Source organism: Bubalus kerabau, chromosome 1, assembly GCF_029407905.1.
Source record: "Bubalus kerabau isolate K-KA32 ecotype Philippines breed swamp buffalo chromosome 1, PCC_UOA_SB_1v2, whole genome shotgun sequence".
In the NCBI taxonomy this organism is placed as follows: domain Eukaryota; kingdom Metazoa; phylum Chordata; class Mammalia; order Artiodactyla; family Bovidae; genus Bubalus; species Bubalus kerabau.
Window position 1 is genome coordinate 263,669,662 of NC_073624.1, and position 1,153,433 is coordinate 264,823,094.

The following is a 1,153,433-nucleotide window of genomic DNA, read 5'->3' on the forward strand; positions in this document are numbered from 1 at the left end:
TAAGCAAGTTCCTTTCTGAATTTTGGTTGTTACACCTGTCATATGGAAATACCACCAGGTATCTTGGTCATGATAGAATTACTAGCCTATCACTTTATATGGCACTTAATGTTACTTTGTATTTTATTATTTTAACTCCTCTTTTTAGTTACAACAAATCATTTAGATAGTAATTTCTTAAGTTGTTAATAATTCTAAGTTAATGATATAATCACCATCATGAGTTAGGGTTTTGTGCTGCTAAGAAAAAGTCGTTTTCTAAATTAAATGTTCATAAGAAATATTCATTTAGTTGCAGTTAGTATTAATATTTCATGACTGTTCTGTCTGCCAATTTCTACAAGTCATGTTGACATGAAATATTTAACACTAAACTGCCAGGTCTCTACCTCAAGAAGGTATCATTGCACTTTGCACTTCTTTAGAAGTATAACTTGGCAAATAGATTACAGTGTTTTGTGGCCTAGTTAATACTGGTAAATATATATGAATTTAAGCCTGCAGTAATAAACTGTATTTTCCATATTACCTCTTAAATGTTTTAGTTTAGAAAACATAATTGCCTCAAATTTATTTTAGATACAAAGAAAGTGGAAATTTTAATAGAAAAAATTTATAGACTTTCTGACCCCTGACTTTTTACCTGTAGGTATTTCAAAGTTGCAGCAGCCGAATAGAAAGCTGAGTAACATTATTCTTCATTGTACTCTGCCAGATTTCATATCATAGTTGAATGGAGTTTTTTTTATTTTTTTTTAAAGCCTTTATTACAATATAAATAAAGCTTGGAAGGAGATTTCTGAGCTGTTAAGATTCAGCTTTCTTAATGCATAATCCTCACAGGTATTTGGAATATAAAAGATTTTAGAATATTTACCGTCAGCATTTTAGGAAGGGACTCGATGAAGTTTTCTAGCTTATTCTTAATTTTCCTATGCATAATAAAGTGATCCAAGTATATACCTTTTTTTGTCATTTCATTAACTCCAGAATAACCAGAAAGACATTTGTCCTCATTAAATCAAATGCTAAATTAATCAGTATTTTGATCATAGTTTCTTAAACACCTACTATGTACCAAGTGGTATGCTTGACAGGGGCCGACTACAATACGAGAGGGAAAGCTTGCATTCTAGGAAGGTAAGTCCAGTTTTACTGTCTTCTGTATAGCCTTTTGAAGAAAATTAACTTCTTAAATTTGCAGTAATTGGTATTCTTTTCATTTTTAAATGTGAACATTACAAGGGTCTGATCATTTAATCCTTTGATGAGTATTATGACTTTACCATTTTAGAGTGAATAGAATGTGGCATGTTTGCTTTTGCAGTATTAGTGAAACCCAGTATTCATTCCCCTAGCTAAATGCAAATGCATTAATGCTAGGATACTTTATTTAAACACTAAGAAATGTTTGCCACTTTTGTTTATTCTTTTATAGAAAGTTAAATTAATACCTTTGCATGAAAAAATTACTGGTGGAATGTGTAATCCATATGTATTTACACACCTTCCCAGTTAAGTGATGAACTTGATGAGAGCCTGTCACTGGTGCTCCTTAATCAGTAGGAAGGGGTCATCTTTGAGTGACGTGAGGCACTCTTTCCCTCAGGCGCTTATCACGGAGCTTCCACACCAGTCGCACCTCTTGCTGACGTGGAGCTTGCAAACTTCAGAATGATAATTGTTTTTATAGCAAATGTGGATTGAGTCAGTGGTGGCATTATTGGAATTACACTGTGCCTGGTGATATCAAAACTGAAGACATAGTTAACTATTCAATTTCTTGGAAATCAAATTACGCTGTCAAAAAATTCACTTTGTAGGTTAAAAGGAATTGTGGTAGGATGATACACTTTGGTATTTCCTCTGATTCAGAGATAGAGACTATTAGACTATAAATTAGAAAAGACTGTGGTATTGTTAGGTTTTAAGCATATATCTTTTAGGGTACTACAAATCCCACTAAATGAACACCTTTTTAAAGGAAACAATCAAGATAGTTTTAACACTGTTGATTGCTAGATGTTCAAAAAACTTCTCTTAAAGTAAATCCTAATCTTTGAGAATATCCAAAATATATTTATTTCATGTTTCCCAGTTTGTGAAAGTACCAAGCAGCTTTTTCTCCAAGACACATGAATTTATGTGAATTTCTGGGGTGGCGGGGGGGACATTCTATTAAATTATTTTTAAAAGAGGATATTTTCCAATCAGAAATCTAAATGATTAGCTTTTTATCACAGAAGAATTTGCTAATTAGTATTTTTGCATTAGAGGCAAAATTGTATTTTGTGTATTTGATGTATATTTTCCAACATTTTGTATATTTGAATTCTTTACCATAGGTATTATTTGTTTGCTTTTTGATGTAGGCCTATAGTTCAAATACACTTACACTATATATATATTGTTTTAATCTTGAAGTATAACTCTTAGCACTAGACAGATGTGATTGATTTTTTTTTTATAATACTGTATTTGTATTGTTGAATATATATGTATTTTCTTTTTTAAAACAGAAACATAGTGAACTATTCTCTGGATTTTTAAAGTACTTGCTGAATTAAGATCCAAGAGTATTAAATCAACAAAGTAATCAATGGTCAGTTATTATAAAAACAATATCCTAATAAGTATATACTATTTTTATATATTTAATTTGTAATGTGTAATATTGTTGTTAACATAGACCAGAAAAATTAAGTTCCTTATTCAAAGGTCTATAAAGAGCTGTCTTCAATTAGAAATCAAACATTTTCTCCAGATTTTGGCTTTCTGTTTACCATGGTCCCCAAATCTTTTCAGACTGTTAAACCCAGATTTAGTAAATCTAATCTCCTTCCTTTCAAAAGTATCTAAATTAGATCAAGTGAACATTAATGCATAATGGGCATTAAACATTAATAGAGAATGACTGTGTTGGAGCATATGATTTAGTTTTACCAAAGAATGGAAGTTTTTTTTTTTAAAGTGCTTAGCACTTCCAGCAGGTAAGCTGCACTGAACTGAAAGTCTGGAATCCAGCTTTGAATTTACACCTATTATACTATCATTTATCTTAATAGCAGATGAACTAAAATTTTCAGTGACTTTACATTCTTCTGTCCTCAAATGAAATAGTCATGTTGAAAAAAAATCATTAATCTTAAAGTGGTGACAGAGAAAAAGAATTTAGTTTGTTGTCAATACTTCTCAACTTAAAGGTTAGGTCAGCCATGGATTTTGCCATGACACTGATAAATTTTTCTAATGACCAGAATGGTTTGATCTGTAATAGCTTTTTGTTTTTGTTTTAAGGAATATATGCCTTGGTTATCTGACCTCATCCTAAAAATGGATTTTTTTTTTTCTGTTTTGAATTGTTTCTATTTTACAACACAAAGATAGAATTATACAGCAGTGGGTAAAATTTGATAATATTAAAATACGCATTTTAAAGATCTTTATTGAAAACTTAGAAGAATTGTAAAGATGAAAAGTTGGCAAAGGGATAAGGAGGGAAATGTTTAGGAATCATTGTGGTTTAAAGAGGGTAAAAATTTCTAGATGACGTTTAATATATTGAGAAGGTAGTGAAGGTATAAAGTCAGAAAAAAGGGCAGACAGATCTCCTAATCTCAGGAATAAACTGTCTTTGTAAATTTTGAATAATGTTCAGAAAACCAAGGATCAAGATAGTGTGTGATGAGTCTTTTAGTTAAAAATTCAGTCAAAAATAAATAATAAAAATACTAATTTAAGTTCATACTGAGGATATAAACTTGAGAGGTTAAAACCATTTATAAAAAGTGGTTGAACTTGTTCCTGTTAACTCCTTTTTCTGAACTAATTTTAGTCCTTTTTAAAAAAAAAAAAAATAGAAACTACTTAAATGTTGTTGTTAAATTATTTCCTCTAAGTAAAATTACAGAGGGGAAAAGATTGTAAGCAAGTCCATTGCTAATAGTGGTTGTATTTGTTTTTTCACTTCTCCAAGTTTCCCTGTAACATGATTTATATTTGTCTGTAATACTTGTAGCCAGTGTATTTTTTACAGTAACGCTCCTAATATAAATAAGAATCAGTCTTGAAATTTTTCTAAAGTGGTCTTATTTAAATTAGCATTTACTGGATTTTTTTAATATAAAGTGCATTTTTTAAATATGCCATTTTTCTTCAAGGTAAGGATATAATTAAGCTTTGTATCACCTAATGTAGATCTCAGTACTCTCGGACTATATGCCCTTCCTTTGAAAGTCAATCTGTCTTATTTTACTGATATGCTGCTTTTGTCTTCTATTGAGCCTCTTCAAAGCAGTAGCCTTACCATGTTGAGTGGAGTCTTTACTGTTAAGGGGGATTCCTGAATTGCTAAAGATTAAACATCATTTAATAATACCCTGTGGACTCATGTTACCATATCTTCATTAGTAGCCTTTTCTGATTTTAGTTACTTGTTCTGATTTCACCCCCCTCTCCCCCCCAGATTCTACACCAAAAAGCAGGGAGAAGCTGTAAGATTAAATGATGGCTAAATTTATCAAAGGTTGTACCTTTAATTGGGCTTCCCAAGTGGCTCAGATGGTAAAAGAATTCACCTACAATGCACAAGATGCAGGAGACGCAGTTTCCATTCCTGGGTCGGGAAGATACCCTGGAGGAGGAAATGGCAACCCACTCCTGTATTCTTGCCTGGGTAATCCCATGGACAGAGGAGCCTGGCGGGCTCCAGTCTATGGGGTCACAAAGAGTTGGACACAACTGAGCCTGTATGCACATATCTTTAATTTCTTTAAAGGGAGTTCAATACTGTGTGATTAAATTGATAATTGTTGTCTTTTACTATCATAGATCTGAAGAAGTTCCCTTCTAGATACATACTATTTACAACATAAATTCAGATGTAAGCAGTCGGTCGTCCAATGAGAGAATTCTGAAAATGTCTTGCCACAAAAGCATGTTATTTTTCACCTCTTCTGGTGAAGGTGAGGAAAATGACTTCTCGTAAGCTACTGTTTTAAGTAGTGCAATTCAAAATACAGTATTTTAGCTACATTGTATACCTACATCGTAATTATAGTACACTGGGGAGTATCACATCACTGTCTTTTTGGGTACATTTCTCACCTGCTTGTGTTGTTACAGTCATTGGGAGATCCAAGTACATGTGCGTTCTCTGTACTAGCATCATAGTGCCACAGGAATGGTATGTACATGGTAACCCACACTATAAAAGTTAGTATTAGTATGCTTGATTCCTGGTTAAATTGTCAAGTGCTGGATGTTCTGCGATATCGTCTCAAAATTTTTTCTCTATTATATCTGAAGATGCTTTTTTTTCATCCTATAGGGAAATTTAAAAAGTAATGTTCAGCTATTTCAAACAAAATGGAATACCACATTGGTCGATTTTAAAACTATTAATACTTCTTCACATATACATAGTATTTTATTTTTCTGGGTGGGTTACCATGTGCTTCAGATACCTTCCTGTGGTTTGCTTAGTCTCTTTATTAGTGAAATCTGAAGTTTGAAAGAGTTCCAGGACAAGACTAAGGGGTAGGTATACTATTGTGTAAGGTTGGAGAGTTTATTAGTTCTTGACATCAAGAAATTGTTTTCCATGGTTTAACTATGACATGTTACACACAGATTTTGACTTTTAAAGTGTCATAATCAGTACCCGAGGAAGAATGTTTTGAGGAAATGATATAGAGTTTAGTTAGAAGGTTTCCAGCTTTCTGAGTGACTTTACTAAAAGAAGATCTCTGAACTTGGAACAAATCTTGGCATCTCCTCTGCCTCACCTCTCTGCGAAGGTCCAGCTCTCTCTGTAGTTAGTCTTGACTGTTGTCTCAAATGTGTTTCTAGTAGTCAAGAGTGGTTGGGGCCACGGCTGCACCTTTCTCTATGCATTTAGCATTTCCCCTAAATTTACCATTTGAACTCTGGCAAAATAAAATGCCTCAAGTGAAGTTTGCTTTGTCCAAAATGAGCTTCCCTAGTGGCTCAGACAGTAAAGAATCTGCCTGCAAACTTGAGGCCTGGGTTCGATCCCTGCATTGGGAAGATCCCCTGGAGGAGGGCATGGCAACCCACTCCAGTATTCTTGCTTGGAGAAAAGAGGCAAGCTATCTAGAATACTAGCTGAGCCTAGTAGGACCATGTTGCCTCACTAGTAGCAGTAACAACCTCACTTAGCCAGGTCTCCTCAGATCCATTCATTTATTCCTGAGAAGATAAGAGGTGGTTGGGTTTTAGGTTTGCTCATGGATTCTCAGGTTGGTCATTCTTTTTCACTTTTGAAAGACCATTGAAGAATCTAGCAGGGGACAGTTATGTTGCAATTTTATTTTTGCTACAAATTGAAAACACTTTGGCACAGCTACTTACCTATTTCTGTTTTCCTTAGTACAAATAGAGCTTTTGGCTTAATCTAGTAACATCGAATAGAGGAAAGCAAAAGAGCAGTGCCGTTTTGTTAAGTTTTTTTTAAAGTGGAGTCAAATAATTTTTCAGTGATATTTGTAGACACAACTATCACATACATAAAAAAAAGAAAAAACCTGTCTACAAAAATACTGCTTGTACATGCGATAGAACACATTTTGTTGTTGCTAATTCAGCATATGAAGAAATAGCCCAATAAATGGAAACTTACTTGAAACCAATAACATATTTGATTCTTCTCCACCCACCTTTGTGGGAGAGTGATTCTTAACCCTTGATCCCTTTGGAAAAGCACAGATAGAATCATTAAATTCCATCAAACCTTTCACAGTATTGTTAGTTTCTAGAGCATATGACCACTTTGGACATTTAACAGTTTTTATCTGCATAGTATTCTTACATGATGAGAAATTTTCCTTGATACTTCTTAATTCTCAGAGATTCAGCTGGGATGAGTCTTATGATGTGACTGCTGCTGTACAAATGTAGAAAGAAACTTAGGCAAAAGAGGAACAGTTTCAACAAAAAAATACAGGATGTTTTATATTTTTTCTTTCAGTGAGTTACACCAATCATCCTGGAAGGAGAATTATAATCCAAAGGCGTGACAGTACTGTAAGTATTCATTTCATTATTTTTTATGTTGCTTTAATTCATACTTGACCAAGCAGTTAGAAAAGGCTGATTCTAGATACATTGATGAAACACATAAATAGGTATCTGTACACAAATACACAGTCATACTTGACTTTAAAGCCCCAAATTTAATCCTTAATTTGATAATACCTGAGGCTTTTGCAAGAAGTATGATGGTGGCTCTCTTGTATATTTCTGGAGCAGTAACTGCCTTTTGTATTTTGGTTTATTTTTAATGCTAAGTACAAAACTCAAAAATAAACATTTAGATATATTTAACAAGTATATAAACTGAAATTAAAGCCTTTGAATAAGACGTGTTAACATAGAAGTAGACTACTTTCAGCACTGGAGATATTTTGATATTGAGATCAAAATGGGAACCTGGTCCCTGGATAAGAGAACTTACTACTAAATTTTTCTTCACTTTTAAATAACACAATAAGGTTCCATAAAAGATACTTTAAGAAACTAACACAATGAGATTCTCTAAGAGATACTTTCAGAATCATCACATCAGTTAAAATTTGCTCTCACTGTACTTTAGCTCCGGATTTGATTTTAATATTTTCATTGGTTTGACCATTGCCTATGACAGAGCAAGTTGTATAGTTGGTACTCAATAAAAATATCACAAAGCAGAGTCACTTAAAGAATCTTTCAGTTCAGATTATCCTAGTGCATAGGTTCACAATTAATTTGGAATCCCCCAATAAAAATATCACAGAGCAGAGTCACTTAAAGAATCTTTCAGTTCAGATTATCCTAGTGCATAGGCTCACAATTAATTTGGAATCCCGACAGCATCTATCAGTTTGAATGTGTGGAACAGTACCAAAATGAACAAGTACCACATTCTTTGTATAAATGGAAAAATCCTAAATATGTATTTCTTATAAATTACCACAGTTAGTGGCGATAATAGTAGTTTGGATAATGAATGACTTTCAATAAATTCACTCACTAAAAGATACTGATGAATATATAGTTATATATATATATATATATATATAAAATAGTTCTTGTGACTACTGTATATCGCAGTCCAGATAGGTGTTAGAATGACATCCAGGCTCTTAAGATATCTTAAAATATTTACATGTTTACAAATCTCTCAAAACCAAATCAGGTTAAGCAGCTTTAAAAAGGCAGAATTGGTGAGAAGGGGACAGAAGTGGTTAAAATTCTATTAGTCACAGCCTCTTGTTTCCAGTCTGTGAATGCAGTAGTTTCTGAAAGCAGTGACGATTCCTCTGAATATCACTTTCATGCCTCAAGATAGTTCTTAATTCCTCTAGCAGCATCACTGGATACTTAACCCCTCCGGAAGTATTGGGTTTTATTTAACAACAGTCAAGGTTTCAGGAAAAGCCTTTTTTTTCCCCCTTCCCCAAACCAAACCTGAGTTTCTTTAAGTATCATTTATATGAGAACCAACACATAATCTTCCATCATTACTCTCTCAACACCAAAAAGAAGTACTGATTATTCTTAGAAAAGATTATTTTTTATTTATTTAATGCAGTGAATAGTCAACATTACCAGTGAGCCAAACATCTGAAATTTGATAGAATGAAACAAAGAGAAATCAGTCATCTGTTAATGGTTACTATCCACATCTGAGGTGGTAGAATATCAGGGTTGTAGACATTTGAGTAGACAGTGTCAGCACGGAACATAAATCTCACACAAAGTATAATCAAAAGTTACTTCAAACAGGTTATACTATCAGTAAACTTTCGTAATATCAACTTCATGGAGAATAATGTCTTAGCAACAAATAATGATGGTATGCGGACGTAAGCATGTCATTATAAACGTGATGCACTAAATAGAACATACTGAGGTCAAGGCCTTTCTGTAGAAAGGGAATTTAACATTCTTTTAAGCATAGTGTAATAAACAGATCAAAATAGTTCTATCATAAGAAATAGTATTTACCAACATAGCTTTAAAATAAAAATGCTTTAAAAATCAACTTGGAGATTAAATTTATTTTTAAAGTATCTTCTTTTAGAATGAAATATATATTTCTTGCTCTAGCTTTTCTACATTTTTCCAGCATAACCCTCACCTTCACCCTATCCCAGTCCATTATTAATAAAGTAGTACAAAACACTTGTCTGCAGCAATTTCAAGCAAGCTTACTCCCCTACCAAGTCAGGGAAGTAAGACATCCTCACCAAGTTTTCTCTCTAGAGGTATACTCCCTTGATAGATCAGGAAGTTAGGTATAAAAACTACATGACAGTCTTGGGAATGCAGTTTTTAAGTATAGATTCTATGGTAATAGTGAAACATTTTTAAAGGTAAACTTTCCCCTCCCCATAAGCATTTTATTTTACAAAATAGGTTTTCATGCATTCTAATTTTCAAGAATGATTATTTTTTTCTAAAAATGAATGTAATGAGACACTGGCATATCACTTAGTACACTGCATTCTCCTCTACATTAAAATTCACACTAATAACAAAAATCATAAATGCGTTAAAACATTTCAGTAACCTAATGAGAAAGTAGATACATTTTTTTTTCTGTGAAATACTTGAGTATTAAATATTTTTAAATGCACAGAGGCATAATCTGACATCAAAGCAGTGTGACTTTAATTTGCTAGATTTTTGACAACTGAACTGGGTTGCTAATTTGCTGACTTGCTACAAATTAATAGTGGTTGGTATAAAAATCCTTATAGGCAATCATTTATAAACATGGCAGTATTTTTTGTATCGTCCTGTAGATATTTTAAAGTTTTAGATGGAATGATAGAAGATTTGGAAATTTTCTTTGTAGGATTTCAGCGTATGGAAAATTCTCTTGTTGAGGTGACTATACTTTCATTCATTAGCTTAAAATCAGCCTAGTCATAGCTAAATAATGTGCACAGGAATGAATATCAGGATCTGAACCTATGTAAGTTGAAATGCATCTGTTCCATTATTCAAGTTCTGGGATTCCCCCCCTCCCTTTTGAAGTGTATAAAACATAGAAAACTGTAATGGATTATTTTTCAGATAAAAAATAGTCACATTAAAAAAAAAAACTTTAAATTCAAATTGACATTTACATTTTATGTAGATTTAATCAGAGCACAGCTGAGCATTTAATCTAATATTCTAGTTTTTCCACTTGTAATTAGAGAAGTGTGTATCTCCCAATGTTAACCATTCTTACATTTGTTGTTCCAGTGTTATATTATTATCCACAGCTAGCAAGGCTTTCAGGCAGCAATAGCTAAACCTTTATCAAATTGTTTCTGTACAATGGAAGTATATTTTCAAAGACATACGCCTTTGTACACTATTTACAAATTCTCTCAATCATGATAAAAAGGCAAAATAAATAAAAAACAGAAAGAAAGGAAGTGCTGCTGAGGCTGAAGGCTTTTTCTTTTATCCTCCCAAACAGATGCTGGTCTCCCCAGTGCTGGGAGCTGGCTAGCCAAGATTGTTTTTCTTCCTTTTACATGGGCTATGAGAAGGATCTGGTTTCAGTTCTTGGTATTGCACCTGTTTAAACAGAGTTCAGAGAAAGGCTGGTCAGGTGGCCACTTTCTGGCAAAGGAAGGAAAAGCAAAGGAATTGAGAGACTGAGCTTGGGGGGAAAGTGCTCCCTCTGGAAGCTGTATGAGACCTGCAGCTGGGATGCAGAAAACAATAGAAAGACAAAGCAAGTCAAGGGAAATCTTGCCAGAAACTAGATGAGAGCCCTGATAGCGACTTTGCTAACAGGCCAGGATCTCCACTACCCATAAACACATCACATTAAAAGCTGAGCCATCTCCATTTATTTTACAGGGCCGAATAATGGTTCTTTGCAATTTATTATGTGCTTGTTTAATATAGGCTTCATCTCCATCCAGCCCACCTTCGGGTCAGATACCAAACCAAAGACTCAACAGAAGCAAAGGAAAAAGGTACTGTTGCAACCCAGCTTCAATAGTTTGAATAAAAACATTTCTCATTTTACTCTGAAAATATTTAATGATTAATGGGCACTAATTAACCTCAAAGGATTAAGATATGCCCCCATTTTCAAAAATCAGTTACTTTTGTGTGGCTGAGTCAATCTGCTGTGCACCAGAAACTGTCACAACATTGTTAATCATCTGTATTCCAATATAAAATAAAAAGGTTTAGAAAAAAATCAGTTACTGTTCCCCCCTCCCTTTATTGATCTCTAAAATAGCCATCTTTAAAACTCACCTAATTCATGCAGTTTATTTAGGGAAGTGTTTTTCTCAGTGTCTGCTGAAAAACTTTGCTTTCATCATCTAATATTCCTAATTCCTCCTTCAGGTAATAGTGACTTCCCTTCACAAACTCCAGCTGAATCTTCCTTGGAGGAGGACTGCCCTCCCTCCCTGACAACCCCGGTAGGTTCTGTATGCAAAGCTCTCTCATTCCCCATCTTCTCTGTAAGTTTCTTGTTGGATAACACCTCAACTGGACTAATCCCTGAGTGGCAAAATCTTCTACAGGCTTTATTAAGTTTACCTGGCTCTTCTAAGACCTTCAAAATTAAATGGATATGAACGTGAAAACCCAGTGCCACACTACATTAAAAATGATACAGGCTTAAGAAATATTGCAGGTTTATCTCCAGACCATTGCAGTAAAGTCAGGTGAATATTTTGGTTTTCCAGTGCATATAAAAGTTCTGTTTATGATGTATGGAAGTCTATTAAGTATGCAATAGCATTACATCTAAAAAAGCAATACCTTAATTTAAAAGTGTTTCATTGCTAAAAAAAAAAAATGCTAACCATCGTCTGAACCTTCAGTAAGTAGTAATCTTTTTACAACAGTAACATCAATGATCACAGGCCACCATAACAAATACAATAATGAAAAAGTTTGAAACATTTCAAGAATTACCAAAATGTGACACACAGACCCACAGTGAGCAAATGCTGTGGGAAAGATGGTGGCAATGGACTTGCTCAGTACAGGGTGGCCACAGACCTTCAGTTAGTGAAAAAGCAAATATCTGTGAAGCCCAATAAAATGAGGTATGCCTGCAATAATAGTTAATAAAATCTACATACCACTTGCACATCTGAAGGGACTCTGGAAAGGAAATCGAGTAGTTCATTGTTATCAATTGCATACGGATTCCGAAGCTTTTTTGTAAATTTATTGATTCCTGAAAAAGTGACAGATCAAATATTATTGAAACCTAAACAGTTTGGAGTCTGAAGGTACATTTCTGGCAAAAAAGTATTGTTGGTGATTTGAATATCTAGGTTAAGCTGCCTTGATTTTCAGCCTTGACTGACTGAACCAGAAAACCCAGTTTTCTCCCTCCCTCTTCTCCCTTCCTTCCACCTTCCAACTCAATGGCTGCTCTGTTTTTGTGCTTCAGTGGCTTCTTCCCAGCAGGAAAGGCTTTCTGTTTGGGAAACAAAGGGCACAAGCAGTGACCACCTATCTTGTCTTTCCCCTCAAATACTTAGAAGCTTTGTTGTAGTTTTTCATCTATGATAAAACTTATCTACCCTACATTTTGGATTGGGATTAAGGCAAGAAATCTGACTTACTGGTTCCCCCTTTTCAAAAGACACACTTTTGTTTTTGTTTTTATTTTTGTTTATGATGGGGAAGTGTTGCTGTTATGCAAATTAATGTTTGAAAATGCATGACCTGGCATTTTGTTTTTTTAATTTTAAACTGACCTGGAATTAGAAAGTTTACCACCAGCTTTTAAAAAAAAAAAAAACATAAAAAGCTTTGAAGATGGTGATGCATAAGCATCATAAACCCATCTCTTCCCACCAACACATGGGATTTCCAGCTGCATATGGAACTGCCTCTGAGTATAACCTGAAAACTGGCTGAGTGCTGTCTACACACCAACAAGAGAAGGCCCGCATTGAAGCAGGTAGGAGAGGCAGAGGCACAGTCTCACCATAAACTCCACTCCTACCCTGACAACCCATGGTCAGGAGGGAGCTCTCTCTGAGGAGTGAGGGCTTGAACCTCCACATCAGGCTTCCTCGACTCTTAAGAATTGTACCTAGAGGTAGAAGCCCCCAAAACATCAAGCTTTTTTTCCTTCTAGTTTTGAGAAATAATTGACATACATCACTGTATAAGTTTTAAGGTGTACAGCATGATGGTCTCATGTACACATAGAGTGAAATGATTACCCCAATAGGTTTAGTTCATATCCATCATCTCATATGTTGATAGATCAAGAATTTTTATCTTTTTCTATGAGTTGGGGGTAGGTGGTATTTTTGCTTTTTTCCCTCCCAATTTCACATATAAGTGAAATCATATAGTATTTGTTTTTCTCTGACTTATTTCTTTTAGCATAATGCCTTCAAATCCATTCATGTTGTCATAGATGGTAGGATTTCCTCGTCTTTTTATGGCTGAATAACATTTCATCATATACCGCTTCTTCATTCATCTGCCAGTAGACCCTTGTTGTTTCCATGAATCAGTTATTGTAAATAATGCTTCTGTGAACATGGGGGTGCAGATATCTTTTGGGGTTGGTCTTTGTGTTCCCCTTGGATAAATTCCCAGAAGTGTAATTGCTGGATCATATGGTAGTTCTATATTTATATTTTTAAGGCATCTCCATAGTGTTTTCTGTAGTAGCTGTACCACTTTACATTCCCACCAACAGTGTATGCTGCTGCTACTGCTAAGTCACTTCAGTCGTGTCCGACTCTGTGTGACCCCATAGACGGCAGCCCACCAGGCTCTGCTATCCCTGGGACTCTCCAGGCAAGAACACTGGAGTGGGTTGCCATTTCCTTCTCCAATGCATGAAAGTGAAAAGTGAAAGTGAAGTTGCTCAGTCATGTCCGACTCTTAGTGACCCCATGGACTGCAGCCCACCAGGCTCCTCTGTCCATGGGATTTTCCAGGCAAGAGTACTGGAGTGGGTCGCCATTACCTTCTCCAACCAACAGTGTATAAGGGTTCCCTTTTCTCTGCATCCATGCCAGCATGTTATCTGTTGTCTTTTTAATGATGGCCATTCTAACAGCCATGAGATGCTATCTCATTGTGGTTTTAATTTGCATTTCCCTAGTGGCTAGGGTTATTGAGCATCTTTTCATGGATCTGCTGGCCATTCATACATATCTTTGGGAAGATGTTTGTTCAGGTCCTTGGCCCATTTTTATGATGATTATTTTGCTCTTGGGTTATATGGGGCCTTTATTGGATATTAGCCCCTTATTATACATATGGTTTGCTAGTATTTTTTTCCCATTCTGTAGATTGTCTTTTCACTTTGTTGATGGTTTCTTTTGCAATGCAGAGGCTTTTTGGCTTTATAGAGTCCCACTTGTTTGTTTTCAATTTTGTTGATTGTACTTTAGATGTGATTTTCAAAAACTGTTACCAAGATCCATGTCAGGGAACTTCTTAAAAAATGTTTTCTGCTAGAAGTTTCATTGTTTTAGGTCTCACAGTCCATTTCAAGTTATTATTTTTGATTAGTGCAACATAGGGGTCAAGTTTCATTTTTTACATGTGACTGTCCAGTTTTCCCAGCCCATCTATTGAAAGGACTGTCTTTTCTCATTGAGTATTCTTGGCTCCCTGGTTAGATATTAGTTTACAATATATGCTTGGGTTTTTTCTGGGCTCTCAATTTTTGTCTCAAAACACACAGCTTTGAAAACCAACTTGCGTGTTCAGACTTAGCCTCTCCAGGACCCAGCATGGAGACAGCTGATCCAGGGGCAACCACACCACACCTTTTGGGGGAAAGGATCATTTGCTTGCCTCCAGGCACTGAAGGGAAGTCATTCAGGGAAGACATCTGATTTGAAACGTTCAGGAGCCTGCCTACTTGGGAAACAGAGACTGGCAGCCATCCTTTTTCTTTCTTTCCTGACAGGAGCCATCTCTCCCCAGCTACCTCACTCCAGCCAGTTGGTACCATCTTCATGCCCACCCTCTGCCATGCTCCAGAGCACCAGCATCTCCCTGAGGGGAGCTGTCACACATCTGGTGCCCGAGGTTTTATGTCTATGAGGCAGTTCAAGATGGAAACCTAGGACAATCATGAATTCACCTCTTCGAGACAATCTCACCATAAACCCCAGGCCCAGTGCAGCTACCCACCATCAGGAGGAAGCTCACAAACCCAGAGCTTCTCTCTGAGTAGCCAGGAGAGAAGTTCTTTTGTACACTACGTAAGGCACCTCAGCTTTTAAGACCTGCACCTGAGAGATGAGCCCTCCAGGCACCTGGCTTTCAAAACCAACAGGCTGCAGCCATGGGACCCAGAAGCCTGCAGTGAAAGGAAAATGGCTCTTGAAGAGCTCGTGAGCACTCACTCATCATCACAGGACCCAGCACAGAAGCGCAACTGTCTGAAAGATGCCCAGGTTCTATGTGAAGAAAGTCCATCATCTACTGATCTTAAGGTGTTGGCCAGAGAGGCAGGGGATACTCTCTGGGGATGGAAGCTGGTAAGTCCCATCTTTGAGCTCTGCCTGTACTGCACTTCAGAGCACCAGTATCTCTTGGAGGGGAACTTTTATACCTGTCTAGTGTCCTGGGTTTTGTGGCTGCCACCCAGGGGGCTACCCCTTGAGTGTTTGGCTCTGGAGGCTAGGGGACTTGTATTCCTGGGTCTGTGGAACTATGACATTTGGAGAGACAGTTCTTGGCAGACCACCACTCTCAGGGAACCAGACAGCAAACTGAGACACACTCCCAGTCTTTCCAAGAAAGGGGCTATTTGCTTGTCCGGGAGCTTTGGCCTAAGGGGCAGGATTCCTGTCTGGCCCACTTAGAGAAGCCTCTGGAAGGGCTGTCAGGAAACAGTGGAGGCTGGAGGATGCAGTCGTTGCCTTCTCCAGCCGGCCAGCATCTCCCAGAGGCTTGTCTGGTGCCCCAGTGTTTGCAGCTGCTCTCAGGAGGCACCCCTACATTGCCTAGTTCTAGTGGCCAGGGGACTGATGTTTGCAGGTTCTAAAGGACTGTGACCAATGGAGAAAAGAGTTCTGACATCCTCAGGGCACAGCAAAAAGTATAGACCAAGGAGTTCAGTCTCTCTGTGAAACAGGCCTGTAAGCTTATGGCTGCAGCCTGAGGGGCAGGCTTCTAATTAAACACACATCTAAGAGCTGACTGTGGACTGTTCCAGACACCTCAGAGGGGCGCTCTTACACATGTCTGGTGCCCCAGGTTTTGCAGCTGCCACCCAGGGAATGCCCCTCGACCACCCGACTCTGGAGGTCAGGGGAGCTGGTGTGCCTGGGTCTGCTAGAACTGTAACACCCAAGAGACAGATCTCAGCAAGCTGCCCCCACCAGGGCACTGCACAAACGGGAGACTGAAACACACCCCCAGTGTTTCTGTGAAAGAAACCTCCGTGCTTGTTCTGGAGCTTTGGCCTGAGGCACCACTTTCAGGTTTGTCTCACATCTGAAGGCCTGTGGAGGGGCTCTCAGGGAACAGAGGCTGGGGGTGCTGTCATGGCCATTCTCCCTCACCACGGCTCATCAGGTATCTCCCAGAAGGGAGCTTACAGACTCACCTGATTTTTGTGACTGTCACCCAGGGGACACCTCCAGATCCTCTGGCTCCGGTGGCCAGCTGGGCCTACGCTTGCAGCCCCACTGTATGTATTTGCTTTAAAAGCTGTGGCCCAAAGGGCTGACGTTCAGTGAGCCTGAGTCTAGGTGCTGACTGAGAGCCACCTGTTCGAGACACTGACAGGTCTTGGCACATCCTCAACTACCGAGAGCTAAGGCAAAGTTGGATAATAAGGTTCATCTTCTACACAAGACCACTACTTCCAGGCTGGGAGAGGTGGCTCTTTCATCTAATGCATAGGAACCTACATAGAGATTCAAGCAAAATGAGAGACATTTCATATGGAAGAACAGGATAAACCTAAGGGGAAAAAGTCCTTAATGAAACAGATGTTATTTACCTGATAAGGAGTTCAAAGTCATGTTCCTAAATATGCTCACCAAATTCAGGAGAGTATGGATGAACACAGTGAGAACGTCAACAAAGAAATAACAGATGAAGTACCAAATAGAAGACACAGCTGAAGCATAAAATAATTGAACTGAAAAATACACTAGAGGGATTCAACAGCAGGCTAGATGAAAAAGAACACAAAAGAATCGGTGAAACATACTAACGTTTGCACTATAGGGAGTCATAGACAAGGAGAGAAAAGAGAGCAGGAAATATGTTTTAAGAAATAATGGCTGACAACTTCCCTAATCTGGGGAAGGAAACAAACATACAGATCCAGGAAGCCTGCTGCTGCTGCTAAATCACTTCAGTCGTGTCCGACTCTGTGCAACCCCAGAGATGGCAGCCCACCATGCTCCCCTGTCCCTGGGATTCTCCAGGCAAGAACACTGGAGTAGGTTGCCATTTCCTTCTCCAATGCATGAAAGTGAAAAGTGAAGTTGCCCAGTTGTGGCCGACTCTTAGTGACCCCATGGACTGCAGCCTACCAGGCTCCTCCATCCATGGGATTTTCCAGGCAAGAGTACTGGAGTAGGGTGCCATTGCCTTCTCCTCCAGGAAGCCTAAGGAGTTCCAAATAAGAGAAACCCAGAGAGACCCCCATCAAGACATATAGTTAAAATATGAAAAGTTAAGGACAGGTATAATGAAAGCATCAAGAGACTAACAACTTGTCATGTACAAGAGAATCTCCAGAAGACTGGGCAGATTTTTGAGGAGAAACTTCACAGACCTGAAAGAGATGGCATAATGTATTCAAAGCGCTGAAAGAAAAAGAAAAAAACTTCCAAACAGGAATACTCTACTCAGCTAAGCTATCCTTCAGAACTAAAAAATTGTTCTCCAGACAAGCAAAAGCCAACAGTTTATCATCACTAACCTGGCCTTATGACAAATGTCAAAGAGATTTCTTTAAGTCAAAAAACTGTGCTATAAGTAGCAAGAAAACACATGAAAGTATAAATGTTACTAATAAAGGTAAATAATAAATGTAGTGGATTAATCATTTCTAAAACTATTATGAAGATTAAACAACAAATATAGTAAAAATATAATAATTAAGGGATACACAGCATATTAATTTAAAAAAGGTAAAATGTAACATATGAAACATGGGGAAACAGTAAAAATTTAGAACTTTCAAATGCATTCAAACTTAAGGTTTTATAAGTAAGCCTTGCAGTAACCGTATAGCAAAAGCCAACAGTAGATATACAGAGCATTAATTACTTCAAATGAACTAAATTTTCCAATACAAATACATAGAGTGGCTAAGTGAATAAAAAAAAAAAAAGCCTCTTCTATATGCTGCCTTTGAGAGATGAAGTCAGATGTGAGGGCACACGAGACTAAATGTCAAGGGATGAAAAAACATATTCCATGCAAATGGAAACCCAAAGAAAGCAAGGGAAGCTATAACTTACATAAGACAGACTTTAAAACAATCCAAATTGGAAAGGAAGAAGTAAAACTGTCGCTGTTTGCAGATGACATAGCTTTATATATAGAAAATCCAAAACACTCCATCAAAATACTGTAAGAACTAATAAATGAATTCAGTAGTTTCAGAATACAAAAGCAATGTATAAAATGCTATTGCATTTCTATATACTACAATGTACTACCAGAGATAGAAACAATCCCACAATTTGTATGGAACCACAAAAGTCCCCCAAATTGCCAAAGCAGTACTAAAAAAGAATAAATCTGGAGCTATCGCACTCCCTGCTTTTAAACTATATTACAGGCCTCTCATAAGTAAACAGTATGGTATTGGCATAAAAACATGACATGGATCAGTGGGACAAGATAGCCCAGAAATAAACCCATGCATATATAGTCAATTATTTACAACAAAGCAGCCAAGGATATACAATGGGGACAGTCTCCTCAATAAATTGATGTTTGGAAAATTGGACTGGCACAGCAAAAGAATGAAGCTGGACTATTACATCATTTATAAAAATTATTCAAAATGGACTGAAACTGGAATGTGAGACCTGAAAGCATGAAACTCCTAGGAGAAAACATGGGTGGTAACAAAGTGAACAAGTGGGACTGCATCAAGTTAAAAAGCCCAGCAAAGGAAACCAACAAAATGAAAAGGAACCTACAGAATGGGAGAAAATATTTGCAGATCCTATACCTGATAAGAGGGTAGGCAAAATACATTAAAAACATATATAGCTGAATAGTCAAAAACTACAAACCAATTAAAAAACAGGCAAAGGATATGAATAGATGTTTTTCCAAAGAAGACAGATGGCCAACATGTACATGAGATGCTCAATATTACCAATCATTAGGAAAAGCAAAATACAAACCACAGTGAGATACCGCTTCACACCTATCAGAATGACTGTATCATCAAAAAGACAATAAATAACAATTGGTGAAAATCTGGAGAAAGGGGAACCCTTGTGCACTGCTGGAAGAAATGTCCACCAGTGCAACCACTGTGGAAAATCCTTTGGCACCTGATGAAAAGAGCTGACTAATTGGAAAAGACCCTGATGCTGGGAAACGTTGAAGGTAGGAGGAGAAGGGGACGATAAAGGATTAGGTGGTTGGATGGCATCATGGACTCAGTGGACATGAATTTGAGCAAACTCTGGGAGATGGTGAAGGACAGGGAGGCCTGGTGCACTGCTGTCCATGGGGTCCCTAGAGTTGGACAGGACTGAGCGACTGAACAACAGCTATGGAATAAAGTATGGAGGTTCCTCCAAAAATCAAAAATAGAACTACTATAATCCTAAAATTTTACTTCTGGGTATCTATCTGAAGAAAACAAAAACACTAATTTAAAAATACATGTGCACCCCCATGTTCATTCAGCATTATTTATAATAGCCAAGACATGAGAACAACCTAAGTGTCCGTTCATGGGTGAACGGATAAAGCTGTGGTGTACATACGCACAATGGAAGATTATTGAGCCATTAAAAAACAAATGGCAATTTGAAATCTTGCCATTTGTGATAACCAGGATTGACCTCAAAGGCATTCATTATGCTAAGTGAAATAAGTCAGACAAAGATGAATACTGTAAGATTTCACTTACATGTGGAATCCTTAAAATACAAACAGAAACAAAGCTCATAGATACAGAAAACAGACTAATGGTTACAGAGGTGGGCGAGTGGGCAGTAGGTGAGGGAGTCAAGAGGTACAAATTTCCAGTTATAAAATGTCACGGGAGGCTTCCCTGGTGGTAAAGAGTCCACCTGCCAGTGCAGGAGACATGGGTTCGATCCCTGATCCAGGAAGATCTCATGTGCTGCAGAGCAGCTGAGCCTGAGCTCCACAACTATTGAGCCTGTTCTCGAGAGCCCACGCTCCGCAACTAGAGATTGGCCCCCACCTACCACAACTGGAGAAAAGCCTGCACAGCACCAAAGTTCCAACAAAAAATAAGAATTTTTAAATGTCTTGGGGATGTAGCATCCAGCATGGCGACTATAGTTAATAATGCTGTAATACACATTTGAAGGTTGCTAGGAGAGTAGATCTTCTCACACGGAAAAAAATGTTTCCATTTCCCTATCTCTGGCATTGAAATTTTTAGAAGCCAATTTTCCTTTTAAATTACAAGAAATTTAAATTTAATGCTTGCAAAAGATGCTGCTGTGATTGACTTACTTGGATCACTTCTTGGATTAGAACAGCCAAGAACCATTAAAATGAGGCATATCCACCCAAGCTAAATTACCCAACAGTGAACCCTTTGCACTACCTGGAGAGCAAATATGGATGAGGAGCTGATACAGGTGGATTTGGAGCTAGTATACAAAAAAAAAAAAAAAAGAAAAACTTGATGAGGTAGAAATGTCAAAATAATGTATAAAACTAGAGTTATCTGTTCTTCATATTCTATGGTATAATGTAGAATTTCAATTGGATAAGTCTACTGTGTTAAATTTATATGGGACTTAATAAATTACCAAGCATATTCACATAAATGTAAACAAAGAGCTTTTTGTGAAATCAACAGACTGGGTCACAAACCAGAGCATCTGGGCTCTTCTTCAAGGATTTTGGCAGAATAATGCAATTATGATTTGGTCTCTGTCTCCCCATGTGAGACCCATGTCTTAAATTTCTGTTTAATATTTCAGCAATCACCTACCACTAAAGGAATACTGTTCTTTGTTTTATTTTATTTGATGAAACAAGAGACCCAAACACATTCTCTGAAAATTACGTTTAAGACAGCTTGCCAGTGAGGCCACCCCAGGTTATATGGCCAGATGTCTGCCGTGGGCTCCACTTTCTGACAGCCTGGGGAAAAGAAACCAGAAGTTCCCCACCTATCACAACTGAGATGGCAGGTCTGACCTGGGTAGGTTAGAGGTAATAAACTGCCACACCTAACGCCCTACCCTAATGCCTTCAATAAAACAGCATCTGTTTTAAATATCAGAGGAAGGAATGCAAGAATACAGTCAGGTCCCAAGAACATAGTGGGGGAAATACCTCTTCCCTTGGATAATGAAAGCGCTCTCCTGTTTCTTTAGATTATAGGAATTAAGACAAGAAAACATAATCACCCTTCCCTTCACCCTCCACTCCCTACCCAAGATGTACAGGTAATGATGGTGATAAAAAGAGCAAGAGGCTTGCTCAAGATATGACAAGACAGCCAAAAAGAAGAGCGAGATTCAAGGATTTTAAGACGGGGGTGCCTGGAGACATCAGACCCTTTTCCATTTTATTCCAACATATTTCTTTAAAAGCCTTGATAGGAAAAGAACAAAACTTTGCTTTTCATCTTTTTACTTTCAGTGTAAGTCCCATGTTTTCTGAAGTTAAAACCCATTTGGCTCTCTGCATTTTGTATAAGTTTAGTAATCTCGGGTGTATGCAGGCCAGGGGCAAGTAGAGCATTCTACTCCTACCCTGTCTTATTTTTATATATATACATATATATATGTGTGTGTGTGTGTGTGTGTGTGTGTGTGTGTGTATGTATCTCATTAATGTAGTTTTATACGTTCATCAATCTCAGAGACTGAAAATTGAGTTTTCCAACCAAAAGAATTTTGATGGGTGAGGAAAAACAAACTCCAAACTACCAAGAGTGCTGTAAGTACCACCTTAAATAGAGTCTAAAGTGAAGTCGCTCAGTCGTGTCCAACTCTTTGCAACCCCATGGACTGTACCCCACCAGGATCCTCCATCATGGGATTCTCCAGGCAAGAATACTGGAGTGGGTTGCCATTTCCTTCTCCAGGGGATCTTCCCGTCCCAGGGATCGAACCTGGGTCTCCCCCATTGCAAGCAGACACTTTACCATCTGAGCCACCAGGGAAGCCCTAAATAGAGTCTAGGTACATAGGAACTGTCAGCATGCAGCATAATTGCATTAAAGATTAGGACACCCACACCTTGAAAGTGGGTTTTTACAGAAGCATTCTTGTTCGGTACACAAAGAGCAGAGGTTTTTGTTCCCGAGCAGCCTTCCGATGCCAAAGACCCTCTTCCTGTTTCCTAGGGGTGACCCCTTAAACATGCAGCCGTATATAGCACCATGTTTACGGACACTTCCACAAGATAAAGTACCACAGCACAAAAGCATATTGTCCTAAATGCACCATACAGATCGCAATGCCTCTGTTTACGTGTAAGTGGTGAAAATAAATCAGAATGCTATCTAGACAAAGCTACACTTTGATGTATGGAGAATCTGCACCAATACATGTTTATAGTATGATGGAGCCTATGGTGCCAGATAAGAAAAATGCATTTTGCAGGTAGACCTAAATCTTCAGACTGTTGTGATTTTTAACTGACCTGTCTCTTTTCATCATAGAATAGCTTCATGACCATAAATACAGGGAACTACTGACAGTATAACTCATCCCTTAAAAATAGTTTGTTCTTAGTAGCTATGACAGTTTTGTTTTGTTTTGTTTTAAGAGGCTTTACTTACCCCAGACAAGGACAATGTATCGCAGCGGAATGAAGTACAGGATGACTGTGAACGCACAGAGGGCTACAATGGCCAGCCAGCTTAAGAATGGGACGGTCCAGTTGAAAGTACTGAATGAGAAATCAAACACATCAGCAATCTGAGCACTTCATACTTTTCTCAAAGATGAAAATGAATGTGACTACAGATCTAGTAAAGATTTATTTCTTTTGGGAAGAGATGCCAGTGGTCTTGGGCTTTCCTGAATATAGGATCTAGGTAAGGGGTGTTGACATCAACCCCTCCACGTTGGCTGAGGTGACTTTAGGGTGTAAAGTCATCATACTACTTGGGTGACTTCCTAGGGTTTAAAAATCTTTTTCTACTTCTAAAACTAGTACTCAATCTTGTTTTCTCCAACTTCTAATAGAGGAGAATGCCCCTGGGTCTACCATTCTTTCTTCTGTGAACTCTCACATAGGATTACCCACACTGGAAATAAAATATCGCCAGCAGTTGTCTGTAGACCTAAATCTTAACACTGTTGTGGAAATCCTCAGAACTTTAGAAATCCTTAGAAAAATACTTTCCACTTCCGCTATGTTTCAGATGGAACTAGAAGTCAGCAAGGGAAAATTTTGTAAAAACTTTGTTCCCATCATTGCCCTCCTCCCAGCAGTGCATAGATAATTAGGAAGTAAAGCCAGCATTATCTGCTGTTCTCCCTGCATTGTTTCAGCAAAGGAGAACATGGCACAGTTGAAGACTACAAAGGAAAGTTGAAGCTGGAAAAGGGTGGGCTTTTGATAATGTAGAGGGTTAGAGCCAGGGATGGATGCAAGACTGAGTATTGACAGGGATAAAACATCAGAACAAAGAACAAAAGTGGGATCAACGAACAGAAGGAGAAGTTATACAAAATAGTACCAAGAAGATGGGAAGGACTTCAATGGGACAAAAAGGAAAAACCATGACAGAAGGCAAACAGAACACAGAAAGAACAGATATTTTCAGGCTTTTTGTGCAGAACATCCATAGTAAGTCTCTGATAGTTTTTAAGAGAGTGACAAAATTATAAACAGACTCCCTGCATGGAGCCTTCGAGGTCAGGTATATGAGCCGTGTCTCCACTTACAGGCACACTTCTGCCTCAGTGCTCGGCCTCCAAGGAGGAACTAACATATGTTTGAGTGACTCTTTAGCATAATTTAATGAAAACAACCAAAATAAGTAGCAAATCTGTGTTCAAAGCCTAGATTCTGTTATGTGACTTTAGGTGGTTGACCTCTCTGAGCATCAGCTTTCCTGGTATAAAATAGGGACAGCTTTCACTGTATCCAGAAAGACTGGTAGCGATGGCAGCATGTTTACGTGAATCGAGGTGATGTTATTTAGAGCCATTAAGCTCCAGAAGTACTGTACAGCACTTCTTAGCAGTGAGAAGGGCCCCAAAGACACTTGGAGAAAATATTGAAATTGTACATGATACGGATAACTGTCAGTGTTTATTTCTTCTCATTTCCTGGTAATGGATGCTCTATTCACCCGGACTGGGTTTTTCCAGAGAAGTCTGTAATCCAATAAAGGATGTTTGTCAAGAGATTTTTCTCATGTACTACCCTTCAGCCTAATACTTAAAGAGTCATTCCTTAACTTTGTGGCATATGACTTGCTTTTTGTCTTTCTCTAGGTCACATCTCCTAAATTTTTTGATCCAACCGGGTTGTCTTATTTTCAGTAACTCTTGGGATCTGGCTTTTCTGTCCTGTTTTTTATGTCCTATGGCCAGAGTGAGCATCCTGTAATTGTCACCAGGTAAAGGAGCATGCCTTCCCTCCTCACTGACGCCTGTAGTTCCCTTGCTTCTGCCCACTGTGGAGAGAACAGAAGGCTGAGGGTCTGTGCGCTGTCCCGTGGTTGAGCTCAGAGCCATCCGTCACACCATCCTCACGAGGAAAACCCTCCTCCTGGGCAGCCTCACTGAAGTGCTCCCTGTGTTCTTATTCCTCTTGGAAGGATAAATGGCAATGAATACCAGTGTAGCTAATGTCAGAGGAAAAAAGACCGCCCTTTTTATTTCCACAGTGCATCATGGAATCTAAATCTAGAATGTGATCCTATACCATTCCCCACCAAGAGATGCTATTCAAGAAAGTTCTGGGAGGATTATTTCATAACAAGATGTAATTATGGAGACTTCCATTTTGTACTTAAAGATTGCATCTAAATCTGCTTTCTAGATAGATCCATTTTATCCAATGTGACTCCAGGGGAGTTTCTCTCATTTTAGTAGTCCAAAGATGATTACGCAGAAGAGAGTTCCTACAAGACTCACTAGATTCTAGGCTATGTTCTTGTACCTCAGCCTACACCTGTATCTCTGTCAACCCCTTAGAAAGTTCGACCAAATCCAGTTTTCCCCACAGCTGGTCCACAGCCACGACCTGGTTATTTCCTTCAACTGGCCATGGTCTTTTCCAGTACCTGTCTGAGGTCTCCTAACACCCAGAGTCACAAAGAAGCCTCGCCCCTTCAGGCACTCACAGTCCTGACCTCAGAGCTGACCCGGAGTCTTCTGCTATAAATGAGATATTCCTGTCAGATAGTCCACACACTGTACCTCAGGGAAAGGACAACACCCAGTAGGGAAATGCCCCATTTAGGACTTTACACTCTGCTTCTGCAGAAAGGTTGTGGAGAACAAGGAAACATTTCTTAGAGATGGAAAAACACGAAGAAGAAGAAAGATGTGGAAATCAGTCTTTAGAAGTCTGATACTGAATGTTGCTTAAAAGTCCCATTTGGGAGTCAGAGGGAGGCTGTTGTGTCTAATGTGAGAAAGTGGAAACTCAGCACCTATGCATATGTGGAAATGTATTAAAAATTATACAAAATAAAATGCATTATGCCTTGAAACATGAAAGGCACCAGATGAATGACCCACACCTTTAGTTTAAATAATTTACTCCTTTCAATTTCTGTGTATGCCCAAGCATCCAAATCTGCCTCACACTTTTGGTTATGAATAATAAACAATGAATAGAGATATGAAACTAGAAACATATAGGCTTATCCAGGTATAAAGCACCCCTTCTTGAACAGACCATTTAGAAATTATTATGCAGGCCAATTTTCATGTAGTTTAGTGGCATGAGCCCTTAGTATACTTTTTACTGATTATTAATTATAAATCTACCTTACCATTTTTATAATTAAAGTTGTTTTAAATATATATTAGTATATAAGATAAAGTAAAATGCAAATTATGTTTCTTAATTTTACTTTTGTTCTCTGTGAATCTCTAATTCCTAACTTTTAAATTATAAAAATTGTTTATTTTCTAAATGACAAAGTATTAGTTTACTTCATCTATAATTATGATCTCAGCTAGTTAGAATTGAAAGAATATTTTCCAGGGTGCTGTTTATAATATTTTTCTAATTTAACTTTATTGATGAAACTGTAACTTGACCAATAATAAAATACCGGTGTGCCTTGATTACCTGAAATCCTCATTTAACTCGGTTTATTTTTTTTTTTCTATTGCAATTTCATATTCTAAGAACAAAGTCTCGTTGTGAAAATGTGCTAAAATTTAGGACGGTGTTATTTTTTTCAAAGCTACAAGTATGACTTCTTTCCAACCAATATGTTCTAAATTTCAAGGAGGAAATTGACAGAACTTTCATAAAACCAAAGACTGGCAGAAACAAAGTAAATAATGATGAAACTGAGCAATAGATCACCCAGACGGAGTGTCCCCTGCCAGAAAGAATGTGGCATTTCACCCTCTGAGAAACAAATGGACACTGTCCCCCAGAAAGCCAGGGCTCGCATGTCAGCATCACTCACTTCTTTATCCTTTCGCCAAAGGAAGCCACTTCATCTAGGATGTTCTGGACACTGATACATACCTCCTGGATGGCATAAATTTTATTTATAAATCCCTTTTTTTCACTGTCCTAAAACACAATAAAAAAGAGATTCTATGTGAGTAAAGGTATCTATATCCTTCAGGGCTTGAATTCTTTTCATTGTCAACACTTACATTCTTAAACTTAAATGAACTTCATTTTTCCATGGATATAAGTGGATGCATGCAGCCCCTGAAAATTTTAGACATGAAGGGAGGTGGAGCAGGAAGAGCACTCAGCATTGGAGACCTGTGTCAGTGTACAGGTGGCTGCAAAGCACAAGACTCAGATTCTGTGGCTCTTGCCCTGATGAACAGAAACATTTCAGCAGGGGGACAGGAAGCGTGAAGTTGTAAGAGGGAAGTCAGGTCTCAGAATGACCAAATCTGGAATCTCTGCTGACCCTGGGCCCACCATGACATGATACTTAGCAGACCCAGTTTTCTGGCCTACCACCCACAGACCTAAGTTTGGTCTTGGCTCCAGATTATTTTAATAGCAGGGAATGCTGGGTGCAAATAAGACCTGTGAGCAATGAAAACTGCAAAAAAAAAAAAAAAATTTTTTTTTTTTTTTTAAATTAAAAATAATAAAATCAACTGAAATCCAGTAAGTGGACACTTCTAGACAGCACCTTAGGGACAGCAAAATACATAGCCTGGGCCCTGTCTTAAGAATAGAGCTACATACTTCATGCTCTATTAGTCAGGGTTCTAACTAAACATTTTCCCCTTATTTGTATTTATTTCTTCCTTTTAAAACTTGTGCTGGCCGTAAGCTGTGTGCTCCAGCAGTTGGGTGATTAGTCAGTGTTCTAACTAAACATTTTCCCTCTATTTGTATTTAATTCTTCATCTTAAAACTTGTGCTGGACCTAAGCAAAGCTGGTGTGTGCTCCAGCGAATGGGTGCAGATTGAGCATGAAGCACCCAAAGAGTGGTGTGAACCTGGGGGGTAACGTGCACGTTTTGTAATTTTAGACCCAGAGGAAGAAATAATGGTGGCCTTTCACGATAGAAAATTCTGCTTAGTAGCCTGGCACCAAAGGCACTTGCCTAGGCTGTTTGGTGGAGACCATCCAACCCATGACTCCATTTCTCCATGCCAGCTTGAATCTCTGTGGAAATGAAGATCCAATTTCATTACTTCTAACTTCTGAACACTTGCACACTGCCAGAACACTTGAGACCTCCTGTGGCAGGCAGTGCTTGCTGGAAGCAGCCAGGAAACCAGAATAATAATGTCGTCATGTTGCACATTTGCATACTGACTTTCATTTTAGCAGAGTCTAAAGCACTTTGCACTGTGAACACTTGCTGGGGCTGGCATCCTGCCACCTTGGAAAGTGAGGGCAAGTGAATGACAGGTGTGTGGGCAGCCTCCAAGGACAACAGGGTACAGTGGGATTGGGGATGTGGATGCCAGTTTTATAACATGATCTTTAGATACCAGTTACTTAGAGCCTTCACTTTAAATTTAATTCCCACAGGAGATACTGCCTACATGATTCATCTCACTTATGCCAAACGGACTGTCAGGCAATGAGGTAGATGAAATGCATGAGGCTCAAAGTTTAGAGAACAATGACACACTCTCGGAGTCCCCACTGTCTTCAAAAGTCGCCCTTCACTTGTCATTACAAACACGGGTGCATCGATTGCTGGTCTTTTTTCCCCTCCCCAGGAATAAAACAAAATGCATTCATTTCACCTATGCAATTGTACATTTTAGAATAAAATGGACAACCAGTGGCTCCTTCTTTTTCCTTTTATAATTGCAGAATTGGTCTGCTCTAATAATCTCCACGGCCTTCAGTGTTCTCCGTTAAGCACCAGCTAAGTTCATTTACATCTATGAAGTAATGTGTTCTTAAAAAATATTTTTCTACATGCAGAACAAGTTGAAGATGAAGCATGCTGGTTATACAATGAAAGTTTACTGAGAATAAACTCTAACCAGTCTGAAATTATGAGGTGAAGAATATTTCTTTCACAATAGCAATAAAATGTATAAGGTACCTAGCCATACCTTAACAAGAAATGCACAGAATCTTTGTTAAGAGATTAGAGATAATATATTTCTGCAGTGGAAGACTGAATATTAAAAGAATGTAATCTTTTAGTTGAACATAAAAGTTTAATTTTGCAATTTCAAGCAAATCCTGATGTGTTTGGTATAAAGTAAAATGGGGAGAATTTGATGAAGTATTTTTAAAATTTGTTTGGAAGAGTATCTATAGCTACTTTATGTTTGCAGAAGAGAAATAATGAGAAAGCATTTATTGTACCAGATATTTACGTAATTAAAATATGAAAGATGAGCATTAAAAGAGGAATCGTTGTATGATAAAGCACCATCATAAATCTATCATAAGGAAATATTATGTTACTGGGTAATTGCTTTAACTATTTGGGGAAAATTATATTAAATCATGCTTTAATAGATTCTCAAACCTATTTGAGATAGCGCAAATCTACCTCAGCATCTGTCTCAAACTAAAGTATCCCAAATATACATTAAAAACTAAAAAATTATAAAAGCAGAGGAAAAGATAAGTAAGTCATTTACTGAACTTGGAATAGGAAAGAACTTTCTAAACATACAAGCAGTAAAGAAAATCACAAAGAAAAATAATTAGTAGCAAAAGTTACATAAAAACATATCAAAAGTTATAATTTAAAAGGCTAAGTGGGAAAAAAATTTCAAAAATATGACAAATGAAGGGATGGGATTTCTAGTATAGTCAACAAACATCTGAAGCAGTTTTCATGGCAGTTTTTTTAATAGTAAAAAATCATTAACATGTTGGGTATAATTATGTTAATACAAATGATAGACTATTAGGAAAATCACAAAATACTGCTTAAAAGAGTGAAAATACTTATGATCTACTAGAAATTTAAAAGAATGGGAAGTAAATGTGATATACAGCATAATCCTAACATTTTTGAAATGGGTAGGATGGAAAAATGATGAAGGGAATATGTCAAAACATTAAAGGTAAAATGGATGTTTGCCTTCCTCATGCCTTCCTATAATATTCAGATTCTTTGCAATCAATATATTTTACTTTTATAAACAGATTAGTTCCCTGATTTTCTATAACCACTATAAAAGTAATAGGGATAGAAGACATAAATGAATCAGCACTCACTGGACATGATTTTATATGGTTTATCTGCTTTTTCCTTAATTTATTTTTTTGTATTCTAAATTATTTTTAGAAAGAAGTAGAATGTAAACACTCATTAAGCACCATAAAGCACTCTTCACATAGCTCATTCAGTCCTCACCACCATCCTCCAATGTATTTTTCCCTACTTTACAGAAGAGAAAACAGGCTTGTGGTAAATGACAACATTTGGAATTAGGACTACGACTAGCCAACTCCAGAGTCTATTCTCTGCATGATATACTGTGACCTCATTCTACCCAAGAAGATTTCAGTTCCTACCCAGGATCCCTGTGAGGATAAACAAGAAGAAAAGACTTGCAAAGATTTGGAAACTTATAAACACCATGATCAGCAAGAAAATGAAATCTAGAAACTTGATTCAAAAATGGAAATTGGAAGGTTGTTAGAAACCACCAGATTTAACATTAATAATGCAGTGTGCAAATACAAAATACGAGCCCTTCATTAATAAGATGTGTCATTTTAGGCATCTACAAAGACTATTTTTAGTAGATACTTTAAATCCAAGTACTAATGTTGAGTATTGGCTAAAGAGTTTTTAAAAATCTGCTCATTTAAAATTTTTCTTCCTTCTGCATACCCATCCTACCCCCCAAGCTTGTCACCCCCTGGCCACCAAAATTCAAAATAAAAAAGTCTGGAGTGTTGGCAAATTTTGAAAAGGAAATGCTTTGGGATAAAATTTTTTATTTTAAAATCTTTAATCAAATTCTGTATTCCTCCACTGAGGTCTCCAACCAATGAAGTAATTACTCTTTATATACAGTATATGACCCCAAACTGCAATGGGTAATGGAATTGCTCTGTGTTGCTTTCCAATATTTCACACTTTTTTCATTAATGTTCAATACTTTATTAGTAGAGAATAAATTGGTACATTTCTTTTATTGTCGTTTTTACTTTCCTTTATAAACCAGCCAGGATGGAAAAAAATATCATAGGGTAGTGAATCATTGAAAAGCTTGGAAATGACACTATTGTTTCCTTTTTTTTTTTTAATGCATTATTAAGGTTTCTTTTCAAGATGTAAAAAGAAACTTACCCATAAAATAGAAATATAACTGTAAATCTGAAAACATGTGAGATGTATATTGTACAAGTTTTTTTCGAATAATTCCTTATGATCTTTAAAATCTAGTTATTTTCAGTAGTCCACAAAAAATCCATAACTGCACACCTGAAATATAGTGACTGTTTCATAGTCACCTATTTTACTATCATGTATCCCATTAGAAAATGCACTGGATTTTCCCAAAGAACTCTCTGGTCCCTAGCTGTGAGATATTTAGGAAACTCTCAAGACCTAAGGAATCAATATGTGCTCCCATTCACAGATTCTGTTCCAAAAGAGAACAAGAAGCCAAGGTGATAGGTGTCAGGGGGTGTGTGTGCTGTGGGGCTGGGCTCCTTGTGCACCCAGCTGCATCCTGCCAGTCACTCACACCAACGAGGTCACTGTCGGTCCTGTTCACGTCAGAGAAAATGAATCTGTTGGACACCTGTGCTGTGTTCAACACAGCAGGCGTGTAGAACATGTTGCTCAAAATATTGATGTTATAAAATTCAACTTATTTCACTTTCTAGGGTGAGAGCGTGTCTTAAGAGTGTAAAGGGGGAGTGCTATGAAGTCTCATATCAGGACAAGCACAAAACAGAACTGTCCTAGGAAACCAGAGCATATGTTCACCTTACTTATTATGATCTTCTGGAGGAGGCATGCAGATGTGCACCCCAGAGAGCTCATCTGGACCATAATTTTGCTTTTCTTTTAAAGTCCCGCTAGGTAACCTCGCAAAAGGTGAGCAGTAAGACTTAGGATATTTGCTATGATACATAATCGTGATAGTTTACTGTGGACTGCAGCTCTTCTGTGAGCAAACAGCACCAAGTATGCAACTGTGTTTGGAATATGTTTATGTTCCGTGTGATTTATTTTTTATGCTAAAGATGGTTTTAGTGTACAGCTTTCTTAGTTCACTCAGTAAACTTGGTTCACTCAGCTGGTCTTTTCACTCATGCCCTGCAAAACTGACTTCCTCTCAGATCTATACTTCTAACCTATGGAAATGTTAGACATGAGGTATAGGTTGAATAAAAGCACATAAAGTGGCAAAATGTTTTCTTTGTGGCAATATTCCTTCTTTTTTTCAGGCATAGGAACCTACCTTGCAGCCTTAAATGTAGAATACTGAAATTCTCAGAGAAATCAACAACTCACAGGGACTCTTGACTACTGAATCTCATCTCAGTGTCTTTACTCAGTTTTTATGATATCAAATCTTACCCAGGTTACTGGGTGCCGTGGCTCTTTTTCCAACATTCACCTTGAAAATAGGAACCCTCCACTGAAATATTAAAGGTGTCTCAGGTATGGTTAAGGCTAAGAAGACAGATGCGGGGGCTTCCCTGGTAAAGAATCCTGCCAATGAAGGAAAAACAGGTTTGATCCCTGATCCGAGAAGATCCCACATGTTGTGGAGCAACTAAGCGTACACACCACAACCGCTGAGACTGTGCTCCAGCGCCCGGGAGCCACAACTACTGAAGCCCAGGCGCCTAGAGACTGTGCTCTGCAACGAGAGAAGCCGCCACAGTGAGAAGCCTGCACGCCACAGCCAGAGAGTAGCCCCCATCGCTGCAACCAGAGAAAAGTCCATGCAGCAATGGAGACCCAGCACAGCCGAAAATAAATACAGAATTAAAAGGAAAATAAAGTCTTTTGTCTGAAGTATTGCTACCCCAGTATTTAAAAAAAAAAAAAAGATGGACACCATTTAAGACAGTATATTTTCTTTTAAACAGTAAGAAGTATTGTTATCCCATTGTTTTTTAAAAAAAAAAAAAAAAGATGGACACCATTGAAGTCAGAATATGGGGAGGGAGGAGGGAGGAGGGTTCAGGATGGGGAACACATGTATACCTGTGCCGGATTCATTTCAATATATGGCAAAACCAATACAATACTGTAAAGTTAAAAAATAAAATCAAGATTAAAAAAAAAAAAAAACTGACACTAAAAAAAAAAAGTAAAACAGTTCTCAAAAATATTTATGTTTCACGGTTATAAAGAGGACTAAGTTAAATAAGATAAACCACATAGAGCTCTTAGTACAATATCTGCTGCAAATAATATAGCAGAAGTAGTATAGCAGTAAAACTTGGGATACAATTCCTTATCAAGACAATTCAAATTATTTTTATCTATTTTTGTTCCTTTGAAACAAAATTTTGAAATATTAGAACTCCTCAATATATCTAGAGGAAGGTAGGGCAACCCACTCCAATGTTCTTGCCTGGAAAATCCCATGGACCGAGGAGCCTGGTGGGTGACAGTCCACAGGGTTGCAAAGAGTTGGACACGACTGAAGCGACTTGAGTATGTCTAAACATATGAAACCTCTTATGCGTGTTTAGTCGTGCCCCAGATGACTTCGTGTCAACTTGTCAGATTCCATTTTAGAGAGTGATATTAGTTTCTTTATAATGTTACATTGAGTTTTTTCCCCCCCTCCCTCTGCTGACTTTACATGTTTTCTTTTTTTTTTTCCCCAGAATGAACATTTCCCTGGTCTTAATTTTTTTGCTTCCTCTATTTAGTATACTTCGCTTTCCAGTATTCATTTTCTACAGTACAAGTTTTAATCACATTTAGTTGTGCCTCACCCCGTTAATGTTATACATTCTGCATGTAACTTTAAGTGAAGTGAAAGTGAAGTCGCTCAGTTGTGTCCAACTCTTTGCAACCCCGTGGACTGTAGCCCACCAGGCTCCTCCGTCCATGGGATTCTCCAGGCAAGAGTACTGGAGTGGGTTGCTGTTTCCTTCTCCAGAAAGGTGATTGCAAAATAACAAAAATTTGGAAAGCGCTATCCCTTGGGCCAAGCAATGAAAACAGGCATTTAAAAATGGCAGCTGGCACTCTTAAAGGTTGTGATGAAAGCCAGGAAAGAAAGAAGGGAAGAAAACAAGGGCAAAGAAAGGGAGGGAGGAAAAGAGGGAAGGAAAGAAGGGGAGAGAGAAAAGGAAAAGGACGAAAGAGCAGAAAGAAGAGACTGAAGGAAAGAGAAAGGAAATGGGAGAGGAAAACTTGAAGAAGGGACACCCCACGGGACAGGAGGATGAGGAGCAGACGAAGACCCTGGGGGAAGTGAAGGTGAATATTCTTGAACATGACTTGAAGCCAGGCAAAAATGAAATGGTTGACTACCCACCTTAAGTTCTAATTTTTTATTATTTGTAAAAAGGCTATATATAAAATGTTACCTTTCCATTAAATATAAATGTAGATAAACCTTACAGAAAGTACCCAGGGGGCACAGATGAACCTGCTGTTGGGAGGGAGAGTTCCCTGGAGCCCAATTTCTTTCTACTCAAAACCCTCATCATGTAGACCTCAAGGGATGTACCAGTCTCCCTCTCTCCAGGCATTTAAGAAAATTCCTTGTAACTGTCCAGTTAGTTCCTGTAATCGCTTGAAAGATTAGGGCTATATATCAGTGTCAAAACCTTTGACTAATCTCCTTGCCAGCAGGCAGGAAGCACACTTTCCAGGGGGCGGTGTTAGAGATGATGCCATCTCTTGGCGCTCTGTCCCAGGAGACTGCTCTGCTTTCAGATGGACTCTCAAGGGAAAGGGCCACAAGGCCTGGCTCCAGGCTGACCTCGATAGAAGCCACAGCAGAAGCCCCAAGGCCGCTGTTCCCAAGCAACCAGACAGGAAAATCAGTGACAAAGGAAACCTTCACCCAGGACAGTCCAAGTGTTGAGATAAGAATTCTGCAAAGTCAAAATGCACGCATTGTAGAAAGGTCTAGAAAATGTGAAAGCACACTCAGGATTATGGTGGCCTAAGACAAGTCACTGTCTGTCCTTAGGACCCTTTGAAAAAAAAAAAAGGTTAAATTAGGTGTGTCCTAAAAAATCCCTTCTGGTGATGATTAGCCAGTTTACAGAGGAGATAGCAAGGGTGTGGAATAGCCTCTGCCCCCCGGGGCTTGGCTGATTTATTTGAGGACATGGCCAGGAATAGAGTTTCTCTTGCACTTTCTATGGGTCCAGTACTGTCAGCCTGACTGACAATAGGGAGCAGAAGCCTGGGCTTGCTTCTGAATCTAAACAGCAGTGCCAGGCGAGTTCTTCTTTATCCCAGTTTCTAATGAAAAAGTTGTGTGTACATGTGTGTTTAAAAGCCTCTTTCGAAATCATTTGTTTCATTTCCAGATGTGTTTTTAAATCTGACTGGAGTTCAAATGCACAGCTTGGGCAACTGAGTTTAGGGAAGGCTGTAAACCTTCTAGACAACCATAGTCTTCAGCTCAGTCACTCAGTCACGTCCGACTCTTTGCGACCCCATGGACTGCAGCACGCCAGGCCTCCCTGTCCATTTCCAACTCCTGGAGTTTACTCAAACTCATGTCCATCGAGTCAGTGATGCCATCCAGCCAACTCATCCTCTGTTGTCCCTACTCTAGATTTCTGACTAAGTGGCTCTTTGGTTAACCCTAGTTCAGGTTGTGCTTCCATTATGGCCTTAACTGTGTGGTTTTGAGCAATTTACTTATCTTCATCTGTAAAATGGGGGTAATTATGGAGCTTCCCTCCTTGATGGTTATAAAATTGAGTTTAAAGCATTTACCGCAAATGTCTAGAACACAGAAAGTGCTTAGTACATACTGGCCATTAATGTTACTTAACAGTTTGAAGAGACTGAAAAGGAAGCACTGAAAAACTTTTTAAATGATAAATTTTATTAAATATTCATAAAGATGAGAATTTTCTCCTCCTTATTTGTGATACCTAAGGAATACTATGTTTATATACTTTCTTTGTCATTAAATACAATCAGGTTATTTCTGGTTGTATCATTTTACATAAGCATGTATCGATTTACATGATCTTTGCAACAATCACACAAGGGTGAAGGGTATTATTACTCTCATTCCCTACATGAGCAAACCAAAGACCAGATGCCTTTCATCCCAACTCAAACTTCTACCCCCATCTATGCTCACTCTCATTTGGTGCCCCCAGCTGTATCTGTCCTCATCTGAGATACGGGATTTGAAAAATGAGGAGTCAATTCATCTCTTTACAGTATTCCCTGCCTGCTGAAAGCTGCACACTCTCTAAGGCCGAAGTCAGTCATACTCAGCAAAGCATACACCTTTTTCTCATGTGATTTTTATCTGTCAGCACTTATGCAGGTAACACTTCCCATTAAATCAGTGGTTTTTTTCTTCAACGAGCCTCATGGTGGAATCAGAGCCAGGATTTATTATTTTATTTTAAACAGCACAAGCTTTGCTGCCAATCTACTTACTAAAAAAGTAGTTTTAAAAAGATTCCTTTTACTAACTATACAAAAAAGAAAAAGCATATACATGAAGGTATGGAACCCTGGAAGATGTTTTCTTGAATAGGTTTCTTTGAAATTGTTCACCTCGTATAGGACTTTATTAAGCATTTTTAACTTATCTTCCCACTTGGATGGCAGGGGCAGGTGGTTTCCCCATTTTATGGGTAAGGAAAGGGAGGCTTGGAGAAGTTAGGGTCTCATTACTCTAGTTAGAAAGAGTTCCTGGGATTCCAGGCCTCATGACTGAAACTGGACTCCTTTCAGGTCACTGTCAAAAAGCCATCAAGTAACATATGGTATTTCTTCACTACATTGTTTTAGATATTTAAACTTGGCTCTTCCCAAAAACTAATCTTGAGTTTAATCAAATTGTGTGAGCAAAGAATCACATTAGTGTTATAAAAGCAACGCTCTCTGTGACATCTCCGAGACCAAGTAAGGATTACTTTGTGAAATCCGGAGGCTATTTCTCTTTACAAATATTTTACAAGACAAACTTGTACCTTTCTACAAAAAAAAAAAAAAGAAAGAAAGCACATCTGTTGTAAATTACTCCCTTAGAGAAAGAGAGAGAATCACCCTCCTTTCTTCCCATCAGAGCTTAAAAGAGATTTGTTGACATATTCTAAGGCCGGCATAGACAAAACAGCACAGGAAGGAGGAGGCGGTCAGCAGGACCAGGGCTTGGCTTTGCTTAAACTAATTCCACATGCCCCATGAACCATTAGCTGTTTTTTATTTCCTGCTCTAAAGATCTGTAGTGAAAATAATCTGGGGTAGGGAAAAGCTGCATTTATTTTTTTTTCCCCCAACAAGATGCTGTGTTAGCAAATAGAACATATGAGCCACCTTCAGCAAAGCAAGGTCTTTAATAATCCATTTTTCAAACACTACTGGTATTTCCTTTCCAAACAGAGATGGACTGCGACTGGAATCAATTTCATCATTTGTACGGTTACAATTGCCAAGTTTCTGGAAATAATTGCCATTTAAATACTGGATAATATTTTTTTATATGAAGCCAACAACAGTTTTATTGCTATTTAATTTCTGTGATTTGTTTGTTTGCTGTAAGTTTTCGGGGTTCTGAGAGCACGATGTTTGGGGATAGAGAAAGGTCTTAAGAACAAACCAGGGAAAATGCAATGTCAAAGCCATGTTGATGGCCTGACTTGAATCCACCAGACAAGGGAGATCAGCATTAGGAAAAAATAATTTGTTCCACCATTTGGGGCTTTTCTTCTTCAGTTTCCCTATAAACTGCATAATCTAATATGTGTGCTCAGTCACTCAGTTGTGTCCAACTCTTTGCGACCCCTTGGACTGTAGCCTGCCAGGCTCCTCTGTCCATGGGGATTCTCCAGGCAAGAATACTGGAGGGGGTTGTCATGCCCTTCTCCAGTGGATCTTCCCAACCCACAGATTGAACCCAGGTCTCTCCCACATTGCAGGCAGATTCTTTACTATTTGAGCCAGCATCGAAGCCCATAATCGAATATAATCCACCATTTCAGACCTGGCCATAATGTAGCAAGTTGAGGACAAAATTGAGAACTTAATTGTCCACTTTAAGAAGACAATAGGGCTCTTCAATGAAATTCAACAAAACAGAGGCAACGTGGATACAAATAAAGGGCGTGCTGAATTTGAAGGGAACTTGCCCATCTTTCTTTATCGATGCCATATGTAGCACGTCCCTGAAAAATAACTTTGTGCTCGACGGGATGCTGCTGATATATGAGGTGGGCCTACCCCCTATACCCCTTTCTTACTGCAGACTAAATCACAAAAACAGGCTCATCCTGAAATCAACCTGGAAGAAAACAACAAAGGCCCACTCTATCACACTGATAGCAGCTCCTGGGCCTGTCCTAATCAGCAGATGGCCACTGTGGGCTTGAATCCTGCTGTGTGCATTTTACAGCCACTCAAACTTGTACAATTTACTCAGCCTCTCAGGTACTCAGTTTCCCCACCAGTAAGACGGAGATAATGTCTACCTGAATGTTGATATGGGAACAGAAAGAAATCACGAACATAAAGCCACTGGCGTGTTAGTAGATATTATATACTGATTAGTTTCCTTCTCCCCACTAATCTTCCTTCTTCCCAAGGGGAAACATTCTCTTCTTTTTTGCCTAATTTCCCTTTCTCTTATTGTCTTTTTTCTTTTCTGAGTTTTAGAAGCCGGATGATCATTAACTTCATTCCCAGGGGCACTAGTGGTAAAGAACTCCCCATCAATGCAGGAGACAGGAGAGACTTAGGTTTAATCCCTGGGTCAGGAAGATCCCCTGGAGAAGGGCCTGGCAACGCACTCCAGTATTCTTGCCTGGAAAATCCCAAGGACAGAGGAGTCCCATGGGCAGGCTACAATCCATAGTGTCACAAAGAATCGGACATGACTGAAACAACTTACACACACGCATTTGAGCAGTATCAATGGCACCCCACTCCAGTACTCTTGCCTGGAAAATCCCATGGGCAGAGGAGCCTGGTAGGCTGCAGCCTATGGGGTCGCAAAGAGTTGGACACGACTGAGCGACTTCACTTTCTCTTTTCACTTTCATGCATTGGAGAAGGAATAGCAACCCACTCCATGTTCTTGGCTGGAGAATCCCAGGGACGGGGGAGCCTGGTGAGCTGCCGTCTATGGGGTCGCATAGAGTCAGACACAACTGAAGCGACTTAGCAGTAGCAGCAGCAGCAGTTTAGCCAAATCTCAGTCCATTTCCTTCATTCATTCATTCGATAAATACTTAATGAATACCAACTACATGTAAGACACTATTCAAAACTCTAGGCAAATGGTAATAAGCAAGACAGCACCAAACAAACATGTAGGTAAATGAAGAAGAAAAATCGCAGAAAGTGAAAAAGGTAATGAACAGAGTCAAAACAGGTGCTTGGGCTGGAGAGTGACTCAGAGCTCTAAGAGGGCTACTCTGGGGACAAACTTCATCCCTGAGACCCACTTAGGTTGGGAAGATAGAAACTCCTCCGGGGATTTCAGACACACAGCAATTCACTCAGAGAAGCGGCTACACTGAGAATAAGAATGTGACAGACATGGGCAAAGCAGGAAGCCACTCCCAGAGGGCGGGGGCGTCATGGGGCCAGATGCCAGACCACGTGGATGAACCAGGACAAGAGCTGGAGCTGTGGTCGCGACTGCTTAGCGGTACTCGGGGTTATGCAGGAGAGGGTGTCTCTGGAAAATGTCTCCAAAGGTGGCGGTGTCGGGGGCGGGGTGCAGGAAGAAAGAGGAAAACACAGAAAGAAGGAAATTCTCCCATTTTCTTCCTTCTTCCCTCCTTTCAGCACCTCCCATCGGCCAAGTCCCCCAAAGCCATTGTCAAGAGAGCTGGAAAAGCTGGTGTGTGGGAGAAGGGGTGGGGGGAGACTGATCTGGAAGCCAAAGGCTGACCACTAGAACAAGGCAGGAACTCGCCAGGACAGACAATGCACAAGTACTAAGGAGAAACAAAGTGAATTCCTCTGAGGAAACAAAGGATGCCCACTGCTGGGAGCCAAGTGGAGGGGGGAGCGGAGCAAGAAGATATCAGAGAAGCGGGCAAGGCCACAGACAGCAAGTCAAGCAAAGCGAGCAGCGGCAATTTTATTCCAGGCCTGATGGGAAGCCATGGGAGAGTTTCAGGCAAAAAAAAAACCAGAATCTAATTTACATTTTTAAAAGACCATTTAGGCATAATGGAGACCAAGAGAGGAGGTTATTATTGCGGTCCACCAGGGGATGAAAGCTTAGACCCAGGTAGGCATATTCAGGATGTTTTGCAAAAAAAGTCATCATAGACATGATACTAAGATTGGATCTGCAAGGTAAGAAAAAGAGAAATCAAAGAATTGCCTATATTCTTGGTTGAGGGACATGGTAAATGAGGCTGTTTTTGTTTCGTTTTATTGAACTAGAGAAGAGTAGAGGAATAGCAAACTTAGGGGAGAAAGGAGATGAAGGGATGCATTTGGGCCGCAAAAAATATGCCTGTTAGATATTCAGCAGGTGACATCAATAGCTGGATGGAGGAATGGGTCAGGGCTGGAGATACAGATTTGGAAGTCCGTGGCATGTAGAAGGCTCACAGAGTCCTGGGAATAAGAATACCCAGGGACAAGACAGAGTCCCAGGGCACAACAAAACGTGGCTGTTAGGCAGACCAGGAGGAGCTAGCAAAGGAGACTGAAAAAAACTGAAGTAGAAGAAAAATGAGGAAGAGGCATCTCAGACGTTAATGGCAAGTGTGTCGAGAAGAAGGGAGGGGTAATCTCTCTGAAACTCTGCTTCAGCAAGGTCAAGGAGCCCCTGTCCGTAGGTTTTTCAAGAAACAGTGTTTACTGACAAAAGCAATTTTGGTTCAGCGGTGGGGACAGAAGCTTGGGGTGGATGGACTGGGCAATGAGTGAAAAGCAGACACATTGCAAACAACTCTCTCAGAAAGTCTGGTTGTAAAGGGGTGCTAAAAAATGGGGATGGACTGGCGTGTATATGCATGGGGTCAAAGAGGGGATTTTGCTTTTTTTTAAGATGGGAAATGCAGCCTTACTCAAATGGTGATCTGCATTTTAGCAAGATTCCTGGGTGATGCATACGCAAGGTAAAGTTTGAGAAGTGCTCTGCTACCATGTGGGCTTCCCTTGTGGCTCAGCTGGTAAAGAATCTGCCTGCAATGCGGGAGACCTAGGTTCAATCCCTGGATTGGGAAGATCCCCTGGAAAAGGGAAAAGCCACACACTGCAGTATTCTGGCCTGGAGAATTCTATGGACTGTATAATCCATGGGGTTGCAAAGAGTCAGACATGACTGAGCAACTTACACTTCACTTCACTGCTACCGTACATTACTTGCTCTCGGAATGATACAGTGCAGAGGCGAAAGGGATGCTGCAGAAAAGGGGGCACCTACTGCAGGGGTGACGTGTGTGGGAAGGGATAGGACAAAGCCCCTATGGAAGGAAGGGCAGAGATACCTCCCCCCTGTGACGGGAGGGAAAGTAAGAATGTCGTACACAGGAGGCAGGTCTGAGACTTTGGTGGAAGAAAGATGTGACGATGTGGGGCTTCCTAATTGCTTCTGTTTTCTCTACCATGTGTGTGCATGGTGCTAAGTTGCTTCAGTCATGTCCAACTGTGCAACCCCGTGTAGCCCGCCAGACTCCTCTGTCCATGGGATTCTCCAGGCAAGAATACTGGAGTGGGTTGCCATGCCCTCCTCCAGGGGATCTTCCCGACCCAGGGATTGAACCCATGTCTCTTACATCTACCTGCACTGGCAGGCAGGTTCTTTACCACTGTGGCCACCTGGGAAGCCCTTTCTCAACAATACAGGTAGAAAAGTCATTCACTCAGAGTGAGCTGGAGCAGGGCCTTGGTACAGGAAGCTGGTGGCGAGGCAGTGGGCGTGAAACTGTCTTTTCACCAGGAAATACACTATCTTTCTCAGGTCTGTTCACAGGCCTTGTCAGGTGATTTATTTGAGCTCTGCACCGTCCTCCTTGCTATTGATTTTGCACTTCTGTCTCTTTCACTGCCTTCATAAAATAAGAATTTTATCCATCTAGCCTAGCCAGTCTTTCATTTAACCCCTTTTCATGACGCTTGAAATGACGTCACATACCTTACTGTTAAAACGTCTCAACTCAAATTTTAATAGCCACAATTTGCTCCTCTAAGGAAAATAACAGTCCTTTCTTTGGGATCGACTCCCCAACAGAACTGGCAATCAAGCCTGGGCTTGAGCTAAAACCTGGTGCAGAAGAACAGAAAGATGGGGCTCTGTTTTTCTCTTTCCCACCAATTCCTGCTCTTTATTCCTGGCTGTCTTGATTTCTTAGGAGACCAAAGACAGATCTTGACTAAATAACTGAACAAAACAATCTAGAACTTGGCCAGATCACAGGTAATTAAGGTGTGTTTCATTATTCTGGTGGCTCAGCTGGTAAAGAATCTGCCTGCAATGTGGGAGACTTGGGTTTGATCCCTAGATTGGGAAGATCCCCTGGAGTATTCTGGCCAGGAGAATTCCATGGGGTCGCAAAGAGTCAGACATGACTGAGCGACTTTCACTTTCACTTTCATTATTTTGGTGGGACGGCAGGAGATCAGTCTCTGAAGTATGTGAACAGCCCCATCAGATTTATATTTGCTGCTCCAAGAAGGAGAAATTGTTGATCTTCAGATGCATTTGCATCCAACTGATCACAGTAAAGGGGAAAAAAAAAAGATTACTATTGTCCCACCACAAGCTATTCTAGCTTTAGTAAAGTGCATTATACTTGGTCTGACTCTTGAAACAAACATCTCTCAAGTCTAAATTCTGACTGGACCTTCTACCCCCAATCCTTTTTGTGCCAGAGAGTGAGCGAAAGTTGCTCAGTCGTGCCCAACTCTTTGCCACCCATGGACTGTAGCCTGCCAGACTCCTCTGTCCACGGAATTCTCCAGGCTGGAATACTGGAGTGGTAGGAGCGTTCCCTTCTGCAGGGGATGTTCCTCACGCAGGGATCGAACCCAAGTCTCCCACTTTGCAGGCGGATTCTTTACCAGCTGAGCCACCAGGGAGGCCCTGGTGTAAGAGATGCCAGCATCAAGAAGAATGAGGAGGGGGGTGCTCCCTGGTGGGCCAGTGGCTAAGACTTCATGCTCCCAATGCAGAGGGCCCAGGTTCAATCCCTGATCGGGGAACTAAATCCCACACGCTGCAACTAAGAGTTAGCATGCCAGAACAAAAGATCCCACAAGCCCCAGTGCTGCAACTAAGAGCCAGGGCAGCCAAATACATAAATATTTTTTAAAAAGAAGAAGAGTGAGGAATCGTTTTCCATAGAAGCTGAAATAATTGGGGACAGCGAAGGCCCTGCAAGCAGGTGGTGACCCAGAGGCAAGTTTTAAAGCCATACCTGCTGGAAGGAAGGACTCACTGCATATCTCAGGAAGGTGCCCCTGCTTGCTGTCTGTAAGTTACACGCCTCTCATCCTCGAGCTCCATCCTTTCTTGCTAGCCCCCTGTTCCCAGGTGTTTCAGAAGGGAGTTAGAAATACATAGTTACCACCATTCAGGAACCTCTATAATAAAATCATAAACACTTTGAGTTCTGGATCACAGCTAACATTAGCAACTCGAGCCAAACACCACGCACACACAAATTGCGTGAGAACTTGACCAACATAAAACCAAATACCTATTTTAAAAACATACCACGAAGACCTCCAGTAGCAAGGAGGCAGGGTACAGTGCAGCTGCAAGAGGGTGTGATCTACTCCTAGAATTTTCTTTGCGTACTTTTTCCAGGAGGACAAAGAAAACTATTTCAGGTACACCTTCTCTCAGGTGAATAAATCACTACACGCTTAGAGGGATTTAAGATTGTTCTTAAATCTAATATAGCAAAGTCTTACAGTAAATATAGTACAGACTTACATATATATATAGTAAATATATAGTATATTTATATATATAGTAAATATAGTAAAGACATATATAGTAAATATATATAGTAATATATAGTGTGTATATATATAGTAAATATAGTATAGTAAAGATAGTATATAGTAAGTATAGTAAATGTAGTAAATATAGTAAATATATTTTTATATACAGTAAATATATATATTTTTAATATAGTAAATATGTATGTGGATGTAAAATTATATATAAATATATAGTAAATATAGTAAAGATTTATATATATGTCTAATAAATTAACTCTGAATTTGTAAAATATTTCACCTCCTCTCAGTATACAGTAAGTTCTCAAAAATATTATCACTATTATTTTTATTAGTATCATTGAATGTTAGAAGATAGATTACAATAAATACTGACTTCTCCTACCCAGCTTTTGGTGTTTCTACGATATCAGGTATACTGTTGATGTTGTTCAGTCGCTCAGTCATGTCCTATTCTTTGCGACCCCATGGACTGCAACATGCCAGGCTTCCGTGCCCTGCACTATGTCCCAGATATCAGATATGTATAAATGTTTAAATGCCTCTGTTTATGAATGCACTCTGATTGTAAGCATGAAAGTTACAACAATCTGCTCTTCCTCAAACACACTGTGCAGAGTTGATAGAAATTATTTTTAACCTTCTGGTTTGTGTGGCTTTTTGGCACATCTACCAGTATTAAGAATCAGATATTTCATCTGAGCCAAACTGCTGCTATGCCGAAATACAAATAGAAGTATCACTCTCCAGGCAGACTGTTAGCTGGGACAAACAAAGACATTATAAATTGACATTTTAAAAGAATTTCTATTATTCACTTTATTAGTCCAAATACCAAAGTTTTCCTTCTAATTTCTGCATTGTTTTTCTGTTTCTAAGGATCACTTAAATACTTTTCTTTAGGAAATGGGCATTTATTTATTTCCTCTAGCTTAGCAAAGATAATGGGAAATATGAATTAAAAATGTAAGACAGTGACGCCAGGAATCAAGGTAAGGTCATTTTGTGGAAGAGAACTAGTGGCTTGCATCCTCTGAGTTTCATCAGTACGAGGGTGAAGTTAGTCCTCAGTGACTGCGCTTAAGAAACATGGCTTAAGAAAAGTCTTTTTAATAGTGCTTTTTGCTATGGGGTTTTTTCCTGCCAGGATAAAATATTCATCCATCTAAATGGTTTGTGTATTTCTCCTTAGTAGCTTATTAGCTTAATTGAGAGATTTAATCAACATTTTAGTCACTTAAAGAACTTGGCAGGCGGGACACGTAAGAGACACAGGTTCAATCCCTGGTTCAGAAAAATCTCCTGGAGAAGGGCATGACAACCCACCCCAGTATTCTTGCCTGGAGAATCCCATGGACAGATGAGCCTGGTGGGCCACAGTCCATAGGGTTGCAATGAGTCAGACACATTTGAAGCGACTTAGCACACAAAAATTTAGTCATATCATTCAGATAGGTTTTATAAAATTGTCTTTATATATTGAAGTCTTTTACTATTTAAATTTAAGGTTTAAGTTTACATAATTAATTATAGACTAATTTTACCTATTCTAAATACAGGAATTTGGTTTCACAAATTCAATCATGCTCACCAGTTTTGTTATTTAAATATGCTCATTGTGTTTAGATGTATTAAACATTCAGTGGGGGCTTCCCTGGTGACTGAGTGGTAAAGAATCTGCCTGCTGATGCAGGAGATGGTGTTTGATCCCTGATCAGGGAAGATCCCACGTGCCGGGGAGCAACCAAGCTTGTGCGCCACAGCACTGTGCTCTAGAGCCTGGGAGCCGCAGCTGCTGAGCCCATGTGATACAACTGCTGAAGCCCACACACTCAGAGCCCGCATCCACAGCAAGAGAGGCCACTGCGGTGAGAGCCTGTGCCCTGCAACCGGAGAGTCGCCCCCACTCGCTGCAACCGGAGAAAAGTCCCCACAGCAACGACGATCCAGCACAGCCAAAACCAACGAAGTAAAAGCCAATTGGAAAACATATTGGAAAACCATTCTGTGAAATTAGTATTAAAAAAAAATTTTTTTTAAACAGTTGAAATCAGACAGCAAGGAGGAACAGATAATGTTTCATTAAAAGTCCTGTTTTATCTTATTTGCAGGGATTACAAGAATGATAAGGAATTTCTCAGGGCTAGAGGGTGGACATCAAAAGGTGGGTGGCTTTAGGCAAACATCCAGAACCCATACTAATGTAATAAGTTCTCCAGGGTCCTCAGGCACAGCAATGCAATCGATAGAGGATTTCCATCTTCTTCCCTTAGAACAAAATTCTGGAGGCCACAGAGAGGGTCTGTGTGTTTGGTATCAGCACGTGGTAGGCATTAGCCACTATGGTCTTAGGATGGTCACGGCTCCTCAGGCGGCCCTCCCTCCCCATATTAATAAAATGGGATGATCTGTATCTTAGAGGATCATTAGTATGATTAAGTAAAATGTTTGCTTAAAAAATTAGTCGCTAGGCTCAATCCCTGGGTTGGAAAGATCTCTTAGAGAAGGAAATGGCAACCCACTCCAGTATTCTTGCCTGGAAACCCCACAGACAAAGCCACCTACAGTCCATGGGGTCACAAAAAAGTCGGACACGACTTGGTGACTAAACAAGAATAAAAACCAACTTTTAGTCCTTCATTCACACCCAGTACACAGTGATGGATGTGGGAGAAGCAGAAAGGGAGGGAAGCGACCCTGAGGGTCTTCTACATGCCAGGTCCTGGGCTAAACTCTCCACTTGCATTAGAGATACACTCTGCAAACAACCCTGCAAAGGCCATACTATTAGCCTCATTTTGCAGATGGAGAAATATAATCTTAGAAAGATCACAGAATATGCAAGGTACTGCATGGGGACCAGAACCTAGAGCTGTCTGTAGTCAAAAACAAGGAAAACACAAAAATCAGGTTTAATGTTACAGAAAAGATCTCAGTGTAAACATAACTCTGTTTCATCAAATAACTCTAATCCTTGTTCTGCGGTCCCTCCTAAGTGCAGAGTGATATTGTAATTAGCATTCAAATTATCCCCACATGTACCTCCAATACTCACTAAATGTACCAGCTGCCACCTACATACCACCACCATCCTTTCCAGAATTTCTGTAAGCACTGCTGGTCAAATCCAAACACTCACTAGTACTCATTAAAATAGCTATTCATTCTATAGATAGGCATGGCATGAAAAACGTGAATTTTTTTTTAGGATGCAGTCTTACAACACTTAATGTCCCTCTTTCCAATCATAAAAACAGTTACATGTTCATTATGTAAAATTTGGAAAATAAAAATAAGTACAGAAGAAAGCAAACACCTATGGTAAACATTAACATTTTAGAAAATATTCTTGTAGTCTTTTTTCTGTTTATTAATTTTTCCATGATTATTAATCATGTGTTTATTATGTGTCAAACATTTGCGTCAGATGCTAAGGATTCAATGAACAAAACAGACTTGATCCAAAACCCTGATATTTAACAAACAAATTTGTTGCATTTTACAAAGATGTATCATGTGAACACTTATGCACATATTTCATGCTTTTAATGTCTAAATGCTGAACATTTCATTTATTAATCTATATATTTTATAAATAATGATATAAAAAACATCTTTGTACATAAGTGTTTGGTACATCTTTTATGATTTCCTTAAGCTAAAGTCCTAGAACTTGAAATGCAGGAATGAAGGATATACATGTATCTAAAAGTTTTTAAACTAAAAAATGAATTTAAAAAAAATAGATAATATATGTTTAAATGCATGGAAAAGCCTCTCTTTTGCTCCCTGGCTCCTAGTCAATTTGCTTCCTTTTCTATAAGAAACTAATGTTACCAGTTTCTTATATACTTTCCCAGATATTATTCTATGCAGAGTCAAGCAAATATATATAGTCAAGAGTGTATGTGTGTGTAAGTTCTTTCCTTTCTTTTTTAAGACACAAATAGTGCCATATTTTAAACTTTGCCATGCCCTTGTTTCTTACTTAACTACAGATTATACCTATGTCTAATTATATAGATATATGGTTGTTCTGTATCAGTGCTAAAAAAAAAAAATCCCCATTCTTACAGCTGCATAATAGTCCATTATATTGATGCACTACAATTTTAAAAAATCAGCTTTCCCTTAATGGATATTTAGGTTCTTTACCAATATTTTGGTATTACAAAAAAGTAGAAACAAAGAATGCTGCTGTTGACTCGCTGAGTCATGTCCAACCCTTTTGTGACCCCATAAACTGCGGCCTGCCGGGCTCCTCTGTCCACAGCATTTCCCAGGCAAGAATACTGGAGAGGGTTGCCATCTCCTTTTCCAGGGGATCATCCTGAACCAAGGCTTGCACCCGTGTCTCCTGCGTGGCAGGTGGATTCTTTACCGCTGAGTCCCTAGGGAAGCCCCAAAGAATACCTTGTGTATATGATAATTTCATACATATATACATATATCCGTAGGATAAACTTCTGTAAGCACAATTGTTTTGGCCACAGGATTTGTGTTTTTGTAATGTTGATACCTACTGCCAAATCGCCTTCCAAAAGAGACTGTACTGTTCCCACTCCCACCAGGAAGACACGCAGGTGCCCAGGTCCTTGCCAGGCTGCACCAGGCTCGTGCCTTTGCTCTCCCTTGTGTTTTTAAGAATATTTGGAAGCCCAGACTGCTTGCTGTGGCGGCTCCAGGGGGTCAGTTCATACACTTTTAATCAAGTATTTGTCTATGTTTTGTATTAAACATGATACTCGAACTTCAGTTTGTATTAAATGATGATCATTGCGATTTGTAAGAGGATTGCATACGCAATACATGCTAGACAAGAGGATGGTTTTCCTCTGGCTATAGAAATTGCCAAATCCATAGACTATTTTACAATATAGAAGGGTCATGAATAATTTCTAAACCCCTAGTAGATGAAGTAGAATTTTTCTTGTTAAATGGCAATTTTCACCAAAATGGCTATTCTGAAAGAGCTTTTAATATTATTTATACATTACGTCCAAGGTGTCTAACAGCAGGGCTTCCCTGTAGCACAGATGTTAAAGAATCTGCCTGTAATACAGGAGACCTGAGTTCGATCCCTGGGTTGGGAAGATCCCTTGGAGGAGGGCATGGCAACCCCTCCAGTATCCTTGCCTGGAGAATCCCATGGACAGAGGAGCCTGGGAGCCTGCAGTCGATGGGGTCTCAGAGAGTCGGACATGACTGAACGGCTGTCACTACTATTATGTCCAAGGTATCTAGTCTCAGAAGTATGTTCAGATAAATGTCTCTCTTTTACTACTTTGGATAGGTTTTCAAGCAGAAAAATTCAGCATGGTAGTACAGACAGGAAACACAGCATCAGGAGGAATGACAGACTACTCACCCAGACAGCCCTGGGTTTGGACCATCGTTAGGTAGCTATTTGTCCTTGAGCACCTGACTTATCCCATCTAGGCTTCAGCTTTTTTTAATCTACACAATATTATTGATAATACTTGATTACTGAAAATTTTAATGACAAATACAAATTACTTAACACAACGACTACCACTACACTTAACAATATTGCTAGGGAAGCACTGTCCCAAATCCAAATATTCTATCCCATTGTAATATGTGTTCCCATGTTTATATAGATTGCTGCTGCTGCTAAGTCACTTCAGTCGTGTCCGACTCTGTGCGACCCCATAGACGGCAGCCCACCAGGCTTCCCTGTCCCTGGGATTCTCCAGGCAAGAATACTGGAGTGGGTTGCCATTTCCTTCTCCAGTGCATGAAAGTGAAAAGTGAAAGTGAAGTCGCTCAGTCGTGTCCGACTCTTAGTGACCCCATGGACTGCAGCCCACCAGGCTCCTCCATCCATGGGATTTTCCAGGCAAGAGTACTGGAGTGGGGTGCCATCACCCTCTCCTTATATAGATTACATATAAGCAATATAAATATAGGCTAACTCTGAGAATTTAGCCTAACCCAAATCATAATCTTGCTGAGTTAATCTAGAAAGATTAATACCAAAGTGCCAGGCCTCTTATATATATACACACACTCACATACATATGAAAATTCTGCATGAACTTCTGAACCATTTTCGTACGGTAAGAGAGGTAAGCTCTGATTGCCAAAAATACACTACACGGTTGTACTTGATTTGCTGAGATCAGGTGGGAAAGACACTATATTATTTTTTTGACTAACAGAAAAAGTTCATTAACTCACTGAGGGTCTGCTATGTTCGGCACCATACCAGGCACTGGAATAGAATGCGAAGCCCAACAAACGTGGGTCTTACCTTCCTGGTGCTTACAGTCAGGGAAGGCACCGTGAGGAAGACAGTGGAGTTAAGACAGCACATTCAGGGAGCTTCCTGGTGCTCGCAGAAGCACTGGCAGATATGAGCATTACCTAACACATCACTGCAAACAGCCAAGTAGAAGAAACAGGCTCTCACCTGGATCAGTCAGCTCCAATATCAGAATGTAGCAAGATTTCCCATCTCTAAGCACCCAAACAATTTGATGTGATTTATTACCAAAGATACGTGTCACTACTTGAAGACTAAATAAGGAAGCTTCCAGAGTGGGTACTAAATAGGAAAAATTAAAATAAAATAGGGAATCCTATAGGAGTTTTACCCAGATAGCTCTAATTTTTGCAACACAGGTTCTGATGTGTTTGAAATAATTACCGCTGAGTAATATTTCAGTTTCCTGTACCTATTAATAACTAGCTCCATAAGTTTTTAAGTCATATTTCACAAAAAGAAAATCTAACTTAATAAGAGCTGGAATTTTCAAAACGAGCTAAACCCCTTTCACCAGAAGAGAAGCAAAGGGCTAATCTAAAGCCACAAATAAGGCACGTTCCCCACCTAGCGGCACTTCTAGGAAACAGCAGGTACATTAATCTTGGTGTGTTCTCCTAATTTAACTCATGGAACACATCAGAGGTGTTAGAGATAACTCCCACTTTCTGATAATTTCTCTTGTTTTAGCCCCTAGCAATTCAACAGAATAACCTCTCTTTTTATTCCTCCTCAAGTCTCTACTGCAATGCCCACACTCAATTGCCCTTACTCTCCTGGCATTGGGGTACTAGACAACCCTAACTGGACCGTCCAGTGCCTCTCAAACACTGCCATTTAGATCATTCCTCCACTTAGGAAACAGAAAATAATTTTTTTTTTTTTCCCCAACACATCCCGTCGAAGCACTTGGGGCTGTTAGGAAGTGCTTTTTTCCGAATTTGCTCGGCAAGCTGAATTCTAGCAGGAGGTTCAGCTGTGACCACTCTGGGCGTGTGTCACCCTTCCCAGTCTGTCCCCTGACTGAACTCCCCACCTGAACTCCCCCCGTCCCAACTCCACCTGGGGAACGGCTACCCACTCCCTAAGACGCAGTTCAAAGCCCCCTGCTTGTAAGAAGACGTCCCTGACAACTGCAGTTCATTTCTCTCTTTCTGTGATGAATCTTAGGAATAATGATGGTCTGCAGCCCGAGATTCACCCTTGACTTGTTTTTTTCTGCCCTTTCATCATTGTGTCTGTAGACTCATAGATGGGTTTCTCTGCTAATGAGGGCAACACCCTACTGGCAGCAATTCTTCGTGTGTATTTTTAAATATTCCCTCTCCACTGGACCCAGCCAAGTGAAAACTGAGACTCAATAAATACTGGAGGGCTCTTTGCTCCAATCCTTAATAGTATTTCATTAGTCTGATCTTTGAGCCTACAGGTGACTCCGAGGTGTGGCTTCTGACCACCCCATCATCTTTCTCTAGTTAAAAACATAGATGATCTTTTCAGCAGCATCAGGAGCCTTCCTGTCAATACATTTGCATATTCACTCAGGAAGACAACTGGCATAATGCTTCCTGGTAATTTAAGCCAAGAGAAGAGTTCTTGGATAACCTGGGCATTTAAGGTGAAAGTTAGGGTTAATATTGGCAAGGATCTGTCTCATCTATTCATTTCACTTTGTATTAGCAGGTCAGCTGTAAATGATTTATGAAAACCTTTCAAAGGTCACTATCCATCCTTAAAATACATCAATCTTTAGCAGCAACCTTCTGCTTTAAGGAAAGAAACTTACTGTTTCACAAACCTGTTAGACAAGAATGTGGTTGATCAACAGGAAAGAGGATTCATGAAATCAACATTTATTCCCCTGATATCACCTGAGGCAAGTGAGCAGGCTTCCGGTTCTGATTAAAACTACTGCAACAACAACTGATGGCTCTACAGGACACTTTGTCCCTAAATTAATTTAAATATATCCTGGAATAACAAAAGGTATTGAACTTTGCCACCTGTGCCTTCAAGGGCACCACATTCTAACAGGGAGATGGGTTGGTCTTAATAAAACGGATAATCCAGGGAGTAGATATCCAGCCCATGCAAACCTCCATTTTAACCCTGCGGTTATAAGCATATAACAAGATCTTAATGCTCTTTAATTTGGAATAAGACAGTTTTAAATACATTTTTATAAGGCTCAAATCTCTTCATTACATGAAGTGCTACAGCCATTACTTGCCAGACACAATATTTTCTTGAATCATACACATATTGAATATATATATATACATTGCAAAAATAAAATTCATGTTGACTTATCATTCCTAAAATAACTTTCTCTACTCATATCCATTTATCTCTAGACAAACAGTCATTGCAAATACGATTTGCCAAGGATTTGAATTTGTGTATCTACAGCCTGCATATTCTGACAATAAAAAACTAGAAAAATCGACTTACACGCCTTCAGTTATCTTTTTGAATTTGATTTTTTAGATATAAATAACCAAACTCTCTCAGTGAAAGCCTGACACTGATAATGAATATGTTTCAGATGGCAACAGGAAAACAGACTAGTGCTGCAATTAAATGCAAATGTTTGGAGTGCATGCTGTATTAAAGTCGAGTTTAAGACACTGAATGAGAAAATTCAAAAGTTAAGTGACTCCAAAGAAATAACTTAAACCGGCTGAGTCAGGTTTTCCCAGTAAACTAGCTGCCCCTTGGGATTAAATCTGCTGCAGTTTTAAGAGGCAGAAAATCTGTCTGTAGGATTTCATAATTTTAATACAAATGGAGACATTACTCCTGATGCCTTAGCCATTCTTATGTAAAATACACAGGGCTTCTGTGAGAGGCCCAGCCTTTGTTTATCTTGTCAGTCAGTCCTTATTTCCTGAGCACCCACTGTGTGCAGGGTGCCCTGAATCTGGCATTTGAAGGTACAGTGGACTTTTGTACCCTTGAGGAGCTAAAGAGCCCCTACAAGAAAATGCTTCCAAATACTAGAGAATCCTCAGTGTACCCATTCTGGGGGGAGTGATTATGAAGAAGGTTGGATGAATCTAAGAAGACTTCCTAGAGAAGGTGGGGATGCAGGATGCAGAAACACTGTTACTGTTACTGTTTGAGGATAAGACAATGTGAAGGATTAAAGCCAAGGATCTACATCAAGGAGAACTGAGGTTACTAGAAGCTGGTGGGAAGTTGCCCAGAGCTTCAGCGACCAGGGCCTCCTGTTCAGCCATCTTGGTACCATCTCTTTCCCCCTGAAGTATAACCTATTAATTACCCATCTTCAGCCTACGCATAGAGTGGCAGAACTCTGAGAAGCAAATTAATTAGTCTTATACAACTCTGTTGCCAAAACTTATGATTTCAGGTATTCACAGAAAATACTTGGCTTCCATTATGTACTCCCAGGAGTGATTCTTGTAAATCAAAATCTTAAAAGATCCTTCACCATAGAAATATAAGGTGAAACGCTAGTTTATGCATTTCTAATTGTACTTTGCTTCCTAAACAAAAGTATGAGAGAAAACATAAAGAGACACTCTGGTTTTAAACATTCAAATATTTGTATCTGCTTTTGGTAAAAAAAAAAAAAAAAAAGAAAGAAAGAAAATGACTATTTCTGTGAGAGTTGGACTATAAAGAAAGTTGAGTGCCAAAGAATTGATGCTTTTGAACTATGGTGTTGGAGAAGACTCTTGAGAGTCCCTTGGACTGCAAGGAGATCCAACCAGTCCATCCTAAAGGAGATCAGTCCTGGGTGTTCATTGATAGGACTGATGCTGAAGCTGAAACTCCAATACTTTGGCCACCTGATGAGAAGAGCTGACTCATTGGAAAAGACCCTGATGCTGGGAGGGATTGGGGGCAGGAGGAGAAGGGGATGACAGAGGATGAGATGGCTGGATGGCATCACTGACTCGATGGACGTGGGTTTGGGTGAACTCCGGGAGTTGGTGATTGGACAGGGAGGCCTGGTGTGCTGTGATTCATGGGGTCGCAAAGAGTTGGACACAACTGAGCGACTGAACTGAACTGAACCGGTTTTTAATTTCCTGGGTGTGGTGATACTAAGAAAGTGGAGCGCCCTGGTTTGTTTTGGTCAATGCAGTCAGAGTTGAGTCCTGAACTGTGGCTGCTTACAGATCAAATACGCAAACCCCACACAGGGTCTCCTGGTGGCCCCCAGAGGCAAAGACACACAGACTAATGATCTCAATTACTGCCTCTTAAAATCGCTTCTAAAGAAGAAAGAAGGAACTTCTGAAGCTTCTTGGTTCTGCCCCAAACGCAACAACAAGATATCCCCTTGAAGAATTTTAATGTTAAATTTTTAACTGCAAGGAAATATCAAGAAAAATGCTGTATTAACCTATCAATACCATTGATTAACCTTGAGGAAGTAGTGTCTATGTCCCTTCATGTCGGACTAAAGCTTCAATTTAGATCATCTTTGTAGCTACTGTGTATGTGCTTCAGGCAAATAATTCTGAAACTGTATTGAACACGTATTATCCACCAGACTTTCTGCTGAGTGTGAGCTATACAACGATGAATAATACCTAGTCCCCACTCACAAGAGAAGAGGCTAGTAATCAAATTCTTTGGATCCTATCTGGTCAATTCTACATTGGAGGAGTAGAGAGGTGGGGAGATGGCCAAGTAAAGGAAGCAGAGAAGACTTCATAGAGAAAGCAAAATGATTTATCATCTACTGATTGAGAACAATCGGCAACAAACACCTAATGAAAATCTAATGAAAACATCAGTGTAATCAATGCTTTTTTAAAAAATTTGCTTTGTCACTTCAATTTTTTTTTTTTTTTAACAAATAGAATTGACTATATTCATATTAACTCCAAATCTCTAGTTGGGGAAATATTAAGTATTGGGCTTATTAGGAAACTTGCAAACTTACTTATATTCAATTCAATAAAAAGATAATTGAGGGCCTATGATATGCCACATACTGATTTCATGCTAGGAAGAGAGAGAGAAATAAAGGACAGAGCTTGCAGCCTCAGGAAGATGAAATGAGATAAGGGAGAATTTGAAAAATGGTTTATGACAGGTGCCAACGAGTTGCTCTCAGGGACACAAACTCAAATGCCTCACAGAGCAGGTGGGGTGAGAATACAGGCTTTATACAGAGGAGTGCCCAGGTCCCCGAGATCATGGCCACATGGGACCCTAACTCAGTATTGCCAGAACTTTTTATTTTTCAAGAAGAGCTCAGATTCACATTGTTCCTATGAGATCTCCAGATTTCTGAAGATTGCTTTTAAAATGCTTTCCACAGCCAAATTCAACCCTTTGGCTGCCAATTTGTAGCCTCTGTGCCTCCCAGCCAGGCGGGGAACAATTATGGTATATGATGAGATCAGAGAGGGTAGGGGCTTCAGCATTTGTATTCAAGGAAGCAAGATGAGAGCTGTTTCCTAAGAGATACAAAGGCTTTAGAATTTGGACCGGCAGAGATGGCCTGGAGGGCCTTCCAGCCATTCTAGGAAGAGAGAGCAAAGGTTTGGATGCTGGAAGGAGGCAAAAAGGTAATGTTGTCTGGTTTAGGTGGAACAGAGTACATGCCGGAGGGAAGAGAGAATGAACTCCAGAATGGTAGATCGTGACCCAGGCTCTGGAGCTCTTTGAATGTCACCCTAGGGAGGGCTAGACTTTACATCAGGGGAAATGAGGAGACAATAAGGTTTTGAGCAAGGGATCCAAATCAAATGAGAGTGGTCCTATACGATGTGTCCATCCTATTAGAATGTACTTGAACTTGCTACCTGCCAGGCACTCTATTCGGTTCTGAGGATGCAGTAATGAATGAAGCCATTCATTCAGTCAAAGCAAACAAAGTCACTGTTCCATGACCCTAAATGCTAGAGGCAATCGTAAGCAGACATGAAGTGAACTGCGAGTTGCTCAGTTGTGCTGGACTCTTTGCGACCCCATGGACTATACAGTCCATGGAATTCTCCAGGCCAGAAAACTGGAGTGGGTAGCCGTTCCCTTCTCAGGGGATCTTCCTAACCCAGGGATAGAACCCAGGTCTCCCACATTGCAGATGGATTCTTTACCAGCTGAGCCCCCAGGGAAGCAGAGGTGGGTTACATTACAGAAGTCTGGGGTTCAGGGGACTAGTTGTTGGGCCACTGCTAGTTCCAATGATAGATAATGAGGGCCTGATTTAAGGCAGTGCTAGCGAGGGGATTGGAGAAGGCAATGGCACCCCACTCCAGTACTCTTGCCTGGAAAATCCCATGGACGGAGGAGCCTGGTAGGCTGTAGTCCGTGGGGTTGCTAAGAGTCGGACACGACTGAGTGACTTCACTTTCACTTTTCACTTTCATGCATTGGAGAAGGAAATGGCAACCCACTGTTGTCTGGAGAATCCCAGGGACAGGGGAGCCTGGTGGGCTGCCGTCTGTGGGGTTGCACAGAGTCAGACACGACTGAAGCAACTTAGCAGCAGCAGCAGCAGCAGTAGCAAGGTGATTGAGGAGCTAAATCAAGAGATGGTAAGGAGAGAGAAGCAATGGAAGCGGCTGGTGGGATGGCATCAGCAGAAACAAAGATGCTAAGAGGAGACACCAGTTTGTTGGCAAGAATGGTAAGTTGACTCCATCCTGGTAGTTTCGGTAAATGGTGCACTGGTCTGTTAACAGCTCCATCCATCACTGGAGCATCTTGGCCAAGCGATCATTTCTGAAGCAGTTAGGGTTTCTGACCAAAAGGTAATTTTTAATTGGATTACATCCAGAGATTTGATACCAAGACTAAACCTATGTTCAGCTCATTTCCCAAAACACAGTATCAAAGACAGAGACTGAACACAAAGCATTTCCTGTTAGATAACCAGCTGGCTATAAGATGATGGAAAACAAGAAAAGACTCCAGAGCAATTCCTGTGATACATTCCCAGCCACGTAGAATAAAAGTGCGCTCCACGGCGTCTCACCCTTGTGGGTTTCTTTCTGCTGCAGCCTGCATATAGCAAGGTCCAGGAGGGAGTGGAGTCGTGGAGCCCTCATCTAGTATGTTATAACAGACCTATTTGGGAAAAAGGTTAGCTCCCTTATTGGGTGAATTGCTCCTAAACAGGAAGGTGGTCAGTAAGTGAGGCCTTGTATTAATTTACGTCACTTACTTCCCTCCTTCCCAGATTGAAGGCAGAACCCATATTCTACTCATTTTCCTATATCCTTTTCATGGTAGGCCCTCAATAAGTGTTGTTAAATAAATGGAAAATATTATAAATGTTCTTTTGGAGTGCATACAAAACCATGCTTTTTAAGTAGCTATAAAAAGAAAAAAGCGAACTCATTTCACATTTGTGCATTAGCTACTATTCCATTTTAAACACACTAAGTAAAGCAGGCTTAAGTGAAGTTCCAGAAAGAGATATAAGAACAAATATAAACAACAAATATAAAACATTCGTATAATTGTAACAACAATGCAGACAAAACTGAAATTCATCTCTATAAAATGAACTTAATTTCCTGTTTCTTTATCCTCTAATGCATTCTGTACCATAAAGATAGACAAATTATTCTAGAAAAACTCATTCTCTCAGGTTCAGAAATCTTCAGTGGATCACAAGGCACAGAAAAACTTTCCACACTCCTCACTCCAGGGCTTAACATGCTATATAACCTGGCCCTAACCAATCCTCCTAGCTCTATCCCTCATAACTCTTGTATCAGAATATTTCGCTCCAGCCAAATTTTTCTACTCACTGCCTCTCCATAGCTCTTAGGCATTCTGTTCCCCTTGACTTTGAATACATTCAAATCCTCTCTTGGCTTGTCTGAATCAGACTTAGCCTATGAAGGTTGGCTCAAGTATCAAGTTGCTATTTAGATAACGTGAGTTTCCAGTATTCTTTAGGTTAGAAATACAGTTTGTCTACAGAATATCCTCTGCCTATGTTGGGTTCTGTTACTCCAGTTTTCCAAGAATCACTTGAATAACTGATCACCTTTCCTTCTATGCAATATCTTACTCAGCAGAGCACCTCAATACCAATGATTCTTTCTGTAACGAGAAACTGATTGCTAGAATTCTGACAGTGATTAGACTGACCATGCAATTAACAATTTCAGTAGCTAACATCTCCTAAATAGGAACTGTATTAAGAACTATCATTTGATCTTTAACAATCTTATGAGGTACTATTTTTTTATGCCCATTTTGCTGATGAGGAAACAGAGGAAATAAATAGTTCCTAATCCAGGAGTCAATAAATGGTTTTTTTTGTAAAAAGCTAAAGAGTAAAATATTTTTTATTTTAGAGGCCACCCAGTTTCTGCTGCAACTGCTCAACTCTCCCACTGTTATTTGAAAGCAGTTGTTGACACTAGATGCAGCTATGTTCCAATAAAACTTTATTTATATATATAAAAAAAAAAAAGACAATGGGTTGGGTTTGGCCCTTGAATTTTTGTTGGCTAACTTCTGCTATAGTCCAAATAACCCATGTATATATTAGTCCAGGAGAGGTAAAGCCATTGTTTCAGACCTCACCAGAGGTGGACCTAGAATCCAGATCTTCTGATCAGTTCTTCAGTGGTCTTTAATACTTAACTGAATTGGGATCGTTATTCCATGATAAACTGAGCTTTAGAAACTAAGGCGGATCTGATACTATTGACAAATTAGATAATTTTGACCTAGATTATTAGGCCCAAGGTGGATTTTATTCCATCTTCTGGATCTTCCAAAGGTAAATGGACTTTTAAATTTAGTTACTTGCTTATCATGCAGAGAAAAGCATTTCCGACACCATACACCACACCTGTATAGTTAAGACTTTTAGTGCTTATTAAAAAGCAGGATTTTGTGGTTTTGGAACTAGAGAAACATTGTCAGGACACCAGCCCCTTGACAAGATTTTCTGGCATGGTTCTGAATACACGTAGCTTCTTGCCAAGATTGAAACCTGGCCACCTATTTTACCAGGGGACATTCTGACATGGTTAGAAGGGGTCGGAATACCCTTTGTGGCTACAAGACAGAATCCATGATGGCTTGACCTCCTTAGCCCCATGCTGGCTCTAAAATATTTAGTTCTGCATTGTTGATTCAAATCTTTGACAGGAAATAAAATTTCTGTATGGAAAGCTGTTATTCTGTGACCTTTGTTCCTTCTAGTAATAGCCTGGGAATGTCATGGAAAATACATTTAACATTCCCTTGCACATCTACTTCATGAGCACTATTTGCAGTGAAGTTTATCATTGTCTTAGGACTCCTTGATGGTACAAATAGGAGAATCTTTCATGGAGAATTTCCTGGAGCCAGAAGGATGGTAACATGATATTTTAAGCTCACTGTTGGGCCCACAAACTAATCAGAAAATGAGAGAAGTAAACTGTATCTAATACACTTTACTCTTCTGAGTAAAGACAAGATGCTCTTACCTTGACTGTTCCCAGTAGACTACCCACTGGAATACTGGCCAGCCTCTTTAGGAGCACTCAACACAATCAGAGGCTGGAAGAGGAGCTGACTCTAGAAGGTCAAGAAACACAGCTCTTTCATGCCTCTCCTCTAATTGTGGCTCCAGAGCACTCTTGTCCTTGAGTTATGCCACGACTTGGGGTTGTATTTTGATTCTGAGCATCCATGCCTTTTAGGTTATGCACACCATATTTAAATATTTAGATCAACTGTGGAAGAAGTTCAGAATCCTCACCAGCCTATATAACTTTTGCCTGCCCAATCTATTGTTAATGAGACTAAAGGAAAAAATTTTCTTTGAAATACATAGAAGTATTTGCTGGGGACGACTGAGCAGAAGATACCTGCAGTAGTGTCTTACTAGTTGGCACCACCTAGAACTTAAGATATATGCAGCCTTGTGCCCTGAAGCCAGCTTTTGAAGAATGGAAAACATTTTAAACACATTATCAAAGCGGTGGAAAAAGAGTTCGTTTCCTCAAATTTCAGAATCTATAACTATTGCGTCAAAGTAAATAAGAAAATGGTAAGTGATCTTCTGCCATGGATCCTGGGACCAAGAACTATAAATATATCTTATCAATGCTGCACAGAAAACACCATTATTATATCCATTATACAGAAGAGGAAACTGAGGCTACAGAGAAGTTAAACAATTTAGTCAAGGTGGTGTAAATGAGGAAGATGGGATCTAAATTGAAGAGGTCTGACACTACTCAGAACCTGAATGAACTTTTACTCTAAATGTGTATAATCAGCTTGTAAAATCTATATCCTTCAGAAGAGAACTTGCTGAGTGAGAGACAGAGAGACTTGCTGAATGAGAGACAGCATGTTTCAGTCCCACTGTTCCCGGATCACTGCTTACATATCATAGAGCACAACCCACCTTGTGCTATTGTTCACAAATGTGCTCTGTGCAGTCACAAAGGGAGATACCAACAGGAACACGTGATCAGATGTTAACATTACTATTTCCCAACAGTTACCAAAGTCTGCACCTTGCTTTTGGAATGTTACTGAAGTGCAGGGGGAAGCAATACATTCTTAATGGTTCAAGGCTCATATTTTGGGAAGAGAAAAACACTTGATTTTTATGGTCATTCCCTCCCTTTATTATTTTAGACTCATGAACCTCCTAGACTTTTGTCGCAATCATTAAGGCTATGCATAAATATTCTGGCTCTTTTTCTTTTAGGACTGCCCTTCTCCAGCATCTGGAAGTGACTTGCTTTGTCCAGTGAAAGATATGCAGAAGTGATCTCTGTTGCCTCTATGAGGAAGCTTGAAGACTCAGGGCATGCTTTGCCGTCTTTATCCTTCAGACTTGGTAACTGGCAATATTCCAAACAGTGGCTACCCATGGTGAGAACAACAGCGGAAGTATGGAGCAAAGCTCTTCGGATGCATTTGATACGAAAGAAAGAAAGCATTATAAGCAAGAAATTATCCAGCAAGACTTAGAGTCATTATTGCAGCAAAACCTGTCCTATCCTGACTGACCTACTCTTACAGAAAATTCTGATGCCTAATCTGAAGCCATGACGCAGTGAATACAGCAGAAGAAGGAGACTTGACTTCTGACTATAGTAAAGGTCATCAAGGCTGCCAGCTAACAGGAAACATCCAGGCCCTTCCAAAAGGACTAAAGACAGCAGAACAGAAAGAAAAAGTCCTCATGCCCCAGCATTGAAACCTGGTCAAGATTTCTCTGGAAGCAGAAATGTGAAATTTCCAATTCCTACAATTGACCCAAGTGGTCAGTAGCACCACAGAAGCCTCATATATTCCCATATGCCCTTGGACCTCAGTGAGCACACCATAAAAGCACTGAGGAGTTTTTAAACTAAAAATCGGCCAGTTTCTGTGGTGGTTCCGAAGCAGCCACTTGGAAGCACACTACTATTTTAACTTTCCTGACAGACATGATCCGTCAGTAGACCAAACAGTGGCTTTTTTCTCTCCCTTTTCTCCTTTTCGGTAATCATCGAAAAGAGCTAGGGGTTAGGGGTTGTGAGTTAGGGGTTTAAACAGAAAGAAATTGAAATCCATGACAGTGATGACTTAATAATATTGCAAATTATAGTTTATAGTTCAGGTAATTTAGCATACCAAATCACAGCTTAATTTCCTTCTGCAGAGCCCAGGCGTGTGAGATAGTGTACCAGAGAAAGGGGCACAGTGGTGTGGAAGGAGGGGGTGAAGATGAGAGTGAGGGAAAAAAAAATGTTTAAGACCGTCCAATGCAGGTGCCTTTGAAAGACTAAGAAAAGCGCCCTGGGGAACGTAGCCGACACGTCGTTAACATGTGTGAGAGGCCCATGGCCCTCATCTCTGGGAGGCCAGGGGGCATCCTGGCTTCCTTTTGTTCAGGTGCCAGCTTCTCCTGCCTGGTGGAATGTGGAGTGCCCAGAATGAATGCACCAAGGGTGCAGAGCCCTGATGGCTGCGAAAGGAAAGAATGACTTTGAGCGTGTCAGCCGAGCCAGCCGCCATTGACTGGCGTGTGTCCTTCAGCACGCGCCACACACAGCCTCCTGAAGGAACCAGCGGTTGGGGGCTGAATCACTCAATGATTTGTCTTTTGCTCTAGGACTAACCTTCTAGAAATACACCGCTCTTCAGTCTGCACACACCACACAAAATATTCAAAATAGCTTCCTCAGGTATGTTGATTCATTCACCCGGCTGAAGCAGTGTCTGTGTGTTTGGCCAGAGAACTGGGGAAGAATTCTTCTGACTGAATTTCATCCCCAAATGACAACCTGAGTTCCGGTCTTGACAGGTAGTGAGGGTAAGCCCTGGGAGCTAGCCTGGGAAATTTTAGTTGTTCAAGCCCTTCAGTGTCACCCAGCCAGACCGCAGCCCATCAGCTTGACCGAATGTTCACCGGAGGATCTTGGAGTCGTTACGTCCCTTTGCATGGAGCTGAGTTCAGAGTTCAGGGGTCAGATAACTAGGCTGGGTTTGCGTGTGTTGAAACGAAAGTTCACAAACTCTAGGATGCCAAAGAATCACCTCAGTAAAAAAATTCCCGTGTCCCACCATATCCTTTCTGAATTAAAACCTCTTGAAGTGGGGCGAAGCAATTGGTTTTAACATGGTTCCTAGATTACTTCAAGAAAGACTAGAGTCTTTTTTTTTTTTTAATCTTCTCACATTTACCTGAGTAGAAAAAAGAAAGTGTAACCCTTCGTAAACATAAACATCACAAACACAAACATACCTGAGAAAACAAAGCTCAACCCAAAGAACTCATGTAAGTGAGAAATCATATCCTATCATTCAAACCAAGACACTTCTGAAAGTGAAACTGGGGACTATCAATAATTACAGCAGGATAACAGGTGTAAACTGGGACTCTGCTAGGCAAACCAGCACTCACGCTTACCTGAGCTGTAACACTAATCTAGGCAGAAAAAAATTGATTAAGATTTAGGCCACTAACCCAACAGAAGCTCTCATCCAAGCCTCAAAGCTTAGCAGTCTCTGCAAATATTTTAACTGGGCCCTAAAGCCAGAGAGTCCAGTTCAGAGGCTCACACTGGTTTAGGCAAAGCAGGATGAACTCTTAGATCCCGATACCCTGGCTGGAAAGAGACCAGCAGAAACCGTGACCTGCCAGTGGAAGGATGCACGCAGTAGTGACATGCATCCCCAGCAACTCCAGCAGTCTCATGACATGAAAAGGATTGGTTCTCAAAAGCAGAGAAGAGAAGAAACAAACCAGGCATTACTCTATACCAATATCCATCTGACACTTTTAGGAAACACCTTTCCCCGGGTTTTTAGTTCTATTGTCAGACAGTCTCTACAAATCACCTAACAATTACTGTCATGTGACTTTTCTACTGGTTTCTTCCTAGAGAACTACTGCAATATACTCGTAAGATAAAGGAAGAGTGGGCTGTGCATTTTCATTAAACAATGTAGACAAAGCAATCAGTGTATAAAGGATGCTTTAGAAGTGCAAAATAGTGAAATGAGAAAGTACGTTTTCCTAGGAAATTTCATTTATTTCTCTGGCTTTAATAATGATCATGGCCTACAGCTGCCTTTTGCAAATAGTTACAACTAATCTGCAAATAAATACAATGAAAGTAAAAATTGCATATTTACTTCCAGATCTTACTTTCATCTAAAAAATAAACTCAAAATACTGTATTCATTCAACTATGCATCTCTTCATGAACAAAACTCTACTCAAAGCTTAGCAATCACTGCAAATATTGTAATAGTGCCCTAAAAACTCTACTCTGGGCTCTGTGAGTAAACTCCCTAATATTGGAACTTCCTTCTTAAAATGTGAAGACCAAAGAAAACATATATGCAGAAGAATCTGAATCTTCGTAAAATAACTTTTCTTCTAGAAAGTACACGAAGGGTAACTCTGCCTCTTCTGTGTATAGTTGTCTGTACCGGGAATGGAAGGAAAACATAATTGGTGCGCTGACCCCAAGACAAGGGCAGTGTCTGAGGAAACACTGAAATAATCACTAAATATTTGTATTAAAGAGGTATGGTGATAGTTACAGGAGAAGGAAAAGGGGAGGGAAGCAAAAGAGAACTCTTTCTTAGATGATTATAAAATACATCTTATCTACCTGAGAGAGTTAAAGTGTATTGGCTATGATTTTCAAAAACTGGTCTTAATTACCCTTGAGACAAGAATTCCATATGAGGTAAATATGTTTTTAGATAGTTTTCTAAAATATGTATAATTTACTCAAGGAAAAAAGGACTGTGTCCTCTGGAGCCAATCTAGCCTCACAGGTAAATACAAATTTAAGTAGATTTCTAAGAAGTATATTATGTACAGTGGCTGACAGCGTGGAACGTCCATGAAGAAGCTGGGAAGGTCTGTCAGTTAAGTACATAATAAAAATGTATTGGAAAAATAGATCATTTTCTCAGTGGACTATAATTGGCTATGCATAGTAAAAAAGTCTTATTTTTAAAAATGAATTCTGCATCCACAGACTTTTAAATCTCAATACTGTGTTATTTTTAAAACTCAGAATGCTAAGCAATATTAGTCAGAGTGACAGAAGAACTGCCTGGTGGATGTCGTTCTATAATTTACAACTCTCTCTGACATCTTTTTCTTCTTCTTTTTCTTTTAAAACAGACTTCATCTGAAGCCACAGGTGAAGAGTTAAAGAAGATGGAGAACAAAATTCGCCTGTCCTTACTCAACTGATTGACGCTTTCAGGAGTGTCAAAGTACATTTAACTTTAAATATATATCCTCTTTTATTATCTAGGAAGAGTCTTCTATTATAAACAGAGACAGAAACAGAGAAAGGGAGAAAGGAGAGAAAGAAAGGGAGGCAGGGAGAGAGGAAGGGCGGGAAGGAGAGAGTGGGGAGAGAGAGAATTTTTCAGGATCTAGAGTAGAAACATTTATCTTGTTTTGTAATTTATACCTTTGTTTGTGAGGGACGCCTTCTCTAGCCTACTCATTAACAGACTTCACCCTTTTAGCTCATTCACTCAGTTTTAGCTTCACTTGTCTCCTCTCCCTGCAGCCTAGATGGACTTCAGTGCACTGGTCCTTGTGCCCTTTCTGTATTATCCTGTTTCTGTACAGATCATTCTGGGCTGTTGAGCTGCAAACTCTTTTGCTTTGGCTGCTGTAGACTCGCCTGTTTTGCATGTAGCCCTGGCTGAGCCTTCACAGTTCCTGGACGGTCTCTTCACCTTGTGTTGACCGGCCATCACATTCTTCCCAAGTGTTCTTTCAGTCTTCTTCCTTTTTCCAGAACCTTCCATCCCAACTCTCAACTTGTAATAGCTGACTATTTCTCCCACTTTCTTGAGAGAACTGAGATCACATGTGCTTCCCCAGTCCTCACCCTTTCACTCAGGAGCTCCCCCGTGGAACTTCATCCCTTCTTCCCTGCACCCATATCCATTACCTCTTGACCCTTTTCTCTTCTGTCTCTCGAATTCCAGCTTTTCCAGTGTTTCCTTCTAAAATATGGAGGACTTCTGGGGTGGCTCAGAGGTTAAAGCATCTGCCTGGAATGCAGGAGACCGGGGTTCGATCCCTGGGTCGGGAAGATCCCCTGGAGAAGGCAATGGCAACCATTGGAGTTGGCTCCAGTACTCTTGCCTGGAGAATCCCATGGATGGAGGAGCCTGGTGGGCTACAGTCCATGGGGTCACAAAGAGTCGGACACAACTGAGCGACTTCACTTTCTTTCTTTCTTTCTCCACTACTTAAGCAAACCCCAAGTTCTCACCAACTTTGTTAAGTTCCTGTCCTTCCTCCTGTTATCCTTTCAGAGTCAAACTATTCTGAAGGGTGGTTCTTACAAGCTGCTGCCAATATGCCCTCAGCTTTCTGCTCCCACCACTCTAGGGAGACTATGAGCACCAAGGTCATGACTAACATAATCACCAATGTGCATGACTTTTTTTTCTCAGTTCTCGCCTTCCATGAGCATTTGCCATATTTAATTCAAGTAGCATGTTTCTCACAACTCTTGGATTCCTGACAAGGATCCTCTGGCTCCCCTCCTAACACTCATTGTTAGGGGTCAGATGAGTGTCAGATGAGGAGGACAAGTGCATCAGTATATTTTCCAAAGTGGAGCTCAATATTGGCTCACGAGTCAACTGGCTAGGGTGGGAAGAGTAGATTCCAGCTGGGACTTAAATGACGGGCAGGTCCTGAACAAGCAGGAAGGGCGTTTCATGTAGATAGCAAGGCAGAGCATGTCAAAAGAATCTAAGCAGAAGGTACAAAATCAAGAGTAGTACAACCACAGAATCTACAGAACTCTCATTACAGATTAGATACAGAAAGCCACCAAAGATAACTCGAGTTTTTGGGTCTTCAAGGGCAAAATAATTATGCTACGGGTAGAAATCCACGGACTACAAAAGGAAGCTATTTTTAGAGGAAGAACACAAGTTCAGATTGAAATACACTGGTTTGGGGTTAAAATGGAACAACTTTCAATGTCTTAGAAAGAGGCAGCAGACTTGGGACAAAAGGCAAAACCAGAGATTTTTAGCTCCTTGATGGGGTTAGGTCTCATTTCTCTTTGCATCCCTCAGAGCACCTAGCATGGTGCTTTGAACATTCCAAGAACATAATACTTGTTACCTGGACAAATGAGTAAATGAATGGAAGTAAAAATTTTGTCATTATCTTCCCTGTTGTTTAGTCAGTAAGTCGTGTCTGACTCCTTGTGACCCCTGGCCTGCAGCCTGTGAGGCTCCTCTGTCCATGGGATTTTCCCTGCACAAATATGGGAGTGGGTTGCCATTTCCTTCTCCTATCTTCCCTGGGGTGATAGTTAACATTGTGGGCATAGATCAGTTCTCTAAGGAAGAACAAAATCAGGAGCATCCCAAACTGGAGATAAAAGACAAAAATTGAAGAGTTTGAGTGAACAAAAAATCACACATGCATGGGGAAATAGAAGGGGGATACTAAATGGTGGTTGAAAGGGCATTGGGATAAATGCACTCAAAAAGGGGAAGCCCAGATGAGGTTATCGATGTCTTCAGGGAACTAGTTTAGTCAAGTGTTACAGATGCAAGCCACAAAGGAAAGAAAGAAGACTGAACAAAAGAGGGGAGTAAATGGAGGCCTGAGATGAAAGGTGAACGAAGGGGTGGATTTTTTTCTTAAAATGTGCAAGTATGGGATGCACAGAGTGAACCTTTGTCAAAGATATGCAAATATCGAAGTGCACTCATACATGAATATGTGAATGAATGAACTGAATGAATCATTCATATTAACTGTGAAAAGTACGTCTGGATTGCTTTTTCTTTATCAGAAAGATTTCACCTTCATTTCTATGCTGTGAGTGTGCAAACAGATACGAATGGACTCACAGGTGCCAAAGCTGGTCAAACCTTGTAAGATAAAAGCTTATCTCTTTCTAACATCTTCCTCTTTTTCCTATTGTTATGGGGAGAAGACTGGCACAGAAAGTTGGATCACTGTGCATGAGGCTGTGGGAAGGGGATTATTTATGAGTAAATATAAGGAATTTTGATTTTTGTATCAGTTGTTTTAGTATAAACTATAACCTCTCCAAGTGGCTCCCATCTGGATAGTTTCTTTTATTAAAACTAATTGTTTTGTATGTTTGGAAAATGCACAATTTTATCTTCATGGAGAAAGGTCTGTATAATGTCTTTATACCATAAAAAGCAAACATGACTTACAGAAACAGAAAAAAACACCTGAAATCAATAAGCATCTATTTACTTTTCCCCATCTAAATGAGAAACAGATATCAAAAAAATATTTTAGCTCTGGGTTTGCCTTTTTTAATGCTATGAAATTCATGCTGAGTGGAGAAAACTCATGCCTGATACATTCAACTTATAGTACATTTCAAGGTGAATTACTAAATCCTCAAAACCTGACCTTCTAATGAAGGCACTGATGCAAGCAGAGTTGGTGAAGAAAACTACAAAGATATAAAAATGCATAGATATATGACCAGCTAGGGACAAATTTTGATGGAATTATCACCAGATCTCTCCAGACAAGGCATATCTATCAAACATGCCTACCCTAAGCTTTGATTCCATTAATTCCCCAAGAAAAGACATCAGGTAGAGTTCTGGATACCAGGTGTGTAAACACTAAGAGATTCTGATATTACGATATCTTTCACATAGAAACCCGAACACAACCCAACCAGATGCAGAAGCGAGTTTCCGCTGGGAATGCTACCTACCCTTTTACTACTGGTATCATTATTTAAACGTTTAATGTAGGAGAAACTGAAGGCCAAAAAAGAACACGCCTGCACTTAATTTCAAGTGACAGCTAATACAGTGCATTAAAGGTGTAATACTATACACATGGTAGTTATATATAAATAGTAACGTTAAAAGGGGTTACAACATCCCTAAGACATCCTAAGTCTAAAACACTTAAAAAGCACATTTGCAGTACAACTTATCTTAAATTATTTTAATTGGTTTCAAGAAGACTTCAGATTAGTAATGGGCTTTGACTTTTCCTGATTATAAAAGAGAAATACAGATGAATGCTTTTTAGGCAGCCTGATATCATTCCCAGGTAGACTACCACATAACCTGTGTTACTTAAATGCCATTAACCAGCAACGAATGTAATTTTCACATAAGTGTTTTATGTAAATTTTGTTTGCCTAAAGTTGTTAGTTCTCTTAATAAATATAGCTTATGCAAAATGTCTTTTTTTTTTTTTTGGTTCTTTCCTTGCATTCATTATACAGGAACTTTTTCAAAGAGAAAGAGGGGAGAAAAAGGCAGATTGACAGAGCTTGAATACTTAGGAGTCATTTTACCATAGAGGGTCTTTTTTTTTTTAATAGTATGAAAAATAATCCAGTTACAGTCTTTAGCTCGATTACTTACAAATAAATTATCTGAAAAAAAAATCAAGTAAATCTGTCAGTTGTGGAAGTTTATTTTTCCATGTGTTATCTAGAGATAAGCCAGCCTGTACTATTAGATTTCCACTGACATAATTGTGCATGAATTCTGATCTGATTTGGTATTACATGGTGCAAAAGGTGACACATTTTCTCTAATATACCCCATTAGAAAGGAAAGAAATTGCCAAAGTATGAAATCTGAGGACCTTGATTCAGAAACTATGTGACTTTGAGGTCAACTCAGTGGAAGAAAAGAACTTGTTCAACTACCCCAGGCACTGAAGGTTGCGACAAGCAAATCTAATACCCTGCGTAGTTACTCTTGTTGGATAATCAATAAAAGCTTACATTATCAGACTGCAACAGCTGTATATTCGTATATCTTATTGCCTTGTACGTCTCCAAAATATTCAAGTGTGGAATCACAGAGAATACAGATGCTGTTCCCATTTCTAAATCATTGCTGATCAGAAGACTCGGCTAAGATACCAGAACTGAGAAATAGCATGCATGTGTATAACGTGCTGAATATATATTTTATGTAAGGCTACCTCACTACAACACAGAAATATTAGCTGCAAGGATCTTGGAAAAGAGTTCTGACCGAGTTACTCAGAGTTCTTACAACACAAGTTTTAGAGATATAAGTGGTCTTTGAAATCCTGTGAGAAATGACCTTGAACAAATTAGTAAAATACCAGATGTGATCTGTTGGCAATTTCAAATTACATTTTCTAAAAAGTAGAAACCCTTATGTTTTAAGAAGGAAATGTTGTGCAACCTCTTTTCCTCACTTGACTTTTTCTTTTTGGCAGCCAGTCAGAGTAAGTAAAGCCTGACTTCCAGAACACAGGACTGGCATTCTGTCTTCCTTTGGTAGAGGACAATGAATGTCCATTACAACTTATATAGGAATTTTAAAAGGATTCTTTACAACTTCCTTCCTACTCAGCAACCCGCCCCCCCCACCCCAATTAGTTTCAAAGGAGAACTTAGGTAGAAGATGAAATTTTTGGATTGCATTCTTATCTCTGGACAAAGCAAAAGAAGAGATATTTAGGGAGCCCTTTGAGATTTCAGTGGAGAAGTCAAGAATGACAATTTAGTCAGTTCTTTGTTGCTTCTCATTTCATAAATTGAACACAAAAAGTGAAATAAAAAGAAATATTAATAGCATGATAAAATTTAGATATACCTGGCAAATTGAAAGTGCTAGTTTAATTTTTGAGATAACCTAATCCAGCACTAATTGTAGATAAGCCTTAGACAGTCTCCAGGTAACAGGCTTCATATTCCTGAAGGCAACAGGACACCTATTTGAAGCTTGTGCTCTTGAAAATTGTGGCTGATTTATTTTTGAAAGATGGCCACACAATACATCTTATCCCTTAGGTTCTTATGCAATATGACCTTGACACTCCTGTTGAAGAGGTAGAATCAAATTCACCTTCTCCTTGAATCTGGTCTAACTTTACAGACTAGCTTGATGCGTACGACAGAAGTGACATTCTTGTACTTCCAACACCTGGATCTCTTGAAACAATCAATTTTGAATTTTCTCTCTCAGAACCAAGCTGCCACGTTAGGAGAAACCTGCAACAACCTCTAGTCACCTGACCGAGCCACCTTGAAGATAACCACAGACGTGGCTGGAACCACATGAGAAATTCAGCAAGAACAGCCCAGCTGAGCCCAGTTAGTCCACTGCATGGTGTAGACATGGAAAATTATTGCTTTAGGGTGCTAAGTTTTTTTTTAAGGCAGAGGGTGTGAGGTAAGGCTGTTATGCAGAAAAGGGGAGGCTTTGAGGCAACAGACTAGAGTTTGAAGTTTGGTTGTTTCTCTTCTTTTGTGACCTTTAGTGAGTTACTTTATGTCTCAGAGGTTTTGGTTTTCATCGAAAAATACTGATGGTAATAGCTGCTTCTCAACTGACCCATATTCTTCCAGCATCTTACTCTCTTAGTGACTCTTAGAGCAAGGCAAGAATAAACATTTTTGCTCTGAACCAACTTTTGAGGCATTAAAAATCTTTGGTTTCCCTTCACATCCCTGTTCTTTGCTTCCACATTGGATCTGGGCTTCCCGATTGGAAGGACACCGAATGAGTAAAAGACACTGTTGCCATCATTTTTCCAAGGCTCGGTCTGCTTTCTCAAGACCTAGCATGCCGAAGAGGGCTGGACAGGCCCACAGGACACTTTCCCTGTGTATACTGGAGCAAACAGGCTCTGGCTGTGCAGAATCGCATTCCAAGTGGCCTGGTTGTCGTCTCTAGGTGGGTCAGCAGGCTGAGACACAACATGACCAGGAAGGAACACAAATGAGAGAATTTGTTTCCTCATCTCTGTTTCTTCATCATCCGGCAAGCTACCTAATTCCTAGTCTTAGCTTCCTCTCTATTAGACAAGTAAACTGGCTTTTAGGCTCAACTACTTTTCTAATTTAGGCACATTATCTGGTTTCTAATCTTAGCTGTTTCCTCATCACGATAATGGTACTTGCTCAGCCAATACACAGTCATAGAGAAATTAACTAACAGAAGGAAGGGGAAGTACTCTGAAATGCTGAAGTGCTCCACAGATGTCAGGATGCCGCAGGTAGGCAGCTCCCAGTTATCTAAAACCCCCAACATTCCCTTACTCTGTTGTTGTTCCGTAAGCTGTGTCCGACTCTTTGCAACCCACGGACTGCAGCACGCCAGGCTTCCCTGTCCTTCACTGTCTCCCGGAATTTGCTAAAACTCAGGTCCATTGAGTTGGTGATGCCATCCAACCACCTCATCCTTGGTCACCCCCTTCTCCTCTCCTCTCGGCCTCAATCTTTCCCAACCTCAGGGTCTTTTCCAAAGAGCTGGCTCTTTGCATCAGGTCTTACTCTAGCCACATAAATTTTTTCAATAATCATATTACAGAGATAGATAAATATATCTCTCAAATTTCTTTCTATTGTCACTATTACCATGTAGGTACAAGATTGCCATTATTTTACTGCTGGGGCTACTGTGGAACCTTCCAGCTCCCCTCCCTTCAAGGCTCATCTCCTTCTTATGCCATCCTCTGCCCTCTTGCCAAAGTTTCCTTCATAAAGCACAAATTTCAAGATGACAGTTTCTTATTTTAGAACTGCCTTTGATTCTTCATTGCTTGGAGAATAGACTTCAAATTCCTTAGATGATGGCAAAAAACAGAGAGTGAAAATGTTGGCATAAAACAACATTCATAAAACTAAGATCATGGCATCCAGTCTCATCACTTCATGGCAAGTAGAAAGGGAAAAAGTGGAACGAGTGACAAATTTTATTTTCTTGGGTTCCAAAATCACTGTGGATGGTGACTGCAGTCATGAAATTTAAAGACTTTTGCTCCTTGGAAGGAAATCCATGACAAATCTAGATAGCATATAAAAAAGCAGAGACATCACTTGGCCAACAAAAGTCCATATAGTCAAAGCTCTGGTTTTTCCAGTAGTCATGTACGGATGTGAGAGTTGGACCATAAAGAAGGCTGAGCACCAAAGAACTGATGCTTTTGAACTGTGCTGTTAGAGAAGACTCTTGAGAGTTCCTTGGACTGCAAAGAGATCAACCCAGTCAACCCTAAAGGAAATTAACCCTGAAAATTCATTGGAAGGACTGATGCTGAAGCTCTAATACTTTGGTCACCTGATGCAAAGAGCTGACACATTGGAAAATACCCTGATACTGGGAAAGATTGAGAGCAGGAGGAGAAGGGGGCGACAGGGAATGAGATGATCGGATGGCATCACCGACTCAATGGACATGAGTTTGAGCAAACTCTGGTAGGCAGAGAAGGACAGGGAAGTCTGGAGTGCTGCAGTTCAGGGGGTTGCAAAGAGTCGGACACAATTCAAAACTGAATAACACAAGCTTTTGCAACCCTAAATTTCCCTGACCAGCATTACTTTCCTCCACTTTGGCTCCTATGGCTTCATACACTACTTGACTTTACACACCACACATCCTCTTATATCCTTCAAGACCCACACCCAATGCCATTTCTTCTGTGCAACATTTGCTGACAGTCCTATGAATATGGTCATCCTCCTGTTTTGCCCACCCAGATTCTGTTCACAACTTTGCTATGACATTTTTCTCACTGTATTACAACTATTAGCTTACATCACCAAGGGTCCCATCAGACAATGACTCCTGAAAGGCATGAACTGTGTCATATTTATCTTTGTCTACCTAGTGACTTGTCCTTCAATATATGTTTATGGTAAATAAAAAAGTATCAGTTTTCTATATGAGAGACCAAGAACAAATTAGTTCATCCTATATCTGAGATTGGGCTTCAAAGGGCAGGGCTAGGTTTCTGGATTTGGGAAGTAAATAACATTTTAACACTTCCTTTCTGAGACTTTGCTTTTTAGATAAGATGAAGACACTGATTCACATAGGGAACATGGCATGGAATGCTGTACCTATCAGCCTGGACTAAATCATTTGTTTGCAGTGAAAAAAAAGACCTCAAAATCAGATACCTATAAAAACAAAGGTTTATTTTTTGTTCAAAATCATGATCATATGGGCTGGCTCCATGTCATCTTTACTCCAGAATTCAGGCTGAAGGGGCTTCCCTGATGGCTCAGATGGTAAAGAATCTGCCTGTAAGGCCAGAGACCCTGGTTTGATCCCTGGGTCAGGAAGATCCTCTGGAGGAGGGCATGGCAACCCAATCTAGTATTCTTGCCTGGAGAATCCCATGGACAGAGGAGCCCGGTGGGTTACAGTCCATGGGGTCTCAAAGAGTCAGACATGACTGAGCAACTAATACACACACCCCATGTCATCTTTACTCCAGAATTCAGGCTGAAGGAAGCCCTTCTGCATGGAAAGTTCCAGTTGTGAAGAGAGAGGGCAGAGGCAAAAGACAGCTCCAGAGCCTTCTTGTTGGGAAGTGGCATGGGTCAGCCAAAGAGAGGTCCATGGCCCAGCCTAAGATCAGTCGGCAGGAAAGTGCAGAATAGAAGGCATTTTGCCATCGATGCTATAGGAGGTAAAGAGACAGCTGGCATCGTCCCTACCATGAGTTTCCTATTGACAGGAATCGAAGAAGACTCACCCTGTTGGCGTGATTATAGCCACAGGCATATACCTTTGTCTACTTTGAGTTTGGCTACAGCTGGAAAATTGCAAAGAAAAAAAGTACCATGTAACTTTTATATATATTAATTTTATATTAATTATGGAGTGTGGGGTAACACAAAAGGGGCAGTATTTCTTATGTGACAAGATTCCAGCCCACGGAAGCACTGAACCAACAAAACTGAAGGAGTACCTAAAGCTGCCTGCTCTAAAAATCTATTCAACTTTGTGGATCTTTTTCTTTATACAAAAAATATCTTGATTTTTACAAACTGGAACTTTACCTGGCTTTGGATATTCCCCAAGATGAAAAGACTCGTGTTCAGACATTTTTTTGAGTTCATCATAAGACCAAGAAAAATAACCCACTCCCTGGACACTGAAATATTTTGGTTAAGCAACATGTTTCTTGAGGTTATGTTCTCATCAAATGCCATTGCCACAGAAGAATTTCTGACCTCTCTTTAATATTTTCCTTTTTGGCATATATTAATAACTTAATGAAAATATATACCTGTATTTCCATAGCCAACTTCTGTTGGCAAGTTATTACAATCAAGGAAGAATTCCTACATTGTGAACTCCTTATAGAACCTGCAGAGTCAATGTCTTTAATATGGTGAAGGATTTCTTTGCCAAACAAACTTTCAGGCGGAATAAAGATCTTGGCACCCTGCGCTCAGATGGAGCATCTGTGACGCTTGGCAACACATCTGGTTCTGCTGCTTTGGTGAAGAAACACGCTCCTCATCTCAACATGCAGTGGTGTCAGCCCATGTCAACGGCTCTGCCAGCGATCACGAAAAAACCGTGTCTATTTCTATGAACGTTATCAACCTCCTGAGAGCCAGGGCTGACACACTGCTATTTTAAGAAGTTTTGTCAAGAAATGAGAGTAGAAGAGTCAATTCAGTGCTGCAAAACAGAAGTTAACTAGCTTTCCAGAGGACCTGTCTTCAAATGTTTGGTTGACCTTCAAATGCAAGTTCCACATTTTTTTTTTTGAGGCCAAGGAAATCCAACTATTAGAATAACACAACAGGAAAGAGTCCAGTCATAGTTCACTTTCAGTTCAGTTCAGTTGCTCAGTCGTGTCTGACTCTTTGCGACCCCATGGACTGCAGCACGCCAGGCTTCCCTGTCCATCACCAACTCCCAGAGTTTACTCAAACTCCATTGAGTCCAATGGACAAACTCCAAATGTCCATCGAGTCAGTGATGCCATCTAACTATCTCATCCTCTGTCGTACTTGACGGATATTCTTGCCAAGTTACCTAGGTCAATCTTTTCATTTAAATTTTTTTCAGCTCAGCTGCCACTCTGGAAGGGCACATGGGAGGCAATATGTGTGTGTCTACTTGCTGGGTCGTTCAGGTGAGTCTGACTTGGCAACCTCATGGGCTGTAGCCCTCCAAGGCTCCTCTGTCCATGGGATTTCCTAGGCAAGGATACTTGAGTGGGTTCCCACTTCCTTCTTCAGAGGATCTTCCCAACCTAGGGATCAAACCTGTGTCTCTTACGTCTCCTGCATTGGCAGGTGGATTCTTTAACACTGCAACGTGGGAGACAGACAGCTACCTAAGGAGTTCAAGGCTGGAGAAGGGCTTCCACAAGCTGGAATGAGTAACAAAGCTTTCCAATTTGTTTACAGGTAGAAACCGATAGGCAGCTGGAGTCCTTAGATAACCCTTTCAAAGCTAATCCTGCCTCGGATGAACTTAACATGCAACCATGAATATTTGATCCTTTAAAAAAAATGACAAAGCATTAATGATGCAGACTCTTCAAAGCATGAACTCAACAAGAATTTTGGAGAACTCTAGGAATCTCACTGTGTCTAACCCTCCTCTAATAAAGCCACGGCAGCTCCCATTTTATTTGTTACTGTTTTCTTCTGCCAAGTGAGTATTTCAAGCACTTATTGCCATGAAACTGAAAAGTCATAGTCAAACAGATGTCAAAAATAACAAGCCTATTGCTGTGTCAAAAAAAACCACTCCATAATTTCAATATCAAAGCCCAACATCAGCATTCTCGTAGAATGTTACTTCTGGGCTGAATTAAACTTTATTTTTACTTGAAAATTTGCACATATCTCAGGTGTTTGAGGAAAATAGGCATTAATGTCAAGAGAAATGTGGTGAGAGCAACAGAGATAAGACTTTAGAAAGATACTTTATAGTCTCTGGAAAATAATTCAATCTCCGTTGCAAAAAAAAAAAATGGCACAGAAAGTTATTTATATATGTGTTTATGTGTTTTCTTCTGGGGAGAAAATCCACAGCTGTCTTCAGATTCTGAAAGGGTCTGTGACCTAAATAAGGCTAGTACCCTGTGCTCTGGTGCTTTGTGGAATGAAACATTTTAAGAAATAGAATGAATGTTGTGAGGAAGTGGATTTCCTCTGTTGAAAAACGAAGTTAACCATGCTTTGGTGCTCTACTCACCAATGAATAATAATAATAATAATACTTTCCTAAATAGGAAAGTAACCCACTGCACTAGAGATGGGTTCTAACTCACTCTCGATTTGGACAAGCTTTCTGAAACAAAAACTAAGGCAATTTGAATAAAAATATTTGTTTTGTTAGATTCTGCTTTTAGTTTCCACATTAAATGAAAAATCATATAGCCATATTTATATAGCACAGTAGGACTAAGATAATAAGGAAAAATTAGGAGCTCAGATTTAGGGCTTTGAAATGCAGTATTTTTCTTTCTTTCTTTCTTTCTTTTTTGGAGAAGTATAGAAAATGAAGTTTGAAGTGTTAGTTCCTATTGTTGCTGTAACAAATTATCTTAAACCTAGTGGCTTAAACAATGTAAGCTTATTATCTTACAATTTTGCAGTTCAGAAGTTGAAAATGGGTCTCACTGGGCTAAAATCAGGATGTGGGCAAGGCCACATTTCTTTCTGGAGTGTCTAGGGGCCTTTCTAGTTTCCAAACGCTGCCCACATTCCTTGGCTTATGGCCCCTTCCTCCACCTTCAAAACCAGTACAGCTGCTTACCTCCCTGCCCCGCCCCACCCCACCGCACTCCCACTCGGTGTATGCTTTATTCAAGCCAGTGCTCCAGCCTTGACTGTGTGTTTCCACGGTGGTGTGTCTTCTGTGGCTGCTGCTTCAGCTGCTTCTCCATGGTCTTCAGAACTCCCTGTGCTTGTTGAGCCTGGGGTTTAGGGCATGTACGTTCTTAGGCAGCAGATCCTGGGGCTTATGGAACTTCCTGAGGTTTTCTTCCTGAGTCTCGTTAATGATGGTGAGAATAAGGGCAATGTACTCATGGAGAGCGCAGATCTTGGAGAGCTCGGACCACGTGTCACCTGTCACTTTGGCGATGTACAGCTGGGAGAACTCCCGCTTCAGGTGGTCCGGATGATTCAGCAGCTCTTCCTTCTTGCTGGGAAGGTTCTGAGCATTGGTTTTGGCCATAGTTGCACAAGTGGCCGCCAGCTGCTACCCACTCTGAGGGTCTCTTCCACTTTTCAGGACACTTGTTGTGTTGGGCCCACTCAGATAATCCAGGATTAGCTCCCTATTGCAAAGTGAGCTGATTAGCAACCTTCATTCCATCTGCCACTTAATGCCTCTTTACAATGTATCGTAACATATTCTCAGGTTCTAGGGATTAGCAGGGACCTCTTGGGGGGCTATTATTCTGCCTACCACACAGCCCCTCAGCTGGCATGATGGGAAAGAGCTGAAAGAGAATAGTGAGAAGAAAAGGAAACAGAGGTGTAAATAGCCCCTTGCTAGCTTGGATGGTATGTTTCCTGATTGTGCTACTAAAGACCATCCCTGAGATCATTTGCGTCTATACTCTGATTTTTTTTCCCCCTGGAAAACATTAAGGAAGGGTAAAGATGCCATATTGGAAACCTGAGTGTTTAGCCCTGGCTCTACCACTGACTATCTACATCACCTTTGGCGATTCACTTAAGTTTGTATTAGAAGCATAGTTTCCTCTTTAAAACTAGGAGAGGCAGGGAGAGGATGCACTGGGATGTGCTGAGTGTCAGGGGCTCAAAGAAAGGGAGCTCTCATGAAATTGCAGGGGTTCCAGCGGCCCGCAAGGGAGTCCTGGGATGAGAAACACCTGGGTGCCCCTGGTGCTAGAGGGCCCTCATCCCAGACTCCTGCTAAGGACTCTGGTCCACGCCCTGTATCAAACAAAGCTCAGGCATCATGAACACCTCCCCTGATGCCCTGGCCAGGGTCACCTTGGCATGGAGCCTGGCTCCAGGGGCCAGCCGGATGTGCTGGACGGACTCTGACCCAAGGGCTGTGCAAAGAGGCAGCCCCTGAAAAGGCCCACGGTGTGGGGGTGTTGGTGAACCACACATGCACAGGCAGAAAGCCTCCCACCTTCCAGGAGACGGACGGCTCCAGGGCAGCAAGGCAGCCTTCTTTCACCTATCCTGGGTATCCTCCAGTTTCCATCTTGCTATGATTCTAGATGGAAGGAGAGCCTGTTCCTACCAACTCGAGGTCACGGGTCTATCTGCTCAGTGGGTCCAGGCACCAACAGGAAGAATGGGCTCTTTCTCACTTATTGCTGATTTTACTCTTATTTGCTCTTCTCCCAGGAGGAAGCAACAAGGGTAAAGAGCTCATTGGGCTCTCTGCATTCCTAACCATCCCTCATAGCAGAGGTGAATCAGATTATAAGGAACTGGAGCATGTTGTGTGTGTGTGTGTATGTGTATGTGTGTGTGTGTGTATGTGTGTGTGTGTGTGCATGTGCACACGTGCATGTGTGCACTCAGTCATTCTCGATTCTTTGCGACCCCATGGACTGCAGCCCGCCAGGCTCCTCTGTCCATGTGATTCTCCAGGCAAGAATACTGGAGTGGGTTGCCATTTCCTCCTTCAGGAGATCTTCCTGACCCAGGGATCGAACCTGAACATTTTGTATTATGACTGTAAAATATATCTCAGTTTATACCTCTGGTCTAAGCTGTTTCCTATCATCTTTGAAAGGCTATGTCCAGGCAGGCAGGATTTCCCAATTTGTTTACTGCAAGATAGTTTTATCAAGTTGTAGCAAAGCAAGGAATGCAGAAACGGCTCCATTTTTGTTCTGGAGCATGGGTGGGACTCGATGTTTGTTTGAGGCAGAATTCTAAGATGGCTTTCAAGATTCCTACCTCCTGATGTATGTGTCCTATATAATCCCCTGCCTTTGTTTGTGAGGGGGATTTGGGAATATGATGGGATAGTCATTGTCATGATTAGGTTATGTTACAGTTGACGTTTAAAAGGGAGAGTATCTTTGGTGGGCTTGGCCTTATCAGGTGACCTCTTAAAGCAACGGGGCTCTTGAAGAAACATACTTGAAGTATGAAAGAGACTCGACACAGGGAGACTCTCCACTGACGGATATCAGGATGGGTGGGGCCATGGCAAGTAGACACTAGCAGCAGAGAGCCAGCAAGAAAACAAGGCTTCAGTCCCCTCACTACAAAGAACTGAATTCTACTAGCAAATTAAATGAGCTTGAAAGTGGATTTTTCTGCAGAGCCTCTAAACAAGAATTCAGCTTGACTGAAACTTTGACTGTGAGACTGGGCAGAGAACCCAGTTGAGCCACACCTGGACTTCTGATCTACTGAACTGAGAGCTAATAAATGTTTCTGGTTGTAGCCAGAAATAAACTCACACACCTATGGTCAATTAACCTACAGGCAAGAACATATAATAGAGAAAAGATAATCTCTTCAATAAGTGCTGGGAGAACTGCACAGCTACTGCAAAAGAATGAAACGAGAATATTCTCTAACACCATGCTGCTACTGCTGCTAATCACTTCAGTTGTGTCTGACTCTGTGCCACCCCATAGACGGCAGCCCACCAGGTTCCCCGTCCCTGGGATTCTCCAGGCAAGAATACTGGAGTGGGTTGCCATTTCTTCTCTAACACCATACACAAAACTGAACTCGAAATAGATCAAAGACCTAAATGTAAGACACTATAAAACTATTAGAAGAAAACACAGGCAGAAAACTCTTTGACATAAATTGCAACAATATCATTTTTGAGCCACCTCTTAGAATAATGAAAATAAAAACAAAATAAACAAGTAAGACCTAATTAAACCTAAAAGCTTCTGCACAGCAAAGGAAACCATTAGCAAAATGAAAAGACAACACAAAATGGGAGAAAGTATTTGCAAATGAAGCAACTGACAATGGATTAATCTCCAGAATATAGAAACAGCTCATGTAGCTCTATGTCAAAAAACCAAACAGTTCAATAAGACAAATAGGCAGAAGATCTAAATAGACATTCCTCCAAAGAAGACATACAGATGGCCAAAAAGCACATGAAAAGATACTCAGCATCACTAAGTAGCAGAGAAATGCAAATCAAAACTACAGTGAAGTATTACCTCACCCTGGTTAGAATGGTCATCATCAAAAAGTCTAAAAACAGTAAATGCTGGAGAGCATGTGGAGCAAAGGAAACCCTCCTACACTGTTGGTGGGAATGTAAATTGGCACAACCGCTATGGACAACAGTATGGAAGTTTCTTAAAAAAACTTAGAATAGAACTATTATATGATCCAGCAGTCTTACTCCTGGGCATACATCCAGAGAAAACCATAGTCTGAAAGGATGTTCATTGCAGTACTATTTACAACAGCCAAGACATGGAAGCAACCTAAACGTCCATTGACAGAGGAGTGAATAAGGGAGGTGTGAACACGTATATAATGTAATATTACTCATCCATTAAAAAAATGAAAGAATGCCATTTGCAGCAACATGGATGGACCTAGAGATTATCATCCAAAGTGAAGTAAATCAAAGACAAGTATCATATGAAAGCACTCTTATGTGGAATCTAATTTAAAAAGATACAAATGAACATATTTATAAAACAGAAACAGACTTATAAGGGGAAACAAGGAGGACAGGGATAAATCAGGAGCTTGGGATGAACACACATACACACACTATCTATACTTAAAGTAGATAACTCACACGTTATCTACCTCATACATATGTGATGTGATGAGTTGGACCATAAAGAAAGCTGAGCACTGAATAATTGATGCTTCTGAACTGTGGTGTTGGAGAAGACTCTTGAGTCCCTTGGACTGCAAGGAGATCCAACCAGTCCATCCTAAAGGAAATCAGTCCTGAATATTCATTGGAAGGACTGATGCTGAATCTGAAGCTCCAATACTTTGGCCACCTGATGCAAACTGACTCATTGGAAAAGACTCTGATGCTGGGAGGGATTGGGAGCAAGAGGAGAAGGGGATGACAGAGGATGAGATGGTTGGATGGCATCACTGACTCGATGGACATGGGTTTGAACAAGTTCTGGGAGTTGGTGATGGACAGGGAGGCCTGGTGTGCTGCAGTCCATGGGGTCGCAAGAATTGGACACAACTGAGCAACTGAACTGAACTAATTCACAAGGACCTACTTATAGCACAGGGAACTCTACTCAATATTCTCTGATAACCTACATGAGAAAAGAATCTCAAAAGGAATGAATATATGTTTATGTATAACTGAACCATTCTGCTCTACACCTGAAACTAACACATAAATTAACTATACTCCAATACAAGGCTGTATATTGTCACCCTGCTTATTTAACTTATATGCAGAGTACGTCATGAGAAATTCTGGGCTGGAAGAAGCACTGGCTGGAATTAGGATTGCCAGGAGATATATCAGTAACCTCAGATATGCAGATGACACCATCCTTATGGCAGAAAGTGAAGAAGAACTAAAGAGCCTCTTGATGAAAGTGAAAGAGGAGAGTGAAAAAGTTGGCTTAAAGCTCAACATTCAGAAAGCTAAGATCATGGCATCTGGTCCCATCACTTCATGGCAGATAGATGGGGAAACAGTGGCTGACTTTAATATTCTGGGCTCCAAAATCACTGCAGATGGTGACTGCAGCCATGAAATTAAAAAATGCTTACTCCTTGGAAGGAAAGTTATGACCAACCTAGACAGCATATTAAAAAGCAGAGACATTACTTTGCCAACAAAGGTCCGTTTAGTCAAGGCTATGGTTTTTCCAGTGGTCATGTATGGTTGTGAGAGTTGGTCTATAAAGAAAGCTGAGTGCCAAAGAATTGATGCTTTTGAACTGTGGTGTTAGAGAAGACTCTTGAGAGTCCCTTGAACTGCAAGGAGATCCAACCAGTCCATCCTAAAGGAGATCAGTCCTGGGTATTCATTGGAAGGACTGATGCTGAGGCTGAAGCTCCAATGCTTTGGCCCCCTGATGTGAAGAGATGACTCATTTCAAAAGACCCTGATGCTGGGAAAGATTGAGGGCAGGAGGAGAAGGGGACAACAGAGGATGAGATAGTTGGATGGCATCATTGACTCAATGGACATGGGTTTGGGTGAACTCCAGGAGTTGGTGATGGACAGGGAGGCCTGGCGTGCTGTGGTTCATGGGGTCTCAAAGACATGACTGAGCGACTGAACTGAACTGATACTCCAATAAAATTAAAATATTAAAAAACCCAGAAATCTTATTTTAAATATTTTACAATGGACTATTGCTAGCCTTAGTAAATAAATATTTTAAAATGTTTAAAAAGCCTCTAAGTTTGTGATAATTTGTTATGAAGCAATATTACTAACAATACTAATAATACCACTAATAAATTTTAAAAATAATAAATAAAATTAACAATACATTCACATAAAATGCTAATAATACCAATAAGCTACTACAATGGTATTTCAGTTAAATATAAGATAGGATTTTTTTTTTTTGTCTCCTGTTTTCCTGCCTTTCTCCAAAGCTTTGATCTGTTTTCCCACCATGAAGTTATTTCACTGACTATAACTAGAAAACGCCGTTTTGCCCGATTACAATCTTGTCTCATACCACTTATCAGAGTTATCTCTTCCCTTCTGCCTCACGGTTGATTTGAGATGCAGAGATGTGCTCATCTTGGGTATGTTATATACATGTAGGGCTGGAGAATCAAGCCAGAAAACACAGATTTTGAGAATTAAAGCAAACAATCTGTGTTTTGAAGTAACTTGGATATGTTTCCTTCATGCATCTAGTTATCTTGAAACATAGTAACCTTGACATCATGGCTGAAGAAAAAAATAGAAGCAATGTAAGCACACACATCTGAACATTTAAATATCTTTTATTGATAAACATTACTAGAATGCCATGCATTTGGATCTGTGCTTTTCCTGAGGAAAACCTGCAGTCTATCTTCTGCTTCCTGATACTGCAGGTGGATCCCATTACAAGGGTAGGAGACACCATGGAAAGCATGCCTCAGCTTTTAAAGCTACAAAACAGAAAGCTGGTCTTCATTAATTAGATGCCAGGATTATGCAAACTGACCACTGTATTATTACACATAACACGGCGAAAAGCCCGATTATATAGTTTGTTGATAGTTCCATGTAGGTAATTTATCTAAGCCTTATGTGCTAAGATATTCTATTAACCACAAAGGCAGGATTTGGTATTAGGTAAGAAAATCACACTGTGACTTTGTGGTTGATGGCTGAAAGAATGCCTTACCACAAAGGGAACTCAGAATGCAATATGGTGCCTTTCTAACTTTTAATTCAGGAAAAATTCCACCCCCCAGTACCACTTAACCTGGTGCTACCACACAAGGCAGATATAAGCGGAAATATTAACAAGTCAGTGATTCATAAGTGAGACTCACCATTGCAAACCCATATTCTCTGCCTCTGTGAAAACCATGGAATTGGATTAAGAGAGAGGCCATGTAATTTTAGATTTAAGCACATGTGGACAATGGATTCTAGAATGAAGGATAAATCTGAGCATCACAAACCCTCATCTGAATAATGATTAGCTGCTTTAATAAAAAGGAAGAGCTCACACACAAAAAAACCTCAAAGTCCATAATGTGGAAAAATCTCAGGATCTGGGAATCTAGGTAAATCATGACTTTTTGCCTTTACCAATTTTACCCAAAGTCCTCCCAGTGCTAAAGGCAGCACTAAAGAAAAGCTATCAGGAAACTGTTACGTTAGGCCATTATCATCTGTGCCTCGATCTCTTAGACCTGTGTCTATGCCAGCTATCTAATTACGATGAGGGGAAACACTCCAAGCTCAAAAGAAGTGAACAACTTCGGTTTCTGCTCACACAGACCTTGTCAAGTAGCCAGCGACTTGTCCTTTCATTGTGAGTGACTAATATCAATGCTGGCTCTAAAGAAAGACACTTTTCATAATCGTCCAACAATCTGCTAAGTGAAAACATATGGATGGGCTTAGGCGAAGCCTGCCAGGGGTCTTTGTTGAATGGAAAACAGGTGCTTTCATTCTGTGCCACGTAATACCCCATTTACCCCCAAGTCCAAAGGTTACAGGACTAATAGCTGCCTTGTGGTAATCAACGAAAGCCAAGACACTAGCCCTGGTGAAACATCTGGGACATATTTTACATACTTGCAACATATGCTTCAGGTTCAATTAAAGTGAGGCTTTGGCACATTTATTAATCTTTTTTACTTTTATCCTATAAGAGGACCCACTGACCTGACCCCACTATTATACCATATGAAAAAACAGAGAAATAATGAGAGTTAGAGGTCAGTACCTGCTCGTATGGCAAAAAAACACATTAGTTTTCTCATGGAACTCCATTATGCATGACTCTATACACAAACTTTAAATAGAGGAACCAGTGAATTTTTCAAAGTAGGAAATTACCCTTCTCCCGCTCAGACACTCTGATAGCCAAGACTTACAACATTTACCACTGCGAGAGTCAGCTGAGATACAGAAGCTGGTAAATAGAAACTTGAAGTAGCCTTTCATATTTTTTTTTATCATAGTAAAAACTTTATATTTCCAGAATATAAGATTTCCACTCTAAGATTCTTCCCTCTATTATTCAAGTCCCTAAAAGTCTATTGTAAATTATTACATTTGAGATTTTCTTTTTGTTCAGATATGGTTTTTATATTATCAATTGTTATGAGTAAATAAAAGCAAAACCCTCTAATATATCACTCAAATAAAGGGGTGGATTTATGAAAATCAGCTCACAATCCTTTCATATGGAAAACACCACTGTTTTTTGGCATCCTATGCAGAATAGACGTGAATTCATAGAGTTATTTAAGCACTCACTTTAGTAAACTTTAGTAAACTTCAGTCAACTTTAGTAAACCAGATCTGAAAATGTGTTAGAACCAAGGTGTCAATTCCAGACAATCAAACACCGCATAACAATAGATGCCACCCCCGAGATTGGAGTTGTCTTCCACATGGCACCTTCTACTTGATATCTATGTTTTGGTAAGCTGGTTAACCAGGTACGCTCCTGGTTTTCCACAAACATCTTCACTATTAAAAAAATGACCACAAAGGGAGATTAGTGTGTAGGATACCAAACAAAGTGGCTAAAAAAATATAGGTTGACTTCAAGCAGGGGCATTGAAGCATCAGACTTCACTAAGGGTTTCCATTTATGAACATTTCTTGGGAGACACTTGCTGCTGGAATGGATCTTTATGGTGGCTTTAATAATAAAGCAGCAACAAGCAAGGGAAAAATGGCCATAAATGGGTGGCAGCTCAGTGTTTATCAGCAGAGGAATGATGATTCAGAGCTGGCGTGCTGAGTTAAAATACAAGCTCTCTACAGGTCCACAACTGACCTTAACAATAAATCATATCATTTATTGCCAGGAGCGTATGCTCATGTTGTTCAACATTAGAAACAAGCACATATGTGTTTTTGCAGAAAGGAGATTTTTGTTAATGCTTGAGGATGTTGCTAATGACTAAATGATATCCAGAAGAAACATTTTACATAAAAGCGCTATCGATTTTAAAATGTTTGAAATAGCAGTAGAAGGGAGAAAGAATGTACTTGGAGAAAGAAGGTACATGTGTGTGCTTGTGTATGTGTGTCTTTCTATTTTCCTTCTAGCATTGAATATTAGGAAAAAAATCATTCAGGAAGTTAACAAATCACTGTGAATTTTTTTTTTTTTTTGACATTTCCAATGCTTGCTTCTAGCACACAAATTCTTACACTGGGATATAAGTGTACATCTCTACTGGAATCAAAGGTCAAGGGCATAAATTAAGATACACTGTTTTTCTCCTTCCTTCAAAAAATTTCAGTGCTTTACTAGAAAAGAAGTCAGACAGATTCAGTGTAGGTCAAAACTCAGGCTTTATATGCAGAACGATGTGGTCAAAATGAATGCTCATTCTCACCCCTGCTCCCAATCTCACCCTAAGACTTTTTAGGTTTTAGATGCAGATATGCCCAAAGATAATGCTATAAACCATCATCAATAGTCTCCGTGACATAGAAAGCTGTCCTCCTGACTCCAGGTACTGCTGCAGCGGGGCAAGGTCATTCTGGTTTCTCTCTCTACTTGTCCCCTCTCCCTAGGGGACAACCAATTCAAGCTGTGCCAGAAACCAGCTGTTATTTACTGTGGTCACCATCCACAAGCCAACCAGCAATTGACACACGAGCCTCTCTGCACAGACTTTCCAGACCAAGGAATCATAGGGCTGTTTCCAAGTCTAGACCAGGGGCAGTGAGCATTGGGATTATTTAAATGCCCTCCAGAGCCCTCTGTACACGTGTTCATTTGCTGAGCAATTCTTGGAAAATTACAGATGACGCTATCCATGTTTAACACACACAGACTGCTGTTTTTTCACTTCTCTCTTCCCCCAAAGTGTAGCCTGATTTGTAATACTCGAGATAGGACAAATTTTTGCCCTTCAAAAACAGTTGTCACTGCAGTTATCTTCGTGAGAGCTATCAAGTTCCAGACAAGCTGAATTATTATTATTATTATTATTTTTTTGTTCCTGGCAGAAAAATATTTGACCCAGCTCTGGACAAAAGCGAAGACGATTTATAGCCCTCTCTGCCTCTTTGCAACATGCAGTGGCATTGTTAGGATGATAAACAGCACTGTCCAATTTTCTGGACTCAAAACACTTCAACTCCTTTTTTAACTGTCTGTGAAAACAGCGTCATGTCTACATTTCCCCGTCCCCAGGTACCCGAGTGCAGGGAAAGATAATTACCTTGTCATCTTTGTCATCTTCTTCTTCCTCGTCCTCCAACATGTCCTCCACTACCTGCAGACAGAAACAGAAGTCGTTTTCCTGCTTTTTAAGAGGGATAATTTTGTCCTGTCATTTTGAACATTTTGGAAATGAAAACTTTATTAACATTTGAAACAGAGGCACTGAGAAGGAATATTTGATGTAGAGGCAGGGATTAGGAAAATGCTATGCATTTAATTGATGAATGCCAGGGACCTGAGTCCCCAGTCAGGGGAACCCTATTTGTGTGAAATGTTCTGTGACGACTTAAAGAATCAGAACTATGCATAAGGTAAACCAACGCTAATTTGAAGGATGCTTTAAATCAGGAGATTTCTTTTTTTTTTTTTTCACCTACTCCACTGTCTATATTAATTAGGCACTTTAAATTTGGAGCTAGATAACTAAGCAGAATACAGCTCTGCTATTTCTAATTTACTTGTCACCAAACCCTAAGATAAAAAATTGTCAGTTCATTGATTCATGCTAGTGATCTATGGCATAAAGCTAACAATATCTTTCATGGCTCCAATTTGAATTCTGATGTATAAATGTCAACTCTTGACTATCTCTGAATTACCTGTTCCTTTTTTGGATTACTTGAAACTCTAATGTCTATTCTCTGCAATTTTACACATGGATTATGTTATGAGAATGGACATTACTACTGAAAGAAAATGAGAAATTCATTCAATAATCAAGTGTGTATAACATGTGTATATAGCCCATAAGGACAGATATGCATACATATATTTTTTAATGGCTCCTGGTTTATCTACTTCAGCAGAATGAAATAGTCATTTTGGATTTGCTAAATAATTTCCCCTTTCCTGGATCAATATATAACTGCAGGCATTACAAACGAGACTTCACCCTATTTCAGGTGTTTTATTATGTTTTTATACACACACACTTCATGGAAACCAAAAATTTTACAACTTTGAAGGGAGTTATTGTTCAGCTATGTGCCAACTTATGATTGCATTTATGTCATTTAACATAACTTTTAATTCTTGTGGTGCTTTTATATTTTTATCCAGTATCTTTATCTCTGAATAAATTCAATAAAATCATGGTCATCAAATATTTTTAAACCTTTTTCCAAAGCTCATAACTTTAGAAGACAGAGGTAGCTAACTCTTCTTCCATGCAGCTTTATGATAGACACAGGAATATGCTATGAATGAAAATTTCAATAATGAAGACTTACTAAACAGAGAGTTACATAGACTGAAGTAACACATCAGGACCCTTAGTTATTCTAATAATTTTTCTCAAATATTTTAAAAGCACGCACTGATTTAAAAGAAGAGCCCAAACACAAACTTCTAGTTCTCATGAACTAAAATATAATGAAAAGCACTTGACAAAGTGGGAAATTGTTCCTAATTTACTATCATACTTTAAATTTTCTATTAAATGGCGTTTCATTTGGACATTCAGCATTTCAAAAGAACCAGAGTAACACAGTGTGCTGTTTCCAGTATCGGGGGGAGAGTTTACACTTATTTTGGGAACATCTAAAGCAATTCAACCTCAGCAAGAATGAAGGACTCTTGACATTCTAACTACACTCAGTCACTCCATAAGCATTTGTTACAAATGCCCTTGTCCAAGGCATATGGTACTAGTGATTGTGGAAATACAAAGATGGATAACACAGATACTTCATTTCAGCCCTCAAGAGGCTTATAATCCAATAGAATTTAAATGGGGGATATGAGATAGCCTTTCCTGTTTCCTTTTAATTTCCTGAAAACTTGAAGCATGAATATCGTACACATATAGGCAACAACGGTGGCAATGTGTAACTGAGGTGCTGTATGCCAGGCTATTCCAAACTGGGCCCTTTGTGAGGGAAGCTGACACAGGAAAAGCAGTCACGGTATTTCAGTACATTATGTTGCATCAGAAGAACCCACCAAACACCAAGTAGCTAAACTAGAATTCAAACTCAGGTTGTGGGATAGCAGAGCCAGCTCTTAAACTCTGCCCAGTTCAAAAACCAAAAAAATTTAAAAAAAAAGGGTGGAGAGGAAAAGGAAAACAAGAGAAGGACTGATCTAACCCTTACATGATCTTTTTAATGATTATAATTTTGTAACTCTAATAAAATGATGTTTCAAATGTTAGGTTTATATTAAGTAATTTTTAAAAGTTGGTCATTACCTATTTTTTAAAAAAACTATAATATTGAGGTATCCAATATGATTATTTGATATATATCAGATTAAGCAATTTTCCCCTAAAATTATGCATATAGTCATATATGAAATATGAAATTAATATACTTTTATTCTTATACATAAAAAAATCAAACAATATTTTAGATAGTTATTGTTAAGACTGTATTATATGTCTCTCCTCTTCAGTAATTATCATATCACACTACAGATGCAAGGAAGGGAAAATGGTGTCAGATTGGGCCTGCTGCTGCTGCTAAGTCATGTCCAACTCTATGCAACCCCATAGACGGCAGCCCACCAGGCTCCACCATCCCTGGGATTCTCCAGGCAAGAACACTGGAGTGGGTTGCCATTTCCTTCTCCAATGCGTGAAAGTGAAAAGTGAAAGTGAAGTCGCTCAGTTGTGCCCGACTCCTCGCGACCCCATGGACTGCAGCCCACCAGGCCCCTCCATCCATCGGATTTTCTAGGTAAGAGTGCTGGAGTGGGGTGCCATTGCCTTCTCCGCAGATTGGGCCTAGCAGTTCGTAATAAGTGTTCAAGAAATATTTGTTGATAGACTGAACAGAGAAATACATAATCTATGCTTCATATCTTTGTACAACTGATAGAAGGCCTGTCATTAATTTCACAGAACTCAACTAGCTCACCTGCAAAGACATTGAATCAATGATGCAGATTAATAAAAGCAAATATTTAAAGTGTTTTCAAAGATTTGCCAGGCAAGAGAAAACATGGATATCTAACTATCATTACAAGATTTGGAGTTCTCCAATATCTTCAAGTTAATTTTCCAAAATTAAAAATATTATTGAACCAGGAAACAAACCAAGAACTTAATTTACACATTTCACAAGTCAGCTGCAGACCTTATGTTCAAGAACACCTCAAAAGAGGTCTACAGAATCAGACCCTTCAATTGCAAAACCCGAACAGTTCCCACCCTGCACAAGTGGGTAATTGGCTACGCACAATTGCTCCACAAATGTGCGGCAGAACCACCCAACACAACCATTTGCTTTACATTTGGCAGCAAAGTGCTGTGTTCAAGAGAGGCTGTTGTGTGGTATTGCAGCCCTCGAGTGATGGCTTTTCCCCTCCTCCAGTGATATTTTAATGTTACAACATAAACATCTACAAGTGAGGATGTATAATACAGATGGTTCCTAGGGATGCCTTTAAGCGGCTTCAGAATGTATACCACGGTTACATTTTGCTCAGATGATGCTTACTTAAGGTGCCTTGGAAAATGGAGACGATCATAGCACCTACCCCACAGATTAGGTATCCAATGAGATAATGTATTAATATTTAAAGTGCTCAGCACAATACCTGTACCAAAGTACTTTAAAAATGTGTATGACTAATAAAAATAGAAAAGACATCCAGTTAATAATATTTAAACATTAATTTTTGGAAATTAAGTGATGCATTTATTTTCCTGGACAAAAATATTCAGGGTTCTGAATGACACATACAATTCTGATTCATATTTCACTGAAACTAAGAATTGCATAAAGGGGCACAGGTAGAGCTGCGGATAAAGATTCCCAATTAAAATGATAATGGTTTCACAACTCACGTTCAGGCTTTAACAGTCCAACGAAACGGATGACTTTGACAGCAAGTACCTCAGAAGCTAGGCTGTGCTCTAAGACAAGAGCCTTGACCAAATGCAATGAATACAGAAACTGCAAACTGAGCTTTTAAAAACAAAACGTATATATCACTGAAGTGCATGTAATAATCGCACAAAATTGCAAACTTTCCCAGAGAACTCAAGTAACACCTACTATTTAGAAAGAGAGGGCTGGAGTTTAACACTTAACTAAGGAAAACAAATAAAGAAGTTCTGGTCCCAAATTCCAGTTCTTTCCTCTGCAAATAAAACCAAGTAAGGACTACATAGTTTTGTTTTCGTGTATACAAAGTCCAGTTGCCCAAAGAGTTGTCAGCAATAATTTAATAGCAACACATCTGTAGGATTTCCTTGAGAAAAAAATGAAAAGTACCAAAAAACGCATGTGTTAGAAAAGATATATTTTTGCAAAGTTGGGTTTTTTTCCTCTTTTCTTGAGGGAGGCTATCTGAGATTGGCTCTAGAATTCTTTTTTCCAAATTATACTTTCTGATACCTTGCTTGAAAGCAAGTAGTATTAATCAAACAAAGGAAGGGCACTAGGGAAATCAGAAAGATGTAATGCAAGCAGTTAAAAGTGACATGACCTTCTGTAATGTCGCTCGTCACAGACTTATATGCCACACAGTGGAGGAAGGTCTTGAAAGAAACTGATTCTTGGTACTATTCCTTGAACGTAATACTAATAAAGATGACATTTTAAAAAACACATGTAGACAGGCCCAAATGCAGCATTCTAGCTACCTGACAGCCAAAGGATAAGCAGATCACACTATTTTTAAAAGCATAATATTTCTTCTTTCATAGTCCATATTTGCTGAACATTTGTCATTAACATATAACACATAATATGTGGCTGTTTATTGCAAAAAAGCCATTTTCAAAATGGAGCAACACTGTATCTGTGGAACCTATATATTTTATACAGTTGTATAGACGCTCTATTAATATTATGACTTTTAATGATAATTTGACACAACTAAATGCTTTATGATTTGCAAGGAAATAAAATTTTATTTGGCTGAAGATGTTAAAAATGACGCTGGTAATCTGAATAAAGGTATGATAACTATGTTTAGAATTATTCCACTAGACAAAGATATATAAGGGGGGGGACCAGCAAGAAAAAAAAAAGATAACAAAACAGTAGAAGGATGAGGGAAAGTAGATTCAGGTAAATTTCATTATTAAAATCATCCTAAGACAGTGGATCCTAAGTACTGCTTTTTAATATTAATTCAGGGTGCATGGTATAAAGCTAAAATGATTTTAAAAAGAAGGGGATAAAATTTCCACCAATAATTCTTAAAACACGTTGTACTATAATTTTGTCTAGGCTAAAGTCTGCCACTGATTTATATCTCTTTAAACAACAACAACAAATCTTGGTTATATTACCTTCGTAAGAAAGTATTGAGTACCACAGAGCCAAAAACCCTGGAAAGCCAAAGCTGACACAAACCAGTTTCTTTTGTATGTTTACTTTTTCCCTCAGAAATAATCCTTGAATTAAATGGATGTTTTGCTATGTTCAGAATGAAGAGTTGCACAATTCAAATTGCCTTACTCTATAAACGGTCTATAAAAAAGCAACACATTTAAATTAAAGAAGAAATCACTGCTGTCCAGATGTGCAACTGCGATGTTAAAAAATTAAAGAAATTGTCACAAAAGAAAGACATTTCCTATTTGATTTCATAGTCATAGAACATTCAAATGTGTACAGATGCTTATATTTGGGTACATTACAAACTGAATGCTTATTTCCACCCTAGAGATATGGAGGAATTTGGGTAGAGCAGTTTGCTTCAACATGGTCTAGAGTTCATTTACATCATTTCACGGGTACATAAACCAAGCAGAACATGCATTTGTGTGCCAATGGATGTATTACATGTGCAAATATCACATGAATTTATTGAAAGTCTATGAATTGAGAAGATGCATATAACCGCTCAGATTATTTCAGATCACTTAAAAGCACCGGAGGTTGGGCTGAAGACGTTCTTGGTCAATACGATCATTACAGGTGGGCTTGCACTCCCATTTTTACCACAAGACACCTGTACCTCTCAAGATTTCTGAGAAGGAACTTTTGCAAAATGAATGGCGCAATTAAACTGTACGTATAATTTACTCCACATCTGAAGGAATAATACAACCCATAAACAGGTCTGGAATATACTGTTTCATCCAGCCTATCTCAAAAGCAACTGCATGTGTGATAGCTGCTTAGTTTGATTCATGCTATTAAGGATTTGACCTTGGAGTATTTCAGCTACAGTAGTCATCAAGATAACTGAACCACTAGATGTAATAATAATTAGTGTGATAGGCTTCCCAGTGAAGCTGAATATATTGCAATTCAAAAGAAGGCAGACTAAAAAGAAAAGCATTATTACTTACTGCTAAAAGACTTCCTGATTTTTACAGAGACACTCAAATACAATTATTTCTTCTTGCAGAATGCATTTCCTTGGCTCATTCTGGGAAGTGCCATGCTGTAATTTAGTCTGATTCTTAATAGGAAATGTGGCTTTAATGTGGCTATCAGATGACTTTTGATGCATGCCACTGATTACATACAGCCTGTATTCTGCATCATCAACAACAGCATTCTTATTTGCAGTATAATATGCTTTGCTGCAGGGTGTAAGGACAGTAAATTTACTTTACTGGCCAAGAGTATGCAACCTTTTAGTTTTTAAGTGTCAGCTTAATATGCAGAAAAACCCTTCCATTCAGAAATGCTAAATACAGTATAAATTCTATAATCAGTATAAGTATCTTAAATGAATTTCTTTTCATATTTCCTTTTTGGTATTCTTAAATGTTCATTCTTATGCTTACACAAAGCACTGTGAACAGATTTCTAGTGTTTATTTGAACTATGTCTCCATCTAAAGGCTTCACAATGTAATATATTTTTGCTTGCAGGGAAAATTCTAATCTTAGCATCTTTAGGATATTGCATATTAATTTGACTGAGTAGGGAAAAATAGGTCAACTATTAACCTGCAATGTGCTTTTTAAAAACTAATGCTTTCCTGAAGCAAAATTTTTCAGGTTAAAAATTATACAAAAAAACCCCACAAAATTGAATTGTTTAACCTGTTTTTTCCAAAAGAAATGAAAAGCTAGCTAGTCTTATTACTAATCTATTTTATGAAAATTTAATATTTTCAAAGCAAAACATTTTTGTTTATTAATAATAGATAGATTGCAAATCAAAAAGAAAATTATGTGCTTTAGCCTCTCTCTATAAAACCAAATTTCCATTCCAGAAACACAGATTTGTAACCAAAAAAGGCACAATTGTACATTTTTCAGATTTTAGAAACAACCTTAGGAATTTTTAAATACGCCTAATAAAGAGACCACATAATCTATTTAAAACATTTTCTGCAAAGCAGAAAGGTGGAGCTGCTATGACGTCCAATTTTTTCAGGTATGTGTGGGAGCATTAGAGATGCAATAGGCAAGAAGTTCTTTACAGGTAAGTGTATAGTTTAGCAGATATAAGGGGAATGCTACACTTTGGGAAGATTAGGTTCCTTTAAAGAATAGAATTTGAAAACAAAACAAAAAATTTATCTTGGAGATTAATACAAGCAAACTTTTGAACCATACTGCTCTGTTAGGTTTGATTATCTTTAAAAAATTCACTGCTACTGCCTATTTTAAGCACTATAATTGGGAGTAGTAGAGGAGGTGAGGAAAATAGGTGGACATTTGAAGAGAAAAATATTCTGATGGTAATTTGATTTTTCTTTTTCTGTTTTTTCCCCCCCCTTTGTGCCTAGAATATTTTGAGGCCTGAGGACATTATATCAGAAAGTCTAACTTTAAAAATGGAGCATATTTTGAATGTCAGAAAAATCAGTCAGAAAACTTCAGTGTTTTCCTTGTATCTCTTTTCTATAAATAATAATGATAAAATATTTTTTATCTTTTTGTAAAGAATAATCACTTCACAAAAGACAGCCCATGTGGGTTTAGACCTGCATTGGGACTGGAAAGAATGTCTGTGGTGAATGGTGAATTGTAGCACAAAAGCCTGAATGAAAAGAATGTTCGTGAAACCTCACACAAAACCTCCGTAACCGTTTTATCATGAGCTTCCCACAATATAACACAAGAGCTCTATATTCTAGGAAAACCTTGCCTGGTCCACTTACCATTTCGGCTTTATGTAGTGTACTGTGTGATTGCTAAATTAGTGCATAATGTATTTATAATATTTATAGTACTAACATTTAGTTAAATAACCTTTATGTAAGATTTATGTTGGTTTTTTTTATTTCTCATTTAATGGCAAATTGTGAAGAGCATGTTTCATAAAGATAATTCTCCATTTAAATTCATCAGTCCATTAAATATTAAAATTATGTTTCTGATGCAATCGAGAACAAATTTGTCCAGCTTCAGTGATTATTTGCACTCATAAAAATTAGGCTTGATTAATAAAATTTAAATGCTTGATTAAGTTGACATTTTCATGTTCTGTCCTGATTTATTAAAATTAGTCCCTGTGCCCAGGCCTGGTTTGCTAGTAGGTTTACCTTTCTCCTTCTCTTAGTCGACATCCAGAGCAAGGCTGTTAGGAAAGATTATTTTGCTTTTGGACCCAATGATGGTTTCAGGGAAATGCCCTGTTCTTTGCTCACAGTGCAGCTGGCCTTTGTCTTTATGCACTGTGTGTGGTGGAGATTTGGATTACAGTAATCAAGGAAAGTGTTCCTTTCAAAAATCTTTGGAATTGATCTGTAAAATGGCATGCATTTTTGGTATTTTTCTAAAATGGTTTTTAAGAAATTTTTGTCTATAGAAGATAATTTATTTTTCCTCATTAGCTTTTTTGGTTAATAAAAATATAGTTTTTATTTTTGTGGGACTTGCATATACATAGCAGGGGGATTATAAACAAATCTTTCTGCGGCAATGTCACTGTCTTTGTCCACAAGTTCAGAATCAGGAAGCACTAGTGGCCATGGAAAACCGTTCTCTTCAACAGGTCTTACTAGGGAACTCGTCAAGAAATGTGTTACCTCCACCATGTGTGTGTTCAGTCACTCAGTCGTGTCCAACTCTCTGCAACCCCACGGACTGTAGCCCGCCAGGCTCCTCTGTCCATGGGATTGTCCAGGCAAGAATACTGGAGTGGGGTGCCATTTCCTTCTCCAGGGGATCTTCCCGACGTAGAGACTGAATCTGCATCTCCTACATTGGCGAGTGGGTTCTTGAACATTGAGCTACCCAGGAAGCCCTCCTTTAGGTTACTCACTTCTATACCCGCACCAGCTTGTGCTATTTTAAATATAGTCAGGTGTCTCAGATCAGATCAGATCAGTCGCTCAGTTGTGTCCGACTCTTTGCGACCCCATGAATCGCAGCACACCAGGCCTCCCCGTCCATCACCAACTCCGGGAGTTCACTCAAACTCAGAGCACTCACCATATACTTAACACAATGGACTGTCTCTTTAATCCTCACTAGATCTCAATAAAGGTAAGTATTATTGCCATTTCACTGGTGAGGAAACTGAGATGTAGGGAAATGAAAAAATTCATACAGCTAACAGATGGAAGGTCTGAAATGTAATACCCTGTCCTCATAATTTCAAAGTTTGGACCCTTAACCTCTACCAGCTATAAAGGGGCAACATTCTGTTTTAAGATGTTTCTGCTGTTGCCCATGGAGTGTAACCTATCTGTAAACTATGTTTAGGTGAACTGTCTTTCATTTCAGCAGGTTGCCAGAATATCATTATTTTTAAAAAATAAGTGATATGGTATCATGGCTATTTTCTTTTTCTTGTATGATGAAATAAATTCAATAACAAAATGACAGAAAATGCCCTTGAAGGTGTATTTTAGTTTGGTTACCTACAGGTGTTATTCCTGTTCTATGAACATAAAGGTTTTAAAATTGCATACTCTTAATAAGCTTATCTCATGCAATACTAAAAAATAATGAAGACAAAACTCTCGGGGTTATTGGGCTCCTAATAATAGTTTTGACTTATAAACATTTTTCACAAGCAGATAAAAAGACATGTCATTGGTTTCTACTTTTAGTTTGATAATTTAATAAACTTGTCATTTCTTGTCACCTTTCTGAACTAGAGACAATTATTCTCTGCAAATATCACACGAAACCTTCTGCCAACACCACCCCACCCCACAGGGCATGATACAAACAGTCACAGGGTTATGAGTCAGCCAGAAGGTGCTTCTGTGAATCCTATATCCTATCTCCCTCACCATACTGTGTCAAGGAGTTTTGGCTACCTACAAAGACGAGTGCATAGAATCATTTAGAAAGAACCCACAGGATATCACTAGAAATAGGTGGGAAAAACACATCCATCCTGAGAAGTGACACCCAAACTGTGGATATTCTTTCTTGTCCTCTCCTAAGTCCCATTCTTCAATTGCAGAAATGACAAAATTGCAGGAGCAAACCTTTTGGAAAGGGAACAGAAATAATAAAACCATTTGGTTGACAAAGGGGTGGATGCTTGGGCTGGACACTTTGGAAAACCATTTAGATGGTAATTCTTTGGATCCATAGGAGACTTTGGGGTGACTTTACGAAGTTGATTTTCTAATGAGTTCCTGGGAATCCAGGAGTCAACTGAGCTTTAAACAACAGAAATCCAGCCATTTATAAGGGTGAGATCCTCAGGTTTTCTTTGGGGTCACCGAGACAATTCATTTGGTGGAAAAAAAGCTGGGTTTCAGGGCAGAAATCCTCAATAGGAATGAAGAGTAGTATCTTTTTATCTTGTTACATTCTTATATGCATCTTTGGGGAGTCCGAGCAAGGTGGGAGCGATTCAGGAAATAAGGGGGCTATAGCATAAGAGTTGACTGCAAGCATCCTCCAAGGCAGCTACCGCTAACTTTAAATTCTAAGCATCTCTCGTGAGTCCTAACAGAACTAAAACAAAAGAAGTCTGCCTTCTAGAGAGGAGACTTTGTAGTAAATTGATTTTTAAGAATAGAACTGTTTTCCTTTACATCTCTCGCTATGTGAACTGACACGTCACGGGCAGGTAGCCCTCATCTTCTACCATTCTAGAGTTTTACCTTTCCAATTTGAAGGTGAGCTGCAGTTTGAGAATAGAGTAAAAAAGACGGATGATACACTGAAGAATTAAAAGCAAACCTGGAGCTACTGAGTAAAAGGGACAGACTAAAGGTGGAATAAGAGCTGTGGCCACAAATGGGTAGACCTTTTCTTTATCTACACAGGACATACACACAGACCTGGGATAATGTAAATGTCTCTTGGCTGCACGCGTCTGCATGTCACACACAGACCTCCATTGCTGCACCTATCATAGCCACGTATTCCATTTAGTTGTTTGTTTCCCTCACTAGACCACAAACTGGGTAAGGACCAGGTCTTTTTTTTTCTTCTCTCTCTCTCCCTTCCTTTTATTTTTATTGAAGTATAATTGATTTACTGGGACTGGGTCTTAATCACCTTTGAGCAACCTGCTAGCACAGTGTCTGCAAAAATTCAGTGCATTTTTGTTGAATGAAAATTATGAAAATTAGACAATTTTTGATGTGGAAAAAACACTGGACTAAAATACAAAGTATTCATTCACTAAATCTTTTTTGAGTAGCCACTGTGCTGCTATGACTTGCTTTACTGTTAGAACAATCTGGAGCAGATGAAGAAGACCCCTAGGGAGGTTTTTATCATTATTATTATTATTATAATAGAATGAGGGGAAAACAGGAAATCAGAGTGTTTGGTGGTAGGGATGGGTTGATGGGGGCCAGGGGTGGGCAAGAATGGGTAGGAAGGCAGAGATGGCTCTCAGGGGGAAATGATGAAGATAATTGGTGGTTATCCAGGCACATACATATAAAAATATTAAAACCTTAGTGAGTGGCAAGTTAGTATTAACTCCCCAAAATATTCAAAATACATATACTCTGACCCAGAAATTCTCCTTTGAGGACTTTTCCAAAGGACATTACCAAGGACCTGCTCAGAGATCTGTTTAGGATTTTTGTTTACAGCATTCTTTGAGATGGTAGAAACACTGGAAATGAACATTTCCAAAATGAGTGCTTAATTGAGAAAAAAATAAAGTATTCATATGGCAAAAACTATTTAGTTATTAAAAATCCTGTTATTTTCCAGCAATTTGAGGGAATCTCAAACTAGGTGTGCTAACAGTGTCTTTAATGTGATCCAATTTTTTGTAAAAAACAAAATATATATAACAAGCAAGAAATACATCCTATATTCATAAACCTATTTTTTAAAGAAAAGAGTAGAAGCTATAGAGAGAATATATCAACTATTTGGAAAACTATTGATACAAATATACTTGGTTCTGGATACTGCTGTTGTGGGCCACAGCCACCCCAGCCACACTGGGTCGTTCTCTCTCAAGACCATGGACCCCACTCCCATCCTTCAGGGCTGCCCTCCCCACATGGCTGAAGAGCCCTCCTTGAACCTGCTCCTCCGCTGAGCTCTGGGGCCTTGACCTGAACACACTTAGGCTGCCATCCGCGCATCAGCACCAACAGGGTCCCCTCCAAGCTCATGGAGGAGCTGCAGGAGCCGCCCTGAAGTGAGTCGATCCCCAGAGAGCCAGGCCTTTGTGAGGGAGTGCTCCCACCTCTCTGCAGGCCTTCTGAGCTCAACTCCTTCAATGTCTGGCTCCTGAAGCAAGGACTTCAAAGGTCCCAGCCACCTGTTCTGGCACGGTGCCCCAGGTCACACCAGGCTGGCCCACTGAATATCTGCTCTGCTGCCTATGGGGCTCCTGGGCACAGCGGGAGCACCTCCACTAAGTCTGAGTGCACATGCCTCCCTGGGCCACGACGTCTGTCTCACCCATACACACTCACTGCCTGTGGAGAAGCCAGTGCCTTTTCTTAGGCCCCAGGATCCCCATCTATACAAAGAGACACATCCTTCCTTCCTTCTTCAACTTCTGTTGTGTTATCTGGACCAAGCCCTTGCCCTCCCCAGGCCTGAGGAAAGGGTGTGTTGCAGGAGAGACTGAGAACACAGGCCTGGGAGCCAGTTGGAATTGGGTTCCCGCCCTGCTGTGCTGTGTGAGCGTTTGCCCATGGCAGAAACTCTCTGAGCCTCATTCTCCTGCTCTCCCAAGTGGTGAATGGTTCCTTTTTAGATGAAAGAGATGAGAAAAGAGCATTCCCCACTTGTGCTCGCTACCTCTGTTTTTTTGCTCATGAAGCACTCCATTCTCAAAAACAAACAAACAAACACACGCACACACACACAAATGATCCTGATGGAATATAGGGGAGATAAAACTGAAGCTATGGTTTGGGTGCTACTCTGGTGTTGCCAGGGGACGACAGAAGATGAGATGGTTGGATGGCATCAATGACATGATGGACATGAGTTTGAGTAAACTCCGGGAGTTGGTGATGGACAGGGAGGCCTGGCGTGCTGCAGTCCATGGGGTCACAAAGAGTCGGACACAACTGAGAGACTGAACTGGTGGCTCAGCAGTAAAGAATCCGCCTGCAATTCAGGAGACACGGGTTTGATCGTTGGGTCAGGAAGATCCCCCTGCAGGAGGAAATGGCCATTCACTCCAGTATTCTTGCCTGGAAAATTCCACGGACAGAAGAGACTGGCAGACTGTAGTCCACGGTGTTGCTAAAGAGTCGGACACAACTTAGCAACTAAATCACCACAACAAATGGTTTGGGTGGGGTGTACACGTGAGGAATCTTTCTTTGACAGCCTTGAAGATATTATGGAAAGATAAAAGTAGCAGAGGGAGAAAAATCAGCATTTTGTTTTAGAATTATCACCTTCCTACAAGTCTTGAGGTAAGAAAACAAGCTGTGATTTTGGGGAAAGTTGCCAGAAAAATACAAGTCATCCAGTGAAATTGGAATTTCAGATAAATAATGAATATTATTTTTGTATAAATATCTCCTGTTGTTTATCTGCAATCCCGATTTAACTGGGCATCTGTATTTTTATTGGCTCAATCTGGCAACCCTAAATTGGGAACAATTTCAGAGGCCTTCAGAGGTTGGAGTTTTGAGGAAACTTTGCAAAGTAGAAGGGTGTGGTCATCTACTGAGAGGGAGGAGATCTAGAGAGGGGGGAGCGTTTAAGAAGAGTGGAAAAAATGTGCAGATCCTGCTAGGGGTGTGTCCAGAGCCTCTGAGGTGATGGTCATCAGGGTACAGGGCACCAGCCCGGGCAGTGAGTGATCATCTGGCACATCTAAGTGGTTGAACAGCTTGAGAGGGGTCATAAGCGATGACATTTTTTACTGACATGCAATCGGTGGTTGGTTTCTTTCTGCTTGTGGTTGTGCTGGAAAACTAGAGGTCTGGTACTTTGCACAATCCTCCTCACGTTTTTGCAAGCTGGTGACCTTCTTAAAAATTTGAGAAAATTGTTGAAATAAGTAGAAAAAGAAAAGAGTGATCATCTATTTTTAGATGTGTTTACAGGCTGTATGACTCAGTGCTGCTTCTGTTGAGAGCAAGTACATAGTCTTTTTGGTACTGAGATGCAAACTCAGGAGGCTCTGATCCACGCTACTTTCTGTAAATGATAAAGTCCTCATTTAAGTACCAAGGGTCTGACCACACACCCCAGTGCTTTTTCTATGGAGTGCTCAGCTCAGCTCTGGCCAGTCTGTTTAGATCCTGTTTGGAATAGTTCACATATTCAATGGTCTGCTTCTTCAAATATTCCACCCTGGACTTCTTTGGAGCTGAGAGTACTGGCTGAGAAAATAATAAATAAGTTTCATTTATAGGAAGTCAAGTCAAACAGTCATACGTCTCTTTGGTAGTTTGTATCTGGTGGGTGATTCCCAGTTGTCCAATCAACAGCATTTATGGTAGCGAAGAAAATGCTCTCCTTACAAGCTTTATTTCTAGACATCAATGTTCTGGGCCTAATTGGAACAGACCCAACAACAACAAATATATTCAGTGCTCTTCTAAAGGGGAAAAGACGCGTGGAGGGCTTTGCCATGTGGTGGAACTAACAAAACATTTCAGTATTTACTGAAGTATTTCAGTAGACAGGCTGGGGCTCAACTTGTATCACGCTGAGATCATCAGTTAGAGAACGATTTCATTGATCTAGCCTACTCTTCAGTCTTTTAAAGTCTCCATTGATTAGGCAACTGAGGTTGTTCTGTGGGAGGCATATCTTGACAGTGAAAGTGAATGCTCTCTTAAAATGCAATTAAAACATACTGCATGAAGAACGTTTGAATGTCACAGATATTCAGAGACTTTCTTCATGAATGTGAAGGATTATTATCACTGATTTACTCTCCCCATACTCATCTGGGCGGAGGAAAGTACTCCTCCAGGTCATGAAGTTTTTTTCTTTTAAATGAGTGGGGTCACCTGGAGTCAAATGTGACCAGTACCCATTGTTGAGAGGTCACCAGGTACCTCACAGGAAGGAATTTGGGGATGCCTAGGAGTCTCTGTAAGGCTCCAGACACTTTGAAAGTGATGGCTTGGTTAAAGGCATGCCCGAACGTGCACCACAGAGAAAACCTGAGTTTTCAGGACAGGGCAGAGCTGGGCTTGAGTCCCACTTACTCTATGGAGATCCTCTTTGAGTTTGAATTTCCCCGTTCATAAAATGAGGATACAATCATTTAGAATCATCTACTTGACATTGTTATTATAAAGAATTCAAAGAGACCAGGCTTCTAAAAGGTTTAACAGGATATTTGATAAATCCAAGTGGCTGAATAGGTACCTGCTCCTCTCCTGAATGAGAGGTGAGGAGAAGATGGGGGGTAGAGTGGGGAAAATGAGGGTTTTCAAACAATCTGTCTGCTCAAAGGTAGAGTTCCTCCTACTGACTGTTCTGAAATGTAATGGAGAAATGTGCTTAAAAGGTACCCAGGAAGACCTGGAATAGACCAAACAATAGCTCTAAGAGGAAATTTAATGGACTGGAGGTAAGGAGTGCAAACTTCAGAAAGACTGGCAGATCCTAATTCCCTCTCTGCCACTTTTGGACTGACCGTGTGCCTTTGGAGCTGTTTCATCTCTCTACCCTGTTTCCCTGTATGTAAGGTAGTAATAATGATATTTGTCTCTGAGCGAGTGTAACAGAGCTCTGGTTTGCTTGGCCAACCCATTTCTTATATCTTGAGACTTGAGTTCCTCTCTCAAGGAAGGGTTCTTGTAGCCATGCTTCAAGGAAACTGCTTAACACAGTGCCCAGGGTGTGATGAAGACTTGGTAATTTTTAAATCCAAAGTAAAGACCACTTCTTGGCATGTACTTCTACAAAATCTCAGTTTATAGTAACTGTATTGTGGACAGTTGGTGCCAGCCTAATGGGCAGTGCAGGGGCGATTTCCCCCTGGTTCTGCAGTGATAGCTCAAACCAAGAGAAGTATGATAGTCCTATCTTTATATCCCGTTCATGCCAGAGATATCTCTGAATGAAGTTTATATTAAACAGTTTCCTCTGGAAAAGTCTAACAATTCTTATGCTAGAAAGTTTAATGTCATGGTCTGAGTATAGATAGATTTAGATCAAGAATTGCTTATTTTTAACAAGTCTGACTGAGAGATAATGGTGGCAAAATACCATTGCTAACCATACCTCTTTCTCGAGTGCAACTCTAAGTCTATATCATTGGAATGGCTGTTTCTTTATCCTTTCCTCAATGAGTTCTGCTCATTAAGTGCCACAAAACTTACTTGGCAAGGATTAGATATCATTTTTTTCTTTAAAGTAAAACAGACACCACGGTGAGGAAAAAGTAGGGGATTTAAGTTCCTGTGATCCTAAGTCTCCAAAATGGAAGTGGTCTCCCTAATAAACAATAGACAAAGAAATCCTTTCCTATTTTAGTATTAATCTCAACTATCCATTAATATTTTGAAGACAGAATTTTTACCCATCTATATACTTTTTAATCTTTTACAGTATTCATTTCCTTTTCTCTCTCTTATGTCATGGAAATACTATCTCATTTTTGCTCTTTGCCATACAAACTTGAGGTTCATTTTGATTTGTTTTTCTTCTATAATTTTCATCCTAGTTGGATTTTCTCAGCTGAATAATGTACAGATGATTTTTTTTGTGCCTGACAGAATATTCCCCTCCACCCCTACATCCCCTTCTCCTAAAACGGAAAGTTTCCTGGTTTAGAATCAGCCAACAGTATGATTTATGTACTTTAGAGATTCCCTCAAGTTTTCACACATGCTGAAAAATTCTGCATTGTTTTGGGGAAAGCAATAGGGATTTAGGACAAAGTACCATTCTTTCAGTGCTTTCCACTATGCAGTAGATAAGTAGTCTTTAGGCACAGCATGGCCACCCCTACGAACACTTTCCCCTAATTTACATACATATGAATGTGAATATAGACATATGTGTACATATATGTGTATGAATATATATGTATATACCCGTGTGTATGTAATCTATAACCAGCAAAGTATAATCCAGGTTTCTTTTCAAAAGGAGCAACCAGTTCAAATGCACAGCTGGGTATGGAAGAAAACACATAATTAGACAAATTGGATTGAAGAGTTACGTAAGGTCTCAACTGAGCCAGTGAAAGAGAAGCTGAATGAAACGTTGTGATTGCTGCTCCGGTGCCTAGAAAGAACAGAATATGTGGATATGTGTGTTTTGGGCAAATAAAAGGCAATTACTGGGAGTTATGGAGTGCAGTTGGCTTCCATGCAAGTTAGACTAAAGAACATTTCACAGTGGGCTGTGCTGGGGAAGAAAATGTTGTCCATGGCTAAAAGGGAGATTCTGTCAGAGATGTGCCAACAAGGAAAGATGCATAATTACCATATTGGAGTTATATTTTGGGGTGAAAAGAGCAGCAGAAAAATTTGCATGATACATAACTTTTCAATAGGCTTATAAAAATTCTCAGAGAATTTGAAGTAAAAGGGGTTACCTTATATATCATGACTTTCCCTCTAAAAGTAGACCTTTCCAGCCAAGACTGGTATATTTTGAAGAAAATAGCAAGCAAAGTCTATAGTTTCAGAATTTTTTTTTTTTTTTTTTTTTTACTGAGAATAGTCAAACCAATGACTAAATATTGAAGATAAGCCCCCTCGTAGGATTAAGAAGCTGAAATGAAATTACCACTTTTTCTTATTTACAAACATTATTATTTGCAAATTTGTCTCAAGGCAACTGAATGAAAAGTAGATTTTCTTCTCTCTCAACAATTTCCCAGAAATAAATGGAACAAAAAAGCAATTGCCTAAAAGAGTACTATATTCTTAAAGAAAACATCCTGGATTAATTGACAAAAGTACCTATTAGTCCCCATGACACCATGTGGGACTTGTTTCTCAGTGTGCAAGTTAAATATATATCCACAAAATCCTTGCCAATAATAATAATAACTTCTCATCTGTTGACGCTGTCTAACCATTAAAATCTCTCAGAGAAATCTCATGTTTGGTTTGATAAACTTTACAAAAAAAGTTTGAACATTTCTAACTTATAAAACACGCTAGAGATGGTGGCAAGTACAAAGATGAAGAGTCCGCCACTTCAAATTTATAACCTCATGAGAGAGACAGAAATATATACAAATAGTATAGGGAAATAAACCTGGTTGTTGTTGGCAACTCTGCCATCTATTTGGTAATTGTGTATCTGGATTTTTCTTTTACTTTGATGTTAAAGAAAATTATTTCAAAAAGTATATATTTTTCTTTTGTAACCATTTAAAGTATATTGTACTTGAGTTATTAAAAAGGAAAATTCTTTTATGTCATAGGTATGTCTGTGCAAACATTATGATGCTAACTATACTATGTACTACTTTATAATAAAGTAGTATGCTATGCTATGCTATGCTATGCTATGCTATGCTATGCTAAGTCACTTCAGTCGTGTCCGACTCTGTGCGACCCCATAGACGGCAGCCCACCAGGCTCCCCCGTCCTTGGGATTCTCCAGGCAAGAACACTGGAGTGGGTTGCCATTTCCTTCTCCAATGCATGAAAGTGAAAAGTGAAAGTGAAGTCGCTCAGTCGTGTCTGACTCCTAGCGACCCCATGGACTGCAGCCTACAGGGCTCCTCCATCCATGGGACTCTCCAGGCGAGAGTACTGGAGTGGGGTGCCATTAAAGTAGTATATAATACTACTAAACTTATGATCAAATAGGTCTGTTTCTTGCATCATTATGGGCACAATAGTTGGCAAAAGTCTTGATTAGAAGTCAAATGGAGGCTTTTAATGGCAAATAAGAAAAGAATCAATGCAATCTGACGTGGACTAATAGCTAGCAAATAGATTCTCATGTTTGAAAAACCCTTACATTACTCTCAACAGCTGTATATTATTAAAACTTCGAATGTTCTAGATGGATAAGACATTTGTGTTTATTTAATTATGCGGAGGTTTTGGAAGCTGTTGAGTTTGGTTGGGGTGTAGTGACAGATAATCTAAGGAAATGAAGGCTGGTGGGAGAATTACAAACATGGTTATAACGTGGCTGGCTTCTACTTCTCAATCTAAAACTCTGGGAGAGATAAAAGGTCATCTCACACATTCTAAAAATTTTCAAAAATGTCAAAGAGCACAGGTAAGTTCAGTATAACTTTCCCTGGGTTAAACGAAAGGTCTTGATCCACAAGCCAGTATCCTAATATACCCCTGACACAGATAAGTATATTTGCTGTTGTTCAATGAATGAACATTGAATTAAGGTTACTTTTTGCACTTATCTAGGCCAACAACCATCAAGTCTTCCTTCCCTCCAGTGGCAGACCACAGAGAAATGTCTTAAATGAAATACATTCACTTGGTCTGACCAAACAGAAAATTTTGCAATATTATATCTTAACTCAGGATTCATTGAGACATAAACACAACTAAGTAGAATAAAAAGAAATAATCACTTGGACTAAACAATTTATACTTAAAAATCATAACTCATTCTTCAGTATATTCTCAACTTTAGTTCCTACCAAAATGAGTAATGTTAAAAATAGGCAAATACATTGTGTTAGAACCAAAGAGTTGTTAGTTTAGAACTGGGAAAACTTTCTGTCAAACTTGAGTATTTATAGACAGAATTTCTGGTGTGCAAAACCAAATGCAATGTTGATCTTGCCAGGGAGACTAAGAATGAGAACAAAAACACATACAAATAAGAAAGTAAGAGACTTACTGTATCACGTTGCCTGTTATCTTTCCCTGATATTATCAAGAAGTAGTTCCATGTCAGTAGTAACAACAAAACCAGTGGTATCATGTAGAGCTCAAAGTTCCAGACAACAAAGAGAAAGAGCTGGAGGAGAGAAAAGGGCAAAGAAAAAGATGAGTCAACTTTGAATTTCACTCAATGGACTCTCTTTTTCATACTGCATTTCAAAACCAAAAACACACAACCAAATTTGCAGAATGGAAAGATTTATTTATCTTGAAAACAAAGCCTTGAGAACTTGTTAGGCACTTTTTCTAAAAGGACAACTGACCCCTGGAAAATCATGAAGATTTTCACTTCGTTGAATTTCTCTGAAGGAAAACTGATATTATCACATTGTCAATGGGGCAATTTTAATTTTTCTCCTCCAGTGAAATTATTGTTAGATGGGACGAAATCAAGTTTGAAAAAAAAAGTCAGCAAAATGAGCTTCACTGCGTTGTCAGAAATAAACGGTATATCTGCCTTAATGATAAAGGATGAATCACCATTTACCATCAGGGGTTTTTAAAAAAAATCTCACTTGGATAATACAACGTAACAAGCATAATAGGCAGATGAAAATACCACATCGACACCAAGAGAGTCCTCAAGATTTCACATGATGAATAAAATCACTGCTTCCAACAAGTGTAAAAACATTCAGCCTTACCATAGAAATCGAACAGCTATTTTAAAAATGGAGTAATTTTGTCAAAGGGAAATTTTAAATGTCTACTTTAATTATCTTTTAAAACTACCTACTTGTCTAAGTATGTAAATGGTTTTTTGAACTGTAAGAAGGATGTAAGATTAGAGATTCACCTGGGCTGGCATAAGAAACCATTCTAAGAGCATCTGTGTGGTGAAATAACCAGCAATGTACATAAAGTGTGACTCACTCTCATTCCTCACCAGACTCTTATAACCCTGCACAGACCATCTAAATTCTCTGGGTCTGTGGCCCCTGCTGCCAAATTAAGGTAGTTTAAGTCAGAAGGTAGTTGAGAGCTGGATTCCACCCCTAAAGGTAACTAGTCCTCTAACCTCTGGCATGGTACCTCTCTTCCCTTTAGTTTCTTCTGTAAAATGGGAATCCTAAGAGTGTCCCCCCTGAGAGGTTGTGAGAATTAACAGTTGAAATGTGTTTAAGGTTTAACACACTGTTTGGGTACTCAGTAAGTGCTCAAAAAAAATGACCATGTAAACGATATCAATATTTTACAAAACTGATGAAATTAACTATTTATCATCTGAGGCCCTTAGGAAATACATATTCTAATAGTGAAAGCTAGAAAGTATCAGTCTGCTAAGATTTAGCTGAACCAGAGTACAACTGGGAATTTGAGCCGGCTGGTTGGGGTCATGCTGGCATCTTGCATTTGACAGATCAGAAGAGCTAGGAGCAGTGCCCTAAGAACCCTCACACCAAGTACAGGAGCACTGGCTGTTTGCAGCTTTCTTAACAAACCTCAGAGAAGCTCACAGCCTATTCAAACTTCAGAGAAAAGAAACCTGTCCAGAGTAGCGGAGGGACCCCTGGCCCATGGGCCAGAAGACAGGTTCTGGGCCTTAGAAAGTCATTCTGCCTCAGTGTGTTCAGTTCTCAACAGAGCTCTGTAGACCTGATCACCACTAACATCCCTTCTTTAATATTTTAAATGACATCACTGTACCATCAGGTTTTTTTTTTTTAATGTGACATTAAATTTTGAAGACTGTATATTTTACTGGATTCTTTTATATTCATAACCCACATGGACACCAAAAAGCATAAATAATGGTTTAGTAACCCAAGAAATGAATTTTGGACAGAATTACATGGTAACTATAGATTCAAGTTCCTGAATAAGAAAAATCTCAAATATGTTAATGCATGAAACATGAGCCATATCTTCTCTTTCACCAGGGAAGTATAAAGATTTCCAGAAAAGGAAAATATTTCCATTTAATTTTTGAAATATATGTAATATATTTAAAGATGACACAAATTATAACTGATGGCTATGATTATTCTATTAAAATGCATCTTAAAAATGTACTTTATTCAGGAAGTGATTTAAGGCAAATTTGACAGACATCAACACATATAAAAGAGAGAATTATTTTTGGCTAGGATTCGTATTAATTCTTTGCATATTTATTAGTAAAATTTAGACAATCACTAAAATATAAGCTCTTTAAAGATAGGGACTTTTCCCTTTAGCTCACATTCTATCCCCAGAGCCTAGAATGGTGCTTTCCATTTATTTGTATCTTCAATTTCTTTCCTCAGTGTCTTGTAGTTTTTAGTGATAGGTATTTCACCTTAATTAAATTTATTACTAAGTATTTTATTCTTCTGATGCAGCTGTAATGGGATTGTTTTCTTAATTTCTGTCTCTGATAGTACATTTTTAGTGCATTGAACTGCAATACATTTTTATATGTTGACTTTGGGTCATGCAACTTTACTGAATTCATTTAACAATTTTTTTTTTTGAGGACTCTGTAGGGTTTTCTATATATAAAACCATGTCATCCACAAATAGTGACAATTTTACTTATTTCTTCCAATATGGATGACTTTTCTTTTTCTTGCTTAATTACTCTTGGTAGGACTTGCAACACTTTGTAAAATAAACCCAGCAAAGTAGGCATCCTAGTCCTGTTCCTGATCTTAGAGGAAAAAGATTTCAGCTTTTCACTATTGAGTATGTTAGCTATGGGCTTATCATATATGGCCTTTATTATGTTGAGATATGTTGCATCTACACTCACTTTGTTGAGAGTTCTTTTTATCATATATGGATACTGAATTTTGTCAGATGCTTTTTTTTGCATCAATTGAGATGATCATATGCATTTTAGCCTTTATTTTATTAACGTTTTATATCCTATTGGTTGATGATTTATGGATACTGAAGCAGCCTTGCACCCCTGAAATAAATCCTACTCAATCATAGTACATGATCTTTTTAATGTATTGCTGGATTCAGTTTGCTAATGTTTTGTTGAGAATTTTTGCATCTGTGTTCATCAAGGAAACTGGCCTGTAATTTTCTCTTCTTTTGGGAAAGGAAAGTTCCTTCAGTAAATGTTGTTGGGAAAGCTGAACAGCCACAGGCAAAAGAATAAAACCAGACTATCTCACACCAGATGCAAAAATCAACTCAAAACAAATTAAAAACTTGGATGTTAAGCTCTATAACCGTAAAACGCCTAGAAGAAAACACAGGCAGTAAGCTCCTTGACACTGATCTTCAGTATGATCTTTTTGGGTCTGATTTCTAAAACAGAAGCAACAAAAGCAAAAATAAACATGTAGGACTACATCAAACTAAGAAGCCCAGCAAAGGAAACAACAAATCATCAACAAAATGAAAAGCCAATCGACTGACTGGGAGAAAATATTTGTAAATTATTAATATACATTTGATAAGGGGTTAATGTTCAAAAATTCATATAACTCAATAGCCAAAAACCAAGCAGACTGATTAAAAAATGGGCAGAGGATCTGAATGGACATTTTTCCAAAGGAGACATACAGAGGGTCAACAGGCACATGAAAAGATGCTAATCATCAGGGAAATGCACATCAAACCCATACTGAGATATCACCTCACATCTGTTAGAATGGCTATTATAAAAAATGCAAGAAATAGAAAGTGTTGGTAAGAATGCAAAGAAAAGGGATCCTTTATGCTCTATTAGTGGGAATGCAAACTGGTACAGCCACTGGGGAAAACAGTATGGAAGTTCCTCCAAAAATTAAAACACATCTACCATATGATCTAGTAATTCACTTCTGGGCATTTATGTGAAGAAAATGAAAATACTAACTCAAGAAAATATATGCACCCTCATGTTTATTGCAGCATTATTTACAACAGCCAAGATATAGAAATAGCCTAAGTGTGCATCAATGGATGAATGGATACAGATGTTATGTATACAATAGAATACTATTTGACCATCAAAAGAATGGAATCCTGCCATTTGCAACAACCAAGATGGACCCAGAGGGTGTTATGCTAAGTGAATCATGTTAGCGAAATGAGTCAGATAGAGAAAGACAAACACCCTATGATCTCACATTTATGTGGCATCTAAAGACAAAACAAATAGATAAAAAAACAGGGACTTTGCTGGCAGTTCAGTGGTTAAGATTCCATGCTTTTACTGCAGGAAGCACAGGTCCAATCTCTGGATGAAATACTAGGATTCTACATGCCCTGTGGTGCAGCCAAAAAAAAAATCAGGGGGAAAACAAAGAAACCAGATGAACAAAAAAATAACAAAAAAACCCAGATCAGTAGTTGCCAAAAGTGAGGGAGCTGGGTGAAATGGGTTAAGGATGTCAGAAGCTACAAAATTCCAGTTATAAAATGACAAGCCATGGGAATATTGTGGACGGCATGGTGGCTGTAGTCAATAATACTGTAGTGCATATTTGAAAGTCACTAAAAGAATAAATCTTAAAAGTCCCCATCAAAAAAAGTAAACAAACTTATAACTATGTATGGTGAGGGATGGTAACTAGATTTACTGTGGTGATCATTTCACAATATATACAAGCATTGAATCATTATGTAGAACCCTTGACAATAATATAACATTATAGGTCAATCAAACATCAATTGAAAAAAAGAGTATGAACACAGATTAACAATAAAACGTATTTATTGAACATCTATGTGCTATATAATACTAGGTGTTCAAAATTAGGATAAGACACAGTCTCTGGATTCACATTGCTAAGAATCAGTAAGAAAAAAGCAATTATTCTCTACAGTACTAGTGATGATACTAATTCTTGTTAATGGTGATGATCCTCTAAGAAAGAGAACCCTCAAAGCAAGAAGGGGCCTTTTAGCTTATTCTCTCCACACTGAAGCTATTTTATTTTTTCCTCCCTGGAGCCCACCTGCACTAAGATAGGATCCTTTCCTTTTTCCTATAAAAAACCCAAACACTCCTGGATGGGTCTTGAATGTCTCATGAGGGCAGCAGAAAAAGAAAGCAGCTCAGAGAAACTTGGAGGCTAAGATAATGCAGGATCTGTCCTTGGTCCTGACCACACTTTTTCATAGGTTTGGGTAAAAAAAGAGGGAGAGATAATGTACTAAAATGAGACCAAAACAATTAAAAAAAAAATCACTGACACATCCACAGAGCATAAATATAAACCATAAAATGCCCAGGATTTTCCCAACCCATATATCCAGAAACCTTTTATGCCTGCATGGGACATGGAAAGAGGATCTGGAGATTATAGAAATTCTCCAGGTTAAACTAGGGCTTCCCTGATAGCTCAGTTGGTAAAGAATCCATCTGCAATGCAGGGAAGCCTGGCTCAATCCTTGGGTTGGGAAGATCCCGAGAAGGGAACGGCTACCCGCTCCAGTATTCTGGCCTGGAGAATTCCGTGGGCTGTATAGTCCATGGGGTCACAAAGAGTTGGACACGACTGAGCAACTTTCACTTTCCAGGTTAAACTAGGCAGTAAGGACTTCTACACATTTGTACAGTGTTTAATTTCCCTTGACTTCATCACCATGTATGACATCTTTTCCTTATTTTTCCTCTCTTTGTCACAGTCTCCTTGACTTTTCCCCTCTCTCCTCCCAACACTTTTAATAAGGAAACTTGGGCTACCTATATATAACTTTCATAAAATCCATGACTCCATTCAAAATAAAACATTTCAGTCCTACATTTGTTTGCCTTGCTCATTAGAAACGCAAACTGTTCCAAGAACTTGGTGGTTTTCTTTCTCAAATCACTAGATGGCTGTGATTTACAATTAAAATTCTATATCACAAAATCTCCATGGGACATTAGTCAAATGGTACTAAGTACATACAACCTTTTTCATTAGAAAAAGGACATTGTGAGTTTTACACATTATTTTGGACAGTAGAAGCTCTTTGTTAATCTTCCTTGGACTGTTAGCCATGACCGTGGGAATCCCTCAAGAAACTTCTGCAGTGTGGTGCTCGAGAAAGAGCACGGGTGTGTGAATGAGGTCCACGTTTGTATCAACGTTCACTAGTCCTTAACTATGTGACTTTAGGTTAGTTACTAGAATATTCCTAGCTTTATCTTTTGAAAAATGGAAACTACACTATTTACAGATTTGAGATGGAATTAGCCTAGTGCTTAGACCTATAAGATGCCCAATAAGCACTAGTTATTATTACAAGCAGGAATATATTTGGCTCACACTACAGGTAACATTTTTGATGCTCTTGTGGCTCATCACTCTTCCTATACCACTTTAGCATCCATAGAATGGATTCAAGCAAAAGAGCTATCTTTAGAAAGCTAAGTCAACTACCATAGAAGAGATGATGAAGTGAGTGCCATTTTCAGTATTTTTATATTTAACTTATAGTGATTAGATGCAGTAGTAACCCCAATTTGTTGAAGTCTCCTTGTATTCAGGCCTTTTGAAATACTCTCCCACGATGACACTGAGCTTAGACATAGGACTTGTTTTGGCCAAGGGAAGAGTTGCAAAAATGCTGAACAGAGGCTTAAACAGTACTTGCTCACTGGGTTTTCCCCTCTGCTGTCTTCAAACCCTGCGCCACCATGTCAAGAAGCACAGGCTAGTCTGCTGAATGAGAGACACGTGACACAGTTGTCTCCATTGCCCCAGAATCCAGACGTATCCAGAGGCAGAGCTGCCTAACTGATCAGAAGCTGAGCACAGATACATAACTGAGCCTGGAGGAGAACAAAATAAATATTCAGCTGAACCTGATCCGGCTTGTTCACCTACAGAATCATCACTAAATGAATGGCCGTTTCTTCACACCACCAATGGAGTGGTTATACAGCAAATGTTAGCTGACGTATATTCTCTCCATGGAGACAGTGCCCTATAATAAAACATGGTCTGAACCAGGAGCCTGAAGAAGTGGTTTTAGATCTAGTTCTGCTATTTGATCATCATAAGACCTTGGGCAGGTCAGTTTTTCTCTTCTATTTTAGTCTATCATCTATAAAATGAAGATGGTAATACCTATTTCACAAGTTCCTGTGGGCAACAAGTGATACAATACATGTCAAAATGCTTATTACAAAATAGTGTATTAATGTATGTACTATCAATTTATGCTTTTCATATTTAAAATTATTTCTGAAAAATTACAGAGACTTTATAAAATAATACTCCAAGATAAGTCAACATGATAATTGTTCTCTGAGCAGTTACAGAAGATGGGTGGTGTTTCTAAGAGGGATTTCTGTGTGGTCTGGAAAGAAAGAGTTTGCTGGAAGGAAGTCATAAGTATTAAACTTAAAAGGGGTTGCAGTGAATTTTTTTTTTTTACTAGTAATCAGAGAAAGAAAGATCTAGATCTTTATGGAGACTCACTAGTGCTGGTAAATGACATTAGCACACATTATAGATTTTGTGAAGTCTTGAATTGAAAAAATTAAGTTTTTAAATATTAACAATTTTTTTAACAACCTCATGCCCTTGGATATAAAAGTATCTTGTTCTGAACAATCAATTTTATGAATGTCAATTTCTGTCCACAACTCTTTAGCTTTTAAATCCAGATGCCTTTTAACTAAATCAGTGTTATCTTGCCTACGATTTTTATCACTAACATCACAAAACACAATCCTTCAATATCTATTTGGGCCAGGCTTTAAGAGCAACCTATGTTTTAATCATAAGTATTCCGAACGGCTCTTTTGAAAATCTGAAAGGTAAATGACATAATTTGTCCTAACAAGTATCATATCACACTGCATAAAGTGAACTTTGGAGGGCAAGTCCCATATGACAGGCTTGGAAGGCTGAGACTATTTTCATTTTACAAAGGGGAAAACTGAGAACGAGAAGGTTGAGACTTGTCCAGGGACATCCTCCACTGAGTGGCAGGGTCAGCTAACTCCCAGTCCAGTGTGATTTCCCACAATGCTCCACTGCCTCTAAGGTAAAGGACCTCACAGTGAATGTCGATGCTCTGAAGGTATCAATTATTTAGGGACTGATTATTCAATTTGTAGACTTTATTTCTCCTGCTTCCTCTTGCTCTGGGATAACCACTTTTGCAATAGTGCAAAGAAATGGAATACCACTTTTAGGTGCTCTGGTAACAGTTTGGCATGGCAAAGAGGTCAAATACTAATGGGCAGAATGAGTTTTGTGGAGCCAATTTCATTATTCCTATCGTCACTGTCTGCATAATCAAAGTCAGCTATTCAGAAGGTTCTTATTAAATGGGGTTTTCTTCTGTCCAAAATGTTTAGAAGAGGTTAGCAAGGTGTCTGCAAAGGCAAAGACTGGAAAATGAATGAGCCAATTACATTTTACAGACCAAAAAAAAAAAAAAAAAAAAAGCCTTACTTTTTCACATGAAGATTAAACAAACAAAAAGACCCTTTCTACTCAGAAGCTAATGAAGGTGGACCAGGGCTTTTCACTTACATTTAAATAAGGCAAATTATATGAAGTAGAGTGTATAAATCAAAATATTCAGGTTTTACAGCAACACCATTTCTTAGGAGGCACAAGACGTCTGATTTTCTCTTTCTTTGAGCCTGGGTTTTAAGAGTCCCTGGCAGGACTGGGCCATCCACCTCATCCCATCCATTGATGCTCGCGTTGAAGTGCAGTGGAAGATGCCTGCATTCAAGGATCATTCACTGCGGCACAGGAGAGTATCTCTGGGGGAGCGTGCTTCAAAAAAAAATCATTTAAGTTGGAATATTGAATATCCTATTCTTCTGCAAACTACAGTATATTTTAAAAAAGAAATCTCATCCAAAATGATTAACACTTCCTACTGTTCAGGAAAAAAAGCCTGCCCTTTCAGACTAACAGCTGTGAGTCATTAGTTCTCCAGTGATGAGATGTGTTTGATGAGTATTTTTCTTTCTAATTAAGAGATGAGATTCTCTATTTGACTGTCTCTTCAGAAAGAAGTGAAGAGAAAATGCTCTGCCTACATGGAAAGGCCATCTCCTACAAAACAATTAATTATTTCACAGCCCTTTTAGAAAATCCTTTCCTCCCTAATTTCAATTCATTTTTTTTTCCTTAAACTTAACACATTTGCGACCCTCACAGTATTAACCCATTTCCATCCAACCTGCACCGTCTCATGTTTTCCTGTTTCATCATTCAAAAATGTCTGTTTCAGATGAAATAGAATAAGGAAATGTATCAAAAGTACGCACATGCTTATGCTAACAGCGTTTGGTGTGAGAATATTTGCTGATGAGAAAGGCCTCAGATTAGAAAGATAATAAATGTAGAAGGTTTGCCTTTTGAAGAATTAGGCAATGCTTAAAAAAAAATTGTAAGGGGCCTAGCCACATACAAAAACTGATCTTGATGATTAATCCTTACAAGGAAACTATTTTACCTCTACCATTAAGACTGTCTTTAAAGAGAAGAACCAGTGGATATAAAGTGGAACCAAAAACATGTCTTTTCTTTTTTGAAAAAGCCATCAGCAAGGTTATAAAATTCCTGAATTAAAAATATGATCTGTTTTTAAAAATTAAAAACTGTTTCTAAGAACAGTAGGGAGCAAGTGAAAGCACTATTTGCCAATCAGTCCCATGAGTTGCCTCCTTAAATCCTTTTTGGCACAAAGAAAGAAAGGAAGGGGAGGAAGGGGAGAGGTTGCCACCTCTCCCACCAAGGCACATCTAGAAAAATGTGGGGGTGTTTTTATTTATCATAATGACTTGGGTGATAATAAAGGTAATACCAACATTTGTTGGGTGGGGCATGGGTGTGGAACATTGTGAGATATGTGGGACAGTTCCCCTCAATAAAAATTCCTGTCCCCAGTGCTAACAATACTCCTCTTTGAGAAACATCGCCAGTTCTCACATAGACACCAGGCTATTCCACAGCTAACTTAGAAAAGAAGAACCAGGTATGTACATATGCACTCAAAGGCGCACGTAAGAAGGCTAGGTGTACTTCCTAGATGATGGCATGAGGGTAGCAGAGAAAACGAAATGTGCTCATTCAGACGGATTTGCACTAGACTGTTTCTCTCCATCATTAATATTCACTGCTGCTGCTGCTAAGTCACTTCAGTTGTGTCCGACTCTGTGCGACCCCATAGATGGCAGCCCACCAGGCTCCCCTGTCCCTGGGATTCTCCAAGCAAGAACCCTGGAGTGGGTTGCCATTTCCTTCTCCAATGCATGAAAGTGAAAAGTGAAAGTGAAGTTGTTCAGTCGTATCCGACTACTTCTTTAAAAAATCTGTCTAAAGAAGAACTGGGCAGGGGGAACCACTCTGCCCACTTACGCTCCCCTGGATTAAATTAGGCTCTACACAGCATCAGGGACTTTGGAACTTCATCTTCTGGGAAGGGGGTGGTCTTGATTTCAACAGCCAGATGGTATCACCACTTGTTCTCAGGTCTTTATTTCTGGTTGATTCCACTAAAACTTTTGGTACCACCTCCATCAACAGAGGAGAGAAGTTAGGCAATTGTGAACCTGATTAATTCCCAGCCTCACGATAGCCTTTTGAAGGTAGTTTCAAAGTAGGACACATTGCTCTCTTGAAGGGAAGCTTTGCTTTATTTGGACAATTTTTGAAAATAAGTTGGTGACAACCTTAAACCCAGTGGATTGCTCCACCTTGTTTCCTGTTTCCTAGGGTTCTTGCCACACTGACCCAGGGAACGTGATTGGCTCACATACATGCTTATATCCAGTGGTTTTTCTCCCCCTCCAATCAGAATGAGAACCAAGATGATTGCCTCTACTGCTTTCTTTTTGAATAGTTACAACCAGATAGCAAACTGATAAGACCTGTTGCGTATGTGCTGGGGGGTGGGGTGGGGAGTGGTTATGTGTTTAAAGGAAAAAAGTCAAAGTATACTCTCTACCAAATGATCACTTATATTGATTAGGGAAAAAATGTCAAGAGAACCATCTGTCTCTGTTGTTCTGGTGACAGAATGAGATACATGGTTAGGGGTAGAAACAAATTGTATATTGGTTGATTTATTGGCAAAGCTTTGAATTGAATCTACATACAATGTGCCTGCACGCATGCTCAGTTGTGTCCGACTCTTTGTGACCCCAAGGACTGTTGCCTGCCAGGCAAGAATACTAGAGTGGGTTGCCATTTCCTCCTCCAGGGGATCTTCCCTACCCAAGGATCAAACCTGCATCTCTTGCATCTCCTGCATTGGCAGCTGAATTCTTTACCACTGAGCCATTGGTGAAACCCACAACTTACTTCATTTGTTTACTGATGGTGTTAAAAAATCATTGTTTGTTCAGATTTACTTAGATCACTTATAAATACTTATCAGAAAGTTCCAGTTCTTCACTTTGTGAAACTGTACACAGGGTTTTGGAAGTTGTTGCATGAAACTTTAAAGTCTACCACCTTAGTATATCCAGGCCTTTTTGAAAATCTTAGCTTGGCTTCATCCATTAAAGAAACAAGCATGACAACAAGCCAGGACTCATCTGAAGCTGTTTTACTTATGACTCACAGAAATACCTACTGAAGAATCTCTGCAACAAAATGGACCCAAACAAGCTCAAAGACGGTGCTATCAACTAATCGCAGCAGAATGCACCCTACTCTCCTTGATGGAGGTATTATATCAATAGAATCTGCCAGCCAAAAGGCTTGGGAAGTATTTACTTATTTAGATTTTTTTTCTTTTTCAGTTTACAAGTTGTGCTACTACTTCATGTCATTTTTTTTTATCAAAGTCAGAGATGAAAGGCTCTGGCTTTGCTTTGAGAACACTGACAACTCCAAAATGTAAAGCCCAGAGTGTGTCCAACTAGAGCATCGCATCAACCACACATGAATAACTGATAAGCAATCCCAGCAATGTTGTGAGTTTCATGTTGGTAAAAGTTTGGATGTAGAATGAAAGTGACAAATGCTTACACATGCCTGGAGAATGTTGATTCTCCGCGATGCCTTTCATTGGAAGTTAGTACTTCACCTAGTAGTTATAACACTTACCACAGAACCAAGCACAGTTATGTTTTTGAGTTTAATAGCTTCACCATTCATAGAAGTTCTGCTAATTTAAAAACAGGTTGCATGTAAAGTTGTCCTTGCAGATTACTTGTCAACACATATTTATCATTACAAATGGCCAAATATGAACAATAAAGAGGAACTGATGAACTGGTATTATTTGGTCCATGAGAAGGTTGCTGGTCTCAAGTAACAGTTGCTCTTAAAAAATACTTAAGGTACGTCAAAAAACATAGAATAAATAAGGTTATTTAGCTCACTGAAGCTTGTCTTTTCCTAGAAACCCATTTCTCCAGAATCCAACAGGTTTTGAAGGGACTCATGGAATTTTCCAGGCAAGAACACTGGAATGGGTTGCCATTTCCTTCTCCAGGGGATATTCCTGACCCAGGGATTGAACCCAGATCTCCAGCACTGCAGGTGGTTTCTTTACCATCAGAGCCACCAGGGAAGCCCTATTAAGACTATCTTACTAGTGTAGGTAAAGAACATTTCATGCTTGAATTACTTTCTAATTTAAAAAAGGGGGTGATTTAAATGTTGTTTCTCAATTTGTTTGTTTTCCTTTTACTTGTTTCTGGTGCCAATGAAAAAGGCCTACTTTTCTATGATATGCAAGTCTTTATAGAATGTTCTAATAGCCCTTCCTGTCTTTTAACATCTTACACTATTATTTAATAAAACTATCGGGTTGAATGTGATAGTTAGGGATATTGTCATACAAATGCGCCATTTAAATGTATTTTCTGGGGCTTTGGAAGTGCTGTAAATGTTAAAGCGTATTCAAGATAGTTATCTTTTCAAGTTTTAAGGAAGTTACTCTATTATCATTACTATTTTTGAAGCAGGTTCTTGATCAACTTCCCTCTTTGTGTGTGTAAATGCTGTATGTAGAGAGACAAAGCTGATACAATGTTTGCTGATGTACCAAATGTAAATTTTTCCCTAAGCTTGAAATCTGGCGTTCAAGCTCTCTCCATCAGGAACAGGTACAATATTTAGGGCAACAGCTGGCACTTCAGTTGCTCATGGGGGGAAAACTCCCTCTGTTCCATAAGACATGCCAGAAAATAAGTATACCCAGCAGCTATCTAACAAGCCAAACACATGTTAGTGAAGTCTGCAATACCAGTTACTTTAAAAATTAGTCCTGTGGTCTTCATACTCCACCTATCTCACTGAAGAGAAACAGAAATGCCGTGAAAAAAAGCAGATGATCAATCATGGGTAACTGCTTTTTCATCTAGTAGCTGATATACAGAGGGTTGTTCTCTGCCAAGTTTGGGGATGTTTGGTACCATTCTGATTTTTTCCCACTCAAATCATCTCCCTCACACTTATCCAACTTGCCATGATTATCTGTCCTAGGCTACTGATTTCTAATCTTTCTTTTTAATCCCTCATGACATAACCTTGCTGTAGCTGCAGCTTATTTTTTAATCCAGATTTAATATCTTCATTTCCATCTTAAAATCACAGAGCCAAAGTCAGAAAGCATGTTTTTAAATGTTCACCCTCATAAATAGATTTAAGACCTAATAATATCATATATTTCAACAATCTTACCAGTTTCTGAAACTTCCATCTCCCATTCTGTCTTATAATTTTCTAATTTGCTCCTTCACTGGTCTCTCCCCCCGCTCCAATCCCTCTGTTCTGGAAAAACTTCAAGAGTTATGTTTAGCAGCTCTAGCTATGTCTGAACATTTCTGTTTGCAATTCAAATAATCATCTCAGGCTGATTTTAACAGCCTCCTTTACTCCACTCCATCTTTTACCCTTGCTGTGTAATGTTTACTAATGAATGTCTTTCTCCCATTGCTTAACAGATCTAAGTGGTCTAGTTACCACACGGGAAGCCTAGAGGTTTGAACACTAAGTATACATTTCTCTTGGCTATTTTCCACACCCCTAAACATTCTCTTCAATTGCAATAGGGCTTGTGTTTCAATGGTAACAGAAGTTATCAGAGAACACTAGTTTAGACAGCAAGCAAGCCGCACTCCAACTGTTCAAACAGCCTGACTTTTACAGTAAAAGGAAAGGCCCTGGGCCAAGACCACTGAGATGAGCAGGTATTTTTAGTTCACTTGTAGGCCAGCTCTAATGTAATTCTGAAATGTTTTCTTCAAACCAAACCCAACTTTTTCAGGGCTGTCCAAATCTGTTTTCTTTTATAGCAAGTACAAATTCTTGGAGCAAGGGAAGCATGAGTATCATTTGCAATGCTGCTGCATGTCTATGGTGTTGATGCTCGATGGCTCAAATTAGTCCGCAAAACAGATGAGCGCATTGTAATTAGCTCTTGTCAAACTGTTAGAAATACAAAAACCATTTCCACTGTAATAAAAATTATGAAAAAGAAAAATCTCTCTTATCATTTGTAGCCAAAATAGTTCCTGAAATGTCTGGTAGTTTAGGATTCCAGAGTTCTAAAAGAAGGCCATTTCATTTTCAGAAAAGCTTTCATTTCATTGACATGGGGAGACTCAGATGTATCATCTTTCAGGCATTTCTGCTGTTATATTTGATGGGGTTTTCAACCTCATTTCTAAAAATGACCTGTCACGCATGGCCACATTTCGTTGGGCCGCAAAGCACTAACGCATGATTCTCAACAAGCAGAAACTTTTGTAATTTTTTAATCAAGATTTTTTGAACTTTTTCTATCAGTGTGCTATCGTCAGTTTTATCAAATAACTAAACACTGCTTTTTGTTTAAACAAAGGAGGACATTCAGAGGTCATAACCACAGGTTCAGATGGGACAGCTTTGATGTTAAACTCTCACGTGATGATCATTAGTTTATTTTTTATATATTTCTTGCTGACAAATTACTGGAATATTCATTGACAGGACAGTAACATAAAAGACTATTTTACTTAACTTTTAAGTTATTCACAAGCTTCAGGAGGGTTCTGGAACTTAACGCCCTCTCAAAGAAAAATATGAGCTATTAACAGGTGGATGTTTCAGAAAGTAAACTTAAGAACTAAAGCAAAAGGTAGTATAGTTTGAGATTAGGTCAGACAAATCCAAAAACAAAAACAAAAAACTGTACCCTTCTACTCACCTTCAGAACTTTCCCAAAGATATCTTCAGGTATACTTGTGGGAATGAGCAGGGTGATAATTAATTAATTTCATCTATCTTTAAAAGTAATAAAATTACCACATCCAAAAGTCAGCAAAAAATTGATCATAATGCTAAAACCATAAAACATCTAGAAGAGGGGCTTCCCTGGTGGCTCAGTGGTAAAGAATCTACCTGTCAGTGCAGGAGACACAGGTTCAATCCCTGGTCCAGGAAGATCCCACATGCTGTAGAGCAACTAAACCTGGGCACCAAGACTTCTGAGCCTGGGCTCTAGAGCTTGGGAAATGCAGCTACTGAGCCCTTGTGCCACAACCACTGGAGCCAATGTGCTCAGAGGCCCAGCTTCCTAACAAGAGAAGCCACCACAGCGGGAAGCCTGGGCAACGCAACTGGAGAACAGCCCCTGCCTGCAGAGCGACAAAGACCCAGCACAGCCAAAAATACAGACTAGACATAATATTTTTTTTTAAAAAAGGAAAGAGGAACCTTAAAAAAAAATCTAGAAGAAAACATAGGAGAAAAGAGTTGGGCTGGGTGAGGAACTCATATGTATAACACTAAAAAACAAGACCTAAATATATATTTAAAAATTAGACTTCATGAAAGTTGAAAACTTTGGTGCTTCAAAAGACACAGTGAAGAAACTGAAAAGACTAACCACATATTTGGAGAAAAAACTGCAAATAATTTATCTGATAAAAGACTTGTATCCAGAGTATATAAAGAACATTTAAGGCTAAATTAAAAAAAAAAAAAGATTAAAAAATAGACAAAAGATTTGAATAGGTTTCACCAGGCAAACACACGCATGTCTAATAAGCCTATGAAGCTCAACACTGTCAGTCACTAGGGAAATGTAAATTAAACCACAATGAGATACTGCTTCACACCCACTAGAATGGCTGTAATCAAGGCAGAAAGTAGTAAATTGTGAAGATATAGAGGAACTGGAACACTCACACATTGCTGGTGAGGATGTAAAATGGTACAGTCACTTTGGAAAATAGTTTGGTAGTTTCTTAAAAGGGTAAATGCACATAAACTTAACATACAAACCAACAATTCCACTCCTAATTATTTACCTAACAGAAATAAAAGCATGTGCCCACATAAAGTCTTATATATGAATGCTCATGTACAGCAGCATTATTCATGCAACCCCCAACTGCAAACAACCCAACTGTTTGTCAATGGGTGAACGGGTAATCAAAATGTACTATATCCACACAACGGTATAAAAAGAAGGCACTCCTGACACATTCTGTCATGGACTCAGAATCACCGTGCTAAATGAAAGAAGTCAGACATAAAGGACTACATTTAGGTGATTTCACTCATGTGTACTGTCTAGGCAAATCACTAGAGACAGGAAACAGGCCAGTGGTTGCTAAGGGCTGATGGTGTGGATGATTGTAGTTGACGTGTGTATGTGTGTTAGTTGCTCAGTCATGTCCAACTCTGCGACCCCACGAATTCCAGCCCGCCAGGCTTCTCTGGCCATGGGATTCTCCAGGCAAGAATACTGGAGTGGGTTGCCATTCTCTTCTCCAGGGGATCTTTCTGACCCAGGGATCGAACCCTGGTCTCCTGCATTGTAGGCAGATTCTTTATTGTTTGAGCTACAGTAGGGAAGTCCTTGTAGTTGACACGAGGGGTTGCACAACTGTAAATTTACTGATAATCAGGGAATTGTACACTTAAAATGGGTAAATTTTATGGTTTATAAATTATACTTCAGTAAAGTTGTTTAAAATAAAAAGTGATAATTTTGGTGGCGGTAATTCCAATCCAAAGAACAGAGAGAAACTAGGCCAAGGCAATGAATGATCATAGATTTTGGATGTAGTTTGCCAATGCGCTCAAAATATTTAAAATGCTAGCTGATGACACCATCTACACGATGGTTCTTCTAACAGTTGCTGCTCCTTTGAGTTCAGAGAAGTTCCACAAAGGCTATTTAGAAACAGCTAAAGCGAGTATCAACGTCAATCATGGCTAATTATAATCGGAAAAGCAACATCCTAGAGGTAGGTGATGAAATGCTTGCAATACTAATGTGAGACTATTATTACTATGAGTTTTAAATTCCCAGGATAAAATATGATCCATTTTGAAAAGAACATGTTGAATTCCTTACCCTATGAATAAAGAGTGGCACAAAGTATGAACAAAAAATATTAAGGAAAACTCAGTCCGAGAAAATAGGGGAAAAAAGGAAGGAAGGAAGGACTGCTTAGAGCAACAGGCTGGAAGGAAAAAAAAAGAATCACAGCAAAACAGAATTAAACCTTCGTATAGGAAAATGAAGGAGAAGGCAATGGCACCCCACTCCAGTACTCTTGCCTGGAAAATCCCATGGACGGAGGAGCCTGGTAGGCTGCAGTCCATGAGGTCGCTAAGAGATGGACACGACTGAGCGACTTCACTTTGACTTTTCACTTTCATGCATTGGAGAAGGAAATGGCAACCCACTCCAGTATTCTTGCCTGGAGAATCCCAGGGACGGGGGAGCCTGGTGGGCTGCCGTCTATGGGGTCGCACAGAGTTGGACACGACTGAAGTGACTTAGCAGCAGCATAGGAAAATGAGGATAGAGCTAAAAGGTCATCTTCCCATTTTGCCCACAAGAAAGCTCTCTGGTACTACATAAATATGACAGTGTTTTCTTCCTTTGCAATCATGTTGAGGAGCTCTTTCAATTTGGGCCCAGAGACTTCGGTGTTCATTTGAATTCTTCAGTGATGTCTATTACCAAGTTATCTACAGTACCAGCTATCAGGAAATAAAACTTTTCCATCCACCAAGGTAGCAGGAAAATATTAGGAGGGATTTGTTTTATTTTTCTGGTCAGCAGCTCCCTTTGGTTGGTTGAGTTTGTTTTTCTCGGTATACTACATCAAGCAAATAGAAAGGAAAACTGCTGAACCCAGCAGGAAGAGTGAAATAAATCTGAAAACCGCTTCCAACTGTTTTCATTCCCGTACTTTGAAAACTCTAGGCTAATCCTGTATCTCCCTAGACTGCTGCATATATGTCTCGGATTATTATTTTTTTTTCCTGCAATAAAGCTTACTATGAGTGTTTGTAAGTTAACTAAATTAGAGCAGGCATGAAGAAGCAGGTGAGCCCTGGCAGATTTCCCATTGTTTTCACAGGCATTTTCTCTATCAATTGCTGCAATCTACACTGGCTCCCTGCTCTGCTGGCGGTGCCGCAGAGCTATTCTATCTCCGGGGGCAGCAGGTGTGGCTTTGTCCTCTAAGTGCACGACACGGGACCAAATACAGCTCACCTTTTACCATTCATGTTGTGGCAACATCGCGCTTCTTTCATTGACGCTGTTGCCTTTCAGACATGTTTGACCACACTCGGTGCTGAAGTGTTCATCACCTTTCTCGCTCTAATAAAGAGACCGACTTAGTGGCAACTCTGGGTTCAGTGTTTACTGGTGTAATAAGTGAGAGTGACATGTTTCCTCTTCTCTAGCTCCTTTATGATCTAGAGCAGGCAGGGAAAGGTGCATGGCTTCTAAACATTAACTAGAAAAGAGCTCCTCTACTGCAAATCACAGCAAAAGTAAATGGATTGGGGTTGGTGTCAAAGAGAGGGCAATATACCCCCTAGAAACAAAACCCAGGGCATGGAATTTTCTGGATTGTCTATATAGCTTTGTTTCTTTTTCTTTTATGACTAACCTGTGCAAAATAGAGTGTGACAGGCAGAACCTAAGAGGGAACACTGTGAAAGGTAAAATAAAAAGGGCTAAAAAAATCTTTTCTATGATTTCTGCCGCCAAACAATTAAGCCTTTTTCTATTGAGAAACCTACTGATAATGAGAGCCCCGAATCAGCTAAAAAATTTCAGTGTTAAGGATAAAATAGGTTATGCATAAATACATTTAATAAGTTATAATATATCATAAAATGTTTGTGTATATGGATATAACAGAAGATGTGTGTATATAAATGTATATCTATACTGTATCTGTATCTATCTATACTTTTATTCATCCATCCCATGGAAAGTATGTAACTACAAATATTAAGTGATTATTTATGGGACCTTCCCCCTAACTCTAGAATGTAAGTATCAATTCAATTATAATGTGAAAGTTCATTCAGTTCAGTTCAGTCGCTCAGTCGTGTCCGACTCTTTGTGGACACGACTGAGTTCATTAAATGCTGCTAATTATATACTTTATCTCACTTCTAAGGAAATAATTTTACATGAGATATATATTAACACAGTACTGTTAATATATTAAGGAACTTTATTATTTTGAAAGCTCAGTTGGAATTGAAAATGAAACCTGCTTTAAATAATTTTAATTAAGTAAAATTATTACTATGGAGGAATAATTATATCTAAGCATTTCTAGACCCCAAGGAACCATTTAACTTTTCACCTTTATAATTTTTAATGAGTTTTCTTCCCATATTGCAGATAGAAAAATTGAGTTTAGGGTGGAAGAAGTATTTTCTAGCATGTGTATTGGGCATCACTTTTAACATCTACTTTACTATCTTATTTCCAGAAACAAAGTGGTAAAATTGGAAGGCTTTTAAACAATTTTTGTAGCCTCTCTTCAAGATCACATGAAAAGATCATAAATATACATAAATATATTTTAAAGCTTGTTAAATGTAAAAGAATATTCTTATATAATTTAAAGTTATCATTTTATTAATCTGCTTTTAGAACTTCCTTCCCATTTTAAGATCCATTTAAAAGACTGTGTTAAAGATAAAGGTGTCAAAGATAAGAAAATGTTCTTGATAATCAGTATTGAAAAGCTGTAACAGAGAAATCCTATACCTTGCTGAAAACCTCTTATCTTCTCACATTGTCACGACTCACCCAGTGCTTCAGCACAACTAACATATGCCTGGCCTATCACACAGAAGCAGCTGAAATTTCCTGCATCATAACGTTTCACCTGCATCACCTTTTGGACAATTACACGAGTCCTAGTCCCCAGTGGCAACCCACTCCAGTACTCTTGCCTGGAAAATCTCATGGGCAGAGGAGCCTGATAGGCTGCCGTCTATGAGGTCGCACAGAGTCGGACACGACTGAAGCGACTTAGCAGCAGCAGCAGCAGTATTCCCCACCGCAATCGTGACCTAAAAAGTAGTGTTGGGTTTTTCGTTTGTTTGCTTTTGTTTTGTTTTGTTTGGTTGTTGCTTTTGCTGTTGTTTCTTTGGTTTTACTTCAACCTCAATTATTGGTAAATTTTATTGCATGAGTCTGACTTGATCTGCAATATAAGAAAGTCAGTGTGGGGAGGGAGCATGGGAGAGCACCATGCCACATCCCAAATCAGCTTATCAGTTTATTACTTACATGTAAGTAGTTCCTAGTCTCATAACTGTTAGTTCAACTCTATGCTGATGACTGTCTCTTTAAGGAATTACTGGGCCACCGTTCCTTGTGGACGCCTCTTGTTTCTTTATTCAGTGTCCTGAACTTGTGCAAACCCTCTAACACTCTCAGTTGATGGTTTCTGACTCTGCCTCTGGCTGCGGAAGGAGGGACATTTGACTCAAACCTGGTCAGTGATTGGTTCAAGGATGGGCCAATCAGAACAAGTGAGACTCAACTCTGGGTCTTTCAGCCTATTGGAAAAAAGAGAGTCTTTTTTCCCTAAACAAAAACTAGAAGCATGTAGACCTGGTGGAGGGTGGGAGGTGGGGTGTGTGTGTGAATTGCCCCTTAGGGGAAATGCTGCCCAAGATCAATGAAGACCAAGCCAAGAAATAGCAAGAAGTTGAGTTCTGATTGAATCATTTAAGCCCCCAAATCCAGATATGTCTAGAAGCATAATTTGGCCTCTCACACATACATATACAAAAGACAGGAAGGGCAATTCAAACATTTCGATGAAATCCTTACTGCTTTTGAACAATGTAGAATTCATCCACCACTCCTGGCTGCCACCAGACTGATCTAAGTAGAATCTCTGGCAGTAGGGCCCTAGAATCTAAAATTTTCATTATTCCCTCAATGTTTCTGGTGATCACCTAACTTAGGGAACTACTCTGGGCATTTATCAAAACAGCTCACTCCTTTTCCAACACCATCAACAGGCCAGATGAAGCTCGCCTAATGCCTCAGAGGCTTCCCAGAGAACAGACTGCAAAATAGAGCAGGCTGAGGACCACAGTAATTCTCTTTCTGATAGCTGTAATGCCATTGTCATCCCTTTGCTCCTCCAGTCAAGAGAAGAGACTGCAATTATGTAGAAGAGATTTTAATGAAGGGAGGTCTCCTTTCTTCCTTCTTCTCAACAGCTTCCTGATAAAGTACTCTCCTGTGTGTGTGTTCTGGAAATTGTGGGATTTACTTTTTTGTTAGCTGTTTGACCAGGACTGGTGAGAAAAGTAGGATGGCAAGATAGAATACACTTTGAAAGTGAACACCCAAATTCAATTTTTCTCGTTGTTTTAGAAAATTCAGGTAATCTGCTTGGAAGGAACTGTAACAAGTTTGTCTGTTAGATCTTAGAACTCAGGTAAGGACTGATTTGGGGGACCTAGCTTCCTGAGGTGTGAACGGAGTGAGATCTCAGTTGACTGTCTGGGTTTCTTTTCCCCCATTTTATAAAGCAAGAGAAATTACTCCAAGTGTACCCTCCTGGGTTCCTGATGCACTTCCAATAACAGTCTTCTCACAGTACAGTCGTTTAGGGAGGCTGAGACTAACAAACACTTCAGAGTGGATTTCCTGCCTTCAGAGCTGCTTAACGGTGGTTTCAATTCCTGCAGACCTGTCCATCCAGCCAGCTCTAAGGGTAGGCAATAGGCCCAGGATGGCCATTCTACTAAAAAGAGTGCGTGCGTGCATAGTTGCATCAGTCATGTCCGACTCTTTGAGACCCTATGAACTGTAGCCTGCCAGCCTCCTCTGTCCCTGGGATTCTCGAGGCAGGAATACAGGAGTGGGTTGCCATGCCCTCCTCTAGAGGATCTTCCTGATCCAGGGGTCAAACCTGCGTCTCCTGCACTGCATGTGGATTCTTTACCACTGAGACACCAGGGAAGCCCCGCTAAAGAGAAGGACTTCTTAATATAATTATTATAAAAATTATCAATCTTTTTATATCACTGGATATTCTGGGCTAGTTTTCCCCACGAAAACTTGCAAGTCCACCTTCTCAGGCCGAAATTTTGTCTAAAAAGCAGACAGATTCTAGGCACAGCATTCTATCAACTGACAACAGAACCTTTTCGGAAACTGACTTTGAACCGCATGCTTTCAGATTGCTCACGCTGAGAGTTTTCAAAATGGACAGGAATTCACTATGAGCGAGCTGCATGAGGTCGTCTGGGTCTCCAACAATTAGTGGTCCTATGGAACCTGTCCCTTTGTGTCATTTTGAGTTGGGTTTTACAGGCAAGTTGTCCTAATGGAAAGGAATTTCCAATGAGATGAAACAGGATGTGTTCTACTCTCTTTCACACCAGCTCTCACTTTCTTCTTTTTAACTCGTACCTTAGCACCTTGTTATCTCCTGATTGAGCTAGATGCAGAGCGGGAAGACAGAGAAAAAAAGTGTTTCCTAAAGTATTGATGTCACGGTGTTATTGTCACAAAATAGGTGAGAGTTTAAAAAACAAATAGCCCAGTATTTACTTAGTATTGAAAAAAATGGTGCTAAGATGAATCATCCTAAAACCCAAATGATTACTCCTGGCAGATGCTCTGTAACACTTACAGCTAACCCCTCTGAGCAGGAGTCCATCACCTAAGGGTAGAAAGTTTTGGATGAGGACTCATAGGGAGTGAAGAGGTAAGCTCTTCCATGGGTGCTCTAATGGAACTTCCTTATCTCTATGGCACCGGGAGTTTCATAACACTCTAACATTTTTGCAGGCTAAAATAATCACAGTCATGCTCTTTGGCATAGAATTTTGAGGTTTGTGAGAAAAATCTTGTCCCATTCTCAGCCCATGTCCATGTGGAGGCGAGGTGGCATTTTACAGACGTATGTTTTGGTTAGGCTTCTCAACTTTTAAAAGAGTTGTCAACTATATTCCCATCTCAGCTGAGGCTTAAAGCATGGTCTGTCCCTAATTGGCAACAGAATATTTGCACTCCAAGTACTTGTCAAAAGAGGATAACACTGAATGCCTGCTGCCCAGTGCCTATCAAAAATCAGTCATGAGAAATCGTATTTATGGAAGGTTGCCTGAAGGACATATATTCCCTTTTAGATATTCTAAGTTTTAGTTTTGGATCTAGCCAAACCACTTGAGAGTAACATACTTAAATGCCATGGCTATGCCACTTCAAAATGATACTTATCATTTGTGGTCATGTGCCTAGCACTGAATTAGGTGCTTTCCAGACAGTGGTAATAATCTTTAAAATAACTGTGCAAAGCAGGGGTTAATATCTGGAAAACAATCCTAGCACCATCAAATCGCTTGCTCAAGACCACCCAGCAAGTAAAACGGTAGAAACACAATTCAAACCAAAGTCTGTCTGGCTCCAAATTTCATGCCCTATATACAGAGCTGGTGTTGTTTTACTGAATTGCATTTTGGTGTTACAGCAGCCCCTACTGAAGGAAAGTATAAGAAAGAATTCTATGAAGTACAGCATTGTATTTAACTCTGGAGATTTTGTTCACATTATACATTGTCAGCGTGATAGAGGCTCTTGAATAAGAATTTCTGAGGTCTCAGTACTAGAAATAGTTGGGCTTATACTGAATAACTAGGCTTCATATGAAATATTAAGAAGATTGTGAATCATGTCACTGATAGTTTCCCCCTTAATCTACTTTCTGGGAAGCCCAGATTCCAAGTTTTGACCTTCCTCTATCTAGAACTTGAGCTATGAATTTTATGTGCCACCAGCTTTATTTTATTTACCCTCCCACCTTCTGATCATCAGTGTGATTCCTTTACTTACACATTAACTTGTTATGCTACGTGTAGCTTTATAATTCACTTCCATTATCTCCCCAGAATGAGACAGAATATAATCAAACCCAAATTAAAAAGTTGGTACCTATTGAACATTTATTCTCAGGACCTGTGCTAACTGTCATATTTTCTTTTTTAGTCCTTATAGTAATTGTGAAATAGATTATTGGCCTCATTTTGCAGATGAGGAAAATCAGGCTCAGAGAAGTTAAGTAAAATGCCCAAAGTCACACAGTAGAGCTAGATTTCTGCCTGACTCCAGAATCTGAACTACTAACTACTACGCTGTATCTCTTCAGCTCCAAATTATGGTCAGTTAAGAATAGATGGACACAGTAGAAGGGGAACAAAAGGATATGTGAGAGAAAGGAAAAAGAAACGATGGGGGGAAGGATCCCCTAAAGAGAAGAGAAGGAGCAAGCAAAAACAGATGAAAAGTCAGGGAGAACAAAGGAATGAAAAGCAACAGAGAAGAGGAAGACCATGGGACAGAGATGCAATCACGACTGGGCCTCTGAAGTGTATCATCATGGGAACTCTGAGAAAGACTTTTTCTTGATGTTTCAGCCACTATGTTATCAACACCCAAATGCCTACTCTTCACTATAAACTTCTGTATCTCTTCTGAAGCACTCCTTTGACCAAGTATATGCTCCCCTCTATTGTTATTTAGCTCATTTTGTGTTTCTGCTCTCAACCCAAGTGGACTCCATCACTTGGTGGAGAATTTGACCATACTCTTTAAACTTAGCAGAAGCAGCATTCATGATGCTTCACAATGCTGATTTCCAGTAAAGAGCCTGGTGTTTTGTTTTTTTTTTTTTCAGTCCAAGTAAACTCTTGAATGTTGCCACACACAGAAATAAACAAAAGATTTAAGCATACACACATACAAACAAAGCCCAAACCAAACTCCTTTGTTTTTCTGACCCCAGGCCAAGAAAACATCACTTTTTAGTGTCCTTCCACAGCCAAGGATATAAAAGGTGAATGTGGAAAGCAAATCACTCTTGAGAAGCACAGCTATTTACATGGGGTCGTATACATCAGAATAAGTTATCCCTGGAATACGAATTAATAATGAACTCTCCGAAACACTTTAAAAGTAGACCTTGCTGTATTAGGAAACAGCTTCCATGTTTTACTTTCAAATTTAAGATGTATTTTAAAAATGAAGGTTTCTTTTTCCCATGAAATTTTAATGGATCTGCTATAGATTAAGGAATGGTATGGGTTTTAAAAGTTCACACTGGAATCACTTAGGTGTCTGTGAATTTACCAGTCAGTAATACCTTCAAGATTTAATATATAGCATACTGATAGTCTCTGAGAGGATTAGGCTATGAAACTGCTGGTTTCTGTAGGTCCAACTTGGATCGACATTCTAAAAATGAGAATTTGGAATTAATTTTTTAGATCAAATCTAGGTTTTTGTTCAGCTGGTTCCTTGTGGAAGAAATACGCAAGGAGGGGCACACATTCCTCATGCTTCTATACAGCCTCAGCGTCACTGTCTTGGCATGTCTCCTTAGGATCTTCTCCATGCGAGAGATTTCTAAACACAGACAAGCTGGGTCATTTTAAAGTTGCCTTGACTCTTATTAACAAACTGCAGGGAACTACAGGACAGTGAAGCTGATGCTGGAATCGTCCCGGGCTTAGCCCCAAATCCACCAGCCATGAAGTGGGCCACTCTGGGCAAACCACGGCCCGATGGGTTGTAAAAGATTGTTGTGAAGATAAGGCATGTGAACATGCTTTGTAGATGGTAAAACATGAACCAATTAAAGATAATGAGGTCCAGATTCTGGTCCATATCTAGATACAAATAAAGACTCTGGATTTTCATTCTGCTGCTGCCAATTAGCTAACATTTATTGAGTGCTGTAAGATTAGGCCAGGACACATGGTGCCATAGACTTCTGATAAGAGTCAGCTACTGAAGGGCAGGGTCATATTAAGAACTCAACACCAGTGTTAGTAAGACAGTGAGCATGGCCAGCAGACTGCAGATGGAGAATTCAGTTGGTAAGTGGGAATGCTGAGAAAAATTCTAACTACTATAGTATTACAGGTTAATATAGTTTAGAGTTGATGAAGTCAAGGATAGTCCTGACAAGGCAAAATGGACCTTCACATTATATTCCAGTTCATTCCATTTTTTTCATTACTCGATATCCAGTAAGAGCCTCCGAACCACTGGAGTAAGCTCCCAACTTGCAACAAATTATAAAGCATTCATTTTGTTTTTTGTGAAAGTGAAATTTGTTCAGTGGTGTCCGAATCTTTGCGACCCCGTGAACTGTCGATGGAATTCTCCAGGCCAGAATACTGGAGTTGGCAGCCTTTCCCTTCTCCAGGGGATCTTCCCAACCCAGGGATCGAACTCAGGTCTCCCGCATTGTGGGCAGATTCTTTACCAGCTGAGCCACAGGGAAGCCCAAGAATACTGGAGTGGGTAGCCATTCCTGTCTCCAGGGGATCTTCCCAACCCAGGGATCGAACCCAGGTCTCCTGCATTGCAGGTGGATTCTTTAACAGCTGAGCCACAAGGGAAGTCCAGGAATACTGGAGTGGGTAACCTATTCCTTCTCCAGGGGATCTTCCCCACCCAGGAATCAAACCAAGGATTCCTGCATTGCAGGCAGATTCTTTACCAACTGAGCTATCAGGGAAGCTGATAGCTTCCTTGTTTTTTTTTTTTTTTTTTTTTTTGATCATATGCAAACAAAAATATGTTAAAAAAAGCTTTTATAACACTCTTGGTTAGTTTTTAAACACCCAAATTTAGTGCCAGAAATAACTTTTGAATGTCCTTTAAAGACACACTGAAAATTTTCTTCTCACAGCTGACAGACACCTGGCATTTTAGCCTCCAAGCATGGTACTCCATCTCAACTACAGGATCCATTTTTAGGAGTCAAAGGTGATTAAAGAAGGATCCTTTGTGTGATGTATTCACCTAAGCTTTACTGAGTTTTCTTTTAAATGCTCTTTATAAATTAAACTCAGATTAAGATTTTTAAGAATGTAAAAGCCTGCAATGGTTTCATGGGAAGGATATACACATTTTCTGGTGGCAAAACTCAGGCATTCATTTCTTTCAAATAATAAAAAAGATGAGAAGAAATGTGTTAGTGTCAATGATATTCAAACTAGAGAGAAGGGAAGAATGAACAAGTCCTGGAACCCTGCTACGGGGTCTTTTACTGATCAAGTAGTGGCCTAGGACAATTTCTTTAATGAACTTGCTGATGTTTGATTAGGGTATTAAAAGATTTCTTTAAAAACGGGGCATTCCCAATGGTCCTACTTTGAGTTCATTATTTAAGAACTGTTTCAGGGAAACAAAAGGCCTGCATCTCTTTACAAACATGTTTGGGAGTTATTTTATAAGGCTGTCCTCTTTTTGCATAAGCTATTTCTTTTAAACTAGATTCAAAGAGGAGACGGTGTAAAGCCACTCATGTTGCCAGAGGAAAGAGGAAAGTTATCCAGTTCTGCCACGGCTTCCTTAGTGCAGGGAAGAAAGCCTGCAAGGAATCACCACAGCCTTGCCAAGAGTAAGGGAGCTATTCCTTCCCCAGCTTTCAGAGCTTCAGTTCTACCCAAGACTATTTCTGCTTGGGAAAAGATGCCTCTGATTTCTTTGATGGACAACTTAAACGTTTAGATCTCCTTCTAGAGATGGCTTTGGAAAGAAAGTCCACTTGGCCTTTTTGACTCTCAGTCCACACTTTATCCTTCAGCTTCTTCCCTCAGTCATTTGGACATATGTTCTTTTCTCTTGATTTTGGTTATCTGAACACACACACACACACACACACACTCCCCTTCGAATGACTTCATGACAAGTGGTCTGAGTCTGAACACTACCTTAAATTTCAGCTGCCCTGTTGGCTCCTGTATTTACAGCGTCTGAATTTATCGTGGGCCCTTGTAGTGCAATTTTTGACACATCATTAAGCTCCCTTTTCATTGGGAGCCTAAGGGCATATTCAGGCTTACTGCGAAGAGCGAGCCTAAATAACGGTTAAAACACGTGTCATGAGCTGCAAGGGGCTTGTTTGCCAGCAGGGCAAACGGTTCACTGCAGCTCTAGCAATGCCCTACAACAGGGTGGGTAGACATAATGAGATAACCACACACCACAAGTGAGTTGTTCATCTTTGTCTTCAAGCATCTAAGAACACAGTTATCTCAGTAGGATGGTGCACCCTGGAGAGTTATAAATATCTTTCAGAAGGTAAAGAAAGCTAGTCAAAGAAAACACCCAAAAATATAAGCAAAAGGAGAGCTTCGAGCAATTTGTTTTAAAAGCAAAATTTCAGCTATACCAGAAGTTACTGAATCAGGCTGATAAGTTCTGTGTGCCTTTTTTGGGCAATATGCTTTATTTTAATTGCATGCAGATTTATTCTAATGTTATGATGTTAATCAACCTATGTAGCTATAATAAAATAAAGGCAATGTCAACACCTCATCAACTAATCACACTGCTTCTTTCATCCTAGATACTGTATCCTCCCTACCCAACAACAAAGTACTATAAAAATTATTTATACAAATAAACTATTATTTAAAGACTAAAAAGGTATAATAAATTATGCGTAATATGGCCCAATTATGTGGTAATTTCTTTGTTTTAATTATTCGTACAGTTTTAATGAAGGGGTTGCTAGAAGGTGGAACCATTTTTATATTTAATGGAAAAAACAAATATGTTTTTAAGAATGAAAACAAAGATAATTAGCTCTTAAATTAGAGGCATACTAATATATGCCTGTTCCTAAATTATTACCAGGATTATGACTTTGTTTGTGCTATCAAAACTTTTCTTTTCTGGAGCTCTGCGGTTGGCTATTCCAGTTATTTTTCCCATTTCTGTTAAATGTATTAGTATCTCGCTGTTCATCAAGTGCCAACATAAAGGTTAAAAAAGTTCCCAAGATTATCTACAGAAGAAAAATCGGGGTGGGTGATGACAACTATGATCTTTCAAGATGTACGAATGCATAATAACTTAAGAAAGTGAGAAAAAATAGATTTATCAAGAAAAGAGAGAACTATCCTAAATTCAACACGGCAAATCAGCAAATTTCTTCAGGGAAAGACATCACATTTGAAAGGCATCAATACTTTTCTGCTGTCACCAAACTGTTATTTATGCTCATGCGCCAGCTGGATTTGTATATGTGCGTGCATAATCTTTTTCTCACCACTGATGTCATCATTAAAGCTGTGCAAGATTTTTGATTTTCGCTTTGCACAATCTTCAGGGGAGACTTGGACATTATGGTGAAAAGTTTGTGACAAGTTTGTAAAAGTAAGAAATGCAGGCTTTTATGGCAGTGAAATTTCACCACTGCAAAACAGAGGAAGCTCTCCTGACTGTATATTATTTACTCTTTCCAATCGCCATTAAGGAAACCACTCAGAACAACTGCTGATAAAGAAGTAGGTAACTATCGGTTTTTTGGTTTGTTTTTTTTTTTAGTCAGGGGAAAGAAAGACATTTGGTATCCCCCATGTAACACGCCTCAGAACTAGCCATTTTGAATTTTAAGCATAATCTAGAATTTTTTCAAGACAGATTTTTTTACAACATGCAGAAAGATACTGACCACTAGACATCTGTTTCTCTAGGCATAAACTAGTACTGCTTTTTATGGCTGTAAGCCTTATTTATGAGGTTTATAAAGGCTTCAAGACATGAAGACATTTGGGAACTTTTCTTCACAAAATCTCAAGGCTGCAATACACTGATTATCAGACTAGGAGGCAATAAGGGGAACAACAGACAGGGTCACTATGAGGAAGAGACACCCATGGCAAGCCAGAGGCAGCTGGTTTTGGAGTTGGAGATTTCAGGTTGACCAGGTGGTCACCTGGATAGGCTGTGGAAGATGGAGCCAGTAGAAGGGGGTCCCTTCCCACAGCTTCAACATGGTTTCACTCAACCTTCACTTCTGACTGGCCTGACAGCTCCTTCAGTCAGGAAACATATTCTTCTAACTCTTTTTCAGCAATGTTTTGGTTTCTCTGGAAACAATCTAACCCAAAATAACATCCCCAAACAGCGCTTCACTGGGACACCCAGTGACCGGATTAGACAATAGTGTACCGTTAGCACACGCTGTCTGTCTTGGTTTAGTCGGCAGTTTAGAATGCACAGATTTGAGGGTTTGTCTGAGTACTGAGGAGGGGGTTTTTGACAGGGAAGTAAACTGATTTTTACTGAGTGTCTCTTAGAGGAGTAGCTCAGTCAACAGATCTTGTTCTTAGGTGTTCTTCCTTTATTTCCAGAGAACCCTGCAAGGTAGGTATGAGTTTCCCCATTCTGACCAAGGAGCTAACTGAAGACATGAAAGGTTAGCTAACCTGTCCAATGCAGAAAATATAACACAAAGGAGTTAAAATGGCCTTCGTGTGAAGCCTGGCCCTGTCCTACAGTTCTGTGGCAATGGGCAAGAGACATCACCTCTCTGGGTTTTGTCCTCACCTAAGGGGTTGTTGCGGAGAAGGCGATGGCACCCCACTCCAGTGCTCTTGCCTGGAAAACCCCATGGATGGAGGAGCCTAGTGGGCTGCTTTCACTTTTCACTTTCATGCATTGGAGAAGGAAATGGCAACCCACTCCAGTACTCTTGCCTGGAAAATCCCATGGACGGAGGAGCCTGGTAGGCTGCAGTCCATGGGGTCACGAAGAGTCGGACACGACTGAGCGACTTCACTTTCACTTTTCACTTTCATGCATTGGAGAAAGAAATGGCAACCCACTCCAGTGTTCTTGCCTGGAGAATCCCAGGGATGGGGGAGCCTGGTGGGCTGCCGTCTATGGGGTCGCGCAGAGTCAGACACGACTGAAGCGACTTAGCAGCAGCAGCAGCAGCAGCAAGGGGTTGTTGTCTGTCAAGAGCAGGGATTCTCTCTATGGATACCAATCTGATGGTTGCCTGACCAAGGTCACTTCTATTAAGGCTGCCAACTCCTCAGGATTTTCTGTGACCATGACATCATCATTAACATTCTTAGCAGAGTCTGATTTGCATCCAGGCTGTCTTACTTTAAACCTCTTGCTCTTTCCTTACTATAGTTCTTCCATCTGGATTATAGGAAGAAAGAATGAAAGCATAAACCCATCTGTACGTCTGCTTTATGTCACTGAGAGGTGCCCAAGGTACACAGAGTAGGACCTGGTCCTCAAAGGCTTACTATCCAGCTGGGGAGAGAAGATACACACAGAGAACTGATTTAATAAAGAAAACATGATATCATGCCGTGAAGCAGCAGAATGAACAGTAAAGATAGAAAGCACTTGAGGAGTTGAGGGGTTTTCATTGCTGTTCATTCCTCCAGTCTCCTGTGATTTTCTGGTTACCATGGCCGTTGGAGTCAACTCACATTCTTTATAAAGACACTCAGGGTTGAGACTTAATGCTGGAAGGTTTATACTATGAAATTCCTTTTCCCTGGTGATTTTATGATTTCGCCGTCTGAGCCTTTGTCTTTGGAGCAGATTTAAAAGACCCCCTGAATTGCTCATGGTTTGGTCCTAAGTGGCAAGCTTAGTTGCTTATGTAACATACACTGGAGCTGATAAAATCTAATTTCCCATTTATTATATCTTTGCGTCTCTCGAACAAAAGGACAAGATATTATTGGATCCTGCTGTATGCTTTAAAAATCATGGACTTATAAATGAGGGTCATTTGCATCCCAGGAAGCAAAGAGGTTTTGAATGGAAATACGCTCTGCTGTATATCGGTCTCTCAGTAATGCTGATCTTAGACTGCTTTTTACCCTAAAAGCAAAGCTTCTTGTGGAAAACCTGACTTTTCAACTCTTTCCAGGAAGATTCTATGGTTTTAACAGAAGTGAAAATGAGTCACTCTGTCCACAGAGGGGTGAGCATAGAACCGTGCTTAAGAACAGAGCTAGTCCGTTTTGGGTAGGAGACCTTCTTTTTAGCAATCATGGGCCTCTGGGTAAGTTATACTTCATTTCTCTGGCCCTCAGTCTCTTCATCTATATGCACAGAAAGGATATGGAGTAATTACCTGAGGAGACTGTTATGATTATTAAACAAGTTACTATTTATCAAGTCCTTGGAACAAAGCCTGGCACATGGTAAGCACAACTTAAGGATGGGTTAAGTAAGAGCTGAGCTGGCTTGCACATTTCAAGAGCTAGTTTTCTCTCAGCAGCTCTCTGGTCAGAGGGATTCAAAAGCAATATCTGCAGTCTGAAGTGCTTGGGTTTGAGTGTGCAGAAGTGGGCACTGGTTTATGGAGCAGCCATCGCTTAAAGTAGAATGAGTCTCGATAAGGCCCCCGAATCAGAGGGATCTTCATGCTCACATAAGGGAAAAGTATTCATCGGTATATTTAATATGAGTTTACGCTTGCAAGAAGTCAGAAAGGCAGACATCCTGAGGCAGAACTCTTGGACAGGACTTTTGGCAAATGATATTGAGACATTCCTTCACATATCTCTATTTGATTTAAGGCCGTGATTTGTTAACTGGGTCATCTGTAACACATATCCCTTTCTTTTTTTGGAAATACACCTGTTTCTGGGATTTGATTTGGCTCCTAATTCAAACAGACCTCCAAGTGCTCTGAAACAAAATCAACCTAAAATTATACACTTATCTAGAGTTACATTTAGGCCATATGGTTTAAGTTGTCCAAATGTCACAGAAGTAACAGCAGCAGCCATCATCATGCTTTACACTTACCCAGCATCTTTCCTGCCAGAATATTATGTAAGTTATAAAAGTTTAATTAAGATGGAGGCGTTAACCCTAATTCCAAAAGGACAGTCACCGCTGTGTTTCAGTTTAGCTCTGTCCCCTGGTGAATTGCTACGTGAGAATTTCTCAAAGTCCATAAGAGTTTCAGGACAATGTTCTTATAACTGATAATGTCTCAACTGTGATCTCTTACGATATGGAAAACAGGCAGCAAGCATGTACGACCCAGACCTTTTTCTTGGGTCTCTGCGAGGACTCAACTACATTTTAGACTCACTGCATTAGAGTCAGAGAACAATGGCCCTGAAGCTGTTTCCAGAAACTTCTGTGAAATGCACAGGAAACTTCTAGGCAGTGAGGACATCTCAGTGCATCATCTTAAGTCATCATCCGTCTGAACTCGAAATTCTCTAGAAGATGACCAGGTCTGTCTCTCAGCATCCAGTACCTTGGCAGCTACATAGGAGGTACTCAATAAACAAATGTTGAATGGACAAATCAATGTATTAAATGCACACTTGGCCTGTTGCAACAACCAGAGGGTTTAACAGTATATATTTGGAGTAAATGTGATGGATGTAGGCAGAGGAGGGCAGTAAGACGATGCTGGACAAGGGAAATGATATAGCATTAATGGGGGCAGGAAGGACTGGTGTGACCAAAGGGATCCTGAGAGTTGTTAGTGGTGAATTCTCTAAGTAGTCTGGTGTGACTCAAGACAAAATTCCATCCTGATTTTGCCTAGAATTAGTCCCATGGTGTTGAATGTCTTCGGAAACATCTAGGCTGGAATACTGTGAAGATCTACGCTCACCTACTCATCAACCAACTAACTAATCAACGAACTGACAAGCTGAGCCATGAGCCAGGTGCTAGGACACAGACATGAAGACTCCTCAGATGAGATCCTGCAGTCTGTAAGCTCACCAAGAAATGCAAGAACTCAAAATTCAACTTCTTAAAAAATATTTCGCCCCCATACAGATATAATACTTGGCTATCATCCCCAAGTTGAAGTAACCACATCTGAATATCCAGGAAGTTTTCTAATCAACTGTAACCACGCCTTTGGGTCAATATCTCATTAGCACCAGATCCTACTTTCCCCACTAACCTAGAATAGAAAGACATTAAGCTAATATGTATTATCTTCCCCCACAGTTGAGTTTTCACACTGGAATACTAAAAAGTACCAGAGTTTACATAGCAGTTTTCTGATGGGAGGCAGAGGTAAGGCTAAACAAGATAGGAAACTTTTGTGTGTGTGTGGAAGTAAGGTATAAAATAATATTGAGAATGTTTCATAATAGAATGGCTATTATCTTCATTCAAAAATAATGTGAAGATACAGAAGCATTTCTTGTCCCTTTCATGCTGGGTAGTCCAAGTCTCCTTGTGATGGACGTTCACTCGGCTCGACTAATGATGCAGTATCTGGAAAGCCATGAGACACAAACCCAACAAGGAGTTTGAAATCAGGGCTCTAGCACTTTCTTACTCTGTGATTATCAGACAAATCTCTTTCAGAGCTTTGATTTCCTTTTCCATGAAATGCTAAAATAACAGCACCTTCCTTAAAAGATAATTATAAAAATCACATGATGACATTTGCACACCACCAGGCAGATAATATATGCTCAATAAATATTCATTCTCCTTAATTGAAAGAAACTAATTCACACATCACATTCTAGTACTTTCTATACCCTCGATCCAGTATTTAATTATGTCCTCTGGTAATAATTAGAGATCTAGAGTAATGACCTCAGGCTAAGCACTAGAAATATGGCTGCATCTGACCCCCACAGGGGACACAGAATCAAGGCCTTTGAATCAACTTCGAATCACCATAAATGAATCGCATATGCTAAAACTGGGTTGGGTTCACAGTGATATCCATATTAAATGCAAATAATGTAGGTAGGGAAAAATCCCCCATTCCTTGACTTTCAAGGGGATTCTTTTTTTTTTAATTAATTTATTTATTTTAATTGGAGGCTAATTACTTTTACAATATTGTAGTGGTTTTGCCATACAGTCACATGAATCAGCCATGGGTGTACATGTGTTCCCCATCCTGAACCCCTCTCCCACCTCCCTCCCCATCCCATCCCTCTGGGTCATCCCAGTGTACCAGCCCTGAGCACCCTGTCTCATGCATTGAACCTGGACTGGCTATCTGTTTCACATATGATAATATACATGTTTCAATGCTATTCTCTCAGATCATCCCACCCTCACCTTCTCCCACAGGGTCCAAAAGACTGTTCTATACATCTGTGTCTCTTTTGCTGTCTCGCATACAGGGTTACCATTACCATCTTTCTAAATTCCATATATATGTGTTAGTATACTGTATTGGTGTTTTTCTTTCTGGCTTACTTCACTCTGTATAATAGGCTCCAGTTTCATCCACCTCATTAGTCAAGGGGAATTCTTGGAGCCATCTAAGTAAGTCTGATAGTGGAAGAAACAATGATGAGAGAACCCTTTTTAAGAATCCAAATGACATTCACAGGAAAATATAACAAAATTAGGAAGCCTGAGATATACAGAGGAAGACAGTGGTGAAAAATAGCATCATCATCTTCTCTTTCTCATTGTGCTGAGTCGCTTCAGTCGTGTCCGACTCTTTGCAATCCCATGGGCTGTAGCCTTCCAGGTCCCTCTGTCCATGGGATTCTCCAGGCAAGAATACTGAGGTGAGTTGCCATTTCCTCCTCCAAGGGATCTTCCCAACCCAGGGATCAAGCCTTAGTTGTAACAACAGGGGCCTGGGAAAGTGAGTGTGAGAGAAAAGCTGTGCTTAGAGTTTCCAAGGGAAGAGCCTATAATGCAGGAAGAGATTTTGACCCTCCTAGGACCATCTAATTGGAGCTTTTCATCTCTTGGGCTGCTCTTGATTTCTTAAGCCTCTCATCTTTTCCATGTAATTCCTGTGTTTTCCCTTTCTTTCTAATTTGGGTTGGGAGAGGGAAACACCTGAATAGATCAGGGCTTACCAGACATGAGCTATGAGCACATGATTTAAACTCACGGGACAAAGTTTCCATATCTGAACTAGGAGTACTATCAGAAGAATCAAGTACTCTTGTTAGAACAAAATAGTGTAATTGCAATATAATCTAGATAGCTGCTGCTGCTGCTAAGTCACTTCAGTCATGTCCGACTCTCACCAGGCTCCCCTGGTGAGCTCACCAGGCTCCCCCATCCCTGGGATTCTCCAGGCAAGACACTGGAGTGGGTTGCCATTTCCTTCTCCAATGCATGAAAGTGAAAAGTGAAAGTGAAATCGCTCAGTCGTGTCTGACTCTTAGCGACCCCATGGACTGTAGCCCACCAGGCTCCTCCGTCCATGGGATTTTCCAGGCAAGAGTACTGGAGTGGGGTGCCATTGCCTTCTCTGAATCTAGATAGCAATACCTCCTAATTTCTAGAAAGGCAGTATTGCTTATCAAAAAGTTGCATTTGAATATTAAATAAGATATGTTACAGAGCATCTGTGTTCCTTTGAGATGGATTTGTGGCGGGGCGGGGGGCGGTCAGTGCAAGGGTTGTTGATGAAGAGTTCTACCCTTAGGTTTGGCCATTTCAGATAAAACATCTAAGTACTTGGAACAGAGCAAATGTTTAGTATGGGAAGCATCTTTAAAATTAGAGTGCCACAGGAGACAGAAAGGGATAGAGCTGTCTACCTGGCATGCATCCTAGGCCTAAAGGAGAGATCTAGATGGTTCTTCCTTTGTCCCTCTGAGGTTGCCAGCCCAGTTCACCAGGAAATGGAAGACAGGGGTTCAAGGACACATCCCTGGGGGCGGGGGAAAGGAGCCACTGAAAATAAAATAATTGCAAAGAAAGTACTTATGAGGTCGGCAACCTCAGACACAGTGCAACAGTGGCAGAAGGTAACAAGTCGTAAATCCAAGGTCAATCATGAAGACTGGCACTTAGACTGGAAATGCTCTTAGGATGTTAACTTTTCCCCATTAAAACAGCTGAAAAACAAAGCTGATTTCCTATGCTGTTGCTAGTCCTCATTTCATAGTGGCACAACTCCCACCCCAAATGTTGTGGAATTACATTCAGTATAGATCTGTTTATCAGTTCTCCTACCCCATCTATTTTTCAGCAGCTGATTAGTCTCCCTGGGAGGTAGGCACCTCTCTGATCAAGAGCAGCTTCACTCTTTCCCATCCTCACACGTGCATCCCAATATCCACATCACTTATAATAAATGTGCTTATATGTACATACATAAGCACATTGGTATGCATATATGTTCCCAATATTGCATTCAAAGACACATTCCAAATGGAGGCCTATATGCATTCACATACATACAGGAATCCAACTGGATTCCCAGAGGGAAGCGTGGAACACATTGTTAAAATGTCTGTCATCCATGTAAGAGAAGCAGAAATGAGCTGGGCATTAAATTTGCATACAGCCCGGAGCACAGAGGCTCCTGTATGTGCACCGTTCTCCTGTTCTTGATGATGGGCATATCTGACAGAAAGATTCTGTCAGGATTAGCTCAGGAAAAACACCCCCAAGGAGATAATTTGAAGACATACTGAGAATTTGCCTCAATACATGAAAATAAACATGAAATCCTCAGCACTCTCTGCGTATTGAGAAGTTTCTACCAACACCCCGCCGCACACCGGGGGATAATCTGCTGGAGCTAATTAACACACAGTCATACGCAGCGCTGTGAGAAGTGGTTGCCACTTAGGATTGCTTTAGTTGCTGCAGTGCTTAAAAGAGACTTGAGAAGGTTTTTGTGTAAATGTGGGAGGAAAGAAGAGGAAATAAAAGTGTATAAACAGCTAAAAAATTAAAAGGTGCTAAGGTCTTTTTTTTTCTCCCCCTCCCTGAAGACATTAGGGAAACTTATCGAGAAACTATTAGTATTCCTGTAAAGAAGGACTTTTACTTGATTTTACGTTTGCTTCCACATCAAAATCACACACACATACACACACTCACTGCAGAGTCTATAGAATGTAGCTATGAGAAAGGGCACGTTTTACCTCATAAGCAAACAAGCTCTTTGTGAAATGCTAACATATGGATTGTGTCATTTAAAATACAGCAGTCTTTTATCTCCGTGTCTACTTCACACTTTATCCATATGAAATACATAGATTTCCAGCAAAATTATTAATTCGTAGTCTATCTTGGGAAAAGTCATCAAGGAATAAAAAGGAACAAACAATCCCTTCTTATCAAACTATCTTTGTGATAGAATAAGAATAGAACAAATCTAACTACTTTAAAATCTTCTTCCTCAAAGCGTGTGTCATGGATGGTGTCTATGACTAAACAATCTCTCTGATAAACACGACACTGAAAAATCACAACTTTGAGTTAACATAGGTTTCAGCAACCTGCTTTTTATTACTGAAATACCATAGAAGTAATATTAAAAAGACCATTAGTGTAAATCCCACCAAGTTAGGCTTTATGAAAATTTAGAGAGTTGCAATTGACTTTTTGCTTTGATCAAAAGGTTTACCAAAGAAAATTATAATGACATAAAAAGGATTTCAAGGGAGAGAAACAGTACTTTCAATTTGAAAACCCGCTTTTTATTTTAGCTATATCATTTGCATCCAAAATAGCTAGAAATCCTTCTTGACTCGGGGTAGTTACATTTGGCTATATTTTACTTTCTGTTAGTTGAGATATGGATTATTAAAAACAATCAAGCCTACATGAAAAACTGTAAAATATATTTTTTTCCATAGGTCTAGACTGACCTACAAAATAAAATTCAACAAAACACATTGACATAGAGTATCTGCTATGTACTAAGCCCTCTCAGTAGAATAAACATCACATCCTCAGTAGAATAAACAAACAAATAGAATCTCGTCTCCCTCCTTTAGAGGTTCAACCCAGGAGGGAAGACAGACACATTCAAAAACAACTGGAGAATGGCAAGTCAGTTCATCTTGAGAATCAATTTGAAATAGTTGGTGCTCTTTAGTAACTTGGAATGTTTTGTTGAGATACAACAGGAATGCTTGTGCTGTGATCAACTTATATTGTCTGCCCAGAGAGGGCATAAGAAATATAGAACATAAGCAATATCTCTGACAACTCTGGCCTAAAAGATGGAATGTAAGGGAGGGATTAGATTATATGGAAGAAATCAGGTTTGGATGGTTACTGGGGTTTTATTTTCAGTATCTTTAAGAAAGCTGAGCACCGAAGAATTGATGCTTTTGAACTGTGGTATTGGAGAAGACTCTTGAGAGTCCCTTGGACTGCAAGGAGATCAGACTGTTTCATCCTAAAGGAAATCAGTCCTGAATATTCACTGGAAGGACTGATGCTGAAGCTGAAACTCCAATACTTTGGCCACCTGATGTGAAGAACAGACTGATTGGAAAAGACCCTGATGCTGGCAAAGATTGGAGGAGGGAGGAGAAGGGGATGTCAGGGGATGAGATGGTTGGATGGCATCACTGACTCAATGGACATGAGTTTGAGCAAGCTCCAGGCGTTGGCGATGGACAGGGAGGCCTGGCATGCTGCAGTCCATGGGCTCGCAAAGAGTCGGACACGACTGAGCAACTGAACTGAACTGAAAAAAAAAAAAAGGGTTTTGGAGCCATTAATTGCATCTCCTTATATGAATTTCTGGAGAAGGCAATGGCACCCCACTCCAGTACTTTTGCCTGGAAAATCCCACGGATGGAGGAGCCTGGTGGGCTGCAGTCCATGGGGTCGTGAAGAGTCGGACACGACTGAACAACTTCACTTTCACCTTTCACTTTCATGCATTGGAGAATGAAATGGCAACGCACTCCAGTGTTCTTGCCTGGAGAATCCCAGGGACAGGGTAGCCTGGTGGGCTGCCGTCTATGGGGTCTCACAGAGTCGGATACAACTGAAGCAACTTAGCAGCAGCAGCAGCAGCATATAAATTTCAGAGTGGCTTATGCATAAAATAAAAACATAAATAGAATATTCAAATGTAAAACTCGAGTTACAAAAGTTTACTAGTGCCATAAATACAAACTGAGACATTGCTTTGAACTGGACACAATACTAGAGTGGAAGTCATGGGTGCTGAGAATTTGTAAGGTGGGACCAGCATATCTGAATGAGGGAAACAGGCCAAAATTATTAGGTAAAGAGGAAGGTTGTGTTCTTGGAAAAATAGGATTTTTTTTTTCCCCTGAGTCTCCAAATGTTAACAAAAATATTAGCTGGAAGCAGCTTCTCATTCTACTCTCTAGATATAATAGATGCCACGTACCAAAGAGGACTAGGAAAGGTCACCCTCCTCCTATGTTTCCCCTCATTTTGCTTCTTGGATGTTTCCCCAATAACACTGTCATCAGCTGACATCAAATACTGACAAGCCTTTCCTTCATCATTCTTTAAAGGAAGGAGTAGGAGAGAGAAGGAAACTTTAAAAATATTTCAATAAACAAGTGAACTTATTTGTACTCATTTCATTAATTTACTTCTAATGCAACACTCATCTACTCCAAGAGCACTGAAACTTTAAGGAAGCCACTTTAAGAGCTTGCCTTTCCTTCTGGGTCTAAGATGGCAGGAGGCATAGGAAGAGTAAAAGAGAGATTGAAGAATATCAGAATATCAGTCTCAATGATATCCTGCCAGCTCCCCAACTGGCAGTTGCAGAAACATTTTCTGAACCTCCTTCACTCACAGGTTTTACTTTATATTGATGATTTTCAAAAACAATATTTGCCATTATTTCCCCTCCTGCTGCAGTAGTTTCTGGTTTCTTTCCTTGGTCTTTTGAAATTATGTCTCTTTTCTTCTCTTGATTTAATTCTTCCTTTTCTAGTTTATTATATATCCTTCCATGGAAGGAACCCAGCTGGATTTTCTATTCTGACTTAATGTTAGAGTAACCTGAGAAGAGTTGGATTTTACTCATCATACCTGGCCCCTATCCAAGACCAGTTAAATCAGAATCATTTAAGGGCAGAAGGGGTGGGTGGCGAGGTGGGAGGGTGTGTGTGTGGGGGGGGGTGTGGGGGTGTGGGGGTGTGGGTGTGTATGTGTGTATTCCTCATCATGAATATCTAGTAGACTGGATTACAGCAGACCAGTGGTTCTCAAGGTGTGGCCCCTGGACCAGTATCATCATTTGCACACTTGTTAAAAATGCAAACTTTGAACCTCAGCTCCACCCTTCTACTTCAGAAACCTCAGGATCAGGTTCCAGATTGCTGTGTTTTTAAGATCTTCCCAGATGATTCAGAAACATGCTAAAATTGGGAAGCCTATGTGCTAGATCACTGATCATTCTGGTATCTAAGTTCACACCTCATGTAAAACTGTGCTTCCTGATCAGGATCACTCAAGAACCCTACCCTTGGCCTGCTGAGGTTTGCAACCTGATTTTTAATCAGATCCCGAGTGATGTGTGTATAGATCAGAGGCTGAGAAGCAACGTTCTAAGAACTAATTCAAGCTTGTATTCACAGAGTTGACTCTTATGATTATGTTAATAAATATAAGAATTATTCCTTTCTCAACAATGGAAGCCATTCATTCTTTAACTATTAAAAAGGAATCAAAGTTGTTTTTCTCTATGTGGTACCTTTTTCCTCTTTTTTTTAATTTTATTTTTTTTCCTTTTTCCTTTTTTCAAATTGAAATATAGTTGATTTACAATGTTGTATTAGTTTCAGGTGTATGGCAAAGTGATTCAGTTATAAATTAATATATACATATAATGGCATCCCGTTCCAATATTCTTGCCTGGAAATTTCCATGGACAGAGGAACCTAGTAGGCTATAGTCCATGGGGTTTCAAAGAGTTCAACACGACTGAGTGAGCACACGTGCATACATCCATATCTACAAATATCTGCTCACACACACACATAAACACTCATATACACATAAGATTCTTTCCCCATATGGGTTTTTAAAAAATATTGAGTATAGTTCCCTGTGGTCCTTATTGGTTATCTATTTTAAATATAGTATTTTGTACATGTTACTCTGACTCTTTTTCTATCTTCTATTTCTGTTCTAAGGGTATTTTCACATCTCCTGAGAAAATGAAGAACTAAAAGGTCAAAATTTCTTTGTATGTAATTTGTTGCTTTTTCCCTAAGGGGAAAAAAAAAAAAAGATCAAAATCCCTAATGTGTTCCCCTTAGTTCTGAGATGTGTATCCATTTAATTCCTCTGGAAACTGGATCTCAGGGGTTTGACAAAGAACAAAGATGGAATCTTTGCTTTGTGTCTTCTCCCACGCATGGGGAAGAAACTCTAGGTGTAAAAAAAAATCTTTATTGATGTATTAAGAGGAAGGAATGTGTGTATTTGTATGTATATTGAGGTGGGTAAATTAGAAAGAGGAAAATGTCCTTCCCACCAAGTCAAGTTCATCACCTCTCAGGGTCAAGCCCTGGTGTGAGGATGCCCCAGATTCCTCTGTAACAGAGGGAGCTCTGTTGCTTGCTGTGATTATTCTAAGACTATGAGAACCAGTGTAATGGCAAAAGATCACAAACCCACCTGTTCAAGCACCTGTTTTTTTTGACTCTTCTATTTTCATCTGAATCTTCAGCCTCATTTAGCTCAGATAAGAACTGATCCCTTGAAACTGCAGGTCCTTTATCTATTTGGTATCCTAGCCTAAGCCTTGATTTGGGAGGGGTCGTCAGCAGGTGGAGAAAAGGGCTGTCAGATGACCTGCTTTTGTAGCTAACAGAACATGTTCAGAGTTAAAAAGCACATACCAGAAAATAATGATTTCATACTGTATTTGAATCTGATTAAAACCAACGTGCAAATCAACTACACTTAATAAAGGAATCCATCATTGTATCTTTTTTCAAATGTATTTTTTAATTGAAGTATAGTTGATTTACAAAGTTAGTTTCTGGTGTACAGCAAAGTAACTCAGTTGCACACACATATATATATATATATATATTATCTTTAACACTCTTTTGCATTAGGCTGATTGCAGGATATTGAAGATAGCTACCTGAGCTGTGGACCTTGTGGTTTATCTACCCTCTGTATAATAGTTTACATCTGCCAGCCCCATCTTGTAATCAGAAAGTCTTCGAAAAATAAAGGATTCAAAATACAATGTGTCGTGTTAAGAAATGAAGAAGCCTCCCTATCACATTAAAGTCAGTTTTCTTGCCCCAGTTTCACCAGTCTGTTCAAAACTTCTTAGTTACTCAAGTGACTTCTTTCTGAGCATGTCTGCTGGCACCCAGCTGTGAGGTCACCCTGTGAGAAAAGCAACTTCTCTATTTAACCACTCAAGATGTGAATATCTGTTGTGAACCAGATGCAGCTCTAATAACCACAGATCCAGGAATCAAAGGCTACTCCTCACAAACAATACACTCTCCTTGTTCCTGAAACCATACTCAGTAACCTCTGCAAGTATTACAGAAAGGAGGTATGCCGGGTCCAAAAGGCAATTGCAGCCATAAGTTTCTTATAACTGGATTAATTTCAAACCTTAGTGGAAGTTTTATGAACCAAGGTGGTAACTGATGACATACAGTTTCTAGGACTATGGAGCAGTTTTTGCAAAATAAGACACACTGTATTGCCAATTTGGTCAGCAGCTGAAACTTAAAATGCTCGGATTTTGACATACACTGATATATGTGAAACATGTGACAACCAAAGGTTGGTTTCTCTCTTACCTAAGCATAATTTTCCATATTAAGAAATATAATCAGTCAGAAATAATTTGTTCAAAAAACGTTAAAGTGTTAGTTGTTCAGTCGTGTCTGACTCTATGTGACGCCAGGGACTGTAGCCCACCAGCCTCCTCTGTCCAAGGGATTCTCCAGGTAAGAATACTGGAGTGGGTGGCCATGCCCTCCTCCAGATGACCTTCCCAACCCAGGGACTGAAGCCCTGTCTCCTGCATTGCAGGCAGATTCTTTACTGACTGAGCCACCATCCCTGAAATAAGCCAAGTTCCATTCTCTAAAACCCAATGAGTTCCTTGATAGAAAAGGAATATACATAGAAATGAGGGTTTATAAATTTTTGTTAACTCCACAAAAAATCATGGAATTAAACACTCACAGGTGGGACATGTCAAAATTCCCTAAATTTAAACTATGTTAATAAGATCTTAGTGTAATTACAATCCGTTCTTCTCAAATATGACTTTAACAAAACATAAATGTTTTCACAGTCAGGTCCTAACCAATTTGGAGACCCAGTGTGGAATAGAACATGGACTCTTAGCGGGTGCTCAGTCAATGTGAGGAAGGAAGAAACGAAGGAATGAAAGCAGTTCAAAACTGGGCACATATATTTATTAGCAGGAGAAAATTATTTTTCCTGAAATAAATAAAAAGTTATGCTTCTAAAAGCATCATGTACTGTTTTCAACCCATGAATTAGAAGTAAAGGTACACTGTGGTATGGAACACATGCTCTGCAACTGTTTGAATTAATACACTGCTATCAATTATTCCAAAACACAGCTGAGAAAAAAGGAAGGAACTGATACTTCTTCACATTTAAAAAATACGCACATGGCGGCACTTGGTAGTATTTGTGTAAAAATAACAAACCACAAGAATAATGCCAGCCCTTCTGGCTTTTAACTATTCTTAATTGAAATAAGATTAAACAGGTCTAAACTGACAAATGTTTCCAGAGGCCAACACCAATTGCCTCATTGCACGTGAGACTTCAGAACTTTTTGTGTGTGTCATCTTTGCTACATAGGTGATAAAATATCATTCTTTATTTTAGATGATGGGTGGATTTCTTTTTTATCTGCAGGGCTGTATGAGAAACAAAGCATTACGTTTCAGACAAGAGGCCTCACACTTTCAGGTTATTCACCCAACCATCCGGCCGGCTCCCACCTACATGGGGTCACAATGCAAAATAAAGTCACCTCTGAGCATTTTCGTGAACTTCAAGGCCAAACAAATGCATAAATAATCTGCAGGCCACAGACCATCATCAGAGTCTGGAATTTATGCAAATAACTCTGCTTACATTGAACAGATCTGTAAGGCTGTAAGCTTCTCCAGCCTAAATTAATGGGAATGGAGAGCTTTAGTGGTACAAGATTGCTCTCTACAGGCCAAACTGCAGAACGACATATGAGACAATTGGAGTGGTGGGGGAACAGAGATAAACAATATTTTATAAGGCGTTTACTGACGAGCAGTTAACCCCAGAAGAATACACAGATTTCATAACACACATTGGGCTATGTATGGATAGTTTTTGATCTAAAACTACACTCCAGTTTTAGAGTTCCCTATTATTTCCTACTTTTTTCCTTCTGGAGTTTTCTTTATCTTCTGAAAAACGTAAATTACTTTTCTCCTGGGAGAAAGTTCTGTTTCAATAATGTATTCTAATACCTCTGAATGTATATTGAAGCTCTACATTCTACAGAATTCCATAGGGAATCTATACTGATAAATTTAATTGTTATGGGTAGAGTGATCAATCACAAAATTTGGAATTAGTTTCCATGATTTGAACAAATCTCATGAGAAGGGACAGTTTATATTATTGATGTAAGATGTTATGGAAAACCCAAACGTGAACAACCCAATACTTTCCCCCAGACTTTATATAGCTTTCAAAATCCACTGGTCAAAACTATCTACTTTAAATATTTAGAGTGATTTAAAGGTCATGTATATTTCAAACTGCATTTCTTCTTTAAGAAAATATCAAATACTTTGGTTTATAATAAAGCTCAGATGGAATAACAATAACAATAAAATAATCTGATTTTTCACTGCTGCTGCACTGGAAAAATATCCAATTAATACTGAATTTCAGTAATTTATATAGCAAGTCACATTTTCTGAAATATGGAGAGTGATGTTTAAAATGCAGATCCAGTGGGATGGGTGAAAGAGGCTCAAGAGGGAGAGAATATATATATATAGTTATGACTTCTTTGCATTGTTGTATGATAGAAACCAACACAACATTGCAAAGCAATTATCGTCCAATTAGAAAATATAAAAGGGATAGTCAGACAAAAAAAAAATAAAATGCAGATCTTCAAAACTGTAAGACAAGTTATTAGAAATGCATTTTCCCTGCAACCATAGAGAAATTCCAACTCTAAAGAGAGTAGGTTTCAAAACTGAATAATATATTATGGTTAAAACACATCAACAATCTGTCACACCATATGTACAAATAAACATACCCCACTATCACCGCACATGCCATAAACGAGGCCAACGAAACATCTGAAAAGGTAGAGCAAATTCTTCCTCATACTGTTACAGACGCTAAATAACACTGTCAACATTTTCTAAGAGATGCATAGAGGAAAAGCTATCATTTTTAACACTGCTATTTATATAGTTCAAACATTCTGCTTGGCCATCTGATAAAGATGTTCCACACATCCTCAATTTTAAAAAACACAATTTAGAGCATATTCAGGTTGAGGAAGGAAGACTATTCTTCATAATTGGATTTTGGTATTAAATAATAAAATTTTAATTATATCTTTGGCATATTTAGAAGTGATAATATTAGTTGAAATTCTATTAATGAGAGTTCAGATATAACAAAATCATCTAAGAAAAGGTATTATACTAGTAATGAGTATGCTAGTTTATCCTGATTTATAGCCAACTGTATATTGGTCAGCATCTCCCCCCAACTAAAATATGAATTTTAAGCAACTAGATGATGTAATAAATGTGTGTAATGAACCTATAACTTTAAAGGTGGAAGTGATGAGGACATAAACATACAGGTGTTTTTTTTCCCCCCACTATTAGTGTCTCCTGAAGAGTAAATGTTTTATATACGGTATTTAATTGTATATAATCATAATATAATTATGTAATGATGAAATGATCTCAATTTTATTTTAATTAAGTATATAATCTTTTTATTAGAAATAGTTTTCTATAATTAAATTGTTCAGGAGAAATTTTAGTAAAGATTGAAGATGAACCGTGTAATTTCTAAAAGCAGATTCATAACAAGTTTTCTGTGAAATTAAAATTTAATTCAGCTAACAATATTAGTCCTCAGTAAATTGGGTTGTTACTTTTCCAACTGATTTATACTTTGTCAGTCAGTATAATTGTGAACAGAATTAGTGAACATGTTCAGGTTGTGTGAGAGAATTATTAATTAAGGGTAAGAAAAAGTTTTTAATATTGCCCTGTTAGGCAAAATGGATTTCAAAGGCCGTATTATTATTTACCTGGGGCAAATAAATTCATATGTAGAACTCTAATTCTACCATAACATATTTATTAACCATAATACTGGATAAGAATTTTCCATTGCGCTTATGAAGGCTTTAGGAACAAAAATATAAGGCTGAATAATAAAAATTGTATTATGGTGGACACTTTTCCTAAGGCTATCTATCAAAATCAACTGAAATTATTGATCACAGGAAGAAGTATCATTATTCTGTTGCTATAATTGCAATGCACATAGCAAGGTGAGCTTTTTTTTACAGTGTTTGTGTATTGTTTTAATATGGATTTTGTATTGGAAAAATTGCTTAAATATGCAACAAAATATTTTCTCTCAGCTTGCAGAATTTTATTTGACACTTTTTCTTATTTACGTATATTCATTGTTCTCATGCTAAACATGAATAAATTCTAAAACTAAATTCACATTATCAATATGAATTCTAGACCTATCAGGCCTCCTTCTAGCAAGGAATGTTACTTTTATCTTTGTTACGTTCTCTGCAAAACTTATTGGTAACATACTTTCAGAAAATGCCAGCCAATAAACTACACTAAAATAATTTTCTTTATAAAAGCACAGTGATCTTTGGCATCGTTCACTATTTTCAAAGCCATAAAAGAACAGATAACAAATATATGACTCACAAATTATCAATTATGAAAAATAATCTGGTTCAGAAAGCTGCACTAATGCAAAAAGATGGATCACTTGTCACAAACCAATAAAGGCTATTGTTTGTGAATCCAATATTTGATTTTATCATTTATGTTGGGCAACTTAAAATGATTTTTAAACCACATTACTTTTTGAAAAAAAAATTGTTATAAAGGTGAACGTGGGGGTTGTGGGGAGAAGAAACCAGATGTGTAATCTGTCATCCTTGAAACAATTTACCATCTTACACTGAGTCCAGCATACAAGTCTAAATCGCAAAGACCTGGTCAGGAAGGATGGATGCATTAGAAAGAACCCTTCTGTATTCCAGAAAATGGACAGAAGCAGGAAGTCCAGTAGACTTTGAGTCTATCCTTTTCATGCGCCTTTCTACTGGCTGAGCATCTGCAGCTATGATGTTTCATTAGGCAGGGACATGTAAACTCTATGTTTCTTAAGTGAAGTGTTGTTTGTTACATTTCTGCTTTTGCTTATTTTGTATTACACAGAGGAAAGCACAATGAGGCTCCCAAGCTTAGAAAACCTTTATGATTGATTCTTTTCCAGACTGTTTCACATTCATAATTTTATAATGATGGAAAAGGTACAATTCTTTCCAACCAAGAAGAGCATCCATGTGAGTTGCTGGGGCCAGAAATGTCCTGTATGGTGTTATCCGAGGGCCACTCGAATTCCCTCCCTGCTCTCTGATAACCCAGGTGCAACATTTTACACCTGCTTGTAAGTAAGGGCTTGGATGTCTAAGCACATCAGAAATACTTCCCGTAAGGCCAGTGATAAAATGCAGATATGTTATCTGGGGGTGACCCATTCCCTCTCCTAGACAATAGACTTGATCATCAGATGATACATGACACGTTGAGTTTCAGGGACATGATAATGACAGACACAGGCAGAGGGTAGCAGGGACCATAATGCAGATAATGGGGAGTGATGTCAGGATAATGATGTGCCCGGATGGGTATCTGATGGGGAGAATGGAAAATGGTGAAAGAAGGGATGGATTTAAGGGTAAAAAGGTTGTCACATCCTAGAGACATTATCGTACAGTGGGCCTTTACAGTAGACTTCTCCTTTCCTTACTTAGTGAAAAACACTGGAAATTCTGAAATACACAGAAAAAGGGAGAACTCAAGGGCCTAGTTATATATGCCAGAACATAGAAACATAAAGTATTAAACCCTGGCATACCCTTCTAATAGTTTGTTTGAGGTGGAGGTCATGAATGTTGCCTAAGGTGGGGAATCATGAATGCTCTTGGATATATTCCTAGTTGGACACAAAAAAGAAGTGAAAATGAGGTTGGGGGATGGACATAATTGAGTAACAGTTCAATTATGGCAACTGCTAGCTAATGAAGACCTATTACAACTAAGTTTTTAATAGAAAATGTGCTAATTGACTAGGTTGGAGCTCAGAACGAGCATATGGCTAAGATGCTTGACTACCTAGTCTGGTTCCATGACAGTGATCAACTCTAACACTGTAAAAAGGAGAGTTTCTATGACAACTATTGAGCTTACTGACTAAGGTGTGGGTGACCAACCTGAGGGGTGAGATACTCTAAATCATGCATCTTCCATTAGTCCCCACACTTGTGTGACCTGGAGGTTCACCGGCCCGGGTGTGTTTTGTCTTGTCCCTTACTCAAAATATCCATCTTGTTCTCAGTGTTGACAAAGCTTAAATCAGCCTCTTATGTGAAGAATACTACATGCTATTTGTTTTTTAATTTCATTTAAAAATTTATTTATTTTTTATGCTATAAATCTAATCTGCTTATAAAAGCGAAAAGTCAACACACTCCACCTAGGTCTGAGTCTAGCGTTCAACCTCAGGAATGATTATAATGATTTCTGAAGTTTCTGGGGGGTGGGGGGCCAGTCTCAAAGTCAAAGTCAGCCTGTACAGCAACTTTCAGGAAAGGGCAACTTCATCATCCATAATTTTAGACAAAAACTGTCTTTTCCAGTGTCATTCTAAACTAAAATTCAAAACAGGTGCTTGATGCTAAGGCTGTAACCAAAATATTCCCCCTTTATAACCTGCAACTCCGATAAGACTTCCCTCGGAAATATAGTGGTTACATAGCCCTTGTATGGTTTTAACAAACCCCTATTTTCTTCCTTCTGCACCATACAATGTGCAGTCTATTTGCACCCATTCAGGACTAAATTACAGATAAAGTTACAGCAAATTTGTTTTCTCAAAAAGGCAGTCAGCCCTAATATCCCTTGAGTAATAAAAGCCTCGTCTTTCATTCAGAACTAGAACTGGCATAATTTTCTCCAAGAAACAAACTCTACTTCCTGTGACAATGGACCTGTTCTTAAAATCTGAATGGGATACAGCTCAATTTGCAGGTGTTCAGGTATAAAGGTAAAAGGGCATTTGACCCCCCAACTGGCAATTGTTGCTGTGGTAGGTAACTTCGGTTTCCTAGTTATATCATTCTACTAGATAAGCTGCCAGAGTTTTCAGCCCTGAATTACAGAGGTAGGCTCAAGTGAATCAATAATTTACACAGATATATCTCACTCATTCTGATGGTATAAAGATACATACTAACAGTCTGCTGCAACCATGGAACAAAGCCAGAGAGACATTATTTAAAAAGAAAGAGAGAAAAAGAAACCCATTTATCTATATGAGCAAAAACATTATGTAATAATGACCTCATGGCTTATTAATTTTATTTTTTCAACTGTTTTAACAAATATTGTGATGAGGTAAATAAACTCTTTATGAATCTCAATAAGGTTGCTCTGGTGAACGTTAAGCTAACATTTCAAACTTTCAGATTGACTTTAAAATAGCATGATGTTAAACATAGCAATATAATGCAAATCACTTGAAAAGATTTGTGCACCTAAGAAGTTTAGGGTAACTAGCTTAACTAAATCCCTCCAATATTCTATTACTGAATTTCAGTATAAAATTACTTTTTAAAAGATGAGAATCAAACACATTTAGGGACTGTTCTCTAAGACTATTGTTAATATAGCCTTATGCTGTTAATTATTACCTGGGGAAAATTACATAGTGTTTTACTCACTAATACTATGACATTTTTATTAACTCATAATCCCTCTGCTAACACTGGTACATTAAACAAGTTATAATTAAGAGGGCCGCAAATATTAAAAATGCCTACTTTAAAATTCTTCAATCATGTTAAAGGGAATCCGAGTTCCTCTCAAGGAAAGCAGTACCCAAACCAGTGTGGTTATAATATAAATTAATAATCAATAGCCTAGATGGCTTGAATAATATTTTTGTAAGTTCCTGTTTTCTTGTCCTTAAGGATGAAGGGAACCCATGGTCTAAAAACATGATAAAATCTCTCCTAGCAACTTTAATTATAAAAAGTGAATGTTTCTTGACAGATCTGAACATTTATTTGAGGACAAGATGCATTAGAAGTTGGTGCCTTGCCCATTCTTTTTTAGTTCAAGGCTGGACATACGTCCAGCTGGGACACACGAACCGATTATGTTCCGAGTTGCTTTAGGAAGACTGTGCAAAATTAATCAGGGCAATAGATTCAATGAGAAGGAGGGTCGCAAATAGAGATAACACTCAGGTACCCTATTTTCCTCCACATGGAGAAAGGATCTTTCCCCTTTTTTTCCAAGGGATCCCCCCGCTCACCGCCACCCCAGCTCTGGGAAATAGGGTAGACGCTAAAAGTCTGAAAGCAAGGAAAGTGCATGAAAAAAAGAGAAAAAAAAATAGAAACAAAAGCGAGAGAGATCAACTCTGTGGTCTCTACCTACAGTCCATCAGCCTTTCTGCGTGATACTCTGGGGCTGCCTGCTGTAACCAGTTAACATTTCTAGCCTTCCAAGAAAATATAACTAGTCCCTTAAAAGTGGAGAGAGGAAGGAGGAAAAATGGAGTGCCCCATTTCTGACAGTCAAAAGGGAGAGGAAAGAAATGTTCCCACACTGATCTCATTAAGATGACGAGAATAATGAGTGTGAATCTTATGTATGAATCTCACAGTAGATAGAGGAGGGCATAAATGTATCCCACATTCACCCTTTTATGAAGCCTGATATACTACATTTATTCTTAGCTTCATCTGATACTACTGTTGGGGGTTTCTGTTACAATATTACAGCTTTAACTTCCAGTTTTGCTGCTAAAGTCATCTGAGTCAGTCATTCAACACAGCTTTATTGAGTGTGCATGAAAACGGGGAAGATCTGTTAATGGAACTGAAATGCATCTCAAGCAGAACAGCCTGAATTTATCTCCTGTCACTGGTTCTAGTGACGGATTAAAAATACTGAAAAAATGTCATTTTTCATTTTATGATCTAGTTTTTTCCTAGTTCCTTAAACTTAGGTTAAACATTCTAGTCTATCAGAAATTGAACCCAGGTATTATTACGCTTCCCACATACTTTTGGAGGAAGAGCTGTGCATTTTTAGCAAACATCCATGAGAAATTTTTCCTTGTGATTTATCTTCCTTTTTTAGGTCCAGTATAGGATATATTCAAATAATGATTTTAAGTTAAATCATTTTTTAAAGACTGATACAAATTTTGAAGATTACATAGCCCTCAGGAACAAAACCCTGTATTGTTGGGGTCCTGTATGTTATTCAAGCCTAAATGATCCAAGGGCCCTCATACTTAAGAACTTCAAAGCATTTCATATAGATGATTTAATTTAGCTTTCTTCACTTGAGTAACTCCAATAGCAATAAATTGGTGTACCAAGTTTATAGCAAACTATACCTCACATAATTTATATAACAAGTGGGTAACACCCTACAAATTCTATTAATAATAGTATCTCAAAATATGCCCAGATTATTATTAATTCTATACTTCCAACACTTTGTAAAGGAATATAATATTTCATTTCATTGCTTAATTATATGCTAGAAGAATTTTGATCTATGTAATTTTAAAGGAAATTTAGGATTGAAGCAAACCGATGAAATTGAATCACCAGTTTTTCTAGGTAATTTACAATATGTACACTTTTTTCCTGGCATTTATTTAGTCTAATGGAAATTCAGGCATGGACAGGTTGATCTCAGCTACCATTAAATCGATATGGATCAATATAGATGGTTTAAACTGTTTAAGCAACTCACGATATAGTATATATTTAAAATCTGGGAAATATAGTCTTAAAGAGTCTACATTTACTTTTGGGAATGAGTAATTTATACTACTTAGAGGCCAAATGACATTTCTTTGCTTGTCTAAAATGTACCTCCCTCAAATACACATGAACTTTTTGTGTTCTCTATTACTATACACACATCTCTGCAGTGTTTGGGGGAGCTGTGATGTGATATGATCCCAACTAGCAGAGAAGTACATCAACAGACAAAATATGCACTTATTACATGAACTGCAGAAATACTACTAAGCAAAGCAAGCAAAGATTTACTATTTTGAGTAGGCAATTCCAGCCCTTTCAGGTCAACACATTTCTTAATAAGATATACCAAGAATTTGGAGCCTAATTTTACACTCTTAGAACTCTACAGAACAATGTCACACACTTGGTTTTCCTTAATTAAGGACAACAACTTATAAACTTCATGATAAAGATTCTCTCTTTCTCATTCTCTTCCTCTCTCTCTTCTCAATGCTTCTGTCTTTGAAACATTCATTACCAACAATTGGGGGAGAAGGAGAGTAAATGCCTCAGTAAGTTGCTTTCCCTTACAGCACTTTAATTTCCTCCACCATAAAATTATCTCTAAGCTCCCTTCTAACCATAACACTCCATGACTTCATTGGCACACTTAAAAGCCCATACAGTCTCCACTTCTGTGGGTCCCTTACCTTTGCCAAGAGGAAGATGGTCTATTTGAAGCTAGGATTGGGGTGGGTGTGGCATTTTCAGCACCAGGCCGTGACTGCACTCTAATCTACTTCCTACATACGACATATCCATTCTACAGCTAGTACTCTATGAAGGGATTGACAGGCTCTGTGAATGGTTCTATGTCATTACTTATGACATTAGACATCACAATGATTTGTGGCTCCCAAATTGCCACTACAGGGCAATGTGTCCCAGGGTCAAAGCAACTGTCTGACAAAACAGATACACCTTGCCTGGAGGTTTTTGAGTCTATATGAAAAAATAAAAAGTTTTAATTACACATCAACCAAGATTTAGGACTTGGAAATAAAACTGTTGTAGGAGGCTCATATTCTGAGAATTGAAAAAACAAAGGATATAGTGCACATCCAGACCAACAGCACCTAGGTCAAAGGTCTCTCCTGAAAATACCAGCCTCCTGGTTGGGGCATGTAATAGTCTCATGCAATGGAAGAACCAAGATCTATATAAAATAATTTAAACAAATCCAGATAAGTTTTCAACATTTCTGCCTAACTAGAGAAAGTGACCTCAGCTTTCTAAACTTCCACATTTATATTTTATTTTTCTCCTTCACTCATATCACTTCAAAATATATAATAACACCTCTTTTATACAACCTCAGCATAATAATTTGTAGGTAACTCATGGGCTACTTGCAACTTTAGCAATCTCTTATTTTAAATTAAATCCAAAGAATTTCTATGATTGACTAAGGAAAACAGTACTTAATTCACCAACATTTTATAACAAAATTGGATAATATATTCTTGTTTCAAACACGTAAGCATTGCCTGAAGTCTGCTTGGCAGAAAATCTAGAGATTGCTAACTATGGAAAATGCAGTAGAATTATTTTTATATAGCTAAGTGGGATATAAAACATCATATGTTTACTTATTATTGACAAATTACAACAGTAAAAGTTGTTTGATTCCTATGAGGAACTGAGTAACCAGCCATGCAGAATAGCCAGTAGAATATGTATCCTGTTTTAAATGACTTTTCTATTCCACAACCCCTTTGCCTTCCCTTCCCATGAAGATCTAATAGGTAATCAAGTCTAATGAAGTATTCTTTTATATCTCTGACATAATGATATCCATTTAGGAATATAAAGATTATCTATTAGTCATAAATATAGTACAATGTGTGGACAAAACCCATCGAACGCTCATAATGATGGAGATATTACTTAGCCCAGAATTAATGTTCACCCCACTTCTTTTCAGTGAAGCACTACAACGCACCCTTGGAACTGGTGTAGAGGAGAGAGCTCTCATATGGGTTTTCATAGGGAGAAAATTTAATTCTTCAGTCTCTATGAAGCCAGACAAAACCTCTCCTTTCACTGGACTCCAATATAGTCAATAATTTTGTATAAACATCACAAATTCTCTTTCCTCAGACTGATTATCTATGGGAATCATTTGCATGGTATGCAAACTATGGAAAATCTGAACTAGACTTTACCACCAAGAGCATGAAAGTAAACACAGTTAAAGTCACAGTAAACCTCCTCTAGAGCATGCATTCTCAGCGGGGTTGAGATGGTGCCAAGGGGGCAAAAACTGGTTCTTAGGGGACAGCACAGAGAATCCTGCATATCACAGTGATTTGTGGCCCCCAAAGCTCCACACTCCCTGAGAAAACCTTATTCCTTAGTATTTCTTTTCTCTCATTAAATTAAATGAAAAGCTTCTCCTTAGGCGAGTGACTATGAAAAAACTGTTGAGAAATGATGATTTAAAACAAAAGAAAAGCAAGTTTTGTCTGTAAAATCCTTTTTCCCATCCTTAAAATCAGGGCTGCCTTTCATTTTTATCCAAATATCTGTTTACACTTTGATGTGATTTCCATCTTTCCTTGTGAGCTCTTCTCTGAATTTCTCTTCATTACTTCCCTTTGAGCCAGTGGCTGATGACTGGTGCAAACACGAGAAATGGTCCTCTTTCATCTTCAGTGTTACTGATCTCTAATGTTACCACTCACTGAGTGTCAGATCTCCGTCATCAGAGCAAAATAGAGGATGCGGTCGTAACTCACAGACTTACTATGGCAAGAGTGGCTCCTACATCTTTATTTATTCTAACTGTAATGTTAAAACATGGTAAAATGATGGCAAGGAAAGGGGCAATAAAATCTTTCTTAACAGCATTTCAGGTTAGCTTCTCACTTGTTAAATTAACTCGAATACACCATAATTAATTCTAAGGTATATCTTCATAATTGGTCAAAATAGAAAAAATCAGACAATAGAAAGCATTCTACTCCTTTACCCCATACAAAAGGGCATGAAAACATTTGGAGAATTAAGTCACTGTCTAAAGTATGGTAATGACTGCATTTCTGTTGCAATGTACAGTCTTTCAGAAGAGCTATTATTCTTAGTTTACAAAATTTTACTAAAATAAATTTCATAATTATTCATTTACACTTTCTCTTTTGCAAAACATTTGACAGAATATTATTTTGGAAAGGACTATGCCTTGCTATGTTGCTTAGAATGTGTGTCCCCAACAATTTAAATTGAAGCTGGAGGGTGGAAAATTCTTCGGAGGACAAGAACATTGGTTTAGGAATCTGAGGAGAGACAGTGAAACATCTCTGATTTCATTATTTTGTCCTTTTTAATCCTTAGTAAACTTAATCATAAAATCTGGACCATGCGACATACTTTTTAAGGATCACATAAAGATTTTGAGGCTGCAACTACAAGATATGTAACGCAAGAAGGCTGCCTGAGGTGAAATGGGTCAGCAGCCCTATAGCCAGAGAGACCACAAACAGCCATTCATGTCATCCCAACTTTCATTGCACATATCACTAAGATTCACGAGGAGGCTAATTCCTAGATTCAATATGGTATTATTGTTATGCTGGTGATACTTGAGCTTTATGTTTGATTATAATACAGCGCAGCTGCACTGTACTTGAAAAAAAAGTGAAATAATTTCATTTTCTTCAAGTCGCCCACAGAATGTCCCCAGATTATAGCATTTGACAACTTCCTGCTTTAGAGAACAAAGGAAGGAAAGTAGAAATGATAGAAGTTAGCGATGTGTTTTAAGAATTAAATTCTTCTTGTAAATATAAAATAAAATCTAAGAGGAATTAGCTTTTTGGACAGCAGCAGATTCTACAGCTTATGTGATAACCTACCTCCAAAGAGCAGGAGGCCCTTTTACTGACATCTATTAAAATAAACAAAAAAGGGGCACTGGCACAGAAGACCAGATTTTTGAAGTGAGTTGAAGTTTAGAACTGATCACAATTAGCTAAAATCAAATATTAATAGGACAAAGCATTTTAACTAGATTTCTCTAATCCTTGAGGATGCTGCTCTAGTTCACTTTGGAGGTCTATTTAAATGTATAATTCTTTTGTTTTATTTTTGTGGCTGTTACATATACCAATGTAGCACTTCCTCAAATCAGCACTTGCTGCTGCCAAGTCACTTCAGTCGTGTCCGACTCTGTGTGACCCCACAGACGGCAGCCCACCAGGCATCCTCAAGGATTAGAGAAATCTAGTTAAAATGCTTTGTCCTATTAATATTTGATTTTAGCTAATTGTGATCAGTTCTAAACTTCAACTCACTTCAAAAATCTGGTCTTTGGTGGGGGGAGTTGTGAGAATTTATATGCAATGCTTTGTGAAAGGCATCACTTTAAAAAACCTATTTTTTTCATTGGCTAATGCTTGAAAACAATTTCCTTCCATGGAATCCAGATAAATTTTGGAAAAATGTATACTTTGAACACCAACTTAAAGTGCCAGCATGTTCATATGAATTGGGCACGCAATCTACTTACTGAAAAGTGTAGTACTAGAATTTTCTAAGTGTCAATGGTCTCTGATGTTGTAATAGGAATTTTAGGCAACTTTGGAGGTATACAGTCTTTGAAAGCAATGAAATTCTGTATGCTTTCTCTTTCTCACACATTTATGAGAGAAGTGCTTAATGTACCTTTAAAATTTGTATAAATTAAATCAGAAGTATTGTTTATAAACTTGGTAAGTACTTACATCAGAGGAAAGCATACATAAAGAAGGGTTGGCAAAAGTTCTTGGAAGTTTAGATTTACATAATTCCAGGAAAATTCAAGAATACATGGATAGGACCATCAGTTACAGATCATTTTAGTACTTATTTCTATGGTTTTCAGGGGTCCTTCTGTTTTGCTGTTTTGGGGAGAAAACAAAAATTATGTCTGGAACATTTCCAGTTTTTCTGCTGGCACTAAAAAAAAAAAATAGTAGCAACAACAAAAGCGTCTATAAAAATCATTTGAAAATTGCTACAGACCTGAAGCATAATTTTGCTGGTGTGGTATTATTGATGCCTCTTAAATTATTTAAACTAGAAATTTCTGTTGAAATTCAAAGTTACCTCCCATATGGCCAGTACAATCCCTCTCTATTGCTCAGTGAAGGCTAAGACTTGAATCCAAACTACGGGAGATCTAGACATGTCTTTGTTTTCACATTAATATTTCTTCTTAAGCGATGCTCCCTTTTCAGTCCCTGAACATGAAGGCCACTTCAAATGTCCTTATTGTTTGTAATAACTTTTAGAAAAATCCATATGTTGTTTAATAGCAGCAGGCTTTCTACACAGGAAGTGCTCGATATGGTTTCCTGGGGAGCCTATTGTCTTCCAATCCTTGTACGCCAGCCACATCGCCCCTGCAAGTTCAGTTCCTCCTTTGCTTGTGCTTCCTCCATTTTATTTTATTTTTTATCATTTGGCTACAGAGAGCTGCCTCATGTCATTCTTTGCATACATCATCTCTGGTTTTTCTCTTTCGCTGCATAATGGCCCCGCTTTGCTCAGAGTCACTGTTGTCCCAAGTGTGATCCTTGACTAAAACGGGGATTGAATGAAGGTGGAGCTCAAATTATCTGGGAGCAAAGGAAAACCAGGCATTTGAAAAGGACCCAGAAAGGAACGAGTAATGAACCAGAGTGGCCTCAATGAATTGCTCTAGAGGGAATTCTCAGCTTTGACACAAAAGGAATGCCTGGATACCAAGGAAAACCTAAGGGGGGAAAATCTCAGTAGGAAGCCTGCCTCTTCGGCTGGTCAGCCTGGAGGGGTAAAGCCAGTAGCTCTCCAGATAGGAAGAGAAACACATGTATTTTATGAGTAATGGTTAAGCATTCAAACATGCCGTTTTGGAACACAAGGTACTTTGAGGAGTCGACATCCCTTCATAATTCATGTTCATTGTCCCTCTAAGTAAAATATGTGTCTCCCTTTAGTTATTCTGTTAGGAATCGTGCTTTAAAGGCAGGAGGACATTTTTGATAATGCACATCTTAAACTTTTCATTAAACTACCAAATTTAAATTCTACCTTTTTGTGCACTCTGACATTTTTGTCTGGCATTTTCATTAATTTTGCGACATACATAAATGTAGCTGAAATGTTAACTGATCAATACTTTGTCTCTCTCATGTAGCACTAGTGCTCCGTTCCCTAAGGACCACACAGCAGAACAGAAATTAAATGTGTAAAATATCAAATGTTAATGTTAAACACAGCGGCACTTACTGTATAACGACAGAAAAGGCTAAAACAATTCCAAATGGACAGATGGTACCACAAATTATCTACAATCCCATTTAAAGATTAAAGTTTGTCCTGTAAAATAATTCTTTGACGCACACTGAAGTGTGTCCTTTTACTGATAGCTCAGTTGTCCAATTATTTTTGTGCTCATTACAGTGAGAAATGACAGTACTGAAAAAGAGAATGTGCACTCTTTTTTTTCCCCCCACGTTGCACCCACTGACATCCACAAGAACACACATGTCTGGTCAAGAGCCTGATGAAAATTAAACGCAATTGATGAGACATTTACACGTCTACAATGGATGATTCCCAAAGACAAGCGTCCCTGACTCCCACACCACATACGTATGTGTTTGCTCTTAAGCATACAATATTCATAGTAAAATTTAAAAACCTAATTCATGGCACACAACAACAAGGACATTCCCAGGCACATGCTTGCTTATATTTCATCCATCACCTTCCAGGCTGATTTCTGTTTCTCCTAGAGTCTGCCAGCTTTGAACCTTCCACAGAACACACAGGTAGCACAAAAAGAGAGCAGGGCAGCTCTTCACCTGCATTTCTCATGCTCTCCACTCTAACTGACATCAGGACAAAAATGACTGTTTTTCCGTTTAAATTTCACTACTCTACATTTACTTTTGGATGCTAAATTAGAAAAGAAAAAGAAAACAGGATAGAAAAAAAGGCACTTAAACATTATAAAGTTTACCGATCTGGGCCTAAAACCAAGCAGCATAATGGTACAAACGCATGTGCTCCATGAGGCAGCTGCATTTATGAAAAAGTGGGCCAAGTGGAACCAATATTATAATAATAGACCCGTGATCCATCAACAGGGAATGATGGGAACAATATGTTTGTATCAATGGGGTGCCGCTCGTAGCCTCTCCTAATGGAAAGCAGTTCTTTTCAATAAACTGGCCTAAAAAGGCTCTGGTTATGCAATAAGATCTTTGAAACATTTCGTTTTTAAGTACATCATTTAGTATCTACAAGATGAATAAAAATCCTACCACGGCGTTTTCTTTTTTCTTGAATCATTATGATGTAGAGGTACATATTTTAAAAGCTCTTTTGGAAAGGACATAATATCTGTGTGGCTTTGAGCAAGGTACTTAACTTTTTCATGCCTCAGCTTCTTCCTCTGCAAACCAGGAAAATAACAGTATCTACTTCAAATAAGGTTGCTGGGAATATTTAATTTACTAATGCACAAAAGGCACTTTCATGCTGTAGTGCTTGGAAAAGTGTTTTGGCACATAAATTTGTGGTAGATATTAGTTATCATTATATAAGGGTTTTTTATATTAGAATTTAATCTGAGGTTAAAAGAGATGATGGATGGAGGATTATGAAATAATTTAGAATTTCAATATAAGGTCTAGGAAAAATGACTAAAAGGTATTAAGCTAAGCCTATCATCATTTAATCACTAGCTTTATTAGAGCAAACTCTTATCTATATGGCATCACTGAACAAAGTTTCTCCACATAAGAAAAATATTTCAGACTGACTGGATCACTGGTTGGTCTACTGATTTAGACAGTTGTTTACACTGGGAGCCTACTAAGGGGCTAGATGCTCTGCAGGTGATGCTGGAGTCCCAGGAGAAAAAAGCAGAGCCCCCATTCTCCTGGAACTCCTAGTTCAGGTCCAGATAAATGAAGCTGGTTGTTGTTATCTGCTGTTTTAATGACATTCAACAGACTGAAATTCAATGCTTCTTTTTTTCAATGAAACCATTAATAATATTGGTTCTTCTCAAAATCACTGTTAACATGTATTCACGTTGTAGTTTTCGGCCTGTTTTTTCACCATGGGTGTCAGGAGTCCCTTTTCCTACCTTTATTATAGCCTCCCCTGCCCCTCCTTCCTGAAAGCGGCTTGCATTCAGCTTGTTTTACAGGGTCGAGTCTGTTAGAAACTGACCACCAGCTAAAAGAGAGATCACTACCTTTATTCCCCAGTGAATTTTGACTCCCGGACAGTGAAATTACTCAAGGACTGTGTAGCTAAGTTTCTCAGAATTTCACTGGCTGATATATGTATTTTTTCAATCAGTAGGAAATTGTGAGGAAAGTCCACCATCTTGGATTCACTGTACAGGAGAGACCTCTAGAAGCCAGGTGAAGTTTGTGAAGACTTATATACACGCCGCAATGCTGAAGTATCCAAAATGAAGGTTCCTGAACAAATGATATAATATACAGGTTTCTCTGTTTGCAAATGTCATAAATAGCTATGAAACAAAGGAGAGAAACAAAGATGGCAGCATGATGCTCTCGGCAGAATATTATTGTGTCTGCTATACGGCCCCCTAGAATCCGGACGTAATGGCATATGTGTATTACACATAAACTCAACATCATTCCCCCCCCTCATTAACATTAAAATGCCTCTATGATGCTGAAAAACAACAACAAAGTTTGCTTAACAGTACTCCAATGTATTTATCATGTGAAAGAGCAAAATAAAAGAATATTGAGAGAGGCAGATTTTCTTTTCTAAAACTTAATGATGATGCCAGGCACTTTCTTCAAGGAGACAACAACATGTCTATGGGAAGCAGGCTGCCTAACTTTCTGGTAACTCACAACACAAAGGGACGTGCACACTCTTTGTTCCATGTGCTCAGACATTAATGAAAGTCCCGCACAAGGCCAGAGAGGAGGACAGGGCTCAAAGTATTGAACTGATGTGCCTACTCTCATTTGAATGGTAATTCTAAAATGTTGACTTGTTACTATAATTAAAGCTCTTCTTGTAAGCCCCCCAAGATAAAGTCATAGTCCGCGAAACCCGCAAATATAAGGACACATAAGGGTACTCATATTCTAACAAGTATGACAAGAAAATGAAAGATTTCAAAAGAACGACTCCACTTAAACTTCAGACTGAAATCCTGAGTGCGCAAAAATAATGTGAGAGCAGAAAAATCTCAGCTGAAGCTCAGAGGAAAGAATTCTCTCCGAATTTCTAGCTTTGCAAGTTGGTCTCATCAGCAATTTTTAAATAACCAAAGTAAAAGACCACCAGATGAATGTTGTCAGAGGACTCTGGAACTATCAAATTTCTCACTTGTACCTTTTTAAAAACTGGAAATCTCAGAAATAATAAAGCCTTCATCCACTTCCAACCGTGATTCACATTTTAAAGTATTACAACTAGCATTCTACTGCCAAAGATTTTCATATTTTGAAAAGATATCTATAGGATAAATACAATTAAAATGAGGATGGTCAAGATTCTTAAATTTTTTTTTTTTTTTTTTAACACTAAGGACTTTTCTTGGCCGGGCTATTGGGCTTTGGGATTATGCAACATGTAAAATTTTACTTTTTAACTGTCACAGAGAAAATTGCACATTGGCTGAGATGTCTTGTATTCCGGAAATCTGAGGCGGGGAGTGGGGATGTATTCTTGGACTCAGACCTTGAACATCCATCAGGTTCCTGCCCACGGCAAATCTGCCCAGTCAAATCTCAAAATAGAAGTTAAAAATGGCCACATCGACATAACTATAACTACAGTCACAGAAACATGCAGCTATGATTACCGAATTTAATGAATAACAATGTAAGGAATACAGTGTGATCATACCACAAAAGCAGCGAGGCTCCTTGGGGGTGAATCCCAGTCAAAGCAACTATTAACATAGTATGCAGCATTTACCAGCACCATAACACAACGCTTCGTTCTGATAAAGTTCCTTAGCAGCAGCTGTAAAGGAAGATGAAAGCCATTATTAGAATTTGCAAGACTAAAACCCATCAGATATGCTACAAAATTCTTCAGGTTTAGTGTGACTTAATATGAATTCAGAAAGTTAATAAAGTTGTAAGAATATACCAAGCAATTTGGCTCACAACTTAGAGGGAGAGAGGTATATCTGGAGAAGGTGGAAAGAACTAAATTACAAGAGCAATTTCTAAGTTAAATATATTTACATAAAAAGTACTATCATGCACGCTGAGTTACCTCTGTTCAAAAGAAAAAAAAAAATTCCAACACATCAAAAACATTTTTTTTTTGACACTTAAAATGCTGAGAACTTTAAATATATTTAAAAATTCTGAAATCCTGGGCTTTTAAAATTCTTTAAATGCTTTCATTTCAAGATATTTCAAAGTGAAATTGCTAACTTGGGATGTTTTTATTGAGGAGCTTAGAAAAAACCCGTCAAGTATTGCTTTATTATAGAAAAAAGAATATTTTATCACCATTTCAGTAGGATCTCCCTTTCTTCCCATCATAGTCTCATTCCCCTTCTCTCTTTTCCCTCTTCCTCTCTCTTTCTCCCACAATAAATTTTACCCATATTTCTCATTACTTTTTCCTAATTTTGGATTTAGGGAAAAATGTATGGTAACCAAGTACTTTACAAAATATTTTCTTAGAAAAGGTATACGACAAGCTATTACATATAAAATATGCTACAAGAATATATTGTACAACACAAGAAATATAGCCCATATTTTATAGTAATGACAAATGGAACAAATCTTTAAAAATTGTGAATCACTATACTGTACACCTGTAACATAGAATATTGTGCATCAATTACACCTCAATAAAAAAAAAAGAGACAAAAAATAAACGGTAGATATGGAACAAGATTAAGAGGTATATGGGAATTTATATAATTAAAAAATTTAAAACTAAGGTATGGCTAGAGCTGTTAAGACAAACAGCCCATATACTAGATACAGATTCAAAAAATTACATACAGTTATGTTAATAATTAGAGTAATTATGTCTGCAGGTTAATATTTTGCTACTTACAAGTATATTTCAAGGCTAATCTGGTATTTTAAAGAAGTAGCTATGTAAAGTTAACTGGGCTCATATGGAAAACATCTGCATATGTATGTACATATAGAAGCATGTACATGCACAGCAGTTTAAACAAGTTAAAATTTCTTTCTGGCAAAGGAAAAAGTGTTCCTATTTGTTTCCTTCTTGGCCCCTACTCACCTTTAAGAGTTTTACTATTTTTAAATATAACTGTGGAAAAATATAATCTGTATTCAGATAGATATTACATTTGTACCTCCTGCACCATCTTTAAACAACTAAAGGTTCCACTGTTTCGGGTGAAGTGATTGGAATAAAAACAAAGTAGTTTTGGTCTTCTAATAGCACAGAAAATTATTAAAGATTTTAACACACACAGATGAGTTCTGTAAACTGTAGAGTCTCAAATATATTTTATTTTAGCTGTGTTAATTGGAAGTAAACAACTTTTAAAAGGGGAAACTACTGTTCTTTTCTTAACTTGATATCAAATCAACTTTAAAGCTACAAGTCTAATTAGAAGATATCAAGTCTAAAATTCCTTCCTGATAGGAAAATCAGGGTTCCTGATTTTCTATGTCCTGAGCTAAAAATGCCAATAAAAGTTCACTTCTAAAAGATCATAGACAAAATCTAATTAACAGGAAGGTCTCCCTTAAAAGATACAGCCCCCTCTCTCGTGGATTAGAGGGAAGAGCTAAACGCTGGGCTTGCTTTACACACACCTGCATCATACCTGTGGGTGGTCTAGATGTATATTTGAACCTCAGCTTTTGGTGTTCTCATTTACACATTCCATAGCAATCAAATTGTATTTTATGTTCAAAATGATCATTCTTTTGCTAACGCATGAATACATGTCCATTCTATGCAGAGCCTACAGTATCCCCTTTCCTTTCTGACCACCCCCATCCAACTTATTAGTTTGGTATTGTCCTTGTTTGATCTTTCAAGGAAAAGAAGGGAAGAGAGAAAAAGAAAGAAGAAAAGAAAGAGCCATTTCACATCAGTAGATGATCAAACATTCCATAGTCTTTCCCCACCCGCCCCACACTTCCAAGGTTTATTTGAATTTCCATAGATGTTTTACAGATAAAATCAGGTCTTCCCAGAGGGATTCATCTTTCCTCGCTGTTTACCTGTTTAGAGAGTCTGTTTTCCTCTTCAATGTACTTCTGTTCTTTGGGTATTAATGTTCGTAAGCTGGCTTTCACCTATACATCAACATATGTGTCTGTTATGGATGAATATATTACAAATGTTTACAAGTTTTTCACGCAGTTCAATTTGCAATCATTGCTAAAGTTTCAAAGTCCTGGCTGCGGTTCCCAGAAAATATAAATGTACACCAGTGGCACATGCATGCGCTTCCATTTCTGATGCCGGCAGGCAGTGGCCACAGCACAGCCGCAGCGGCAGCCGCCAACGATAACAGAAAGTGTGGGTGTGCCAGGCAGTGGCAGAAGCGTATTCTCCAGGATACATCAAGGTTTAGAGAAAATGAGGGATGACAGAAATTCTCTACAAATCAGGAACAAAAGCTTTCATGAAACTGAACTCTTTAGCAGTACAAAAAAGCCAAAGTTAAGACTTACAGCATTAAAAATCACATCTATTTCAAGATAGATGACCCCCTTTGTTGGCCCTGTCAGCTGCTTGTTTTTCAAGACGTAGGCTTTCTGTTCACCATTTTGAATCTGCGGGAAAAGGACATGACAGCCGTCTGTCTCGCGGTCTCCACTGAATACACTCCCTCAGTGGCCTTTGACCCCCAGCTGCTGAAACTGACAGAGAACCCAAAACAACTGTGGCAATTCTGACAAGTACCTGTTCATTACCAGGATCAAGTCTGTCAGGAAAAATTAACTATCATGGGATTCAACATGGCCGTGAATTGAGTATGTTAAAATTTTTAGTGTTCTTATTACAGACCTTGGTTGAGAAATGACAGATATAGAGCTGAGGCTTTTTTTTTTTTTTTTTTTCCTTGAGCAAAAGCAACACAGAGCTGTGTGTCAGGTGAATAAAACTTACGGACAGCAAGGGTATAGCAACTTTGCCCAGAAAGTCAGCACTTCGATCCCGATCTTCATCATAAACTGTCACTTCCAGAACTGAATGGATATCTTTAATGTTGCTGCAAAATAAATATATGTAAGGGGGGGAAAAAAAAAAAAGACTTCATCAGTGGGGAACAAGAACACAAATGCTTTTGAAAGTTTAGATAGCTCCAGCTGCTTTGGTGTATATGTTTTATGTATGCTATTTGCATAGACATGTACGTAGGGCAGCTTGGTATCGGACAGAATTTCCCACAATGCATCTTAGTAGACAACTGTGATGGTTCTGTTATCTGGAAGTTTGAATACAATTTTAATTTTAAGTTATAATTTTTCAATAAAATATAACTTCCATCTGGATGGCCACAGAATAAATCACTGTTTAAAAAAAAAACCATCAATAAGCGGCACTGATTTTTTTAGACTTTTCCTTCTTCTCATTATTACAATAATTCCTATCTTCTTATAACTCCCATATAAAACATCACCAGGTTTGATTTCAGCAAGAGTCACAGTATATTTTGTATCATTCGTCTTTTTTTTTTTTTAATAATTTTTATCCACCGCTCTCATCAAAATGCCAACTTATTTCTGTTAAGTTTATAGTAAAAATTAACTACACAGAATACAGAATGGAGAAAATGTAACATTGATAGCTATTGTACCACCCTAGGATTTAGAAATTAAGTAGTGCTCCATTATGTTCCAAAGACAACACATGCTAATAAACAACTGTGCAAGCTCTTCATATTTTTGTTTCTAGAAAAATAAGCCCCAATTGTTGACAGCATTTATTCTTTGATCAAACTGTTTACCAAGAAAACATGAATTAAGAGAAAACAAAAAATGAATATATTCATTACTGAAAGACTGCAGCCACATGTGAGAAGAGGCTTTATCAGAACACAATCAATTAATGGCTTTGATAATAATCAAACCTATTCATTCAATTATGCATTCTAGAGAAAAACACTCTCCACAACCTTCTTAGGAGTGCAAGTCTCCTGACCAGGCTTTCATGTCTTATAAAAATGTGAAATTCCTTAAAGATAAATTGGTCAGATAATTAAATCTGATTAGTTACTAGATCTTAAGCAAGGACATTATAAGAAATTAATGAGGAATTTAGCAGTTTCTCATATACAAAAAAATAAAACTATGTTAGAAAACTTTTAAGAAGTACTTCTATTTGGAGAGTTTTCCTTTGTTCAGAGTTCATTTCTAAAGCCCAGCTTAAAACCCCCCCCCACAAATTTAGGAGATACTACAGAGTAGCACTGGCAGCTTTTACAGTGAATGACTGGAAAGATTTACAAACTTTTTAAAACAAAAAGAAAATTAACTCAAAGGGTTTTTTTCTTTTTTTGGGGGGGTGGTAAGTAGGACAGTACTTAATATTCTTATTGTGGCTAAAATGCAACAAACCAAAACTAAAACATCTGCTGAATCTGAGACTGGATTGTTTGCTGATTTGAGCAATGGAACAAATAGAGCTTTGTCCTCCTTGGTGTCAATGCAATTGGGGAGAATTTCAATAGAAAGTATAAAAGGAAGAAGCAGTATGGCAACTCAGTTAATGGGAGCAAAATCCTTAGTCAAAAAAATGCACAGCTTAAAAAAAATATCTGTATAAACACACAAAAAAATGGTATACCCTTTCCCCAGGTTTTACCCTCAGGAAGGTAATGCAATTATGCAATTCACTGTTGCTGGCAAAGGCAGGCCAGATGCACTGAGCTGTTAATCAGTTAAGAAAAAACACACAAAAATCTCGAAAATAAATATCATTTAGCATCATTCTTGAAGCGAGCTCAAGGTAATGGCTACTTACAATGTGAAGACTTTGTTCCACTCAGGGTTCAGATTTTTGTAGACAGTATGTGTTAGCAGCCTATCGTTGTTCAGCTCAACCACACAAAATGGGTCACTTTTACCTACAAGAAATATGGGGGGAGTAGTTTTAGTGTAAATAGGACCCACAGCTATCAGTATCGTGACCACGACCACATCTCTTTTCTAAAAAGTTTTACAGAAAACAGAAAGTAAAGTACAATTTTAAAAATTGAAAAAAATGAACAAACATTAATATAGAGTTAGATGTAACAGGGTGAGGTTAACAGTTGTGATTCAGAGCAATTTAGAACTTGAAAAAAGTTTTAAAGGGCTAATTTATATGGCTATTTTAATTTGCATATTTTGTTTCTACAAAAATAATACTGTAACTGCCAATTATGAGGGCAAATGTGATATGTGCCCATCCCTAGCTTTTATTTAATTTAATGATCATTTGAAAGGTTCAGCCCCTTCACGTTACATGCATAAAGTTGCATGTATTTTCCAACTCATCTGAGTCACTAGGAACTTGTAATAGAAATTCCTAAACAAGTTTATTTTGGGAAAACTGCTATATTGCAGAACTACAATATTTTAATCTGACTTTAGATTCTCTTTTGAAATATCTATGGCATCACAAAAAGGTAAATTAGACCCTCTGAGGCAGAAAAAAATTCTGCCATTGGAAACTTAACCTCAACAAACCAATCTGCATGCTAAAGAGATGTATTTTTTCTGTCCACGAAGAGTAAAGGATTTGGAAGTTATCACATGTTTACAGCCACTCTGTGCAACCATAGTCAAACCTCATCTATTCAGTAATTATACCTTGTGATGTCCTCAATATTTTGGTAATGTCATGTCCTATATTATAAGAACCTGTAAAGTCAGAGGCTCTATGGGGGCAGTATTAATGATATTAGTGCAGCATGTAATTTGTTTGATACCTTATACAAATGACAATGAAATCAATATTTAGACAAAGCTGTCCAGAGGTCATCTCTTTTAAACGACAATATTGATTTAGACTACATAAGAGGTTAATGTGCATATTATTAACTTTAATGATAAAGAATAATTGTTTTAAATGCATTGTGAATTGTAGTCACAGTAGTTTACATTTCTGTGAAAGCTTAAATATCATTGAAGATTTTCCTATTAAAATTTAATAGGAAAGAATTCATTAGCTAGCAAGGACAGATAAGCTATGTATTCCCACACAGCAGTGTATTTACTTTCCATATTGTAATATTTAAAATGAGCTGTACAAACTTTGACTTACCTTTAATTTAACTTTGACTTACCTTTTAATCTACCTCTTTATTAATTCTACATTATAAAAGAGATTTAATATGTGTGTGTTAGTTGGTGGCCTCATATAGCCCAGGATAACTGCATAATTTAACATTATGGTAGTCTTTTCAATTTTTGGCCTTGGGATTAATTTTCAATAAAGAATAGAGAACTGAAAGTCTTTCAGGTCTGGTGAAAATTTCACCCTTGACTTAGGATTTGTGTTTTTTTTCCCCACATTCTTCACTCCTCTTCCCCTACCTGCTACCAACCTCATTCGTAACTCATACGTGCCATGAAAGATAGTATTCAACAATATTTTGTTCATTAATTCATCTTATAGTAGGTTTTATTTGCCACATCAACTTTATTTTGTCCCAGAGAATTTAGATAAAAGCATGAAAGGTAGATTAGTTTTCAAAACCTTAGTTGCTCTTAAGACTCATATTAAACACTGTCTTTCCACCTAGCTGTGCTGGAGCAAAAGAACACAGCACATAAGCTACAACCTCAACTAGTTTATAAAAGGTTTGGAGAGATAAAATATATCTATATATAACAAGCAGAGAGAATATTAAAGCCATATTTATGACAGAATCTACGACAAAACAAGAACTACTTCACTTTCACTTTAGATGAAATGATAAACTTCAAAAACACTTAAAAGACAAGTATAAGTCTCACATTTCCTTGGACTTCCTTGTAATTTTTCTTATGCACATGTACATCCATATTAATCTTAACCAGTAAAAATAAGTGCAAAAAAATAGCACTTCTTGGTATTTTTGTTCCCTTATTTTCACTTGCTATACTCCAATTGTTAACACTATTCTATTTCAATTAACTTGGTTTTACTTGCCCTTAAATGATCAACAATGTGTGATAGATTCAGTCAAAACTGAACCACTTCTCCAATAACAAGACACAAGAACAAACTCTAGAGACTGAAATCTATGCTGGAAAACTTCTACGAACAGAGGATGAAAATGTTGACTTTTTTCCCACAGGAAATTATATTCAGTTGTGTAAGCAAAGAGTTGGACTCTACTGGGCAACCAAGCAACAACAACAAGACTGAATATAATACTTTCAACCAACCCCATGGAAAGTCTCCCAAATCATCACCTTCTTTATTACTATATCCTTATTTGCTGACAATAGACGACCTAGGTCAGTGGTTGGCCAAAGGATTAGAAAGAAACAAAATCTGTGCTTAATGTTTAATATTATTCATATTCTGCTAAGAAACTAATGTATTTATCAAACCCTATGTCTATGAGGTAGTTGCAATCCATATTTTGTTGCTATTTAGTTGATTATTTCTCCAAACCATTTTAGGGAAAACCAGTAATAGCCATCTATCACCACATTACTTAACCCCTCAGTTACTCTTTTCTATTAGAATAAAGTTGTTAAAGAACTAGAGACAACACCAAAAACACTGCAAGAGGCTTCTAAAGCCACTTCTCAGTCATTTTGCTATTCAAACTTCCAGTGGCATACCATCAATGGCAAAGACATTCTCCTATCAGCACCTATCTTATAACTTGAAATGGGCAAGCAATGTAATTTTTAAGAAATCATGTTAGACAATATGCAGAATAGAATGGTGATTACATTAAAAAAGAAAGCCTTTTGCCTACGAAAGACCAAACATGTTTTGATTTATACTGATTTTTCCCAATCTGAAATCTATTATTCTTACACTTACGGTCATATTAAAGACTGTGATCAGTGAGTGACAGGAACTGATCCATGTAAAGGCTATTTTCATTTTTCCAAAAACTTCTTCCCAAATTTAACCCACTTCTGATGCCTTTTCAGTATCTATTAAAATCCATATTATATGGTATGTGTGTGTGTGCTCAGTTGTTTCAGTCGTGTCCGACTCTTTGCAGCTCTACGGACTGTAGCCCACCAGGCTCCTCCGTCCATGAGATTCTCCAGGCAAGAATATTGGAGTGGGTTACCATGCCTTCCTCCAGGGATCTTCCCAACCCAGGGATCAAACCTGTGACTCTTATATCTAACTGGCATTGCAGGCGGGTTCTTTACCACTGTGCCACCTGGGAAGCCCATCATATGGTAGGCCATATAGTTTTTCATCTCCAATCTCAAGGTCCTTAAAGTTCTTTACTTGAGCTATATCGCACCTTTTGTGTCCTCAAATATTCTAAGTACTTCCAGAGCTCGGGGCATGGCATTAAAGTCTAATGTGAAAGGCCAGTGGTCTGGGAGGAAGGGCCTAAACTTTGGAGGCAGAGCAAGCTGGGACTGACTACTCACTCTGGGACCCTGGGCCAGTTCCCATACCCCCTCAACAGTGACAGTAATGGTCCCTTGTAGATAATAGCTAGAATATAAGTAGTAAAATGTCTGGTATACTAGCAAGGGCCTCAATAAAATATAGCAATAATAAGGGCAATAATACCAATAAGGGGAATTACAATACTTACTGCAATCATTGCAGACATTTTCCGAGTTATTATATAAGCCCAACATAATGTTTTCATTCATTTGCTCAAAAAATTTTATGATTCCTCTATGAGAAAGATGCTTTTACTCTTTCTATTTTACAGAGAGGAAGCTGAGGCTGGGTGATTATATAACTCACCAGGTCACACAGGTTGTAGTAAAACCATCATTCAAACTCAAGTCCATCTGACATTTAAAGCCCTTGATCTATCCCCTTAGTTGCTCAGTCATATCTGACTCTGTGACTCCATGGATTGTAGCCTGCCAGGCTCTTCTGTGTATGGGATTCTCCAGGCAAGAATACTGGAGTGGGCTGCCATTTCCTTCTCCAGGGGAGCTTCCTGACACAGGGATCGAATCTAGGTCCCCTGAATTACAGGCAGATTCTTTACCATCTGAGCCACCAGGGAAGCCTCAACTGTGCCATGCCATATCTCAGTATTTAGTGAGTCACACCCATGGAAAGGCTGGGTGATGTCTTGTCTGCAGATTCATTTATTCAACAAATGCTTATCGCTTACCATATACCAGGCATCTTCTATGTGCTGAGGACACAGACATGCATAAAACAACTTTAAAAACCACTGAACATGCAGAGTTTGCATTGAAGAAGAAAGACAATGGATAAGAACATGTTAGAGTATTTTAAGAAAGTGAGAGTATTTTAGAAAGGGCTAAATACTATAGAGAAAAATTAAGTTGAGAAGATCAATGAGGAAGTAAGGAGTGCTGCTATATATGCACAGTTTTAAAAAGGACAGCCAGAGGGGGTCTCAGTGAGAAAGCAACAAGCGGGCAAAGAAATGAAAGAGGCAAGAGAGTGACCCTTGGCCAGAGAAATGACTGTGCCTGGTGTTTCCAGGAATCTCCAGAAAGCTAGTGTGACTGGAGGAATGGATGGGGAGTGGGAAGGAGTAGTAGATGACATAGTCGGAGAGGTACGGGGAGGGTGGCCAGTCTCTGGAGGAGTTTGCTTTCATTCTAAGTGCTAGGGAAAGGTTTTGGAGGGATCTGGGTTGAGACGCAACAGTATCTGATGGCTGCCATTTGTTGTTTTTTTTTTTTAATTTTATTTTATTTTTAAACTTTACAAAATTGTATTAGTTTTGCCAAATATCAAAATGAGTCCGCCACAGGTATACATGTATTCCCCATCCTGAACCCTCCTCCCTCCTCCCTCCCCATACCATCCCTCTGGGTCGTCCCAGTGCACTAGCCCCAAGAATCCAGTATCGTGCATTGTAAAATAAGGTAGAGGGAGGGCAATGAAGGAGATAAGGGAGAAGAGTTAGGAGGATATTACAATAAACTAGGTGGTATAAAGCGATCAGATTCTGGATATATGTTGATGGTAGAATCAACAGAATTTGCAGATATCAATATTGAACAATCTATTATGCCTGATATTATTATTTGGAAATGGAAAACAATCTACTGCGCTTACCCAAGTCAGTCTCTTTTTGGCAAGGACAAGAAGTATTCAACAAAGTGCTCTGACTAGCTATTTCTAGCCTTCAGAAGAGGAACATTTAGGCAAGGCCATTTTATCTTTAGCTTCCATTCATCTTTTCTTTCTAAAAAGTTATGTTTTTACAGTTATCAGTGTGGATGCCAACATTAGGTCTTTACACACTATGCTATTTTTGACTAATTTAGAAAGTATCCTTCTGCCATTGCATGATTCAAGGGCAATTAAAAATTAACAGCAATTGCAACCAAAATAAGAGTAAACATACGATATTAAATACCATGAGCTTACTACTAGAAAGCCCGGACGACAGTTTTGTTTTAAAGAAGCGGCTACATAGTTGATGTGCTTATCTGGTTTGCTAAATGATGCTTTAAATGACTGGCTTTTCAGTTCCTAAATTTTGCCGTCTTGATTAGACGCCACTTAAACAAACAAAAACAATCACAGAAATACCAGTGATGGGCCTAACCATTCATTATCTGCTTAATTATTCCTTCTTTTCATGCTTTTATCATTCTGGTTAGGCCCTAGGCTGCTTTGCTTGCTGAGGGTACTGGAGGAGAGGCGTTGACTACAGGATGCAGCGTTGATGTCTGCAGAGTGCACTGTACTTTGCAAAGCTCTAGAGAGCGAGGCACTCACTCCAGTGTTCTTGCCTGGAGAATCCCAGGGACGGGGGAGCCTGGTGGGCTGCCGTCTCTGGGGTCGCACAGAGTCGGACACGACTGAAGCGACTTTGGCAGCAGCAGCAGAGAGCGAGGCAGACCTGGCTACTGTTATCATTTTATTCGATACCATCAGGCTAGGAGAGCAAGGAATGAAGGCAGCATCCAAGGTTGCAGTGTATTTTGTTTCCAGCCGTTTGGGGCTATTTGAAGAGCATGCGTGTCTGGGAACAAAGATTATATAATCTCTTGTTCACCTCTTACTCATTCTTGTCGGAAGACTTAAAGCAGACCTGTAGGTACCAACCGGCTCTCCCTTAACTTTCACTATTTTAGATAAAAAGTGCCCATCCCTTTCCTTTCCAGTGCAGGAAACTGGAGATTTTGGTTTGGATGCAAGAGAGAAATCGCAGCAGTGCTGGATGAGGATGGGGCAGTGGGGTTGACTGTGTTACCCACCATGACAGCTAGAAGAGAATCTTCGCCTTCTTTGAGAACATGGCCATTTTCCATGTGGACGATTTCTAGAGAGTTGCAGGAATATATTTTGAAGCTATTTATTACTTATCGAGTGTCTGCTTGTCTTTCCCCAGAATTCTAAGTATAATTAAGGCATAGTCCAAAAACCTAAGACAGCTCTAAAAAATGAGTATTAATCTAAAATAAAACAAATGGGTTAAAGTAGCCCTTAGCCCATTTTTTTTTTTTAAAAGACACAGTCCAGCTCTCAAAACACACACAATTTAGTAGACACAACAGACACATAAATACACAATAATAATGCAGGGTTGTGAGTGCTGTAATAAAAGTGAGTGAAGAGTGCAAAGGAAGTGTATCATTCTCTAAGTTTAGAACAGGAAGGGGAAAAGAAAATGAAGACTTTTTCCCGATGGAGATGACTCTGGTGATCTATGGAGAATTACACCTCTGTCACCAGCAATTTTAGAAGTGAAGGACTTTCAGATTTGTGCTAAGGAATATTTAGTTTGAATCTATTTGTATATCCCTTTAATAGGGTCTCTGTAACACAAAACCCAGATGTATATTATATAACAATTATAATATGGGAGTCGGTTGCCATTTCCTACTTCAGGGGTTCTTCCCCACTTAGGGATCAAACCCATATCTCTTGGGTCTCCTGCATTGGCAGGTGGCTTCTTTACCACTGGGCCACCTGGGAAGCCCATGAGATAGATAGTTCCAAATATTATGTTAGGACTGATGCATTTCTCCATAATCTGGTTTAATACTAAGGGCTATCTTTTTTTTTTTTTTTCTATGAAATTTTATAGGGAAGAAAATCTCCCAAGAGAATTAAAATTAGGAGGAGACTATTTCACCTTGACTTATAAAAATAAACCTGTAACAGATTTTGAAGCATCTACTTTATTACTTCAGCTCTTCTTATGGTGGAAAGACATTCCTATAACCATAAAAACAAACGTCAGAAAAGTCTCCAGTGGGCATCTCTTCTGGCAATCTTCAAACCGGCAGTCAGGATTAAACAGGATGCACTGACTGGCTGCTGCTGCTGCTGCTGCTGCTAAGTCACTTCAGTCGTGTCCGACTCTGTGTGACCCCATAGACGGCAGCCCACCAGGGTCCCCCGTCCCTGGGATTCTCCAGGCAAGAACACCGGAGTGGGTTGTCATTTCCTTCTCCAATGCATGAAAGTGAAAAGTCAAAGTGAAGTAGCTTAGTCGTGTCCGACTCCTAGCGACCCCATGGACTGCAGCCTACCAGGCTCTGTCCATGGGATTTTCCAGGCAAGAGTACTGGAGTGGGGTGCCATTGCTAATTCTCTCTTACTCCTAGCCCTGGCTCTCTGAGGTCACCACACTGACATATTTACAAAGAACTGTGGGAAAGTCAGCACCACCCTTGTTTTGTGGGCAAGCAGATGACTCCAGTGCATACAGACAACTGGTTTGAACATTGAAGCCACTCAAGAAATACTGAATGATATTCCTGCTCCCAGAATAGAAAGTCAGTCCCAATCCATCAGTGGTGGGCTTTGTCCAAGGTCCTTTGGCTGCGAACAAGGAGTGCCGTTTGCTGGGTGTGATGTGTTATAAAAACATGTGCGTGTGGAGGCCCTGTGACCCCCTCTTTGTTGGCATGTCTCTTAAAACACAGAGGCTTTCAGTAGCACCGAAAGCAATTCATACCCACAAGGGCCTTTTATTTGGGGCTACCTGGCCCAAATCAAGCTCATTGGTTTAACTTCCTCAGTTGCCACAACTCGAAATGGTTATAATTAATCTTAAAAAATTATAATCAAGGTTGCCATCTTTCTATAAACTGGAATTAAATCCTAGCATATAACAAGGTTATAGTTGAGGGAATCCCAGAGGGTCCACCAAAATAAAAAGCAGCCTACATTGGAGACATCTTCCAATCCTCTCCTTATCACTGGAGGTGAGGCTTTGGCCTTAGCTTTTTTCATTGACTGCCCTCAATATACTTTAAACATCTGGTTGGTATAATTACATTAGCTGACACTCATCACTAGGTTCCCACTGGGTCTGGCTCTGGTAATAATAATAGGGCTTCTCTTTTCTTAGTTAAGGCATGAAGCAGGTGTCATAGTAGCAGAAAAAATGGGTCCTCTAACTTTGTGGTTCTTGGTCCAGTGGGTCTTTCCTCACAGTGAAGATTTTGTAATGCCCTCCTCTCACTATTCTGAAATATAAGACCAACCCATAAGTTATTTCAACATTTAATATGATGCTTGAATGCTATTATTCAGAGGACTAAACAGAAAGTTGTATACAATTAAGTCATACATTTATTTATTTAACAAATTTTTATTGTTAAAAGATTTATTCAACAAATATTTATTGAGTATCTACTCTTTGCCAGGTCATGAAAGAACTGGCTACCCACTCCAGTATTCTTGCCTGGAGAATCACATGGACAGAGAAGCCTGGCGGGCTAGAATCCATGGGGTCATAAAGGGTTGGATATGACTGACTGATTCACAGACAGATGAAAAACAAAATAAGGTCTCTGCTCTCCTGGAACTTGCTTGCAGTGGGGACGGAGGAGAAAGAGGATGAATATTGAACATAATTAATAAGTAGATTATATGGTATGCTAGAGTGATGTATGTTAACAGAAGATGGAAAAGTAGAGCAAGATAAGGGGTTTGAAGAGTGTGGGGAAGGTCACAGTTTATATATTTAATTATGGTGTCTGGAGTAGACCTCACTGATAAGGGAAGCCTAAGCCAAGGACTAAAGGAACTGAAGCAGCAGCTAAGGGGATATCAGGAGAAAAGTGCTCAGGCAGTGGGGGGAGCCACAGAGAAAGTCTGGTGTCCTCTGGGACTCTGATAGGGGGGCACAGTGAGCAACGGGAAGAATAACAGGCCAGAGATGTAACAGGGAACCAGGCCATGAAGTACCTTGGAGGTAATTCTAAGGTCTTTGGTGTTACGTGGCAGCCATCAACAAGACTTGAGCAAAGAATATGTATTTAAGGGTGCAATCTAGAGTCAGATGATCATGAAGCAGAGTTTAAAGCTATATTAGTGTCTATATTTAGTCATGTAGGACCTGGGACAATTTTCGCTATTTATGTCTAGTTGTCTAATAGTGTCATTATCTATTACTGTCTAATTTTTTAAAAGACAATTAGTATCCCCAACACCCAATACAAATAGTGCTCCCCAATCACTGTGGCAACTTAATTCCCCTACAGATGTCTAAAATACTGAGGGGGCAATACTGCCATCTCCCAACTGAGAATCATTTCCCCACAGCAACAGTTTTTAAACATTTTGGTTTTAGGAACTCAAAGGTTATTGAGGCTCTCAAAGAGCTTTTTTTTGTGAGAGGGTTATATCTATCAAAATTTACCATTTTAGAAATTAAAATTGAGAACATGTGAAGACATACTGTGTTCTTGGGCTGAAAAAATCAAAATGACATTACTACCCAAGGCAAGCTACATATTCAATATCATCTCTGCCAAAATACTAAAGACAATTTTCACAGAACTAAAACAAATAATTTTAAAATAAGAATGGAAACACAAAAGAGCCTGAATAGCCAAGACATTCTTGGGAAAGAAGAACAGACCTGAACGGAGTCATGCTCCCTGACTTGAGACTATATCACAAAGCCAGTGCTGGCCCCAAAACAGACACATAGATGAATGCAACAGAAAAACAGACACATAGATGAATGCAACAGAGCACAGAGCCCAGGAACAAGCTCAGTTACCTATGGTCGCTTAATCTATGAAAGGGAGGCAAAAATATACAATGGAGAAAAGACAGTCTTGAAGAGTGCTGGGAAAACTGGACAGCTATGTGTACAATGAGATTAGAACATTTCCTCACACCGTACACAAAAATAAATGCAAAAGGGACTACAGACCTAAATGTAAGACTGAAAACTCCTAGAGGAAAACATAGGCAGAAGAGCGTTTGACATAAATCATAGCAATATCGTTTTTTGGATCTGTCTTCTAAAGCCAGGAAGTAAGAGCAAAAATAAACAAATTGGACCTAATTAAACTTCATTTCTTTGGCATTGCAAAGGAAACCATTGACAAAATGAAAAGTCAACCTGCTGAATGGAAGAAAATATTTGCAAATGATATGACTATTAAGAAGTTAATAGCTAAGATATATTATCATCTCATACAACTCAATATAAAAAAAAAAACCTGATTACAAAATGAGCAGAATACCTGAATAGACATTTTTCCAAAGAGGAAAGGCAGATGGTCAATAGGCACATGAAAAGATGGCCAACACTGCCAATCATCAAGGAAATACCAATCAAAAGCATAATTGCATACCACCTCACACTTGTCATCATTTCTGTAATCAAATTTAGAGGAACGTAATCACGATGTAGAGGAAAAAGAACTCTCATATACTGTTGTTTGGAATTTAAACTGGTATAGTCAGGACTCTACTGGTGGCCCAGTGGCTAAATCTCTCTAAATCTCAACACAGGAGACCTGCGTTCAATCCCTAGTCAGGGAGCTAGATCCAGCTTGCCACAACTCAGACCTGCTGCAGCCAAATGCATAAACAAATAAACTGCTACAGCCATTCTGGAAAATGATATGGAGGTTTCTCAAAAAAACTAAAAATATAACTTTTCCCTATGACCCAGCTATTCCACTCCAGGTAATATATCTGAAAAAAATCAAACTACTAATTTGAAAAGATTCATGTATCCCCACGTTCATGGTAGCATTAATTGAAAATTGCCAAGATAGAGAAGCAAACTTAGTGTCCATCAACAGATGAACGGATAAAGAAGATGTTTTACACAATGGAATGTGGTACACTCAGTTCAGTTCAGTTCAGTCCAGTCGTTCAGTCGTGTCCGACACTTTGCGACTCCATGAATCTCAGTACGCCAGGCCTTCCTGTCCATTACCAACTCCCAGAGATCACTCAGACTCATGTCCATTGAGTCAGTGATGCCATCCAGCCATCTCATCCTCTGTCGTCCCCTTTTCTCCTGCCCCCAATCCCTCCCAGCATCAGAGTCTTTTCCAATAAGTAAACTCTTCGCATGAGGTGACCAAAGTACTGGAGTTTCAGCTTTAGTATCATTCCTTCCAAAGAAATCCCAGGGCTGATCTCCTTTAGAATGGACTGGTTGGATCTCCTTGCAGTCCAAGGGACTCTCAAGAGTCTTTTCCAACACCACAGTTCAAAAGCATCAATTCTTCTGCACTCAGCCTTCTTCACAGTCCAACTCTCACATCCATACATGACCACAGGAAAAACCATAGCCTTGACTAGACGAACCTTTGTTGGCAAAGTAATGTCTCTGCTTTTCAATATGCTATCTAGGTTGGTCATAACTTTCCTTCCAAGGAGTAGGCGTCTTTTAATTTCATGGCTGCAGTCACCATCTGCCGTGATTTTGGAGCCCAGAAAAATAAAGTCTGACACTGTTTCCACTGCTTCCCCATCTATTTCCCATGAAGTGGTGGGACCAGATGCCATGATCTTTGTTTTCTGAATGTTGAGCTTTAAGCCAACTTTTTCACTCTCCACTTTCACTTTCATCAAGAGGCTTTTGAGTTCCTCTTCACTTTCTGCCATAAGGGTGGTGTCATCTGCATATCTGAGGTGATTGATACTTCTCCCAGCAATCTTGATTCCAGTTTGTGTTTCTTCCAGTCCAGCGTTTCTCATGATGTGCTCTGCATATAAGTTAAATAAACAGGGTGACAATATACAGCCTTGACGTACTCCTTTTCCTATTGTGGAATCAGTCTGTTGTTCCATGTCCAGTTCTAACTGTTGCTTCCTGACCTGCATACAGATTTCTCAACAGGCAGGTCAGGCTGTCTGGTATTCCCATCTCTTTCAGAATTTTCCACAGTTTATTGTGATCCACACAGTCAAAGGCTTTGGCATAGTCAATAAAGCAGAAACAGATGTTTTTCTGGAACTCTCTTGCTTTTTCCATGATCCAGCAGATGTTGGCAATTTGATTTCTGGTTCCTCTGCCTTTTCTAAAACCAGCTTGAACATCTGGAAGTTCACGGTTCATGTATTGCTGAAGCCTGGCTTGGAGAATTTTGAACATTACTAGCGTGTGAGATGAGTGCAATTGTGTGGTAGTTTGAGCATTCTTTGGCATTGCTTTTCTTTGGGATTGGAATGAAAACTGACCTTTTCCAGTCCTGTGGCCACTGCTGAGTTTTCCAAATTTGCTGGCATATAGAGTGCAGCACTTTCACAGCATCATCTTTCAGGATTTGAAATAGCTCAACTGGAATTCCATCACCTCCACTAGCTTTGTTCGTAGTGCTGCTTTCTAAGGCCCACTTGACTTCACATTCCAGGATGTCTGGCTCTAGGTCAGTGATCACACCATCGTGATTATCTGGGTCGTGAAGATCTTTTTTGTACAGTTCTTCTGTGTATTCTTGCCACCTCTTCTTAATATCTTCTGCTTCTGTTAGGTCCATACCATTTCTGTCCTTTATTGAGCCCATCTTTGCATGAAATGTTCCTTTGGTATCTCTAATTTTCTTGAAGAGATCTCTAGTCTTTCCCATTGTGTTGTTTTCCTCTATTTCTTTGCATTGATGGCTGAGGAAGGCTTTCTTATCTCTTCTTGCTATTCTTTGGAACTCTGCATTCAGATGCTTATATCTTTCCTTTTCTCCTTTGCTTTTTGCTTCTCTTCTTTTCACAGCTATTTGTAAGACCTCCCCAGACAGCCATTTTGCTTTTTTGCATTTCTTTTCCATGGGGATGGTCTTGATCCCTGTCCTCTGTACAATGTCAAGAACCTCAGTCCATAGTTCATCAGGCACTCTATCTAGCAGATCTAGGCCCTTAAATCTATTTCTCACTTCCACTGTATAATCATAAGGGATTTGATTTAGGTCATACCTGAATGGTCTAGTGGTTTTCCCTACTTTCTTCAATTTCAGTCTGAATTTGGTAATAAGGAGTTCATGGTCTGAGCCACAGTAAGCTCCTGGTCTTGTTTTTGTTGACCTTATAGAGCTTCTCCATCTTTGGCTGCAAAGAATATAATCAATCTGATTTTGGTGTTGACCATCTGGTGATGTCCATGTGTAGTCTTTTCTTGTGTTGTTGGAAGAGGAACTCCCCAGGTCAATAGGTGCCCAATATGCTACTGGAAATCAGTGGAGAAATAACTCCAGAAAGAATGAAGGGATGGAGCCAAAGCAAAGACAATACCCAGCTGTGGATGTGACTGGTGATAGAAGCAAGGTCCGATTCTGTAAAGAGCAATATTGCATAGGAACCTGGAATGTCAGGTCCATGAATCAAGGCAAACTGGAAGTGGTCAAACGAGACGTCAAGATTGAATGTTGACATTCTAGGAATCAGCGAAATCAAATGGACTGGAATGGGTAAATTTAACTCAGATGACCATTATATCTACTACTGCAGGCAGGAATCCCTCAGAAGAAATGGAGTAGCCATCATGGTCAACAAAAGAGTCCGAAATGCAGTACTTGGATGCAATCTCAAAAATGACAGAATGATCTCTGTTCGTTTCCAAGGCAAACCATTCAATATCACAGTAATCCAAGTCAATGCCCCAACCAGTAACACTGAAGAAGCTGAAGTTGAACGGTTCTATGAAGACCTACAAGACCTTTTAGAACAAATACCCAAAAAAGATGTCCTTTTCATTATAGGGGACTGGAATGCAAAAGTAGGAAGTCAAGAAACACCTGGAGTAACAGGCAAATTTGGCCTTGGAATACGGAATGAAGCAGGGCAAAGACTAATAGAGCTTTGCCAAGAAAATGCACTGGTCATAGCAAACACCCTTTTCCAACAACACAAGAGAAGACTCTACACATGGACATCACCAGGTGGTACACTATTTGACCATAAAAAGAGGGAAATTTTGCTATTTGCAGCAATATGAATAAATGTGGAAGGTATTATGCTAAGTGAAATAAGTCAGAGAAAAACAAATACTGTATAATACCATGCATGAAATATAAAAAATGCAGCAAATTAATGATGATAACAAAAAACAAACAGATTCACGGATACAAAGAATAGATTAGTGTTTAGCAGCAATGAGAGGGAAGGGGGCAGGGGCAATATAGAGATAGAGGTATAAAGTATTATGTATAAAATAAGCTACAATGATGTATAACACAGGGGATACAGCCAATATTTTAGAATAATTATAAATGGATCATAACCTTTAAAAATTGTGAATCACTATATTGTAAACCCTTGGAATGCAATGAGATCCATCCAGTCAATCCTAAAGGAAATCAGTCCTGAATATTCACTGGAAGGACTGATGTTGAAACTGAAACTGCAATACTTTGGCTACCTGATGCGAAGAGCTGACTCATTGGAAAAGACCCTGATGCTGGGAAAGATTGAAGGCAGGAAGAGAAGGGGACAACAGAGGATGAGAGGATGAGATGGTTGGATGGCATCATCAACTCAATGGACATGAATTTGAGTAAACTCTGGGAGTTGGTGATGGACAGGGAGGCCTGGTGTGCTGCAGTCCATGGGGTTGCAAAGAGTTGGACATGACTGAGCGACTGAACTGATATTGTACACCTATAAATTATATAATATTACATCAACTATACTTGAATTAAACAATAAGAGATATTCATTTGGAAATAACAATAATAAATTCATGACGTTAACATTCAGTTCAGTACAGTTCTGTCGCTCAGTCGTGTCCGACTCTTTGCGACCCCATGAACCACAGCATGCCAGGCCTCCCTGTCCATCACCAACTCCTGGAGTCCACCCAAACACATGTCTATTGAGTTGGTGATGCCATCCAACCATCTTATCCTCTGTCGTCCCCTTCTCCTCCTGCCCTCAATCTTTCCCAGCATCAGGGTCTTTTCAAATGAGTCAGCTCTTCGCATCAGGTGGCCAAAGTATTGGAGTTTCAGCTTCAACATCAGTCCTACCAATGAACACCCAGGACTGATCTCCTTTAGGATGGACTGGTTGGATCTCCTTGTAGTCCAAGGGACTAATATTAACATTAGAGTGATCAAATATTATGCAGCCTTTGAAAAACTCCATTGTATACTCATGAGAGAATGACAGTAAGAAAAAGCAAATAATATCTCAGTATTATTTATAAAAGAGTTTTGACTTCGCAAATCCCTAAATGGGTCTTGGGACTTCCTAGAGGTTCCTGAGGTACACTTTGAGAACCATGACTAAGAGCAACAGAAATAAAGTTTAATGTATATATGAATTTATTTCCCTTGGGATCTAGTGTTGTGCCAAGTCACTTCAGTCATGTCTGACTCTTTTTGACTCCAAGGACTGTAGCCCATCAGGCTCCTCTGTCCATGGGATTCTCCAGGCAAGAATACTGGAGTGGGTTGCCATTTCCTCCTCCAGGGGTTCTTCCCAATGCAGTGATCAAACCCGAGTCTCCTCACTGGAGGCAGATTCTTTACTATCTGAGCCACCAGGGAAGCTCAAATGAAAGTCGTTCAGTTGTGCCTGACTCTTTGTGCCCCCATGGGCTACAGAGTTCATGGAATTCTCCAGGCCAAAATACTAGAGTGGGTAGCTGTTCCCTTCTACAGGGGATCTTCCCAACCCAGGGATCGGACCCAGGTTTCCCGCATTGCAGGCAGATTCTTTACCAGCTGAGCCATCAGGGAAGCCCAGGGATCTAGAATCAGATGCAAAAGAACATTTATAGTATCCTGTATAACTAGGTGCATTCTTGAGTGCTAGAAGTGAACCATCTGGTATATGCTGGGGAGCCCAAAATTTATGATAGAAGAATGGGAAACAAGACAGATAAGAAACTGGAAAATAAAGACAAAGGAGACTCCGAGCTTTATAAAATGAGGAGAGGCAGTAGAGAAGTTATGTCTAAACCTTTAAGAGTTTAAATAAATTATGGCAAAAACATTTAAAGACTTTATTTTCAATTAACATTTAACAAGAAACTGCACGTATCTGACTTGCTATTAGACTAGAAACACAAAAGTTGTTTGGCCTAAAATAAATGTAAAAATATATCATGAATTCCTCTGTTTTTACAAGTCCTTATAGACACTTTAGGGCCTTCAGTAAATATATATTTAATTAAATTCTGCACAGAAGAGTATGGGGTTTCAGATGATTATCTGAATAATTCACTTCAGTGAATTAACTAGCTGGAGAGGTCTTTTGCAATGGAATAAAATTCTTTAGATTTAAAAAATTAAAAGTCATATTAGGTGATTAAATCTTTTTATATTTTTAGGCGATAACACTGAAAATTGCCACCTGTCAGGCCTTTGTCTTTAGAATGATATCTTTCTTTTTATTTCTCATCTACATAATATCTACTCATTCAAGGGTCTGCTCCTCATCTTGGCACCTACTGCAGGATCTCAGATTCTGAAGGCCCAGGAGAGAAAACAGAGTCCAAGTTCAAAAGCTCATCTAGGACTTGAAGCCCCCCCTTCAACCAGGTGGTCATACCAACCTGGCATCAATGGCTCTAGTGACAGGGAATCACTACTTCGACAGGAATATTCTGATTCATTTTTTGGCAATTATAAATTAGGGGGGATTTTGTATTTTGTCTCTCTGGAGCTTTTGTCTAAGTTTAAATGATTAGGGGTGAAAAAGAGGGATAGCATCTGTCACCGAGATGATGTGATTCGTGTCTGTCACCTGCCCTCTTGCACTGGAGAGTGTGGATGGCTTGCTGAGCATCTATTCTATTCCTAGTGTGTCTCTTCCTGAAACCAGAGAAGCCACAAAGGCCCAAGTGGCATTTCCTGACTTCTTTGCAAGCTGGGGTTGCAGATGTGATTCGGGCCGCATCGATCAGAGGAATCTGCCTGAGATCTGACACTAGAGCTCAGTTCTCCGAGAGGGCGAACTGCTCACAGAGCGGGTGAGCGGGAGTGGCATACGGGGCCGTCACAGCGCCTTCCCCAAAGGCTCAGGTGGCAGGACCTGCAACATCTTGGCTCTTTCACGTAGCTCTTGTAGTAACCCTTAGAAGTTGGGCTTAGAGCTTGTTTTTGTAGGCCCTTCCAGCCTCCAAAGATTCTGTGATCCACTAAAAACTCTATAATAAATTCCTTTCTGATGAAACGTGCTAGAAGAAAGTTTGCTCTCTGGATTGAACCTTGGTCTTTACTATTCTTACCAACCCCTAACAACACCCTGCCTGTGACAGTCTTTTGGATAACTGACCAAAAAATCAATTCAACATCTTCCTTTCTCTAGTACAAGCTGGTGGCTTCAGTGACTAGATCTGGACTGGCATCCTTGCCCTGCCATTTATGAGCCGGAGTGTGTGTATGTGCGTGCGTGAGTATGTGTGTGTGCGTGTGCATGTGTTGATCTGGACAAGTTATTTAACCTTCCACACCTCTGTTTTCTATTTTGTAAAGGGAAGATAACAACAATACCTAATTAGGTTGTTGTGAGATTAATTGTGATAATCCTTATATCAGGCTTAGGGTAGTGTCCGACACGTGATAAGGGCTCAATAAATGTTAGTTGCTATGATTACTGTCATTATCATTTTCATTGAGCTAGTTTCAATGGCCTTGATTTTAAAACACCAGCTATACCAACCGAGGACTTATTCTGGTTAGCTTGTCAATGTCCTTCTTTAAAGAGTAGCTTCTAAAACTGAATTCCCACCCCAGGATGTCTGATGAACCCAGAAGGGAGTATCTTTTCAACATTCTCCTCTGATTGAATGTAACAAAACTGATGTATGTATAATTCACTCTCATGGAGATTAAGCTTGATTCAAACTAAAAGACTTTATTTTCTACGGTTAAATCAAGAAATCACTGCTTTTTACACAGGCAAGCCTTTTGATTTATAATTTTTAATGTTCATTTTGCAGAACTAAGTCTATTTGACTTAGTTTGTTGATTATATATATATGTATAAATTGTATATTATATATAGTATATATGTATACAAATAGCATACATATTGGTCTGGTATATAATGAATTAATTATGCCTCTAGCAAATTTGATAAAGAAGCAATTATCTCCTCAAAGTCAATAGTTAATATGTTGAACAGGTTAGACAAGGGATAGAGTGCTGCATTCCTCTGTGTGGCATTTCCCACTGCCATCAATCCTTTAATATAATCACCCTTTGGGGTGGATCATTTAGTCATTTCTAAGTCTAACCACACTATCATGTCATCCAAATATCCCTGCAATAAGATTTTATTTCAAAAGCCTAGTTAACTCCAGATCCTGTCTGCAGTATTTCCCTAATCCACTGTTCTAGAAAATTCATTTCTTATTTACACACCTATATCATAATGCAACAAAATATATAGAATAATTTAATTTTAAACAATGATTCTAACATCGAAAGCATTTCTTCAAGCACTGGGTAAAACCCTGGAGCTAGCCCTCCAAGTCAAATCAGCAATTCTCTATTTCTTTACTCAAAGGATCATTTTGTAATCTTACTTCCACAGAACTCAATTAATTATTTTATAGCATTTCTCTTCCCCTCATTTCCCATTGATAGTGGGACCACCACTTTTTCAGCCCATAGTCCTTCACCTCTAGAGCATATCAAACCCAATTATTAATCTCTTTTGTCATCCCACCTATTCTTCCAGAGCAGTATCTTCTAGCCATGTGACCAGCATATGAATCACACATGATTTCTGCAATTCCCTGTAAAACACTAGTTCAGACTCAGGTCTCACCTGCCCTTATGCTAAATTATCATTTTAATTACTCTTCTCACAAATATTATCAACTGGTTTTAGAAGAATACTTTTGCATTTCTATAATTAGAATATGACTTAGCTTTTTAAAAAATAAAATTACTAAAGGAAGCAACATTTATTTCTATGTGCAATATGGTGTCAGAAAGTATACTATCTGCTTAAAAGTCTTCTACAATCTTCATTATTAAAAGGCAAATAGAAACATTAAGTTATAGAAAAGAAATAGAGAATTCTTGGGAACTTTATAATATGTTTTGTGTAAAATTTTGATTTTATGTTTCAAGAAATATAGTTTTAAGATTTTAAAATTTAAAAATTAAGAATGATATCCACAAATAACTCCCAGCCCCCATGGGTAAATTATTTTACCCTTGATAATTCACAATTATAAAGGAACTCTGTTGCATTTTGTATATAATACTTTCAATGGAACTATGTACAGTTTAAAGGACATCTATTTTCTCTTCTCCAATGATAGGTTTTAAATAGAGATCATAAATTCTAAGACTGCATTTATCAGATATCATCAATGTTATTAAATGTGATGATGTCTATAAAAGGCTTATGCTATTAAAAATTCAAACTGCTACAATTCTGTAAAAGAAACAGCATAGCTACTCCTATTCTAGTAGAGTTATCATATTTGGAGGGCCACTCAAGCAACAATGGCTTCCATCTTATGCAATTTGCTTGAGTAACCCACAAAAGTTAATTTTTTAAAGGGATAATATCTTGGATGCATATGTGCTTGGCATTTAGTATATAAAACTTTCAAAGACCAGACTTGCCTTTTTCTGTACAGCTAGCTTTTCATTTTCTTTCTCTGAATAGATCCATAATGTTCAGGGAAAATACCGAGAATAATAAATCCAAATCTCTGTATAAAATATACCTTCATGACACACTCAAGCTGGAAATCACAGGAACCAATAAAAATGCAGGCAGCCTACTGATAATGAGGTCAGAAATACAAATAAATTTACTTTTAATGAAGACTGGAGGCACAGTAATCAAAGTGTTAAAATTCATTTCATGCATATCTCATTTGCTTCTTAGCTGATATTTACCACGCAATCTGTGAGAAAGTAGAGGCCTAAGAAGCTCCAGATAAATGGCTCAATTAATTGTACAGAGGTAGACTTCTTTGAGCTGAGCTGGAGCTGTGAGCTCTTTATTAAAAGCACTATTCTGTAGCCCATAACCTTGTTCCTTGACTCCTCTCTGGTTTCCAATTTAAACAAGTCCCCATGCGGCCTGCTCTAAAGGGCTTTGTCTCCCTGTCATTGTTAAGAGAGCTGAGGCATCCTGGAAGTGTGAAATCAGACCTCATGAGTTGAACGGTTCCCCAGGGAACGCCGGACTGCGCAGAAGGTCAAAGTCATGGGCCGGACCATCTAAAAGTGTCTGATCGCCGGTCTGTGACACAGCAAGTTGGGGGTGGTGGTGAGGAGGTGGGGGGGTAGGGCTAGACTGAAGAGGACTGAAATTGAACACATCTTAATTAAAGCCCACAGACAGCAAAACAAAATGTTTTCTAGGCAGCCTGTCAAACGGGGCTTAAATTTAGCTCTGCTAATGAATCTGAGCTGCTAACTGTTATTTCTTAAGATAATAAGACTCTCACGGAAGCTGATAAAAAAACTGTAGCATGTCTTTTTCTGCTGTTTTGTTACTTAAATATTTTCCAACAATGAAGACAGTTTTCCTAAAGAAAAACATGGGAAAAGTCTATGCAAATAAAGGGGTAGTAAACATCTCTCTTAATAACTAGTAGGTTTCCAGACTCCGGGGGCTGGTGAGTCACAAGTCTTGATGTACAGCCTTGTTCCGGAAAAAGATATGCTCATTTAGTGGGACTGTTTCAATGACAGCTCTGTTAATTGTAAAATTCTCTCCCTCTCTTCCTTTTTTTTTCTTGCTCTCCCTCTATTGTTTCCTGAAAGAGATGTGCATTAATTTGAGAGATCAATTCACCTGGAGTGAAGAAGTTTTATATGAGTGTACCTTTTAATACAGTGAAAAGGCAGAGCATCTTTTGAAAGGGTTTCACAGTTCTCCCATATCAGTGTTTCTGAAACTGAGTGCCTGGTATCCCTGGGGAGGCTGTGACCTCTTCCTCAGGAGCTCAAAAAAACAACCCAAGGGAAAATGAAGGGGAGGGGCTGAGGAGAAGAACCCTTTTCTTTTTCTTCTTTAAGAACTTGAAAGAACCAAGAGGCCAGGTCTAAATACTCTGCAAAGAAAGCCTCACTCAATATAGAAATGTTCAGCTGAAAGCAAAAATTAGGCCCTGTCCAAAGAAGAATAATTAGAAGCTAGGAAAGACAAATTCCAACATACAGTGAACTGTTTCCCACCACCATAAAAAAAAAAAAAAATTTTCCCCCCTCATTGGTCTTTCTCTCCACACAATCTGTCCAGTTTCAAGGAATACTTGATTTAGCGGGAGGCTCTTCCCCAGTGAACACAGGCCCAGACAGTTGGAAGATTTTGCTCTGATGGTCCAGAGAGACATTAACCTTTTCACTGGTTACTTGAAAGGTAAGTAAGTTGTACCACGCAGTATTTTTCAGTGAATTGAACTTTTTCCCTTCTGAAGAATTTCACTGACCAACTTTGAAAACCAGAGTGCCACTTTCTCAGGCTGTGAAAGGCTGCCCACAATTTGACTGAAATTTCAATCCACTCTTGTGCCTCGTTCAATGCATGTGTATGTGTGGGAGTTGTAAATGGAGGCCTTAACCACCAGAGTTAATCTCTTTTTTAAATCTGTATTAACCTTAATGATTTGAAGTGCACTGTCCAACACTGAGCCATTGAGACCAAAGAAAAAACTACCCTCAACTATCAACAGTTTATTAGGGGCTTAACTGAAGTGACCCACTGTAGTAGCCTTCAGCTGAACAAGGCTATAGGCTTTTTGTGGAAAGGAGAAGAATTGAGGGTTTCATTAAAAAGTAATTTGTGCTTTATACTCACTCATTCAAAGAGAGTCTCAATTGCTCTTTATTCACACAGAGTTAATACAGTATCACAATGTTTCTCAATGAATGTGTTGTAACAAAAGAAAAATTTTACATTTTGAAAGGGAAAAACTCTTTGTAACTGCAGTAAGATTGATGGCTACTTAAAAAGATTACAGAATCTCTTTTCTGGTGCTCATGCTAAATGATGAAATATTGTAATTTAAAATTTTTTGCTTAAACTGTGGCTGCTTAACTTGATATTCTGGTCATTAAACATATTTTAAGAATTGAGTGAAGTTGGTCAAATATAAGTTTGTGTTGTTGGACTTGTCTGGAAAAGTGTTTGGAAACCAACCAAGTATCTTATGGCAACAGCCCGGTTTATATCAGCTCAAAAGTATTTTTTGCTTCACACAGAAAGCTATCAGTGATTTAAAATCTCCCCTCTCCATCCACAACAGTCCTAAATGGATGCTAATTTGAGCATTTGTAGACAGCACCACTGATTCTCTTTCCTTTCCTCAAACTGTTGCTAAGTATCTTGTAGAGCCTGACTATGATTATCCACTGAGATGCACGACATATTTTTAAAGTTCTACTTTGAAAAAACAGGAGATAAAGTATACAAAGAGCTTATTTGTGCCCCAAATTTCATGCTAAAGACCAGGAAGGATCAGTACATATTTATACGTATGTATTTATAGGGTAAGTATGCATTTATCCTTTGCAGAAGTAAAGACTTTTAAAAAAAAAAATTGGCAGAATATTCAGACGTCTGACTTGAATATATGGTCCTCGGTTTTGGCCACCATCACAAATGTCACAAAGACCACAAAAGGCCCAAGAGTGAGCGAGGTCAAAGACTGAATTATCCTCTTGCCCCTGAATAGTTCAACATCTCTCTTGTTCAATTCAGAACACATTAGATTATAAGGTCAGTGTGGAATGAGGAATCATTAGATTTATATCCCTAAAACTGGAAGGAAAAAATGGAGAATCTGTTATTTAGTATTCTCCAAATTAAAGTCCATTTTATCAGATCAAAATTATGTCTCACTGAATCCCTAGGGAAAAGGCAATTGCTATTCACACTAATTTACATAGAACCATTATGAAAGAAATATACCTATTTTCTCCAGCTTCAAGAGAACATGTACTTTAACTTGCAGAGTGGCATATAGGCCATCTGGGTTAAAGTAATTGGCATATTCATGAAGTTTCAAAAGCAATGACAGCTTCTCTCCAAGAGACACAAACAGATAATTACATTTAACTTGTGTAATGGGCAGGTATCTAAACTTCTGAAGTACATGGGATTTGAATTTTTGTTTAAGAAATTACTGTACCCACTATAAATATCCAGGGATAGTTCTTAACACTTTGATGCTAGTGGTAGGAGCCTGCCTGCCAGTGCAGGAGACATAAACAGATGTGAGTTCGATCCCTGGGTCAGGAAGATCCTCTGGAGAAGGAAATGGCAACCCACTCCAGTATTCTTGCCTGGAGAATCCCATGGACAGAGGAGCCTGGTGGGCTACAGTCCATGGAGCCGCAAAGAGTTGGACACGATTGAAGTGACTTGGCATGCACGCATGCACACATGATACCCTCTGACATACTTTTAATTTTAGTCTTTATCTTCAGATGCTTTTAGCCCAACACTGGGTGCTCCCCTTCACTGCAGAAAATACTCAAGAAAAGTGAAGATGCCTCCTGTGATGGTAAATGTCATTGCCATGATTTTCTGAATCTACCTGCTGCTGGGAATCATAGGCTGGCCAGAACCTCTGTAGTGTAAAAGCAGGACTGAATTCCTCTTCTAGTGTTTAAGTTCATGTTCAAAGTGAACAAAAAAGAACAGACCGGTTAGTTAACCGTTCATGTTGACTATTGGTTCTAATAATGAAAGCTCATAATAAATAAAATCATTTTGTCCAGAATAATTTGGTTGCAATCACACATGAAATAAAATAGAATGTGAATAAACTTGATATTCACTAATTGTTTAGTACAAGAAGCAAGTCAGTATAGGTGCAAAAAAATTACAATCTTCTCTCCCACTATTTTCAGGTATGCCTATCTTGAAACAATATCTGATAGTTATTATCTGCTTGGTTAAGAATGAATTGATAATATCTTCCATAAAGAAACTGTAAAGTCCCAGCATTTTTACTTTTATCATACAATAAACAGTCACTCAATACTATGCAAATATTAAAAAATTTAAAATATTGTCATTTTGGAATAGACATCTGCTATTTTAGTTTTAAGGCATGTGATCTTTTAATTAGATTTTGATTCTGTTCCATTAATTAAGGGCAGCAGTGACCATATAATGAGCTCGCAAGGCCTCATTTGGTAGGAAAAGTATATTTCTCCCTTTCAAATAACTTAGCTACCCTTTAAGGGTCAACTTGCTGGCCATTCACAGTAAGCATATTTCTACAAATTATAAGTGGATACTTTCTTTCAGAAACAGGGAAGTTTGCACAAAAATTGGTCAAGTCAATCCTATTTATTGTCCATCTTGAGATGGACAGTTTAAGGAATTGTATAAATACCTCCCAAATCCTATGAAATTAAACAGTAAGGAAATGCTCACGTAGCTGTAAATTCAAAACAATAATTCTGGAAAGTAATGAAATAATTAACGTTATAGAAACAGCAGTATCCAAATCAGGAAGCTTTAAGATATCATATTGATTTTGGCATTTTCACAGGCCTGTTTCTTGAAAAAAAGTTTAGAACAATGTAGATGTTTAGTTTAGATCCAGAATTATCTCTGAGACGGACTAGGGAATTTGGACAACTAAAGAATTGGATCGGCAACACAAATACCAAAAGTTCGTTCCAAGTAATTGAGTGTTAGGCATCTAAATTTTTCGGCAAACTACGTAAGAGATTTCATGCATGTTTGAACTATCAGTGTTGATGCTACACTATCAGCTGAGGGAGGCTGATACTGTTTTAAGAGAAGATACATCATTACTACCCAGAGACGCCAAAATGACAAAACCTGAAAGAAATACAACCACTATGTTGGCTAAACCTGGGAGAAGGCAACAATTCAAAAGCTGTTTTCCTTTCTACTGTTCATTTTTTATTATGTTACCCTTCTTTTAAACAGCTGAGACAGTATAAAAATCTTCTGGATTTTTGGATAGCAAATCTTTGTGAGGTCAACACACTTTACAATTTCCTTTGATTATTCAGTCAGATGAAATGAAAAGTTCAGTTATCAAACTATAGACCCGGCATGCTGCTTGATACATAGGCAAAAGGAAAACTGCCTCGTTTCTTACCTGTGACGTCAGCAGCCATTAACCCTTCTGCTCTGATCACTTTCACCTGGAGGAAGCCCACATCTTTCAGGTTGTGAAATATCCGCAATGGGCTCTGAAACACCCCAAAGTCAGTATTAGAAAAGAAAGGTCCTAAAACACCTCTAGGAGTGCTCTGAGAAAATACCAAGTGCTATGGTTGATCTCAGGATGCTGCTGAAATGAGCCAAGGAATATTTGTGTTTCTTCAATAAGGATGCCCTTTTCTGCCATCATAAATACGTACACATACACACATACATTTGTGTAGATAATTATTGCTATGTAAGTAGATTTTTTTTAAAGAGTAAAAAGAATACCACAACATTGCTTCTCTATAAGTAATTAGCAGTAGATAGTGAACAATCAATTATAAAATATGACATGTCTGCTTTCTTCCATCCATCTCCTTTACCAAAGCACTCCAGGAAATCTTTTATCTATAGGCATGATGATCTGGAGACTAGTAATTCTTAATAGGAATCTTAGATTGTTGGTTAAGTAACACACACACTTAAGGCTTTGGGAGTAAGACAACATTAAATTAATTATTTTTCTACTATATTTTCTCCTTGGTGAGCTTTGGAAACTGTAGGTGCTAGATGAGGGTTAAAGACTATGTTCTAATATTTAATTCAAAAGGTTTAAATATTAGAAAACACCACACATCTTTCAGGTAATATATAATCTTTTAAAATAAATCAAGATGATTACTAAAAATAAATTCAAAAGTGATGGATAATCTTTTCTTAAATTTGTAAATTTATCTGTCATTGTCGTAGGTATAAAAGTATAGAAATTTTGATAGAAGAATCAGACTCAAATGCTAAAACCAATTTAATTTCATGAATTAATAATGGTAGAGTGTGAATAAGTGTAATACCTAAAGGAATTAAAAGAAGGGATACCAAGAAAATAATTCACAACTCTCATGAACTTAAACAGAGAGTAAAATCAACCAATAGTACATGATGCACATTTGTTCTGGAGAAGGAAATGGCAACCTGCTCCAGTATTCTTGCCTGGAAAAGTCCATGGATAAAGTAGCCTGGCGTGCTACAGTTCACAGGGTCGCAGACAGCTGGACGTGATTGAATGACAGGACACACACACATTTGTTTATTTGCACTTCAGTGCAATTTTCTCATGACTAAATCAGTATTCTTATTCAGTAAATCAAAGGCACTGCTTTATCATAATCTTTAATATGCTTTAAAACTGGAAAGCATAACACAGTTTCTCATAATAAAGTTATCTATTAAAATGTTACTAAAGATCATTCCCATCTTTGTGTTGAGAATGTGAGAACACTGAGAAGCACAAGCTTACCACGATATTAACTTTATCAGCCCTGTATGACTAGTCATTGTTTAGACTGAAGCTCTGACCTTGGTACATTGAGAGGAGGAAACACAGATAGATGTGTAATCTCATAGCCTAACTTTGTTAAAAAAAACAGAGTGTTTAGCACAAGGATTAACTCCTAATCTTTTATTGTTTTTAAACAGCTGTTTATCACCCAAACTCTGTTTAAGCTACCCTGATGACAGGGTTTAATAAAAATGCACTTCTCTCTCCATTTAAATTCCTGTAAATTGAGGGTTTAAGAGTGGAAATGTTAGACCGAGTGTTATAATTCAGAGATCTGTAGACTTGTTGTCTTCCTAAGGTGGTAATGGTCAGGTGTGGGAAGCTGCTTCTTAACTCAGAGCTTACTGACTGGTAAAGACCAGGTAAGTCTCCTAATCTAACCATGGAGAGGAGTTTTATCAAAAAGGTTTCTGTCCTTTAATTTTTAGGAACAATTTAGACCAAGTTTCACTGTGACTGAAGCAGGTATCTGCAGTCTAAGAATCATTTTTATACTGGTAAACTCACTGCAGAGTCACACTGCTACTGGTACTTGAGCTCCAAAGTTCTGCTTTCCATGCAGAGGAGTAATTATTTGAAGGTTTCATTTTCTCCTGTCAGCTGACAGTCATTTATGGCAACTTTTAACCGCTTAGGCCAGCAACACATGGATTATAATAAGAACTCCAAGGGGGAGGAAAAAAAAAAAAAAGAAGCAAAACACGTAAATGTATCAGTTAAAAAATATAACTTTAAGGAATACTTCATCAAGAGATATTCCGGCCTTGTTATTTACGGTTATTTTAGAAGGCCTCTAAACCGGGACGGATTCTGAAGCCAGAAATTTCCATAGCAGAGGAATCTATGATTTGCTGTGAATCCTTTCAGCCCTCAATAGATGGGAAAAGATTGAAATGCTCTGGAGAGGAGTCCTCTTTATTTTTTTAATGAAAGGCTGTATAATATATTTTCTCTATGGCTGCAGCAGCTGTCAGGAGAGCATCTCAGTTCAGCTCTATTACGGGAGAGGCAACACCCCATCCTATGGCATCGGGATGCTCTGAGGGGCCAGCGCTGATTGACAGCTTGTCACCGTGACGTCTTATTCCATCTCTGTTATGGAGAAAATTAATGTCACACCACCAGCCTTATGACTCGCTGTCATCTTAGAACCGCTCACCTTTTATCAATGCTCTAAATAACATTTCAAGCCCATCGTCTCACGGTGGACAATCCGGTCAAGGGACATTAAATCAGATGACTGTGAAATGTCATAATAAAAATGGAATGCTAACAACTTCTTCTCTAAACTAGCTTCTCTGGTTTTTAAACTGTGACAAGGGGGAGCAAGGGTTCAGCATCCCCGTTCTGAAAAGGTCATACAATCGCTCTTGGTCTACTACCCATTACTATCTGCCCCCTATTGACCTTCCCTGCTTTGCTCCCTCCAAAAAGGAGGGGAAAAAAAAATAAAAATGGAATTAGCCATCTTTTCAGAACATGGTGATCAAATAATGGCTCACACTGTAATGTCTTTAATTTGTGGGTCTTCAATGCTTCACAATGAACCACTGAATGACAGCAAGGGAGAGCCTTCTCAGGGTTGTTTCATGCAAGAGTAGGGGCAATCCACTTACTTTCCTACCACAACCAGTGCCAACTCAAATTCTTAGGTTTAACCTAACCTTAAAAAAAAAAAATACACAAAGTTCTCACCAGAAAACTTACAGATAATTCTCCAAATAAACTCTTTTATATGTTTCTCCAAAACAAGTGATATTTCAGACATCATACAGTATTCATTCACTTTATAATCTATCTAATAAAAAGGTAACACTCTGAAACACTAAAATATAGGTGTTTGTCCTTGTATTGCTATGAGTAATCATAATAACATGTGCTGTATTATGTGCACTAGCTTCTTAGCAAGTATGATTCTAAAGGGAGATTTAGGCTTATCTTGAAATTCAGGGCTAAAAAAACGTATATTTAAAGTTGGCTCACTTTTTAGTATATTGAACATAATATAATTTGAGAATTAGCTGGGACATCCACATAATATTTTACATTTTATTGACATAATAGCTAATATTTGAAAGAAGGTATGGAAACAAATATTCAAATTCTCAGTAGAAATGGCAGATTTGAGGAATTTAATGTAGCAAAATGAGGGAAAAAAATCAATAGTAATTGGATCATTTCTAATTACTAAGCCCATTGTATGATACTAACATATGGGACTGTATCAAATATTAATCCATCAAATACAATATTATAATACCTAGAATCATTTTTACATTAATATGTGAATTAATTTCTTTACAACTGTTTTAATTCATGAGGCTCACTTTGGGGAATAGGAGAATATCTTGGTGGTGTATTGGTGGGTACCAAAATGTGAAATAATTTTCACAACTGCAATTATATATTCGAAGATGTCATACAATACCTTAGGCGCTTAGGTGTTTTAAAAATATATACTATTTAGCCTTGCTAAGTCACCTCTATTAAACTGTTTATGATAACACCATTGGTGGGCGAGTTGTACAAGCATTAGCAGACAGCTGATTCGGTGCAGATAGCCAGAATAAATTTGCTGAAGTGCACATCCTGCTAATCTGTTTGAAGAATATTGTAGAGCATTAGTACCAGCACTTCATGTTATCTGCACAGCCTGATAAGGTACATCTTTATTAAATTCAGTTATTGGAAGGATGTCAGTCAGCAAACAGGAATATTTTAAAATCTAAAAAAAAATTAGGCAGTTCTTTGTTAGTCAGAGCTTGGTTTCATGACTGGGAGTCTAGAGCAGCCTCCTAAACACCTGGCAGCTTTGTACAATACAAGCTTTGTAATTTTAAGTGGAAAGGCATTTTTTTTTTCTTCCAGCTTCATGGGTACTGAGACATTGACTTCGTCAAAGCTTCACTGAGAGAGAACGATGGAGTAAGAGCTCCCCTCTCTGTTGATTCACGAAAACTACAGGGCGGGAAACGCTTACTGTGAGGAAGCTGGGAAAGAGACTCAGTTGTCACGTTTGGGCTTGGTAAAATTTGAGAAGGGTACTTAGTGACTCATTCTGCCACCCTGTCACTTTAAATCTAATCCAAAGGTAAAGAAGCTTCCTTTTAATTATAGTTCACATTCCATAATTTCAAAATTAAAAGGATGAAGTGAGGCTTTTCTAAGCAGCTGAAAAAGAAAATGATTTCTGTAAATATCCTCTAGTTATCAAAAGTCTATTAGGTGCTCAGTCATGTCTGATTCTTTGCAATCCCATGGACTGTAACCTGCCAGGCTCCTCTGTCCATGGGATTTTCCAGCAAGAATACTGGAGTGGGTTGCCATTTCCTTCTCTATGGGATCTTCTGGACCCAGGGATCAAACTTGGGTCTCCTGCATTGCAAGCAGATTCTTTAACATTTGAGCCACCAGTGAAGCTCCTAGTTATCAAGCTATGAGTTAAAAAGTTAAGTGCCATTAACTCCATTTCAAATGTATAAAGATGAGATTCTAATTCCAATGACAAATAATCAGTGAACTCCCTTTACAGTAGTCTTGTGTAAACTTGACTTTCCATCACGGAAGGTTGCCCTGTGTGATAAGAACACTGAGGAGACCCCGAGACTCTAGAACTGGCTTTGGAAGAGACTCGAGAAAACACCAGGTATCTAGATATCCTGGGGTAACCCAAGTGCTTCTGCAAAGATCTGCATGGTATTTGCACCTTCCCTGCCTTCTGCTGATTCGTCTGTCAGACAGCTTTTGCAGATGTATTCCTGCCACTCCACATAAATTATTTACAACCTCATCTAGTCACCCCTGACCCTAAGGGAGGAGGGTTACATACGTACATATCGCTTCAATATTTCCTCGCGTTCTTTCTGGTCCTCCAGGGAGTTGACGGAGAGGTCAGAGATGCTGACAGTGGCCGAAGCTGTCAGGGTGACCAGCAATACCAGGTGCCCCTCCCCTTCTTCCAGCTGCAACTCCAGCTTGTGTGTCTGCTCCCTACTGAGAGCCGACAGGTCAATCTGGCACCTAAAAACAAATGTTTTGGATTAGCAAGAGGCTTTAAAAAATTTTTTTTGGCTACATCAAACAGTGGAGGTGCAGGCTGCTCAGAGCTATGTGAAAAATAAATCAATGAAAATACCATTTGAACCACTGGAAGCATATGCCTTTCATGTCAGCTGACTTCACAAAATTCAGACTCTGATTATTTTAGTAACTAATTACTTATTTCTTGTAAGAGGCAAGAAGTGTGCTTATCTGATTTGATTACTACTCATTGTTACCACATTTATAAATCATGAGGGCTTTCAACCCCAAGATGGCCCAGATGAGTGAGGCCTTGCTTGTAGAAAGACTAACGGGAGCTGTCTAAACTACCAAGAGTCTGAACTTGTGTTACACTCTAAAAAATATAGGTGTTTTGTGGTTGTTCATAAATGTTATTAATCAGCGAATAGATCATTACTATGATGATGTCAGACGTTTTACATTTTTAAAACCATGTCAGTTTATTCACAGAACACTTCATGAATCTAAATTAACAGATCCTCTGAAGACATTATAGCTCAAGTGTTACATACAAGAGTTGTCCTAAGAGAGACTTTGTAATAATGTGGTAGCCCATGCTCAATATGCCACCCTCTCAGAGTTGAACAAATTCGTTTCATAAAAATGTCAGTTGATTTGGAAGAGAAAGATACTGTGGTGACCACAGGCCAATAAACTGAAAGAAAGGGGGCAGACGTGAGTAAAAGGCATTTAAAACAGGAAATAGCCAATGATAAGAATAAATGTGGTAACGTCATAAACAGAGCGGTCAGCTATCAGGGAAGATTAAATTTTTGTCCCTTCTTATTCTTCACTCTATTTATTGTTTATTATTTTGCCTTTAAGTTAAACTTTTATGAATAGGGCATCAAAACTGATGGTTGAGCTCAAACACTTCTTTAGTGTGAGTGATTTTAGAAATAGAATCAAAGTTTCATATTTACACGTTTTATTTTTGCCTATCAGAAACGACACGAAAGACATCCAGACTAGAAACATTTGGGAAGAAGAGGAATATAGATGCAAGAAATGAAGAAGAAAAGAAACGTCCTGGTCAGTGACAGAGAATCTGTATGCGCTAGACGCAAACTATCAAGACAACAGGATATTAGGGTCTGTATCAAGTCTGGAAAACATCTTCCTAAAGTTAGGATGTATATCAAGTAACCTCATTGTTTCCGCAAACACAACATCCATTTCAAAATACTCTCATGCTGTCTCCTTAAATTCTAAATGACAAAAAACCACATCAAATACCTTATTTAATATTCAAATCTTAATTGGAATTAGTTCCTAATAATACTTGGAACAAATTGAGGGTTAAAAATGCAACAGTAAAAGACAGCTAATCAAATGTATTTTCTAATAAAAAGGAAAAACATAAATTTGATTTTCTACAGATCTTTCTAGCATCTGGCACAGTGCCTAACCTACAATTTATTGAATGTGAATGAATCTTTGGACAAGACTGAGAGTATGACACTGGAGAATTGAACAGAGATTACAGTTCAGATGGTACTTTCTGTTGGATACAGTTGGGACAAAGAAGGGTCTTTCACTCACTTTTATCTATTTCCAGTCCTGATCATGCCCTATTCCTTTGTATGATGCTGCATCTCTCTTAACTTTGAAGCTTTCTGAAGGATTTCCTTCTATGCCTAGTACCATTTTTTGTTATTGTTATTGTTTAGTCACTAAGTCATGTCTGACTCTTTTGTGACTCCATGGACTGTAACCCGCCAGGCTCCTCTGTCCACGGGATTTGCCAGGCAAGAATGTTGGATTGGGTTGCCATTTCCTTCTCCAGGGGATCTTCCTGACACAGGAATTGAACCTGTGTCTCCAGCATTGGCAGGTGGATTTTTTTTTTAATCACTGAGGCACCTGGGAAGCTGGTCATTTAGATGTTGGCCTCCTCCTGATTTACATTAGAGTCACTGCATTTAATTCTTTAGAGTTAGGGAAGGTGTTCTAAAGATGATCTGGTCTAAGAATCGCAAATTGGCAACTTTCAGATCAAACCAGGTCGATGGATTTGCTGTTTTTATTGTGCTAAAAGAGTTTTGAATTTAAATAAAGCTTAAATACAAATGCCCTCTGAGTTACTTTCCCTAATATTTTCATTACAGCTGGACTATTTCACTTAATTCTGTATCTGGTTCCAATTATACCAATATACCATTTATACCAATAGGTATAACGATTTGTGATCCTCAAAGTTGCCTTAATTTACCAGGGAGGAAACTTAGGGCCAGAGAAGTGACCTCAATTAATGGAGATGCACAGTTACTAGCAGAGCCAGACCTGAACCTGGGACTCTGGAATCCAAGGTCTAGGACTTTTCCTTAACCGATCTGTCATTATTGTAATTTTTCATCCTGGAGGAAGTTTGTGCTGTGTAAGGTGGTTCTTACTGGGTAATACCTGGATTTGTTTCAAAATGGAAAAATTATCTGTTTTCAAGTGCATAAGTATGTTATTTTTAGGCTTTAAAAATACGTATGAACAAGGGAAGAAGGCTGCAATTGTTCTTATAAAATAATAAATGAAGAAAAGCTTACAAATTTAATTTTTAAAGTTATGGAACTAATAAAATTTAAATTATCATTATACATTTGTAGGGAGGATTATACCTTTCTGCTGCAACTAGATTTTCAATATTGGGTATATTTGTATAAATAGTCCCAGGCCCTGTCCTATATTTAATGTTTCAGAATTTTGACTTTAATCATTTTAATATAGAAAATACCTATTTATACAAATATTTTGATAAAAGAGTAAGTGAATTCAAGACATATTTTGCTAGTTGAGGTTACTCAGATCTCCTATTCATTTAAAAACTCTGCTCAGGAGCACTCTGCAGATGCCATTTAAAACAAAATGTCACTCAATAACTAAGAAAACTTGTCCTGCTAACTTGAGATAATGTCATCATTACAGCATCATTGATATCTACATTAAATGGGTATCAAATCAAATTATTGCTGGAATTCAGTGGAGAAAAACCTTTTGCTATCATTTTGTAGTTATTGAATACATGTGTACAAAGATGGAACTTCTGCAACATAATATATTGTAAAGTGAATTCAGTACTAATTAACATTTATGGGCCAGTACTATGACTTAAATGTTTGTGTGCTATCCAAAATTCATATGTTGAACCCTAGTGCCCAGTGTGATGATATTAAGAGGTGAGGAGCTTGGGAAGTGATTACCTCATGAGGGTGGAGCCCTCATGAATGGGATTAGTGCCCTTATAAAAGAGGCACCAGAGAGATCTCTCGTCCTTCATCATGTGAGGACACAGAGGAAAAGCAGTTTATAAACCAGGAAACCAGATGGAAAATTTGCTGCTGTCTTGATCTTGAATGTAGATCAACCCCTAGAACTGTGAGAAATAAACTTCCATTGAATATAAGATATCCAGTCTATGGCATTTGGTTATAGCAGTCCAAAAGACAGATTCACCTGTGTTTGGCTTGCCTCTACTATTATGTCCTCAACAAAGGAAGTATTTGCTGTATTTTGGTTACAGAAATACTAAATAGTCATTCAGATGTCTCAGAATAAGCAAAAGTTGTTGGTTTTATATTGTTAAGAACATGAAAATGCAAAATTTTAAAGTACTGAAGCAAATTCATGAAATCCCAAAATACATATACTGGGAAAAGAGCCCAAGATTGGGCATCAGATTTCCTTTGTTCTAGCCCTCCATCTATTGCTAATTAGTTGTATGACCTTTTCTTAGACAACTTTTCCTCTTGAATTCTAGTTTTCTTATCTGTGATATGAGGTAATAGAACTAGATGAACTTCAAGTTCTCAAAAACCTCAAATTCCACAATTTGTTACAACTCTATTCATATTTACAGTTGTTTAAATCTTCCTTTGGGCTGGATGATTCACAAGCTGGAATCAAGACTGCTGGGAGAAATATTAACAACCTCAGATATGCAGATACCACTCTAATTGCAGAAAAGTAAAGAGAAACTATGCCCCAACCAGTAAAGCTGAAGAAGCTGAAGTTGAACGGTTCTATGAAGACTCACAAGACCTTTTAGAACTAACACCCAAAAGAGATGTCCTTTTCATTATAAGGGACTAGAATGCAAAACTAGGAAGTCAAGAAACACCTAGAGCAACAGGCAAATTTGGCCTTGGAATACAGAATGAAGCAGGGCAAAGACTAATAGAGTTTTGCCAAGAAAATGCACTGGTCATAGCAAACACCCTTTTCCAACAACACAAGAGAAGACTCTACACATGGACATCACCAGATGGTCAACACCAAAATCAGATTGATTATGTTCTTTGCAGCCAAAGATGGAGAAGCTCTATACAGTCAACAAAAACAAGACCAGGAGATGACTGTGGCTCAGACCATGAACTCCTTATTGCCAAATTCAGACTTAAACTGAAGAAAGTAGGGAAAACCACTAGACCATTCAGGTATGACCTAAATCAAATCCCTTATGATTATACAGTGGAAGTGAGAAATAGATTTAAGGGCCTAGTTCTGCTAGATAGAGTGCCTGATGAACTATGGACTGAGGTTCTTGACATTGTACAGGAGACAGGGATCAAGACCATTCCCATGGAAAAGAAATGCAAAAAGCACAAAATGGCTGTCTGGGGAGGCCTTACAAATAGCTGTGAAAAGAAGAGAAGCAAAAAGCAAAGGAGAAAAGGAAAGATATAAGCATCTGAATGCAGAGTTCCAAAGAATAGCAAGAAGAGATAAGAAAGCCTTCCTCAGCCATCAATGCAAAGAAATAGAGGAAAACAACAGAATGGGAAAGACTAGAGATCTCTTCAAGAAAATTAGAGATACCAAGGGAACATTTCATGCAAAGATGGGCTCAATAAAGGACAGAAATGGTATGGACCTAACAGAAGCAGAAGATATTAAGAAGAGGTGGCAAGCATACACAGAAGAACTGTACAAAAAAGATCTTTATGACCCAGATAATCATGATGGTGTGATCTCTCATCTAGAGCCAGACATCCTGGAATGTGAAGTCAAGTGGGCTTTAGAAAGCATCACTACGAACAAAGCTAGTGGAGGTGATGGAATTCCAGTTGAGCTATTTCAAATCCTGAAAGATGATGCTGTGAAAGTGCTGCATTCTATATGCCAGCAAATTTGGAAAACTCAGCAGTGGCCACAGGACTGGAAAAGGTCAGTTTTCATTCCAATCCCAAAGAAAGGCAATGCCAAAGAATGCTTAAACTACCGCACAATTGCACTCATCTCACACGCTAGGAAAGTAATGCTCAAAATTCTCCAAGCCAGGCTTCAGCAATATGTGAACTGTGAACTTCCAGATGTTCAAGCTGGTTTCAGAAAAGGGAGAGGAACCAGAGATCAAATTGCCAACATCCGCTGGATCATGGAAAAAGCAAGAGAGTTCCAGAAAAACATTATTGACTATGCCAAAGCCTTTGACTGTGTGGATCACAATAAACTGTGGAAAATTCTGAAAGAGATGGGAATACCAGACCACCTGATCTGCCTCCTGAGAAATTTGTATGCAGGTCAGGAAGCAACAGTTAGAACTGGACATGGAACAACAGACTGGTTCCAAATAGGAAAAGGAGTACGTCAAAGCTGTACTGTGTCACCCTGCTTATTTAACTTATCTGCAGAGTACATCGTGAGAAACGCTGGACTGGAAGAAACACAAGCTGGAATCAAGATTGCTGGGAGAAACATCAATAACCTCAGATATGCAGATGATACCACCCTTATGGCAGAAAGTGAAGAAGAACTAAAAAGCCTCTTGATGAAAGTGAAAGTGGAGAGTGAAAAAGTTGGCTTAAAGCTCAACATTCAGAAAACGAAGATCATGGCATCTGGTCCCACCACTTCATGGGAAATAGATGGGGAAACAGTGGAAACAGTGTCAGACATTAGTTTTTTGGGCTCCAAAATCACTGCAGATGGTGACTGCAGCCATGAAATTAAAAGACGCTTAATCCTTGGAAGGAAAGTTATGACCAACTTAGATAGCATATTGAAAAGCAGAGACATTACTTTGCCAACAAAGGTTCATCTAGTCAAGGCTATGGTTTTTCCAGTGGTCATGTATGGATGTGAGAGTTGGAAAGCTGAGTGCCGAAGAATTGATGCTTTTGAACTGTGGTGTTGGAGAAGACTCCTGCGAGTCCCTTGGACTGCAAGGAGATCCAACCAGTCCATTCTGAAGGAGATCAGCCCTGGGATTTCTTTGGAAGGAACGATGCTAAAGCGGAAACTCCAGTACTTTGGCCACCTCATGCGAAGAGTTGACTCATTGGAAAAGACTCTGATGCTGGGAGGGATTGGGGGCAGGAGGAGAAGGGGATGACAGAGGATGAGATGGCTGGATGGCATCACTGACTCAATGGACGTGAGTCTGGGTGAATTCCGGGAGTTGGTGATGGACAGGGAGGCCTGGCGTGCTGCGATTCATGGGGTCGCAAAGAGTCGGACACGACTAGTGACTGAACTGAATTGAATTGAAAGAGAAACTAAAAACTTCTTGATGGGGGTGAAAGAGGAGAGTAAAAAAACTGGCTTAAAACTCAACACTCAAAAAACTAAGATCATGGTATCCAGTTCCATCACTTCATGGCAAATAGAAGGGGAAAATTTGGAAGCAGTGACAAATTTTATTTTCTTGGATTCCAGAATCACTGTAAATGGTAACTGCAGCCAAGAAATTAAAAGACACTTGCTCCTTGGAAGGAAAGCTACGACAAACTTAGCTATTAAAAAGCAGAGACATATCTTTGCTGACAAAGGTTGGTATAGTCAAAGCTATGTTTTTTCTAGTATGCATGTGAGAGTTGGACCATAAAGAAGGCTGATCACTGAAGAACTGATGCTTTTGAATTGTGGTGCTAGAGAAGACTCTTGAGAGTCCCTTGGACTGCAAGGAGATCAAACCAGTCAATCCTAAAGGAAATCAACCCTGATTTCCATTCCTTGGAAGGACTGATGCTGAAGCTGAAACTCCAATACTTTGGCCACCTGATACAGAGAGCCAACACATTGGAAAAGGCCCTGATACTGGGAAAGACTGAAGGCAGGAGGAGAAGGAGATGACAGAGCATGAGATGTTTGGATAACATCACTGACTCAATGGGCATGTGTTTGACCAAACTCTGGGGATACAGTAAAGGACAGGGAAGCCTAGAATGCTGAAGTTTATGGGGTCACAAAGAGTTGGACCTAAGTTAGCAACTAAAGAGCAGCAACAACAACACATCTTCCTTTTTTATAATTCCACATATCAAAAATGTACGAGAACAAATTCATCTTCCAGGTAATGAAATACTATTCCTCAGATGTATTATGCCTCCACCCCACCAAAGAAAAAAGTCTGAATGTAAGAATCTAATCTTCAAATTGTCTTCTAAGGAGCACGGGTCAGGGGTTGCATCCTAGTCGCCATGGATGGAGGAAGGGTGAAAAACGGGGTGTGGATTCTCCCCTTTGGTTCAAAGAACAGCTCCTCTCACTTCTTGTTTTATATCTGGGTTCTAGATGGAACTCCTGGGAGGGTCCTCAGCTGCCAGTTTTGTCTTAGCTTTGATTTGACTGGGTCTTTCCAAGGGGCTGTTCCTCATCCTCCGACTGTGACCAGTCAACTGGGTGTGAGTCCTCAGAGGTCTTTCACCCAGGACTGGCCTCGGACGGTCAAAACTCTCACTTGCCCAAAAGGGCTGAATGCTCCCCTCGGCTGCCACTGTGCATCTAGGCCCAAACGCCACATGCCCCAAATTTCTGGCCTCTAAGGCCACTTCTGCCCTTGGATGAAAAGCTGCACTAAGGAGTATGTATGGGATCTGGCTTCCTGGTCAACCACTAAAGAAACCAGATGAAACCACGTAGACGTTTTTTCCCGATGGGGTGAACTTAGATCAATGGCATAGGAGACGGGAAGGTAACTTTCTCTCTCTCACAAACCGTTCCAAAAGCAGGATTCTCCATCTTGCCTGCCTGTGCACACGTGGTCAAGTGCGCACAGCTGCTGAGTAGCTATGGGGTCTCTGAAACTCTGGGAACGTGGCCAGCCCAGTAACAAATCACCGTGCATGACTCTCTAGTCTTCTCTGCATCATGTTCTCTCTCTCTCACCCTCATTGCCTGGGATTGTACCTCCCATTTAAGCACCAGCACCTCATCACTGCTTCAAGCTCTGTGTCCTATGGAACCTGTGAGTGAAGTCACTCAGTCATGTCTGACTCTGCAACCCCATGGACTGTAGCCTACCAGGCTCCTCCGTCCATGGAATTTTCCAGGCAAGAGTACTGGACTGGGTTGCCATTTCCTTCTCCAGGGGATCTTCCCAATCCAGGAATCAAACTTGGGTCTCCTGTATTGCAGGCAAATGCTTTACCATCTGAGCCACCAGGGAAGCCGTAGGGAACCTGGCCTAATGCAAAAAACCATTAACATGATTCAATCCTGACAGTTACAGATATCCAAGAAGCAAATCTGGCCATGTCCCGCTCCTGGCTTCTCACCACTTATGAAAGTTCTTTAGTAAGGCAATGGGGTCCTCCACAACCTACCATCATCTTGGGTGTTTACTTGTTGATTTACACTTGCTATTTCAGTAATTCCTGATTGTCTGTAATTCTCCCACCATCCATGCTAAGGCTCACCTGCTTCTTTGTGTTCTGTTGTGAAGGAAGCAACCCCATCTACCTGAGATGATATATCTACCTATCTTTGCTTGGCTAATTTTTCACTAATCATCCTGGCAAAAACCAGCAGTTGTCTTTTTCTGTCCATCTCTTGGTACACGTCAAGGGCAGGCACCTAGCCCAACACCTGGAATACAGTCAGAATACCGCGGTCCAAATATTTTATACCTGCATTCACACTGGTGGCTTGTGCATCGGGTATGTCACATGCGACCGCAAAGTACCTCGAGTGACGAGCAGCAGCCGCATGACACAGAGGAGCTGACAGTGACTCCTGAACTTGTTGACTGGCTTCCACTGAACCGCAGTCCAAAATACTTACAGAGGAGGAGATAGAGGTTCAGAGAGGCCAAAATTCTACCCATTTTGATAGTGGCAGAGTCAGAATCAGCATGGAATTTTGCTCATGCTACCATTTCTATATTGTCTTCCTAGAAAGTCGATTGATTTCTTTCCAACACCCATTTATTAATTGTTTATTTCTATTAATTGCATTATGCATCAGGCTTCTGTTAAATTTGAGGGATTCAACACTTTGTAAGCCTTGTGATCTCTCACATCCTTATTTGCAGAACTACCACAGGCCCAGTGTGTTGTTTGAGTGAAGTTATTTGGCTTCAGAGTTTACGTCAGGGATTCAGAACATTAGAGTTTTAATAAAGCTGAATTATTCATTAGTATTGTGATATTAAGCAAGCCACTTAAACTTTTTATGCATCAGCTTTCCTCATTTATGCCTTCTTTTTGCATACAGAAACAATAGATGAAAAACTACTGTGAAAAGATGAAAATGCTATGTAAACACTATATAGTTTTATTATCTCATATGCCTTAGTTTGATATTGAACAACTTTAGAATTTACTGTCAGAACCAAACTCATCAATGAATTATCAATAGAAGAATCAAAAGAGACTCAAACTGAAAGAGATTTGAGTGCGACTTTCTTTCATTCCACAAATGGGAAATTGAGGCTCAGAGAAATTAAGTGATGGTTTTAAGACCTCAAACCCCATTTCCTGACTTCCATATCAAAGCTTTAAATTCTTTGCTCTTTTTAAAAACTATATGCACTTACTTGGCCATGTGAAAGGAACACATCACATTTATTTGGTGACATTTCCCCGTAAGTTCAAGGAGAAAATGTTCAGTATTCTTATCACTTTTTTCTCACCGCCTTTCCATCTGCCTAAGCCAGTAACCAACCCAGATAAAAGTTTTGTGATTAGCACCAGTGATGTACATGTGAGATGCAGGAAGCAAATGTTAGGCCTATGTGACTGCATTTATGTATTTTTTAATTTAAAAATAAGACAGAAAATTAAAAAAATAAAACTAGGATTCAAGCTTCATAAATATTTTATACCTGCATTCACACCGGTGGCTTGTGCATCGGGTATGTCACACGCGACCGGCAAGCATCTCGAGTGATGAGCAGCAGCCGCATGACATAGAGGAGCTGACAGTGACCCCTGAACTTGGTGACTGGCTTCCACTGAACCACAGTCCATATGATACGTGCCCAGGGAGGTGGGTTTACAGATTATAGCATCCAGCTTTAACCGAACCAATTCTCACAAAATGGACAATGGCTTTAAAAGATACCAGTCAATTAGGAGGTTGGGATTAACATATACACACTACTATATATAAAATAGGTAACCCACAAGGATGTACCGCATAGCACAGGGAACTTGCTCAGTACTCTGTAATAACCATTATGGGAAAAGAATATGGAAAAGAAAGACGCATGTATATGTATAACTGAATCATTTTGCTGTACACCTGAAACGAACACGACATTGTAAATCAACTATACTCCAATATAAAACAAAAATGAAAACAATAAAAGATCCCTGTAAAGAAACTGTGGATTGAAGATTATGCTAACTGGACAAGCATAAGTGAACAGAATGATGGACAAGAACACCCAGAGTTGACACATTTCCTCCTCACCCAGCTCTGTGTCAGCTACATTCTGATTCTGATTTACAAACCGGGGGTGTGGCATAATCAGGTCTAACAAGAACTCTGCCAAAATCAACTTTAAATTATCAGGAAGAATATCTGCAACAGAAATTTATATCTCCTCTAACAAGGAACTTATAAGTGTGTGTTGTGCCCTGAAGTACCTGCTCATGATATTACGAAGCCATCCAGATAAGAGAACATTTAAAAACAAAGCCTCTATCCTTCAATAAAAATCAATTAATTAAAAAACAAAATAAAGCAAAATCAAAGCCTCGGGACAGGAAGACAAGCCTCTATAGGATTTCTTTTGTGGGGGAGAATTTCTAAAAACACAGTTTACATAATTTGGACTAAATTTATCGATAAAATTAGAAAACTTTTTGAGGTTTATTGTTTGAGAACTACTTTACACTGGTAAAACAAAGAACACATAAGATCTCATATTACAAATCAATATGATAGATAACTCTTTAGAATCTTTGCATTTTAAAGAATTCAACAGGTAACCACGAAAGTTTTTCAAGTTTCACGATGATGCAGTGCACACGCCACCTGACATTACTAAATGCTAATGCAATTACTGGACAAGGCAATGGCACCCCACTCCAGTACTCTCACCTGGAAAATCCCACGGACGGAGGAGCCTGGTGGGCTGCAGTCCATGGGGTCGCTAAGAGTCGGACACGACTGAGCGACTTCACTTTCACTTTTCACTTTCATGCACTGGAGAAGGAAATGGCAGTCCACTCCAGTGTTCTTGCCTGGAGAATCCCAGGGACGGGGGAGCCTGGTGGGCTGCCGTCTATGGAGTCGCACAGTCGGATACGACTGAAGCGACTTAGCAGCAGCAGCAGCAGCAATGCAATTACTGCATTGTCAGCAGTTGTTACTGTCCAACTGTCTTTGGGGAGATGGATTTATCAGAGCATACTTCTATTAATACAAACTTGGGAGGTTCCCCTTCATTGCCTAGAAGGTAAGCTACTTAACATACACACAGTGGTGCATGAAAACTGTCTTTGGAAACTTTGTCTATCATATATAAAATACTGCAGTGAGTATAAACTTTCTGAGAAAGTCTTCAGAAGAAAAAATAGTAAGTCATGAAAGAAAATGGATTGAAATCTTAATATATTTGACTTGAGTTTACGACAAACCAAGACAAGAATCAATGACACTCCATTCTTTATTGAAACATTACCTATCTCCCAAATGAAATATTTCACTCAGTGCCTAGTAAGGAAAATGGTGAAACACAATGATTCCATTAAAACTTCTCTTCAGTTTAGAGTTTTCTGAATAGTTATCTTGTGCTTTCAAATTAATAATGAAGCAGAGATTGCTTCTACTCTGATATAGGTAGCAAGTAGAATAATCACTGTAGTATTTATATCACAAATAAGAATCACTGCAAATCAGAACCTATAGAGTGTCAAACGCTCACATACAATGTCCTTCAATTAAGAAACATTAATTTGGTTAATATACAAAGTCAAAGGCTGTTTCCTCATTTTCCACACTGTACCTGGAGAGATGTATGTGTATGCCTACTCATTCCGCATTCTCTTTCCTTTGGAATTAAATTACAGAGTCACAGATTTATTTTTATGATCATAGCATTTGAAAGCATTTTTCTTCACCCAGAATGTGCCCATTTGGAATAACTTTTTTTCTTTTATATTACTAAGAAAAATTGTGTTAAAATAGAACTTTCTACTGAAGTTTGCATCTGTAGCACTCTGTTGTTGTGGGCAGTATCAATGTCTTGGCCCTGATAACAATGCAACAAATAAAGTTAGGAGCAATCCACCAACTGAAAATATATGGGCACCAAATCAATGCCACTTTAAAGATAAACAAGCGTTTTGCACACTAATAAATAATGCTATAAATCTTGCTATATTGGATTGCAAATAACTCCGACTGAATGAAATTGCTTGACATGGGATTTACTTATTCTGCAAGTTCATAAAAACAACTTGTTCTCTGACAGCACTCATTCTTGGCAATTTACCACAGCTGCCAGCAGCCAATTTGTTCAGATTACTGCTCTGCATAAAAGTGTAACAATCATGAGGATTTATTAGCTGATTATTGTAAAGGTGGCAGTCCGTCTTGCCTGCCAAAATGCAGGTGATCAGAAAGTTAAATAATTACTCGCAGATTAACATTATTTCACCTTCACTTGAAATCTGTAGCTCAGTGACAGGTAAAATTTGCTGTTCAAACTTGCAGTATGGTACACACCATCCAAGTGGGTTTACTGCCCACCTGGCATTTTATCAAGTGCTTAATGGCTCCAGAACATACTGAATATGAGACCAAAGTGAAAGGGGCATGGATTCTAGAGTCAGGAATCCTGGATTTGAATCTCAGATAAGTTGCCTCAAATTCATACTAGCTGAGCAGTCGCTGAACCATTTGGCTATACCTCAAAAACACCTCACTTTTTGCACCTGCAAAATTGGTATAATATGAATCACCCTTGTTTTACCCTAATATTGAGCTAAAGTACATAGTAGTTCCCCTTACAGTGTAAAACATTATTATTGTTGTTGTTTCTTTCCATTCATAGTAAATTTAATTTTTTTGTAAAATTTAACAACCAGATAGCATTAACTCACTAGACATTATGATAAAAAATTATCAATATCTTTGTAAATGGATAGGCATTTTTTTTCAAATGCAACCACTCAGTATTTTTCAAGTACAAAGATCACTCAGACACTTTAACTCATTAATTCTCCCTTTTGAATTACATACAAATATCTTTCTCAATTGTACTGAAACTCTATACTTTCCACTAAGACATGTTGTTCTAACTACTGTTGCCTTAACATCTGCTGTCAAATTCTATATTTATTTAGAGAAGGAAGAGCCATAATTCCAGCAATCAATCAAGCTTCAGGTGTGTAAAGTTAAATCTAGCAGATACTTCTTAAGCACCTATTATTTGCCATTCGCCTTTCTAGGTATTGAGGATGCCACGATGAACAACACAACTCAAAAATTCCCACCCTTACGAAGCTCACATTCTACTGATGGGAAGTAAATGATAAAATGTGCGAAATCCATAGTCTGTCCAATGGTGATAGACCTCGATGCAGAGAACAAAGCAGGATAAAGGAAACGGGACATCAAGGGAAAGAAGTTTCATTTTTACATAGAGTTGGGATGGCTGCATCACTGCTGTGACGTTTGTGCACAGACCTAAAGTAGGTAAAGAAGCTAGACAGGTGGACACGTGGAGATGGAGGGAAAGGTCCTGAGGTGGGAAGATGTCTGGTGTACTTGAGAAGGAGCAAAAAGGATCCTTAAAAACAGTTAATAGACATTAATGGGACAGCATTACCCTCCACAGCCAACTTTAAATTTATTTGCCAGCTACCAGCCAACTCCCAGAAATCTCTAACTTTTAAGTGAATAGAGACACATCTTAATTATTTCCACCACACACACACACACACACACACACAAACACACAAAGATAATATGTGACACCATAGAGGCACCAACTATAGCTACAATGGCAACTGTATTACAATATATAAATGTATTAAATCAACACATTGTACAGCTTCAATTTACATGTTTCATGTAAAATATATTTCAATAAATTAATTAAAAATAATTTAATATAGACATAGAATGTTGCAAGAGTACTTGCAAAAGAGCACAGAAAACCATGAGGACACTTTTGCTCCTGTTACTTTAATCTTAGAACTCAAATTTAATTAGAAGATAAGTCAATTCTTTTCTAAACTATTCTAGGATCAAGGAATTCTGTTATAATCTGCATTATTTCGACTGTTACCACACAACCATCACATAAACACATGCAAGTCTACTTGCCTTCTACTTTGATCTAGTAATGTATTTTTTTTTCAGCAGCAGGATGTGTGTAAAGTACAATTTAGTAAGTATGAAGTGAGTGATCAAGAGCTTCGGCTGCTTTCTGGTCATCAACTAGATTGAAAATAATGGTATTTGCCATAGTCATTTCCTTTTTCTGCCACAGGCATCTTTGTTAAATTAGCAGAGTATACAATGATTTTCTACTGTCCACCTTTGATTACTTCAGATTCAACAATAATTCCCTTTACTATGCAAAAGGATTCAAACTGATACTCAAAAGTGGTCCTAAGAGTCTTCTTGTCTACCTGCGCTCTGTTCACACTAAAAATTCTTGGCTCAAATTGCTTTCATAGGGAATTAAATTTGATAGATGACCAAATGTGAATTTCTTTAGTGAAGCCAATGCCAGATAGTGTTAGTCGCTCAGTTGTGTCCAACTCTTTTGTGACCCCATGGACTGTAGCCCACCAGGTTCTTCTGTCCATGGAGTTCTCTAGGCAAGAATACTGGGGTGGGTTGCAATTCCCTTCTCCAGGGGATCTTCCCAACAAAAATGTAACTGGAAATAAGAGTAGGTCATTCAAAATAAATGAGAGTTTTAGAAATCCTTATAATTCTTTAAAGGTAGTATTTTGACTCTCCATCTAAGCCAGTTTTAATCTAACCAGGATACTGGGAAGCAGAGCACACAGTTGTGTCCATCAAAGCAATAAGGGTGCTGGAGTAGGTCTCCTTGATCCTGCTTGTAAAGTTCCCCTGTGTAATAGCCATGGGCATAAAGAAATCATCCAACAACCCATGCAGAGCCGCAGAAACTATATGCAAGAAGGTCCATCTAGTCAAGGCTATGGTTTTTCCAGTGGTCATGTATGGATGTGAGAGTTGGACTATAAAGAAAGCTGAGCACAGAAGAATTGATGCTTTTGAACTGTGGTGTTGGAGAAGACTCTTGAGAGTCCCTTGGACTGCAAGGAGATCCAACCAGTCCATCCTAAAGGAGATCAGTTCTGTGTGTTCATTGAAAGGACTGATGTTGAAGCTGAAACTCCAATACTTTGGCCACCTGATGAGAAGAGCTGACTCATTTGAAAAGACCCTGATGCTGGGAAAGATTGAAGGCAGGAGGAGAAGGGGACATCAGAGGATGAGATGGTTGGATAGCATCACGGACTCAATGGACATGAGTTTGGGTGGATTCCGGGAGTTGGTGATGGACAGGGAGGCCCGGCGTGCTGAGGTCCATGGGGTCGCAAAGAGTGGGACATGACTGTGTGACTGAACTGAACTGAAGCACTTTCAACAACTTAAAAAATAAGGGTGGGATACACGTCCAACTAGATAGCTAGTTTATTAGAAAAGGATATGGCCCCAGATGGAAGAGATGCACAGAGGTATGTGGTAAGGGGTATGGAGCTTCCAAGCCCTCCCAGGGCACACCAGTCCCCCAGCACCTGCGAGGACTTGCACAGGTTCCCCAACCTAGAAACTCCAAAAATGGATTTCTTCTCTTTTTCCACACTTCATGAGACCTTCTTAGCTCCCTAGTTGTCTAGAGCAATCACTATTATCTTCGGAGTGCCATTTATCACTGTTCTCTCAAAAATTGCCAAAACAGGGATAAACCCATAGAAACAAGATGAAGTGGGATACACAGGTCTACCTCTCTGCCAAACTTTCTTCAAATAATTAGGCCTGCCATTGAAGAATCCATAATATTATCTAATGAGGAAAAGGGAAAGGTCAGTGAAAAATGAGCTGAGAGGACTTCCCCGGTGGTACAGTGGATAAGAATCTACCTGCCGATACAGGGGACATGGTTTGGTCCCTGATCTTGGGAGATTCCACATTCCACAGGGCAACTAAGCCCGCATACCTCAACTACTCAAGCCCATGCGCCTACAGCCTGTGCTCTGTCACAAGAGAATCCACTGCAATCAGAAGCCCATATACTGCAATTAAAAGGAGCTTCCGCTCACTGAAACTAGAGAAAGCCTGCACACACCAATGAAGACCCAACACAACCAAAAATTTAAAAAATGGGCTTAGAAATTTTCATCATTTCCAAATTTGGAGATTCCTTTCAAAGAAAGAAGAGTTGTTAAAAGGGTGCATGTTATCATGGAAAAAAATGGAAAATAGGATAAGAAGGACTTCATGGAGTGTGGACCCAGGAGTACAAGAAGCCAATACATTTTATGATTTATGTCGTGATTTTACTGATATAAGAAAATTCGAATACAAAGCAATGAGATTGAGGTAGTGTGTTACACATGACAGTCATTCTGGTGGTCACCGAATAGAGCTAATGTTGCTAAAAATTATGAAAATGAATGAATTATTCAAGGAATAGCTAGAACAGTATCTACTCGAAATAGCTCATAGCATATTGAGGGGAAAAGAAACAGACGTATTTATAATAAAATGTATTCCGTGTATGAACAGATCTTTACTGTTACTTAAGCTTTCCCTTTCCCTTTTCACTTTCCTGCATTAGAGAAGGAAATGGCAACCCATTCCAGTGTTATTGCATGGAGAATCCCAGGGACGGGGGAGCCTGGTGGGCTGCCGTCTAGGGGTCATACAGAGTCGGACACGACTGAAGCGACTTAGCAGCAGCAGCAAGCTAGTGGTACAGCCCAAAGAGAACAAGACAGAACATTAAGAAAACCCTGAAAACAGTATTTTACTAGAGGGGAAAAAAACATGCAGTAAAGGCCTGTCATTTAAAAAGGACTGACATGTAACGTGGCATAAGATTAGTGGTGTTTTTCTCGTTCCATTTTGTAAGTAAAATATTAAAGGTTAACTGAAGCTCATCTTTGACCTCTCATTCTGTAATCCTGTGAAGAAAACTATTGTTTAAAACATCTTTCTTAGAATAGGAAAAAGACAAAAAGATACATATGTTGGGTTGGGTTCCTGTGTTTTGTTCTCCTAGTGTAAACTCCCCTTTATTATTATTAGCATGTGTGCATTTCTTCAGGTTGTATGTTTAGAGACCTGGAAATCACGTGAACTGCAATGAAGAAAGAAGTTTTTAAACTAACAAGTTCTTCTGTACACTGTGTTTTATCTCAGTATTGCTATTTCAATATGTTTTGCTATAAAGACACATATGTAACTACTGAAAATACAAAAATAGGTGTAAAAGTAAGAAAACAATCATATAATTCAAACAGTTTTTCAAAATAAGCTTGTCGTGATGCTGAAGCTGAAGCTGCAATACTTTGGCCACCTGATGTGAAGAGCTAACTCCTTGGAAAAGACCCTGATGCTGGGAAAGATTGAAGGCGGGAGGAGAAGGGGATGACAGAAGATGAGATGCTCGGATGGCATCACCGACTCAACAGACATGAGTTTGAGTAAGCTCCGGGAGTTGGTGATGGACAGGGTGGCCTGGCGTGCTGCAGTCCATGGGGTCACAAAGAGTTGGACGTGACTGAGTGACTAAACTGAACTGAACTGTGCAGAGATATCATGCAAGCCTCAGAATATTCTTTTCTTCACTGCATTATTAGATTAACATGGATCTGCCTCACCTACACACTTCCTTCACTAACACTTGAACTCCTGGGAGATTTGTGAACTCCTAGGAGATTATCAAGATTCTCTACCTTGAGAGAGCTGGATGAAACAACACATTTTATGGTCACAATATGCTTTATGAAAAGCAATATTATCTCCGATTACTCTGCACACTATGAATATGCCCTTTGTCCCTTTTAAGCATTGTATATCAAAGGAGATTCCTCTTTCTCAACTTCTATAATGTTCATGCACAATGTCCCCAGCATCGGGAGAAAATTTCTGGATATCAAATTCAAGTAGCCTGTCCATCAACTGGTCAAAACTGCCACCTACTGGTCAGTCTTCAAAATCTATTTTTCAGTTCACCCAAGCCTTGCTTTCCCATGGTAAGATCCCTTGCTTTGAAACAGTGAAGATCAGTTATAATACCAGACCTAGACTAAATTTTCTTTTTAAAATACTTACCCTCTCTAGGATGAATCAAAAATACCAAGTTGCACAAACCTGCCAATAAAGTCGTCCCTTTTCCCGGCGTCTTTGTCCCAGGCAGTGATATCAATGATCCCGCCTCTTTCTTCATAGAGATGAAAATCAAATTGTTCCCTCCACTGAGGATTCAGTGTTTTGGGCATAATCTGGAAAAACCAAAATGTCATTACTATCTCATCGGTATCAGTCTTAAAAAATGCAACTTGAGACATAAATCAAACTTTAGGTCCTAACCTAGAAAAGCATGTGAGATTTGAATGAGAGCTTCCAGAAATGATGGACATTAGATGTCAGCATTTTTACTGCATATGGTCTGAAAGAACCCAAAAAGACGTGTCCTAAAGACCAAGAAGCACCTTCTCCTCATCGTGAACAACAGATGAGAGACACGAATTATATAGAAAGGGCCAACAGTCTCTAAGTGAAGTAGCTCACTCAGATAACAGCGCTTGTTTTACATGCCCAGTTAATGCATGAAGATATAGGTCAAAGTCTGTGATCTTATAGAAAAGGGAGATGAGGATTTCTAGAGTTCCTTTCTTCCCCCCTTACTTCCATCTTATAGAATTCGAATAGAATAGTGAAGAAAATAGACAACGAAGTTCTGTAGGAGGGGGGAAAAGTAAGTTTTTGGTGGCCAGGCAAACTTTTATCTTAGAATGACAGCGCTGATGTATCATCCCCGTTTTATACATGGAGAAACCAAGACCTGAAGTTTAAGTGAGGCCACCATCATTAAGTTTTAATACCTAGATTATAACTCAAGTCTTTGAGTAGAGTTTCAGATCTCTTGCCCCACGGCGCTATGCCAAAAATGCTTGTGAATTAATATGAGTGTGTGTGTGTGTGTGTATAATCTCCATGTTGCATATACAAGAAGGATATCTGATGTGCAATTTTGTACCTTCAAGTATTTAGATTAGACACCTGGTGGAATCAATGAATAAAGTGACCCGATACTGATGTGTTTTAAAATTTCACTCCTCATTGAGCTGGACAACATTCGTTCATATTTGTTTCTCTATTCTTTCTTTTTAGCAGGAGGGCCTGTAGTGGCCTTTTCTCTTTTTAATGTATGAGAGACACATCTTCAGATGTAAAGACTTTGAAAGCAATGAAGTATGTTATGTGCAGAGGTAATGCAAATGAATCACAATTTTTAAAGTTCATAATCTGAAATTAATCTGCAATACATCATGGAAAGAAAGAGCAGAGAGAGACACGTGTCCATAGCTGGGTTTCATATTTCACACCTAAAGAGCAGAACTATAAAAATAAGTAATGTTTTAAGCCTATCAGAACATGGAAATAATGTTAATTGATAAAGGACAAGATGAAAGTGGTCATAGGTATCTATTTTGGGGAATCAGTACTTTCTTTAAAGTGTTATTATTAAGCCCAATGCAGGGGAAAAAAAAAAAGATGACACTGGATGGATACTATGATAATTCAAATATCTCATAACTGGGTTCAGATAAACTCCTGCAGTGTTTGGGGGAGTGGGCTGTTTTGCTTGTTTGGCCCAAAAAAGCCTAGGTTTTCAGTTTATTAGGATTATCTTCTCCATATGATTTCCTATAGGTCAGAAGTGATGTCTTCTCCTTCAGTGGGGACACTTAACAAGGTGACCAATCAACCTGCTAACAAATCACTTTGTGGTATTTCTAACCATCTACATTACTAATGAGAAGTCCCCAGGCCAAAATGAACCTGGGCAGGCTGTTGATAAAAAGTTCACAAAAATTGTGATGTAAAGGTGAAGATATTCCCAAAGGAGAAAGTGATTTTTAATACAAGATGGATGCAATCAATTATCCCAAGCTATCAATGCATACTAGCTGGAGAAGCTGATCATTCAAGAGGTCATGTTTAGATATAACTCAGAGAAATGTAACTGTCACAGATAGACAACTCTGACCTTTACTAATTATTACTACTTCTGCTAATGATATGATTATTTAATATGTTATTACTAATAATGTGTTATTACACAATGTGTTTACTCTTCCCCTTCCTTCAGCTACTACAATTGATTATTTTTGTGGGCAAAGCAATATTCTAAACCCTTTACATACGTGACATATAGTATTCCATCTTCTCAACAACTTTATTAGGTAGGCATTATCTTCATTCTCATTCTCACAGATGAGGAAATGGGAGTATGGAGAGGCAAAGTAACTTTGCTGTAGTGGCAGCAGAAACTTGGCCCTTTGATTTTTGAATAAAATTTTAAAACCTTGCAATCTTCATCAGTGTAAGTCACTTTGAATAACACGGTTCAGAGTACTGAGTACTGCGTGAAGATTTTTACTGCATGTCAAATGATGCTCTTTGTAGTCTGTGTACTAGTATCAGGCACAGCCAACACTCTCTGAGCATTTTATGCTCCAGGCATTGACTTGGGCTTGCTCCAGCCTTTTTTTTTTTTCCAAAAGATAGTTTCTAGTATTATTCTGTGTGATAGATGAAGAAATTGAGACACAGAGGAACAGTTTACCAAAGGTCTTATAGCACAAAAAGAAATGCAATACAATTGTTGATCCTGTTTCCTGACATAATGTTCAAAAGCAGTCTGTAAAGCATTAAAAAGTGTCCAGTGTTTTCATGTCTCAAAGAGTGTGGCTATTAACCAGCCACTGCCTTCCAAGCACTGACGGGAACACAAAAGAGACAGGTCACCTTGCTCTTGTACTTTTGATGCCCAAGTCGGAACTTCACATAGGGGTCACTCAACCCGTTTGAATCCATTGCCTTGAGGTCTCGCCCTTCAATCAATGTGATGCTGACGATTCCTCTCCAAAGGTGTGATTTTCTGTGTACGTCTGACAGACGTAAACTTTGAGTCTGAAACTTGTGGTGAAGGAAAACAGAATTAGCTTATTGTGCTTTAAACAAAACACCACATTTGGCATGACCCTTTCCTCTGTTGCTATAGTTTTTCAAAAATAAAAAATAGGCAGTTATGGGTTTTTGAAATTAAAAATAATTAATAGATTATAATCAATACTGATGAAATGATCATCTCATAAATTTAAGGCTGCTGTGTAAAAGAGGTGTGTACTCAAAATAAAGTCTAGTTTTTCAACTCAGAATTACATGCAGATGCTTGAAGACTATTGAAGAATATTTGCACATGTGTCAAATATGCTTGTGTTTAAATATGCATAAATATATAAATATAAAAGGCCTCACCCACACTGTGATATGTAATTTTTAATTGGTAGCAATTTTTTTCTATCTCAGCTGCTTCAAAGTTTTTATTATTACAAATCGTAATAAACACAGCTAGTAATTGTCAGTAATGATTTTTTTAAATCTCTTTTTTCATCTTACAAAAGGATTTTACAGGTGGTTTTTAGTTCCAAGATTAGTTTTAAGTTCTATTCAAGCAATTGAAAAGCTTTTTATTTCTACAAGAGAAGATAACTGAGTTTCAGCTCACTAAAAAACTAAGATATCATAGAACAAAATAAACTCGATATTCCTCCTAAGATGTCTTGCTTATGCCTGAAACTTTTATTACAAAATTTTAAAATTACTTATGTGATTTATATTGGTAGGTATATGTTTCTGGATTTATTTATCACTTTAGTATTTGAACATTTTCTTTAATAATTTTCAGTTGCTTGATTCTAAGACAATATTGCAATCAGTGGACAAATTCAAAAGTTTTAAAAATCAGCAAGTCTAAAAATGGCCACATAATCTCTTTGAACTAAACAGCATATAAAACAAACCAGAAAAAGTAGCTAAAATATTAAAGACCTTTTCAATCTGGATTCAAAACCAAGAAGTCTCATAAAAATTGCTATATTTTTCATGTTGTTAAGCACATTTTCTTCACTTATAGTTATTTCATGAAGAAATTCAATGTTTCTTCCAATCTGAAAGTACTATACTAAATTATGGATTATCTCTATTTCTGGCCTTATTCCTTCTACATTAAAGTTATAGTCTATTTTGTATAATTCCCCCTCCCACTCTGAATTCTTACTTTTTTCCTACACCATAGCAATGCCATAGCCATTTTTATCTATCATCAAAAGTCATGCATTTTAGGATGCTTATTAGGAAAATGAAAACTACATTCTTCAAAAGATAATACTTTTAATATTTGAACATTTCCATGGAAATCTTTCTAAATCACATTGTATATTTCCCTATCCTGGTGACCAGTAAAGTTTGAACAACTCTGCTTGGTGGTTCTGCCTTATTAACATCAATGCAAGGCTTTATCTACACATCCCTCACCTCCATGAGCCCAGGAGAAATGTCACCTGTGTTCTGAAGAGAAACCGAGGTTACATGGAGCACTTGTACCTTCCACAGGACCCCATACCCCACCTCAGTGAAGCCCCCCTGCTCCCATCTGATTTATCCACTGGGTTACCTCATCGATTTTGTTTGAACCAAGGATATCTCAGATTAAAATCATTGTTCAGAATTCATTGCACCAAATAATCTTCAAGTTTTCTTTTATTCTAAGATTTCATGCTACTTATTTTATATAGTGCAGCAATCAATTTCAGTATCTGTCTGCCTGTCTGTCTGTCTACCTATCTATCTATCCATTTCTGCTGCTACTAAGACCACAGCAGACTCTAGAGAATCAAGTTGTCAACTCGGGGACTGAAATTTTTGTTAAGGAGCATTAGTAGCAAAGATGGAGAAGGAAATGGCAACCCACTCCAGTGTTCTTGCCTGGAGAATCCCAGGGATGGGGGAGCCTGGTGGGCTGCCGTCTATGGGGTCGCACAGAGTCGGACACGACTGAAGCGACTTAGCAGTAGCAGCAGCAGCAGCAGTAGCAAAGAAAGGAACAAACTTTTGGCAAGTAAGAAGAAACAGTTATCTTAGCAAAGACCAAGCAGTTAAAAACTATTTATTTATATAGAGCTTCAGAATTTGTAAGTGCATATATATACATTATATAATTTGGTTTCCACTAAAAGTCTATGAAGTAGAAAGGCAAGTACTGCTATTTTCACTTTACTGATGAGGGATTTGAGGCTCAGAGTGGTTGGCCTAATAAACGATGGATATGTGATTAGAACCAGTATTTCTGACCTTTATTTCTGAGCTTCTTCCAATATTTGTTATTAGGGCAGAGACTCTCCCCAAGGTTTAAAAGTAATCATGATTTAAATATATTGTTACTAAATGGTGCTCTCCAGTAAAGGTGAGTTGATTACATTTGAAACAACATTCCGGTCTACACTTTCCTACATGGCTAATCCATGACATCACCTTCTACTTCTCTGCCATACGAGCACATGTATTCATACTTACAATGTTCCAGCTTGCAGATGGATATTCTTAGGACATTTTCTACACACTCTAGCAGCACAAGTCATAACGCTGCGGTCGTCAAATAACAGTTGGGTATGATCCAGGTTACAAAGCAACTCTGGTTAGCAATGCTAAGTTAGGTTCTTAAATGGACTATGTCTGAAACACGTGCTTGCATGCTCCTCTTGACATGAGAACACGAATCTTTTAAGATGAAAAGGCATGCTTTCCATAGAATTCGTCATGCTTTCACAGAAACAGAATGAACTTCATGGAGGCTTTACTTAGTGCCACTAGCTGTTAGCAAATGCGCTTCTATAACCTGGAGGAACATCCCCAGAATGACTTGAGAAGCTAAGGGGTAGAGGAGGGAGACAATTTCTTAACAAAAACAGGGCTAATGAATGTGCAAATTAGAGCGACCTGTATAAAAAGCTAAAAGAAAAACAAAGGGGGGAGGTCTAAAGACATACTAACCTAATATCATTTTTAAAGTGATGTTTTTCAATATTTATTTTGTTAAATGGTTATTTTCTAAATAGAGACTTTGTAATTTAGCTGTGATTTGACTAACTGCATAGTCATAAAGGGGCTTCCCTCATAGCTCAGCCAGTAAAGAGTCTGCCTGCAATGCAGGAGACCTGGGTTTGATTCCTGGGTCAGGAAGATTTCCTGGAGCAGGAAATGGCAACCCACTCCAGTACCCTTGCCTAGAGAATCCCACGGACAAAGGAGCCTGGCGGGCTAAAGTCCATGCGGTTGCAAGAGTTGGGCATGACTAAGCGACTATGCATGCATAGTCATAAAACAGGTAAATATTTAGCCTATATTTGAATAATAGGAACTTGAAATAAAATTACAAGGTAAAGAGGGAAGATATAAACTTAGGCTTTGTTGTTGTTCAGTCACTCAGTCATGTCTGACTCTGCGACCCCATAGACTGCAGCACACCAGGCTTCCCTGTCCATCACCAGGTCCCGGAGCTTGCTCAAACTCATGTTCATTGAGTTGGTGATGCCATCCAACCATCTTGTCCTCTGTCATCCCCTTCTCCTCCTGCTTTCAATCTTTCCCAGCAACAGGGTCTTTTTCAATGAGTCATCTCTTTTCATCAGGTGGTCAAAGTATTGGAGCTTTAGCATTAGTCCTTCCAAAAAATATTCAGTATTGATTTCTTTCAGGATTGACTGGTTTGATCTCCTTGCAGTCCAAGGGACTCTCACGAGTCTTCTCCAACACCACAGTTCAAAAGCATCAATTCTTTGGCACTCAGCCTTCTTTATGGTCCAACTTTTCACATGCATACACGACTACTGGAAAAACCATGGCTTTGACTATATAGAACTTTGTTGGCATGTATTAAAATGTCTCTGCTTTTTAATGCGCTGTCTAGGTTTGTCATTGCTTTTCTTCTAAGGAGCAAGTGTCTTTAAATTTCATGGCTGCATTCACCATCTATAGTGATTTTGGAGCCCAGGAAAATAAAGTTTGTCACTATTTCCATTATTTCCACATCTATTTGCCATAAAGTGATGGGACTGGATGTCATGATCTTATTTTTTGAATGCTGAGCTTTAAACCAGCTTTTTCACTCTCCTCTTTCACCTTCATCAAGAGGCTCTTTAGTTCTTGTTCACTTTCTGCCTTAAGGGTGGTGTCATCTGTGTATCTGAGGTTATTGATATTTCTCCCAGCAATCTTGATTCCAGCTTGCGCTTCATCCAGCATGGCATTTCTCATGATGTACTCTGTATATAAGTTAAATAAGCAGGGTGATATTATACAGCCTTGACGTACTCCTTTCCCAATACCAAACCAGTCCATTGTTCCATGTCCGGTTCTAACTGTTGCTTCTTGACCTGCATACAGGTTTCTCAGGAGGCAGGTGAGATGATCTGGTATTCCCACCTCTTTAAGAATTTAAACTTAGGCTACTAGTAGGAAAAGAGACAAGGGCTTAGCACAAATGTCTACTTGCATCTTCCTAGCAATTTCTGACTATGTGACTTGGGCACATTCCTCCCTCTCTGGACCTCAGTTTTCTTACCTATGGATTCTAGACGGTACACCAGGCCCTGATGGACTAAGAGCACCACTTTCTGTGTGTCTGATGGGGGTGGTCGGAGGGGGGGGGGGTGTTGGACGCCTGAATGTTAAAAAGTACATTCCACAAACAAAGATTTTATCCACTTAAGATTGTTTTGTTGACTTTTTACATCAAAGTTTCAGGGGAACTTTGTTCATTGGGGAACAAGTGGAAAGCTACAACTAAAACAAGCAAATTTTTAAAAGCAGTCGTTTTAATACTGCCCGTGGTAGCTTCTGAATCATTTGCTTCTCTGTTTTAAGCTTCCTTCTTCCTACAGCCAAGTTCTGCAGGTGTGGCCCACAGACCAAGCCGTCAGCGTCAGCCAGGAACTTGTTAGGGACTCAGATTCCTTAGTTCCGTCCCAGAACAACGGAACCATCATCTCTGGGGCGAGGCCCATTGCTCTGGTGTAACCAGTCCTCACTGGAGGGGGTTCTGATGCACACTGAAGTGTGAGAACAGCCCCCTCCCATTTTAAAAGTTCTGCGGTACATGTGCACTGGGATTCTCCTATGTTCTAACAACTACTATTAATTTTTATAATTGCAGACATCCATTCTCTGGCATGGATGCTATAAATGCTAATTAAAGTCCTTCTTTAGTCCTGCTTCTAAATTTACTGATTAGGAAAGCACGTTGGTCTAGATATTTGGAGCATTTAAAGAGAAAAGTAGGAGGTCCCTGAGAAATTATATGGTGCATTTATTATTTCCTTTGCTAATGGTTTTTGTAATAGGATATATCTAAATAATACATATTAACTGAATGATTGATAACCCATCAACCAAAAATCACTCACTGAGCACCTAAAGGAGAAGGAATGTTAAATACATCTAAGAAATCTCTCAGTAAAATCAACATATTACAGTGGGTTCCTATCATCTAAGATAATGTTTTCAACTACATCCTTAATGAAATAGGACTCTGTTAGAGGAGGGAAAGCAAAAAGGAAAGAAGAATAAAAAGGAAAACCAACCCAGCTTTGAAGTAAAGAACCAATTCCGTAAAAGGAAGTACTCTTTGAACCTTTAAAGCAGTAATTCCCAAGTTTTTGTGGGCCATTTGTTGAAATCACCAGGCCTGATCCTCCTGGATGTGATTCAGTTCTTTTGGGCAGCGCTTCATGTGTTTCTCCTACAAGTGCACATGTGATTCTCCTGTACCCTGAAGTTGGAGATCCATTCTTATAAGGAATATCCATCCAAGTTCATATTTAATAAACAATATCAAGATACCAGGTGACGATGTAAATTTCAAAGTCTGAAGTAATTAGTCAATGACATGTAAGTAAGATTTTAGAATTAGCGAGTTGGCATTTAAACAGAATATTAGTTTATGTACATTATGCCTTGAAAATGAATTCAAGATTTCAATCCCTTTTCATACACATAAAAGATGTTAGGATAGGGGATGGTTTTCAGAAGAGTAAGTCAGCCATGAGAGTTCACAGCTCATGCAAGCTCAGAAGGAAAAAAAAAATAAACAAACTGGTTGAACTTACTTGTGCATTTTGGTAATGAGTACTCTGAAGCTCTGCTCTGCAGAAGCCCAGGACAGGAAGAGCAGGCCTGCCGCATGTCTGGATGGAAATGAACGATCAGAGCCATAGGGGAAATCTTTGGGCAACTCTCAACACCTCATGTCAATCAGAGTTTAGCATCACTCCAGCAAAAAATCATTTGAAAGAAATATGTATTTGCATCTCAAGTCACTGTCAGAAAATGTCTCCTAGCACAGTGAAGACAAATGCCAGGGCAACAATAGTTTGCAGCCACCATTTTCTTTAGTAGCATTACGCTGCATTGGTCAAGGACATAAAGGACAGATTATATGGTGATAGATTCCGTTTGAGTGGTTTCAGGGTTTTGTTAACAGGTATAGCAGAGAAAAGAAGTAGAGCAGGAGAAGTCATAGAAAAAATAATTTCCCCAAGTCTGTTGCCCTCAAATTTTGGAGACTTTTTCCAATGTCAAAATGGTGATAAAGTTCCAGGAGAATAAATGTTGCATGGACACGCAATAACTACGATCATAGTAACTGCATCCCACGTGTGAGTCTCTTTTAATATTTAAAGAGATATTCCTAAAGTAACAGAAATTTTACCCCATGTAACACTTATCTTTGCTGTCTTTGCTGCTAAAAAAAACAAACCCAAAGTTCCCTTTACTACCAAGACCAATTCCAACAAGAGGTGGATAAAAAAGATAGAGCTGAAAAAGAAAAAATGGAAAGAAATTATCATAGTGGAGCTAAAAGTTTCTATTAATTGAATTCTAGAGCAGCTGGACAGTATTATGATGGGAGTCATCAGCTTTACTAATATCAACAAGGAGGACTGAATTAGGTTAGTTCACACAAAGAAATCAAGATGTATTGAGCAGCTATTAAGTGCTGGAGTTTTCACAATCTAGTGTTTTTCATGACAAGTGTTTTTAAGATACAGAAACTGAGAAACAGAGAAGATAAATATCCTGCTGCTGCTGCTAAGTCGCTTCAGTCATGTCCGACTCTGTGCGACCCCATAGACGGTAGCCTACCAGGCAAGAATACTGGAGTGGGTTGCCATTTCCTTCTCCAATGCATGAAAGTGAAAAGTGAAAGTGAAGTCGCTCAGCCGTGTCCAACTCCTAGCGACCCCGTGAACTGCAGCCCACCAGGCTCTGCCGTCCCTGGGATTCTCCAGGCAAGAATACTGGAGTGGGTTGCCATTTCCTTCTCCAATGCACGAAAGTGAAAAGTGAAAGTGAAGTCGCTCAGTCGTGTCCGACTCTTCGCGACCCCATGGACTGCAGCCCACCAGGCTCCTCCATCCATGGGACTTTCCAGGCAAGAGTACTGGAATGGGGTGCCATTGCCTTCTCCGGATAAATACCCTACCTAATGCCAAATGACTAAAATTGGCAAAGCAGCGATTTTAATTTGGAATTGCTGATAATTAATTTTTTATTTTTCCACTACATCTCAATTTTTGGACAGAGTCTAATAAGTTCAACTCAAAAAATGCATTTAATTTGTATAGGATTTGTTGAAACACTTTGACTTATATTTAGATAAAATACATCCTTGGGTATAGATTATTAAGAACGGCTAATCAAGGGCTTAAATAAAGAAAAAAATTTCAAGAGGTGATACCTCTAGCGTATGTTGTTAAGCAAAAGCAGTTGAGAGTTAGCTGCACTCCATCATAAATTATAGTCTCATTAAAAAGGTGGTGAAGTTGTGGAGTTTTGCATATAAATTAAGACTATCTCTAAATTCCAATTTTCATGAATAAAGTTTACTAAATCTGTTCCTTAAAAAATTGGATCACTAATAATAAATTCCTATTATTCTAGATCCTGATTAAAACAGAGAACCAAACCAAAAAAGTCTATTTAGACTTAACATGTGGCTAAAGGGACACTCAGTCATACCAATCTGCTCCCTGTTGTGTGCAAATAATCCTTGGCTTTTGTTATCCTGGATTTTTTTTTTAACCTGTGTGAAACCTAATCCTTCTAAATGAGACCCAGACACTATGAAACTGGAGAGAAAGACATAGCCTGTGTCTTTACAATGGTTGTGTGTGGAGACAGCCCTTGCCTCTATTTTCAGCACAGAGGTGCACATGCCTTTATTTAATCAAATGATCCACAAGACACTACAAAGAAGAGATAATGACAGCTTGGAATGACTGTTTTGTGCTGCAAAGCTTGGAGCGTGGAGCAATTATGAGCTCACCCCAGCACAGGCATTTTCTATCTTTCCCTTTTCCTGCTGAGTTTATTCCAGTGAATTGCACCTGGATGATGAAGTCCAACAAGTAGATTTGTTCTACGGTCCATCCACCCACTCAAAGCAAGATTGCCTTTACAGAAAACCCTCCCAGCGCTTTGTCCAGCCTGGTCTGAAGTGTCTCATCTAATAATAAAGCTTTGATCCCTTTTTTTCTTAGAAGATGATTCACTGGTGCTATAATCCTTAGAGAGATTCATAGGTTTTTATCTGTAAACTTTCTTTCCTATGTCTATTGCTTCTTGATTCAATTTATGTTGTCAGGAAGGTATTTCTGTGTACTTCAGATGTTTTAACTACCTTCTCTAAACTTAACTGTGCCCCCCCAAAAATGATCTTAAGCTTTTACTGTATTTGCTCAAAATATATACAAATAGAAGCATCATGTAGGTTGTAACCTTGTAGGTTTGCTAAAGTAATCTGTAAATTTTTTTCAGTGGTATGGGAAAGAAATAATAAGTCTTGTATTTGATTTAGAGAGACAGTTTTTTGAGGTTTTTAACTAAAAGTTCATTTTTTTCCTGAGGGCCTTATTAGTATCATACCTATTGACAGAAATAATACCTGAACTTTTCCTGGGTATGTCATATATTGAGTTGTTCAGGATGTAAGCACTTTTGCACAGGATCACATTCTTGCTTTACAAAGCAAATACCTCAATACCTCTTCTCCTTGGTCTGCAGGGTCTTCCTTCAACCAAACTTCTGTTTGACCCTACCATAAAGTAGCGCTCTGACTAACTCTGAATTGTTCTGTATTCTATGCACTTTTTTTACTCATTTCATATTATGATCCATTTCTCCATTTTTTATATGAGGCATCTTGGCTTAGCCCAGCCTTCTCCATTTAAACAATATTAAAATCTCTCTTTAATTCACTGTAATACTCTCATAAGATGGATTGTTCAATTAGCTCTCAGTCATCAGAATCTAAATGTCTAGTCAGTGGAAATAACTGGGAAGAAACTTAAATGTACTAAATATTTGAAAGAACTTCACTGAATTACCATCCTTTAATGGGAAGTTAAATGTCTTTAATGAAATCCTGACTTAGAGCAATCCAATTGGTTTCACATATTTTTATTCCTTTCATGGGAAACTTGGTAATTGCCATACCCATTGCTTAATGTTTTGTGTGCTCAGATACCATGTTTTGATAAATTATAAATGACATGCTTTTGGAAAAATAGAATATCCCCATATCACTTGACTCTTTTCTCTCCATTATTCTGCTCTCAAGGAAATTAAGATAATAGCAAGTAGCTATGACATTGTTGAGCCAGTTCTCACCAGGATTCAGCTTCACTCAGTGTAATTCAGGTACCATCTCCTGGACAAAGTGTTAATCCTTACATAATAAATAAGCTGACAATTTTTTTCATATCACTTTCTTTTTAACTCCCAAAGCACACATACACTCTTCATATAAGATTTTATCTGAGCTGTTTAGGATTCCTGCGTGTCTGAAAATATGGCAAACCTCTTTTTATACACACCTCTTCCAAAAGTTCATCAGAATACAAACATTGCTTGCACAAAGAGCAATGAGGTCAGTTATAAGAGTGACTTTGGATGAGAATATGAAAGATCACACTCCCTCAAAGCAGACTTGGTCACTGATTTTGTAAAATGGAACCTCAAACACACCAACATCATAGCCCTCAAACACATCCATCCCTTCGTGGATCAAGGATCTGCACAGAAGAAGGGTCACATAACGCAAGAAGAATTTGAAAGGCTGTCAATGGAGATTAACCAAGGGGCAGCTCTATTTATGTGCTGAATCTCTATTCATCAGCCCCAAAAGAACTCTGCTGCTTTACGTCTTCACCAAAACATTTATTTCTCTGACATTCAGAAGGAGAGAAATATTTGTCCTGATCATACCATTTAGGCACTTCAGGGCAATGGCACCATGTCTCTGGGCCTTAGTTTGCTCCCTGGTAACATAAATAACCCCTAAAGTTTCTGCTTTTATGACTCCATTTGTTTGTAGCTCAGTATATGCTCAGAAAAAAGACAGTAGATCACTGTACTGCAGATATAAAAAAGTTATCTCTTAAATTCTCATATTTGATATTCTAAAATAAGACAGATTAAGAGATGAGAAATGTTAATGAAGAATACTTAAAGATGGATACAACCAAATGGAAAGTACTGATAAGTAGAAGGCTAATTTGGAAGCAGAAAGTGAAAACAAGATGCTGAGAAAGTCATTTGAAAGGGAAACCCAGAGAAAGCGGTGCTTACAGAGTTGGTCCTGGTGCAAGTCTTCCTAGTGATCATTCTATACATCTGCTGCAGACAGAACAAACACTGAAACCCCTGAATTCTGTTTTCTTGGCAAAGGTGTATACTATGTGAATTCACCATAATTGTGGGTCTTAGGAAAATGGAGAAAAAAAAATCGCAGAAAGCTATTTTCCATTTAAGGTAATGGGGTAATTTTAAAAACAGTCACTCTGTGTCTTCATGGATAATGTATGAACATGTAAGAGGAAACATTATTATTTTGCCAGCAATACAGAATAACATCCGTGAAGGCAGTCATCAGTAGACTGAAAGGAAATGAAGAAGCTATAATAATTAAAATAAGCTCATGCAAATACAAGACTGAAAAAAGAAGTGTGTGGGGAGGAGGTAGAAGATAAACAGGTATTGGTTTTACTTGCTCATCGGTCAAGTCACTGTATGACTTAATCTAGGACCTGCCCGTCTGCTTCACAGAGACACCGCAACAAATCTTAAAACTCTAAAAGGAGAAACACAGCTTTCAGTCATGAGCAGGTTTAAGAACCAAGAAAAGAAAGTGGCAAAGTCCTGCAAGAGTAGCATTTTCACTGCAATATTTATTGCTAGGTAATCACGTACCAAGTATGAATTTTCCAAGAAAGAGGGAAACTCTTGAAGGCAAAGCCGTAAGTGCGTTAGTAATAAGCCGCGCCTTGCACAATGCAGAATTGTAACAGAGAAAAAGGATGACAGAGCTCATTATGTTTAAGTCATGAAAGCGTAAATAACGTTAAATGGCAACAGCATTTAAAAAAATTCTTTGTGGAAATTTTTTTGTTAATTTAAATCAAAAGCAGAGTTGCTGTTTTCTTATTCATAGGGTTTTCTTTCCAAAGAAAGAACACTCATTATCTAGTATGTATATAGTACAAGATCGCTGTAATAGAATTATTTCTCCCAAATAGATGGAAGATTTTTTAAGAAGGGGAAAAGCATCTTTATTGACTCTCTAGACAATGCTGCATATTCCTGAAAGATCTGTGGGCCTCTAATTGTTGAGAATTTGGGATAAATCTGGGCCCCCATTGACTTCAAAGCAAGATGTTAAATATATGAAGCTCTTAGTTTTTACAAGTGAAGAATAAGAGTCACTTAAATGACAGAATAAGAGTTAATAAAAAGGCAAATGAATACATCTCTCTTTAAAATAGTCTATTTTAAAAAGTGAATTTCTTAATTCACATTGAACTTCCAAATTACTATAATCAAAACCAAAAGTCAAGAATACTAATATAAAGGATTTAGACGTTACCCTCCAAAAGAAAGACTTCACAGAGAAATAAGGTCCAAGCACTTCGTTTTCTGAGAGTTCCTAAAAATAAACAAATATGTAGCTAAATTTTGAGGTGTTTTGAGCATACTTGATTAACTCATCAAAATTCAGACAAGTAAAAACCTTAAAATGATATATCCTAAAGACACTTCGGATATTTATGAACTGTAAGTTTTCCTCTTTTGAATAAATCACATTTTTGAAATTTTAACTGAACTGTCTTGCTCTTATCTAATCCAATGGTAGCAAAGCTTAGAAAGGACTATTTTTGTAATTTTAAAAGAATCTACTTACCTCTTTATTAGTAGTTTATTAATGTATCGGAGTCTAACATTTTATTTTAGTAAGTAGAACTGTTTAAACATATTTTAAAATTCAGAAATAAATCTGATACTATCTATTCCTTTTAACGAGATAATTTAATGTCACAAACCGTCAGAGCATTTTAAAAGAACAACAGCACAAATCTTATTTATAAACATGTACCTAGTCAAATTTGTCTTAATTCCTTACTAAAATTTTCATAGTTTTACGATATAACATTTAGTATATATAATATAAATTACTTAGTTAATTGGAACTTCCCTAAAATGATTTTAAAAATAAATGAATACTAAGAAAGATGGCTATTTAGCTGGAAACAAAGCAACGGATTTATATTGGACATTTTATTGCTGAATTATCAGACTTTTATCAAACCAAAAGTGAAACCAATTTTGACTTTAGGAAATCAAGAACACAATTCCTCACTTTTAAAGAGAACATCTAAATTGCACGCATCCTTCAAACTTTGATGTTTAGCATCCTGTCTCTGGGTGACAGTTATATAGTAAAATCATGGGAAACTGATGACAGTTATGGGGAACCATCAACCTTCAACATCGACGTCGAGAAAGCACTTCTGTAATTTATTTGATTATTCCACTATTTTACGTTATTACCTAAGATGGTAGGCTCCAGGACCTCACATGATACCTGATTATGCATAGAAGGTGCCCAATAAATATTTGATCAACTGTCCATCACTTGGAATTCCATTTGCTTAAGGATATATATTCCTTTCAAAGTGATCCTTCTAAGACATTATGTCAGAAAGCAATAATGAACTAACATACTTACAGGTGTGCAGCAATCTGAATAATTTAAGTTTAACTAGAATTATATCAGAGATCATCTATGCACTCTACCTGTGCTTTTTACATGAAATCTATTTCTTAATGAAACCAATTACATTTCCCTAAGTTACTTGTACCTGGTTTGGTCAGGTAGCATAGTAACTGAGAGGTCATCAGGAAGTAGTCATGAGTTTAAGACATGGTTTGACCATCACTACAGAGTTACACATTATTTACATTTATAGCATTGGTTCTCAACTGCCGCATTTACCACACTGTCATATCAGTTTCTAGAAAAGTCCTCACAAAATACACTTACAGTTGAACATTGGAGCACAAACCTTAGAAGAAATGACTGCAGTCTTCTTTGATGCTATGCTATTGTTTAACTCAAAAAAATCCTTATTGTAGCTTCTGGAGAAGAAGCATATTTTCCTTTTCTACTGCCAGTTCTTTTTTTCCCTTGATTCCCAAATCTCTTTTAATTAAGCAGCATGCTAAACAAAATGTGGATAAATTTTAAAATATCATATTAAAGAAATTATTTCTCGAAGCTCCTGACAAAAATAATTTCTCCAGAGTCAATAACAAGTTATCCAGCTGACACTGAGTTTTTTCTTAATGCAAAATGTGTTAAGGTGACTTAAATCAATGTGAAAGTCTTGGCTCTAGACTCAACAGTCACAGCAACTAAGACAACCATTTAGCACTTAAAAATCTTGTTACTTCATTTAAAGTTTAGGTGGTCTAGTGTTAGTCACTCAGTCGTGTCCGACTCTTTGCGACCCCATGGACTGCAGCCCACCAGGCTCCTCTGTCCATGGGATTCTCCAGGCAAGACTACTGGAGTGAGTAACCCTTCCCTTCTTCAGGGGATCTTCCCAACACAGAGATCAAACCTGAGTCTCCTGTATTGCAAGCAGATTCTTTACCATCTGAGCCACCAGGGAAGCACTTAGGCAGATTTTTACCAGCTGAATCACAAGGGAAGCCCAAGTATACTGGAGTGGGTAGCCTATGCCTTCGCCAGTGGATCTTCCCAACCCAGGAATCGAACCGGGGTCTCCTGCATTGCAGGCAGATTCTTTACCAACTGAGCTATGAGGGAAGCCTAAGTGGTCTAAGGTGACCTAATACTGAAACTGCACCAATTCCTACTCTCTGTTCTTCCCCAGATGAACATCAGGGACAATGACCTAATTATGTGATTAGTATGCAAAGAGCAAAATGAGATTGATGAGCTGGTGGGGGTAGGGAGGGATTTTTATGGTTGAGAACTTAGGTTTCTCTGTCAAAATTTGAGAAACAAAATACTCATCACATTTGGATCCACTGAAGTCCCTGGGCTGTGCTTTTTATGTCATATTTAATTACTTCTGTCATTATTAACCAACTAAAATTTATATTTGATTTTACAACCTACATTCTCATGTAAATTTAGGTCTTTATTTCAAATAAAACAAGTTAATTTTCCTGTGGACCCTTATGCCACTTATACCTCTGATGAATATAAAATTCACAGTAGATTAGCCAAGACCTTTTTTTCACTAGAATTTCTATTAATAACAATAACAAAAAACAATAATAATGATACACCTGTTTTACGATAATAAACAGAAAGTGGCGATTTTATTGTGGAGGGCAAGAAAAGCGGAATAAACTCGTTATGAATTCCACAGAAGACTTGTCTTAAGTCTTAATTATAGATATTTAGTTACACTTCAGTCTCTGCCAAGACAAGACTTTGGTAAGTGAAGGAAAGTGCCACTTTAAAAATGCTGAAATTATAAAATAACAACAAAAGGAAACAGAACAAAACCATAGGTGTCAAGCAGATAAAAGGAAAATTATTGAAGTTATTCTGAATGATGAACTGTTGAACTATTTCTGTTGAGTTTTTGAATTTATTAAGGAAGCAAGATCCATTGGTAATATCTTTTTTAAATCTACTTTTTTTTTGCCTCCAAAAAACTCAATGCATACTAAGAAAGTTTCTCCTCCAAGATAAAAAATTCTACTATTAATCTAAAAGTTAATGTGATTTTAAACAATCTAGAAAATGGATTCTTTTTCTCAGAGAAATAAAACTAAATGCTCAATTTTTCCCCAACAAATGAATATGATGATGTTTCATATTAAAGTATGAAACTATTTATATATATTAAATGTTTAATAGTAAAATATTCATATGTATACAAGTATATATAAATATAATATTTCTATTTATTTCTATATAAAATAAATCATAGAAAGATTTAATGACTTGCCATCGGACAAGCAAGAATAGCCACTGAAATCACTAAAAGTGATATCTTTTATTGGCCTTAAATTGTAGAGGCCTTTAAACACATTGCATGCTATTTTAGTTCAGTAATTCTATGATACTCAAAACATTCACAGTAGATTGGAAGTTTTGAAGTATGAGATTCTGATGTAAAAGTCAAGTCAGGTAGTATTATTATTACACAGCATGTTTTTATAGGTGCATATTTTCTCTTACCTCCTTGCCCACTTCCTTGGGCATTTAAGAGGTGAAAAATGAGTAAGTGCATAAGTAAATAATTTTCATAGACTTTCCTAGTCACACTGGAGTCTAGTTACCAAAGCTGCGATTCTCAGATGCCTCCATCAAGTTGACTAAGTCTATCGACATGTCACTGAACACAGGAATGTGAAGGAAGTAGAAGCGAACACTGAAACACTATTTTCTTGGTTCCTCAAAATAGATGTTCATATCATTTATACTCATTAAACATAAATATAATCCCTCTGCAATGCCCATTGTCCTTTTAAATATTGTTGAAGGGAAAGAGGCAATGTCAGCTCCCCAGAGGACCTACTCTTATAGCAGAAGCCCGGCCTTGCTTTGTCTTTTATTCTTTTTAGAATTTTTACGTGGAGTCTTCCTCGTACATGTGTTTGTGTGTGTGTGTGTGTGTGTGTATATATATATCTAACATATACATACATATATATATATATATATAAATACACGCATTGTCAACCAGGGCTTATCAACCAGTCCTTAAAAAATTATGATTTACTTTCACTGTAGACATTTTGGGGGCTTTAAAACCAATAAATCTCCTTCCAGGCACACTCTACAAACACACACACACATATACACACATGCACACATATATCTGTATCTAACATATATATGTTAGATACATTATATGTACATACATATGAATCTTTGAATTAAAAGGCCATGTAATCTGTGAATGAACCTTCATCATCCTGGAGTCAAGCTATGTCAGTTCCCACTCTTTGATCAGTCCAGAAAGTGTCCAGAAAGCTCACTCGGTAGCACACATTAGCAATGTGAAAGCCAATCTATGTTCCCACAATCAAACATCTTAGAGCTAGCACACAGGCGTCATGGAATCCACTTTCTCCTTAAGATTACATTTTGGCATTTCACTTTGTGCCAGCTCATCCAGATTCTCCCCAAAGGACTCCCAACATTTTAAAAATTTAACATGAGGGGTCAAATAAATGTAATGCTCTTGTTACAGCAAATCCCTGTAGTTATGAATTGCAATACATAAAAATGTATGATATTTTATACCTCTGTGAAAACAATGCCAGAAACAGCAAGAAAAAAAAGTTATCTCAATATAAAATTTAATTATGGCTCCATGTATTTTGAGGCAATAATCCACTGGCATTATGATATCTCTATTTTAAATAAACTCATTATGAATTTTAGGAGTATAATTAATTCAGATAAAAATACAGTCCTTTATAATACAAATGTTCATGCAATTCGCCCTATGTTTATTGTTGTACTGCAGACTCTTGGAAGTCTTAATTATGAGGTTGACTTTATAGAACTTCCAAATAAGAAAAATTTGGAAGTACAGATAGTAGAAGAGTAAGAATTTTTAAAAGAATTTTATATTTCCTTCAAAAACATGTCAGCATTTAATTTTTTCAAAGACATATACATAATCAATAGAAATGAGACACCAAAGAAAAGCCATTTTGGTCATTCACAGTTGAGAAAGTAAAAAATCATTAAAATTTTCATTTTTGCAACTTTTTAAAGATCATCCTCTATTTATTATCAGGATATGAGGTTTTTATGAAAAGGACATCGTACTTGTTAAATAATGACTTTTCCCCCCACCATGTCTGACTGACTGTGTGAGATACTTAAAAATGTGTTAATCTGTTTCTCTACCATTTCTTAAATTAAAGCACTTAGAGGTTTTCACTGATGCATTTTTAATGTGTCATCCAAGGTGTCAGGTTTAACTATGCCCTGCAGACTTACAGAGTTGAAAGTGTTCTCTAGTTTAAATTAACAATATCCTTGCCAAAAGTCTTATTATAAATTGCCTCATTCAACCAGTGAATAAAGTGTTTTATAGTTCATTAAAATTATGCTAAGTGATTAAAATAAAATCTTTATAAAAAAGATATTACTAAAAAATAAGCTATCAAGTAACAGAAGATATGCTAATGAGACATCATCACATAGTCATATTATTCAAAGGATGAACTCTTCTTAAAACAATTTTAAACTGGTATTGTTGAGAACAGAAATTGCAATGTGTATATCTTTATATCACAATGGTTATTTCTCATAGAATTAAAATGATTTATTGAAAGCATAAGTTCATTATTGCTCTCACTGATAAACTTATTCTTCCATGTTAAAACACACGCAGACACACTATGTAGTATAAAATCATTTTTGCTTGCCATCTGACAGAGGCAATTATTTCATTATTGATTTTCTATTTTTTGTTTGACCCCACAAAATGAATTCACAAAATTCATATACACCTTCTCTTCTGCGCTCATGAAGCTTTCTTGTTGAATAATTTAGCCTTAGAATAAATTATCAATGATAAGCTTCTTCTAAAGAATAAAACATTACAATAACTCAAAGCATCACTATTTCTCTGCCAAAATGCATCTTGTCACCTACACAGAAAACTTTGGCCAGGATAATTATCCAGTTGTCCAAGTTTAGGGAATTATCGATCCCTTTCTTCTTAAAATAATATTTTCCTACAAAAGCTTAGTGTGGGAAGAATTAGAAATGTGCACAGTGGAAAGTATGTCTTGTGGAAAAACCAGAAGGAGTGTATTACAGGATGCTACTATCCTCAGAAAAGGAAATACTATGGAATTCATAATTGTTTACTGGTTAACATACAGTTCAAATATAACACATATTTTAACACTCTTCCTTTCTGGAGGTGAGTTTAGGCATAGTTTTTCCCTATTCATTATTAGATGGTAACACATATATTTCAAATAATATCTAAATCTGTCCTGAACTATAATTACAAATTCTCTGTCCTCAAGTCGGCTCTTCACCTCTCTTGCTTTCAATAGTAAATACAGCCCCACATTATGTGAGTTTCACAAATAATGAGATTTCTATTGAAAGAATCTGCCATTGGCAAGACAATGAAAATGAGCAGATATTTAAGTAATGAGAAATTCCCTGAGCTGATGAACGTATACATTGAAGAGATGTGCATATTAAAAAAAATAATAATGCCATTTTAGCTTTTCCTCACCCCGTTTCCATGCTTATATCATTTCTGAAAATAAAAAGAAAATAAGCACAGGAGAACTCCATATTGGAGAAAATATCTAACAACATTATCTGACTATATGTAAGTCTTTGCCACAAAGTGTATAATTCTCAGATCTTATCTTCACCAGATCAGATCAGATCAGTCGCTCAGTCGTGTCCGACTCTTTGTGACCCCATGAATCGCAGCAAGCCAGGCACCAAGGGGGCTTAAAAACAGACTGAAGCCTGTCTATAAAAAAGCAGATCTCAGTCCCATAAACCAAGATTCCAAAGAAGAAAATGACCTGTTTCTATGAAAAATTCACCTTTGACTTTAAGTACAGTTATATCACATGTAAAAATAGCTGTATTCAAGAGTCATCCAAATAAATTACATCCTCTTTCCAACAATAAAAGAGGAAAAATCTTTACTTACACAGGAATCTTTACAGGGAAAACACTGAAATCATTAGAAAAGGGATGCATTTGCACAACATGGTAACTCATAACTACACAGTACAGTCATTCGTTCCTTCGTTTCTCAGGAAGGACTATTTACTTGAACATCATCCTTGCTCCTTCAATCCCCGGAGGAAAGAACTGCGGGAAGCAGTCTCCTTGTGTGTTAAAGGAGAGCGGACGAGGTGGTAACTGAAATTTCAAACTTTCCCTGGACTTTCATTTTAACACTCTGCTCTTGTAACACTAAGATGAATATGGCACATATTTTAAGGGACAGTGACAATTTGAATGAATTATCAGGTATTCAGTATGTTCTCATAGGAAAAAAAAAATGATTTTCTTCTACTCAGCATTCACTGTCCCCATTAAATTTTATAAAACTGAAAATCCCCCAGGCTAAAAACCCCAAAGCTATATTATTATATACACCAAAAATAATCTACCAAGTACCCCAATGAGTGCAGTTAGATACAGGGAGTTCTGTATCATCAGTGTCAAGCTAGAAAATATACCAGTTTGAATGTACAATTGGATTGTTAATGCTTAAAAACTCTAAGAAGTTTAGATATGAAAATAGTAAAGAATAGATGTTTATTATTTTTTGTCGATCAAAAAAATGGATTTATGTTGGCTTAATTTATCCTTAAAACTAAATTTAAATATTAATTAAATGAACTATTTAAAGAAGAATCTTTGTTCTTTTATATTACAATAAAATAGATTATTCCTTCTAGTTAATACTCAAAACTATATAATATCTTGCTCTAGCATTATATCTTAACTACAACTGGAAGAGAGATATTGCTATATATTAATGGATTACAATGTTTTTACACAGATATAGTATAATGTGGACACAGAATGAAGAAAGTCAAGTTACATGAATTTTTAAACATATATATCTTTAATATAATACTAATTTTGAAGCATAATTACAAAGAAAAAAGTGTAATACAAATATGAACAGTGCAAATATTTCCTTAAGATTTTTGAAATTTTATTTTGGCCGGGAGAAAACCTAGTGAACACTAGGTGAGAAATATTCGGCAAATTTCCTTAATAAATGTTTTTAATTTTATTAAAATGATGAAGGTGATTTTTAATGTGGACCTGACCTTTTTATGATCCAAATTGTCTTTTGGCTGCTAATTCTACAATAACCGGGAAGAAAGTTTTTACAGTAAGAAATTCTGGTTAAAGCAAATTAAGACATTACTATAAATAATCATGTTGCTATAAGTATTTTCTTAATTCACGATAATGAAAGTGACAAAATTAAAGAAAAATTTAAATAATAGCATGATTCAATCAGAATGGAAGAAAAAAGATTGTTATGTTCCAGGGTCTAAAAAAATAAGTCACTATTCAAAAGGAGTACCAATTTTGTAAAATAGAAATTTGAGCGAAAATGATCTTTACAAATAAAATCCTTTAGATTTATTCCAAGGAGTAGTCATACAAAAGTCGGTTTCATCTTGACATTTATTTGTGTACAAGAGTGGTACCACCACTGAACAGATTAGAAGCTTAGAATAGATCTTTTATATTTTACAAGTTATAGGAAGAGCCAGGGCTTGGTAACTTACAAGAACTATAAACTCCTCTCGCTCCCACCTGCCATTTATTTCTTGAAGTGAGAGGAGAAGCAATGACAGAAAACTGTTCTCATTACGCACTTCAAAGATGTAGCAATAAAGGGATTTTTGAGTTTAGAAAACCTCAGACTCGGTTTTCAGTGAAAGAAAACAGTAAATTACCTGGATATTCCTCCTCTCTGGAGTTGTCCCTACCCTAGCGCCATTATTTTAAACCTAATCTGGACCAAAGGCATTTTCTAGACCCTGTGGTGCCCAGAACAGAAACCAGATGCTGAGAATGATGCTCAAAAGTGACCCAAGATTAGCAAGAGGATGGTTTGGATGTGATTGATCAGAGTGATTTCTATTTACTGAAAAAGCATCACATGATTGGTTTAAAGTTCATGGGGAAAAAAAGAAAAAAGTGAAGGGTGATGAAATTCTGAGGCGTAGTTTGAAGGGGTATGAGAGAGCCTGGGAAAGCAGCTGATAGTTCTTCTCAACGAGAAAAGCTGAAAGATCACATGCTAAGCATTACCTTACTTGATCTTTTCCAACTCTTCCTCATTAGCATTGTCTGTAAATGAAATAAAGCATTTTCATTATCTTATCACTCAAGCACAGGTCAGGGCAGCCAATTGTTTTTTGGAGGGAGCTTAACATTTAAACAGCAAACGGTTTCCAGCAACAATTACACAAGACAAAAATTGTTTTTTCTGGTACACACAGCTAGAAGCAGCACCTTTAACATTCAAGCAGTCTTTCTGGTAAGAGTTCATTTGCTTTATCCTTTTGTACAAAGAAATGGGACAGTAGATTTTAAATAGAATGGAAAATTTGAAGCATCTTATTGACAGGAAAAAAATGCATTGCGTCTCCCAATTAGCAATTGTTCCTTTTGGTAGTGGAGGCTGAGGATGTATCATGACTTTACTGGGTATATAATAATTTTCCTCCTTAAACACATTCAAAGTCTGTTGCATTGATGGCATCTTAGATTTGTGTCTGCTTCCAGTTAGTCTGTAATTACATCAGGGTTTTCAAATGCTTTCAACTGAGAAAAAGTGCTGCATATTGTGATGGTTATTAGTGGATCTTCCTAATAGCCATTTCAGATCCTGTAAAGTTTTTTCATGTCATAGTAAGAGGTGTTATGACTTCAAGTTTTCATTAAGTTTCATGGAAATTCATGATGAGTGCCCAAGATCATTGTCTCTTGCATAAAGTAACTCATAAAAATACAATGACTTTTAATTTCCTCTCCATTTAAAAAGAAAAATTCTCAATGAACATTGAGGTATTAACTTCTGGATAACCTCCTTACCCTCAGCTTTATCATTACCTTTAAGGCAGATGCGGTAGGGACTAGGGAATATTTGGAGCAAAGAATACAGTTAATAGAAATGCTAGCTGTATTTGTATATCAAGGAAGAGCACTGGTGCCTTTTAGGAACTCTATCTCTTCAGCAAAATTCACTGTAAAGCAAGACCATTTCAGAAACCACTCACAAATTACAAAAATACAAAAAGGGAAAGATTTTAATATAAGATTAAGTCATTTAGAAGGCAACCTTTGGCTTGAACCAAGACAAAGGAATTATGTAGAAGTTCTAGCATAGGAAATAAGAAAAATCATAGAATTGTCAAAGATAAGGCTATATTCCGCTTTAATGTAGACAGTGGTTTTATGGATTATATTCTCTCTATATACACTGAGTTAAATATTAACTAAAATATGGAAGAGAAATAGATTTCCCAAGTTTACAATAGTTCCCTATTTTTTTCAAATGGAGTCATGAACTGCAAAGTATTATATTTTTTCTAATTACTAATGTCCAACTTATTCAGAAGCAGCAAAATCCACCATTGGGCTGTGGAGATGGATGTTTAATAGATGTCTGTTGTTGATGACAAATGAGTTATTGTCACCGTTACCACCACCACCACATTCTCCTCACCATTAAAGTCAATTGCGCATGAAATACTTTCATGGTATGCCAAGTTTATCAAAACTGTCCCAGTCAGGAGTCATACTACACATGTTCAACTTTCTCAGAAAGAGTTTCAATGAACAAAGAATGGTAATTCCTAGGGACAAGTTCTTGAGTCATATCAGGTGAGAATAATTAACACAAGTAAATCAAAAACTAAAATCTCTTATCTCGTAGCCATTTATCATCATCAACTAGTCTCTAAGAATCTTTCAAAGTTCCATTTTGTAAGAAATGCTGTCCTACGAAAAAATGGCTAAGAACAGGAGAAGAGTTGAACCTCAGGGCAACACACTCAATGTTACACAGATTCACTACTCCTGGCAAAGCCACATGCCCTGACTCATAACCGCTGTATGCAATTAACCTTTTATATGTAAAGCTAACTACAGGTTTGGTATTTTACTGTCTCTCAAAATCAGTTTTACCAATAAGCTGCATGGTATTATTTTTCAGATTGGGATACTGATACAAACAAAAGGCCAGTAAATTCCCCAAGTGTCAATAGAAAGATTGGGCAGTTACAGGGAATAATTCCTTATTTTCTGATTCAATCTCTAGAGTTCAATTATAAATCTAATGACTCTCAAAATGGCCCTGGATTTTATAACAAAATTTCTGCTTATTGAATGAATCCAACCTGCTAACCAGTGGGTTTAGGTATCTCAGTCCCAATTCTCTTTTGTTTTTTAGATGGTTGGGTGAAGGTAGATTCAATAAAATTGAAACAGTAAAAAAGTTTTTTAAAAAGTGAATTTAACAGACATACTATCAATATTAACATTGCTACCTTTGCTAACTATGAGACATGTTAGAGAAGAAAGATTGGGGAATGTTAAAGATAGGAGATGAAGCAAATTCTAGAAAAACAAGATTTAGTTTTTGCTCTTTGATCTTCAGCTGAGAAACATATGAATTTGTTTTTGAAAGTGTCATTATCTAATATTATAGTACAATTCAAACTCTTTATTAGCAACTCAACCTCTTTGAAGCCCAATAAAAGGCGTAAGTACATTAAATATGACTCTCTGAGAGTTGCAGAATCTTTGGGTTTTTAGAAGTTTCACATTCTCAATCCATGTTTTGTTTTTATCTTTTGTTCCAGTGATTTTTTTAAGGCAATTACATGGCTATTATAGATATAAAAAAATCACAGAATGGCTAGATATTATGGTACCTACATATTATAAAACACATGTATTGTATGTTTATAGATGGGTTTTCCCCAAATGTTAGGTTATGAAAGAATTCAGAAAATTTTTAAAAATAAACTACCAAGAAAAATAAATTCACTAAAGATCAACTAAGGTTAATTCATATGTTTCTTAAAATTTTCTACTTTTTAGCTTTAGCCAATCTGTAGGTCTAGGTTATCTAAGAGAGTGTGTAACACAAATTAACTCACTTTTATTCCACAAATTCGCCAATGAAGAAAGTTGTGGACTGAACTCTGCTAGAAAAAGAGCCAGAAAGAACTCAAACACACAATCAGACCAAAATACCACATACAGGACTCACATGTATGCACTGCACACTTCAGGGCCTACACAGAACATGCATTCAAAGCAGAAATGACAGTTGAGTCATGCAAGTCATCAGCATGCCCCCAGGAAGGTTTTGGTTTCTCACACACGCAACACTGAAAATTAAAACACACACACACATATATGTGTGTGTGTGTGTGTGTATACATACATATATATACACACGAACATACACACATACATACATATAGGTATCGGTTCACAACTGGGATTTTTTACAAAAGAATCATGACTCAATGGAGAAGATTTTAACATAAGTAACCATGAAATACTTTTGTTATGACTCATGTATATTTCTTAATTAGCTATAATTAGATATTGTATGTTTGACAGGCTTTAGTAAAAGGTTTTCAACTTGTTCTTCCTTTTTACTGAGTTCCGGAAGGAGAACTGTTCTCACAAGGAGAAATTTCTCCTGTTCACACAAGGAGAAATCTTCGCAACCATGTGATTCATGAAACGTAATGTCAGTATTAATAGCGTATTAAACACGGGCATGATAATTGATTTAGAACTCTGAGAACTTTGTGATGCTAAGTCCTCTGTTTCCAGTTACTCATTCCTTCCCACTTTTGATAGGATTTCTTAACATTAATGTTCTATTTCCTATATGATGGTTAGGATTTATTTGTCAATGGCTCTTGAAACTCATACTATCTATTCTCCATGTGAATCCATATAAAATATTTAGTTAAGTTTTATAAACACAGGCATAAGAATAAACATGTGCTTTTTGAACTAAGTCTTAAGTTCCAAAAGCTTAAAATAGATCATTTCTGAGCTAATAATCAAAGAGAACAGAACTCATAATTTTGCTGTGAGAAGGTCAAAGCAAAATCATCCTCTATTCCTTCGCTATGCATCATTCTGAATATTAAATGGAATTATGAAGCATTTAGTAAACTGATTCTGGTTTTCTGCATTATGCATTTGAATTTCTCTAAATAAGATTTATTCTTAGGTAATTTGTGAAAGTTCAGCATGTCATTTTCATTGCAGCAATACATTATATATTTCAGGCATATTAAAAGTTTAATTTGAAGGTACACTGGATAATTGAGTTGCTTTTAACCAAGAAATTTCTAATGTATTCCAGGTAAATATATTTAGCCAATAAATACTAGGCACGTTACCAAATGAAGAAAATACAGTGATGTGCTTCTAATTCATTGTCATGGTTAGAAATCTCGAGATGAGCAGTATAGACTGATTTTAATCAGATTATCATTAATATAAAATTTAAGAGTTCCACATGTGGGGAACACATGTATACCTGTGGCGGATTCATTTTGATATTTGGCAAAACTAATACAGTTATGTAAAGTTTAAAAATAAAATAAAATTTAAAAAAAATTAAAAAAAATTTTAAGAGTTCCAAAGGAACATTAAATCATTATTTCCAATATTGTTTGTGACAACCTCAGGGATTTGAATATTGAAGAAGGAAACTTAAAATACTTTCCCTTGAACCTTTGAGGCATTCCATCAAATCCTCCTTGAGATTCATCTACAGCCCACTGAAAATCAACCAGGTACAGAAAGCTGGACTAGGTTCTAAGAGGAGTCATCATAAGAGAGGTAAGCAGAAACAATAATTTTAAATATCTGTAAATACTTATAAATTATTATTTCTTAAACCAGGAGGGACAGGATATAGGATGGAGGGAAGGTGAAGTACAGTATGTAGAAGTATATTTTAGGTAGGAAAAGTTATGCTGGAGAAAGCTTGGACTTGAGAGGAGGTGAGCTGTGCAGGAGTCTATATTTTGCTGGGACAAAGGTTACAAGTGAGGGAATGAATGTTCCCTTGCTGCAGACAATTAAAGCCTTCATCAGGAGTTTCCATTTCCATGTTAGAGAAATAGCCAGAGGTCACTGAACACTTAGAAGAAGAATAAAGAAGGAGTTATACAACTTAGCATAATGCATATAGGTGGCCAATAAGTGGTTTTATTCAATAGATGCCTACAAATGACATTTATTCAGAGGTTCAAAATCTCCCAACTAGGGTCGCTTACCAATGTTAGAGACAGTAATTAATAAACAGCTCTAGAACTGCTATATAGACCAAAATAAACAAAAGGGGGGAAGTACTAATTCATGTGTCTTTGTTAGAAATTTTCATCATGTAAAGCATATGCACAGAAGCTGCAAGCCCAGTCTAGGAATCAGACTAGCCAGGATATTGGAGATCCTGATAGGATTTCCTATAGGGGACCTTTCATGCTTCCTCCCCTGCCCCTAACCCAGCTGCTTCTCAATAACCAACTCCAAGCTCCCAGCTATCGGTCCATCCACAATGAGGACCAGGTCCTCCAGGTCACCCTTCTCTCTGCTTCTCGGGTATTGATGAGGTCAAGAGGGGCTTTACCAGCTAGAGGCTGTCTCTGGTACAGGCTGCATCCACTGTGCTTTTCTGAGGCACTGGGTGCTGATAAGCCACTTGCTTCTCTGGTGCAGAGGACAGAGTATCCAAAATGGGAAGGGAAAAGACATTGGTTTTCAGTTGCTGCAGCAGAAACAATCTAGTGCTATTTGGAGGTATAAAGTAAGGCAACAAATGAAAAATACTTGGCAGTAAAAGATTTCTTCCAAAAAACTAAGTTAGCCAAAAAGATCTGAATCAAGAAAATGGCATGAAGATTTCAGGAAGAATCTTGAAATGTTAAGGGAGAATGTGGCTGGACAGATACAATAAGGAGAAAGGAAAACAAAGAAAAGATAATTAACAATACCAGGTTTCTGATATGTTAGCAGTTTCGTATACCCTACCTGTTTCCTTTCCTATTCATGTTTGATAAACCACTGATGATAAGTAACCAGGCACTGTCATATTCTAAAATGATTTTTCCTAGTTAGAAAGAAATGGTGCCTAAATATGTTTGAGCAGCAATGGAGATGGAAGGATTTTTGCAAGAATTGTTGAAGAAAAACTAATTTCTAGTATTACTCTACCTGTGCTATATTTCTGAGTAATTTAGAACAATTCAGCTACTTCATCATAAAGTCTCTTGATACCAATTTGATCCCTTAAACCCTCAGTCTGATGTTAGAATATTTAATAAATATTCTTTTAATGTAGAAAATCAGCAGACCTTTCATCATGAAGTCACCCGAATAACTAAAACAGTTGTATATATTTGGATCCTCAGTAATACTGCCAGTTCGGATATTCTGGGGACACCTAAGATCTCAGGCACTCGGTTATTTTCATTTATGAAGTGCTGTCTTTCATTAAAGTAACAAAACTTCACCAAACAAGAATATTCTGTCACCAAGTTTTGTTGATTTCACCTCCGATAGATAAACTTTTTCATTTCCTTCCATCTCTGTGTCGGACAACTCTAATCCAAATCTTCATCATTTCCCACCAGAATTTTTAAAACAGCTTCCTAGTTGGTCTCCAAACATCTATTCTTACTCTTTCATCTCTTTTCTACAGCAAAAGGCAAATACAATTATGCCGCTTCCCATTTACAGACTTTTCAATGGCTCCCCGTTGCTCTTTGGGGAAAGACCACGAACTTTAACGTGGCCAACAGTCCTGACGCAGTTGGGTGCCTCCCTTTGACTGTCATCATGCACTAGGATCTCCCACAGTCTGCTTCCATCCTTCTCTAAGCTCCAATACTCTTTCAGCTCTTGGAGTGCAGCTTGGTTTCCCTAGCTATAGAGCCTTTGCCTGTGCTATTTCTTCTGCTTCAAATACCTCCTCTGTTTTTGTTTGTTTCTTTGTTTTTTGCTTTTATCAACTCCTATTCGCACTTCAGATCTCGTGTCTCACTCGACTTCTTTAGAGAATGCTGTTCCCATGACTAGAACAAATTCCCCTCTATTTTCTGTACAGCAGCACGTCACTTCTCTTTCATGGCACTTAAAACAGCTGTCATTTTACATTTCCTTCTGGGATCATTTGATTTCTGAGCTCTCCACTGCATTTCAGCTCTACTGAATCCTAAAGGTCTAGCGTGTTGTTGCTGTTTTAGTCGCTAAGTTGTGCCTGATTTTTAGCATCCCCACGGGCTATAGTCTGCCGGGCTTCTCTGTCTGTGGGATTTCCCAGGCAAGAACACTGGAGTGGGTTGCCATTTCCTTTTCCAGGAGATCTTTCCCAACCCAGGGATGGAACCTGCATCTCCTGCGTTGGCAGGCAGATTCTTTAGCACTGAGCCAGCAGGGAAGCTCAAGGGTCTAGCATAGGATTTAGCTCATAGCAGGTTCCTGATGAATACCAGATTAATTTGAATAAAAGAATAAATGAATATTTATACTTTATTCCTGTGTATGGACTAGCCAGATAGGATACACTCCTTGGTTTATACTGGGTGAAATATTATATTCTGAATTGGTGACTTTCAAAATGATATTTATAAATGTTCTCTGTGAAAAAACATCACCTACCCTTTCATTTGCCCACACGAGACTATGCCTATGAACGTACATACATTCTTTCACCATGATAAGTTCTCAATGTAGCTATTATCAGATAGCACTTGTTCAAAAAGAACATTTTCTTCCTCACTGAATAAAGTATAGAGACTTAAATCATACTTAACAAATATTATATATGAATAGGTGTGCTCATTGTTTAATTTTAAAAAGGATAGAGAAAAGTCCATTGCAAAAGGTGAGTTTCTCAATGAGTTTAAAACGCTTCCCTATTTGAAACTGTAACTTGCTATATTTACTTACAATCTAGGGGAAAATGCCAATAATATTAATACCTTTCCAGTAGAAAACATATACCAACTTTAATCATGCAATATTTTAAGACAGCAATACACACATTGCTGAAAAAGAGTGTTTAAATTTGCCTAAAAGTTATTAAATATGTCTACTCTTAAAATGTGTTGCAATCAGAATTAATGAGAATAGCTCTTAGTACATGAAACTACCCTGAGTCTAATAAATAATCTTTGGTAAATTGAGGCAGAAAGTGTACTGGCAAGCATATCGATGCAGGTCAAAACTGCATATAAATATATTTTTTTTACCATCGCTTCAACAGTGCTGGAGTTTCTGTATCTCTTGTCAGTTTCTCATAGTAGCATGGTGTGCAAGGAAGTACAGACAGCCAAGGCTAGAAAATTGGTACTGCCAATATTGGAAGCCCACCAAGAAGATGAAAAGTACTCACTTATCATTCATCAAACAAATACCAGAAAGCAGAAATTCTATTGTAATTTCACCTCATTTTCTTTGTTATGGTACATTTGACAGTACAATCAAAACAGTAGGCTCTGGATATCTCTAGGTGGAATTCAAAATATTCAATTCACCAGTAAATATAATCCCTGAGTGAATATCACTGTTCGCTACAATATAACATGTCTGAAATTGGAAAATAAAATTATGATAAAAGATGCAAATGTGTCTCTTATATACAGGAAGAGGTCCTGACCTAGAGAACAGAATAAGAAATTTGAATTCAAAAGACACGATACACCTAGACTGCTGATACACAAGATACTCATAGAAACAAAGAAAAGGCCAGACTTTCTTACGCTGCTTCTCGTTAATGTTACCTCTGTGTTCAGAGAAGGCTAACAACATTCAAACAAGCGGGAGCAAGAAAGCTACAACCAGACTCTGCGGGAACTTACCACATGTTCTCCTTCTTTAGGGGTAAGGATGACTGAGAGCAAAATGATTCCAAGATCATGGTCAGGATAATGGGGATCTTTCAGTGTTAAGGTCACATCCGTGGGCCTATGATATAAAATGTTAAGATATTGAGCATGCAGGAAACCAGCAGCAAAAGGCAATCTACTGAACGTGAAAAGATAGTTGCAGATGGTAGCATCCAATAGGGTTTAATACCCAAAATGTATAAAGAACTCATATAATTTAATATCAAAAAACCCCAAGCAATTGGATTTAAAATGGGCAGAGGACCTAAACAGACATGTTTGCCAGAAGGGACACGCACATGGCCAACAGACACATAAAACAATGCTCAAAAACCACTAATTATTAGGGAAATACAAAGCAAATTATGAGATATCACCTCACACCTGTCAGAATGGCAATTACCAAAGAAGCAACAAATAAGTGTTGGTGAGATTGTAGAGAAAAAGAAACACTTGTACATTGTTAGTGGAAATTTAAATTGGCAAGGCCACTATGGAAAAATGGTATGGAGATACCACAAATAATTAAAAATAGAACTACTGATGATCAAGCAGTTCCACTCCTGCCTGGGTATCTATCCAAAGAAAACAAAAATACTAATTGGAAGAGATACAGGTGCTCCTATGTTTATTGCAGCATTGTTTACAATAGCCAAGGTATGGAAGCAACCAAAGTCTCCACCAACAGATGAATGGATAAATAAGATGTGGTATGCACACACAAAGGAATATTACTCAGCCATAAAAATAATGAAATCGTGCCATTTGCAACAATATGGATGGACTTGGAGGGTATTATGCTAAGTGAATTAAGTCACACAAAGACAAATACTGTATGATTTCAGTTATATGCTGAATCTAAAACGAAACAAAACAAATGAACAAACAAAACAAAATAGAAACAGACTCAGAGATACACAGAACAAACGGTTGCCGGAAAGGAGGCAGCTGGAGAACAGATCAAATAGATGAAGGGGATTAAGATACATAAACTTCCAGTCATTAAATAAATACAGGGGATGTAATGTACAGCACAGAAAACATACTCAACAATGTTGTAATAACTTTGTATGATGCAAGATGCTTACTACGTTTATTGGAATCATTTTGTAATGCCTATAAATGTCAAACCACAATGTTGTATACCTGAAACCTATATTGTATGTCAATTATGTTTCAATTAAAAATATATATATATAATATTAAAAAGGTTATAAACAGTCATTAAATGAATAAACCAAAGTATATCTTATATCAACAATTTATTATTTTTAAGAAGAAAAGTAATTTTGCCTTCCTTTAATTTCCTGGTATAGTTTTTGTTATTAAAATACCATCAACCTATTAAGTTATCCAATAAAATCATGGGCCAAATGGATAACTGGATTCACACATTCAGTCTTTCATGGGGTTCTAAAAGGTCATGGAGTTATTGGAAAGGCCAAGAAAGTACAAGAAAGAAGTACAGAGAAACCTGTAAGGCACGTCTCCATGAGCTCTTAACACACAGAAAGCAAGAGTAGCTATTTTCTACAAATTGGAGTCCAACAACTAAATGAGGGTCATTTACTGACCTCTACCTTCCTTTTAGGTCTTCAGAATTTTTTTTAAACCAGGAGTATGATTTTTTTTAATTTATTTTTAATTGAAGGATAACTGCTTTACAAGTTGTGTTGGTTTCTTCCATACAACAACGTGAATCAGCTCCAAGTATATGTATATTCCCTCCCTTTTGAGCCTTCGTCCAACCCCACCCACCCCACCCTTCTAGGTAGAGTATAATTAAAGTAAACAGATGAGCGGGAGAAGAGGAAAATATAACATATAATTTGCCCAATATACATTATAAACATACTTTAAAACAATGAATAGTGGTGGTTTAGTCACTAAGTTGTGTCTGACTCTTGCGACCCCATGGACTGTAGCCCATGGACTGTCCATGGGATTCTCCAGGCAAGAGTACTGAAGTGGGTTGCCATTTCCTTCTCCAGGGGATCTTCCCGACCCAGGGATCGAACCCAGGTCTCCTGCACTGCAGGCAGATTGTTTACTGACTGAGCTACTAATATTTAAAATAATGCTTCTATTTTTGGCTATTTAAACCTATGCCTAAATACTGTTTTAGGGTCAGAAATTCAAGGAAACCAACACTTAAAAGAGGTGATCAATACTCAGAAGGCTTCAGAATTAGAAAAGTATCTCCGAGGAACAGATTATGAATTACTGAATATTACCCACAATAACTTTTGGAAAATAATGCAAAATACACCTTCAATTGACAATAATATCTTGTTTCCATATTTTAATTAATACTGAAAAAAAGGGTTCATGTCTTCCATTAACCTAAGTGACTGTAGAACATTTAGCATCAGACTTGAATCTTGAAATGCTGGCAAATTAGGAATGTTCCTTTGGTTGTTCAATCATTTATTCATTTAACTCACAAAACAGGAAATGAACACTGTACTAGGTTCTGGGTAAAAATCAGAGGTCAAGCCCAAATATAAGACACTTGTCTTCATGGAGCTTAAGTTTTAGTGAATGATACAGCCAGATTCTAGTCTTGGGGAAAGGGCTTGATGGGAAAGGTGGTCCAAATAAAAACTTCCAATCCTGGCTGTACTTCAGAATCAACTAGGAAGCTTTTAAAAAGAGCATGATCCTGAACTCTACCCATGATGACTCTGGTGCTGTAGATCCAGCCTGGGGTCTGGAAATCTATATATTTACAAATGTGCCCAAGCAATTTGGGGGAACCACAGCTACTTTCCAATGCTAAGATTTTATACTCCTAGGCTACTCTTTCACATGATTCTTAATTCACCAATTCAAGGAATGATGCTGTGAGAAATCTGGATGGTTTTTTGATGTTAGAGGTTTTAACTGAAGCATAAGGAACCAAGCAAACTGATAATATACATAAATTATAAGGGCTGTGATGCAAATTGTTCCAATATTAATTTTAGTTATAACTAATCATGGTTTGAGAATAACAACTTGATCCTTTTAACAAATGCACATTAGTCACTATATATGTGTATAATACATATTTGTACATACACACATATTATATATACATATGTATACACACATGTCTTTACATGGGGTTACAATTTTATTTGGATCATTTTCCTATAATAATGATTACATTAAAAAATTAACAGCAAAACCTTAATTACATTTCTATAATGATTACATGATAAAGATTTAAGAATATTTGCAATTGCTTTACGATGATTATCGTTTTCTTCAAAAATAACACCTTAATGCATTATACAACAGCTTAAGTATTTACATGGCTGCTATTGATATCCATCTGTTTATACCCAAAAGCTGCTGATTTCTATACACAGAATGCAATGACATACATGAATATGTGATTTTTTTAAAGTGGTAATTTAATGTTTAATTTGTTGGGAGGGGAGGGAATAGTCCACTAAATTCATAAAATAATGAATGTGGCAAAGTAAACATCAAATGCTTATGTATAATCTTTGAACTTTTTTTAACCATCCCCATTTTTTTCTAGTTAAAATATTTTTCAGCAATAATTTATATTTAACAGCGAAAAAGAGAAATTTTTGCTTTATGTTAGTAATTTGAAGATCCTTATGCAGGGTCTAGGGAGAAAACAATTGTAGCCTTTGGAGAGGAGCAGCACAGCCCATTCTAGCTGGAGGTGTTTCATGATAATTGACCACATACAACACCTCCAAGGACAGGCATGGGGAGGCGGGGAGCTAGCCATCACCCTGAGTAAATTGAGTAATGGCCTGCACTAGATTCTGGGGTAGAATGCAGGACATGTAGGAAGTAAGGAAAAGGCTGCTCTTTTGTCCCGTGTGAGGCACAAATGACATTGGAAGACCAATTAGCTGCCATCATGCTCAGACTGAACACATAAGGGTTCTTCTATTTATTTCATTTACATGTAAAGTATAAAGTAGTGATCTGGCCCACTGCTCTGCTTTCCTGCTTTCCACTATTCCTGCTAGATGATATATAATACGATCATCTAAAAGATCTCTAAAACCACCAAAGATGAGTTCACAGCTTCCTTTGCAACCCATTTCAATACTGCTTTAGAGCTTTGAAAATCTACTTTTTCTTCTGTGGTGGTGTTTTAGTCTCTAAGTCATGTCTGATTCTTACGACCCCACGGACTGTAGCCCACCAGGGTCCTCTGTCCGTGGGATTCTCCAGGCAAGATACTGGAGTGGGTTGCCATTTCCTTCTCCAGGGGATCTTCCCAACCCAGGAATCGAATCCAGGTCTCCTGCACTGCAGGCAGATGTTTTACTGACGGAGCTAGGACCCGTGGTATATTAATCAATACCAATCAATATTAAATGGTAGCTTCATTCTTAAATTAATGGTTATGATTAACATGTATAATCTTCTTCATGCCTCATTACAACCACACCAGCAATGTGAGAGTGAAGACTGTGTCAATCTAGATTCCTGGTTCTTGGCACATTCTGGAAAAAAAGTAGGTGTCTTAAGAATTTTTTTGCTGAATAGTTGTTGTCAATGAGATAGTGCGGGAAGATGCTATTATTTCCACTGAGTAAGTGAGAAAGATATACTTGACAAAGGCTGGCTAGTATGAAGACTCACAACCATGACTGACAGAACAGCAACAAGAACCCAGATCTGTTGACATTTTCTGCTGCAAAGGTCTAGCTTCACAACAAGGTATAGTGGTTACAACACTGCAAAAGTTACCTGTTTAACTCCAATTGTGTGAGATCCAGAAAGGCTGAGCCCATAAAGTCATCCTGCAGTCCAAAGTCATAGTCAAACACCTACCGAGCCAAAGACACAGACATTATTATGAACAATTCTAATATAAACCTTAAATGAAAACATCTTCATTATAAAATAGTTTTCATATGTCACCAGAGTCAATACAATTTCCTCAGATTTATTTTTAAAATTTTGTTTTTATGTTTTGAAATGCTAAGGTCTCACAAAACATTAAAAGGGAATTACATTTAATTTTGTAACTAAATTACTGATTTAAAATAAAATAGAATTTTACAGAAGATGAATAACAAAATCAAATTAAAATATAGTAAATCATCAGAACTGTGGGAACCACAGGCTAAGAATATTTACCCCTCATTATAGAAGGTGTATTAGTATTACTGAAAGGTAAACTGAGTTGGTATGAAATTCAACAAATATGTCTTTCCTCATGGGCTGTAGGTGATGAAGACAGGACTCCAATTTCTGTATTTTTTTCAGGTCATTGAAGACATATTCTCTGACATTCTAGGACAATGTTGTTTTAAACATATACAGTAAGTAAACACTAAGATATTATGCCTATAGCACTTTATGCATTTATACTATGCTTAAGTTTTTATTGTCACAGGCAATTATTCAGGGATAATATTAATGCAACTAATAACAACAAATAGAAAAAGAAAAGGTTGTATTTATTCTGTCAAAATCATGTGTCTATTTTGTGCCTTTCATGGTTCACGTTCATACTATGAAGAACAAGACAGGCAATGTGCTGAACCTTCTGGATCCTACGTTTCACAGCTGGGAGAGCCAATAACAACCTGAATAGATATGTAGAGTTCTGCGAGGAGCACCATGGAGACAAAAGTGTAAGGGAGTGTGTTGGGAGCTGCTATTTTATATTGGAGTCCAGGAAGGCCTCTTGGAGGAAGTGTGTTTGTGTAGAGCCTGCAATGATGAGAAGGATTAAGCAACTAGAATGGGAAGAGCAGTTCAGGTGAAGGAAACAGCGAGTGATTAACATGCTCAAGAATCAGCCAGTAGCCAAAGTGGCTGAAGCAAATTGAGAAAGATGGAGACTGGAGGGAAGATGGGCAGAGAACGCAGAGCTAGATCAGACGGGGCCATTTTCAAAGAATTCTAAGTAAACGAGAGCTGGCTAATTTCCATCCATTTAAACATTTTCTTGGGCTTCCCTGGTAGCTCAGATGGTAAAGAATCTGCCTGCAATGCAGGAAACCTGGGTTTGATCCCTGGAGAAGGAAAGGCAACCCACTCCAGTATCCTTGCCTGGAGAATCCCATGGACAGAGGAGCCTGGCAGGCTACAGTCCATGGGATTGCAAAGAGTCAGGAATGACCGAGCAACTAACACACACAAACATTTTCTTATTCATGAAATTCCTCAGCCAACATTGATTAAATACTTATTATGTGCCAGACAATGTGCTAGGCACTCAGTAAACTGTGGTGAATTGTCAATGCTTATAGTTTAGTGAGAGAGACAGATGATATTCAAGGAAGTGCCCAGGTGTTACAATCACAAATTTTAATAACTGTTGTAAAGACAAGAACAAGGTGTGAAATAGAAAAAAAGTACATTGGAGATCAGGGAAAGCTTTGAAGACTGAAAAACTGCTGCTAGATGAAGTTTAGAGCGGTGTGCCTGACCTTTTCAAATGGAAAATCACTGTATTGCACTCTGTAAATGAGCATGAACAGGTAAGTCTGATCTTAAAAGGATGAGCCAGACCATTGCACTCTCCAGGCTATAAGAATCCACTGGTCAGCCCAATTCCTGACACACTAGCTAGAAAGCTCTAAGCAGAGGAAATAGTATATACAGAAATCCTGCATCAGTTACTTTTTCTTTCCCTCTAGTAATATATGTGTACCGCAATTCAAACAAACTTAATGTGTAGAAAATTGATATTTAAACAAAAAATACATACTTTGCATTACAAAGGGATTCTTAAATTGGAAGAGTCACAAGGGATTTATTTAAGTTATAAGCTCCTCTAATGCCTTTTAAATTATTCAATTTATAGTCATTTGATTTACATACAACCTTTCAGGAGTACATTTGTTGTAGAAAGCGCAGCACTCCTGCAATAAATATTCTCCTTGATCAATTACACTTCTGAGCTTCAGTCATCTGCTCAGCGGCATATCTTACGCACCTGACACCTTGGTATTTGCAAACGGCTGCAGTAGTGTATTTTACAACATAAAATCTACACCAAAATTAGAGAAATCTCTCTTGTGAAATCTCTTCTAGTTGTATCAGCCTAAGGATCAAAATCTTGGGGAGACTACAACAACCTATAACCCACGAGAACACCTGGGGTACATCTACACATATAATGTGGAAAGCTGAGAATCCAGTGACTTGATCAGTATAGACAGCTCAGATGGGTGATTCAACATTCAAACTCTGTTTAGTCTCATGGGGAGAATCTTTTCTACCATCCTAATGCTAGATGTTTACATTAGTTCTCAATTCCTACTAATCAGCAAAGGCATTAACAAGGGGAAGAATGCAAACACCAGAATCCATCCGTTAATGAAACTGTTAGCAATGAAATTTGCAGCCAAGCTCTATAAAGTATTTGTCAATTTATATGTCAGTTTATTGCACTAAGTGAAATGTCAGAACATACAGAGCATAGAAGAGAGATGAAATAGGAAAAGTACTCCCACTGCAATAAGTACAGTTAATGATGATTAATGTTTATCCAACATTTACCATATATAAGGCACTGCCTTAAACACATCATATAGATTTTTATTAATAAATTTCACCCTTTACAACTCAGTGAAAAAAGCATTGCTTCCATTTGTCAGATAAGGAATCCAAAGCTTAAAATATTTCTTTTACTTGCCCCCAAATGCCAGGACTAGGAAGAAGTCGGAGTCATCTCTTGTAACGGATTTCAGACACAGAACATCTTTAAATTGAACAAATATAATTTGGGCACCCACTCTGGGTAAAGCACTGGGAATTCAAATGTGAACAATTTATAAAGGATCCTTGCTCTCACAGACCCTCTGCTCCATGAGTTGGAAACGTTAGGTAATATTAGGTAGAAGCTGATTGGGACTGAGTAACACCTCTCTTCATTCTCAAGCAAGTTCAGAACAAGAAATACTTTATTCTGATCAACGAGTTTATCATTTTGATTCAATTGTTTTCTATGGAAACTGGATTAGGAAATGCATCAGTTAAAATGCTTTTGGGTACAAGTAACAGAAAACTCAACTCACACTGGCTTCAATAGGAATGGCAATTTATTAGCTTAAATGAATGAAATGTTCATAGGTAATTATGACTTCAGGGGAGTTTATATTTGGGGTAGTTCAAATGATTCATATATTGATTCATTCATTTACTTGGAAAACATTTGATGGGTACCTGCAATGTGCCAAATACTGCTTAAGGCACTAGAAATACAGCAGTGAACAAAATAAAGGGAGGGATCCTTAATATATGATGGGCTGCAGACAATCAAAAACGTGTTAGGTGGTGGTAAGCGCCATGGAGAAAACTATTGGAGGGAACAGGAGTGATGGGAACTGCTATTTTATGTCAGATGCTTAGGAAGACAGTGAGAGAGAGTGGCATGTGAGTGAAGTGAGAAGACATAATGGGAATAGGAAATGGAAAGGTACTCAGCTCACATAGGTACCCAGGTACCCTTGGCCCAGGATATAAGATGCTACCCATACAAGTATGTCTATGACACATTTCACACCTAGGCAGTTTCAAGACAACCATTTCACTATAAAAGAGTAATTAAACTTTAAGTCATAAAACTGACATTATAAAATAAAACAAAACCTAACTGTGGCCATTGCAACTAGTTATCTCTAATGGAAAACAGAAGCTATGTTGCTTAATTGCTGGGAGGACTTAAGCAAACCCTTCATCTCTGGGAGTCTCATTCACCTGTAAAATGGTGGTGAGAAGAGTTACTTACAGGGTTATTGAGAGGATTACATGAGACAATGCAGGTCTGGCAATTAGCACAGTGCCCTGTAAATGGTAGTTAGTATTATGATGAAGCTGTGACTGCAGATTCCATCTTTCTAAGACTCAATAACTTCACATGGTCTTTATCCATAAGTTAAAAACAAGTACAAAATTCTGAAAGAGATGGGCATACTAGAACACCTGACCTGCCTCTTGAGAAACCTGTATGCAGGTCAGGAAGCAACAGTTAGAACTGGACATGGAACAACAGACTGGTTCCAAATAGGAAAAGGAGTATGTCAAGGCTGTATATTGTCCCCCAGCTTATTTAACTTACATGCAGAGTACATCATGAGAAACGCTGGGCTGGAGGAAGCACAAGCTGGAATCAAGATTGCCGGGAGAAATATTAATAATCTCAGATATGCAGATGACACCATCCTGATGGCAGAAAGTGAAGAAGAACTAAAGAGCCTCTTGATGAAAGTGAAAGAGGAGAGTGAAAAAGTTGGCTTAAAGCTCAACATTCAGAAAACTAAGATCATGGCATCTGGTCCCATCACTTCATGGCAGATAGATGGGAAACAGTGGAAACAGTGGCTGACTCTATTTTTCTGGGCTCCAAAATCACTGCAGATGGTGATTGCAGCCATGAAATTAAAAGATACTTACTCCTTGGAAGGAAAGTTATGGCCAACCTAGACAGCATATTAAAAAGCAGAGACATTACTTTGGCAACAAAGGTCTGTCTAGCCAAGGCTATGGTTTTTCCTGTAGTCATGTATGGATGTGAGAGTTGGACTATAAAGAAAGCTGAACACTGAAGAATTGATGCTTTTGAACTGTGGTGTTGGGGAAGACTCTTCAGAGTTCTTTGGACTGCAAGGAGATCCAACCAGTCCATCCTAAGGGAGATCAGTCCTGGGTGTTCATTGGAAGGACTGATGTTGAAGCTGAAACTTCAGTCCTCTGGCCACCTGACATGAAAAGCTGACTCGTTAGAAAAGACCCTGATGCTGGGAAAGATTGAGGGCAGGAGGAGAAGGGGATGACAGAGGCTGAGATGGTTGGATGGCATCATTGACTCGATGGACATGGGTTTGGGTGGACTCCGGGAGTTGGTGATGGACAGGGAGGCCTGGCGTGCTGCGGTTCATGGGGTCGCAAAGAGTCAGACACGACTGAGCGACTGAACTGAATCGAACTGAACAGCCATGTTTGCTTTACTATTTATTTTTTGTCTAAAACAATTGAGATTCTTGATTCACGCACTTAGGAAATATTTTTGAACCATTCAAGACAAAGCATGTAAGATAATACAAACATCTAACTCTGAAATAATTTTGTTTGGGTGCTCTACTGTTTATGGTTGTGAAATATTTCCATTCCAACTATTCAGGTGTTTCCATTCAAATGTCTAGAAAAGCGTCTCCATCCTCAAACAATACATCACAGAAACAGAATACATTTTGTTTCTATACAAAGAAATACATTTTTAGACTCTCTGCTCCATGAGTTGGAAACATTAGGTAATATTAGGTAGAAGCTGATTGGGACTGAGTAATACCCCTCTTCATTCTCAAGTGAGTTCAGAACAAGAAATGCCTTATTCTGATCGAGTTTATTTATCTATACATTTAAAATTTTAAATTCTATCTATACAGTTTAAATTTATTTATCTATACATTTAAATATTCTATACAAAGCAATACATTTTCAGAAACAGAAGCCTGGACTCCAACTCAGAGGTCCTGAATCAGAACCTTTGGGAAAGAGACTTGGATCCCTAGATTCTTTAAAATTTTAGGGATAATTCTGATGTACAGTCAGGATTGATGGTCACTGGTTTATGACAGGACATTCTTTTAGGGCCCTTTAACCAACGTCCACTTGAGACAGTTTCTTATGCAAATACAGGTTTATTTCTTATGTAAATATAGGTCTGTTCGCCCCAAAATGACTTCTAGAAACTTATTAACTCTATACTTGGAGATTCTCTTGTCATCGACTTTATATACTGTCCTGCTATAATGCTAATAACATCTTGATTCTTTTTCCCTGTTTGTGGAAAGGGAAATGACTGGAATCAACACAAGCGAAGGTTTGAGGGGGAGAAGGAAGTGCAGAGATTGCTGAAGCAGGGCTCCTGTGAGATCTGGGGCTCGTGTGAGAAAAAGATGGGGCATGTGATGCGGTCAAAGCAGAGAAAGGTTTGGTCACTGGATGGATAGTCAGAACATAGGAGCCGAAAAGAAAATAAGTATCCAGAGACATGAATAAAGGGAAGTCAGTTATTTTTTCCTTATTTGAAAGTAAAATGAGGAATTACGGTTAACTCTTTCCATAAATTCTTCTTTCTCTTTTTCCAAAACTACATCAAAGGAGAGGAAATGCTCTTTTTTTCATCTTTGATAATGCAATAGAGACAGGCGTTTTTCTCCCTCTATTATCTTTAACCTCCTCACCTTCCAAGTAAAGCATTTTGTTTGCAGCCAGGAATGGTAGACCCCTGATGTTAAAATAATTCTTAAACACAAAGACTGTGTTCTGCGCAAGATCTTATTCTTGCTCTATTACATGGAGACATGTTCCCAAAGTGTGTTAAATTCATTAACTGCACCAAGCAGCAGGAGATGAACTTCATAGTCCTCCTAAAAATGCCTGGAAATAGAACTGTCTGGAAGAAAAATGCTCCTATGAGCTCCCCCTGGTGATTATAGCTCATTCTATCTTATCACCAACAGATTAGAATTGAGTATAGCAGAATATATCTCTGGTGGAAAAACTTATCAGACAGAGAGACATGATTGAAAAACCATTAAATGAGAGTTTCTACATCAGATTACATTAGTGAAAAACAAATAAATGGCTCACCTTTATGTATAATGGCTCCCTAAGATGATCGACAAGAAGGCAAGCTTTCTCCTCCCACACAGGATTGAGGTTCTTGTGTATTATTTTACTTCTGAAGACTTCTTTTCTTCCAATTTTAAACTTCACGTATGGATCACTTGTCCCTGTTAAAAAGACACAGATCAATCCATGTTAATTGTGCTTTTCTGCAGTAGTAAGGCAATAGCTCATCTAAATACCACAAAGTAGTTAAAGGAATAAAATTTAAATAAAGCTTATCAAATGGGAAGTAAAGATTAAGTGTCTTTTCCTAATATTTCCTTAAATATTGAAGTGACAGTAAAGATTAATAAATACTATTATTATTATCATATTTTCTGATCTTAATTCTGTAACCCTGTCCTGGTATGTAAAAACTCCACTGCATGCTTCTTATGTAAATTTAATTTAAATCATAGAGATTAATCTGACGTTTCATCTGGTCAACTATAAAAAAGATGGTCTATGATTTCAGCTGACTTAACTAGTTTTAGACTTATAAATGCTGCTAAAAATTTACACTAGACTAATGGGTTTCCCTGGTAGCTCAGATGGTAAAACGTCTGCATACAATGTGGGAGACCTGGGTTCAATCCCTGGGTCGGGAAGATCTCCTGGAGAAGGAAATGGCAACCCACTCCAGTACTCTTGCCTGGAAAATCCCATGGACTAAGGAGCCTGGTAGGCTACAGTCCATGTGGTCGCAAAGAGTTGGACACAACTGAGCGATTTCACTTCACTTCACTTCAATGGGTTTAGGAAAAAGTGAGTCTTAAATTGGGCTTCAATTTTATCCTTGGTCCCATATTCTCTTTTGTTCATAGGTTTCAATTTTAGAATATTAGGGAAAGATGGAAGTCTCAGAGGAAAGCATCAGGATGTAGGAGACAAATGATTATTAAATCATCTTGAAACTTCATATTATCCCTTAATACTTCCCAAGCTCCCTCTAAAGATAAAGGAAGAGGCGTCACATAAGCTGCCCATGGGTACACAACAAGCAAGAGATGGAGTCGGGATTACAACCAAGGCTGTCTGATTCTAACATCTGTGCTTTTTTTTTTTTCTTCATCTGCAAGAGGGAAGGGCCTATATATACTTTCATGTGTATTTATACCATTTCTCATTTTGACTGATGAATGAGACCGAGCTCATCTAATGAGTCTATGCTGTTATTAAGGATTCCTAGAAAAGGTAAATCAGGAACATCACCAAGGAAACCATTACAGTGACATTCTTCATCCTCAGGAAATAATTCTTTATACAAGATCTGTCTCCCTTAGAATAAAATCTTGTTTCATTCTTTCTGTTTTGTCCAACCTGAACCTACAGTTGATAACTATGGTCTACATGATTTAAAGAAAAATATGAGTGGGCCTCAGAAAATTATAAACTACTATGCAAGTGTTAGGTATGACAGTTATGATGTTGATATACTTAAATCACCTTGGATAAGGAAATGGCACCCATTCCAGTATTCTTGCCTGAAAATCCCACAGAGGAGCCTGGTGGGTTAGTCCATGGTGTCACAAAGAGTCAGACATGACTTAAGCAACTAAATAACAACATACTTAAAACTGCCAGCCTATATTCCTCCTCAACACTTCACTCACCTCCATGACACATAAATATCAATGCTAAATATAAAGATTGCCTTATGGAATTTGGTTTTTCTTACATAATCATTTGGGGGCTCCCTTAAAACTCTCCACATCCCCCATACAAATATAAGGCCTTGTTTTTGTATGCCTAGACCTGGGTTTAACAGAACAATGATTCCAATTTCCCATTGTGAAACTCCCATTTTGACAGCAAGACAGATTAAAAAAAAAAAAGTCTTTATTGTAAATACAGGCCTAATAGTAATGTGTCACAATGCATCCTTTAAGGGAGTCAATGTGACCCAATGTTTAATATGGCTGACCCATGTTGATGTATGGCAGAAATCCAACCCAATATTGTAATTATCCTTCAATTAAAAATAAATAAATTAAGGGAAAAAATGGTTATGTTTTAACACAGAGATTCCCAGCCTAGAAAAGGTAAATCAGGAACATCACCAAGGAAACCATTACAGTGACGATCTTCATCCTCAGGAAATAAATCTTTATACAAGAGCTGTCTCCCTTAGAACAAAATCTTGTTTCATTCTTTCTGTTTTGTCCAACCTGAAACTATAGTTGATAACTATAGTCTACATGATTTAAAGAAAAATATGAGTGGGGCTCCAGGCTGAGCACCCTGGGGATTGGAAGAGTTATAGCATATAATTTGAGGGATATTAACACCCCTGCATCCATCTGAATTTTCTCAGTCATGCTCTAGATCAATTTACTGCGTTTGACTTTGACAATCACCTATGCAACTATTACCAGTTACTAGAATATAATAAGCTCTGTAAGATCACAGCCATTTGCACCACTGTTTTTTAAACCTCCAGCACTTAAGTACAAACTCAGACATATTGTTGGTCCTCATCAATATGTGGTGAGCAGCTGGATGGCTTGGCGTGGGTGGCAGACCCCTCCCCCTGCTGACTTTGGTCACCTCCACTTGGATACCTCACAGACACCCCGTGTTAACACTTTAATGGGCCTTGACCCTCTCCTGCTCAGGGTGCCCCTCCCTCAGGCTTCATCATGGGGGATAAGGGCTCCACTATTTGACATTTCCTCCAGCAAGACACTGAGAAATCATTCTCTATACCTCGTTCTCCCTCCAGGATCACCACCAAGCCCAATTAATTCTCCTCCAAAATATACCACGAATCTGTCTTCTGTGTCTCCATCCTCGATAAGCTACCACAATTTCTTTGCTATGCAGCTGTAATAACTTCCCAACAGGGCTCTCCATGCTTCTGGGTCCTCCATTAATTCTCTGTACTTTGGCCAGACTGATCTTTTAAAAATGCAGATTTAATCTCCTCCCTTCTTTGCTTAACACATCTCAACACCTTTCAACCACACCTATAATAAAACCCCAAATCTCTAACCCGGCAGACAGAACGTACCATCCTTCCAATTTCATTTTTGGCCTCCACTCTGTTCCAGCTGTCCTGTTACTAGAAGTTCTTTTCTGCTTCCAGTCTTAGCATCTTCCAACCAGCTTCTCTGCTTAAAAAGCCCCTCCTTCTTTTTTCTTCCCCCCTCTTTTTTTTTGCCTGACAGATACTTACTATCTTTCAGGTCTTAGATTAAAAATAAAATTTGCTAAAGGATGTTTTGCTCAACATCTCAATCAGAAATAGGTATCTTTGCTATTTTCTCCTGGCATTTGTTCTCTTGTGTAGTAGTACTAATCATTATGCTACTTGCGGGTTAATAAATCTGTATGCAGGTCAGGAAGCAACAGTTAGAACTGGACATGGAACAACAGACTGGTTCGAAATAAGAAAAGGAGTACATCAAGGCTGTATATTGTCCCCCGGCTTATTTAACTTATATGCAGAGTACATCATGAGAAACGCTGGGCTGGAGGAAGCACAAGCTGGAATCAAGATTGCCAGGAGAAATATAAATAACCTCAGATATGCAGATGACACCACCCTTATGGCAGAAAGTGAAAAAGAACTAAAGAGCCTCTTGAAGAAAGTGAAAGAGGAGAGTGAAAAAGTTGGCTTAAAGTTCAACCTTCAGAAAACTAAGATCATGGCATTCGGTCCCATTACTTTATGGCAAATAGATGGGGAAACAGTGGAGACAGTGGCTGACTTTATTTTTCTGGGCTCCAAAATCACTGCAGATGGCGACTATAGCCATGAAATTTAAAAACGCTTACTCCTTGGAAGGAAAGTTATGACCAACCTAGACAACATATTAAAAAGCAGAGACATTACTTTGCCATAATAGGTCTGTCTAGTCAAGGCTATGGTTTTTTCAGTGGTCATGTATGGATGTGAGAGTTGGACTATAAAGAAAGCTGAGCACCGAAGAATTGATGCTTTTGAACTGTGGTGTTGGAGAAGACTCTTGAGAGTCCCTTGGACTGCAAGGAGATCCAACTAGTCCATTGGCCACCTGATGCGAAGAGCTGACTCATTGGAAAAGACCCTGATGCTGGGAAAGATTGAGGGCAGGAGGAGAAGGGGACAACAGAGGATGAAATGGTTGGACGGCATCACTGACTCAATGGACATGGGTTTGGGTGGACTCCGGGAGTTGGTGATGGACAGGGAGGCCTGGCGTGCTGCAGTTCATGGGGTTGCAAAGAGTTGGACACGACTGAGTGACTGAACTGAACTGATTGGATTATTGTAGGAATTTTTCCATTGGCTATAACCCCCATGAGGGGAGGACTCTGTCTCAGCACAGGACACAGTGTCTGGGACGGAGCAGGCACTCAGGAAGGATTTGTTCAATGAATGAGTAAATGAATAATAACTATAGGGTTTCCAGTGTACAGAGTACTGTTCAATACTTCCTCATGATGACCCTGTGAAGTTGGTAAAAGCATGTTATCCACTTAGATTGCAGGTGAGAAACAATTTGGGATTCAGTGTGACTTGCATCAAATCACATAAGAAGCTAGCAAGTAACAGGACGAAAGGCAAATTTAGACTTTAGATGCTAAGTCCAGTGTTCTTCCTACAAAACTTTTTAGTAAACCTGAACATCCATATTTCCCTTCTTTAAAACACCATTATAGAATTAATATGTAACAATGTTGAATAGTCATTTAGATTCTATGAATAATACTAACATTGACAAGTAGCTTATTGGTCTATAAAACTGGCATCTAAAACTCTCATACTTATTTGTTTTAATCCCCCTAAGGTCTTTGGGAGTCTGCTGTCTCCACCCTAGACATAAGAAAACTTTTGGAAAGGTTGTACCAGGTCGGATTTGAAATCAGGAGCTCAGTCCACTCAAAGCTTTTCCTGTAACTTGATCACAAACCATTCACTGCCTTCATGGTACAACAATCTTGTATTTCTTTGGTCCAAAAAAGTACGAATAAGCCTTTTACAAGAAAACTCATTTCAATGAAGTTGGCCTTGTGGCCAACAGTTAATGATATTAGTATCTCACACTATTTAATTTATCATTAACAGTTAATGATATTAGTATCTCACACTATTTAATTTATCATTAACAGTTAATAATATTAGTATCTCACACTATTTAATTTATCATTAACAGTTAATGATATTAGTATCTCACACTATTTATCTATTATGTAAACAACTGACATAGCTAATGATTCAGCACAGAAGCCTATACACTCACAACTAAATCTTTTTCGGAAGTAATCTGTTTCTTACTGCTCGCCAGAAACATTTTCCTCAACCACTGTCTATGCTGTCAAAATCCCCTTAGAGTTAGGGACAACCAGTTTCTAGAATCCTGCAGGTCTTCAGGGCAGAACTTAAATTACAAAAGAGAATCTAGATGACTACAGTTATTGAACACTTACTATGTCAAAGATAACATACTAACCTAACAAGTATAAGGTGAGTATGTTATCTATTTGATAGTTGTAGAAACCACAGCATGGAACAAGTAAGTAGATTCCCCAAAAGTCACACAGCTAGGATGCTGGGGCTTGACCTACACTGTTACATTAGGCCACTTCCTAACATTTTTCATGCTTGGTATAACATTTGTGATGCTGCTTGAGGCAGTAAATATCTAACGGCCTGAAGAAATAACAATTTAGATAGCAAGAGTCAGTCTAAGGGTAAAGGTTTACGGACAGATTTTTGAGTCTGTGATAGGCACAAAGATCTCAGGGATTGACACAAGACAGACAGAAAGGCTGTTTTAAGGGACTCTGAAAAGATATTATGATGGTGAAATATTTCATAAATGTGTGGCTTTGGCCACAGGATAATTTGGATATTAAAAAGTAGAGACATTACTTTGCCAACATAGGTCTGTCTAGTCAAGGCTTTGGTTTTTCCAGTGGTCATGTACGGATGTGAGAGTTGGACTATAAAGAAAGCTGAGTGCCGAAGAATTGATGCTTTTGAACTGTGGTGTTGGAGAAGACTCTTGAGAGTCCCTTGGACTGCAAGGAGATCCAACCAGTCCATTCTAAAGGAGATCAGTCCTGGGTGTTCATTGGAAGGACTGATGTTGCGGCTGAAACTCCAATCCTTTGGCCACCTGATGCAAAGAGCTGACTCATTGGAAAAGACCCTGATGCTGGGAAAGATTGAGGGCAGGAGAAGAAGGGGACGACAGAGGATGAGATGGTTGGATGGCATCACCGACTCAATGGACAAACTCTGGCAGTTGGTGATGGACAGGGAGGCCTGGCGTGCTGTGGTTCATGGGGTCGCAAAGAGTCGGACATGACTGAGCGACTGAACTGAACTGAACTTAGACTGGAGACGGTAAATATATCAGCAAAGCTTAGAGTCATAAGTATAGGAAAACAGCTCTGGGTGGAGAACAAATGGTGAGTGAGTTACCTGGCTTTCCCCGCTGTATTTTGACTCCACAGAATAAAATCTGCGACACTGCTCCTATTCCAGCCATCATTCAGAGGATTTTGGGTGCTACTATTAAAATTCAATAATTTTTAATAGTCAAATTCCTTAAGAAATTTCTCTTTGTTTAATTTGTCATTGTAACTGAGGGGACCTTTGGTAACATAAGAGTCCTTAATTTCAAGTGCAAGACCTTCAGCCTGTGATTCCAACACAGAACTGGGGACATCATTCTTTTAATTTAGCTTCAGTAAGGGATTTGCACCTAATGCTCTAATCTTTTATGCTGCAAGGTAATCAATTTATTACCTGGTAGAGAAGGCAATGGCACCCCACTCCAGTACTCTTGCCTGGAGAATCCCATGGACGGAGGAGCCTGGTAGGCTGCAGCCCATGGGGTCGCTAAGAGTCGGACACGACTGAGCGACTTCACTTTGACTTTTCACTTTCATGCATTGGAGAAGGAAATGGCAACCCACTCCAGTGTTCTTGCCTGGAGAATCCCAGGGATGGGGGAGCCTGGTGGGCTGCTGTCTCTGGGGTCGCACAGAGTCGGACACGACTGAAGCGACTTAGCAGCAGCAGTAGCAGCAGCAGAGTATTAACAGATTTTATTTGTTTTTTTAAGAAAGAATTCTGTGGTCAGGCATATTTGGAAAATGCTGGTTTGAAAAAAAATTAAAGAGTAATTTTCAATAGCTTTTTGTTTTAGAATGATTATTATCATTTTTGACTGGTACGGTCTATAAGATCTAAGTTCTCTGACCAGCGATTGAACCTGGGTCCTCAGCAGTTAAAAGCATAGGGGATATAACAGGGGGCATTTACCAGGCTTCTTTGACCATAGGGTCTAGTCTTCTTGAGTGTATCTTTCAGGACTAATAATCCCTGATCTCTCCTTGGGAAATGCTACCTTATTATATATTTCATATATGAGGAAGTTTCACATGTTTTGAGGGTTCTTTATTGTAATAAACTTCCCAGTGAACTGAAGTCATTTTATTATAATAAAGCTCCCAGTAACCCCAAGCCATTAACTTGTGTTTAATCCTTAATAAATATATTAACGCACATACACAAAAAGGGATTTAGTTTGTTGGTTCGAAAAACTCAAGACATTAAATTCAAGCGCGAGTACTGTTTTGTTGCAATATTGCACTCAACCACAAGGTGGCACCAACAGTTGTCAAATTACTGGGAAGCCTGTGGTTCTGCTCTTCAAAGGCATCTCTACTGCACGCTTGGTGGCTCTCAGGCATTTTCCAGCAACTTGTACTTTGTTGTTACAAGTTGGGCTGTGATCCTCATTACAATCTTTTTTATGGTGATAATACAATGGAAACAGGGTAAACAAATACAGGAGAAGAATCTAGGAAGTGTTAACCCTAAAATAAAATTCAAATTTTATGATTATTCATATGATATTCAAGAATAACCTTTCACGCACTCATTTCATCACATAGCATTAACTTCAGCAAATTTTATTTTAAAGTATTATTATTTTATCTTATAACCTTAAATTCTATGCTTTAAAAGGTCTAGAGTGTTTTAGACCTAGAGAATTTTAATTGTATATATCTGAACCATAGGATCAAATTGCTTGAAAAAGAGGAATTAGATGGTTTGTATAATGTTCCCTCATATAGTAAATAAAAACATGTCCCTCAGCTACGGTTTTTATTTTGTTTTTGAATCAGGATGTCTATGTGGCATTTCAATATTTTGTGTGATTATTTAGCCTTTCCTGTAGTTTAAGTCCAACATAGACCTGAACTTGATCTGAATGGGTCCCCTTTTGTGTAGCAAACCCAGCAGACGCAAGGTGGCAGGCTTCCTTTCCTTAAAACTGTGAAAGCTATTTAAAATGCAAACAGCCATCTAGGAATGAGTCTCTTGTTTTTCATTTTCAGAATAAATGAGCCTCCTGGTTCACAAGTTTAAATCAGTCTTACCCCAAACCTAGTACGTAATGAAACAGAAACAGCTGTTCCTGTTTGGGGGGCTATAGTTATTTAGTAATGCCTGCTGCTGCTGCTGCTGCTGCTGCTAAGTTGCTTCAGTCGTGTCCGACTCTGTGCGACCCCAGAGACAAACAGTCCACCAGGCTCCCCGTCCCTGGGATTCTCCAGGCAAGAACACTGGAGTGGGTTGCCATCTAAAAAACAATGTGAAATCAAAACTCAGTCTTTATAAGAAAGGAGAAAGGGAAGGAGAAGGAAGATGAAGAAAAAGAAGAAAAAAAGTCAAAAGAAAAAAGAGAAGTGAATATAAATACTGAGTGTGAACAGTTAAAAAGAATTCAAATTTATGGTGGATCTTCCTGAAGGTATCCAATCTTTCAACAAACATATAAAGCTAGCTACTTCTGTTGATCAAATACAACAGAAAAAAATATCTTTACTATAACAACATCCTTCACACTTGACCTACAAAAATAGAGACGTTCCAAGTATACTCAGAGCTATAGATTATATTTTTATATAAATTTATTTTTACTAATGATTTTAAAATCTTCAAGACAGGTACCATTTATACATTAAAATTATTCCTTAAGCTCATTCTTTCTTCATTTTTTTTTTTTTAATTTTTAGAGATTTGTAATACTCTACCATGGAAACATTCCATAGGGCTAAATAATTTATTAAAATTAAAATGCAAAAAGTTTATAATCACATGTGGTTTAATATTATTAAAATAACATTCTTCCATAATGAGGAATGACTATTCCAGTGATTTTTAAGTTGTTAGTTAATGAAATTACCATGATACAGAATATAGGTGAAGGGAAACTAATACAGTGAGAAAATGCAGTATAGAACTGAACTAAGTCAAGTTATTTCTTTGACGGGGAGAAGGCACTTCCAGACACAGCATAAAGAGAAGGTGTAAGTGACAGAACAGACTGTGATTTTTATGAGTAATTTTGGGGCTTATTTATCTTTTATAGAATAAATATAGAATTGTGAATATTTAAGAAAAAAATGATATATGTTGGATTGGGGGTAAATACAGCTCACTCCAGTTCCCCTTCACACATGGCATAAATTATAGGTGGAACCTCCAATTTCCTGGTAACTTCTAAAAGTTTAGGTAAACTAAAGCAGGGAAGGGAAGTGGTTATTCACATTTTTTTCACAGTGATTTAGACAAGTACTGCTTTAATTTTGAATACGAATTATTTGCAAATTAATCTATGGCCCAAGAGCAACTGCAATTAGAAGAGTGTTCTGGATCATAGTCATCCTTTGCAAAGGGCTCTACTCCTCCCACCCCGGGAGCGCCCTCTGTGATCAGTGATCAATGCACAGATTCTGGAGGCACAAATACATTTCTCATCATTTAAGCGTGTTGTTTATTCTAAGAGAAACAATTTACTCTGGAATTCTTCTAGAATATGTTATTATGTTTTTACAGCCATCCTAACCAAACAAGAACAAATACCATTTCAAGAAATTTAAGCATTTAACTTTCCTATAAAAACTTTCCTTAAAAAGTGTAAGCATTTCCTCTTCTAACTAAATAGCTGTACTCTCCTCAATCCTTTTCTTCTGGCTATCAATACTTTGCTGAGACCATTGCCTAGAGTGTCACTAGTAACTTTTCCTGCTTGCATACGTTTTGCATTGTGTCATTTTCTGTATCACAACAGGAATGTATTAGTCACTAGCAACTTAAATTTTTTTTTAAGTTGGGGGAGTATTGCTTTACAATGTTGTGTTGGTTTCTGCCATACAACAACGTGAATCAGCTGTGAGTATATTTATGTCCCCTTCCTAGTGAAACTTCCTCCCACCTCCCACCCCATCCCACTCCTCTTGGTTGTCAGAGAGAGCCAGGTTGAGCTCCATGCATTATACTAGCAACTTTTAATCACCGGTTTCAACACATTTGGGGGCTTCCCTGATAGCTCAGTTGGTAAAGAATCCACCTGCAATGCAGGAGACCCTGGTTTGATTCCTGGATCAGGAAGACCCCCTGGAAAGGGATAGGCTATCCATTCCAGTATTCTGGCCTGGAGAATTCCGTGTCTCCTCTTTTTCATTTTAGCAATAGTCTCTGTGAGTTTAGCAGGACATGTGATTATTTTATTAGAGAATTCCATATTTCCCAAGCAATTGGTACTGCCATGTGACCAAGTCCTAAAGATATGTGAAGTAACATATGCAACTTCATGATTTTTTTTTTTTTTTTGGTAAATTCGCTGAGTATGTGCGTCCTATAGTTTATCTTCTTTTTAACCACTTTAAAAAACCGAAGTATAGTTAAGTTACAGTTTGCATTAGTGTCAGGTATGCAGCAAAGTGATTCAGTTATAGATATACATACATACATACGCATATTTTTTCAGCTTCTTTTCCAGTCTAGGTTATTATAAGATATTGAATACAGTACCTTGTGCTATACAGTAGGTCTTTGTTTACCTATTTTATACATAGTAGTGTGTACATACTAATCCCAAACTCCTAATTGCTCTCTCCCCACAACCTAATATCCCTTTTAGTAACAATACATTTGTTTTCTAAGTCTGTGAGTCTATTTCTGTTTCATACATAAGTTCACTTGTACCATTTTTAAAGATTCTACATGTAAGTGATATCATTTGTATTTTTCTTTGTCTTACTTCACTTAGTATGATGATATCTAAGTCTTTCTATATTGCTGCAAATGGCATATTTCATTCTTCATGGCTGAGTAGTGGTCCATTGGCTATATGTATGACATCTGTATGTCTTCTTTGGAGAGCTCTATTTAGGTCTTATGCCTGTTTTTTGATTGGGTTGTTTATTTGATATTCAGCTGTATGCAGAAGCTTTCAGCTTTTTACCACTGAGTATGATGTTAGCTTGGAGAAGGCAATGGCACCCCACTCCAGTACTCTTGCCTGGAAAATCCCATGGGTGGAGGAGCCTGGTGGGCTGCAGTCCATGGGGTCGCTAAGAGTCAGACACGACTGAGCGACTTCACTTTCACTTTTCACACATTGGAGAAGGAAATGGCAACCCACTCCAGTGTTCTTGCCTGGAGAATCCCAGGGACGGGGGAGCCTGGTGGGCTGCCATCTATGGGGTCGCACAGAGTCGGACACGACTGAAGCGACTTAGCAGCAGCAGCAGCAGCATAATGTTAGCTGTGGGTTTGTCATATACAGCCTTCGTTGTGTTAAGGTATGTTCCCTCTAGGTTCATTCTCTGAAGAGTTTTTATCATAAATGGAAGCTGAATTTTATCAAAAGCTTTTTCTGCACCTACTGAGATAATTATATGGCTTTTATTCTTCAATCTGTTAAGGTGATGTATCACGCTGATTGATTTGCAGATATTGAAAAATCCTTGCATCCCTGGGATAAATCCCACCTGATCATGGAGTATGATCCTTTTAATGTGTTGTTGGAGTCGGTTTGCTAGTATTTTGTTTAGGAATTTTGAATTTATGTTTATCGGTGATTTTGGCCTGTAATTTTATTTATTTATTTTTTGGTCTGGTTTTGCTATCAGGGTAATGGTAGCCTCAAAGTATGAGTCCAAAAGTATTCCTTCCTCTGTAATTTTTTGGAATATTTTGAGAAGGATAGGGTGTTAGCACTTCTCTAAATGTTTGGTAGAGTTCACCTGTGAAGCCATCTGGTCCTGGACTTTCAAAATAGACTTTTCTTATAGAAAAGCATTTTTCTTATCAGAATGACTGGCTGACTTTGTACAGCCAATCTATCTTGGTTGAATTCCATTCAATTAAGTTTCATAAGACTAGGTGGTATGAGCCAGATTTTCCTACAACCTGGCCATTCCTGGGCACTGGGATTTCTCACTTACCAAATGGAAGATAGTATCTAGTAAAGAAAAAAATGGGCTGAGGTAGGAGGGAACTAAATTTTTTGAATACTTACTATGTGCCTGGGTTTCTTCATATAATATTTTATTGAGTTACAACTGTAGCCCTGTGAGGTAGGTTAAACCAGCACAGCAGATGCATCCAATAAATATTTGTTCAATCAATGAACACATTAATACTCTTAGTACTATACTTTATACTTAGTACTTTACAGATGAGTAAACTGGTTCAGAGAGATTAGGCTGCTTGCCCTAGTCATAAAGCTAGTAAGTGACACCCCCAGAATCCAGTCAAGATCTATTTGATTTTAGATTCCAAGTGTACTACTCCATGCGTGCTTGTGTGCTCAGCTGTGTCCAAGTCTTTGTGACCCCATGGGCTGTAGCCCGCCAGGCTCCTCTGTCCATGGGATTCTCCAGGCAAGAATACTAGAGTGGATTGCCATTTCCTACTCCAGGGGATCGAACCGACCCAGGGATCGAACCCACATCTCCTGCGTAATCCTAACCAATCAATTGACCTATCTCAAGTATCTCCAACTGTCACTTCTGAGCTCAGCCCCAGGCAGAAACTGAATTCCACAGTAGGAAGCTGTGGCTCTCAGTGAACTTGGCAATCATGAATTCTGACCATCAGAGTAGCAGTTAGACAAGCACGAGGGAGTCTGACTGGGGAGATAATTTCTTTATTGTCTTTTATCTCCATGAGGCAGAAATCTCATGAGGGGAGAGACTTCTTGTGCATCCCAGAACCTACCACAGATCAGGTACTCAACTAATCAATAAACATTCACTGACTGTATGAATACAAGCTTTAATATTACATATATGCATTGCTATTAACATATTTGCTAAGCTGGGCACTTATTCCAATGCCTGAACCTGGGGTTCTCTGTAAAAGAATTAAATTGTTGAATGGTGCTCCATGGAAAAATCTAATTAAATAGTATAAAATCGTTTACTATATTTTTGAAGGGGAGGGAGACACAGGATCACTCCATCCTTAACAGAGGGGGTTTGGTGAAGTATAGGGTAGTGGCTGAGAGCCCAGAGTGCAAGTTAGAAAGTCTGGGTTCTAATCTCAGCTCCAGCACTCAAGGAGTTTTATGAACGTAGACAAGTTATTTAACTTAGGCGGATTTTTTTTTTTTAACCACTAGAGAAACCTGGGAAGCCCCTAGAGGAATGGAGAACCTCATTAAGGTCATTGTGAGAGTTTAATTACATAATACATATAAAGTACTTAGCATAGGTCCTGGCACAAAATAAACATTCAATAACTATTAGCAATTACTCTTGCTCTTAATCTTATTCAACATGAAGACAAACTAATATAATTATACCACAATTGAAATTTGAATCAACATAATTAAATTGAAATAAAGAACTACAATTCATCAAAATAGGTACCAAGCCCTTGATTTTCCATGTTGAATAATTCATTTCAGTTGAGAAAACAGTTACTATTTAGCTACCTTCCTTAACCATTTAAGAATACATGGATATATAGCAGAAAAGTAATGTTTCAGGATACTTCTTCCTCCTAATTATGTAGAGATGGCAATTCTACCGGATTTGTAAAATCAAGAAAAAACATCCTATAAATAATAATAATCATCACATAAATAAGCCCATGTATAAGGAAGGACCATAAAATCTGACATTAAAACGACTGGAGTCCACAGAACACATCCACTAAAAAAAGTTATTACTATTGTAAAAAGAAAGTGAAATCCTCTTCATCAATCAAAACTAAGTAATAACAATGAAAAGAGTTATATGACTCCTGCTGATTGATTACTATCATTAACTGAACCGATTTCAAGACAATTACATTACAGTATGACTAAAATGTATCACAAATGCATGGCACTTGAATAACGCATCCCTGAGCATACCCACACATTCAATTCGAGAAAAAGAAAAGTTAATGGTCTCTTCTTTTTCTCCTTGCTCTCGTCTTCCCCACTCCAACTCTTTCTCCAAAATCTTATGCCTAGAGATTTTTTTCTGAAACAAAATCTTGATGTTACTCCCTTGCTTTAAGTTCTTCATTGCTCTCACTGATTTCAGAATAAAGTTCTACCAAGACAAACAAACAGATCTTTGCTAGTTGCTCCAGACTCATCTTTGACCCGATCTCTATTCTAAAGCACATCTTGGCAGCACCTCAAACTCACAGCTTCTCTCTGGAGTCTGTGCCCCTCTTCCTCTCTTTCCCCTGCCCTGAACGACTTTTTCTGTCACCCCAGTTCTCTTTCAGTGCCAAGTTCAAGCCTCACTGCTGCTTAGACATCTCCTTTGATCCATCCCATGGACATTATTAGGCCCTTCCTACATGCTCCCTAACATGCTTTGTAAATAGCACTTGTCACATGGAGGCCAGATTTAATTTCTGATCCCTGATGTCTGGTACAACCTCCAAGTTATTCTGTGTGATCAGGAAATGTTGGTTGACTGAAAATACTCTTGTATAACTTAATGAATGAATTTGTATTATCCTTCAAATTGAAATGAAGGTTCATATTATCTCAAAAAAAAAAAAAAAAACAAAACTAACAAGAAAACCAGTATTTATGTTATACATCTTTCCCCCTTTCCCCCCCCATTCTTATTCACTGTGGATGGTATCACTGATGCAATGGACACGAACTTGGGCAAACTCCAAGAGATGGTGAGGGACAGGGAGGCCTGGAGTGCTGCAGGCTGTGGGGTCACAAAGAGTCAGACATGACTGGGCGACTGAACAACAATTCACTGTGATTCTAATAATCTTATTTGAATTTCCTTCTCTGAATCTGAAATATATACAGTTTAATATCACAAAAGCACTGAGATATCATTTCTGCAATAGTACATATTTTGTCATTGCCGCTTTCCCAAATTATGGTATGTGACCTTCATTGTAATCCCTCAAAATGGCCATGTGTGTTTTATTTTACAAAATGTTTTCAGAAAATCTCAAAAAAAATGGGCAGAAGACCTAAATAGATGTTTCTCCAAAGAAAAAATACAGGTGGCCAACAAACACATGAAAAGATGTTCAACATCACTAATTATTAGAGAAATGCAAATTAAAACTATAGTGAGGTATCACCTTACACTGGTCAGAATGGCTGTCATCAAAAAAAAAAAAAACTATAAACAATAAATGCTGGAGAGGGTGTGGAGAAAAGGGAATGCTCTTACATTGTTGGTGGGAACATGGATTGGTGCAGCCACTATGGAAAACGGTGTGACGGTTCCTTAAAAAGCTAAAATTAGAGCTACCATATGACCCAGCAATCCCACTCCTGTGCATATACCTGAAGAAAACTATAATTCCAAAAGATGCACGCACTCCAATGTGTATTGCAGTAGTACTTACAATAGCTAGAACATGGAAGCAATCTAAATGTCCATTAACAGAGGAATAGATAAAGAAGATATGGCATATATAAATATATATACACACGCAATGGAATAGTACTCAGCCATTAAAAGGAATGGAATTGTACCATTTGCAGAGACATGGGTGGACCTAGAGATTGCCATACAGAGTGAAGTAAGTCACAAAGGAAAAAAAAAACTAAATATTATATATTTAATGCATATATGTGGAATCTGGACAAATAGTTCAGATGAACTTCTTTCCACAGCAGAAATACAGGCACAAAAGTAGAAAACAAACTTATGCACACCAAGGGGAGGAAGAGGATGTTGGATGAATTGGGAGACTGGGATTGGCGTGTACACACTGCTATGTGTAAAACAGGTAACAAATGAGAACCTACTGTGTACCACAGGGAACTCCACTCAATGCTCTGGGAGATCTATTTGGGAAGGAAATCCAAAAAGCAGGGGATATATGTATACAAATGGCTGATTCACATTATTGTACGGCAGACTCTAACACAGCATTGTTAAGCAACTACAGTCGAATAAAATTTTTTTTAAGATAAAAATCCAATTTTTAAACTATCTCAGCAAAGGATCAATGGTTTATTCAAATAATGATTTGAAGAGTTATACTAAAAATAAAATTCTAAGGACTTATATTAGTCATAGGGATTCTCAGGTGGCGCTAGTGGTAACGAGCCCACCTGCCAATGCCGGAGACATAAGAGACTTGGGTTCGATCCCTGAGTTGGAAAGATTCCCTCAAGGAGGACATGGTAACCCACTTCAGTGTTTTTGCCTAGAGAATCCCCACGAACAGAGGAGCCTGGTGGGGTACGGTCCAGAGGGTCACACAGAGTCGGATACGACTGAAGCCACTTAGCACGCAGCAGTGCCGTTTAAAACAGTCTTCACAGGTATGTTCTGGATAGATTATTTCTACTGTTTTAGTTGTTTTGCCTATTTTAGGTAATAATAGTGACAAAGTGAAAAGTCATATTATGGATGTTGTTCATCTTCCCATTCAGCAACGTTTTCCTTTCAAAACTAAGTGATGATTGAATACTGCTGCTGCTAAGTCGCTTCAGTCGTATCCGACTCTGTGTGACCCCACAGAAGGCAGCCCAGCAGGCTCCTCCATCCCTAGGATTCTCCAGGCAAAAATACTGGAGTGGGTTGCCATTTCCTTCTCCAATGCATGCATGCATGCAAAGTCTCTTCAGTCATGTCTGACTCTGTGTGACCCTATGGACAGCAGCCCACCAGGCTCCTCTGCCCACAGGATTCTCTAGGCAAGAATACTGGAGTGGGTTGCCATTTCCTTCTCCAGATGATTGAATACTCTTGCAGAAACATAGTCTTAGAACTGGACGAGACCTCATCCAACCCTTCGTTGAATAGAAGGATTCCAGCTACAAAAGTAACAGAGGACAGATGGCCATGTAGATGGACTATAGACAGTTTGAATACTTCCAACTCAGCATTTCAAAATTAAATTCAGTATTTGTTGGACATATGCCTTGTGTGATGTAATATTTTATTTTGGACTGGTCTGCTACAAAGTGTATGTTATAGAGCTAAAATGCCTCTTGGGGATCTTCAGAACTATAAGAAAATAGCTAGTCCCTGTTTCACAAACGTCCCTTTCAAGTACTTGGAGTCCTTAATACATTTAGTCATTGGCACAATGATATATCTGAGGTCATTAAAAGAAAGATGCAATACGCTGACTTCTTGTCAAATGTTTCTCAATGAAAGAAATTTTAAAGTAAAAGATTTATTTCTGTTCAAAATGCAAGTTTCAAATTCATATCCTCAGATTATTAATTAAAGGCGTTTCTTCAATTATCATATTATTTGATGTAGTCAATTGTTAGATACATTTTATCAGCAAGTATAAAAGATAAGCAAAGCCAAATGTTAACACCTACCATGTAACTAAAATACTTGAGGAACAATGAAAAAAAACCTTCACCCCTTATTCTAAAAACAGTTAATAAGTGTTTAATGTGACAAGTGACTTCAAAACTTGCAATTATCCTGCTAAAGCGTGTCGTCACCGATAGAAGGAGAGATGGCAGCTACAGGAGAGTAGTGGGTGTTGTGAGTCCTTGCTCCATCTTAAACACAGCATTGCCTTCAATGCTCTGGCAGGGACTGGAAAAAGTCCATGGTCTGCATTGGTAAGTTGAACAAAAACTGGAGAACCAACTCAGGCACTGATTCTCCCAATGACCCACTCTTTCTTGCTTTCTGTTTCCCTGCCAACATTGTTATTTTTTCCATTTCTATTTACATTCTGTTCCTTTGTCAAGGAAGACAGGGCTCTTTCTTAATGCAAGATTTGTGTTAGTTTGCAGAGTAAAGGAATCATCGAGCTTACATACATTGCCTTTTCTGAAATATATTCGTGCATAAATTCAACCATATTTGCTGTAGGTCTATGATGGGCTTCCCTGATAGCTCAGTTGGTAAAGAATGCAATGCAGGAGACCCCAGTTCGATTCTTGGGTTGGAAAGATCCACTGGAGAAGGGATAGGCTACCCACTCCAATATTCTTGGGCTTCCCTTGTGACTCAGTTGATAAAGAATCCACCTGCAGTGTGGGAGGCCTGGGTTCGATCCCTGGGTTGGGAAGATCCCCCAGAGAAGGGAAAGGCGGCTACCCACTCCAGGATCCTGGCCTGGATAATTCCCATAGTCCATGGGGTCGCAAAGAGTCCGACACGACTGAGCGACTTTCACTTTCACATGATGCCCTAGGCACTAAGGATTCAACCAGACCATAAAATGAAGTCCCTTACTCCCAAGCAGCTTTGGTTGCAATGGAGGGGGATAGGCAAGGAGCCAATGAAGAGATACCATAGCATGTAATGATAGACGCGGGAACCCACATGACAGTCGAAGGGAGATGCTACTTCATAGAGGAGATGGACGAGAAGCCTCACCAACACAATAGGGTAAAGCAATTATCTTCCAATTAAAAATAAAGTAATTAAAAAAAAAAGATGGAAAAAACAGACCTAAACCAATAAGGGAGCTTATCAGGGAGAAGCCCTGAATAAATCTAGTGTGGATAAAGTGAGTGACCTGGAAAGAGAGGAGTGGGAGAGGAAATGAGAACTTGGGGGACCATGGAGCATGTGGGACTACAGATCTTGGTAAGGACGGGGATTTTTTTTCAAGTGAGTTAAAGCTGAAGAACAAAGGAATCAACAGATAAAAATATTTTAAGACTGCCTTGTATCATGTCAAGTGGTCAGCCTTTTATTAGGGAATATACCAAAATAAAAACAGAATATACTCCAAGGGCCAATGATAAAAGGGCAAGTATAGTGTTTTCTTAAACTACTCGAAGCAATTTCTAAATTTAAGACTAACTGGTCTGAAAACTGTTGACCAAGTCAACCTAAAGGTTAATAGTGCATGCACAAAGAATATGAACTTTTAAATTCATCTTTATATCTACACTACATCCTCTGAAATTTAGATTTATGAACTATATATTACAATATAGTTGTTTTTAGAATCTTTTATGACTCCTGTTAATGTAAATATTGTCTTGAAAGTAGTATAGTAACATCAAATGAGATTTGGCAATGGGCAGTCATCACTAAAATATCATATTTAAGGCAATGAAAATTTATGAAATGTTTATGGCTTGCCCAACACATAATGAGATAGCTGTTGTTGGGAGCTGGTGGTAAATGTCTCCCCTACTGTGATAGGCAGAATTCTAAAGTGCACCCCCAAGATTTCGTGTCTCAATCCCTGGGCTGTGAATATGATAACATATGTCTGTGATAACTACTGTTTATATGAAAAAGGGACTTTCAGATGTAATTAAGATTACTAATCCATTGATTTCAAATTCATCAAAAGGGAGATTATGAGGGCGGACTTAACCTAATCTCCTTTCAAAGCAAGGAGTTTTGCTACCTAGTTTGCAAAAAGGAAAATTAGATTTTAAGTATGAGGGGGATTTTGCTCCCTGTTTAGGAACTTTCCTGTTGGCTCAGATGGTAAACAGTCTGCCTGAGATGAGGGAGACCTGGGTACGATTCCTAGGTCAGGAAGATCCCCTGGAGGAGGGCATGGCAACCCACTCCAGGATTCTTGCCTGGGAAATCCTATGGACAGAGAAGCCTGGCAGGCTATAGTCCATGGGGTCACAAAGAGTTGGACACGACTGAATGACTGACATTTAACTTTGCTTCCTGTTGGTAGCTCAAAGATGGAGGGAGTCACAAGGAAAGAGCCTAAGACTGGCCTCTAGGAGTTCAAAAAATCCCCTGGCTGGCAGACAGCAAGAAAACATGGACTTCAGACCTTTAGTTGCAAGGAACTGAACTTTGTCAATACCAAGAAAGAACTTGGAAGAGGACCCTGAGCTCCAGTTTTGAATGTTAATCCCAGCTGATACCTTAACTTTGACCTTGTGAGATTCTGAGCAGAGAACCCAGTTAGATCACATCCAGATTCCTGACCTACCCACAATCTATAATCCACCTGTTAAATAGATGCTGTTTTAAGTTGCTAAACTCATGGAAATTAGTTAGAAAGCAACAGAAAAAATAATAAGTCTACCTTGAAGAACATATTTATGACGTAGTTTGAGAAATTTTTAAAAGCTAGAAGGAAATAAGTTGAACATAATAAAAGACTTTCTTATAAAGGGTATCAATGTATTGCCTAGAGGGCTGTCTAAGCTTCCATGACAAAGAGATAAAAAAAATACAGTGGATTAAACTAAGGAAATTCATTTCATCCACAGAAAACCATGCAGGGAAAGGTAATCCTAAACTAATACAATTCCACCATTCTCAGTGTATGGCTTCTGACCCTTGGTCCGAGACAGCTACTTTTTTTTTTCCTCCAGCTTTACTGAGATATAATTGACATATAGTAGTATGTAAGTTTAAGGTATACAACATGATTTGACATATGCACATATTGTGAAAATGGTTGTCACAATAAGGTTAGTTAACACATCTGTCACCTCACATAGTTTGTGTGCGTGTGGTGAGAACAATTATATTCTCAAAGAAACTTTCAAGCATACAAAACAATATTATTAACCACAGTCACCATGCTGTACATTAGACCCCCAGTACTTAGTAATCTTATAGCTGGAAGTTTGTATCCCTTGATCCTCATCACCCATTTCTTCAATCTCCCAGCCTCTGGCAACTGCCAATATGTTCTCTAGTTTCTGAGTTATGATTTTCAGGTTCCACATACGAGTGAAATTATATAGTATTCAAGACAACTCCTGTTCTCCTCATCCCCCAATTGGAAGTAAGATAGAAGAGGGCTAGAGAAACATTTGTGTGTGAAATACCATGGACAGAGGAGCCTGGTGGGCTACAGTCCATGGGTCATAAAAGAGTCGGACAAGACTCATCAACTAACAAAAACAAGAAGTTGCATCCTCCAAGTAGCATATATTACTTCTGCTTACATCTTACTGGCCCACACTTAGAACTTAGCTGCCAGTGAGGTTTGTAAGTTGCCAAATCTAGCTGAGAAAACTTAGGCCTATCTAAAACCTGGAGCTCTAGGATGAAAGACGTAGGGGCAGGACACTGCTGGACAGCAAGCAGTCTCTGCCACAATCAAACGATGAGCTGTGGAAGTGAGTCAGATATCTACTTCATCCAGATGCTTCCCGGTTAGACCTAAATCTATTTTCTAGATTCCAGATTTAAAATAAAAGAAGAGTAATTCCTCTTTTAAGTAACAGTCTTCCAAATATTTAAGCCAGGTTGTCAGCATCCTCCATACATTTGAAGACTTACTACTCTCGGATCCCTCTCTTACTCTAGTTATCATTTCTTATGATCTTAAATTCTCTGGACTAATTTTTGCTTGTTAAGAAATCCTTTAAAATATAGCCTTCAGCAAAGAACACAGTCCTCAGTGAAAGAGTCTTCCCTAGCAACTTGAGTTTTCCAAGAGGACATGTATGTATACATAAAATGGAATATTATTCAGACTTAAAATAGTAAGATATAATGCCATCCTTGTCCCTTTAAGTGTTTCAACCCACCAGTGAACCAATGTATGAATCTGAAAGTCATTAAACTAAATGAAATAAGATAGACACAGAATGACAAATCTTTCATGATATCACTTCAACAGTGCATCTAAAAATGTCAGACTCATAGTAACAGAGCAGAATGTTGGTTACCAGGTCCTAGGGGTGGGGCAAATGCAGAGATGTTTGTCAAAGGATATAAACTGTCAGTTATAAGGTAAATAAGTTCTAGAGACCTAATGTATAGCATGATGATTATAACATACTAATAATATATTAGTACATTATACTATACATAATAAATAATATTGTAATATATTAAAAATTATGTATCATATACTTGAAATTTGCTAAAAGAGTAGATTTCAAAGGCTCTCACCACAAAATAAAAGGATAACTATATGAGGTGATGGATATGCTAATTAGCCTGTTTGGGGTAATCTTTTCACAATATATACATATATCAAAAGATCACATTGTTTCAACTCCACTTCAGTTAAAAACACATTACATTGTATACTTTAAATACATAAAATTTTCATCAGTTATACTTCAGTAAAGATGGAAAAATAATATTTTATGGAAAACAAGTAAATCTTAGTAATCTTAAAAGGCAGATCCAACAAACTAATTTGATCAAACAATCAAAAATTGGAGAAAAAATACATAATTTATAAATATAATGAAGTATCTTCTCTAGTGATTGAGCAATACCTCCTCTTTCCTTAATAACACAGGCCAGTGAAACAGACTATGTCAATATAGGATATTGGCATTAAATTGATAATTGAATATGTTGTTGCTGTTCAGTCACTAAGTCGTGTCTGACTTTTTGCAACATCATGGACTGTAGCATGGCAGGATTTCCCATCCTTCACTGTCTCCTGGAGTTTACTCAAACTCATAGTAATTGATAATTGAGTATGTTGATAATTAAATATGAATATCCACTTAAATGAGACAAATGATTTGAAGCCCCAGGCATTAATGTTTTCAATTTCTGTTTTATTAGAAATGAGATCTATTTGTTATTTTTTCTCCTCTTTAAATGTTCACATCTACCATCCCTATTTGGGAGTGTCATGTGGAGATCAAAGGCCTTTCCCTAAGGACTGGCCACAATGCTACCACCATCAACATATCATATATGTACAAATTCTCCTAGTTCTGGAGCTTCTTTTTATCTAAAAATTGAAATTCTAAACCCAGGTACTACTCTAATTTTTCATTAATTTGTAATTGAGATAGTTACTTAAATTCTTCCTACTGAAATCTCAAAACATGTGAGGAGTGTTCTGGCTTTTTCTGGCCAGAATGAAGTTCTAGAAGTATGAAAAATTAAATTGTTAGAAATGCAGGATGTGACTATCATCATTTTTATTTTTTTCCCTGGCACAGCTAGATAAATAGTCTGCTTTTATTTATTGTCTCAACCTTTAGTTCCCCACTTCTCTCTTGTTTTCCATGTTTTGTAGCAAAGCATCCACTTTGGCATGTGTCATCATGGGCCTCTGTGAAACTTTGGTTCTTTGATCATCATCTGTTTTACTAATGAAGGAGTAAAAGGTGGTGGTTACTTTTTCCCTGATGACCAGTAGTTCAAAGTTCAAAACACCACAGAACCTTCTCCAGGATAGCTCACATCCTGGGCCATAAATCTAGCCTTGGTAAATTCAAAAAAAATTGAAATAATTCCAAGCATCTTTTCTGACCACAATGCAGTAAGATTACATGTCAATTACAGGAGAAAAACTATGAAAAATTCCAACATATGGAGGCTGAACAACACGCTGCTGAATAACCAACAAATCGCAGAAGAAATAAAAAAAGAAATCAAAATATGCATAGAAACGGATGAAAATGAAAACACAACAACCCAAAACCTGTGGGACACTGTAAAAGCAGTGCTAAGGGGAAGGTTCATAGGAATACAAGCATACCCCAAGAAACAAGTCAAATAAATAACCTAACTCTACACCTAAAGCAACTAGAAAAGGAAGAAATGAAGAACCCCAGGGTTAGTAGAAGGAAAGAAATCTTAATAATTAGGGCAGAAATAAATGCAAAAGAAACAAAAGAGACCATAGCAAAAATCAACAAAGCCAAAAGCTGGTTCTTTGAAAGGATAAATAAAATTGACAAACCATTAGTCAGACTCATCCAGAAACAAAGGGAGAAAAATCAAATAACTAAAATTAGAAATGAAAATGGAGAGATCACAACAGACAACACAGAAATACAAAGGATCATAAGAGACTATTATCAGTAATTATATGCCAATAAAATGGACAATGTGGAAGAAATGGACAAATTCTTAGAAAAGTACAACTTTCCAAAACTAAACCAGGAAGAAATAGAAAATCTTAACAGACACATCACAAGCATGGAAATTGAACCTGTAATCAGAAATCTTCAGCAAACAAAAGCCCAGGTCCAGATGGCTTCACAGTTGAATTCTACCAAAAATTTAGAGAAGAGCTTACACCTATCCTACTCAAACTCTTCCAGAAAATTGCAGAGGAAGGTAAACTTCCAAACTCATTCTATGAGGCCACCATCACCCTAATACCAAAACTTGACAAAGATGCCACAAAAAAAGAAAACTACAGGCCAATATCACTGATGAACATAGATGCAAAAATCCTTAACAAAATTCTAGCAATCAGAATCCAACAACACATTAAAAAGATCATACACCATGACCAAGTGGGCTTTATCCCAGGGATGCAAGGATTCTTCAATATCCACAAATCAATTGATATAATATACCACATTAACAAACTGAAAAATAAAAGCCATATGATTATCTCAATAGATGCAGAGAAATCCTTGGACAAAATTCAACATCCATTTAGGATAAAAACTCTCCAGAAAGCAGGAATAGAAGGAACATACCTCAACATAGTAAAAGCTATATATGACAAACCCACAGAAAACATTATCCTCAATGCTGAAAAATTGAAAACATTTCCCCTAAAGTCAGGAATAAGACAAGGGTGCCCACTTTCACAACTACTATTCAACATAGTTTTGGAAGTTTTGGCCACAGCAATCAGAGCAGAAAAAGCAGTTAAAGGAATCCAAATTGGAAAAGAAGAAGTAAAACTCTCACTGTTTGCAGATGACATGATCCTCGAGATAGAAAACCCTAAAGACTCCACCAGAAAACTACTAGAACTAATCAATGAATATAGTAAAGTTGCAGGATATAAAATCAACACACAGAAATCCCTTGCATTTCTATACACTAATGAGAAGATAGAGAAATTAAGGAAACAATTCCATTCACGATTGCAACAGAAAGAATAAAATACTTAGGAATATATCTACCTAAAGAAACTAAAGACCTATATATAGAAAACTGTAAAACACTGGTGAAAGAAATCAAAGAGGACACTAATAGATGGAGAAATATACCATGTTCATGGATCGGAAGAATCAATATAGTGAAAATGAGTATACTACCCAAAGCAATCTATAGATTCAATGCAATCCCTATCAAGCTACCAACGGTATTTTTCACAGAGCTAGAACAAATAATTTCACAATTTGTATGAAAATACAAAAAACCCGAATAGCCAAAGCAACCTTGAGAAAGAAGGGTGGAACTGGAGGAATCAACCTGCCTGACTTCAGGCTCTACTACAAAGCCACAGTCATCAAGACAGTATGGTACTGGCACAAAGACAGAAATATAGATCAATGGAACAAAATAGAAAGCCCAGAGATAAATCCACAAACCTATGGACACCTTATCTTTGACAAAGGAGGCAAGACTATACAATGGAGAAAAGATAGTCTCTTTAACAAGTGGTGCTGGGAAAACTGGTCAACCACTTATAAAAAAATGAAACTAGAACACTTTCTAACACCATACACAAAAATAAACTCAAAATGGATTAAAGATCTAAACATAAGACCAGAAACTATAAAACTCCTAGAGGAGAACATAGGCAAAACACTCTCCAACATACATCACAGCCGGATCTTCTATGACCCACCTCCCAGAATATTGGAAATAAAAGCAAAAATAAACAAATGGGACCTAATTAAAATTAAAAGCTTCTGCACAACAAAGGAAACTATAAGCAAGGTGAAAAAACACCCTTCAGAATGGGAGAAAATAATAGCAAACAAAGCAACTGACAAAGAACTAATCTCAAAAATATACAAGCAACTCCTGCAGCTCAATTCCAGAAAAATAAACGACCCAATCAAAAAATGGGCCAAAGAACTAAACAGACATTTCTCCAAAGAAAACATACAGATAGCTAACAAACACATGAAAAGATGCTCAACATCACTCATTATCAGAGTAATGCAAATCAAAACCACAATGAGGTACCATTTCACACCAGTCAGAATGGCGCGATCCAAAAGTCTACAAGCAATAAATGCTGGAGAGGGTGTGGAGAAAAGGGAATCCTTTTACACTCTTGGTGGGAATGCAAACTAGTTTAGCTACTATGGAGAACAGTGTGGAGATTCCTTAAAAAACTGGAAATAGAACTGCCATATGACCCAGCAATCCCACTGCTGGGCATACACACCAAGGAAACCAGAATTGAAAGAAACACATGTACCCCAGTGTTCATCACAGTACTGTTTATAATAGCCAGGACATGGAAGCAACCTAGATGTCCATCAGCAGATGAATGGATAAGAAAGCTGTGGTACATATACACAATGGAGTATTACTCAGCCATTAAAAAGAATACATTTGAATCAGTTCTAATGAGGTGGATGAAACTGGAGCCTATTATACAGAGTGAAGTAAGCCAGAAAGAAAAACACCAATACAGTATACTAACACATAAATATGGAATTTAGAAAGATGGTAACGATAACCCTGTATGCGAGACAGCAAAAGAGACAAGATGTATACAACAGTCTTTTGGACTCTGTGGGAGAGGGCGAGGGTGGGATGATTTGGGAGAATGGCATTGAAACATGTATAATATCATATGTGAAACAAATCTCCAGTCCAGGTTCGAGGCAGGATACAGGATGCTCAGGGCTGGTGCACTGGGATGACTCAGAGGGATGGTATGGGGAGGGATGTGGGAGGGGGGTTCAAGATGGGGAACATGTGTATACCCGTGGCAGATTCATGTTGATGTATGGCAAAACCAATACAATATTTAAAGTAATTAGCCTCCAGTTAAAATAAATCAATTTATATTAAAAAAAACCCCCAAAGTTCAAAACACCTTAGCACAGTGTTTAGGTTCATTTGTGGTTGCAACCACAAATATAACAACATATATTTTAACATAGAATAATTAATATATATTAATTATTAATATATAATATAATTAATATAGAATATAAATTATATTATAATATATAATAAATTAAAATATATAATAATTAATAACATATTAATTATTAATATAATTATTAACTATATTAATAATTAACTTATTAATATAGTTAAGATATATTACCTGCTTACTATGTGCCAGGAATGATTCTTGTCCCTTTACATGTTTCAACCCACCAACATTTCAAAATGATTTCTCACTATAGTGTGTCATTATTTTATACTACCAGCTCAAATGGAAAAGAATCTGCCTTCAATGCAGGAGACCAGGGTTTGATCCCTGGGTTGGGAAGATCCTCTGGAGAAGGGAATGGCAATTCACTCCAGTATTTTTGCCTGGAGAATTCCATGGACAGAGAAACCTGGCTGGCTACAGTTTGCGGGGTTGCAAAGAGTTGGACAGGACTGAGTGACCAACACATACACGCATTCTCTAACTGATAGTTATGCTTATTATTGACACCGTTGTCACTTGTGTTACTCCCAACTCAGGAATTTGCAGGGCTGCTGTGTTGCAGGACTCCAGGTGTGAAGGGTGCTTCCTTGAACTGGCAACCTGCCCGGTACTGTACAGACCGGGTGTTCAGCCTAGCACTGTGGGATTTGATTTTCTAACATTTGTACACATCATGATTTTATGCATTCTTTTTCATATCCCTGGTTTTCTAGGCAGTTCCTCTGACCTGTGTTAAAGTCCAACTCTGGAAAAGGCAATATTTACAGTCTATTTTTTTTTTTTTTTAAGAAAATACAAATTGAAAGTAGAGTCTGCCTTAGGTTGGCACAGGGCACCATATTTCAGGGGCAAAACAACACAGTGGAGGTCTTTTAATGATGACGTAATGTGGGCTACACCCTGGGACTCCTCCAGATAACCACCAGCAGTGCCTGCATAACCTGAACACGTGACAAGTATAAATACAAAGCAGCAGTACCCTCGGTCACTTGTGTTTAGGAGGTAGTGCAGTATTTTGTGATAAGTCAAATGCACGATTCCAAGAAACGCCCAAAGCTTTCAGTGTTACACAGAAGATCACTTAAGGGAGTTTCCGAATTTTATGGGCTGACTCTGCTTTAGACTTTCACCTTTAACTATATTCTCATTATGGAAGTATGCAGAAACCAAAAAGTCCAAACAACTCACTTCCTCTTTGCTCCTGTCTGACACATTAATCCTATACAGTGTAACAAGGCTCAGGGTTATTTGACATCTGTAGACACTACAAAGTGATCACCGCAGGTCTAGCTACCATCCATCACCATATAGTTGACCCCCTTCTCCTGTTTCACACACCTCTTTCACCTGGTTCCCCTCTGGTAATCAGTACTCCTTCCTCTGCATCTTTTGTTTGTTTGTTTTGCTTTTTTAGATTTCACAGATGAGTGAAATCATTTTATGCTTCCATGCTGCATCTGACTTATGTAACTCAGCATAACACCAAACCTGTGTTGGAGCAGATGCTGTGCCCGGCCATCTCCTGCCTGCAGTCAGTTTTCCTAAACACCAAAGACATTCGACCTCCATCTTTTCCTCAAGCATTTATGGTTTTAGGAGCATGTTTGGCCTGTGTATGTGCCAGGCCACAGGCGCCGGAACCTTGGGAACAGGCCTTAGCAAATGGCAAATTAGGATTGTCAAATAAATAGCCTGTCTTCTCGGCTTCTCACTGAAACTTGCTGGGGGCATCCATACCCTGTTCCAGAGGTCCTTAAAGGTAACCTGCTGCTTCGTCCAGCCTCTACTGGCCTCCTTCCTTCCCTGTTTCATCCTCACCCTTCCTGCTGTGTTCTCAGATTATTTCACAGAGAAGCACAAATCCCTGTCTCAGGCTATGCTTCCGGAGCCCCCAACCTAAAGCACAAGGTCTTTCTTCTATTACAGCCTGCTGTTAAGATGTGCAAGTAAATTGACTGAAGCTTGAGAATTTTTAAATTTGAATGTACTTTTTTTGGAAAAGCAATTTCTTTCAGTTATTCTTATAATTTATACTCAGAGTCTTCTTTAGTACAAAACAAAGCTTCGTTCATTCTTTTCTAAATTTAATGAGGAACTGTTCCTCGATAACTTTGTCAAGAGATAATATATTCTCAAAACTCAAGAAAATTTAGAAAAGCACAGTTATACAACTTTGCAGTCATTGGCTCTCAGTGCCTTTTGTTGCAAAACTGTACTCTTTCAAAATTTGAAACAACCCATTTTCCCACATCTGAAAGATGTTTGTGAACGACAAATTGGTCATTCTTTAACAGGGAAGAAAATTTCACTTTTGACTATAATTGTAAAACATCACACATTCACAGTGGACAGCATCCATCCATGCTTAACAGAAAGGTAAACCAAATAACTAGGGCGTAATAAATGATGAACTATAGGCCATACAGATGAGTGTCTCTTTTTTCCCAGAACCATTCTCTTTCTTTTCTTTTCTGGTTGTGCCACATGGCTTGTGGGATCTTACTTCCCTGACCAGTGATTGAACCTATGCCCTAGCATTGGAATTGTCAAGCCTTAGCCATGGGACTGTCAAGCCCCCCTCTTTTCATTCTAAGGTTGACGGGTGTCAGGCTGCACCCCAAAGGTGCCCTACATCCTCCCAGCCTTGAGACTGAAAAGGAACCAGGAGTCCGTGAAAGAGACATTAGAGGGAAGGAGAGAGTGGGTTGAATTGAGAGAGTAGCACTGAAACACAGACATTACCACGTGTAAAACAGATAGGGCAGCGGGAGTTTGCTGTGTGATGCTCTGTGATAACCTAGAGGGGTGGGATGGGGTAGGAAGGAAATTCAAGAAGGAGGGGACATATGTATACCTATGGTTGATTCATGTTGACATATGACAGAAACTAACACAACATTATAAAGCAATTATCCTCAAACATTTTTAAAAAAAGACACATTAGTGGTTTAATGGATAGGGTGTGTTGCAAGCCTGAAAGCAAGATCCTGGAGCAACACACCACCATGTACAGGTTTTACAGTGAGATGGGAGGGAGAGGGAGGTTACCAGTTAAAGGGGGATTTGATGTTACATCAGCTCATCAATTCATCAGTCACCAGGGAAACCAGCAGAGGTGCACACCCCTTGTGACCCTTTGATAAACTATCATAGTGGAGCCCTTCAGATCTGAAGATTAGCACAATCACTAGCTGGGGCTGGGGGAGGGTGGGGATGTTGTGGGCAAGCAGGTAGGCGGTTATGACTGAGCTCTATGATTAAGGGAAGGACAGTCAAAGCCTTTGACTGTGTGGATCACAACAAACTGCAGAAAATTCTGCAAGAGATGGGAATACCAGACCACCTGTCTTGCCTCTTGAGAAATCTGTCAGGAAGCAAGAGTTAGAGCTGGACAGGGAACAACAGACTGGTTCCAAATAGGAAAAGGATCACGTTAAGGCTGTATATTGTTACTCTGCTTATTTAACTTATATGCAGAGTGAATCATGAGAAACGCTGGGCTGGAAGAAGCACAAGCTGGAATCAAGATTGCCAGGAGAAATATCAATAACCTCAGATATGCAGATGACACCACCCTTATGGCAGAAAGCAAACAAGAACTAAAGAGCCTCTTGATAAAAGTGAAAGAGGAGAGTGAAAAAGTTGGCTTAAAGCTCAACATTCAGAAAACTAAGATCATGGCATCCGGTCCCATCATTTTATGGCAAATAGATGGAGAAACAGTGGCAGACTTTATTTTTGGGGGCTCCAAAATCACTGAAGTTGGTGAATGCAGCCATGAAATTAAAAGATGCTTACTCCTTGGAAGGAAAGTTATGATCAACCTAGACAGCATATTAAAAAGCAGAGACATTACTTTGCCAACAAAAGTCCATCTAGTCGAGGCTATGGTTTTTTCCAGTAGTCATGCATGGATGTGAGAGTTGGACTATAAAGAAAGCTGAGCACCAAAGAATTGATGCTTTTGAACTGTGGTGTTGGAGAAGACTCGAGAGTCCCTTGGACTGCAAGGAGATCCAACCAGTCCATTCTGAAGGAGATCAGAATTGGAAGGACTGATGTTGAAGCTGAAACTCCAATACTTAGGCCACCTGATGCAAAGAGCTAACTCATTTGAAAAGACCCTGATGCTGGGAAAGATTGAAGGCAGGAGGAGAAGGGGACAACAGAGGATGAGATGGTTGGACGGCATCACCGACTCAACGGGCATGAGTTTGAGTAAACTCTGGGAGTTGGTGATGGACAGGGAGGCCTGGCGTGCTGCAGTCCATGGAGTCACGAAGAGTTGGACACGAATGAGTGACTGAACTGAACTGAAATTTACTCTAATCATACCTCAATAAAATTGGGGTGAAAAAATTACATAAAATCATTTTTTTAAAAGAGGTTTAGGTATAATAGAGAACTCGTAGCTTAGAAAGAAAAATGGTCATTAAGTACCAGGACTGTTCTCATACAAGGTAGTAAAAAATTAATGCTTTGTGCACAGAAGGAAGGTTTTGCTTCGTCCAAACTGAATGCATACTTTCAAAAGAGTCTGCTTTTACGGTGATGTTGTGTATTTTATGACCACGGTCATTTATTAAAAAAAACAAGCAAACAGAAAGAATAATCTAAGGGTCTGTCATGTCTGTCGTGTTGCTGTTGTTTAGTCGCTCAGTCGTGTCCAATTCTTTTTGATCCCATGGACTCCCGCCAGGCTCCTCTGTCTATGGGTTTTTCCAAGGCAAGAATACTGTCATGTCTAGACAATCTAAAATCACTAAACTATTTATTGTTTTTTCTCTGTTATGGCTGCTATAAAGTGTTGTTACTTTGACTGGAAACATAAAAGGTTGTAGCTACTTCTCATCCATGAGCATTTGTGTGCTCTGGTTTTGTTTTTCTTCCAAGGTTAGGCCCTAAATTTGGATGAACAAATCTGACAGGGTATTTTATACCCAAAGCAACGTTTATGCTGCTTTAACAGCTGCTAGGTAACACTAAAGGCTTGAAGTCATCTTACCTTGAAACCTTTCTCGTGGGACTAGAGCAAGAAGGGGCCAACTGATACAATTAGATACATGAATGCCCTCTATTTTGTTAATGTTCTCAATGCTGGCCCCAGGGTGGGGAAAGCTTTTCCCCCTTCTTCCTGAGAATATGCTGCGGCTGCTGCTGCTAAGTCCCGTCAGTCATGTCTGACTCTGTGCGACCCCATAGACGGCAGCCCACCAGGCTCCCCCGTCCCTGGGATTCTCCAGGCAAGAACACTGGAGTGGGTTGCCATTTCCTTCTCCAATGCATGAAAGTGAAAAGTCAAAGTGAAGTCGCTCAGTCGTGTCCGACTCCTAGCGACCCCATGGACTGCAGTGCACCAGGCTCCTCCATCCATGGGATTTTCCAGGCAAGAGTACTGGAGTGGGGTGCCATTGCCTTCTCCATAACAGCTGCTAGGTAACACCAAAGGCTTGAAGTCATCTCACCTTGAAACCTTTCTTGTCACACTAGAGCAAGGAGGGGCCAACTGATACAGTTAGATACAATTAGATACATGAATGCCCTCTATTTTATTAATGTTCTCAATGCTGGCCCCAGGGTGGGGAAAGCTTTTTCTTCTTCTTCCTGAGAATATGCTGCTGCTGCTGCTAAGTCACCTCAGTCGTGTCCAACTCTGTGCGACCCCGTAGATGGCAGCCCACCAGGCTCCCCCATCCCTGGGATTCTCCAGGCAAGAACACTGGAGTGGGTTGCCATTTCCTTCTCCAATGCATGAAAGTGAAAAGTGAAAGTGAAGTCGCTCAGTCCTGTCCGACTCTTAGCGACCCCATGGACTGCAACCTACCAGGCTCCTCCATCCATGGGATTTTCCAGGCAAGAATACTGGAGTGGGTTGCCATTGCTTTCTCCCTGCATTGTGTTACCTAGTAGCTAAGGTAAAGAACTCCTGGGTGACTGCAGGGCCTGCTGCAGGTACAGCAGGAAGGGACAGCTGAGACTGTCCTGCTGCTGAGCTGTGTTTCCTGCCCTGTATACTCCTGAAGCGCTGTCAAGTGTGGCCTGGATGGTCTTGTGGGTCTGATGTTCAGCTGAATGTAGGGGGTCAAAATGGGCATGCTGCTGCTGCTGCTGCTAAGTCGCATCAGTCGTGTCCGACTCTGTGCAACCCCATAGATGGCAGCCCACCAGGCTCCCCTGACCCTGGGATTCTCCAGGCAAGAACACTGGAGTGGGTTGCCATTTCCTTCTCCAATGCATGAAAGTGAAAAGTGAAAGTGAAGTTGCTCAGTCCTATACGACTCTTTGTGACCCCGTGGACTGCAGCCTACAGGCTCCTCTGTCTCTGGGATTTTCCAGGCAAGAGTACTGGAGTAGGTTGCCGTTGCCTTCTCCCAAAATGGGCATAGAATATTCTCTTTGGACAAAGGAGCCTGGTGGGCGACAGTCCATTGGGTTGCAAACAGTTGGACATGACTTAGAAACTACACACAACATAATTCTTTTGGGGGATAGGAAAAATTCTTCAAAACAAAAAAGAAAATCTTGGCCTACCCAAGGTCAGTTTTGTACCAATAAAGTATTAGTTTTGACATGATATTATAGACCCCGTTGGGGTGAGGGGAAGCAAGTTCACACTCATACACTCGGGATGACACAATGGCTGTCAATAAATTGACTTTGAGGAAGAATTTTATTCACAGTTTTAAAATGCTTTTATCAATTGGACATGATTTTGGTGTACACTCTACAGTACTGAATGCATGGCACTGGATATTTACCAAAGCCTTCACTGTCCATAACATATTTGCCCTTTGGGTAATCATCACCTGATTACCTGTTGCCCAAAGCTTATGTGATCATTTCCAATAGGAGATTTTACTCTCTTTCATTCTGGTATGATTGGTTTCTATAATAAATTAACCAGAAGCATTCTGTCTACCATCAACACATGGCCTCTGTTTTCCCCTCTTGCTTGCCTACGAATTCCTGCTTAAGCTAAAGATTAGGCATGTCTTTTGCAAAAATTAGAAAAAAAGGAAAAGGAAAAGGCAGAGGAAATAGAGATCAAATTGCCAATATCTGTTGGATCATCAAAAAAGCAAGAGAATATCAGTAAAACATTTACTTCTGATTTATTCATTATGCCAAAGTCTTTGACTGTGTAGATCACCACAAACTGTAGAAAATTCTTAAAGAGATGGGAATGCCAGACCAACTTACCTGCATCCTGAGAAATCTGTATACAGGTCAAGAAGCAAGTTAGAACTGGACAATTTAGAACAACAGACTGATTCCAAATTGGGAAAGAAGTATGTCAAGGCTGTATATTGTCACCCTGCTTATTTAACTTACATGCAGAGTACATCATGAGAAATGTTGGGCTGGATTAAGCACAAGCTGTAATCAAGATTTCCAGGAGAAATATCAATAACCTCAGATACGCAGATGACACCACCCTTATGGTAGAAAGCAAAGAAGAACTAAAGAGCCTCTTGATGAAAGTGAAAGAGGAGACTGAAAAAGCTGGCTTAAAGGTCAAGATTCAGAAAACTAAGATCATGGCATACGGTCCCATCACTTCATGGCAAATAGATGGGGAAACAATGGAAACAGTGAGAGACTTTATTTTTTTGGACTTCAAAATCACTGCAGATGGTGACCGCAGTGTCTGTGAAATTAAATTAAATTTCATTCTTTTTGTGAAATTAAAAGACACTTGCTCCTTGGAATAAAAGCTATGACCAACCTAGACAGCATATTAAAAAGCAGAGACATTACTTTGCCGACAAGGCCCGTCTAGTCTATGGTTTTTCCTGTAGTCATGTGTAGATGTGAGAGTTGGACTATACAGAAAGCTAAGTGCTGAAGAATTGATGCTTTTGAACTGTGGTGTTGGACAAGACTCTTGAGAGTCCCTTGAACTGCAAGGAGATCCAACCAGTCCATCCTAAAGGAAATCAGTCCTGAATATTCATTGGAAGGACTGATGCTGAAGGTGAAGCTCCAATACTTTGGCCACCTGATGTGAAGAACTGACTCCTTGGAAAAGACCCTGATGCTGGGAAAAATTGAAGGCAGGAGGAGAAAGGGATGACAGAGGATGAGATGGTTGGATGGCATCACTGACTTGATGGACACGAGTTTGAGCAAGCTCTGGGAGTTGGTGATGGACAGGGAGGCCTGGTGTGCTGCAGTCTATGGGGTTGCAAAGAATTGGACACGACTGAGCAACTGAACTGAACTGAGAAAGTAAATCTCAGAAGTTGGTGGAGAAGACTGTTGATGCTCCTAAGAATAAACCCATGGCTGAGGTTTACAAATGCAAGCTGAGACTTCCACGAAAAGAAATACTTGACCAACTGATCCAGGGCACTTTCAAAGTTAAGATTTCCAAGACTATTTTGGTCCAAAACCAGATGTCTTCGTGAAAGTAGACTGCTAACCCAAGATCAACAGAAAAAGAAATAGTAGCTTGTAACGGAGAAGGCGATGGCACCCCACTCCAGTACTCTTGCCTAGAAAATCCCATGGATGGAGGAGCCTGGTGGGCTGCAGTTCATGGGGTCATAAAGAGTTGGACACGACTGAGGGACTTCACTTTGACTTTTCACTTTCATGCATTGGAGAAGGAAATGGCAACCCACTCTAGTGTTCTTGCCTGGAGAATCTCAGGGACGGGGCAGCCTGGTGGGCTGCCATCTGTGGGGTTGCACAGAGTTGGACACGACTGAAGTGACTTAGCAGCAGCAGCTTATAAAAGCAAAAAGAAACATCCAATTGTAGTTATTTGCTTTAGAATATTGTTGCCATTATTTTTAATGATTTATTTTATGATAAGCACTAATAAAGCCCAGTAGAACTTTTCACTGTCTCTCTAATTCCAAATTTAGAAGACTAACTAGAATGAATGCTGGCTCTTAAAATAATCTTAATTAATGAGCCTATAACCTTATATACTGCTGCTGCTGCTGCTAAGTTGCTTCAGTCGTGTCCGACTCTGTGCGACCCCATAGATGGCAGCCCACCAGGCTCCCCCGACCCTGGGATTCTCCAGGCAAGAACACTGGAGTGGGTCGCCATTTCCTTCTCCAATGCATGAAAGTGAAAAGTGAAAGTGAAGTCACCTTATATAGGTTTGACTATATCAAATAGCTGTACCAAAAATGTATACCTATTCTTATTTGGTAAATGGTTCCAATGACCTTTCAAAATTTATGAAAAAGGTAATTTTGCAAACTTCATATGATCTAATTTCAGAGAACACATAATTAAGTTCCTGAACTTATATTCTCTCTATAGGCACAATACACTGAAATCCATGAACACATAAAATCGCCTTTATACTTACGTTGAGGAGAATATCCTTTAAGACATCTAAATATGGAAAACTATGTATACAAGTTAAGTAACCTTAAGTGAATTTAAGGACCCTATTTCTAATATTGGAACTCAGAGATGCACTTTTAAAATGAGTTAAGCTTAAAATCATCCTTTGTTACAGATGCTGAATTAAATTATACTTATTATAAATTGAATTCATCTATAAATAATAAAATCATATTTCAAATAAAAACCTACCAGTGACAAAGTCTATGCAGATTCTGAAGAAAATATGATATGTATCGATTGGCCTTGTCTATCAACTCCTGAGAACAGTGTCAGGCATTGTACACAGTTCCTTTCATGGGCCTTTTTACTTTTCATGGCAATGTGGTTTTTTGTAAAGGTTAAATAAAAATGGGTTCTTCTTCCAATCTAGAAATAATTATGCAAAGCAAATTTGTTATCATAATAGCAGGAGAGATAGCACCTTTAAAAGTGAACCTAACGTTGCCAGGTGTGATACGACAGCATTTCATATGTGGAAACATCTTTGGGGTTTCTTTAGGAAGTTGGTATAGGGTTTGCTCTATGGCTTAAGGAGTTCTGGATTTACATTCACTAAAAGATGGCATCTTTTGGCAAACCATGGGAATTTTGAAGAAAGGAATACCTCCACGTATGCAGTGCTGCAGAGAGCCTAGGGAACAGCCCAGGTTCTTTGCCTCTGGCTCAGAATAAAGGAAGTGCTAAGACTAATATAGGACTGCCCTGCTGATCCAGTAGTTAAGAATCCTTCTGCCAAGGCAGGGGACGTGGCTTCGGTCCCTAGTCCAGGAAGATTCCACATGGCTCAGGGCAACTAAGCTTGTGCGCTACGACTACTGAGCACAGGCCCCAGAGCCCATGTTCTGCAACGAGAGGAGCCATCACATGAGCAGCCTGCACAATCAGAGAAAGCCCACGAGCAGCAACGAAGACCCAGAACAGCCCAAAGTAAGATTTTTATTTCAAAAAAGACCAGTATAAAAAGCTTTCTAGCAAAAAGATATAGTCTAGGAGTCATTTACAAAATCTCAAGGTAGAAGTTCATTCTGAAGATTTAGTAATTATATAGCTCTAGTTATATTAATATGAAATAAGGGAATCTTTGTGTGTCAGTGAGTGGTTTTTTTGCACCTATGAAAACAAGACAAACACAATAGAACATATGTGTTCTGCAGAAGCATATGCTATAAATGTATATATGCACACAGTGGATATATATTATAATATGTGTGTGTGTGTATATATATATATATATTTGAGGCTTAAGATCATAGTGAAAAAGCTATCAATAAAACTGAGTCACTATCATTAAAAAATATCCTCAATGGTAGGAAACTGGTGGAAGCTATAACGTTAATATCTTTGCTTATGCTTGTGCCTATATTGAGTAAAATAAACCTATAGTTGATTTCACCACTTGTAAGAACTGCAAAAATCGATTGACTAGCAAGACATACAATTCACAACCTCAGCAGAGAAATGCAGCATGACAGACCTTTTCTTGATCAAAATAGCTTGTTTAAAGACTGCATAAACCTAAAGAAGGGGCTGCCAAGCAAAGTATCTCAGAGTCGCTCAGATACACACCTTTCTCTGATGATATAAATTGCAATTTCCTTCTGGGAAAAAACAGGAACACTCATGATGCTTAAATTTATGATCAACTTTAATGGGATTAAGATTTTTTTCTAAGACACATGAGTACATACTATGTCTCTAAAATCAGGACCCTTGTGACAGTGAAATGAGATAATATTAGCAATTATACAAGTCAAAGGGGAAAAAACAGAACTGCCCCCAGGCAAGCCCGGATATATGGCAATCTGACCATAAAAGAAATTTGCAAGGGTCAAAACCAAAGAGGACCCTAAACACCAAGCGGTGAACGAATGTGTGGGGTGGAAGCCGCTCTAATGGCCAGTCCTATTCAGATTATACATGTATGGACACATTAAACATTACTCCTGATACACAATACATATTAGAAACATTACTATGCCTATCCACTCAATGAATAAACCTCTGAAAGTTTTCATAAGTCACACTCTAATAACAAAATTGCTGGCAGATTCTCCAACCTGAAAAGGGCTATTTTTACACTTAGAATATGTTTAATTTTTATCAAGACAATTTTTGAAACAGAAAAAAAAAAAAAAAGCTTTCTAATTTACTGTCTCAGATCCGGCTTTCTTAAAACTGGTATTAAGTTCTCAATTAGTGAGGCTTTCCCAAATAGTGAGAAAACTGAAGCTTGTCAGGGGATGAGCTTCTCAATCCTTTCCCATCTATCAGGTTTCTAAAGTTCTTACTCCAATCTGAAAACTGTTCTCAGAACACATGGAAACTTTCCTTTCACATTGACACATCAGAGTCACAGTGCGGACTGCAGGGGTTTCAGTGTGGAGTGAATGAAATTCTCTAACTCAATGCAGGGATTTCGAACACTGTTAAAAATAGAATCACAATAAACAAGTTCATGTGGATCACTTTTTTATTTTTTAAATTTGTTCCTTGTATTTGAAGAGAACTGTCCTCTGTAGTGAGCTGACCTGTGTGTATGTATATGCATGCTCAGTCACTTCAGTTGTGTCTGAAGGTTTGTGACCCCACCGACTGTAGCCCACCAGGCTTCTCTGTCTGTGGGATTCTCCAGGCAAGAACACTGGAGTGGGTTGCCATGCCCTCCTCCAGGGAATTGGCCCGGGTCCTCCCGAAGAATGTGTCCAAGTCCTAACTCCCAGTACCTATGAACCTTATTCAGAAATGGGCTTTTTCATCAAATGTCTCTAGAGTTCAGCCAGATCTTTCTAATCTTTGAACAATCAAAACTTCTCAAAGCCTCAGGGAACTGAAATGATTTATGAACGTTCAAAGTTGCTAAACTTTTCACAGTTGTTCTCACAAAAACTGTCTACATTATCTTGTATTACCATACTGATTTTGACCCCCAAATAATTTATTTCCGAAAAAAGAAATGAGCTTTCTGCAGATAAAATACTTAAGGAATTTGAGATGAGATCATCCTGGATTTAGGGTGTGCCCTAAAAGTCAATGACTGCTATCCTTATGAGAGAAAGAAGAGGGAAGTTTGAGGCAGGAAAATGGAGGAGGATGCCACGTAGAGATGAAAGCAAAGATTGGAGTGATGCTGCCCCAAGTCAAGGAATGCCTGGGGCCACTGGAAGCTGGAAGAGGCGAGGAAGAATTCTTTGCAAGAGCCTTTGGAAGGACTATTTCCTACCACGACTTTGATTTCTTTGATTCTCAGACTCCAAAACTTAGAGAAGAAACTTCTGTTGTTTTAAGCCACCAAATTTTGGGTAATATGTTAAGGCAGCCCTGGGAAATGAATACAGCCTCCACAATACAAATTTCAAGGACTTAAATTGTAGAGAATTTGCTTTCACCAGGCATGTCTACACAGATTGCTCTTACTTTTCTAACAACATAAATAATCTTGTCAAGATATGACTCTCAAAATGTGATAGATGATAATACAGTCCTGGAAAGCCAAACCTAATTAAAATATAAATGGCATTTTGAAAAGTAACTAGGCATGACAATTGCCAAAGGGCTGCTAGAGAAAACAAGGAACTCTGTTAAACTGGAACTTCAAATAAAGAATAAATAATTTTTTAGTATAAGAATACTCCAAGTAGTGTATTATTTCTTTTTCATTGAATAAATTTCACATGCAAAATAGTATAAACTTAAGATGTACAGCATGTTACTTTGATATATTTACATATTGTATAATAATATGTTTATCATTATGGTATTTATCACATTACAAAATTATAGTACAATGTTATTGTCTATATTCATTATACCATGGATTAGATTCATGAGATTTATTTGCATTAAAATTATAAGATTAAAAGATAATGGATGATTTGAAATTCAAATTTAAGCATCATGTTGGGACTTCCCTGTGGTCCAGTGGCTAAGACTCCATGCTCTCAATGCAGGAGGCATGGGTTTGATCCCTGGTCTGAGGACTATCCTTGTGGCTTAGCTGGTAAAGAATCCACCTGCAATACAGCAGACCTGGGTTCGATCCCTGGGTTGGGAAGATCCCCTGGAGAAGGGAAAGGCTACCCACTCCAGTATTCTGGCCTGGAGAATTCCATGGACTATACAGTCTGTGGGGTCACAAAGAGTCAGACACGACTGAGTGACTTTCACGTTCACGTTCTGGAAACTAAGGTCTCACATACCGCACTGTACAGCCAACCAAAAAAAAAAACAAAAACAAAACCCAAGGCATCGTGTATTTTTGTTTGTGAAATCTGGAACCCTGCAGTTGCAAAGAGAGACTGCACATCTCACTCAGTCACAAAGCTAATAAAACGTGGAGATTGGCTTTGAAATTATGTATGACAGACTCTCCAAGGTCATGTGCTTTCTGGTCCATGAAGCTGTTAAAGCAGGTATAATAAAACGTAGGAAAAAGTAGTAGCGCTCCCCAGAGCTATCTGGTTGTTCTGTAAAACAGGTTATAAAAGTGGAAGAAGGACGGCCAGTTACGACTGCTCAGTGCCATGTATAAAAATTCTGATATAAAGTTCAAACAACCTTCTAGTGACCATGTGGATGGTTGAAATGAGTTTTCCCTTCCATTATTTAGTGCAAGGGTGACAGGGGACATGGAAGACACAGGCATTTGGGGTTTGCTGGGCAGTAGGTGAGGGCATCAATGTAATAAATAACAAGAGAGTGCAATCTCTGTTAATTCTAACAGTTACACAAATATTTTTGCCTATAGTCACATTTCCCCAAATCCACAAGGTGCCCAGCTATCATTTAGTCTGAAAATTGCAATAATTTTTTAACTCCCTCACCCAATTTATCTCGGACGCTATTTGACATTCCCTGAACCAGCAGCTCTCCCATTTTCCTTTCCTTCTCCAGTTCCACATTCATAATCCCCAAACTATATTCCCACAAAACCATAGTGTTTCCCCGCTTGTTTTCTCACTGTGAACTACCCATTCTCCATCTAATTATCATATATGCATGTCCCAATGCTATCTATCCAATCATATGTTTAACATCATCTGTTATTTACAGGTGGATCTATGATGTTTTAACCAATCCCAAACTTAACTCAGGTTGTTTCCTCATTTTATATATCTCCTCTCATATCTACCAAATAAAAACTTCATAAATGTCAGGCAAGTGAGTAAGACAGTGAAGCTGGGACAGAGTTTGCATTTTAAACACTTTGGGATAGTCTTCACTTCTGTAAAGTAGTATTTTCTCTCCGTTATTTCTTAGGAACATGGTCATCTCATTTTATCTTTAAAAAGTTCCTATTTTGGACAGAGATGTCTATAGAGAATAATTTGCTACTAAAAAAAAGTCAGTGGTACACACATGATGCCATTCAGACTCACAACTGTGAACACGTGAATGGTGGAACAAGAAGGTGCGTGCCTTGCCCAAAGGACGGCTGCTAAGGAGCTCAGATTACTGGCATCATATGTTGCCAGAGTTTGCCTGATGTTTTCTCAGGATGACACTGACTTTATGCATTGCTGACAAGAATGCCATAGACAGGATGTATCTTTTTCAACGCATCAGATCAGGAGGTCCATTATGTCTGTTGGTCTCCTTACTGCTGATGTTAACTTTGCACTTGGTTAAAAGGATGTCTTCCAAGTGTTTCTACTGTAAAGTAACATTTTCCCCTTTGTAATTCATACATATCTTGTGGGAGAAATACTCTGAAATGATGCAAATGGCCAGTTTCTCATCATAATCTTGCATATATAGTTGGTAGCTCAGCTGCAAAGCATCCACCTGCCAATGTAGAAGGCACGGATTCAATCCCTGGGTCGCAAAGATCCCCTGGAGAAGGAAATGGCAACTCACTCCAGTATTTTTGCCTGGGAAATCCCATGGACAGAGGAACCTGGCAGACTACAGTCCATAGGGCCATGAAGAGTCAGATACGACTAAGAGTCTAAATAACAATTTTAGCATCAGTGGATGATTATTGCCTATAATAATTGTTACAGTGACGCTTGTCAAAAGGTGATCTCCTATTCCTATTTTCACACCTACATTTGTTCATTAGAATTCCACCATAAGGAAAAGCTTTACCTTATCCCACACTTATTTATTCAATTATGTATTTATCATGATACACAGTTATCTATGAGCTCATAGACATCTATAGTATTCTATGTGTTATAATTTATTATTACCACTATTTATTTTGTTGCTGAAATGTACCAGCTTTGATCATCAGGAACGCCTTTAAGTTGGCTCCTATTTCGTTTTGACATTCTGCCATCCATTTTTGAGTACCTTATTTTTTGGCACTGCAAAATGTCCTAGGCTTGTCTTGTACTTTCCCTGCCCTAGATCCGCAATCAACCATTTTACCAGGAATCCTGCTTACTTTTATGGGGGAATTGTATTTAGAAACCAAGATCTGGGCCAAAAGTATACAGATTTCCACTTTGTCATTATACCTTTGTGATGGCTTCTAGGTCCCCTCAGCAGATAGATTATACACACCCCTATCCATCTTAATTCCTATCTGTATATATAAGAAGCCATAAGTTCCTACTGCTACCTTTCTAACACAGCAGGGTACATCCTAGCTTTCTCCCATTCCATGTATGTAACTTCTTTCTCCAACAGTAAGAAATCTGGCTCTTTCATCTACAATATATCTACTTAGTTGTCCATTACTAGTATATTCAGTAAGTAGTTTCAGAATTGATAATCATGCTTTGAAGTACATTAGTTATATCTAGTTCTTTTTGTCTTGAGTTTTACAGTGTATAATCCAAACATGGTTTTACTTAATCACTTAGATTAGTTGTTTTATTTCCCATCCCCCTGAGGTGTGGTTATGGTTAAATATCAACCAGGATGTGGGAATCTATCATCAATCTATCCATCCATCCATCCATCCATCTACTCATTCATTTCTTTCTGTAATACTGCTGTCGTTAAAGAGTTAGAATCATATAAGAAAGTTCATTGAAGAAAATGTCAGTAAACTTCTTCCTTATCCTTTTTACCCCATTCCTATCCTATATTCTAAACACCTATTCTTACAGATATTGTGTATTGTTATCAGTCTCATTCATTTCTGGATTTTACTTCTGATATTTCTTTTTGAAGAAATGAACAGCTAATGCATAATCCCTTATACTCCATCCTTACCTAAATTTCATACTGTTGCTATTCTTAGCACTTTGACTTTTCACTTAATAATAAATCCAGTAACTCCATATCAGTTCCTAGAGATTTTTCTTATTTATTTTACAGTTGCATATTATTTCATCCTGCAAATGTACTAAGGCTTATTTAACCATCTCTTCTCTTCATGGGGATTTTGTAATTACAAAAATTTGCAATAAATAATTATGTGCTATGTATTTAATATTATTGGGAGGACATATCAAGGTCTAGAATTTTGATCACCTGATGCCTATTTCAATTTCATTTTAGGTCAAATGATGTAATGTAATTAAGATTGTTCTGAAGACTAAAAAATGATTTATATATATATAGTGAAAGACTATGTTAATAGCATTTTTTTTTCCCCTCCAAGCTAACTGTAACTTCTTTTGAGACCATCATTTCAATTCCATAAATATTTGTCTTCAGCTACTAAAAGAGAAAAAACTAAAAGTGTTCATTGCTCAGTTGTGTCCAACTCTTTGCAACCCATGGACCATAGCCTGCCAACCAGATGGTTAATTATGAAAATTCCCCCATGTTTATATTCTAACTTTTCTAATCATACCTTCATTCATTAATAATATTTTGATATTTACTAGTTTTTACTTAAATCTATTATTTGTATCATTTCTTATCTTAAAGACCCTACTGCTACATTAATCATTTTCTCTATTTTATGTTTATAGAGATAGGAAGGTCTTCCTTGGTGACTCAGATGGTAAAGAGCCTTCCTGCAAATGCAGGAGACCCAGGGTCAATCCCTTGGTTGGGAAGATCCCCTGGGGAAGGGCATGGCAACCCACTCCAATATTCTTGCCTGGAGAATCCCCACGGACAGAGGAGCCTGGCGGGCTATAGTCCATGGGGTAGCAGGGAGTCAGACATGACTAACCGGCTGTGATCTTGTTTGCTTCCTTTCACTTCCTAAGTGCAGATGTCAGTTAGGGTAGGAGAAGAAAAAATGCGATCCTGTGATGCCAGGAGCACTCAGGGTTATCTGACAAGGAGTTAAGAGGCTAAGGGACTCTCCTCCTTCTCAGTGGGAGGAGTTAAATTCAAACTCAGTTTCCTTTAGGAATGTGGGCCCTCGGAGCCTTCAGATCTCCACATCTGGAAGCTTGAAACATGCAAAAGATGTTAGAAAGTCTGTTTAAGGTATACCTTTTGTCCTACCCCTAATCAGGGTTCAAGGAATAATTAATGTATCCCAAGCTAGTTCATCAGGACATGGCCTTGGGTTATGCAATCCAGGAACTAAACAGTGTTTGCTTTGTCTTCCTTTGCATCATGGCCTACAAAATCCTGTTAATCCACCATGGGATTATTGCCAGGTCCAGTCAAGTTTAAGGAAATCCCATGTTGAGAATCTCCAAAGTTTTGGTGAGATGCAGTTTTATGAGATTGTGCAGTTTTATGAGATTCAATGGAGCAAATCTATGCAGCAAAAAGAATTTCTGGTCTGTGAAAAGGTGAATTCCAATATGGCTTCAAATGTGTGCCTCATCTACTCAACTGACTCTGTCACTAATTATATATAAAATGCAGGGTCTAACTTGTCAGCAATGTGACAGGGACCTCACTGTCTGGGTTGGGATGAGTCCAGAGTTTTCAAACTTGTATCATAACCTCTTTCTCCATGGTCACAGGTGTCAGACATTTTGAGCAACATCACTGAACCCAGACTTCTAAAATTCATATTACAGTTGATCTTTTTTAACTTAAGAAACCACAAGGAAAACAAAGCTTGTCAAAAATACAGAGAATAAGCTTCCAGGTGACACTGTTCTTACCTCCTCGATCTCGGGCAGCTAAACTTTGACCCCGTCTTAATGTGATGTCCAATTGGTACATTCCGGGTTCAGCCAAAGGGACATCTGCATTACTGGTTCCAGCAGTATTTATTTTCTGAAAAGCAAGAAAGATATACAAAAATTAAATTTATTATGTCTATTTTCTCCTGTGAGGGACCATGTATAGCTAAATGCAAACTCTAAAAAACAGTCAATATAATAAATCATCTTGTGAATTCACCCAGTAGCATCATCACCCAGTTCTCTGAAGGTTTTGAAATTCATGAAATTCTTTAGACCCAAAATTAAGACACAGTAGTTACAGGAATTCTTTTTTTGACTCAGATTAGAACAACAAATATAATGTGAAAAACATTTCCCATGGAAAGCCCCACATAATTCAACCAAGGAAGACTAACGCAGAAATAGTGTCTGAAGTAAAGATACAGTCGGTGATGAATGGAGAATAAAGGTGTATGAGAACAGTTGACTTCCACAAAACTGAGTTGAAAATGAAAATGATTTATTTAGGTGACTTTGTTGATTCATTTATCCACACAAAGGAACTCATACTGATGGATTACACATGTCTATTTTAGCCCCAACATAAAATATGATATAATTATATAGAAATAAATTCACCCAGCATGTTGACAATACTTGCAAGAAATAAATTCTCAATAGGGCTAAGTTTCTAACGCTGCTTTCTATGGAATAAAAGTGTACAAACTATTTTTAGAACAAAAAAAATCTCTGCAAGGCTACCTCTATAGAATTTCTTTAGCAACAATATACTAGGCATTGAGTAATAAATGCACTTGCAAGAGGAATAACTGTATACTAAAACAACATAAGAGAAACATATAGTAAAAACTTTAGAGATCATATTTTATACTTCCTGACATGTTGAGCACAGTAGGAAAACTTCTTTACATGTTTGAGATGATTGAAAATTCTTATTTTTTTTCCAATTCAAAAATAAACATACTTTAAAAAAAAAACTTTTGAAGCTGAATTTTATTATCACATTTATAAAAGTTGTTAAAATATTAAAATACCACCACCTGATTCAAATGCACACTTCGCCCCACGCATGCGTGCTCAGTCGCAGACGTCTCTGATTAAATCTTTATTGGTTTCTAACTATCAAGAAATTAGGAAAGGGTTGATATCTGACTTGAGGAAATAATAGGCTCATGCAAATGAAATAAAATATTAATTAGCTTAAATTAAAAATGGGATAGAAATTTAAGTCTTAGAGTATTAATTCCCAATTCCACTGAGAACAACCAGTTAACTCACTTAAGGAAATCAAATGTCCCATAATGTAAGAATATTTAAAAGTATTTTTTATACCCAATAGGAGTATTCCTCAAGGTTCAACAGTATTTTCATTTTCTAAATATTGCTTTTATAACCCAAAATAAAAAACTTAATATATATAAATATACTTCTATAAATATAAATGCTGCTGCTGCTGCTGCTAAGTCGCTTCGGTCGTGTCTGACTCGGTGCGACCCCATAGACGGCAGCTCACCAGGCTCCCCCGTCCCTGGGATTCTCCAGGCAAGAACACTGGAGTGGGTTGCCATTTCCTTCTCCAATGCATGAAAGTGAAAAGTGAAAGTGAAGTCACTCAGTCGTGTTCGACTCTTCGCAACCCCATGGACTGCAGACCACCAGGGTCCTCTGCCCATGGGATTTTCCAGGCAAGAGTACTGGAGTGGGGTACCATTGCCTTCTCCGATAAATATAAATATACAGAAGTATATATATATGTATATATATGTGTGTATATATATACACACTAAGTAAAAGTGACTAACACTTTGACTTCTGGAATGATGAAAGTGAAAGTGTTAATCAGTCAGCTGTGTCAGACTCTTTGAGAACCCATGGACTATATAAACCACCAGGCTCCTCTGTCCTTGGAATTCTCCAAACAAGAATACTGGAGTGGGTTGCCATTCCCTTCTCCAGGGGATCTTCCCAACCCAGGGATCAAACCCGGGTCTTCTGCACTGCAGGAAGATTCTTTAACATCAGAACCATCAAATGATATGCATGGTAAGGTAAAATATTATATACCATTCTGGCTTTTAGATTTCAGTTTTTGTGTGAACAAAATAATATATTTTGTTCATTATTTCACAATTTATTGAACTTAGAAATATCATGGGCACTTTTTAAATCAGTACATAGAGATCTATCTAGTTTTTTTTTTTTTTTTGAGATACCTAATTTTCCACAGTGCACAAAAGCTATAATTTCAATTATTTTCCTAATGAACATATGAGTTGGCTTCAGTATTTGCCACTACAGAACTTGTGCTTTTATTTCTCTTATAGGATGCATTTTTCCAAAAAGGTTTAAATAGTTCACACTCCTACTTAGAGTGCACAAGTGCCTATTTTATATACCCTAGTCAGCACTGAATGTTACCAACTTTCAAGTTTTGTGGATAAAAATATCATCTTTCTTCAAAACACATTTCCAGCACTATGGTGAAGTGTCTTGAATCTAGCATAAATGGCAAGAGTGAGAGCTCTTCGCTGGACCACACAGAAGATGCCCACTTGGTAAGAGGAAGCCAACCAACGCCTTCTGACTGCCTTTTCAAAGAACAGTTTGTATGTGGGTTTAATTAATAAGCAAGATTTAAATTAAAATCCAGCAAACATGTAAAAGACTATGTTCTGAGCCTTTCTTGAGGCTCTATTATATATATACTGTTTCAAAATAAATGCACTAACAAATATTAAATGTAGTTATTTTCTAAAAAATGGAATAAAATCTATAGGAAAGTAGAAACTTTCTACCCACCCTGCATCCTCTTCTAGTATTACTTTAGAGGCAGAAAAGTTTGAATGCTCAGATATCTGTGTATTTTTGTAGATTTCATTGCTCTATTCAGTGTTTCTTGAAGTTTAGAGTGAATAATTTATAGAGTGTTTGGTTTAACATTTTAAAATGCTTATTACACTACATGGGCAAATTAAGGACCTTGTGCAGCCATGAAATAAAAAGACCCTTACTCCTTGGAAGAAAAGTTATAACCAACCTAGACAGCATATTAAAAAGCAGACTTTGCCAACAAAGATCTGTCTAGTCAAGGGTATGGTTTTTCTAGTCATCATGTATAGATGTGAGAGTTGGACTATAAAGAAAGCTGAGCGCTGAAGAATTGATGCTTTTGAACTGTGGTGTTGGAGAAGACTCTTGAGAGTCCCTTGGACTGCAAGGAGATCCAACCAGTCCATCCTAAAGGAAATCAGTCCTGAATATTCATTGTAAGGACTGATGCTGAAGCTGAAACTCCAAATACTTTGGCCACCTGATGCGAAGAGCTGATTCATTTGAAAAGACCCTGCTGCTGGGAAAGATTGAAGGTGAGAGGAGAAGGGGATGACAGAGCATGAGATGGTTGGATGGCATCACCAACTCAGTGGAAATGAGTTTGAGTAAGCTCCGAGAGTTGGTGATGGACAGGGAGGCTTGGCATGCTGCAGTCCATGGGGTCGCAAAGAGTCGGACACAACTGAGCAACTGAACTGAACTGAAAGGTAATTATAATTACACTAGGTTTTCCAGTTCTGCTGTTTAAAAATTTAACACCTAGTTAAGAGACAACTTTGTTGGATTTATATGTATTGGCTTTTAAAAGCCTGAATAATATTCAGTTCTGTGTGTGTGTATTTATAGCTCACATTTTTTCTCTATCCCTTTCTCTTATGACAGACATTTAGGTTATTTCCATATTTTGGCTACTGTGAATAATGCTGTAATAAAGGTGGTAGTGCAGATATCTCTCCAAGAAATTGATTTCATTTCCTTCAGATGTATACCAACTTCCCCATCTTGTTCTCCATGTACTCCTGCCCAGTCTTCAATTACCATTTCATTCAGTTCAGTTCAGTTGCTCAGTCATGTCCGACTCTTTGCGACCCCATGAACCACAGCACGCCAGGCCTCCCTGTCCATCACCAACTCCCGGAGTTCACCCAAACTCATGTCCATTGAGTCGGTGATGCCATCCAACCATCTCATCCTCTGTCATCCCCTTCTCCTCCTGCCCTCACTCTTTCCCAGCATCAGGGTCTTTTCAAATGAGTCAGCTCTCCGCATCAGGTGGCCAAAGTATTGGAGTTTCAGCTTCAACATCAGTCCCTCCAATGACCATTTCATTAACACTTTATATATCTCTTATCCATTATCATATTATATCTAAAAATTTGCCATTTTAGATTGTAAACACTCTGTTCTCTGTTGTTAAAAGTTTAAGGATCTGAGCACAAAGTGTGATGGAGACTATGAGGATAGAAGATGTCTTTAAGGTCGCGAGACCCAGCTGAGTGGACACATACATGGAGTTCTATGACAAATCTGGCTACTCCATGGGTACTTTGGCCTCTCTCCTCTCCTGTGTCCATGGATGGCATCTAATCTGTTTCGGCACCTTTAGTCAAGAGAGTCCTTCTCAATATACTGCTCTAAGCCAAAATTAACAATTGATTACAATTACACTTAAACCATGTCCACTCAAGAGGTAGGATTAAAGACAGACTGTAATATAACGGACTCATTAAGGCACTGGGAGAGCAGGCAAGAAAGACCAATTATTATGGGAAAAGAATCTGAGGCAGCTTCATAGCCATGACAATAAAGCAGTTTGAAAACAGGAGTAAGACTTGACAAAGAAAGATCTAGGAGAAGGGAGGATGGGAATAGCAACACGAGCCCAACACTGAGTAGTCATAAGAGAGTGCATCAATGGATTGTGTGAGAAATAAGGTAGAAAGGAAGACTGATGTTCAGTCACACCAGCCTTAGCAGAGTTTCCAACTGTGGGCAACAGGAAACTCTCACGGGCTCTTGAAGAGACATAGCCAGGACTCACTGAACAAACATTTACAGCCTGTCTTTCACGTTTCCTGCTCTGGATAATGTTACTAGATTTCAGAGAGGAACAAAACTCGGCCTTTCCTCTATGTAGGTTGGATGAGAGTAGAGAAACCCTGTGGATACCGGAATTATTTTAAAGGTTTTACGACAGTTTAAGTTACAAGGGCTTGATCTAGTCGGTGGTAATGGGAATAAAAGATGACTTTGAGAGATATTGAAGAGAGTCAGTCAACTGAATTGTTAACTGACAAGATGGAGGAGATACGGGAAAAGGACAGATGAGTCGCACGGAAGTTTGAGCTGAGCTGCCAGGAGACTGGTAGTATCAGGAAGAGAGCGCAGAAAAGAGAGGAGCAGCAGGTTCCAGGCCACCTCAGGTTCAACCTGTAAGGATACCCCCATTCCTGGAAAAAAGAAAGTCAAGAACTTAGACAGAGCTAGAGATACATCTCCCCTCAGGCTCATTGAAATAGTACCAAGAAGAAAACTGTGTTATGGAGGGATATTAGAAATACAGTTTTTATGGGTATAAGGCATCTTTTTCAAATTTATCAAATATAAGGACATATTAGGAAAGATGTATCTGAAGTACCAGGCACATACACAGCTCTAAAACAAACCTTTTTTTTTTTTTTTTTAAGATTTAACATTTATCTAGTGACTATTACAGGAAATTCAAATATTCCCTCCCTCTCACTAAACTGCCATGTCCCACATTTAGACAGATGTTGCTATTTTTTAACCACTCTATCGAGGTGTGATATGTCAAAGCTGTACGTATGTAATTTATACAACTCCATGAGTTTGGGAATAGGTAGACACCTGTGAAAACATCACCACTATCAAGACCAAAAAAACCACATCCATCCCCTTCCAAAGGTTCCTCCCACCTCTTTATTGTTCTGATTGTTATTTGTATGTATATGTGAGTGTGTACCTATGTATGTGGTAAGAACACCTAACATGAAGTCTACCATCTTAGAATACTTTAAGTATGCAATACAGTACTGTTGCTTATGGATAATATGCTAGAGAGTAGAGCTCCAGACCTTATTCATCCTGCAGTGAAATTCTGTTTACTTTGGCCATCACCTCCCCATTCTCTCTTCCTCCCATAGTCCCTGCCAACCACCATTCTACTCGCTGCTTCTGTGAGTTTTACTATTTTAGATTTTATATATAAGTGAAGTCATACAGTATTTGTCTTTCCGTGACTGACTTTTTTCACTGGGCATAATGCTTTCTGGGTTTCCCAGGTGGCCCTCGTGGTAAAGAATCCACCAGCCAATGCAGGTGATGCATGAGATGTGAGTTCACTATCTGGGTTGGGAAGATCCCTTGGAGGAGCAAATGGCAACTCACTTCAGTATCCTTGCCTAGGAAAACCCACTGAGGAGGCTGGTGGGCTGCAGTCCATGGGGTCGCAGAGTCGGACACGACTGAGTACACACACAATGCTCTCCAGGTCCATTCACATTGTCAGAAATGGCAGATTTTCCTCCTTTCATAAGGTTGTATAATATTCCATTGTACATATATACCAAATTTTCTTTATCCATTTATCCAACAATGGATATTTTGGCTGTTTTCATATCTTGGATATTGTGAATAATGCTGCAATAAACATAGGAGTACAGCTATCTGTTTAAAGTTCTGATTTAAATTCCTTTGTATAAGTACCCAGAAGTCGGGCTGTTGAATCATATGAAACCATAAAAGACCCCAAATAGCCAAAGCAAACGTAAGAAAGAACAGAGCTGGAGGCATCACACTTTCTGATTTCAAACCATACTCCATAGCTGTAGTGACTGAAGCAGGATGACACCATCAAAAATACCAGAAAAATAGGTCTATGGAACAGAATTAAAAACCCAGAAATAAACCCACACACATACAGTCAACTAACCCTCTATAAGGGCATCAAAAATATAAAGTAGGGAAAGGACAGCATCTTAAATAAAAGATGTTGGTAAGTCTGTCTATCCACATACAGAAGAATGTAATAAAGCCCTTCAGTTCAGTTCAGTTCAGTCGCTCAGTCGTGTCCGACTCTTTGCGACCCCATGAATTGCAGCACACCAGGCCTCGCTGTCCATCACCAACTCCCGGAGTTCACTCAAACTCACGTCCATCGAGTTGGTGATGCCATCCAGCCATCTTATCTTCTGTCGTCCCCTTCTCCTCCTGCCCCCAATCCCTGCCCTTATCTTATACCAAATGCAAAAATCAGCTCAAAATGGATTAATAACAGTGCAAGATCTGAAGTTATAAATTTTCAAGAAGAAAACATCGGGAAAAAGCTCCTTGACAATGGTCTTGGTAATAATTTTGGTTATGACATGAAAAACACAGGCAATAAAAGCAGGAATAGACAAGTGGGACAACATCAACTTAAAAAGCTTCTGCCTAGCAAAGGAAACAACAAAATGAAAAGACAACCTATGGAATGAGAAAAAAGATCTGTAAACCATGTATCTGGTAAGGGGTTAATACATAAAATATAAGGAACTCATACAATTGAGTAGCAAAAAAAAAAAAAAAAAAAAAAAACTGATTTAAAAATGAGCAAGGTCCATCTAGTCAAGGCTATGGTTTTTCCTGTGGTCATGTATGGATGTGAGAGTTGGACTGTAAAGAAAACTGAGCACCAAAGAATTGATGCTTTTGAACTGTGGTGTTGGAGAAGACTCTTGAGAGTCCCTTGGACTGCAAGGAGATCCAACCAGTCTATCCTAAAGGAGATGAGTCCTGGGTGTGCATTGGAAGGACCGATGTTGAAGCTGAAACTCCAATACTTTGGCCACCTGACACAAAGAGCTGACTCATTGGAAAAGACCTTGATGTTGGGAAAGATTGAAGGCAGGAGGAGATGGGGACGACAGAGGATGAGATGTTTGGATGGCATCACTGACTTAATGGGCAGTTTGGGTAAACTCCGGGAGTTGGTGATGGACAGGGAGGCCGGGTGTGCTGCAGTTCATGGGGTCGCAAAGAGTCAGACACGACGGAGTGACTGAACTGAACTGAAGGATCTGAATAGATATTTCTCCAAAGAAGACATATGAAGGCCCAATAGGAACATGAAAAGTTGTTCAACATCACTAATTATCAGGGACCTGAAAAACAAAACTATACCTGTTAGAAAGGCTACTATGAAAAAAAAAACAAAAAGATAAATGCTAGTGAAGACAGAAAGAAGAAATAACCCTTGTATACTTTTGGTGGGAATGTAAAAGAAGTAAGCTTAAATTTTTAAATCTGGAGTTCTAGGCACACTTGGAGGTTTAGGAGGTTTCTACAATAATCCTCAATTTAAGTTTTGGGACTGTTGAAGCCAAAAAACAGATTCAATATCTGAAACTGAAAACTATAACATAAGTATAAATGTATAGCCTTGTCAGGTCACTTGTAGGAAAGTCAAATCAAGATTGTGGAAGAGAGAGACCATAAGAATGTGAAAGGAAGCATCCACGTCTTCTACTCCATCAAGGCACCATTTTTAAAGAAACTCTCCCTCTAATGTTCCTGGCTTGCTTGAACTAGAACAGTTACCATGCATGTGATGTCAAATTTCCTCATACCAAACCATTCTTTCCCTTATTTTATATGAACTGGTGGTTCTCAACCTCAAGGGCTTTGAGTAAGCACCCAGAAACTTTGAGGGGGTGGGACTCTGCTATCAATATTTTTCTTACAAATTCTCTGATGATTTCAATTTGCACCCTAGCTTGACCCATTGTGCCGGTTCCAAAAGCATATCTTTGAGGAAGTTTATATACAAAGAATTTCCAGACTTTTAAAATTTGTATCATGAAACACTTGCGGAATATATGTTAGGAATCCACAAAGGGTCACTGTGACTTTGAGTTCTGCTGCTTAGAAGACCTTTACCCTAGCAGAAGAAAGCTTTCACCAGAAGATATAATGGTACTGATGAATTCAAAGTGGGGTTACTGTGTTAGCTGGGGGTGGTTGATCCTTATCAAGAGGAAATAGTTATTGCAGCTAGTGCACAGAAAAGGAGAAGTATGTCTGCATTTGGAGAGATTTTCTTGGGTGTTCCTAGTATCGCCATGCCCACTGGACTGTAGATTGGTTAAGCTGTTTCAGGCTTAATGTAGCTCTTTGTCTATCCACAAAATCCACTTCATGAAAGTAGAAAAGTTCATGAAAGCTTTGCCATTTTTGACTTCTAAAATTTAAGAACCTTATTAAGGATATCAAGAGGTATCCTCGAAGACGTCTACTTCGTATTACCAGGTTCTACTGTGGAAAAAGGGACTTCAAAATAGAGTTGGTATTGCCAAGAGAGCTATTTAAAATGGAGCCAAGAGACCATTGAGGAAGCAGGGTTTCAGCCTGCCCTCACTGGGTGGAAGGATAAACTTTTGAACTGCTCCAAACCACAAATATTCCAAGGACATTGCGAGAAAACCTGCAACGTGTCATAAAACCAGACTTCCACCTCCCTCGAGTGATAGCCTTTAGCAACCAAATATGTATGGATAAGAACAGCTTCAGCTTGCCAGCACCAAGCATAATTCTTTCAAAACAACTTTTGCAGCCTGTGCAAATTTCACACACCTAAAGTTGGCCTTTATAAAACTCTGCCTTTCCTCTCCTCCTTGGAACACATTTCTGACTCCTACTCGAACCTGTGTCTCCCAAATTACAATTCTAAGACCCCCAATAAAGCCTTTATTTCTTTGCAGCTCTGTTGTGATGAATCTTGTTCAACACTACTTAGTCATCTCTCCTAGTTTCTATGACATTAACTAAATTCGCACAGTGAAATCACCATTAAATGGAAATAAAAGGTTTTTAAAATTTAATTTGTCAAAAACAGAATTCATAAGTCACTGGAATATTCAAAGTTCAGTGAAGCGCAAGGATTCACTTGTCAAGGGGACATTATAATCAGTTAGAGTTCAACTCAGCAACTTCAGAAAGCGAAACCAAATGGAATGAGGAAAATTTGTGCCAACCAGTGGGCATCCTCCACTAAAGACACTGGTCAGAGGGCCTGTCTACCCACAGACCCACCTAATGGGACAGCTTATGCTTGAGTCTATGTACACTGAACTTCCCTGCCCCTTGTTCACAGCTGATTAGAGCTGGAGACCTAAACTAGAGGCAGATCATGAATAGGCTGGTCAGTGATAGGTGGTTAGTCAGCAAAATTGTTATTAGGCAAAGGTTGTTTGGACCAAGCTCAGAGAGAAGTTGAAAGTGCCTGCTAAAGTTACTTAGGAGGCGATCAAGAGACTGGAGAGGTCATGAAGGCCTACAGTTCAGTTCAGTCGCTCAGTCGTGTCCGACTCTTTGCGACCCCGTGAATCGCAGCACGCCAGGCCTCCCTGTCCATCACCAACTCCCAGAGTTCACTCAGACTCATGTTCATCGAGTCAGTGATGCCATCCAGCCATCTCATCCTCTGTCGTCCCCTTCTCCTCCTGCCCCCAATCCTTCCCAGCATCAGAGTCTTTTCCAATGAGTCAACTCTTCGCATGAGGTGGCCAAAGTAACTGGAGTTTCAGCTTTAGCATCATTCCTTCCAAAGAAATCCCAGGGCTGATCCCCTTCAGAATGGACTGGCTGGATCTCCTTGCAGTCCAAGGGACTCTCAAGAGTCTTCTCCAACACCACAGTTCAAAAGCATCAATTCTTCGGCACTCAGCCTTCTTCACAGTCCAACTCTCACATCCATACGTGACCACAGGAAAAACCAGAGCCTTGACTAGATGGACCTTAGTTGGCAAAGTAATGTTTCTGCTTTTGAATATGTTATCTAGGTTGGTCATAACTTTCCTTCCAAGGAATAAGCGTCTTTTAATTTCATGGCTGCAGTCACCATCTGCAGTGATTTTGGAGCCCAAAAATATAAGGTCTGACACTGTTTTCACTGTTTCCCCATCTATGTCCCACGAAGGCCTACAGATGACCCCAAATTAGAAAACAGGTGCTATAACTATGATGAAGTATGGGGTGGAAAAAATAGAGGGTAGAATATAACTTCATAGGAGGACATTCAGACAGATCAACTAACCAAAGCACAGTATGCCAACAGCTGGGCAGGAGAGTAAAAGATCCATGAACTCCCACTGCCACAGGCCCAGAGCAGCTGGGAGGCCAGGGCAGGCTGCTCTGGACTCTTCTCTCTCTCTCTGACCCTCAATCACCCTTCTCACCTCCCTTGGGAAGAGACAGCTGAAGTGAGCCCTTGGCTCTGACAATAGAATAGAGTGGGAAAAGAAAAGAGCAACAAGAACAAGCAAAAGAAGCAGAGAAACAAGAAAGCAGCCAGGTAACACGGGCAATCCACACACTGCCAGAGAACAATGCTATGGGAGAGAGTGGACGGCAGAGAAGCTGCAGAGAGATAGAAACGGCCCTGTGCCTTCCAAATCTCCCTCCCCAGTACCCTAAAGTGATCATGGATGTTCACATACAGATGCCCCTGTGATGCCAGCTCCCCACGCAGACAGAGCTCCAACAAGGGCATCGCCCTGCAGTTACCAAGCAAGGAAAACTTAGTGTTTCCATGAACATTTTCAACAAGAACTGGGGGAAAGGCTTACGGTAAAGGTAACCACATAATCTATCATTCCAACTGGGACACTTTAAAAGAGCAAAAGGGAGTGCCTCTACCAACCGTAAGGCATAAAGAGGCATAAACAACACTCTCCCAGCTAAACTGCGATATGTGCCAATAGTGCTTAACAAGTTGGCGTTCAGGCAACCAGAAAGATAAACTAAGCAGAAAAGGCTATTCCTCTGGTTTGTTTTTGTTTTGGCTTTTTAAAAAAAATTTAAATTTATTTATTTTAATTGGAGGCTAATTACTTTACAATATTGTATTGGTTCTGCCACACATCAACATGAATCCACCATGGGCGTACACGTGTTCCCCATCCTGAACCCCCCTCCCTCCTCCCTCCCCGTACCATCCCTCTGGGTCGTCCCAGTGCACCAGCCCAGAGCATCCTGTATCATGCATCAAACCTGGACTGGTGATTCGTTTCATATATGATATTATACATGTTTCAATGCCATTCTCCCAAATCATCCCACCCTCTCCCTCTCTCACAGAGTCCAAAAGACTGTTCTATACATCTGTGTCTCTTTTGCTGTCTCACATACAGGGTTGTCATTAACCATCATTCTAAATTCCATATATATGCATTAGTATACTGTATTGGTGTTTTTCTTTCTGGCTTACTTCACTCTGTACAACAGGCTCCAGTTTCATCCACCTCATTAGAACTGATTCAAATGTATTCTTTTTAATGGCTGAGTAATACTCCATTGTGTATATGTACCTCAGCTTTCTTATCCATTCATCTGCTGATGGACATCTAGGTTGCTTCCATGTCCTGGCTATTATAAACAGTGCTGCGATGAACATTGGGGTACACGTGTCTCTTTCCCTTCTGGTTTCCTCAGTGTGTATGCCCAGCAGTGGGATTGCTGGATCATAAGGCAGTTCTATTTCCAGTTTTTTAAAGAATCTCCACCCTGTTCTCCATAGTGGCTGTACTAGTTTGCATTCCCACCAACAGTGTAAGAGGGTTCCCTTTTCTCCACACCCTCTCCAGCATTTATTGCTTGTAGACTTTTGGATCACAGCCATTCTGACTGGCATGAAATGATACCTCTCTGGTTTGTTTTTGAACTGAACTACATCCCTGGGTTTAATTCTGAGATTTTGACTTCATAATAGCCCAAATCAAACCCAATGAACTTATAAATTTTCAGGGCCCTCTAAATAGCAGTATTTCACTCTCCTGAAAAAGTATGAAATTCAGTCCTCCCCAAGCATCTTTGCTGGGACTCCCACAACACTGATTACTCACCCTTGACTCGTCCACTAATTGTTTCTCTGCAGCATCGCTGCATTACCATGGATGGCCTTTCCACCTACACATACAGTACATAAAATAATCGGAACCAAAGGAAAGCAAATAAAATTCCTTTTTCCAACCCTCTTGTACAGACCACTCCTTTTGTAATTCGACCCTGTAACCAACCTTTGTGTTACAAGAGGCAAATTCCGATGATGAAAGGGCAGGCTTGATATCAACTTTTTAATTTCAGCCAAAGATACTTATTCTTTTGCATCTTTTTTTTTCCCTCTAATCTTTAAAATGGGATAAAATTCCATGCAAAGGACTGTTTTGATTATGAGATAAAATATGTAAAAACACTTTGCAAATTAAATATTTGAATATATGTAGCTATTGGGGGCAGGCGATGAAAAGAGCTATCATAAAATAGAGGAAAGATGACAGGAATCAGAACACAAAGTCCTGTATCCAAGACCTAGTTATATTATTAAGGTGCTCTGAGGCAGAGGGAAAATTTGTTGAGGTCTATGACCCTAATTTTCCTCTTCCTAAAAAAATAAAAACAGACTCTGTGAAATTTTTTTAAAAATCATGTAACTTAATACAAAGAGGATTTTTCTTGATTTTTTAAAATAATAATATATATTATGTATGTATTGGGCTTCCCAGGTGGCACTAGTGGTAAAGAACCTGCCTGCCAAAGTAGGATGTAAGAGAGGAGGGTTTTATCCCTGGGTTGGGAAGATCCCCTGGAGGAGGGCATGGCAACCCACTCCAGTATTCTTGCCTGGAGAATCCCATGGACAGAGGAGCCTGGTGGGCTACAGTCCCTGGGGTCACAAAGAGTCAGATGTGACTGAAGTGGCTGATCACACACAGCACAGAGATTAGAAAGTAGATTCTGCTTGGTTTGCTTCTTCCACTTTCAGTACTATGATACTAATTAATGACTGCTATTGTTACTATTTCAGCAAAATAATATTGTGAGACCCGAGAGCAAGACAGATTTTATTTGTATAAACTCTTCTGACCTTTTGTCTTTCAGTGAATTCCCAAGCATGCTCTTTCTTCCCCCCTAAAAAATCAAATTGCATTAAAAAGTGCAAGATTACCTGTTCAAAAAAAAAAACCTCAAAAAGAAAAGACTTGTCACAAAAAGGCATAATATACCAGCTTGCTAGGAGTTCTTGTGGCAATAAGTATTAAAAATGATTAGGCCAGTTCTATTATTTCCAAAATTGGGGCATATGCAAAGGAAAACATTTCCTTTTAGAGGATTTGAACTTTTGAGATTCTAACAATCTCAGAGAGAGAAGCTAGTGTAACAGATGTTACATTATTGCTAAATATTTGGGATTTTGCTCAAAAATACTTTGAGTGTTTACATGTATTCCCATCTATAAATCTTGCAACATACAGATCCATAGCCTCACTAGCTTTTACGATTAAACAAAAATGTCTTCTTATCAGACTTAAATGCATATACCTCCTTCCTTTGATATAATTCTACAATTTTTACTTTTTTCTGTGAATTACAAGTACTTTTGAGTTCCTTTATCAGAACTCTATTAAACCAATGAATCAAAGTAAGATTTTAGTGTTTCTATCAGATATCAACTTTGTCTGAATGTCCTATTGTTCCTTCTGGTAAAATTACATAGGTATCTTGAAAAAGCTCTAGATAGCATGACCTCTACTACTTCTTTTATCCTAACATTTGATTTTCTTGAAAGAAAACCATGGTAATAGTAACTTTTCAGAAAAAAAATTAGCGAAGTTTAGTAATTAATCTCCACCTCCCCACAATACCCCAAATACCCAAAGTTCACCTCATCTTCATTCAGGATTTAATTTATTCACTCACTCACTATTTTTTTTATCCCCTTCTGGGTCCCCAGCACCAAGTGAATGTTATAGAGAACAAAGAAAGATGTTTGAACATATTCTTTTCCTTCAAAGACTCTCATGGAGACAGTGTTGCACTTAAAGTTTAAATGCTGCTGCTAAGTCACTTCAGTTGTGTCCAACTCTGTGCGACCCCATAGATCGCAGCCCACCAGGCTCCCCCGTCCCTGGGATTCTCCAGGCAAGAACACTGGAGTGGGTTGCCATTGCCTTCTCCAATGCATGAAAGTGAAAAGTCAAAGTGAAGTCGCTCAGTCGTATCCGACTCTTAGAGACCCCATGGACTGCAGCCTACCAGGCTCCTCCGTCCATGGGATTTTCCAGGCAAGAGTACTGGAGTGGGGTGCCATTGCCTTAAAACTAACATAGGAAAACAAGATAAGAGATGTTTCATGGCAGAAGAATGAGAAGCCCTCTATTTCTTCGACCTGCTGCTTCTGCTTTCTGCTCTAGATGTGGGTTTGAGGTATAAATCTAGCACCAGTGATACTTGGACCCAAGCAGGCAATGGTGAAGTCCTAACAATTATATTTTGAACATGTTTCTTTGGTCAACTTTTTCTACCGCTCTAGTCTACACCATAATTATCTTCTGCCTACCAGACTGCAATCACCTCCTACCTGCTCTCAGACTCTGATCTCTTCTGCTCACTGATTCACTTAAGATGGTCCCTGTGGACCGTTTTTAACCATGTGAGCAAATGCTTAGGAAAAAACAGTGAGATGAAAAATATAATGCAAAACTACATACAGAATGAAATTAACTATGCTAAATATACCTAGATAGTGGGGAAAAAAGGAAGGAAATATAACAACACATGAGCGGGCTAGTCTGTGGATGAGATTAAAGGTAATTTTAGTTTCCTCCTATTTTTCAGAAATTTTCAAACTTTCTACAAATGGATGGTATGTACTGTTCTAATAATTAAGACTTAAAAAGAAAAATAATACTATTCTCTGCTGCTTTTACTCTTTGAAAACAGTGTTAAGGAGTCTATGGAATGGAGTTGTATAAATTTGCTTTGATAAACACCTTCACACTGGGCAAAGCACATCAATGTACCACTCTCATTTACATATGAGTTCAATATGAAACTCATGCGTAATTTTTCCACTTCAACAATCTCATGACCACAGGTGCACAGCTGTGGCTGAAACAGGATCTTGTGCACTCACTTGTGCAAATAGCACGTTATTCCTCACAGGTATAACCAAAGCACAAATATGGAACTGCCTCAGAACGTGGCACAACGCAGCCTTCCGTGAAAACTGTGATTTCCTTTAATTATTTACCATCTTTGAAAACCCTGCAGAAAAAGAGTTTTCAAGCTACAAAAAAATAACACCGTATTGGATTATAACTCAAGGTATACAATGAATATCCATGATTCCATACTAATATAAGTAAATGATTTGTATAAATAAATAGATAAATCAATGAGGAAGAATGGCTAAGTCTACAGTACAGAAGAATTCAAAATAATTCATGTAGGTACGGCTCCTTAAGGATGTCAATCACCACCTCTTAAGTGTGGGGCATTCACAGTGACCTCCTTCCAAATAGTACAGTTTGGAGAAACCTAGCCAGTACTATCTCAACCAGGGGATCGAGGTTAAAATCACTGCTGATAAACCACATGAACAGTATGCTCCTTTAATGGCTTGCAATGAGAGTGCTACTTTACCTCTGCGGTCTTCCTTCAAAGCACATAACCTCTGTCTAACCACGAAAAACTGAACTGAAAAACTCAAACTGAAGGATATTCTATAAAATATCTGACCCACAGAACTCAAAACTGTCAAGGTCATCAACAACCAGAAAAGCCTGAAAAACTGACACAGTCATGAGAAGCCTCAGGAGGCATGAAAGCTAAATAAAATGTGGCATTCTGAATGAGATCCAGGAACATAAAAGATTTTACATGAAAATAAAGGTCTGAATAAAGGATGGCCTTTAGCTCATATTGATGGATCAATATTGGTTCATTAGTTGTGACAAATGTACCATAACAATGTCAGACGTCAACAACAGGGCGAGTTAGGCATGAGGTATATGAAAATTCTTTCTAGCTTCATAATTTTTTTGTAAACCTAAAACAGCTTCATAATTTTTTTTGCAAACCTAAAGCTATTCTAAAACAATAAGCTTAATTTTAAAAAAGCTTCCATACAGCTAATTCTTTTGTGTAGATAACCTAGTGTGTGATGGGGGCAACCCTTCTAATTTGGTCTTTGCTTAGTAAGTATAATGATACACTTCAAAGAAGGCATGTCAGTGACTGATTCACCTAACCCACCTCAGCAGCAGCCCCTTGCTCTTCTCTCATTTCACAGGTAACTGGGGGTGATGTATTTAAGGGATACTGTTACACATTAATTATGTTTAATAAAAATAATTTCAGAGTAGAGCCACTGCAAATATTTTAACTACAGGTAACTGAGAAGGATGTTCCCAGTTACCACACATTAGGCTCTAAGTCACCAGACTTGAGTTTTTCTTCCTTCACCTCCATAAAACTAACTTTACTTCCAGCAAATAACCTATTCTCTTTGACCCACAAGCCCTCATCTGTCGAAAGAGGAGATTGATCTGTATTACTTCCAAATTTCCTTCTTGCTTTCAGAAGACAGCAGATTCCAGTCAATTAAAAAAAAAAAAAATGGCTCTGTCACTCAATAGCTAAGGTTCTCACCTTAAAAAGGGGATAAAAATGGTTTCTACCTGATAGAGTTGTTGTGGAGATTATTTAAATAAACAATAATATGTGCAAAACACTTAATTGAACATGTAATATTTCAATCCTGCCTTTGTGTGCTTAAAATGAGAGCCTGATTACAGATAATGACATAAACGAGATAATGTGAAAAATAGATTTGTACCTAAAGTAGTTGAGGCTTTAAGACGAACTCACAAAGGAAGTGCTTTACCGGAGAAAAGTCTGAGCAGTTGTAGGAAGTCATGTGTCAGGGATAAATACTGAAGTTGCTCTGTTTTCACAGACCTTCAGAATCCGTTGCCCATGAATTGGAATGCTCTCCCTGGAGTACAGTTTGGTGAGGAAAGCATGTCATTCTCAGTTATTCTTACCAACAGTGGGTGAGAGGGCTGTAGGCCGAGGCCTGAGTAATAAAGACGAGGAATCAAAAACACACTTCTGTTTCCTTTTGAAATGTGCTTTTACATTTGCTTGTGAGATTTACAATTCTAAAATGTCACACCACAGGAGGACTGTTAATTTTATTTACTCAGTACACAAGACTGTCATAGAGAAAGATAACTTTATAAGGGTTTGCCATAAATACATAAAATCTATTGGATTAATACATGTTAGAGCAGGATCTGCTATGGATAAATTGTAGATCCTAGAAATCATCCTGAGTTGAATATAATAGCTTAGAATATAATAGCTAAACATAATGAAAATTATAAGCTTAAATTATTCAATTAATTGATACTCTTCAAGCATTCCAATTGTTACAGCAACACATACAACAGTTTGCTTTTTCAGTACTATTTGCAAAAAAGTAGTAAACTGCTAAAAACATGATCTCTATCATATGAGTGGATAATAATGATGTTAGGTATTATTTCTAATTTAAAAAAAAAACTTCCTTACAGCTTAGCATTAAGCCAATAATCTAAAATTGCCAAAAGTTTCTCAGCAGTATTCAGCATAGGGAATCTTTGACTTATTACAGAATTATATACTATTCACGTTGGCAGGAGACTTATGTGTTTTTGCTTTGTTTTGTTTTCCTGAAATTACACTGCTTCTCACAGCAATTTTAACAAGCTTAAGTGTTAAGCTATAAGTGTTCGCTGAGCCCACCCAGGGACACAGATAACTTCCTGCTGGGCAATGATAGCCCTCTCTGTGGGACCTGGGCTTCCCTGGTGGCTCAGTAGTAAAGAATCCACCTGCCAATGCAGGAGACACAGGAGATTTGGGTTTGATCCTTGGGTTGGGAATATCACCCTGGAGAAGGAAATAGCAACCCACTCCAGTATTCTTGCCAGGAAAATCCCATGGACAGAGGAGCCTGGTGGGCTACAGTCCATGGGGTTGCAAAGAGCTGGACACGACTGAGCACAAGCTTGTACATGAAGTGTTCTCTGAACCCATCCAGGGACACAGATAACTTCCTGTCTAGTCAGTGACAGCCGTCTCCATGGTGCCTAGATAACAGTGATCACAATGGTGAAATATACTGATCACCTTTCAAGTAGGGGTTTCTAGCTTTCCCCTTCCTAATAGCCCTCAATTTCCTCTTGATAACCAGCGTGTTGTGGGAAGCTGACTTGCTTCTCGGTTCAGGGGTGAAGAAATATCTGGCCAGTCCAACCTCCAGACTACCGTGACTGGCTCAGCCACTTGTTGGGAATGTGACCTAAGCTCTTCCAATCAAGATAAATCTTTGGTTTAGTTTGAGAATACTGGGAAAGTTATTCCTCCTGAATGAGAATAAGGAAACATGTAGCCAGCTGTGGGAGCACTGGCAGCCATCTTGGGATCAGGAGGGGAATTAAACTGAGATAAAGGTAATAATGGGGAAGCCCAGATGGAGACACAGAAATACAGCAGATTCTTATGACTTGATTTGACCACTGAGATGGCCTCCAGATTTTCCAGATATGTGAGTTAATAAATTCCTTTTAGTATTTTAGTCAGTTTGAGTTGTGTTTTTTATTAATTGCAAGAAAAGCATCACAATTGATGAAATAGCTAACATTGATGGATGGAGCACAAGCATTGTTTCATTTATTTTGCACAAAAACCTAAGAAATAATTAGTCTTTTAATCCTAGTAATACAAATGTGGAGACTGAGGATCAGAGAGGTTGGATGAGCTGCTTCAGCTACGAAAAAGTAATAGATTCAAACTGTCTTTCTAGCATAAAAAGTTCATACTCTCAACCACTACGCTAATGCTTTGCTCCAAAATTAAAAAAAAAAAATCAGAAAGTGAACTAGACATCTGAAACTCCAAGTCAATTTTAACTTCTCAGGCTCTAATTACATAATTCCCTTAGCTAAAAGTTCACATCAAAAGGAAAGGATTGGATGTGGTTAAGGAAAAGGTAAATTTCTAACAGCAAGGATTTCTAAAGTGCGGATTCAGAATCTTTCTCATGGAAAAGATATTTTTCTCTCCCTCCTATTACTTAAGCATTTATAAGTCAATCTGAAGTGCTTCTGATTAAATCTCTTTGTGTCATTAATTAAATAGGTGGATACTATTTGAGGACAAAGGGCTTACTCGATGCACATAAAAATCAGGAGTTTATAACTAGCAAATGGAATGCAACCACACGTACTGCCTTGATATCACTTCATGTAGCATAGAAATAATATATAACTATCTTCATCCAGAAGTACAGAAAAAACTTTCCCAGGGAAGTCGAATATTTAAATTATAAAATTATTTATACTAATGATTAAAATGTACTCTTCATTTTACAGTGTACAGAAAACTGTTGTTTATAGTTTAAAGTTCTTTACATCTTCACACCTTTGGCTAAATGTGTCCCCTGCTTCTAGCTCTTTGTGGAAATAGAGCTCTCCACTTGTGAACTCACCGTCTCACTTTCCACATGAGTTCTAGTTCAAATTGCCGAAGTATGAAGACCAAAGCTCCTTTCCTGGGTTCTGAATCTCACTGCCTCATCAACTAAGATATCAGCCCAGCTAACTGTTGATTCGGTGCAATACTCTGAGCAGTCCCCAGTTATGAAAAATTGGTATATCCACATATATCTTCACAGCCTGCAGCCTGTTGTTCCAATGCCATTCAGGAAGATTGTTGACACAACCAAACCAAAGAGGCATTAAGCCTATTTACTGGGCTAATTAATGAATGCATTAACTCACTGTGTCAGGTATGCCCCATACAAAGGGGATGCCTTCTTCCCTCCTCCAAAAACACTGTGTACACCTCTGCATACCCTGGATCCACTCACAAGTCAGCTTTTAAGCTCACTGCTCTCCTGGCCCAGCCCAGCCAGCAGGGTCTCTGCTTTCTTGAGGCCGTATATTCCATTTCCCATCCCTACTTTGACTCGCAAGCCCATGATCTGTTGCAACCAGAGGCTGCTCCCAACAAGCCCTCTTCCTTTTTTTTTCCTCTGAAGTTGTGGAGAAGAGGGGCAAATTAAGCACGGAAACTGCAGATTTGGGGTGGGAATCACAAATACTTGTACCTTCCACCTTGTTTGACTGTCATACATATTTTAAACCATTTGCCACTCAGATTAGAATACGCACCTCCTTGTTTTGTTTTCATGCCTTTAATTACTAGAGAGACTGCCTTTCACGTCTACTAGCCATCTGTATTTTTTTGAGACCTGCCTGTGCATATCTGGATTCATTTTAATTTTATTTTTTAATTGGCTAGTATGTGCTCTTTGTAAATTAAGGAGATGAGTAAGGGTTGCCTGTTAAAGGACACAGCTTGAGTGGATGGAACCAGGAACCGGGGAGCATCCCCTCAGAGGAACTCTCACTGATTCTAGCTCTGCCTGCTCAACACCGTATACTCATGGGCTTTAGTATTCTTAGGGAGAAAAATGCGGTGGAGAGGCATGGATTTCCTGTTTTTCTCCGCACATAAGTGGAATGAGTCATGGAGAGCTATTTCCATCCAAATACCAATTCTTTATTGTATCAATGTGTGTGCTAAGTCACTTCAGTCATGTCTAACTCATTGCAACCCCACAGACTGTACCCCGCCAGGCTCCTCTGTCCATGGGATTCTCCAGGCAAGAAAACCAGAGTGGATCACTATGCCCTCTTCCAGGGGATCTTCCTGATGCAGGGATCAAACCCGCATCTCCCATGTCTCCCGCCAATGGGGATCTTCCTGATGCAGGGATCAGACCCGCATCTCCCACGTCTCCCGCATTGGCGTGCAGGTTCTTTATCATTAGTGCCACCTAGTGCCACCTGAGAAGGCCCTGTTATCAATGGTATAAGACCAAATTACTGAGTGAGGTTCAGGCTCAGAACTGAAGTCCAGGTGATAGAGAAAGGGACTCTTGGGTGAGAAGAGTAAAAGCAATGAATGAAATTCTTTCCACTCATACAATCCAGCAGGCACACTACTATGTGCCGCCCCAGGAGAAAAGTCAGGATTGATGGCCTGGCTACTTCTGCCTTTTCAGCAGGCAGCAGAGAAAAAGCAGTTCTCGTGAGAACAGAGAGCTCTGTCTTTTCTCTATATATGTTGACGTGCCCCATCCAGGCAACTTCAGCCTTTTACATGTTGACATCACTCTGTTCCCGGTTGAGTATGTCAATTCTGAAAGCTTTAGGGGTTCAGACTCTCCTGAGTTTCAGGCCCACATAGCTGACCACTTACTGGACATTTCTATTTGGATGCCTCATAGGCAACTCAAGCTTAACATCTCCAAAACTCATCTCTAGACTGTCCCATGTTGACCTGTCCCCATCACAACTCCACTATCTCTAATGTGAAACAGTCCAGCAGCCTTCTAGTGACATTCCTCTTTCCACTCACGCCTCTCTACAATTTCATTTCCCATTAAAGTGATCATCAAACATAGAAATGACCATGTCACTCTTCTGCCTTAGGCTTTTCAGTGGATTCCCATGCACTGAAGACTGACTCATCGTGGCTTACCAGGCCTTATAGTCCTCACCACCAACCTCTCCAATTTCATCTCTGGCCACCACGATCTACCCCCACCCCCCTTTATTACATGCTAGCCATACTAGCCCTGCACGCATGCCTTTCTTGAAAGTGCTAAGATCTTGTCCACAAGGGGTGTTACACAAGCTGCCACTTCTGCTTATAACATTCTTCCCCAGGTTGTTCATTTGCACGACATGCTCCTTCTCATCCTGGAGGTGTCAGCTCATGTCACCTCCTCAGAGAAGGCTTCCTTGACTACTCATTGAAAAAAATTTCCATCTGTTGTTCTTTACCACAGTAAACTGCTATTTTGTTTTTATTTTTTTAAAATATAACATTGACATTTCTACTTGGATGCCTCATAGGCAACTCAAACTTATCATCTCCAAAACTGATCTCTCAACTGTCCCACTTTGACCTGCCCCCATCCTTCAATTCAGGCTAAACATTTTCCATCCGTTTGGTTGCTTGGAATTCAAAGGTGACACATGCGGTGGTGGTGGAGAAGACTCTTGAGAGGCCCTTGGACTGCAAGGAGATCCAGCCAGTCCATCCTCAAGGGGATCAGTCCTGAATATTCACTGGAAGGACTGATGCTGAAGCCGAAACTCCAATACTTTGGCCACCTGATGTGAAGAACTGACTCATTGGAAAAGACCCTGATGCTGGGAAAGATTGAAGGCGGGAGGAGAAGGGGATGACAGAGGATGAGATGGTTGGATGGCATCACCAACTCAATGGACTTGAGTTTGAGCAAGCTGTGGGAGTTGATGATAGACAGGGAAGCCTGGCATGCAGCAGTCTATGGAGTTGCAAAGAGTTGGACATGACTGAGTGACTGAACTGAACTTGGAAATATTTTGTGAGTTGACCCAATTTTAGTGGATTTTATGTCTGTGTGATATACCCTTATAACTCCGGCTTTTAGCACAGTACTCGGCACAAAGGCACTCTATAAACAGCTGCTGTTTGAATGAAGAATAGTTCCTAGAGTCAGTTACGTTAGAGGTTAGCCCTCAGTAAGAGGAGAATACGTAGTTTTAGGAGGGAATAGGCCTCAGCATTTGGTGGAATGTCTCAGGAGTTAATGAAGTGAAGCTTGTGTCATATGTCAGTCGGCATCATCAGTGGAAGGGGTCTGTGGACAGTGGTTGGTTGTGATACAAATGAGACTCAAAGGCTGTGGTGGCCTCATCATTGAATATGGAGCTTGTATTTGATATGCAAACACATATCTGACAACCGATACATGGTTACATGGCAATTTTAGATACTTAATGTTCTCAAAATATCCCAGGATAAGAGTGCTCATTCTGTATTTTAGAAACAGTATAATATAGTGGGTAAGAATACAGCTCTGTGAGTGACCTGACTCCTTGAGTTTAAACACTGGCTCTGACATTCTCCAGCTGTGGGATCCTGGGCAAGTGGCTTGACCTTTTCACATCTGTTTCCCTCCTGTGAAACAGAGATCATGCCTCAAGTGTAAGATTTTGATGAGTTAATAATTGTTCAGTGCTTATAATAGTGTCAGGGACATAGGAAATGCTGTATAAATGTTAGACACTAGTGTTATAGTTCAATATTCCATGGATCCAACCACATGAGGCGAGGTGATTCATGAAGATGTGCACACACATAGAGGTGCTATAATTTCATGTGCTATTATTACTGTGAAAAGAATTTGTTTGAAAGGCTCATTAGCCATGCATGCAATTCTTTCAAAGATGCACAGACACCTTGAACAAAGCTGTGGTCAACTGAATCAATGTGAAATCTATATCAGCTCTGACAGCCAATTTCATGATTTGACGGCCCTTCAATTCCTCTAGAGGTAGAACTCTTAGATAGAAATGTTTCTATTACATTAACTTTTATCTTGGATATTACTTCATTATGCTAATAGGCTCCTTATTGATCATTCTTCATTCTTCCCAAGCCTCAGCAAGAAATGCTAAAATATGCAAGGACTAAAGAATACATGAATCCGAGCAGCAGCTAAATACTATTTCACCACTTTCAAATTAAAAGTCAGTTATGAGTGTTCTAAGGGATAATTAGGAGTTCACAGACAGGATCACATCCTAGGAGATGCGATCACCTGGGAGAAACCATCCCAACCATCCCGACTGTAACCATCTCTCTCCCACTGTCTCCTCTCCATGCAATCAGTTACCTCCACCTGTGGAGGTATGTCACACTTATGTCACACTTCTGTTATCATCTCACTGTATTTTAACTCGTGACCACCACACATTCCTATTTACCCTTCTGGACCGTGAATTTCTAAGTACCAGACCCAGGACTGACTCATCTTTGCAGGTATCCTAATGAAGGTTTATCAAATTGATTTGAAGTTCCTGAAAGACCACATTCGCGTTTAAGTATTTGACACTAAGACAGTATTTCAAATAGCATTCCTGCTAGAAGATGAGTTCTTTGAGAGCCGTGATTTGGAGCTACGTGATTCACTCCAGTATGCATGGAGAACAGTGTCTGACGTGGTGGGTACTCAATAAACATTAAAGGAGGGAATAGAGGAGATGCCTAGAGCTTAAGTGCTCTTTATGGTTCCTGTATCAGAACAGGACTGAGAATTAGCCAGACGCTGCAACAACAATACAGAAAAAGACGATGAACACATTTGTTTTTCCCACGTACTAGCCTCCACTCTACTTTGTAGATCACCCATAAAAAGTCTCACCCCGAGATGGGCAAAGGCTATGAGAATTCAAATTTACCAAGTGTTTCATTTAATACTCTTGTTGAGGGTTACTTAAAATAGTGTTTAGTTTATTTAAGCTCCAAAGACTGGATGGGGTTCCTAGGCCTTAAAAATCCCTAAGCACCAGCTTGGAACCAGGGCTCCATGGCATTGTCTTTGCAGCTACAGAGGTGACTGACACAGGGGACATGAAGTTCTCCTTGCTGAAAACTTAGATTTGCTTGTTTAAAGTAAACTAATTTGTGCACCATGTCCCATCCGTTGGAGATCTCATCGACATTTTTATTTTTTTATTAATTGAAGTGAAGAGAACATTAAAAAGCAGTATCGATTGGCACCCACAAGAGAGATTTTCATTCTTCAGAAAAGATATCTCTGTGGCTGCAAAGTGATCCCTGAGCCTGTCCCACCGTGGGCCTCTGTGACATCTCTCCCTTCAAGTGCCTCATGCAAGTGTGGTTAAATGACACATAGGGCACCACATGGGCACCATGGGACAAACACATGGCTCCCTGGGAGCAGTGAATACTTCTCCTTGGCATGGCCAATTTATCCTGGGAAAGTCAAGGCTTGGGAGGAGGTGTTGGTTCTCCAGGCTCCTAACTGCTAGCATATGGTGTGTCATGACTGCTGGGCCATGACTGAAATTTTATGTCAACTGCATTAATAAAATGAAAAACTTTAGTAATATTGTCCTTTTAATAAAAAAATAGTTGCTCTTTTTGACTCAGTAATAATTTACTGTAGGTTTTAAAGAATAAAGAAAATAAAAGGCCATCACCATTGTGTTCTCCTCTCCTCATATAAAAACACTGAACCTACGACATGAACAACAGTGGCGTTTTTGTAGTCTGACACCAAGTCAAGAAATTCATGGGTGATATTTCTGAGAAACTGAATTCTGATTACCAGAAATCCTGCTCACCCTCTCTCTACTCTTCTTTATCCCATCCCCTGCCTCTCTCTTCCATCCATCCATCCATCCATCCATGCATCCATCCACCCACTAGGGAATGGATTCACAAACATGGATTAAGGCATGGCTCCCAGTCATTAGGAAACTCACAAAGTTGGTGTCACGTGTAACATAACGAGATATTTAGCAGAAAAGTTATTAAATCAAAATATATTCAAAAGAAGCTTTTTGATAATGAATACATTTAAAATATGTTAAGTACAAAGAGCTTATCACATTTGTGCTTGAATAACACAAACCAGCTAACATAACTGCAGCATAATTGCTTTTCCTCTCTTCCCAGTACATCAGACAAAGGAACAGAATTTGTTGCTTTGAAAAAAATGGATTATTTAGAGGCCAGAATGTGAGCAATTTACTGATGTGCTTTAAATCTTTGTCCGCCATTAGTTTTAATTGCTGCCATAAACTAAAGATGGCAAAGAGAAAGCATAACATATGGCTTATATGAAATTTTTTAGAAGAAAAATATTATTTTGACTGGCTTAATATTTACTAGAATCTACATCCCATTGAAGAAAAGACACATCATTATAATAACAAATCCTTTGTCACTGGGATTACTTTCATAAAGAATTTATGTCCACTTTTGTTGTGCTGAGAATACCAAATAATCATGATAGATGTTGTTGCAGACTGTAGTCAAAATGTCACTTACCTCCCCTGAGGGAAGATAAGAAGCTACCAAAATAGATAAATCATTGTCAGAAATTAGAGTTCTCCATTGCCCAACAACATATTAATTTCCCATTTACTAAGCAACAAAGGTAACACCCAAGAAATAGTTGGGAAGAAGATGCTTAAGTACTAGACTTTCTGGTTTCAAGATGAAGCTCATGGGTGCTGCATGGCTGCTCACTGAATGCCTGAAGGGCCCGATTCAGTTTCCTCAGCTGAGGAGAGGATTTGTTGTAACAAATTAAAACAACTGATAGAGCTCTGCAATGTTCTTCACTGTCGGCAAAGGGCAGGAGATTTGAGAGAGGAAGAGCGATAAAGCATCAATGCTGTCATCTTCCTCCTTGCAGAAAAGAGGAAGTCAAATTTTAGAGCAGAGAACTCTTAATGGGTGGTTGCTTGGGTCTACTTTCAAAGAACTTTATTCTAGACACTGGTAAAGAGATATGTATAACCATGAAGTCGCACTAATGGAAATCTGTGTGTGTACAGGGACATACTGAGTTCTAAAAGGCACTGGTTAGCAACAAAAGTTTACTGTATAGCACAGTGAAATACAGCCAATATCTTGTAAAGTCTATAAAATAATCTGAAAAATAATATATGTGTATATGTATAACTGAATCATCTTGTTGTACACCTGAAACATTGTAAATCAACTATATGTCAATAAAATATAAATATTAAGAAAAAACAAATAAAAGGTCGTGGTGGCAAAGTTCAAGTTTGGGCATTAACCATTCTCTTCTCATACCTACAATTTCTTTAATGGTGTCATCTTTAATAAAAGAATGATATATCTGAATCCTCAGAATCTTACTTTCCATGCCAAACTCAAGTGTGACGAGCTCACAGTGTTGAGTCTAAACATTAGCTCATTTCTTGGAAAAATAAATAAATGCCAACAAGGCACTTCTGGGGTTAGCATTTCCCATTAAGTTTCATAACACTTGTTTCCTAAGGAACAACACTCTCACCCAAGGAAAACAACTTCATAGTTGGTGCCAAAACTCTTTTGAGGTTTGAATTACTGCCCACTAATAAGAGCAAAGTTTATTGAAGCAGATACCTCAGATGAACAAATAAAAATTTGGAATTATCATGAAAGCTAAAAACTTACTATAAAATCATTTAAATAAATGAAATAATGCCACATGAGGAAGAGAAAGAAGGATAAAACTGCAGCCAGAGGCACAAAAACTAAAAAGACTAAAATGCAGATGACCACTCATTGCCTAGCTCAGAATTTCTCTGCCAGCATTCCTTTAATCATCAGAAAGAGGCTACAGAGGGAATATATCCACAATAAAAGCCACATATGACAAACTCACAGAGGACATCATACTCAGTGGTGAAAAGCTGAAAGCATTCCCTCTAACAACATAACAAGATAATGAAATGATGCCAACGCTCACCACTTTGATTCAACACAGTTTGGGAAGTCCTAGCCACAGCAATCAGAGAAGAAAAATATTAATAAATAAAAGGTATTCAAACTGGAGAGGATGAAGTAGAACCGTCACTGTTTTCAGATGACAAATACAATACATATAAAACCCTAAAGATGCTACCAGAAAACTAGAGCTCATGAATGAATTCAGTAAAGTTTCAGGGTACAAACTTAATATACAGAAACTGGCTGCATTTCTGTACATTAACAAGAAAACATAAAAAAGAGAAATTAAGGAAACAATCCCATTTGCAATTATATCAAAAATAATAAAATATCTAGGACTAAACCTACCTGAGGAGGTAAAAGACCTATACTCTGAAGACTATGATCTCCCCTGGTGGCTTAGACGGTAAAGCGTCTGCCTACAATGCAGGAGACTGAGGTTCAATCCCTGGGTTGGGTAGATCTCCTGCAGAAGGAAATGGCAACCCACTCCAGTATTCTTGCCTGGAAAATCCCATAGACAGAGGAACCTGGTAGGCTACAGTCCATGGGGTCGCAGAGTTGGGCATGACTGAGAAACTTCACTCACTCCCTCCCTAAAGACTATAAGTCACTGATGAAAGAAACTGAAGTCAACACAAACAGATGGAAAGATATACTCTATTCTTGATAGAAGTATCAGTATTGTTAAAATGACCATATTACCAAGGCAATCTACACATTCAGTGCAATTCCTATCAAATCATCAATGGCATTTTCCATAGAATTAGAACAAAAATATTTAAAATTTGTATGGACATACAAGAGACCCTTGTCTTGAGAAAGAAGATTGGAGCTGGAGGAATCAAACTCCCAATGTCAGACTATACTACAAAGCTACAGTCATCAAAATAGTCTGGCAATGGCACAAAAGAGATACACAGATTAACGGAAGAGTGTAGAGAGCCCAGAAATGAACTAATGCATCTATAGTTAATTAATCTATGACAAAGGAGGCAAGAATTTAATGGAGATAATATAGTCTCTTCAATAAGCAGTGCTGAGAAAACTGGACAGCACAGGTAAAAGAATGAAATTAGAACATTCTCTAATGCAATATACAAAAACAAACTCAAAATGGGTTAAAGACATAAATGTAAGGCTGGATCCCATAAAACTCTCAGAAGCATAGCCAGAACACTCTCTGACATAAATTGCAGCAATAGTTTTTGGATCTGTCTCCTAGAATAGTGAAAATAAAAGCTAAGGTAAGCAAATAGGATCTAATTAAACTTAAAAGCTTATGCACAGCAAAAGAAACCATAAAAAAGTCAACCTACAGAATGAAAGAAAATATTCACAAAGAACGCAGCCAGCAAGGATTAATTTCTAAAATATAATACAAGGAGCTTACACAGCTCAGTAAAAAAAATTAAAAATAAATAGGCAGAAGACCTAAACAGACTTTCTCCAAAGAACACATACAGATGTTCAATAGGCATAAGAAAAGATGCTTAACATCACTAACTGAGAGAGAAATATAAATCAAAACTAATCAAAACTATGATGAGGTATCACCTCACACTGGTCAGAATGGCTATCATCAAAAAGTCTACAAATAATAAATGCTAGAGAAGGTATGGAGAAAATTTTGAAGGGAACATAAACTGGTGCAGCACTATGGAGAACATAGTGGAGTATGAAGGTTTCTTAAAACTGAAAACAGCACTACCATATGATCTAGCAAAAGATCTGTACAGTCAAAGCTATGATTTTTTCCAGTAGTCATGTACGGATGTAAGAGTTGAAGCATAAGGAAGGCTGAGTGCCAAAGAATGGATACTTTTGAACTGTGGTGTTGGAGAACACTCTTGAGAGTCCCTTGGACTGCAAGGAGATCATACCAGTCAATCCTAAAGGAAATCAACCCTCAATATTCATTGGCAGGACTGATGCTGAAGCTGAAGCTCCAATACTTTGGCTATCTGATAACAAAGAGCCGACTCACTGGAAAAGACCGTGATGCTGGGAAAGACTAAGATCAGGAGGAGAAGGAGATGACAGAGAATGAGATGGTTGAATGGCATCATCAACTCAGTGGACATGAGTTTGAGCAAACTCCAAGAGATAGTAAAGGACAGGGAAGTCTGATGTGTTGCAGTCCATGGGGTCACAAAGAGTAGGATACAACTTAGCAACTGAACAAAACAACATGATCCTGTAAACCCACTCCTGGATACATATGCAGAGAAAATCATAATTTGAAAAGATACATGCACCCCCAATGTTCACTTTAGCACTGTTTATAATAGCCAAGACATAGAAGCAACTTCAATGTCTATAAACAGAGGAATGGATAAAGAAGATGTGGTACATATACACAATAGAATATTACTTAGCCATAAAAAGAATGAAATAATGCCAATTACTGCAACATGAATGAATCTAGAGAATCACTGCAGATGGTGACTGCAGCCATGAAATTAAAAGACCCTTACTCCTTGGAAGGAAAGTTAGGGCCAACCTAGATAGCATATTGAAAAGCAGAGACATTACTTTGCCAACAAAGGTCCGTCTAGTCAAGGCTATGGTTTTTCCATCATGTATGGATGTGAGAGTTGGACTGTGAAGAAAGCTGAGTGCTGAATAATTGATGCTTTTGAACTGTGGTGTTGGAGAAGACTCTTGAAAGTCCCTTGGACTACAAGGAGATCCAACCAGTCCATTCTAAAGGAGATCAGTCCTGGGTGTTCTTTGGAAGGAATGATGCTAAAGCTGAAACTCCAGTACTTTGGTCACCTCACGTGAAGAGTTGACTCATTGGAAAAGACCCTGATGCTGGGAGGGATTGGGGGCAGGAGGAGAAGGGGATGACAGAGGATGAGATGGCTGGATGGCATCACTGACTCGATGGACATGAGTTTGAGTGAACTCCGGGAGTTGGTGATGGACAGGGAGGCCTGGCGTGCTGCAATTCATGGGGTTGCAAAGAGTCAGACACAACTGAGTGACTGAACTGAACTGAAGGCAGAAAAAGACAAATATCATATGATATTACTTATATATGGAATCTAAAAAAAATGATACCAATGAACTTATTTACAGAACAGAAACAGACTCACAGACTTCAAAAACAAACTTATGATTACCAAAGGGGAAAGGTGGGGAAGGGATAAATTGGGAATTTGGCATTAACAGATATACACTACTATGTATAAAATAGGCAAATAACCAGGATCTAGTGTATAGCACAGGGAACTGTATTTAATATCCTATAATAAGCTTTACTGGAAAAGAACCTGAAAAAGAACATATATATATGTATATATACATATACACACATATACATATATATAACTAAATAACTTAGCTATACGACTAAAACTAACACAACATTGTAAACCAACTATACTTTAATAAAAATTGTTTTGAAAAAAAAAAATCAACAGAACTTCCTCCTTAGTTGATCAGAATCTTAAGGTCTCCAGGCTTAAGTCTGTCTATGAAGGTTCATGTGCGAGCCCCTGGTCTCAGCCATTTTCTATCCTTGACCTAGTGGCTTATTATACTTTAAGCAGAAATATGATAAAATATGCATATGAGAAATTTTATGTCTCTATGCATTATCAAAAAAGTACAAGTAAATTTTGTCTGAAGTTTTGGGAAAGTAGGTTGGTTAATCTTATCATTTTGAAATAAGATTCAGAATTTTTTGGGTAAGTCTTAATATTAAGAGTTCAGTAATATTTTAAACAGATATTTCTCAAAATGTGGTCCACTAAACCTTCCTCAGCTTGTTACCACAGCAACGGTTCTACCTTAGATTTCCACCCAAGGGCAAGGGTTCCACCTTAGGGCTACTGAGTCATTTGGACTCTTGGGAAATGGGACCTAACAATTTGCCCAGAAAGATTTCTATATGTACTAAAATTCTGAGCTTTGAAATAGTTTTTACAGTGTTTTGGTGGTTAGCTAAAACCAGACATTCTCCTGCCACTCTTCTCTATATTTTTACAAACTGAATTCTTGTTTTCCAGTCCCCAGGCAAAAAGGTACTGTCTTAAGATTGAAAGCTGCCATCCTACAGCATTCCTAAGAACCCACTGCTTCTAGCTGCATCAGGGGGTGGGAGGGCCCCAGAAGAGAGGACTGTGGCTCTTACGAAAGGGGTGGCCAGGAATTAAATGAGCAATGGACAAAGGAAGCACTATGTGAAATTTGTGCTTAGGGCTCCAGGTTACACTTATGATACTGAGCAATAAGTGTTTTAATGTGCAATTCTAAACAGCAAATTTCAATAAGCTTGTTTTTCCAAAGAAGACAGAAGTGGCTGTCCAGCTAAATTCAATTTTTAATATTAGGAAAAAATCCTGGGATTTTAACTCAATCTTCCCATGCAACGTCTAAATGAAAAGAAAGAAATATCTCAACTATGAAAACCATTTTACAGTTTTCTTTACCTCAAAAATTTACTACAGCAAGTAAAACAGGACAAAGAATTATGTACCATATTAAAATGATTCTACTCATTCTTCAAAAAGCAATGGATCTATCTTTAACACAAAACAATATTTTCATAAATGTTCCATATTTTTACATGTAAATCAGGGAAGTAACACAACACTTTAGAAAAGTGCCAAGTTTGAAGCAATGGAATTACTTCCAGATATTAGAAACACATGAAGCATAAGCTCTTTTCATGAGTTTACATAAGCACATCTCCACCCTCCTTAAATGAAAATGACAAGCCACTCAGTCCCTATAAAAGCATACACACCAAGGAAACCACAATTGAAAGAGACACGTGTACCCCAATGTTCATCGCAGCACTGTTTACAATAGCCAGGACATGGAAGCAACCTAGATGTCCATCAGCAGATGAATGGATAAGAAAGCTGTGGTACATATACACAATGGAGTATTACTCAGCCATTAAAAAGAATACATTTGAATCAGTTCTAAGGAGGTGGATGAAACTGGAGTCTATTATACAGAGTGAAGTAGCCAGAAAGAAAAACACCAATATAGTATACTAACGCATATATATGGAATTTAGAAAGATGGTAACGACAACCCTATATGCGAGACAGCAAAAGAGACACAAATGTATAAAACAGTCTTACGGACTCTGTGGGAGAGGGAGGGAGTGGAATGATTTGGGAGAATGGCATTGAAACATGTATAATATCATATAAGAAATTGAATCGCCAGGTTTGATGCAGGATACAGGAAGCTTGGGGCTGGTGCACTGGGATGACCCAGAGGGATGGTATGTGGAGGGAGGTGAGAGGGGGGTTCAGGATGGGGAACACGTGTACACCTGTGGCGGATGCATGTTGATGTATGGCAAAACCAATACAATATTGTAAAGTAAAAAAAAAAAAAAAAGACTCACACTTAAGGAAAAAAAAATCATACACTCCAGGACAGACATTAATTCAAGGACTTATTGTAAAATCAGTTGTCTTTTTCCATGATTAAACGTTCCGAACTTGCCTCCCCACCACCAGTATATATATATATATATATATATATATATATATATATATATATATATATATATATATAACTGAATCGCTGTGCTGTTCATCTGAAACTAACATATTGCAAGTCAACCATACTTCAGTTAAAGAAAAAAATCTTAAAAAAGAATCATCCAGTACATTTGGTAAAGTGAAGCCCTCAGTCTTCATACCGAACTGCTGAATCAGTCCAGGTTGATTCTGATCATTTTTCTAGTCTATGAGATCAGGAAATACTGGGTTTTTATTTTGTTTTGCTCTTAGGAATTCTGAATATTTAAACCTCTAAGTGGTCTTATTCTTCTGCAATGTGCCGGAGGAATAAGATAGGCTGGAATAGAATAGAGGAGAACAGTGAGGCTCCCACAGCTCCAGGGGCCTGTCCAAGACCACTCAATTCCTTTTAGAGGAACCAAGACTTGCTTGCTTGTCTCCAGAAGCCAAACTCAGCACATCATAACCATAAAATTAAATAAAATCATTTTAAAACAGAACAATAATCAGGAAGATTATCTTCTTGAAATTTTTTTAAAAGAACAAATGAATCAATTTAGCAATCACTATTCTGTGCAGAACACAGTGTTAAATCCTGCAGAAAATCTAAAATTGGATAAAACAAAAATCTCTCCAGTTCTTAGATTTGTGAGAAAGGAGTATCACCCACTTGACAGATGTAGTCAAGATTCTGGTACCCACAAAGCCCCCGGCCCCTGCCCAGTGTTCACTCGTTCCCACTTTAGAGGCTGATGCCTGGATCAGACTAATTTTTGACATACCATGCTTTACCAAAGGGGAAGTTCCCCAATACCACCCTGGTTGCTGACTACCAAATTTCCATTGTATGGAAGATAATTATTAATGGGGACATAAACTCTCAGAAAATTGAAAGATAAGAGGGAAAACATAAATTTGCAGTGTATTTTTATTGCCATGTACTTGATACACATTATGGATCCATATGTATTTCTTTCGGTGCATCTTAATGGGTTGTTCACTACAGAGAAAGCAATCCATGGGTACTCGGGGGGGTTTCTTTCCTGCTGATTTGGAAAATTAAGTCTTCTAATGAACTGTCTCCTATTTTGTGGATATTTTTATTTACTGGATCCTCCCTTTTTTATAATAGTTCCTCTTCTGGGCTAATCAAGATTATTAATACTTACTTTCTATAGCATGTGTACAGGCATTTATTTGTTCAATCCCACATTCAATGAAATAAAGTTTTCAACAACCCAGGAAGATTGAAGTTCAAGGGAAATGTTTGATAGTAATAATAATGCACACTTACTATGTACCATGCACTTTTATAATCATTTTGTAAATACTGACCGATTTAATCTTTATAAACTACCCTGTAAAGAAACAGATAAAAGGAGAGTTCAGACAACACACCCAAGCCATATAACTGCAAGTTGGTACTTGAGCTAGACAGCTTGATTGAAAGCACATATCACAGGCAGTATTGGTCATGCCTTAGGAGCATGCCTTTTGCATATTTCTAAGAAGCAATGTGGTGTGATGCGAAAGGAACTGGCCTTGGAGTCTATAGCTGTAGGTTTAAATCTTGTCTCTGCTGCATACTAGTTGTATCCTCTTAGGCAAGTTACTTAAAATCACTAGACCTCGGTTTCCTCACTTGTAAGGTAGGATCAATAGTATCTACTGGGCAGGGTTTGGGAGATAATTAGAAGCAATGTACGAAAAGAATCTAGGACAGTGCCTGGCGTATAAACAATGAATAAGCAGTAGCCATTATCACTGTCTTTAAAGACAATTAATATATTGATGACAAGGTTAATATGTTACATACTAATTTTTAATGCAATATAAATAATGTGAGATGGAAACAAAAATAAATGTCTTTGTGAGTATTTGTTCATATATTAAACACACTACATATTTCATGGTGTATATTTGACCTCAATCAAAATATAAAAGTCAGTGTTATACAACAAAAGAGTGGACGTAAACTGTACATGACTTGGAATATTATATGAAATTATGAATGAATTAATTTTTTGATAACTTGAGTTTTCACATATTCAGTGCTCCAGCTGAAGGAAATTATTCTTAATGCATATACCTGAAGAATACTTATACTTGAAATCTCATTAATGTATTTTCACATTCTCTCATTGTAGGATGAAATTTTTACAGGGGTACAGGTAGAAATATTTAAGGAAAAGGTACTGGGGGAAAATCAGACCATGGTTGGTAAGTTAGCAGTGATTTGTAGTTATATTTAAGGGTTTCTTACTTAAGATTTTGAAGTATATAATCTAGCTAAAATGTGAGTTATCAAAATAACATTTCAAAATATCAAAATGGACATAATTTTCCTACTTAAGTGAATTATCAAGTATTAATTCATATTGTGGGTATAATTTTTTTTTCTTAGTATTTAGTCTATTTATTCCTTAATAGTAAGTGGGGGTAATTAAGTTCAGTCAGAATGGGCATCATCAAAAAGTCTCTAAATAATGAGTGCTAGAGAGGGTATGGAGAAAAACAAACTCTCCTACACTGTTGGTGGGAATGTAAATTGCTATAGCCACTATGGAGAACAGTATGGAGGTTCCTTAAGAAACGAAAAATAGAGCTACCATGTGATCCTGCAATCCCACTGCCAGGCATATATCTGGAGAAAACTCTAATTGAAAAAGATATATGAACCCCTGAACCCCAATGCTTACTGAAAGGGTTCACTGAACCCCAATGTTTACAATAGAGGCAAGGAAGCAACCTAAGTGTCCATCAACAGATGAATGGATAAAAAATATGTGGGATATACATACCATGGGATATTATTCAGCTGTTAAGAGTGAAATAATGCTATTTGCAGCAACATGGACCTAGACATTACCATACTACCATACTAAGTGAAGCAAAGAAAGAAAAATAATATATTATATCATAAATATCACATATGATATCATACATATCATATGATATCACATATTTCTTATATATGGAATCTAAAAAGATACAAATGAACTTATTTACAAAACAGAAATAAAACCACAGACAAAGAAATAATTTATGGTTATCCAAGAAGAAAGGAGAGAGAGGGATAAATTAGGAATTTGGGATTAACATATACACATTCCTATATATAAAAGAAATAATCAACAGGGACCTAAGCAACTTTTACAGCTTTTAGTTTGCTGTCTGTATTTTAATAAAATGAGTTAGCTTTAGCTCTTTTCTCTTATTCTGTGAAATCTCTTCTGAATAATTCAAATACATAAATTATTTATGGTCAATTCTTAGAAAACAATAGAATTAAATATAATATTACAACGTTAAAGAAAAATTGCTGAAGGAAAATATATTCTTGCTACAGTCTAATCTGTTGCATTGTTCAGATTTTACTTTTAAAGATTTTCATGAAATACAAAACATTTAAACATTTTCTGTATTTTCACATTATTGAATTTTTGCTAATTCCATGAGTCAAGATCAGGACTTCAAGGAAGAATTCTAATGTGAAGGGAAAACAGTGAATGAATAATTGAATTCCAGGCCTAGATCTGTACTGTGCACTCTGTGCATGACATTTGGTAACTCAATCTTTCTGGATCTTTTTATTTTCCTCAATAGAATAGGACTCTCGAGACTTCCTTTGACCACCTTACAGCTGTTATGAAGTTCAAATGATATATAGTTTGTGAAAGTACTTTGGAAACTATTAAGCCTTATGCAAACTTAAAATACAGCTTCCCCAATGGCTCAGTGGTAAAGAATCTGCCTGAAATTCAGGAGACTTGCAGAAGATGTGGGTTCCATCCCTGGGTTAGGAAGATCCTTTGCAGAAAGAAATGGCAACTGGCTCCAGTACTCTTGCCTGGGAAATCCAATGGACAGAGGAGCCTGGCAGACTATAGTCCACGGGGTCACAAACTGTTGGTCACAACTGAGAGACCAAACGACAACAAACTTGCAACGTTGTTGTTGTTCAGTCGCTCCAGTCATGTCTGACTCTTTGAGGCCCCATGGACTGCAGCACGCCAGGCTTCTCTGTCCTTCACTATCTTCCAGAGTTTGCTCAAATGCAGGTCCATTGAGTTAGTGATGCCATCCAACCATCTCGTCCTCTGCTGTCTCCTCCTCCTGCCTCAATCTTTCCCAGCATCAGGGGCTTTACCAATGAGTCGGCTCTTTGCATCAGGTGGCCAAAGTATAGGAGCTTCAGCATTAGTCCTTCCAATGAATATTTAGGACTCATTTCCTTTAGTTTTGATTGGTTTGATCTCTTTGCTGACCAAGGGACTCTCAAGAGTCTTCTCCAGCGCCACAGTTCTAAAGCATCAGTTTTCAGCACTCAGCCTTCTTTATGGTCCAGCTCTCATATCCGTACAAAACTACTGGAAAAACCATAGCTTTGATTATATGGACCTTTGTCAGCAAAGTGATATCTCTGCTTTTTAATTATACATAGATTTCAATAAAAATAAAAGGAAGTGTGGAGATAAAAGATTTCCATGTAGATAACACTGTGGGAATGTTCCCTTCTCTCCTCCTGCCTGTTGTGGTCGCAGAGTTTTCTGCCACTAGGGACAAAGTAGTCCTCTTTTTGCATCACACCAGGGATGAGTCCAAACGCTAAAGAGTTTCTCTGACACTCTTTGCTTTCAAAATGTGTAGTTCTTTGACCCCAGTCTGGTCCAGTCAGCTCCCATCCCAGGCCCTTGGGTCCAGCATCACCATTTTCACTGGGACCCAAGAGCTCAGAAACATGTCTTGCCACCATATGCATTTAAGAGCTGAGTTAAGATTATTCTCTGAAAAGTTGCAGATTTCTCATTGAGCCCATTCTCTGTCTGAAGTTTTATTATTGGAACTTTGTCTGCAGCAGATCAAAGTGCAAAATAGAAGTGAGAAAGCATAGATGTGGAGGGTGGTGATAGTAGTCAAGGGATGGGTGCGGGAGAGGTAAACATAAGAACACTATTTCTCATCGACTATCTTTTATCACTTGGAATAAGATCCCTCACCCTTTCTTAAAAGGCAAGGGAGAAGGAAATTTAGAGCTTTCTCTATTGTGTGAACCCAAGATACACAGAAATCCTAGTCAAAGGCAACAAACTGAGGATGGTGGAAAAGGAAATATGTAGCTCAACCCTCAGATCTTTGTTGAGACAGAAAAGAGACGTCAGTATGGAAATAAGAAGTGCGCCTTGCAGGTCACAGTTGGCTATTCTCTGCTTACGCTTAATCAGCTCCTTAGCTCTTCTGTCTCTAGAGCATCAGCCACACTCTTCTCCCATCTCTCACGTCTGTCTCTTTGGAACATCTATTCCAGGTTTCTGAAGCTGGACGGGTGCCTAATCTGCCTGCTACCAAAGGGAAGTGAAGGAGGCAAGGACCTGTCCCGTGCAGCAGGGCAGCTCCGGCATCCTGGGTGACCAGCTTCTGCAGACCTGTGAGACCCTCACTAGCTTACTTTTAATAATCAGTGGGTTAAACAGATCTCTGGGTTTCCAGTTTCTAGGAAGTTGGTCTTTATTCATAAAATTATTTCTGTTGGAAAATGCACCCCAATTGCTAATAAACAGCCTTGCAAAGCACAACTAACTGCTAAACTCAGAAAGATGAAAAAAGGAAACACAAACCACAACAAAACCAACTGTCACATCTGCAGGTGTATCAAAGCTTAGCAATAAAGAAAGAACTAATATGACTCTTTTTTCGTTTTTGCAACAATTGAAAAGGTAATTGCCCTCTGTTGGTAGTTTATGGGTCTATCGAAAATGACTTTTTTTCTATGCAGAATTCCAGATGATATATTTAAAGAAGAATCTACCCTTAACCTATTCTCATTTCTGTACTTTTAATTCCAGGAAAAGGTCACGAAGGACATTGATCTCTTGGCAACTCCATTGGGAAATGACAGACCATGCCAGTCATACAAGATGGGTTGATATAAATACAGCCACACTGATTCTCTGACATCTTTCTTTTACCCTTTTATGCCAAATATAGAAAAAGAAAAGACTAAAAAAGTGTGCGCTGATGAACCAAAGGGAGAATAACTACTGATGAAACACATAAATAAGGGGAAAAAAAATCAGACTCATAATTCTTACAAATGGAAGTAGGTAAAAGATTCCCTTGGGTTGATTTTATGCATGGCCTTTCTGATCTCAATGCATTTCCAATGTATTTCCAAATTGGTCTTCACAAATCCTCCTCAAGGTTGTTTTTAATAACTAATGTTTACTGAGCACTTTCTTTGTGGAAAGCACTGTGCTTGATTCTTGGCATTCACTGTCTTATTTGAACCTCATGACAGCACCAGGAGGCTGTCTTATGCCAATCATTGTTTAACACACAAGGACACTGAATTATACAGAGGCGAACATGATTATTTGTACTAAGTAGCTTCAGTCATGTCCAACTCTTTGAGACTCTATGGACTGTAACCTACCAGCCTCCTCTGTCCATGGGATTTCCCAGGCAGAAATACTGGAGTGGGTTGCCATACTCCTCTCCAGGGGACCTTTCCAACCCAGGGATCAAACCTGCATCTCTTGCTTCATCTCTGGCATCGGCAGGCAGGTTCTTTACAAATAGCACTATCTGGACATGACTAAGCAGTTGCAACTAAGGGGCTGTAAGTTGGGCTATAATTGCAGGTGAACTCCAGAGTCTGTGTACTTCCTCACTCTACTCACTTTTTGTTTTCTAATAAAGAACCTGAGGTTCAGAGAGGTTACATTATTTTCCCAGCTAGTAGTTAAGAACTTCATATGGGAAGCAAAGCAATCAACAGACAAGAGATTGTGATTCAAGAATGACCATTTCCACCAATTTGATCAGTAAGTGGGATCTGGTCACAGTATTTACAAAGTCTTACAATAACTCATTTTTTTTCAGTCTCTGACATATTTATAGTATTGAAACCTTTACTCAAGCAAGATTTTAGATTATTCATGAGTGATCTTTATGTTTTTCATTGAAGAGTTACATATGTTGGTGGCAAAAAAGCAGATGCTGGGAAAACCCATCACAGTTAATGCCTTGACATACTGTGACTTATTTGGGTCCATAATTTATCCTGACTTTCAGCTCTTGGTTGGTAGTATATCTTCAGGTTCAGAGCAGTGTGCACTCCAGTTGAAGCTACAAGAAAAGAGCTTCAGAGTTCCCTCTTCATACTAAAATCCAGCTTCCTTTATGAACGAGGAATCAGATAAGCTGCAAGAACAAGACCAAGAGGCTGGTATTTTGAACCCATCCAAGAGTTCCCTCAGCATAAGATGGGTCAGAAAAAACCTGAACAGTCCCCACAGATTTTTCTTGCATTTGCATTATTTAATTTCAATATCTAAAAATTCTTTTTAAGCCAGAAAAATCTATCCAAATTCAAATAGACATGCACAAATATATTCTAATACGCACTGCAAATGATGGTGATTGTCAGGACAATGTATTTATTATTATTTCTGAGTCTAAGAATTAATCTTTGGGAAAAAATTTTCCTTGCATAATTTTCAAGACAATTTCCCCCCAACATACATAGAGAAATAGGCTTCCCCGGTGGCTCAGTGGTAAAGAATCTGCCTGCCAAGCTGGAGATGTGAGTAGACGTGGGTTCAGTCACAGGATTGGGAAGATCCCCTGGAGAAGGAACTGGCAACCCACTCCAATATTCTTGCCAGGATAATCCCATGGATGGAGGAGCCTGGAAGGCTACAGTCCATGGGGTTGCAAAGACTTGGACATGACTGAGTGACTAGGCACACACGTACACACACAGAGAAATGGATACCACATTCACAGGTGAATAAAGAGGATGTATGTGTGGGTACAACAGACTGGTTCCAAATAAGAAAAAGACTAAGCTGCAAGATTCTCACCTCTCTCCCAAAGTAAGAAGATTATACTAGCAGAGAAATAAATTCCAGAAGAAGCCTCACTTTTGAAAATAGGGCACAAGGGAATGTTCATTTAGTCTGTATTTCTTAAGAGACAATAAAAAAGAATTTTTGATGCAGGGTGTTCACTCCTGACTGCTTCATGTTTGATCATAGCATGTTTACCCCTGGAATCCTCTAATGGGTAATCCACAAAAGGTTGTTATCTGAGACCAATTATAACAAGGTAAATAACCACACAGCCAACCTACCCCACCAAGCTCCATTTTCCAATGGGAATTAGCGAGATGGAGGTGCAGGGAAGACTGATAGCAATGAAACATCACAACTAATCAAACTGTGTAAACATCAGGTTTAGTACCAAATGTACTTTGAACATGGACGATTCATACAACTCATGCCTTAAGGGCTGATCATTGGAAATATAGACTCCCAGACAATTCTTTATTATATGCAATTATTTATACGTAATCTACATACTATGAGGTTAACCAAATTATTCACAACAAATGGAATCAATAGTGAACCAAAACTGATGATAGTTTTTATATAAAAATAACTGCAACTCAAATCAAAACTAAAATGAGTTATCACCTCACACCAGTCAGAATAGCCCTCATCATAAAGTCTACAAACAATAAATGCTGGAAAGGGCATGGAGAAAAGGGAACACTCTTGCACTGTTGGTGGGAATGTAAGTTGATACGTTCCCACAAGGAAGATGGTATGGAGATTGCTTAAGTAACTAGGAATAAAACCACCATATGACCCAGCAATCCCACTCCTAGGCAAATACCCTGAGGAAACCAAAATTGAAAGAGACATGTGTATCCCATCGTTCATTGCAGCACTACTCACAATAGCTAGAACATGAAGGCAACCTAGGTGTCCACTGACAGATGAATGGATAGAGTTTGTAGTACATATACACAATGGAATATTACTCAGCCATAGAAAGGAACACATTTGAGTCAGTTCTAATGAGGTGGATGAACCTAGAACCTATTATACAGAGTAAAGTGAGTTAGAAAGAGAAAGATAAATACTGTATTCTAACACATATATACGGAATCTAGAAAAATGGTACTGAAGAATTTATTTACAGGGCAACAATGGAGAAACAGACATAGAGAATAGACTTATGGACAAGGGGAGAGGGGAGGAGAGGATGAGATATATGGAGGGAGTAACATGGAAACTTACTTTACCGTATGTAAAATAGACAGCCAACGGGAATTTGCTGTAAGGCTCAGGAAACTCAAACAGGGGCTCTGCATCAACCTAGAGGGGTGGGATGGGGAGGGAGAGAGGAGGGAGGTTCAAGAGGGAGGGGATACATGTATACCTATGGCTGATTCACGTTGAGGTTTGACAGAAAACAGCCAAATTCTGTAAAGCAATTATTCTTCAATAAAAAATACATTAATTAAAAAAAACTGCAACTGACAGACACAATCAACTAAAAATGGCACTAATGCTACACTGCTAACCAATCCTTAATCCAGGAATCTGAAGATTCTGACTATGTGTGTACACAACAGGAGCTACAAAATGTTGCCAGTTGTGGTGTGACAACTGGACTTCCTAGGACTCTACTGATACAGCATCCTCAGAATCTTCACCATGTTACTTTTATTACTAATTTTTAGTAATTGATAAATCACTCAGTGGGTTACTAGTAAATACCCCATATGGAACATAAAACCGAACATCATGTGACCCTAAGAACAAATACAATAACTCAGCATTTTAGACGAGTTCTCAGTCCATGAGGAGAATGTTTGAGGCCCACCATTGATTCAATGAATTCTACTCAGAGCAACTTTGAGTTAGAGACATTTACAAAGGCCCAGAAGCACACTAGTAAGATGTATAAGAATGGAATATGAAACCACCCACAGAATTTTTTTTTTTTAAAGAATGACTGGACATTTAATAAACCAACAACCATCTCATAAGAAATTTTACAGAGTTAAAAGAGTTGAGCAAAACAGTCAATCACTTTGTTAATGGTTGAGATGTTGATGAGTATGACTATCTCAAAAAGGATTTTAATAGCTGCCAATTAAATTGCTATCCAATAAAGAGTTAACAGTTTTTCAATCCTGATCCAACTCATCTAGCATACATCTATGAATACTGTGATATTTTTCTGCTCAAAAATTTTTAGTGCTTTTGCATTTCCCGCAAAATAAGAAGATACATAAAATTGGCCAATTCAATTGAAGTTTATATAAAATGGATTTCTTATACCTGAAATATTTAAAAATTTCAAGAACTAGAAAACTTGAACATAATTAAAACTATTTAAGAAATATTGCCAATAATTAAAATCTTCCTCTATCTAAAAATAATTTTAGTGTTATATAGATTATATACCAGCATGTAAAAAATGATCAACTTTTTGATGTCAATAACGTAATACCAAAACATGACAAGGCAATTGCAAGAAAGAAAAAAACAAAGCTAATTTCACTCACAAACATATATGTAAAAATTCCAAACAACATATTACCAAACTAAATCCAGCAATGTATATTAATGATAAAACATTATGACCAAGATGGGCTTATTCTATGAATTCAAAAGTGGGGTACTATCAGAAAATCAATTTGCATAATTCACCAATTAGCAAATTAAAGACAAAATTCATATGATCATCTCATAAGATATAGGAAAAACATTTGATAAAATTTAATATCTATTAATTTCAAAAATCCTAGGAAGTCAGCAATGGAAATCTAATATGATAAAATGATAACACATATCATTGTTATTTACAGTAAAACATTAAATTTTTCCCTTTAAGATTGTGAAAGAAACACAGCACCCATTTCCATCACTTCAGCTCAGTGTTTTACCAGAAGTCCTGACCAGAGCAGTAAAGATGAAAACAAAACATAAAATAAATGATTTGGAAAGGAAGAAATAAAATTGATATTATTCATAGATTTTTCTCTATAAAAAATTCAAAAGGAACTACAAAAATATATAAAAATTAGTAACTTGCTGAAAACAGATTTTATATATTTTACTATTAACCTATGAAATATATTCACATATATTTTTAAATATTTTAAATATTCATTATCATAATAAGCTAGACAATCTATTTCTTAACCTCAATTTAAAACATAAACCCTTAAATTAATTCAGTCTTTCAATAAGATCTTTCTTTTTTGATATGGAAAAAAGAAGTAATTATTCTATTCTATTAAATTTATTATCATATTCAAATCAAGTTAAAATGAATAATAAATTCAGCAAGACTAGAAAGCAAACTGAGCCACATATGACTTTAAGTTTCACAAAGACAGAGATAATGTCTTGGGTAGGTTCCCCCTAAAAAATACTCAACCAGAGAAAATAGATTTAATTCACAGCAAGGTGTCTAGGTGAGGAGAGGGGAGAAAGAGACTGTTGACAGACAAGGACAATAAACATCTAATTCTAAGGGACAGTAAGCATAGGAATCTGGCCACAGTCACTTTTAGAAAGGAAAATAAAAGAAAACACAGAACCAGGAAGGTCTAATTTAATACGTCAACAGCCTCAGTGGCTGATGTCAGGTGTAGAGGCTCTAGCAGCTCTATGGCTGAGTTTTCTGTGGCGTCTCATACTCTGAGGACATGTAGTGAATAGTAAATACATTAAGTCTTCAACTGCCTGGTGGGTCAGGGTCTTTCTATTTCATTCACTTCCATTTCCTTTGCTGTTCCCAGCAGCTTTCTTGATGTCAGTTTACATTAGTATGGTTTTCACAACTGGGTACAAAAATAAAGTTTCTATGCCTAATTACTGTATATTGTCACCCTGCTTATTTAACTTATATGCAGAGTACATCATGAGAAACTCTGGGCTGGAAGAAGCACAAGCTGGAATCAAGATTGCTGGGAGAAACATCAATAACCTCAGATAAGCAGATGATACCACCCTTATGGCAGAAAGTGAAGAGAAACTAAAAAGCCTCTTGATGAGAGTGAAAGAGGAGAGTGAAAAAGTTGGCTTAAAGCTCAACATTCAGAAAACGAAGATCATGGCATGTGGTCACATCACTTAATGGGAAATAGATGGGGAAACAGTGGAAACAGTGTCAGACTTTATTGTTTTGGGCTCCAAAATCACTGCAGATGGTGACTGCAGCCATGAAATTAAAAGACGCTTACTCCTTGGAAGGAAAGTTATGACCAAGCTAGATATCATATTCAAAAGCAGAGACATTACTTTGCCAACAAAGCTTCGTCTAGTCAAGGCTATGGTTTTTCCAGTGGTCATGTATGGATGTGAGAGTTGGACTGTGAAGAAAGCTGAGCACCGAAGAATTGATGCTTTTGAACTGTGGTGTTGGAGAAGACTCTTGAAAGTCCCTTGGACTGCAAGGAGATCCAACCAGTCCATCCTAAAAGAGATCAGTCCTGGGTGTTCATTGGAAGGACTGATGCTGAAGCTCCAATACCTTGGCCACGTCATGCAAAGAGTTGACTCATTGGAAAAGACCCTGATGCTGGGAGGGATTGAAGGCCGGAGGAGAAGGGGACGACAGAGGATGAGATGGCTGGATGGCATCACTGACTTGATGGACATGAGTTTGGGTAAACTCTGGGAGTTGGTGATGGACAGGGAGGCCTGGCGTGCTGCAATTCATGGGGTCGTAAAGAGTTGGACACGACTGAGTGACTGAACTGAACTGAACTGATGCCTATTTAAACACTGAGCTAACAAACACTGGTAGTCATTTCTATGTTGAAATTTATGATGACTGTATTTAGATGACTTTTCCAATTTTATAATATATGGTCTGCAAATGAAACAGCAAACATTTTAATATATAACTGCAAACATTATAATATTTGCAAATAACATTATTTAATATCAATAATAACTTTTATAGCCAAAAGCGAATTAGACTTAGGAGATCGTGAGAGACTAGCAGGTAATTTTCCTTTCTTTTCCTTTTTTTTCCCCCCTCAGAAAGACTGTGAAACAACAGAACAGTCTGTGCTACATACATAATAAAGACAGATGTTCTCAATCTTAATTTTCATAGCTAATTTTGACAGCCAAAGAAATGCACTTGTCTTTTGTATAGTCACCCATTTTCTCTCAAACGTGTCCTATTTTTCTCATCGCCCACTCTGATTGCTCAGAAAGGGGTGGTGGGATGGAACCTATGAATGCAATAGCGAGAGCTCTGCCATGTTCTTGGTAGGCCACTGAATAGAAACAGATATAACAGAAACTGACCATAAAAATCATTTAAAAGTCCGCATAGCATAAGCATTTTTATGGATTCCTCACTCTTCAGATCAGTTTTCACTGACTTTGTGAGGTCTTCCATGACGCGGAAGCCAAGTTGATCACATTAAACAATAAAGGACTGGCTAACAGGGACCTTCCTTTAGTCAACTCAGGCTTGAAGGTATAGACATTTTTTTTATAAGCAGAATAAAATACAAGAAAATATGCTACATTTTGATGACACAGCCAGGTGCTTTACCTGCCAGGGCAGAATCTGGTGTGCGTGTCTTTGTCTGCATCTGGAAATAGGAAGCCCAAGCAAGAACAGCAAAGGCAGCCTTTCTGCAAATGTGCTCAACTTGGCAGCCCCTGCCTCTGGGTTCCTCTCTATTGGGGCTGTCTCAGACAGAAAAACAGAAGACTAACCCTTCCTGTAAGTGGTCCCAGGAGCCTTGAAACCTCAGACCTCAGACACCACAAAGCCAGGAGGGAACTGTCTTCCTGTTCTCTGCGGTGAAGTCTGTCCTTTTTCACACCCACACCCAAGCACGCTCTGATCGCATCTAAGCTGTCTTCTCACACATCTGCCAACACCTCAGCCACGAAAGGCCCACTGGGGTCTGCAGTCACAGCCAGCTGCTCTCGTGATATTCTGAATCCCAGCCGTGTGGCTCGCCTGAGAAGAGGACAGGTGCTGGAAAGATGCTGCTGGAGACGTGCCAGCTCTCTGCTGCTGTAGCGCCCAGCCCTTGAGGACTCTGGGCAGCAAGGCTTGCTCCAGCCTCCTCTAGGTCCTTTTTCCTCCTACAGGGACTCCAATCCTGCAGTACACATCAGGGAATATCTTTAGGGAGCGCCAAACCTTCCAGTATCCTAAGTAACTCTAGTTCCTTCATTACTACCCTTGGATCCTTGGACATCTAATTTAAATCTAGTCCTTTTCAAGCCCACTCTAGAGGATGACGGTATCTTTCTCTTTGGGCGAATCCACTGTGGTCTGATCCCAGTCTAAGCACTGCTACTGTCCCCTCATACCACCAGGACCTCACCAATTACGCACAGGGTTTTGGCCATGTGTGGAGCTGAGTCATCAAGGGAAGGGTGGCTAAGAGAGAGAAGAAAGGCAGGTCTGGGTTGTGGCTTGGTGAACTCATGTCACAAGAGTCCCATTCCCCGAGGGGTGAATGTAGAAGTAGAATCACAAAGTCTAGGGAAGGACGACAGAGCTCATTCTTGTCGTAACCATGCACGTATGGATTTAATTGGAAGGGAATGACCTGGTGAGGTGGTTTGGGGGATGGAGGGACAACAGGTTGACATTCCTCATTGGGAATGTCTTGGGTTCAGGGGAAGTCCTGTAGGGTGCCAGGGGCTCCAGGAAATTATTCTCAAGTAGAGGAGACAGAGAACTATCGGCAAACTGAATAGACAGGAATGCAGGGGAAGAGAGAGGGCAGGGTGCTCATGTGCAGAGAAATATTGAATAAAGAAGATTTGTGCAGAAATTCACACAGAGAACATGCTCAATGAAGGCTAGTTGGAAAGGTGGTGGGGCCAAGCGGGGCCACAGAAAACCCTGGGTTTACCTACAACTCTCCAAAGCCAGAACTGATGGTAGCACATTGCAGCCCACCAACAAGGACCAAACCACCAAGGACAGCGTGGTTTGATAGGAGATATCTCCTCACTGATAAGGAAATAGAGTAGATCTGAATCTCCTGGGCAGGTTTTGTAATGAATACTGTGCTGGGTACCTTACCTAGTTTTCGCTAAACCTAAACTTAAAAATCACACCAATCAGGATGCCCACATAAGAAAGTCTACAAACAATAAATGCTGGAGAGGGTGTGGAGAAAAAAGGGAACCCTCCTCCACTGTTGGTGGCAATGTACATTGTAAAATGGAGAACAGTATGGGATATGTAAGTTCCTTAAAAAACTAAAAACAGAGCTGCCATATGATCCATACCTGGGCATATATCCAGAGAAAACCACGGTTCAGAAGGATACATGCATTCCAATGTTCATTGCAGCACTGTTTACAATAGCCAAGACCCAGAAGCAACCTCAATGTTCACTGACACATGAACGGATAAAGATGTGGCACATATATATAATGGAATATCACTCAGCCACTAAAAAGAATGAAATAATGCCATTTGCAGCAACATGGTTGGACCTGGGGACTATCATACTAAGTGAAGTAAGTCAGGCAAATATCACATGCTATTACTTATATGTAGAATCTAAAGAACATTATACAAATGAAATTATTTATAAAATGGAAACAGACTCACAGACTGAGAAAAACTGATGGCCACCAGAGGAAAAAGGTGGAAGGGATAAATTTGGAGTTTGGGGTTGACAATATATACCCTTTTATATTTAAAATAGATAACCAACAAAGACCTACTTTTTAGCCCTGGGAACTCTGCTCAATATTCTGCAACAAGCTAAATGGGAAAAGAATGTGAAAAAGAATAGATATCCACATACGTATAACTGAATCTCTTTGCTGTACATCTGAAACTAACACAACACTGTAAATCAACTGTACTCCAATATAAAATGAAAATTTTAAAAAGATCATGGGAAACCGAAATTAAATCTACACATCTCTTGACTCAGCCTAAAAGTCGTTTTCTCAGAGTCAACTTCCCTGAACCCATAATCTAAATTAACTTCCATTACATTCTATCATTGTCTGCTTTATCTAATGTCGCTCAGTACTGCTGATAATTCGATACTCATGAGAGTGATTAAAACCTCTTGTTGGCATACACTGTGTTCATTTTTATCTGCTAAATGTGTCCCCGCAGTATCTGGCACAAAGGCTCTCAAAAAACAATTTCCCCTTCTTGAATGAATGGAGAGGAATGCACTGAAATAACCAGTGAACTGCATGTGACTACTGAGGCCCCCTCAGGTTGAAAGTCTCACCTTATGGGATTGTGGTCACTGCACAGGTCAATGACCTAAAAATCAGAATGGCATCTATAATCACATAACTGAGGCCGTTTTAAATAAAACACTTTCTAGATTTTTACTGAAATCTGGCAGTCCTATGAAAGGTGAACTTTATATTTTGCTTCTCTGCTGAACTTCTGAGAAAACAGGATGGGTAGAAGAAATATGTACTTGTGAAAAAGTTCATGTATTTGTACTCTCTCCTGGTATTTTTATACAGAAAACTGCTAGAGACATTTTAATAGGTTCATGAGAAACACAAGTCTTTCTTTAGAGTAAAAAAAGTTTAACGGGTATATGGGTTTCTTAATGATTGGATTTCTCAGGACTCTAAGATGAGACTGACTTCCCTGGTGGCTCAGACGGTAAAGCGTCTGTCTACAATGTGGGAGACCTGGGTTCGATCTCTGGGTTGGGAAGTTCCCTGGAGAAGGAAATGGCAACCCACTCCAGTACTCTTGCCTGGATCCCATGGACGGAGGAGTCTGGTGTCCACGGGGTTGCAAAGAGTCGTGCATGACTGAGCGACTTCACTTTCACTTAATATGAGACTATTCGTTACAATTCCCCTTCCCCTCTCCCTCTCTCTGTGTGTATGTGTGTGTGTGTGTGTTGTGTTGTCTTTGGGGGTCAGCTGGTATATTGATGCTAAGCATATTCTGGCTTTGGCTCTGAAGGCACCAGTGGACCCCATTCTCCTCACCTCATCTAGAAACAGTTGGACTAGTTCCTCTTCTCTTCCAGTAAAATCAGTACGAAGAAGCATCCCATCAGTCCTGCAATACAGGACTATCCTCCTAACCCTAGTTTCATTAAATCCTGAACAAAACAAGTTCCATAAGGCTGAGGAAATATAAACAGGAGCTTGTAAACAAGATTCCAATCAATCACTCTCCTGCCAGATTCACCCTGCATAGTACAGGCTTTTTTCAATTTTTGCCTGAGACGGTCTCACATGAATTGATTGCTTCACAGATGGCTAGACTGGTGAGTATGCTTGAATTATGATAATATGAAAAGCCTTGGGCATTGTGGGAATACCAGCAGCATGAGGGGGCTCACCTTACACTCCATATCTGACCTACACTGCTGCTGCTGCTGCTGCTAAGTCGCTTCAGTCATGTCTGACTCTGTGCGACCCCACAGACAGCAGCCCACCAGGCTCCCCTTTCCCTGGGATTCTCCAGGCAAGAACACTGGAGTGGGTTGCCGTTTCCTTCTCCAATGCATGAAAGTGAAAAGTGAAAGTGAAGTCGCTCAGTCATGTCAGACTCTTAGCAATCCCATGGACTGCAGCCTACCAGGCTCCTCTGTCCATGGGATTTTCCAGGCAAGAGTACTGGAGTGGGGTGCCATTGCCTTCTCCTGACCTACACTAGCTTGTTCCAAATAAGGTATTTTCATTCTCGTTTTTGGAGGAGGAAACTCAAACCCAGAGATGTCAAACAGTGTTCTCAAAGTCACCTACCACATGGGGAGGACTAGATTTGAACCCAGGTCTTCCAGCTCCGAGCCTGTCTACTCTCCACCTATTTCCATGGGATGTATTAGGAAGCCTCTCTCAAGCCTGGTGCCAGCTGCCCTTTCTGCTCCTTGTTATAGTTCATCATAATACCCTCAGGTCACATCACAGCTCACCCGCCCAGCTATCCTATACAGCTGAGCTTCTCAGGAAGCCCACCACGCCCCACACCAGTGAGCCTCTTAATTCTCTCTTATCCTTGGGCAGAGGAGGGGTCAAGCCCACATGGTGGCACTTGCTGAAGGTATTCTTTGACCAGAGGCAACAGACTCTCAGTTTCCTCCCTGCTTTCGTTTTCTCTTCATCCAGCCTCCCGGTTCAACTGCTCTCTGCTGCTGAGGCTTGGTTGCCAAGCTTCTCAGCGCAGCAGCAAAAGAATTCAAGGAGTGGATTCGGGTTGGCCTGCCTCGTCAGCCACACCCCTTTCCACCTCAGACTTCAAAGACACTTTTAAAACAACAACAACAGTTTCCTGAACTCTTATGTTGAGTGGTGCCTCTACACCTATGCTCTTATCCACCTGGAAAACATCAATACACCCTGCTCAATGTAGCCTAAAGGGGCATTTCTGTGAAACTTTCTCCATCTCCCACTTCAGCGGTTTATTACTCTCTGCCCTGAGCCTCTGTCCTTTCATCATCAAACCCGCTCAGAGAAACAGCACCTTGGGCATTATTGAACGAAGTTAAAAATCTCAAAGTCAAAATTATTCTTACGTTCCGTCTTGAGCTCATGTTATGAGAGGCTGTCATCCAATTCCTTCACTTCATGGCAAATAGATGGGGAAAAAGTGGAAACGGTGACAGATTTTATTTTCCTGGGCTCTGAAATCACTGCAGATAGTGACTGCAGCCATAAAATTAGAAGAAACTTGTTCCCTGGAAGAAAAATTATGACAAATCTAGACAGCATATTAAAAAGCAGAGAAATTACTTTGCTGACAGAGGTCTGTATAGTCAAAGCTATGGCTTTTTCAATAATCATGTACAGATGTGAGAACTGGACCACAAAGAAGGCTGAGCGCCAAACTGTGGTGCTAGAGAAGACTCTTAGAGTCCCTCGGACAGCAAGGAGATCAAACCAGTCAATCCCAAGGGAAATCAACCCTGAGTATTCATTGGAAGGACTGATGCCACTTGATGCAAAGAACCGACTCATTGGAAAAGACCTTAATGCTGGGAAAGATTGAAGGCAGGAGGAGAAGGGGATGACAGAGGATGATATGGTTGGATGGTACCACCGACTCAATGGACATGAGTTTGAGCAAGCTCTGGGAGTTGGTGATGGACAGGCAGGCCTGGTGTGCTGCAGTCCATGGGGTTGCAAAGAGTCAGACAAGACTTAGCAACTGACAAACAAAAACAGGGACAGAGACCCCCGAGGGAACAGTAAATTGACATTTCCAAAACCACCCTTTCCAGGACATACAGTCAGTGAGAAAAATGTCTATTTTGTGTTTCCCAAGTGTGTTTCATAATGTTAATAGGTCATATTTTGAAAATGGATTTATTTGGGAAATATTGGGTTAAGGAATATTAAACAACCACCATCCCCAATTTTCAAGCTTTTGATGCTTTTTTTTTTTTTTTTTTTGCCTCCAGTGTGAATATTCAGAGGCGGAAAACAATCTGCCGTTTTCCCAGTTACTTGATTACGGAATGCTGATTTCATAGAACTAGCGTTTTGAAGAATATGCTGGAAAAAGTCGCTTCCTCACTCGCCACTGCAGCTGCAAATAAGAATCCCAATCAAGCACAGACTTTGCTGGTTCATATCTAAAAGAAAGACAGTGGACCAGATTATCTGCTGCCGCCTTTACCTGGGCCATCTCCTAAGAGAATCTTCCACCTGGAGAGGTAGAGCACCCTGTGCCTTGACCGCCTCCGCCTGGGTGTGGCCGCCCAGCTTCTGCAGGAGCCACGCAGAGAGGCAATGGGGCTGGGAACTTGCAGCTCATCATTACTTTGATGACAAAAGAATAGTTATTAGTACGGAGCATTGTTCAATAATTGTTCCCATTTATTTGGTTGAATGATTTGAAGTGATGTGTGTGTTGTTTCCTAATACAATAATTTCCGTTTATGGAGTTTTCTGTCAGTTTGATGTAAGAGTTTGTGTTGAGGTTCTGGAAAGTTGGAGGGGGTGGAAAATCTAACCAGTTTTAGATCTGTAAGAGTGGTTAAATGTGGGCCCACTTCTGTAATTACAAGTGCATATTCATGGCCAAGTGCATAGAACAAAAGTAAGCGTACAGGTGTTAGGAAAAGTTTCTACGGAGAAACTGTGGGTTTAAAAAAAAAATGCCCTTCCAAATATATGGTAAAAAATGTATATGGCTGAAAGGAAATTGGGGCAAACTTAAGTTGATTTATGCTGTGCACAACTAAAATTTTAGTATGAAGTGAAAGGGCTTCCCTCATAGCTCAGTTGGTAAAGAATCCACCTGCAATGCAGGAGACCCGGTTTGATTCCTGGGTCAGGAAGATCTACTGGAAAAGGGATAGGCTACCCACTCCAGTATTCTTGGGCTTCCCTTTGTGGCTCAGCTGGTAAAGAACCTGCCTGCAATGCAGGAGACCTGGGTTTGATCCCTGGGTTGGGGAAGATCCCCTGGAGAAGGGAAAGACTACCCACTCCAGTACTCCGGCCTGGAAAATTTCATGGACTGTATAGTCCATGGGGTTGCAAAGAGTCAGACGCGACTGAGCAACTTAAAGATGAAGAGAAAATCCAATGCAGCATTTGAATACTAAGTTCAGAAAATGATGCTCTCAGTGACTAAGAGAGTAAAAAGACTGCATTGTTGCATGTGAGAACCCCAGGTTCAGCTTGACTCTGTTGTGAGTTGGGTGTATATAATCTCGGAAAAGTCATTTAATTTACTCGTGTCAGAATATTCTTCATTTGAAAATATAAGGAGTTGAGCTAGTCTATCTTAAGGCACCTTCTAATTCCAGAAGCTGTCAATATGAATCACATGCTGCTCAGGTAAAGGAAGAAACCAGAAATTTTACCACTGGCACACTATGTTGAACTTATTTTACTTATTAAATAAAATAATATTGTACTTTTTAGATAAAACTGCTATTTAGCTTTTCATTAACTTTGACCTTAATTTTTGTTTAAAAAAAAACCTTCAATTAAAATAGTAAAATGCAATAGCAGTCTTTCATGAAAACATACAAAAAATAACAGACATGATGAGGAAGATCTCTGAGTACAATTAGATATGTATTTTAATGTAGCAAATAATAGTTTTAAGACATTGTACATGTACATGTGAAAGTCACTCAGTCGAGTCCTACTCTTTGCGATGGAATTCTCCAGGCCAGAATACTGAGTGGGTAGCCTTTCCCTTCTCCAGGGGATCTTCCCAACCCAGGGATGGAACCCAGGTCTTCCACATTGCAGGCAGATTCTTTACCAGCTGAACCACAAGGGAAGCCCTTTAAGACATTAGTTGATTTCTTAAAAAGTTATATTCGTGTCTGTTATATAAAAATCACTCATATGGGACCTCTACTCTCTGCATCACCATGTAGGATCCATGAACAAAACTATTTTTCTAAAACATTTGCTTCCCTCGTCTCAAATTTCCATATATTTTTTACCCTATTTAGTTTCGCTTGTTCAAATATTTTTACAGGAAAATTTTCTATTTTTTACTCCCTTGGAAAGGTTGAACAATAACCACCTTAATACTGTCTCTTGAAAGTCATATGACCTAAGAAGTCATATTCCCTGTTGATATTAGTGACTTCCTGGTAGTAATCTGGATATCTTTGGAACTGCAATATCCTTTTCAAAAACTCTTGAATGTTAATATTCTGTGCTATTTGTCAATGATTTAAAACAGATAATAAGGCTAGAGTCTTCTTATGTCTGGTGTATTAATGATTCCTTATAGCTATTTACACATTTAGAGTACACATTTACCATGAGATAGTCACTAATTAATTCATCATTCATTAACTATCTAACTGATTAACCTCATTGTGTGTGTGTGTGTGTGTGTGTGTGTTGTCTCTCTATCGATAGCATAAACATTTCTCAAACTCCAGGCATGGGCTTAGCCAAAGCTTTCTAGACAGTGTGGCCAGATAAACTTGGAAGTAATTGTTTCAGAATTGATTTCAATATTCATAGCAACCACTGAATTGATAAGAAAAAAAACAAGTCAAGAATTCTGTCTTAAAAAATGTTCCTAGTCTTTGGAAAATGTGAGCAAGGCTACAAGGTGAATCCTTCATTGGAAGAACGTTGAAACCGAGGGCCAGACTCTGTGATGTAAAAGGCAGTCCACTGTTGAGCAGGGTAACCCTCGCCACTGACTGCTGACACGGAACATTCTATTTGTAAGCAAGATGGTTCTTGAGAAAACAGTGAGCCACAGGACTCAAATGAAATTCAAATAACACCAGACACCTGGACACAAAAAATTAGAACATCTTTGAATAGTGAACATGCGCTATGGTGTTTAAGACCAGGGAAAAGAATATTTATCCAATAATTTCTTGCTGATTGGGATTTTTTTCTTTTTTTTTTAATGTTTTGTTTTTAATGACTGCTTTGGGTCAAGGATAAATGTGTAATTTTTGCAATAGAGTTGCTCCTATTGTCTAAAACTTGTATATATTTTATTTTTGAACAGATGCTTTTACAGGAATGTTTTCTCTGTGTTTTCCCCACTGGAAAACTTGAAACAATAATGACCTTAATACCTTTTCTCAAAATCTGCAGCATTTCCTAACCCAAGCCCTTAGTCACCATTCTCATTTTGGAAACAATCCTTTAAAATTGACTGATTATGCCAAACAAACCTGGATTACCAGACCTCTTATTTGAGCTCTCTAATGAAATTTTGTGGAAAAACCAAGTTTCAGTTCTAAGACTGAAAGAAGTCTATATTTTAAAATTATTTTAAAAAATACCTTTCTTTCCTTTGAAATGCTGCTTCAATTGTTTCTTCTGAAATTTTTATTGCCTTCCACAATAAATTTTAAAATAGTCAAATTCTGACAATTCCCATTAATTTGGCTGTTCACATTTATTTTGACCTTTTAATTTTATTATTTCTCTCTATGCACATGTATAACACTTGTCAATTATGTATGTATATATCTGTATCAATTTAGCTTTTGAATTAAGGAAGTAAACCAACTATGGTTCCATAGTGTAATTAAAGAATCTCTAACATGATGCAGTGGGAAAAGCTTGTGGCAAGAAATGATTTCTAGATATGTCAGTTTTATATTGAAAACCATCAGATGATGAAGTATGAGATGAACTGAACTAAATGCTTTTACATTTCACATTTCATTCCCTTGCACTCACAAGTTCAGTAATAGGCTGATCCCAATTCAGTCTAGGTACGTGAGTCATGACTTGGAGCAGATGTGGATGTGCCCGTTCATTCCCACTGTTATTCATTCATCCATCCATCCATCCAGCTGGCCAGCCAACTTGCTAGGCATCCTTCCTGAAGGTTCATAGTGTGCTAAGCACTGTGTGAGCACTGAGGGTACAAAACATCCTGAAGCAAGTTCTTGTCTTTGAGACTTAAGGAAACACAAGCGTTTGAAAATTACCCAAGAGAATGTAAAGTGATAGAGCCATTACGGAAGACAGTATGGAGAGTCCTTTACAAACTAGGAATAAAACTACCATACAACCCAGAAATCCCACTACTAGGCATGTACCCTGAGGAAACCAAAATTGAAAAAGACACAGGTACCCTAATGTTCACTGCAGCACTATTTGCAATAGCTAGGACATGGAAGCAACCTGGATGCCCATCGACAGATGAATGGATAAAGAAGCTGCGGTACATACAGAAAATGGACTATTACTCAGCCATAAAATGGAACACATATGAGGCAGTTCTCATGAGGTGGATGAACTAGAACCTATCATACAGATGAAGAAAGTCAGAAAGAGAAACACAAAAGCATATATTAAAGTATATATATGGAATCTAGAAATATGGTACTGACGAACCTATTTGCAGGGAAGCAATGGAGACACAGACATAGAGAACAGTCTTATGGACACGGGGTTGGGAGAGGAAAGGGTGGGATGAACACAAAGAGTAGCATGGAAACATATACACTACCATATGTAAAACAGATGCCAGTGGGAATTTGCTGTATGACTCAGGGAACCCAAACCAGGGCTCTGTTGCAACCTAGATGGGTGGGAAGGGCCCGGAGGTGGGAAGGAGGTTCAAGAGGGAGGGGCCACCTGTGTACCTATGACTGATTCACAGTGATGTATGGCAGAAACCAATGCAATATTGTAAAGTTATTATCCTTCAATTAAAAATAAGTTTTTTAAAAAAGAAAATTACCCAAGAATTTCAAGCATAATTTGTGGAATCTTTGGAGAAGGCAGATCAAAATGGATGTAGTCACATAATGGACCTAAAATCCTTCTACTATTCACTCAATATGCTCCTTCCCACAAATGACTTTTATCAGGAATTCTTAGAGTTGACAAAGAAAAGGGGACATGACATTAATTCTCCCTTAAAACACACAAATTTCCAGAAGCTTTCCTAGGACTGCTGACAATGTGTGCATTGAAAGTTGTTTCTCTCTCAAAAATATGAAATCTTTTCACAGCACCCAAGACTAGATTCCCTAGAAGGACTGGTTATGTCTGTTCATTCCCAATGCATTTTGCATTATTACTGGCCTCATTCTCTATGAATTCCCAAATAACTTCAGTTTATTTCTGATTCATAAAGGCCTGGGTTTCACCACAAGTGAGAATGCTGGAGTCATCAAAATAATTAAATGTCGTAACATTTAAAAGATTTCTTTTCCTTTCTGTAGTACTTTATAGCAGTCACTTCATATTACTGGGATCAAGCTAATCTAACTGGAGGCAGCACAGAACATAAAGAATCTTGGCTCTGAAGCCTGACTGCCTAGGTTCAACTCTGATCATTATAATACCATTTGGGTGATTGTTGGGATAAGTCACCTAATTTATATTTCAGTTTCTTCACCTGTGAAAGGGAACAATAATAATAGTGCCCAAATCCCATAAGGTACTTTTAAGAAATAAATTAAGACAGTTCATTAAAATATATTATAGAGACTGACTGACTTGTTAGCCATTATTGCTATTTTCATCTTAGAAACACTTGTGGAGAGCAGAATTTGAAATTTGTTTTGTTACATTTGGGTATGCAGTAAATTGCCATGAAGGAATATTACTAATCCATCCCACTAGTGAAATGACTCAAGTAAAGGGAGACAAAGTGACTAATTTGAGTACCTCAATGAATTAAGATGGAATTAAAACCCAATAAATCATCTCTGAAGCTTTTCTACTTGGGTATCTCTCAAGGGGGTATTCATTAGCAACCTTGGCACATACAGTCTTCCCTGGTAGCACAGCTGGTAAAGAATCCACCTGTAATGCAGGAGACCCTGGTTCAATTCCTGGGTCAAGAAGATCCCCTGGAGAATGGATAGACTACCCACTCTAGTAATCATGGGTTTCCCTGATAGCTCAGATGGTAAAGAATCTGCCTGCAGTGTGGGAGACCTGGATTTGATCCCTGGGTTGGAAAGACCCCCTGAAAGAGGACATGGAAACCCACTCCAGAATTCTTACCTGGAGAATCCCCAAGGACAGAGGAGCCTGGGAATCTCCACTGGGTCACAAAGAATCAGACATGACCGAGCAACTAAGCCCAGCACTTGGTACTTAACGACACTGGTACCTCTATGGACTCTGGGATTGACCTGAAAGTGCTTCACCCACCTTGATGTTCATAGGGTGAGTAACCAGTATTTACAAAGTACCTATAGGGTGTGTGGGACTGTCATCTAGCATGGACATGTGTTGTCAACTTTGTAGATAAGAAAACAAAATCAAAAGAAGACAAGGGCTTCCTTGTCAGTTCCAAAACCACAGGAGGTATCAAGGGTACAAAAAAATACTGCTTCTCCCACTACCCACCCTACAGCCCAGAGCTCTGTCCCTCAGATCACACACAATCTCACCACCCTTATGTTTAGTGAAGTTTTCAAACTATTCATTTCATCAGTTCAGTTCAGTTGCTCAGTTGTGTCCGACTCTTTGTGACCCCATGGATTGCAACACGCCAGGCCTCCCTGTCCATCACCAACTCCTTGGAGTTCACTCAAACTCATGTCCATTGAGTCGGTGATGCCACGCAACCATCTCATCCTCTGTCGTCCCCTTCTCCTCCTGCCTTCAATCTTTTCCAGCATCAAGGTCTTTTCAAATCAGTTTTCCTTTATCTCCTACCAGTTATAGATTTATGCAGTTCTTGGAATCAAGGTACACTTGAATTTTATTACAAAGCAGACCTAGGATCTGTTCATAAGATTGCATGATGTTAAATTCCACTTATTTATTGAAGGTATAAATTAGAACACAGGAAATGAAGATTATAGTATATACTTTTCACGAGAGGCACATTTTTTATTAAAGGAAATGGTTACCCTATTTTGAATTCTTAGGAATTAGATATAAACCTTATTAATACCACCAACACAAGAAACCTTTTAATTAACCTGTCTTCTAATTTTAGTGTTAAGAGGCTTTAAAAATTTTTTTCTTTATGACTCTAATTTGTTCATTAGCATCATAGGATATATGTCATTAACTTTTATAATTATGAAAAGTCATTGTTCTCCCATCTCATCTCTCTGAAAAATAGTGTTCCATAAATGTAAAAGAGCCAGATCAATTCTAACAGAAATGAATGGAAGTTAATTTGTTCTTTTTAATTTTCCTAATCTCTTTTTAAGGGTAACCTTTGGAAGAATCTCTTTTTTACTAGCCACTTTCAACAAGCATCAGAACAATCTACCATACTATCTGCAGTTTTAAAAGCTACAAAATCAAGCCCCCATTCATTTCACATGTTTACTTTTATGATTCAACTCTCCAGAGAAGAGCCTGGACACTTTTACTGTGGCAATCGCTAAGAGATCACAAGAGTCAGATGCTGTAGTTTGATTTTCACTCCACAAATTTGTGCTCCGTTAAACTAGAGCCAACGAGAATTCTCAGCCCACAAAACTTGTAGACAGGGCAATATGTTTTCTGTGAAACACTCTGCAAGGATATAGTTTCCTATAAGGATGTGCACCAATGCTGCAAATAGTATTTATCTTTATAAAAACCCAGAAACACTCTTAACAGCAGGAAACAGCTAATCTTGTGATCAATTTCTAGCTAACTGAGGAGATAAAAAGATCCAGGTTTAGGTACTAGTTGAGCGAAGTTAGGCACTTTCCTTAAGCATTCTGGACCTAATTCCCTTCTTCCTGAAGTAAGAAGATAAACACATCTAAGTTCACCTTCAAATATCTATATAATTCTGTATATCTTATTCGGTGATAGTGATATTTACAAGCTCTGTCGAGTTCACAAGTGCTTTCTCACAAAGTCTCATGTGATTTTCAGAAGTAGATGTGACCCTCATAACAGATTTTCAGAAGTAGGAAGGAGAGCGACCACTATTTATTTTTCCCAGTGAATGTGCTCCTTTTGCTATCCAGTAGGATTCACTAGAGACTCTAAGATGTAAAGCATAACCCAGAAAGATTTAGTTTTCAGGAGTCAGAAAAAGTACTCTATAAAATAATTTCTTCCTACTCTGTAGTTTCTCACCCTGAACCCTTCAGACAAAGCTTTACTTATAAAGAAAAATATTTAAAATTTTATGTTATGTGCTTCTGCTAATGTAGCCCCTAACTGGGTGTTGATTTTAGATTAAAGATAAGATGTAATTGCCACTTGGTAAGTATCTTTTGAGTGAGGATGAGTTTTCTTTAGCTATTTGAAATTTTCCAACGGCACTGAGGCTTAGGTAAAATTAGGTTTTTATTTTTATTTTTGGAGCTTACCTTTGCATACTATTTTCATATAAGCTAGAAATTCACAAGTAAAATAGTTTACAAAATAAGAGAAAAAGGAGACCCTCACTTCTGAAAATAAATGGTCTGAATCCAGAGTGGAATTCTGAGTATCTCTGATATCTTGTCAGTGCTTTTCCTTCAAGAAGACACAAAAACAATTCCACAGAAACATATATAAAACATTATAGTTAAAATTATACAACAGATGTGATACTACCTCTTTGCAATAATTCTGTAAGGTAGATAAATTTGTCCCAACCATGCTCCCAATTATTTTTTGTCTCAAAGGTCAAGGAATTTCCTAAATAATTGAAATCTAAAAGACTTATTTTTGCCATTAAATCTAACCTCTTTCTGACCTCGCTCCACACCAGAACCATTACGAGAGGTGAGAAATAGAGACGGTACCCTGTTTGGTCTATTCACTTTCCTCCTGTCTCTCTGCCCATTACCCACACTCCTCTTGGATGTGCAAAGGAGCAGGAAAACAGCCAAAGGATGAGGGAAACAGAGAGGAAGGAGGAGAAGCAATCTAATCAGGTAATTACCAGTTGGCTGTACAGTGTCATTAAAATTAAGTCTACATTTGTAACAGAGCATATTATCAAAACTTGAGTTTTACAGCATTTCATCAGCCTGAGTTTTCATTCACAATAACAGTTTGGATGGGCATTATAATCCAGATTTAAGAATCAGAAACAGTGTCAATTGTAATAAGATACGCTTTTGTCTTGATGTAGATTATTACATTCTATCGCTTTATTGACATTTCCTAATTCACATATAGCATAAGGAAACAGTCTCAAGGAGAATACTTAACAGAACAGCTCCACCCTTGTCCAGGCATAAAAGCAGAGTTTTCTATATATCAAACATCAGGCTGTTCTATTTATAACCTCTTGCGTTCTCATATTTTGGGATATGTGCCTTTTCACTATGCAAGGTCTCCAAGAGTCACAGACTGCTAAGTCATTTTCTTTGAAGTTTTCCTTTTCTAATTCAGAATACTGCTTTTAAATAGTTAGAAGCTAAACTAAATTTAATTTCCCCTTCACAGAAGAGGAAAATTTCATGCCTTCACTTCAGCCTTTGCAAAACATGAGTTATTAAATGTATATATCTAATGGAAAATAACCTCCAAGTTGTAGTTAGAGTCTAGCAATTTTGTAGTGGGCATGATTTTGAATAGAAATGAAATAATCTCTAAGCATGACAGTGGGTCAGTTAAGAAGAAAAAGTATTCTAATGCCAACTGTCACTAAAGATAGAAAATCCCTTCATCAACATCTCACAAATTCACAGCTGTAGCTCTCACAATCAAATTAACCTTTTCTACTTCAGAAGAATTCAAATGCCTTAAATATGACTATCCAGAGTGATATGATACCAGATACACCTTAGCTCTGATTTGATACCATTTCTTTAATCAATAAAAAACCAAGACAACATTCCTGTTTTCCATTCCCACCTTCCTCAGCCATCTTCAAGAATTTCAAAAGCAAACCTCTTGTCCACTTCTCTAATCCACAGATTTCTCCATCCATACAATGTATATATGAGTGTCTCCAACAACAGCTCAGGAGACAGACTTATGATAATAAACTCATATACAATTCGAAACAAACGGATGAGAAGTTTAAAAACGATGGCCTTTCACTTAAATAAGAAGTCAAAGCAAGAGACACTACTTTTCAACTTTCTAAAAATCACTAAGACCACTTTTTTTGTAATGGAGAAATACAGTTACTGAGCTATCATTATTTTGAATAAAATCCAAATATAATCATAGGAATTTTATGCATTTACATTTTACCTTTAACCAAGATGACAGGGTAGCAAGAAGAAAAACAATGATTCTGGTACTACTTAATCCTTAAAAACAATACAAAGCTACTACAATGTTTTCACATTTCAGGCACTATATTGATCATTAAAAACTATCATGCAAGCAATATCAATCTATTAAGTATCTCACAAATGGGCTGTATCATAAATTCAAAATTATTTGCACAAGAATCTCCAAGCCACCTTTAAGATCCTGTGAGAAGGCATTTTCTGAGGCATGATCACATACTATAACAGCCACATTAATTCAAGGCTGCCACAATACACTGAATAAATCAAAATATAACACTTACCTTATTATAGATAACTGGCAAATTACAGGCACCTTTCAGCTTGCAGCTATACAGCATAGTTGATTAGAAATAAACAAAACATCTTTCACTCCAGTGACAGAACTGCATCTTCAGACTTGGCTTTCGTTACTGAATCCCAGCAAGAGAGGCTGTACTCCTCTCAGGGCTAGTAGCAGCCTCTTTGCAGAGAACACTTGCTGCTCTGAACAGCAGCGACTTAGAATGAAAGTAAGAGGAACCCGTGATGTTTAAATACCGTTGCTTCACATTCACAGGATATGACTCAACTCTCTCTGAAACCAGTAGGGATAGAGTTTCCCCCTGCAAACTGTTAGATTACATAACAAACATCACATTTGGGGGTCTCAAATGTTTACAAACTAAAATTGAAAATTTTCCCCTGCTAAATCAGACGTGTGTTTTCAAAATCATCAACTTCTTCCCTATGGCACAAACCACAAATGGAAATTTGAATAACAGCATGGCTCAGAGAAAAACGACCCTGCTTACTCTCGGCAATGAATTCATGTAATGTTATTAAATGTGTGTGAACTCGCCAACATCGCTCTGACAGAGATATAAAAAGAGTTTCACTAACATTTCATCAGTGCAAACAGTATAGGATCAAACTCTGACTTTAATATGCAAGAAGTGGCAATTCCACAGAACACAATAGAATCTTCTTCACCAGGTGGAGAATGGAAATAGAGCTTTGTGGCTTGCCGTCGCTGATTCCCACAGAAATCCAGTCCTACGCTGTCCTTACCTTCCACTGCTAGCTCTACCTACCTCTCCAACGCAGAGTCTTCCTCTATCCTGTTCTCAGACATTTCCACAGGAACATGACTAATGGCAGAACTGCTCTAGCAACTGTGGCAATGTTCTCTGCTTCCCCCACCATCCAAGGCGTCTTAACTCTGAGCTGTATTAAATTTGATCACATGTTGAATTATTATACTTGGACATTTCAGTCAATAAATATTATGGACTTAGATCCTTGGAGGAGAGTCTACTCCATAAATTCAACTGCCATTAGCGAGAACAAAAAGATGAAAACATGCATATCAATAATAGCAAGTAGACCAGGACTGTTCAACAGAAAGATAAACTGAGTCACATATGTAATTTTAAACATTTTAATCATATTATAAAAGGGAAAAGTACCATGTAAACTGAATTTGAATAATGTTTATCCTAATATATCTAAAATAATATCATTTCAACCTACAATCAATATAAAATTAATTACAATTTCTGTACTAGCCTTGGGGAGCTAAAGTCTATTTTACATTTATAGTACATTTTAATCTGAGCTAGCTATATTTGCATACACAATGGCTAATACATGGCTAGTGGCTACCATATTGCATAACATAGGTCTAGAATTTGGGGTTCATTCTCAGCCCTCAGGTTGCAGTTCAAATGTTGTCTCTTCAGGGAAGGCTTCCTTTACCACCTTATCTGAAATGACCTTCCCCAGTTACTTTTCATCTCACGTTCTTTATATTTCCTTCATGGTAAATCACAACCTGGAATTGTCTTGTTTATTTACTTATTGATAGTCTGTGGCCCCTAACAAGAATGAAAGAAACCCCAGAGCAGGGAACTTGTTGTAGTCGGTATTTTATTCCCAGACCCTGGCATGGTGACCAGTCCATAGCAGAATTTAATAAACATTGTCTAATAAATGAATAAATAAAATATAGAACCTGCACTGCTGCTGCTGCTAAGTCGCTTCAGTCGTGTCCGACTCTGTGCGACCCCATAGACGGCAGCCCACCAGGCTCCCCCGTCCCTGGGATTCTCCAGGCAAGAACACTGGAGTGGGTTGCCATTTCCTTCTCCAATGCATGAAAGTGAAAAGTGAAAGTAAAGTCGCTCAGTCGTGTCCTAGGGTTGGCAAATAATAGAGTATTAACAAATGTGTTTTAAGACTAGGTACCTATCATGTCATTGATACAATCTATCATTATCACTGAATATTTAGCCAATACATTCAGTAACACTTTCCTGAACCGAAAAACAAGCTCTCTTTCATAGTATTAATGATCCTTAATCTATAATGTGTTTTCTTTTCACATATAATATTAAATAAAAATAATAGACTTGTTTCTTCATTACTCTGGCAAAGATTTGGAGTGATACTTACAAGAATCCTCTGGTCCTATGACATAAATCTGGATACCATTAGTAAGTCTATCTTCTACTCACAAAAATATAAAAAAAACACTATCTATGAGACATTTGTAGTGACAATGACATATTTGCCTGAGCAGCACGCATACCTCCTCCTTCTAGTATCATAATCCTGATTTTTATCTAGCAAACCACCCATTCCGCCCTCCCTCTCAATCCGTGTGGTTTATACTATGCTGACCCAGCCCCACAAGTGGGCACGTGACGCAGGCTTGACTGAAGGGTATAAATTATCCACAGAACTACAGTGACAGGGTCAAGAATGGACACAGGACCCAAGCTGCTGAAGCAAGAGCCAGCCCCTGCACTTCTGCTGATATTGACAGAGAGGCTATAAAGTCAATAGAAGCTAAGTGTGGAACTGCTGGTTGACACCAAGTAAGGTTGTCTGAAAATGAGGCCACCCAAGAAAAATAACAAAGATGAGAAAAGAAAATTCTGGACAATGTTACTGTAGTTCCTGATCTTGTCATTCATTAAATCACATTTGCCCTTTGTGGTAATGATGGATGTACTAGAATATTCACTGCAGAATTTTTTGTAGTAGTAAAAAACCAGAAACTTTGCAATAGGCCATGAAGAGCTGAAGTGTTAAATAATGGGTTAACTATACTAAGGCACATTATGTAGCTAATTTTTTTTTTTTAATGCTATCTCAATGCAATGATGCTAAAGCTGAAACTCCAGTACTTTGGTCACCTCATGCAAAGAGTTGACTCATTGGAAAAGACTCTGATGCTGAGAGGGATTGGGGGCAGGAGGAGAAGGGGACGCCAGAGGATGAGATGGCTGGATGGCATCACTGACTCGATGGACATGAATTTGAGTGAACTCCGGGAGTTGGTGATGGGCAGGGAGGCCTGGCGTGCTGCAATTCATGGGGTCGCAAAGAGTTGGACACAACTGAGTGACTGAACTGAACTGAGATGCACTGACATGCGAAGTCCCTAAAAGACATTCAATGGAAATAACCTATTTCAGAAAAATACATTATCCTAGTTATGGGCACATAAATTTTTACATATAAAGTCACAGAAAAGGACCAGGATGACTGCACACCAACTGTGGACAAATGGTTATGTCTAGGAAAAGAGATTTGAAAGAAGAGAGTGACAGGGAGGACAAGGAGAAAGCCAGTCATTTCACTTTGTTTATTACCTATTGCATGAAACTCATAAAATGAAAGTGAATTTGTATACCCCTTAGGTAAACTGAAGAGAACATGCTACTCTTTAAAATGAAATGTTTGATATTTTATATTTCTCTACTCTACTACATTATTCTTACTCTAAATGGACTACTCTTACTTATTTTTTTTTTTAAAGCAAAGTAACAGAAATGAGAGTGCTTTTCTCTACCACTCTCTTCATTCTTCATCAGTCCAAACTTATGCATCATCTAATTTTTCAGTGTGGCTAGAAGATATGTCAAGAGAGAGACAAAGAGAGGGCAGAGAGAGACAGGAACCCACAGCAAGCTACAAGAGGCCCTCCCGTGCACCTTCTAAGATCAGCTAAGGTCTTTGATTTTTTTTTTTTCTCTTGGCCTCCTGAAAGTTCTTTTATTGACTTCATAAAAATATAGCTTCAATTTATTCAACTGTCAACATATTGACAGCCAAATATTCATAATAATATGCCTTACATTAATTTAGTTAGTCTTGGATCACTGTAAATAAACTGGCCTATTATTTGCTCAGTGAAAGGCTCCTGGTCTCTGAATTGGGCAGAATTGCTTTCCTTACTGGGGCTTCTCTGGTGGCTGAAATGGTAAAGAATCTGGCTGCAATGTGGAAGACCTGGGTTTGACCCCTGGGTTGGGAAGATCCCCTGAGAAGGGAAACGGCTACCCACTCCAGTACAAAATCTAAACCTTGGTTGGTTGGTTGGTTTTTTCTGGCTTGATCAAGTCCTCAAAAATCTTCACATTATCTTAGGTCCCACTCATGCTTTTGTATTCCCCGGGGTTTCCACAGTATTCCTTCCTTAAAAATCACACAGCTAATGGTACTCAGTCTGAGACAGGAGTCAGGCCCTTTTCAAGTTTAGTAAAGCTAACCAGGATTGGAATTTACATAGGGCTGACACACTGGTGCGTTTGCCAGGCAGCGAGTACACTGCTCTATTTTATTCTCAAAGCCTACTTATCCTGATACCTTAAACCTCCTACAGAGTCTGTTGACTCTCTTGAAAACCCTAACATAATGCAAAATTTGCTTCAGATTTCCTGGAAGAAATAAAACATTTCAGATACAATTAAAGCCACCATACGCTCCTGCCTACACCATTTCCTCCTTAGGTAAACACTCTATAGGATTATCTTTTATCATTCCCATGCATCTTTTCTATATTTCCATTAAATATGTGTTTATCCATAAATAAGATACTTGTTTGCATGTTTTTTAAGCTTCATAAAATTGTAGCATGACATGCAGATGCTTTAATTTTTAGTTTTATTTTTTTGCTTAGCATTATCTTGAAGTTTTATGTATTGATAGTTCTATATAGTGTAATCTTTTTAATTGCTCTATAGCATTCCAATTCATACAACCATTCTCCTATTGGTAGATTTAGGTTATCTCTAATTTATTGCTACTATTTTCCTTAATTTTTAAAATGATTTCATGTGGGATCTTAGTTCCTCAACCAGAGGTCATTACTTGCAGCCCCTGCATTGGAGGCACAGAGTCCCAACCAATGGTCCCAACTGTAGGGACCAAGGAAGTCCCTATTGCTACTATTAAGCTACTCTAATTCTTGTACATGTGCAAGAACTTCTCTAGAGGTGGACAGGATTGTAATAAGAGGGGACAGAATTGTAGAGTCATTGGATATGCACAGCTGCACCTTTACTGGAAACTGTCAAACTGGATCCCAACATAATTACACAATTCACAATTCAGCCAGCAGTGTACAAGAGTCTTTCTTACTCTAGATTCCTACTATCTCACAGTACTGATATTCCAGACTCTGACATTTTTGTCATTTCTGAAGGGTATAGAATCTCAGGGTTTTAATTTTGGTTTCCCTAATTACTGCTGAAGTTGAGCATCTGATCTAATTATTATTGGCCTCTTCCCTAATAGGTTGTTTTTCTTTTACTTACTGGGCGGTCTTCATATACTACAGTTCAACTCTTTTGTCAATTATATGAACTACAGAAATCACTTTTCAGAGTGTAGCTTGTTTTAACATTGTTTATAATACTTTTTGTGGTTTATTATTTTTAAATTTTATGCTTTTTTAATTTAAAACGTTATTTTTTGAGTTACTTATCTATATTTCTTGAGCCAAAAGAATGGTGAAAATTCAGCCATTCTTCCTGAAGCATTCCCAACAATAATGTCAGAATGCACATCTAAAAGGGATCTGAGAATAACTCCTATTTCCAATGAGTTCAGTTCATCAATTTCTGAGTATCTGCTATGTGCCCGCACTGTGTTAGAGAGAACACACTTGAAGCAGTCTTTGAGAGAGAACACACTTGAAGTAATCCTTATAATCAAGAAATAGGAAGTCTAATTGAGGAAAAAAACTTACAAGTAGATGATGATGATGAAACGGAGAAATAACCATGTGCTAGAGATGGTGGTAATTCATTATTTAATTTAGGAGTTTAATTAAGATGGAGTAACTTATTATAAGAGATCTATACAAGATGCTATGAAGCAGAGAGAAGAGAATATGTTATTACCTTGCACCCTAAGGATTATTCAAAATACCAAGTAGTTAAATTTGTAGTAGTACAGACCTGTGAGATATAGAAAGATCTACAACTGACATTTCTCTTTTCTCAAGCAAATCTATTTTTCCAAATAGATCACTCATAAATTAATCCTATTTAGAAGATTAATAGGAATTAAGGGGCAGGTTATTCATTGGAAAAAGAAATATGCTTCCTTGGGAAAGCTAATTTCTTTCACAATCAATAATCCAATTATATAATGACATTTTCCTGAATTCATCAGAGACAGTTACCAAAAAGCCTACAATTCTTAAGAATCATAACAAATGGCAAAGCTTCCTATATCTGATTGTTAATAATTTATAATATTGAAGCTAAAAATAATCTTATTTCTTAAAGAAATTCCATCTTAAATACATCTGTAAACCAAGCATCCGTATTTATCACTTTTGTAAATACAATTTTGCTATTATTCTTCTTTCAATGCACATAATATCTAGAGCATTTCAAAAAGTTTAGAATATGAGAGTAGTTAATTTCTTCACCCAGGAGGAAGAAAGGACTCTTGATCTAGAAACAGAGAAGGGGGGCAGGCAGTGTCACCTATTTCCTGGGGAGAGATTCAGGATATCCACTTTCTTGAAGCTATGAGCTTTACACTTGAGTCTTCTATCACTGTAACCTCTAGGACTTACAAACTCAAACGTGTTTGCAATTAGCTATTTGGGGGGCTGACATTAAAATGAATCTGGAAATGAGAAAATAAGACTACCATTTGAGAATAAACCTTTGAAATAAAAATACAGAAGGTCAGAGCACAGAAATAAGAAAGGCAAGTTTAACTGTCAGAACGATACGAATTCAAATGCTTCGAGGCATGCACATTACCAGTAGGGAATGCGAGTCAATGTCATGGCCCTGGTAGGGACCTGGCAGACAGGACTGAAAGGCAGCACCAAAGCCTCACCTACAGGGGACGGTTTCTACTCGGCTCCAGAGAATTGACCTCACGTGGGAAGGGTCCAGGAAAGATAGAGGAAGGGTCAAGGAAGGATAGATCTCTGGACTTTTCAAATATTTTTTCCAATTTTTTAAGTTACGTGAATACTCCTGAATTTTAAATCTTCACCTTTATATAGTACGAGACAAACTAAAGCTTTCAAAGGCCATATGTGCCCATTGATGTGCCAGTCTCAGATTCTCAGATATGACCATGCTCTAAACTGATTCTGCCCACAGGAGGACAGTCTAGACCATGAAACAGGTACAAAGCAACCTCAGAAGCAAGCATAGTCCATGATCACTCAAATGCTGGGATAGGGTGCTCTGGGCTAGTGGCATGACCCTTTTTATTATAAATCTGCCTTTAATTCCATTAAACCTATGAGTCTGAGAACCAGCTGTCTTCTGACTCCATGTGCTACTTTCCATTATGTTACTTTCTGATTAGAATTTGGTATCCTGTTTACATGACTTCAGGGAGAACTTGCTGGAAAGTTGAGGGACCTGAGGATCTACACAGGAGCTATGTCTCCCAATATAAAAGTTAGTAAGTTGGCAGCCTGGTTAGAGAGGTGGCTGTCTCCAGGCACAAAAAGCACTTGGGTGGGAACACGAGCCACCACACCCCAGCGGTTTCACTTCTCATTGTAAAGGGAAACATTGGCGTTCTGGTTCTGTACATCAATCATATGAGCTTTGTTAATAGAAGCCCAGCTCTAGGGGACAGACGGGCTCCAGAACTGCTGACAGCTCTGGTTTCTGGGCCCATAAAGTCTTGGGCCAGACCACGGAGAGCGACAAATACCCTAACACAAGTCCACCCTGCAAGGCCTCATGGGAGCTTAAGTAATTTATCTTACAACCACCCTTATCCTCACTCTGCCCCCATCGCCACACCTTTCAGAGAATCCCTCTCTGGTCCTATGAATGTCCAGAAATGACCTAGGAGTGTGAAGTAGAGAATCAAAGAGAAAAAACCCAAGAACACAGACAGAATATGCACAGAAAGATAACACTTATTTGTAATCATCGGTGCTAGGAAACAGATATTGCACTATGTGCTTGCTAAAGACCATCCCGTTTAATTCTCAGAAACTCTGAGAAGCTAATACTATCTTCAGGAATTATTTTACAGTGGAGGAAACAGAGGCTTAATGAAGTTAAGCAACCTGACCACATTTACACAGGTAACAAGTAGAGGAGCTGGGATTAGAATCCACATCCTTAAACACTGCACTCTGTTGCCTGTATACTTAATTTCACTTCATTGTTTTTAACACTGAACATGCACTATGTACTTAGATGCTGGGCACCGTTCTAAGCACTTTACCAATACTAACTAATTTCTTTCTGAAGATAACAGTGTGAAGTGGGCACCAAAATACTCCTGTTCTGATATGGACACTGAGGCAAAGAGAAGTTAAGTAACCTGCCCAAGATTATCCAGCTAGTAGGTGGCTGAACCAGGATTCAAACACAGGCAGTCTCGCTCCAGAGTCCATGCTTTCAGTCTTGTGGTACTTTTACAATGTTCCCTTGGAAGAAACGATGAAGATTTCAATTTCAAATGTTAATTTCTATACTACTGCAAGTGCAATTTTTCAGAAGGATAGGTATAAAAACAAGGTCAAAAAAATGTATGCCGTATCATTTCTCTTTATTATATACCAATTAGAAAAACTGTAATTCTTCTATATCTGAAAATTATGAAGCAAGTAACCACCATAAAATACTAGAGGCCTAGATACAATTATTTTTAGGAGACATATCCAAGGAAGGTGACAAATTAAATTCTACACTTCCCCCCCCCACTATGCAGAAGAAATTAACGGAATACTTTTTATTTCTGCATTTATAAGTCCTGGGAAGTCAAGATAGGAATACCTTTGAGAAATCGTAGATGAGCAAATATTCCAGAGTTTAATTTAAAGGTCATTTTTTTTCTTAGATATTGAACACGCTTAATTTCAGAATAAAAGTGCATTGAACATAAGGAAATTGATGTGGCTACATCCTACTTGAAACCAAACTTTCTGTTAAACTTAAAATGGAACTTTCAAATTCATAAATTGCCGACTTTTATTAAAAATAATACTTCGGAATTGATTTGATAAAAATAACACCTTCTGACTCATGCAGTAAATGTGAAGGAAACTCTTTTATTTAAGTAGTGAGAAAAGGCCTTCATTGGTTCCTATACCACTAAAACAGTCCAATTTAGACCCTCTTAACAGAGTCTAAAATGTTAATCCTGAATTCAGAAGATCTGCTTAAGTGTGAGATCTGTTTCATTCCCTTATGGTCTTTACTGTTTGACTAAGTTAATAAACTCGTTCCAGAACCTGTCATCTTGAGAGACATAGCATTCTTCTGAACTGGCACTCAACAAAAAGAAACAGTACTACAAAGCTTTCTTTATTTTAGTTCTCTATTCTCTGCAACACTCCAACCATCTTAACTTACACAATTCATGTAGTCTGGTCATCAAAGCATAGCTTACTCCCCTAACATTACTGCTTGCCTAGGTTTATGCCTCAGAATTCTCAACACACCCCACACTCAGGCCCCTCACCTGGGCCCCTTCGTATTTCTCTTTCATTCTGTTTCTACTGCCATTCTTCCTTGCACTGTCTCCATTTCATAAAACAATTTTAGGAATTTCAAGGTAATTTTTGAGGCAAGATTCCATGGTTGTTCAAAGAGCAGGTTTTAAAAATCTGAGTACTCTATCAGGGCAGCACCAGGGAATTCCCCAGCCTCCACAGCTAGCCACCCAGGAACCCAGCCCTTCCCACTAGCAAGTCAGAACCAGCCCAGGACAATCCACTCCAGGGCTTCAGAGCCAGATGCACTGGATCTGGCCCCACTTACCATCAGGTAAGCAGCCACTGCATGCAGCAGCTTTCACAGCCAACCAGGCTGAGGGCCAGCCCTGCCTGCTTGCACACCAACAGCAGTCAGCCCTGACACAACAGAAGGGCCCATGCAGCCTATATAGGCAGTACCCCCAACACATATAGATCTGGTGAGAAAGGGGAATGTGCAACCAGACTACATCTCCTACATAAGGCCACTTCTCCAGGATCAGGAAATATAAATGACCTATTTAATACATAGAGACATGTCAGAGGATAAACCAGAGAAGCAATGAAAATGATGACAGAGGAATATGTTCCAAAGGAAGTACCAAGACAAAACCTCAGGGGGAAAAAAAAAACCAAGGTGGAGATAAGCCACTTATTTCATGAAGAGTTCCATGTAATAATAATAGAGATTCTCAATAAACTGGAAGATATGAGAAGTTTAACATAAGGTTAAAAAGTATAAAGAAGGTCTGAACAGATGAGGAATACAATAACAAATGAAAAATACACTACAAGGAATCAACAGTAGGTTAGATGATAGAAAGCAATGGATCAGTAATTGGAAGACCAGGTAGAGAAAATTACCCAAGTTAAATACAAGCACAAGGCAAAGGAGAAAAGGAAAGATATATCCATCTGAATGAAGAGTTCCAAAGAATAGTAAGGAGAGATAAGAAAGTCTTCCTCAGTGATCAATGCAAAGAAATAGAGGAAAACAAGAGAATGGGAAAGACTAGAGATCTCTTCAAGAAAATTAGAGATACCAAAGGAATATTTCATGCAAAGATGGGCACAATTAAGAACAGAAATGGTATGGACCTAACAAGCAGAAGTATTAAGAAGAGGTGGCAAGAATACACAGAAGAACTTTAAAGAAAAGATCTTCATGACCCAGATAACCATGATGGTGTGATCACTCACCTAGAGCAAGACATCCTGGAGTGCGAAGTTAAGTTAGCCTTAGGAAGCAACACTATGAACAAAGCTAGTGGAGGTGATGGAATTCAAGTTGAGCTATTTCAAATTCTAAAAGATGATGCTGTGAAAGTGCTGCACTCAATATGCCAGCAAATTTGGAAAACTCAGCAGTGGCCACAAGACTGGAAAAGGTCAGTTTTCATTCAAATCCCTAAGAAAGACAATGGCAAAGAATGTTCAAACTATCATACAATTGCACTTGTTTCACACGCTAGCAAAGTAATACTCAAAATTCTCCAAGCTAGGCTTCAACAGTACATGAACTGAGAACTTCCAGATGTTCAATCTGGATTTAGAAGAGGCAGAGGAACCAGAGATCAAATTGCCAACATCAGCTGGATCATAGAAAAAGCAAGAGAGTTCCATAAAAATATCTATTTCTGCTTTATTGACTGTGGCAAAGCCTTTGATGGTATGGATCACAACAAACTGAAAAATTCTTCAAGAGATGGGAATACCAGACCACCTGACCTGCCTCCTGAGAAACCTGTATGCAGGTCAAGAAACAACAGTTAGAACCAGACGTGGAACAACAGACTGGTTCCAAATTGGGAAAGGAATAGGTCAAGCCTGTATATTGTTACCCTGCTTTTTAAACTTAGATCCAGAGTACATCATGTGAAAAGCCTAGCTGGATGAAGCACAAGCCAGAATCAAGATTGCTGGGAGAAATATCAATAACCTCAGATATGCAGATGACACCACCCTTATAGTAGAAAGTGAAGAGGAGCTAAAGAGGTTCTTGATGAAAGTGAAAGAGGAGAGTGAAAAAGCTGGCTTAAAACTCAACATTCAAAAAACATAGATCATGGCATCTGGTCCCATCACTTCATGGCAAATAGATGGGGAAACAATGAAAACAGTGAGAGACTTTATTTTGGGGGGGCTCCAAAATCACTGCAGATGGTGACAATCACTGCATGGGGTCCCAAATAAGATGAACCCAAGGAAGTTCACACCAAGAAAACTTACAATATTAATGGCAAAAATTAAAGACAAGGAGAGAATCTTAAAAACTGGAAAAGGAAAGCAACTAGTTACATGCAAGAGAATTTCCATAAGACATTCAGCTGACTTTTTAGCAGGAACTTTCCAGGCCAGAGGAAGTGAGTGTATCAAAGTGATGAAAGGGTAAAAATCTACAACAAAGGATACTCTACCTGGCAAGGTTATCATTCAGACCTGGAGGAGATATAAACAGTTTCACAGACAAGCAAAAGCTGAAAGAGTTCAGCACCAGTAAATTAGATATGCAAGAAATGTTAAGGGGACTTCTCTAAGCAGAAACGATCACAACTAGAAATATAAAAATCACAAAAGGTAAAATATCATTGGTAAAAGCAAATATGCAATACAGGTAGTTGATTAACTGGTTAAAAAACAAAACTAAAATCATCTATATCCACAATTAGTAATTAAGGAATACACAAAACAAAAAGATGTAAAATACGATGTCAAAAACATTAAATATGGGGGTGATGAGTAAAAATACAGGTTGTTGGAATGAGTTTGAACTTAAGAGATCATCAACTTAAAGTAATCATTTATATATAGAGACTGCTATATATGAACTTAATGGTAACCACAGTCTAAAAATCTAGAATAGACACACACATACAAATAGAAAGGAATCCAAATATAACACTGAAGGTAGTTATTAAATCACAAGTGAAGAAAGCAAAAGAACAAAAGAATAAAAACAGAACTACAAAACACCCAGAAAATAATTAATAAATGGCAATAAGTATATAGCCATCAATAAATACTTTAAATGTAAATAGACTAAATGCTCCATTCAGAAGACATAAAGTGGCTGAATGGGTAAAAATCCAAAACCCAAGTATACGCTGCTATACAAGACTCACTTCCAATCTAAAGACACACAGACTGAAAGTGAGGGAATGAAAAAGTGTCTCCCAAGCAAATGGAAATGAAAGGAAATCTGGGATATTAATACCAACATCAGACAAAACAGACTTTAAAACAAACACTGTGACAAAAGACAAAGAAGGACATTACATTATGATCAAGGGATCAATCCAAGAAGAAGATATAACAACTATAAATGTATGTGCAGCCAACACAGAAGCACCTCAATACATAAAGCAAATATTAACAGGTATAAAGGGAGGAACTGACAGTAACACAGTAGTAGGGAACTATAATATCTCATATCAATGGACAGGAAGTCATACATCATCCAGACAGAAAGTCAACAAGGAAACGCTGACCTTAAATAACACATCAAATCATATGGACTTAATAGAAATATATTTACATTTCTTGCAAAGGCAGCAGAATACGCACTCTTTTCAAATGCACATGGAAAATTCTCTAGGATAGGTCACATGCTAGGACATGAAACAAGTCTCAATAAATTTATGAAGACTGAAATCATATTAAGCACCCTTCACAATCACAAAATATGAGACTAGAACAAGAAAAACACTGCAAATAACACAAACAATTGAAGGCTAAACAATATGCTACTAAACAACCAAAGGGTCATTGAATAAATCAAAGAGAAAATAAAAAAATATCTAGAGACAAATGAAAATACAATGGGCCAAAATCTTTGGAATGCAGCAAAAGCAGTTTTAACAGGGAAGTTTACAGTGATATAAACTAACCTCAGGAAAAAAGAAAAAAATATTAAATAAACAATCTAAACTTACACTTAAATAAACTAGAAAAAGAAGAACAAAAGCCAAAGTTAGTAGAAGAAAAGAAATCATAAAGATAAGAGCAGAAATAGAGTAAAAAAATAGAAAAGATCAATGAGTCTAAGAACTGGTTCTTTGGAAAGATAAGCAAAATTGGTAAATCTTAGGCCAAATTCATCCAGATAAAGAGAAATAAAATCAGAAATGAAAGAAGAAAAGTTACAACTAACACCACAGAAACAGAGGAATCATAAGAGATTGCTATGAATGATTACACACCAACAAAATAGAAACCTAGAAGAAATGGATAAATTCCTAGAAATGTACAGTCCCCCAAGACTGAAACAAAAAGAAAGAGGAAATATGAAGAGATTAATTGTCAGTAACAAAAGTGAATCAATTGAATCAGCAATAAAAAGAACTCCCAACAGAAAGAATCCAGGACAGATGGCTTCACAGGTGAGTTCTACCTGTGAAGTTTTTTTGTGAGTGGGTGTGTGTGTTAACACCTAGCCTTCTCAAACTATTGCAAAAATTGAAGAAGAAAGAATACTTCTACAAAGCTAGCATTGCTCTGATTCCAAAAGCAGACAAACACACACACACACAAAGAGCTGGACAAGACAGCTGCCAGCAGTAGGAATATACTTTAATGAAGAAAATTTAATGAAGAACCTGGCAGCATAAGCCTAGCTAAGTTTCTTAATTGCTATGGGGTGGTTACTACTTCAGGCTTCTTGCTTTCTCCTCTTTAATGTGTCTATAGCAGTTTATCTATGTCTGTCTTGCTACTGAAAATTGGCTATAGTGGGGAGTGGGGGGAGTGGGGAAATGTTGGTCAAAGCACACAAAGTTTCACTTATACAAGATAAATAAGTTCTGGGAATCTAGTGTACAGCATAGTAACTATAGTTTCTAATACTATATTGTATATTTGAAATTTGCTTAAAAAGTAAACCTTAAATGTTCTCACCACATGCAAGACAAGTAACTGTATGAGGTGATTGATGTGTTTAATTAGTTTGATTGTGATATCATTTTAAATGTATACATGCATCAAAATATCATATTGTACACCATTGCTGCTGCTGCTGCTAAGTCGCTTCAGTCGTGTCCGACTCTGTGCGACCCCACAGGTGGCAGCCCACCAGGCTCCTCTGTCACTGGGATTCTCCAGGCAAGAACACTGGAGTGGGTTGCCATTTCCTTCTCACCATTAAATACATATAATTTCTATTTGTCAATCACACAGTGATAAAGCTTAAAAAAAGAGGAGAGAGTAGAAAATGGTGGAGCAGACCGCTTGTCTTTTATGTTCACAGTTCCTTAGATTTAAGAGCTGTCCTAAAAGAAATACAGTGAAATAGTCTAACCTTCACCAGGACCTTAAATGACAAATAACTAGTGGGTGTTTAGATTTGAGGGTCTTGGGGAAGGAGAGTATATTTGGCATGTGAAGACGATGTGAGTTGTAGGTGCATGGTAGATTACAGAAGACTGTATTTTCCAAAGAGGCACACACAAAAATCTCCCTTTACACATGCTTTTCTCACAATGTGACTGACACGCCTCCCATCAGCAGGTGATGAGAGATTCCTTGACCTTGAGCAAGACTGTGCCTACAGCAGATGTGATGCCATGTGACTTCTGAGAGTAGGTCATAAAAGCTGGTAAGGGACCATCTGGTTCTCTCCTGGGCTTGCTCTTAGAATCCAGTCACCATACCACAAGAAGGGCAAATACCCCATTCAGATGCCCATATGGAGAAAAACTAGGGCTATAGCTGCAGCTGAGCTTCCTGTCAATGGCCAGCACCAACTTTCTAGATATTGGAATAAACTATCTTGAAAGAAGGTCCTCTAGTCCTCAGTTAAGTGATATGCATGGAGCAGAGACAATCTGATCTTACCACACCCTGCCCAACGTATGCATTGATGAACAAAATATACGGCTGATGCTGTTTTCAGTCTTTAAGCTTTGGGGTAGTGTTATACATAAAACTACAACTGGGGCAGCCTCTTACTGTTTTCCTTGCCTGCTGTCTTCTATTTCTGTTCATCCCACATGAATTTTCTATAAGATAAAGCTGATCAAGTTATACCCCAGAACTTTTATCTTTTCTTCCAATTTGATCTCTATGCCACTAATCCCCTCAAGATCATGAATGGTTTATTTAACTTTATAAAAACATTAAATAATTACCAAGTAAATCAATAAATGAAATGTTTTATTCCTGGAACTTTAATAGACTCTATAAAGGAGTCTTGACTCATAAGGTAAATTATGCAACACTGAATTACCAAATTAAAAATACCGATATCCCTTTAAAAAAACTGAAGGAAAAAATTTAAAGAATTCACTTTTAAATGTTAAAATAGTTTGTACATATAAACTGAGAAACATCCCTGATGCAAATAAATTGAGACTGAGAAGATATAGTGTGAAAAATCACTACACATTTCTTCATAAGCAGATGATACATTATTTTGCCTAAACCTTAATAATCTGATTTTGATAAGTACTGAACTATAAATTCAAACACAGTTCTGCTTTATCATATAAAATATGAAATTATAAGCAATTCTCAACATCTCAAGTATAATATTTGCCTTACCATTTTTAAGAATTTCTAAATTTTTCATTAATACTATATACTATACATATTTTTTCTAAATCTTTCTTTATTCTTTTTGTAATACAACCACACAACCACTCCCAAGTTATTTGTAAAAAAAATATTGGTATTAGCATTTATCTTTTTTTTCCTTTCCCTCTTACTGATTACTTCTTACCAAGCAGACTACTTTTTATTTTATTATTTATGTTAGATTTTTATAACACATTTCCTCCAAGGAGTTCAAGATGTTTGGCATACAGAGGTGCTTTTGTTTCTCTTTATTTGGTTTGATGAACACCTTCCAGGCATTGCAGGAGCCAAGAACACCATCAAAGTCAGGAGGAAAAGACCACAGAGCAAGGGTCAGAATAGCAAGGTCAGAAGTGAAGCGCCCAGCTGGGTTATTTGTAGAGCAGTGAGAACTCAGGGAATTATGAAAATAACTGCATCCAAACCACTCTCTACTTTATAGTGCTACCCTTGGGCAAAGAAGGTGCCCTGATCTCTCATTTTTACTCTGTTCCTGCCAGTCACATACTTGTATCAAGATAACTGATCAGAAAGTAAGCAGTAGCCCTTGCTCTTTGTACATTATGCTGGATTGGGGCTGCCTGAAGCCAATGACCCTATTTGACTTTCCCTATATTTAAACTCAGTGACGAAATTAATTGATATATCACATCGGTAGAGTGGTCGGGGAGTGGTGACAGTGGATTTGCAATAAAGGGAGGCACAGAGTTCTATGGGTTCCTTGCCTGGAAAATTTGACAAGGTCTCCAAGGCAAAGACGGTCACACTTAAAGAAGGGGAACCTCAGACACTCTGAATGGGGACTAAGAGTGAGAACTAAGCTGACGTAAGGACAGTGAAGACATACACACAGACACATTTAAAAATGTGACCTCTTCTGGCAAAACAAAATTAGAAAAGCATATGCCAGTGTTCCATCTGTGCCACACAAGAGTCAATATTTCCACTGTGGATGTTGTGACTTCTTGAGAGAAATTGTTTACAGGAGGGGAAAAAGTAAAGTATGTCAACGACTTCTTGAAGAGGACACTGATGATCCCATTAGAATTGGTAGACACCAACAAACTTTTTCATTCTCGAGTAGTTTAAAAAGAAATTCTCAACTGTTTGTTCAGTTAGGTATAGTTAAACATTTACAAAAGGAATAAACCTCTTACAACCAAGACAGCTTCAGTTGGTACCAACAGAGAAACTTGTAAGAGGAATCAATACAGGCTACATCAGCTTCTGCCCTGCTGACAGCCTTAGAAGTAAAGAAGGAAAAGGAAGACAGATGCAGAGTTCAGGTGAAGCAAGAAAGGAAAGTGAGAAGGAGAAAAGCAAAGAAGAGCTGGTTCAAAATTTACTTGAGAAAATGTGCCTGCTTTAAAAGAGTTTCCATAAATGGAAGAAGCTCTTATTCTTGCAGCATGCTAAAGCACAGAAGCTTTTAGCATCTTCGGGAGCTACATGAAATAAATGGGAGCAGAACTTCGGGAACAAAAGTGAAACACCATACAAGGCCTGAAATATCTTTTCTTACAAAGGGTGGGATTTTAATTGTTAAGTCTTTTCATAAATATTGAATAGGGCAGAGAATGAATCAGTTGAATTTTCAAGATAGCTTTCAACCCATCAATGACTATCACATTAAAAAAATATATGTATACAGTATTGTTCTAAATGGCTCTACCGGGAGCCCCTGCTACACAGCTGTGTGATTCCATCATGATTTTGCTTTTTCATAGTGTTTAGATGGAATGTGCATTATAATTGTTCAAACATACCTATGTAATAGGAATGAGGGTTTATTATTTTTAATAACTTCCCCTTATTATAATGGCAATCAGTTTATTTTTACATATTGGGAAATTTCTGAAAAATATAAAGATTGCCTATAATACCAACTCTTACAAATAACTAATGTTTAACACATTATGTCCTTAAATATTTATTGAGTACCTCCTTTTTGCCAGTCCTATACTAGTGAGAAGAGACAGAAAATAAACCTTTAAGAGAAGAAATAATATTAACTACTAAAAATATGAAGAAAGTGAAATAGGCTAATGTGATAGTGAGTGACTAACAAGAGAGGGAAGAGTTTGAGTTGGCAGAGAAGGATTAGTAGCTTCAACAAGGTAAGCCTTGAGCAGAAAGCTAATTGGTGAGAAGGAAGCAGATATGTCAAGATCTAGGAGAAGACTGTTTGCAGAACACAGATCAGCAAAAACAAAAGCCTATTTCTGCCTATTTTTTAAACATGAGGAGTGGAAAGGAGGCTCAGATATATCAGGGGTGTTGGAATTACCAGACCAGGAATTTAAAACAACTATGACTGATTTGCTTTGGGATCTAAAGGGAAAAGTAGACAACATGCAAGAACAGATGGGTAATGTACGCAAAGAGAGAGAAATTCTTAAAAAAAAAAAAAAAAGAATCAAAAAGAAATGCCAGAGATCAAAAACAGTGTGACAGAAATGAAAGCCTTTGATGTGCTCATTAGTGGACTGGACATGGCTGAAGAAATCCTTTCTGAGCTTAAGGCTATATCAATAGAAACTTCCAAAACTGAAAAAGAAAGAGGAAAAAAAATTGAAAACAAGCAGAACAGAATATCCAAGAACTGTGGGACAACTGCAAAGTGTACCTACCCATAGTGTGACTGGAATTCCAAAAGGAGAAGAGAAACAGGAACAGAAGAAATATTTGAAGCAATCATGACTGAGAATTTCCCCAAATTAATGTCAGACATCAAACCACAGATCCAGGGAGTTAACAAGATGGATGGCCAAAAAAAAAAAGAAGAAGAAGGAATGATAGAATTCTTTAAAAGAATGGTAAACAAAAAGTCCATATCTGATATATGTTTTAAAAAGTTTTATATCCTGAAGCAAAATCCACTTATTTCAAAAGTGATAGTCTCTTTTCCTGTCAAGATGTAAAATTGCATAAACAGGGAAAAAAGCATTTAACTTCTTTTTGGCTCAATCAGGGAAAGACATACAAAAGTCCACTCTTAATCAAAGTAACAGTCTTCTTATATTTATGTTTTGTGGTCAATACAAGAAATATAATGGGGATTCTGAACCAGAACCAGGGGTGTGAGTGATTCACTTGTTCCTCCCAAGAATGCAGTGCATTGATCAGGCTGGTGGTGACTATGGGTGGCAGGCAGCGAGTGTGCCTGAGGCAGGGCACAGAGGAGGCAGAGGTCCCCCAGGCAGTGAGAAAACCAGATTCAATCAGATGGAAGCTTCAGCAGGAGGTGAGCCCACTCTGGGAAATGCCTTCTGCCGTAGGGGCATCAAAGGAGAGGATGAAAGTGGAGAACCTGAGTTACACCTGAGCGGGCTAAAGAGTTGGCTAAACTAAGGCAACCCCATCAAAGACTAAGTACATGCCTCAGTGGTTCCTAATTGCAGGTGACTGGTAAATTTTTAACAGTTTGACAACTTTAAATTGGATTTGAACATTAAAAAAATTAATTTTTAGGTAAGAATATAAATAAAGCAATATTATTCAGTTATAACTATATATTCCATCACAGTTAATGAAAGCTTATTGGTATGCGAGTAATAATGGACAGGAAATTCTTTAAAGGTCAATTAATCTTTTCCAATACATTCAAAAACATTCATAATATGAAATAAGGATAGAATACTGATATGGTATTCAGCATAATGAACATCTCAATATAATGAAAACAGGCTCCTGTGAATATTCACTGAAATTCTATTCTGCTAAAGCAAAACCTTACTTTACAATCATTTTAATTAGTACAATTTCTCCAGGCATTCAGGAAATGACAACACAAGCCAAAGTCAGCAGGAAGTACCATCTCAGGAGTAAGAGGGCCCCAGAAAATGGGCAAGTCCATCTTGTATTTGTAAACCAAGAGGAGGAAGAGGAAGGTATGCTGTCAGGGTTCAGAGTTTTGGGTACAACTCTACTTCTCCTGGTGGCCGCCTACAACGCATCTGCCTACAATGCGGGAGACCCAGGTTCGAACCCTGGGTTGGGAAGATCTCTGGAAAAGGAAATGGCAACCCACTCCAGTACTCCTGCCTGGAAAATCCCATGGACGGAGGAGCGTGGTAGGCTACAGACCATGGGGTCGCAAAGACTCAGACACAACTGAGCGATTTCACTTTTCCACTTCTCCTGACCGCATGGACATAAGACATGATTTAACTCAGTGTGAACGCACTGTGTTAAATGAAGAATGGACTTTCTCATGGAACTTGGGGTTATTATTCAGTTCCGTTCGGTTCAGTCTCTCAGTCGTGTCTGATTCTTTGCGACCCCATGAATCGCAGCACGCAGGCCTCCCTGTCCATCACCAAATCCCGGAGTTCACTCAAACTCAGGTCCATCGAGTCGGTGATGCCATCCCGCCATCTCATCCGGGACTCGTTTGTCTTGTCTTGGATGCTTCCGCCGCTAGGTTGGAGGCCTGGGAGCACGGCTGAGGCAAAGTGTAGGCACTGTGTCTTAAGAGAGCTATCACCAGGAATGGCAGGAACGAATGTTAGGCTAAACAGAACTTGGTCTAAGAGGTCCATTCTAGTATGATTCATCTTTAAGAGGAAAATAATTCCGTCTCAATGGACATAACACCCTGGGCAAAAATGATGCTTAAGCTTTTAATATTCTCACACTGAGGAGAGGGAATATATTTTTTCCCCTACTATATCTTAAAAGATTAGAGGTCTAAAAACTCCATGCGAAGGCTAAAATCTTCTAATGAGGCCCTAAAATAACCAGGACTACCAGGAGCATATAGCTCATTGGAAGGAGAGTCAGTTCAGTTCAGTCGCTCAGTCGTGTCCGACTCTTTGTGACTCCATGAATTGCAGCACGCCAGGCCTCCCTGTCCATCACCAACTCCCAGAGTTGCCTAGTAAAATTTACAGTGCATTTTGCATTTGCAGTCTGTCGCCAACTGCTACCATTCTTTTTTTTGAAATATTTCCCTGACACGGTGATCATCTGCAGGCATCTTTCTAAGGAGCCATCACTCCCCATTTTAAGGACATATGGTCTGGGTGAGCGGGCTACAGCGGGGCTGTCCTTGAGCTAGGCCCAGCCAGAATACACTGTCCCCCTGGGCAAAGAGACAGTTTCAGGGAGAAGTGGCCTTCTAAGCCAGACCACTGAGACCCAGAGGGTCAGACCTGGGAACTTGTGCTGAAGCTCTCTACAGAGACACTTTCTCCCAGAGAAGGCCAGCTGTGAGGGCGCTGTAAATCTGAAACTGCTGGAGGTCCCTTCTGCCTCTGCACGCAGGGAACCTGCCAGTGTAGACAACGGCAGAGTCCAGGGCAGACAGACAGAGGGAGAAGCACAGCATTCTCACAACGCTTGGGGAGATCTCTGATCCCGTCAATTCTGGAGTCCTGAACATCTTAGATACTTGAGCCAATAAATCCCTATTTGGTTCATGCTTTTTCAGTCGCTCAAAAACCAGAGAATCCTGACTTACTTGCCTGCATTTCTATTCACTCCCAACACTGATTGAGGATTTTCTGATGGCCAGGCTCCTGTTCTAGGTGCTTTTGCTGCTGCTGCTAAGTCACTTCAGTCGTGTCTGACTCTGTGTGACCCCATAGACGGCTGCCCACCAGGCTCCGCCGTCCCTGGGATTCTCCAGGCAAGAACACTGGAGTGGGTTGCCATTTCCTTCTCCAATGCATGAAAGTGAAAAGTGAAAGTGAATTCACTCAGTCGTGTCCAACTCTCAGCGACCCCATGGACTGCAGCCTACCAGGCTCCTCCGTCCATGGGATTTTCCAGGCAAGAGTACTGGAGTGGGGTGCCATTGCCTTCTCCGGTTCTAGGTGCTGGGGCTACAAAAATGAATTAAGCATAGTTGCTAATTTCATGGGAATTCTGTGTTTGGCAGTAAACCCAAGATTTAAAGATTCTACATAGGTTGTTGCTGCTGTTCAGTTGCTAAGTTGTGTCTGACTTTTTGTGACCCCGTGGACTGTAGCCTGCCAGGCTCTGCTTTGTCCATTGGATTTCCCAGGTGACAATACTGGAGTGGGTTGCTATTTCCTTCTAAATGAGATCTTCCTGGATCAGGGATCGAACGTGTTTCTCCTATGTTGGCAAGCAGATTCTTTACTACTGAGCCACCAGGGAAGCCCCCATATAGGTTAGCAGGTCATATGCTATTTTGAAAGCACAGACCATGGATATTTGTACTGACCCTAACTCACTGGAAACAGTTATTTTGAAGGGCAAAGAATGGGAATAATACCCATTGGATAAGCATGCTTTAAAAAACATAAAATTGGCAGTACATTTTTACAGACTAATAATCAAAGAGTAAAATTATACTTGAGAAGCACTTTATGAGAAGCAGAATATTTATCATTTAAAAATAGTATTCTAGAACACAAAAGTAGATGCTTTATTCAAAGCTTATTGTACAAAATATAATAATGTAGAAAAAACTTACACTAAATTTAGTTGAGTGTTAACTATTATGGGGATGAAGCAAATGAACTCAGAGAGCATGAAACAGGCACACAGTAACCTAGGAGTTCATTTACAGAGTTTTGTATTTAAAGCAGCTTACTTTGACACCATTAATCAATACTCATTTTCAATCTAAAAATACACGAAGAAAGAGATTATCTTTCCAAGTTAACATTTACTCAGCTCATCCTATGAATCAGGTACTCTGGAGGACACAGCACTGAAATGCTTCAGGGCATTTGCTTTTAATAAATGAAAAGTAGCACTTCCTCATAAGAATATAAAGCTAGATGAGAACTTTGTGTATGTGTTAGTTGCTCAGTCATGTCCGACTCTTTGCGATCCCCCAGACTGTAGCCCACCAGGCTCCTCTGTCCACGGGAAGAATACTGGAGTGGGTTGCCATTCCTTCTCCAGGGGATCTTCCCAACCCAGGGATTGAATCCGGGTCTCCAGCACTGCAAGCAGATTCTTTACCATCTTGAGCCACCAGGGAATCCCTGGTGAGAACTTTAAGCTGGGTCAAAAAAGAGACCTTTCCGAAAGTTCTCATATTGGTATCATTCCCCATTTATAAATAAAAGTAACACTTTATTTAAAAGTTTAAGTAGGTAATAATAAAAAGATGAAATAGAATTAATATATAGCCTTTATAGAAATAAATCTGGTAGAATACAAAGGTTGTCAGACACAGCAAACCCTAAGTAAAAGTAAGAAGAAACTATGAAGTTTGGCTTGGGCTTCCCAGGTAGCATTAGTGGTAAAGAACCCGCCTTCCAACACAGGAGAAGTAAAAGATACGAGTTTGATCCCTGGGTCGGGAAGGTCCCGTGGAGGAGGGCATGACAACCCACTCCAGTATTCTTGCCTGGAGAATCCCCACGGAGAGAGGAGCCTGGCGGACTACAGTCTATGGGGTTGCAAAGAGTTGGACACCATTGAAACGACAGCGCACACACGTGAAGTTTGGCTCTAGCCCTCACTTTTCCTAGCTCTTTGTTATTCCATTATTCAGGTGTCACATGCCCCTCATCTCCATAAATCTAGGAAGTTTTCTAAATTCTAAAGGTATTTCTCTTCTTTTGTCCAAGTATTGATCATTCACAGTTCTTAATCAGGTAAGAATGATATGCTGATATATAGCTTGAAAAACAATTTTCTTCAGGAGGGATAGGAAAATGTCAATGTTCAGTCTATTTAGTTTCTCTGTTCAGAGGTCACAGGACATGGTTATATCAAAAGGGAATTTAGGGATCACTTTTCGATAGATGGTCAAGTCAAGGTAAAGGCATCAGCCACACCAATCTGGGTGTGTACTATAGTTAAGAAAGACACGACTTCTGTGCTCTGCATTCCTCTATTTCCATACATCAGGGTTTATCTTTGTTTCTTTTATCTCCTAGTAACGATTTCTTTTAAAAGACGGAGACTTACCTGAGCTGTCCTGAAGGAATGGGATTTTTCCACACTTCCTTAAAGTGCTCTTCATTCCAGGCACAGTTAAGGGAGCAGCCAGCCTGACTCTGAAGCCCACAAGGAGAACCAGATGGAAACTAAAAACCTTTGCTAAAAAGTCAGAGCAGCTACCTCCTGCCAAGTCCCAGGCCTTGACACAGCTTATTAACTGCCCTACAGCAACCTCACAAAAGAATTCATGGCAAGGTGTTAATGGTTAATAACAACCTTAATGTGTTATGGCTCAAACACAAGCCAGCAATATATTTTAAAAGTGCAAAGCAAAGGGGATGGAATATTACACTGGAATCTCAAAAATCTAGGCAGCTTACAAAGTTTCTAGGCCATTCCAGCAGCCCTCAAATCAATTCCATAACAGTGATCCCACTTACCATAAAGAAAAATTGGCCTTGCTAACAAATGGTAAATCACTCATACCAAGATACCTTTTCCTTTTGTAGCATCTTATCCTGTTTCTTACGTATCATAATATCCACCAATACATGTAATAAGGCTCCTCATGCCAGGAGGATGCTAATAAACATTTGACAGTGTGTCTGATATGGGTTAAACGAAATCCAGAAGAATCAACACAGTCTTGAAAGGAGGAAAATCCAAGAAAAATATTAATAGAATCAATAGACAGCTATCTATTGCTCAAGTATCTACTCTATGACAGATGCTATTTTTATTTTGGTAAAAATAATACTATGTCATTTTTAAAAAATCACAAAAGAAAAGTGCTGTTAAATAGAGGTAAAAAGTATTTTCACTGAAAAACTAGTTGATACCTGGCACATGAAGGTTATCTAATAGGGGCAACTTCAGTATATATATATATATATATATATATATATATATATACACCATTAGTCTGAACTAGTCAACAGGAAGTCTGAGGATAATGACATTTTCTTTAGAAAGCACAGCTGCTCTCATAGACTATCCAGAATTCAGGGATGTTCATGTTTAACACAATTGATCTTGACCACTTAGGTTTTCCCCTAAGACCAAAAAACCTCTACATTTTCCAATATAGGAGGATGTACTCTTTAAGCAAAAGAAAGACAGAATATCAATGGAAGAACAAGACTAATGCAAACTAGAGTCAATTAAAAATGCTGAGAGGCACAGTGAAATTCTAAAAGTCCCCAAAACTGGCAGACAACTACAAAATCGTCATTAAATTTCTTTAGATTTTAAATAGTTTTTTTCTCTGAATATAAATACTCAAAAGATGGCTAATTTTTTGCTCACCAACGAAGTGCTTGATATGCTAACAATATTCTCTTTACTGTTAACTTTTCAGGCTATTTCTTATTTAATGAACTCTTTAGAACGTGAATTCTGTTCCTTTAAACTCCAGTCTTCTAACTCTAGATTGCTAAAAAAAATTTTAGTGCCAGGAAGAGTCAGAGCTGGATTGACAGGTCCAAGTCTAATTTTACAGATGAAAATCGTGAGGACTTGCCTAGGGTCACACGGAGGCAGAAAATAAGATCAGAACACAAACATACTGAGTTTAGTAAGGGAGTTACTTCTCACACACTCACCTAAAGTCTCTGAATCCAGCAGTTTCTAGTCACGACATTCTAGGGGAGGTTAGTATCTTCGTCAAAAGAAAATTTCCTTACAGCTATGCTCCATCTCAAATGTTTGCAGACAAGCAAAACAAGTCAAAAGTACTTTTGCATAAATTCCCATTTCCTTTTAGAAGGGATATGCAAAATTAAAAAAAAAAACAGTAAATAGGTTTGCTGGATTCATAGAATCATACAATAAAACAGTCATGAATGAGTGAAGTCACTCAGTTGTGTCGGACTCTTTGCAACCCCTTGGACTGTAGCCCACCAGGCTCCTCAGTCCATGGAATTTTCCAGGCAAGAGTACTGGAGTGGGCTGCCATTTCCTTCTCCAGGGGATCTTCCCAACCCAGGGATCAAACCCGGATCTCCCGCACTGAAGGCAGGCACTTTACCATCTGAGCCACCAGGGAAGCCTCATAGATTGCTTAAGTAAACCACTAATCCATGTGTGGTTTACTGGTGAGTGCTTTTACCCTTACATCCTAGGTATCTCTTTCAAGAAATTCTTACAGTCAGCGGATAAGCATGAAATATTTTCGTCAAAGCAAACACAGCTTTTCAAAACAGATTACAATAGGATGTTTCACTGCCTCTTCTCTAATCTGGTGTGATCAACTCTCAGTGTGCAGAATCAGCTTACTCTCTAACAAAATTTGTGTACTCCTTGCCATAGGACAGACCTTGTGGATCCAGCACATTTACCCACTCTTTTTTGGTGTGTTTTCCTTGAAAGCAGCTGCCCACTGAGTGACATTTCCCAGCAATTGCTGCATCTCGATGAGTCCATAAGACTGGTTCTCACCAGAGCAATGTCATAAAGGCAAGAGACATGTGTTACTAGCCAAGGTGGATTAAAAAAAACGCTGTGTTTTTTCTTTTCCTTGATGTTTTTCTTTCTGTCTGAACACAGAGGACTCTAAGACCCCTAGTAAATAGAATAGTTCCAGTATGAAAGAACCCTGGATTCCAGGAAAGCTTCAAAAACACACACATTAAAAGTTATATGAGAAAAAAAGTTACTGTGTTAAGCCACTGAAATGCTTGAGTTTATTTATTTTTTTTGTAGCCACTAGCAAATCCCTAAGTGACACACTGAATTTACTAGATATAACCATAGGCATTACTGACTCAATGGACGTAAGTTTGAGCAAACTCTGGGAGATAGTGAAGGACAGGGAAGCCTGGAACGCTGCAGTCCATGGGGTCACAGAGTTGGACATGACTTAGAGACTAAACAACAAAAACCACCATAGGCAAAGTAGACATCCAGATAGTAGTAGCTGTATATTTCTATGTCATAAACATGAGGCATAGAGTATTATTAATTTTATAATCAAACTTTTCCTTTGTCTAGCCAGCTCCCAAGATCGCAGTCACTGGCTAGGCTAAATTCAGCCAAAATCAGAATTTCTTATAATCAATAGCAAGGAGAGATAAGAAAGCCTTCTTAAGTGAACAACGCAAAGAGATAGAGGAAAACAATAGAATGGGAAACACTACAGCAAGGAGATCAAACCAGTTAATCCTAAAGGAAATGAACCCTCAATATTCATTGGAAGGACTAATGCTGAAGCTGAAGCTCCAATACTATGGCCACCTGAGGCAAGAGCTGACTCACTGGAAAAAGACTCTGATGCTGGGAAAGATTGAAGGCAGGAGGAGAAGGGACGACAGAGAATGAGATGGTTGGATGGCATCATCAATTCAATGGACATGAGTTTGAGCAAATTCTGGGAGATAGTGAAGGACAGGGAAGCCTGGAGTGCTGCAGTTCATGGGGTCACAAAGAGTCAGACACGACTTAGTGCCTGAATGACAACATCAGCATTTAGAAGGACTCTTTATTATACTAAAACCATAGGTGAAAAGATTTATTGTAATAGCAATTGCCTAGAGACTTCTGTCAGTTGCATCTATCTAAATATTTGAAATCCAAGGATATTTCCTTGAGACTCTATCTTAAGATCTCAACAAAACAACCTCTTTCCAGTAGTAGAAGCCATGTGAGAGGGCTTATTATTTTTAAGAGGAGAAGGGAAGCATCACCTCCTGGTGCTGATGTAAAGGAGTCCTTTTCAGACACTTCACAATCTGCAATAAACATGCTCAGATGTCTAATGTTCTGCCTAAAATTAAATTTGTGCTTTTTAATTAAAAAAAATGCATAAAGTATAAGTTTCCAACTGCCAATCAATCTTTGTTCAAATAATGTCTTAAATTCTAATGGAAATGTCTGTCCCCTATTTTGTATCCGTTTTTACAGGAACTAGAGAAAATGGTGCCTCCGTAAAAGAAAAGTAGATGAGTTACTTGATTCTGATCTAGATTAGGGAAACGGACCCTCGAAGGTCTGTCTCTTTTTGTGGCATCCTGAAGAACAAAGGATAAATGGGAAGTACTGAGTCTCACAATGTTTCTGTCCCAGCTTGTGGCAGACAGCACGACCAAGTCTGTGATTTTCTCCTTTCACACCAAGTTGGCTGAGTTTATGGTTGGTTAATCTGTGGTGTTTTGCTCACATAGCTCACATTCTCAAACCTTTAAGCAATGTCACCCCTTTTAATGTCAAGCTACACTCAAGTAGCAAAGTGAGATTATCCAGAAAGAATTTTGATGTATACAAACGTTTTTACTGAAATCCATACATATAAAAAAGACTATTATCTTGGGAAAGGGTCTATTTCAACTGAGTTGCACATGAGAAGTCAGTTGAATAATGTTTCCAATAAATGAGTCAAATAACTAATGAACTACCTGGGTTGTTAATTTTCAATCAATTTTGTAGGAGTACTTGCTCTATAAAGTTCTTATCTTCCTCTGGTGGATGAAATGTTTCTCTATCTTTGATGGCACTGATATTAGTCTCTAATTTGCTTTTCTAGCTATTTGCACCTGGCTTACATATTCTAATTGATTCCCTGGTGGCTCAGACGGTAAAGAGTCTGCCTGCAATGCAAGAGACCGAGGTTCCACCCCTGGGTTGGGAAAATCCCCTGGAGAAGGACATGGCAACCACTCCAGTATTCTTGCCTAGAAAATCTCATGGATGGAGGAGCCTGGCGGGCTACAGTCCATGGGATCACAAAGAGTCGGACATGACTGAGCGACTGTGTCCTGTGTCCATGGGATTTTCCAGGCAAGAGTACTGGAGTGGGTTGCCATTTCTTTCTCCAGGGGATCTTCCTGACCCAGGGATCAAACCTGGGTCTCCTGCATTGTAGGCAGATGCTTTACCATCTGACCCACCAGGGAAGTCTCATGTTCACATGTCAGTAGAGGTAAAAATACCTTTTCTGTACCTGGTATACAAAGCAGCCATAGTGAAGATGCTGCTGGACATTTTCTCAATAACTAAACACTTCCCTCTCTGAATAATGCCAGAAAGTGAAATGTGTTAGTTGCTCAGTCGTGTCTGGCACTTTGGGACACCATGGACTGTAGCCCACCAGGCTCCTCTGCTCGTGGAATTCTCCAGCAAAGAATACTGGAGTGGGTAGCCATTCCCTTCTCCAGGGGATCTTCTTGACCCACAGATCAAACCTGGGTCTCCTGCATTGCAGGCAGATTCTTTACTGTCTGAGCCACCAGGGAAGGCCAGAATAATGCCAGAGGTAAGTTCTCAAGTTAACTTCAGTGGGGCTGCACCTAGAATAAATGCCCAAACACTAGCATTTTAAAACTATATAGATTTCATCATCTTATTAAACAGTGTGCTTAAAATATCCCACAGTACTTCATGTACAACATCAAGTGACATTTGAAAGTTAGCATATTATATTTTTTAAATGTTAGTTATAGTCATCACACCATAGTCTAAAAGCAATTATGATTGGGAATATGCTTTATACTGTTTTAAAACTTGTATTTGGAGGTCCAAAAAAAAAAAAAAAAACAACTAGCAACCATCACTTCATGGCAAATAGATGGGGAAACAGTAGCTGACTTTATTTTTGGGGGCTCCAAAATCACTGCAGATGGTGACTGCAGCCATGAAATTAAAAGACATTTACTCCTTGGAAGGAAAGTTATGACCAACCTAGATAGCATATTAAAAAGCAGAGACATTACTTTGTCAACAAAGGTCCATCTAGTCAAGGCTATGGTTTTTCCAGTAGTCATGTATGGATGTGAGAGTTGGACTATAAAGAACGTGCCAAAGAATTGTTGCTTTTGAACTGTGGTGTTGGAGAAGACTCTAGAGAGTTCCTTGGACTGCAAGGAGATCCAACTAGTCCATTCTAAAAGAGATCAGTCCTGAGTGTTCATTGGAAGGTCTGAGGCTGAAGCTGAAACTCCAATACTTTGGCCACCTGATGTGAAGAACTGACTCATTGGAAAAGACTCTGATGCTGGGAAAGATTGAAGGCAGGAGGAGAAGGGGACAAGAATGAGATGGTTGGATGGCATCACTGACTCATTGGGCATGAGTTTGGGTAAACTCCCAGAGTTGGTGATGGACAGAGAGGCCTGGCATGCTGCAGTCCATGGGGTCGCAAAGAGTCAGACATGACTGAGCGAATGAACTGAACTGAACCTCATTTATTCACTATAATTCCAGCTTGTCACTTGTTTCAAGAAAAATCAGAGAAGAATCATCTAATCTAATAGAAGACAATTATTTTGTGTCATACCATTATTTATTGTGCAATTAATAAAAAATTGTCAGTCATCAGATGCCAATAAGAAACACTTTAGCCTCTGAAATCTTAAAATGTGAAGTAAAAGCTCATCTCAGAGTCAATGAAATGAGATACTTATCTGAGAACATGTAAGATGCAATAAGTATATTACAGAAATAAAAGAAGAATGAAATACTTGTTAGAACTGAAAATTTTCTTATGCCATTTACTGCCCTAATATCATTTACTTATATAATTATGGTATAAAATTTTAAAAGTATACTCAAAGCTTAAGTGATTTACATTGATTTTCATGTTAATGTAAACTCAATGATCAAAAAACTATGGTATTATATGTCCATAGAAGGTAGCAGCCCTGGTTCCCTCCAGGAAGAGCTAGGTAATAGATCACAGTATGAGAAGGAGAATTTTCACTGGATCATTTAGTAGCTTTTAAACAGAGGGCCATGTGGATATGTCAACTATGCAAATTTTTTTAAAATATTAAAATAATAATAAAAATTGGGAGAATATAATGTATGAAGAGTTTGGTTTTTCTAATTCACTGGTTTAGGGAAAAAATAACTGCAAATGAGATTCACAAAGCTTAGGCTCATTGCAGGCTTCACCAAAGCATACTTGTCACTGAGGAGCCATCATATTTCAGAAGAGGACATACTTCTTTAAGAGATGACATCCATCCTGAGGTATGCAAGAAAAACACCTACCTGTTGGCACGAGCAATATGTGTTTCTCCCTCTCACTGAAGACATCATTGGGATTTTTCAATGGAAGCAGAATTCACCATTCAGAAGCAGAGTATACTTTTGGTATCCAAGAAAGCATTTGGATTATAACAAGATTGGAGTTTTTAGATAAAGTCACATAGCAATTTACTGAACTTTCTGGAAAGTTCTTGGATGTCTAAATCCCTAAAGAAGAAAAGGTTTCTAAGGGTCATGTATATGAATTTAAGAGTAACATCCTATTTGTGTACCAACCTGGGGTTTCAGGGATGCCACAAAAACCCCAGGCTTTATCCATCCATCAGTTACCCACTGTAGTGGAGCTGAGAATCCCATTTCAATGATGCTTTAAGATGATTTTTTTACTTTTGAGTTTTTGTCAAATTGCCTCCAGCTGACTGGCATTCTCTGCTTTAGAAAGTTTTCAGATTTGAACCACAGGTGGAGGTGGAGGATAAAGATGAGCGAATTGACAGATATGTGTGGGAAAGCACATGCCATCTGTCACTGTCTTTATAAAATGGGGAAAGGCACTTTTCAAAATGGGAAGGTCTGATTCAACAACATATGGATTAAACAAAGGACTCAAAATGATGCTTTAAAAGATTCTTATCATCTTAAAAGCTACTCTCAGCTTGTGCTTCCCAACCATCTTCTAACATTTTGCTGTGATGCTGTTGTGGCTAAGTATCTATTTTTCACAGTGTCTGCAGCATGTAACACAGAAGGCAATGGCACCCCACTCCAGTACTCTTGCCTGGAAAATCCCATGGACGGAGGAGCCTGGTGGGCTGCAGTCCATGGGGTTGCCAGGAGTTGGACACGACTGAGAGACTTCACTTTCACTTTTCACTTTCATGCATTGGAGAAGGAAATGGCAACCCACTCCAGCGTTCTTGCGTGGAGAATCCCAGGGACGGCGGAGCCTGGTGGGCTGCCATCTATGGGGTCGCACAGAGTTGGACACAACTGACGCGACTTAGCAGCAGAAAGCAGCAGCAGCAGCAGCATATAACTGGCTAGAACATGTACAACAGAAAGCCAGGTCTGTGCTACAGATGCTAGGCCTCTTTCCAGAACACATCCATATCCTTTCAGCACCTATCCAAAAATTGACCACAGGAATCCCATATAGCACCCCAAAGAGAATCTGGTTCCATCTGCACCGTGTATAGTTATGCACTTTCCATGGCATTAATTGAAACATGAAAGACTTTTAGGGAGGGGATTTTTGCAGGGCTGGGTAGAGGGAGGAACCAAGAGTTTTGTCTTGGCCAATGTTAACTTTGAGATCCGATCAGAAATCAAAGTAGAGATGTTGCGCAGGCCACTGACTCTGTGAGTCTGGAGCTCATGGGAGATGACCAGTCTAGAGATGTACATTTAAGTCAGCAGCATAGAGATGGTATTTTAAGCTATGAGCCCAGGGCATGAGTGAAGAAATGGGATAGGACAGAGCTCTAGTCATCTGTACCCTTGAAGGGCTGATGGAGGAAGAGAAGCCAGCAAGTGAGATGGAAAAAAAAAAAAAAAAAAAAGGCCAGGAAAGCAAGAAGTTAAAATTAGTTAATTAAAACAAAAAACACTTTAGAGTACACAGAGGTCTATAGATGAAGTGGTTCATGTAGAAGGATGCTGTCAACCATGCTAAGTGCTGGTAAGATGGGAAACAAGGGCACTGATAAAGAATATTGTCGAGTTTAGAGAAGAAATTCTGAACCACACTGCCCAGGTTCAAATCCTGGCTCTACCACTTACCAAACTTCATAAAGTTAGTTAACTTTCCAGTGTCCTTCTTTGCAAACTGGGTCTTATGGTAGTAACCACCTTATCCAGGCAGTTGTGAGAATTATGTGAGTTAATATTGGGTTGACCAAAAAGTTCATTTGGGTTTTTCCATAACATTTAACAGAAAAACCTGAATGAACTCTTTGGCTAACCCAGGATATATTAAGCACTTAGAATAGTGCCTGATGCACAGTAAGCTTTATAGACATGCTGGTATTATCATCATTTTATTTAGCATTTGTAAGATGTTGACCTGATAAAAGCTATTTTAGAAGAGTAATGAAAGAAGTAAGGAAAGAATGAAAATCTACTTGAACTGGGTTGATAAGATATGAGACGAAGAAAAAAATAAAGCAAAAAGGAACACTTTTAAGTGTCGAGGGAATGGAGGAGTGGCTGAAGGATAACTTCAGTCAAAAAAGGGGGGATTTTTTTGCTCTTTTAATTATAAATGAGCAGTATTAATACATATTTTGTTGCCCAATGGGAATTACCCACTAAAAAAGAAAATTCCAGAAACAGGTCAGAAAAGAAATTGCAAGAGTTGAGACTCTGAGCAGTGAATCCAAGGTTGAAATGTATTTATTTTCTCTGTGTGTGAAGAAATGATCAAATGGAAGAGACTGCTGGATGTTTGATAAGAACAGAAACTTTTGTCTCAGAGGAGGCAACTTAATTAGAGAAAAGAAGGAAGATGGCTTGGCTGTGTTGAATGTCTATTTCAAATTTGTAATAAATAAATTTATATCGAGTCCAGTCAGCATTATTCCAAACTATCCTTTTCACGAGCACTTCTGGTGCTTCATAAAAGGAAAATACATAATATATTTCTCCTGTGTTTGCTCCATATTAGATAGCTCTATTTAATATAACTGGTTAAAAATTTACTGTTAACTTAAGAATCTGATTATCTCTTTACCACATAAGGAGTTACACAACAAATATAAATATTTTATTATTGAATTAGAACTTTTTATATGAGTACATGGAATTTCCCAAAGAGGATAATTATTTTTTGAAGAAAATCCACATTAGAGCCAAATCCATTCTGAGAATGTATTTCAGTACCCCAGCAGTGAATGTCTTTGAAACAATGAGTTCTGGAATGCAGTACTTGCTGAGGAAGATTCCAGAACTACATTCTGATATGTTTTCTCCTAAAAATGACCCTAAAGTATCAATATCTGCAATCTTTTCTCCTTCCATAACTATCATTTATGACTCATAGGCCAAAAATAGAGCTTTACCCTCCTGGTCTTTATAGGAAAGCAAGCACATAATTCCTATTTGTGGAACTTACACATTATATTATTAACATTTCCCACAAATACACAATCCTGCAAGCCTGGATTCTGTAATGACTAAACCACTTAGTCAAACTATTCAATAAAACCTAAAGAGTTGTTAAAGACCTCAAAGATATGTATCCCAATATTTCTGTCTCTTCTTACATTACTTCATGACTTTCATCTTCTGCATGTCTTTTGATTTTGTTTTCTTAGAATTTAAAAGTGCTTTTACTACAAAGATACCACTTCACCTGTGTGAGTGTACTCAGTCGCTCAGTCATGTCCAACTCTTTGCAACCCTATGGACTGTAGCCTGCCAGGCTCCTCTGTCCACGGGATTTTGGGGGCAAGAATACTGGAGTGGGTTGTCATTTTCTCCTTCAGAGGATCTTCCCAGTCCAGCGATTAAATCCATGTCCCTATGCCTCCTGCATTGGCAACTGGATTCTTTACCACTGAGCCACCGGGAAAGCTCCACCACTTCACCGAGAACACGTTAAAGTTAAACCGTAAGATCTTTCTTTGAATATCCTACAGCAACTAAGAATCAGAATGCACTGAAATTTTCTCCTTAAAAAGCAAAATATTTTAAAAGGTCAAGAATTTTCTTTAACAATGAAATCAGACACACATTAAACACTAGAATGTGCATGTTTTGCATGGAAGGGAGGGGAATAATGTCCATCAATTCTTAGAAAAATAGTCCACTGGGCAACTCCTTGAAACTCCCAATCTGATCACTTACTTAATTGGTAGTTATCTCTTGAGGGTGTTCAAAAGGCTCAAGTATTGTTATGGACCGACTTGTGTCCTCCCGAAATTAACATGTTTAAGCCCTAACCTCCCATGTGATGGCATTTGAAAATGGGGTCTTCAGGTAGGCAATTAGGCTTAAATGGAACAGCAAGGGTGGTGCTCTAATTAGAGGGGATTGGCGTCCTTAAGTAAGGCAGTAAAGACACCAGAGAGCTCTCTCTTTCTCTGCACACTCGCAGAAGAAAAACCTTGTGAAAACATAGCAAGAAAGCAACTATCTGCAACCCAGGAAGAAAGCTCACAACAGAAATCAACTGTGATGGCAACTTAACCTTGAATTACTAGCCTCCATAGCTATGAGATGGGGAAACAGTGGAAACAGTGTCACACTTTATTTTTTCTGGGATCCAAAATCACTGCAGATGGTGACTGCAGCCATGAAATTAAAAGACGCTTACTCCTTGGAAGGAAAGTTATGACCAACCTAGATAGCATATTCAAAAGCAGAGACATTACTTTGCCAACAAAGGTTCATCTAGTCAAGGCTATGGTTTTTCCTGTGGTCATGTAGGGATGTGAGAGTTGGACTGTGAAGAAGGCTGAGCAGTGAAGAATTGATGCTTTTGAACTGTGGTGTTGGAGAAGACTCTTGAGAGTCCCTTGGACTGCAAGGAGATCCAACCAGTCCGTTGTGAAGGAGATCAGCCCTGGGATTTCTTTGGAAGGAATGATGCTAAAGCTGAAACTCGAGTACTTTGGCCACCTCATGCAAAGAGTTGACTCCTTGGAAAAGACTCTGATGCTGGGAGGGATTGGGGGCAGGAGGAGAAGGGGATGACAGAGGATGAGATGGCTGGATGGCATCACTGACTTGATGGACGTGAGTCTGGGTGAACTCCGGGAGTTGGTGATGGACAGGGAGGCCTGGCGTGCTGTGATTCATGGGGTTGCAAAGAGTCGGACACGACTGAGCGACTGATCTGATCTGATCTGATCTGATAGCTATAAGAAAATAAATTTATGGTATTCAAGCCATTCAGTCTGTGGTATTTTGTTATGGCAGCCCAAACAGACTAATACAAGTATATATTTGTTTACTTTCAGATATGTCAATAGCCTACTTGGCTTTGATAGAACAATTTTAAATGTATATTGTTGCATAGAGAATAGAACAATAATATGATCACAGTCTATCTCTCTGCTATTAGACAATTAACCTCAGTTGTCACCTGAGTCTCATCACTTTGCCCCTGATGACCCCCAGGTTTGGAATTTATGGCCCCAGATCTTTACCTGGCTGTCTCCTTGTCTTGGATATCAGTTCAAACATCACCAATTCAGTGAGGCTTTCTCTGGCCATCTAAGTTTCTTCCCACACCACCACACAAGGACATCATAAAATCAGACTGTCTTGTCTTATTCCTAACACTCATTACAACCTAAATGTTTTTTCAATTGTTTGTGTTTTTCTTAACAAAATATTATGAGCCCCAAAAGGACAGGGATTCTGTACTACTGGTTGGTGTATTTCTAGGGTTAAAAGTGACACATAGTAGGTATTCAATAAATATTCAGTGAATAAATAAATAAACTTAACCATACACATAAGCTATCAGATCAGATCAGATCAGTCGCTCAGTCGTGTCCGACTCTTTGCGACCCCATGAATCACAGCACGCCAGGCCTCCCTGTCCATCACCAACTCCCGGAGTTCACTGAGACTCACATCCATCAAGTCAGTGATGCCATCCAGCCATCTCATCCTCTGTCGTCCCCTTCTCCTCCTGCCCCCAATCCCTCCCAGCATCAGAGTCTTTTCCAAGGAGTCAACTCTTTGCATGAGGTGGCCAAAGTACTGGAGTTTCAGCTTTAGCATCATTCCTTCCAAAGAAATCCCAGGGCTGATCCCCTTCAGAATGGACTGGTTGGATCTCCTTGCAGTCCAAGGGACTCTCCTTAAAATTAGTGTTCATAACTTATCAGGTCTGGAAAATCTGTTTCAATTCACCCCTTTTGGATTGACCTAATCCATGCATACCAAATTTCTAACCATCCAACAAGATCTCCAACTCCAGACTACTCCAAACAATAAATCTCCTTCAGTTCTGTATCTGTAAGTTCACTGAACATCCCAAACCCCAGGTTTTTAACCCAGACTGGACCTCAAAGCAGTAGATGTATATGATGTAAGCACAAAGATTGGGCATGATGTTTGGGGGGAAACAGAGCTACAAGATGCCACTGGGACCTAAAACAGGAGGCAGGAAGTGAAACAGACGAGGCTGCAGAGAAGGGCTGCACACAGGTGGTGGGGGTTCTCACACACCTTGTTACCAAGGGCTTGGACTCATCCAGGAGATGAGGGACAAACACGGAACAGTTTTAAGCAGGAAAATGATGCGATTAGATACGCCCTTGCAACAGTTCACTCTGGTCTCTATGCAGGGGTTGGTCTAAACCGGAAAAGGCTGAAGGCTGGGAGGCCAGATAAGAAGTGTGGTTGATCGTGAGCACCCTGCAGCTGTCTGAAGCTCCAGGAGCTCATCAAAACAGCTAGTTACACCGTTCAAACCAAGAGTAGAGGAGAACTCTGGAAAATATTCTGGCAGTTCTTCAAACTATTCTTAACGGTTAAAGGCAGAGAGCTGCTGTATGACCAGCAATTTCCTTCTTAGGAAATCCACTCAAAAGAAAGGAAAACATGTATCCAGCTCCAAACTGATACATAAAGTTTCTCAGCCACATTAATCAACTGGTGAATGGATGACATGTGTTATACCCATACAATGAAATATCACTGAGCAAATAAAGTACTAATAGATGTTACAACATGGACGAACCTTGAAAATATTATGCTAAATGAAAACAAGCCAGTTATAAAGGACCGCATATTACAGAATTCCATTTATATGAAATATCCAGAGGAGGAAAAGCTATAGAGGCAGAGAATGGATGAGTGGTTGCCTAGGACTGGGCAGGGTGGGGTAGGAGAGAAAGGATGGACAGATTGGGAGGGGGTAGTGATAGTTAGGTGGCACTAGATTGCTGGGGGGTTAATGAAAATGTTCTAACATTGATTGTGTGATGAATGTACAGCTCTGAATACATTTAAAGCCACTGAATTGTATACTTTAAATGGGTGAATTATACAGTATGGGAATTATATCTCAATAAAGGTATTTGAAAAGAAAAACAGTAAGAGTCCCTCTAACAACAGTAAAAGCATCGTAAAGTGGTCCAACAGTGACCAGTAGGGGAACGCCAACATGTAAGTACCAGGTGGCGGAATGAGGAAAACTCCCCAAAGAGACAGAAAAAAAAGCTCAGAAACATTTAAAAATTGACAGCGTAAGGAGTAAAATCTGCTTTTTAAAAAGAGATGTGTTTATTCTATTGGGGTATGAGATTACACCTATACTTATGAAGTACTACCAGGAAAACAAAAGTGTCCAATTTTCTCAAAAGATCAAAGATCAAAGACTCTCTACTAAACCATGAAGAAATAAATAAATGCTGATACCAGCTCAGGAATCTCTCACAAGAGAGGAACAGCCCTGGGAAAGAAAGCAGAAGTTATTTGCCTGGTATTTTTCAGCTCCCAGCTTGCAGCATGTCTTTATCTGATGCAAGTTTCCAAGTTTTCATCAAGTGCATCCGATCAATGTAACTCAACAAACTATCTGTTTAAAGAGTGTTGTCCTGGAAGCTGCACCACAATTGGTCTTCACTTAACCTCTCTCAGGACCAGTGGGCTCACCTATCAAATAAGGGGCACAAAGCATACAAGGGTCCTCAACCTTTTTGTGAGGAAACTGTCTTTTTTCCCCTCCCAAAACTATGAAGCAAGTGAGGAGAGATGGGATGCTCATGGCAAAGCTGTATGCAAAGCACGGGTGTTTCACTGACACCGGGAAGAAATTTTATGGTCAAGTACAAGGAGGTAGAATTTGAGCGAACAAAGTAGTCACTCAATAAATTATCCAGTTCAGTTCAGTGGCTCAGTTGGGTCTGACTCTTTGTGACCCCATGGACTGCAACAGGCCAGGCCTCCCTGTCCATCACCAACTCCTGGAGTTTACTCAAACTCATGCCCATTGAGTCGGTGATGCCATCCAACCATCTCATCCTGTTGTTCCCTTCTCCTCCCACTTTCAATCTTTCCCAAAATCAAGGTCTTTTCCAATGAGTCAGTTCTTTGCATCAAGTGGCCAAAGTATTGGAGCTTCAGCTTGAGCATCAGTCCTTCCAATGAATATTCAGGACTGATCTCCTTTAGGATGGACTGGTTGGATCTCCTTGCTGTCCAAGGAACTCTCAGCTCTTCTCCAACACCATAGTTCAAAAGCATCAATTTTTAGGCACTCAGCTATCTTTATAGTCCAACTCTCTCATCCATACATGACTACTGGAAAAACCATAGCCTTGACTAGATGCACCTTTGTTGGCAAAGTAATGTCTCTGCTTTTTAATACGTTGTCTAGGTTGGTTATAACTTTTCTTCCAAGGAGTAAGTGTCTTGTAATTTTAATGTAATAAATTATTACATTCTCTTTAAATTTATTTGATGAAAATCCCAGGCTCATTGCTCTGTTATGCTTAGTTTTAACTGAAATTATTCTTTCAAAGCTCAGAAACTGGAGACTTAACTCTATAGTCAACATAGTCTGGCAGAAGGTGGGTGGTCAAAGTCAGTATCAATTATTTCCCTTTGCGCTATTGAAATGCTCTCCTGCTCTTCAGGGATAAGAGAGCTACAAGCAGAGCTGCTTTTCCAGATCCTGATGATGTCAGAGTCGCCTCTGGAAACAAGGAAGGAAACCCTGCCTTTCTAACCTACTTCTGTGGAACACTCAGACCTAAGATGCTGCAAACAGAAGCAAGCGAGAAAGGGCAAGGCCCAGCACGTGAGAAGACAGGATTATTAGCGCAGCCAGGCTGAGCTCCAGGAAACATGACTCAAGAGGCTGGGGTTTGAGTCAGCAGGCCTGGTTCTGTTCACCAGGCTAGGTTTTGATGAGAAGGACTTTTCCTTTACTTACTACCTCATGAAATGTTGAGAGCTGCTAGTATATTCCTGGAGTTAGACGAACTAGTGGCCAAGGTTGTGGCCATGAAATGGAACTTAGGGTAAGAACTTCAAACAGGATTGAGCTTTTTAATAATAAAGAGAAATGTAAAGAGTAAATGTCATTATTTACAATGATTTAGGTCTCACTTTTTGTTTTCTAATGTTAGGTACAATGATCTGGGTAGATAACCAACCCCCTTACTCTGCTCTACTTTTTATTTTTTGCCATACTAGTTATCACATTCGACACACTACAATTTACTTATTTAATTTCATTTACTTTTAGCTTTCTGCTACACTATACTAAAATGTAAATTCTTTGAGGGCAGAAGTATCTGCCTATTTAATTCATTGATGTTCTGAGACACCTAGAATTAAGCTGGTCCCAAAGCAGATGTTCAATAAACAGAGTGAAGAAATGCATGAGGACGTGAGTTTTAATAAATGGCATAAACTGATATTTATAAACATGCATTCCAGAATGCATAGTTACATAAGTGCATTGTTTCTTAAAATAACCACCCTAAGGAGTTCTAACCTTATTCTAGTTATACCGTTACTCAAAAATTGAGAGTTTCTTAAGCTTTGGTTATGAACCACATACATATTAGTCTGTTGCCATATATTTTATTTTTCAATATAATTATTATTTTTCACTGTGACCATCTATTTTCTTTATAAAACTTTGTTCCAAATGACTTTTAGTTCTTTTCCCAAGTCAAACAATTTCATAGGGAATTAGCAAAAATCTCTCCTGCATGATCACCAGAATTGAACAAATAGCACCCCAGGAACATCCTATAATGTTATTAATATCAGTACAGAGTGCATATAACATTTTGGACTGGACATATAACTCTTGCTTCTCCAAGAAATTTAGATAATCACTTTTGACAGCGTGTTTGTTCTTTTATACCTTCGTTTTTCACCATCTCTTGCTCATTTAATTAAATTGTGAAAATTAAATACTCTGAGCTGGGTAGGACATCAGGTACCACAAGAAGCCGCCATGAAAAATTGGCAAAATGACACTTCTTTATAAGGTTTTTCAAGGGACTACCTTTTGTAAACAACATTTTTTCCCCAATACAAAAGTATTCTGTGCTTGATGGAGACAACTTAGAAGACGCATAACAGAACAGAAAAGTATACAGGAAATGAGCATGAGGTTGGCCTAATGGCCACAGCTTTATCTCAGACTCCACTCTTTTGCTCTCTGCACACCAGGCATGCCAGCCTTCCTGCAGATCACTCTGCTCACTCTGGTTCCTGTCACCTGGACACTTTGCTAACGCCTCCTCCTCTGCCAGGTTTGGTTTCCTCCATGGCCCCTTGCTTTATCTGGCGGCACCATCTCACCCAGCAGACCCCAGCTGTGCCACTGCTTTCTCGGGGGAGGCTCTTGTCACTTCCAGGTCCCTTGCATTCTGGCTCTGTACCACCAATTGCATCAGATGGTCATATCTGAGATGTCTGATGCATGCTTGTCTCCAGTCACCTAAACAACACGAAGGCAGAGGGCTGCAGCTGTTTCACTCACCATGGTGTTTCCTGCTGAGCCCAGAACCAACAGGTGCTCAATAAATGAGTTCATCCATCGTGCATGCAGTTCTTGGGTGATGAACACCGGAGAGAAACCAGATGAGGTGCTGGGAAAACTGGAGATGACTGTGGATACTGACCAAGTCCTTGCACTCAAATGAAAACCATCACAACTATCTAGATTCTCTCTGGAAGTCCAGAGCAGACTTGATCATATGTACTAAGTTTTTGTTTTTGTTTTTTAGCAGGAGACAATATAAGAAATGTTCATTAGGATAGTATTTTTGTAACTCTTGCAAAAACAATAGTCAAAAATTTATTGTCTGCAACTGAGGCCCATGTAGCACATTTCTTCTATAGAAAATAAAAAGCTTTGTTCTTTGTGTGCTCCTTACTAGAAGAAGAACTGTTTAAACACAAAATGTTTCCGTTTTTTGGGGCACCAAGAAAGTCATCCTGAGGTTAAGCTCCTGATTAGTACACTCTGCTTCTACTTTCACCTGTTTCTCTTATCCTTCTAATTGATTATTCTACTCTTGTGCTTAATTATCTTGAGTCTGCATGTTATAATACTATAAAACTCTTCAAACCTATTCTGTAAATAAGTGAGATTATAAATCATAATTAAATACTAGAAAATTATTTTTCCAAAGTCAGGCATTTGAATTATTTCAAGTTTATGCTTTTTGAAACTATATTTGTCATAGTATCTTGAGTCATTAAATATTCCACTAAAAGTATTCAAATATTTACCTTAGCCTCGATTCTAATGTCTGTATAGTCTCATATGTTACAGGTGAGATTGCTTACAAAAGAGTATCATACAGTATATATCAGCATTGTTGTGTAATAAGCCTTTCCAACTGAGTAGTTTAAAACAATCACATTACTAGCTCAAAATTCAATGGGCTGGTAATTGGGTTGGGTTCAACTAGGCAGTTATTTTGCTGGACTCACTCAAGCAGCTACAATCAGACAGCTCTGGACTGGATAGTCCAAGGTGGTCTCACATATATCTTGGAGCTTACTAATGGCTGGGCCACAGGACTGCCTGCTGGCTTGCCAGGACTTCTTCAAATAGCCATGGGTTCAAAGGAAGCAAGAGCTCAACTGCTTTACAAGCCTCTACTTGTAACACTTTGCTAATATCCTTATGGTCAAAGCAAATCACACGGTCAAGTTCAGTATCAGAGGGCACACCGATACAGGGAGCTACGATTAACTGGAGGCTATCATAGTAACAACTTACTACAGACTATAATAGATTAATTAAAACTATCTTTCTTCTCAGTTTTCAAAATACCAGTGCAGCTACTATTCTTGACTAAATAGTATGCAAACTCTGGAAAGCAATTGTGGTTTATCATAACCTCTATGCTACACTGCTTTTCTAGAGTCTGATTCACTTTTGTCTTATGGCAAAGAAATATCCTTTTTCTTTCAAGTTAGAAAAAAAGTCAGAGTCTGACAATGAGGCGTGTGAAAATCAATACTTCATTAGATCATCATAGTTCCAATACCAGTGCAGAGAAACAAAATTGAAGAAGACATTTATGTTTTCAGAACAAATATGGAAGCAGTTTTTATAACTTTGGAAAAATAGAATAATTAATAATATATATTCTCAACTTATCAGTCAGGGAGCAGAAGTACCAAGAGATCACAAAAAAGAAAGAAAAAAATATATATATTACAGTGGTAAACTAAGGATATTAATGACAACTACGACTGAATTTTAAAAGTCCTGTGAAATAAACAAGTTTCCAAGTCAAATGAAACCTTATTAGGCTAAGGTTATTAAATCGTATTGAAATCTTATTCTCCTCATCTATATCACACAAACCTCCAACCCTCCAAGTACACTAAAACATTTGATTCTCTCACATATACAGGCCCTAATTACGATTAAGATTCTATGCCTTGACATCCATTCCCTCTCTTTTTGATCTCATCTTTTCCTTTCTGAAGAGCCAGAGAAATGTCACGTCCTGTGTGACTGTCCCCAGGCTGAGACACTGAGCAGAAGCTGCCTACTCACTTCTATGTTCCCACAGGGCTGGAGGTCCTTTGTCTTCCTGGACAGTTCGTGTTACCCCATGAGCCGTTTTCTGGGGGTTGACTCTGCCCACTCAGAATGAGCCTGGGTCAGAGAACTCAGATTCATGACAAGGTATCAACTCACGTAGCAACTCAGCTGAAGACAGGAGGATGAACTGAGATGAGGCGGGGAAGCCCAGAGAAGAAAGAAAATGAGCCCTCTCCTTTGGGGTCGGCAAGCCCTCTCCTTTGGGGTCGGCCTGCCCTCCCGCCTCGAGGGTGCGCTATCCGCTGTAAAAAAAAAAAAAAAAGAAAGAAACGAAAACGAGAAGCTGATGAGAGAGGAAGAAAGTTAGGGAGGAAGAAAATCAAGGAGGGGAAAGCAGAGAAGGAAGTTGGGGAAGAAGGCAGGGAGAAGAAGAGGGAGACGTGAAGAAAAGTAGCAGTATTAGCTTATGAAGAGCTTACAATGCACCCAGCTCAAGGTTTCACATATATTATCTTTTTTGTTTACAATAGTCTTTAAGGTAAATACTATTATTATCCTATTTTATGGATGAAGAAACAGATGCGTACTGATGTTGAGTACCTCATTCAGAATCTCACAGTTAAAGGCAGAGCAAAAGAATTAATAAAGCTCTGCTGCTGCTGCTAAGTCACTTCAGTCGTGTCCGACTCTGTACGACCCCATAGATGGCAGCCCACCAGGCTCCCCCGTCCCTGGGATTCTCCAGGCAAGAACACTGGAGTGGGTTGCCCTTTCCTTCTCCAATGCATGAAAGTGAAAAGTGAAAGTGAAAGTGAAGTCTCTCAGTCATGTCCCACTCTTCGCAACCCCATGGACTGCAGCCCACCAGACTCCTCCATTCATGGGATTTTCCAGGCAAAAGTACTGGAGTGGGGTGCCATCACCTTCTCTGAATAAAGCTCTAGACAACCTCAAGTCAGAGCAACAGCTGCTAAGCCTTCCTGATTCGTGCTGAGGCACCCTTAAATCACCAGAGTAACTTGTGCCTGGAACTGTCCCCTGATCAATTTCATCAAGACCACATGGGGAAAAATTATATTCTGCAAAGACTGTTTGTGAAGCATGTTCCTCCTACTCATCCAAATTGTCTAGATTTTAAAATTCAATCAACAAAGCAATTACTAAGCTAAGAATTTGACTTACTCATTCTTAGAGGGTAGCAGAAATTCTTCCTTGAATTTCTTCAGTACCATGCCCCAGCATATCTTCCGTGATATTAGAAGAACACAGCTCTATGAAATCTAATATTGTATTTCTTGCTGGCTAGTTGTTGAAGACCTTGCTCCCTGCAAGAGAAGGCAAGGAGCACTGCACAGGGGAGGGATAACTAGCGATGAAGAGGACAGACTCTGCAATTGCTCAAGCCTTACCTCAACTCTTACTATGTGACATATAAAGTGTATTAGATTGTTTAAGCCTAGTTTTGTCATCAACAACATGATAGTCCCAAGTGAGAGGAGGGATGAAGATGGTGAAATAAGAGGATGTAAGGCTCACCTGCCCCCACAAACACATCAAAAATATACCTACATGCCAGGCACCCTAGCTCAAGCCAAGCAAATGCCCTGACTCCACCCACCCACATCACAGTGAAGCACTGGATATGGAGCAGTCACAACTGGGGAAAGGACTCAACCTGGGAAGACGGAAGCAAGTTGTTCCTCTAGGGGATTGCAGTAGCAGCAGCGGCCATTGCTGATGCCTGTTTAAACAGTGACCCCAAAGCAGCCCAGATCTCTGACCACAGCCACTCTACCACAGGTCACCTCTCAACACATACCAAGAGTCCACATGGATCCTGTGGAGCAGTTCCAACACAGGGCAAGGATCAGACCTCTGTCTGTGCCTGGGTCCCACCTGCTTCAGCACCCCCCTACTCTGCTGCAAGGGTCCCCGTGCAGGGAAAGGGAGAAAAGTAGACTGAAAACAGAGCCAGCTTGGCCTAATCCTCATGTTTCTGCTCCAGCAACTTGGGATCAGACTCCACTGCCAAAAAGGTGGTGACGGTCACAGGGCAGAGAGGAGGCTCTGTCTCACACCAGCTCTAGCCCCTCCACCTCCAGCCTCACCCTCTGCTAAGATGACAGCTGCCAGCGTATCCTGAAGCCAGATGTGATGTGAGCCTACATGAAGTCCAGCTCTCCTACCAAAGGCACTGGGAGCACGCAGTCTGTAGAGGGATGATCAAACCTAAGAACGTGCCTTCAAGAGCCAATAGGTAACTGTTTTACCTAAATTCACAAAGGCAGAAAAATTTAAACAAAATGAAAAGAGAGAGGAACTCTCAACTGAAAGAACAAGAGAAAACCCCCAAAAACAAAACAACTGATGGGATAAATAATTCAAAACATTGGTAATAAAAATATTAACTGAATTAGGGAAGAGAGCTGATGTAGACAGTAAACACTTTAAAAAGGAACTGGAAAATTTTAAAAAAAATCTGAAATGAAGAATTCAATACCTTAAATGAAAAATATACTAGAGCCATAAATAGCAGACTAAGTGATACAGAAGAACATAAAGTGATCTGGAACAAATAATGGAAATCACCCAATGAGAACAGCAAGAGGGAAATCAAAGTTAAAAATCTGAAAGCACTTTAAGATATCTCTGGGATAACATTAACTGTACCAACATTCATGTTATAGGGATCACAGAAAGAGAAGACAGAGTAAAGGGAATCAATAATATGTTTGAGGTAATTATGGCTGAAAACTTCCCAAATTTTAAGAAGGAAGTAGATTTCCAGGTACAGGAAGCACAGAAGGTCCTAAACAGACCCACACCAAGAAATATCATAATTAAAATTGCAAAAGTTAAAGAGAGAACTCTAAAGGCAGCAAATAAAAAGCAGAGTCATATACAAGGGAATCTCCATAAGGTTATCAGCTTATTTCTCTGCAGACATTTTGTAAGCCAGAAGGGAGAGCCACGACATATTCAAAGTAATGAAAGGGAAAACCCTGCATCTGGGATACTCTAACCAGCAAGATTATCATAGAATAGAAGAGATAAAGAACTTCCCAGATAAAGAAACTAAAAGAGCTTATCTATACTAAAAAGGTCTCCCTTCTAACACTAAAAGGGTCTTCTCTAAGAGAAAGAATAAGAATAGATAGGAACGGGGAAATCCCCCTAGGAAAGACAAGTATAGGGTAGGAATGAGCATCAACTCATTAAAGATTAAAAGACAAAGAATTGTAAAAGCAATTATAACCACAATAAACAATTACAGGATAAACATGAAGATATAACATATGACATAAAAAAAAAACTGTTGGAGAGGGGAGTAAAAATGTACATTTTTAGAATGTGTTTGAACTTAAATGACAACCAGTTTAAAACAAGTATTAATAGATAAACAGCTCAGCATATAGGAACCTAAAGATAATCACACACACACACACACACAAAAAAACTAAAATAGCTACACAAATATAAAAAGAAAGGATCACAAGGATACTACTAAAGAAAACAAACAAGGGAAGAAACAAAAAAGAAATGAACATAGAAAAACTATAAAAATAACCAGAAAACAAGTAATGGCAATAAGTACATACCAATCAATAATTATTTTAAATGTCAAAGGACTAAATGCTTCCAATCAAAAAACACAGGGTATCTGTTCAGATAAAATGAGTAAGATCCTTCTATTTGAAAGTGAAAGTCACTCAGTCGTGTCCAACTCTTTGAGACCCCATGGACTGTAGCCTGCCAGGACTGTCATGGATTGTCCATGGAATTCTCCAGGCAAGAATACTGGATTGGCTAGCTGTTCCCTTCTCCAGGGGATCTTCCCAACCCAGGGACTGAACCCAGGCCTCCCACACTGCAGGCAGATTCTTTACGATCTGAGCCATCAGGGAAGCCCAAGAATACTGGCGTGCGTAGCCTATCCATTCTCCAGGGGATCTTCCTGACCCAGAAATCAAACCAGGGTCTCCTGCATTGCAGCCGGATTCTTTACCAGCTAATCTTGTCTACAGAAGGCTGACTTCAGAACTAAAGGCACAAACAGATTGTAAGTGAGGAGAGAAAGGTATTTTATGCAAACAGAAACAAGAAAGTGAGCTAGCAATACTCATATTATACAAAACAGACTTTAAAACAAAACTTATAACAAAAGACAAAGAAAGGCATTTTTAATGACAAAGGGGACCAATACAAAAAGAAGATATTACACTCATTAATATATATGCACCCAATACAGGAGCATCTAAATATATAAAGCAAATACTAACAGACTAAGAAAAACAAACATGGAGAATAAACAACATGCTAAAAAAAACAAACAAAAAACAAGTCCATGAAGAAATTAAACAAGAAATCAGAAAATATCTTGAGACAAAAGAAAATGGAAACACAGAACTCCAAAATCTATGGAATGCAGCAAAAGCAGTCCTAAGAGAGAAGGTTATAGTGATACAGGCCTTGCTAAGAAACTAAAAATCTCAAACAACCTGACCTAAAAGAATTAGGAAAAAAATGGGACAAACAAAGCTCAATGTCATCAGAAGGAAGGATATAAATAAAGATGAGAGAGGATATAAAATAGATATAAAAAAAACCAAAGGAATAGATCAATGAAACCAAGACTTTGTTGTTGTTTTTTTTTTTTTTTTAAGATAACAAAATTGATAAATTTTTAGCCAGGCTCACTAAGAAGAAAAGAGAGGACTCAAACAAAATAAGAAATGAAAAATAACAACCAATACCACAGAGAACCAATAACTCTTAAGGGAAAGGTTTGTCTAGTCAAGGCTATGGTTTTTCCTGTGGTCATGTATGGATGTGAGAGTTGGACTGTGAAGAAGGCTGAGTGCCGAAGAGTTAATGCTTTTGAACTGTAGTATTGGAGAAGACTCCTGAGAGTCCCTTGGACTGCAAGGAGATCCAACCAGTCCATTCTGAAGGAGATCAGCCCTGGGATTTCTTTGGAAGGAATGATGCTAAAGCTGAAACTCCAGTACTTTGGCCACCTCATGCGAAGAGTTGACACATTGGAAAAGACTCTGATGCTGGGAGGGATTGGGGGCAGGAGGAGAAGGGGATGACCGAGGATGAGATGGCTGGGTGGCATCACTGACTCAATGGATGTGAGTCTGGGTGAACTCCGGGAGTTGGTGATGGACAGGGAGGCCTGGCGTGCTGCGATTCATGGGGTCGCAAAGAGTCGGACACGACTGAGCAACTGAACTGAACTGATGAACAGTTATGCGCCAATAAAAGGGAACCCTCTCACACTGTTGGTGGGAATCTAAATAGGTACAGCCACAACAAAAAACAGTATGGCAACTCCTCAAAATCTAAACACAGAACTACCATACAATCCAGCAATTCTACTCCTGGGTATATATCTGGAAAATATTACAAAATAATTTGAAAAGATACATGCAGCCCAATATTCACAGCAGCACTTGTTTACAATGGCCAAGATATGGAAACAACCTGAGTGTCCATCAACAGACAAATGGGTGAAGAAATTGTGATATATAAAAATGGGATATTAGTCATAAAAAACAATAAAATTCTGCCATCTGCAACACTGTGGATGGACCTACAGAATATTATGCTTAGTAAAGTAGGTCAGAGAAAGACAAATACTATATGCTATCACTTACATGTGTAATATAAAAAGTATAAAAACAAATGTATAGAGAAAAACAGAAATAGACTCACAGAAAACAAATCAGTGGTTGCAGTGAGGAGAAGAAAAAAGGGGCAAATTATGCATATGGGATTAGCAATACAAACTATTCCAAATAGATAAGCAATAAAGATATACTATAAAGCACAGGGATTACAGCATTATCCTGAAATAACTTTTAACAGAGCTGCTGCATAATCTATAAAAAAACCAAACACTGCATCACTATGCTGTACACTTGAAACTAATATTACAAATCAAATAAATTTAAAAATAACATATTCCCTAACTCCTAGAGCTGTTGTGAAGATTATATGAGAAAATGCTTATAAAACACATCTAATACATAGAAAGTGCTTAATAAATGTCATCATCAAATAGTATCAGTTCAGTTCAGTTGCTCAGCTGTGTCCGACTCTTTGTGACCCCATGGACTGCAGGCAGCATGCCAGGCTTCCCTGTCCATCACCAACTCCCAGAGCTTGCTCAAACTCTGAATCCATCAAATCGGTGATGCCATCCAACCATCTCACCAAACAGTATATCCCCATACAAAAGTTCCACGCAATTTCTTTAAGATGTTCATTCAAGGAAAGGCTTTGCCTCTCCTGAAGAGTTGACACAGTTTTGTTTTTATTGACACTGAACTTTGTTTTTGGCCATTACTAAGATCGTGACCAAAATTTCACCTCAACTTTAGCAGCCTGTGGAATTCTGCTGTTTGCTGATCTTTTGTCTAACATTGCTTTCCACTCCATCTATGTTTTCCTTCTTCCTGATTGTTTGCATTGACATATTCATTATTGTAAGCTGCTTCAAAAATTTGTGGAATAAAGAAAAATAACAAATGAATAAATAATTTTGTTTATGTCTGCTAACCCCCAGGAAAGAGTATTCCCTTCAAGTCAGGAAAGCATAGGTTCCCTCTAAATTGAATTTGATGACTGGCAAGCAACATGTTTTTTGAAAGATGTTCACTGAATTAATACATGGATATTGAATTATAGGGAATATGATACTTAATGAAAGCCCTACAAAAACATTAAAATTCTAGTTCTAGATAACAATCATGCTAGTTCAAGTATTATTTCAAGTTTATTTTTTAATTAGAAGTGTTCTTTCCCATTTTTGGCTGTCTTTCACAATAATTTCAATTAATATCTCTATCTCATTCTCTCAGGAAAAGAGCTGTGTTAGTCTGCTAGTGAACAGGCCATGATTATGTACCCAAATGCATTCATAGACTTTCCATTTATAGTCCTATTAGAAGGACAATGCTCTGGGAACTGGTTAGAAATGCAGTGGTGTCATTTTTCAGAAGAGAAAATAAGGCCCAGAAGGATTATTTGCTATGAAGATGGTGGAAGCAGAGCTGACCAAGAACACAGGTTTCTCAAGCCTCATCCAGGTTCTTAATATATTCACCTATAACTCCCTAGAAGAGCAAGGATCATAATGACAAGACTCTAAATTAGTACATATACAGAGAGAGAATCATCCGTTCTTTCATTTTGCTTCCTTTCTAATGCATCTTATTATATATAAACAACAAACTATTTAAATAGAAATTCCATGTGTTGGTCTGGCTGAGCCTCTGAAAAATTTAGGAAAAGGAACAATCAGCCTTCTCACTTCTCTGCTCACAAAACAAGTGTCCCCTCCTCACAGAGACCTGCTCTGACAATCCATATAAGCAGCTGTCCCTTTGGCTGCCAATCCCTTACCAGCTGTTGCTCATCCTATCACCCTTTGGGGTCCTTATCACAATGGACAATTATGTGTATTTTCACTTCTGTTTCTGGACTGGTACTGCCTCTAGAATATAAAAAGTAGGCCTAGCTCATTAGCTGGACTGGTCATTTTTCATTAGTTATCTGTAACATATCTAGACAAAGTGATGTATATTATGCTTTATATACAAAATAATATAATGTATCTACAATCTCACCAGTTATTGCCATTGGATTCTTTTCTGAAGTGTTGATCAGAGTTTTCATTCATATCTACTCTTACATTTATATGTATATGTATTTTAACAGTTGTTTGTAGTGTGATATATAAAGTATAGTTTAAATTTTCAAAAAACTTGGAACTTGTTCAGAAGCTTTAGAATTGTTCTTTCAATACTCATATTAGTCTAACATCAATTAAGAAATATAAATGATTTAATACACCCACCAAAAAAGTTAGATCTTCCTGTCAAAGCCTGAAATATGAATGCCAAGAATAGAAGAATTAATGCGTTCATGCTAATAGCCAGAAACATTTGCTGCTCAAAACAAAGAAGATTGAACTAAATTATATTATTCTAAATGTCTTTGTAATCTAGGAAGCTTTATGAGACTATACCCAACAAGAGGAAACAGGGTTAGAGATTTACAGATATTTGCATGATGTGCTTTTTGACAAATGCAAATTTCTTAAGGAAATAAAAAGATCTAAAAATTGCATCATGTCAAATGAAAATGAGTTCAGGTTGAGAGTAGGATTTGCCTATTGCAGTATCTTTGCCTCTCACTCTTGGAACAAGGGAGCTTCTTTTCTCTTTTTTCCCCCTAGAACTATTTTAGTCAAAGGAATTTTAAAAGGAGTCTTAAAATCAACCTTATTAAAATATTAAAAAGTTAATTTAAAATGGTATTTTGAGCTTGATACTAGATAAGAAAAATTCATGCCACTCATAGAAAACTCAGTTTCTAGACCAAATGTTACTACTTGCAGTTACTTATGTATATACAAGGGTCTAAAGCGAGATGACTACTGATCCACAGAGGCTGTCTCTCTATGAGAAACAGGAAGTGATATTAATCCCGCTCCCCAACAAACTGTGAGCTCCTTAAAGGTGAAAATCATCTTTAATTTCTGTCTTAATATCTAGCACATAACCTGACACCTAGCAAGCTTAACGAATCATTACACTGTACACCTGATCCTAATATCATGTCAAGAATGGTTGAATAATAAGTGCATAAAGGAATAGTAGACAACTTTCAAAGTTTAAGCTCTGATTAAAAATGAGATGATCCAGAGAAGAACAGGCACATTTTTAAAATGATAGTTAAAAATTTTAAAGGAATTTAACTGTCATCTTACCCACCTCCTCTTCAATACAATCCCTTCATCAAGAGCTAAGTCAGTTTTCACTTCTGCCTGACCTCCTGCCTTCTTCTGCCCTTCTTGCTCCCAGATGCAGTTCTGACTTAAAGAAAATGTCTCATTTCTAGAGAAGATAGATAGCTTTCTGACTTTGGGAGAGCAATTATACACTCCTTCAAAAACTGGTCTTTGCAAAAATTGTGCTTTGGGTAACCTGTTCCATTGACTCCAGTCCCAAAGCACCATCTGCAAACTGGAACTTTGCCACACGATAGACAAGGTGTTTTAGGCCCATTAGTAACAGGAAAAAAAATAAATGAATACAATTGATTCTTCTATTACTTCTCCATACTCCAAAGGAAACCTTAAGAGGACAAAAGGAATCTTTCATCAAACACAAAATTATACTATGCAGAAACTTTCAAAACAGACTAGTATTTTAAAGATTTAAAATCTTCAAAGGGTAAAAATGTTGTTGTTGTTTTTTTTTCATTACTCTGATAAACAGTTGTCACAATAAACATTTGGACTATTATTTTGCTTTAAGAACAATTTAATGAGTGTGTACCAGAAAAGACTATGGATACTACGGATCCCTTTGTCCAGAATGGAGATTTTTTTCAACAGAGGAAGCACAAAACAAACCCCAGAGACTTGTGTCTTTCCTCATCAAGAGCAACATCCAATGCCCTTCACACCGGGCAGAGTGGTTTACCCATGCTTTCTCTTCCCTAAAAATCTTAAAAAGGGGATTGCAGTCAGTTGAAACTTGTTATGTTGCAATTTACTCAGGCTTGCTAACTGAGATATATACATGCTGCCGCTGCTGCTAAGTTGCTTCAGTCGTGTCTGACTCTGTGTGACCACATAGACGGCAGCCCACCAGGCTCCCCCATCCCTGGGATTCTCCAGGCAAGAACACTGGAGTGGGTTGCCATTTCCTTCTCCAATGCATGAAAGGGAAAAGTGAAAGTGAAGTCACTCAGTCATGTCCGACTCTTCGCGACCCCATGGACTGCAGCCTACCTGCCTCCTCCGTCCATGGGATTTTCCAGGCAAGAGTACTGGAGTGGGCATGGTAGCATCTTAATAAAATCTTGGTTTCTTTCCTATAAAGGTAGAATTTATTGGAAAGTTAACTTGTGCCTTTGTTATGGACATTTAAGAGGATTTGAGCAAACAAATATAAATTATCTAAAGACTGCAATGGTGATAGGCTGGTTACTCAAGAAAGCAATCTTTTTTAAAAGAAGTTTCGATACCCACCAATTACTTAGTCACTATGCAAATTGAATCAAGAGTATCTGCCTTAGTTGGCAACGCCCCTGCAGTCTAGCACTAATTCACTTTTCTGGGGGACCCTCAGATCCCAGCTTGGTTTAGATCACTGCTGTTAGTGTGCAAGGACCTGAGAGTTTGGCCATTTTTTGGAAACCAAAGACCCATAACGTGTTGATTGGTATCAGATGACAAAAAGGAGTAAAACCTAATTTGTCAAAAGAGAGTGGCTTCATATACCAGGATCAGATAATCCTTGTTTCTGCCCATCCATGTTGTCATCTCGATTTCTTTCCTTTCCTTTCTCAAACTCTCTCTCCTTCCCTTCCTTCCTTATTTTTGGTGTACTAGTGCTAGCTTTCATATAAAAATATAACTTTTACCTTTGCTTAAATAAGAGCATTGATTAGAGCAAGTCAGACACTATGTTAGGCGGTAAGACGCCTGCCAAAATGCATTCCTTTAGGGAAGTTATTGGTGAAGACACCTTAAGAAAAACTACCTGAATAAGCACAATAAGATTTTAATTAATGCTAGTTTACTTTTTCAACAAAGCACCATAGACATTTTTTTAATGACACACTTTAAAAAGACCTCAGCAGATGAGCTACTGTGAAATAAAGGATAAAACTTCATTCCTTTTGAAATATATTAAAAATTATTTTTTTTTCATTATTGGCTCAGATTGACTTGCCATTAGAATTCTTCTCATTTTTTTAAATTAGATAATTGTCTAAAATTTCTAACGCAGGTCTTGAGAAGTCCATACACATAGTTACTCTCAGTTATTAGGGGGTTTAACACATATACTTTTAGCTTGGTCACTGTCTCCAGAAAGACACTGTGTTCTTCTAATTGGCAAGTCTCCAGTTAGCAGGAATCATAGCTTATCTCTATTGTTAGGACTAATTTGAACTGCCTGCCAAGAAATAAAGCTAACAGGAAAAATAATAACTTTCAAAAATAGAACCTCTGCTTATAATTAGGCATCTTACTTGAGGTTTCTACACAAGGAGCAACTCCTCAGCATGCTTGGATGTTTCATTCCTGTTTAGGCCCTATGTCACATTTCCTTGCAGACATATGTGTTCAAAGTCTTCAGTTCCCAGAAAATCAAAAATTATACTAGCTTTTCCCATTATTGTAGTCACTGTGGGTAAAGAAAAAAATAATAACATAAGCAGGGATTGTGAAACAAGGGCACAGCTATGGAAAGTTATACATTTAACTTCTGTTTAATGAAAAAAGTGACCAAAAGCCTGTTTCCAAGTCAAAATTCAGCATCCACTGGCACAGAACCAAGAGGAATGAAAAGAGCTCATCGGGCTCTAACCAGTGATTGCTCTGGACCTCTCACCTTGGGTCCAGCGTGTGGACACCTTGATCATCCATTTACATAAAATGGCCTTTACAAGGGAGAAGAGCCAAGGGCACGGTAAGAAAAAAGAACCATGATGTTTAAAGTCATGCAGTGACTCAAGCCAGTGAAGAAAAGCCTACAAGCGATGATAGACATGAAAGAGAAATATAAACACTACAGGGGAAATAAAAGGTATTATGTTTCCTAGTGACAAGAAAACTAAAACTCTAAAAGGAGAGAACAGAACCCCAAAAAGTAAAAAAATCATGGGTTACTGAGAAACACCCTCTTCACCCTGACTCCTGTTCCACAGGATACCCACTCACCACGATGCTGGCGTGTGCTTGGCAGACACAAAGGAGCACGATGCAGCTCTGGGCTCTTTATCAAATTATTCGTGGAAAATCTCACAGGCACCTCCTCAACAATGGGCTCATAGGTTTTAACAAAAACGTTTCCCTGTTTTACAGGCCCCAAACTGGCCCAAATCTCTACAAATAACACATTCAGCTGTAAAGCTGTAGAATGAACTGTTCTAGATAAATAACTTTCTAGAAAACAGAACCACAATACCCTAGGTAATAAAAGGAATGATTTTCACATGGTAAAGAATCTACTTGCAATGCAGGAGGCCCAAGTTCAATCCCTGGATGGGAAAGATCCCTGGAGAAGGGAATGACTACCTGCTCCAGTATTCTTGCCTGGAGAATTCCAAGGACGGAAGAGCCTGGAGGGCTAACAGTCCATGGGGTCACGAAGAGTTGAACACGACTGAGTGACTAACACTTCCATTTTCACTTTTTAATATTTTAACCATTTTTTGATAAAAGCTTTCTAAAATATAGTATCCTTTCTCAATAATTATGTAACCTAATAATGACAATTAAGCTTTTGTTGATGGCCAGAATGTTATAAGCATTTTAATTTTATGAGTTGATACATCAATTATGTAATTTCTTTCCCTTTCTTCTTGACAATGGACTAAAATTCATGCTGTCATGGAGCTACCCTCTCACAGAACAACTGTCCTTAACTGCTGGTTCTGATCACCTTTGGAGAAAGAGAAATAAATTTTGTACTATGGAATCCTAAATTGAGAATCAGTGAGCTATGGGTGAGGCCTAGTACTGCAAACTTAGACTTCAGAAGAGAGATTTCCTCATTAGCAGTCTCATCCAACTAATTTTGGATTAAAATAGAGCCAACATTTAAACAATAACAAAATACAATTTATGAAGAAATTTAATATCTTCCTACTATGAAATAGGGTTATCATATCATTTTTTAATACCACCAAAATATTAGAATTAGACTTAGCATTTCTTCTCAGAGAGTAAAAAGAGTCATCAAGTTCCACTGACTTTCTGTTTCATGTATCTAAAGGCTGTAATGTCTAAAAATTATACCGTGGGGAGAATACATTTTTTAAATATAATATTATTGCATTAAGCTTATTATTATCAGGTGATTACTTCTGAAAGGGCCATTATTTTGCAGCTCCACAAAAGAGAAGGACCTAATAGTTAAACACAGTCCATTACTGGCACTATCCTGGCCTCTCACTAATGTTATAGCTCCATGTCATCCCATCTCCTCACTCACCCACCATCCCCTCTGACTCGGCTATTAGGATTCAAAGATCCTACCATTTGCCACATATTTTAACTTTCAGACAAAATGTTTCTTTCCCCAGACCAGCAGTGGTTTCTCACCTGGCATTTCCTCTGTGCTTCATCCTTTGACTCAGTGCCTCCAACCAGGGAGGCCAGCACTCCTGGGATATCCCCTGACTACTATTTTTTTTTCCTCGCTCACACACACAAATGGGTGTGCAACATCACAGGGCTTCCTCCCTAGACAACCAGCAGCTTCAAATATCAACACTTGTTTAGGTCTTTACTGATGAATATTCTAGGCTATAGCCAAAGATAAAACTTTGCCATTTATCTTCCCTTTAAACAGTATAGGGGAAGAAAAGCTTAGATTATGAATGCAATTAACACCAGTTTGTAAAATCTAAAAGTCATTTAATATAGTCGAAATAGTAACTAAAGAAGAACTGAACTAAAGCCTAAAAATAATGTCACTTGCTCTCCACCACTTAAGTAAGATGCAATGGGAATTTTAAAATGAGAGATAATTTGGATTTATTCCTAATTTAAACCCAATCGAAATACCAGGATCATTCCAAATTCCATTCCACTATTTTTGCATCCTCAAATTAGGCATGCAATGAAAATGAGCTTGGGCAAGAAGCCTCAGGCACATCAGACTTAAAACCAAAAGCCAAAGAAATGCATTCTATGTGTAGGGCACAAGATTTCTCTTATACGCTAGGCCTTAACTGTCAACTCTTTTTTTTTTGGAGTTTCATCAGAAAGTATATGGGTAATATCTATAATAATTCCCTATTTAAAAACTAAGGAATGTTACTGGATATGGAGAAAAATATTAGCTCTACGAAGTAGATATATTTGAATCCAGGAAGTGAATCTGTTATTTGTATAGCTTCATTAATGAGGATGTTATTAAAATCTCATTCCTTTGTTTTATTCTTTTGGTAAATATTCCTTGCAGGGCAGGGTAGCAGGGGAACTATAACATTTGGCTTCATGTTTTTTTATGGTCCTATGTTTGTGTGAAGTTTGCCAAAGGGAAAACAAAATTTCATATTAACTGATTCGATACATTAGGAACACATGTCCACATAGGTTTTGTGCAGGTTGGCTCAGCTGCCTAACAATACCTGCTGCTGCTGCTGCTAAGTCGCTTCAGTCGTGTCCGACTCTGTGTGACCCCATAGACAGCAGCCTACCAGGTTCCCCCGTCCCTGGGATTCTCCAGGCAAGAACACTGGAGTGGGTTGCCATTTCCTTCTCCAATGCATGAAAGTGAAAAGGGAAAGTGAAGTTGCTCAGTCGTACTTGGTTCCAAATAATCTTTCTTTTACAGCAGGATACATACCTCCCTATTCCCATCTGATGAAGGGAAGATGGACACACAGCCCTAGGGATGTGGGCATGTGGTATTGTAAATCCATCCTGTCCACTGAGGGGAAACAAAACCACACCACTTAACCAACAACAAACATGCCATTATGGTATGGGACTTCCTTAAGCCTTCATTAAGGGCTTCCCTGGTGGCTCAGCGGTAAAGCATCTGCCAGCAACGCAGGAGACACGGGTTCGATCCCTGGGTCAGGAAGATTCCCTGGAGAGGGGAATGGCAACTCACTCCAGTATTCCTTCCTGGTAAATCCCATGGGCAGAAGAGCCTGGCAGGTTACAGACCATGGGGTCACAAAGAGTGAGATGACTTAGCGACTAAAAACAACACTGGTAATCATTGTATGCATACAAAAAGGTTGATGAATCTAAACTGAATCCTGGCCAGTTAAACCAGCTCAGCTGTCTACACACACAACCATGCCCCAGACAGCAGGTTCAAGCTCTGTGGTACCGATATTTGTCCATCTGGCCCTCAGAGATCTGTGTGCAGTGACAAAGGTGGAGAGTGAAATCAGAGAAAATGCTTGCAAGCATTAAAGTCTCCATAGAAGTCTGAAATTTCAGTGTAATGGCAATAGACAGATGAAGTTTGAAAGTAATGAAAAATACATCCCTAAATCTGCCCTGTGGTTCTCTCTCTGAGGAGTGATCAAGAGGTAGTGAGCCAAAATGTTTTCCCATAAAGAGGAAATGGAGTGCTCTCCATTGCCAGGAAAGGCTGCAGAATTTTGAAGAAGTCTCATTAGGAACAGTCTTTGTTTTTTAGTTTAGTTTTTCTTTTTTTTTTTCTCTCCAAAGAGAATGAGTAATTAAAGGCCTTTGAATTACTCATGCTCGTTTTTCTAAAACCAAAGATTTTTTTTTATTGTTCTTCTAAATAAATTAAGGAACTATATTTTTATCTCTCAAATCTGAAAATCATGCTTGAAACAAATGCTGAGTACTTTTTAATGCTGAAAGCAGCATTCCCTTCTGAAAAAATAATTTTAATCCTCAGAATCTGATATAACATGATAATGCCCACAGAAACCTTTGAATTGTTGGTGATTGTGGGGCTGTTGTTTTGCTGTATTGGTCATGTATTACTGCTGATCTTGTCACCCTGGGTCACTCACCCACCAACAGATAATTAACACACTGCGTATTCCCTTCAGGGTGAATTAGCTGCATGCCCAGGGCTGTTGTTTCATGCTAATAGCTATTAAGTGAGCTTCTTTCTACGAAAGAATTAGAGCAGCTAATAAAAATTAGAGCTCACAAAATAGAGCACCCAGAATAGTGGAAAAAATTTTAACTATGATGTACCTTTCACAACAGAAAGAAACTTGCCACGTTTAAGGTAATGCAATCAAAGAGCACAGCACACTCACACAAAATGAAGCTTTCATGCCAAGAGAAATCTGAGGCCAGGGAACCATTCCCAAATTTTGAACACATTTCTACTAGATATTAACTCCCTTGGTATTCGTGTCCTATTTGTGAAATAAAGGAATAAAATTAGATGAACTGTAAGTCCCATTTCAGCTATAAAATTTTAACATCCATCATAATGAATGAGACAGCTGCCACCCCATTCACATATTAATTAAGAATTTTTTAGCTTCCATAAATTAACCTCCTTAAAATGAAATGATACAGGATCCTAACTACAAACCAGGACTGGGATTCTGTAATTATGGCAAACAAAAACAACTTATTCAATCCTGCAGCTAAGATTTTGTAATACTGCCCCAAATTCCTACACAGAGCAAAGTTTTTCAATGTGTGAAACAATAAAGAAAGCTAATGGAAATTAGGTCACCTAAAACATTGGAAAATTAACTTTTAGTATGATGTACCCTTCATAATATTAAATAGCAGACTTGATTTTGTAAAAGTGAAAAGTATGACCATGGTAAATAAATTTTGTGATAATTTTGTTCATTCATTCCATGGTTTATCAGGGTTGGTTAAAGTGGAAAATACGATGAGTTGTATGTCTTATAGAGAACATGGGGATTGTCACAATTTAGCTATTTCGCTGGGTATTGATGTTTTTTTGTAAACTGAAACTACAAGTTTGCATAATTTTATGGTTAATACACCCAATGAATATGAACAGAAACAAAACAGATGGCATTAGGAATATAAACACGGCAATGATTACTAGTGAAATCAAAATTTCCTTCTAATCCTTTGCTTTTTTAAAAATTTTTTAAGAAAAATATTAGCTAATGAGTTCTACTCATATCATGCAATGTACATAGAAGAATGATTAGAAAAGTAAGAAATAATTGCCTTATTAGAATATAAAGATACAGGTGAGAAGATGTTAAGCTGACAATAAAGGCATACTGTGGAGAGACAAGTTACAAGAAGGAAAAAGTAGGAAAGAGTGAACATATATTTTGTGGAAAATGGGGCTTAGCACATTCCTATATTCTAAAAAAGGTTTTTGGCAAAACTGTTGAATTCTCATTTACTTAATCCCTTTGGGTACAAAATTCCGTCAAGTATGCTTTAAATTTTTGAAACTAAACAGTATGTATATAATTATTTTGCTTCATCACAGTTAATAAAACAGGGAAACCAAGGTGGAAACAGTAAGATTTTTTGCATGCTGACACCCTGATCTTTAAAAATGTTTAAGCCTGAGCCACCCAAATGGAGCCTGTAAGAAAGACAAGAAGGCACTTGACTGGACTCAAGTTTAGGATTTTGATCATATTCCAAGATAGCAACCTACAAACAAGATGGCTGGAACCCATTGAACTGCACAGCCCTCCAAGCCGTGGAAGGAGACCTAGACTGCACACTGTCACAGTGTTAGCTGCTCAGTCACGTACGACTCTGTGACTCCGTGGACTGTAGCCAGCCAGTTCCTCTGTCCATGGGATTTTCCAGGCAGGAATACTGGAGTGGGTTGCCATTCCCTTCTCCAAGGAATCTTTCTGACCCAGGGATCAAACCCTGGGTCTCCTGCATTGCAGGCAAATTTTTTACTGTCTGAGCCACTAAGGAAGCCCAGAATTTTGAGATGACCCCCAAATTCCCACCCCCTGGAAAATGCCTCTCTCTTCAGTGTGGGGAGACCTGTGAAGAAGACAGCATAGTCTCTCCTTTGCTTAGGTTCTACTGTCGGACAAATAGGTAATGACATAGTCACTCCATTCTCACATTACACTATGTAGGTCTCCTCATAGCAGACTGGAGAGCGTTTTCTTTAGCTGACTTTGAAGACCTAAACCTCATGATATTGCCAACTGGTGAGGCCTTGAAGTGTCCTTTGGGAGCTGAGGGCAAACCCTGGCTGACAGCCAGCAAAACAATAGGGTCCTCACTCTTGCGGCCACGAGGAACTGGATTCTGCCAGTAACCTCACTGGACCTGGCAGAGCACTCCAAGCTTCAAGGAGAAGCACAGTGCAGCCAACATCTTGATACAGGTGGTGAGATTCTGAGCAGAGGACCCAGAGAAAAGGCAGCCTGATTCCAGACCCACAGAAACTGTGAGATAATAAATTAGTGTCATTTTAAGATGCTAAATCAATGATAATTGAGTACACACAGAGAAAACTAATGACCAATTTGGCTGTCCATGATACATTTCAGGGTCAACAAAGACATCTCAGAAGTGATGATCTGGACTGCAAATTGAATTAGAGTTATTCTGAAACAAACACCCAAACCACTTTGGAAACGTCTTCTATACAATTAAGTTTTAATTTATGCAGTAACCCCCATCTCCATCTGTGCTGTGCTGAGTCACTCAGTCATGTCTGACTCTTTGCAACCCAGTGGACTGTAGCCTGCCAGGCTCCTCTGTCCATGGGGATTCTCCAGGCAAGAATTCTGGGATAGGTTGACATGCCCTCCTCCAGGGGATCTTCCCAACCCAGGGATCGAACCCAGGTCTCCTGCATTACAGGTGGGTTCTTTACCATCTGAGCCACCAGAGAAGCCCAAGAATACTGGAGTGGGTCGCCGATCCCTTCTCCAGGGGAACTTCCTGACCCAGGAATCAAACTGGGATCTCCTGCATTGCAGGCAGATTCTCTACCAGCTGAGCTACCAGGTACGGTAGCTCATCTATAGTAACGCAAACCAGTCTTGTTCACAAACACTATTTCCTTAGCATGCAATAGTCTATTTTTTTTTTTTTTAACTCTCATGTGCTTTCTTTGCAGACACTCTGATAATGATTCTAAAGATAATGAGCAAAGAGAAACAGACTAAATGAATCCCTAAAGAACATTCCTATTGAGATTCCAACGTAAGCAATCTAGGCTTGTACCAATATCTGTGTATTTACTGTAAATATCTTTGCCTCTTTCTGTGCTGTACTTAGTTGTGTCTGACTCTTGTGACCCCATGGTCTGAGGCCCACCAGGCTCCTCTGTCCATGGGATTCTCCAGGGAAGAATACTGAAGTGGGTTGCCATGCCCCCCTCCAGGGGATCTTCCCAACCCAGGGATCAAATCCAGGTCTCCTGCATTGCAGACAGATTCTTTACTGTCTGAGCCATCAGGGAAGACTGACTCTTTCTGTAATTAACTGGCAATATTTGTATAAAAATATGTAGGTTTTTATATTCATGTCAACTAAAGCTACAGACCAATTTTAAAATTAAATATTTCAGCACACTGATTTGTCAATAAAACATAATTTCCCCAATATCTGATATACAAGTGAAACTTTATTTATTTACATTTTATCCTACATTAATGTCTAGCCCTTTGAATAGACAGAGCAGTCAAGGTGACTGTGAAGTATGATTTGAGGAATAACAAAAAAATTCATCCCAAAGCTCTCATATTACCTTAATAAGGTACCCAATATTGTTATCATTAAGATTTACTCTGTACCTCAAATATTTTTTTCAAAGAATGTATGAGAAAATTCTAAATAAGTAAGTAGAAATACACACACATATATATACATATGAGAGTTTCACCTTGGGGGCTTAAAATTATCTCAAGAAAGCCTAAGTGCGTTAGTCACTCAGTTGTGTCTGACTCTTTGTTATCCCATGAACTGTATGTAGCCTTCCAGGCTCCTGTGTCCATGGAATTCTCCAGGCAAGAATATTGGAGTGGGTGGCCATTCCCTTCTCCAAGGGATCTTCCTGTCCCAGGGATCGAACCCTAGTCTCCTGCATTGGAAGCAGATTCTTTACAAACTGAACCACGAGGGAAAGGTTAAGAAAGCCTATGGAAATCCAAATACATTTTAAAGTGCTGCGTTTTAGAATATACTATTAGGTTGGTGCAAACGTAATTGCAGTTTCAGATCATGACTATTAAATAATTATAACTAGGCTCAAACATATCTTTAATAATCACAATAGAAACCATTACAATCAACACACTTTTGCCAAGAAAAAATAAGTGTTTATTCCTGTGGCATAAAAATCCATATTTTGGGATTCAATGAACTCTTGGAAGAATTTCATGCCTCCTATTGGTTGTAGAAAGATTTTTCCTTCAAAAAGTTGTTGAGATGCTTAAAGAAATGGCAGTCGGTTGACAAGTGGTCAGGTGAACATGGTGAAGTGCTGCTTATGCGACATGAGGTCTAGAGTTGTCAGGGAGAAGAACTGGGCCTCTTCTGTTGACCAATGTCAGCTGTAGGCTTTGCAGTGTTGGGTGTATCTCATCAATTTGCTGAGCATACTTCTCAGATGTAATGGTTTCACTGGGATTCAGAAAGCTACAGTGGATCAGACAGGCAGCAGACCACCAAACTGTGACCATGACGTTTTTAGGGGGCAAGTTTGGCCTCGGGAAGTGCTTTGGAGCATCTTCTTGGTCCAACCACTGAGTTGGTCATCACCAGTTGTCATATAAAATCCACTTTCTATCACATGTCACAATCTGATCAAGAAATGGTTTCTGTTGTTGCACAGAATAGGAAATGACAACACTTCAAAATGAATGATTTTTTAAATTTTTCATTCAGCTCATGAGGCACCCACTTATTGAGCTTTTTCACCTTTCCAATTTGCCTCAAATCCCAAATGACTATAGAATGGCCAACACTGAGTTCTTGGGCAACTTCTCATGTAGTTGTAAGAGGATCAGCTTCTTTTTTTTTTGGAATCTTTTATTTTTTTTTTTTAGATTTTATTTTTTTAAAATACAAATTTATTTATTTTAATTGGAGGCTGATTACTTTACAATATGGTATTGGTTTTGCCATACATTGACATGAATCTGCCACAGAGGTACATGTGTTCCCCATCCTGAACCCCCCTCCCACCTCCCTCCCCATACCATCCCTCTGGGTCATCCCAGCACACCAGCCCCAAGAATTCTGTATCATGCATCGAACCTGGACTGGAGATTTGTTTCACATATGATAATATACATGTTTCAATGCCATTCTCCCAAATCATCTCACCCTCTGCCTCTCCCACAGAGTCCAAAAGTCTGTTCTATACATCTGTGTCTCTTTATCTGTCTCGCATACAGGGTTATCATTACCATCTTTCTAAATTCCATATATATGCGTTATTATACTGTATTGGTGTTTTTCTTTCTGGCTTACTTCACTCTGTATAATAGGCTCCAGTTTCATCCATTTCATTAGAACTGATTTAAATGTATTCTTTTTAATGGCTGAGTAATACTCCATTGTGTATATGTACCACAGCTTTCTTATCCATTCATCTGCTGATGGACATCTAGGTTGCTTCCATGTCCTGGCTATTGTAAACAGAGCTGTGATGCACATTGGGGTACACGTGTCTCTTTAAATTCTGTTTTTTTCGGTGTGTATGCCCAGCAGTGGGATTGCTGGGTTGTATGGCAGTTCTATTTCCAGTTTTTTAAGGAATCTCCACACTGTTCTGCATAGTGGCTGTACTAGTTTGGATCAGCTTCTAAAAGTACTCTCAGTTGTTCATTGTCAACTTCCGATGACCGGCCATTGTACCATATCTTCACAGCTTTCGTCTCCTTTGCAAAACATCTTCAACCACCACTGCACTATACGTTCATTAGAGGTTCCTGGACCAAATGCGCTATTGATGTTACGAGTTGTCAACACAGCTTTAGGACCCATTTTGAATTTGAGTAGGAACATTACTCAAATTTGCTTTTTGTCTAACATCATTTCCCTGTCTAGAATAAATACAAAATAAACAGCAAGCAAAAAGTCATTAGCAAAAAATATAAAGTGAGAAATGTGCATTAAAATGATGCATAACATAACCATAACATTAAATAAACATAACATTTATCTAAGGATGTATTCCAATATCAAATGGCAAAGTTCAACAAGGCAAAACCCCAACTACTTTTTCACCAATCTAATAATTGCCTATCTTTTCTCTTTTGAGAGAAGAGTCTGCCATACAAGGCCCTGGAGACATGATAAAGGCAGTGAGCATTAGGATGCCCTATAGAGAAGCTGAATATTTCATGAATTTACTTGCACTGATTCTAGATATACATGTGATATTGAAATTTAATTTTCTAGTTGATATTATTTTGGTAGAGAAATTCAACTGTCCATATATGAACCTGGAGAATAAAAAACTTAAGCAATTTGCCCACAGTCAGTGGTATAGATGGGGCTAGAGCAGGCAAGAATTATAAAAAAATTATAAAAAAAAAATCATAAAAAAAAAATAAGGCAACCTTATTTTTCAAATCAAGGAATAACAACTAAACATATCATTGAAAATACTAGAGAAAAGGTTTAAGATTCCTAGTTATAAACAAGTAGATAATGCACAAAGTCACGCGCAATCATGGCCTGTTCTAGCTGCTTAGTTTTTGAATCAAAAATATGATTATGTAGATCAAAGATCAGCCAACTACTGCTCATGACCAATTTAGCCAGCTGCAGCTTCTGTGAAAAAAATTTTATTCAAACACAACTACACCCTTTTCTTTTATGTTTAAGGCTCCTTCCTGGTACAGTGACAACACTCTACAGTCATGACGCTGCATGGCCGGTAAAGCCTATTTCTTAGAAAAATGATTTGCCAACCCTTGTTTCTAGGTCTATTAAAAATCAATATTTAGTCTGAATTTATATTAGTATATCTGCTGCTACTGCTGCTGCTAAGTCGCTTCAGTTGTGTCTGACTCTGTGCGACCCCATGGACTGCAGCCTACCAGGTTCCTCTGTCCATGGGATTTTCCAGGCAAGAGTATTGGAGTCGGCAGTCCAGGTTCGATGCACGATACTGCATGCTTGGGGCTGGTGCACTGGGACGACCCAGAGGGATGGTATGGGGAGGGAGGAGGGAGGAGGGTTCAGGATGGAGAACATGTATACCTGTGGCGGATTCATTTTGATATATGGCAAAACCAATACAATATTGTAAAGTTAAAAAATAAAATAAAATAATAAAAAGAGTACTGGAGTCAGGTGCCATTGCCTTCTCCATTATTATAATACCATAAAGAAATTATACATAACCCTATCTAAAGTCCTTGGTTAAGTAAATAAATGGCATTGGCAGGAAGTGTGTATGACCAAAATACTATATATTAATATATATTTAGACTGGCTAGTGATTAACAGACCCATATAACATGAAGGGTGACATCTTACTTTTTTGTAAGCTTTCATAAAATGGGCAAATAAATTCTCTTGGTACTTTTGGCCATTAGAGATCATTCATTTATTTCAAACCTCATCTTGATATTCTAGTTACAAAATATTTTTTCATGAATTTAACTTCTTTGTAGACTTTTGTGTAATACAATACTGCATAAAAATTTTATAACCCTCTGTATACAAACTAACTGTAGAACCTGGCTGAGATGGAAAATTGAGTAGAAATGAAAAGAAAAAATGCTATGATAGCTTTTGTAATTATAGGATATGTTCTTACAATAAATATTAAACCTAGCATTAATGACACAATTTTAAGAGATATAGAAAAAAAATAGCCAAGTTAAAGCACGTCTATTCCTAGAATTTTTCTTAAGGCATATAATTTAAATGGCACATGCAATTTCAGATAAACTCAAAAGCAACTGGTTAAAACTTAAATATTTCTTTATGGTGCAGAATTTGAGCTCCTATTTAGTATTTATGTATACTCCTGAGGTGATTATTTTTTGAAAACATGTTTGATATAAGCAGCCATCCCTGTCTATGACAATGTGGAAATAGAATGACATCATGTCTAGAGAAAAATTCAAGTCAAGGTATCTGATTTTTATGAAAGTTGTTAACTTTACAAAAAAGCGTGTCTGTTCATCTGGTATAAAAAATCTAAACCATAATATCATGTCTCCAAATATGTCTCAGAGAGCTCATCCATTAACTTTAAAATTCAAATACTCAAATTTCACATAACCTATCTGAACATTGTAATATTTGAGAGCTTCAAGGGGCCATGATAATAGTTCCCTAGCTTCTTTGAGCTCTTTTCATTTGTTTATTCATTCATTCATTCAATCATTCATTCATATGTCTAAATCGTATAAACTTTCTGATGACCGACTACATACAAGGTACATTAGCTGGACAATCACCATGCACGATAGCTCACCAAAAACAGAAAGCCATATTTTATTTCCAACAAGCATTTGCCAAGGGCCCATGTCCCTTGGACTGCAAGGAGTTCCAAGCAGTCCATCCTAAAGGAGATCAGTCCTTGGTGTTCATTGGAAGGACTGATGTTGAAGATGAAACTCCAATACTTTGGCCACCTCATGCAAAGAGTTGACTCATTGGAAAAGACTCTGATGCTGGGAAAGATTGAAGGCGGGAGGAGAAGGGGACAACAGAGGATGAGATGGCTGGATGGCATCACTGACTCAATGGACATGAGTTTGGGTAGACTCTGGGAGTTGGTGATGGACAGGGAGGCCTGACATGCTGCAGTTCATGGGATTGCAAGGAGTCAGACACGACTGAGTGACTGAACTGAAGTGAATATAATATATACTTCATGCACTGTGCTAAGATCTAAGAATAAAGAGATAACTAAATGGAACAATGGTGTAAAACACCGGTATGCACCGGATATTCCTGGGGATTTCAAAATATACAGAGGCTTAGGTTCCATCTTGATCCAGTGGATCAGGATTTCTGGTAGTAGGACCCGTAACTGAATTTTTGCAAATTCAACTGTTGATCATTAGGCACACTGAAGTCTGAGAGTCATTTGTCCGGAAGATGTACTATATAGCATATAGATAAGGAAAGTCCTATGATTAAAATGGAAATACCAGGAAAGAAGCATCAAGTTCTACCTGAAGAGATCAGAAAGAACTCTTTGAAGAAACAGAATCTTCAAGATGTCTTAACAAATGAGAAATTCACCAAGAAGATAAACAGAGATAATTCACGTGCAAGAGGTAATCCATTTAGAAATGAATGAAGTCATGAGAACAGCATGGCATGTTTTGGGAACTGCAAATTGCTAAACAGATGCTAAATAGTTGGAGGGTGTGCATGGGAAATACAGAAATCAGATTGATTATATTCTTTGCAGCCAAAGATGGAGAACCTCTATACAGTCAGCAAAAACAAGACCGGGAGCTGACTGTGGCTCAGATCATGAACTCCTTATTGCCAAATTCAGACTTAAATTGAAGAAAGTAGGGAAAACACTAGACCATTCAGGTATGACCTAAATCAATCCCTTATGATTATACACTGGAAATGACAAATAGATTCAAGGGATTAGATCTGATAGACAGAGGGCCTGAAGAACTATGGATGGAGGTTTGTGACATTGTACAGGAGACAGTGATCAAGACCATCGCCAAGAAAAAGAAATGTAAAAAAGCAAAATGGTTGTCTGAGGAGGCCTTACAAATAGCTCTGAAAAGAAGAGAAATGAGAGGCAAAGGAGAAAAGGAAAGATATACCCATTTGAATTGAGAGTTCCAAAGAATAGCAAGGAGAAATAAGAAAGCCTTCCTCAGTGATCAATGCAAAGAAATAGAGGAAAACAACAGAATGGGAAAGACTACATATCTCTTCAAGAAAATTAGACATACCAAGGGAACATTTCATGCAAAGATGGGCACAATAAAGGACAGAAATGGTATGGACCTAACAGAAGCAGAAGATGTTAAGAAGAGGTGGCAAGAATACACAGAAGAACTATACAAAAAGATCTTCATGACCCAGAAAACCACGATGGTGTGATCACTCACTTAGAACCAGATATAATAGAATGCAAAGTCAAGTGGGCCTTAGGGAAACATCACTATGAACAAAACTAGTGGAGGTGATGGAATTCCAGTTGAGCTCTTTCAAATCCTGAAAGATGATGCTATGAAAGTGCTGCACTCAATATGCCAGCAAATTTGGAAAACTCAGCAATGGCCACAAGACTGGAAAAGGTAAGTTTTCATTCCAATCGCAAAAAAAGGCAGTGTCAAAGAATGCTCAAACTACCACACAATTGCACTCATCTTACACGCTAGGAAAGTAATGCTCAAAATTCTCCAATCCAGGCTTCAACAGTATGTGAACCATGAACTTTTAGATGTTCAAGTTGGATTTAGAAAAGGCAGAGGAACCAGAGATCACACTGCCAACATCTGTTGGATCATCAAAAAAGCAAGCGAGTTCCAAAAAACATCTGCTTTACTGACTATGCCAAAGACTTTGACTGTGTGGATCACAATAAACTGTGGAAAATTCTGAAAGAGATGGGAATACCAGATCACCTGACCTGCCTCCTGAGAAATCTGTATGCAGGTCAAGAAGCAACAGTTAGAACTGGACATGGAACAACAGACTGGATCCAAATAGGGAAAGGAGTACATCAAGGCTATATATTGTCACCCTGCTTATTTAACTTATACACAGAGTACATCATGAGAAATGCTGGACTGGATGTGGCACAAGCTGGACTCAAGATTGCAGGGAGAAATATCAATAACTTCAGATATGCAGATGACAGCACTCTTATGGCAGAAAGCGAAGAAGAACTAAAGAGCTTCTTGATGAAAGTGAAAGAGGAGAGTGAAAAAGTTGGCTTAAAGCTCAACATTCAGAAAACTAAGATCATGGCATCCGGTCCCATCACTTCATGGCAAATAGATGGGGAAATAGTGGAAACAAGGTCAGACTTTATTTTTCTGGGCTCCAAAATCACTTCAGATGGTGACTGCAGCCATGAAATTAAGAGACGCTTGCTCCTCAAAAGAAATTTATGACCAACCTAGACAGCATATTAAAAAGTATAGACATTACTTTGCCAACAAAGGTCTGTCTAGTCAAAGCTATGATTTTTCCAGTAGCTATGTATGGATATGAGAGTTGGACTATGAGAAAGCTGAGCCCTTAAGTGATGTTTTTAAACTGTCATGTTGGAGAAAGCTCTTGAGAGTACCTTGGACAGCAAGGAGATCCAACCAATTCACACTAAGAGAAATCAGTCCTGAATATTCACTGGAAGGACTGATGTTGAAGCTGAAAATCCAATATTTTGGCCACCTGATGTGAAGAACTGACTCACTGGAAAAGACCCTGATGCTGGGAAAGACAGGAGAAGGGGATGACAGAGGATGAGATGGCTGGATGGCATCACCGATTCAATGGACATGAGTATGGTAAGCTCTGGGAGTTACCTAAGGACAGGGAAGACTGGCGTGCTGCAGTCCATGGGGTCACCAAAAGTTGGACACAACTAAGCGACTGAACGGAAGTGCTCATGGGAAAATTCCAGGAGAAGAATTTGGAAAGGTAAGCAGAAGAATTCAGGCCATAAAGGACTATGCATGTTTTATTAAAAGTTTTGATACTGTCTTGTGGGCCATAATGAATTATCCAAGTTTTATAATCAAGTAAGTGATATTATTAGACATATTACAACTAATAAGGTAGAATTAGATGAAGACAGCAGGGAGAAATACTACCCTGGGTAAGAAATGATGAGAACCTGAACTAAAATAGTGGTGTCATGGGGAAAATAAAGGAAAAATAAAATAGACTTTTAGAAAGTAGTAATGATATGTCTAGGATATAAAATAAATCGTGAAGAGAGAATTAGTGGTTTCTAATTTGAAAGACTGACTAGATTATGCACATATTGGAAACAGTAATACAAGTTAAGATTTATACAACATGAGCCATGTTCTAGGACTGTCCTGAGAACTTTGTCCATTCAATTTCCATTCACCACTGTGAGACAGGTATTATGCCAATTTTAAAGATTAAGCAACTGAAGCACATGAAGGTTGACTTCCTTGCCCAAGATCATCAAGTAGAAAGTGACAAAGTCAGGAGTTGAACCCAGGCAGCCTGGTCTCATGGCCAATGCTCTTTATTGCTCTGCTGTCTCCTAAATATAGATAATGAGGAGACGCAGAGGGGAATGTAGAAATTAAGAGTGGATTTATACGAAAGACACTGGTCTGTGTGAGCTTCTCGTTGAAATGCCACGTGGGCAGTTGAGAGTGTGGATCTGGAAGTCAGTAGGGCAGCAGTCTCCAGGCATTTAGAACTGGAAGTCATTTAGTATGTAGATAGTTTGACACGATCAGTGTAAAGGAGATCCCTAGAAAAACATGTGAAGTGAGAAGAGAAGCAGCCTAAGAATACCATTAACAATATTTTAGAGGCAGACAATGTTTTCAATGTAATGTTATAGTTAGTCATCTGTAGATTTTGGTCTACTTATCTCTTTATTCCATTACAAACAGAATTTCTTTTCTTTGTGAGAAGTCTCCTTCTTCATTTATCAGAACTTACAAAAAATTATATTTTTGAAAAAGAAATGAAATAATTATTTGACACAGTTTTTTTTTAACACTTCTCTGTTAACCAAAAATTATAGGAGAGCAAAGTTATGCAGGTGGGGGATGCTGTTAAATGAAAACAAAGCAATATGACTTCCTCTTTCAGATTATTTATGGTATATGAAGAGAGTTGGACCATAAAGAAAGCTGAGCACTGAAGAATTGATGCTTTTGAACTGTGGTGTTGGAGAAGACTCTTGAGAGCCCTTTGGTCTGCAAGGAGATTCAACCAGTCCATCCTAAAGGAAATCAGTCCTGAATATTCATTGGAAGGATGATGCTGAAGCTGAAACTCCAATACTTTGGCCACCTGATGTGAAGAACTGACTCATTGGAAAAGACCCTGATGCTGGGAAAGATTGAAGGAGGGAGGAGAAGAGGATGGCAGAGGATGAGATGGTTGGATGTCATCACTGACTCAATGGACATGGGTTTGAGTAAACTCTGGGAGATGGTAATGGACAGGGAAGCCTGGTGTGCTGCAGTCCATGGGGTTGCAAAGAGTCGGACATGACTAAGTGACTGAGCTGAACTGAACTTATGAAGAAACAGTCAAATTACCACACATGCAGCTAAATTGTATCAGACTATATTGTATCAGAAAAATTTTATCAAACTATTCTTAAAGGGTTATTCCAATAAGACTCACTGTACAGCTCTGAGACATTTCAGCCAAAATATTAAAGGAATGCCATGATCTAACATACAACTATGAAAGCTGCACACACATCATTTCAGTGGCAAGGAAAATTCTTGATTACTTTCATTTCTCCCAGCTTCAATAATAGCCTACTTCATTCTGTAACAATGAGATTCCATGTCACAATCACCATTAATCTGTCAAGTATGAGCATCACTTAACTTCATGCTTTTCCCTGAAGATTTACATACAAACCTGCCAGCATCATTTAGCACCATTTTCTGGCTCTTCTCAGCCAAGGCACAATATTGGCAGGAATGAGGATTAAATACTAAGTCACACCTTAAAGAAGGTCTAAACCAGAAAGTGGTATTAGAAATATTCTTACTCTTTGAACAAGCCCATGTGATCTAGACCTTCAGAATCTTAATTTTATTGACCATTAAAATATATGTAAGAATTCTTTGAAATTTCTACATCAAAATTTGTTTTCTTTGCACATGAATCTCTCCAAAGTAGACTCCTACAATTACTTTTTTATCCAAAATATCTTAACTTTGTCTTTATTTTGAGAGCGTTAATGATTTACTATAGTGAAATAGAAGGAATCAGAAAAGCCCAAGTTTGTCCCAGTGCAGGCACGGTTCCTGTCACGCCAAGGATCAATAACTATTGAATGAACATGGCCTTAGTTGCCAAAAAGTTAGATAAACTGTGACCTTTAGGTTAGACAGGCAATGTTTGTTAAGTGGCCTGTAATCCCAATATACATATATATATATATATATATATATATATATATATAGAGAGAGAGAGAGAGAGAGAGAGAGAGAGAGAGAGAGAGACGCTTCCTGGTTAGCATTAATAATAAAAATCCACCCTTTATTATAAAAGCATTTTAAATATTCTTTTGGTTCATTTCTGCTGAGAAAAATCCTTTCATTGGGGATTTTTGTTTCAAACAAAAGAGAAAAAAAATAAAACATTGACTAATAAGACATTATCATTACATTATCATTAATATAGAGAGTGAGAGAGTCAATTCCTAGGTAGGTTGATAAGAAGTCCTGGGTCCCCAAAGAGGAGAGAGAGGTCTAGAATTGTCAAGGAGGAGGAAAGGACAAACATATTTTTTTTCCTCTACATTCCTTAGTCTTAGTCACAAAAAACAGTGTTTTTTTTTCCCTTTAAAACCAGAACTGATGATTACACAGCAAACAACTCAGTTTAAACTCTGTACTAGGAATTATAACAACGATGTATCCTGCTTGAGGATGGTTTCTCCTTCCTGAAAATCTTCTGACTAATCCTGATATCTTAAAATGAGTATCATGGGAGTGGGTCTGGTAGGATCTTTCTATTGTTAAGTTCTAACCCTGTTATCCAGTCCATTCTAAAGGAGATCAGTCCTTGGTGTTCATTGGAAGGAGTGATGTTGAAGCTGAAACTCCAATTCTTTGGCCACCTGATGCAAAGGACTGACTAATTTGAAAAGACTCTGATGCTGGAAAAAATTGAAGGCGGGAGGAGAAGGGGACGACAGAGGATGAGATGGTTGGATGGCATCACCAACTCAGTGGACATGAGTTTGAGTGAACTCCAGGAGTTGGTGATGGACAGGGAAGCCTGGTGTGCTGTGGTCCATGGGATTGCAAAGAGTCTGACACAATTGAGCGACTGGACTGAACTGAATCCTGTTTTCCTAAAATGTAAATTGTGGGAGTGGGTCTGGTAAAATTTTCAAAAACTTGAGACATTCTTTTGATTTATTGTAATAACTAATTTTAAAAGTATATAATTCCCTTGCTTACACTAGCAAGGGGGGCACTGTCCCCCTTCTGATGTCTATGTCAGAACCTTTCTCTGTCCCTTTTTCACTTTGCTACACAAAAGCTCTTGAGTGATCAAGCCTGGTCCCTGGTCCCGAAGCTAAATCTTCTTTAGAGATTACAAATCCGACATGGTTCACCGTTAAGCTATCAGGAGGAAGAGTATTGCCCTCTATAGTACAGGTGTTGGACAATGCTATATATATCCATTAGGGTATAAACCACAAAAATGTCTTCAAATAGTTTTACTTGCTACTCTCATTGAGAGATGTGTCATATCATAGAAGTTCTACTTTTATATTCTTCAAGCAATTAAACTGAAGTATCCTCCTCTTAAAGATGAAACAGAATTTTGTCTTTTTATTCTCCAAATTTGCTTCCATTATAGGAACTTCTCTGTAGGAGAAAGTGATAACATAGAAAAGGCATATGGCTGGAATTTGTAGAACTAATTAGCTGTGCTGTCTTGAGGCATATTCATAACTTTTCTGGACCCCAGTTCTCTGTTAAGAAGTGGGGGGTATTTAATTAAGTGGTAGTAGAGAATCACTACTTCTCTTAACTTAAAATCTGTCACATTAATTATCTCATGCTTTTATTTTGGAAAGGCATTTTTCTTATAGCTTTTCTAGTTTGTGTTAAAGGGTTTTAAATTAAAACGCTATAATGTCAATCAGCTATATTTCCTCTGCTGCTGCTGTTGCTAAGTCGCTTCAGTCGTGTCCGACTCTGTGCGACCCCATAGACAGCAGCCCACCAGGCTCCTCTGTCCCTGGGATTCTCCAGGTAAGAATACTGGAGTGGGTTGCCATTTCCTTCTCCAATGCATTAAAGTGAAAAGTGAAAGTGAAGTCGCTCAGTCTTGTCCGACTCTTAGCGACCCCATGGACTGGAGCCTACCAGGCTCCTCCATTTGCCTTCTCTGATATTTCCTCTAATTGGGAGCTATTTGAAATTCTTTGTATCTATGAAGTATCACTCCTGCATCTGAGTTCATATATTCTATGACTTCACAGTCAGGCAAAAAAGATCCAGCCCTTGTATACAGTGACGGTGTTCCTGAGCTCTGCATAATTTTCTTTGAAAATACACCGAGCTTTTTCCCTTTCTCTCCATGAAAAGACTATGAAATTAAAGTGTTAGAATTATCTGTTTCCATTAAAAAAATAGCACCTTAGAACTGATACTTTCAAACTGAGGTGTTGGAGAAGACTCTTGAGAGTCCCTTGGACTGCAAGGAGACCCAACAAGTCTATCCTAAAGGAATTCAACCCTGAATATTCATCGGAAGGACTGATGCTGAAGCTGAAGCTCCAATACTTTGGCCACCTGACATGAAGAGCTGACTCATTTGAAAAGACCCTGATGCTGGGAAAGATGGAGAGCAAGAGGAGAAGAGGGCAACAAAGGATGAGATGGTTGGATGGCATCACTGACTCAATGGATGTGAGTTTGAGCAAACTCAGGGAGATAATGAAGGACAGTGAAGCCTGGCATGCTGCAGTCCATGGGGTTGCAAAAAGTCAGACATGACTCAGTGACTGAACAGCAACTCTTTATATAAAATATTTAAACCACCCTTCCTTCCTTCCACCACTTTTCAGTCTTACTCATTTTCAGGACAGGTTAACAAGCAGCCCCTTAGCAAATTCTCATTTTAGACTGTCTGTAACAGTAAATATCTTGGGATTTTAAACTCTGCAATTCATCATGGAAAGAGAAATTAAAGAAAACATTTGCTCAGAAACAAATCCCTTCCAAAATAAAATGCTTCATACAACAAATTAATTGTCTAAACATATTTATGTCACCTACTCTGTAATTTGCTTACTCATAATTCTAGGGTTATCAAATAAAATACAAGATGCCTACTTAAATTTGATTTCAGATGAACAGTGAATAAGTTTTAGTATAATTATGTGTGCAATGTTTGGAACATATTTACACTGAAATACATTCTTATACTAAATGATTAATATTTTAAGAATTATTTGCTATTTATCTAAAATACAAATTTAACTGATATTCTATCTTTTTATTTGGTAAATCTGGCAACTCTTCTTAATTCTTCTTTGTAAAAGGAATTACTGAGGGTGATCACAGCTGCTGAACATAAACTCCAAGTGGCCTAACTCAACAGAAATCTGTGTCTCGCTCTCTAGTGTGAATGGTCCCAGTTGGCAGGCAGCTTTTCTCTAAATGGTCTTTTAGGGACCCAAGTTCCTCTCATAGTGTGGTTCAGCTATTCCAAGGCCTACATCCACAAACAGAAGGAGCAAGAAGGATGTACAAGGTAGACTCACTTCTCAACTGCCTTGACCCAGAAGTGACATAATTTCCACCCACAAATTATTGGTGAGAAGCAGTCATATGGCCCCATTTAGATTAATCACAGGCTGAGAAATTTAATCCCTCACTGGGTAATGACTTGCCAGAGTCACCTCTGCATAATGAGGGAGAGAGATGACATTTTGGTGAAGTTAGTTATTTGTGCCTCAGCTTAGAACAAGTCACCTTATGCCATTTTACTTTGTACTTCAGAAAGAAAAACACTGAAGATACTTGGGACCTCCCTCGTTGTATTAGTGGTATACATCCTGTGATATTTAGTAAACAGTAGAGATGAAGTTGATCTAATTGATGGTTTTGTGCAGAACTGTTTTTCCTGACACTGAAAAAAATATGCTATTATATCTATGTCAGTCTACATCAAGGATCTGTCATAAGAATCCACAAGATAATGGATATGAACTGCTTTGAGGAATTCAAATACCAGTCACAGATCAAATCGTAACACGTGTTACAGCTGGAGACCTCTCAGGGGATCTAGCAGTCTGGGGCAAAGGTCACCAGCAAGGTCTCCTTTAGTCTGGCATGTTACCCTTACCTATTAGTCCTGAAAACTGTTTGAAACTCAACCACAAAAATTAACCAAGACTTATCGGTCCTGATCTGTGAGTCCCCATTTTTTCAGCTCTGAGAATGATTCAGTTCCTTCCTTGCTTGCTCTTGTCTGCTCTGAAAGGAAGCAAAGACTTACAGTTTTGTACTTTTTGATTCTGTCTGGTTGTTTCCTGTGTCTCTGTCCATCTTTAATCCTGATCCATTTTCTCTGGCATCCCCAGTAGGTCCAGAATTTTGCAGGTGACCTGCTGTTATGTCTGCCTCATTTTAAGAACTTGTAATGACCATAGTAACACCCCTTTTCTTGTAACTGGCCTGCTGGCCCAAGTTTCTGTGATCCTACTGTAACCATTTCACTTACCAGCTTCAGTTCCCGCAGATATTGATATTAAATCTGTGGCCACTATTGTTAGGCTGCATCCTCTAAATTAAATCTTTATGAAAGAATTCTCCTGACATATCTGAAGTGACACAAAGCTACTTGCTTTTCCTGTACTAACAATGAGCTTCAGTCCTATATGGAAGTGAAAATTGCTCAGACTGCTTGAGACCTGGCTTTCCACACCCTTTTCCCCAAGGAGAAAAAGGAATCAGGGTGTTTATCTTTCTCTATGCCACTCAAAGGAATTTCTCATTTTTCTTCCTTCCTAAGAGCTTTCAATGCTCCAAATAGATGAGCCTTCTCTATAAGCATTTAGTTTTTCATGTTACAACATTCCTCCCCAGTAGCAATATAATCAAAATTCAAGTTAAGTGCATTTTTCAAGAAAACTCTTAAGAGCTAGATCTTTAAACAATCCACTGTCCCTTAGCTAGAGTCTTACCTCTCTTCTAAAAAGCAGCTCGTAATTCATGCTCCTTGGAAGACTTCTTCCTACATGGGAAGCTTCACTGAGGATTCTACTCTATCTAACCACCATACCAGTAGGAAGGCCTCCCTGACCTTCTTCACAGGCATAGATGCATTACCACGCTCCTCATCATCAAACATTTGTTTGGTGCCTGTATGGTATCTGCTACTATGAGGCGCTGCACAGAGTTACCAAGATGGAAAATTTGCCTTTAGTTAGTGGTGCCTCATTCATCACATACAGATAATATTTATGTATGAACATATTTGCTGAATGAATAAGGAAAAGTATGGGATCTCTTGTGCTGTTGTGTGCTATTTCCATGTTTTAAGACCAGTGACCTTTTGCTCATGGGTAGGGGCAGTATTAGGGCTTCCCAAGTGGCACAATGGTAAATAATCTGCCTGTCAATGCAGGAGATGGAAGAGACGTGAGTTTGATCCTTAGGTCAGAGGCAGTATTATTACTGTAGGACAAATCTCCAAGAGCTCATGGGTACAAAGGACTCTGAGAGACCACAGTAAAACAGTCTCAGAGTCTAACAATAAAAAGCATATATATTCATTGAACATGTTCCCATTTTATGCACTCAAAATAATTTGTAGAAATTATAAACCACATAATAAAAAATAATTCAGCTATTTTTTTAGGAAAGGAAATTGGTTTGGAGGATATTTTGATTATATAATTTGTTCAACATTGCAGCTTATTTAACTTGGAATTGCTGACAACAAATAAAAGCTATTATGTAATATGGAAAACAAAGACAATGTTATTACTTTAGTAGTAACTATATCAGTTCAGTTCAGTGCTCAGTCATGTCCCACGCTTTGCATTCCCATGAGCTTCAGCACGCCAAGCCTCCCTGTCCAACACCAATTCCCAGAATCTACCCAAACTCATGTCCATTAAGTCGGTGATGCCATCCAACCATCTCATCCTCTGTCGTCCCCTTCTCGTTCTGCCCTCAATATTTCCCAGCATTAGGGTCTTTTCAAATGAGTCAGCTCTTCGCATCAGGTGGCCAAAGTATTGGAGTTTCAGCTTCAACATCAGACCTTCCAATGAACACCCAGGAATAATCTCCTTTAGGGTGAACTGGCTGGATCTCCTTGCAGTCCAAGGGACTCTCAAGAGTCGTCTTCAACACCACAGTTCAAAAGCATCAATTCTTTGGTGCTCAGCTTTCTTTGTAATCCAACTCTCACATCCATACATGACCACTGGAAAAACCATAGCCTTGACTAGACAGACATTTGTTGGCAAGTAACTATATCATGCAGTTTTTTACAGTTTTAAAATACAGTTTTTTACTGTCTGGTCTGAGGTTGGGATCAATGAGGCCACAAGGAATTTCAATTGATTTGATCTCAGCTATTCCCTGGACAGCAAGAGAATAACTGAGTAGAGTTATTAGCCAATATCTGTATTGAAAATGCAAGAATTATATTACATTACAACAGATGTAGCCATTTTAAGCAATGAATTACTGTTTAATCACTAAGATTAAAATATTGTAGCCAGGAGGAAATGTTTATGACAAAATGGAACAAAGACAGGAAGCTGGCATCCTAGGACTAAAGGGAGTGACTCCAAAAGACCTGCCTCAAGTATGGCCATCATCCAGATACTCAATGTTTACAGCAGAAAACTCAAATTGTTTATCTAGGTACTCAACATACACTACACTCTGACCCCAGCAATCATATCTAGTCTCAGTTTCACTTTCTCCTCTTTTGCAACATGACCACCTAATTGACCTACAGAAAAGTTTAACAGAGCGTAATCTCACACACACCTAAACCAGAGCCATCTAATCAGCATTTTAGGGCTTAGCTCTTAAATACGAACACATTAACAAGGATCATCACATATTTAGAGCAAGCCACCAACATGAACAGACCCAACTCAACAAGCCATGAAAGGAGTTCAGAGTCAATAGAGATCATGTAGAGAACAGACTACAAAAAACAAAAAAAACAAAAAAAAACAAAAAAAAAACATTCATTGAGTTAATTTCCTCAGAGAAAGATAAGAAACAAAAACTGGATACTGTTATAAAGAAACAATCAGAGAATAAGAAGGGACAACTGGAAATGAAAAATAAAACAACCAAAATTAAAGATAAACTAGTGAAAGATCCGTAGGATAAAGCCGTGGAAGTTTCTCAGTAAGTAGAACCAAGTAGATGACTAGATAGACTATAGGAAAAATAAATTAAGAAAATTAAAGGCTGAATCAAGAAGGCCCAATACTTGACTCATCAGCTCAATGAAGGCAATGTTTCTGTGCTATAATCTCTCACACAAAATGACAATATGTGGCACAGAGTGGGTACTTAATAACTATATTTGTTGAATGAGTAAATGAAGGTCCCAAAAAAACAGAGAGCTAGCGATGAAAAGGAAAGAAGGAAACAGAATATCCCCAAAGCTGAAGAACATTCATCATATGAAACAGTCATGCACCACGTGAAATAGCACAACTATTTAAAAAACTCACATCAACGCTCGATATCATGAAATTTCAGAATCAAGGATATAGATTCTAAATCCAAAAGCAAAACCAGACCAATTATAAAGAATAGTAGAATATTAGAATTTCTTCTCAAAGAAATACTAGAAGCCAGAAGACAAAAGTATAACGCCTTCAAATTTTAAGAGAAAACCATTTCTTAGCCCAGAACTTTCAATCAAATGGTAGAGAAGAGACATTCTTGTATGTAAAATGTAACCTAAAATTTCTGTCTCCAATATTTTTTCTCAGAAAGCTATTGGAGGATATATTCCACCAAAGAAAAAAGAGTAAATCAAAAAATAGATTCACATAGACTCTATGAAATGGGATTCAATACAAGAGAGATACAACTGGAATTCAAGGATGACAGCAAAGAACAGTCCCTAGATGAGAGTCGTTCAGCAAACCCAAAGAACCATTAGACAGATGGAAGCCAGGGGATAGAGTTCCAGCAGGAAAGTCTCCAAGGGAAGAAAAAAATGGGAGCAGTAGGCAAGTTCGGCCACATGGAAAATTACAGTTATTGGAGAATATGGAAATAGCTAGCATAGCACAGATTCAAAGAAAACCAATATATTTTAATTTCAAGAAAACAAGTTATACATGAAGGGAAATTAATCATGGATCAGTTGTGAAATATATTTACATAGTCATAAAAATAAAAACATTGATGATGCAATTAAGGAAATTTAAGCAGAATATATTGGGAGAATACATAGAAGCAGCAAGAGCTAAAACCCTCACTTTAGGTCTAGAGAAAGGAGGGAAGCTATGGAGTACACTAAGAAAGATAGATCTACAATTTTTCATTCTAAGCTATCTATCACTGACCTTTTAATCTACAAAAATAGATTACTTTCATCAAAATGTTTAAGCTAACATATCTTTCTTTTATAAGTGCTATAATGCAATTAACTGACTGGCAACTCACATTTTAAAATAATATTTAATCACTGAACTTGGTATCCATTGGATTAGAAAGTTCATTAAATTTAGTCAGAAATGGCTCAGCAGAGCAATTTCAAAATAGTGGTTTGTTCCTATCTATAGCCATCTGAAAAAGTACCAGTGGGACAAGCAATAGCAGCACAAACCATGTCAAGGTTTGGCATGGGACCCTGTTTAACAATCTTCTGTCTGGAGCCCTGGTTTCATCTGGTGGTTTGAATTCTGGTTTCATCACTTACAGCAATGTGGATGTGGCCTTAGGCAAGTGACTTACCTCACTCAATTCATATGTAAAATGAGGACAGTTTTGGTTCCTGCTTGACAAACTTGGAAAACTCAGCAGTGGCCACAGGACTGGTAAAGGTCAGTTTTCATTCCAATCCCAAATCCCAAAGAAAGAAAGTGAAGTCCTTCAGTTGTGTCCGACTCTTTGCAATCCCGTGGACTGTAACCTACCAGGCAGGTTTCTCCGTCCATGGGATTCTCCAGGCAAGAGTACTGGAGTGGGTTGCCATTTCCTTCTCCAGAGGATCTACCTGACTCAGGGATCAAATCTGGGTCTCCCACATGGCAGGAAGATGCTTTACCATCTGAGCCACCAGGGAAGCCCAATCCCAAAGAAAGGCAATGCCAAAAAATGCTCAAAAAACTGCACAATTGCACTCATCTCACAGGCTAGTAATGTCCAAAATTCTCAAAGCTAGGCTTCAACAGTACATGAACTGTGAACTTCCAGATGTTCAAGCTGGATTTAGAAAGTGCAGAGGAACCAGAGATCACGTTGCCAACATCTGCTGGATCATCAAAAAAGCAAGAGAGTTCCAGAAAAACATCTATTTCTGCTTTATTGACTATGCCAAAGCCTTTCACTGTGTGGATCACAACAAACTGTGGAAAATTTTTAAAGAGATGGGAATACCAGACCACCTGGCCTGCCTCCTGAGAAATCTGTATTCAGGTCAAGAAGCAACAGTTAGAACTGGACATGGAACAATAGACTGGTTTCAAATCAGGAAAGGAGTATGTCAAGGCTGTATATTGTCACGCTGCTTATTTAACTTATATGCAGAGTACACCATGAGAAATTCTGGGCTGGATGAAACACAAGCTGGAATCAAGGTTGCCGGGAGAAATATCAATAACCTCAGATATGCAGATGACACCACCCTTAAGGCAGAAAGTGAAGAGGAACTAAAAAGCCTCTTGATGAAAGTGAAAGAGGAGAGTGAAAAGGCTGGCTTAAAACTCAATATTCAGAAAACTAAGATCATGGCATCTGGTCCTATCACTTCCTGGCAAATAGATGGGGAAACAGTGGAAACAGTGAGGGACTTTGTATTCTTCGGCTCCAAAATCACTGCAGATGGTGACTGCAGCCATGAAATTAAAAGACGCTTGCTCCTTGGAAGAAAAGTTATGACCAAACTAGACAGCATATTAAAAAGCAGAAACATTACTTTGCCAACAAAGGTCTGTCTAGTCAAAGCTATGGTTTTTCCAGTAGTCATGTAAGGATGTGAGAGTTGGAATATAAAGAAAGCTGAGCCCTGAAGAATTGATGTTTTTGAACTGTGGTGTTGGAGAAGACTCATGAGAGTCCCTTGGACTGCAAGGAGATCAAACAAGTCATTCCTAAAGGAAATCAGTCCTGAATATTCATTGGAAAGACTGATGTTGATGCTGAAATTCCAGTACTCTGGCTACCTGATGCGAAGAACTGACTCATTAGAAAAGACCCTGATGCTGGGAAAGATTGAAGAGGGAGGAGAAGGGGATGACAGAGGATAAGATGGCTGGATGGCATCACTGACTCAATGGACATGAGTTTGAACAGGCTCCAGGAGTTGGTGATGGACAGGGAGGCCTGGCGTGCTGCAGCTCATGGGATCGCAAAGAATCAGACACCACTGAGCGACTGAACTGTACTGAACCAACAAAGTTGTTGTGTAGAATCTGTGAATTATTTCATGGGAAGCACAAGAATAGAGTTAGCATCAAGTAAGCACTCAATAAATTGCTACCATTTTTTAATCATTCTAAAATACTTGAAAAACAAAAAAGAAGAAGCTACAAACCAACAGGATATTTACTAAGTTCATGCACACAATTTCTTTGCTTACTAGAAAGCTATCTGTATTTCTCTACTCCCATAGCATTAGCCATATCTTGCATTTTCCTTTTTTTCCCTTATGTTGTCTCCCTGTCTTCTTTATTCCAATATTTATTATCATGTTGTGATAACTAGTAAATTTAGCTAAATGAGGAGAAAAGGACATAAGACCCATGCTTATGAAATTTTTAAAAAATTTAATACCACCGAAGAAAATAATACAGGAAAACACTTGCTAATCAAACACAGTGGGGAAACTAGAATTAAATTCACATTGTGTTTTTAAATCAGTTTCCTTTAAAATTATGAGTGAGAATGTTCCTGTGAGGCTGTAATTCATTCATCAGTGTTGAATACAAGCACTTGGTCCCTCTCCAGCTCTTAATGCCTTCCTGAACTGACGCGATTCATTATTGCCAGGTGAGTTTTAAACTAAGAGGGTTAGCTCTGAACACTCGCTGCCCTTCAGCAGAGAAAACATGCAGGAAACGGCACAAAAAGCTTTAAACCAGTCTCCTGTCCTGTTCTTACACTCCGTTTCTTTCTCATCCAGTGTGGCTGCCTAGTGTCTGTTCAACAAACACTGGTTTATTTCTCCATGAACCTATAGCTCTGGTTGAGGAGAAAATGGAAGATTTCAAACTGGGGGTACATGGAAGAAACTAGAAGAATCTCCAAAGGAATACTTTCCTTTTCACCATACAAAAAAATCCCCTAACTCCCGTATCACAGAAAAATCTACCTTCAAAACAAATTCCAAAGAATTCTAACGGATGCTTTTTGATTAACACTACTTGAAATAGCTTCTGGGTAAGTCCACAATTTCAGTACAACTCCATTTTAAGTGCAAGGGGAAATGCCTTCTTGTGACCACATTTCCTCCACATAAATAAGGTGTCCTCAGGACAGCCTTAGAGGCCATGCTCTTGCCTACCTGGAGGAATGATGTTGGTCTATATTTCCTCTCTGTACAGGAGAGGTGAATCTTATTTACACACCTTACTGTGTCCTTGAAAAATCAAATGAGCTAACTGATGAGAAAGGGCTTAGAAACAGTCTTTTTTTATGCCAACTGACAAAATTTATATATATTTTTTCTTTTTTTATTATTTTTTTAACTTTACAATATTGTATTGGTTTTGCCATACATCAACATGCATCTGCCATGCTTGTACACGTGTTCCCCATCCTGAACCCCCCTCCCACCTCCCTCCCCATACCATCCCTCTGGGTAATCCCAGTGCACCAGTCCCAAGCTTCCTGTATCCTGCATCAGACCTGGACTGGCGATTCGTTTCTTATATGATATTATACATATTTTAATGCCATTCTCCCAAATCATCCCCCCCTCCCTCTCCCACAGAATCCAAAAGACTGTTCTATACATCTTTATAACAAATATTTGTTAAGCATGCCCAGCACTATACTAGGTCTGGGGCATATAACAATGAGCAATGAAAAGCCCTTGTCTCCACTGAACTTTCATTAAAATAAAAGATGTGTGCGCACATGCTCAGTCACTCAGTCATATCTGACTCTTTGCGACCCTATGGACTGTAGCCCACTAGGTTCCTCTGTCCATGGGATTCTCCAGACAAGAATACTGAAGTGGGTTGCCATTTCCTCTTCCTCCAGGGCAACTTCCAAACCAAGATATTGAAGCCACATCTCCAGTACCTCCCGCAGTGGCAGGCAGATTCTTTACCACTGAGCCAGCTGGGAAGTCACAATACATATAATACTTGTACATGATATACATACAGTACATATATTAGCCAGAAAAATAGAACCAAAAAGATGTGTGTGTGTGTGGGGGGGGGGTTCTGTGTGTGTATACAGTGTGTGTATATGGTGTGCGTGAAGTGTGCATGTGTGTATAAGGAAATGGTTCATGTAATTGTGGAGATTAAATTGTGGCAAGTTCAAAACCTGATTCAGTAAGCTAGCACACTTAAGACTCAAGAGAAGAGCTGCAAAAGTCACCATGATCTGTAGACTGGAGAGGCAGCCGTGAAGTCAGTATTTTAATCACCGGTACTACACTGAAGCAATGGAAATATGAACCATGTTGTGAGGGTCTGGTGTTAGTTTGCTAACCTGTGGTAACTAAATTTGTGCACACGAACATAATATTCTGAAATGAAAAACACATTCATAAACTCTCCTTAGACCCCATTTTTCTTTTTTCCCTTTGTTAGGTAGTTAGAATAGGAAAAATGAGTCCAAAATGGCAGTGCCTAAAAGACAAAGAAGGGAAAAGCCCACAAAAATAGAACAAAGGAAGGTCCGAGGACCGGAGTGAGGACCTCAGGTAAAACAAACTGCCCTCCTGGCTAGCCCACTTTACATAAGGCAGGCTCAGGGGACGGAGAAAAACCATAAAAAGAGGAGCCAAATTGAACTGGGGGCTTCTCTTTGGGTCTTTTGGGTCGGCCCGCCCTCACGCCTCAAGGATGTATTTTCCTTTGCTTGCCAAATAAATCTGAGCTGTAACACTGGTCTGACCATTGCTTCAAATTTTTGCTGCAGCGAGACAGAACCAAGGAAATTACAAATTCCCTTGACACCTTTTATAAAAAAAATCTCACTGAAGAGGTGGTTAATATTTGCTGTCTCCATCTCCTCACCACCCTGCCCATCCTCAGACTTACCAGGTGGGCTTTAGGTTCTGTTACTCTGCCAAGACATGCCTGGTTAATACTATACATTCAGTGGTTAATTAGTCCACGTCACCTGACCATTTAGGAGCACTTTGACAAAACTGGCAAATTCCTCTTTCTTGAAGCACTATGAAAATTTGGTCTCTGAGCACTATGTCTTTTTGGTTTTCCAAATGCCTCAGTGGCTACCCTTCTGTAATCTGTTTTGGTGGATTTCTTCTATTTCACAAAGTATAGTCTGTAACCATCTCTTCTTCTCCAGTTACTACCTATATGATCTCATTTAGTTTGGGGTTTTAAGTAACACCTGTATATCAATGATTTCCAAGTTTGTATCTCTGACCCCCATCTCTTCCTTGATTTCTAAACAGGTGGTGATAGGCATGTCAACCTCAGTCTAAAAGAGAACTTTATATCCTCCATCCCTATCTGTTTCCTCCTTATCTTCCCCATCTGAGCATGTGATGCCCTCAATGCTCTAGCCAAAAATTTAGGAATAACCTTTAATCCCTGTCTTTTCTTCAAGCTGCCACCCAATCCAGTAACAAGTCTGCTCCATTCTGTCTTCAGAATATTAATATATCTGGGAGCTGACCTCTTCTCCCATATCCACTGCTGAGACCCTCATCAAAACCATAATTTTCTCCCACCTGAACGGCTGTAAGAGCTTCTCAGTGAGTCTTCTTGCTTCACAATAGTTGTCCTGTGATCAATTTTTACTTCAGTTGCCAGAATGATCTAAGAATGCAGTAAAAACTGTATCAGACCTCTGCATAAAACCTTCTGGTGACTATCATACAAAGTGTAAAGTCCAAACTCCCTACCACGGTCTACATAAGGCCTTATATGATCTCTTCTCTGACCTACACTCTGTTCTTTTAACACTCAGCTGCATTCCTGTCTCAGGGATGATGCATTTGCTATTCTTTCCACATGTTTTCCTCCTGCTGAGTTTAGCACTACACTATCCATGCACTTCACTCAGGCCTCTTTGCTCAAAAGTTAGCTTCTCAAGAGGACTTCCATAATTATGTAGAATAGCACCTCTTACTCACACTCAGTATCTCCATTCCCTCTTCATTTTATTTTACAGCAATTATCAGACATCGTGACACTGTACTATAGACACACACACACACACACACACACACACAAAGGCAGTCCTCATTTTGCACAGTTCTCGTGTGCGTGGGGTTCAGTGACCATGGTTTACTTAAAAACACGTTTCTCAATGACATAGTTCACACTTCAGTTACCATGATGGATTAACTACAGTAATTGTATAAAACACAATTTTGCTGCAGCTCTTCAGTTCCCAAATCACAGTGTAAAACACATGGGCATCATGATCAGTAACTAATCACATCACTTTTTTATGTCTGTTAGTGACTGCTCACTGCGTATCTGCTAATCGATTCATTCACAGGAGCAAAGAACGCACTTTCGATGCCTCCTTGTCTCCCGTTGATAAACCCATATGACATCTTACAGAAATGTACAAGTGAGAGAATTGGCCGATGAAAACGAAAATGTATTTAAAAAAACAGTATCACTGGAAGTGAAATTTGAATCAAATATAAATGAGATTATAGAAGAAATATCTGACTGTGGAAATGCTGTCTCTGCCACCATTAGAGAAACTCTAGGTAGGCAGCTGCTGCTGCTGCTGCTAAGTCACTTCAGTCGTGTCCCACTCTGTGCGACCCCATAGACAGCAGCCCACTAGGTTCCTCTGTCCCTGGGATTCTCCAGGCAAGAACACTGGAGTGGGTTGCCATTTCCTTCTCCAAGGCATGAAAGTGACAAGTGAAAGTAAAGTCGCTCAGTCGTGCCCGACTCCTAGCGACCCCATGGACTGCAGCCTACCAGGCTCCTCCACCCATGGGATTTTCCAGGCAAGAGTACTGGAGTGGGGTGCCATTGCCTTCTCCGAGGTAGGCAGCTAGAAGAACTCAATGAAGTACACCTAGTGACCAGTTGTGATGGAAAGGGTGAAAATGTCCCAGAAGTCACACTTGCCAAAAACTTTTCCTTGAAATCACTCTCAGATGGCATTGAAGGCATTAAGAATAAAGCATTGGAAGCTGATCCAAACTTAGAAAAGAGTATGACAATTTGTCAAGATAAAATAAGCTGCTCCCTCTGTATCATAGGTTATACAATGAAAAGAAAGTGGCAAGCACTGCTCAATACTCCTGACATATTTTTTTTTTTGAGGAAAAAAAAAAAACACTTTAATTATGAACATTTCTAAAGCTTGCAAGTTTGCAAGGGTATAAGATTACCTCCCAGAAATCCATCACATTTCTGACACTGAATCTGCAGAAATGCAAATGAAACCATAATACTAATTGGAATCACTTCAAAAAATGAAATACTTAAGCATAAAAATAACAAATCATATATGGTACCCTATGCTAAAAATTGCAAAATGCTGAGAAACCAAAACAAAGACAAATGGAGAGATACACTTTGTTCATGGATTGGAAAACTAAACTTACTAAAAATGTTAATTTTCCCCAAATGGATATATAGGTTTATTCCTATCAAAATTCCCATCAAAATCCTACCTCTGTAGACACAAACAAGCTTACTCTAACATATATATTATAAGCCACGGGCCCTAAGATAGCTAAAACAATTGTGATAAGAATAAAGTGGAGAGAAAAATAACCAATACTAAGGCTTACTATGTAGGTACAGTAATCTAGTTAGCATACTACTGGTGGAATAGACAACAAAGCAATGGCAGAGAACCCAGAAACAGACCCACGAAACACACTAACCGATTTTTAACAAAGATGCAAATGAAATTCAATGGAAGAAGGATACTCACTTCAAAAGTAAAACCAGTGCTAGGTCAATGGGAAAAGAAAGGCAAAAGAAAAAGAAAAAAGAACCATGAAATAAGTCTTAAACACCATATACAAAAAAAATTCCTGAAAGTGGACCACAGATCAAACAAAATGCAAAAACAGAAAGACTTTAGGAAAAATGACACAGAAACAAACCATGAAAAAAAATCTTTGATATGTAAGACTAAGCAAGTAGTTCTCAAATGACACCAAAAACATGATCTGTAAAAGGAAAAACTGAAAAAATGAACTGATTCAAAATTAAAAACTTTTGCTCTGTTCAAGACCGGTATAAAAGGATGAAAGAAAAGCTGAGAATAGGAAAAAATATTTGCAAACTTCCTATCTAATAAATAAAAGACTAGTACGTGGAAAATATGCAGAATTCTTAAAACTGAATAGGAAAGAAACAGATAATTCAAACAGAAAATGAACAAAAGAAGTGAAGAGATATTTTATCAAAACATGTATGCAAATAGCAAATAAGCACATGAAAAGATGTGCAGCTTCATTAGCCATTAAAGAAACAAATTAAAACCAGAATGAGATACCACTACAAACCTCTAAGAATGGCTAAAAACAGTGACAACATCAGATGCTGAGGAAGATGTAGAGAAACTGGGTCATTCATACACTGCTGCTGGAAATGTAAAATGGAAAATAGTTGTCTTAGTTTCTTTAAACTAAACATACTATTATCGTGCATGCATGTGTGTGCGTGTGTGTGTGTTGTGTGTGTTCAGTTGTGTCTGACTCTTTGCGATCCCATGGACGGTAGCCTGCCGGGCTCCTCTGTCCATGGAATTTCCCAGGCTAGAATTCTAGAGTCGGTTGCCATTTCCTCCTGCGAGGAATCTTCCCATTCCAGGGACTGAATCTTTGTCTCTTGTGTCTCCTACTCAGAAATAAGAATGGACAAACTCACTATACATGTAGCACCACGGATAATCTCATAGACATTCTGAATGAAAGAATTCAGTATTTCATTTATAGAAAATTCTATAAGAAACAAAACTAATCTGTGATGATGAAAATTAGATCAGTGACACCCTGGGTGAAAGAGAGAAGTGGAGTGACTACAAAGGGACATGAGGGGACCTTCTAGGATGATGGAAATAGCTTATATCTCACTTAGGATGGGGGGTTCATGGTGCACACATCTGTCAAAACCCAGACTGTACCCTTAAAAATCTGTGCTTTTTATTGTATGTAAGTTATACCTCAATAACCTATTTTTCTTAAATGTCTGCATGGTTGTAGGCGTAAAGGCCAGGGTAACACCAGCCAAGGAAATAGATAGAGAAGGTGCGCTGTTACAGTAGCCAAGACATGGAAACCACCTGAGCGTCCAACAGTGGACAAAGAGATCAAGAAAACATGTGTACACACATACACACACACATCCCCACAGAGAGAGGATGATTATTTAGTCATAAAAAAGAAAGGAATCCTGCCTTTTGCAACAACATGGATGGATCCTGGGGGCACTATGGTAAGTGAAAGAGGTCAGACAAAGACAGACATGGTCTCACTTGTATATAGATCTAACTTTGGAACTCATAGAAACAGAGAATCGACAAGTGGTTACTGGGGGTCAAGGGATGGGAGAAACGCAAGATGTTGGTCAAAGGGTACAAACTCTGTTATAAGATGTGTTGTGGGGATCCAATCGCGGTGGGTGACCACACTTAACAACACTGTCTGGTATACCTGAAAAATTCTGTAAGGGTAGAGCTTTAATGTTCTCATAATAACAACAGGAACATGGTAATTATGGGAGGTAAAGGCTGTGTTAACTGACCTTATCACGGTTTGTATTTTGCAATGTATATATGTTTATCAAATCAGGACACTGTACACCTTAAAATTACACGGTACATGTCAATAATTTCAATGAAGCTAGGGGAAAAAAGAAAGCCTTGAAATCAGTGAAAGACAAAACCTCTCTCTTTTCTGTTACAAGACCTCTCCACACCATAGGGTGTGTGGAGAATAAGGAATCCAGAAACTCACACTTCGGTGAAATACAGTTGATGATGATGTAATGTGCACAGGCTATAATTTGCATTTTTCCACATAGGTGTAAGATTTTAATAAACAAATAAACCTGTCAGTTCAGGAAATAACTAACTTATCATGCCTGCCCTGACTGTGCACTTTTGATTACAAAGCCCTTCCACAGAATCAAATAGACTGGGAGATTAAATGACATGGAAATTATTGATTGGTGGCCGTAATATCCATGCTTGGCAAGAGAGATATAGACATATATTCCAGAGAAAATAAGCTTCATCTTCTAAGCTCTCACCCTGTTATTAACAGCCTTCAAGTGCCTCAATTTTGCTGTGTTCTAAGGTGGAATGTGATTCTCACACAAGAAGCCAGCAGCACACTACAGCCTGGAGGAAAATCTGGAAAGGATACAATCAGCTGTCCACCATTTTTGTCTTCCAGAACCGCCACTCAATTTTGATGCCCAGACATTTAGAATCTCCGATTAGCCTACGGAGAAGTCAATTCTAAGCAATCACATCTTTATCTTAATTAAAAAAAAAAAGAAATCAAGACATGAGAAAAAGATGTCTCAGGTACTAAATATAAAGACAGAATTCAATTATTCTGGAGTCAGTTATCTAATCGAGAGAACCAGTTCTGCACTGTCAAAAACATTATATCAAAATTGGTAAAGTCACTCTGGAGAACAGTATGGAGGTTCTTTAAGACACTCAAAATAGAGCTCCCATGCAATCTAGCAATCCCACTCCTGGGCAAGTATCCAGAGGAAAAAAACATAGTTTGGAAGGATACAAACAAACCAATGTTCATTGCAGCCCTGTTTGCAACAGCCAAGACACGGACACAACCTAAAGGTCCATCCACAGACGAATGAATAAAGAAGATGCGGTGTATGTAAACAATGGACTATTCAGTTCAGTTCAGTTCAGTCGCTCAGTTGTGTCCGACTCTTCGCAACCCCATGAATCGCAGCACACCAGGCCTCCCTGTCCATCACCAACTCCCAGAGTTCACTCAGACTCATGTCCATCGAGTCAGAGATGCCATCCAGCCATCTCATCCTCCGTCGTCCCCTTCTCCTCCTGCCCCCAATCCCTCCCAGCATCAGAGTCTTTTCCAATGAGTCAACTCTTCGCATGAGGTGGCCAAAGTACTGGAGTTTCAGCTTTAGCATCATTCCTTCCAAAGAAATCCCAGGGCTGATCTCCTTCAGAATGGACTGGTTGGATCTCCTTGCAATCCAAGGGACTCTCAAGAGTCAGCCATTAAGAAGAATGAGAAAGCCATTTGCAACAACATGGATGCAACTAGAGATTATCATACTAAGTAAAATAAGTCAGAGCAGCACAGACATGATATCATTTATATGCTTAATCTTTTTAAAAGTGATACAAACGAACTTATTTACAAAACAGAAATAGATTCACAGAGTTAAAGAAATTTACTGTTTACTGTAGGGGAAAGCTAGGTGTGGAGGGACAGACTGAGAATTTAGGATTGACATGTACATACTGCTATATATAAAATAGTTAACCAACAAGGAACTACTGAATAGCACAAGGAATGCTGTTCAATCTTCTGTAATAACCTAAATGGGAAAAGGATTTGAAAAAGAATACCTGAACCACTTTGCTATACATCTGAAACATAACACTGCTAATCAACTATGCTTCAATATAAAACAAAAATTTTTTTAAATACACCAATCTATTTATGTGTGTTTTTTTTTTTTTTTTTTCCTGCTAAAACCTTAAGGGGCTTTCCTGGTGGCTCAGTGGTAAAGCATCCTCCTGCCAATACAGGAGACACCAGTTCACTTCCCAGGTTGGAAACATCCCCTGGAGGAGGAAATGGCAACCTACTCCAGTATTCTTGTCTAGGAAATCCCACGGGCAGAGAAGCCTGGTGGGCTGCAGCCCATGGGGTTGCAAAAGAGTTGGACACAACTAAAAAACAAACCTCTTTAGACACATATACCCCACACACTGATTTTTTAATTTTCTCCTGTGCAAAACTGGGAGGAAATCAACTAACTGTTAAATTTGGATATTGAACCCAGGAAAGAGTTGAGCTGTTCAAACCTGAAATACATGTCACTTACCAGCTTCTTGCTTCCCAGTTCCCTTACTGGAAAAACAGAGATAAAAATAATTCTTTCTCTATTGAGACTATTTGGAGAATAGTTTTTTTAAAAAAACTTTTAAATACCTTTAGATTTTAAACAGAAAGTTTAATAACAATAATGAAATACAAGCATACAAGCCAGTCTATATTTACATTACCTTCTATCACATATGAATCTGTAAAGAAGACAATTCATCTAAGAAGCCATCTTCTAGAGTCTTCATCATTTCACCAAAAGAAGAAATTTGTTTTTCTTTTCTACCACTACACCTTCTTATTCATTCCATGCCTCTCAGTTATGAGTCCCTATAAATTGCTTTCCTTTGCTTCATTTTTTCAAACATGTTGTTACAAGTGCATTATTATAGTGAGTAATCCATTTGTCTTCCCCTCCTATTGAATAAAAATATTTTCCTAGTCTAAAATTTTTGAGAGACCCATGCTTTGCGAATGAAATTCCAAATAGTTTCGGTGAAGGTATAGATCTTCATTCTCTACACAAATTATAACATTAAAATCAATTTCTTTTTGTTCAAACTTACTTCCTAATTGTTGAGTAAACTATTTACTAAGCAACAAGTCAGAATACTGTCTAAACAGCCAACATTTGAAAAATTAGATACACTCAAAATTTTCTCTTTTTTCCTCATGGCAAAATTTTCCCTATTCCCAACACCCTGTTGCTGCCCAAAACTGCGTGCACAGAGAGAATATGTCCAGGGGATGAAAAAGCTCTTCACATTAGCCTAAGCAAAGCAATTAAAAATAGAAATTTAGTATCACAGACATATGTTTTGTGTTAGTAAGTCTTTTCCAATGTGTGATAAATCATGTTTGTAAATTCTCATTCAAATATAATACATTAAGAATGACTTTTTTTTCCCCCTTTATAATACTGAGAATATATAACTCAAACTATTTCCATTTGTTCCTGGTTTCCAAGAAGCTAAGGATCAAATAAATCAGCTACTCATGACATAACTATATTGGCATCTTTTTGAGAAAATCTGCTCCTTTTTCTTTCCCAAGGTTTAGAATATTGTCTAGTGTGTGCATGCAAAGTCGGTTCAGTCGTGTCCAATTCTGTGCAACCCTATGGACTGAAGCCCACCAGGTTCCTCTGTCCTTGGGATTCTCCAGGCAAGAATACTGGAGTGGGTTTCCATGCCCTCCTCGCCGGGCTCTTCCCAAGCCAGGGAATCAAGCCCATGTCTCTTACGTTTAACCTGCATTGGCAGGCAGGTTCTTTACCATTAGAGCCACCTGGGAAATCCAGAGTATTGTCTAGTAGAAATCATTGGTCTTACCATGCATATATTATTTATTGTAATCTCTTTCAAACCTCTTTTAGAGAACTGGTAGGATACAATTTAAGTGTAAATACATATACATTTGTATATGTATATTAAAAGATGTTAAGATGGAGGGCTAAGTTCTGATTTTAGTAAATATTAACAGAAGTTGACAAATGCTTTAAAATACATCTTTAAAAAGCATTTAAAACCATATCCCATAAGTAGATTTTACTTTAGCATCCAGGTTTGCCATTATCAAGTCTTCTAGGAGGGCATGGATCGCCTTGACTTAAAGAGTATCAGAGGAATTTAAGGGCACAGGGACTGTTTGTGCCAACAGAGAAGCCAAGACTTACAAAGGCTTATATGGTTCTGGAGATATTTCCTTCCTATTTTTCCATATCAGCAGAAACACCTTGAGGGAATGGACTGCTATTTGCTAGTGAGATCTGACAGCATAGGTATGTTAGGTGAGAAACTAGAAACAAGAAAGCAGAGTATTCTAGAATGTCAAGCATGTAACATTTCACCTCCCATGTGAATGGATTTACTGTGTGTCTTCGAAGGAGAGTCATTATTTTTCCTCAAAACTTTCCAAAAATTTTTATTCCAATAAATGTTAAAAGGCAGCAAAATTATGCTCTACTAAACTCAATATACTTAAAAAATCATGTTATAAGCATAGTCAAAGTTTAATATCTGAAGATATTTACTAGAAAAATATATGGCTAAGTCAAAATACATGACTAAGTAATCATAGTCATCGATCAACAAATTAGAGGTAAATTTCATGAACTTTTTATCATCTTCAAGTCTTTTCTGATGACATGAATCTAACCATATCTGCCTTATTTTCACCTGAAGATAACTATTTTAGAGTACATAAGTCTATTATCAATGTATTTTATATATTATATAGTATACGGATAGCATGTTTCTGTTTGCAAAGGATTTTCACTCATAGATGACTTCACTGGAGTCTCACCATTCTGGGAAGAACGGACTACTTTTACAATAAAAGCACTAGATGAAGTTAACAATAGACCAAATATACAGAGTTAAATCAGGCTGATTAAGACTACAGGATTTAAACATTTTGAAAGCCTTACAAACCAAGACATTGTGCACCTTATCACGAAGCACATTGAAAACCCTTTATGAAGTAATATTTGTCTGAAGCATGTTCTCCAATTCATGTTCTCTAAGATAAACTATGAGCTGTTAATCCACAAACAGGCACGGAGTATACAGGCAGAGAATAAAAGACATGATAAATGGACATAACTGAAGAAAAAAAATTAGTCTTTTTATCATCTATAGCCCAGATGCTTAGGAGTGCATTTTCTTATTTTAGTTCAAAATGATAATAAGGTAGATTTTAACTGTTTTCACTCCTACAAGAACCCTCTAAGGTAGGTACTATATCATGCCCATTTTATACACGAGGACACCATGACACACAGACTAAGAAACGTCACTCGAGATCACACATCTAACAAGGGGCCAAGGTGAGATTCAAACCCAGGCAGTCCAGCTCCCTATAACTTACCCTGCCCTGTCTCCACTGCCTTAGAAGGTATCTGTTACTCTAAACAGAAAGTTGAAACTCTATGGAGGAAAGGGAACAGCAGGGTACCATTTCACGCCAGTCAGAATGGCTGCAATCCAAAAGTCTACAAGCAATAAATGCTGGAGAGGGTGTAGAGAAAAGGGAACCCTCTTACACTGTTGGTGGGAATGCAAACTAGTACCGCCACTATGGAGAACAATGTGGAGATTCCTTAAAATACTGGGAATAGAACTGCCTTATGATCCAGCAATCCCACTGCTGGGCATACACACTGAGGAAACCAGAATTGAAAGAGACACGTGTACCCCAATGTTCATCACAGCACTGTTTATAATAGCCAGGACATGGAAGCAACCTAGATGTCCATCAGCAGATGAATGGATAAGAAAGCTGTGGTACATATACACAATGGAGTATTACTCAGCCATTAAAAAGAATGCATTTGAGTCAGTTCTAATGAGGTGGATGAAACTGGAGCCTATTATACAGAGTGAAGTAAGCCAGAAAGAAAACAACCAATACAGCATACTAATGCATATATATGGAATTTAGAAAGATGGTAACAATAACCCTGTATACGAGACAAATAAAGAGACACTGATGTATAGAACAGTCTTTTGGACTCTGTGGGAGAGGGAGAGGGTGGGATGATTTGGGAGAATGGCATTGAAATACGTATAATATCATATATGAAACGAGTCGCCAGTCCAGGTTCGATGCACGATACTGGATGCTTGGGGCTGGTGCACTGAGACGACCCAGAAGGATGGTATGGGGAGAGAGGAGGGTTCAAGATGGGGAACACATGTATACCTGTGGCAGATTCATCTCGATATTTGGCAAAATCAATACAATATTGTAAAGTTTAAAAATAAAATAAAATTAAAAAAAAAAAGAGAATATCTGCTTTCCTGGGACCAGTACCCACAGGAGCTCAGAGGGGAAGTGAAAACAAAAATTTACTCCTCAGAAAGAGATACTATTTCATTCACTCTTCAAAAAAAGAGAGAGAGAGAGAGAGAGAGAGAGAGAGAAGCTATTGTGACAAAAGACAAGAGAAAGCAGAAAGCAGGAGATATTTGGCAATGGTGGGGAGCACAGGAAATGCAGGTCCTGGGCAGTATGCTTGTAGAACGGGGTTTGGTTGGTGACCTGTGTTTTTCTAGAAGGAAAGAGAGAATTAAAGGATGCCCATAAAAATCAGAGGAAGGAGGGAGGAAAAAGAGTTTCAATAACAGACAATACTTTGAGTACCAATTTGATAGGCAGACACTATAAAACTTATAGATTTGAACTCATATGCCCAGCAGAAAGAGCCCTGGAGCTGTCTGAAATGAACAACATGCAAAAGAAGAGGCATAAAATGACTAAGCTAAGAGGTAAGTAATAATTCCTAAACCCAGATTTCAATGGTAGCAATACAGCTCTTAGTGCGAAGAATACTTTATACATGTAGAAATAGAATGATAAATGAGTTAATACCCAAAGGAGAATTAACGATCTGGGAAGCTGAGTATTAGCCATGAGATCACATTCTGAAACGTTCATTTATTTCCTTTAGACATGACCCTTTGCCTTTTTGGAATTGCTGCACTGGGCCACATAGGAGACCACTGAGCTCAGGATGCTGACTCATCCCTGAATATTTGCATCACTTTTAAGAGTAAGCGTCAAATTTTGATATGCCTGATAAAACATATATCTTGGAAACCTGAATATATTTTGCATGGAAATTCTTAAGTCTGTGTTAAATAAATACAGAGAGATGCAGCTTATTCTAGGTGAGAACAAAAGTACCTTGTATTTATTCTTTATATTAGAAAATAAAAAGAATGGAAAACTTGGGTTACATTTTTATAATAAATTAACCCTCTCTTATATAGCCTCAAGAGTTTTCCTTACACACTATCTCTTCTCAAACTATATTTAAACAACAAAAGGAGGTACCATTTCACTGTTTATACTGTGCCAAGTATGCAGACATCAAAATTAATCCTTGTCAAGCAATCTTTTAACATGGACAACCCCAATTTACAGATAAGGAAACTGAAACATAACTGTCTTAATAACCAACTTCCCCAAGACTACACAGAGCTGGAAAGGGCAGAGCTGAAGTTTGAACACAAATCTGTTTGAACCACTAGGCTCCTAAGCTCAGAGCTGCCAGCTAGGACTGAACTAATGGACAAATTATGGTTCAGTCTTCAAGAAGTCCAATGGCTTGAGAAGAGAGATAGGAAATAGATATAATCTATGACTATGAAGAACCGTATAAGAATGCATAGACTTGGCACTACTAGCCTGAGTCTGAACAGTGAGGGCGGGTATGTCTGCACTGGACCATAGAAAAAGGAGCCAGGGGGAGAAGGGCTGCGGGCAGCTAGAGGTGGAAAGTACTCAGTCAGAAGGGGAGTCAAAACCGGCTGATTAAATTCAACCTATACATAATCAAAATGAATCATTGGATGGAATCACCAATGAGGAAGGCTCTACTTTTAACTATCACATTTTCAAAATGGCCCAAGGCTCCCATTATTCTTCAGCTATGTTCCGTTTTACTAAGCCTGCTTTTTATTCTATTTAATCTTTTTTTTATTAAGAGTATATAACCAGAGGAACTTCAGTAAAGACCCTCAAATTGATGTTAAGTTATTGATTACTGGCTTTGGAACTGGATATCTGACCATTGTATATTTCAAAGTAGTTTTCTAAATTTCACTAGTAAGAAAATTATTAATTCAAATCCAAAGCTTCACTTCAAATATATTAGTTTTCTTTCTCTCTCCTCCCTCACTTATTGCCAGGGCTATGGTTTATTAGTGAGGAAATTAAACTCAGAAGGAACAGTTTTTTTCCACAAAGCCCACTTTAAAGATTTAATACTTTGTAACAGCAATAAGATTAGATCTATACAAATTTAGCAATTTAGAAGTCTCTAACAAAACATAAAAGGTGTATAGCCTATATTAGGGCAATCTAACCACTCAGTGGTGACCCTATAGAAATGCTTACACAGGTGGGCACATGCAGGGAGGTTTGTGTCCAAGCAGCAGAGTACACAGTAATAGGAGAAAACCTGGAAGCAACATAAATGACCATCCATCAGACAATAGATAAATAGAGATCTGTGTAGCAGTTAGAAACAAGGTAAATCTTTATGGATTAACAAGTTAAGACTTCCAAGACATGTTAGTGAGAAAAATCAAGCTGTGGAATATGAGTAGTAAGATACTAATTATGTAGAAACATCACACATTCACACCCAGTCATGTATGTATTTATGTGGGGGTCTGTCTCCTTCTCAACCTGTGTGTACACACACACACACACACACACACACACACACACACACACGGGGCTTCCCTGGTGGCTCAGATGGTAAAGAATCTGCCTGCAGTCAGGTAGACCTGGGTTCAATCCCTGAGTTGGGAAGATCCCCTGGAGGAGGGAAAGGCTACCCACTCCAATATTCTGGCCTGGAGAATCCCATGGACAGAGGAGTCTGGTGGGCTATGGTCCATTTGGTCGCAAAGAGTCAGACACAGCTGAGCCACTTTCATTTTCACACACACACACACACACACACATATATATTTAATACCTAGTGACCAGGGTTGAGGGAAGTATTCAAAAGATACCTTATCTGTCCCCCTTTATTTGCTTTATTGCTGTAAAAATAATTTCTATATTACTTGAAGAATTAAAACAGTTTTTAAAAATATTTTCAATAAAGAAAAAACAAAATGTATTTTCAATTTGTCATAAAAATCTACTATATTCCATTTTTAACCAACTTGTTAAAGCTACTAGCCTGTAATTTTTAGAGATTTCCCCTAGCTTAAAACTTTTTTGTTTTTTCAAACTTGTATGTCTCAGGCTTATATCTTGACAGAAATTCAGATTTATAGGTCTCCAAGCTTGGTTCATGGCATCCAGTCCCATCACTTCATGGGAAATAGATGGATAAACAGTGGAAATAGTGTCACACTTTATTTTTTTGGGCTCCAAAATCACTGCAGATGGTGACTGCAGCCATGAAATTAAAAGACGCTTACTCCTTGGAAGCAAAGTTATGTCCAACCTAGATAGCATATTCGGAGAAGGAAATGGCAACCCACTCCAGTGTTCTTGCCTGGAGAATCCCAGGGACAGAGAGGAGCCTAGTGGGCTACTGTCTATGGGGTCGCACAGAGTCGGACATGACTGAAGCAACTTAGCAACAGATAGCATATTCAAAAGCAGAGACATTACTTTGCCAACAAAGGTTTGTCTAGTCAAGGCTATGGTTTTTCCTGTGGTCATGTATGGATGTGAGAGTTGCACTGTGAAGAAGGCTGAGCACCGAAGAATTGATGCTTCTGAACTGTGGTGTTGGAGAAGACTCTTGAGAATCCCTTGGACTGCAAGGAGATCCAACCAGTCCATTCTGAAGGAGATCAGCCCTGGGTGTTCTTTGGAAGGAATGATGCTAAAGCTGAAACTCCAGTTACTTTGGCCACCTCATGCGAAGAGTTGACTCATTGGAAAAGACTCTGATGCTGGGAGGGATTGGGGGCAGGAGAAGAAGGGGATGACAGAGGATGAGATGGCTGGATGGCATCACTGACTCGATGGACATGAGTCTGAGTGAACTCCGAGAGTTGGTGATGGACAGGGAGGCCTGGCGTGCTGCGATTCATGGGGTTGCAAAGAGTTGGACACAACTGAGCAACTGAACTGAACTGAACTGAAGCATGGTTGGGAACTCAGTGGGACCAAGACACACTTTCTTCCTTTACTTAGCACCACAAAATGGGTGTCTAATAAATATTCAAGAACAAAGGAATGAACTAGCCAATGAATAAATGACAACAGTAAATGTTATACTCGTGTTATCCAGCACTGGTCAGGATTGAAAATCTCACAATTTTCAGAGAGGAATTAAGAGAATATTCAAGAAAAAAACTAAAATCTTTTATTCCAGGCAATATTGCTATATCAATCTTATTAATGACGATAAGTATTGATCTCCAGAAGCAAATTAAGACTCATATCAGAACTTCCATCCTTCTCCAGCCCTGGACATTAAGTCATTACTTTTTCTGTCAGTTTTTTTTTTTTAACACAAGTAGTATTTAATTAACATAAAATGATTGTTCAGGGATATATTCTAAACTCTCACTACCCACTAAGTATATTAAGTATAATTTTTTTTAATTCAGCCACTGTTTCAAATTTATTTTATTTAAATAAAGCTATTGAATCCTTCACTGAACTTACTATACACCTTTTGCTACTAAAGTATGGTTCTAAGACCAGCAAGATCAGCATATCATGGAAGTTCATTAGAAACAGAATCTCAGGTATCACCCAAGACCTACTGAATCAAAATCCTTTTTAATAAGATTCTTCAGTGATTCATATACACATTAAAGCTGGTGAAACACTGCCATATACTACTCTTTTGCTACTAAGTCAACTTTTTAAATTATAGAGGTAAGACATGTATATGTTTTTTAAAATATTAAAGGACCCTATAAACAAAACCACATTACAAGAAAACTACAGGCCAACAGGTCTCATGAACATAACTACAAAAGTCCTCAACAAAGTATTAGAAATAGAAGAACATATTTAAAAAAAATTATACACCATGATGCTATGGTCTAAATGTATATACCCTCTCAAAATATGCATGTTGGAATCCTAATGCCCAGTGTGACACTGTTAGTAGGCGGGGCTTTGGGTGCTTACGTCATGAGGGTGGAGCCCTAGTGAACGGGATTGTTTTGTTCTTGTAAAAGAAATCCCAAAGAGCTCCCTAGCTCCCTCAGATATCTGCAACTTAAAAGAGGGCCCTCACCTGACCATGGCAAAGTCAAAGTCGCTCAGTCATGTCCATTTCTTTGAGACCCCGTGGATATACCCTAGATATCAACTGTCTAGTCCCCAGAACTGTGAGAAATAAATTTCAGCTATGTATAAGTTTCCGAGCGTGTGATATTTCATATGGCAGCCTCAACAAACTAAGACAACAACCAATGTATACAAAGTTGGTTGAACATTCAAAAATCAATTAATGTAATCTATCATATCAACAGAATTTTTTATATCACATGATCATACCAATAGACACAGTAAAAGCATTTAACAAAATCCAACAATATCTATGATAAAAACCCTCAGTAAACTTTTCCAATTGATTATTTAAAAACTACAAAAACTTACACTAATATCCTACTTAATGGTGAGAAACTCAAAGCTTCCCGACTAAGATCAGATACAAGACAAAGATGTCCCCTCTTACCACTCCTTTTCAACCACATGCTGGAAGACCTTGCTCACAGAACGAGGCAAGTAAAAGGTATGCAGATAGAAAAGGAAGAAATAAAACTATATTTATTTGCAAACATGCTTATCTATTTATAATACAAAAAGACAAAAGAATCAATTTTAAAAATTAAGTGACTGCACACATGGTTTTAGGATATATGATTAACATACAAATGTCAATTGTTTTCCTCTATAAGAACCAGGAATAAGTGGAATTTGCAATGAAAAGCACAATGCCATTTACATTAACACCCTCTAGAATAAACTACTAAGGTACAAATATGTGTAAGATCTATATGAGAAAAAATACAAGACTCTGATGAATAAAATCAACTAAATAAATGGAGAAATATTCCATGCTCATGGATAGGAAGACTCAATATTGTTAAAATGCCAGTTCTTGCCAAAGTCATCTATAAATTTAATGCAGTCCCAATCACAATCCCAGAAAATTATTTTGTGGATATAGACAAATTGATTCTGAAGTTTATATGGAGAAGCAAAAGATTCAGATTATCCAACACAATATTGAAGGAAAAGAACAAAATTGGAAAACTGATGCTACTCAACTTCAAGACTTATAAAGCTACAGTAATCAAGGTAATGTGATATTGGTGAAAGAATATACAAATAGATTATTAGAACATAATAGAGAACCCAAAATAGAACCACATTTAGTCAACTGATCTTTGACAAAGGAGAAAAGGCAATACAATGGACAGAGATAATAATCTTTTCAACAAATGGTGCTGGAACATGGACACCCACATGCAAAAAAAAAAAAGAATCTAGACACAGACTTTATACCATTCATGAAAATAACTCAAAATGGATTATAGACTAAATGTAAAATGCAAAACCTTAAAACTCCCAGAAGATAACAATGGAAAAATCCAAGTAATCTTAGGTAGGGTGATGCCTTTTTAGATAAAACACCAAAGGCACAATCCATGAAAGAAATAATTGATAAGCTGGGTTCCATTAAAGTTTCAAACTTCTGCCCTTCAAAAGACAATGTCAAGACAGTAAGAAGACAAGCTACAGACTGGGAGAAAATATTTTCAAAAACCACATCTGATAAAGAGTATTATCCAAAGAAAGCAAACAACATTTAAAAATATGCCAAAGACCTTAACAGACTCACCAAAGAAGATATACAGATGGAAAACAAGCAGACAAGGGAAATTCAAATTTAAGCAACAATCAGATACCAGACACATCTATTAAGATGGCCAAAATCTGGAACACTGACGCCACCATATTCTGGCAAGGACATAGAACAAGAGGAATTTCCATACACTGCTGGTAGGAATGTAAAACAGTACAGCCACTTGGGAAGGTAGTTTGGCAGTTTCTTACAAAACTAAACCCTCCTCCCATACAATCCAGCAATCATGATTCTTGGTATTTACCCAAAAGAGCTGAAAGCTTAACTCCACACAAAAACCTGTATACAGATGTTTGCTGCTGCTGCTGCTGTTGTTAAGTCGCTTCAGTTGTGTCCGACTCTGTGCAACCCCATAGACGGCAGCCCACCAGGCTCCCCCGTCCCACAGCAGCTTTATTCATAACAGATCACTGACATGACGAAGATGCCCTTCAGTAGATGAACTGATACACTGCGGCACATCCAGAGAGTGGATGGAAGCTGGAAGGTAATAGAATATTATTTCATTAAAATATTATTTTATGCTAAAATTATATGAACTATCAAGCCATGAAAAGACATGGAGGAACTTTAAATGCCTGTTACTAAGGAAAAAACTCAGTCTAAAAAGGGTACATCCTCTATAATCCCAACTATTTGATAACTGTAAGATAGTAAGAGCTCTGGAGAGAGTAAGTGGTTGCCAGGGATTGGAAGGGATGAATATGTGGAGCACACAGGATTTTTAGGGCAGTGAAAATACTGCCTACAATATACAATGTGTATTGTAATGATGGATACATGCCATCACGCATATGTCCAAATTCACAGATCTTACACCACCAAGCGTGAACCCTCCATATGGACTACCAACTATGGACTTGGAGCGATTGTGATATGTCAACATGGGTTTGCCAAGCTTACCATGCAACCACTCTGGTGGGGGATGTTAATGGACGAATCTCGGCATAGGTCGGGTAGGGAGTACAAGTATTCTCTGTTTTTCCAAAGCTCACTTTATGCCACTTGGCTTTTATGAGAGATCTACATTAGTAGTTGTTTTCATTAACTGAAAGAAACTCAAAAGAGGATTTTTGCTTTTACCAAAAAAAGCTGAAAAGCAAAATTAGCACCCAGCCTTTATATTGTAGCGAGATGTTACAAAGGCAGCTAGTACTCTGAGCAACAGAAGGACACCTCCAAGCTCCTTCCCTGGGAACTATGTCGCATCTCAACATCAAGCCATCACAGCTCTGAAGGATGTCTGTGAACATCTGCATTTTATCTTGATTTACTTTGTGTATCCATTAGGAACATGTGTCCTAAGGTAACAGTTTCTTTGCTTTAGGACGTTTCAGATTAGAAAGGGTTTCATGGGAGCACTCTACTTCCAGGTAGTGGGGCAACTTGTATACAGAAAATCTCTGCACCTTCCATTCAAATTTGCTGTGAACCTAAAATCAGTCTTTTTTAAAAAGGTGCAAAAGGGAAGTAAATGAAAATAGAGGTTCTCCCCACCATCTACTCCAGTTTCAATTCCCAGAAACCGTGAATATGAAGTTTTTTTATTGCTGTTATTTTTTCCCTAATTTTTTCTGATATTTAGTTGAAGATATTGCTATTTTGTGACCTAGCATCTAGAATTAGGATAAAAAATCTGATTTGTATTTCTAACATTGCTATGTAGGTAAAACATTTATTTTCACTGGCAACTTTTCAGATTTTCTCTTATCCTTGGAGGGATGGGATTTCTCCTGGAAAGTATCCAAATTATATTTGCCTAGGATGTTTTTTATTTATTTTACTTGACATACTTACCAGACTTTTTCAAAATTAAGAATTAACCTTTCTTAAACCTGAATAAGTTTTTTTCTACTTTGTCTTTGATTATTTCCTGTGTTTCACTGCCCCTTTGCTCTGCTTTCAAATCCTGAGCTAATGTTCAGTTAGCACCAACTCTAACTGAATAGCTTTCATTTGATCAGTCTATGCCTATGCCATATGACCAACCTAGATAGCATATTCAAAAGCAGACACATTACTTTACCAACAAAGGTCCTTCTGGTCAAGGCTATGGTTTTTCCAGTGGTCATGTATGGATGTGAGAGTTGGACTGTGAAGAAGGCTGAGCGCCAAAGAATTGATGCTTTTGAACTGTGGTGTTGGATAAGACTTGAGAGTCCCTTGGACTGCAAGGAGATCCAACCAGTCCATTCTGAAGGAGATCAGCCCTGGGATTTCTTTGGAAGGAATGATGCTAAAGCTGAAATTCCAGTACTTTGGCCACCTCATGCGAAGAGTTGACTCATTGGAAAAGACTCTGATGCTGGAGGGATTGGGGGCAGGAGGAGAAGGGGACGACGGAGGATGAGATGGCTGGATGGCATCACTGACTCAATGGACATGAGTCTGGGTGAACTCCAGGAGTTGGTGATGGACAGGGAGGCCTGGCGTGCTGCGATTCATGGGGTCACAAAGAGTCGGACACGACTGAGGGACTGAACTGAACTGAACTGAACTGATGCCATTATCAGTGGTTAAATATCTTGAATGGTACCTCCAACTAGATTTATTCCTTGTGTCCTTAAAGACTTTCACTCTCTATTTTCCATTTCTGTGGTATGTTTCTATGATGAACAAAACAGTGGCCCTCAAAGGATATGGCCATATCGAATTCCAGAATATAACCTCATTTGGCAAAAAGGCCTTTGAAGATGTAATTAAAGAGCACTGGATAGGACCACCTTGGATTACAATGAGCCCTAAATAGTTAGAAGAGGAGAGAAATACATGCACTGCCACACAGTGTGTCCTGACCCACGGATTGTAATGTTAGATCGACAAGCCAGGCAATGCCAAGGACCACCAGCAGGCACCACGCTAAGAGAGAAGCATGGAGCAGATCTCCCCTCAAAGTCTTCAGTCCTGCTGATACCTTGACTTTGTACTTCTAGCCTCCAGAACTGCAAGAACATAAATTCAGTTGTTTTAGCACCAAGAAATTAACACAGTTTCCTCCACTGTACCTTTCAGATTCTTACTTTATTTTTAGGTACAAGCATCTTGTGATTTAGTCAACTCAAACTTTATTAAAATTTATCACTATATACTTAATTTCCAAGATTATATTCTTAATTTTTATTGTTCATTTTACCATGTTTGCCTTAATTTAGGGATGCAAAAAAGAATCTCCCTAAAGATATCAACTTAAAAATTTTAATTTCTACTTTGTTCTTTTTGGGTCTGGAATCATCTCTATCTTTTTGTGTTTTCATACTGTTCAATAGTACATGAACCGTGAATGTCCAGATGTTCAAGCTGGATTTACAAACAGCAGCGTTTCCAGAGATCAAATTGCCAACATCTGTTGTATCATCAAAAAAGCAAGAGAGTTCCAAAGAAACATCTACTTCTGCTTTATTGACTATGCTAAAGCCTTTGATTGTGTGGATCACAACAAACTGTGCAAAATTCTTCAGGAGACAGGAACACCAGACCACCTTACCTGCATCCTGAGAAATCTATATGCAGGTCAAGAAACAACAGTTAGAACTGGACATGGAACAACAGACTGGTTCCAAATCAGAAAAGGAGTATGTCAAGGTTATATATTGTCACCCTGCTTATTTAACTTTTACACAGAGTACATCATGAGAAATTCTGGGCTGGATGAAGCACAAACTGGAATCAAGATTGCTTGGAGAAATATCAATAACCTCAGATACACAGATGATGCTACCCTTGTGGCAGAAAGTGAAGAGGAACTAAAGAGCCTCTTGATGAAAGTGAAAGAGCAGAGTGAAAAAGCTGGCATAAAACTCAACATTCAAAAAACTAAGATCATGGCATCCGGTCCCATAACTTCATGGCAAATAGATGGAGAAACAATGGAAACAGTGACAGACTTTATTTTGGGGGGGCTCCAAAATCACTTCAGATGGTGACTGCAGCCATGAAATTAAAAGACGCTTGCTCCTTGGAAGAAAAGCTATGACCAGCCTAGACAGCATATTAAAAAGCAGAGACATTACTTTGCCGACAAAGGTCCATCTAGTCAAGCTATGCTTTTTCCAGTAGTCCTGTATGGATGTTAGAGTTGGACTATAAAGAAAGCTGACCACTGAAGAACTGATGCTTTTGTGGTACTGGAGAAGACTCTTGAGAGTCCCTTGGACTGCAAGGAGATCCAACCAGTCCATCCTCAAGGAGATCAGGCCTGGGTGTTCATTGGAAGGACTGATGCTGAAGCTGAAACTCCAATATTTTGGTCACCTGGTGCGAAGAGATGACTCATTAGAAAAGACCCTGATGCTGGGAAAGATTGAAGGCAGGAAGAGAAGGGGACAACCGAGAATGAGATGGTTAGATAGCATCACCAACTCGATGGACATGAGTTTGAGTAAACTCCAGGAGTTGCTGATGGACAGGGAAGCCTGGCATGCTGCAGTCCATGGAGTTGAAAGAAGCGGACACAACTGAGAAACTGAACTGAACTGAATCATTTTTATTGGTTCATCTTTCATTTTGCTGGTTTTTCTTAAGCGTCTGGTAACATCTTGCATCTATTTATCTTTATGAATCACAGACTACACTTGTTGGTATATATAACAGGCTTAGACTTCTTCTATGACTGCAAAAGTCCGTTTTCCCAGTTTGCCTCCTCTTTGTATGTGTGTGTATGTCTGACACGTGTGTACATGTGTTGGGACAAAAGGAAGCTGACACATTTACTGAGGCTGCCATCTTGAACTAAAACTCTGTATCAATTACTTCATATTATATTATTTTAATTTCTCTAATACAATGAATTCCTGCAGAACAGGGATTGCTTTATTCACACCTCCTATAGAAATTACTATAAATGAACATTTAATTAATTGTATAAACTAATTGGCTAGTTAGTAAGTAAAATAAGTGAAAGCCAGCAAAACAAGTTAAAACCTAACTTGCTCAAGTGAAGGAAAAACTCAATGCTTTCACTATTTCAAAAGAAAAGTGAATTGTGACTTAATGTATATATAGGTAAAAGTCATTAATCTTGAGCTCTCAATTAATGTGCCATTTTAATGAAAAATTCATTTCACTTGATCAGATAGCTCACAACCTCTTTTCTATTGCAGGATATTCAATACTTATCATTTTAGATCTTTCATATTCAGGACACATTTTTATTAGATTTCTGTAAATGCATGGATTATTAACTATGCAGACAGATGTGCATCAATTTGTACCTTAAAAATGTATTCCTGTTTATGTAAATTCACTGTGCAAGCTTTCTGCCTGAATAGCAATCCCATGGCAGGTTAAGTGGAATGATCTGTGGGGTTTCTGTTCTTAATGCCTTGAATTAATAAATGGATATTTTCCAAATTAAAAAAGCCTTTTAAAAAGTGACTCAAAGTCATTTGTTTCCATTCTTGTAGGACTTACAACCCTAAAACCAGAAGAGGAAAAAGGGAAATGATCAGCTTTGTTGAGTGGAGACATTTAAGCTGGTCTTAGAAAATATAAAGGTATTCACCAGGTAGGAGAGAAAAGAAAGGGTATTCCAAGCAGAGAAAGCAAAGAAACCCTCAACAAACTAAGAGGAAAAGGGAATATCTTTGCCATGGTGAAAGGCATCTGTGGAAAACCCATAGCCAGCATCATGCTTAATGGTGAAAGACTGAATACTTTCCCCTGAGATTAGGAACAAGGAAGAATGTCTTCTTCACTTCTATTTAACATTCCATTGGAGCTTCTTTCCAGAACAACTAACAAGAAAATAAAATCATCCAGATTGGAAAGGAAGAAGCAAAACAATCAGAATTTCCAGATGACATAATCTTGAATACACAAAACCCTAATGAACTCACTACCAAACTATTTGAATTAATAAGTTTAGCAAGGTTTCAGGATACAAAACTAATACCAAAAAATCAATTGTATATAAAGTAGCAATGAGCAAAATGAAAATGAAATAAAACAATTCCATTTACAATAGCATCAATTTTTTAAATTTAGGAATAAAATTACAAATTAAGAAGATTTAAATAAATGGAAAAATATCCACATTCATGGATCAGAAGCTTTAATATTATTAAAAGGTAATTCTCCCCAATTTATTTATAGATTCAACACTATTTGTATCAGAGTCCCAGTTAGCATCTTTGCAAAAATTGATAAGCTAATCCTAAAATTAATGTGGAATTTCAAAGAAATCAGAATATCCAAAACAATTTTGAAAAAAAAGAAACAAAGTACTCGCACTTCCTAATTTCAAAACTTTACTACAAGACACAGTAATCAATAGTGTGATACTATTATGACAACAGAAATAAAGATGAATGGAATAGTCTAGAGATAAACCTGGCAATTATGATCCATTAATTTTTTATGAGAGTGCCAAGAAAATTTAAAAAGGGGGGGAAATAGTCTATTCAGTTAATGGTGCTGAGACAACTAGATATCCATTTACAAAAGAATGAAATTTTACCCCTCCCTCATGAAATTATAGTTTTTTTGATAGGTAAGAAGTGGATTTATTCAGAGAGAAACACACTCAACAGATAGAGTGTGGGCCATCGCAGAGGGCGAAGGCAGCAGCTTCAAATTCTTAAATATAAAAGCTAGAACCATGAAACTCCTAGAAGAAAACATAGGTGTAAATATTCATGACCTAATATTAGGAATGGTTTCTTAGATAGAACGTTAAAAGCATAAGCAATAAAAGAAAAAGTAATTGTACTTTAAATTTAAATAATTTGTGTTTTCAAAGATACCATCATCAAAGTACCAAGATATTCCCACAGAATAGGAAAAATATTCACAAATTGTATGTTTGATACAGGACTTGTGTCTAGAATACATGAAAAACTCTTACAATTCAATAATAAAAACTAATAAAAAGACAAATGGGCCAATGAGAAACAAGTAAAGGATCTAACAGACATTTCTCTAAAGATGATACACAAATGGCCAATAAGGGCATGCAAAAATGCTCAACATTATATCTACCAGGAAAATGCAAATCAAAACCACTAGTAATTTCCCACCACCAAAATGACTATAATCAAGAAGATAGATAATAACAAGTGTTGGCAATGATGTGGAGAAACGAATCCTTAACCTACCTGTGGGAATGCAAAAGAGTGTATCAACTTTGGGTAATAATCCAGGAATTCCTTGAAAGTTTAAACATAGAGTTTACCATATAACCCAGCAATTCCACTCCTAGTTATATACCCAAGAGAAATGAGAACATGAGTATAAATGAACACACGTGTTCACAAAATCATTATTCATAATGGCCAAAAAGTGAGAATCCCATTAATTAATAAATCACTAAATGTGGTAAATTCATATACAGTAATGTTATCTGGCAATAAAAATAAATGAAGCACTGATATGTGCTAAAACATGGATGAACCTTGAAAACATCATGCTCAGTGGAAGAAGTCAGACACAAAAGACCACATATGGTATAATTACATTTGTATGGAATGACCTGTTAACAACAGGAAAATCTATACTGACAGAAAGTAGATTAGTGGTTGCCTAGGACTCAGGAGACTGGAAAGAAACTGATAGTGAGTGGTAATGGGTATGAAATTTATTTGGGGTGGGGTGATGAAAATGTTCCCAAACTGTGATCACAGCTGGACAATTCTATGAGTATACTGAAATCATTGAACGGTACATTTAAAATGAGTGAATTTTATGGCATGTGAATTATATCTCAATGAAGCAGTCTTATAACAGTTCATACCTGTTATAAGCTGTATTATAATTTTTTTCTTAAAAAAAAAATTTACAGCCTGGATAGGAGAGGAGTTTGGGGGAGAATGGATACTTGTATATGTATGGCTGAGTCCTTTTGCTATTCGCCTGAAACTAGCACATCATTGTTAATTGGCTATGCTGCTGCTGCTAAGTCGCTTCAGTCGTGTCCGACTCTGTGCGACCCCACAGGCGGCAGCCCACCAGGCTCCCCCGTCCCTGGGATTCTCCAGGCAAGAACACTGGAGTGGGTTGCCATTTCCTTCTCCAATGCATGAAAGTGAAAAGTGAAAGTGAAGTCACTTAGTCGTGTCCAACTCTTCACAACCCCATGGACTGCAGCCTACCAGGCTCCTCCGTCATGGGATTTTCCAGGCAAGAGTACTGGAGTGGGGTGCCTTCGCCTACCCCAGTACAAAATGGGTTTCCCTGGTGGCTCGGATGATAAAGAATCTGCTTGCAATGTAGGAGACCCAGGTTCAATTCCTGGGTCAGGAAGATCCTCTGGAAAAAGAAATAGCTACCCATTCCAGTAGTGATTGCAGTAGTGATTGTGGCAATGAAATTAAAAGGCGCCTACTCCTTGGAAGGAAAGTTATGACCAACCTAGACAGCATATTCAAAAGCAGAGACATTATTTTGTCAACAAAGGTCCATCTAGTCAAGGCTATGGTTTTTCCAGTGGTCATGTATGGATGTGAGAGTTGGACTATAAAGAAAGCTGAACACTGAAGAATTGATGCTTTTGAACTGTGGTGTTGGAGAAGACTCTTGCGAGTCCCTTGGACTGCAAGGAGATCCAACCAGTCCATCCTAAAGGAGATCAGTCCTGGGTGTTCATTGGAAGGACTGATGCTAAACCTGAAACTCCAATATTTTGGCCACCTCATGCGAAGAGCTGACTCATTGGAAAAGACTGTGATGTTGGGAAAGATTGAAGGCAGGAGGAGAAGGGGACAACAGAGAATGAGATGGTTGGATGGCATCACTGACTCGATGGACATGGGTTTGGGTAGACTCCAGGAGTTGGTGATGGACAGGGAGGCCTGGCGTGCTGCAGTTCATGGGGTCACAAAGAGTCGGACACGACTGAGCAACTGAACTGAACTGAACTGAACCCATTCCAGTATTCTCACCCAGAGAATTCCATGGACAGAGGCGCCTTGAGGGATATAGTCCATGGGGTCACAAATAGTTGGACATGACTGAGCTTTCACTTTCCAATACAAAATAATTAAAAAAAATTTTTTTCAAAGAACCCTTAACCACTCAAGAGTCATAGAATTTTAGAGATAAAAGGACATTTATCGCCTTTGTTCCATAGATTTTTAAAAAGACAACTGGAGAGTTTTGTATTAGGTCATAGAACTTTAAGAGTATCCACACTTACAATTTAATTATTTCATTTATTAAATGTTGATATATATGTGATTTGAGAAATGTGTTCATCACTATTCCTTTTACTATCACTCATGAGGATCTTGATTGTCCCACAAGGACATCCCACTAATTCTCATGTAAAATATGACCAAAGTGGAATTTTTTATTTTCCCCATTGTCTCCCAATGAAACTAACTTTAGCTAACAACATCACCATATCTCTTGTTACTAGGTAAAATTTTGAGAACATTTTTTACTCCTTCCTTTCCCCTTTTCCCCTCCCCAGGTCAATCAGCCGTCAAAGCCCAGCCATATTACTTAGAAATCCATTCTCACCATGATCTTCTCAGTGTAGCCCATGGTCTCTGAACTACCCATAGCCTGCCAAGAAATATCTGCATGTGCCAGGCCCCCTCCTTCCCTCCCTCTCTCTCTTTCTCTCCTATATCCTTCCTACTGTCATCAGTTACTGTCCTTAAAGATCACTCCTCTATTCAAAAGCCTTCAGAGAATCCCTGTAATTCACAGAATGAAGTCCAGATTCCTCAGGACAGCCTTCAACCCCTTCCATGGTCTGGTCTCAATCGACCCTTTTAGGCTTCCCTAAAAATGAATTATTTGATGTCCCCAAAAATACCTAAGACTCATCAATGCCTACACCTTAACTCATGTTAGGCCACCTCACCACCAACCTTGGAATGTTCCCACCCCAGTCCTAATTATCTTTCAAGGTCTTGTTTAGACATTATTCCCTCTAGGAACCTTCTATTAATATCAGATCTACTCCAAAGTCTGAATCAAAATTAATGCTATAATTCTTAACAGTTCTATTTTGTTTTGCTTATTTTGTTTATCTATTTTTGCCTATTTTATTTATCTATTTTGTTTATCCATTTTATACATACTTACTCATACTACAATCAACAAAAATAGGCATTTTCCCTGCTAAATCACTATCTCCCATTTTTTTAATTACCCACAGCTCTTAGCATATAAATGCCTCACAAGTGTTTATGGAATTGTGGCATCATCAAGTGAAAAGCATTTAAAGTAAAAAAATAAATAAAGTATATTATACTAACAGCATATAATATTATACAGCATAAAATTAACTTTTAGCACTCCCAAATTGTACTTTTTACTTTTCTTGCCAGATACAATGCCTATTATAGAAGAAATTATAAAGAAGTAAGCATATTTAATAAAAATTCTTAAGATTATAGGAATCTTAATTCTTAAGATTAAGATTATAGTTAATAAATAAACAATAAAATTGCTTCATCTCTTTTATTTTTTAAAATTACAGCACACACGTACACAAAAAGACTTAGCCATCTTTGTTCTAGTTTTAGATCCTCAAATAATCACAATGAACTCTATAAGGAATACATGAGGTTGAGGGAGTAGCTTGAGGGGGTAAAAGAAAATCAGCAGGATGCTGTTTCTATTTCAAGTTCCTAACCATGGCCCTCAGCTCTGATCAGTAGAAACTAGAAGTCTGACTCCCTTTGCTCAATTTCCCTCAATGACTTGCAACTTCTGTGTGCTGAGGGCTATTTTCCAGACCTACTATTTTCACAGACCCTATATACGTGAATTTAAATTTTTCCATTTTTGCCACTTTGATGCTGCAAAATACTAAGGATTTTTTCAAAGAATAAAATGAGGTTAAAAAAAACAGTCCTGCTAAGCTGACTTCTCCCTTTGCCAAAAGAGCACAAGAAAATATCTTAGCAGTGGCTGAAAATGAGAGAGCATAAAATATCAAACAAGAACACCCTGTCCTTTAAATGCTTGACTTTCAAATGTAGATAAATTTAATTTATGCCAGTTTGATGGGAGGAAGGACTAACTGCCATTAGTTTGTGGCCATTGGAGAATCAAAACCCTCTGTTTTATCAAATTATAAAGTATTACCATACAAAAAGTGAAAAAAATTCATGCTAATTCCCTTATTAAGAAATCAAATTTATGAATTTCTGAGATATCACTGGCATTAATTCCATAAATTTCCTTTGAGTCAATGACCACCTCAGTTATCTCTACTAATAACTCACCAGAGAAAAACTGTCCAATTAAGTAATTTACATTCGATTATCTATTGTAACTTCACAGCAGAGTTTTCTATGAATTGCAGAGTTTATAGGTTTGGGATTATCTTCACTTTTAAAATTTTGTCAGAGAAATAATATGTTACTCATCTACTTGCCCACTTTCCAAATAACATATGACATAAACATAAAATAACATGAAATAACAAAGTGTTATATAATGATTTTCTCACATATAATAATTTAAGTCTTCACATGGGAAACCAACCTCATTTTCCTATTAAAAAGAAATCTAAATGTACTTAGCCTTATCATTTATAAATTTCTCTCAATGCAAATAACTAGAATATCTGCTCTATAATATAAAAGTAGATTTTCTTGGGTGCATAATTAATTCTCTCAACAAAACAGATTAAGTTTTTCAGAATTATTTCAGAACACTTAATGAAACTAAAGACAATAAAAATGATAAAACAGTGAAAACGAGTGAAACAATATATTACTTCATATATTACTTCTAAGGGAATTATCACACAATAATTTATGTCTAATAAATTACAATAAATCTTAATAAAATAGCTGAGACTCTCCAATTAAGTTCTTATAAGTTTTAAGAGCATACTACTTAATACAAATGAGTAATGTGATTTACCTGTTACTGCTAAAAAAAAAAAAAAAGATTTATAATAATATAGACTAGAGGAGAAATTTGATCTCTCCCAAGAGAAGATAAGTGTCCCCTCTTCTCGAAGCAAACAGACTAAATTAACTACTAATTCCTATAACTAAATAACTCATTCACATTACACACAAAGGGATATTACATATATCCATCCTTTGATACAAAATTAGAACTCCTATGACATCAACAGTTAAGCCCTCTAGGATGCAGGCAATACACTGAATTCACAAATAAAATGCTGGAACTACAACCTGAGAACCACTTGTAATACATGGTTGATGATTCTTATAAAGCCACCATGCTTGCTAGTGTTCTCTAACAATAATTTTCAAGTGTTCAGCTTTTCAGAAATTCATTCTCTCCCTCTCTGCCTCTCTTTGAAAAAAGATATACTTGGAAAACAAAAAATAAATTAAGTATAATTAAAAACGTACATACCCAGACACAGGAAATGACAACTTCTCTACATGTTATTTCTAAGTCCTCCTGATGGATATTCCTTTTCTGATTCCACAGTCGCCTGAGTGAATTTTCACTGGGAAGTTTAGACTTCACACTAATTAAACTACCAAGGACCACTTCACTATGCTTTTATCTAAGGTTTCCTAGGACACTTGTGGGATTGGTCAGAGGTTGGGCATCAAGTGCCTAAAACAAAGCCTGGTTTATCGAAGACACTCAATGCACCGGGATTCGGCATCTCTCATTAGCAAACACAAGGGAGGAGGGGAAAATAAAAGGGTTTTGTCACTAATTCCCCATCTCCCTGAACTGCCCCTCGAGGCGCTCTCCGCCCTAGGTCCTTTACTCACCCTGCCTCTTTTCTTTTTCTTCTCCCCCAAAATAAAATTTCTCCAGTGTGTTAAAAGGTAAAACGCTGGAGGTTTGCATCCATTCACCCTTCTCTTTATAACCTCACCTTTCCAAGGCCCCTGATTCAGACACAGGACTAGGTTAGCATAGACAATAATCAGACCCTGCAAAGAAACATCTTCAAAATTAACCAGAATTCAAAACAAGTCCTTTCCTTCTAAATACCTTGACTTCTACATTGCAGGCAGATTCTTTACCAACTGAGCTATCAGGGTAGCTCCTAACTATGGATTTGTGGTCTTTTACTAAACAGACTTCTGAATGGCCCTTGTAGAACCTTCTGATTTTCCCATTAAAATTGTGGAAAATCCACTTATATCCTTCCTATCTTATGTTATTAGAATTTCTACAATTGGATGAATTGTGATAATTAATTGGACTAGTACCTAATAGATTAAGACAATCTGCATTAACTCAGAGAGGACACAGACTTTCATTTTTAAAAAATATTTCACTATCAACTTTACAATTTTCAAAAATGAGTAATGGTGTTTACCATGCAAGAATAAAATGGTTGGAATGTGGTTGCACCAATTTTTATACTGTCATATAAAAGATATAATGTGTTAATAGTGCCTTCCTTTTCAATGCAATATCATCCCTCCAATTGGTATATAAATGACTATTATCTAAGTATATTTCTGTTCTTATTAGGCATAACTGACAACAAGGAGGAGAAACCCATATATATCAGTCTAAGGGACACTGTAGATATTCATGGAAAGAAAACTGATATCAAGCCAAACCTGACAACTGGAAACTTTGATGTCTTTGGAATGATGATCTCTTACCATTTGCTTCTCCTTATACTTTGTCACCATGCAAAACAGCTTCCTCTGCTTATTCCTGGTTTATGGCCTCTCCTCCCTTTGATCATTTGGACCTGGTTGTCAATGACTCCATTTCCACGTGACCTGGTAATTTTATCCCTGAGAGCTAAATTATTAAGACTCTCAAAAACCTTTAGTTTAAATTCTCAAGAACAAATACATTTGACCCAACTCATCTGCTTTGAAAGAGTTTCCTCTATGAAAAAAGACACGTCATGAGGAACCAACATGGCAGCTTTGGCCTGACCCTTCAATAGGAGCTATGGGCCATTCCCAGTAGTCCTGGTGAGTAGGGCATAATTCAGCGTAATTTGATTCTGCAAATGTATGAGTACTTCCTATGGTTCTTAGAAGGAAATGATACATAAATTTACCCTAAAACCAGAAAATTCAAGATAGCCTCAAAAATGGTAGCCAATAGAATTTAAGAATGCATATTAAATAGATATTGACAGAGGCTACATTTAGATAGGAATTGTTTTTTCATTTTCAGATTTTAAGGATTAGAACTTCACCTGGACTATAATTCTGATTGCTTCATGCTTCTCCATAATCCTATGTACAACAAATCAGATCTGAATATCTGACTTAGTTCTCTCCATCCATTCTTTTTAGAGAAACAGCTACAAGAATTTCCAAACATCTCAGCTAAAGCATGTCTAATTTCCTAATAGACTCTTTGCCCATAATCATAACCATACTCATGTGTATTATAATCATTTCCCATCTTGGGGCTTCTATCCCTTCTTTCCTTCTGCTAGGAGTTTTTTCTCAAAATTATTAAACTTCAAGACTTTAAATCTCACCATCTCCCTTATATCCTCCTTGATTAATCCAATTAACTGATATCATATTTCTCAATTGTTAAACATCAGGCAAATGGAAATACCAAAAAATGAATAGATCTGAGAATTACGTGAGGTGATATTAATGATGAATATTTGTAGCAAGCTAATTTCCTATCTCTTCCATCTTCCTTTCTAAGAGAGTATCAATTTGGAGAGTGAAGCATAGTGATGTTCTCATAGAGAAAACAATAACCAGCTTCTCTGGTAGAGAAAACATACTGTGAAATATAATTCTGGCCAATGAGATAGACTGAACAGTTGAAAAGGGTTGAGTAAACTCATGCTGACTTAGCTTTTGTCCTCCCTTTTCTTCTGCCTAGAATATGGATGTGATGTTGGAGATGGAGCATCTATCTTGTAACCACAAGAAGACCACAAAGAAAAGGGCAAAAGATTCAGATTATAGATACTGAAATCTTTGAGCCAGCAACCATCTATCTCCTCATTAAATTTTTAAATGTCTAAGGCACTGTTTTATTGGGTTGGCCAAAGCATTCATTTGGATTTTCCGTAAGATGGTTTGAAAAACCCAAACAAACTTTTTTGGACAACCAAATATTGGGGGCGTGGGGAGGGATGAGACTGTTTCTGTTTTATGGAGAAAGCCCTTCTTACTTAAACATCTGTTGGAATAGAGTAGGCAAAGAACTGACTCATTGGAAAAGACCCTGATGCTGGGAAAGATTGAAGGCAGGAGGAGAAGGGGACGACAGAAGATGAGATGGTTGGATGGCATCACTAACTCAATGGACCAATGGACATGAGTTTCAGTAAACTCCAGGAGTTGGTGAAGGATAGGGAGGCCTGGCGTGCTGCAGTCCATGGGGTCTCAAAGAGTCAGATACCACTGAGCGACTGAATTGAACTGAAGTCAGCAAAAACCACCTGCATCTTCCCCTAAGTTAGTGAAGCTATTTTGAATGTTCTGTTTATTTTCAGTGTGATTTTCTTAGAGAGTTGAGGAAGGGCAACTCAGATGCTAATCAACTAGTTTCTCCACGGTCACATTTGCACTCAAATAGGGTTTCTACCTTGGAATTCAAAGTCAAAGCTCAGGAGTGCTCTTACATAGCCTTCCAGGAATATCAGATATCATTTGATTTAAAAAAAAAAAAAAAGGAAAGCAAGAAGTTCAAGGCAATGGAACAGAGTCTTTGGTAATAATTAAAATTGCCTCAGATTTAATTTAGTTCTCTTATTCTTCAACCAATCCCCACACTGGTGCTGATTTTTCAAGGATAATTGAAGGATCCTTTGAAAAATGTTTGAGGCAAATGGCAGGGATAATCCACCGTTAGCTTGTTGCCAAGGTCTCTATTCAGGTCTGATCCAACAGCAGTTTGGGGGCATATTAGTCCCAACTTCATCCAATCAACAGTGACCATCCTCAACACTCCAAATTTTAACTGTTATATGCTTAATATTTATTCATAAATAAAGGAGGTCATACACTGAGAGTTCCTCAACACCCCAAATTTTAACTGTTATATGCTTAATATTTATTCATAAATAAAGGAGGTCATACAATGAGAGTTCCTCAACACCTTGAATACTTGACTAATATTAGCCTGTGTGCACTTCTAATATCTAAGGAATCAAAAAACAAAACAAAATAAAAACACAAACAAAATGCTTTATACAACTGAAGAGAAAAAATTTGGGAATGATTCAATATTTTCTTGATTTCTTTGAAATTCAATATTTAAAATAATTAAATTACTATATTTAATTTGATAGATTAATATTATAGTAATATAATTTAATATAATTAATACAGTTCTCAATTTGATAAAATAAGAGTTTACCTTATTTGATTTAAATGGAAACAAATTATTGATAAATTACCTCTTTGATCTTTGTTTGGCATTTATTACAAACATTTTTTTTCATAGTACTCTAAGAGAGCCTATGATGGCGATACCTTTTCCAGTTAAAATTATATATACTAACTGTTATCTAATAAAAGAGCTGTGGCTTTGTCAATGCCCTTGTGTCAATGTCCTTCCTATTCATAGATGTCTCTGTAAGGTTGTTCCGGCATAACTGGAGACACCGCTAGGTTGCCAGGAATTCTCACTATGACTTGTCCATAGGAAGTCTGGGCTTGGCTCCAAGGAACTAGAGCTGGGAAAGTCATTCCCCTACTTCCCAGAGATTTACTAAGAAACTACCCCATCCTGTAGCCTGTCCTTTTTCCACAGCTACCCATAATAATATTTTCTTGGCATTATTCCTTGGATACTGCGTTCTACTGGCATTTGTCCAGCTCAGAGGAGAGTGAGACTCCCAATCTTAACAGGAACCTGCAGAGACATCTACATGAGTTTCTCCTAAGGCATTTAGAGGAAAATCCACCAGATGTCAAAACACCCTCCATCATCAGAGCACTCCCCAAAGCAGCCATTTACAAAAGACACAGGTTACACACACTGGAAAGTGAGATGGCAAATTGTAATTTCCTGTTATAAATATGCTGTCATACCAAAGTAAGAAACTGCAGAGTTGTTTTAAGATGATGGATAATCTGGCAGCAAAAAAACATATACTTATTGTCTTTTCAGTCTAAACTGTGTAACTGTTCCCTCCTGTCTTATATGCCAAGCTTTTCAAAGGCTTCATCCCTAAATTACTATCATTAGTAAGTACAGGAGGGCAGCCAGTATCATCTCTCCTCAAGCTATCTCTGGAAGAAAAAGACAGCATAAAAAGAGAGGAATTCAACTCTTTGCAGTTAGCATTTTTATTGACTACCGGAAGGGTACATGACTAGCAGATGCGTAGCTTATATACAGCCCTAGTGAAACGCACGATTGAAGGCATGCACAGTACAACTTTCAAAAGATAAATTCACTTTCACATAAGGCCACAGATATATGCTTACTGTTGCCATCTCAAACTTTAAAGGACACTTACTATTCATACATTCTAGCACATTCATATTTCCTAGTATTGTTTCCAAATATACCTAGCACACTCTGTAAATAGCTTTTCTTTCCTGGAATTTACCATTGACATTGCTTTTTCAATTTGCTCTCAGAGTTTAAGATATTTTTCCCCTAGAGGATGTCAAAATTTATCATGGCTAAATTTAAAAGGATAATGGAACAGGTATACCCCCTTCTCAAAGCACTTTACATAATCACATTGAGCTTCAGTCAGAATAACAAATGGAATTTGGGGGTTCCACACTAATGACAGACAACTCTACATTTGCTCTGATAAGACAAAGGGGAGCCTTATTAGCACAGCTGGTCTTGGCCACAACTGCTCTGCTCCAACAAATGGAACATGAAACCATAATCTTTGTTATTAAAGTCTCATGACATCATATAATCTGTGATTCATTTCTATGGGGATAATGGAGAGTTAACAGAGGAGTTCATAAATACTGACCCTGAAGAAGTTCTGAGGTTTGGTATATAACACCAGAGGTAAGCTTTTACATAGAAACCTAGAAAAGCACTTATACTATACTAAATAACATTAGTAAAATAAAATATCTTTTGAATTAACCACCTTTACTGAAGTGGTTTTAACCAAGCAATATTTAGATAATTGACATGACCTGATTATATAGTGGAGGCCTCAGAGCACATTTTGGTATTGAAACCAAACTCACTACCAAGCAGGAACACAAACGCAAAGAATATCCAGGACCTTGGACCTCCTAATGTTAGATGTGTCTCCTGGCTTGCTTACTCCTGGGATCCTGCAAGAATTGTAGCAACTACACAAGACACTGAGGCCTGGAGAAGTTCTGCCTGTGGACAAGGTCAAGATGAATTCCAAGGCTGGACTTTAGACAAAGGGACCCAACTGATATCAGAAGAAATCAAGGACCCTAAGGAGTTTCTAGTCCTCACACTGAGTTACACTGGACAGGGGTAGCAATGAGTGAAGAGCTGAGAGAGAATAAAAAGAAGCAGAGATTGCATGCATGGTAGAACAGGTTGGAAGGAATGAGCCATACTTGAAGATAAGTCCACAGGGTCAGGAATTTGTGTGTTTTGTTCAGTGTTGCATACCCAGTTTGGGGCCACATGATAAGCTGAATGAATAAATGAGTGACTGGGTTGATTAGATTATTGGATCCATTTTCTTTGTTGGTTCTATAATCCATGACTTCACAAAGCATGGTTCAAGATATCATTTTAAGTGATAACAATACTTTATAAACCCTAATTCAGAGACTAAAAAAGTTTCCCCTTTTCAATTTTCTCATAACACAGAGAAAAACATCAGTGTGATGTTAGTAGGTCTTTAATCTCTCTCTATTGCTGTTTTAACAGGACATAGATGTTCTCAGGCACTGAGCTCCAGACAGCATCATTAGCTAGAAGTATAGATGTCTTTCATTTTTCATCCTATTAATTATTATAGTAACCATCTGTTTTATGAGAGTTTTTTATAATTTGTGGTATTTTTATAATATTTTCTTTAAAAATAATTAAGTCCTCAAATTGCATTGATGCAAAAGTAAAACATTAGGTAAATAATGAAGGTCACAAGTATACAAGGCAAAAATGAGAGGATGATACTCAAATCAACTAAATTTGGGAGGCTCTATTCTAATTGCCTTGCGTCTTTCAGGCCTTAGGTCTTATTGCTGTTCTAATATATGGAGACTTAATATGAACTTCAGATGACCCTCACAGGTGGGCTATAGGTCTAGACCACTGCCTTGCCCAGCACACATAGCAACCTGAGAAAATAGCCCATCAACAAATCCACACATATTCTTCAGTCTCGTAGAGAGCAGCTTAGATGCAAATACCAAACTCCACTTTCCAAAATCTGCCATAAAGATCTTATTTTTATTGAGAGAGATATCTGTAACTGTCCTTTCATATTTATTCATTTGACTTTCTACTATTCTACTAAGCTAATTTATACATAAATACTCAGTTAATAAATGAGTTTAAGAAATGAGAGAAAACATCTCTTTAGAAGACAGATATCAGCTAGAAATCCTGGTGAACAGCAGAAACTCGTTTGGATGATTATAACTTTAATCCTGCACTGGCAGGCATATTCTTTACCACTGAGCTGCCAGGGAAGCTGCATAACTTTAATTCCATATTAAATAACTGATAGATCTCAAACTTGTTTCAGCAACAGCCTGCATTATCTGAATTGGGAGACCAACGTTTTTGACCTAACTTGCAAAGGTGGTATGAGTTGCTAACCAATGACATTTATCTTTGCCATTCAAAACTATGGATAAAAAGGGGCTTAACTAGAGTTGAAGTTCCTCATGCATTTGCTAATGGTTATACCACTAGAGAGTTAATAAAAACACTGATTAACTACAGAAGAGACGTTGTTTCCTATGCCTAACCAAGTAAAACCTGACTGCCACAGAACACTATTAAAAAACAAAATAATAAAATCCACACATTCAGTAAAGAAAACAGATTCTCATTTTCTCCATTTTAACAAAGGATTCCTTGGTCGGCAGGCCTTTAGAAACATGCATAAACACTGAAGCTACTATAATTTAAAAGGAAGAGAGACAATATGGAGAATTTTTTTATCATTCTTAATAATTCATTTTACCTGATTGTTTTGTGTCTCTGTCTTCCTCTAGTTTTATTGGCTTTTTGCTACTTCACAGTAATTAAGACTTAGATGTTGGGACCAAGAGGGAACTGGAAGAAAAGTAAAACTCACTCATCAATCTAACCCAATCACTCCCACCTCTCAGCTCATCATACAACCATCAGAAGCTACTGCAACAATTTCCTTAATGGCTCAGAGCAACAAGAACACCTCATAACAGACACTTGTAAACTGTACTAATAGAATCACTGAAATGTTCCCTTCTATCTAAAATAAGGCATACTAATGTTGAAATGCTTTCTGTGAAATTCTTTACCTCACAAGGGTGTTATTGTTGGATACAATAACTTTATAAATATACTTTGAATTTCCTGGAAAAGTGACATGTAAATAAAGCATTATTGCCATAACATCTCCCTTAATGATCTAGAAGAGGCAGTAAATAGCAAGTTGATGGATTCACAGATGGTACTAAATTGAGAAGTGTTACAAACATCAGTAAATGTAGGAAAAATTATGCAAAAGAGACCTAACATGATTTAAATACAAGCAAAACATTTTCAACTTTATGGGGAAAGAAAATGACATTTTTAGCATGCTCAAAATACAAGGTCCAGCATAGCTGCAAACATCCCAGCCAGAACCATGCTCAAGCCTTCGAAATCGACTAACACGCCACCTTGCCTTGAGGAGGGGCTGGCAGTCACGGAAAGTTTATAACAGATAGGGTGAGGGGACCTATGATTTCACTAGAAACTGCCAATGAGAAGTTCAGGTTTGTATGTTTATAACTTTGAAAAAATACAAAGTTCCATTTAGGAAGCTTATCCCAAGTAGATGTGTTTCAGTCTAAGCATTTTTATAAGCCTAAATTTGTCTCCCATTTAGGCAGAGCCATCTGTGTGGGCAGATTTTGCATATGGACCAAAACAGAAATAATGTGCCTTAGGAGGGCAGTGCTTGGGGCTGCAGGTGGCTTTGATTTGGTCCCCTACTTCCCACTGTGGCTAATAGGGTACATCTGAGACATGCGGTTAGAAATGCCATCTGCAGTTGTGGTGTGAGAATAAAGTAGACACTGATGACACCACCACCAAGCTTCCACCAGCTATGCGCCAACCTGTGCCTTCTGGAAAATTCAGACCCGCTTTTAGGAGACCCTGGTTCGATTCCTGGGTTGGGAAGATCCGCTGGAGAAGGGATAGGCTACCCACTCTGGTATTCTTGGGCTTCCCTGGTGGCTCAGCTGGTAAAGAATCTGCCTGCAATGCGGGAGACCTGGGTTTGATCCCTGGGTGGGGAAGATGCCCTGGAGAAGCGAAAGGCTACCCAATCCTGTATTCTGACCTGGAGAATTTCATGGACTGTAGAGTCCATTGGGTCACAAAGAGTGGGACATGACTGAGTGACTTTCACTTTTCACTTTAATATCAAAACATTTTAAAGTCAGAATCAATTTATTCCCCCTTGGCTTCTAGGACACTTGGTGGTGGTTTCATTTGTTCAGGTGTTAGACAACAGTTGCTGGATATAAAGCCTTCATGAACTTGACACAGGCGCTCTGTGGTTTTTCAGGAGCCAGGGCCAGCCACCTGTTCTACCAGACTGAATTCTCTGATCACTGAGGTCTGACACATGAGGTCTTATGGTAAGACCAGTGTTTAATGCTGTTGTGGATCTGAGTACGTGACATTGAACTTTATTATCCTGAGGAATTTATTTTACACAGAAAATCATCTCACAAATGATCAAAAAGAAAAATAATTTGGTGTATCTATCAAGGTATTTGGACCCTCAAAAGGGAATCTAAATCCTGTCACTGAAAATATGGTGATGAGACCCAATAGGTTATTCCTCTCCATCAAAAAATAGAGAGATTAGAGGTGATCGAGCCAGGTCTCCTAGGACATCTCGTGCTGTCAGACACCCAGCTTCCATCCACTTTGTGGCTCTGCCATCTTTAGCAGGCAGCTTCTGTCTCACAGTCCAAGGTGGGTCCTTGATTCTAACTCTCCAACTTGCTGCCCACTGACTGAGAGCTAGCTGTTTGGCCAGGTCTTCATCTTGCTGCAAATTGACTGGAAAATAAGGTCTTTACTCCAGACATCCACGCGGCAAGTCAAAATGAGAAGTTCTAGTATGTCTATTACTGAATAAGAAAGAGAAGAGATTCTGAGGGATGACTAGTTTAAATTAGGAACTGTATTTTATAACCTAACTTACCAGAAATGTCTTTGGCTGAAGGTGTATTTCTACACAGCTGGCTGACAGAGTGAAGTCATTTCTTTAAGGGTGCGGGTGGTATCATCTTAAAGCAACAGTTTCCCTTTTTGTGGGTCAATGAACAAAGGAAAAAAGTTTTTTGAAAAGGCTTCAGTAATGTTCAGGAAGACTGGAGGTGCTATAGAACCAAAGAGCCCTCTTGAAATAACTGAGCCTGGAGGGTTATGATGATATTGATGATGATACAACAGTAAAGCTGACAGTGACATCAATGATGGGTCAAACTGGAAAATATCAGCGCCGAAGAGTTTGTCTCTGGACACCTAGCCTGTAGCAGCCACTAGGGCCCTCTAGGTGGTTGTAGGTTCCTTCGAATGGAACTCCATTTGCAAAATAAAAAAAAACATTAAAAAAAAAAAACAGAAAAAAATAATCATATTTTAACATTCAAACCTTAGTCATTTTAAAGATTCTTTTAACATTCAGTTCAGTCTCTCAGTCGTATAAGACTCTTTGCAATCCCTACTCAAGAGCCTACTCAAACTCATGTCCATTGAGTCCCTGATGCCATCCAACCATCTCATCCTCTGTCGTCCCCTTCTCCTCCTACCTTCAATCTTTCCCAGCATCAGGGTCTATTCCAATGAGTCAGTTCTTCACATCAGGCGGCCAAAGACTTAATATTAGTCTTTGGTTAACAAAATAAACATGGATTCTTGTCTATGTAATGCAGTTTCTTTGTGCTTGGTATCTGAATAAAATTTTCTAGTTTTTCTCAACCTTTAAAATGATTCTGCTTCATGGTTTTGCAGTGTGTTGAATCACAGGGATTTCTTTGTTTACATCACTATACAATGCAAAGAGAAATGAAAAATGTTTATGAGATGATAAAAGGTAAATTGAAGCTTTCCTTTTTCTCTACTAAGGTCTTTACTTTTAAGGGCAGAATTTTAGGACTAGTTTAAAAATCATCACTTTAGTAAGGGTCATTTTAAATATTTTTGTCACAGCAAACAGTTTTATGTATCCCTCTTCACATTTTAAAAGTATGCAATTAATACACATTCATTGTGTTTTTTAATATATCCCATTACATGACCAACTATTATTTATTTAACTCTTCTTTGAGTGAACCAGGTATTTTTGCTTATCAAGTGGCTCATTATTGGGTATAATTGTTAACCAAGGACATTAATAACTGTATTCAGTTCAGTCGCTCAGTCATGTCCGACTCTTTGCGACCCCATGAATTGTAGCACGCCTGGCCTCCCTGTCCATCACCAACTCCCAGAGTTCACTCAAACTCACGTGCATCGAGTCAGTGATGCCATCCAGCCATCTCATCCTCTGTCATCCCCTTCTCCTCCTGCCCTCAATCTTTCCCAGCATGTGGGTCTTTTCCAATGAGTCAGTTCTTCACATCAGGTGGCCAAAGTATTGGAGTTTCAGCTTCAGCATCAGTCCTTCCTATGAACACCCAGGACTGATCTTTAGGATGGACTGGTTGAATCTCCTTGCAGTCCAAGGGACTCTCACGAGTCTTCTCCAATACCACAGGTCAAAAGCATCAATTCTTTGGCACTCAGCTTTCTTCACAGTCCAACTCTCACACCCATACATGACCACTGGAAAAACCATAGCCTCGACTAAATGGACCTTTGTTGGCAAAGTAATGTCTCTGCTTTTCAATATGCTATCTAGGTTGGTCATAACTTTCCTTCCAAGGAGTAAGCGTCTTTTAATTTCATGACTGCAAATCACCATCTACAGTGATTTTGGAGCCCAAAAAAATAAAGTCTGACACTGTTTCCTTAACTGTATTAGTTACTAGTTAATTGGTGATAATCCCACAAGTCTCTCTTGCATATTTCTGAAAAAATATTGCAATAATAAAAAGTCTAAATTCAGAAGAAAGTAACTAACTAGCAGGCTTATGTGAAAGGAATGCCAAACACTGCAACACTCAGAAGAAACGCTCTTTAAGTGCAACAGAAATCACAATTCCTCTCTAAAATTAATTTGAGCCTACGTCCAAAGTTCACGTCTGAAGTCTCTAAACCATTTCCTTTACTTTGTCTAAAACCCATGTGTTTGTAAATCTTTAAAGATCCTATCAAATATTTATGACTTGAATAGAAACATTTTTCTGTTTCTCTAAGTTTTTTCATAGCAAACAATGAGGCTAATTGAAAATATTTCTAAGAAATAGATCTAAATTTCAGGAAATCATGTGCAAACTTCAGGAAATACAATACAAAAAGAGGAACCTCTGGGCTTTAACAACATGAGAAATGCAACAACTCTGGTGAATTAAGTTAGCATCAGCTACCAGAAAGAGCATGTCATGGAATTTCCCTCTCCAATCACAGTGGACCCCAGAAAAACCACGTACCTTCTGGGCTGTAGGAGGCGAGTTGCCCCTACCTGTGGTAAGGTAGACATGCTCCTACCCCTGAGAGATGGGGAGTTAGTCTTACAGACATCTTCCTGATAAAACCAAAAGAACTTTTGAGATCCATTCTTGACTTGTCAAGTTCTATGGAACTATTTAGATCCAGCTATTAGCAAATAATGCGTAATGATCGGAAGCATCCAAAGACTTAGTCTACACTCCATTTTCTCTGCATCTGAACAACTGTTTAAAATCAATTCCAACAAAGGAGTCAAGGACCTCAAAGCAACTCAACTTTAGAAACACAACGAGCACACAGATTGACCTAAATGAAGGCATGAACCTTTACTCTTCTTCTCAGAATCTGGAGGAATTAAATGCATTTTTCTTACTCCTTTATCCAGAGTTACTGTTTCTCACATCCAAAGAGGATGCCTCCTTCACACTTAAAAGCAATGACTGCGTTTAAATAGGTGGGCAACTTCCAAACAATGGTCTATAACTTATCATTGTGCTTTTCAGTGCTCAAAGAAATCAACTTTATTAACATCTATCATTTATGCTAATTCTCTTACAGACATGGGTACATTGTGTGCATGTGCACACATGCACGCACACACAACTCCCTCCTCCTGCACAGTTCAGGGACAGTATAAAGTCAGTGGTTCAAAGACTGAAAATTCTGTGTCTCCAGATGCCCACCTAAATACAGGATATAAGGTTTTTCCCTTCTTCCTACGTAACAGGAGCCAGCAAAGAGTACAACCTTTGAGTTCAGTTTTAATTCTCTTTCTGTGCAACTTTGGGCAGAAGGCTTAACCTCTCTGATCTTCCATCTCCCTAGCCTTAAAATCAGATTAACACCTAATTCACATGCGTGTGATAAGGACTAAATGCAGTACTTTCAGAAGCCTATCACACTGTGCCAAGCAAATAACATGACTTCACTGACACACTTCACATGTGACGATTCTCTGCACCGCTGTAAACTCTGGGGTGAACAGTCTTCTGAACATTTAGGAGGAAACTAAGCAACCAAATTAAACAGAGAGTTGAAGTTAAGCTACTAAATCATATCATCTGTTCTTTTTTCCCAGAATCTATTTGAAAAACAAACCACACAGGCATTTCAAAAGGGACCAATACTTATGAAGCAAAAGCAAAGTTGTCAACTCACTCACCATGGATAGAGAAACTGAATACTTTGTAGAGCCTTGAACAGGGTCTTTAGCAATCCAGACAAAAATTCTTCCTGTTCAAGCCCCATATCAGAGAAAAAAGTAGCTGGAAATTTCTCTCTCCCTAGGAGTGGCCCTTAACCCAGTACCCAAGGGGCTGGGGAGGATGGTCATACTAGCTCCGCTGCCCTGATCTGAACATCTCCAGGGTGTGGCCTGTGCTGTCTCCAGGGCCCACCTGCAAGACTGAGCCAGCTGCCCTCTGCGACTTCATTTGGTATCACATCCTTGCTGGGCTTGCTTCCTTTCTGGCCCTGCACTCCCAATCTTCTATTCGCTTTCCTGAGCAAACTTCCTAATAAGTCACATTCATAAGAATGAGTCCTCTCAAGGTCAGCTTCAAGAGAACCCAATCTAAGATACACATCCATCCTGGGATACTTCTGGGCTAAAACAGAGTGGGGGAGGGCTGTGCCCATTCACTCAGAAAGTGAAAGTCACTCAATTGTGTCTGATTCTTTGCAACCCCTTGGACCATACAGTCCATGGAATTCTCCAGGCCAGAATACTGGAGTGGTAATCAGTGATTTTCCTCCAGTTCAATTAGGCAGTTCTCCTGTTTTCCTTTCTGTAATATATAGCTGGCATCTGGCAATACATTTGACTCTTTGTGACCCCATGGACTATAGAGTTCATGGAATTCTCCAGGCCGGAATATTGGAATGGGTAGCCTTTTCCTTCTCTAGGGGATCTTCCCAACCCAGGGATCAAACCCAGGTCTCCTGCACTGCAGGCAGATTCTTTACCAGCTGAGCCACAAGGGAAGCCCATTCATTCAAGGGTATGGTGATAACTAGAGAGAGAGATGAAGGATCCATAGAGAGACAACTGAGAGGCTGCTGTCCTCGCTGACATGTGTAAGACCCAGGAATGACCCATGCCTGCATTTACTCTGTGCCAGGCACAGCTATTAGTGTTTTATCCACATTAATCCATTTAATCTCACAACAAGTTCATGAACAGTGGATACTGTTATTATATCTACTTTAAGACCAAAAGAGATTAGATGACTTGCCCAACTATCCAGCTAATAAGTGGCAGACCTGAAATTCAAACTGTCGAAAGTATACACTTCTACCCTCTGTGTCATTCAGCCTCTTGGAGAAGTTACATCAACTTGGCCATAGGATAGAAAATAGATACTATTCAGCAATTTTCAGGATTAGTAGTATTTTAAAGGTGAAAAACTCATGAATAGGAATAGTTAAGCTACAGTTTTAATACATCTTAACAAATTTGCATCCTGAAATTAATTACAAGCCCATGAGTATGACTTCCCTTTTAACTGTATGCCCCCAATTCTCCAAATCGATTTTTAATTTTTGTTTTTGAGATACATACCTGTTTATTAATTTTCTACTATGTTAAATGACCAAAGCCACTTAATCTTGATTTTAATTTATTAAAATTTTAAATAAATATTAATTTATTAAAATTAAATACACATCCTGAATTAATTAAAAGCATTAATACATAATTTAAGTTCCCAATAAAATTTTGTAACATATTATGTACTATAATAGGCAATACTTGACATTCTGGGTCAGAAGTTTTCAGTTCAGTAAATATCATAATGTACTCCCTTGTCTCAAAGGTAATTTTGAGATTTTTTTTTTTATTCTGTTAATCAGTGACCTTTTAGCAGAAAGAAAATAACTTTTTTCTGAAAATGCTTTGGTAATAAAATGTGATGAGGTAAAGAGTCTAGATACACCACAAATATCCTATGTCATCATTATAAACGTCTAGGCAGATACCATCTCATATTGCCTCAGAAGAAACTCACAATGTTAAGACACAGGAGAGCACGACTTTTACGTCTAAACAGCATACCACGTGCATATGTCAGGCCTCTGGCTAGAATCACCCTGAAGAAGTAGATGGCATAAATCCAATCCTTCCTATTCCTATACTCATTTGTCAGGAATCACAAAGAAATACATTGATTAAATAGAGAAGAAAAAATATAAAAAATACCAAAGGCAAACCTGTAAGGTATAGTTGTGTGCAATGCTACTTTATTACCATTGTAATACGGTCTTTCCAAATCCAAAGAGGGTAGCATGCCCCTGTGGGGGCATCCGGAGGTCATATGGGAGAGTTGCGATTTTGTGAGTGTGTGTGTATAACTTTGCTACAGATTGCTTTTTTCTTGATTTCTCCTTTATAATACAGTGTACATAATATTAATATTTTGAAACTATAAAATTTAACAGTAAATGTCATTAAAAATTGTTTGCTGTCAAAAAAAATCAGGCATATTCTAACAGAATTGAGAACCACCACTTCATAACAATTCCATAAAAATGGCTAATATTAATTTTATGGAGTCATAAAGACCCCATAAAAATGGCTAATTTCTACAGACAAACCCTCAGAATATTGGATGGAATCTTAGTGGCATCATCCAAGGACATCTGTCTGGTGCATCAGTTCTCTTTATAACACCCCCAGTCACGTGCCCTCTTCCTGATCACCTCTTGAGTTCAAATATTTAAATAGAAAAGCACAAGTCTTTAATGTCTCAATGGAAAAGACATGAAATTACTTCTTTCAGCTTCCTCCTTGCCATGTATGAATAAGAACACACATCAGAACATGCTCCTGAATTGGTAGTGAACATATTAAAAGGTTTTTGCTGGAAACAGAATATACATTAAAATATGAATATCAAGCCAGTCAACTACAGAGGGTTTTTTTTAGCTTAAGAGAATTTTTTCCTTGTTTCTCAGATAAATATACAGAAATAGCTTGGAGGCATCTCATACCAGTTGACTCACATAGCTTTTACATGGCAAAGTTGCCTCCACACCCTATGTTAATAATAACTGACAACCTATTTGCTACTGGACAGCAAGGAGATCAAGCCAGTCCATCCTAAAGGAAATCAGTCCTGAATATTCATTGGAAAGACTGATGCTGAAGCTGAAACTCTAATACTTTGGCCACCTGATGCGAATAGCTGACTCATTGGCAAAGACCCTGATGCTGAGAAAGATGGAAGGTGGGAGGAGAAGGGGGTGACAGAGGATATGGGACGGTCGGATGGCATCACCGACTCGTTGGACATGAGTTTAAGCAAGTTTCAGGAGACAGTGAAGGACAGGGAAGCCTGGCAAGATGCATCCCATGGGGTCTCAAAGAGTCGGTCACAACTGAGCGAATGAACAACAATTTTAAAAGATCCTTATTGGATATATGTATATGTGTAACTGAATCACTGTGCTGTATGACAGAAACTAACAGAACATTGTAAATCCACTGTACTCCAATAAAAAGTAATTTAAAAATAAAAGATCCTTATATTATAAAAACATGGCAGTTAAAATATTATTTACTACTTGACAGAGGCACACCTTCGCACATACACACATGCGTGCACGCACACACACACTCATACATATATACCAATTATCCAATACTATTATTTAGGTCCAAGTTCAAGTGAGACCAATACTTCATCCTTTCACTTCACTTTAGATTCCACTGAGAGTCCACAGCGCTTGCTGCTGCATTCCGTTCTGTTCCCTTTTCTAAATATGTGCCTTTGCTCTGTCCTGGGGTTTTGTTGCATTTTTCTTTTGTCTATGGGAAACCCCCTCTCCATTCTCCCCCAGTCTGGCACCCTCAACTCCTTTCTCCCGCTTCCTTCCACCCTCTCTCTTTTTGCCCCCCTTTTTCCTTGACCAACACTGGACCCGAGGCATTGTTAGCCTGTTTGCTCTTATTTCTGTCTTTAGGAAAGTATGTATATTCAAGTGGACTATCAGAGCTATGCCGTTATTTAAGTTAGTTAACTAAAAGAAAACCTCCTCTCTTGAACAAACACTCCCATCACCAATGCCACACCACAGAACATCTCGTGGACTGTCACAGTGGCACCTAGAGCGTGGAGACTCTCTGTGTAACGTACATGGGACTTTACTTTCTTGAAGGGACTTTCAGCCAGTAACCTCTAAATGTTTTCTGTAGTTACTCTTCCTATTAGCTAATCTCTCCCTCACCATGTACCACACCCTCAAAAACGTTTCTTTTAACTCAACCATGAGGCCTCCTTACTCTGCTTTCCATGAGGATTTTGCTAAGTTTTAAGGATTTGGGATTTTTTTAACTGACAAATTATGTAAATAATCCTTGTGAAAAAAAACGTAATGGCCCCCTTAAATCCCACATATTCAAAGTCATTGTAATAACTTGCTTTTAAAGGGCAATTTCATTTTAAACTATGCCGATTTAAAGATGAATTTGAAGCAAAGGAAGAAATTAATTAGAGGAAATTTTTCATATGAGGTCATCAATAAAAAACACTTCATTTTCTGAGGCACTTGACAAAATGACTACGCAAGTCTGGACAAAAGCTGGACTACAAAATACAATGGAACTGTAGGCCACTCAAAAAATAACAAGTTAAATAACTGTAAAGAAAGACGTTCTGGATTAAAGGTCTCTAAGATCCCCTCTAGTCTTTTTCTGCCTCTTGAACAAAGAGACTCAGTCAAGCCCTCCAAGTCCGAGACCACAGGACAGGACTTGATGAATTTCTTTAGTTTTAGAAGAAAACAAAGAATCTAGTTGCTCAAATTCTGGTGAAACCGGTGAATTCAAGCTCAGATTTGAGTCTGCCCATGTTTCATAAGGCTAGCCTGCTATTTCACTGTGACACCACTAAATTTACCCAAGCTCCAATAGTAACGCAGGGTAGAGACAATGGCTTTATTTTTACACAATAAACTCTTAAAGATACGCTCTTAATAATGGTTATATTAGTAAAGGAAAAGTGTGTTATGTGATAGATGTTCTACTTAGGTATCTACAGATGGCTTAAAGCATTTTTCTATGAGCATTCAGAGATTCACTCTCCTCTTCCTAGATGGAGCCCAGGACAAGCTCAGAACTTTAACAGCTTTCAGAATTTGGAAATGAAAAAGCAAAAAGGAAAAAAATGAGACACTAACTACTAAAGCCTTCAGGAAGAAATGGATAACCAGAATAGCTCTATAGCTAGTAAGTAAATTGAATCTGCCAAAACCCTTCCCACAAAGAAAACTCAAGGCCCAGATGACTTCACTGGCAAGTTCTATCAAACATTAAAGAAGAAATAATATGAATTCTACATAATTCTTCCAAAAAAAATTGAGGAGGAGATACTTCCCAACTAATTCTAAGCCAGCATTTTCCTGATATTAAACCAGATGAAGACATTCCAAAAAAAAAAAAAAAAGAAAAAAAAAGGAAAGAAACTACAGACCAATATGCCTCATGAGCATAGATGCAAATTTGAAAACAAAATTTTAGCATATCAAATCCAACAACGTATATCAAATGTGGTTCTCCCAGGAATGCAAAGTTGGTTTAACACTTTTTAAAAGAAAACAAGGTAATCCACTATAATAGCAACTACCCTCGTGGATCAGTGGCTAAGGTTCCATGCTCCCAATGCGGGGGGCCTGGGTTCAATCCCTGGTCAGGGAACTAAGAATCCATCAAACCGAAACTAAAACCTGGCACAGATAGATATATTTTTTAATAACAATAATAATAACAAAGATGCTGAGCATTTAAAAAAAAAAAAAAAAAAGGAAAGCTCATATGATAATTTCGACGGCTGCCCTAAAAAGCATTTGAGAAAAATCCAACATTCATTCCCAATAAGAAAATAAAAAGAAATTCTCTCAACTTAATAAAGGGCATGGAAGGAAGGCAAGAAGCATGGATATTACAGCTAACACCATAATGATGAAAGACTAAATGCTTTCCCCTAAGATCAGGAATAAGACAAAGATGTTCACTCATCACTTTTATGTAGTACTTTGCTAGAAGTTCAGGTCAGCACAAAAAGGAAAGAAAAGACATCTAAAGTGGAAAGGAGGAATTAAAACTGTCTTTATTCACCCATAACATAATTGTCTACAGAGAAAATCCAACGAATTTACCAAAAAAGATATAGATTAATTATATGAATTTAGCAAGGTTTTAGGACACAGCATCAGCGTGCAAAAATCTATTGTGATCTTCACATATCTTCAACAAACAATAGGAAACTGAATTTTAGAGAAAAACATTATAAATAGTGGCCATATAAATATGATAAAAGATGAGCAAAATTTCAATACTGAAAGTTGCAAAACAATGCTGAAAGAAATTACAACTCTGAACTAACAGACACCCTGAGTTCATGTGTTGGAAGACTCACTGTTGTTAAGAAGTCAATTCTCCCCAAATTGGTCTAGAGGCTACACAACCCAATCAAAATCCCAGCAGAACATTTTTGTAGAAACTGACAAAATAAATCTAAAATTCACATAAAAATACAAAGGACCTAGAATAGCCCATATGATTTGGAAAAAGAAGAAAAAAGTTAAAGACAAATTGATGCTTTTGAACTGTGGTGCTGGAGAAGACTCTTGAGAGTCCCTTGGACTGCAAGGAGATCCAACCAGTCCATTCTGAAGGAGATCAGCCCTGGGATTTCTTTGGAAGGAATGATGCTGAAGGTGAAACTCCAGTACTTTGGCCACCTCATGCGAAGAGTTGACTCATTGGGAAAGACTCTGATGCTGGGAGGGATCGGGGGCAAGAGGAGAAGGGGACGACAGAGGATGAGATGGCCGGATGGCATCACTGACTTGATGGACGTGAGTCTCAGTGAACTCCTGGAGTTGGTGATGGACAGGGAGGCCTGGCGTGCTGCGATTCATGGGGTCGCAAAGAGTCGGACACGACTGAGCGACTGAACTGAACTGAACTGAGGCCTCCCTGTCCATCACCAACTCCCGGAGTTCACTCAAACTCACATTCATCGAGTCAGTGATGCCATCCAGCCATTTCATCCTCTGTCGTCCCCTTCTCCTCCTGCCCCCAATTCCTCCTAGCATCAGAGTCTTTTCCAATGAGTCAACTCTTTGCATGAGGTGGCCAAAGTACTGGAGTTTCAGCTTTAGCATCATTCCTTCCAAAGAAATCCCAGGGCTGATCTCCTTCAGAATGGACTGGTTGGACCTCCTTGCAGTACAAGGGATTCTCAAGAGTTTTCTCCAACACCACAGTTCAAAAGCATCAATTCTTTGGTGCTCAGCTTTCTTCACAGTCCAACTCTCACATCCATACATGACCACTGGAAAAACCATAGGCTTGACTAGACGGACCTTTGGGCCTATCAAAATGAAAACCTCCACTCTTTGAAAAATAATGTGAAAAGAATGAAAAAAAGAAAAAAATTACATACTGGGGGCAAATATTTGCAATTCGTATATCTGATCAAGGACTTGAATCCAGAATAAAAGACTCATCAAACTCAGTGATAATTTTTTAATCTAATTTTTTAAAGTGGGCAAAAGTTTTGAACAGACATTTCACCAAAGAAAAAGATATATGGATAGCACATAAGCATACATAAAGATGCTCAACACCATTAGTCTTTAGAGAAATGCAAATTAAAACCACAAGACACCACTACACATCTATTAAAGCTGTGACCATACCACCTGCTGGCGAGGATGCCAAGGAGCTGAGACTCTCACACATTGCCGGTGGGAGTGTAAAATGGTAAAATTACCGTGGAAAACAGTTTGACCATTTCTTAAAAAGTTAAACACCTGCTTACCACATGACCTGACCATTTCACGCTCAGGTATTTAAGCAAGAGCCATGAAAGTTTATGTCTCTTCAAAGATGTGTGAGCTGAATGTCCACAGTAGCCTTACTTATAATAACCAAAATCTGGACACAACCCAATGTCCATCAACAAGTGAAGGAACAAACAAGCTGTTGTATATCCATACAATAGAATACTGTTTGCAATAAAAAGAAAGAAAGAATTGATAACCTGCAACAGGGATGAATCTCAAATAATCATGCTGAGTGAAAGAAGCCAGAACAAGAAAAGTCAAGAGAGAAAAAGAAAAGAAAAAAGCGTCTTCTTAAAAAACAAGACGGGGGAAAATACTAGGTAATATTCTAGATTATTCACTATAAATTCAAATAGTTCTACCACACACCCTTATTTTATATAAACATGCCAAATAAGCTGATCAGTTTTCTAATAACACCTTCCCATCCCTGAATATGGGCTTCCCTTGTGACTCAGCTGGTAAAGAATCTGCCTGCAATGCAGGAGACCTGGGTTCAGTCCCTGGGTTGGAAAGATCCCCTGGAGAAGGGAACGACAGTCCACTCCAGCATTCTGGCTTGGAGAATTCCAAGAACTACACAGTCCTTGGGTTTGCAAACAGTCAGACAAGACTGAACGACTTTCACTTTCACCCCTGAATAAAAAATGGAAAAGCAGAACATGATTCCTCACAGCTGCAAAGCACTCTAGGATCTATTTTTTTGCTGTTAAGTCACTAAGCCACATCCAACTCTTTGCAACCCCATGGACTGCAGCACATCAGGCTCCTCGGTCCTCCACTATCTCCCAGAGCTTACTGACATTCAAGGCCATCAAGTCTAGAGTCTAACCCAGAGTTAACAGATAGTTCTTACTACCTGACCAATGGTGACCGCACCCATGAAATTAAAAGACGCTTACTCCTTGGAAGGAAAGTTATGACCAACCTAGATAGCATATTCAAAAGCAGAGACATTACTTTGCCAACAAAGGTCCATCTTGTCAAGGCTATGGTTTTTCCTGTGGTCGTGTATGGATGTGAGAGTTGGGCTGTGAAGAAGGCTGAGTGCCGAAGAATTTATGTTTTTGAACTGTGGTGTTGGAGAAGACTCTTGAGAGTCCCTTGGACTGCAAGGAGATCCAACCAGTCCATTCTGAAGGAGATCAGCCCTGGGATTTCTTTGGAAGGAATGATGCTAAAGCTGAAACTCCAGTACTTTGGCCACCTCGTGCGAAGAGTTGACTCATTGGAAAAGACTCTGATGCTGGGAGGGATTGGGAGCAGGAGGAGAAGGGGACGAGGGAGGATGAGATGGATGGATGGCATCACTGACTCGATGGACGTGAGTCTCAGTGAACTCCGGGAGTTGGTGATGGACAGGGAAGCCTGGCGTGCTGCGATTCATGGGGTTGCAAAGAGTCGGACACGACTGAGTGACTGAACCGAACCTGACTGACACACCTGTACATTCTCCATACCCTGGAAATGTGCAGGTGATCATTTACCACTTACACTGCAATAGAAATTTGACTCACATTTGGATCAACACGTTAACTTTTTCTTTAGAAGTCTTAGGGAGCAAAAATGCATATAATTTCAAGAGTTTTGATTTTATCCACAAGGACAGCTGTGGTCATGTCAGCAAGTTCTGTACTCAATTTGTAAGCTGCATGGGAATTTTATGTGGAGCTTGTTTAACATGTAGTTGCCAGGATCTTGTGCAGATGTACTGCAGTAGGTTGAATTTTAAGGTGCCCCCCATGGTATCAATCTGATTTACTCCCATAATTATGTCATGCTACATGACAAAAGGGGTTTTGCACATGTAATTAGGGTTACTACTCAGTTAACTTGAATATGAAGAGATTATCCAGGAGAGTTTAAGCTAATCCCAGAAGCCCTTTAAAAACAGAGTTTCTCTGGCTAGTTGCAGAAGGGAAGTCATGGAGATTTGGGTATGAGAGAGGTTCTCTGCCACTGAGATGAAGGGGGCCATGTGACAAGGACCTGTGAGCAGGCTTTAGGGACTGAGAACAGTCACTGGTCAACAGCTGGACACGGGGTCCTCAGTCCAATAGCCATGAAGAAGTCAATTCTACCAACAGCTGGAAGGAGTTTGGAAGCAGATTGTTCCCTTGAGCCTTCAGCTAACAGCCCAGTCTAGCTGACACCTTGATTTCAACCTTGTCAGATCCTAAGTTGAAAACCCAGTTGAACCTACCAAAATTACTTTTGACTACAGAATTGTGAAATAATAAAATGGTATTGTTTTATACTGCTAAGTTTGATAATTTTTTCCACAGCAATAGAAAATGAATACACCTTCTGAATCACATCTCTGGAAAGTGGTGCCCAAAAATTTATATTTAACAAGCTCCCAATTCTTTTTTATGCAGAGTAACGTTTAAGTCCGATTGAACTAGAAGAACGTGATCACAGAAATGAAACAGATGTTTCTGAACTTGTCTTGCAAAGCTTGAGAGGGCAAACCCATTTAAAATCTGAATACCGTTTTTAGTTAATTCCTAGATGATGACATTTCTTCCCATCACCATGATGAAGGAAACACTTAAGATCATTTAATCCATATTCCAGCCCCTTATCAAGGCTGCAGTATGTTCTGGTCAAAACCTTTTATTTTTATTTTCAGAAGATCTTTAATAAATAGACTCACTCTCAATAATATGATCCAGTACACAACATCACTTTCTTATCTGCACATTCTACCTTTAGAGGAACTCGAAATTCTCTTTAATGTCATTTAAGTCAATCTTGTCTTGATAGATCTTGGAAAAGATAGTTAACAGCTGGTCATGTTCCTTTTATAAATATGTTAGGTCCTTTATTTCCTATGGGGACTCTTGAGTAGTGATGTGCCCATTCTGAAGTCAACTGCGATTGGTCCAGATTGAGGCTATATATAGTCTCCACTGATAATCATATAAAAGGTGGGCATGCAATCCAGTTCTGAGCAAAAAGACCTAGAATAAGGCCTCTGGAATGATCGCTGGGAGGATTTTTCTCCTTGGTGAAAAGGGAAATGTGTGAAAACATTTACCACCTGTTCCCTACTAAAAATCACAAACAAAATTATACAGCTGCCAAATCCGTGTGGTACTCATATCAGAACTCCTTTCCCCAATCTTTGCTGCACATCCTCCTCAGAAAGGTTGGACCACATGTAATATAACAGAAGTAATTCTGCATGTAACACATCCAGAAACACAAGATAACTGAAACTGCTGGAGTCATCTGATGTCATGATGATCTAGATGGGAAATATGAAGAGTGCCTTAGTCCTTAATGACTGATGAGCTGCCAAACTGACCCTGGAATCTCAAAGTGCCCCATTAAATGAGATTTAAAACCTCCTTCCTATTGAAGCCATTTTTAGTTGGTGTTTTGATACTTTCTTATAACCAGTGTAGTCTAACTCATTTTCATACCACTTAACATCCCCAGAAAACTGACAGACATACTTGATGTACAGGAGTTATCTTCAGTCCCTCTTTTTGACCTGTTCCTCAAACCTGAAATCCCCAAGATCCTGTAAGGATCAGCAAGGTGGCCCTCTGCCAGGTTAAGACATCAGACATGGGTAGTCTAGAGGAAGTGGTGAATGCCACCTCTCATAAAATTTCCCCAGAACCAGCAGACACCAGTGCTGAGTTCAGACTCACACTCCCCAGAAACACTTTCTGAAGGTGACTTCAAAGTAGACCATTAAGGACACAGCAAGTTGGAGCAAACCTGAACTCCACCCAGAAGAGAGTAAGTTGGATAGGATGAACCGCAACCCAGGGAGTAAAGAGTTGCTTCACTTCCTCTAGGCTAGGCGTGACCAAGGTAGAGAACTGACAACCAAGCCCCTTGTTGACTGTTACCTGCCAACCCAAGAAGATGTTCCCAGAGCTGTTTTACATCAGGAAAACCAGATTTCCAAGGAAGAGAAAGATTCCACTTTATTTATTTTTTTTGGCAAACAAACTTCAGTGAAAGCAAGAGGAGAATACACAACATCAGCATACAGTAAATATGAATTCTTTTATTCATGAATAAAATATGATGAGAAAATTTTGTAACTAAAGTACTTGGTATTCTTTTCACAATTTACATTTTTCCTGGCCTCAGCCTCTCTTCATTCTGTGAAGCATTTAGAGGGATTTGCAGAGCCTAGAAGGCAGGTGGACCTGAGAGGCATTAATATGACAGGCTCAATGGCAAACTGCAAATAGCCTAAGAAAATGGCATTTACTTTGGTGAAGTTGCCACGATCTGGAGCCTTGTTCTTGACTCTGCCTGCTCAGAATCAGATTATTTTGGCACATCACACCTACAAATGCTGAGCTGGTGTGAAGAGCTCATAGTTACATTGAGTTAGACAAGAAAATCTAATTTTCTCTTCAAGAAAATAAGAGATACCAAGGGAACATTTCATGCAAAGATGGGCTCGATAAAGGACAGAAATGGTATAGACCTATATATAGAAGCAGAAGATATTAACAAGAGGTGGCACGAATACACAGAAGAACTATACAAAAGAGATCTTCATGACCCAGATAATCACAATGGTGTGATCACTCACCTAGAGCCAGACATCCTGGAATGTGAAGTCAAGTGGGCCTTAGGAAGCATCACTACAAACAAAGCTAGTGGAGGTGATGGAATTCCAGCTAAGCTATTTCCAGTCCTAAAAGATGATGCTGTTAAAGTGTTGCACTCAATACACCAGCAAATTTGGAAAACTCAGAGTGGCCACAGGACTGGAAAAGGTCAGTTTTCATTCCAACCCAAAAGAAAGGCAACGCCAAATAATGTTCAAACTACTGCACAATTGCACTTATCTCACACACTAACAAAGTAATACTCAAAATTCTCCAAGCCAGGCTTCAACAATACATGAACCTTGAACTTCCAGATGTTCAAGCTGGTTTTAGGAAAGGCAGAGGAACCACAGATCAAATTGCCAACATCTGCTGGATCATGGAAAAAGCAAGAGAGTTCCAGAAAAACATCTATTTCTGCTTTATTGACTATGCCAAAGCCCTTGACCGTGTGGATCACTAGAAACTATGGAAAATTCTGAAAGAGATGGGAATACCAGACCACCTGACCTGCCTATTGAGAAATCTGTATGCAGGTCAAGAAGCAACAGTTAGAACTGGACATGGAACAACAGACTGGTTCCAAATAGGGAAAGGAGTACATCAAGGCTGTATACTGTCACCTTGCTTATTTAACTTATATGCAGAGTACATCATGAGAAATGCTGGGCTGGATGAAGCACAAGCTGGAATCAAGACTGCCATGAGAAATATCAATAACCTCAGATAAGGAAATGACACCACCCTTATGGCAGAAAGTGAAGAACTAAAGAGCCTCTTGATGAAAGTGAAAGAGGAGAATGAAAAAGTTGGCTTAAAACTCAACATTCAGAAAACTAAGATCATGGCATCTGGTCCCATCACTTCATGGGAAATAGATGGGGAAACAGTGGAAACAGTGGCTGACTTTATTTTTCTGGGCTCCAAAATCACTGCAGATGCTGACTGCAGCCATGAAATTAAAAGACACTTACTCCTTGGAAGGAAAGTTATGACCAACTTAGACAGAATATTAAAAAAGAAGAGATATAACTTTGCTAACAAAGGTCCGTCTAGTCAAGGCTATGATTTTTCCACTAGTCATGTATGGATGTGCGAGTTGGACTATAAGGAAAGCTGAGCACCAAAGAATTGATGCCTTTGGACTGTGGTGTTGGAAAAGACTCTTGAGAGTCCTTTGGATAGCAAGGAGATCCAACCAGTCCATCCTAAAGGAAATCAGTCCTGAATATTCATTGGAAGGACTGATACTGAAGCTGAAACTCCAATGCTTTGGCCACCTGATGTGAAGAACTGACTTCTTGGAAAAGACTCTGATGCTGGGAAAGATTGAAGGCAGGAGGAGAAGGGGACGACAGAGGATGAGATGGTTGGATGGCATCACCGACACAATGGACATGAGTTTGAGTAAACTCTGGGAGTTGGTGATGGACAGGGAGGCCTGGCGGGCTGCAGTCCATGAGGTCACAAAGAGTTGGACACGACTGAGAGACTGAACTGAACTGAACTGATGTGAAGAGCACAACTGACACATGGATATCAATATCCACCTAGATACAATCAATACATTTCCTATTACAGACACATCTATGAAAGACCAAACAAACCAAATGTGGTTGCACAGGCATGAAACCTGAACAAAGAGAATTCACTGATGACTCAGAATTTTAGAGGAACAAACATCCATCATGTGGATGAGAAAGTCACAAGAGTGGAAGTTTCCATGCCAGCCTTCTTGAGCAGTTCTTGGGCAGCCCCTCCAAAATTTCTTCTCAGATTCTCCCCTACACCCTATGTAGGTTTCAGTCTGATCAACCATCTCCCGTCTGACTAGCAAATTATTAACCTTTAAATATATTACTTCTTCAGTTAGTTATAGTTAAGTCTCACCAAATCTGGAAGAACAATTCTGGTATTTCCATCTCTCTGCTCTATGTTGATTTTATACTTTCCCTTGGGAGCCAAGCCTGTCTCCAATTTCTCTGCATAATACTTGGTTACCCCCTGGGCATCTCCTAAATATCACCCGAAAAAAAAACCCCAAAAAACAAAACACTACATGTACCAGTGGCAGAGGAGAAGGGGACGACAGAGGATGAGATGGTTGGATGACATCACTGATTCAATGGACATGAGTTTGAGCAAACTCCGGTAGAAAGGAAAGGACAGGGAAGCCTGGCATGCTGCAGTCCATGGGGTCGCAAAGAGTCAGACACGACTGAGCGACTAAACAGTAACAGCCAAATGGATGGGGTACTCACAGTGGAACTCCTCTGTTTAACCCATGCTCCAGCATCAGCCTCAGAGAAGTTGGACCACACATGCAGATGAACAGAAGAAAACAACTCAAACTCTATCTTTTCAACAGAACATGCAACAAGGAACCCTGGAACCGTCCACGGCCACCATTCCCCTGACCTCACCCCTATGTCCTTTCAGTTAGTCCTTGGAAACATTCCCACCCCCATCCAGCTACATTAGTCATGTCATCCTTCCTGACTCCACCCACCCTCCCTGCTGACGCCAGCGCACACAGGTGAGTACACCACAGATGCTGTGTTCAAAGTCTTGCTCAGTATAACCTCAACTCCCTTGTCTTCTCTGGGAGAGAAATTCATACAATCCTATTTGATTTCAGCTTACATGCAGCAATGACAAGGCTTTCCATCTTTGGGCACATCACGAAAGCTCTTTGGCTATAATGACATATGTACCTGGATACCTAAATGTACCTCCCTTCCCCTCAAAACAATAGGCTTTCTCAACAAAGGGGGGAAAAATGTGTCTCAGTTTCACTGTTACAAAGACCTAAGATGTGATCTCCTGAAAGGAATATTAAAAAAGCCATTGAGCCCTCCAGTGGCAAAATTATGAAAATGTTGTGATGCACCCTGGAGGACTCTCCTAAAGACCGCTGGAAACAGAACAAAGTGAAGTCAGTTCACAGGCTTGAGGTTTTCAAGTTCCAATAGTAACCATTGTCCAAGCATTCCATTTGCAGGAAAAATCTCTTCCAGGTCATGCCCATAATAGAAAAATCCTCACAAACGTATTTACTGTGCCCTAAGACAATTATTTTCACAGCTGTAGGTTTCAATAAAGAGCTTAGTTAAAGCTGTTGTCCCAAACATATCTTATGAGTTTATGTCTGGATTTGAATTATAAGATGGGAAAATCAATCATAAAATACCAATGGTAGTCACTCCTAGAGGTCTGTAGTCAAAATCCAAATGTTTCAATTCAGAGAAACTATCTGGCTTGGGCTAAAGATCTTCAGTGAATTTCCTAATAGTAATTATTATCTCTCGCCATTGGCACTTCCCTGCATTGAGGGACATAGATGACTGGTCTTTTGATGATTTTTGGTGGTTGGTCAAGACAGATGACCTCTTCTCCTGTGAGGCTCCCACCATTTGATTGTACCACCCCTATCTCCCTCTTCATTGTAGTCACTAAACCAGGAACCCAAAGAATTGAATATTTTGATCAGAGGCTTAGAGTCTTATCTCCATCTGATTATTTCATTCATTCAGTTACACACTAATTCACAACCCATACAGTAAATATTTATTGGGTGCTGAAAGTTTCTATCCTCCTGAAGTATAGACTCTTCATGGAGTGAAGACTCCAAGAGTGTAGACTCATTTAATCAAATATTTACAAGCAAGTTACGAGAAGGAAAATCACCAAGAGCCTTGAGAATACATATCAGTGAGAACCCAACATAATCTGAGAAACAGGAAAGATCATTTTTTGAGAAACTAGTATTGAAAAGAGATATGAAAGAGCAGAAGGAGTTAATTAGGCAAAGATGAGCAACAAGGAGAAAGGCATTTCATAAAAGATGAGCATGTGCAAAGGCCCTGAGTTACAAATGCCATGAGTCCAGTGGAAGACAACGCTGGTGAGTCCCTGGATGGCTGCATCGTCCTCCTCATCTCTCTGTTTACACTATTGTCTCTATTCCTAGCCTGTTCTCAACCCAGCAGACATGATGATTCCTTTAAAAGCTAGGTCAGATCCTGTCACTGCTTTACCCCAAGCCCTCAAATGCTTCACATTTGATACCGTGGAAAAGCCAGAAGCACTCACAAAGAACTACAAGACTCTCCATGACTTAGCCCTGTGCTATCTCTGTGCCCACTCCACCACCCACTCCCCTCCCACACTCACCCCTCCAGCCACCTCAGCTCCTCCATGTCCCCAGCACACCCAGAAAGAAAGGTTAGTCATTCAGTCATGTCTGACTCTTTGCAACCCCATGGACAGTAGCCTACCAGGCTCCTCCATCCATGGTATTTTCCAGGCAAGAATACTGGAGTGGGTTTGCCATTTCCTTCTCCAGAGGATCTTCCCAACCCCCAGGGATCGAACCCGGGTCTCCCATTGCAGGCAGATGCTTTACATTTTAGCCACCAGGGAAGTCCACACGCACCCATGTCAGGGGCTTTGCTCCAGCCATTCCCTCTGGCCTGCCCTACTCTTCCCCTGGATATCTGCATGGCTGAAGCCCTCACACCCTTCACGTCATTGTTCCAATCTCATTTCTTCAATGACGCCCACCCTGTCCACCCAATTTAAATATGAAAACCCTTTCCCTAAACTCCTGCACTCTGCAGGCCCCTGTTGTTGTTGAATCACCAAGTCCTGTCTGATTCTTCTGCAACCCCATGAACTATGCAGCCCACCAGGCTCCTCTGTCCATGGACTTCTCCCTGCAAGAACGCTGGAGTGTGTTACCATTTCCTCCTCCGGGGGATCTTCTTGACCCAGTGATCGAACCATATCTCCTGAACTGGCAGGGGGAGTCTTTACCATCTGAGCCACCAGGGAAGCCCCTGACATACCCTCAACACGCTCTGCTTTTCTTTTCACTGTGGCACTCATCAGCTCCTAACATTCTGCTGCTCACCTCATATGATCCCATCTACTCCCTTCATTTCATCCACCACCCACTTGTGGGTGGATCTCAAAACCACAGCTCCCTCAGAGTATACCTGATCACCTTAGAAAGACTTAGACACAGGTACCCAGATCCATGCTAGCTCAGCCTCTTTAATAGCTCACTGGCACCAAAGCCTGAAGTCAGGCTTCCCGCACCACAGGCTTCACCACCCCCAGCATTCATGTCTCTAACCACACCAGAGTTCACGTGGTTCCTCCACTACGAAGCATTGGCAGCTCCGTAGAAGCCCCTCTGGCATCTCAGATCCAATGAGCGTCAGATTTACTGACTCTCCCTCTTAACATTTCTTACCTGCACCAGTGCCTCAATCTGGTTCCCCTTATCTTGTCCCTTCACTATCCCAGGAGCATCTGAAATTCTACGAAGTCCAACATCTACATTGCTGCCACTCAAATCACCACAGAATGATACAGTTTTCAGCTAGCTCAGTTGCTCAGTTGTGTCCGACTCTTTGTGATCCCATGAATCACAGCATGCCAGGCCTCCCTGTCCATCACCAACTCCCAGAGTTCACTCAAACTCATGTCCATCGAGTCGGTGATGCCATCCAGTCATCTGATCCTCTGTCGTCCCCTTCTCCTCCCGCCTTCAATCTTCCCCAGCACCAGAGTCTTTTCCAATGAGTCAGCTCTTCACATCAGGTGCCCAAAGTATTGGAGTTTCGGCTTCAGCGTCAGTCCTTCCAATGAAAGTTCAGGACTGATTTCCTTTAGGATGGACTGGTTCAGCTAGTTACTCCTTTCCTTAAAAATATTCAGAAGAAAAAGCTTGAACTGTTAGAGCCTGCATGACCTAGTTTCTCCCCAGTCTCACCAACCTCAATCCCTATAATTAAAAGTCAACATTCAGACCTGAGCCTTAAGGGAGTTAGCCTTAGATGTCATACCTTGTGTACATAGAGACGCTGCAGAGAGCAGACATGATGCTACTCTGTGTCCACACATGTGGACACAAGAATGACAGAACCAATGCTAAGGCAGGCTCTCCAAAGGCCCAGAGCTGACAGCAGGTTTGGGCTGAGTGTCAAGATCAAGGCTGAATTTCAATGCATCCCTATACTTGAGACTATAATTTTCAGTCTATTTCTCTATCTCTGCTACCACACTATGGACTCTTTGAGGGTGGATGCTCTAGAGTAGCTACCTAGGATAGTGTTTGACAAATAGTGAATATTCCAAAAAAAGTGTTTTAATATTCAATAAACTGGCCTATCAAATCAGTGCAGGTTCAGTTTGGGGAGATATCTGTTCGCTGCATGTACCTAGGCAGACTCAAATTCAGTCATGCATCCTGAATTCTTAGAAACATACTATTTTACACTTAATGAAAACAACCCTCTACCTTTAGACTCTCTCATCATTGTTTTATTATCTACATTTGTTTTCATACTTATAGCTTATATTCTAACCAGTTAAATCCTAGTATTTCCTTCTTTGTTGTGTATACACACACACACTTGCTCTTTTCTTCCTGTTAAGGAGCACGTGTTAGAAAACTAATAGGATGTTTCATTCTGTAAATATTATTTATTGTATTTTATTTGAAACCAACCAGATACTTCATTTTTTTCCCTTTTTTGGGGGGTGGGGGCATTTTGTTCTTATTTACAGATTCTTGAGTGGGATTCACAAAACCAAGCAGGTGCTATAATATAATATTATACATTTTCTAACTGTCAAATGATACAAATGTTAACAGTTTGAAAAATCAAAATGGTTATACTTCCATGATCTGCAAAATGTAAAACACAGTCTCACAGTCACACCTCAGGAAAGAATTTTAAATTTTACTGTACCATCTTTGAGCTGTAATTAACCATTTTTTATGGAACTTTATATAAGGTGCTGCTCTCGGCGTTGCCATCAATTAAGAAAAATGAACTAGCCAGATATCGACGACATATTATCCTCCTTCCTATTTAATAAACCCTCTCCATGTGAGAGCTGTGCCAAAAACACAAACATCAGCTTCTTTGCGCTGGTAAAGATCTTTCTCAGCTCTCAGGATGATACATAACCCAGGACAAGGTGGTATTTACAATGCAATTTCTCATGGTCTCCAAAATAAGGATAGCACCATTATTTTTAGGATATTTATTGATAGAAGTCTGCAGAGGAAGGTAACCATAGAACCCACTCCCTCATTCCTTTATCACACAGCAGTCTAAGAACACCTAGACTTTGGGACATCTGTGAATTCACAATAGTCAGAAGTCTTAAAAAGAGGCCCAGTGACCTGACCCACCAGGCCTATGCTACATCCGGGCATCTCCCTGCTCCAGCTTGCACAGACACAAGCCAGGGTTTTAGGGAGAAACAAAAGCATCTCAGAGGACACGCCAGTCTTGCATTAGGCCATCAACAATTTCATAACATTCATGCCACTTTAGTAGGCCCAGGTTCTCCCTCAGAAAACAGAGCCTTGGCAACTGCTGAAGTTATTTTCCCCCAGTTTAAATTCCTAAGAAAATTTAAATCCTTCAGATTTTAGCAGCTGTAAAACTCCACGTACACTGGCATGACAGTCTATTTCTACCTGGCAGCAACAGTCATCAAACACCTACATGCTACTGTATAGAAATGAGTCATTTCCTCCTCTGGGGGAGATTTAAAGCCTAACTCTGCAAGGCAGAATAGTTTGAAGAGCTAGAAAGTTACATGCTTACCAAAAAAGGAAACGCTGAGCCATAGTCTCTCACTGACTGAAAATAGGCAGAGAAAATAAAAATACAAATGGAGTGTAGGGTTTAATGAACATCAACACCTTTATGAATCAAAACGCCTATGCAAAAAGGCTTAGTGAGGAAAAAGTCCTCAAAAAAAATGCCTGTAACAGTGCATTAAATTTAGCAGCCCTTATCATTGAAAATGCAACTCAGTGGCAATTTTCAATTAAGAAATGAATAGATTCATCTCTAACCAACAAAACCTAGATTTATTTTCTAATTTATTACCTCATACTTTATTTTCTCACCCTCTTGTGTTTTCCACTTACTTCTTGTGAGGCATTAATGAATAAAAGGAAAAGCAAACAAAGAAATATGATGCAGACTCAGTCACTTAGAGATTTAATTGGGATCCTGAAAATTTTCTAATGGCTGGCATCTTTTAAAAGTCAGTTTGTTTTTTTTTAAACAAAGAATTCTTAAATTATTGAACTGTGAGAAACAGTAAGAGAGTGTTCTACTGAGGCAGTAATAAATTTTCCAATTCTGGCCTTACATGTAATAGTGCAAAACTGGAAATAACAGAAGTGTCCACTAACAGCTATATGGATGAACAAATTGAAGCATAACTCTACAATGGAACGCTGTTTTGCATTAAAAAGTAGTAAAACATTAATACCTGAAACATGAATAAATCTCAAAACAATTACACTGATTGAAGAAATACAGCTCCCCAGAAAAAATACATCCTGTATGATCTTGGGCTTCCCTGGTGGCTCAGAGGTTAAAGCGTCTGCCTGCAATGCGGGAGACCTGGGTTCGATCCTTGGGTCAGGAAGATCCCCTGGAGAAGGAAATGGCAACCCACTCCAGTATTCTTGCCTGGAGAATCCCATGGACAGAGGAGCCTGGTGGGCTATAGTCCACGGGGTTGCAGACAGTCGGACACGACTGAGCAACTTTACTTTTGCAAACAATCTACGGTTACATAAGTCAGACCAGTGGTAGCCTAGTGAAGGGGAGGGAGGAAAGGTAAGAGGGGTTTAAAAATGGCACAGGAAACTTTCTGGATCCAAAAGATATTTTTTATTTGTTATCATGAAGATTTTTATATATTTAAAACTCAAAGTATACACCTTTGACAAGTGAAATTTATGACAACGCTACAATAAAGCTGTTTTTAACAAAAACTATCTGTTCATAAGATGTCACTCCCCCAAAGAAGTCACTGAAGTTCCTGTCAAAATTAGAATTTCTAGGGATTTCAGGTCAAGATGGCGACAGGACCCTGGACTGACCTTCCACAACACACTGAATCTATAGCTTTCTCAGGGTAAAAATAATTAAAGACTAGCTGAGCAAGTCCCATACATTGGATGAAGGACTGAAGGCTCAAGTCAAAGTGGGTAGGAGAGAATGGGACACAGGTGGCCATAAAATATGAGAATGAGGGAAATACAGCTTTATTAGGCATTGACCTCTTGACGCTGTAGCAACGAGGGAATGTGAAAGTAATTAATAAAGAAAAGTCACAGAAAATCCCCAATCATAAGGAAAGATGTGAGTGGCTTAAAACAGAAAAAGAAAGGAACAACTGTCAAAGAGGCTACCATTTTCAAACCCAGAACATCCGATGGCACACATCTCTGGTCCTGGTAAGACGGGAAACAAGAAGTGTTTTTTGTTTGTTTGTTTTTACTTTTGTGTGCTTCTCCGCATATATGTCTTATTTTACACACTTGCACATACAAAGGTTACAAACTTGGGAAGTGTGGCTTACAATCACCAAGGAGGTGAGCCGTGAAGGTAGAAGTTGTAGAAAGAGCACAGGACCTCTAACACTACTCACAATGGAAAAGGGAAGTGCGTGTTGGAGGTCCCAGAAGGAAAACGCAACTGAAGTGCAGAGAATGTTGGGTGGTGGTTGTTAGTCACTAAGTCGTGTCCAAGTCTTTTGCAACCCCATGGGCTATAGCCTGCCAGGTTGCTCTGTCCACGGGATTTCCCAGGCAAGAATACAGGACTGGGTTGCCATTGTCTTCCCCAGGGGATCTTCCTGACCCAGGGATCAAAGTCACATTTCTTGCTTGGCAGGAAGATTGTTTACCACTGACCCACATGGAAAGTCCCAGAGAATATAGGGAGGAGCCCGAAAATCGGGCCTCCTCTCTGCTGAAAGTTACTACCTTTTTAAAAAACAAAATTGTTTGTAAAATATTTTGTATCATACATATACGCTACTAAAAGTTTTATCTGTCTATTGTATCAGAATATTATCAGGAGATAGGATAACTGCTTGCCTGGTATAATTTGAAGAGCTCCCTCTAACCACAAGAATTTAATAACTGCATTCAAAAAAAAAACAAAAAGGGACAATGCATGGCATGTTCTAGTTTAAATTTAGTTGAAATTTAACCAAGATACAATTGAACAATGTACTGTAAACATAGATGGTATATTAAGTATCCCTCTTGTATTAACCTTCCACAGTGATTCTTTGTCTTCGCTCTTTCTCAATGAAAAATGCTTGATAAAAGTTACTAAAGAAATGACCAAATTGACATATATCCTTTTATAATTAGAGGACACATCATTAGAATAAAGGTTTAAGTAATATGAAGAGAAATAGCTCAGTCAAACTAAAGTACAAAGACAAGATAAATACAAATATAAAGGTTCTGGAAAGAAAACAGCTCATTTCATTGCATATGAAACACTAGTGCTGAAGACACAGGGAATTGTAAATTTGCTATTGGAAAGCATAATCCAGCATCTTAATAGCAGTCAGCCTATTGTTCAGTCTGTAATTTTCATGGTTGATAAATATAGTCTAAGCCACAAAATACCTATTATTATATTAACTTTTTCTTGAACCAGCAATAAATTCCTAGTTTTTATGAACTCAAGTCAGACAATTTTACTACTCTTGATACACAACCAGTCAATAAAAATGTCAATAACTTAGTCTTCTAAAACATAAACTACTGAAGCATTTCATTCATAATAAACCAACAGAGCTTCAAATAACTCTCTTCCCTGTTGAATTTCTAGAAAATCAATCTTATATTCAAGATCCTAAATTTCCCACGCATCATATTTCTCTATGATCACCTGTAAAGTCAACCAGAAATGATACTACTGACATTGATAATTATAGCAGCAAACATGTATTGAGGGCGTGCTCTGTGCCCAGCTCTGTCCTAAGGGCTTTACATGATTTCAACCCTCAAAGCAACTCTATGAGATAATTAGTATAATTATCCAATTTCTAGATGAGACTATGAAGAACAGGGTGATTAAATGACTTGTCTAAGGTCACACAGCTAGTAAGTGAGGGAGCCAGAATTTGAAGCCATATATCTTTATTACAAGTTTAACTGTTAATGAAGTATTTTGTCCTTTCTAATCATCTACAAATGACATCTTTCAGTATCCTCTAATAACTTAACACTGACTCTTCTATATACATTGTGTTGAGTCTTATGGGGCCGTAATAAAACGTAGACATGAATAATATATCAAGATGCTTAAAATAAAATGAGAAAAGACAAAGAAATACTAAAATACTTAGAGTTTAAGACAGTAAAAAATACATTTCAAAAACCACTGCATATATTACTTTCCAAGTTAATTATCAAAAATATGCCATAGAAATTTAGAGGCAGGAGAGAGAATTTCAAGATATGGGCTCCAGTTCTGACACCTCACTCACCAGCCCTGTGATTTAATCAAGTCTGTTAGTTTCTGAGAGAATTGTTATAATAATGTGTATAACAATTTCAAATCATATTGATATGAACTTTTTTCAAATCATGGATTACAATCTATTAGTGAGTCATGAAATCAATTAAAGGGGTCAAAATCATCAACTTCATAAAAAATGAAATGTAATGAAAAAATATCAGAAGTTGTCTTAGTAAGTTTCTTAGGTTTTAAACCATACATGTGTATTTGGGTGTGTATATGGAATTTTACAGATGTAAAATATATTTCTTAACATGGACATGGTGATGAAAGTTTGAAAGCCATAGTTATATTCTAAACTAATAGGGGTTTCAGGAGATTGTAGACATTAGAAGTTCTTCTTCCTATAAAGATCTTAAAGGTCAAGAAATAGCTTCCTCTACACTGTGAACTCCAGGAATGGTTACCTTGTCTTCCTAAATAATATCTGTACTCTCAGCACTTATACAGTCCTGACAACAAAGCTGGTTTTCAATACATGATGGAGAGTTCTATGGATAAATGGAAACCGCCAGAGAAATTTAAGGAACGTAAAATTTACCTAAACTTTAAAGAATTGATAATACTTGGATATTTTTTTAAAAGAACATGGGCATCCTTAGAATTCATTCTTTCACTTTTTGACCATGTAGTAGGGATGGAGGGACACAGAACAAAGAGCTTTCTATTCAGAGGAGGGAGAGAATAAATTGAACGGCACTGCTAAACCATGATGGTCCTCCCAGTTTAGTGATTCCACCTCCAGCCCTGTGATAATGGGAAGATGACAGGTACTGAAGTTTGAGTCTAGAAAAATACACTAAGGACACTGACAAGAGCTGAAGTTAACCCTTTTCTTAGAAAAGATAAAATCAGAGAGTTCATGCTTCCTATTTTAAACAGGAGTAGAGAGAACAAGGGGCTTCCCTGGTGGCTCAGATGGTAGGTTAGACATTGCCTAAAAAGCAGAAGGTTAGAGAACCAGAAATTTACAACTGAGGTTAATTCCCTTAGCATCTTACTGCAACCTACCTTTAAGGACTGGGTGCTGGAACTACTTAACAATTCTTCCAGAGAGATCAGTGAATCATTACCTTCCCTAAGTAGTCTGTGCAACCCAGTACTGAAGCAGGAAAAAGTTCAGTCATAAACCAGTACAAGGGAAGGTGGTTTATCTGTGGCTCAAGGCACTGATGCCTACTCAGAAACACTGGGTGTTAAGGTGGGATCAAGATGATAGAGTAGGAAGACCCTGCACTCATCTCTTCCCACAACAAAACCAAAGCTACAACTACATACAGAACAACTGTCTCTGAAAACAAGCTGAAGACTAGAAGAACAGCTCTTCTACAATTAAAGATATAAAGAAAAAAAAACACATCAAGACACATAGGAGGAAAAAAGAAGGAATCTAGTCATGACCCACACTCCCAGTGGGTGATCCAAAAGAGGAAAGGGATATCACAAACTCAGAGGTCCTCCCTAAGGAGCAAGAGGTATGGGCCCCACACTGGGCACCTCTCCACTCACCCCCTGCAAGGCAGCAGCTTCTGAAGGGAGAAGCTCTAACTCCAGCAGCCTGCCAAGGTGGCAGCTTTTGACTCACCTCAGGAGAAGCCCTCAGCCATGCTTGCTTCTGTTCCAGTCCTTTCTCCGAAGTCACTGGGCACAGTCTACATAGGGACATTCCTACGTATGGATACAACTTTAAGACCAGGAGAGGTAACTGTTCTAAGTCATAGAGACAAACACAGAAAGTTAAGCAAGATTAGAAGACAGGAACATGTCCTAAATGAAAGAATAAGATGAAGCCCCCGAAAAAGAAAAACAACAAAAAACAAAACAAACCTAATTTAACAGAGATGAGTATTTTACCTGAAAAAGAGTTCAAAGCAACAGTCACAAAAATACTAACTCAGGCAAAGAGAAACACAGTGGGAACTTCAACAAAAAAATAGAAAACATAAAAATAATGAATCAGAGGTAAAGAAAACAATGCACGCGTGCTCAGTCATGTCTGACTCTTTGTAATCCCATGGAACTGTAGCCTGCCAGACTCCTCTGTCCACGGAAGTTTCCAGGCAAAGAAGGTTAGTGTGGGTTGCCATTTCCTACTGCAGGGGATCTTCCCAACACAGGGATCGAAACTGTGTCTCCTGCACTGGCAGGACGATTCTTTATCACTGCACCACCTAGGATAATAACTGAAATGAAAAATACACTAGAGGGAATCAGTAGCTGATCTGGCAATACAGAAGACTGTATAAACAACCAGGAAGACAGAACAGTGAAAATGACCCAATCAGAACTGCAAAAAGAAAAAACAATTTAAAAAAATATAAGGATATTTTAGGGGACTGTTGGAACAACATCAAGCGTACTAAGACTAATGTTATAGTGGTCCCAGAAAGAGAAGATAAATAGAAAAGGATAGAAAAGATATTTGATAAAATAATGGATGAAAACTTCCCTAACTCAGGAAAGAAATATTCAGGTCCAGGAAACAGAGAGTCCCAAACAATAGAACCCAAAGGGATTCACACAAGACATCCCATAATTCAAATGGCCAAAGTTAGAATTCTAAAGACAACAAAAGAAAAACAAAGATATACAAAGGAACCCCCATAAGGCTATAAACTGAATTTTCAGCAAAAACAATGCAGACCAGAAGGCAGTGGCTTCATATACTTAAAATGCTGAAAGAGAAAATCTACAACTAAAGATACTATCTGGCAAGGCTACCATTCAGAACTGAAGGAGATGTAGCTTCACTATAAGCACAAACGAAAAGAGTTCATTACCGTTAAACCAGCCTTACAAGAAATGTTAAAGGATCATCTTCAAGAGAAAATAAAAGATCATAAAAAGAAGAAAATGTATAGAGGAAAAAATCTCACTGGTAAAGGCAAATATGCAGTTAAACCTACTTAATTTTTAAGATCAACCACTTAAAAAGCTAGCAAAAAGATTAAAGGACAAAAGTTGTAAAATCAACAAAAGCTACAATATGTAGTTAAGAGATGAACAAAAGATATAAAACACAAAATACAACCATAAAATGTAGCTAGGAATTTTAAAATGTACAGCTGTTATACTCTGTTTGAATTTAACTAATAGTTAAAAAGAAACATATATAGATATATCTATATAAAGAGGGAGATACTTATAGATGAACCTACCTCACGGTAACCACAAACCAAAAACCTACAATAGAAATACAAAAACACAAAGAAAAAGAAACCCAAATATAACACTACAGGAAATCATCAAACCACAAAGGAAGGGACTAAAAGAAGAAAAGAGAACTACAAAAACAATTGGAAACAAGTAACAAAATGGCATTACGTATATACCTATCAATAATCAGAATTCAGAAAACGAAGATCATGGCATCCGGTCCCATCACTTCATGGGAAATAGATGGGGAAACAGGGGAAACAGTGGAAACAGTGTCAGACTTTATTTTTCTGGGCTCCAAAATCACTACAGATGTTGACTGCAGCCATGAAATTAAAAGACACTTACTCCTTGGAAGGAAAGTTATGACCAACCTAGATGGCATATTCAAAAGCAGAGACATTACTTTGCCAACAAAGGTCCGTCTACTCAAGGCTATGGTTTTTCCTGTGGTCGTGTATGGGTGTGACAGTTGGATTGTGAAGAAGGCTGAGCACCGAAGAATTGATGCTTTTGAACTGTGGTGTTGGAGAAGACTCTTGAGCGTCCCTTGGACTGCAAGGAGATCCAACCAGTCCATCCTGAAGGAGATCAGCCCTGGGATTTCTTTGGAAGGAATGATGCTGAGGCTGAAACTCCAGTACTTTGGCCACCTCATGCAAAGAGTTGACTCATTGGAAAAGACTCTGATGCTGGGAGGGATTGGGGGCAAGAGGAGAAGGGGATGCCAGAGGATGAGATAGCTGGATGGCATCACTGACTTGATGGACGTGAGTCTCAGTGATCTCCGGGAGTTGGTGATGGACAGGGAGGCCTGGCGTGCTGCAATTCATGGGGTCGCAAAGAGTCGGACATGACTGAGCGACTGATCTGATCTGATCTGATCAATAATCAACATTAAATGTAAATGGACATAAAGCCTTAATCAGAAAGAATAGAGTGGCTGAATGGATAAAATAGCAAAGACCCATTTATAGGCTGCCTACAAGAGACTCACTTCAGCTATAAACACATAAAACCTGAAAGTGAAGGGATGGAAAAAAGATTCCATGCAAATTAAAACAAAAAGGCAGGATAGAAATACTTAAATAAGACAAATATACTTCAAGACAAAAACTATAACAAAGACAAGTGAGTGAAGAGAAGTCGCTCAGTCATGTCCGACTCTTTGCGACCCCGTGGACTGTAGCCTACCAGGCTTCTCCGTCCATGGGATTCTCCAGGCAAGAATACTGGAGTGGGTTACCATTTCCTTCTCCAGAGGATCTTCCCAACCCAGGGATCGAACCCGGGTCTCCTGCATTGGAAGCAGACGCTTTAACCTCTGAGCCACCAGGGAAGCCCCATAACAAAGACAAAGCAGAGCATAAAAATAAAAGGGTCAATCCAACAAGAGGATGTAAGATTTGTAAACTACATGCATCTAACAAAGGGGCATCTAAACATACAAAAGCAAATATTAACAGACATAAAGAGAGAAGTTGACAGTTATTCAATAATAGTAGGGGACTTTAATACCCCACTTACAACAACGGATAGATCATGCAGACAGAAACACAGTAAGGAAACACTGGACTTAAATAACACATTACACTGCATGGGCTTAAGATAGCTATAAAACATTTCATTAAAAACAGTAGACTACACATCTTTTTCAAGTGCATACGGAACATTCACCAGGATAGATCACGCGTTAGAGCAAAAAACAAGTCTCAATTAATTTAAGAAGACTGAAATCATACTGATATACTTGTAACAGTGTGAAATTAGAAACCAATTATGGAAAGAAAACTGGAAAAGACAAATATGTGGGGACTAAAAAAAACACTACTAAAAAACAATGGACCATTAAATAAATAAAAAGAGGAAGTAAAAAATACCTTGAATGCAATGAAACTCAAAACATAGCTTTCCAGAATTTATGGGATGAAGAAGCAGCAGTTCTAAGAGGGAATTTTATACAAATACAGGCCTACCTCAAGAAATAAGGAAAATCTCAAATGAACAACCTAACTTTATACAGAAAGGAATTAGAAAGAGAACAAAGCCCAAGTTAATAGAAGGAAGGAATAATAAAGATAAGAGCAGAAATAAATAAAACAGAAGGGAAAAAAGACAGATGAAACGAAGGTCTGCTTTTCTGAAAAAAATAAAAGAAAAATGGCAAACCTTCAGCCAGACTCATCAAGAAAAATAGAGAAAGGGACCAAATAAATAAAATTAGAAGTGAAAGAGAAGTTACAACTGACATCACAGAAATACAATCATAAAAGAGTATCATGAACAACTGCATGTTAACAAATAGGACAACTTACAAGAAGTAAAGTCTTATAAACAATCTTATAAGACTGAATCATAAAGAAACAGAAAATCTGAATAAACCCATTACTAGAAATGAAATTGAATCATTAATCAAAAACTCTCAAGAAAAAAAGAGTCCAGGACCAGATGGTATCTAGTTATCTTTAATGATACCAGATGGTATCACAGGGGAATTCTACCAAACATTTTAAAATTTTTATTGGAGTCTACTAAACATTTAAAGAAGAGTTAATACCAAAACTTCTCAAGTGAGTCCAAAAAAATGATGAGGAGGATGTACTTCTAAACTCATTCTGTGAAGTTGCCATTACTCTGATTCAAAACCAGGCAAAAACATCACCATAAAAGAAATTTACAGGCCAATCTCTCCAAGGAACATAGATGCAAAAGTTCTCAACAAAATATTAACAAAATAAATCCAACAATGTATTAAAAAGATCATACATCAAGATCATATGGGATTTATTCCAGGGAGGCAAGGATAATTAAACATCCACAAATAAATTGATGTGATATACCACATTAACAAAATGAAGGATAAAAATTACATGATCATATCAATATATGTTCAAAAAGCTTTTGAAAAAAATCAGCATTCATTCATAATAAAAATTCTTAACAAAATGGGTATGGGGGTGCAAACCTCAATATAATAAGGGCCATTTATGAGACACCCAGAACTAACACTATACTCAATAGTGAAAAGCTGAAAGCTTTTGCTCTAAGATCAGCAACAAGACGAAAAGGCCCCCTCTCACTTTTATTCAACCCAGTACTGAAAGTCCTTGCTATAGTAATCAGACAAGAGAGTTAAAAGGCATCCAAATTTGGAAGGGAATAAGTAAAACTATCACTGTTTGTAAATGACATGATATTACATAGAGAAAACCTTAAAGACCCCAGCACAAAACTATTAGGACTAATAAATCTTTATCATAAATATTTATCATTCTTTATCATAAAGAATGAAATACCTAGGAATAAACTTCACTAAAAAGGTGAGAAATAGATGGGGAAACAGTGGAAACAGTGTCAGACTTTATTTTTGGGGGCTCCAAAATCACTGCAGATGGTGACTGCAGCCATGAAATTAAAAGATGCTTACTCCTTGGAAGGAAAGTTATGACCAACCTAGATAGCATATTCAAAAGCAGAGACATTACTTTGCCAACAAAGGTCCGTCTACTCAAGGCTATGGTTTTTCCAGTGGTCATGTATGGATGTAAGAGTTGGACCATAAAGAAAGCTGAGCACTGAAGAATTGATGCTTTTGAACTGTGGTGTTGGAGAAGACTCTTGAGAGTCCCTTGGACTGCAAGGAGATCCAACCAGTCTATTCTGAAGATCAGAATAGGGATTTCTTCCGAAGGAATGATGCTGAGGCTGAAACTCCAGTACTTTGGCCACCTCATGCAAAGAGTTGACTCATTGTAAAAGACTCTGATGCTGGGAGGGATTGGGGGCAGGAGGAAAAGGGGACGGCAGAGGATGAGATGGCTGGATGGCATCACTGACTCGATGGACGTGAGTCTGGGTGAACTCTGGGAGTTGGTGATGGACAGGGAGGCCTGGCGTGCTGCGATTCATGGGGTCGCAAAGAGTCGGACACAACTGAGCGACTGAACTGAACTGAACTGAAAAAGGTGAGAGACCTATATTCTAAAAACTGTAAGATCCTGATGAAAAACATTAAAGATAACACAAATAATGGAAAGATATTCTGTGTACACAGATCGGAAGAATTATTACTAAATGTCCGTACTACCCAAACCAATTATAGAGTCAATGTAATCCCTGTCAAAACTCTAAAGACGTTTTCCACTGAACTAGAATAATCCTAAACCTGTATGGAAACACAAAAGACACCAAGTAGTCAAAGTAATCTTGAGAACAAAGAACAAACCTGGAAACACCATGCTCCCTGACATCAGACTATACTACAAAGCAATAGTAATCAAAACACTATGGTATTGGCACCAAAAAAAATAGACACAAAGATCAATGAAACAGAATAGGGAGCCCAGAAATAAACCCATGCATGTATTAATTAATCTATGGCAAAGGAGGTAAGAATATGCATTGGGGAATAACAATTTCTTTAATCATAAATGATGTTGGGAAAACTGGATAACTACAGGTAAAAGAATGAAAATCTTTTTTTCTAACCATACTTTAAAAACTCAAAATGGATTAAAGATTTAAATATAAGACCTGAAACCATAAAACTTGTAGAAAAATACGAGAAGTACACGCTTTGAAATCAGTCTTAGCAATTTTTTTTAAGATTGGTCTTCTCAGGCAAAGTCAACAGAAGCAAAAATAAATAAATGGGTCCACACCAAACCAAAACGGTTTTTCACAGCAAAGGAAGCCATCAACAAAACAAAAAGGCAACCTACTGAATGGGAGAGGATATTTGCAAACAATACATCTGATAAAGGGTTACTATCCAAACTATATAAAGAATTTAATCAACTCAATACCCAAAAAACAATCTGATTTTAAAATGGGCAGAACTGAAGGCACTTTTCTAAAGAAAGCATGCAGATAGCCAGCAGTTTACACAAAAAGATACTCAACATTACTAATCATCAGGGAAATACAAATCAAAATCACAATGAGATATTATCTCACATCTGTCAGAATGACTATCACCAAAAAGACAAGAAATGACAAGTTTTGGTGATGATGTGGAGAAAAGGAAACTCTCATACAATCCAGCAATTCCATTCTTGGGTATTTATCCAAAGAAAATGAAACGCTAATTCAAAAAGTTATATGTACCCAGATGTTTATTTCAGCATTATTTACAATAGCCAAGGAAAGGAAGCAACCCAAGTACCCATCAACAGATGATAAGGTAAAGGTGTTGTGTGTGTGTGTGTGTGTGTGTGTGTCCATATACACACAACAGAATATTACTTGGTCATAAAAAAGAATGCAGTCTTGCCATTTGTGACAACATGGATGGACTTAGAGGGTATTATGCTAGTGAAAAAAAGTCAGACAGAGAAGACAAATGCTGTGTTTTCACTTCTATATGGAATCTAGAAAACAAACCCAAATGTAACAAAACCAAAATAGACTCACAGATTTGCAGAACAAGTTTGTGGTTACCAGAGGGGAGGATATGGGGAATGCACAAAATAGGAAAAGAAAAGAGGTTACAAACTACCAGCTATAAAATAATTGGGTCACAGGGATATAATTGTAGGGCACGGCACAATACAGGGCTGGTCCCGGGCCTTCTGCCGGCAGGTTCATTCCTTACCCACCCCTTACTCAGCTCAGGCTTCTGCTGGTTTTGTCAGCTTATGTCCTACTGGGTTCAGCCAATAGAGGGGAAGTGGAGGGAGAAGCTAGAATAGCTCTCCTCTGACTTCTCTGCCTCTCGAGGAGGCTCTAGGAAGAGTTACATGTCTCCTGTGGCTTCACCGTGGCGCCTGCCTCCCTGGGAGACCCCAACCACAAGGCTCAATCACCTCCTCACTTTGTCCTGACTGCTTACTCCTGCCAAACTCTGGCTTGCCTTGTGGTCCCCTGTTCAGCTTCTCAGCTTTGCCATGACCTGTGAAGCCAGTTCCCCACAGTATGTTCCCTCTGCTTCAAAGACTCAAAGAGTGGTTTGTGCTTTCCTTATTAGACCTTGACTAATATTACTCATCAGAAACAGGACTAAAAAAGGGAGGTAAAAAAAAAAAAAAACTGTATTACTGTGATTGTAATAAGTTAATTTCTGGACCTAGAGTTTATCATACAAATTGAAGATTAGTCAGACAGAGAAAGATAAATATCATATCACTTATATGTGGACTGTAAGTAAATGGTACAAATGAACTTATTTACAGACAGAAACATTCACAGACATAGAAAACAATTGGGAGCATGATTCCCAGGTGCATACCACCATATATAAAATAGATAAACAACCAGGATTTGCTATATAGCACAGGGAACTATTTTCAATTCCTTATAACTTACTATAATGGAAAATAATTAAAAAGCATATCGAAATATACATATATATTCATAATTCAATCACTTTGCTGTATACCTGAAACTAACAATACTGTAAATCAACTATACTTCAATTAAAAATAATGTGATTTCTTAATCAAATGAATAACTAAATAACTTCTTTAAAAATAACTTAATAGCTTCACCCTTCTTTCACTATGCAAATCACTAAAGCCAGGGTGACTCATAGTCTGATACGCATACTACTGTGGGTATGCAAAATGATTTTAGGAGATACACAGACAATCTCCTTTTCCCAAATTTAATAATTATGAATATATTTTATATGTTTTATAAATATATTTTATGTGTTGAAGCTACAGCTTTGTCATATTACAGCTACTTTATGTGAAAGTTAGGCCATTGATTTGGGAAACAGCTTGAACGCATTAGCTAAGGAGGAGTCAAAGATCCTTCAGACAAGTACAAAAAACTAATTGGCCCTTATTCTCTATCCTTCACCATTGCTTAGTCAAAGTTAACTTTACCTGGGAGAGAAGAAGCTGGGGAGAGAGAAAAAAATCACACACTAATTTAAAAGTCAAAACCCTGGAACTGTTACATTCACTTATTCATTCAATATTTAGTGAATTTCAATTGCAGGCCAGACCCTATCTGACATTCTGGGAAAATACTGAGTACAGATCCACACCCTCGTGAAAGAAAAAGAGAGATGGGTAAGCAAATCATCTCGCTATGACTACACTGTGGTTGTGAACAAGCAACAAAGCAGAGCGTGTACAGGAGAAGGCTGGGATTTGAGCAAGTCAAGAAGACCAGGCCTGGCTTCCCTGAGGATAGCAGGCCAATGAGCAGGTGTTATCTAAATGTCCCCACACAAGAGACAACACGGCAGGGAGGGGCATAAGGAAAAACTAAAGTAGGAGCAACATGGCTCCACAGAAGGAAGCAGAAAAACCACAGTCAAGGCCGTGAAGCAGGGTCCACAACCACGCGGGACACTTTCACCATATGTGTGTAGACTTTACATCAGGGCAACCGTCATTTTTTTTTTTTTAACTTTAATAACATGGTTCTATTGTTTCATTGGATTTGGTCTGATGTTTACATTCCATTCATAAGATTTTTTAACTTCCGGTTGTGAAAAAGTTTCTTGGATGTATCTAAAGTTTAAAATATCAATGTAGAGACAATTAAATATTGTTCATTGCATCGCTGATGCAACGAACACGAACTTGGGCAAACTCTGGGAGATAGGGAGGGACAGGGAGGCCAGGGGTGCTGCAGTCTGTGGGGTCACAAAGAGTCAGACACAACTGGGCAACTGAACAACAGCATTAAATACTGTACAGCAGGTATGTAGATATGACGGTAACTATGAGTTACTGAAGTTTAAGAAACCCTAACATCAGAAGTAATAACCCTCTTGAATCATTTCAATACTGCTCAGGATGTTTCACAATCTTGCTGTTTGCTGGGAAATTTCCATCATTACATTAACTGTCCTCAAATTCTCCTCAAAACAGATGTTGATAACAGCTTCTGGTTCAATTCCTAGTATATATAATGAGAATTTGTAGGACGTAAGAGCTTAATGATTACTACAAGTACAGTCCAGATCTGTCTCATTTTATTTTTAAAAAATAATTTAATGTTAGGAAAGCACTAGCTCCATTTCCCCCTAATAGCAAGGTATATGATTCATGACCCAGAACTTAGGGGAAAAAGAGAAAAGTATAAAAAACAAAAACCTTACAACACTTTGATAAATGAATGCTGACATTCAGTATCTTTCCTTTTTCTATGAACTTATATTTACAGCTTGTAAACACAATTCATCTCACATATCCAAGATGACACTGTTTTTTAAATTTCAGTTCAGTCACTCAGTCATGACCAACTCTTTGAGACCCCATAGACTGCAGCACGCCAGGCCTCCCTGTCCATCACCAACTCCCAGAGTTTACTCAAACTCATGTCCATTGAGTCAGTGATGCCATCCAACCATCTCATCCTCTGTCATCCCCTTCTCCTCCTGCCTTCAATCTTTCCTAGCATCCAGGTCTCTTCAAATGAGTCAGTTCTTCGCATCAGGTGGCCAAAGTATTGGAGTTTCAACTTCAACATCAGTCCTTCCAGTGAATATTCAGGTCTGATTCCCTTTAGGATGGACTGGTTGGATCTCCTTGCTGTCCAAGAGATTCTCAAGAGTCTTCTCCAACACCACAGTTTTAAATTTCAGATTATATTAAACACTGTCCTATGCCATTAAAAAGTGCTTCCCAATAACAATGAACACGCTTAAATGCCCAAATCTTGGTTTCTAATACCATTCTCCAATAAAAGGAACAAGGGGTTCTTGGAGAAATAGCAATTCCTAGCACTATTCCTAGCACTAGGGCAGGAAACATACAAGATAAGCCTAGAGATTCCTATAGTAAAGAAATCAAGAAGTGCTCAAGAAAAACAGACCCAATGACCAGAGCCTGTCAAAGGGTCAAGGGGCCAACTGGAAAGAGCTCTCAGATGCCAAAGCTGAAATGATCTGAGTGAAAAAGAAAGCAGTATTGAGTTATCATGCAAAGTATAATATGAAGATCCATAAATCCATATTGATATGGATTTATGACTGAATACATAAATAGTGGGGAGACTAGACAAATCTGCACTGAATTTCTGATAGTTTATATAAGTATTCCACCCTCAAAGAAATGGAGCATAACTTTCCTTTCCTTCAGTATAAGTGGTACATAGTTAGCTTCTGCTAAAGAGCCCAGCATGAAAAGGCACAAGGAGGCTGGGGAGTGTGGAGAACTTGACAGAGGAGAAAGAAGCCTGCCAAACACCACCTCAGCCCAGTGACCGAGGTCCACAGAAACTGTGACCAGTCACGCCGACAGAATATACCCTTGCCAAGATGAGGAGAGTATTAGACAAATCCCAACAGAGCAACATTTTGTAAAATACTGACCAGTACACCTCAAGTTTGTCAAAGTCATCAAAAATAGGGAAAATCTGCAAAGCTGTCACAGCCAACAGCAGCTTAACAAGACAGGACTAAGTAGCGTGATGTCCTAGATGGGATCCTGTAACCCAAAAAATGACCTTAGGTAAAAACTAAGGAGATCGGAATGAAGTATGGACTTTAAACAAAAACATATTTTTGTCAGCTCATGAACGGTAACAAATCTACCACAGTAATGTCAGATGTTAATAATAGGGGAAGGTGGATGCTGAGTATATGGGAACTCTCTGTACTACTTTTGCAACTTTTCTATAAATCTCTAACTGTTCTAAAAAAAAAGTTGATTTTTAATGCATACCAAAAAAATGTTTTGAAAACCCTTTAAATGACTCCATAATGCTCCAATGAGTTTACTGTTCAAGCATTTCCCTATTGTTGAAAATCTGAACCACTGCTAATTGTTCCCTGTTAAAAGGAACAGAGTGATGGACAATTCTATGTACGTATTTGATTAATTCTTTTTATTATGTCCTAACAGTAGATTCCTGGAAGTTCAATCTACTTTTTTAAAAGTCAACACAGTGGCTTTAACCACAACAATTGTTAAAAGCATCAGAAGTCACATTAAACTCCAACTTTTCTGAAGTTCCATTCCTCTAAACAGTAAGGAAAACATCCAGAATTTGCATTCAACTCTCAGCCTTATTCACTGATTCATATATTCATTCAATAAACATCTGAATACATGGTTCAGTGGTAAAGAATTCACCTGCAATACAGGAGACAAGGGTTTGATCCCTGGGTCAGGAAGATCCCCTGGTCAGAGAAGCCTGTCCATGGGGTTGCAAAAGAGTCAGACACAACTTCACACCTAAACAGCAATAAGATGCTATGCACCAGGCAAATGTGTAATACTATTAGGGAAGGCATTCAACCACCTTAAGACCTTATACTCTGATACATAATGAAGGAAAACCCAATTCACAGAATTCTTACATTTGACAGCTAAAAACAATGTCCTGATCTTTATAACCAGATAGTATATGAACAGTAAGTTTATACTAATATGTACTTTATACTAATTTTTCGCAGCACTTGAACCTCCAGGACACAATGTGACTATAAAAAAGATTCCTCCCATATTTTTATATGGTGAATTTTTTTAGAAAAAAATACTTATTTAAAAACTTAAAAATTGTAATCTATAATAAATGATTGGGGTAGTATTTTCAATCTCCATTTAACTTTACTGCCCTCTAGTGCCATCTCCTCTGCCACTTCTGTGTTTCTTCATCCTTCCATAGATGTCATCTTAACTTTAGTGTTACCTCTCCAGCAAAACTTCTCTTGATTGTCTCCAAAATTTACCACTGCTTCCATGACATCTACTTATTTGTTCCTAAAACTTAAAAGATCACTAGAAAAGTCAACAGTGATGTCTGTCCGATTGACTTCCCTGGAAATACTCTCTGCAAGACAGAGATGCCTGCAGACGGTTTATGAGGGTCAGGGGAGTGCCCAGGGAGATACACGTGTAAGGAAGCAAGGGGGCAGGACTGAGCAGAGGGAGAAGGTGACCCACGATGTGGCTTAAATGGAGGCTGCCACAAACTGCAGGGACTCCTGGAGCTGGAACTGCAGAGATGTCCTGGATCAGGCCTTTAAATCCCCTCATCACGCAGTCACTGGTTCCAAGCAGCCCTCTGAAGGGGGAAGTTCCCTGTGGGTAGAGGGCAATGCTGGGTGAGGGACACAGTCAAGAGGCCATCACAGTCTACTGCCTTCGCTGCCCAGGGATGGACATCTCACTAAACGAAGCTATTAGGGAGGACCAAAGTTTCCACCACAAATCTGTCCTCATTAAGTTCTGTCTGCTCTCACCAGTTGATCTTGGGAGGATTTAGCTCTTAAAAATGGACTCCACAATCTTTATTTATTTATTTATTTTTTATTTTTTTAAATTTTATTTTATTTTTAAACTTTACATAATTGTGGACTCCACAATCTTTAGACACATTTTTTAATCAAGGAGACTTCTGAGAGCACACAGTTCATTTCAGATGTGAAAGAAAGAAAGGAATTGAAGTTGCTCAGTCGTGTCCAACTCTTTGCGACCCCGTGGACAGTAGCCCACCAAGCTCCTCTGTCCATGGGATTCTCCAGGCAAGAATACTGGAGTGGGTTGCCATTTCCTTCCCCAGGGGATCTTCCCGACCCAGGGACAGAACCCGGGTCTCCTGCATTGCAGGCAGACGTTTTGACCTCTGAGCCACAGGGATTTATTATTTCAGATGTGAAAGGGCTGAGGAATTTAGGCACTCCTACATGCCTAGGGAGGCACTCTGTAAGATACCTTTAAATGGTACCAAAAGCATCACTAGTTTTAAACATCACACTAACTTTTAGGAAGTGAAAGGAAATTACACAAAAATTTCAATATAAATAATATAAAAAGACCAAAAACAAAATAAAGATGCCTAAATCAGTTCCTAGGACAAAAATCTAAGAATGGTCTATGTGCTTAGAAAGATTAGAAATCACTTTAGAATATCTGTTTGAGAAACTGATTATTTCAGTGTAACCTTGAAAAAAGAAATCCCCATAAACCTGCAAACATGGTTGTGTGATAAACCATGTTTTTATTCTTCTCAGGACAATTATAAAGTAGCTTAATAGAAAAACTGATGATTTTACTAACAAAAGTCCACATCAGTTTTCCTAGGAAGGGTTCATTTGTTTGTTACAGGTTTTATATAATTGTTCTGAATCGGAAAACTTAAAACATGTTGACTAAATCCTTTCTTTCAGAACAGAGTTTTAGATTTATGAAATTTTTTATTCGAAAAAGTTCAGTTCAGTACCATACCGATTAAAGTGAAGTTGCTCAGTTGTGTTCGACTCTTTGCAACCCCACAGACAGTAGCCTGCCATGCTCCTCTGTCCAGGGGATTTTCCAGGCAAGAATACTGGACTGGGTTGCTATTTCCTTCTCCAGCGTATCTTCCTGACCCAGGGATCGAACCTGGGTCTCCTGCACTGCAGGCAGACTCTACCATCTTAACCACCAGGTAAGCCCACCATACAGATATTAGGAAATTAATAGAGATATGTTGAATTTTTTACAAGCTGACAGCTAATAAGCTATTTCAGATATTATTTTTATAAAATGAATGAGCAAGCCAATCAATAAATGTCAGAAAATTTAAAAATAAAGTTCACTTATGTCATACCATGTAATCTATCCCTGATTATTCTCCTAGTACTCTAAAAATTAAAGGTTTTTCTTCACTTAATATAAAAACGATGTTAATTATTCAATTTGATTTCACATTTGTGGAATATCTACTATGTGTAAGGCAAATATTGATGTTAAGCAAAGGAAGAGACCCAAAGTGACCTTATCTGAGACATTCTACTTAAGATATGGTGAAGGGAAATTTACAAGTACAAAAAGGCTGACCATTTTGAAAATACTATCAGTAAAGTGCAAGCAACCTCTGGCTTCCTAAACTGGTGAGGTTCCAAAAGTTCATTAGAAAGCAGTTTACCACCTTTATCTGCCTGGGAAAGCAATGTCATAAATGGAGGCTGGTTGCCAAACGGGTCCTCCTAACACAGCAATAGAATATCCACCCCAAGTTCTAGGAGCAAGAAGTTATGATGGACGGAGAACGCTGTAGTTTCCCAGGCCCTTGTAACAGCAGTAATGGCAGGGGGTGGGGGAGTATGAGAGATAATGAGTATATATGGAGCATCCATGATGCCAGGAACTGACACTGGTTCACTGGACCCTCTAAACAGCACCAGTGGGTAGCTTTACTATTCCCCTAGTTTTACAGAAGAAAAATGTGGGGTTTGAAGAGCTGAGTATCTTCCACCGCTCAGTGGAAGTCCTGGTCCTCTCTCTGCCTTGGCAAAGTCAACCAGTGTGGTCTCTGGGCCAGGGGCAGGCAGCTCACCTAAACCATTCTTTTTTATACCAGTTTCTTCCTCTTCCTTTGTACTCAAACCACAGATCCCCTAAAAGCAAAGGTGTTTTTTTTTTTCCACTAGTGTGATAGCAGGGACAATAGGAGAAACTAAGGCAGCACTGGCTGAATACCACTAAAGCATGTTTTTATAAATGAAACTGCTTCATAGAGAGGTGTGGATCAGGAACTGTTTACATTCTAGGTTCTGATAAATGGAGGAGAGGATATTATCTTAACTTCTTCAGTGTATTCATTACCCAAGTATCAGTATGTATCTATGTAATGCATGTGTTATAGGTCCTTTTCCAAAATTCTACAACTCAATGAATAAGACACCCTTTAGGTTAATTCGGGTGCTATCGTTTATAGCATGGTTGACTTTAAAACTAGTCATCTTGTTACTATAGTTTTACATAGTACAACTCATTCAAGAAAGCTGACATAAAAAAAAAAAAGAACCTACTTACTATACACTTTCATTCTGTACTCTATGCTCCTTTTATCTTAAAAATACAGGAAAAAAAAAGTCTCCCCCTGCAGAAATGGAGGGGACCCTGTGTACCAAACCAGGAACTGGATCCAGCCGCTCACAGATTTTCTGGATGGCTGATCACCTTTCTTCCCAACTACTGATTATTGACTGCATCCATGTGGACATGGGAACTTTTTGCCTGAGCATACCAACCTGATTGCCTTTAAGGACCCACCTCCCTCCCCCTCCCAGTCCACATTATTTAGGCTGGATGTCCTCAAGTCCTGGGCTCCAAGGATACACACATGAGCTTGCTAAGCCCCCTCACCCGCTGGCCACAGTAGGCAGAGTGAGGATCCAAATCATTCCCGTGAGACTCACCCCCAAGATCTGTGAAGAGGACGGATCCAAGAGCTGCTGGGGCTACCAGGTAGAGAGGACATACCTGAGGAAGAAGCTGCCCAGGGTCAAGCACTTCTGAGGGAAGAGAAGAAAGAAGGACAGAAGGGCAGAGACAGAGCTCTGATGGCATTGCTTCTGAGGCTCTGGATCCAGGCTGCTCTGGGGTTCTCCCAGGTATGAGAGCAAAGACACTCTCCCTTGAAGCCATATCCAGGAGGAGGTGAGCTCCATCACAAGGCAGGAGTCCCTGATGCCCGTGCTTCATCTGCCCCACTAGACACCTCCATTCCTACCCAGCTCTCCTCAAACTATAGTGAGGGGAACCACAGTGCCCGAGCCTGGCCCGCCTGGCAGGACCCATGGAGCCAGCAGCAGCCACGTCTCCTGGCTCCCGGTCCACCAGCCACCAGTTCTCCAAGTCTTCACATTCCACCCCCTGCCCCACCCGCCTTCCTTCCCAAAGGCCGCTTGCCCCAAGTGGACAGTCTTCCAGACAAGGAGCTCTGAGTCCAACCTGTGGGTGACTGGTTGACTTTAAAAGGAGTAAAAAGAGAAAGAAAGAAAGTGAAGTCATTCAGTCATATCCAACTCTTTGTGACCCCATGGACTGTAGCCCACCAGGCTCCCCTGTCCATGGGATTTTCCAGGCCAGGATACTAGAGTGGGTTGCTGTTTCCTTCTCCAGGGGACCTTCCTGACCCAGGGATTGAACCCAGGTCTCTCACACTGCAGGCAGACTCTCTACCATCTGAGCCACCAGGGAAGCCCTTAAAGGGAGTAACTGTGCTTTAGTTTGTCAAGGTCTAGAGTGCACAGCAGATCCACATCCCTTGGAATCATCCAATTCACAGGTTCAAGAATCACCCTCCCACTTGAACAAAGCTCTTTCTTCAAAATGACTCTACATAGCACTCTCTACCTTTTTTTTAGCACATTAGACAGCCATGGAATCACTGAGAGAAAAAAAGCAGAGCGAGCTGACAGGACAAGTCTACTGATGCTTCAGTTCAGTTCAGTTGCTCAGTCGTGTCTGACTCTTTGAGACCCCATGGACTGCAGCATGCCAGGCCTCCATGTCCATCACCAACTCCCAGAGTTTATTCAAACTTCTGTCCATGGAATCGGTGATGCCACTGATGCTGCTGCTGGTGCAAATCACAAAGACTGTCCCAACAGCTGCTGCTGCTAAGTCGCTTCAGTCGTGTCCGACCCTGTGTGACCCCATAGACGGCAGCCCACCAGGCTCCCCCGTCCCTGGGATTCTCCAGGTAAGAACACTGGAGTGGGTTGCCATTTCCTTCTCCAAAGCATGAAACTGAAAAGTGAAAGGGAAGTTGCTCAGTCGTGTCTGACTCTTCGCAACCCGATGGACTGCAGCCCACCAGGCTCCTCCGTCCATGGGATTTTCCAGGCAAGAGTACTGGAGTGGGGTGCCATCGCCTTCTCCACAACAGCTGCTACAAGGAGGTAATTAAGCCTCTGTATCTCCTGAGTAAAGGAATTCCCATGGTTTTATTTCCTTAAACAGTGATAATGCTAGCTGGTAGTGACATTTATCTTTTATATACATTTACTCTCTCCCCAACTAAGAGGGAAAGCCTCTGGAGGGTGGGGACCTGGGTCCCCAGAATCTAGAACAGATCTGTGATGTAGCAAATAATCAGCAACCACCGTCCACTGAAGAGGAGAATCAGAGGAAGCTTCTATTTTATATCACACTCTCTGGTAATAGAATCTTACTTCTCAGTGGTTCAGTCCCAAAGGAGAGTCTCCATGAAAGGGAGACTTCCAGAAAACAGCACCCAATATTAACCACGGTCATGACCCAGTTAGGGCTCTAACTGTACACCAGCCTCTTCAGGAAATGCTGCAGGGCATGACTGACTTATTTCTGGGCACGTCTGCACTTCTCCCCTAGGAGAGCTTTTTCCTTTTAAAAATCAACCTATGTCCCCTGCAAGGTTCTGAAATAAATAAATAAACAAGGTCATGGCTGAAAATTCAGAGACGTGAGTTTTTACTTTTTGTAGTGCTATTCGGCCATCTTATTCCCTGAGCCTTATCACTGAGTCTTCCCTTTATCCCAAGGGTAATAACTGAGGGCTCTGGAGACCATGGACTGGAAATTATGGACCTCCTTGCTCGAAGGTGAAGCACGTATACCACTGTGTTTCTCTACGAAGAGAAGGCCACAACTTGCAGTAGCTTTTGGGAAAGGTTTTATGATCCCCAAACACAATGAGAATTAATGTTAAATTCCTTTGTTGTTTAATAGTGCTTACTTGGTTATGACTCCAGTAAAATGCTACATAAAGAACAACAACAACAAAAAAAGAAGCCATATTACATTTTTCCATTATGACAGGTAACGAATATGCAAGGTCTTGATACTCCTGAGTTGGGTATGGCTTATATAATTGAAAGTTTTCACTGGATGCCATTTCTTATGCCAGACGGCAGTAATGCTTGGGTGCTTGGGGAAGCCCATGTTGCCTGGGGGTGGGTCATGACAGTGGTTGGCTGGCGACATCAAAGAACAGACTGGCAGGCCTGCCTTGGGTGGGGCTTAGTCCAATTTCTGAGCACTCACACTTGTGGACATGCTAGATCCATACCCTAAGTTTTCAGAGTGGCAGGCTGGCTGCCTTATGCTGCCGTGTCAGCTTTGATTCAACTTTGAAAGACCACAGTCTTGCTAAGGAATTCTTAGATTTCCTTTCTTTTCCTACGCTAACATTCTCTATATAATAAGTGGTGAGTTTTTACATACTTTAAACCTTCCTTCCTGCTTAGGCACGACTGCAAATCTGTTTCACAAATGTGGATATTGGCTATATGTGACAATATTGATCTTAAAAAGTATATAGGAAACCAAAACTTAAATCTCCTTCACTGTGTTCGATAAGCAATCTTCCTAATCGCCCCATGATTATGTTAACCAATACAGACTTTGAAATGAACACCTCCTCACAGAACTCCTTTCCAAAGCCCATGCTTTCCCCACTCGGACATCAGGGGAGAAATTGGAAGCTCATAAAACGATGTTCTCCATAAATTAGAGCTGGAACACCTGGGTCACCAGGTTTCCTCTCATTTTCATCCCTGTGTCGGCTCTGACATGTGCCATCAAAACAGAATCTCTCCCCTGAGTACTGACAGGAGCAGGTCAGACTGCATTTCCTACTTCTGTTTACCTTTCAGTAGCGCTCAAGTAAAATAAGGAAAAGCAAAATATTGTCTTTTGCCAGAGGGGAAAATATTTTCATCCACTTGCTGTTTCCATTTATTATAGACATTTAAAAAATACCATTATCTAATAGTAGAGAAAGGTAGTCCCAAAGCGCTTCTCTGCTGCTGCTGCTAAGTCTCTTCAGTCGTGTCTGACTCTTAGTGACCCCATGGACTGCAGCCTACCAGGCTCCTCTGTCCATGGGATTTTCCAGGCAAGAGTACTGGAGTGGGGTGCCATTGCTTTCAACGCACTTCTCTGCTGCTACTGCTAAGTCGCTTCAGTCGTGTCCGACTCTGTGCGACCCCATAGATGGCAGCCCACCAGGCTCTCCCGTCCCTGGGAGTCTCCAGGCAAGAACACTGGAGTGGCTTGCCATTTCCTTCTCCATTGCGTGAAAGTGAAAAGTGAAAGTGAAGTCGCTCAGTCGTGTCCGACTCCTAGCGACCCCATGGACTGCAGCCCACCAGGCTCCTCCATCCAAGGGATTTTCTAGGCAAGAGTACTGGAGTGGCTTGCCATTGCCTTCTCCGAACGCACTTCTCTACCACATTACAAAACAACTCTGAGAGCCACGTGGTCTCACACACAGCAGCAAAGCAAAGACCCTCGTCAAGAACTTTCCCGAAGGTGGTTCTTCTCTTCATAGCCAAGCATCCAGGCTCTTAATATTGCTTCAGAACTTAAAGTCCACAATCTCCACATGGGCAAAAGACCATGTATAACCTGGCCCCTGCCAACCACTCCAGACCCATCCTCCCTTGCTTTCCCTCTTACTAACCAAATTCTAACTGCCCACACAATCTTCCTCTAAGCTCCTTCTGCTGTAGTTTCCTCCGCCCATAACTATCCACCACCTCCCTTATTTCCTCTCCTCAGGAACCTGGCCAACTTCTGTTCGTTCTTTGCATTTCATACTACTCTGTGTCACTTCTTCAGGAAAGTCTTCCTGCCTCTCTACTTCCTGCATGATTAGGTTGGGACCTCTTGCAATTCATTCTTGTAGTTCAATGTATCTCTCTACTCCTCTGAATGTGTTAACTGCAATTGATAATTATGTGTGTATTTTTTTAACTTAATGAAAGTTTCTCCTACTAGATCATAAGGTCTATAAGAATTGATCTTTCATCAAGGTTTTAAAAGATACTATGTCTACCACAGTGTAACAATTTCATAAATATGTGAGGAAGGGAGAGAGAAAAAGAGGAGGGATGAGTTACCAAATTCACGGGTACTGGATTGGAAGGAGACCTTTCAGCAACACTTGTATATTGGGGGCTGGTTCATTACCTAGAACATTCTAACCAAATCTTTCCCCTATTCCAAGACACCTGGAAAGAACTGCATGACAAGCAGATGGAGCAGCTCTTCAGGGTTGAGGAAAACCAGGGAACACAGCAATTAGAGATCTGGAGCCAGTCACTTAGGGACAAAATCCCAGCTCTGCCACTCACCAGCTGCGCGACCTCAAGCAACTCCCCACCCTTTCTGGGCCTCCATTGATCCATCTATAAAGCATGAGACTAAGAATCTGTGTTCCTTCCTGTCAAGAAGATTATGAAGTAACGTCTGTGAAACAGTAACAGGCACAAGACTAAGATTGTACTGCTGTTATTGTCATTAATCAAGAAACATTCAAAGTTTTATCAATCCCACTGGATGTACCATAAGGCAAGAACCATCTTGCCTTTTCCTTATTTAAGGCATACATCCCACTAGGTAGATTCACAAAGGACTAGATGCTCTGAGAACAATTTGTTTTCCTGTCCAGAGATCCTAACACCTAGACTAATTGCAGGACGCACAGGTTTATTTTCACAGGAGTTTAACAACATGATTGAAGTCAAGAGACACGTACAGAACACGTAAGATCTGAAATATATTCATTTATGAGCTCTTGGAATTGAGCCTGCAAATAAACTAACCCACGCCTACTCCTTGTATCTTTTTAGATTCTTTTCTCTGACTAATAACTGGCACATCCCTCCAGCTGTCCCTCCAAAGCAATACTGAGACTTGGACTCACTGACAGGACTGTTGCTGAAGGAATGGCAGACTCAAGCACGAACCACTGGTCTGGGCATGTCTTGTACCTGGCACTGGAGCTCTGATGTGGCCTGACCACTGGTAGAGCAGTGGGTACCCTGGAAACTACAACCCTGGCAGAAATCAGCTGCCTGTTAACCAGCTCTGCCATTTAATAAGTGTGGACAGAATCAGGACTGCAGACAAATTACTTAAACATCCTCTAAGAATTTCCCATACATAAAACACAACTATACCGTACGCCTACTTCACAAACGATTCAGTGATAAAGAATCTGCCCGCCAACACAGGAGACACGAGAGACTCAGTTTCAATTCGAGATGGGAAGATCCCCTGGAGAAGGAAATGGCAACCCACTCCAGTATTCTTGCCTGGAACAGAGGAGCCTGGCAGGCTACAGTCCATGGGGTCGCAAAGAGTTGAACACGACTAAGCAGCTGAGAGTGAGCACACGCATAGCATATACCTTTATATAGTTCTATAAATAAATGCATAGATAACAATATATTCTGTCAAAATTGCTGTGAGATTTAAAGTGAAATAATGCACATAGTCTGTAACGTTTAGTTGACACTATGTAAACAATGTCCAGCAGGTAGATCCACTTTGTCTCCTGCTACTACCATGCTGTTCATGAAATAATAGCAGTAATGATAGAAATGAAATGAAGCTGTAGAATATAGAAAATACATAATTATAAGGGTCTTGTAAATTATGTTCCTTGAGATAATATCAATAACAGAAGTAACAATGATTTAGAGTGGGGACCCTGCTTAGGAAGAATTTTTTTAAGTAGGACCAACATTTAAAAGTTGCTAGAAATACCTTTCTCTAGCAATCAAAGAGGTCTTAGAGGGCTTCCCACCAGTAAGAAGGAAGTGATAGATCAGGATTATGCCTGACACTAACATAATCTGTCACACTAAATTTGTCTTCTTCATTTGTTATGAGAAATTAGAAAAATGGGTAGGAAATGGCAGAGGCAAAGAAGAGCTGTGATGTCAGTACTGAGATGAGGAGAAAGATGAGGCTTTAACACTTCATTCCCAACTTCCACCTGGAGCTGTTTTCCTAAACTAGACTTCTTAGGCATATGTGCATGCTACATCACTTCAGTCATTTCCGTCTCTTTGCGACCCCATGGACTGTGGCCCACCAGGCTCCTCCGTCCATGGGCTTTTCCAGGCACAGATACTGGAGTGGGTTGCCATGCCCTCCTCCAGGGGATCTTCCAGACCCAAGGATCAAACCTGCCTCTCTTACATCTCCTGGATTCCCAGGTAGGTTCTTTACCACTAGCGCCACACAAACAGCCTCCCTCTGCAGGGCTTAAGGGCCAGGTGACCTGAATCCAAATTATACTGATGTATGATGGTGGACAAGTCACTTAATCTCTCGTGGTGCAGTTTATTCATCCAAAAAACACAAATGATAATAAACTTACTTTGGTAAGTATTGTAGTAAACAAATAAGTTAATACATAAAGAGCACTTAGAACAGTGCCCAAACATAACAAATGCTCTGTGTGTTGTTATTAATACTAGTTATGAAGCGTCAAACAAACCCAAAGAAAAAGAGATCAGATCCGTGGTTACCAGAAAGTGCAGGGAGGAGGGGGATATGGATGAAGGCAGTCAAAAGGTACAAACTTCCAGTTTAAGATAAATAAGTACTAAGGATAGAATAGACAACATGGTAAATACAATTAACACTGCAGCACAGTATACCTGAAAGTTGGGATAACATTAAACCCTAGGAGTTCTCTTCATAAGAAGTTTTTAAAATCTTTTCTAAAATTAACTATTTTAATTGGAGGTTAATGACTTTACAATATTGTAGTGGTTTTTGCCATACACTGACATGAGTCAGCCATGGGTGTGCATGTGTCCCCCATCCCAAAACCCCCCTCCCCCCTCCATCCCCAGCCCATCCCTCAGGGTTGTCCCAGCCACCGGCTTTGAGTGCCCTGTTTCATGCCTGTTTCAGGCACTTGGACTGGTGATCTATTTCACATATGGTGATATTCATGTTTCAATGCTATTCTCTCAAATCATCCCCCCCTCACCCTCTCCCACAGAGTCCAAAACTCTGTTCTCTATATCTGTGTCTCTTTTGCTGTCTCACATATAGGGTCATCGTTACCATCTTTCTAAATTCCATATATATGTGTTAATATACTGTACTGGTGTTTTTCTTTCTAATTTACTTCACTTTGTATAATGAGATGATGGATGTTCATTAAACTTACGATGATTACTTCATGACATACCTAAATCATTATGCTGTACAACTTAAACGTATACAGTGCTATATGTCAATTATACCTCAATTAAACTGGAAGAAAAATAAAACGATAAAACAAAATAAAATAAAATAGGGGTAAGAGGACCCAGGAACTGGTTGGCCTCAGGTCAAAGGTGAGATGGTACAATTTAGCCAAGAGAGCCCAGCTCAGGGTGGCCATAGGAGGACCACCATCAGCATGCTCAGCCTCACATAACCCAACTTCAGAAGGCGGAATGTGCATTGTGATTTAACAAAAATTTAATTCAAAGGCGGGGGGTAAAGGTCAAGCCCTATCACAATAGATACTACCACAAAAAAGGTCACAGACACTTATTCAAAACAAGTTCACACAAATCTAGTGCAAAGTCCTAGCATCAAATACAAACACAATTTCTGTAGTTGCTTGAAACTCAAGTTAGACTTCGACTCCTAGAAAGAAGAAAAAACTAGATTTTAAAATATGGACCAGGCACTTACAAAATACAGCACTCAAAATGCCATCCAGATATAACTAAGAGGATTATGTTATAAAAAGAGCCGTTGAGAATCATTAGCAACATTAACAAAAAATAAAATATCCTTTAAGCAGTCAACACAAGCAAAAGCTCTGCTGTCCCAGATCCATTTGTTCCTAATTTAATTATTCTCCAACTCTCTTTTTCAGGTGATTTCAAAAAATGAGCTTTCTGTGATTATGAGAATACATCTTTATGACCCTAAAGGTTATCATTCTTCTCTAATTAAAAGATGAACTGTATCAATAAAGTAGCTCACCACGTTGCTGCCCCCCCCCTTTTTTTTTAATCTGTGAGGATCACTTTGTGAGAATAAAGCCAAGCCAAGCTTGAAAATACTAATGATAAATCTTAGGTATTTGTGAGATCTAGGTTTCAAAAGATTACGGAAATAATTCAGTGACCTCTCTTCCATGGTGGCTGTAAATAAGATGGATATTTACAGAAGAAAGATTTTTCTATTGAAGAAAAGGCATTCCTTATACAATTAAATTCAACAGAAGATTACTCATCCCCTTTGTAGAACACCAGGCATGTGTCTGACTCTTAGTGACCCCAAGGACTGTAGCCTGCCAGGCTCCTCTGTCCATGGGATTTTCCAGGCAGGAATACTGAAGTATGTTGCCATTCCTTTCTCTAGGGAATCTTCCCAACCCAGGGATCAAACCAGAGTCTCCTGCTTGGCAGGTGGATTCTTTACCAATGAACCACCTGAGAAGCCCAGGAAACCACAACTGTCTGCTAGATGTCTTTTTTTTTTCCTTTGGTTGAGCTGGTTATTGTACACCTACTCATACTAAATGAACTTAGACCATTTATAAAGACTATGTTATCACTGAACCTTAGTATCATCAGATTAACTTCAGTGGAAAAATTTTAGAGTTCCTCTGCTTATCTTTGACTCCAGGGGGAAATACAATGTATGTGAAAGAATAGATATGTGTATAAACCATAATAGGTGAAGGCATATGTATGAATGTGTGTGTGTGTATACAACATATGTCGAAGTAACACAAAATACCAAAAAACTATAGGAACCAATCATTTAAACTTCACTGTGAAAAAAAAAAATTATTAAAAAAAAATGCTCGAGTTTATTTTCTCTGCTCAGTTCCCAGAAGGACAAGTGAAATAGCTGAAAGGCAAATTGCAGGAGGGCAGTGAACGAAGAGCCAAGACCCAAATAATATACCACCTGGTTATTTCTGTAACAGAGACACACAAATGCAAGATATACAAAGACCCATGCACGGCAAAGTCCATACAGATCTTCCTCGTATTCTAGCATCTACCCAAGGAGAAAACTGCTGGAGCTGGAGGAAATGAAAATGTCAGGTAGAAAGGAATAGATTAAGAAAATTTTACAAACCCCAATCTTCCTTGAAAAGAGGCAGAGGGAGTGGGGCATCTCGGAAACTGACGATGTGGTTCTCCCTCCCATCTTTGCCTATTCCCCTCATTCTCACTTAGCTGACTCCCTATGAGCAGGGCAGGAAGTCAAAAAAGCAGCAGGCTGAGGAGATCCAACCAGTCCATCCTAAAGCAAATCAGTCCTGAATATTCATGGGAAGGACGGATGCTGAAACTCCAAAACTTTGGCCACCTGATGTGAAGATCTGACTTACTGGAAAAGACCCTGATGCTGGGAAAGATTGAGGGCAGGAGGAGAAGGGGACGACAGAGGATGAGATGGTTGGATGGCATCACCGACTCAATGGGCAGGAGTCTGAGTAAACTCTGGGAGTTGGTGATGGACAGGGAGGCCTGGCGTGCTGCAGCCCATGGGGTCGCAAAGAGTCTGACACGACTGAGCGACTGACCTGAACTGAACTGAGGCTAATGTAAACGCAGGCTACCTAGGGGCCAAAGGGAGCGGAGAGGTGCTGGGGTGATGGCCAAAGTGCTGAAGCCAGTGTTGGTTTGCTTGAAACCACTGAGTTGAAACAGCACATACGTGAGGCCAGTGAGAACCAGGAGCGGTCCCAGCCTCAGAAGGACCCCATCACTGCCCCTCACCTCCAGCGTCCTTTTGAAAGTTGAGGGAGGCATAGAAAGGAGAGGGAGCCACAGTTCATGACTGCACTCAGAGACAGCGGGGCACACAGATCTAGAGTGTTCCCACCTCCAGGGAGCTTTGGCAACAGCTTTGTAATGACACAGAACTCGTCTCCAAAATCTATTTCAATTGCAAAAGAGATTTTGGAAAACACTCAGACTTCTAGTTTGGTGTGGAAAATATCATTCAAAAACAACTATAGAAATGTTGAAATTTTCTTTTATCAAAGGCTATTTTACATTTCAATAAAAGAACAGGAGTCAAATATGGCTAAAGGTCCAGATAGAATATCGTTTCTATTCTGAGAGAAGATCAAGTTGCAATTTTCAGAAACTGACCATGTATTCACGCATGGGTCAATTTTGTGTCTGACAGAGAATGCACATCACAACATTTGAGGCATGACGCCTTAAGACAGAAAAATGCCAACAAAGCCCTTCAATTCCAAACCCTTGCATTATATATGTCCCCAAATATTTAATCACTTTTACATCCGGCACCATAAAAATCTGTGTAACAAAAATATGTAGGGGGTTTTTGTTTTATCTGTTTTTTTTTTAAAACACAAACATATGCCTTGTCTTTTCTTTTGTTTCATTAACACTCACTGCTTTCAGTACCTAATACTGCAGAGAAAATAACTATTTTACTCAAGAAGAATCCAAAATAACTATCAAGAATATGAGGTTTTACATTAAAAAGAATGAAATAATGCCATTTGCAGCAACATGGATGGACCTAGAGTTTATAACAGTACGTGAAGTTAAGCCAGAAAGACAAATGACGTATCACTTATATGTGGAATCTAAAATATGACACAAATAAACTTATCTACGAAACAGAAAAAGACTCACAGACATAGAGAACAGGCTTGCAGTTGCCAAGGAAGAGGGGGGGATGGATTGAAAGTCTGATGTTAGCAGAAGCAATCTGGTATATATAGAATGGATAAACAGCAAGGTCCTACTGTATACCATAGGAAATAATATTCAATATCCTGTGATAAATCATAATGGAAAATATGAAAAAGAACATACACATAACTGAATCAGTTTTACACTAGAAATTAACACATTATAAATCAGTTCAGTTCAGTTGTTCAGTCATGTCCAACTCTTTGTGACCCCATGGACTACAGCACGCTAGGCCTCCCTGTCCATTTTTTAAACTACAATTAAAAAAAATTTTTTTAAGACCGAGTTATTACAGTAAATAAGTGACAACTGGGCACCCAAGGGCCCAGCACCCTCAACCATGTTGCATACATGCAAATTCAGAATCCAACCTTCCCTCTCCCTCCCAAAGGAAAATACCTTTTAGTAAAAGCATTTCGAACCAGAAACAGGAAAAATCAAAAACATAAGGAAGGAATGTGCTGTGATTTATTCCTTTCACTCTACCTTTTCCCGAAGGTCCAGATGCATCACTGGTCTTAAAAATCTGTCCATGTCCTCCTCCCCAGGATCAGTCACCCGCCAACTTCAGGCTCTAACAGACTGTCCTGGCCTCTGACTTCATCCTTCCAAGACTCAAGTCTCCCTGTTCAAATGCCTCTGGGGCCCTAGATACACTCGCTCCTCAACCCTCAGAGTTCCCACACCTTCATTTGCACCTTCATTTCCCAATATCCCCTCCTGCAAACACCCTAGGATTCAGTCCCACTACTGACGCCCCATTTCCTGAATTCACAGGGCACATGTTCGCCTGGGAGCACCCTCAAATTACTGCCACCCAGCCTGCTCCTTACTTGCATCCACACCCGCGCCATCTCTTCTGCAGACGCTACCATTTCCCTGCTCTCTGGGCCCACCCCAACCACCCGTGTCTTTAAGGACTACATCCATCAGTTAACCCATCTTCTCCTTTAACTTCAACCTCCCCTTCTCTATCTTCATTGGAAGCAAAGCCAATAGCCTGCCCACGATCCCCTCCCAGCACAGTCCTTGTGCTCTCAGCACCACTTTCTTTTACTCCTGGGAAAGGCCAAACTTCTTGACCTGCCTCCCTGTCCCCCCTCCTCTTTCCACGCACCCCTCCACCTGTTGCATTCCATCTTCCATCCCACCACTCCTGATGCTGCTATTCTGTGAAATGTTATCGATACCCACTGTATCCAGGTAACATTCTCCTGGCACTAGAAAGGGAGAGGCAAAGTCAAACATGAGCTCTCTGAGTCAGAAGTTCAAGCTGATAGCTGAATTCAGCCCAGAGATATACTTTATTTGATCTGTGTTGCAGTTAAAAAAAAATGAACTATTTGCCAAAAATGCGAGATTCTGGAGACGACACACAAAAATCCGGATTATTTTGGCTTCTGTTAAAGAAACGAGAAACTCTGGCTGCACTGCTTCTTTCACTGAATGATAATCATCAGCTGGAGGGAGAAGTAGCTGCCCCTGGAATGGAGCCCTTGGCGCCTTCCTTCACTCACTGCCTGCCCCAGCAAACCTCCTGTGCTCATTTACTTTTATGTCCCCTGTGGGTAATGGAGTTTGAACACATGCTCTAGATCACTGCTGTCCGAGAAAATAAAAATGTGTCACACACACACAACTGAAAATTTTCCAGCAGCCACACTTTTTAAATGAAAAGAAATGGGTAAAATTAACTTTAATAATATATTTTATTTAATCCAATATATCCACGTTACTATTTTCAACACGCAAGTCATATAAGAAATTAGTAGTAAGGTATTTTACCTCCTTTTCTTTGAGCTGATGCTTCAAAAATCTGGTGTGCGCGTTACACTTTCCACACATTTCAACATGAACTAGCCACTTCTCCAGTGCTCAGTAGCCGAGTGTCTCTGCCATATGGGACGGCGCAGCCCCAGCTGCTTAGTTTCTGTGGTTGGTATTGTTTAGTTGCTAAGTTGTGTCTGACTCTTTTGCGGACCCATGGACCGTAGCCCACGAGGCTCCTCCGTTCATAGGATTTCCCAGGCAAGAATACTGGACTCAGTTGCCATTTCCTTCTCCAGGGGATCTTCCCAAACCAGGGACTGAACCCACGTCTCCTGCGTTGCAGGCGGATTCTTTACCACCGAGCCCCTGGGAAAGCCCCAGATGCTTAGTGGTTAGTTATAAAAATCACCTTGCAATCAGAAATAGAGAAAATGTTAAGGAGAAAGAGAAAACAAGCAGGGCTAAGGAAAAGAGGGGATGATGTCGAGGAGCAGGCAGGGTGAGAGTTAGAAAACAGAAGAATAAGCAGGGACACAGCGACAATGAGTGAACAGCCCTGGTTCAGTCCTCCAAGGGAAGAAACACCCTTGATAGGCAATGCTGATGTTCTGAAGGAGGCTTTGGTGTTCTAAAAATATGCTGAACATTAGCCAGGTGGTCACTATGAAAAGCAACTGGCAGACCATCTGAACCCCAGTTCACACACTTGGCACCTCAAGAGGCAGCAGAATGAGTCAGGCTAATGAGGGCAGGATTCTTGATCAAGATGGGATTTTTTAATCTATAGTAAATGGAGCTGAGGAGAAGTGCAATGAAGCAGGCAGCAAAGCGATCTTAAGCTAACATCCAAGGGGAGGTCAAGACTCAGAGATCGTGAGGCAGGACATGTCAACAAGCGCCAGTGATCCAGACGTGGGGGTGTAATTTTAGAGGCCAGACAAGGAGACTGGGGTGCAAAACAGATAGCTGGGGTCAGAGACCAGCAACAAGAAACGCACCCCCGAGCCAGACACCTCAGAAGCAGACATCACTCCCCGATCCCCCACGTGAGCACACTACGGTGGTCATATGCTCCCTTGTGCCCTCAGATATGAACCAGAATTAAAGCCCAGGCTAAGAAGAGCCAATCCAGCAGCTCAGAGAAGAGGGAAGTGTCAAATACGTTTGCCAGGCATAAAAGGACTTGGAAACAAGAAGGCAAGAAGAACATCTTTCTACAACCATAAAGTGATTTTGAAACTTCTCCAAGAGAACTTATCTCTGAATAGCTCCAGCCCATCCATTCATCCCTTCATTCATTCAGCAATGGTTTAAAACGGTAATAAATGGTAATGGTATAAATAACAGTATAAAACGGTAATCCATTTTACAATGTTGATTCCATAGGTCCACTGTCCTGCTGCTGCTGCTGCTGCTAAGTCGCTTCAGTCGTGTCCAACTCTGTGCGACCCCATAGACAGAAGCCCACCAGGCTCCCCCATCTATGGGATTCTCAAGGCAAGAACATTGGAGTGGGTTGCCATTTCCTTCTCCAATGTGTGAAAGTGAAAAGTGAAAGTGAAGTCGCTCAGTCATGTCCAACTCTGAGTGACCCAATGGACTGCAGCCTACCAGGCTCCTCCGTCCATGGGATTTTCCAGGCAAGAGTACTGGAGTGGGTTGCCGTTGCCTTCTCTGTCCACTGTCCTAAGGCTTGCCAAATTCTATTCTAGCAGTGCAAAATAAGGTGTGATTGCTAATACAGAAGGGGCCTCTCTAAATAAAATCCGTAGAATTAGGAGGCTTGCCTTGATCCTAAAATGTCCAGAGTCCCATCTATCATGTGCCATAATTTTCCAGATTGGCTAGGGCCAAAAAGAATGGGAAATAAGGCTGATGTAAAACATCTCAAAAGAGATTTCATAGGAAAATTGTTCTCTCAAGAACATAATATGTGAGACTTTTAAATCTCATTATATTGAAAATGAAGTTTTCATGCTGCTTGCATTCAGACTAATATTGAATATGAATATTTGGAGACACTGGGGAAATGGTGGCCTGCTATTTTGCTGAAAAAAAAATTCTAATAAACTGGTATACATTGGAGCGAGAAATATATTTGCATACAATTTTGAATTGTTAAGGTTTAGTAATTACTTTTCACACCTGATTTATAAAAAACAATGTAAAGTAGAAGAAAAAGTTGATAATGACAAAGACATCAAGATAGCACATAAACCTCACCATGCAGGCAAAAATATAATAGTTTCAATGATAGCAATAAAATCCACAAATAAAGACAGTAAAGTTTATTTGACAAGTGAAAAAAAAATGACTTGAGGAACTTTATAGGAAGATAAGCTTATCATAAATAGGTATGCTTTGCACTGTATTTTCATGGAAACAAGAAAGATTATCTAAAGCAAGTTAAAACAGTATCTATTTCATTCACAAAAACAACCCCCTCCCCCAAAAAAGCCAGTATTCAAACAATGGCCCTCAGATATCAAGAAAAGGTTTTATTTAGGATGTTTGGTTTATTGAGGCAGGGAAATATATGGTTTTTAGTAAGTTTTCCAGGAAAATTAATAAGTCAAAGCAAAAAATTTCACATTTCAAAAAATTAATTTCTGCTACTCTAAAATAGATGTCTGCTACAAAGCTGTAAATAACTATGATTTAACTTAAAAATCCATTACCCTAACTTCAGAATCTGCAGATTTTGTCAACGCTTCCAATGTTATCTACACATACTCTTTACTCGTCATCAGTCTAGAGTTGGCAAACATTTTGATAATCGATATAAGTGAAACAATCATACTACATGTTTCCTTGTGCCAAATATATATTATTAACCTTTACTTTTGTGAAATCATCCCCTATTTCCAAATGATGGAGCAACAGAAAACAAGAGGGAATGTCTGTCCTATTTTCTTTACAAACCTGTTACTCCTACTTTATCCCTCAAAGTATTTATTCACTTTTTCATGGTAGTGTCCACATATTTGCCAAAAGTTATATAAGATTTTTTTCATTACTATTTAAAGAAGCTGTGATGTCACGAGTACTGTCTGGGTTAATTTTAGGCTACTTTTGCCACCACTGCAAGGAAAATAATTTACATCAAAGGACCAGCAAAGCCCCTGTTGATTTTTTTCAGCACCCATTTACTTGCAAAGGTGGCAGCGGCAAAACTTTAATAAACCATCCAAAAATTATAACAGCACTCAACTGCTAGTCTTTATTGAGACAGGTTTCAAGCCCATCTCAATTAACATATACCTGATAACACTTGCATTTATAAATACAAGATCCGTGTGTGTGTGTGTGTGTGTGTGTGTGTGTGTGTGTGTGTATGTGTTAGTCACTCAGACATGTCAGACTCTTTGCAACCCCCATGCACCATAGCCTGTCAGGCTCCTCTGTCCATAGGATTCTCCAAGCAAGAATACTGGAGTGGATAGGATTCCTTTCTCCAGGGGATCTTCCCAACCCAGGGATCAAACCCTGGTCTCCTGCATTGTAGGCAGATTCTTCACCTTCTGAGGCATCAGGGAAGCCCACAAGATCCATAGCTCTACACAAATTCACCAGATACACCTGATATTGAAGGTTACAGGAAACAATTCCGCTCCAGAGCAAAACTATCATTCCATCTAGCCCTTTCTCTGGAATAACCTGATGATGCCAATATTTTTCAAGAATGCAATCACACATCGAACTGTACATCCTGCTCCAAAATGTCCTGAGATCTCACCCTCACGCTTTCACTTTGAAAAAGCTTTGGAAAAGTTTCTAACACTCCTTCTAGGAGCTTATTTTTTAGATTATTAGGGGGATTTTAGTAGTTTTAATTATTTACATTACTTTTTAAAATGTGTGGCTTTCCCAAGTCTGCTGCTGCTAAAGTCACTTCAGTCGTGTCCGACTCTGTGCGACCCCATAGATGGCAGCCCACCAGGCTCCCCCATCCCTGGGATTCTCCAGGCAAGAACACTGGAGAGGGCTGCCATTTCCTTCTAAGTTATGCTATTTTAAGTAAGATTAAAGACACCTGAAAAATAGATAGCAAAAATTACACAAATCACATTTTTTTAAACTTTTTGATACAGACTTTCTTTAAAAGATCATATAATTAATAAAGCCAGATTTACTTCATGTCTAGACTTAATCTTAGAAAGTACCTTCCACTTTTTATTGGAGCTTTCCTACATAATTTAGAAACTTTATCACAAGGAACGGATAATCTTCCTACTGTGTTTTGAAACATTCCTATCCTGAAACATTTCATACCCTGAATATTTTACTCTCTTTTTTCAAAATAATTTTTACTTCTCTATGAAAGCAATTTTAACAAAATGAATTTGAAAAAAATAAAGGATTAGCATTCATAAACACTGCAAACTTTTGTTAAAACACTTTAAAAATGCAACATATTCATGCCTCACTCTTTAACGGACTTTCTGATTCCAGCAAAGTATAATTTTAGTAACTCATCAAGACAGAATACATAAAATTGGCACATTTTTGATATGCACACAAATTGAGAAAGCATCTTTCCCAACTGTGTTGCAGAAAATGAAATGCATCTGGTATGACAATATGGCCCAGCACGTGAACTAGAATCAGTGGGAAGAAAGGGGTTTCTTTTTTCTTTTTTTTTCAAAGCAGAACCTTTTAAATAATGCACATGCCCCAACAGCAAGGCATTATTAAGTCTGCTAAACTGTTTCAAAGGTATATTTGACTAAAAAAAACACACACACAATAGCAAGTAGGCTGGCAGGGGCAAGGGAGGTAGACTGGTTTGTTCAGTTGTAATGATTATACAGCAGAGACTTCCAAATCTCTTTCCCAAGCAGTCCAAAATGATTTTTTTGCTTTTGCACCGTATCTCCACCCAGTCTCAGTGTATGCGCACATATGTTGTTGGGGCCTCGTGCTGGGCTGGGGGGTGGAGAGGTGGGGAGAGTGTTGGAGAACATGGCTAATGCCAGGAGCAAGCAGAGAACAAGAGAAAATTTGAGTAACCTGCTTTCTTTTGCAATGAATTTTCTTTTTTTGAGAGAAAGGGCTTTTTCTCTAGGCAATCTGAAGATGGATTTAAGGCTTTTAGCATCTTGTCTTTTATGTGTTCCCATCTGTGCTTATGAACTGTGAATAAAACTGAAATCTGCATGTGTGACAAGCTCCCTCCCCATGCCCAAGTGTCTTCAGTGAGGAGGTGCAGGGAGAGAAAGGAAATATCCCTGAGTCGGGCTGGAAGCCCGGGAGGGTGCTGCAGTTACACCTACTCCTGGACACCTTAAGGAGTCCTTGTCCAGCCCCAGGTTTCAGCTCCATTACTTCCTTCTCTCTAGAGGGGTGAGCCAGGTTCCTAGAGTTGGGCAAAGAGGCATTTAGGAGACTGAGGAATCCTCTCTGTGCATTAGTGAAAGAATGCTGCTAAAAACTGGATGTGGGACTCGTAACAGAAAACTGTCCACTTCTCAGGGCACAAGGTTTCATAAGCAGCAGATGCAGCGAATCAACAATTAAGCCTCAGGGCCTATTTTCCTGTCTACACTCCACCTGTCACCTACTCTCTGAAAGACGGTTTGCCTTTGTATTCCTCCTATGACTTCACTGACATTCTGGTTCTTTATAATGAAAAGCTTCTTTAGAACTATAAACGGTATGATCAATAATGTCATTTGTAAATGTGATATAAAAGATACGCAACGATGCATTACTGAGAACAAAGAACAAATTAATTCAGCTAATCAATCACAGAACAGATTCTAGGAAACTGGAATGTATTAATAGGCTAACTTACAAGTATTCATCAATAGGACTGAAGTTATCTCAGAGACATACAAAGTTCTAAAAGTGGTCAAGCGTAGTTGTCATGATGGAAAAACATTTTAGAGAATGACAAAACTTCTTTCTGTCATATGTTAACAATGTGACCTTGGAAAGATTCTTTAATTTCTTTGAGCATTGATTTCCTAACATATAAAATAGCAAGAACTTCTATCATGTAGGGCAGTTGTGAGGATTATATCATGCAAGTGTCCAGAATATTATGAAGACACAGGTAATAATGTTTGCTTCAAATTCTCTCAAATAGGTTTTTTGGTCTTTCGTATAGAATGTTCATATTTAAATAGCAGTATTTTTCAAATAAAGGTTGATAGCATCTGAAAACGTTTTGATAAAAATGAATATAGAGATTAATTCTGAATTCCTTTCTATTGCTATGAAAATATCTTGGTTCACTGAACTGCAAAATTATTTAGTAAGTTAACACTTGCAGAAATATGGTGTCTTTTAAAATGTTTTGATCATAAAAGTTAATAAAAACAAATGTAAACAAGTATACCAGCTCTAAAATTCTTATACATTACGATTACGTACATACTCAAAAATAAATAATTTTAAAATATATAGTATTCATCAACACTGAATTTAAAGCATCTTTGTAAAACCACCTCATTTTGGAGCCAGAATTAGGAGTTCTATTCAGTTCTCTTTCAAGACAAAAAGGAAGGGTAGGTTCATTTAGGCTTTTTGTCAATACAATCTCTGCCTCCTCCTCTGAGAATAACTGGAACCTTGTCCTAAACCATCAGGTATTTTCTAGAGCGTCAGTAACATCAGATTATTGAAGCAATTGTGTTTATGAAACAAAGCATACTAGTGCTCTGGTTTACTTCCTGATTACACTAATACATAAGCCAATAAACTGTAAAAACTTTCAACTGAAAGTCCATCTATTCCCATATCTTACCCTTCAACGCATGGCCTTATGTTTTTTGTGATGCAACTTCTAATCTAATTCAAGTTTTACTGTATATATCCCTAACCTAACTCATCAGAGTCAAGATAATGAGAATCAATATAAGATGTATTGGAATAAAAAAGTTCTTTAGGTCCCTGGCAGAATGCAACTTTCAAAATACTTGCTAGTATGACCACGATTTGATAAACATTTACAAAAGTACACCGCCTCTACGAAACCCTACAAAACCGAGGGAGTAAAAGCCGCAGCTCAGTGGAACGTTTTACAGATTTTTACTTGACTATTGCCTGACCCAAGAGTCAACATGGTGTACAAAGCAGCGTAAATTGAACGCAACTACTTTAGATGACTATAAAACAGAAAAAGCCATAGGAACATCCGTGTGACTAACTCGGAAGAGACACGCTGTCCACTTGTTAGACAGCGATCCACTCGCAGCAGGAAGTTTTGAGAAGGAAGGGCGGGAAGATGAAGACTTTTGCGCTTTAAGAGTTTCCCCAAGACATGACCTCACATTTGCCTCTTCGCATTTCTAATTTTCCCTGCAAGTGTGTTGGGCGTGCTTGCTTTTCCTTGGACAAGATGAGACTTAGCTAGACAGTCCTTTTAGGGGCTCTCCAAAAAAGTACGCATTTTATGTCTAACCTTTTTCCTATCTTATTGTGCTGTGTTTAATCGCTCAGTCGTGTCCAACTCCTTGCGACCCCATGGACTGTGGCCCGCCAGGCTCCTCTGTCCATGCGATTTCCCAGGCAACAATGCTGGAGTGGGTTGCCATTCCCTTCCCCAGGGTCCTCTCCTATTGGGCTACCATTAATACGTCCACTTTCATAGGCAGCTGAGAAAGCGACCCAAACAAGCTTCTAGCAGTAGGTGTTCTTTCTGTCCAAAGTCAAGTCAGAGGGCAAGTGAGAACTTTTCCCTCGCACTGTTTGATCCTCAGCACCCCTACCCGGCCCCTCCCGGCCACTCCCGGGGTCCCGATCCCCCACCGCTGGAGGCGTGGCCCCGCGCACCCCGGCTAGGGCCGCGCCCACCTGTCACTCACCCCGCTGCTGCCGCGCTCCGGGCCCTTCTCCGGGGTCCGCGGCTCCGCCGGGCTCGGGGCTGGCTCAGCGCGAGGCGGCGGCGGCGGCTCCAGCAGCTGCTCCAAGCAGGCGGTGCCCGGGAGCGAGGAACTCTTCTGATGGCACAAGTGCGCCGCGGTGCCCCGACGCCGCGCGCCCTCATCCCGGGCGCGGTCCCCTCTCGGGGGCGGCTGGGGCGAGGAGGACAGCGAGGATGAGGCAGAGGACGAAGAGGGAGCCGAGTCTGGGGAGCGTCCGCCGGGAGGCGTTGCGCCGGCGGCGGCGGCAGCGGCAGCGGCCCCCGGCCCCTTCCCCACGGGAAGCAGATGCCCGCGGATCCGGCGGCGCAGCGTGGACCCCGGCTCGGCCCGGCCGGTGCCTCCGGGCTCCAGAGGCTCCGGCGACGAGCAGCACAGATTGGGCTGCGAGGAGGAGAAGACGCGGTCCAGCACTTGCTTCCGTTTCTTGAAGCCGCTCCACCGGCTGCCCGCGCCACCCAAGCCGGCCGGGGCATCCCGCCGGCCCCCGGGGGGCGGCGGGGAGGGCGACGGGGTGTCCGCAGTGCGGCGCTCAGGGCCCCCCGCGCGCGCGCCCCCGCCGCCCTTGCTCTTGCCCACCCCCAGCTGCAGGTTCTTCCAGAGCCGGGCCTGAAACGAGGACGCCGCCGCCGCCGCCGCCGCCGGCTCGGGCGAGCCCGCCGCGGCCGCCCGGGGCTCCATCCTCCACCCCGCGCTCCTCCTCTCCCCTCCTCCTCCTCCTCCTTCTCCGCCCTCTCGGGCTGCGCCTCCTCCCGGAGACCCGCGGCGGCGGCGGCGGCGGACGCAGCAGCACCAGCCGGGATTGACCGGCGACTTCGGGCCAGCGCGGGGGCAAGACGCCCTAGCCACCGAGGTTCTCCCACCGCGGGACTCCGGCGGCGGCGCCGCCGCCGCCTCCTCGCGCACCGACGGGGATGGGCTGTTGCTGCGGCCAGATCGCGGCCGCCGCAAAGTTTGTGGTTCCGAACGCCGGGGCTCCAGGCCACTGGAGTCCCCCCTCCGCCCGCCCCCAGGCCGCGCCCTGGCCCCCTCTCCTCGCTGGCTCCGGACTCGGGGAGCGAAGCGCGCTCGGCCGTGCGCTCCCAGCCGCCGCGCCAGGGGATCCCGAAGCCGACGCCCTCTGGGCAGCACCTGTCAGCGGCGGGGGCGGCTGCCTCGGAACGGGGCGCGCGGGCGACTCACGCGACAGGGAGTCCTCGGCACGCCCGGACCGTCCTCCAGCTCCCGGGTGGGAGGGCGAGCGAGGCGAGACCCGGTTGGAGTTGGTTAGGGACCCGAGCCAGCTTGCTCCCCGGGAGCCGGCCACGGTTAGGTACCCACGCAGCTAGCTCTGGGCCGGCAGCGAGACGCGCCCTCCGACCATCTCGGTCCGTTCAATGAAGAGAGCCAGGGTGGAAATCATGCGCCTTCCCTGGGTCCTGTGGAGCAGCCAGTGTCCACACCGAGAGGTGAACCCGCCCGAGTCCTGAGGCTGAACGCCGCTGCCTCCGCCCCGCTGCGCGCCCTGGGTCCAGGACCAGAGTTTGATTTCTTCTGCCTTGACTTCATCCCCATCCTCCCCTCCCCGCTCTTTGCTTGTGCCCTTAGTTTCTCCTGCAATCAGGGTCTAGAGGTTTCCGGGAGTCTGACAATAAAGCAAGTCCTGAAGTTGCAGGGAGTTTACCCGTGTCCCAAGACTTGGAGGATGCGCACTGCTTCTCATCCCATTCCAAACGCAGAGTATCTTGTTCTTTTCACCCAAGTGCGTTTTCCTTTCGTTACTTACAAAGCAAATGAGAAAGGCTCCAGCAGCCTTGGTTTCTCCCCAAATCTACTGCTCCGAGGGTCTTCTGAATCTCCTGAGAGAGTAGTAGGATCCCTTCCGCACGGCAAAATGTAGGAAACTCACAAGAGCCCTGGCACCATAATGCCTAATTCCAATCTCCGCTAGCTAGCAGTATGCCCTGGATGTGTCACCCAGCGCTTTAAGGTTTTTCTTTTTCTATTTGCTTACCTTTATAACAAATATTTATTGAGCACCTACTATATGTCAAGCAATATGATAGGCTCTGAGGATGCAGCTGTGAACAAGGCCAACAGGGCTCCACCCTCATGCAGCCTATCTTCCAGTGGGAGAATTAAACAGAATTTCTAATAGTGAAAAGTCCCATGGAGAAAATAAAACAGGGTACTATAACAAAGTGGCTGTGGAGGTGGGCTTGCCAGATCAATTGCAGGACACCCAATGAAATTTGAATTTCAAATAAATGATGTACAAATAATGTTTGAGTATGCATATGTCCCAAACATTGCATGCGACTTACTAAAAGACTATTTGTTGTTTATCTGAAATTCCCTGTTTCGTATTTTTATTTTCTACATCTGACAACCCCATACAGAAGGTGTTTTTGTTGTTGTTGTTTTGAGGTTATGTGTACATCTGAGAAGCTAAATTTTGAGTTGAGGTTTAATGAGGACAAAGAGCAGTCATTGAAAGATCTGATTACAGAGCATTCCAGGAAGAAGGAACAGCAGGTGCAAAGGCCCCAAGGCAGGAAGCAGCTTGGCTTGGCATGGCATGTTCAAGGACAGATGGAACTGCTGCAAATGATGTGGAATAAGGTGGGTAAGAGATGAAAGGAATAAGTGGAGGAAGGAATAATGAAAGGAAAGCAGAGGCCTGGTGGGGTGGCTCCTACAGCCATAGTAAGAGAATGAGTCTCCTGTAAGTGAAATGGGAAGCCATTTGAGGGTTTTAAGCATGAGTGATGAGATAGTACTAATGCCTGCCTTGCAGGGCTGTTCTAAGGATAAAGTGAAAAAGGACTTCACTCAATGCCTGAGGCTTTTCCACACGAGAGAGTTACACCGAAAATACCATAACCATAAAAAATTACCTCAATATAGAGCTACTGTGATAGCTCGGAAGAGAAACTCTTTTATCCAGAAGTCTTCCCTGCAACGTAGGAAAAAATATTCTAATACTAGTTTTTCTAGGAAGTCATAATGAAAGCACAGAGAAAATAAGTAAAGAAATAAAGGATTCTCCATGTCTGTGTCTCTATTCCTGCCCTGCAAATAGATTCATCTGTACCATTTTTCATAAGCTATACAGATGAATCTATTTGCAGGGCAGGAATAGAGACACATTTTATATGTGTATATATATATACATTAAGAACCGATATTTGTATTTCTCTTTCTGACTTCACTCTGTATGACAGACTCTAGGTCCATCCATATCATGACAAATGATCCAACTTCTTTCCTTTTATGGCTAATATTCCATTGTGCAACAGAGATGTAGATGTAGAGAACAAATGTATGGACACAAGCAGAGAAGGGGAGCGTGGGACGAACTGGGAGAGTGGCACTGACACATATACACTGCCACGTGTAGGGTAGATGGCTAGAGGGAGGCTGCTGTACAGCACAGGGAGCTCAGCTCGGTGCTCTGTGATGACCTACGGGGTGGAATGGGGAGGGGGAGGCTCTAGAGGCCGGGGATATATGTATACAGATGGCTGATTCACTTTGATGTACAGCAGAAACTAACACGACATTGTAAAGTAATTACACTCCAATAATAAAATAAAGAATTACCATAGAAAATTTAGAAGAAGTGATAATCACTTCTTACCAAAGCTCTATAAATAAGTCAAGCTTGTCATATTTACTGACATGGGGCCACAGACCCATAGTGATAACTACATGATTCAATCTTATATTCATGTAGTCTTTTAATGATGTGTTTGACTTTTGTAGCTTTATGTTTTCATTTTTCTCTTCTACCTAGTTTTGCCTTGAACTCATTAACTCTGAGACTTCCGGTTCTGAAATCTACAATCCCAAATTACACTCATCCATCAAGGAGAGTTCATTTCTAGAACTTGAAAGAAGACAAGTAACTTTTCCTATGTATCTAAAGTGGATTAGAAATTGAGAGGCTGCCCTAAAAACTGTGCATTACATAAAACTGCCCTGGATATGGCCTTTGCCATCAAAGGCCTTATTATATTTAAGATACTTATTTAAAAAAAAAAAGCTCTACAACACAGGGGGACAGTGAATCCCCTTGATCACTGAGGGAATACAGAGGAGTGAAGAATCACTTGTGGCTTGACTGAAGGAAGATTTGCTGGAGTCATCATCTGAGCTAAGATCCATAGCAGACGACAGAGTACACTAAGATTGCCACCAGCAAAAAGAAAGCAAAACTAACGGCACATAGCAAGACTTCAGTAAATGTTAGCTTTTCTTTTGTTACAGTTTATGAACCATCTAAATATTTATAGAGCATCTATTGCGTGAATGAATATGAAATTAATATATGCATCATACATCGATATATAAGAGGTTGGGAAGGTGATGGATAAGGTAATATTTGAGTAGAAGCTCAAAGGAAGTGAGGGAGGAAATCTAAGGGCAAATTTTTCCAGGAAGAGGGAGCATTAAGTGCAAAGAGACTGAGGCAGGGACATGCTCTGCTTGAGGAACAGCAAGAAAGACAAAATAGCTGGAACAGAGAGCGAGAGGGAAGTGGAAGGAGAAACTATGGCAGAGATGGCTAAAGCCCACATGGCAGAGGACTCGGGTCAACAGTGAGGACTTTGGGTTTGGGAGGAAGGGAAGTCACGGGGCGCTTGGGTAGAGTTACCTGTGATCCAACTTGCATTTTAAAAGACTCACTCTGGCCCCTATGTTAACAATGAAGTGCAGAAGGGAGGGGGTAGGAACAGACTTTAGACAGGTCCTATTACTATAAATACATACGGGACAGTGGCATCTTTGACAGAGGTGGCAGGTGAGAAGTGGGGCAAGTGGGGAAATTCTAGTTACAGGATGTTTTGAAGACAGAACTGAGACGACTAACCACAGTTTGAATATGGGATACTCATGCATAATGCTAAGTGTTGTGTCCCTTACCCTATGCAATCATCACAGCAACCCCATATTATAGACGAAGGAACTAAGTATGAGGCATATTAAGTGATCTTACAAGGTCACACATTGAGTAATTAGCAGATCCCCAGTCTGCAGGGTTTCAAAGCCACAGAACTTGTTTAATTTTAAGTGCATGCATAAATAAATAGAATGAAATAATTGAAGGAGGCCTCAGGAGACACACGGATCCATGTCCTTACCTTGGGTGAGCAGCAAGACCATCTCGGGCAGAACCACAGCTTCCACTTGATGAGATCAAGGACATAAATGCAAGCCTCCAAACAACATGTCTGGGACTAATTGAGTTAAAGGGCAACTAAATGGCACTTACGGAGCCCTCTCGTCAGTAGGGCCCTGGCTCCTCTCCCAGCTCCTGGCACTGGCCCAGATGCCTGCAAGCCCTCATTTCCTCTCTCAGTCTCTGAAATGGGGACAGTGATATCTATTGGCTGGGCCCACCTTACAGGGAACCGGTTAAAAGCCCAATGGAGGCAGCAGTTTTAATGAGGAACGCCTGTCCGCAATAGTGAAGTTATCACCACTTTGGAACTAAAACCAAGAAAAGGTACCAGACTGACGTTCCTCCTCACATGGAAAAATGCTGCCGTGTGGAAAGAAGCTCTTTGAACCCTTCCAAACCAAGGACCCAGTTGTCACAATTCACAAGTTGAGATGAGTGCTGACTGCACAGTCAACTCAACAAAATTCTGGTTCATGTGTAAACAAGTTTTTGCTTTTTTCTTCCTTGAAAGTTTTCTCAAAGTTCTCAAAGGTGGTTTAATATTAAGTAACTTCAGAGGAGCTGTTTCTTTTTTATACTATTTAACCTAAGCCACTTTTTATTTTCTTCTTAACCAGTGTGGGTTAAAAAAATTCTAGAATCCTAGGCCAAAAGTCCTGAATACTCATTGGAAGGACTGATGCTGAAGCTGAAACTCCAATACTTTGGCCACCTAATATGAATAATTGACTCATTTGAAAAGACCCCGATGCTGGGAAAGATTGAAGGCAGGAGGAGAAGGGGATTACAGAGGATGAGATGGTTGGATGGCATCATTGACTCAATGGACATGAGTCTGAGTAAACTCCGGGAGGTGGTGATGGACAGAGAGGCCTGGCGTGCTGCAGTCCATGGGGTTGCAAAGAGTTGGACAGGACTGAGAGACTGAACTGAACTGAGGCCAAAAGATACTCTGAATTTTCTTTGTGGGAAGGACATAGGATTGTCTATGAGGCTTGAATTAGAGTGGGGGGACTTGAAGCTGTATTTACATAATTTTTAAAAACTTAACTGTGCATATAAAAGAAGGAAAAAAAGGGGTTAACTGGAGATCTGGAGGAACCCAAAGCCTCCGCTGCCTGTCCCTTGATGCTAGTTCTGTTCTGCACAAAGTCAGAAGACATTGGCCTTGGTCTTGGCCTTGGCCTGGCACCGCATGTGAGGGCTCTGTCACCACAGGTGGCACGTGGACCTCAATTTTTCCCTAGTAAAGTGAACAGAAAAGGGCTAGTTCCCCTCTCAGGTCTCTTCCAGCTTAAAAATTATATACGCTTCTGAAACAAATCTCCAACATAAGATTAAAATCCATCTATTCATTCCTGGTCTGATTTCCTACTTTCAGTGGTGATACAAAGGCAGGTGCTACTGGGTGGGTATGGAAATAACTTCCTTTGACAGATGCAAAGTATTATATAGGGACTGGATCAACAGCAAGTTCATATTGTGCAGCAGGGGAAATCAGGTTCAATATCCTGTAATAAACCATAATGGGAAAGAATGTGAAAAAGTATATATGTATACTCAGATATATATATCTGAATCATTTTGCTATAAACCAGAAACTAACACAACATTGTAAATCAATTATCAATTCAGTTCAGTCGCTTAGTCATGTCCAATTGACCCCATGGACTGCAGCATGCCAGGCCTCCCTGTCCATCACCAACTCCTAGAGTTTACCCAAACTCATGTCCATTGAGTCGGTGATGCCACCCAACCACCTCATCCTCTATTGTCCTCTTCTCTTCCGGCCTTCAATCTTTCCCAGCATCAGGGTCTTTTCCAGTGAGTCAGCTCTTCGCATCAGGTGGCCAAAGTATTGGAGTTTCAGCTTCATCATCAGTCCTTTCAATGAACATTCAGGACTATTTTCCTTTAGGATGGACTGGTTGGATCTCCTTGCTATCCAAGGGACTCTCAACAGACTTCTCCAACACCACAGTTCAAAAGCATAAATTCTTCAGCGTTCAGCTTTCTTTATAGTCCAATTCTCACACCCATACACGACGCCTAGAAAAACCACAGCCTTGACTAAATAGACCTTTGCTGGCAAAGTAATGTCTCTGCTTTTTAATTTGCTGTCTAGGTTGGTCATAACCTTCCTTCCAAGGAGTAAGTGTCTTGTAATTTCATGGCTACAGTCACCATCTGCAGTGATTTTGGAGCCCCAAAAAATAAAGTCAGCCACTGTTTCCACTGTTTCCCCTGTTTCCCCATCTATTCATCAAATCAACTATACTTCAGTCACACCCTGTTGCAGAAGCTGTTAGGGCCCTTGTCCTCTCTCAGGCCTCAGCACACAGCGGAATATCTGATCTCTCCATCTGAAGGCTGTTTTCCAATTCACATCCCTCCTCCCACCAAGTGCCTGGAACACCCCTCAACCAATGAGCGCTGGCATTGATGTGCAGGTATCTCAATAACTCAGAGGCAGGGACTCTCTACTTCTCCCAGTGCCCTTGGTGCTGGCTGGCTTCATGACATGCCCCATCTCAGCTATGTTTCATTCCTGCATCACATACCCCCCCACCCCAGCTGCTGGTCCCTGAGCCTCTTCAACAAACGGCTTGCATCTGAATCCTTGTGGCTAAACCTGAAGGGACAGAAACTAAGGCCCTTATAGAGACATTTCAAACTCTGGCTAAGTTTCCCAGGTCGGGCACCCTATGAGAATAAAAGTAACTTCCTCCAGCAAGATTCCTTAGGGTCATACAATCTTTTATAGAGGACTATAAAGACAAAATTTGTCCCAGAGCCTGTGGTCTACCCACTGAAAGTGAAACTCCTTGAGAACCAGACTATTCATCTACGATTTACCTCCTTGATATTGTCCAATGACCTCCTAGAGTAGACAATAGGGTAGACTCCTCAGCATTCCTTACACCCTGGAAAATTATTCTCAACTGATCATAGTCATTCTATCCTTTTTTTTCCAGACCTGTAACCAATCCTGGAAACTGTAAGAGTATATTATATGAGATTGAATTCAACTGTGAGTAACACATAGACTTTTAACCGTGTTTAAGAAGTCTGAAGGTCACCATCCACACCTAGTATGCCATTCCATTTGATTTCTTCTCTCTTGTTGCTCCACCACACATGCCTACCATTCCCACAATCACTGCATGCTCCAAGATTGTCAAGGGAGCTTTGGTCATGAGATGCAGGTTCAATCCCTGGGTCAGCAAGATCCCCTGGAGGAGAGCATGGCAACCCCCTCCAGTGTTCTTACCTGGAGAATCCCATGGACAGCGGAGCCTGGTGGGCTACAGTCCATGGGGCCGCAGAGAGTCAGACACGACTGAAGCAACTAAGCACAAACACCTGTGATCACACTGAGCCCACCTGGGTAACCCAGGATAATGCCCCTATATCATGGTCAGTCTCCTAGAATACTTAATTATGTCTACAAAGTCCCTCCACACCTGTACCTATACTAACATAACGAGGGACAGGATTCTTGAGGAGATATGTTTGAAATCCTGCTTACCACTGGTTTCCTAGAGCCCAAAGCATCCTAATTGACATATCCTCATTGTAGACCAGAAAAAGAGGTCACAAGATTGCCTCATTCATCATAGGGTATGAAACCCAGAAGAACTGGCTCAGTTATAACAAAGTGACAGTATTAAGGAACCTCCTGGCGGTCCAGTGGTTGAGACTTTGCCTTCCAGAGCAGTGGATGTAGGTTTGATCCCTGGTGGGGGACCTAAGATTGCATATGCCCCTTGGCCAAAAAACCAAAACAACAAACAAAAACCCAGAAAAAAATATTGTAACAAATTCGATAGATTTTAAAAACAGTCCACATCAAAAAAAAAAACTCAAACTAACAGAATTAAGATGAACATTCATTAATGATAAGAACACTAAGACACTGGCTAAACAACACAGACCTTTTCTCTTTGCTATGCTATTTTGAATCTGGCCCTTTTGCTAATTAGACAGATACTTCTCCCCCCCATTTTCTCCCAACATAATGCCTTCCAGGTTGCAATCATTTTTTAGTTTATTTCAAATCCAATTCTCTAAATCACACATTTTTCCCCAAGTGAGATAAAATGGTTATTTAAGAAATATACATTATTGATTTCAAACCGGTGCCTGAAAATTTAACTGTCTTCCTGGCAAACCCTGTTTTAAAATTTCCTGCCTAGAAAATGCACAGGCAAGAACTACACAGATGAAATTCTTGTGTGGTTTTATTCTGAGATGACCGTCTCTCTGAATCCCATAAGGGGAAGTAGGAAAATGGAAAGAAAGATAGAATAACTAAATGTCGATAAACATCCTTAGAAAAATTAAATCAATTACAATCTCTTTTATGAAGAAATTACCTTAAATGAAACTGTCTGCTAAAATAGGCTTCTAAGACCCTGATTTGTAGCCTGTTAGTCCATCCAACATGTCTTCTCCTAATCTTGATTTCTGCAATCATCTACAGCTAAATTCTGGTCATGTATTGATAATTATATGAGATTACCTGGTGGCTCAGCAGTAAAGAATCCACTTGCAGTGCAGGAGACACAGGTTCAATCCCTGAGTTGGGAAGATCCCCTGGAGGAGGACATGGGAACTCATTCCAGTATTCTTGTCTGAAGAATCCCATGGACAGAGGAGCCTGGTCGGCTACAGTCCATGGGGTCGCAAAGAGTCAGACATGACTGAGTGAATTAGCATGCAGCACACACAGGTATATGTTCTCTTTCAATTGAACACCTAAGAAATCAACATAGGAGAGGAGTTGGCCCAGGTCTCATATAAAGTCAGTGGTGGGACCAGTGAGGTCTTTGCAGGTATCAACAATTTTTTAGGGGAACTTAGGGATAAGCCATCATTATTACTCCACACCACTCCAGTATTTGTGGACCTATTTCTTAGTCAGTTCTACAATTCAGTTGATTGGATCACTCCATCAGGTAACCACTCCAAGATCAGGAACTGTCCATCTCCGTCAGGATGTAACAGACGACAGCCTGAACTCCAGACATCAGGTCTGACTTTGCACTGACTTGGCTCCGGATGAAAAGCAGTGCAAGTACTTTGTGCTTTCCCCCCAGCCTTGAGTTAAGAAACCAAATTAATGTAGAATAATTGCTGCCAGAAATAAACAAAACGGTATTCACCATTTACAGGGGCTGCCATCTATAAATAGGGCCTCCAAGCCATTATGAGGTTGGCTATATGGCAAGAGGTCTAGGGACCTGTATGAACAGTTTCTCATTGCAAACAGCCATGAGCTGGGATCAAAAATCAGTCCTGCTAACTTTTGTGCAAATAGGAAGAAAAATACAGTTTCTGTATGTTTTCTGTCATATGTCTGGTTTTCCTTTAGAGTGATGCCACTCAGTCAGAGGTTAATGAAGAAAAAGAACCAAAATATTCAACCCAATTTTAACAATCATCAAGATTCAATCCTTTAGACAATTTCTTTAGAAAATGCCATATGTAAAATAGATGGCCAGTGCAAGTCGATGCATGAAGCAGGGCACCCAAAGTCGGTGCTCTGGGACAACCCAGAGGATAGGAAGGGCGGTGGGAGGGGAGTTCAGAATGGGGCGGACACATGTATACCTGTGGCCGATTCATGTTGATGTATGGCAAAAACCATCACAATATTGTAAAGGAATTACCCTCCAATTATAATTAATTAATTAATTTTGTTTTAAAAAAGAAAATGCCCACAGTCTTCTTGGGACAAAATGACTGTCTCTCAGGGAGCCTTCTCTTCCAACTCTTCCTAAGAAGGCATCTTGAGTGAATGTAGAAAAAAATGCGGTTTTCCACATCTTCATGAAAGCAGGAGAGAGTAAGGGTCTGAGGATGGTGTCATCTGCCTCTTCTTTTCTGGGGGCGATGCCCCTTGTCTACCGGGTCTGTCTGCTAACAATTGTAAGAAAGTCTGTACTTACACAATCTGTCTTCTCCCACCCTAGTCAGAGCCCAGAGAAGCCCCCAGATGACTCAACCTACCCTTGGCTCTCACTGGCCGGGGCCCTTGACATCTATCTGTCACTTCCCTTACCAGCCTGGGCCCAGCTATCCATACTAAGCCTTTGCTGGGAGTACATCTAGGTCCACTGGCTTTCAACTCAGTATCCTGACATAAAAAATAAGATGTGCTCCAAAAAACCAGTAGATGCTTTTGAACTGTGGTGCTGGAGAAGACTCTTGAGAGTCACTTGGAATGCAAAGAGATCAAACCAGTCCATCCTAAAGGAAATCAACCTTGAATATTCATTGGAAGAACTGATGCTGAAGCTGAAGCTCCAATACTCTGGCCACCTGATGCAAAGAACCGACTCATTTGAAAAGACCCTGATGCTGGGAATGATTGAAGGCAGGAGGAGAAGGGGATGACAGAGGATGAGATGGTTGGATGGCATCACTGACTCAATGGACATGAGTTTGAGCAAGCTCTGGGAGATGGTGAAGGACAGGGAGGCCTGGTGTGCTGCAGTCCATGGGGTCACAAGGAGTCGGACACGACTGAATGACTGAGCAACAGAAAAACTGAGCATCGGGCCCTTCTCCTGCCAGCTACAGAGTGCCACCTACCTAGTTTTTGTTACTGTGGCTGCTCCCTAAACTGGTTTGTAACAGCTCTGTTCTCTGATAGTAAATAGCTGGAACTCTTATTCTTCCCTCTCTCTCTCCCTCTTTATCAATCCATCTCCCCTGCCTTTCCTTCATCCCCTTGGACTGGCCTTTGGTCCCCACACAGGATAGGTCTACCAGTCAGGGTTACAGCAGGAAATAGATGGTACCTTCAGTTTAGTTCAGTCACTCAGTCGTGTCTTTGAGACCCCATGGACTGCACTGCTCCAGGCCTCCCCATCCATCACCAACTCCCAGAGTCTACTCAAACTCATGTCCACTGAATCAGTGATTCCATCCAACCATCTCATCCTCTGTCGTCCCTTTCTCCTCCTGCCCTCAATCTTTCCCAGCATCAGGGTCTTTTCCAATGACTCAGCTCTTCGCATCAGGTGGCCAAAGTATTGGAGTTTCAGCTTCAGCATCAGTCCTTCCAGTGAATTTCCAGGACTGATTTCCTTTAGGATGGACTGGTTGGATCTCCTTGCTATCCAAGAGACTCTCAAGAGTCTTCCCCAACACCACAGTTCAAAAGCATCAATTCTTTGGTGCTCAGCTTTCTTTATAATCCAACTCTCACATCTATACATGACTATTGGAAAAACCACAGCCTTGACTATATGGACCTTTGCTGGCAAAGTAATGTCTCTGCTTTTGAATATGCTGTCTAGATTGGTCATAACCTTCCTTCAAAGGAGTAAGCATCTTTTAATTTCATGGCTTCAATCACCACCTGCAGTGATTTTGGAGCCAAAAAAAATAAACTCAGCCACTGTTTCCACTGTTTCCCCATCTATTTGCCATGAAGTGATGGGACCAGATGCCATGATCTTAGTTTTCTGAATGTTGAGTTTTAAGCAAATTTTAAATTGAATAAATGCAATTATTTTCAAACGTATGGCAAGACAGTGCAGTAGCTCTCAGATTGTGGTCAGGAGACCTGAGATCCTTTCAGGCCAAAGCTATTTCCCTAGTAGTTAGTTCTAAGATATCTTGTGCCTTTTCCACTCTCAGCCTCTCACAAGTGTCCAGTGGGGTTTCTCAGAGGCTACCTAATACATGACATTTACAACAAAGAACATCATAAACAAAGTATACAGCAAAAAAGAACAAACATGGGCAGACGTTTGTAAAATATATGACAGGAAGGAGGTTAAAAGGCAGAAATTATAAAGAACTCCTTAAATTGGTAAGAAAAAGACAAACAACAGAAAAATAGGCTAAAGATATGAACAGGAAATTCACAGAAGAAAAATATTAACAGCAAAAAGAAAAAGTGCAAACTTAGACCCTACTAAGATGCAGTTTTTAAAATGTTATTACAGAGATGAGTAAAATATAAAACTGCTTGAGTGTGTCAGATTTGGTATGTGTGCAGGAAATGAATATCATGGTCATTACTAACAGCAGTGTGAACTGTTACAGCCATTTCAGAGGTCAATTTGTATGCATTATTTAAACTCACATAAGTGATGACTCCGGAATTCTATTTCTTAGTATCTCCACTCCCCAAACTCTGCACATAGACCAAGAGATATGTATAATAGTATTGCAGCATTGTTAGAAATAGCAATAATGATTAGAAATTACCAGAAGAAGGGGGGGGCGGATTTGAAAGCCCTTTAACACAGGAAGGATTATATAAATTGTGATTTATCCACACTATGAAGTTCTATGCAGCAGACAAAAGACAAAAAGAAAGGGATAGATCAATATGTTTACATGAGAAAGATCACTAAATCATTGCTGAGTTGAAAACAGCAAGTTGTAAATTGATATTTATGCTATGATAGCATATTTATGTTTATAAATAAACTCACAAGTAGAAATCAGTAGTACAGTATATTTAACAAATCATAAATCACAACATGTTTAGATTCATCTTCACAGTGGAAAAATAGTTTGATAATAGGAAATTTATTAAAGTAGTGCATGCATGCTCAGTTATGTCTGACAATTTCTGACCCCATGGACTATGACCCACCAGATTCCTCTGTGCATGGAATTTTCCAGGCAAGAATACTAGAATGAGTTGTCATTTCCTCCTGCAGGGAATCTTCCTGACCCAGGGATTGAACCCGTGTCTCCTGTGTCCCCTGCCTTGGCAGGTGGATTCTTTACCACTGTGCCACCTGGGAACCCATTAAAATATTATACCCTATTAATTTGGTCAAATGAGATTGAATAATACTTAGAAAGTATGTGATAAAATTCAACATTATTTTCTAATTTAAAAATCTTAGTGAAAGTGATAGGTAATTTTTAAAAATGTATTTATTTTTAATTGAAGGATAATTGCTTTACAGTATTGTGTTGGTTTCCGCCAAACTTCAACTTGAATCAGCCATAGGCACACCTATGTCCCTTCCCTCCTGAATCTCCCTCCCACCTTCCTCCCCATCCCCCTCCAGGCTGTTACAGAGCCCGGGTTGAGTTTCCTGAATCATACATCAAATTCCCACTGGCATCTATTTTACATATGGTAATGTACCTTTCCATGTTACTCTCTCCGTACTTCCCACCCTCTCCTTCCTCACCCTCCTTCCATGTCCATAAGTCTGTTCTCTATGTCTGTGTCTCCGTTACTGCCCTGCAAAGAATTTCAACAGTACTGAGATGAGTAATTTTTAATGTGATATAATGATGTAGACAGAAGCCCCAAAGCTAGCAAAAATCTTTCAAACCAAAGCAATAATAGAGGCAATTTTGTGTAAGCCAAGAATAAGGCAAGGATTCTAAACAAGGGCACAGCTACTTAAAAGTGTTTTGCAAGAGTGAGCCAATGCATTTAAATAAGAAAATGAAAGATGTGTAAGTATTGGAAAGTATGAGGCAAATTTTCCATTACTTATAGATTATATCATTGTGGGTTTAAAAAACTGAAGGGAAAAACCATAAAAACACCAAGAAAAGACAGTAAAGGAATAAGTACAAAATTAATCTTTTTAAAAATAATAACAAAAAAATAAAAACCAAGTGAACAAAATAAGATAAACCCAAGAGTTATATGAAGAAAGCTTTACAACTTTATTGCAGGACATGAAAGAAGATGTGAATAAATGGAAAACACCTGGGTGTGGAGAGTCACTATTGATTAGTAGTAATTTCTGCTTGATGAATCCATGAAAACCAATGTGATCTCAGTCACAAAACTGAGAATTTTTAAAACATGACTAAATAGTTGTAAAGTTCATTTGGAAGACTAAACATGTTATAAGAGTAAAGAAAAATAAATCTGTAAAAGAAGAGTTTTGCATGGAAATGAGTCACTTTGGAAATCAAAAGTCATTATAAAGTTACAGCAATTTTAAATTTAAAACATTGATTCAGGAATAGCCACAACTGATCAGTGTACAGAATGGGGTCTAGAAATAAATGCAAGAACCTGCAGGTAATTAGATTTTCATAGGGTGCTGCTCCAAAATCAATAGCAAAAGATTAAACATTAATATTCAGTTGAGATAAACAGCTAAGCCTATGGAGACAAAGATGGATTCCTACCCCATTTCTTTCACCAAAGTAAATTTCCTATAACTCAACTATTAATTAAATGTTAAGATAATTGACAATATCAAAGCATATCAAGCTGAATAAATGAAAAGAAAAACCCCAGTGGATCAATCATTCCATGGACACAGACATTTTTGTCTGTTTCATTCACTAATATATGGTGCCTGACACACAGTAAATGTACAGTAAATATGTTTGATAAATGCATGGACCAGAAAAATTACTAAAGATATATAACTACAGAAGAAACATGATTTTTGAAAAATCTTTGAATTAGGAAGATCTTTCTCATTATAATAGGAAATCAACAAACACTTGGGGGTTAAAAAAGATTGATAAGCCTGGTCAAATGAAAAATAAACTTGTCCACTCAATAAGCATGCTCATATAGAAAGATTTGTTTTTGAGAGGCAAAGCATAAACTTTTTCAATTTTCAAAACGAATTTGCTGATTAATACTAAAACACCAACTCAACTGGAAAAAATGAGCAGAAATTTTGCTTAACTGTTACTTGATATCAATAATCTATCAACCCCATAATACTGAGATATTAGTGCCTCTGTGCTAACAATCAGAATTCTAGCAATTAATGAAACAGAACAGACATTTCCCTTATGGAGCCAATAACCTCATTTTCTAGTTACATCATTTAATCTAACTGGTCTTTGGTTTTCTCTCTTTAAAATGAGAAGAGCAATGCCCACCTCCTAGATTATTCTGAATATTAAAAGAGCTAATGAACATGAAAGTATTTAGAGTCTGGAAAATAATAAGCACTCAGGAAATATTTGCTGACTATAAAGTGTGTGCATTCACATCTGACTTCACTAGCCTGAGTTTTTAGTGGAAATAGTACAACTGTTTGGAAAATAAATAATAGATGCTACCTTACTCACCTCAGACTGCTATAACAAAATACCATAGATTGGGTGAGTTAAACAGACATTTTTTTTTTTTCTCATTGTCTTAGAGTTTGGGAAGTCCAGGATCAAAGTGCTGGTAGATTGTGTTCCTTAAAAGAGCTCTCTTCCTAGTTTTCAGATGGCCACCTTCTTGCTACCTTCCTGAACTGACTGGTTCCAGATTAGGAAAGCAGTGAAAGTGCTGCACTCAATATGCTAGCAAATCTGGAAAACTCAGAAGTGGCCACAGGACTGGAAAACATCAGTTTTCATTCCAACCCCAAAGAAAGGCAATGCCAAAGAATGTTCAAAGTACCACAAGATTGCACTCATCTCACAGGCTAGCAAAGTAATGCTCAAAATTCTCCAAGCCAGGCTTCAATAGTACATGAATCATGAACTTCCAGATGTTCAAGCTGGATTTAGAAAAGGCAGAGGAACCAAAAATCAAATTGCCAACATCTGCTAGATCATCGTAAAAGCAAGAGTTCCAGAAAAATATCTACTTTTGCTTTATTGACTACAATCACTACAAACTGTGGAAAATTCTTAAAGAGATGGGAATATCAGACCACCTTACCTGCCTCCTGAGAAATCTATATGCAGGTCAAGAAGCAACAGTTAGAACTGGACATGGAGCAACAGACTGGTTCAAAATTGGGAAAGGAGTACGTTAAGGAGTATATTGTCACCCTGCTTATTTAACTCATACGCAGAGTACATCATGCAAAATGCCAGGCTGGATGAAACACAAGCTGGAATCAAGATTGTTGGGAGAAATATCAATAACCTCAGATATGCAGATGACACCACCCTCATGGCAGAAAGCAAAGAAGAACTAAAGAGCCTCTTGATGAAAGTGAAAGAGAAGAGTGAAAAAGTTGGTTTAAAACTCAACATTCAGAAAATGAAGATCATGGCATCCAGTCCCACCACTTCATGGCAAACAGATGGGAAAACAATGTAAACAGTGAGGGACTTTATATTTTTGGGCCCCAAAATCACTGTAGATGGTGATTTCAACCATGAAATTAAAAGACACTTGCTCCTTGGAAGAAAAGTTATGACCAACCTAGAAAGCATATTAAAAAGCAGAGACATTACTTTGCCAATAAAAGTTCATCTAGTCAAAGCTATGGTTTTTCCAGTAGTCATGTATGGATGTGAGAGTTGGACTGTAAAGAAAGCTGAGCGCTGAAGAATTGATGCTTTTGAACTGTGGTGTTGGAGAAGACTCTTGAGAGTCCCTTGGACTGCAAGGATATCCAGCCAGTCAATCTTAAAGGAAATCAATCCTGAATATTCATTGGAAAGACTGATGCTGAAGCTGAAACTCTAGTACTTTGGCCACCTGATGCAAAGAACTGACTCCTTGGAAAAGACCCTGATGCTGGGAAAGGTTGAAGGTAGGAGGAGAAGGGGACAGAGGATAAGAGGTTGTATGGCATCACTGACTCTATGAACATGAATTTGAATAGGCTCCAGGAGTTGGTGATGGACAGGGAAGCCTGGTGTGCTGCAGTCCATGGGGGTTACAAAGAGTAGGACATAATGAGCGACTGAACTGACTGACGTCAAGGCTATATATTGTCACCCTGCTTATTTAATTAATATGCAGAGTACATAATGCAAAATGCTGGGCTGGATAAATCACAATTGGAATCAAGATTGCCATAAGAAATATCAACATCTTCAGATATGCAGATGATACTACTCTATTAGCAGAAAGCGAAGAGAAACTAAAGTATCTTGATGAGCATGAAATGGGAGAGTAAAAAAGCTGGCTTGAAACGCAACATTCAAAAAACTAAGATCATGGCATCTGATCCCATCAGGGTAAATAAAAGGGGGGAAAGTAGAAGCAGTGACAGATTTTATTTTCTTGGTCTCCAAAATCACTGCAGACATGAAATTAAAAGATACTTACTCCTTAGAAGAAAACCCGACAAACCTAGACAGTGTATTAAGAAGCAGAGATATCACTTAATTCACAAAGGTCAGTATAGTCAAGGGTATGATTTTTCCAATGTACGGATGTGAGAGTTGGACCATAAAGAAGGCTGAGCACCAAAGAATTCATGCTTTCAAACTGTAGTGCTGGAGAAGACTCCTGAGAGTCCCTTGAACTGCAAGGAGATCAAACAAATTAATCCTAAAGGAAATCAACCCTGAATATCCATTGGAAGGACTGATGCTGAAGCTCCAATATTTTGGCCACCTTATGCAAAGAGCCAACTCATTGGAAAAGACCCTGATGCTGGGAAAGATTGAGGGCAGGAGAAGAGGGTGATAGAAAATGAGATGGTTAGATAGCATCACCAACTCAATGGACATGAATCTGAGCAAACTACAGGAGATAGTACAGGACAGAGGAGTCTGGTGTGCTGCAGTCCATTGGTTCACAAAGAATCAGACACAACTGAGTGACTGACAACAACATCTTCTTGCTGGGTCTTCACAGGCAGAGAGACAGTTCTGGTCTCTTAGATGCTAATCTCATTACGATGACCTCACCCTCAAGACCTCATCTGAAACTAACTACTTCCCAAAGGCCCACCCCCAAACACCATCACGTGGGGAGCAAGGATTTCAACATATAAATTTGGGAAAGGACGCTTTCAATCCATTACAGATAACAATATATATATATTCACTACATTAGAGGATATTACTCCCTCCTAAGCATCAATCAAGATAGTAATATTGTTTTATTTGAGTAAATTTGTTAGTAATCCCGTGAACAAAGCTTAGTTTTGCTATGTCAAACTGGCATATGCCATCACAAAAACAAAAAGCTCTTGGGATGTGTTTGGGTTCGCTAGCTATTGCTAGGCTCCTATCTTGGGATTTCCAGCTTGAATATCTAAATGAAAGATAACAGAATTGGTATTACAATTCATTCAAATATTGACTAACCTTTGGCTTTAAAATATTTATTTTACATGTATTTTAACAATCTTTGGTTATGATACTGTGCAAATAATTTGGAAGCAACTATTTTTCATTGGTTTACTCAACTAAATTGAAGTACAAAGAGATGAAATCAGTAAGAAGGAAGAAATAGGAAAGAATTGATCACACTTACACTGAACTCATTTGAGGACAGTAATTATTTTTCTACCCATATTATTCATATTTAAAGGTTGTAAAGGCATCCAGTTTGGAAATCACCTGGTCAGCTTGAACTAGAGATGACTCTGCCATTTTACTGTAGTTGACACGGTGAAGAGGGATCATACTTTATCTCAGACAAGGCATTTTTGTTTTGGTGTTTTTAGATTACTCTGTGATTTATTCTGATAGTAAACTGGAAAATTAAGAAAATCAAGTGACAAGAGTAAGTTTTAAAACAATACCCTCAATTTTAAAGTCAAAAATGTAATAAAAGGGCCTAATTTTTCAATTCAGCACATACATCAGGAGCACTCCCATGGTAAAGAGAACTGTCCTAGGTGCTAAGTGGATACAAAGATGAATCATGCCTGATCTATGCCATGGCAGAGCATACATTCAAAGAGGGAGCTGTGACACGTGCACAAATAATTATTAAATAATAAAGAATGATTTGTGTCCTTTAAGAATAGAGGAGGGAGAAAATTTGTGGTTGGCAGATGGGGGAGGTGACATGGGTCAGGAGTTTCTGTGACCAAGTGGCATTTGAGCTAAGCCTTGAAAAATAAATAAGACTTTGTCTGACAGAGGGAGATAGGGAGCAAGAATGCCAAAGGGAGGGAAGAGCACATAAGTGCAATGGTAGAAAGTCAGATTGTGTACAAGAATCACCAAATGGTCTAGTTTGCCCAGCTTAACTCTGCCAAATATGGTGGGGTGGTGGTCTATATTAGGTAGACGCAGTATATTACCATACTCTATGTAGCATGTCAAACTTTATACTAGTAATGGACAATCATGAAAAATTATATGTTTAGCTTATAGAGAGGTTCCTCTAAGAGTGTATGGGACAAGAACAAAACTGGAACCTGGAAGGAGAGTTTTGGATTATATTGGCAAGAGGGTAAGTCACAATGACCTTGGAGCCTTGGGTTAAAAAGCGTCTTGAAACCTGGGTCACGCGGCACATAGGAGGGAAAGTAACACATACTGAGATGTTATGTTCTCCATGCTTTATATACGAGCATTTGTAATCCTCACAAGAATTCTAGGAGGTAAGGAATATTATCCTCCTTAACCGAAGCTGAGAGAGATTAAATAACTTGCTAACTAGATGTGTCCGATTTGAAAGCGTGTATTCTTTCTAAAGTATATTTCTGCCTTCTTGTAAAATTGACAGGACTTACTAATGGATTGATGTGAGGGAACAAGAAAGAGAAAGGAGTGAAAAATGACTCCGTGGCTTTGATCATGAGCTATCGAGAGGATGATGTTACCACCAACAAAAACAAAACACCCTAGAGAAAGAATTCATTTAGGCGGAAGATGATAGTCAAGGTGTGAAACACTTTGAATTTGAATTAATTCAAAATTTTAGTCAATAATACTGTATCTAATTTCTTCCACTCTAATTTTTGTTCACTCACTCTGATCAGGCTTGCATCCTGCTACTTCGCCAAAACTGTTCATGTGAAGGGCACCAATGACTGCCTCGTTATTAAATCCAGTGATCAATTCTCTGATCTCATCCTACATTATCAGCAGCATTGACCCAGCTGTGCTGTCTCTCCGCCCTGATAATTTTTTCCCACTTACTTTCTAAGCCCTCATGCTCTCTTGCTTCCTCGCCTCTGCCTCACAGATAACTTTCTCAGTCTCCTTCACTGGTCTGCCCTCTTCTCCCCAAACTTATAACGTTGTCATGCCCTAGGGCTCAGTCCTTGGACCTTTGGTTTTCTCCATGCAAGCTCATCCTCTTGGTGACCTCATCCAGCTTTAAATACTCATTTACATTTCCAGCCCAGAGTCACTGTCAAATCCCAGACAACTCCTGTAATCCAACATCCTACCCAACATCTCCACCTGAACATCAGGTAGATGCCTCAAATATAACATATGTGCCTCTGATCTCCTGACCTTCCTCCATCAAACCTGCTTTAGCTGCATCCTTCCCAATTTCAACCAATGGCAGCTCCAGCCTTCTAGGAGCTCATGCTAAACATATCTACCACATCAGAGAATTCTAAGGGCTCCATCTTCAAAATATATACACAACCTGTCCACCTTCACCACTCCACTCCTGTCATTCTGGCCTAAGCTTTGCTCTGATTACTACAATAGCTTCACAACCGACTTCCCAATGCTACCCTTACCACCAGGCAGCCTAATCTCAGTGCAGTAGCCAGAACGATCCTTTAAACACATAAACTTCATCTTGTCATTCTCCACTTAAAAATCTACAGTAAGCCAGTCCAGGTTCGAAGCACGATACTGGATGCTTGGGGCTGGTGCACTGGGACGACCCAGAGGGATGGAATGGGGAGGGAGGAGGGAGGAGGGTTCAGGATGGGGAACACATGTATACATGTGGCGGATTCATTTTGATATTTGGCAAAACTAATACAGTTATGTAAAGTTTAAAAATAAAATAAAATTTAAAAAAAAATTAAAAATAAAACACAATTGGAAGATTTGAAAAAAAAAAAAAATCTACAGTAGCTCCCCATTTCACAAAGTATAAAAACCAAAGCCCTGATAAGGGCTGGCAAGACCCCACACAATCTGACTTCTCATTTCCTCTCTGACCTTCTCTCCTACCACTATTTCTTGACTATACCAGGCTCGCTTAAGCATTAAGGTCTTTGCAGCAGCTATTCCTCTGCCCAAAATGCTTTTCCCCCAGAAATGCAGAGCTCATGCCTTCATATCCTTTAAGATTTTCCTAAATGTTCCTCCTCCTCAAGGTCAACTGTGACCACCCTATAAAAAGTGCAACCAGCACGTCCGTCACCACCTCTGTTAATAACACTCTTGATTCCCTTTATCCTCTTCTCTGCTATTCTCTTCTTTTTCATGGTGCCTCTCACATAAAATCATTTTTTTCATATTTTTGAAAGTACCATAACCACATTCACTTAAGAATGTGTTCCAATAGCAAATGGTGAAGTTCAACAACACAAAAGTGAAATTATTGGTTTCTTGTCTGTATTCTGCTACTGAAAAGTAAGGTCCGTGAGGGTGAGTAACTTTGTTTTCTTCACTGATGTATCCCAAGCACCTAGAACATTGCCTGACACCTAATAAGTACTCAATAAATATCTACTGAATAAATGAGATGCTTAGCAAACAGAGAGAAATTTAATTCAAGACATATGGAGTATTAGACTATTCAAGATTCTGAGTAGATCTGGAGCTCAGGGGAAAGAAAAATTAGAGATGTTTTGGGTTGGCCAAGAAGTACATTCAGGGTTTTCCCTAACATCTTACAGAAAATCCCAAATGAACTTGTTGGCCAACCCAATATTTGAGAGTCTTCAGAATAATTCTAATGGCTGAAATTGTGGAAATGTATGTATTACCATGGAAACCAATGAAAGCAAAAGGAAGGCACCTACAGACACATCTTGGGTGGAGAGGGGGAAAAGGAGCCGGAAAATGACAGATGAGGCGATCAGAATCATGAGCACCCCACTTCACAGACAGGATTTCCCAGGAAGAAAGGCAGGGATCAACAGGGTGAAGTGCTGCAAAGAAGAGAGGAGGACAAAAACCAAGCAATGGTGATGGGGTTTGGTGACTACACTTCAAAAATTACTCTGAACTTAAAAACAAGTTATTAAAGCAATTATCTCGTTAAAATGTTTCCTGATGCTGTTATAAAAACAGTCAGTGGAATCAAGAAAAGATTTTATTTGCTATGCTAGTAATAAAGCCAAACATACATAAGAAACATTTTATGACATAAACACTATTTATTAAATATTAAGCAATCAAAAATATTTTTAAAAGGTTCAGGATGGGGAACACATGTATGCCTGTGGTGGATTCATTTCGATATATGGCAGAACCAATACAATATTGTAAAGTTTAAAAATAAAATAAAATTAAAAGAAGAAGAAGAAAAAAAAAATTTCACTTCAGCTCAACTTCTTCCCACTGAAAGGTAGACAGGAGGGTCGCACTTGGACTTGAAAAACCTGAGTTTGAGTCCAGGTTCTGCCACTTAGGGGCACTTCAACTCTCTAGTCTGTTTTCTCCTCGGTCAAATATATTTAATAATATTTGCCTTATGTGCCTCACAGGATTACTGGGGGAAACAGATGAGACAACATAAGACAAGAAGCACACTACACATCTTTTCATTCCAGGGCCAATATAATCTCCAGGCAGCATGCTGTGTTAAGAGATTCTAGTTCACTCAGCCCAGCACTCCATAACCACCTAGAGATATAGGTGGGAGGGTGGGGTGGGAGGAAGGTTCAAGAGGGAGGGATAAATGTATACTTATGGCTGATTCACGCTGTTGTACAGCAGAACCAACACAACATTGTAAAGCAGTTATCACCCAATGAAAAATAAATTTAAAAAAAGAAAAGAAATACTAGTTCTTCAGCTCAGCTGTGGCTTGACCATGACATTGGATATTATAGATACCCACTGATGCACTTATAAAAATGTAAATACCTGTCTTGTTTATCTCATTTGATTCTCCTAGGGATCTAATGAAATGGTGTATAAAAGTGCTTTGCCAACTTAAAAATACTTTATATCTGTGAAAAAATACCTAGAGATTCTCTGTATTTAAGACTCTGGGAAGAGTGGTTCTCAAACTTCTGTGTGCACAGGAATTACCTGAGGTGAGTGGTAACACTTCAGATTCCAGAGACCTCTCCCCAGAAACTCCCAGTCAGTGATGCTGAGGGAGGCCTAGGACTCTGCATCAGGAACAAGCCCCAAGATGACTCTCTTACCCACCACCCACATGTCATAAGGCAAAGCAGGGCAAGACTGGGAGTGCTCAGGAGGCCTAAGAAATATGGGCAGAAAGAAGGTGGGGCACCTCGGTCATTCCTACTAATGGAGGTCTGGAGGCATGGGAAGTTCAGTTCAATTCAGTTCAGTCACTTAGTCATGTCCGACTATTTGTGATCCCATAGACTGCAGCACGCCAGGCTTCCCTGTCCATCACCAACTCCTGGAGTTTACTCAAACTCATGTCCATGGAGTCAGTGATGCCATCCAATCATCTTATCCTCTGTCATCCCCTTCTCCTCCCGCCTTCAATCTTTCCCAGCATCAGGGTCTTTTCAAATGAGTCAGCCCTTCGCATCAGGAGGCCAAGGTATTGGAGTTTCAGCTTCAGCATCAGTCCTTCCAGTGAATATTCAGGACTGATTTCCTCTAGGATGGACTGGTTGGATCTCCTTGCAGTCCAAGGGACTCTCCAGAGTCTTCTCCAACACCACAGTTCAAAAGCATCAATTCTTCGGCACTCAGCTTTCTTTATAGCCCAACTCTCACATTATGAAGAGGAGGCTTGTGAAAGGGTGGGTTTATTCTGAATCCCTGGGCCTCACTCTTTGACCCTCCTGGAGAAGAATGGTGTTTCCGCCTAAGTGTTAGTTACTCTGTCGAGTCCAACTCTTTGTGACCCCATGGATTGTAGCCCACCAGGCTCCTCTGTCTATGGCATTTCTCCAGGCAAGAATACTGGAATGGGTTGCCATGCCCTTCTCCAGGGGATCTTCCCAACCTAGGGATTGAACCCCATCTCCAGCATTGTAAGCAACCTCTTTACCATCTGGGGCCACCAGGGAAGCCCCTTTCCACCTAACCAGCCAAGAAAGCTTTTGGAGGCTCTTTTTTTTTAACTGTACGAGTTTGTTCAGAACACAGACAGCTAATACCACTGATCATTTTATAACAGATACTTGAACATTAATGAACAGATCAATATAATGAGATATGGAATAGCTTTAAACCAAAGTAGCCTCTCCCTGTCTTTGATGCCAAAATTACCAGGTATGAAAACAGAAGATCAGTGTAGAAACAAGCACGTAATTCTTCCCTGCAGGGCACAAGGGTAATCGCTCTGGCTACAGCTAAGCCTTTTGCTTCACGGGATGACTGACACCTCAGTTCAAAAGGAGCTAACTACCTTGTCCTTCATTGACTGGTTTCACAGAGCTGAGACCTGACCTGGTAATAATTGCCATTTTCACCTGAAAAATCCCCTTTCTGCCATTAAGCTATAACATGCTTTTATGGACAGTACCCTTTCCATAATTTATCTGGAACCACATTATAGTTGTACATAGCAACAGAAAGACATTGACAGTTGCTAAAATAAAAACAATTAATGAAATAAACCCATGTAGAGTTAAAAAAAAAAAATGTCCATAGTCCCTTGCACTGAAGAATTTCTGAATGTTAAAATCTGTCGAATAGTTTTCACCTCCTTTGAAATATTTCCTGCATTTTATTTACCATAAATCATCAAGAAATTTAAAATATACTTCAAGGGAGATAAATAAGCCTTTCTGTCATAAGCATATGCATTCCACAAACTCGCTCTAAGACCTTCAAGTTCAACTTTGTAAATGTGTGATAGCTTCCCCTTGAGAAATAGGCCCCTAAAATGAAACTACTTTTATCCTTCACATTTTTTTTCTGCAATACTACTTTACCAGTTCATGTCCATGTTTTATAATTTGAAACAGGATCTCTTCTTTCTAAAGGAGCACATAGAAGCTTTTGATTTTCCCTTGCTGAAGACCTATACACGGTGGTTCTACTTTTTTGAACATCATGAAAAAATGTTCAAGTACATAATTCAAGATTAAATGACAGATATTTTTAATACTGATGATCATTATTCTTTTCACCAAATCTGTGCAACACAGCTGTGCTTTGCCATGAGATGGAGGAAGATGGCTAAACAAATACTGATATATCAACCAGTGAAATACAGCATTTTCATTAAAATTATAAGTATGTAAAATATGCTGATAGGTTAAATGGAAATACTATACAAAATGTTGCTCATTTTCAAAGGAGCTACAAATATAATATACAGGCTATTTTAAATTACTACAGTTTATTTATTAAAACTCTGCTTTCATCAGAAAAAAAAACTCTGCTTTCATCATCTGCTTCATCACTTTGAAGAATATATAGCACATAAAAGAGAATATAATATGCTTCTATGGACAGTACCCTTTTCATACTCTATCCGGAACTGTGTTGTAGTTATAGTCTCTCATAACTGAAAGTTAATGAGAGAATTAAGTACTAGGGCTGTAATGTGTAACATGATGACTATAATTAATACTGCTGTATAATACATGCGAAAGTTGGTAAAAGAGTATATCCTAAGAGTTCTCATCACAAGGAAAAAAGGTTTTCTCTTTTTTTGCTTTTTCTTTCTATTGTATCAGTATGAGGTAATGGATACTGATTAAACTTATTATGGTAATCATTTCACAATATATGTGAGTCAAAACATTATGCTGTACATCTTAAATCTATACAGTGATATATGTCAATTATATCTCAATAAAACTGGAAAAGTATAAATTAGAAGAGATTTTAAAAGTAAACTAAAGTACAACTATGTGAAACATATAGCTCTAAGCTGATGAATGGAGAAGGCAATGGCACCCCACTCCAGTACTCTTGCCTGGAAAATCCCATGGATGGAGGAGCCTGGTAGGCTGCAGTCCATGGGGTCGCTAAGAGTCGGACACGACTGAGTGACTTCACTTTCACTTTTCACTTTCATGCATTGGAAAAGGAAATGGCAACCCACTCCAGTGTTCTTGCCTGGAGAATCCCAGAGATGGGGGAGCCTAGCGGGCTGCCGTCTATAGGGTCACACAGAGTCGGACACGACTGAAGCGACTTGCAGCAGCAGCAGCAAGCTGATGAAGTTAAAAAGTTAATTTAGTGAAATATGAAATTTTATGTTTCATGAGTTGTTTTTTTCTGTGAAGTCCAGTGTATGATAAATATTTCCAGCTCTGCTGCTGCTACTGCTGCTAACTCGCTTCAGTAGTGTTCGACTCTGTGCAACCCCACAGCAGCTCACCAGGCTCCGCCGTCCCTGGGATTCTCCAGGCAAGACTGGAGTGGGTTGCCATTTCCTTCTCCAATGCATGAAAGTGAAAAGTGAAAGTGAAGTCACTCAGTCGTGTCCGACTCTTAGCGACCCCATGGACTGCAGCCCACCAGGCTCCTCCATCCATGGGATTTTCCAGGCAAGAGTACTGGAGTGGGGTGCCATTGCCTTCTCCGATTGCCAGCTCTGGTTCATGGAAAATGCCCTAAATAGCTATATGAAAGAAGTTGTCTCTCTGAGAGAGAAGATGTGTTCTGCGCTCATAAGACTAGTTTCTGGAGTAAATTATTTGAATATCAGAAGACTCAGTGTACCAGTGTAAGTGTGATTCTCTGGACTGTGGTGTCTTCTTTTTGAGTGTAAATTCTATTAATGTAGATCAACAAACATGGCAACCTAGTCTATGTAAGACACTGTTCCCATCTCCCTTCTACCAAAAACAAAAACAAAAAAAACACCCTTAGTAATGATTAGTGTCTGTTTCACACTTTGGGAATAATTGTTCCCCCTTTGCTGAAACAAGCTTTTCCTGATTCCAACAAAGCACAGCACATTTAGAGGTAAATTACAATTGCCTGAGCAAATCACATTAAGGGCTAAATTTATCTGAATAATACCAGACAGCTAACAGAAAATAAATGTTTCCAGCTCTTAAGAACTAACCTTCTCAATACCTCAGCAAAGTATTTTAACCCAATGAAGGGGTTCCAGAGAAGTGAGACTGAAATATATATCATCACAATCCTAGCATTTATTCCATACTAATCGCATTTCAGTCAAGTTAAGTACGAGAAGAAAATGACTCAAAGTTTCTAATGTATCTACCCGTCAAAGTCGCCTTTGGTGTGTTTCTTGCCTTTAATAAATTAGCTTCATTTTCCCTTAAAGAAGTCAGCTCAGCCTATGATAGGCCTGAGGAGAGACTGGAGGCCTTGAATAAGTTCAGCGTCTTCCAGAGAAGTCCTTCTGATGCCAGGGAAGCAACAAAGAAAGGAGAGCAGCAGGGGTGAGGGTCCAAACAAGGACTTCAGAGAGACAGGGAGTACAGTTAAGGATGCCCCGGCCAGCCAGCGGTCCACTGGCCTCACACAAAAGGGCCCAGTCTGCCTGGTGATCAACCCCAACCAGGGTCCCTGTAGTTCTCTGTCGGATCATACAAACACGAGAGGAGAATTACTCCACTGATACCAGTCTCAGGCATCTTCTTGAATACCAGCTTGTAGACCATTTTTATCTGCTTGAGTTCCCTTGTTTTTCAGCAAAAAAGTAGACTGTCTTCTTTTTCTTTTTTTCCTTATCCTTTGGGTATTTTGGGTTTTCCTCCAATGGGATTAATACCCATTCTTTCCACAAAATTCAAAATACATGGTCTTTCAATTCAGTGTCCGACTCTTTGTGACCCCATGAACCCAGCACACCAGGCTTCCCTGTCCAACACCAGCTCCCGGAGTTCACCCAAACTCATGTCCATTGAGTCGGTGATGCCATCCAACCATCTCATCCTCTGTCGTCCCCTTCTCCTCCTGCCCTCAATCTTATACTATACTTAATATGAACAATGCTTGTGAGAGATCCATGGTTTAATTTCTGGCCTTTGTCTTAAAGGGCGTCTAATTCACTATTATTGCTCTAAATTTTACAATTTAAAAAATTCTGTTAGACTTTAAGCTCCAGGAAACTCAGGGCCATGCCCACTTGGTTCACCACAGCATATGCATCCCTTAGCAGAATATTGATAGAACAGTGGCTCAACACTTAGATTCTTGAGTCAGGCTACCTGCTTCAAACACTATGTTTACCACTATGAGCTTATGATCTTCAGACAAGTTAGAGAAGTTCTCTGGGGATCAGTTTCCTCATTAACAAAATTGGGATAATGATGATTTAGTGTCTATCTCAAAGAACTGCTGAAAAGACAATGAGATAATCCATGCAAAGCATTTTTCATAGTGCCTGTGAGAAATATGTAAAAAATAATAACTATAATAAAAATCCATGATATGCTGGATATTAAAAAAATATTTTAAAGGGCTGCAATGGGGCTGTTTGGTCTTCTTTGTTGCAAATAAACTAGGCTGCTGCCGCCAAGTCGCTTCAGTCATGTCCGACTCTGTGCGACCCCATAGACAGCAGCCCACCAGGTCCCTGGGATTCTCCAGGCAAGAACACTGGAGTGGGTTGCCATTTCCTTCTCCAATGCATGAAAGTGAAAAGTGAAAGTGAAGTTGCTCAGTTGTGTCCAACTCTTAGCGACCCCATGGACTGCAGCCTACCAGGCTCCACCATCCATGGGATTTTTCCAGGCAAGAGTACTGGAGTGGGGTGCCATTGCCTTCTCCGAAACTAGGCTGATACTGCAAATATACTTTGGAGCATACTAATTGACATGCTACATTTCTAACACAGCATCATATTGGGTTTTGGTACATGGACTATAATCCTCTTTTCCTTGATCTTCATTAAAGTGAAGAATATGAAACACTGACATAAGCCACTTTTTCTGATACCTGTTTTGCCAACTTTTTATGGCTTTATAATGCATGATGTTTCAGGAAGATAAAGTTTACACTCATCACACTGATTCATGGGTTCTTTGAGTAGTTTTCTAATTCTTTGGGACTATTTTAAGTCTTTCTTCTAAGAAAACTGCATTTATCCTCTTGAGAAAAATTGCTTTTACATTCTGGAGTATTTTTGAGTCATAAATATTATATCTTAGGGGTTTCTTTTCTTTTCCTTTTAACTTTTAAGTTGACTTCTGTGAGGAACTATGCTGTAGGAATTGGATGCCTCAGAGAGCGAGTTCCTCACGCCTTGGCTCTTTCCTCACTAAAGTGGCCATAGTGGCTGGTTTCCTGGTCATAGTGCTCACATCATCCTGGTCTCCTTTTAACTATTTGCTGATTTTTTTTTTTTCTTAGTTGCTTCAATGTTTGCAGCAACCAGAACTAATCTTCACTATGTTTCTCTACATTTGATAAATTTAAAGGATTTTCATGAGAGAAGTAACACATCTGTTTATATCATTGCCAATAACTAGATGCTGAGGCATTTTTGGCTTTCTTTTCTTTTCACTGTATCTTCTGTTATTGCTTTCTTGTTTTTATATTCTTCTATTATGGCGTCACTAGCACAAGTAACAAACCACACCATTCTCTAGTATTGACTATGAAATTGACAGTCTCCATTTCCACTTGAAACAGGAGGAAGTTGCTTATAAGTATGAAAAAAGCATTTGACTAAAATAGGATTCCTGTCATTATAAAAGGAGATGTAAGATATGCACAGCTAACCTTTTCCTATTATTTCAGCTGAACATTAAAATCTACTGGACTAAAGAGTGTGTTCTCTTTAAGCAACAACAGGGATTTTTTTTTTTTAATACGATTATACTTAATGGTGTTTCCACTTTTATCATTTCCAAACAGCTTCAGAAAATATTCTCATGTCTTCACCCATAAAATCAGTCCCACAGTCTCCACTTTGAACATTTCACTTCTGATTTTAAGGTCTAAACCAGAATTGAGGTAGTTATGAAATTTCCCCCACCCTCAACCATGCATATCCAAAGAAAAACAATAAGTAAGGAAACCGGTGTCAGGAGACCTGGGTCTTCACCTCAGTTCTTGAAACAACCATCTATATGGTCATTAACCTCTCTGGGTCTCAGTTTTCACAACTGCAGAATAAGAGAATTGAACTCAATCCTCTCTGAGCACCACCCCTCTAGCTATAAAAATCCATAGCACTAAAATAATTTTTAACAGCAAATTGATTGAAGCAACTTCATTACAGACTCAGTCCCAAGTCAGTCTCTATCTAGACATTAGGAAGACTTTGTCTGATCAAGTTGTGGGGAGGGAGAAGAAGATTAGAGACTTAAGAAAAAAGAAGACTGAAATGACTACATTTACTTGCAAGCAAGTACATTTACATTTAGTATCTGAAACAAATTGAGATGGGCAGGATACACTGATTATCGGTCCAACTCTACTTCTCTACCTTGACAGTAGACTTGAGTTCTAGGACAGTCTCTGAGGTCAGATTCCTCCCATGGGTCATGATACCTCAATTAAGGGCTTTCTCAGCAGCAGGTGGCCCTAGTGGTAAAGAATCTACCTGCCAATGCAGGACACATAAGAGACACAGGTTTGATCCCTAGGTTGGGAAGATGCCCTGGAGGAGGGCATGGCAACCCACTCCAGTATTCTTGCCAGAAAAATCCCATGGACAGAGGAGCTTGGTGGGCTCAAGTCCATGGGGTTGCAAAGAGTCGGACAGGAGTGGAGCAACTGAGCACACATACACACAACGTAAGTAAAGTCATGAAATTAAGCTTCAGTCTTATGCCCCCTGCTACTGCATCTCACTTTCTGAGACTCACAACTATTCCACTCACTGAGCATTGAAAGTGTTAGTTGTGCCTGACTCTTTGCAACCCCATGGACTATAGCCCACTAGGCTCCTTTGTCCATGGTATTCTCCAGGCATGAATACTGGAGTAGGTTACCAGTCCATTCTCCAAGGGATCTTCCTGACTCAGGGATAAAATTCAGGTCACCTGCTTCTTCTACATTGCAGGCAGATTCTTTAACATCTGAGCCACCAGGGAAGCCCCACTGAGAAATACCTACAGTTTATTTTGGTAACTCAATGCAATCTCTCCTGTTCAAATGCAAACATCCGAAGGTGAGAGTGTATTCAGTTTTTCCTCAGGGCACATGAATTTACAGACCCTTTCCTCAGACAACATTTTGATGAGAAAAGAGTATTTTAATATAAAGGGTTAAAAAGTGAGTAACCAAGAGGGTAGAAGGAAAAAGAAACTGGCACTAAACCCAGATGTTCAGTTCACAGAAAATCTGCATAGGCACCATGGTGGTACGAGGTACTGTTCTGCCAAGGATAAGAACAGCCTAAAACCTGCCTTGGAGAAGGGTGAGAATCCCTGTTTAACCAAAGAGAGTTGGTAATAAGGCTGGGCAAGAAAAGTTCTGAGGAGCTAAAATCTTATTATCTATCATTATGACATGCTTTTTTAACTTATATGCAGAGTACATCATGAGAAACGCTGGGCGGGAAGAAGCACAAGCTGGAATCAAGATTGCCAGGAGAAATATCAATAACCTCAGATATGCAGATGACACCACCCTTATGGCAGAAAGTGAAGAACTAAAGAGCCTCTTGATGAAAGTGAAAGAGGAGAGTGAAAAAGTTGGCTTAAAGCTCAACATTCAGAAAACTAAGATCATGGCATCTGGTTCCATCACTTCGTGGCAAATAGATGGGAAACAGTGGAAACAGTGGCAGATTTTATTTTGGGGGGCTCCAAAATCACTGCAGATGGTGACTGCAGCCATGAAATTAAAAAACGCTTGCTCCTTGGAAGAAAAGTTACGACCAACCTAGACAGCATATTAACAAGCAGAGACATTACTTTGCCAGCAAAGCTCTGTCTAGTCAAAGCATAGTCAAAGCTATGGTTTTTCCAGTAGTCATGTATGGATGTGAGAGTTGGACTGTGAAGAAAGCTGAGCGCTGAAGAATTGATGCTTTTGAACTGTGGTGTTGGAGAAGACTCTTGAGAGTCCTTTGCAAGGAGACTGCAAGTAGATCCAACCAGTCCATCCTAAAGGAGATCAGTCCTGGGTGTTCATTGGAAGGACTGATGTTGAAGCTGAAACTCCAACACTTTGGCCACATGATGCAAAAAGCTGACTCATTTGAAAAGACCCTGATTCTGGAAAAGATTGAGGGCAGAAGGAGAAGGAACGACAGAGGATGAGATGGTTGGATGGCATCACTGACTCAATGGACATGAGTTTGGGTAAACTCTGGGAGCTGGTGATGGACAGAGAGGCCTGGTGTGCTGTGGTTCATGGGGTCACAGAACTGGACATGACTGAGTGACTGAACTGAACTGATGACAGGGTGAGGGGTGGAAATTTACCAAATAATTCTAAATTCCAATGCATTTCTTGATTTTAACTACTTTAGACTTTTAACTATTTTAAAGGCTATAATCTTTCTAAGCCTATTAGTAGGGCAATCATAAAATTTATCAACCCAGTGGGGACACTCTCAAGAATGAAAGGGAATGCTATCTTTAACAGCACCAGTACATGTGTTAACCACAACTGTCTCAGGAAAATCAGATGTATGGTCACTCACAGTAATTCTCCTATGTTCTTGGATGGGGTATTCCATATAAAGTAACTTTTCCACTATGAGCCAAGTCATTAACATTCACTTCACCCTGTTGAAATGCAGTGACACCCAGGGATTTAACGTGTACCACTACACGAATGAACTCCACACTCTAGTCGGCAACAGAATTACCAGAGGGCTTATTAGATTTGTAAGTTCCACCCTCAGAGTTTCTGATTTAGTAATTCTGGAGCTGGACCTGAGTATTTTTATTTCTAAATTGCCAAGTGATCCTGATGCTGCTGGCCCAAGGAACACACTTTGAGAAACACACACTATTCCCTGTGATCTCAGATAGCTCTGCCTTTCTTAGTTCTTGTGCCTGCATTTTGCAGTCCTCCAGCATCTGGTCCCAGCTGTCCCTCCCCCAACTTGTTTGTCTGTGGGTATAACCTGTCCCTAATGAGCTGTCTTCTAATTCCTTTTATTTCTTTGAAGGGTGCTTTTTCTAATTTCCTGTTGATTAAGAAAATAAATATGCAAGTTTGTCAGCATGCTCAGTTGCTCAGTTTTGTCCGATTCCTTGTGACTCTTTGGACTTTAGCCTGCCAGTCTTGTCTATCCCTGGAATATTTTTCAGGCAAGAATAATGGAGTGAGTTGCCATTTCCTCCTCCAGGGGGTCTTCCTGACCCAGGGATCGAATCTTCATCTCCTGCATTGTAGGCGGATTCTTTACCACTAAGCCATTGGGAAAGCCTACATTTATTAGAATCCTCTTAAAAATAAGTACACAAATAGGTTCATTTTTCAACCATTTCTTCATTCAACCAACACATATTTGAGTTTTCTCCAGGTTATCACTCAGAGTAAAGGCCCGAGCTACATCTATTTTGGCTATTCACATACCTTGCTTGGTTTATTTTGTCTCCCAGCAGAGCTCCGAAGAAGTTATTTTTTCCACACAAATGCAGAATAAGTGAGGGATAACTGTAAGAGTCACTTAAAGGACATGTAACTTAAAATATATCTATTAAATTTTTAAAAATGGTTAGATGATATTGCTACAGAGATATTACTACATAACCTCGCTTTAGAGAGAGACTGTCATTGATTTTTCACAAAGATTTGTTTGGCAAAGTCTTTACGAAAATATACAATAACTCATAATGTCCAAGCCCTATGTGTCATCAACTCTACTCTTATGAAATTATCATTATCCACACAACACTGCCATCAAGTCACCCCAATCCTCCTAGTCCACCCATGGCACATTGCAGTGTCAGTTCATATTTAACTGAGACATAGGGATGCTGCTAGAAATAGAATAGAGCAAACTCAGCTTTTAAGTAGTCCTTTGTCAGAGACAGCAAATCTACTTTTAGCTAATAAATCCACTTTTAGCTAATTTGAGAACTTTGTGGCAGGGAAGCTGTAATTATTTCTTTAGTTTTTCATTGCCCTCCAACAGAAATTCCTTGACACCAGGAAGTCGTTCTAATGAAAACTGATGTGGGAGTGATGTGTAAAAGAGCAAGAACTCTCACCCACTGTGAGGAGAAGAGAGTCCTCAGTGTTGGGTCCTTTCCAGTCTAGGACATCAAGACAGAGTATGAGGCTGTCCAGTTGAACCCCCTGCCCTTCATCCTGTGCTAAAGCTGTCAGCACCATGCAGAGCAATGAGCAAGTAGGAGGGAACTGGACTCTAGGGTCAGGCAGAGCTGGACTTAAGATTCTTCTCTGTCACTCACTAATGTGGTAAAATCCCCAAGATTCCCACTTCCTAGAATCATCCTTTATTTGATCTAAACAAAATGAATCACAGCCTGAGAGAGGCCCAGGACCTTACCCAATATTTCTGAGGATTTTAGGAGGAAAGACATTCACATTCCCACTCTTTCTTGCTCTAAATCCTTACTCCAAATTCAATTCTCCATCCCTACTCCTATTTTCTCTTCTGTAACACTCCCCTTGGAGAAGGAAATGGCAACCCACTCCAGTATTCTTGCCTGGAGAATCCTGTGGACAGAGGAGCCTGGTGGGCTGCTGTCCATGGGGTCGCACAGAGTCGGACACGACTGAAGCTACTTAGCATGCATGTATGCATTGGAGAAGGAAATGGCAACCCACTCCGGTATTCTTGCCTGGAGAATCCCAGGAATGGAGGAGCCTGGTTGGCTGCCTTCTATGGGGTCGCACAGAGTCGGACATGACTGAAGTGACTTAGCAGCAGCAGCAACACTCCCCTTTCTCTTCCTCACTCCACCCTAAACATGGGCACACAACCAAAGCACTTCCAACACAAGACTCTTTAGTGAAACAAGGTTTGACTAAGTTCTGACTGCAACCAAGAATGATCCAACACAGCACAAAAAAGGAGGGGAATGCTTTGAATTCTATGCTTCTGGGGCTTCCCTGGTGGTTCAGATCACAAAGAATCTGCCTGCATAGCAGAAGACCTGGGTTCAATCCCTGGGTTGGGAAGACCCCCTAGAGAATCTAATGGCTACTCACTTCAGTATTCTTGCCTTGGTGAATCCCATGGACAGAGGAGCCTGGTGGGACACGGTCCACAGGATCACAAAGAGTTGGACACGACTGAGCAACTAACACTGAATTCAATGCAGATCTCACTGTTCCTAAAAAACGCCTTGACCATTTACAATCAGACGGTCTTTCTTCTCCAGGTTCTGACTTTCTACCAGATGTCTGGCCACACTCAGCCTCCAAGCCCTCTTTCCATTCTCTCCATCCTTCTGTCCTCCTCTCAAGTCACTAGTGTGCAATCTAAACATTTCAGCTTCTTGCTTATGCAGAGCCATTTGGTTTCTCAAACTCCATCTTTGACTGGTTGTTGGGTCTTTTAAATATTTAAAAACAAGCTCTCTACCACTGAAATTAATTAAACTGCTATCCTATAATGTTAATGCAATAACCACAGTCATCCTTCCAATTGCAAGTTTTCCCTTTATGTGACGGTAGCCACAGAAGTGTGTACAAGCCAATTAATTCACGAGTCTTAGCTTACTCATCTGCTTCATTTGGTTGTTATAAAGATGAAATGTAAAAGCCCAGCATAACACTTGCCAAATGGTAGCTGCTGATATTATGAAGCATCATAAAATTCCATTGGAAAGGATGATTAATAACAGTACCACATAAGTAGTATTTGCCAACACTCACGGCTGGTAGCTGACGTGCCAGACTAAAGCTGAGACCACAATCTGACACAAGGGACATCATTTCCTGATCCCCTGGATACCATGTTTGTTTGTTTGTTTTTATAAAATACATAGTTAGCAATATTAGGCAAATCATCTAATCCAAGAAATGAAAATATCACTACCACATCCCAACAGCAAGGGATGGTATTCTCTCTTGCTTCTGTTGTTTATGTTTTTCTCTCGAAAAGGAGAGTAGAGCTGGACAGAGGCCCAGCTATGTGCTACATGAATCGGCAATACACTGCCTACTATGTATCTGCTCTGAGAATAGACTGCAATGCAACGTTACAAGGATTTTAATCTCCCAATGAAACAAGAGTTGGTCTATAGATAATCTGCAAATTATTTCAGTCAGCATATGAGTTAATGTCAATGTCAATGAATTGAGTTAACGTCAACAGAAAAGTCAAATTTAAGGCAAATATTGGACTATAAAAAAAGATGAGCACCAAAGAATTGATGCTTTTGAACTGTGATGTTGGAGAAGACTCTGGAGAGTCCCTTGGACTGCAAGGAGATCCAACCAGTCCATCCTAAAGGAGATCAGTCCTGAATATTCATTGGAAGGAAGGACTGATGCTGAAGCTGAAACTCCAATACTTTGGCCATCTGATGCGAAGAACTGACTCATTTGAAAAGATCCTGATGCTAGGAATGATTGAAGGCAGGAGGAGAAGGGGACAACAGAGGATGAGATGGTTGGATGGCATCACTGACTCAGTGGACATGAGTTTGAGTAAACTCTGGGAGTTGGTGATGGACAGGGAGGCCTGGCGTGCTGCAGTCCATGGGGTCACAAAGAGTCATACATGACTGAGCAACTGAATGGAACTGAACCGAAACTTCAGTCAGGTCCCATCAGTGTAATCCTTGTTCCCAGGTTATTCTCACATCAAAATGATGCAAGGCTTTCCCTGGGCAAAAATCCGTCTCTCTCTCTCTCTCTTTCCCATCACCTTTTCCAAGTTCCAATATGATTCCTACTCTCACAGACCTTCCCTTGTACCATAACCAAAGCTCTCACTTACAAAGCAAGTGGCCTCAGTACTTTTGACTTCATAGCACATGTTTCGAGCACCAGCAATGTGCCAGGTTCCCTGCTACATGCTTTATATGCATAATTTAAATTATTTTCACAGCAACACAATGAGATAGATATTATAACCACTTTATATACAGAAAACTGATACTCAGGGAACGTAAGGTACTTGACCATGGCCACACAATCAGTAAGTGAATAACCAGGATTCAAATCCAGGTCTGTCAGATGTCAAGACTCATGCTTTTCACCACAAAATTCTCTGTGTGTGAGACCATCAACCATCAACTCAGAAAAGATTTCTAATTAGACTCAAAGAGCTCTAGAATTTTTAGTGTAGAAATGCTCACTGTCTAAAATACTTTAAAATGTATTTATCTTTTCCAAACTGGGCATAGTGTGACATTCTTATGGAAGAGAGAAATAGTCCACAATTTTTGGCTAATTGGATAAATTATATGGTGCAATTTGGTAACACATGAGCAATTCATATGTTTAGAGCCCTAGGAACTGCCTCAACAATGGAGTAATTCCCAGCCCTTGTTCCTTCCAGTTCAGCCTACATCATGGCGCCCTTTATTGTTCAAATGGTCAATTCTCATTATGGCATCTCTTTTCTTAAAAACTATCGTTTACCCTACGAAGTACCTCTGCTTAGCTTTCAAGTCCTTGTACACTCAGGCCCCAGTGTAATGTTTCTGCTTCATCTTCCACCCACCCTCACACCTAGTGGTCCCCACTCCCCGTCCCGTCAAGCAGAAGTACTCAAGCCATCCCTCACATGCCCCAAACCTCTGCTCGACAATTTAAAAAGTCCCAGTTCAGAGTGGAAGTGAGCGACAGAAATTTACTGCAGTGAGATATCACTTCACATCTCCTAGGACTACTATACTCAAAAGCGTGGAAAAGAACAAGTAATGATAATACATAGAGAAACTGGAAACTTTATGCACTGCTCATGAGAATGTAAAATGGTACAGACACTATGGCTTCTCAAACAGTTAAACATACAACTACCATATGACTCAGCAATTCCACTCTTGAGCATATATATAAATACAAAAGTGTTGAAAGGAGGGACTTGAACAGATATCTGCATGCCAATGCTCACAGCAACATTATTCACAACAGCCAAAAGGTGGAAGCAAACCAAATGTCCATTTGTAGACGAACAGAGAAGCCAAATGTGGTATAGATACACAACACAATATTGTTCAGCCATGAGATGGGATGAAAATTTGATTTTTGCTATACCATGAATGGACTTCAAAAAGTTCATGCTTATAGAAGTAAGCCAGACACAAAAAGCCACCTATTTTATAATTTCACTTATATGAAATATCCAAAATAGGCAGATCAATAGAACAAGATTAGTGATTGCCGAAGACTAGGATGAGGGGTTATCAAGCATGATTGCTTAATGAGGACGGAGTCTCCTTTTGGGGTGATGGGAATGTTCTAGAACTTGATAGTGCTGATGGTCACACAACAGTGTAAATGTACTAAATAGCAGTGAATTGTACACTTTAAAATGGTTTAAATGATAAATTTTGTTACTTTTATCACAATAAAACATTTAAAAGTTTATAGAAATGACTTGCAAAAACTGCTCCATTTATTCAGTAACTCATTTATTCAGAATGCTTGCCTTGAGGAGAAAGGGATCTCAAGTCTAATGTAGTAATTGTTATATTAAATTGATAAAAAAAAAAAAAAGCCAGTGTCAAAGAACTAGGTCCCTTTGTTTTGTTATTAAAGCTCCAGGCATAACGACTGACATGGTACACAGCTGTGAAATGATAGTATTAATATTTCAAGACAATTTATCAAATTGGTCAAGGTGAACTAGATTCAAATCAATTCAATAAACAATCATCCATGAGAAATATCCAAAGGGTTTTTAAAGTTTTACATCTATATTCTTGAGAAGCTCCATGAAGTGAATCTGGGGCCCAACCCCACCATTTCAGACATTCATCCATTGCCACCAATTATCTATTAATCAGGAATAAAGAATAAAAGACACTTTGCAGTCAATGCAAACTCAAAGAGGAGGACAGTCTTGATAAAGTCTCACTTTTTTTTTTTTTGGCACCCAACCAGAAAAATTGTTCAGCAAAGCAAATCCAGTACCCCAGTTTCTGTAAAAATGAATTTCCCTTTCAGACAGCTTAAATGAGCAAACATAATCAAATGAGAAAATGTGCATTTCTCCTACCATTCAGGGCGATGCTCTGCATAAAATCTGCAGTAATTTCAGTTTCAGCCATTTATTAGGAAATAAGATATTGTTCCTGGAGTCATTACAGACTATCAGTTGGAATAGAGCTGCCAGGAAAAACACTGTACAATTTAATGGTTGGCACTCTTTCACTTTTTTTTTTTCTGATGGTTATTGTTTTTTGAACACCAGTTCTGACTCTAGGGCCTTTCAAATTTATTCACTCAAATATTATTATCTGAAGCTCTGGTGCAAGGTGGGACAGAGCATATATATATTGCATGGTAGAAATAGCAGTGGATTTTGAAGATGGAAGATTCAGATTAAAATCCTTCCTCTGCTTCTTCCTAACTGGGGAAAAAAGTCCCTTTAACTTTGTCCTTCGTCATCCCCATTTACAAAACAGGAACAATAAAATAATCTGTCACATCTGCTTCACAAGATTGCTCTGAAGATTTAAGTGGGATGGTGGCCGTGGAAGTAAATTGTAAGGGGTGATGTTGATAACAGCGGTGATGCTAAGGCAGTGACGCTGAAGAAGGCAGAGCACCATGGCCCCCGACTCACAGAGATGACGATCTGCTAAGACATTTGCATTCCACTATGCTGGGAGGGATTGGGGGCAGGAGGAGAAGGGGACTACAGAGGATGAGATGGCTGGATGGCATCACTGACTCGATGGACGTGAGTCTGAGTGAACTCTGGGAGTTGGTGATGGACAGGGAGGCCTGGCGTGCTGCGATTCATGGGGTCCCAAAGAGTCGGACACGACTGAGCGACTGATCTGATCTGAAGGGCACAGATTCCACTCATCTTGTCCTCATTCCAGGCTGAGACTTTCTCTTCCTCAAATAAACAAAAGGTAACTTATGAGAGGAAAAGTGGGCTGAAGTTTACCTTGTGTCTAGTAGTTAACAAAGAATTAAAACACAAAGTTGAAGTATTCATCTATGTTCCTATTTAATTCTAACTGCTTCTACTAAAAAATGGATCTTCCCTTCGGTTAATAAGAATCATTTGAAATTTCTTCTCATTAGGAATAGTTTTTAATATGCCACCCATGTAAAAAATTTTACGAAAAGTGAAGTTCAAAAATAAAGACTGACCCATCTTACATATTGTTTGGCATTGCTCCCTCATCCACTATAGGTCTGAAACTTCTACCATTAGAAATTCATGCAGGGTAGAGTCTTTCTCAAAGACAAGAAAGTTATGCAGTCTCTTTGCCCATGATGTTCTTTTATAGAAATGGATTCTAAAGAAATATTTATAAGTGTCCATCAAAGTTTAGATGTAAAGAGTTTCAACACATGTTGTCTACAATATCATAAAATTGGAAATAACCAAAATGTTCAACAGGTATATGGTCATAAACTCCAAGATTTCTAGGTTTCAAAGGGGTTGTTTTCTTTTTCTTCATAAACTTTAGCATAACATACAGTAAGCTATCCATTGATTTCATCACAATAAAATACATGAAAAGTTTTATTTTATGAAAACAAATTGATGGTCATTTTGATTGCTATAATGAATTTAGTAAATCCATGTATTTACTTCCCTCCTGAAACCCCATTAAAATGACAGTAAAGGGAAAGTTTTAAGGCATAAACCTACTATAACAAAGGACATAACAGGGATGCAGCAATAGCCACAAACTTTTGGAAGCTGGAAAGCATACGGATCATTGACAACAGACTTCACTGACTTGAGGAAGCTGAGCTCTAAATATTCAGGGGGAAAACCAAAAAGGAACCAGATTTACATCACGGATTCTCCCAAAGGCTCAGGAATTAACAGCAAGAGGCACCTCTGGAATAGAAGAAGGGGATCAGCAAGAGAAGGCAGCCTGCAAGTCTGCTTAATAAGCTAGGAAGGAGGTTTAAGAGGAAAGGAACATATGTATACCTATGGCTGATTCACGTTGATGTATGGCAGAAATGAATACAACATTGTAAAGCAATTATTCTCCATTTTAAAATAAATCAGAGAGTTTCCTTGGTAGCTCAGACAGTAAAGAATCTCCCTGCCATGCAAGAGACTGGGTTCAGTCCCTGGGTTGGGAAGATTCTCCTGGAGAAGGGAATTACCCACTCCAGTATTCTTGCCCAGAGAATCCCATGGACAGAGAAGCCTGGTAGGCTACAGGCCATGGGGTCACAGAGTTGGACATGACTGAGCAACTAACACTTTCTTTCCTAAATAAAGTTTTTTTAAAACGAAGAAGCTAGGGCTCTTGGTCTTCCTTTTCCCCATTCTGCACAGGCCAGCTTCTCCTCCTCTCACAAACCAGCAGAAGGCAACACAGAACCCACCCAGCAAATGGAGAATCACAAGATCCTGACGACGGAGAGAGACAAAGTCCTGATGACATAACACTAGCCTCTAAGTTCCAGGAGGGCACAAATGTCACCTGCTTTATTGACAACAATTTCTTTTTTTTTATGATTTCTTTTTTTAAATTTTATTTATTTAAGTGGAGGCTAATTACTTTACAATAGTGTAGTGGGTTTTGTCATTCATTGACATGAATCAGCCATGGGTGTACATGTGTACTGACGACAATTTCTATCGCATGCACCTGTAACTTTGGCATATAGGAGGTTAATATTTGTCGAAGGTACCGTCTGAGTCCCGGACATACATTATCTCCTGGCTCCTCAATTATATGGACCGATAAACTTCCTTTCATGGGTAAGCCATTGGAGTCAGGTTTCTGTCATTTCCAACCAAGGTTGTGATATATGAGATATCTTCTAAATAAATCTACCCTTCTCAAAAATCCAAACCTCCAAAAATATGTATTCCTTAGCTACTCCTTCCCTAGCAAAGCCCATACTCATTAAGTCATATAATATTCCAGTTGCCCTTGTGATTGGCAAAGTAAATCAAAATGCAGTTGTCTGTGACTTGAAATTAGAAATCATAGCTCTTTGTTACCTGGGTGTTACTTACAACTAAATCCAAACACTCACTCTTCTCATAGTTTCTTCCCTTATGGTTGCTGAACTGATACTCTTGGAAGCTTAAAGAAAAAAATCTTACCCAGAGTTGATTTTGACACTATTGCCAATAACGAGAGAGCAAAGACTGTGTCTGAATGCCTGGCTCTGTAGAGACAAAGGGCTGGAGAGTTCTTCAGGAGCCACCTGTGTTTATTAACCGCCCTCACCCAAGGGAAAAGTAGACTTCCTCTGACCCTCATGACAAGAAATAGTTTCACAACCTGGACCAAGGAATCTGAGGAAGTTAGGTCCCTACCTTCCCATTCCTTCAATGATTACACTGCAAAGTCTTCACTCCCAGGTCCTTGAGAAAGACATTCCTGGGTTGTAAAACTGGCAAGAGGCTTTTCAAAAGATGTATTTCTCAAAGAGGCAGAGAAAGGATTTACAATGACCAATTTTCTGAGGTAAATGCTCTCGGAAATGTGAGGCTGGGGCCCTGAGTCAGGAAGAAGTCTGTCCAAAGTTCTGTGAAGCTAAAGGGAACTGTGAAGCCATCTTAATCAAGACCTGGATGAAGAAAACTGCCATTTTTTATGATTCACAAAACATCTGTCAGAGTGTTGTCATTTCACTGAATTTCAATAACAACCTTTCATTTTATTTATTCAGGAAAAATTTGTAAGAAGAGTTAGCCTCACAACCAGCAAATGAACTTATGTTCCCCTGTCTGCTGCTCATTGGTCTTCTTGGGACACAGTGAAATCCACACTGAATAGACTATATACTTTCGTTCTATGTGATCTCCCACAGAAATCACCCATGAGTTCAAACACTGGTGTTACAACCCAAGTAGAGTCATTGGAGGGTGTTATGAACACATAGGAAAGATTCAGTAATGGGAATCAGCCATTTAGAACCCCCTCAAGGGGGAAAGTGTTTTTTTAAGTAAAAGTGTTAGTCATGAAATCATGTCTGAGTCTTTGCGACCCCATAGACTATGGCCCACCAGGCTCTTCTGTCCATGGAATTCTCCAGGCAAGAATACTGGAGTGGGTTGCCATTTCCTTCAAGGGGGAGGCTAATGAAATGCAAAAGCCACATCACAGAGGAAGTAGAGTTAAGAAGTTGAAGGAAAAAAATCTTACTCTTCTCCCAATCTATCCAAGTCCCCCTTAGTTTCCTGTCCTTTCTAGCAGGCCCCTTGATCAACTCAATCACATTACAGCTTAATTCACTTACCTCAGGGTCCCGATACCTTAATCCTACCTTGTTGCTGTTGTTCAGTCACTCAGTCATGTCCAACTCTCGAAGACCCCACGGACTACAGCATGTCAGGCCTCCCAGTCCTTCACTATCTCCGAGACATTGCTCAGATTCCTGTTCATTGAGTCGGTGAAACTATCTAACCATCCTACCCTATCAATGCCTAAATTTGAATCAACTCAACTGTTTACTTTCTCTACCAATACTGCTACAAAGTTGAGTACTGTTGGAGAAATCTCACAACTTCATCTACTGGCAGAATTACATATGTAAAATTTCTGTAGACAGAAAAATGCCCCCCACAAACATACTCATGTCCCAGGAACCTGTGAATATGCTTATGAACCTGCGAATATGTGATCTCATATGGCAAAAGGGACTTTGCAGGTGTGATTAAGTTCATGTTAGTTACTCAGTTGTGTCTGACTCTTTGCTGCCCCATGAGCTGTAGCCCACCAGCCTCCTCTGTCCATGGAGTTCTCCAGGCAGGAATGCTGGAGTGGGTAGTCATTCCCTTCTCCAGGGGATCTTCCTGACCCAGGTATTGAACCCAGGTCTCCTGCATTGCAGATGGATTCTTTATCATCTGAGCCACCAGAGAAGCCTGTGTGTTTAAGTTAAGCGTCCTGAAATTTGGAGATTATCCAAGAGGGCCCAAGGGACAATCAAAAGAAAAGATGTGACAATGGAAGCAGAGAGATGGACTGATGCACTTTGAAGATGGAGGAAAGGGACGTGAGCCAAATGATACAGGTGTCCTCTAGAATGTGGAAAGAGCAAGGATACAAATTCTCCCCTGGATGCTCCAGAAGAAGCACAGCCCTGTGGACACCTTAATTCTAGTCCCATAAGACTCACTGCAGGTTTCTGATGCCCTGAACTGTAAGATAATAAATAGATGGCTTTCCCAGGTAGTTGTCAGGGACAGCAGAAGGGCAGATGGATCTCAATGGTTGATGCCATTTCCTGCTCACCCAGTGGCATCGTGATCAAGGAGATACTGCTAAGCCACAAGCTGGTGCTTGTGCACTGTGAGGGCATCAGCATTTCTGGAAATTTCTACAGAAATAAGGGCAGAGCATTCAAGGTATGCTGCCCCACAAGACCAAGAGACACTAGGCTCCCTGGACCACCTGGAGGTGTTTGATGGGATCCTGCTGCCCTGGGAGAAGAAAAAGTGGATGATAATTCCTGCTTCCCTCAAGGTTATGCATCTGAAGTCTATGTGAAAATCTGCCTACCTGGGGTACCATGAGGTTGGCTGAAAGTACCAGTCAGTGACAACCACCCTGAAAGAGAAGAGAAAGGGGAAGGCCAAGGTCCGTTACTGAAGAAAAAATGGAAGCAAGATGAAAAGAACATGGAAAGAAAATCAATGAACATGCCGAGGTCCTCAAGAACCATGGACTCCCGGCCTGAGCTCAATAAACTGGTCAAGCTTCATGGTTGGCCTGACCTCCCCTTCCTCCATCGGTGCCCTGGATGTGGGGATCTGGGGGCAGCCATCCAGGCCACAAGGCAGGCTGGGGCTTAGGAAGCTGGGGGTCCAGAAGGGACCTCAATCACTGTTTATGCTTAAGAAAGGCCTTTCTTTTAAAAATTTACTTTAAACAGCTCTGACAGTTGTGCAGACAAAACCTGTCTACGATCCACAAGTTCATGACGGAGTATTAAAAAATCAACAGCAGGAACAACTTGAGTTCCAATTTTTGCACAGCAAGCTGGAAAAACTAACTGGAAGAGAACCCTGCCTTGTGAATGAGGCATCTGTTTCAACTTCCCACGTGGTCAGATATCATCCTCTGTAGCTGTTAAGAGTGTGAGAGACGCTGGTGGGGCAGTACAAGCCTGGGGTTGCATAGAGGTATTTATGGATGGAGACAGGGAAGACGTGCAACCCAGGGGCTCCAGGCATTGCCCTTGATCCTTACCAGTATTTTGAGACCCAGAAATGAATCAGTTATGAACGAATGAATAAATGAATCTGTGTCGTTTTAAGTCTACCAAGTGTGTAGTTATGTGTTACAGCGACAGGAGGCAATTAACACAGTTTCCAACTTCAGGGGAATCTCCAAACTCAGAAATAGCCACAGGAAACTTTCTCAGAATTTCTCAGATTTACCTTTAGTGATGTCATCTCTTCCTCCCTCTTTCAAAAGGTAATCTTTCTGCAGGCTCAGTTCCCGTCACTCTTCACTGACTCCTTCCTTTAGTCTACAGACAACCCCAGGTTAAGCCCAATCTCTTTTCTTAAAGTAACTCCTCAAGTTTCGGCCTTGTCTCTTTGCTTTTTTAGTTCGAAGTTTTTGAGAACAGTCTACACATGGCATGCCCACATTTAAGGCTTTAGCTAAACTGGCTAAAGGATGCGATGAGGGTGACTCAGAGGCAAGAATGTATGTGAGAGTGGGACAGGGAGTACTGGGGAGGGAGGTCCATTTTTTAAACAAGATCCAGTTGCCAGGACAACTAAGTGAAGATGGATACATGCCAAGAAGTTGGAGAAGCTGCAGGGAGAGGACAAATCTGTATGGAGAAATACACTGTACAGGTTGGCTCAAAGTCCGGAGAAGCCATAGAGAGGGGATTCTGTCCAGCTAAGTCAGCAGGGGATGCAAAATTGGCTCCTCTGTAATTCAGTTGTACATGACTGCCATTGTTCCATGGACAGACAGGCCACTCTCTCACAGCAGAACCTGGTTTCCCCAGCCTTACTGCTCAGGAGTGAGAGTTGCATGCCTCTATTGAATGGACAACACTCCTACTTACATAGTTAATGCTTAGATGTCCACAACAAATCAACGTTTCTAGATAAAATAACATTGAGGTAACATTGCCAAGTTAATTCCTGAAATAGGAAATGGCAACGCCACTCCAGTATTCTTCCCTGGAAAACTCCATGGACAAAGGAGCCTGGTGAGCTGCAGTCTGCAGTCCATGGGGTTGCAAAGAGTCAGACAGGACTGAGTGGCTGAGCACACACACACCCAATTAATTACTTCAAATGATTTGTCTTTTAAGGCATGTTCACTCTGTGCAATATATAACCAAAAATGTGCAAATCAGGTTTCCCAAAATAATAAATTCTGACATTTGCGCATTCCACTAATAGGATGAAATTGTTAACAGCATGCCCTTCGGAATAATACTATGTGGTTTGCAGTCAAGTCCCCCAAGCCAGAAACATAAATCCATGTCTTAATGCTGGAAATCATGAAGATGTTATCTTACAGAGCAAAAGGGAAATTAAAGTTGCAGATGGAATTAAGATTGCTAATGCGCTGATCTTAAAATAAGGATATTTTCCTGGGTATGCAAGAAGGCAATGTTATCACAAGGGCCTTTAAAAGCATACAAAGGAGGTGAGAGGGATGCAATGTGAGAAGGACTCAATTGCTTTTGTTGATCTTGGACTTGCAGGAACGGGACCAGGAGCCAAGGAAGGCAGGCGGCCTCTTGCAGCTGGAAAAGGCAAGGAAACGATTCTTCCCTGGAGGCTCCAGACAGGAGTGCAGCCCTGCTGACACCTTGATTTTAGTCCCGTGAGACCCTTGTCAGACTCGTAACCTATAGGAATATAACGAATTTGTGCTAAATTTGTGGCAATTCGTTATGGCAGCCAGAGAAAACTAATACTGACTACACAGTTCAAATCCTGACAATCATTTATCACTGGTGGGAGTTAGGAAGTGTTAATTAATTTTTCTCTCCCTATTTATCTGTAAAATGAGACTAACAATACTATCTACTTAAGGAGTAAATGAGATGAGATAATACATATACATTCTAGAATAACCCCAGACACATAGTAAATGCTCAAAAGATGTCAAATATTGCTATTGTTGTTTTGTATTTACCGTCCTGTTTGCTTTTTATCATAAGATTTCATCTGAAAACCATGCTTCAAATAATGTTTTTCCTACTTCCATTTAAATAGCACAAGAAAAATGCCCACTAAATGTCTAATAGCCTTAAGATTCTGAATTGTGTGGAGTAACCTCCTTAGGATGTTGTTTTCAGCTGTGAATATAGAACTCATCTTGCTTGTTTCTAACCTGCTAGAACAAGCTGTGCTAACACCATATTTTAAAAGCGCTTTCTTACTTCTTGAAGACTTAATTACAATGCTGCTGGTTGACAAGTTTGTATTTTAAGCCAAGACCTTGAAATAAACACAGTCATTTCAGTTCTTGATACAGCTGAGTGAAAGTACATTCTCTGATTAGTTTGTCAGCTTAGGGGAGCACCATCAAAATCAGATAAATTTATCCATACTCACCAATGACCTGAGACTCATTACAGATTTTGGAAGCTTCTGAACTTTTCATTCTTTTTAAAGTATATCGTGTTTGATATATTTGGTGTGTTTACAGTACATCTAGCCATTTTATTTGAGAAATGTAACAAGCGTTTTCAGTATTTGATTGACTTAATTTATATTTTCATAGGGGAAAATCTTTGTTAAAATCATAAAACATAAAATCCTTCTATTTTTAATAAATTCTGGGATCCCCTAAGAGATAGCAACCCTAAACAAAATCCATCTTCATGCATCAAAGCATAAAAAAGAGCTGGTCTTGCATTAGTCTAAACAGTCCCACCGGAGAAGGCAATGGCACCACACTCCAGTACTCTTGCCTGGAAAATCCCATGGATGGAGGAGCCTGGTAGGCTGCAGTCCATGGGGTCGCTAAGAGTCAGACACGACTGAGCGACTTCACTTTCATTTTTCACTTTCATGCATTGGAGAAGGACATGGCAACCCACTCCAGTGTTCTTGCCTAGAGAATCCCAGGGACGGGGGAGCCTGGTGGGCTGCCATCCATGGGGTCACACAGAGTCGGACATGACTGAAGTGACTTAGCAGCAGCAGCAGCAGCAAACAGTCCCACCCTTATACTCTCAACTGTGATTAATAACAGAAGCTCTTTTATTATGACTGACAAAAATATACATAGAAAATACTTCAGAGCATTGTTTAGAAAAGAAGTATTAGTCATGCACCACATCTTTGTTAATTTCAATGGTAGCTAAAAGAATGGATTGAGCTTCCTGAGTTGCCATTCAGTCATTGACCTATTCATTCTCTCAATAAATATTTACTAAGCTCATGCAAGGTCCCAGGAATTATGAAATTCCCTCAAAAGCTAAATCACATACTGTTTTAGGCATATTTGTGGTTATATTTACTAAGTTCATTTTAAAACCCACAGAGTTCAGGATAGAGCTGCCTCTAAAAGAGACAGAGATGGGATGGACAAGGAATATTCAAGTAGTCCCCAAAATATGGGGATGCTGTTGGATGTCCAGAATGAATGGTAGGTCCTCAGGTGTTTGTTCTATTATTTTTATAATGTACATATACTCTACTTATGTTCTTTTCATGTATCAAATATTTATTTTGAAAAGAAACAACCAATTTCTGCCTTGTGTGGTCACTTAACTATTTCTTATATCTTGCACTGTAAACATAGCTTCTCACTTCTCCATATTTTAAGAGTCTGTCACCTCATTTTAGGGAAAAAAATCAAACTATATGCACTTAAATTTTTAAAAATTCTTAATTAAAGAGCACTATGAACTCACATGTGATTCCTATCTTGAATTCAAAAGCTCAAGAATGATCACCTTCTTATGAGAAGAGCAATGGCTACACCTCATGTCTAATGCAGGGCTGAATAGCTGAAAGGTGTTTCTAGACCCAGCTCATTGTGAGATCTTACACAAGTAACCAGATATTCTGTGGGATTTTTTTTTAAATTTATCAGTGTCAAAATGTTTGCATATATAACCTGTCTCACACATATAATCTAGGTTTTTAAAATATATTTACAAGTATGAAAGCATTTTGAAAAGTTAAGAGCTATGTTAAAGAACACTATGATGAGCAATTGTTATTACAAGTATGTGAATTTAATAAACATTTGTAAAAGAGTTTGTGCCTGTGTAAAAGTCACCCAGTTGTGTCTGACTCTTTGTGACCTCATGGACTGTAGCCCACCAGGCTCCTCTGTCCATGGAATTCTCCAGGCAAGAATATTGGAGTGGGTAACCATTCCCTTCTCCAGGGGATCTTCCCAATCCAGGGATCAAACCCAGGTCTCCTGCATTGCAGGTGGATGCTGTGCCATCTGAATGATCAGGGAAGCCCTATAATCCAATACAAGTAATAAGATGCAAGAGCACAGTGTGGCAGAATGAAGGTAGATTCGTAGCCAGATGAGCTTGGGTTCAAACTTTGGCTCTGTTCATTATTGGCTGTGTCTTCTCTGTCAACTAAGTTCATTCTTTTGAACTCTTGTTTCTTCACCTGTAAACTGGGATATTAATACTAGCCTCATAGAATAATTCTACTACTCTGCTGGGGGGAAGAGAAGCTGGTACAGTTTCTGAGGAGAGATACACAGCAACATCTATCACGTGAAGTGACATATTCTTTGAACAAGCAGTTCCAATTAATGAAATTTATCACACAGTTTCACACAATTCTGAAATGACATTACATGCACAGTTGTTCAATATGGGATAGTACAGAGGTTTAGAAATAAACAAAACACACAAAAGTCATGCACTGGCTCAAAAATGCACGTCCGTACAAAGCAAAATCATAGAGCTATAAACCTAAATGCGAAGGAAATCTAAGAAAGAGAAGATACATGTGTACGTATAACTGGTTCACTTTGCTATATAGCAGAAACACACTGTAAAGCAACTATACACCAATAAAAATTAATTTTGAAAATAATAATGAGGAACTTTCTATGTACTTATATGGAATGATCCCACAGCAACTTGTTCAGTGAAAAACCAAGATACAAAGAGTTTGTAACATACCACAATTTGTATGTGTGTGTTTAAAGAAAAATATAGTTTTAATGTGCAAAAAATATTTCTATAAGGACACACAAGGATCACATACTTTGGCAACCTCTAAAGAGAGAAATTAGGAGACTGGAGGATGGAGGTGGGAGGGAGACTCTCTGTGTACCCTTCTCTAGTTTTCACATTTTGAACCATCAAACATACTGCCTATTTGATAAAGAATGGATGGATAGGTGGATGGATGGATAACAATATCTTGCGTAAATTAAGTTTTAAAAACTCTTAGCTTTCTTTCTTCACTCTTCCTTATCCAATCCCTACCTACCTAAACCATTTTAAAACTAAATGTATACATTTTAACTCTTTAATGCTTTCTTCAATAATTTCATGTATTCAGTTCCCTAGTTTCAAAAAAATAAACAGTAAATCTTCCAGTCAAAAATTATATATGTTTCTCTGTGGCATCAATTCCAGAAAATGAAATATAGACTACTGTATCTTTCAGAAGATTCTGATTCTTAAAAAAAAAAAGAAAAAAACATTTTAAACCCAAAGTGAACTCAAGTACATTAGAAATGAGAGAACAAGCTCAGGACACCTCTGTCCCTTGCCAAAGGGAACAAGGTGAACTCTTTCTGTGGAATCCGAGCCATGTCATTGTGGGAATTCAGCCGCCTCTCCCATCTGACCTTTACAGCCACTTTTAAGTTGCGAAAAGAAATTCCCGAATGGAAGTGCCAACAAGCAAGGAAATGTTCCAGGAAAGGGATGAGGCCAACAAAGCTACAAATCCAATACCCCAAGAGGTTGGGAGGACAGACAGAGTAATTTGATTTTATTATATTTCCAAATTTTATTCCAATTTTTCTTTATGAGTAAAGCCATCTCCCTTAACGTACACCTCACCATCCTTCAACTCTCTATTGCCCAGACCACTTTTAGAATTCTTTTTTTGCAGTCTTAAGATACTGGAATAGGTTTGAACCCAGCTGGTATTTTCTATTTCAGTTCTCAGATTACCTGCCTCCTGAGTATCTTTCCATCTTTATAAGTGTTGGTTCTTTTTAAAAAAAATAGATTGAGATATCACTGCTACTTTCTCTTGACTTCATTTACCACATCTCTCATGCCCTTGCAGATGAAGAAAATTTTAGCCATAAAGATATAGAGGACATGGGGACACGAAAAAAGTAAAGAACAACCCAAGACAAGGATGCTAAAGGGAAAGCAGTGGAGTCCCGCCCTCAGAGTCAATGAATGGAGAGAAGAGTGGGGGCTGTGGGCCCAGAAGAGGGGTCCTCCGGGCCTGGGCAGGCTTCCTGTCGGGCACTGAAAGGACAATGGATATGCCACACCAGGATAATGGGCACGTCAGGTAATGTAGTGAAGAGGTTAGGACATCGCCCTTGGGAACGACAGTGTGAGTAAAGGCATAGAGAATGGAAAACCGAAACCACGTTTGACCAGGAGCTGTCGGCTTGACGCAATATTTCCAAAGTGTGGACCGTGGCGCCTGGGAAGTAGTAAATGATTCTAGGTGACACCAGGAAACTAATTTTCTATTTAAGTGTGTGGTTAAAAAACCACACACTTAAGGAGATGCCAGGCTTCCTGAAACAAGCAAGGGTAAGGCATGCCCTGCACTGTGCCTTCTGCAGTCAGCACTACATCACACCCCAGTCCCCTGGAGACCCCCAGTGAAAATCAAAGTCCTTCAGTCTTGTCCGACTCTTTGCGACCCCATGGACTATACAGTCCATGGAATTCTCCAGGCCAGAATGCTGGAGTGGGTAGCCTTTCCCTTCTCCAGGGGATTTTCCCAACTCAGGGACTGAACCCAGGTTCCTGCATTGCAGGCAGATTCTCTACCAGCTGAGCCACAAGGGAAGCCCAAGCACCTGTGTAAATCCAGGGACCAAGGACACCGCGGTGGAGTGCATCCATGAAAGAATCTTAGGACCCAAGCAGCCACTTCACTTAATTCCCCCCCTTGCTGAGGCTCGCCCACATGTCCCTCCCCTGCTCTGCGGAGGAGGAGCCCAGGTGGGGACTGTCACCCACACTGAAGACACGGGCCCGTGAAGGTGCAGCTGGGCCCCAGCGACACCCCAAGCAACTCAGGGTAGTAAATTGATTTCAATTTTAAAAGTGAGTCATTGTGGGGGAAAAAATTAACTGTAACAAATCATTTATAATTGCAAGTCCACATGGCAAAAATCCTGAAGATGATATTAGCAGTCTAGAGCAGGCCTAACAAAGTATCACACACTGAGTGACTTCATGACAGAAATGTCTGGTCTCTCAGTTCTGGAAACTAGAATCTCAACAAGCAGGTTGCCGGCAAGGTTGATCCTTCTGAGGGCTGGGAAGGAGATAGTAAAGGACAGGGAAGCCTGGCATGCTGCAGTCCACAGGGTGGCAAAGAGCTGAACAAACTGATCGACAACAACAACTTGTTTTCTTATTTACAACATGAAGAAATTGAACTATATTAGTGGTTACCAAGTTTTTTGGATATAATGCAGTATGAAAGTTTCAATCAACAAAAGGAGACATGACAAGCCTTGAAGCTGAATTTTGCCAAATGGGGTAGGGATTGGCTGATTTGTCGCTAATCCTGCTTCATCTTCCTCCTGAGCACACAGCTAACCTGTATTTATTTTCCAGCTACATTTGCTGTTATGTTCGGCAACACGGTGAGTTCTAACCAATGAAACAGGCATGGAAGGGATGTGTTTCTGTTGCAGGCATGGTCGATAAAAACCTGCCTCCTGAGATCTTCCTTCTCTGTCTACATTTGCCAGCTGGATGGAGAACATTCTGGGGATCTAGATGAGAGCACAGCCACAAGAAGAGGCTGGATCCCTGAGTGAACACAAGTAGTTCTTCCTGTAGTCAGATTTTACTTGCGGAAGACATGAAATATATTGGGCTAATCCATTGATATTTGGAAATTACAGCAGCCTATATACCAAGTTTTTAAAAATGTTTTTTTAACATTTTTAAAATGTTAAACATTTAACATTTAAACATGTTAACATAAAAAACAAAAAGACGTTTTTAAAAATCATCTACTATCACAAAGAAAGGATATCTTAACACCAAAATTGTAGGAAGCAATCAATCTTAGGAACAGGATCAGTTCTTTAGATTGAAAAGGTAGCTCTCTGGAAAATTCATTGCCTTAAGCCTGATTTTTCTCATTTCACCATGAATGAGTGAAAACTTCATTATTGGCAATCACTGATCCAAGAACCAATGCTGAAGTTCTAGGCCAGATGACTCTCCACTCAGTCAGAACTCAAGTAATAGGCTGAATTCCCTTGCCCGTATAAAGTTGTGAAGAAGTAGCCTGTCTCCATCTGTGTTGCTTTGTTTCTTGCAGGCTCGGTTCTCACGTGGGCCATCGTGAGCATCGGCCCAGGGAGAAGAAGAACCTGTTGCTTCCTGAAAAGTCTCAGGATCAGTCCTGATCGGACCAGCTTGCATCTCCTGCATGTGAGCTGTCAACCCCACAGAATGCAGGCCACCGGGCTCCTCCGTCCATGGGATTTCCCAGGCAAGAATCCTGGAGTGGGTTGCCATTTCCTCCCCTGGGGATCTTCCCAACCCAGGGATCAAACCTGCATCTCCTGTGTCTCCTGCATTATCAGGCAGGTTCTTTACCACTGAGCCTCAAGTGCCCACCCCAACCAAACACTGCAGCCAGGAGAACAGGATGCGTGTGTGTGTGGCCAGGCCTGGGTCACACTGAGAGCTGGTTCCTCAAGGAAAATGTGCGTGTTCTGCTACTCAAAGACAGGAGAGTCAACACAGCAGATACCTACTACAACTTCCAGTGCCTCTCCAGCTCTGAAATCCTGTTTGCAATTGGGGCAATCTGCCGTGAAGAAGCGTAGAGATTATCATCGTAGCCTAGGGTATTGTATTCCTCACGGCTGGACATCAACATGCTGCAGAAGACCTTAAACAAGAATTCTGCCCAGCTTTTCAGTGGCATGTAAAGTAAAACATGGGAGAAGCATTGGTCTTTCAATGAAGCACTTTGAAGATCAAGGGGCAATAAAAACTACTCAAGCAGGCAACATATTTCAAATACAGTGTATTCTCATCCTTACCAAGGCAGATGCAGATGCCAAATTCTTGGGCGATGGCAGGTTTTTAATTTAAAATGTGAACTCTGTTTTTTATTGAGTGTAAGAACAGAGGAGGTAAATTTGGGATAATTAAAGACTCAGTTGCCCCATCGATCATCATGTTTTTATATGCTGTTGGTGTCATTCCACGTGAGAAAAGATTCAAAATAAAGACACCCAGTCCCTAGTTTATCAAGGTCACATAATTTGTTCTTCTCCTGAAATGTACTGGCCTCCTTCCTTTTGAACCTGGGGATTCTGAGTGTAATTAAATGTGCTTTTACTTTACCTAGATCAGTACAAATTTTCAGGCATTCAGTTGCGCCATTATTTTGGTTCCTTTCATTCTAATTACACAGGAGGCTGGATTTATTTTTCTATTTCCAATAATCTAGCGTAGTCTCATAAAACGCAACCCAGCATATATCTTTCAGAAATAATTGGACTCTGAAGAACCTTCAAACCTAGTGCACATAAAAACTACAATATTATTCTCTGTTCCCCAGTGTTTTTCAGACTATTTTTCTTTTCATCTCTGCTATTATTAATCCAGTCAAGAACCCTTCAATATGAATTCTCTAGTACAGGGAACTCTACTCAGTACTCTGTAATGGCCTATCTGGGAAAAGAATCTAAAAAAAGAATGGCTATATGTATTTGTATTATTGATTCACTTTGCTGTACAACTGAAACTAACACAACATTGTAAATCAACTTTATTCCAAAATAAACCTTTAAAAAAAACAGGAATTCTCAACACAGTAATGGAATTGTTTCTTTTCTTTCTGCCCTTATTTTTCTCCCTCAGGAAAATGTGAAGGCTAACTCCTACCTTTGTTGTGACAAGGCCATTTCCGCTCTGAATTGCTGTGTAACACTATACTTTAATTTTTTTTTTTTTCCTTTCAAAAAGGGGAAGAAAAAATCTATAGTCCCACACATCCACTTGCTATCTCTAATGTATCCTAATGCAGGAATCAAGTTCTGTTTTGGAAATAAAGCATTCACAATTATTAAGATGAAGATGAAATGTAAAGATAAAATTGAGCTTTTTCTCCCATCCAAGCACTAACCAGGCCCAACCCTGCTCAGCTTCTGAGACCAGATGAGATCAGGCACATTCAGGGTGGTACAAAACTGAGTTTTTTCTAAAGACATGCAACAACTTTAAAGTATTGTCAACCATGAAGACATAGTCAACCATTCATTCTTTTAACAAACATTTACTGATTCCCTGAATGTGTTGGTCATTATGGTCTAGAAGTCAAGGACACAGGACTAAATCACATGCTAGATCCTGCCCTCTTCCTCACCAACATTACATTCCAGAGAATGAGGCAGGAAATAAGCACTCAACAACAAAATGTCATGTTCTGAGAGACAAAGCGGGTAAAGACGTAGACAGTGACCAGAACACCTATAGAAGTCCTCTCTGAGAACACAGCAAGCGCAGTGAGCCCTAGGCAAGGAGTAAAAGTCAACCACGCTGCTGAAGGATATGTGGACACCTTCCAGGCAGAGGGAACACACGTGCACAAGTCTAGAGCCTGGGAAGGTTCACCAAGGTCAGGGGATAGTAAGGAGGCCAGTGCAGCTGGATCATATCTTCACTCACCTTACTGATCACCAGTAAATCCAATTTAGAGACATTATTGCTTGAGTCTAAAGCACCATTTTAATTTCCTGGGATGTTAACTTATGCCTTCACTTTGGTAATGACTTGTTTTTTCTTATGCAGTTAGGTAGCTTTGAATTTTCTGAATGAGTCTGTCTTTAACACTAGAGAAGTCTATTGAGAGTCAAGGTATTGAAAGCTTCAGTTACCACTCTGATGGTCAGAAAGAGTTAATACACCTTCCAAAACATCCAGTTTACTGCCAAGAAATCCTGTCTACCCTGAGAGAATCTGGCTGGGTATCTGTAGCCATCTGGTATTTAAAATAAACCTGATCGTGCAGAACCAATCAGTATTTTTAAAACATAATGCAACCAACACAGGTTTTAAACGCACACATCCATTGACCTAACCTGTCCTCATCTTTGCCTTTTAGCATCCAGGCTTTAAAAACATTTCAAACCACCTAACAAAATGTCATGTGAAAAGGACGGAAGGAGCAGGGTTTGATTGTCTCTTTTGAGGTCAGCAGGATCCCAGCGTCTGTTCCATCTGTTTCCTGTAAGCACTCAGGGCCAATTAGGACTCAGCAGATCTGAAGAGGACAAAATGCCGAGTGCTGCCCCGGCTCCGTGGCAACTGGGAGAGGAGGCTGCCTCAACAAGGAATGGGGTAACCAAACAGAGGATGGACAATGACATCAGGACATCTTGAGCACAAATTCTAGGCTGCCACTGACTGGCATTAAGACTTTAGTCCCTACTTAACTTACTTAACAATTCCAATCTTCATTTTTAGCAACTGTAGAAAACAATAATAACTACTCATTTGACTTGTGAGAATTAAGTACAAGAGTGTGTATAAAGTGCTTGGCATACAGTGGTTGTTCAGCAATAGCAGGTGTCACATTCATTAGTCTTAATAATAAACTTCATTTTTCAGGTGAGCAGAGGAACACCCACTAAGCCATTCCCCATTCCCATAGAGAGATGGCAGGAGTTGAGGATATATAGGTCATAGCCTACCCGGACCACCTAGTACCAGCTCAGTTCCTATCCTGTCCCTCTTATTTAAGGCTAGGGACCTCAGAAGGGCCATGGGGTTGGGACTCCCACTGCTGCGGGGGTCTCAGATTTAGACATGTTAGGTAATTGCCTTGCAGGATGATTCCAGAACAACCTGCTCACTGCCCTGTGCCTGCTCTCCAAGGATCTCCTGGATTCCCAAGGGGAAGAAAAAGTAGTTGATAGCTATTTCCCTTCCCCCATCAATTCCAAGATAGCTCTGTTAAAACCCTCCTTGTGGCTCAGCTGGTAAAGAATCCGCCTGCAATGTGGGAGACCTGGGTTCCATCCCTGGGTTGGGAAGATCCCCTGGAGCAGGGAAAGGCTACCCACTCCAGTATTCTGACCTGGACAATGGGGCATAAAGCGTCAGACACAATTGAGCGACTTTCACTTTCCGGGGTATCCAGCAATCTCACACTTTTAAAGAATAAAAAATACAGTAGCTACAACTGCACCCCACTCCAGTCCTCTTGCCTGGAAGATCCCATGGGCCAAGGAGCCTGGTAGGCTGCAGTCCATGGGGTCGCTAAGAGTCAGACACGACTGAGCGACTTCACTTTCACTTTTTACTTTCATGCATTGGAGAAGGAAATGGCAACCCACTCCAGTGTTCTTGCCTGGAGAATCCTAAGGACGGGGGAGCCTGGTGGGCTGCCATCTATGGGGTCGCACAGAGCCGGACACGACTGAAGCAACTTAGCAGCAGCAGCTCCTCACACACTATAAAGGCCTGGGATGTCCTGTCCTAGATACAGTGATAAACACTTGAAATGTACAAAATGATTTCAGATACTCATCACTTGATGGTGCTATCTGCTGTTCAAAATGTAGCAGTAACAGCCAACCAACTTTATTTAAAACAACAAAAAAAATGTCTTTAAATCAAAACAAATGCTATTAAAATGCCAATTTTCTTTCGAAGAAAGAACCCAGGACTTGAAGCATTACTTTAAGACACGAACACACAGAAAAATAATCCTGAGCTTTCTGAAGCTCCTCCTACTTGCTGCTCATACCTTCTTGGATGAGGCCTGAAGATAGGCCTCTAGAGGCTGGATCCCAGCACTATCCCAATGGGCTCTGCCTTCAGATCTAGCTGCCTCTGCTTGGAGATGAGAACTCCAACAGGAAGCCTCAAGTCCCTGGCTATTTTCCAACCACTATCTCCTGTTGGCCTGCATCTCAAGCCTTTAGCCCCAGTTAAAGGCCTTTCCAAGCCTCTCTGGAAAGGCATGCCCAGCAGAACCTCTCAAGAGAGTGTCCGTAAGCCATGGAAACTGCAGATAGTCCAGGCCCAACGGCTGCCAGAGCTTCTTTCTCCCTCTGATCTCACCTCCTGCTAGCCTGTTCCTTCCTCCTTTCCCTCAGCCCTCCTGTCTTTTCCACAACCTGCTCGTGGCTGCCTTGAGTCTGAGCATCTGCTGTTCTTTCTAAATCAGAGGGCTTTTCCCCAGAACCAGTTCCGTACTTTGCAGGGCCCAGGGGAAAATGTAAAGGGAGGCAGAGGTTCTCGTTCAAAACTTACTGAGCATTTAAAGATGGCGACTGCAGCGCTTTCCACCGAGCTCGGGACCCTTCTAAGCTTGGAGACACGGAGCAAATCCACAAAGGCTGGCCCTACGTTTTCTTCCACACTTCATCATCATCATCATCAAGGTCAGTATTTCTAGTTTTTCTCTTTCAGTTCCTTGCTTATTTTCTTTGTAGCACACATATCATGAGTGTAGACATTCATTAGCTTACATCTTTGGATCTATCCCCCTACCCAACAACAAATCCCTTTTTAAACCATAAGCTGAGGTCTAACTTTGGCCACAGTTGGATGCTCAGTGTCTAGAACTGTGTCTGGCTCATGTAGACACCAGTTCCCTGGTGGCTCAGATGGTAAAAGCGTCTGCCTACAATGCTGGAGACCCGGGTTCATCCCTGGGTCGGAGAGACCCCCTGGAAAAGGAAATGGCAACCCACTGCAGTCTTCTTGCCTGGAAAATCCCATGGATGGAGGAGCCTGGTAGGCTAAAGTCCATGGGGTCGCAAAGAGTCGGACACGACTGAGCGACTTCACTTATGTTCAGTTCAGTTCAGTTGCTCAGTCGTGTACAACTCTTTGCAACCCCATGGACTGCAGCATGCCAGGCCTCCCTGTCCATCACCAACTCCCAGAGTTTACTCAAACTCATGTCCATCACATTAGTGATGCCACCCAACCATCTCATCCTCTGTCGTCCCCTTCTCCTCCCACCTTCAATCTTTCCCAGCATCAGGGTCTTTTCAAATGAGTCAGTTCTTTGCATCGGGTGGCCAAAGTATTGGAGCTTCAGCCTCAACATCAATCCTTCCAATGAACACTCATGACATCTCCTTTAGCATAGACTGGCTGGATCTCCTTGCAGTCCAAGGGACTCTCAAGAGTCTTCTCCAACACCACAGTTCAAAGGCATCAATTCATCAGCACTCAGCTTTCTTTCTAGTCCAACTCTCACATCCGTACATGACTATTGGAAAAACCATAGCCTTGACTAGACGGACCTTTGTTAGCAAAGTAATGTCTCTGCTTTTTAATATGTAAACACCCAATAAAACATTCTACCTGCATGGATTGCCTTATACTCTGTTTTCTGCTTGAAGTTACTTTTAACATTGAAACTGTCAGCATATTAAAAAAAAGTATTAACTTCAGATGTGTCAGAGAGAAAGTAGGAACCTGGGAGAATATGCCAGAGTTGAGTCAATCGTAGCACTGTTCTCTCATTTCCTCTTCTTTCCCCAGATATGACTTGCTTTCTAGACTCATTCAATTCCTGTTATGATTTCTGATCTACCCAAACTTCTTCTTCTTCTTTTTTTTTTTTTTTTTTTGGTATAAAGGAAACAACCTAGTCGCTCTGCGAAGCATATTTAGAAAAGAAGAAGATGGATGCCGTGACGTCCCTGTGGGAGAAGTGAGTGAGGAGTTATTCTGACACCACCTGGTGTGCACAACAGCACAAGGCTGACACTACCCACACTGAGTCAGCACACACCTCCCCCTACCCGGGGTGCAAGGGTATCCCCAGTAAGACGGCCTGCACCTCAGACACCAGAGGCAAGCAGAGTTTCCGTGCAGTCCCCAGTTCTGACCAAGTGGCTACAGATTTGGGCTAGCTGGAAAAAAAAGAAGTCTGGTCTCTAGCAGGTTTGAAGTGGCTTGAGAGCAGAAAAAAGGGAGACTATCCTGGGTTCAGAGAAGGCAATGGCACCCCACTCCAGTACTTTTGCCTGGAAAATCCCATGGACGGAGGAGCCTGGTAGGTTGCAGTCCATGGGGTCGCTAAGAGTCGGACACGACTGAGCGGCTTCACTTTCACTTTTCACTTTCATGCATTGGAGAAGGAAATGGCACCCCACTCCAGTGCTCTTGCCTGGAGAATCCTAGGGATGGGGGAGCCTGGTGGGCTGCCGTCTATGGAGTCACACAGAGTCGGACACGACTGAAGCGACTTAGCAGCAGCAGCAGCAGCAGCCTGGGTTCTTATTGTGGTTGGGGGTTGGGGACGGGGCGAGGGCTTCTGTGGTTTGAGTCTTCCACAAGTGCCAAAGGAGGGAACCGCAGGCTTTCTTACCTGCTTGTCCGGGTCTGGAGTACAATGGGAAGAGGGACGGTGAGGTTTAAAAGCTATCAGTAGTCCAACATAGAAAAATGGAGTCAAGATTCCTCCTGACCCATACAAAAATAGTCAAGACTGCACCACAATCCCCCATGGACACATAACAGAACTTCAAAACTTATCACGTAATTTTCTGCTTCTTCTAAACTGCCCCCTCCTTTCAAACCCCGATCAGATGATTTTGAGATAAACCCTAAGCATCAAACCATTTTGTTTGTAAATAATTTACTACATAGCTCCAAAATACTGACTTTCCTTTTCAAATATAACTACAAGTCCATCACAAGACCTAAAAAATTAATAGTAATCCCCTAATACCATCAAATATTCATTCTGTGTTCATATTTCCACAAATGGCATACAAATATTATTTTTTAAGATTCTTTTGTTAGTATTTGGATACAAAGAACATAATTACAATTAGTTAACATGACTTTTACACCTGTAATAATTTACAGCTCCCAACTATATCTAATTTTTTTTTCTTGAAATTTTATTGCTGAAGAAACCGGGTTGTTTGTCTTATAGAGTTTCTCTGGCTTCAGCCATTTGTATCCTCAAAGTGTCTTTCTAACATGTTCTTGTCTCTTTTTTTTTCCTACAAATTGATAGAAGCCTAATCTCATTCAGATGGATTTTTTTTTTTTTTTTTTTTTTTTTAGCAAAACAACTTCATCAGAGTTGCTATGTGCTTCCATTAGGAGGAATATGATATCTGGTTGCTTTTTTTCTTGTGATGTTAGGAACTATTGATAGTCAGCTCACAGGTCCATTAATTCTTTATTGTGAAATCATAGTTTGCTAATTCTATCATTCCTTCTTGATTAGTTGATTAAGTTTTATAAGGAGTGACTTCTCTTTATCAACCACTTGGTTACTCTGAGATTTGGTTCATGTAGGAAAAATACAATAAATGCTTGATTCGTTCCCTGTGTTTATCATTATTTAGAATGCCCTTGTGTCCTGGAAAGGCAATCTCCAACTTTATTGGAAACTTTTTAAAAATACTGTTTTGAACTGATGGATTTTAATGTATTTGATTTTATTATTCTTATTCGTTATCAAATTTTCCAACTTAAACCAGTAAAGATCAGTTCAGGGTTGCTGTTAAGTTAATTTGACACAACTTCAGTAGTCTTTGAGAGCTTTCTTGTTTGTTGTGTCAAAGCTAATTTTGACTGTTTCCTTGAACCAGATTATTTCTCTAAGATATTCCTGTTGCTTCAAAGGGAATTGGTACCTCAATATCACAGTCTAAAAGTATTCATTGCTGTTGGGTTCATTGTAGAACTGTTTTATGTTCCTTTTTTTTTGCATTCCCATTCTTATTTCAGATTGAGGGTTTTTTTTTTTTTAATTTTTAGCTCCCATCTTTATTAATTTCAAATAGATGGGGAAACAGTGGCTGACTTTATTTTAGGGGGTTCCAAAATCACTGCAGATGGTGATTGCAGCCATGAAATTAAAAGACGCTTACTCCTTGGAAGGAAAGTTATGACCAACCTAGACAGCATATTAAAAAGCAGAGACATTACTTTGTCAACAGAAGTCCGTCTAGTCAAGGCTATGGTTTTTCCTGTAGTCATGTATGGATGTGAGAGTTGGACCTTAAAGAATGCTGAGCGCCGAAGAATTGATGCTTTTGAACTGTGGTGTTGGAGAAGACTCTTGAGAGTCCCTTGGACTGAAAGGAGATCCAACCAGTCCATCCTAAAGGAAATCAGTCCTGAATATTCATTGGAAGGACTGATGTTGAAGCTGAAACACCAATACTTTGGCCACCTGATGCGAAGGGCTGACTCACTGGAAAAGACCTTGATGCTGGGAAAGGTTGAGCGCAGGAGGAGAAGGGGACGACAGAGGATGAGATGGTTGGATGGCATCACTGACTCAATGGACATGAGTTTGGATAAACTCCAGGAGCTTGTGATGGACAGGGAGGCCTAGTGTGCTGTGTTTCATGGGGTCACAAAGAGTCGGACATGACTGAGTGACTGAACTGAACTGAACTTATTAATTTCATAGCTTTAACCATATTTAAATGTCCTTTCAGTGGTTACTAGAGGTCATAACAACAATCTTTGACTTAGCAAAGCCTAACATAAAAGAGTATTTTATCTCCTTTCAGATGATGTAAGGACCTTAAAACGATTTGATTTCATTCACCCCTTCTCTTACTTAAATCATCTTATATAATTTAATACTTTATGGATTTTATTTATATGTTTATATTATTTTTTCATAGTCAGTATTCACTGAGATTTACCCTTTTCAGTGCTCATCATTTCTTTCTGCATCTCTAAGCTTTGAGGGGATCTTGATCTTTTTCTACTTGAATAACCCTATTTCTTTTAGTGCAGATCTTTTGATGATGAATTCTGTCAGTTTTTATTCATCTGAAAAAGTCTTTATTGTATTTTCATTTTCTCTATGTTGAAAACTATTTTCTTTCAGTAATTTGGAAAATACTATTCAGCCTTCTGAAGTTCATTGTTTTCTAATTTTTACCTTTTTACTCTGGCTACTTTAAAAAACATTTTTATCTTCCTGATTTCTTTTCATCAGTTTTACCATGATGTCTCTAGGTATGATTTTCTTTGTCTTTACCTCACTTGAGGTTTGTTTGTAATGCCTCTCACACAAAGGCTTGATGTCTTTCATCAGCTTTGGAAAAATCTTTAGCTATCATCTCTTCAAATATTTCTTCTGCCCTTTTTCTCCTGCTTCTGTAATTTCATCAAAATACACATTACTTTTTTCTGTATTTTTTTGTGCCTCTCATTTTTTTTCAGTATTTCCAACCTTTTGTTCCTCTGTGCTTCATTATAGATATCTTCTGACTAATTACTCTGCTTATTAATTCTCCCTTCAGTGGTACCTGATCTGTTAAGTGTGAACTTTGAAACATTAATTTTAGATATTATTAATACATTTCTCATTTCTTTTCATTTCCAATTCTTTGTAAAAGTTTCAGATCCTGTCTTTTATTTCCTTAATCAAATTATGCATATAGTTTTGAATTCTATTATGTAGCTAACCTGGGGATTTGTTTCTGTTTATAGTAACAGTTACACTGTCTACTTTCTCATATGCCTTTTCTTGTTGAGTGCTAGATACTGTGGTGGAAACCAATAGATGTAACTTGACCCCCATGATGATATTATCTTCCGCCAAAGAGGATTTACCATTACTTCTGGTAGGTACCACAAACACTACAATTCTGGATTTGCTTAACAAAATAAGGGATTGAAATTATTTGAAGCTGGCCTTCAGTACCTGAGAAGACTAATTTCTATACACCTTTACTTGGGTGGTAGTGGATGCCAACTTAACATCTAGAAGTTTATCAGAGACCCCCTTCCTTATTTTCATTCCCCCCATCCCCCAGCCACGTGAGTCTGTTGAAATATCTGCTCAGCTTTACAGGTTCTCAACCAACATTTCTGGATTTGACAAGTACCACCATGGGAAAAGCAACCCCAAATTCTGAGCTCACTTTTCTGGGATTACCCATCCTAAATCTTCACCCTACAATGCTTTGCAGATTTGCTGGATCTATGATGCCTTCAAAAAGATTATTTTCTCCCAAAATTTTCATTGTTGTTCATGAGAATGTTGGTCCAGATTACCTACTCTGCCTTTATTAGAAGCCAAAGGCTGTTTATGCTTTTATATTACTAGCATAGTTAAGGGAAAAGTTAACTAAAGATATTCTTTCTGTGGAAAAAGAGACTATTCAAAAGCTTTATATCTGAAAAACTAGTGGTATATGAAATGATTTTAAGTGACAAAGGAACTTCTTAATTTTAATAGTTTGTATTAATTTTTCTGATTAACTTTGTTTTGTGGAAAGTTAAAAAATGAGTTGACTTAAAGAAAAATATTAATGAAACAATGAACTATCAGAAAAAGAAATTAAAGAAACAATCCCATTTATAATCACATCAAAAAGAAAAATTACCTGGGAATAAATCTAAGGACAAAAAAGACCTCTACTCAGAAAACTATAAGATACTGGTGAAAGAAATTGAAATAACACAAACAGATGAAAAAATATACCACATTCATGTACTGGAAGAATTACTATTGTCAAAATAACCATACTACCCAAGGCAATCTACAGATTCAAGGCAATCCTTTATAAAATACCAAGGGCATTTTTCACAGAACTAGAACAAATAATTTTAAGTTTTATAGAGAAACATAAAAGACTGAAATGGCCAAGACAATCTCGAGAATGCAAAACAGAGTTAGAAATATCATGCTCTCTGACTTCAGGCTACAGTATAAAGTTACAGTAGCCAAAACTATATGGTACTGGCAAAAAAAAACAGACACATAGGTTGATGGAATCTATGAATAGAGAGACCAGAATTAAACCTATGCACTTATGGGCAATTAATCTGTGACAAAGAAGGCAAGAATATACAGTAGAGAAAAGATAGTTTTTTTAATAGTGGCACTGGAAAACTGACAGTTATGTGTTTAAAAAAAATGAAATTAGAACATTCTCTGACACTGTACAAAAAAAAAAAAAAACCTCAAAATGGAAGACCAGAACCATAAAACTAGAAGAAAATACAGGCAGAACACTTTTTGATGTAACAATAGTTTTTTGACCTGAGGCAAAGGATACAAAAGCAAAAATAAACAAATTGGACCTACTTAAAAGCTTTTGCACAACAAAGGAAACCACCAATAAAATGAAAAGTTCAGTTCAGTTCAGTCACTCAGTCATATCTGACTCTTTGCGACCCCATGAACTGCAGTACACCAGGCCTCCCTGTCCATCACCAACTCCTGGAGTTCGCTCAGACTCATGTCCATCAAGTCAGTGATGCCATCCAGCCATCTCATCCTCTGTCGTCCCCTTCTCCTCCTGCCCTCAATCTTTCCCAGCATCAGGGTCTTTTCCAATGAGTCAGCTCTTTGCATCAGGTGGCCAAAGTATTGGAGCTTCAGCTTCAACATCAGTCCTTCCAATGAACACCCAGGATTGGATCTCCTTTAGGATGGACTGTTTGGATCTCCTCGCAGTCCAAGGGACTCTCAAGAGTCTTCTCCAATACCACAGTTCAAAAACATCAATTCTTCAGGGCTCAGCTTTCTTTATAGTCCAACTCTCACATCCATACATGACTACTGGAAAAACCATAGCTTTGACTAGATGGACCTTTGTTAGCAAAGTAATGTCTCTGCTTTTTAATATGCTATCTAGTTTGGTCATAACTTTCCTCCCAAGGAGTAAGTGTCTTTTAATTTCATGGCTGAAATCACCATCTGCAGTGATTTTGGAGCACCCCCAAAATAAAGTCAGCCACCCACTGAATAGGAAGAAGGTATTTCCAAATGACATGACCAATAAGGGATTAATATCCAAAATATATAAACAGTTCATACAACTCAATATCAAAAAAGCAAACAATCCAATTAAAATATAAGCAGAAGATTTGAATAGACATTTTTCCAAATAAAATGTACAGGTGTCCAACAGAATCATGAAAAGATGCTGATCATCAGAGAAATGTAAATGAAACTCACAGTGAGATATCACCTAACACCTGTCAAAATGACTATCATCAAAAAGACCACAAATAACAAATGTTGGCAAGAATGTGGGGAAAAGGGAACCCTTGTACACTGTTGGTAGGAAGGTAAATTGGTATAGCCTCTGTGGAAAATAGTATGGATGTTTCTCAAAAACTCAAAATAGAACTACTATATGATCCAGCAATTACACTCCTGGGTATATGTTTGAACAAATTAAAAAATACTATTTGGAAAGATACATGCAACACAATGTTAATAGCAGCACTATTTATGACAGCCAAGATATGGAAGCAACCTAAGTGTCCCTAAATAGATGAATGGACAAAGAAGTGATATATGTACGTATGAAAGTGAAAGCGAAAGTTGCTCAGTCATGTCCGACTTTTTGTGACCCCAGGGACTATACAGTCCATGGAATTCTCCAGGTCAGAATACTGGCATGGGTAGCTGTTCCCTTCTCCAGAGGATCTTCCCAACCCAGGGATTGAACCCAGGTCTTTTTGCATTGCAGGCAGATTCTTTACCAGCTGAGCCACCAGGGAAGCCATATATATATATGGGGGGGGGTGGGGGGCAGGAAGGCAATGGAATATTAGTTAGCCATAAAAAAGAAGGAAATTCTGCTGTTTGCAATACCATGGATGGACCTAAAGGGTATTATGCTTAGTGAAATAAGTCAGCAGGAGGAAGAAAAATGCTGTATGCTATCACTTAAATGTAGAATCTAAAAACTAAAATGAACGAACATAACAAAATGAAAAGAGACTTACAGATACAGAGAATAAACTAATGGGAGAGCAAAGAGAGGAGGAGTAAGATAGAGGTATGGGATTAAAAGATACAAACTACTATGGATAAAATAAATAAACTACAGGGATATAATATATAGCACAGAGAATATAGCCAATATTTTACAATAACTTTAAATGGAGTATAATCTATAAAAATTTTGAATCACTATGTTGTATACCTGAAACTAATATAATATTGAAAATCAACTATACCTTAATTAAAAAATAAATAAATAAGCACTAACAAAAGCAAAAGTGCCAAATGCAAATGTGCCAAAAGTCATTGTTATCTTTCACAAGTAAGTGTAGTTTAAAGAAACTGAATTTTTTAAAAATGATGATAGGGAACGTAGATAAGTGGGAGATATACTCCTTTTTTAGGCTTTATTCAAAATATAAATAAGAAAATCTTGAGCCCTACCTTGAAGCCAGCTAACATCTTCAAACTACATTGAATAAACATGTCTGTCTATCATGACTCATTTCTCCAAGTCATATAGCTAAACACTTTGCATAGGAAATGAATATTTTAGGAATTGTTATTTATTTAAATATGTTAGTTCACAGAGATATGCCTTATAAAGACAAGTGTGACTTGAGTATTCCTTACAAGGATCAGTATCACCGATTCATCCTAAGATGTCCACCAAAATGGATCAGCATTCTGTAAGGTCCTCCCTCCCAGGGGACAACACAAGAGATGGGTGACGTTCTGCCGGACCTTTAGAAAGGGCTTCCACCATTTCATTTGGAAGGGTCCCAGTTCCTTTCCTCCTATTGTACTTCTAGAGTTTTTTCCCCAACTTTCAGACTGCTCAGCATCAAATTTTGCTTGACTATTATGATAGATAGTGTTTTTGTCTTCCAAGGTTTGCCTGCAAAAATCACCTCTTTCCCATCCTCCATGGATTCCTCGTTGGGTTACCAGTCACTATGGCCTGGGGTCCCTAGGTGTGTAAGTATCCCATTGCTGCTGCAACAAATTACTACCAACTTAGTGGCCCAAGCAATACAAATTATCCTCTTACAGTGCTAGATGTCAGAAATATTCAAATCCAGATGTCACAAGACTGCATTCCTTCTGGAGATTGCAGGGGAGAATTCATTTCCTTGCTTGTTCTAGCTTCTAGAGTCTGAACTTATTAGCCCACGGCCATAGCCTCCATTTTCAAAGAACCATAGTCTCTTCCAAACTCTCTTTCGCTCTGACCTTGATTTCCATCATCACACCACGTTCACTTTGACTCTGATCCTTTTGTCTTCCTCTTTATAAGGAATCTTGTGACTACACTGAGCCCACCAAAATAACCCAGGATGCTCTCCTCATCTCCAAATCCTTGACTCTAAATCCAAATCACATCCGCATACTCCCTTTAGGATTTTATGGTAACATATTCACAGAGCCCAGGGATTCAGTCTATTACACTGGACCAGTCCAAGTACCAACAGCCCTGGCCACAAAGCTTTTTCAAAAATGAGCATATAGCTCAATAAGAGAATTAAAGAATTGCCTAAGGTTGATATGTGGATGTTGAGAAATTTAATCTCTTTCTACCAGTACTGTTTATCTAAGACACCATCAATGTACAGCTTTCCTGACACATGGAGAGAGACTGAAACACATTCAAATCAGTCTGGAAATTCCAGAAGCAAGGAGTGAATGGGTGTGTGAGAGAGGATGGGGTGGGCCAGACCCTTAGTGATATCTCTCAACATTCCTTATCAAGTAGATTCTGAAATAGTTTTTCCACCCACAGATAGCTCAGTGCCATGGTTCATTCCTTCTCTTTTTTTATTAAGGTAATTTGAATTTTTTTCTTATTAATAAAATTGTTTATCTGTCAACTGATCTCTAATCTCTAGAGCAGATGCCAAGTCAGTATATTTCCCTGGCCTAACTAATTCAAACTAATCATAGGGAAAATATTGGATGAGACAGAGGATGAGATGGTTGGATGACATCACCAACACAGTGGACATGAGTTAAGAGCAAACTCTGGGAGATAGGGAATGACAGGGAAGCCTGGTGTGCTGCAGTCCATGGGGTCACAAAGAGTCAGACATGACTTAGCAACTGAACAGCAACAAGGGAAAACATTTTGTACTTGACACTTTTGTAGTCAGAGTTTCGGCTGCTTTTCTCCACATGAGAAAAAAAAAGGAAAAGAAAAGCTACATGTGGCATTTTTCCAATGAGAATATAACTTCACTTTCCCTCCTTACGCCAAAGTTCTCTTCAGTTGCACACTTCTTTACCAAGTAATAGCCTTTGTGTTTGTAGCCTTCATTTCTTCCCAGAAGGATGCATTTATTGAATCATCCAGAAAGACTCATTTCTGCAAACTGAGTTGAGATATTGGCTACAAGGATCGTAACTGGTTTCCTAAAAGAATTGTATTCTTTGCAGAAAACAGAATTCTGAACAAAATTTGAACATGGATTTTTTTTTTTTTTTAAGATATCTAAGTTGCTATCATAAGATGCAATTTTTTTTCTCCATTTGGGAATTTTCTTCACAGAATAGCTGACCCAGTGGAGAAATAAATATGTTTGGGTCAGTTAATTACAGAATTTCCCAGGTGGTGCAGTGGTAAAGAATTCACCTCCCAAAGCAGGAGATGCAGGAGTCGCGGGTTTGACCCTGGGTTGGGAAGATCCCCTGGAGGAGGAAGTTGCAACCCACTCTAGTATTCCTGCCAGGAAAAATCCCATGGACAGAGGAGCCTGGTGGGCTATAGTCCACAGGGTCACAAAAGGTCAGCCATGACTGAGCCAATGGGCAAATCTATGCACACATATATTAACTACATAGGTTGTGAGCCATGCCCCACCCCAACACACACACACACACACACACACACACACACACACAAACACATTTTAAATTGTTAGCATTCTATATTCTCAGTCACATTTCTAATTTAGGATTACATTTTACTTGTGATTTCTCAGGGTCATTATGTAATCAGCTCAATACGTCTACTTCAAACTTTTAAGCAACTTAAGGCTGCCAGGAGGTCCAATCTGGCTTTCTGTGGTGGCTTGGGTACTGCCCAGCCCAAACAACAAGTCACTGGCACCAGTGATTTGGGCTCTGTTGCCAGCGTGTTTGCTGTTAGTCAACAACATTTTTATCTGACTTCTGCTAAAATTAACTTCACTTGGAATACAGTCTTTCTGTTTCATCAGTATAATTACTGGCCCTAGAATGCTTCCCCAGAGCTGTTGTTTATAATGATTCATGTAGCAGAAAATATACAACTTGGTTCTTGAGAGTCAAGCAATGACAATTCAATCCTGGAGCTGAAAAATGTAAAATGGATCCATATGTAAACCCAGTGGTACAGAAAATTTCTTTAAGAGAAAAATTTTGGGGGAAAGAAATAAACATGTACACGCATGCACACACACACGCCCCTGCACTTTAAAGCATCTTTTATTCTAAAAACCTTAAATGGTATCTATTTGGTAGCTCATCTCAGTCAGGTTAATTATAAACTAGGTAAATAATGTGCAAGGGAAAACTGAGGGATCCTTCTCGCTTTATTTCGGGAGTAATGATGCTTCTCCAATTGCTTTCTCTGTCTTGGTGATTGATGTTTCATCATTACCGCTGCATTCCTTTAGCGGCAGGGCTGGGTATGGCTAAATGCAATACCCGGGAGGGTTAGCACTCAAACCTCATCTTGCTCTGTATACAAGATGGGCAGGTGTTTAAGCACCAAGTTCAACTGGCAGCAATAGTTCTGAAGTCTGTCTGCACGCTGAAATCCCACCTATGAAGCTGAAATCACAGCAGAGAGGGCTGCACCTTACACCAGTTGAACCAGAATCTCATGGATGGGGCCTGGACACCAGGAACTTTTGAGGTTCAAGTGTCCCATGTAACTTCTAAAGTGGGACTATGATTATGAAGCTAGAGGGTTTAGGTGTGATGAAGAGATGGAGAAGGTAGGAGGCCAGGTATAGAGTGTGAAGAGGGCACCCTGAAAAGCTTCACCCAGGAGGAAAGGAATGAAAGAGGGCTGGACAGACATGTGCTGTGCTCTGTGCTTAGTCACTCAGTCATGTCCGACTCTTTGTGACCTCATGGACTGTAGCCCACCAGGCTCCTCTGTCTATGGGGATTCTGCAGGCAAGAATACTGGAGTGGGTTGCCATGCCCTCCTCCAGGAGATCTCCCCAACCCAGGGATCGAACCCAGGCCTCCCACATTGCAGGCTGATTCTTTGCCATCTGAACCACCAGGGAACCCCGGACAGAAATGAGGGAGATCTTTTCCTTACTTGAAACATCCCTGCTGCCCATACCCCTGCATGCACACACTCCAGGTCTGACTCCGTCTTGTTGCTGGGGATGGGACATGTAACCCAGGTGTTGCCACTTGGAGCCTGCATCACTTCAAAGTAGTGACTGGTTTGAAAACGAGTCACTCAGTTGTGTCCTACTCTTTGCAATCCCATGGACTATAAAGTCCATGGAATTCTCCAGGCCACAATACTGGAGTGGGTAGCCTTTCCTTTCTCCAGGGGACCTTCCCAACCTAGAGATCGAACCCAGGTCTCCTGCATTGCAGGTGGATTCTTTACCAGCTGAGCCACCAGGGAAGTCCCATTGGTTTGGGGTGGATCAAACTGGGCCAATCAGAACCCATATTCTTCAGATTCAGAACTGGTACTGGAATTGTTGAGAAAGAAGCTCTTTCCACCAAGACTGCTAAACTGATGAAATAAAAGTACAGACCTGCTAGCAGTCATCTGACCAAACAAGGGGAGAAGCTGCCAACCTAGAGGAAGCAGAACCAGGATCGAATGAGCCCATTCTAATGACATCCCATGACCACTGGGTCTTGCCTCGATATAATCTAGAATGTAGAGTTGTGGGAGCTAATAAGTTCTTTTGCTTGAGTCACTGTGAGCTGAATTTTCTGTAAATTACAACAAAGAGAATAGATACATGTAAATATATAACTGAATCACTTTGCTGTACACCTGAGACTAACACAACATTGTTAATCATCCATACCCCACTGTAAAATAAAAATAAAAACTTAAAGTTTTTCTTGTTGAAAAAAATTTACAGCAAAGAGAATTCCAAGTTATAGACAAGTGGTGAAGCCCATATGAGGCAAGGGAATCCTCTGGGTCTCAGGGTCAGATCTGATACCGTCCCTACCCTTGAGGTAAATTTGGTTGAATGAATAGGGGTAAAGGTTACTATAAGCTACGGAAAAGAAATTGAGATGTTCACTGTGTTTCAAGGGCTATTTTAGTTGTAAATAAATATCACAAAGAAGAATATGCCTTTAATTATTTTCCTAATTTTAAGAAAATCTACAGTCCTTTTTTTTTAATTGAGTTAATTTGAGCTAGAGCAATGACAGTATCCATTGTCTATCACTTAATCTCCGACGGTAAATGAACCTCCCAAGAAAAACTAGTTAACAATTTTCAACTTTAGAAAAGAACAGTTTTCTGCAACAGACATTCTAATAAACTGGTTTCTATGTATATCATAGTCTAGTCTGGAACTTACAACAATTCTTGAAACTACTCAAGTCAGTATCTCAATATTCTAGGAAAACTGAAGGTCCTTCATAGTAAACAGATACAAATATTCAGTTTTATGAGACACAGAATATATCTCTTTACATAGATGAGATATAGAACAAGTTTATATTTAAGTTTTAAACTAACTGTTCTGAAAATATTTGTTACTTTCACTTTAGCCAAGATTCAATAGTTGATTCAAAACTTATATTTTCATATCTCATGTATCAACTGACTCATTCTTTCCTGGTTCTTTATAAACAATTTCTAATTGCAACTGTAATTCCATCAAATTTGCTTATACTTTTCAACCAAAATTGATTGAAATAAAATAGGGCTTACAATTTTCCAAGTCTGTACCAATCTTGCGTTTCCTGTGTGAGGCAAGTAACATGTAGGATAGGTTTTAGGGATAAGACCTCACAGAGCGGAGGGGTGACCTTAGGACCAAGGTCAACAAAGTCCTAGGCCCAAGTGCAAACTATGACATGCAGGTGTCCCGGGTCAGACTCATCATCTGGCCTCCCCCCTCCTTCTAATCCATATTCCTTAAGTTTGTTCAAAATTTCAGTTCAGTTCAGTCACTCAGTCATGTCCGACGCTTTGCAACCCCATGAACCGCAGCATGCCAGGCCTCCCTGTCCATCACCAACTCCCAGAGTTTACCCAAACTCATGTCCATTGAGTCGGTGATGCCATCCAACCATCTCATCCTCTGTCGTCCCCTTCTCCTCCTGCCCTCAATCTTTCCCAGCATCGGGGTCTTTTCCAATGAGTCAGCTCTTCGCATCAAGTGGCCAAAGTATTGGAGTTTCAGCTTCAACATCAGTCCTTCCAATGAACATCCAGGACTGATCTCCTTTAGGATGGACTGGTTGGATCTCCTTGCAGTCCAAGGGACTCTCAAGAGTCTTCTCCAACACCACAGTTCAAAAGCATCAATTCTTCAGCACTCAGCTTCCTTTATAGTCCAACTCTCACATACATTACTACTGGAAAAGTAAATTTGTTCAAAATTTACTGATGTATGAACTGCCAGCAAGCAGTGTTTGCTTGTTGCTTGGTCCACTGTTGAGGGTGTGGTTTTAATTTCCACTTGAGGGCAGTGCTTTCTTTAGCGGGGGTGGGACCAATTCATGTTTCAGTCATTATGTAAGAGGTCACGTGTGGACACGACGTAACTGGTGCCATACTCCTGACTTATCCGAACTATATCTCAATATACCTTAAACCTCCTGACTTGACTGACCTGCCTTTGGCTTTTCATCCCTGGTTTGGAGCAGGCCCTTGCTTACATTGGATCCTAGTATAGGAGTGGCTGTTTTCCTTGAAGGACTCCACTGCCCGAGATAGGATGTTCTGCCATTAACCCAAAAGGAGCCCACAGGCCATCTTCATTCCTTCTCATCCTGACTTGTGCCTTTTATTCCATCCCATAGACTTAATAAGATCACGGCAAGCAGTCAGCCCATCTCTCACCCTGAACCTTCCCTAGGTACAGCCAGACATCAGTCTACCGTGTCCTTCTCATGAAAGGGGACGCATAATCACATCTTCCATGTGATCCCAGGAAGCCTTAAAAACCCTCCTGACTTTGCCATGGGAGAAGTGCCCTCACACATGCACACACACACAAATCTTGTCCCCTTGAAGCGTCCGTTTCCAAGGAAATCCTTCTCACAAATTCTTCTTGATCCCCAACAAATGGACCCATTTTTACCCTTGAGGTGGATGAGATGTGTTAGAATCACGTAACTGAATTTAGGATTTTAACCTGGAAATTCCTATAGGATACTCTGCTTCACAGGTCATAGCATTATCTGAAATCTATCCCCAGAGGGTTCAGCCAAAACTTCCATTTTAATTTCCTGTTCCCACCAAGGACATATAGCTAGCTTTACATAGCAACACCAAAGCCTCATAAAGTCATCTGGACAAAAAAATTAGAAGGTTCTTTACCAAGCACATTTAGAACAATAACCCTTCTTCTGTATCCCTGGGAGAACAGTCAGGTCATGACCACCCGTGCTCTATTTCTCATCTCTAAGGTTACATGCCTTTTTTGGGAAAGCTTGCCAAACAGCATTACCTTGACTCATTCTAACACAGAACCACCTTGGCTGCCTGAAATAGCTCCCTCTTTGATCTACCTTAATAGAGTTAGATTCCATCACCCAAAGAATGTTCCATGTGCTACAGATTGAACAGTCATGAAAGCTCAGTCCAACAGAATTTATTTATGCATAAAGATAAGTTACCTTTCTGCTCTAGGGTTTGGTAACCTGAACTATGAATCTTGACATTTGTGTCTTCTAAGAAACAGAAACAGAACAGATAAATCCATTGTCTGACATTATTTGAGGCATGGATTTTCTAAATACTGATAGAGGCAATAATTTTGAATTGTAAAAATATTGTAAAAATTGTAAACATATTGTAAAAACCTAGCAATTGTAAAAATAATGAATGCTTATCTGTTTAAGAATCAGTACTGACCAGGATATAGAACAGTGCTTTAAAAGGCACTTGAGTCCCACTATATAAATTGTCCATAATTAACATCAGGGAAACATCAGTTCAAACATTTTTCTGTACAAAACACACACACACACACACAAATATAAAGATAGCTAGTTTAAGTAGCTAGATAGAAAAATGAAGAGCACTATCCCATTATTTCTTTTAAAAACAAGCATAAAATCTAATGTAACATCAAATACTCCCATGCTTCTTCTAAGAACCGGGTATTTTACCCTCCATTTCATTTACTTGTGGAAACATCAGGGCTCTGATTTGTCTCTAAGGAGAAAAAACACACAAACCACAATCTCCTTCAGAGAGTACAGGGAAGGAGCCAGATGAGAAATCCAAGCTGGATTTCTGAATTTTCAGAAGAGCCCTGGCATATCCTGGAGCAGACGGAGTCCAGGGGAGACTGAGAGCCGAGAATGGTTGGAAACAGGAGGAAGTTCGTTGGTTTTTTAGCTTGAACATGGAGAAAGTACAAAGAGATTTGACCTCTCACACTCCATTTGCCAACTTTTGAGTTGTGGTCTTGTTTTACTGATTGCATTACTTATATGAAAGATAAGATTTTTGTTGGTGACTATCCATGGCCCTATTTTCAACAGGAAACATTTGCCCGATGCTCCATCAGGCTCTGGATACACAGAGATGAATCCAAGACCAGCTGTGTACTCAAGATATTTCCAGTTCCATGGAAGAAGCAGCTCATCACTGAATGATGACAGTGAGAGGTTGGCAAGTCCCAAGGTTAATCACTCACAGAGGGTTAACAGGACGACAACAGTAGCAACAGGGAAGTGTCTTGGGCTGAGTCCCTCTAGGCAGATGGAGTGGCATGTGCAAAACATATGGGAAATGATAATACATGATTTACTTCTGGAATGGGAACTGGTTCCACAGGCAGAGAAGGCTGCTTGGTCGACATCCCTGCTTGAGTTTGCCGACTCTCATGTACATGCCTATGCTGCTGCTGCTAAGTCACTCCAGTCATGTCCGACTCTGTGCGACCCCATAGACGGCAGCCCACCAGGCTCCCCTGTCCCTGGGATTCTCCAGGCAAGTACACTGGAGAGCTGAGTGACAAGATGGGAAATGTCTGTGAGGGCTTACCCAGGTACCCATCAAGTAACTGTGACATCCTGAGCCCATCTTGGTATTTCCGTTAAATGTGCTCCACAGAGAAAACCATCTCACTTTCTTGTCTAATTCCTCAAAGAAATTGCATGCTTTCTGTGTACAGGATTCTCTAGTCAACCAAAAACAATCCACTCTCTTCCTCGGCCACTGATAGACCTATGCCAGTAATCTCTTCATTGGCTCCTACTTGGAGCATCCAAAGGAGCAATGCTTTCATTGTTTTTATGGGAAATTTTCAAATCAAATGGGCCTTGAAGATATCCTTGCATAATCTTTGGAACACTTTTCTAAGAATTCTGGAAAGGGAGCAAAAAAAAATACAAAATCCTTACAAGAAATGCCTTCCCCTAGCCAGGTTATTTTCTCCAGGCTGGTTCTTCTAGACCATCAGCAACACCTGGAACTTGTTCGAAAGGTAATTTCTCCAGTCCCACGTCTCCCCCCAACTGACTGAATCAGGACCCCCCACAGGGGCTGGGGGGAGTGTCACTGTTCTAAAAGGCTCAGGTGATTCTGATTCCGGCTCAAATTGTACAACCATCATTCTAGAGACATTAAGTAAAGCTGGAAAAACCCACAAACCTACACATGTTCTCATATAAGACTTCCAGTTTTGTTACAAAAATGTTTATCATTTAAATGTACTTCTTGGGATCATTGCACAAACCCCTTATACTGACAATATCTTACTTCAGGCAGTCACAGCCACAGAGTCACCAGAGAGGTGCCTCAAGGGTCTTCTGTCTCCTCCAAACCTCTTCTTTAAAAAAAATAATAATAAAAGGCAATTTTCAGACTTTTTTTTTTTTTACACTGTCTGACTAACAGAACAAAACCAGGCAGAGAAGTCCCCCTGGAAATGATGGTCATGCTTCATTGCTTTTAGTCCTTCATTCCTAAGGACTTCTTGTATTTCCTTTTATAAACACTTTAAACATTTATTTTGATCACAAATGCAATCCAAGTGAGAATAAACAAATTTATTGTCTTTTAAGACCTCCCCCTGTGCATGCATGCTAAGTCACTTCAGTGGTGTCTGACTCTGTGTGACCCCTTAGCCCACCAGGCTCCTCTGTCCATGGGATTCTCCAGGCAAGAATACTGGAGTGAGTTACCATTTCCTCCTCCAGGGGATTTTCCCAACCCAGAGGCCAAGCCCATGTCTCTTCTGTATCCTGCATTGGAAGGCAGGTTCTTTACCACTAGCGCCGCCTGGGAAGTACCCATGTTCCTTTAAATAGAAAAAGGTGCTAAATGTCTTCTGGGAAAGAAGTTCTGTTGGAATTGTTGATCGTCTCCAAAAGATGAGGATGGTAACTGGGCTGAAGGCAACTGGGAGGGATCTGCAGCAAACAGAGGACCATTTGGAAATTGTGCTGAAGCAAATCTTGTCAACAGATACCAGCTGATTCAGTTAGAGCTCGGAGAACGTTACCCATCAACACGGACTCAACCACAGTCATGGGGCCGTTGCCTGCTGCCAGAACAGCTCCTTGGGATGGAGTTGCAGGGACCTTCTTTCCCTCTGACTTGAACCATATTGCAGTCAGTCACAGAAAACAGACCTCCCCAACCTGCAAAGCTAGCTCCCAACTGAGGAGCTCTGGTTTTAAGAGCGGTCAAACTTCCTCATAGTCTGTGGTTAACTCCCACCAGAAAACTGCAAAAACCTTTGAACGCTTGAAAGGTTACCACCACCCATGGCGCCTACTGTAAAGGCCCCACCACAGTCATCCTCAAAGTGCCAGGGTCAGGGCTCATGCCCATGCTCTTCCATCTCGACTCTGTGGCACCGAGATGCCAGGCCCAAACCTCTCCTTTATTGATGGGAAGACTGCACTCCAGGGAGGCCAGGGAACTTGTCCAAGGATAGTCCCAGAGCTGATCAGCGGAGGACGAGTCCAGTCTCCAGTCTGAACACAAAATGCAAGATCTGTGCACATATATTAACATACCTGCACGAATACGTCCAGTTCCTCTAGCAAAAACCAGGGATTCAAAGAATGGAATGGATTATAGTGAAAACAGTTCTATGACATTTGTTTACTATGACTTTATCTTTATTCTGCTCATCTACTGCCTGGACATAAACACACACAGTCTCACTTTTCCTTACCTTGTCAGGATCTTCAGTTCTTTCTTTTAACTAATAATTATCAAAGATTATACCTGTACAATACTGAGAGGTATAGAACAAAATACAATTATTGGAGGACAATTGCTCTACAATACTCTGCCACAATATTTTTCTTAATGGCAAAGTAATACACATCTATTAAAATTGGGTAAAGAAGACAAAAATCAACCGTAATTATACGATAAGTGCCATTAACATTTCAGTGCTGCGTATAAATGTGTGTGTACAGAGAATATTTATAGAGAATAGTGTGTGTTGTGCTGTGCTGTGCTTAGTCACTCAGTTGTGCCCAACTCTTTGCGACCCCATGGTTGTGACCCCCCTGTAACCCACCAGGCTCCTCTGTCCATGGGCTTCTCCAGGCAAGAATACTGGAGTGGGTTGCCATGCTCTCCTCCAGGGGATCTTCCCAACCCAGAGACTGAACCCAGATCTCCCACATTGCAGGTGGATTCTTTACCATCTGAGCTACCAGGGCAGCCCATAGAACAGTATACATACATGTAAAGAGAAAGAATATACATATGGAATGTATCTATGTGGATTGTATAATACATAGAATTTATATCTTGGGTTTTTTTTTTTTTTCACTTAACATTTCTTTAGTGAACAAAATCACTACTTTAGGGATTCATTTGTATTTCATCAGAACCCATTTTTTTAATTTTCTTACATTTTTACATTTGTTTCCAGTGTTCTGCTCTTGTAAATAGGAAGGAGGATAATATGACGTTTCAATAAAATGCAGGAAAACAGCACTGTGTAAGCAGCTCAATGTGGAGTGCCAAAGAAGGACTCTTGGCAGCTAGAGACCTGAACACTGGACCCCTATCGAGATACCAAAATGGGGAGGAGGAATATTCTTGGGGATGTGGAAATCTCTAAGGAAAACTGACCACCCACAAGTGTTCCTGAGCATAGTCCTGCATACAGATATGGCAACTCAGGAAAGAAATCATAGGCTCATCCAAGACCAACACGTCACTCACCTCCCTGTGTTGCATAACTCAGAGAGACAAACTGCTCTTCCAGAAGACTTCAGTCAAGAGCTCATTTATTTGGAAAGGACAATCAACAATCAATTCAATTAAGACAGATCTTCAGAGAATTCTTGAAAGATAATATACCCTTTTTCTTTTTACAATACTGTTTCAAGTATACAGCAAAGTGATTTGTTTTCGTTCCTTTTTTTCCAGACTATTTTCCATTATAGGTTGTTACAGATACTGAATATAGTTCTCTATGCTGTACAGAAAATCCTTGCTCCTTGTCTATTTTATATATAATGGTGAGTATGTGTTAACCCCATATTCCTAATTTATCCCTCTCCCCATACACCTATTTTCTAAATATTCTTAATAAACGCCTATTGTTTACTCTCATCTGAATAAAGCCCCCTCTTTTTTTTTTTGACTCAGTGCAAAAACTTGTTCTCAGATAGTGATGGATGACCTGTTTATACCATATTAAAATGAAAGTATATTGCTTCTAGCCTAAAAGGCTATGTTTAGGCTGCTCAGCTGAAACGTCTTCTAGTTATAAAATATTTATAAAGTAATTTTCCCATGTTTTGCCCTTTCAACAAGTTTTCCATCATAAGGATAGTGTTTGGGTAGGAACTACTTTTATATTTTACTAGTTCAACCATTTTCTCAAGTAAACAGTAAGCTTTTCTTAATTGCACCTTTCTCAACCTGATAATAATTTCATCCAAATTTTAGCAAATCTTTCAACACTTCTGTTTTGAGTGATCTTTTTCTAATTCAAATATCATTCTGATCTTCAAAGTACTACTTAAATTTTCATATTTGCCTTTTTAACTCTTTTCTTGTTTATAGCATTTCTAAGACTGGTCTCATTTTAGACTTTGGATTTTAAAATAAAGTGAAAGTGTTAGTTGCTCAGTCATGTCTGACTCTTTGCGACCCCATGTACTGTAGCCCACCAGGCTCCTCCATCCATGGAATTTTCCAGGCAAGAATATTGGAGTGGGTTGCCATTCCCTTCTCCAAGGGATCTTCCCAACCCAGGGATCGAACTCCAGTTTCCTGCATGGCAGGAACATTCTTTACCATCTGGGCCACCAGGAATTTTAATTGTCTTTTCAAAGAGAAGATTCACAAAGATGCAACCTTGCAGAGCTCCAATGAATTGAGACAATGGTTCTTTTCTGAAAGGCCACATATTCCAACCATAGATACCACTGACCTCTAAAAGAATGTCAGGGAAATTCCTTTCTGAGCTTTTCACTGGGATTTTTCTCAGAAAGAAATTTTCTGAAGCAGTATTTCTGAAAGTATGTTCTATAATTTCCTTAGGATGATAATAATTGCTTCTCAATTGAAAATAAAATGAGATTACCTGGTTACATGACTTTTGGAAATACTAAAGTTAAACAAAGTTAAGCAATTCCAGCTGCTAAAGTATAAACTGAAGAAGGAGCAAAGGGAAACTGTTTTTTTAAACTTACTTGACCATGAACTCTCTTCTCAAGGAAAAATGATTAAATGTCTCAATGGAGAATTTGAAGCCACCGATGCTTCCAGAGTAAATTGTCTCTGTCTCCATGTCCTGCCCCAGTTACCTACATAGCTTCTCACTGACTATTGTCCAGATTCTGCTACCTCTCCAGGTCTGTATCCTCCATGGATTTCCGTCAACAGGTATTCACCCTATGTATTGGAAAGCCTTTTCTATAGTGAAAGAAGGTAAATGTTTTATTTTCTAATTCCTGCAAAAGGACAGGTAGCTGCCCCTTGCATGTTCCATGATACTATTTATCTCCTCGTATATTTCCTCCAGGTGTCTTTCCCACGTGTACAGAAGATCCAACCAGTCCATCCTAAAGGAGATCAATCCTGAGTGTTCTTCATTGGAAGGACCGATGTTGAAGCTGACACTCCAATACTTTGGCCACCTGATGCAAAGAGCTGACTCATTTGAAAAGACCCTGATGCTCAGTCAAGGGCAGGTGGAGAAGGGGACGACAGAGGATGAGATGGTTGGAGTCGGCATTGAGTCGGCATCACCAACTCAATGAACATGAGTTTGGGTGGACTCCGGGAGTTGGTGATGGACAGGGAGGCCTGGTGAGCGACTGAACTGAACTGAACTGACACTTATTTTGAGTTAACATCAATGGAGTTTTTTCCTACAGAATTTAATTGCCTCACCCATCGTTATTTCCAAATAATGATGACTTCTTCCAGTAGGAACTATGGAAAAGTTAAATGAACAGCCAGCATCCTCCCATGGCAAAGGAGAAATCTACTCCACAGCAAGGCCTCTACTACCTCATATTTCTAATCCCTGCACCTCATATTTCTAATCCCTTTATCTCTGTCTCCTGAACCAGAATGCAGGTTTGCTGGCTTCCTGATTAGTGTGATCTAGAACCTCAACAGTAACAGCTGTCCTCCTTTCTCTGAATCAAGGGACCCTGGAATCTAAAATGAGAGGAAAGTACATCTCCTATGCAAACCATGCTTTTCTGATTTGCTTCATTGTTCCTCCCTTGCCTTGCCCTGGATAGAAATACTGCGTCCAAGACAGCATCACTTCCTGCAAGGTCCTAACCACCAGTCAGCATCAGATTCCACAGGACTCCAGGGTAACCGAGATTCCCCAAGACTAGAGACCTTCCTGGACAAACTGAGGTTGGTCACTCTGTTCTCAGATTAACCATGTCAACAGCAGTCTTTCCTGGTAAGGGCATGGAGTCAGGGTAGCAGAACCTCTTTTTGTAAGATTCTCACTTCAAAGTGCTTGCCTCTAGGGAACTGGTAACCAGCTGGAGCCAGGCCAAGACAATGACCCATAGAGAGTCTGGCTCCTCACTCCCTCTCTCCTCCCCACTGAAGCCTCCTCTTACCATCACTACGTCCTTCAATCCTTGATCACAGAACGCCCTGTCTTCATTTTTATTTCCTGTATCATACCTTATTGACATTGCATCCTAGTTAAGAGAGTCACCTAGAGACTTCATCCCTCTTGAGTCTGAACAGAACCAGCAGAATCAGATGCCCCCTGAGGACAACTGGCACATCCATCTCCTTGCAATGATGCCAATGCTCTTTCTACCTGGTTGATATCTGTGACCAGTTGGGTTCATAAACCTTCCTGGTCTAGTGCAGTCCTTCCAGAATTATCTGGTTGACTCAGAGCTTCCTTAATCCACCTTTCCGCATTTACACAAATAACTGCCCATATTCTTTCTTTCAAGAGTGCATACAGAATAGAGAAAACTGAAGGCACACATATGTCAGCTTTGCCCTCTTCATTTCTTTCTCCCTTACAATAGGTCTCTCAGGCTAGAAGCAGTCATAGGTTCACACTGCAAGAGCATGATTCCAAGAGGACAAGTCACGGTTCTTCAGTCAACGAGACAAAGAGTCTTAAAGGTCAATGAAAGTTGCCACATGGAAAATGGATCTGGGTTCACATTCCGAGGGCTGCTTCTCCTGTTCCCCATGGCTTGTGGGATCTTAGTTCCCCGACTGCAGATCAAACCTGCATTGGAAGGCAGATTCTTAGCCATTGGACCACCAGGGAAGTCCTGAGGCAAGAAAGATGGGTTTCTATGAAAAGAAGTGATATGCTGAAGCTCTTTCATGAAGACTTGAATCTACATTTTCACTCATTTTTTAACACTTCAAGCCATGTTCAAATGGTCTGTAATTAAATTGCTCTGTGTTCTCACTTTAAGAGCTCTTCGGTTACTTGGAACACTTTCATTCCACAAAACTTGAAAGTCTAAAGTAGGAATTTTTTCCAAAGATGTTTGACTTAGCATTCTAAGGAGTCACCCGGGATCTCATTGTTTTTGTTGTCTGCTTTGCCTTTCACAGTTTTGTTTCATCCTAAGACCGGAGTCATTACCCCTGACAAAATTTGGTGTTTGTCCCAAAGTAAATCGTGTGAAACCCTCAGGGCTTACTTCTTGATCCTCCCTTGTGTCCAGCTCCTACATCTGTGCTCTGATCTGTTTCACAAGTATAGCTCAGTCACAAAACCCTGACTGCTCACTGTTTTCCAAAGACAGACAAACAAAAATACTATTCTTTCCAAGCATTTAGTGAATCTAGTAAAAGTTGAAGATTTGCAGTCAAAAGAGGGGTCGCCTAAAGCCCTAAACAGTTCACTCCCTTTAAGCGATGCTGCCTCCTCCCTCTCCTACACACATCTCACAATTCTCTTCCCTCCGGGAGTAAACGTCCTCACTGGCTTCCTTCCCAGTGGCTCTTCCCTGCCTCTCTGAAGCCAGGGCACTAGTAGACAGGCCCCCCAGTGGAGAATGGAGGCATTTTTCTTTAGTAAGTGCTTGGCTCTATCTTAAGACATACTCATCACACTCAATCTGTGAGGGGACCTCTGCAGAGACTGAGGCCTGGGGAGAGGCAACGCCATCCCCAGCCCTCCCACCAGCTGTGGAAGCACTCCTAGCCCTTCCACTGTGGTGGTGTCCTGCCCGGATGGTAAAGAGCACTTTGCTGACAAAGATCCATCTAGTCAAAGCTATGGTTTTTCCAGTAGTCATGTACAGATGTGAGAGCTGGACCATAACAAAGGCTGGGCGCCAAAGAACTGATGTTTTCGTACTGTGGTGCTGGACAAGACTCTTGAGAGTTCCTTGGACAGCGAGGAGATCCAACCAGTCCATCCTGAAGGAAATCAGTCCTGAATATTCATTGGAAGGACTGATGCTGAAGCTGAAGCTCCAATACTTTGGCCTCCGGATGTGAAGAGCCAACTCATTTGAAAAGACCCTGATGCTGGGAAAGATTGAGGTCAGGAAGAGAAGGGGGCGTCAGAGTATGAGATGGTTGGATGGCATCACTGACTCAATGGACATGAGTCTGAGCAAACTCTGGGAGATGGTGAAGGACCAGGAAGCCTGGCATGTTGCAGTCCACAGGGTCGCAGTGTCGGACACAACTTGGTGACTGAACAACAACGACAACAAACTCCAAATTCACTATTTGGATGACTTTCTACAGTCTCCATCACTTGGTCAGTGCCATGGCTATACATTTTCAGTGCTATCAGATAAATATCTCGTTCTCTTTCAATTTGCACACATTGAGAAACTGCATTATTAAACAGTTTTATTACTTAAATGTACAGTTGTATTTATTTCTAGAACACAGTAGGCAAGGAATTATCCACTGAAATTCCCAAAGATTTTGCTGAAGAAAATGTAAAACAAATAAGTAAATACATACTCTGTGTGTGTGTGTTCAGTTGCGGACTGTAACCTGCCAGGCTCCTCTGTCCATGGGATTGCCCAGGCAAGAATACTGGAGTGGGTTGCCATTTCCTTTCTCCAGAGGCTATTTCAGACCCAGGGATCAAACCAAATACATACTAGACCTTCATAAATAAATCCATTCCTCCAACTTTCTTCAAAGTAGTTGAAGACTTTCCTCATAACTATCTTCAATCTCCTTATTCAATTTTATTTACACCATAAACATTAGTATTGAGACTTGAGGTTTTTAAAGAGAGTTTACAGGGACTTCCCTGGCGGTCCAGTGGTTAAGACACTGTGCTCCTAATGCAGGGGCACAGGTTCAACCCCTGGTCAGGGAACTAAGATCCCCATGAGCCACAGCAAAACCAAAACAAAGAAACAAAAAAAAAGGAATTTACCAAAAAAAAAGTTACCAAAAACTTCAATCCCATCCACCCCCCATAAGAGAGTCCATGCAACAAATTTGAATTGCATTTCTGAGTCCATGTGATTGGCCCACAGCAGTGAACGCTACTCTGCTCCTCAGCTTTGGCTAAAGCCAGAGTGACTGGACCCTCTAAGGGACTTAGTGACAGCAAATGAAGAGTGCATGTGAACACCAGCTCTGTGGCTTTCAGCATGAACCAAGATGGAAAAAAGGGTCTCCCTGACAACATAAAGCTGTCCAAATGTTGGGGAATGAGGATAAGAAATTACCCACTTGGGCCATTTCATAGCCTAAATTTCACTGTTTCTAACCAAGAGCAATTTACAGTTAGATGCATGATGAAGCCACTTCTGTAAAAAATAATTTCATCATCAGCATAATTAAAATAAATGACAGAATAAAGCCATAATGAAATTTAGCCCAAAATTGCCTTTAGAGAGACTATAACAAGCAACTGGAGAGTCGCCTGGTTCAGAAATAATGGTGTTTGTTTTATTAACTGGTACGTATTGTTCTGCCTGACCTATGTTTGACACAGTAATGAGAAAGGGAGTGGAGAGAGATAAATATGGACAGAGCACAGAACTCTGTCTCCATGACATCAAGTCAAGAACTGCCTCCTTCTCCGTCTTTCACCACCATCTGGAAGAGGCTTATGGAAGAACTAAGCTGATCTCAACTTCTGTACACGGCCCTGATGACTCTGATGACATTTCCTTGAGTGACATCTTGTCCCCTGCAGAGCCAATTTTGCCTCTCCATTACTTTCCAGTCCATAAGTGGCCCCATAGAATAAATCATCTGAAATCTACAAGTCATCACAGACAGGAGAGAGGTGAAGTCTACAGTGATAAGCACCAATGTCTTCGTGGAAAATTTTTAAAACTCACTGAAATAAATAAAAGTGCTTTTGTCTTACAAATATTATTTGTATGTAGTTTACCATTATAAAGTGCATCCATTTTAGTATATAGTCAATAATATTGTGACAACTTGATATGATGGCAGATGGTAACCGGACCTACTGTGGTGCTTATCCCATAATGTATAAAGATATTAAATCAGTATATTGTATACCTACAACTAATGTAATAATGTCTGTCAAGTATAACTTGGTAAAAAAAAAAATGCACCCATATTAAGCATACAGTTCAATATAGTTTGATAGATGCTACACACCAAGGAAATCAGCACAATCAAGACAGAAAATTTCTACCATTCCAGAAAGCTCCCTTGTGCCCTTCCCTGTAAATGCCCACTGGAAGTATTTTTTATTTTTTAAGTCAAAGAACATCTATTTGAACATTTTAAAGTTGAGGTAGTATAAAAAAGAATCTGTTCACTTGCCAGAAACAACATTCAGATCTTCAATTCTAACATAAAATCAGATAACACTTCTCTGAGTATAGTGGTAACACCAACTAGCTACTAATGAGAAGACATTGCCACAGAGCTCTCAAACCTGGCTAACATGAAGTTTAACATTCCCCAAAAAAATCTGAGTAGGAAAGAGGCGTTTTAATCTACTTGACATTTTCTGAAGATACATAGATCTCCTACCAAGGCTCCATGGTAGGTAGTTCACATGAGTGAGAGGGCTGAGGGAAGGAAGAAGCAAAAATGAAAAGGAAAAAAAAGACTTCACTTGAAAAATATATCATTTATGCACTTTTGTTGTATAAGTGTATATGCATAAATATGGAAATTGAATTTAAAATATAAGAAATAACTACAAAGACTCCTTGATTCTTTAAAAAAAAATGTTAGACATCTCCTAGTGAATCCTCTTCAAGACATTTCTTATTTTTGCTGTCAGATCAAATAATGCTGTCTTCCATCTTAAAAAATAAACATGGACTAAAGTCTGAAACAAATTATTGACTGATGGAAATTGAGTCTGAGACCTAGAGTGAAAAGTGCTTTCTCATCCTGAAGCTGAATATTCTGCTCTGAAAGTGCCTCCCTGTCGGCTTCTCTAGGGATCAATAGCGGATCAGACAGGAACCTTCTCTGCTGCTTTCTAAGAGATGTGGGAATTGAACAAGTCAGGAACTCAACCACAATTCCTCATCTCAAATCCCATACCCAGATCTGGCCGGTGGAAGCTGTGAAGGCATTCTGGAATTAGCAGGCATTTTTCAGTCTGCTCATTTCAAAGAAGCCTGCAGCCAGGAAATTTGTGATTTCTAGCATGATTTCTTAACAAAATGCAAAAGCTGGTGCACACCATTAGAAAAGGAAAGTAGGACTGAAATTTTATCTCCAAACTGACATCAGTAAGGAAATCGGGGGAGAAAACAATTTTACAACACTGGAAGAGTTGTCTCAGTCTTTTTTCAAATATAAAAGCAATTCATATTAATAAGAATACAGTAAACCAGAAAGAAGGGAAAAAAATTATGCATAATCCTCCAAAAAGCTGTTAAAACTTTGATAAAATTCTTTTTGGAATTTGTCTTAACATAGTTGAAATCAAACTATATGTAACATTCTGTCTCAGTTTTCCACTGAACATTGTAAATATACATTTTATGTATCATCAGTAATCATTTATAAACACTATTTTTAATGGTAGTCCTAATTAAGTTCTATAGAATAATACTCTTAGCATTTCTCTCATATTGGACAATTAAAACAAATACCAATTTTTAGTTATTTTAGCACCATGATGAACATAAGTTTTTTTCTATATTTTTGGATAGTTCCCCAGAATATATTTTAAGATGTACAAATTCTACATTTGGGTATAGAAATTTTATGTCTCCTGTTACACATTTTCAATTTGCCTTGCAAAAATATAATTTTTTTCAGGGCAGTTTAGCAATGTGTATCAAGATTCTCACAAATATTTCCACCCTTTGATCCATTATTTTCTTAGAGAACAGAGGTATATGAAATGATTTTATATAAAATTTTATCACTGTATTATCATTATCCAAAAAGTTGGCCACAACCTAAATATGCAAAAATGAAGAAGCAGTTAAATAGAATTATGGTTAGCCAATTATTAAAATCCTATTTTTTAAAAAATATGTAATAACAGGTAAAATATCAAAATATAACATACCATTAAGACTAAATGGAGAAGTCAGCATATAAAATTATACATATAATATGATCTTCAGTACACAAACACACACATACACACACACATACATGTATATGTTCATAGAAAAAAGGCTAAAAGCCCATCGAAGTGTACAATGATTATTTCAGATGATGAATAATGATTATTATAATAATAATTTCAGAGAAGTTAACTGTGTAAGAGTTCTGCTTGGCTACACCTCTGCTTTCCTCTACAATTGCACTCAGCATGCTTCATCTTTAATGCCTATGCCTACGGACTTGTTGTACCTTGCCTTTTAGAATATCAGAGGACTTTTTTATGTTTTACTCATTACTATATATCTAGAAAAGAACTTAGAAATCACCCAAGAAATGTTTGAATGCTTATGTGACTGACAGAGTAAATGAGTAATTGAACGATTGAATGAATTCAGCAGAAAGCTTGAAATGTCTAAAGCACAAGGTGACTGGCAAGGGGCAGAAGAGATGCCATAAAGAAGGGCAGGGTGCAGAAAAGGATGAAGATCTATAGAGACTTCAAAGATAAGCAGCTTGGCAAGACAGAAAGAGCACAGACTTCAGTCAGCCACATTGCTGTATGACTTTCAGAAGGTTCCTCAACTTGTACCTATATAATGGGATACTATGCTCATTTAGTTGTTATGAGAATTAACTGAACTATAAATATAGAAATTCACATACACCATGCCCTGCATGTGGTAGGCATTCGGTAAATGTTTTCTCATCCCCTAAGGTTCCAGTTTGGACTATTTATTTTTATGCCTATGAAAAGCTGACCACAAATTTCTAGGGGGGGAAAAAGTACACTGGACAAAACTATTTTCACTTTAACTTTTTAAAAAGATAGCCAAGCTATTTGCCCAAGAAGAAGGGCAAAGGGAAGATGCCCAAATGCTCACAAGGTTAGGCATCCTAGCCGTAAGAGGATGTGACGGTGCAGCACATGCTGAGGTGCTGGGAGCCGGCATATTGCATATTGAGTGAGGATCTGGAATAGCTCAACTGGAATTCTATCACTGCTGAGAGCCAGCGTGAGGCACTCCACCCATGACAAAGGTCATGAGGAAGGAGGCTCGGCATACGCAAAGGCGGGATCGAGCCTCAGGAGTCCCCCTGGAAATTCTCGAGCATCTACCCCCAAAACCAGAGTCTGCCTACTTTCTGCTTTGTGCTTTCACCTACACCTCTGACTTTACAGGGGGCTGTCCCCCACTACCTCTCTCTGAAAAGAGAGTTAGCTTACAGCTCCAGTTAATAATTCCTGGATGTGACAGTGTTTAACCTACAAACTCCTTTGGAAATCCTCTAGCCTGCCTGAATAGGTTTTTCTGGCCACATGTGATTGTTCAGAGCCTCCCAACTGTGAGAGGCAGGAGATGTTCTAAACTGCCTAAACACAGATTCCTTTGAGTAGTTAAAAGATTGATTAGAAAATGTATTGGTGAAGGGTTTTTCACTTGTTGGGCCAATGTTTGCTGCTAAGTCTCCATACTCCTTACCTACTGTGTCTTTGGCAGTGTATTGATTGATATAATGGGTGTATAGAAATGTAAAATGCCGCTTTGTCCAATGCTTTTTGGAAGGCTGGCGCCTGACTTTGGAATAATCACCTTTAGAGAAAGATAAGTTTCTTAAAATGTTAACAGGCCTCCGGGCCAGAAGATGATGTCAATCACCTGAACTTTTGCATATGATAAGTTTGCAGGAAGAAAGCCTGGCTTGCTGCATGACTCTACCCCTTCCCCCATTATCCTCTATGCATACCTTAAGGTATAAAAACTACTTTGGAAAATAAAGTGCGGGCCTTGTTCACTGAAACTTGGTCTCCCCATGTCATTCTTCCCTTTAACTTCCGGCTGAGCGTCCATCTGGAGCGTGGATGTCCTCTGCGACCATTTATTTGCCTGGGCTTCTAAGACCCACTCGAGAAGGTGTCTAAGGTGGGGCACCTTCTGCTATTCGAGAGGGCGCCTGCGGCCTCCGTGGTCAGAGCTAACCTGGTGTCACGGGTTATATTGATTTTCCGCGTAAACCAAGCCACTCAGCTTCTTTTCTCCACTGAATTTTCCTACTGAGCTATCCTTATTTCAGCCGCTTTTCTCCACTGAATTTTCCTACTGAGCTATCCTTATTTCAGCCGCTTTTCTCCACTGAATTTTCTCACTGAGCTATCCTTATTCTATTACTCTTTATATCTTTGATTAATAAATAATTAAATAAGTCGCCGACGCCGTCCCCGCTTCGAATACCCTGGATCAGCCGGGGCTGGACCCCGGCACTGAGGGAATGGGCCCCAGAGGTAAGCTTTGCACAGAGCAGAACCTCATATATTTTAATGGTGAGACATAAAGGTATTCCCAGAACAAGGAAGAACTTCCCTCGTGAATTTCATTACCCTCTCTACTGACAAAACCAACACATACAATATTAAATTCTGTCCTAGAGCCATTTGGCTAAGTGTGTAGACATCTAGGGCCAAAAATACATTCATTGATTTGGGGATTAGAATCTATTTATACGCTTTTCAAACAGATATTTCTGTTCACCTTGAAGCTCTGATGCTGGCGTGAGGCTGGAAGGTTGGGGACACTGGTCTCACCACACGACAAAAACAGGCTCCTGGAGGTCATTGGAGGAGCACGCCCTGAGCCTGGAGAGCCGACGCCCTTGGGCTGTGGAACTCAGGTTTTTGAAAACAGGCTGCTGAATGCAGGAGGCGCACACACCTGGCAGAGCAAGAAGCATCCTTTCAGCAAAAGAGATTTTTACAGAGAAATGAGGGAAATAAGTCATGCGACTAGAGCAGCGAGAATAAATATTCTGTGTCCAATCTCCCAGAGATTCTGTACACTGATTTAACAATGAGCACGAGCTTTGCTTGCCTCCACAGAAACTCACAGTCCCTGGATCTGGTAGCAACATAGTAATTTGCCACTCCGATTGTTATTGTTTTTGAATGATTAGCTTACCTACCCTTTGTCATTAACAGCCACAGTAGTTTTTTTTAAGTCATTGTGTTTTGTTTGTCCTGGACCCTGTTTGCACATGTGAAAACATGTGGCAGACTCTATACAAAGATGAATTCATGTCTCCAGAGTGTATTTTTCCCTTGGCGTTTTATTCCACCACAAATTACCAAAGTTGATATATTTTAATGCACTGCAGTTCTTAATTTGGTGAGTCAATTGACTTGGCTGGCATTAGCCAAAGACAGGTAAAGGTTGTGGGGGTTGGAGGCAGGAAACACAGAGGAGGGAGGTGGAAATTCACCTTAGCAGCTGGACTGCAATTAGGTATCTGGGGAGAAGCTGTTTGTTCAGAGGTGGGGGAGACAGAAGTGGTAACAGGGAACCAGAGACGGGACAAAGAGAGCTTCGCTAAGAGCTGGGAGGATATTTATCAAGGTATAAACACCAGATAAGCTTGACTGGAAATTGCCTGTTGGCACCTGAGGGGAGACTTCTGGTAAGGTGTGGTTCAGGCTTGGAGGAGGTGCAGATGGTAATTAGGACTCCGGGAAGTTGTTTTGAAAGGAGAAAGCTCCTCCAGCATCACTGCAGAGGAAGAAAATCCACATAGACACAGAATCTAAGATGCTGATGGATGGATAGCAGACTGGCAGGCAGGTAGACAGTTGATAGTTTACAGGAATATAATAGCAATTTTAGAAATATCAGGAGGCTCCCCAACCAAAAGTAGGCTCCTTGTAGGTTTCACAGGAATGGATGCCACCTTTAGAAATTACATTCTTTGAGTGGTTCAGTGTGTGCTCCTTGGGTTTCTAATCAAAACAAGCTTCTTTGAAACCTGTGAGGGTGCGAACTCCTCCCAGGAGTCTACAATTTAAGAGGCTCTCCAGGCAAGCTTTATACATACTGATGTGTGCAACACCTGGACTTAGGCATTGTCCCTTGTTGGATGTGAAGGCCACGCTGAATTGATTAGACACTTTCTAAGAGAGAAACTGGCTGAAAGTCAGGCAGGAAGAGGACAGGACAAGAAATGTTCAGTGATGGAGAGAGAGAGACCTTTCCTCTCTCCAAGTGTCAATAGGGACCTAGACAGTAAGAGCCGCTGGAGGTGTCCGTGGGGCTATGGAGGGGCAGGGGGGTGGTGGGGGGAGGCAAGAGAGGAGTCAGACTCTGTAGTTGCCACTCAGACCTCAGGGACCTCCAGTCTGTGCATTTTGCAAAGTTCAGGTAAGATGCCAGCTCCTCTACAACTCACACCACATTCATCCGCTGTCACCTGTATTTCTGAACTCCTAGGCAGAATTTTGTCCACATGTGTTCATGGACTTCGTTTATTCATTTATTTAACATACACATATTGAGCACTTCGGAGAAGGCAATGGCACCCCACTCTAGTACTCTTGCCTGGAAAAATCCCATGGACGGAGGAACCTGGTAGGCTGCAGTCCATGAGGTCGCTAAGAGTCGGACACAACTGAGCGACTTCACTTTCACTATTGAGCACTTACTATGGGCCAGATACTATTCTAGACACCGTGGCAGAGGAGCGAACAAAAGAGATAAAATTTTCTGCCCCCAAGAGCTAAGAATCTAGCATAGGAAACAATTAGTAAGAAAAGTAAGTGCAAATTAGATAGATACATGCTAAAGAGGAAAATATAGCAGAAAACAGGAAGTGTGTATATAAGAGGAAACAATAAGTTTTAGAGAGTCAGGGAAGGTCTCTTTGGAAAAGTGGTATTTGAATTAAGACCAGCAAAAAATCAAGGGAGTGAGCAGAGGTCCTCAGGTCCACAGAGATCTCTCCAGAAAGGAGGGCCTGAGGGCAGTTAGGACAACAGGCGAGAGGTGACCTAAAAGGAAAAGGAAATCAGGAGGACATTTCCAATGACCACTAGCTGCTGTGGCCCAGTGCTGGTTGAGTCCAGTCCAGCAGAGGGACACAGCACTCTGCAGACACTCTCAGTTGGGACAGCCAGTGGCCCACAGTCACTCGTGGGTGAGTCAGAAATAGGCACATTTTTCTCAAGACCTTTCCTTGACTTTCACTTGTGAGAAAGTTGGATGTTTCTTGACATCTGCCTGAAAATTCGTAAGGCAAGAGATTGAAAATTTTGCTATGCCTAACAAACATGAAAATCTACATCGGTATTCTGTGAATTTTGGGGGACTCCAAAATCACTGCAGATGGTGACTGCAGCCATGAAATTAAAAGACACTTACTCCTTGGAAGGAAAGTTATGACCAACCTAGATAGCATATTAAAAAGTAGAGACATTACTTTGTCAACAAAGGTCCGTCTAGTCAAGGCTATGGTTTTTCCAGTAGTCGTGGATGGATGTGAGAGTTGGACTATAAAGAAAGCTGAGCACCGAAGAATTGATGCTTTTGAACTGTGGTGTTGGAGAAGACTCTTGAGAGTCCCTTGGACTGCAAGGGGATCCAACCAGTCCATCCTAAAGGAGATCAGTCCTGAATATTCATTGGAAGGACTGATGTTGAAGCTGAAACTCCAATACTTTGGCCGCTTGATGCAAAGAGCTGACTCATTGGAAAAGACCCTGATGTTGGTAAAGATTGAAGGTGGGAGGAGAAGGGGACGACAGAGGATGAGATGGTTGGATGGCATCACCGACTCAATGGGCATGAGTTTGGGTAAGCTCTGGGAGTTGGTGATGGACAGAGAGGCCTGGCATGCTGCAGTTCATGGGGTCACAAAGAGTCAGACACGACTGAGCGACTGAACTGAACTGAATTGCGTGAATGGCGCCCCCTAGGGTTGTGAAGTACGCGATAGCACACAGCAGTTCTGTCTTCACTGACCACATCTCAAGATTATTCCTTTATGCCTACATTTAAAGTAATAATCAGAGCTTCCCTGGTGGCTCAAGTGGTAAAGAGGCCACCTGCCAATGCAGGGGACATGGGTTCAATCCACTGATCCGGGAAGATCCCACATACCCTGGAGCAACTAAGCCCGTGGGCCACAATTACTGAGTCCACGTGCTGCAATGACTGAAGGCCATGCCCCCAGAGCCCGTGATCTGCAAGGGAAGCCACCTCAATGAGAGGCCCATGAACCTCAATGAGAGACTACCCCAGCTCGCTGCAGCTAGAGAAAAGCCCACACAGCAATGAAGACCCAGGATGGCCAAAAATAAATGAGTAAATAAAATTATATTTGAAAATTTGTCTATCTGCTTCCCTGATAGCTCAGTTGCTAAAGAATCCGCCTGCAATACAGGAGACCCCAGTTTGATTCCTGGGTCGGGAAGATCCCCTGGAGAAGGGATAGGCTACCCACTCCAGTATTCTTGGGCTTCCCTGGTGGCTTAGACAGTAAAGATTCTGCCTGCAATGTGGGAGACTTGGGTTCAATCCCTGGGTTGGGAAGATCCCCTGGAGAAGGGAAAGGCTACCCATTCCAGTATTCTGGCCTGGAGAAGTCCATGGACTGTATATTCCATGGGGTTGCAAAGAGTCGGAAACGACTGAAAGACTTTCACTTATGCATATTAAAAAATAATACCAGAACATAATGTCATTTTTAAGTTTTTAAGGTGGAAATTGAACATCATTGGTTTCTTTACTTTAGGCTATATTCTTGGTAGCCCTAGATAAGGAGGCATTTTTGAAGATCATTGACTTCCAAGAAGGATTTTCCTACACATTTGGGCAGGCAGGAATTCAATGGTACATGTATTTTACGTGCACTTTTCTATTAAAAGATAAGCAGCCATTTAGAGAACAGACAAGTTAGACTCTCATTTAATTTGGGGCCCATTTTTCTAGCAAATCCTATGGATTTGCTGAATTTAAAGAGAGAAAGAGTTGTAAGAAGTTGTTTAACAAGGTCAAATCCAGTCTTCCTCTCACAGTCTCTCATTTCTTGGATAATTGGCACCTTGAGAAATAATCACTAATAATAACTGCCTTTTAGTGGAGCCCCAGCCTGGCACTCAGCTGAGTACTTGAAGTGTATCATTGGACTGAATCCTCTCAACCACCTTATGAAATCAATATTATTAGCTCCCCTTATAGATGAGAAAACTAAGGCCTGAAGAGGGGAGGTAATTTTGCCCAAAGTAAATTGCCAGTAGACTGAGAAGTCAGGGTTCTAACCTTTCACACTATAAGCACCTGCTCTGTCACTGGTGTGTCAGCCTCACTTGGCACCCTCTAAAAATGATGATGAGCGGCATCGCCAGCACTTTAGACTGCTTGCAGACCGTGAAATATTATCTCTCTAAGCTTTAAGGACTTAGCACTAGAAGGCACACTAGTGAAGCCAAAATCACGCATGTTTTTCTCTATGGGATCAAAATTTGTCACTTAGTATTCTGAACGTCATGCACACCCACAGAGCAAGGCAAACCAGCGCCATCAAGTGAAAAGTGACTCAGCCAGTAACATCACTTCTGCATATGAGGGCCAAGTGGTATTAGCAAAATATGCAAATTCTAATTTTAAAAGTCAGGAAAGTATCTCAGAGCTAAAACAATCCACATCTTTTTGAAACAAGCCAAACAACCAAACAAAGCCTGTCTACCCCACCCACCTGTCACTGAAGCATTCTTTGTAATGCTCTACCTAGCGTCCTGGAGGAGTTCCATTCAGTTCAGTTCAGTCACTCAGTCATGACCGACTGTTTGCAACCCATGGACTGCAGCATGCCAGGCTTCCCTGTCCATCACCAACTCCCAGAGCTTACTCAAACTCATGTCCATTGAGTCGGTGACTCAATCCAACCATCTCATCCTCTACTGACCCCTTCTCCTCCTGCCCTCAATCTTTCCCAGCATCAGGGTCTTTTCCAATGAGTCAGTTCTTTCCATTAGGTGGCCAAAGTATTGGAGTTTCAGCTTCAGCATTAGTCCTTCCAAAGACTATTCAGGACTGATTTCCTTTAGGATGGACTGTTTGGATTTCCTTGCAGTCCAAGGGACTCTCAAGAGTCTTCTCCAACACCACAGTTCAAAAGCATCAATTCTTTGGTGCTCAGCTTCCATTATAGTCCAACTTTCACATCTATACATGACTAGTGGAAAAACCATAGCTTTGACTAGATGGACCTTTGTTGGCAAAGTAATGTCTCTGCTTTTTAATATGCTATCTAGTGTGGTCATAGCTTTTCTTCCAAGGAGCAAGCGTCTTTTAATTTCATGGTTGCAGTCACCATCTGCAATGATTTTGGAGCCCAAGAAGAGTTAGCTGCCTTAACATACTTGGGGAAGAAGATTTGGGAGTATGGCAGCATCTCATTTCTTTGTTTAATCTGATGGAAACTGGTCTCTTCTCAAACTTTGAAGGGGAAATAAGCAGAAGGGTGTGAAATATTGGTCTAAAAATAACCACTTCCCACCCATTGAGACAAAGAGGTGGGGAGGACCTAGCGATTTTTACTACAATGAGCATTAAGGAAAACACTTAAGCCCCTAAACCTAGGACCTAAAATGTGAGGACCCCCAACCCCATCGACATCACAGTTCTTTCCTGCAGTCACAATGCCACTGGGCCACCCCAGGAAGATGCCCCAGAAACATGAAGACTTTGGTCAGGATGCAATCAAGTTTCCTTAGTACTTTGGCTTTCAGAGAGAGAAAATAAAAACCTCTGTTCCCTTTCCAAAAAAATAAAGTCAGGAAATCAAGCGTCATGAGTTCAGGTATTTATCTCGTGGATTACTCAAGGACTCGACATGTCTCATTCTTGACTAGCTTACTTATATTTCTTTTTACATACAAACAAGGTAATACATCCTGAAGTAGGTACTCAGAAGGCTTCAGCACAATGGGGTGAGCAATCATTGCCTATTATCAGTCTGACCTAGATGAGCGCCTCTTAGGAGTTTCCTGACTGTCTCATGGCAGTATCCGAGGTGATAAGCTGTTCTGTAGGTGTGATACGGACCTGGGGGAGAACTGGGGAGGAGAGGAAGGAGGGAAAGACATGTGAAACAAATGAGAAGCCTCCGCTTAAATTTCACTGCATGTTCAGAAACTGCCCTCAATTAAAAAATAAACAATTGCCACCACTGCAAAAACTTTATTTGCGGTAGTTCCTGATCTGATTCAGCATTCTGGTTGCCTAGAGACAGATGTAAACAAAAGTGCCTCCCCAACTGCCGCTGCCAAGGAACAGCCAGAAGAACCTGATGGCCCCCTTCCTGGCTCAGCCAGTGAGCAAGAAAAGAAAGCAAGTACTCTTAGATATTCATATTAAAAATAGGATATTTTGTTCAGCTTCTTTAAAGCTTAATGTTGCTTAGAGAGATCTCAGGAGTCCAGGAAGAGTTGCTTTCCTTTTCACTCTCTCACCTTTCCCGTTTGTTCTGCTTTGAAAAAATGACTGAGGCCAGCACAAGCTGCAAAGAAAAATGATCTCGATTTCTCGGTTCATTCATTGGACTGACTTTTAATATGGGGAGCTAGAAATTTGATCATTATTTATTTTTGTGAAGATTTAAAAGGAACTTAAAGTGTGGATGTTATCTCTAACAAAAAAAGAAAATAACTAAATAAAATTTTTATTGTTATGTACTTGTCATATCTTCCCCATTAATTTTTTAAAAAACACTCAAATAAGCAGTGTTTTCAGACTTTGCTTTATAATTCTGACTAGCGGATACAGCCTCTTGTGATGGGAAGAGGACTGGAAAGCTAGCACAATGTCAAGCAATGACTTTTGGTATCTACTGGCTGTACCACATATTGGCTGCACGACTCAGACAATTACTTAAAAACTCTCTGCCTCCTCTTATGTGAAATGGGCTGATTAGGCCTATCCTAAGATGTGGAGCTTGAATGAGCCTCTAAGGCAAAGGCAGGTAGGAAGGACTCAGCTTGACCATTATCATCACCTACATGATGTTGAGTAAGTTCCTTGCTTCTCTGATCCTCAGATTTCTCACCTATAAAAATAATCATCTTAAATTCTTTCTCTAATAAAGAAGGATTTCAGTTACTTAAGGTAACTATTGTTATCCGTAAGTTAATAATTCTCACTTTACAGAGCTGTTTTAAGAATGAAATTACATCATATCTGTGAACATATTTTATAGTCCATTCAGTTGTAAAGCTTTATTACTAAACAAATGAAAACTAATACTTCCCAATATCCCGTGATAATCACAGTTGTTTATGAGGCAATTTTGATATAATTATGCTTAGTTTGTAGGAATAGCTGACTCCTATATTTAATTCAATCCAGTGGGATAGCTGATTCCTATATTCAATTAGCAAAAATATAAAAACTTAAATATCTAAAAAAGTGCACAAAGAGTCAATAGGTTATGCCCCAATGTTAACAGCTTTTGCTCTAGGATTGTTTTTTCTGTATCTTTCATTTTTTTTCTATATTTTTTCAAATTTCCCTGAATTGTCAGGTTTAACATTTATTACTTTAAAAGTATGTGACTTGTAGGTATGCTTTTAAGAGAATGCTGTTTATTGTCTTCTCAAGCAAAACTTAAAATGAGCAAAATAAAACTGATTTAAAAAATAAATAGATAAAACAGATATATATCCAATTGCTTTACTTCAAAAGAAGAAAGGAAGACAATAGCCCAGTTCGTCATCGTCCTTGGACACAATATGCATCACACTCTTTCTTTCCACAAGTACTCACAAAAGACTAGGAGGTGCCAAACATACGAGGCCAGGGACCAGGCCACAGACAAGCTCCCCCAGGCTGGGCTGCAGCCGTGCAGAGGTGAGAGGGAAAGAGCTGGCGTTAAGTAGGTGAGGAGCCCATGGCACAGCACTGTTCCAGCCAGAATCTAGAGTGAAAACACAAACCAGGGCAGAAGACCAGTCCCATTCTCTAAGGAGCTGGGATGGTTTCCATACCACAGACATCTGTGTGCTCAGGGTGTTAGTATAATAAATCCATTCTCTAGCAAAGACCTGGCTTTGGAGCACCAGACTTATGGCAAATTCCACTCAACATTGGGCAGAGAGGGTCTGAAGCACAGTTAAATGGCTCACTGGCTCCATCTGCACAGCCTCAAGCTTTTTCTGGTTCCTTCCACTGAGTGGGCTGGCCAGGAGAGCCTGTTGTCAGGCGTTGTTCTGTATTAGCCTCCTTGAAAACAAATATACCTTTCATTTTTTTTTTTTTAAGTTTTGTTGGAGGAGAGAGGTTTTCAAATAAGTTTCTTTAGCCCTAAATTAAGAAGTAAGATGTGGCCATTCTTAAGGTATTTGCAAAAGGAATAATTTCTGTCATGGGTTTTAACATACTCTGCTCTCCATTCCAGTCATTAATAACATAAACCAAGAAAAAATACCCTAGAAACATATTTTATTTAAGTTTTTAACTGGAATACAACTCATACTCTCCAGATTGAATCCAGTTCAGTGACAGGCTATTAAAATGAAGGTAAATTCATTTTTTCTTTTAATTTTAAAAAATAAAAGAACATTAATATTAAAACATTTTCAATATAAGCAAAATAGTAAGTACATTTGGTAACCTCTTTCCTCCTAGAAATGCTACAAATTTAAATGAATTTTCATGCAAGTAGAAGTTTCTAGTATCATTTTATTGAATTAGTAGTGTCCCTTGGACTGCAAGGAGATCCAACCAGTCCATTCTGAAGGAGATCAGCCCTGGGATTTCTTTGGAAGGAATGATACTAATGCTGAAACTCCAGTACTTTGGCCACCTGAAACTCTAGTACTTTGGCCACCTCATGCGAAGAGTTGACTCATTGGAAAAGACTCTGATGCTGGGAGGGATTGGGGGCAGGAGGAGAAGGGGACGACAGAGGATGAGATGGCTGGATGGCATCACTGACTCGATGGATATGAGTTTGAGTGAACTCCGGGAGTTGGTGATGGACAGGGAGGCCTGGCGTGCTGCAATTCATGGGGTCGCAAAGAGTTGGACACGACTGAGCGACTGATCTGATCTGATCTGATACAGCCAATTATGTTTAACATTAGAAATTATGTACATATCTGTGCTCTATACTTTTATTTCTCATTGACTATAAGACTCTGACAGATTTCTTAGAAAACAAAATTATCTGAATAGACAAGTTTTCTAGATTTTGGCTTTGTCTTTTAAAATTAGCTGATTCCCATTGGAATTTACCAGGTCAGGAATAATTCACTCTGTGAAGACATCGTTAGTAACCCAGCCAGTAATCGTTTGCTATTTCATTAAAATACCATCTAAGAATAATCTATGGTTTTGACTTTTCCAGAAAGTTTTTCTTGACTATGGTACCAAATATATGAAATACAACTGTCCAGAATTTTCCCAGAACTTGATTTGGGTTTTAGCCTCTAGCGGTACAAATGGGGTATGTGCAAGATTAACTGAGCTAATGACCTGTGACCTATAGCATCGATTTTGTTTTAAATTAAGACATCATAAGATGGATAAGATTTCCCTGTAAAGTAGCTAACAATACATTTTAAACCCATGACCTTTGTTTCAGGTAAGATTTTCTCCGGCCATAATGTCAACCAAGAATTCTACAGATCTAGTTGAATATGTTGACAAGTAAGTCTGAATTACAACAGTTTTAACTATGGGTGATGATTACATTAGAAATTAAAGGGCCTGAATGAGATCTTTGAGTTTATCTAAACTAGTTCTCTGCTTTCAGAAGGACTACATTAAACCATGTCAGGAAAGCGAACCTCTCTTATCCCTCTCTGATTGACAAAATGTGCCAATTTTACTGCTTCCTCTTTAAATAGCCCCTACAGTTTCATATAGATTTATAAATAAAATAACACAACATAGGCGATGAAAGACATATGACAAGATAAGATATACTTAACCATGACTTTCAAAATAAATCAAATGAATATGTTAACATTTCAAGATTAAAAACTCAGGAAATTTTGAAATATATTAAATCAATCATCAGAATGTTTTTGTTTCTGCTATGTACTGTGCCACACCTGAATCTCATCCAGGGAAGGTCTACAGAGAGGAGCAACTCCGGGGACTTGGAAATATACAATTAATACATGTACATTGTCCAAAAGATCTTAGTTTGGACAAGTCGGGATCCCAGGACAATGCATATTAGTTTGAGTTTCCATTTGAGTATGTCACAGAGGGATGTGATCTGATGTCCCCATTAAAGTTTTCAGGACACTTGGGATTTAGTGTCAGGCCTTCCAATAATTTTCTGCATGACCTCATGCTAAGTCCCCTGTGTCTCTGGGCTTGTTCTCTCATTTGCCAAATAAAGAGGTTGAGCTAGAAACTCTAAGACCCACTCACTGTACCTTTAAGATAATTCTGATCCTAAAATATACATCATGACCACAGGGGGGAAGAAATGATTGAACAAATTAAATGATTTCACACGAAAAGTAAAAATACTGGATTTTCTTTTAAAACTACTTTTAACCATGAAGCCAATAAAACCTTAAAAATCACTAATATGACAGTGGCTTCCCAGTTGCCACAGTAGTAAAGAACCCACCTGCCAATGCAGGAGATGCAAGAGACGTGGGTTCGATCCTTGGATAGGGAAGATCCCCTGGAGGAGGAAATGGCAACCCACTCCAGTATCCTTGCCTGGAAAATTCCATGGAGAGAGGAGCCTGGTAGGCTACAGTCCATGGGGTTACAAAGAGTTGGATGTGACTGAGCATGCATGCATGCCACAAATATTCCAGAATGGTCACCATTAAGAATTTCCCTGTTTCTTAGTCAACTTAATTTAATGCATTCCAAGTAAATCAAGCACAGTTGTCAGCCCTTCTTTTCATGCTACCCCTAATTCATATTTGTTTATGGGATAATGAGGATACAATTTAGAGAAAATTAAACCAAACAAGAGGAAAGGGTGTTTTTTTTAATGTTTAAAAATAAGACACGTGGATAGATGGCATTTTTTCTTCGTTAAGGACAATGAAGGTGGCATGCACAAAAATAATGATCATATTGGCTATATTAGCTAACCTTGCCAAGGAGAACACAGAGACCTATTCCCATCTGACTCTCCACATGACAAATAGAGAATAGAAATCATTCTTCTGTCAAATTCCAATGTGAAGCCAAGTGCATTTTGTTAGCTCGGGCTGGTGACTTACATCATAGAAGATGAGAGAAAATCCCTGAAAGATGGCAACAAAGTTAAAAAGAAATCCAAAGAAATTTTTGCCATTTCCTGGATTCCAGAGAAAGCAAAATTGAAACAAAGGGAAAGATGGATTCAATGATTCAAAGCCAAAGCATGATGACCTCAGGATTCATTTCTACCTTGATCTCCCCCACATCCCTTCTCTTGCTGCCTAAGTCATATACTAAGAGCCTTCTATGTACCACCTGAGATGGCTGGTTTTCTTTCAGTCTCTCTCCTCTAATCTCCCAGAGCAGGCTGCAAACTCCCTAAAGGCAGGGACTCTCAACAGCCTATCATGATGCATTGAATTTTGATTCCTACAGAGCTGTAGTTGACAAAAGTAATGGAGAATAATGATGGAGCAATTGAATCTTTAGGGCTCTGCTTAGAGCAGTAGATTTCTGATTAACTGGAAAAGCAAAATGGCATTTGGGCATTTCAATCATCATTCAGATGTTTTAAATGGACATAACGAATCCAACAAAATAAACATAAACACAATAATTTTAAAAATAACTTCCTCAAGTGATAGTATGCATTGAGTGGTAACAAATGTATTGATACACAAGCAAAGTACTCACACAAGTACAAAACTCATTAAACAGTCTGAATATATGTTACATATTCTCAGAGGTTCTGCATTATAAATCTATGTGGGCATATTTATAGGTAATACTAAAAACAAATAATACGAACAACTGAAAAGAGTAAAAAAAAAAACCAAAATCCAGCAGCAAGAGGGATAAATGCCTATTCTATGAACAGAGTTTGGCTACAGATAAGCACATTAAAAAGGCAGACAGCCCTAGCGTGTACACGGCTCTTCTCAGCCTCAGGCAGTTGGAGCAACACCCACACACTATTAGTGCTTGCTAAATGTTAGGTCGTATTAATAATCCATGTAGCAGGGGGAGGCGGAATGCTTGCAATCATTTCTAGGACAAAGTATGGTGACATTATATTAAAGGCAGTAAATAATTCTGATTTCCCCACGTGTTTATAGATTTGCAACGAACAGACATCCACTGATTTCATGATACTGCAGTCAGCGCTCATTTAAGTTTAATTAAGCAGAGAAGCACCAACACCTTTTTCCTTTTTCTTCTGCTGGTAGAAGGAGCATTGCATGGTGGCTAGGCACCAACTCTTGAATCTGCCAGTAATCAGCTATGTGACCTTAAGAAAATGAAAATGTCTTTTCTCCAGGCAGTCTCTGCCTCCTCCATAAAATGGGGTGGGGTTTTAAGCGCCTGAGTCCCAAGGGCTGTCTCAGTTCTAGGTAAGATCCAGAATTCATTTCTAGAATGCAGATTGGAGTCACCACTATTCGCTGTTTCTCAACTCTGCCCACAAGTTACACTCCTAAGCACTCTTTTATGTAATGAAGTAAGTGGTTAAGATTTAAGAGCATACATTATTCCCCCACAGGATTTCATTTGGAGTGGAAAACAAATTCTGCTCATAAATTACTTTTTCATTTTCTTCAATTGAATCTCCTGAAAAAACAAACGGGTATCTCGCCACAAAATCAAATTACTCTTAAGGTCTCTTCTATCCCTTAGGTTCCTGGTCTTCAAAAACTGGTTATAGCCATTTATTCACCTAGCAAATATTTACTGATTATATATATTTACTGACTATATACTATATGCCAGGCCCTTGAACAGTCTTCAGTGAACAGAACAAAGACCCTGCCCTCATGGAACATTTGTTCTAGGAAGAGGAACAGATTCACACTGTTGGATCATCTGCCCAGGGTAGGACTTGTGAGAAGTTAGCATTTGAGCAAAAACCAGGAGATGAGGGAGTGGGCCACATGGACATACAGGGGGAAGCAAATTTGCTAAGGCTGGAACACTCCTGCGGCATGTCAGAAACAGCACAGGGGCAGAGAGGACTGGAATAAAAAGGAGGGGGGTATAAACCTGAACTGTGATGCTCCCTGGCCCAAAGAAATGAAGTTGTTTTGTACTGAGGAGTTGTCCAGGCTGAGCTATAGCCATTATGTAATTCAGAGATGCTCTCAGGAGTACATTTGGGGATGATGGAGATCTGGGTGACAGCCAAAGAACGGTATTTAAAATTTGGATACATAAAACTCTCAGTGAGCCAAATAGGCAAAATAATAAATGATTAATGAGCTCTACTTGTAAGTCAAATAGGACATTCAGGGCCTGGAATATAGTCATGTTCAACGCTTCTTCCTAGGACCGTGGCAGACATTTTATTATACCATGATGTATCACTCTCATTGCCACGCAAAGACAGATATTTCACATTAGGATACACAAGAAAGGAAGACAAAAAACACTGTTGGCTGAGTGTTTCATGGGATAGGTCATGTTAGGTTGGAGATCTCTTGGGTTTTATTTGGCAGTATCATATCCATCTTTGAGGGCAACTAGCTCTCAGGTGGGAGAAGGCAATGGCACCCCACTCCAGTACTCTTGCCTGGAAAATCCCATGGATGGAGGTGCCTGGTGGGCTGCAGTCCATGGGGTCGCTAAGAGTCAGACACGACTGAGCAACTTCACTTTCACTTTTCACTTTCCTGCATTGGAGAAGGAAATGGCAACCCACTCCAGTGTTCTTGCCTAGAGAATCCCAGGGATGGGGGAGCCTGGTGGGCTGACATCTATGGGGTCACACAGAGTCGGACATGACTTAGCAGCAGCAGCAGCAGCAGCAGCTCTCAGGTGAGAAAGCTCAAAATAGTCTGCATAGCTTACGAAAAAAAGATATACAGGGCACTCTGGGTTGTGAGCAAGTTGTTTATTACCTGGCAGAACTCTCCCACCCTGCACAGGTCTTTGGCCCCACTGACCATATGCAGTGTTAACGTTTCCGGCTCTTAAGTGAAGTCGCTCAGTCATGTCCGACCCTTTGTGACCCCATGGACTGTAGCCTGCCACGCTCCTCCATCCATGGAATTTTCCAGGCAAGAATACTGGAGTGGGTTGCCATTTCCTTCTCCAGGGTATCTTCCTGACCCAGGGATCGAACCTGGGTCTTCCTCATTGTGGGCAGACAGATGCTTTACCATCTGAGCCACCAGAGTAAGCTTCTGGGTCTCACTCTGTTAATTATCTCATTGAATCTTCACAGTAACTCCAAGAGGTGGAGAGTGTTGCTGTTTTAAAGATGAAGTCAGTGGGGTTCAGAGGAGTTAAGTACTTGCCCAGGGTCACACAATGCAACAACAGACCAAGATTCAAACACAGAAATCTGTGTCTCCATGATCTCAAAGCCTATTTCCCTAACCACTTGGCTATCCACACCCTCTGCTGGCTATCTTTTCAACACACACACACCCTGGGACATCTTAGAATCCTGAGGCATCTTTGCCTCCAGTCCATCCCTTGCAGTGTGGAAGACGTGTATGCAGCCATATCTGATCTTCCTCCACGGTGTCCACCCATGGGGTTTCAGCAGCCTGGATTCACATCCTAGCCGAGCCTGGGAGGCACTTCTGTCAGCCACAGTGCAGTCTTTTATTCTCCCTCTGGCACCATCTCCATGAGCACCCCCAACCCCCGTGATGGGCAAGACTCTGGCCACAGGTGGAAGCAGCCACAGGAAATGGGCATTACCCACAACACTCCCATGTCAATCAAGGCAGAACTGCCCACACGAAGCTCACTCCCTCCCATCCCAGGAGGCTCCCTGAATTCTCACCACACCCAAGAGCTAGTGTGAGAACTGAGCTGAAGTCAGACAAAGGCCAGCCTCGGTTCTCTAGAGCAAAGAGCATGCCCCTCCAACCCCTGGACCACAGAGAGGATCCTTAGGACTCCAAGGAGAGATGTGAGCCAAGCACAGGAAATATAACTGGGGTGAAAAATTACATAATGTTGGAAGCAAGCTAAATATACATATATACATATATATATGCAGAGAATATAATTATACATATGCAAGCTATATATAACATCATATAGAAACATATATATCTTGACTATATACTTATATATGAAGAATATACATGTGTAAATATGTATGCCAGTTAAATATATATATAGCTTTATATCTACAAATACATATATTTATCTTGAGTATATATATACATGTATATTTATATTTCAGAGGAATAAATATATCTTATTTCTGAGAATAACTCAGGGATTTATATAAATATATAATTTATATATATAAATTATATATATATAACAGGGAGAAGTACTAATTGGTCTAAATAAAGCTGCTGTGATGTAGGTAAGAGAGTCAAAGGGGCAGGCTAATATTTCTTGGCTGGATTACTGATAATCTCCGAGCTTTATTTTCCACCTAAACTAAGAAAAATTTTCCTTATACCAAGGACTTGTTGCAGGGATGAGATGAATGGATGTTTGTGAAAGTGCTCTGTTGACTATAAGCATTATGGAGACATCAAACCATGTGATAATGAATTCCTTACGTTTCTCTTGGGCTAGAAACTCCCCTCAAATAATTTAGCATTTGTATCAGATTCCTAGGGCTGCAACAACACTGTATCACAAACAGCAGATGTTTAGCCTCACAATTCCAGGAGTTAGAAGTATGAAATCAAGGCATGGCAGGTTGATTCCTTCTAAGGGCTCTGGGGAGACTGTTCTGAGAGAAATTCATCTCTCTCAGCTTCTGGTGACAGCCAGCAATCCCTGGTGTCCTTGATGCACGGCTCCAGTCTCTGCCTCCGTCTTCACATGGTCTCCTCCTGGTGTCTCTGCCTTCGCACGGCTGTCTTCTTATAAAGACATCAGTCAAACTGCCTTAGGCACCCACCAACCCCCATGAGTGTGACTAGTCACATCTGCCATGACCTTCAAGGTCACGTTCTGTGGTGCTAGGGGTTAGAACATCAACATATCTTTTCCCATAACACCATCTAATCATTAATAATTATCATAATAAGAACACACATGTGTGACCCTTGTTGACGTTACAAAGCACTTTAGATACATTAGGGCTTCCCTCATAGCTCAGTTGGTAAAAAATCCGCCTGCAATTCAGGAGACTCTGGTTCGATTCCTGAAGATCAAACCAGGAAGATCTGCTGGAGAAGGGATAAGCTACCCCCTCCAGTATTCTTGGGCTACCCTGTGGCTCAGCTGGTACAGAATTCGCCTGCAGTGTGGGAGACCTGGGTTCGATCCCTGGGTTGGGAAGATCCCCTGGAGAAGGGAAAGGCTACCCACTCCAGTATTCTGGCCTGGAGAATTCCATGGACTATACAGTCCACGGGGTTGCAAAGAGTCGGACACAACTGAGAGACTTTCACTTTAGATACATTAGGTAAATTGATCAACTTCAGCCAACTCAGGAGGGCAGGAGTTATCTCCATAGAACAAATAAAGGGGTTCTCTTCTGGACTGCTTATTAGGGGTGAAGGATATTAAGTGGCAGAGGCAGAACTTGAACCCCGAGTCTTCCCACTTCACATAGAGTCTTATTTCCCCTGGGGACTCACATAAATAGCACACAAATCCCAACAGTAGCGAGGTAATGTGGGTCAGGGTTTCAAGAACACTACAAAACACTGTAAGAACTCCAGGTACCATCAAAACAACTCGCTGCTGCAGTCCATGTGTTTCCCTGTGTCACCCAGATGTCCACCAAGCCCCCATCCACACAGAGACTCAGGAACACCTGCCTGCCTGAATGTCTCCACCAGAAAGCCAATCACAACAGGTACATTACGAAGTCTGTAATTTTACTGAAAATATTATCAAACACAGGGAGTTTGCCTCATATTACGTAACTTGAATCTGGGAAAAGTCCACAGCCAGTCTCTTTCTCCAGCCTTTTCTCAGAGGCATCACTGTTTAGAGTCCTTTCCTTTCCTGGTTCCTCCACGCAGGCCAGGGTTGACCCAACCCCACTGGGCCACTTCTTCCTGTTATGGATGATTTAAAATTGAAACTGCCTCCCTCACTCACCTCCAGCTTTCAGCCCTGTGTGTAAAACTCAGCAAAGGAGACTTCTAGAGCCTCCAAAACCATCTGACAGGGCAACAGTTAGGAACAAGCAACCGGGAAATGATAGAAAATACATTCTCAATCCCATCGCTCCACGCACATACTCATGGATTATTTTTGTGACGCAGCAAAGTATTCTCTGAAATGTCCCTTTATTTCACTATTGCTTGCCAGACTATATGCACTGAGAATGTAATTAGTCATAGAATAAATCTCACAGAAATGAAAATTCTCTTCAGCTATGCCCCTTTGTGTTCTAGAAAGGAGTTTCAATTTTCCAATTTCTGTCTCTTGAATGTTACAGGTTGCTGAAATGGTTTTCCAAACCTCCTAAGTAAATTTAGTGCTCTAGGCACAAGAACAGAACAGGCAGAGACATGAAAGTCACTATGTACCGATGCATCTGCCAGCAACAGTACAGCCGGTGTAAGTCACACTGAACCGTAGAGAAATAGAACTCAGAGTTTACGGAAAATCTGTTCAGACTCAGTTGTCAGCTACATAATCAATGATTTATGTAAAGTCCAAATATCCCTCTGAAAAGGCCCCCTAGGAATACTTCCTCCTGTGGTTGGTAACTCCATCTGTGCTAGTCTGGAATATTCAGTTCTATCTTTCCTTTCACAGTTAAATTTAGATACACAAGTCTCACTGATATGATATACTAATAAAGCAGTGAATTTTTCAAATTCAGGGTAACCACATCTTGTTACTAGTGAAAAGCCTCAGTTTTTAAACTTTCGGATGATCTGATGTTCTGAACAACAGTGTTACCAGGAATCTCTCTCAGAAGACAGAGTGTTCATGTGTTGGATGTTACTCCAGTCATTGGTTTATGAAAGTCATTTGGAAAGCAATATTCTCTTTCCTTATAGCAGAAAAATAGGAAATATATATATTTAAGCTCTCTTTATCTGATAGGGATCACACAAGGAGAGCTAAACAGAGCATCATTTGGTGCTTCAGGTTGCCATTTCCTTCTCCAGGGGATCTTCCCAACCCAGGGATCGAACCCAGGTCTCCCACATTGCAGGCAGATGCTTTACCGTCTGAGCCACCAGGGAAGCCCATTAAACATCATTAACAAATGATTATCTCATAGTATGAGATTTACTATATCTCAGGCATGAAAAGAAATTTCAAAAAGGAACATTCTCCACTAAACCATAAAATAAGCTTTAAAAATAAATATTAAGAATCAAAAGAAAACAAGTAACTATAGTTCATCATTTATATGCCACTTAAAGTTCCATGGCTGCAGGCAAGCTCTTTCACATAGCACTGGTGTTTGCAAGGCTTCCCTCCAGGCACCAAAGAGCAACAATACTGAGGCCAATCCTGAAGGCAGGACCGCAGACTGGCATCTGAGCAGAGGCGGCAGTCCTGTTCCCTGGTCCCTCTCCTGTCTTAGGTCTGTTTCCTCAGATATAATCCTGTGGGCAGAATGCCCTTTCTGGAGACACAAGTGAGGGCACACAGGCCCTGGTGAGCCTGGACTATGGCGCAGCTGTAAGCACTGGTCTCACTGCCCACCCGACCAGTCTTCAATAAATCAGCGATGCTCAGTCGTTAGAATATATTCATCTAAGTGTTTATTTAAAATACAAATTCTTTTTAAAGTTTTTAAGCTATAGTGGCTTCATTCTTTATTTCTATTTTTTTGTCTGTGCCTTGAGGCATGTGGAATGTTAGTTCCCTGACCAGGGATCAAACCTAAATCCCCTGCGATGGAAGCATGGAGTCTTAACCACTGGACCACCAGGGAAGTCCCTAAAATACATATTCTTGTTCTTCCCCTCACCCTCAAAATTATGAATGAATAGGTCTATAGTGGTGCCAAGGAATCTTCATTTTAGCACCTTCCTTTCCTTCCCTACCCCTGTAAAAAGTTTCTTTGCAAGAAATACTGAATCAGACTAAGTTCCTTGAGGAACAGAACCTTTATTTATTATACATTTACCAGAGTAGACATTTAGTAATATTGACTGACATATTTCTATTTCAATTGACATTTTTACTGGTAAGTTACTAGATATAGAGATAGTGCTTTCAGCTACACATTAAAACTCCAACCAAAATGGCTTATATGTAAGGACATTGATTAGTTCACATTAAAAATCTAGAATTAGGTTAATTTGGAGGCTTAACAACATCATCAAGTACCCAAGTGTTTTCAGTCCTTCTTCCCAGCTATCCTTTTTCCCCTCATGATCACAAGATGGCTTTAGCAGTTACAGGCATCACACACAGACATGACAACATCCAGGAAAGAAAAGGGAAGTTTCTTTCTGGGTATCTCTTCTTAAGGGCTTCCCTAGTAGCTCAGTTGGTAAAGAATCTGCCTGCAATGCAAGAGACCTGGGTTTGATCCTAGGGTCGGGAAAATTCCCTGGAGAAGGAAATGGCAACCACTCCAGTACTCTTGCCTGGAGAATTCCAAGGACAGAGGAACCTGGTGGGCTGCAGTCCATGGGATTGCAAAGAACTGGACATGATCTTTTAGGATAATCTCTTCTTAAAGGCAAGCAACCTTACTCAGAAACCCCACAGTAGGCTTTCCCTTTCATTTCACTGGCCAGTATTGCTTCACATGGTTCTCCCTAAACCAATGGCATCTCAGCCCAGAATAATGGGGCCACCAAGAGTAGCTTGTGCCCCGCCCCGACCCGCCCTGAAGGACCTAGGGGACAGGAGGATGAACCAAATCAGGCAGAAGCAGGGATGGCTATTAGGAAGGTAACCAACAGTGTCTGCCATACTGAGAACATCTAAGAGAAAACAAATTCTAAACGTTGATGGGAACGCAGCATAATTTACAAAGGTCTATATAGAAACCCCACAGACTATACAGTCCAGGGAATTCTCCAGGCCAGAATACAGGAGTGGGTAGCCTTTCCCTTCTCCAGGGGATCTTCCCAGCCCAGGGATCGAACCCAGGTCTCCCCATTGCAGGTGGATTCTTTACCAGCTGAGCCACCAGGGAAGCCCAGAACAGAAGAACGGGGATGAAATACTCTTTCACTGGCAAATCCAGGCTGCAGGTTGTCAGGAGAACAGAAAGAAGCCCCAGCTCAGGGAAAACAAGGACTAGAGCTGCAGTCCACCGCTGGCCATGTGTCACCGTCCACAGGGCCTGACATCCCCTTCTCCTCTGCCTGTGACTCATCAGTCCCAGCCAGGGTAGCACTGTCAGCTCAGTGGGGGTTTAAAGGAATGGGTTGCTATGTACGAGGTCCCATCTGGTAATTTTCCAGAAAAACATTTTTGAGCCAAATGAGTGCTGGATGGAATCTGACTGATGAAACCCTTAGCTAAAACGTCTCTGCTCCTTAGACGTGCAGGTGATAGGAGAGATGAATCTCAGCCAGACCAACGCTAAATATTTCATACTGCTCAGGAAAGCAAACTGTACACCTTGAGGCTCTGACAGCTTGCAGCTTTGTGGAGCCATTTTTTTTTCCCTCCAATTTTCTTACAATGGAGCCTTAAGGAAACAGTCTAGCTAGACAGACCAGTCAGTCAACAAATAGTTATTGGCCACCTACTACGTGTCAGGCACTCTTCTCAGCGTTGGGGACACTGTGGAGAACAAGTCAGACAAAGTGCCTGCCTTCAGGGAACTTCCAGTCTCATGATGCAGGGCAGAAAATACACACAAACAAGTGAATTAGATGATGTCAAGATAATGACTGATGTTATGAAGACGATGAAATGGGCTGTTACGCTAGAAAGTGACTGAGCGGGAGGTTTGTCTGGGGCGGGGGTGCTGAAGCTGATGCCTAAAGAATGGGGAGCAGGCAGCCATGAAGAGACTGTAGGGAAGAGCTTTCCCAGCGGAAGGAATAGCAAGTGCCAAGGCTCTTAGCTGGGAACTGCCTGGCATGCCTGAGGAACAGAAAGAAGGCCTGCATCGTTGAATGAGGGTGAGCAGAGGGAAGAGCGGGAGGAGATGAGGCCGGGAAGGAGAAAAAAGATTTTATTTCCAGAGAACGGACGAGCCTTCAGAGGGTTTTCAGGAGGCAAGCTCTATCTTCACATTTTACGACGACTACTCTTAGCCGTTGTGTGGAAGACGCACTCTTTGTTAGGAGGCAAAAGTAGAGGATAATGGCGGCAGTGACCGAGAGAAGAAAGAACTACAGAGAGAGAGGATATGAAGCCTGAGGACACTTCTGCATGTCATTTCTGTTGTCACTCTATCAGGCCACATCAGGAGCATTAATTAAGGTGTGTCCTCTGCTTCTGTTTCTTATCTCTTAGAATGACAGGAATGTATGGAAGTAGAGGTTAACATTTGATTTTGGAGACAGACAAGATTTTCATTCTGACTCTTCACACTTCCGAGTTGTGACTGCTCCTACGTCTGTCTGGTAGATGTTCTCAGTCTTCTCTCCCAAAGCACTAATTCATTCTTCAGCTATCTTCTGTCTGTCATAGTTATCCCACCTTTTTTGTTTCTTTAACTATTTTCATGTCTAATATTTCTACTTGTTTGTTTTCTTTTTTTTTTTTCATTTTGCTAATATCTTCCTGTATCTTCACTTTTAATATTTTTATTCACTTTTTTAAAAAAATTTCTTATTGTGTGAAAGTGAAAGTCACTCAGTTGTGTCTGACTCTTTGTGACCCCATGGAGTGTAGCCCACCAGGCGCCTCTATCCATGGAATTCTCCAGGCCAGAATACTGGAGTGGGTAGCCATTCCCTTCTCCAGGGGATCTTCCCAACCCAGGGATCAAACCCTGGTCTCCCACAATGCAGGCAGATTGTTTACTGTTTGAGCCACCAGGGAAGCCCAAGAATACTGGAGTGGGTAGCCTATCCCTTTTCTGGTGGATCTTCCCGACCCAGGAATCAAACCTGGGTCTCCTGCATTGCAGGCAGATTCTTTACCAGCTGAGCTACCAGGGAAGCCCTCTTATTGCGTATAACTTAGTAATTCTCTTTTGTGGGAATCTATAATCCAGTAGTCCTGGAGGAGGGCATGGCAACCCACTCCAATATTCTTGCTTGGAGAATTCCCATGGACAGAGGAGCCTGGCAGGTTGCAGTCCCTAGGATCACAAAGATTTGGACATGACTGAGTGACTAAGCACTGCACATAATCTAGTAGATTATTTGTTGGCTAATTGGTTTTTTGAGACTGTGCTCCTCAAAGTTGTGATATTTTGGCTTGTGGGTTCATTTTTCCCTGAAGATTTCAGCCAAATCCTGTTCACCAATGAAGTCTTGTCAGCTCCAATGAGCTTGGGAGGCGGCATGTGCGTGAGTGCCAGACTAAAACCATCATCAGCCACTCCCTATCCTACAGAATAACTTTTCCCATCAGGTCTTCTCCTCTTGCTCCTAAAAAAGAAGCAACATTGGAAGAGCAGTTGCTTTCCCATCCCCGGAACATGTAGATGTAGTGAGATCTTACATTATTTGAAAAATGTTTTGGCTTTGCCTTCTTTTCAGAGCTAATCGAGGACAAACTAATGTATAGGAGAAGAAGCTCTTAGCAAGATTTCTAGGGATCTGGAAACTTTCCCCCCTTAATATTAAGAGTATTTGATTGCGGTATAATTAATATGCATTAAAAATATGCAAAGTCTATATCTCGGTGGATTTTGACAAATACAGTTAACCATGTAACAGCCACTCAAATAAAAATATAGGGCATTCTGGAAGCATTCTGATATTTCCAAGAAGCCAGCTGGATGACTGTGACAGGGTGGTGGTCTTTGAATGACCACAATTTTCCTGGTGCTCCATTTGTCAAGAGGTGGATCCTCACTCACTTTGAATATAGGTACAACTTAGTGACTTGCTTCTAGGGAATGAGCTCAAGCAAAAGATACAAGGTATGACTACAGAGACTAGGTCACAAAAATAAGCAAAGAAAATTAAATAAAGAAAAATGCACAACAAAAGTTACTTGATCTCCAAAATGTTTATCTGTGAAGGGAAGGAGTAATTTGCTCATGCCAGTAGGAGTTATTGGGATTTTATGTGTTTCTTTATCCTAATAACTAAATAGCCCTAGTCTTTGTATTTTTCTTTTCTAATTCATTTTTTTCTTTTACTTTTTGTTGAACTTCTGACGCTTTTATTAATCTTTGCCTTTGACCTATCATTTCTCCCAGAAATTAGAAAGCAGCTCACTTCTCAATATAGGATCATCAGGCATTAAATTTATGTGGATCCAATTTGGCTTATTAGAATAGCGAGTCAAATGTAGAACAAAATCCCTGCTTGAGAAACATGAAAAATGGATGATACAAGATCAAGGCTTAAGTCAGACCCAGTTCTCAGATTATGCATAAACCAAGATTCTCAGCATGCAGGGTTTAAAGTCCTACCAAACTTCTCCTCTCGGGGGAGAACATACAAGAGTACAAGGGCAGCTGCAAGTTCTGGTTCTGGCTCCTCTAGCTCACCCTTGTAAAGTCCCGGTGTTGTTTCCTTTTCTGGACCAGGGGTCATTCCTTTCTTCCTGCCATTCCAAACACCCAGAGAAGTCAGCTAGAAGACAGACTGAACAACCAGGACCGCACCATAGCTTTCCTCCTTGAGCAAGCCTTCCGCATCAAGGAGGATATCTCTGCCTGTCTTCAGGGGACCCATGGCTTTCGCAAGGAGGAGTCGCTTGCCAGGAAGCTCCTGGAAAACCACATCCAGACCATCACCAGCATCGTCAAAAAACTCAGCCAGAACATTGAGGTAGTTCTTTATTTCCCATGTGTTGGCACCATTGCTTGACAAAGATTATCAACCGTCAGGGGCAGTCTTCAACTAGAGAAACGAGTCCCTATTATTTAAGCTTAAATGATTACCATTTAGTTACCTCAGAGGGAAACAGTCAATATTTTAACTCCTCATGTCATTCAACCTCTACTTTTTGTAGAAGGAAATTCTGTTCAAAAATTGTTGAATGTCTCTTTGTGACAGCAAAGACAATTGTTTAACATTAAATGTCAGACATTGTGCTAAGGTGCTTATTTTAGTCTAACTCTCTAAGATTCTATGAATGTGATAGTTTCAAATAGAGGTTTTCATAAGGTAGTTGCAATGCTCGTTCATAGGCACATCACATATGACCCCCCGAATCTCTGTGACCCCCATCTCCTGCTCCTCTCTCCTTCACTCTGGCTACACTGTGCTCCCAGCACTTCCTAGAACACCCCAAACATGCTCCAGCCTCAGGGCCTTTGCACTTGCTATGAACTCTGGGTGGATCATCTTCTCCTAGACACTTCTGTGAAGTATTCTTCATTCCCATCAGGTCCCTTGTCAGAGAGCATTTCCTTGACATGCCAACAGTCACAATCTCCCTTAAACCCCACCCTATTTTTATCCATAGTGCTTATCACAAACCACCATGCTGTAAACGTACTTATTGTGTTTCTGCTCCTAAGATACAATCTCTGCGAGGGCAGAGACTTCATTTTGCTCACTGCCAAATCCCACATCAACTGACGACAAGTATGAGAGGCCATCAGTGATCTGTCAATATTTCCTGAACAGATGGATGAACGAATGATGTTTAAGGTATTAAAGGAAAAATAGTATTTCTGATCAAAAGAGAAAATGATTGTGTTAAACCAAGATGAGCAGATTCTTACCACAGATCTTTCAGACTTTTTAAAGTACCAGTGAGAATGATGAATCTCACATAGCCACTTTCAGGCACAAGTTCCAGAGAAAAAACTTAAAAACTCTGGCCTTCTATGTGTGGAATTTTGAGAACTGACAACAATGCCCTCACACAATATATGCCCTTTTCTCCTATTAGATAGAATAGTGGATTAGACAAAAACCATGAGATGGACCCAGAAATGACTTACTCATGACTTTGTATTTAATCCTAAGGATATCTGTTAGCTTATTTTCTATCTGTAGACCCCATAACGCATTTGAGGGAGTGTGAAAAGTTAAAAAATCTTGATGAGCCGTTAAAAGGCACTTTATTGATATTTAGTATATCCTGAACTGCCGGCAGTGCCTAAAGAGGCAATGTTACTTCTCAAGGTGGGCAAAGGTGTTTCCAGGCACAATGAACTGTCATGAAAGTAAACAGAGATGCGTGATTCAGTGCCACTGAGATGATGAGAAAATCAAGCGTAGCACAGGCACTAAAAGAAGACCCTAATTTAGGAGTCAAAGTGAAAGTAAAGTCTCAGTCGTGTCTGACTCTTTGCGACTCCATGGACTGTACCCCACCAGGCTCCTCCATCCATGGAATTTTCCAGGCAAGAATACTGGAGTGGGTTGCCATTCCCTTCTCCAGGGGGATCTTCTTGACCCAGGGATCAAACCCAAGTATCCTGCATTGCAGGCAGGTGCTTTACCGTCTGAGCCATGAGGATTGTCAATTTAGGAGACAAAACTTCTCGGTAATTGAAAAGATAACAGCATTCTCAGAAATATCAAAAGGCTTCTAGAATGTTCTATATTTTTATTTCAGTGTTTGTTACATAGTCAATTATATTTTTCAAAATCTATCCAGAAATATGCTTTGATTTATATATTTTAATACATATTAATTATATCCCAATAAAATACTCAGCATTAAGGGGAAAAACATTTCCAGATACTAGAAATCTTGCTAAAAGTTTATTTTCCTATCTTTGATTATCTCTGAAAAAAGACAAAGCCAATACTTTTTTCCCAAATACTATAAAATCTCAAAATATTTGCAGTCCTGTTAAGGGTTTGGCATATAGAAGAAAAATGACAAGGACTGGTCTGATTGTGCAGAAAACTGAATTAGGAAATATTTAAAGGTTGTAAATGGGCTTGCTCTTGGAAGAAAAGCTATGACAAACCTAGACAGCGTGTTAAAAAGTAGAGACATTACTTTGCTGACAAAGGTCTGTATAGTCAAAGCTATGGTTTTTCCAGTAGTCACGTATGGATGTAAGAACTGGACCATAAAGAAAGCTGAGAGCCAAAGAATTGATGCTCTTGAACTGTGGTGTTGGAAAATACTCTTGAGATTCCCTTGGACTGCAAGGAGTTTAAACCAGTCAATTCTAAAGGAAATCAGTCCTGAATATTCATTGGAAGAACTGATGCTGAAGCTCCAAATACTTTGACCATCTGATGCAAAGAGTAGACTCATTGGAAAAGACCCTGATGCTGGGAAAGAATGAAGGCAGGAGGAGAAAGGGATGACAGAGGATGAAATGGTTGGATGGCATCATTGACTCAATAAACATGAGTTTGAGCAAGCTCCAGGAGATAGCGAAGGACAGGGAAGCCTGGCATGCTGCGGTCCACGGGGTGGCAAAGAGTCAGATACAACTGTAGCAATTTAGCACAGCACACAGCACAAATGTTGTAGATATGAAGTTAAAACATTATGAAGAAGAAACTACTAAACTACCTTTAGTAAATAACTAAGACTATAAAGTAATAAGTATTTAGATAAATGGTTGCTATTCAAATATTTTTTAAAAACCTAGTAAGTCAGCCCATTTTTAAATCAGCCAGCAAGATAGAATCAAGTGTGAGCAGAAGTTTGTCTTGGGTTTTCAAAAGAAATGAAAAAAAATTTGTTTAATCAACCATAATTGTAGCAGTTCAGTTGCTTATTCCTTTTTAAAGTCAAAATATTTCTTTCTTAAGCTGGCAGCTCATTAAAGATTGAAAATCAATTTATTTTTAATTTAGGAAAAGAGAGTTTCATGAACAACATGGCTTTATTGTGTTTTTTTCCCCAAGTTACATTAATAAAAGCGATACTTATTCATTGTAATTATTTGCAAGTTTAGGAAATAAATTTAAAACCTAGGAAAAATTTCTCATAATTTCACCACTAAATGACAATTGCTACAAGCACCCAGATGCATCTGCCTCTGGTCTTTCCAGGCATTCCCTTTAGGAAGCTCAGACTATTGTTTGTAAGCATACCTTTAATATAAAATTATATCATAAACTCTTTCATAGGTCATTAAAAGTTCTTTGTATGGTGCATAAATCATGGTTAGATTATTTATTCTCTTAATATTTAAATGTCTTTGTGCATAAATGTATCTACATTTGTATTATTTCTATTGTATATGTTTTTAGAAATGGAATTACTGGGGTAAGAACACTGTAAAAACTCTTGACATTTATTGCCAAATTGGTTTCCAGAATGTTTATATCTATGTATACTTCCATTAGCCTTATACAAGACTTCCATTAGCTTCCATTAGCTTTTTTCACTATACCTCTGCCAGCATTGAGATTTACTGTTTTTAATCACTGCTGATTTGATGGGATAGAAATAACATCTTTCTCTTTTTTCCACCTTTTAAAAACAACTATAACAGTTTCCATTTTCTCTGCTGATATTCTATTAATATCGTTTGCAGATTTAGTGCTTTTCAGTTCTTATTTATGGGTTTTTTATTAAAAATAATAAGCAGGGATGCTTTGGTAAATGTTTAAAAATCAGCAGTTTTTTTCTGGGGGATAAAATGCCTGGTTTATAGTGTTTGCCTATTTCCATGGTGTAAATACACTCACTGGGATTGATTTCAAAAACCAACTGATGGGAGCTTTCCTAGTGGCTCAGTGGTAAAGACTCTGCCAGCCAATTCAGGAGACACGTGTTTGATTCCTGATTGGGAAGATCCCACATGCCGTGGAGCAACTGAGCCCATGCACCACACAATTGAGCCTGTGCTCTAAAGCCCAGGATCCGCTAGTGAGCCCAAGTGCCGCAACTATGAAGCTCACGAGCCCTAGAGCCGTGCTGCAAAACAAGAAAGGCACTGCAATGAGAAGCCAGAGAGAAGCACCACGCTTGCCGCAAGTAGAGAAAGCTCGTCTATAGCCATGAAGACCCAGCACAGCCAAAAATGAAATAAAAATAAATAAAATTATTTAAAAAACCAGTTGATATTATTAAACAAAAAGATGGGAAGAGACATACATATGCAATCGGCTCTGAAGAATAGGTGTATACTGATTGCAACACACAGTGGAAACCCTCGGCGGTAACACTTGTTACAAATGTTCTCTCAGTTTGTTGTTTATATCTTAATTTTATTTATTAGATCAGATCAGTCTCTCAGTTGTGTCCGACTGTTTGCCACCCCATGGACTGCAGCACGCCAGGCCTGCCTGTCCATCACCAACTACTGGAATTCACTGAGACTCACGTCCATCGAGTCAGTGATGCCATCCAGCCATCTCATCCTCTGTTGTCCCCTTCTCCTCTTGCCCCCAATACCTCCCAGCATCAGAGTCTTTTCCAATGAGTCAACTCTTCGCATGAGGTGTCCAAAGTGCTGGAGTTTCAGCCTTAGCATCATTCCTTCCAAAGAAATCCCAGGGCTGATCTCCTTCAGAATGGACTGGTTGGATCTCCTTGCAGTCCAAGGGACTCTCAAGAGTCTTCTCCAACACCACAGTTCAAAAGCATCAATTCTTCGGTGCTCAGCCTTCTTCACAGTACAACTTTCACATCCATACATGACCACAGGAAAAACCATAGCCTTGACTACACGAACTTTTGTTGGCAAAGTAACGTCTCTGCTTTTGAATATGCTATCTAGGTTGGTCATAACTTTCCTTCCAAGGAGTAAGAGTCTTTTAATTTCATGGCTGCAGTCACCATCTGCAGTGATTTTGGAGCCCAGAAAAATAAAGTCTGACACTGTTTCCACTGTTTCCCCATTTATTTCCCATGAAGTGGTGGGACCGGATGCCATGATCTTCGTTTTCTGAATGTTGAGCTTTAAGCCAACTTTTTCACTCTCCATTTTCACTTTCAGCAAGAGGCTTTTGAGTTCCTCTTCACTTTCTGCCATAAGGGTGGTGTCATCTGCATATCTGAGGTTATTGATATTTCTCCCGGCAATCTTGATTCCAGTTTGTGTTTCTTCCAGTCCAGCGTTTCTCATGATGTACTCTGCATATAAGTTAAATAAACAGGGTGACAATATACAGCCTTGACGAACTCCTTTTCCTATTTGGAACCAGTCTGTTGTTCCATGTCCAGTTCTAACTGTTGCTTCCTGACCTGCATACAAATTTCTCAAGAGACACATCAGGTGGTCTGGTATTCCCATCTCTTTCAGAATTTTTCACAGTTTATTGTGATCCACACAGTCAAAGGCTTTGGCATAGTCAATAAAGCAGAAATAGATGCTTTTCTGGAACTCTCTTGGTTTTTCCATGATCCAGCAGATGTTGGCAATTTGATCTCTGGTTCCTCTGCCTTTTCTAAAACCATCTTGAACATCAAGAAGTTCACAGTTCACGTATTGCTGAAGCCTGGCTTGGAGAATTTTGAGCATTCCTTTACTAGCGTGTGAGATGAGTGCAATTGTGCAGTAGTTTGAGCATTCTTTGGCATTGCCTTTCTTTCGGGTTGGAATGAAAACTGACCTTTTCCAGTCCTGTGGCCACTGCTGAGTTTTCCAAATTTGCTGGCATATTGAGTGCAGCACTTTCACAGCATCATCTTTCAGGATTTGGAATAGCTCAACTGGAATTCCATCACCTCCACTAGCTTTGTTTGTAGTGATGCTTTCTAAGGCCCACTTGACTTCACATTCCAGGATGTCTGGCTCTAGGTCAGTGATCACACCATCGTGATTATCTGGGTCGTGAAGATCTTTTTTGTACAGTTCTTCTGTGTATTCTTGCCATCTCTTAATATCTTCTGCTTCTGTTAGGTCCATACCATTTCTGTCCTTTATCGAGCCCATCTTTGTATGAAATGTTCCTTTGGTATCTCTGATTTTCTTGAAGAGATCCCTAGTCTTTCCCATTCTGTTGTTTTCCTCTATTTCTTTGCATTGATCGCTGAAGAAGGCTTTCTTATCTATTCTTGCTATTCTTTGGAACTCTGCATTCAGATGTTTATATCTTTCCTTTTCTCCTTTGCTTTTCGCTTCTCTTCTTTTCACAGCTATTTGTAAGGCCTCCCCAGACAGCCATTTTGCTTTTTTGCATTCCTTTTCCATGGGAAGGGTCTTGATCCCTGTCTCCTGTACAATGTCACGAACCTCATTCCATAGTTCATCAGGCACTCTATCTATCAGATCTAGGCCCTTAAATCTATTTCTCACTTCCACTGTATAATCATAAGGGATTTGATTTAGGTCATACCTGAATGTCTAGTGGTTTTCCCTACTTTCTTCAATTTAAGTCTGAATTTGGCAATAAGGAGTTCATGGTCTGAGCCACAGTCAGCTCCTGGTCTTGTTTTTGCTGACTGTATAGAGTGTCTCCAACTTTGACTGCAAAGAATATAATCAATCTGATTTCGGTGTTGACCATCTGGTGAGTCCATGTGTAGAGTCTTCTCTTGTGTTGTTGGAAGAGGGTGTTTGTTACGACCAGTGCATTTTCTTGGCAAAACTCTATTAGTCTTTGCCCTGCTTCATTCCATATTCCAAGGCCAAATTTGCCTGTTACTCCAGGTGTTTATAATGAACTTAAAAAAATTTTTTTTTTACTTCCAAGATCTTTTATTTTTTTTCGTTTTTATTCATTCATTTATTTATTTTTACTTTACAATAAGGTTTAATATTCCAATATTTTGCTGTTTGATGTCCCACATTACTTTTAAGAATAGAAATTTCAGAGATGAAATAATCTCCTCCATTATCTGTCAGTTTTATGGCTTAACTTTTTAAATATTTTAAATCTATTTTTTTTCTAAAATCTATATATATTCATGTATGATGTGAGCTATAGATCTAAACTGATTGTTTTCTGAGTGAGTGCATGCATGCTTGCTGAGTTGCTTCAGTCGTGTCCGACTCTTTGCCATCCTACGGACTGTAACCTGCCAGGCTCCTCTGTCCATGGAATTCTCCAGGCAAGAATACTGGAGTGGGTTGCCATGCCCTCCTCCAGGGGATCTACCTGACCCAGGGATCAAACCCAAGTCTCTTATGACTTCTGCATTGGCAGGCGTCTTTACCACTAGTACCACCTGGGAAGCCCTGTTTTCTGAATAAGTAACCAGAAATCTTAACAGCTTATGTAAAATTCCTTCCTCATTGACTTTGAGTCTGATATATGGCATATTTCTTTCTTACATTTACCAAGATCTTCACTAAATTACAATGATCAATTTAGCTAGGCACAGTTTTTTAGCTGCACTCATTTCAAAATGCTTTACTATTTAATAGGGCAAGTTCTCTTTTATCACTATTCTTTACCAAAACAAAGTAAAACAACACCTACTGTTAGAATCTGAACGTTTGTATCCCCACCAAAATTCACATGTGAAATCCTAATGTCCAACGTGATGGTATTAGGAGGAACTTGGGTCATGAAAGTGGAGTCCTCAAAAAGCAGATTAGTGCCCTCATAAAAGAGACCTCACAGCGCTTCCTGGCCCCTTTACACTATGCGAAGATGAAGCAAGAAGTCAGCAGTCTGCAGCCTAGAAGAGGGCTCTCTCCAGAACCCAACCATGCAGGCACCCTAAATCTTGGACTTCCAGCTTCCCGAACTGTGAGAAATAGATCCCTGTTGTCATATAAGCTTCTTAGTCTGTGGTTTTTTGTCATGGTGGCTTGAATGAACTAAACACCTATAGGTATGCAAAAATAAACAAGCCAAAACACAAAAACAAAAAATAACCTCTAGCTAGTATTCTTGACACTTGTATGTCTTCAGCTAAAGCTATATTTGCTCTTGGCTTGTCTCAATCTGCCAGTTTGCAAATGGGCAAGATTCTGTACATAGTCTTTGAAATGTTCATAATTCATTTCCTATAAAAATCCTTCTTTTCCTCCAAACATTCATAATCATAAATTTAACATGGTTCAGACCTTGGTAACATCTAGTAACTAACCTTTTTTGTTCCCCTAAATCAAAAAGTTGTCTGTGCTTCAAAAAGTGTATTCTCTCAACACTTTTCTGAATAAATATATATTACATTTTACATGTCTTAACTTTACACTGGTATTCGTTTGAATATCAACTGAGATATAATTTTCTTATATGGACAAGCAAAAAAACTTATTTTTTATGTATGAGTGCCAAAAATTAAAACCCACTGTTTGGGGGACCACCAAGCTGGTGGAATAGGGTAGTCAGATTCATTTCAGAACACTAAGCCATAATGAAGACATGACGATGGATACGCAAGGCAAAATCTGAATACATTCAAGCCCTAAATTTCTCATGTTCTCTAAAAAAATCTAAAACAATAAACCTTTTCCACTCCATGTAAGTGAAACAGTTTTATTCAGGTTTGCTCGTTAGCTTCATATTAGCTTCGTTGCGGTTCCAACTCAATCTATAAAGGGCCTTGCCTAATCCCATATGAAAGGTCCCTTTTTCTAAACTTGACTACCAATTCTGAAAAAGGTTTTTGTGAAAAGTTTTTATGTCAAGGATGGTCACGTCCGCACAGCATAGTAAATAAGTTTGGCTTGACCCATATGGTATTTATAAAAAATTTGAATAAAATGTCAATATTTTAAAATTCAGCAATTTAACATAAAATCTGGATTTCCAGCTTCTGTTGAGACACTGTTGAACCATCGTGCCCACCTGGCAACTGTCAGCAGGACTCAAGTCATCACTGCCTCCCTCGGATATAGCGGGGATGGCTTCCAACACAAGACACTCATTTGCACCATCAGCCTAAGAAGGGAAATGCACTGTTTGTAACCTCTACTTGAAATGATATTTTCTTATCATGTGTGATGGGAAATTAATGGGAATTTTTACTCAAATATTGCAGATGATAGAAGAACAAATAAAAGCTCGGGATCTGGTAGCCACAGGAACTAATTTCGCAGTACAGGACCTAAGCAACAAACACCTTCAAGGAGTTGGAGATCTTCGAGGAAGAGTAGCCAGGTGAGAAGGTGAGACTGCTAACTAATGCTTAGCAGTCAGTTTTGGCCACTGAATTCTCATCCCTAAAGAAGTTCTATATTGTAGAAAACAGAATACTGTATTTAAGCTGAATGATAAGATAGCAACTGAGAAAGTGTATCATGAAATTTGAAAGTCCCATGCTACCTGTGAGATCCAAGGGTTCTATAAAGAACCTCTTATACAGGATGCCTAGTTTGGTTTCATCTATGACAAGTCTTGTCTTTACAGCCCCTCAGCTGTCCAAATGCCAACATCGATATACAAAGACATGCCCTTAAAACTGCATACAGAATCCCCAGATGTCTCAAATTCTAGTGATTTAAGTATTTAAGATATATAAGAATTGATATAAAAGCCTGGCAAAAGGGATTTAATGGTCAAGGGAATAAAATTTTGAATGATATTTTTTATATGAGACTGAAAAAATTCATAGTGCACAGCTCAGCAAAAATTTGTAGGTATTGACCATGGCAGGACCATTCTGGTTGACACATCAAAGATGACCCGTGAGTGGCTGACCATGGACACCTTTCCATCTCTCTGTCTCCTGCCAGCACCTCATTCCTCTCTCCAGAAACACCCCCACTTTCATCTCATTAATCTGCTCTGAATAATCAGGTGATTAATGCCTAAGACAAACCTCTCCTAGGGTGTCTGTCCATTCAATTCAATAAAAAATGTACCAAACACTCACCAATGCCTGGCAGTGGTCTACGATTCAGGGGTTCAGCAACATGATCGTCTTCCTATAAATGTACAGTCTACCTGGGAAAACATAAGCGATAAGGTGAGTGCTGTAATGAAAGCCTGGGGTGCCATGGGAACATGCAAATCAGATTGGGGCATAAAAATGGCTTCCTGGAGGAGGTGACACTTGAGATGAATTTTGAAAGACTGTAGCAGTTAGCCAGACGGGGATAGGAAACGTACTTCACATAGGAGGAATGATGTGTGCAAAGGAACTGTGGGATACATTACTGTGACGTGTTCAGGGCTTCCCTGTGAGGGTGCTATTTTAGTTGTGGTATTTAGGGAGAGATGGGAAATTGGGCGGAGAAGGCAATGGCACCCCACTCCAGCACTCTTGCCTGGAAAATCCCAAAGAGACAGACAAGACTGGTAGGCTGCAGTCCATGGGGTCGCGAAGAGTCAGAAACGACTGAGCGACTTCCCTTTCACTTTTCACTTTCCTGCACTGGAGAAGGAAATGGCAACGCACTCCAGTGTTCTTGCCTGGAGAATCCCAGAGACGGGGGAGCCTGGTGGGCTGCCGTCTATGGGGTCACACAGAGTCGGACACGACTGAAGCGACTTAGCAGCAGCAGCAGCAGGGAGATTGGGAGATGAAGCTAGAGAAATGATCCAAAGTTGGATGATGAGGGATCTTTGGTCAAAGTAAAAAGTTTTTGAACTTTATGTAAAAGGTTATAAATAGCCATGGGACGATTTTAAGTAAGGGGATGACATTCACTAACCTTTTGGTAGTAGCTGAATTGGTAGAGTACAAAAATAATATATGAAGATGAAAGGAAGCCTATTGAAGCAATCAAGATGAGAAGTTTTACTTTAGGGGTCTAAATTAAAACTCTGCCATGCAAGTCCAGAGCAGGTAACAGACATGAGGAAAACAGGGTCTACAGGATTAGTACGTGTGTGTGTTTGTGTGAGTGTGTGTACACACATAGGTACTATATACATACAAATATACACACATATACAAGGTTATGTATATATATACTTTATACTTCTAAAATACATAAGATTATATATACTTTTATATAACATTTGATAAATAGAATTTTCACAATATTTGGGTAAATGATGAAGCAAGATAATACAACCACCCACCACTCTTTTAGATGCGCCATGATTTTACAAAGAATATAAGCACCAAAATCTCTTTTGAATCAAACTTGGAATCTGGTTCAATTTGGTGGTGCACTGATAACACTATTCCAGGCAAGAATATAGGAGTGGGTTGCCATGCCCTCCTCCAGGGGACCTTCCCAACACAGGGATCAAACCCCCGTGTCTTACATCTCCTGCATTGGGAGGCAGATTCTTTACCACTAGCGCCACCTGGGAAGCCCCTGGTTTTTTTAGATTCCACATATAAATAAGATCATGCAACTTTTTTTCTTCCTATGTCTAGCATATTTCATTTGTCATAATGTCCTGCAGATTTTATACATGTTGTCACAAATGGCAAAGTCTCCTCCTCCTTTGAAGCTAAAAATTTTGTGACTCCATGTATATCACGATTTATTTACTCATCCCTAAATGGCAACCCACTCCAGTATTCTTGCCTGGACAATCCCATGGACAGAGGAACATGGTGGGTACATAGGGTCGCAAAGAGACAGACAAGACTGAGAGACACACACACACACACATACAGACACTTAGGTTGTTTCCGTATCTTCTTTATTGTGAATATTGCTGCGGTTAACATGAGAGGATGTATTTCTTCCATGTATTCATTTCCTTTGGATACATATCCAGTAGGGGGATTTCCAGATGACAGTTCTATCTTTAACTTTTCAAAGAGTCTCCATACTATGTTATATAATGGCTATACCAACTGACACTCCTGCTAACAGTGTGGAAGGATTCCCTTCTCTCCACATCTGCACCAATACTTTGTATAATACTCATCTTAACAGGGATGAGGTGACATCTCATGGCTTTGATTGGCATTTCCCCAATGATTCGTAACATAGAGCTCCTTTTCATGTACCTGTTGGCCATCTGTCTTTTATCTTTGGACAAATATCTAGTCAGGGTTTTGCCCATTTCTAAAACCATGTAACCATTTAAAACCACTTGTTTTTCTGTCGTCCCAAGGGACTTACAGATGCGCTCCCCCAGCTCTCAGAGTTAGGTGATTTGGGAGCCAGTTTCTTGGATAGTGGCTAGACACACTTCACTCCCCAGGGAGAATCTGGGATTTGGTGGTTCCCTCCCAGCTGTAAGGTGCTGAACCAGGGATGGGGTATGTGGTGTGTGTGTATCTCAAACTTTTTTGACCCTTTTTGATGTGGGTATTTTCTTAGTTGCCTGACGTGTAGGAGCCTCTAAACCAGCTTCTGGATTTTTCCCAGAGGGATTGGATCCGAATTTTGCTGTTTATTTGGTGCATCTGAGGGAGGAGGGAAAAATCAAGAGCCTCCTAGTCCTCTGTCTTGCTCTCTGATCGCTGACTTACTTCCCCTTTAATATGAAGCAGTGATTTTAGGAAAAGGTCTTATTTTTCCTTAAAATGTCTTCCTTTTATGACAATTTCTTGAATCTAGTGATTTGAAACAGAATATGGCTAAAAGCCAGGAGATTTAAATTCACTCTTCCTCTTTTTCCTTTCCATATTTTTGCAGGCAAGTGACCCATGGACCAGCTGAGGCAGAATAATTACTTTCCTTCTACATACGTTGACCTTAATTCCAATTAGCATCTTGGCATAAGAGTGAACTAAGTTGATTATTTTAACATAAGTCCTAGCAAACCTTTTACTGCCTCATAAATCAAACTCAATATTTGATAACAATTATGTACTTTTGAATTTTATACCTTATTTCCCTCTCCAATATAGTGGCAGTTTAAAAGCAAGTACTTCCAATGAGATGAGGTTCTCAAAGTTGTCTGCCTGATTTTGACACCTTGCAATGGCACCCCACTCCAGGACTCTTGCCTGGAAAATCCCATGGACTGCGAAGCCTGGTGGGGTTGCTAGGAGTCAGATACGAATGAGCGACTTCACTTTCACTTTTCACTTTCATGCACTGGAGAAGGAAATGGCAACCCGCTCCAGTGTTCTTGACTGGAGAATCCCAGGGATGGGGAAGCCTGGTGAGCTGCCATCTATGGGGTCGCACAGAGTCAGACACGACTGAAGCGACTTAGCAGCAGCAGCAGCAGCACTCTATTTGATAGATTAGCCTCGTATGCAAAAAAGAAAAAGGCCAGCATGTGAAGGGCAGCCATACAGCCATGTATGATGGCTCTAGAAGCAGCCAGAGCAGACCAACCCTCTATCCATATTTGACTATTTGGGACCCCAAGGCAAATCTGCCTATCAGTTCAGTTCAGTTGCTTAGTCGTGTCTGACTCTTTGCAACCCCATGGACTGCAGCACACCAGGTTTCCCTGCCCATCCAACTCCCAGAGTTTGCTCAAACTCATGTCCATTGAGTCCATGATGTCATCCAACCATCTCATCCTCTGTCATCCCCTTCTCCTCCTGCTGCCTCCAAAATCCAGCATCAGGGTCTTTTCCAATGAGTCAGTTCTTCACATCAGGTGGCCAAAGTATTGGAGTTTCAGCTTCAGCATCAGTCCTTCCAATGAATATTCAGGACAAATTTCCTTTAAGATTGACTGGTTGGATCTCTTTGCAGTCCAAGGGACTTTCAAGAGTCTTCGCCAACACTACATTCAAAAGCATCAATTCTTTGGCACTCAGCTTTCACATTTCAAATCTGCATATGAAATAACTAAATTGTGTTGATGTGCAATTAAAAGCGTAAGACATGTCCTTTGAAGAGGCACTAATATTATTTGGATACTGTCAACCTTTGAAAAAGAGTGAGGACTTCTTGTTAAAGATATTTTTACTCCACTCTCCTCACCTGAGACATCTCCATGCCAGTAAAAATAAAAGAAGGAAAACAAAAATGTCACCTTTAACACAACATGGAAGTTGCTGCAACCACTAACGATAAACAGCACGCGTACCAGACAGAGATGTGTGGACCGAGTATCTTCCTCAGACCCGAAATATCATGATTTCCTCCAAATCAAGAGGCATCACCCCCAAAGGCACAGACCAAATCTGTTGAATAGAGGAGTATTAACCTAGGGGATGGGGTGAGTCACAGGAGAAATAGGAAATATCCTTGAGAGATTCAAGGCAGCAGCACAGAATAGCAGAGACGGCGGAGCTGAAGAGGCACTCATGACATTTATCATCTGGGATCCCCCCACCACTTCTTATCAGTTTATGCCTAAGAGAAACTGACTGAGGTGCAACCGGCTGAAGAGGGAGAAGAGTTGATAGTATCACGTTGAAGAATCCATGATGATGATGTGCTGTGAGATACACTGATCTGGTTTTCGAGGAGAGAATGGGGAGATGCACCCCTTCCCTGGGCCTAAAGAAGCAACAGACTTGATAGCGACGAGGCTGAGTAGAGGAGCTGGGCTACTTCCCCACGAAACACACCCTCACTGATCAGCGGGTGGCCAGGACCACAGAAGATGGTAGAGTGGGAGTTACAAAGAATCTGTGTGTGAAAGCCACCACCACCACCATGCAGGCAGAGATGGATGGATAGATGGCTAAAAGCACAAGGCTGATGAATACACCTCAAGACAGGAATTATCTGGAAAAATACAGGAACAGTTCAAATCCAAGTTTGAAACTTGGATTCTTGGAAACTTGGATTCTTGAATTCTTGGAAACTCCTGGTTTCCAAGAATTCATGAAAAGAAAAAGAAAAAGATTGCTGATTGAACTGTCGCACATAATTTTGCTCCTTCCAAAAGTCTAAGTAAAAAAGTATTTTTCTCTGTAAAACATAAGCCCACAAAGACAGGGAACATCAGCCTAGAAATGCTGGAACCTGGAAGGTACACATGTGGAAGCTGATTTAGCAGAAGAAATGAGACTGATTTTCAAGCCCTGGAATAAGCCGAGGATGACCTGGTTTCATGCCCATGGAATTCTCACAGGCTTAGGGGTGGGCTGGGCCAGGCACCTCTGAGAGTGTGGGTGAAGGTGGGCACTTGCCTCCAGGGAGAGGAACTAAGAGACACAGGGAGAGACGGAGCCAGGAATCACTGCGGTGTGTTCTTAGCCTTCTCATTATTACTGACTTTCAAACTACAAACATGTGTTACTTTGATTAAAAATAAGCGATAAAAAGGTTTTCCCCCGAAAAGAGATTATCAACTAGCAAAAGGAAATAGATAAACCAGAATTGCTCAGGGATAGGAGAAAGAAAAAAATTAAATATTACAGAGATTCAATCTACTTTTAGAAGCCCCTCCCCAAGAGAATACATACAACTGAAAACAAATTATTTCTTAAAAAACCTGAGCAAGTCACACAAAACAAAAAGAAAATGCTTTTTCATATAAAATGGTTATGGAGAAATGATGTATAGGGCAAAAAACAGAGACTCCATTTAGCAGAGAACTAAGAGGAGCGCCGAAAGAAGAACAAATTCTTCAGAAGAAAAAAAAATATGGATATAAGAGAAGAAAGATTTCTTGAAACAGATTAGAATCTGTAGATCAAAGGGGAAATGTGCAACACCAGAAAAATTTATATGAGAACAATTAAACCAAGATATCTTGGTTTGAAGTCACTAATTATTAAAAAGAAAGAATCACTAGAAGAAAGGAAAGCGAAAAAGAATCATTAGACATCCAGGTAGACTAAACGATCACATTAAGAAAGGAAAAAACTTAGTCATCTCAGACTTGTCCACGTCCAACACTGTCAGGTAAGAAGGGAGAAATGTCTATCCTGTTCTGAACAAAAGGAAAATGACTCAATAATGTTTTCTTTACCAAATTACCTTTCAAGTAGAACAGAACAGATGGGCATTCTTAAGCATTCAAGAATGTAAATAAACAGTCCAATGCTTATGGTCCCTTCGTTTGAACTCTGGATGACAAAATCTGGCCAACCAAGGAATAAATCAAAATAAGGATCTCAGATAAGAAATTATAGTTTTAAAACACTGGGACTGCCCTGGTGGTCCAGTGGCTAAGATTCCACACTCCCAGTGCAGAGAGCCCGGGTTCAATCCCTGGCCAGAGAACGAGATCCCACACGCCACAACTACGGGTTTGTGCGCCTCGCGGAGAATCAAGGATCCCGCGTCCTGTGCCTGGGACTCGGCGCAGCCAAATAAACGCATACATTTTAGAATGACTGTCTAATAGAGTCTAAATATAGAATGAAAGTTAAAGAGTGGGAACTCTAGGGGCAGAACACACTATAAACATTTAATCTGATATTTTTAAAATAGAAAAACATTAACAAAAACTGTTGGAAGAGCAAGTATATAAACATTTGTTTTCTCATTTTTTTTCCTTTGGCATAGGGTCAATGGAGAATAAAATTTCAAAATGGTAGTTGTAAAAAGTACAATGATTCCAAAAAAAAAAGTACAATGATTCCAATCTATGATAGCTTTTTATAACTTCATTTTTAGAAATATCTCTTGTAGTAGGGGTGTGTGTATACGTATACACACACACACACACACATACATACCTGAAGTTCAGCAATTGCTTCATTTTTCACTACAGTTACATTTCCTTAGGTTAAATTAAATTAAAATTCAATCTAATGTTTTTAACTAAAACTCATACATATAATTTGAATATTCTAAAATTATTTTATTTCTTCCTATCTCCATGTGTTTATATATGATGTGTGTACATATTATAATGGTGAATGAAATAATAACCAAATGTTAACAATGATTATTTCTTAAAAGTGGGATTTGGGATTATGTTAACACTCTTTTGTTCTTTTTTTGTATTGTGTGTAATTTTTTTATAACAGGAATTTGTTATTTTAATAGAAACAATAAAATCACTTCAAAGGAGAGAAAGAGAAATTTCTTTTGAAATATGGAGTACAGCCTTGAAAAACTATTAATCCTTGACCTCAGGGTGGAGTTAGGCTCGTTGGGTAGGAATGGGATGGGGTGAAAATAATTAGATGATAACTCTTAAGCTGAGGAAATAAATAATAACTGCTGATCTTGTGTGGGTGCTTCCTCCATGCCAGGTACTGGCTAAATGCTCTGCATTCATTATCTCCTTTTATCCTTAAATAACCCTATGCAGGACCACTCTTCAGGACAATCACTTATGGTTTGGAAGGCTGAGCATACAGCATTCCAGGAGACACTGTTCACATTACCCCCATGTGTCTGGCACACCCTGGCATTTTGCAGGGGACAAACTCTGCAGCTACATGCAGGGAGCGCAGCATTGGTACCCCTTTTCTCAGATAGGACTTCCCTGGTGGCTCATATGGTAAACATCTGCCTACAATTCAGGAGACCCGGGTTCAATCCCTGGGTTGGGAAGATCTCCTGGAGAAGGAAATGGCAACCCACTATAGTATTCTTGCCTGGAAAATCCCACGGACGGAGGAACCTGGTAGGCTATAGTCCATGGGGTTGCAAAGAGTGGGACACGACTGAGCGACTTCACTTTCACTTTTCTCAGATAAAGAAAACTGAAACTTACAGACATTAATAGAATTGTCCCAGATCACAAACCTGGGAAGCAGTAGAAGCCATACTCAAAGGCTGATCTACCTGACTAAATCCTGAACCACGAACCTACAACAGACAAACCAGTGGTCCCTGAGCAGGCAGCAGGTGGGCTGGGTGAGAGCTGGCTGGCAGCGGTGATAGCAACAACTATTTCCCTGCGTGCTAAGTCGCTTCAGTCATGTCGGACTCTGTGTGACCCCATGGACTGTAGCCTGCCAGACTCCTCTGCCCATGGGATTCTCCAGACAAGAACACTGGAGTGGGTTACCATGCCCTCCTCCAAAGGGTCTTCCTGACCCAGGGATCGAACCCCGCTTTCTTATGTCTCCTGCATTGGCAGGCAGGTTCGTGCCACCTGGGAAGCCCATTCCCACATTGCCCTTGATTCCCGTGTAGCCTTTGGGTATCTCAATGTGGACCAACATAAGAATATTCTATCCAACAGTGAGGCTGTTCTGACAATAACAGCTTGTATACACAAATGTGTAAAATGACTTTTGCCCTTGACTTAGGTGCTTCCATGCTGAATCAGATTAATCCCTGATTTTTCCTCCTGGCAGTCTGCCCACCCCTCAGCAGTGATTTGGTATCCTTTCAAGAAGTTTCTCAAGAGGTTATCTCACCTTTAGCTCAAATTTGACACCAAAATTAAGAAAAAGAAATTCATTTTTGGATCCTAAAGAAAATGTTGACAGCCACAGAACAATGTTTATAGCACTTATCGTGACAATATGAAAATATAGTTCCTAATAGATGTTATTTGATGACAGTCAAAACGGTTACTTGATAAAAGGACAAACTTCAAGGTGATGTCTGGTAACTCATTTATTAATACACCAAACACAAACCTACAGGGCTTTCTGTCCTACCCTTCACACAGATATGAGTGCACTGAAAGTGATAATACAGTAAGTAACCGGCTCTCTCCTAAGGGAGGCCTCGAGTGGAGTAGTGGGTGGGATTCCCTGACATTCTGGGAAGATGGCTAATCTGAATTTCAATGCCATTTCACTAGGGTTCCTCCCTGAAAATGCCAAATGCCACCTTATGCGCCAAAGCCTCATACACGTCTTAGTGTGGATTCTTTTTGTCCTAACCTAAGACAACACTTAACTGAGGCCACTTAAGGAGCAGGAGTTTTCACTGGGGCTAAGAGAAAAGATGCTGTCTTTTGAAGATGGGTTGGAAACCTCTGGTAGACTGGGACACTTTATCTAGCCAAAAGGGAATTGATGATCTGGGAGCCAAGACAAGAGGGCTAAAGGGAAGAAAGAGAATTCAGAACACAATATAGAAGAGGAAAAAGCTTCAGTTTTGCCTAACCATAGGCACCAGGGAGTATGCTCCAAACATCAAAATCTATTGGAACTCCTATAACTGAGTTAATATATCTTATGGCTGAAAATCTGTATCTACCGAGTTTCCCCCAATGTCTTCATCTACTCCAACTCAGTGCTTTAATTTGGGCCAGTGTTTCATTCAGGAAAAAAAGAGGAAGATGAGGGAGATTTCTGTATATGCCCCTACGTCTGCCAAGTCACTATTCAAAGAACTTTAGAATTCTTGCCATCAAATGAACGCATAGATTCTACTATAGTGTTAAAAATGTTATCAATCTCACATCTAACTTCATCTTGCCACTAGATGTGATTCCAGCATCATGAAGCTTTCTGGAGATATTCACTTCATCAGAAATGAGCACCAGCAACTTGAAAAAACGATTCAGGAGATGATATCTTCCCTACAAACTGTTTCTAAGAACTTGGATATGAAGGTAACTGAAAAATTTTGAAACTCTTATGTACTACTGCTAGAAGTAAGGGCTTCTCAGATGGTGCTAGTGGTAAAGAACTGGCCTATCAACTCAGGAGATGTAAGAGATGTGGGTTCGATCCCTGGGATGGGAAGATCCCCTAGGGAAGGAAATAGCAACCCATTCCAGTGTTCTTGCCTGGAGAATCCCACAGACAGAGGAGCCTGGCAGGCTATGGTCCATATGGTCACAACTGAAGTGACTTAGCATGCATGCATGCCAGAAGTAAGATCATTATGACTTTCCAAAATGCTCAAGCAGCAATTATTCAAAAGAACCCTTTTCCAAAGGGTTTAAGAATGACAGCTCATACATATACACCATGCATGTGGCCAGGTTAATCAACAAATACTTAATGAGTGCCTTGAGGAGCCTGGTGGGCCACAGTCCATGGGGTCACAAAGAGTCGGACAGGACTGAGAGACTAACACTTTCATATTTTCTTATGTTCCAAAACAGCCGCTCATTGGAAGCATATGCTACCTGAGTCTACGGTTGCCATCATTTCCTTACTTTCTAGGTTCTTCTCTCTTTTCTTTTTCTTCTTCTTCTTCTTCTTTTTTTTTTTTTTTTGGCCTTGCCATGTGGTATGTGGGATCTTAGTTCCCCGACCAGGGATTGAATCCTATTCTTGGACTGCCAGGGAAGGCCCTCCGGGTACAACTGGAGAGAACAAGCAAAGGAATTTTCCATAGAAGATATTCCTATTGAAGTTTCAGCATAAACCTGAGTTCATCACATTACATCCTAGCAATGGGTTATGTTTCTTACAAAATAATACACAAGTCCTTTGGCCTGGAATTTAAAGACCGTCTCTACACTGGCCCCTGCGTATCTCTACAGCTCACCCTCTGGCTTCCTGGCTCACCCTTTATACCAGTGGCGCAGAAGTACCTGTAGTTGACTTGCTCCAGAACACTGCACTGCCTCCGTGTTCTCTGTGCTTTTTGCCTGAAATGTTTACAGAATCCACCTGCAATGCGGGAGACCTGGGTTTGATCCCCGGGTTGGGAAGATCCTCTGGAGGAGGGAATGGCAACCCACTCCAGTATTCTTGCCTGGAGAATCCTATGGACAGAGGAGCCTGGCGGGCTACAGTCCATGGGGTCACAAAGATTCAGACACGACTGAACACCTAAGCACAGCACAGCATTTTCACCTTCTAAGGCACTGGTGTAATGAAAAGAGCCAATGCAAACTCTTTGATGCCCTACTTTGTCATGTACTTTGTGTGAGACAAGCACATCTCCTCTGAAGGCATTTGGGCAGAACAAAGTGAAAACCCTTTGGAAACGGGGGGAGATGAAAGCCTGGTGCTTGATTATTTGTTCACGGGAGTCCGTTTATAGAAAGCAGAAGGTACAGAGGAGGCACAAAGTTTACAGCGGTCCCATTGGGCTGGTCCATCTCCCTACAAACCCACCTAAACAGTCCTAATGGTTAGGGGGTTGATTATCTTAGTTTTTCAAGGTAATCATACCAACGACAAATCATAACAGCTTTATGTCTAGTTTTCTGATTACTTAAGGATTTGACCAGAACTTCCAGAACATTGTTACATAAAAGTGGTCAAAGAAGGCAGCTTATCTAGTTCCTGATTACACTGGAAATGTCTTTGCTGTTGGCTATTGGTTTGATTTATTCTTAATTATATTAAGAAAGTACCCATCAATTCCTACTTTACTTAAATTTTATTAGAACTGAACATTTAACTTTATAAAATGCCTTTTGTACATTAACAAATGCCTAATTCAGCATGATTGGTTTTTTGGTTTGGGTTTTTTTTGTTAGCTTGTTTATTTTTTTGGCCTTCTAATGTGCTATGCCAAAGCATTTCCCAATGCTGAAACATTCTGGCATTTCTGTAATGAAAATTGTACAGTCTTTGTAATAACTCAGTATTTAATTTTGCATCTAAATTCAAAGGTGATATTAGATTCTAGTTTCTCTCTCCTTAGTTTTTTTAAGGTAATACATACATGATTCAAAATCAAATCTATATGAGAAAATACACCCTGAGAATTTCCACTTCTGTATCTGTCCCCAGTAATCACATCCATTCATGCTACTCACAGGGAACCATTTTTATTAGCCTATTATGAATCCTTTCCATATGCCTTTACATGTAGTTCAGTTCAGTCCAGTTGCTCAGTCGTATCTGACTCTTTGCGACCCCATGAACCGCAGCACACCAGGCCTCCCTGTCCATCACCAACTCCCGGAGTTCACCCAAACCCATGTCCATTGAGTCAGTGATGTCATCCAACCATCTCATCCTCTGTCGTCCCCTTTTCCTCCTGCCCTCAATCTTTCCCAGCATCAGGGTCTTTTCAAATAAGTCAGCTCTTCGCATCAGGTGGCCAAAGTATTGGAGTTTCAGCTTCAACATCAGTCCTTCCAATGAACACTCAGGACTTTACAGGTAGAAGCAAATACAATTCATATTCTTATTTCCTCCTTTTTACACAAAAGATAACATATTATAAGTGTATTACTATGCGCCTGTTTTTTTTTCTAAACAAACATACCCCAGAGACCCATCCTATCAGTACATGGAGGGCTTCCTCATTCTTTTTACAACCGTGTACTCTTCCTCTGTGTATAATAGCTCTTTTAATCAGTCTCTCATGGATCAACATTTGGATCCTTTTCACTAATTTGCTCTTTCAAACAACGCTACAGTGTGTAACCTTGCGCTTATGTCATTCTGTATGTCTGTAGAACAAATACCCAGAAGTGGGATTGCGGTGTCAAAGGCACTGTGCTTATTCTCTTGAAAGATCTTGCTCTCTGCAGTTTTTACCATATTGCATACCCACCAGCAATATATAAAATGTCCTATATCCCCATTGCCGCACCACTGAGTGTTGTTTGACTTTCGAATTTTACCTTTCTTAAAAGAAAAGACATCTCTGTTTTAATTAGCCTTTCTTATTACATGTTTTCATTTACTTAAGAGCTAGTTGTATTTCTTTTCCAGTGAGCTACCTGTTCATATCTTTTATCCACTTCTCTACTGGGCTATTGTTCTCTTTCTTTTCAATTTCCAGGAGCTTTTTATACATTAGCAAGGTGAGTTGATTCCCTACACTGTGAGCTGCAAATACATTTTTCCAGTTTTTCTTTCAACTTTTGCTTTGTACACGGTCTCTATTTATAGCTGAATTTATCAGTCTTTTTACATGTGTATGTGGCTTCTGAGATTTGAAGTCACAGAGCTTCCTCACACAAAGGCTTGAAAGAATTGCTTATATTTTCTTCTAACACTGTCAGGGATTTATTGTTTATATTCAAATCCTTGATACATTTTGGAATTTTTTTCTAAAATAGGATTGCCTTCATTATCATTTTAATTATTGAAACCTTGTAGCGTTTTTAATATCTGATAGGGCTAGTCTCTCCACTGTTTCTTTTTTCTCTTTTCCTACTTATAATTGCTTTTGCAAATGATTTTAAGATTAGCCTGTCTAGGTCCAGCAAGTAAACTGACAGATAACTCTGCTTCAATTTTAATTGAAATCATGTAAAATTTATAAATTAACTTTCAAACTGACATAGTCATAATGCTGAGTATTTTATCCAAGAACATAGGATACTTTCCATTTCTTCAGGTTTGCTTTCGTATCCTTCAGGAGTGGTTTCAAATTTTCCTCATGTAGATTTGTCGTTATTTTAAATATATTTTGAGACTTCATCCTTTTTTTTTTTTTAGTTAATTGTAATGGGAGTTTTATTATACCTTCTAACTACTTGTTAGTTGTGTATTATAAAGGCTGTATTAATTTTATACTTCAAGAATTGTCTTCTTGATTATACTAATTTTTCATTTGGTCTTTGGTTTTTCCAGATACACAATCATATGATTTATAAGTAAAAATAATTTGGCCTCCCTCACCTTTTTCCATTTTCATATACATAATTTCTTTTCTCTAAGTGTTTTGGATAATAACTCTGGTATAATATTAAGTAATAATGCAGAGACAGAGGGCATCCTGGTCTTGTTCCTAACTTCAACAGAAATGCCCCCAGTGTTTCTCCTCTGATGGAAGAAATAAACTTTCTCAATAAATCTGTTTCCGGATGGCTCAGACTGTAAAAAATCTGCCTGCAGTTCAGGAGACCCAGGTTCAATCCCTGGGTCAGGAAGATCCCCTGGAGAAGGAAATAGCTACCCACTCCAGTATTCTTGCCTGGAGAATCCCATGGAGAGAGGAGCCTGGCGGGCTGCAGTTCATGGTGTTGCAAAGAGTTGGACACAACTGAGCTACTAACACAGCATCATTCCTATTTTACTAAGGTTTTGCAAATCAAGAAAGTTTATAAAAATAAATGCCTTGTGATATAATATAATGGACAGCATAATGACTATAGTTAACAGTACTGAGTTGCGTATTTGAAAGTTGCTAAGTGAGCAGATCCTATGTTTAAAATGTCCTAAGTTATTTCACTTGGAATTTATTTGTGCTCATGTCAGAATTCTACCTAGAAATTCCTGAGGCCTGATCTGAGACCACTCAGGTGTTTTCTTTGCAGAGCCCAATCGTGCATTGCAGCATTTATTCAATAGCCTGTGGTGAGCCTGTACCATTGGTCATCTCATGTGTCCTGAGGATATAGTGGTGATAGAAGATAGAGCGGCTTACATTGTAACTGGGGAGACAAAGTAAAGCAACAATCAAACCAACAAACTGATAAACCAATGTCAATAGCTTGCTCTTGTTATATCATTAGATGGTTTCTGATCAAAAAGATCATTATAGACAGCAGAATGGAACATGCCCCCATTGTTCTTTCCCTGAAGGTATTGCTATAACTGTTGAATCATCCCTTTGACAAAAATCATTTTCAAATGCAAACATGCTTTAGGCTCAAGTCTTTATTCTGGGCTCCTTTAGGAATAAAGTATAATGAATGTAAGTGCTAGTGGTTTTGTTCACACAAAAAAGCTCCCTTTTGTACTTTCATTAGGTAATGCAGCTCTTAGAAAAGATAGAGGCTTCCAGTTCTGAGCAAATCTCAAATTTAAAGATGGTCCAGGGGGATTATCGCCACGAAATGAACCTTTTGGAGTTCAAGTAAGTGAATGAAAGATTTTTAATTCTGTTTAATGCATTCCAAAGGGTTTTGCCTAATGAAAGCATTAGCACTAAATAAAATCCTATTCCAGGAATTTGAACCTGGCCAAGAAATAAAGCAACACACTGATGTGCAGAGAATATTTTATACTAAAGGGATTCATACCATATTTCAATTGAAGAAATATGCATATTAATTTGCCATCCTCATTTGCATAATATCTCAACTGAAATGACACTTTCTGATAAGAGTACAATTTTAACTTATCAATTGTACACTAAAATGCCTCAATGTAAAGCACAATTGAACATACATAGATTCCATGAAGTTATCAAATAATTTTTTTAAGTTTGATTCATTAGCTTTTCCTTTAAGATTTTTTTCTAAGACCCTCTGCTTGCTTCTTTTCAGTATCCCTATTTGAATACTATTTGTAATCCCACATTACACTGAGTTTTCCCCTGTGCAATGGAGAAAGCAATAAAGGAGATAAGACTCCACATTCAAATTCTTGGCCTCCTTGTCCTCAACTCCTCCTATTTAAATAACCACCATTTCCTGGCATCATAGTACCAGCAAAGGACATTCTAGATACTTAGATGATACCACCTTGTGGTTGAGTCACTCAGTCCGGTCTGACTCTGAGAGCCCATTGACTGCAGCACGCCAGGCTGCCCTGTCCTTCTGTATCTCCCAGAGTTTGCTCAAGCTCATGTCCATTGAGTCAGTGATGTAATCCAACCATCTTGTCCTCTGTCTTCTCTTTCTCTTCCTGCCCTCAGTCTTTGCCACCATCAGGGTCTTTTCCAGTGAGTCAGCTCTTCACATTAGGTGATCAAAGTATTGAAGCTTTAGCATCAGTCCTTCCAATGAATATTGTGAGTTAATTTCTTCTAAGATTGACTGGTTTGATATTCTAGCTGTCCAAGGGACTCTCAAGTCTTCTCCAGCACCTTCATTATGGTCCAACTCTCATATCCATACATGACTACTGGAAAAACCATAGCTTTGACTATACGGACCTTTGTCGGCAAAGTGATGTCTCTGCTTTTTAATATGCTATCTAGGTTTGTCACAGCTTTTCTTCCAAGAAGCAAGTGTCTTAATTTCATAGCTGCAGTCACTGTATGCAATGATTCTGGAGCTCAAGAAAGTAAAGTCTGTCACTGTTTCCATTGTTTCCCCATCTATTTCCATGAAGTGATGGGACTGAATGCCATAATCTTCATTTTTTGAATGCTGAGTTTTAAGCCAGCTTTTTCACTCTCCTCTTTCACCTTTATCAAGAGGCTCTGTGCCTTCTATTCTTGTTCTTTCTCCACTCTGTCCCACATCAACTTCAGTTTAATGTCTTGGTCAAATCATAATCATGAATATACTCTCTCTCCATTCTCCTCCATCTCTACCATATTTCATTAAATCTAAGTGCCACCGACTATAAAATGTACCAGTGTATTCTTGTACCTCTAAGACTTGAAGCTAACAACTAAACAGTGTATGCTAAGTTGCTTCAGTCATGTCCAACTCTATAACTCTATAGACTGTAGCCTGCCAGCCTCCTCTGTCCATGGGATTCTCCAGGCAAGAATACTAGAGTGCCATTCCTTTCTCCAGAACATCTTCCCAAACTGATGGCTTGAAATTGGGTATCCCACATTGCAGGCAGATTCTTTACCATCTGAACCACCAGTGGTCATCACTAAAACTCAAAGAGAAATAGGTGTCTTGGGTAAACAGAAAATACCTACTCTCTTCATTCTCTAAAAACGCTTGTCTAGGTTCTTAAATTCTAGCACAATGAGGGTGCTCAGTAAATATCTATGTCATGTCTGATCTAATCCCTTTAGTTTAGAATTAAGATAAAGTGTCCATAGGAGAAACAGAAAAGTAAACTCTTTCTAGAAGTACAGTTTAAGAATGGATTTTATTGGGGGAGCAAAGGAACTTATTATCTGGAGTGGAAGACTGGCTTAAAGTGGTCAAAAATACTAACAAACCGAAAAGAGGGGAAAAGTAAATGTTTGAGATCTAGGGATGACTGCTTCACTGATGTTGTTGCCTACTTTTTCCACCTTCAGTCCTGTGGGAAATTGGCTTATAGACGAATCATCTAAATAGTTAAATTTGAATATGGATACTTTTGTAGTAGTATAAACCGGAATCCTTTCTCATTTGAAATAATGAAGCCTTAAAATTTCATTAGTATTACAGTACTTAGTTTATAAGCCAGATTTTTCCCCAGGGAAATACTTATTAGTCTATAATTCAATTACACAATAGACATTTATTTAAAATTTCTCCACTTATTTTTTAAATTAAAAAGTAGTATGCATCATTGTAACAAATAAAATAAGGTAAAGATAAAAATAGAGGTCACCATTCAGGCTACCTAATGTAACCAGTGCAAACACCAGGAATGTATTTTTCCTCACTTTCACCCTTGTTGATATAAATATGTAACAGAAAAGGGAGATTTTATGTATATACTATATAATATGTATTTAGCATAGATTATATACGAAAGAACATGTGTTTTTAAAATAAATCCTATACACATTACTTAATAACTTTTTTTTTCAGTATATGTTGGTATCTCTCTAAATCAGTGAATATTATTCTAGCATTATTTTTCACAGCTGCATAATATTTTAACTTACAGATATGCCATAATTAAATCAGCTATCTTACTGATAAATAGATCTTTTCCAATTTATAGCTACCAATTTATATAAACAAAAATTTCCAGTTTATACAAACAAAAATTATTGTATGTATACCCTTAAATTTCCTTAGATATAGGTACTTTTATTTCTATAGGCAAAATTCCTAGGTCAGAGTTTATATTAATTTTTATAAATTTATTTCTAAAAATGTAGCAATTTACTCATACCAGCAATGCCTGGGAAGGACTTTCTGTGTATTCTTATTCACACTGAGTATTCTTTTTAATATTTTCCAATTAAAGGGTGAAAAATAGCATCTCTTTCTTTCATTTGCATTCCCTTCACCCTTTGAATTTCTGTGAATTGCCCATTTTTTACCATTTATTTTCAACACTTTCTTATCTACTGGTAGGATTCCTTCACATTAGGGATATTAACCCCTTGGGCTATATATTACAAAGTATTCTGTTCCAAGAGAAAGTGAGGTGGGTAGGGCTTTTTTTTTTTTCAATCAGAGCACTTCTCAAAGCAAAGTGGGTCAAGTATAGTACTTGCTTTACTTTTTTAAGAAAAAAGAAAACTGTTTCTGAACAAAGAGACTAAAAGTTTTTAGTAACGTTAAAGGGGAAGTTTAATTGGCAATTTTTCGCATTTAGAAATTTTAACAAATTCAAGTTTGATGGTAGACGGAACATATTTTATTAATATATTGAACTTAAAAGCCACAATATTGTCTGGGAGTTTTCTAGTGAGTTCCGTGCTTTGGCACAGAAGTGATCATTTGATCTGACAAAGGAGACGCACAGGCTGTGTCATCTGGACCTCTGCACGGAGCCTCCTCTTTCCAGAAGGGCCCTAGTCAGATGGTCAGCTAAGTAATGTCCTCAGCCAACAACCGAATGCTTATAGAGCAAGTCTCAGGCATCGTGAACTATGGCTGCCTTTCAACAAGGGGCTAGAAGAGGCAGCACTCCTCGATAGCTCTTGCTGCTGCTGCTGTTCAGTTGATAGTGAATTATAAGAAAAAGCATTTGGCCAATGAAGCAAATGTGTAGAGTCAAGTCTTACTACACAGCTTTGAGGTGCTGTTACGGTAGAAAACAAATCAGAGCAAGGACCTGTCTCATTCGTCTACGTATCCTCAGTACCCAGCACATTTAGGTACAAATAGAAACAATGAACAAAGGAATGTGTTAAGTATCTATAATACTTAAGTTGTGTTTTGGAAAATCCAAAGATACATGACCATAGACAGTAGGGGAGAAAACACATAAATAAGTGAAAAGCTCATTAACAGGTAAAGTGAAAGTTGAGATATTAAATGAAATATATCAGTAGGGAAATAATAAATAGTCATTGTCATTTATAAATGCCTACCAATCACTAAGGGCTTCCCAGGTGGTTCACATGGTAAAGAATCTGCCTGGCAAGAAGGAGATGTCGCTTCAATCCCCAAGTTGGGAAGATCCCCTGGAGAAGGAAATGGCAACCCACTCCAGTATTCTTGCCTGGAAAACCCCATGGACAGAGCAGCCTGGCGGGCTACAATCCATGGGGTCATAAAGAGTTGGACCCAACTTAGTGACTAAACCACCACCACCACCACCCTCCACCAATCGCTAAATGCTCATGCAGCTCATGTGCACTCAGCTCTGCCAGCTGAGTCTTATCTTCATTTCAAACACAAGGTAACTCATAATCATGGAAATTAAATAATTTGCCCAAAGTCACACAGTAAGAAAGTGTCTGACTCCAAATCTCAGGCTATTTGTGTCAATCTGTGATGCTTCCATCTCATAATTTCACATATTATAGTAAACTAACTGTGCTATGACCAACCTAGACAGCATATTAAAAAGCAGAGACATTACTTTGCCAACAAAGGACCATCTAGTCAAAGCTATGGTTTTCCTAGTAGTCATGTATAGATGTGAGAGTTAGACTATAAAGAAAGCTAAGCACAGAAGAATTGATGCTTTTGAACTGTGGTGTTGGAGAAGACTCTTGAGAGTCCCTTGGACTGCAAGGAGATCAAACCATTCAATCTTAAAGGAAATCAGTCCTAAATATTCATGGAAGGACTGATGTTGAAGCTAAAACTCTAATACTTTGGTCACCTGATTCAAAGAACCAACTAATTAGAAAAGAGCCTGATGCTGGCAAAGATTGAAGGCAGGAGAAGGGGATGACAGAGGATGAGATGGTTGGATGGCATCACTGACTCAATGGACGTGAGTTTGAGCAAGCTCCAGGAGCTGGTGATGGACAGGGAGGCCTGGCATGTTGCAGTCCATGGGGTCTCAGAGAGTCATATATGACTGAGCGACTGAACTGAACTGAGCTGTGCTACTGAAATTTAGAAAAGGGAATGATCAGGTGCTCAAAACTGATGGTCTGAGGCTATGAAGATACTGGAATTTGAACTCAAGTATAATTTGTAACGAACAGTAAACAAAAGTCTTTATCAGAGTGAAGTTGAAATTTCTTTTTAACTACTGTCACTCATTAAAAACCATAGAACACTGAGAAAAAATTCATTTGAGGTTATTGCTATAAAGGGCTTCCCCTGTGGCTCAGCTGGTAAAGAATCCACCTGCCATGCAGAAGACCTGGGTTCAGTCCCTGGGTTGGGAAAATCCCCTGGAGAAGGGGAAGGCTACCCCTCTAGTGTTCTGGCCTGAAGAATTCCATGGACTGTATAGTCCATGGGGTCACAAAGAGTTGGACATAACTAAGCAACTTTCACTCACTCACTATTGGTATAAATTTAGTTCAGAAAAATGTTTCTTGAAATTTCTTGTTTGTGACATAAAACTTAGACTCAATCTCTAAAGAAACAATAGTACCTAATCTAAAGACTTATTCAGATACAAAAAATGAAAACTTCTTCTGTGTTTATAACCCATCAAATGGCACTAAATCTTTCTATATTCTCGTGTAGTTAGTTAAAGCCACCATCTGAATTCTCAAAAGCCTGGTAATAGTAACAGCTTTCAAGAATTCATAATATTTATGTCTTCTAAAAAAGTTCATTCAACAGATGGTTGGATGCAAGACCACTGGGTTTGAGACATGAGAGAGCTGGTAAAACTAGCCCAGGATGGGGCTATGTCCTCACTTAGGTATGTCATCTGCAGGGAGGTCACTGGGATACTTGTTCCAAGCCCCACTCTCTGCCCTCACCATTCCCTCTCACCACAGCCATGGGTTTCCCAGGTGGTTCAGTGGTTAAGAATCCGCCTGCCAACACTGGAGACACAGGAGATGAAGTTTCGATCCCTGGGTTGGGAAATCCCTTGGAGGAGGAAATGGCAGCCTACTCCAGTATTCTTGCCAGGATAATCCCATGGACAGAGGAGCCTAGCAGGCTACACTTCATGGGGTCACCAAGACTCAGATGTGAGGGAGCACGCCTGTGCACGTGCACGCACACACACCCACCCCTCTCTACACTGGGCTCTCGTGGTGTCTACAGAGCCCCATTAAATTTTCTTTTACTCTTCTGTGACTTTCTCCCCTATAATTGCCTTTGGTGTGCATTTTAACCTGATTCTATCAGTGTGAAAAAATGTTCAAAATCAGGCTTTATCTCATGTTTGTGCTAGTGAGGTCTCTGGCCATAATTTAAAAGTCTGATTTATGATTTAAGGAAAAGGAAAGAAAGAGTTACCTATCACTCCATCTGTCTATCTACCTCCTCACGTACGTAACTACATCTGATCAAGATACTCCCATAACCGGTGATGTAGAGAATTTGAGAACTAAAATGTGTCATCTAAGATAAATTCATCCTATTGAGATTATACATGTATGTTCTATAATTAACAGAACAATAATTCTTATATGGCAAATCATGTCCATTATGTTACAGAAAAGTCAAAAGAAACGAAAACATTTATATAAACCACTATTTTTATCCTTTTTACCTTTCAAGGAGAATGCTTTTAAATAATGCCTTTCTATTTTAATAAGCTAACAATAGACAGGATCTGACCTCTGACTGTTACCAGGAAAGTGAGTTTCCAGTTACAGGCAAAACCTTGTGATAAGAAGATCATAAAAAGTAATTCATTCTTTATGGTTTATTTTAATTTCAGAATTTCAATTACTGCCATGTCCTTCCAGAGATATTACCTGGGTACATTTAATGGTTCCTTGATTGTCAGAGGGATTTTAATATTTTATTACTGATGAGAGTAAATGTTCTATTTACACACTGAAGGTGAAAACTGAAGGGCGGATTCTTGATGGTAAAGCTATCTTAGTTATCTGGGGATTTACTCTCCCACTTAACCATCACAATTAATCCTTTCACGAGAGAAGGGAAGATGAAAATCAAAGATTAGGTCTCTAAATAGCTTGATGTGTCTATGATTTGCTATTTGTTAACAGCCCTAATAAAAGGTATTCAATGAGAAAGAATAAATCATTTATTCAGCCTCTGCTTAACTGAGCATTTCTATATTCCAGGCATGGTTCACAGCCATGAACAAAGCAAAATCCTTGCCTTCACTTTCTAGTGGAGAAGACCTACATATTATGTATCATGTGATGATGAGCATTTTGAAGAAAAATAAAGAAGGGTAAAGGAATAGGGAGCATCAAGAAAATTTTCTGTGATAAGGTTGTGCTTGAATATAAATATAAATGAAATTAGGGCAGGAGCCATTGTACATTCTCAGGAAGAGTGTTCTAGACAGAGGCAGCAGTTGGCTAAACAGATATTGTCCACCTATCCACTGGGGGGGGGGCTAATTTATCTGAGATCCAACATCTGTCATTAGCCAGCAGCATAAGTGTTTAAAAAGCAAGCTTAAACTAAGAACAGGATGAATAATCAACTTCATCTTCTTCACTATTGAGAAACTTACCCACATCAAGGATAAGTTTCTATGCTGACACTTTCTTTGTGAAAAATATTCCTCTCTGTATCAAAAAGTATTAATTCAGAAAGATGGAGACCAGAATTTAGCTATTACACTACAACAAATACAAGTACTGAAAAAGTAACTCCCTTTTCCATTTCTGGATTTCATCATCCAAATCTGTTTCTCAACCTTGGCACTATTAGCATTTGGCAGGATAATTCTTTGTTACGAGGCTGTCCTGTTCACGGTAGGATGTTTACCCACCATGGCTCAGTAGCACCTCCCATTCGTGACAACCCAAAACGTCTCCAGACATTGCTAACTGACCCCAAGTCTACATAAAAATGGAAATGACCTCACTATCATCTTTTCCAACTGACAGTCCAAACACTTTTTCAGGAGAGCTAAAGCAGCATGCAATTTGGTACTGTCTAGCACGCCTTAGGCAATTTCCAGTGATAAATGTCACACACCAAATTAGCTGCATGTAACTTTTCCTGAAACCATTAGAGTAACTATTATTTCAAGCAACCCCACAGTTTGCTACTGCTGCTGCTAAGTCACGTCAGTCGTGTTCGACTCTGTGCGACCCCATAGACGGCAGCCCACCAGGCTCCTCCGTCCATGGGATTTTCCAGGCAAGAGTACGGGAGTGGGGTGCCATTGCCTTCTCCAACCCCACAGTTTAAGGTAGTCTGAATATTTTCAATAACAAATGACATGCCCTTTTCCTGCGATCTAATATTTAGCCTAAACAGAATTCGAATGTGACATCTTATCATGAGCAAATCACAAGCAGAAAACACCTTTAGAAACCACTCCCCAGGCCCTATCACCCCTCTTATCAATCATTTCAGATGAGGACTCCCCTCTCACACTCTCAGCTACTCTGCAATGAATTTTCAAACTAATGCTACATGATTCCAGTCCTTTTAATTTTAGCAAATTAGTGCTATAGTCCATGGGGTTGCAAAGAGTCGGACATGACTTAGGGACTGAACAGCAACAATGACATCTACTTCTGTTTAAATCCTTCATTCTGTTATTTAACAGTCCTATTGTGCATTGACTTGATGTGAGCAGTTCCTTCCTGCACACTTCTTGATTTTTCTGATTTTGCCCCACTTGAGTAACTCAGCATCTCTCTAAATCCACCCCCCACCCCCGCAAAGAATAAAGAATCCACTCAGAGATCCACTGGTGACACGTGGGGACTTCACTGAAGGTTTGCCAGAAGCAGAGATGACCACCGAGGAGCATCTCCCTTGGACACTCTGCTTCCCAAAGTCCATTTGGTCTCTCTCCTTTCTCCCTTCCCCATTTCTCCCTCTGACTGTCCTCTCTTGCCCAGCACCTCCTCAGCTTCACAGTTACCCTAGCAGAGAAAAGATTTGGCCAACTACTGCTCTTCGCCAGACTTCCCATAGCTAAGAATGGCTTTTACACTTTCTAATCATTTTTTAAAGGAAAAGGTATACTTCATGACATCACATGAAAGTTAAATTTCAGTGTACATAAAGTGTCATTAGATGATAGCCACCTCATTTCCTCATCATTTATTAAAAAAAAAAAAAAGCCTATAATTTGTATCATGTGGGGCTGCTTTCCCACTGGGCGGGCAAATGGTTGCAAGGGAGACTACATGGCCTGAAAAGCCTAAAATATTTACTATGTAACTTCTAGAGAAAAGGTGGTTTGCTAACCTCTACCATAGACTAATACCATGCCAAGTGACTTGTTGAAGTAATTCTTCTGCGTACACACACACACTACAGCCTGGGTACTGACAGGCGATGGCACACACAGATGGCACAGGCCTTTGTGTGTGTGGACGTGTGTTTCAGGCTGTGCAAACGGGTGCTGTCGGCAGGGACCCAGTGTGTGCTCCCTTACCCACCCCCCATCACCCCTAAGTGTTTGCTGGGCACATGGACCCTCATCATCAAAAAAAAAAAAAAATGGCAGAGTTTTCAATAAATGTCTGTTTTATGCATAAATTTACTTATTAAAATAGAACAAACTACTTTCCCCCCTAGATTTAATTCCCTTTCATTGAATCTATATGAGGAAATGGATAACCATCAAAAACGGACAGAAAACCAGCTCATCAAATACGAACAAGAGCAGCTCAGCCGTGCAAACCAGTGTCTGGCCCTCCTGCAGGAGAAGCTGGTAAGGGCTCTGTTATCCCCTGTCTAGATGTGAGCGGTGAGTCTGGGTCTCGAGAGCCACACTTGAAACCTCACAGTTACCTTCAGTGCCTCAGTAACTGACTTTTTAGCACTGGAATAGGAATCCAGAGGCCTGCCTTCTGGTCCTGTCTGCTACTCCTCAAGTCTGTGCACTCCCACGCCTCCTGGTATCTCTCCCTGTACCAGAATAACACAAAGAGGGCTTTTTAAAGCACAGATTCCTGGCCCCAACCCAGAGCTGAAGCATCAGACAGACCCTCCAGAGCCTCCCTTGGGCATCTGCTCCGGGATAAGCTTCTTGGGTGATGCTCAGATACGATAAAACCTGAAAACTGCCTTAAACAAGTCGTTTTTACCTCTCTGGAGATCCACTGGTAGATCAGAGGAGGTTTTCAAAACTCCTTCTCCAGGGCAGACCTTGTAGAGACACCCCCAGGCTTCCGGGTGAGGCGACAGGCACATACAGGAAATCTATCGCCGGCTCGCTTCTCCAACCAGCAATGCCGGCCACGCTCCTGAGCCCTGACGGGAGAGCAGCACGGCCAACCTTGCAGGTGACTCAAATAAGATGATTCTGGAACTTCAGGAAAGCGGCTTTCGGCAGCCCGGGAAAGGACGCTCCTATTACTCAACCTGAGCTTGTTGGCATGGATGGAGGCAGGAGTCCCAGAGAGGGAGGTCAACGTTACAGATTTATCACTGATACGGCTGTTGAAGGACGTGCGGTCCGACCTGCAGCCAACCGGGCCCGCTGGTTCGGCTCCGGGTTTAGGCAAGACTCCTCCACCAGTTCTAGGCGGCACTAGGTGAGAACACGGTCATCTGCGGGCAAAAGGCGCCTATCACAAGGAAGAGAGGCTGGAACCCACCCGCGTTTCTCCCTTCCCTGCAGGGGAGTGAGGAGGAGCAAAGAAGCTCGTTGTCTCAGGCTGCCTCTGCAGCCCCACCCTGCTGCATGTTAGAATCACCTGGGGAGCTTGTAAATGCCATCAACTCCTGGGTTCAACTCAGCCCCATTAAATCAGAATTGTGTGTAGGGGTAGGGTGGGGTTGGGGGGAGGGGGGTGGTGGATAATGGGCTAGGTGATTCTAATAGAAAGCAGAGATGGAGAATCACTATCCTGCCTGAAGCCTGTCCACATAGAGGTAGGAAGCTCAGGGAATAAGAACCTCTAATACTTAGGAGAATGTCTCAGGAGCTCAAGTTAAGCAGGACGTAAAATGCCTTTCTTGGCAACACTTCTTTAAATGCTAAAATTCCAAATCCTCCAGGCATTTCATAAGGACCACAGCCCTTTCTCTTCTCCCATAGCATGTAGAATTTCAGAAACTACAAATGAACAAGGTCAAATAAAGGAATTAACTTACACTTGTGAATAGCTTCCCTGGTGGCTCAGATGGTAAAGCGTCTGTCTACAATGTGGGAGACCCAGGTTTGAGTCCTGGGTTGGGAGGATCCCCTGGAGAAGGGAATGGCAATCCACTTCAGGACTATTGCCTGGAAAATCCCATGGACAGAGGAGCCTGGTGGGCTACAGGCCATGGGGTTGCAAAGAGTCAGACACGACTGAGTGACTTCACTTCACTGTGAATAGCTTTAGATCCAAGGGAACCTGGTTTAGAAACTCATGTTTATCACAGGAAAGCAAACTTGTTTGTTAAAATGCATTTTCTAAGATGAAATTCAAATCCACAAAGGTTTTCAGAAGTTTTATCACATGACCTCTTTTGTAGGATATGTCTGAAAAAAACATGGAAGAAAAATTACTGAAGCTTTCAAGCAAGTTAGAGAATTTCACTAACACAGAGAAGTATGAAGTAGATCTAAACAAAATAAAGCATACAGAAAATAAACTATCCAAGAAGATGAGCCAACTGGAAAAGCAGATCTGGGATGAATTAGAGAAAATGCAGGATGAATACCAATCAGGTGAGCAGGTACTTTAACTGAGTCAGGAACATCAGTCCTTTCTTATCCAGTCCTTCAGGGTTTTCTACTTTGAGCTAATGGCCAGGGAGCAATCTTGTCATTAGTCAAGAGACATCCTTGGTATTTCATCCGACTTTCCTAAATAACCCATAGAATGTCAGCATATCACTGGAGGGAAGGTAAATATACAAATTTAGTTTCTCATTCACAGGTTGCAGGGTCACAAGTTGCCATTGCTGTGAGATTTATTGTTTAGTCTCTAAGATCATAGAATCATAAAATTGTCAGACCTGGAAAATCCTCAGAGATCATCAAGACCTGACTTGTGGTTATATCATGAAATTAAGAGTCTAGGTCAGATGTCCCTCATTGAACTGCAGGTAATGAGCCTGGACGGTTGTCAAACTGGAGACCTGACCTTTAGAAGTCGAGAGAGAGAGAAATGAGTGAGCAGAGTCCAGTATAATGACTGCTTTTCTTCTTAAGGAGGCTAATGGCAGCAGTGTCAAGCTGAGCTAACATCAAAGAGGATTAATTCGAAAGGCTCATCTAATTTGTCAAAAGGAAGGATGGGGGGACAGGTGCAGCGGAGCAGTCATCTGCCTCGAGCCACAATTTTGAGAATTACCAGGAATCAGAAGGTTCCGGTATGAGAGACAACCCCAATTTAACTGACCCAACTTTTAGGGCTGTGCTTGCTATTTACCCATTAAAGATGGAATTTACTCATTCTGTTAGTACAATCCCAGTATGAACTGAAGAGTAATTTGTAATCTATATGTTTCTGTGTTCTACTAAGTGAGAGCTTAACAAATGGGGACTCCCAATTAATGGTTTGCTTTTATGCCTTTAACAAAAATGTGTTGAGAAATGACTATGCGAAAGCCTCCAGTGAATAAGCAATGGGCTGTACCCTAAGAAGCTTGAGGTCTGGTAGGCTGTGGTCCTGAGTGGCTGGACTGTGGTATAACAGAGACACAAAGTGCTGGGGGCAGGCGTGGGGAGCAGCTGGCAAGGGACCATTCCTTAAGTCCTTCAAACAGGTTGCTTTCAGAGGTTTAAAATCTCATCTGTGGCCTTTACCTTCAATTTTGTAACAAGAATAAAAAAAGAGATCATCCAAATTTCTTGCCCAAGTGGACAGAAAGAAAATATTTTCAATTTCTCTCTTGAAATATAGAATTATTTCATTATGCAATCTATGGGGATGGAGGGGAAGGACAAGAATTGAAATTTTGCAATGAAGCCAGATACTAGTTGAAACACAGTTGCAAATGCATTCTGATGACATTATAACAAAAAAGATTATTATACATTTTTAGACCATTTTTAGACTGGTCTTAATGGAATTTAATATGCTTTGAATTAAACAATGATCGATTATGGCAGGACTGCTGACTAGTAACTTTTGTTAAAATTTTTTTTAAAGATCCAATGCTTTGTTTAGCTTCAATATACCTATTTTCATATCCTCTTCCAGGATTTAAATCAATTCATGACTCTCTCAACTCCCTCCAACGAATACAGAAAACAAAGATGGATTTAGAAAAATATAAAGTACAGAAAGACCTAAAGAAATTGCAGCGTAAGATAGCGGAACTCCAGGAATCATAAACTTTCTGGTCATCTTCTTTTTCACCAGCCAGTGGAGTGGTTTCCTGGGAGAAGTTGGGGAAAAAAATCTCTTTGAGATGTTTATTGCTTCTATCTCTTAACACCTTTCTAAGGTGATGAATGTACCAGAAAACCCAATAAAGCAGGGAATTTTATGATGTCTTGATTAATTTATTAGTGAAAAAGGGAATTTCTTTCCATACATACTTTATATTTTTATTTGTCCACAAATCTGCATGTTATTCCTATATGGTGAAATAGGTCTGGTGTAATATATTAAAGAATGGTGGAAATTGTGGAAAATTGGAGACAACTTACTTGTCTAAAAAGAATAGCAACTATGCAGTTCCAGTCCATTATTTACATGCATATAATCCATTATTGTCCAAAGTTTTATTTTCCAAAAAAACCAGAAATCTGGTTTTACATGAAACCATTTATAAGCATTAGCAACTAGTTCTTAAACTATGAGGGAAATGTCTCTGGGGCAGAGACAGCCAAGTGAACTGTCAGACTGTGACTTCTAATGCAGAGGTTTTAATTTTCTAACAGTCCCAATATTTATACCAAGTCTAACGTCTATGTATTTAAAATACTGATTCATCATACTCAATATGTATCAGAATTATGAGCAAGGAAGAGTTAACCATCTAAAAGAATATAACAGTTTCCATGAAAAACATCCAACATAATTTTATCCTGGTGCTAAATTTAAAAGCACTGCAAAAATATGAATTAGTTTCCCATAAAATTAAACTATCTCTAACTTTTGTAGATATAAATGTTAAATGGAGAACCTGATATTGGGCAGGAAAATCAGGAAAAATAAAAACAAACTATTCATGTTCTGTACTATGTAGAGAACTGCATACTCTTACATTATTGGGGAGTCTACAAATTGGTATAATAATTTAAAGGGTAATTTGGAAACATCTATTAACATTTTAAAGTGTATATAGCCTTTGACCCTGGAATTCTACTGCTGCTGCTACTGCTAAGTCGCTTCAGTTGTGTCCGACTCTGTGCGACCCCATAGACGGCAGCCCACCAGGCTCCCCTGTCCCTGGGATTCTCCAGGCAAGAACACTGGAGTGGGTTGCCATTTCCTTCTCCAATGCATGAAAGTGAAAAGTGAAAGTGAAGTCGCTCAGTCATGTCCGACTCTTAGGGACCCCATGGACTGCAGCCTACCAGGCTCCTCCGCCCATGGGATTTTCCAGGCAAGAGTACTGGAGTGGGGTGCCATTGTCTTCTCCAATTCTACTACTAGATACTCATATTACAGGAGGAAAAAAACTTCCAAAATATGGAAAGATATATGAATAAGGATGCTTATTATAGCACTGTTTCTTATAGAAAAAATGAAAACTACCCAATCAAAAGGAAGTGATTAACTAAATTAATATCACCACCAACAAAAAAAGTGCTATCTAGCCCTTAAAAAGAACACAGAAAGAAATCCAAGATACTTTGTTAGGTAAATAAAGCAAATTGCAAAGCTATATGAATGTGATCCCACCTGTGTCAAAAAAAGTCTTAAAATAAGTTAAAATACACATACAGTACACAAAAAAGTAAGAATTTACAGCAGACTAGCAGAATTATGAAAAATTTTGTCTTTTACACTAAGTGGTTATTAATGCTTTTATAGTATTACAATAGCTGTTACCAGCAAAAATGTTTTTAAAAAATAACCACAACAACAAACACACAAGGAGGCTCACAGAGTCACTCTTTGTAATGAACCAAGTAAGTGGTTGTAGAAAAAGTTAAGTTAGAACTTCACACAGATTAAGAGCCAAGCCAGATCCACATTTTACTTTATACATTTAGCAGCAAAAACAATGATGACATACAGCAAATAGAAAAAAAAAAAAAAGTTGACACATTTTTTTTCCTTGTAAGCAAAAATGCTCTAACTTGTAATTCAAATAACAGGGCAAGATCAAGCCAAAAGTTTTCCTAGAATGGGTCTTCTGTATTGGCATTGACAGGGTAGAACCACATAGAACAGAATGTAATGCAATCAAGTAGGGATTCAAAGGATCCTCTGCTAGGATTCTTCACTGGGCACCCCAAGTTGGGGTGTTCAGAGGTTTTCAGACACTAGATGGCCTGAAAACTATGCCTTATGAGAAGGTGAATCACATTTAGTAGGGCCCTGATGCTGGGAAAGATTGAAGGCAGGAGGAGAAGGGGACGACAGAGGACGAGATGGTTGGATGGCATCATCGACTCGATGGACACGAGTTTGAGCAAGCTCTGGGAGTTGGTGATGGACACAGAAGCCTGGCATGCTGCAGTCTTTGGGGTTGCAAAGAGTTGGACACGACTGAGCGACTGAACTGAACTGAAAGCCTATACAGCTTGAATTTGTTGCTGATGCCCTGTCCTGATGAGCAGGCTCAGTATTGGAGGAATATTCTTGAAAGCCATTGCTACCTCGGGATAGCAGCAACTTAACTCCAAACAGAAGTGACTGTGAACAACATACACATCACCCTCTGACCCCAACATATCCCCCCGTTCAGCTCAGTTCAGTTCAGTCACTCAGTCGTGTCTGACTCTTTGTGACCCCATGAACCGCAGCACGCCAGGCCTCCCTGTGCATCACCAACTCCCAGAGCTTGCTCAAACTCAAGTCCATCGAGTGGGTGATGCCATCCAACCATCTCATCCTCTGTTGTCCCCTTCTCCTCCCACCCTCAACCTTTCCCAGCATCAGGGTCTTTTCCAATGAGTCAGTTCTTCACGTCAGGTGACCAAAGTATTGGAGTTTCCGCTTCAGCATCAGTCCTTCCAATGAATATTCAGGACTGATTCCTTTAGGATGTACTGGTTGGATCTCCTTGCAGTCCAAGGGATTCTCAAGAGTCTTCTCCAACACCACACTTCAAAAGCATCAATTCTTCAGTGTTCAGCTTTCTTTATAGTCAAACTCTCACATCCATACATGACTACTGGAAAAACCATAGCTTTGACTAGATGGACCTTTATTGGCAAAGTAATGTCTCTGCCTTTTAATATGCTGTCTAGGTTGATCATAACTTTTCTTCCAAGGAGCAAGTGCCTTTTAATTTCATGGCTGCAGTCACCATCTGCAGTGATTTTAGAGCCCCCCAAAATAGTCTCTCACTGTTTCCTTTGTTTCCCCATCTATTTGCCATGAACTAATGGGACCAGATGCCATGATCTTAGTTTTCTGAATGTTGAGTTTTAATATATCCCCACTCAACTTTATTTTACCTGGTTCTGAAGATGTCCATGGCCACTCCAGGGGCATGTGGCATCAGCAGAAGTGGGAGGGGAAAGAGTGGTCTGAATCAATGAACTTATTGTAGTTAAAATGTGAATTTTACAAGAACCTAGTAAACACATTGGTAAAGCTCATGTAAGTGAGGGGCCCTGGAGCTCAAGAGTCAGCATTTCATAGTAGCTTCAACTCTGCTCTGGGAGCCAATGGAGCCCCGGGTTTCCCTCCTTCTGCATTTATTTTGCCACAGGCCCCAAAAGATAACAAAAATGAACAATCCCCTTAAGAAGCACAATATATGGCACTTTATTCTTTATCAAACACCAACTCTTAATTCTCTGGAAAATGTCAGACTTCTCTCCACAAATACAGGAAAATGTCTGAGTATGTTCAAAGCATTTTGCTTCCCTATAGAAAATGAAGGACAAATCCTGCACCTTATGTTACTCAAGTAACTTCCTTCTCAGCCCCACTATAAGGTGGATATACTCACACCTGAGTGCCAGGACAACAGTAAAGCTCAAGGTCAAAGAAAAGGCATCCCCAGAGTGCTGTGGACGCCATCAACTCTCTCCTCTTCTGCAGAAACTTACCAAACATCAGCTCACTTCTATGGTGTCACCAATAATACCAGCAAGAAGCATCCAAAACTAAGAAGGAGAACCTTGATCCATAATATATACGTGTTTACCTTATAAATGGAGTCTCCAAACTTTTGTGAGGGAGTACTTGTGTGCTAGTCACTGGGGATACAACACAGAACAAAATAAAAATGGACTCTGCCCTTAGGGAACTTAGAGTCTAGTGGAAAAGACCAACAATCAAACCTGCAAATACTCGAGCAAAGAAGGGGTATGGTGGAAGCACATGGGAGAAGCATTGAGCATAAACATAGGGTATCAGACACAGGGGCCTACCAGAAGAAGGGAGATCTAAACTGAGACTCTAAAGTATAAACAGATGTTAGCCAAGGAAAACAGGCTTCATTGGTAGAGGTGGGGGTCAGGCAGAGTGAAAGCGAAAGTCGTTCAGGCGTGTCCGACTCTTTGCAAGCCCATTGACTATACAGTCCATGGAATTCTCCAGGCCAGAATACTGGAGTGGGTAACCATTCCCTTCTCCAGGGGATCTTCCCAACCCAGGGATCAAACCCAGGTCTCCCGCATTGCAGGAGGATTCTTTACCGGTTAAGCCACCAGGGAAGCGCAAGAATACTGGAGTGGGTAGCCTATCCCTTCTCCAAGGAATCTTCCTGACCCAGGAATCAAACTGGGGTCTCCTGCATTGCAGATGATTCTTTACCAGCTGGGCTACCAGGGAAGCCTTAGGCAGAAGGTGCAGCCTAAGCAAAGGCCTGGAGGCCAAAAAATGCAACCCAGGCCAGGAATTGAAGAAGTTCAACACAGTCAGAACCTAAAGTGTGGGTGGAGGTGGGGGAGGGCTGGGGAAGGCGAGCAGGAAAGAGAAAGTTGGAGAAGTTAGGGGAGTCTGGTGTCTGATCACAAAGGGCCATATAACTCATGTTGAGGAACTTGGGCCTTATCTTCCAAAAAAAGTCCTTTGAAGGATTTTGCATAGCAGAGTGACATGATAAGATTTGCATTTTAGTGAAACCCCTCTGGCTGTAGAGTACAGACTATAGACATAGTGGGAGAGACAAATTTGGGTGAAAAGTAGGGAGATAGGGCAGGAGAGTGACGATGCTGAGCTCAGCTTTAAATTGACTGATTTCTTGAAGATATGATGAGCTGTCCCAAGGGCTTCCGTGATAGCTCAGTGGGTAAAGAATCCACCTGCAAAGCAGGAGACCCCAGTTCAATTCCTGGGTCGGGAAGATCTGCTGGAGAAGGGATAGGCTACCCACTCCAGTATTCTTGAGCTTCCCTTGTGGCTCAACTGGTAAGGCATCCACCTGTAATGCAGAAGACCTGGGTTTGATCCTTGAGTTGGGAAGATCCCCTGAAGACAGGAAAGCCTACCCACTCCAGGATTCTGGCCTACAGAATTCCATGGACTGTACAGTCCATGGGGTCACAAAGAGTCGGACATGACTTTCACTTTCACTTGAGATGTCCCAAAGGAGATGTCCAGTGGTCAGTGAGATGTAAGGACCTGGAGCTTGAGACAAAGAGCAGAACTGAGGAATTAGCACAGAAATGGTTAGTGAAGATATGAGTGAGGAAGGAAGAGATTGCCTAGTCTTGGGAGGGCGGGGTGGGCGTGGGAGACATGAAGATTACGTGAGAAACACAGACCAGGGAAGAACCGGAGAGCACCTAACATTTAAGGAAGAGGCAGAAGAGGAAGCTTGGTGAGTGTAGGGAGCCAGCAGTGAGGTAGGAGAGGAAGCATAATGGTCTGAGGGTTTCGATCTTCCCTGGGAGTTCCTGCTAGCAGATGGCACCAACCATCAACTTGGGAGTTCTACCAGCAATGCTTCAGATCAGATCTCTCCTTGTCAATGAGGTCCCTGTCCTACGATGTAAATAGAAAGTTGGATGTATCACACAACTCAGTAGAGAAAGGTTATAATTGCTTTCCCGACTGCCCTTCCATATAAAATAAATGTGCTGCATCTTATCAGACGCAGGGTGTGGGGGTGGCAGTGAACCCTCCCAGATAGAGGAAGGATTATTGTCAGGAAAAAACAAGAGGTTGTTTTGGCCCCTATGCAGCTCGGCATTTCCCTCTTTAGGAGAGTCACACACATTTGTGGTAAGTTCTGCTGTTTAAGATCTTCCCTTTATCATACAGTCGTGAAATTTTCTAACTCCATAGATTAAATTTCCATAACCCCAGGTTCCTTGGTAGAGCTTTCTTACCTCGTTTTCAGATGATATTTATGAGATGTGAGGTAAAAATGATTGGTGTGCTCATCAGGATGTCATAAACCAGACCCTCCTTTACAATCCCCAGAGATGGAAACTGAGAAAACAAAACACAAATACAAACTCCTAATGCTGGGAAGTCTTGAGGGATCCTGGGCTCTGACACACCTGAGTTTATTTATTTATTTATTTAAATTTTATTTTATTTTTAAACTTTACATAATTGTATTAGTTTTGCCAAATATCAAAATAAATCCGCCACAGGTATACATGTGTTCCCCATCTTGAACCCTCCTCTCTCCTCCCTCCCCATACCATCCCTCTGGGTCATCCCAGTGCACCAGCCCCAAGCATCCAGTATCGTGCATCGAACCTGGACTGGCAACTCGTTTCATACATGATATTTTACATGTTTCAATGCCATTCTCCCAAATCTTCCCACCCTCTCCCTCTCCCACAGAGTCCATAAGACTGTTCTATACATCAGTGTCTCTTTTGCTGTCTCGTACACAGGGTTATTGTTACCATCTTTCTAAATTCCATATATAAGCGTTAGTATACTGTATTGGTGTTTTTCTTTCTGGCTTACTTCACTCTGTATAATAGGCTCCAGTTTCATCCACCTCATTAGAACTGATTCAAATGTATTCTTTTTAATGGCTGAGTAATACTCCATTGTGTATATGTACCACAGCTTTCTTATCCATTCATCTGCTGATGGACATCTAGGTTGCTTCCATGTCCTGGCTATTATAAACAGTGCTGCGATGAACATTGGGGTACACGTGTCTCTTTCCCTTCTGGTTTCCTCAGTGTGTATGCCCAGCAGTGGGATTGCTGGATCATAAGGTAGTTCTATTTCCAGTTTTTTAAGGAATCTCCACACTGTTCTCCATAGTGGCTGTACTAGTTTGCATTCCCACCAACAGTGCAAGAGGGTTCCCTTTTCTCCACACCCTCTCCAGCATTTATTATTTGTAGACTTTTGGATCGCAGCCATTCTGACTGGTGTGAAATGGTACCTCATAGTGGTTTTGATTTGCATTTCTCTGAGAATGAGTGATGTTGAGCATCTTTTCATGTGTTTGTTAGCCATCTGTATGTCTTCTTTGGAGAAATGTCTATTTAGTTCTTTGGCCCATTTTTTGATTGGGTCATTTATTTTTCTGGAGTTGAGCTGTAGGAGTTGCTTGTATATTCTCGAGATTAGTTGTTTGTCAGTTGCTTCATTTGCTATTATCTTCTCCCATTCTGAAGGCTGTCTTTTCACTTTGCTAATAGTTTCCTTTGATGTGCAGAAGCTTTTAAGGTTAATTAGGTCCCATTTGTTTATTTTGGCTTTTATTTCCAATATTCTGGGAGGTGGGTCATAGAGGATCCTGCTGTGATGTATGTCAGAGAGTGTTTTGCCTATGTTCTCCTCTAGGAGTTTTATAGTTTCTGGTCTTACGTTTAGATCTTTAATCCATTTTGAGTTTATTTTTGTGTATGGTGTTAGAAAGTGTTCTAGTTTCATTCTTTTACAAGTGGTTGACCAGATTTCCCAGCACCACTTGTTAAAGAGATTGTCTTTAATCCATTGTATATTCTTGCCTCCTTTGTCGAAGATAAGGTGTTCATATGTGCATGGATTTATCTCTGGGCTTTCTATTTTGTTCCATTGATCTATATTTCTGTCTTTGTGCCAGTACCATACTGTCTTGATAACTGTGGCTTTGTAGTAGAGCCTGAAGTCAGGTAGGTTGATTCCTCCAGTTCCATTCTTCTTTCTCAAGATCGCTTTGGCTATTCGAGGTTTTTTGTATTTCCATACAAATTGTGAAATTATTTGTTCTAGCTCTGTGAAGAATACTGTTGGTAGCTTGATAGGGATTGCACTGAATCTATAAATTGCTTTGGGTAGTATACTCATTTTCACTACATTGATTCTTCCAATCCATGAACATAGTATATTTCTCCATCTGTTAGTGTCCTCTTTGATTTCTTTCACCAGTGTTTTATAGTTTTCTATATATAGGTCTTTAGTTTCTTTAGGTAGATATATTCCTAAGTATTTTATTCTTTCCATTGCAATGGTGAATGGAATTGTTTCCTTAATTTCTCTTTGTATTTTCTCATTATTAGTGTATAGGAATGCAAGGGATTTCTGTGTGTTGATTTTATATCCTGCAACTTTACTATAGTCATTGATTAGTTCTAGTAATTTTCTGGTGGAGTCTTTAGGGTTTTCTATGTAGAGGATCATGTCATCTGCAAATAGTGAGAGCTTTACTTCTTCTTTTCCAGTTTGGATTCCTTTTATTTCTTTTTCTGCTCTGATTGCTGTGGCCAAAACTTCCAAAACTATGTTGAATAGTAATGGTGAAAGTGGGCACCCTTGTCTTGTTCCTGACTTTAGAGGAAATGCTTTCAATTTTTTACCATTGAGGATAATGTTTGCTGTGGGTTTGTCATATATAGCTTTTATTATGTTGAGGTATGTTCCTTCTATTCCTGCTTTCTGGAGAGTTTTTATCATAAATGGATGTTGAATTTTGTCAAAGGCTTTCTCTGCATCTATTGAGATAATCATATGGTTTTTATTTTTCAATTTGTTAATGTGGTGTATTACATTGATTTGCGGATATTGAAGAATCCTTGCATCCCTGGGATAAAGCCCACTTGGTCATGGTGTATGATCTTTTTAATGTGTTGTTGGATTCTGATTGCTAGAATTTTGTTAAGGATTTTTGCATCTATGTTCATCAGTGATATTGGCCTGTAGTTTTCTTTTTTTGTGGGATCTTTGTCAGGTTTTGGTATTAGGGTGATGGTGGCCTCATAGAATGAGTTTGGAAGTTTACCATCCTCTGCAATTTTCTGGAAGGGTTTGAGCAGGATAGGTGTTAGCTCTTCTCTAAATTTTTGGTAGAATTCAGCTGTGAAGCCGTCTGGACCTGGGCTTTTGTTTGCTGGAAGATTTTTTATTACAGTTTCAATTTCCGTGCTTGTGATGGGTCTGTTAAGATTTTCTATTTCTTCCTGATCGAGTTTTGGAAAGTTGTACTTTTCTAAGAATTTGTCCATTTCTTCCACGTTGTCCATTTTATTGGCATATAATTGTTGATAGTACTCTCTTATGATCCTTTGTATTTCTGTGTTGTCTGTTGTGATCTCTCCATTTTCATTTCTAATTTTATTGATTTGATTTTTCTCCCTTTGTTTCTTGATGAGTCTGGCTAATGGTTTGTCAATTTTATTTATCCTTTCAAAAAACCAGCTTTTGGTTTTGTTGATTTTTGCTATGATCTCTTTTGTTTCTTTTGCATTTATTTCTGCTCTAAGTTTTAAGATTTCTTTCCTTCTACTAACCCTGGGGTTCTTCATTTCTTCCTTTTCTAGTTGCTTTAGGTGTAGAGTTAGGTTATTTATTTGACTTTTTTCTTGTTTCTTGAGGTGTGCCTGTATTGCTATGAACTTTCCCCTTAGGACTGCTTTTACCGTGTCCCACAGGTTTTGGGTTGTCGTGTTTTCATTTTCATTCGTTTCTATGCAAATTTTGATTTCTTTTTTGATTTCTTCTGTGATTTGTTGGTTATTCAGCAGCGTGTTGTTCAGCCTCCATATGTTGGAATTTTTAATAGTTTTTCTCCTGTAATTGAGATCTAATCTTACTGCATTGTGGTCAGAAAAGATGCTTGGAATGATTTCTATTTTTTTGAATTTACCAAGGCTAGCTTTATGGCCCAGGATGTGATCTATCCTGGAGAAGGTTCCATGTGCGCTTGAGAAGAAGGTGAAATTCATTGTTTTGGGATGAAATGTCCTATAGATATCAATTAGGTCTAACTGGTCTATTGTATCGTTTAAAGTTTGTGTTTCCTTGTTAATTTTATGTTTAGTTGATCTATCCATAGGTGTGAGTGGGGTATTAAAGTCTCCCACTATTATTGTGTTATTGTTAATTTCTCCTTTCATACTTGTTAGCATTTGTCTTACGTACTGCGGTGCTCCCGTGTTGGGTGCATATATATTTATAATTGTTATATCTTCTTCTTGGATTGATCCTTTGATCATTATGTAGTGACCATCTTTGTCTCTTTTCAAAGTCTTTGTTTTAAAGTCTATTTTATCTGATATGAGTATTGCTACTCCTGCTTTCTTTTGGTCCCTATTTGCATGGAAAATCCTTTTCCAGCCCTTCACTTTCAGTCTGTATGTGTCCCCTGTTTTGAGGTGGGTCTCTTGTAGACAACATATGTAGGGGTCTTGTTTTTGTATCCATTCAGCCAGTCTTTGTCTTTTGGTTGGGGCATTCAACCCATTTACGTTTAAGGTAATTACTGATAAGTATGATCCCGTTGCCATTTACTTTATTGTTTTGGGTTCGAATTTATACACCGTTTTTGTGTTTCCTGTCTGGAGAATATCCTTTAGTATTTGTTGGAGAGCTGGTTTGGTGGTGCAGAATTCTCTCAGCTTTTGCTTGTCTGAAAAGCTTTTGATTTCTCCTTCATACTTGAATGAGATCCTTGCTGGGTACAATAATCTGGGCTGTAGGTTATTTTCTTTCATCATTTTAAGTATGTCTTGCCATTCCCTCCTGGCTTGAAGAGTTTCTATTGAAAGATCAGCTGTTATCCTTATGGGTATTCCCTTGTGTGTTATTTGTTGTTTTTCCCTTGCTGCTTTTAATATTTGTTCTTTGTGTTTGATCTTTGTTAATTTGATTACTATGTGTCTTGGGGTGTTTCACCTTGGGTTTATCCTGTTTGGGACTCTCTGGGTTTCTTAGTCTTGGGTGATTATTTCCTTCCCCATTTTAGGGACGTTTTCAACTATTATCTCCTCAAGTATTTTCTCATGGTCTTTCTTTTTGTCTTCTTCTTCTGGGACCCCTATGATTCGAATGTTGTAGCGTTTAATATTGTCCTGGAGGTCTCTGAGATTGTCCTCATGTCTTTTAATTCGTTTTTCTTTTATCCTCTCTGATTCATTTATTTCTACCATTCTATCTTCTAATTCACTAATCCTATCTTCTGCCTCTGTTATTCTACTATTTGTTGCCTCCAGAGTGTTTTTAATTTCACTTATTGCATTATTCATTATATATTGACTCTTTTTTATTTCTTCTAAGTCCTTGTTAAACCTTTCTTGCATCTTCTCAATCCTTGCCTCCAGGCTATTTATCTGTGATTCCATTTTAATTTCAAGATTTTGGATCAATTTCACTATCATTATTCGGAATTCTTTATCAGGTAGATTCCCTATCTCTTTCTCTTTTGTTTGGTTTGATGGGCATTTATCCTGTTCCTTTATCTGCTGGATATTCCTCTGTCTCTTCATCTTGTTTAAATTGCTGAGTTTGCGGTGTCCTTTCTGTATTCTGGCAGTTTGTGGAGTTCTCTTTATTGTGGCATTTCCTCGCTGTGTGTGGGTTTGTACAGGTGGCTTGTCAAGGTTTCCTGGTTAGGGAAGCTTGTGTCGATGTTCTGGTGGATGGAGCTGTATTTCTTCTCTCTGGAGTGTAATGAAATGTCCAGTAATGAGTTATGAGATGTCTATGGTTTTGGGGTGACTTTGGGCAGCCTGTATCTTGAAGCTCAGGGCTGTGTTCCTTTGTTGCTGAGAATTTGCTTGGTATGTCTTGCCCTGGAACTTGTTGGCCCTTGTGTGGTGCTTGGTTTCAGTGTCGGTATGGAGGCGTTTGATGAGCTCCTGTCAATTAATGTTCCTTGGAGTCAGGAGTTCCCTGGAGTCAGGGTTTGGACTTAAGCCTCCTACTTCCAGTTATCGGTCTTATTTTTACAGTAGTTTCAAAACTTCTCCTTCTATACAGCACCATTGATAAAACATCTACGTTAAAGATGAAAAGTTTCTCTACTGTGAGGGTCACTCAGAGACGTTCACAGCATTACATGGAGAAGAGAAGAGGGAGGAGGGAGTTAGAGGTGACCTGAATGAGATGAGGTGGAATCAATAGAGGAGAGAGTAGGCTAGCCAGTAATCACTTCCTTATGTGCACTCCACAACTGGACCGCTCAGAGATGTTCACAGAGTTATACAGAGAAGAGAAGAAGGAGGAAGGAGACAGAGGTGGCCAGAAGGATAAAAGGGGGAAATGAAAAGGAGGGAGACAGATCCAGCCAGTAATCAGTTCCCTAAGTGTTCTCCACCGTCTGGAACACACAGAAATTCACAGAGTTGGGTAGAGTAGAGAGGGGTTAGGGAGGAGATACAGGCGACCTGGTGGAAAAAACAGAGTCCAAAGGGAGAGAGAGCAGTCAAGCCAGTAATCTCGCTCCCTAGTGAAAAATGGGTCCTGAAGATTGGGTTCTTAAGGTACAAAATTGGTAACAAATACAAAAAAGCAAAAATTAAAAATCTAGAGTAGAGTTTGGAATTTCAAAAATATGATGTTAATGAAAAGAAGAAGGAAAAGGAAGAGAGAAAAAACGAACAAAGAAAAATAAACAAGGTTGCGAAAATTATAAAGAAACTACAGGTACAAAATTGATAACTAATACCAAAAAGCAAAAATTAAAAATCTAGAGTAGAGTTTGGAATTTCAAAAATACAATGTTAAAAAAAAGAAGAAGAAAAATAAAGAGAGAAAACAAACAAACCAACAAAAACAATGTCACAAAAATTATAAAGAAAATACAGGTACAAAATTGATATCAAATACCAAAAAGCATAAATTAAAAATCTTGAGTAGAGTTTGGAATTGCAGATATACAATGTTATATGAAAGAAGAAGAGAAAGAAACAGAGGGAAAAAAAAAGTCACAGAAATTATAAAATACAAAATTGATAACATATACCAAAAGGCTAAAATTAAAAATCTAGAGTAGAGTTTGGAATTTCAAAAATACAATGTTAAAGAAAAGAAGAAAAAGAAAAAAAAACAAAACACGGTCAAAAAATTATAAAATATATATATGAAGTTTGCTGAAGAAGAAAAAAAATAGGGTCTTTTTTTTTTTTTTTGCAAAGTAATAGGTTATAAAAGTGAAAATTAAAGGACAATAGAGGACTTAAAATTTTTTTTTTTAATTTAAAAAAAAAAGAAAGAAAGATTGATCATAAAAATAGTAAAAATATATCTAGGTCTTTCTCTGGTTTTGTTGTGAGTATTGTGGGTTCAGTTCATTTTTGGCTAGTTCCTTGGTCCGACTTATATTTCTCAAGATCTATAGGCCCCTTCCTATGTAGTCCGTAGTAACCACAGGGTTTTAATCTATGGCCTGTAGCTTCCAAGGCGTTTCCCTCTGTTATAGCTTCTTCTGTTTGCTGGTCTCTTCAGTGTCTGGTTTCCGCCCTGACACAAAGGGGACAGTGGAGGACACTATTTTTTTTATTTTATTTAGGCTCACTTGTTCAGCCGCGCTGTGGGGAGGGAGGGAGGGATGCTGCAAACAGATAACACTGGGGTGCGCTCGCAGTGCCTCAGCCACACTGGGTCTGCCCCCACTCACGGCGCGTGTAGCCTCCCTGCCCACACTGCTCGGGCTCTAGGTTGTTCCGCCGGGAACAATCAGAGGCCGGCCCTGGGCTGAACTCCCAGGTCCAAGCCGCTCAGGTTCAGGCACTCGGGTAGTCCTCAGAGGCGCAGACTCGGTTGGGCCTGCGTTTTGTGCTCTTCCCAGGTCCGAGCAGCTCATACACCTGAGTTTAAAAGCAGCACCACACACACTGTATGTGCAACTTTGGCTATGTTCTCTAACCTTGGAGTCAGTTCACCCATCTTAACATGGGAACAATACCACTAAGACTAAAAAAAAGAAACTGAGCTGTTACCAGTTATCAGAGACGGTTCCAAGCACTTTACCTGGATGGAATCATTTAATCCTCCCAACAGATGTGTGTTACTGAGGCACAGAGAGATAAAGCAATTTATGTTAAGTATCAAGTGCTAAGTATCAAGTGCTGCCAGTATGCAGTCGAGCCAGAATTTGAAGTCATCAGTGCAGAGAATTTGCTCTTAAACATTCTGCTATAGTGTTTCTCTAAATATGTGTCTGATCCATTGTAGGTATTATACCTGATAAAGGTACTGATTAATAATAATAAACAGAGTTTTAGATCTTTATGGAAAAACAACAAGTTCCATAGTACTCTTTTATGCAACTCTGAATTGAATCGGTATTGTTCAAAAAGGTCCCTGTACTGTGTATATCGCTTGTGTTCCGTCACTTCAGTCATGTCAGACCCTGCCTGGCTCCTCTGTCCATGGGGTTTCCCAGGCAGGAATACTGGGATGGGTTGCCATGCCTTCCTCCAGGAAATCTTCCTGACCCAGGGATCAATCTCGCGTCTCCTGCATCGCCGGAGGATTCTTTACCGCTGAGCCACCGGTGAAACCCAGAGCCATGTGCTGTGTATATTGGTTTGCAATAAACCAAGCAGTGGAACAAAGCAGTAAGAAGTGCAAACTATAGATTTCTCCTGGAACAAAATTATACTGAGAAAGTTCCTCTACTTTAAAAGCACTTATTGTTTCTGGGGACAGAGGCTAACAGCTACAGAAACATTTCAGACTCTGTCTAGAGGTGGGTAAGGTGCTGGTGCCAGTGAGCTGTGAAGCGTATTTCCTCCAGAAGTTCTGGCCATCAAAAGCAAACCCACGAGCTATAAATGCCAGGTCAAAGTCATTAGTATCCAACTAACAGATGCTTCTCCAAAAAATGCTGTGTACTACATTCACAAGAGGGACGTTCAGGGTTGGGCTTCAAGTGCACAAGGCCTACAAGGAAGCATGGGAATGACCTACTGCTACAGTCCCAAACCACTCCTAAACCAAGGAACCTACCTAGTCTTTATTCTTAAATTCCATTGCTTAGCACTTAAAGGCTTTTACATATTCACAACAGCACAGCCTTCACAACACAAAAGTCCTCAAAAAGAACAAACACACACCCATGAGCCTTCATGGATACTTCTCTGCAAGGACTGGCTGATAACTAAGGAGAGCAAGGCTTTTCAAAGCCAAGGAGGGGCTAGGTACCTAAGACATAGGAGGGTCAAAAGAAAGTTGATGGGAGAGAGGTTAGAAAAGTCAAAGAGAAAGCCAAAGGCTGGCACCTGGGATGTTATCAAAGATAAACTGAAATAATTAGCTGACCGCTGGCCTCAGTTTCTATAAAGTTCAAAATCTGGCAAGAGTGGAGTATCCCTTATCATTGCATAAGTTTGTTTGCATGTGAAGCTTGAGAGAAAATAAATTTGCCAAGTTAGTCCTTTGGAAGAGGTCCCCTTCATCCTAAGGTTCTTCCTAGAATTCAGACAGTGGTAGCAGGTAAATGATAGCATCAAAATAGACTCTGGAAGGATAACTCAGTCAGTCACAAAGACACACACCTCCGCTTATTTACGTATCTTTGTGATGACAGCAAATTATTAAAAAAAATGTGACGATAATATTGGAAATGATCTTGGAAGCCAGATTCTGTTTGCTTAAGATTATAGACAACTTCAGAAGAGTGAATCACTTGTGCCCTCTCTCTGTAAAACAAGGTTAACATTTACTGTAAAAAAATTATGTGAGAGTAAAATGAGGTGACTGTATAAAGTGCTTGGTACACAGTAGGCATTCTTTCCACTCCTGAAAGTAAGTCCCTGACAGCTTAGGCCCTTGCGGTAGAGACTACTACCCCATCGACATAAGAAGTTCCTCTGCTGAAGTCAATGGTACAGGACCAGGTCCTCTGCAGTGCTAGATCTTACTTGGGCTTTCTTAGACGCTACTTGATATGTATGAAACCTTATTGCTGCCGACATGTTTCTCAGTGTTCATAGCTATCCACCACTGCCTGAATTTGGGTTAAGTGAGTTAATAGGTTATTCTGAATAATAGTTCTTTGACAGAAAAGCCATCCAACCACATACAGAGCACTAGCTCTGAGGCAATATAGGGCTGACCTCAGGCAATTTTGAAATATATTTGTTTCCACCTTATTGAAGCTGCTTTATGACAATATACTTTTGATTTCTCAGCAGTGATTTTATCTTTAATCTTCTTTCTACACAAACTTCTGTTCCATCTGGCTTTTCTCATATGCCTAGAGACCCTTGTGTCTCAAACATAAGAGAAATCAACACTGCCAGGAAAGTACAAAAGCAAAAAAAAAGAAAAAAGAAATCCCACATAACTCACTCTGCCAACATATAACCTGCAATTGCCTTTTTTCCATACCACCTGACTTCTTTACAGGCTAATTTCCAAACTTCTAAAAGCAGGAAATATTTTTAACATTAAAACTATTTAGGGCCTCTCTAATGGTCTAGTGGTTAAGAATCCACCTGCCAATGCTGGCTGCATGAGTTTGACCCCTGGTGGGGAAGATCCCACATGCTGCAGAGCAACCAAGCCCAGGTGCCACAACTACTGAGCCATACTCGGCAACTACTGACGTCCTCACGCCCAGAGCCTCTGCTCCACAAGAGAAGACGCCACAAGGAGAAGGCATGCACGGCAGCAAAGAGGAGCCGCCACTCCTGCAAATGCAGGAGCGGAGGCCCAGCGCAGCCAAATACAGATCAATAAAGAAAAAATAAACTATTTGTACACTATCTCCCCTTTCTTTTGAGCTATTAAATTGGACAAGACAATTAAGATTAAAACTTTTAAGCCAGGTGTGGTGGTTTTCCAAGATAACTCCCGCTCTCCTGATACTAAACTCTGTGGTATTTTTTTTTCCCCACAGAGATTAAGCAATGACCATATTTTATATGATTAAAGGGAAGGAAAGAGCATTAAACAGGCCGAGTTGTAGGCACTCAAGTTATTTAAGCCATCTGGGAGTCAGATGGACAACATGCATATTCTACTTAATGGGGGTCCATTGGAGTACAGAATGAAGCAGGGAAAAGGCTAACAGAGTTTTGCCAAGAGAACGCACTGGCCATAGCAAACACCCCATTCCAACAACAAAAGAGACAACTCTACGTATGGACATCACGAGATGGTCAATACCAAAATAAGATTGATTACATTTTTTGCAGCCAAAGATGGAGAAGCTCTATACAGTCAGCAAAAACAGCACCAGAAGCTGACTGTGGTTCAGATCATGACCTTCTTATTGCAAAATTGAGACTTCAATTGAAGAAATTAGGGAAAACCACTAGACCATTCAGGTATGGCCTAAATCAAATCCCTTATGATTATACAGTGGAAGTGACAAATAGATTCAAGGGATTAGATTTGATAGACAGAATGCCTGAAGAACTATGGATGGGGGTTCATGACATTGTACAGGAGGCAGTGGTCAAGACCACCCTCAAGAAAAAAAATGCAAAAAGGCAAAATGGCTGTCTGAGGAGGCCTTACAAATAGGTGAGAAAAAAGAGAGAAGCAAAAGGCAAAGGGGAAAAGGAAAGATATATCCATCTGAATGCAGAGTTGCAAAGAACAGCAAGGAGAGATAGGAAAACCTTCCTCAGTGATCAATGCAAAAAATAGAGAAAAACAATAGAATAGGAAAGACTAGGGATCTCTTCAAGAAAATTATAGATAGCAAGTGAACATTTCATGCAAAGATGGGCACAATAAAGGACAGAAATGGTATGGACTTAATAGAAGCAGAAGATGTTAAGAACAGGTGGCAAGAATACACAGAACTAAACAAAAAAAAGATCTTAATGACCCAGATAACTTGATGGCTTAAAATTCAACATTCAAGAAATGAAGATCATGGCATCTGGTCACATTACTTCATGGCAAATAGCTGGGGAAACAATGGAAACAGTGACAGACTTCATTTTCTTGGGCTCAAAATTCACTGCACATAGTGACTGTGGCCATGAAATTAAAAGAAGCTTGCTCCTTGGAAGAAAAGCTATGACCAACCTATATAGCATATTAAAAAGCAGAGATATTTCTTTGCTGACAAAGGTCTTTCTAGTCAAAGCTATGGTTTTTCCAGTAGTCGTGTATGGATGTGAGAGCTGAGCACGGAAAAATTGATGCTTTTGAACTGTGGTGTTGGAAAAGACTCTTGAGAGTCCCTTGGACTGCAAGGATATCCAACCAGTCCATTTCCTAAAGGAAATCAGTCCTGAATATTCATTGGAAAGACTGATGCTGAAGCTGAAACTCCAATATTTTGGCCACCTGATGCAAAGAACTGACTCATTGGAAAAGACCCTGATGCTGGGAAAGATTGAAGGCAGGAAGAGAAAGGGACGAGAGAGGATGAGATGGTTGGATGGCATCACCGACTTGATGGACATGAGTTTGAGCAAGCTCTGGGGGTTGGTGATGGACAGGGAAGCCTGGTGTGCTGCAGTCCATGGGGTCGCTAACAGTCAGACATAACTGACTGAGTGACTTAACTAAACTGAACCTCGATGGTGTGATCACTCATCTAGAGCCAGACATCCTGGAATGTGAAGTCAAGTGGGCCTTAGGAAGCATTACTGTGAACAAAGCTAGTGGAGGTGATGGAATTCCAGTTGAGTTACTCCAAATCCTCAAAGATGATGCTGTTGATGTGCTGCTCTCAATATGCCAGCAAATTTGGAAAACTCAGCAGTGGCCACAGGACTAGAAAAGGTCAGTTTTCATTCCAATCCCTAACAAAGGCAATGCCAAAGAATGTTCAAACTCCCGCACAATTGCACTCATTTCACACGCTAGTAAAGTAATGCTGAAAATTCTCCAAGAGAGGCTTCAACAGTACATGAACCATGAACTTCCAGATGTTCAAGCTGGATTTAGAAAAGGCAGAGGAAACAGAGATCAAATTGCCAACATCCATTGGATCATAGAAAAAACAAGAGTTACATAAAAATATCCACTTCTGCTTTCTTGACTAAACTAAAGCCTTTGACAGTGTGGATCACAACAAACTGTGGGAAATTCTTCAACAGATGGGAATACCAGATTACCTTACTTGCCTCCTGAGAAATCTTTATGCAGGTCAAGAAGCAACAGTTAGAACCAGACATGGAACAATGGACTGGTTCCAAATTGGGAAAGGAATACATCAAGGCTGTATATTGTCACCCTACTTATTTAACTTATATGTAGAGTACATCATGTGAAATGCCAGGCTGGATGAAGCACAACCTGGAATCAAGATTGTGGGGAGAAATATCAATAACCTCAGATATGCAGATGACACCGCCCTTATGGCCAAAAGCAAAGAGGAACTAAAGAGCCTCTTGATGAAAGTGAGAGAGTGAAAAAGCTGGCTTAAAACTCAACATTCAAAAAATGAAGATCATGGCATCTGGTCTCATCAATTCATGGCAAATAGATGGGGAGACAATGGAAACAGTGATAGACTATTTTCTTGGGCTCCAAAACCACTGCAGATGGTGACTACAGCCATGAAATTAAAAGATGCTTGCTCCTTTGAAGAAAAGTTATGACCAACCTAGACAGCATATTAAAAAGCAGAGACATTACTTTGTCAATAAAGGTCCATCTAGTCAAGGCTATGGTTTTTCCAATAGTCATGTATGGATGTGAGAGCTGGACTATAAAGAAAGCTGAGCACCGAAGAACTGATGCTTTTGAACTGTGGTGTTGGAGAAGACTCTTGAGAGTCCCTTGGACTGCAAGGAGATCCAACCAGTCCATCCTAAAGGAAATCAGTCCTGAATTTTCATTGGAAGGACTGATTCTGAAGCTGAAACTCCAACACTTTGACCACCTGACATGAAGAACCAACTCATTAGAAAAGACCCTGATGCTGGGGAAGACTGAAGGCAGGAAGAGAACAGGATGACAGAGCACGAGATGGTTGGATGGCATCGACTCAATGGACATGAGTTTGAGCAAGCTCCAGGAGTTGGTGATAAGACAGGGAAAGCTGGCCCATGGGGTGGCAAAGAGTTGGACATGACTGAGGGACTGAACAACAGAGAGGAATAAAGTATAACCTTTTTTGCCTGCACACACAATTCCATTCAAGTATTTATAGAGACTGGCTTCTATTAAGTCACTTTCAAAGTAAAGGTCTACTCGTGTACCTAGAACTGATTACCCACGTTCCTACAGTGAGGATCTTTGAAAAGAGCTTCTACCCTTAGAAGGTTTGTAAGCACTGGTGAAGGGGGTGGGGGGGAGGGGCAGCCCAGCACTGGTGAAGGGGGTGGGGGGGAGGGGCAGCCCAGCACTGGTGAAGGGGGTGGGGGGGAGGGGCAGCCCAGCACTGGTGAAGGGGGTGGGGGGAGGGGCAGCCCAGCACTGGTGAAGGGGGTGGGGGGAGGGGCAGCCCAGCACTGGTGAAGGGGGTGGGGGGAGGGGCAGCCCAGCACTGGTGAAGGGGGTGGGGGGAGGGGCAGCCCAGCACTGGTGAAGGGGGTGGGGGGAGGGGCAGCCCAGCACTGGTGAAGGGGGTGGGGGGAGGGGCAGCCCAGCACTGGTGAAGGGGGTGGGGGGAGGGGCAGCAGGGCTGCTCACTGAAAACCAGGGTTGCTGCTTTGCATGTGCTGCATTAGTCAGTTTCCATCAGTGTTTTGCTTTAGGTCACTTTGGACTTGGAAAACTTGGGTAGCCTTAGAATAATGGAATGCTTCCATTAGAAATCTAGCTCAAGGCCCTGATTTCACACATTCACATTAAAAATTAAAACGTCAGGGACTTCCTTGGTGGTCCAGTGGTTAAGGCTCCACAGTTCCAGTGCAGGGGGTGTGGGGTTGATCCTTGGATCAGGGAACTAAGATCCCACATGCCAAGTGATGTGGCCAAAAATAGAAATAAAATATCACTTATTGCTTAAAAAAGAAAAAAAACTAAAAGGTACAACTCAAGTTTTTACATCACATGATCAGCCAAAAGTATTTCACTTCTCAAGGTCTGGAAGTAGAATATATAAAGCATTTTTTCAGACTTTCACCTTAAAAATAACAACAACAACAAAAACTATCACATGGAATGAATAAGACTGGGTTAGGAAGTTCTGTAGATCTTTTTGGTGCTGAACTATGACATAAGCCTTATAGGTTGTAAAACAGTTGGAACTAATGTACAGAACACCACAGTTCAAAAGCATCAATTCTTCGGTGCTCAGCCTTCTTCACAGTCCAACTCTCACATCCATATATGACCACAGGAAAAACCATGGCCATGACTAGACAGACCTTTGTTGGCAAAGTGATGTCTCTGCTTGTGAATATGCTTGAGAGTCCCTTGGACTGCAAGGAGATCCAACCAGTCCATTCTGAAGATCAGCCCTAGGATTTCTTTGGAAGGAATGATGCTAAAGCTGAAACTCCAGTACTTTGGCCACCTCATGCGAAGAGTTGACTCATTGGAAAGGACTGATGCTGGGAGGGATTGGGGGCAGGAGGAGAAGGGGGCGACAGAGGATGAGATGGCTGGATGGCATCATGGACTCAATGGATGTGAGTCTGAGTGAACTCCGGGAATTGGTGATGGACAGGGAGGCCTGGCGTGCTGTGATTCATAGGGTTGCAGAGTCGGACACGACTGAGCGACTGAACTGAACTGAATGTACAGAACTATTTTTTTTTAAACTTTGCTGCTGAATTGTGAAGTTTCAATTATCGAAAATAAAGTCACACAAATATGAGATGTAATGTTTCAGATTGCAAGGTAATATGTAATGTAGTGTTTGTAAAATACTCATATCAACTGGTGGTGTTTTGATTTACATAATTTGTTAAAATGACTTCATTTTAACAACCACTGATGTAGATTAATAATCTAGTTTCAGATTTAAAGACTGATGGGAAAACGGCACATGCATCCTTTTGCAGGTTTTAGGAGTTTGCTGTTTTAAAAAGAGTAACTTAACTTTAGGGGTTTTTAGGAAATGGGTTTTCTCATAGTCCATTGCTGGACACTGGCAGTTCTAGTAACACTGGCACAGAGCATTAACTGTACACCTTATTAACAGTGAGGTGAGTAACTCTGAATAAAGTTTTAGAGAAATTAAAAATATAGATACTTATCCAGGCACATAAGAAATTGAGTGAAAATACACAAAATACATCATTATGCTCTGGAACTGTAAGACCTTTTCCTCATGCTATTGTACAGATGCTATGCTATGCTATGCTAAGTCACTTCAGTCGTGTCTGACTCTGTGTGACCCCATAGACGGCAGCCACCAGGCTCCCCCGTCCCTGGGATTCTCCAGGCAAGAACACTGGAGTGGGTTGCCATTTCCTTCTCCAGTGCATGAAAGTGAAAAGTGAAAGTGAAGTTGCTCAGTCGTGTCCAACTCTTAGTGAGTACAGATAGCAAGAGTAAAAACAGCAGCCCAAAGGTAAGGATTCTAATTACCATTATTTAGTATATAGTCCATGAGGTTGCTAAGAGTCGGACAGGACTGAGCGACTTCACTTTGACTTTTCACTTTCATGTATTGGAGAAGGCAATGGCAACCCACTCCAGTGTTCTTGCCTGGAGAATCCCAGGGACGGGGAGCCTGGTGGGCTGCTGTCTATGGGGTCACACAGAGTCGGACACTATTGAAGCGACTTAGCAGCAGCAGCAGCGGGCACATCCCCATTCAACACTGAAACTGAGTTTGAAATATATCACTTAGGTTTTTTGAGTATAATCCAGTGCAGTTTCTTTTAAAGAGAATTAAGAGAAGCATAATATGTAATCAGCTAAGTCGGTGATACTGTGTTATAAGTAAGACTGTTGAGAATAGTTCAGACATTTATTACAGAAATAAACAGCCACATATTCCTAAGAGCCAGGTACTTTTCACAGTAACCATTTTTAATAACTCATTATCTTGTATCTGATGACCACCCCCCCCCCTTTTTTTTGGGCAACAATTCAGAGGATGATCCTCAACTGCAGTGATCTGGTGAAATTCAGATTCAAAGGTACGAGTATTCATTTTAACAGCTATAACAGTGAGCAGTGCACTGATTCTCTACTGCTGCCCTAACAAACTACCACAAACTTGGCGGCTGAAAAATATAAATTTATTATCTTACAGTTCTGTAAGTCAGAAGTCCATCATGGGTCTCACCAGGCTACAATCAAAGTATCAGCCGGGCCGCATCCCTTTCAGGAACTCGGCAGGAGAGCATGTCCTGCCTTCTCCAGTTCCTGGAGGCTGCCCTTATAGGGGCCCCTTCTTCCATCTTCACAGCCGGCAATACTGAATCTCTCTGACCTCCCGCTGGCACGTCCCTCTGACAGGCTCTCTACTTTTAAGAACTCTTATGAGTAAACTGGATTCACCCAGATAATCTAGGATACTCTCCCCATCTCAAGGTCCAAAACCTTAAGTCACATCTGCAACATATTCACAAATTTCAGGGGTTGGGACACAGACACCTTAGGGGGCCATTATTCTGCTACCACAAACAGAAATAATAACAAGCATTTTTTTCATTACTTCTCTTCTCTCCAGAATAAATATAACTTAAATATTTTTGTCATAGGGATTATATATAGGGAAAGTACGTGGTAAATCATGAAGCCCAAATGAACCTGTGTACTGATTCAAACTCATGCAAGATCATGCCATACAAATATTTCAACAGTCCAGTGATACTGTATGTAATCCAACACCTTTTTTTCAGTGGACACTCCAGTTTCTATGATCCCTCTCCTGGCATCATTTCCCTTCACTAAAATAAACAGGTATTTCAAGTCTAAGTTCAAAATACAAGAAAAAAAGTTTTAACTATTTCATAATACTGTTAAAGAGATTCTAAATTTCTTCACAACACTGTGAAATTTTAAAATAGCATTTATAAAAAAATTAAGAGTTGTACAAGGGTATTTGTTCAGGTAATCAGAATTTAAAATGAATACTGTTATTCATTTTGAATACTGTTATTCAAAAAGTTCCTAATCCTCCAGAGAGGAAAAACCCATTATTATATAGTATGTGGACAACTAGACACTAGAAGTGGTCTTTAGGTCCAACAGACCTAAGTGATTACATTTTCTAAGCCAAAAGTTATATGTATCTGTAAATAAAGGTATTTTCTGACTTTTTACTTTCATTGCAGTTGTCCAGTCACTCAGTCGTGTCCGACTCTTTGCGACCCCATGGACTGCAGCACGCCAGGCTTCCCTGTCCTTCACCATCTCCCAGAGTTTGTTCAAACTCATGTCCACCGAGTCAGTGATACCATCCAGCTGTCTCATTCTCTGTCATCCCCTTCTCCTCCTGCCTTCAATCTTTCCCAGCATCAGGATCTTTTCTAATGAAACAGCTCTTTACATCAGGTGACTAAAATACTGGAGCTTCAGCTTCAGCATCAGTCCTTTCAACGAATATTCTATTCAGGACTGATTTCCTTTAGGATAGATTGGTTGGATCTCCTTGCAGTCCAAGGGACTCTCAAGAGTCTTCAACACAACAGTTTGAAAACATCAATTCTTTGGTGCTCAGCCTTCCTTATGGACTTTCTAGTTTATCTGTATAAAAAGTACCAGGTAGCTCGGTAGTAAAGAACCCACTTGCCAATGCAGGGGACACAGGAGACATGGGTTTGATCCCTGGGTTGGGAAGATCCCCTCGAGAAGACAATGGCTATCCACTTCAGTATTCTTGCCTGGAAAATTCCATAGACAGAGGAGCCTGGCAGGCTACAGTCCATGGGGTCACAAAGAGTTGGACATGACTGAGCAGACTGAGCACACATGCAAAATAAACATGTATCACTTAAACATGAAAAGATCATTCTACCTGTATCTGAAACACAATGTCTCTTTCTAAAGTTAAAAAAAAGAAACAAAGGCAAAACAAATATCCTCTCCTGCAAATTGAAGGTCAGTTTATAACCAGCAGCTGAATGCTATGTCTTATAACAAGCAGTTTGGTATACTGTATTGGTGTTTTTCTTTCTGGCTTACTTCACTCTGTATAATAGGCTCCAGTTTCATCCACCTCATTAGAACTGATTCAAATGTATTCTTTTTAATGGCTGAATAATACTCCATTGTGTATATGTACCACAGCTTTCTTATCCATTCATCTGCTGATGGACATCTAGGTTGCTTCCATGTCCTGGCTATTATAAACAGTGCTGCGATGAACATTGGGGTACTTGTGTCTCTTTCCCTTCTGGTTTTCTCAGTGTGTATGCCCAGCAGTGGGATTGCTGGGTCGTATGGCAGTTCTATTTCCAGTTTTTTAAGGAATCTCCACACTGTTCTCCATAGTGGCTGTACTAGTTTGCATTCCCACCAACAGTGGAAGAGGGTTCCCTTTTCTCCACACCCTCTCCAGCATTTATTACTTGTAGACTTTTGGATCGCAGCCATTCTGACTGGTGTGAAATGGTACCTCATAGTGGTTTTGATTTGCATTTCTCTGAGAATGAGTGATGTTGAGCATCTTTTCATGTGTTTGTTAGCCATCTGTATGTCTTCTTTGGAGAAATGTCTATTTAGTTCTTTGGCCCATTTTTTGATTGGGTCATTTATTTTTCTGGAGTTGAGCTGTAGGAGTTGCTTGTATATTCTTGAGATTAGTTGTTTGTCAGTTGCTTCATTTGCTATTATCCTCTCCCATTCTGAAGGCTGTCTTTTCACCTTGCTAATAGTTTCCTTTGATGTGCAGAAGCTTTTAAGGTTAATTAGGTCCCATTTGTTTATTTTTGCTTTTATTTCCAATATTCTGGGAGGTGGGTCATAGAGGATCCTGCTGTGATGTATGTCAGAGAGTGTTTTGCCTATGTTCTCCTCTAGGAGTTTTATAGTTTCTGGTCTTACGTTGAGATCTTTAATCCATTTTGAGTTTATTTTTGTGTATGGTGTTAGAAAGTGTTCTAGTTTCATTCTTTTACAAGTGGTTGACCAGAGTTCCCAGCACCACTTGTTAAAGAGATTGTCTTTAATCCATTGTATATTCTTGCCTCCTTTGTCAAAGATAAGGTGTCCATATGTGCGTGGATTTATCTCTGGGCTTTCTATTTTGTTCCATTGATCTATATTTCTGTCTTTGTGCCAGGACCATACTGTCTTGATAACTGTGGCTTTGTAGTAGAGCCTGAGGTCAGGTAGGTTGATTCCTCCAGTTCCATTCTTCTTTCTCAAGATCGCTTTGGCTATTCGAGGTTTTTTGTTTTTCCATACAAATTGTGAAATTATTTGTTCTAGCTCTGTGAAGAATGCTGTTGGTAGCTTGATAGGGATTGCATTGAATCTATAGATTGCTTTGGGTAGTATACTCATTTTCACTACATTGATTCTTCCAATCCATGAACATGGTATATTTCTCCATCTGTTAGTGTCCTCTTTGATTTCTTTCACCAGTGTTTTATGGTTTTCTATATATAGGTCTTCTTATGGACTCTGTGGGAGAGGGAGAGGGTGGGAAGATTTGGGAGAATGGCATTGAAACATGTAAAATATCATGTATGAAATGAGTTGCCAGTCCAGGTTTGATGCACTATACTGGATGCTTGGGGCTGGTGCACTGGGACGACCCAGAGGGATGGAATGGGGAGGGAGGAGGGAGGAGGGTTCAGGATGGGGAACACATGTATACCTGTGGCGGATTCATTTTGATATTTGGCAAATCTAATACAGTTATGTTAAGTTTAAAAATAAAATAAAATTAAAAAAAATAATATAAAAAATAATACATTAAACTAACATTTAAAATAAATAAAATAAATTAAAAAAAAAAAAAAAAAAAAAAAACAAGCAGTTTGGGAGTCTGAGAAGTTTTCTATCCAATAAAACTAAAGTGGGAAAAAGGAAGACCTGTCCAGAGGCAAGGGTCAACTTTGTCAAAACAAAGTTTCCACATTTTTTAATGCACAAAAATTAAAATGAATCTGCAAGACACAGTGATTCGTAAATAAAACATGCTTCATTTTTGTGTTCCTATAAAATTTCCCTGAAGCAGATAATTTTCTGTGGAGAAACCAAATATATGTTATCTTTTCATATTTATATATGACTTAATACTATTTATTTACCTAACTAAAGTTTCATACCAGTTTAAATAACCCCATCTATTAATTCCTGTAATATACAACGAGTATTTTTGACTAATCCTGTTTTGTGTCGAGTCTCAGATTAAATGAAGTTTGTCAACTCATTTTGTAAAGTGAAAAAGGAGCAGAGTAATTTAAAACTAAGGTTGTTTGTTTAATCAACTAAGGTTGTGTTTTTTTTAACATAAGGGGCACTTTAAGAAATATGACAAGTGATCTCAAACAGACTGTGCTCCAAAACTTTACTCATAAGCTAAAATGACTTTCCAACCAGAAATGACTATCAGATGCCAAGCTAGCCTATATGCATCTAATCAATAATTATTAATCAAGTTGACTAACAATTGTTAATAATAGCAAATGGTAAGTAAAAATTCGCAGAAAATGCACTATACTTCTCAGAGATAAAAATAATGAAACACTTTTTGTGAATGCTAAATATTGATGTCAGGAAATAATTTTTAATGTACTCTAATTAAACTTACATATAAATTCTGTAAAGAAATTTCAGCCACTTCTTAGAATCAGGTAACACTGATTCACCTCCAAGTTTCTCTGCTTTAAGTATGTTGTTCAGCATCACTCTTCTTTACCAACTTGGATTAGATAACTATGTTTAAAACACTTCACACAGGTCTGGCATAAAGTCAGTTCTATAAATTATATGGTTAGACATGATTTGAGGCTCACAGTAACTGAGGAGCAATTTGAAGAGAAGGCAACAAATAGGATGAATATACAGCTATGCAAAAAAAGAGAGAATTACCTGAGATAGTATTAACTACAGTACTTTCTAATCTTATTTTCTAAAAAATCTGGGCTTGAAGTTCCTGGAGGCCAGAACTAGGCAATGGAGTCAAAAGGTTACTCCTTGATTATAGGCTTGGAGCAAAAGTTAGCCAAGTCCACAGTGTAGGTGAAAGTGACCTTGTGAAGCAGTACCAGCCCAGAAAGCAAGTGGAGAACAAGACTGACTGTAAACTCTGCTGCGATGAACACTGGGGTATGTGTGTCTCTTTCAATTCTGGTTTCCTAGGCGTGTATGCCCAGCAGTGGGATTGCTGAGTTGTATGGCAGTTCTATTTCAAGCTTTTTAAGGAATCTCCACACTGTTCTCCATAGTGGCTATACTAGTTTGCATTCCTACCAACAGTGTAAGAGGGTTCTCTTTTCTCTGTATCCCCTCCAGCATTTATTGTTTGTAGATTTTTTAATAGCAGCCATTCTGACCCGCATGAGATGGTACCTCATTGTGGTTTTGATTTGCATTTCTCTGATAATGAGTAATGTTGAGCATCTTTTCATGTGTTAGCCATCTGTGTGTTTGTATGTGTCTGTATGTTACACTGTTTACAATAGCCAGGACATAGAAGCCACCTAGATGTCCATCAGCAGACGAATGGATAAGAAAGCTGTGGTACATGTACACAATGGAATATTACTCAGCTATTCAAAGAATGCATTGAATCAGTTCTAATGAGGTGGATGAAACTGGAGCCTGTTTTACAGACTGAAGTAAGTCAGGAAAAAAAAAAAAACAAAACACCAATACAGTATATTAACGCATATATATGGAATTTAGAAAGATGGTAACAATGACCCTATATGCAAAACAGCACAAAACAAAGATTTAAAGAACAGACTTTTGGACTCTGGGAGAAGGCAAGGGTGGAATGATTTGGGAGAATAGCACTGAAACACGTATATTATCATATGTGAAACAGATTGCCAGTCCAGGTTCGATGCATGAGACAGGGTGCTCAGAGCTGGTGCACTGGGATGACCCTGAAGGATGGGATGGAGAGGGAGGTGGGAGGGGAGCTCGGGATGAGGGACACATGTACACCCATGGCTGACGCATGTCAGTGTATGGCAAAAACCACTACAATACTGTAAAATAATTACAGGCAAGAGTACTGGAGTGGGGTGCCATTGCCTTCTTTGGTAAAATAATTAGCCTCCAAATAAAAAAAAAAAAAGAACTGACTCGTAAACGTGTAAGCAGACGGATGAGTCCACTGTGAGGGTGAAGGCTAACACACCCTCGAGGAAGCAGGAGGGTGTGGGCATGGGGCTGCGTGGGCAGCCTCTTTAGCACAGCCTTGCCAAGTCTAAGGACCAGGCTGTTAAAAGCACAAATGGTTTGACAGCTGTGAGGACAGGAAGACATGGGCAGAGAATGGCAAGTGCTTAGTCTTATGAAAGAAAGAAGTAAAGGGCAGGGTCATCATTGCATTAATCCAGTGATTCACGAGCGTCAATGCCCCAAGATTAGAATTTCTTAGGCATGCCTTTAAAATGCAGAGTCCTAGCCCCCATCGTTAAAGATTCAGATTGAATAGGTCTCAATGATGATAATATTCAGCCAAATATAGGCATTCAAAAGATTAACCTGTGGAGTAAAATTTAATTACAGGATATTATCAATTTGTACTATCCCACAAAGTAACACTGTGAAGCTGATGGTTCAGAAAAGCTACATATATAAATTATACCACCCATTTTCACACAATAATTTATGTAAATAGATGAAACACTTTAAAACCAAAGATCCAAACCAAGTGACATACAGCTTCTTCAAACTAATATAAATGGCTTTTTGAAAAAATAAAATAGGAAACTATACTTTCAAGTCTTCAAATTTGAAATTCTGAAATTATATCTAAATTGATACTATAAAGAAAACAAGACACCATTTTTGCTTTTATTTAAGAAAAGTTCATCTTTTTAGCATAAATGAAGGAATTGCATGATCAGTTAAATATTGTCAGCATTATTTTTGAAAATTTTTCACACACTTTTTAAATGCAGCCTTACACTTGAGTGTTTTGAATTCTATAAACATATCCATTAGCAGTCTGTGTTGTGCTTGGTCACTCAGTCATGTCCAACTCTTTGCAGCCCCATGGAGGGTAGCCCACCAGGCTCCTCTGTCTATGGGGATTCTCCAGGCAAGAATACTGGAGTGGGCTGCCATGCCCTCCTATAGGGGATCTTGCCAACCCACGGATCAAACCCAGGTCTCCTACATTGCAGGCGGATTCTTTACTGTCTGAACAACCAAGGAAGCCCAATTAGCAGTCTAGGACTCACCTAACATTTATATTATACTTCTTCAATAGAACCCAAGATGAACCACTAGTAAAACAGATTATAAGATTATTTGGATATTGGATGAATTGGTCTGCTGAACTCTAGAATTCACAGAAGGAATTAAAACTTTTAATTTGTTTAACAAATAAAATTCTGCACTGTGCTAATCTCATTTTGCATATAATTTAGCAAATGGCTATTAAGGCTTTATTGTAAGGGATTACAAAAAAAAAGTCCTATTGTGCACCATGCAAGATACAGAAAATAATGATTCGCATTTTAACTAACGAACAACTAAGGGAATCATGGTTTTTCCTTTCATTATAGACTTCTCAAAATCAAAAAATGTTTTCAAATTAAAGTTATATTAAGAGTTTATGGAAAATCACATCCCTAGCTTAAGAACTTAAAGGTCTTTCCATTTTAAAAAGGAATGGATGATTATAACTATAGCTTTTTAAAATGTTGCTTTGGGGAAAAGTCTTCATTCTTTGTTTCATTCTTTCTAATAGCTTTTTCTTTGCCTGCTTACTATAAAATAAAGCACTGTTATTCTGAGGACAACTTCTGATTCAGTTCCAATGCTCTTGTATCTCCATGAGTTTTGGCATTGTTTACCAGCACCTGTGGGAAATCACAGACAGGAACATTAGTATTCTCTTTATTAACAATACCTATATCTAGAATCTTAGAAATGAAGTAAGCCATAGGGCAGTTGGCAACATCAAACTACACAACAAGAACTGACTCTGTGCAACCTTTCAGTCATTTTTGCTGAAATGGATTTCAAAGCTAACCTCACATAAGCACTATTTATTCAAATACTCAATAGTAGAGATGTTAACATTCTGATTGTTACCACTGACAGTGGCGCATGAAGTTACAGGTTTTGATTGGAGGCTTTTTTTACAACACTGTCACCTCTAAACCCATACCCCAAAGACCATTTTATGCACACGGCTGTCCAAATGACACTGCTCTCCTTTAAAACCACAGCTTAAGATCAAGCCTTGAGGTTCTAAGTTCCATTAAGAACCTTTCCATAATTTTCACCAATTCCACAAACTAGAAGCTTTGATTTCTGTTGCTCATTCGATTACTAACACATTTTTTGGTTGTTCATTTTCAAACACTGAGAAGGTCTCTGAGCTGTTGCTCTATTAGCAAGCTAACAAGTTAGCCTACCACAGTTTCACAAATATTGCCAGAAGACACAGGACATGTGGGTCAGAGGCAAATGTCTTCATCATTCAGGGTGTAGCAAACAACATGAGTATCATTATATCTGCATCCATTCCCCTCACCCTCTAAGTCTCACAGGGTGATGTGGATGGGTGCACATGGCTTCCCCCACACACAGTGAGTTGCATGACAAGAGGGGAACCCTGAGCCTAGGAGACTTGACTCTTTTATGATTGGCAGTAAACATGCCTACTCTGTGCTCTAGGGAGACATTTATCTCTTCTCCCAAGGTTGTAGGTGTTAAAAAAAAAAAAAAAGCTTCTCATTAGTTTTCATTGTTTTTAAAACTGTTGGCTGAAGTTGTAAGAATTTAGACCCAATACATGTCTTACATACTCTTTTTAAAAAGAATCCACACACACCTTAAACAGCTGCCCCTTAAACAGCATGTGGATTGGGGATGAAGACCCTCTATATGCTCAAAAATTCACATACAACTTATAGTCAGCCACCTGCGTAGGCCCTCCATAAATTCAACTAATCAAGGATCATGGAGTACTGTAGTAATTACTACTGAAAAAAATTTGAGTGTAAGGGGAACCACACCGTTTAAATATGCATTCAAGAGTCAACTGTATAGGTTTACATATTCAGAAACCAGAGCCATCCCATGATACCCGGAGCAGAAACTGTCATGTGCATTTCATAGCAAAGACAAGAAGAAGCAAACTGTTCCAAAGATAATATGAACATCCCATTAACTTCTGCTACTTCCAAACCTCTCTATTGCCTCCTCTGCACTGGTTATAAGAAATACTACAACCAGAACCCAGAACCTTCGTCTATCTTTTCTTATGCTACCTAGCACTTCAGAAGAGTGTATTTCCTACACGTTAAATCAGTGGTTCTCAACTAGCGGTGATGACACCTGAGGTATTATTTGGCAACGTCTAAAAGACATTTTCAGCTGCTGTAAGCTGGGTGGAGGACACTGCTACCGGCATCCAGCGGTCAGGGATGCTGGTTAGGCAACCTAGCCACTGGATGCAAAGCCCAGGACAAAGCAACACTCAGCCCTCATACAACAAAGGTCCACGATGAAATATTTTTAATAAAATCAGGGTCTTACATCAATGAGCTCGTAGTCATTTTTGGCATGTAAGTGTCTCAGAAGGTACCAACGTGCTGTTGAAACAATAGATTTGGGATACCCAGGCTGATACACAACTCTCTCCAAAAGTCGCCGTGTCTCTCTAGGAAAAAGATTCTCACTTTTAGTCCAAAGCATATAAACTAAGATACTTCATCTACTAGTCTCACACACACATATTATCTTTCTCATTCTTCTGCAGATGATGTGCTAATTACTTCATAAATTTTTTACACATGTAACAAAAAGGGTAATAATAATGGTTAACATTTATGAAATATTTATTATGTGCTATGCAGTAGTATGCCAAATGTTTTACACATATGGTCACGCTTAACGTTTACAACCTTGTAAGACTGGTTGCTGCTATTACTCTCATTTTGCAGATAAATAAGGCCCTTTCCAAAAAAAATGGGAAAATGACTAATTTTATGAGCGCTTCTGACTGCTCTATTTCTAATCCTCCTTGAAAGCAGGCAGAAAATAAATGATACAAAGATAATATACACTGGAACAATTAGAAATATTTGACATCTACAATAGAGGCTAAGTGTACAATATCAGGCTTTTAGCATATGCTTTTATGTATTAAACCTGTATAGTATGTGAACTTATGTAATAACAGGCTGATTTAGAGTTGTGTTCTTATTTTTTCTTTCCAGTTTTACTAATATTTATGACTCCAAAGACTTCTGTATGGGTAGAAATAACACAAATTGTGTTAACTTCAGAACTGCTGAACAAGAAGATTTTGTAAGTAGCAACTGGTTAGAAGGAGGAGCTAAAGAACTTGTTCTTAAGATGTGTTTACATAGGAATCAATAGTAAAGCAGTATGTTTATTTGAGCTGATTTTGGCTGCTGCTCAGAGATTACAGGAGGTTGGGGGTTAAGGCTCTCTAAGTCAGGAGATCCAACCAGTACATCCTAAAGGAAATCAGTCCTGAATATTCATTGGAAGGACTGATGCTGAAGCTGAAATTCCAACACTCTGGCCATCTGGTGTGAACAACTGACTCAATTGAAAAGACCCTGATTCTGGGAAAGATTGAAGGCAGGAGAAGAAGGGGATGACAGAGGACAAGATGGTTGGATAGTATCACCAATTCAATGGACACAAGTTTGAGTAAACTCCAGGAGTTGGCGATGGACAGGGAGGCCTAGTGTGCTGCAGTTCATGGGGTCGCAAAGAGTCGGACATGACTAAGCAACTGAACTGAACTGAAGTGATGTATACTGAGCTTCAGCAGAAAGAGTTCATTAGGAACTTCAAATTATAGCCTAAAACATTTCTTGGTGAAATCAGTCATATAAAAAAATGGCAAAATAAATATATAACAGAAATGAAGATAGGACTGCTAATTAGTCATGGGTCTTTAACTCTTCCTTCACTATTTCGTGGTGTTGATGTGACCTTTGCCACATATTTGTGTGTTAAGCTCTATGTCTACAATGCCTAATTCTGTTCCAGTAATATATGCTCCTAAACTACTGTTTTACTTATGCTTTGTATTATGTGTGATATCCATTAGACTAGATATTATTCTCAGAATTTCAAAATATTCTTGCCTGTTTTTTCATCCATATAACACTTAAGTGATTTTCTTCAAATTTATTTCTGACCTCATCCCCCCTTCCAAAGAAAAGACTGCTAAAATTTCTACATTTAATTCTGTGAAGTGTCTGGATTTTCTAGGTATTAAAAACCACATTGTTTATAATGTCTCTGCCTTTTTAATATTTATTACTTTTTTCATAGCTTATTGTGCTTTGCAAGAACTTATGTCAATCTAGCTTTGAACTTGAGCCTTTTGGATTTTGCTTGTTACTAGAATCCACATACACTGTTATCTCATCCTAAAACACTTAAGACCAAAAATACCAAGGCCTTCTTCACTTGAAAGGCTATCATGCAAATCTCTCATATTCTATTATCTGTGCACCAAATTACTTTTTAAAAAAAATTGTAAGACTTTCTTTTCTTCCTTATTGGCTTACCAGAATCAGCCTTTCCAACGTAGAAATATATACATGAATAACATCAAAGTTTGTTAAATTCATTCTAAACTTTTGTTTCCCAGAAGGAGTAAAAGTGAAGAAACATTTTAAGAAAAAAATGAACAAAGATTCTTTATACCTTGCTCCCATTTTGCGTTTGAATTGTAACAAAGCTTGTAAAAGGACAGCCAGTGGACAAAAGCAAAGTTTCAGGGCCTCAGCTGTAGCTTCTTGAACCAAGGACGGCCAGTGATCATTGGAAACATTAGCCTATAAAAATAAACACAAATATTAAATCATTGCGCTCATTTAACATGCTAGGAAGGTAATGCTCAAAATCCTTCAAGCTAGGCTTCAGCAGTACATCCAGAACTTCCAGATGTAAGTTTGGTTTAGAAAAGGCCAGGAATCAAACAGCCACCATCCGCTGGATCACGGAGAAAGCAAGGGAATTCCAGAAAAACATCGACTTCTGCTTCATTGACTAAAGTTTTTGACTATGTGGATCACAACAAACTATGGGAAATTCTTAAAGAGATGGGAATACCAGACCACCTTATTTGCCTCCTGAGAAACCTGTATGCAGGTCAAGAAGCATCAGTTACAACTGGACATGCAGCAATGGACTGGTTCAAAATTGGGAAAGGAGTACATTAAGGCTGTATATTGTCACCCTGCTTATTAACTTATATGCAGAGTACATTATGCGAAATCCCAGGCTGGATGAGTCACAAACTAGAATCAAAATTGACAGGAGAAATACCAATAACCTCAGATATGCAGACAACACGACCCTTATGGTAGAAAGCAAAGAGGAACTAAAGAGCCTCTTTATGAAAGTGAAAGAGGAGAGTGAAAAAGCTGAAAAAGCTTAAAACTCAACATTCAAAAAACTAAGATCATAGCATCCAGTCCCATCATCTCAAGGCAAACAGATAGGGTAAAAGTGGAAACAGGGACAGATTTTATTTTCTTGGGCTCCAAAATCCCTATGGATGGTGACTGCAGTTATGAAATTCAGACACTTGCTCCTTGAAAAGAAAGCTATCACAAACCTAGATAGCATATTAAAAAGCAGAGACATTACTTTCCCAACAAAGGTCCGTATAGTCACAATTATGGTTTTCCCAGTAGTCATGTATAGATGTGAGGGCCAGACCATAAAGAAGGCTAAGTTCCAAAGAATGGATGCTTTCAAATTGTGGAGCTGGAGAAGACTCTTGAGACCCCCTTGGACAGCAAGGAGATCAAATCAGTCAGTCCTAAAGGAAATCAACCCTGGATATTCACTGGAAGGACTGATGCTGAAGCTCCAATATTTTGCCCACCTGATGCGAAGAGCTGACTTACTGGAAAAGACCCTGATGCTGGGTAAGACTGAGGACAGGAGAAGAATGGGGCATGATAGAACAGAGGATGATAAGGTTGGATGGCATCACCAACTCAATGGACATGAGTTTGAGCAAACTCCGGGAGGTAATGAAGGACAGGGATGCATGGCGTCTCAAAGAGTTACACATGACTTAGAGACTAAACAACATTAAATCATTAGACATTTGACATGTTTACTTTAAAAAATACAATCAGCTCTTACTTGTTGAGTGTCCAAGTTGCCATTTAATGCTGTAGGGGGTGAAATACTACAAAATTATTAAGAACTGATTCCTGACCTTAGGGAACTACAAAACAAGGCTGACAGGGATTAAGGAAAGATTCAAAAAGGAGATACCATTTTTAAAACACTAAAATATTTGCTAAAAGAAAAAACACTATTCTATAGGTGAATGAAATCTATCAATTACTAAGCTCCTGGTCTACCAAATATATAAATGATAAAGTAATGGTAATGATAAAGTTCCACATTTCAAAAATTATCTAAGGAGAGAAGAAAGCCAAAAGTGAAATACGTTAACAAAATCCCAATACAGGAAAAAAGTGCAAAGCCAATTAGAGATAAATAAGTCTGAAAGAGATGGGAATACCAGACCACCTGACCTGCCTCTTGAGAAACCTGTATGCAGGTCAGGAAACAACAGCTAGAACTGGACATGGAACAACAGACTGGTTCCAAATAGGAAAAAGAGTACGTCAAGGCTGTATATTGTCACCCTGCATATTTAATTTATATGCAGAGTACATCATGAGAAACCCTGGGCTGGAGAAAGCACAAGCTGGAATCAAGATTGCCGGGAGAAATATCAATAACCTCAGACGTGCAGATGATAGCACCCTTATGGCAGAAAGTGAAGAAGAACTAAAGAGCCTCTTGATGAAAGTGAAACTGGAGAGTGAAAAAGTTGGCTTAAAGCTCAACATTCAGAAAACTAAAATCATGGCATCTGGTCCCATCACTTTATGGCAAATAGATAGGGAAACAGTGGCTGACTTTATTTTTCTGGGCTCCAAAATCACTGCAGATGGTGACTGCAGCCATGAAATTAAAAGATGCTTACTCCTTGGAAGGAAAGTTATGACCAACCTAGACAGCATATTCAAAAGCAGAGAATGGGGAACACGTGTACACCTGTGGCAGATTCATGTTGATTTATGGCAAAACCAATACAATATTGTAAAGTAATTAACCTCCAATTAAAATAAATAAATTTATATTTAAAAAAAAAATAAATAAAAATAAAATAAAATAAAAAGCAGAGACATCACTTTGCCAACAAAGGTCCATCTAGTCAAGGCTATGGTTTTTCCAGTGGTCATGTATGGATGTGAGAGTTGGACTATAAAGAAAGCTGAGTGCCAAAGAATTGATGCTTTTGAACTGTGGTATTGGAAAAGACTCTTGAGAGTCCTTGGACTGCAAGGAGATCCAACCAGTCCATCCTAAAGGAGATCAGTCCTGGGTGTTCATTGGTAAGACTGATGTTGAAACTGAAACTCCAATATTTTGGCCACCTGATGCGAAGAACTGACTCATTTGAAAAGACCCTGATGCTGGGAAAGATTGAGGGCAGGAGGAGAAGGGGATGACAGAGGATGAGATGGTTGGATGGCATCACCAACTCAATGGACATGGGTTTAGGTGGACTCCGGGAGTTGGTGATGGGCAGGGAGGCCTGGCGTGCTGCGGTTCATGGGGTCACAAAGAGTCAGACATGACTGAGTGACTGAACTGAACTGAACTGAAATCAAAGTCAACTATTTTGAAAATTTTATTCAGAATTTCATTATATGGGGGAAAAATGATAAGATTACTTCAGTTGCAAAGTTTAGCTTCTTATAGTATGTACTGAGTACAAAAATAACATAGATAAGTATTTCCTAAGAAACAGTAACTAAAAATAAAATGGTGAACACTCTACTGAATTATACAAGAAGAAAAATATGCATTTAAAATCTTTTGTTAAAAACCTCAAATTGTAACCAAGATTTCCTAATAACAGGTGTCTAGAATATACATTTTAATAAAGTCAATATAATAAGTGAATACATTGTTGTAGTTCAGTTGCCCAATCGTGTCCGACTTTTTGCGACCCCCATGCTCTGTAGTTCCTTTCAAATAATAAAATTATTCTTTTCAAATGTTAGAGCAATGAACTCTGAGTTCAGTACAGCCAACAGTAATTTGTATAATCAAGGAAGAGGAAGTCATAGGGATAATGAATTTGAAAATAGAGACCAGAGGTTGTGAGACATCTTCCATAAAGATGGGAGCAATGACAACTTGCTCCCACCTGGCAAAGAATGTAAGGCAAAGCCCATACTAATAAAATTATTCCTAGTACATTTTTTAAAAAGCCAATAGTACAAAACTCTCAGTGGGTGGTTTTACAATGCACTGTCTAAATTCCAAGAATTCATATAAAGTATTTTGTAAAGTTAGTGCATGTATGGGCTGGCCAAAAAATTCATTTGTTTTTTTTATGTTATGAAAAAATCCAAATGAACGTTTGGGTCAACCCAATATTATTATATAATATTTTCTATATGTGCATACTGTGCATGCTTAGTTGCTGTTGTGGCCGACTCTTTTTGAGACCCTATGGATTGGAGCCCACCAGGCTCCTCTGTCCGTGGGTTTTCCCAGCAAGGATACTGGAGTGGGTTGCCATTTCCTTCTCCAGGGGATCTTCCTAACTCAGGGATCAAACCTGCATCTCTTGCACTGGCAGGCAGATTCTCTACTGCTAAATAACTAGGGAAGCCCTTCTATATGTAACCAGTATATTAAACAATGTGATTGGAATAAACTTAAAAATATATATACATAGATTTATTTCCCTGCACCAGGTCTTACTTGCCGCATGCAGGATCTCCGATCTTGAGTTCTGGCGTGTGAACCCTTAGTTGCAGCGTGTGGGATCTAGTTCTCTGAGCAGAGATGCAACCCATATCCCCTGCTGTGGGGGCATGAAGTCTTCGCCACCGGACCACCAGGGAAGTCCCTAGGATGCACTTACTTATGTTTCCCATTATGGTTTTAAACTTATTATATGAGGGAGACTTTTCCTTATACAATAAGGATGTAAATTACAGTAGGTCCCATGACTCTGAAGAACTATACACAGAAAAAGTGAAAGTAAGAGTAAAGTCACTCAGTTGTGTCCAACTCTTTTCGACCCCATGGACTGACTCCTCTGTCCATGAGATACACAGAAGAACTATACAAAAAAGGTCTTAATGACCCAGATAACCACGATGGTTTGATCATTCACCTAGAGCCAGAAATCATGGAGTGTGAAGTCAAGTGGGCTTTAGGCGGCATCACAAGGAACAAAGCTAGTGGAGGTGATGGAATTCCAGCTGAGCTATTTCAAATCCTCAAAGATGATGCTGTGAAAGTGCTACACGCAATATGCCAGCAAATTTGGAAAATCAGCAGTGGCTACAGGACTGGAAATGGTCAGTTTTCATTCCAATCCCAAAGAAAGGCATTGCCAAAGAATGCTCACACTACTGCACAATTGCACTCATCTCACACAGTAGCAAAGTAATGTTGAAAATTCTTCAGAGAGGCTTCAACAGTATGTGAACCAAGAACTTCCAGATGTTCAAGCTGGATTTAGAAAAGGCAGAGGAACCAGAGATCAAATTGTCAACATCCACTGGGTCACAGAAAAAGCAAGAGAACTGCAGAAAAAACCCACTTCTGCTTCATTGACTACACTAAAGCTTTTGACCATGTGGATCACAACAAACTGGAAAATTCTTAAAGAGATGGGAATACCAGATCACCTCACCTGTCTCCTGATAAATCTGTATGCAGGTCAAGAAGCAACAGTTAGAACCGGACATGGAACAATGGACTGGGGTTCCAATTTGGGAAAAGAGTACATCAAGGCTGTATATTGTCACCCTGATTATTCAACTTATATGCAGAGTACATCATGCGAAATGCCAGACTGGATGAAGTGCAAGCTAGAATCAAGATTTCAGGGAGAAATATCAATAACCTCAGATATGCAGATGACACCACCCTTATGGCAGAAAGCAAAGAGGAACTAAAGAACCTCTTGATGAAAGTGAAAGAGGAGAGTGAAAAAGCTGGCTTAAAACTCAACATTCAAAAAATGAAGATCATGGCATCCAGTCCCATCACTTCATGGCAAATAGATGGGGAAAAACTGGAAACAGTGACAGACTTCATCGACTTGGGCTCCAAAATCACTGCAGATGGTGACTGCAACTATGAAATTAAAAGATGCCTGCTCCTTGGAAGAAATGCTATGACAAACCTAGACAGCATGTTAAAAAGCGGAGACATTACTTTGCCAACAAAGGTCCGTCTGGTCAAAGCTATGGTTTTTCCAGGAGTCATGTATGGATGTGACAGTTGGACCATAAAGAAGGTTGGGCACTGAAGAATTGATGCTTTTGAATTGTGGTGTTGGAGAATACTCTTGAGAGTCCCTTGGACTGCAAGGAGATCCAACCAGTCCATCCTAAAGGAAATCAATCCTGAATATTCATTGGAAGGACTGATGCTGACGCTGAAGCTCTAATACTGTGGCCACCTGATGCAAAGAACTGACTCATTGGAAAAGACCCTGATGCTGGTAAAGACTGAAGGCAGGAGAAGGGGACAACAGAGGATGGGATGGTTGGATGGCATCACCGACTCAATGGACATGAGTTTAAGCAAGCTCCGGGAGATGGTAAAGGACAGGGATGCCTGGCGTGCTGCAGTTCATGGGGTCGCAAAGAGTTGGTCATGACTGAGTGACTGAAAAAGAAACATGATTCTGACATCCATTCAGAGTCTTAATTAGAAAGTTCTCTTCTTTTTAAAACTTCAATCTTCATACAAAGATAATATTTACACCCTACTCCCATCTCCTTAGCTCTTAGTTAGGGTGTGCTTACAGGCAGCAGCACATGGCTTGTTCCTCTGCCCAGCACTCCCACCTTTTCTTGCTAATTGTAGTTTCTGGCCTCAACTGAAACATCAGAAGTTTGGTGGGTGTCATTGTAAGGTGATGGCTTCCCTGGTGGGTCAGATGGTGAAGAATCTGACTGCAATGCAGAAGAGCAGGGTTCAATCCCTGGGTTGGGAAGATCCCCTGGAGAAGCAAATGGCAACCTACTCCAGTATTCTTGCCTGGACAATTCCATGGACAGAGGGAACTGGAAGGCTATAATGCATGGGATCACAAGGAGTTGGACACGACTGAGCGACTTTAAGAGTTCCTTCTCAATTGTATGGTGATGTCTGATTCCTTAGGCCTGATAGACAGTTAAAGATCTTTGTCTCTTCATCTGGATTTTGTTGGTTTTATCAGAGACTCCCAGCTTTGTGGGTAGTCTCTTTACTGCAGAACCAGCTTTGAAATCTGTGGGGCTCAATATAAAATATAAAACATGCAGGGTCCTTTGTTAAAAAATGATTAAACATGTCAACACGGTGACTACAGAGCACTAAACCCCGTGGGAGGCAGGATGCACAATTCCACTAAGCTGGGTGGATGCACTCTGTTCCACTTCCTCTCTTCACATGCTCTGGCAATCTGGAGACCTCCAGCTTCCTTTCTGCTGAGATTCCATCACTCCTCTAGGTGGCTCTGCATGTCAGGACCTAAGATAATTCCAATGCCAGTCCACCAGCTCAGGTGGCATCATCCATTCTTGGATCGAATGAACTCCAGGAGTGCTGCCCACCTCACACTGCAGCAACTCTTTAGTAAGATGGAGGGCATCTTGTAGCCAAACGTGCATTCCTAACTATCTGGGATTCACCCACTGCTGACCACTCTCCCAGAAGCAGGCAGTCACGTTCCAAACCATGACCAACTCTCTTCCCAGCAGGTGGAGAGCTGCAGTTTTCAAGGCACGCATCAGACACCTGTCCATATGCTTCTGGACACGTGCCTGCAGGACCTCTGAGGCCACACATCACAGCCTCGCTCTCTCTGGTGGCACCACCTTTTTCGCCTGGGGGGCACCTGTGTGTGTGTGGGAATGTGCCAGGGAGATGATGAGGAGGCAACAGCTTTCTCCAGAAAGATTTCTTCACAGTCCTCCAACTCTACTCTCCTAATCTTTGTATAGCTTCCTTACGGGTTAAGTCTTCTACCTGCTTCAGAAATCTGTATCTTGATTTGCTATCTCTCTTTGGAATCTAAGATATTTAATATCTTAGCAGAACCTTTCAGTTTAATAATATATTCATATATTATCACACATATCATATACACATCCTCCATACACTGCCAGCTATTTACCAGAGAAATACGACATCTCCTTACAATAACTGCTGGGTATCAAATCTTATAACAAGCAAATCAAATGTGAACAGCGCTTTGAAGTTTACAAAGGCATTTGTGTTACTTCATTTGATATTCCTAACAACCTTAGGCAAAGTAGTTATTACCATCTCCACTATTACCAAAAAAGTTAGGAGGGGAGTTCTAGACAGCTTAATTGGCTGAAGTTTTCACAGGCAGAACCACAGCTCCTGGAGAAAACACTGTGTGTGGTGGCAGCAGTGGTGGGGGTGGAGGCAGGTACACACGGGTATTACTAAACTGTAATCCAATCTCGTCATCTGAAAAATAGGATTCTTATGAATATTAATGAAGTTGATACATATAAAGCACTACAACAGAACCTAGCAGAGGCTAAGTGTTCTGTATGTTTGCTATTATTATTGTTGTTTTTATTTTATTCCAGGTCAGATTTAATTTCCCAGCATGAAGAACAAACAAAAAAACACATCACTAAATAATTCTTATTAACGAAAAAATTAATAAGTTAGACTAAAAGGGCTAAATAATAAGTTAGACTAAAAGGGCTAAAAAAGAGTAAAAGGGCTAAAACAAAAAATAAGTTAGACTTCTCCACACATTCAGGAACAGTTATAGATGTCACATGTTGCTTCCACAGCCCACCAGCTACCAGCGTCACAGAGACTTTTGTTAAACATAAATATGGGACAAACAAAATAACATCTTCAGTGGCCCACAACTACCATTAACCACCATTTCTTTCCAGCCAAATTATCTCAAATTTGACCACCACTATAACCCACCCATTCATTCAAAACTACTGGTGGAAGAGCCCCTATGTGTTAGGCAGAGCATAAAGCAAAACAGAAAGAAGAGCAAAACACGGCCCCAACCTAAGGAGCTCTGAAATGTGCCCCAGAGTAAAGCACCAAAGCTAAACACACTTCCTAAATCTTGTATTTTTTTGCTAAAATGCCCAGTGAAAGCAAGTAAATAAAGTTGGCAATGGACTACTATGGCATAAGCAATAGTTCATTCAGTCCTGTCTAGGAAAATTTTTTTTAAATGACACTTATCTTTTAATTACAGAAGTAATATGCTTATGATAAACAATTAAAACACTAGCCAAGGATAGAAAATGAAAAATTCTCCTCCACCATTCCTTAAAGACATCTAATACCATTCTCCAAAGTAACTACCATTGTTTCTTTTGTGTCTTTTCATATCTTTCTATGTGTCTTTTAACATGCACATGTACACAGTGTCTTTACAGATAAACATTCTCAAAACTATATACTATACATATATACACTCAAATAGGATATCATATACACTTTTCTGGAGTTTCCTCCTCCAGACACCTACTTAAATATTTACCTAGAAGAGTTTATAAGACCTCTAGATTAACACACCTAACTTGGTATCAGAAAATATATCAAGTCAAAAATTACTAGGAATCCCTCTTACAGAACATCAAATTGAACTGAGAAATGACTGAAATGCATCTTTGTCACTAACAGGTAGCTGGGTTAATTCTAACTTAAGTCACCAAGAAACAAAAATATATATTCTGTCATAATTCAACTTTTTAAGTTGCAATCTTTGTTTTTTCCTCCTAAATGATGGCAATGTCCTGCTAGAGTCTATGAGTTTATGTTATGTTACTTTATTTCCATCAACGTCTATAAGGAGCCCACAGAAGGTGATGAAACGATATGAACTGAATGGAATATCACTATGTAAAAAGCTTTTATCTTAAAGAAAAATAAAAGAAGCAGTTTCCCACATCATAACTATAACGAGGTCTTACCATGCAGACTTCCAACGCAAGCAGTGCTAGCCTCAGCAGGCTTGAGAGCTTCCCACTCCAGCTGCCCTGCTGGGATGCTACTTGCAGGCTCTTCCTGTAACACATCTCTGCAGCACCCATCATTCCTTGGGACTGATATATGTGTGCCAGCCACTGAGGAGTAGCAAGAGAAAAGGACCCACAAGATTTTAGTTTACTGCACAGTCTACTTCCAACAAATTCAATAAACTTTGGAGTTAAAAATTTTAATTTAATTATTGATGAATTTTGTGCCCCCAAAACAAAAATCACAGGTTAAGAAAGGGGACAGCCCCATATAACCCAGCAATCCTACTACTGGGCATATACCCTGAGAAAACCGTAATTCAAAACAACACGTGTACTCCAATGTTCATTGCAGCACAATTTACAGGACCCAGGACATGGAAGCAACCTAGATGTCTATCAGCAGATGAATGGATAAAGAAGTCGTGGTACATACATACAATGGAATATTACTCAGCCATAAAAGGGAAGGAATTTGAGTCAGTTCTAGTGAGGTGGATGAACCTATAGTCTGTTAGAGTAAAATAAGTCAGAAAGAGAAAAATAAATATTGTGGAATTGAGAAAAATGGTACTGTTGAACCAATTTGCAGGGCAGGAATAGAGAAGAGACTTATGAACATGGTGGGGCAGAGGGAAGGAGAGAGTGGGATGAACTGAGAAAGCAGCACTGCAGCATATATATTACCATATGTAAACTAGACAGCTAGTGGGAAGTTGCTGTGTAACACAGGAAGCTCAACCTGGTGCTCTGTGACAACCTAGAAGGCTGGGATGAGTTGGGAAGTGGGAGGGAGGTTCAAGAGAGAGAGGACATATGTATTGCCACCTTGCGCATTCCATTAGCAACAGCATACTGGCCATATCTAGTCTGAAGTCTTAAAAAGTCTCTCAAGATAGCAAGTCAGGAACAAAATCAAAACACACAATGATTGTTCATATGTGACAGATATATCATGTAAACACTAACCAAAAGTTAGCATAACTGTATTAATTCCCAACAAAGTAGACTTCAAGACAAGAGATGTTAAGAGATAAACTGGACTGTTTCATAATGATGAAAGAGTCAATCAAAGGAAGATATAACATTTCTACATTTTTATATCCCAATCACATAGAATTTATGAAGCAAAAATAGAAATTTAAGAAGAAATAGACAAATTCAGAATCTGAATTGGAGATTTCAACACACTTATCACAGCAATGATAACAGAAACAGACAAATAAATAAATAAATAAATGAATAAGGATATAGAAGATTTAAACATAATTAACCAGCTTGACTTAAATGACATGTTTAAGAAATTGAGATACTCTGTACAAATTTCTTGCAACTCACAAATGCTAAGGAAACAAGAAATCTTAAAAGTCCTATATGTATTAAAGAAATTTAACACGGAATTTAAAAAGATACAAACTTTCCCATAAAGGAAATTCTTGGTCTGAATAGCTTCAATAGTGAATTCTTCCAAACATTGAGGAAATAAATGTCCTTACATTTATTTTTATAATTATACATAATTTCTATAATAATTTCTATATAATAATAATAAATATATTACTGTATAATAATTATTATTATAACACAAACTCTTTCAGAAAAATAAAGAAAAATGGAATAATAACAGAGATAGCAAAACCTACCAATGACCTTATGAGACTGAAAAATTACAGGCCAATCTCTCTCATGAATATAGGTATTCACATTGTAAACAAATATTTAACAAGCTGACTCTAGCAATATATAAAAGGAACAATACATCATGACCAAGCAGGGCTTCTTCTAAGAACGAAAGGTTGGTTTAATATTCAAAAATCCATGCAATCTACCATATTAACAGAATAAAGAAAAAGAACCATTCTCACAGATGGCCCCCCAAAATCTACTCATTCATGATAAAAAAACAAATCTCTCTTGACAAACTCAGAAAAGCATTTCCTTAATGTAAAAGATAAATTGGACAGCCATTTTAGAATCTGTTGCATGCATGAATGCTGAGTTGCTTCCGTGGTGTCCAACTCTTTGCAATCCTATGGACTGTAGCCTAGCAGGCCCCTCTGTGCACGGGATTCTCCAGGCAAGAACACTGGAGTGGGTTGCCATGCCCCTCTCCAGGGGATCTTTCCAACCCCAGGATCAAACCTGCATCTCTTAGAACTCGTGCACTGGCAAGCAGGTTCTTTACTGCTAGCACCACTTGGGAAGCCCTTAGAATCTGTTAAATGCCTATAAAAATCTAAAGCAAATATTGTAGCTGAAATTATAAATGCTTTCTATCTGAGGCAGAGAATAAGACCAGTATGTTCCCTTATCACCACTTCTGTTTAACACTGTATTTGAGACTCTAAATAGTGCAATGAGTCAAGAAAAATTTTAACTTAAAATTATTAGAAAGAAAAAGTAAAAATTATTCACAAAGGAAATATTGGTATATACAGAAAACCCAAAACTATTTCAAAAGAATAAGTTAGCAAGGCTGTTAGAAGGTCAAAATATAAAAATCAACTGTATTTCTATGATCTTTTTAAAATTTTAAAACATTGCTGAGAGAAATTTAGAACTTAAGTAATAAGGACTATAACAGCTCAGCTGGTAAAGAATCCACCTGCAATACAGGAGACCTGGCTTCGATCCCTAGGTTGGGAAGATCCCCTGGAGAAGGAAATGGCAACCCACTCTAGTATTCTTGCCTGGAGTATCCCATGGACAGAAGAGCCTGGCAGGCTACAAGAATCAGCAACTAAACCACCACCCCCATAACACATTTATGAATAGAGAAACTCAATAGTAATACTTTGTTAATTTTCCCAAATTAAACTATAGATTAATTTAAACTAAAAATTTATTATTTATTATTTATTTATTTAAACTATAGATCGTAATTCCGATCTAGACCTCAGTTGGACTTTTGTTTGGCGGGGAGAGTAAGGGTAACTGACAATTCACAGGTAAATGCAAAAGACCTAAAATGGTTGAGATAAACTTGAAGGAAAACAAAAATGGAGGTCTTAATGTTTGGAGGTCCTAATATTTCCTCCACACATCAAAACAAACTATAAAGCTATAAGCAATAATAAACAAATAGATCAATGAAAAAGGAGAAAAAGAATAAAGAGCCCTAAAAACCACACATACCCAGTCACCTGATTTATAACAAAAGCATCATGACAATTCAGTGGAGGACATAATGGTCTTTTCGAAGGATGGTACTAGAACAATTACACATCCATACAGGAAAAAAATGAACCTTGACCCTACAACACTCACAAAAATTAATCCAGGATGGATCATAGACCTGTATATGAAAGACAGAACAACAGTTTCTAAAGAAAAACAGAAAAAAATCTTCACAAACTAAAGTAGAACACCCTGGTAAAACATTAACCATTAAAAAATAATAAATTGGACTTCACTGAGATTAAGAACTACTCATCAAAAAATAACATTACGAAAATATTTGCAATAAAGATATCCAAAAATGTGCTTGTAGCCAGAAAATATAATGAATTTCAACAATTCAGCAAGATAACAGGCCATTAAAAACTACAGTAAAGAAATGGTACTTTAAAAATAAGATATTCAAAGATCCAATAAACATATGAAAAGTGCTCAACAGCATTTTTCATTAGGTAAATTCCACTTAGCTGTCAGGGCTTCCCTGGTAACTCAGCTGGGAAGAATCCACTTGCAATGCAGGAGACCCTGGTTCAATTCCTGGGTCAGGAAGAACCACTGGAGAAGGGATAGGCTACCCACTCCAGTATTCTTGGGCTTCCCTGGTGGCTCAGATGGTAAAGAATCCACCTGGAATGCAGGAGATCTGGGTTTGATCCCTGGGTTGGGAAGATGCCCTGGAGGAGGGCATGGCAACGCACTCCAGGATTCTTGCCTGGAGAATCCCCGTAGACAGAGGAGCCTGGCGGACTACCATCCCTAGGGTCACAAAGAGTCGGACACAACCGAGCGACTAACCACACAAATTCCACTTAAAACCACTATATGATACTATTTATTTCCTACATATCCACTGAAAAGGGAAAATAATAATCACCATCTAGCAATATCAGCAATTGGAAGGCTTATAATTTGCAGGTGGAAACATAAATTGACAACCCATTTTAAAAAAACACTGGACAGGATCTACTAAAGTGAACACATTTTCACTAGGAAAAGAAAAAGCAAAAGTGCTAGCAGCTCAGTCGTCTGACTCTCTGCAATCCCTTGGACTACAGCCTGCCGGGCTTCTCTGTTCATGAAATTATCACCCAACAAAAGGCATATCCCAGCAGCGTTATAACAGCCAAAACCTGGAAACCCAGTTACCTTTGAACAACACGGATGTAACTTACAGTCAGCCTCTGTACTCATGGTTGCAAGGACTGAACCAACCACGGACTACTGAAAAATAGCCATGTATAACTGGACTCATGCAGTTCAGACCCATGCTGTTCAAGGGTCAACTGTAATCCAAATGTCTATCAACAGTAAAAGGGATATCTTACAGTATATTATTCATAAAAATAAGTGAAAAAAAAACTATGGCTACATGAAACAACTAAATGAACTTCATGGACATGATGTTGAATGAAAGTAACCACATACAAAAAGATATTCCATATATATCAAGTTTAAAAACAGGCAAAATTAGACAGAAGTGATATAAGTCATAATAGTGGTTCTGCCGCCTTCTTTTTTTGACACAGGGGGAGTCACAAAGGGAGAGGCATGGGGGAAGCCACTAGGTTGCAGGAAGTCACAGAAATTATGATGCCCAAAGATGACAGAGGGCCAAACAGGATAGCAGGTCAGATCTTAAATGGTTTGCAGTTATGGAGAAGTGGTAGCTAGGAGACCATGAACTGGAACTACTTCAATATGGAACAGAAACCTCATCTGAGGTTTCAATTTTGTTTGGATCTAGCACAGGAGATAGTGGAGGACAGATAAGCCTGGTGTGCTACAGTCCATGGGGTTGCAAGGAGTCGGACACACCTTAGTGACTGAACAACAAAGCACAGACTCTGAAGACAGCAGTTCATGAGCCATTAGATGTAATAGTTATAGGGAGAGTTTGGCCATGGAATGTGGCATATTCTATATAGCAGACATAGAAGTCTAATAGTGTGGAGGTGAACAGTATGTAAAGTAAGGACTGTACTTAAAACTAATTAGTGATCTTCAGCATGATCCTATTTCAACAATGTACCACTGCTTATATGGTACTTCCATTAAACTGCTGAACAGTGAATATTTACTGATAATTTTTTAAAAGACTTCTACAGTAATTATATTATCTAAAATTCCTCTCTCATGTTTCAGATGAAGACTCTGGAGCTGAAGTGGGTGTACCTGGACTAAAATCACATAACCAGCTAGTAGTATATTCAAGTTGAAAACTTTTTGTTAGCAATTTGTGTTAATACCAGCAACCATGTCCAATCTTTCGGCAGTAGAATACACTTAAATGACGACTCTGCAGATGCAGTTACACACCTGGCCTTCATGCAAGGTACACCAATTCCAAAATGGTAGTATGACTGAGGTGCCTATTCAGTAGGGATGTGGGCAGAATTTTTTTCTAGAATCCTATTAATTCTTATTGCCTTTTATGGTTTCCTGCAGGGGCTTTGTATGTACAGGATTTAATGGCCAGTTAGAAATACCCAACCTTAATTCCAACGTGTCTTCAGTCCTGTACTGCTAGAGAAAAAGGCTAACACCATGTTTATCAAAGTGAAAGTGAAGTCACTCAGTCCTGTCCAACTCCTTGCGACCCCATGGACTGTAGCCTATCAGGCTCCTCTGTCCATGGGATTTTTCCAGGCAAGAGTACTGGAGTAGGGTGCCATTTCCCTCTCCAGGGGACTTCCCGACCCAGGGATTGAAACTGGGTCTCCCACATTGTAGGCAGATGCTTTACCGTCTGAGCCACCAGGGATACATTTATCACGTCTTGCAATATTCCTTTTTTCCCTAAAATCATACACAATTGTGAAACTAACACATTTCAGTGCCAGATTAATTCAGAAACCAAGACAATTTGCCTTCAATTGTCAACAGAAGAAAACATCAGAGCATCTTAAGATATAACCTGACACTTGCTTAATATTCCACTATATCTAAAGCTAAGTTCTTTCAAACCTTGGTGAGGTAAAATATTTTAAAAGTATAAAGGTAAGGTATAAAGTAGTGGCAGTGAATTCTAACAAATAATATATGATTCTCTGTCCTTATCTTTAGTTTATCCTGACAATCATTCTTTCTAGAATTAATTTATATGGGCTTCCCTGGTGGCTCAGCAGTAAAGAAGCTACATGCCAGTGCAGGAGATGTTGGTTTGATCCCTGGGTAGGGAAGATCCCACAGAGAAGGAAATAGCAACCTACTGCAGTATTCTTGCCTGGGAAATCCCACGTACAGAGGAGACTGGCAGGATACAGTTCATGGGGTCACAAAAGGGTTGGGTACACTTAGCAACTAAACAACAGAGGAGGCCACTAGGTTGCAGGAACTACTCTATACCTTGATATGTGTGTGTTCAGTCACTAAGCTGTGTCAATTCTTTGTGACCCTACTGACCGTAGCCTGCCTGGCTCCTCTGTCCATGGGATTTCCCAGGCAAGAATACTAGAGTGAGTTGTCATTTCCTTCTCCAGGGATATTCCCAACCCAGGAATCAAACCTGAGTCTCCTGTGTCTCCTGCATTGGCAGATTCTTTACCACTGAGCCACCTGGGAAATCCCTACATCTTGATGTAAGCAATGGTTAAAAGTACTTACATATATAGTAAGATTTTTACATTCTATTCTTTGTGAATTATATCATGGTATAAAAGAAAACACATATGCTATCTCTTAAGACTTTATTTACTGCATAATTTATCCTTTAATTTTTCCCTTTTAGTTTGACAAAGTGCTTTTCCCCTTGATAAAGAACATGAGATCATCAATATCCAGTTGACCTTAGAATTAAAGTATGTTAAGTCTCATATGGCAAATTTACTCTGAGAGGGGGATAAAAGCACCATCCTTCTTCAAGGATTAGAGTAAAAAGGAAGCTTAATGTGTGTAATCCAACTATTTTACACCATTAGATAATCTTTTTAAACAGGACATCAAAACATTCATAGAACAAAAGATCAAATGAAGAACTGTAGTAAAACAAACTTCTGTAAAACCTGTGTCAAAAAGTCCCCTAGATACTGTCTCAGGGCACAGAAAGAACTGTAACAAGTTGAGCAATATATATGCTTTTTGTATTTTAGTATCAATAAGAATAAAGTAGGTAGTGATCATTATGTACTTGTCATTGTGGTAAGCAGAGCCAGCTAAAAGGGCTGACAGCTTAGGGATTCAGGCATCAATCCTGAAAATAACTATTTCTGAAGGCACCGAAAACCCATTAGAATCTTAGATACAGGTTACCTGTAAAGGAGCTAAGGAAAAGCTACACACATCGCCTCTAAAGGGAGAGTTAAGCACCACTACGGCAAGCTTATTATGTTTGTAACACTTAGCTCTCTTACATCAACTCCTTATAAAAGACATTATTTTCAACACTGTTTTAAATGGAAAGGTTTATAACCAGCGATTTTAAACGCTTTAAAGCCATGCAGCAGCAGATCCTTAATGAATAATCAACTTCTTTAGTTTCTCTAACTATTGTGGTTAATGAGAGATATTAACCACATATTAACTACTGTGTGAAAACGAGAGACACAGTGGGTTTTAAGGCAAGACAAAAGCGGGGCACACTCTTGACCTCACTGAACATCACAGAGCATTTTTTTTATAATAGTTTTGCTTAAATTTTTATTATTTATTTATTTTTTTTTTTAACTTTACAATATTGTATTGGTTTTGCCATACATCAACATGAATCTGCCATGGGTGTACACATGTTCCCAATCCTGAACCCCTCCTCCCACCTCCCTCCCCATACCATCCCTCTGGGTCATCCCAGTGCACCAGCCCCAGGACTCACATAACAAAAGAGAAAATTTACCTGCCAAGCGGGAACAGAGGTTGAGTTGGACATGACTGTTTTTTGCAGCTCTTCAAGTACAGTGTCTGGGAGAGGTTTTCGTGACTCCAGGAGTGGTTTACATTGAACTTGTCTCAAGAGTAAGATAATAGCTGGTTGATCAGGGTTACTTTTTAAATTCTAAAAATCAAACCCCAAACAGAAATTCGTGAAACAGGTTCTGAAATGTTTAATGTAAAAGGCAATTAAGCTATTATCCATACTGGAAAAAAAAAAAACCAACCTGAATTTAACCTTTTCTTATTAAAAAATAACAGCAAAAGTAAAAAAAGAACACTGATCATCTTGGGAATATCAAACTCTATACTTAAATAAACTCTAAAATCAGTAATACTACTACTGTAGTTTATAAATTGTCACTCTTAGATTTAGTACGTTCCTTTGATGGTTTATTCTTAGGTGATAGCCTGAAAAATTTAGAGTCTGCATATAAATAGCTGAACTAAGAAAATATAAAATTAACAGTGAAGGCTAGTATTACCCCTTATTTGGAAGAAACTGTGTTATGTAAGAGGGGCTTCCCTGGTGACTCAGAAGTAAAGAGTCCGCCTGCAATGCCAGAGATTCAGGAGACACGTGTTTGATCCCTGGGTCAGAAACGTCCCCTGGAGGAGGGCATGGCAACCTACTCCAGTATTCTTGCCTGGAGAATCCCATGGACAGAGAAGCCTGGAGGGCTATAGTCCATAGGGTTGCAAAGAGTTGGACATGACTGAAGCAACTGAGCATATGCATACTATGTAAGAAGGAAAGAGCTATAATTTTTTTCCTTTCTCAACATCTTAATAAAGATACACATTGTCCTTCCTCCAGGCACAGACTTCTTATACATATTTCCCTAAGCCATTTATTTATACCTTAAAACACATACATAGACATAAAAGTATTGTATGTATGTGTATATATATATATATATTTATAAATGTATATGTTGTTTATATGTATATATGTATTATAATTATTATACAATATGTATATGTATATGTATGTAATATATATGTAACATATGTAATATATATCCGCAATATACACATACAAGAAGTTAAGGCTAGTTCTCCAAGCAAATCCTTCCACTATTGTTTTAGACATATCTTTCTTTATTGTCTGTCTCTCAATAACCTAATTCTTTATCTTCTATTAGGTCATAGTTCTAAATGTCCTTATTTCTGAAAGGTATGTGATTGCTTTCTTCTAAGTAAGAGATTGGAACCTTAAAATGATGAGGAAAGGTTCATAAAAGTAACCCTTACTCTGTCAGAGAGAGTAAGAAGCAACTGCCAATTTACGCTCACTTAACATTCACTGTATTATACTGAACTGTCCTGAACCTAGATGGAATTTCTTAAATAAAAGAGAATGTATGATTCTGCTTTTCAGAGAATTCAAGGACCAAAGGGATCTTCAAAGATCCATTCCTCTTTCTCTGTAAAATTCATAGTGATCTTTCAAAAAACATTTCTAGAAAAACAACACAATCTCCCGGGTAAGTATTTATGGAAAAAAAAAAAAAAGGTGTTTTCAGGAAAAGTGATGTCTAAAACTCTCCTTATTCATTAAGTTATTTCTGAGTAGGTTTATAAAACTGATTTGTTCATTCAATAAATATTTATTGAGCCTCTACTATGGGTCAGGCAAAGTCTAAGAATTTACTCACAGAGACTACAATCCAGGTAGGTAAAAACTGATTACTCAATAATTTCAGTCACCCACTTAACAGTCCCCATGATTCTATATGGTTCAGAATTTTGGGGAAATGCAGGGATGCTGGAAAACATAGCATTCTAAAGAGAGTAACTAGAAATCAAAGGAAAATACTACTTCCATAAGAAATACCCCAAATAAATTCAACTTTGAGTCTCAAGAGTCAGACACATGTGAGCTTAAACAGCAAGTCTGTCAATTTCTACCTGTGAACTCTTATACAAATTAGTTACACTCTTTAAGCCTTAGTTTTCTCTTTTGTATAAATGGGGATAATAATAAATACCTAAATCACAGGATTGTTGTGAAGGTCAAATACAAACTGCTAAATGTATTAACTAGCCTACAGTAAGTACTCAGTTAATACTCGGTATTATCTTCATCATCATCACCACCACTATCACAACCAAATGCTCTCTAAATAATGTGCACTCTATTTTTGAAGTTATTTTCCAAGTAGGATAAGAATTCATGAGTCTCGATTCCATAAAAATACCTTTGTACAGAGGGCTTCAGCTTCGGATATTCTTCCTGTGTCTATTAGACCAGTGACAGCTTGAGAGAGAGACCACCTTTCAAGAGACTGGTTGTAATTTTCAAAGAATTCTTTGTCTTTAACTACAATAAAACAAGTCAATGTTAAAACTTTTTTCTGCAGTTTATAATGTGTTCTCTGAGAAGTAATTAGTTATTAAGTATGACAATTAAACTTACCATGCAATACAACTTTTACACATACCACTGGAATATCACAGACTATCTCAACATGAGACAGGTTTCTGAAAAGTTTCATAGTAGGAATATTTGTGGCTGAATAACTTAAGACTTTTTATATTTGTGACTTACATTAAAAAAAAATCAGTCTCCAGTAAAACTGAAAATAATTCAATGAAAAAAGTAAAGATTTATTGCAATATAATTGACATATGATAAACTGTACATATTCAAACTATAAATCTGATAACTTTTAACATAAGCATCTATCTATGAACTATCACGACTATCAAGATAATAAATGCATCCACCATCATGAATAGCTTGCTCTTACTCCTTGGTAATCCTTCCTGTCCCCAACCCGCCTCTCCTCTTTCCCTCTGTCCCCAGCACTCATTATTTTCTCTCACAATAGGTCAGTTTGTATTACTTGAATTTCATATAAATGAAATCATAAAGTATAAACTCTTTGGCATGTTTTATAGCATTTAATATGGTAAATTTTACATTCATTTTCAAATATTAAAGCAACCTTGCATTCCTAGAATAAATCCCACTTGATCATGATATACTACTATCTTTTTTGTGTGTTACTGGATTTGAATTGTGAAAGTTTTGTTATAAATGTCTGCATCTGTAGTTTTTGTAGTTTGCTTGTAATGCCTTTCTCTAGTTTTGGTATTCAGCAGAAGTTAGGAAATGTCACTACCTTTTCAATTTTCTGGAAGAGTTGTATAGAGCTGGTATTATTTTTTACTTCAGTGTTTGGTAGAATTCTATCTGGCCCTGGAGGTTTCTATATAAGAAGATTTTTAACTATAAATTCAGTCTCTTTGATAGATATAAAGCTATTCAGTTTATTTCTTCTTAAGTGAGCTGTCTTTTAAAGAATTTATCCATTTCATCAGCATTGCCAAATTTAGGGGCATAAAATTGTTCTTAAGATTCTCTTATGAGCCTTTTTGGGCTTCCCTTGTGGCTCAGTTGGTAAAAGAATCCACCTGCAATGCGGGAGACCTGGGTTCAACCCCTGGGTTGGCAAGATCCCCTGGAGAAGGGAAAGGCCACCCACTCCAGTATTCTGGCCTGGAGAATTCCGTGGACTACAGTCCATGGGGTTGCAAAGAGTCAGACACAACTGAGCCACTTTCACTTTCACTATGAGCCTTTTAATAGCTATAGAGATGTATCCTCTCTCATTCCTGACAATTTTTTCCTGATGCTTGGCTAGAGATTTATCAATTTCATTGATCTCAAAGAACTAGGTTTTGCTTTCGTTGATTTTCTGTTTTCTATTTCACAGATCTCTACTCTTTATTTTCTTTTATTCTGCTTACTTTGGTTTAATTTCCCTTTCTAGTTTCTACTTTCTCAAGGGAGAAGTTGAGATCATCAATTTGAGGCCCTTCTTATTTCCTGATGTAGACACTTAGTGCTAAAATTTTCTTATAAGCAGTACTTGAGTAGCGTCACAGGATTTTATATATTGATTTTTCACTTTCATTCAGTTCAAAATACTTTCTAATTTCCCTCCTGCTTCATTCTTTGACCTGGATTATTTGAAAGTCTATTAAAACTTTTTTTTTTTTTGTGATTCAATATTTGCAAAACTTATATTTGATAAGTGATTTCAATGTAAAACATACAGAGGAAGTCTTTATACTCAATACAAGAAAAAAGCCTACTTAAAGTTTTGATGAACTATCTGACACATTTGACAAAACAGAATACACAAATAAACACATGAAAAAATAGTAAGTATAGCTAAATTTTTGAATATTTGAGAATTTTCCAGATTTATTGTTATTGATTCTTAAATTAATTCAACTGTATTAAGATAACATACTCTGTATGATTTTAATTTTTAAAATTTATTTAGATTTGCTTAATGGCTCATAATATGATATAGTGGTGAAAGTTTCTCAGTCATGTCTGACTCTTTGCAAACCCATGGACTACTATACAGTCCCTGGAATTCTCCAGGCCAGAATACTGGAGTGGGTAACCATTTCCTTCTCCAGGGGATCTTCCCAACCCAGGGATCGAAACTAGGTCTCCAGCATTGCAGGCGGATTCTTTATTGGCTGAGCCACCAGGGAAGCCCCCATAATATGATATACATAGGCAAACAGTCTGTGTATACTTGACAAAAAAACACCTTCTGCTATTGTTAGGAGTACCTTCCTATAAATGACAACTGGGTCAAGCTGGTTGATATTGTTCAAGCTTTTACTGTATCTTTACTAATTTCCTATCCAATTTTTCTATCAATTATCAAGACTGTTAAATCTCTGTAATTATGAATTTGTTGATCTCTCTTTTCAGTTCTTCAAGTTTCAGTTCCATAAGTATATTTTTCCATAATTTTTCATTTTTCCTATCTATTTTATTGGGAAAAACCACATGGATTTTATGTGTTTTGAAGGTTTGTTACTTGGTGCCTAAACTGTCCTCTTGATAAACTGATTCCAATGTGAAATGTCCCTCCTTATTACTGGAAATATTCTTTGCTCTGAAACCTTAATTTGTTTGAAATTTTTCTTTTCTTAAATATTTATTTACTTACCTGGCTGCGTTGGGTCTTAGTTGTGGCACTCCAGCTTTCTTCTGATTAGTACTGGCATAGTGTACCTTTTCAGTTCAGTCACTCAGTTGTGTCCAACTCTTTGCAACCCCATGAATTGCACCACGCCAGGCCTCCCTGTCTATCACCAACTCCCGGAGTTCACCCAAACTCATGTCCATCGAGTCGGTGATGCCATTCAGCCATCTCATCCTCTGTTGTCCCCTTCTCCTCCTGCCCCGAATCCCTCCCAGCAACAGGGTCTTTTCCAATGAGTCAACTCTTCGCATGAGGTGGCCAAAGTATTGGAGTTTCAGCCTCAGCATCAGTCCTTCCAATGAACACCCAGGACTGGTCTCCTTTAGGATGGACTGGTTGGATCTCCTTGCAGTCCAAAGGACTTGCAAGAGTCTTTTACCATTCTCTAATTTGCTAGATCATTTTTGTCTTTTTTAAAATCTTTTTTTAAATAGATATATAGCTGATTTACAATGTTTAAGGTATACAAAGAAGTGATTCAGTTATACATATCTACATATGTGTGTGTATATACACACACATGTATATATATATAAAACATATATATTCTTTTTCAGATTCTTTTCCATTATAGGTTATTACAAGTTATTAAAGGGCTTCCCTGGTGGCTCAGTGGTAAAGAATCTGCCTGCGATGCAGAAGATGCAGGAGACCCACATTCAATCCCTGGGTGGGAAAGATCCCCCAGAGGAGGGCATGGCAACCTACTTCAGTATTCTTGCCTGGAGAATCCCATGGACAGAGGAGCTTGGTGGGCTACAGTCCATAGGGTCGCAAAAGGTCAGACACGACTGAAATGACTAAGCACACATGCACAAGACATTAAATATAGCTCACCTGTGTTATAAGGCAGGTCCTTGTTTACCTATTTTATACAAGGCAGGTGCTTGTTGTTTATCTATTTTATAGATATTTTATAGATAGCATGAGATTACTTTTGTCTTAAAATATAGGTCTATATTTTGCTATGTTTCCTTTAAGCAGTAAAAGCTCTTGCTTTTTTATCCAACCTGTTAATCTGCCTTTTAACTGGGGTACTTAGAGCATTTATACATAACTTGATTATTGATTTGGTTGGGTTTAAATAGAGAAAAACAACAGAATGGAAAGACTAGAGATCTCTTCAAGAAAATTAGAGATACCAAGGGAACATTTCATGCAAAGATGGGCTTGATAAAGGACAGAAATGGTATGGACCTAACAGAAGCAGAAGATATTAAGAAGAGGTGGCAAGAATACACAGAAGAACTGTACAAAAAAGATCTTCACGACCCAGATAATCACGATGGTGTGATCACTGACCTAGAGCCAGACATCCTGGAATGTGAAGTCAAGTGGGCCTTAGAAAACATCACTACGAACAAAGCTAGTGGAGGTGATGGAATTCCAGTTGAGCTATTTCAAATCCTGAAAGATGAGGCTATGAAAGTGCTGCACTCAATATGCCAGCAAATTTGGAAAACTCAGCAGTGGCCACAGGACTGGAAAAGGTCACTTTTCATTCCAATCCCAAAGAAAGGCAATGCCAAAGAATGCTCAAACAGCTGCACAATTGCACTCATTTCACATGCTAGTAAAGTAATGCTTAAAATTCTCCAAGCCAGGCTTCAGCAATACGTGAACCGTGAATTTCCTGATGTTCAAGCTGGTTTTAGAAAAGGCAGAGGAACCAGAGATCAAATTGCCAACATCCGCTGGATCATCGAAAAAGCAAGAGAGTTCCAGAAAAACATCTATTTCTGCTTTATTGACTATGCCAAAGCCTTTGACTGTGTGGATCACAATAAACTGGAAAATTCTGAAAGAGATGGGAATTCCAGACCACCTGACATGCCTCTTGAGAAATCTGTATGCAGGTCAAGAAGCAACAGTTAGAACTGGACATGGAACAACAGACGGTTCCAAATAGGAAAAGGAGTACGTCAAGGCTGTACATTGTCACCCTGCTTATTTAACTTATATGCAGAGTACATCTTGAGGAACACTGGGCTGGAGGGAGCACAAGCTGGAATCAAGATTGCTGGGAGAAATATCAATAACCTCAGATATGCAGATGACACCACCCTTATGGCAGAGAGTGAAGAGGAACTGAAAAGCCTCTTGATGAAGGTGAAAGTGGAAAGTGAAAAAGTTGGCTTAAAGCTCAACATTCAGAAAACGAAGATCACGGCATCTGGTCCCATCACTTCATGGGAAATAGATGGGGAAACAGTGGAAACAGTGTCAGACTTTATTTTTTTGGGCTCCAAAGTCACTACAGATGGTGACTGCAGCCATGAAATTAAAAGACGCTTACTCCTTGGAAGGAAAGGTATGACCAACCTAGATAGCATATTGAAAAGCAGAGACATTACTTTGCCAACAAAGGTCCGTCTAGTCAAAGCTATGGTTTTTCCTGCGGTCATATATGGATGTGAGAGTTGGACTGTGAAGAAGGCTGAGCGCCGAAGAATTGATGCTTTTGAACTGTGGTGTTGGAGAAGACTCTTGAGAGTCCCTTGGACTGCAAGGAGATCCAACCAGTCCATTCTGAAGGAGATCAGCCCTGGGATTTCTTTGGAAGGAATGATGCTAAAGCTGAAACTCCAGTACTTTGGCCACCTCATGCGAAGAGTTGACTCATTGGAAAAGACCCTGATGCTGGGAGGCATTGGGGGCAGGAGGAGAAAGGGACGACAGAGGATGAGATGGCTGGATGGCATCACTGACTCGATGGACGTGAGTTTGAGTAAACTCCGGGAGTTGGTGATGGACAGGGAGGCTTGGCGTGCTGCAATTCACGGGGTCGCAAAGAGTCAGACATGACTGAGCAACTGAACTGAACTGAACTCTATTGTGCTGTTGTTCTCTCTTTATTCAATGTTCTCTTTTCTTCCTTTCTTGGATTATTTTTTATACCCCATTTTTTTCTACTTCAGTGGCTTATTGCAAACTTATAACTATTTTTTTAGTATCTACTTTAAAGTTTAGAGTATTTATCGTCAACCTGTCACCATCTAACTTTAAGTACACTTGGCCCTCTGTATCTGTAGATATGGAACCCACGGACAAGCAGAGTCAACTATTATACATCATTTTATATAAGAGTTGTGCATCAGTGGATTTTGATATCTGAGGGAGGTCACAGAACAAATCCCCCTGAATACTTACAGATGACTGTAATATTTTACCACTTGTAGTATAAAACCTTTACAAAAAATACTTCCATTTTCTCCTCCTGGCCTCTGTGCTATTGTCGTATGTGCTTTAAACAGCTAATTACATGTTAAAGAGATTTCTACTTTGTGTCTTTTGTCGATCTGTTTCTATTGATTGATTTTCCTCCTCATCATGGGTGGTATTTTTCCACTTGTTTGCATGCTTATCAAGTCTTATCTGGATACCAGACATTGTGAATTTTACCTTGCTGAATGCTGGATAGTTCTGTTCCTATAATGTTCTTAAGCTTTGTTCTGAATGCAGATAAACTCCTTAAAAATGATTTGACCATTTTGTCTTGTTTTTAAGCTTTGTTAGATGAGAATATAATAGCCTTTCATGCATGGCTAATTCTGCCTAATAGCTTTTGGCAATATCCTTCTGAATACTTTATCTTGAATATATCATGTATTAAATGCTTTTTCAAACTTACTTGAAGCAGAAACAGCAGATAACAGTGCCAAGTATAAATCCATCCTCTTTGGCTGAGTGCTGCTCACTACAGCCAGTGTATCATCAGCATGACAAGCTGCCATCAGCCCAGCCCAGACAGCAGGATCACCTAGACATAAGAAATACAATTAGGAGGCTTGTCGATATCAACATGCTGCTGAAAAACTACCAAAACTGAAAGTAAGAGTTTATAAACACCAAAAAATAAAATAAAAAAATGTTATCTACAGAAAAGTTCTATTTTCTTAAAGAAAAACTAACTCATAAGACACAATACTATATCCATCCTTCAAGATTTGCCGTTTTTTCCAAACACATCAGAGGATAAGAAATATCCTATTAAACTCTTCTTCCACTGCTGGTTACATGAGCAGTGCCTAGAGTACTATGCTGTTGTGGAAGGTTAATTACAGTCACATTCACTGAATTCCAAGGACAAGTCTCAGTTGTGTTCATCACTCTGTCCCTATACTAAAGGCTCAGTCATAGGAAAAGCAAGGTAACAATTTCTCAGTTCTTAAGAAAAGTTTGAAGCAAAGGAAAACCTCAAGACAACTCCATTTTACCTATGTTCTAACAGCCAAACATGAAAGTCACTTTATCATTCCAAGTGAAGCAATTTTGATTATATATCCCTTCATTTATTTGATCTTTTTTTCCTTCCTTCACACCTTGATAGTGGTGAGTTGAGAGGTAATAAAAGAGATTATGAGTACAGACTCTTTTCAAGAGTTAATTGTGAAATAGAAAGCTGAACTCGGATTTAGAATTTAGGTTTTTTTATTTGCTTGGTCTTGTATTTCACAAATAATATTTTACAGGTTAATATTTTCAGTCCGTTTGCCCTTAAAGAAAAAACGGATAATTTTAAAATCCTACAAGAGGTTCCAGTTAACAGCACAGTCATTTAAACATACTCCTTAGCTCTAGATTTTAATTTTTTCTTATCTAACTGCCCCATCCAACATATACCGTCTATCAAATGTCTGAAGTAGATCTATTTCATTTATAGATTATACAAGAATCATTAGAAATGTTATGAAGACCAAAAATTTTTACAAAAAATTAAGTACTTATCTTGATATTACAAAACAGTTTCTGCCCGGATAATGACTGCTACTACTAAGTCACTTCAGTGGTGTCCGACTCTGTGCGACCCCATAGACGGCAGCCCACCAGGCTCCCCACCCATGGGATTCTCCAGGCAAGAACACTGGAGTGGGTTGCCATTTCCTTCCCCAATGCATGAAAGTGAAGATAATGACTAGCTTATTTTAAATATCATAGAACATCAAATCCAGAATAAGAAAATGGGGACCATATCCAAGAATTTATGAAGCGATCTGAATACTATATAATGAAAGGCACATGACTGAGTCTTAGGCCTGTGGTTTTACGTCTAACAATGCCACTAATTAACTGTGCAGCTACCTTCCCTTTGGAACACACACTTTTATAAAACAAGGCATCTAAATTAAATGACAGTTCAGGTGCCCTGAGGTGTAATATTCTGTAATTTCAACTGAAGTGGATTCAATTTCTATATTTCTAAGATTAAATGAACAACTCATTTAAGGCTCTTAGGGTACTGTATAGTTTAGATTTTGGGGGGAGGGATAGACATTAGCTGGAAGCAATTTCTCTTGCCATAAATAGTTCAGAAGAATTGTTGTTTTCTCATCTAGAAATAACCAGCAACTCAAATTCCTTATGAAACAAAGTGATAATTAGTATACATATATACAAATAGGTATACATATACACACATATATACATATATTATACTAGAAATCTAATGTTTTTCATATACTTGGCTAAACATATCTTTTAATATCACAGAATCATTAATCTAACAGACATTGGATTTCTTTCCATTCAACTCTAAATTCTTGGGATTACATTTATTTTTGCTTTTATTTCCAATATTCTGGGAGGTGGGTCATAGAGGATCCTGCTGTGATGTATGTCAGAGAGTGTTTTGCCTATGTTCTCCTCTAGGAGTTTTATAGTTTCTGGTCTTACGTTGAGATCTTTAATCCATTTTGAGTTTATTTTTGTGTATGGTGTTAGAAAGTGTTCTAGTTTCATTCTTTTACAAGTGGTTGACCAGATTTCCCAGCACCACTTGTTAAAGAGATTGTCTTTAATCCATTGTATATTCTTGCCTCCTTTGTCAAAGATAAGGTGTTCATATGTACGTGGATTTATCTCTGGGCTTTCTATTTTGTTCCATTGATCTATATTTCTGTCTTTGTGCCAGTACCATACTGTCTTGATAACTGTGGCTTTGTAGTAGAGCCTGAAGTCAGGTAGGTTGATTCCTCCAGTTCCATTCTTCTTTCTCAAGATTGCTTTGGCTATTCAAGGTTTTTTGTATTTCCATACAAATTGTGAAATTATTTGTTCTAGCTCTGTGAAGAATGCTGTTGGTAGCTTGATAGGGATTGCATTGAATCTATAGATTGCTTTGGGTAGTATACTCATTTTCACTATATTGATTCTTCCAAAATAAACAAATGGGACCTAATTAACCTTAAAAGCTTCTGCACATCAAAGGAAACTATTAGCAAGGTGGAAAGACAGCCTTCAGAATGGGAGAAGATAATAGCAAATGAAGCAACTGACAAACAACTAATCTCAAAAATATACAAGCAACTCCTACAGCTCAACTCCAGAAAAATAAATGACCCAATCAAAAAATGGGCCAAAGAACTAAATAGACATTTCTCCAAAGAAGACATACAGATGGCTAACAAACACATGAAAAGATGCTCAACATCACTCATTCTCAGAGAAATGCAAATCAAAACCACTATGAGGTACCATTTCACACCAGTCAGAATGGCTGCGATCCAAAAGTCTACAAGTAATAAATGATGGAGAGGGTGTGGAGAAAAGGGAACCCTCTTCCACTGTTGGTGGGAATGCAAACTAGTACAGCCTCTATGGAGAACAGTGTGGAGATTCCTTAAAAAACTGGAAATAGACCTGCCTTACGATCCAGCAATCCCACTGCTAGGCATACACACTGAGGAAACCAGAAGGGAAAGAGACACGTGTACCCCAGTGTTCATCGCAGCACTGTTTATAATAGCCAGGACATGGAAGCAACCTAGATGTCCATCAGCAGATGAATGGATAAGAAAGCTATGGTACATATACACAATGGAGTATTACTCAGCCATTAAAAAGAATACATTTGAATCAGTTCTAATGAGGTGGATGAAACTGGAGCCTATTATACAGAGTGAAGTAAGCCAGAAAGAAAAACACCAATACAGTATACTAACGCATATATATGGAATTTAGAAAGATGGTAACAATAACCTTGTGTACGAGACAGCAAAAGAGACACTGATGTATAGAACAGTCTTATGGACTCTGTGGGAGAGGGAGAGGGTGGGAAGATTTGGGAGAATGGCATTGAAACATGTAAAATATCATGTATGAAACGAGTTGCCAGTCCAGGTTCGATGCACGATACTGGATGCTTGGGGCTGGTGCACTGGGACGACCCAGAGGGATGGAATGGGGAGGGAGGAGGGAGGAGGGTTCAGGATGGGGAACACATGTATACCTGTGGTGGATTCATTTTTATATTTGGCAAAACTAATACAATTATGTAAAGTTTAAAAATAAAATAAAATTAAAAAAAAAATAAAGTGGACTTGAAGCACAAAAAAATAAATAAATAAATTCTTGGGATTACATTTAAATTTCTGAAAAGATTCCTTGGAGCACCATCTATCAAAACTTCGTTTAACTAAAGATCAATAGAGCCTAGGTATACAGCCACTACACATAACTACAATTACATTCACTTTCCTGGGCAATCTCACCTTTCTTAAGTGTATCTCACTTACATAATCCAAGACTTACATCAATCATTCTAGATCCACAGTAAGAATTCTTGAGAGCAATTCTATACCTAATAACTTGCTTGAGAACACTTTTAAAAATCAGACACTTACCTAACATGTAACACAGACAAAACCAAGTATTTATGTTCCTTTTTATTCTATTTCAAAAATGAAAGAAAAAATAAACAAGGACAGGTCTGTCTACTTGTTTTATAAAATAATCTCTGAAGTTTAGTTACAAGCTTTATAATTTATTGTGAGGATGACATCAAATCTGTTCTTTGTACAATGTTTCCCACAGTCCCTGGCCAAAAGCAATAGCATTCTGATCAAACAAATGTTTGAAGTGCTCTGGTGGAATATATTGTTTAAAGCTTATGTTTTATATTAAAAACAATATTTTGTAAAAATACACCCCATAACCCTACTTTGCAAGACTTTCCAGTTCTCTAAAGCATTTTTCCAGTAGTAGTAATGGAAGAAAGCTGATGCCATTTATAGCAATTCCTCGGGCCTTTGGTGATCAATGGTACACATATAATTCTGGTTAGAACTGAGAAGAGGTTAGTTCAGGTGAGGTCAGCACCCTGTCGGTTCTAACAGTTACAACAGAATACATATCTCCACTCTTCAAGAAACTAACTACACATAAAAGTAACTAAACATATTTATTAAATAATTTAGTAGCTATAGATAAACCTCATTAAACCTGACTGATGGGAAAACAGACATAAAACTACTTCTTGAAAGTATATAAATCAGATTTTCAATAATGGTTAATGACCTATCTTTAAAGAGATATTCCTCTGAGCCTGCTCCAGTAACTAATTATCTCTCAAGTATCAGTAGCTGAATGCAGATAATCGAATGATATGCAAGATCTTAAAATAATTTAAAATTCTCTCATTTCATAAAAGTACAAACTTTGCTTCACAAATGCAAGATGGACAGAATCCTATGAATGAAATGGATTATATTATATTCACCTGGAGAAAGGAGAGCTGCCTTCTGAATGGTCTTTAGTGCAGTATTTTTCTCATCTTCTGCTGAATTGCTTCCCATAGCCAACTGATTTACTGCAGTGTACAGTAATGCCTTCTACATAAGAGAAAAGAGAGTGTTAACCAATTCTCTTTACAGCTCCTTGACTTTCAAAGTGATGAAAAATTGTACTATACTGAATATGATGCAACCCCTGAGCTTAAGAAAAAAAATTACTCATTCATCAATAATATTATTTAACAAGTAAAACATTCCCCTGAATTGGGGCAAACTAACCTTTCCATGATTTGAGTCCAGAATATGAGCCACGTTTCCTGCCACTGCACCTCCCTATAATAGTAAACAAATGATTACTGAGATAAATGCATAAACTTTCATGAAAAAGTAAAAATTAAGACTGATAAAATCTTTACATTAAATCATTTGAAAGGTTCAGTTTTATCACATTTATATTAACTTTTAAACTTCCTGAGAAAGTGAAAAGTGTTAGTCACTCAGTTGTATCCAACTCTTTGTTACCCCATGGACTGTAGCCCGCCAGGCTCCTCTGTTCATGGGATTCTCCAGTCAAGAATACTGGAGTGGGTTGCCATTTCCTTTTTCAGAGGATCTTTCCAACCCAGGGATCAAACCCAGGTCTCCCTCATTGCAGGCAGACTCTTTACCCACTGAGCCACCAGGGAAGCCTTTAAGCTCTCTAAGCACCAACTTAATACCACTGTTTCAAAAAACTAGCTTAATATTTTTATAAAAGAAAATCTTTTCTACTATGAGAATTTCAACTCTGCTCTTTTACAATTTTCATTAAAGGTCCAAGAATTACATGATTTCACAGTGGTAATAAACAAACATACAATTTTCTAACAGTATACAAGATTGTGAAACAAAGACTCAGTGGAGATTCCACAAAACTCATTCTAAGATAAACTAATATACCTTCACTCCAAGAAAACACAGTATTTTTAAAACATCTATAGACCCTAGGAAAATAGGTAAAGTTCAGAGCATCGTGAAACTCATCACTGCCTCAATAATCTACTCAATACTAAAAATAAGGAAAATCTATGCAGCATCCTAGGTTTCATAAAGTTGGCTTGAAATTCTTAATTTTTAAAAATTCAATTAGATGTTTCACCTGGTAAAGTAAGTTGTAAGAATGATCTCATTTTAAATTAGAAGTATACTCTAATGCATACTTCATTTTACATCATTAAGTGTATCACAAATATTTTTTAAAATATTTAAAAATTTATTTTTAAACGTAATAAATTTACACTTAATTTAAATTTAAACTTAATAATTTTACACTTATTTAAAATAAATGTATCACAAATATTTTAAAAAACATGTCAATATAAAACAAATAGAAGATGAATTTAAAAAAAAGAAGGTTCACGAGGAAGGTCTGAAATGATTCATCACCACAACTATTAACTGTGATTTTGCTCAAGTTATTGAATCTTTAGTCTCAAGGACCCTCCTCTACAAAATGAACTTAATTCCAGCTACTTCATAATGCTTTTGAGATTAAATGACAAGACAGATAAAAATGCCAAGCACAGTAGTTGGAATGTAAATACTTAATTCCAGAGTCTAATAATGATGGTCTTTCAGGTTCTTGGAACAAAACATTCACTGAAAATAACAAACTGTAGGATAAAACCTTGCTACTCAAAGTGTGGCCTGTATACCGGCAGAACTGACATTCTCTGGGAGGCTGTCAGAAATGCAGAATATCAGGCCCCACGCCACATCTACTGAATTAGGTTTAAACAAAATTACAGGGTAATTTCATTTCACGTTAAAGTTTAATAAGCACTGGGATAAAATATAAGAAGCATGTATTCTTAAAAGCACTGGCTAGCTGACAAGATATTAAGGACTTATCAAGCCAAAACTAAAAGGGAAAACTGAAATCCACAGAGGTATAAGTGAAGGAAGTCAGTTTGCAGTTCCTAAAAAATTTTAATTTTCAGTTTGAAGGACTTGTAGGTGAGAAATTAGAGCCCAGGATTCACACAAGGAGCAAGTATATAGGAAACCTGCATCAAAATAAGCTGAGATTCCCCCACTCCTGGCCAAGGGGCTACACACTCAGATTTAAGGTGAATCAGAACTAGACCAGGATTCAAATGACCCTGAAAACCCAGGCACACAGTAGCCTGTATGGTCCAGAAAGCTCAAGCTATAAACCTTCTTTAAGGTGGTTCCAAATTGGTGGCGCTCCCAAGTACTGGCATTAAAAAGTACAACTTCTTTCCACAGAAACGTACCTTAATACTAGGTAGGCCTCAAATTATTTCCACAAATAATCTTCAAGTTTATACAATCAACAAACAAGGCCAGTATGAAACCAACAGAAATAACAAACAAAAACAGATGTACTAGACTTCAGATATTGGAGTTACTAGATGTAGTAAGTGTTCAAAACATAGTAGTTACTACTATTATGTTTACTAACTAGTTATGTAAAGTATAAAAGGCCATATTAACTATAGAAATTAACAAAATACTTTACTGACTCCTGAAAATACCTTGCTGTTATGAACTAACAACAGTGAAAATCCCTTTTATGGAACATCAGTGACTTCATATTTAGCCTTATATTTTTAGACATAAGCGCTGTTCTAGTTGTTATTTTCTTATCTTTAAGAAACTTAAATAAAATTATTTGGGGGTATTCTGAAACACAATAGCAATGCTTCCAAACTATGAGCTGTGCTTAGTCGATAAGTCGTGTCCAACGCTTCAAGACACCATGGACTGTAGCCCACCAGGCTCCTCTGTCCATTGGGATTCTCCAGGCAAGAATACTGGAGTGGGTTGCCATGCCCTCCTCCAGGGGATCTTCCCAACCCAGGGATCAAACCCAGGTCTCCTGCATTACAGGCAGATTCTTTACTGTCTGAGCCACCAGGGAAGCCCAACTTAATCTATATATGTTCAAAAAAGTCCACCTCCTTCTTTGTATATTCCATAACACCCCAGCAGCACAATAGTACATGGAAGAAACTCAGTGTACTACTTGCTGAATAACTAATAAACAACTTCATTAAATAACAGAACTCCCTCGTTGTATTAATTATTTTCCAGAATGATAACAGCAATACTTTAAAATTACATATTACAAACTAAGCTACTTTACCTTGGTCAGAAGTTAGAACATTACTCACCTTTGCATTTCGTTGAGTATACTGGGCAACCACTCGGGACAACAGGGACCAAAGAGCAGGATCAGCTGGGTTACTGTAACAATCATCAAAAGCAGAGGGCTTAGAGACAGGAGTTACTTTAACCACAAAAAGTACCAAAAAAAAAAAAAAAAAAAAAAAAAATCAACATTTTATTTAGTACCTAAGTTAAAAATCTTTTTTTTAAATTTATTTAATTAGAGGCTAATTACTTTACAATATTGTATTGGTTTTGCCATACATCAACATGAATCCGCCACGGGTGTACACGTGTTCCCAATCCTGAACTCCCCTCCCACCTCCCTCCCCATACCATCCCTCTGGGTCATCCCAGTGCACCAGCCCCAAGCATCCTGTATCCTGCATCAAACCTGGACTGGCAATTTGTTTCTTATATGATATTATATATGTTTCAATGCCATTCTCCCAAATCATCCCCCACCCGACAGAGTCCAAAAGACTGTTCTATATATCTGTGTCTCTTTTGCTGTCTCGCATACAGGGCTAGCGTTACCATCTTTCTAAATTCCATATATATGTGTTAGTATCCTGTATTGGTGTTTTTCTTTCTGGCTTGCTTCACTCTGTATAATCGGCTCCAGTTTCATCTACCTCATTAGAACTGATTTAAATGTATTCTTTTTAATGGCTGAGTAATACTCCATTGTGTATATGTACCACAGCTTTCTTATCCATTCATCTGCTGATGGACATCTAGGTTGCTTCCATGTCCTGGCTATTATAAACAGTGCTGCGATGAACACTGGGGTACACGTGTCTCTTTCAATTCTGGTTTCCTCAGTGTGTATGCCCAGCAGTGGGATTGCTGGGTCGTATGGCAGTTCTATTTCCAGTTTTTTAAGGAATCTCCACACTGTTCTCCATAGTGGCTGTACTAGTTTGCATTCCCACCAACAGTGGAAGAGGGTTCCCTTTTCTCCACACCCTCTCCAGCATTTATTACTTGTAGACTTTTGGATCGCAGCCATTCTGACTGGCGTGAAATGGTACCTCATAGTGGTTTTGATTTGCATTTCTCTGAGAATGAGTGATGTTGAGCATCTTTTCATGTGTTTGTTAGCCATCTGTATGTCTTCTTTGGAGAAATATCTATTTAGTTCTTTGGCCCATTTTTTGATTGGATCATTTATTACAAAATAGAAAGCCCAGAGATAAACCCATGTACCTATGGACACCTTATCTTTGACAAAGGAGGCAAGAATATACAATGGAGAAAAGAGAATCTCTTTAACAAGTGGTGCTGGGAAAACTGGTCAACCACTTGTAAAAGAATGAAACTGGAACACTTTCTAACATCATACACAAAAATAAACTCAATGGATTAAAGATCTAAACATAAGACCAGAAACTATAAAACTCCTAGAGGAGAACATAGGCAAAACACTCTCCGACATACATCACAGCAGGATCCTCTATGACCCACCTCCCAGAATATTGGAAATAAAAGCAAAAATAAACAAACGGGATCCAATTAAAATTAAAAGCTTCTGCACAACAAAAGAAACTATAAGCAAGGTGAAAAGACAGCCTTCAGAATGGAAGAAAATAATAGCAAATGAAGCAACTGACAAACAACTAATCTCAAAAATATACAAGCAACTCCTGCAGCTCAATTCCAGAAAAATAAAAATCTTTTAAACATCTAAAACAAGTTCAAATTAATTGTCCACATATGCTTGGAAGTGTCTGAATTTTTGGAAAGAATATTTTATCTCTTTATTAAAATAAGAAAGAAAAATCAGCAATGTGATGAATACAGAGCCATGAGATCCAATCAGAAAAGGTTAAAGAAATTTAGTATGTCACATTCAAAGAAAACACAGAGATCAGAATTATGGAAGGAAAATAAACTACAGATATAACACTTTTCTGTTGAAAATAAAACAAATAACCACTATGACTAATGATAAAAGCTTTTTATTTTCCAAATTTTGAATATATTAATGAATGCTGAGTGGCCAAAAAATTCCTAAAACCATTAAACTGAACAGTATCAAATAACAAACTGACAATATCACCAACTTGAGAGTTTGTAAGGATTTTCATACAAAAAAAGATTTGGGCCTTAATCTGAATAAAGGAAAAATTTCTGTTCTTTATCACTGAATTTTGTATTTAAATCACTAGACATGAAAAAACTGTCAATTACCTGGTCCAATATACAGTTTCATAAAACCACAACCTGGTTTCCAAATATACTCAATTACTTCGTTGTATAATCTTAATTGGGAAGATCCCCCAGAGGAGGGCATAGCAACCCACTCCAGTATTCTTGCCCAGAGAATCCCACGGACAGAGGAGCCTGGTGGGCTACAGTCCATGGGGTCGCAAAGAGTCAGACACGACTGAAGTGACTTAGCACGCACGCAAATAATCTTAATAAGGTCTAAACAGCAAAGACAATCTCATCAAGGACAACGGGACACCAAGTTCACAAGTACAGAATTTACCTGTGAACAGCTCTGGATGCTTGTCTCTGCACTGCCACACTGCGGCCTTGCAGGGCACAGATGGCTGAAGTAAGAAGGCTCCTCTGATAATCACTGTTCGGTTTGCTGTGCTTCAGTAACTCATTAAGTGCAGCCTTTGACAGTGTAGCATCCTGCATTGCCAATCCGAGAGCACACAGGGCTTGAAGGCTTTCCGTTGTTGGTTCCTTTAAGATAGAGCTGTAAATGTATTTTTAATTACTTATTAGCCATGAGTACAATAGTCTGTAGCTATTAGAACACACTGAACAGCTGAAAAAAAACAGTGTACTTACAGATTCACCAAACTACAGCCCAGCTCTATGATAAATATAAAACTAAGTTCCATGGTTTCTAGGAACCGTAACTTCCCTGAATTTCTAAAGCAGTTAGAAGGTACCAAGGGCCTTTATAGAGCATCAGTAGCCAAATTTCTTTTCTGGTCATTTTATCTACATTTAGAAACAAATACACAGCACAGTCTCTTTGGGTCTCACAGTTCTAGGTAAATAATTAAAATAATTTGCTAAAATTTTTTGATTTCAGTAAAATCCTAAAAGGTATGAATAATAAAGAAAAATCCTTAATCTAAGATCTGATTTTTATCATTTGCAAAAACAGTCTGTCTTGCTGCTCTGTGGTATTTGAAACCAGAGCTAGTATATGTAAGTACAAATACAACCTATATCCACCATATTCCAAGCGAGCATATTTATAATTGAAGGAGAATTTAAATTTTGTATGTAAGCATCCAATTTTTCTTTTCCTTCTTCAACTGTGAAATTTTATGGAGGTAAAAGTCACTAATGTTAGGAATCCTTATTAATTTAAATGAAGAAAACAAGCTCTTTACAAACTTAATAGAACTTCTAATAATAATTATGAATGTGTACTGTAACAAAACAAAGGAATTTTTAAAAATCTGTAGAACAAAATTCATTAAAATATAATAGAAATACTTACAACATTACAAAATATCACACACCTACCACTATGCCTTTCTATTATTGGGGTGGGAGGATAAATTGTTTAGAATCTGACTTTGAAAAACAGGTACAAAATCATGAATTTTCATGGGCAGCTCTGGATTAAACTTAAAGAATCCACAGGAACTCTTTTTACCATAAAGGTTAATGGAGGCATCCAAATATGGAATGGTATCATTCAGTAAGTCATTTCCATCAATACAAATAACCCAAACTGTAAGCTGGACAACAAGGAGATCAAACCAGTCAATCTTAAAGGAAATCAGTCCTGAATATTCATTGGAAGGACTGATGCTGAAGCTGAAGCTCCAATACTCTGGCCACCTGATGCAAAGAGCCAACTCATTGGAAAAGACCCTGAATCTGGGAAAGATTGAAGGTGGGAGGAGAAGGGGGCAACAGAGGATGAGATGATTGGATGGCATCACTGATGCAATGGGCATGAACGTGGGCAAACTCCGGAAGATGGTGAGGGACAGAGAGGACTGGTATGCTGCAGTCCATGGGATTGCAAAGAGCCAGACTCAACTAGGTGACTGAACAACAACTAACAACAAAAGAAGACATTCTAATATGTGTCTTGGTTCAAAAGGGAAAACCCCTTACTACTCTAATATTTATTAATATACAAAATCTAAATTATTACTGGAATGACCACATCCCATTAGGCTCACATGTGCTGAATGCACAGACCTGCAAGCTGTCCTGTACCACGTGCTATGGATTTTACATGTAATTATTTATATCATAAATTCTATGATGCTGGTAATCAGATTTTTTCCCTTTATATATTGAACTTATGCCTATTCCCCTTAAGCACCTAGGAGACTGCTTAGTTCCCAAGATATGAATGCCAAACAAGATCAATAAAGAACTGGAATCCTAATTTTTCACAGAATGTCAGTCAGAGAACAGAATCCAAGGGGCAGGAAAGGGAGCAGTTTGAAAGATGACACACAGAGAACCAAAAAGAAAGAAACACAGATCATATAAACTACTTAGTCGGGGATTCAGTAACACACAAAAAAGGAGGTAAAGGCCTTCCCTCACAAGAGAATGAGAAAATAATAATATTCTATTATTTTTCTCTACTTTCTTCAATGTTCAAAATGGTTTGGTTACTGTTTTAAATAGTAACCCAATATTAATCTGAGTGAAAGTCAGTAAGTCATGTCCAGGTCTTTGTGACCCCATGGACTATAAAGTCCATGGAATTCACCAGGCCAAAATACTGGAGTGGGTAGCCATTCCCTTCTCCAGGGGATCTTCTCAACCCAGGATTTGAACCCAGGTCTTCCGCATTGCAGGTGGATTCTTTACCAACTGAGCCACCAGGGAAGCCCAAGATTAATCTAATCATATCTAATTTGGGGTTACTTTTGCTCTTGATAATTTGCAGCAATATATTAGCATCTATGATTCTTTTGGGGGCTTCCCAGGTGGCATCAGTGGTAAAGAACACGTTTCCTAACGCAGGGGACATAAGAGATGAAGAATTTAATTTCTGGGTCGTGAAGATCCCCTGGAGGAAGGCATGGCAACCCACTACAGTATTCTTGCCTGGAGAATCCCACGGACAAAGGAGCCTGGCAAGCTACAATCCATGGGGTCCGAAGAGCTGGACATGACTGAAGCAACTTAGAACACACATAATTCTTTTTCCCAAGCTATTTGCAAATTTGGGTCTTCTGAACATGAGTGTATCCATGTAAAGTGACAAGATTTTTTAAATTCTGACTGGTTTTCTCAAAATAGCTAAGAGAAGGAGAATGAATTGCTTACTTATTATACAAGAAAATTACTTTAATCAGGATGAGACAAAAGTATCACAATGAATAAACAAAAACAAACCTTATCCTATAAGAAGTCATCTTGACCTAGTTACCATCTAATAATCATTGTCCCCCTATCTTTGTAGGAAAGCATAATTTGGAAACTCATGAAGGCACTTTTTTGGTTTTCACAATGAATGAAGAAAGCAATTAGTGTGATGGGAACAGAGATATGATCTTCCTACAAGGGGTGGAAAATTTCTGTACTATGAAGATCTGTACTAAAAATCTGTACTAAAAATGTCAATAGAGCCCTCACTGATAACCACTGGCCAATAGCATACATTAATCATCTACCGCTTTTTAAGGAATTAAGGTCAACTTTCTCAAAAAAATTTTCAAAAAGTCAAAAAGTACCTTATAAACAACCACATATATCAGAGACTACTATTAAATTATCTCCAAAATACAGAAATAGTTACAAGTTATACTGGTACATATACTTTCTTTAGACTCAACTTTAAATTAACTATCAGGTTAACCTGAAAAGGGAAGAGGAAACACAATCTCTTTGTAAACCCACTGGGCTGAAAACAAGCCAGTTATGACTGCCTTCATTAAAATTTTATAATCCTAAGAGAACAGCTCAGAGAAGGCAATGGCATCCCACTCCAGTACTCTTGCCTGGAAAATCCCATGGACAGGGGAGCCTGGTAGGCTGCAGTCCATGGGGTCGCAAAGAGTCGGGCATGACTGAGCGACTTCACTTTCACTTTTCACTTTCATGCATTGGAGAAGGAAATGGCAACCCACTCCAGTGTTCTTGCCTGGAGAATCCCAGGGATGGGGGAGCCTGGTGGGCTGCCGTCTCTGGGGTCGCACAGTCGGACATGACTGAAGCGACTTAGCAGCAGCAGCAGCAGCAGCAGCAAGAGAACAGCTGATCAATTACTGTTTTAAAAAAATAAATAATACACACAGAGTACAGAATGGTTTTGAAGAACTGGATGAAGCCATGATCTCTAGCTAACCAGGTGGGTCTGATCCCTTCTGTTCACCAAAAAGTTCCTAAAACATTAAGAAATTCATTTTACGTTGCTTCCAATTTTAACCCAATATTTTTAAGTATCTGGTCATTTGAGTGTTGATGTCGACTATACATACCATTTGAATAGCAGTGTCTTGGCTACGTCCATTTTTCCTTGTTTATACTCCGCTATCGCCAGAGCTGTCAAGATATGAGCTTTGTCTTGCTCTGATTCAACAATAGTCAAGGCTCTCTCATACGCTGTTACACAGAATTGGAAACAAAAACAAAACAATAAAAAGCAATCCTGAATGACAAATGATGGGATTTTTCCTTTCCTAATCCTATTTTTTAAAACGGTCTAACTAAAATTATATCTTATTATGTCCTTGATCTCAAGTGAACGGAATAAAATTTTATAATAATCTAACTTGGTTTAACTGTTCCAAGGTGATTCTGGGAATATCATTAAGATTATCATGTGATATTCCTCAATTCTCATCTTTGGAATCTATAGGCAAGTCTGAGTCACTATCTTCAAAAGAAGTGGAGGCCTACAGTCATTGAGCTTTCACCCAAATTTCCATGAAGAAACAAGCAACTCCATTAAGCAGTTCTTACAATGAGCTGCACACACACATAGGCTGGGCCCATACATGGGAAAATGCACTCAAAAGCATTTTTGGAGAAGCCAAAATATTAATATATTATCACAAACAATGTTTGAGGTCTTTGTTCACCAGAAAAGTACCCGGAAACACCGTGGAGTAGTAAATACTTGCTTTCAGTGAAAGTGAAAGTCATGTGTATAGTGTAGTGTATAGTTGTGTCTGACTCTTTGCAACCCCATGGACTATACAGTCCATGGAATTCTCCAGGCCAGAATACTGGAGTGGGTAGCCTTTCCCTTCTCCAGGGATCTTCCCAACCCAGGAATCGAACCCAGGTCTCCTGTACTGCAGGCGGATTCTTTACTAGCTGAGCCACCAGTGAAGCCCAAGAAAACTGGAGTGGGTAGCCTATCCCTACTTCAGGGGATCTTCCCGACCCAGGAACTGAATCAGGGTCTCCTGCATTGCAGGTGGATTCTTTACCAACTGAGCTATCAGGGAAGGCCATTTGCGATCTTGGGTCTCAGTTTCCTCATCTAAATAATAAAGGCAACATTCAGTTCATAACACTGCTAAAAGAACTATTCATCATCATGTACTAAATGAAGGAACAGATAAAAAGTACCTATTATCATATCTCTTGTCAGATTTTTAATGAACACTACAATCCCGACCAACATCTTAGTATTATACCTTTCTATGTATAAGCTCATTATGATTGAAATTCTCAGCTCTGGAAAAGTAGGATGTATCCTTAAGCTTTACACAACATACTTACCTTTGCTGCTCTCCTTATACAGACCCTTCATAAATAAAGCTAATGCGAAACCTATGATGTCTTCTAACTCCTCAAGGGGTGTTGACTTAAAAGCCTGGATAGCTTTATCATATTCACCAATGGAACTAAGAAGCAAAACATAACTTACTTTTAATATAAAAAATCATTTTGGCTTATATCATCAAAATACAGAAATATAATTATACTAAGTTTCTTTTAACAACTTAACCTACTTCATCTCTCAGTGTTAAAGCTGCAGAAAAGACTTATATTAAAATAGAAGGCATATCAGTTTTTTCAAATAGGATATACCAGAGGGATTTAACTTCACACTTTGCTTCTTTTAAATTATATGTGTATGAACAGCTCTGCTGAACTTTTTTTTTTTTTTAATAAACTTGTCTTTTTTTTTTAAATAAACTTGAATTAAACTCTTAAGTTATAAAAATAATTTCCAGTTGACCTTCACAATAATTTTTAAGCTTAATACATTAGCTAAAAATTACCCTGTGACCATGGGTTTAGCATCTTTGAGAAGTTTAGCAAGTCATAATCGAGCCCAGCCTTTGTGTAAACTGCACATCCATTTTTTTTGAAGGGCATATAGATATACTAAAATTCCACAGACAAAATCAAACATTATCTTCTCTGTATTTAATATGAATTAAAGTAAAAACTGCAACGTATAATACTAAAGTAGAATGCCTTTTAATAACAACAACAACAAAAAAAACCTTTTGTTTATTTAAAAATAAAGAGATGCTGCCACCACCTGGAATAGACACACTGTACCTTTGAGACTCTTATTTCTGGTATGTATCACTATATTCAGAAGCTTGCTATTTTTAATGTGTTTTTGGAAATCTTTTTAATCTTGGAAGAGTGGCTGGGAGCTAAAAATATGGGCAATATTTGCTTCTAAAATTAATTTTATGAAGGTAAAAGAATTTAAAAATCAAACACAAATTTTGACAAATATTTAATGAAGGGAAGTGAACTACCTTAGGTGTTTATGGATACACACATGTATTTTAAGAATATTTTTTTAATGAACACCATCTTCAAACATTTGATTACTTTTATAGAGAAAAGACTGGAGGAGGACACAAGGGCTTCAACTTTATTTGTAACTTTTTTTCTTTTTAAGGAAACCTGAAGCCTATCAACAGAATTTTAAGATCTGTGCTATGTGAAGCGTAACTATTCACCGAATCATGCTCCATACTCTATTACTGTATTCTGCATGTTTAATATATTTCATAATAAAAACAAGTTAAAAAGAAATCAGAGGACCTATTTTTGATGGGAGGTATAAATTTTCCTCTAAAATAGTTACATTATATGAACCATCTAAGTAAAGCAAACAGATACTTTATTCCATACAGCTTCTAACAACAAAATCTTGGAAGCGACAGTTCTATCAACTCCTAAACACACAGTTTAAAGAAATTAAAAGGAAAAACAATTAAAATGGGGAAAATTTTCTATCTACAGATACCAGATATGATTCAGTTAGATGGTTATAAAAGAACTGGCTACCTCTGATTTTTACTGTGTAGCTCCTTAAAAAGATGTAGGTACTAATACCAAAATACCAAACCATAGGTCTAATAAATAAGGTGCTTCAAACAGGAACATTCAGTTTTGGGGGCAGCTCTCAATTTGAGGTGAGTCTCCTTAACTTGAGCCCCAAACCATCCTCCCATTAACACTCCTATTGTCCAGACCTAGTTCTAACCTCTGAAACAACTGGTTTCCCACCTTTTTTAAAAATCTTTTTTGAAGTCAGAAGTCACTGAGAATCTAAAGAAAATTATATTGCTCCCTCGCCATCCTCAAAATGCACAGACAAAAATTTTTGTGTACTATCTCAAAAGGGTTTCTGGACCCTTAATCCCACTCCCAGTTTAAGAACAGACACCAAATCAGAATAAATCTAATCCACTTTCAACTAACTAGGCTTCTGCTATCAGAAAGAGTGACTGCCTCTTCTGTCTAGTTCACAAGCCTCGGTTCTGAACCTGCTCCTCCCAAAGGACACTGGGGCTGGGACTGGAAACTGTTAATACAGCTTGGGACGGTAGGAATGATGCACCCTGGGCGGACGTCATCACTGTGCTCATTTACACTCGCCCCACTCTTCTAGAGACTGGGCATCACTCAATAGCTCCACAGCCTTCACCAGAAAAACCTAACAGATCCACAAAATCAATGGGGAAAAATATGCTTACCATAACAATCTGCCATAATTTCTTACTGTAACATAATAAGCATCTGGGTCTTCTGCAGTCTGTAACAACAAAATTGCCCTTTAAAAAAAAAAGGACAAAGCATTTAAAATTATCTACGTGCAATAGCATTCTTTCACTCTTCCTCCTTAACAATCTACAGATTTTTGTTTTCATTATTTAACTAGTTCCATAATAGCTTATTTATATTTTATTAAATTGGTACCACAAAAGCACTTAGTAGATTTTAGACTGTTAATAATGAAATGGCCTCTTGATATGTGAAATCACTTATCATACTTGAGTTTTAAATATTCCAGAAAATTTAATCCAAATGTGGGAAACAATTGTGTCAATGTTTTACAGTTTTGACATGTTTGAAGTACATAGAATTTGATGTACATAGTACACTCTTAAAATTATTTATATATTAGTAGTTCGAGGTAGGGACTTAGGAAATTGAGTGCTTTCATATGCCTTTACCTGTTACGTACAGAAAGACATTCAGGCAATCCTGAATTCAGAGAAGGGAACGAGTCATCAGGAGTCCTGAGAGGTTTAGAATAACATAACAACATGCTGACAGCCCGTTTACCTTCTCATGCTCAGTCTCCTTTGGGCAAGCAGGAAAGTGTCTCAACAACTAAAGGAGTTGGATATTTAATAATACTTTTTTTTTTTCTTCTGTTTTTCTGTTTAAAGATTAGCCAGGAAGAAATATCCAAGAAAAGCTTTTAATGCCTCTGACATTACATGAAAAACAAGGCAGTATTATAGAAATAGTAATAGTAAACTAACTGTCATAGTAAAAACTATACCTGCAGTTATATTATTACCTAATTTGTAATTTCAAGTCACAAACACTTGTTTAAGGCAGAAAATAAGAGTGGTATAAGTCAAGAATGAGTGGTGTATATCCAGGTGACTGTGAAGTGAAGTGAAAGTTGCTCACTCGTGTCCAACTCTTTGTGATCCAATGGACTATACAGTCCATGGAATTCTCCAGGCCAGAATACAGGAGTGGGTAGCCTTTCCCTTCTCCAGAGGATCTTCCCAACCCAGGGGTTGAACCCAGGCCTCCCACACTGCAGACGGATTCTTTACCAACTGAGCCACAAGGGAAGCCCATGAATACTGGAATGGGTAGCTTATCCCTTCTCTAGTGGATCTTCCTGACCCAGGAATCTAACTGGGGTCTCTTGCATTGCAGGCGGATTCTTTACCAACTGAGCTATCAGGGAAGCCTAGATGACTGTGGAGTTGCCATTTTAGCCAAAATGTATAACCAATGTTAGACTTGCAGTATTTGTGATTAAAACGTATACCAGAAAAAGGAGCAAGCATTCTTAAGCTGCCTAGTTTCTCTGTTTTGGTTTCCCTGGTGGCTCTGACGGTAAAGAATCCACCTGCAATGTAGGAGACCCAGGTTCAATCCCTGGGTCGGGAAGATCCCCTGGAGAAGGGAATGGTTACCTCTCCATTTACAAGGGGCTTCCCAGGTGGCTGAGCACCGAAGAATTGATGCTTTTGAACTGTGGTGTTGGAGAAGACTCTTGAGAGTCCCTTGGACTGCAAGGAGATCCAACCAGTCCATTCTGAAGGAGATCAGCCCTGGGATTTCTTTGGAAGGAATGATGCTAAAGCTGAAACTCCAGTACTTTGGCCACCTCATGCGAAGAGTTGACTCATTGGAAAAGACTCTGATGCTGGGAGGGATTGGGGGCAGGAGGAGAAGGGGATAACCAAGGATGAGATGGCTGGATGGCATCACTGACTTGATGGACGTGAGTCTGAGTGAACTCCGGGAGCTGGTGATGGACAGGGAGGCCTGGCGTGCTGCGATTCTTGGGGTCGCAAAGAGTCGGACACGACTGAGCGACTGATCTGATCCCAGGCGGCACTGGTGGTAAAGAACCGGGCTGCCAATGCAGGAGACCTAATGAGACGGGAGTTCCATCCCTGGGTCAGGAAAATCCCCTCGAGAAGGGCACGGCAACCCCCTCCAGTATTCTTGCCAGGACAATCCCATGGACAGAGGAGCCTGGTGGGCTTCGGTCCATAGGATGGCAAAGTGTTGGACATGACTGAAGTGACAGAGCACGGCATATTTCTCTGTTTAAAAATCCTGTTCCTTGTATTCTATCAAATTTCTAGTTTCTTTATTGGTAACTTTACTGTAGTGGTGAAAGAAATAGTATTGTGGGTTTTCATACACCTCTCCCCCACACACACGCCTCCCCTCCACACACACACGCCTCTCCCTACATACACACACACACCTCCCCCCACACACACCTCTCCGCACACACACCTCCCCACACACACACCTCCCCCCAACACACACCTCCCCCAACACACACACCTCCCCCACACATACCTCCCACACGCATACCTCTCCCCCACACAAACACACCTCCCCCTCACACACACACCTCACCCCCACACACACCTCTCCCCATACACACCTCCCCGCACACACACCTCCCCGCACACACACCTCCCCACACACACACCTCCCCACACACACACCTCCCCCACACACAAACCTCCCCCCACACACACACTTCCCCACACACACCTCTAAGCACACACACCTCCCCACACACACCTCCCCAGCACACACCTCCCCCCAACACACACCTCCCCCCAACACACACCTCCCCCCACACACACACCTCTCATCACACACACCTCCCCCCACACACACCTCCCCTGCACACACACCTCCAGTGCACACACCTCCCCACATACATCTCCCCTCAACACACACCTCCCCGCACACCTCCCCCACATACACCTTCCCCGCACACACCTCCTCTGCACACACCTCCCCACACATACCTCCCCTCAACACACACCTCCCCACACATACACCTCCCCCCACACACACACCTGCCCCACACACACACACCTGCCCCACACACACCTTCCCGCACACACACCTTCCCGCACACACCTGGCGAAATAACTACAGCCTTCAGTACCATCTAGTGACCACTTCTGTGAACTACAGAGAGAGCCACACAAGGATGGCAAAGCATCTGGGATACCATGATTATTTTTTATCTGACAGGTTTCTATTGATTTAGGGCAATGATGTACCTCAGAAGTTAGGCATTCAGGTTTTTTTTTAAGTTTTAATCTAGTACCCATGAGATCAGTGTGATTTTCTCATTCACAGATCAGTGAATTTGCAGCGAAGAAAAACCTCAGGTTAATTTCACTTCCCATCACTCTCCGGGCTGGTCGTCTCCCTCGCACACACTGTCCTGGTTTCCCCAATGTCAAGGCCGCTCCTGCTTCAGAACACTTGCTCCTGCTGTTCCCTCTGCCTGGAATGCTCTCTCCCTGAGGACCAAATGACTTATGGCCACCCTCAACTAGGCCAGACTTCAACTGCCTGCTCAGGAAACCTACCTCTTACACCCACCTCAAATCCACTGCCCCTCCACTGTCTGGCCTTTTACTCTTCTCTGATTTCCTTTCTTAGCAATTGTTACCATCATAGATGTCTATTAGCTTACCATGTACCTCACCCCCACCAGAAATGAGCTCCATGAGAACTGAGCCTACGTTAGTTTTAATTCACTGCTAAATTGCCACGGCCAAGGACACTGCGTGACACACAGCAGCAGTTCAACAAATATTTACTGAATGAAACACTATGTAGTCAACATTAAAATGATTTAAACAAACACATAATTTCTTTTCATTTCTGAAATCTCACTTCTTATCTGAATAAATCCATGTATTTAATAAAGCAAGACAAACTATAAATGGACAGATTTTTCTAAAACAAATCTGAGAGGGTTTTTTGTTTGGTTTTATTTTTTTTCTTCTCTCTCTCTCAGGTTGAGCAACAGAAACCAAAACACAGTTGAAAATTTACAACTGTATTTTTTCATCTTCAAAATGCAGTAATAATAAATAATGAAAGGTCAGGAAAGGAATCAGAACATTTTATTCGTACCTTCTTCAAGAAAATGAGGCTCTACTGGCCAACTGACCAAGAAGGACCACGTTTAAATTTAAGGGAGCCTTTACCTGTGGTATGCATTTGCTGCTTCCTTCTTCAGCTGTAGATGCTCATTTAAGTAACCCAACATTGTGAAAGCTGGAGCATAATTCTGAATTCTCTCTGGAAATCCAAAAACATCTTTTCTCAATATGTGCATAATGGTTGTATTTGTAAAAACATTACTTTTGTTTTCAAGTTTTTCGATACTTTAAACAGTAGATTATTTCCTGAGGTCACGTGCATTGCTAAGAATAGAAGTTGAGTTTATCTTGACTATAAAATACCAGTAATCATTCTATAACTCTTTTAAATTATTGAATAGTATCTATAGTTACATGTGGCTTCTATTCATGTTTCAAAGTTTAAATACATTTTTATTCCCAAAGGTATAACAATTTAAAATCAGAGTTCATGTTAAAACTAGTCATCTAAATTATAAGGAAATTCAGTTCTTTGGCTAATCACATAAACCTTCCTTGATTAGATTTATGTTGGTGATTCTGTTCCAGTTTCTATGCACTTTTTAAAAAAAAAAAAACAATCAGTGTTGTGCACTAGAAAGAGAAGATGATTTGGGCACTTTCAATGCAGTATTTTAAATTCTAATGTCAAAAAACATCATAAAACTATAAAGGAAGTGTACAAAGGAAAAAGAAATGCACCTGAATTATGAACTACTCAACTTAACTTGTGCTGGGAAGCAAGCCTTTAAATCTCTTATTGAGCTGTTTAACAAAGTGGAGCACAATCCCATCTTATGTGATAGTTAGGTTCACAGTATAAGATGAAAATCACACAAAGTGATTCTTGAAAAATTTTTAAGTCATCTCACAAGGAGAAGGTAACCAAACTGAGTCAAAGTGAATGAGGAGATTCAGGCCCTTCATCCACACTCACGCTGAAGCCAACAGTCAGCGACAGATGATATCTCCATTTTTCTTATCCCCGCTTTCTCACCTTTCTGCTTCTAAATTAATATAGTTTTTGGCCAAGCACATATAGTTGAATTTGCTAAATGAGTATATGACACAGCTCCCTCAGAGACTCAAAAACCTAGCTATGTACAACTGTCAGAGAAAGTTCATTGTTCTAGGCATTTGAATTTTGCAGAAAGCTAAATCTTTCAGTTCAGTTCAGTCACTCAGTCGTGTCCAACTCTGCAACCCCATGGACTGCAGCACGCCAGGCCTCCCTGTCCATCACCAACTCCTGGAGTTTACTCAAACTCATGTCCATTGAATCGGTGACGCCATCCAACCATCTCACCCTCTGTCATCCCCTTCTCCTCCCGCCTTCAATCTTTCCCAGCATCAGAGTCTTTTCAAATGAGTCAGTTCTTTGCATCAGGTGGCCAAAGTTTTGGAGTTTCAGCTTCAGCATCAGTTTACCTCTATGTAAAATCCTTCACAAATGTTTCCCATTCTGTAAGGAAACCTATCAGTAAAATCTCTGATCCTACATTTTCTCAGCAAGGCTCTAGGAGGTATTCATTCAAGTCACTCATTTGGGCACACTGCATAACACGTTAATGTCTCAAAGTGCTGACGTTTACAAACGAACTGCCTTCTCCTCAAGTGCCCCAGGCTCAGTGCAGGCAGAGTATTACCAGCCTGCAGATTACAATGATGCTGCATTTCTCTTCTGGTTTTCAGTTTACCTGATTTCTTCATACTTGTTCATGGGGAGAAAAGGGCAAATTCATGTCTTAAGAACTAATATTTAATTTGGAATTAACTTTAAATTCTTTAAATTATCTCAACAATTATTCATATATCTTGCTATATAACAGGTGCCGTACCCACGTATTTACTCAAGACCACTTGTGCTGCTGGAATTGCATTCATCTGGAGGATGTTATACCGGTACAGCTCTGTGTCTCTGTTGCTCTTATCTTGCAATGTTGTACAGACCCAATACGCATAACCTATTGCTCCCTCAGTCTGTAAGAAAAGACAAACAAGCAGACACAGAGTAATAAATCTGCCAAGAAAAATTAAGAAACAAAACAATGTATTTCAATACAATAAATATCAGATCTTCGTCATCTAAGTCAGCTATTAAGTGCCTTTAAATAAAAGATCACTATGATACAACACAACTAAGAATATATTTAAATCACTTGCCTCAAACCTAAGTAGAGGAATAAGTGGGATAAATAAAGAGGAGAAAACAGAGTCCCTCCTGATGGTTTGGTATGATTCTCAGCATCATTCCCCTAGGTCAAACAAATAATGACCAATCAAAAGATTTCTAAATGCTTTCATAAATAATCTAAAAATGTCAACTAAGTCTAGTGTTTATCTCAGTTTACTTTTTTTTTGAGTCTGTTTCTATTCTGCATGACTACTGCATCTATTAGATCCCAAAGTCATTTCTTCATCAGCTCTTGAAGTTCTTTAATGAGTTTATCTATTTTTCAAGAAAGAACAAAGAGTAGAGACAACTGCTATCATCAGCATCTGACATCACCATGTATTTGTTTTCTCAACAAGGGTAATTAAAAGTTTATTCATTAATGAATTCTGAAGAATGCTCAAATTCTTACATGCATACTGAGTTCTGTAGTGTGCCTGAAGAGATCCATGGTGTCATAACTTCCAACTGTCTCTGCAATTAGAGCCTATAAAAGGAAAAAAGAGGATCTTAATATGTTCAAAAGGAATACTACTACTACTAATAACAATAAACAAGTTTTTGGAGGAACCAAAGGTGTTTTCTAACTGTGCTTAAAAGCAAAGTTAATTTCTTTTTCAATCCTGACTACCATATTTCATGGCTCAGAGGACCAGAATGACTTGTTAAATGAGCCTTTAAGCTGATAGACACTTGAAGAACTCCATTGCAATCAGGCAGTGGTGGAATAATCCACATGAAATTCTTCAGAATCCTGATAAAGCTATGCCACCTTCTCCCTTCACTACCCAGCGCGCCCCCGCACCGGCCCATCAATTCATACAGGTACTTGGTTAATCACAGGGTCACCTAAGATTCAACTGGAAAACTTTTTAAAAAGGAGATCTCACCCCTAGAAATCTAGCTTCCATAGATCTGGGTACAGTCTCAACATGTTTATTTTTAAAACTGCCTCAGGATTTCAAATAGTAAGACTTTATGATAGTTAAAATTAATTTCAAGCTCATCTATCTTTTATAAGAAAGCAGGGTTTTTTTTAATTATCATGCACTACTAATTAAGAAATTAATATTCAGCTTCACTCTATCATTATCATTTTAATTAAATCTACTACTAGGGGAGGTGATGGAATTCCAGTTGAGCTATTTCAAATCCTGAAAGATGATGCTGTGAAAGTGCTGCAATCAATATGCTAACAAATTTGGAAAACTCAGCAGTGGCCACAGGACTGGAAAAGGTCAGTTTTCATTCCAAGACCCTAAGAAAGGCAATGCCAAAGAATGCTCAAACTACTCTACAATGGCACTCATTGCACATGGTAGTAAAGTAATGCTCAAAATTCTCCAAGCCAGGCTTCAAAAGTACATGAAACATGAACTTCCAGATGTTCAAGCTGGTCTTAGAAAAGGCAGAGGAACCAGAGATCAAATTGCCAACATCTGCTGGATTATCGAAAAAGCAAGAGAGTTCCAGAAAAACATCTACTTCTGCTTTACTGACTAGCCAAAGCCTTTGACTGTGTGGATCACAATAAACTGTGGAAAATTCTGATAGAGATGGGAATACCAGACCACCTGACCTGCCTCTTGAGACACCTATATGCAGGTCAGGAAGCAACAGTTAGAACTGGACATGGAACAACAGACGGTTCCAAATAGGAAAAGGAGTACGTCAAGGCTGTATATTGTCACCCTGCTTATTTAGCTTATATGCAGAGTACATCACGAGAAATGCTGGGCAGGAAGAAGCACAAGCCGGAATCAAGATTGCTGGGAGAAATATCAATAACCTTAGATATGCAGATGACACCACCCTTATGGCAGAAAGTGAAGAGGAACTAAAAAGCCTCTTGATGAAAGTGAAAGAGGAGAGTGAAAAAGTTGGCTTAAAGCTCAACATTCAGAAAACGAAGCTCATGGCATCTGGTCCCATCACTTCATGGCAAATAGATGGGGAAACAGTGGAAACAGTGGCTGACTATTTTGGGGGGCTCCAAAATCACTGTAGATGGTGACTGCAGCCATGAAATTAAAAGACGCTTACTCCTTGAAAGAAAGTTATGACCAACCTAGACAACATATTAAAAAGCAGAGACATTACTTTGCCAACAAAGGTCCGTCTAGCCAAGGTAATGGTTTTCCCAATAGTCATGTATGGATGTGAGAGTTGGACTGTGAAGAAAGCTGAGCGCCAAAGAATTGATGCTTTTGAAGTGTGGTGTTGGAGAAGACTCTTGAGAGTCCCTTGGACTGCAAGAAGATCCAACCAGTCAATCCTAAAGGAGATCAGTCAGTCCTGATTTTTCACTGGAAGCACTGATGCTGAAGCTGAAACTCCAATACTTTGGTCACCTGATGCAAAGAGCTGACTCATGTGAAAAGACCCTGATGCTGGAAAAGACTGAAGGCGGGAGGAAAAGGGGACAACAGAGGATTTGATGGTTGGATGGCATCACTGACTCAACGGACATGAGGTTGAGTGAACTCCGGGAGTTGGTGATGGACTGGGAGGCCTGGCATGCTGTGGTCCATTGGGTCACAGAGAGTCAGATATGACTGAGCGACTGAACTGTACTGAACTGAATCACTGATTACTGATTTTCTAATATGGGTGATGCTCCCACTATTCTCTGAACTGAAAGACTCAAAACCCAGGAGGCCACTCAGACCAATCCCCTTCTTCTCCAGGTGTGAAAAGTGAAATCCAGCAGTTGATAAGTTAAAACAATTAGTCTATGACAGACTCAGACTAGTAACTTGATTCCTATTTGGCAGTACAAAATCTCAACTTTTTGGGTCTATGGGGTCACAAAGAGTCGGACATTACTGAGCAACTGAACTGGACTGAGCGACTGAACTGAACTGGACTGATATCACTTTCTATTAATAGGTTATTTGTATCACAGGTTATTAATAACTATATGCTATGTATCTTACTTGTCCAATCCAGCACATTAAATAAGATGGATCAAGGGACTGAGCCATTTTGAAAGCTTCATGAGCTTGCTAGGAAAAAAAGACAAAATAGTCAGTTTATAAATCTAATATTAAATCGCTTATATTAAAAAAGCATAAGAGATTAAGAAAAATCAGACTTGTAAACATAAATAGAAATGAAACAGAGAACTAAAACTTCACTGTTCAAGCACAATTTGCACGCGCATGTGCAGCAACACTAAAACAATGTCTTAAATACCTAGTCCTAAAAAGAGTTCTGGAGGCTTCCCAGGTGGCTCAGTGGTAAAGAATCTGGCTGATAATGCAAGATACATGGGTTTGATCCCTGGGTCAGGAAGATCCCCTGGAGGAGGAAATGGCAACACACTCCAGTATCCTTGTCTGGAGAATTACATGGACAGGAGTCTGGCACTCTGCAGTCTATGGGGTTGTAAAGACTTGGACACGATTCAGCGACTGAGCATGTGCAAAAGAGTTCTGGATACAACGGATTTCTCTACAGGCTTGGGAGTTCTGCAGGTGTCTACCTCTTGTCTGCAAAATTTTCAGTCGATCACCCAGCTATTTGCTAATCCACAGGTTTAATGGAGGGCCTCCTAGATGGCTTAGACGGTAAAGCGTCTGCCTGCAGTGCAGGAGACCTGGATTCAATCCCTGGGTTGGGAAGATCCCCTGGAGAAGGAAATGGCAACCCACTGCAGTATTCTTGGTTGGAGAATCCCATGGACAAAGGAGCCTGGAGGGCTACAGTCCATGGGTCACAAAGACTCAGACATGACTGAGTGACTACCACAATACAGGTTTAGTGGAAATCCTTAGAGAAGACTGTATCTATTCCCCTTGCTTTGACTTAACTGGGAACATAAAACTATTAATAACAACCAGTGCGGTCTGAGAACTGCTAGTGGGTGTAAAGGAATGGCCAACATAAATCTGCACTAAGCATTTAGGAAACTTTCAAGACACCCCACTTAGACACTTAAAATCACATGTTTTTTTCCTTTTTTCTGCTATGAAGAATAGCTTATTGTATGTTGCTTTACACTGTTTTCCCAATAATCTCTGCATGGCTGATATTGTCTTTTCTTCCTTACGAGAACGTAGGCTCACAGGCAACACTACCATAAAACCACAGTCATAGCTTATTAACTAAGACTTGGCTTTGCTTAAATTTTTAAAAAATATTTTCACATATTTTAAGATCCAAATTAGTATTTTTCTTCACTTTATTTATAGTCTTCCAAAGCAGTCTTTGCAGAGACTTCATGTATCCCTGAGAATATCACTGAGCTATTTTTAAAGAATGGTATTCAATATACTGGCTGAAACACAAAACAGTATAGATTGCTATTATCTACAGATCCATGGAAACTTCTGAAAGTGAAAGTCGCTCAGTTGTGTCCCACTCTTTGCGACCCCATGGACTGTATAGCCCATGGAATTCTCCAGGCCAGAACACTGGAGTGGGTAGCCCTTCCCTTCTCCAGGGGATCGTCTCAATGTGGGGATCAAACCCAGGCCTCCCACACTGCAGGCAGATTCTTTACCAGTTGAGCCACCAGGAAAGCCCAAGAACACTGGAGTGAATAGCCTATCCCTTCTCAAGCGGATCTTCCTGACCCAGGAATCAAACCAAGCTCTCCTGCATTGCAGGTGGATTCTTTACCAACTGAGCCATCAGAGAAGCAAACAAGACCCACAAACAGTCTCCCCATTACTGTACTCCAATTCTCTAACATACAATTGTTCGAGTATGACAAAGTACACCGTACATATAAAGGGATTAATACCTGTTAAAGGTGAATCTAAATCACCAAAGCAAGGGTTAAATTTAAGTTTCTAAAGAGTACTAATCATTGCCCTTACTTCATCATCCCACTCAAGACATGTATGAAAGATAAAAAGAAAAACACCCAAATAATTCATAATAAAATTGTTTTAACCTCTAAATGAAAATACAATGTAATTATAAAACCAGAAATTTCTCGGGACATAGAAAGGAAAACAAATCTTACACATTCAATGTTCAATATAGTAAAGTAAATGCTATCCAACATCTAGCATATCAGCGAGAACGCTAGATAAATTAACAATGTGCAAAGTATTTCTCCACAAGAAGCTTAATTATTATGAAGAGATCATACATGGAAAATGTTCTTTACTTAGACTACAACAAAGCAGACAATATAGTATTTACCTCAATTTTTTCATTTGCAAGGTATAACACTCCCAAGTTGGTCCATGCAACAGCATTCTAAAACAACAAATAAAATTAGGTCCCTTGTCTACTTGGCAGTCTCAGAAAATTATTAACACGACATTTTGATGTTCTTTTTCATAGACAGAGACACAGAACACTCACAATTTGTTCTGACTGGATTGATTTGATGAAACAGTGCTGAGCAAGGGCATAATTTCTAATACCTGAAAAATACAGACTTTCATAAAACTCAACAATTGTTTAAAACAATCTAAAAATATTGAAGTGTTAACTCAATTCTTACCACTATAACAGGAAACTACACCAAGAGCATTCCAGTATAAGTGATTATTACTGTCAAGTCTCACAGCTTTTTTCAGACACTGAAAAGTAAAATTAGATGCATTTTTATTTCTCGGAATATCAGCATTTATATATAGATAACTGTGAGTTTATGTGAAAACACTCTAGTATTTACTTTATCAAAAGCATCTTTTAGAAAAGACCTTAGTTTTTTTTTTTAAAGTTTATAAAAAATTTCTCAAAATCATACATGCATAGATTTCTCCAGCAACTCTTGAAGGTCATCTGAGTTGCTGCCTGTGTCTGCTAGATGTTGCGCTTGGCGATAATAATTAATTCCAAGGTCACACCACGTATTAGATGTAGACATCAGTTTTAATGCACGACCGTAACATCTATGGAAATATAAAAGTGAATGTTATATTTTGTTATGACGTTCTAATTTAATTTGAATGTCATCAAATGACCATCTTTGTAAATTACCTTCCTCCAAGATGGAGGAGCTCATTTTTCTTTAATACTTGTTTTCCTTCTTTCTGACCTAGAAGGACTCCTAAGACACTGACATTCACTTTAGATGGTGAGACAGCAGACAGAGTGGTACAAGCGTCTCCAACTAGCTTCCAAAGGCAAGACACATCAGCTCGATGCTGCAGAGCCCTAAAAAAAGAAACTGCGATGCTTAAAAATTATTTCCAAAAAGCATGGCATTTATCTCCCTCACTACTACATACAATTAAAACAGGAAAGTGTACATATATACAGTCTTTAGTTCCTTAATTAAATGCAGCAAATGCTGTATTGAATTTACTAACCATCTTAAATCTTATTACCTCCTTTTTAAGAAGAAAGGAAGAGGGGAAGGAGAAGGAATTGTTTTAAGTGACAGAAACTGTGCAAACATTTCTTTGGTACTCTTTATCATTTTTCTTAGAAGCAGCAGAAATCCCATAAATAAATCAATAAATTATCCAGGACCGTTAAAATTTACCTTTAATACTGGATCTTTTAAATTATGCTTTTTGTGTTTGTCTATTTAAACAAAAACCAAACCATTAAAGTCAGTAAATCTCTCTCGGTTGATTATCATAAATTTAGGTTTTGCTTGATCTCCCTCAAATTTAAAAAAAAGAACTAGCAAATGTATAACATAGCAAATATATCTGGTAATCCAAAGGAGTTTTACTTTCTGAGTTCAAGGATACCAAAAATCTAAATATGAAAGTGTGAAAAATCCCTATTTATTGAAAGAAGTAAGACTCAGTGGACAAGCTCAAAAAATAAAAATATTAACTATGGTGGCAAAGGGCACTTTTTTTTAGAATGAGAAAATCTCAGCTATTCATTTCTCTTCACTTTTCTCAAAATCTTATAAATAAAACACAGCAATTGCACAATTAAGCCAAGTATTGGTAATCAGCCACCACAAACAGCTATGTTACTGGCAGATGGACAAGCAGATGGAACATTGTTCATAGCCTTTTCTACTCATGCAGTCCAGCCAAAAATCATTTTCCAATGTCTTTCTGAGAAACAAGATTAATTATTGAAGTCATCACTAAAAGCCCAATGTGAGGATCAGGAGGAAGGGCAAAACAATTTGTTGCTCCTTTGCCTAAGTATCTCAGTGCAGTTTCCAAAATTGACAGCATGAAAGGTGAAAACAGACAGGAAAAAAAGAAGAGAATCACTGGCAGTTTTAACAACCCAAACTCTTATCTCCTTTTAAGTTCAGTAAAAAATAAAATATCTGTAAAGTGAAATAACTTCGATTGCCCTTACACAAGAATTGAAGTTACGTGAACATTCAAGTATAGAATTAAATACAAACTTGGGGCTATCACGTTAAAAGTTCTATATAACTGCTTGTAATTAGTTGTGAGTGCTACATGGTATCCAGAACAAAATTCTCCACTCAGAAAGGCAGTATTTGGAGCTGAAGCATCATCAATCAGAGGCTCACATTTACCTTTAAACGCTAGTTCAAACAAATTACACCCTCTCCACAATACCATCCTCTATGGAAAGAGTTCTAAGTGTTATGAAAGACTTGAAAAGAAACTACACAAATCAGAGGGAGAAAAAAGAATGAAGCTTTCACTTCAAATTTGGTTCATATTCAAAGCAAATCAATTTGAGAGCAAGGAAATCAATCACACAGAGGAGAAGGCAAGTAGGAAAAGAAAGGAAGTAAAGCACAATAAAGATGTTTAAGAGCAAAAAAATTAATTCTGCACCTAACTTGTGTACCTTTTATAGCCATCTATCACAAATAACATTCCACTTAAATAATGAATATAGTTCCATAAAATAACCAGAGTTGCTGAAACGTTTCTGTCCTCTTTCTTGGTATTAGATACCACTTTTTTTCCTACACAAATTCTCTCCAGGAACAATCAGACTGCTACTTCACCTTTAGTCCTACCCTTAAGTCTAACACAGGCTCTAACTACTGAATGTAAAGCCAGTTGTACATGTAAAGTGCCATTTACCAACCAGTTCCAACTAGATACTCATACCTCTAGGTCTCCTAAAAGAGAACACGAAAACAGTGGTACCCAAGCTGCTGCTCCACTAGCTACTTCTTCCTTCCCACTCTTCTCTATGCATCCAGCATTTCAGCTGCTAAAAGCAAGAAACTATATTTGTTCCCCAGTGTAAAATCAATACAAATGTATGTTGCAGAATTAATTGGTTAATCTGACATTGTTTATGTTTGCAAGTCTGAATAATGACTGCTGTAGCTAATAGGATAAACAGAGAATGATTTTCTAAATTTGACTTTATTATAATACTAAGAAAATAAACACAATAAATAATAATACTAACCGAGTAAAATATTCCAGTGCTTTCTCTATGTAGTCTACAGCTTTCCCATCAAGATAATCGACTAGAGCTGCTTTTGCCAACAGGAGGTGGCATTCACCCAAACCTAAAAACAGGTAAGTTTGCAGATGTTAAAATATGTAAAAGAAACACTGAAAATGAACATCAAATATATTTATTGGTGTACTATTACAGACAAAATTTAATGGTATTTTATAAAAAGTATCTTTAAGCATGGTCTTGCATACATTTATTGAAGAATTCAAATGGCAGAGTTCTGTTGGAGTAAACATGTATCGAAAGATAATATCTATGGAACCTACGAATTTTCATGATTTTCAGCAAATTACTTACCTCTTAAAATCTTCTTTGAAAATGGGGATATTACTTAATAAATACCTAATATGATGCTACCTGCTATCACAGTATTACCATCTGGTGTCGTGAAACAAGATTTGATCTCTCTACATTCAAAACATTCATTGGACTTCCCTTGTGGCTCGACTGCTAAAGAATCCACCTGCAATGCGGGAGACCTGGGTTCAATCCCTGGGTTGGGAAGATCCCATGGAGAAGGGAAAGGCTACTCACTCCAGTATTCTGGCCTGGAGAACTCCATGGACTGTACAGTCCATGGGGTTGCAAAGAGTCAGACATGACTGAGCGACTTTCACGTTCATACTATAAAAATTAAAAGAAACAGCAATTTCCTAAATTGCCTAGTAAACGTTTAATAAATGTGAATTCTCCTTCTGTTAAGGAATTTCATAAAATATTTTTTTAAAGGGTTTCATGGTCTAAGTTACATGTCAGTTATGACATACAACACTTCTGAATTAAACTCCCCACTGATTCTTTAAAAAGGAAAAGGAAATGGAGGAAAGCAAATACAATGAACTCCAGTGTTTTTTTTAATGGTTAGAAATAATCATTTAAAAAGTAATAAAACATGGGTGGTGGTGTTTTACTTTAAATTACAAAAATAAGAAGGAATAGACACCTATAAAGGAACTAAAATTAGATAATTAAAAACAATGAAAGTTGCCTCTAAAGTTCAAAAATTGAAAAAAATGAGGTTTTATAACTTACAAAGTAACTAAAACCTATTAAGATATTCTGAGGATATAGTGAATTAATTATCAAAATACAAGAGTAGGAAAATTCCTGTTTTAGAGATCTAATTTTTAGATCCAGTACCTATCATGCTATTTATCTAAAAGCTGTATCTCTATCACATTACTATTTATTAACTGTCACAAAACAAAATCTGACCTTTCTAGATTCAGACCTATGTAACAAGCTATACTATAAAAGGTTCTTACTGGACACATGTGATTAACTAAAGAAGTTCTTTTCAAGTTACTCAATACATTTAGAAATTTATTCAAAGATTTTATACTTTGGCATCACAAAAAGTCAAAGGAGCTATTAAAAAGCAATTACCTTTCAGAGCAGGCACATAATCTTCTTTCTTTTTAATGATCAGCTGGTACTGAGCTACTGCCTCTTTGTATTTACCAAGGGTTTGCTGTATTGCCGCCACCTTAAACACACTGTATGTGGATTCTGGGTTCAGCTCACTGGCTTTTGTGAAGGATTTCAAGGCTGTTGTATAGCCACCTCTGCTTAAATATGCCTCTCCTAATGACTCCCAACAATTGAAGTCCTTCGGGTCTGCCCTTAATGCTGCCTGTAAACTAAGAATTTCAAGAAAGAGTAAGAAAAGTAAAAGTGATAAAACTACTTCCACACCTGAAAGGAAAATACAAAGTAATTTAACTGAATCACACATATCCATGGTTTCCCTTATGGATAAAAGGGAAAACCCATATTTATTTAAAGCAGGTATACCTGTCCCTTTTATGATGTGAATTTTTTAATAGTAAGAAATATTATTGTAGTTTTGGAATGAATAATAATAAGATCTTTTTTGAAGAAATGCCCACCAAAATTTCTTTTCCTTGACTGTGTGGGAGAACTCCAATTTCCTATCCTACCAGAACAGGTATACATCTGAACATCAGTCTATAAGCCCTCACCAAGAAATATGAGAGTTGAAAAATGGGAATAACAGGCATACTTTTAATTTCAGATAAAATTCCATATCCATGAAAATTTTAAATGCCTGTATTCTATGTATTAACATAAGTAAGAAACAACTTTGATTCAAATACATTTTCTTTACACGGTTCAAGCCAAACTACTAAAAATGAGCTGCCCCAAATGCCCTTCAAGCTACTAATATCTCTCCTGCCCCAAAACAATGCTTGTCGGTGCAAGAAAAACAAAGATACTGACCTTGGCTTATTATCACTCCTTAAATTTATTCTAAGAACCGACTACATACATGATACTATTAAGACTTTACTTGACTGGACGTCTCTCTCTCTCCTTAACACGAGGACATCAGTTAATCCAGTTTTGTAATTCTAGTGCATGCAGATAATAACAGCCAATAAACCATAAATAAATTTTGCTACTTCTTCAATTAAAATACAATCTGGTGGGCGGCAAATTGTCAGTTCATTTTGGATACAAATGGAGTTTAATTTAAGGAAGCATTAGGCTAACAGAAGTTAAATACAGAAAGGCGCCTTACTCAGCCACTGCTTGGGAATGCTGACCAGCTTTCAGATAGTACAGGCCTCGCCTAAGCCAGGCCCACTTTGCCGTCCCAGCACTTGCCTTTTGAGTGACTGTTGTCAGGATAGCTAAGGCAGTTTCCTAACAAAAAGAAAAGACTAATATTAGAGATATTAAATATTATAAAAAATACTGAACATTTATGTAAACAGATATATTTTCATTTACCACTTCTGATTTTTTAAACTTAAACTGGTATATACTGAACCACACTTTCAACATTAAGCAACTCAGTATCTGCCAATAAAAATTTACTCAATTTATAAGCAGTAGCACAAATACTTCTATAGCATCTAAAAATAAGGGGAACACGTGTATACCTGTGGTGGATTCATGTTGATATATGGCAAAACCAATACAATATTGTAAAGTTAAAAAATAAAATTAAATTAAAAAAAAAAGAATAACAAAAAAAAATATTTCTACTTCTATACTCAGAATAAAATAAAAGACAAAAGTGTTTAAATTATTAGACATACCATCTCTTCAAGCTCGACACTTAAGTCAACTGCTGCAGCTCCAGATTCAGCATCGGTGTCATCCAATTCAAAAGCTTTCCTGTAACATCCACGGGCCCTATTTTTATCACCTACTACATCTTTGTAATAATGACCTAAATAGCAGAAAACTTTGCCCATGTATGTATCCAGTTTGGCAGCCTTTGAAAAAAAAATTTATAATTACAGAATATTAAAGTTTGTTAGGATGGGTCCATTTAAAAACACACACACCGAAATACATAGATTAAAGAAAAAAATTAAATATACAATATACCAAAACATCCTTTAACATAAGATTAAAAAGCAGACATGAAAGCTAGCCATCACTACTTACAGAAAAGTAAGCATAAAAATACTATTTCTTTGCTTTAAAAAATGTGAAATTGAGTTATTATTTCATCAATTTGACTATATGAATCAAGATAGGGATGCAAAACTTGTAGATGTTACACACCTAAAATATATGTTAAACATGGAGAAGTATATAAGACTCATACACTGATAAAAGCAGAGTAGAATTACCTAAAAGCAATATTGTTTTCCAAAGGTAATTATGTTTCATTTTCTATAACATGTGTTTCTTAAATCAGTAACTTTTACAATTTTATGGTTTAATTTTCTCCTCGAAAACTCATACAACATTCTCACAAAACCTTAGGCCTGAGAGATGAAACACAAACAATTCAGTAGAGTAATCTTAAGTACCTAACTTATTTGATTATCAATTTATTATTTTGTAATAAATTCATTTCAACTAAGAACTAAATAATAGAATGTGTTACCTTTAAAAAGTGGGTAAGAGCCTTTGTTTTATCTTTTCTTGTTTCTTCACCCATGGACCAATATGTTAACCCAAGTTGGTAATGATATTCAGCAACTTCAGGATCTTTTTCAAGAGCTTGCTGAAAACTAAGTCACAAAAGGGAAGGATGGCATATTTAGATAGGGAGGTAGGTAGGTAGACAGATTCAAAAAATTAGAAGACCCCTAACTGGAACACTAAAAGTTTGAGTAATTCAAAGATGCCAAATGAGAAACAAGCTGTGGCTTCCTTGGTGGCTCAGTCGGTAAAGAATCTGCTGCAGTGCAAGAAACCCAGGTTTGATCCCTGGGTCCAAAAGATCCTCTGGAGAAGAGAATGGCTACCCACTCCAGTATTCTTGCCTGGAAAATTCAATGGACAGAGGACCTGGTGGGCTACAGTCCATGGGGTTGCAATGAGTCAGACATGACTAAGCAATTAATACTGGGACTTAGGATTTAGGTCATGAAGGAAAAAAAAAAAAGATTTAAAGAAGAACTTAAAACCAAACAGTTACACATACTTATTGACCATATGATTAGCTAATGAGATTTCAAAAATCCACCATGAAATTTTCCATAGTTACTGTGCTATGTATACCTGTGGCGGATTCATTTTGATATTTGGCAAAACTAACACAATTATGTAAAGTTTAAAAATAAAATAAAATTTAAAAAAATATATATATATATTTTTAAAAAATAGTAAAGCTTACAAAGAGCAAACTTATGCAAAACTAGATCTTTATCTGGACATGAATTTGAGCAAACTCCAGAAGAGAGTGGAGAAAAGAGGAGCCAACAATCCATGGGGTGACAGAGTTGGACACAGCTTAGCAACAACAAAAACAACAATGAAAATCTTTATCAAATTCCTTCGGTTCGAATTTTCAAGAAATAATAAATTAAGACATGTCTAGATTTATGAACAATCTAAATATATCCTCACCATTTTTCTGCTTGTAGATAGTCCTTTTTGGTAAAATGAATCAAAGCCTCCAGGGCATGCACTTCAGTTAGGTCAGGGTAAGAAGAGAGAAGGTCTTCCATAATCTATAAAGTATATATCTATCAATTCCATATCCAGACAAAAATAATTTTTAACTTAAAAACCCAGCTTAAATGAAAACACCAACCTTTGAAGCTTCATCTAATGAACCCTTGTTCAGATAGGCCAAGCCTTTGAGAACCAAAAGTCCTGGGATATTATTTGCATCAGAAACCTAGAAAATAATTTAAAGAATTGCTATAAATCTCCCACAACACAATGCAGCAGAGTTTACTTTAACTAAAGAATGACCAAAGTATAAAGACTCAGATAGAGGTCCTGATTTCTATCACTATTAACACTTTCATTCTTTGTAATCTTTTCATTAAAGAAAATTTCAAATATATCAGAAAGTTAAGAGAATAGCATAATAAACCCACATCTACTTATCATTCAGTTTCAAAATTATTAACTCAAAGCCAATCTTTTACCATCTGTATTTCTACCCATTTCATCAAATTCCTGCTTAGATTACCCCCAAATTATAAATTTTCACTTGACAGTTCAGTATCTATATTTAATAAATAAATTTGTTTTTAATAACATAATACACTACCATCATAAACACGTATGCAAAACCAATAATACATCCTTAACATCATCAAATAATTAGCCAGTATTCAAATTTGTCTCATAAAATATTTAAACAATTTGTTTTAATCAAATCTAAATAAGGGGCATACATTTCAACTGGTTGATATGTCTCTTAAGTCTTTTTTAATTTATAGACTTCTCTTCCATCTCTTTTTTTTTTGATCCCTTACTATCGAAAATACAGGCCACTGTCATCATTTCTCAGAGTCTGGCATTTGATGAATGTGTTCTCACGGTACTGACATGTTACCTGATCCCCTGTATCTTCTATAAATCAGTAGGTCTAGAAGTTTGGTCCGATTAGGTTTGATGCTCTGGCAAGAATACCTCGTGTGTACCTGCTCCAGGTTACGTCTAGTTGTCTCTTTTCTCTTGATATTTTAATCCATTTCAGACTGGAAAATAGTGATTTTCCAATTCTATCACTCCTTCTTTCCTTACTCAGTGGCATAATTCAACAAAGAGAAGATTCTTCTCTCAGTATCTATTTGATTATTCTGAGGAACAGTTCATAAAGGACACAAAAGGTACTTTTTTCTTTCTAACTGGTCCCTTAGCATCCTTCAAAGATTCACTTTATTCATGATGTTTCATTGATTTTTTTGGTATCAACATTAACATAAGGATTTAAGTATAAATGATGTATTTTAATCTAATGCAGTTACTAGTTCCCAAAGCATCCCCTCTTTAGTCTGCAAAAATCAATTCATGCTAGCTCCTGAACCCTTCTGAGAAAATTCTATAGCCATTTATAATTTCTTTGATTTCTTGCATTATAAGATGTTCTGGACTCTTCTTGTACATTTTCTGTCTCAGACTTGGATTCCACCAGTTCTTCCAGAAACTCATCTTTTCTTTTTTGTAAAAAAAAAAAAAAAAACTATGGAAAGACCTTTCCAAAGCATCCACACAAAACACACTGTTGATGAAGACAAGAAGACAAGTAGAAACAAGAAAATAAGATACTAGGTCTTGAAGGATTCTGACAGCTGTTCTAATTTTAAAGAAATACTATGAAATGCAAAGCCCTTTGATATATATAAAACAAGGACTTTTTTTCTAAAAATTAAAAACTCTGCAATATACTGAGTGATATAATTTCAGTTTTACCAAAAAAAGAGCCTTTATCTGAAAAATATCTCTAAAGGCACCATGAAACTACTAGTGTCTTCAATAATTCTTGTCAATAATCTATGAAATATTATCTGAAGGGCAAAATTTAGAATTTCAAATTAATAATAATCAAGTAGTTATAACCCCAGAGGGCAAACAGTGAAAAGGAGGATAAGAGCAAGAATAACAAAGAAACTGCATCATATGAAAAACATTGTAAGCACTTAACCAAGAAGCAAACAAATAACTTGAGGAGTTTCCAAGTGTGTAAATAACTTACAGAAGTGCAGATTTAGTGAATTCATACCTCTAACACAAAGTTTTCCTAAGTAACTATTTGTGGCAAGGAGAGAAAGGTTGATGCCCGGTTGACCAGAAACTAAATATTAATAATGAAGGGAAAATTCGATGATAAGACTACCTGATCAAGAGTACGAATTGCTTCCTCTGAAGATTCATAATCTGAGAGTTTAATCAAAGCCTCTGCTTTCAAACGAAGACAAAAATTCTTCTGATGAAGACTGCCACCAGACACACCAAGATTATCTATATTCTTCAGAGCTGACAAAAGGAAGGACAGCTGAATGAAGACAACCAAAACACTTCACTTTTATTTCTTAAGGGTAACATAACAAATTACAGATATAGTAAGAATAAACGGTTGAAACAATATACATGAAGAACAATTCAAAGCTAAATATAAATTTTTCCCTGAACTCTTTATGAAAATACCTGAATTTAAAACAGATCAAAATTTAAAACCGCTATCTTCACATAACATATAATAAAACTGAACATCCTGAAACACAACAATGGCTGTCTATATCTGCTATATAACAGAGGTTAACCCTTAGCCAAAGCATCTATCACAAAAATAGCCCATTAAAGATAAGGGAAGGGTAAAGAAGCTGAATTAGGATGAACCATGGTAAATTATTTCTCAGCTGCAGAAGTAAGGTCCCCAACTAGGTCAAGAGCAGTGAATCGCTTTCATGATTGCTGACACCCACACCTGACTCATGTGAACATATTCAAATAAGCTCTGAGATACCTCTCCTTGTCTATTATCTACATTAGAGGAATGAAGAATCTACACTGGAGTGAAGGCTGTAGAACACACCAGAAACTTCCCTATTACACACAGCATCACCATGCAAGCCTAAACTGACTTTATCAAAATTCCAACTATAAGTAACCTTGGAAAAATACTCACTGTTGGTTTAAAAATAAATATAATAGTAGACATGCATACAGACTTGATGGGCTTTTTTTTCACTTCTACTTTTTTTTTTTAATTAAATTTCTTTCTTTTAATTAGAAGCTAATTACTCTATAATATTGTATTGGTTTTGCCATACATCAACATGAATCCGCCACGGGTGTACACGTGCTCCCAATCCTGAACCCCTCTCCTGATGGGTTTTTAATCCCCCCAATAAAATTTAAATTAGCTGTCAACTTAGAATACAAAATAAAGCACCACCATCGTTCTTCCTTAAGACGAGAAGCAGCAGGGTTGACCACCCTTAAAGATGTCAGGAATACCTTGATTGCATGAAAGAACAGCTTCCTTAGGTTTATGCATTCTTACTTGGGCTTCTGCCAGATGATACCATCCAGCTGTGCAGAGGGGGCTTTCCTTTATCCCTAAGAAGATAACAGCAATCATAAAGTCCACGGTTTCCATTACTACTGAGGTGGACAGCCCCACCACCCACTCCCCAAATCAGTCTCCTCCCCTCTCCCTTGTCACCCATATCTGACCAGTCACAAAGTCACACTGATTCCATGCCCATCACTTCAGTTGGGATCTCCATCATCCATCCCAGATCAGTGCAAGTGCTTGCCCTCTACTCAAATTCATTCTCTACACTGTAGTCAGAATGTTTCTAAAAATATATATGGGATTATGAAATCCCTGTACTTAAGACCTTCCAATGGTTCCCAGTTGGATAACACACAAACTCCTTAATGAGGTTTGCAAGGCCCCTCTCCAGCCTCAATCGTTGTTCTCATACTTCCTTTTCCAATCTCCCTGAATGGCCAGAAGTGCCACGAATGCCAGCTTTTCTCTCGCCTCAGGCCATCTCAACTCTCGGCCCACAGCACCCTCCCCACCACCAGGCTTTCTATCTGTCACTCAGATCTCAATCTGAATCAAAGTTCATCCAGAAACATCATACTGGGTAAGACTAAACTAAAGCCTCCTAAGGATGGAGACTTTATCTTTATTTTACAGATAAAAACAATAAGACATAAAGAGTTTAATGAACTTTCCTAAGGTCTTGAAATTTGTGAATGGCAGAGTTGGAATTCAAACTTAAGCAGACTCCAGAATATGTATGTACATTTTTTTTTTGCTTCTATCCTAAATATATACATTCCTTAAAGAAAGGCCCAAAGATAAATAACTGCTGACTGACACCTATACCTCATGTTATACGCTGCACCCCACACACTTACCTTCTGTTAAGTTCCTAACAGCATCTTCGTACTTTTTGTCTTGTAATGCTTTAATGCCTAAACCTATGAGACCTGCACCACTTTGGGGATCCATTTCCACTAGTCTACAACAATACTGTTCTCCCTCATCAGTAAGACTTCCTGGAATTAAAAGAAAAAGTTATTAGCATACATATACCAATATGTACCAAAACCTACACACCATAAATCTTTTTAAGATGTAAGTTTTTGAAAAATTAAATCTCAAAAGCTGGCTTCTTACATACACCTCCACATTCTGATTCCAGGAATTCAAAACTTAAATAGATCAACAAATCTAGAAAATATTAACATTTCATTTTTAAAAAATCATGTTCCTTCTTGTTCTTAAATACCAGAAGTAGAAACCACTTTATTCACAGCAGTATCAGTAAACCAAACCTGCTGTCATACTCAAGGGTTTCACACAAGAAACCTATGGCTACTTGTCATAATGCTAAGACTCAGCCACCGCTTGCCACCAGGTCTCCCTTTTCTATTCAGCAGTACAATTTTGGTTGTTATATGAAGGAATTCTTGTCAAAGGACAGAATCTTCACTAATTTCTCCCTGGACAACAATGTACTGCCAGAGATGAGACACCCAAGGTGCCAGATGCAGTGGACTCGTCCAGCACACGCAACCCTGTACAAAGACTGAGTCACATTCTTCTCAGGCTTACAAGTTCAGCACTACATTTTTGCATTCTTTCAAAACTTCCTTTTCCTATGTAAGTTAACAGTTAAGCTTATGTAGTAATCATTCAATGTCTGCATTTTAAATTTATTTTGGTAAAAAAATTAGCTTAGAAAACATTGTAGGTTCTGTTGTATTTCCATTTTCTCAAACCACAATCAATCCCAAGATTCCTGTTCCCAGAAAAGCAGAATAACAGGTGGAAAAGATGGCTTCGGTTTTGAGAATAAACTGTGAATACCATTCACCACTTTAATAAATTGTTTAATCACATAAGAAAATTCTTAAGAAGTAATTTAGACAGTAATTTACAACTTGAAGCAATAAACAAGGGAATAAATAAAAACAGGTTAACTGAAAAAAGACCTGATGCTTATGTATCTATGTAAAACAGTCACAAACCACATATGGAACCACTGTTTCAGCAACAGATATTATAGGTGAATTCTTTGCATGATACCATTTAGCTTACATATTTACACAAAATTTTCAAAACCAAACATACAACAATGCATAATCCCTAAATAATATTTTACATATTAACTTAGAAGTCCAAGTTGGCGCCAAAGATTCACGGAATTCATAATGGCTAAAGAATTAAAACTTTAATACTGTTTGGTGAAATGTGAGAATCAATTAGAAGAAATATTACTTTGGTTAATAAGCCAGAAAAAAGAAGCCTGCTTCTACACAAGAATTCTCCTTCTGCCAACATGTTCTATCGCTTCTATAAATATGAATTCCAAGAATAGACATGCCTAGTTTCATACACCCTGCATCCTCCAGAAGCAAACCAATGGGGTCCCCCCCTCTATTTTATCCAGTGGTATTGTCTAAACTATCAGATATCAGAATAACCTGGAAGACTTTTTAAAACCAAAAATGCTGAGCTCCACTCTCAAAGTTTCTGATTCAGTAGGTCTGCTATTAGACCAGAGAATCTGCATTTCTAACAAGTTCTCAGGTGATACTCCTGGTCCAGAGATCATACTTTAAGAACCACCAGTCTACACTATTTGCCAATACCATATGCCCACTGTATTACTAGCTTTATGACAGGTATACCCTGCCTTTGCTGTCTCTGTAACTAAACAGTCATTTCTGAAAGATAGGGGCTAGTATAGTATCTTACACATGGCAGACATTCATTAAATATTGTAACGATCTTTTAAAAAATACCATTATGAGGCTTTACTATTGGCTCAGCGGTGAGGAATCCCTGCCAGTACAAGAGACATGAGTTCAGTCCTTGGGCTGGGAAGATCCCACGTGCTGTGGAGCAAAGGGCCCATGAGTCACAACTACTGAGCCTCTGCTGCAGAGCCCGGGAGATGCGACCACTAAGCCCACATGCCACAACTGCTGAAGCTCAGGTGTCCTGGGGCCCACACTCCGCAAGAGACACCACCACCACGAGAGGCCCTCACACCGCGGCCGGGAAGTGGCCCCCACTCGCTGCAACCAGGGAAAAGCCCACACAGCAGCGAAAACCCAGCACAGCTAAAGGGAAAAACTTTAAAAAAATTAATACCGTAATAACAGATGTCCCAAAAGGCTGAGTCTATGAATAGGCAAATGGCTGAGAATTACTATGGAGAATTAAAAACAGTCACCATTCTAAAAAAGAAAATAAAATGGCTACTAAAATTTTATCTTCAATTTCTACTCAACTGAGTCAAAACTCTCTTACTCCATAAAAACACAATTCATGACAGGCTATCCTGGCTATTACAACTGCCCTGATTACAGAAAACACACCTAAGATGAAAAGAAGACAAGCCAGTCAGGCATCTTTCCAACGAACATCCACACTGAGGGTAAGCAAAGTGTGACTAGTAGATGAAAACGGTTTCCAAAAGGTCCAGGAACAACATGAAAACCTTTTAAAACAAGGTTAATTTTTCTAACATACTCCCTTTGTTAACATCTGGGAGCACAATTATAGAAACAAAATGAGATTTGAGGAAACTATATTCGTGTCAAGCCCTTAAGAACATACTCTCTACATATGATCAAGTGGCAGTTAGAGGATTTCTCTACAGTGTTCACAAAAACCATCAACAGTAATAATGACACAAGGAATATTCCAGCTTCAACTCTCAATCCACTTCTCCATACTAAATCTTATTGAAAATACTACCTATACAAATGTTGGAGACAAAACCAGAGAGGAAACAGACTTCATTAATCTGAATAGAAAATAATTTACTTATCTGCTCTTTTTAACATTTAAAAGATTCCAAGATTCCAGATTCAGTGACTTTAAAACAGTTTGGCCATATTACCTTTATTTATCAATAAGGCAAGTAAGAGGCACTTCCCTAGTGGTCCAGTGGTTAAGACTCTGTGTTCCCAATGCAGGAAACCCGGGTTTGATCCCTGGTCAGGGATCTAGATCCCACATGCCACAACTAAAGATCCCAAACATTGCAACAAAGACCCCACACAGCCAAATAAAAAAATAAACAGGGCAAGCTAGACATGGAGCTGATAAAAGATGTTCTGAAAAGGTTCAGAGCAGGTGCTAAGTAATAGCTATAAGAATTCTGTTTTCTAAAGTTTATCACAAAAAAAGGCAAGAGGTATTTTTTTAATAACTATTTTATTTCTGACATCCCAAAGGAATCCATCAGTGCTATAGAACTTTTTTTTTTTTTTTTAAATAGCCTAGCTTGGGAGGGAGAAAAACAGCATGTACTCATTTCTTTATTTCCACCTGGATTTTCTAATATTTCTAGAACACAAAACCTTACACTCTTTTCTGTTTGAAGAACCAAGTCCTTTTTTATCTTCCATTTCAGCAATAAAGCAAAACAAAATAAATCAAAAAAGGTCATTTAGCATGAAATAACATTTCATCAGGTGAAAGCTATTCACTACTTGTTATGTGAAGCTTTATAAACGGAGTCATTTTGAAAACACATCTTCAAGCCTCGACATGCAAAGAAGGACAAAAGAGAACGGATCTATTTGTCTTCAGTGGAAAAGAACCCAGTGATTAACTGCTGTTGAGGTAGCAAATTCTGCAGGCACTGAAGTACTCTGGGGGAGGATAGATCAGCCTTTAGGAGGCCTTCCAGATTTTCAAAAGTTCTTAATATACAGAAAGTACAGCTTCAAGGACCAACGAAAATATGAAAAAGAAAGAAACCATTAAGCACAGCTTCCTACTGTCCTGCCTTAACTATTAAGCTCTCACCCCAGAATAATGCTGCTGCTGCTGCTGCTAAGTCACTTCAGTCGTGTCCAACTCTGTGCAACCCCATAGACGGCAGCCCACCAGGCTCCCCCGTCCCTGGGATTCTCCAGGCAAGAACACTGGAGTGGGTTGCCAGCTACACCTCCTGTATTTAACGTGTCCAAGTCGGCACTGCTCCATTCCGCAAACCCTCACCACTAACATTCCAGCTGGGAAAGAAGCTGTCCCACGTGGATAAATATCCACCAACCCACTCCCCTTTGCCAGGATATAGAGCTCTCTTTCAACTCTGCAAATTACCCATCCTCAAAACCTCTTTGAGAATCATTTTTTTTTTTTTTTTTTCACATAAACCAACACCCTCTCTAATCAAACGGCATAACCCCTTTGCTATCTCTTTACTAAAATATTTTGTCAAGTATTGAATTTATAGGCAAAAGTCTGCAGACTACTTTTTTTTTCTTTGGTTTTGTTTTTTAGTTCATTTTTAATTTAAGAATAAGTACTTTACATGCAAACTATTTGTTGATCCCACTTCTACAAGTTTGTAGGCTTTTGGGGATATGAAGGCATATTTACTCGAGAAATTCACATTACAGGGTTATATGTGCCTCTTAAGAAAACATTTAATCAGTTTTCAAAAAGAAATGTCAGAGTATCTTCATGTGAACAGGTCAAGAATGAGGGAATGGCACAAGCCATTAATAGCTGAACAGGAACAGAAACAAAAGGGTGAACTCCAGCCATTAATTTATCAATCACAATTGTAAACGCAGAAAAATGGCTGGAAGATGGATACCAGGGGCTACACGATAAAGAAAACCAGTCTGCTTATCTTGGGAACACACTGGCCTCAAGTTAAAGTTTGAAGAAACTGAGTGATTTAGAACTAAGCTTCCTATTAGAGCAAAACAAAATAAAAACCATACATACAAGCTCTAAGCATGCTTCTTGTACTGAAAGCCTCTCAGTAGGCATCCTCCTCCTTGACTGCAAAGCAACGCCCATAATGTTAACTAGCTCTTTCTTCTTGAAAGTCTCCTTCCAGGTGACACCACTGCAATTCTCCTTCCTCTAAGTCTATTATCCCCTTTCACGCTTCCTCCTCCCCTCCCTTAAATGAAGTCAGTCTGTCCCTGGACTGCTTCCCTTTATACCCGCTCTCCACTTCTTCCTACTCTTTTCTCATCATGTATTCTAAGTTTCAATTTACTCACTTTGATTAAAAAAGACAGCCCTACTAAAGGCCTCTTAATCATAAAACTAGTTGTTCAATCTCTCACAACAGCTCTCCTTTGTGAAATGCTTTCCTTGCCTTCTGTCTTGCTTTTTATCGAGGTCCCCCTCCTTCCTCTCTGACCTCTTCACTTCTCTGTCCTCCATTTCCTTCTTCCCCCTCTTCCTCCCTTTCCACACAAGGCACATTATACATGTTTCTGCTCTTCAGGCATCCTCTGAAGTCGTTCACTCCATTCCCTTTCACCTACATGCAAATGGTGTCCAAGCCTTAAAACTAGCCTTTGTACTGCTCTCTCGAGAGTAAACCCTGATGAGCATTCCCCTCTGAACACCCGTTAACACCTCCTCTCAACAACTTACCTTTGTACAAACCATCATTCCATATTAGTGCAACTTTTCAGGAAAGCCCAAAATTAAAATTGATTTCTCCCTCCCTTCACCTCTAAAAAAATCTCTATTGTCTTCATTTACCTGTTACTTTCAGTTGCTATCATATTCCCAGTTCATTCGTTCCTATAGTTCATTTGTTCTTAGTATCACTTATTCTATCCAATCTAGTCTATTTTCTGTACAATATATCCTGCAAACCATGTTAGAGACTTTACACTTCATAAAGCTACTCACTACGACACTTCTGTGCTTCCCAAGTGGCATTAACGGCAAAGAATCCACCTACCAATGCAGGAGATGCTAGAGATGTAGGTTCGATCCCTAGGTCAAGAAGATCCCCTGGAGGAAATGGCAACCCACTCCAGTATTCTTGCCTGAAAAATTCCCTGGACAGAGGAGTCTAGCGGGCCAGAGTCCAAGGGGTCACAAAGAATCGGCCACAACTGAGCGTGCACAACACTTACAACGTTTGCTTTTCTCACGTTAGAGCAAAGTGCTCTTCCACGTCTATCTTGGACTCAGTTAAAGTAAGGAGAAGGGGATCCATTTACTGCTCACCATAAAAAAATCAAAGACTGAAGGTAAGAGTTCAGGACTTCAACTTAGGCACGAGAGGGGAAAAAATACAAGTTGGACTTAGAAGGGGAAGTCAGAGTAGGCAGAGTCAAGATTGGTGTAATGAGATTTCTGTAATAGGAATTTTCCCTCAATTATCTTTAGCGGTAATTTTCGACCATTTTTCAATTATGGAATATGTGACGGTCAGTAACAAACAAAGCATTCCCAAGTGTATACTCATTTAGCAACAAAGTGAAAAAACTTAGCTTAGGAAAGCTGTGCACCAACTCACAATCATTACCACACTGGTACTGCTACTGTTAATTCCATCCCAATGACTGACTTCGATGAACTTTATTTGTATCAGGTGAATACACATATGGACAGGAGTGATATTCAAGTTATTTTTAAAGCACCTATTCAGCACAGACCCTGGCAAAAAAGGACAGCAGCTGCTGTGAAAACCAATATAGTCAGCATCCTGTAAACTGACAGGCACAAGACACCTACAGCTGCAAGTTGTGGCAACTCCCAGCAGGCTAGCTGTCGTCACCTCTCCCTCTTCCCCCAGAGAAAGCACACAGCGAAGCAAGAGCACTGAGCACGCACCAAGACACACTCTCTGACTTGAATTCTGCTCTGTTTCATTGAAAAAGCAGTTCATTCACAAACTTCATTACTTTATCATATCTAACAATGTACTTGTGTGACAATAACATACAACATAACATCAACACTGAGAATGCTTATCATTAACAAAATCTTCTCCAGGACATTCATATCCCTATGTAATACAGTCTAAACTACTTAACTAAAACAGATCTTAGTCCTTCTACTACAGCAAATAAAACTATTCTACTATTCCTCCAAACTGCACCTAGCTCCATACCTCTGCTCATGCCATGGGGAGTATCTTTCACCTCCTCCTGTTCATCTAATTTCTATGGAAAATTCAAGACCTTCTCCAATTCCCACCTTCCAAAAGATCTTACTAATCAACAATGAACTCAGTTCAGTTCTGTTCAATCGTTCAGTCATGTCCTACTCTTTGCAACCCCACGAATCGCAGCACGCCAGGCCTCCCTGTCCATCACCATCTCCTGGAGTTTACTCAAACTCACATCCACCGAGTTGGTGACACCATCCAGCCATCTCATCCTCCATCTGCCCCTTTTCCTCCTGCCCCCAACCCCTCCCAGCATCAGAGTCTTTTCCAATGAGTCAACTCTTCACATGAGGTGGCCAAAGTACTGGAGTTTCAGCTTTAGCATCATTCCTTCCAAAGAAACCCCAGGGCTGATCTCCTTCAGAATGGACTGGTTGGATCTCCTTGCAGTCCAAGGGACTCTCAAGAGTCTTCTCCAACACCACAGTTCAAAAGCATCAGTTCTTCGGTGCTCAGCTTTCTTCACAGTCCAACTCTCACATCCATACATGACCACTGGAAAAACCATAGCCTTGACTAGATGGACCTTTGTTGGCAAAGTAATGTCTCTGCTTTTGAATATGCTATCTAGGTTGGTCATAACTTTTCTTCCAAGGATTGAGCATCTTTTAATTTCATGGCTGGAGTCATCGTCTGCAGTGATTTTGGAGCCCAAAAAGATAAAGTCTGACACTGTTTCCAGTTTCCCCATCTATTTCCCATGAAGTGGTGGGACCAGATGCCATGATCTTCGTTTTCTGAATACTGAGCTTTAAGCCAACTTTTTCACTCTCCTCTTTCACTTTCATCAAGAGGCTTTTTAGTTCCTCTTCACTTTCTGCCATAAGGGTAGTGTCATCTGCATATCTGAGGTTATTGATATTTCTCCCTGCAATCCTGATTCCAGCTTGTGCTTCTTCCTGCCCAGCGTTTCTCATGATGTACTCTGCACAGAAGTTAAATAAGCAGGGTGACAATATACAGCCTTGACGAACTCCTTTTCCTATCTGGAACCGTCTGTTGTTCCATGTCCAGTTCTAACTGTTTTTTCCTGACCTGCATACAGATTTCTCAAGAGGCAGATCAGGTGGTCTGGAATTCTCATCTCTTTCAGAATTTTCCACAGTTTATTGTGATCCACACAGTCAAAGGCTTTGGCATAGTCAATAAAGCAGAAGTAGATGTTTTTCTGGAACTCTCTTGCTTTTTCAATGATCCAGTGGATGTTGGCAATTTGATCTCTGGTTCCTCTGCCTTTTCTAAAACCAGCTTGAACATCTGGAAATTCACGGTTCATGACACAATTCCCTGTGTCATTATACTTTCCTGTATACTTTCCTTTCCTATTTCTTAGCCTTTTCATGTGCATAAAGACTAACTATCATACCTCCTCTCATGTCCAGAAATACTGAAATAATACTTTACAAGCAATAGGCAATAAAGCAATTTTTGATTGACAGCAACATTACTCTCAGATCTCTAGGACACACAATATAATAAAGAAGAAATTACCTGATTCAATTAAATGTAAACAAAGCACTTCTAATGGATATTGTACAGTGGGATAGATGTTTATCATTCCTTCACAGGCCTTCTTCAACCTAGCAGTCTCATGAGGAAACTTGAAAATTAAAAAAAAAAAAGTAAAATAAACTGAGTAGCAGTAAAATATATTTATGAATACGTTCCTCATTAGAATAGAAAAGTCATATTAGAGATTTTAAAAATCAACTTACTTTGGATAAACACTGAATGAAATGTTTATAAAGCACTTGGTGATCTTCGCTAGGAATCTTATCTGATAAGGCCAATGCATTCTCAAAAGCAGTTAAAAGCTGAAACAAAGAAACAAAAAAGCTATCATCTGTAGTTTACTTAAGTGACAAATGTAACAAATAGTTGAACACAGAAGACTCACTTATGCAAAGGACACCCTCAACTAGTAACTGCAAATATGTTTATTGTCTGGCCCTGACAATTTCAATGAGGGGAAAAAATGAATAAGCTTGGAATACATTCCAACTCCAACTGGCCAGCAGACTGCACGGAACTAAGGGACAACTATAAATTGCTTAACAACATTAATGAAACATTCTCATAACTGCTTGCTGCTCTCTACTAAGTAGTTAAGAGGTGTAGTCTCATATGTCAGCGTAGCTTCTATTGCCCAGATCACTGTTAAAACATCCCTTCTGAAATCACCAGTACAGTCTTTGGAACATCTTCATAATAGCAAATCTCAAAAACAAAATGTTTCTGAAGTCATACTTTTGGTAAAAGAAAATCAGAGATATGACTGAACTGTAATGAGATCATTTCTTTTATACAGTACTATTAACTGACTTTGAGGAAAATTCCAAAAGAAGCCTTCTAAATGTTTCCTCAGCAAAAACAGCAATACCTGAATCCAAGGCAAGCACTTTTAAAGAGTACCATTCATTTGGTTACATAAGTTCCGCATTTTTCAAAATGAATTTCCATGACTGTATAATGAAAATTCATAATATAGTTCACCATCTCAAATTCTTTTTGTAAAGGATGACATGAAGTCTGTATAAATAAGTAAAATTCTACTGCTCTGATAAAGTTAATGATCTTGAAGAAAATAAAAAAAGAAGCCTAACAAAGTCAAGCATGCACAATAGGTTCAAAAACATAGTAAAGAAATTAATCCATATGTAAAATATATCACAAATTTTTTCTCTGAACACAAATGAAGCAGAGTATCACTAGCATTCAGGGTGAAAATAACTGCCCCCCAATACTTTTATCCTGTTTTTAACAGCTAGAAATTAATTCTTAAAATGACAAGTATAATTAATTCTCTTCCATGAAATAGTACAGTATGGATTTTTTTTTTAATTTTACTTATTTCAGCATGTCTCTGATACTCTGGTAACCTATACTATTTTAAAGAAATAATGAAGTCAAATATAAAGATGTGATTTAAGAGAAATCAATAAATCACCTAATTTTGTCACCATTCAATTTCTTTCTACAAGTGAATCTATATACCAGTAAATCAATATATACAATGGAGATAAGATAGTCCCTTCAACAAGTGGTGCTGGGAAAACTGGACAGCTATGTGCAAAATAATGAAATTAGAGTACTTCCTACACCATATACAAAAATAAACTCAAAAGGGATTAAAGACCTTAATGTAAGACCAGAAACTATAAAACTCTTAGAGGAAAACAAAGGCAGAAGACTCTCTGACATAAACCACAGCAAAATCCTTTATGACCCAACTCCTAGAGTAATGGAAATAAAAATAAACAAATTGGATGTAATTAAACTTAAAAGCTTTTGCACAGCAAAGGGAATTACAAACAAGGTGAAAAGACAACCCTCAGAATAGGAGAAAATAATAGCAAATGAAACAACTGACAAAGGATTAATTCTCCAATATACAAATGAATGAAAATCTTATTCTCATATTTTCATTCCTAGCACTTAGGACATTGCCTGACATACAGTAATAGTTTCCCCATACTTTCTGATTAAAGGAACAAATGAGTGAGTGAACAAATGAAGAAAGAGCTTCCAATCTTACGCAGAATCTATAATTGTTAACATTTTAAAATTCTATTCAATTTAACAAGTGTACATTGAGTGCTTATTTACTATAATAAGAAATTAAGTTTACCTTTAAACGTATAAAAAATATAATGATGAAAATATTTTTCATTTACAGTTCAAAACCAGTGGTTTTTTAATAGTCTTTTAAAAATTCTTTTCAATTACTTGAAAAGCTGCAGTTTAAAAAGGAATACTGCTAGGAATAAGTAATCCAGATACTAAATATAAACACTCTAAATATAATAGTCTACTACTGACAAGGGATTAATCTCCAAAACACATTTAATACAAATACTTTATGCAGCTCAACAACAACAAAAAGAAAAACCAAATAACCCCAGCAAAAACCGAGTGCAAGATCTAAACAGACATTCCTCCAAAGAAGACGTACAAAGAAGATGGCCAAGAGGCACATGAAAAGATGTTCAACATCACTAATTATTAGAAAAATGTAAGCCAAAACCACAATGAGGTATCACCTCACACCGGTCAGAACAGTCATCATCTAAAAGACTACGAACAACAAACGCTGGAGATGGTGTGGAGGAAAAGAAACCCTCCTACACTGTTGTGCAACCATATGGAAAACAGCATGGAGGGTCCTTAAAAAAACTAAATACAGAACTATCATGTGATCCAGCAATCCCACTCCTGGGCATATATCTGGAGAAAACCATAATTCAAAAAGACACATGCACCCCAATGCTCAATGCAGCACTGTTTACAATAGCCAAGACACAGAAGCAACCTAAATGTCTATCGACAGAGGCGTGGACAAAGACGATGCAGGCATACATGCAATGGACTATCACGCAGCCATAAAAAGAATGACATAACCCATCTGCGACAACACGGACGGACCCAGAGATCGTCGTACTGAGGAAAGTCAGATGCAGAAAGACAAATGTCATATGATATCACTTACATGCTGAATCTATTAAAAAATGGTACAGAAAAAGAGACATGTAGAAAACAACCTTACAGTTGCCAGGGGGGCAAGTAGCAGGGGAGGGATAAATTGGGAAACTGGGATTGACATATACACAGTACTATATATAAAATACATAACTAATAAGGACCTACTGTATCTCGCACAGGGAACTCTACTGAATACTGTTTAATGACCTATATGGGAAAAGAATCTAAAAAGAGTAGATATATGTATATGAATAACTGATTCACTTTGCTGTACACCTGAAACGAACACAACACTGTAAACCAATAATACTTTAATAAAAATTAAATACATAAATAAATAAAATACTCTAATTGTTAAACCTGAAAGCAATTTAATACTCTTAGCTCATAAATATGAAGAAACATACCTTTAAAGTACAATTTCTTAGAAACAGCAGTTTTGTAAAAGTCAATTTCATAGTTTATTTTTCACAGTTATTAAGTAACTGATATAGTGTGAATTCTTGTGAATACAGGGACGTAAAATTTTGATACCCTGAATACCATTTCCATTCTGTCCAGACTTAGTTTGAAACTGCAGGCCTGTAACTCTGACTTTATCAGGAAGAGCATCTATGAATTTAAAATATCTAGTCTGACATACAGTGTTTTTCTACATTATATCATGTTTCCATTTTCTAAATTCAACTGAATGATCAACTTTCGTGATACAAACTGTGGGGAGTACATGGCTCAGTACCAATTGCTGGGTCTCATTATTCTGGTCCTCAGTGCACTCAGCCAGCAACTGAGTCAATTTCCTCCACAGCTGATGAAGCTCCTGGTTGTCTGCACCTTCTTCCTGTCGTGTCTTTATCAATTTGTGCCATGTTCGGGCCACCTATCAAGGAGATTTAAAATGGTTACTATATCTAAAACACTGAAACGCTATTAAAAACATTTAAATCTATAAATAAAAACATTTTTATTTAGTAATATATAAAACTGCAAAGCAGAGAGCTCCATCTATTATGAATTCCATAAAAAAAACAGGATGACTGGGCAAACCCACATAGTCCTTATATGAGAAGTATGACTGAGATACCAGAGTGCATACAGGAATGACTACATGCCCCAGTCCTCATAACTTACAGCATCAGCAGTGGGACACCACAAATGAGTCACTGAATTCTACAGATGATATACTTTTACTTATTTTATTTATCCCTGCCCAGTTTCAAAAAAGTTTGGAAGTTATGATACCTGAATTCCAAGTTACAGTTTTCAAAGCACTGTAATTTGTTTTGATGCCATACCATATGTTAATTTTTAAAATGTTTCCTTAAGCTAAATGAAAGCTTCCTTTTAGTAATGGTTTTATTAAAAGAAATTTACTACCCAAGCAAATCATTAACCGACCTCTACATGTTTCTTTTCTTGGTAATACAGATCCACCAGTTTCTTACAGACATCACACCACTTCTGTTTGTCAACACTTAGAATAGAAAAAGAGGATTTTGAATTTGATTAATGAAAAAAACTGAGGACTTAAGACACAAAAATTAAAATATCACCAAAATAATACTACTGGAACATATCCTCTATCACACTACAGAAAAATTTCATAAAATGAGCCTCTCATAAAAAAGAAAGGTTTAAGAAACATTATCTTCTATTATATTGACTAAAAATAATATCAAAGTTCTCAAATTAGTCAACCCTCCTACTATTACTGTTTCAATCACAATTAAAAGATTCTGTAACAATACTTTGAAAGGAAAATGATTTCCAATTCCCAGTAAATGTTTGAAGTACTTGTATATAATTTTAACCAGTTTCTTCTACTTCAAGCCTTTAAAGAAACGAGCCTTTCCCCACACACTGATTACCTTTCATACAGATCCAGGAGCTTTTGGTAAACACCAGGTAAGTCATCCTTAGCATTTATGTGATTACATTTCTCATACAAACTTGCTAACCCCTAGAAGAGGAAACAGCAGCGATTACTCTTCCAAAGACATCTAATGTGCTCACATTTGTTTTGCTAAGTGACAATCTGTAAAGATTATTTATGACAGAGATTATTATAGTTTACAGATGAAATAAAACACCTGGGATTTGCCTCCAAATAATTGGGAGTAGGAGGGAGTGGGTCAAAGTACAGATGAAAAAACACTGGCAGTGAGTAGGTTTTTATTGAAACTGGATGATGGGCACAGAGTGGTTCATTTCATCATTCTCTTTACTTTTGAAAATGTATTTCACAATAATAAATACTTCTTAAATAATTCTTGTGCAATTTTAACCCCTAAGATGTTACCATACAACACTACTTTCACATGGTCAAAAGAAAGAAATCCAAGTACTCTGTGGAAATTATCATTTTTGCTTCAAATAAAGATAGATAGCCTAAACCAATCAGTACACAATAAAAGCTGGCATCAGAGAGATGTTACCAGACAACCTACTCATGTTCTTGTTCATGTGAACCTGAGACAAACAGGTTTACGTTCTCCAGAGTCTTCTACCTCCTATTAATCACAGTTTCTAAGATGTGATTGAGATATGAAACAAAGTCATTAAACATGAAAAAGCTGGAGAAGCCAAGTAAAAAACAGAGACCATTAAGTAAGAAAAAAGAATGTAACTCATACTCAGATAGGAATTTCAAATTTTTTCATATTATTTTTTAAGAAACACATTAATATACCATTTTTTCCCCTCAGATAAGCATAAAGAATATTCTTCATAAGTCTCTCATATGCATACATAATTAAGTTGGAGATTTATATAATCATGTTTCAATTTCTGTCCTAACATTTGGAAATAATCCTTTGGATTAGATGTTAAATAGTAGCAAACAGCATCCTTGGCACCAACTAACTTTCAAGTTTACGAGATCAATAAATTTAATTTCTTCTCTCTTATTCTGGGGAAATGGAAGTCTAAATGCTTATTGTAAAGCTGTCACCTGTATTTTGAAAAAAGTTCTTTCCTATAACATAGTAAAAAAAAAAAAAAAAGAAAAGAAAAGAATGTCTACATACCTGCCAAGCTAGTAGCTGGTCTGGCTCTAATTCAGCAGCTTTCTTGTAGGCACCCTGGGCCTGATCAGGCTGTTCTAGCTCGGCTGCAGCAACGCCAATAAAAACCCAGGCATTATAGTTATTCTTCTCTTGTTTTAACACTGTCTGGTTAAAAAAATTAAAAGAGACATTCGTTACGCTTTAGAAACTTGTGGACAAACAACAATCAAAGACAGTCTACCTAACAGTCAGGAAATCTGGATCTACCACTAACTTGGTGATCTCAGAATACCACTCAACCTCTCTGGTCCCTGGTTTCCTCAAGGAGAGGGGGAGCTGGACCAGACCAGTGACGGCAGGGGGCCTGAAATATGAGGCATGTTTTACAGAGATGTCCAAGTAATCCTCGTGCCTCAGCCAAATGCCTCCCTCTGCCCCTTAAGAATAACACTAAGTATAAAGAGCACAATTAAGACTATTCTTACTACCCTGCATGGCACACTGCTACTAGTCACTTACAAAACTATTTTCCATATTGTATCCAACTCCCTTATCCAACTCCCATATTTTATTTCCCCTATGATAGCATCTCCCCATATTAAACAGATAGATATTTTCATTGAAATTATATGCTAGGAAAGTATTTTGACTTCAATGTGACTGCACCAAATATGTTCAAAAGAAATAGTGGCGATGAATGTTTAAACAACACCTGTCAACTAGAACAAAAATTACACAGAGAGCTACTGCTTACAGAAGTAACAGCTACTTGCTAAGGTAAAACAGTTTGAAATGGAAAGCAAAGATGTTCCAGTGAAAGGAACACAAAACTACTAGCTAAAATGAAATTAGCTCTTAAGGTTTTACATATTCTAGAGAAAAGGAAGAACACTTCTGAGTTGAAGCAGGCAGATTATTAGTCTTACGCGCGGCCACATGACACTTCTAGCAATGTCACCAGTATTCTATCCCATAATGCTACCTCCCAAAAAACCGGCACCCACGAGGTAAGCACCAAAGCTAAGCTCCAAACACTGAGGTCTTATTAACGTTTGTGTTCCCAACACCAAGGGCAATGACTGGCATACGACTGCGGAGCAAATGATAAATGCCACGGTCAACCCACGGTCAGTAAGGACCTGTTGTCTGCCTAATCACCGGGTTTTCAAGATTGGAAACAGACTTTTTAAAGAAATAATTATAACAGTGCAGTGAAAGCAGGTATGGAATTCTGAGATAAGGAAAAAAGTACCTGACTCCCAACTCCATCCGAACAAGTCAGACAAGGCTGCCTAAAGGCATGCTTATACTGAGTTACAGACGCACCAGCAGAGGAGGTGATAAATCAGACCAGACACAGCAAATACACTAAGGAGCAACTTCTCTTAAAATTTCAACATTCTAGGTTACTACACATTAAGTCGTCACACATTTGCCACTGACTAGCTCCCCATCTTTGGCTTTCCAGCTGAGTCTCTCAGGTATAAATTATAAACTGCTTGGTGGAATTCATATGTGAATCAGAAAGAAGACGGCTGCGGTACTTCTGTATGTATTAACAGAAACAGATTCACATGTGTACTAGATTAGTCTAGTGCTGAAGGAAACAACCCCTCCCAGCACCCCTGCCACCTCCTCCTTCTTACCGTGAGTTTGAACAGCCCGTCCACCTTCTTCTGTATGAGGGTTAGTTCTGCCATGGCCTCCACCCCTGCTGGGCTCACTAGAAACCTAACCTCTCAAGGGCATCCTTCACCCCTTAGGACTCTCATTCTATACTGCTATCTATTTCCCCCAGACTTACTCAGTTCTCTCCCTCCCGCTGTCCTGAACTCTTTAGTGCAACTGCTGACACTCCTGATGTGAACAGCCAAGGTCCCTAGGTTCAGTCTTTCTTTGAACTGCACCAAGTTCTGTTGCAATGAATCTGGGCTGTGGCCCTACAGATCTTACATGCTGCAGCTGATTTCTTTTCACGTTCATCCCACATATCACAGGCCAGGAGCTAAGACAAGGGTTTCCGTTGCTCACACTTGTCACTTGTAATATATTCTTCTTCTGCTCCCCCTCCTCCTTTAAAAACCCCAGCACCTTTGAAAATCAAACCACCAGCTATCCTCTAGAAAATATCCTTCTTGTTGCTACCATCTACCAACCTCCTAGGAATCCCCTTTCCTTCAGTGAAAATAGGGTATCCCTCCTCTCCACTTCAATTCCAGTAATCATTCTATCAATCATGCAGACGACCCAATGAATGTCAAGGCCTCTCAGTTACTTACCCTCAGTACTCAGCCATCCAAAACCTGGGTTTCCAGCATGTACCTCTCCTAGCCTCCCAGTTCAATTACTGCAATGGTAACAGTTCTTTAACCTCTATTACAACCAACTTTTTTCTAATCTCACCTCCCTCAATTCTCATCTCTCATGCCCCAGCTTACACCAGCTTACATCACTGTCATCATTCCCTTGCAAACATCCTCAACTCCTTTGCCTCTCTTTCCCCTCAGCTTTCTTACTACCTATATATTGAATTCATCATGTCCATCTCCAAGCCTGAGAAGGGTGACATGAAGGAAGACACTACACAGCTGAATACACCAATCTCACTTTAATAACATGAAATTTTCAAAAGGACATTGACTACAGTCTGGGAATCCTGCTAATCCTAACTCATAAATTTCTTCTCTCATGGCGAATGACAACTATATCATACCTTCTTTTGTCTCCAGCCTCCTACACAACTCCTCTTTCAGCCTCAGCTTATCCCTAAGAAGACAGGAGCCATCAGAGGGGGACATTTATCTTCCCACCACCACCACCCAATCTACAAACCTGATGGCTATGGATCTGTATCTATCTTCCCTGCTGTTTAGACAGAAGAAGTGTCAAAGGCCCTCCTCTCAAGCTCGGGACCCCATCCTCACTCACCCTCCCAGGGACCGCTCTCCTACTGCCAGCCTGCATCTCTCCTGCACCTACAGTTCCTCCTTCTGGACGCGAACATTTCCCTCAGCACAGAAAGGACCTTTAGAATCCTAATGCTCACAACCACACACCAAGGGGATTCTCCCGGCGACATACCATTAAAGAAGGAAAACTTTAAAATACAACAGTGTTCCATAGTACAACCCATCAAAAGACAGCTAAGACACATTCAGGTTTTGGGAACTTGGCTTTGACAAGTTACCAATAGAGAGAAAGACAAAAGTAAGTGGTAGAAGTAACTTATCCTGGCACAACCATGCTAATGGTTTTACTAACAGGCCTGACCACTTTTGTTGTTTTTAGACACAAACGATTCACATATTACAAATCAGTGATGCTTATAGCTGTGACCATTTCTGTCCTGGAAGGAAAAAAAAAAAATATTAGTTACCTTACAATGTTTCAAAGCTTCTTTGTATTCTTTGTTTCTGATTGCATCTCTAGCACTTTTCAGAGCAGTCTTTACTTCCTTGCTGGACATTCTGTCAAAACAAAAAGCCTGTTTATACTTAAATAAAGGCAAAGGACTATTCAAGAGGACTATATACAAATTTCAGCCTGAATGAAACTACAATGATACCTGCCTAACTGTAACAGTTCCAACAAATTGAACAAACCTAACCTCTGAAAAAGGCACACATAATTCCTCCACATGCAGCATTCTTTCCCCTTAAAATAAACATATTTTATTATGTTTAAAAAACAGAAAGTCAGATCATCCCTTCAGATTTTTACTCAAACGCCACTTCCTCAATGAAACCTTCCCTGGCCACGCTATTTAAAATTTTAACACTTTCTTCTTCCAATTCCCAACCACTCAATATTCCCTAACTATCTCTTTAACACTGCATTTATTTCTCTTCAAAGCACTTAACACCATCTAATATATTATATACTTATTTATTATGCTTCCCAACCCCACCAGAATATAAGCTCCATGTAGGCAGGGATTTTTAATCTGTTGTTGTTGGGTTGTTGCTGTTGCTTAACTGCTGTATCCTCAATCCCTAGTATCTGACAAACTGTATATATTAACAAATATTTGCTGAAATTGCATTGTATTTGAATTATATGCATTCTCCGTATAGTAGGCTAAAACACAGATGATCTTATGGGCCAGGACCCAAAGCACACACCTATCTCAATAGAATTCTACACAAAGCAAGTACTAAAATAAATCCAAGTCACAAAGTAAAAACATTAACACAAATAAATTTCGGTAACTATGATGTAATAGTTTAAGTTTAAGAAAGCACTCTGTTTTGATGTTAGTTTCTATAAAATATAAATCAGGATTTTAACTTTTTTCACAGTAAGGATTTCTTTAGGATGACAGTAGTCTAGTATTCCTTGTAATATAATATTCTTTGAAGAGAAGTAAACGTAATGTTTATACTTAAATAAAGGAAAGGAATATTCAAGAAGACTGTATATTAATTTCAGCCATAGATATTTCAATTTGTAGACAAAATATTCACTGAAGATATATTAGTATAATAGTAAATAAACTAACATATTTTAAGATGTCACAACTTATTCCATTTACCAGTAAACTAGTCAAATTCAATCACAACTTGATCTTGAAAAAAGAAACATTTGTATTTTTTTGCCAACTCCATTGAACTCTAACCTCAAGCATGTAAAACAGAGCTATGCACACATTAGGTAATTACAGGTCACTGATGCTCAAGGCAGCAAAACGAACAAAAAGATGGCCCACTGACACGGTGGCTGACAGCCCTTCACACCCAGACAGGCCGAGGCACAAGCTAAGATGGAAGACATTTAAGAAGCCAGAGAATTAAAAACATCCTTTGACTTAAAGAATTTTAGATTCAAACAATACAAAAATTAAAACATTAAAGTATCGATTTATCTATAGCCAAAACAAGATTTCCTAAATAGAAAAGGAATTTTTTTGCTTAGTTACAATAATTAGACAATTAAAGCAACATATCTCATATGTTCTTAATTTGGACACCGCTCTGTTACCTGAAATGATATTGGCATAAATTTACAGATGTAAAACATCAGAAGGATTTGTATACAATCTGAAAATCTTGCTTGAAGCAACCAAGTCTGTATGCTGATGCAACATTATATTTCTCACACCTAAGTTATCTCTGGTAGATAAACCTGCAGACTGAAAGAAGAGAATGACAGTGATGAGGACAACTAATCTGGACCAACAGAAAGGGATAAAAAGAGACATCCAAGAAGATAAAGAAATCAAGAGATACCCAAGTTAAAAAAGAACAAAAACAGCTTCAAGATAAGACTAAGCAAAAGCAATCGAAGAATGCAACTTTTCCAGGACAAAGATCACCATCTTTTCTATCATCCAACATACAAGTAAAAGCACTTCTGAACAAAGCAGAACCAAGCAGCACTAACACAGCATGCAGCTCCCAAGCTATATGCTGCCTTTGACAGAAGACACAGAAAGGAAGGCCTCTGCTCTGAAGAATATAATCTCAATCCAGAGAAAGACCTCAGGCACATGAGTCACTGAAGAATCGAACTCTAAACTAAGGCTAACGAGTGCAAGTGTGATACGAGTGTAGAAGACAGAAGTGTGATGTGAAATAATCAACAGCTACGAGGTAGAGAAAGGATCTGAGAATGGAGGGAAGAAGGACAATTACTCCAGCCAGAGGCACTGCATTAGCAAAGTCGGAGAGAGAAGAATGAGTGTGGAATGTGTAGGAAACAATAAGGAAGCCAGACTGAATGGAAGAGGAAGGACGTGTTGAAGAATAGAAGAAAATTAGGCTGGGTAGGTAGAGCACCAGTTTACATTAGACTTTGAAAATGAGACAGACAAATCTGGACTTAAATGGAGCAGCCAACATGGATCTGTCAAATGCCTCGAAGTGGGTTATTTTTAAAGACCATACGAGACAAATTCTATTCTTCTCTTGGGGGCCAATTCGAATGTTCAATACCCTTCTATAGCCTGACATGTCTTCACAGGTAATTACATCTACTCTTGCTATACAAAAAAGGTCTTAATGACCCAGATAACCATGACAGTGTGATAACTCACCTAGAGCCAGACATCCTAGAGTATGAAGTCAAGTGGGGCTTAGGAAGAAGCAGTACCACAAACAAAGCTAGTGGAGGTGATGGAATTCTAGTTGAGCTATTTCAAATCCTAAAAGATGATGTTGTGAAAGTGCTGCAGTCAATATGCCAACAAATTTGGAAAATTCAGCAGTGGCCACAGGACTGGAAAAGGTCAGTTTTCATTTCAATCCCAAAGAAGGGCAATGCCAAAGAATGCTCAAAATACCGCACAATTGCACTCATTTCACACGCTAGTAAAGTAATGCTCAAAATTCTCCGAGCCAGGCTTCAACAGTACGTGAGCCGTGAGCTTCCAGATGTTCAAGCTGGATTTAGAAAAGGGAGAAAACAGAGATCAAGTTGCCAAAATCTGTTGGATCACAGAAAAAACAAGGAAATTCCAGAAAAACACCTACTTCAGCTTCACTAACTATGCTAAATCCTTTGACTGTGTGGATCACAACAAACAATGGAAAATTCCTAAAGAGATGAGAATACCAGACCACCTTACCTGCCTCCTGAGAAACCTGTAGGCAGGTCAAGAAGCATCAGTTACAACTGGACATGCAACAATGAACTGGTTCCAAACTGGGAAAGGAGTACATCAAGGCTGTATATTGTCAACCTGCTTATTGAACTTACATGCAAAGTACATCATGCGAAATGCCAGGCTGGATGAAGCTCAAGATTACCGGGAGAAATATCAATAACCTCAGATATGCAGATAACACCACCCTTAAGGCAGAAAGTGAAGACAAACTAAAGGGCCTATTGATGAAGGTAAAAGAAGAGAGTGAAAAAGCTGGCTTAAAACTCAACATTCAAAAAATGAAGATCATGGCATCTGGTCCCATCACTTCATGGCAAATGATGGGGCAACAATGGAGACAGTGACAGACTTTATTTTCTTGAGCTCCAAAATCACTATGGGCAGTAACTGCAGACATGAAGTTAAAAGACTCCTGGTTCTTGGAAGAAAAGCTATGATGAATCTAGACAGTGTTTTCAAAAGCACAGACATCACTTTGCCGACAAAGGTCCATATAGTCAAAGCTATGGTTTTTCCAGTAGTCATGTATGGATGTGAGAGTTGGACCATAAAAAAGGCTGAGCACCGAAGAACTGATGCTTTCAAACTGTGGTGTGGAGAAGACTCTTGGACAGCAAGGAGATCAAACTAGTCAATCCTAAAGGAAATCAATCCTGAATATTCACTGGAAGGACTGATGCTGAAGTTGAAGCTCCAATACTTTGGCCACCTGATGTGAAGAGCTGACTCACTGGAAAAGACCCTGATGCTGGGAAAGACTGAAGGCAGGAGGAGAAGGGGATGACAGAGGATGAGATGGTTGGATGGCACCATTGACTCAAAGGACATGAGTCTGCGCAAACTCTGGGAGACAGTGAAAGACCGGGAAGCCTGGTGTGCTGCAGTCCATGCGGTCACAAAGTGTTGGACACAACTGAGCGACTGAACAACCAACTTGCTGCAGTGGAATCCTCTGTTCTCCTCCTATCTCTTGTTCATTTGATTTGGCATTTAGCATAACAAGATAGCACTAACACCTTCTCTCTTCACCAAAATATAATGCATATATATAAATAAATATTAGTTTCAGGGGATTATACTTTTCTGAAAAACAAAATAATCTGCCTTTCTAGCCCTCTTTCTAGCCCTGAAAATGTTTTCCTCTTTTTTAGGAAGGGTTATGGAGAACGAGGAGGCTCATTCACTCATTTTCTTCACAAAGCTTTATAGAGCACTAATCACCTACCCATTTTGCAGAGTAAAAACCTACTACTCACAAGGATTCCACATAACCTCATATTCCTCTGTTTGGGATACTTCCCTCTATTCCAAGCATTTCCAACACTTCAAAGAAAACCCCAGCCCTTTTACAAGTGTCTTGAGTATTCTTCCATAGCCCCACAGACTTTATGCTTATACCTCTCCTCCCATTTTTTATCCTCAATCTCAAGAAAAGTGTATATTTAGCACATTCTCACTCAATGAAGGGTGTTTTTTTTTTTTTACTACCACTAAAAGGGTTTTGATTCAACATATCAAGCATAAAAAGCAACAACTGCACCTAATAAAAAGTTACAAAGTGACAACCATGCCAAAAGACAATGATATACCTCAAAACTAACATTTAGATGACAGGTAGATGAACTGATATGTCCTACACACCCCAGCTAAAGCTAGGGAAATTGAAGCCACATTCAGCAGTGCCAGAAACAAACATTCCACAAAGCAAAAATAAGAAGAAAAAAAAATAGTAACGATAACAACAATGGAAGTTAATTACAGAAAAGCAAAAAAATGACACCTTTAAATCTAATTACAAAAGTCTAAAGGTGCTTTGTGATGACCTATAATCTGGGATAATAATAACCCACACCATTTAACCATCCTTCTCAAAAGAATCGGTAATATCAGTCATTGAATAAAAGCAGAGTCTAACTGCCTATGATTTAGCACTCTAGACACTTACCTTTTACCTATTATCACAAACTATCTTCTTTGTCAACTGAGTTTCAGATTGTTCCTTAAATGTTTATCCATCTAGATTAAGTAAAACACAGGATAGTTAGGCACATGAAAAAGGTAACATACACCACCCAAAACATGTTGAATTTTTAACACATCAGATTCAGGTTCAATTTTCATAATTTATAATTTAAAACATGAGAAATAATACAATTTTCCAATTTCTTTCTTTCCCAAAAAGATACTAATTACAATTTCCAAATTTCTGAGTTGGTCTAAACTGTGTCCCCATGGCCTCAAGGTGACAAAAGAAACTTCCGTAAGCAATCACATTTGGAAAAAATTACAGAAACTCAAAATACACTGACTTCAATGTAAAAAACTGAGCCAGAAGAGAATATTATCTACTTCTACACTTTGTTTTAAATCTAGAACAATTAAGGGCACTTGTGTGTGGGTTAGTCGCTCAGTCATGCCCGACTCTTTGCAACCCCATGGACTACAGCCCGCCAGGCTCCTCTGTCCATGGGATTCTCCAGGCAAGGACACCGGAGTGGGTTGCCATTTCCTTCTCCATTAAGGGCACTTACTTACTTCCAATTTCCAACCTAATTACACTGAAGTGAATCTTGTTCTAAGCCACATAAAGAATTCTAAATATGAAAAAAAGCTGCCCACATCAGGCAACTAGTTTGTAAATTTAATTAAACAGACCAAACTTTTTTTAGTATTAATAATCCATCTAACTAGCCATTTGAAATACTAAAACAAATTCTACATGACTACAAATTCTAAGTATCTTTTGATACTATCTCTGGAATGGATTCTGTCAAACAAAATTAACCTAGAATGCTTCCTGGAGAGAATACAGGTGGTTTTAAAAAACGGAATAAAGGAAAAAAAAAATGCTTCTTTAGAACTAGGAAATAAACAAAACTTAGGTGAAGCAGGTGGAGATGAATAAGAAATAGTAAGTTTGATAAACCATGCTCTAGTGATGCTGCTGCTGCTGCTAAGTCGCTTCAGTCGTGTCTGACTCTGTGCGACCCCTTAGACGGCAGCCCACGAGGCTCCCCCGTCCCTGGGATTCTCCAGGCAAGAACACTGGAGTGGGTTGCCATTTCCTTCTCCGATGCAGGAAAGTGAAAAGTGAAAGTGAAGTCGCTCAGTCGTCCGACTCCTAGCGACCCCATGGACTGCAGCCTACCAGGCTCCTCCGTCCATGGGATTTTCCAGGCAAGAGTACTGGAGTGGGGTGCCATTGCTATTTAAATAGAAGGGTTAGTTCCACAGAAGAGGGTCTTACTGGTAAGAAAAGAAAGTATTGTGAACCTCACAATGTCTAGGAAAGTAAAATAAAAGTTAAACAAGAAGTGGGGAGGTAAAATAAATGTTAAAACCTGACTCTCCATGTCACTAACTTCCTTAAGCCCCTCTTCAGCTACGAATGATTACCCTCCTCACTCAACTTGATTTTACTGATTAACTCAGTCATTCCAACTCTGTTCTCAGAAAATATCCAAGATTTTGTCAGCCCCTTCATTCTGCCACATGCACCCACCAAGTCAACAAAGACGGATCTGGATTCAAGCCTCCACAGATCCTGGGCACCTTACTTCACCTCCAAGTCTGTTTCCTCATTGGTAAAGTGAGGACATCACTGACCTGATACGTACGTAGATGGAGTAGCCGAACACAGTACCTGCCAGTTCTGCAGGCCTTAGCCCCTACCACCCTCTCAATCAACTTCACCACTTTCCTCCCATTCCTAATTCACAGTGGTTATTATACACTTATTATACACATTTAAAACCCCCAATCCTATCTTCCTTGATCCCTCAAGAAGTAAGCTTCTTGTCTATGTTTCTCAAAAAACGGCTATCACCAAACACAAGTATCCTCTTTAAAATAGTTACTACACAAATACTAAAGACTACAACTTGACAAATGCTCTATGTTCTGGAGCAGAAAATGGCAACCCACTCCAGTATTTTGCCTGGAAAATTCCATGGACAGAGGAGCCTGGCGGGCTGCAGTCCTTGGGATCTCAAAGAGTCAGACATGGGCATGCGTGTATGTTCTAAATAAATGTATTCTGTCTCTCAGGTCAAAAAATCCCTATATAAAGGTAACATATTTCTGGAGTTCCTTATGTACCCAACATCTATCTAGTATTATGACCTTTTAGGTTCCAAACTCTACTCAACTGCAGTTTGTTTTTAGTTTCCCTACATTCAAAATGTAGTAATTTTCAATTAGCTAAAGTGAGAAAGGAAGAATCCCCTTTTCAGTATTACCTCATATTTACTTTTTCCACCATTCCCCAACACTTTTCACATCTCTGTCTTTACTTCTCCCATTCAGCCTGTTCATATTTGCCTCTGTCTACTCAAATGCTATGTGTAATTCAAGTCCAAATTCAAGTGTCAAGCATAAAGTCTTCTCAGACAAATCTCACACAGGTCTGAAATTATAACACTTACTGTCTAGACTAACATTTTCACAGATATATTTGGAACGTTAACATGCTTAAAGGTGTTACCATATCTAGCAATTTTGTGAATACTGCACACTATGGAGAAGGTGATGGCACCCCACTCCAGTACCCTTGCCTGGAAAATCCCATGGACCAAGGAGCCTGGTGGGCTGCAGTCCATGGGGTCGCTGAGGGTCAGACACAACTGAGCGACTTCACTTTCACTTTTCATTTTCACTTTCATGCACTGGAGAAGGAAATGGCAACCTCCTCCAGTGTTCTTGCCTGGAGAATCCCAGGGACGGGGGAGCCTGGTGGGTTGCCGTCTATGGGGTCGCACAGTCAGACACGACTGAAGCGACTTAGCAGCAGCAGCAGGCCTCCCTGTCCATTACCAACTCCCAGAGTTCACTCAAACTCACATCCAACGAGTCGGTGATGCCATCCAGCCATCTCATCCTCTGTCGTCCCCTTCTCCTCCTGCCCCTAATCCCTCCCAGCATCAGAGTCTTTTCCAATGAGTCAACTCTTCGCATGAGGTGCCCAAAGTACTGGAGTTTCAGCTTTAGCATCATTCCTTCCAAAGAACACCCAGGACTGATCTCCTTTAGAATGGACTGGTTGGATCTCCTTGCTGTCCAAGAGGCTCTCAAGAGTCTTCTCCAATACCACAGTTCAAAAGCATCAATTCTTTGGCGCTCAGCTTTCTTCACAGTCCAACTCTCACAGCCATACATGACCACAGGAAAAACCATAGCCTTGACTAGACGGACCTTTGTTGGCAAAGTAATGTCTCTGCTTTTGAATATGCTATCTAGGTTGGTTATAACTTTCCTCCAAGGAGTTAAGCGTCTTTTAATTTCGTGGCTGAAATCACCATCTGCAGTGATTTTGGAGCCCCAAAAAATAAAGTCTGACACTGTTTCCCCATCTATTTCCCATGAACTGATGGGATCAGATGCCATGATCTTAGTATCAGTTCAGTCAGTTCAGTCGCTCAGTCATGTCCGACTCTTAGCAACCCCATGAATCACAGCACGCCAGGCCTCCCTGTCCATTACCAACTCCCAGAGTTCACTCAGACTCACATCCATCGAGTCAATGATGCCATCCAGCCATCTCATCCTCTGTCGTCCCCTTCTCCTCCTGCCCCCAATCCCTCCCAGCATCAGAGTCTTTTCCAATGAGTCAACTCTTCACATGAGGTGGCCAAAGTACTGGAGTTTCAGCTTTAGCATCATTCCTTCCAAAGAAATCCCAGGGCTGATCTCCTTCAGAATGGACTGGTTAGATCTCCTTGCAGTCCAAGGGACTCTCAAGAGTCTTGTCCAACACCACAGTTCAAAAGCATCAATTCTTTGGCGCTCAGCTTTCTTCACAGTCCAACTCTCACATCCATACAAGACCACTGGAAAAACCATAGCCTTGACTAGACGGACCTTTGTTGGCAAAGTAATGTCTCTGCTTTTCAATATGCTGTCTAGTATGCTGGACACTAAAAGACTATGAAGAACCAAAACCTACACCCAAACTTTAAAGTGAACAATTTTCTGAACTGCAAAGTTAAGTATTTCACTAAACCAATTAGCCCTTAACACAGGATCTTTAACTGATGACTTAAACATACACATAATGGAGCCTTTCCCTCAGTGCAACACACTATACATACACAAGTACACACAGAGAGATGTGCACACAGAGTGGTATACACACACAACTCAAAAGTACCTTTTCTGATATGGTAAGTTGCTGCTGCTGCTGCTAAGTCACTTTAGTCGTGTCTGACTCGGTGTGACCCCATGGATGGCAGCCCACCAGGCTCCCCCGTTCCTGGGATTCTCCAGGCAAGAACACTGGAGTGGGTTGCCATTTCCTTCTCCAATGCATGAAAGTGAAAAGTGAAAGTGAAGTCACTCAGTCCCGTCCGACTCTTAGCGACCCCGTGGACTGCAGCCTTCCAGGCTCCTCTGTCCATGGGATTTTCCAGGCAAGAGTACTGGAATGGGGTCCCATTGCCTTCTCCCGACATGCTAAGTTACTGGTTAGCAAATATGCTTTATGTCCACAATAGAGTGTTCAAAAACAAACTGAAATTATAAGATAATTACCCAAAGGAACTGGGAAGGCCTGGGCAGGGGGGTGAAACCTGGTGGGGAAAGTGAAAAGGGTAGCTGAAAAGGAGCGATTACTCATGTAAAAGTGAAGATAACTGGACTAATGAATGGTCAAAGGTGTACAGAGACTGACTTCAGCTCAAAACACGAGCTTTTAATAATTACACCAATAAAAATATGGAATGGGCTCCTCAAAGAAGTGTTTCCCATCACTGGAGATGAAAAGGCACAGACTGCACAATCCACTTGGGAGGGATACTGTAGACAAACTGAATGTCGGAGGAGAAGGAAGACGAGACATCTTCCAGAGCTGTATATCCGAGGGCCTAAAATATCCATCTTGCTCCAAACTACTATAGCACCTGCTCCCACTAACACTGCCAAAAGGAGAGCCAGGAAAAAAAGATGTGATTCACTCACTCTGACCGTCAACTCTGAATACACGTCCTGAGAAAACAAGGCCACAGAGACTGAAGAGTTCACAAAATCAATACTATCCCACAGATAAAGTTAAATATATTTTTAATGACTCTAAATGTCAGTCAACATTGTTTCTCTGACAAAATATGTTCTACATTCCAAATTAACTCAAAACAAATATTTGAAACAGATCCTGTTTGTGAGGGAGCCTATGTGTATTACCTCTCACGCTGTACTATTATTTCAGTTTTTCCCTAAGGTGTAAGTTCTTTACAGTCAAGGACCATTGTTTCTGTATCTGTCTGCTCCCACAGATGTTTAGCATGCTGCCTGACTAACAGCGCTGCTTCACTAACTAACATAGTAAATTCATGGGAATGCCTTGACATCCTACAGTTAATTAGAGACAGCAACGCAATGAGTCAGGACAGACTACTCAAATTCAAGTCCTACTCAGACTGATTCCCTCTGTAACCTTGGGCAAGTCATTCAACTTGTCCAAGTCTCAGCTTTCCTACCTGAAAAAAACGGTGAAAGTGGGGATAACAGAAGATACTCCACGTAAAATTACTTGGCACACAACAGGTGCTCTACAAATGCATAGTATAATGATCAGAGCATAAGAAGCACCCTGCGAGTATTAAATAAGTAAAGTCTGTCCCTTCTGTGATTATTTTCTGCAAAAAGCACTGTCGGATATTAGTATGAAAAGTTGATTTCACAGAAAGAAATACTACAACTCTTCCTTTTTCGTATCAAAAGATTAAAGCGACTAATGTGATGCACAAATTACACACCTGAAACTATAATAACCACATCAGGAACTTGGCTCTGGGACCAGAAATCTGCTTTTTTTCCCCCCCCAGATTTCTCCAAAGGACTTCAACAGTCAAGAGAACCAGAGATCTTTTAAAAACCACTGCAGCGGAACAATGGTATTCTAAACCTATGTCGGTTATTCGAACAAGCCACACAGCCCAGCCTTTCTTCCTCTGAGGGCCCGTCCAGCTCTTCTCTCCTTCACACTCTTGGAGGCAAAGGGCGCCTAAGCTCATCCTCACCGCCAAAAGATGAAACTTGTCTTGCTGCTGCTGCTGCCAAGTCGCTTCAGTCGTGTCCGACTCTGTGCGACCCCATGGACAGCAGCCCACCAGGCTCCCCTGTCCCTGGGATTCTCCAGGCAAGAACACTGGAGTGGGTTGCCATTTCCTTCTCCAATGCATGAAAGAGAAAAGTGAAAGTGAAGTCGCTCAGTCGTGTTCGACTCCTAGCGACCCCATGGACTGCAGCCTTCCAGGCTCCTCCGTCCATGGGATTTTCCAGGCAAGAGTACTGGAGTGGCGTGCCACTGCCTTCTCCGGAAACTTGTCTTAGTAGGCCGCAACCCTCACCCCTCCGGAGTGCACCACTGCACGGGAAAAGCGGGGAACAGGACAAGGCAGGCTAGAAATACTTTTCGGGAGAAGGTGTTCGAGGCGCCTCACGGGACCCGCATCCCGCGTGAGGCGGTCCAGACAGACAGACAGACGCCCCACAAGGAACCGCCCGGTTCAGCTTCAGTGACAGGCAGGCTGCCACCTCACCGTCTCCCGATCTCGCCTGACACTCTGCCAGGCTCGCCCGGCGCCAATCCAGCAGCCCCCGGCACCCTATCCTTTCTCGCTCTAGGTAACAATTCCACAGGCCGACCGGCTTCAACTTCTGCAAAAGGCGACAGCAACCAAAAAAAACAAAAAACCCACCTGAGAAAGGAGATGCTCTTCTACTACAAAACGCCCGAGCTCAAAGCACAGCGCATGCGCATTTCACCCCCAGGCATCGATCACATGACTGGAAGTGGCTGGGGGAAGTTTAGTTCGCTCGGTATTTGATTAAAAGGTCTTAACGCGAGTTGAGAGACGGGCGCTCCTCCTGTGCGCATGCTCTCCCCTCGAGCCTCATGGGAGTTGTAGTTCTGTGGGTAAAAGCAATCCCCGCCCGCCTCTTCTCCCGAGGAACTTCCTAGAGGTAGGGGGAGGGGGTTCAGCGCCCGGAGGCCCAGGAAGCGGAGATGCTGCTGCTGTGGGTGTCGGTGGTTGCAGCCTCGGCGCTGGCAGCACCAGCTCCCGGGGCAGGTGGGCAGAGGCGGGGAGCAATTCAGGCTTGGCCCGATGCTCCTAACGTGTTGCTAGTCGTGAGCGACTCCTTCGTAAGTATGGAAAGGCAGGGGAGGGGGCGCCCTGCTGCAGAGCCGCGATTGGCCCAGCCCTTCCCCTGCTTGTAGGCTTCGGGGAGCAGAATCTGAGACTTTCAAACACGTTTTATCCTGATGCAAAGCAAGAAATGCATTTTACCTTGACGCCCCGTACAGACCTACGTGCACCACATAGATATGCATGTAACACACATAAAAACATGCTTTAGTAAGACGCACTCCGATTCGCATCTTAGCAAAATTTTTTTTTCTTTACTGGCCCATTAAATTACTAATAAATTTTCAGTCCATATCCCCGCTTGATTCACTTGTGGGGAAAAATAACATTCTGCATCAACGTAAAAGCCTGTTAGCTTTCCAGCGATCAACGTACTTTTATTACCCAGTTGTCTGATAATCCTGTTAGTGTTGATTTATGTTCGTTAGTTGACATAATTTGACCCATTCTCCTATATTCCGGATAAACTGTATGCGTGTATGTGTTGTTGTTGTTTAATCCCAAACTTAAACATTTTTTGTAACTTTCCCAAACCATCAACTAAAAAGAATACACATATTAACATTACCTGATATTTTTAGTATTATCCATGATATTAAAACTACTGCTTGGACAAATGTTTGGTTACTAAATATAATGTTAGTTTATTATGACAGGGTGTCACTGTGGTCAGGTAGATTGTTAGTGTTAAGTATGTCTGGCAGCAAAGAGCACTTTTAATCATTACGTTGTATTGCCTTCCTCATAAAATAACCCAGGATGATTAAAGTTACATAATCTGGATATACCCCTAGAATTTATTGAGAATATTACTTAAAGTAATCTTTATGATTATCTAAACTTAGGATCCTAACAGGCAATCTTGGGGAGTAACAAGAATGAGTTTATTATCAGTGCTCTTGAGATTAAAGGGAAAGGAAGGAAGCAGGATCCTGCAAAAAGAGAACTGACTGTTGACTCAGCTGATCTTGTGCGTAGTTCTCAAACTAGCATGATGCTTCAGAGCTGTTTCCAGTTTGGGGGAGGAGACCAGGCCTTTCATGTTGGATGGCCATTATTTGTGGAATGCACCCAGAATGGGGCACCATTTGGAGCAAGACAAACTACGGTCAGCAGAGGCAATCTTTCACTCGAAAGGGAATCTGCGTGGTGTGTCACAACATCCTAGAAACTTCCGAAGGTGACTGAAATATTTGGGGTTTGTTTGTTTTTAGTATAGTATAAGCACATAGATTTTTCTATATGTGTGTATGTAAATTTTGATGCAGATTAATATCTCTTATGAATATAGAAGAAAAGGTCCTGAGAATACTAGCAAGTCAAATTCAAATATATATAGAAAGGGTTATACACCATGGCTAAATGTGATTTATCCCTGAAATGTAAGGTGGGTTTAATGTCTGAAAACTAGTCAATGTGATAGACCATGTTAATTGAATAAAGGACAAATAACAGGTGATCATTTCAATAGATGCAGAAAGAGCATCTGACAGAATTCAATAACCCTTCATGATAAAAGCACTCAACCAAGTAGAAATAGAATTTTTTAAACCTGATTAAGAACACCTGCAGAAAATCCACAGTTAATGTTATTGTTAACTATAAAAGACTGAATGTTTTCTCCCAAAGACCAAGAACAAGACAAGGCTGTCTATTCTTACTGTGTTTATTCAGCAGTTAAGCTGGCAGTTTTCTAGGAAGGGAATTAGATAAGAAAATGAAATAGAAGTCATCTAGATTAGAAAGGAAAAATGTCTCTATTTGCAGATAACATAACCTTGTATAAAGAAAATCCTAGGGAATCTACTGCAAAACTTTTAGAACTAATAAGTTAGTCTACACGGCTGTAGGATGTAAGATCAATACATAAAAATCAATTGTATTTTTATACCTTTGATGAACAAACAAAAAATAAAATTAAGAAAATAATTCTATTTAAAATAGTATCCAAAATATAAAATACTTAGGATTAAATATAACCAAAGAAGTTCAATTCTTATACTCTGAATCAAACTATAAAACATTGTTGAAAAAAATTAATGAACACCTAGATAAACATCTTATGTTTATGAAATCGATTTAATATTGTTAATATAGTAATAATCATCAAATTGATCTACAAATTCTATGCAATCTCTTCAGAAATCACTATGACATTTTTGCAGAAACAGAAAAAAACCATCCTGAAATTCATATGGAAATTCAAGGGACCCAGAATACCCAAGGCAGTCTTGTAAAAGAACAACAAAATTGGAGGGCTTAAAGTTTCTAACTTCAAAACTTACCTTCACTTCAAAACTGTAGTAATCAAGATAGTGTGTCACCGGTATAAAGATAGACATATAACTCGATGGAATAGAATTGAAAGTAGAGAAATAAACTCTCAAACTCTCATTTGATTTTTCAATAAAGATGCAAAGACCATTTAATGGGGGAAAGAATAGTGTTTTCAACAGATAATGCTGGGAATACTGATTTTCCACATGCAAAATGTCTCACTCCATTTTTAAAAAGTAGCTCAAAGTGAACTGATGAATTAAACATAAAAGTTAAAACTATTAAACCCTTAGAAAAAAACATGGGTGCAAATCTGTGACTTTGGATTAGGTAGTTTGCATGCATGCAAAGTCGCTTCAGTCATGTCTGACTCTCTGCAACCCCATGGACTGTAGCCTGCCAGGCTTCTCTATCTATGGGATTCTCCAGGCAGTGGGTTGCCATTTCCTACTCCAGGGGATCTTCCCGACCCAGGAATGGAATCCGAGTCTCTTATGTCTCCTGCATTGGCAGGCCAGTTCTTTACCACAAGCACCACCTGGCAAGCCCTTGCTGCTAAGTCGCTTCAGTCGTGTCCGACTCTGTGCGACCCCACAGACGGCAGCCCACCAGGCTTCCCCATCCCTGGGATTCTCCAGGCAAGAACACGAGTGGGTTGCCATTTCCTTCTCCAATGCAGGAAAGTGAAAAGTGAAAGTGAGTCGCTCAGTCGTGTCCGACTCTGTGCGACCCCATGGACTGCCGCCTACCAGGCTCCTCCGTCCATGGGATTTTCCAGGCAAGAGTACTGGAGTGGGGTGCCATTGCCTTCTCCTGGCAAGCCCTTAGGCAATTTAAAAATGGGCAAAAGATCTGAACAGACAGTTCTCCAAAGAAGATATGCAAATAGTCAATAAACATATGAAAAGATACTCAATATTGTTAATCATATGGAAATGCAAATCAAAACCACAATGAGACACCAGTTCACACCCACAAAGATGACTATAATCAGAGACACACGAGCCATGAGAATATGAGAGAAATGCAACCTTCATATGCTGCTGGTGGGAGTGTAAAATGGTGTAGCCACTTTTGAAAACAATCTAGCAATTCCAAAAATGTTAAACATGAGTTTCACACTGATCCAGCAATTCCACTTCAAGGTATATATCCAAAAGAAATAAAAAACATATGTCCACACACATATGTCCACACACAAACTTTTACATAAATATTAATACTTCCAAAAAGTGAAAACAACTCAAATATATATCAGGTGATAAATGGGCAAATAAAATTTAGTAATATTTTTCAACAATAAAAAAGAAATGCAGTATTGATACATGCTGCAACGTGGATGAACTTAAAGTCATTACGCTAAGTGAGAGAAGCTACTCAGAAGGGACAACATACTGTATGATTCCATTTGTCCAAAGAAAGCAAATCTACAGAGACAAAAATTAGAGACAGACCAACAATTACCTAGATTCGGGAGAACAGGAGGATTAATGGGTGACAGTTAAGGAATACTAGATTTCTTTTGGACATGATGAGAATGTTCTAAAATCGATTGTGATGATGCTTACACAATTCTCTAAATATACTAAAAAAAACCACTGAATTGTATAAATTAAATGGGTTAGTTGCATAATGTGTGAATTATATCTTAATAAACCCATTTTTAAAAAGAGAAACACCTCAGCCTGAGTCTTAAAGGTGTAAGGGCATAAGCGTCCTCTCTGCCTCCCTCCTTCACCCCTGCACCTGTGCTGTTTGTAGTTTTCATGAGGTTTCAGGAGTGCTATACACAGGACTGTGTAGCAGTGTCTAGTGAGGCTCTCATTCAGTCTGATGAACAGATCTGAAAAGAATGCTCTAAACAGTCTTGCTTGATAATAAATCAGACAGTTAAGATTACTATTATATTCTTTCATTAGATTGATGTCTTGAAATCTAAACATCACTGGTTTTCCCTGGCCCAGAATAAGGAATTGCATACCAAGTCATGAATATTCATTGGAAGGACTGATGCTGAAGCTGAAGCTCCAATACTTTGGCCACCTGATGCAAAGAACTGAGTCATTGGAAAAGACCCTAATGCTGGGAAAGATTGAAGGTGGGAGAAGGGGATGACAGAGGATGAGATGGTTGGATGGCGTCACTGACTAGATGGACATGAGTTTGAGCAAACTCCAGAAGTTGGTGATGGACAGGGAAGCCTGGTGAGCTGCAGTCCATGAGGTTGCAAAGAGTCAGACACGACTGAGCAACTGAACTGAACTGAACCAAGTCATGGCTCTAGAAGGAGCAATCCAGATCACAGAATTATATCTACCAAAAAGCTTATCCATCCCAAGGCGGGAAATGCCTGCCTCCCAGGAGAGTCAAGAATAATAGCAGAATTCAAAAACTAAGGCAAAAGGCAATTGGTATCATTTCTGGCACTTTTATGCAGAAAGCCAATTGAGTTCAGTTCATCCTCTGTCATCCCCTTCTCCTCCTGCCTTCAGTCTTTCCAAGCATCAGGGTCAGTTCTTCTCATCAGGTGACCAAAGTACTGAAGTTTCAGCTTCAGCATCAATCAGTCTTTCCAATGAAAACTCAGGACTGGTTTCCTTTAGGATGGACTGGTTGGATCTCCTTGCAGTCCAACGGACTCTCAAGAGTCTTCTCCAACACCACAGTTCAAAAGTATCAATTCTTTGGTGCTCAGAAAGCCAATTAGTGGGTCTCTTTTTCTTTTTTAAATGCCCAGTTTTAGGGTACTCTATTTGTTTAAACAGTAGGAATGGCCTTAAGATAATGAAAGTTATTCTGAAAACCATTCTGGAAGATTTTCTCTCCCAACTAAAATGTGCTAGAACTGTACTTAGACCTGATTGTTCATTGTGAACTACAGTACCACATGATGGAAAACTTACTTTCTCTGTGGTTTTCATCAGCTAACCATGTTAAGATCAATTTCAGTTCAGATTGAATTACTATGTGAACCACCTCCCATTGATACCATGAGCAGTGGTACCACTTTAGCCTCTTTTTAAAAGTATTTGCTAGTGTGTAAAAACTACATGAAGTTAAAAAGCCAAAACTTCTAGAAATGTTCAATATCTTCTCTAATAATATAGTTTTGATCTTCATTTAAAGTATTAGTATGCTTTTGACCTTGAGAATATATGTAGCATAATTTAAATATTTTCTCAGAACCTAGTCAAATATAAATCATTCCATTGATGCACATAATCCAGGTTTATTAAGTTTTACAAAAATGCAGTGTTGAATTTTGAACATATTGAATTTGTCTTTTGTAAATTATACAGCTCTGAATTAAAGACTTGTTTCATTTCACTCACTGAATATTTATTGAGTGCCTTTATATCGTAGGCAGTAATCTTTACATGGACCACCTTTTACATATTCTGTGCTAGAAACTTCCCGAAGTGAGGTAGTTATCCCCTCCCCCGTTTGCCATCCTTGCTATTCTACTATTTAAAGATAGCTGCTTTCTCGTCTGCTTTCCATGGAAATGAGTCAAGAAATTGCTAACATGAATTACAGACACACTGCTGTATCCATTCAGTGGGCATTACACCCGTCTGAATCTAGCCTGCAGGACTTGGAGTCCAAGCCTCACTGTCTGAACTGTATGGCATCCCAGTGCTTCTGCTACAAGACCTCCTGCTCCATCCCTCCAAAAGGACGAACCTGGGTGGCTGGGTTGTCTAGAATCCATCCAGTGGCCACAAATGGTTATCATCCCCCATGTCCAAAAGATTGAAGGAATAAGACCTGTAGGCATTTGGGTTTTATCAAGATAAGTTTCCGAGAGTTTGAATTTATGGATTTAGTGAAATTCTTACAAGGGTAGAGTGTGCACTTTTGTCCTGGGCTCCCTTGCTCATCATTCAGGAAATCAGGAGTTACTTGCTTAGTATTCAGTGATTACTTCTGCTAGAAGTGGTATTTATTTCAACATATAAGCATGCTCTAACTTTCCCCATCTTTTAAAAAATCCTGACCTTAATCCCACATTTCTCCTGTATCTAACCCTCTATTAGCTAACATCCATCCCATTTGTTTTGTTTTGTTTTGTTTTCCTTTGCAAAAAAACTACTTAGAAGTGGTTTCTCCACCTGCCATCTCACCTCCCATTCTCTCTTCCCTTTCTGTTTTAGGTGTTCATTCTTACGACTCCATTGGAAGTGTTCCTGTCAACGTCACCAGCCACCAATTCCAATGTGCATTTTCTGACCTTATTTACATACCCTCTCAACACAGCTATTCCGTCTCTCTTGACACATTGTCTTCTCTCAGCTTTCATGAGACTCATCCTCCTAAAATCTTCCTCCCTCACTAGTCATTCTTTCTCAGTTTCCCACTCTGCCTTCTCTTCTTACCTGGGACTCCTCAGGTCTTCTTCCTTTTCTCTCTCTCCCTAAAAGATTTCACTGTCTCACAGTTTTCAATGCCATGGATATATTAAAGCCTTGTTTCACTAGGATAGACTTCTCTGAGCTCCAGATTCCTATCTGTACCCTAATTTATATCTCCATTTGGAAATCTCAGACATCTCAAAGATGTATGTATGTCCTGTATTTTGGATTAGCTCACTTTTAAACTGTATTTTATTTACAAAACTACACTGAAAACATACAATAGATATAACTCCAGGACTGGAACATTTTTTTTCTTTTTTGCTCTTTACCAAGAAGAGTTCTTCAATTCCCAATTCAATTCCAAAATAGGTATCTCCAACCTAAACATCTCTTCCAGTCTTCCAGCTCATCTCTCCAGCTGCCTAGTTGTTATCTCCACTTAAGTCCTGCAGGCGTCTCTACTTTATTTGAATGGGTGACCCTCCTCATTCTTCAGCTCTCACTTCCCAGAGAAGCCTTCCCTGTTCACTCTTACCAAGAAGGTTTCCTTTGTTATTCTGTATCTTTAGATTTTTTTTCAAGGCCGTATAACAGTAATGGTATTGTAATTATTCTTGGTTTATTCTTGGTTTCCCTGATGCTGGGAAAGATTGAAGGCAGGAAGAAAAGGGGACGATAGAGGATGAGATGGCTGGATGGCATCACTGACTCAATGGACATGAGTTTGGGTAAACTCTGGGAGTTGGTGATAGACAGGGAAGCCTGACGTGCTGCAGTCCATGGGGTCAGAGTCGGACCCAACTGAGTGACTGAACTGATGTTTTTTGCCTCTCCCACTAGTCTATAAGCTTCATGAGGCCAGGGACTCTATTTTTATTCACCATTGTATCTCCAGATCTTTCATAGTGCCTGGCACATACCAAATACTCAACAAACATTGGTTCAGTCAGTCCATCCATCCAACTTTCCAGTAATTTCTTTCATTTATTTTCTGTATTCAAATGGATCTAAGTCTCACACAACATGAATTTGCACTATTATGAGCCAGAGAATGATAACACTTTCTCTACTTCTTTTCATTATTTGAAGGTTCTTAGGATCATATTGAAGTTTTTTGCTACTTGTGAATATTTTTTAATATTTATTTATTGGGCTATACCGGGTCTTAGTTGCAGCAGGCAAACTCTTAGTTGTGGCATGTGAAGTCTAGTTCCCAGCACAGGGATCAAACCTGGGCCCTCTGCATTGGGAGTATGGAGTCTTAGCCTCTGGACCACCAGGGAAGTCCCAACTACTTGGGAATTTTATGGTTAAAATTAAAGGAAATTATTTTCTTCTTTTGTGATGTAATCAATGCTTCATAAACAATTAAATTTCTTTATTCCAGGATGGAAGGCTAACATTTTATCCAGGAAGTCAGGTAGTGAAACTTCCTTTTATAAACTTCATGAAGACGCATGGCACTTCCTTTCTAAATGCCTACACAAACTCTCCAATCTGCTGTCCATCGCGTGCAGGTACGAACATGCTTAATTTTCCTGGAAGTAGCCCCACCCTGAAAATGTTTTCACACTTTAAAAGATTATACTCCAAAATAGGATAGTAAATCATATTTGGCATCTAATAAAAAATTTTGAATATATGTGAGGTGTGTTTTAGGGTATGTAATGAGTATTGGGGGTTTCCCTCGTGGCTCAGCGGTAAAGAATCGGCCTCCTAATGCAGAAAACGTGAGTTTGATCCCTGGCTTGGGAAGATTTCCTGGTGAAGGAAAAGGCAGCCCCTCCGGTATTCTTGCCTGGGAAATCACATGGACAGAGGAGCATGCAACTCCATGGGGTTGCAAAGAGTGAGGCGTGAGTTAGTGACTAAACAACAATATTGGGTATTGGGCTTTTTTAAGAGTAGAAATTTTATCACCTAAAATGGTGTTTAGTTCAAGTCTGTTGTTTCATTTCCTTATGACTGGTGACTAAGAATCTCAACTCTCCAGGCAAATTCGGAAATGCTTATATTTCCTAGAGGAGTTCCATTTAAATTTTTCAGTAAGAGATAAGTAGTTGGGAGGGGATTGTAAAGTATACTAAGGAACTGAACTGAAGGAGTGTTAGTCACTCAGTTGTGTCTGACTCTTTGTGACCGCATGGACTGTAGCCCGCCAGGCTCATCTGTCCTTGGGATTCTCCAGACAAGAGTACTGGAGTAGGTTGTCATTCCGTTTTCCGGGGGATCTTCTCAACCTGGGGATCGAAGCCAGGTCTCCTGTATTGCAGGCAGATTCTTTAGCATCTGAGCTACACAGTAGTAAAACTTCTCAGGTATACCTGGAATTTTCTGTATTATTGCAGATTAGATATTTTTTCCTTCGGTCTCAATTCACTTCTATCCCAAATCTAACTGTTTACTTTTATTATAGTAATTTAAGAAATAGGCAGTTAAGTCATGACTAACTGAAAAAAAGAAGCAATTGACATTTTTATAAATTCTGTTCTCTGATAGAGTTGTCTTTCTCTTCCACTTTATGATGGTTTGCACTGGAACTCATAAATAGCACCCAATGATTTTCTTTTGTCCGTTAAGTTCCTGACATCATATTCTCCATGATTTGAGCCACATGTTTTTATTTTGTGACTACGTTTTCAGCACTACCAACTATATAATCACTGATGATTAAAAGAAACCTAAAGTGTATTATAAATGATGTTTCCATGATGAAGGACCAGGTGTATTACAAACACTTTTGTTCACTTTTTGTTCTTTATTGAGCACGTGGAATGAGAGCTGTACTGGGGTGAGGTGAGGACTGGGTTCCGGTCCTCAATGGACTATGTCAGGCGCGCCCCTCCGTTTCCTAATCACAGAATGCTGTATGCGCTGTGTCCCTCACAGGGCTGTTCTAGCGTCAAGTGAGATAATGGTTTTTAAAAGTGCTCAAGGAACTCTAAAGACTTCAGAAATGTTAGGTGATCCTTTTCCTGGAAGAAGTATATTTTGAACAGTTTGAACAAAGAGAAGAGAATAATCGTAATAAAAACTCACATGTATTGCATTCTTACTGCGTGCCTGGCCATATTCTAACTGCCTTTGCGTGTCTTAATTTATATAATTATCCACATTGTCACAAAGTGGAAATTGTTGTTATAAACATTTTGCAGATGAAAACTAAAGTACTGGAAGGTTATATAACTTATCAAAGGTCTAGCAGTGTTGGGATTCAATGCCAGGTGATACCCTATTCCACTTCTCATGAAGAAAGCATTTTGTTAGATGAGAAAAGGATTCAACCCTACTACATGTGTACACAGAAAAGGGAAAAGGCTTTTTTTCCCTGCTTTACTGAGATATAATTGACATAAAACACTGTGTTAGTTTAAGGTATACACCATATTCTAGAGAGAATAAGGACATTTTCATGAACTGAATCAGTCAGATCAGGTTTATGTGCATCACACAGCACTTTTAGCAATATATAGCCATAGTGCTACCTCCCACAAAAGCAGCAACAATGAGGTAACTACCAAAGCTAAGCTCCACACACTGGGGCCTTACTAACACTGTGTCCCCAGGACCAAGGTCAATGACTGGAACATAGCTGCAGAGCAAGTGATTTTTTAAAAAGTACAAACTAAGCCCAAAGTTAGTAGAAGAAAACAAACAAAGATCAAAGTGGAAATAAATGAAGTAGAGACTAAAAGCTCAACAGAAAAGATAATAAAACTAAGGCGTTTTTTTTTTTATGGACAAATCCTTAGCTATACTTTCCAAAAAAAAAGAAAGGACTCAGAAATTAAAGAGGAGACATTACGACTGATACCACAGAAAGTTATTTATAGCTATGACCTTCCCTCTGAGAAATGCTTTTTGCTGCATGCCATTTGTGTTGCTGTGCTGTATTTCCATTTTCATTTGTCTCGAAATCGTTTTTTCTCTTTTCTTCTTTGGCCCTTTGGTTGTTTAGGAGCATGTTGCTTAATCTCCACATATTTGTGAGTTTTCCAGTTTTCTTCTTGTAATTGGTTCTAGTTTCATATCATTGTGGTCAGAAAAGATGCTTGATTGATTTTTAAATTTCTTAAATTCTTAAGAATTTAAGTCTTAGTAAATTGAATTACTCAGTCTTGTTGTATGACCTAACGTGATATTCCTGGCGAATATTTCATTTGCACTTGAAAAGAATGTACTTTCTGTGTGTTTGGATGAAATGTTCTGAAAATGTTAAGTCCATCTGTTCTAACAGGTAGTCTAGTGTTTCCTTTTTGATTTTCTGTCTGAAAGATCTATTTGCTGTTGAAAGTGGGGGTATTGAAGTCCCCTAGTATTTGTGTCTATTTCTCCGTTTAGTCCTGTTAATATTTGGGAAAAGATTTATTGACTAAACAATCATAGCTGTAGAAAATAAGAGAGAAGACATAACTAAAAAGTACACTTAACTTTTTTGTGGCAAGCCGGTAACAAGACAAGAAACAAGGGAAATCCTTGGGAATTTTGGGGAAATGAGATCTGTACTTCATTTGACCAACGTGGAAAGTTGACCAATAAATACATAGTGATTATTTTTATGATTGAAAGAAACTCAAGTAAGATAGGCTTTATATTTAATTCCATCTATTTACCTTAAACAACCTGACCTGTAAGCCTTAGAGATTCACCTGTAAAGCAGAAATAGGAACTCATTTCAGTTTTCCCCTGAATAAAATGAGTTAACAATCAAAAATGTTAGGTAAAACACCTAATGCAGGTCTATCTTATTGCAGAGCCTGAGCTCTGAACTAGTCATCTCTTTTCTCTCTTGGTATAATTGTCTCAGTCATCAAAATAAATTGTTAAGCTTTGTTTACACTGATCCCATTTTTTTTCCACCAGCAATGTGGAGTGGGCTCTTCACTCACTTAACAGAATCTTGGAATAACTTTAAGGGCTTAGATCCAAATTATACAACATGGATGGATGTCATGGAGAAGCATGGCTACAGAACACAAAAATTTGGAAAACTGGACTATACTTCAGGACATCACTCCATCAGGTAAAAACTAAAATAAAAGTGATTCTCTGGCGGAGAATGAATATGTATACATATGACTGATAGCCTTTGCTGTCCATCTTAAACTATCTTTACATTGCTGATCTGCTATACGTCAATCTAAAATAAAAAGTTTTAAAAAATGCTGCGATGAACATTGGGGTACACGTGTCTCTTTCCCTTCTGGTTTCCTCAGTGTGTATGCCCAGCAGTGGGATTGCTGGATCATAAGGCAGGTCTATTTCCAGTTTTTTAAGGAATCTCCACACTGTTCTCCATAGTGGCTGTACTAGTTTGCATTCCCACCAACAGTGGAAGAGGGTTCCCTTTTCTCCACACCTTCTCCAGCATTTATTACTTGTAGACTTTTGGATCGCAGCCATTCTGACTGGCGTGAAATGGTACCTCATAGTGGTTTTGATTTGCATTTCTCTGATAATGAGTGATGTTGAGCATCTTTTCATGTGTTTGTTAGCCATCTGTATGTCTTCTTTGGAGAAATGTCTATTTAGTTCTTTTGGGTCATTTATTTTTCTGGAGCTGAGCTGTAGGAGTTGCTTGTATATTCTCGAGATGAGTTGTTTGTCAGTTGCTTCATTTGCTATTATCTTCTCCCATTCTGAAGGCTGTCTTTTCACCTTGCTAATAGTTTCCTTTGATGTGCAGAAGCTTTTAAGGTTAATTAGGTCCCATTTGTTTATTTTTGCTTTTATTTCCAATATTCTGGGAGGTGGGTCATAGAGGATCCTGCTGTGATGTATGTCAGAGAGTGTTTTGCCTATGTTCTCCTCTAGGAGTTTTATAGTTTCTGGTCTTACATTTAGATCTTTAATCCATTTTGAGTTTATTTTTGTGTATGGTGTTAGAAAGTGTTCTAGTGATTTTCATAGACAGCCCACTACTGTAATACATACATGTACCCTTTTTGACTTCTTTTATTTCTCCGCAAAGCTGAAAGTAAATCTCTTAATCCCTAGATTGTGTTAATTGGGCTAAATCTTTAGCTTTCTTTAACCTTCTTAAAATACTGAAATTACTTATATGCTAGTAATTTTGTTTTCCTTAAACATTAAAGGTCTATAAAATTATGTAGTCCATGAGTTTTGATTTATATATACAATGGATCCTTTATTTATTTAAAATTTGTTTCATAGACAATAATCTTCTTGTTACTTGCTTTTGTCAGTTCTCTCCAACTTTAGTTTTCTATTGTAATCTTTTTTTTCATTTTACTCAGTCCTCAAAATTAGGCAACAAGCATAGGGGGTAAGAATAGAAATCTAGAATTAGATTGCCTACTTTTGAATCCTAGTTTCTTGGTTTACTATTAACCAGCAGTATAATCTTAGGGCTATTATTTAAGCTAACTTCTTTAAATTTAAGTAATTTTTTTAAATAAAATTTAAATATTAAATAATGTTATTTAAATTTCTTTGTGGTGAATTCTAAATGAAATAGTATGTGCTCATTTCATGGAGTTTTACCAGTTTCTCTTTAAAATCCTTCTACTTTTTAGAAAGTAAGGTTAATCCAAAGTCAGATACACCCATTCATATTATCATATTTGAAATTTTTTTTTGTTTTTGTTGTTTCCTCAGTCAGTCCAATAATGAAAAAGAATCTAAGATTGAACGCCATGTACTCCATATCACTGTTGCTCTCTGTGTGAGATGGTTAAACTTTGATCTAAATGTTATTCCTCAATGGGATAATCTTTCTTGGAGTGCACAGATCCTGTTTCTTCTTTGTACTACTTTATTCCCACTGCCATCATAGTGCCTGTACATTATAGACACACAGTTAAATATTTTGGTTAATGAATAAATGAATGGAATAAAAAGTTATAGCTTATTATTTGATAAACAATGATATTCTATTTTACCTAGGGTTAAAATCAATAAAAAGAAAAGAGCTACTTAAACATTGATATTTGGGAAATCAAAGATGGTTTTCAATGTAATAATTGCTTATAGCATATTTTCATTTACTGATCCTCTCACCAGAGCTTCAGTTCAGTTCAGTTCAGTTGCTCAGTCATGTCCGACTCTTTGCAACCCCATGAATCGCAGCACGCCAGGCCTCCCTGTCCATCACCAACTCCTGGAACTTGCTCAAACTCATGTCCATTGAGTCGGTGATGCCATCCAGCCATCTCATCCTCTGTCATCCCCTTCTCCTGCCCCCAATCCCTTCCAGCATCAGAGTCCTCTCCAATGAGTCAACTCTTCGCATGAGGTGGTCAAAGTATTGGAGTTTCAACTTTAGCATCAGTCCTTCCAAAGAACACCCGGGACTGATCTCCTTTAGAGTGGACTGGTTGGATCTCCTTGCAGTCCAAGGGATTCTCAAGAGTCTTCTCCAACACCACAGTTCAAAAGCATCAATTGTTCCACGCTCAGCTTTCTTCATAGTCCAACTCTCACATCCATACATGACCACTGGAAAAACCATAGCCTTGACTAGACGGACCTTTGTTGGCAAAGTAATGTCTTTGCTTTTTAACATGCTATCTATGTTCATTTCAGTTCAGTTCAGTCGCTCAGTTGTGTCCAACTCTTTGCGACCCTTAGGAAATTTAAATAAACTGTCAAGACTGGTTGTAATCCTGCTGTATGGCACTTGACTGACACATAGGTTAAGGCTGCTGTGAATGGCATGTCTGCATGAGTTACAGCACAGTATCTTTCAGATTTTTCTGTGCAAGTTTAAAGACGAGTTTCAGGGGGGGAAACATATCTCATGTTGATGTTTGGTAGAAAGCAACACAGTACTGTGAAGCAATTATGCTTCAATTAAAAATAAATTTTAAAAAAAAAGGTCTCTCACTATCAAACATCATAAATAGGTGCATTCAGTGTTTTTTGATAGATTGTGCTACCTTTACCACTGAAAGTGGTAAAGCAATTTTTGATCCTGTTTGTATTTTCAGCCAGGATTACAAGTCCCTTTAGTTTATTGCTCTAATTCTCTTTCTTTTCTTGACATCATGTGATGCTTTCTTCTTGTACCAGTTTAGGGACACTAATCCAGCTATGTGTCCCTTCCTGTATATACTACACTACATCAGACTGGGAACTTTAAAGGCTACATGCTTGTTTCTTCCAGACAACTGTTAAACACATGTCGGTGGTACCATTCGTTAAGATGACACTTACTAACTATAAGACCAGGGCAAGTTATTTATCTACTCAGGATGCCAGTTTCACTGAATGAGTGTACACTGCTGCTAAGCTGCTGCTAAGTCACTCTGTGTGACCCCATAGACAGCAGCCCACCAGGCTCCCCCATCCCTGGGATTCTCCAGGCAAGAACACTGGAGTGGGTTGCCATTTCCTTCTCCGATGCATGAAAGTGAAAAGTGAAAGGGAAGTCGCTCGGTCATGTCCGACTCTTGGCGACCCCATGGACTGCAACCTACCAGGCTCCTCCGTCCATGGGATTTTCCAGGCAAGAGTACTGGAGTGGGGTGCCATCGAGTGTACACTAGATGACTCTAAAAATTCTTTCTTTCTGAAGTTCTGTGACCTCACTGGAGTACGGTTACATGGTTTATAAAATCCTGATATTAATCTGCCCTCTCACATTATAGGTGTTGTGCTCATAATAAGTCTAATTAGGTTCAAATTTTCTGTATCTTCTTAGCAATTGAAAGGAAACGTGTACTTAATTCTTAAGGTGTTTTGATCACTTTCTCTATGGGGTAAAACTTTTGTCATCACATCCCCAAAGTCTCAAACAGTGGTCTCAATCAAGGGCAATTTTTGACACCCCCACAAGACTCTTGACAGCGTCTGCAGACACTTTTGGTTGACAGCACAGGGGGAATGCTGCTGCCATCGAGACGGTAGAGGCCAAGGTTGCCGCCAATTCCCCAAACAAAAAACTAACAAGCTGAAAACGTCAGTAGTGCAAAGGGTGAGGAACCATGATCTCAAGCTAAATACTTTATACTCATCATCATGGCCTTAGGAATGTCACACTGCAAGGCATCACTGGCATTTTCAGTTCAGTTTAGTCACTCAGTCATGTCCAACTCTTTGCCCGCCCTTGGACTGCAGCATGCCGGGCCTCCCTGTCCATCACCAGCTCCCAGAGCTTGCTCAGGCTCATGTCTGTCAAGTCGGTGGTGCCATCCAACCATCTCATTCTCTGTCATCCCCTTCTCCTCCCGCCTTCAATCTTTCCCAGCATCAGGGTCTTTTCCAATGAGTCCGTTCTTTGTATCAAGTGACCAAAGTATTGGAGCTTCTGCTTCAGCATCAGTCCTTCTGATCAATATTCAGGACTGATTTCCTTTAGGATGGACTGGTTGGATCTCCTTGAGTTCAAGGGACTCTCAAGAGTCTACAATACCACAGGTCAAAAGCATCAATTCTTCAGCATTCAGCTTTCTTTATAGTCCAACTCACATCCGTGTATGACTACTGGAAAAATCATAGCTTTGACTAGATGGACCTCAGTAAAGTAATGTCTCTGCTTTTTAATATGCTGTCTATGTTGAGCATAACTTTTTTTCCAAGAAGCAAGCATCTTTTAAGTTCATGGTTGCAGTCACCAACTTGCATTTTTAATTTTATTTATTGTCCCATATTCTAAGGGTTAAGATCCACTTAACAGTAGTATTTCAGTTTTTTTTAGAATCAACAAAATCAAGGAAAATGTTAATTTAGAAGTGTATAGAATTAGAAGGTCTTGAGTAATTGATTTTTATAGATATTTTAAAAACTAGATTTCTAAGATCAGTACATTAAAGAAGATAAACATTAAGTAACATTCCTTAAAATACTAAGACTAAGATGATCCTTACTAAAGTTACAAGGGTAAAATCATGTATGGAACACCCGTTCAGAAAATACTTATTAACCCACCTACAGAGTCCCAGATGCTATTTTTAAGTCATGGGAATACTGTAGTGATCAAAACACAAAAATCTCTAGCCTCATGGAACTTATACTCTAGTGGCAAATTTAAGCAAATCAGGAGCAAATATAAGCAAACTGCTGTCCTATCTTTCCTAGCTAAAAGTTTAAAACCTAAAATCAGATGCCCTGGCACTTCATCTTACTCCTGTTGTTCTCATCTTACTGCATAAATGTTCTCAATTCATGTGTCTTAATGTGTTTCTGAAACCTGTCACAATAGGCCGTACTTAATCCCATGAGACAAATGAAAAATTAGAAGCCTACTTCCCAAGTGAGAGAATTGCTATGGCAAACTTTTTAGCTTGAGCTTGACAACCGGCAAAAGGTGGCAAACCATGGGCTGCTCTCACATCTTCTTGTTCCCTTGGCCTCCAGACCAGAAGCACAGGCTTTCTAACTAGAACCTAAGTGGCCTAGAGGGAAGCAGCAGAACTCGAACAGCAACCATAGGGTCCCTTTCAATTCTGCAGCCCAATGAATAAGTCTGTGTTTATCTCATCCATTTCTACTTTTATTTTAACTGTATAATCTAAGATCGTACGTGGGGCTTCCCAGGTGGCTCAGTGGTAAAGAATCTCCCTGCCAATGTAGGAGACCTGGATTTGATCCCAGGTCAGGAAGATCTCCTGGAGAAGGAAATGGCAACCCACTCCCATATTCTTGCCTGAAAAATCCCATGGACAGAGGAGCCTGGTAGGCTACAGTCCATGGGGTCGCAGAGTCGGACACAACTTAGGAACTAAACAATAACAACAGGATCCTACCTGCCTTAGATCAGATTTATCCATACTAAAGAGGAGTGTATTTTATTCTTTTCCTTATAATGGAAAAAGATATCCATTTCTCTGGTCATTTTAGAAGCATTTTTAGAACCCCACAGCTACATACCTTGTTGTTTTTAATGAAATTCAGTATCTAAAACAGCTTGCATTATTCTGAGTACATTGCCAGAATGACTGCTGATAGTGAAAAAGCCTGCTATTATTTTATTTTATTGCTCCAGAACCCTCGCTTCTGATATCTAGCAAATTCTGGCTGAAGCAGCTACTGGGGCTATCTTCAGAATACTGTCTACCATAACTCCTATGTCAGTTTCTTGGAATACCAGTGATAGTTCTAAGTCTACAATTTCATTACGATTCTTGGATTTTTTCCCATTTAATTACTCAAGTTTAACGTCCTGTGTATAGCTGCTCTCAGTGAAGTGTATCTCCCCCTTTTGCCAGTGCTGACCATTCATGGAATTTATTCCAATCTACTTTTCGAAGAACCTGAAGATATCTAATAAGGTGGAGATTTCACTTTTTAATTTAACATTAGCATTAGCCAGATACGACCTGGCTAAAGTGACTTACGGTTTAAAACATGAGATTTTTTTTAAAAGTCTAAAAAAATTACAGTATAGGACAAAATATGGTGAGTTATGTTTAAAGGAAGAAGCAAACACATCCAGATTTTTTTTCAAGGGGTGGGAGAAAAAGCTGTAAAGTACTACATTTTGTCTATTCTAAGGTGCACATTTTTTTTTCCACAATTTAACATATCTGAAGTTGCAATGCATCTTACAATTGATGACTACAAAATTCTGTTATAGTCTTCTTGGTAGTGTTTTCTCTTAATAGTATATATTTTTCAAAAGAGTACATTTCATATTACTAGCCTTTTAGATTTGATAAACTTGCAAAAGTAGAACATCAATAGGCTTAGGTGGAGGACAGGAAGAAGACTTCTGAACAAATGCAACCAAGTAGGAAACTGAAAACCCTTTGGAAGACACTGGATAAACCCGAATTCCTGTAAGGAAACCATGAAAGGTAAAACTTTAATATGTGAGAAGGACTTGAGCAAGCTGAGGCACTGGCAGAAAACAGCCTGCCTGTTTCATCAGAGAAGCTGAATATGAGAATCTCCATAAAATTTTTGTTCTGTAAAAAAAAAAAATAATAATTAACCTTGGAGTAGTTCTGTTCTATTCTTTTCATCCTTGAACATATTTCTTGCCCTCTGATCAAGTCCTGTGGTGATTTTAGATCAGATTTTGGAGTTCATGTAATTACTTGATTGATCCAACTTGTCTCCTTTCACAGTTTCACTTGTTTTCTAAGTAGTCTTTCCATCCTGCCACTTGGCTCTTTCACTGACTACATCCTATTCCAGTTAGCCATGAAGAATCTGGCTCTTTTTCTAATATAATGCCAGAATGCAGAATTTCAAAAGTAAGGTATAAAAAAAAAAAAAAAACAGAAAAAGCAAGATACTTACTGTATAAGGAATATATTAAAAATTTAACTCATCCTACAGTTTCTAAAGAAGAATATTAAAATGTCTGGAAGAACATAGGTAAATCAGCACTCTTAAGATTAAAAATAAAGCAACAACCACAGTATCTACTGTATTCTTTAGACTCAAGCAAGACAAGAATGTGTTTTAAAAAAATTATGTGCAAAAATATTGCTCAAGCCGATGAGGAATTAAAAGTTGGTATCTGTCAACACAGGAAGAACAAAACTCATTAATGGCAGACAAAAGAACTAAAAAAAAAATTGAGATCTAATTTAGTCTAAGGGCAAATATTATAAACCAGAATAATAGCTTGTTTTCATCATGACAATCCTTAGTTATTAAAGTAGTTAGGAAGCAAAGCACAGTGGTAACCCAAATTATTAACTATGTGAGGGAGTTTGTGTGTTTTTTAAAGAAACTAAGCTGCAGGAAAATTCAGCTTTCTAAAAATGACTGGCCCCACATGACCTCCATAGAACTAATTTTATAATCAGTGGCAAAGGATATTTATTCATTTCTGTCATATGCTTTTATAAAACATTTTGAAGAAATGTGTTTATTTTCAAAAATTACTTATCATTTTCATTATTTCATTAAAAGTACCCAAATCTTAAGTGTCAAATACTTAACACATGTTTAAAAAATTGAGCCGGGAATTCATTAAATAAACTAAGGTAGATATATACACAGTAAAATATTAGAAAGCAATTGAAAACTGGTAGAGAATACCTAATGGCATTTGACACAAAGGTATTCCAAAAACATATAATTTAATTAAAAAATTATGAAACAGTATGTTGCATGTCCTTTTTTGAAATATGTATTGTACATACACACACTAGATAAAACTGGGAAGGTACATGCCAAAATATTAGAGTGGTTGTCCATCTGTAGTAGAATTAGTGATTTTTATTTGCTTTTTGTTAATGATTTTTTTTTCTAAATTTCCTAATGAACTTTTAAAAAAATTATTGCAGAAAGAGGTCTGGGAGAAAGAAGATTATGGGAATTTAATAAATTCTCTCAAACCTGATTGAGAAATATCCTACCATGACCTTATAGATAGATCTGGCTTGGAAAGTTGGAAGAATTAGAGGATGCATTTAGACTTATAGAACTGGACTGAAAATAAACCAAAAAGTGACTGTTTAAAGGACAAATTTTTGTAATCAAACCTTGGAGATATTTGAATTTCGAGAGAATCACAACAGATATTATTTATCATCTTTGTAAAATTCACAAAGTAATAAACAGTTGTGGTTCATAAATGCCAAAGTGAGAAAGCTGAATATTGAGAAACTGAATATTTAGCATATGAAATATCCATGTTTGAATCACTAAAAATTAAAATTTCTTTACTTGCCAAAAAAAAAAAACCTTCAAGCAGCAATTCCTGTAATGTGTTTCAGTCTGAGATCACTTGTAGCTTTTTTCTATAAGAGTTCTCAGAATTCTCATTGTTATATGCAGTACTTTTTTTTTTTTTTTGCATACAAAAGCTCCAATTAGAATCTAGTCTTTTCAAGCTCTGAAAGTATGCCTTTGAGAGGACAGTATGTCCAGTCCTTCCCCTGACATTTCTTACAGACTCTTAAAAGTACCTTTTGCACTAGAGAAATGTCAATCCTATTTTGTAATAGTTTTGTAAAGTTATTTATGGGTATCAAGCCTCAAAAGAAGTGGAGGATTACGACAGCAAAACTGTCTCAGAATATCTACACAACGTTGCTGGATCCTCCAAAGTTTAGCGCCTATTTCTATATTAAGCTTGACTGTTGTTTCTATAAATTGATTTTTTAAGCAGTTTTGGGTATATATATATATATATACATATATATATGTATATATATGTAGATGCAAAGATAAAAATACTGATCCACTTTAAAGTATAAAACTATGAACTTTTGAGACTTCCCTGGTGGTCCAGTGGCTGGCACTCTGCACTCCTAATGCAAGGGGCCCAGGTTCCATTCCCGGTCAGGGAACCAGATCTCACATGCCAGAGCTAAGACCTAGAAGACCCAAATAAACAAATTAATTTAAAGAAAAAAAAACTACTTTTTTGAATGAGTGATAGTTTTGTGCTGACATTTTAACCCAAATGACAAGATTTCTAGGTAGTATTCATGTTAGAAACTGCCCACTAAAATCTTAGGTTACCCTCTACTGAGTCCTGAGCAAGAAATGAAAAAAACAAAAACAAAAAATCCTTAGGTCACTCATCTCAACTCAATCCTTGGAATCAACAAAGCTGGAAACCTAGAATCAGAAAACAGGAATCAGAAAAGGCTCCAGGTCTGAGAGCACCCCAAAGTCGTGCCCAGAAACAGGCGGTCAGAACACCGCAGCTCTGGCACTGCTGCTGCCACGCATCTCTAGCTGATCCTATGTCTTTGTCACTCTCAAGATCCAGAATCCCAGGACCTGGGTGTCAAATGGGCAACCTAGGTCACTAGCCTACTCCCCAGGTGCCTGGGGTCATAGCCGGAGGGCTCATCACCCACACTTCAGCTTCTGTAATGGACAATGGCATTTCCCCTTTCATTAGAACCCACATAGTAGGAAATTCTGTCCACACAAGGGCAGGTGGTTTGGAAAACATCACAGCAACAACTTGGCTGTCTTAGTATACCATGTCCAGTAACTCACTGAGCTAATCTGCCAAGTTTTAGTTACCTAAGAGATTTTAAATAATTCCCACAGTGATGTCATTCATACCCCCATTACCATGAAAGTTACCCAGTTTAAATGAATTTATTTGATCAGAGTGACCTAGAGGATAATGATATCAATCATGATTAAGCTCTTCCTACCTTCTAGGCCCTGCGTTAGGTTTAAGATAAAATATTTCCAAAAAAGCCACTGTGTATCTTCATAGGCTTGGTAAATCATATATTCAGAAACATAGATTGAAGATTTGCAAACGGATCAAAAGATTAATTATGCAGTGAAAAGGAATTTGGATTATCAGCCTAAGAACAGGGACTGTTGTTACACTGATCTCAGGAGATGGAATAAATGAATGTGTTAGTCACTCAGTCGTGTCCGAGTCTTTGGGAACCCATGGACTGTAGCCCACCAGGCTCCTCTGTCCATGGAATTCTCCAGGAAAGAATACTGGAGTGGGTTGCCATTTCCTCTTCCAGGGAATCTTCCTGACCCAGGAATCAAACCCAGGTGTTCTGCATTGCAGGCGGACTCTTTACTATCTGAGCTACCAGGGAAGCTTCAAAAGATGGAACTGGGAATAATTCTGATTCTAATACAGCTTTAAGGACCTCAATAAGCAGGAGTCAGGAGAACTTTATCCTGGTTCTCTGTTGTTAACTTATGACTTGTTTGTCTCAGCTCTGGGTCTTTTCTCAGCTACATCACTTCCAGCTAGAACTCTGACCTGCACGATGCTTTTTGACTCAAGCTCCATCTCCTTTTACTGACTTTCTCAACCTCATAGCTGCATTCTAGAGAATCACCAGTTACCTGTTTTTCTTTCCAAATTCAAATTCTATAAACAAGGATGATGGGCTCAACACATGTTTCATCCCAGACTCCATCATAATCACTGACCAGATTAAGGACCCGAGGGTCTGGTCCTCGGCAGGTCAGTTGCCCACCCCTGGCCAATCGACAAGATAGGAGAAACCTTAAATCCTACACAGTGTAGTCATCTGGGTCACCTCTTCAGCAAGGGTTGTGGACATGGTAACATGTTCAATGCAGAGACTACTTAGTTAATTATTAATGAAAGATTTACTGGGGGATAATCCACCCACTTTATCTTTCATATATGATGACATTTTGTCCAGGTTGTATTTTCTGTATAATACTGAAAGGCAACAGCTTACAAAAAATTTTAAATGTTAGTCACTTAAGTTGAGATGTTAAATTACTCTAAAAGTGTAATGAAAATCTCCTCCTTATCTGATGTAAGTAGTCAATGTGATCTAAACCATTAGAGGTATAATCAAATCCAAACTATGTTATCCCAGTTGCTTTTTCCGCAAGGTAGCAAATCGTCCTTTAATTTTGTGAAGTATAGTAGTAGAAGGAGTTTATGCTTGAGGAGATGTGAGGTGGTAGTATTATTTTGATTGCTAAGGGAGTTACCTCAAGTTCCAGCCTAGCACAATGCCTTGCACATGGCAGACATTCAGTAACTATTTCTTGAATTAAATCAAAAAGCCTGTCTTTATTTGAAACCAAACTGCAGCAAATATTCTGTTAAGGGCTACAGTCACTGTCACCTAGGAATTCAAAGTTCTAAAAATTGATGCTTCCACAATGATGAATTCACTAACAGACTAGAAAATGGTTACAAAAAAGTTCACAACCTCAAGTCCATGAAACCCCTGAGTACCCCCCAACCTCAAGAGAAACAAACCTTTTGTTTGAAATTTATTTACTATTATACAATTGTATAATAATGTATAATTGCATAAATGTATTTACAATAAATATATAATAAAATAACACAGAATTAATAACTATTATTATTCATTCAACTAAAACACTGTTTTGTGATCATGAATATATGCAAAGATAGATGACAGCCTTGTCAGTCCCTTTAAAAAAAATGGTGTGTTTCTCAACTTTGAGAGAAGAACATTTAATGGGAATGAATATGAATTCCATTTTCTCTCATTGAATTTATTAGGTTGATAGTGAAATTTGCAAGGACATGATTCAGAATTGTAATTTTTCCATGCAAGAGACTTATTCAAGACACATTAGCTGTTAATGTCCTGTCAAGAACAATGATTCTTTGTGTGAGAGAAAGAGATCCATTTCCATATAATTCTTAAAGTCTGAGACACTTGAATTATTTAGTAATCTTAGGAAGCTGAAGGTTTATGCCTAGCCTCCTAATTCATTTTGAAAGAAAACTATTATTTTCTCATCAATTTTAATGTGTGATATTTTTTCAAAGGTTATTGTTGCTATGTAAATTCACCCAGTGCTACCTGTGGGCTGACTGTATCCAATACTGCAGTGGCAGAATTTGGCACATTGGCACAGAAAACCCACACAACAATGGCATAGATACAGAGTTATGCAATAATTCATTGCTAATATGTTAGTTTTATTTTCCATCCATATTAGGAGATTTTGCTGTTAAAAAAGAATTAATAAAATTGCTGATCATTGGACAGTGCATTTAGCCATCACCTTGTTTTTTGGAATAGATCCAGTTCTTATTCATGGGCTACTATGGAAACTATTTTAATTATCTCATCTAAAAATTGAGGCTCTTAAGCATAAAAATTAGCACACTGTTACGTGGAGCAGCACATCTCAAAATGTGACATACATGCAGATCCGCTGGGCATCCCAGTAAATGCCCTTTCCAGTTCAGTGGGTCTGGGACAGGGCTCGAAATTCTGCTTATTTACAAGGTGATGCTGATGCTGCTTGAAGTAGCAAAGATGTAAGGAACTGGACTTCAGAGGGAGGTAAGCCAAGGTATAGTCAGTTGTGAATGCCTTTATCAGAAACACGTGGTTACTTTTGTATCCCTTTGAGAAGCCTCACTTGCATTTCCTCAAAGAGGTAAAATAAACTTTGGACCACTTAGGAGGGGCATTTGGTATATATGCGCAAAATGACGCATTGAAGCCTAAGTTTATAAAGAACAGTTTCCTTTGAGATAGGTGTCTTCCACATCCATGCTCCCACGTGAGGCTTCATTACAGTGGTCTCTACTACTGTACACCCAGGAGAGAAAAAAAGCAACCAAAAAAAAGTCTTACTATCATTATGACAATAGTTTTGACCTCGTGGACCTCCTGAAAGCTTCTCGGGGACCTCCCAGAGATGGCTGGGCCACACTCTAAGAAATGCTGGCATGTAGGAAACTGTACATTGTATGTTCCTGCCTATTTTCAAGTTCAGTTCAGTTCAGTCGCTCAGTTGTGTCCAACTCTTTGCGACCCCATGACCCGCAGCACGCCAGGCCTCCCTGTCCATCACCAACTCTCGGAGTCCACCCAAACCCATGTCCATTGAGTCAGTGATGCCATCCAAACATCTCATCCTCTGTCGTCCCCTTCTCCTCCTGCCCTCAATCTTTCCCAGCATCAGGGTCTTTTCAAATGAGTCAGCTCATCAGGTGGCCAAAGTAAGAGTGTAAATTTATAATGAGAGGAGTCAATGAATCAAAGTCTTTAAACCAGGGATCCCCAAGCTCCCCCAGTACCTCCTGTCAGGTCAAAGGCAGCATGAGATTAGAAATAAAGTGCAAAATGTAATGTGCTTGAATCATCCTGAAACCATCCCCCCGCCCCCACCCCTGGTCTGTATAAAAACTGTCTTCTGTGAAATCAGTCCCTGGTGCCAAAAAAAGCTTAGGGACTGCTGATCTAAACCACAGGTAGTTTTCATTCCTCACCATAAATACAAGCCTTTTTATTATTATTATTATTATTGTCCTGATTGAAAGCACACTCTTAATATTCCAGACAAAGTACACAGAAATGGGATGAAAAGAAATTTGTCCCAAATACCCTCAGTGAGCAACTAATGAGAAAGTTTTCTATTTCGAGGAGGTTATAGCAAGTCACGGAGAGTAGGAGGTCAGGGGATGCAGTGCTGAGCAGTAATACAAAACAGGTCTAAGCACATGGTCAAAAGATAATGTTTCCTGGTGCAACAGTTTGACCCGGTTAAAGAGGGATGAAAACATTGGTTGTTTAGTAGAGAAAATTATAACTTTAAGAGTTATCTTTCTGTCATAGTGAAAAAGTGAAAGTTGCATCTGACTCTTTGCAACCCCATAGTCCATGGAATTCTCCAGGCCAGAATACTGGAGTGGTAGCCTTTCCCTTCTCCAGGGGATCTTCCCAACCCAGGGATCGAACCCAGGTCTCCCGCATTGCAGGTGGATTCTTCACCAGCCGAGCCACCAGGGAAGCCCAAGAATACTGGAGTGGTAGCCTATCCCTTCTCCAGTGGATCTTCCCGACCCAGGAATCAACCCAGGGTCCCCTGCATTGCAGGCGGATTCTTTACCTACTGAGCTCTCAGGTGCTGATGGCAGTTCTGTCACAGTAATTGCCGTCAGTGATGCGGTTGTATATTCACATTGTCTTTCCCCATTTTCCTCATTAGTATTACTTGCCAAGGGAACTTTGGGCTGGGAAAAGGGACTCTGAACTGAGAGGTGCAGCTCCTGGAGCACCTACTGCTTATACCACATCCGTGTAACAGGGGCCCAGGCTGGCCCAGGGAGCAGTGAGAGCAGAACAGTGAATCAACACTGATTATAACTGTTAGTATGTACCAGGCTTCCCTGGTGGCTCAGCAGTGAAGAATCCGCCTGCAGTGTAGGAGCTGCAGGAGGCAATGGGTTCGATCCCTGGGCCAAGAAGATTCCCCTGGAGAAGGAAATGGCAACCCACTCCAGTATTCTTGCCTGGGAAATCCCATGGACAGAAGAGATTGGTGGGCTACAGCCCATAGGGTCCCACAGAGTTGGACACAACTGAAGTGACTTAGCATGCACACATGCATTAATATGTATTGAATATATAAAAAGTCCTAAATGTTTTTTAAGTTATAAAAAAAGTTGTTACTTTATACTTAGGCACAATGCTTGAACATGGGTCAACTAATCAATCAAAGTATTACCCTCTTGATCAGCTAGGTTACTCAGGAGTCTTGGGATAGCCAGAAAGAGGCAAAAGGGAAAATTGGGAGAGAGGAACCTTTACCTTCAACCATAATCCTGTCTCTGCTGCCCTAGTAATGATGAAAGCATTTGTTATACTCCACTTCCAGCAGTTATAGGAATCATGCCAAAAGCCCACACGTTCAGAAACAGACAAAAGAAGATGCCACTAAGATAGGAGGGTAAATCACATGTTATTTAGAAAAAATGGCAAAAATGGAGCTAAGTTTGAAATTAGTTGTAATAGTAAGACTGGGCCAAAATTAAGTTGATTTAAGCCTTTTTATCCTTAAGGGGACCAACCTGGGCCAAAAAGAACCTTAGAAACAAAGAACTATTAAAAGGAAAAAAAAAGGAAAGGGGCATAACTTTGCCAGAAGGATTAAATGAAATCACACTTACTCATTGCTGTGGCAAAAGATGGTAATCTGAGTTCAATATAGCCATCTTTCAAGCACGATCTTTCCTTGAGACGTTCTAGGCTCACTCATGACTGAGGAGGCTGGTTAGCCCAACCAGAGCAACAGTCTACACCTGTGTCAATCCAGAGCCTAGTAAAGGCTCTGATCACCATTCAGGGCTCTGCCCCCAACTCCAGAGTGTCCTGAAATTTAGCTCAGTTCCGCAAGTTGAGGGTTCAGTATACAAGACGGCCCCCACTACCCCACTTCAGACGCAAATCACATGTCCAGGCTTGCCACCTATGCTTGTGACTTGACCAACTGTAAAATCAGAGGGTCCCATGACCTCTTCCTTGGGTTAATTTGCTACAGTGGCTCACAGAACTCAGAGGAACATTTTACTTACTAGATTACCAGTTTATTATGAACCAGTGAGGTTGTTCAGTAGTGTCCGACTCTGCAATTTCATGGACCGTAGCCTACCAGGCTCCTCCATCATGGAATTTTCCAGGCAAGCGTACTGGAGTGGGTTGCCATTTTGTTCTTCAGGGGATCTTTCCAACCCAGGGATTGAACCCAGGTCTCCCGCGTTGCAGGCAGATGCTTTACCATCTGAGCCACCAGGGAAGCCCAGTTTATTATAAAAGGATATAATTCAGAAACAGCCAAATGTAAAAGATGCCTGGGGAAAGGGCACGATGCTTTCATGTGCCCTTCTAAGCCCACCCCTCTTCCACCCCTCCCTCCACCCTCTCATTTTTTGGATTTTATAGGGAGGTGTGTGTGCATGCTAAGTCACTTCGGTCATGTCCAACTCTTTGCGATGCTATGGACTGTGGCCTGCCAGGCTCCTCTGTCCATGGGATTCTCTAACCAAAATGGAGGTTGCCATACCCTCCTCCCAGGGGATTTCTTCCCAGCCCAGGGACTAAACTAGTGTCTCTTACATCTCCTGCATTGACAAGCAGGCTCTTTACCCCAGCGCCACCTGGGAAGCCCTTATAGGGAGACGTGATTGATTAGATCACTGACCACTGGTAATTGAAATCAATTTCGATTCCCTCTCCAATCTCCTCCCTCCCTGGAGGTCAGAGGCAGGCAATAGGACTAAAAATGTCAACCCTCTAATCTCTTTGTTGTTTAGGGCAAACAGGCCCCAACCCAGGTAAGGTGCAAAAGTAACCCCATTAACAGAAGACACTTTGGTTGGTTTCATCTCTTAGAAAATTCTGAGGATTTTAGGAAATTGTATCAGAATCAGTGATGGAAACCAAATATATACTTTTCATTATAAATCACAATATCACACTGGACAACTAATTAGGTTGCATTAGAAGGTTTCCTGTAATGTCCTTGTTCCCTGTAATCATTTCTCAGCCATTTGTTCCCATAAAATACTCCTTGGTTGAAAAGAAAGCACTTTGGTTCCTAAACAGTTTGTATGAATCTCAGTGAGCTATTTATGCTTACCACAAAATCGTAGAGCTCTACCACAAGTATTGCTGGTGTGATAAACCCCTGGCATCCCACTCTTCTGCAATAATAATGATCACACAGGGTTTTCTCATTCAGCAATGATATAAACGAAAGATTGAGAAACTGTTACATTGTTTGGTAGTGTGACAACTTTTACCATACTTACTGTTTTAGGGATTTCCATTTGCTATACAGAATTAACTAGAATCTCTTAGATATAATTCTGCTGAGATTCTGGTTTTCATTACTTTTATCAAACTATATTGAATATCTGCTTCCCTGGTGGCTCAGTAATAAAGAATCCACCTGCCAGGGCAAGAGACATGAGTTCAGTCCCTGGGTAGGGAAGATCCACTGGAGAAGGAAATGGCAACCCACTTGCATATTCTTGCCTGGAGAATTTCATAGCCTGGCGAGCTACAGTCCATGGGGTCACAAAGAGTTGGACACAACTGAGTGACTAAGCATGATACTGAGTATCTACTGTGAAAAATTATGTTTTTATTACAGTTGCTTAAACTTATTTATCTGTCTTCAAGAGGCAGATAAAAGTTCTATTTAGTTCACCTATGAACCATTAGCTACTTTGTGTGGTTTGAAGTTTCCATTATGTGGAGTGTTATGTTTTAATATTAAAAAGTCTTTATTTCTATGTTGGTGTTTGAATTTTTTAAGCTCTTTTCTTAATTGATAAGGTATTTCAGAGTTGTTTGCCTTAACAAAAACTCATAAAAAACAGGCTTCTTAGAAATTGCTTCCTGAACAGTTATGCCACTCAATATCACAGTAATCCAGGTCTATGCCCCAACAAGTAATGCTGAAGAAGCTGAAGTCGAACGGTTCTATGATGACCTACACGACCTTCTAGAAATAACACGCAAAAAAGATGTCCTTTTCATCATAGGAGACTGGAATGCAAAAGTAGGAAGTCAAGAGATACCTGGAGTAACAGGCAAATCTGGCCTTGGAGTACAGAATGAAGCAGGACAAAGGCCAACAGAATTTTTTCAGGAGAACAACTGGTCATAGCAAATACCCTCTTCCAACAACACAAGAGAAGACTCTACACATGGACATCACCAGATGGTCGACACCAAAATCAGATTGATTATAGTCTTTGCATCCAAAGATGGAGATGCTCTATACAGTCAGCAAAAACAAGACCAGGAGCTGCCTGTGGCTCAGACCATGAACTCCTTATTGCCAAATTCAGACTTAAATTGAAGAAAGCAGGGAAAACCATTAGACCATTCAGGAATGACCTAAATCAAATCCCTTATGGTTATACAATGGAAGTGAGAAATAGATTCAAGGGATTAGATCTGATAGACAGAGTGCCTGAAGAGCTATGAATGGAGGTTTGTGACATTGTATAGGAGGCAGTGACCAAGACCATCCTCAAGAAAAAGAAATGCAGAAAAGCAGGATGGTTGTCTGAGGAGGCCTTACAAATAACTGAGGAAAGAAGAGAAGCTAAAGGCAAAGGAGAAAAGGAAAGATATATCCATTTGAATGCCGAGTTCCAAAGAATAGCAAGGAGAGATAAGAAAGTCTTCCTCAGTAATCAGTGCAAAGAAATAGAGGAAAACAATAGAATGGGAAAGACTAGAGATCTCTTGAAGAAAATCAGAGATACCAAGGGAACATTTCATGCAAAGATGGGCCCAATAAAGGACAGAAATGGTATGGACCTAATAGAAGCAGAAGATGTTAAGAAGAGGTGGCAAGAATACACAGAAGAATGTACAAAAAAGATCTTACCAGATAACCACGATAGTGTGATCACTCACCTAGAGCCAAATATCCTGGAATGTAAAGTCAAGTGGGCCTTAGGAAGAATCACTACTAACAAAGCTAGTGGAAGTGATGGAATTCCAGTTGAGCTATTTCCAATCCTAAACGATGATGCTGTGAAGAGCTGCACTCTATATGCCAGCAAATCTGGAAAACTCTGCAGTGGCCACAGGACTGGAAAAGGTCAGTTTTCATTCCAATCCCAAAGAAAGGCAATGCCAAAGAATGCTCAAACTATCACACAGTTGCACTCAGTTCACACGCTAGTAAAGTAAAGCTCAAAATTCTCCAAATGACGCTTCAACAGTACGTGAACCACGAACTTCCAGATGTTCAAGCTGGATTTAGAAAAGGGGGAGGAACCGGAGATCAAATTACCTACATCTGCCTGATCATCAAAACAGCAAGAAAATTCCAGAGAAATATCTACATCTGCTTTATTGACTACACCAAAGCCTTTGACTGTATGGATCACAATAAACTGTGGAAAATTCTGAAAGAGATGGGAATACCAGACCACCTGACTTGCCTCCTGAGAAACCTATATGCAGGTCAAGAAGCAACAGTTAGAACTGGACATGAAACAACAGACTGGTTCCAAATAGGAAAAGGAGTATGTCAAGGCTGTATATTGTCACCCTGCTTATTTAACTTATATGCAGAGTACATCATGCGAAACGCCAGGCTGGATGAAGCTCAAGCTGGAATCAAGATTGTTGGGATAAATATCAATAACCTCAGCTATGCAGATGACACCACCCTTATGGCAGAAAGTGAAGAAGAACTAAAGAGCCTCTTGATTAAAGTGAAAGAGGAGAGTGAAAACCTTGACTTAAAACTCAACATTCAAAAAATTAAGATCATGGCATCTGGTCCCATCACTTCATGGCAAATTGATGGGAAAACAAACAATGAAAACAGTGAGAGACTTTATTTTTTGGGCTCCAAAATCACTGCAGATGGTGACAGCAGCCATGAAATAAAATGATGTTTGCTCCTTGGAAGAAAAGCTTTGAAAAAAGCAGAGACATTACTTTACCAACAAAGGTCCATCTAGTCAAAGCTATAGTTTTTCCAGTGATCATGTATGGATGTGAGAGTTGGACCATAAAGAAAGCTGAGCACCGAGGAATTGATGGTTTTGAACTGTGGTGTTGGAGAAGACTCTTGAGAGTCCCTTGGACTGCAAAGAAATCCAACCAGTCAATCCTAAAGGAAATCAGTCCTAAATATTCATTGGAAGGACTAATGCTGAAGCTGAAGCTCCAATACTTTGGCCACCAGATACAAAGAACTGACTCATTGGAAAAGACTCTGATGCTGGGAAAGATAGAGGGCAGGAGGAGAAGGGGATGACAGAAGATGAGATGGTTGGATGGCATCACTGACTTGATGGACATGAGTTTGCGCAAGCTCTGGGAGCTGGTGATGGACAGGGAAGCCTAGCGTGATGCAGTCCATGGGGTCGCAAAGAGTTGGACACGACTGAGTGACTGAACTGAGGTGAGTGCTCTTTGGAAGAAAAGCTATGACCAACCTAGATAGCATATTAAAAAACAGAAACATTACTTTGCCAACAAAGGTCCATCTAGTCAAGCTATGGTTTTTCTAGTAGTCATGTATGGAATTGAGAGTTGGACTATAAAGAAAGCTGAGTGCTAAAGAATTGATGCTTTTGAACTGTGGTGTTGGAGAAGACTCTTGAGAGTCCCTTGTACTGCAAGGAGATCCAACCAGTCCATTCTAAAGGAGATCAGTCCTGCATGTTCATTGGAAGAACTGATTCTGAAGTTGAAACTTTAATGCTTTGGCCACATGATGCGAAGAACTGACTCATTGGTAAAGACCCTGATGCTTGGAAAGATTGAAAGCAGGAGGAGAAGGGGCTGACAGAGGATGAGATGATTGGATGGTATCACCGACTGGATGGACAAGAGTTTGAGTAAACTCCAGGAATTGGTGACAGACAGGGAAGCCTGGCGTGCTGCAGTCCATGGGGTCCCAAAGAGTCAGACACAACTGAGTGACTGAACTGAACTGAAACAGTTATGGCCAACTAAAAATATATATTGATTGAGAAAAAGTAGTAGTACTACTATTTACTTATCAAGTGATAAGATAAAATGTTTGAAGAAATTTAATTGATCGTATCATTTAGCTTTTAAATTACCAGATAAAGAAAACACATCTAGTTTATCATGGACAGGAAATCTGCATGACATTTTGGCTTAGTTAGCTTTGTTGTTGTTTAGTTGCTAAGTCATGTCCAACACTTTGCGACCCCATGGACTGTAGCCCCCCAGCTCCTCTGTCCATGGGATTCTCCAGGCAAGAATACTGGAGTGGGCTGCCATTAGTCATATTCAAAACTGTTCTCATAATAAGAAAAGATAGGGCTGGAAACAATGTAGAACATGAGAGTTGAGAAACGCATAAGGTACCCGTGGGAGGTAAGAATTTTATAAATATAAGGATTTGGTGATAGGAGGAAAGTATAGTAGCTTTGGTTAGAAATACTACCTCTCTTATTCTAACAAGAAAAAAATGTTAAAATTCAGAAGCAATACTAGGAGTTTGAAGTATTTTGTTATTTTACTAAATATTATGTTAAGAGAAAAAGTAACCTTCATAAATAATCTGTCCTAGTTTTGAAGAACATATAAGGTAATATTTGATTCTTGTTATTTTTTTCTTGGTTTTTGAATTTGCAGTGCTCAGCATCTTTCTTAATGAGACCTCATACAATCAGTCCAAACATCTATATGACCGAGTCTAAAAATTATTTTCCATATTGCTCTCTTATATTTATGCTTGCTGCTGCTGCTGCTAAGTCGCTTCAGTTGTGTCCGACTCTGTGCGACCCCAGAGACGGCAGCCCACCAGGCTCCCCTGTCCCTGGGATTCTCCAGGCAAGAACACTGGAGTGGGTTGCCATTTCCTTCTCCAATGCATGAAAGTGAAAAGGGAAAGTGAAGTCGCTCTGTCGTGCCTGACTCTTAGCTACCCCATGCATGGACTGCAGCCCACCAGGCTCCTCTGTCCATGGGATTTTCCAGGCAAGAGTACTTAGTTTTTAAAACTTTTCAAACACCTTACAATATATCTGTCCTCTTTTGGCCCCTCAGCAATCGTGTGGAAGCCTGGACAAGAGATGTTGCTTTCTTACTCAGACAGGAAGGCAGGCCTATGGTTAATCTTGCCCCTAAAAAGACTAAAGTAAGAGTGATGGAAGTGGACTGGAAGAATACAGACAGAGCAGTAAACTGGTTAAGAAAGGAGGCAAGTAATTCCACTCAACCATTTGTTCTGTACTTGGGATTAAATTTACCACACCCGTATCCTTCACCATCTTCAGGAGAAAATTTTGGATCTTCAACTTTTCACACATCTCGTTATTGGCTTAAAAAGGTAGGTGTATAACTGTGTGTCCTCAAAAGTATAAGCTAACGTTTTATCTATATGTTATTGTTACTTGCCCACTGTTTCTTTTATTATCATTTTACAGAAAATTTTGAAAATTGTATAATCACCTTGAATCTAACTTGACAAAAACTAAAGGGACCATTTTACAAAAATGTGATGTGTTAAAACTCAGAAACTGCTTCTGAGTTGAATACATTGAATATAACACGTCTGTTATATGCATTGCACGTATATGTTTAAAAGACATTCTCTAGGAAGTCCAGGCAGTCTTCGCTTTGCACAGCTAAGGAGCGTAATAATGACTGTGCAAGCTGAAATTGTACAAAGAGATCTTAATAGTCAGTTGGGAAAACGACCATTTTTCTAGGACACTAAAAAACATTTGTCAAAACATTTAAAACTCTTCTTTTGGATTATAAATGTATAGGGAAATGACAACATAGTAAAACTGATGTTTATTTAATGCAGTGCAATTGAAAACACTGGAAACATTAAGAATTAAAATGTTTTTGTTTTTGTAAAAAAATCCAAATCAAGAGTAGTTTGAACAGTGCTTGCCTTCACATTGTGTAACTTAATATATAGAGCGGGCATCTTCTCTGTGTCTCGGGAATTTGTCATATTTCTTTCTAAATCTGGGTCACCCTCCAACATTTGACCCTTGTACTTTCATATTTCGGAGAGCTCCTTTAATGTGAAGATTTCTGCTAGTGTCACTTCCTCAAGGTCATGTTCATCCTTTTCTCCATAAACACCTTCCTCATCGATGTCAATGTTTTCACTGAATTCCTCTGGCTGTGTATCTTGAGTGCACTGAATGGTGGCAAAGTCAGCATTTCCAGCTATTTTGTCTGTAACTCCAGTTAATGTTTGATTAGAATTTTACTTCCAGTGTTATTGCTTATCTCTTTACTATATATTCATCTTTGTTGACCAATTTCCTCTTTTGATTATCCATTTTAATGTCACATGGATGTATCAGTGGGAGACAAGGAAGCAGGCCACCTACATACTTTGCAGTCTGTTTATGTACGGAATAAAAGATGTGCAGTAACCAATCACTGACAAATGTAGAAAGAAATGACATGATTAATCACTGATAGACAGATGTAATCTACATCGTGATCTGTAGACTAAAGAACTAGCAGCAGATGAATGTGAAAGGTTCTTCTTTATGAGGCAACTCACAGTCAATACACCTTGGTAATGCTGCTGCTGCTGCTGCTGCAGTTGTGTCCAACTCTTAGCGACCCCACGGACTGCAGCCTATCAGGCTCCTCTGTCCATGGGATTTGCCCAGCAAGAGCACCGGAGTGGGGTGCCATTGCCTTCTCCGTGGTAATGATGACAAATTGATATTATAATAGAGTAGCCGAATCAGAGTCAGGCATACAAACTGGAGTCAAGCAGCCATTGAGGATCTGGTCTCAGACACGTCTCTGCACCGCTGAAAACTTGAACTGTCTTTGAACTGTGGAGAAGGAAATGGCAGCTCACTCCAGTGTTCTTGCCTGGAGAATCCCAGGGACGGGGGAGACTGGTGGGCTGCCGTTTATGGGGTCGCACAGAGTCGGACACGACCGAAGCGACTTAGCAGCAGCAGCAGCAGCAGCAGCAGACCAGCTGTATTCAGAACAACTCGGGCCAGCTGCAGCCTTCTGCTCCCAAGGTCTCCGCTTGTAACTATGCAATCATTTCAAACCCCAAACAACCTAAGCATCCTTACTGCTCACCAAATCAAATTACAATTCTTGATAAACAACTCATGTAACTGACCGTGGCCTTGCAGCTTTTTGCCTTTATAAGCCTCTCCCATTTTGTAATCCTGTGAAACTCTGGAAAGTGCAAACCCCAATAAACACATTTTTATTTCAATCAGGTCTCCATTTCTGAAATTTTGGTTCACAGTAGCTGAAATTTGAACCTTGCTATAGGGGAACTGATGTTATTAATATTTAAACTGTGGTAACTAATATATGTGCATACCTGAGTTATGCAAAGTGAGGACTGCCTGTGTTTGAAATGTGTCACCTTAAATCGAATTTAAGTTACTTTAAAACCTCTATCCATTTGGGAGAATGGCATTGAAACATGTATAATATCATATATGAAACGAGTCACCAGTCCAGGTTTGATACACGATACTGGATGCTTGGGGCTGGTGCACTGGGACGACCCAGAGGGATGGTATGGGGAGGGAGGAGGAAGGAGGGTTCAGGATGGGGAGCACATGTATACCTGTGGCAGATTCATTTTGATATATGGCAAAACCAATACAATATTGTAAAGTTAAATTAAATAAAATGTAAAAAAAAAAAAAAAAAAAAAAACCCTCTATCCAGAAACTATGTAGTGCATCCTATTTTAAAGGAAATAATGTCAAAGTTTGTGTCTTCTTAAAAAGTTCCAGCTGGCTCTATGTTGAAAAACTTGTCAGGAGTCAGTACTAGCCTAATGAAATGAGTCAAATAGTTTTTAAGTAAACAGTTAAGTATATATTTGAATTTTTTAAAGCTATCTGACTAGAAGATATATATGACTTAGGTCTAGTCTTAATGATTTTTCACCCAAACTGTAAACATTTACATATATTAAAAAGTTGTATTTGTTCTTAACCAATATTTGGCTATCTCACTGGATATTGGCATTTTTACGAGTGAACTACTGGAAAAAAGAGCTTGGATTCTTAGGTTATTGATTCTGAAGTTTTGAATTGATCACACAACTATAGTAAAGTGATTGACACTTATTATGGATTAGAATACTGTCTAATATAGTTCATGTTTTTCACTGATACATATAATTTTTTTAACTGCTAAAAAATTACTTTAAACAGGTCGGAGGTAGGAGTATGGCTTCATTCTGCTGTATCTCAATCACATCTGGCAGTTTTGCTTACCTAATTCTGTTTCTGAAATAAGCAACGTCAAAACAGACAAGAGTCAGGAATGTGCCGATGTCTCCATTTCTAGGTGCTCCCTGATATCAGCCCTTCTTCCTGGCATCACTGAGCTTTCTCTCCCTGATTTTCCCACCATTAGGTGGGCCAGTTCTTTTCTCTGAATTGATACAGGGGTCATCAATCATATGTACCCAAAGTCTTCAGTCTTAAGAATGATTTTAGAAGAGGGTACAGGGCTGTTCACCCTGACACCACCTCCATGAGGGGCAGGAGTGAGAAAGTCACCCCTCCTCAGGAAGCAAGCAAGGCTGACATAGAGGGCATGATGCTCTGTAAGTTCTGACCAGAATCAGACTACAAAAATTATCCTTCTGGTCTCAGAAAACCAGTCTGAAGTCAAGGTGATCAGCTTAAGTCAGGTTTAAATCCCTTCTGAGTTTACCGATGGCTTTTTGTTGATGCTGATAAACACAATTCTTCCACTGAACTACCATACTACAATGCCCTGTAACTTAAAAACCAGGAGAGGGATATTTAAAAATGGACTAATTTGTTTTTTTAAGATAATTCCACATAATGCTACCAGTGAGCTAATGATGGAATTCAGCTTGCCACCCCACAGGCCATACTCCAAAGCAAGCTGCCTTATAGAACTTTCCAACTGTGCAAGAATTTTGGAGTTAACTAGCAACAAGCCTGAAAATTTGGTTACGTATATAAGTACAAAGCTGGTTCATCAAATCCCTGTTCTGGCCCTGGACCCAGTGCATTTCAACTAAGGCATCATCTACCTCCTTCTTAACGTTTGTCAGACACTTGAATAGGTAATATCTGGCCATTCCTTGGGGATGGTTCCCCTTTTCAGACCCTGGGTTGCTGAACTGCTCAGAAGCCTTGTGGTTCTAGGCTCCATTGCTAGAGCCTTTCCAACTTTCCAGAACCTTGATCTCTCCCTTTTCCTCACTCCTTTCACCCTCCATGGGCTCTGGGTTTTCCTCGGGGAGTCTGCCGTGGCCCTCCACGGTGGTAGTCTCACCTCCCGTGGAACAAGCTCTCCCAGCGTACTCTCCTGGGGGCCCTGAGTCACATCTTGGCTACTGCTGGACTTTTTGAAGGGGGACTTTTTCTCTTCCAAGGCTTCAGTGACATTCTTGGAAGCAGGGGAACCTCTCAGTTGTCCTACTCAGTCTTTTTTCTTCCTCCTTAAGTGAATCCAGGCGTTATCTCTATGGCTGTTAGAAGAAAAGGGCTAATTTCCTCCTTTTCATGGGGAACTCATTTATTCTGGACCTTCAGATCGGGGAGAAGTTTTCTTTCAATCCATGTCATCACACCACTATGCCTTCCACTGTCTCAGAGCCCAGAGATGATGCTTGAGGGCCAGTTCTTTCATCACAGACTCCAGTACAACGAACGTAATGGGCTTCCTTGGCTTCTCTTAGGTTCTTTGCTTACTTGGTGGTGATGGTACTGTTACATCATCATAAAAACTCCAAGCCAAAGCCCATCTCATTGTCTGACCTTGGCAGAATTCAGTGTAAGTGACTTTAGGAACCCCTTATATGCAAAATTCTTCCTTCAGAGGAGCCAGGAAGCATTTCTTTCTCAGCATACAGTTATACCACCTTAATCTCTATTTAAGTTGTAAACTGTCATGGATGATCCTTCTAACAAACTCTAATTCACCTCCTTCTGCCACCATCTCTGTGATACCTCCTATATTTACAGAACTTGGTGGGGGTCTTCAAGGATTCCAGGCGTTTACTCCCTGAGAATAGACACAACCAAGGGCCAAGTCAGAGCCAAGAGGAACCTGGAAAAAACAGTCTCAGCCTTGATATTGTGATGAACTCCTTGATCAAACTGTTCCCGAAGTCCATGCTATTGCTGGGTTTCTCAAATACATAAACCAGTAAACTTTCTTGTGAAGTCAATCTGGAATTAGATTTTCAGGTGCTTGATACCAGAAGCACACTAATTGATACAACTTCCAAAGTAAAAGCTGCTCTTATTTTTGCAAACAAGGAAAACTTAAATATTCAACTACTTTAGAGGAGAAAATATTTTACCTTGGCTTCCAACTGACTGGCAAAAAAGAGAAGGTTGCACATGCAAAAGTCACAGATTATCTCAGATTCTTCCTTAAGAGCATCCATTAGGAGTGTCTTCTTTGGTACTTTTACCACCTTTATAAAATCAGGTAAGTTATTCTGTTCCACATTCTTCTTTGCATAGTTGATATCACATATCATCTACTTCTGTTGCATGAAATACCAGCCATTTAAAGTTATTCCAAGTAAAGGATAGATGCAGGATGCCCCAGTACAGATGTCAGTTCCTTTTCAGAGAGTACTTTTGTAGAGTCCTGATGACCGACCAAATCCTCTACCCAGTGAATATAGTTGAGTCTCAAGGAAACTTAAGGAGTTATTCTCTCCAGAAGAATATCAATAGAAAGTCCAAAATCTTCCCTTAGGAGAGTACAAGTCAGAGCTCTCACCGCTTTAGGGTCTTTAAAGTTAAGACTCACTCTTCCATAAAGATTTATCTGAATGTACTGCTTAAAATCTGTATACCTGTGGCAGATTCATTTTGATATTTGGCAAAACTAATACAGTTATGTAAAGTTTAAAAATAAAATAAAATTAAAAAAAAAATCTGGATATTTGGTGCCCAATATGCAAAGTCAGGAGGTTTGTCTTTGTATCTATTTCTTGCATACATGGATTTACTCAGAGCCACCTCTGAGGTCAAAGTTCCTGCCAGACGACTAGTCTATGGGGTTCTACAACTGCTGGGTCTTAAGCCACTCGCACTGGGAAGACTCTAGAAATGCAGATGTTACACTCCCAGTGTGCTGCCATCTTGGGCCTCCATTCAGCCTCCACACGTATAATCCTTAAAATAATTTCACAGCTGTCTTACCATGTATACAAATTGATATATTGATATTTGTTGTTAGTGGGAATATTAAAAATCTGTTCCTAATTTAGGCATTTGATTTGCTGTTTTCTTTACATAATTCATAACTATTCTTTTCTGCTAACCTAATTAATGAAACGTCTGGTGTAGCTTACATTCTAGTTGGAAGGAAGGATTATTACAACTTGTTTTCTCCCCCTTTAGGTGTCATATGATGCCATCAAAATCCCAAAGTGGTCACCTCTGTCAGAAATGCACCCTGTAGATTATTACTCTTCATATACCAAAAACTGCACCGGGAAGTTTACAGAAAAAGAAATTAAGAATATTAGAGCATTTTATTATGCTATGTGTGCTGAGACAGATGCTATGCTTGGTAAGTAGTATAATTAAAATGCAATTAGATGAGGAAAAAGTATAATATTTTCCCAACAAACTGTGATCATGCTGGTTAGTGACCTGTATGAATATCCTCAGATAATTTCTTACGACAGTTGCTGAGATACTTCAGACTTAGAATTATAAGATTACTGACACATATAAAAATTGGATAATTTGTATTATTAATAGAATAAAAGTCTTTCCTATTTTAATTATTCATAAATTCACAGATGCTTAGATTTGTTCATATATTTTTAAAAGGTCATAAAAAATTATCATCTGCTGGAAACAAGATGCCTTACTGGATTTAATCTGGAATCATTGTTCAGCAAAACACAGTCAATTATAAGGCAGCTTCAGTTCTAGGAGATGAAACAGATTAGACATAGAATCTTGTGAGTTCTCCCAGGCTTGTAATAATTGCAAATCTTGTGAGTTCTCCCAGACTTGTAATAATTGCAAAACACATCCATTCTTCCTTGGCCAGTGAGAGCAAGACTTAAATTGAAATCAGTTTCCCCGTGTACATTATGGTCCAGAATTATATTAAATTTCCTTCCCTAACTCAGCTCAAAACCAAGCCTGCCTCCATGAGACAACCATCAAGATAATGTTTTACTTGTCCACTTATAGAGTTAGGGCAATTTCCCATTCAGATGTGGAAAAACCCTGGTTTAAAATATCTCCATTTTAGGACAAATTATTTTTATAAAACCATATCATTTATTTTGCTGCACTTTGGAGTGGAGAATTATAATTAGTGAAGTGTGGGTAGCACTTCTTCTGAACAAAGTAAACCTTGGGAATGAACAAATAAATGGCTATTTCTTAAAAAGCATTCACTTGGCAAAAATAGAAAGTATAAAAAAGAAACCCAAAAAAGCCCTATAGATAAACTATAATAAAGCAAGTATAATATGTTTTAAAAGTCCTAAGAACTTTCCAAGTACTCAATCTTAAATACAATAAGATTTTAAATGAATTTCTTCAATCATAAATCCATACAGTTACTGAACTGTATTTCAATATTTTCTATTATTAATGAATATTCACTCATTTGCACACTGGAAATTACTTTTGAAAGTTTGCAGCTATCCATTCATCCAGATCAACAAAAGTGAAATATTATATGTACATAAAATACTGCTGCAGACAGTGTGGGAATACCTCTTTAAGTCTCTTAAGAGAAAAAAGATGCAACAGTTCACTTCATGTTACAAAATTTATGGAATATATTGTATCTCTTTGTTACATCTATGCTAGTCTGGTCCCTGAATAGTATTCATCACTATTCACATTGGGCTTCCCAGGTGGCAGTAGTGGCAAAGAACACGCCTGCCAATGCAGGAGACACAGGAGACATGGGTTCAGTCCCTGGGTTGGGAAGATCTCCTGGAGGAGGGCATGGCAACCCATTCCAGTACTCTCGCCTGGGGAATTCCATGGACAGAGGAGCCTGGCGGGCTGCAGTCCATGGAGTTGCAAAGAGTTGGACACAACTGAAGCAACTTAGCATGTACTGTTCACATTACTTTGAGCACTGGTAGTACTAAGCTGAATATTATTAAGAAATTAAAAGCACTCTAACCTCTTACCCCACCTCAGGCCTTTATATTTGCTGCTCCTTCTGCCTGGGATTGGAGAAGGAAATGGCAACCCACTTCAGTATTCTTGCCTGGAAAATTCCATGGACAGAGGAGCCTGGTGGGCTATAATCCATGAGGTTGCAAAGAGTCGGCCATGACTGAGCATCTGAGCACTGCCTGGGATGCCCTTCCCTTTGCTTTTTCACATGGCTGGCTTTTGTTTTTTTTTTTTTTGGCCCCACAAAACTGTTTGTAGGATCTTAGTTTCCTGACCAGAGACTGAACCCAGGCCCCTGGCAGTGGAAGTGTGGAGTCCAAAGGACTGGATCACAAGGGAGTTCCTTGAGTATTCTCAATTTTTAGCTGTCAGCCCAGATACTACCTCCTCGGGGCTATCCTATCTTCCCAGCCACTCTAAATTAATATAGCAGCTCCATCATCTTACTTACTCTATCCCATATCATCTTGTTTGTTTACATCCTAATATTTAATGATTTTGTCTACTCACTTCTTTACTGTCCATTTCCCTTGAAGAATGTGGACTTCATGAGGGGAGGGACATTCCTTCTCATTCATCATTGCATCCGAGGTACCTAGTTTTGCATCCATGGTGCCTGGCACATAGATAAAAAGGCAGTAAACATTTATGGAATGAGTAGAAACATCAGCAGTTATAACATGGTGGTGTAACTACAGCAGTATACAAGTTATAGGGTCCTGGGGACAGAGGACTTCACTCTACCTGGAGGAACAGGGAATGCTTCACCAGGGAGGTGATGCTTGAGCTGGGTCATAAAGGAAGAATGGGGATTTGCCATGTAGACGTGGAAGAAAGGGCATCCAACACGGAAGGCAGAGAGTGTATACAAAGGCAAGGAAGTACAAACCAATTATTATTCATTCAGGGAGTTGTAAGTCGTTCAGGATTGTGAAAAGTAAAGGTTTAAGGGGCAGCTAGCTGAAGGTGCTAAACTTGTGCAAGAGTGAGACAGTGGGAAGCTATGGAAAAGTTTTAAGCTGGGGTGACATGATCAGATATTTTAGAAAGATTATTATGAAGGGGAAAAAGGAGTGGAGGCAAGCAAACCAATTAGGAAGCAAGAACAGTTGTCCAGTTGAAAGATTCTGATGGTCTGCACCCCATAAATAACTCCTCAGAGACTGGGTCTCAGATCCAACTGGACCTCAGAATTGCCTATGGGTTGTTTTTTTGTTTTGTTTTTTTTTTCATAAGACAGACCCCTGCAGGCCAGATTCAGGAGCTGCCAAAAGAGAAACGATGCTTATCTCTAGACTTGTGTCTTACTGTGTTCTCTTAATTAAAATGAGGAAGTTTTATGTGCCTTAGAGACAGGACTGGTCAGAGGAATTTTAGTGTCCAAGAATATGCCAAATCACATTCATATATCATCCGTACTGCTTCCAGCCTTTTTTTCAAAGGTGGGATTTCCATAAGACTCAGCCAGCTTCATGGGCATGATCTAGTGATGGAGAATTTGAGAGAAAGGGTATCAGGAGGACGAGTTCTGACCCCTTTTATCCCCTCCCGTTGGGCAGCAGTTGTGGGTGGATGGTGACACCAGGCCTTTCCTGAGACATGCACAGCCTGGATACCCACGCATGCCTTTCTTTTCTCATTCGAGTCCCTGGAGATAATGTTTTCCCCTACTGCCTGACAGAAACACAGAAAGCAAGCCAGGATGATCTCCAAATAAAGGAACTTATCCTTAGGTACTACATTTTCTCCATCCTCTCTTTAGTCCATTCACTGAGAAGCAAGCACATGAAATCTGGCATAAGTTAATTACTGAAGAACAGTAGATAATGTTCAGATGTTAAGAAACATCCTGATAAATTCTTAGTGGGTAGAACATTATGAACATATTATGATAGGAAAAAGAAAGTGAACTAAAGGCTAATTAAGATTTACTTCAATTTATATTGCAGGTGAAATTATTTTGGCTCTTCGCCAGTTAGGTCTTCTCCAGAAGACTATCGTCATATACACCTCAGACCATGGGGAGCTGGCCATGGAACACCGACAGTTTTATAAGATGAGTATGTACGAAGCTAGCTCCCATGTCCCACTCTTGATCATGGGGCCGGGAATTCAGGCCAACCTACAAGTATCAAGTGTGGTTTCTCTTGTGGATATTTACCCTACTATGCTTGGTAAGTAATGCCATTCTGTGAATATTTATTTGTAATAACGCTGGGAAATGAATAAACAAGATAGGTTAGGGGCCCCTGCTGACTTGTTCATAACTTTGAGCAACTGATTTAACTGTGAGTCAAATCTGTATCTGAAAAATGAGGATAATATTCCTCAGGTTCCTTTGGCCTTCACTTCCTCTAGTCCTTCTTCCTCCAAAAGATTCACAACCAGGATATGACAATAAACTAAGCCAATAAGATATTCATTTCTATAACTTCATAGATATGATTTGTGTATCATTTGATTCTCTACCATCCCCTACCTAAAATGCAAGCATTTCCCTCTGGATTATTCTATCCACTTTGAAACTACTAATTTTTCACAGTGTTACATATGTCCCTTAATGTTGAGGCTGTGTGCATATTTCTCCTCAGAACCTTTAGATTGTTCTGTATGACTTATTTTACTAGCTTATCAATGTCTATAAGCATAACCATAGGTCTTGAACAGCAACATTGGGATGTGGGTATTTAGCAATTTTTGTTAAAAATACTAGAATAAAGCCATCATAAATTTAGAAGAAGTTATATAGAACTGTTAGCTTCTAATTTAGCTGCTAAGTTGCTTCAGTCGTGTCCAACCCTGTGCGACCCCATAGACGGCAGCCCACCAGGCTCCCCTGTCCCTGGGATTCTCCAGGAAATAATTTTAGAGTGGGTTGCCATTTCCTTCTCCAATGCATGAAAGTGAAAAGTGAAAGTGAAGTCGCTCAGTCATGTCCGACTCGTAGCGACCCCATGGACTGCAGCCCACCAGGCTCCTCCGCCTATGGGATTTTCCAGGCAAGAGTACTGGAGTGGGGGTACCATTCCCTTCTCCAATTAGGGGCCCTTAAATTCAGTAACATCAAATACCCTGGTCTAAAGCACCATCAATTGCAAAAAGTACCATCAATTTATAAATAGATTTTGGAGAAAGAAAAATGTAACATAGCATAAGATATATCTGTTTAATATGTATACATTAAAATGTGAAACAAACATATCTGGAAATTAAAGAAATAAGAAAAATCTTATTATTTCCTTTTTTTCTGCTACAAAGTCTTCACCTTCATTTAATTAAAGACTGTCATGGGGTCTTAAATTTCTTTATTGTGCATTTAAATCAGTGCTGGGAATTCCCTGGTGGTCCAGTGGTTAGGATTCTGCACTCCCTGTCACTGCCAAGGTCCCAGGTTGAATCCTCAGCTGGGGAACTAAAATCCCACAAGCCTCATGGCCAAATTTAAAAAAAAAAAAAAAAAAAATCAGTGCCCTTCTTTTCTCTTTCACATCACTTGCATATGTGACCACACTTCTTTGTTGTTCTTTTGCCTGGTGTGTATTTTTAATCTCTTCAGTTTCTTACTCATCACTTGCTGGTTCCCTTTTGTCCCAAAGCAATTATCACACAGTCATATCTTTGCCACTTTCTGGCTCCTTCAATTTCCAGGCAATACCTATTACTTTTCCTCACTTCTGTTTTTCATCCAAAAATGTGTGTGTGTGATTATGTATATTTGAAGTGCCTCCCTTATTATCGTCTTTGTAGCTGTATGAAGATGTAGCTATGTGAATGATTCTTTACAGTGGCATTTCCTTAGTTTCCTCCCCTAGTTTTTTCTCATATGGAACTTTTCCCACCCAAATTTGCTGAACTTTTTACCCTTGTTCTGCTTTCTTGAGGTACAGTGATCAGAACTGCAAAAGACTGTTAAAGGCTGGGATGATTCTTTCTGCTTTCCCTCAATGTATTTCACAGCGATATTTGGCATTTTGTCTTTTTTGACTTAGCAGCTAAATAGTCCAGTATCTGTAGGAAGCTGTCTGTGTTGAGTTCTCATCTCTTTCTAGTCATTCTATCATTTTATGTGTTAGTTAATTAATAGGCACTGTTTAAATCATTTTTCTTTGAATATTGTTTTATATTTGCCTATAATGCAGATTTTCTGTACAATCTTGATACACCATTATCACTACTTGCCAACCTCATAAAAGTTAAAAATCATCTGCAAACTGGAAGATTTCACAATGTATGTATCTTAACAGCTTATTTAAGAAAATACTAAATAAAGTTGTTTGGAATGAGGGAATTATCATTTATCCACCTACGGGGACACCTTCCTATCCCTGCCTATTTTATGTTACGTGACAATGAGCATTTCTTTAGCCAAACAAAACGTTCCCAGAAACCCCTTTGCATTTCTTCCATACCCTTCTGGAAATTATGTTAAGTTCCCAGAAATTGTAGATTTTTTTTCTATAATTTGTCAGTTATTACAGTTTTTAAAAACTCATAGGTCTGCATAGGTTTTTGTTGTTTTTAACTTTGGCATTTGTTAATAGACTCCTTCTGAGTCACATTCCCAGCAGAATATATTGTATTAACAGCATTTACATCATGTGTTGATCAGACCTGCCTAACTCAAGTAAGTAAAGCCAAAGATCAGTGTCTCTCCAGTTTTAAACAGAAAATTAACATCTTCAAGGCTTAATGTGTTTCATAACGAATATTTTTTATTATGAAAAGGGAAAAAATTACAGTCATATGGTTGGCGGAGGAGAATGAAGAGAATATCTAGGCATGGAACTTTATATAAAACACTGAAGCATCCTATTAATCAGATGTTAATCAGAGATAAGGTAGAAACAGAAAGATGCAAGGGGGAGCCTTAGAGGACTTCCCTAGAGGTCCACTGGTTAAGACTCTGTGCTTCCACTGCAGGGGGTGAAGGTTTGATCCCTGGTCCAGGAATTAAGATCCCACACATGCCACACATCAAGGCCAAAAAATAAAAAAACAAGAACCTTTGCTGGAGCTGGGAAACAACATGTAACATTATTTATCTAAAATTAACCTTTTTATAAGTGATAAAAGGTTAATATTAATAGAACTCTCACAAGTCTATGAAAAAGAGACATACCCTATTAGCAAATTGACCAGAATATATAAGTAAGCAATTCACAACAGAAGACATACAAATGGCCAAGATATTTTTAGAGCTTCAAACTCAGTAGTCAGAAAAATATTAAAACAAGAAGACACCATTTTTCTTTCACACATAGAGTTTGCAAAGATTCTTTTAAAAAGCAGAAAAGCTCATATTGGAAATATGCCTTCTCATGTTCTGCTGCTGGGAGTATAAACTGGCACAGATTTCCTGGAGGCAAATGTGGCATTATGTTCCAAATTACTTAGAAATATGCATATATTTTGACCTAGAAAATTCCAATTTTAGGAATTAACCTATTCAGTTCAGCTCAGTTGCTCAGTAGTATCTGACTCTTTGAGACCCCATGAACCACAGCACGCCAGGCCTCCCTGTCCATCACCAACTCCCGGAGTTTACCCAAACTCATGTCCATTGAGTCAGTGATGCCAGCCAACTATCTCATCCTCTGTCATCCCCTTCTCCTCCTGCCTTCAGTCTTTCCCAGCATCAGGGTCTTTTCCAATGAGTCAGTTCTTCACATCAGGTGGCCAAGGTATTGAAATTTCAGCTTCAGCATCAGTCCTTCCAATGAATATTCAGGACTGATTTCCTTTAGGATGTACCGGTTGGATCTCCTTGCAGTCCAAGGGACTCTCAAGAGTCTTCTCCAACACCACAGTTCAAAAACATCAATTCTTTGGTGCTCAGCTTTCTTTATGGTCCAACTCTCACATCCAAACATGACTACTGGAAAAACCATGGCTTTGACTAGACAGACCTTTGTTGGCAAAGTAATGTTTCTGCTTTTTAATATGCTGTCTAGGTTGGTCATAACTTTTCTTCCAAGGAGTAAGGGTCTTTTAATTTCATGGCTGCAGTCACCACCTGCAGTGATTTTGGAGCCCCAAAATATAAAGTCTCTTACTGTTTCCACTGTTTCCCCATCTATGTGCCATGAAGTGATGGAACCAGATGCCATGATCTTAGTTTTCTGAATGTTGATTTTTAAGCCAACTTTTTCACTTTCCTCTTTCATTTTCATCAAGAGTCTTTTTAGTTCTTCTTCGCTTTCTGCCATAAGGGTGGTGTCACCCTGCATATCTGAGGTTATTGATATTTCTCCTGGCAACCTTGACTCCAGCTTGTGCTTCATCCAGTCCAGCATTTCTCATGATGTACTCTGCATATAAGTTAAATAAGCAGGGTGACAATATACAGCCTTGACATACTCCTTTCCTGATTTGGAACCAGACTGTTGTTCCATGTCCAAATTAACCTATAGATGCACACAAAGATTTATCTCCATGGATAATATTACACTATATTAAAGAATTAGAAACAGTATGAATATCTAGTAGTGATGAACTGGGTAAAAAATAGTCAATTTTATTTTAAAAAGTGAAATGATAAATGACAATGGCCCCCTTGTATTATTGAAAAGAAAACTGTAGGCTTTTAAAGTATATAAATAATTTTTTGTTTTGGTGTGGTTTGTTGGTTATTGAGACAAAGTATCTACCTAATTTATTGTCCAAATCAGCACATTTTTTTAGAGTAAAAGAATACTATTAACAATTAAACCAGGATTAGCATAAACTGAATCTGTTGCCTTGTTTAAACAGCCTTTCCAGTCAACAAGGCAAAGATAATTCTGATGGTCTGGGTTTAATCTGATGTTTAATTCAGCCTTTTAAAATGAAAGTACTTAGAGTTTAAAGCTACTTTTAGTAGTGATTAATAACTCTAAATTTAGACCTATGAGACAGTGTATTCTATCTAAGCTTAATAAACATACAGATTTTGATAAAGTGTCTATAAAGAGTTTTTAATGATATTTTGGAAGAGTGATTATTTTCTATGAAATGATGTTTGATGATAAAGTAGGAAGAGTTCTTTTAGTCTAAGTATCGTTGTAGGCCCTATCCCATTGTCATTTTCTAGGACTGGCAGAAAAGTGACATCTCTCTGAACAGGAATTCTTTATACTGTAATAAAGTTAATATCATTAATTCAGAGATTATGCTTTAAAAAGTACTCCCCAACCTGTGATAAACCATAATGGAAAGGAATATGAAAAAGAATGTATATGTGTATGTATTAGAGAATCACTTTGCTATACAGCAGAAATTAACACAACATTGTAAGTCAGCTATACTTCAATAAAATAGTTTTTTAAAATAATTACTCCCCGAAATATTTTCTTCTCAAATAATCTAGTATCAGCATCCTTTAGCTCAGTTAGAAATAATATCATTTTTAAATTAAAATTGTCTTGACATTCTCTTTTAAACTTATTTTCCTGTGAATTTTTTTCATTTAATAGTTGGCCTTTTTTTAAATACCTACCTTCTTTTCACATAAAGGATAAATCCAGGATATGTTTAAACTGTGAAAATGTAATTGTATAAAAATGCAGTTGTGTTTAAAAGAATGCTTCAATACTAATGATTTAAATTGCAAAATCTTCCTTGTTACAGGATCTTAGTGGAGGTTTGGGAGGGTCATTTTACATAGATTGTTTTGTTTTTAATTGGCTGAAAAGTACTGTAAAGTTGAATAACTACAGTAGATCCAGGCTTGTGGAGCAGTAATGAAGACTCCAGAGATCTTGGAGTCAGACTACCTAAATTCAAATACCTCCTTCAGCATTTACCAACTGTATACCCTTGAGAAAGAAACTTAACATGTCTGGTCTTCAGTTTTCTTATCAATAAAATGGAAATAACAGTGACTGTTCCATAGCCTAGAACAATGACTGGAAAATGGTAAATGGTTAAATGTGAGATATTATTAACATTAATATTTTTATATTATTTAATATTTTATGTTTTTTAATATTTTTATATTAATGTCACTAAGCTGTGTCTGACTTTTTGTGACCCTATGGGCTGCAGCCCGCCAGGCTCCTCTGTCTATGGGATTCTCCAGGTGAGAATACTGGAGTGGGTTGCCATTTCCTTCTCCAGTTACCATCTAAACCATGACATGATTCTGTTCAAAATCATTTAGAGTAAAATCCAGAATCTTTGATTAGACCTGTGAGTCCAACGTGATTTCTTCCTCCCCCAACTCATCTCAAACAACTCTACCGTCACGTACTCTGCTCCAGCCATGCTGGACTCCTTAGTGTTTGGGGAGCAGATGGAATGAAGCAGCTTCCTGCCTCAGTGTTTACAAGTGCTGTTCCCTGGGTGAATGCCCTTCCTCTCCACTTCCAGAGATCTGCTGGGCTCACTGCAGCCCTTTCTCCTCATCAGAGAGGCCTCCCCTGACCATCCTGTATAACACGGCGCACACACGCATTCCTGCCATCACTCTCTAGCCCTCTTACCCTGCTTTATTTTTCTTCGTTGCGCTGATTACCACCTAGCAGATTTATCTGTCTCCCCACATTAGAATGTAAGTTCTTAGAGTCTGAGAGAGCTTACCTGCTTTGTCCACTGTTGTTTCCCTACATCTGGAATAGCAACTAGCCTGTTAGATGAGTAGGAAAAAAAAAAAAATATATATATATATATATACTTAAATGGATTCTTATCCCAGCTTAACACAAATAAACACAAGAGAATTATTTAAATTTTCTTTAGTCTAACAAGTTTCTTTAGGAAAATTAGGCTAAGATTAGATCTGAAATAAGGCATTTTTAAGTATTAAAGTTGACTAGGATGCTAAATACAGGACACTCCCCAGTCGTGGGTGTGTGCCAGTTGGCCCCAGCTTTCCAGCCGTCTCCAAAGCCCTTCTCTCCCTTCCTCCGCCTCCCAGTGGTGCCCGCTGACAGCTGACACTCTGACCAGCCTGACCCAGCCTGTTCCCGGGCCACTTTCTTCTTACAGTGAAAGTGAGATTGCTCAGTCGTGTCCGACTCTTTGTGACCCCATGGACTGTAGCCCCCCAGGCTCCTCCATCCATGGGATTTTCCAGGCAAGAATCCTGGAGTGGGGTGCCATTGCCTTCTCCACTTCTTACAGTAGCCCTTACAGTAAGTAGCCTACTGTCTTGCAGCTTAATTAGTTTCATCTTGGGCCATCCTGTTAGTTTTTAAAATTACTATTTTTTTTTAATTATTTAATTAAGTTTTGGCGTCACTGGGTCTTCGTTGCTGTGCAGCGCTTTCTCTCGTTGTGGCGAGCAGGGGCTACTCTCCAGTTGCAGTGAGCACATGGGTTTCTCATTGCCTTGGCTTCTCTTGTTGCAGGGAACAGGCTCTAGAATGCGGGCTCAGTACTTGTGGCACAGGGGCTCAGTTGCCACGTGGCACATGGAATCTTCCCCCACCCGGGAAGCAATGCAGGTCCCCTGATTGGCAGGCAGATTTTTAACCATGGGACCTCCGGGGAAGTCCTGGGCTATCTTTTCTCTTGTGCATCTTGTGCATTTTCTCTCTTTAACATCTTTGCTCTTTCTTCTTCTTTTGTTATTAACCAGTTATCTCAAATATTTCTCTTCCTTTCTTTACTTGTCATTCTTTCTCAAAAAAAGTCCCTGATGATGGATGGTTGGCAGAAGATTAGCACTTGTAATATGCCCCTTCCAAGGAAATGGAAGATACAGTTTTTTTAATTAAGTTATAGTGGCTCAGATGGTAAAGCGTCTGTCTACAATGTGGGAGACCCTGGTTCAAGCCCTGGGTTGGGAAGATCCTCTGGAGAAGGAAATGGCAGCCCACTCCAGTATTCTTGCCTGGAAAATCCCATGGACTGCAGAGCTTGGTAGGCTACCGTCCATGGGGTCGCAAAGAGTCGGACGCAACTGAGCGACTTCACTTTCATATGTAAAACAAGTCCCTTTAGAAGATTTATATTAGAGGCCTTTGTCTACTTCCTTGCTGCTGCTGCTGCTAAGTCGCTTCAGTCGTGTCTGACTCTCTGCAACCCCATAGACGGCAGCCCATCAGGCTCCCCTGTCCCTGGGATTATCCAGGCAAGAACACTGGAGTGGGTTGCCATTTCCTTCTCCAATGCATGAAAGTGAAAAGTGAAAGTGAAGTCACTCAGTCATGTCTGACTCTTAGCGACCCCATGGACTGCAGCCTACCAGGCTCCTCCATCCATGGGATTTTCCAGGCAAGAGTACTGGAGTTGGGTGCCATTGCCTTCTCCAGTCTACTTCCTTATTCTCTTTTAATTAATCTGTTTCCTGACATACCTTTATGTGTGGGCTCAGTTGTGGCCAACTCTTTGCAACCCCATGGACTGTGGCCCACCAGGCTCCTCTGTCCATGGAATTTTCCACCCAAGAATACTGGAGTGGCTTGCCATTTCCCTCTCCAGGAGATTTTCCCAACCCAGGGACCAAACCTGGGTCTCCTGCATTGACAGGTGAATTCTTTACCACTGAGCCATCTGGGAAGCTCACTTAAATATGTACAGTCAAGCTAAAATAATTTTATTATTCAATTTTGTTTAATTTCTAGCATTGCAGATATATTACTTTCTATTTTTCATTGGAAATATAATTATTTCTAAATTAATGTTTCTAAAAACATGGAACATTGAAACCAGAGAAACTGTGGGGGAGGCAACTGCAGACTCCCTTTGGAACTACCCCAAGTCCCCAGCCATAATTAACTGTATTTTTTTTTTTTTTCATGGCTTGCAAGATCTTAGTTTTCCTACCAGGGATTGAACCTGGGTGCATGGCAATGAAATCACAAGAGTCCTAACCACTGGACTGCCAGCGAATTCCCTATTTTTCTATAGCAAAAAGATAGCTTGAATTCCAAGCAAATGGAAAACCCCATGGATGGAGGAGCCTGGAAGGCTGCAGTCCATGGGGTCGCTGAGGGTTGGACACGACTGAGCGACTTCACTTTCACTTTTCACTTTCATGCATTGGAGAAGTAAATGGCAACCTACTCCAGTGTTCTTGCCTGGAGAATCCCAGGGACGAGGGAGCCTGGTGGGCTGCCGTCTGTGGGGTCGCACAGAGTCGGACACGACTGAAGTGACTCAGCAGCAGCCTCTTTTTTAAGTTAGACATTTCTTATGCTTTGTTTTTTGTATCTATATTTGATACGGAAAAAATAGATTATTTTTCTCTAAATCAGTATGATCCAGGATTTCCCAACATATGTTCTGCAAAATATTAGTCCCTCAAGATGCTACTTAGGAATAAACAGAAATTCTGTCATCAGATGGGATGACATGGGATACATGGCACACTGTATACCTTGAAGATTTATGATACATATCAGCAATACATTTACATCTACACAAAATTTATATATTTAATTTTAACCATTGTTGGCAAACATATGTAACTACTAGACTCCATTCTCATATACATTTTGTTAATATTCTGTGGAACAAATCTGAGAGATACCTGGGATCTCTTAATCATTCAGAAATGAAGGACTTATGATATTAACTAATATTTATTGAGGGTTTCCTATGTGTCAGGCACTATTCCTCAGAATTTTACTTAAGTTATCAGATTTAAACCTAAAATAGATCTGTGAAATACAGGCACTATTATTATTTCCCTTTTACAGATGAAGAAACTGAGGTTCAAATGGTTAACAACATGCCCAAAGTCACAAGGCTGGGAAGTAAGCATTTGAGTCTAGGCAATTTACAAAATCTATATATAATCTCTAGTCTCTGTGACCTTTAATGATGTCATTTATCAATGTTCAACGAATGAAAGAATGACTTATTTTAAAATCCTGTGTTATTTTGTGACTTCCCTGGCAGCCCAGTGGTTAAGACTCCATGATTCCAATGCAGGGGGCACAGGTTCCACCCCCTGGTCAGGGATCATCCCGCATGCTACGGGATGCAATTAAAAAAAAAATAGTCTTATTTTTGTCATGTAGATATTGCTGGAATTCCTCTGCCTCAGAACCTGAGCGGATACTCTCTGCTGCCATCATCATCAGAAATGTTTAAGAATGAACAAAAATTAAAAAACCTACACCCACCCTGGATTCTGAGTGAATTCCATGGATGCAATGTAAATGCTTCCACCTACATGCTTCGAACTAACCAATGGAAGTATATAGCCTACTCTGATGGCGCTTCAGTATTGCCTCAACTCTTCGGTAAGTTTGCTGATATTATTTTTTAGGTAGAGATTATTTTTAATGAGTTGACCTATACAGTATTTGCTCAAGAGAGCCAATAATCTCTGTTCAGATGGTTGGATGGCATCACCGACTCGATGGACGTGAATTTGAGTAAGCTCCGGGAGTTGGTGATGGGCAGGGAAGTCTGGCAGTGGCAGTCCATGGGGTCGCAAGAGTCTAACTTGACTGAGCAACTGAACCAAATCTTTGTTAAAGTAAATAAATACCTGCAGTTTCTCACACTGGGTTGATTTACAAAACATTGCCCTGGAAAGAAGCCGCTTCTTTGAAAATCAGCATCTGAATTCCAAAGCAAGTGCCCTAAGGCTTTTGATCTGGGTCTCAAGACTGACACAGCTGTATTCTCTGATCAAGATGTCTTCTGATATTCATGGTTATCTTCCCCAATCAGTAGTCAGCGCCCTCTCATTGTACCTCGGATTCAGTTGTTCTGGAAGATTAACTCCTATCTTATGGAGGCTGACATCCTACATTTATTATTTAACGTTCCCCTCAGCCCTGCAAGTTGATGTGTTGTGTGCTCAGTCGCTTCAATTGTGTCTGACTCTTTGCAACCCATGCACCATAGCCTGCCAGGCTCTTCTGTCCAGGGGATTTTCCCGACAAGAATACTGCAGTGGGTTACCATGACCTCTTCTGGGGAATCTTCCCGACCCAGGAATTGAACCTGCATCTCCTGCATCGCAGATGGATTCTTTACCTGCTGGGCCATTGGGGAATCCCCTCCAAGATGATATTATCATCCTTATTTTATAGAGAAGACTAGGGTTCAGATACTTACACAAAGTCTCATAGCTAAGAAGTGGAAAAGCTTGGGATTTCAAACCAGATCTGACTCCAAAATCCATGCTCCTTCTCCCCTACAAAAACGTGGTAGAATCACTACTCTGAATTTGTTTTCAAGCAGCATTATTAGATTTATGGTTTTACTTATTCTTTGCCACCTTTTTGCACATAAAATGTGCTAAAGCTATTTTTAATATTCCTTTCTCCCTAAGTTTTTCCCCAGTTATAAATGCCAAAATTATTAATTCAAAATAATTCTTTAGAGGCTGAATTGATCGACCCGTCCTTAACTCTAAAAGGAGGAGATTCTTGGCTTCAAAAATGTACTTAAGTTTTCATTCTGTTGAGTAATGGGCATCTCTTGTTCATTCATTGCTTATGTTCTGCAAAAAGCAGATGTGACTATGAAAAGAATCAGTGGGGGAGCCTGCCTTTCCTGTATTCTCTAGGGTTTATTCACTGCTTCCCTTTCTCAGAGAGGTGCCATCTGAAATCACCCAGCAAAATCATGCGTGTCATCAGCAATCTTCTGGCTAATGCACTCAAATAAGCCTGGAGGGGTTTTTCTCTCACTGCGCACTCATTATTCATTTACTGTCTCAGGCAAATTGTCATAAGAGCTTCAATTTGCTATTTTTCCAACTAGGTTGGCATTCTAGTTATATCTTCTGTCTTCCTACATTGTAGGTCAAAGGAGTGTTTATGTTATCTGAAATGTTTATCATTATTTTCTCAATGGTAGTGATTGAGAGTTCTTATTTCCATGCCTATTTGCTCAAATAGTATCACTGAATGTAATTTTCAAAAATCCAAGCACGGGTTGCAAATGTATTTAAAAGCAAACAGAAAACCTAGGAGTAAGGGAAGTTGCAAGAACATGACTCGGCTATATAAAGAATTCTACAGCTGGAATGTTTGGGCCTGTTGAAATGTAACAATATAAGCATTAATATATATATTTTTTGCACGTCAAAGTAAGCAAAGTATCAAAAGCAGAAAGCACTGAGGCTAAGCCAGCCTACTAGTTTGACTGTTTCTGCCATCTAAGAATAGATAAAGGGGAAAATGTGATAGAAGGATAATGATAAGAAGGAAGAGACCTACATTTAGAAAGGTGTTTAACTCTTGGTATATTAAGTTTCCATTTATACCATCCTTCAGCTTACTACACTAAGAACTGAAAAGAAAAATAAACTATACTGCATTATCCACTACAGAGTAATGACATTCTAAAAAATGTTTTTTAAACAGGTAACTGTTTTGACAGTTATTCAATTTTTTTTTTCTTTCAGATCTTTCCTCAGATCCAGATGAATTAACAAATATTGCTGCAAAGTTTCCAGAAGTTACTTCTTCGTTGGATCAGAAGCTTCGTTCCATTATTAACTACCCTAAGGTTTCTGCTTCTGTCCACCAGTACAATAAAGAGCAGTTTATCAAGTGGAAACAAAGTATAGGGCAAAACTATTCAAATGTCATAGCAAACCTTAGGTGGCACCAGGACTGGCTGAAAAAACCAAAGAAGTATGAAAATGCCATCGATCAGTGGCTTAAATCCCACTCTGATGCAAAAACAATTTGAACAAAAAAGAGAAAAGAATGTTTTAGAGCTATATAGAAATATGTTATAAAATCATGATTAATTATGCATTTGAAATGTCAGTTTTAATAATTACTGATTTTAAATTAAAGAATGTACTCTTTTAAAATAAGATACCAATCATTATAGAATAATATATTTTCAAAATGATTACTTCTACTGCTGCTGCTAACTCGCTTCAATCGTGTCCAACTCTGTGCGACCCCATAAACGGGAGCCCACCAGGCTCCCCCGTCCCTAGGATTCTCCAGGCAAGAACACTGGAGTGGGTTGCCATTTCCTTCTGCAATGCATGAAAGTGAAAAGTGAAAGTGAAGTAGCTCAGTTGTGTCTGACTCTTAGCGACCCCATGGACTGCAGCCCACCAGGCTCCTCCGTCCATGGAATTTTCCAGGCAAGAGTACTGCAGTGGGGTGCCAAATGATTACTATCAAGACCTTATTCTTAGCAACTTCTAACAACTTAATGGGAGTATTAAAAGGATGGAAACAAATACTAGAACATAAAGTTGTGTTCCTCTGAATATTATGGAATATAGAATATTGTAACAAGTATTAAAATTATTACTTATGAACTATAAAATAGTTACTTTTGAGTATCCGATGGTGTCTGATGAGTTATTTTTATCTGATTGGACATAGGTCATTTGAATGTATTTGATGGGAGAATTTGGAGTATTTTATGGGACACAGACCATGGATATGGCTGGTTTTATTTTTTTTAATAGGCAAAATATATGCACAAGGCATAAATTTCAAAAAGGTACTAAAGGGTTAACAATGAGTGTGAAGTCTCTTTTCCAATCCCTCAACCATCCAGCTCCCCTTTTTGGAGACAACTACTTTAACCACCTTCCTATGTATCCTTTGAGAGACAGCACTCCTCCACCCCAACAAATGGTAGCATACCATGCAAAATGTTCCACAGCTTGCTCTCTTTTTCTTCACTTTAACAAAGACACCTAGAAGTGAAATTGCTGGGGCAAGACTATATCTAGCAAAATTACTCTAGACACTACTATATTACCCCTACAAACATTATATCAATTTATACTCCTACTAGAAACATGTGTCCTCACATTTATTGCCAATTGGGCAGATAAAAGATATCTTATTGTTATTTTCCTTACTATGTGTAAAGTAGATCATATTTTCATATATTTAATAGCCATTGGAATTTTCCTTACTATGACCTTTTCTATTTCTATACTTTGCCTAGTTTCTGTTGGATATTTGTCTTTTTTATTACATACTTTAGATATTAGCTCTCTGTCTGTTAGAGAAGCTGCAAATATCTTTTTCCTTTTCATAATTTGTATTTTGACTAGTGCCCTAGTGTTTGTTGACATGTAGAAATTGGTATTTTCATGCAGTCCGATTTATGAATCCTTGATTTTGTGGCTTTGGGATTTTGTGTCATATTTAGAATGGCTTTTCCTACCTATCTTCATTTAGAGTTTTATTTTTCACTCTTAGGTTTTTAACCCATGGGAATGTATTACATATTAGAGATCTAACTTTAGCTTGTTTTTTTTTAAGATGACCACCCAATTGACCTCTTATTGAGAAAAGTAATATTTATTCCATCAGTTAGAAAATGCCACTTTGCTATATAACAACTTTTACTGAATAAATGATCTTTTCGTCTATTGATCTGAAATGACATTTTTATTATATACAAGGCGCACTGACATTTGGGTACTTTTAAAACATTTCTTACTTTGCAGTGGACCATTCTATTTTGTTTATAAATGGGGTAGGCAATATCTGGTAGGACTGTTTCCCATGAATCAGTTTTCTTTTTCAGAATTGTCCAGGCTATTCTTGCTTATTTATTTTTCTCATATAAATCTAGAATCAACCTGTCCAGTTCCAAAAATGAAAAATCTTGGTAGTCTTTTTATGATATCATATTAAGTGTATAGCCTAAATTAGAACTGAATTTTTTATGATATTCAGTTATTCTAAAGAATATAGTATACTTTCCCCTTTAAGATTTCTTTATATCACTCAGCAGTATTCTAAGTTTTCTTCATGTAATCAGTTTCTTCATAGACATTTTTAGAAAGTAAGGACCTTTAAAAAATGCCACCTAGGCCTCATCCCTGTGCTTCCCAGGTAGCACCAGTGGTAAAGAACCCACCTGCCAACGCAGGAGACATAAGAGACATGGGTTCAATCCCTGGGTCGGGAAGTTCCCCTGGAGAAGGACGTGGCAACCCACTCCAGTATTCTTGCGTGGAGAATCCCATGGACAGAGGAACTTGGCTGGCTACAGTCCATGGGGCCGCAAAGAGTCAGACATGACTGAAACGGCTTCACTCAGACCCCATCCCACAGCAGTGGGATTAGAATTCCAGGATGGTTCTTGCTGCTGTTTTGTCTGTTAAGCCGCCCAGCAGATGACCCTAATGTGTAGCCAGAGGTGACTTTATTCTTAGCTATTTTATCATTTGATGGTATTTTATCATCTGTGCTATTTTAAATAGATGCTTCTTCCATTGTATCTTCTAACCAGTTATTTATATATGCAAACTCTATGTCTATATATTTACTTTATGCCAACAATACAATATATTTTTGTACCAGTAGTTTTCCAGTTGGTATCTTATATTCTTCAGGTAAAATGTCTATCTGCAAATAACAATTTTACCTTATTTCCCTTTTTTTTTTTAACCTAACTTCCCTTTTCAAACTGTCTTAGAAGTTTTCTTCATGAGCCAGTTGATCTCCTTTGTTTATTGTTCTTCAGTGAATTTGTATGAGCTTATCTTTGCATTTATGTATGAATTTCTCAGAAATAAATTTCACTTCAGATGTATTCTGAAGTAAAACTATTAAGAGAAAGATTTCAGTACTAGATTATTGAGGTTAAAATTAAAATATACAAATCTACCTCCTATCTCCTAACGGAACCTAAGGGATATAAAAATATCTAACATGTAGTCTATATGTTATTATAGGGAAAAATAAAGCAATAATAATAGAAATGTGATTCTGAAAACATGGGCATATAAAGATAAATATAATCCACCTCATTCTATTCAAACCCTTTAAGATGCATTCATTGTTAGAATTTACCAAGCATCTACAATGTTTTAATCATATTCAACATAGCTTCTCTGGTGACTCAGGTGGTAAAGCATCTGCTTTCAATGCAGGAAACTGCCTGCAATGTAGGAGACCCAGGTTCGATCCCTGGGTTGGGAAGATCCCCGGAGAAGAAAATGGCAACCACTCCAGTATTCTTGCCTGGGAAATCCCACGCGTAGAGGAACTCGATGAACTACATGGGGTCACAAGGGTCAGACACGACTTAGTGACTAAACCACCACCACCAATATAGGATCATAATTAGGTAAAATTATGTTTTAGGACTGTATCTAATCCAAAATGGTATCTTAACAACCAAGAAAGCAAAAAATAAAAAAAAAGAAAAACTTGCAAAACCAAGACAAATCATCTAGTGCCAGAGTCTGAGAGGACCTGACACTCATCAATAGCTGGATTGAGGACAATCTTCGGGCTTAATCTTTTACTGCCACCACCCTCTTCCAGTCCACCACCATCTGTTGTTTGGAGTTTTGCAGTAGCCTCCTAGGAGGTCTCCCTGAGCCTGCCCTTGGCTTTCCTCAGTCTCTTCTCAACATAGCTGTCAGAGTGATTCTGTTAAGATAGAGCAGATCACACTGATGGATACTCAAACCTTCCAATGGTTTCTCACTTTACTCTGTAAAGACCTGTTGACTGAAAAAAAAAAAAAAAAAAAAAAGCACAGCCTAGAAGTCGAGAATCGAGAATTATATTTTATTGGCAGACTTGCTGAGGACCTAAGCCCAGCAAGCAGCCTCTCAGATAGCTCTGAGGGAGAGACTGCCCCAAAGAGGTAAAGGAAGAGCCAGGTTATATAGGAGTTTTTGCAACAAAAAAGCAGGCAGTAGGAACATCAAAAGACTATGTTAATTACAGAAAAACAGACATTCTAAGTTAATAAATTTAGCACTTGTCTATGTACTGTTATTGTTCTTCAGTTGCTCAGTCGTGTCCAACTCTGCAACCCCACTGATTACAGCACACCAGGCTTCCCTGTCTGTCACTATCTCCCAGAGGTTGCTCAAACTCATGTCCATTGAATCGGTGATGCCATCCAACCATATCATCCTCTGTCACCCCCTTCTCCTCCTGCCCTCAGTCTTTCCCAGCATCAAGAACTTTTCAAATGAGTCAGTTATTCATATCAGGTGGCCAAAGTATTGGAGCTTCAGTTTCAGCATCAGTCCTTCCAATGAATATTCAGAGTTGATTTCCTATAGGATGGACTGGTTTGATCTCCTTGCAGTCCCAGGGACTCTCAAGAGTCTTCTCCAGCATCACAATTCGAAAGCATCACTTCTTCGGCACTCAGCCTTCTTTATGGTCCAACTCTCACATCTGTACATGACTACTGGAAAAACCATAGCTTTGACTATATGGACCTTTGTCTACTTTTTAATATGCTATCTAGGTTTGTCATAGCTTTTCTTCTAAGGAGCAAGCATCTTTTAATTTCATGGGTGCAGTCACTATCCCCAATGATTTTGGAGCCCAAGAAAATAAAGTCTGTCACTGTTTCTTTTTCCTCATCCATTGGCCTTGAAGTGATGGAACCAGATACCATGATCTTCATTTTTTGAATGCTGAGTTTTAAACCAGCTTTTTCACTCTCTTTCAGGCTCTTTTAATTTCTCTTTGTTTTCTGCCACTAGAGTGATATCATCTGCATATCTGAGGTTGTTAATATTTCTCCTGGCAACCTTGATTCTAGCTTGTGCATCAACCAGCCCAGCATTTCACATGGTGTACTCCGCATATAAGTAAATAAGGAGGGTGACAATATACAGCCTTCACACACTCCTTTCCCAATTTTGAACCAGTCTGTTGTTTCATGTTTGATTCGAACCATTGCTTCTTGACCTGCATACAGGTTTCTCAGGAGACAGGTGAGGTGGCCTATGTATGGGGAGATGCAAGAACCTGGGCTTAATGACATCATTCCTTTGATACGTACTTGAACTATCTAGGGCCTGTATCCTATTTTTCTAGATCCTGAATACCTTCAGGGTGCACAGGCAGTGGGGGCAGCTGTGGTGGCTGATGGCTTGATGGTCATAACATCCTTTGTTTATTGATATGTCAGGTGACATTCTGGGTCACAAGCTCAAGTCATTACAGTGGCCTCAGTTCAGTTCAGTTCAGTCGCTCAGTCACATCCAACTCTTTGCAACCCCATGAACTGCAGCACGCCAGGCCTCCCTGTCCATCACCAACTCCCGGAGTTTACTCAAACTCTTGTCCACTGAGTCAGTGATGCCATCCAACCATCTCATCCTCTGTTGTCCCCTTCTCCTCCTGCCCTCAATCTTTCCCAGCATCAGGGTCTTTTCAAATGAGTCAGCTCTTCGCATCAGGTGGCCAAAGTACTGGAGTTTCAGCTTCAGCACCAGTCCTTCCAGTGAATATTCAGGACTGATCTCCTTTAGGATGGACTGGTTGGCTACAGAGCCCTAAGTAATCTGGCCTCTCGCTGTACCTGTGCTCCCGCACTCCACTTTGCTCACTCTGCTCCAGCCCCACTGGCCTCCCTGTCCTTTCCCAGGCATGTCAGACAAGCATGAACTCAAGCCTTTGTGCCTGTCAACTCTCTTGGCCTAGAATGCAGTTCTTCTCTCAGATGTCAAAAGGGCTCACTTTGTTATCTCCTCCAGGTCATTGCTAAAATGTTAACCTCATCACGAGGGCTTACCTGCTTTATTGTTCTGCATATAAACCATTACCCTCCAGCTTAGTGTATGTTTTGCAGACCATTTGTTGATTCTGTCTCCCACCCCTCCTACCCCACTAGAATGGAGGCTCCGTACAGGAATGGCCTTTGGTCCTTTTTTGTTTCCTAAAGTACCCCAAGGACCTTACATGTAGTAGAAATTCAGTAAATATTTGTTCAATTGATATGCTAGGAATTTGAGTTTTTCAGATATTACATTGTATTAGAAAACCAACCCATTTGTCCATGACTGGGCAAGGGGTGAAAAGGAGTAGCCTGCTCAAAAAAGCTGAGCTTTCTAGAAAGAGTAAATTCTGGCAAAAGCCTGCAGAGGAGAGTTTGACAAAGGAACTCTACCCCTCTTTATTTTTCCTTTTTCTATGAAAAAGGCAGATACTAAGTATTTTACGCTTTGTGAGCCATATGGATCTCTTTCACAACTGCTCAATCCTGCCGTAGCAGCATGAAAGCAGACAATACATGAACAAATGAGCCTGGCTATATTCCAGTGAAGCCTTGTTTACAAAAACACAGGATCTGACCTGTGGGCCACAGATTGCTAACTGCTAGTCTAGAACAACGGTTCACAGCTTGCTGCAATTTGCATGTTTAAAAACTATTACTGCCTGGCTCCCACCTCCAATTGTTGAGATTTTTTAAAGCTCTCCAGGTGATTCTAATGTGCAGCAAAATGTAAGAACCATGGGTCTGGAACCTTGTTATCCGAACTATGGTCTTGGACCAGAAGCATCCACATCAATTGGAAGCCTTATATGTTTTTATTTCTCTTTGTAAAAAGGAAAAAAAAAAAAGTAGATCTGTATTCTTTCTACTGTTTGTGGTTTTCCATTTCATAAAACCCAGGGGATCTTACTAAAAACTACTATAATTGATGAGATCTGTTAAATAGCTGAGGTGAGATTTGTTAAACAAATACAAAAATCAATACCTATCTGTAAGAATGTTATCTGTAAGAACAATCACTAGATAAAAATGGAAATTAGGAAAAATATTCCACTCACAATATGACATTCTACAAAACAGTTTAAAGTTTAACAGGAGGCACGAACCTAGATGAAAAAAGTTATAAAGTTCTATTAAGTTTACAAACAAGATATAGATACGGAATGACAGCATGTTCTGGGATGCTGCTGCTGCTGCTGCTGCTAAGTCGCTCCAGGATAGTAGGATCTAATACTAAAATGCTCTTTTCCAGAATTAATGCATACATTTCACACAATACAGCTTTTAATCCCAATAAGGTTTTTCTTTCATTGGACTAAATGATCTTAAGGTTTTCAAGGAACATTGAATGTCTGAAGTATCTAATAAATTATTGAGAGAGAATATTGAGATCGGACAATCCTTGCTGCTGCTGCTGCTAAGTCGCTTCAGTCGTGTCCAACTCTGTGCGACCCCATTGACGGCAGCCCACCAGGCTCCCCCGTCCCTGGGATTCTCCAGGCAAGAACACTGGAGTGGCTTGCCATTTCCTTCTCCACGGACAATCCTTACTGGCTATTAAAGCATACTTTAATCACTGAATCAAACTAGAATTTGGTGATGAGGGGCCATGAGCAAAAAAGAGAGATAATTACAAAGTAGGTGAAAGAAGCTCAATGTGGAAAACAGATCGATCTCTTCTACATCGGTTAGATAGTCTGCATGTGTGTGTGATGCTTACAATTATATGCATTAAACGCTCAGTAAAGATTTTTAGCCCCCTTTTTTCTCTTTATTTTAAAGTTAAGAAACAGAGTCTTAAATTCCTGGGTCAAAAAAATTAAAGTTATAGGCTACTTTTTAAATAATGAAAATGAGACAACTTAGAAATACATGACACAACCAAAGCTATACTCAGCCTTAAACTTTTTATTATTAAGAGGAAATAAAAATAAATATTCAAGACATTAGAAAACAAAACAATCATAAATGTAACATTGATGGTAAAAGATTGGTGTACTTAAATAATGTCTGCTTCCACATGGGATGGGGAATATTGCTCCCACAGTAACAGAAATCAAAGAGAAAAGAAAAAAGCTAGATAATCTGCAAAATTAAAACCCTTTTGAGCCTCTCACAGGACATGGGAACTGAACTGAAAAGGGAAGCAAGCCCTTCTGAGGAGAGATGAGACACCCAAACTGTCCTACATTTCGCAGAAGACAGGAAGAAAAACCACCAGCCAAAAGAACGGGTAAGAAAACAAACTATTTTGACAAACTTATTGGAGCCAAATGCACGTGAAAATAACAGCAAAAACTAAGCGTTGCACATACAAGGGAGACCACCCCCAGTAATGAGATTTCTTTTCACAGACCTCCACCAGCACTCATGAGAAAGACAGGGAGCAGGGCATGGAACTAGATGGAGCCTCTTCAGTGGGAAAGACATACAGATGGGGAGGGGCTGCATCCAGAGGAGAAGCATAAAACCCAGAACCTTCTCTCATACAAAGCAGAATTCATCTTCCACTGGGGCAGAAGAGGAAACACTCTCAGCTCCAATCCTCTGCAAAAGGTAAGCTATCACTGGGAAGGAACGGATTGTAGCAAAAGGTCTCTGCTCTGAGGGGAGGCACAGCCCCAGTCATGCCCAGGATCCTGCACTGAGAGAAACCCAAGATCTCTCGCAACAGGGGTATGGACAAGAAACTAGCTCTTTTGCATGTTATAAGACAAAGTTCATCTGCCACAGGGGGGAAGTAACAGAAATGTGGATAAGCCCAACTCTTGAGGCTCTGATCCCCAGCTACATAGACTGAAGCTAGAATAAGAGAATTTTAAAAATCAGCCTGCCCCCACAATGAACATCAGCACACTACTTCTGTTAGGTTCAGTTCAGTTGCTCAGTAGTGTCCGACTCTTTGCAACCCCATGGACTGCAGCGCATCAAGCCTCCCTGTCCATCACCAACTCCCGGAGTTCACTCAAACTCATGTCCATCGAGTCGATGGCCATGAGATGGCCATCCCACCATCTCATCCTCTGTCGTCCCCTTCTCCTCCCACCTCCAATCTTTCCCAGCATCAGAGTCTTTTCCAGGGAGTCAATTCTTTGCATCAGGTGGCCAAAGTATTGGAGTTTCAGCTTCAGCATCAGTCCTTCCAATGAATATTCAGGACTGATTTCCTTTAGGATGGACTGATTGGATCTCCTTGCAGTCCAAGAGACTCTCAAGAGTCTTCTCCAACACCACAGTTCAAAAGCATCAATTCTTCGGTGCTCAGCTTTCTTTATGGTCCAACTCTCACATCCATACATGACTACAGGAAAAACCATAGCTTTGACTAGATGGACCTTTGTTGGCAAAGTAATGTCCCTGCTTTTTACTATGCTGTCTAGGTGTCACTACTTCTGAGAGAAGGGTAAGAAACATGGAGAGAGAAAACCCCCATCCCACCCCTCATGGCCATGGTGTGCTGAAAGGTAGGGGTGAAGCAGGAACACTGAGAAAAAACTTTGAGCATTCCAGACCTCTCACTAAAGCAGAACAGCCCCAGGATGGAGGGGTCTGAGGTCTGTAGTACAATAACGATAACTTCAGCAACATCAAAACCCAAACTCAGCTCAGCTACTGCCTACATTTAGTCAACCCCCACCCTAAGCCTGATGGCTGAAGAGGCATGCCCATTGGAGTAAATACTATTTACCTCAGTAACTTATGTCTGGCATGTGGTCAAACTGACATGGCAAAGAAGCAAGAAAAAACCCATTCTGAAGACATAGTCAGAACCAGACTGATAGATGGCCCAGAAATTGGATCTATGAGAAAAATCACTTGAAAATACTATGATTAATCTATTGAAGGATCTGGGGTGAAATGTGGGTAACATGCATGAACAGATAGGGAATTTCAGCAGCAAAGTGGAAACTATTTTTTTTAAAGGAATAAAATTGATTTACCAGGAATGAAAAACATGCTATCATGGATAAAGAAGTCCTTCAAATAACTTAGCAACCGCCCAAACACAAAACAAAAAATTAGTAAACTTGAAAAAAAGAATTAGTAAACTTAAATACAGGCCAAAAGAAATTGTTCAGAATAAATTTCTGAATTTCATAGGGTAACAAACTCCTCTGAGGAGACATGGGATAGGAAAAAAGAAAAGAATGAAAAAAAGAAAGAAAGAAAAAATGAGGGAAAATAGAGCAGAGCATCCAAGAACTGTGGGACAATATGAAAAGATATGAGTGCAACTGAAATAACAGAAGGTGAGTAGAGGGAAAATGTCACAAGAAATAGAAAAGATAATTTCTGAGGATTTTCTGAACCTAATGAAAGATAACAAATCAACCTAAATGTTTACAAAAGCCCAAAAAGAATATAGACAAAAATACACAGAAGCACATCCTACTCAAACTGCTGAAAAACAGACAAGGAGAAAAATCTTGGAGGCAACCAGAGGGGGAGAAAAAAACATTCTGTACGAGGGAACAAAGATAAGAATTAAAGCAGATTTCTCATCAAAAACTGTAAACTAGTAGACAATGGTGCAGCTTCTTCAAAGACAAACTGTCATCCTAGAATTTTGTATACCTAGTAAAAATTTTTCAAAAATGAATAAAAAGCTGAGAGAACATGTTGCCAGCAGATCTGAACTATTTAGAAACATTAAAGGACCTTGTTTAAGCAGAAGGAATATGGCATCAGTTGGAAATCTGTATCTACACAAGCAAGAAATAAAAACACTAATATATTACTGGTGGGAATATAAAGTGGTATACTCTGGAAAATGGTTTGGAATTTCCTCAAAAAGTTAAAAACAGAATTACCATATTACCCAGCAATTCCACCCCTGGGTGTTTATCCTGGAAAATGGAAGCGAGTTGTTCACAGAAAAAGCTGTACACAAATATTCACACTAGCATTGTGCACATATTCAACAAGTGGAAACAATCCAACAGCTGCTAAGAGATAAACGGTTTTGTGTAGTTCAAAATGTATCATCTGTACAATGGGATAGTATTTAGTCATCAAGAGGAATGAAGTACTGTTACATGCTACAATATGGATGAACCTTAAAAACATGTTGGTAAGTGAAAAAAGTGAGACACAAAGACCACACACTATTATTACTGAATTTATATGAAATGTCCAGAATAGACACCTCCATAGAGACAGAAAGTAGATTAGTGATTGCCAGGAGATCTGGGATGAAGGCAATGTGTGAAGGGTTTCTTTTGGGAATGGTGAAAATGTTCTAGAATTAGATAGTACTTCGGACTGCAAGGAGATCCAACCAGTCCATTCTAAAGGATATCAGTCCTCGGTGTTCTTTGGAAGGAATGATGCTAAAGCCGAAACTCCAGTACTTTGGCCACCTCATGCGAAGAGTTGACTCATTGGAAAAGACTGATGCTGGGAGGGATTGGGGGCAGGAGGAGAAGGGGATGACAGAGGATGAGATGGCTGGATGGCATCACTGACTCGATGGACGTGAGTCTGAGTGAACTCCGGGAGTTGGTGATGGACAGGGAGGCCTGGCGTGCTGTGATTCATGGGGTCGCAAAGAGTCGGACACGACTGAGCGACTGAACTGAACTGATAGTTGCACAAACTTCTGACTATGTAATACTAAAAAGCACCAAATTGTACACTTTTAAAAGCTGAATTTTATGGTTTGTGAATTGTATCTGAAGTTTAAAATGATGAACTAACTGTGAAACATTATTTTTTCATCCAGGAGAATGACAAAAATTTAAAACAATAACTAGGCTCATTATTGCAAAGACTATGGGGAAGAAGTCTTAGGCATTAAAAGACTATCCATTGCTTATGCCCTCTGTCAAGGGCATTTCAGCACCATGTATTAAAATGCTTCCAAAATGCACATGCTTTGCCTTAGCAATTCCAATCCTAGGATTTTACCTTAAGGCAATAATTGAATATGTGTGCAAGGATGTACGTGAAGAGATGTTCTTCACAGAATTATTTATAAAATGAAAACTGGAAAACCTTTGTCCCAAAATAAGGGTTTATTTAAATAATTGTAATTCACTTCATGTTAAACAGATAGTTATATCACATTTTTTACTGACTGCCATGGAAAACTGTCCAAATACAATGTTAACTGGAAAAAGAAGCATGATATAAAATACTGTATATAGTATGACATATTTCTGTAAATAAACAGACCTGGTCACTATAGTCTGAAGGATTTATATCTAAGTATTATATGTGGATGATATTTAGTGATTGTTATTGTCTAATTTTTATGCAATATGTGCTATTTATATAAGAAAAATATTTTATTTTAAAGAGATTATGTCAAGTTTAACATCACCAATATTAAGATAAACTAAAACCGCGTGCCCCAAAAACAATGCGCTGATGACACAGTACTACACATGTATTATTTCAGCCCCAGAAGTCTAATCAAGATTTAATTTTATGGAAACAAATACAACTTTACAGACATTCTGCAAAACATGTGTCATGGGCCCTTCAGACCCCTGTGTGTCATAAAATGAAAAAGAAAGTCTGGGAAAAACTGTTCTGGATAAACGACCACTAGAGCAATATTACAATCAAATATAATTCGTGATTTTTGGCTGTGTCAAGCACAGAGAATGAAAATAAACTCATTGCAAACCACATCTTTGTGAAATTCATCAGTGACAAAGAGAAGAATCAAGAAGCTTCTAGAATGGAAACACATCCAAACCAAGAGTCAGAATGACTTTAGGCTTTTACACACAAACACTTAGAAGAGAGAAGGCAATTGAAAAATGCCATCAATATTTAGAAAGAAAATATTTCCAGTATAAAATTGCAAACACATCCAAGTCATCAGTGAAGCATGAAGGTTAAAGGCAGAAATTTTCAGACATGTGAGGTCCCCAAAAGTTACCCTTTTTCAGGAAGCCACTGAGGGATGCTTTCTACCCAAGCAAAGAAATAAACCAATAAAGAAGAAAACACATGAAGTTAGAAAGCAGGAGAAGTAACCAAAGCTAAGTGAGTCTCTAGGGTGGTGGTGAAGGAGGTGCCCAGGTGCATCTGGACCAGAAGGCAACCTGTCCAGATTGAATCCATGTGACTCAAGTAACAGGTACATTGAGGGCTCCCTCTGCTCTCTCCTCAGCCTCTGTCCAGTCTTTTAACTTTATGACATATTGGATGCTGTGTTCTACCAAAGGGGAAGAAATCAAGGAAAAAGAAAGGAGATCCAAGAAACAGGAACTCCAACTGAAGAGAAAGGCAGAGTTTCTCTGATGACAATGAAGGGACATTTCTGGGATGATCATTAGGCAGCAGGCCTAGAGAGAAACCAGCCCACGCTGGGAGGAATGGAGGTCTTTGGTAAGAAGGTTTCCAAGAAAAAACGGGGAGGTGCTATATCATGTTATAAACTCACCTTGGGGAAATTATACACAAGGGACTAGCTTGTGAGGGAATCCTTAAGGTACAGGAAGACCTACCTATTGTAATAAAGAAATTTAAGAAAAAGTAATTATTAATGTAAAGGGAAAATGATGATCCTCATAGTACATTACAACATTCATTATTTTCATTTCAAAATAATGTGAAAACTGAATATAGATCTAACCTAAAATTACAATACTACTGTATTAACAGTATGGGAAAAGAGAAACCATGGGCAAAGGGTGTGAGAGCTAAATCTGTGTCCTTACCTAATGAGAAACCAACAGATAATGTCTAAAATCAATGAAGCAATAAATAGTACTGTACATTTACTATTTAGAATTATGAAATTAAGTAAATGCCAGAACAGAAATAGAACTAAATTGGCTCCTCTCTAGAAGAAGGGAAGGAGACGTGAGGATGTGTGGATGGGAAACTTCACATTGTTACCAGCCATCTAGTTCTAGCTGATTTTCCAACTATGTGCAGGTATTACTTTGAGAAGAATCTATGTTTTTAATTTTTCTTTAAAAGCTTTTGGCCATGCCACATGGCTTGCAGGATCTTAGTTCCCTGACCAGGGATTGAACCCAGGCCCTCAGCAGTGAAAGCGTTAAGTCCTAACCACTGGACCACCAGGGAATTCCCTGAAGAATTTCCTGAAGAATTGTTTTTTTTTATATCAATGTTTTATCAGGTCTTAGCAAAGTTCTGTAAAATGTAATTTTTCTGGTAGAGTCTTCTTTTGCTGTATGAAAGCATTTCAACAAATTTGAGACAAACTATAGAATTATCTTGAGAAATATTAAGGTGATATTGGCTAGAAGAATCACTGAGTTATGAGTATTGCTCAGAGACAGCTCCCTGGAAGAAGTGGTTCATAAGCTAAAATGATGTATGTGATACAGAGAGAGGTCATGGGCAAACTCCTCTGAGGGGAGAATGTGAAATTAAACCAGGAGTTTCATTTCCCAAGGCTATCACCCTACCTCCTAAATGTTCCAACAATAATGGCTATTCCTATACCTCCCCAGAGCTTCCCTGAGCTCTTCTGGATCATACTGGCATAGGAATAACAGGCAATTTTTCCCTTAGGTTGATGGATTTATAATCAAGGTAGAAACATTGCTCAAATTTTTCTGAAATGCATCACATATCCATTAATTCATCAACTCAAAAAAAAATTACTGATACCTACCATATGTCAGGTCCAGTGATAGGCACTGGGGATATAATAAAAATGGCAAAGTTCTCTGGTCAAAGGACAACGGCTTGGGAAATGAGATTCCCACTGCAACTGGCAGAGACATCCACAGCACCCACCAAACCCACCTATCCTGCACATCTCAGCCTGGAAACATGAACCCCAACAGACACCCAGACCAGGAAGCACAGGAAGTCTACTTTCACCCTAATTAATGTGGAGGGTGCATAAAAGACAAATTGATGCTTTCAACAGGAAAACTAAAATTTGTGAGGAGGTAGGGCTGAAATAAAAAGAGATAGCATTTAATCTAAACCATTTCCTGTGAGTTGGATGTCTTTTTAAAAAATTGGCCGCCTTATCATTTTCTTAGTCACCTTTTCTCTAGTCTTATTGGAGGCGTACTCATTCCTAGCAACCTCCCATCTGCTGAAAAACAGGATCAAGAGAATGAAGAGCCATGATGAGACATCCAGCACTGAGTGAAAATATTAGGAGAAAAGCAATAAATGTACTACCCCATTTGCATAAAACCTATTAATGCCCTCTTCAGACTAATGACATGAATTTTACATCAAGGAGAACAGCTGTGATCTGCTGTTTCTAGTAATGGGGAGTATTTGAAACAATCTGCAAACCACTGCTACTCCTAATTGCCAGCCAATACCCTTGATTTGAGCTCTCTCCAAATAAAACACTCTGGCTGTTGGCCAAAGGAAGATTTATCTGTTGGACTCCTCAGCTCAACACGCTGTTCGGTTTCTTGTGTTCCTGTTTTTTCCAAGCTAGTGCAGATCCATTGCATTTCAAATCTTTCTCTTTTTATTTTAATCAAAACCAGTGCCTTTTCTACTTTTTTTTTCCTGCTGCCAATCTGATACCATTTTGTGGGGTATAGCCTCAATTAGGACCTTCCTCCCCACTGTGCTGGTCCGGGTTAACGATGGCCGGGCAAAGTGACCTTCTGTCTGGCTGTTCGTTGTTCGGTCTCTAAATCGTGTCTGGCTGAGTTCTATGTAAACAGCCAACAGGAGAGGTCCCTAGAGCCCAGGGTTTTGCGACTCCCGCGAGGGCAGCGCGGGGCTGCGGCAGAGATTGGAAGGAGATCTACCCGGATTGGGAGGGGAGACGCGCAGAGGAAGGTGGAGAAGAGGGATCATGTGTGTTCCTCCAGTGTACAACCCCCATTTGAGTGACAAATGACGAGGACAACCTATAAAAACAACTAAGCGCAAAGCTGCCCGCATCCATCTCCCTCTTCGTGCGTGTGCGTTTTCAACTAACTTTGGGAACTCCGCGCAGCCTCTCCTCCACCTCGGTTTCCCGCGCCCTGCCTGCCCTTTTTGGTACCTCCTCTTCCTCCAGGCAAAGGATGGAGGCTCCCTTCAGCCCCTCAACTCCGTCGCCGGCGCCCAACCTCTCCGTACCCATCTCGCTGGGCTGGGGTCTCAACCTGACTTCCGGACAGGGAGCCCCCGGACAAGGAGCCCCCATCCCAGGACCCCCACCTCCATCACCTCCGCCGCCGTCCGGGCTGCCCAGCCGCCGCGTCCGCCTGGTCTTCCTGGGGGTTATCCTGGTGGTGACTGTGGCCGGCAACGCCACGGTGCTGTGTCGCCTGTGCGGCGGCGGCGGGCCCTGGGCGGGTCCCAAGCGTCGCAAGATGGACTTCCTGCTGGTGCAGCTGGCCCTGGCCGACCTGTACGCGGGCGGGGGCACCGCGCTGTCGCAGCTGGCTTGGGAACTCCTGGGTGAGCCGCGCCGGGCCGCGGGAGACCTGGCGTGCCGCTGCGTGCACCTTCTGCGGGCGTCCGGCCGCGCCGCCTCGGCCCACCTCGTGGCGCTCATAGCCCTCGAGCGCCAGCGCGCCGTGCGCCGTCCGCAGGGCCCGCCGCTGCCCGCGCGCGCCCTTGCCGCCCTGGGCTGGCTGCTGGCGCTGCTGCTGGCGCTGCCCGCTGCCTTCGTGGTGCGCGGGGGCGCCCCCTCGCCGCCGCCGCCCGCCGCGCCCCCGCCCGCCCGCGCCTGGCCCGGGGAGCGCCGCTGCCACGACATCTTCACGCTACTGCCGCGCTGGCACCTGATGCTCTACGCGCTCTACGAGGCCTTGGCGGGCTTCGCGGCGCCAGCCGCGGTCATGAGCGTCGCGGGCGGCCGCCTGCTCCGCACCTGGTGGCCGCGCCAGCCCCGAGCCCCATCCGCGGCGGCGGCGGCGGCGGCGGCGGCACCCAGGTCCGCCAGTCCGGGCCAGGCCTCCGCGCCCAACGTGCTGCCGCGCGCCAAGGTGCAGAGCCTCAAGATGAGCCTGGTGCTGGCGCTGCTGTTCGTGGGGTGCCAGCTGCCCTACTTCGCGGCCCGGCTGGCGACCACGTGGTCGTCTGGACAGGTGGGGGACTGGGAGACCGACGACCTGGCGGTGGTGCTGCGCCTCATAGGGGTGGCCAACAGCGCCCTCGATCCCTTCGTCTACCTGTTCTTCCAGGCGGGCGGCTGTCGGCTCCGGCGGCGCCTGCGGAGGCGCCTGGGCGCGCTGTGCTGCCCGCCGGAGGGGGTCGCGGAGGACGAGGAGGGGACCCGGGGCCACCAGGCGCTCCACCGCCACCGCTGGCCCCATCCGCATTACCACCACGCCCGGCGGGAGCAGCCCGAGCAGGGTTACCTGCGCCCACCGCCGCCGCGCCCCCGGCCACCGCCCTGCTCCTGCGAAAGCGTCTTCTAGGCTGTTCGATGGCCGGGGACGGGTCATCTATCGCTGCGCCGCCGCCTCCGCGCAACACGAGGCTGGCCGGGGTCTTTCTAGCTCACAGCCAGCAGGAGGGTCTCTGAGAGCCTCACCCTGAAGCTGCCCCTGCCCTCCACTCCCCTATTGTAATTTCTTTATATATTGTTTACATTTTACACTCTTCCAGGTTTTCTCCTTTCCTTGTCACATGTCCCCCATTTGGAGACGAGAGAGTGACCCGTTGGGAATTTGAAAAATTGAAGTTAGAATTATTTTTGCAGTTCTTTTTTGCTCCCATAGTCTTCTGGCTAAGATCACTGGTTTTAGCTCAAGTGCCGAGCTCTCATTCTTTTATGTGCCACCCCCTGTTTTCACTTATTTGGGATAGTGTTTAACTGTACCTTCGGGACCAGAGAAGGCGCCTCTAGTTCCGGGAGGAATAGCCTCACATTGTTCTCCCCGGGGAGCCTGGAAACTGTACCGGTGATTCTATCAGAAATGTAATCTTGCTGTCACTTCAAAGCCACAAAGTATTTGTGAAATAAAAACATTTCCCACCGAGCAATTAGGACTTAAAAAAAAAAAAACAAAAAAAAAAAAACAAAAAAAAACCATGGTACTGTGTTTTCTCAGGAAAAAAAAAAAAATCAGCGTGGTCTTTATTTTTAGTCTAGCTTCCACTTAGGAGAAGCTGGGATTGTAGGAGGGAGACATAAAAGCTTCCCTTGGAACCTTTCAAAGACGCCCAGTTTCTATAGGAAATGGTTCCTGTGTCCAGACCAGCCTCTACAGCTGCGATGCTGTGAACAGGTGGAGACTCTCAGCACAAAAACCCTAGCAGACTAGAGAAGGGAAGTACCTGGGTGCTGCATAGGGGAGAGGCTCAGTCCCAGGTGGAGCTTTAGGGAGACTGGCAGCTAGAAAGAAAGCTGCAACCTCCCAATGCTGCACAGGTATATAAAACTCTCTCTCTCTCTTTTTTTTTAAACAAAGGCAGTGTCTACTAATGTGGACTGCTGAGGACAAAGTCAAGGAGCAGATTTAGTCAGTGACCTCCTCCTCCTCCTAACTGTTCTTGGTTCTAGAGAGAAGTAGCAGCGCTGATGAACAAATATCCATGTGTTTACCAGTGTCTTTCATCTGAGAATCTGCAAGCTTTCCATTACAGTGTTTCGGGTTCCAGCACAAATGCAGGACTAAGATTCAGAAAGAGGAAATGACTGGTAAAGTTCACTGGTGGAGCTAATGCTCTTTGAGGTCCTTCTTTGTTTTGATCATTGATGAATCTCACACTCTTAGACAATGTTTGATATATAGTACGCACCCAACACACATTTGTTGATTAATCATCATATGAGTCAGGCATAGATAGACTGGAATAAAAGATTTACAAAAAGATATGTTCATTAAACTTGGCTTACGTCCCTCCAAAATCATGTCCAAAAATGTTATAGAGTTACAGATTTTCCTTCCCCTCTTTAATCCTTCTTACCCTGCTGAGGCATGCAATATACCAAGAAGAAGACACCTAAAGAGAAAAGAACACAATTGTCTTCATGAACCTAAATCTGGGTTATAGCATTACTTTTATTCATTAATAAACACTTACTACTTATTTGTGCCAAGCAACCTGCTAGGCATTGGAGACGCTAAGGTGAATAAGACACATCTTTCCCTCAAAGACTTTGTAATCATACGTAGAAGACAATCTGACAAGTTCAGCACAAATACAGACAGATGGGATTTAACAGGGGTTCCAGGCAGGGTTCCAGGGCACTGAAGAACATCTAACAACTTTGAGAGCCTGGAGAATAGGGGGTGGCCCATCAGATGTGCATGCTAAGTTGCTTCAGTCCTGTCTGACTCTTTGTGACCCTACGGACTGCAGCCCAGCAGGATCCTCTGAACATGGGATCCTCCAGGCAAGAATATCGGAGTGGGTCACCATGCCCTCCTCCAGGGGATCTTCCCAACCCAGGGATCATTTCCTGCAGCCCCTGCATTGCAGGCAGATTCTTTATCACAGAGCCACTGGGGAATACTGAAAGGTATTCTATGCAGTTAAAAAGAGCTAGCCACACAGTAACATACAGCTAAAATAAGTAAACAAGACCTATTACATAATTTGAAGCAGAAAGTATGTAGCAAACAGCCAGGAGTATAACTAAAACCACTGCTGCTGCTAAGTCGCTTCAGTCGTGTCCGATTCTGTGAGACCCCATAGACGGCAGCCCACCAGGCTCCCCCGTCCCTGGGATTCTCCAGGCAAGAACACTGGAGTGGGTTGCCATTTCCTTCTCCAATGCGTGAAAGTGAAAAGTGAAAGTGAAGTCGCTCACTCGTGTCCGACTCCCAGCGACCCCATGGACCGCAGCCCACTAGGCTCCTCCATCCATGGGATTTTCCAGGCAAGAGTACTGGAGTGGGGTGCCATTGCCTTCTCCAAACAACTGGCTATAAATCATTTACTAAAAATAGAACAATCTAGCTCATTTGTGAAAGAGAAGATAGATTTAAAACATGTTTTTATCTAAGCCACTTCCTAGGAAACACTAAAGGAAGTAGAAAATGTGAGGAGTTTCTCTCTCATTCCTAAAATGTTCTGACTCAATTAAAGGGAAGATATTAATAAAATACGAATACAAATGAATAGTTTAACTAAGTGAAACATGTTTTGCAAAGTTGAGAGGCAGTGTAACATGATGAAAAGAGCAGAGTCTTTGGAGCCTAAAGGTTTGGACTTGTTTCATCTCTACAACATAGCAGCTTGTGACTCTGGTCTGTTTGCTGAATCTTTTTGAGTCTTAGTTTTCTCATCAATACAATGATATTTTATTTTCATCATCTTACTTCTTAGGACTCATGTATGTAAAATACTTGATTGATGGATAGCGGGATTGTCCTGCCAGCTTGTCTCTTTAGATTCACCCTAGTATTCAATATACCATAGCTATTGTTATTCTCAAGCTCTGGGCTGTGAGGAATAAAAGCCAGTTGAGTAATATTACCTGGAAGGAAGCAAGAGGTCTTGGAGAATCTACGTAAGATGAATGCACTCAATGGTGCTACACGGTAATAGAGAAATCAGGCCTTTCAGCTGGCAGTATGCTCACAGTAATTGTCAGTTGCCTTCCTTGAATCCATTTTTTTCTTTTCTAGCAGTGCTCAGGTTCTTATTATCTATGGCTCTTATGAACAGTCATGTTTTGAGGGAAGGTGATTCCTCTCCCACTCGAAGACTGGGCCTTAATGAATCTAAGCATATCAAAATAAGTCCATCCCCGCTTACCACCATGTCCTGCTCGGAAATGGTGATGTGATCCAGTTAAGATCAACGAGACTTGGGGGAAGGGTTGTTGAGGGACATCTAGGAAGGGGGTCCTTAACTCTTCTGAGAGAGCCATGGGAGCCAGCAAGCTCTCTCCATCTCTCTCCCACTGACATTAAATGAGGGAGCATGATGTGTGGCTGGTGGCTGGCAGTCCACCTCTCACCATGAGGGGCACCAGCTGTAAGATGAAGCCAGTACTGGATACAGCAGGGTGACGAGATGAAAAGAACTTAAGATTCTTAATGACTTCACTGAGTTGTCATGTTAAACACCACTGAGGCACACCGTCTGCAGGTCCTGTTAAATAAACCTATACATTTTCTTATTGCTCAAGGCAGTTAAACTAAATTTTCTGTTATTTGTAGCAGCAGGCAGCCTCTAAGTGAAGAAGTCTGGCAAGAAAAAGTATCTCATTTGATTCTCTTACTGTGTGTTATCAAAGAAATAGGAACATTCCAAGTGTAATTTTATATAGTTCATTAGCCAGTAGGTATTGAGGGACTCATATTGGGCATAGTGGGACAGATGGAAGAAAATCAAAGATGTAACTCTTGTATTTTAAAAATTCATATTCTATGAAGAACTATAATTTTTATGTTAAGAACTTTATTGAGACATCTCAACCTGTAACTATTAATGTTAGAAAATTTGCAAATTCTTGCCATTGGTAATTTTACTGATTTATTCGTTCATTCATTCATCTTGGTATTTACTAATTAAAGATCTATCTTGTGCAAGATACTGTATCACTTATCACAGACATATATGTCATTTAAAGTTTAGGTTTTGGGTGGGAACTTAGGCCAACTATTACTATATTTTCTTTGACCAGATCTGGAAGTGACAACCCTAAATGTGCTGAGGTAGGGCTTCCCAAGTGGCTCAAGTGGTAAAGAATCCACCTGCCAATGCAGGAGATATGACTTTGATTCCTGGGTCCAGAAGATCCCCTGGAGTAAGAACCTGCTCCAGTAGTCTTGCCTGAAAAATTACATGGACAGAGGGGTCTCAAAGAGTCAGACACGACTGAGTGACTGGGTGTGCACACACACGCACACACAGAGACACGTATTACTGTACCTTGGCCGCTAGAGAGTCACTCTTCTTGATATCCATCCCTTGTGTAATCTTTTCCCACAGAGTCTGGGTTTGGCCATGTGTCCTGGTTTGACAATGGACATCAGCAGATGTTTCACAGACAAGCTCTTGATAAGCATTTATGCATAGGGCTTGCCTTCTCAGAAAAGCTTCATTGAGACAACCATGCCATGAAACAGCCAAGAATGAAAGATTACAGGGAGAGTAAAAGCCAGATACTCAGCCATTCTAATGGGGCCCAGTTCAGCTAACTGCACTCACATTAGTAAGCCCAGGGGAGAGCAAAGGGAGAGCTGCCGTGCTAACCCACAGACTTGTGAGAAATAACAAATCATAGTGTTAGGGTGGTGTGCTTCGCAGCAATTGATAACTAAAACCTGGGTGGAGTAGTAGAGTAGTGTTGAATGCATTAAAAATGAAAGTCAAAAGGCCCAGATATCATAAGACCTGGGTTCTAGTCTCCTACCATGTGTCAAATTGGGATATTCAACTGCTTACCATATAATCTGATGAGGCCTCACACAAGCTTGAAGTGAGAGGACTCCAAGCTCAGGGAACAGAATTAGAGCCCCAGCTCTAATCCCTTTTCCAAAAGGTGAAATCTTCTATGGCCAAACCCTGGCAGTTCTGGGTATGGTTTTACTATCAAGGGACTATTGTCTGCCTTCAAAATGCTCATAGATAAATAATGGGGACTGCAACAATAATAACAGCTAAAATTTATTAAATAATTTCCATGAAGCTTAGCACTTTACAAGCATCAATTCATTTAATCCTCATAACAACTAAAAGGAAAGTATCATAACCACCTTCAATTTACAGATAAGGAAATGGGGGCTAAAAAGGATAACATGCCCAGGATCAAAAAGCTAGTAAATGGCAGAGCTGTGGGGGTTTGTTTGTTTGTTTGGGATTTTTTTCCTCATCATCTGCAAGCTGGGGACAGGGGTGATGGATGTGGGGTAAAAAAAAAGGGCTACCAGAAGAGTGAAATGTGTTTTAGAAAAACCAGTATATGATTATTTCAGCGAGTTTCATCATTTCAGCCTCTGAACTATCCAAGTGAAGAAGTCACTTGCTAGGCACGGAGGAGGCTGCCAGCTCTTCACTAAAATCTATTCTCCCCTTCTTAAGTGGCTATCCTGCCAGAGACTCCATTTCCCAGTCTCCCTTGCAGCTAGGTACATCTATGTAACATGTTGTTGGCAATGAAACGTGAGCAAAAGTGGCATGTGTGGCTTCCATACTTGGGCCTTGGGACATAGGGCTTGTGCTCCTGCATGCTCTCTTCCCTCTTCCTATTGGCTGGAAGACGAGGTGACAGTCACATGAAGGACAATGATCAGGTTCATCCATTTGGATGAGAACAACATCCTAGAGATTCCTTCAGGATCTTGCGGGGCACAAACAACCTAAACTGGCCAGGGAGTTATGTGAGAGAAATACGTTTCTGTCTTCTTTAAGCCGCTGAACTGTTTATTACAGCAACTAATATTTTGAGCTTGTACTAAATTAGACAGAAATTAATATATTGATCTTGTACTTAATGAGACTAGGATGGTTTTGCTCATTAGTTTTCTGTTCCCTAGGCCCCGTGTTTCCAGGGGAGTTTGGTGTGAATTTAAGCAGAACCAAGTCTAGAATGTGAAATCCTCAGAGATCTAAGATGTCTGAGCCAAATCATGCCTGTGGGATACATCTTATATTTTCTCCAAAAGAAGTCCCTAACCTCAGGAAACACTTCTTTTTTTCTAATCTAAAAGTTGAAAGTGTCAGAGAAACCTCATGTCTCTGGACATCAGTCCAGAAGCAGGAATCCACAATGCGGCAGGCCTTCTGGGTGCCCACGTTAACATTTCTTATTCTCTTTCCTGCTAGAAGAATCTTGATTGTGTTCACAGGGCTGGAAATAATCTGAGTGCTTCCTCTTTACTTATATGTCTGATGCCTTGGCTGGGATATTCAAAACTGGACTCATCAGGAACATCAGCCAAAGTGCCTACATATTGCTCTCCGTGTGGCTTTGGCTTTCCCATTGCATGATGGCCATAGAGTAGTCAAACTTCTCCATAGGCAGCTCAAGTCTCCAAGAACAAGTGTTCTAGTGAATAAGCCCCATGGCTCTGTGCAGTCTTGTCTCAAAAGTCTCACAGAAGCATATCATCTGTGAAGCAGCCCCAAATCTGCCCAGATTCAAAGGCAGAGAACAGAAACCCTACCTTCTAAGGAATGAGGTGTCAAATAATTTTTAGTTATATTTTAAAATTGTCATGCCATCCACCAGGATAATGTTATCCCTAGCTCTGGGATATATATCCAAGAGAACCAAGGTAATTCCAGTCTTCCTACTAGTTGATTGGTTTTGGACAATGAAACTAGAGATAAGAGCTTCTGGGGGCCACTGGACAATCTGCTGTACTCTACCAATTAAAATGCTAATCTCATCCAGAAATATCCTCACAGGCACACAAAGAAATATTTAACCAAATATCTAGGCAGTCACAAGAAATTATGGGGTCTCCTTATAACTTAATCCCTACTAAGAATCATCAATTATGATGCGTATTTGTTTTTCTTCCTTAAGGTGCTCTAATAGATCTATCACTTCATCTAATTCTTTAAGCACAGAAGGATACAGACGATTGACAATTTAGCCTGTGCTATCATCATTGAGGTTACCCTAAGACAAAGGATTTGAGTAACACATACTGGATATTAAAGAATCACAGTGCAAGTTGTAACCTTCATTTCTCTGGCCAGTGAAGTCATACCACTGCTGAGAGCATTGGAATGGCCCCATTGTAAGTGATATAGCAAGCATTTCATCAGCTAGCTGGATGGAGCTTTTAACACATATTTTGAAATTTTTACTCTTTACTGAGCATTTATCAGAGTATATTTTTAAAATGAGAGCCTGCCCGAGGCCAACGTGTCCAAGTGTACTTTGTGAAGCACCAGATGCTTCCATATTAATCTATTTTAAAGAAAAAAAAAAGACTTTCCTAGTTAAACGGTTGGAACACTAGGTTAAATAGGTTTCCCTCTTCTTTTTTTTTTTTAAATTTTTATTATAAAGTAGATAGAAAACTTGAAAAATAACACAAAAGAACACCCACATATGCACCACTGAGATTCAATAGTTGTTAACATTTTGCCTTCTTTGCTTTGATACATATTTTTTGTTGTTGATTTTGAATAACTTGAGACTTAGTTGCAGATATTATGATATCATTACACCTCACCTTTGAATACTTGAGTGTGCACCTCCTAAGACATTAGTATCATCAAAAAATTAACCATAATTCCCTAGTATCACCTAATATCCAGTCCAAATTCAAAACTTCCCTTTTGCCCTCAATATACTTGAACAGATTTTTTTCTTTTGAAGCAAAATATAATTACATTTAATCATTATGTTTCTTTAGTCTCTTTTATTCTAAAATATTCTCACTGACCTGTAAAAAAAAAAAAAAGATACTGTGCTTTGAAGAGACCAAGCCAGTTGACTCACAAGATATCATGCATTCTTAATTTTTCTGAGTATTTCCTCACAATACCTTCTAATTTGTTCCTCTCTTCCCAACCAAGTTTCTTTACAGTGGTACCTTTCAGAGTCCTCAACGTGTTAATGGGCATCTTTTCTGAGCCTCTGTTATCACAATATCTCTTTGTCTGGGAAATGGCCCCACCTCCAACACACACACACACACACACTCAGTCCTCCAGCAGTCACATCTGGACTTCATAACTCTATCTTCAGGGCTACTACATCAGAATCACCTCCTAAAAGACTAGGGCAGGTATGACAAGAAGTTACAGAAATTTTGACAGATTTAAGGAGGGGAAACTAGGAAATTTGGGGTGCATTAACAGTGAGTTTGAAAGAATTATAGTTGTTGTAGCAGTTCTGTTCAGTCACTCAGTCATGTCTGACTCTTCGCAATCCCATGGACTGCAGCATGCCAGGCCTCCCTGTCCATCACCAACTCTCAGAGCTTACTCAAACTCATGTCCATTGAGTTGGTAAGGGCATCCAACTATCTCATCCTCTGTTGTCCCTTTCTCCTCCCATCTTCAATCTTTCCCAGCATCAGGGTCTTTTCAAATGAGTCAGCTCTTCACATAAGGTGGCCAAATACTGGAGTTTCAGCTTCAGCATCAGTCCTTCCAATCAACACTCAGGACTGATCTCTTTTAGGATGGACTGGTTGGATCTCCTTGCAGTCCAAGGGTCTCTCAAGAGTCTTCTCTAACACCACAGTTCAAAAAGCACCAATTCTTCGGGGCTCAGCTTCCTATATAGTCCAACTCTCACATCCATACATGACTACTGGAAAAACCATAGCCTTGACTAGATGGACTTCTGTTGGCAATGTAATGTCTCTGCATTTTAATATGCTGTCTAGGTTGGTCATAACTTTTCTTCCAATGAGTTACCATCTGCAGTGATTTTGGAGCCCCCCAAAATAAAATCTGTCACTGTTTCCACAGTTTCCCCATCTATTTGCCATGAAGTGATGGGACCAGATGCCATGATCTTAAGTTTTCTGAATGTTGAGCTTTAAGCCAACTTTTTCATTCTTCTCTTTCATTTTCGTCAAGAGACTCTTTAGTTCTTCTTTGCTTTCTGCCATAAGGGTGGTGTCATCTGCATATCTGAGGTTACTGATATTTCTCCCGGCAATCTTGATTCCAGCTTGTGCTTCCTCCAGCCCAACGTTTCTCATGATGTACTCTGCATATAAGTTAAATAAGCAGGGTGACAATATACAGCCTTGATGTACTCCTTTCCCTATTTGGAACCAGTCTGTTGTTCCATGTCCAGTTCTAACTGTTGCTTCTTGACCTGCATACAGATTTCTCAAGAGGCAAGTCAGGTGGTCTGGTATTTCCATCTCTTTCAGAATTTCCCACAGGTTGTTGTGATCCACACAGTCAAAAGCTTTGGTGTAGTCAATAAAGCAGATGTAGATATTTCTCTGGAATTTTCTTGCTGTTTTGATGATCCAGCAGATGTAGGCAATTTAATCTCTGGTTCCTCTGCCTTTTCTAAATCCAGCTTGAACATCTGGAAGTTCACGATTCACGTACTGCTAAAGCCTGGCTTGGAGAATTTTGAGCATTACTTTCCTAGCGTGTGAGATGAGTGCAATTGTGCGGTAGTTTGAGCATTCTTCGGCATTGCCTTTCTTTGGGATTGGGATGAAAACTGACCTTTTCCAGTCCTGTGGCCACTGCTGAGTTTTCCAAATTTGCTGGCATATTGAGTGCAGCACTTTCACAGCATCATCTTTCAGGATTTGAAATAGCTCAACTGGAATTCCATCACCTCTGCTAGCTTTGTTCATAGTGATTCTTCCTAAGGCCCACTTGACTTTGCATTCCAGGATGTCTGGCTCTAGGTCAGTGATCACACCATCGTGATTATCTGGGTCGTGAAGCTCTTTTTTGCACAGTTCTTCTGTGTATTCTCGCCACCTCTTCTTAATATCTTCTGCTTCTGTTAGGTCCATGCCATTTCTGTCCTTTATTGAGCCCATCTTTGCATGATATGTTCCCTTGGTATCTCTAATATTCTTGAAGATATCTCTAGTCTCTCCCATTCTATTGTTTTCCTCTATTACTTTGCACTGATTGCTGAGGAAGGCTTTCTTTTTTTTTTTTTTAATTTGCATTATGTTTATTGTGTTGCATTTAGAGCTTCAAATGACAGAAGAGTAGAATACAATTAAATTTCTTTTTTCTTTTCTAATATAAGCATTAAAGTATTTTTAAAATCCCATATAAGTACAAATTTGGCAACATCACACCCACTTTTATATTAAGTGATTTTTAACACTTATTGGGTTGGTCTAACATTTCCTTCAGTTTTTTTAAAATTTTATTTTATTTAACTTAACAATATTGTATTGGTTTTGCCATATATCAAAATGAATCTGCCACAGGTATACATGTGTTCCCCATCCTGAACCCTCCTCCCTCCTCCGGGGCTCCCCATACCATCCCTCTGGGTCGTCCCAGTGCACCAGCCCCAAGCATCCAGTATCGTGCATCAAACCTGGACTGGCGACTCGTTTCATATATGATATTATACATATTTCAATGCCATTCTCCCAAATCATCCCACCCTCTCCCTCTCCCACAGAGTCCAAAAGACTGTTCTATACATCAGTGTCTCTTTTGCTGTCTCGTATACAGGGTTATTGTTACTATCTTTCTAAATTCCATGTATATGCGTTAGTATACTGTATTGGTGTTTTTCTTTCCGGCTTACTTCACTCTGTATAATAGGCTCCAGTTTCATCCACCTCATTAGAACTGATTCAAATGTATTCTTTTTAATGGCTGAGTAATACTCCATTGTGTATATGTACCACAGCTTTCTTATCCATTCATCTGCTGATGGACATCTAGGTTGCTTCCATGTCCTGGCTATTATAAACAGTGCTGCAATGAACACTGGGGTACACGAGTCTCTTTCAATTCTGGTTTTGAGGAAGGCTTTCTTATCTCTCCTTGCTATTCTTTGGAACTCTGCATTCAAATAGGTATATATCAAATGGGTATATATTTCCTATTCTCCTTTGCTTTTTGCTTCTCTTCTTTTCAGTTATTTGTAAGGCCTCCTCAGACAGCCAGTTTGCTGCTTTTCATTTCTTTTTGTTGGGGATGATCTTGATCCCTGTCTCCCTGTCTCTTGATCCCTGATTCAACTCCAACTATAGTTCTTCAGTCATTCTATCAGATCTAATCCCTTGAATCTATTTCTCACTCCCACTGTATGATAGTAAGGGATTTGATTTAGGTCATCTCTGAATGGTCTAGTGGTTTTCCCCACTTTCTTCAATTTAAGTCTGAATTTGGCAATAAGGAGTTCATGATCTGAGCCACAGTCAGCTTCCGGTCTTGTTTTTGCTGATCGTATAGAGCCTCTCCATCTTTGGCTACAAAGAATATAATCAATCTGATTTCAGTGTTGACCATCTGGTGATGTCCATGTGTAGAATCTTTTCTTGTGTTGTTGGAAGAGGCTGTTTGATATGACCAGTGCATTCTCTTGGCAAAACTCTATTAATCTTTGCCCTGCTTCATTCCATATTCCAAAGCCAGATAGGCCTGTTATTCCAGTGTTTCTTGACTTCCTACTTTTCATTCAAGTCCCCTATAATGAAAAGGACATCTTTTTTTGGGTGTTAGTTCTAGAAGGTCTTGTAGGTCTTCATAGAACCATTCAACTTCAGCTTCTTTAGCATTACTGATCAGGGCATAGACTTGGATTAGTATGACATTGAATGGTTTGCCTTGGAAACGAACAGAACTCATTCTGTCATTTTTTGAGATTGCATCCAAGTACTGCATTTCAGACTCTTTTGCTGACTGTGATGGCTACTCCATTTCTTCTAAGGGATTCTTGCCCACAGTAATAGATATAACGGTCATCTGAGTTAAATTCACCCATTCCAATCCATTTCAGCTTGCTGATTCCTAAAACGTTGACATTCACTCTTGCCATCTCCTGTTTCACCACTTGCAATTTGCCTTGATTCATGGACCTAACATTCCAGGTTCCTATGCAATATTGCTCTTTACAGCATCGGACTTTGTTTCTATCACCAGTCACATCCACAATGGGTGTTTTTTGTTGTTGTTGTTTTGTTTTGTTTTTTGCTTTGGCTCCATCTTTTCATTCTTTCTGGAGTTATTTCTCCACTGATCTCCAGTAGCATATTGGGCACCTACCAACATGGGGAGTTCATCTTTCAGTGTCCTGTCTTTTTGCCTTTTGATACTGTTGATGGGTTCTCAAGGCAAGAATACTGAAGTGGTTTGCCCTTCCCTTCTCCAGTGGACCACATTTTGTCAGAACTCTCCACCACGACCCGTCCATCTTGGGTGGCCCTACACAGCATGGTTCATAGTTTCATTGAGTTAGACAAGGCTGTGGTCCAGTTGTAGTTGTAGATATTGGTAATGCCCACACTTTAAGGAAACAGGTAAGAGAAATGTGCTGAGTTAGAGCCCTAGAGAAGACACGACTGAGATGACACAAACAAAGATAAAGGCAGGCTGAACACAGCAGGGCAAGTACAGGTCTGGCTTATATGTTGATCTGATGGAAAGTTATTTCCTGTGGGGATCAGTCAGCTAAAGAAAAGTTTGCTTTTGCACAGAGGATCATTATTTGTATGGACTCAGAAAAAAAGTCGGGTCTAGAAAACAGAAGAAAATAAAAGGAAGCAAGGAAGGCACTCAGTTTGGCAGACACGTGGCAAAGAGAAAGAAAGAGGGTAATGTAAGAAGCAAGCTAAACTGTCAGAAAGTCAACCAAACCTTCCTAGAAGGAATAGGACACAGCAGAGGGGACTGAAGTACTGAAGACATATCCTGCCATGCAAAACCCAGGACCCTGCATACCTGAGGATGGCAGGGTCTTAAAAAGCAGATGGCAGAGGCAGTCTGGCTCCCAAAGACCTGGGGAAGCCAGATTCAGAAGCAACAGTGGAGTCAGAAATGTGGACAAGTGATATTCCAGGTGGAAAGAAGGTGAGAAATACTGGGTTATCATTCCTGGAAGCAAGTTGCATAAACCTAACCAATTCCCTAACAAGAAAGGATGAAGTCAGCCACTGTGTTCAAGACTTAAAACGTTGCTCACAAGTGATGTGGAGACCTTGACACTATACAGAGCCCCCCCCCACCCCGCCCCATGCAGCATATGCATGACAGGAACTGTGGGCTTGACGGGGTGTTAGTAGGGAACACACAGCCCCTAAGCTATGGGTCTCATGTGAAGAGCTTTCAATTAGACTAACACTCTTGGACTCTCTCCCCTGTTGGAGTTGTGTGAGCATGTGTGTGTGTGTGTGTGTGTGCACATACAGTCATGTCTGACTCTTTGCAACCCTATGTACTGTAGCCCACCAGGCTCCTGTGTCCATGGAATTTTCCAGGCAAGAATATTGGAGTGGGTTGCCATTTCCTTCTCCAGGGAATCTTCCTGACCCAGGGATAGAGCCCACATTTCTTGCATCTCCTACATTGGCAGGCGGATTCTTTAGCACTAGTGCCACGTGGGAAGCCTGCTGGGGTTAGAGGGGCCCAATTGACAACAAACAAACAAACAAAAAACCTTTTCCGTATCTGTGTTCTAAACCAATATTTTGGGAGAAAATGAAGTTCAGGGATGAAACCCTCTGATAAAGCCCAAAGATAACAAAATCCAAAGAATTAAAGTGCACATGTCAAAATGCCTTGCCCTTGTTTGAAAAAAATTAAAGATGACCCTGAATGTCAACTCCGTGTAGTTTCTTCTGGGGGTGTTCCCGAGCCAGGGAAAGCTGCATGTCCCTCAGCAGAGTCAGCTGCAGCTCCTCTATTCCTGGAATAAGTCAGTTCTTTAGGATCTCTTTGGTTCCATCTGTTCAGTTCCCATATTTTGATGAGTCTCATTCTTTTAAAGAGTTTGAAGTGTTAAGAGGAAGCAGAATATTATTGTAGCATGGCCCCTCATATACTTATCAAAATTAGGAAACAAAGCACTTCCCACCCATAGAATAGTAGCTAAACAAAATGATTTTCCCAGAATCAAGTACTTGGTGTCCTCCGAGATTTCCAACAGAGACTTAGGATCTGAGAGAAGGAAAGATCTTGGTCTCAGCTTCCCAGACCGGCTGTCAGTTTGTCAATGCAGATGGTCCAACTGTGAAGGTAAACTCAATTGGGAGAAATCTTTTCATTAGAGGTTTACTTGGCATCATGTTTAAAAAACCTCAGATGAGAGGAAGATCCATCTATGCGTTTATGCGGTTATCTGAGACAGAGGGAACTGAATCACTCCTGCCTTCTTGCAAGTTTAGAAATGTACAAAAGTACTGTAGAGGCCTTAGTCTCCCTCTTAGCGATTAAAGATCTCTTCAAGGCGATTTCCACTCTGAGCCCTCCTACTGGATTGGGCAGGGCCTCCATCATGTCATGGGGCTCTCTTAGAACATATGTTTTCAGTCCTTTGCCTCAGCAGCTGTTTTCAGTGACTTTGGCGAAGCAATCTGCTTCTAGGCAGGCTTTCTCCAGAGGCATCTTGACTCTGCATGGTGCAGAGTGACTAAGCATGTGACATCCTACAGGAATCCAAGAAATCCCTTCATGCTTCCCTCTCTGGGCCAGAATGCAAAATGGAATTTGGAGCAGCCCATGCAGTGCCACCTTATGCATGCCTGTCATGGCCAATTTCCTGTTAAAAGCCCTTTGGTGGTCTTTAGCAGGTGAAGGGCCAGATGCCTTCTAGATTAAATGCAGTTAAGGAAAGATCCACATCATAATTGGGTACACAAAATAATTAAAAATCAGGTATGAAAGTGAATATTTATTTAGAGTTGGCAGATAATCATAAAAATATAAAATTAAAACATGAAAATAGCAAACATTCATTAATCAATTGCCAGACATACCTCTAAAATACTTTTATCCTACATTTTCTGTCTACCTATTCTTTAGCCATTGCTTCACATTTTATAACAATATATATAACTAAATCTTGCTTTTTTAAAATTTTATTATTATTATTATTATTTTTACTTTACAATATTGTATTGGTTTTGCCATAATCTTTCTTATAGTTTAGTTAATCTTAAAAAATTGTTTTAGTTGAAATATAGTTGACTTACAATATTACATTAGTTTCAGGTGTTCAGTTCAGTTCAGTTCAGTTGCTCAGTCGTGTCTGACTCTTTGCGACCCCATGAATCGCAGCACGCCAGGCCTCCCTGTCCATCACCAACTCCCAGAGTTCACTCAGACTCACGTCCATCGAGTCAGTGATGCCATCCAGCCATCTCATCCTCTGTCGTCCCCTTTTCCTCCTGCCCCCAATCCCTCCCAGCATCAGAGTCTTTTCCAATGAGTCAACTCTTCGCATGAGGTGGCCAAAGTATTGGAGTTTCAGCTTCAGCATCAGTCCTTTCAGTGAAAACCCAGGACTGATCTCCTTTAGAATGGACTGGTTGGATCTCCTTGCAGTCCAAGGGACTCTCAAGAGTCTTCTCCAACACCACAGTTCAAAAGCATCAATTCTTTGGCGCTCAGCTTTCTTCACAGTCCAACTCTCACATCCATACATGACCACAGGAAAAACCATAACCTTGACTAGATGGACCTTTGTTGGCAAAGTAATGACTCTGCTTTTCAATATGCTATCTAGGCTGGTCATAACTTTCCTTCCAAGGAGTAAGCGTTTTTTAATTTCATGGCTGCAATTACCATCTGCAGTACTTTTGGAGCCCCCAAAAATAAAAGTCTGACACTGTTTCCACTGTTTCCCCATCTATTCCCATGAAGTGATGGGACCAGATGCCATGATCTTAGTTTTCTGAATGTTGAGCTTTAAGCCAACTTTTTCACTCTCCACTTTCACTTTCATCAAGAGGCTTCTTAGTTCCTCTTCACTTTCTGCCATAAGGGTGGTGTCATCTGCATATCTGAGGTTATCGATATTTCTCCCAGCAACCTTGATTCCAGCTTGTGCTTCATCCAGCCCAGCGGTTCTCATGATGTACTCTGCATATACATTAAATAAGCAGGGTGACAATATACAGCCTTGATGTACTCCTTTTCCTATTTGGAACCAGTCTGTTGTTGCATGTCCAGTTCTAACTGTTGCCACCTGACCTGCATATAAGTTTCTCAAGAGGCAGGTCAGGTGGTCTGGTATGCCCGTCTCTTTCAGAATTTTCCACAGTTTATTGTGATCCACACAGTCAAAGGCTTTGGCATAGTCAATAAAGCAGAAATAGATGGTTTTCTGGAACTCTCTTGCTTTTTCGATGATCCAGCGGATGTTGGCAATTTGATCTCTGGTTCCTCTGCCTTTTCTAAAACCCGCTTGAACATCTGGAAGTTCGTGGTTCACGTATTGCTGAAGTATGTACAACATAGTAATTCAAAATTTTTATAGATTATACTCCATTTAAAATCATTACAAAACATTGGCTGTATTTCCTGTGCTGTACAACTTATCCTTGTAGCTTATTTATTTTATACATAGTTATTTGTGCTTCCTAATCCCCAACCACCAACTTGGCTCTGTTTCCTTCCCTCTCTTCACTAGTAACCACTAGTTTGTTCTCTGTATCTGTGAACCTGTTTCTGTTCTGTTATATTCACTCATTGTTTTCTTCCACATATAAGAGATAACATACAGTATTTGTCTTCCTCTGCCATTTCACTTAGCATAATACCCTCTAGATTAATTCATGTTGTTGCAAGACAATTTCATTCTTTTTTATGACCAAGTAGTATACCACTGTGTATGGGGTATACCATTTTATCCATTCATCTGTCAATGGGACACTGGTTGCTTCCATGTTTTGGCTATTGTAAATAACACAATTATGAACACTGGGATGCATGTATCTATTCAAATTAGTGTTTTCATTTTTCTTCAGATATATACCCAGGAGTGGAACTGCTAGATCATATGGTAATTTGAGCTTTTGGAGGAACCTCCATGCTGTTTTACATAATGGCTGCACCAGTTTGTATTTCTACCAACGGTGCACAAGGGTTCCCTTTTCTCCACATCTTCGCCAAGACTTGTTACTTGTAGACTTTCTGATGATAGCCATTCTGACAGGTATAAGGTGACAGTACACTGCGGTCCTGATTCGCATTAAGCACTTTTCAATTGACAGGAAGCATAAAACAGTTTGTAGTGCTAATGCAGGTTTGTATATTCATAGGAATTCTGATAAATTCTGTTTCCTATGATTCCCATCAAGAGAGGTGTATGGTGAAAATTCACAGTGTAAATGCTGTATTATTGAGCATATCCCATGTGTACTCTGTCTATGAGAACAGAACACTGTGCTGATGACAGAATTTTCCTTAGAGTAGTTTCTGGCTCTATCATTTCAAATCAATTTTTTTCCTCCAGGACTCCCATGCTTTCTGAGCCAGACAGTATAGCACATACTCACATTTTGATAGAACCTTACCCCTGACCTCCACGTCAGCAAATGAGAAGAGTCATCACAGTGGACTGTAAGAGCCACTTTTGGAGCCATTTCTACACTAGGACAACCAGCAAAAACATAGCTATACACAGAATTGGGTGCAAAACATATAAATAGATCCCACGAAACCCATGTATTTCCAACTCAACTACCTCTTAGACAAATCCCCGAAATGCCTGAGTGATCGAAGGCAAAGAGGCAATGACCTCAATCCACTGAGATCACCTTACTTTTGTATGTTTTTACAGAAGTATATGACTACTATTTCTTTCCCTCTTCTCTTTCCTTCCTGAACAGCTTATTCCTAAAGCCAGCAAGTAGGACAGTGCAGAGACATGCTGGCTGGCTGGAGGAGTGGGGTGATGCTTCGTGGCTCAGAGTGCTGTAGATAGCGACATGGCGGTGGAGTGAGTCTTGCTTGTGCTGAGAGAGAAGGGGGTGGATGGGAGGCCCTACAGTGGCTTAGAGCTCGGTCTCGCTGACATTCCTGCCACAAATGCATGATCTGAATCTAATCACGAGGAAACACCAGACAAACCTCAACTGAGAGACATTCCATAGAATAAATGTCAATGTCATGAACATTAAGGGAGGCCTGGGGAACTACCCCAGACAAAGAAGCGAAAGAGACAGGACAACCAAACACAACATTGTAAAGCGACTACATTCCAATAAAAATTTAAAAAACAGAGATATGACAACTAAGGCCAACTTGATTCTGAACTAGATTTGAGGGTTGGACAGGAGATTTGAGGGTTAGTAGTTTTATTTAGATAGTGTTTACTTCCTGATTTTGAGGGCTGTGTTGTGGTTCTGTAGAAAAGTATCCTCTTTTGGAAGAAATACACACTAAAGCACCAGGAGCTGATGGAGCATCAGATTGGCAGCATAACCTCAGTGGTTGTTGGGGGACAGAATTCCCTGTATTACTTTCCTGTAACTTTTTATGTTTCCAAATTACATTAAAATGATACAAAGGATGACCATGTGAACACATTACCAGGGTCCCTTAGGACCTTGGCAATGGCCCACAAATGTGAGGGGATCTGAAAGTTAAGTTTCATTAACTTCACTGCCTCCAACTGCAGGCAATATTCTATCTAGTGTTGTCTGAAAAGCTAATGCAGCAAGATAGCTTTCCTATAATTTAGTCCTTATCTTAGGTAAGGATTTCTGAGGTCTCTTCAGCCTCCCTACCTCTGCTGAGACCCAATGCAGTGGAATGAATGTGTTCTGAACAAGGTTCAAAGTCAAGGAGCAACAGTCTGCACTCTAAGACCCTCTAGGTTGTGCCTTTGCTGGGCCCACATAGCTCTGCATATACTTGCTAAGCCCATCATGTGTGTGTTAGTCACTCAGTCATGCCCAACTCATTAGACAACATGGACTGTAGCCCACCAGGCTTTTCTATCCATGAAATTCTCCAGGCAAGAATACTGGAGTGGGTTACCATCCCCTTCTCCAGGGGATCTTCCGGACCCAGGGATCAAACCCAGATCTCCTGTATTGCAGGCAGTCTCTTTAACATCTGAGTCACCAGGGAAGCCTCTTAAAAAAATATGGGACGCTTCACAAATTTGCTAAGCCTGTTTTGGTACTTTCGGCCAGTGTTTTGCTTGAGGCTCAGGGCAGACTATCTGATATTCAGTGACCAAACTCCTTTGTCTACCCACTACTTACAGCTGGCTTACATATCATTTGCTTCATGCCCAGGACTTGGCGTTCTACCTGGAAGACAGAAGTCAGAAGTGAACAAGAAACCTTCTAATTTTTTCTTAATCACCACCCTTCACTCCCTTTTTGGTATGCTCAGCTCAGCCCCCTCCTCCTTTCTACAGATCTGTATGTCTGCAGAGTACAATCTCATCTGTCCTCTCAAGGCGGCACCTTGAAGGCAGAAGGCAGCAGTTTGGGTATGTAAATTAAATCCAGAAGACTGTGAGCAAGTCCATTTGGCTGCACATTTAAGCCACTCCAATCTGCATGGTAAGTCACATGTCTGACTCTTTGCAACCTCATGGATGGTAGCCCTCCAGGCTTCTCTGTCCCTGGGATTTCCCAGGCAAGAATACTGGAGTGGGCTGCCATTCCCTTCTCCCAACCCAGGGATCAAACTCAGGTCTCCTGCATTGCAGGCAGATTCTTAACTGAATGACCTACCACAGAAGCCCAAGAATACTGGAGTGGATAGCCTATCCCTTCCCCAGGGGATCTTCCCAAGCCAGGGATTGAACCAGGGTCTCCAGCATTGCAGGCAGATTCTTTACCAGCTGAGCTACCAGGGAAGCCCAGGTCATGGTTAGCATAAAGCATATTGTCTGTACAATTTAGGCACGGTGAGTCACCTTTATTTCTTAGGGAAATTTTTACATCAGTGTAGGGGATGTTTACCAGACACCAGCCAAGGACCAATCTTGCAAGCAGAGCTTTTTAAGGATAGTAGTCTCAGGTCAGATGTGTTAACTGTTCTGCACAGGAGAAGTGAGGAGAAGGGAGATCTCAAGTATGGTATTTAAGTTTCTACCTTAAGCATGTCAATATACAATGTTGTCACTTACAGAGATGGAGGAGACAAAGGAAGCACAGATTTATGGGAGAATTTTAAAACTTCAATTTTGAACATATAAAATTGGAGACAACTGTATATGGGATATCAGGTTAAACTATGCTGTTGCAGTCGTAAACAACCTTAAAATGTCAGTGCCTTAACATAAAAAAAGTTCACCTCTCACATAAGTTACATGTCTTTTATGGCTTGATGAGAGTGTGTTGGGGTGGTGACTGATGGAGACTCCACCATCTAGAAATTCAGTTGTTATATAAAAAGACACAACTGCTTTCCTATGCTTCAGTCTGGGAGCGACACTCTGTATTTTCACCCACAGCACACTGGCTGAAACTAGTCACACAGCCTCAACTGACCGTAAGTGGGCTGGGCAACGTGGGCTAGGAGATGGGATGTCTGACGGACACCACTGTTTCTGGCACAATATCCAGGTGGGGAAAGTATGCAGACATCCGCAGAAATGAATGTTGTATAAACTTTCATTTTGGAGTTGTAAGCAGATAGGTGGTATATAAAGTCATCGTCACTATCTCATGATCATAATCCCAATGGCCAAATACAGGCTGTGTTATCACCCTTTTCTGGTTTGAAGAAAGTAGCAAATTCCGATTGGTGGATACTCTTCAAACTTTCCTGTAGTGATACTGCTGCTGCTTCTGCTAGCAACATCAAAGGTTCTCACTAGCTTGCAAAACGAACTTTGGATTATTACTGAAGGCAGTTTTTGAACCTCTCAGAAAGAAAGGTTTGGTCTCAGAAAAACTTGCCTACAAACAGCTTGATCCTAAGAGCAAGAGTAGGGGATGAATTCCCTGGTGGTCCAGTGGTTAAGACCCTGTGTTTCCAATGCAAGGGGTGGGGATGGGGTGGGGGGCACCAGGTTCAATCCCTGGCCAGGGAACTGGATCCCATGTGTCACAACCAAAAGCCTGCATGGCCCAACTGAGGGAAAAAAGATCCTACATGCCACAATGCTGGGAAAGATTGAAGGCGGGAGGAGAAGGGGACGATAGAGGATGAGATGGTTGGATGGCATCACCGACTCAATGGACATGAGTTTGAGTGAACTCATGAACCGGGAGTTGGTGATGGACAGGGAGGCCTGGCGTGCTGTGATTCATGGGGTTGCAAAGAGTCGGACACGACTGAGCGACTGAATTGAACTGACATGCCACAATGAAGATGGAAGGTCCAATGTGCCGCAAATAAGACCCAGCACAGCCAAATAAATTAATTAATTTTTTAAAAAAAAGCAGGGGGTTCACAAAGGTGGGAAGGGACATTTGAAAGTATTTATAGACAAAGATATTGAGGTGCAAGATCACAGAGAAATAGGTGTTTGTGGTGATTGGGAACAAAACTCCTTGCCAGGGCTACCACTAGGTGTCACTAGTAGGAAAGGGAAAGCTGAAAGAACAAACGGAGGAAGGCACAGACATCAAAATTAGTTCCAAGGAGAGAAGTAGAAACTACCCTCAAATGTTCTAAGGTAGAACTTTGTGGAAGTGTTGCCCACACTGACTGGAACTGTTCTATTGCAACAAAAGGAAGGCAGGGGGAAGGAAGGGGAGAGGGAGGGAGAGAAAGAGAGAGGAAGGAAAGGAGGGAGTGAGGAAAGGAAAAGTAGGAAAGGACAGTAGGAATCATGAATTTTATTCTGAATGTAATGACTCTGGGGATTCCCTCGTGGCTCAGGTGGTAAAGAATCTGCCTGCAATGCAGGAGACCCAGGTTTGATCCCCGGGTCAGGAAGATCCCCTGGAGAAGTGAATGGCTACCCACTCCAGTATTCTTGTCTGGAGAATTCCATGGACAGAGATGCCTGGCGGGGTACAGTTCATGGAGTCACAAAGAGACACAACTCAGAGACTAGCACATTTTCATAATGACTTTCAAATGGGCTTCATGGGTTCCTGCTGTTAGCTCATGCCCTGTGCCAGGTAGGCTGGGCACATAGCTTTGTGCGTGTCTCACAAATTGAGAGAGGTAGTTTATTCTGCCACCCACTACAGTTTTCTAAGCATTTCATATCTTCACATGACCAACCATATTAATACTTTAGGTAAAGGTATAAGAAACTTTTTCTTGTCTTTCACTTTTCTTGTGTACCCATGAGTACATATCTGCTGTGATCCCAACCTGACCACATATCTGCTGAGGTCTTCAATTAATTCAAAATCAGATTTAAGATCAGTGGATCTAAGATGTGTCTTATTTTAAGTGTGCCCCTGTGTGCATGAATGCATGCTAAGTTGCTTCAGTCATGTGCAACTCTTATCAACTCCATGGATGGTAGTCCTCCAGGCTCCTCTGAGGTCCATGGAATTCTCCAGGCAAGAATACTGGAGTGGGTTGCCATTCCCTTCACCAGAGGATCTTCCAAACTCAGGAATCAAACCTGTGGTTCTTATGTCTCCTGCATGGGCAGGCGGGTTCTTTACCACTAAAGCCACCTGGGAAGCCCCTTAATGCCCAAAGAGTAACAAAGCAAAAAAGAATTTTTCATTAAAAGTTCTTATATAGTTCTTCAATGATACAAGCTGAGTACTGCTAACACACTCCATGTGCTGGTAAAGTAATTTGAGACAGTTAACAGATAATTTAAATGATAATAAACCCAAATATATTTTATTATCACTTTGGCAAAGCAATTCATCAAAATTAGATGGTTAGGAAGTTCCCTAGTGGTCCAGTGGCTAAGACTTTGCATTCCCAAAGCAGGGGGACCTCGTTTGATCCCTGGTCAGGGAGCTAGCTCCCCAGTGCTTCAGGGTGTGGCCCCCTAAAAAAATAGCTAGGTACACAAATTCATTATTCTGAGCTTTTCAATCTTTTACACATTTTAGCTTATAGAAGGGGGAAAAGGCATTTATATGGCATACTGGGGTCAGTGAACAAGGTCCCGGGGTTTCGGCTGCCCCTGACCCATTGGGCCTTTCTAGGATCTGTGATCAGTATGTCAGCATGTGAAATGCAGACTGTGGCTTCCAACCTTAAAGTTGCACTGGAATCACTGAGGAACTTGGAAAAATATATGTTGATTCCCTCTCCTCCCATGACCCCTCGAGATTTATTTCATTGGTCTAGAATCATGACTCCCAGGTGACTAAAGTGTGACCAAAGAACCACTGCATTAGAAGTTAGCCAAGGAAACTTTACAAACCTATCAGACTCACACATGTACCCCAATATTCACAGCAGTATTAATGTGAGAGTTGGACTATAAAGAAAACTGAGCACCGAAGAATTGATGCTTTTGAGCTGTGGTGTTGGAGAAGACTCTTGAGAGTCCCTTGGACTGCAAGGAGATCCAACCAGTCCATCCTAAAGGAAATCAGTCCTGAATGTTCATTGGAAGGACTGATGTTGAAGCTGAAACTCCAATACTTTGGCCACCTGATGGGAAGAGCTGACTCATTTGAAAAGACACTGATGCTAGGAAAGACTGAAAGCAGGAGAAGAAGGGGACAACAGAAGATGAAATGGTTGGATGGCATCACCAACTCAATGGACATGAGTTTGAGCAAGCTCCATGAGTTGGTTATGGACAGGGAGACCTGGTGTGCTGTAGTCCATGGGGGTTGCAGAGTCAGACACAACTGAGCAACTGAACTGAGGACATGGAAGCAACCTAGATGTCCATCAACAGATGAATGGATAAAGAAGATGTGGTACACATATACAACGGAATATTAGCAATAAAAAAGAACAAATTTGAGTCAGTTCTAGTGAGGGAGATGAACCTAGAGCCTGTCATACTGAGTAAGGTAATTCAGAAAGAGAAAAACAAATATATTAACACACACATTGGAGAAGAAAACGGCAACCCACTCCAGTGTTCTTGCCTGGAGAATCCCAGGGACGGCGGAGCCTGGTGGGCTGCTGTCTATGGGGTTGCACAGAGTCAGACACGACTGAAGTGACTTAGCAGCAGCAACGCACACATATGGAATTTAGAAAAATAATACTGATGAACCTATTCACAGGGAAGGAATTGAGACACAGGTATATAGAAGGGACCTATGGACACAGTGGAAGGAAAGACTGGGACAAAAGGAGAAAGTTACACCCACATGTAAAAGAGATAACTGGTGAAAAATTGCTATATAATACAGCGAGCCCAGCTTGACGCTCTGTGAAGACCCAGAGGGGTTGGAAGCGGGGATGGATGGGATACTCAAGAAGGTCAGGATATACGTATAACATGGCTGATTTTTATAAAACTATTTTCGTCCAGTTAAAAAAATAAAAACCTATCAGACTCATCTAGCTTCCAACTTTGAAGACATTCATGTGTGTGGGTTTTTTTGTTTTGTTTTTTCCTCACAGAAATACCCACACACATGCATGTGTTCAAAGTTCAAAAGATGAGAATGAAACCCATCTCCCCGCCCAAGTTTAAAAACCCAATTTTTTAAGCTTATGTGCATATATCTACATTATTTGTATCTAAAAAATAACTTTTATTTACCCCAAAGAAAGCATACTACACAGTATTCCATACTTTGTAACAAATTCATTCATTACATCATGAATTGTGCTGGTTAGTATGTGGTTAGAAAGTAATTCACATGTCTACATTGTATTTAACCACTTCCCAGCTGATGCTCATTTGAGCTATTGTCACTTTTCTGGCAATAAACACCATTATACATTATGTGATGGCACCCCACTCCAGTACTCTTGCCTGGAAAATCCCATGGATGGAGGAGCCCTGTAGGCTGCAGTCCATGGGGTCGCTCAGAGTCGGACACGACTGAGCGACTTCACTTTCACTTTTCACCTTCATGCATTGGAGAAGGAAATGGCAACCCACTCCAGTAGTCTTGCCTGGAGAATCCCAGGGACAGGGGAGCCTGGTGGGCTGCTGTCTATGGGGTCGCACAGAGTCGGACACGACTGAAGCGACTTAGCAGCAGCAGCAGCAGCATACATTATATGCCAGAGAAGGCAATGCACCCCACTCCAGTACTCTTGCCTAGAAAATCCCATGGACGGAGGAGCCTGGTAGGCTGCAGTCCATGGGGTCGTGAAGAGTCGGACACGACTTCACTTTCACTTTTCACTTTCATGCATTGGAGAAGGAAATGGCAACCCACTCCAGTGTTCTTGCCTGGAGAATCCCAGGGACGGGGGAGCCTGGTGGGCTGCCGTCTACGGGGTCGCACAGAGTCGGACACCACTGAAGCGACTTAGCAGCAGCAGCAGCATACATTATATGCATCGTGACGAATTCTACTAAATATTTTTATGAGGTAAATTTCTAGAAGACAGACTCCGGGTGAGTTCAATAAACACCACTATACATTGATTATATGCATCATGACAAACTCTAAATATTTTTATGAGGTAAATTTCTAGAAGACACCTGAGTGAGTTCAATAAACACCATTATACATAGATCATACGCATCGTGACGAACTCTAGTAAATATTTTTATGAGGTAAATTTCTAGAAGGAAGATCCCTGGGTGAGTTCAAAATCTAGATAAATGTGGTGAGCTCAACAAACGTTTTAAAATGAAGTGGGGGAGCCCACGTCTGTAAAACACACGATTGAAACGGCCAGTTCGGAGTTCCGGGCGGAGCGCGGCGAGCCGGCGGCCGCGGTCAGCAGCCCTAGACGCCTCAGAGGCCGCCCCGGGGGCGGGCGCGCTCGGGTCACGTGGGCGGTGGCGCCCCGCCCCGCCCCGTCACGCGGAGCGCCACGCGGCCGCCGGCTTCCCGGCCGGCTCAGTATCCTCACGCGGGGGCGCTGCGGCCGGGTCTCGCGGAGGTGGGGCAGGGACTCGGGGAAGGTAAGCTCTGTTCCCGGCACGGGGTTGGGCGGCCGCGCGGGGCGGGGCTCTCGAGACTCGCCGCTTCCGGCTGGGCGGCGGGCCCGGGGCTCGGGCTTCCGGCGGCGGCGGAGCCGGGGGGTGGGTTTGTGGTTGCAGTTCTGCGTTTCCTCCTGGCTCTTCTGAGCGCTGAGGCCCCGCCGCCCTAGACCCTGCTCTCTTTAACCATGAACCCCCAGCGCAGGCTTCCGCCCGGGCACTGCGGACCCATCGAGCTTGTTCGCCGTCAAGGCTTGTCCTCACTCCGGACCTGCAGCTTCCGTTCAGTTCAGTTCAGTTGCTCAGTCGTGTCCCACTCTTAGCTACCCCATGGACTGCAGCACGCCAGGCTTCCCTGTCCATCACCAACTCCCGGAGTTTACTCAAACTCATGTCCACTGAGTGAGTGATGCCATCCAACCATCTCAGCCTCTGTCATCCCCTTCTCCCGCCTTCAATCTTTTCCAGCATCAGGGTCTTTTAAAATGAGTCAGTTCTTTGCATCAGGTGGTCAAAGTATTGGAGTTTCAGCTTCAGCATCACTTCTTCCAATGAATATTCAGGCCTACTCTCCTTTAGGATGGACTGGTTGGATCTCCTTGCAGTCTAAGGGACTCTCAAGAGTCTTCAATACCACAGTTAAAAAGCATCAATTCTGTGCTCAGCTTTATAGTCCAGCTCTCACATCCATAATGATTATGGGAAAAACCATAGCCTTGACTAGACGGACCTTTGTTGGCAAAGTAATGTCTCTGCTTTTTAACAGCTGCCTCCCTGGGCCATTTTTAAACAAGCTTTCCTGGCATTGGGCTTCCCCCATAGCTCAGTTGGTAAAGAATCCGCCTGCAATACAGGAGACCCTGGTTCGTATTCCTGGGTCAGGAAGGTCCACTGGAGAAGGGATAGGCTACCCACTCCAGTATTCCTGGGCTTCCCCGGTGGCTCAGCAGGTAAAGAATCCGTCCACAATGCGGGAGACCTGGGTTCGATCCCTGGGTTGGGAAGATCTCCTGGAGAAGGGAAAGGCTACCCACTCCAGTATTCTTCTGGCCTGAAGAATTCCCAAGAATCGGACAGGACTGAGCGACTTTTACTTTTCTTAGCATTTGTGCTCTGAAATGTATGAAACATGCCCCAGGGTTGCCGCAGCCCCAGCCGTCTTGGGTATCCGACTCCTCAAGTCTGCAGGCAGAACGATCGCGCAAGTCTTGATAGCCATGCTCCAGTTGTCTCTTCGGTTCTTGAGCTTGGTGTTGACAACTGCAGGTTGTCTTGACTCAAACGTTTAACACAGCTTGAGGTCCTTGCCCACAGGCTGTCAGAGCTGGCAGCACCCTTAAGAGATGACCGCCACAGTGATTGCAGAGTTTCCCACCCCCAGGACCCACCCTGGACACTTGACTATCCTGAGACGTTTGTCCCTCACCACTGCCCTTAGTGCAGGACTGCATTATAGCCGTGCTGCGAAATTAGCGGACTTCTCACAAGTCACGCAGAGCCGGGGGTTCAAACCCAGGTGAGTGCAGCTGCTACTCTATGGTCTCTAATGTCGCAGATGACACTTGCGGATTCCAGGACTGGCTGCAGCGCAACTTTTAAATTATTAGGGAAGATGGTGGCTGTAGCCATTAAAATTTAAAAGACACTTGCTCCTTGGAAGAAAAGCTATGACCAACCTAGACAGCATATTAAAAAGCAGAGACATTACTTTGCCAGCAAAGATCCATCTAGTCAAGGCTATTGGTTTTTCCAGTGGTCATGTATGGATGTGAGAGTTGGACTATAAAGAAAGCTGAGCACCAAAGAATTGATGCTTTTGAACTGTGGTGTTGGAGAAGACTCTTGAAGAGTCCCTTGAACTGCAAGGAGATCTAACTAGTCCATCCTAAAGGAAATCAGTCCTGGGAATATTCATTGGAAGGACTGATGTTGAAGCTGAAACTCCAGTATTTTGGCCACCTGATGTGAAGAGCTGACTCATTTGAAAAGACCCTGATGCTGGGAAAGATTGAAGGCAGGAGAAGGGGAGGACAGAGGATGAGATGGTTGAATGGCATCACCAAAGCAATGGACATGAGTTTGAGTAGGCTCTGGGAGTTGGTGGTGGACAGGGAAGCCTGGAGTGCTGCAGTCCATGGGGTCGCAGGGACGGACAGGACTGAACGACTGAACTGAACTGATTTCGTTTTAAACATTTGTTGACATGAGTCTTGCATGTTGGCTTTCCTAAATTAAAAAAAAAAAAAACCAGGACCATCATCTAAGGATAAGTATATGTGGAGTATACACACAAACATCTTTGCTAAAAGATTTTGTACCTTCAAGATAGTTTATATGCATGCCACCTATTTTTATAAATCTGTGGATGCTACTTAGATAAAATGGTAAGGTTTATATATCAGTGTTCACAAAGTTTAGACATAAGACCTTGGTTTGAATCTTCACTGTGATTTTGTGAGTTTGGGCAAGCTTTTGTTAAAGTCCTTTACCCTTAGTTTCCTCATCTGGAAAATAGGCATTTTTTCTGAGGATTAATGAATTCATATATGCAGAGTCCAAGCAGTTGGCACTCACTAAAGGGCAGCTAGTTTTATCTATTATTCCGCGAAAGAAATCTAAAGCTATGGTATTTCTCGTCTCTGAACCTAAAGTAAAGGTGTCACCTTGGCGTTTTGCATTCTGATAAGTGTAGGTCAAGTCCCCAGACTCAGTAAAAGCAACTTTGTGCTTTTGTGCTCAAGAATAAGAAGAAATTCCTTTAATTTCATGTTTCTTTTGTCCCTATTGTCTTATAGAAACTTAAGTTATGCTGAAACAGATTCCCTATGCCAGAAAGGTATCTAATAGAGACAGAGGATTCATTTAGCTAATTAGTAATTTTATGTGGTGTTAGCACCTTTAGAAGCCTAATTTTAGGTATAGTCCAAAAAATATCTCTTGAAGAGAACCGTGGAACAAAATGCTCAACATTTCTTTAAGCAGTTTCCTTTTAGCTCCCATACTGAGTAATGCAGTTTAATTTTTCATTTTCTTACTTTAAGAGTCTACTATCTGAAAGCTGACTCAACACAGAGAAAATGTGTAGGAGTATATGAATACTGCATCAAAGTAACAGTAATTAAAGTGAATAAAAGTGACTTGTATTGCTGTCTGAATGGACCATGATATTCACATTATTTAATTAAGAATAATAGGGGTGTTAATTATAGTCACCAGATACCATAAATAGTACCACCTATGATGCTTAGAGGGAACAATTATTTGAAGGGTGAGATAATACTTTTCGAAGCAAAATGCGAAACTGATCATGTTTCTCTGAAACCTTTATCATTTAGCCCCAGCTTTCTCTGCTCATTTCTTATCAGCCCATGCAAAGTTCCCTACAATTTTCCTTGGTTGGGGGGAAAACCCTGCAAAGTCTCTAAGAAACTGAAACGAGAAAGGATAGTGTTTGGTTCTCATTTATTTGGGAGTTCAATAGAATTTAATTAACTTCTGGTGCTAATCCATATCTCATGTATTTTGGTACTTGCTTCAGTCTTATATTTCTTTTCTATCTGTTGCCTGGAAAAAGAAAAGAGAACTATAGATTTATTTCTTCCTCTGTGGCAAGTCTTGAAATAAGCTGTACAAAAATTTCAAATAGTCTATTCATGATCTGTTTACATATACATTCTCTGAGGACAGAAAGTACCATTTTATCCCTTTTCTTGGATTTTGGATCATTTGTTACATAAAGTAGGATACCACTTAAATTTGGGGGGAAAAAAGTAATTTTAAGTATAATAGTAAATATAATACATTGATAAACACTTAAAATGTGTTTATTCTTCCCTTGCTTTTCTTTGTAAATTTTCCCTATACACATTTATCCATGAATAATACATTGTTTTGTTTTGCCTCTTTTGGCACTTTATAAAAATAGAAGCATACTCTGAATTCTTAAAATTTTTTTTGTTTAAAGTTACAGTTTTGACTAATCCAACTTGACACAGCCATACATTTTTCACTGCTACACAATATTCCATTGAACGAGTATAAAAATCATCCATTCTACTGTTGATAGATTTGACTTGTTTCCTATCTTTTGCTGTTATAACCATTCTTGTGCATTTTTCCTGGTACACCTGTGCACACTTCTATGGAATATATCTGAAGTGGGATTATTGGGTCATGAATGTGTTCAGCTTTGCTAGGTAATGCTAGATTGTTGTACCTCTAATTGATGTCATCACTAACAGTTGCTCCATATCCTTGCCAATCCTTGTTATTTTTTGCCAGTCTGGTGGATGGAAAACAGTATCCTATTTTGACTTTGCTTTATATTTCTTTTACATTTTCCTACCAATTAGGTTGAGCATCTTTACATGTGATTTCTGGCTATTCAGATTTCTTCATCTGTGAAATGTTGAAATGTTTGTGTCTTTTGTCCATTTTTATAATGGTTGCCTTTTCTTACTTGTTTATAAGAATACTTTATGTTTTCTGAATCAATCCTTTGTTAGTTATATGTGTTGCATATTCCATATTTTTCTTTTTCTTCAGCCTATTCCCCCCTCCTCTTTTCAATTCATCTGTCTGTCCCCATTTTTCTTATCATTATTGCCCTTCTGTTCTTTCACAAAATGTGATAATGACTGCACATGCAGCAGTGTGGAGGTAAATGTTGCCATCTGAGTAGTTTGTATACTTTGGGCACCTGCCAAAATCAAGTAAAACAAGATAATTGGTTAGAAATGTTGCAATCCAGCCTGTGGTCAAGCATGGCTAATCCAGAAAGTATAAATATTGGATGTTCTTCAGAAATTGTTAGACCTCATTCCCTATTGACACTCCCACTCCAAGTGATTCTGTTGAATTCTGTAGTTTGAAAACTTCCAAATTTATCAGGAAATGGCAACCCACTCCAGTATTCTTGCCTGGAGAATCCCAGGGACAGAGGAGCCTGGTGGGCTGCCGTCTATGGGGTCGCACAGAGTCGGACACGACTGAAGCGACTGAGCAGAGTGGAGCGGTGAGTCTCAACGCTAGTCTCATATATCTGACTTTTGACTTGGTATCTCTTGAGTACCTCAGACTCACTTTGTACAAAATGTAACTAGTTCCTGATTTTTCCTTTCTTTCAAAATATCATTCCTTTCTCAGTCTGCCCAATCACAATCACAAACCACATAGTTGCACAAACCTAAAACCTAGGAGTTAAATGGCAGCCCATTCCAGTGTTTTTGTCCTGAGAATCCCACGGACAGAGGAGCCTGTGGTCTATGGGGTCGCAAAGAGTCGGAACAACTGAAGCAACTTAGCACATCCTTCTTTATTTCTTTTCTGTAGCTCTTTCGTTCCAGCTCATCAGCCCAAATTGAGTTTGTGCCTCACTCAATTTTCTTACTGGGGAGAGGCAGGAACTTTGAATTCAACGTATAAAGGAAAGCACTACACTAATCAAGTTTAGGAAATTACAGAGATGTCATATTTGTTCCCTGAAGTTTGCATTGTTAACCATTGCTCTAATTATTAGGACATAAAGGAAACAAATATAGAAATTCTTGGCAAAACAGGATATACAGTTTAACTTAGAAACTATCATAGAAAAAATAAAAATACCAACATAAGGGAGGCCCTCAGGAAAATCCTCTACATGGGGCCTGAAACCCCTGACAATGATATATCTTGATGTTTCTTTCTCATATGAAATTAATAGACCATGGCTATGTTCTTGAAGTATACAGAAGGTCTCTTTGAAAGGGTTGCTTTCAAAGAAATAGGCTGAATATCTGTGCTAAGAAAAAAAAATATTTAGAATACCTTACAGATTCTCTAAAATTTATATACTTCTATAAATTGAAGAGAAAGTCACTGTTTTGAATGCCCAAGTAAGACAGAAGAAAGTAATGACATTTTCTATGTGAATTAGGAAAAATTAAAGGCATCAATTCACACTTCTCCGTCCTACTAGAATGTAGTTATCTGGTTGATCTGTACGAGCTGGCTGTCTACACCAGGCAAAACAGTTCAGTTCAGTCGCTCAGTCATGTCCGACTCTTTGCTACCCCAAGAATTGCAGCACGCCAGGCCTCCCTGTCCATCACCAAGTCCCAGAGTTCACTCAAACTCATGTCCTTCGAGTTGGTGATGCCATCCAGCCATCTCATCCTCTGTCATCCCCTTCCCCTCCTGCCCCCAAATCCCTCCCAGCATCAGAGTCTTTTCCAATGAGTCAACTCTTCACATGAGGTGGCCAAAGTATTGGAGTTTCAGCTTTAGCATCAGTCCTTCCAAAGAACACCCAGGACTGATCTCCTTTAGAATGGACTGGTTGGATCTCCTTGCAGTCCAAGGGACTCTTAAAAGTCTTCTCCAACACCACAGTTCAAAAGCATCACTTCTTTGGCGCTCAGCTTTCTTCACAGTCCAACTCTCACATCCATACATGACCACTGAAAAAACCATAGCCTTGACTAAATGGACCTTTGTTGGCAAAGTAACATCTCTGCTTTTGAATATGTTATCTAGGTTGGTCATAACTTTCCTTCCAAGGAGTAAGTGTCTTTTAATTTCATGGCTGCAATCACCATCTGCAGTGATTTTGAAGCCCCCCAAAATAAAGTTTGACACTGTTTCCACTGTTTCCCCATCTATTTGCCATGAAGTGATGGTACCAGATGCCATGATCTTAGTTTTCTTAATGTTGAGCTTTAAGCCAACTTTTTCACTCTCCACTTCACTTTCATCAAGAGGCTTTTGAGTTCCTCTTCACTTTCTGCCATAAGGGTGGTGTCATCTGCATATCTGAGATTATTGATATTTCTCCTGGCAATCTTGATTCCAACTTGTGCTTCTTCCAGACCAGCGTTTCTCATGATGTACTCTGCATATAAGGTAAACAAGCCACCTTTTAACCAAGAGGTTCAAGACTATTCAGACTGTCAAAGAATCCTGTTGTTCATTCATTAAGTCGTGTCCGACTCTGTGACCAGGGACGCCAGGCTTCTCTGTCCACCACTATCTCCTGGAGTTTGTGCAAATTCATGTCCATTGCGTCAGTGATAACATCCAACCATTTCATCCTCTGTCGCCCCCTTCTCCTTTTGCCCTCAATTTCCCCCAGTATCAGGGTCTGTACCAGTGAGTCAGCTCTTCACATCAGGTGGCCAAAGTATTGGAGTTTCAGCTTCAGCATCAGTCCTTCCAATGGACCTTTGTTAGCAAAGTGATGTCTCTGCTTTAAAACACTGTCTAGGCTTGACATAGCTTTTCTTCCAAGGAGCAAGTGTCTCTTCATTTCATGGTTGCAGTCACCATCCACATTGATTTTGGAGCCCAAAAATATGAAATCTGACTCTGTTTCCACATTTTCCCCATCTATTTGCCATGAAGTGATGCGACCAGATACCACGATCTTAGTTTTTTGAATGTTGTTTTAAGCCAGCTTTTTGACTCTCCTCTTTCACCTTCATCAAGAAGCTCTTTAGTTCCTCTTCACTTTCTGCCATTAAAGTGGTATCATCTGCATATCTGAGGTTATTGTTATTTCTCCCTGTAATCTTGATTCCAGCTTGTGCTTCATCTAGCCCGGCATTTCACTTGATGTACTCTGCATAGAAGTTAAATAAGCAGGGTGACAATATAGAGCCTTGACATACTCCTTTCCCAATTTGTAACCAGTCCATTGTTCCATGTCTGATTCTAACTGTTGCTTCTTGTCTGGCATACAAGTTCCTTAGGCGGCAGATCAGGTGGTCTGGTATTCCCATCTCTTTAAGAATATTCCACAGTTTCTTGTGATCCACACAGTCAAAGGCTTTAGCATAGTCAGTGAAACAGAAGTAGATGTTTTTTTGGAATTCCCTAGCTTTTGATCTCTGGTTCCTCTGCCTTTTCTAAATCCAGCTTATACATCTGGAAGTTCTCAGTTCATATACTGCAAAAGCCTAGCTTGAAGGATTCTGACCAAAATCTTCCTGGCGTGGAAATGAGTGTCATTGTATGGTAATTTGAACATTCTTTGGCACTGCTTTTCTTTGGGATTAGAATGAAAACTGACCTTTTTCAGTTTTGTGGCCACTGCTGAGTTTTCCAAATTTGCTGGCATAATGAATTCAGCACTTTAACAGCATTTTGGTTTAAGATTTGAAGTAGCTTAGCTATAATTTTGTCACTTCCACTAGCTTTGTTCATAGTAATGCTTCCTAAGTCCCACTTGACTTCACTCTTCAGGATGTCTGGCTCTATGGGAGTGACCACATCATCGTGGTTATCTGGGTCATTAAGAGTTTTCTTGTACAGTTCTTTTGTATTCTTGCCACCTCTTCTTAATCTCTTCTGCTTCTGTTAGGCCCTTGCCGAAGAATCCTAACTTCAACAAAATCTAAAAACAACACTGATAATATGCAGGTGTTGTTTAGCATTGAATTTGAGAGGGACTAAAAGGATAGTGAGACTTTAGTATCTGTCAGGAGTTCTGAAATATCTACCTTAGGCAATGAAGTGAATCAAATACAAGTCCAGCCTAAAAGTGGTCAGTCCTCCCTAATTTTGGCAAGCTTTAAGAGTTCTAACTTACAATCATGACTGACTATAATCCCGTATTTTTAAAAGTACTTCCATCAGTCTCAGGGAAACCAAACTTCTCTTATGATTATCTCTGTGAGTTAAGTGTAATGAAACTAGTGAAGACCACTTGCAATTTTTTTCTTTCTTTTTTTTTTGTTTATGGTTTTTTTTGTTGTTCCACTAGCATGGATCCTGATGGCTCTGAACAAGATACTGAAACGAAGGAGCAATTTGCTTCTGTCTATGTGGGTAGAGAAGAAGACATTAAAAGATCTGAAAGAATAACAGCTGTTGTCCATGAGAGAGAAGTGGTAATTTTCTACCACAAAGGAGAATTTCATGCTATGGATATTCGCTGTTACCGTAAGATTTTTTCATGTGTAAACCTTGTATTTATTTACTGTCCAGAAAGCTATTAAAATTTCAGTTTTTAGTGACCAGATGTATGTTCAATTTCTTTGCAGACTCAGGAGGACCTTTACATTTGGGAGAAATAGAGGTATGTAAAAGTAAACCTGTTTTCAACAAATTCAGATGTTTCCTATTTATATTCCTATTATATTTACTGTCTCTATTCACAAACAGTTTATATTTGGGTTTGAACTATATTTTCATGCTTTGAGTATAATTACCAATATTCTAGGAATTCACAACACTAACAATGTAAAGAAAACCATTTTACAGGTAAAGATGAGAAATATACATGTCTTCTGACCTAGCAAATATACGTTGAAAGATCTACTCTGCATATTATTGTACAAAAGTATATATATACGCTTACATATGTGCATATACTTCTTAAGTATATGCACATATATAAGTATATATACACTTAAACATTTGTTAAGTACATACTTAAGTTCATTGTGGTATTATTCATTGTAATGAAAAATTGAAGGAAATTTAAATGTTTTAACAAGAGGAAACAGTTTAAATTAGGACTCGCCATGCTGTGGAATAGTGTGCTGTGCTGTGCTGTGCTTAGTTGCTCAGTCATGTCCAGCTGTTTGTGAGCCCATGGACTGTAGCCCACCAGGCTCCTCGGTCCATGGGGATTCTCCAGGCAAGAATTACTGGAGTGGGTTTTTATGCCCTCCTCCAGGGGATCTTCCTGACCCAAGGATTGAACCAGGGTCTCCCACACTGTAGGCAGATTCTTTACCATCTGAGCCACCAGGGAGGCTTGTGGAATAGTATACAGCCAGTAAGTTAATGAGGCATGAATGTCAACAGTATATTTTTGAGTGGAGAAAAGTAAGTCAAAGAATAATAGGTCTAAAGAGGTCCCATTTAAAAAATTAATATTTACTTTTTATAATTCTACATAGTTTGAAGTTTTCCAATGTGTATATATTACTTTTATGATATAATAAAAATATCAATATATATATTTTAAGAAAGAAAGAACACTTTGAAGGCTTAACTCAGGGAAGATGGGGGCACTGTTTTACTTCCTTGTATTCCCAAACTAGCTGCCTGATTTCTTCTTTTCTACCTCATGAAACTGATCTCTCTCTCCCTTCCCTGTCTCTATGTCTCTGACTGGCACAAAGTACATGCTTAAATTTAGCGTTCCACTCTCTATACAACTCATATCTACCTACTTCCACACCTGTCCTCATGTTAAAAGATGTGTGCTTAAATTATGAATATGAACTTATGAGTTATGAAAATGTTTGCTGACAGTTCTGGCAGGGGAGGTGGTATGAAACAGCATTTCTGCACTTCTCGTGTGGAGATAAAAATGTCAGCATCTGCATGATAGAGTGGAAGAATTTCCCTCAGTTTCAGACCATTGTGAGAGCTATAAAACCTTGCTGCTCAAAGTGTGGTTCACAGACCAACAACATTGGTGACACCTGGGAGTGTCTTGGAAATGCAAATATCGCAGCCTGTTCTAGGACTACTGAACTTAAACAAGGGCTTGATTTAAACAAGATCTTGGTGATTCCCATGTCCTTTAAAATTTTAGAAGCACTGCTTTAGGACAGCTAAAAGTTTGAAATGAACGACTTTGGATCATAAATTGCTCTTTAGTTAACATGTGCACTTATGCCTTTAGTAACCTCTCTTGAAATTATATCTGAGGCTTACCATTCTTCCACCAGCTAGCGAAGACTCATTTAGAAGCCCTTGAAGCCCTTGCCCCATTTCCATCACAGAAGTGACATTAATATCTAACAGATAACAGCATACTGGGGTCACATGGGGTAGTTGCCTGGGATGGTTATCTTCTGATAGAGCTCTAACACACTGGGTTTCTTATCAACTGCAGAAGAACTTGATGACTGCTAAGATTAGGTTCTGCCTTATGCTGAATAGTTGGTAAATGGGAGGTAAAAAGGAAAGCCTGTTTTGCAGCCTGGTTCTTCTGCAGTAAATTCTGTTCTGAGTCTGAGATTTATTGTCAACATTGGAAATGTCATATTATAAAATCAATTATTTCTTTCCCCAGGAATTTGATGGACGAGCATGTATAGTTTGTCCCTGGCATAAGTACAAAATTACTTTGGAAACGGGAGAAGGACTGTATCAGTCTATAGACCCTAAAGACCCATCAGCAAAACCCATGTGGTGCTCCAAAGGAATAAAGCAAAGGATTCACACAGTGACAGTGGACAATGGGAATATTTATGTGACTCTTTCTAATGAGCCTTTTAAGTGTGACTCTGACTATTATGCTACTGGAATCTTCAAAGTAATTCCAAGTTCCTTCTGATAAAACTTCATGGCAACGAAAAATGTTGTGTATGTTTCGAAAGTAGTTTTAGAATAACCTTGCTGAGTACCAAAGATGACTTTTTCCAACACAAGCACATTTTTCATCTTTAACAGTCATATTTATGAAAGGTTCCAAAGCACATGTACTTAGTGTGATGTAAGGATCATCATTGGGATCTATAGAATACTTTTCAGCCAATCCTCTGGATTGATTGGAATCTCAAGGTTATAGGTTTGAAATGTGCATTTGAAGAAGGATAAAAATAATTTGGAGTAACCAGAGTGAAGAAAAGGTTAAAAAAATTAGATCTACAAAGAAAAATTTAGGGGAAAAATCCCTACTTGATATAGTAGACTTTATCATGGAAAAATTTTAATGTATACAAAGTGAAGAGAATAATAAACTCCCAGCACCCACCTTCAGCAGTTATCAGCATTCCTCTAGTCTTGTTTCACTTTTGCATGCATTCACCACCCCACCTATTGATGGTTATTACAATTTTTTAAGGTAAAATTTACACACATTGAAATACTTAAGTTTTAACTATTCAGTTTTTTCAAATATATAGCAGACCTTTTACACTTGAAAAATACTTCCCAAAATGGGATCAGTGTACATGCTGAATTTAGAAATAGGAAACAACTTGCCTGACAGTGAAACCAAGTAAACTTCAGCTCAGTTTCTCTCAGGTCATGGTAGACAGTTTCAAAGTAATGAGGAGACAGTTGCTGCTAGCCATAAGAGATGTGAAATGTGTTCAGCGAGCCAAATGAAATTTCTAAATAACATTTTTAAAAAAATTTTTATTGTATAGAATTTTGCACATGTATGTACAACCAAATATCACAGAGAGCAGAGATATAGGGTGTTGTTCCTCAGTCTTTTCTTCTGAGTTCGTAGGCCTGTGTTAAGTTAGTTCACCCTGCTTTTTCTATGCCAGCTATTTATGGCCATCACTCCTCTGGTTGCCTCGTGCCCACGCTGTATTATAAACCCCTGGGTACTGATCATCTAAAACTCAGCAGCACATGGTGGAATATGAGAATAAGTGGGACCAGAAAGAACTATGAGGAACAGATTATGAATTCAGAATGAGAAAAGCTTTTTGTCAATATTGGAACTTAGTCTCAAAACATGGTAATCTTAGTGACACAGGGCTGAATTAAGGCTTAGTATTCTAAGGGGTCCACTTGGATCCTTTCTCTTGGCTATTGTAAAAATAATAAGTGAATAAAATAGGTATCATTAAGGCTGTGCTTATAGAGCCTTTTGCTATATATTATATTTTTTCTGATATATTGCTACATGCTACCCATATTCCAACACTTGCTTTCAAGAGACTATTAATGAGCCAGGCCTGGGTTTTTTATAAATACTATTTACAGCAGCAGTTACCCATCAGGTACAAAAAATGTACCATCTCTAGAATGGGTACATCCCAGTCTATTATATCAGGCACTGATCCTCCAATGACTTAACAAATGTCCAGAACTGAAAATGCATGGAAGAAACCAAAGTACCTCCAGCAGGCAAAAACCATGACCCTGGTTTGTGGGACCAATCACAGAAGCAGTTTTTCCTGAGGATCCAGTGGCAACAATGAGTAACATGGACTTGGTTTCTGGTTTTTAATTTGTTCCTCTAGATGGGGAAATAAAAATGTCATGTCACATCCCATTCTCAAATACAGACATCTTCTCACCGATTTGTAAACAATATAAGTTTACATCTATGAATTTCAAGTCCTTCATAACTTTATAGATGAGTTTTAAAACAAATGATAATAGGGAAACTCAAACTATGCAGCCTGTAGATAGAAAATATATATCCTTTTATTATCTCTGAAAAAGATATGTAGCATTTTAATAGGGAGGGTTTTTTTCCTTCCCAGATAAATAATTGGAAAGATACTCTAAACAAGTCTGTACTACAAACATAAATGTATTATGAACATGTCCATATTATAAACCATTGCATAGAGTCTAATTCACCAAAGGGTACATTTTCTTGTTCATTAAAACATATCACATAGTCAACATTGATTCATTTTATTTTCTCTACCATATAAATACTTGAGAATGACATTTTAGCAATAGTCCCTCCCCCACCCCCATTTTTTTTCAAAGCAGAGCAGTCAGAACATAAAAACTAGTTTCCGAGTTATGTCATTAGATAATGCTTAAGCTCTGTTCAGTGATATTTAAGTTCAGATTTGTTCATTCATTCATTTCAGCTGATTGATCAAACACAGAATGTAAAACCTGAATCTTATTACTCAACTTATTAGCAGGAAGTTTGGGGCAATCGGAAATACTGTCTGGCTTCTCGGGTAATGACCTGTAAGGTTTTGCTTTGATTTCACCTTCGGGAAACAGAGGCTCAGAAAGCACAGGCTCCGAAAAGGCATTTCTAAAATTTTCACTCTCCTCTCTGTTTTGCCTTATGGATTCTTCTTCTTGGAAAATCTTCATTATCTTCTCCAGCACAGCATTAACACAGACGGTCTAATAATTTTTAAAAAGTTAATGTTTCTTTTTTTATTATTGGAGTATGATTGTGTTATACTACTAAACTTAACAGATAAAAATCCAATAATGCAATAAAACATTTAACATAAAATCATTGATCTGTATATTCTACAAAGAGGTGCTTTTTTTCAGCTTCCTCTGGCACATGATAAACGTGAGGAGGCTGATTCCTAATTATAAATATACCATAATTTAGAAGGAAAATTAAAACACAGTATGCTTTAATAAAAATATGCTTCACATTTCTAATTCATGTTTTACATCTTTATTCTCTAATTAAATGAAACGTTCCTTTATTCTCCTGACTTAATTAAACATTTTCTGAGAGATGGAATTTATCCTCAAACATGTTAATATCTCAAAGTAGGTTTTCTGTTTTTACTTTTTTCCCATATAGACTTTGGTTATACCAATTACGTTCCATTGGAAGGGCATAAACATTTTGGTAAGAATTTAGTAAATTAATGATTTAGAATCAATGATTTCTAAACAAACTTGTGATCCACTTTTCCTCAAAAATGCCATTCAGTACTTTAAGGGTGTCAAAACAAAACATAGATTAAAAAAAAACTTCAAAAACTGAGAATCACTAAGAGCTGTATCTGTTAAACCTATAACTTTACTGATGGAGATGACGATGCCAAGCATTTAAGGCAAGCAACAAGAATAATAAAATCTATAAAATACAAGAACACCTAAACTAGCTTCTTTTACCAAAGCGATGATGCCTCCAAGGTGACATAATAGGCAACCAATGCTCAGATGTTCCTAAAGAGAGGGACAGAAAGGAGGGCGGGCCTTGGCGTGAACAGCCCTTTCCTCCTGACCTCCTGCCTCCTCTTTACTTGCCTGTCTCCCACCTCAGAATGGGGACACCAGATGCTTCCCTTCACTTCCCGGCATTACTGTTACCGTCTGGCAATGTGACCCTTCTGGCCAACGTAATAAAATTTGTCTGCTGGGGAGGAAGATCGGAAGGATTTGGGGGAAAGTTTCCTCCTTTTTATATAGAAGAAAGACTGTCTTTGCCTCTACTCTCTCCTCCTTGCTTTGGAGGCTGATACGGATGTAAGGTATGAGCGTAAGGCAGCAAACCTAAGAACCAAAACCAACCAACAGGATAGTCGGGGAGAGAGATGGAGAGGCCCTGGGTTCATGATGACACTGTAGATCCACTGTACAAACCCAGGAACTGCTGGATTCCGGACTTCTAATTAAGTGAGGTATTTAAATAGCTGTATTGATTAAGGTACTATCAATACTATCAATTGATAGTATTAAGGTACTGTCAATGTTACTTATATCTGAGTACACCCAAATCTAGAGTTATAAAATCTTGAGGTCCATCACTTCCAGCTACAGACAGCTTTAACCATTTATCACAACTAGGATGGTTTTCTATGTATGCCATGCTATGAAAAGAAGGTTGGGGAGCCCTGTCCTCTTTGATACATTTCTTCTTCCCTCACAACATTTTATCTGTGCCCACCATAACCAATTCTGTCCAAGTCTCAGAAAATGAAAGATCTTGATTAAGGTCAGTATTTCTCCATCTTTGCTTAAAACCTATACCCTACCTATCAACTTGTCTATTAGTTATTGCTTGCCTCCTCAACCTCTCATTCTTGACTAGCTCCTCCCCTGTAGCCTGTAACATACTAAAGTATATTCTATTCTGAAATTTTAAACTTTAAAATCCCTGTGGCCCTGTTTCCCTCTTGACTACGACACACTCTTTTCTTGATCAAACCAGGACATACATTCATGGTTTCCATTTTATCATCTTTTCACTCTTTCTGCTAAAGTAGTTCTCAAGATGATTAATTCCAACTTTACTACTAGATCTAAAGGACACTTTTCAGATCTTCATTTTACTTAACTTTTTCTGCTTGTATGTGACTCTTAACTACTCACAACTTCCTGAGTCTAATTCCTTGACAGCGTTTCTCCTGATTCTCTTCCTGCTTTTCTTATTATTGGTCCTCTGTCTCCTTCATGGATTTCTTCTTAGCTTATCTTAAACAGAAAGTGTTCTTCATATTTCTGTCAACTTTCTACACTTTTCACTTGGCATGGTTCCACTCTCAGGGCATTAACTTCCAACATAGATGTTATTTGCTTTCAAAACCATAATTCTAGCCCTGACCTCTCCTAGGACTTGGATGAATATATCACAAATTATCAGAGGTCACCAAAAAAATTGTTTCTATTCTTAGTTTATAGCATAAGTCATGTAGGATGATTTCAGAAGTCTTTGAAAAATTCAAGTAATTTTGGTTTTAATCTAGTTTTGTTTTAGTTTCACCATAGCCATTTCATCCAACTCATTTTCTGCAGTATATTTGCATCAATCTTGTATGAGAGTCACATTTAAGATACTGAATATTTCTCAAAATTTTAAAACATTTGCAAAATATTTGATAAATTCAGAGTTTTTAAAAATTGTAAATATGTTTAAAATGAGTTATTTTACACTTTTTTTTTCTAAGTTGTTTTAGCTATTCTTTGGCATTTTCTTGTAAATTTTAGAATAAACTAGTCAATGTACACATACACACCTGCTCAAATTTTAATTGGGATTGCACTGAATCTGTGGATTATTAGGAAAATTTAACCTTTATTCTTGTCTGTTTCAATATGATCAAAAAAATAAATAGGTAAAAGACCTCTAACAAAAAAGCCATAAATTTATTAACAGAAGGAAGATCTAAATAAATAGAGAAATATACCATGTTCATAGATTGGAAGGAGAACCTATTTTACCAGTTATGAAGACTTAATGTAAAGCGCCAGTAAATAATACAGCATTGAATTGGTGTAAGAATAGACAGATCAGCTGACTAGAACAAAGAGAATATAAACAGACCTACATATATAAGGACATTTAATTTATCTTTAAAAAGAGGTGTTCTGGGGCAATAGGAAAGGGGTTTACTTTTGTCCCTGATAAATTGAGTTGGATCAATTTATCAAGTGGGCATCCCTGGTGGCTCAGCTGGTAAAGAATCCACCTGCAATGAAGGAGACCTGGGTTCAATCCCTGGGTTGGGAAGATACCCTGGGGGAGGGCATGGCAACCCACTCCAGTAATTCTTGCCTGGAGAATCCCCATGGACCAAGGAGCCTAATGGGCTGCAGTCCATGAGGTTGCAAAGAGTCAGACACAACTGAGCAACTAAGCACAGCACAGCACAATGAGATACCCATGGAGGAAAAACTTGACCCTTGCCTCATACCAACTCCAGATGTATTATAAATCTAAAAGTGAAAGGCAAAATAACAAAGCTCCTAGGATATATCAGAGGGAGTAGTTTCATGACTAGGATGTAAGTCAAGATTCCCTAATTAAGACATAAAAAGCACTTAATATAAAGAGGATTAATAAATGAGACTTCATTAAAATTAAGAACTTTTAAAAGACATTCCTAAAAATGAAAGGCTAGTCACAGAGTAAAATAAATCTGCCCAAATTCAACTAAAAAAGGGCTTGTTCCAATAATACAGTTAAAAGTACAAATTGATAATAAACCAATGGACAACTCCAAGTAGGAAAATGAGAAGAGACTAACAGAAATTAACAAAGAGGATATCCAGTTAATGTATAAAAAAGGTGTTCAGTCTTAATAATCAATAAAATGCAAATTAAAAATATGATAGTACTACATACCCACAAAAATGGCTATACCAGAAAAGATTGATTATACCAAATGTTAGTGATGATACAGAGCAACTGGGATTCATAATCTGCTAGAATGAACTGTTAAAACTGTTTTGGAAAACTTTGGCAATATATGCTAGAGACGAACATATGCAAAATCTACAGTCCAGACATTTCACCCAAACATATGTGCAAGAACATTCACAGCAACCTACTTACAATAGCCAAAGTTCTAAATAATCTAAATGTTCAACGATAGAATAGATAGTTGTATATTTAATCAGTGGGATACTGTACAGCACTGACAGGCAACCAGCTGCTGCTATAGGCAGCAAATGAATCTCACCATGATAATGTTGAGCAATACAAGACCCACAAAAGAACATGGTATATGACGTCATTTACATACGAGTCGAAACTGACCATGCCATTAGAAGTCAAAATAGAGCTTGCCTTTACAGAAGAGGCTAGTGATCATTAGAAGTCAAAATAGTGCTTGCCTTTACAGAAGAGGCTAGTGATCATAAAGAGGCAAGAAAGAGGCTTCTAGAATGACAGTATACTGTTTTGTTTCTTGATCCATAAGATACATCAATTTATAGATTTTCTGATAATTCATCAAGCTATGTACTTTTCTTTTTGTATGTTGTAATTTTTTTCAATTAAAGGTAAATACAAATGGCAATGAATTAGAAGAAAATAACTTTATAATTTATAAAAGTCTGTATATTTTTGTCATACTTTTTAATGAACACTTGTAATTCAAAAAACAAAAGCTGATCTTTAACCAACCACGGCACAATGGCAGAAACAAAACACCTGTAACCTAATGAAAGCAAAACCAAAATGTTTTGACCAAATAGTAATAAATTTTTTAAAAAGTAAAATAAGTTTTATTACTTAAGCAACTTAGTTTTTGGTGGATTGACCTGGCTCCTTAGAAATATAATTTTTAATGTAAAATTATTTTGTGTAATAAGAGAATAATATCTTGGTTTAAGAATAGACTATACAGTATTTCTTTACATAAAACAATTATATTTCCAGATTCTAATTATTTTCTTAACTTACCAAATAAATGAGTGCTGCATATGAAGCGCACATTATGCTAGTTAAAGCAGTCTTTGCTGGGAAAGAAATGATTTCAAACAAAGATCCCTTTCTGACCTAAAAAAACAAATGAGTTTTCTTATTAAAACAAAAGATTTTCAATGTTACAATGTTAAATCTTATAATGTTATTGTAAAATGAAGAATTCAAATATTGATAGTCATCTACTTTAGATCTGAGTTTTCCCACACCTTGAAAATATAATGTCTTCCTCCTTTACAAAAAGATACTTTCTTTTGCTAATTAAAACCTATGATAAATCTATTAAAAAAAAATCTCCCATTTCCAAAATCTGAATTTTAGTTTTTTACGTTTACCAAGTGTGCTCACTAGGGGGCGCTGCTGTGCTTATTAGAAACACAGTCTGTTGAAATTCATGTAGTCATCCTTTACTAAATTATTCACCTCTTCAATTAAGCAAACAGCAATGAAAATACCGGGCATTTCCTGGAGATTAATGACCTGCCTGGAAATGTTAATCATGAGACTGCTGAAGGCCAGTATTAATCTTAGATGATCATTAAGCTTCAGCAAATACTCTGCGCTCATATCCAGCATGCTTTTTGAAAATGTAGAGGTTTACGCTAATAAAGAATTTGTCTCTCAGATTTTTCTAGCTTCTAGAATGTGTCCCTCACCACAATATATTCAGTTTAAGGGAAACTGTAACTCTTAGAGGCCACCTCTGTGGCTTTGAGCTATAAGGATATGAAATGACGACGGTAGGAAGAACATTCCCTTCCCCTTTAGCAATGAAGGGGCAGTTAGGCATACTTCTCTGAAGAGCCAAGTCACTCAGAGGCTTCAAAAACTCCAAGAAGGTATAGGCTGTAAATATAAAATCATGTAAATGCACGATGAAGTGAAGTGGCTCTGTCATGTTCAACTCTTTGCAACCCCATGAACTGTATGTAGCCTGCCAGGCTCCTCCGCCCATGGCATTTTCCAGGCAAGATACTGTAAAATTGCACACAAATGAGAATGGTATATATATATATATATATATATATATATATATATATAAAATCATTAAAAGGTTCAGCTCAGTTCAGTTGCTCAGTCGTGTCCGACACTTTGAGACCCCATGGACTGCAGCACGCCAGGCCTCCCTGTCCATCACCAACTCTCGGAGTTTACTCCAACCCATGGCCATCGAGTCGGTAATGCCACCTAACCATCTCATCCTCTGTGGTCCCCTTCTCCTCCTGCCTTCAATCTTTCCAGAATCAGGGTCTTTTCCAATGAATTGGTTCTTTGCATCAGGTGGCCAAAGTATTGGAGTTTCAGCTTCAACATCAGTCCTTCCAGTGAACATTTAACACTGAAAAACTGAAACAATGGTAGCAGAATGGCTAGGTGAATTACACTGTATCCACCCCATAGTAACATTGCAGCCTTTTAAATGGTGCTTCTGACGTGGTAGCATTTTATGGAGCAGACATTTGCATGGTGCTGTATACCAGGTCCTGCTCTAAATGCTTGTTGTACTATTTTTGCTTACTGCTGTCCCTACCGAAGAACAAAGGTGTCCAGCACAATCGCCCTTCTCTGCTCAAGCGATGTATGGAATGCTGAAGCCAAGAATACCATCTAGCCTAGTAGCTGAGAGATGGTGGGGTGAGGAGGGAGGGGGAAGGGGGTTTTCCTTCTTACCCCCACCCTTCAGGCTGTACCAGCTCCTACACACAGGAATAGGCAGGGGCAGTTTTAGCCCACTCTCTCCACAAGTCAGTCTGGAAAACTTCCCAGACTTCCTGGCTTCTGGAGAGCGCTTCCAGGAAATGAAGCTGCTGCTACTCTTTCACTCTTGCTGAAAGACTCAGACTGATAGCATGCCTTTGAATCCCACTATTAGGCTAAAGGAGACAAACTGCTAGTAGGGAGCCGACGTTAGGAAGGAAATCAGATTCATGCCAACAGAATGCCTCCTAGTAGAGTAAAATATTCATGAGTTTGTGAATATATGGGTGTAATGGAAGATCCAATAATTGGTAGGTCATATACAATAAAAATAAAAATGGGGTCTGCATGCAAGGAAAATTACTCTGTTTTGCTGCATCTTTCTTTTTCAGATTTTTGTCCTTCACCTAAAAGTAATTAAAATGGATTAGTTTAGAAATAAATATGTATTTGATATATGTTATGCTTCTGAATGACGAATCTGTATATTGCCTGGGGGTAACTTTTTCACCATTTTAATGCTTTTAATAAATATTTGCTGTTACTATAATAAATCACCCCTGTAAAAATACATATCCTCCAAAATTTATGTAGCTACTGGCTAAGTAGCCATTTTTCCATTTTATGACTCACTTGCAATACATGTTTTTCATATTATAAACCACAATGTTTCATTTTTGGTTTGCTATGAGCAGGAATAGTATATGGCAAAAACTGAGATAAACAAACTGGAGAAATTTGGAAAAAGGAGGCTTTGTCTAGACTGTCTTGGCTGGTTTCAAAAATTTTATCTTAACCTCATTGTTACATGTTTTTATTTTATTTGCATTTAAAAGTATTGTGATATCAATATTATATCCATATATTTCCTTTTTGAATTTGGTAATATTAACATATAAGATGCATGAATATTTCAACAGTAAAAACATTTCAGCTTTAAATTTTTCCCACATAATTTTATGTTCTACTTCTCCCATATAATTTTGACTGCCTTGTCTCATAGAAGAAATATCTATTTTCGTCTTATTTTCACCAACAATGAGATAAATCACACAAAAAAAGCAGACTATCAGCTGCTTAGAAAATAGAGATCCACTTACAGGTAACCTGAAGGTTGGAGAATTTATGTTGTCCAAAACCATTTTGATGAAATAAGAAGGAAGTTATAGGGGAAACTCTAATTCAGTGATTCACAAATAAGTGTTGGAAGAAATACTGCTTTTACAGGTCCAGAAAAAAGTGTTTCCTATAAGTTTGAAAAAGCTACTTGGTCATGAATATGCTTAGCAACCCACAATACTCATGAATGCAGGGAAGACTCCTAGCAATCCTCAGGAAAGAAAGCTTTCTGACTTTGTTCATCCCAGTATTGGGGCTTCCCAGACCCATGGACAGAGGAGACTGGCAGGCTGCAGTCCATGGGGTCGCGAAAGAGTGGAACATGACTTAATGATTAAACAACAACAGCATGCCAGTATTAACAGCCTGTGGAGCATTACCCTTGGATGAGCTCTTAATCAGGTGGTCCTATAAAAGCTCGAATATCTCACCCTCGTGGCCAGCCTGCCAAAGTATGTCTTCAAGATTCCAATACTTCTGCTTTCTAGGAATTGTCCTTTCTCCCCCCAACCCTGAGTCTTGAATGACACCACCCAAGATAGCCTCATGGCAAGCCCTTCAAGGAGCTAAAGAAGTTCCCGCTATTTGTGAGGTTTACAGTTTAAATCCCAAACTGGAGTCTACCTTGGAGGGTTGGGGGTGAGGAAGAAACTTGACTTGGGTAAGCCTCTGTGATTCTTCATCCTGAAAAACGGAGCAACACTTCCCTGGGGTCCACTTATGGCACAGGCACTCCTGAGGCTAAGAGTTTAGTTTGCTCATCTCTTGACCACACCACTCCAGAGAACATGTACAAAGTAGAAGCAAATGCCTCTAATGTCACTATACAGAGGATTCTATCATAGACAGAGCTTCTGGTCCTGTGGCCCTGCGCTGGGGTGCCAAAGTCAGCAACTATGTCTGGGAGCTGACGTGTCTTGGCTGAAGTCAGCCTCCAAGCTGCTTATGTAGGTCACTGCAGCCTAGAGCAGCTGCAGGCCTCACTCGGGCAGGCAGCTTCCGAGGCTAGCAGACACAGCATTCTGTAAGTACTGCTGCTGGGGATACTGAAAATCACCAAGAAATGCTCAGTTTTCCATTGCTAAGGCCCCCTGCAGAAGAAGCAGGCATACACCACTAACCTCAGCCCTGCACAACAGGAAAAGGTTTGAGGAGCAGCCTGACAGCACCCATAGAGCCAGGGGCCAAGGAAGTCTTGTAGCAAGATGGCCAGTTGGGCAGGCCTGACCCCAACTCTCCACATTTCACGCCTTTCATTTTCACACACCACAGAGCTCCATCTTGACACAGGCAGCCTGACCATTCTTGAAGGAATTCAGGCTGGAGTCCACTGTGGGTAAGCTGAACTCAGTGATATGCCATTGACCTCTCGGCTCGGTCTGGTACCACGGATACATTCCATTCACAGACCAACCCACTGACCTCCACGGCACCTCACACGTTACTCTGTTGTTCCTTGGATTCTCCAGGCCACTAAACTTCACTACTCACACTTCTATGTCTATCCTCACTGAGACTTTCAGATTTGATATATGCTTTCTTCCTTGCTACCACTTTGGTTCCTTTCAGTGGCAATTCCGAATCTCTGCCCTAGCTAATACACATTACCCAAGAAAAACTTCCTCCTCACTCCTAACCCTCAAGGACCCCAGAAGCTCTGATCTGGGACTATTCCCACTTGTCTCACTTTAGCCTTGTGGAACTACTTACATTTCCTATGTAAGTCATGCTCTTGCCTCAGCTTCTTAATATACATTGTCTACTTTCTCAAATGATTCTCCTACTTCTTCACTGGGATAATTTCCCTTCCTCCCAGCCTCAGATCCAGTATCACCTTCTAGGAAGCCTACACCGACTACTTTTAGGAATTATATCCCCCTTGTTGTTGCTTCCATAGTCCACTTCGCACACTTTGATCATGCACTCAGTACACCCAGTGGTCATGGCTTACTTGCCCATCATCACTATAGTCCACAGGACATATATGAATCCATATTAAAAAGCAGAGACATTACTTTTCTGACAAAGGTCCATCTAGTCAAGGCTATGGTTTTTCCAGTAGTCTTGTATGGATGTGAGAGCTGGACTATAAAGAAAGCTGAGCGCTGAAGAATCGATGCTTTTGAACTGTGGTATTGGAGAAGACTCTTGAGAGTCCCTTGGACTGCAAGGGGATCCAACCAGTCCATCCTAAAGGAGATCAGTCCTGGGTGTTCATTGGAAGGACTGATGTTGAAGCTAAAACTCCAATACTTTGGCCACCTGATGCGAAGAGCTGACTCATTTGAAAAGACCCTGATGCTGGGAAAGACTGAGGGCAGGGGAAGGGGACGACAGAGGAAGAGATGGTTAGATGGCATCACCGACTCAATGGACATGAGTTTGGGTGAACTCTGGGAGTTGGTGATGGACAGGGAGGCCTGGCGTGCTGCAGTTCATGGGGTCGCAAAGAGTTGGACATGACTGAGTGACTGAACTGAACTGAGTACCCACACGTGATTTTACATGTCATGTTTTCAGTAAATCTTCATTGCTGCTGCTGCTGCTAAGTCACTTAAGTCGTGTCCGACTCTGTGCGATCCCATAGATGGCAGCCCACCAGGCTCCCCTGTCCCCGGGATTCTCTAGGCAAGAACACTGGAGGGGGTTGCCATTTCCTTCTCCAATGCATGAAAGTGAAAAGTGAAAGTGAAGTCACTGAGTCGGGTCCGACTCTTTGTGACCCCATGGACTGCAGCCTACCAGGCTCCTCCATCCATGGGATTTTCCAGGCAAGAATACTCGAGTGGGGTGCCATTGCCTTCTCCAGTAAATCTTCATTAAGTAAGTGAAAAAGGGTAGAATTACATTTCACTTCCGAAAAGAAAGTTAACCATCTTATAATCTGTAAAAGATATTAAGAAGTAAACCTGAAGGACACCTGGTTCCAGCAATGTGGCAGATGAAGCTAGTGGGAAACCTCTCACCAAAAAAAAAAAAAAAACAAAAAACCCTATAAATTCTATATAAATCAAAATCCAAAAATATAATACCAGACTAAGTTTACAGAACATGAAAGAGGAGGAGGAAGGAAGGGATAAATCTTTCCATGTCAGGAACTAAAAGCCAAGCAGTAAGTGTGTGATTTCATGTCTCAGGAATGGCGATGTTACTGGATCCTGAAATAAGGACTGAGGGCTTGAGTTTTAATAAACAGAATGAAGATGAGACTTGGATGTGCATGAGGTGAGGTCAGGCCTTTGTAGAGCTGCAATGGAGAAGGCACTAGCACCCCACTCCAGTACTCTTGCCTGGAAAATCCCATGGATGGAGGAGCCTGGAAGGCTGCTGTCTATGGGGTCGCTGAGGGTCGGACACGACTGAGCGACTTCACTTTCACTTTTCACTTTTATGCATTGGAGAAGGAAATAGCAACCCACTCCAGTGTTCTTGCCTGGAGAATTCCAGGGACGGGGGAGCCTGCTGGGCTGCAGTCTATGGGGCCACACAGAGTCGGACACGACTGAAATGACTTAGCAGCAGCGGCAGCCAGACCAAAAAGGTAAGAAAGCAGGTCTCCACCAGAGAGTGACCCCTCCTGAGCACAAGCAAAATTCTCTAGAGAAACTGTTGTTTCCCCAAGGCCAGAAGGTATTTCTATTTAAAAAAAAAATTCTTACTGAAGAAAAATTTTCAATTGAATAAAATGTTGAATAGACACAACACAGATCACAATAGACAGAAAAATTAGCAATCCCCCTAAATCTCAAAGAATAATCTTTAAAAAGATCATAAATAATATGTTTAAAATAAAAGTGGTTATTAAAAAGAAATAATTCTATAAAAGGATGTTTTTTAAAAAGTAGAAATTTGGAGGGAAACACCAAATATTATAGAACTCCTAGAAATGATAAATATAATGTTTGAAACTTAAAATACATTTAATAAGTAAAAGAGCATATTAGAGCTGGAGAGAGTTGGTTAACTGGACGACAGATCAGAGGAAATTATTCAGATGTATCAAAAAGAGATAAAGGATAATACAAGAAAGGTAAATGGACATAAAGACTAAAATGAGAAGATTCAAAAGTGTGTTTAGTAGGCATTCTGGAACGAGATTAGAGAAAATGAGGAGGCAATATTTGAAGACATAATGGCTGAAAGTTTTCCAGAATTGAAGAAATTATCCTCGGATTCAAGAATCACAAAGGTCTCCAAGGCTGTGTGTGCACATGCTCAGTTGCTTCAGTGGTGTCCGGCTCTTTGCGACCCTGTGGACTGTAACCCGTCAAGCTCCTCTGTCCATGGGATTCTTCAGGCAAGAATAATGGAGTGGGTTGCCATTTCCTGCTCCAAGGGATCTTCCCGACCAAGCCAAGGGACAAGAACCTCTGCGTGTCTCCTACACTGGCAGGTGGGTTCTTTACCACTAGTGCCACCTGGGAAGCATTTTGATAACAGCTAATAAAATTGAAGCTGTTCATCCCTCATGACGCAGCAGTCCTGGAGAAACGTCTCAACATACGGACATGGACTCAGTTACAAGAGTGTTCACTGAAGCACTGTTCGCAATGTAAAAAATTTGGAAACTAAATTGTCCATCTGTCCAGTAATAGATAAACTGTGGATTCTTTTTTCTTATAATGGAATACCACGAAGAAGTTAAAATAATAAACCATAGGACTATAGCTGTGGGCTTCCTAGGTGGTGCTAGGGGTAAATAATCCACCTGCCGATGCAGGAGATGCAAGAGACGCAAATTAAATTCCTAGGTGGGGAAGAATAGGAAATGGCAATCCTCTCCAATATTCTTGCCTGTAAAATTCCATAGACAGAGGAGCCTGGCAGGCTACATAAAGTCCATGGGACTGTAAAGAGTCAGACATGACTGAGTGTCCAAGCGGTGGCTCAGTGGTAAAGAATCCATTCAGTATCGTTCTCATTACTGGATAGAAGGAAACCCCGATTCCACTGGAAACAGAAATTATTTTTCTGCCATTGAATTTTCATGAGTATTGGGAGACAGTTCTCCATGAATTTCTCTCATTCCTGTACAGATTGGGTCTTCTGGGCAAAGGATATGGTTGAATAGCAAACAACTTTGGCATCTAGAGAAGGTATGTTCCTTTGGAAAGATCTAGAGATGTACTTCTCAGGACATGACACAGGGCACTAAAGAGAAAGCCTTTTCCTTCTGCTCCAGAGACATATGCTTCTCTCTCTCTCTCTCTCTCTGGGCAGATGAGCCAGCATTCTTATAAAAAGATGAGTCTCTTGATTTCAAGGTTCCTCTCCACAATGGAGATATGGCAGACTAACTCATTACCTAGTAAATAAAGTAAAATCTCAGCTTTTTCATAGTTTAACTTAGCAAAGAGCAGGAGAAAAGGCTCTGAATAACAATAATGGACAGTGTCTTTAAACATTATCTCATAATAAATATAGAAATAGTCTGCAAAGAACAGTTCTTATATCAACTCTGTAGAAACTGTGGGTCTAACAATGCAAGGAAAGAGCAAGGCAAAACATTAGATTCAGAAAGATATTTCAGTGGGAATTTAATACAGTTCAGCTATGTTTCTTTTCAATGATCTAAAGATATAGGAATAAGCCTTATAGTGCTTAGAAATCTGATGGTTAACAGAACAGAAACCATTTTTTACTTTCACAAACATCAAGTATTATAAAGGAGCCTTTTATAAATGTTATCTCAGGCAATTCACAGTTGAAATAGCTCATGCTTTCTGAAAATGTCAAAATCTCTGATTAAAGAGAGATTCCTATATATTTTATTTTAACCACTCATCATACATTTTATCATCTTCTCAAAACAATGCATTTTTGTTTGAGGGTTCATCCTTTCCCCACCCTTAAGTGGCATTGTCTGAATGGGGCTGCAACCCCTACTCTAGGAATGAAGCAGTAGTCGATTCCTAGACCAATCAATGCACCCCAGTTCCTTGGTTTAGAGGAAAGTCAATCCCTAAAAGTACACCTCAGGACTTAGCCAGGAATGTTGGATCAAGGACTCTTATTCTTTTCTGTTGTAATTGAACCTGGAAGGATGTAGCCCCTGAGAACAACTGCAAATCATCTTGTGACCGTGAGGAGAAAGTCAGTCTAAGAATGGAGTCAACACAGAGAAATCTGAACCAAGAGATGAGTCAAAGAAAGAAAGAGGATCCTGAAGGTATTGTGTACTATATCCAGCTATGCCTGAAAGCTTCTCAACTCTGGGTTGTTTGACTACAAAAACTAATACATATCCTTTCTGGTTTAACTCTCATTTTAACAAAGGAATGTTTTGAATAATGCCCAGATCGAAAAACTCAGAGTTTGTGTGCCATAAAGTTTAGAAAAAAAGAAACTGGTCTAGAAAAACTTAGAGCTTTTTTGTCCTCAATATAATAGAGTCTCAATAAAACAACACAGAACATGGAATTTGAAACAGACCTGAACATTGACACATCTATCAAAATGAGATTACAGCTAAAGATACTCATTATATCAAACAAAGATTATATTGGAGACATAACAAGGTTATACGGAGAAGGGCACAAAGCACAATCATTTTTAAGGCTTCTTGTAGAATCTCTTATAGGTTTGACATAAATGGTAATTTGCATGCTTACAGGGGACGACAGAGGAGGAGATGGCTGGATGGCATCACTGACTCAATGGACATGCTGCTGCTGCAGCTGCTAAGTCGCTTCAGTCGTGTCTGACTCTGTGCGACCCCATAGATGGCAGCCCACAATGGACATGAGTTTGAGTAGACTCCAGGAGTTGGTGATGGACAGGGAGGCCTGGCGTGCTGTGGTCCATGGGGTCCCAAAGAGTCGGACACAACCGAGCAACTGAAATGAACTGAACTGATTTAGGTTGAACCATTTGAAATCAAAAGTTTCATTTAGTTCAATCGAATAACAAGGGAGAAAAAAGTCTGATTACTTCCTATTTCAGATTTATTTAAACCAGAGAACATACTATACTGAAAAAAAGGCTCATACATTCATTTCTCTTAGCCAACTGTTCGTTTTACATCTAGGACAGTCAAATGTGCTACATTTTCATTTTTCATACTGTGCAGTTTCAGAATATTTCCTACAAAAAGACCCACATCCTGAGCAAATGCAATGTTCACTTACCTGTATGTTGTACAGGGGTTGCCTTGGTGCATTAACTTCCTTGAGCAAACGATGAGATATGGCCCTTAACTCTAAAAGTCTGCATGCAAGCTGAGGCTGCAGAAGTTTGGCAACTGATTTGGAGGATCTGGAAATGCTGTTTAATCCTTGAATTAATGTCCCTCGGTTGATCTTGGCTAAAGCGATAGCCATTCTGATTTTGGATGGTTTTTGCATGGGTTCTCTTTTCTGGAAAAGAAGTCTTTGAAAAGTGACTGATGTGTGATTCTCCAGTGCATTATTTATTTATTAAAAATTTTTTTTAATTTGAAATATAGCTTATGTACAATAGTATGGTAGTCTTGGGTGTGCTCCATAATTTGACATTTGCAAACAGTATGAAACAAACACCACAATAAGTCTAGTAACCATCTGTTCCCATACAAAGTCATTACAATATTGTTGATCATGTTCCTCGTGCTGCATACTGCATCCTCATTGCTTATTATATACCTGGAGATTTGTACCTCTTAATCCCCTTCATTTATTTCACTCACACTGCTCCCTTCCTCCATTCCTCCTGAAACCCCCGCAACCACCCATTTGTTTCCAGGACATTTTAAAAATCTCTAGGCAGAGACAAGTGCCACCTAACTGTACATTGTGCCTGATACTAGGTGTCCAATAATTATCTCCTACCCTCCATACAGCTCACGGATCCCATTCTTGTATTTAAATAATTATATGAATATATGATTTTTTTCCTTAGGATGTGAAAGTGAAAGTCACTCAGTCGTGTCCGATGTTGGGACCCCATGGACTGTAGCCCGCCAGACTCTCTGTCCACTGAATTTTCCAGGCAAAAATAGTGGAGTGGGTTGCCATTTCCAGAATTAACTTATGAGCCTAAAGACAAAAGCTTTTCATTTTGTCTCTGGATTTATTTATCTGTTCTTGCATTTTTTAAAAAGAGCTCTTTCAAAAGTAAATAATTCTTATTCAAATATCATTCAATGTTTGAATTTTTCAAACAATCCTTATTCAAAACTTACAAATATTTTCCCAGCTTACTGTAAAATTTTAAGTGATAAAATATAGCATATATACATAATGCACAATTTACTTGAAAATTTTTTTTACTAGTTAAGGTGCAGACAGAGCAAAGGAATGATGTTAATGAGCCCAGGTTCTTCCGTCTTCCCATATACAGTAAAGTGCTAAATTTGTTAACTTGAGATTTCTGGTTTTCCTTTTTCTTTAATTAAATGAAAAGATCTTTAAATTCTACAGTGCTTACAATTTATGGTATCATATAATCCCATAGTAACTCCTTTTCTATCTGTTAGCCTTATGCTGCCCCTCCCCTTTCCTTCTCCCCACTGGTAACCACTAGTTGCTCCCTATATCTCTGAATCTGGTTCTTTCTTGTTTTATTCACTAGTTTATTATACTTTTTAAGATTTCACATATAAGTGATAAGAACAGCATTTGTCTTTCTCTGTCTGACTTATTTCACTTAGCCAAATGCCCTCCAAGTCCATCTCTGTTACTGCAAATGGCAAAATTTCATTTTTATGGCCAAATAGTATTCCATTGTGTAACACATCTTCTTTATCCATTCATCAGTTGGTGGACACTTAGGTTGCTGCCATATCTTGGCGATTGTAAATAATGCTGCTATGAACACTGAGGTGCAGGCATCTTTTTGAACTAATGTTTTTAACTTTTTGGATGTATACTCAGGAGTTGATTGCTGGGTCATATGGTAGTTCTATTTTTAGTTTTTGAGAAATTGCCATACTGTTTTCCACAGTGGCTGCACCAGTTTACATTCCCAACACCAGCATAGGAGGGTTCCTATTTCTCCACACCTTCAGCGACATTATTTATGTTCTTTTTGGTGACAGCCATCCTGACAGGTGTGAGGTGATATCTCATTGTTGTTTTAATTTGTATTTCCCTGGTGATTAGCAACGATGAACATCTTTTCATGTGCCTGATAGCAATCTGAATTTCCTCTTTAGAAAAATGTCTGTTGAGTTCTTCTGCCAATTTTTAAAGTCAGATTGTTGACTTTTTAAATGTTAAATTTCACAAAATGTTTATATATTATCAATATTATTGGATATTACCCCTTATCAGTCACATCATTTATAAGTATCTTTTCCCATTCCGTAGGTTGTCTTTTCCTTTTATCAATAGTTTCCTTTGCTGTGCAAAAGCTTTTAAGTTTAATTAGGTCCCATTTGTTTATTTTTGCTTTTGTTCCCTTTGCTTTAGGAGATGGATCCAAAAAAATATTGCTGTAAATTATGTCAGCGTGTTCTGCCTATATTTTCCTCTAGGAATTTTATAGTATCCACTCTTGCATTTGGGTATCTAATCCATTTTGAGTTTATTTTTATATATGGTGTTAAAGAACACTAATTTCATTCTTATGTAAGTAGCTGTCCAGTTTTCCTAGCATTGCTTATTGAAGAGACTATCTTTTCTCCACTGTATATTCTTGCCTCCTTTGTCATAGATTAGTTAACCATAAGTGTGTGGGTTTATTTCTAGGCTCTCTATTCTGTTCCATTGACCTATGTGTCTATTTTTGTACCAGGACCATACGGTTTTGGTTATTATAGCTTTGTAATATAGTCTGAAGTCAGAGAGCATTATTCCTCCCATGTGTTCTTCTTTCTCAGGAGTGTTTTGGCTATTTGGGGTCTTTTGTGTTTCCATATAAGTTTTAAAATTATTTGTTCTGGTTCTGTGAAAAAAAAAATTCCATTGGTATTTTGATAGGGATTATGTTGATTCTGTATGTTGCCTTGAGTGGTATGATCATTTTAATAATATTAATTCTTCCAATCCAAGAATATGGTATATCTCTCCATTTGTCTGTGTGTCTTCAATTTCTTTCATTAGTGTCTTATAGTTTTCCAAGTAAAGGTCTTTTACCTCCATGCTGCTGCTGCTGCTACTGCTGCTAAGTCATTTCAGTCGTGTCTGATTCTGTGCGACCCAATGGATGGCAGCCCACCAGGCTCCCCCATCCCTGGGATTCTCTAGGAAAGAACACTGGAGTGGGTTGCCATTTCCTTCTCCAATGCATGAAAGTGAAAAGTGAAAGCAATCCCATGGACTGCAGCCTACCAGGCTCCTCTGTCCATGGGATTTTCCAGGCAAGAGTACTGGAGTGGGGTGCCATTGCCTTCTCTGATAGGTAGGTTTATTCCTAGGTATTTTATCCTTTTTGATGCAATGGTGAATGGGATTGTTTCTTTAACTTCTCTTTCTGATGGTCTATTGTTAGTGTATGGAAATGCAGCAGATTTTTAAATATTAATTTTGTATCCTGCAGCTTTACTGAACTCATTGATGAGCTCAAGTAGTTTTCTGGTAGCATCTTTAGGATTCTCTATGTATAATATCATGTCAACTGCAAACAGTGACAGCTTTACTTCTTCCTTTCCAATTTGGATTCCTTTAATTTTTTTTCTTCTCTGATACCTGTGGCTAGGACTTCCAAAACTATGTTGAATAAAAGTGGTGAGAGTCGATGGACATCCTTGTATATAATGTACAGCATACATACATAATACACACAAAGTATGATTTTAATTTTTAATGTTAAAATATAGTACACATACACTATGCATTGTACAGTTTAAAAGAAAAATAAAACAAAAGCCCTATATACTAAACCCCACTCCAGTACTCTTGCCTGGAAAATCCCATGGGTGGAGGAGCCTGGTGGGCTGCAGTCCACGGGATCGCTAAGAGTCGGACACGACTGAGCAACTTCACTTTCACTTTTCACTTTCATGCATTGGAGAAGGAAATGGCAAGCCACTCCAGTGTTCTTGCCTGGAGAATCCCAGGGACGGGGGAGCCTGGTGGGCTGCTGTCTATGGGGTCACACAGAGTTGGACATGACTGAGGCGACTTAGGAGCAGCAGCAGCTATATACTAAACAAGCTCACAATACTTTCAGTTCTGAAAACCTCAAATCTTCTGTGAACATTCTGACAGAAAACACTTCTGGCATTTCTAAAACACATGACATGTAGCTCTCTGTTCTAGCAGAAAGTGAACCACAGGGAAATTACTTACAATGTGGTTAGACTGCATTCCAGGCAACAGACAAATATAATTTCCATTATTCATTTAAGTAATTTTATGAGCTAGTCTAGCTTTTGACTCATTGGAAAAGACTCTGATGCTGGGAGGGACTGGGGGAAGGAGGAGAAGGGGACGACAGAGGATGAGATGGCTGGATGGCATCACTGACTCAATGGACGTGAGTCTGAGTGAACTCCGGGAGTTGGTGATGGACAGGGAGGCCTGGCGTGCTGCGATTCATGGGGTCGCAAAGAGTCGGACACGACTGAGCGACTGAACTGAACTGATTCTGGCTTTTCAGTATATAACTTGGAGGAAAGAGTTGGTTAATAACAAAAAGAAGCAACTTTGAATCTCATTTATTTGTTGAGTCCAAATATCTAAGTTCAAAATATCTTTTGGATTTTTTGATCTACAATAAACATCATATTTGTTTAAGGGCTAACATGATGTATCTTTATTTTAAATGCCTCAGCTTTTATCCTACAGTCATAATTTTATTAGTGTTGTTTTTGTCATCAAATTTCAGTACTTCTCTTACTCATCAGCATTTGCCATTGGAGATAATCAAAAGCTGTTCTAGCCTGTCAATGAAGATGTATTTCTGCAACATCTGGTATCCTACTGTGGCGTAGTCTATTAACTTTGCTGAAAAGTCCCATTAGCCCACCTGTGGTCTCAGTCCTCCTAGTCTCCAGTAGAGGATGGGCTAAGCTGTGGGCTTCTACAGTTGCTATAATTCCAAGCCTCTTTAGAGCACAGCAATCCTTACAAGCAGTTATATGGTAGGTAGAACAAGCACAAAAAATACTCAGGTGCAACCAGTTGATATTATCTAAGCTGGCCGCAAGCACACCTCGAGGAGAAACCACGTGGTCTGCAGTATCCAAAGTTCCTGCATAAACAGATTCAATCTCTTGTGACCTTACGCTCTGCTGCACTGCCTCTTCCTCCCAACTCCTCAAGGCAGAGCAGCTGAAAAAAGTTTGGTTTTACTTCCAATCACAATTTCCAGTTTTCCCTCGGTATCCCATGTGGATTAGTTAGTTCTGGGACTCCCAAGCATCTCAAAATCCGTGGATGCTTAAGTCCTTTATATAAAACAGTATTTGCATATAACCTAGGCACATCCTCCTTTACACTTTAAATCATCTCTAGATTACTTATAAAACCTCATACAATGTGTTATATAAATAGTTGTCTGCAATCAGCAAACTTAAGTTTTGCTTCTTGGAACTTACTGGAATTTTTTTTCCTGAATATTTTCAATCAGAGGTTTGTTGAATCCCGGGTACTGAGAGCTGACTGTACTGCGTTTTCTCTCATTATAATTTATAATCAGACGGTGAGGGCCATATTGCCAGGTCAAACAGAAATGGGATATGTGCAGTCCCACCGTTACTGAAACCTTGCCTATGTGGTCGTTAGTGTTTAGGGACCTTCATTTTTTCAGCTGCAAAATATTAACATTTTGTAGTTTCCCTGTCCTGATTTTGTCAGTTCCTTTACAAAATCTTGGTGATCTGTATTGGCCTGGATTCACTGACTTTGCATGTGTATTTCAATTAACCAATCTTGATGCATTCTTCCAAACATTACACTAGATTGATCCATTCAACTTTCTCCTCTTTTACAAAATTGTCTAAGTTTTTATCTCTGTAGAAAAATAAGCCTATTTGTAATTGATAATCTACTAATCAAAACTCTCCTGTAAGGTTCATAAAATTTGTGTTGACCAAAAATACAGCATTTATTACAAACAATATTTTAAAAAATTCAAGTGTGCATTATAGTAAAGCTTTATTGCACTTTTGGTTATCTTTCTCATTTTAGTTTCCTCCTGAGTTTATGGCATTTTCCAACAGACTCAGTCTCTTCCTAATTAATATCATCTTTGTTTCCTTTAATGCTTAAATGGTTACAATTTGATGACTCTGCTTCCATTTTAAAATGCCTAAGGAAGGCATTTTGATACTTTCCTAGATAACTGAAAGAATTCTTACTTTTTTAACAACAAGATGTTTCTGATCCCTTTTATTTTCCCTACCACAAAACATGGAATCAATTTGTTCCCAAGAAGACCATCATTGCTTTTAAGAAGAACAGTATTAGAAACCAAATCTGGGCACAGGGGTGCATGTTGAGTGGTTCTTCATGGCTCTGAGAATACAAAATTGACATCAGAGAAAAGGCTATTTATATTTTTTAAAACGCAGAAAGAGACATTCTTTAAAAAAAAAAAAAAGTCACCAGTTTATGCTGTTGGTTCCAATTCACTCTTACTTTCAGTGAGTTACTTTTTAAATTAGCTCTAACAGAAAATTTTAAATAAAAGGTTCTTCCTCATTGAAGTACCAGTTTTCCTTTTTGTCTGCTATCAAAGAAATGGCACCCCACTCCAGTACTTTTGCCTAGAAAATCCCAAGGACAGAGGAGCCTGGTGGGCTGCAGTCCATGGGGTCGCAGAGTCGGACACGACTGAACAACTTCACTTTCTTTTCACTTTATGCTATGTAGTTTCTTACCAAACCACATGTGTAAATTTAAATGTTGAACCCAAATTAAGAAGTCCTCATTTCTTTCTTTTCTTTCTAAAATTTTTTGACCCCCGGCCTAACCATCCTGGAATCTGTTGCAAAGTATGCACATTCAGATGATTCTTTTTGTCATCATCATCTGAGCATACCACCAAATGTCAGAAAAGAAAGTCCAACTCCCAACCACCACCACCTCAGAGATAAACAAGGGGCTTAAAGACCATTTACCAAAGAAACTTAGCATCAGTCAGAGTGACTCAAGGATCCTGCTCCAGATTCCACTATTTGAGCTCCAGTCTTTGAATACACATCCTGCTTTCCTCTTTTCTTTTTTTCCAGAGTGGTGCCCATTTTTCTGTCATCAGCAGTTTTAATGCTGAACTCCAATTTCTAGTAACACCGGCTTTTTACTACCCTACATCTCTGAAACCAGTCTGTCAGCAAATCTTATTCAATTCTTTCTCTGAATAGTCCCAGAATTTGACCACTTCTCACCAGCCCCAGTACCAACAACTCATTCCATTAATGTTCACATGCCACTATCCTCTTTTCTCCAGACTTGAAAATTAGCCTCCTCAGTGGACTCCCTGATTCCACCCTCACCTACTTTCTTTCTGTTCCTCAACACATAAGCCAGAGAGATATAATTAAAACTTACGTCAGACCCTATCTTGCTTTTGTCCTCAAGCAGTCAGTGGCCTCCTGATGCACTCAGTGTGCACCTGAGTACCTACAATGGTCTACGAAGACTGCCTTTCCTTCACCTCCCTGGCCTCATCGTCTTTTTCTCTCCCTTGCCCTCTTTCATTACTTGTTGAGCTTGTTAAGTAGACCCCATCTCAGGGACTCTGGACTAACGGTGCCAATCTAGTCCTCAAGGACACCAAGGTTTGCTCCCTCACTTCCTTCAAGTCTCAATTCAAGAATGACTTTTTCACTAAGACCCCCTTGGTCACCCTACCTTACCCATCAACTGTTCCCCCATCCCTCCCTTACACTTCACACCCCTTCTCGGCTATGTTTTCTTCTCCTTAAGATCTACTATTAACATAATATGTAGTTTATTTTCCTTGTTTGTTGTTCTTATACTTGACTAGGATATAAGTTTGGGGGTGTATTATTTTAGGATGTAAGTTTGTTTAGGATGTAAGCAATGTTTTACATCCGTTTGGCTCACTGATCCTTCGCCAGTGCCTGGAATAGTGACTGTCAAGCAGTAGATGCTCTGTAAATATATTTATTCAAATGAATGAATGAAAAATATAACAAGTTAATGTTGAGAAACATTGGGAAAATATAGCAAATATTAAGTAAGAAACCATCTAGGAAGTTTTCAGTGCACACTGTGCTCTGCAACTTTCCCAATAATGGTAGTACCCCACAAAAACAAAAAACTCAGCAAGGACAAAAATACAACTGAATTACAGAACACTCTAGCTACAGTTCTACTCTCATTATACTTAGAAACCCCTATATATACCAATAGAAGCAATTTCCAGACATCACTGGTACATCCCCAGTGAAACTGTGCCCCATGGGGTTAAAAAGCCCACTCTGAAGATGTACCCCATAGCGTTAACAGAAACTGGTGACTAACAATTCCTGAGCTAGTCTTACAGAAGAGCAGGGAAGTACTTGTTTTTTTAAAAAAAGACAAGACAAAACAAAACAAAACACTCTCTGCTTCATTGATCTGCCTTCACTGATCAAGCTTGCCTTAACTGTTTCTGCAAATTGTGTACCTTCCAAGTGTCACGTGGCTTATCACAAGACTTCTTTAACTGCCTCCTATAGATAACATCTCTGACATATGGCTTGCTAGTAATGGTTGCTTCAGGAACATGGAGCTAATCTTTCCCAGTTCAAACTAGTCAAGATCACATGACCATTCAACTGGGCCTGCTCGGGTGTGCAATGGGTAACTTTTTGACATCAGGGGGCCAAAAGCTGCACCCTCAGATCATGCTAACACCAACATTTTCTCAACAGGCATCCCGTGAAGAAGCATATAACTCCCATATGCCTACAGACAGCAGACCTTAGCTCACGTTTTTCCTGCCTCCAAACACCTTCACCTGCACCTCTGACTACCCTACACTCTTCACCATATGCATCCCAAGCCCCTTGCCTTTGGGGAGATGGATCTGAGATGTGTTCTGTCTCCTCACTTGGCTGTCTTATGAATAAACCCCTTCTCTGCTGCAAATTTCAGCATCTCAGCATTAGGCTTGCTGCACACTGGGCAAAGAAAATTGGTTTGGTCATACCAGCACTTTTCGTACCACATGTTTAAAGAAAAAAAAAGAAGCATAGAGTTCAGAAAAACGTATCTACAGCTGTAAAAATCCAGGTTTTGCATGGATTCTAATGTACTCTGTCTACAATCCTCAGTTTTGTAGTACATAGTTAAATGCAAGATAGTGACCAAAAAAGGGGGTTATGTAACTACTTTTCATAAGTAAATTTGACCTTACATACCATAAAAATTTTCTCTCATCCAAGTAAAGATTATTTGAACTAAAAAAATTTAATTCCCTAATTATAGCTGTATTTTTTATTTGTTCAAACTTAAAAGTTTAGTATTTTAAAGTCCTCTTATAGAAATCACTTGCAATTTGCAAGTGTAAACCTTAAAAACTTACTTTTTACTAAAAGATGTGGATACTGAAGGTTTTGGGGTCTGGGCTAGTTGGAAGGGAGGGAGTGGACAATACATGACCTCAGAGGCCAGAACCTCAAGCCAGAATTCTAAAATTAACTTTCCCCAGCCCTGGGGAGGTGAGGGGGGTGGAAACAATGTCCTTAAAAATCTTTAGCCATGAAGAATTATTTAATAACCATTATTCTGGGTATATTCTTCTATAAAAATTCTACCATCACTCCCATCAAATCTTTTTTTTTTAACCCAGGCCAGCAACATGGCTTTTTCTTAAATAGGTGCCTAAAATTAAAAAAAAAAAAAAAAGATTTAAATACTAATCACAAAATTTAGAGATTTAAAATACAGTCCAATTACTAAAGCCCTCTAAGTAGTCTTAAAATCAGGATCATCCTTTCGGGATGTTTGGGAACTACAGACAATACTAGAAATAAAATCTGCAACATTTACAACCTGCTTTTTAACAATAACCTAGTTAAGGACAGAATATTAACCTTGTTTTCTGGATAATTTATTTTTGGAGAGCAAATAACTTCAATGTGCTACAATATCCCCTAACTACTCAGGTTTCCTGCCAATCTCAGCAACATATTCTTCAGAGTAAATGGTAGAAAAAGAACAGTGTGCTTTGAAAATCAGAAATCAAATAACTTTAACTATGTTCATATTCTTCTTTGCAAAGGTGGGGTGTGGGTCTTATAAGGAAATGGCTTCAGTGACTTGGAAATAGGAACTTAGAGTTCTTTGGGGATCAGAATATCAATCTATTTCACCATAAAGCATATTTATGGCTCCAGTGATAATGAGGCTATGCACAGGGTAGGAAGAGATGAAGGAAACTGTAAAGAAAGTTGCAGCTTTAATTAAATAAAACCCAGTTTCTCTCATGTTGACAATAGTGAAGCATAGCTTGGAAGGACAATAGGCCTTTCCAGGCCTAGGCTTCCTTGACTTTACCTTGACGTTTTCTCAATAATTATTGCCACTACTGTGCTGACCATAACCATTTTATCTCCTAGACCAAGCAGCTGTTTCCTTAATAATCCAGAGCATGGCCAAGAAAAGTCTCTCATGTTTCAAAATAATTTATACCAAGACTATGGGAATACATATAAAAGGAAGCAATTCGTTACTAGGACTAAAATATAGAATTACAAAGTCTGATTTGCCCACTAGAGCCTTAAGACTTATTCGACCCTACTTAGCCAACCACCATCTAGATGCCATCTTACCACTGTGCAGCCAGATACTTATATTTCAGTATCACTCCTTCCCAAAGTTAAGACCTAAGGGTGATGCCATTTATTCAAATTTACTTGACATTCTGGAAATATGCTATAACATTTCATACTTTTTTAGCATGACAGTACTTCCATTGGAATATTTCCCCCTGTTCCTACCCACTTACCTTATCCCTTTCTTCAACTTGAAAACTCCTATTCATCCTTTGAGACCCAGTGTAAGCATCTTTCCTCCATGAAGTCTTCTCTGATTGCTGTATGTAGAGTCACTCCTGCCTCTAAACTGTATGTGCCTCGTACCATATTTCATCACAATTACTTGTTTATAACTCTGTGTCCATCAGGTTAAGCTCACTGACTGAAGGAATGCTGTCTTGTGTACCTCTGTCCTCCTTCTTCCATATCCAGGCAAGGGATTTATTAAATGTCTAATGCCAGCTGTCTGAATGAATGGCTAAAGGTAGCGCTAACGCCTCTCCTTTGGAATGAAATATACAGACTTTGTGATTACCGTGTTACTCAAGAGTACTCTTTGGCTTCACTTCCTTCCTTTGGTGTTATGTCCCTCATGTTGACATTGCCAAAAGCCTGATTTCTGGATAAGCAGGTTGTTACTGCACCATATAACTTTACAACATATTCTATTCTGACTGTGGCCAAAATGACTGAAACCATTCTTCCAGTAAGAGTTGTGTACTTTTGAGTAAATTAGGTTACATGTGTCCCCTAAACAAATGTTACCTTTTCATGACCAAATGTCTTTATGATTCTCTACCTAGCTCCTTCCACTCCCGTATCTTATCTTAAACCTTTTTTGGAACAGGTTTTTAAAACATATGCATATATACTTTGTTGAAATTGATATCACTATTTTCTTGCCACATTAAAACACACACTCGTGCCATAGTTACCTCTCCCGTGATAATCATTTTTATCAGTTATATTTCTTCACTTACTTAATTACCACAGATTTTAGTTAAAGTATATCTAGATATTTTTCTGATTTTTACATTAAGCAAATCTTAAATAAACTATGTTGCAACTATAGCTATGAGAATGTTCTAGATTTCCAATCTAATGGTACAGTGATTGTCCTTAAACTTAATCCCTCTATCTGCCTCACTTCCTTGCCCCACAATCTTTCTGCTTTACATAGACTCCTTCCAATGAGTCAGAGTTGAAGTGGTGTTTTCTGAGGTGAAAGGAATGTTTTCCTGAGTTTCAAATACTGATCTCATAATCACAAATTCAGTAATTGGTATGACACTAAAAATACAATATATGTTTTACAATCCTTTTCAAAGTTATAAAATCACATTACCTGATTAGACTGTGATAATCTGAGGATGGTAGGGAATTCATCTTTAAACTCATCTATAAGGTCCATGATTACTTTCTGGATCCCCTCAACTAAGACAAAAAGAAATTAGGGGGTAAAAATATGCTTAACTAAAAATCTCCTAGACATAATTCAAAAGAACATGGAACGCTGCGTCCACCTTGGGGATTTAACTCCCGGTTTCCATACCCCGATCCCCTTCACAAGAATAGTGTGCATACTTCTTCCAGAAAAGTTCTTCAACACCTGCCCACATATCCACCCAACAGGTTTGATTGGCATGTTGAGTTCCTAGTTCACAGCAAGCTTGCAGGCCTGGGCACTGCCCATCCTCCTCTACCAGAGGGGTGAGGGTAGCCTTCCCACTCAGGGAAGCAAGCGAGGACAGAACCCGCAGTTCCGAATTCTTTGTTACTGCACAATGGGCCTCTAAGAACTTGCTACAGAATCCTCTGAAATCACTCTGGGCCTAAGAAGAGGAAGAGTGTGTTTGGAGCCACAAGGGGAGATTTAAAAATGAAGCACACCAAGGAGTTCTGCAATAGGGATTGAATTTTGTCTCAATTTCTGCAGTGATACTTTAATTATTGGATCATCTGAGAACATAGCTCCCTTTGGAAAGAGTTGGCATACGCTTTAAAAGAAATGCTTCACCTTTGATGCCAAGCGAGAAAGAAACACCAGCAGTTAACTCAGAAAGAGACTTCTGCACAGACTGTTTTCCCTTCACCCAAATGAGGCTCACTAGGTCAGACCAAGGCAAAATCATGAAGTCTTTGGTTTGCCTTCTTCAAAATCTCACCTTTCCGTTTTATTCATCCTTGTCCTTTCAAGTACTTTCCCACTTCAGACAACCATTATTTTCCCCTTGTCAAAGCTGGAAAGAACTGCATGTCATGCAGACTTGATTATATTTTGGGCCTCTCAGGTGGAACCAGTGGTAAAGAACCACCTGCCAATGAAGGTCAACTTAAAGAGACCTGGGTTCAATCCCTGGGTTGGGAAGATCCCCTGGAGGAGGGCATGGCAACCCACTCCCGTATTCTTGCCTAGAGAAGCCCATGGACAGAGGAACCTGGCAGGCTACAGTCCACAGGGTCGCAAAGGTTATATTTTAGTGTGGATGAGCTAGTTGGTCAACTCAAATCCATTTTAATTTGAAGCCTTTATATTTAACTGTAGCTAGATGGGTTTCTTCAGCAAGCATAAAACTGGCAGCTGGAGGTCTGTGTAAGGGAACTACCAGGAAAAGAGAAACGATCATCGCAGGATCCTTCTAGCTTGTGGTGCCTGCCAGATCCCCAGGTTTCACCCAGTCCTCGGTCCTCACCTCTATGAGAACACTCTCCATCACAGCATCACCACCTCTCCGCCCCTGAACACCACCTGCTTCCCTCCATCAGAAAGCTGATGCTAAAGAGAACTATACCCTTACCATTTGTAATGTGAAATCTACTGCCAGAAAGAAAATATTATTAGACAGTGGTGAACACATGAACTGGGAGTCTACATGAAAATGAAACTCTTTATTTGCACTATTAAGACACCTGGCTATCAGAGTCTACCAGAGTAACACCCGTTAGGACCTCTCTCTCTCTCGGTCATCTGTGTTCTCCACTCCCATCAACTCCCAAATTATTTTTTCCATCTCCCATCCTCAATGTCCGAGCTCCCAATTGTTTCACCTGGTTTTCTTCTCATCCATCTCACCCTCCTAGGCATCCTGTAAAATTTTTAAAAATCTATAGGAAAACATATCATGTTAATATTTCCCATACTCCAAGCTTACCTGGCTCTGTTGTTAGTTATGCTAATGAAATTCTTTTTGTCTTTTCTTAATGGCCTTCTCCCTGCAAAGGAAGCGATGGAAAAAGACAGGGTGATAAGTAAAAAAAAAAAAAAAATCCCATCTTTCCCTACTTACATTTGTGACCATATCTGATAATATTTAATATTGGGGGCTTTATTTAATCATATTTTATGCCTATATATTACATTATTATAGACAAAGTAAGATGAAATAATGTCAGTGGCTATCTTTAGTTATTTGTTGTTATTTACAACTCATGATTGAGTATTCCATACTTAAAAAATTTGAATTAAAATTTTGAGGTAGCTTGCATGTAAATAGGATGTTTGTAAATTGAATTATTTGAAATGTACTAAGGGAACTTTAGTCTTTAAAAGTACAATAACTAACCCTAGATAAATCCTCCTATAAGGTAAAGAATCATCTTTCTTTAGAGTGACTGCAAATGTTTAGCTTTTAGTCTAACAGTATCCTCTTTTTATTGGAATATAGTTGCTTTACACTGCTGTGTCAGTTTCCACTATACAACAAAGTGAATCAGCCATATGTGTGTATATATATCCCTTTTTTTGGATTTCCCTTCCATTTAGGTCACCACAGAACACCGAATAGATTTCTCTGTGCTATACAGTGGGCTCTAATTAATTATCTATTTTATGCATAGTAGTATATATATGTCAACCTTGACCTCCCAAATCATCCCATCACCACCCCCTTCCCTCATACAATGTCTGTGTCTTTATCTCTGTGTGTCTATTTCTGCTTTGCAAATAAGATTATCTATACCATTTTCCTTGATTCCACATATATGTGTTAATATTATGATATCTGTATGATATCTGTTTTTATCTTTCTGACTTACTTCAGTCCGTAGGACAGTCTCTCGGTCCATCCACATCTCTGTGAATGAGTGTTTCATTCCTTTTTTGGCTGAGTAATATTCCATTGTATATCTGTACCACATGTTCCTTATTCATTCCTCTGTCAATGGACATTTAGGTTGCTTCCATGTCCTGACTATTATAAACAGTGCTTCAGTAAGCACTGGAATCAGGTGTAGTTTTGAATTATGGTTTTTTCTGGGTATATGCAGTAGTGGGGTTTCTGGATCATATGGTAGTCCTATTTTTACTTTTTAAAGGAACTTCCGCACTGTTCTCCATATTGGCTATGTCACTATCAGTTTACATCCACACCAGTAATCATTTTTTTAATGTGAAAAATAAATGCCTGCTAATATCTTGTAAATACAGATTTTCAAAGATATATATATACACACACACATTTTGCTTCTCCTTTAAAATGACTTAACTATATTCCACAATTCCAGTTGAGTACCATTAATATGAAGTAGACCTGGGAAGCCTGATGGAAGTCTTCAGATAGTTACAGTAAAATGATAGACCACACCGAGGACAGAATTAGCAACAGTAGTATTGCCATGCAGTTTAGGAACTTCTGAGGTTGGTTAGATGATAGGAAACTGGGAAGGTCAGATTTCCTGTTGTCTGTTTCCTACATCACAATATAAACTTCATGAGCTCAGGGTCTTTGGTTGGCTCAAGTTTATATTCCCAATACGTGATAATGCTTTTACAGTTTTACAAAAATATGTCCTTAATGGGGCTCCCCTGATGGCTCAGCAGGTAAAGAATCCTCCTGCAATTTGTTACTTATGTTTTGGGCAGGATGAAAATTTTAATCATTAACAAAGTCCATGTTAATGATTGAATGCATGAGGGGGAGGTGGAATCTTCCAGAGGGACTGAGGGGCAGCGGCTTACTGTGAAGGACACAGGCCGTGGAGTTTGAGCCTTTTGGAAGACTGAAATCATAGAGATCCAGAAACTGATGCCTAGTTCCATTTCACTGGTATCCAAAAATATTGTAACGCAAGGAGAATGAATTGTGTGCTGGCCACATACAGAGGTATTGCTTTGACATTCTTAGACTTCAAGTGAAGGTCTAAAAAAAACTCCAGCTGTAAAAGCAACATAAACAGATTGTGAACTGTACATTATCTGTTAAGTTCCCATGCTTGAAGAAGCTAATGTAACTCATTGTGTGATACTCAATTTATATAATAAATTATGAAACTGGGAAAAAAAAGTCTGTGTGTGTCTGTGTGAGTCACTCAGTTGTGTCTGACTCTTTGCGACCCCATGGACTATAATAGTCTGCAAGGCTCCTCTGCCCATGGAATTCTCCAGGCAAGTATACTGGGGTGGGTTGCCTTTCCCTTCTCCAGGGGATCTTCCCAATCCAGGGATCAATCTTTCCAATCCAGGTCTCCTGCACTGCAGGTGGATTCCTTACCCTCTAAGCCACCAGGGAAGCCCTACCAAAGACTTCATAGAGTCAATTAACTGAAATGTAAATGCAAAACACTTAAGATGCATTACATACAAACAATAATGTTTATTAAACACCGTGGGAAGAAAATGTGTTTTCTCCACGTACAAAGTACTACATTTTAACTGAGTTTCCCTTGATAGTGACAGAAACTAAATAATTAACTGAATTAATTCAAGATGAGCTCTATAGGGAAATAGGTACACTGAGAACGCTTGTCTTTGATTTTCCTTTACACTTTTGTTGCTAAATAGTACTGAGTAGATTAACTGCAGTCTATTATTCTATATATATGAGAATAGAAAATTAAAAGTGTACAAGTTCTTGAATTTAGTACTGATATGTAAGTGAAAACATACAATGCAGTAAAGATCGAAAGACTATATATGTAAATTTTTTCAAATATTTACTTCTAAAAAGTAATCCCCAACTAAAAATTGAAAACAAAATGGAAAAAATTAGTTGCATATCAAATTGGTTACAAGACATATAAATGATTTGAGTGGCTTTACATTTTTAATTGAAGTATAGTTGATTTTCAATGTTTCAGTTATACTGTAAAGTGATTCAATCTGTATCTGTGTGTGTGTGTGTATGCAAGTTATTTTTTCAGATTACTTTCCATTATAGGCTATTACAAGATATTGAATATAGCTCCCTGTACTATATAGTAAGACTCTTGTTTTTATTTATTGGGTTCACCAAAAAGTTCATACCAGTACAGAAAAACCTGAATGAAATTTCTGACAAGCCCAATATTTTATATATAGTAGTGTGTATTTGTTAATCCTAAATTCCTAATTTATCCCTTCCTTTCCTTTCCCCTTTGGTAACCATAAGTTTGCTTTTTATGTCTGTGAGTTTATTTGTTTTATAAATAAGTTCATTTGTATTCATATCATATTTTAAGATTCCACATACATGTTATCACATGATATGTGTCTTATTCTGTCTGATTTGCTCCACTGAGCATGATGGTCTCTAGGTCCCTCCATGTTATCTCAAATGGCATCATTTCATTCTTTTTGAGGGCTGAGTAATATCCCCCCCCCTTTTTTTTTGCTTGTGGAAAGACTTTTCATATTGGAGTGGGCTGCCATTCCCTTCTCCAAGGGATCTTTCCCACCCAGGGATTGAACCTGAGTCTCTTGCATCTCTTGCACTGCAGGTAGATTCTTTATTGTCTGAGCCACCAGGGGAGCCCTTTTCATATATTACACTCTGATAAAGAACTTAAATGGAATTATGTATAAATTAATATAAAATTATACCTCTATACCTCTGGTATTGACAGGTTTGAACTTGTACTCAAAGTGAAAGAAAGTGAAAGTGAAGTTACTCAGTCATGTCTGACTCTTTGTGACCCGATGGACTGTAGCCCACCAGGCTCCTCCATCCATGGGATTTTCCAGGCAAGAATACTGGAGTGGGTTGCCATTTTCTTCTCCAGAGGATATTCCCAACCCAGGGATTGAACCCAGGTCTCCCTCATTTTAGGCAGACGCTTTACCGTCTGAGCCACCAGGGAAGTACCTTAAGGAACAACCATAATCCTTGGAATGATTGCAATAATGATTTCTTGTCCTTAGTCCATTGGAAGCTTTTTGCTTATAGGAACTCATAGGGCTCATTTTTGTTTTATTGAAATCCCATTTAGTTATAAATTAGTTGTAGATAATCAGGTACTTCAAATAAACTGAAAACATATATCTGACTTTTGGGAAACTTCATAGGTTTCTTTATCTTTCATGTAGGTGATTATATATGGATACATTAAAAAAAATAAGAGATTTTTTCACTTCAACTTGAAATAATATCCCTGTATATTGCATGAATGAGAGATTTTCCCATATTTCCATCAGAGTAATATACTTGCTTTAATTCTTAAGCATGAGTGAACATGATACAAAAATATGTGCTGACTTACTTGTGAAGAATGCATTTAAAGCTATTTTAAATGTGTTTTAATTTGTGAGACTTTACTTATTAAGAAATTGGTTATTATACTTAATGTTCTAATCTGGTGGTAAAGGTATTCTTAAGAATTTGCAAGTAGTTTAGATTTCAACACTGAATGAGAGAGAACACTGTATAACCATCCTGCTGCTCCTTTAGTGCAATACAGTAAAACTCTGAAATTAAAAAAAAAATCAAAGAACAAAGTAAAACACCATAATGTTAAACAGAATCGACAAGATCATCATAAACTCATGATTTTTAAAAATACCTTTTTTCTAGCAGTACACTTAGAAACACTGCCCTCCCCCCCACCCCCCGCCCCAACCCCAGTAGAAAACGGCACATCTAAGAGCCAGATTCTGGGGCTTCCCTGGTGGCTCAGAGGTTAAAGCATCTGCCTCCAATGCGGGAGACCCGGGTTCGATCCCTGGGTCGGGAAGATCCGCTGGCAAAGGAAATGGTAACCCACTCCAGTATTCTTGCCTGGAGAATCCCATGGACGGAGAAGCCTGGTAAGCTACAATCCATAGAGTCCCAAAGAGTCAGACACGACTGAATGACTTCACCTTCACCTTCACCACTCGGATTCTAGGCTTTAAAGTACCCCACCCTCCTACTAGGAACCAGGACTCTTTGAAGAAATAGCTGATAGAAGTCTGCATCAGCAGAAATACAAGATGAAGCAGCGAGGTCTCAGGCCAGAAAGGAAGAAAGCTTTTTGAAGATTAATGGGGCCCTATCGCAAAGAGTGGGACACGACTGAGCGACTGAACTGTACTGAACTGATGAGGGGGATAACAATAAACTGTAGAAAATTCTGAAAGAGATGGGAATACCAGACCACCTGACCTGCCTCTTGAGAAATCTGTATGCAAGTCAGAAAGCAACAGTTAAAACTGGACATGCAACAACAGACTGGTTCCAAATAGGAAAAGGAGTACGTCAAGGCTGTATATTGTCACCCTGCTTATTTAACTTATATGCAGGGTACATCACGAGAAACGCTGGACTGGAAGAAGCACAAGCTGGAATCAAGATTGCCAGGAGAAATATCAGTAACTTCAGATATGCAGATGACACCACCCTTATGGCAGAAAGTGAAAAGGAACTAAAAAGCCTCTTGATGAAAGTGAAAGTGGAGAGTGAAAAAGTTGGCTTAAAGCTCAACATTCAGAAAACTAAGATCATGGCATCTGGTCCCATCACTTCATGGCAAATAGATGGGGAAACAGTGGAAATAGTGGCTGACTTTATTTTTCTGGGCTCCAAAATCACTGCAGATGGTGATTGCAGCCATGAAATTAAAAGACACTTACTCCTTGGAAGGAAAGTTATTACCAACCTAGATAGCACATTGAAAAGCAGAGACATTACTTTGCCAACAAAGGTCCATCTAGTCAAGGCTATGGTTTTTCCAGTAGTTATGTATCAATGTGAGAGCTGGACTCTAAAGAAAGCTGAGCGCCAAAGAACTGATGCTTTTGAACTGTGGTGTTGGAGAAGATTGTTGAGAGTCCCTTGGACTGCAAGGAGATCCAACCAGTCCATCCTAAAGGAAATCAGTCCTGAATATTCATTGGAAGGACTGATGTTGAAGCTGAAACTCCAATACTTTGGCCACGCGATGCGAAGAGCTAACTCATTTGAAAAGACCCTGATGCTGGGAAAGATTGAGAGCTGGAGGAGAAGGGGATGACAGAGGATGAGATGGTTGGATGGCATCACCGACTCAGTAGACATGAGTTTGGGTAAACTCTGGGAGTTGGTGATAGACAGGGAGGACTGGCATGCTGCAGTCCATGGGGTCGCAAAGAGTTGGACACACAAGAGTCAGTTCAGTCGAACTGAATGGAACTGAACTGATGAGGAGGACACAGAAGCCAGCTTGAAGGAACGACAAAGGCCACTGTCGTCATTATTTGGGCTTTACAAGGAAGGACTCAGGCCATGTGAATGCTCAGTGCTGCACTAATTGTAATATCAAGAAATCGTGAACCACCCAAACATCCATTCTTCAACTACAAAATTAATAGACAAATCGTAACAGCTCCATTATGGTTACTCTACAGCAGTAAACCTGAATGAATTATAGCTACATGCAACATCATGAATGAATGAATCACAGTAATGCAGTAATTTTGAATGGGAAAAGCAAGATACAGAAAAAAAGTCAAGCATGATTCCACTTATATGAAGTTCAAAACCACTCAAAACTAAGCAATGTATTAGGCATACACATACGCATGCCTGGGTGTGCAGACACGACCGCAGCAGCCCTTTGGAGCCCTCACTGTCCTCCTGGCTGCAGCCATCATTTCCACCACAGCCCGGCTGCAAAGGGGCACCCCAATATCTGCCTGTGCCCCCTTCCACGTCTGTGATGGGAGACCTGTGGGCTGGTTTCCACAGCATGTGCCGTGACATGTGATGTCCATGTGTCGGAGCGAAGCCAGGCCTGGGATGAGGAAACCTGGGACAGAGTCCAGTCGCCAGCTTCCAGGAGGTTCGAGAACCCATGGAGTTGGGAGTTGTAGTCCTCAGGGCCTGTGCAAAGGTAGCCTGCCCAGAGCCGGATATGGCACAGGCAGCTAGCAGAGGTTGTCTTGGCCTCTCCTCCAAGACCTTGCTGCTGCTGCTAAGTCGCTTCAGTCGTGTCCGACTCTGTGCGACCCCATAGACGGCAGCCCACCAGGCTCCCCTATCCCTGGGATTATCCAGGCAAGAACACTGGAGTGGGTTGCCATGTCCTTCTCCGATGCATGAAAGGGAAAAGTGAAAGTGAAGTCACTCAGTCGTGTCTGACTCTTAGCAACCCCATGGACTGCAGCCCACCAGGGTCCTCCGTCCATGGGATTTTCCAGGCAAGAGTACTGGAGTGGGGTGCCATTGCCTTCTCCAAGACCTTATTCCTCCCCAACTTTGCATGCCCTTGGGGGCTGAGTGCCATCCCAGAGGACTGTTCTTCTGCCTAAAATCCCAGACGCTCAGGCCCAGGTGTTTGGACCTGCCGGTGGAGAAGAGCAAATGGAGGTGAATGTGCCTCACTTCATTTGTGATGAAAACTGCAGGCCCAAGGGATAGGGGTCCTGTCAGACATCATTTCGAAGAAAAGGGATGACGGTTTTTAGGGAGAAAGCCTAGCAACAGTATCAGAAGAAAGATTTAATCCCCAAAGCTAACACCTTTTCAAATTTTGTCAACTCGGTAACCTTTAGTTTTCAGACGTTTCTTCACCCTCAATCCATTCCCCCACCTAAAGTATCGAGTTTTTTTGTTAAATCACACCAATAATAATTTTGGAAAAATCATAAAAAATAATGTGGTAACATGATGTGATGTGAATATGGGAATCCTAAGATTAAAAGTCAAGGGACCCTGGGATATTAGTGTCAGGCCTGATCTGACCACCTGTAGGAACTACCATCACTTAATCCCTCAGCTCAAATTTATTAATCAGTAAAGTGAAGGAGTTGAAATAGAGATTTTCAAAACTTTGTGTCTGACCTTAGCAACTGTCCTACATTATCACTGATAGTCATTACATATTTTGGTAAGTGTAATTGTCCCAGGATCAAAGCCAAAAATTAGGGCACTTAGCACAGGGAAATCAGGTGTGCTGCAGTCTATGGGGTCGTAAAGAGTAGGACATGACTGAGTGACTGAACTGACTGAGGCTTCCCTGTCCTTCACTGTCTCCCAGAGTTTGCTCGAACTCATGTATATTGAGTCGGTGATGCCACCCAACCATCTCATCCTCTGTTGTCCCCTTCTCCTGCCTTCAATCTTTCCCAGCATCAGGGTCTTTTCTAGTGAGTCAGCTCTTGGTGTCAGGTGGCCAAAGTATTGGAGCTTCAGCTTCAGCATCAGTCCTTGCAACAAATAATCAGGACTGATTTCCTTTAGCATGCACTGGTTTGATCTTGCAGTCCACAGGACTCTCAAGAGTCTTCTCCAACACCGCACTTCAAAAGTATCAGTTCTCTGGTGCTCAGCCTTCTTTATAGTCCAGCTCTCACATCCATACATGACTACTGGAAAAACCAAAGTTTTGACTAGATGGACCTTTGTCAGTAAAGTAATGTCTCTACTTTTTAATATGCTGTCTAGGTTTGTCATAACTTTTCTTCCAAGGAGCAAGTATCTTTTAATTTCATGGCTTTAGTCACCATCTGCAGTGATTCTGGAGCCCAAGAAAATAAAGTCTGTCACTGTTTCTATTGTTTCCCCATCTATTTGTCATGAAGTGATGGGACCAGATGCCACGATCTTAGGTTTCTGAATGTTGAGTTTTAAGCCAGCTTTTTCAATCTCCTCTTTTACCTTCATCAAGAGGCTCTTTAGTTCTTCTTTGCTTTCTGCATAAGGGTGGTGTTATCTGATTACCCTCCATAATATTGGTGAGCCTCATCCAATGAATCGAAGGCCTTAAGAGAACAAAGACTGATTTCCCCTAAGAAGGAAGTCTGCCAGCAAATGGCCTTTAGACTTGATATACGCTCTTCCCTAGGTCTCTAGTCTATTGGCCTAACCTGAAGGTTTTGTTTTTATCAAGCCTCCACAACTACGTGGTCCAATTCCTTAAAATAAATCTCTCTCTTTTATATACATATAGTATTTTTTATATGCATACACACACACTTACATATCCTGTTGTTTCTATTTCTCTGGCTAACCCCAGGGACTGAAACGAGCCCAGTGAGCCCTTGGAGAGATGCTGTAGAAGAAGCCAGGGAAGGGATATATCCTTTCTCATTCTGCTCCCTCTGATCTTCCCATTGACTAAATGCAACTAAAAGGCAGAAAGGAAAAGGAGCCTATGAATATAGTTTACACAAGCTAGGTTTCCAGCATACAGAGCAAGGTGGGGGTAAGAGATGAGCAGGCCTCGGGCAAAGAAAGAGTTAAACTCATTAAAAAAAAAAAAAAAAAAGCTTAGAAATCATTACCATAAAATTCAGAAAAGTGGTCACCTTCTGAAGGGTGAGAAGGTAAAAGGATCCAGAAGGGATACATGGGTTGGGGGTATTTCCTTATTAGAATGTTGACTAAATGATTGTTTGTCTTATAGTTATCCATTAACTATATACATCTATGTTTTGTACTTTTTATAGATTTCATAATTTAAAAGTTTAAGGAAGAAAACAATATTTAACCATAAGAACTTTTATAATACATGAATTCTAACAGTCACAATCATTTTCCAGGTGAGCAAGTTTGTAGCACTTAAAACGAGTCTCTTTAAAAAAACACTAGAAAGTTTATTATAGACAGTATACAAGTCCTGACAAGTTAGAGAACTAAGTATCTCAGAACTCAAAACTTTTTTTAAAAAAGTTGCTTCCAGCCAGAGGGGGAAGAAAGAATAGTACCTGGAGATTTGGACATGTTTATTAACAAATGCTGAGAGTAAAGAAGAGTAGAGAGGTAAACAGTGAAGACAGAAGAAAAGGGACACAGACAGAGCAGTCCCTCCGGTGTCAAAAGGGGAAGCCCATAGACCACCACCAAAGCAACGAGCCTTGAGTAAGATAAAGGATATTACTGCGCTGGGACTGAAGGGAAAAGAAAAGGACGTATGTGGCTGCATGTAAATTTGTCAGCTTAGCAGTGGGAAGCTGAGACAGTTCCCCACCTGATGCTTCCTTTTTCTCCCTGATGAAGAGGTGGTGGGCAGTGAGAAGGCTTGAACCGCTTTGGAAAACAACAGCATCATCTACGTTTGCCAGGCAGTACCGAGTGCCCGATTGAAGAATGGAGACCATGAATTTGTAGCACCATTAATCTGCAGAGTTTTGTGGTTTTCTACAGTAAAATTTAGCCACCCAGGGACAGCAACAGGAGAAAGAGAGAGAAGTGGGAGTTTGGTTTCTCTTGGATCTCAGAGAACAGAAATTCTTTAGGAGGATGGAGAAGTAGTGGTCTGGTTCTCCTCCTCCACTCAGACTGGAATTCCACAAGGTAAACTGAAAACTTTCTGTACAAAGCAAAGTATGGGCAAGCCTAGATGATCAGGATAAGGTACAGCTGGGCCCGCAATATGGATATCAGGAAACAGGGCATGGTGGGTTAAACTGGCTATAAAGTTTTTAAGAAGAATTTGCCCGAGAAATGCCCTTCTATTGAGTAGTGGGTGGTGATGGGGGTCCAGATTGGCTCTGGAAGACTCCAAGTTTTTAGGTCACTCCTTGATATGAGAACCTAGAAGTACAAAATACAGGTGCATTATACACAGTTGTTTGCATACCTGTTCAGCAGGTTATCAAGTTCCTTTTAAGTATTGGTTAAGAAGCATACTTAGAAGGTGGCTGTGAATATGATGCCTTTGAGAATTCCATGATTCTCAAGAGCTGACTCATTGGAAAAAACCTTGATGCTGGGAAAGATTGAAAGTAGGAGGAGAGGAGAGGGACAGAGGATGAGATGGTTAGATGGCATCACCGACTCAGTGGACATGAAGTTGGGCAAACTCTGAGATGGTGAGGGACAGGGCAGCCTGGTGCACTGCACCCATGGGGGCACAAAGAGTTGGACATGACTGAACAACAACAAAATTGTGAATGGCTACTGGATAATCTTCACAGCTAATCCCATCATGCAGACAGCTATCAGCCCTTTGGGCTTCCCTGGTGGCTCAAAAAGTAAAGAATCTGCCTATAATGCAGGAGACCTGAAATCAACCCCTGGGTCGGGAAGATCCCCTGGAGGAGGGCATGGCAACCCACTCCAGAATTCTTGCCTGGAGAATCCCATGGACAGAGGAGCCTGGCAGGCTACAGTCTATGGGGTCGCAAAGAGTCGGACACGACTGAGCAACTAACAGTTTTACTTTCAAAGGGCTGAAACGTGTCAATCAGAAGATAGAACTTTAGAAAACTGATCAAGGCATACATTCACTTACTGCAGTTTGCTCTGGAAAATAACGTCTCCATACACAATTTAATGCTGCCATAATTCTAATTAAAGTGTAAACTCCTTGGTATCAAAAGGTCCTGTACCTTAGGCGCTTTATAAATGTCTGTTGAACTGAGAAGGTAATGAAGGGCTTCCCATGTAGACTTACCTAAAGGGAAAAGAAAATGCTGGCCACATATCCTAGATTTCCAGGCCCATTGATAGTTAACCTTGTGATTATAAATGAATAAATAGTTTACACACTGGCCTCTTGTGCATTGGGTTAGCACAACCTTCAATCCTTGCATATGATCAACTCTGGACACCCTAACAAAATAAAGCTTCAGGGCTTACAAAAACCAAGGAATGAGCCCTGGAAAATGTGACTCAACTGAGGCAATGTCATCCTGAGGCCAGCTTGAGCAACCCAGCTGGCCTTTCCCTGTGACATTTCTAGCATGGTGGTTTAGAACAGTGACTCTATTTAAATCAATCTGTTCTCCTACAATAAAAAAAATCTTTGAGATCATGGTGGAGTCGTTAGCAAAACATTGTTGTAATCATCGTTAATGCAAGAGGACTGGGTAATTTAATAGAAATCAGTGAGTTAATAAAAAGCACTGGCAGAAAATGCCTCCTAATTCTAGAGTCCAGCCTGGGGAGTTACAAATTGTGTACAGTTTGTGACTGTTCATGTGTAGCAACCTAGTAACAGACTGTTCCATTTCAAGGCTACAGTTAGTGAGTACTAAAACATGTGTAACCAAACAAAACAAACTCTGCTTTTGTGTCTGTTTTGTATTTTTTATATTATGCTATACTTCACTGCTTCTTGCATTATGCCAGGGTTGCACATTTCTGAGTGTCTCATTCTTTTTGTTCATAGAGCCATCGACCTTTCTCACAATTCTGAAGAGTTCGACATAATGACCCATAAAAACAAGATCTTTCCCAATGTGGTAAACATTCCAGTTACAAATACTGATTATTCTTTTGTTTCTGTTGACCCACAAAAATATAGTTTCTTAACTAATCAGTTCAAAAAAAAAAATGTTGCTTTCTAGATTTCACTAGAGGTTTCTTGCCCCTCAGAATTTCATAAATTCTCTTTAAGATTTCATAAATTCTCTTTAAGTCATAATGTAAACAAGGCCTATCCTTTCATTTTAGCTGGTGCCAAGTAATTTAACTATTACCTTTATATTAAACCAACAACGATATGCTATGGTTTAAGGACAACGTTTGAGAAGACAAAAAAAAAACCCCGGGCTTATGGTGGGCAACTTATGCCGTTACCTGGGTGGCAGGTTAGGCATTAGGAATTTTAGGGCTTTACTCTACCTCTCATTTCGGGGATATTCAGTGGAAAATTTGAGAGGCTCTGCTTGCCACTGGGATTAATCCAGAACTGACTTTGCTTTTAGCTTCCCCTGTTTATCACTTCAGGGAGGAAGGTTTGAATGCCATTTAATGTAGACTGAATTGCCTGGTCTCACTCTAGCCTTAACTAGTAAGGAGTTTGTAACACTAGAACATCTTGATGAAGCACGCGAGACAAGCCCCTGCATTAGCAGAAACTGTTTGCCCTGTAGGAGTAGGAACCTATTGGTTGAAAAGGGGGTTGGATCTGGCTACAGCGGGGATGGGGTGGGGGAGAAACTGGAAGCACAGCTGGAGAGATGATGATAATCACACAAGTCCAGATGTTTTAATTTAAAGGTGAAAGGAGACAATACCCATCAATAATAATTCTCCAGTCCCAGATTTAGACTTTTTAAATTGAAGGGGCTCTAAAAAAGGACTGTGGAGAGCAATGCTAGTAAAAATGTGTCCACAGGGATCTCTGGAAAAAGTGACAGAAGCAGGAATCAAAGGAAGAGAACATAACATCCTTCAGATAAGTTGAATGATCTGTTATAACACCAAAAGGACTATTCCCCAAGAATATAAGTTGCTGACTTAATGGTATCAGTAGGGCTTGCCTCAGAAAAAATATCACTAAGAAAATTTCAATTGTTGTTTACTGTGAAAAGTGTCTAATTGCAGACAGGGTCACAGACACAAAAGTGGAAAGTATAAAGCAAGTTTCTAAAAAAATAAGGATCAGCAGTACTGTATGAGGGCAGAAGTCATGTTAAGCAGCTTGTGATAGCTGTTGAATGAAATAGGAGAATGTGCATGTGAAAGCATGCTTGTGAAATGTTCCCATCAGGACGATGCCTAGTGGATGGCCTAGGCAGGGATGCACGCACCTGAACAGATCAAATAAAAGGAGTACAAGAGATGAGGAAGACTTGGGGATTTACCACTGGAAACTGCATAACTTCTATTACAGTTAAAACTGGAGACAGATGATAGGAATATTGAAAACAATCTATTTTTTAATATATTTCAGTTCTGCAAAAAGGGCTAGCAACAAAATATTACACCATTCAAATTTAATATCCTATATTTCTGTAGGTCTACACATGGAAAACTTCACATTATGCATAAATAAATCACACAATCAATATGCTTGATTATGATATTTACATATATTTTTTTCCCCAGGGCCAAGTAGCAGAGCAGGCATCAGTTTAGTTCAGTTGCTCAGTCGTGTCCGACTCTTTGCGACCCCATGAATCGCAGCACGCCAGGCCTCCCTGTCCATCACCAACTCCCGGAGTTCACTCAGACTCACGTCCATCGAGTCAGTGATGCCATCCAGCCATCTCATCCTCTGTCATCCTCTTCTCCTCCTGGCCCCAATCCCTCCCAGCATCAGAGTCTTTTCCAATGAGTCAACTCTTCGGATGAGGTGGCCAAAGTACTGGAGTTTCACCTTTAGCATCATTCCTTCCAAAGAAATCCCAGGGCTGATCTCCTTCAGAATGGACTGGTTGGATCTCCTTGCAGTCCAAGGGACTCTCAAGAATCTTCTCCAACACCAACTTCTTCAAAAGCATCAATTCTTCGGTGCTCAGCCTTCTTCACAGTCCGACTCTCACATCCATACATGACCACAGGAAAAACCATAGCCTTGACTAGACGCACCTTTGTTGGTAAAGTAATGTCTCTGCTTTTGAATATGCTATCTAGGTTGGTCATAACTTTCCTTCCAAGGAGTAAGCGTCTTTTAATTTCATGGCTGCAGTCACCATCTGCAGTGATTTTGGAGCCCAAAAAAATAAAGTCTGACACTGTTTCCACATCTATTTCCCATGAAGTGATGGGACTGGATGCCATGATCTTCGTTTTCTGAATGTTGAGCTTTAAGCCAACTTTTTTGCTCTCCACCTTCACTTTCATCAAGAGGCTTTTTAGTTCCTCTTCACTTTCTGCCATAAGGGTGGTGTCATCTGCATAGCTGAGGTTACTGATATTTCTCCCAGCAATCTTGATTCCAGCTTGTGTTTCTTCCAGTCCAGTGTTTCTCATGATGTACTCTGCATATAAGTTAAATAAGCAGGGTTGGTCTTGACATACTCCTTTTCCTATTTGGAACCAGTCTGTTGTTCCATGTCCAGTTCTAACTGTTGCTTCCTGACCTGCATACAGATTTCTCAAGAGGCAGGTCAGGTGGTCTGGTATTCCCATGTCTTTCAGAATTTTCCACACAGTCAAAGGCTTTGGCATAGTCAATAAAGCCCTGAGGCCAGGGGCGGCAACCAGGGAGGAGCAACCCCACGCCTGAGGCCAGGGGCGGCGGCTGGGAGGAGCAACCCCACATCCAAGGAGCGGTGGCTGCGGGGCACAGGAGGGCCTAGAGGAGCTAACCCACGTTGAAGGTCAGGAAGGGCAGCGGTGAGGAGATACCCCTCGTCCAAGGTAAGGTGCAGCGGCTGCGCTTTGCTGGAGCAGCCGTGAAGAGATACCCCACGCCCAAGGTAAGAGAAACCCAAGTAAGACAGTAGGTGTTGCAAGAGGGCATCAGAGGGCAGACACACTGAAACCATACTCACAGAAAACTAGTCAATCTAATCACTAGGACTACAGCCTTGTCTAAATCAATGACTCTAAAGAAAGCTGAGCACCAAAGAATTGATTCTTTTGAACTGTGGTGTTGGAGAAGGCTCTTGAGAGTCCCTTGGACTGCAAAGAGATCAAACCAGTCAAACCTAAAAGAAATCAGTCCTGAATGTTTCTTGGAAGGACTGATGTTGAAGCTGAAACTCCAATACTTTGGCCACCTGATGTGAAGAACTGACTCACTAGAAAACACCCTGATGCTGGGAAAGACTGAAGGCAGGATGAGAAGGGGACGATAGAGGATGAGATGGTTGGACAGCATGATCAACTCAATGGACATGAGTCTGAGCAAGCTCCAGGAGTTGGTGATGGACAGTGAAGCATGGCGTGCTGCAGTCCCTGGGGTTGCAAAGAGTTGGACATGACTGAGCGACTAGTCAATCTAGTCACACTAGGACCACAGCCTTGTCTAAGTCAATGAAACTAAGCCATGCCCGTGGGGCAACCCAAGATGGGCGGGTCATGGTGGAGAACTATGACAGAATGTGGTCCACTGGAGAAGGGAATGGCAAACCACTTCAGTATTCTTGCCTTGAGAACCCCATGAACAGTATGAAAAGGCAAAACGATAGGATACTGAAAGAGGAACTCCCCAGGTCAGTAGGTGCCCAATATGCTACTGGAGATCAGTGGAGAAATAACTCCAGAAAGAATGAAGGGATGGAGTCAAAGCAAAAACAATACCCAGCTGTGGATGTGACTGGTGATAGAAGCAAGGTCCGATGCTGTAAAGAGCAATATTGCATAGGAACCTGGAATGTCAGGTCCATGAATCAAGGCAAATTGCAAGTGGTCAAACAAGAGATGGCAAGAGTGAATGTCGACATTCTAGGAATCAGCGAACTGAAATGGACTGGAATGGGTGAATTTAACTCAGATGACCATTATATCTACTACTGGGGACAGGAATCCCTCAGAAGAAATGGAGTAGCCATCATGGTCAACAAAAGAGTCCGTAATGCAGTACTTGGATGCAATCTCAAAAATGACAGAATGATCTCTGTTCATTTCCAAGGCAAATTCAATATCACAGTAATCCAAGTCTATGCCCCAACCAGTAATGCTGAAGAAGCTGAAGAGCAGGCATAGTAAAGGCCAAAAACCCAGGTTTCTTTGAAGTTCAAACCTTTGAAAAGTGCTGGTAAGAGAGAGGCAATCCTGATTCCAAGAAATATATGTTCTGGCATTTTTAAAGCAACATTTTAACTGAAAACAGAACAACTGTTTGAAAAACATGATTGGGGACAATAACACAGATGAATAGATACGTTCAAACAAACACACAAATGAACATCTTAGATCTTTTCTGAAAGAGCTTACAGTAGTTGGCTTTTGTATATACATGGTACAGATTCTCACTTCAGCTTCTCCAAACAGAATGAATGATATTGCAGCCTTATAGTTTACAAGAGATCCAAAAATTTAGAAGAAAACTGCTGACTGTTTCTCTGAAAAGAGTTATTCAGATAAAAGAGGAACATCAACTTTTCTCAAGACTGAGTGTATGGTTACTGACTCTGCTACCTGACTTTGCTTGCATTACTTATGTGAAGTACTGCAAGCTCTGGTGGTTTAAAAAAAAAGAAAAAGCTAATCTTGAATTCTGTGATTTTTGTGTAAATTTGCAAACGTTTATCTTTCATTAGATTAGTTAGTACAATACAAATACATTTTTTACTGGGCTGATTTCTAGGCAAGTAGGTCTGCGGTTTATCTGTGTTACCTTCTCCTATCTCGCCCTAACTTCCTCTCTCACAGCCGCCCTTGCAGCACCAGCTACCCCAGCATCCTGTCCTGCTTCCTGGCAGACCAGGACTCCACTGTGATATCCTAAGCTTCCTCTGTAAGACATAGCCTCAGACCCCAGACCAGTAGTCTCTAAACTTTGTGACTGAGCATCCTATTGTAAGAATTTTGAGTACACCCCCAATATCTTTATAAATGACAAGCATCAGTTCAGTTCAGTTCAGTCACTCAGTTGTGTCCGACTCTTTGCGACCCCATGATTCGCAGCAAGCTAGGCCTCCCTGTCCATCACCAACTCCTGGAGTTCACTTAAACTCATGTGCATGGACTCGGTGATGCCATCCAGCCATCTCATCCTCTGTCGTCCCCTTCTCCTCCTGCCCCCCATCCCTCCCAGCATCAGAGTCTTTTCCAATGAGTCAACTCTTTGCATGAGGTGGCCAAAGTACTGGAGTTTCAGTTTTAGCATATATTACTGTTAATATATTGTGACCACAGTAAAACACATTGAAATGGAAAATTTTCAATAGATGAGATAAGGATAAAGTAAATCACATTAAAAAAAACTTTTTAAAATGTATTACTAATAATTCAAAATATATTTTTCTCTAGAATGTTATTGCCAACAAATCTTTTATGGAGAATAACAATTGAATATGCTTAATGAAAAAACTAAGATCATGGCATCTGGTCCCATCACTTGATGCCAGGTCAAAGGGGAAAAAGTGACAGATTATATTTTCTTGGGCTCCAAAAATCACTGTGGATAGTGACTGCAGCCATGAAATTCAAAGACGCTTGCTCCTTGAAAGGAAAGCTATGACAAACCTAGACAGCATATTAAAAAGCAGAGACATCACTTTGCCAACAAAGGGCAAGGCAATCAAAGCTCTGGTTTTTTTAGTGGTCATGTATGGATGTGAGAGTTGGACCATAAAGAAGGCTGAGCACTGCAGAATTGATGCTTTTGAACTGTGGTGTTGGAGAAGACGCTTGAGAGTCCCATGGACTGCAAGGAGATCAAACCAGTCCATGCTAAAGGAAATCAACCCTGAATATTCATTGGAAGGACTGATCCTGAAGCTCCAATACTCTGGCCACCTGATGCAAAGAGCCAACACAGTGGAAAAGACCCTGATGCTGGGAAAGATTGAAAGCAAAAGGGGAAGAAACCAACAGAGGATGAGATGATTAGATAGCATCACTGACTCAACGGACAAGAATTTGAGCAAACTTTGGGAGTCAGTGGAGGACAGAGAAGCCAGGCGTGCTGCAGTCCATGAGGTCAAAAAGAGTCGGACACAACTTAGCGACTGAACAACAACAACATTATGTTTTAAAACTTGGTTCAACGTTTTGTGATACAGCAACACAGATGTCTGCTTTTAAGTTCAGTTTATTTAAAGGCTCTCTGAAAAGAGCTCACAAAGATATGGGAATTTAAATGGAAGAACTGCTCCATTAGCTGGGTTGCTAAATCATACTTACATACTCCAGGAGATAGTGAAGGACAGGGAAGCCTTGCGTGCTGTAGTTCATGGGGTTGCAAAGAATCGGACATGACTTAGCGACTGAACACCACCACCAATTTATTTTTCAGTCTTATCACGTATTATGCAAAGATTTTGGTTAAATCTGATGGATATATTTCCATCTTCAGTTCAGTTCAGTCACTCAGTTGTGTCCGACTCTTTGCGAACCCATGAATCGCAGCACGCCAGGCCTCCCTGTCCATCACCAACTCCCGGAGTTCACTCAGACTCACGCCCATTGAGTCAGTGATGCCATCCAGCCATCTCATCCTCTGTCGTCCCCTTCTCCTCCTGCCCCCAATCCCTCCCAGCATCAGAGTCTTTTCCAATGAGTCAACTCTTCGGATGAGGTGGCCAAAGTACTGGAGTTTCAGCTTTAGCATCATTCCTTCCAAAGAAATCCCAGGGCTGGTTGGATCTCCTTGCAGTCCAAGGGACTCTCAAGAGTCTTCTCCAACACCACAGTTCAAAAGCATCAATTCTTCGCTGCTCAGCCTTCTTCACAGTCCAACTCTCACATCCATACACGATCACAGGAAAAACCATAGCCTTGACTAGACGGACCTTTGTTGGCAAAGTAATGTCTCTGCTTTTGAATATGCTATCTAGGTTGGTCATAACTTTCCTTCCAAGGAGTAAGCGTCTTTTAATTTCATGGCTGCAGTCACCATCTGCAGTGATTTTGGAGCCCAGAAAAATAAAGTCTGACACTGTTTCCACTGTTTCCCCATCTATTTCCCATGAAGTGATGGGACCGGATGCCGTGATCTTAGTTTTCTGAATGTTGAGCTTTAAGCCAACTTTTTTGCTCTCCACCTTCACTTTCATCAAGAGGCTTTTTAGTTCCTCTTCACTTTCTGCCATAAGGGTGGTGTCATCTGTATAGCTGAGGTTATTGATATTTCTCCCGGCAATCTTGATTCCAGCGTGTGTCTCTTCCAGTCCAGTGTTTCTCGTGATGTACTCTGCATATAAGTTAAATAAACAGGGTGACAATATACAGCCTTGACGTACTCCTTTTCCTATTTGGAACCAGTCTGTTGTTCCATGTCCAGTTCTAACTGTTGCTTCCTGACCTGCATACAGATTTCTCAAGAGGCAGATCAGGTGGTCTGGTATTCCCATCTCTTTCAGAATTTTCCACAGTTTATTGTGATCCACACAGTCAAAGGCTTTGGCATAGTCAATAAAGCAGAAGTAGATGTTTTTCTGGAACTCTCTTGCTTTTTCCATGATCCAGCGGATGTTGGCAATTTGATCTCTGGTTCCTCTGCCTTTTCTAAAACCAGCTTGAACATCAGGAAGTTCACAGTTCACGTATTGCTGAAGCCTGGCTTGGAGAATTTTGAGCATTACTTTACTTGCATGTGAGATGACTATCTTACCTAATGTATTCAAATGGCTTAAAAAAACCTATAAGATAACCAGAGTTTTTATAGGTTACATGCATTTTCAATCACAAAACACAGAGTAGGTGAGGGGTTGCTAACTGGAGCTAGTTATCTGAGTTTGAATCACAGCTCCCGGAGTCTCACTATTTGTATAGCTGTGGGCAAGTAAATTAGCCTCTCTATGCTATAATTTTCTCTCTTGTAAATTAGGATGGTAATAGAACCTACTCGATAGGGTTATTTAAAAAGTCAGTATTTATAAAGCACTTAATATATCTGGCATAGGATGTGACATGTATGTGTGCTTAGTCGTGTCCGACTCTTTGCAACCCATGGACTGCAGCCCACCAGGCTCCTCAGTCCATAGAATTTGGACCAGGCAAGAATACTGGAGTGGATTGCCATTTCCATCTCCAGGGAATCTTGCCGACCCAGGAATCGAACCTGCATCCCCTTGTCTTCTGCATTGCAGGCAAATTCTTTGCTATTGAGCCACCTGGGAAGCCCCCTGTCTGGCAGATATTAACTGTTATTTAAGTATATTAAGAAATATAGAGAGAATTCTCATGCCCTGCTACTGGGAGTGTAATACTTAAAACCACTTTTAAAATCAGTTGGGTACTATCTACCAAAATTAGACGTAGACTTACCCTGTGATCTAGCATATCCACCAAGATACTATATTTTAAAACAAGAGTAGTCTTTGGTGGCTTTGCTTGACAGTTCAGTTCAGTTCAGTTGCTCAGTCGTGTCTGACTCTTTGCAGCCCCAAGGACTGCAGCATGCCAGGCTTCCCTGTCCATCACAAACTTCCGGAGTTTGCTCAAACTCATGTCCGTAAGTCGGTGATGCCATCCAACCATCTCATCCTCTGTCGTCCCTGTCTCCTCCTGCTGTCAATCTTTCCCGGCGCTAGAGTCTTCAAAGGAGTCAGCTCTTCGCATCAGGCTTTGCTTGGAATAGGCAAAAACTAGAAATAACCCACATGGGCATCTAAAATGGAATGGATAGGTAAATAGTAATTTATATATCCACCGGATGCTATTCAGCAATAAAAAGGAATAATAGGGACAAACCACAGCTACAACAACATAAATAAATCTTACAAATGAAGATGAGCACAAGAACCAAGACACAAAAGAGTATTTAGAGTGTATAGAGTATATATATAAGACTCAACTTATATACCCACTCCACCGTTCTTGCCTGGAGAATCCCAGGGACGGGGGAGCCTGGTGGGCTGCCGTCTATGGGGTCACACAGAGTCGGACACGACTGAAGCGACTTAGCAGCAGCAGCAACTTACATAAAATTGAGCAACAAGAAAAACCAGAATATCAGCTTAGGAATGCATGTATAGATAGTAAAACTGTAAGGAAAAATAAACAAATAGTCATCACAAAAATCAGGCTCATGATTCTAAGAAAAAGAATGGAACTGTAACTGAGAAGGGGCGGCTGTGAGTTGGGGGGCAGCGTGTGTGTGTGCACCCTTGCATGAGTGCTGATAACGCTCCACTTTCTGCACCGGGAGATTGCTTAGGAATGCTTACTTTATAATTATTTATTAACTACATGCATTGGTATTATGCACTTTTCTGTATGTGCTATATTTTACAGTGAAGAAGTATTTTTAAAAACTGCTATACAAGTTTTGTTTTCACAAAATTAACCTTAGTTTCTGGCTCCAGCTTCTTTGCTGGGAAAACTGCTTATGAGAAATACCTCAAATGAATTCCATGTGGTTGCTCTCACTGTAAGCTTGGAATCCTTCCTTTCTTTAAACAGTTTTTTTTTTTTTTTTTTTTTTTGGTTTTTTTTAAGTCTAAGTAACTCACTCACAGAAGTTTTGCATAAAATAAAGTTTGTTTTTTGAAAGTCAATTGTTGAAAATACCATCATAAGTTGTATTAGAGAAAGAATATCTCTCTACTATAGCTTTCCTTTAGTGGCTCACAGAATTGTCATTTTAAAATGTATTTCATTACTGAAAGACAATCTAGTAAATACCACACTGAAACAGAATCTACTCAACATCATAACATGAGACATATTGAAAACATCTGTGCTTTTTGTTTAACATTATAGTAAACTTCCCACATTGCGTAACATGTTCCAATACCGGTGTCTTTAGGTCTTTAGCAATGTTTTATATTCACTCAAGGTATTTGCTATCAAAGGAATGCAGTGTTTTCCCCCCCATTTGTGTTCCATGTGTTGCTGGAAATAACACTTATCTTCACAAGAAGAAGACTATTTTCCCAATGGTATGTTGCTTTTTGACTTTTTAAGGAAGCTCCGAAAAGACTCCATAGCATTTATAATTGGTGAATTTTCTTTAAAGTATTGCTTGAATCGTTCATTCCTTAAACATTTTAGAAATATCATTGAGCTTTATCTTCAAGTTTGGATGTCCAGTTTTTAGTTCATTTCAGTCGCTCAGTCGTGTCTGACTCTTTGCAACTCCATGGACTGCAGCACGCCAGGCCTCCCTGTCCATCACCAACTCCTGGAGTTTTCTCAAACTCATTTCCATTGAGTTGGTGATGCCATCCAGCCATCTTGTCCTCTGTCCTCCCCTTCTCCTCCTGCCTTCAATCTTTCCCAGTGTAAGGGTCTTTTCAAATGAGTCAGTTCTTTGCATCAGGTGGCCAAGTATTGGTTTCAGCTTCAGCATCAGTCCTTCCAATGAACACCCAGGACTGATCTCCTTTAGGATGGACTGGTTGGATCTCCTTGCAGTCCAAGGGACTCTCAAGAGTCTTCTCCAACACCACAGTTCAAAAACTGGACTTTAAAAATCCAGTTTTTTAAGTGATTAGCTAATTGTGATAGGGCTTCCCTGGTAGCTCAGCTGGTAAAGAATTTACCTCCAATGCAGGAGACTCCAGTTGGATTTCTGGGTCGGAAAGATCCTCTGAAGAAGGAATAGCTACCCACTCCAGTATTCTTGGGCTTTTCTGGTGGCTCAGACAGTAAAGAATCTGCCTGCAATGCAGGAGACCTGGGTTTGATCCCTGGGTTGGGAAGATCCCCTGGAGAAGGGAATGGCTACCCACTCCAGTATTCTGGCCTGGAGAATTCCATGGACAGAGGAGCCTGGTGAGCTACAGTCCATGGGGATCACAAAGAGTCAGACATGACTGAGTGACTTTCACTTTCACTCAGAACATTATCTATTAACTGTAATACATCCTTCAGGTGAAGATGTTAGCAAAAGTAACTATAAATCCATGCCTAAAACAGTTTTTTAAAATTCAGTTTTAATTGGAGAGTAATTCCTTCACAATGCTGTGTTGGTTTCTGCTGTACAGTGTGAATGAGCCATCAGTAAACATACACCCCCTCCCTCCCACCCACTCCCCTAGGTTGTCAGAGCACCGGGCAGAACTCCCTGTGGTACACAGCAACTTCCCACTACCTGTCTATTTTACACAGGATGGTGTATCTACGTGCAGGCTACTCTCTCAGTTCGTCTCACCCTCTCCTTCCTCTGCCATATCCACGGTCCATTCTCTAAGTCTGTTAAAGCAGTTTTTAATGATTATTGCCAATTGATTGTCAATCTGATTAGTCATTAGTCTTTCACCTGACAGTGTGACTCCCAGAGTGCCCGAAATGTCAGCTCAGTCCATTGTGTTTGCCCGTTCTTGCATTATTAACATTGTCTCCATTGATCCATGCTACAATAGTTTACTTAAATGTCATCTATAAATCCATTTAGTCAGATACAGAAACTGCAACACGTGGCAATATGTTACTGATACATATGTATATCTATGGGTGATTCATATTGATGTTTGGCAGAAACCAATACAATTCTGTAAAGCATTTATCCTTCAGTTAAAAAACAATTTTAAAAAAGCGAACAAAGGAGAGAGTCCTCCCCTCTCCCACTGTGTGCTGTAGTGCTCCCACCCTCTCCCCGGAACACCCTGAATGCCTGCCCACTTCGGGATCAAATCGGGGTGCCACCACCAACCCTCACATTAAATACCAGCAGAGCTTAATTTCTTTCCTTTTTTGGGGGGGGGGTAAAAAATAAATGTTTGAAGATAAAAATTCAAATACCTTTTCTGGAATCTCAGGGGTCAATGCTGGCTCCCCACTTTGGAGATGCATCTTACACTCATACGTGGTTATATTTTATCTCAGGATAAGATCATTTATCTGAATGAATATGAAATGATGGCATGCCAGCCAGGAAAACAAAAACATACTGTTAAGGCTGTAGGTCCTTCCTTATGTGTGTGTTCTGCAGTGACCTTGAGGTTGGAGGACATAAGATAATCCAATTTGTTACACACTGGCAAAAGTGAAAACAAACAAACCCTTAATGCTACTAATGAGGGAAACTACAAATATATAAACCCAATAAAAATTGTACATAAAAGAGAAATGATTATTTAAAAGGTAGTCTTTAAGATAATTATGAAAAAAAGTCTTTAAGATATCAGGAAATGGACCATCAGTGATACTGTGTGACTAGCTCCTATAATAATTGACCCCAAAATATCTGGTTTAATTCAATAAACATCTATTTTCTCACTCATATCAGAGTACAGTGCATGCCGTGAGGAGGCTCTGCTGTAACTAATAATTCAGAGACTCAGGTTGCTTCCAAGCTGCAGATCAAACACAGTCAAGCACATGGCTTCAAGGTTGACCTGCCTTCATCCAGTTGGTAGATAGCCAAATGAAAAAACATGGAGATGGTACACTCCTTAACTGCTCAGGAGGGATAATATTCCACTAGTGAGAACTAATCTCATGGCCCTGCTGCTGCTGCTGCTAAGTCGCTTCAGTCGTGTCCAACTCTGTGCGACCCCAGAGACGGCAGCCCACCAGACTCCCCCGTCCCTGCGATTCTCCAGGCAAGAACACTGGAGTGGGTTGCCATTTCCTTCTCCAATACATCAAAGTGAAAAGTGAAAGTGAAGTCGCTCAGTCGTGAAGTTGCTCAGTCCTGTCCAACTCTGTGCGACCCCAGAGATGGCAGCCCACCGGGCTCCCCCGTCCCTGCGATTCTCCAGGCAAGAACACTGGAGTGGGTTGCCATGCATTCTCCAATGCATGAAAGTGAAAAGTGTGAAGTCGCTCAGTCGTGTCCGACTCCTAGTAACCCCATGGACTGCAGCCCACCAGGCTCCTCCATCCATGGGATTTTCCAGGCAAGAGTACTGGAGTGGGGTGCCATTGCCTTCTCTGAATCTCATGGCCCTATCTACATGCAAAAACTCTGGGACATGTCCTTTCTCTATGGCGCCTGGAAGAGAAAATGGGTTTGATGAGCATCCAGCTAGTCTTTGTCAAATAAACAGAGTTGGTCTAGGGATTCCAAGGTTATAACTTGAGTATCACCAAGTCTGACTTTGGAAATCTCTTGGGTAGCCTCTACCACTCTCATTTCTTCCTGCTGTAATGAAGGCATCAGAACACCAGCTTTAATTTTAGCTCTTGCTGTTCCCTGAATAAGCCATGATCATCCACATCTCTAAATCTTTGCATGTGATTTGCATATAAGGTCTGTCCGTTCTTTCTAGTATTTCTAACCTCCCCTTCTTCCCAAGCTAGCAGGCTTCTCCTCCTCTTCTAAGACCTAAGACAGTGCTTACTTCCTCCATGCACTTCTCTCTGATGACAAAGAAGGCACAGATCTCTTCTTAACGTTCACTGAACTTTATCTTTGTACTTTGTTCCTACCTCTATTACTGAATGTATAAACTTGCATGATAATTTTTAAGGAACAAGTACATTTTCAAAAGGATCAGACGCATCAATATTCATAACATAGTGACCATTAATAATAGATTTAGCTTCTCAAGAATAAGGACTGGGTCTTATGTATCTTAATATCCCTCATGTGTACCAGCACTGGCCTGGGTTACATACTCAATAACTGAGGAAAAACTGAATGCTGTCTGCCAGGCTCCAGCAACTTCCCAGCTTCCCAACCCTTCCTGCCCCTTTCCAGCAACTCTAACTCTCTCTCTGTCTCGTGGTAAAATGCATTAAACACAACATTTACCTTTGCCACCATTTAAAAATGCACATTTTCATATGCGCCTTGTTTGCAATAGTTCTTTTCACATTTTCATCTTACAAAACAGAAACTCTACACTCATTGAACTCCGAATTTTCCTCTTCCAGAAGCCCCCTTAAAACCAGCATTCTGCTTTCTAAGAGTCTAACTACCTGAGATATCTCTTGTAAGTGGAATGATGCAGTCTTTGTCTTTCTATGACTAGCTTATTGCCCTCAAGATTCATTCATGTTGCAACATGTGACAGGATTTCCCTCTTTTCTTAGACAGAATAATATTTCTTTCTATGTATATACCACATTTTACATATCCATTCAACTATTCCGGTGTCTTTGCTTTTGACTTGGGGTTACTGGCGGTGATTGATGACCCATGAGAAAAGATGATCTTGTATTATTTTGGAGTGCTTCTAGAGACTAAAAGAGAAACTATACTGGGTGCAAAGGAAAATATGATTTTTAAACATCAGTGACTTACATAAAGAATGTCCCCCCATTATACCCTATCTGAGCATGAGAAACTATTAAACCCCTTTCAACTGAGCAGCCGGGGCCCACAATAAAAAGCTGCTCACATTCCAAACGCCTCTCACCCTAGGGTTTTCACTGCCCTACTCAGCACCTCCTGTTTCATAGTCTCAAAATAGCTCTGTTGAGAAAAGAAACAGCAACATTTTAAAGTAGGGCAAAATAAATAAAGGGATAAACAAGAACTCTTTCAACACGGACCACTTGCGAGAATTTTCCTGTTTATGGAGAGGCAGAGCCCCAGAGTAAACTCTGGCTCCTCTTCGTATCCAGTGGATTCCAGTATTCACTCGCATCGAGGAATTTGAGGCCCTTTGGGGACACTGACAGCCTTTAGTTCAAGGCGTTATCATGAAAGAATCTAAACTATCCTTGCATTAGCATGATCGTTATTTTTTCAGCTGGCCTGAGGAGCTATTATTAAACATGTAGCCATAATGCGTACCGAAAAATCCCCCACGTAAGCTCGCATTTGGTCTGTAAACACGTTAAACAACCTCACGCGTAACGACTTCCCACAGCTATCACAATCAGAACCTCAACACTTAAACAAAACAAAACAAAATCCTCCGGCTTTTGGTCCAAAAAAGATGCCAAATATAGCTTGAAGTAGTAAATAATCCTCCCGGGAAGCGACGTTCGCGAATTAATTGGTGCGTGAACAAAGAACCCTTTCTGCACTACGATGAATGTTGCCTTTCTTTTTTTCTCGCAAGTATGATTGTAGAAAACAGCTGTACTACATGTTGACAAATGACCAAGCGGCAGACTTGGTAAAAACACTTTTGGTCAAGGCCAAGAAGAGGGGGAGTGAAAAAAAAAAAAAAAAAAAGGGCTGCTGGAGCGGCCACGGGGCTGGATTCCCTGGCTTCCCTTACCTTTTTTTTTCCCCCCTAGTCTTTAGGGAGCAGGGGCCGCAACCGCCCCATCACCACACCCCGCCTCCCCCCACCCCTTTCCCCGGCTCGGCTCCGGTTACAGCCTTTCGAGTTGAACAAACTTGCTGCAGGCGGATTGGTGACCAGGAGCTCTCAGGCCGGGGCGTCGTATTTATTAATTTATATTCCGCGGCGCCCCGCGCGGGCCGTTCCTTTGTATCCGGCCCGCCGCCGCCGCCGCTGCCCGGGCTCGGGGGGGAGCCTCAGCGGGGAGCGAGGCCCCTGCGTCCGCCCGAAGACACCCCCCCCCCCTCCTCCTCCAAGGCCGGCACGTGCGGCTGCCGCCCGGCCCGCAGAGAGGGGCGGAGGCCCGGCTTCTCCCCCACCCGCCGCTGAGCCAGAAGCAAGAGGCGCGGCTGCGGGCCGCCCGGCCGGGAAAGCGCGGCGCCCGGCGAGTCTCCGCGGCGGCGGCTGCGGGGGCCCGGCAGCGGGAACGGCGGGTCCCCCCGCCCCGGGATGCGCCCCGGCACTTCCTGACTGGCTGGCGGCGCGCACGCGGCCCCCGGAGCTCGCTCGCCCGCCCGCTCTGCGTCGGCCGCGCCGCGCTGGAGGCGCGCGAGGAGGGGGAGACGCGGCCCGGGATGAGCTGATTGCTGGGGGGCGCGCGTGGTGGTGGTGGGGGGCGGAAACCACGCCGCCGCCTGGCCCCCCGCAGGCCGCGAGGAGCCGACCTTTCTCTGCGTCGCCACCCGGCCCCGGGGGATTGGAGATCATGTACGTACGCGTCGCGGGCCCGGTCTGGTCTCCAGCCCCGGCGCGTGCCGTGTGCCCCACCCCGGGCCCGGGGGGCTCTCGCGCGCCCGTCCTCGCCGCGCGCTGTCCCCCGCGCTCACCACGCGCCTCTTCTCCCTCCCGGTCTCGGCCGCCTTAGGTCCATTCACATCGTGGCGCTGGGGAACGAGGGGGACGCGTTCCACCAGGACAGCCGGCCGTCGGGGCTCATCCGCGCCTACCTGGGGAGAAGCCCGCTGGTCTCCGGGGACGAGAGCAGCTTGTTGCTGAGCGCTAGCGGCGCGGCCGCGCGGCCCGTGTTCACCGAGTATCAGGCCAGCGCGTTTGGGAACGTCAAGCTGGTGGTCCACGACTGTCCCGTCTGGGTAAGGGGGCTGACGGAGCTTTCCTTTCCTTTCTTTTCTCCCCCCGCCCCCTCTTTCATGACTGTCAACGTCTGGGTCACCGGGGGAGAGTTTTCTTTGTTATTTTTTTTTTTTTTAACATTTTGGGGAAAGTCTTTGGTCCTTCGTTTCAGGGGGCAGGGGCCAGCCTAATCAAAGAACACTCTTAGAAGGAAAAAAAAAAGCCCCAGTGAGAATGTGAAGCACTTAGGCGTACGTTTCACGATTGTGGGTTGTCTCTTGGTTAAGACAGCTGACCCTTAAATGTCCCAACCCCAAGGGACGCGGGTCACTAAGTTTCACCAGCAGAGAGCAGTGTTTTGTTTTTTTTTTTTTTTTAATGCCTATCCTGTGTGGGTGATATAGTAATATGAGTGTTCTAAAAATAAAGATCTCTGAAAGCTCAACAGAGCCAAAATACATTTCACTGGGGGCCAGCTCAGAAATAGGACCCCTGGAAAGGAGGGGGAAAGTCAGGGACTGAGAATTAAATTTAAACGACTAGTTTATAGCACTTTGAAAAAAAATTTTAATTAGTTTTTAATTTTAATAGTGCAGATGTTACTGATATATTTAGCCATTTCTTTTTCCTGACCCGTAAATCAGAAATATTACTGATACTATTTTGGGACTTGAAAAAAGCTTTAAAATTTGCGATGATTAGAAGAAATTGTAATGAAGTTGATAAATGCTAGTCTAATTCTTGAGTGATAAAAGAAGAAAGAAATCTACACCCTGATGGTATAAATGCTTTTCAGTACACAGTAGCATCCAGAATGTGTTCATGGAATCTTATTTCAAAGTTTCTGAGTCTTTACTCGTATAGAGTCTACATTGCACCTAAGTGTTCTATTTTATAACAGAAGAAGGTTTAAGGTTTGAAAAAAATACAGGTTATCCTTATGTGAGATTTACATTTAAACCACAGTTAAAAAAAATGAAATAGGGACTATAAGGCTATACCTATACAAAGATAGGATACACCTTTCCAAAGAAATGTATAAAATGTCTGTAAAAACATTTCTTATGTGGATTTCCATATTTATAGAAAGGAAAAATCACTTGTCCAAATAAATTTTCAGCTAAAAAGTAAATTTATGTTAGTAGACTAAAATATATGAAAAACAGGCCTTTTCAGTCTAACAGGGAGGCTATTAAACTCCTAATTATGACATTGATGATGCTGATCATAAGAGGCATGGGTAGAGAACTTACTGGCTGGAGTCCATGCAAGCAAATGAAACCCTTCTTCCCCTTTGATCATATCATTGTGAAAAATCTTACAATCTAAAAACTTACTGGTTCTATACTCAGTTGGAACAAATATTGAGTGAAGAGAGTAACTAAATGTAGGGGAAATAAAATAAGCTGAATTAGGATGTTAGGATAACCTTTTCTGTTTTGTTGTTGTTGTTTTGAGCAGTTAACTCCTGTTGATGTTATTATTAATAATTTAACAAAAAGCATTACTTGTGATCCCATGGATTGTAGTAAATGAAATCTTCCAAATCAGTTAAAATTAACCTTTGTCGTCTAGATTTTTGATTGTTACGTTTTGTTATTCTAATCACCTTTGTTTGGTTAGACTCTGGCCCTTTTTAAGGCATTGAGTTTGTATGTAACCAGGCACAGTTTTGTGGGTTATAATGGTCTTCAGGCATAGTAGAATGTGTTTGTAGAGCTACTCTTTATAAGATGCTTTTCTTCTCTAGGTGGTAAGTAAAAGCCCATTGGAGGTATGAAAGTTGATTGTATTCATCAGCTGGTATTTGACATGTACTGAATCAGAATATTAAACACAGCAAAGCAGATAGAACACAAGTTTTGCTATCAAAAGGACCTGATTTCAGATCCTCACCTTGGTACTTAGTGGCTGTATTCCTGGGTAAAGTCACTCATCCTCTTTTGGCCTTATTTTCCCTGTGTGTAAAATAAACATAATAATCACCCCTCCACCCCCCACTAGAGCTATGCCAGAGAGTAAATGAGAGAATAGTGTAAAGTTCTTAGCATCCAGACTGGTATGTAGTAAATACTTAATAAGTGGTAGTATTTATCACAACTTTAACATAGCCATGTATTGCTTACACTAAGCAAAGGTAAAGTTTTCCTACATATCATTCAAGATTTACACACAAGTGCACAGAGGCAGCTTGTTAGTACTTAGCATTAATAGATGCTGTATTGCAGCCCCACAACCAAGTAGAATGGAATTGTTGTTTCACTGTAAAAATTCAGATTCTTTTTAAAAGATCAGTTCCATTCCCCAGCTGTGGCTCCAAGCCTTGTGTTGCATAACTACCCTGAGGAAATCCTGGAACTGATTTACGAGGGTTGGGAGAATTTGATTTCCTTCATATTTCTAGAAATCAGTGGAACATTTTCTCTTTGAGATGGTTTGAAGAAATGTGGCGTTGTTTCCTTGGAGTTAGAATGAGATAGTTGTGCCCCTCTTCCCTGGGTTTCTTCTGTAGGTCTGCTGCCCTGCTCTGGATCTTTGCCATTTATACTTGGCACTTTAAATAAATGAGCTTCAAATTCATTTTATGTAGCTTATTATTTATTAATAGTATGTCTCTCAAATCCACATTAAAAAAAAATTTATTTCTAGATCTTTTCCTGTTTACCAGAAATATTCCATAAAAATCCATGAGGTAATATATGCACACATTCCTTGTGCAGGGTTTGAAGCTCTAATTTGCATTTAAAAATAAAATTAGTTATAGTCTTTATATCCTCAATACCACAGAGTTAATGAAGCCAAAACCCATTTCCTTATAATATTTTCCCTTAAATGTCTCCTTTTTCCTTCTTCACCTCTCCAGTATTCTGGAATTTTGAACCATTTGGAATGCAAAGAGCAGCTCCTTTTGATTTGTTCTCTCAGAGTTAGATGGCTGCTTGATATTGCTCCCACTTCTTTCGTTTGTTCGTCCCACTCATCTGAGTTTGTCCTCTTTCTTTACTGTACTCCCATACCCTGTTGTACTTACACACTTTGAGCTTGAATACTATAACAGATACAGTTGGAACTGAATGGGTTTGGTGGTTTGGGATTTGGAAATTAGCATAGAGCTCTGCTGGGAAGCTTTCACAATTTCTTTATCTGTGTCCCATTCCACTTTTCTCTCTTCTTACATCCTCCACAATATTCAAGGTTTTGCTTTTGCTGTTTGTAGCCCCATGGTCGGCCTCTTTTTTTTCTGTTTTTGTTTTTAAGTCTTCCTCTAAAAACACTGTGTCCGTCCCACTTTGAGTAAGGTATTCATATCTAAAAATTCTGTCGTTCGTGTCACTGAGTATACTTTTGGAAACGGGCAGGTTGCGAGGGTGCAGGGAACTGGGAGAGGCTTGGCCAAGGCATGGGGGTGTACTGGTTAGAAGAAACTCTGCCAAAGGGCATTGCCGTGACCCTTCTCCAGAATTTTCTAGCAGAATAAAAGCTCTGTCGCAGTTGATTGAAACCCTGTTTTGAACTCCTACTTCAAAGTGCAAACTTTCATAGGCCAACAGTTTTTTGGATTTGTGAGCCACATCTAGCTATTTTCTTACTCTAGCTTTATTATGTCCTAAGAATAAATACCAAAGGCCACATGAAAGGACAAATAATGATTAATAGTTAACCAGAACGGAAGAAGGAGGCTGTTTATGCATATTTAGCAATGGTTTTAAGGTACATACAGATATTTTTCTTACACCGCTATTCATGCAATAACTTTGAAAAATTATTTTTAAAATATCAAAGTGCAAAGTTTTATCCTTAAAAACTTTATAGGGTCCATAATAAGTTACTTTTGGCCTTAATTCTAAATATAAATATTATTAATGTGTGTGCTCTGTCACTCAGTCTTTGGGACCCCATGAACTGTAGCCCACCAGGCTCTGTCCATAGGATTTCCCAGACAAGAATACTGGAGCAAGTTGCCATTTCCTCCCCAAGGGGATCTTTCCAACCCAAGAATCAAACTGATGTCTCCTGCGTTGGCTGGCGGATTTTTTACCACTGTGCCACCTGGGAAGCCTAAATATTATTAACTGTGGTCCAGAATAAAGATTTTAAAACTGGAAAGGTTTAACCTGAATTTTTAATTGATAGGAGGAAAATACATGAATTGCAAGTATATTCCTTACCATGTTAACATCTTAAAATACACACCATCCTTTTATGAAAGCATACCCTCTCCCTGCCTCATTCTCTTCCCTTAAACCACTATATATATGCAGTACTGTCCAAAGAATGGATAAAGTCGAAAGATATATATGAAATTTGTATATATATATATATAAAATACATGGAGCTCCATGGCATTCACAGTAATTATAATCCAGAACACTGAACAATCCTGCACTAAACTGGGTCACAGAAAATCCTCTGAAGCTTCCTTACTCACACTGATGCTCTTGTATCTAAAATGCAAGTGTTACATTTTTGAAACTATAGGTGATAAAGCTATGGCATAATTTTAAAACAAAGTGCTTATTTTTAAGTATAGGTGTTGAAAGAGGTTGCTTATTTCATCAGAGTCTCAGGGATCCTCTAGGTCCTGTTTTACCACTACATAGCTCTCCAGGCTAAATGAATATAAAAAAAATTTAAAGAGTCGATTGACTTCAAACATTTTAAATTTCATGTAGTTACTTTTTAAAAACTAAATTTTTATTTATTTTTCATTTTTCTTTTTATTGTTGATAATTTTTTTAATGAGTTCAAAAATTAAAATGTAGCCAAAAAATGAAACTAATATGTTACAGTTTGTTTCATGATGAATTTGAAGATAGGCAAACTAAAGATTGCTCTTTACATTTTGGTTTAGGACATTTTTGACAGTGATTGGTATACCTCTCGAAATCTAATTGGAGGTGCAGACATCATTGTGATCAAATACAATGTAAACGACAAGTTTTCATTCCATGAAGTGAAGGATAATTATATTCCAGTGATAAAAAGAGCATTAAATTCAGTTCCAGTAATCATTGCTGCTGTTGGTACAAGACAAAATGGTAAGTAGTTTTCTTTTATATGAGAGTGCAGGTGCCATGATAATTTTGAAAAGCATTATTTATTGATGATTAGTAATGTTTTTTTTTTAAAGCAAAATGATTGGGTTCAAATTGCCAGCTGTCATCTCTTTATCATTGGCTATGATAATCAGAAGTCAAACATAAGTATCACAAACTACTGTGATTCTCATGGGTACAAGGTTTTCTTTTAAACTGTTCTTCTACAGAAGTGAAGTATCAGTATCAGTTCAGTTGCTCAGTTGTGTCTGACTCTGTGACCCCATGGACTGCAGCACACCAGGCCTCCCAACTCCATCACCAACTCCTGGAGTTCACTCAAACTCATGTCCATTGAGTCGATGATGCCATCCAACCATCTCATCCTCTGTCATCCCCTTCTCCTCCTGCCCTCAATCTTTCCCAGCATCAGGGTCTTTTCAAATGAGTCAGCTTTTCGCATCAGGTGGCCAAAGTATTGGAGTTTGAGCTTCAACATCAGTCCTTCCAATGAATATTCAGGACTGATTTCCTTTAGGACGGACTGGTTGGATCTCCTTGCAGTCCAAGGGACCCTCAAGAGTCTTATCCAACACCACAGTTCAAAAGCATCAATTCCTCGGCGCTCAGCTTTCTTCATAGTTCAACACTCACATCCATACATGACTACTGGAAAAGCCATAGCTTTGACTAAACGGACCTTTGTTGGCAAAATAACGTCTCCGCTTTTTAATATGCTGTCTAGGTTGGTCATAGCTTTTCTTCCAAGGAGCGAGTGTCTTTTCATTTCATGGCTGCAGTTACCATCTGCAGTGACTTTGCAGCCCAAAAAAATAAAGTCTGTCACTGTTTTCACTGTTTCCCCATCTATTTGCCATAAAGTGATGGGACCGGATGCCATGATCTTAGTTTTCTGAAGTGAAGGAAGTCAGTCACTGTGTTCTTTTTGATATGGGAGAGTTATTAGGCTGACACTGAACCCTGGAAAACTGTTTTTGACAATCTAAGGGACTATTCAGTTGGGAAAGATAAATTGTTCCCAAAAGGATGTGGGGTTGAGAGCTGAGTTTTAGGCAGGTATGCAGTGAATGAGCTGAATATTGACAACACCACCTTGAAAGTATTGGTGACTCTGTAGCTGGAGGATTGTTGTGCTTCAGTCAGTTTTAGTAGTTGCTGCTGTGCATACTGTTGTCAGATTATCTTGGGGTCAACTCAGAATTCTCTTTGAATTGATGGTGTTTTCTAGTTCTTAAGGATTATTTCCTCAGTAAAACTGTCCTTAAAATTCTGTTTTTATTCATTTTTTCTTTCTTTTTATTGAAGTATAGCAAAATAAAGGACATTAGACTTCACTAATTTTAGAGCACAGTTTATTGCATTTTTACGTATGTGTGCACCTATATAGCTATCTCATACAGATCAAGATACATAGAACTTTTGCCTCATTCCAGAAGCCTCTCTTGCCCCTACCCAGAGATAACTGCTATTCTGACTTCTAACATCATAAGTTAGTTTTACCTATTCCTGACCCTCATACAAATGGAATTATACAATATGCAGTGTCTTGTGTTTAACTAATTTCAGTTAGTGTGATACTTTTGAGATTCATGCGTGCAGAACTTATCTGTAATTTGTTCTTTTTATTGCTGTGTATTGTCCCATTGTATGAGTACACCAGGGTTTATCTCTGCATTCTTTTAATGATGCTTAGGTAGATTTCTGGGAGGATTTTTGGGTCACATGGTAGATATGTGTTTAGCATTAGTAGATATGAATAAAGCAGGCTTGACCCTTCTTGGACTCCATGTCCCCTCTACTTCCCTAACCTTCTTTTTATTGCTGGTCACGGTTCTTGAACCAGTCATCCACACTTCCTGAGTCCACTTCCTGACTTCCCATTCATTCTTGAGTCCACTACAGTCTAACTTGACTTTCGCAATGACGCTGGGTTTGTTTTCACTCAGGGCTGCCAATTATATGCCTGTCGCCCACTTTAATTGACGTTTTAATAACAATCTTCCCTTTGAAGTTATTCAGACACACCTCTCTCTCCACTCAGCAAAAGCTACTTTTTCTCTTCCTGGTTGTTGTAATTCTCTGTCATATTTCCTGGCTCCCTGAGCCTCCCTCACACATCTGCACCAAGTCAGTCCATCCTGTGGCTGTTGCCCAGGGTCCCATCCTTTTCTTCACCTCTTCTTGCCGTTTCCTCTGACCTGAACCTGCTAATCTGGTGTCCTCACTTCCCCTGCAGCGACACGGTGATTACCCAGTCTCTTTCTCTGACTCTAGTCTCTCTCCTGACCCATGTTTCCACAGATACCTTCCTCTTTCCACTGAGTTCCCCAATCTTTTTTTTTTAATGTATTTTTTTCATTGAAGGATAATTGCTTTACAGAATTTTGCTGTTTTCTGTCAAACCTCAACATGAATCAGCCACAGAACCTCCCTCCCATCTCCCTCCCATCCCACCCCTCTAGGTTGATGCAGAGCCCCTGTTTGAGTTTCCTGAGCCATGCAGCAAATTCCCGTTGGCTGTCTATTTTACATATGGTAAAGTAAGTTTCCATGTTACTCTTGGCCGTACATCACCCTCTCCTCCCCTCTGCCCATGTCGATAAGTCTGTTCTCTATGTCTGTTTCTCCATTGCTGCCCTGTAAATAAGTTCTTCAGTACCATTTTTCTAGATTCCGTATATATGTGTTAGAATTCGATGTTTATCTTTCTCTTTCTGAATAACTTCACTCTGTGTAATAGGTTCCAGGTTCATCCACCTCATCAGAACTGACTCAAATGTGTTCCGTTTTATGGCTGAGTAATATTTCATTGTGTATATGCACCACAACCTCTTTATCCATTCATCTGTTGATGGACATCCAGGTTGCTTCCATGTCCTAGCTATTGTAAATAGTGCTGCAATGAACAATGGAATACATGTGTCTTTTTCAATTTTGGTTTCCTCAGGGTATATGCCTAGGATTGCTGGGTCATATGGTGGTTTTATTCCTAGTTTTTTAAGGAATCTCCATACCATCTTCCATAGTGGCTGTATCAATTTATATTCCCACCAACAGTGCAAGAGCGTTCTGTTTTCTCCACACCCCTCCAGCATTAATTGTCTGTAGACTTTTTGATGATGGCCATTCTGACCACTATGAGGTGATAACCTCATTGTAGTTTTGATTTGCATTTCTCTAATAATGAGCAGTTGAGCATCTTTTCATGTGTTTGTTAGCCATTTGTATGTCTTATTTGGAGAAATGTCTGTTTAGGTCTTTTTCCCACTTTTTGATTGGGTTGTTTATTTTTCTGGCATTGAGTTATATGAGCTGCTTGTATATTTTGGAAATTAATCCTTTGTCAGTTGTTTAATTTGCTATTATTTTCCCCCATTCTGAGGGTTGTCTTTTCACCTTGCTTATAGTTTCGTTTGCTGTGCAAAAGCTTTTAAGTTAAATCAGGTCCCACTTGTTTACTTTTGTTTTTATTTCCGTTACTCTAGGGGGCGAGTCATAGAGGATCTTGCTTTGATTTATGTGATCGAGTGTTCTGCCTATGTTTTCCTCTGAGAGTTTTATAGTTTCTGATCTTACATTTAGGTCTTTGATCCATTTTGAGTTTATCTTTGTGTATGGTGTTAAGAGGTGTTCTGATTTCTTTCTGAGTTCCCCAGTCTTGATAGATGATGCCAAACCTGTCTGTTCCCCACACTAGAATCACCTAAGCAGTCTTTCTTTCCTGTTCCGCATATCCAGTTGACTCAGAAGCTGTTTTGATTTATATTTTAAATAAACCTCAAACTCATCATCTTTACTGAATTTCAGATCCTGGTGATCTAATTATCTGTCAGAATGACTTTCTTTTTGGTCTAAATGGGCAGTTCTAAATTTTGTAGGATTTGAGATCTGTACAATTGTAGAGCTTCTTTGTAAGGAAAAAAAAAAAAAACTACAAAGTAACAGACATACATGTATACAAATGAATGTTTATTCAGAATGTGAAAAGAAAGCCAAAGAAATTACAACTCCAAAAAGGCTGTCAAATACCACAGACGTTAAAAAAAAAGTTTCTTTTATTTAAAAATCTGACACTTCTCTAACTTTTCTTGTATTTTTTTGGCTGCAGATTCTTTGATCAAGTCTCCACATGATAACCACTTTCTGAGGTTTTCTGTAGAGCAAAAAGAATGATAATTGTTTTTTTTTTTTTGGTGCTGGCACCACGGTTTGTGTTGTGTTTGCTTGTCTCTCGGCTCCTCCTCGTTGTGTCCTGATGCTGGACCAGTCTGCACTGTGGGTGGAAGCAGCATTCCTGAAGGCCGTGCATGTACCGAGACAGCTCGCAAGCACTTACAAGGAAGTGACTACAGACCGCAAATAGTATCTCACTAAACCTAAATTTAAATTCCTCTTTAGCAGCATCCTAAAAATGTCCACAGCTACTGCAAAGCTGCCTGATGCAAGGTGAAGTGAGTTGGACTGGAAGGAGGCCTGTGTCTTCACCAGACATGGACAGACTATCTCATTTTGCATATTTTACAAAAGCACATGTCATGTGAAAGAACCCAAGGGCCAGGTTTCTCCCAGGACTTTGGAAACAAGCCATAAGGAAGGGCTTTGAAGCTTAGGCTTGCTGGTAAATCAGCCTCTGGTCAATTTTTCCTGCTTGGCTTCTCTCTGAAATAGATTCTCTCAGAATAACCATCGTAGAATATGTCAGATCATAATACTCAACCCTTTCAATTGTCTAGAAACTTTCATCTTTTTTTTTCCATTTGCAAAATTTCAAACCTAAGAACTTGACAAGAATGGGACAGTAAGCTCCAGAAATTAAAAACACACACTTCTTTTGTTTGAACCATTTGATGGTAAATTGTAAACATTATGGAATTTCTTCAATCCTGATTAATTAAGCATGTCTCTTCTAAGAACAGAACCATCTTCCTATTAACCATAAGGCAACCATCACACAAGAAACATACTATTACCTGTTACATTATTATTTAAAATATAACCCATATTCACATTTTCCCATGTATTCTAATTTTTTCTTTTTTTAAAAAATTCAGTATGAAATTAAGGACTGTGTGTTGCATTTAGTTCTCATGACTCCCTGGTCTCTTAATTCAGAACAGTTCCCAGTTTCCTAGCCGTTTTTTTTTTTTGGAGGGGGGCAGGAGGAGTATCTTTCATGACATTGACATTATTAATAAGAATCCAAACGCGTTCTTTTGCATGATCCCTTCAGTTGTGATCACTGGGGTTGCAAAATAGTGATTTCCTATCATTCCTTCTTCGTTTATTAGTTGGTACGCTACCGTAAGTAGAGTAGGGCTTCCCTTGTGGCTCAGCTGGTAAAAAATCCGCCCACAATGTGGGAGACCCGGGTTTGATCCCTGGGTTGGGACGATCCCCTGGAGAAGGGAAAGGCTACCCACTCCGGTATTCTGGCCTGGAGAATCCCATGGACTGTATAGTGCATGGGGTCGCAAAGTGCTGGACACGACTGAGTGGCTTTCACTATCACCATTGCTACTGTAAGTGCCGTAAAAGTCCCTTTTCTCTGCTCCTGCGTCTTTCTTTGAAATCATTATGAAAAATTCATGGGTTGGTTATTTAAATTCAATGTTTCAGAATCTATTCTTCTCATTATGCTTTCTGATACTCCAGGTACCCCCCATTTGCGTGTTCACGCTCGCTCCGGTTAATTCTTGGGTCCTTCCTCCTCCTGATATAGAAGGATGTGCAGACTCACCTTAGACCTGCCCTGCCCCGGGCCACTCAGGTGCCCTTGGGCTGCTCCTCACCCTGCTTCGTGAAGCAGTGAGCACTTCCATGTTGCTGCAGCACACGAGGTGCCCCCTGTCCTCTGAGCCTCCAGGTTCCTCTTTGGTCCTGTGCTCGCCACCTGCATCCTCTCAGGGACCCCTAGTTTATGGTCCTATAAGAGTCTCTCCCCTCATTTTTCAGTGTTGCCGTAGGTTCACCTCCCTTTTTCTCTTCTCTCCCCACCCCTGCCCCCCATCTCTCTCCTTCCCTTCCATCCCACCCCCCATTTCATGATTTCTGTGGTTTGGCAGGAAGAGGAGATTGCAGTGTGGAATTAGCTTGTCCTCTTGAAAGTGGAAATGACGTGTTCCTTTTCTCACATTCAGGCCTCCGCATGCACCGTGTTGTACCATATAGAGTACCCCTCTGCACAGCCCATCTTGTCCGCATACTGAATTTGTCCTTACCCTGGAAATTGTTCCCTTTTCTGCGAGGCCCTCCCCAGTCCCCCAGGCAGAGTTAATTTCTCCTCTGTTCCTGTGGTGATTTCATACACCTTTATTTCAGTACTTATTATAATGGTCCGCAGTCGTTGTCTGCCTGGGCTCGGTTGACAATGAGTTTCAGTTATCTGTGTATCTTTATTACCCTGCTATCTGAGGTGTGGTGGCTGCTCAAAAAACGTTTGTTCAACGCGTGAATGAATGGCTTTATGAATGATGTATACAGACGTGAAAAATCATTTTCACGAACGGAGTGAAATTAATTTCCCATGTGAAATGTGATCGCAAGGTAATTACAAAGCTAAAGCTGGCTCTTTGGTTCAAGGACACGGATTGTTCCTCCTTCCTGGAATATTCCTCCCTCCTGGAATCCCTTGCAGTCCAGTGAAACAGTGCTGGGTGTTCTGCAACTCCTTTCTCCAGCTGCTTTAAGAACAAGTTCAGCAAGTACAGTCAGTCTCATCTCTTTGCTTTTGTTATACGTGTTTTGACAAGCTTGACTGTGTGTGTGGGTCTTCTTCGTACTTGGCTTTGAAAAAATCTTTGGCTTTTATTAAATATTGAATTTGTCTTTAAAGTAGACTTTTTTTTTCCAAACTTGGCAAAGGTGTATTCATAGCCTTAAGCTCCTGAAAGCAGGCATCCTGTCTTGTCTTTTTGAAGCTCTGACAGAGCCTAGTACATTGCTAGGCTGGAATTCCTAAAAAGATTTCTAATACTCTCAAGCACTGGCAACATTGTAAGCATCATCCTGAAAGAAAGTGAAAGTGAAGTCGCTCAGTCCCGTCCGACTCTTTGCGACCCCATGGACTGTAGCCTACCAGGCTCCTCCGTCCGTGGAATTTTCCAGGCAAGGGTCCTGGAGTGGGTTGCCATATCGGTTCTCAAAGCCACTCTTTTGAAAGAGATGCCATCCATCTTAATTCTAGAGTTACATTGTGTTTGCTTTGAAAAAAAATTAGACATTTTGTGATAATACCTTGAAAGATAATATATAAGGGGAGAGAAAAGACTACAGTGTTAACTGGAAATGTAACACTGATTCCCAGAGTTCCAGGACTCTTGAGCAAGGCTCAGTAGGAGTGAGTCCTGAAGAAGGCACTGCAGTTTAAAATTGTTTGGGGTCTCCTGATTGTTGCTGATGAAATGCTAAATGTTGGTTTAGTTAATTCATAAACATTTTGCTAATTCTCCTACCTAATATGTAATGGCTAGACATTTTTTCCTCTTGGGTTCAAGTGAACAAAAAGCAATGTCTTCTGTGACATAGAGGAGATGTAACGACTGGACATTAGGAGACACTTTCTAGGTTGGTAAGATGCTTGTGGCTACACACGATGGAAAACCCTGCTCAGCTGGCTTAGGCCTGACACTAACTGGATTTTTCCCTCAAACCAAGATTGTTTCCTCACAATTATTTTACATTATGCTCGCTAATTTTTCACTCAAAATGGTACTGATTTTATTTTTGTCCCGAAATAATGTTTAATAAGATGATCTGCCTACCCACCTCATTCCATCAATATAAGGAGAGCTTTGTAGATATGAGAAGATCTCTGTCTTCAGAGAGTCAAAGGCCCTGTTTATGATGGGTTTGTAAAGAATGTGAAATGCCAATGTGTTCTTTGTCAAGATAGGCTAACTTGTGTATGATAACTTTATTTGCTCTGAACCTAATATGATCTTAGAAAAAAAATAAGTGCAAAAACTCAGACTAGACTTATTATTTATTGCATACTTTAGCGATGCATACTTTTATTTTTAAATCATGGCATTTTTATGCAAACTAAATTTTTATCTTATCTTTTGATGTCTCTTTATCAGGTGTAGCAAGTAACAGCTTTATTATTGTTTCTCTGTCTCTAAGACACAAGGAGACTTAGACATGTCACAACCTCTCTGAGCTTCAGTTTCCTCCTCTGCAAAACGAGGATGTGAACGCATGGTTTCTGAGCTCAGAATGCTTTCAGCGAATCGAAATTATCTAATTCTTAGGTGTACGTGTCACATGGGTATTACATATGCACATGGCACAGAATATCCTTGGTATGCATGCCATGTGTTCATATAGATGCTCCATCTCTGCACTGTTCATTGGTAGGATGTTTTTGTGTGTGCTGTGGGGATGGGGGAGCAGCCTGAATGCCCTGTCAGGGCCACTGTACTTTCAGTTATCAGGTCTTTTGGCCCCTGGGGGTCACAGCTGAGTCCCTTTCCAGGCGTTACCCTCCGCTGATACAAGCTGCTTGCCCGAGGTTTTGCTCCCTCCACAAGGCAGCCCTCCTCTACTTACTGGCTGATTTAGGGATACAGAAACCCAGCTTTGTGTGAGGAACCCCTCTCAAGGGCCATCTAAGCTCCAGAGTCTCCTGTCTGGTAACTGAAGTGTCTGTTGCAACAACATTGCAGTTCGAGTTCTTTCTCTGTGGAGCGCAGCTTCCTGCACCCCTGAGAAGATCTGTTTCCAAGATCACCCCCCAGAAAGCCTCCTTCACACAGTGTCTCCATGTCAGAGTCTGTTTTCTCGGGGAAGCCAACCTACAACAATGTGATTTCTTGGAAATGGACTTGGCTGCTTTTTGAACAATGACATATCTGAAGTGTAGCATGAAACAGAATAAAGCTGGCTGGCAAATATGGAGTTGAACATACACGATTAGCTTTATTAAGGCAGAGTCTTACAGACAGATAGGTTTACCACCTTCCCAGCCATACGTCTGTATGTGATTCTTGGGGAAGTTCACATCTTGAGTAATTTATGCTCTCAGTTTTTAGTGTTATGATCTTGGAGCAAAAGATGAAAAGTGATTGACTTTGGTCACTGCAGTTGAATGCTTTACAGTTCAGCCATCGAAATGTCTAGATTAGTAGGAATGTACTTCGTATGAAATTTGGAATGACTGACAGTTTTGCAGCCTTCAGGATTGAGGTCAGAGTAAGGATTCTGTTCAAGTAAAAGATGTATTCAAACTTAGTGAATGTATTTAAAGATTATTACAACAACAACAAAAAATGCCAGCCCATTGTTTTCATAGTTGAAGTTGTATAAAAGGAAGCAGGCCTGGCATTTTAGTTACTGTAATCCCCTTGGTAGTATTCATTCACTTATTTAAAAATTCATCTATTTTATAAGATCTTGTTCGTTGTTCTTCCATTTAAAGCTTATTTATTTTAGGGACCTTGCAGTTATCACTGACACTTCTCATTCAGAGTCTAGTGGGTAGTAGCTATATGAAGTGGCCTTGAACTGTGATTCTGGTGTGAGCTCTTAATTTGTTGTTTAATGTCCAGGTTGTCTGTGCACATTTGTGTGTGTGTGTGTTTAATTTCAAAACGCTTTGTTGGTCATGTTCGTTTTCTCAGAAGAATTACCCTGCACATGCCCACTGTGCACCTCAGACAGAGGGAGCTGCGTCAGTACGACGGAAGGGATCCAGCTTGCTAAAGAACTAGGAGCCACCTATCTGGAGCTGCACAGCCTCGATGACTTCTACATAGGAAAGTATTTCGGAGGAGTGGTAAGTGGAAATCCCAGTTGCATAAATTAGTCATTTGTCAGGTTGGCTCTTGAGCCGTTTCTTAGAACCACAATTAGAACTTTAGTTTTAAAATCAAGAATAGTTTTAATCTTGTGAAATGGTTATTGTTGTCACTGCTTCCACTTTTCCCCCTTCTGTTTGCTGTGAAGTGGAAACAGTGACAGACTTTATTTTCTTGGGCTCCAAAATCGCTGTGGACAGTGACTGCAGCCATGAAATTCAAAGACGCTTGGTTCTTGGGTGGACTTCCTTGATAGCTCAGTTGGTAAAGAATCCGTCTGTAATGCAGGAGACCCTGGTTCAATTCCTGGGTCGGGAAGATCCCCTGGAGAAGGGAAAGGCTACCCACTCCAGTACTGTTGGGCTTCCCTTGTGACTCAGCTGGTAAAGAATCTGCCTGCAATGTGAAGGCCTGGATTCCATCTGTGAGTTGGGAAGATCCCCTGGAGAAGGGAAAGGCTACCCACTCCAGTATTCTGGCCTGGAGAATTCCATGGATTATAGTCCATGGGATCGCAAAGAGTTGGACATGACTGAACAATTTTCACTTCACTTGGTTCTTGTAAGAAAAGCTATGACAAACCTAGACAGTGTATTAAAAAATGGAGACATCACTTTGTGAACAAAGGTCTGTATAGTCAAAGCTATGGCTTTTCCAATAGTCATGTATGGATGTGAGAGTTGGACCAAAAGAAGGCAGAGCGCCAAAGAATTGGTGCTTTCAAACTGGGGTGCTGGACAAAACTCTTGAGAGTCCCTTGAACTGCAAGGTGATCAAATGAATCAATCCTGAAGGAAATCAACTCTGAATATTCATTGCAAGGACTAATGCTGAAGCTCCACCCCTTTGTCCACCTGATGCAAAGAGCCAACTCATTGGAGAAGACCCTAATGCTGGAAAAGATTGAAGGCAAAAGGAGAAGGGGGGTTGGCAGAGGATGAGATGGTTGGATAGCATCACTGACTCAATGGACATGAGTTTGATTGAACTCTGGGGGATAGTGGAGGACAGGGGAGCCTGGTGTGCTGTAGTCCATGGGGTTGCGAAGAGTCGGACACGACTGAGTGCCTGAACTGAACTAAAAGGGAAAAGGACAACTTGGTTTCATTTGTTGGAAAAGATGGACGCTAGGCAGATGCTTTACCATCTGAGCCACCAGGGAAGTCAGGGCTAGGTTGCCTCAGACCAAAAAACTACCAGGGAGGGAGCACAACCCCACCTGTCAGCAGATAATTGGATTAAAGCTTTACTGAGCAAGGTCCTGCCCACCAGAGCAAGACCCAGTTTTTCCCACCACCAGACCCTGCCATCAGAAAGCTTACACAAGCCTCATAGCCTCCTCCATCAAAAAGGGCAGACAGAAGAAGCAAGAAGAACCACAGTCTCCCATCGAGTAATACAAAACCACATCACAGAAAGTTAATCAGCATGAAAAAGCATAAAGTTATGTCCCAGATGAAGGAACAAGGTAAAACCCCAGAAAAACAACTAAATGAGGTAGAGATAGGCAACCTTCCAGAAAAAGAATTCAGAATAAAGACGGTGAATTTGATTCAGGATCTTGGAAAAGGAATGGAGGCAAAGATTGAGAAGATGCAAGAAGTGTTTACCAAAGACCTATGAGAACTAAAGAACCAACAGAGATGAATAATACTCTAGAAGGAATCCATAGCAGAGTAACAGGCAGAAGCACAGGATAAATTACCTGGAGGGCGGAATAGTGGAAATCAGTGCCACAGAATATAGAAAAAAGAATGAAAGGAAATGAAGACAGTCTCAGAGACCTCTGGGACAACATTAAACACACCAGTATTCACATTGTAGGGGTCCCAGAAGGAGAAGAGAGAAAGGACCTGAGAAAATATTTGAAGAGATAATAACTGAAAACTTCCCTAACATGGGAAAGAAAATAGTCAGCCAAGTCCAGGAAGCACAGAGCGTCCCAAACAGGATGAATCCAAGGAAGCACACACTGAGACATAGTAATCAAACTGACAAAACTTAAAGATAAAATATTAAAAGCAACCAAGGAAGAATGACAAATAACATGCCATGGAACTCCCATCAGGCCATCAGCTGATTTCTCAACAGAAACTACAAGCCAGAAGGGAATGGCATGACATTTAAAGTGATGAAAGGGAAGAACCTACAACCAGAAATACTCTACCCAGCAAGACTGTCCTTTAGATGTGATGGAGAAATCAGAAGCTTTCCAGACAAGCAAAAATTAAAAGAATTCAGCACCACCAAACCAGCTTTACAACAACTGCTAAGGGAACTTCTCTAAGCAGAAAACAAGAGAAGGAAAAGCTCTGTACTGTGCTGTGCTGAGTCACTCAGTCGTGTCCGACTCTTTGCAACCCCATGGACTGTAGCCCTCCAGGCTTCTCTGTCCATGGGGATTCTCAGGGCCAGAATACCGGAGTGGGTTGCCATGCCCTCATCCAGGGAATCTTCCCAACCCAGGGATCAAACCCAGGTCTCCTGAGTTGCAGGCAAATTCTTAACTGTCTGAGCCACCAGGGAAGCCCAAGAAAATCCCTACCTACAGAAAATAAATCCAGAACAATTAAGAAAGCAGTAATAGAATCATAAATATTGATAATTAGCTTAAATGTAAACGGATTAAATGCATCAACCAAAAGACATAGACCAGTTGAGCAGGTGAAAACTTGTGCATGTACGCACTTCCACTTAGCACATCACTCTCCTTGACCCCCCAGGTGGTATGTAATTATTTGATATTGATAGTTTAATCGTGTTCCCATTATGGCATGCAATTGTAATTATCTTTCATTCTTTTTCTGGTTACTGATTGTGAAAACCGATAAACATATTTTACTATTGTGATTGTGTAACTATTACTCACTTAATACCACTGCATCATGATTGGCCAACAGAAAAATTATAGAATTCTATATCTCCAAAACTACCATTTAATAGAAAAACCTGTAATCACTTTTTAAAATCCAGATGTATATCAGAATTATCTTGGAATTTTTTTTTGAAAAATACAAATTCCTGGGTAGTGCTTTTTTTTTTTTAAAACCAGAGCTCCAAATATGTTTCTAATGAGCAGCCATGTTTATTTTTAAACAACTGGACTATGTGAGGATCTTTTACTTTTATCTAGCTGGTTTCACTTTTTCTATCTCATATTCAGTGCTCCTCTGTCCATGGGATTTTCCAGGCAAGGATACTGGAGTGGGTTGCCATTTCCTTCTCCAGGGAAACCTTCCAAACCCAGGGATCGAATGCACGTCTCTTGTATTGCAGACAGATTCTTTATTGCTTAGCCACCCGGGAAGCCCATATGTACATAAATAATTTTTGCTGTTCAGTCATGTCCCAACTCTTTGTGACCCCACGGACTGCAGCACACAAGGCTTCCTGTCCTTCACTATCTCCTGGAACTTGCTCAAACTCAAGTCCATTGAGGTGGTGATGCCATCCAACCATCTCATCCTCTGGCATCCCCTTCTCCTCCTGCCTTCAATCTTTCCCAGCTTTAGGATCTTTTCCAATGAGTCAGCTCTTCGCATTGGGTGGCCAAAGTATTGGAGCTTCAGCTTCAGCCTCAGTCCTTCCAATGAATATTCAGGACTGATTTCCTTTCAGATTGACTGGTTGGATCTCCTTGCAGTCCAGGGGACTCTCAAGAGACTTACACGTACATACATAAATAATAATAAAAAATTCTGTTCCTCAAGTGTACTATCCACATTTTAGGTCCTGCATAGCTACATTTAGCTAGTGGCTACTGTTCCATGATTAGCACAGATGTTATAGGACATTTCCATCAACGTAGAGCATTGCATGCTGTGCTGTGACCCAGCATCCCGAGTCCTCTGACCAGCTGGTGCTGAGTCTGTTTTGCCCAGTCTGTTCCAGTCTCTTCCCTGGGTCCATCTACCTGAAGGTGGCCCACATGTCTGATAATGTACACCCCGAGGCCTGAGAGGTGACCAAGGGGTGACCAGATATGAGGAGTAGGGAAGGGGAGAGTGGCTGGACCTCGGTTGTGTAGGTGTGGATATCTGCCTGCATGTACCAGTGCCCTCCGGTAGGGGAGTGTGGGGTGGGCAGGCAGAGACAAGAAAGGTGGTCTTGGGCCCCAGGAGTTAGGGGCCAGCTCTCTCTGCTGCAGGAGACTCTGAGGAGTCTCAGAATTTAAATCTGAACCAACCCTTCCAGTTTAAATGATGACATACTTGGCAAAGCAGGACGATAGAATATATTTTACGTTAACAGTTTATTTTCTTGATTTGCAACATTTAAATATTTAGGTAGGTGGTATGTGGACCTCCTTTTGTACTTTTGCCCCAGGTGTCACATGCCCGGAGCTATGTAAGTGCATGTGGTTAAGATTTTTAATTTATGAAATGACGGATGCGTTTCAAAGTAATTTGTTCAGGAAAAAAAGTAGAGCACATATGAACTTTCCAAATTGTTGTGAGCAGATGTGACCCAAAGCTAGAGATCTGCTCTTGGTTTGAATTTTTCTAGTGTTACTTGTTATAGTTGCCTGTGAGATGGTTATTGATAGTCACATGGGTGTACTGCTTGGCATTCTTGATTATTCAAGAGAAAGTACAGTTTTTTCCTTGAATGATAGTTTATGTTTAGACAAGGCACAGACTGTTCTACTTGATAGATTTTTTTTTTTTAAATAAAAAAAATTGAAAAGCATTGGCTAAGGCATACGTCTCGATGGTACCGGCAGCTGTGACTTGGAGTCCAAATAGTCATGTCTACATAATTTTGTCAGAGCTCTAATTAACATTCGATTCTTGTCTTAGTTGGAATATTTCATGATCCAAGCCTTAAATCAGAAGACAAGTGAAAAAATGAAGAGAAGGAAGATGAGCAACTCGTTTCATGGAATTAGACCACCTCAGCTTGAACAGCCAGGTGCATTTATTAGCCTGTGTCTAAACATTCTGTTGATATTTATTGTAGATCGTTTCAAAAGCGTGGGGGCAATTGTTCTCAAATTCGAGTGTGTTCAGGACTCACCTGACATTCCGATTCAGTGAATCTGGGCTGGAGTCTGAATCTGATTTTTAAATAAGCCTCCCAGATGATTCTGAAGCAGGTGGCACCTGGATCACGTTTTGAGGACTATTGTCTTGAAAACTTGAACCTATAGATTCTTTTTAGAATGGTGTGTGTGGTAGAGAGCTGCTCAAAATTACAGTCCAGTGAGAAATAACCAGATGTGATGCATGAACTTTGAGTGGATACAGGTTCCATAAAAACATCTGAAAGATGTTCTTGGGACAGTTGGGTAAAATTTCATTATGGATGGGAAATTAGATGATACTATGAGATTACTGTTGATGTTCTTATATATGATAATAGTATTGTGTTTAGTAGAAGAATGTTCTTATTCCTAGGAGATAAATATGAGTTATGAGTAAATATGAAAGTATTTAGAACTAAAGTATCCTAATGATTACAGATTACTTTTAAATGATTTGTGAGTGAAGGAGAGATGCACACACACAGAGGGAGAGAGAAAATTTAGAGAAAAGGCCAAAAAGGAAAGTGTTAATAATTACAGAATTTAAGGGCAAGATATATGTGTGCTCATTGTATCATTCTTTGAGGTTTTTGACTGAAAATGTTCATGATATAGGGCTAGAGGAAAATAAAATTAAAAAAAATTATATCAACTTGCCAGAACTTATTGCATAATCTTGTAATAGCAATGGTAAAATAATACTCTATTCAGATCAAGTAATTATGGATATTGTTTGTGCTTGATAAGTATTTGGTGAATGAATGAATGTACATGAACAAGCCAAGAGAGTGTAATTTTGTATGGGAAGTCAGTTCCAAAAGTGTGGACACATACACCGTAAAATTGGCTTTGAACATTGTGATGTGCAGGGTGAAAGGGGTGATGCGGTCTGTTATGTAGCAAACCCTGGGCCCTTAATTACTTCCTGGATGTGAAGATGAGTGGGGAATGGCCAAGTCAATAATGCTGATGCATAATTTCTTAGTTCTTATTAATCAAGAAGAGAAAACATACCAATTGCTCAGACAAGGCAACATTCTTCAGGTCATTTAGCACTACAACCTGTGGGTCTTCCTCTGGGGCCAGCAGGGCAGAGAGTGGGCAGGAGTGCCCTTCCCACGGGAGCGCTGTGGCATCGCACTGACTAACTCAGGGTCCGGGCGCACCTTTGTTCCGGCGCCGACTTCTTCTAAGGACGGATCCCTGGCTTTGGGGCATGTGGTTTTTATAAACTGTTCTCAGACAGTCAGGATCTGTAGGGTGCCTCTGGTGATGGAGAGAAGAGGATGGATAGGGTACAGGGCAGAAAGAGCCTGGCCCCCAACTTACCTTGTTGTCCAGTTAGTAGACTGGAGTTCTGCTTTAGAATAAAGAATTGTTTTTATTCCTGAAGAAGGCTGAATTGTACGGGTTTACATGATTGTATATCCTCCAGGCAACCCTTCCCAGGTCACGTTTTCCTCAGCACAGCTTTAGATGAAAGTTAGCAGACTGTTCACAATTCGGGTCTATGATGAGGACCTGGGCTGTGGTTCTCCAGGCTGATGTTCTGAATTGATGGAGGCTAATCTAATTTAGTTAGTGATCCAACTAGGGAATGGAAGGTTACCTGCCCTTGTGGAAATCATGGAGCCTGACCAGCAATCTCCCTGACGTGTGCCGAGAGGAAGAAGCTGGTTGTGGGGCAGCATAATGTTTTACTAGGAGGGAAAGACAAACTTTAGCATCGGAATAAAATGGTCAAGGTGGTTTTAAACCATCGAGTCCAAGACTCTGAACCCTGGCTTTTAAGAGGCTGCAGTTTTAACAATTCATTCCTCTGCCTTCAGTTATTCTGGAAGGAAAGCGACTTCAGGTGTGAGGTTGGGCTCTTCAGAACTTTCAGAAATTTCTTTGAATTTTTTTATCAGGTGAAGAATGATAACAGCCAACATAACTGAAATCTAGCATTTGGACAAATATTTTATGTGGGGCCACACATAGTGAGAAATGCTCTTTGTGGCATTGGTACATTTTTCATTTGTACTATAAAAAGTAAATACAGTATTTCTGTGTATCTGTGTCATTCCTGGATAGTTTATAATTAGATGAAGCTATAGAAAAGGTGCTGTTTTTCTGGATCCAAAATGGCCAAATATTGGCAACTTCCTATGGTTCAACCTAATAATATTGAAAAAAAATATTGTTTTGTTGTGTTTAAACCTGAAGTGACGGGGGTCTGTGGACCTAAAGCAGTTTGTTATTCTTATTTTCTTTTTTGAAACAGAGAAAATGCCGGTCTTGAAGGCTGAAGCATCGCATTATAACGCCGACTTAAACAACTTGCTGTTCTGCTGCCAGTGTGTGGATGTCGTGTTTTACAGCCCAGATTTAAAGGAGGTGGCCGAGGCCCACAAGATCGTTCTCTGCGCCGTCAGCCACGTGTTCATGCTGCTCTTCAGCGTGAAGAGTCCTGCTGACATTCAGGATTCCAGTATCATCCAGACTACCCAGGATCTCTTTACTATCAACAGAGACCCCGCGTTTCCAGGTGCTAGCCAGGAGTCTCCGGGCAACCCGCCCTTACGAGTCATCGTTAAAGATGCCTTCTTCTGTTCTTGTTTATCGGACATCCTGCGCTTCATTTACTCAGGTACCTTGTCAAATGGTTCTGGTACAGCCTCGTGAGCTTTTGAAATGAAGTGTGCCCCTGGTCTTCATGTGTTACCAGTTGGTTTTATCTTTCTCTTCTTCATACTATCTGAGGTGAAGATTGTAAATGCAGTGGTGTTTGCTTTATCCACAGGAACTGGTCCAAGCTTTCTCTCCTTACAAGTTTCCTTGCCTTAGTTTTACATCTACCTGTAGAAACAGTAACCTCTTTTCCTATTGAGCGAGTATGTTAGTATTTTAAGTGTTAGTCACTTAGTTGTGTCCGACTCTATGATCTCATGGACTGTAGCCCTCCAGGCTCCTCTGTGCATGGAATTCTCCAGGCAAGAATACTGGAGGGGGTAGCCATTCCCTTTTCCAGGGATTTTCCTGACCTAGGGATCAAACCCGGATCTCCCACATTGCAGGCAAATTCCTTACCATCTGAGCCACCAGGGAAGCCATTATATTTAAAAGAATATTCAGAATTCATTTTGAATATTCAATATTTAAGAATTCATTGTCTGATTTAACTTTAAAGAAATAGAATTCTTCAAATATATATGAAAATAAGTGTCTTTACTTATTCTTGTTTGACTCAGATTTTGGAGGGAATTGAAGGGAGAAATTACCATGATCATTGCATTCAGTTTAGCAACTAGAAACAGTATCTAAAATTAGTTCAGACTGAAATCTAATTAACTTTGACTATGACTGTTTCAAACTACTGTTACTTCTGTGCTCTTATCTTTGTAAGATTCAGCTTATCAATTGTTTTTTGTCTTATCCTTTTAAAAGCTCAGTATAGCACATATATTCTAAAGATTAGACTTTTTAATTTGAGTTATTTTAACAGGGTGGCTTCCTGGGTAACTCAACTGGTAAAGAATCCACCTGCAATGCAGAAGACCTGGATTCAGTCCCTAGGTTGGGAGGAGTCCCTGGAGGAGGGCGTGGCCACTCACTCCAGTATTCTTGCCTAGAGAATCCCTATGGATTCAGTCAAATGATTGATGATAAGATTTTTCTTTTTTTCATTGGGGTTGTGTTTAGTTTTGCAAGTTAAGAAGTTAATGGTTGTGAAAAATACAGTTGTAGCATGCAGATTAAGTGGATTAAAAATATACATATTGGAGTTGAATGTGGTGATATAAATCTTAAATCCATTAAGTGAATATTTTCTTAGAATTTTCCACCCCTGCAGAGCATACCAGCAGTCAGTGCCTTCGGCCTGGCAGCCTCTCTGTAAGTGTAGGCTGAACTAATAATGAGTAGACTCTAGTGGCTGTGAATCATTATGTGAACAAACCAGATAAGCTAGAGTCTTCATTTAGCACAATGGATTTTTATGTTTAAACTTAGAATCTCACAGTTTAGAATTAGAACTAATTTTGAAAAGCCAAAATGTTTACACGTTAAAAGAAAAAAAATGTCTTTAATGATATGTCAGAGAACCATGATGGAAGTGTTTGGCTTTTCTTTTCAATGAGTCTGCTGTTGAAGTCATGAATTATTCAGCATGTTTCCCACAGTATCCATTAAATACTTTCAAAGGCACATGAGCACTTTGAGGTCAGTTCTATCCTCTTTAATACGGTAGCAATAAAATAACTAAATGTATGTCCAGTGACAGAACCTGCTTATCTTTCTCCTAGGGAGTAATTTTTTTTTTAATTGTAAAATTCATACATACAGATGGGAAAAAGGGGGAGAGAAAAGAAGAAAGTTCTCACGCCCTAGTACCTTTCCCCAGAGTTGATTGCCTGTTAGAAGTCGTTCATGTGTTCACTGTCTGATGCTTTTTGAGAGAAATGAATATGTTGAGAAACTTGCTGTAATGAAAATGTAACCTTTGGTGACTGCTGTTTCCTGGGAACCACAGGTAGTTTCCATGGGTGGAGCATGGAGTGGGAGGGGATGGCTGGAAGGAGATGAGGCTGGCAGGGCCCTTGGGAGCTGCTCCTGCTGTTCTGAGAAGCTTTTCTAGAACTTTATGCATGATCAGACTGGGCTTTGGGAAGATCCTCTCTAATGATGGTGGGAAGGTGGAAGAGCAGGCAAGATGAGTGCAGTTAGGAAGCACTGTTATTCTGGAGCTCAGCCTAAGGAAGGCCAATATTCTTAAAATAGGTGGTTGGTCTTGTAGCCTCTCTATCACCAGTACCAGTGCTCTTCAAACCTTAAAGTACCTGCCAGTCACCTGGTGATCTTGTTAATGTGCAGACTCCGATTCGGTGGGCCCTGGTGGGGCATCAGTTCAGTTCAGTCGCTCAGTCATGTCCAACTCTTTGCGACCCCAGGGACTGCAGCACACCAGGCTTCACTGTCCATCACCAACTCCTGGAGCTTGCTCAGACTCATGTCCATTGAGTCGATCATGCTGTCCAACCATCTCATCCTCTGTTGTCCCCTTCTCATCCTGCCCTCAGTCTTTCCCAGCATCAGGGTGTTTTCTAGTGAGTCAGTTCTTCGCATCAGGTAACCAAAGTATTGGAGTTTCAGCTTCAACATCATTCCTTCCAAGGAACATTCAGGACTGATTTCTTTTAGGTTTGACTGGTTTGATCTCTTTGCAGTCCAAGGGACTCTCAAGAGCCTTCTCCAACACCACAGTTCAAAAGCATCAATTCTTTGGTGCTCAGCTTTCTTTATGGTTCAACTCTCACATCTGTACATGACTACTGGGAAAACCATAGCTTTGACTAAATGGACTTTTGTCAGTAAAGTAATGTCTCTGCTTTTTAATATGCTGTCTAGGTTGGTCATAGCTTTTCTTCCAGGGAGCAAGCTGAATTTCATGGCTGCAGTCACCATCCACGGTGATTTTGGAGCCCAAGAAAATAAAGTCTGTCACTGTTTCCACTTTTTCCCCATCTATTTGTCATGAAGTGATGGGACCAGATGCCGTGATCTTAGTTTTTTGAATGTTGAATTTAAAGCCAACTTTTTCCCTCTTCTTTCACTTTCATCAGGAGGCTGTTTAATTCTTCGCTTTCTGCCATAAGGGTGGTGCCATCTGCATATCTGAGGTTACTGATATTTCTCCCAACAATCTTGATTGCAGTTAGTGCTTCATACAGCCCAACATGGAACCAGTTCGTTGTTCCATGTCCAGTTCTAGCTGTTGCTTCCTGACCTGTGTACAGATTTCTCAGGCAGGTCAGGTGGTCTGGTATTCCCATCTCTTTCAGAATTTTCCACAGTTTGTTGTAATCCACACAGTCAAAGACTTTAGTGTAGTCAATGAAGCAGAAGTAGATATTTTTCTGGAACTCTCTTGCTTTGTCAATGATCCAGCGGATGTTGGCAATTTGATCTCTGGTACCTCTGCCTTTTCTAAATCCAGCTTGAACATCTGGAAGTTCTCGGTTCATGTACTGTTGAAGCCTGGCTTGGAGAATTTTGAGCATTACTTTGCTAGTGTGTGAGATGAATGCAATTGTGCAGTAGTTTGAATATTCTTTGGCATTGCCTTTCTTTGGGATTGGAATGAAAACTTATCTTTTTCAGTCCTGTGGCCACTGCTGAGTTTTCCAAATTTGCTGGCATATTGAGTGCAGCACTTTCACAGCATCATTTTTTAGGATTTGAAATAGCTCAGCTAGAATTCCATCATCCCCATTAACTTTGTTCGTAGTGATGCTTCCTAAGGCCCACTTGACTTCATATTCCGGGTTATCTGGCTCTAGGTGAGTGATCACACCATCATGGTTATCTGGGTCATGAAGATCTTTTTTGTACAGTTCTGTGTATTCTTGCCACCCCTTCTTAATATCTTCTGCTTCTGTTAGGTCCATACCATTTCTGTCCTTTATTGTGCCCATCTTTGCATGAAATGTTCCCTTGGTATCTCTAATTTTCTTGAAGAGGTCTCTAGTCTTTCCCATTCTACTATTTTCCTGTATTTCGATTGATCACTGAGGAAGGCTTTCTTATCTCTCTTTGCTATTCTTTGGAACTCTGCATTCAGGTGGATATATCTTTCCTTTTCTCCTTTGCCTTTCGCTTCTCTTCTTTTCTCAACTATTTGTAAGGCCTCCTCAGACAACCGTTTTGCCTTTTTGCATTTCTTCTTGGGGATGATTTTGATCACCGCCTCCTATACAGTGTAACAAATATCCATCCATAGTTCTTGGCAGGCACTCTATCTATCAGATCTGACCCCTTGAATGCATGAGGGTCTGCATTTCCAGTAGTCTCCAGGCAGTGCTGATGTTTTGTACCACAAGTTGCTGCCGTACCTGCTCTTGGTAGAACTGGGACCACCAGCCACAGCCAGGGGATGAGGGCCTGGAATTCAGCCCAGAGGCCCTGGAGAGGAACCCAGTGATTAGTCTCAGGGAACAGGGTCAAAGTGGAATCGCCTGCCAGGCTGGCTGACACAGAGCTCTCTGGCGCTGGGGCTGTCCATGCATTCTTGTACCCCCTGCCTGAAGTTGAGGCAAGCGAATGCTCAGTGGTTGGGTGGAAAGCCAGTGAGCCTGGCAGTAGTGCCTAGAAGGCAGAGGTGCATGATGACATGGAGAGCTTGCTGAGCTGCAAACCCCAACCAGTTCAGGGCATGGACTTCTCAGTCTGACGCTTAGCTGTTGCCTCTCTGCTCTGAGCTTTGTTTGCGTGTGACCCAGGCAGGACGTAGTGCTAGGTACACACTGGCCACAGGCCACTGACCTGGGGCTACAGGGAGACCTGGATGTGGGTTGAGGGAAAAGGAAAGTGAATGCTTCAGCAGGTGCCTGATAATTATTCTTTAACTATTTACTCAGTATAACCTCAGACTCAAGCAAAAGTGCTACTGTTCGTTGTGTTTAAAAAGACAACAATCTCAGCAAAATACCATTTATTGAGAAGAAAAATCGACCAGATTCCCAATCTCAAATGTCTAAACATTTTCTGATGTTTTGTTTTTGCCCTTTGATCTTTTCTTGGTGCATAGGTTGCTTATTTTAAAAAAATATGTTTTTTAATTAAAGCAAACTAAAATTTGAAACCTAATTTTTTTTTTTCCCTCAGAGACTTAAGAGGCTGGGCTTATGTATTTTCTGTTTGTTTATCTTATTGTTGTCCAACATCTAAAAACTTTTGAACAGAGCACAAGTCTTAAGACACAGTTTCACACTGGTTTCCTCCTCGCCGCCCAGGCCTAGCCGCAGGTCCTGTTGGGAACCGTGGAAGACAGGAGCGGGTTGTGCTCACGTCAGTTGGACCGGGAAGCAGAGGCAGAACCCATGAGAGGGCGTGCTCCGGAATGTTTGCCCTGAGCAAACATGGGCTGAAAAACCCTATTAAACTTGTCTCCTCCTTTTTTTAGAAAAATGAACTAAATGACAGAGAATGTCTCCATTCTTTTTAAAAATTTTAAATTTTTAAAAATAATTTTCTTTTAACCTTTAGGAATTTGAAATGTTGCAGATATTGTGTCTACCATGGATATTCGAGTCCTGTATTTAGGAAGGGCCTTTTAATACTGTGGTTAACACTTTACCCCTGTAATGAAGGCCTCTGTTCATTTTCATATTCAAATTTCTGAGCAAACAGGCACAGTGAAAGTGCGTATATTAATTTCCTCTTGGATAGCTGCTAACATTGCATAATGTCTGAGTACGTCATGACTACCACTGACATTGCGTGTGCATGCTCAGTGGTGCCCGACTCTTTGCAACCCCATGAACTGGAGCCCGCCAGGCTGCTCTCTCCGTGGGATTTTCCAGGCAGGAATACTGGAGTGGATTGCCATTTCTTTCCCCGGGGGATCTCCCTACCCAGGGATCAAACCCACGTCTCTTGGGTTTTCTGCATTGTCAGGCGGATTCTTTACCACTGAAGGAGGAATAATCTGAGAAGTGAAGCCTGCAGTTTCCTGGTCTTGAGGAGTAATCCTTAAATGGCATACAATTGTAACATTCTTACGATACTGTGTACAGCCTTTATGCTGGCAAATTCCTGAGTCACAGGATCTCAGATGGATAGCAATTGAAATCTTTGTAAGAGCATCAAGAATTTAGCTTTGAGCTCTTCCTGCCACAGATGGCCCTTAGAATTTCACATCACTTATTGAAATGCTGCCAGGGTAAATGAATTTGTGGAAATGAGCGTAGTATTCTCCAGCTCTTTAAATTATTCTGTGATATGCTCTTTTCTGCACTGCATAAAAGAACAGCTGAATGCACATGGGTAGATCATGCTCTCTAAGGCTAAGTAAATAAGTGCTCTAAGAAGTTAAAGAAAATCACAATCAGTTATGTAGGATGACATCTAGAGCTCTGCTGTAACATATAGTACTATGCCTATTGTTAGCAGTAGTGGAGAAGGCAGTGGCACCCCACTCCAGTACTCTTGCCTGGAAAATCCCATGGACGGAGGAGCCTGGTGGGCTGTAGTCCATGGGGTCCCTGAGGGTCGGACACGACTGAGCAACTTCACTTTCACTTTTCACTTCCATGCATTGGAGAAGGAAATGGCAACCCACTCCAGTGTTCTTGCCTGGAGAATCCCAGGGATGGGGGAGCCTGGTGGGCTGCCGTCTCTGGGGTTGCACAGAGTTGGACACGACTGAAGCGACTTAGCAGTAAGGGTATGTTCTGTGTTGTTGTATTGAACTCGGCCATGGTGGGAGCATGTACCCCACAGAATAGCAAATGCCCCAAATGAGGACTCTCCTTCCCCCACCCCGCTCCCAGGATACACTGTAGTAGTCATGAAGGGCAGGTAAGGAGAAGTTTAAGATAGGCAAGGATGCCAAGCGCTGCAGGACTCAGCTCTAATGAGGCCTGAGAGCAACTGGACTGCCAGTCTGATTCTAAAAGATTAGTTTTGGATCTCCTTGGTACAGCCTGGCGGCAACTGCCTAATCTCACTGATTCAGTAAATGTTCATTCCGTGCCCTCTCCACTCCCCAGTATTCATGAAGGCACCTGGCAAAGTTCTGGATACCTGAAGGGAAATACCAGAAGAGAAGGACCAAGAGCAAATAGAAAAGGATCTCAAGTTACCCAGAGACATAAATCAGCTGAATTCATACCAGTTGTTAATGGTGGAGATAGAACTAGAACCTGGGTCTCCCAACTGTGTCCACCCACTCTGTATCTTTTTCAGTTGTATTTTTAGGATTTAGGACTGTCTATAAGGGATGGGCTGGATGGGGGTAATCTCTACAGAAATGCACTTTTGGAAACTTAGCTGTGTTGATAATAAGATTCACTTGATGTGGAAAAGGCCAGTTGGGAGTAGGAAGGCTGGGTAGGAGACTGCTGTGGGCCAAAGAGAGAAGTGTTTGGGGGAAGGGGAGACATTTTGCTGATCCTGGACGAGGAGACTGTAAGGCACAGAGGAAGAGGGGCTGACGGGAGTGAAGTGAACCTAAGAAGAGACGGCTTAAACATGGGTTGGTGTGAAAAGGGCAAGAGGGACCGGGTGGGGTGAGTTTTCTTTTTTTAATGTCCCAGTTGTGTGGTTCTACAGAAAATTATCCAGCTCTCTTCTTCCGGTTGGTTCTGTAAGAACTGGCTACGGAACATCCTCATCTGACCTTGACAGTGCATGAAACCAGGATGCATTCTGTTCCTTTGCCTGATGGTAGTCACTGCCCTTCATGATTGGTATCACTGAATCCAGCCTTAGAAAGGACCGAATCCGCCTTGTACTCAGAGCAAGTAAATGAGTTGAGTGTTGGCCCTCTTGTGATGGGAACTCATATTCTAGCTGTTGCTGTTATCTTTAGCTGATCGCCTGTTCTATAAAGAGGTGGCAGCTATTCAGGAAGAAGACTCCAGCTTTTGAGAAATAATTTAGGTGAAGGGAAACTTTTTTTTTTTTAAACGTGAAAGCTGTTTAAACGTTTTAGTGTAATTGCAAGAATATATGTTTGATAAATAAAAATTAAAAGAAAATACTAAAAAGAAAGAGAAACATTGATACTCAGTAAAATATTTATCTTTCTTCCTGCTTTAACAAAAAATTCAATATATACTGATTTTTTTACAGGTGCCTTCCAGTGGGAAGAGTTAGAAGATGATATCAGGAAGAAATTGAAAGATTCTGGAGATGTTTCAAATGTAATTGAGAAAGTTAAATGCATTTTAAAAACACCAGGAAAGGTAAATTGGTTTATTGTAAGTTACTTTCTCTGAATTATAACTGGTATACTAAGGTGAATATACTGTGGAGTCATGAGGAAAGTTGATAATGTATTTTTTTCCTTAAGTCTATTTTTTGCTGTTTAAATGTTTTAAATATAAATATATGATTTCTTGCTATCTCTGCTTTTAATTCACGTAAGAATTCAAATGTGTATGAGTCATGTCTTTAAAATGTTGGTTTGTGAATTCTGTTCCCTGAGACATTCCCCTAGGACTCTGGGAATATGCAGTCTATGTTAAGAATGAAGGCTGTTGGATTTGCCCAGTTATAGTCAGGCTAATGGGAGACGATGCTTTCTCACTGCTCACAGTTTCATTCCAAACAGTTTTCAGGGGCATGGCAGTTTCAGTGTGTGTCTTTTTCAAGAGTTTCGAGAAATCTCCTTGACTAGGTGGACAGCTGAGGATTTGTTTCTTATCCAGTATAGAGTTAAAATCATAGGTTCAAAGATTATAGAAATATAGACTTTGTATATGGTCATAAACTATTGCACATGAAAACCCTAGTAACTGAGATTTTGCAGAGTCTGTAAGAGCCTTAAGAGTAAATCTGTTCACTTTTAAGATGACTACATTAAACAATTTAGCCAGAATCATATTTCAGATTCTGTGATAAGCAAATCGGCTACAGTAGATAAAAAGGCAAGTTGTGTGCACTGCTTAGCAGAATAGAGGTTTATGTTAAATGTAAGAAAAATGATTATTTCTTTAATTTTTTATACAGGTGACTGTCAATGCTACAACCTAAGTTTATTAACATTTTAAGTTAATGTTTCAAAACTGCACTAAGTTTTTATAAAGATTCCTGACTATTCTTTAAATAAAAAAAAAAAGATCTCTTTTTAAACAAAATATGGAATTAAAGGATAAGACCATTCTTTTCTTGTTTTAATAACACATTGAAGCAGGTATACAGAAGCTGGCCACTTGTGCAGGTGTATGGCAGGGTGGTAGCTCTTACAACCTAATTCAGCTAAATAATGCTTTTGTAGAAATGTGCATTATAGACTTGCACTCTGCTTTCCAAAAGTTCTCTAGATGAAGTTGCTCACAGACCAGTGAAAATACATATATTCTCTCCAAACTTCTGCCCTCGCTTTTTTTTTTTTCTTCAAATTCAAGGCATAGTTGGAAGTTCTTGGTGGCCTAATAGTTAGAATTCTGGGCTTTCATTGCTGTGGCCTGAGTTCAGTCCCTGGTCAGGAAATTAAGATCCTACAAGCCATGTGGTATGGCCCCAAAAAAAAAAAAAATCAAGGCTTGGTGACAAGGAAATCTGTTATACAGATTCATAATCTTTATATATTGATACTTAAAATACATCTACATGTATTCATGATGTACAAATTCATAACCTTTACCTAAATGTTTAGGACAGAAGTGCTGCCTGTTGTTCTAAACCTGAGCTTTTCCTTGGGTTGGATTCTGAACAGTCATTCCTTTGAGTAGCAAGAATAAAACAACTTCTTCTTGGGTAAGGGAAAGCTGGGGCCTGTATTAGTCCATGGAACTGAATTAAATCCTTCCTTTGTACAGGGGGACACAGGGGTTCTTATGTGCTTTCCTCCTGTGCTTTCCCGGGGGTGTCTCTTCTTTGAGTATTGGGAATGAGGAAATACTCCGTTTAAATTGTGTCTGCCACAAATTACCTGTGGCTTTGAGTAAGTCTTCTCAAGGCTTTCTCTAGAATGAGGGATAAACTAGGCATAGTTTATCAGTTTATCAGGCATACTTTATAGAATTTACTGAATCCTAACCATTCTAACCAATCCTAACCACAAAGAACTTCCATCTATGCCTGCTAAGTCGCTTCAGTCGTGTCCGACTCTGTGTGATCCCACAGATGGCAGCCCACCAGGCTCCCCTGTCCCTGGGATTCTCCAGGCAAGAACACTGGAGTGGGTTGCCATGTCCTTGTCCAATGCATGGAAGTGAAAAGTGAAAGTGAAGTCACTCAGTTGTGTCTGACCTGCAGCGACCCCATGGACTGCAGCCTTCCAGGCTCCTCCATCCGTGGGGTATAGTTTATCTCTAGACTGATTTCTGAAGCCTCTGCTAGCCCTCAGGTTCTGATGATGCTTTTTGACTGTTCCTGTGCTTTATGTGTAGGAGTCCCCCAAGTCCTCACCCCCAGTTCCTTCAGTGTGTATTAACGAATACTGTGTATAAGAACTTAGATTACAGGAGCCGGGTTTGTATAATCCTGTTTTGGTTGTCTGTTTTGCTCATGGATATCATCCCGGAGTGTATGTTCTTCTTTGAGAGGCAGGATAAGGTTTTTTTCCTTCTCGCCAAATGTTTTAACTTCCCACCCTAGTAGATTAACTAAGAGTGGGGAGTAGGTGCCTGTTATTCTTATTGCTAATGTTGTATGTACACTTGGTTATTTCTTAGAGATAAAGCTTTCTGAATTTCCTGTCTAGCTGAGTAGAGGGTCAAAAGTTCTGACCCGGCCTGAGGTTCTGAGAGTCAGCCAGGGAAATGGGTGATGGAGGAAGGGAGAGGGGCTGGCCCTCATTTCCTGGGGCTCTTTCCTTCAGAAAGGATTGTCTGAAGGATCACAGAAAGGATACAAAGAGCACCAGATCCTGCTCCCCACTGGACCAGAGAAAGGCTGGAGACCCCCAGCCTTCTTCACTGTTAACTGGAGGCTCCAGCTAGGAATTGGGAGAGGACAGATCAGTGTGGTCATGGGACAGGGTTTCTAGAGCTCCAGATGAGAGATGCAGGCAGCCTCTGATAGATTCCAGCCATCAGGACTGTGGGCAGGAGAGATATTTAGGATTATAAGGTTGTAGATCAAGATGCATTAGTCCCTCACTCCCAGATGTATTAACCTTGAATCTAGTGAGCAGTAGAACTTGATGTGATCGGTGAAAAATATGTGTGTTTTCTTAATTGCAAATTAAATTTTGTGTATGTATTTTCTTAACTAGTGAATAGACAAGCAGGTTGTATATGCAAACATGTTTTACTAGGCATTCATATGAGGTCGCAAATTAAATTTTGTGTATGTATTTTCTTAACTAGTGAATAGACAAGCAGGTTGTATATGCAAACATGTTTTACTAGGCGTTCATATGAGGTTGCACTACTATTGTCCGTTTCCCAGGTGACCAAGGTCCAGGGGCTTCAGCGCCCACAGCTTCTCAGTTGTAGACTTTTCACTTAGCCGGCTGCTTCGCTGCCGTGAGTGCCGCGTAGTGCACTGGTGCTATGGCAGGTAGCAGATGTAGTTCTCGAGGGCAGGTTTCCACGAAAGCTGTGACCAGAGATGCCATAGAGGGGGTAATCATTACTCCTTTAGACAGCAGAGATTTCCACGTTCTCTAAGCAGATTATCAACGCATATTGTATAATATTTCCTCTCGTATTTTTATTTCTCCTTATAGTTTAATTGCCTAAGGAACTGCAAAACCTATCAAGCCAGAAAACCTCTGTGGTTTTATAACACTTCCCTCAAGTTTTTCCTTAATAAACCAATGCTTGCTGATGTTGTCTTCGAAATACAAGGTACAGTTCAGTTTTTACAAAGTTCATCATTTGTTTTAATTTCTTATTTTAACTTTCTGTTTCAATTTCGAGTATTTTGGGTGAAGGAATGACTATTCTGTATTGTAGGATGTAGGTTAATAGTACTTGAATTTCTACAAATTTCTACAGTTTCTAGAAAATTTCATTTTCTAGGGAAATGAATTATTTTATTAAAATAAGAAAATAAATTTATATTTTCCTTAGTTTGTTGTTACTGTTACCCAGTGCTTCATTAACTTTTAGGGACTACCAGGGGAGAGAGTAATGTTACATATCACTCACTTGTGTATTTTGTTTGTGTATTTCTTTAAGGTCGTAGTTTTTAAATCATTTGAAACTAGCCCTCTCAACATTTAGCATTACGTCTAGTTTATGTTTTCAGCTCTTTTCCTTTTTAATTGAGCAAAAGGAACTACTCTTGCTTAGGGTCAAGCCTGGCTTACATCACGCGTCTGTAGTTATCACTACATTTACTTCTTAATGACACTCAGAGCAATTGCTGCTTTTTAGCTCTGTTGGAAAGTAATGCTCCCTAATTTTACTAAAGATGAGCTCTTTTAATGCCCATTATTGTTATTCGCTTGGATACTTTGTCACTTTAGTAGATTGAAAGCATAGTCTTAAAAATGAATTGTGAAATGCCTTTAATTAGGAAAGTTGTTTCCAATGAATTAAGTACACTTTCAGGTGGGCTGTTACTAAAAGGAAGATTTAATTTAATTTTATGGTAGAAATGTATGGCAGCTAATAGTACCTTACTTTTAAAAAATGTTCACCAGAAGGATTTGTTTTGCTTTTAACTCTGGTCACTTGCCAAGACAGACAGTGAATTGGAAACTTTCCAAGGTGCCTTTGAGTAAGCGGCTGTTTGTAGCTGCAGTGTGAGTATGGGCTACTGAGAATGGGACAGTCAGTGACCTTGAAATTATGTAAAAAGGGATTCGGAGAAAAGAAGGCTCACAGTTGACCAAATTTCCTTATAATTTGCATAGGAGGCACTGACACCAATTATTGTACACTATTATTTTGCAATATTATTTTAATATTGTATATTATTTTGCAATGTTATTTTAAAATAATAGTTTTAAATATTATTAAATAATAGTGTAAGATATTCTTTTACAATAATATAGTAAAATATTATTTTAATTTTTACACTATTATTTTAGTGTAACCTGTTGAAAAGAGTTTCGTGGGGAGTGTGCAATGCATGAAAATATATGTTACACTGAGAGGAGAGAGAGAGCAGTGATACAGAGAACACTCTCATAGCCTCCTGCTTTTCTTCGGTGATCCCACCCACCGACCCTTCGCAGGCACCTGCTTGCCCCCCCACCGTGGCAGCGGCCGGACCTGCAAGAGCCCCCGTAATGCCTGCGGATACTGCATGGCAGCTGTTCTAATGCCCTTTGTAGCCTCCTCGGTCAACACCTGAGGCCCAAAGGAGTCAGGAGCGGAGAGGAGCAGGAATGGGCGAAAGCAGGGTCCAGCAGCACCTCTGCCATCCACTGGCGGAGAGGCCGCCTAGCTCTGAGGACTGTGGGGAGGGCAGCTCCCAGAGCTGTGGTCACAGCTCTGGGGAGGGTCTGCAGCCCTAGCTCCAGCCTTGGCTTTGCTTTCCAGACAGTGTGTATGTATCCTTGGGCCGGTCCTCCGTATGTCCGCCTGGAGTCTTCTCATTTGCAAAGTAAAGACCATGAATCATGTTGATTCTAAAAGGTCCCTTCTAGTGTTAAGCTTGATGACACGGTAGTGACAGAGCAGGTCAGGGTTTTGCTTGGAAGCATTTTTACTATTTAATAGGTTTGGCTGTTACTTTGCTTTTCGGATCCTCTGTTTCCTCACCTGTGAAACGGGGATGCTAGTTTCTACCTGGGAGAGGGTGACTGGTCGTGAGGATGGAGATGATGGTGCGTGGAAAGACACATTTAGAGGCCTCATAGGCAGACCGCACTGCGGTTTTCTGTGCTGAATCCAGGGCTGCAGCAAATCCTTTTTAAAAAATGTTCAGACATCACTGACAACTGACTGGAGTTGACATGAGATATAAAACTATGACTGAAATAGTCATCAAATGTACACATATACAATGTGTATATAAGTTTGTGTCTTTTTCCATTAAATAAAACTAGTCACAGTAAACTTTTGGATATGATGTAGAAGGATATGTTTCCTTTTGACATTTGAATCTGTGCCTTATGAAAAATACTATTACAGAGCTACATTCTGTCTTGTTTACTTAGTACATATTCTGAACCTCTCTTGAGCTAGACAAGTTTCCTGTTTTCAGGATAAAACAAAAGAATGATTCTAAAAATTTCATTTTTGAAACTTGGCAAGTAGTGTGAAGAAGGTATGAAAAATGTAGTATTTCAGTATGTAATAAAAACAAGGATCCTTGATAATCTGTGCAAAGTTACTGGAAACTGGGCTTTAACTATTGTTTCACTCTTAAAACTTTCTGAAAAAAAAAAAGTAACAATTTAGTACTACAAAGGAAAGTTACTTTAGGTCTTGATGTTTTCAAAGGACATATTTATCTGTTAACTAGAAAACTAATGTCTTCTTCCCCCTGTAATTCTTCAGCTCTATCCTATTGCTGTTGTGTAAATAATCACTACATTATTTTCATTTAGCATGTTTTATACTTTGCTTATATATATATATATATATATACACACACACACACACACACACACAGTGTTTAAAAATGTGGCTGTACTGAGAGGTATTGTATTACAGTCTCACAGTAGAACAATTTATAACACCAAAACAGTAGTTTGAAAGGGTGAGAAACAGAAATGGATATTTTCTTGATTGGAGGTGTAGTGGTTTTTCAAACCCAATTCCAAGCTTGAAGTGGGCCTTGAAAATGCCTGAAGGCCCTGCGTGTTCTGTTCTTGGTTTTGTAACTCCATTGTAACCACAGTTATCAACAGGAAATTTCTGTTCAAGTTTCAAGGTTACCCATCAAGTTTCTTTCCCATCTACTTCTATCTACTAGGTGGTTTTTTTTTTTTTTGCCAATCTTAAATTCCTCTGCTTACCCCAAATTATTTATTTAAGCCATACTCCTTTTTTTTTTTCTTTTTTCATGGTTCCTTATTTAAGATTTTAGAATCTTAAAGTTGGAAGTCAAATTGCATTGCCTATTTGAATTTTTTGTTAATTGCTGTGTACAGATACATCCAGCACACTTTCATTGTGGAAACTGGTCACCCCCCACCAATGGACACTGTAACATTGAGGGCGGGTGACTGAAAGTCAGAGAGGGGATCAGGAAGGGAGGCTGCCTGCTGGCAGGTGTGGGGACCTGGCAGGAGAACTCCTAAGACTTCTCCCTGCACGCAGGGGAGATGGGTCTGCACGGGTGCCGGGCAGTGAGCACAGAACTGGCGCTGTCATGCATCGCATGTAGATCCTGAGGGGCCATTGTCTTTGGAGAAAGCACTAGGCTTACATGGAACTTTTTCTCCCTTTTTTTCTGAGCCAGAAGATGTTGTGCTTGGATATTAAAGAGCATGAAGAACCCGGTAACTAAATATTTTGAAGAAGAATATATGCCCCTGAGAAGTATGAGATTTGGGGGCTGCCAGATGCAGACTTGTGGGCAGGGCAGAGTAGTCTGGCTCATAGAGCTACTTTCTGGAGGGGGAGAGTTTTGTCACTCACACTGGGTGTGGTGTCTTCCACCAAACTAAAAGTTTGGCATCTCCACACAGATATAAAGAACAGACTTTTGGACTCTATGGGAGAAGGCGAGGGTGGGAATGATTTGGGAGAATAGCACTGAAATGTGTGTATTACCATATGTGAATCAGATCACCAGTCCAAGTTTGATGCATGAAACGGGGCACTCAGCACTGGGACAGCCCAGCGGGATGGGCTGGGGACGGAGCGGGGAGGGGGGTTCAGGATGGCGGACACGTGTACACCCGTGGCTGATTCATGTCACTGTGTGGTAAAGCCACCACAATATTGTAAAGTCATTAGCCTCCAATTAAAATAAGTTAATTTAAACAAACAACAGAAAGATAATAAAAGTTTGGCATCTCCAAAGCAAGGTAGCTCCATATTTCTCATCTTTGTACATTCAGTACCAAACGTGGTGGTTGTCACGTGGCCGATGCTTGATGGTGATCTGTGGTTCGTGGTTTCCTCAGGAGGTGGGAATGGTGAGCCCCAGGCTAGCTGAGTCCCATCTGCAACAGCCGTGGTCCCTTGGCATGGTAGTTGGAGGGCTTAGCAAGTTTCACTGGAGAGTCAGTTCAGTTTCATGTGCTTCAGTGAGGCATATAGGCTGAAAAGTGAAAAGTGAAGTCACTCAGTTGTGTCCAACTCTTTGCGACCCCATGGACTGTAGCCTGCACCAGGCTTCTCCATCCATGGGATTCTCCAGGCAAGAGTACTGGAATGGGTTGCCATTTCCTTCTCCAGGGGATCTTCCTGATCCAGGGATCAAACCCAGGTCTCCTGCCTTGCAGGCAGATGCTTTACCCTCTGAGCCACCAGGGAATATGTATGCTGAGGGGCCTTTAAACTTTAAAGCAGCCCTGGCCCTCCCACAAGCAGGCATTATTCATCTAGGAAGGGGGGGTTCCCTGTGGAGGTACTGTGACAGGGAGGAAGCGGGGGACTAGATCATCCATCCTCTTCTGAATTTTCCATGAAGTCTGAAATGTTGCCTTTGGCCCCACAAGAATTTCCCTTGCCATTCTTGCTGTGATCTATGAACTGCTTAGGCTAAGCATGATTTATTTTCCTGTTTCTGATACACAGAAGCCCAGCCAAGACTGTACTGTGAGTAATGGCTGTGTTTCCTTGGGAGGGCACTTGGGCAGGGGTGGGTAGTGGTATTTCAAGCCAATTGTAGAGGAATAGATGTTTTGTTATAAAAACATGTAACAAAATATTTCATTTCAGTGTTTCTAGCTTCGGGAAATAAAAACTAAGTAACAAATAATTGCCTGACTTGCAAATTGTTCCTTTCAAAGCCAACTTTTGAACTCTCTTAATTTTTCAATTTATTTAAAAAACTAAAAAGTCTCTGAATTTTAATCACCCTCAGATCTGGTTTCTGAATATCAGCTTAGCTGTGCCTAATGCAGTACCATTCTGATTAGAAGGAAAATTGCTAGAACAGTAACTCGGCAAGCTTATGGCCCTTAGCTGTTTCCCTGTTGAACCTTATAGGTACGACGGTGCCGGCCCACAGGGCCATCCTGGTGGCCCGGTGTGAAGTGATGGCAGCCATGTTTAACGGGAATTACATGGAAGCAAAGAGTGTTCTGATTCCAGTTTATGGTGTTTCCAAAGAGACTTTCTTGTCATTCTTGGAATATCTATATACAGACTCCTGTTGCCCAGGTGAGCCATTATACATGTTAGATGATGATGATGTTCTGTCTCTAAGTCATGTCCGACTCTGAGACTTCATGGACTGTAGCACGCCAGGTTCCTCTGTCCTCCACTGTCTCCCAGGCTTTTCTTTGCTCAGATTCATGTCCATTGAGTGTACATGATACTATCTAACTATCTCATCCTCTACTGCCCTTTTCTCCTTTGTTGGGCTTGCCTCCTGGCTCAGTGGTAAGGAATCTGCCTGACAATGCAGGAGACATGGGTTCAATCCCTGGGTCGGGAAGATCCCCTGGAGAAGGAAATTGGCAACCCACTCCAGTATTCTTGCCTGGAGAATCCCATGGACAGAGGAGCTGGGGGCGGAGGGGCGGGGGCTACACTCCATGGGGTCGCAAAAGAGTTGGACACAAGACCTAAGCAACAAGAACATGTTAAATAGAATTTCATAATTCTTTCTTTCCTGATAATCCATTTTGAGACATTGCTTTCTATGAAACCTCTTTTCATTTAAGGGTTGTGGGAGCTGACATCATGGAATGTGCCAAGCAGGTGGAGGTGATGTTGGGACAACAGAGAATTTTCATAGTCAGTTCAAGTGCAAGAGTGGTGATTGGGTGCCTCTTGTCGGCTCTCAGACCCTGGGATAAGTTCACGAGTCTCTGCAGTGCTGAGGAGCACGCTGATCATGGCAGGCCCTCTGAGGTGGAGGGGTCTCATGGTACTCAGCGGCTACTCCACTACCGCAGATTAGGGCGGAGAACTCCCCAGAACACTGTCCTTTCATGAGGAGAATAGGGTTGGGCAGCCACTTTTATGGCTCTGACTTCTGATTGAGACACTTTCAAGAAATTTCAATATTCTGAGATTCCTGTGGTTGTCACTCTAGCCCAGAGGATGGCCTTTTTCCAACTTTTAATGCTAAAAATACTGCCTTTTTTTTTTTTTTTACCAGCTGAGCCACAAGGGAAGCCAAAATATCAGTTTAATTAGAAAAGTCCAGTAGGCAAGATCTATTGCAGTATGGAAGAGTAACATCATACTCTCCTAAAGCAGACTTAGACAAAAACTTTTCTTCAGTGGTTGAGAATGCCCAGTGGACTGTAGGATTTATTTCCCTGTTCACCGACTGTTGACTGGGTACTGTCTGTGGCAGCTGCAGAGTGGACCAGGTTTTGCAGGTTCCCTGGACCTGGAGGCACTTTAGATAAACTGCAGAATCCTTGCCACAGACCTGGAGCCTTGGGATGCAGGCATGGAAGCCCCTTTTAACTAGTTTTTTTTTTATCCTTTGACCACCAGATGGCTCCCACTGCAGATACAACCAGAATAAGCCCTGGTGGTGTAGTCCAGGAGCCTGAGGCCTTGGTTACAAGGACTGGGCCAGGCACCCTTGCCAATATAAAAAGGAAATACACCTTTCAGACCATACCTCTCTTCAGGCTTACGGCTTTAGTTTTACATTCAGAAATGTCTGTTTTTGAAATCTCCTGAGTTTTAAATAAGTCATGAGCCCTCTAGTGAAAAGTTTTAGAAAGTCCAGGACAGAAAATTCTTTTAATTGAATCAGTTCTGGTCTTGCAGCCATCTATAGAATGTTTTGGAGTCAGTTACAGTCGTTAGTGTTAGAGACTGGCTTATCATTGCTGTTTAGTAAAAATTAAAGCATTGATTCTCATCAGAATGTCTGTTACTGGGTATTTTATTATTTTGGTATTGGAAAAATTTGTATATTAAAATATACAAATTTGAGTGGATTTGGAATAATAAGGAAATTTGTTTTCTCAGTCGCCCTCTCACTAGAGTAATTGAAGCTTTGGATTTTAAGTTTTATCTTACTAATTAGAAAAAAATGCTCAGAAAAGCAGCAAAACTGTAAGACAAAATACTTTAACAATGGTAAAAGGTGAAGTGTGGGGGGGAGATGAGTCAAAATGAATAAACAGAAAGTTAACCTGGATACAGGAATACTTGCACTGGGAGATTGCAGAAAGGAAAATAATCTGTTCATTTTGATAAATATTTATTATATACACTATTCTTGGTTCCTTGCTACATTTAAAGAGGGACAAGAAAGAATTACATGAAAAAAAATCATTTGACATACAGAGAAGAGTTTTAAAAAAAAATAAAAAACTAACAAAAAAAAACCTGGTGACTGCAGGGGTTTAGGGAAGGGGGATATTTTAGTGCTTAATGGGTACAGAGTGTCAGTTGAGGAAGAAGAAAGACGTTTTGGAGAAGGGAGGTCATTACTCACCAATGTGAATATACTTCATGCCACTAAAGTATGCACTTAAAATTTTAACGTTCTGTTTACACTTAAAACTTTGTGTTACATTTATTTTACCACAATAAAAGCCAAACAAACCCGGGGACTTAAGCCAGAAGAAAAAATCACAAGGATTTAGTATAGCTAACAGACAGAACTGCCCAGTAGCCCTGGAGTTGGTTATTAAGGGCAACAGTAGAATCTCTTTTGTCTAGAGAATTAAAAACAACAACAACAACAACAGGTTCACTTCTGAGTCCAAAAGCGTGAATGAATTCCACTTAAAATGGAGTCATCGTTTAGATTGCAGACTCAACTCCTTCAAGGCCTTTTCTAGGCATTCTCTTTGACACTGCTTGGTACAGTCAGCACGTCTTCGTTTTTGCTGTTGTTCTGTGGCTAGGTCAGAAAGTGGACGGTGTTATTATTGCCCATTCTCTCTTCTTTGCCTTCCTTGCGTCAGCCGGCATTTTCCAGGCTATGTGCCTCCTGATCTGTGCAGAGATGTACCAGGTGTCCAGACTGCAGCACATCTGTGAGCTCTTCATCATCACCCAGCTGCAGAGCATGCCGAGCCGGGAGCTGGCGTCCATGAACCTCGACATAGTCGACCTGCTCAAAAAAGCCAAGGTAATTGGCCCCTACATTTCTGGTTGGTTGATTTTTCAAAAAAAAAAAAAATTATATTACTTCAAACATTTTTTTGTTTGTTTCTCAAGAGTTCCATTACCCTTACGAACTAATGAAAATTAATGAAAAAAAAAGATTGAAGAAGGAAATGGCAATCCACTCCAGTACCCTTGCCTGGAAAATCCCATGGACAGAGGAGCCTGGTAGGCTACAGTCCATGGGGTCGCGAAGAGTCGCACATGACTGAGTGACTTCAGTTTCACTTTTTCACTGATGAAAATTAGTTTGGAAATTTGGCTACATGAGTAAAAGTGCCCTGACAACACGTCTGCAGATAATTTTGGAGCATAGTGTTTTTGAGCAATGCTTTTCTAAGGAAATAGTTGCCAATATGGAATTTTCCCAAGCGAATGGTGGTCCTTGTTAGCATCAGTCCTGTGTGATGCTGTATTGCTCTGTACAGGCAGTAGAGAAAATAGAACTTCCCTTGAATTTCCCTCAAATGATCCCATCTTAGGATTCCTTAGAGAAAAATGGAGTCATCGTTTAGATTGCTGACTCACTCCTTCAGGGCTTTTTTCTAGGCGTTCCCTTCAATACTGGATGATTCATACATACTGATAAGGGATGGTTAGTCTGAACTCATTTATTTATTCGTTCATTCATTCTTCCGTATGCCCGTTCACTTCATGAGCATGTTTTACAGCTCTGCTTGTTTGCCGGAGGTGTTGACGGACTTGTCAGTTCCTTCAAGCATCTTTCACTGAAGCGTCTCAATGTGTGAGGAGTTACTCTAGTATTCCATGGCCTGCCCTGAGACAGCCGTCAGGGCACAGTGATCGACTCTGGACTTACATTAAGCTGAACCTTCTGTTTTTCACAAGAATGTATTTGGTCCATCATAACAGATGATCAGGACTTTGTAAAATGTTATCTGGCATACAACATATTGGTTGTCCCTATCAACTTTGACATCCAGAATTAGGAAAATATGACAAGTTTGTCTTCATCCAAGTTACTAAGACAGAGCCACGTAAGGGGGCAAAGGACTGACTCTCTGACAACTAAAAGCTTACCTCCATGCTCTGGGTGTTAGTCACTTGGTCGTGAGTGACTCTTTGTGACCCCATGGACTACAGCCTGCCAGGCTCCTCTGTCCCTGGATTTCTCCAGGCAAGGACACTGGAGTGGGTTGCCATTCCTTCTCCAGCCTCCATGCTGAGATGAATTCATTAATCCCTGTGTCCATTTCTGGGAATGGAAGGGAATTCATTTAAAGCATCTAGGTCTTCTCTTATTATCTCCATAGCTATTTTTCATTTCTCTCATAATCAAGTCCTCAGATCAGATGTATTTAATATTAGAGGAAAAACAAATTTTAAAGAAGAGATTAACCTTTATCTGTCTTTGAAATATAATTACATTGAGCTTGGGATTAAAAGCTATTCTCTAGATTTGGGTTAAAAATTCTTTTTTATTCTTTCTAGCATTTTCACATTCATTTTTGATGTATCATTTTCATGCATTCTAACAAGTCTTTCATACTTTAAAAAAAAATGTGCACAAGCTTTGTTTTCCTTATCTTGTAGTATCCTTTTACATAGTTCATGCATAAGAGAACTTTCTGCTTGGTTGCATTGATTTCTTTAAGTGCCCCTCCCCAACACACACACACACACACACACACACACACCCCCCCCACACACACACGGTTCCTCATGAGAATCATTTATGATTGTATTGTCAGAAATTCTTCCTGACCTATTTTCCCTGAATGTGCAGTTTCTGACTGTGTTAGTAGTATCCTTATTTTTCCCCTTGAATTTTTAAAGTCTAAGACACCAACTCTGCTTGAATTTTACTGTTTCTGAAGATTTTTCTGTTTGCTAGCATTAAGCCTGCTTTCGCTCGTTTTCCTTTAGTCTGTTCCTGGCAGTCCCTAATTTGCCAATATGAATCAGAAAAAGGATCAGTTTTCTTCCCAGTTCTCTTTGAAGTTCCTAGGTTGAGGTTCAGCTTTGCCAGCAAGTTCACCTGTTGGTCAGACTTTGACCTTTCCCTCATTGCGTCTTTGACTTCTGTCTTTTGGCACAATTAGACTTCTAGTGGCTCTCTGAATAATTGAAATTTCCAATCCCTCTATCATCTCTGCCTGTTTTGTATTGTATATCAGGAAAACATCATTCATACTTTTAAAACAATTTTAATAGAGAAGGGGGTCACAAAGAGTTTTAGGCAGGAGATGATTACTTATTTTTTAAGACATATTTATTTATTCTGGCTGCGTCGGGTCTTAGCTGCAGCTTGTCGGGTCTAGTTCTCTGACCAGGGATTGAATCCAGGCCCCATGTATTGGGAACATGGAGTCTTAGCCAGTGGACCACCAGGGAAGTCCCACATCATCCACAGTTTTAGTACAGATAAGAAGATTTGGTGTTCTCTGTCTCACTTCTGCTGGAACTTTCCTCTAACCTCTCTCAGTTCTTTACCATGATTCTACCTTCAGATTCATATATTTCCGTCAGGTTGGAATCTTAACATGCAACAAAGGCTTTCTGCCCCCCCCCCCTTAATCAGATCAGTTCCTTTGGATCAAGGTAGAAATGCCCTATTCCTTGTCTCCTTTAAACCTTATCTTGGCAGACTTTGGTGATTCCTCTGAAGTCCTATTTACTCTCATATTAAAGTGTTAAGTTCAACTTCTTGTAATCTGTGCATTGATACTTGGCTTCTTTAAGCCACCATTTTTGTTTCTGACGGTTTCCTTGTGAGTTTTTTTTGGGGGGGATACTTTCTCCATCATTATTATTCTTCACAGGGCTGTTAAATGCTGTAGCATTTGCTTTATGGTATTTTTTTAAATGTCTTTAAAAATTCCATTATTTATTTCAGTTTAAACTGTCCTCTCGAGTCAGCACATATTCTTCCCCAAATGTAGTTTTTCCAGTGGGATGCATTTCATTTCTTGCCAAGAGCCCATAATTATAAAATCTTAAATCTTATTCAAAAATAAAATTCTGCCCTTGAACCATGTTTTTAATAGCCGGCTATTCATTTCTGTGATCTCCCTCTCTCTTGAAGTCACAGCCTGTAGGCAGTATTCTAATCAGCGAAAACATAAAGTGAAAAAAGATTGTTAAAATGTGATATAGTATTAAAGGAACTATAAAGTCTCTTATAATTCAAAAATTCCAATTTTCTATAATTAAAATCAGGGCTTCCTTGGTGGCTCCGAGGTAAAGATTCCACCTGTCAATGCAGGAAACATGGATTCAATCTCTGGGTCAGGAAGATCTCCTGGAGGAGAAAGTGGCAACTCATTGCAATATTCTTGCTTGGAAAATCCCATGGGTAGAGGAGCCTAGCAGGCTATAGTCCATGGGGTCACAAAGATTTGGACTCAACTTAGCAAAGGAACAACGCCAACATAATTAAAATCAGAAGGACATTTGAATTTACATATTAAAATATTCCCACTGCTACTGCTACTGCTAAGTCGCTTCAGTCGTGTCCGACTCTGTGCGACCCCATGGACTGCAGCCTACCCGGCTCCTCCGTCCATGGGATTTTCCAGGCAAGAGTACTGGAGTGGGTTGCCATTGCCTTCTCCTAAAATATTCCCACATTATGACTTAAAAAGAGTGATACTTGAGTTTCTTCTTTAAGATTTGAGATTACAAATCTGTTTTCAATGTAGTTTTACTTATTGCTTACATGCACTTTCCTGACAGCTCAGATGGTAAAGAGTCTGTTGATGTATGGCAAAACCAATACAATATTGTAAAGTAATTAGCCTCCAATTAAAGTAAATAAATTTATATTTAAAAAGAAAAGGAAAGAAAAAAAAAAAGACTCTGCCTGCAATGCAGGAGACCCAAGTTTGATCCCTGTGTTGGGAAGATCTCCTAGAGAAGAGAATGGCTACGCACTCCAGTATTCTTGCTTATATACTATTTTTGAGTATAACAAGAATACTGGAGTAGGTAGTCATTCTCTTCTCTCTAAGAGAGCTAGGGCTTTCCTGATAGGTCAATTGGTAAAGAATCCACCTGCAATGCAGGAGACCCCAGTTTGATTCCTGGGTTGGGAAGATCCCCTGGAGAAGGGATAGGCTACCCACTCCAGTATTCTTGGGCTTCCCTGGTGGCTCAGCTGGTAAAGAATCTGCCTGCAATGTGGGAGACCTGGGTTCAATCCCTGGGTTGAGACCATCCCCTGGAGAAAGGAATGACTACCCACACCAGTATTCTGGCCTTGAGAATTCAATGGATTACAGTCCATAGGGTCGCAAAGAGTTGGATACGACAGCGACTTTCACTTAAGAGATCTATTAATATATTTAGCCTAAAGGTAGAAACAACCTAAATGTTTATCAACAGATGAGTGAATTAAACAGATACGATATATGCAGTGAAATATTACTTGGCCTTAAAAAGGAACAAAGTTTGTGTATATATTGTGATGTGTGTGTGTGTGTGTGTGTTCAGCCGCTCAGTCATGTTTGACTCTTTGCGACCCCATGGACTGTAGCCCACCAGGCTCCTCTATCGATGGAATCTTCCAGGCAAGAACACTGGAGTGGGTTGCCATTTCCTCCTCCGGGGGATCTTCCCAACCTAGGAATCAAACCTGGGTCTCTTGCATCTCCTGCATTGGCAGGCCAGTAGTGCCTCCTGGGAAACCCATGTGTGTGTGTGTGTGTGTATGTGTGTGTGTGTGTGTGTCTTTTAATTGGAGTATAGTCGCTTTACAGTGTTGTGTTAGTTTCTGCTGTGCAACAGTGTGAATCAGCTATATGGATATATATATCCCTTTCCCTCTTGAGCCTTCATCCCCCACACCCCATCCCAGAGCACCTAGGTCATCACAGAGCACTGAGCTGAGCTTCCTGTGGTATATAGCAGCTTCCCACCAGCTATCTATTTTACACATGGTGGTGTGTATATGTCAGTCCTAATCTCCCTATTCATCTCAACCTTCTCTTCCCCCATGTGTCCACATCTGTTCTCTACATCTGCATCTTTATTCCTACCCTGCAAATAGCTTCATCAGTACCATTTTTCTAGATTCCATATATATGCATTAATATATGATCTTTGATTTTTTTCTCTAACTTCACTTCACTCTGTATGACAGACTAGATTCATCCATATCACTGCCAATGACCCAGTTTTGTTCCTTAAAAAGTAATGAAGTTTTAATGCGTGCTGCCACATGGATGAACCTCAGGGACCTTATAGAATAAAGTAGAATAAATCAGCCAGAAAAAAGACAAACAGTACATAACTTTGTATAACCTATATGAGCTACCTGGAATAGCCAAACTCATAGAAAATGGAACAGTGGTTGCCAGAGACTGGGGGTAGGACAAAAGGGGAGTTATTGTTTAATGAGTACAGAGTTTCCATTTGGGATGATAAAAAATTTCTGAGAGTGGACAGTGGTGATGGTTGCACAATGATGTGAATATACTTAATGCCAACAAATTGTACACTTAAAGGCGGTTAAAATGGTAAGTTTCATGTGACGTATATTTTACCACAGTAACATTGAAAGAACTAGCCTCATGTTCCGAAGTTGCCTGCAGCAAATTACTGTAATCCGAATTGCGTGGTTGGATGGATTAGTCATGGGTTGGAGGTGTCACTGGGTTGGCACCAACGTGGTGATGTCATGGCCAAGTTTCTGAGTTTCCCTTTTATTAACTTTTGGAACTCAGGATGATAAATGTGCTGGAAATCCTGCTCAGTGCAACATACATGCCAGTTATAAGCAGCTATTCATCCATAACCTCACAGAAACACTTACATGTTAAAACCAATACCCTTAGATTGATGACATTCCCTCCTCAGAATATTCTTTGGTTTTCTCTCCAGGTGAATTTGTTGAGATATGGCCAAGAGTATACCTTTATTAACCCTAATCACCTCTCTGCCACACAGATATAAGTGTAGTTCGTGAAGGCCATGACCTCAGATGAAAAGCTTAAATGAAAATCCTCAAGAATCTCCAGCAGACTTTTTTACCCACAGATGTAGTCATGCATCTGCTTAAAAGCCTTTAAGCTCCTGTGGCCACCATAACTGTTTCTTCATTCGATTTGGTTTCTTCATTGATGTGATTTTATTATGATTTGTTAGTAAGGCTCCCTTTTCCTGCCTGCTGTCAGAGTGGGCTGCAGGTTGCATCGTGTCCAGACACATTAAACATGGAAATGGGCCCTCTGTGAGTTCTCCTGGACCATTCCCTCGATCGCATCATCATGTTGATGGTCATTATGTACAATATTGTTTCACTTTCCATTTTTCTTGCAGTTTCACCACTCTGATTGCCTCTCAACCTGGCTGCTCCATTTCATCGCCACTAACTACCTCATCTTCAGTCAAAAGCCTGAATTTCAGGATCTTTCAGGTAGATCGCTAATTAATGTTTTTTGGGGAAAATGATACTCTTTTTCTTAGATTTGAGACATCATTTGTAGGAATAGAATTTTTAAAAAAATAAGTCAGTGTGAGACATTCCTTTTAAATATGCAGTGTGGTAATGAGGATTCTTATAATACCTGTTTTCGTAAGAACACAAGACACTTTCTAATGCTGGTTTCATAGCTCCCATCCATTTTTAAGTGCATTTTTTTGTGAATTAGATAAAGTGGCCTCACATGGTATTTGGTTGTGATAAATGAGATTTGGTTTTAACCATCTAAGTCAGAAACGACATTTAAATAGTTCAGCTTTTTAAATTCTCTTCTTATAAAGAAAAATTTATCCTGACTTGTACTGGTTATCTCCTGTCTCTGTATACGTCCATCATATTACTTGGCAATAATAATTTTTTTATTGATCAAAGAGCGTTGCAAAGTTTACTGAGCAAAGAGTATACTTAATGTGATCTTTTAAGGTAAATTATAGAGATTAAAACCAGTCAAACGGTGAGCTTCTGAGTGCTGCATAAGATGAAAGAAATGAAAATAGAAGAGTCATCAGGGTAGTCAGTTTAAATACAGTGGTTCGCTCATGTTATTGCCTAGAAAAGACTCAAGGAACAATCAAGTTATTGATAAAAAGGAGAAGGTAAAGATCTCCCAATCAAGTAGTTTGAGATGCTAAGCAGAGAAATCTCCCTGGCAATGGCCAAAGGTCTTGCGAGGTGGGCGGGAGTGGGGTGGGCAGCAGAGAGGAGGGAGGGGTAGGGGCCAGAGCTTGTTGTTGAACTCCTGCCAGCCACCTTCATCCAGAGTACTTCCCTTTTACCTGTGGAAATCTTGGAATTATATGTAAAAATTGGCTTGTAAAAGAGAATCTCATGCTAGATGTCTACCTCTCTTGTTTTCATTCACCTATTTATTGCATAGTTAGGGAAACCAAGAAACACACAGTCGGTTTTGGGCAGATGTATTCAGCCAGTCAGCACACACTGGATGCCTGTTGGGAGCCTCTTTCCATAGAATCTTAACAGTGCAGGAGAGGAACATAACACATCATAGCAGGAACAATAGATATTTGCTGTTTATTTTGTGTAAGAACTAGAGTTCATTCTTAAACATCTGGCATACATCCCCTTGCTGTTAGTAGGGGGCATTCTTATACAGTTATTCTTTAATCAGGCAATTAAAAATGAAATAAATGGACATTTTGATTTTCGGGCCACCTATAAGTCACCTTAAGTCAACTTCATTCGTGAAAGACAAGATGATTTTCCGATTACTGTTCTGCGTAAGGTATGATACACGTATGCTTCCTAGGTGGCGCTGGCAGTAAAGAACATGCCTGCCAAAGCAAGAGGCTTAATAAGAGACGTGGGTTCAATCCCTGGGTCGGGAAGATCCCCGGGAGGAGGGCATGGCAACCCACTCCGGTATTCTTGCCTGGAGAATCCCATGGCCAGAGGAGCCTGGCAAGCTACAGTCCATGGGTCACAAAGAGTTAGACATGACTGAGCGACTGAGCATGCACGAACAGGATACCCATGGAGTACCATTGCAACCTAGGGAGAAAGATGTTCTCTGAGTCCTTTGAGTTATTCATTTTTATTCTATTTTATTATTTATACAACTGCCTATTAAGCATGTTATGACCACCTGGCATAGTGAGAAGCAGGATTCCATGGTGTAATTTGAGAAGGCAGGGTAAGAACACAAGACTATGTCAGTGACTGTCTAATGTTCCTTTGATGGAAATAAAAATAGTATCCTGAGTGCTCTGATTCAGTGGTGCCTGTTCACATCTAGGACCTGTTGTGATATGTCCTCTTGGGCAGAGAAAAAAAAAAAAAAGCCCCTGTGTATAAGGGAGAATTTGATGGCCTATATCAGCAGTCACAAATTGACAAGTCTGTGGGTTGAATATAACTTGCCCAAGGATCTTATTTCTACCAGATGGTATTATAACTTCTTTTAGTGTAAACATTTATTATTTTTTTTTAGACTTGAGTGTTCATTTATTTATCAATAGATTTAGCAATTATTTTAGAAAATAAGAATATAGTTCTTAATTGTAAGAAAACCTGCTGTATAGTAAAACACCAGAAAACACACTGTAATGTGTCACATTTTAAGAATTGAAATTTCTGGCTTCTTTTGAAAAGTTGGAAGATCTGGTGCTTCTGGGCCCGTCTTCTGAGCTGGCCACACCCCAAAATGGAGCATGACTGCACGTGTATCCGACACAGAGCCACAGTCTCCTCTCTTTCCAGATGCCTGACTCTTGGCCTACTTCACACGGTCCCTTGAAATTGAAAGGCTTCACGTCACAGTCCCTTTACAGCTTACTTAAAGAGTGGCTCATTTTCAGCCTCAAAAATTATCAGATTATTATTGGAATTATAAGAAATGTTTTCCCTTACCTGGGAATTTTTCTTCATTAGAGGTGTTTAGAAATTGAAAAGTGAGACTGGAAAAGATCCTATGTTAATGCTGCCGCCGATACATCATAACTCAGTGAAAGAGCTCATTAAATACTAGGTGTGTTTTATGTACCAGATTTGTAGGAAAGCAAACAGCAATGCACAGGAATATGTTACCCTTGGCACTTATGGATTCATTATTCTGTTTAATTTATCTCAGTATTATGTTATATATTATAACAGGTTTTTTGATCTTGTTTTGATTTTTGCTGGCTACCAGAGCTCATCTACGATAAATTTTTTCTCTCTCTTTTCTTTAATGTTAACTGAGGCAGCAGTCTTATATCACCTTTGCTTTCTATTGAAATGTAAATTAATTTCCCTGAGCAGCTAGGCCCCACAGCCTGGATCAGGACCTTGCTAATCCAAATTATAATAGATGGGGTCAAACAGTAGATGGAGAAGTGGAAACTGGCTTATCAGAAGGAAACCTAAATGCCCACAGAAGGGAATACTGACGAGAAACAAGCTGATCCAGCCAGCAGAATACTGTAAAGCCTTAAAAATTTGCGAGACCTGGTATTTCAGAAAGCAGAATGAGACGTGGGGCTGAAAGCTGCAGAGCTAGCTGAATGCTTTTGCTATGCTCTGTCCCACCCAGGCAGGGAACTACTCCCTCGTCATCACAAGAATCGGGGGTTTATTCCTGGAAAAGTTAAAACCAAAAAAGCTAGAGAATCGTAAACTCAGAGTGTAGCTGAGACTGGGGCAAGGAGCTGGACTGAAAACAGGGATCGCGTGCAAGTGCACACATCAGGCAGTAGTTCAGCCTCCTCCCGTCTCAGGTTCTAGAGTTTGGGCAGCCAGGTACTGACTCCCACCTCGACTCTTCGCCAGTCAGCAAGTCCTGCCCATGCCCCACAGACTTCCAAACAGCTTTCTAGCATTTCACTTTTAAATATGAAGAAGTTAACTGAGGATCAACTGATATTTGAGGCACTCAGTTCAGTTCAGTCGCTCAGTCGTGTCCGACTCTTTGCGACCCCATGAATCGCAGCACACCAGGCCTCCTTGTCCGTCACCAACTCCCGGAGTTCACCCAGACTCACATCCATTGAGTCAGTGATGCCATCCAGCCATCTTATCCTCTGTCGTCCAGTGGGAAAGATGAATACCGAAACAAAATGGAGAAAAATGGAAGAGAAGGAATTTATAGGAACAAAGAGTAGAAGGAAATCTTAAAAAAAAAAAAACCCTATAATTAATATCTGCAAAGAATAAGAGATACATGTTTGTAAAACAAAGATAGAATGTTATAAAAGAGAAACAGCATTCGTAGAGACTGAGTGTAGAATAATGGTTGCTGGGATGTAGGGAAGGGGGGACAAGGAGTTGATGTTTGATGGGTGTAGAGTTTTAGTTTTGCAGGATGAAAAGAGTTCTGGAGATTGGTTGACAACAATGTGAATGTACATAACACGACTGAACTGTACACTTTAAAATAGTTAAGGTGGTAAGTTTTATGTTACATGTATTTTAGCATAATTAAAGAAAACGATAAAAGAGCAAGAAGCTGCTCTTGAAAATTAGAATAGGATAACAAAAAACAAACAAACAAAAAAAAAAACCCATAAGAGAACAACCAAACAACTAAATAAATAAACGAGTAGAAAGGTCAAGGTAAGGAAATCTCCTAGAAAGTAGGACAAAAAGAGACAGGAGAAAAAGGGGTTTAAAAAAAAAAAAGTCAGAGGCTCAATGCGGGAGTGAAGTATCTGGGTGATAGAAGTTAATACAGGAAGAAAGAAAAAAACACTGAGGAGGAAATTATCAAAGACATAATAGACTAAGATACCCCAGTACTGAAGAAACTGAGTCAGCATATTAAAAGGCTCCGCTAAGTGCTCAGCTTAATAAATGAACAAGGTCCATCATTGGGCTGTGCAGGAACACCGACTTATAAATAGGAAAATCTAAATGTTCATAGAATAAAAAAACCCACAGATGACTTATCAATGACTGTGAATCTGCATGGTAGTAGAGTTCTTAACAACCCTGAAAACTAGGAAGCAATGGAGTACTGTCTTCAACTTACTGAGGGAAGATTCCATACCAGACCAGATGATCTGTTGAGTGTAAGATGCTTCATCACAAACAAGGTCTCAAAAATACTTTTTATGCTTGCCCCCCTTTCAGGAAGCTAATAAAAGTTGTGCTTCACCAAAACTAGAGAAAGCAGAGTGAAAGACTTGAAGTCTAGGAGCAGAGGGGAAAAGAATTGAGAGGACTTTAGAGTTTGGAAGGTTGAGTTAGTGACAAAGAAAACAAAATGAAAAACACAAAGTCTTTATCTCCGGGAAAAAGAAGTCTTACTTGAGGGAAAGAAAAAAAAAGGACATAATCAAATACTACTTGATGAATCAATGACATGATGTATATAATTGTAAATCACAGAGTAGCGTGAATCCTGATGACTGAGAGGAGGGGAGGAAGTGTACAGCAGAGCGTGGATCTCATCTGTTGCACAGGAAACCAGTACTTAATATTGAAAGTTGATCCCAAATAAAATATATTCAATTAATACTGTCTTTCTAAAACTTTTAGTGGAAGAACGCAGTTTTGTTGAAAAGCACAGATGGCCATCGACTATGTACTTGAAGCAGCTTGCGGAATACAGGAAGTATATTCACTCCCGGAAGTGTCGTTGCTTAGTAATGTGACCTGGAGTTTTTATATACATGCATTTTTTTTTCTTGTTATTATGAAGAATGGGGTACTTTTGGATTCCAGGAGAATTCTTGCGACCGAAACCAATATGGGAGTTTAAAAACATCACCATTCAGCTTACTGTGCTTATTAGATCTTGTTGAAAAAAACTACTATTGTGATCTTAAAAGGGAACAAAGTATACTGTAGGTTAAAATGAAGACTTCACCCTAGCATATAAAGCTGTGTACAGCTACTTTTCCCTTCAAGATTCCTTACTGGTTTAGTGATATGAATACCCCTTCCATTTAAGAAATGTTCAAATTTTTTAAAAATCATGTAGTATTAATGCAGAAATTTCATCATCTGATTAATTGCTCTATTAAAATAAGGGCCATTTAAAGACCCAGTATGACTGTTTCTTATAATGAGAAATCTAGAAGACTGATCAGACTGAGATTTTAGAAATTTTCCTGGGATTTTAAATGTGAAATGCCACCTCATTCCAAATCAAGTGACAATGTTCAAACCATAATGAAAAAAAAAAAATCTGTTTTTTATCTGAACAACCCACCTGATCCACCTTGCTTCTCTTCCATGATTCTTATTAGCCAGGAAGTCTGTATAGGGCTGGCTTTGTGGCCGTGTAGCCTGTATGCTCACACAGGGCCCCCTGCTTAGAAGGGCACCATGCTTGGTCCACTACCCTGTGATCGCCGTCTTAAAATTCATGTGTTTGAAGGAGGGCCCTGCATTATCACTGTGTACTGGCAGATTATGCATATCTCCTTGCAGGGTATGTTGTCTTGCTCAGAACATTGTCTTCTCTGAAAGCAGAAAAGAGGCACTGACATCAAGCAAAGAGAAGGAAGCTTGTTGAAGAAAGAGATCACATGGGGTTTCCCCCACCGGGAAGTCTGTGCCACCCAGGGCCTCTCTCCTCTGCCACCTCAACTGGCAAGTGAGAAATGCGTCACGTTGGCTTCACTTTGAGACATTCAGAGTCCTGGCTCCACACAGATAAATACTTTCCTGATCATTCCCTAAGACCAGGATGTTGGTAAAAGTGACTGGCTGGTGTGACTTTAATATGCATTTATGAAAATGCCCGTAGAAAAAGATGCTTTCTAGAGAATTTGCAATCAAAGGCCCAAGAGTTTTCTTTCTTTTAGTGTATTTACTTACATTAAGACGTCACTGGCTTGAACTGTGTGAATTCTCTCTGTGGACCGAAAGGGTATTTAATGAAGAATAACATGAATCTTGTCCTTCAGGATTTTATCTTGTAAGTTCAAAGAAAGGATTATAAATCAAGACTTGTTGCATGGAAAGAAAAAGGTACTAAGATAGAGGACAGAATTATGGTTTCTTTTAAATCACATGTCAGCAGAAACAATTACATCAGAAGCTTGCAAGCTGAGAGATGGAAAACCAGATTACTATTTATTGTTAGCATCCTTTTCATCTGTAATAAAGTATTGGAATATATTTTTATTTTAATTTCCAGTGACTTTAGAATACACATACTTTTTGCCCACCTATTCTAAGGTTTGTTTAAACAGTTTTATGCCATAGATTAGACACAATACTATATAGTTAGTTCTTGAATGTTTGCCAACACCGTCAGAATAAAACAGTAAAAAAATCCCCTACAAATATCTTACAAGAAACCTGTTTTTAATTGGATTGTGTTGATAAAGATTACTGGAATGCATTTTTAGTTTTTGTATTTAATTCATTTGAATTAGTCAACTCCCGTACTTGACAAGGATTAGCATTGTAAAGAATAAATACAGAAGTAGATTTTTAGTAATTCATTCACATTTAAGGCCTTTTAAAATGTAATGATAGCCTTTTGCTTTTCATAAGCATATCTTTACCCCTACATTAATTACAGCATTATGTCTAAGTAACTTTTAATCTAGGAAACTGAAAAATAGAAGTGCTAAAGTGAAATATTTCCTTGAAAATACTCTTTAACACGTCAGTAGACTATAGATAGTTTCTAGGTTGTTGGACCTGCGTGGAAGCTGGGTTTGGGAGCTGCTGCTCTGGTGGTTGAGCACGGAGTTCTGATGTGAAAGTTCTTTGCCACCTGCGAGTGACTCAAACACACACGTGTCATAGCTCCTCTGCGCTAGTCAGAGCAGCAATCAAGTCAGTCTTTAAACCTAGACTCTTCAATACCTTTAGATTAACTCGATTTAAAATAACAAGAGGTTTTTTTTTAAAAAAAAAAAACAAAACACTTACAAACTATCTTGGAAAATGAGTTCTCTTTTAGAGTTTTTCTAATTGAAAGATTATTTCTAGATGAATGTATGCTTTGTGCTGATCTCTGCTTCAATATATTTATCAGTCATTTTATTTAGAGAAGATACTGTATAGTATCAATATAACTAAGGCCTTTTCTTTCTGGGCCAGATTTTCACCTTATATAACCCTTTATATACTTCTGACTACTCTGTGTTCATTATTGTAGCAGAGTAGGCGTATAATGTCGAAGGTTTTGGAAACCTAACAGAAATTCACCCTGTCTAATCCAGCATGGTGGTTTCCTGTTGGGTCAAAGCAGAAAACTGAAGAATTAGGTAAATTTGACTTTCTGGACAGCTGAACTTCTCAACTATAATTTTAAAAAGTACACTACACTGATACAGCTAATCAGACAAAACGTCCTCGCGTATTTTATTTAATTTAAATCATGTTTAATTCTGTCTTTAAAAATTTTGCAAAGAAGGGTATGTGTGTATTTTAATATAGCCTGACCTGAATTTATATGTTTTTAGTTTTAGTATTTAACACTTTTGTAACAAATAAACCTTTTTTTAAAACAAGCTTCACACAGTGTCATGTAGTTATTTTCACTTTGGATGTGAATTGCTGAAGTAAACTTGGGAATCCTGCCTTGTATTTCTCAAGCATAATTGTGAAAACCATTATGTGCAAAATATTTAGAACGTTGATATGTTAGCTGTGATGAGATACAGAAATTTATATTATCTTTAACAACTGGTAGAATTTCTAACAAAAATATCTCTTTTCTTTGGAAAAAAAATGCTTTGATAATTATGTAGCATAGAAACAAGCACTTATGTGTTATTTTGGGGGCAAGATTTTTGAGAAACAGAGGCAACTCTACACAATAGTGGGTTAAGAATTTGGGTCTTTCCAGCAAAATGAAAAGGCACCCTACTGACTGGGAGAAAATATTTGCAAGTTCTATATCTGATAAAGGGTTAGTGTCCAAAATATGTGAAGAACTCATATAACTCAATAGCCAAAAAAAAAAAAAAAAAAAAAACAAACGAAACCAGATAAGCCAATTAAAAACTGTTCAGAGGATCTGAATAGACCTTTTTTCAAAGAACACATGCAGAAAGCAAGCAGGCACATGAAGAGACGCTCAGGATCATTAATTTTCAAAGAAATGCCAATCAGCATCACAATGAGGTATCACCTCACGCCTGTCAGAATGGCTATCATCAAAAAGACAGGAAGTAAGTGTTGGAGAGGATGTGGAGAAACACTGTGCCGGGTCGGGAGAGATGTAACTGGTACAGCCACCACGGAAGCAGTATGGAGGTTTCACAAAAACCAGAAATGAACTACCGTATGATCCAGCATTTCCACTTCTGGGTGTTTATCTGAAGAAAATGAAAATACTAACACAAAAAGATATCCACACTCCCGTGTTCATTGCAGCATTGCAATATTCAGGATTTGGGAATAACCTCAGTGTCCATCCATGGATGAATGGATAAAGAAAACATGCCATATATATGTATATACACATACAATGGAATATGATTTGGCCATAAAATATAAAATCTTACTATTTGTGACAACATGAATGGACCTTGAGGACATTGTGCTGAGTGAAATAAATCAGAGAAAGACAAATACCATATGATCTCACATATGTATTGCTGTTGTTCAGTCGCTAAGTCGTGTCCTACTCTTTGTGACCCATGAACTACAGCACACCAGGCTTCCCTGTCCTTCACTATCCCCTAGAGTTTGCTTAAACTCATGCCCATTGAGTCCGTGATGCCATCCAACCATCTCATCCTCTGTCGTCCCCTTCTCCCCCTACCTTCGATCTTTCCCAGCATCAGGGTCTTTCCAGTGAGTCAGCTCTTCGCATCAGGTGGACAAAGTATTGGAGTTTCAGCTTCAACATCAGTCCTTCCAATGAATAGTCATGGTTGATTTCCTTTAGAATTGACTGGTTTGACCTCCTTGCTGTCCAAGGGACTCTCGGGAGCCTTCTCCAGCACCACCGTTTGAAAGCATCAGTTCTTCAGTGCTCAGCCTTTTCTGTTGTCCAGCTCTCACATCCATACATGGCCACTGGAAAAACCATAGCTTTGACTGTCCTGACCTTTGTTGGCAAAGTGATGTCTGTGCTTTTGAATATAATAAGTTTGTCATAGCTTTTCTTCCAAGAAGCAAGTGTTTTAATGGCTGTAGTCACTATCTGCAGGGATTTTAGAGCCCAAGAAAAGAAAATCTGTCAGAGTTTCCACTTTTTCTCCATTTGCCATGAAGTGATGGGACCAGATGCCATGATCTTAGTTTTTTGAATATTGAGTTTTAAGCCAGGCTTTTCACTCTCCTCTTTCACTTTCAGCAAGAAGCTCTTTAGTTCCTCTTCACTTTCTGCCATAAGGGTGGTGTCATCTGCATATCTGAGGTTATTGATATTTGTCTTTTCAGTCTCGATTCCAGCTTGTGATTCATCCAGCCTGGCATTTCACATGATGTACTCTGTATAAAATTTAACTAAGCAGGGTGACCATATGTAGCCTTGATGTACTCCTTCCCCAATTTTGAACCAGTCCATTGTTCCATGTCTAGTTCTAACTGTTGCTTCTTGTCCTACACACAGGTTTCTCAGAAGACAGGTAAGGTAGTCTGGTATTCCTATCTCTTTAAGAATTTTCCATAATTTGTTGTGATCCACACAGTCAAAGGCTTTGGTGTAGTCAGTGAAGCAGAAGTAGATGTTTTTTTGAATTCTCTAGCTTTTTCTATGATCCATCATATGTTGGCAATTTGATCTCTCATTTTTTCTGCTTTTTCTAAATCCAGCTTGTACATCTGGCAGTTCTGAGTTCACATGCTGGTGAAGTCTAGCTTGAAGGATTTTGAGGATTACCTTGCTTGCATGGGCAATGAGCACAATTGTATATGTATATGAAATATTAAACTAAAAAGCCCTCAAAAACTGAGCTTACAGATCTAGAGAACATATTGGTGGTTGCCAGAGGCAGGGGGTAAGGGGAGTGTGAAATGGGTGAGGGAAATCCAGAGTTATAAACTTCCAGTTACAAAATAGGTCATGAGACTATAATGCAGTGCATGGCGTCTATAGGTAATAGTACTATATTGTGTGTTTGAAAGTTGCTAAGAGAATAGATACTAAAAGTTTTCATCACAGGGAAGAAAATTTGTAACTAAGTGGTGATGGATGTTAATTACTCACTGTGGTGATCAGTTTACAATATATGCAAATATCAAATCATGATGTTGTATACCTAAAATGAATATAATGTTGTATGTCAATTATATTTCAGCTTTTAAAAACTGGGAATTTCCAGGGTTGAGGAGCACAGGTAGAAGGCGAGAAACCAGGCTGCCATAACATGAGATGGAACGTGCACTGTATGTTACAGCCCCTCCCTAGAAGGTTCCCAGATTGCCAGTTAAGACTCCTGAACCCATAAAGACCTCCTCAGTTCCATTAGAATTATATTCCTAACTCAAATCTGACCTGGGAACAAAGCCTTCAAGAAGACTCCCAGTGCCTATTGAAGAACCTCCACAGTCCTCTGCCAGCAAGATCCTTCATAACCTAGCCTCAATTTTTCTGCCTTGACAAGTAGAACTACCATCCACACTGTGTTCTTGCTCATACTCCCTAATGGCTTGGATTGGCTTACCATTTCCTATCTACTTTGCAAGCTCCAGCATATCCTGTAGTGGAGGTCGTCATGCTTAGTCATGTCTGACTCTGCGACCCCATGGACTGTAGCCCACCAGGCTCCTATGTCCATGGAACTTTCCAGCAAGAATACTGCAGTGGGTTGCCTTTTCTTACACCAGGGGATCTTCCTGACCCAGGGATTGAACCCGGATCTCTTGCATCTCCTGATTCAGAAGCCCCCATATCCTGTAGAGTCCCAAGTAAATAATGTATCTCTTTTCTTTTCCATGCCTCTTCCAGGAAGAAGTAATTCCATCTGCATGTATCTTTTCTTAGTTATTTATTTATGCCTTTCTTATGACAGTTGAGCTTCCCTGATAGCTCAGTTGGTAAAGAATTCACCTGCAATGCAGGAGACCCCAGTTTGATTCCTGGGTCAAGAAGATCTGCTAGAGAAGGGATAGGCTACCCACTCCAGTATTCTTGGGCTTCCCGTGTGGCTCAACTGGTAAAGAATCCACTTGCAATGCAGGAGACCTGGGTTCTGCCGGGGTCCAGCCCCAGCTGATCCAGGGTATTCGAAGGAGAGACGGCATAGGCGAGGGTCAGGAAACAACTGCTTAATTACACTTTAATTAAGGATACAAAGAGTAATAGAATAAGGATAGCTCAGTGAGGAAATTCAGTGGAGAAAAGAGGCTGAGTAGCTTGGTTTACGCAGGAGACCAATAAAACTTCAAGACAAGAAGTTTGCACCACTTACGTAGGCCGCAGGCGTCCTTCCGTTCTCCCGAAGGAGAGGAGACACTGAGGCCTCCCCGGTCGGATCTTAGAAGCCCAGGCATAATTAGTAAGCATGGTGGGTTCTGCGCTCCAGATGGAGACTCAACCAGAGTGAGAGAGAGAGAGACATGGGGAGACCAGTCTTTCGAGGAACTGATCCCAATTCTTTATTTTCCATGGTCTACTTTTATACACTGAGATGTTATGCAAAAGTCACGCGGGGTCAGCAGTCCTGACTTTTATCAAAGTCAGGTGCTTCATACAAATGTATACAGAGGTCTTAGGGGTGTTACATCATCTTCTGGCCAGGGGGCCTGCTGACAATTTACGACCCTCTCCTTGTGACAGCGGTCAGTCAACCAGGACACTTATTTCTCCAGGGGTGATTATTCTTAAAACAGACGCCACCCAAATAAAGTTACATTCCTATAGGGTGAGGGTGTAGTGGGTTTTAGTTAAGGAAAGAATTTACTTAGCCTAAGGTCTAACGTGATTTATATCAAACGTTAATACTTATTTCCTCTATATATTCATTAATATGTGTAAGGGCAGGGGATATGGAGACTTAGCAACAAACATTGGCTCAACAAATGAAAAACCCTTCACCAATACGATTTCTAATCAGCCCATTACACTTATACTAATAATTTTCTAACTTTTCTAAAGAACCTGTTTTTAGAAGGTTTAAAGCATCTCGTGCCTCTCACAGTTGGGAGGCTGTGAGCAATCACATGTGGCCGGACAAGCCTGTCAGGCAGGCTAGAGAACCTTCAGAGGAGTTTGTAGGTTAAAACACTCCTATCACGCCCAGGAATTATTATTAACTGGAGCTCTAAGTTAACTCCTTCTCCGAAAGAGGTGGTGGGGGACAGCCCCCCGTAAAGCCAGAGGTGTAGGTGAGAGCACAAAGTAGTAAAGTAGGCAGGCTCTGGTTATGGGGGTAGATGCTTGAGGATTTCCAGGGGGACTCCTGAGGCTCGATCCCGCCTTTGCGTATGTCGAGCCTCCTTCCTCATGACCTTTGCCATGGGCGGAGTGCCTCACGCCAGCCCCCAACAGGGTTCGATCCCTGGGTCGGGAAGATCCCCTGGAGAAGAGAAAGGCTACCCACTCCAGTATTCTGGCCTGGAGAATTCCACAGACTGTACAGTCCATGGGGCCGCAAAGAGTCAGACACAACTGAGCAATTTTCACTTCACTTCACTTCACTGAGGCAGTTACTGCATTTTAGGTATTAACGTGTTAGTGGTCTGCATTTGGCTACAACTTGAAAGCTGGGACCATGTCTTGGTTTATGGGGAGGCGATGAACAGATAAAATGGAAGAGTGGTATATGATAGATCATTGAGGGGATACAGAACATGTGCAAAGTGATCCTTGGGAACATCTCTGCCTGGGAGTCCCCACTGGAGGTTAGCAGTGAGTTGGGCTGTGGGGGCAGAAAGGTTCCTCTTGTGCATACTGAAGGAGAAACAGCTCCAATGTTACACATAATGTTTGTCTGCAAATGCTCCTTTAACTGCATGCAAATAATTTCCTGGCACATCCTGACCATGTTCTAAAAGTCTTTGTTGTCCTGCTCTTCTGTCGCAGCTTAATGATGAGTTATATCACATTAGTATGAGAGTGTTCATACTCTTACACGTTCTTACACGTTCAGAGCAAGGAGCTCTCTTGTTGACTCCTTTTTAAAAAAATAGCATGCAATTTAGTGGACACGATATATTCTCTACTTTATTTTTTTTAATTTTTTTAAATTTATTTATTTTAATTAGAGGCTGATTACTTTACAATATTGTATTGGTTTTGCCATACATCAACATGAATCCGCCCTACTTTAAAAGATTAAGTAAAAAGGAGATGGGAACTCAGCCCTTCTTCCTATGTTGGAAATTTGGACTGAAAGATCAGCAGGAGAACTCTTTTTTTTTTTTCTTTTTTTAAAGAACAAAATTAATATGTCTTTCAGTATAGGAGGCTAGAAATCCAAAATTAAGGTGTCCACAAGGCCGTGTTCTCTCTGAAGACTCTAGGGAGGCTCTTCCCTGCTTCTTCCTAATTTCGGGCAGCTGCTGTTAGTCGCAGGTGTTCCTTGGCTCATTGGCGGAATAGCATCAGACTGTTCCTCCAGCTTCACACGTCTGTCTCCCACCGTGTGTGTCTTTTGTCCAAGTATCTCTCATAGAAGAACACCACAGTCCCTGGGTCAGAGCCCAGCCTAACAGGAGGACCTCATCTTAACTTGATTACATCCGCAAGACCCTATTTCCAAGTAAGATCACATTCTCAGGGAGAGGATTAAGACTTGCATATAGCTTCTTGGTGGGCACAACTCAACTTCAACAACTCTAGCACAGTCAATGCTTTTTGCCCTGATTTATCCTCATCTGTATTGAGGGTATAAACTTTTGCATATATGTAAGCCAAGTATGGTGTTACAATCATTTTACTTTTAATCTGATTTAGATTTATCATGTATATTCAGCCCTGCTTGGCTTTTGCTTTGTAATAGAAACTGAGATTCTTCTCTTTCAATAAGTGTATGCCATTTATATTAAAAATATGTGATTCTAGGATCACATTATGCTTTCTCTTACTGCTTTATTTTTTCTCTAAAGTTTTGTATACATTTTTGTTTTATGTGGGTTGGGTAGCTGACTATGCCTTGGAAGCTTTCTATCCTGTTTTGGGACATATTAGTGTTGTATTTTACACATATAATATTTTTAATGCTTAATATTTTATTTTGGAAACACTAGGGACAATGATGATTTAATAGCTCCAATTCTTCCTCTCCAACACCAGCTTAGTAGGTACTGGTGTAAGTATTATTTCTTCTAATGCTTACTTTACACCTTAAACTATACTCAGTCCCAACTGTTTGAATTATCAGAATATAAACAAGACTTTTAGAGTTCTGATCATAAAAGATGAAATAACCAATATTCTTACACAACCATCTAGTTCTCCCAACTTTGATTAGTTTTATTGTTTCTTTCTTGTCATTGATTCATATTATAGACCAGAAATGTGATTCCAAGAGTTGTTTCTTCCTTAGTTTTCAAGTTAAACCAATTTTAGGCTCACTTCTCTCCTGTTACAGTGTCTCTGTTCAACTTGTGTGCAACTGAGGTTTATCTTTTAACAGTTTCTTCAAGGTGCATATATAGGAAATACATTTTTGTAATTCTTTTATGGTCAAAAGTACCCACTATTGCCTTTCTGGGCTTCCCTGGTAGCTCAGCCGGTAAAGAATCCACCTGAAATGCGGGAGACCTGGGTTCGATGCCTGGGTTGGGAAGATCCCCTGGAGAAGGGAAAGGCTACCCACTCCAGTATTCAGGCCTGGAGAATTCCATGGACTGTATAGTCCATGGGGTCACAAAGAGTCAGACACTAATGAGCGACTTTCACTTCATTGCCTTTCTAGTTCAACAGTCTGTCTGGGTATAACGTTTTGCTCACACTTCTGTTTCCTGGAGGGTTGTGAATTTATCCCTCCACTGCTTTCTAATGATACATATATATTGTTGTGAACTTTAAAGCCAGCCTGATATTTCTCCCTTATAAGTTACTTGACCTTTTTGATGATATTCCCAAAGAATTTTATTCTGTTTTTTTTAAGGTCCATGCTGTTCTTACTTTGCATGATATAAGCAGATAACTTTTCTGCATATTTTCTGGCACGAATAGTATGGAAGGTAAATAGGAAACTTCAGCTGTAGCTCAGCTCCGTTCCTTAAGCTAAAATGACCTCTTTGATTTGAAAAGTTCCTTAATGATTTTTAGATCTGGAATCTTCTTTTAAAATTCTTTTTTGAATTTATTTTTAATTGGAGGATAATTGCTTTACAATGTTGTGTTGGTTTCTGCCATGCATGCGTGCTAAGTCACTTCCGTCATGTCCGACTCTGCACCTCTACGGACTATGGGCCACTAGGCTCCTCTGTCCACGTCTCCTGCTTTGCAGGCAGATTCTTTACCGCTGAGCCACCAGGGAAGCCATAAGTTTCTGCCATACAACAGTGCGAGTCAGCCGTGAGTGTACATATGTCCTCTCCCTCCTGAAGCTTCCTCCCACCCCTGTAGGTTGTCACAGAGCACTGTGTTGAGCTTCCTGTGTTACACAGCAGCTTCCTACTGGCTTTCTGGTTTACATTTGATAATATATATGTTTCAGTGCTCTCAATTCATCCTCCCTGCTCCTTCCCCCATTGTATCCACAAGTCCACTCTATGGCAGAATCTCTGTTCTTCCCCTGCAAATAGGTTCATCAGTACCATTTTTCTAGATTCCGTATGTATGTGTTAATATATGAATTTGTTTTTCTCTTTCTGACTTCACTCTGTTTAACAGGCTCTAGGTTCATCCACCTCATTGGAACTGACTCAAATTTGTTCCTTTTTGTGGCTGAGTAATATTCCATTGTATATATGCACCACAACTTCTTTATCCGTCTGTCTGTCGACAAGCATCTAGGTTGCTTCTGAGTCCTAGCTGTTATAAACAGTGCTGCAGTGCACACTGGGTTTATTTATGTGAGTACAAGCAAATGAAAATGCGTATTCTCACCTTTCTCCCTGTGGTCAACAGAAGAATGCCTTCCCACCAACATCCACATCCTGGTCCCCAAAACTTATGAATGTTACCTTTCATGGCAAAAGGGATTTTGCAGGTGTGGTTAAGGTAAGGCTGTGGATCAGGAAAGATTATCCTGAGGTCCATTGTGATCCAAGGACCCTTATAAGAGGGAGGCAATACAGTAAGAGGAGGCAATGTGGGGATGTTCTCATCCCTGTCTTCAGAGGGTAGCATTTGGAGGAATTAGCACCTGGAGGAGGGCATGGCAACCCAGAGGATCTTCCTGACCCAGGAATTGAACCAGGGTCTCCTCCATTGCAGGTGGATCTTTATCAACCAAGTCTTATAATCAAGGGCAGGGTTTCTGATAAGGATCTGATAAGGATAAGGTGCTGGCCTGCATTCCTTCAGTCCAGAGATCATCTGGCATCAGATGCTCTCTTGGTCTATGAGTCTGGAGGTTATTGAACTGGGATCTTCCTGGAATGAAGAATGCTTTATCTGCTGCTGCTACTAAGTCGCTTCAGTCGTGTCCAACTCTGAGCGACCCCATAGACAGCAGCCCACCAGGTTCCGCAGTCCCTGGGATTCTCCAGGCAAGAACACTGGAGTGGGTTGCCATTTCCTTCTCCAATGCATGAAAGTGAAAAGTGAAAGTGAAGTCGCTCAGTCATGTCCGACCCCTAGCGACCCCATGGACTGCAGCCCACCAGGCTCTTCTGTCCATGGGATTTCCCAGGCAAGAGTACTGGAGTGGGTTGGCATCTCCCATTTGGTGGGGGTTTTAGATCTGCAGAGGAGCTCAGATTTGTGCCTGTCCCTTGAGGGGGAACCAGGACCCTGCCCCGAGGCTGCACTATTGTTTCTTGTCTGTTCCTCCCTGTCTCTTCATCCCCTCCCTTTCCTGATTAGCCGCTGTTTGAACTTGCCCTTTAGAACTTAGGTAAGGTCTTGGAGGGGCTTCCCTGGTGGTTTAGTGGTAAAGAATCTGCCTGCCAATGTAGGAGACTGGGGTTTGATCCCTACGTAGGGAAGATCCCTTAGAGGAGGAAATGGCAACCCACTTCAGTATTCTTGCCTGGGAAATGTCACACCACTTAGTGACCGAGCCCACACGAAGGTCATGGAGGCTGAATGAAGCCTGTTTCCTGCAAACAAGAAATGGGGGACATAGACTTTTGTACCCTGGAGCCCCCTATGGTTCCTGCTTGGTTTCAGAACCAGATTCTCCCTTCAGAGCCTACAGACGGAACCATCCCTGCTGACATCCTAACTGTACCCCAGTCAGACTGATTTTAGACTTCTTACCCCAGACTTTAAGATAATAAATGTGTATTGTTTTAAGGCCATTATGTTTATGATCATTTGTTAAAGCAGTAAAAGGAAACAAATACACCCTTTACTCATATAAAGATGACATGAATTATTATATATTCCTTGTTCTCAATCCATTTAAGGAGGATTGAGTGGGTCTTAATACCTTCAACATTGCTCGCTCGCTCAGTCGCTCAGTTGTGTCCAACTCTTTGTGACCCCGTGGACTGTAGCCTACCAGGCTCCTCTCTCCATGGGATTCTCCAGGCAAGAGTACTGGAGTGGGTTGCCATTTCCTTCTCCATAGTAATTTCTTCAACATAGTAAATCATTAAACCAGTTGTTGTCAAGCTGTAGCTATCATCAAGTCATCTGAAAAGCTTTTCTTTTTTCAATTTTTTAAGAGTTAAAAAAACTAGCCATGCTCTGAAGCACATGGGACCTTAGTTCACTGACCAGGGATCAAACCTACACCCCTTATGTTTGAAGGTGGGGTCTTAAGCACCGGACTGCCAGGGAAATTCTGTAAAAGACTTTTAAAAACAGAACCCTGGGCCCCAGTTCCAGAGTTCTGATCTTGTAGATCTTGTTTGGGCCTTGACAATTTACATTTAAAACAAGTGCCTGGATAATTCTGATGCTGCTAATCTATAGAATGGGCTTTGAGAACCCACTGTACAGCTCTGTATCTCTTGGGTCTGAAGCACCCAATTTCTCAAGGGCTCCCCCTGTCCTCCTCCATTAGTTTGACTTGACTTCTCAGTTCAGTTCAGTTGCTCAGTCGTGTCCGACTCTTTGCGACCCCATGAATCGCAGCACGCCAGGCCTCCCTGTCCATCACCAACTCCTGGAGTTCACTCAGACTCACGTCCATCAAGTCAGTGATGCCATCCAGCCATCTCATCCTCTGTTGTCCCCTTCTCCTCCTGCCCCCAATCCCTCCCAGCATCAGACTCTTTTCCAGTGGGTCAACTCTTCACATGAGGTGGCCAAAGTACTGGAGTTTCAGCTTCAGCATCATTCCTTCCAAAGAAATCCCAGGGCTGATCTCCTTCAGAATGGACTGGTTGGATCTCCTTGCAGTCCAAGGGACTCTCAAGAGTCTTCTCCAACACCACAGTTCAAAAGCATCAATTCTTCGGCACTCAGCCTTCTTCACAGTCCAACTCTCACATCCATATATGACCACTGGAAAAACCATAGCCTTGACTAGACGGACTTTTGTTGGCCAAGTAATGTCTCTGCTTTTCAATATGCTGTCTAGGTTGGTCATAACTTTTCTTCCAAGGAGTAAGCATCTTTTAATTTCATGGCTACAGTTACCATCTGCAGTGATTTTGGAGCCCCCCAAAAATAAAGTCTGACACTGTTTCCACTATTTCCCCATCTATTCCCATGAAGTGATGGGCCCAGATGCCATGATCTTCGTTTTCTGAATGCTGAGTTTTAAGCCAACTTTTTCACTCTCCTCTTTCATTTTCATCAAGAGGCTCTTCAGTTCCTTTTCGCTTTCTGCCATAAGGGTGGTGTCATCTGCATATCTGATTGATATTTGATTTTGATATTGATATTATTGATATTTCTCCTTGCAATCTTGATTCCAGCTTGTGCTGCATCCAGCCCAGCATTTTGCATGATGTATTCTGCATATAAGTTAAATAAGCAGGGTGACAATATACAGTCTGGATGTACTCCTTTCCCAATTTGGAAACAGTCTATTGTTCCATGTCTAATTCTAACTGTTGCTTCTTGACCTGCATATAGATTTCTCAGGAGGCAGGTCAGGTGGTCTGGTATTCCCATCCCTTTAAGAATTTTCCATAGTTTGCTGTGATCCACACAGGCAAAGGCTTTGGCACAGTCAATAAAGCAGAAGTAGATGTTTTTCTGGAACTTTCATGCTTTTTCGATGATCCAATGGACGTTGGCAATTTGATCTCTAGCTTCACAAGAGTTTGACCAAAAGAGCAGAGTTCCCCCTGAGGCTTGGACCTGTCTTTCCCAGGATGATTTCTGCTTGGGGGAGTGTTGATGAGGGGAGAGGGTTCAGGAGGTGTGGGCTGGACTCAGACACTAAGCCTGCAATCCTCACCTTGCACTGCCATTGACCTTCCAATCTCCTGTCATGTTCAGGGTTTCTTTAGGCTTATCCTGCTTGCATGCTGAGTTGTTCTGTCGTGTCTGACTCTTTGTGACCCCATGGACTATAGCCCTCCAGGCTCCTCTGTCCATGGAATTTCCCAGGCAAGAATGTTGGAGCAGTTTCCTCTTCCAGGGGATCTTCCCAACCCAGGGATTGAACCTGTGTCTCTTGTGTCTCCTGCATTGGCAGGCGGATTCTTTACCATTAGTGCCCCCTGGGAAGCCCCACGCTTATCCTGAGTGCTGGTCATTTACCCTCTTGTCCAACAGATGACACAAGGCTGTGGATCCTCAATGAATTAATGTAAAATTAAATTCTGAAAGACTTAGAAAACAGCATTATATGCACTTTTAAACAGAAAATCTGAGTTTTTATCAATCTTTTTGGTGAATAATGACAGATTTTACTACTATCTCAGAATATACTTTTCCTGAAAATCTCCTACCTTTTTGTTTTCTTCTAATTTAAAAAAATATATTCAGCTTCCCTATAAAAACTGGATGGAACTCATCATAAATAATCATTTTTAAATTGGAGACACTTGTAGGACAAAGTTTGGTTAAACCAGTTTTGTGAGTCTGGAGCATTCCTTTTGTAGGTAGCAGATAACCACTGTCTCCTTGCACGGGCTTGCTTCCAACTTCTGTCCTTTCCCCTGAAAGCAAGTATCTTGTTTTTGCCTGTAATTTTAGTAAGTTTCAGGCTATCAAAAATAACTATGAATTCCTCAGTTGCGGTTTTCATAAAATTAGAGTTTATGTAGACTTTATTTTCCTAGAAATCTCCTGTCTGATTCTCTCCCCAGGGTCACCTGGGTAGCCGAATGCATCATTTTTCTTGGGTCTTATGTCCCCTGGGTTGGAAAAGGAGTAGGGTTGTTTTTCTGAATTGATAGTGACTTTCTCTGAGGAATGAATAGCCTCATATTAAATTAGGACATTTTGGTCTATAATAACTATGTACACAAATCCTCGAGTGGCCATGGATAAAACCCTTGGTAATGGGGTAGCAAGGCAGAGTCCACTGCTGCAATGCCCAGGTGAAGTTTAAATGCTTTCCTTGACTAGATGGAAAGAAAATGCTGGGATTATTTCCTTGGCAAGACTCAGATATAAAGAGATCACTGAAAGTAGGTACTATCAAGCATCGTCTGGGCATTTTCCAGAGCTGCACATGCATCAGCACCACCACCAACACTTGCTCTTATATTCCTCACTGTTTTTAATGGATATGGTCAGAAAGGCTCATCTGGTGTAGGACATTAGTAGGCATCTGACTTCTTGAATCTTACTTCATATTTATGTGTCTTTTAGCACCATTTCCAAAGTTTCAGAAGTGTGTGTTGAATGTAATGGGACACAGTTGATGGAGAGCCCGGCAGCTGCTGGTCTCCAGGTTGACACCGTTGACTTCTATGGCCCATTTCTGCTTAGGGACCAGAGGTTTGACCCCAGTGGGGGACACAGAGGTCACTCAAGCAGAATGAGGCTCCAGCCTCAAGGGACCTGAGGGCAGGGCCTCCAGGGAGGGGCAAGGGTAGAAGGACAGGAGACACCCCAGAAGTAACTTTGGGAGACTTTGGGGCTCGTGTTCTGCAGGCAGAGGTATAATCGAGTGAAATTTCTGTTACCACTGTTTATGTGAGCTCTGTAAGCTGGTGAGGCCTGGGGAAATTGAAGTGTTGTTATTTCATCATTACTGTTTATTGCCCTTTTGCTAAGTGCCAGGCATTTTGCTTATGTCATTTCCTTTTAGAGGAGAAAATAATGTAGCCCGGAAAAGTCGTCTGGTGAGGTGACTACACATGAGGGACAGAGCCAGAGTGCCCAAGCTGGCCCGGATCGCAGCTCCACCTCTTGCTCTATGACCTTGGACAGGTGAGCTGGGGGCTTTCTTTGGATTTCATCCGCTCATGTATAAAATGGAGCTCATGGATGTGGCGACCTCGTGGTTTCACTGGGAGGAGCAAATGAGGTGACGCGTATATGGTGCTGAAACTGGGGTCTTGCGCGGGCTAGCACCCTCTAATGATTAGTATTGTCAAGTTGACCCAGCCCAATCCTGGGAGCCCGGTGCTGTCAGTGTCTCCAACTCTAACTGGAGCTCGGCGAGGGACGGCCTAAGGCCGCGTAGTTAATAAGTGACGGAACTGGCTGAACTCACGCCTGACGGCAAAGCCTACAAGCTCTACCAAGTAGCAAACAGCCTCCATAAGCATTCTAAGAAAAATGTCAAATCATCCAGCTAAGGCAGGAACTGGTGCTCCCTTTAAAGAACACTGCTGGCTCTGTGTGATATGGGAAGACAAATGGAGGTGCACATGTCCCTGGCTCCAAGGTCAAGGAGCCATCAAGGTCATCCCTCCACCCCCACCTTCATCTCCACCCTCCTCCTGGGAAACTTTTCCAAGGTCTAATCTGATCGTGATTCTTCAAAGGTTATGATAAATTAATACACCACACTTGTGGTTAATGTTTGAGGCAAGTGAAAAATCTGCCTGCAATACGGTAGACCCAGGTTTGATCTCTGGGTCAGGAAGATCCCCTGGAGAAAGGCATGGTGACCCACTCCAGTATTCTTGCCTGGAGAATCCTCCCATGGACAGAGGAACTTGGCGGGCTACAGTCCATGGGGTTGCAGAGAGTCAGACATGACTGAGCGACTAACACACCCCCTGAGACAGATGACTGGAAAGCAAGCAGCATATCCTGATATGAGGTGTCAGAAAGAAAGGTGGCTGGTTGCAGGGTTCGGCCAGCCCCAATAGCCAGGGAATAAGATTTCTTTGATAATTCTCTCTTTTTTTTTAATCAATTTTAATTTAATTATTTTTAATTCTCATAGGAAGAACCCAAGCTGAAGAGCTTTGCTTAGCCACAGGCACACAGCTAGGAAATGGCCCAACCAGGATTTTAATTCTATCCTTGTGGCTTCTACACCAGGAAAATCTATACTTGGAGCAGCAAGTACCCAACTGGTCTTGGGCCAGTTCCTGTAGGAACTGAGCAGTTTGCATGAACAGTCTCTTGTTAAATAGTACAACTTAAATGGGTGAATTACATAAGCTATAAAGTATGCCTAAGTTTTTTGGGGGGAAACAGTGGAGACAGTGACAGACTTTATTTTTTAGACTCCAGGATCGCTGCAGATGGTGACTTCAGCCATGAAATTAAAAGCCCTTGCTCCTTGGAAGAAAAGTTATGACCAACCTAGACAGCATATTAAAAAGCAGAGATATTACTTTGCCAACAGAGGCCCATCTAGTCAAAACTATGGTTTTTCCAGTAGTCATGTATGGATGTGAGAATTGGACTCTAAAGAAAGCTGAGTGCTGAAGAATGGATGCTTTTGGACTGTGGTGTTGGAGAAGACTCTTGAGAGTCCCTTGGACTGCAGGGAGATCCAACCAGTCCATCCTAAAGGAAATCAGTCCTGAATATTCATTGGAAGGACTGATGCTGAAGCTGAAGCTCCAATACTTTGGCCACCTGATGGGAAGAGCTGACTCATTTGGAAAGATCCTGATGCTGGGAAAGATTGAAGGCAGGAGGAGAAGGTGATAACAGAGGATGAGATGGTTGGATGGCATCACCGACTCAATGGACATGAGTTTGGGTAAACTCCGGGAGCTGGTGATGGACAGGGAGGCCTGGCGTGCTGCAGTCCATGGGGTCACAAAGAGTCGAACACGACTGAGCAACTGAACTGGACTGAAGTTATTTTTCACAGAAAGGAGGAACAAGAGACCGGAAAAAGGAATAAACGAAGGAAGGGATGGAGGAGGAATGAGAAAACATGAGTAGCTGGAAAAATGTTTTCTAACTGATTCAATAACTACTGTAATCCTGTGACATGGGTTCAGTGAAAGCCAGCAGAACTGGATGAAAATGGGAAAAGTTTGTTTCTGGGTAAACGCTTGGGCCTCATGAACGTCTTGTGACCCATCTCCTCTGCCTGCTCCCTATGCCCCCTCCCTGCCTCTTATACCCACAGCACAGCCTTGTGACGACACATGATGAGCAAATAGAAACACTTTTTTGTGTGTGTTTGCTTTTGGTAAAGGCATACTTGCTGCAACCTACAGAGTTCTACAGTCAGAGGACTGTCTGAAGAGTGCTCTGTTAAGGGTGCCATTCGCAGTTGCTGATGCCCAGGGCTGTGCAGTTTCCTAGCAAACACAGATGCTGCTCTAGCACCTCTGGAAGGACTGCAGAGTTAGACTGGACCAAGGGCCTGGTCACGCTCACCTTCCCACCAGGTGTAACGCATTTCCCCATCACCCCATCAAGCTGGAGGCGCCCCTCCAGGAGGCTGTTTCGCTGCTATCCATCCTTTGTTATCGTCTCCTTGTATCTCAGCAAAGGGAGAGAGATGAACGCTTGTGTGTGTGTGTGTGTATGACGTTCGGTGGGTTTAAGAGCAGAGTTGTTGTTCTGATAGACTTTTTTTTAGAGTCGTGTTAGCCTCACAATAAAATTGAGAGGAAGATACAGAGATTTCTCATACACCTCCTGCCTCCACATGCATGTAACCTCCTGTGATATTAACACCCCCCCCCCCACCTACAGAGTGATACACTGTTCGTCACCAACTGATGAACCTACACGGATGCATCGGTCTGCCAGAGCTGGCAGTTTACTTTAGGGGTCCCCCTTGGTGTTGTGCACACTAGGGGTTTGGATAAAGGTACAACAACATGTATCCCACAGAATAGTTTGACTTTGCTAAAAATCCTCTGTGCTCCGCGTGTTCCTCCGACCTACTCCTACCCCCTGGCGACCGCTGCTATTTCCACTGTCTTCATAGATTTCCCTTTTCTGGAATGGCAGAGCTGGAATCACACAGTATGTAGCCTTGTCAGGTTGGCTTCTTTCGCTGAGTATTATGCTTTGAAGGCGCCTCCATGTCTTCCAGGGCTTAACAGCTCATTTATTATTTTTCTTCCCTCTGAAGAACTTTTAACATTTCTTGCAAGTAGGTATGCTGACAACAGATTCCTTGGGTTTTTGTTTGCCTGAGGTCTTTATTTCTCCCTCACTTTTGAAGGGTCGTTTCCAAGTGTATAGAATTCTAGCTTGGTGCAGATTTTCTCTCAACACTGTAACTATTTCAGTCTACTCACTTCTTACCTGCATGGTTTCTGAGGACAAGTCAGATGTAATTTTTATTTTTGCTCTTCTATAAGTAAGGTTTTTTTTCTTTCCTGTAGCTCCATCAAGATTCTTTCTTTATCTTTTATTTTCTGTAATTTGAAAATGACTAGTCTAGGTGTGGGGACTTTCCAGGTGACACTAGGATAAAGAACCCCCTGCTAATGCAGGAGACGTGAGACCTGGGTTCGATCCCTGGGTTGGGAAGATGCCCTGGAGGAGGGCATGGCAACCCACTCCAGTATTCTTGTCTGGAGAATCCCATGGACAGAGGAGCCTGGCAGGCTAGAGTCCACAGGCTCACAGAGAATCAGATGCTACTGAAGTGACTTAGCACTTAAGCAGTCTAAGTGTAATGGGGTTTTTTTGGCTTTTTTTTTTTTTTTCTTCTTGGTTTTCTCTGCGCTTCCTAGATCTGTAGTTTGATGTCTGGGGAAATGCTTAGTCATTGTTCTTTAAATGTTTCTCCTTTTCCTTTCTGTCTTTCTTCCACTTCTGGTGTTCCTATCCTGCATGACTTTTGTTGCTGTCCTGTATGTAGTTCTTGGATATTCTATTCTGGGTTTTTCAGTAATTTTTCTTTCTCTTTGCTTTTAAGTTATGGAGGTTTCTTTTGAGACCTTAATCCTCACGCTTAGAGATTCTTTCCTCAGTCTTAATCGGTTTTGGCTGCTGTAACAAAATGCCACAGAGTAGTAGCTTATCAGGGCTTCCAGGTGGGGTCGTGGTGAAGAATTCACGGGCCAGTGCAGGAGACTTGAGTTTGATCCCTGGGTTGAAAGAGCCCCTGGAGGAGGAACATGAATTTGTGGGGGACATGCTCAGACCATACATAGCCCACGTCTCATGAACTAATGAGCCTGTCAGAGGCATTCTTCATTTCTGTCGCAGTGTTTTTGATCTCTAGCACTTCTTTTTTGATTCTTTTTAGAATTTCCATCTCTCTGCTTATGTTGCCCATTTGTTCTTTCGTGCAGTTTACTTTATCCATTGGAGTCTTTAGCATGTTCCTCATAGCTATTTTTGTTTGTTTGTTTTTTAATTTATTTATTTTAATTGGAGGCTAATTACTTTACAATATTGTAGTGGTTTTTGCCATACATTGACATGAGTCAGCCATGGGTGTACATTTGTTCCCCATCCCTCAGGGTCATCCCAGTGCACCAGCCCCGAGCATCCTGTCTCATGCATCGAACCTGGACTGGTGATCTGTTTCACATGTGATAATATACATGTTTCAATGCTATTCTCTCAAATCATCCCACCCGTGCCTTCTCCCACAAAGTCCAAAAGTCTGTTCTTTATATCTGTGTTTCTTTTGCTATCTTGCATATAGGGTCATCGTTACCATCTTTCTAAATTCCATATATGTGCGTTAGTATACTATATTGGTGTTTTTCTTTCTGGCTTACTTCACTCTGTATAATAGGCTCCAGTTTCATCCACCTCATTAGAGCTGATTCAAATGCATTCTTTTTAATAGCTGAGTAATATTCCATTGTGTACAGGTACCACAGTTTTCTTATCCATTCGTCTGCCAATGGATAGCTATTTTAAATTCCCAGTCTGATGGTTGCAACAGCCCTGCCTGTCGCCTCTCTGTCTCATCCAGCTGTGTTGTTTGCCTTTTAATATACCTATAATTTTTCTTTTTTACAAAAAGACTGATTTATTTTTGGCCGCACTGGGTCTTCATGGCTTTGTGCAGACTTGCTCTGGTTGAGGTTTCTCATTGTGGGGGCTTCTCTTGTTGTGCAGCACAGGCTGGAGGCATGGGGGCTTCAGTAGTTGTGACATATGGCTCAGCTGCTGCTGCGCCCAGGCTCTGGAGAGATGTTGTGGCCCAGGGGCTTCGTTGCTCCACGGCACGTGGGATCTTTCCTCAACCAGGGATCAAACTGGTGTCCCTGGCACCGCAAGGCAGATTCTCAACCCCTGGACCACCCGGAAGCCCTCCCCTTTGGCCATGTTGCCTGGCGTATGGGATCCTGGTTTCCCTGACCAGGATTGGACCTGCCCCCCTTGCATTGGAAACTCAGTCCGAACCACTGTACCCCCAGAGAAATCCCACTTGTCTTTTTTTTTCCTGATAGCCAGAGATGTTGTACAGGATAACTGTTCTAAATAGGCAATTTACTCATGTGGTGGTCAGATGTGTGGAGGGTGAGGAGCCTCTTGTATTCTTGTGATCAGGCCTCTTGTTAGCTAGCCTGTGGGCATCACGTGTACTTCTCAAGCCCACACCCTCCGTGGGGGCCTGTCTAAGCCAAGTGGAGTGACGTCAATGGAGTTGGGAATTTCCCTTTTCCTTCTGGAAGGCTAGAGGGGTTTGGAGTTGGGGTTTTTCTCTTCCCCTGGGTCAGTTAGGCTCTGATAAAACTCCAGCCTGTTAGGCCCTAGCTAGATAGTTAACTCTTGAGGACATATCTTGTTAAGAAAAACAGAATGCTCTGGTGTGTTTCCAAATAATTCCCTCTTCTCTCCCCCCCATGTAAAGCATGGGGTTTTTTCCCTCCAGCATTCACTGTGAGAACCTGGTTAGAACTCCAGGTGTTAAAACTCACAACAGTGTGGGCCCCCGATGACTGGGTCCCCCCCGGAGTTTTTAGCTGTGAGCGTCATCCACGCGGAGCCTCAAGCCAGCTGTTGAGCACGGCTCAGGTTCCCCTCCTGCAGCACCAATTCTCCTGTCAGTTGAGATTCTCTGTGTTTGCCTGTCAGTCTCTCCAACGTGAGGGCAGCTTGCTCCTCTTACAGATCTAAGAACAGTTATCGATTTCTCAGTTATTCAATTTGTCACTTTTTGATACGATGGAGGAGCAACTTCCAAGCTTCTTCGATGCCAGATCAGAAACTGGCAGTCCTCAGGAGCGTACATTTTAAAATTCGATCAGATAAAGGGCTGGGACTCTCAAAATGAGTGCATGACCTGCGGGCCAGAACACTGTGCAATCCAGCATTTGCCAAACGCATTTGACCATAAAGCCCCTTTCTTCCTGTACCGTTTATCAACATACCCTGGAACCGGTGTTCTGAGGAACCTGCTTGGAGGAACACCGAGCCCAGATGCAGCCCTTGCTGGAGAAATAGCAAGTTGTTTCTCGAGGGTGTGGCTCAGTGCCCAGACCCCAGGGAGGCCCTCCGTCAGTCATCCCATGAAACCAGGAAACACAGTCCCCTTCGCAGCGAAAGGCAGAGCAGTGGGAATGCGTGCCCCCCGTGCCTGCTGGGCTCAAGTTCGGGCTCTACTGAGGGTCCCTAGGCAGCTTAGCTTCTCTGTGCTTTAGTTTTCCCGTCTGTAGGACGGAAGTGACGATGATAACAGTAGGCTTACTGGGCTGCTCTGAGGCCCACGTGAATGAAAACATGCTCAAAACTTAGAAAGTGTTTGGCACCCCATGTGTGTGCAGCTGGGTCTTTCCAAGCTCCTTCCATCAGTGTACCCTGCAGACTCTCACATTCACCTGTTTCAACCAATGGGGACACTAAATAGCCCCTTTAAAAATGTGTAAGAAATGTGGGATAAAACCCGTGCCTTGGTTTTAACTATTATGAGATACTACCTGTATGCTGTTTTCTACGTTTTGATCTGTACAAGTAGGAAGACAGAGGAGGACCACTGTCAGCCCTCTCTTTGGTACAAGGAAGTAGTCTCCAACATTGCCAAACTTGTATCCCCTCTTTTTTTTGATATTAAAAAAATGGGATGGGCCACAGCCTCTCCAGATGTAGTCAGATGTAGTCATTGTGCTTTAACCATCGACTGAGACAACAGTAACAATCCAAAGCTGTTATGAATGTAAGGATGCTTTTTAAAAAATGTTTTAAATAGATAATTGTATGTACATGCACTGATTCTTCAAATGAATTTACATTTTATCCCTGCTGCTGGCATCTGAGGAAATAGACCAAGAAAACCTATGAACTGGGTAAAAACATTGTTCATCTTTGTTAAAATATTAGAAAATATAGATGCAGTGAAACACACTGTGGCACCTCTATGTATCTCCATGGTAAATCAGAACATCTGTGTGTCTTCTCTGACCTTCTCAGTAACACAAGCTCCTTCCCCAGGTTCTGCAGTGTCCACTCTCTTGTAGTCAAAACATTATCAGTGGAGAAAAGGGTCCTTTTACTAAAGACCGTCCTGTTAGTGACAAACGCTTATGCCCCAGTCCACAGATTCTTGTAAAGGAGGGATGCTCTGTCTCCTGCCAGCCCCAGATGTGTAAGGGAGCGCTTTGCATCTGTTGACCTATCCCTCATTTGGACGATGGGAATTTCTCAGGTTATGAACAGTTTTCAGCCATGGGGCTGCACCTGAATGCAAGGGGTTTGGGGTAAATTGGCCTCAAAAGTGGACCAAGAAAAGGGGTGAGAGAGGGATGGATTGGGAGCTTAGGAGTAACAGATGCACCCTGTATGTATATATTGGGTGGATAAATAGCAAGGTCCATTGTGTAATAGCACAGGGAACTATATTCAATATCCTGTGAAAAACCAGAATGGAAAAGAATATGAAAAAGAATGTATATATACATATAAAAAAGGAATAGAATCAGACTATTAAAAAAAACAACAACAGTGGCTTGGAACCACATTGCACATTGCTGCCTGCCTTGGGCTTCCTGGATGAAGAGGAGAAGCAGGGCTCCTCACTGCTAACCTGGGGGTTATCCGTCTGGGACCACCCATGTTCTCTTTCTGGAGGCAGCCTGAGACCCATCCTTCTTCCCCTGCCCCTCTGGTGCTCTCCAGTCATTCAGCGACTGTGTTTGTGACTGGGCTCTTCCAGGGAGTGGGCTAAGGGCACTCAGAGTCAGCGTTACACCCACTCTCGCCTCACTCGGAGATTTGTTCTAGGTGTTGGGGGGCAGCCTCCAGTCTGGTCCGCTAAACTCTCGAGTTTGGTCTTCCCTGGAGTTGTCGGTCCTCCATTCCTAGAGTGGGTCCTTGGGTCCCCGTGGTCTAACCAGGGTTAGAACCCAGGGCAGATTGGAGTCAAGATCGTCCCGCCTCAGCCGTCGGGATGCCTTGGAAGAATCATCAGAAAAGGCAGTGCAGAATCCACACCATCCCACCTTAAAGACAACTTGTAGTTTTTGCACCGACTATTCCAAGTTTCACAGCACATGAGAGAAAAGTCAGAAGCAGCTACTCTGCTGTCTCCTGAGATAGCTCAGCTGCAGGGTCCAGAGGCTCCAGCCCAGCGGGTGGGAAGGAAGACCCCAAAGGAGCAGGAAGGGCCACAAGGAATAAGACCCCAGGTGCAGCAGGTGAGGCCCCAGAGGGATCACACAAAGTTCTGCTTTCACTGGCTGTCCTTTACCCCTTCAGCCCGCTGCCCTTCTTAGCTCTGCACACCTGGCCAGACAAGTCACCTGGGGACAGGAACTACAAATGGTGTGTAAATATAGACCCGTGTTTAAATATCTCTTATGCTTAAAGGGACCAGGCCAGAATTCTCTTCCACGAATTAGTAAGATTAAATTCTGCCCCTTCAAATGTCCAATGTACTTAATAAGAAAAAAAATCTCTATAAATGTAACAAAAAGATTTGAATTAAAATATCTCAGGAGTGCCAAGTCTTTAAAATATTTCCCAGGATGCAGGTAAAATTGTTCCGGTACAGTGAATTAGGGAGTGTGGGTTTCTTTTACAACCGAATGCCATGATAATGGCCTAGTCATACCCACTGGGGATATAAATAGTGTGAGCTGGGCCACACTGATTCCCCCTGGCTGTTGTTTCTCCATCAGGACCGTCTTTGGACAACCCTGAATTGGGAAGAATGGCTGTTGGGCGTCCCAGTCCAGGAGCCAGGCTGGAAGGGGCAGACTGAAGGCAGTTATTAAAGTGAGACAGGTGTAGGAGATTGAATCACTTGATTTTCAAAGGAAACCGAAATAGAGCCTTGGCTGTGGGTTTTTTGGCTGGATACTCTGGTTTTCCTCTGCCAACCCCTTCTGCCAACTTCTTGATGCTTTTTGGGCCATAGTTCTTTCTTTTCCTGCATATCACTCAGAATTACTCAGCAAGGAACAGACAGAAAATAGATGATTACATGAGAGTCTGCACACTGATTGGGGGCTGCCAAATCCCTTTTCCCTGCTTGGCAGTGGGAACCTGGTGGCAAGGCCCACCCCCCAGCTGAGAAACTGGAGAGACTGAACAGCTGAAAAGAGAAACACGCAGGAGCTGACAGCTGGGTGACCTGCATCTCATCATTCATTCACTCATTCATTCATTCAACCACCTAACAGATACTTACCAAGTGCCTGCCACATGCACTCAGTCTTTAAGTGCTGTAGATACAGCAGCGAATAATTAGACACAAGTAAGGCTTGCAGGTTAGCAGTAAAGACAGACAGTAAATAAAATAACCAAATTATATGGCATGTTAGGTAATAAATGCCATAGGAAAAAAAACAAATGGGATAGAGAATGCCAAGTGAAATTTTAAATAGGGTGATGGGGAGGTCTTGCTGAGAAGGTGACATTTAAAGGGCTCTGTGGTGAAGCTTACCAGTTGACAAGGCCAATTCCTGCAACAAATCTGCCAACCTGGTTTTGGCCTCATACTTAAGTGTTTACACACAGCTCGGTCACAAATGTTCAGTGCAGAACATTGGATGGTCTTCCAGTTTTAGCAGAAACAGAACATAGGAACTCATAGAAAATGCGGGACTTGGAAGACCGCTTTTTAAAAGGCCCTAACTAGAATTAATATTCTATGCGAGAGAAAAGACTGCATCCAGAGAACAAGAATAAGAAAAACAGTTAAAAATGAAACGGCTGAGAACAAGGAAAAATTCTTATTTTATGAAATAAGGAAAAAAATCACAGTTGGAAAAAAAAATTCAGTGAAAGTATTTTTAGAACTCTCAATAAACTCAGCAAGTACTGGGCATTCACAAAGCAAAAATAATTCTAGAAGGAAAAAAAGGAACACTCAGGCAGTATTGAAGAGCTATTGAAAGTTAAAAACATTATCAGAAATGAAAAATTTGATTGGGAAATAAGGAGATAAAAATGAGTAAGTCCTTCAAAACAAAAAAGTAGAAAATAGAAGAGAAAATATAGCGGAAATTAGAGGACAAGTCTAGGAAAGCCAGTATCCGATTGCTAGGAGTTCCAGAAAGGACACAAAGAAAATGGAGGGAAGGAAAGCACCCATAGAATAGCTCAATAATAGTTCCAAAGGCCCTTCAAACCTCCAAGTAGCCCCTAAAATGTACGAAAAGAGACCCTTCCAAGACACAACACCATGATATTTCAAAGGGAAGATTTTGCAAGTTTCCAGAATGTTAAACAAGGAAACCAAACAGGTTAACCACAAAAGATCAAGAATCAGGATGGCTTCAGACTTCTTAACAGCCGCACTGGAGTAAAAGACCATAAGCAGTGTCTGTAGACTTCCAGAAGGAGACGACTTCCAACTAGAAGCTCCATCCAGGTGAACTATTAGTGAAAGTGTTAGCTGCCATCGTCTCCGACTCTTTGCGACCCCTTGGACTGTAGCCCACCAGACTCCTCTGTCCATGGGATTCTCCAGGCAAGAACACTGGAATGAATTGCCTTTTCCTTCTCCAGTGGATCTTCCTGATCCAGGGATTGAACCGGGGTCATATTGGAGCTTCCCTGGTAGCTCAGACGGTAAAGCATCTGCCTGCAATGTGGGAGACCTGGGTTTGATCCCTGAGTCAGGAATATCCCCTGGAGAAAGAAATGGCAACCCACTCCAGAACTCTTTCCTGGAAAATCCCACAGACAGAGGAACCTGGTAGGCTACAGTCCATGGGGTCACAAAAGAGTCGGACACGACTGAGCAACTTCACTTTCCTTTTTTCCTCCTACATTATAGGCAGATTCTTTATCATCGGAGCCACCAGGGAATTTCAATCAAGAACACTTTCAGACAAGCAAGGTTTCAAAAAGTTTACTTCCCATCTCTCTTTCTTAAGACCAAAGAAGGATATATGGTCCTCCAAAATGAAAAAGATAGCTTATGGTGAACGATGTCAAGTTCGTGATCTCCAAAGAAGCTTTAGCTTCAGGACCAGAAACCAGGCTTGATCACTCAAGAGCTTTTGTGTAGCGGAGTTTTATTAAAGTGAAAAAGGGACAGAGAAAGCTTCTGACATAGACATCAGAAGGCGGATGGAGAGTGCCCCCCACTGCTTAGTCTTAGAAAGGGAGTTATGTACTTTTTCAGTTGGTTATTACAGTAAATCAAAAAAAAGTCTTAAGGTCGTAAGGGTCTTACCAGACCCACTCCCATAATATATATTTGAAGATGACAGGATTAGTCAGAAGCTTCTCAAGGAGAAACTTGTCCTCTAGCAGAATACATTGTTGTCATGTAATCATTGGTACAGGCTTTAAGAGAAAACATACCCTTGAACAAGATGAGTTGTTTTGTTGTGCAGTCATCACCTCTGGGCTTAAAGGAAAAAGGTTTGTCCTTTCCTCCTGCTTGAGAATTCCAGACCCCCATCTCCTCCTCCAGAGCCCCAGCCCCCTTTCTCCTCCTTGGGGACCCCGGACTTATCAAGCTACCTGGGAATTGTCTCTCTCACTATGAAAAATAGAAAGATACAATTCAGTCATTTCCCTTCATATTCATTCTCCCCTTCTTTAATTTTTTTTAGCATTTATTTATTCAGAACAACTTTTTCATTGAAGTTTAATTGATTTACAGCTTTGTGTTAGTTTCAAGTGTACGGCAAAGTGATTCATTCATATACATACATATGTGTATTCTTTTTCAGATTCTTTTCTGTTCTAGGTTATTCTAAGATGTAGCATTCAGTTTCTTCTGCTCTACAGTAGTTCCTTGTTGTTTTTTATGCATAGTAGAGTGTATCTGTTAATCTTAAACTCCTAACTTTGTTGGAGTGTAGACCTCCCTGAGTTTTAGCTGGGCGAGGGGCTTCCCAGCAGGGACACCATTGCCTCATGTCACTCACAGCTAAGTGGGGCCGGAGACTAAGTTCTGGGTAATGGGATGTGAGAAAAGTGCTGCGAGCATCCCGGGTTGATCCTGACTTCACAGGGCAAGGCCACCTGCCTGCCTCTGAACTGTTAGGAGGGAAAATAAGCTTCTGTCGGAACATGGTATTTTGTTAGAGCAGTTTAGCTGTGATAGATATCTGTGGGGTGCAGGAAACAGGAGATCCAGCTCTGGGTGGAGAGCAGTGGAATCCCAGGATGACAGTGAAGGGAGATCCCAGGAGGAGAGCTGTGTTCGGACTTGGATGGCATCCGGTCCGGACTGGAGCACCGAAAGTCCATGTGTTGAGAGCTTCTGCTGTTGTCTTTTTTTTTTTTTTTAACTTGAGGACAGAGTGCTTAAATGAGCCTGAGTACATGCTTATCTGAAATTTGTCTTGTGCTGACATTTCTGTTCTCCAGGCCACACCCTTGGCTGGTGGAGGAGGTGTGGGCTTGGGCCTGCTCCTGGAAGCTGGAGGTGACCTGTGGATGCAGAAGATGCAGAACCACCCATTTACATGACAGATTTCTGGGAGATGCCTGGTACCTGTACATAATCCCCAACCACGGGGTGCCTCGGGTTTCCAAGGACTCATTTGGGACCACGCCTCTGGCAAGCTCCCAGGAAACAGAAGCCAGTTTATGACTCAGAGCCTCTGTTCAGCTTATCTTCTCCTGGGGCCCTTCACCTGATGTCCTTCCTTACCCATCTAGGTTGGTGTTTGTTAACTTTTCAACACTTAAATGTGTTGCTGAGGGATATTCTGCAAAGTACAACCATAACACATCGGAATTGCTCTCAGAGAAGCAGCAGTGAGCAGTAGCTTGAAGTGAGATCTTAGTTCCCTGCCCAGGAATTGAACCTAGGTAACCTAGATGACCTGATCTGACTCTTGAGAAACCTATATGCAGGTCAGGATGCAACAGTTAGAACTGGACATGGAACAACAGGCTGGTTCCAAATAGGAAAAGGAGTACGTCAAGGCTGTATATTGTCACTCTGCTTATTTAACTTAAATGCAGAGTACATCATGAGAAATGCTGGGCTGGAAGAAGCACAAGCTGGAATCAAGATTGCTGGGAGAAATATCAATAACCTCAGATATACAGATGACACCACCCTTATGGCAGAAAGTGAAGAGGAACTAAAAAGCCTCTTGATGAAGGTGAAAGAGGAGAGTGAAAAAGTTGGCTTAAAACTCAACATTCAGAAAACGAAGATCATGGCATCTGGTCCCATCACTTCATGGGAAATAGATGGGAAAACAGTGGAAACAGTGTCAGACTTTATTTTTCTGGGCTCCAAAATCACTGCAGATGGTGACTGCAGCCATGAAATTAAAAGATGCTTACTCCTTGGAAGGAAAGTTATGACCAACCTAGACAGCATATTCAAAAGCAGGGACATTACTTTGCCAACAAAGGTCCGTCTAGTCAAGGCTATGGTTTTTCCAGTGGTCATGTATGGATATGAGATTTGGACTGTGAAGAAAGCTGAGCCCTGAAGAATTGATGCTTTTGAACTGTGGTGTTGGAGAAGACTCTTGGGAGTCCCTTGGACTGCAAGGAGATCCAACCAGTCCATTCTGAAGGAGATCAGCCCTGGGATTTCTTTGGAAGGAATGATGCTGAAGCTGAAACTCCAGTACTTTGGCCACCTCATGTGAAGAGTTGACTCATTGGAAAAGACTCTGATGCTGGGAGGGATTGGGGGCAGGAGAAGAAGGGGATGGCAGAGGATGAGATGGCTGGATGGCATCACTGACTTGATGGACTTGAGTCTGAGTGAACTCTGGGAGTTGGTGATGGACAGGGAGGCCTGGCGTGCTGTGATTCATGGGGTCACAAAGACTCGGACACAACTGAGTGACTGAACTGACTGAACATATGCAAATTATGAAATTTACAAAATCACACCAACAGTGTATACTCAGTGAAAGACAATAGCATGTGCTTTTATTTATAATGGCAGGGGGGACGGATGTGAAAAAAAAAAAAACAAAAACCTGAAATTGGTTTATTTTGCATTGATGACACTCCTTAAAGTCTTGAGAACGACGAATTGGGCAAAAATCAGTGTATGATCCATGAGTACTTCTTTAATAGAGAAGAAATTAGCCATTCATACTTGTGTCTACAGAAAGAAATTAACAGTCTTGCAATTCTAGAATCCTTCACAATAAGGAATTCTTAAGTTCTCATAGAGTGAGGGGGGAGAAGGGGAGAGAGAAAATCATCCAGAACAGTGTTTCCCAAATTTGGCTGTTTCACAGACATTTTTTGTGGGAGGGGGATGCAGGTTTTCTGCATAACATTTAAATGTTTGTGTGTTCCTTCTGTGTGTCATCTAAACAATGTATGCTTGTCCAGGATTCCCTGGACACCGTCTGACCTAACAGCATTGCCGTATGACCACCGCACCTACACCTCTGATCCCTGTAGCACAAAGTGAAGACCAACCGTGCTTAACTTTTCACGTGGTTTCTCTCGGACTGAGAGACAGAACAGACAGAACCGTCGAACATTTCCTGTGAGATCTGTGAGTTGTCAGGGTTCGGGGCAGTGGTTCACAGCAGTGAGTTTCAAAGCAGGAAGGGATGGGGTGGGGTGGAGATGGTGGCCTGGGAAGACACCTTTTGAAAAAGCACATTCAAAATGCCTGTTGATTTCATAATACAAATTCTAGGAAGTCAAACTCAACAAATCAAAATGCCTGTTGAATTCATAATACAAATTCTAGGAAGTCAGACTCAACAAAATAATTTCCAGGCAGTAGCAGAAAACCAACTCTAGCTTCGTGCTTGGGGCCTGAGATACACTTGGTTGAGAAACACAGGCTTTAGAGGTAGAGGCAGCCCAGCTCAGAAGAGACCGTTGGTAAGAACATGTGCCAAAGAGAAGGACCATCTTTTGGGTCAGTGAGTGAATCCTAAGCATATCTTGTCATGGTCCCTGGGAACCCAAAGGGCCAATCCACAAGAAACCCAAGACATCCATCAGACCTGTTATTTTGGGCAAGTTGGTCCATTTTTAATACTAAGTCAAAAGAAGCCGTTGACTTCCCTTCCCCGTTTATTGAGGTTAAAATACTTCAGTATTTTAAGTAAACAGTTGCTGTGACTGGGTACAGTCACCCCAGGTCCATCCTCCAGGAACTGCTGTCATTATCTGCAATGCCATCCTGTCCCCAAGGCGGGATATCAGCCTGGGTCTGCTCTGCTAGGGAAAAAAAAAATAATATTAATACAAAGAATTGGATCTTCTTAGAGCAGGTCCCGTCATTTCTCTTTCATTATCAGAACACTGACTCTTGCCATTTAAACACAATCGGTTACAGATGGTCTTGAAATGCAAGTTGCCATTGGAATACTAAGAGCATAATATGCTGAAGGACAATGCAGCTAAAGAGATCCTGCGAATATGGGGGACTCGAACACCCACCCCAACCTAGAGGTCACTGCTGCTGCTGCTAAGTCGCTTCAGTCGTGTCCTGCTCTGTGTGACTCCATAGACGGCAGCCCACCAGGCTCCCCCGTCCCTGGGATTCTCCAGGCAAGAACACTGGAGTGGGTTGCCATTTCCTTCTCCAATGCATGAAAGTGAAAAGTGAAAGTGAAGTTGTTCAGTCGTGTCCGACTCTTAGCGACCCCATGGACTGCAGCCTGCCAGGCTCCTCCATCCATGGGATTTTCCAGGCAAGAGTACGGGAGTGGGGTGCCATTGCACTGGGGGGATGGTATTTCCCACTTCCCCCAGAAAGGCACAAGTTTTCTTTCATTCTTAATCTAAGCCTGAATTGTTAAAAAAGTATATCGAATAGGAAACATCTGGCACCGTGTGGTGTGAGGCCAGAAAGCTAACCCAGACAGACACGGTCTGTTTACTTGCTGGGATAAAGTTGTAGAACTGTAATTCAAGATTTGTAAAACTGTTTGCTTTGAAAGGGATCGCGTGTGCTTTTCAGGCCCTGTGTTTTCACTCCTGTGGCTTTTCTGAGTGATCCCTGCAAACTCGGTGTACTCATTGCTCAGGGGTTAATTATTAATTAGTGGGCAATAAATACCCTTCAAAGAACATTTTAATTGGAACACCCTAAGTTTCTCCTTTGGCTTAAAAAAAACAGTCTTTCCACAGATGAGTCAGTGGAATTGGCCTGGTTCAAAGCCGTCTTGCTCCAATAAGAGCTGCAGGGAGGGGAACCCATTCCTTTCTGAAGGATATGTGACCCTGTGGTTTTCCATTCGAAGATCTCCTTTAGGTTACAACTTTAGAAAACTTTGACTTGTTATTTGGGAAGCCAATTGAATTGGCTTCTCAGGGTGAACATAGGTACAGCAAAAATTACCTTGGTTTCACGTTGCATTTAGGAGATTTCAGGCTGCTTCCCATGGCCTGTGAGCTCTGGCGGCTCGCTGCCCACATCTGCTACTATTAATACCTTCCCTTCTCACTGCCCTTCACTCAGTCTGCTCTTGCTTGCTTTCGGTTCCGTGAATATTCCACCCTTGTTGTCACCTCAGGACCTTTCTTCTTTCTATTCCTTCTGCCTGAAAGCTCTTCTGCTTCATCATCATATGGTTGTCTCCTTGTCAATCAGATCTTGGCTCAGCCAGCCCCTCTGAAAAAGGCCTTTCCTCACCACGTTAGCTCCGTTTGCTCCCTCCCCCTCTGCCATGCTCTATCAGATTACTCACTTGTTTCAGGCATTATTTAACTTGTGTTGGATCAGTCTGTCTCTCTAGAATATAAGTTCCATATTATCTTTTTGTTCATATCTATATTTCCAACGTCTCATACAGTGTCTGGCCCATAGTAAGTGCTAAATAAATATTTGTTAAATGAAGGTTGAGTGAAAAGCTTTCCTCCCATTGATGCACTTAATCCGTTTGTAAAAGGGAAACTCATACACGACATCACAGTTCCCCAGATCACCGTTTGCATATCTTGGGTGCCTTGCTCGATTGTAATAAAACACGGCAGTAGAGTCCCACCATCTGTCCGTGTTCCTGGCCCAGAGTCCCACCTGTCACTCACCTGTAATTATTGCAGAGCTCCAATTTGCTTTAGCCGTGTCAACAGTTCCCCTCTCTCGTGCATATTTACTAGATCTGTGCATCCACCTATGCACTCTTGACCGATGAAGACCCGAGGTACCTAAGGAAGCAAACAAGCCAGGACATTGAGGGAGCGTCGTTAGGTTAGACGCTTTTATCGTTCTCTGAACATTCCGCATGGTCTGAAGCTTTTCAAATCACTTTACAACGTCCTCATGTATACTCTTTCAAGTCAGAACTTTATGAGACGCATAATGTAATTCATTCAAGAGTGCTTTTAAACCAAGATGCTTTTCAAATGGAATGTTCTGTGTGTGTGAGATTTTCTAACTTGTCAAAATGATTTAAAAATTTCACTCTGCAGGAACACCTTTCCAGGAACAGGTTTTGGTTGGCTGCAGCCAGACCACCCTGACTGAATTCTGGTTTCTCTGCAGCTGGGACCACACGTGAGCCCTTAAACTGAACCACAGCAACCAGGAAGGAGTTTGTTTTTCAGTGCAGCTGGACAAGTATTTCCATCAGTTCTGTCCCTGATTTTTAGACTCAGTTTATGAGAGTTGTCTCTCTCTTGTGAGCCCTGTCCTCAGCTAGGGAAGAGATGATGGTGTCAGAATCGCCTTCTTTGAAATGCCTGGCCCATCATAGGATGAAGTACCACAGCTCTGGGAGCAAAGACATGCATCTGCTTTGGTTTCGCAGCTGGCATGGGTGGGTCTTCCAGGGCCAGTCAGACTGACAGTCAACTCTTTGCGCTGAGCACATTCATCGAGTCAAGCTCAGGCTCCCTCCCTGCTGCTAGGTAAGGTGCATTCCAGGATTCCAGAGGGCTCTTGGAGGAGAAATTCCTTTCACTGTGGCTCAGACAAGTTCCAGGCCAAGGGTGTTGCAGAAAGGCTGACTGACAGTGAAGAAGCAAGCCCAGAACAGGCTCCCTGAGGGGTCAGGAACTAGCGGGTCCTCTCTCAGAACACTAGGAACAGACTAGAAGGGGCAGGAGAGGTTAAGAATATTTTCAGAGCTTTTGCTTTTCCTCTGAAGCCACAGTTACTCAGATGCATTTCTTTATTGAGGTATAGTTGATATCCAATATAAGTTTCAGGTGTACAATATGGTTAGTCACAATTTTTATAGATTATATTCCATTTATAGTTATTATAAAATATACTATATTTTATATAGTAGGCTATACTTATAGCCTATACTATATAGAAATAGGCTATACTCTCCACAGAGAAGGCAATGGCACCCCACTCCAGTACTCTTGCCTGGAAAATCCCAAGGATGGAGGAGGCTGGTAGGCTGTGGTCCATGGGGTCGCTAAGAGTCGGACACGACTGAGCAACTTCACTTCCACTTTTCACTATCATGCATTGGAGAAGGAAATGGCAACCCACTCCAGTGTTCTTGCCTGGAGAATCCCAGGGACGGTGGAGCCTGATGGGCTGCTGTCATGGGGTCGCACAGAGTCAGACACGACTGAAGTGACTTAGCAGCATACTCTCCATATTGTAGCATATATCCCTGTAGTTTACTTTTACATAATAGTTTCAACCTCTTAATCTCCTACCCATGCATTGCCTCTCCTCTCTCCTCACTAGTAACCACTAGTTTGTTCTCTGTAAGTTTGTTTCTTTTTTGTTATATTCACTAGTTTGTGGTGGTTTTATTAGATTCCACATATAAGTGATATCATGCAGTGCTTGTCTTTCTCTGACTTGTTTCACTCAGCAGAACCCACAGTCCATCCACATTGTTGCAAATGGCAAACTTTCATTCTTTGTCATGACTGAGTAGTATTCCACTGTGTATACACACACCCTGTCCTCTTTATCCATTCATCTGTTCATGGACACACTTAGGTGACTTCTGTATCTTGGAAATTGTAAATAATGCTGCTATGAACATTGGGGTGCATGTTCAGATGAATTTTTTTTTTTAAAGGAAGAGAGTTGAGAAAAAGGGCTGAAGTATTTCAGATAAGTCCTACCATATTTCCATTAAGAAGGGGATCTGGGCGGAAGTGGGCTTTACAAACTAAGGCCCCCAGTTGAAAGAATCCTGCACTACATTGCCTTGGCTACGTCCTGTGTCCCGAGTGGGAGGAGCACACAGGATGGTGTTCCAGTGAGGAAGCCTGGTGGTGCCCTCCTCAGCCACACATGGGGCTACCCGCCCCCCCGCCCTGCATGCCGTGTGGGAGCTTTGCATGTGGAAGTGACATCAAGGCTGCTTTTTTTTTTTTTTTTTAATCTTAACTAGCTGAAAGAATTTGCAGAAAGATGAGTTCAGAAACCTAAAGTTTCCCCCCTGGATCCTGGCCATTATTTTAGAGAAAATAAAGCACCTCTCAGATTGTTGGGGGCCATTTGGCTTCTGTCTCCCCAGAACAGTTGGCTGTGGTCAGTTGCAGTGGTAAAGAATGCTAATGGAATTCTAAATAATTATAACACAGGGCTCCTTCTGTGGAAAGCATTGCCTAAAGAAGTAAAACTCATCTGAGCTTCAAATAAGGAAGCTTTCATTCTTTTAGGTTTTTTTTTTCTTTTTGATGTGAACCATCTTTAAAGTCTTTTTTGAATTTGTCACAATATCGCTTCTGTTTTGTGTTTTGGTTTTTTGGACAGGAGGCACGTGGGATCCAGGCATCAAACCCACACCCCCTGCATTGAAAGGAAAGTCCCAACCATTGGACTGCCAGGGAAGCCCCATGGAAGGGATGTGTTCATTCTTGAACTTGTTACTTTCAAAAAGAACTGATTGTCACTCCTCCTGTTGCTTGCCCCATCTCCACCTTAGACCAGAGGGTGTGGTTAGTTGGCGAGAAGCCCCTGAGGAGGAAGGAGTCCTCCCCCTTTGACAGCAGTTCTCAGATCTGAACCATGCGATCAGAACCTTGGTGGGCTTGTTAAAACATAGATTTCTTACTCCTCCCCACCCAACATTTATGATACAGGAGATCTGGGCAGGGGCTCAAGAATGTGCATTCTGACAAATTCCCAGGTGACTCTAAAGGAGCATATTTGCAAACCACGGGTTGGCGCTGAGAGCAGTCCTTCCTCCCGGGGTAACTAACTGAGGCTTTGGAAACCCACAGCTCTATGGCAGCCCCCAGCCCCCGAAAGGCAGGCCCTGAAACACAATCAGATCAGATCATCCGGGCTGTCCCCAGGGCGGAGTTCTGTGCATGCCTTCTGGCACACAAGCTGCTTGTGAGAGCTGAGAGCTGGAAGGCCCCATTGCCCTAACACCCCCTCCTCTGGGCTAGGAAACAGTGAAGACCACGGTAAAGTCCATCAAAGGTCCAACAAAGGTCCGTCTAGTCAAGGCTATGCTTTTTCCAGTAGTCATGTACAGACGTGAGAGTTGGACTCTAAAGAAAGCTGAGCGCCAAAGAATTGATGCTTTTGAACTGTGGTGTTGGAGAGACTCTTGAGAGTCCCTTGGACTGCAAGGAGATCCAACCAGTCCATCCTAAAGGAAATCAGTCCTGAATATTCATTGGAAGGAGAAGCTGAAACTCCAATACTTTGGCCACCTGATGTGAAGAACTGATTCATTTGAAAAGACCCTGATGCTGGGAAAGATTGAAGGCGGGAGGAGAAGGGGACAGCAGAGGATGGGATGGTTGGATGGCATCACTGACTCAATGGACATGAGTTTGGGTAAACTCTGGGAGTTGGTGATGGACAGGGAGGCCTGGCGTGCTGCAGTTCATAGGGTCACAAAGAGTCCGACACGACAGAGTGACTGAACTGAACTGAAAGCCCATCCGTTTTCAGCTCTCTCAGAGGAAGCTGAACTTGCAGGCCCCACCGGACGGTGAGGGAGGCTGTGGTGGCCAAACAGGAAGCTGCTGATGCAGCTGAGAAGGAAGAGGAGGCTGGGGCTCTGTGCCTCCCCTCCCGGCCCACCCCCTTCTTCGGAGGAACTTGAGTCTGTTACATTAAAGAAGTAGGGAACTGCCACCAGAAAACCCAGCTTGGGAGTTCTGCGGCCCTCCTTCTCCAGGAGCTTTCTCCAGCCCCCACCTCAGCTGGGGTGGCATCTTCTGTTTTCTGTACTAAGTCGCTTCAGTCATGTCTAACTCTGTGCAACCCCGTGGACTGTAGCCTGCCAGGCTCCTCTGTCCATGGGATTCTCCAGGCAAGAATACTGGAGTGGGTTGCCATTTCCTTCTCTAGGGGACCTTCCTGACTCAGGGCTCGAACCCGCGTCTCTTGTCTCCTGCACTGGCAGGCGCGTTCTTGACCAGCGGTGCCACCTGTGTGGCTCCGAGGCTGCTACTCAGCTGATCGCCAGGCCTCTGCAGCACCTCCTTGGCTGCTCCCTGGTACGGTTCCTTTCTCACCAGAGCTGCTGCCATAACCTCCAGAGGTCCCCAGCTTTGGTCCTCATCCTGGCCTTCCTGCAGCCTCTTTCCCCACAGCCACTGGAGTGACCCTTTCAAAATCAAGCGGCATCTCATCTCCCGTCACATGCCCGGTCTGTGTGCCATGTGATGGCATGAACAGCCGATCTATTCCTCATGATCTCAGACCACACCCGCTCCTAACTCACAATGCTCCACCCACACAGGCCTTCTCGCCAGGCAAGCTTCTACCCCCAGGATCTTAGCACTTGCTGTTCCCACTGCCTGGAATGTCCTACGCCTACACTCCTGCATGCTTGCTCCCTCAGTCCCTTTAGATATCTGCAAAACCTGCCGGCTCCATTTAAAACTGTACCTTGCTGCCTACTGCTTACCTCCCTTTCCTACCTGGCTTCTCCATATCACACATCACTTACCACCTTCTAACACACTACTTTATTTATGGCATTGACTAGAATGTAAGTTCCACAAAGGCAGGAATTTTCATTTGCTCTGTTCACGGCAGTATTTCCAGTGTTCAGAAAAGTGCCTAGGACAGCAGGTGCTTAAAAATATTTGTTGTATTCAGCAAAATTATCCTTCAAAAGCAAAGGGGAAAAAGACATCTGCACACAAAAATGAAGCAAATTTGTTGCCCAAAGCTCCTCCTTGTGAGGAATGTTCAAAGGCATCCTTCAGAGAGAAGGAGAATGACAGAGGTCAGGAAAACTTGGATTTACATAAAGAACTTTCGGGAAGAATAAGTGAAAGCACTGATCTAGGAGCTGTGGCTAAAGCAAAACCAAAACCCGTGTCTCCAGTTTGGTGGCCTGATTGAAGTCCTGTGTTTCCGCAATCAGTCAAGTCCCACTGGGCTGCTGCTGTTTGCACAGCAGCACAGGCGTAGCAAGAGAGTGACAGCTCTCAAGGTTTCCAGTCTCTGAATAGAAAACCTGCTGCGCTAGGGATGATGAAGTTATACATCCTTAAAGGATTTGTTCTCCCCTTGGAGGAATGCATTCAGGACTCAAGAACCTGTGAAAAGTATCTTGAAAAATTCAAAACCAAACTTTGAAAGATCACTAGAAGAAAGTGTTAGCTTTACAGTGAATTGGGGTGGGGGGGTGTTGTTGAATGGTTGTGTGAAGAGGTTTGTTTTTCCTGCTAGAGTGATGGGTGCTGTAGTTGAAAGATGTGGGTCCCAAACTTTGTTGCAAATTGGAATTACTTTTTTCGTTTTTTGATGGGAGATACATTCTATTTTGACTTCCACATTTTTTGAGGTGTAACTGACAAATCTGTGTGTGTTTAAGGTGTACAATGTCAGGGTTTGATACACAGATACCCTGTGAAATGATTACTGCAGTCAAGTGAATTTACATATCCATTACCTCACAGCTACTATTTGCATGTGTGTGTGGTGAGAACACTTAAGATGTAATCATAGCAAATTGCAAGCCTACATTTCACCCCCAGCACTTACTCCTCTTACAGCTCCATGTTTGTATTCGTGTCCTGGGGATCTTTAAAACTACTGATGCCTGTCTGCCCCCTCTCCTTGGGATTTAATTGGCATGGGGTCTGACTGAGACATTGGGAGGTGTTTTTTTTTTAAGTTCCCCAGGTAATTCTGGCTTCCCTTGTAGCACACACGGTTGGTAAAGAATCAGCCTGCAATGCAGGAGGCCTGGGTTTGAGTCCTGAGTTGGGAAGATCCCCTGGAGAAGGGAATGGCAACCCACTCCAGTCTTCTGGCCTGGAGAATCCCATGGACAGAGGAGCCTGGCAGGCTACAGTCCATAGAGGTCGCAAGGGTCAGACACGACTTAGAGACTAAACCGCCACCACAGGTGATTCTAACGTACAGCACCACCTGTAAACTGCCCTCCCCGAGGGATCCCTCACATCAGGGGCCACAGCTGTACCCACACTGCCCTTTGCTGCTTAGGACCCAAGCAGCCTGAATAGCTGGTGGTCCAGCCAAGCAACAAGAGGCCCTCTCGCCATTGTGTTCTCTACTCCAGGACCTTCCTAAGACCAAGGGTCCTCAGCTCCCAGTGGGGGTCCCTGGAAGCAGTAGGGTTTTGCCTCCCTCTGCACCAGAATGCTGACTTCTGATTGGAGCGGTGGGGAGAAATGGCCTCCCAGGCTTCCCCTTGAGAAGCCAGGAAAAAACACCATCAAATCCAAACTAAACCTCAACTAGGACAAGTGCATCTGCAAACACTGTACCCTAGAATGTGTGTCCTGAAAGGGAGCTGGTGGGACATGACTCGGCACCATGCTCCGACCCTGGCACCTGCGCTGATCTGGCAGCCTGGCTGGTTGGCCATCGCACCGGAAGCCCTGGGCGCTAAGGAAGAGGAAGTCATTTCACACAGAGGAGAGAGGGTGTCAGGGGCCCCCGCTGTCTACTCAAAGCAAAAGGGACCATAGAGGTCTCCTCCAGCCTGGTGTTGCAGCCAAGGAGTACCCTGAGGGTCACAGGTGGGGTGACTTGCCAGGATCACACAGCAAGCCACTGTGAGAGCCTGTCCAGAACGCTGGCCTCTGAACTCCCTAACTTGACAGGCCTGAAACTATCCCCTCATTTAGGTCAAGGAGCCACAATGAGTGATTACTTTTTTTTTTTTTTCCAGTGGGAGGAATGAGATAAGATATGGAAGGAGGAGAAAATTTAAGGTTAAAGAGAGCCCAGAGGAAAAGACTGAGAGAGCAAATGCCACTGGGCCCTGTGAACCCAGAGGAAAGAGTGCTCTGGGTTCTTGCTCAACGGCAGACACAGAGGGCTCACCCGTGGCCCCTCCACCCCCCCTTCCACCGCCCAGCCCTGCAAGATCAGGCTGTCAGTGCTGAAAACAAAGACTGCAGAGCGCTTCTCGGCGGCGGCGATTCCGGGACACAGCTGCCCGCCGGCCCGCCCGCCTTGACGCCCAACACGGGTCAGCTGCGCACCCCTGTCCCGTGGGCCGAGGTCCGCTGCCTATTCAAGGAAGCAGCTCTTGTCTGGGCGCCCTCCCCCGCATCCTCTCAGAGCGACGAAGCCCTAGCGGTGTCCCCGAGGAAGGCACGGGCCACCCCAGTCACAGACAAAGGCATCCGGGAGCCTTCCCTCTCCCCTCCCCCCCAGCCTTTGGGCAGGAGACCCCAGGCTCACCGTTCTGGCTCCGGTGAGCTGCTGCAAGTAATCTTGAATCTCACTGGTGTTACCGGCGGCTGTAATATCGACAAATTCCAAAAGCCCTTGTTTGAAGGGCAGTTGGCTGAGAAGCTCCCGAGTCTTTCTGCAGTAGGGGCAGGTGGGCTTGATGAACACGACCACCTTCCCAGGCTGGATCTTGCTGTTGACGAACGCTTGAGCCATGCTGCCTCCCTCCGGGGGGGTACACCTCCACTGTAGGTAGAGCTTGGGAGTAAAAGCCGCGGCTGACCGACCAGCTGGCTCTCATTTAAAGGAACCTCCCTGGAGGAGGAGTTTGCCCCCGCGGCGTGCTCGATTTTTAAAGGGCCAGCTCTGAAAGTCATTTCAGTTTGGAGCGATGCACTGGCTAGAGCTTTGGAGCATGAACAGCTACATCCTGGGGTGTCATTGTCCAGGCCTTTCAGGGGCACCCGCTCTGGAGAAGAAAACAGAGCCAGCTCACTCTCTGGAGAAACTTGAAGGGTGCAGACCAGCTCCAGGGAGGGAGCCCCAGCAGGCAGGCAGGCACCTCTTAGAGTCAGTTCTTACTGTCTCTCAGGCCTTCCCCTGTGGCTCGGCCGGTAAAGAATCTGCTTGCAATGTGGGTAGACCTGGGTTTGATCCCTGGGTTGGGAAGATCCCTTGGAGAAGAGAAAAGCGAAGGGAAAGCCTACCCACTCTAGTATTCTGGCCTGGAGAATTCCATGGACTGTATACTCCTTGGGGTCACAAAGAGTTGGACAGGACTGAGCCACTTTAATTTCACTTATTGTCTCTCAGAGACATGGTTTCTAAAAACACAGAATCATTCAAGAAGCAGAATACACTGAAATCTATTTAGAAGTGAAATTCAGATTGTGACGTTGCGTCTCATCTTGCCTGCCCTGTTTGTTGTCACTGTTTAATGAAATTGCTCCCCCACCTTCAAACATCTGGAGATTGCACAGAAGAATCTGGCCCTGCGGCCTCTCCCTGAAAAGTCAGGTCACCTTCATGAGAGGCAGCAGCTGGGGCTGAGGTGTGGTTGTCCTTTGGAGGGAGCAGAAGCTGGCTCCCGGCTGGCTCACGCCTTCCAGATACCCGCTCTTCATCCATAAGCTTTTGAGTTTGTGACCCTCGAACAGCAGTTTAGCATGGAGGCAAATTCTAGCACAAACCCTAATTTCAAACTGCAGATCCAGTGAGGGTCTTTTTCTCTGTTTGATCCCTTTGTTGTCACTGTTTGTGAGTCTGAATGGTGTTCAGTTCAGTCGCTCAGTTGTGTCCGACTCTTTGTGACCCCATGGACTGCAGCATGCCAGGCCTCCCTGTCCATCACCAACTTTACTCAAACTCATGTCCGTTGAGTAGGTGATGCCATCCAACCATCTCATCCTCTGTCCACCCCTTCTCCTCCTGCCTTCAGTCTTTCCCAGCATCAGGGTCTTTTCCCATGAGTTAGCTCTTTGCATTAAGTGGCCAAAGTATTGGAGTTTCAGCTTCAGCATCAGTCCTTCCAATGAATATTCAGGACCGATTTCCTTCAGGATGGACTGGTTGGATCTCATTGCAGTCCAAGGGACTCTCAAGAGTCTTCTCCAACACCACAGTTCAAAAGCATCAATTCTTTGGTGCTCAGCCTTCTTCACAGTCCAACTCTCACATCCATACTGGAAAAACCATAGCCTTGACTAGATGGACCTTTGCTGGCAAAGTAACATCTCTGCTTTTTAATATGCTCTCTAGGTTGGTTATAGCTTTTCTTCCAAGGAGCAAGCATCTTTTAATTTCATGGCTGCAGTCACCACCATCTGCAGTGATTTTGGAGCCCCCCAAAATAAAGTCTCTCACTGTTTCCATTGTTTCCCCATCAATTTGCCATGAAGTGATGGGACCAGATGCCAGCTGTTGTCACTGTTTGCGAGTCTGAGTGGTGTAATATCTCACTTACTTCACATTCACCCGAGCGTTATGACACATTGTAGACCTGCTGCTGTGTCCTGTGGGCCCACGCTCCCTTTGTTCTAGGGCCAGTTCTGACCTCTCTGTGTGGTAAGTTAAATAAACAAAACAGGGACAAGCACCTCCTCTAAAAGTGGACTCTCCTTTTCCCCCAGGAAGTTTTACACTGAAACTCGGGCCGTGGGCCGGAGCTGTACACTCAGTGATTGTCACGTCAGAGTCCCAAGCATAGCGTGACTGAGAGAAGGAAAGAAAACTGACTCTTGGAAGCAGCTGTCATTATTCCTAAAATTAAGTGGCCAAACAGAAACCCGGACTCTGAGTCACAGAGAGGGACTCTAAGTGATGTCTCTGTCCCTGAAAAGAATGTGCTACGGGCATGAGGGCTGAGGCGACTGGTTCTTGTCAGGCTTGGGATTTCCCAGCCCACAGCTTCGTTCTTTCTGGAATAAGCTCCCAGCAGAGTCCTTGTCATCTGTCTCCATCCCCTTCTTTGCGCTTGGACTCCTGCACCCAGGCGCCTCGCTGAAGCCCAGGGTCTCCTCAGGGCTCACCCGCCCGAGGGTCCTCCGCTTGCCTAGCACCCGGTGTGTTTCCCTCAGGCCCACCCTCCTCTCAGCGTCTGGGGTCACCTCTCCCTGCTCTGCTGGCTTCTTCTCCTCAGCGTGTGACTCAGGGCAAGTCTCTCCCTTGTTTCAAACCACCACCTTCTGTCTCCTTAAATCTTCCTGCCCTCTTCCCTACTTGCTTTTATGTTTGCCATCTGGACTTCAGCCACGTCCCACCTTCTCCTCTCCTTGATGCAGTCTGACCTCCTTATCAACCGTTCTGCTGAAACACCTTTGGCCAACCTCGATCATAACCGCTAGGTTGATAAATCACCTTGTAGCCAGGTGTCCTGCCTGGGACTATCCCAGAAGTGTGGGTGTGGAGGTTTTTGGTAAACTGGTGGAGTGAAACTCCCAAAGGATCTGTTTGCATAGGGTCCCTGGGGGGATTTGGTCCCTGGGGCAGAGATCAGGGTGCGGGTGGTGTGGGGGTGGGGCACTGTTGTCCGCCCTAGAGCTCAGGCCCAGGACAGATGGCCAGAGAACACAGCTCAGGAAGGCCTTTTCATGAGACGTGGAACACAAATGGCAAAGAAAGGGCTTCTCCACTTTGCAGACAGTGCTGTGGCTTCACCTCAGGGAGGAATTCAGAGCCTTGGCATCATGGATGTTTGTAGCTTTGGCACATTCAGGAGATGGAACCCATCGACCTTGGAAACAGTTCAGGGCATGGAGCCACCACGGGAGCCGCCATGCTCAAGTGCCGTGGACATCAAGATAGGGTGTGTGTTGAGACACGAGAACTCTTGGTGGGCTTGTGCTCGACATAGCTAGGCACTCCCAGAAACGCTGAGAAGCACGGACTTTTTTCAAGGGAGTGGAGATGCTGCTCTGCAGATAGTTGGCAGGGAGCTAGTGATATATGTGAAATATGAAATATGGGCTGCTACTATTAATGTGATCTCATTTGTACCACAGGCTGACGAGGGTGGGGACAGTTTGGCCCACAAATGAGCGTTTCTCAGGCTCTTTTGCTTACTTGCCACTTTGCAGGATTTGACTCAGTAGATCACTCCCCGTCACGCCTTTCCCCCTCCCCTGCCAGCTCCCTTCTTCCTAATATCATATGCAACTTGATCTCTTTTTTCTCCATGTATCCCTGGGTATTCTGTGTCATATTCTGCCTTAGGAGTTTCGCCTACACATGTGGTATGTCCCGGGGCTTGCACTTCTTTTCATTCTGTGTACACCCTCTGTGGAAGATTTCATCTGTACGCATGGCTCCAGCTATCACCTTTTTGTTTATGAGTTCCACGTTTACTTTTCTCGTCGAGAACACTTGCCTGAGCCTCAGGAATGGATCGCCCATTGCCTACCGAGAAGACCCACCTGGGGTTCCTCAGCATCAGCCTCAGTGTGATCAGAATGGAAGCCACCCTTCCCTCTTCCAAAAACCTGCCCAACCTCCCTGGGTCTGTCATCTGCCTGCAGGGCAGAAACCTGGGCGGCATCTTGACTGTGGCTTCCTCCCCTGCCCTCTGCTTTGTATTTATGCAGAGTCACCAAACTCTTAACAGCTAAGTTGAATCTGAGCCATTGCCACGCTTCCACTGCTCACACTTTCTTTGCCTTGAACCTGCTCCTCTCTCGGTCCAGAGTGGCTCTGACCCATCTTTCTTTCTGTGCGGCTGACTTCTCTGGTCCAGCACTATCCAGATCACGTGTAGAGTCCTCTGGGAAGACCCCTGAATACAGCTCTCTTTTCCCCACTGGGTTGAGTGCCCCTCAGCTGACTTCACACATCATGCCATACCCTGACTCATCCCATTTCATTGTTCTTTTTTTACTCCTTTTCTGTCATCTACAGTGAGCTTCCTGTGAGCAGGGAAAGGGCTTTCATCCCCATGTTGCCAGAGCCCAGACGCACGCTGGTCCTTATCCACCGACCCGTGCGCCCACCCCTTTGTTGTTGTTCAGTCGCTCAGTCATGTCCGACTCTGCGACCCCACGGACGCAGCACGCCAGGCCTCCCTGTCCTTCACTATCTCTCAGAGTTTGCTCAAACTCATGTCCATTGAGTTGGTGATGCCATCCAGCCATCTCATCCTCTGTCATCCCCTTCTCCTCCTGCCTTCAATCTTTCCCAGCATCACGGTCTCTTCCAAGGAGTCAGCTGTCCGTATCAGGTGGCCAAAGTATTGGAGCTTCAGCTTCAGCATCCGTCCTTCCAATGAACACCCAGGACTGATCTCCTTTAGGATGGACTGGTTGGATCTCCTTGCAATCCAAGGGACTCTCAAGAGTCTTCTCCAACACCACAGTTCAAAAGCATCAATTCTTTTGTGCTCAGCTTTCTTTATGGTTCACCTCTCACATCCATCCGTACATGACTACTGGAAAAGCCATAACTTTGACTATCCTAACCTTTGTCAGCAAAATGATGTCTCCACTCTTTAGTATGCTATCTAGGTTTGTCATAGCTTTGCTTCCAAGGAGCAAGCATGTTTTTATTTCATGGCTGCAATCACTGTCTTCAGTGGTTTTGGAGCCTAGGAAAATAAAATCTGTCACTGTTTCCCTTGTTTCCTCATCTATTTGCCATGAAATGATGGGACTGGATGCCGTGATCTTAGTTTTTTGAATGTTGAGTTTTAAACCAGCCTTTCACTCTCCTACAGCATTTATTAATCAGCTACTCTGGGCCAGACACAAAGATCCCATGCAGCCCCAGCCCTTAGGACTTTTTAGCCTTGTGGTGGAGGGGAGGGCGGGGGGATACAGACATAGCAAGTAAACCCAGTGTTAAGAGTATTCTACATGGTATAATAGAAGTCTGTATGGGCATTACGGTAACCAAAAGAGAGTGATTATTCTTGCCTGGAGGGGGTGCTTAGGGAAAGGTTGATGAAGATGAGCTAGGCTAAATCTTGAGAGAGATGCTTTCGAGTCTTCAGGGCAGGGAAGTGCACTTCAGGCAGAGGGAATAGGAAACACCAGGATGACACAAAGAGCTCTTGATGTTGAGGGTAGTCACGTGTGGATGGAGCATTAGGGGTTTGAGGTGAGGAGTGGGGAGAGAGACTGCTGGTGAGCGTGCAGATCGTGGGTATCTTTTACCAAGCTGAAGAGTAAGGACTTTACATAGAGGAGTGAGGAGCCTAACAGGTGTATTTCAAGCATAAGTAGATTGGCAGTTCAGTGTTCAATGAGATCGGCACATTGTGACATCTCTCTCATAACACACTGAGTGGCAAAACACAGTTTGACCACAGAAGGAGTGGTAGGGCTGCTTTGAAGCAGACAAACCTTTAGAATCCTTCAAGGCTCACCCTGGGACCCGTCCTGGCTTCCACAAGGCTTGGAGTTTGCAGAGGGGCAGCTCAGCAGATGATGAGCCACCAGGGTTCTGAACTGCTGTCAAGACTTCCTGGACTCATCGCGGCTGCACTTGGCCCTGTCTGTCTGAATGCAGCTCTAAGGGTTCGGCTGAATGAGCCACGTTGCCAGCAGCCCCTTCCAACCTCAGATGTGTGAAGATCCTGGTTGGTGGCTGTGCCCATTTTCAGAGTCTGATCTTGTCTGATGCGCTTTCTCTCTTTGGATCTCTCTAGATCTGACCACAGAGGACCAGTGTGACTCTCATTGTAGACTCTTACTCCCATTTGACCACAGAGGATTCTGGCTGACTCTAAATGTGGCCCTTTTCATACTGTTCGTGGGGTTCTCAAAGCAAGAATACAGAAGTGGTTGTCCATTCCCTTCTCCAGTGGACCGCGTTTTGTCAGAACTCCCCACCATGACCCGTCTGTCTTGGGTGGCCCTACATGGCATGGCTTATAGTTTCATTGAGTTAGACAGGCTGTGGTCCATGTGGGCTTCTCTGGTGGCTCAGAGGTTAAAGCATCTGCCTGCAATGCAGGAGACCTGGGTTTGATCCCAGGGTCAGGAAGATCCCCTGGAGAAGGAAATGGCAACCCACTCCAGTATTCTTGACTGGAGAATCCCATGGATGGAGGAGTTTGGTGGGCTACAGTCCTTGGGGTCGCAAAGAGTCGGACATGTGATCAGTTTGATTAGTTTTCTGTGACTGTGGTTTTCAGTCTGTCTGCCCTCTGATGGAGAAGGATAAGAGGCTTATGGAAGCTTCCTGATGGGAGAGACTGACAGGGGAAAACTAGGTCTTGTTATGGTGGGCGGGGCCATGCTCAGTAAATCTTTAATCTGATTTTCTGTTGATGAGCGAGACTGTGTTCCCTCCCTGTTGTTTGACCTGAGGCCAAACTATGGTGGAGGTAAGAAAGATAATGGTGACCTCCTTCAAAAGGTCCCATGCAGTCTCTGCTACACTCAGAGCCCCCAACCCTGCAGCAGGCCACTGTCGAAACACCAATACTTTGCAGCTGAAAATCCAATACTTTGGCCACCTGATGCGAAGAATCGACTCATTGGAAAAGACCCTGACCCTGGGAAAAATTCAGGGCAGAAGAAGGGGACGACAGAGGATGAGATGGTTGGATGGCAACACCGACTCAATGGACATGAGTTTGAGTAAACTCAGGGAGTTGGTGATGGGCAGAGAGGCCTGGCGTGCTGTGGTCCATGGGGTCGCAGAGCCAGACACAGCTGACTGACTGAACTGAACTGTGGTCCCTCACCTTCCACCTCTAGGGGGCGCTGCTTGGTACTGAACTCAGAAACACGGCAGCTCCCATTAACTATAGACCTACTGTGTGCTAGGCTCAGTGCTAAGCACTTTACATACATTACCTCTCAACCTCACAGCGACTTTGAAAGGTAGATACTTGGAACCCCAAACCGACTAGAGTAATAGGGAGAGGGTCTCTGACTTGGAGGACTTGAAGTTCAGCCATGGTCAGGAGCAGTGGCTGCTCTCTCCAACAGGCTGCACCACATACTTGTAAAGTCTCTCCGAAAAGTTGCCATCTTTTCTAAGATCCAGACTCAGTTTGGTATAATAGCACATCACCCACTAATACTGGTGCCCTCAGGGTCCCTAGTCCCACTGAACTTTCTTGCTGTCATTTGAGCTTAAGATTGTATCCTTCCACTTTTCCAGGTGTTTCACGATAGGCAGTTCTTACTTTTTCTATTGGATTCACGGGAGGGCTTTTTCTCCTCTCATGCGGATCACATCAGGCAAATCTAACTGAGCTATTTATTAGATATCTGTTTATCAGGGGCAGCAGGAAGGAATTGGCATGTTTCTCTCATCCCAGCTCCTGGTGGTAAGGTCGCATATCTCACAGAGCATCTGACCTGTCTCCTGAGGGATGGACGTGCTGGGGGAAAGATGGAGGGTTAAGGGCTCCCCTTGAGCTGTGAATCCACGGGAACCCCTTGGATTCCCTCTAAGGGGTTCCAGGATACTTGGAGAGAAAGCACATAGATTTAGACTTCAGAGCATCATATAAACAAGCGGAACATAATGCCCTAGTTTTTTACAGCCCCAGCCTCTAATTAGGTTTAGCTGTTTGGATGTTTTAGGTACAAAGTAAGACAATGGCACCCCACTCCAGTACTCTTGCCTGGAAAATCCCATGGATGGAGGAGCCTGGAAGGCTGCAGTCCATGGGGTCGCTGAGGGTCGGACACGACTGAGCGACTTCACTTTCACTTTTCACTTTCATGCATTGGAGAAGGAAATGGCAACCCACTCCAGTGTTCTTGCCTGGAGAATCCCAGGGACGGGGGATCCTGGTGGGCTGCCGTCTCTGGGGTCGCACAGAGTCGGACACGACTGAAGCAACTTAGCAGCAGCAGCAGCAAGGAAATACCCAGTTTAAACTGGTTTTCTTCTCTCTTTTTTCAAAATATTTATTTATTTATTGCCGGGTCTTCATTACGGCTCGCGAGATCTTCAGTCTTGGTTGCGGAATCCTTAGTTTGGAATCCTTTGTGTGGAATCCTTAGTTGTGGCACGTGAACTCTTAGTTGCTTCCTGTGACATCTAGTTCCCTGACCAGGGATTGAACCTGGGCCCCCTGCGTTGGGAGCGCCGAGTCTTTGCCACTGGACCACCAGGGAAGTCCCTGAACTGGTTTTCATTAGAGGGCTTTGGTTTTCTTGGCTATCAGTTAGTTGGAGGTAGGAAGCTGGCTCAGAGGCTCAGGGATCCAGGGCTCTGGGCGGGTGTTTCTGAGATTCTCCTGGTCCTCCCCTCATGACTGCAGGTTGCCTGTAGCTGGTGCAAGCATCCCTCCTCACGTAACTGTTCCAAGGTAGGAGGAAGAGGGTGGGCCAGGCAGGGGTGACACCGGCAGGGCATCCCTCCTCCACCCACCCCTGCCCCCAGCACCTTTCCCTTCTGTCTGCAGTGCTGGAGGCGGTTCACCTGCCCACCCCAGGTCAGGGCTCTCTTCCCTAAGTGCTCCGATGTGTGCTTGATGCCTGGGCTCTCCGGGCCAGCGCGAGGAGACAGCACACTGATGGATCATCGAGCCGCCTTTCTCTGTCACATGTGGCACTCTGACTTTATTGTCTTCCACTCCCGTTCACCATCAAGAGCAGGGCTCCTCTTTTCACTGGTGCCTCCTTCCCAAGGTAGCTACACCAGAGGCAAAGGGATTTTCTGGACTGATCCATCACTCCTATATGGGATGCCTTTGGCCCTAAGGAACAGACACCCCAACTCAAACTGGCTTATATAATAATATATTTTTTAAAAAATCAGACTTCCTTGGTGGTCCAGTGGTTAAGAGTATGCCTGCCAATGCAGGGGACATAGGCTCAGTTCCTGGTCTGGGAAGATTTCCACGTGCCACGGAGCAACTAAGCCTGCGTGCCACAACTGCTGAAGCTGGCACCCCCTAAAGTCTGTGCTCCACAGCAAGAGAAGCTACTGCAATGAGAAGCCTGTGTATTGCAACTAGAGTGGCTTGTGGAAACTAGAAAAAGCCTGTGCACAGTAGTAAGATGCCCCCCAAAAATTAATTAATTAATTTAAAAAATTTTTTAAAATTAATATTCAAAAAAATCAAAAGTCTGCAAGTAGCACAGCTTTGGAGCTGGCTCAGTTGAGTGGCTTCAGCTCCATTCACCTGCCCTTGTCCACGTGATGGCTTCACCCTCAGCCTGGCAGTGGAGTCCCTCATCTCTGTGAACAAGTGTCCAAAGGAAGTGAGAAAGCTTCTCATGTCTGAAGTTTTCCCACACTTCACTGGGTGTTGGTCCAGATTGCCCCCCAGGCTCATTCCTGACCCATGGATAGGCACAAGGAATGGAATGATCTCTGTGCCTCTCCAAAGACCCCCACCTTGAAGACTCAGGCCCTTACCTGGAGTGGAGATGGTTTAGCCTCTCCTGAGGGAAGGGGCTGTATTGGGGAGGACTGGACTCCTGGGCAAAGCTGGGAGGAGGAAGGGGAACACGTGTGTCAGGGAGGCAACCACATCGTTCACCACCAGCTCCCAGGACAAACCTCTTGGGAGCAGAGAGCTGCCAATAGGGACTTCATCTTGTTTCAGCAAATGAAGCTGAAAACTATGAAATAAAGGATGACAGCTTGTGCTGTTGAATAGATGGTTTTAACCACTTCTTTCCAGTAGTCATGTATGGATGTGAGAGTTGGACTATAAAGAAAGCTGAGCACCAAAGAACTGATGCTCTTGAACTGTGGTGTTGGAGAAGACTCTTGAGAGTCCCTTGGACTGCAGGGAGATCCAACCAGTCCATCCTAAAGGAGATCAGTCCTGGGTGTTCATAGGAAGGACTAATGTTGAAGCTGAAACTCCAATACTTTGGCCACCTGATGTGAAGAGCTGACTCATTGGGAAAGACCCTGATGCTGGGAAAGATTGAAGGCAGGAGGAGAAGGGGATGACAGAGGATGAGATGGCTGGAGGGCATCACCGACTCAATGGACATGGGTATGGGTGTCCAGGAGATGGTGATGGACAGGGAGGCCTGGTGTGCTGCGGTTCATGGGGTCACAAAGAGTCGGACAGGACTGAGCGACTGAACTGAACTGAATTGAACTGAACTGAACCACTTCTTTGATACATGCCTCTGAGCCTAAATGTTCTCAACAGTTTCAGATCTGCTATTTCCTCCTTTCTGAAGGCAGATTGTCAGGATATTTATCTGATAAATATCCCCTCCACAGTGGATGTACTACCTGCCATTTGCAGATAGGAAAGCAGCCCCAGGCAGGTTTGGAGGCTGTCCAAGGCTCTCCAGCTGGGAAGGGAGAGGCTTGGGAGTCAAGCCCAGGTGTGTCTGAGTCCAAAACAGATGCTCTGTGCTCCACCCAGCAAAGCCCACGGTCTGAGAGGGAGGCCAGCAATGGTCTGGATGAGGCCTCAGAGACACCTCCCTGAGCCCTGTCGTGTGCTGGCATCCCCGCCAGGACATTTTTCTGCTGTATTTTTGCAGCCTGCCCTTGAGCCCCTCCGTGGAACAGGCAGGCATTGGAGTCAATGAAAGGAGTGCCCAGTATCTCCCTTGGAGGGTAGAACCTCTCCTGCCAGTGAGTGCCCGCCTCCACCCCAGACACAACTTTCAAGTAAGACAACATTTTATACTTTCATGCAGATTATAGAGCCAGGACAAGGAGGAAAATGGCACGTGTGTTCGAGGACATCATGGGAGAGACAGTCACAGCCTTGCTGGTGAGAGAGAAAAGAGTGGTTCCAAGTGGGAGTGAAGATAAAATCACAATGCCGGGCTTTTCTGAAAGCACACCTGAGCACATTCTGCTCTCACATGGGACTTAGTGATGCATCTCCCTGCTAATGGTGTCATCCGAGTGCCAACTCCCTCCTTGAAGCTCAGCTTGACTCTGCAAAGCTGATAAAAGCCCAGAAAGCTTAACTGAACTCACTTTAGGACACAGATTTGACTTTCATTCCTGTTATCATCTAAGTTCTAGTCTAACTTTTATCTGGATACCTTTTTTTGTTGATACATATCCACTCCTGTGAATTGTCTACAAGCTGGTTGTTTTTCTTGCTAATTCCCCTGATGTCAGTACAAAAGAAAGCGTTGGTGAGTGCTCAACTTGAATATCCATCCAGAGGCGCTAGTTTAGTAATAATATATGGCAGTATGATGGGAGACTTAGGAAATGTTTTTTTTTAAAGAGGCAGACTGTGTGAACTGGTATGGGACAGTCTCTTGTTAAGATGCAACAAGATGACTGCAGTTTGCTACCTTTTATCTAAAAAAACAAAAAACAAAAAACTTTGTTTTGGCACTGGAATCGGGAGGCCAGAGCTGAGGGTGAAGAAGGGCAAATACTGCATGTTCTGTAGAAAACTGTAGACAGCTGGCGAGCCTTCCTTTTCAGGGCTTGCCGAAAGATGATGGAACTGACCCTGTGATCATCAGCCTGCTGTCCCCGCCACCTTTCCCGACCCTGGTTGGCCCAGAAAAGCATATTGGTGTTTTTCCTTATCTCCCCCAAGCGAAGTGAGAAGGGCTTCAAGAGAAACATTCTGGAAGATTGGCATGCCCCTGCAAAAGGGAGATGGGTAGCTCATTTGCCAGCTGGACAGGCACTCAGATTGTCAGTACCTGGGTCAGCCCTGTGCTACTACCCAGGAGGGTGAAGAGCCTCGGGAGAGATGGGAGATGCGCGAGTTTCCATGGGACCAATGGGCATCAGGGAAGGTGACAGCGTTGATCTGGTCATAGCATCAGGAGCAGCAGGAGCCTGCTGGTAGAAGTCAGCCTGGAGCTGGCTCTGCTGCACTGGGGAGACTGTGTTTCTGTTCTTCAGAAACCCTCTCTGAAGAACTTACCTGGGTGCCCCAGGTGAAAATGAAGTCGCTCACTCGTGTCCAACTCTTTGCGACCCCATGGACTGTAGCCCACCAGGCTTCTCTGTCCATGGGATTTCCCAGGCCAGAATACTGGAGTGGGTTGCCATTTCCTTCTCCAGGGGATCTTCCCCACCCAGGGATTGAACCCACATTGCAGGCAGACGCTTTACCCTCTGAGGCATCAGGGAAGCCCTGGGAGCCCCAAAGAGCCAGCCACTCAGAGGGCATGTCTGAGGGCCAGTGTTGGCCTGGATGCTGTGACCATTCACAGGGAGAGGACCACAATGTAAGCAGCTAAGAGACATTTGCCTTTCCTCCCTGTTGCCCCTCTCAGTCCCCAGCCTTGAAAAAGGACGGGGAGAGAGATATCATTGAGCCGATCATGTGCCCACTCCAGGGGCGGAGCAAAAGAGCAGATATGGAGGTCCCTCCCAGCCAGCAGTAGGGGTGGGCTTGGAGCTGATATGAGATTGGAATTTTAAACTAGAGTAACTAAAGGTGAACAGAAAGCTATGGGTCTGTTCATCTTATGCCCACCCTGTAGAGAAGGGAGACTAGACAGAGCACAGCAGTAAGTCATAATCAGTGAAAAATAAAACGCTCCAGGTTAGCTTCCTGCAGTGTCGTATATTTAAATATATGTAGACTGTCTCTCAGTCGTGTCTGACTCTTTGTGACCACATGGACTGTAGCCCACCAGGCTCCTCCGTTCATGGGGATTTTCCAGGCCAGAATACTAGAGTGGCTTACCACTTCCTCCTCCAGACTATCTCTGGGCTTCTCAGCACGATAGTAAAGAATCAGCCTGCTGATGCAGCAGATGCAGGAGATGTGGGTTTGATCCCTGGGACAGGAAGATCCCCTAGAGAAAGAAATGGCAACCCACTCCAGTATCCCCACCTGGAGAATCCCATGTACAGAGAAGCCTGGTGGGCTACAGTCCACGGGGTCACAGAGAGTCAGACACAACTGAGCACGCCCGCACAGAGTGTCTCTAGAGGACACACAAGAAATGGTGAGCAGAGACTGGCTTTGGGGGCAAGTGGACAGAAAAGTTAGTCCGTTTCTCCTCTTTAAGGGATCAGGTTCACACTGAGGTGCAAAAGCCACATTCCTTTCTGCCTGAGCAGGGACAGGGTGCAGGGCTGGTGGAGGCTACTCTGCACCCAGCTTGTTCTTGAGAAGCAGAAGAGGTGAGGATGAGCCTGCATGCTCACACACAAGCCACGTGCTGGAAGCCCGGGACAGAGAGTGTCTACAGGGCACAAGCCCTCCATCTGCGCGTCCTGCACCTGGAGGAACCTCTCACCCACACCCTGGATCATGAGGACATTCCAGAAGGCTTGGAACCTCACCTCAGTCTTCTCCTTAAATGGATCTCCTGCAAATGCTTGTCCAGAAAACCTCACCACGTGCAAGGATGAGTCATTGAAAAGGAGCCATCATGAGATCTGTGTACAGACAATGCAAGAGGAAAAGTCTGGAAGCCGGAAGAGAGGAAATGTCCACAGTACATTACAAAGAGTACGTATGAGGATTTCCCTTGTGGTACTCTTGGTAAAAACAACTGCCACCCTAAATCCTGGGAACAACCTGAACACTCATGAGTGGTTGTTTAGTTGCTAAGTCATCTCTGACTCTTTGCAACCCCATGGACTGTAAGTAGCCAAGCTCCTCTGTCCATGGGATTCTCCAGGCAAGAATACTGGAGTGGGTTGCCATGCCCTCCTCCAGGGGATCTTCCCAACCCAGGGATCGAACCTGCGTCTCCTGCATTGCGGGTGCATTCTTTACTACTGAGCCACCGGAAGACCCTGAGAATGACCCAAACACTCATAAATAAGGAAATAACTACACAAATCATGATAATCTATATAACTGACTTGAAAGCCTTAAAAATAGCAAGTTATATATGTATTCCTAAAAAAAGGTCTTTAAGATATATAATTTTAAGTGATTTAAATAGGCAATATGAGGACATATGGCAAAATTCTAATAATATAGAATGTGGCTGCTGCTGCTGCTGCTAAGTCGCTTCAGTCATGTCCGACTCTTTGCGACCCCATAGATGGCAGCCTACCAGGCTCCTCTGTCCCTGAGATTCTCCAGGCAAGGATACTGGAGTGGGTTGCCATTTCTATGGTGTTAGTATACAGTAAAAGGAAAGTTGCTCCTTCACACTGAAGTCCCAGCTGCTAAGATCCTCTTACCAGGAACACAGCCACTGTTCCCAGATACTTGTGCCTGGATATATTAATGAACTTTTTAAAAAACTAAGGTCAGAACAGCATGTGATTCTATTTGCATAAAAATATAAAAGAAATGCAAAAAAGCAAAATGGCTGTCTGGGGAGGCCTTACAAATAGCTGTGAAAAGAAGAGAAGTGAAAAGCAAAGGAGAAAAGGAATGATATAAACATCTGAATGCAGAGTTCCAAAGAATAGCAAGAAGAGATAAGAAAGCCTTCTTCAGTGATCAATGCAAAGAAATAGAGGAAAACAACAGAATGGGAAAGACTAGAGATCTCTTCAAGAAAATTAGAGATACCAAGGGAATATTTCATGGAAAGATGGGCTCGATAAAGGACAGAAATGGTATGGACCTAACAGAAGCAGAAGATATTAAGAAGAGGTGGCAAGAATACACAGAAGAACTGTACAAAAAAGATCTTCATGACCCAGATGATCACGATGGTGTGATCACTGACCTAGAGCCAGACATCCTGGAATGTGAAGTCAAGTGGGCCTTAGAAAGCATCACTATGAACAAAGCTAGTGGAGGTGATGGAATTCCAGTTGAGCTATTTCAAATCCTGAAAGATGATGCTGTGAAAGTGCTGCACTCAATATGCCAGCAAATTTGGAAAACTCAGCAGTGGCCACAGGACTGAAAAGGTCAGTTTGCATTCCAATCCCAAAGAAAGGCAATGCCAAAGAATGCTCAAACTACTGCACAATTGCACTCATCTCACACGCTAGTAAAGGAATGCTCAAAATTCTCCAAGCCAGGCTTCAGCAATACATGAACTGTGAACTTCCAGATGTTCAAGCTGGTTTTAGAAAAGGCAGAGGAACCAGAGATCAAATTGCCAATATCTGCTGGATCATAGAAAAAGCAAGAGAGTTCCAGAAAAACATCTATTGCTGCTTTATTGACTATGCCAAAGCCTTTGACTGTATGGATCACAATAAACTATGGAAAATTCAGAAAGAGATGGGAATACCAGACCACCTGACCTGCCTCTTGAGAAATCTGTATGCAGGTCAGGAAGCAACAGTTAGAACTGGACATGGAACAACAGACTGGTTCCAAATAGGAAAAGGAGTATGTCAAGACTGTATATTGTCACCCTGCTTATTTAACTTATATGTAGAGTACATCATGAGAAACGCTGGACTGGAAGAAACACAAGCTGGAATCAAGATTGCTGGGAGAAATATCAATAACCTCAGATATGCAGATGACACCACCCTTATGGCAGAAAGTGAAGAGGAACTCAAAAGCCTCTTGATGAAAGTGAAAGAGGAGAGTGAAAAAGTTGGCTTAAAGCTCAACATTCAGAAAATGAAGATCATGGCATCCGGTCCCATCACTTCATGGGAAATAGATGGGGAAACAGTGGAAACGTGTCAGACTTTATTTTTTGGGCTCCAAAATCACTGCAGATGGTGACTGCAGCCATGAAATTAAAAGACTCTTACTCCTTGGAAGGAAAGTTATGACCAACCTAGATAGCATATTCAAAAGCAGAGACATTACTTTGCCAACAAAGGTTCGTCTAGTCAAGGCTATGGTTTTTCCTGTGGTCATGTATGGATGTGAGAGTTGGACTGTGAAGAAGGCTGAGCGCCAAAGAATTGATGCTTTTGAGCTGTGGTGTTGGAGAAGACTCTTGAGAGTCCCTTGGACTGCAAGGAGATCCAACCAGTCCATTCTGAAGGAGATCAGCCCTGGAATTTCTTTGGAAGGAATGATGCTAAAGTTGAAACTCCAGTACTTTGGCCACCTCATGCGAAGAGTTGACTCATTGGAAAAGACTCTGATGCTGGGAGGGATTGGGGGCAGGAGGAGAAGGGGTCGACAGAAGATGAGATGGCTGGATGGCATCACTGACTCGATGGACGTGAGTCTGAGTGAACTCCAGGAGTTGGTGATGGACAGGGAGGCCTGGCGTGCTGCGATTCATGGCGTCGCAAAGAGTCGGACATGACTGAGCGACTGAACTGAACTGAGCTTAAAGTGTGTATATATATATATATATATATATATATATATATATGCATATGTATGTATATAAAATGTATCATATTTGTAATGCATAATATATATATATATATATATATATATATACACACACATACACACTGGAGAAGGAAATGGTAACCCACTCCAGTATTCTTGCCTGGAGAATCCCATGGACAGAGGAGCCTGGTGGGCTACAGTCCATGGGGTCACAAAGAGTCAGACACGACGAAGTGACTAACACACACACACACACACACACACACACACACAATACAGTATAAAAGCAATATATATTGTTTTTTTGAAAAGCAACTCAGGACCCTATTAATCAATCAATCAATTAATTTCTACAGTCATCTTTAGGGACATGACCAGCAGTCAGATGAGGGTAGGGTAACTTGATCAAGTTGGTAGTATTTTACTTTGAAAATGTTTTCAATTATCCCTGTAAGAGTTTCAGACAATATAAAATTATCTGAAGTCACAGTGATCACTATTCAGGTGGCCATTTGAGGCCGACCAGACAGAAAAATAGGATGCTGGCCAAGAACCAGCAAGGGCTGGTGGCACTCAGGCCCCAGGCAGAAGTGCCGTGGTAAAGCTGCGGGAGGGGGTGTCTAAGCTGGCCCCGGCGACACGGGCCTCCTGGAGTGCAGTTCGGCCTCATGCTGCACGGGGCTGACCTCTGTGAACAGGCTAGAGTGGGGATGATGGGCATGACTTCGGAGTTAGGACTTCCAGGACACTGCGGTTCTGCCTTGCTCTCTCCTGGATCCGTCGCTGTGCCTACAGCCACGCTGTGAGCCCCCCTCAGGCCGTTCCATGTACAAGTCCGGGAGGCACAGACCTGGTGGTCCAGTCTGCAGTCGTGGAGTGAGCCGTCTGGGGGGCTCATCCTGCAGCTGTGCTTCAGAGAGCCCCGGCCTCAGCCAGCACCTCGACTGCAGCCTCGTGAAGGCCCAGGGCAGCCAACTGTCCGTGGACTCCTCACCCTCACATGCTGCGTGGAAATAATAAATGCCTGCGGTCGCATACTTTTGGGGTCAATTTGCTGTGCTGCGATGGAAATCCAGTAAGCAGGCCTAGGCACCCGGGGCTTACTCTGCAGTAGCAGGGTGGCGGGAGGTGGGAGGCGGACTTGGGGCGGGGAGTGGGAGGGCGGGTGGTACTTGATGGCTTCTCCGGCATGTTTGAAGGCGGGGGTAGGGCTTCTGTTCAAGGGCTCCCTCCGGGTCAACGTAGGGTGTGATCAGCTTTCAGCCTAAAGGTCTTCAGAGCTGACCTGTGTGTGTGTGTGTGTGTGTGTGTGTATGTGTACAATATGCAGGTATGTTAATAGCATTGATCCCTTTTTACTTCCCTGGTGGCTCAGATGGTAAAGCGTCTGTCTACAATGTGGGAGACCAGGGTTCGATCCCTGGGTCGGGAATATTCTCAGGAGAAGGCAATGGCACCCCACTCCAGTACTCTTGCCTAGAAAATCCCATGGACAGAGGAGCCTGGTGTCCATGGGGTCACAAAGAGTCCGACACGACTGAGCGACTTCACTTCACTTCACTTTTGCCTTCCACAAAGCAAAACAAGAGCCTGTTGTCTATGCCTTTGCCCCCAGTGTGACTATGAATCCTACTTTAGTTATGAGATCTTTTCAGTTTTTTTTTTTTCTTAATAGAGTTTTTTGAGTACTTTTAAGTTTACCAAAAAAAATTGAGAGGAAAGTACAGAGATTTACCATATACCCCCTGCCTCCGCACATACAGAGCCTCCTCCATTATCACCATCCCCCCACTCCACCCAGAGTTTGCTATGTTTGTTACAACGGGTGAACCTACACTGACACATCATCGTCACCCCAAAGCTCGTAGTTAACATTAGAGTTCTCTCTTGATGTTATGGGCTTCCCTGGGTAGCCAGCTGGTAAAGAATCTGCCTACAATGCGGTAGACCCCAGTTCGATTCCTGGATCAGGAAGATCCGCTGGAGAAGAGATAGGCTACCCAGTCCGGTATTCTTGGGTTATACCTTCTACAAGGTTGAACGAATGTAGAATGACATGTATCTATCCTTCAGAGTCGTTTCACTGCCCTCAGAATCCTAAGTGCTCTGCTTCTTCATTGCTCTCTTCTAAGTAGGAGCTTTTTATTCCATGTTATACCTTCTTCACTGAATCTTTACCATCTGCACGTATCACTTCGATGTTTCAGTTCAGTTCAATTCAGTTGCTCAGTTGTGTCCAACTCTTTGTGACCTCCATGGACTGCAGCAGGCCAGGCCTCCCTGCATCACCAACTCCCAGAGTTTACTCAAACTCATGTCCATTGAGTTGGTGATGCCATCTAACCATCTCATCCTCTGTCATCCCCTTCTCCTGCCTTCAATCTTTCCCAGCATCAGGGTCTTTTCCAATGAGTTAGCTCTGTGCATCAGGTGGCCAAAGTATTGGAGTTTCAGCATCAGTCCTTCCAATGAACACCCAGGACTGATTTCCTTTAGGATGGATTGGTTGGATCTCCTTGCAGTCCAAGGGACTGTCAAGAGTCTTCTCCTTCTTTGAACACCACAGTTCAAAAGCATCAATTCTTCAGTGCTCAGCTTTCTTTATAGTCCAACTTTCACATCCATACATGACCACTGGAAAAACCATAGCCTTGACTAGATGGACCATTGTTGGCAAAGTAATGTCTCTGCTTTTTAATATGCTGTCTGGGTTGGTCATGAGTTTTCTTCCAAAGATTAAGCATCTTTTAATTTCATGGCTGCAGTCACCGTCTGCACAAAAGTATCTGCATAAAAGTATCATTTTTATGTTTAATTTTTTACTTATTTAAAGTAATATTGGGCATTAGGGAGTGGAGAAAAGCAGTATAGAATAGGTTTAAAGAGCTTTGGCAGGACAGAAGGAAGTGAGGAAGACAGGGCAATAGCTTAAGGAATCAGCAGGGGAGAGAAAAAGTATCTTTAATGAGAAAAAGTATCTTTAATGATGGAGCGTTGAGTACTTTTTTTGCACAGGAAGTCACCAATTGAAGGAGAAAAATACAGTGAGAGAGTAGACAGAGCTGAGGGTAGGGGACAGAGCACCAGTAGGAGGGACACGTCTTTAGGGGAATGCTGGTGTTGGGGGCCAGGTTGGGGGGATGGTTCTGAGGCTGGGAGAGGGGGCAAGGCAGGGGGCAGCTGTGAGAAGCCCAAGGGAGACTGCAGACTCCAGCCGACACATGGCTGAGACAGCAGACTGTGGGCTCCAGGCTGGAGAGGAGGCAAGTGAAGCCAGGAAAAGATGGTAAAAGAACAGAGTGGGGAGGGGTTGATGTCAAAATGAAGATGAAAAACTGGTTCAGTGGCAGGGATTGCAAAACAGTAATTTTTTTTTTTAAGTTATGCTCAGTAACAGGAAAGTCAGGCTCGTCAGCAAGTATTATGGATGTTTGACTGCATGACTAAATGTGAGCAGCAATGTCAGAAATACTGAAATGAGCTATAAAAGCTTTTAAAAAAGCAGTTTCAAGCCTTTCTTGGGAAACACAGCCTTCCTCCGGTTAGCATCACACTACAGGTAACCTTGGTCTGTTTGACCAGGGAGGCAGGCCTAGAGGAAAACCATCAGGAGCCAGTTAGCTACCGATGCATCGACACGTTCATCGCTTCAGATTACCAGGTGTCCACCACCTGCCTCTCACAGGGGTGAGAGCTATATTCCTGCACAGCTGGCTCTGAGAAAAACTCCTTACACGCGAGCTGAGATGCTAAAGGAAATGAATCACTCAGGGATGCGGCACCTTGCATGGGAATAGGCAGCTTGTCCCACCTGGAGGCAGGCGCTGGGCACATGTATATGGAGCTGTCATTTGAAATGACTTGTCCAAAGTGCTTAAGGTAAGACTAAAAGAAGCTGAAACTGGAAGATAATGACATGAGCTGACAGAAACTGTCGGACAGCATTCCCAGAGTGTTAGGAGATGAATCGAGAGATACCAGCGTCTTAGCCATTCCTCGTTCTGGAAGCTTCCTTTCCGTTTCTTTCCATGCAGCCTCCTTTCATGATTCCTCCATAGGTATGGAGTTCCATTCAAGATAGAAAAATGTTCTTCAGTGGACTTCTGATTAATAAATTTCCATCCAAATGCTGGAAGAGGATGCAGTTGTTCATAATGAAAGTATGTCTGTCTGTCTCTCTGTGCTACGGTTTCTAGGGTCTAAAAATTAAGGTGCAAGAACTTCCCTGGTGCTCCAGTGGCTAAGACTCTGCCTTCCAACGCATGGGGTGTGAGTTCAATCCTTGGTTGGAGAACAGAGGTCCCGCATACCACACGACGTGGCCAAAAATTAAAACAAGTGAGTAAAACTTGTTAAAAATCAAAGTGCACAACCATGTCTAATAGGACGGTCTCCTTTGTTGTTTTTTTCCTGCCCTGTGGTGCTGTGCTGTACTAAGTCACCTCAGTCGTGTCTGACTCTTTGTGACCCCATGGACTGTAGCCCACCAGGCTCCTCTGTCCATGCAATTCTCCAGGCAAGAATACTGGAGGGGGTTGCCATGCCTTTCTCCAGGGGATCTTCCTGACACAGGGATCAAACCCGGGTCTCCTGCATTGCAGGCGGATTCTTTACCATCTGAGCCACCCGGGAAACCCTTTTCCTGTGGTCTTTTTTATTTATTATTATGTTTAAGCTATTGATAACATAGCATGGCAGAAAGATTACATCAGGAATGTGATATAACACAACCGTTTTTCAATGAAGCCTTAGACCTTACTATTCCCTAAGGGGATGGGAGTGTCCCCCCACCCCCACCCCGAAGTATAACTATGGTGCCTCTACTGCCTCTTACAGTAAATAGGAACATATTGCACTGCATTGAGGGTATATTTTATAATTATCGTTAGCATTACCGAGCTTTCCATAATGGTGGCTCTACAGATTTAAATACTTTAAAAACATGAGTAGATTTTTCTATGAAACCAAACACTAACACTAGCACTAACAGACTGACGCCCACTTTTGATTGATCTTTCGCACCCGTAAGACATGAATGAAATGTTCCAAGTGGTATACATATGCTGACCAAGACAGATGTTTGCAGACAGCTCCAGTAACCTCTGCGGCAGCAATGGTTATATTTTCGTGCATGCGCAGGCACTGTTCTTAGGCACTGTGTCAGTTGCTCAGTCGTGTCTGACTCTTTGCGACCCCATGGACTGTACCCTGCCAGGCTCCTCTGTCCATGGGATTCTCCAGGCAAGAATATTGGAGTGGGTTGCCATTTCCTTCTCCAGCGTATGAAACCAAAGTTTTGCATCATTTCTACAGCTCTCAAAGGCATCCGTTTCAGCAGCATGCTTGGATGTCACTCAAACTTCCATGGTGTTAACCGAAACCACGAGCCACTTACTCTGCCTTCCAAGGTTGTCAGGGGCGAGTCTCCTTTGTATGAAAATAAAAATATAGGGTATGCGATTGTGCTCTATATGTGTATTTATATAATGAAGTGAAGTCGCTCAGTCGTGCCCGACTCTTTGCGACCCCATGGATAGTAGCCTGCACCAAGCTCCTCCGTCCATGGGATTTTCAAGACAAGAAGTACTGGAGTGGGTTGCCATTTCTTTCTCCGGGGAATTTTCCCAACCCAGGGATCGAACCCAGGTCTCTCACATTGTAGACAGACGCTTTACCGTCTGAGCCACCAGGGAAGTCCATTTATATAATATATTTGCATATGAATGAGATAGACCTTTTTATCCCAACATGAGCAATTTTCCAATGAAAAACACTTATTTTAAAAGTTACAAAATAATACCTAAATCTTAAATCTTAATATCTAAATCTAAATCCACGTGTGCATGGATCCATATACTGTTAGTGGTGTAACTGTCCAGAAAGAAGGCTGGAAAGCCATACAGCAAGCTGTGGGCGGTGTGGCCTCTGAGCGGAAGAGTTGGGGGAACCGTGTTGGTTTTCAGCTCCGCTCTGTAGACTTCTGTATTGTTGGAAACCTGTACCATAGGATGTATTCGTGTAAGAAGACAAAAAAAGAGGGACTTCCCTGGTGGCCCAGGGCTAAGACTCCGTGCTCCCAATGCAGGGGGCCTGGCTGGGTTCCACTCCTGGGCAGGGAACTAGATCCCACATGCCACAACTAAGAGAGCCGCACGACCAAATAAATAAACAAAAATAAATATATATTAAAAAAAAAACCCAAAAGGACAAAAAATGAAAACGATGTGTTCAACTCTTGATGCTCTGCTGGGAAATGAGAGAATCAGAGGGTGGCGACCCAGACATGAAGTGACACATCCCAGTGACTAAGCAGAGCTTCACGGGGAGCTGCCCGACAGAGGGACATGAGAGGCAGAGGGAACAGCGCTTAGCGGGCCCAGGCCCCTCATTTCTGCAGGTTTGGGGGCCACCAGAGAGCTGAGAGCAGACTGAGCTTGAAAGTTCATCTCAAAACGGCATGACCTGTCAGCAGCTCCAGGGCGGCAGCAAGGGGAGAGGCCTTTTAAAGGTCGCTAGGGAGTAATTTCTCGACACTCCTCAGAAGATGCAATTGTAGGGCTTCCCCTTTGGCCTCCGAGTTACTAAAACAGAAGTGTCTGTGGAGAAGACAGACCGTCACCCTGCGATTGGGCACGCCTGGGTGCATGGCGGCCGGAGGCAGCCCCGTGACTCTGGGACATGGGCCAGACAGGGACACATGTAGGGACAGGTGGTCTCCTTATGATGGAAACAGCGGGTGATCAGAAACCGCAGGGACCTTCTGAGAACGAAGCTGTCACCCCAAAGGAAGGCGCATGGGAATCTCAGCTCAGAGACCCAGCCTTCGAGGTCCTTCTTTTGCTGACGGGGAGCATGGTAACGGGGTTCCTGAGACCCTCAGGCGCCCAGCACGCTGAGAACGGGTGGGGCTCACGAGTCAGTCATCTGAACCCCTGCCCTCCTACCAGATTTCAGGGAAAAGGTGTTTTCCCCAGCACGAAAGTTAGAAATCACTGATGCAGAAGATGCCTGTGAAGGAGGCCAGAGGGTCACCTAACTACAGGACCAGGCCTGTCCACTTATGATAGGAGTGACAGGGCCACCGTAAGTGATATCTCTGTTCTCAACTGACCGGACTTGCCAGGAGCCCTTGCTAGGGTTTCAGGGCTCTGGGAGTCACCTGCCCTTTGTCTCGGGGTCAGGAAAGTGTCCTTGAACTCCCAGCTAGTGAGACGGATGATGGAAGGGAAGAGAGGTGAGGGGCTTGTCTCCCCCAGTGGATGAAGGATGTGCATCCAGACCCTGCCTTCTAGGGAGAAGGGCTTACAGCGAGGCCACGAAAACCCTGGACCCCTAATCTGCAGCTTCCCCAGGGCCTGCTGTGGCCTTGTTTCCCACATTACCTCTGGTTACTGGGACAAAGGGCCTTAGCTGTTACTGGTGGTGCCAGCCACCCCCCTCTCTAATGCCCAATGAAGGGTTACTGGGAGCCCCACCTCCAACATCCAGGATACCACAAGGGAGACTCAGGAGGAGGAAGGCTCCCAACCCAAGAAGGGGGCCCCTGGCATCGCTGTGTGTTGGTCTAGAGACTGTGTGGAGCATGAAGACTCCAAGAACACATAGAGCGGTTTTCCTGAAGACCCACGATGGAGAGATGGAGATTGGGGCTGGCAAACCATCTCACGGCCCTGGGGGGATGTAAAGCCCGGGTTTGTACGTAATGAGTTTTCAACATGTCTGCACAGGAGATGTACCCGGCAGCTTTAAAAACATATGTCTGAATTACACCCCCTAGACCTGCTGAATCAGAACCTCTGGGGTTCATGCTCCCACCAAAGACATTCCTTCCTTTGTCCTTTTCCATGTGGAAGGCTAGAGGGGTTTGGAGTTGGGTTTTTCTTTCCCCCGGGTAAGGTAGGCTCTGATAAAACCCCAGCATGTTAGGCCATAGTTAGATAGTTAACTCTTGAGAACAGACCTTGTTAAGACCTTGTTAAGACACTTTGGCGTCTTTCTGGGGAAGCTTACCTATCCTGTGAGGGGCTATTTTACTGAAAAGTTACTCTCCTGTGACATGAAATCCATGCAACTGGGTCTCCATTATGCTGGCTAAGAAGTGCCCTTGCCTCCCTTTGGAAATATTCCCATGTACACACGGGAACTATTTTCCCTTAAAAAGCACAAAGATTGTGCTTACTTCAGCAACGCAAATATACTAAAATTGGAACAAGACAGGGAAGATTAGCATGGCCCCTGCTCAAGGATGACAGGCAAATTCGTGAAGCATTGGGTTTTTTTTTAGCTTCTTTTGTAACCCACTTTTCCTTCATGTTTTGCTTCAGAGAAGCCTAACCAAATAAAATATAATATCAAGGTCCTTTTTTTAAAAAAAGCTCAGAGATTTGTTGAGAGGAGGATGTGGCACACTTGCAGGTTGAGGATTCCTGTATGGAGTTTTCCCTTGGCCCCCTCACGGGAACAACGCTCAGGCAGTCGTGTTCTGAGTTCCCAGATCCTTGCCTCTCGAGGAGAAGTGGCCAGTGTCCAACTCTTTTCTGCTTTAGAATGCAGACATGAGTTTTGAAATATAAGGAGGCACTGAAGAGTGAGGGGGCCGGACTGGGCTTTGAGGGCAGGAAGTGGGCATGGTCTGGCTCCCTGGCGTGGTGGGGGTGGGTCCTTGGTAGTAGGGACCCCTGTTGCCTCTCACCATCAGCATCTCGAGCTGTGATACACCCGGGCTGAATCGGGTGAAGGAGGCTGTGGACACCTGGGGGTGAGGACCTGGGGGCCCGGTTCCTGGCTTTTAAACTTTTTCTTTTGTATCGGGGTTTAGCCGATCAACAGTGCGGTGATTGTTTCACGTGAGCAGTGAAGGAACTCAGCCCATTCACGTACACGTATCCATGGACTCTTGAGAGTCCCTTGGACTGCAAGGAGATCCAACCAGTCCATCCTCAAGGAAATCAGTCCTGAATATTCACTGGAAGGACTGATGCTGAAACTCCAATACTTTGGCCACCTGATGCAAATGACTCATTGGAAAAGACCCTGATGCTGGGAAAGATTGAAGGCAGGAGGAGAAGGGGACAACAGAGGATGAGATGGTTGAATGGCATCACTGACTCAATGGACATGAGTTTGAGTAAGCTCGGGGAGTTGGTGATGGACAGGGAGGCCCGGTGTGTTGCAGTCCATGGGGTTGCAAAGAGTTGGACATGACTGAGCAACTAAACTGAACTGAATTCTCGCCCAAACTCCCCTCCCATCCAGGCTGCCACATAACATTGAGCAGAGTCCCCTGGGCTGTACAGTAGGCCCTGTTGGTTATCCATTTTAGATATGGTGGTGTGTAGATTTGTGGGATCCTTGCGCTATAGGGTGATGGAGTGATTCCCACCATACACAGCTTTGTTGGTAGATCATTGAGGAAGGGTGTTTCACCCAGTGGCTTTAAAGGAGCGTGTAGGATTGAGTTTGGTGCCTGGATAAAGAAGAACGGTGCATGAGCTGGAGGTGTGATGGGGAGGCCGGCAGAGGAGCACCCTGCAGCAGGTTAAAGAGGGACATGCGGACCGGAAACCTCTGCGGTTTGCTGTGGGGGTGTGGATTCGGAGTCTGCCACCGCTGCTGCCTCCAGGACGCCTTGAGTGAAGCCGCAGCTGGTTCCTGATGCTTCTGGGAGGCTGCCTTCTCCTCCCGCTCCTTCCTCTTAGATATGTTATTTATCTCTTTTGGCCCTGCTGGGTTTTCATTGCTGGGTGGGCTGTTCTCTAGTTTCGCAAAGCAGGGACTGCTCTGTCCTTGTGGTGCGTGGGCTTGTCCTCGTGGTGGCTTCTCTTGCTGCAGCCCGTGGGCCCTAGGTCCTCCTGGGCATCAGTGGTTGTGGTTTCCGGACTCTCGAGAGCACAGGCTCAACAGTGCTGGCTTATGGGCTTAGTTGCCCTGGAGCTTGTGGGATTCTTCCCTGACCAGGGATCGAACCCGTGTCTCCTGCGTTTGCAGGCAGATTCTTTACCGCTGAGCCACCAGGGAAGCCCTTAGAAATGTTTTAAGGTAACTCTGGGTCACTGTTCCTGAAGGTTGTACAAAGAGACACTTCCTCTTGTTCCTGGCCTGAAGTTCCTCTCTCTGAATGCAGCTACAATTCCCTGGTTCTTGCTGGCAGAGATGGCTGTGTACTATTTTCTCTGAAACAGTGGCGTATCTTCTGGCAGTTCTGCTGTTGTGGTCATAGAACCATTTATCCAGAGTGTATGGAGCGCCAAGGCATCTTTATAATGCTACTTTGTATTCCATTTTATGAGTGGACTATGATACATTTAACCATTTTCCTGGGTTTGGGGTTGGTTCAGTCTAGCAGGACTGCTACAATGACTCTCTTTGTCCTTTGAGTGTATCTTTCAAAGAACTCAGGGCAATGAGTGATCCAGGGTCCACAGTGTTGCAGAGACAGCCACAGGGGACTCGGAGGCTGAAGTCAGAGGACCAAGAGAGATTAAGTGCTAGGGAATGTTAATATTGGAGAACCTTGGGGCTTCTCCCTGCTGAGAATTGGAGATTTAAGGGATTCCAAAGAGATCTCTGGGAATTCCCTGGTGCGGCTAGTGGTAAATAACGCACCCGCCAATGCAGAAGACATAAGAGATGTGGGTTCGATCCCTGCGTCAGGAAGATTCCCTGGAGGAGGGCACAGCAACCCACTCCAGTATTCTTGTCTGGAGAATCTCACGGACAGAGGAGCTTGGTGGGCTACAGTCCCTAGGGTCACAAAGAGCCACATGACTGAGCGACTTAGCACACAGGCCTACGAAGACCTCGAGGGTTGATCATTCAGTTTCTCTGACTCCCAGGAATCCCTTGACTACCCTGATCCATAATGCGCCTGCAGTGGAGTCTTGAGAAGGAAAGCTCACCTTTACAGTCCCTGCACCAGTTATTCATAGGCCCTCCAGAAAATCTGATTTCATTGAATCTCTTATTATTATTGGGGAACACAACTATAGCATCTGCTTCACTGCTGTTTTTCTTCCCCTAAATCTTCCAGTGGAGAGCTGCAGTCCTGGCAGACACCTTCCATTTACTTCTGGGGATCAGCAGAGGGTGTTTCACATGCAGTTAGTAATAAGCCCTTTCAGCCGCTGCTTGATGTCCCTGGTACTTTTCACCTTCTTCCTGGCGCTGGCTCCATCTCTTTGGGGTCCTGCTGCTGTTTGCCTGGGCTGAGCAGGGTTCTATACTTTGGACATCGCTTCTGACATCACTTCCGACAGCTCTGTGCTGTGAGCCTTGCTCATGTCCTGTAAGTCCCTGCCATGTCACGCTCCTAAGCAGGCAAGTGCAGGAACTGTTTAAGTTTGGGTGTGGCTTCATCTTCCGCACTGGCTCCACGTTCAAGGATTATGAAACCTGGTACCTCGCCCCTTCATGACCTAAAAAAGCAAATGGAAATTCCCCTGGGAGGAAGAAGTAGGGGTGGCTGTTGTGTAGACACCTGCCAAGTCTCTTAATAGCTGAACATTAAGGTGAGCACTCAGCTGACACCACCTTAATGGACTTAATGGATGATGCAACTCAATGGACTGGAAGGGCCTCAATCTGACACAGTAATGCACCGAGCTATTGTTACTCATCCTTGATAATTCCACCCATTGTGCAGGAAAAAAAATTAGGAAGAAAGGTTTACCTCAAAGAAAGGAGAAAGAGAATTATGCAATCTTTCCTTCTCATCTAGTGGAGTTCTGTGGCAAACTAGCAGAAACACCAGGACCTGCTTCGGTTATGCTGGAATTGTCCAGGGTGCCATATGGACCAGCAGTCACTCTGATTGGTCGGAGCCCATGCCATCTGAGATTTAAATATTTTAAATAGGTCTGGGCGTGTGTTCTTAAGATCCTATTCAATATTACACAATAATTTTATATATGGAAAATGAAAAATGATTTCTTTTGTGAGCCAAACTACAGGAACTGAGTTTTGGCAAAATCCTTTGGTGGGAGACATGGGAAAGTGCAAAATATGGAATGGAGGGAAAGGACCAGTGGGGACAAAACCAGAATTTGGGGCAATGGTCGTGAGAATTTTTCACTTGCCTGAGGGGCATATGGATGAGGAAAAGTTTGAGAAACATTCAACTACATAAAATAGAGGTGAGGGAGGTGATTCGGGTTAGGTACCAGTTGGGGTAATGCATGAAGAAAATCTGTAACCTTCCCTGTGTATGTTGGCTGTGAGCACGCATCATTAGGCATCAAGCCTGAAGGCACGCAGGCCTGTGGTCATTGGAAGTGCCCGTGGCTGCCTGTGTCCCCGTGGGGCCTGAGTATTCTTCCTGGACATCTCTGTTTGTTCTCATCATTCTGTGCCTTTGGGCCTCCGTGCTGGGAAAGGACCTCCTGAAGCAGAGGTCCACAGAGAACCAGTGTGTAGAGGTTGAGAGCAGGACTTCAGGGTCAAGATGACCTACTTCCAAATCCCTCAGCAGCTTCCCAGACTAGGTGGGTTCAGGCAAGTGACTTCCTGTCTTTAGCTCCAAGTTTCCTCTTTGCTGGACTGTATTAGATGGGATGGTGTTGGAACCACCCTCAGAGGGCAGATGAGGATCACATGAGATGTTATCCTGCAGTATTCTCCATGGTGCCTGGCCCAGATAAGTGTTCTCATGGTAAGTGGTAGCTGCTACTGCTAATACACAGGAGTGGAAGAGATACTACAAGTCTGACTTCATGCCGGAAATGTCAGTAAGGCGCAGGAAAAGGTGATGACCTTTTGGAACCAGGAAAAGGTGATGACCAGGAATAAAGACCATAAGAAAACTGTATGACTTCTGAATTTTGAAGTTTTCCCAGTCCTAAATTCTAACGAAGAATAGAATCTGTATCCTGGTTTTCAAGAACGTCAGAGGTAGCTAGAAAGACAAGTCTGCCCTCTGTCCTCAGATCAGTCGCTCAGTTGTGTCCGACTCTTTGCGACCCCATGAATCGCAGCACGCCAGGCCTCCCTGTCCATAACCAACTCCCAGAGTTCACCAAGACTCACATCCATCGAGTCAGTGATGCCATCCGGCCATCTCATCCTCTGTCGTCCCCTTCTCCTCCTGCCCCCAATCCCTCCCAGCATCAGAGTCTTTTCCAATAAGTCAACTCTTCGCATGAGGTGGCCAAAGTACTGGAGTTTCAGCTTTAGCATCATTCCTTCCAAAGAAATCCCAGGGCTGATCTCCTTCAGAATGGACTGGTTGGATCTCCTTGCAGTCCAAGGGACTCTCAAGAGTCTTCTCCAACACCACAGTTCAAGAGCATCAATTCTTCGCTGCTCAGCCTTCTTCACAGTCCAACTCTCACATCCATACATGACCACAGGAAAAACCATAGCCTTGACTAGATGAAACTTTGTTGGCAAAGTAATGTCTCTGCTTTTGAACATGCTATCTAGGTTGGTCATAACTTTCCTTCCATGGAGTAAGCATCTTTTAATTTCATGGCTGCAGTCACCATCTGCAGCGATTTTGGAATGCAGAAAAATAAAGTCTGACATTGTTTCCCCTGTTTCCCCATCTATTTCCCATGAAGTGGTGAGACCGGATGCCATGATCTTTGTTTTCTGAATGTTGAGCTTTAAGCCAACTTTTTCACTCTCCACTTTCACCTTCATCAAGAGGCTTTTGAGTTCCTCTTCACTTTCTGCCATAAGGGTGGTGTCATCTGCATATCTGAGGTTATTGATATTTCTCCCGGCAATCTTGATTCCAGCTTGTGTTTCTTTCAGTCCAGTGTTTCTCATGATGTACTCTGCATAGACAATATACAGCCTTGACAAACTCCTTTTCCTATTTGAAACCAGTCTGTTGTTCCATGTCCAGTTCTAACTGTTGCTTCCTGACCTGCATACAGATTTCTCAAGAGGCAGATCAGGTGTTCTGGTATTCCCATCTCTTTCAGAATTTTCCACAGTTTCTTGTGATCCACACAGTCAAAGGCTTTGGCATAGGCAATAAAGCAGAAATAGATGTTTTTCTGGAACTCTCTTGCTTTTTCTATGATCCAGCAGATGTTGGCAATTTGATCTCTGGTTCCTCTGCCTTTTCTAAAACCAGCTTGAACATCAGGAAGTTCACAGTTCACGTATTGCTGAAGCCTGGCTTGGAGAATTTTGAGCATTAGTTTACTAGCGTGTGAGATGAGTGCAATTGTGCAGTAGTTTGAGCATTCTTTGGCATTGCCTTTCTTTGGGATTGGAATGCAAACTGACCTTTTCAGTCCTGTGGCCACTGCTGAGTTTTCCAAATTTGCTGGCATATTGAGCGCAGCGCTTTCACAGCATCATCTTTCAGGATTTGGAATAGCTCAACTGGAATTCCATCACCTCCACTAGCTTTGTTCGTAGTGATGCTTTCTAAGGCCCACTTGACTTCACATTCCAGGATGTCTGGCTCTAGGTCAGTGATCACACCATCGTGATTATCTGGGTCGTGCAGATCTTTTTTGTACAGTTCTTCTGTGTACTCTTGCCACCTCTTCTTAATATCTTCTGCTTCTGTTAGGTCCATACCATTTCTGTCCTTTATCGAGCCCATCTTTGCATGAAATGTTCCTTTGGTATCTCTGATTTTCTTGAAGAGATCCCTAGTCTTTCCCATTCTGTTGTTTTCCTCTATTTCTTTGCATTGATTGCTGAAGAAGGCTTTCTTATCTCTTCTTGCTATTCTTTGGAACTCTGCATTCAGAATGTGGTCCACTGGAGAAGGGAATGGCAAACCACTTCAGTATTCTTGCCTTGAGAACCCCATGAACAGTATGAAAAGGCAAAATAATAGGATACTGAAAGACGACCTCCCCAGGTCAGTAGGTGCCCAATATGCTACTGGAGATCAGTGGAGAAATAACTCCAGAAAGAATGAAGGGATGGAGCCAAAGCAAAAAGAATACCCAGCTGTGGATGTGACTGGTGATAGAAGCAAGGTCCGATGCTGTAAAGAGCAATATTGCATAGGAACCTGGAATATCAGGTCCATGAATCAGGGTAAATTGGAAGTGGTCAAACAAGAGATGGCAAGAGTGAATGTTGACATTCTAGGAATCAGCGAACTGAAATGGACTGGAATGGGTAAATTTAACTCAGATGACCATAATATCTATTACTGCGGGCACGAATCCCTCATAAGAAATGGAGTGGCCATCATGGTCAACAAAAGAGTCCAAAATGCAGTACTTGGGATGCAATCTCAAAAATGACAGAATGATCTCTGTTCGTTTCCAAGGCAAACCATTCAATATCACAGTAATCCAAGTCTATGCCCCAACCAGTAACGCTGAAGAAGCTGAAGTTGAACGGTTCTATGAAGACCTACAAGACCTTTTAGAACTAACACCCAAAAAAGATGTCCTTTTCATTATAGGGGACTGGAATGCAAAAGTAAGAAGTCAAGAAACACCTGGAGCAACAGGCAAATTTGGCCTTGGAATACGGAATGAAGCAGGGCAAAGACTGATAGAGTTTTGCCAAGAAAATGCACTGGTCATAACAAACACCCTTGTCCAACAACACGAGAAGACTCTACACATGGACATCACCAAATGGTCAACACCAAAATCAGATTGATTATATTCTTTGCAGCCAAAGATGGAGAAGCTCTATACAGTCAGGAAAAACAAGACCAGGAGCTGACTGTGGCTCAGTCTATGAACTCCTTATTGCCAAATTCAGACTTAAATTGAAGAAAGTAGGGAAAACCACTAGACCATTCAGGTATGACCTAAATCAAATCCCTTATGATTATACAGTGGAAGTAAGAAGTAGATTTAAGGGCCTAGATCTGATAGACAGAGTGCCTGATGAACTATGGAATGAAGTTCGTGACATTGTACAGGAGACAGGGATCAAGACCATTCCCATGGAAAAGAAATGCAAAAAAGCAAAATGGCTGTCTGGGGAGGCCTTACAAATAGCTGTGAAAAGAAGAGAAGTGAAAAGCAAAGGAGAAAAGGAAAGATGTAAACATCTGAATGCAGAGTTCCAAAGAATAGCAAGAAGAGATAAGAAAGCCTTCTTCAGCCCTCTGTCCTAGGCCAGGCCAAACTTGGGAGCAGAGAAACTTCCAGGAAAAAGACAGAAAAATGAAAAGCCTGGTATCCTGGGGCCTGCAGGAATGCAGAAAAAGTAGCTGATAACCAAACAAGACTCAAAATATGGCTCTAGGGGCTTGGCCGGCCTGTGGTGCTTCCTGATACAGTGGCCCCTGGAAGCCAGTTTACCCAGGAACACTCCCTGCCTGGGCTGGGTCCAAGTTTGTGGCTTACTTGAAGTAAACATTCACTTAGTGAACATATCACTGAACAGGCAAGCTAGCTGCGTGAGCAGTGTCTGTTATTTAACTGCTCTCCAGCCCACCAGAGGCGTCTTGTGTGCACTATCTGATCAACACAGACAGCAGCAGAGAACAGCTGAGCCGATAAACAGGGTACACAGCTGTGGTTTCTGCCAAGGCAACATCCCTTCTTCCAGCAAAGATTCTGTCTTTTCCTTCTGGGGAACCACCCCTCTCCCTTTTCTTGATTTGGGTTTCATCCTTTAAGACTCAGTTCTAGCAGGAGGTGACCGCTGCTAAATTCTGCATCCTAGCGTGGGGTGGTCACGTGACACCGCTACCCAAACAGAACCGAGTCATTATGTTTGCTGCTGCAGCTAAGTCGCTTCAGTCGTGTCCGACTCTGTGCAACCCCGTAGACGGCAGCCCACCAGGCTCCCCCGCCCCTGGGATTCTCCAGGCAAGAACACTGGAGTGGGTTGCCATTTCCTTCTCCAGCATGAAAGTGAAAAGTGAAAGTGAAGTCCGACCCTTAGCGACCCCATGGACTACAGCCTACCAGGCTCCTCCATCCATGGGATTTTCCAGGCAAGAGTACTGGAGTGAGGTGCCATTGCCTTCTCCGGTCATTATGTTTAAGGAGGGACAAATGATCCAATCCAAGACAAAGAAATGCAACTCCTGGTACTTGGCGTATTGGGACACGGATTCTCTTTTCCTAGAAGACTTTAAGTCTGTATGCCTGCAACTCTTGGCATTTTGCCTTCCCTCCGGGAGAGCACAAGTGAAGATGGAGTTGGTCAGAATAAAGTGGGCCCTTTGCTGTCCTGAGACTATTGTGTGTGCATGCTCAGTTGCTCAGTTGTGTCTGACTCTTTGGGACTCTGTGAACTGTAGCCCGCCAGGCTCCTCTGTTCATGGGATTTCCCAGGGGGTTGCCTTTCCTTTAACTGATGATTCAGTCACTTTGCTGGTTCTAGGGATGTGCTTTGGGGTTTAGTCAGTTTTGTGCATTGCATCTGAGGCTCCATGTCTTTGTTTCTGGAAAGAGGAAAAAATGTATCTCCGAATTGAACCTGAGAGGTAAAATATGAACTGTCTTTAGTTTTATGTGGTTTGACAAACATGCTTCTTTAACCTGTGGGTCAGATGAGTTGTGGTCCTTTCTGGTTCCCACATGGACACTCTGTCCTCCCTTCTGCAGTATGTCGGGAGTGTCCCCCACCGCTTGTGGCTCCAGGAAGGTCCCCAGTGAGCTTCAGTGCCCTCATCTGTAAAACGAGCAGCTTGGACTAGATCAGCGGTTCCAAGTTGGAGGAAAAAGCAGGGGCTTGCTTTGTTCAAAGCTTGTACAGAACCCTACCAGCTGGAGCTGCTGGGGCTGGGGAGGGAGTGGGGTGCTGGGGCTCCTCCTTTCCTGGCCTCCGGGGTGCTCCCAGGGTACCTCCCGCAGCCCCAAGGACTCTGAAAGAAAGTGAAAGTGAAGTCACTCAGTTGTGTCTGACTCGTTGCGACCCCGTGGAGTGTAGCCCACCAGGCTTCTCTGTCCATGGGATTTTCCAGGCAAGAGTACTGGAGTGGGTTGCCATTTTCTTCTCCAGGGGATCTTCCCGACCCAGGGATTGAACCCAGGTCTCCCGCACTGCAGACAGACACTTTACTCTCTGAGCCACCTGGGAAGCCTAGGACTCTAAGGGGCCAATAAAATGCCCACATGTTCACCAAGGCCCTGTACTGCACTGCGTCAGCTGCTCAGTTGTGTCCGACTCTGTGCGACCCCACCGACTGCAGCCCGCCAGGCTCCTCTCCTCTGTCCATGGGAATTTTCCAGGCAAGAATACTGGAGTGGGTTACCATGCCCTCCTCCTCTCCAAGGCCTGATCCCCCTCCAGACATTTCAGCTGTCTTCATTCCAAGTGCCACCTCTGTCATGAAACCTTTTCAGTACCCTGTCCCACACAGATTGCTTCTTTTTTTGCAGTATATCACACACTCTGGCCTGTGTTTTTAAACTGGCCTAGGTATGGAGATCAGAGAAGGCGATGGCACCCCACTCCAGTACTCTTGCCTGGAAAATTCCATGGATGGAGGAGCCTGGTAGGCTGCAGTCCGTGGGGTCACAAAGAGTCAGACACAACTGAGCGACTTCACTTTCACTTTTCACTTTCATGCATTGGAGAAGGAAATGGCAACCCACTCCAGTGTTCTTGCCTGGAGAATCCCAGGTACGGGGGAGCCTGGTGGGCTGTTGTCTATGGGGTCGCACAGAGTCGGACACGACTGAAGCGACTTAGCAGCAACAGCAGCAGCAGGTATGGAGATCTGACTCAGCACTTACTTGGGAAGCTGAATGTCCTGAAAGAAC

The 1,153,433-nt window shown here is 39.9% G+C and overlaps 9 protein-coding genes, 2 long non-coding RNA genes, 4 other non-coding genes and 1 pseudogene across 27 annotated transcripts; 7 read left to right on the plus strand and 9 right to left on the minus strand.

Annotated features, from left to right (window-relative positions):
• Window positions 1-3,999: 3,999 nt before the first annotated feature.
• LOC129639809 (uncharacterized) lies at window positions 4,000-26,581 on the plus strand. Its single transcript, XR_008708616.1, has 6 exons — window positions 4,000-4,964; window positions 6,989-7,044; window positions 10,912-10,982; window positions 11,365-11,441; window positions 22,040-22,116; window positions 22,951-26,581. It is a non-coding gene; the product is annotated as an uncharacterized LOC129639809 (long non-coding RNA).
• Window positions 8,551-568,394, minus strand: MCTP1 (multiple C2 and transmembrane domain containing 1). Of its 8 annotated transcripts, none has more exons than XM_055564994.1 (23): window positions 567,657-568,394; window positions 313,840-313,954; window positions 268,528-268,670; window positions 261,661-261,740; window positions 256,909-257,014; window positions 248,309-248,347; window positions 239,057-239,116; window positions 233,241-233,318; window positions 227,041-227,211; window positions 224,377-224,507; window positions 205,620-205,806; window positions 200,398-200,491; window positions 175,014-175,116; window positions 173,157-173,259; window positions 172,718-172,819; window positions 172,262-172,336; window positions 169,929-170,048; window positions 107,220-107,339; window positions 87,192-87,245; window positions 26,795-26,904; window positions 22,964-23,073; window positions 12,114-12,211; window positions 8,551-10,575 (listed from the first exon to the last, which is right to left on the minus strand). In XM_055564994.1, the coding sequence occupies exons 1-23, from the start codon at window positions 568,392-568,394 to the stop codon at window positions 10,504-10,506; spliced, it is 3,009 nt and encodes a 1,002-aa protein (XP_055420969.1). In that variant the 3' UTR covers window positions 8,551-10,503. The 8 variants fall into 8 exon arrangements, with proteins under 8 accessions (XP_055420969.1, XP_055421002.1, XP_055420976.1 ...); XM_055565027.1 differs by lacking the exon at window positions 567,657-568,394 and adding an exon at window positions 377,061-377,267; XM_055565001.1 differs by lacking the exon at window positions 248,309-248,347.
• On the minus strand, window positions 479,234-481,404 carry LOC129639813 (uncharacterized). Its single transcript, XR_008708617.1, has 2 exons — window positions 481,268-481,404; window positions 479,234-480,844 (listed from the first exon to the last, which is right to left on the minus strand). It is a non-coding gene; the product is annotated as an uncharacterized LOC129639813 (long non-coding RNA).
• Window positions 534,190-534,261, minus strand: TRNAW-CCA (transfer RNA tryptophan (anticodon CCA)). Its single transcript has one exon. It is a non-coding gene; the product is annotated as a tRNA-Trp (tRNA).
• Window positions 568,395-645,352: 76,958 nt separating the features above from the next.
• LOC129639791 (mitochondrial import inner membrane translocase subunit Tim17-A-like) lies at window positions 645,353-659,185 on the minus strand (annotated as a pseudogene).
• A 5,937-nt stretch (window positions 659,186-665,122) lies between these two features.
• On the plus strand, window positions 665,123-720,972 carry FAM81B (family with sequence similarity 81 member B). Its single transcript, XM_055565041.1, has 10 exons — window positions 665,123-665,153; window positions 665,580-665,683; window positions 668,934-668,998; window positions 682,995-683,238; window positions 692,225-692,343; window positions 702,306-702,435; window positions 707,443-707,549; window positions 717,118-717,253; window positions 719,008-719,203; window positions 720,684-720,972. The coding sequence occupies exons 1-10, from the start codon at window positions 665,144-665,146 to the stop codon at window positions 720,815-720,817; spliced, it is 1,245 nt and encodes a 414-aa protein (XP_055421016.1). The 5' UTR covers window positions 665,123-665,143; the 3' UTR covers window positions 720,818-720,972.
• Window positions 720,973-750,461: 29,489 nt separating this feature from the next.
• Window positions 750,462-880,316, minus strand: SKIC3 (SKI3 subunit of superkiller complex). Of its 5 annotated transcripts, none has more exons than XM_055565100.1 (43): window positions 880,180-880,316; window positions 846,060-846,130; window positions 842,491-842,641; window positions 840,890-840,980; window positions 837,535-837,678; window positions 836,377-836,468; window positions 835,907-835,982; window positions 835,248-835,388; window positions 831,745-831,843; window positions 831,521-831,629; window positions 822,984-823,124; window positions 822,066-822,167; window positions 820,942-821,081; window positions 818,902-818,988; window positions 818,715-818,818; window positions 817,747-817,873; window positions 816,944-817,123; window positions 816,421-816,545; window positions 815,265-815,518; window positions 813,825-813,927; window positions 811,479-811,655; window positions 811,246-811,390; window positions 810,997-811,075; window positions 810,855-810,916; window positions 810,690-810,746; window positions 808,472-808,540; window positions 805,948-806,022; window positions 805,201-805,342; window positions 803,429-803,522; window positions 799,388-799,465; window positions 797,157-797,281; window positions 795,905-796,028; window positions 791,965-792,183; window positions 789,476-789,548; window positions 786,579-786,632; window positions 786,287-786,398; window positions 781,421-781,549; window positions 774,970-775,091; window positions 772,734-772,892; window positions 764,684-764,836; window positions 755,340-755,470; window positions 753,183-753,306; window positions 750,462-751,495 (listed from the first exon to the last, which is right to left on the minus strand). In XM_055565100.1, the coding sequence occupies exons 4-43, from the start codon at window positions 840,977-840,979 to the stop codon at window positions 751,421-751,423; spliced, it is 4,692 nt and encodes a 1,563-aa protein (XP_055421075.1). In that variant the 5' UTR covers window position 840,980; window positions 842,491-842,641; window positions 846,060-846,130; window positions 880,180-880,316; the 3' UTR covers window positions 750,462-751,420. The 5 variants fall into 5 exon arrangements, with proteins under 5 accessions (XP_055421075.1, XP_055421057.1, XP_055421050.1 ...); XM_055565082.1 differs by lacking the exon at window positions 880,180-880,316 and adding an exon at window positions 852,808-852,932; XM_055565075.1 differs by lacking the exon at window positions 842,491-842,641 and having other exon boundaries at window positions 880,180-880,315.
• Window positions 852,995-910,856, plus strand: ARSK (arylsulfatase family member K). The gene is made up of 8 exons (XM_055565105.1): window positions 852,995-853,253; window positions 861,277-861,406; window positions 864,753-864,912; window positions 886,574-886,856; window positions 892,900-893,071; window positions 896,610-896,834; window positions 906,606-906,830; window positions 908,954-910,856. Exons 1-8 carry the CDS (start codon window positions 853,116-853,118, stop codon window positions 909,241-909,243), a joined length of 1,623 nt encoding a protein of 540 aa, XP_055421080.1. The 5' UTR covers window positions 852,995-853,115; the 3' UTR covers window positions 909,244-910,856.
• A 12,141-nt stretch (window positions 910,857-922,997) lies between these two features.
• Window positions 922,998-923,070, minus strand: TRNAE-UUC (transfer RNA glutamic acid (anticodon UUC)). The gene has a single exon. It is a non-coding gene; the product is annotated as a tRNA-Glu (tRNA).
• A 1,934-nt stretch (window positions 923,071-925,004) lies between these two features.
• GPR150 (G protein-coupled receptor 150) lies at window positions 925,005-926,348 on the plus strand. Its single transcript, XM_055566827.1, has one exon. The coding sequence runs from the start codon at window positions 925,005-925,007 to the stop codon at window positions 926,346-926,348; it is 1,344 nt and encodes a 447-aa protein (XP_055422802.1).
• A 25,647-nt stretch (window positions 926,349-951,995) lies between these two features.
• On the plus strand, window positions 951,996-965,332 carry RFESD (Rieske Fe-S domain containing). The gene is made up of 4 exons (XM_055565126.1): window positions 951,996-952,150; window positions 960,906-961,084; window positions 961,186-961,220; window positions 963,177-965,332. Exons 2-4 carry the CDS (start codon window positions 960,907-960,909, stop codon window positions 963,438-963,440), a joined length of 477 nt encoding a protein of 158 aa, XP_055421101.1. The 5' UTR covers window positions 951,996-952,150; window position 960,906; the 3' UTR covers window positions 963,441-965,332.
• Window position 965,333: 1 nt separating this feature from the next.
• SPATA9 (spermatogenesis associated 9) lies at window positions 965,334-994,484 on the minus strand. The gene is made up of 5 exons (XM_055565118.1): window positions 994,320-994,484; window positions 992,513-992,601; window positions 980,666-980,893; window positions 970,701-970,796; window positions 965,334-965,947 (listed from the first exon to the last, which is right to left on the minus strand). The coding sequence occupies exons 2-5, from the start codon at window positions 992,576-992,578 to the stop codon at window positions 965,660-965,662; spliced, it is 678 nt and encodes a 225-aa protein (XP_055421093.1). The 5' UTR covers window positions 992,579-992,601; window positions 994,320-994,484; the 3' UTR covers window positions 965,334-965,659.
• A 27,284-nt stretch (window positions 994,485-1,021,768) lies between these two features.
• RHOBTB3 (Rho related BTB domain containing 3) lies at window positions 1,021,769-1,079,627 on the plus strand. The gene is made up of 12 exons (XM_055565134.1): window positions 1,021,769-1,022,440; window positions 1,022,598-1,022,823; window positions 1,027,656-1,027,842; window positions 1,037,478-1,037,632; window positions 1,042,454-1,042,565; window positions 1,044,944-1,045,309; window positions 1,053,292-1,053,404; window positions 1,056,839-1,056,959; window positions 1,062,174-1,062,347; window positions 1,065,074-1,065,240; window positions 1,071,555-1,071,651; window positions 1,076,689-1,079,627. Coding segments are annotated over exons 1-12 (1,836 nt in total). The 5' UTR covers window positions 1,021,769-1,022,438; the 3' UTR covers window positions 1,076,805-1,079,627.
• A 29,062-nt stretch (window positions 1,079,628-1,108,689) lies between these two features.
• Window positions 1,108,690-1,118,542, minus strand: GLRX (glutaredoxin). 2 transcript variants are annotated; one of them, XM_055565153.1, is made up of 3 exons: window positions 1,118,247-1,118,542; window positions 1,110,719-1,110,838; window positions 1,108,690-1,108,903 (listed from the first exon to the last, which is right to left on the minus strand). In XM_055565153.1, exons 1-2 carry the CDS (start codon window positions 1,118,451-1,118,453, stop codon window positions 1,110,725-1,110,727), a joined length of 321 nt encoding a protein of 106 aa, XP_055421128.1. In that variant the 5' UTR covers window positions 1,118,454-1,118,542; the 3' UTR covers window positions 1,108,690-1,108,903; window positions 1,110,719-1,110,724. The 2 variants fall into 2 exon arrangements, with proteins under 2 accessions (XP_055421128.1, XP_055421118.1); XM_055565143.1 differs by having other exon boundaries at window positions 1,108,690-1,108,900; window positions 1,118,247-1,118,541.
• Window positions 1,118,543-1,126,731: 8,189 nt separating this feature from the next.
• Window positions 1,126,732-1,126,804, minus strand: TRNAG-CCC (transfer RNA glycine (anticodon CCC)). The gene has a single exon. It is a non-coding gene; the product is annotated as a tRNA-Gly (tRNA).
• Window positions 1,126,805-1,142,949: 16,145 nt separating this feature from the next.
• On the plus strand, window positions 1,142,950-1,143,060 carry LOC129642505 (U6 spliceosomal RNA). Its single transcript, XR_008709774.1, has one exon. It is a non-coding gene; the product is annotated as a U6 spliceosomal RNA (small nuclear RNA).
• The last annotated feature ends 10,373 nt before the right edge of the window (window positions 1,143,061-1,153,433 follow it).

What these genes read in the sequence shown, in the direction of transcription:
- MCTP1 (XM_055564994.1), bottom strand. Translation starts at nt 568,394, where the DNA reads ATGGAGCCCCGGGCGGCCGCGGCGGGCTCGCCCGAGCCGGCGGCGGCG. An exon ending in AGCTGCCCGAGATCGAGGAG is followed by an intron (nt 268,671 to 313,839) that starts GTAAGAACAGTG and finishes TCTTTTTAACAG; the next exon opens with GGACAAGTGATCCATACGTG. An exon ending in CTAAAGAAGGAGAACATGTG is followed by an intron (nt 248,348 to 256,908) that starts GTAAGTTCCCGC and finishes TTTCATTTACAG; the next exon opens with ACAATGCTAATGAGGAAGAG.
- FAM81B (XM_055565041.1), top strand. An exon ending in CTTCGAGGAAGAGTAGCCAG is followed by an intron (nt 692,344 to 702,305) that starts GTGAGAAGGTGA and finishes TCTTGCCACTAG; the next exon opens with ATGTGATTCCAGCATCATGA. An exon ending in ATGAACCTTTTGGAGTTCAA is followed by an intron (nt 707,550 to 717,117) that starts GTAAGTGAATGA and finishes TTTCCCCCCTAG; the next exon opens with ATTTAATTCCCTTTCATTGA.
- SKIC3 (XM_055565100.1), bottom strand. Translation starts at nt 840,979, where the DNA reads ATGTCCAGCAAGGAAGTAAAGACTGCTCTGAAAAGTGCTAGAGATGCA. An exon ending in CATTCCCAAGCAGTGGCTGA is followed by an intron (nt 815,519 to 816,420) that starts GTAAGGCGCCTT and finishes TGAAATTCTTAG; the next exon opens with TTTACAGGCAGCATTAAGGG. An exon ending in ATGACTACGAGCTCATTGAT is followed by an intron (nt 751,496 to 753,182) that starts GTAAGACCCTGA and finishes GATTTCCCACAG; the next exon opens with GTGCTGGTAAACAATGCCAA.
- ARSK (XM_055565105.1), top strand. Translation starts at nt 853,116, where the DNA reads ATGCTGCTGCTGTGGGTGTCGGTGGTTGCAGCCTCGGCGCTGGCAGCA. An exon ending in CTCGTTATTGGCTTAAAAAG is followed by an intron (nt 886,857 to 892,899) that starts GTAGGTGTATAA and finishes CTCCCCCTTTAG; the next exon opens with GTGTCATATGATGCCATCAA. An exon ending in TGAGACAGATGCTATGCTTG is followed by an intron (nt 893,072 to 896,609) that starts GTAAGTAGTATA and finishes TTTATATTGCAG; the next exon opens with GTGAAATTATTTTGGCTCTT.
- GPR150 (XM_055566827.1), top strand. Translation starts at nt 925,005, where the DNA reads ATGGAGGCTCCCTTCAGCCCCTCAACTCCGTCGCCGGCGCCCAACCTC.
- RFESD (XM_055565126.1), top strand. Translation starts at nt 960,907, where the DNA reads ATGGATCCTGATGGCTCTGAACAAGATACTGAAACGAAGGAGCAATTT. An exon ending in TATGGATATTCGCTGTTACC is followed by an intron (nt 961,085 to 961,185) that starts GTAAGATTTTTT and finishes ATTTCTTTGCAG; the next exon opens with ACTCAGGAGGACCTTTACAT. An exon ending in TACATTTGGGAGAAATAGAG is followed by an intron (nt 961,221 to 963,176) that starts GTATGTAAAAGT and finishes TTCTTTCCCCAG; the next exon opens with GAATTTGATGGACGAGCATG.
- SPATA9 (XM_055565118.1), bottom strand. Translation starts at nt 992,578, where the DNA reads ATGGACCTTATAGATGAGTTTAAAGATGAATTCCCTACCATCCTCAGA. An exon ending in GATTATCACAGTCTAATCAG is followed by an intron (nt 980,894 to 992,512) that starts GTAATGTGATTT and finishes CTTCTTTTCCAG; the next exon opens with AAAAGAGAACCCATGCAAAA. An exon ending in AACCCCTGTACAACATACAG is followed by an intron (nt 970,797 to 980,665) that starts GTAAGTGAACAT and finishes TTGTTTTTTTAG; the next exon opens with GTCAGAAAGGGATCTTTGTT.
- RHOBTB3 (XM_055565134.1), top strand. An exon ending in TCCACGACTGTCCCGTCTGG is followed by an intron (nt 1,022,824 to 1,027,655) that starts GTAAGGGGGCTG and finishes ATTTTGGTTTAG; the next exon opens with GACATTTTTGACAGTGATTG. An exon ending in TGTTGTCTTCGAAATACAAG is followed by an intron (nt 1,056,960 to 1,062,173) that starts GTACAGTTCAGT and finishes TGAACCTTATAG; the next exon opens with GTACGACGGTGCCGGCCCAC.
- GLRX (XM_055565153.1), bottom strand. Translation starts at nt 1,118,453, where the DNA reads ATGGCTCAAGCGTTCGTCAACAGCAAGATCCAGCCTGGGAAGGTGGTC. An exon ending in AGCTCACCGGAGCCAGAACG is followed by an intron (nt 1,110,839 to 1,118,246) that starts GTGAGCCTGGGG and finishes TTGCTTCCTTAG; the next exon opens with GTACCTCGGGTCTTCATCGG.